The 978,435-nt window shown below is 41.1% G+C and overlaps 5 protein-coding genes and 1 long non-coding RNA gene across 8 annotated transcripts; 5 read left to right on the top strand and 1 right to left on the bottom strand.

Annotated features, from left to right (window-relative positions):
* The first annotated feature begins 42,558 nt into the window (after positions 1 to 42,558).
* Positions 42,559 to 43,887, top strand: LOC124885090 (zinc finger BED domain-containing protein 5). The gene has a single exon (XM_047393286.1). The coding sequence runs from the start codon at positions 42,559 to 42,561 to the stop codon at positions 43,885 to 43,887; it is 1,329 nt and encodes a 442-aa protein (XP_047249242.1).
* Positions 43,888 to 112,778: 68,891 nt separating this feature from the next.
* LOC124855472 (e2f-associated phosphoprotein) lies at positions 112,779 to 126,464 on the top strand. The gene is made up of 6 exons (XM_047345372.1): positions 112,779 to 113,003; positions 113,519 to 113,697; positions 118,277 to 118,378; positions 119,726 to 119,834; positions 119,920 to 120,048; positions 125,512 to 126,464. The coding sequence occupies exons 1-6, from the start codon at positions 112,924 to 112,926 to the stop codon at positions 125,798 to 125,800; spliced, it is 888 nt and encodes a 295-aa protein (XP_047201328.1). The 5' UTR covers positions 112,779 to 112,923; the 3' UTR covers positions 125,801 to 126,464.
* Positions 126,465 to 126,599: 135 nt separating this feature from the next.
* Positions 126,600 to 131,225, top strand: sptssa (serine palmitoyltransferase, small subunit A). The gene is made up of 2 exons (XM_047345373.1): positions 126,600 to 127,334; positions 129,245 to 131,225. Exons 1-2 carry the CDS (start codon positions 127,232 to 127,234, stop codon positions 129,346 to 129,348), a joined length of 207 nt encoding a protein of 68 aa, XP_047201329.1. The 5' UTR covers positions 126,600 to 127,231; the 3' UTR covers positions 129,349 to 131,225.
* A 7,843-nt stretch (positions 131,226 to 139,068) lies between these two features.
* Positions 139,069 to 147,018, top strand: egln3 (egl-9 family hypoxia-inducible factor 3). 2 transcript variants are annotated; one of them, XM_047346139.1, is made up of 5 exons: positions 139,069 to 139,585; positions 145,201 to 145,320; positions 145,556 to 145,692; positions 145,834 to 145,969; positions 146,430 to 147,018. In XM_047346139.1, exons 1-5 carry the CDS (start codon positions 139,226 to 139,228, stop codon positions 146,553 to 146,555), a joined length of 879 nt encoding a protein of 292 aa, XP_047202095.1. In that variant the 5' UTR covers positions 139,069 to 139,225; the 3' UTR covers positions 146,556 to 147,018. The 2 variants fall into 2 exon arrangements, with proteins under 2 accessions (XP_047202095.1, XP_047202096.1); XM_047346140.1 differs by having other exon boundaries at positions 139,077 to 139,585; positions 145,896 to 145,969.
* Positions 147,019 to 238,463: 91,445 nt separating this feature from the next.
* Positions 238,464 to 852,339, bottom strand: LOC124855164 (neuronal PAS domain-containing protein 3). Of its 2 annotated transcripts, none has more exons than XM_047344770.1 (12): positions 851,805 to 852,339; positions 716,566 to 716,664; positions 620,236 to 620,480; positions 520,876 to 520,958; positions 447,727 to 447,816; positions 341,581 to 341,761; positions 291,359 to 291,477; positions 288,994 to 289,187; positions 284,907 to 285,013; positions 250,886 to 251,033; positions 250,632 to 250,747; positions 238,464 to 244,101 (listed from the first exon to the last, which is right to left on the bottom strand). In XM_047344770.1, the coding sequence occupies exons 1-12, from the start codon at positions 851,996 to 851,998 to the stop codon at positions 242,504 to 242,506; spliced, it is 3,174 nt and encodes a 1,057-aa protein (XP_047200726.1). In that variant the 5' UTR covers positions 851,999 to 852,339; the 3' UTR covers positions 238,464 to 242,503. The 2 variants fall into 2 exon arrangements, with proteins under 2 accessions (XP_047200726.1, XP_047200727.1); XM_047344771.1 differs by lacking the exon at positions 851,805 to 852,339 and adding an exon at positions 848,620 to 849,267.
* On the top strand, positions 740,881 to 741,643 carry LOC124855165. The gene is made up of 3 exons (XR_007035019.1): positions 740,881 to 741,055; positions 741,146 to 741,380; positions 741,448 to 741,643. It is a non-coding gene; the product is annotated as an uncharacterized LOC124855165 (long non-coding RNA).
* Positions 852,340 to 978,435: the final 126,096 nt, after the last annotated feature.

The following is a 978,435-nucleotide window of genomic DNA, read 5'->3' as shown; positions in this document are numbered from 1 at the left end:
GCTAAAGGCATCACTCAGACGCATGAATGCAGCGAGAGGGTCAATTTTGACAGCATCAAAGGGCTGGTCGAGGGCTACTTACAGGGGTCAAGTGAGGGTGTCATTGAAATCCCTCAACACACGATCAGGAGGGATAAAAAGAGATTCCGTTTGACAAACGCGACATTTCTTAAAAAGTTTCGACTGGTGTATGATAAGAGACGTCTTTTTTCTGACGGGACAACTCTGCCTTTCGGTTATTAGAGTTGAAGAAGAAATAAAATAAAAAGTCACATGGATTTACAGGAGATTGATTTTGATCCTAGATTTAGAGCACCTTTCTCATGTATGATAGTTGGACCCAGCAGCTGCGGGAAAACTTTCTTTGTAAAAAGTATTTTACAAAACTGTAATCATGTCATGGATATTGTTCCAGAAAATATTGTATGGATTTACATATATTTTCAACCCATGTATGCTGAATTGCAGAAGATGAATAAAAATATTACCTTTGTGGAAGGATTGCCTCATTCTTTTGAAGACGAAAACCTGTTTCCTCCTGATCAGAATCATCTGATCATTCTAGACGATGTTATTGCTCAAGCCTCAGATGATGAAAACGTGATGAAGGTCTTTACCCAGTTTCGTCACCATCGTAATATGAGTGTTATGATGTTGACTCAGAATGTTTTTCATCAAGGAAAGTTCAGTCGCACTATTAGTTTGAATTGTAATTATATGGTGTTGTTTAAGAACCCGAGAGATAAACTCCAGCTGAATATACTGGCCCGCCAAATGTTTCCATCTCAAAAGGGTCTCTTCTTGGAGAGTTTTGAAGACGCAACGAGAGAAGCTCATGGATATTTAATCATCGATTTTACGCCTACCTGCCCAGAACATTTCAGACTGAGAATGGGCATACTTCGTCAGCAGTGGCCTGCTGTGTACGTACCCAGAACAAAGCAAGTCATCATTTCTGCGCGTATAAAAAGGAATTTACCATTATTCAGAGCTTTATACCAGGCCTGTCCACAGAAACGTAAAGATATTCTCGCACACTGCTCTCCCGACTTTATTCAGGCTCTGTGCGAGATTGCACTGAATATCCTAAAAGGTAACATTAAACTATCACCCTGTCAACACCGACAATTGAAGAAACAAAGAAATATCATCAGATTGTTGGGTGATAAAATAACCGGGAAAAAAACTAAACATTTGGCTCTCAAAAAGCAACGAGGTGGTTTTATTCTCCCCATCTTAACGGCTCTTGCACCCTTGATTGGTGATCTAGTGGGTGGAATCATAAGGAGATAATGTCTCTCAGAACATTGCAGAAGATGTTTCTCATTTCACCTCATCAATTCAAGCGTCTGACCCAGTCAGACACGTCCATCAGACAGACGGCGGAGGAGAATTTGGATGCTGAAATGAGAGCGATATTAAACGAGCCGGGTTTGACTTCTTATGAAAAAATCAAGAGATACGATGCTCTTCTCCAGAGGTATCTGACTTTACTTAAGCAAGGTGTCAAAGAAGAAAAACAGCGGGTCAGTTTAACGCTGCAGCGTGACACAGAGGTTCCTGAACATGAGCGGTCCCAAGAAAAACAAGGCCCAGGGCAGGACGAGGCCCCTAAAGATCAGGTTCTTACGGAAGTACTGAAAAGCCTACCTAAACACAACCGTAAAAATGCCGAGTACATTTTGAAGAAATTATCCGAAAGAAGTGAGAGTTGGACTTCGAGGTGAATTTGTATTTAAAGGAAATGTTATAAAAGGGTCCCACATGATTGATTTGTTGAAAAATCTCATGCTTCCGTTTAAAAAATCTGGAGCATCACAAACCCGAGGATGGTCTGACTTTCTACACACCTTGTCAGAGGTAAACATCCCTATATCTTCAGTAATTAACCCTTATGCTCGTGAAGAATATAGAAGTTTCAAAACAGAGGGTACATCGATTGAAAATGGGCATACACCCCCCAGCGTTAAGCAGAGAAGAAAAAGAAGAAGAAGGCAGATAACTCATTCTCCCTACTGGTCGAGATCTGAGCTGGAAGATCCAAAAAATGCTGACGGGAGATCAAAAAGGTCTCTTCGTAAGACGACACTACCACCCCGATGGATTACATTTTCACCATAAACCATTATAAGAAAATGAAACATGTAGCCTATTTCTTTTATTCAATAAAATATTTATTGATTATATTTTTCACGTCTAACTTCGTTCTCTACTTCACACACTAACATATGATATCATTACACAATGAACAATGAAAAATGAAAAATAAAATGACAATTTAAATTCCATAACAATCCATAAATATCTCCAAAGAGCATGTTCCGTGAGTATAAAATGTACAACTTTGATTAACGACTTATTTCTGATATTTTTTCACAAAGTTAGATACCATTATATCATTCTTAATCACATCTCCGGTGTATTTCGACAACACTTGCTGCAGTGATAATCCGCACGCTCTATGACATAGATAAAAATTGCAGTGGTGACCGCACACAGTGGACAGAGTGTTTTGAAGCTGATTATTATGATACAATATTTTTGAAGATCTGTCTTCTAAAAATGTTACGATGCTTGACGGGTAGAACTCGAAATCCGGAGAGAATCCATAAGAGTCAAAAAAGCTTGATTGACCATTCTCATCCAAAGTCAGAGCTAACCAGTGTTCTCCCGGCATGTGTGAAGGATGTGTGTTCACAATAAAGTAGGCCGGCCCTGGGAATTTGTCAGCTAGCAGCGGCAGCTGGTCGCACGGCCATACACCACAAAACAAATCTCCCAGCAGATGACGCATCAGGCTCTCAATTTCATGATTATTCATGCCTGATTAGATTAATAATAATCCACCAGCACACGCCTCTTTGAATCAATCTCTAAAATAGAGTCATGACAAGCGTAGATGATCAGCGTGGTGGTATGAGGCAACGGGTTTCTGAAGCGCATTTCCAATCTTAAATTTCCACTGGAAACTGGAGATAGAGCATCTGTGTCCTCGCCCGGGTTAAGATTAAATGTGAATAGAGAGCATCCTTGATTAAATTCCTGACGTGATATACTCAGTGGAAGATCTTTTAGATGTCGTCCTGTAGCCGTAAACAAGTTGTAATACTCTCTCACTGACTTACCTTGGTTAAAATTGGGCTGGAAGGCTTTAGCAGGAATTTGTCTGCCATCCTTACACAAAGCTAAATATTCCATATCAAAATGATTAAAGTCAAACGGATTGAGATCGCGTGTTCCTGTAAAAGCATCATGATCCAGTAACGCAATCACCACATACTTGGGAAAGACGCCTAAGAAAAGATTCTCTTGGTTGCATACCCTTGAATTTTCAGGGATGGAATATGTTTTTACATTCACACGTGAAAGTGGATACAGAGCATTTGCCTTCATTAAAGCTGAAGCGTGCCCCAGTCGTACAGCTGGAGAGACAGTAACTTTTTTCATAAAAAGAGATGCTCCTAATATCCTGAGTTTGCAAGTGGAGTCTCTTGCTGCCATGAGACAAAAGGCATCGTTGGCTCTTGTAAGTTTAATTTTGAGGTCAACAGAGTTTAAAAGAAGTCTCTCACAGAAACATATGTCTGCATGCAGGGGGCCTAGGAGATGTACCTCCCTGGAATTTGCCGTAAAGCCTGCTCTGCTGTTAAGACCTTTGTTAGGGCCGTTAGTTGTAACAATAGAGTTCAGAGCACCTGCAGTGTCTTTATAAAAAAGACCAGAGCTAAACTGGGTTTTTACAGAATCCTCAGAAAAGTTTAACAATGTCTCATTCATGGCTCTATATGGATGTGTAGCGCTGGATTGTGAAATCATTCAATCTCCGAGAGTGACGTCACACTGACTGAAGATGGTGTTTAACGGGTAGTTGATGAGCCCTACAGGTGCATCATCTGGCAGGTTTGTTCCATTCTCGTTAGTAATTTTCACTCTGAGATGCAACGGCGTATCGTTGAGATCCAGATGCTTTTCTCCGTCTCCCGGAATGAAAAACTCGATCGGGCCTCCATCGGTGATTGCTGATAAAGGCTGGATCTCGGTGTAAATTTTATCTTCGATTGATAGCTGCGTCATCGGGGCAGAAAATAAGTCCAACTCTGCCAGCGTGCACTTTGATGATTTGTTATGTAAAAGAGCCATTATTTAAATATATCATTTTTCGCGTTTGTCGTTGTTTTTTAACCGTCCTTAAATGATCACCAGGGGGTCTTGTTCTGGGTCTTTTGGATAAAACCATAATTCCTGAACCTTCTTGACCGTCGGTGTGTGTAGAACCACGCATTTTACTCACGGCTCTACCGATGACATCCAAAGCGATATTTGATGCAGCCGTTTTAAGATGGGGTTTTGCAATTGCAAATCCTTTTTTAACCAGAGGGGATACGAAGCGGAATAATTTTGAAAATAATGATCCAATTCCGCGTCCGTACATGACCGGAGCCCCATAAAACCCTGGCGGATTACCACCTGATTGACTTACATAGTAATTTACAAAGCGATTTGGATCACGTCTCAGACTTAGCTGTGCCATGTTCTCTCTTGCCTGCTTGATGCAGTGTTGAATGACCAGCGTAATATGAATGATAACCAATCAGTCTTAGAGGTTATATACATATCTCTGGAATAGTTTATACAAATAAAATTTATCTCAGGCTACGTTGTGATATCACCGGTCTGAAGTGTAGTCTTATGACGGTCTTTCCATAGACAAAATTTACAGGAACGTTTTGGTCCGATTTAATTTCTATATTGATATTTTCAATATGTCTTCTGGAGACTGGAAGGTAGTGGGCGGGGTTAAACGTCTGAGTAATCATATCACTGAATTTGCCTTGTACTTTGACGGTCCGCAGTAAAGGTGCAAAAGTGTCGCCTACTATTTGTGGGCTGACCACGTCGCTGTAACAGTATAGGTGATAGAAACCAGCCTTTACATCCGCCGGAAAAGGAGCCAGTTTTGGTTCAGAAACATGAATCCATTCCCCTGGTTTCACGCCCATCATATAAGCCAGAGTGCTGAAGAAGCGTATTTCATACGGACTGCTTGCCTGAAATGCAAATCTCTTTTGAACATTGCTGAATTTAATGCGTAAACCCAATTTCAATTTTTTGAAAAAACATTTCCATCTCTGTCTCGAGTTGAATAACGCTGTTATAGTAGCCACTTCTGATCCTTTGCGTATTGATCTCCACATCACCAACCTTCCTCCGTTCAAAGTAGGCATCATAATCCGGTAAATTATGCCATGTATGAGGGTATGAAATCTCTGCTAATGCAACCATCCATTGGCCTTCTAAATCAATATGTTGAGCTAAATTTACACGGAAACTTGAACTGGTATTATTTTTAAACACTTCCATGCTAGCATTAGATGGAAGAGTAACGTAAAAGCCATCATCCTCTACCTGACGGTTCATGATGCTGTGTCAACTGCGAGGTTTAGTGCAAACCTTTTTTATACGTTTCGAAGTTCATCAAACTTGATCTAACTGTTGAATTTCTCAGGCCAGTTTTTCCAGCTTACAAAAACCTGTTTGACTCCCTTTACCGTACGTCGTTTTAATATTTTTTCCACTTGATACATCTTGTCGTTAAATATTTTTACTTTTTGAAGTTCCTCAGCGTAAAAGGAACCCTCGATAGGTTCTCCATCCAAATCTTTGAGTTTGTATACAGGAGGAGATCGGGGTATCCGCTCATACACTGTAAACACTTCATCCGTAAAACTCTGTTCGTATTTTTTGTCAAACACTCCACGGACCTTGGATATTCTGACAAGATCCCCTTGTTTAAACGTTGTCACTGAGTCCTTGCAATATCTGTTGGACTTGACATCATACAGATTCTGAAACACTTGAAAGACATTTTCTGAGGTCACTTTCATAGGGCTCATTTTAATGCTGGAGTGGTAGGAATGGTTGTAGCTTCTAGCTAGATTTTGCAGTACATCGACGTACCGCCGGGTATTGTTAGCTGTAAAATATCTCCACATCCTTGTTTTTAATGTACAGTTAAATCTCTCGACCACTGAAGTTTTTGCTTCACTCGCTGTGGCAAAATGTTCAATACCGTGTTTCTCCATTAAAACCTTAAATTTCTTGTTAAAAAAGTCTTTACCGGCATCAGTCTGACGTTTTTTGGGGATCCGACTTTCTGTAAAAACTGATTCAAATGCCTTTACCACCTCAGCGGCTGTTTTCCTCTTCAAAACTCGTACATACGCCCTTTTTGAAAAGATGTCAATGACTGTTAATAAATAATTATAACCATCATTTTCCATGGCCAGAGCTTGCATGTCACAGAGATCAGCCTGGAACTGCCTCAATGGTCTAGTGACAAAAACTCTGTTTCTCGGGAACTTTATTCTTGCAGGTTTATGTAGAGTATAGGTATCTTCTCCTGATAAAAAATCTTTAACTTTTTCAACCGCAACCTTCTTTCCCGTTTCATCTTGCATAACCCTCCTCAGCATATCTACACCCCCAAAACTTCCCGGATTTGAAGGGCTATAATATACTTTCTTCATCAGCCGTCTTCCTGCCATCTCTGCCATATGCTCACTCTGCCGATTACTTGTTAAATAATGAGAAAAAACACACAGGAGGGTAGATTTATCCTTATTTTTTTTATCTTTGTATTTAATATAAAAAAAAAAAAAAAAACCAAAAAACAAAATCAGATAAAATGCAGATTAATGCAGATTAATTCAAACACTACTAGCTTTTAAACAACATTTTTGGGAAAGGTTACTATGTTGCTACTTTAATTGTATTTAATAGTAAAAAGAAAAAAGAAGAAAAATCATATAATGCAGATTAATTAAAGTACTGGAATAAAAAAAAAAAAAAATGATACAAGTCATCAAACATGTGAGATCAGTTTGTCAGTCCATAGCACTCTGAAACAGAGTTAAGTTGTTTGAGATGTTTCTCATCGACCATGCGATCATAAACGTGCGCTATTGCACTGTGGATGCCTTGTACCGATTTCAGTTCATATAAAACCGTCTTGGCAATCGTCTTCACTCTGAAGTCATCCGCTTGTATGCGTCGAAGTACCAGAAGATTCTGAATAGCAGGAATGAGTTTGGGGGTTACGAGTCGTCGTACGATGCGTTGAAAGTTGACTTGGTAATAATCCTCCCCCAGTACTTCCAGGCAATGGTGCTGATGCTGGTTCGGGTGGTTCGTTATACATCCATAGCAGGTTTCTCTGAGATAGTTCAAAGAGGTTATGTTGAATAAATGAAGTATCGCTGTTTTCACCGTATTGATGAGGGTGGTTGAGAGCCAACCGTCAATTTCGTCCTCCTGGTTACTCTCATCCTCTGCTGAAGGCTGAGGGTCCTCCATCGGTTCCAGGGTTTGTGTAGGGGCTTCGGTAGAGGGTGAGTAGCCGGTGGCTACCTCCTCCTCCACGACCACCTTCATGTCTTCAGGCAGGACATTCGCGTCTACAGACTCAGCCATGAATAGCGGTGATGGTGAGCAGAGGTCTGGAGAAAGCGGTAGATATTTCATGTTGTATCCTGTAGGTGATGCAGGACTGAAGTGGTTCTCTGAGAATGAGGATGTTGAGGTGGATGGTGAGAAGAGGTCAGGGGAAGGCGAATGATATGGTCCAATGTTGAAGCTTTCATCGTGCTGAGGAGAGAAGTGGATCTCTGCTCGGTGGTTGTAGAGATCCCTGTATGGTGTCGGTCCACTCATTCTCATGATACAATTCTCAGTGTCTGTGAGCTTGCAGTTATCCCCCCGTATATATATCATAGGAAGGGGCGTGTCCTCAGAAGAGGGTTCGTTCTAAACGTAAAACAGGAAACGTCAAGGTTTTTTTCACTGACATGACATCGATCCAACTTCATGACTTGTGGAAAAGGTCGGAAAGACGATGTCCAATTTCACTCATCTTCTCTGCCCAAGCTTCAAACGGCAGAGCCAGCATTGTCTTGAATACGCCGCAGTCCTGATTGAAAGCCTCCAACACAAACAGATCTGAGGGACTCGTCCAGTTGTTCCTGCATCTGCTTGCCCGAAAAGACCAGCGGCCATTCGTTGTGGTTTTGGACCCCCACACTGCGCTAAAGAGAGGTTCTCTCTCAGCTATTTCAACATCAGATGGTATATGAAACATTCTCGCCCGTTTTACAGGTCGAGGAGACAGTTCATTTTCTTCTTCTTCCTCCCTCTCCTGCCTTGAGACTGTTTCAGGGCTATCATTAAGGTGCGGAATTGCAAGCCTTAACACAGCCCAGTCGCTGTGGGTGAGAGTACACAGAGCCAGTGATCCATTAAATACCTCATCTTGATCCAATTTATACAGGCAAAACTCTCCTATTTCATACATGAAAATATAACCCCAGCTGCCAACCAGGCCATATGGCTCCAAAGACCATTCTTCCTGCAGAGTGTCGAACGGGGGTCTTTGTACCCTGCAGATGTAGTATGTTGATTTCTTAGGAGCATTCAATTCACGGGATGAATACTGGTAGACGGTCACTGGGGTTTCGCACAGAACTGACATACCTCTTGGCCGACCCGAGGTCTGATTTTCAACCATGTTTGTTGAAGTTGATGTTGGATCCTCATCATCGGTAGAGTATGTCATGACGGGAATTCCGATAGGTATCTCCGTTGAGGAAGTATATGATGCAGTTGCTTGTTCATCATCATCTTGGCATGCGTTGCGTTTCTCCTCCGATTGACGATAAACTCTCTTAACTCTAGCCATTGTTGAACGGGTGTTCTTTTTCCAACGAATGCTGCATGTAAAGTGCAGAGTTTTATCTCTGTATTTAAAGTAAACACTAAAGCACGCCCTATTGTTTTCATTGGGTTATTCAAGGTTTAACAATGCTTACAAACACACCCCCTCTATTTTTAATTGGTGCTGATGCCAAACAGTTTCCGATAATACCATATTTGTCTTGTTCTATTTATAACAAACACACCCCTGTGTTTTAATTGACTAATTTAAGGTATCGCCCCTAATGACGACAACCAATCAGCATCCACGGTTACGCCCCCTTGGACACACCACCTGCTTGACCACGTGACCTCCTGACCACATGGCACCCACATGGCGCCCACATGGCGCCAACCGGAAGTCCCACCCTCACCGGAAGTCCCACCCACCTGTCAAAAAGTGTGATGAAAGGGTGTACTTAAATTATCTGGTGACTTCCATCTATTTATACTACTTTGCATATGTATTTAGTAGCGGGTACTGGGTGGTCCAAGCGCCACGTGCAGGTTCACCAAATCCACTTCAAATTGGGATGTATGAGGGCTACGTGTGTGGTGACATGTTTCCGCACTGCTTCGTACTTTCGAATTTGTTTGTGCGCCGCAAATTTCAAAGTTTCTCCCCACCGCAAACTTTTGGTATGAAAGCTGCATAGTCTTTCGTCCATGATGCCTCAGCACTCACCGGTCCTTTTCATAAATCTCATGGACAAGATTTCTTGGAGCAGCCAAGGGACGATTTGGGAACCAGAGGATTTTGTCTCTTCTTTTTTCAGATGATGTAGTTCTGCTGGCCCATGATAGCCAAGACCTACAGATTATACTTTTTTTTTTTCATTTAAGAAGAAAATGAAGGACAGTACAAATTAATGAACCTTTACAAATATAAGGATTATGATTATTGATTAGTTAATATTTATAAAAATTATAATTAAAAGTCATAATTCAGAAAATTAATTTCTTAACCAAAATCATTACTTACGAACAGAAATCAGAGATGTCCTCTGGTATTGTGATTATGGGCTCAAACCCCTTCACCTAACTAACAAGCACCATTCTACATAAAGGGGATAAAAATAACAATAATAACTGTCAGGATCTGCCTTTTTGGACTTTGTTATGGTTTTGTGTTTGTTTACTTTTCCACTAGGTGTTTTTATCCCTTTAGGTTTAGTAGTTATGTTTGTTTACTCTGTTTCCTGATAGTTTTGTTCTCTCTTGCCTGCCTCCTAGTTTTAGTAGTTCTTTCTCCCCTCGCCCAGAGTTCCCTTGGTGGTTGCTTCCTCATTTGTTTATTTACTCAGAATGTTTTTCTCCTTATTATTAGGCCCGAGCAGGTAGGCCTGCAAGGGCCTATTGTAATTGCTCCGTTTCTTATTGTTATTCATCCGGGAAATGAATTGGCTTTTTGGAGACCCTAACATATTCAAAAACTTACCATACTTCACAGAAAGTTGTCCCCTAATGGAAATTTTGGTATTCTACTGGATTTGAAAATGGGTGTGGCCAAACGGCTCTACAGTGCCCCCTAAAGTGAGATAGGCCAACTGGTAAGTCCTAGAGAGTTGAAATGTGGTACATAACTTGACCCAATGAACTTGAAACTCTGTCAGAAGACAGATAACTAGTGGGTCTAACTTCATTTGAAGCACAGTGACTTTTCATAAAAGGCCGTGGTTCCTGTTATGGGTGCAGTGCTCGGTTGGGTCTGCCCTGTTGCGCTAGTGGGCGGGGGTGGCGTTTGGGCGGGGCCCTTGTCTTGCCGTTGCGGCGCGCTATGTGGTGGGGGAGCGGGGTGCGGTGGGGGTTCTTAGAGCGGGGCTGTGTGTGGAGCTTGCACTGTGTGGGTGTGGCTTGATTGGCTTCTCGGCCATGGAGTTCACCTGTGGGGGTGTGCCCCTGTGGGGGAGGGGATTCGTGGCGTTTGGGTTTGGGGGGATGTGTTCGATATCGGTGTCCTTGTTGGGGGTGGCCCTGTGGGGAGGTTCTTGTTGGGGTTCACTGGGGTGGGAGATTCATGGGGTTGGGATCGGAGCTCATTGGGGGGTCAGGACTGCACACTTGCATATTTTTGTGGAGAAACCTTGTATACAAAAGCGCGTCCACACTCATACTCAAAGATGTTAAGCTTCAGGTGTTGACAGTTACACAGATGTTCTATATTGGGCTGCACCTCTCGCTAAGTACATTTTACATTCATAATTACCGTGTACTATTTTGTTAAAACAAAAAAAACAAACAGTGAATAAGCAAGCAGGGTGTAATCTTGTATTCTCTTCATCCTTCTATCTCTCCTCCACTCTTTACTCCTTTTCTCCACTTTTTCCCTTTTCTTCTTTTTTCCTTTTCTCTTTGTCCGTAACAATTGAAATATTCCCAAAGAAGTTTATAATAAAGTTTCTTTTATAAACATCAAGCAGAGCTGTAAAGCGTTAGATGTGATGCTCTGCTTGTGAAAGTAAATCTGTTGGGCAATTTCTTCGCACTCAGACAACAATTCTGAGCGCTACTCTGTTGGACAGGACATGGTAAAAAAAAAAAAAAAAACGGCCGTGGTGGCGCGGCAAATTTGGACGTCACACCATGGCCATACGTTTGGCTTTAACTTTCACATACATCATCTGATCTGCACCAAATTTAATGTGATTGATCCTAGTCCAGTCCCCAACAGAGATCGATGACATATTTGGTGGGCGTGGCCTAATTCCTCCACAGCGCCCCCTAGGAAATTTTAAAAAATCTGCCCCAAGCCATGCTTTGACCGAGGATTGTGAATTTTGGTACACATATGTAACTTCTCCTGACCTACAAAAAAGTCTGTTGGAGTGTTGTTAAAACCCAACAGGAAGTCGGCCATTTTGGATTGAAGTTGCCATTTTGACCCTTTTTTGAGCGTTTCTAGCCCGCATATCTGAGCGAACTCCTCCTACAGCTTTTGACTTAGAGACTTGAAAATCACTCAGTATACTCTTAAGGCAATGGGGATCAAAAGATATCAAAAGCTTTTTGATACATGAAAGCGTGTGGGCGTGGCCACACCTCAAAATATGACTTCTAGCCATAAAAGACGAAACTGATGTAGTTCCTACAAGGAAAGTCACAGAACCCTAAAACCATCTGAGAAAGATCTGCCTCTGGCCCTGAACAATATTCACTGATCAGATGCTGACATCATCGAAGCCCCACACCTGAGAACAGGAAGTGTCATGGTTTCCTTTAGAGAGTCAGTTTTTGATGTTCTTCACCTAATCAACGTGAAACTGTCCCGAGTAACAGATAACATGATGGTCTAAGACCATCCAGTATTGACTGGCTCTGCTAGAGGGTGTGGCTGTGGCTGTGGCAACGTGGCGATGTCACACCATGGCCATACGTTTGGCTCTAAATTACACCTGCATGGTCCGATTCACACAATATGGTTGATCTTTGTCAGCCCCCAAACACCTCTATTGGATTACATTGGAATTTGGAGGGCCCCCTAGGACATTTCTAGTGCTCTATCTCCCTCATACATCATCGGATCCACTTGAAATGTAGTATACATGATCATGAGTTAATGATGGACATGTTGACACAGTCAATTGATGACATCATTTTAGCCCTGCCTACTAATAAACAAATGAGTGTAGCTTCCATCAGGAAGATCCGATTTACTCCAAACTGAATATGCTTGATCTTTGTCAGTCCCCAAACAGCTCTATTGGATTACATTGAAATTTGGATCAATAGCGCCCCCTAGGACACATCAAGGGCTATATCTCCCTCATACATCATCGAATCCACTTGAAATGTAGTATCCATCATCACTGATCAATGCTGAACATGTTGCCACAGTCAGTTCTTGACATAATTTCAACCCTGCCCACTCTGCCTGTTACGTTACGCATCAGCTTCAGTCTCCTCCGCATGCCGCAGGCAGCGTCGGAGACATAGGGCTCCGGTCGCGGGTTGAAGAGACGCCCCAGCTCCTTGTTCCACTGGGGGTCCTTACGATGCTGCAACAGTGGTTCCGGCCTGGCCATCCACATCCGCAGCGGCTCCGGCCAGGCCATCCACGTTCGCAGTGGCTCCAGCCGAGCCATCCACGTCTGCACCAGCCGCAGCCGGGCCTCACACGCCCACCGAAGAAGCTGACCAGTGTTTCGTGCCCGTTTGCTATTCACCATACTCGTTGGGCTTCATGAGACAGGTGCTCAGAAGAGGCAAGGTCCTCACGGACTTAATCATCCACCGGCTAAGTTCTTGTGGCTCGCCTGAACACACACTGGAAGTCCTGAGCCAGTTAATGGAGTGGAGGACTGAATGGGGACGCTACTCACCAAGTTTGTTGACGGTGGAGATCCTGGAGACTGAGCGGCAGAGGATTATTAATGGGACCACCCAGCCAGTCTTTTGTCTGCTGGGGATCCAGCTGATGCACCACAGCCAACTGTCCGTGGGCGGGCTGCCTCCACTGCCACGCCATGTTCCAGAGGAGCCCATGGGCGGGCTGCCTCCACGACCTGGTCCTGAGCACCTCCTTGGTTTCCTCTGGGGGGGTGTTCATGGAACTCACGCCTGACTCCAGACCAGCTGGCACCACGCTTGACTCTAAGGCGCCTATTGACTCCACGCCTGACACGACGCTTGAATCCAAGCCTGACACAACGCCTGACATGACGCTTGACGACACGATGCCTGACGATACGACGCCTGACACGAAACCCGGGCCCAAGTCTCCAGGGGCCCAAGCAGAATTAAAGAATAAGCAAGACTAATGGGCTATGTACAATATAAACAAGTGGATTAAAGATGGTTGAAACCATGACCGAAAGAGTGATGCAACATTACCATGCAATGTTATTTATGTTTGAGAACCAAGGATTATCTTGCAGAATCTGGAAATGAAGTTAAGTTAGTCTTGGAACCAACTTAGGCAATAATCAGCATACCTTTAGACAACCATTCACAATGCAAGATCAGATAAAATATTATTTAAGGAAATATTTTGGAAAAGAGTCAAATCTTTCTGGAAAAATGGGGCTTAATGGAGTTTACTTAGTTATCAAGTTTAGTAAAATAATGTTACTGGATTGAAAACTAACAACCTTCCTGGGTAGATATTGTTTAGCATGCAAGCACGTGTTCTTAGCTGTTAGTAGTTAAAGCTAACAAAAGAAGCTGATAGCTTAGCACCAGAATCAAACACACACCTTTAAAATATCGTAAATAAAAGGGCCAACTGCACACTTACTGCCGTAACCACAGTGATGCGGCCCTGCTTCACCTTCCTTCTGATCAGGAAAACTGCTTCACTCGGCATTGTAGTAACAAGGTCTCTGCTGGGAACTCTCTATAACACAGTTTGATCTGTAGAAGTCAGAAAGAAAAGTCAAGCCACGCTTGTACTTTAATTATCCTGTTCATGAATGAATCTACCGGATACACGAACAGTAATTCATCGCACTTAACTTAGTGCATATGATCTATGATCGTATGACACTCTTGGATCCAGTTTGAAGAGTTTATGTCTCTATAGCATGCGTGCCTCTCCTGTCCAGTCCCGCAGGGGAGCAGTGTGGAAGAGATCGATTGCTTGGAAAGGTGGTGGTTTATACGGCCAGTGGCATCATGGGAAGTTCACTGTTACCCCCAATTCCTAAGTTGTGCCGGAAGTAGGTTAATGCAATTTATTTTTAAAGTTCCAGAAAAGTCCATACCGCATTTCCTGTTGTAACCATGGCTGTGGGTCCCAATAAGTGAAAACACATAAATCTTTATTTTCCCTTTGGTTAGTGCTCGGATGAAGCCATTTTAAGTTATTTTTAAGCTCTAGTGGCCTTTATTATTTTTGAAAATATTTTTAATACAGTAGTCAGACAGGAAATGGTGTGGGAAGAGCTTGGTAAGGGAGGGCATAAAGTGTCAACGGGCTGGGATTCAATCTGACGACAGTCTGCGTCTAGGATTATGGCCTCCGCAAATGGGCCACACGCTTAACCCCCTGCGCCACCAATGCCACACCTGGACAAAGCCATTTATCAAGCAATTGTGTTTGAACCAATCTGAAACCAAGCCATGGTCAGGTAGTCCAACACAAATTTCAGCCACAACTGCAAAAAGAATTAAGTATGCAAAGCAAAACTCACAAATAACTTCAGCTGACATACAAGACTTGAAAAAAAGCAGTGTAGCTGTTTCAAGATGCACAATAAGAAGGCGCTTTAAGAAATATAGGCTGTATTCCCATTATGCCAGAAGAAAACAATTTCTACATCACTTCAAGAAAGCAACTAAGCTGACTCAAAATGTCTTCTCAAACCATTTTTTGGGGTGGAGTGATGAGACTAATGCTTTATGGCCACAACCTTAAAATCTACATTTGGAGAGGAGTCAAAAATACCTATAATGAAAAGTCCATCATCCCTAGTGTGAAGCACAGAGGTGGATCACTGATTTTTTGAGGAGCATGAGTCACAACGGCACAGGGAAATTGGTCAAAATTGAAGACAAGATGTCAAGCTTTCAATGATGTTGAACGAGGCAATGCCTGTATCAAGAACTAGGTTATGTAAAATTTTGATCAGGGTCATTTGGGTAGTTTCTGTTGTGCAGGGTTGTTTTAAAAGGTGCAGACATAACTGTTTAATTATCAATGACTATACCCAAACACTATGAATGAAATACTTGGTATTATAATCAGAATCAGAATCAGCTTTATTGCCAAGTTCGTACATACAAACAAGGAATTTGACTCCCGTACACTAATTACTAATAATAATTACTAATTAAAGAAATGCCAAAGAAAAGTCAATTCAGTCGGGGTATGTAAACGTATGAGCACAATTATAAAACTCCAGTCAAACATGAATGGTAAATGGACTGAACTTATATAGCGCCTCTCCAGTCATACAACCAATCAGAGTGCTTTACACTAGTGTCACATTCACCCACTCACAAACCCGCATACATTAATGCACCAATACGCAGCTCGGTAGGCTGTTTGAGGTGAAGCAAGTAACTTGAGACAGGAAATAAAGTAAAACTTATCATGATGTTTTGCAGTTAACGCGAAACAAAAGCAGCAGCTATCAGCTGTTAATCTCCACTTCTAAAACAACAAATGCAATAAGATTAATTTAAAGCTTGAGACAGATGGGGAGGCAGGTTTTCTTCTGTTCTGAGAGAAGTGGGATTGTGGCTAGTTTACAAGTACATCTAAAAAAATTTGAATATTTTGTAATGGTGCAATATTTTTAGCCAATCAAGTGAAACTCATAGATTATATAGAATTATTACACATAGAGTGATATATTTCTAGCCTTTTTTCTTGTAATTGTGATTATTATGGCTTACAGATAAAAAAAAAAAAAAAATGTTTTGTCTTAGAAAATTTAAATACTGTGAACAAGTTCCTTATTAGACACTCATGATGTCACACCCTAATAAGCTAATTAATTCAAAACACCTGCAAAGGTTTCCTGAGCCTTGAAACAGCCTCTCACTCTCGGTCATAGGTTACACAATCATGGGGGTGACTGCTGACTTGACAGATGTCCAGAAGATAGTCAACGACATCTTTCACAAGGAGGGTATGCCACAAAAGGTCATTGCTAAAGAAGCTGGTTGCTTACAGAGTTCTTTATCCAAGCATATCAACAGACAATTGAGTGGAAGGAAGAAGTGTAGTAGGAAAAGGTTCACCAGCAACAGGGAGAACCGCAGCCTTGAGAGGACTGTCAAGCGAAATCCATTCAAGTATTTGGGGAGCTTCACAAGTAGTGGACTGAGGCTGGAGTCGGTGCATCAAGAGCCACCACACAGATGAATACAAGACATGGGCTAAAAATATTGCATTCCTCCTGTTAAGCCGCTTCTGAACCAGAGACAACGTCATAAGTGTCTTTCCTGGGCTAAGAAGAAAAGGAACTGGACTGCTGCTCAATGGTCTAAAGTCCTGTTTTCAGATGAAAGTAAGTTCTGCATTTCATTTGGAAATCAAGGAGTCTGGAGGAAAGATGGGGAGGCACAAAATCCACGTTGCTTGAAGAGCAGTGTGACGTTTCCACAGTTGGTGATGATTTGGGGTGCTATGTCATCTGCTGGTGTTGATACACGGTGTTTTCTGAAGTCCACAGTCAACACAGCCATCCACCTGGAAAATTCTAGAGCACTTCATGCTTCCCTCTGCTGACAAGCTGTATGGAGATGCTGATTTTATTTTCCAACAGGACTTGGCACCTGCCCACACTGCCACAGGTACCAAAATCTGGTTCAATGATCATGGTGTTCCTGTTCTTGATTGGCCAGCAACCTCCCCTGACCTGAAACCCATAGAAAAGCTATGGGCTGTTGTCAAGAGGAAGATAAGAGACACCAGACCCAACAAGGCAGATGACTAGAAGGACACTTTCAAAGCCACTTGGGCTTCCATTACAACTATGCATTGCCACAGGCTGATCGCCTCTATGCCCTGTGGCATAGAGGCTGATTGCCTCTGAGCCACGGGGCATTGATGTACTAATTCATGCAAGATGAGTCCCAACCAAGTATTGAGTGCATACAAATGAACATACTTTTCAGACTGACATCTGTGCTTAAAACATCCTTCTTTGATCGGTCTAACATGATATTCAAATTTGACACTGAATTTTGGGTTTTCATTGCCTGTAAGCCATAATCATCAAAATTACAAGGAATAAAAGCTTGAAATATTTTACACTATGTGGAATGAATCTCTATAAAATAACCGCTTCACTTTCTGAAATGACTGGCAAAAAATATTGGATTTTACGCAATATTCTAATCTATTGAGATGTACTTGTAAATGGCTCTCTGAATTAAATATTTTAAACCTAAGAAGATAAATGGTAAATGAACTGAACTTATATAGCGCCTTTCCAGTCATACAGACCACTCAAAGACCACTTGGATAAAACCCAAGAATGGAGGTTTTGTTGAGTCTTGCGTTGGATAAAACTTAAACCTTTAAATATATGCTCAGAAACACAGAAAAGCTTTTTCCATGTTTTGTTTTAAAGTTTTAATAACTCCAGAAAAGCAGCCCTGCGGAGCTGTGGATTTAAACACATCCACTGTTAAGATTGTGTTTTGTAAGAACAGCCATGTTAGTTCTTTACAAATGCAAAAGGTTTGTTTAAGAGCAGTCTTAGAATCTGTTGCACTTGCAACTCAAACATTTGCACAGTTGCTCACCCAGCTGGAGTTTCTCTTGCAAATCTCTCAGTAAGTGTGGTTTTGTCACCAGTTAAATTATTACACTGTGTGAACAGTAACCCTTTCTTCTTAATTCATATTTCACACTGCTAAATGACTCATATTTCAACACTGTTTGACACCTGAATTGCTTCTGACAGTGACAAAATGTTACACCTCAGACTTAAATCTCACATTCCCAGTATCATTTGTTCTTAATAATTATTAATTGTCAGGACTTAAACTCAGTGCTGTTCATCAATTGGGGTAGCTGCAGGTGCTAACAGTGAGAGCTAATTAAGGTGCAGAACCAATTAGAAGCTGAAGAAGACTGATGGCAATAATGGTAATGAGGCTCATAAACCTGGCAGACCTGCAGAGACATAGTGGGAGTTGCTCATCTGCAAATACATGAAGAGACATAAAGCAATAGAGATACAAAGTGGTGACATCCTGTGAATGAACAATCTTATATTTGGTAGCTGTGTGAAGAAAAAAATTTCTACTTTTTTAGATGTTTTAGCCTTTTATAGCCTCCATGAATGCCCATTTGGTAAGTTTATGGGTGTGTTGGATTTTGCATTTCTGTACATCTTTGTCTTTTAGCAAAATTCTGTACAATACAACCAAAGAACAACTGCACACTGCACGTTACATGACAATATATAAAAAATTGCCCAAAGTGCTACAACCTGTAACCCACAATGGGTATCAATATCAGACTCTTTTCTTGACACACTCCATTTAAAAAGACAAATAGATGCCAGTTATTAAAGTCAACCAAGCAATTAGGGTACTGTGGAAGTTGGTAAAAAATGAGACAACAGACCACAGTGGAGTCTCAGACTTTACTTGAGAACTTTCAACCAAGACTGAGGAAAAAAAAACCTGTCTAAACACCACACCTCCTTGCAACCTAACTCCTCTCACTAAACCTGTCTTTTTTATTGAGATATGCTCCTCTCTAGTGCCACAACAATACCAGGTCCAGATATCCTTTTGGTAGAGCAAAGCTGTAGGCACATGTAGGCAACCAGCTTCTTCATATGGTATGCCTAAAAAAATTGGGCAACTCTATATTGATAAATTAGGTCCTGCAAGGGTGATTGTCTATTCTGCGCAATTTAGAATCTTCTTTACACAAAACAAATTTTGTTTAGCATCAAGCTCAGTGGACTCTCAGCACCCAAGCAATTAGCACCACAAACATAGAAACACAATTAAATTAATATTAAATTTTTTTTGTCCTAAATCAATTATTTATGCCCAGACACAACTTTGTTTGTGAACTGTTCTGATGAACAGAAGGACATCCGATAGGGTCAGTGAGTTGCTTGGTGGCTGCTCTGGGTTGGGGTGAGCATCAGGCGTACTTAGCTACGGCTTCAATACGGTCTTCCACTGGCAGTGGCGAAAAAAACTTTGTCTACATAATCAGGTACCACGTCACATCCTGGGGAATGTTTGACTCAGATTCTTTAAAACTAATTAACTATCAACAACTGGTCAAAAGTTTATTGATCTCTGATTCAGAAAATAATTTTAAAACTTAATTTTGGCCAGAGTACAGTCACTGGATACACTAATGGCAGACCATACTTAACTTTGGATCCAAGGTTTCTTCTAAGATGCAGCCTTTTACATGACCAGCAAGATCAAGTCGTTTTCCCTCCTATGTCTATTTGCTATAGGCCTTATCCTGTCTCTGCTCTTTTTCCCTCTGTCTGAGATGAGAAAGTGGGTGTTGAGTGGTGTCAGGGATCGGTGTCTTGTTGAAGTTATGCCAAGCACTTGTGCAGGCAACAACCACAGACAACAGAGGAAGGTTTAATGCTTTACTGATACAAGCAAGTAAGTAAATGTTTATTCTGGGTTCAGGGGTGGGATCCAGGATTCAGTTTATTTATATAGCGCCAATTGACAACACATGTTGTCTCAAGGCACTTCACAACAGTCAGGTACATACATTCCAATTAATCTTAACCATTGAACAGTGCAGTCAGATTCAGTTATTTATTCAAATTGGAGAAAAGGTTTTTCTATCTAAGGAAACCCAGCAGATCGCATTGAGTCAGAGACTTGTAGCAGTCACTCCTCCTGGATGAGCATGCAGCGACAGTGGACAGTCACTGGCGTTGACTTTGAAGCAATCCCTCACACTGAGCATGCATGTAGCGACAGTGGAGAGGAAAAACTCCCTTTTAGCAGGAAAAAACCTGCAGCAGAACCAGGCTCAGTGTGAGCGGTCATCTGCCAAGACCGACTGGGGGTTTGAGAGAACAGAGCAGAGACACAAAAAGAACACAGAATCACTGATCCAGGAGTACTTTCTATGGGAAGGAAAAGTAAATGTTAATGGATGTAGGTAGCTCCTTTAGTCGTTTCATCTAGAAATAAAGAACAGATAAACTCTGAGCCAGTTTTCAAGGTTAGAGTCTGAAAGAGAGGACATAGAGTTGGTCACAGTAAAAGCTCAGTCAATTGCCATGTCTAGGAGAGAGAAAGGGTTAAACACTGAAAGACAGGGCCATGTGGATCATCGGTAGAGGGTGAGCATTAAGTTGTTGCCAGCAGAAGCTTGGACGATGCCCCTCTCCAGAAAGGTGTCACAGGTAGACACAGAGTCAGGCCAGATGTAGCTTCTAGGAAGACAAAGGAGAGAGAACATAAAGTTAAAAGCTGAAATAACAGCAAATAATGCAAAATTAGAGAGTAGTGTGAGAATGTAGTGAAGAGGGTGAAAGTGGTCATTACAGGTCCTTCTCAAAATATTAGCATATTGTGATGAAGTTCATTATTTTCCATAATGTAATGATGAAAATTTAACATTCATATATTTTAGATTCATTGCACACTAACTGAAATATTTCAGGTCTTTTATTGTCTTAATACGGATGATTTTGGCATACAGCTCATGAAAACCCAAAATTCCTATCTCACAAAATTAGCATATCATTAAAAGGGTCTCTAAACGAGCTATGAACCTAATCATCTGAATCACCAAGGTTTTTTACTTTATTACCGAAGGTCAATTTAATGCCATCCAGGTTAAGTGATTGACTAAGCAGTTTCTTTTTTAAAGACTCCGGTCCGAAAACGACAAATTCCGTCTTGTCTGAATTTAGAAGCAGAAGATTTTAAGTCATCCAAGTTTTTATGTCTTCAAGACATGCTTGTAGTCTATCTAACTGGTTGGGCTCATCAGAATTTACCTATTGGAAGCATATATATAGTAAAAAGAATTGGCCCAAGTACTGAACCCTGTGGTACTTCACAATTAACCCTGGAGTTTAAAGATGATTTATCATTTACATGAACAAACTGGAATCTGTCTGACAAATAAGATTCAAACTACCCTAGCACTGTTCCCCTGATCCCTACAGAATGTTCCAGCCTTTCTAAGAGAATATTGTGATTGACTGGATCAAATGCTGCACTGAGATCTAACAGGACAAGTGCAGATATAAGTACATTGTCTGATGCCATAAGAATATCATTAGCGTCTTTCGGCAGAGCTGTTTCAGTGCTATGATGAGCTCTGAAACCTGACTGAAACTCTTCAAACAGGTCATTGCTGTATAAATGCTCACACATTTGATTAGCAACTATTTTCTCAAGAATTTTAGATAAGAATGGAAGATTGGATATAGGTCTGTAATTTTTTAAGTCATCTCGATCAAGCGAAGGTTTCTTAAGTAAAGGTTTAATTACAGCTACCTTAAAAGCTTGTGAGAGACTAAATGTACATCCTTCAATCAAACGAGGTGTGAACATTTTGACAGGTGGGTGGGACTTCCGGTGGCGGGACATCTTAGGGCGGGACTTCCGGTGGTGGGACATCCTAGGGCGGGACGTCCGGTGGCAGGACTTCCAGTGACGTAACCGGATATCGTCATTAACCGGATGTTGTCATTAACCGGATGTTGTCATTACAAGGAAGCAAATCTTTCTAATTGTATGTTTTTAGATGTTTTTTACATCTAAAAACAAAACATGTAGTTTATCCACTTTAAAGGTCACTCAGGTCAATACAGGCACGTCACACAAAATTCTGATAAAAAAGAGAACCTGACAGAATTGTAAATTCATTTAGTTTTATCGCGGGTTATTTAGATGGATGTTTTTACTTCTAAAAAAAAAAAACAAGAAAGACAAAAAAAGTAGATGCAGAACCTTTCTTCCTCTGCTCAAATGTTTGAGCAATCTAATCTGCACCAGCAACTTGTAGAGATGATCTAAAAACAGAGAAACATATGAACTGAAAAGATTTTTAAAAAGTAAGCCAAACATGGAATTATCTAAAATTTTATGAGTGCTCTGTATGCTGTTTCCAAATTAGAAATGGATTCTACAGCTAAAAGACTTTGTTTGGAATCATGAGAGACTCCATTTGGTAAAATGGATGATAATTTTAGTTACCTTAAGCTTTTCTTTTTTCATCTTAGAGCAATAGTTATTGAGGATTTAGAGAAAACAGTTTTCTCCTCATCCCACGTGGGAGCCAGAGGTTGTAACCTGTATGTCTATGTAAAACGTCACCAGAAACTGAAAAAATTAAAAATAAAGGTTTTAAAGTCCTCAGACATGTCACTGTTTATTGAATTAAGGCTTGTGTATTGTCTCAGACAAAGTCTTCACACTGACTAGTCAAAGTAATTAAGATGACCGTGCTCCTTCCTGGCCCGAAGTGTCGAGCATTGTCTCAGTCAATACACATCCACTGTTTATTGAACAGGTGATCAGACCTCAGACATCCACAGCTGTTTCTTGTGTATTGTCTCAGAGAAAGTCTTCACACCAACTGTAGTCAAAGTAATTAAGATGACCGTGCTCCTTCCTGGCCCGAAGTGTCGAGCATTGTCTCAGTCAATACACATCCACTGTTTATTGAACAGGTGATCAGACCTCAGACATCCACAGCTGTTTCTGGTGTATTGTCTCAGAGAAAGTCTTCACACCAACTGTAGTCAAAGTAATTAAGAGGACTGTGCTCCTTCCTGGCCCAAAGTCTTGAGCATTGCCTCTGACAATTCACATCCCCTGTTTATTGAATTAACGCATCTGCGCTGTTGCTGAGGTGTCTCGGGGGGGTATGACCAAGGGGCGTAACTATGCACGCTGATAGGATTTCGTCATTGGAAACAGAGAAGGTGGCGTAGTCAGTCATCATGGTTCTATCGAGAGATACAATGCAATCTTTACTGGGAGATCGGGTTCAAATCTGGTAGCTAAAAGTTTATTTTTAACCAGTTACACTGAAATACTTTTAGAACACTTGTAAAGAGAAACAAAAAATGTCGGAACATATTTCAGGAAACGAAGAAGGTGGTGAACATTCTGCTTCTATCGAGAAATACAACGCAATCTTCAGTAGTAAGTATTCATCTTTAAGAATTCCTTAAGTGCTTGTGAATGCTCGTTGTATAATAATAATGTTTAACTTATATTCTTTAGAACCCCCGAGTGACGAGCTGGATGGTATCGTTTTTACACAGTCTGACTGGTAATTATTAACTGCAACAACATCTGGTTTAGTCAACTGATGAATGCTATTTTGTGATTTAAAAAAGAAATTAAATAAATTCTAATTACAGATTTAACAAGAGACTTATTCCTGAACGTTGGAGAGGTCAGCGTTTGTAACCGTCTGCCTCCGAAAAAATCAAAGTTGAGACGGAAACTTGTCTTTAAAAAAGACAATCCGATCCCAGCTAAACATGAAATAGAGGGCGAAGCCATTCATGCGCCACAGTCCCCTGACCGTGCGCCGGAAAAATTAACAGCTCCGGAAGAGGAGAGTAAGTAAAAAAAAAAAAAAAAAAAATATATATATATATATATATATATATATATATATATATATATATGTAAATATATATATATATAAAAAAAAATATATATATATATATATATATATATATATATATATATATATATATATATTTATATGCATATGTTTTCACAGGTCTATGCGATATTGCAGACTTGTTTTAACCCCTGATAAAATATTTACACATTTTGGAGTACCTTGCTTGTCTCAACAGTGGCTGCGTAAAACTGCTCAAATGTGACCCCTCTCAAAGGATATTTGTCATGAGGCATGTAACACTTTTTACAGCCGTGGAAAAAACAGCCGTAAAATTCAAACGCAACTTTGACAACGTTAATCTCTGCATACCCATCCACAGAATATGGACCAATTTTCTTTTCCCCCTTGTTTAATGCATGTTCGATGTCAATTTTTCTGCTGTCTGAAATCCAGCCAAGCCATTGAATGGACGCGCTGGAAAACTTTTTACTACTACACCTGTAATCCAGAGGTGAGGGGATAGCCAAGGTTTTAGGAGGAAGGAAATTGGTTACAAAAACCTTCATGCAGGCTGAGGCTATCGTGACGCATTTAAGTGGATCCACACTTGTCTCCTTAAAGAACTCATCCCTGAATTTAACGCAACCTTGAAATAGAATGTCCACATCATTTTTATAATAAGGAAGAGCTTCCTACTCAAAGTCAAAGACCCCTTTGCTCACTTCTCTGTACCAGCTGCTAAACACCTGTTGTTCTTGAAGGCTCATGCGTTCTACAGCGTAGGAGGATGGAGGAGGAAAAGACCCCACATACTGGAGACGTTGTTCAGAGGAGAATAGGTGGGGGAAAAAACCTTTGGTCTTATCACTAAAACCTAATGCTTTCGGCATCGCACTAAGCTTCATACACATGAAGGACAGACTATCAATGAATTTTAACCTGTAATCAGGGTCGGTTAAACAGAGAACTTTACGTCATGCCTAACTGCAGCATTGCTGTGAGAATCAGGTAGCTGTCATACCCGCGTGCGTTGTGTGCTATTAAGGTAAAGCCTCTGTACATCGGTCTCCTGAAATGGAGAAGAAATTTTTGGGTGCAATTCAATCCATAAGCATGCCATTCCTCACCTTTCAGCATTTTAACACAGACCAGATAGGGGATGTGCACACCGTTCTCGTCGATGAAGCATTCAAAATCATAAAAAACCAGTTTATCATCTAACTGATTACAGGCTTGGGCGGTTTGAATGTAACACAGATGACCATCGCACGTCACATCTAAATCAGGAGGTATATTCTCACCGCAAATACGGCATTTTACATTACACACGTGTGGTTTGTCCTGCTTGCTGATTGGAATGACGTATATCCTTTTGCACACCTTGCACAGTTTTACCAACTCACAGTCACTCATAGGCCTGTAAGCACAAGGTCTTTTGCGGGGTTCCCTGTGTCTACTGAAACAAGAAGAGTTACGACAGATTCTGTGACAACCTGCACAGGCGACAGGTTCGTTAATTTCACGCATACACTGGTATGAGTGACACACCGGACAATAGCCTTCACAATGGTGTGTGTCAGGCTTTTCATAGCTCCCGTAACAATATGCACAGATGTATCTCGATCCTATAAAACCCTTGAGATTTTTTATCCCATAGTAGTGACCTTGAAATAACAGCAGAAAGAGAGGGTTTGATCGATCGGGGAAACTGGTCTCAAATTTACACAGAGCTGCAGAGTCTGTAACGGTTCTGTGAAACACTACAATTTTTCTCTTTAGAATGTTTTCAAATTTACCATTGTCACTAAAAGTAACTGCTGTCTGATCATCTAAACCAGCCCTGTGTTGCTACTCCCTCCCCAGCTCTAAAGCCTGATTATCAGTAAGGTTAGAGTCAGAGACGTGTGCGAGATTTATGGCAAAGCATAACTGATTACCGGTATTATTTACAATATACAGGTCCTTCTCAAAATATTAGCATATTGTGATAAAGTTCATTATTTTCCATAATGTAATGATGAAAATTTAACATTCATATATTTTAGATTCATTGCACACTAACTGAAATATTTCAGGTCTTTTATTGTCTTAATACAGATGATTTTGGAATACAGCTCATGAAAACCCAAAATTCCTATCTCACAAAATTAGCATATTTCATCCGACCAATAAAAGAAAAGTGTTTTTAATACAAAAAACGTCAACCTTCAAATAATCATGTACAGTTATGCACTCAATACTTGGTCGGGAATCCTTTTGCAGAAATGACTGCTTCAATGCGGCGTGGCATGGAGGCAATCAGCCTGTGGCACTGCTGAGGTCTTATGGAGGCCCAGGATGCTTCGATAGCGGCCTTTAGCTCATCCAGAGTGTTGGGTCTTGAGTCTCTCAACGTTCTCTTCACAATATCCCACAGATTCTCTATGGGGTTCAAGTCAGGAGAGTTGGCAGGCCAATTGAGCACAGTGATACCATGGTCAGTAAACCATTTACCAGTGGTTTTGGCACTGTGAGCAGGTGCCAGGTCGTGCTGAAAAATGAAATCTTCATCTCCATAAAGCTTTTCAGCAGATGGAAGCATGAAGTGCTCCAAAATCTCCTGATAGCTAGCTGCATTGACCCTGCCCTTCATAAAACACAGTGGACCAACAACAGCAGCTGACACGGCACCCCAGACCATCACTGACTGTGGGTACTTGACACTGGACTTCTGGCATTTTGGCATTTCCTTCTCCCCAGTCTTCCTCCAGATTCTGGCACCTTGATTTCCGAATGACATGCAGAATTTGCTTTCATCCAAAAAAGTACATTGGACCACTGAGCAACAGTCCAGTGCTGCTTCTCTGTAGCCCAGGTCAGGCGCTTCTGCCGCTGTTTCTGGTTCAAAAGTGGCTTGACCTGGGGAATGCGGCACCTGTAGCCCATTTCCTGCACACGCCTGTGCACGGTGGCTCTGGATGTTTCTACTCCAGACTCAGTCCACTGCTTCCGCAGGTCCCCCAAGGTCTGGAATCGGCCCTTCTCCACAATCTTCCTCAGGGTCCGGTCACCTCTTCTCGTTGTGCAGTGTTTTCTGCCACACTTTTTCCTTCCCACAGACTTCCCACTGAGGTGCCTTGATACAGCACTCTGGGAACAGCGTATTCGTTCAGAAATTTCTTTCTGTGTCTTACCCTCTTGCTTGAGGGTGTCACTAGTGGCCTTCTGGACAGCAGTCAGGTCGGCAGTCTTACCCATGATTGGGGTTTTGAGTGATGAACCAGGCTGGGAGTTTTAAAGGCCTCAGGAATCTTTTGCAGGTGTTTAGAGTTAACTCGTTGATTCAGATGATTAGGTTCATAGCTCGTTTAGAGACCCTTTTAATGATATGCTAATTTTGTGAGATAGGAATTTTGGGTTTTCATGAGCTGTATGCCAAAATCATCCGTATTAAGACAATAAAAGACCTGAAATATTTCAGTTAGTATGCAATGAATCTAAAATATATGAATGTTAAATTTTCATCATTACATTATTGAAAATAATTAACTTTATCACAATATGCTAATATTTTGAGAAGGACTTGTACAGGTGATGCTTTTTCTTATTCATCAGTTCACAGTCTAACGTTCCTTTAACCTTACGTTTCGACCCTCCTGCAGGGTCATTAACTACCTGTAGAACAAATTCCAGGTTATTATCTGCAGGCATTTCAGCGTTGGACTGTACTAACTCATCTAAAATATCCTCAAAAGCAGGCAGAATCATATTCCCATCATCGTTAATGGTAAACGTGACGTTACGGTTCAGATTTTCCCTGACTAATTCTAGCTGCACAACATCGTTACGTCTGGCTAAAGATCTTGCAGTATTGGCTAATTCAGTGAGAATATGCATGATGTTTATATAGACTGCAGCGAGATCAGGGACATTACCAAGGCAGGGAGGTGGGATGGTGAAAGCTCTCCTTATTTCAATGTTATTAAAATGTTCACGTTCAACAGTCGCAGGAGAATCTCCCTCAATTGATCAGGGTTGACTGCAACCTCTGGATTGAAATTACCGCCATGGTGCCCAGTATGATCAGCGGCGTGTGACGTTGAAGGAATTTTTAAGTCAGCTGATTCATTTTGCTGAATGCTGGGTGGAGACGGTGTTCTATTTAAATCTTCAACAGCCTGTTCTAATGTGCGTAAAAAGTCACCTTGCAGATTTTGATTTATTACATTTTCACTGTTGTTAGCAGGAGATGCATTTAACCCGATGTTATCTGCTACTTCTGCATTAACGGGAATTTCACCGAGTTGAGCAACAACATTCCTTATCTCATTATATATATATATATATATATATATATATATATATTTTTTTTTTTTTTTTTTTTTTATTTTTTTTTTTACTTACTTTCCTCTCCCGGAGCTGTTAATTTTTCCGGCGCACGGTCAGGGGACTGTGGCGCATGAATGGCTTTGCCCTCTATTTCATGTTTAGCTGGGATCGGATTGTCTTTTTTAAAGACAAGTTTCCGTCTCAACTTTGATTTTTTCGGAGGCAGACGGTTACAAACGCTGACCTCTCCAATGTTCAGGAATAAGTCTCTTGTTAAATCTGTAATTAGAATTTATTTAATTTCTTTTTTAAATCACAAAATAGCATTCATCCGTTGACTAAACCAGATGTTGTTGCAGTTAATAATTACCATAGTCAGACTGTGTAAAAACGATACCATCCAGCTCGTCACTCGTGGGTTCTAAAGAATATAAGTTAAACAATATTATTATACAACGAGCATTCACAAGCACTTAAGGAATTCTTAAAGATGAATACTTACTACTGAAGATTGCGTTGTATTTCTCGATAGAAGCAGAATGTTCACCACCTTCTTCATTTCCTGAAATATGTTCCGACATTTTTTGTTTCTCTTTACAAGTGTTCTAAAAGTATTTCAGTGTAACTGGTTAAAAATAAACTTTTAGCTACCAGATTTGAACCCGATCTCCCAGTAAAGATTGCATTGTATCTCTCGATAGAACCATGATGACTGACTATGCCACCTTCTCTGTTTCCAATGACGAAATCCTATCAGCGTGCATAGTTACGCCCCTTGGTCATACCCCCCCCCGAGACACCTCAGCAACAGCGCAGATGCGTTAATTCAATAAACAGGGGATGTGAATTGTCAGAGGCAATGCTCAAGACTTTGGGCCAGGAAGGAGCACAGTCCTCTTAATTACTTTGACTACAGTTGGTGTGAAGACTTTCTCTGAGACAATACACAAGAAACAGCTGTGGATGTCTGAGGTCTGATCACCTGTTCAATAAACAGTGGATGTGTATTGACTGAGACAATGCTTGACACTTCGGGCCAGGAAGGAGCAAGGTCATCTTAATTACTTTGACTACAGTCAGTGTGAAGACTTTGTCTGAGACAATACACAAGAAACAGCTGGGGATCTCTGCCTTAATTCAATAAACAGTGACATGTCTGAGGACTTTATAACCTTTATTTTTAATTTTTTCAGTTTCTGGTGACGTTTTACATAGACATACAGGTTACAACCTCTGGCTCCCACGTGGGATGAGGAGAAAACTGTTTTCTCTAAATCCTCAATAACTATTGCTCTATGATGAAAAATGAAAAGCTTAAGGTAACTAAAATTATTATCCATTTTACCAAATGGAGTCTCTCATGATTCCAAACAAAGTATTTTAGCTGTAGAATCCATTTCTAATTTGGAAACAGCATACAGAGCACTCATACAATTTTAAATAATTCCATGTTTGGCTTACTTTTTAACAATTTTTTCAGTTCATATGTTTCTCTGTTTTTAGATCATCTCTACAAGTTGCTGGTGCAGATTAGATTGCTCAAACATTTGAGCAGAGGAAGAAAGGTTCTGCATCTACTTTTTTTGTCTTTCTTGTTTTTTTTTTTTAGATGTAAAAACATCCATCTAAATAACCCGCGATAAAACTAAATGAATTTACAATTCTGTCGGGTTCTCTTTTTTATCAGAATTTTGTGTGACGTGCCTGTATTGACCTGAGTGACCTTTAAAGTGGATAAACTACATGTTTTATTTTTAGATGTAAAAAACATCTAAAAACATACAATTAGAAAGATTCGCTTCCTTGTAATGACAACATCCGGTTAATGACAACATCCGGTTAATGACAACATCTGGTTAATGACGATATCCGGTTACGTCACTGGAAGTCCTGCCACCGGAAGTCCTGCCACCGGAAATCCCGCCCTAGGATGTCCCGCCACCGGAAGTCCCGCCCTGAGATGTCCCGCCACCGGAAGTCCCACGCACCTGTCAAAATTTTCACTCCTCGTTTGATTGAAGGATGGACATTTAGTCTCTCTTGTGGTACATATCCATTTACTAAGGATAGATGAATCATATCTAAAATGGGGCTGGTAATCAGAGGGAACACTTCCTTAAATAATTTGGTTGGGATTGGGTCTAACATACAAGTTGAAGGTTTAGATGAAGCTAATATTTCTGATAACTCAAGAAGCTCCACAGGATCAAAACAGTCCAAACACAAATCCGGTTCTGCAGTTATTTCTAATGTTGTTTCACTTGCTGAGGATGAAGTAATCATCTTCCGGAGTATGTCAAAGATTTTCTTTTTAATAGAATCAATTTTATTTAAGGAGAATCACATAAAGTCATGACTGCTGAGAGCTAAGGGAATGGATGGCTCAACAGAGCTATGACTAGTAACTGTACTAAAGAAACACCTAGGATTATTCTTGTTCTCTTCTATTAATGATGAGAAATAAGCTGTTCTGGCTTGGCGAAGTGTCTTTTTATACAACACTAGGCTATTTTTCTAGATTAAGAAGGAATCCTCTAGATGTGTACAGCGCCATTTTCTATTCAATGTTCTAACATTGTGCTTTAAAGTAGGCTGCTCTGAATTTGGATAGGAGCTAGCCTCCTATGAATAATTACCTTTTTTTTCAAGGGGCTGCATTGTCTAATGCACCACGCAATATAAATTGCGTCTGATCAATATCAACCACTAAAATAATCCATCTACCATTGGTGTCTATAAATTGCTGTATAATGCTTCCTCTGAATTGTCCATGTAGAACAATGATTCCTGCTGACTTGTTGTTACAGAAAGAAAACCACATTTGTTTTCCCCACTGATTTTTCCAGAATATTACATCTGTTTCTGTGGCGTGTGTTTCTTGGATAAAATTAAAATCCGCCCCCTTATTCTGACAAAAAAGAAACAAAGCTGAAAGCTTTACATTATTTCTAATACCCCTGGCATTGATAGACAGAATAGAAATAGACATTAGCTCATGCAGAGCTCCACCTTAAATAGCTTAAACTTAGCAAACGTAGGCTGTACCGAACTGTACTGTATGAAAGTCCTGCATCGAACAAGTATTCAACATCGTAATGTTATTTTAAGCATAACGTAACTGATTACGTTATATTATTAGAACTGTAGTGTTAACACTATAAGCGTTTATACTCTTATATCTTTCCCGTTAACATAGGCTCTATTACCAACATCACCAATATTACCAAAATAAACATTTTCTCCTCTTTTCCGAGCTTCTTCTATTGCTGGCCACAGCTTGCTGAGTGCTTCTCTGTCCGCTGCCATCAGATCTTCCTTGAAGCGGAGCCGGGTGTTCTTCAGGTAGTCACATTTTTTGGTTCCCTTCCATGAGGCATCTCTTGTGCTTCTGGATGTAAATCTGATAATCACTGGCCTGTGTGTGTTAGGGCTTCTATCCTGATGCTTTCCAATTCGGTGGATCACATCTATCGCACACATGACCGCCGCCGCCTCCGTCTCAGCCAGCGCTTTACGGCTGATTTCTTCAACTCAAATTTTAATGTCATCCTCACCTTTTTCAGGGATGCCACGAAGCCTAAGATTGAGCCTCCTGCTATAGTGGTCTGCCTCATCCATTTTCTTTTCGAGCTCCTCAACTTTTTTTTGTAGGATTGAGCACTGATCCTTCAGGGCAGTGTTTTGGTGCTTCAAGTCCATTATTTCTTTATGGCAGAACTCCAAAGACTTCTTCAGACCTTCAATTTGAATCGTATTGAATTGTACGGCTTCATCAGTTTGATCAGCTCTCTCGTTTATCTTATTGGTAACAGCCGAGATGATAGCTTCTTGTAGTTCTTTGAGAGTTGGTTCTTCTTCTTCATTTTGTTTGCCTTTGTTTTTTTCACCTCTTTCCTTTTTAGCTTGGTGATTCAATAGGGTGCTTAGGGAAGATATACATTCATCTCCTTCTTTAGAGAGACAATAGACCTTTTGTCTTTGACTATGTCGATTTCCATTTTTCCTTCTGCTAGGGTAGTCTTCCCTCCTATGTTTGTAGACTGCATTGTTAGCGATGTAGTTAGAGGCTAATTAGTTAAGTAGTTTCTCCTTGGCTGTAGATTGGACTCAAATGCTCTCAAAAGTTTCGGATTTATCCAAAAGAGTCTTCAGAGTGTTTCGGTTGGTACATCAGTTGTCTTCAAAAACTTCAGTGGTAACATTACTTTCTTTTAAAAGTATTTATGCAGCGAAATTGGTTTCGGTATTACAGTTCAACTGCTTTGGCCGCCATCTTGCGCGGACCTCACTCCATCCAATATGGTAATTTAGCCTTACAAGTGAAAATTAGCATAGATGCTAGTGTAACTTAAATGCTAACATTAGCATGTGGAGTATCACTAGCATGTTGGCTTACATTAACTTAGTCCATCTATAATGCTTACATCAGCCTATATGCAAAAGTCTAAGAAATTGCCCTTTCAGATTAATCACTGTTGTCTGGGTGTTGGAACAGCAGTACGTGCTGTTTAAGTACCTAACACAAAATGACTGCCATGTAGTTGCCTCCTATGAAGATGGTCAAAGGGTTGGTAGTAGGGTCAGGTTTAGGCCATAGAAATGAATGAAAATGAATGGAAGTCAATGAAAAGACCTCAAAAAGATAGTTAAACATGAAGGTGTGTGTGTGTGTGTTTGTGTGTGTGTGTGTGTGTTGTCCTGGGGCTGAATTAGAGTAATGTTTCATAGCAAGGTTTTGACATAGATGAAAACACTGTAAAGATGCACGCAAACTTTAAAAAAGAAAACAAAATAGACAGGAAGAAGAGAAAGAAGGTTGGAGAGTGGATTGGAAGCTCAAGAGGGAGAAAATAGAAGAAACAAAATCAAAAAGAAAATCTTAACTAAAAATTATGAATAGGAAAAGGCAAGAAAGTTGGAATGTTAAGAGCCAACGTTCAATAATGCATTTACTATAACTGCTTAAGGAAGTACACAGTCATGGCCAGAATGTTGAAACAATGTTACTCAAACACAAACAAACACACACAAAAACATGCAGATGCATAGGTGTTAGTCATTCCGTTTTCCTTCTCCATATTGTACCTTTGTAGTTGTTTTATATCAGACAACAAGGAGCCGTCTGCCACTGGATGCCCTGTGCTGAACATGTGTCAATTTGTGCATGACTTGCCATGTACCGGCTTCAATGATTAATGATTTAAAGCGATGTTCCATTAGTCATGTGGGTAAATGATTCCAGTAAATATTTTTTTTTTTTTTTGCCATTGGCGTTTTATTTTTTATATTTCTCAAAGTGAGTTGACAGGAAAGAGAGAGGGGAGGATGCGCAATAAATGTCTTTTTGCCAGAACAGAGCTGTAATTAGGCCAAAACTGTACAAATAATACAGATTTGGCATTCAAGATGAAAATATCATAAAGATTTAAGATGAAAAACCACATTTTCTGTATCCAGAACTCCTCAAAGAACATAATTTAAAGGACAAAAAAAACTCCTCTTAAGCACTTTTCGCCATCCGATTATTAATTGGAAAAATAGTTGACAGAGTTATCTATTAGCAAATGATCTTTAGTTGCCGCCCTACAACCAGCCAATTGTTTAAACACACTTCTCCATTAAATTGAATGAGAAGATGTGGCATAAATGAGACATGAGGAGGGAAGGTGATGGCTAGTAAGCATCATTTATTCAGAAAGGTTGTAGAAAAAGTTATGTAACAAGTATCATGATTAGTGTTCCAAGCCGGCGGGAGCGAATAAAGGCCATACAAGGCATGGCCGTTCGTTGGGTCCCAGCGGAGCTGGGAACCCTATTGTTTTAGCTCTCATTTTTTCATTATTAGGGTTCCAAGCCCGCATGAATGACCAAAGGCCATGCAAGGCCTGGCTGTTCGCCTGCTCCAAGTGGAAGAGGGAAGCCTATTGTTTTTGCGAGCGAAGGCCATGCAAGACTATGGAGGGCGGAGCAGGTAACCCTTGTTTTTTTTTTGGCTTTGTTTTTTCATTATTATTTTTATTATTATTATACTCCACTAAAAGTCGTTGGGCACAAGGACCAGAAAATGTTGGGGAAAAACTGACTTAGCAGCCTAGTAGTGATGGGCAACCACTACTCAGAAAAAAAAATTCAGACACCCTATTAACTAGGGGGTGCCATTACGTATGACAACGCGTTTGGGCTTATAACTTCCAAACTGTACGTCCCATACTAAGCTTTGTATCCCCTTCTTCCTTAGATGATTCTGCATCACTTTGTAATTGGCCCCGCTCACTTTCGCCTAACTAGATTATTTGCTACGTTGCGAGAAAGGCAAAAATGTATTTTCAATCATTTCTCCTACATTTTAAGCTCAATCAAGGTGAAACTCTGTAAATTCCATCTACAGAGTTAGCAGAACAAAATGGTATAAAATCATTCTCAAATGTTCGAATGTTGTTAAAGCTACGTGTGGACAAACTGTAATCACAAGCTAGCACAAAAGTTAATTGACTATATATCTACCATATTTCATGATTTCCAAACAAGATTAGAGATCCTGATAGAGGATGAGTTAGTTATTGTGCCTATACATTTAGTTTGATACACATTCAATCATAAGGGGCGCTATAGGCACCAAAAGTTTATATCTGCATAACGGATTGATGGATTGACACGCAACTTGGTACATATGCTCAAGACCTTGGCCTAAGGACATATTTTATACATATGATTAAGAGGTGGACGTGGCCTATATGCTATCTCACATTTGACCTTTGAACTCAGTGAATTTGAAAGATTTTGTCAGGGAAATCACACATCATATGCCAAATTGTAATACCTAGGAACATAAAAAACATTTCCAGGTTTCACCACTAGATGGTGCTGTTATAACAGAAAATGCGTTTCGGTGATTTTCACTGAAATAGATGCTTGCGGAGATCAAATCTCTATCTCTAGATGTTCTTTGAGTCATTCTAAATCTAAATGACAAAAATCGTAGAGTTAGGCTAATTAGCAACAATGCTCTGTAATATGCAAAACCTATTTTCGTTAACTCTTTCTTAGGACCGAGGCATATCAAAGCGAAACTTGGCTTTTTGGTCCAACTTCAACATAGATTAAGTTAGTAGTGCATAAGGACATACTGAAGGTATGTACTCATTTTTAGAGGGATCCAAGCCTAGGGGGCGCTATAAGCAAGATAAATTTATATAGCCAAAATGGCTGAATGGATTTTCATAAAATTTGGTACATTCCTTCAGGATACCACCTATGTTATCAATCTGGTAATGATTGGCCAATTTTGGCTAATTTTCAATTTAAGACATTTCGCTTACTATAGAATTGCTCAAAAATCCTACCTCGTGAGCTCAAACCTTCTGGACATGTTCTGTGCATAATCCTGAACAGTTCATATTTTAGCTAAAGTTCTATCTCAAAGTGTGTAACTACAAGATATGACATTTGGTAATAAAGCTAGCGGCTGTATCTCCATGTCTGTTAAGCCAAAAGCCATGGAATTTTGCAAACTACTTAGGTAGACCATGCATATAATCCCCAGTAAACATTGTTCAATTTGGACTGCCCACTTCGCTACAGTTAATTTATAAAGACATATGCTAATCAGTAATGGCAATTATACATTAATTCAGATGAAAAAATTAAAGTTTGGTGACTGATCAAATCCATGCATATTCTTCATATTAAAGATGTTCTTGGTGAATATTTTGAGACTTTTCTGACAAAATTTGCATTTTATGTGAATTTTTCAATTTTGGCCATTATTACTTCCTTAAAAGTACAGCCGTACAACATTCTACCTCTGATCTTCCCATTGATTCCGTATGTCTTCGATGGACTTGTGGTTAAGAGATTGGCCTGTGGTTGGTGGTTCGAAGCCCACAAATTAGTATTAAGACTCTATAGTGTGTATTACATTCTGTTTCAGAATTAATCCACACATGTTTCAAGTTCTAACCTATGGAAAATGGGTCTGTTTGAAATGGTCGTCACTTGCTGGGTTGACAGTGCGGGTAAATGGTAAATGGGTTGAACTTATATAGTGCCTTTGCAGTCATACAGACCACTCAAAGCGCTTTACACTAGAGCCACATTCACTCGATCGCACTCACTAATGCTCACACATTCATACACCGATACGCAGATCAGTAGGCAACTTGAGGTTAAGTGCCTTGCCCAGGGGCACATCGACATATAGCAGGAGGAAGCTGGAATCAAACCCACAACCTTCTGACTGCAAGACGACTACTCTTCCTACTGAACCACAGTTGCCTCGTGTGATGTCACGTGCTGGAAGGGGCAGGGCCGGGTACGGAACCCGATCATAACTGCTTGCAGTTCTAGTTTGTTTTTGGGTTTTGTTTTGGATTTTGCTCGTGATTGCATGTTTTCCAGGTGGTGCTTTAGTTCATTGCGTTTTTGTTTGTTTTATTTTAGTTTTGATTGTTTTGTTTATTTAGATTTATCTTGTGGTTTCATTGCCTTTGTTTCTCTGTTCAGTTCCTTTCAGTTGTTTGCACTCTCAGCCACTGCCTTCATAAGCCGCTTCAATTGGTCATGCTAATACATCTCCTTGTTTTCACCAGTGCCATGCTCTTTATATACTCTGTTGTTCTGTTTACTCCCTGCGGATACATACCATTTGCTTATGCCAAGCCTGTCCATGTCTTCGATTGTTGTCATGCCGAGCCTATCAATGTTTATGGTTGCGGAAGGTATTTCATATTTTTAAGATGGCGCTTCAGTTTGGCTGTGCCTCTACATCTATCCAGCTGTTTGTTTTGCATGATTTGTTGTTTTTACACTTCATTATCTGGTCTTAAATACCAATAAGACAGAAACCTTGATAATTGCTCCTAGCCACCTGCATGCTATAAAAGCAATCACACTGTCGCTTCTTTTAGCCCAGCAACCAAATCTACAGTAAGAAACCTATATGTTACATTTGACACTCTTTTAGACTTTGATTCACACATCCGATCAATTTCTTGTTTTTGTTTCTTTCATTTGAAAAACATCTCTAAAATACGTGCCATAGTTTTCTAAGCAGATCCAAAAAACATTATTCATGCATTTGTGTCATCCCATTTAGACTATTGTAATGTCCTGTTTGTCTGTCTGGACAGATCTTCAACTTCATTCCAAGCCATTCAGAACTCAGCAGCCAGATTCCTGACGGAAACTTGTAAATTGTCACCCCAGTCTTATGCTCCATACACTGGCTCCCAGCTGAGTTTAGAATAAGTTTGAAAATTATTGCCCTCCTCTACAGGACTCTAAATGGCCAGGCTCCTGACTATTTGTGTTAGCTTTTAACTAAGCTCTCTGCTCTTTGTAGCCTTCAGTCACAGGGCCAAAATCTCCTGAATGATTTTTAAAAACCAATTGAAAACTGATTTGTTCCACCAGGCTTTTATATCAGGATTTTATTGTGCTTTTTATGTAGATCTTAATGTGATTTTCCTGTACAGTGCTTTGTGACTTTGTGTCTGTGAATGGTGCTATATAAATAAACTTTACTTACTTACATTCATGCATCTGTTAGATGCTGTGTGCTGTGAGTTTTTCATTTTTTATTAAAACCTTTTTTATTTGCCTGTCTGCATTCTGGGGTCCGATCCAAGAATCACTACTTGACAACAAGGAGTAAGAGGAAAAACTCACTTCTTCAAAAAGTATAGAAGATCTTCAGTAGGTCATTAAAGTGTTTTTATTGTGTGTACACATGTGGGCTGCTTATGCTCATATGTGAAGCAACCGATTTAAATAGTGAGACACTTAGTGCACCATCAACACTTTAAGCCAAAGCATTTTTGTGGTCTGTGTTGGGCGTTTTTCTGCCTCAGCGAGTAAAGGCTTGATGTTGATGTTTGCAATGACAAGCTGAATGACCATAATGCGCACCACGGCATAGAGCACATAGGTAGGGTATAGCATATCAGAGTTCCACTGCTGTAATGAATGGTAATCGTTACATTTATTTCTTCAGTAATTTTGTTTATTTAATTGCAACGCTGCTGGTTACATGCATATTAAGTTTGTTCTAAATTTTGTCTGCGTCTTCCTCCTTTATCTTCTTTTACTACACCCAACATTGTCCATCATTTTGTCTTTCAGATAGTATAGTTTGATCAAACACACACCCATATATGAATATACATGCACACACCTGCTTGGGTGTGATATCGCTGCATTGAGAATTATTTTGTTTGACCTGATTGCCTTTTGTTTTGTAGTTTAAGTTAAAAGTTACTAGTTCAGTGATGGCCAGTTTATTGACTCAAGTATTTCAAAATTGTGGTTCTGCCTTAATAAATACCAGTTGAATTTAAAGAGACGTTGCATAGACTGAAAGTGTTTCGAAAATAAAACCTGATATTCAGGTGGTGCCCCAACTTTTTAATCACAAGTCCTTCCGTTTAATACACTGGGGTACTTGATTAATAGCTATTGTTAGCCAAACAAGGCCATTTCCTCAACAGCTGTAACGGCCTACAGGTAACCAAGGCAACAGCACCGAGGTAGCCAAGGCAACAGATGCTTTTGAAATGGATGCAATCCATTTTAGAAATTCAATTCAAAAATACTTTATTGATCCCAAAGGGAAATTAAATGTTGTGTAGCTCATTATGAGAGTTTCTTCAAAGAGCCATTGTAGATGCTGATGGCTGTGGGCAGGAAGGATCTCCTGTAGCGGTCTGTCTTACAGCAGATCTGAAGAAGCCTCTGACTGAAGACACCCTGTTGTTGTAGGACAGTCTCAGGAAGAGGATGCTCAGGGTTCTTCATGATGTTCTCCATTTTATGAAGAATCCTTCTTTGCAGAGTGATCTCCAGAGGTTCTTGAGGAGTGCCAGAACAGAGCCAGCCTTCTTTATTAGCTTGTTGAGCTTTTTAAAGTTCCTAGCTCTGATGCTGCTACCCCAGCAGATTATGGCAGAAGAGATCACACTCTCCACAAAAGACTTATAGAAGATGTGCAGCATCTTGGTGCAAACACAGAAGGACCTAAGCTTCCTCAAGAAGTACAGTCTGCTCTGTTCCTTCTGGTAGATGGCTTCACAGCTGCATCTCCATCCTGTAGTCCAGTGAATACAGAGGTATTTATACTCCTCCACCACCTTCACTTCTTCTCCCATGATGATGTTTGACCTATTCCTGTTTCCCATAAAAACTGCAATCATTTCCTATGTTTTGTTCAACCTCAAAATAAGAATTTGTTTCCACACTATGCCACAAAGCAGTCCACCAGTTCTCTATACTAAGCAATTTGCCTATCTGTGATCCACCCAATGACTGCTGAGTCATCCAAGCATTTCTGCAGATCATAGGACTCTGTACCTAGAAGTCTAAAGTGGACAGTGAAAAGGAATGGTGAGAGAACAGTCCTGTAATGTGCTACTTTAGTGCCAACCATCTAGTTAGACACAGGACCTTTCAGTCTCACAAACTGTAGTTGGTTGTCACATGGTCATTTATCCAGGTGATTATTAAGGACCTCCACCTGTGTCTTTTAGAGTTTTTGACAAAACTAATCCAACTGAATTGTGGTAGATGCACTATAGAAATAAAAAACAAACATGATCCATATAGTGCTACCTGTTTTATCTGGATGACAGTAGGTGTTGGAATAATTGGATATAGATTTATCTTGTATATTCTCCTATTCTTTAACTTGACTATTTGATTTTATAACCTTTCATGATGTTTGTGTGAGTAAAGGATGTGATGAGTTTGTCTGCAGGCAAAGATCAAAGGTGGAGCTGAGAAGGAAGCAGTCACATTTGAGGAGGTCATAAAGATAATGGCTGATTGTGCTGAACAGAAGACACACTGATCTTAAGATGGGGAGACTGTGGAAGTGTGTTGTTACAAGATAATGGTGTTTATGACCTCTTTACAATGCAGCTGTTTTTCCCTTCCTTAGAGAGCAACGTTTTGTAACTAGGGACCCCTGAAAGATAATAAAAAGAGAGGTACGGACAGATGGTTTTCAGAGCGGTAGGAGATTTGTAACTGAAAAGCACATCCCTGTCCGTTCTCCTCGCAGCGAGGAAAGTAACTAATTCTTTGTCTTTCTCTTCTTTTTCTGATGTTATAAGTATTTCAGGTTGTTAAACCTGACATTAATTTGTTCCTTCGAGAGCCGGATTACAATTACGCCTGAGGATTCCAGGTGGACTCCAGTAAAGACCGTGCGCACTGCAGTCTTCATCAGGGAGACTCACAGACCCTTTCTGGGACTGGATCTCGGCCCGCCCGCTGGGGTCTGATGGCTGACGGAACTCCGAGAGAGAGGAGAAGACAAAGTGGTGAGTTGAGTTTGGATTAAAAAAAGTGTGACAAATGACTGGGGGTCATTGCGTGAAATAAAACCCTGTGAATCCTAGGCCCTAACAGGTACGAGTAGGACGGCAGAGTCTTCTGAAGTATTAAGAAGTACTACTAAAAATTCCGTGTTTAGGGGACAGCGGAGTCCTCTTAAGTATTAAGTAATACTGAAATTCTGTGTTTTCAGGACAGTGGAGTCCACGTTTATGTATTTTAAACAAAAATACTAAGAAAATTCCACGTTTAAAAATGTGTTGTTGTGGAATTTTTTTATCAAAGTGGGTAGAAGTTGACTCATAACAAGAGAAAATCCGGACTTTGTCTTTATAAATTTTATTCAAAGGCATTCAGCGTTTGAATGACTCTGTCACTGAGGTTAGTCAGTGAAACAGAACCCCGATCAACATTTACACATAGTATTTATACCAGAACACGACAGTATTATCTCAACTTCAAAGAGTCTGTGTTTTACGACCCTAGACCCTTCTCGGGTTCAGAGGTGACAAGGTTACCTAGGAACAACCATCTACTCTCCCTGAGGCATCACCCTAACAAATGGGCCTTAACCATTAAACTTCTTATAATGGCTTTTACAGCTTCCTCCTCTAACACAGATGTTCTGAGGAGTAAGGTAACCCAAAGGTCACACACTTTGGAACACTTAATAAAATAATTTATATTACACTCCTTTCTTATGATTACAAGATAATCACAACTAAAGGAAAATTCTTCAAAACCATCACCCCTCTCAGCTAACAGATAATCCAAAGCCATTCTAGTTTGCAAACTCATCGTTCTAATAGCTTAGGCTGATTGAAGTATAAGTTGTGACTGTAGGTAGTAAGTGAGCTAGATAACATACTCCAGACCAAGTAGCAGGCAGATACAGATATAATCTATTTCCACACATCCAACCCATGTTTTGAGGACATGAGTACCCATCTCATAAAGGAAAAGTAACAAAAACCCTGGTTAATTTACCTGCCATGCCATACAACTTACCTCCATCCGGTAAGGCTGTAAGATTGAGAGTTAACACAAAGGGATCTGGAGCCAAAGATTATGAAATAGTATAAGGATCAGTTCTGATAGGACATGACTCAAATTTATGTCTGTTGATGAAAGCACATAAAACAGATATAATAGCTTCGCAACCTACTGTCTTCCCAAGGAAATAAGGTCTACTTTCCTCCTGTGTAATACAAATATCTGGACCTTTAATCGGATTTCTATTACCCCGAATTCTATAAAGAGTTCCCGTAGACGCACACGTTAAATTAGTCTCACTAGAAAATGTACTAACATTTCTGCTTTCCCGTACAGTATAATTCCTCACACAAGGAAAAATGACCTCCACCAACTGGATATCTGGAAAGAAAGTAGCAAAGAGTATAAGCAGTATCAATAGGAACTGGTACCAAAAATGGTTGATCATTAATAGCATGTGGAATCAAACAACAAACATAGCAACTATCATTCCTCATCTTCCTAACGGTTTGATGCATTAGTTGCCACCAGACATTATCAGCATGATCATAGTAGTCAGAAAAGTGATGAATTTCTCTTCAAATCCGCTGATGAGTATTATTAGTCAGATTAACCCAGAGGTTCCCAAAGTGTGGGGCGCGCCCCCTAGGGGGGGCTCAGCATCATTGCAGGGGGGGCGCAGTATAAATAACTGAAAAAAAGAATGCTTGGACACTGTTAGCCTAATGGACAGGTTTCTGGTGGGACTCCCACAAAAACGTAAAAAAGAAGATGAAGAATCACCAAATTTGCTTCCAAAACAACTTTCTTCAAAGCCAAAGGTTAGAAAATATGACAAATCATATCTTGCCTTGGGATTCACCTGCACAATGGTGGGTAATGAGGAGAGACCGCAGTGTGTTGTCTGTCTTAAAGTGCTAGCTTGTGACAGTTTGAAGCCTAACAAGCTCAGACGCCACTTGGAGAAAAAACATCCAGAGCACAAAGATAAGGCAGTTAATTTTTTTTCGACAAAAACTCGTAAACTGCCGTGCCCAGCAATGTCTCTTTACTAAAGCTGCAAATGTACCGGCAAACGCTCAACTCAGCTCATATAAAGTTGCTTACCGGGTGGCAACGTGTAAAAAGCCGCACACAATTGCGGAGGAATTAATACTTGTGCTATGGACATAGTTTCGACTATGATTGATGACACAGCAGCCAGCAAACTACGGGCCATTCCTCTGTCTAATAATACTATCGGTCGGCGCATTAATGACATTTCAAAGGACATAGAGGAGCAACTTAATGACAAGGTGCGTGACAGCCGCTTTGCTCTGCAGATGGATGAAGCCACCGACAGTAACAAAGACTGCTTACTGATAACTTACGTCAGATTCATAGATGGAGATGACATGAGGGAGGAGTTGCTTTTCTGCAAACAAGTTCCCGACAGAGCTACTGCAGAGGAACTGTTTAAAATCATTGACTCGTACTTGAAAGAGGTCAATCTGAAATGGGAGGACTGTGTGGGGATCTGCACTGACGGGGCGCAGGCTATGGCTGGGAAACGAGGAGGGCTGCAAGCACTCATCAAGCGCGTCTCCCCTGATGTGCAGTGGACAGACTGCATGATACACCATGAACCACTGGCGTCTAAACAGCTAAGCTCCGAGCTTAATGAAGTAATAACCGATGTCATCGCCACAGTCAACTACATCAAAACACGACCTGTCAAAGCCCGGATTTTTTCGGCACTGTGTGAGGAAATGGACTCTGAGCACAAAGCCGTGATGTTTCACAACGAGTCCCGATGGTTGTCACATGGGAAGGTGTTGTTCACGGTCTTTGATCTGCGAGATGAGATCCGCATCTTTTTGAAGGAAGAAGGCTGTGGACCTGCCCACAAATGTCCCTGTAACAAGTTCCTAATTAAACCTGCATACCTCAGTGACATATTTTTAAAAGTGAATGAACTGAATTTGCAGATGCAGGGCACAAACACACACCTCCCACATGTGGCAGATAAAATCACATTGTTCATCAGAAAACTTGAGATTTGGCAGCAGCGACTGAAAAACGATAACGTGGACTCATTTGAGAACTTGAAATTATTCATTGAAGACAACAAGCTGCAGAACACAGTGATCTCATGCATGCGAGCACACATCTCTGCCCTTCAGAAACATTTCCTGAAATATTTCCTGGTACAGGATTCCAAAGAATATGACTGGATCTGTGATTCCTTCAGTGTAAAACTACCTACAAACTTCAGCACATCAGAGGAGGAACAGTTCATTGATGTCACCTCTAATTCAACAATGCGGCTACAGTTTAAGTCAAAGACACTGGCTGCATTTTGGACTGGAGTGGAGAAAGATTATCTACTGCTAGGTAAGAGAGCCCTGGCCATACTTCTCCCTTTTGCCACATCCTACCTTTGTGAGACAGGTTTTTCTGCTTTGGCCTCAATCAAGACAAAATACAAATCAAAGCTGGACATTGAAAACGAACTTCGAGTGGCAATCTGACATCTGCAACCCAGATTTGAGAAGATCTGCAGCAACAAGCAGGCTCACACCAGTCACTAAAAATATATGAAAGATGCCGTTTTCACAAGAAACCTTATTTTTCCTCTCAGGGAGTTTTTTGTGTTTTACACCAATTTTTCAAATTTTTGAAAAACGTGTTAATAGCAATGTTGAATATTGTTGTGCTGTAAAAAACTTTTACATTTGAAATATTTACACTGTAAAAGGTAAAATGGTTTGTTGTTTTGTTACTTGAATGACTCTAGTTTATTTTATTGCAACCTGTAATTTACTGCAGTTTACTGAGTTGTAAAATAAATTGCAATAGAGTTTGAAAACAAAATACGTGTGTCTGGTTGGAGGGTCAATGTGTGCTGGGCTGGGGGGCAGCAAAATGTACCTATAAATCAAAGGGGGGCCCAGGACAAAAAGTTTGGGAACCACTGGATTAACCACACATTGTCTTTGCTGTACCTTTCCCAAAATGAACACAAGAGTTATAAAAAATACTTGCAATACCAATCATTAGCATCAGAACAGACCACCTTCCATATAGCTGCATCGTGACCTTGAAGTTGAATGTCCTTTCTTCTGGTACAGAAAGCAAACAGTTTTTTTTTCAAAGAAAACAAATTATAAACACAACTTAAAAAAAAAAAAAAAAACAAAAATCCTGCTGACTCTCCTGAGTGGCTTCAAGCTGCCCTGTCACCAGTCTGGTACAGGTGGGCAGTCGTAGGAAGCTCCTCTAGAAATATATTTGGAAACAGGAATTCTAACTTGCTGGAAGTTAGGCTTCCATAGTCCAACTAAACAACAGTGGAAATGAACACATTCAAATTTGTAATAATACCATAATGATAGATATCAAGCAATAACCATGAAAGTTAGATAAAAGCATCCGAGATTTCCTCCTCAAAGTCAGTTTCGCTGTCAAAGTGGGAGGAAAGAATTTGGCTGATCCTCACTGTCCAGGCAAAGGAGCCCCAAGTAGCCACCAAATGTTAAGAAATTAAGGAGAATAAGCATCATGGCGCATGTTTGACTGTCTCTCTGTTGCAGACGTCGCCAGTCCATCATCCAGAGAAAGGTTATGTGCAAATGTGTAGAGGTCTTCCCTGTAGGTTTTCTATGTGTCTCTCACTGTGATGTGTGTGCAGTGAGGAAAAGGTCCTTATGATTTCTAACTTTCAGGCAATGCGATGGCCTTAAGTAGATTCTGAAATAACGTTGCACTGCCCAAGGGATTATTGTGCCCTTGTAAGAACAGTGTTCTTCAACCACCTGTTCAATCACTCGCCAGTGATCAGCTTACAGTTCTTTGTCTTGTGGTGGTCCGCTGTCCTCACACCTTTCAGGCCGTGGATTATCCAGTTGGAAGATGACTTGTGTCCTGGAAGCCAGATGAAGCTGGAGGAGCTGGAGCTTTCCTGGGTGTCTAGTAGGATCTGATATGGGCCATTCCAGCGCCTGGACTTCCTGTGTTTTCTCCTAAATTCTCTGAGCAGAATCCAGTCGCCAGGAATAAAGGACTGGAGGGTGGTAGTGGCTGTTTCTGGTAATGCAGCCTTCACCATCTGTGAAACTTGAGAAAACACAGTGGACAGGTTTTGACAGTAAAACAACATCCTACCTTCACACAAAGATGTGGACAAAAATGATCTTGGCAATATCCCCATGTCCAAATTAGGAGACCTGCCACACAGCACTTCAAAAGGACTGAGATTTGCCTGTGTCCTTTGTCTCAATCTTATATAAGTGAGAACAGAGCCTTCACAACACTTGTCTAATTTTCAAGTCAAAGTCCCATTCTCAAACCTAAGTGCTTAACTACATGAACTTCATCAAAACATCCAACAAAATCAAAAGAATTGATTTTCTGACTTCACCTGATATACAAGCAGTGACCATCAGCTAAATATTCTGAATATCAAAAATGTGACATGATGTTTGAGGAAGGTCTGATTACAGGTCAATATTTCATAGTTTCAGAATACCTAAAAAGAATTTCAAAAATGGTCTAATCTGTGGAGATGTAAAATTTCACAAAAGAATCAACAGCATACTTTCAGAGAGGTTTTCAGAATGTGGTCTTAGGGAGCTATGCACCATTTATAGAAACAAAGTCCAACGTCTCTCTCGCATTGTCACTAAGTCCTCACTGGAGGTATGAGCTACCCTTTTTCCCATGAGTGCTACAACTTTTGGAACCCCATGTTACTTTATTCTGACATTCCTCTCTTCTGGCGCAGGGTCCAACCCATGCGACAATCCAGCAAAAAGTTTGTACAAAAATGTTCTAGTAACCAAGATCACATTACATAGAACCAAAGAAATGAATTCTGACATAACTATGTGTCTCTATGAATTTAACGAAAGCAACATAAAGAAAATCCAGATGTTTTTAACTGCAATTCAGTTCCATTAACAACAAAACACAAACTTTAATTATTCAGTTCATCAATGTCTCACTTAGAAATTAGTCACATATCATCCTGATTTGTCTTGTATGAAGATGAGTATTAGATTAATGGACATCTAATGTAATTCAGATGCATAAACCCTACAAATTCAAATCTAATAAATCATTCCCACCAAGTATAAAGTCATGACTCAGATTCTTTATCAAAAATATATTCCTTACTTTTGCATATCTTGAACTGTCAGCTAGTTTAATGGTACCAGGGAAAACTTTCAATCTAATAAATCACCAATGACTCTGTATGTAAAACTAATTCTTCAAACTAGTGTAAACTATTTCATTAACCTTTTAATAGTAAAACACATAAATCTAAAAGTCATCCTACATCCAAAAAAACATGTTATTAAGGCAACAATCACTACAAGCATTTTGATTCTATTGTCTCTTAAACAGTGTTAAAACTCAGGAAGGGAGGTGCTGAGCGTTACCATGACAACAAAGGCATGAACCAACCTGGTAGGTGGGCGGAGTCAGGCAGAACTAACCTTTGATGGACAGCCTATGGGCGGACCCACAGTTTCTTCTGTCCAACCCATCTTAGTGAACCTTAAACTACAAAACTGTTTACATGCACCTACCTCAGAAACAAGCTGCTTCTTAACTCTCCTGAAAACTCAAAGTTTTAATTAATCTGGGATTTAGAAACATTATTCTAAACATGGATTATTGATTTATGCAACATATAAACAAACATTCATTCCAACAAACAAATGGCCAAATTTGAAGCTTCAAGAATTCAAAGAAATTTTTAACAATCTCTTTTCAGAATATGTTTTCTCAGCCATATCTTTTAATGCTATAATTGATCAATGTTGTTATGACAATCTTCAGGATCCTTTTATAAAAATCAGTGCACATAGTCCAAAAAGATCTCAAAGTATTTAGAAGCACAGCAACAGTTTTCTCTTAAATGAATCCAAATTCACTGATGCTGAAACCTTTTGCTAATTCTTTGTACTGTAACTCTATAATAATAACTATAATCCTGAGAGTTATTGTTACAATTCTCTTTTTGTTTTGCTCAATTTGATCGCAGCTGTATTACATAATTTCTCTGCTCAGGTTAAATGCAAAGAAGTATTTTAATTCAATTCAATTCAAATTCAAAGATACTTTATTGATCCCCGATGGGAAATTAGAAAAGTCCGCGTTGACATTTTTATGGTATACCCAAACTAAACAAAACTGCAGTGTTTGACTTAATCAGAAATTAAGATAAGAAGCTTGTCTCCAAACTGGACTTTTTCCCACATAGTGTTTAAAAAAGAACAAACATCATTTTCTTTAATTCGGCCTATTTACATTTTGAGAGTTGGGGAGAAACATTAGAAAAATTACTAGAACCCCTCTTTTACAATCCAAATGCTGATAAATGTTCCAATATTTTATCTCTTAGTAATCTGAAATCACCTTGTGTACTGTAGAATATAAAATATATATGTATGTAATATGACTTATCTTTGTTTGTAACTGCAATGTGTGAAGCATAGAAAGGGCCGAGGGAGTGAGGAGCATAGAGAGTGCAAGGTCATAAATTAGAAGAGGACAAGGAAGGCCAAAAACAGGGGAGGATGAGTTGCATGTTACAATCGGAAGTATTCCTTATTTGGACTGTTATGTTATGTTATGTCATGTTATGTTATACATGTGTGACATGATATATGTATATGTTGAACACACCCTGGAGACTGAATAAAACTAGCTGGAAGCAAGAGTTGATCAGAGTTGGGCTCGCAGATACTTGGCTGGAGTCTCCATCTCTCACTCTGCAGAGGCGAACATAAAGTAGATTGTACCGTATTTTCCGCACTATAAGGCGCACCGGATTATAAGGCGCACCTTCAATGAATGGCCTATTTTAGAACTGTTTTCATTTATAGGGCGCACCGCATTATAAGGCGCATAGAATAGAAGCTACTGCAGTCAAACATTTGACTGGGGTTGCGTTATGCATCCACTAGATGGAGCTGTGCTAAAGAGAATGTCAACAAAACAGTCAGATAAGTCAGTCAGTCAAACTTTATTAATACACTACAAACCAGCGTTCTGATAACTCCATTCACTCTCATGGTAAGGTCTCCTCTACATAGAATTCTATTGAATAGAGCCAACCGCACGTTAGGAATGCATTGGAGTCTATGAAGTTGAAGTTGAAATCAAACGTTAGTTAAAACGTGAAAGGGAACTTTTCCCTGATTCAGTAAACACGTAAAAGAAACAGTTTGATGCACTAAATCAAACGTTAGTACATTCACAATATAGTAGCGTTAACTGTTGAATTCTCTCGCTGCTGCTCTATTCCCATGTTCGACTGCGTAGCTGACAGCCTTGAGTTTGAACTCAGCATCGTAAGCGTGTCTCTTGAAAGGTGCAATTTTGGGGTCGTTATACACACACAAGTGGTGTTGGACTAGGAGTAAGCACAGTACAGGTGTTTACCGCTATTACTTCGGCGACACCCGTAGCCGTAAAGCTGCAAGCGTTGCGGCTTTGTAGTTTACCAGTCGTACTGAAACATTTTGACAGAGCGCCGTGTACAACCAGTATGGATCAACCAATTAACCAATTGATCCATATATAAGGCGCTCCGGATTACAAGGCGCACTGTCATTTTTTGAGAAAATTAATGGTTTTTAAGTGCGCCTTATAGTGTGGAAAATACGGTACTTGTGTTTATTTCACTCTTTGAAACCTGTACCCAAATGAACGGACCCGGGGAAGCAGAGACGGCTTCAACAGTACCTTTCTACTCCTATGTATTCTTTTAATCTTTAAACCCTAAGAAATCAAACAAGGAGACTTGAGTTTGAGCCGACCATCCTCTTTAGTATTGAGAGAGCCTTTATTTCTTTTCTTTTCCTAAAATGAAGGATTTTACTTGTCTTGATTCTGTTATAAAAATCCTAACCTTGGTTCCAAAACAAAACTCGTTCGTTCGTTCGTTCGTCGTCTTCCGCTTATCCAGGACCGGGTCGCGGGGGCAGCAGACTCAGCAGAGACGCCCAGACGTCCCTCTCTCCAGACACCTCCTCCAGCTCCTCCAGGGGGAGCCCAAGGCGTTCCCAGGCCAGCCGAGAGACATAGTCCCTCCAGCGTGTCCTGGGCCGTCCCCTGGGCCTCCTCCCGGTGGGACGTGCCTGGAACACCTCCCGAGGAAGGCGTCCAGGAGGCATCCGGTATAGATGCCCGAGCCACCTCAACTGGCTCCTCTCGATGTGGAGGAGCAGCAACTCTACTCCGAGCTCCTCCCGGATGGCCGAGCTCCTCACCCTATCTCTAAGGGAGTGCCCGGCCACCCTACGGAGGAAGCTCATTTCAGCTGCTTGTATCCGTGATCTCGTTCTTTCGGTCATGACCCAAAGTTCATGGCCATAGGTGAGGGTAGGAACGTAGACCGACCAGTAAATTGAGAGCTTTGCTTTTCGGCTCAGCTCTCTCTTCACCACAATGGACCGGCACAGCGCCCCCATTACTGTGGCAGCTGCACCGATCCGTCTGTCGATCTCCCGCTCCATTCTTCCCTCACTCGTGAACAAGACCCCGAGATACTTGAACTCCTCCACTTGAGGCAGGAACTCCCCTCCAACCTGAAGAGGACAAGCCACCCTTTTCCGGTCGAGTACCATGGCCTCGGACTTGGAGGAGCTGATCCTCATCCCAGCCGCTTCACACTCGGCTGCGATCCGCCACAGCGCATGCTGTAGGTCTTGGCTAGAGGGGGCCAGCAGGACCACGTCATCCGCAAAAAGAAGAGACAAAATCCACTGGTCCCCAAACCAGACCCCCTCCGGCCCTTGGCTGCGTCTGGAAATCCTGTCCATAAAAGTTATGAACAGGACCGGCGACAAAGGGCAGCCCTGCCGGAGTCCAACATGCACTGGGAACAGGTCCGACTTAGTGCCGGCAATGCGGACCAAACTCCTGCTCCGCTCGTACAGGGACCGTATGGCCCCTAATAAAGGGCCCCCGATTCCATACTCCTGGAGCACCCCCCACAGGGCATCACGAGGGACACAGTCGAATGCCTTCTCCAGGTCCACAAAACACATTTGAACCGGTTGGGCAAACTCCCATGAACCCTCGAGCACCCTGTAGAGGGTATAGAGCTGGTCCAGTGTTCCACGGCTGGGACGAAAACCACACTGTTCCTCCTGAAGCCGAGGTTCGACTATCGGTCGGACTCTCCTCTCCAATACCCTGGCGTAGGCCTTACCAGGGAGGCTGAGGAGTGTGATCCCCCTGTAGTTGGAACACACCCTCCGGTCCCCCTTCTTATAAAGGGGGACCACCACCCCAGTCTGCCAGTCCAGAGGCACTGTCCCCGACCGCCACGCAATGTTGAAGAGGCGTGTCAACCATGACAGCCCTGCAACATCCAGACACTTGAGGTACTCAGGGCGGATCTCATCCACCCCCGAAGCCTTGCCACCGCGGAGCTTTTTAACCACCTCGGTGACTTCAGCCTGGGTGATGAAAGAATCCAACCCCGAGTCCCCAGCCTCTGTTTCCACCACGGAATGCGTGATGGCAGGATTGAGGAGATCCTCGAAGTACTCCTTCCACCGCCCGATAATGTCCTCAGTCGAGGTCAGCAGTCTCCCGCCCCCACTATAAACAGTGTTGGCAAAGCACTGCTTCCCCCTCCTGAGGCGCCGGACGGTTTGCCAGAATCGCTTCGAGGCCAACCGGTAGTCCTTCTCCATGGCCTCACCGAACTCTTCCCAGGCCCGAGTTTTTGCCTCTGCCACAGCCCGGGCCGCAGCACGCTTGGCCTCACGGTACCCGTCAGCCGCCTCAGGAGTCCCACAAGCCAACCACAGCCAATAGGACTCCTTCTTCCACCACCGGGTTCTGGGATTGCCGCCACGACAGGCACCGCAGACCTTATGGCCGCAGCTATGGGCAGCAGCATCGACAATAGATGCAGAGAACATGGTCCACTCGGACTCTATGTCTCCAACATCCCCCGGGATCTGGTCGAAGCTCTCCCGGAGGTGGGAGTTGAATACATCCCTGGCCGAGGGCTCCGCCAGGCGTTCCCAGCAGACCCTCACTATGCGCTTGGGCCTGCCGAGTCTGTCCGGCTTTCTCCCCCTCCAGCGGATCCAACTCACCACCAGGTGATGATCAGTGGACAGCTCAGCCCCTCTCTTCACCCGAGTGTCCAAAACATGCGGCCGAAGGTCTGATGATACGACAACAAAGTCGATCATCGACCTCCTGCCTAGGGTGTCCTGGTGCCAAGTGCACTGATGGACACCCTTTTGTTTGAACATGGTGTTCGTTATGGACAATCCGTGACTAGCACAGAAGTCCAATAACAAAACACCACTCGGATTCAGATCGGGGAGGCCATTCCTCCCGATCACTCCTCTCCAGGTGTCACTGTCGTTCCCCACGTGGGCGTTGAAGTCCCCCAGCAGAATAATGGAGTCCCCGGGAGGGGCACTATCCAGCACCCCCGACAGGGACGCCAAGAAGGCAGGGTACTCTGCACTACCACTCGGCCCGTAGGCTGAAATGATAGTCAGAGACCTCTCCCCAACCCGAAGGCGCAGGGATACAACCCTCTCATCCACTGGGGTAAACCCCAACACGAGACGGCTGAGCTGGGGGGCAACAAGCAAACCCACACCAGCCCGCCGCCTCTCCCCGTGGGCCACTCCAGAGTAGAAGAGAGTCCAACCCCTCTCAAGGAGATGGGTTCCAGAGCCCACGCTGTGCGTGGAGGAGAGCCCGACTATTTCTAGTCGATATCTCTCGACCTCCCGCACAAGCTCAGGCTCCTTCCCCCCCAGCGAGGTGACATTCCACGTCCCTAGAGCCAGCCTAAGCATCCGGGGATCGGGCCGTTGAGGTCTCCACCTTCGTCCGCCACCGAATCCTCTTTGCACCGGTCCCTTACGGTTCCCCCTGCAGGTGGTGGGCCCACTGGGGGATGGCCTCGCGTCTCTCGTTCGGGCTTGGCCCGGCCGGGTCCCGTGAGGAGCAACCCGGCCACCAGGCGCTCTCCGACGAGTCCCGACCCCAGGCCTGGCTCCAGGGTGGGACCCCGGCTCCGCCGTACCGGGCGACGTCACGTGCCTCGATATTGTGTTCTTCATGAGGGGTTCTTGAACCATTCTTTGTCTGACCCATCACCTAGAACCTGTTTGCCATGGGAGACCCTACCAGGGGCATTTAGGCCCCAGCCAACATAGCCTCTAGGATCATTTGAGCACTCAAACCCCTCCGCCACGTTAAGGTGACGGTTCAAGGAGGGGCAAAACAAAACTCTTCAACCCCAATCTGTGTTCCCCAGAGTAGAAATTTTGAGTATTATTGCATTTGAAACCCACCAAATGACTGGAACTCATCATTGGCTTAGATCTATTTTAATAGGTAATCAGCCTACCTTTAATTAAGTATTATAATTTTATGGACCCAAAATCTATGGCTTATGGGCTTCAGGAGTCCAGGAACCACAAGTTGAGTACTACTGCATTGAACAATGGTGTTAACTTTCTGCAGAGATTGAAGGATTGGCTAAATATATTGTTTCTGCTTGGACAATAATCAGATTTAAAATTATTAGTTCACAGCTCCTAATTTACTTCAGATCATATTTGCTTCTAATCCAGTTAATAAGCAGCTTCAGACAAACATTATGCTAAAAAAACAAAAACAAAACAAAAATACAGATCTGTTTTAAAATAAAGAAAAAGCATGCTTAAAAAACTTGTTATTGTGGTGGAAAATAACTCCACGGTTCTGAAGGCCTTTTCTATGCAGAGCTTTTTAGGAAACATGAGATTAGTTTAATTTTTGTGTGGTACCACTGTCCAATCAGATTCTTTCTTACCTTCAAAAATAACCCAATTTTTCCCATTCTCATTTTAAAGGTTTGTTTTACCAAGGAAAATGTGTTTAACAAAACCAATTACTCTCAAAAGTTTTAAAAGTTTTAGCTGGTGATATCATAGAAAACAACAAGTGTTTTAATATTTCTATGCAACACAGAACTGATCAGGTGTCCTTTCCTTCTCCAAAGGGAGAAAAAAGAACCTGCAGAACCAAACCTTTCATAGTTTTTGTCAGGACCTGATATAAGGTACAGTGTAAATCAACACGCTGCATGAATCAGAAGAGGGAAGAAAAACCTAATATAACCTCTTCCCAGCAGCTGCTGTGAAAAACAATGAATTTGTACTTTCCATAAGTGTCAGTTAACACTTGTGGACAAAAACTGCACCAAACTGTAAATACTGTGTCAGAGACTGTATGAAGACCATCTGCAGTAAAACTAAGACTGTTTTAATGAGGTCTCTACCCATTAGATTTATGGGATACAAACTCTGACAACAGAAAATTATACCTGAAGGAGAAACCAATCAGGTTTTACGCATGCGCTGGGTTTTAAAAATGCTCCTTCATGAGATCTGTCCTGAGAATAACATAGAAACACATGGTTACTGCTGAGTTTTGGAGATGTTGTAACTTCCTCTGCATTTTCATAACTTTTAATAACTATAATAATTGATCCTGAATATTCCACGATGAAAGAGAACTTGTTTCTCTAAAAGAATTAACTGGAAAGTATCAAATGAGTTAAGTTATCACCCTTTTAAAGATACTTTTCTAACCCTAAAATAATATTTTAACCCGCTATATCTGTCAACGTCAAGCAAGCGTGTCACATGAGCAGCGGTTAATAAGCGTTCTTCATTGCAGAAAATAGGAAAGGATTTATGCAAATGTGTGTGTGTTTGTACGTTACCCCCATCAGTTTCTTAATCGCTTCAGAGTCAGACTGTCAGGCACACAGTCCTCTATCAGTCCAAAAAACAACCAGGCCCTTCCCAGGTCTGTTGGTGAGACATTGAATCATTCTTTGTCCACTTTAACTTCTCCAGGAGGGAGAAAGAAGAAACTTTGCTCCGGTTTCTCTTCTGCCCGCACAAGATGCTTTCAATATAAATCCAGTGTATCACTCTTCTGGCTCTTGCAAACAGCATGAATCGTTGTCCATCTCAGAGGGTCCAGACTTCTTCTGAGTTTCGTTGCGATTTTCAACAAGCAGGCAGGCAGGAGGGCAAATCTCTCTCTTTCAGGCCGTGCTGGAGAAGCGTCTCTGGTGGAGTAGCCATGGAGGAGGGCAGGTTTCTAAAATCCAGACTCAAAAACGCAGATGTTGAACTCAAATCCCATATATGTGTATTTGTGTGTGAGAGAGACAGAAGAAAAAGTTTAGTATAGGTTCAGATTTTGCACAAAGAAATATTATCAGTCAGTCAGTCAGTTGTCCACCTGCCTGTCACTTCCTTCCACAACATAAACTATACTCCTTTCTAAAACAACTTTCTTTTCGACTCTCTAATGTCCCTTTTCACTTTTTACCTTCTTTTCCGACTGATCGCAATATTTAAGACAAACGAAACTTCCTTCTGGAAAGTTTTAACTTTTTTTTTTTACTTATTTACACTTAAACTTCCACACTGTGAAAAACCAAACTTATCTTCCAAATTAAAGCACATTTAACACAATCATCCCCACTTTTCCCTTTCATTATTTTATAAATCAGAGTATGAAGAAGGACACACCCCTGATGCCTCTAAGGTTCCGGAACCATTTTTTTTACCCGTTCAGTGGCACGTCTGCCGTCTGGCTTTTCTCCTTTATGAGGTGTAGAAAATTGCTAAAAACCACCCGCAAAACCCTGTGTTTCGCTTTATCTTATTGTTACCAATAAGAACCTCCCTGTAATTCCTTTACAGGGTAACCAGCCCTCAGCTGATGTCCTCCCTCTCGCAACTCTGGAACCTAATTAATTAGTTAGGAGATGATGGTTAATGTGTAATAAAAATAATAATATACATTATATCATACAGAGCAACTTCTCACCCAGATATATTTGAAGACAAATAGTTCGGATCCAATTGGCCAGAAGCCGCAGGCGGGCACCCGGACTCCCCTCCGTAAAATGGAAGTGGACTGAGAACAACTCTCAGGCTGGCCAGGCGTCCGTGTCCCCTCCTGCGGTCTCCTCTGGCACGTTAGATCCTGTTCATGATGCTAAAATTGTTGTGGAATTTTCTTATCAAAGTGGGTAGAAATTGACTCATAACAAGAGAAAATCCGGTCTTTGTCTTCTTAAGTTTTATTCAAAGGAATTTAGCGTTTGAATGACTGTCACTGAGGTTAGTCAGTGAAACAGAGCCTCGATCAACATTTACACACAGTATTTATACCAGAATATGACAGTGTTATCTCAACCTCAAAGAGTCTGTGTTTTATGACCCAAACCCTTCTTGAGTTCAAAGGTGACAAGGTTACCTAGGAACAACCATCTACTCTCCCCGAGGCATCACCCTAACAAATGGGCCTTAACCATTAAAGTTCTGATAATGGCTTTTACAGCTTCCTCCACTAACACAGATGTTCTGAGGAGTAAGGTAACCTAAAGGTCCTACGCTATGGAATGCTTAATAAAAGAATTTCCATTACAGTGTGTATGTGAGAAATGAATGGAGGATTTAAACCACTAGGTTTTGCCTCATACCAAAGCAGTAGGATTGTAAGTGACTAACTTTTGTGGAAGCAAAGGCAAGAATTCTCCACTCAAAAGAGTTGAAGTGAGAATTACCACAAAAGGAGATTTTTCTGTCACCCTACTGAGCAGAATAATCCAGCATTTAGAATACCCTAGGTATTTATATGCTGGACCAAATTTAAATGAAAATTTAAAAAAATGGGAAAAGGGGCGAGTAAAAATAAACTAAAAATGAATAACAATGCAAAGATTGGAAATTTATAGAAGCACGGGATCAAATTTAAAATATTAAAATTAAAATATTTAGATAAATGGATAACCACATATTATGATGGTCGTTTAAACTCTAAAAAATTAGTTGATCTATAGGATGCAATAATTAAAAGTACATTAAAAGTACACGTGATTTAAGAAAAATGGACAAAGAAGGTTATGAGAATGTAGATTATTGGTTAAAAGTAACTAAAAAGAGAGAGATGTGATGCAGGAGATAAGAATGGAAATTTTTGTGGAAAGCAGAAAAGGTCAGAGGGCTAAGAAGTAATTTTTGAGGAACTTGCAAAGTAGAACAGCAGGACAAAAGAAAGTGAGTAAAAAGAGTAGGTGGAAAGTTTTTGTTTTGTACCAAAGATCTGATGAGGTTTGACAGGATTGGATGGGCTAAAATGAGTCCCTTTGGTGAATAAATCCATCCCCACCATGGCTGTACCTCATGTATGTTTTATTTGTGCTTATTTCTTTATTATTGTTTTGAGACGCTGGAGGCTGTTGATACAGTTTGTCATGGAGGTTCATGGCATGACATGGTTTTTCTTTTCTGTGTAACCTTAGAAAATATTTTACTCTTCTTAACAACAGAACAAACAGACTGAGGGGATTAATCGATAGGCTTACAGTCAGGTACAGGCGCAGAGCTGACTACGCAGAAATAGCCAGAGTGAAACAAAAAGAGGAAGAACATTTTGAAGAATATAGGATTAGACTGACAAAAGTGTTTAAAATACATAGTGGTCTACAAGAAGATGAAAACGAGCAAGGAACTTATCGATGCAATTAATACCTGGCTAAGGAGACATTTTATAGGGTTCCCCACAGCAAATCTAGAATACTATGTTAATCATGCCCTCCATGCAGAAAAAGTAATGAAGGATAAAAAAAAAATAAAACAAAAACAGAAAAAGATAGCCAGCACCTTTTTCAGCAAGAAGAAGAAGAAGAACAGAATTATTATTAAAACAACAGAGGAAGAGGATTTAGAGGCAGAGGACAAGATCGCAGGGTGTTGGTGTTGTGGGAAAGAAGGACATCTGATCAGAGATTGTCTTGATAGGAGAAATAATGATTCAGCATGACTAGGACAGAAAACAAGTGAAATTGTTCCTAGTACCTCAGACACAGATAAATAAATAAATAAAAAAACACATGGGCAGGATATCCTCCTAAATTTCCAGGACCTTCTCTCCCTAGATAACATAAAACCTGAAGTTACTTTACTGTTGAATGGAAAATCAGTTACTTTTTCTTTGTGATACCGGAGCATGCAGGACCACCTGTAGAGAAACAATCCCAAATTCCAGACTTAGTGATCAGCAAATAACAGTGAGGTCAGCTAGTGGGAAATTGACACGAGTCTGTGAGTCTGAACCAGTTTGGATAAGAGATCCCAATGGACAGTCATGTCAGCTATCTATTCTAATGTTCCAAACAAACCAGCCCTAGACATAGGGACAGCTTTATTAACAGAAGGAAGAAATGTCATTACTCGACTACAAGATCAGATGACACCAGATGATCTACATATTACCATGTGGTATAAAAATACTCCTGGACCAGATAAAACTTATGAAGAAGCATTAACTAAAGTAACCCCTACTAAAGTCATGGTAACTTATGTTTATACAGAAAGGAAGAGTACGTCAGTTGTTGAAGTAGTGTTAGAGGAAGACACTAGGAAGCTCTGCAACATCTGGACACCTCCACACATATCTTTATTCAAGGATAAAGAACTCAAGTGGCAGGACATGGGAAGAATAGTGCAGAGGGGAAAAGATGCCACAGACTGGTTTGCAACAATAATGAATACTGAAATCAGTGCATCCACAGGATTAACTAGGAAGCCATTATTATGGACAGTGACAGTGCAGGAAGGGATACATCTGCATACAAAGCATCAATGAGAAATATTCCTTACTGAACAGGAAGAACTGTTCTTGAGTGAAGTCCCTGATAAGTTATGGTCAAAAGACCCTACTGATGTGGGTTTAATAAAAGGAGCGTTACCTGTTTAAATCAGGGCAAAAACAGAATACAGGCCCAGTGTAAAACAATACCCTTTGAAACATGATGCTCGTGAAGGAATAAAAGCAGTAATAAAGGATTTAATAACTGCAGAGGTGATAATAAAATGTGAGGACTCACCATGTAACACCCCCATTTTTCCAGTTAAAAAACAAGCTCCATCAACAGGATGGCGCTTGGTACAAGACTTATAGGCAGTTAATAATGCAGTTGTTCAGAGAGCACCGTGTGTTCCTGATCCTTATATATTATTAAATTCCCTAAGACCAGATGCTAGAATATTTACTGTAGTTGATATAAGTAATGCATTTTTCTCTGTACCTATAGATAAAGATGGTCAGTTCTGGTTTGCATTTACCTTTGAGGGACAAAGATATACTTATACCAGACTACCTCAAGGTTACTGTGAAAGTCCAACTATATACTCTCAGGTAATGAGTGCAAGTATGGCCAAGTTTGACCCTCCAGGAGGTAGTCAGGTTTATTATATGTTGATGATGTGCTATTAGCCTCTCCTGATGAGGAGACTTGTAAAAATGACACCATAGCATTATTAAAACATTTAGCAGAAGAAGGACAAAGTCAGTAAAAAGAAACTTTAGTTGTGTAAAAATGAGGTTAAATACTTAGGCCATAATCTTAGCGCAGGGGGACGCACAACAGTAGAAGAAAGAAAGACTGCAATATTACAAGTTCTAAAACCAGTAACAAAAAAGGTAAATAATGTCCTTCCTTGGACTAACTAATTATTGTAGAAACTGGGGGCAAATTATGCAGAAATAGTAGCTCCATTAAACAAATTAATGTATGAGGAAGAGCTGAAAATGATGTCTGAACTGAAATGGAGTGTAGCCTGTACTGTTTTAGCATTACCAGACTACAGGTCCTTCTCAAAATATTAGCATATTGTGATAAAGTTCATTATTTTCCATAATGTCATGATGAAAATGTAACATTCATATATTTTAGATTCATTGCACACTAACTGAAATATTTCAGGTCTTTTATTGTCTTAATACGGATAATTTTGGCATACAGCTCATGAAAACCCAAAATTCCTATCTCACAAAATTAGCATATCATTAAAAGAGTCTCTAAACGAGCTATGAACCTAATCATCTGAATCAACGAGTTAACTCTAAACACCTGCAAAAGATTCCTGAGGCTGTAATGGAAATTCTTTTATTAAGCATTCCATAGTGTAGGACCTTTAGGTTACCTTACTCCTCAGAACATCTGTGTTAGTGGAGGAAGCTGTAAAAGCCATTATAAGAAGTTTAATGGTTAAGGCCCATTTGTTAGGGTGATGCCTCGGGGAGAGTAGATGGTTGTTCCTAGGTAACCTTGTCACCTTTGAACTCAAGAAGGGTTTGGGTCATAAAACACAGACTCTTTGAGGTTGAGATAACACTGTCATATTCTGGTATAAATACTGTGTGTAAATGTTGATCGAGGCTCTGTTTCACTGACTAACCTCAGTGACAGTCATTCAAACGCTAAATTCCTTTGAATAAAACTTAAGAAGACAAAGACCGGATTTTCTCTTGTTATGAGTCAATTTCTACCCACTTTGATAAGAAAATTCCACAACAATTTTAGCATCATGAACAGGATCTAACGTGCCAGAGGAGACCGCAGGATGGGACACGGACGCCTGGCCAGCCTGAGAGTTGTTCTCAGTCCACTTCCATTTTACGGAGGGGAGTCCGGGTGCCCGCCTGCGGCTTCTGGCCAATTGGATCCGAACTATTTGTCTTCAAATATATCTGGGTGAGAAGTTGCTCTGTATGATATAATGTATATTATTATTTTTATTACACATTAACCATCATCTCCTAACTAATTAATTAGGTTCCAGAGTTGCGAGAGGGAGGACATCAGCTGAGGGCTGGTTACCCTGTAAAGGAATTACAGGGAGGTTCTTATTGGTAACAATAAGATAAAGCGAAACACAGGGTTTTGCGGGTGGTTTTTAGCAATTTTCTACACCTCATAAAGGAGAAAAGCCAGACGGCAGACGTGCCGCTGAACGGGTTAAAAAAATGGTTCCGGAACCTTAGAGGCATCAGGGGTGTCTCCTTCTTCATACTCTGATTTATAAAATAATGAAAGGGAAAAGTGGGGATGATTGTGTTAAATGTGCTTTAATTTGGAAGATAAGTTTGGTTTTTCACAGTGTGGAAGTTTAAGTGTAAATAAGTAAAAAAAAAAAGTTAAAACTTTCCTGAAGGAAGTTTCGTTTGTCTTAAATATTGCGATCAGTCGGAAAAGAAGGTAAAAAGGGAAAAGGGACATTAGAGAGTCGAAAAGAAAGTTGTTTTAGAAAGGAGTATAGTTTATGTTGTGGAAGGAAGTGACAGGCAGGTGGACAACTGACTGACTGACTGATAATATTTCTTTGTGCAAAATCTGAACCTATACTAAACTTTTTCTTCTGCCTCTCTCACACACAAATACACACATATATGGGATTTGAGTTCAACATCTGCGTTTTTGAGTTTGGATTTTAGAAACCTGCCCTTCTCCATGGCTACTCCACCAGAGACGCTTCTCCAGCACGGCCTGAAAGAGAGAGATTTGCCCTCCTGCCTGCCTGCTTGTTGAAAATCGCAACGAAACTCAGAAGAAGTCTGGACCCTCTGAGATGGACGATTCATGCTGTTTGCAAGAGCCAGAAGAGTGATATACTGGATTTATATTGAAAGCATCTTGTGCGGGCAGAAGAGAAACCGGAGCAAAGTTTCTTCTTTCTCCCTCCTGGAGAAGTTAAAGTGGACAAAGAATGATTGAATGTCTCACCAACAGACCTGAAGGGCCTGGTTGTTTTTTGGACTGATAGAGGACTGTGTGCCTGACAGTCTGACTCTGGAGCGATTTAGAAACTGATGGGGTAACGTACAAACACACACATTTGCATAAATCTTTTCCTATTTTCTGCAATGAAGAACGCTTATTAACCGCTGCTCATGTGATGCTTGCATGACGTTGACAGATATAGCGGGTTAAAATATTATTTTAGGGTTAGAAAAGTATCTTTAAAAGGGTGATAACTTAACTTATTTGATATTTTGCGGTTAATTCTTTTAGAGAAGCAAGTTCTCTTTTGTTGTGGAATATTCAGGGTCAATTATTCTAGTTATTAAAAGTTATTAAATGCAGAGGAAGTTACAACATCTCCAAAACTCAGCAGTAACCAAGTGTTTCTATGTTATTCTCAGGACAGATCTCATGAAGGAGCATTTTTAAAACCCAGCACATGCGTAAAACCTGATTGGTTTCTCCTTCAGGTATAATTTTCTGTTGTCAGAGTTTGTATCCCATAAATCTAATGGGTAGAGACCTCATTAAAACAGTCTTAGTTCTACTGCAGATGGTCTTCATACAGTTTCTGACACAGTACTTCCAGTTTGGTGCAGTTTTTGTCCACAAGTGTTAACTGACACTTATGGAAGGTACAAATTCATTGTTTTTCACAGCAGCTGCTTGGAAGAGGTTATATTAGGGTTTTCTTCCCTCTTCTGATTCATGCAGCGTGTTGATTTACACTGTACCTTATATCAGATCCTGACAAAAAAACTATGAAAGGTTTGGTTCTGCAGGTTCTTTTTTCTCCCTTTGGAGAAGGAAAGGACACCTGATCAGTTCTGTGTTGCATATAAATATTAAAACACTTGTTGTTTTCTATGATATCACCAGCTAAAAACTTTTAAAACTTTTGAGAGTAATTGGTTTTGTTAAACACATTTTCCTTGGTAAAACAAACCTTTAAAATGAGAATGGGAAAAATTGGGTTATTTTTGAAGGTAAGAAAGAATCTGATTGGACAGTGGTACCACACAAAAATTAAACTAATCTCATGTTTCTTAAAAAGCTCTGCATAGAAAAGGCCTTCAGAACCGTGGAGTTATTTTCCACCACAATAACAAGTTTTTTAAGCATGTTTTTTCTTTATTTTAAAACAGATCTGGTTTTTGTTCTTGGTTTTTTTAGCATAATGTTTGTCTGAAGCTTCTTATGAACTGGGTTAGAAGCAAATATGATCTGAAGTAAATTAGGAGCTGTGAACTAATAATTTTAAATCTGATTATTGTCCAAGCAGAAACAATATATTTAGCCAATCCTTCAATCTCTGCAGAAAGTTAACACCATTGTTCAATGCAATAGTACTCAACTTGTGGTTCCTGGACTCCTGAAGCCTGTAAGCCATAGATTTTGGGTCCATAAAATTATAATACTTAATTAAAGGTAGGCTGATTACTTATTAAAATAGATCTAAGCCAATGATGAGTTCCAGTCATTTGGTGGGTTTCAAATGCAATAATACTCAAAATTTCTACTCTGGGGACACAGATTGGGGTTGAAGAGTTTAGTTTTGGAACCAAGGTTAGGATTTTTATAACGGAATCAAGACAAGTAAAATCCTTCATTTTAGGAAAAGAAAAGAAATAAAGGCTCTCTTAACACTAAAGAGGATGGTCGGCTCAAACTCAAGTCTCCTTGTTTGATTTCTTAGTGTTTAAAGATTAAAAGAATATATAGGAGTAGAAAGATACACAAGGTAATTTCAGATTACTAAGACATAAAATATTGGAACATTTATCAGCATTTGGATTGTAAAAGAGGGGTTCTAGTAATAAGTTTTCCCCAACTCTCAAAATGTAAATAGCCAAATTAAAGAAAATTATGTTTGTTATTTTTTAAACACTATGTGGGAAAAAGTCCAGTTTGGAGACAAGCTTCTTATCTTAATTTCTGATTAAGTCAAACACTGCAGTTTTGTTTAGTTTGGGTATAACATGAAAATGTCAATGCTGACTTTTCTAATTTCCCATCGGGGATCAATAAAGTATCTTTGAATTTGAATTGAATTGAATTAAAATACTTCTTTGCATTTAACCTGAGCAGAGAAATTATGTAATACAGCTGCGATCAAATTGAGCCAAACAAAAAGTGAATTATAACAATAACTCTCAGGATTATAGTTATTATTACAGAGTTACAGTACAAAGAATTAGCAAAAGGTTTCAGCATCAGTAAATTTGGATTCATTTAAGAGAAAACTGTTGCTGTTCTTCTAAATAGTTTGAGATTTTTTGGACTATGTGCACTCATTTTTAAAAAAGGATCCTGAAGATTGTCATAACAAAATTGAGCAATTATAGCATTAAAAGATATGGCTGAGAAAACGTATTCTGAAAAGAGATTGTTAAAAATGTATTTGAATTCTTGAAGCTTCAAATTTGGCCATTTGTTTGTTGGAATGAATGTTTGTTATAAATGTTGCATGAATCAATAATCCATGTTTAGAATAATGTTTCTAAATCCCAGATTAATTAAAACTTTGAGTTTTCAGGAGAGTTAAGAAGCAGCTTGTTTCTGAGGTAGGTGCATGTTAACAGTTTTGCAGTTTAAGGTTCACTAAGATGGGTTGGAATGAAGAAACTGTGGGTCCGCCCATAGGCTGTCCATCAAAGGTTAGTTCTGCCTGACTCTGCCCACCTACCAGGTTGGTTCATGCCTTTGTTGTCATGGTAACGCTCAGCACCTCCCTTCCTGAGTTTTAACACTGTTTAAGAGACAATAGAATCAAAATGCTTGTAGTGATTGTTGCCTTAATAACATGTTTTTTTTTTGTATAATAATTAAGGATGTAGGATGACTTTTAGATGTATGTGTTTTATTATTAAAAGGTTGATGAAATAGTTTAAACTAGTTTGAAGAATTAGTTTTACATACAAAATCATTGGTGATTTATTAGATTGAAAGTTTTCCCTGGTACCATTAAACTAGCTGACAGTTCAAGATATGCAAAAGTAAGGAATATATTTTTGATAAAGAATCAGAGTCATGACTTTATACTTGGTGGAAATTATTTATTAGATTCGAATTTGTAGGGTTTATGCATCTGAATTACATTAGATGTCCATTAATCTAATACTCATCTTCATACAAGACAAATTAGGATGATGTGTGACTAATTTCTAAGTGAGACATTGATGACGTGAATAACTAAAGTTTGTGTTTTGTTGTTAATGGAACTGAATTGCAGTTAAAAACATCTGGATTTTCTTTATGTTGCTTTCGTTAAATTCATAGTGACACATAGTTATGTCAGAATTCATTTCTTTGGTTCTAGGTTATGTGATCTTGGTTACTAAAACATTTTTGTACAAACTTTTTGCTGAATTGTCGCATGGGTTGGACCCTGCGCCAAAAGAGGGGAATGTCAGAATAAAGTAACATGGGGTTCCAAAAGTTTTTGCACTCATGGGAAAAAGGGTAGCTCATACCTCCAGTGAGGACTTAGTGACAATGCGAGAGAGACGTTGTACTTTGTTTCTATAAATGGTGCATAGCTCCCTAAGACCACATTCTGAAAACCTCTCTGAAAGTATGCTGTTGATTCTTTTGTGAAATTTTACATCTCTACAGATTAGACCATTTTTGAAATTATTTTTGGGTATTCTGAAACTATGAAATATTGACCTGTAATCAGACCTTCCTCAAACATCATGTCACATTTTTGATATTCAGAATATTTTGCTGATGGTCACTGCTTGTATATCAGGTGGAGTCAGAAAATCAATTCTTTTGATTTTGTTGGATGTTTTGATGAAGTTCATGTAGTTAAGCACTTAGGCTTGAGAATGGGACTTTGACTTGAAAATTAGACAAGTGTTGTGAAGGCTCTGTTCTCACTTATATAAGATTGAGACAAAGGACACAGGCAAATCTCAGTCCTTTTGAAGTGCTGTGTGGCAGGTCTCCTAATTTGGACATGGGGATATTGCCAAGATCATTTTCTTCCACATCTTTGTGTGAAGGTAGGATGTTGTTTTACTGTCAAAACCTGTCCACTGTGTTTTCTCAAGTTTCACAGATGGTGAAGGCTGCATTACCAGAAACAGCCACTACCACCCTCCAGTCCTTTATTCCTGGCGACTGGATTCTGCTCAGAGAATTTAGGAGAAAACACTGGAAGTCCAGGCGCTGGAATGGCCCATATCAGATCCTACTAGACACCCAGGAAAGCTCCAGCTCCTCCAGCTTCATCTGGCTTCCAGGACACAAGTCATCTTCCAACTGGATCATCCACGGCCTGAAAGGTGTGAGGACAGCGGACCACCACAAGACAAAGAACTGTAAGCTGATCACTGGCGAGTGATAGAACAGGTGGTTGAAGAACACTGTTCTTACAAGGGCACAATAATCCCTTGGGCAGTGCCACACTATTTCAGAATCTACATAAGGCCATCGCTTTGCCTGAAAATTAGAAATCATAAGGTCATTTGCCTCACTGCACACACATCACAGTGAGAGACACATAGAAAACATACAGGGAAGACCTCTATACATTTGCACATAACCTTTCTCTGGATGATGGACTGGCGACGTCTGCAACAGAGAGACAGTCAAACATGCGCCATGATGCTTATTCTCCTTAATTTCTTAATATTTGGTGGCTACTAAGGGCTTCTTTGCCTGGACAGCGAGGGTCAGCCAAATTCTTTTCTCCCACTTTGACAGCGAGACTGACTTTGAGGAGGAAATCTCAGATGCTTTTATCTAACTTTCATGTTTATTGCTTGATATCTATCATTATGGTATTATTACAAATTTGAATGTGTTCATTTCCACCGTTGTTTAGTTGGACTATGGAAGCCTAACTTCCAGCAAGTTAGAGTTCCTGTTTCTAAATATATTTCTAGAGGAGCTTCCTACGACCGCCCACCTGTACCAGACTAGTAACAGGGCAGCTTGAAGCCACTCAGGAGAGTCAGCAGGATTTATTTTTTTTGTTTGTTTTTTAAGTTGTGTTTATAATTTGTTTTCTTTGGAAAAAACTGTTTGCTTTCTGTACCAGAAGAAAGGACATACCACTTCAAGGTCACGATGCAGCTATATGGAAGATGGTCTGTTCTGATACTAATGATTGGTATTGCAAGTATTTTATAACTCTTGTGTTCATTTGGGAAATGGTGCAGCAAAGATAATTTGTGGCTAATCTGAGTAATTAAGCCAATAATACTCATCAGCGGATTCGAAGAGAGATTCATCACTTTCCTGACTACTATGATCATGCTGATAATGTCTGGTGGCAACTGATGCATCAAACTGTGAGGAAGATTAGAAATGACAGTTGCTATGTTTTTTGTTTGATTCCACGTGTTATTAATGATCAACCATTTTTATTATCTGTTCCTATTGATACTACTTTCTTTCCAGATAGGCAACATAACCAGCTGGTGGAGGTCATTTTTCCTTGGGTGAGGAATTATACTGTTAGGTAAAGCAGAAATGTTAGTAGATTTTCTAGTGAGACTAATTTAACATGTGCGTCTACGGGAACTCTTTATAGAATTCGGGGTAATAGAAATCCGATTAAAGGTCCAGATATTTGTATTACACAGGAGGAAAGTAGACCTTATTTCCCTTGGGAAGACAGTAGGTTGCGAACCTATTATATCTGTTTAATGTGCTTTAATCAACAGACATAAATTTGAGTCATGTCCTATCAGAACTGATCCTTCTACTATTTCAGGATCTTTGGTCCCAGATCCCTTTGTGTTAACTCTTACTCTTACTGCTTTATCTGAGGAAGGTTTCACTGTTCTAACTACGGAGCAGCAGGCTATTAGAACGATGAGATTGCAAATAGAATGGCTTTGGGTTATCTGTTCGCTGAGAGGGGTGTTGGTTTTGAAGAATTTTCATTTAGTTGTGATTGTCTTGTAATCACAAGGTGGGAGTGTGATGGAAATTCTTGTAGTAAATGTTCCAAAGTGTATGACCTTTTCGTTACCTCACTCCTCTGAGCATCAGCGTTAGAGGAGGAAGCTGTAAAAGCCATTATCAGAAGTTTAATGGTTCAGACCCATCTTTTAGGACGATGTCAGGAAGGGCAGTTAGGTCTGTTCCTAGGTAACCTTGTCACCATTGAACACAAGAAGGGTTTGGGTCATAAAACACAGACTCTTTGAAGTTGAGATAACACTGTCATGTTCTGGTATAAATACTGTGTGTAAATGTTGATCGAGGCTCTGTTTCACTGACTAACCTCAGTGTCAGGGTCTTCAAACGCTGAATGACTTTGAATAAAACTTATAAAGACAAAGTCCGGATTTTCTCTTATGAGTCAACTTCTACCCACTTTGATAAGAAAATTCCACAACAAGGCCTTTAAAACTCCCAGCCTGGTTTATCACTCAAAACCCCAATCATGGGTAAGACTGCCGACCTGACTGCTGTCCAGAAGGCCACTATTGACACCCTCAAGCAAGAGGGTAAGACACAGAAAGACATTTCTGAACAAATAGGCTGTTCCCAGAGTGCTGTATCAAGGCACCTCAGTGGGAAGTCTGTGGGAAGGAAAAAGTGTGGCAGAAAACGCTGCACAACGAGAAGAGGTGCACTGACTTCAACTGCCATTTAGGCTGCAATTACAGCTCTCACACAATATGGTTGCGCACACGCAACACTGTCTAGTTTTGAAAAGAAATAGGCTATTGGTTTCATTTTATCTCCATGTTGTTGAACCAGAACTGAACTCATAAAATGTCCCTTGCAATCTGCCATCTGAACAAACGGTTTACTATACAGGTCCTTCTCAAAATATTAGCATATTGTGATAAAGTTCATTATTTTCCATAATGTAATGATAAAAATTTAACATTCATATATTTTAGATTCATTGCACACTAACTGAAATATTTCAGGTCTTTTATTGTCTTAATATGGATGATTTTGGCATACAGCTCATGAAAACCCAAAATTCCTATCTCACAAAATTAGCATATTTCATCCGACCAATAAAAGAAAAGTGTTTTTTATACAAAAAACGTCAACCTTCAAATAATCATGTACAGTTATGCACTCAATACTTGGTCGGGAATCCTTTTGCAGAAATGACTGCTTCAATGCGGCGTGGCATGGATCAATCAGCCTGTGGCACTGCTGAGGTCTTATGGAGGCCCAGGATGCTTCGATAGCGGCCTTTAGCTCATCCAGAGTGTTGGTTCTTGAGTCTCTCAATGTTCTCTTCACAATATCCCACAGATTCTCTATGGGGTTCAGGTCCGGAGAGTTGGCAGGCCAATTGAGCACAGTGATACCATGGTCAGTAAACCATTTACCAGTGGTTTTGGCACTGTGAGCAGGTGCCAGGTCGTGCTGAAAAATGAAATCTTCATCTCCATAAAGCTTTTCAGCAGATGGAAGCATGAAGTGCTCCAAAATCTCCTGATAGCTAGCTGCATTGACCCTGCCCTTGATAAAACACAGTGGACCAACACCAGCAGCTGACACGACACCCCAGACCATCACTGACTGTGGGTACTTGACACTGGACTTCTGGCATTTTGGCATTTCCTTCTCCCCAGTCTTCCTCCAGACTCTGGCACCTTGATTTCCGAATGACATGCGGAATTTGCTTTCATCCGAAAAAAGTACTTTGGACCACTGAGCAACAGTCCAGTGCTGCTTCTCTGTAGCTCAGGTCAGGCGCTTCTTCCGCTGTTTCTGGTTCAAAAGTGGCTTGACCTGGGGAATGCGGCACCTTTAGCCCATTTCCTGCACACGCCTGTGCACGGTGGCTCTGGATGTTTCTACTCCGGACTCAGTCCACTGCTTCCGCAGGTCCCCCAAGGTCTGGAATCGGCCCTTCTCCACAATCTTCCTCAGGGTCCGGTCACCTCTTCTCGTTGTGCAGCGTTTTCTGCCACACTTTTTCATTCCCACAGACTTCCCACTGAGGTGCCTTGATACAGCACTCTGGGAACAGCCTATTCGTTCAGAAATGTCTTTCTGTGTCTTACCCTCTTGCTTGAGGGTGTCAATAGTGGCCTTCTGGACAGCAGTCAGGTCGGCAGTCTTACCCATGATTGGGGTTTTGAGTGATGAACCAGGCTGGGAGTTTTAAAGGCCTCAGGAATCTTTTGCAGGTGTTTAGAGTTAACTCGTTGATTCAGATGATTAGGTTCATAGCTCGTTTAGAGACCCTTTTAATGATATGCTAATTTTGTGAGATAGGAATTTTGGGTTTTCATGAGCTGTATGCCAAAATCATTCGTATTAAGACAATAAAAGACCTGAAATATTTCAGTTAGTGTGCAATGAATCTAAAATATATGAATGTTAAATTTTCATCATGACATTATGGAAAATAATGAACTTTATCACAATATGCTAATATTTTGAGAAGGACCTGTATTAGTCAATAGTTGTGCATAAGTAAAGTCCAAAAGAGGTATTGTATATTTTCTCTATAAGAATACAAAATAAAATGTTACAGCTTCAAGAAATTACAAACACAAAGTTCAAGTTTACAGTTGTGGTTTATTCTTTATGAATACAATATGCTATAACAGTTTGTGAATACGATTTATTTTCTTTGAGAATAAGAATTTACATCAACGACTTGGTGTCACGTGATCTCAGGCTGGTTAGTAGAGCATAGTTAGTCGATTCCCGTCCTCACCGCCAGTAAACGTAGTGCCGGAATGGGAGATAATTCAGTCTAAAAGGAATATTAGGAACAGAGGGGAGATAGGGAGGGAAATAACGAGTATTATGAATAAAGCATTGTTCTTATTTGTATGAAATACAAAACTAAAACATAGAATATAGTGGGTGGAGTTATACAATGATGTACACCAGGTGGCAGTATGCACCTCTGAATTTGTTGTGAACCACCAGCAAAAGAAGAGAAGAAGAAGCAGCACTAGCGCCAAAAGAACAGACCAAGAAACTATGGTACAAAGCCAGGTAATGTTAAAAAGTTTATATATGTCTTAATGTCGTTAATATATGCTTTTGGTACGTAATCTTGGCGCTAGTGCTGCTGCATCTTCTTCTTCTTCTGCTGGTGGTTCGCAACAAATTCAGAGGTACATACTGCCACCTGCTGTACATCATTGTATAACTCCACCCACTATATTCTATGTTTTAGTTTTGTATTTCATACAAATAAGAACAATGCTTTATTTATAATACACTTTATTTCCCTCCCTATCTCCCCTCTGTTCCTAATATTCCTTTTAGACTGAATTATCTCCCATTCCGGCACTACGTTTACTGGCGGTGAGGACGGGAATCGACTAACTATGCTCTACTAACCAGCCTGAGATCATGTGACACCAAGTCGCTGATGTAAATTCTTATTCTCAAAGAAAATAAATCGTATTCACAAACTGTTATAGCATATTGTATTCATAAAGAATAAACCACAACTGTAAACTTGAACTTTGTGTTTGTAATTTCTTGAAGCTGTAACATTTTATTTTGTATTCTTATAGAGAAAATATACAATACCTCTTTTGGATTTTACTTATGCACAACTATTGACTAATATGCACACATTTCCGTCTTTACATACACATTGTTTTTGACAGCGTTCTTACCCCATACTTTTTGCTTTTAATTTTTTTTAGTTCTGCACTCAAACTTGATTGCATTAGTAGAAAAAATTTTATTATTGCAAAAATTTCCTTGAAAGTCTTTTAAAGTAAGAACAAGAGGAGTAAGAAATCTGTTAATCTCAGTATTAAGTTTGGAAAAGAAAAATAGGGGGATTTGTGGCCAACACACACCCAAACACACAGAAACACAAACTCTCACTAGAGACAGCAGTCATTAAACCTTGACATTGTGGCGCCAAAAGAGACTAAATGTTTTTTCTCTCCCGCTGAGACATTATTTCATTTAAACCAACGGCAAACACACACACATACAGACACACACATGGACATACACACAAAAACACACACACACACACGGTCATTAATGACACAGAGGTCTGAGCTGAGCTGAAGAGCGACAGACAGCTCGTTAAGATTGTCATCACGCTGAGGCCTGAACCTTGTTAGAGCAACACACATCCAAATACAGAACATACAAGAGCCACACACTCACACACACTCTGTTAAAAAAACACCTACACACTTACAAACACACACAGAATGTTTTTTAAGACATGCTGGGTTTTGGTCCTGGTCATTGTTACTCAGACTGAATAGACCCTGGGAGATCTGAGGGTGTGTGTGTGTGTGTGTGTGTGTGTGTGGTGTCAGAGGTACACTTGAATATGTTATCCGCTTTGGGTGTAGAGGAACAAACCGATTTCGTTTCATTCTAAATAAACAAAAAATTATTAACTTAATTAATGATGAATCAATTCAGCTCCCTCAGAATTGTTTGCTTTAATTCCTTTTATGAAAATGATTTTGTGAGTCCACAAAAGAAAAACAAATAAGCACAAATAAGGAATGCTACGTTTAAATGCAAGCAAATTTGCCAGCACAGAAAGGGAAAGTATTTTAGAGACAGAACTAAAAAAACAACTAATTTGTCATTTAAAATGTAATTCCAGGCATATTAAAACTAATTCACATTTTCATTATTTTATACAATAAATATTGATTGGCAATTAAATAGCTGAGAAAAATATGAGATTTTTAATGATATTTTATTTTCCTACATTACTCTTTTCAGTACTAATATTTTCATTCTATCCTGTGTCAGGGTTTGGAACCTCATAATAAACGCTATTTTAAAATTTTTTATATCTCATACGTTTGTATTCATATTTATTATACCATTTTTACTGTTGACATTTTGCTGACATGAAGGCAACACATTTGTTTAGTGCTGTATTTTTATTTTTCTGTTATCTATTTTTATTCCACATAAACATAATAAGTTTCCATTTCTTTTGTACTTTTGTTAGGGCTCTTCACAATATTATGCTTCACAATCTTATATTTTCAGTAAGTTAAAGATGATTTGTCCAAATTTGTATTTGTGAAAGGAAATTGTCTTTAAATATATTTCACAGAACACTATTTTGTTCTTCTAAAATAAAATTACAAAAATAATTTTACTGATGAATTTTCTTTCCCCAATTTATATGATTTCATTGTGTAAAGCTGTAGAACACTTGGGAAGATATTAAGCATAGTGAAATAAATTAAATGAACTATTAAACAAAGTAGCATATTTTATATTTAGCTTTATCTTTCAGTCTAAATTAACATTTAAGCATTAACTGAATTCATCTTACAGACCCACATTTGACAATCATATCTATCTGTCAGTTTGCCAACCCCCAAACACACACGCACACACACACACACACACACACGCACACAGAAAAAGAGAACCGCGTTCTCTGTCTTTCTTTCTCTCTCTCTCTAATTGGATTAAGACATCAGGAGGTGTCAATCAAGAGTCTTTATAAACGACAATCTCCTCAAAAAGCCATTATATACACCAATGGCCCCTAGGGGCCATAGTATACACTCATCCTCACAGAAGATTGCACGCAGACACTGACACGGAGAAAGGAGAGCAAAGTAATAATTAGTTTACTGTGGTTTGATGGATCTCTTGACACCTCAAGGCCTCGAAAAAATATTCTCACAGCTCTCGGCCTTGTGTATCTTTGTGTGTGTGTGTGTGTGTGTGTGTGTGTGTGTGTGTGTGTGTGTGTGTGTTTGGCAAAAACTCTGACCTGTCCCATATCACAAGCCAGAAGCCTTCAGGCACAGGAAAAAACAATAGCTGGTTTCCTGCTCTGCTGGAAACCGAAGTGAAAATCCAGGCTGACCGTTGATCGGTGTTTTTCCTGTTAGTAAAATGTCCTTTCTGAAAATTTGCAACATTTTTAAGACACCTTTCTTCTTCATCATATTATTTTTGTTTTTCCTTTTGAACTTTTGGAGAAAGATTAATGAGTCTCTTTGTTTTCATGATTTTTTCAATTGTAGATTCTCACCAAAGGCAATAAAACTATCAATGACACACATTGAATTATGTAGTAAACGGAAAGTGTGAAATAACTCGAAACATTTTTATATTTTAAATTCTTTAAAATAGCCATCATTTGCTTTGATTACTGCTTTGCTCTCTTGGTATTCTCTCCATGAGCTTCATGAGATGGTCACCTGAAATGCTTTTCCAAAACAGTCTTGATAGAACTTCCCAGAGGTTCATTGAAAATTGGCGAAAGGTGAATATTTCAGTCATTACAGCAAAGAGCGAATTTCTTAAAAAATCTAAAATATACAAAGTGTTTAAAATTCTTTTACAATTTTTGTTTGCTACATAATTCCATATGTGTTCATTTACACTTTTGATGCCTTCAGTCAGAATCTACATACAATTTAAATAGTCATAAACATAAAGAAAACCATTAAATGAGAAAAAGGTTCTAAGATTTTTGACTGGTAGTGTACATGTAAATCCTTTCTGTTAAGTCCTGTAAGGTCCAAATAACAGCTTTTGCAGACAAATGAAACATGATATTATTCTGATCATTTATAGTATCACATATAGTCAGAGGACACACTGGAGGGAGTATGTCTCTGGGCTGGCCTGGGACCTGGGAACACCTTGGGTTCCCCCTGGAGTAGCTGGAGGAGGTGTCTGGGGAGAGAAAAGTCTGGGTGTCTCTACAAAGTCTGCTGCCCCCGCAACCTTTCTCCAGGATAAAGCAGAAAATGACGAGTATGAGTAAGAGTTTTGAAACATATTGTTTCTGAAAGTAAAGAGGTCCATTAAGTGAAAAATGTATCTAAAACATTTGACCAGTAGTGTACATTAAGATGAGACTTGAGGAGATGCTGTAAGAGTGCAAATACAATAATGTTTCCTAAATCTACATCCCAACAGGATGAACTTCCTGCTCAGGCACACAGATAAACTGTAGTCTGACATTGAGATTTTCAGCTCTGTTTCTTCTAATCAGCAGCAATACTTAGAATTGTGAAATCCAACATGCCACCTCAGATCATAATGTCACAGCTGCTGGGACATAAACTAGCAGCTGCAGACATGTTTCAAAAATACTGTCAGACCGAGTGTAGTGTCTAGTGCTGCAACAAAGAAAAGAAAGACTGCTTTGGTTTGGCTGAGTATCCAACTCCATCTTAAGCTGGAGAAACATTTAATGTTGATAGTTTTTATCAATATTAAAACCATCAACATTGGTTTTAGAAATCTCCTTGAAATATTCTGATGTCTCCTTTTTGAAACACTTTTTAACATCTGACTGGCTTTGCATAATGCCTTGTTTCCTCAATATTTCAGTTCATCACAAAACCAAAAAGTATCTTCTGCAGAATTACATCCTTGCTTGTAGCTATTTTTTAGGTGTATGATCTAGCATTTTAGAACATATTGTGTGTTTTTTAGTGAAATCTGTTTTTTCTGTGCTTCAGCATTGGTTCTAGAATTGTGCTGTACAAGATGGCAGCTAGCTGGCGTAGTCCTGTTACATTCATTCCAATATGTTCTTCTTTAAGCTTTGTTCCTAATTCTTCTGCTTGAAAGATTAATTTCTACGGTTACTTTTTTACTTTTGAAAAATTCTTATGTTGCATTACTATAGCAACAGGGCAGTTCTTTACAACAGAGGGCAGCTGATCAACATGTCAAAAGCTCAATACCAAAATTATAAAGGGCCATTGGTGATGCAAGGCAGGAGCAAAGTGGAAAGTGAGAAGGAGGAAGTTCTAACCATGCCCTCCTTTGGTCAAAATGGAAAATGTGAGTTCTGTGGCAAACAAATGGATGAACTTAAAGCTCTGACAAGAACCCAGCCAAAGCATCAATGCAAGACTATGTGTTTTACTGAAACTTGGCTGAAGAATCATATCCCCGACTTCAACGTCTCTCTGCCTGGCTTTCTCACTACACAGAGGAGAGATTGGAAGATGAACAGCAAAAGCAAAGGAAGGGGGTTAATGGTTCTTTAACGACATATGGTTCAATCCAGGACATGTAGTATGTTGTATAAAACCCAGATATTAAACTGTTAGCTGTAGATAAGGTGGTCCATATTAATTACCAGGGGAGTTCACCAGTGTTATCCTAGCAGCAGCGTACATTCCACCATCACCTGTGGACATGTGATGTCAGTTGTTGCTAAGCTACAGACACAACATCCATATGTGGCCATAGGTCGAGATTTTAACCATGCCTCACTCTCTGCTATACTTCCAACATTTGAACAGTTTGACAGTTGCTCTGCCGAACATAGCAAAACATTATATTTGTTAATGCAAATGTCAGGGATACTTTTAACATCTTTTGTAAGATATTCTTTTAGCAAATTAGATAATCATCTGGGTTTTCTTTGCTAAGTGTACAAACCCCTTGTTCAAAGGCAACTTCCACAAAAACAAAAACTGTGAGTAAATGATTACAGGAAGCTCTGTGGGGTTGTATTCAGGCTACAGATGGTGATGGACTTTATGAGCCATATTGAGATTACGTCAGTGACTGAGTGTGTGTGTGACTAGGGCTGCCCGTTAATAGGAAAACATGCAACATTATTGGTTGAAGGCTGTTATAAAGGTATGTATCATGACCAATGAACAAATAAGAAAACCATATTAATTTATTTCTGTTTTGGGTAGACCATAGACCCCAGATAATGAATCTAGCTTCTGGAAGAAAATAATAATTTCTCTCTTAACTACATGGTTTTATTGGAAATGTTGTATTTGGCTGTGACAATGTTGTTGTGACAATGAAACAACTAAGTTGTAGTTTCTTAATGACTTGACCATATTCTCACCACTTGCCTTCTAAAACTTGTTATGTTGCATTAAGAAACATCATCACCAAATATATTACAGGCGTAGAGAGCCTGAATTCATGGGTATTATTGAGGAGTACATACAAAGGTAACTTAAACTCAAGATTATAGACAGCAAGAAGGCATACATGAAGAAGCCGGAGAGCAAGCTCTAACAGAACAATATAAGAGAAGTGTAGTCAGGGATGAAAAATATTGCAAGTTTCAAGCAGAATGATGATAATCTCAATGGAAGTCTAAACAAAGTTCAATGAACTGTACACATTCTTTAATAAGTTCAGTTAAAAAGCAAACTCAGCAGCCTCATCTCCTCCCCCCAGCCAAATATACCTTTCATTATCCTACGAGCTGAAGTTTTCCTGCCACACCTTATATGTTTCATCTTTTACCTTAGTAATGGATAGTGTGACGTCTACATTATGGTCTTTCTTGAGTACAATGTTTACCAATGCAGTACTGTATTTTTGGGCGACACCACTTAGTTAAGTGTAAGGTTACGCTGTGGTTGTCATATAATAAAGGCGGAGCCTCCCCACACTTAAGCCGGAGCAGGGCAGTGAAGCTATCAGTTAAACAGGGAATAATGTCTCCTGTCTCGTATGTACTTGATGTCTGTGAAGATCTACAGAAGGTGCAGGCACCGAGTAAGGTGTCCTGTTTGAACAACGAGAGACCAGCTGCAGCATAGCCAACAGCCTTCAATCAAATAAGGAGATGCTTATGCTCTCTTGGTTAGATTGTTTTACTGTTCAGCTCAGCTATGCTTTGTTCACTTCTGTCTTTACCCATAGTCAACTTTGTCTGGTCCACCTGCACCTTGTCAATTAGTTTCATTCTGGTTCACCTGTTTTGTGCTTTACATATACTCCTCTGTACTGTTCACTCATTGCTGGATCATTATGTGTACTTATGTTTTTGTTTTGATCTCCATCTACATTCTGGCTCCCATGTTTAGTCTGTTTTGGTTTATTAATTAAACCTCTTTATTTTTATTTGGTGCTGCCCGTCTGCATTTTGCCTGTCTACATTTGGGTCCCATTCTTGAAATCATACCGACAAATGTCATAAGTCAAAATTTGTAACCAAACAGTAAACCATCAGGACCCCCTTCAGTTTGTTTATCTCTGTGGAGTTGGAGTTGAAGATGCCATCATACACCTGCTTCAACAAACCCACTGTCATCTGGACAAAGCCAGCAGCACTGTGAGGATCACGTTCTTTGATTTCTCCAGTGCATTTAATACAATCCAACCTGATTTGCTTTGTCAGAAACTCCAGAAGACTCAGGTGGAGGCCTCCACAATCTCCTGGATCAAAGACTACCTGACAAACAGACCACAGTTTGTGAGACTGAAGGGTTGTGAGTCTAACCAGGTAGTCAGCAGCACAGGAGCACCACAGGGGACTGTACTCTCACCATTCCTCTTCACTCTGTACACCTCAGACTTCCAGTACAAGACAGACTCCTGTCACCTGCAGAAATACTCGGATGATTCTGCAGTCGTGGGGTGGATCAGAGATGGACAAGAAGCTGAGTACAGGAAGGTGGTGGACCGCTTTGTGGCATGGTGTGGAAACAATCATCTCATTTTGAACGTGACTAAAACAAAGGAGATGATTGTAGATTTTAAGAGAAACAGGAATAAGTCAAAAACTATTTCTATCATGGGAGAAGAGGTGGAGGTGGTGGAGGAGTATAAATACCTCGGTGTTCACCTGGACAACAGACTAGAGTGGAGATGCAACTGTGAAGCCATCTACAAAAAGGGACAGAGCAGACTGTACTTCTTGAGGAAGCTTAGGTCCTTTGGTGTTTGCAGCAAGATGCTGCATATCTTCTATAAGTCTGTTGTGGAAAGTGTGATCTCTTCTACCATCATCTGCTGGGGAAGCAGCATCAGAGCCAGGGACTTAAAAAAGCTCAACAAGCTGATAAAAAAGGCTGGTTCTGTTCTGGGGACTCCTCTGGAACCTCTGGAGATCATTGTGGAAAGAAGGATTCTTCATAAAATGAAGAATATTATGGAGAACCCGGCGCATCCTCTTCATGAGACTGTCCTACAACAACAGAGTGTCTTCAATCAGAGGCCTCTTCAGATCTGCTGTAAGACGGAGCGCTACAGGAGATCCTTCCTGCCCACAGCCATCAGCATCTACAACGGCTCTTTGAGGAAACCTTCATAATGAGCTACAACAACATTTAATTTCCCTTTGGGATTAATAAAGTATTTTTGATTTTGAATTTGAATTACAAGCCAATACTCAAAAACAAAATAAAAATCCATAACATAGTTTGCTAATGCACTCAGGAACAAAGACCTTCATTTTTGAATAACTAATGGAGGTTTGGACAAAATGACTAATACATTTGGAGAAGGGAGAAGCTTGCAAGCCTGAGTACACAATCCAAACTCTGAAGTATGAATTTTGCTACAGGATGGACCGGTGCATTTCACAAACTAGATAGCTTCATTAAGGCACAACTTTATGTGGTAATATTAAAATAGTATCTAAACAAATTAGCCAGGAAGTCCGTTACTGTTAATAAAGTCAATGTTTTGGGGTGGCCCTCACAAAGTCCTGATCTCAATCCCATGAAACATTTGTGAGCAGAGCTGAAAAGATGTATGCAAGCAAGGTTTCGTTCAAACCTGACTCAGTTGACCCAAATCATACAGTGTAAAAGGCAATTCTTCCAAAGACTAATGCTACTATTCCACACAGATTAGAAAAAACACGAATGGCCAAGAAATGCAAAATTGTGGAATTCATAAGGATTGTTGGAATTTTGCAGATATGTTCAGCATTTCAGAGATTAGAACTGTGTTATATGGCTAACATAAGGAACAGGTTGCTCTTGAATTACGAGCACCTATAGTAATTTTTATGCTCAGTAGATCTATGCTTTGTTTGACTTCTGTTAAATTAAAAATAATTAAAAATTAAAGTTACACCAGGCATGACAGTGCATTATTACTGAACAGAAATCGAAAGCAAATCAATTTCAGGTTATTCAGTCACAACGTCCATTAAGGTCAAAAACCAATGTCTCGTAATGCCACACCTGTTTTAATTAAACTGGTCACAAAATCAGCATGACAAAGCGCCATCTACTAGGTTTTTTAAAAAAGGCCCAAAAAAACACATTGTTAAAATTTTGAATGCTGGTCTTTTTCTGTGTGTGAGCATGTTTTAAACTTGAGTGTGTGTGGATGCAGTGTTAAGAACAGTGCTGAATAAAAACAAAATATTTTAGGGAAGTGATATTCTTGAAATGACAATCCTAAACCTGACAGTGAATCTTTCAACTTTAAAAAGAAGACGTTGACAGAATTACATCAGTACCTTTCATAAACACAAACTTCAAATCTATTTTACCTCAGGTGTACGTTATCTTGTTTCATGTAGTACCCTAGAAGAGAACCATTTTCTTCAATGATTAGGCTTTGCTTTCCAAAGAGCACATTGGGTTTGAACAAACTGGGGTGGGAGAATAGAATGCAAGGAGATACTCAAATGTTTGTGTTTGTGTAAAATGTACTCACATTATCATGCATGTGGTAAAATGATTTCTGTCTGGAGGATGTGTGTGTGTGTGTGTGTGTGTGTTCGTGTTTTAGGACACCTGCTGTGTGTATGGCTGTTCAGCAGCTCTCCCACTGAGTCTGCAGCTAAATAATACTTCATTAAAATGGCAATAAATACTTCTAAAAATCACTCAAACTCCCAATGAGAAAGAAACTTAATTAAAATACCAATAAGCAATTAAGTTAATTCCATCAGCTAACAGATAAGCAGAAAAAATACCAGGCAGCAGCCAACTTCTTTCAAAAACACCCAATCAAACATAGTCAACAGAATGTGTGTTAGTGTGATTTATGTTTGTGCAACATCCCACTGAATGCCAGTGAGTGTGTGTTTGTCTCTTTCTTGCTCTGTGTGTGTGTGTGTGTGTGTGTGTGTGTGTGTGTGTGTGTGTGTGTGTGTGTGTGTGTGTGTGTGTGTGTGTGTGTGTGTGTGTGTGTTTGTGGGTGTGCGTGTAATTTAAATGGTAATAACCCGAACCATGATCTGGAAGTTACTCTCTCTGCAAGATAAGATCCGTCTCACTCTTCTTCCTGCACTCTCTCCGTGTTCTTCTCACAGCTGGACTTTTGTATCTCTCCATCGCCTGTTCTGTCTTGTTTTATTATGAGCATTTAAGCATTTCTGATATGCTAATCTGTGCTCAACAATTAACTGGCGTAGAGAAAGTGAAAAATACACAAAATGTGACTGCAGATATTGAATGGATAAAAAAGGGTAATTAATGAAACCTTGCATGTATTTTCATTTAATTCAAAGTAGAACCTCTGCTTCAAACAGACCTTTGCCAGTTGGTTGGAAGATGTGTCACAATATGGTATATTTCAAATAATGTGTGAGAAAAGTTGCTAAAGTAGTACTATATACACGCAGTAAAGGTTGTCATCAATAAAATTGATGAAAATTACATTATATAAGTGGGGCTTGATAAAGGAATGCTTTTAATTTGAATCACCTGCAAGAGGTTAATTTGCCTGAAGGACTGCAGGCAGGAACAGAGGACTAAAGTGAAAGCAGAAAAGATGGAAGTGATTCATACTCAGACTGTTGGGAAATACTCCTGCTGAAACAAACACAGGTCTTTCAGATATTCCCTGGTGTAAGAGGAACAAGGTAAGTGTGAGGAAATAACAAGGGACTGAGTCACTTAATTTGCCTTCATGGAGAACGTGTGTGTGTGTGTGTGTGTGTGTGTGTGTGTGTGTGTGTGTGAGGCAGAGAGAGAGAGAGAGAGAGAGAGAGAAAGCGAGAGAAAGACAGAAAGAGAGAGAAAGAAGCCGTGCAGGTGTGTTTCAATCCCATCAGAGGCTTCCTGACAGTCTCAGCCCACCAACATGGGCCGTTAATCAGGTCCTTACACTTTTGCATGGGGGGTGCACCTCATCTGAGGTGGCACAAGATGATGAGGCTTGGCTGTCTCCTATGTTTGCAGTGTAGGTCAACAGGTGGACCCCAGACTTTGTGCAGCATTGTAACTTGAAGGTCACTGATTTGAACGAACACCACAAATCAAATGCAACAAACTGGTAACATGGTCCACATTTTTAGCCCAAATATGCATTTCAAAGAATGACAAATGAAAATTATTTCAGGGAGACCTGTTAAAGACATGAAGTGTAAAAACAAAGCTTCAGCTTTTAAACTTTTTATTTCTAGAGATATTTGCAAGACATTTACTTACATTTACTTACTACAATTGGCAATTGTTTTAAATGCTTTCAGTTTGAAAAAATGTTTGTCACTGTCAAATGGTAAACTTCAAACCATTTGGAAATGGCCTTGGAATTCTTCCCAAATTGATTGGCAGCAACAGTTAACACTCCAGTGTCACCAAAGAATGTTCTCATTAAGTTTTTGGGTGTTTTGATCAGATCCCAATATCTGAATTTAAATATTTTTTGATTATGTTTTTATCCAAAACTGTGTTTCTTCAAAATTCAGTATTGCTTTTGGTCAAACTATATAGATTAATATCAAATAACCCCACAGGCAGTCAGGTATACTGCTGCTTTTTTGCACATATCTTTGGTTTTACTCATATTTAGGTAGACAATTGCATAATAAGCAACAGCAGGATTATTCGATGCCTAAATTTATATTCTTGTCATTTGTTTAACTTGCTAAATTTTACCTGCCAACTGAAGGAAACAAAATTCAAAACGTACAGGTAGCTCTTCCTGTTAACTCTCCACCTTTAAAAGGAAAGAAACTAAACATTGAAAGTTGAAAGCAAAAGTTGCTACATCCAGCAGAAAAACAATATAATTTAACAAGACATTTTGCCAGTCATTAACAATTGAAAGCCAAAATAGTTTTTAACAACATCCTTTATGGATCAGCACAGTTGGTGCAGTAAGCATTGCTAACTACAACAGTTTCTCTGTGTATGTCTGAGACTGTAAAACTTAGTCTTCTCTCAAAGCCTTCCAACAACCTTCCATAACATCCAAACTGATAGCAGATGTAGGTTAAAAGCTCAAATGCTCCAGGTCATGTCGATAAACTTCAAGGAGACTGCCAAATCTGACCAATTTACAGACATTTATGAAACATCTGTTTTCAGATTAATTATAATGTCCCAGTGCATGTTGTATTTTAGTTTTAAAATGTTGCACATGTAATATTTATATTCAATGTGTAAAAACATTTTGGCCAACACTTTTTCTGCAGCAACACAGGATTATTGACCCAAACCCTGTTCTCACATTTTGGAAAAAAATATTGCTTTTGGTTTTTAATATATAACATATGGTGTTGTCTTTTATAATACATTGTATTTATATTTAAAATACATAGTAACAATAAGCTATGTTTTGTTCTCAACTGTAAGACCTACAGTAGGTAATGTGAAGAGGAAGATCTTACCCTACACACTGAATTCTCCAGATGTGCTCACTCAGTACAAACCCTGAACCTTTATTTGCCATAGTGTGGTGGGTCTCAGCAAGACTTTGGGGCACACTGCTGTGTGACAGATAGATTGACAGATTCTTCTGGATCTAAGTGAGGGTGTAGAATAATGCCATCCATATGGACAGAGTCATCATACATGCTCCATAAGAACCAAAGACTATGTGACAGCAGCAATGTCGATAAAGAGGTTATGTGTAAGGTCAATTTATTATTCTTGGCCGGGTGGTAAGGCTTCACAGACAGCAGTGATCACAATAGAGAAATCCTTTCAAACTGTATTTATATTTGCACCTCCTTCAGTCCAGTTAGGTGATAGGAAGGTGCTCTGGTGGTTGCCTGATAACGATCAGCCTTATCAGTCTCTTTGCATCTTCTCACATTGTTTATTTCTTCTGCAGCCTGTGAAAAAATAAACAGTCTGACTTGTTTTTAGCTTTTTCTGTGTGCAGCAGACTGTAGATGATAAGTAAAAAAAAGAAAAAGCATGGTGGTTGTCAGATAATCAGGTGTCAGAGCTTACAGAGCCTAACTTTCAGGAATCTCTGTGAAACAGAAAGAGATGCTGCTGTGAAACAACAGCATCCTTCTACACTGAGGTCTTGGAACCAGAACAAAACAGCGAACAACAAATAGTCCTACTGATATTGAAAAAACATTTTAGAATAGTAACAACTTCTTGTTCTTGTAGCAAGCAGCCCCTTCTGTTGTCTGAATTTTGTCTGTGGCTTTGCCATAGAAATATGTTTTATTAAAAAGAGAAAGTGAAAAAAATGAATATTGAAAATCATAAAATTTAGTGAGGGTGCCCTTTCTTTTTAACTTGACTGTGACTTTCTCACTGAAACACGTTTACTCAAGGATGCCCAGTTTCTGACATGGGTAATATGGCTCGCCATCCAGAGGGCCATTCTTTCAGGGGTTGGCAAAGATTTGCACTCAACAACAAAAAACTGTATCTGTTAGTTGTGCGCCTAAAAAGATTTCTGTTTTTTAAATTCCATGACCAGTCAATGGGGAGTAATCACCCCTTTCAGGTGTTCTGTGCAGTCTAAACACAACCCTAATCATTCTAATGTTGCCTTGTGGTTCACAATTCCTGTGTAATGCTAAGTTAAGAGATAAACACATAGCAATTCACATAAAAGGGAATTCTTGGCTTTTTACCAAATGTTGTTAAAATCTCATCTCGTTCTCATTAGGACATCACCTATGAGGACCAACCTCATGGGTGCTGGGTGGTTTTGATTGGTTTTCAGCAGGCGTGGCTGCTTGTGACATATTAAGAGGTATTCTTTTGACCCACATGCAGAACCACACAAACAGGAGGCGAAGAAATGATTAAAAGATTTATTTTGACAACAAGGGGGAGAGATAATTCTGTATTCAGGTCCTCGGGGCTTGAGGCTTCTGGAAAGGAGAGCAGCAGTTAGTGGGATGTTTCCGGGAATGATTGATCAAAAGAAGGATTAATAGGTGGAGATGGCTTACTGTTCTGGGTGCGATGGAACGTTCTGAGGTAGGGTTGGGATCAGGGTTCAGGTGGTGAGTCTTCTAGTGGGATATTCTTGGAACTTGAGCTGGTAAATATACATGTGTGTTGGAGAGCGGGCAGGCATAGGCTGAATCAAACAGGTGCTACATAAAGTGTAATTTAAATATATTTTCTAGATATTTTGTTAATGGACTTTATTTTATTTTACATAGCATAGTTGCTTGAAAACAACAGTTTGGTTTGAGGTAGTGAAATAAATGACTTCAATAACTATTTAGCCCAGAGTTTGTTCTGTACTGTATGACCGTATGTCTGACAGTATACAGTAGCTTGAACATATGGATTAGAAAATTATAAAACTGGTATTTTATAATGTTGTAATTAAAGCAAGTAAATTTCAGTATTTGTGGAATTATAAAACAATGGCTTATAATTAGCATACATTTCTAGTTAGGAGAAAATATTTTGGCTCTCTTTTGGCATATTGCATCTGAGCTAAGATCTTGGTTCATCATAGTAATTTGAGTTTGCTAAAAAAACATAAAATATATATTGATTTATATATATTAGTAAGTATAATATCGTTAGGGACAATATGTGGGAGAAAATGTGTCTTCATCCTCCTGTCTACATGCTCATCCAGGAGGAGGGAATGCTGCTAGTCTCTGACTTGATGCAATCTCCTAGGTATCCTTAAAAAGAAACCTTTTAACCAATTTGAATAATAAACTGAATCTGACAGCACTGTTTGACTGATAGGATTAATTGGAATGTATGTACCTGACTTGAAATCTGTATGATTTGGCTGAATTAACTTTTTAAAGTGCCTTGAGATGACGTGTTGTGAATAGGCGCTACATAAATAAATCTGAAATGAATTGAACTGAATTCAAATTGGACCTAGAGAGGTGTAGCTGTAAGCTCTTTTACTAAGTTTTACTCACACAAAATCTTCTCAAGTAATTTACAGCTTTGGAAACTCTTGAAAAAGCACACAACCTAAAATCTTTGTTTTTTTTCCATAATTGTTCTAATCTGTTTTTCATTTCCCAACTCATGTTCATCTTTGGCAAACATACAGGTCCTTCTCAAAATATTAGCATATTGTGATAAAGTTCATTATTTTCCATAATGTCATGATAAAAATTTAACATTCATATATTTTAGATTCATTGCACACTAACTGAAATATTTCAGGTCTTTTATTGTCTTAATACGGATGATTTTGGCATACAGCTCATGAAAACCCAAAATTCCTATCTCACAAAATTAGCATATTTCATCCGACCAATAAAAGAAAAGTGTTTTTAATACAAAAAACGTCAACCTTCAAATAATCATGTACAGTTATGCACTCAATACTTGGTCGGGAATCCTTTTGCAGAAATGACTGCTTCAATGCGGCGTGGCATGGAGGCAATCAGCCTGTGGCACTGCTGAGGTCTTATGGAGGCCCAGGATGCTTCGATAGCGGCCTTTAGCTCATCCAGAGTGTTGGGTCTTGAGTCTCTCAACGTTCTCTTCACAATATCCCACAGATTCTCTATGGGGTTCAGGTCAGGAGAGTTGGCAGGCCAATTGAGCACAATGATACCATGGTCAGTAAACCATTTACCAGTGGTTTTGGCACTGTGAGCAGGTGCCAGGTCATGCTGAAAAATTAAATCTTCATCTCCATAAAGCTATTCAGCAGATGGAAGCATGAAGTGCTCCAAAATCTCCTGATAGCTAGCTGCATTGACCCTGCCCTTGATAAAACACAGTGGACCAACACCAGCAGCTGACACGGCACCCCAGACCATCACTGACTGTGGGTACTTGACACTGGACTTCTGGCATTTTGGCATTTCCTTCTCCCCAGTCTTCCTCCAGACTCTGGCACCTTAATTTCCGAATGACATGCAGAATTTGCTTTCATCCGAAAAAAGTACTTTGGACCACTGAGCAACAGTCCAGCTTCTCTGTAGCCCAGGTCAGGCGCTTCTGCCGCTGTTTCTGGTTCAAAAGTGGCTTGACCTGGGGAATGCGGCACCTGTAGCCCATTTCCTGCACACGCCTGTGCACGGTGGTTCTGGATGTTTCTACTCCAGACTCAGTCTACTGCTTCCGCAGGTCCCCCAAGGTCTGGAATCGGCCCTTCTCCACAATCTTCCTCAGGGTCCGGTCACCTCTTCTCGTTGTGCAGCGTTTTCTGCCACACTTTTTCCTTCCCACAGACTTCCCACTGAGGTGCCTTGATACAGCACTCTGGGAACAGCCTATTCGTTCAGAAATTTCTTTCTGTGTCTTACCCTCTTGCTTGAGGGTGTCAATAGTGACCTTCTGGACAGCAGTCAGGTCGGCAGTCTTACCCATGATTGGGGTTTTGAGTGATGAACCAGGCTGGGAGTTTTAAAGGCCTCAGGAATCTTTTGCAGGTGTTTAGAGTTAACTCGTTGATTCAGATGATTAGGTTCATTGCTCGTTTAGAGACCCTTTTAATGATATGCTAATTTTATGAGATAGAAATTTTGGGTTTTCATGAGCTGTATGCCAAAATCATCCGTATTAAGACAATAAAATACCTGAAATATTTCAGTTAGTGTGCAATGAATCTAAAATATATGAATGTTCAATTTTCATCATGACATTATGGAAAATAATGAACTTTATCACAATATGCTAATATTTTGAGAAGGACCTGTATATTTGTTTGCAAATGGGACGAAGCAAGAAAATCCACTGTTTGAGTGGAGAAGTGTATGGACAAGAGTGGTAGTGGTGGAGGCGTCCAAGAGAGGGTTCACAAAGCGTGGCATTTATGCAAGAACTGCTATTGGTTGTAGGCCAAACTCCTTTGGTTCTGCAATCCAAGTTGCAATATTTGAAATCACACAAGTCCTGTAATCTTGCTTTGATCTTGCTTAATTGACTTGTGTTTAACAAAAGGATCCATAAAGAGGTTTTAGGGTTGTTTGTTTATTGTGGAATTATGTCCTAAAAGGGCCTAATGTAAAATCATAACCAAAGATCTATGAGAAAGTATTGATTATGAAGTAATGGTGGCCCGACCTTGCCAAGACCCTGCTAGAACCATCCACGTCCTGCCAAATTTTTCCTGTTGTGGTGCAGTCCTTATCCAGCTTTTAAGAAATGGATTCTGTTTGCCTTACATTATTAAACCTGTTGCTAAAGAAATATGAAGACATGTTGCAGATTATTACTGTATGTCTGGCAGCATTACCAGTTTTTTGTTCCATTTGATCCAACATTATTTCACATTTCTTCTGCAGAGAGAAACTCTGTGAACACTTCTGTCAGTTTCTGCCCGTGCTGACCTTGTTTTGTGTTTGAGTTCTGTAAAAGGCTCCTCCTCTCCTCGCACAAAACTCCAACAATGACACATCCAACCCCGTTGCTTTGAAAAACAGCTTCTCGTAATTATCCCGCCACACTAAAAGTCTGATTTTTCCATTCTTGCAGGAAATTGCAGTGTATTACTGAAAATCCATTGAAAGCTTCAAACAAAAGAGCGAAAAAGCAACAGTGGCTCCATCTGAAATTCCTCCATACACATGGTTACATCCATCCACATAAATTGTCTGTTGCCTTCTTGTCTATGATCTAAGCCAACAGTTAGTGTTTGTCTCTCTCCTGCGTGTGTTCCGTAGTGGCAGTAAAGCCGACACCCTGTGGGAGAGCCTGTCTGCCTGGAGAGGGACAGATGAGTGTAATTATGCTATTTTTACCTCCTCCAGGAGCTGGCTGCCAGCTCGGGGAAATTAGCATCACACCTGCATGTAATTGGCTAAATTAGCTTGTCGAGCAGCAGAGCTGAGACAGAGGTGGACGCTGAGGTGTGTGTGAGTGTGGGAGGCAGGTAAAACTGGAAAACAGTTGTTGTTGTGTGTGTGGTGCAGGAGGCTGTCAGGGGAGTGACATGTCACACCTGCGATGGAAAATGTCACCCAGCAAATCCACACACAAGAAGACACTGAGTCACACAGTCACACAACTGAAAGCTGTGTTCAGCAGCAAGCTCGACTAAAAGGATGCAAACAAACAGACAAACAAAAACAGATGAAGATATCAATACAGAGACGCTGAGCAGAGGACCATGAGGCTTCATACAGACGTTTGAACGACTCAGTCTTTCAGCTACAGAGGACATTGGTCAGTTTGTCCCCACATGTATGAAAACAGGACAGCTCCTCCTGCTGGGGGACGAAAGCAGTCAAATATTACAGGCTTCCATATTTATGTTGTGTTTGCCGTTGTTTTTTGAAATATCCAACTGTACATTCAACCTTAATATTGTAGAGGTTGAAAATTACTAAGTTGGTGTAGGAGTAATTAAGACACCACAAACTTTAAGACATCACAAACATCAATGGGACAGATATACTTGTGCCTATTGTGGTAAATGAACTATAACCTCATTAAGGGTTGCTTGTGTTCCTCATCATAGACTTGCTATTGGTATGTGGGATGCACTATCAAGTAACTTGCTCACCAACAGTCTATTTTTCATTTCATTCCCATATTCATTCCTATATGTCACTACGTGTCCAGGAACTACATGTGTGTAGCACATTTGCTCTTACCTACAATACATCTTTCCATGTATTTCAGAATTTCCTTGTTCGTTGTCTCACTTAGTTTCTTAGTGTCCTTTGATTCAAACTCCTGGGATTTACTCATCTTGTTAACTCCTACAGTAAAAATTAACACTTATTTAGTTATGACAACATGAAATGAGTTTAACCATCTTGGAAGCTACTTAATTTATACATTTTCTTGAGAGTTCACAAAAAGATTAGAAGAGCATTATCTCCACCTGGTGGGCTGGAGAGTAGAAAAGATGATTCACATACTGCTTCATCAGATTCTTTCAGTTAGTCCTGTTTTCGTTCAGTATGTACTACATCCATAATTCAGCCTGTCTCTCTCACCGGTCACCTTTTAAGTAGAGTATATTAGGTATATATTTAGAGTATATATATATATATATATATATATATATACTACCAGTCAAAAGTTTTAGATACACTTTCTTACTTAATATGTCTCTTTATTTTCATGACTATTTACATTGTAAATATATAGTACATGAAAGTATATAGTACACAAAAAGTGTCAAATAATTCTAAAAAACATTTTTATTTTAGATTCATCAAAATTACCACCTTTTGCTCTGATTACTGCATTGTTCTCTTGACATTCTCTCCATGAGCTTCATGAGGTGGTCAACTGAAATGCTTTTCCAAAGTGTCTTGAAAGAACCTTCCAGAGGTTCATTGAGAGACGGCCAGAGGTTAATATTTCAGTCATTACAGCAAATGGCGGCTACTTTAAGGAATCTAAAATAGAAAACATATTTGAAGTTAACATTTTACATTTTCTACATAATTGCATATTTGTTCATTCACAGTTTTGATGCCATTAAGTGGGAATGTACTTAAGTCATAAACATAAAGAATGTCATTAAATGAGAAAATGGTTCATAAACCTTTGACCGGTACTCTGTGTTCTTGTACTTGTTGCTAAGTTAGAACCATTTTTCGTATTTTTAATGCAAAGTGAGGACATTTTGAGAAAATGAGGACATGTTCCTAGTCCTCACTTTTCCATATTCCGTTCTTGGGGTTAGCTTTAGGACTAGGGTATGAATTGAGTTATGGTTAGGGTTAGGTATGAACTGGTTATGGTGAGTTGTAGGGTCAGGTTTAGGCACAATAAATCAAGAAAAAGGAATGGAAGTCAATGGAAGTAACTGAAAAGTCCTCATAATGATAGTAAAACACAGATGTGTGTGTGTGTGTATATATACTTAAAGTACTGTGCAAAAGTGCAAACGTTTTAGGCAGGTCTGAAAAAATGCTGTAAACCAAGAATGCTTTCAAAAATGGAAGTGCTAATCATATATTTTCATCAATCAACAAAATGCAGTGAATGAACAAAAGAGAAATGTAAATCAAATCAATATTTGGTGTGACCATCCTTTGCCTTCAAAACAGCATCAGTTCTTCTAGGTCCACTTGCACAAAGTTTTTGAAGGAGCTCGGTTGGTAGGTTGTTCCAAACATCTTGGAGAACTAACCACAGATCTTCTGTAGATGGAGGCTTTCTCACATCCTTCTGTCTCTTCATGTAATCCCAGACACACTCCATGATGATGAGATCAGGGCTCTGTGGGGGCCCTTGTTTTTCTTTACGCTGAAGATAGTTCTTAATGACTTTGGCTGTATGTTTAGGTTCACTCACTTAGCATCTTGTACATTGTTAAAAACAATCATCATTTATTTTTCTGAATGCATTCTTTGTTTACAGGATTTTTCACACCTGCATATAGCTGTTTTTGTGTTTTGTTTTTAGAATCTTATCTCTGTGTTCAATATTGTACCTTATTATGGAAAGTTCCAAACCAGCAGCCCTGACCTTGGAGAGGAGGGGGACTGAACTACTTGAACCACCCTAATCACATGTTCTATCTGTTGGCTCCACCTAGTGGCAGTATCGATGAGCATTTGAACAACAGCTCGCTGTATATATTTATACATAAAGCTGTGTCTACATAAACATTTGTATATCAAGCTTCTCTGTATATGTATATACAGCTTGGTGAGGCTGTACAACTAAAACAAACTGACAAGAATAACATAAAACACTCAAGTCAACTTTTGTCAGCTTATTGTACAACTAATGGACAAACGTACTAATCAAATTGAATATTAAATAAGGGCAATAATGTAAATTGCAAACTCTTAACAGCAATTTAATAGCCTGAGGCAGGAAATCATGAATAAGTCTTGAGGTTTTGCTGTTATTGAACCATTTGCATGATGACAAAAGTTCAAGAAGTACATGCAGAAAGTGTGAGGTGTCAGTGATGATGTTCAGAGCCCTATTCCTGTTTGTGCAGTTCTAAAACAGATCCTGGACAGAAGGTAAGTGTACTGCGATAATTCAATTCAATTCAAAAATACTTTATTAATCCCAAAGGGAAATTAAATGTTGTTGTAGCTCATTGTATGAAGGTTTCCTCAAAGAGTCGTTGTAGATGCTGATGGCTGTGGGCAGGAAGGACCTCCTGTAGCGCTCCGTCTTACAGCAGATGATGGCAGAAGAGATCACACTTTCCACAACAGACTTATAGAAGATATGCAGCATCTTGCTGCAAACACAGAAGGACCTAAGCTTCCTTAAGAAGTACAGATAATATTCTCAGCTCGACTCACTGTCCTTTGCAGGGCTGGCATGCCTGCTATAATACAGCTGGAATACCACACAGTACACCCACATATTTCAGCATAGCTTTGCAAAATGTTATGAGGAAGTTGGTAGGAAGTGATGATTGGTGTGTATTTACACATGAAGGTAATTCTCAAATAAATGCACTAAATCTACTATAAGGAAGAAACAAATTCACATTTTCCTAAAACACCTTTAAGAAAGGGTATTTTAATATTACCTCAGTCAATCCTGTACCTGTGCTTAATGTGAGAAAACTCTTTCTGGATTACTGAGAATGGTCAAACGACAATCGTTTCAGTCTTACTTGTAATACCTATGAGTAACCGTTAACATTTTTTTCATTTTCACAAAGCGTTTAAAAAGTTAATGTGTAGGAATGTTTTATTCATCCATCCATTTTCTATTCCTGCTTCTTCCATACAGGTTTGTGGGGGAGCTGGTGTCTATCTCCAGCAGTCTACGGGTGAGAGGCAGAGTTCAACCTGGACAAGTCGCCAGTCCATTGCAGGGCAACACAGAGACATACAAGACAAGCAACCATGCACACCTAAGGTCAATTTAGAGAGACCAATTAACCTAACAGTCATGTTTTTGGAATGTGGGAGGAAGCTGGAGTACCCATAGAGAACCCACACATGCACAGGGAGAACATGCAAACTAGATGCAGAAAGACCCCTAGCCAGGAGTTGAACCCAGGACCTCCTTGCTGCAAAGCAACAGTGCTACCAACTGCACCACCATGCAGCCCCATGTTATATTCATTTTGTTTCAAACATTTTAGGGACACAAAATACTGTCTAAATTCATTTACTGTTAATTTGATTTTTCAGAAAATATTGAACTTATTTAAAGCTTATGTGGGAGCCCAAAGTATCTCTCATTATTTCTCTTACCTTCAGTACAACACATAAAGAGCCTAAAATGGTCTCAATAATTTCTTTTTAAATCACATTCAATGTTAATATAACAATAGTTCTCATGATTAATCTTTTTTTTTTATAAGTACCCTCATTGACAAACACCCGTGAGCTTCAGGTTAAACATTCAGAAGGAATGATTTAAACAAAAATCGCTCCATATGCAGAGCAATAACAGTTGTGTAAATGATTACATTAACATGTAGCTGGTATGTCCAGAATGTGGACAAAATAGCATAGATGATGACAATACAGGTTGAGCAATGTGTTATAGGTGGTTACTGCCTATTTTTTACTTCCTAGTCCCATCTATTGTTCACTTAACCACATAAGATCCACTAGGCATCTCTGCCGATGTCCTCGTGCAGCCCAAATTGTTGCGCCCACCTTGCCTCATTAAGTAATCTGGATCACATTTTGGGTTTGTATACAATACTATACACAATCTTTTTCTTGAATATAAATTACTCCTTGACCAGCGCTTTTTCGTTTAATTTTTTTGTGTGTTCTGCTTTATGTCCTCTTAATCCCCAGTTGGTGATGGAAGATGGGTGCACATAGGTTCCACTAGAGGTGTCTTCTTCTTAAACGTTGTTCTTCTCTACTGTTGCCAACTGAAATTACTGTTAATGTTGTCAATGACTTGATGCAGTCACCCAAGCTTCCTTAGAAAACTTTTATCACTTGGCAATATATGACCAACTAACTTTGACTGCACCATATGACTATTAGGTTTGAATTGCACTGTGTTGTCAGATCTGAATGTGACTGTATCACTGGACTGTAATTACATTTATTTGGTTGATTTTACTTCATTTTGGACTTCTGACCTCTGTTGACTGTTCTAGATGTTGCAACTCCTTACAGTGTGTCTAAACTTTGTCATTCCTTCTGGGTGCTCAGCTGTTTTCTCCATACATTATCTGGACTACATTTGATTCAAAAATAGCTAATTATCAACATGGTCACCCCTTAATTAATCCCTGTGAATTCTAGAGCAAAAATGATGTTATCTATTTCGATGTGTGGAGGACACAAATGCTCATCGAGTTCTGGAATCACAAAACTATTATACAAAATTACAAAACCCAATGACCCTACCATTTCAGCTATCTAAACTAGTAGTAAATAATAACAGCAAAGATTTGAAATTGTAAGAGGAAATACATATTGAGATGATCTGAGAAAAATCCATTTACAGTTCATTTCTAGCTGAAAAACCCATATCAATCTTCAGTTTTAAATTGGTTTGTGAATTAAATAAGTATCTAGATCCATCCAGTTTTCATTGTTACTTCTGTTACACTGTTACAACCCCTCAGGCTGATGGTGTTCAGGGGGCTCGCTGGCTTCGATTGTATGGCAACCTTGCTTCCGCCCATCTGACCCAGGGCAGCTGTGGCTACAACGTAGCCCACCACTGTTAGTGTGTGAATGGGCAGATGACTAGATAAAGTGCTATACAAGTGCAGGCCATTTACCATTTACCGTCTGACAATTAAATCAAGCAAACACTTTGTATGTACAAAGAACATGACTAAATTACATATACATATTTACAGTGATTATACTTACTCCTCCTTATTAAAGATGAATTTCCTGTCATTAATTGCATTTTTGGTTACATTGTATTCATTACACCCAGTCCTGGTTACTGCCAGACCTCTAGAATTAGGAAATTACTAAAATAGAACCTGTCTGACAACATGAAGTAGGGTAAAAGATGTGTTGCATTTTGTGTTCCAATCACTTCCATGGCTGTAGGTGTATAACATTTGGTGTGGAGAAACTTGACTGGCCTGCACAGAGTCCTGACCTCAACCTTCTTGAACACCTTTGGGGTGAATTAGAGCAGAGGCTGCAATTCTGGTTTTGTCATCTACTGTAATTATGAACACACTTCTAAACTGTGTGGAAGATGTTTACAGAATTGTTAAACTGGCTATTGCTGGCACATCAAATACTTTTGGTAATGTTAATGTATTTCTAAGGCTTTGAGATTCCAGAGAGCCACTGCGACAGCCATTATCAGCAACGGTAGAAAACATGGAACAGTATTAAACCTTCCCAGGCTTACCAGCATACAAAAGTTACTCCAATAGAAATCTGACATTTCTAGAAAAACACAAAAGAACCCAGAACCATATCTGGCACTGCAGGGCTCCCTTGATTAATGGTCAGTGTTCATGATTCAACAATAGGAAGAGACTGAGCATAATTACCATCCATGTGAGAGCAATGCCACTACGTTATTGACCAAAATGAACACAAAGGCCAAAAAACATGTTTGTTTTCCCCCAAAGACTGACCAGAAAAAATTTCAAACATAAAAGAATTTGCTGTAATTAATGAAATCATGAATTCTGCTTGATAGATAGATAGATAGATAGATAGATAGATAGATAGATAGATAGATAGATAGATAGATAGATAGATAGATAGATAGATAGATAGATAGATAGATAGATAGATAGATAGATAGATAGATAGATAGATAGATAGATAGATAGATAGATAGATAGATAGATAGATAGATAGATAGATAGATAGATAGATAGATAGATAGATAGATAGATAGATAGATAGATAGATAGATAGATAGATAGATAGATAGATAGATAGATAGATAGATAGATAGATAGATAGATAGATAGATAGATAGATAGATAGATAGATAGATAGATAGATAGATAGATAGATAGATAGATAGATAGATAGATAGATAGATAGATAGATAGATAGATAGATAGATAGATAGATAGATAGATAGATAGATAGATAGATAGATAGATAGATAAAATGCAAACCGCAATTGATGTAGTCAAAAGAATGGTGGTTTCATTTGTCAGTTAAGAAAACACAAGCCATATGTTTTTTCAAAAAAAAAAGTTAATGGACAAGTTATGGTTTGATGTAAAATTTTCATTTAAGCTACATATACAAAAGATATCTGAAAAATAACATTTTTAAAAAGGGTATTAATATTTTGAAATGTTTAACAGGACATGATTGGGGGCAACAAAGATCTCTTTGAAACGAATATATAATACTTTATAGGGACTTCTTTTTAAGAACTGAAATTCCTCTTGTGGTGAATAAAATAGATTTTTTTTGTAACGATTAGCCTCTGGTATCGGATGCTGTGCAGCTGGAAGGATTTTTGCTGCTACTTGTTTACTTTTAGATATTTGTTATGCTGCGTCACCCTGGCAACGGGATTGTTTATTTTTACAACCAGGAGCAGCTGATTAATACCTCAAAAGCTAAAATATTACTTCAACTACAACCCCAAATTCCTGAGGAGTTGAAAAGGAGGCGCCGTGATTGGAGGCACCAGAGTATTGGGAGAAAATTATACTTGATTTCCTTTTTTTTTACAAATGAAAAAAAAAGGAATCATGTAGAAACATTTTCTATTTGATAGAGTTATACAGGTACAGATGGGAGTAGCAAGATCAGGTGAAATTGGTAGATAATGGAACTCCACAGGGCAGCATTTTAAGCCTTTTATTATTTTCTACCATTAGTCAGTGTGTCATATTTGGTTGTAACTTCTTGACCCACATACACCCAAACAAGCAGGAGACAAATAACTGTTTAAAAAGGTTTATTTTGGCAACATCTGCCAGTTTGATCAGAGTCCATAGTGTTCTGTGTGGAAAGTTCAGCTGTTTGAGCATTGGTGGTTTTGCATAACTCCTGAACCTCAGGTGATGCCGCCAAGGTAAACTCTTCTAAATCTTGAGGTGGAGATGTGCTCTCAGGTTGCTCTGGAACCATGTGGGTTCCTGCATCTAGAATCTGATCAACATGTCTACGCCAGACTAAGTTGTCTCCAACATTTGTTTTATGTCAGAGATCCGGTCTGTGACACAATCATGCCAGATTGACATTTCTGACTTGGGCCTCTGTAGCCTCTTGCAAGAACTTTATGTCCAATGTCAAAGGATGTGGTTTTGTTCCTTGTTGTTTCCACCAAGGAAGACTGTTTATCTTGGACATCCTTGCTAAGGTCTGGTTTCAAAAATCCAGACATGATCTCAGATTTATTCACATGAAGAGCATTGCAGGTGCGGGTTCAGTTGTTGCATGAGGGGTGTTTCAGTAAGCCAAAACAAATTGTTGATTTTCTGTTGCAGTGGCTTTCCTTCTGTCCGACTGGCTTTCATTGACCTCTTGAAAGACTAGATGAATGATTCAGCTTGTCAGTTTGTTGCAGGATGATAAGGAGCTGACATATGTCGTACACCATTGCTCTTAACAAAATATTGGAACTTCTCTCCAATAAACTGACGGCCATTGTCACTGACGAGCTGTTGTGGCAGACCTGTGACCGAAGAGTGTTGATTGTGGTGACAGCTGTTGCTTGCTTCACAGGAACGATTTCTGGTCACTTTGAGGGAGCATCAACCACAACCAGGAACATTTGGTCCATACATGGTCCAGTATAGTCTATATGGATGTGTTGCCATGGAGTGTATGGCCATTCCCATGTGTATACAGGCACTGATTGAGGTTGGCGCAGTGTCAGCTGGCAGCCAGTGCAGGATTTAGCACTGTTCCCTATTTCACAGTCAATGCCTGGCCACCAAACATAACTAGTAGCAAGACTTTTCATCTTAACCACACCCATATGTTCATAGAGTAGTCAGTCCAGTACCCTTGTACGTACGGGTAGCAGGATGACACAAGTTCCCACATGACACATCCTTGGCAAATCGATAGTTGGTCTTTGTGAGTGTAGTATGCAGAAAACTGAGTACCACAGGAGGATGGCCAGCCATTCATAGTAAAATTATATACTTGGGACAAGATTGTGTCCCAACTTGTTTCTCTTTTCACTTGAGCACTTGAGCACTTGACAGGGAGGGGTTCCATTTGTGCAACATGAAACACAGTTGTTGGATCAGTGATTTCTTCTGTGGTTTGCATTTGCGTGAGTCATGAGTCCATCTGCATTTCTATGTAGTTTTGTCCCTTTAAATTCAATGGCGTAGGTGTGTACACCAAGGAACAGAGCCCAGCGCTGCAGCCATGGCCGGAATACTGACCATGGCTGCAGCAGTCAGTCCGTGATCAAGGTGAGGTGTCTTCCATATAAACAATGATTAAACTTCTTCACTCCCCATACTAGACTGAACGCTTCTCTGTCTCTCTGCTCATAGTTTCGCTTGGCTGAGTTTAGGGACCTAAGGCAAAAGCAATTGGTCATTCCAATCCATCAGGCATTTTGTGAGATAGCAAAGCACCGATGCCATAAAGAGAGTCATCACAGGTGAGGCGAAGGGGTAGATTTGGGTCAAAGTGTGTCAGTACCTCCTCTGATGTAATGAGCTTAGCACCATTAAATGCCTCTTCACACTATTTTGTCCATTTCCACTTGGCATTTTGTTGCAGCAGTGAGTCCAGGAGTGCAGAACTGTTGAAATGTTTGGTAAAAACCTGTGATAAAAATTTATTAAGCCCAAGAATAAGCATAGCTGGCTCACAGTGTAAGGTTCTGGTGCCATCAGGACTGCTTCAACTTTGTCTTTGGTTGTATGGAGTCCGTGTCTGTCAATCTTGTGTCCACAAAACTCAGTGTCATCCTAGAAAAACTCACTAATGCTTTTGTTTGCTCTCAGTCCATATTTTTCTAGCCTGGCCAGGACTGCTGCTCGGTTAGCCAAATGAGTCTTCTCATCAACACCTGGTGCGTTGCTACACTGCTGGGGCACTGATGATACCAAATACCCGTCTGTTGTACTGATATAGGCCTTTGTGGGTGTGTATCGCCAGATATTTCCTGGAAGCCTCTTCTCCTTCCATCTGAAGATAAGCTTGGGCAAAGTGGAATTTTGAAAAATGTCTGCCACCTGCCACTGCTGTGATTATGTCTTCTATCGGAAGTGGGTATCTGATCTAAGCAGAGGACTGGGTTCGCTGAAACCTTAAAATCACCGCAGATTCGCACACTATCACTTGCCCTTTTGTTCACTGATAGTATTGTTGTAGCCCTATCTGACCATTCCACCTTGGTGAGTATTCCTTGTTCTTCCAAGCGTTGGAGCTCTGCCTCAACCTTGGGGCTTATAGTATATGGTACCGAACATGCCTTTGCATTGTCCTCCAGTATTATCGGTGTATTATCTGTGCTTTAATATTTTTTCAGAGATTCTCAAGAACCTGTTTCAGTCTTTCATTCACAGAATGTGCACTCTGGCTTTGTGTCAGTCTCATTGACTCTATTTCTTTCCAGTTGAGGCAGATGTGTTTCAACCAGTCACGGCCAAATAATGGCATAACCTCCATTTTCAGAACATAGTTGCCGGTTACATTTATTTTCTCATATTCCACTTTTACTTTTATTATCCCCACGGGAGTTATTCTTTCACCTGTGTATGTTTTTAGTTTCACTGAGGTGTGTTTTAGTGAAACTGGGGGAATTTATCTGCCTGTGCCAGCAGACATAGGTTATTGGCCTAGTGGCCGGGCTGCTCCTGGGCGGGTTGGGATGGGCTTGGGGGCTCTTGATTCCTGGGGCGTGTTATCACTGGGCTGGGGTCCTGGCTGGACCGGGGGGGGTTTGGGTCCAGGCGGGTATGTCACCAGTGCATGCTCTGGCACCCGGCACCAGCCCGGGGGCCTTCGGTGCATCATGGGCGTACGGGCCTCATTGCAGGTGCTCTCTCTTCAAGGAGTGCACTCTGCTGGTGGGGCGGAGGATCTGTGGGAGGGGGTGAGGCGGAGTCAACCTGGGTGTCTAATGTCTTATATGTTCTGGGAGTTGTTCAAATGTTGGGGTGGGTGTAGGTTTTTTCTGGGGTGGAGGTGGGTGGTTGGCATTGGGTGGTGATGGGCACCATTTGGATGTGGGTGGTTCCGGTTCGGATTCTCATTCCTTGTCTAGGTTCCAGTTCCTGACGCCGGTCCTGGTTCTGTCTGGGGGAGGGGGGTCAGAACAGTCTCCATGGTTTGGGCGGGCGGGCGGACTGGCCGGGGTCGGATCTCAGGGTGGATTGGTCTCGGCGTCTCAGTAACTTTTGGTTTTGGCTCTGTGGGCTCTCTGCCTTTTGTGGGCTTCAGTGTGGGTTTTCTCGCAGGGCTGTTTGTGGCAGGAATATGGGGGTCGGTCATGTTCTTGGACCTGGATGCTGTAGATCCTCTTCCCACGGGAGTGCACTTTCACAGGGGGCTTTGTTTTTGGAGGGCTGGTGGGGACGCATTTGCACGGGGTGGGCTTTGTGCACGGTTTTTGCTTTGGGTGCTTATTGCTGCGTTCTGTCTCTGCGGAATGGCGTGCTGTGGTGTTGGGGCGGTGGACCTGTGCATGGCGGCAATGGCCTCTATGTGTGGGCGTTGCTGGGCTCGGCAGTTGCATCAGGCTTCTCGGCCATATACTGAGGTGGGGTTTGCTTGTCTGCTGGGTGGTTCGTGGTAGGTAGTGTGTGCTTGGGGTTGGTGGTCTTCACCGTGCCCCTGTATTGAAGGATGTGTGGTGTTGCTGCGGCGTTGGCTCGGGGGGAACCGCAGCTTGGCTTGGCTCTGGTGTTTCTTCTTGGCTGGCATGGATGTTGGTGGTTCTGTGTCTTGGGGGGGGAGTGCTGTGCGTGCTGTGGCCTTTGTGTGGCGCCCTTCTGCTTGCTGGGCTGGCGTCTGGGCTAGGTACCCCCATCAAATGTGGGGCCTATTCCCTCCCCGCCACACTATCTGCCGGTGGTTGGTGTCTGTGCCCGTCAGTGTACTTGTGGTTCATGGTAACCGGGGCTGGGTGCTTTGGTGTGTGCTGGCTCACTCCCGGTGGCTGTTTGCCTGGGCCTGGACCCCTTGGCTCTGTCGGGCCTCTGCTTGGGGATTGAAATGTCCCGTAGTCTCGGGTCTCTGGGTCCATGGCTGGATCTGCTCGGGCATTAACGGCTGCCGGCAGGGGCTGTGGGCTCGTCGCTGCAGCTCTCTGGGGCTTCTGCATTGTGGCTGCTGGGTGGTTCCCCTGGGATTCTCCCCTGCTCCTCTTTGAGGGGGTTACGGTAGTCCCGGCGGTGGTTTTCCTGGGGTTCCTGTGCTCTGGGGGGTCTTTGGATGTCTATGGCTCGGATCTCCCCCGTATCTGTCCCAGGTCCAGGGGGGCGGGTCTGTGGCTCCACACATTCGCTAATGCATGTTTTTATGGAGAAACCTTGTATACACAAGCGCGCTCACACTCAGACCCACAGGTGTTTAGATTCAGGTGTTAACAGATACACAAATGTTCTATATTGAGCCGCATTTACCACTAAATACATCTTGCATTCATAAGTACCGGGTAAAAAAGCTGGTAATATGAACGTTTCTGCAGGTTTAGAAGCAAGCAGGGTGTTATCTTGTATTCTCTTCATCCTTCTTTCTTTCCTCCATTCTATTTTCCTTCTCTCCCCTTTTCCTTTTTGCCCCCCTTTCTATCTTTTATGCTCTTTTTTTCCTTTTCATTTCTGTCTCCGTGTTTGTAACAACTGAAATAATCCCAAAGGAGTTTCTAATAAAGTTTATTTTTATAAATATCAAGCAGAGCGCTACTCTGTTGGACAGGACACGGTTAAAAAAAAAAAAAAAATAGATTGGGGAATTTATCTTTGTAATCTTTATGTGAGATCAGTGACAGGGCTGACCCAGAATCCAGCTCCATCTGTATCTCAACCCCTTGTATTTTTGGTGTGAGCCACATCGCATCATTATCTTTCTCTTGGATTGCGTACAACTCAAGGCATGACAAATCCTCCAGGGCATCATTTAAGGCTGTGACATTTACTGTGTCAATTCTTTCTTTTTTCCACATTTTGTTTTTCGTTTTATCACACTGATTTCATTTGCACACGTTCTATATATGCCCCTTTTTGTTGTATTGCAGGCATTCTTTATCCGTTGACGCATCTGAAACAGGCCATTAATCTTTCATTACAATGCACATGCATTTTACTTACAGAACACGGCTCTGTATATTTTTCCTGGAGCTCTCCTGCATCTTTTGCTGCTGTCTCCATGGGATATTGGGATCTCTAATGCACGGTGCAATTTGAGCTTATCCTCTGTGTGCTTTCATTGTTCATTCCACTGACAAAGCGGTCTCTCAACGCATCTTAGAGCCCCTCCTCGAACTGAGCTCTGCGATGTACTCTGATGTGGACTCAGTTTATGGTTGATTTGTTTATTAAATCGAAACCGTTCGGGTATAACCAGTGGTTTCAATTGGAAATGCTATTGGAGCACCTCTCTGATCTTCTTGAAACTTTTATCTGCTATTTTGGCCGGTGTGATGAGGCTGCACAATAAGTTCTACGTTTTTGCTCCCATCACACTCAGTAACACAGCAACTTTCCTCTCATCCTCAACTTTGTTAGCCAGACAGTATGGGTCAACTCTCTCTACATATGTTGTCCAGTCCTGTGCCATTATCAAAAATGTCCATTTGTCCAACACCTCCACACATTTTCTCTGTGCCTTTACTAGTGTCCTTCACTGAAAAGAATGGATGTTACTCAGAGGTCCTTTTTGCAGTTAGCTAGCAAGGAAGGTGTGTTAGCATCGGAGTGTTAGTTTTTCTTATCACCACGTTCAAAAGGATTTCATCCACGCTGTCGTCTAATGCACATCAGGGATCGTTTTAATCTCGTTGCCGGTTTGTTATGTTCCTTCCTATAATGTATAACTATTTACACACAACAGCACCCTCAGTGGAACGTGACCTTTTTTTTATTAAGCATTTGCCGAAGAACAGGGAGATCAAAGCGCACATTCACCACACTTGGGGCCTGATCTTCGAAGATCTCAAATAAATAAGTGGGTGTGTTTTTCAAAGATTGAGCATGCAATGGATAGCAGGTGCAAAACAGGTGCAGACTGCCCTAAAGCAAACAGATCCTCTGCTGCTAGAAATACGCAGGAATTGTCACGCTGCATCATTATAATTGATCCAGTTGCTGTTTATTTTCCTTCTGTTCCGTTGGGCCCTTGCTTTTCTGGACTGTTGGTTAGCTTTTGTTATGCTACTAACAGCAGGTTTGTCATCTGCTCTGACGAGATTATTTCTCTTACCTTACTCAACGCAACAAATTGGCCAATCAATATTAACAATATAAAGGATAAATATGTCTGTTAATTAATTTTTCTCCCTTGATCTTTTAATTCTTTTTGGAGACTCACCGGCTTCTGTTTTTTTTTTTTTAGAGTAATGTTTAAAGAGTTCGGAGTTTATCATAAACAGCCACAATATTTAAGCCTGAATGTAATATTAGCAACATAAAAATAGATTGTTGTAGGAGTTGGCAATCTGTATGCTATAGCTTTGCTAATTTTAAAACATAGCGTCACATAACTGTCCTGCAAAAAAGTAAATTGAACATTTATGTACCGTATTTTCCGCACTATAAGGCGCACCGGATTATAAGGCGCACCTTCAATGAATGGCCTATTTTAGAACTTTTTTCATATATAGGGCGCACCGGATTATAAGGCGCATAGAATAGAAGCTACTGCAGTCAAACGTTTGACTGGGGTTGTGTTATGCATCCACTAGATGGAGCTGTGCTAAAGAGAATGTCAACAAAACAGTCAGATAAGTCAGTCAGTCAAACTTTATTAATACACTACAAACCAGCGTTCTGATAACTCCATTCACTCTCATGGTAAGGTCTCCTCTACATAGAATTCTATTGAATAGAGCCAACCGCACGTTAGGAATGCATTGGAGTCTATGAAGTTGAAGTTGAAATCAAACGTTAGTTAAAACGTGAAAGGGAACTTTTTCCTGATTCAGTAAACACGTAAAAGAAACAGTTTGATGCACTAAATCAAACGTTAGTACTGTTAACCTTTCCTGTTTCTGTCCCCTGACCGTAGTCTGATGACACAGGGGAGACGCTTTCTCCAGGGCCGAAGTTACTAGTTTCCTCGGGGTTAACTCCCTCACTCATACGTTGCTGAGTTGAGCATGAAGAAACAGCATCAAAACACTGAGTTGTTGACGAGATTCGGGGTTCTTTTTAATGACTTTGCAGCACGTAAAAACACAGGGCTTACAGACTCATACACCGCTGCTCCGGTCGCTGTCTCTACCCACCCCCACACACACAATAATACCGACGTCACTCCTTCACTCTTGATTCTCAGCTACGGCAGCACACAGCGCCACCTCTGTCCGGAGGAGTAATGTCAACATCTTCCATACACACACACGAAACATACACCCCACACACTGAGCTTCTAATCACATATAGTTCAGGCAATTCCTGCAACAGTACATTCAAACGTTATACACACACAAGTGGTGTTGGACTAGGAGTAAGCACAGTACAGGTGTTTACCGCTATTACTTCGGCGACGCCCCTGACTACGGTAGCCGTAATGCTGCAAGCGGTGCGGCTTTGTAGTTTACCAGTCGTACTGAAACATTTTGACAGAGCGCCGTGTACAACCAGTATGGATCAACCAATTAACCAATTGATCCATATATAAGGCGCTCCGGATTACAAGACGCACTGTCATTTTTTGAAAAAATTAAAGGTTTTTAAGTGCGCCTTATAGTGCGGAAAATACGGTATGTAAAAATTTATTTTTTTTCAATGACTTCACTAAATTCGTTTTGTTTGTTTTGCCAATATTTTAACTAGTGTTGGATGGGTGCGAGGACTTGTTATCACTCATGTAAAAACTTTGTGCTGCAAGGCACCTGCAGTCTGCTCTTTGGTATGCAGCTTGTCTCTGAGTGCAGTCCTCCCTCCTGTGTGTGAAATCACCGTTATCTATTTCCCAAGAGAACCAGCCTCCTACCAGCCACACACACACACACACACACACACACACACACCCTGTCTGAACTGTCTGTTGAACTGTGCATATAAATAAAGAGATGGGGTGTCAAAAACGTTGTAGTTGCACTGCAAAGTGGACTACCCTTGTCACAAGTAAAACTGACTCTGTATCGTTCTTACCTCTGAGTTGACTAAATAATACTTAACATTATTTGGTCCTTCGTAGTCGGATTAATTCAATAACCTTATTTCTCTTTGCTTTAACAGTGACTCTGGGATCCGTGGGGGAAGCCTGACGTTGAGCGAAGCACCGCTGCACAGCCTCCATTAGCCGGAGTGGCTACACACCTGGCCAGTGGGTTATCGCCTTCCTCTGCGCGGGGTGACTCTCACAGGATCCAGAGAGTCACCAAGAAGTCAACTCCGAGGTGAGACAGTTTTAAAATACAGTTCATAAGAAAAGTACTTAACAGTCGTTGGTAGTGTGTCGCCGGTAAGGACGCTGCATTGGGATGGTTTTATTCCACCGTGAAAGGAATAGTGACAAATTTGGTACAATCCCGCCATGAAGGGGATTAAAGAAAACGACTGAGGATTATTCCCCTGCGAGGGAATAGAGTAAGCGCTATATAAATAAAAGAAGAAAAGTACTTAAACGTCGTTTGGTAGTGTGTCGCCAGAAAGGACGCTGCATTGGGAAGGTTTTTATTCCACCGTGAAAGGAATAGTGACAAATTAAGGTAGGGCCCCGCCAAGAAGGGGGCCAAATAAAACGGCTAAAGGTTATTCCTCTGCGAGGGAATAGAATAAGCGCTATAAAAGTAAAAAGAATGGAGTAAATTGAGCTCATAAAATAACACCAAGTTAACTTAGAAAAAATTAGAAGGTACCTGAAACTAACTGTGTGACTGTGTTGTGTGTGTATGGAGGACTAAGCATTTTAATAGAATCATAGCAGGATTCTGCTGGTCCTGTGTTTTCTTTTGCCCAGATTAAAACTACGTACTGGTGACTTTGGAGATTCAGGTCGGATTTCATTCCAGAAAATTAACACCGCTGCGAATTAGTCGCAGTAGAAGGGCGTGTTAATGTCCTCTCCATAAGTCTCATGCCAGTGACCTTTTATCTGGGACATTCATACTATAATTAAACTAACATAAAACATAATGGGGAAGAAACAAAGTAAACTAATTGACTTAGAAGGGGAGGTAAAGTTTATGGAGAACAATGTAAAAGGAGCAGGTATGATCTGTCATAGATGGAATAAAAAATAAAAAACATGGGTTTTTGGGCAAATTAGATACAAAGGATGTCTTAAAATTACAAGGGGATCTAAAATTAGAAATAATGAAAACTAAAAAGAGAAAAATAACAAAGAACAATGGGGAAGGGACAGAGAAAAAGCTCTGATTTAACAGAAATATGTACACGATGGCATAAAAATACGGATTTTCAGGTAACTTAATTATCACTGAAATCCTAAAACTACACGGGGATCTTAAACTGGAGATTATGCATTCAAAAGATTCAAGAGACAATAAAAAACCTTGCCAGATTATAATTTCAAAGGGGACTTTTCAGTCCCTGCGTGCACACAGTTAATAAACAGATTAAAACAAAAAGATGAATTAAAAAAACAACAAGAGCAGCCTTTAACTGACATAGCCATAATACTGAGGCCTTAAGAAAAGCACAGGAAAAAAACTTTCAGCTTAACTGAAAACAAATAAAGGGGGGGGCGGACTGCCACCCATCCCAGGTTAGAATACCAAGGTAGCCCCAAATTATAAAGACTAAGAGGTGGTTTTAGAGGACGTGGTAAAATAAGTTAAAAGAGGAGGTGACAATGTGGACAACATGGAAACTGTCCAACTGGACAACCCAGTGAACAATGACTAGAGAAGAGAGAACAGAATGTTGTTAAAGAAGTAATCTGAGAGTAAAAGATTTTGTAGGCAAGCATTAGTGAGAAACAGGTGCTTTAAAAATCATTCTATGGTGTTATACTACCAACAATATCATGATAAAATGCAAAAGATTCATTTTACAGGGAAATAATTCCATATTTGGCTCAGATGGTGTGCATTCTTGATTTTTCCTCTTTGAGAGAAGTTAAATTTCAGCTCTGTGAAACGACCTTGACAAAGAGATGCAGCTGCCTGAAAACAAAGATAAAACTTCTGCAAACAGCAGAAGCCTGTCTCTGCTGAAAGGTCTGAAAATAATTATAACTCTACCCTGCATGTGTCAAACTCAAGGTCCGCGGGCCAAAACCGGACCCCAGAAGTTTAGTGATTCTCTAGAAGTAGAGCCTTTTAATATGGTGATTGTGTGCTTGAATGTTATTTTGTCAATCAATAAGCAGTTTTGTCTACATTCTGCCACAATCTGCCTTATGAAAATGTTTTGAATCTTGCTCTTTATGTATAAAAAAAAAAGAGAAATTGGCTAAAGTCTGCAGACACAAAATGAACTTGGATTGAAGCTCTAACTAAATTTATTTAATCTGAGATCTTCTCCAAATGCAACAGTATATGTCAGTCTACATGAGATACTAACAACTTCACCTACTGATATAATATAAAGATCTGATTGAATATGTGAAACAAACAATGATGAAAGTTTTTCAACAGGTGATGCTCATCCAGGAGGAAGACAGTGTTCCTAGGAAATGCAGCTCCTTCATTAACAATCAATTTTTCTCCTATAGGTGGAAGTTTTGCTGACTAATCATAGCCTGGATCTATGAAACATTATGAGCACAGACCAAAGTTGACTGAAACTGTATGTTGTATCTATAAAACTGGGTAAAACAAACTAAGATTATAAAATATAATATGCCCTTCATTTTTTGTGTTCATCAGTGAGTGAGTTTTTATTTTTTATTTTTAATAAGAACTAAACCAAGCATTATTTAAAATAATAGCAACTACCAAAAATATTGATCTCATTTTTAAATGTAATAAGGACTTATTTTATAAAATATGATAAAAAAGAATAATAAGAATTTGGAAAAACAGAGGCTTTAAACCTCTGCAGGAACAGCACTGACACTGTCAAAGGTAGATCCTAATACAGGAATCTGGAAGCTCATTCTGGCGTGGATAGTCAAAGTCCATCCAAGGATACATTTAGATGAGGCAGAGGGACAAATACAGGGCTTAGCTGAGAGCAAAGAGAGCAACATGCATCCTGCCCTTAGCTGCTGTCCCACCTGAACTGTGGTCCCAATCATCAACTGATGTAGGACTTATAAAGGGGTTCCCACCATACAAGGTTAAACTAATATCTGAAAAAAGGCCATCAGTCCGTCAATACCCCTTCAAGCCAGAAGCTGAAGAAGGTATTAAGTCAATAATACAAGATATGTTGAAGTCAGGAATATTAAGAGAAGCACCTGACGCTACATGCAAGGCATATCACACTGACATCGCTATTATTATCACAGCCAAACATAACTCTAAAAAGATGTGCCCTTTAAATCCAAGTACTCTAATACCTACTGCAGAAGATGGAAAACCACATTCTTATAAAGCAAAAGTTGAAGAAGACACAAAACCCAGACAAGACATTTCTCAAACCCTTATACGAGATTCATGTGTTGTGTTTGTAGATGGCTCAGCATCTAAAGATGAATATGGAAAGAATAGAGTTGGTTATGCAGTAACAACCATCGATAGGATAATAGAAGCTAAATCTCTACCAAATACATGCTCAGCCCAAACAGCAGAATTATATGCTGTAGTAAGAGCATGTGAATTACATGAGGGACAAATACTTACTATATACACAGACAGCCAATACGTGTTCGGATCAGTACATCACCATGCTAAGATTTGGCAAAATAGAAGTTTTAAAACATCATCAGGGACAGAACTAACTCATTTCAACCTATTAAAGAGAAAATGTCAGATCTGCTATTTATAGACACAGACGTGCTGAAAGACGCCCAACAGTCAGCAACCAAGACAGAAATAAAGGCCTGGCTAAAGAGAGGAGCACAGAAAAAAGATGACATCTATCAGATAGAAGATAAACCAATCCTCCCAAAACATTTATACAACACAGCGGCTACAGTGACACATTGGGAAGACCCACGTGTCAAGGGGGGAATATGTCACATCTGGTAAAGCATTAATGCTACACTATAAATTTTTCTGACTATTCAAATAATTTTTGCAGATCATGCATAATTTGTTGCAAACACGGGGGAAGAAATATTGCCTAGTTGTAATAGATGAACCTAGTGACACATTTCTTCCCCACATATGGTATCCCACAGATTATAAGGTCAGATAATGGAACTCATTTTGTAAATAAATTAATAGAACTAAGTTCTAATGCATTAGGGTTTCAGTTAAAGATTAAGGAAAACAATGGAAGAAACAGGGAGGCCATGGCCCGAATGCTTATCCCTGGTTAATTATGGATGAGAATAACTCCAAATCAAACTGGTCTTACTCCATTTGCCACCTACTGTACATCATTGTATGGCTCCACCCACTATATTCTGAGTCTGAGATCACGTGACACCAAGTTGCTGATGTGAATTTGTATTCTCAAAGAAATAGTACATGGCAAACCGTTTTCTCTGCCTTCTGACATGAATGAAATAGAGAAAGCACAACAGGAACCTTCATTAGCTGAGTGGATGAATAAAATGTTGCAGACAAAAGAAACACAAATGTCCAGTGGTCTGCCGATAATCTCTGCTCCTATCCCACAGAATGACCTGAGGCCTGGAGACCTGGTCCTGATTAAGACACTCCACCGGAAGGATTGGAGCACTCCTCGGTGGAAAGGGCCGTTTCAAATACTCCTGACAACGCCCACAGCTCTGAAAATAGCAGAGAGGCCTTCCTGGATCCATAAAAGCCACTGTAAGCCAGTTTTACCATTACAGGAGCCAGATCAACCGACGGGGTAGCAGAAGGAAGTCCGGGTTCAAAGGAGTTTGAGGACCCCTATGGCCCAGCGTCTCAAACCGGTGAAGAAAACAGCTGATCTGCGCCCAATTATATAATGGCTCTCTGTAACTTGTGGACAGGACTGATAAGCCTGAGCTTAATTCTGGTAGCAGGACTCTTTCTCTGTCTAAAGCAGGATCCACAGGAGGTGATACCGAACCAGAAGAGATGGACATCAGACGGGACCCATCTCAGAACACTGACGGAAGAACATGACGCACATCCATTCCTACAGAATTTCTGGTATTGTTCATGGTGGCATATGCAACACTGAACTAGATAGAAATGCACGAAAATGAAGGGGACGATTATGATGACATGTTGTAAATAAATCACATCAAAAGCCTGAGTGTACTCATACGTTGTATTTCATAAAATGACCTTACAGCAGAAAATCGAAAGAAGTTGTTGCTTAAGTGAAATGAGAAAAAGTACAATGATGACATAAACAGGGCAGATTTTTTAATTCTTTTATTTTTATGTTTTCAAGTATTATTCTTTTATTTTTATGATTTCAAGTATTATTCTTTTATTTTTATGATTTCAAGTATTAATCAACATTTAACTTTTAATGGTCGCCGAGGAGTATTTCCCACAAAATATAATCTGTTTACCGTCCGTGGGTTTTCGCTCATACAGAGTATTTTTCTTATTCGTTTTTATATTAAATGTTTTTACTTGTGATAAAAGGAGGGACTGTTGGATGGGTGCGAGGACTTGTTATCACTCATGTAAAAACTTTGTGCTGCAAGGCACCTGCAGTCTGCCCTTTGGTATGCAGCTTGTCTCTGAGTGCAGTCCTCCCTCCTGTGTGTGAAATCACCGTTATCTATTTCCCAAGAGAACCAGCCACACACACACACACAAACACCCTGTCTGAACTGTTTGTTGAGCTGTGCATATTAATAAAAAGATAGGGTGTCAAAAACTTTGTAGTTGCACTGCAAAGTGGGCTACCCTTGTCACAAGTAAAACTGACTCTGTATCGTTCTTACCTCTGAGTTGACTAAATAATACCTAACAACGAGTTACGTGTTTGATAGTTTAAATTGTTTTTTGGTGACACAAAATAATTTTTTACTGCATAAACAAAAGCCTCCCCTGGTATATGTTCACATTTAAACAAGGTAATCAAACTGATCCAGTTCCGACTGCCCTGCAATGACATAACGTTACTGTCAATAATGTATTGTGTTTTGTTTAGTGACAAGGTTAAAGCATACACTGTTTTTGTCACCACATGGAAAAGCTGCCTCAAAATGGTGATTTTTTTACCTCCTAAGAAGTAATTTTAGCAACCAATTTGCAAATCATGTATTTAATCTGCTTTATATTGTCTTTAGATCTTTAATTATATTATCGACATCAAAGCACAGTGGGTCCTTTGCATGGTCCTTTGATCAGTTATATGCGCATTTTGCCATAATCAGGTTTGTACGCATTGAGCAGATGATCACTGACAGCCATGTTACGCTGGAATGATGTTAAATGAAGTGCTGCAAGGAGTTTTACCATAAGAGAAATGTCATGGTTTTTGTTTGTGATTGGCTCCAGCAGAGCTTACATAATCCTATATGGAATCTTCTATTCTCATCTATTTTTACATTTTTTATTTTTGACAACCCAGATCTGTTGGCACATGTACAGAAGGTTATCTCTACCTGTCATCTGTCATTCTTTCTATGCCTCCTTCTGGCCAAAGTGACAGCAGACACTTTTGGCGTCCCAGTTAGCACCTGCATTTCAAACGTGCCAAATCCACATGGAAAAATTGCAACCGCAAACCTTTTTAGGCTTTGGAAATCGCATTGCGGTTGGTGAGGGATTACATTTGCATACCTTCTTCCCATGAATTTGCGCGTTTGGGTCATTATTATGTTTTGCATATTCATGAAGGCAGACGATAAAACGTTTGCGCCCGCAGTTCCACTGATTTTGCACACGCAATCCGATCGCCACCTCGTTTGCAGATCAACTTTGCTGACGCAGAGGTCAGGCCCTTGGTGTTCTTCCACTATGTGCACAAAATAGTACCACTAAACAATGTATTGCTACTGCTAAATACATAACAGGTGGGCTTGCAGTTCTGGTGGTCAGCCTGGCAGTGGGTTAATTGGCTGGGATCCGAGTTGATAACTTAGCTGGTGTTTTTGGAGAGCGGGCAGGCAGAGGCTGAAGGGATAAGAGATTGCAGAGGACAGCTTGTAGAAAGGCTTTCCGGTAACAAACTGATCATCTGCGAGGTTGCAGGTGAAATCCGGGAACAAAGTGGCTTCTTTGACCTGGAGGGGAAAACATCGAAGGAAGGCTTAGGCAGGCTGAGTTCAGACAGTCTAAGAACTTCTAAGAGGTTCGAAAATGAGAACTTGCACTCAGAGGTCTTGATTTTACCAACAGGCGAAGAATGCTCATCCACCATCTCCTTATAAACGCTGCAGCAGAGGATTACTTGCAGGTGTGCAGCTACAAGCGGTGCACCACGCCCAACAGCAGAGCTCCTCAGGAGAGACAGAGAAAACTCACACCCACAGGCTCACACACACACAATCGTACCCCAATAATGTGTTCTCTGAAGTAGAACAGGAAATCATGAGGTCATTATTTGCTATTGATGGGGCTTTGTGGAGAAAAGGGAGAAATGTAAGTGGCAGAATACAAAATGCCATCATATCTGTTGAAAATTGGGCTCATAACTGGGGGGTTACATTTTCATTAGACAAAAGAAAAACAATGGTGTATAGTAGAAAGAAGATTGGGGGAATCAATTTAAATTTGTATGGAGAAAAGATAGAGTAAAAAAAAAATGTTGTTTCCTTAGAATCCTATTTGATTCAAAAGTTTTATGGGTTCAGCATGTAAACTATATTGGGGGAAAATGTTAAAAAAAGTTGTGAATATAATGAGATGTTTAAAGGGCTCAGATTGGGGGGCAGATAAAATCGAGCCAATAAGATCAGTGATGGATTGTGTGTGTGTAGTATATAGGCAGGCTGCAAAAATTATTACTCGTAAATTAGAGGTAATTCAGAATCAAGCTCTAAGATTATGTTGTGGAGCATTAAAGACCTCTCCAAATTTGGCAATACAGGTGAAAATGGGAGAGCTCTCTTCATATTTAAGACATAAGCAAATAATGATGAATTAATGGATAAGCCTGCAAGGGCATAAGGCAGAATATCACTCAGCTGTAAGAACTCTACAACCATGCTGGGAAAGTGAAAAGGCTAAAATAGACAGCTTTGCTTGGCAGCTAATAAACGTGGAAGGGAAATGGGAATACAAGACAACAGATATAGTTCTGCAGTGCCCTAATCAATTACACATGTTTGGTTATTCCCTAATAATAGTGTAGATCTAGATATTCATAAAGTAGTGCAAATTAATAAAGGTAATAGGAACTGGGCAGATTTTGTAAATAATAACAGTACATACAGAAACTTTCTTGTAATATTTACAGATGGCTCTAAGGATTCAGATTTAAGTAAAACAGGATTTACTCTTGTTATTTCTGAGCTGAACATAACTATGAAACAAAGAACATACATCTTATAATTTAGCTGTGTATACTGTAAACATGTTAGCTATTCTCATGGCCGTACTGTGGGCAGAACAAAATAAAACAGAAAGTATATTGATATGTTCAGATTCATTGTCATCCTTAATGTCTATCTTAGCTTTCTCATCCAAAACCCATCCAGACTTAGGGTATGAAATTTACGGAACTGTAATTAGACTTACAGAGTCTCAAATAATAGTCAGGCTTATGTGGAAACCTGCTCATAAATATATTGAAGGGAATAATGTGGCAGATTATCTAGCTAAACAGTCTCATAGACAAAATACAATTATGGAAATTGCATTTAGTAAATCTGATATAAAATCTATTATTAAGAACCAAGTGAAAAAATAAATAAAGCATTTATTAGATATTTAAAGGAAACAGGATTATATAAAAAAAATATTGCCTACGCAGAATAGATATTCTGGCCCACAATGCAGCACAGTAGATGGCGATAATGCATCTTAACGTTAGATGCCACCCGCCAAAAAAAAAAAATACCAAGAAGAAGAAAAGCCTGTAGGGAAGAAGCGGGTAAATAGACGGATGAATGGGTGGATTACACCTCAGTCCGGCAGATGGCGGTAATACACTGAGATTTTAAACTGCCAATAAAACTACAGAAGAAAAAAGAGAAGGAAACGTTAACGAATAAAGAAACTCCTTCGCATGTTTTCGTGGGTTGTCTTTTTCTGCCTGCAAAATGAACAACTTAAATAAATCCCAAGACTTTGACTCGTATGAAATTGACGAACCGAGCGACGAGGAGCGAGCTGAGAGCAGGTAAGGTACAGATCAGCTTTGAAGCATTAGCATGGGATTGGGAGCTAAAAGCTAGCTGGACGCTAACATGTAAACAACTGCCTGGTCCTAACTGCTGCCTGCTGATAGAATGGTTTTATTTCTGTGTGGAAATAGCGCAGCAAGGCAGGACATGTGGAATCTTCTTTAAAAACCTCGCCATATTATTCAGGGTTTATGTACAACACTAAATTAGTTTGACTGTTTGAAGCTTGGATAATATAAGTTACCACAAAATTCATTTCCCTTTGGGATTAATAAAGTATCATTTAATTGAATTGCATTGAATTATTAAACACAAACTGGATCGGTATGTTGTAATTTTAGATAGTATTTGTTTTACAGCAACAAGATGAATTTTTGAATAATTTTTCTTGTCACCTTTGACCTTATTGCAACAAGTACCTCAAAATGTTATAATTAAATCCATAAATAAGTCCGTGCTGCCTATCCATACTTTATATGGGGAAGAAAAAAAAACTTTCACGTTGTTTCAGTTCAGAGGATGAGCTCGACGTGCTGCTTAACGGAACCCCAGAGCAGAAGAAGAAGCTGATACGGGAGTATCTAACAGGAGAGAGTGAGTCCTCCAGTGAGGATGAGTTTGAAAAAGAGATGGAGGCAGAACTTAGCTCCACCATGAGGACCATGGAGGGAACCTGGGCACCAGCAGATGGTAACCTCTTTCTGAACTATCATTGTAAAAGCTTTTGCATACTTATTTTTTTAGTGAATGATTCACTAGTTGTAGTTTTTATGTTTGCAGTAGAGATGATCAACATTCACTTCCTAGCAGGATTAAATGTTAAAAGTTAATTGATAAATATCTAGCAAACATATGAGTTTGACTATAGTTAAAAGATGAGCACCACAAACATGTTTCCCTTTGCTGAATTTGCTTTGAATTTGATTTGTTTTTGCCTTTTTTGTTAGATGATTAAACATCATTTTAGTACCAGACAAAGATGTATACAACATGCAGTTTATGAATAATAATTTTGTTATTATTCAAAAATTGCATGTTTATGAATAATAATAAAACAGAAAAAACAATGCTTTATCTATTGGAGTGCATAAACCCAGCTATTGCTGGAAGCCTGAAGGGGCACTCTCTGGACGCATTACTTCAAAGTTTTTATACAACCCATGAAGTTAGGACATCATGTAAAATGTAAATGAAAACAATACAACGATTTGCAAATCCTGTTCAACAAGATATTTAATGTCCAAACTAATAAACTGTATTGTTTTTTGTAACTATTCACTCATTTTGAATGTGATGCTTGCAACACGTTCCAACAAAGCTGGGACAGGACCATGTTTATTACTGTGTTATATCACCTTACCTTTTAACAACACTCACTAAGTGTTTGGGAACTGAGGACTAATTGTTGAGGCTTTGTAGGAGTAATTCTATCCCATTCTTGCTGGTTGAGCAACCTCAGTTGCTCAACAGTCTGGGGTCTCCACACATTTTCAATGGGAGACAGGTCTGGACTGCAGACTGGCCAGTCTAGGACCAGAACTCTTACTACGAAGCCACTCTGTTGGAATGTGCAGAATGTATCTTGGCATTGTCTTTTTGAAATAAACCGGGACATCCCTTAAGAAGATGATGCTTGGATGGCAGCAGATGTTGCTCTAAGACCTGCATGTTCCTTTCAGCATTAATGGTTCCTTCACCGATGTCCAAGTGACCCATGCCCTGGCACTAACAGATGCTGGCTTTTGAACTCTGCGCTGATAACAATCCAGATAGTCCTTTTCCTCTTTGGCCTGGAGGACACGATGTCCATCATTCCAGAAACAATTTGAAATGTGGACTCATCTGACCACAGCACACTTTTCTACTTTGCTTCAGTCCATCTCAGATGAGCTCGGGCCCAGAGAAGCTGGCAGCGTTTCTGGGTGGTGTTCATATGTGGCTTTAGCTTTGCATGGCTTTAACTTCCACTTGTAGATGTAGATGATGAACTGTGTTCTCTGATTCTCTGAATCTTATGATTTAACCGTGTTCTGTCCGGCAGAGAAGCACTCAGAATTGTTGTCTGAGTGCCAAGAAAAAGCCCAACAGTTTTACTTTCACAAGTGGAGCATTACAGCTAACACTTTTTTACATTCATAAAAAGAAACTTTATTACAAAGTGCTTTGGGATTATTTCAATTGTTACGGACACGGAGACAGAAATGAAAAGGAAAAAAAAGAAGCACGAAAGAGAGAAAGGGGGGCAAAAAGGAAAAGGGGAGAGAAGGAGAATAGAATAGAGGAAAGAAAGAAGGATGAAGAGAATACAAGATAACACCCTGCTTGCTTCTACACCTGCATAAATGTTCATATTACCAGCAGAGATCCGAGCAACAGACGTCCAAAGACCCCCCAGAGCACAGGAACCCCAGGAGAACCACTGTCGGGACTACTACCCGATTTAATTTTTCAGCACGACCTGGCACCTGCTCACAGTGCCAAAACCACTGGTAAATGGTTTACTGACCATGGTATCACTGAGCTCAATTGGCCTGCCAACTCTCCTGACCTGAACCCCATAGAGAATCTGTGGGATATTGTGAAGAGAACGTTGAGAGACTCAAGACCCAACACTCTGGATGAGCTAAAGGCCGCTATCGAAGCATCCTGGGCCTCCATAAGACCTCAGCAGTGCCACAGGCTGATTGCCTCCATGCCACGCCGCATTGAAGCAGTCATTTCTGCCAAAGGATTCCCGACCAAGTATTGAGTGCATAACTGTACATGATTATTTGAAGGTTGACGTTTTTTGTATTAAAAACACTTTTCTTTTATTGGTCGGATGAAATATGCTAATTTTATGAGATAGGAATTTTGGGTTTTCATGAGCTGTATGCCAAAATCATCCGTATTAAGACAATAAAAGACCTGAAATATTTCAGTTAGTGTGCAATGAATCTAAAATAGATGAATGTTAAATTTTCATCATGACATTATGGAAAATAATGAACTTTATCACAATATGCTAATATTTTGAGAAGGACCTGTATGTCTGCTTGGTGTACTGCGTTGTTGTAAATAATGACAAGAAGCATGATAGTTTAAGTTTATTACTTTATCTAACATTATCCTTATTGCATCGTTTCTCTATATTTCTATTTAGACCTCACATATACAAGTCCCTGTACATTTCCTGGATTTAATGACCTGCTGTGTGGAAATAAAGCTGATAAAGGATTCTCTGGTCGGAGTCTATCCGTAGTGTTTCCATCCTAAACTGATCCACTAATCTAATATTTGATAGTTACTGATAAACAAACTTGACTTCAAGTAAACTCATACAAAGAAAATGCATAACTCAACACTTCTTGTATGTAGGGACGCTGACACATTTTATTTTATTTCAAAAGATGAAGCATCAAACTAATTTTAACATACAAAAGCTATAAATAGAACTAATGTGTTTCAACAGTGTTAACCAACACTAAATATGTAAACAAAGCTTGTGTCTTGCTTGTATAAATGAACATAATGTGTTGGTGCATCGGGGTTACCGACATTTCTAATGCAGCTAAAAGCTCTATGTAGAGTCCACTGTGAGCTGTCAACCTGACCAAAAGATACAAAACAATGAAAACAACACAAGGTTTAAAAAGTATCTAGAGATCATTTTCCTGGTCCAGTTGCAGATACTTGTATTGTTTATCTTTACCAGCAGAGTGTTTAGGCATTGGGCGCAGATAGTATTGTCTCTTCATGTTGCTGATATACAGGGGTTGTACAATGAAACTGAAACACCTGGTTTTAGACCACAATAATTTATTAGTATGGTGTAGGACCTCCTTTTGCGGCCAATACAACGTTAATTCATCTTGGGAATGACATCTACAAGTCCTGTACAGTGGTCAGAGGGATTTTAAGCCATTCTTCTTGCAGGATAGTGGCCAGGTCACTATGTGATACTGGTGGAGGAAAACGTTTCCTGACTCGCTCCTCCAAAACACCCCAAAGTGGCTCAATAATTTTTAGATCTGGTGACTGTGCAGGCCATGGGAGATGTTCAACTTCACTTTCATGTTCATCAAACCAATCTTTCACCAGTCTTGCTGTGTGTATTGGTGCATTGTCATCCTGATACACGGCACCGCCTTCAGGATACAATGTTTGAACCATTGGATGCACATGGTCCTCAAGAATGGTTCGGTAGTCATTGGCAGTGATGCGCCCATCTAGTGCAAGTACTGGGCCAAGGGAATGCCATGATATGGCAGCCCAAACCATCACTGATCCACCCCCATGCTTCACTCTGGGCATGCAACAGTCTGGGTGGTACGCTTCTTTGGAGCTTCTCCACACCATAACTCTCCAGGATGTGGGGAAAACAGTAAAGGTGGATTCATCAGAGAACAATACATGTTTCACATTGTCCACAGCCCAAGATTTGCGCTCCTTGCACCATTGAAACCAACGTTTGGCATTGGCATGATTGACCAAAGATTTGGCTATAGCAGCCCGGCCGTGTATATTGACCCTGTGGAGCTCCCGACAGACAGTTCTGGTGGAAACAGGAGAGCTGAGGTGCACATTTAATTCTGCCGTGATTTGGGCAGCTGTGGTTTTATGTTTTTTGGATACAATCTGGATTAGCACCCGAACATCCCTTTCAGACAGCTTCCTCTTGCGTCTACAGTTAATCCTGTTGGATGTGGTTCGTCCTTCTTGGTGGTATGCTGACATTACCCTGGATACCGTGGCTCTTGATACATCACAAAGACTTGCTGTCTTGGTCACAGATGCGCCAGCAAGACGTGCACCAACAATTTGTCCTCTTTTGAACTCTGGTATGTCACCCATAATGTTGTGTACATTTCAATATTTTGAGTAAAACTGTGCTCTTACCCTGCTAATTGAACCTTCACACTCTGCTCTTACTGGTGCAATATGCAGTCAATGAAGACTGGCTACCAGGCTGGTCCAATTTAGCCATGAAACCTCCCACACTAAAATGACAGGTGTTTCAGTTTCATTGTCCAACCACTGTATGCATTCACATTATTTCACAGAAAAAGTATTCAAAGGGAGAACAGCACACAGGTTTACCTGTTTGACTCATATCTGCAAGTAATTCTAAGGCTGTACATGTGGGTTCTTCCTGCTGGCAGATTATACTCATCCAGCTCTGTTATTCTGCTGCTGCCGGAATGTGTGTTCAGTGGAATTGAACTGTTTGAGTTATTAGACAGAATCTGTGTCCTAAGAAACTGAAAGATACATGTTTATTATGTGACAGTTCCCACAGGTGGAGGAAGCACAAAAGGTTCTTGCATTTCCAACCCTCAGATGTATGACAAGGTTTACTTTGATTCTGACTCAGAGGAGGAGGACACACCAAGTAAGAGATCAGTTCACATGATTCATTCATTTTCCTTTTATAACATATTATCATGCTACCATTTGAATTGACTTGGTTGCATTTTCAAATGCAGTTGTAATCAGAAATGTAGTGAAACACTGTAAAAAATAACCTTTTATTCTCTCTGCCTGACTAAACATATCCTGTTTTCAGTCAGTTAGGATTACCATAATTATTTCTGTTTGCCAAAGGCCAGAATATTTAGAGAGAAGTTTTTAGAAATTAAAATTGAGCAGTTTACATACAGTCATCTAAGATGATGACTGCTTTACAAGAAATTCTGAAAGGCTAGATGGGGACATCCTCACTTGATGAGCTTCATCAATTCAACTTCAATTCAAATTCAATTCAATTCATATTGATTAATTCAGCAAATTTCAGGTAAATGAAGACAGATCTGGATGTATTTAATGCAACAAGCTAAACTCACTGCTTGCATGTGTCAGTCAGTCAGTCATTTATTTTCTACCGCTTATTCCATAGTGGGTCACGTGGGGAGCTGGTGCCCTGCAGTCTACGGGCGAGAGCGGGGTACACCCAGTACATCACATGTGTGTGACATGATGAAAATATGAAAATAAATCAGTCAGGATATCAGGAAGAGAATTGTTAACCTCCAGAATTCTGACTCTTCCTTGGTACAAGTTCCAGATGCTTTAATGTGTCATCTGTGTAAGAATGAGCAACACCAGAATATTCAGCCATCACACCTTTCAGGAAGAAGATGGGTTCTGTGTCCTAGAGATAAACATATTTAGTGTGAGAATCAACCCTGAAAACAGAAGTTGTGAAGATGCTGGCTGAATATGGTTAGAGATGAGTCCTGTCTTTTAAAAGGCCACTCGGAGAGGAGGAAACCATTATTCAAGAAGCAAAAGCATGAAAGATGAAGATTATGGTTTTCAAATTCACTCATGGACAAAGGCTTTAATTTTTGGAGATATGTCGTGAAATGTGATGAAACTAAAATAAGTGTTCAGCATAATGACTGTTGGTACATCTGTAGGAAAACGAGGAAGCTTTAAAGCCTGAGAACAACATCCTAGCTGGGACGTAAGTAGGTGGCAGCATCATGTTGCTGCATGAGGGATTGGTGCAGTTCACAAATAGATGGCTATTCCACCAAATAAACAAAGGAAATGTAAAACAAACATCTTACTTTAGACAAAGTAATACGATCTCTCATTCTGGCATTTAGCAAATAAAAATAATGCTTCTAACTGACCTCAAGCAGGAAAACCTGAGTCAAATTTAATGTGAAAGTGTCAGAAAAAATATCTGGATATAACTATGACACATGTACACTGATGTGAACATGCACTATAGGCAGCTCCACAGACCGGAGGCGGAGACAGCGTATCATCCCCACTAATGATGAGCTGCTGTACGACCCAGACGAGGATGACAGAGACCAGGCCTGGGTGGATGCAAGGAGGTAGAAAAATGTAGTTTTCCATTTATGAAAATGTAATACAGTCCTTTCCTCTTATTATAATTCAGCCTGTTATCATCCTGTGAAGGTATAACAGCAGAAAGTTTCAGAACACAGCATCCAGGTCTCAACTTCACCAGCGTCAAGGTTTACCCAGCAGTGACGCTGTGCTCAACTGTCCCGCCTGCATGACGACACTCTGCCTGGACTGTCAGAGGTGAGGAACAGTGCTCTTTTTATTTGTGATCCTGTTTATGTAACTCCAACAATCTCTGCGTTTATACTGTAATGAATACTTCAGAAGCAAATGTGGCACAGTGCTTTCTGAGTTCTTTGTACGTTCATGTATGTTTGAAGTTGATCCAAAGCTGTTTTGTCTGCGCTGGTAACGGACCGTTGTGCAGTAAAGACACAACCGTGACGGATCACTTTGTCTTCCACATCATACAAGTCGATCTGCTGAGAAGACAGAGCTCTGTGGGCTTTCACAACATCATTGTGGAACCCAATGGGTTTGGAGTATAACTTATTCCACAGTTCAGTTTCTGTGATTCATGTTGACACTTTTTAGCTGTTAGAACAAGTGTTAATCATAGATTTAAAGTATTTTTCAAAGAAGCTACAGAGTGAGTTGGCAAGTTGGGTGTCCTGTCTTGCTGCTAGTTGAACAGTCTTTGCTTTATGCAGTTAAACCTACATTGTTGCAGGACTTGGCAGGCTTGATTTTCAACTTTAAGGGAGCTATTAGTAATCCAAGTTTTATTGAAATAGTGAAGTCTGCAGGTATCTATCAGGTTCTTTGCATCACACCACCTTCTTCAACACAATTGGCGTGACCTCTTACATTGCTCTTGGTAAGCTCCCTCCTGTCTCATTCAGAGTTTTCATAGACTTGTTGGATGCTTTTCTCATCAATGCAGTTTTGCTGGTTCTTTCTGTTTAGGTGGATGGCTATATCTTGATAGCTTTGCCATTGTTGTTTATAACTCACCCTGGTCTTTGGATATGAAAATAAAAGGGCCTCTTTATAAATGCATGCCACACTTTTGATATTTTTATTTATAAAAATCAAAAATAAACCCATGTTTTTTTTCTTTCTTTCCTTTCAGACTTATGCACTATGTTAATAAATTGACAGAACTGATATAGTGGTTTTCTTCTCATAATGACCACTCAGGGCTTTACACTAGAGCCACATTCACCTGATTGCACTCATAACTAGCCACACATTCATACACCAATATGCAGATCATTATGCAACTTGGGGTGTTTTACCCAAAACATTCGGATTGTAATAAGACCTTCTACCAGTCCCCTAATGGCCCTTTTCCACTGACTCTTGTTAGCCGCCGTGACTCCGTTCCGCTTGGTTTCGCTCTACTCGGTACGGTATCAGTTTGTGTTTCCACTGACCCGGCGACGGCTGAAGCTCTTCCTCCAGCCATGAATGTAGAGGCTGTGCTGCTATTAACGTTACTGTGTTACATTATCACATTAAAGTAATCTGTGTGAATTGATAAAAAAATTATAGAAAATAAAAACGTGACTACCCGTCAAGAATCCCTCATGAAGAATAAAATATCGAGGCACGTGACGTCGCCCGGTACGGCGGAGCCGGGGTCCCACCCTGGAGCCAGGCCTGGGGTCGGGACTCGTCGGAGAGCGCCTGGTGGCCGGGTTGCTCCTCGCGGGACCCGGCCGGGCCAAGCCCGAACGAGAGACGCGAGGCCATCCCCCAGTGGGCCCACCACCTGCAGGGGGAACCGTGAGGGACCGGTGCAAAGAGGATTGGGTGGCGGACGAAGGTGGAGACCTCAGCGGCCCGATCCCCGGATGCTTAGGCTGGCTCTAGGGACGTGGAATGTCATCTCGCTGGGGGGGGGAGGAGCCTGAGCTTGTGCAGGAGGTCGAGAGATATCGACTAGAAATAGTCGGGGTCGCCTCCACGCATAGCGTGGGCTCTGGAACCCATCTCCTTGAGAGGGGTTGGACTCTGTTCTACTCTGGAGTGGCCCACGGGGAGAGGCGGCAGGCTGGTGTGGGTTTGCTTGTTGCCCCCCAGCTCAGCGGTCTCGTGTTGGGGTTTACCCCAGTGGATGAGAGGGTTGTATCCCTGCACCTTCGGGTTGGGGAGAGGTCTCTGACTATCATTTCAGCCTACGGGCCGAGTGGCAGTGCAGAGTACCCTGCCTTCTTGGCTTCCCTGTCGGGGGTGCTGGATAGTACCCCTCCCGGGGACTCCATTATTCTGCTGGGGGACTTCAACGCCCACGTGGGGAACGACAGTGACACCTGGAGAGGCGTGATCGGGAGGAATGGCCTCCCCGATCTGAATCCGAGTGGTGTTTTGTTATTGGACTTCTGTGCTAGTCACGGATTGTCCATAACGAACACTATGTTCAAACATAAGGGTGTCCATCAGTGCACTTGGCACCAGGACACCCTAGGCAGGAGGTCGATGATCGACTTTGTTGTCGTTTCATCAGACCTTCGGCCGCATGTTTTGGACACTCGGGTGAAGAGAGGGGCTGAGCTGTCCACTGATCATCACCTGGTGGTGAGTTGGATCCGCTGCAGGAGGAGAAAGTCGGACAGACTTGGCAGGCGCAAGCGCATAGTGAGGGTCTGCTGGGAATGCCTGGCAGAGCCCTCGGCCAGGGATGTATTCAACTCCCACCTCCGGGAGAGCTTCGACCAGATCCCGGGGGATGTTGGAGACATAGAGTCCGAGTGGACCATGTTCTCCGCATCTATTGTCGATGCTGCTGCTCGTAGCTGTGTTCGTAAGGTCTGCGGTGCCTGTCGCGGCGGCAATCCCAGAACCCGGTGGTGGACACCGGCAGTAAGGGATGCTGTTAAGCTGAAGAAGGAGTCCTATCGGCTGTGGTTGGCTTGTGGGACTCCTGAGGCGGCTGAAGGGTACCGTGAGGCCAAGCGTGCTGTGGCAGAGGCAAAAACTCGGACCTGGGAGGAGTTCGGTGAGGCCATGGAGAAGGACTACCGGTTGGCCTCGAAGCGATTCTGGCAAACCGTCCGTCGCCTCAGGAGGGGGAAGCAGTGCTTCACCAACACTGTTTATAGTGGGGGCGGGAGACTGCTGACCTCGACTGAGGACATTATCGGGCGGTGGAAAGAGTACTTCGAGGATCCCCTCAATCCTGCCATCACGCATTCCGTGGTGGAAACAGAGGCTGGGGACTCGGGGTTGAACTCTTTCATCACCCAAGCTGAAGTCACCGAGGTGGTTAAAAAGCACCGCGGTGGCAAGGCTTTGGGGGTGGATGAGATCCGCCCTGAGTACCTCAAGTCTCTGGATGTTGTAGGGCTGTCATGGTTGACACGTCGGTTGACACCGGAGGGTGTGTTCCAACTACAGGGGGATCACACTCCTCGGTCTCCCTGGTAAGGCCTACGCCAGGGTATTGGAGAGGAGAGTCCGACCGATAGTCGAACCTCGGCTTCAGGAGGAGCAGTGTGGTTTTCGTCCCGGCCGTGGAACACTGGACCAGCTCTATACCCTCTACAGGGTGCTCGAGGGTTCATGTGAGTTTGCCCAACCGGTTCACATGTGTTTTGTGGACCTGGAGAAGGCATTCGACTGTGTCCCTCGTGATGCCCTGTGGGGTGTGCTCCAGGAGTATGGAATCGGGGGCCTTTTACTAGGGGCCATCCGGTCCCTGTACGAGCGGAGCAGGAGTTTGGTCCGCATTGCCGGCACTAAGTCGGACCGATTCCCAGTGCATGTTGGACTCCGGCAGGGCTGCCCTTTGTCACCGGTCCTGTTCATAACTTTTATGGACAGGATTTCTAGACGCAGCCAAGGGCCGGAGGGGGTCGAACGAGATCCCGGATACAAGCGGCTGAAATGAGCTTCCTCCGTAGGGTGGCCGGGCACTACCTTAGAGATAGGGTGAGGAGCTCGGCCATCCGGGAGGAGCTCGGAGTAGAGCCGCTACTCCTCCACATCGAGAGGAGCCAGTTGAGGTGGCTCGGGCATCTATACCGGATGCCTCCTGGACGCCTTCCTCGGGAGGTGTTCCAGGCACGTCCCACCGGGAGGAGGCCCAGGGGACGGCCCAGGACACACTGGAGGGACTATGTCTCTCGGCTGGCCTGGGAACGCCTTGGGCTCCCCCTGGAGGAGCTGGAGGAGGTGTCTGGGGAGAGGGACGTGTGGGCGTCTCTGTTGAGTCTGCTGCCCCCACGACCCGGTCCCGGATAAGCGGAAGACGACAAACGAACTAACGAAAAACATGACTAAACTAAATAGTAATAACGTTTGTATTAATATATACACAAGAATGTCTTATTTATGTTTTTTAATAATTAATAATTATCTGAACCACAGCCCAGCCAGAACTTATAAAATAAGGTTCAGGAGTTCTGAGAGAGGTGGGTTGGTAGGAGGAGCAGAGAGGAGAGACGCTGCTGTCTGGATGCTGAAGCTGCAAAGTTTGCCTGAAGAAGTTAAAATGTTGGGTTTTAATGAGGACGTTTTTGTCTTATCCATGGCAACAACGAGGACAAGGACTTAAAAGAGCAAAACCGCAGATTTTTGACCTTTGAACTTAGTTTTAGGTTGGATATTGCATATTCCTGCTCCACAGATTCAGCGGCTCGTCCTCCTGCTGGGTCCGATGAAGGCAGTCTGGTTACGGTCAGCTGCTCTCTGCCTGCTCCCTCCTCCTGCAGACGCTGCTTCGCTAAAGGACCGTCAATAAATGTCTGAACCAAACACGTTGTTTCATGGTGGTTGTGTTTGGTGTGTTTTGGGGGAAGTATTTGTGCCTCTGAACAGCTGATTTAATGTGTGATCAGCTGGTTTAGGATGTTATTACATACAGCGCTCTGCCTGCATGTAATTCAGAATGGAGATTTGTCCTTTTTCTCTTCTGTCAGCCTTCAGGCTGGTTTATGACCCTTAAATGGTAAAATGACATGTATGACCTGCTCCGGCCACTATGGTCCTTAATATTATTGTAGTTGCTCTTGAGTTTTATTAACTTTTCCCTGCACTGTCTCAACGAAAACCTTCTAATTCCTCCTCCTCTCACAGCCAATCAGTGAACAGCAGTCTTTTCATGTCACGTGTAGTCCCGACTCAGTCCCGGTCGGACCTGCTCAGGAGCAGGGACCAAAAAAGTAGGTACCGGTACGGAAAATTACTGTAATGGAAACGCTCGCAAAGAGAGCCCAGTGGAGTCAAGTAGGGCCAAATGGAACCAGTGGAAAAGGGGCATTCGTTTTGTGTAGGTCTGTCATATAACAGAGCAATAAAATACCTAGGGGTTTGCCGTTGTGACTTAACAAAATGTGAAGAAGTTAAAAGGATATGAATATTTCTGCAAGGTACTGTTTATATAAAAGTAGAGTCTGTTTTAAACTGACAACAATCTGCTTGGTCCAACAGGAAACTTCCATGATTTCCAAGATGAACCCATTGCAAAGATATTGAAGAATGTTTCTTTTATTATAGTGAAATAACGATGCAGTTCAATCACATTGTAAAGTCTTGGCTTAAAAAAACGATCTGTTTTCGTTCATTTGGCTCATTTTTACCTCATTTTTTACATAGGACAGAAGTGCTTAACCTTTTAAATTGTGTTTTTATTGTGCAATAATTACAGATGTGTACCTTTTTTACAGTTGTTTTACACCAAAGTAACCTGTGTTCATTCAGGCATGAGAAGTACCGGACGCAGTATCGAGCCATGTTCGTGATGAACTGCACTGTGAAAACAGATGAGGTGTTGCGCTACAAAACGCAGCAGGAGAAAAAGCCAAGGAAGAGGAGGAGGGACCACAAAGCAGAGGTGTCACCAAACGGGGCTCCCAGCCCCAGGCCAGCAGGGATGGACTCTGAAGAGATTTACCACCCAGTGAAATGTTCAGAGTGTTCCACAGAGGTGGCTGTGTTTGACAAAGATGAGGTGTACCATTTTTTCAATATACTGGCTAGCCACTGCTGAGGTGGACTGAACAGGTTCAAATCCAGATGTTTTTTTTTCTCAGTGTTTATAAATAAACAATTGTTTTCATAGAGGTTAATGTCATTCAGAACCTTACATGGCCAAATAAACCACTTAACTTGACCAAAATCATCTCATCCAAATTCATCTGTGAAAAAGATAGAAATAGAAATTTCAGTTTTTGCTCGAAAAAAAAAAAGCTTAAGGTTTTTGCATTGATGTCTTATCATGAAATCCACATATCTGTTAATATTTTTGTCTCCAGTGTAATTTCTTTTTTACCAACCATCATCTAATGCACAGTCCTAAAAGTGGTGTTGCATAAAGGTGTTTTTACAGATTACTTATGAACAGTAAAATGTCCACCAGGAAGTGAAAAATTCAGGCTGAATTGAAGATAGTTTAGATGTTCTGGTTGGGTTTGCTTAAGTTATCTTTCCGTTACAGGTCAGACAGGGGGTTGACTCATCAGCTGGGTTCATATTCCTCATGTAAAACATGAGATATCAGTTTTTGAGGATGGAGTCTTGTCATGGAGCCAGGGCTGGCTCTTGGTTTAGGCCACACAGGTGGTTGCCTAGGACACCCAACACTGAAGGTGGTGCTGCTGCTGCAACTCAAATAAATACAAACAGAATGAAATAAATAATGACAACAATGGTCAGCCTTGACTGGTCCTTTTTGCATGCTCTGCATTAAGATAGAAAATCAAAAAATACTGCTTTTAAATGATTAGAAAGGATAAGAGGCTCAAGTTGAAGCTTTTTCTCTTTGCCTGAAATGTTTCACCAAACATTGCCTCATTTGTAGTGTCAACAGAATACAATAAAGCTTTGAATGAAATAGTAAAGAACATTATTTTATTTACATATTCTTCTGAATATAGTAGGCAGATTAACTTATTGGACTGTGTCTTTGTTGCTGGTGAAGAACCGAGGTCCACTAAATGTTTGGTAGCAACAGCTTCCCCTTCTTCAGGGTATTTGTGCTTATTGGATGTAGGAGATGGTGCAGGTCTGATTTTTTTATGTTGAGGGTCTCATATATCTAGGCTAACTTCATTCAGATGAAGCAAAGTTGCCTAATGCTGCTGTACATAATGCAGCTTCTCTGTAATAATATCAGTGTATTAAAACCTCTAATTATGAATCAATAATCTCAACTAAATAATTAATGTCAGACTATGAAACTGGGACCAAAGTAGCAGAACATTAGAAAATGTAGAATGTCTGAAATAAGATTTAATTAAAAACAATGAATTCTGAACTACGTCATACCCGCGCATTAGAGAAATGAGTTGTGATTGGTTGAAAGTGAGCACCTTACGAAACGTTAGCAAGTACAGGAAGCCACTCTGGAAAACTCCGGAAGTCGAATCAGAGAACAAGCAGGGTTGGTGAAAGCTAAGTACAAGTATTTAGAAGTTGGGCCATGGCGCTTGGAGATTGTTGGAAGCAGCTGTCCTGGTTTTACTACCAGTACCTCCTGGTGACGGCGCTGTACATGCTGGAACCGTGGGAGAGAACAGTGTTCAGTATCCTTTTCCGTGTCACAATGACTCAAACATGTCGTTAATGGCTAGCGGAAGCTAACCTTAGCTGTAGATAAACTGATATTTTTGTGCTAAATTGTGTTTGGTGAGGACGTGAAGTAAACTCATTTTAACCGTAAGGAGTTTGGTTAATGAGATCATCTCCTGAGTAGAAGACACTTTGTTTCTCTTGTTTTCACCTCTTATCCAAAAGGTTTTAGTTCTGACTCCTGAACACATCATTTTAATCTCGGGTCTTTGTAGTTGAAACTCCTGTCGCTCGACAAACTGAACCGTGTAAATACATGAGAGATGCTGGTTTAAAACATCCTTCAGTTTGTTTTAGTAAACCTGTAACTTACATTTGAGAACATTTAGGATTAACTGATGGATCTGTCATTGCGTCACTTCTTCATTTTGACGAACATGAAGTGTAACTTATTTCAACCTAGACGTAAAATAACAAATCATGCGTTGAAAGCTTTGCCGCATAGTTTAACGTCATTAACTTTAAACACTTTAAAGTGCGAGCGTGAAACCACTTGGCACTAACCATAAGGAAATGGGTTTTTTTTGTTGTAAGAATCTTTCTTGGCAAACAAATCTTTGCCAAAAAAAAGTAAAGTTTTAAATGGTGCCACATTACTAAGGAAAATCTTTTAAATTGTTTTTTTATTTGATAAGGACTATTCACCAGAACTCACCCTGACAGGCCAGGTTTCATCATCAGCCCTTTTTCCTTTGACCCGAGTCATTTTAATTGCCCGGGTCCACACTTTCCCAAATAAAAGGTCCTGGTTGGGGGGGTAGAGCTTTAGATTATTGAGGGGTGGGGTTATGCGCTGAGCAACGATAAATGGTTGACTCTTTTTTCGTTGTGTTCTGACTTCCGCTCACCCGCCATATTTAAGACCTGCATGGCGTTGTTGTGGTTTTCTACTTTATATGAGATTCATATTTAAGCATACTTTTTGTGATCAAGAATGGACCAAGGATTTGGGGGTGGAATGGCCGGCCTGCCTGCAGACCTGACCTCTTGTGGTTTCAACTTGAGTGTGCTGCTCATGCTTGGAGTGACCATTACAACCACACTGGAAGACTTGAGACAAATGCTTGGATATCATCACACATCAGTGTGTGGCCAAGCTGGTAACCAGCACAAGGAGGCGCCAGGCCGTCGTGGTTGAGTACAGTTCTTCATACGCTCCTGAAGCCCTTGTCTGTTAAATAACTCAAACTACAATCATCCAATCCAATAAATTACACCAAAGAAGAGTCAAACGCAGAATAAGGCGTCAAGCATAGGCAGAGAAGTTTTGTTGAGTTTTTCAGGGCATAGCCCACTTAGTCAACTCTGCTGTTTAACCCAGAAATGTATTTTCCTTACAAATGGGCCACCATTTAAAGAGAAATAAACAAGCTTTCCAACAAACCAAATTTTAGTTTTTAAGAAGCATCATTATAACAAAACAATCTACCACTAAATGTTCTACATATTACACCAGAACTTCATTTATAGATGCCTCACATTGACATTTGACATTAACCTTAATTTGTGTTGTTATAAAACTCTGTGTATTAAAGAATCTCGATGCCTACTTAATGATATTAATATGAAAGCAAAAATATAACTAATAAAACAAAAATGATTTGTATTGTGCCTATGATTTTCCATTTAAGAAGGTAGAAATATGTCCTTGACAAACTTCTCCTAAAAAAAATGACACCACACCAAATTATTCTAAGGGAGGCACTTCGGACAACCCTGCTCTATGCAGTGACAAATATGCCCCAACGTGTTTGCAATTATAATTTTGTAATACTTCTAAAACTATTTAGTCACTTGGTTTTGGGCCCCTGCAGCAGTAAGTCTTTTCACATTTGGAAGTTCTTCCTTAATGTTTTCCTTTTAGATTCCCTGCTGATCTCTGTGGCTGCCATGGCCATCTACACTGGATACGTTTTCATGCCGCAGCATATTATGGCCATTCTCCATTACTTTGAGGTTGTCCAATGAGCCGATGTTCCTGCATGTTCCTTGGCTCAGCCTGTTGTCCATCCATCTACCACATCCTCTAACAATCCTACGTTTCTATGTTTGAAATCGGGCTGGCTCAGAACTTCTCTCCTCATGGAATCAGTATGAAAATGAAACGCTGGGAGTGCTGTGCTGGAGGCCATGTTGGACAAGATTCATCCTAGAGATTGTCCTGCTCTGAAATCTGGCATTGTAAGCAGTGTTTTACTTGGAGGCAACGTGCTTGGTTTCAGCTGATGTTTGCTTTTCACTTTGACTCAACTGCACTTTACTGTTGGAGTTATGGGGACTCTAATTTATTTGATTTTGTCTAGACACCAAACTGTTCCTATAGTTTAAGCTCTATATTGTATAGACTGGAGAAATGAATGAAATCTTCTAGTTGTTTGACTGCTCCAGATTCAGGAACAAGCAGGCTCAGATCTTTGTAAGAACTCTGCTTGTTCAACATCCTCCATCAGTTATGCTCCATTGTAGCATTTCTCTAATCGGATCTGTATGTTTAAAAACAAAGGCAGCATAATGCCATTCCAGAGAGCCTTTTGGTTCTGTTCATCTTTAACAGCAAACAGCTTGTTTGGTAATAAATCATGTTATGATTGATGTTAAAAAAAAAAAATCTCTAATCTAGGCCTTCTTTTTTCCAGTCCCATCAGTAATGATTGACCATGTTTTATCTTCAGGTCTGAGTATTTTTGTCAGCAGGTGGTTGTCCTACTGCAAAGAAAACAGAGGAACAATCTACAAAGGTTTTAACATGTTTTGTTGATTGATTGTTTTCTGATGCTTGATTTAAAATTCATATAAAAGGCTTATAAAGATACAACAAACATCTGTAAACCTAATTCCACTAACTTCTCATTTCAGGAGTTTCAGCCATACTATATAGCTTAGAAAGAAATGTCTGTTTTTGTATTTTATCTGGTTTTATCTCTGAAAAGCTCCAACTCATCCTCGCTCATTATTCTAGTCAACAATTAACTTCATTCCAGTTGGAGTCTGACTCGTTCTGCTAGCAGGTGTCTGAATGGGGTGGTCCATTTCACTGTTAATTTCATTGTTAAAACAGGCTAAAATATGAGATTTTAGTAGTATATTTTGAGAATTTGGGTTATTATCAGACCAGGTCAGCTCTTTAAAATTAAATTCAGTGGAGAATAATGATTCTTTCCTGCAGCACATCAGGAAGGATTCATTATGTGCATCTCATTTAGACTGGAAAGCAAGATTCAGTGGAAGAAAAATCACTGTTGAAATAAACTGCAGTGTTGGTCGAGAAAATCTGTCCTTGTGAAAAATATTAGATATCCTTTTTAAATTTTAGTTGCATTTATTGGCAAAATAAACTCCCACTGCCAAAGCTAATGCTTAGATATCTGTGACTTCTACAAAAAAGATGTACTTTTCTTCAATGTATATAATCTTGTATATATATTTGTAAAGTTTCGTAGTCAGATAATTTGACATAAACAGATGTTTTTGTGAACTCATTTTAATACTGTTCTATATATCTGAAATGATTAAAGTTATATTTGTTTTGTGTTTAATCAGTCAATATCAAATCTTTTTTTAGTGCTCAAACTAAAATTGGTTTATTGTAGGTTCAGTGAAAAGTTATCCAAACATTTCTTAACTTTTTAATTTTTTTGTTGGTAAAAGAGAATTTCTGTTTGTTCGGTCAGTCAGGTCAGCATTTTGATTTATTTTTGACATCGGGTAAAAATAGACACTAGCATGAAGGTGGTGTAAACAAAGACTGGACTGAAATAATTGGAAAGACCAGATTTATTTTCTAAAAAAGTTTTCTACAAACCTTTTGTCATGAATGTACAATTAAAATAAAAAACTACAGCATCTCCGTGTGGAACTCCATGTGTTTGATACAGGCGATAGTAAACTATCGCTATCAAACAGTTAAGCAAAAATGTTCATACCCCTTGCTGACTGAGATTATTTGTATTAAGCAGTTAATTTCTATTCTGATCTGTCTTTCAAAAGAAAAAGCATGTCAAGCACGGTTTAACCATTGTTCCAGTCTAGAGCCCTCATCAGCTGCTTGCTGGGGGCTGAATACCTCCAAAGGTCAAAACCTAGAATCGGCCGTAAACACACCAACAAATACACCTTTAAATGGCGAAAAAAAAAAAAGCTTTGGAGTGGCCTACAGAAAGTCTGGACTTAAATCTAACTGAGAAGCTGTTAGATTTAAGTGGCTCAAAAACCCTCCAATGGGGCTGTATGAAAACAATTCTGCAAATATTGCTATATTTATTGCAGCACTGATTCACTGTAGTTCAATAAATATAAGTTGATTTGATGTACATATATTTATATATGCTTCTCTTATCTTAAGACTAAAAATCTCCAAAGAATGTAACTGCACTCCAAACTTTATATTGTTTTCTCCACCATTTACAGGCAGACTTGTTGGTGTTCTTTGGATTAGTCCTACTGCATAAGCCAGGTGCACTTGGCTGCACTCAAACTGATGGCCAGACAGTCACCTATGCCAGTTCATGTTTTTTACAAGTTGTTCAGGTTCTAAATTGGCAAAGCAATCCAGACCATTCAGTTCAATTCAGTTTGATTTATATAGTGTCAATTCACAACACATGTTGTCTCAAGGTTCTTCACAACAGTCAGGTTCATACATTCCAATTAATCCTAATCATTGAACAGTTCAGTCAGATTCAGTTATTTATTCAAATTGGATAAAAAGTTTTTCTATCTAAGGAAACCCAGCAGATTGCATCCAGTCAGTGACTTGCAGCATTCACTCCTCCTGGATGAGCATGTAGAGACAGTGGACAGTCACTGGTGTTGACTTTGCAGCAATCCCTCATAGTGAGCATGCATGTAGCGACAGTGGAGAGGAAAAACTCCCTTTTAACAGGAAGAAACCTCCAGCAGAACCAGAACCGGGCTCAGTGTGAGCGGCCATCTGCCACGACCGACTGGAGGTTTGAGAGAACAGAGCAGAGACACAAAAAGAACACAGAAGCACTGATCCAGGAGTACTTTCTATGGGAAGGAAAAGTAAATGTTAATGGATGTAGCTCCTTTAGTCGTTTCACCTAGAAAGAAAGAACAGATAAACTCTGAGCCAGTTTTCAAGGTTAGAGTCTGAAAGAGAGAACATAGAGTTAGTTACAGTAGAAGCTCAGTCAATTTCCATGTCTAGGAGAGAGAAAGGGTTAAACATTAAAAGACAGGGCTATGTGGATCATCGGTAGAAGGTGAGCATTAAGTTGTTGCCAGCAGAAGCTCGGACGATGCCCCTCTCCAGAAAGGTGTCACAGGTAGACACAGAGTCAGGCCAGGTGTAGCTTCTAGGAAGAGAAAAGAGAGAACAAAGTTAAAAGCTGAAATAACAGCAAATAATGCAAAATTGGAGAGTAGTATGAGAATGTAGCGAAGAGGGTGAAAGTGGTCGTTATGTCCTCCAGCTGCCTAAGCCTACAGGTCCTTCTCAAAATATTAGCATATTGTGATAAAGTTCATTATTTTCCATAATGTCATGATGTAAATTTAACATTCATATATTTTAGATTCATTGCACACTAACTGAAATATTTCAGGTCTTTTATTGTCTTAATACGGATGATTTTGGCATACAGCTCATGAAAACCCAAAATTCCTATCTCACAAAATTAGCATATTTCATCCGACCAATAAAAGAAAAGTGTTTTTAATACAAAAAACGTCAACCTTCAAATAATCATGTACAGTTATGCACTCAATACTTGGTCGGGAATCCTTTTGCAGAAATGACTGCTTCAATGCGGCGTGGCATGGAGGCAATCAGCCTGTGGCACTGCTGAGGTCTTATGGAGGCCCAGGATGCTTCGATAGCGGCCTTTAGCTCATCCAGAGTGTTGGGTCTTGAGTCTCTCAACGTTCTCTTCACAATATCCCACAGATTCTCTATGGGGTTCAAGTGAGGAGAGTTGGCAGGCCAATTGAGCACAGTGATACCATGGTCAGTAAACCATTTACCAGTGGTTTTGGCACTGTGAACAGGTGCCAGGTCGTGCTGAAAAATGAAATCTTCATCTCCATAAAGCTTTTCAGCAGATGGAAGCATGAAGTGCTCCAAAATCTCCTGATAGCTAGCTGCATTGACCCTGCCCTTGATAAAACACAGTGGACCAACACCAGCAGCTGACACGGCACCCCAGACCATCACTGACTGTGGGTACTTGACACTGGACTTCTGGCATTTTGGCATTTCCTTCTCCCCAGTCTTCCTCCAGATTCTGGCACCTTGATTTTCGAATGACATGCAGAATTTGCTTTCATCCGAAAAAGGTACTTTGGACCACTGAGCAACAGTCCAGTGCTGCTTCTCTGTAGCCCAGGTCAGGCGCTTCTGCCGCTTTTTCTGGTTCAAAAGTGGCTTGACCTGGGGAATGCGGCACCTGTAGCCCATTTCCTGCACACGCTTGTGCACGGCTCTGGATGTTTCTACTCCAGACTCAGTCCACTGCTTCCGCAGGTCCCCCAAGGTCTGGAATCAGCCCTTCTCCACAATCCTCCTCAGGGTCCGGTCACCTCTTCTCGTTGTGCAGCGTTTTCTGCCACACGTTTTCCTTCCCACAGACTTCCCACTGAGGTGCCTTGATACAGCACTCTGGGAACAGCCTATTCGTTCAGAAATGTCTTTCTGTGTCTTACCCTCTTGCTTGAGGGTGTCAATAGTGGCCTTCTGGACAGCAGTCAGGTCGGCAGTCTTACCCATGATTGGGGTTTTGAGTGATGAACCAGGCTGGGAGTTTTAAAGGCCTCAGGAATCTTTTGCAGGTGTTTAGAGTTAACTCGTTGATTCAGATGATTAGGTTCATAGCTCGTTTAGAGACCCTTTTAATGATATGCTAATTTTGTGAGATAGGAATTTTGGGTTTTCATGAGCTGTATGCCAAAATCATCCGTATTAAGACAATAAAAGACCTGAAATATTTCAGTTAGTGTGCAATGAATCTAAAATATATGAATGTTAAATTTTCATCATGACATTATGGAAAATAATGAACTTTATCACAATATGCTAATATTTTGAGAAGGACCTGTATAGCAGCATAACTACACAGATAGTTTCAGTTCAGATTATTTAGTTAAACGGCGCTTATTTACAACAATGTCGTCTCAAGGAACCCCACAAAGGGTCCCACTGATGGTCATTGTTATACTAAAAACCACAAGGATTGGGATACCTCTCTCTGTCAGACTGATCACAACCATCGGAAAAGAGAAGGGGTCATACAGGTAGCAGAAATGGATGGTGTGTTTGCACCTCAACCATAACTGAGCCGGTTTAGGCTAAACCTGACTCCCCCTTACTCCATCCAACAGGGAGAGAGGAAGGCGGAGGTAAAAATAAGGAAGATAGCTCAGGATAACCTAAGCCACTCTAACTATAAGCTTTATCAAAATGGAAAGTTTTAAGCCTAGCCTTAAAAGTAGACAGGGTGTCTGCCTCACGGACTAAAACTGGGAGCTGGTTCCACAGGAGAGGAGCCTGATAACTAAAGGATCTGCCTCCCATTCTACTTCTAGAGACTCTAGGAACCACCAGTAAACCTGCAGTCTGAGAACAAAGTGCTCTGTTAGGAACATATGGACCAATCAGATCTCTGATGTATGATGGAGCTAGATCATTAAGGGCTTTATATGTGAGGAGGAGAATTTTAAATTCTATTCTGGATTTAACAGGGAGCCAATGAAGGGAAGCTAAAATAGGAGAAATATGATCTCTCTTTTTAATTTTCATCAGAACTCTTGCTGCAGCATTTTGAATCAGCTGAAGGCTTTTAACTGCATTTTGTGGACATCCTGATAGTAAAGAATTACAATAGTCCAGCCTTGAAGTAACAAATGCATGGACTAGTTTTTCAGCGTCTCTCCTGGATAGGATATTTCTAATTTTGGCAATGTTCTGGAGGTGAAAGAAGGAAATCCTAGAAACCTGTTTAATATGGGATTTAAATGACATGTCCTGGTCAGAACCATCACACCTCTAACCCCGTGTTTGACTTTCACTGGTGTGTTCTGTTTTGAAATGCTAAACATCAAGATGTCTTTTTTTAAATGCAAGACAGGCTTCAAGTTCATTTTGATTTGCACTAGTTTTGGCTTTGGAATTCACCAATGGACATAATTTTTGCCTATTCATTCTTGCTTATTGTTGAGTCCTGAACTCTGATCTTAACTGAGCAAAGATACAGTGCTTCAAAAGTTGTTCTGCATTCTTTTATGACCTCCTGGGTGAGTTGTGATTAATGTAATTTTGGAAGGCTGAGAGGGTTTAACACTGTTCTATGTTTTCTCCATTTGTGGATAATAGCTATCACGGTGGTTTACTGGAGTTGCAAAGCCCTAGAAATTGAAGGTGTTCCAGGCACACCCCACCGGGTGTAGGCTTGGGGGACGGCCCAGGAAACACTGGCGGGCCTGGCCTTCCCTCGGAGGAGCTGGAGGAGATGTCTGGGCAGAGGAAAGTCTCTACAAAGTCTGCTGCCCCTGCAACCCGGTCCTGAATAAAACGGAAGACAAGGAATACGAGTACAAAGGGGGTGATTACTTTTTCATGGCCAGGTTGGTTGGATAGATTTTTTTCCCCTAGTTAATGAAATTTATGCAGGATATCTTTGATTTTAAAATTGGTTTCATGATCCATAACAATTATGTGTGGAAGAAAAGCTGAAATAGAAGCAATCTCTAAGTAAGCATATACCTTTTTGCTAAATAACTGCCTATAGGCTGGTTTGGTAGTTTAATTAGCATTTCTTGTGGTTTTCAGTTTTTTAAGAAAAATATAAAAAACTTTGTCAAACCTCATTAAACTGCAATTGCAGATTTAAAATTTGGTTTTGGTCTGGACTTTGACTAAGCCGTTCTAAAACATGAATATGATTTGACCTAAACCATTCCATTGTAGCTCTGGCTGTATATTTATTTATATAGTACCAATTCACAACACACATCGTCTTAAGTCACTTTACAAAGTCAATTCAATTAAATCATACAGATTCCAGGTCAAATACATACATTCCAATTAATCCTAGTTATCAAACAATGCAGTCAATTCAGTTCATTATTGAAAAATGATTCGTTTTCGACGTTTAGGCTCGTTGACCTGCTGGAAGGTGAACCTCTGCCACAGTCTCAAGTCTTTTGAATCCTCTAACAAGTTTTTCACCAGGACTGTCCTGTATTTAGCTACACCCATTAACTCTGATCAACTTCCCTACCCATGCTAAAGAACAATATCCCCACAGCATGATGCTACCACCACCATTTTCATGATGGAAATGGTAGACCAAAAAGCTGTATTTTGATCTCATCTGACCAGAGCACCTTCATCCCAATGTTTGCTTTGCCCTCGATTTGCTTGTGGCAACTGCAACAATACTTCTTATTGCTTTCCATTAACAATCGCGTTCCTCTTGCCACACTTACATAAAGGACAGAATTGTGGACAAGTAACATTTGTCCTGTCAACAGATTATCTCATCTGAGCTGTGGATCTCTGCTCCTCTATCGGCCTTCTTGCTGCTTCTCTGAATAATGCTCACTCTGCTCTGCCTATCAGTTAAGGTGGTCAGCCGTGTCTTGGTGGGTTTGCAGTTGTGCCATCCATTTTTTATTGATAGAATAAACAGTGCTTCAGGAGATGGTTCTTGGGGTTGTTTTACAACCTAACCATGGTTTGTGTCTCTGCTCTGTTCTCTCAAACCCCCAGTTGGTCATGGTAGATGGCCGCTCACACTTAGCCTGGTTCTGCTGGAGGTTTCTTCCTGTTAAAAGGGAGTTTTTCCTCTCCACTGTCGCTACATGCATGCTCAGTATGAGGGATTGCTGCAAAGTCAACGCCAGTGACTGTCCACTGTCTCTACATGCTCATCCAGGAGGAGTGAATGCTGCAAGTCACTGACTGGATGCAATCTGCTGGGTTTCCTTAGATAGAAAAACTTTTTATCCAATTTGAATAAATAACTGAATCTAACTGCACCGTTCAATGGTTAGGATTAATTGGAATGTATGAACCTGACTGTTGTGAAGAACCTTGAGACGACATGTGTTGTGAATTGGCGCTATATAAATAAACTGAATTGAATTAGTTTAGATTTCTCCCCAACGGTGTTCCCTGGCTTTCACTGATGTTCTCTATCACACCTCTGAGGCGATCACAGATCAGATGGATTTTATAGGACAACTGCGATTAAATTACAGACATTAGGGAAGTCACTAAAAAGGGCCTGTAGAAAAATGCATTCCACACTTTCCATATTTTTAGTTTTAAAAACTGTAAATTTATGAATCAGCTTCCTTCCACTTTACAGCTATGTTCTAATATGTGTTGGTCTTCAACAACAAAATCCTAAAAAATGCGCTAAAGTTTATGACTGCAAGGTGGCAAACTGTGGAAAAAGTTTGCATACCTTTATCAACTATATTAGGTCAGAGACTTTTTCAAAATCTGCTATCTTGCATTATTCAGCTTTGGCAACAGTTAGTTCCGCAGCGCGTGGTGAAGAACACGTCCACTGTTTAGTTCCTGTTGGGTGCGTTAGAGCGCGAGGGCTACATGCCCTCTACGCTCTTCTCAATGGCGCCGGGTACGCCCAGTGCGCGAGCACATAGAAAGCAGCTTTGATTGTCTTTTAGCCCTAAAATATGTCATCTGCAGTAGGACACGTGTTGAGATCCAGGGCCGACAGGCGGAAAACCCATACCCATTGTCTTCACATTATAGGTTCCGTTTTATTGTATCCAATAAACACCTTCTATAAGAAATTCCGTGGTGACGTCACATGGTGTCAGTAGAGACAGTGACCCCCTCTCCTTCCTCCGTTCACTATCTGAGCCCTCCCCATTCCGCGAGCTGCAGTTGGGGGTTACTGCTCTGTTGTGTTCACAGGGAACATCACATTCAGCACGTCTCACACTGCTCTCACATTCAGTTTCGCCGTAAAGCAGTGAGAGCAACAGCGGAAGAAATTGAGCTTGATTTTCAAAATAAAACCCGAGTCTCAATGTTGAGATTTCATGGTCTAGTTTAATGATGGGTAGTTGTCATTTTAAAAACTGTCCAAATATGTTGTGTTGGTCTAAAACAAGCAGTAGGATTGGTGGCTAAATGTGTGAGATTCCAAATAAAAGACGTGAAATTAGCAGTTTCAATTCTACAACTTGTTTAAAACAGCCAGCTAACAACATTATTTAGATTAGACCGAAGAGCTCTGCCTCTTCTACCATTAACAAAATGCAATGAATGATGGGGAAAATATTGAATGACACTTATCCTCTTGTTCAAAAGCTGGATTTTGAAATGTAATGAGGTTTGTTAAATTACATTTTCTGAAGCAGAAATCAAACACTGTTGATCACTTTGCCAGTCTTTGGGCATTCATTTTTTATTTCACTTTTTCTTTATTTTCATGGTTCTTGTGTATTTGTTTTTTGTGTATGCTGATGATATGTTGTAATTACTCTACCATGGGTCAAATAAATTAATATTCTGCTAATGTTCTATTATTTTCTATTCTATATTGATTAATATTGTTATTGCACTACATAAACAAAGGTCATGTATTACTTTGTAGTGGGCGTGCATCATGAGATTTTTTATATATCATTTTATTGTGAAGGTTTACCGGAAGCAGCATGTTGGCAAAGTGGCAACCTTTGCAGTTTTCGGGCTGAATAAAGGCACGGTGGTTCCCTGAGGGATGAAACGTATTCTGACAGGAGATAAGCAGTCTCTGACACACAACTTTTCTCTTGTTGTTTTTCAACATTTTTGGAACTTTTTGAACACTCTACCTTAGTTAAGTCCCTCATTGACACGCCTGTTAAAATGCCATTTATTGAGCACATATCTTACACGGACTTGGAGCGGCTGGCTCTGGAGCGGCTCGTCCCGGCCCTGCTGTCCCACGGCTTCTGTTACGTGGATGGACTTCTCGGGGATCTGGCTGGAAGCGCCGTGTTGGACCAGGTCATGGAGATGCACAGCTCTGGACAGCTGCAAGACGGCCGGCTGGCCGGTTCCATCCCGGGGGTCAACCGGAGGAGCATCCGCGGGGATAAAATTGCCTGGGTGAGCGGCACGGAGCGCGGCTGCGAGGCGATCAGCTTCCTGCTCAATCTGATCGACCGACTCATCTCCGTGTGCGCCAGCCGCCTGGGAGACAAGGCGATCCGGGAGAGGTCTAAGGTAAGGACGCTCCACCAGGTCTGAACACAAGGTGGGGAGGAGGAAATATTCCTGCAGTGTTTTGATAGAAATTGAAGCAGAATCACATGTGAAAAGACATCTTATTCTTTAATGATGTCATAAAGGATGTCATAAAATGCTAAAAAAAAAAAGAAGAAGCTCTGGAGCAGGTCGTTCACACGGAGGGAAGTTGAGTGTTTTCTACTTTGACTCCTCTAGATAATGTTAAAATAAGATTTTTCCCACTAACAAGGATCCTGTTTAGTAGTTGGCGAAACGTTGACTAACTTTTTCTCACATTCACCAGAACTAAGAGTTGTTTTAATTGAGGAACTGTTTGTTCCTTACAAAATATCTTTGTTGCTTTTTTTTTTTTTTTTAGAAAACAAACAGAACCAAACACAGATAATAAAACCTCCACCTGTGTCCATCTGTGCACTTCCTGAGGAATTTTCAGATCCTCAACCTTCTCCTTTAGTTTGGACTTGCTCTAAAGTTGAGATCCAGCTGCATGAGAACATTAAACTGTTGTCCCTCCTCTGTACAGAATGACCTGTAGGAAACTGTTCTCTTCTTTGGACCATGGTCCCTATCTGTCAGACAGTTGCAACAGTTAGATCTGTACACACTCTGAAGTTGGACTGCCACTTGCTTAATTCATTCTAGGAACATCTATGCTGCAGTAAAGCAAATAATGAGAAGGTTCAAACATTTTTTTCTTACATTTTCCCACTTGATTAAACACATTTTTAGATATGTTCTTTGCCAAATAATTCCAGAATAATCACCGGTTAGAGAACTTTATAATTTATGGGATACATTTTGAAATCATCAGTGTTGTTCTAATGCTTTAAAACACAAATAATAATAATAAAAAAACGTTTTTAAAAAGACATGGAGCATATTTATTCCTTATTCCTTGTACTGCTCCATAAGCAGATTCCAATGAATTAAAATGCCACCACCAGAAACCATTTAGAGAGCATTTACATGGTAAGGGTGGATTTACCTTAAAGCGAAAACATGTATTTTAGTTTTAGTTTCCTTTAGTTGTATTTCTACTTGTGTCACATTATTTCACTTCCATTTATAAAATAGCACTAATGCAATAGAATGTAAGGCTTTTCTGTGTAAAGGTTGTGTGCTCAGGACTGTGCAGGTAATTGAATTTATATTGTCTGGCCTAATGTACTGTTACTGTTCCATTTATTTTTGGATTTGCATGTATATTCTTATAGTTTATTAAATGCAAAAAAGCATTGTGCAAACTCATCAAGTAATTGTGTTAAATTTTTGTGGTTTCAATAATAAAACAAATTCTGGCTGGTATTTTTTTTCCCAGTCAATCACCATGTTTGATCAAATGGTGACCTTAGGTGTGAACTTGCCTCTTCATTGGCCCTGCATTGGAGGGGTTAGTCTAACTCTCAGTAACTTGGGGCCTGATGCTTGGGGCAGGGTTGAGTGATTTAAAAAAATGGATGGATGGATTAAATGTATAAAGTGTAACAGTTGAATCGTTTCTTTTACTCTTACTTGTCTACAAGATATGTGAAGAGGATCACGAGAGAGCAAAAGCTTAATGAAACACTCATTATGTCTAAAAAGTCAGGAAAACCTTTTTCTAGTTGCATCTATATTCAAGATCTGCAAGGTGCAGTTGCGAATACCCGCCAAAGCAGGAACAAAATGTCCCATTGGTGTTATGAATTAACCTGTAGTTAGTAGCTACAAAGCTTCCAGTAGCAGATGGATACCTTTGGTTCCTGGAACAGTCGGATTTGAAACTACCAAAACTACAATGGTACAAAGTGGCAGAAAAGGCAGTATCTGTCTAGTGTGGGGGTCTAGTGTTTGGATGAAGGGTCAGACTGAGGTGAAACATTAGAATGAGGATGAAGTACAAAAAAACTAAACAAAAGAGAAAATACAGAAAAACAGCCACATATAACATTCTTAGTTTGTTTCCTGTTACTTACCTTAGCAAGGCTGCTGCACCTACAACAGTACCACGAAAAAAAATGCTCTACGGTTTCCTTAGGGTGCCCCCTTGTGGCAACAGCACAGTATTACAAACACATGTAGACTTCAACACACAGAGCTTATTGAACTCTTCAGGCACCAGATCATCTTGTTTGTATTTCAGGGAAGCTTTGTCTCAGGAAAATGTTGCGGTTAAATCATTAGAAATTTTAAAACCCTCAGTTGAGATCTTGCAGGGTAGTAACCACAGGAATTTAGTGATAACAGATGTGTCTGTAGTTCTTTAAAGCACGGTTGGTGTGGTGTTGGGGTCAGAAATCATTACTATATCATACAGATGCCAGAGGTATATCATCTTGTGAAGCTTCAGTGGGATTAAGAACGATTCTATTGTAAACCAGTCATCTACAGGCTGTGGCAGCTGGTCTTCAGCAGGTGGTGATTGATAGTGTTACTATACACATTCCATGTTTTCTGATCCTTCTGACTAATGATAGACATTTTGCTTGGAAAAGCTTCCCTCCTCAGCTACAATTTGGAAAGAGCAGCATCGGTTCTGTCTACGTCAGGACGAGCGCAATTACACACACTCCCACTGGTGTCATTCATCTCTCCTACAATCTACCATTCAGATTCTTATTGCCTCACTTCTCCTCAGATCCAGACTCGCTTGCTCACAGAGATTTACAGACCACTAAACATATAAACACACACATTACCAGCATGCCCGCCCAACTCCGGCTTCAACAGAGTACAGTAAGCCCTTATCAGACATCTTTTTGGATCAAATGGAACTTTGGGAGGGGGTGGTAAGGGAAGCAGATCTACACACACACACACACACACACACAGAACCTGTAAGTGGGAAAACATCTTTTTTGAAAAGATCATCAGCATTTCCTTGGAAATGAGACTCAAACCCAAACCTCATATTTCTTACTGGTTTTATGTCCATTTAGAAACTGCTCCTTCATTATTTTATTACGGATAATGATTGAACAACAACAAAGTTCTGCTTCAGCAGTGAAACTGTTCCGAACACATTTCCACTTTTTCTGCTTGTTTCAGCAACTCAGAAAGAAAAACAATACGTTGGATGTTGCTCTCCCAGAGCTGCTGACACTTTGTGGTTGACACAAGCAGAACCTAATACCTACAATTCTGCCTTTTATCATATAAACAGAACATTTTGAAAAACAAAATCTTTTATCTCAGGAGTGATGGATTCTTTTTGTCCTTGTTGTTGTAAATTTAAGGTTATTTTGTGTTTCCATTCTGGGTTGTCTTGATCAGTGTTTAACAAACTTAAATAGTAACAGCTGTGCCACATAAAGGTCAAGGCCAGTGCTCTGTTAGCTGTTTTTTAAAGAGTTCTACTTGATCTGTCTGTTTGTTAGGCTGAGAAGAATGTAGTTGTGTGAAGAGGAGCAGCTTTGCTGACAGACTGCAGCTCCACATGCCACACATAGCTCTGTCATTAAACCATCAACAGGGTGGACATCAGCTAAGAGCTTCCCTCTCTCCTAATCCACCCACCACCCCAGGCTTTCTTTGCAAAGAAGATAAGATAACATTTGGTTGAAACTCTGAGGCATTTGGTTTTGAATCTTTCTTTCATTGGCACCACTTCCTTCTCCTCCCAGCTCCTCTGTGTTTCTACAAGCTTCTCACTCCATTTGTATGGTGATGATGATAAAAATGATGCACATGCTTTGGTGCTAGTGAGTAAACAAGCTTGCCTGATCTTCCAGCTTCCGCTCAGCACAGGCAGACCATGGTGTCAGATCAGTTCACCAGCTCTTTATCAGGGCTGGGGGTTTGTCGTCATCAGCAGCCCAGAGGAGCTGAGGTGAAGACAAATAGGGCGGAGTTTTATAGTGAGAAGAAAAGACAAAAAGTAGAAGAAAATGTTGTAAGCACTGTGTCAGTGCCTTGTTGTTTGGTGCTATTGGAATCGGTTTACCCCGGAGCTGTAAAATAGAACAATTGTCATCGCAATATCAATGTGTGCAGGGACTGCAAAGGACTGCTTGGATACAATATTTAAGATTTTCTATAAGTTCCATGCTTGCAAATGTTGTATGCCAATATTTGTTTTACCCTGTTGCTTAGACTCAAGGGGTGTATATTTATGAGGAAACCTTCATAATATGAGCTACAACAACATTTAATTTCCCTTTGGGATTAATAAAGTATTTTTGAATTGAATTGAATATTTTGTAGGTTCAGAAAGAATTGTGGGGAAATTGCAATAAAAATAAAGTAAGATATAGGAAATGTAGGTTATTTGTAGTCGATAGTCATAATCTCAATATTAGGATCACAGTTACAGACAGTTTAACTAGTTTAACCTTTCACAATAAAACCAACCTCTGATATAGCACATTATGCTTCTGATATCAGAAAGCATTCATGAGCAGTGAAATCTGTGATGGTCCATTTAGTTGCTTGAGTCAAACAAGATTTATCAGCTGAGTCAGATGTTTGGGTTGATTTTACAAAGACAGCGTTTTCAGTGTTTGGAAATGTTTTGCCACCAGGGATTCCAGACGAGGTTTCCTTGAACAGCAGCAATCCTGGCAGGACACAAGGTTTCCAGGCAGACTGAGATTCATTAGAACACTATCTTCTATGGTTCTGCTGCCCATTTCTAAACCCAGTATGTCTATTACTGTGTGATATTTGTGGCCTGCTGAGGATCAGCTGTTTGTTCCATAAACTTTCAGTTTTTCCTGGTAGGAAGTCCACAGCTTGAGTTTGTATTGACCTTGACACAGTCTCTTATTTGAAAACCATTTTCTGCTCTCAGCCAAACAGACACTTCCCACTTAAGTATAAAGGTCACAGCAAATCAGGAGCGGCACACAGGGTAAACCATTCCTATCCTCATCCCATTGTAAACAAAGTCAAACATTTAGAAAACCAACATTTTCAGCTTTTTCCAGCCAGCAGCCTGATCAGGCTAAAGGAATTGATATGAAATCGTCAGGTTGTAATGAAAGTGAAAGATGTCTGAATCATAACTTATGCTACATACTGCTGTTCATTCTCATACAAATGCCAGATGTAGTGCATGTATCACAGCTCTGAGGTGATTTATTTATAAACAGATCTTTGTGGAAGATTAATGCATACATGACCTGGGAATGAATGTTGCTCCAGGATATGAGCTGAAGTTAACCCTCGCATACCCAAGTTTTAATAGCCGTACTGATCAAAGCACTGCTTTAGCTTATATTTACTGTGCAAATTCTAAAGGTTGTAGGCACACAGCCCCATGACACACCCCTGATGTACTCCAGAAATATTAGCAAATAGCTCCACAAGCAGGCTGCTGCACAGGAAGCTTCTGTCATCTGCAACCGCTAATATTCAACAGCTTCTGTTTTGGTGCTGCTGAAATATTCACTGTAAATCATCTTCCTCAGTATTTATTCCCATCAAACATTTGTTTGATGGAAACATGTTTACATTGTTTTTGTGATCAAATATCACATTTGAAGATGTGTGGGATTAATTGCACAGAGCTAACTTCTTCTTTGGTAAATATTAGGAGAGTACTCCCCTAAACTCTAACTTCCTTTAGATAACCCGTGATGTCCCATTTATATGAATGGTGTGTTTGTCTTCAGGCCATGGTGGCATGCTACCCAGGAAATGGGGCAGGTTATGTGAAGCATGTCGACAACCCAAACCATGATGGACGGCGTCTTACCTGCATCTACTACCTCAACAAGAGCTGGAACCCCAAGGTACTGCACACACTTCCTTTATCTTCTCTATTTGAATACTTCCTTTTCCAGAGTGTCAACTGTCTATCTGATTTTTTTTAATTGGGACAGTTTATGTTCGTATTGACTTTAAATACAACACATTCTCATAATAGTGAAATAAAAACATTTAACACTGTCTTGATAGTTGTTGAGCTGATACACACCACCCTTCAGTGACTGTGTTCACACAGCTGTTTTATGTTTGTGTTGATAGGAGCATGGTGGTGTCCTCAGGATCTTTCCAGAAGGAAAACCCTACGTGGCTGACATCAAGCCGCTTTTTGACAGGCTTCTCATCTTCTGGTCTGACCGCAGGAACCCACACGAGGTGCAGCCATCCTATGCCTTCAGGTAACCCTTTGGAAAAAAAAACATTTTATGTTGGACAATATCACACTTTTACCTAATAATATCTGAGATCTATGTTGGCCTAGGTAATCTGACCTAAACATTTTGTCTTGACATTTTCTACTGTGAAAATCATTTTTGCAGGTTTGTATTTGTAACCAAAATCCTAAATGCAAATACTGAAGGCAGTGGTGCATTGGTTTCAGGTACGCCATCACAGTTTGGTATTTTGACGCTGAGGAGCGAACCCAGGCCAAGAAGCGTTTCAGAGACCTTACAGGTAACAGAAACAACTGTCAGCTAGTCTTTTTGTTGTTAGCACTAAAAACATATAGTTATATCTTTAAACATTATTATCCATCTAGAGATTCCTAAGTACAAGTGAGAAGGTGAGTTTTGCAGCAGTATTTCAGATATACTGAAATATGACTTATTTTCTGTATCCAGAAATATACAGTTAATGAAAGTGAAGTAAGATATAAAATGGTTCTTCAGGTAAATACTGTGCAACTTTTGTTTTAATTTACTTGGGCATTTTAAATTTATCATGGGGGATTTATTTAATCAGGACCATTTTTTTGCAGAAGTGACCTGAATGTATAACTAGTGGAGTTGGTTCCAGACAAATTTGTAGTGGATTTATTGACAATAACAACAATATTTTTTGTTTGATTAGCTCCAGTTTGACTTACAGTGTACTTGATTTTTTTAACCTTTTCTTTTCGTTTCATCCTCCACAGGGCAGCAGGGCAGCAGCTCTAGCTGATGGTGATGAAACACTGCCATCTGGTGTTTGTTTAGAGGAAACAGCGGATTTCACTGAGACTCAACTTCTTAAACTGCAGGACACATTGAGGGAAAAATAGGAAGTTGAATTGTTTCCAGGGGTTAGGAGGCACGGAGGGGCCTTGGGGTCTCCCATTTTCCTAAATATGAATTTCCACTGCTGGTCTCACAGTGTCAAGGTTGACACAGAGTTGCCAGGACTGCAACTGAATAGCCAGAGGAGCTGTTACGGACTTCTTCCTTTTTCTGAAATGTTTGTGCGATGCTCTGCCAACTCCTACTGAGTGCCCAGCTGAGACACTAGCCTTTAGCTCACAGCTTATGACAGAAAGAGAACAGTTGGCAGAAGGCCTCAGGAGTTTACATGGACATGAGGATTTTGAGCCTATGTGACAATGAGTCATAGCTTGTATTTCCACCAGTCTTAGGAAGATGGCACACATACATGTTGCCCATATACTAACTGGGAGGTAAAACTGTTTCTTCCTAGTATGTAATGTCTGTGTATAAACTAACCAATAAAAGCTGAATTAATTCAAAACACCTTGTGCTGACACTGCCCTCAAATTTGAACTTTTTTGTGATGAAAATTTTTTTTTTTTTTAGAAATGTTACAGATTTTCTACAACACAAAAATTAATCAGATTTACATTTAACCAAAGGAAAGATTGACATTGATTTGAGTAATTTTTTATATGTCAATATAATTTGCCGTATATGTACTGTACAGAAAAGCACAATAAGTGTTTGTAATGCATGAAATAAAATTATACATTTGTTTACAAACCGTTATAAAATAACGATTAATGTGTAGATCAGTAAAAACTAATTTCTGAATTACTCTTTGTATATATGTAATATGAACATTATTCGATTCAGTTCTATTTATATAGCGGCAATTCACAAAGTAAATTCAATCGAATCATACAGATTTCAAGTCAGGTACATCCTAACTATCAAACTACAGTCAGATTCAGTTTTTTATTCAAATTGGATAAAAAGTGTTTCTATCTAAGGAAACCCAGCAAATTTCATTCAGTCAGTGACTTGCAGCATTCACTCCTCCTGGATGAGCATGTAGAGACAGTGGACAGTCACTGGTGTTGACTTTGCAGCAATCCCTCATACTGAGCATGCATGTAGCGACAGTGGAGAGGAAAAACTCCCTTTTAACAGGAAGAAACCTCCAGCAGAACTAGGCTCAGCAGTGAACCTTGTGATACTCCACAATTATCCCTGGAGTTTAAAGATGATTTATCATTTACATGAACAAACTGGAATATGTCAGACAAATAAGATTTAAACCAGCCTAGCGCTGTTCCCCTGATCCCTACAGAATATTCCAGCCTTTCTAAGAGAATATTGTGTTTGACTTTATCAAATGCAGCACTGAGATCTAACAAGACAAGTACAGACACAAGAATATAATTAGTGACTTTCACTAATGCTGTTTCCATGCTATGATGAGCCCTGAAACCTGACTGAAACTCTTTGAACAGATAATTGCTGTATAAATAAATAACTAACTCTTTGAATAAATAACTAAGTCTGACTGCACTGTTCAATGGTTAGTATTAATTGGAATGTATGAACCTGACTGTTGTGAAGAACCTTGAGAAAACATGTGTTGTGAATTGTCGCTATAGAAATCAAACTGAATTGAATTGAATTGAATTGAAATGAATTGAAATGAATTGAAATGCTCACACATTTGATTAGCAAATATTTTCTCAAGAATTTTAGTAAATCATCTTGATCATGCAAAGGTTGTTAAGTAAAGGTTTAATTACATCTACCTTTAAAGCTTGTGGTTCTGATCCATTTACTAAAGATAGATTAATCATATCTAAAATGGGGCTGGTAATCAGAGGGAACACTTCCTTAAATAATTTGGTTGGGATTGGGTCTAACATACAAGTTGAAGGTTTAGATGAAGCTAATATTTCTGATAACTCAGGAAACTCCACAGGATCAAAACAGTCCAAACACAGATCAGGTTCTTCAGTTATTTCCGATGCTGTCTCAGTTAGGATGAAGTAATCATGTTCAGGAGTATGCCAATGATTTTATTTTTAATAGAATCAATTTTATTTAAAAAGAATCCCATAAAGTCATTGAAAGCTAAGTGAATGGATGGCTCAACAGAGCTATGACTCTGTGTAAGTTTAACAACTGTACTAAAAAGGAAACCTAGGATTATTCTCATTGTCCTCTATTAATTATGTGCAGGTCTCACCTTAGTACAGAAACTTTCAAAATTACAGATATATGATTTTAATTTATTATCACATATAGCACAGCATGGAGTAAATGTTACATTCTTCTTTCAACTCTATTGTGTTTATTTCTGTAGTGCCAGTTCATAAGAAATGTAAATCTCAGAGCACTTCACAATACAAACATGAACCGGTCATGAAATGTAAAAACAAATCTAGTTATCACTGTTTTTATCCCTGGACTGTTTTTCATTTCCATTGAGCACAAGTTCCTGCTTAAAGTGTTAAGGTAGCCCTACAGCTACTGTGTCTCTATAAGGGTTATTTCCTGGGATTTAACTTGAAACCTGAAATGATATACAGTCCGTGTATGGTATGGACTGAGAAGGTGTCACTCTAAAAGGCTCTGTTTTGTGGAACAGGTTGAGAAACAGCGAGTATAATAATGTTACATAAAGGTCAACATAACAAACCTTGTTTTGGTCCATCAAAATAGCAACCTATTGGCAATGGATTTAGAGTCAGCAGGGGCAACAGTTAAATGTATGGTAACTATCCTACTAAGATGGAGCAGCTCTAATTTCTGAAAATCTGGCTACTTTTTATTTGTCTGCCAATACAGTGCCAATCCACACACAGTTGTAGTTTGATGCACCTCTTTGCAGTTTTTGCCATTAACCACAAAGTACCCCATTGTCTGCTTGCCAATGGCCTAAACTAAATTAAAAACCAAGCACAAAATAATAAAATCATGACAATTTCCTAAAGTAAGCTCATCTATAACTGAGCAAATAAAATTAAACAATTATATGTGGCTTATTGAATCAAGATCTCTGTCAGCAAAAACTCTGTTTCTCAGTAAATTATTTGATTAGCGATGATAATCAGACTGATTTTTGTTTTACAGAGACTTGGCAGGAGGATCATGTTTAGTATATATCAACTTCTTTTGATTAAAATGTTCACATTCATCAAATTACTGGCCCAGAAAGAGGAATATCAAGTTTTTTTCAATCAGGTGTGAGGCAATTATTTATAGTTCTTTTAAATATCCAACTTTGAGTTTCTCTCATCCAAAAAGTGGCTTTTTGTGCCATCTTTACTCAACTGGCTTTAAGAACCTTGTTGGGACCCCAGCCATGGATTAAAAAATTTAAAGAATAGTTTGATCCTTTCTGGAATTTTCTAAATAAATAACAGTAACCTACTTCCAGCTCAGCCAGGAACAGGAACAGAAGTAACAGAGGACTTCCCGTGAAGTCACTGTTTGAATAAAAACCCCTGCGTTCCAACAAACAGACCTCTTCCACACAGGTCCCCAGTGGAGCTGGAAGGAGAGAGAAAGAAGTATGTCTCTTGCTGGCAAGCAGACATAACTCTTCAACTTTGATCCAGAGTGACTACGATCACATACAACAAAGCTAAGTAATGATTTGCTGTTTGAAGTATTAGGCATTCATTCATATAAAAGGTGTAATGAGACATGCTTGACTTGGCTTTTCTTCTGAGGCCTCCAGAAGCAGCCCTAATTGAAGCAGTTTTCCCTAGGGCCAAGAAAAGAAGGCTGGGACCGCATTGCACGCCTTCCTGCAGGTACATCCAGGTAGCGAGAGCTACTCTGCTGCATCGCTGCCACTCAAGGAGCTGAACGTGCCTGTCATACGGTTCAGCCGGGCCAGCAAAAAGCCCGTCCTCACAGCTACAGAGGTTAGCTGCAAGCTAACACTTTGTTTACCCACACGTGGATGTTTTCCTCAACGCCCAGGGCAACTTCTCCTCAGCATGGTTCACGTAAGAGGTAGTGTTTGGGTAGTGTAGATTAGTTTAGAGTTAAATCATCTAAATAATGTTCATTTTAATGACATTTGTTATAGTTTGTGTTGAGAAACTCAGCTACAGTAAGTGCTAGCAGACTAGCACTCAGCTAAGGAGGTTCTGTGTTGTGTTTTCAAAGTTAAGACAAACTTTATTTAAAGGTTGGTTTTCAAACACAGAAGATCAGCCATAACACGCCGTCCACATTTATGTATTTCAACCCTTCTATTAGTGATATTTTAAAGGTACGTGTTTGATTCTGATGACAAACTACAAGTTTCTTTTCTTAGCTCCAACCGCTAACGGCTAAGTGCTCGCCCACTTTATGAGTCAGCTGAAGATCATTTACCCAGAAAGGTTGTTAGTTTCCAATCTAGGAAATAATATTTCCCTAAATATAATTTTACTAAACGTGATAACTAACTAATCACCACTAAAGATCATTTACCCAGAAAGGCTGCTGGTCCTCATTCAAAATAATATTTTCTCAAATATTATTTGTACTAGACAAAGCCAGCTAACTGAACACCAATAAGACCCATTTGTCCAGAAAGGTTTGGTTCTTACTCAAAATAATATTTCCTTAAATATTATTTTAATATTTCCTTAATAAAATATTAAAATATAATAAATATATATTATATATATATAATATATATAATATATATAATATATATATATTATATATATAAATATATAGCTCAGCCGTCAAATGTTGGGGTTTACCCCAGTGGATGAGAGGGTCGCATTCCTGCGCCTTCGGGTTGGGGAGAGGTCTCTGACTATCATTTCAGCCTGCGGGCCGAGTGGTAGTGCGGAGTACCCGGCCTTCTTGGCATCCCTGTCGGGGTTGCTGGATAGAGCCCCTCCTGGAGACTCCATTATTCTGCTGGGGGACTTCAACGCCCACGTGGGAAACGACAGTGACACCTCGAGAGGCGTGATCAGGAGGAATGGCCTCCCCGATCTGAATCCGAGTGGTTTTTTGTTATTGGACTTCTGTGCTAGTCACGGATTGTCCATAATGAACATCATGTTCAAACATAAGGGTGTCCATCAGTGCACTTGGCACCAGGATGCACTAGGCATGAGGTCAATGATTGACTTTGCTGTCGTATCATCAGACTTTCGGCCACATGTTTTGGACACTCGGGTGAAGAGAGGGGCTGAGCTGTCCACTGATCACCACCTGGTGGTGAGTTGGATCCGCTGGGGGAGGAGAAAGCTGGACAGACTCGGCAGGCCCAAGCGCACAGTGAGGGTCTGCTGGGAACGTCTGGCGGACCCCTTGCCCAGGGATGTATTCAACTCTCACCTCCGGGAGAGCTTTGACCAGATTCCGAGGGATGTTGGAGACATAGAGTCAGAGTGGACCATGTTCTCCACATCTATGTTCGATGCTGCCGCCCGTAGCTGCGGCCGTAAGGTCTGCGGTGCCTGTCGCGGCGGCAATCCCCGAACCTGGTGGTGGACACCGGCAGTAAGGAACGCTGTCAAGCTGAAGAAGGAGTCCTATCGGCTGTCGTTGGCTTGTGGGACTCCTGAGGCGGCTGACGGGTACCGTAGGGCCAAGCGTGCCGCGGCCCGGGCGGTGGCAGAGGCAAAAACTCAGACCTGGGAGGAGTTCGGTGAGGCCATGGAGAAGGACTACTGGTTGGCCTCGAAGCGATTCTGGCAAACCGTCCGGCGCCTCAGGAGGGGGAAGCAGTGCTTCGCCAACACTGTTTACAGTGGAGGTGGGGAGCTGCTGACCTCGACTGGGACATTATCGGGCAGTGGAAGGAGTACTTCGAGGATCTCCTCAATCCTGCCATCACGCATTCCCGGGCTGAAGTCACCGAGGTGGTTAAAAAGCTCCGTGGTGGCAGGGCTTCGGGGTTGGATGAGATCCGCCCTGAGTACCTCAAGTCTTTGGATGTTGTGGGGCTGTCATGGTGTACACGCCTCTTCAACATTGCGTCGCGGACGGGGACAGTGCCTTTGGATTGGCAGACTGGGGTGGTGGTCCCCCTACATAAGAAGGTTTACCGGAGGGTGTGTTCCAACTACAAGGGGATCACACTCCTCAGCCTCCCTGGTAAGGCCTACGCCAAGGTATTGGAGAGGAGAGTCCGGCCGATAGTCGAACCCTGGCTTCAGGAGGAGCAGTGTGGTTTTCGTCCCGGCCGTGGAACACTGGACCAGCTCTATACCCTCTACAGCAGGGGTGCTCATTACATCGATCGCGATCTACTGGTCGATCGCGGAGGCAGTACTGGTCGATTGCAGCGTGGCGTTAAAAAAAAAATTTGTCAGCCTATCAAACATCCCGTCACTTGATTGACATACAGGGCAATCTGAATTTTGACCTTTAGGTCACCGCTCATGTGTAAACGACGGCGCTATTGCAGCAAATCAAGCTAGTTAGAGAATTACCTTCAGATTTTAAGCCCTTACTAAAACATATGCTGATCAAAATGAGTGAGAAAGCTGGACCAAGTAAGAAGGCAAAAACATATCACTTTCATACAGAATGGGAGGTGGACTTTTTTTTCACGATGTCATTTTCGAAGTGCGTTTGCCTCATCTGCCAGTCTACCATCGCAATACCAAAGAAGGGAAATGTGGAGCGGTATTTTCGGACTGTTCATGGAAAATACTACATCGACTTTCCGCCAAAAAGCCAGCTGAGAAAGAGAAAGGTGGAGGAACTAAAATCCCAGTTGTCCGGACAGCAGTAATTTTTCACTCAACAAACTTCAAAAGCGAAAGCCGCCACCGAAGCATCGTTCAGGGTGAGTCACGCCATCGTTAAAAACAATAGGTCCTTCCAAGACGGACAGATGGTAAAAGAAGCATTCGTTGAAGCAGCTGACTCATTGTTCCAAGACTTTAAAAATAAGGCAGAGATATTATCTTCAATCAAAGCTCTTCAGCTGTCAAGACATACAATTGTGAAGCCATGGCTGAGGATTTAACCCAGCAAATGTGGAAGGACATCAGAGATTGTGAGTGTTTCTCCCTGCAGTTGGACGAATCTACAGATGTGAGTGACACAGCCCAGATGTGCATTTTCATTCGTATGGTGTTTAGTGATCTTAGTGTAAAAGAGGAGCTATTGACAGCACTTCCCATGAAAGAACAGACGCGAGGAGAGGACATTTTTAAGACGTTTAAAAACTTTATTGAGAAAACTCAGCTCCCAGTGTACAAATTGGTGTCTATCACCACAGATGAAGCACCTGCAATGGTTGGACGTGTTAATGGATTTATTGCAAAGTGCAGGCAGGACGATGCGTTCCCAGACTTCTTGAATTACCATTGCATAATCCACCAACAAGCGTTATGCGCTAAAATGCTCAACATGAAATACATCATGGATGTGGCAACGAAGATCTCTTCAAAGACGGTTATTCCGTGCACATCTGGAAAAGGCTGACTGCAACCACTCTGAGTTGTTGCTACATACTGATGTGAGATGGCTTAGTTGTGGGAAATTCCTCCAAAGATTTCGAGAACTCTGTCCGGAGATTAAAGAGTTTTTCCGTGTATCTGGTCATGCAGAATACAAGCAACTAAATGATGGTCAATGGCTGGTGGACTTGGCATTTTTAACTGATCTGACAAACTTGTTGAATGACCTTAAGCTTGAGCTGCAAGGAAAAGACAAAATGGTGACCAATATGATTAGCTCAGTTAATGCTTTCAAACGAAAGATGCAACATTTAGCCTCAAAGCTGCAGCGCCATGATTTGGAAAATTTCCAGAACCTGGCGTCAGAGCTGGAGACGCAAGGGAAGGCCCGTGAGCAGCTTGAGAGTGCACGCTACTTGGAGCAGATGAACAATTGTCTGTCAGAGTTTGACAAACGCTTTCAAGACTTTTCTTTGCTCGAGCCAGTTGCTACATTCATTTGCTATCCTTTTCAGGAAGATGCTGAGGTTGATTCACTCACATCAAAACATCAAACATTGCAGCACTGTTTCACTTGAACTCTGGATTGGAAGATGACATTTTGACTCTACAAACTGACATTGAACTGAAGTCGAGAGCTCATGGACAGTTCTGGAACTTACTCACAGAGGAAAAGTACCCCAACATGAGGAAATGTGCTACCTCCTTGACTGCATTATTTGGCTCCACTTATTTATGTGAGTCAGCCTTTTCCTACATGAAGATCATTAAGTCCAAATACGGTTCCACCATGACTGATGAACATTTGAAAATGTGCTTGAGGCTGGCTGTCCGGACTATGCATCCCTGGCTGTTTCAATTCAGTGCAAGTCATCAAAGTAAATTCAGGTAATTACAAAAAATGTAAATAATTATTTATTATGTGTGTTGTGCAATATTGGCTTATTCAGCAATGCAAGGTACATCAACATACATTGTACATACAAAGAATCCTTAATAAATTAGAAAATAGTTATATGTTTTGCATTTTTGTAGTGGGTAGGTTGATCATTTTGACTTGTTTTATAAGTAGCTCACATGCTGAAAAAGTGTGAGCACCCCTGCTCTACAGGGTACTCGAGGGTTCATTGGAGTTTGCCCAACCGGTCCACATGTGTTTTGTGGACCTGGAGAAAGCATTCGACTGTGTCCCTCGTGATGCCCTGTGGGGGGTGCTCCAGGAGAATGGAATCGGGGGCCCTTTACTAGGGGCCATCCAGTCTCTGTACAAGCGGAGCAGGATTTTGGTTCGCATTGCCGGCACTAAGCTGGACCTGTTCGACTCCGGTAGGGCTGCCCTTTGTTACCGGTCCTGTTCATAACTTTTATGGACAGCATTTCTAGGCGCAGCCAAGGGCCGGAGGGGGTCTGGTATGGGGACCAGTGGATTTCGTCTCTTCTTTTTGCAGGTGACACGGTCCTGGTGGCCCCCTCCAGCCAAGACCTACAGCATGCACTGGGGCGGTTCGCAGCCGAGTGTGAAGCGGCTGGGATGAAGATCAGCTCCTCCAAGTCCGAGGCCATGGTTCTCGACCGGAAAAGGGTAGCTTGTCCTCTTCGGGTTGGTGGGGAGTTCCTGCCTCAGGTAGGAGTTTAAGTATCTCGGGGTCTTGTTCACGAGTGAGGGAAGAATGGAGTGGGAGATCGACAGACGGATCGGTGCGGCTGCCACCGTAATGGGGGCGCTGTGCCGGTCCGTTGTGGTGAAGAGAGAGCTGAGCCGAAAAGCGAAGCTCTCGATTTACCGGTCGGTCTATGTTCCTACCCTCACCTATGGCCATGAACTTTGGGTCATGACTGAAAGAACAAGATCCCGGATACAAGCGGCTGAAATGAGCTTCCTCCGTAGGGTGGCCGGGCACTCCCTTAGAGATAGGGTGAGGAGCTCGGCCATCCGGGAGGGGCTCGGAGTAGAGTTGCTGCTCCTCCACATCGAGAGGAGCCAGTTGAGGTGGCTCGGGCATCTATACCGGATGTCTCCTGGACGCCTTCCTCGGGAGGTGTTCCAGGCACGTCCCACCGGGAGGAGGCCCAGGGGACGACCCAGGACACGCTGTGGGAGGACTGTGGGAGGAAACCGGAGTACCTGGTGAGAACCCACGCATGCACGGGGAGAACATGGAAACTCGATGCAGAAAGACCCTCGGCTGGGAATCAAACTCAGGACCTTCTTGCTGCAAGGCAACAGTGCTACCAACTGCGCCACCAAGAGACCCCGAGACCCAACCCCGGATAAGCGGAAGACAAAGGATGGATAGATGGTTGGATGGATGGATTGTTGAATACACTAAAAGATTAGGAGATATTGCCATATTCGTATTCCTTTAATTCTGGAATCCCACATTAGATGCTGATGTAGGTAATTTTCCCATATTTATGAGGCTTTAATTTAGAAATGCCACTTGAAATATAAATGAAACATAGTGACATTTATAGAAACTAAACTCATAATCAGGACAGAATCATCCTTGAATGACAGTTTATTTTAAAAGGGTTTATATGTTGAATAATATTGGCCATATTTACTAGGATTTATTGTTGAAAAATGTATATCTTTTTGGCCCAGTAAGTATTTTATTGAGTCATTTATTTCTGTATTTATTCTTCATTATGGCAGGATCGGTCCTCCATAATAACATGTCTGTGGAGTCATTTGATTGAGGTCGAAGTATTCATCATCTCATCCACGCGATGCTGCAGAGTTGAGTTAGCCAACACAACCCTACAACATCCAGAGCCTTAAGGAACTCCGGGAGAATCTCATCCACCCCCGGGGCCTTACCACTGAGGAGCTTTTTAATCACCTCGGTGACTGAGCCCCAGAGATTTTAGAGCCCATCCCAAGGTCCCCAGGCTCCGCTTCGTCAGTGGAAGACGTGCCATTGGGATTCAGGAAGTCTTCGAAGTACTCCGCCCACCGACCCACAAAGTCCCGAGTTAAAGTCAACAGCACACCCTCCCCATGTTAAACAGTATCGGCGGTGTACCTCTCCCCCCACCCTGAAATGCTGGATGGTGGACCAGAATCGCCTTGAACCTGTACAGAAATTATTTTCCATGGCCTCTCCGAACTCCACCCACACCTGAGTTTTGCCTCAGCAACCACCCGAGCTGCATGCCACTTGGACTGCCGGTACCCATCACATCAGCTGCTTCCAGAGTCCCACAGGCCAAAAAGACCCAATAGGACTCCTTTTTCAGCCTGACAGCATCCCTCACCGCCGGTGTCCACCAACGGGTTCGAGGATTGCCTCCGCGGCAGGCACCAACAACCTTGCGACCACAGCTCTAGTAAACCGCCTCGGCAATGGAGGCACAGAACACGGCCCACCTCCCCCGGAACGTGTTTGAAGCTCTCCCGGAGGTGGGAGTTGAAACTCCACCTCACAGGAGATTCCGCCAGGCATTCCCAGCAGACTCTCAATATTCATTTGGGTCTGCCAGGTCTGACCAGCATCCTCCTCCACCATTGGAGCCAGCTCACCACCAGGTAGTGGTCAGTGGAAAGCTTCGCTCCCCTCTTCACCCGAGTGTCCAAGACATGCGGCCACAGATCAGATGACATGACAACAACGTTGATCCTCGAACTGCGGCCTAGTGTGTCATGGTACCAAGAGCACATATGGACACCCTTATGCTTGAACAGGGTGTTAATTATGGACAATCCATGATGAGCACAGAAGTCCAGTAACAAAACACCACTCGGGTTCAGAACGGGAGGGCCATTCCTCCCAATCACACCCCTGCAGGTCTCACTGTCATTGCCAATGTGAGCGTTGAAGTCCCCCAGCAGAACAAGGGAGTCCCCCACAAGGGCGCTCTCCAACACCCCCTCCAAGGACTCCAAAAACGCTGGGTAGTCTGAACTGCTATTTGGTGCATGAGTATAAACAACATTCAGAACCCGTAGCCTCCCTCCGCCTCCCTCTCGTTCACCGGGATGAACTCGAACGTACAAGTATACCCACCCCAGCTCAGTGTCTCTCATCAGGGGCAACTCCGGTGTGGAAGAATGTCCAACCCCTCCCAAGGAGACTGGTTCCAGAGCCAGAGCTGTGTGTCAAGGTGAACCCGACTATTTCTAGCCGGAACCTCTCTACCTCACACACCAACAAAATATAGAGATCAAGAAATTTTTTTTGAAAATTAATGATTTAAATAAAAATAGTGGATTAAAATATACATATATATACACATATATATATATATATATATATATATATATATATATATATATATATATATATATATATATATATATATATATATATATATATATATATATATATATATATATATATATATATATATATATACACATATATATATATATATATATATATATATATATATATACACATATATATATATATATATATACACATATATATATATATATACACATATATATATGTGTGTATCTGATTAATTGAACAATAATTGAATAAATATCTTCTTTTTTGATTTAGGTGTATGCTTTGACACACAGTGATGCTGAAAAATGAAATCCCTCTTCATCTTCATCTTTCGATCAAATACTTCAAGATTTTTGGTCAAAACTGACTAATATTTAGAATGGTTAATGATTTCATCCACCTTGAAAAGGTTTTGTTCTATTTGAAGAAAAAAAAATCCCACGGCATAATGCATCCATCACCATATTTCACTACAGGACTGATGTTCTTTTAGTGATATTCTGTGTTGTTGTGTCAAACATAGCTTTTGGATTTATAGGCAGAGTTCGAATTGGGTTCCATCAGACCATAATTCTCTCACACAAGGTGTTGGGAGATTTTAGTCAATGTGAATGAAAAGGCATCTGGCGTTCAGTTCAACCCTACTCAGCTCAGACAGATGGATAATAAACAAAACCGTTGTCACGTGCTTCCATGACTAGTTCCCATCCAGGTTTAGTAATGTCATTGTTGACCCTTTTCATTACACATACCTCAGCCTTTGGTGGCTTTACCTAAAGGATGCAAATACACAAATGTATTTGTTTGTGGTTTATCTGATCCTCTAAGAATATAAAATGCTGGAATTGAAAATGTTTTGATGAGCATTGGTTGGCTGTAGTTCTACGTTCAGCCTCTGGATGTCACTGTTACTCCACTTCTACGCTGTCTCCATCTGATCTGGAATAACATAACTCAATTACAGTTTTCCGCAGGCAGTTGGACACTACTTGTTGAATCTGTGCAAAAGTCTTTCATACTTTTAGATATAAAACACATAACTAAAGATCAAAATGCAAGGGTTTTAAAATTATTACAATTACAATTGCTTTGATAAGAAACATATAAACTATAAGGATAAATTATTCAGTAAATTTTAATCACCTTTTTAAAATTATATAACTAAAAACAAAGGAACCACAATTACAAAATAAAACTCTTAATTTACATTTTAGATGACAGTTTTACCATTACATTTGAGTTATTACAGATGCTAAATTCCTTATAAAGTATAGTTTTAATGAACTTTAGGATCAGTATCCCACTGTGACACCAGTACATTCTTAAGGTTCTGTTAAGAGATCCATTTCCACAAGTGAGTGAGGGTTAACACATAGTGGTGTAAGTATGAATGAGGAATATCTGAGTTACAGTTTTTTACAATAACTGACACTATTTTCTGAATGTGAACCTCTGTTTTCAAAGTGCTACAATATCTATAGGATAAATAATTGTAACACCATTCCACAAACATTCAAAACACTGCATGTTCCATTCAGAACTTCAAGGGCCCGTCACACTGAAAGAATCACAGAGAAATGTTATTTTGATAAAACTCTCATAATCTACCTGTGCTTTCAGTGTTAGATTTTTAGTACACCCAATAGATAAGCAGTACAGATTATGTGACACATGTGACATTAATTGATAAAATGTTGAAACATATCACATATATATATATTTTTTTACATCACATCATATATTGATGAGATTACTTTAAAATGAACACATTTATTGTAACTCAAATTAATTCTAATATTGTAGAATAAGTAGGAAAAAAAATCCAAATTCTGTCCTGTTTTATTTGTCCTATTTACTATTAAATAAAATAAATAAAATATCTTGTTGTTATTGAAATGTTCCATTTTCAATTTCTAAGTATAAATGTTCCCATGAAAACTTTAGGTATCCATCAGCATCAACCACCTGAGGTGGTTGGCCTAATTTGTATCATCGTTGAACTGTGGCTGGGGGCCACACAAAATTACTCCGAGGGGTGTAAATGGCCCCTGGCCCACACTTTGGCCTAGAGTAAACGTAGACTTCTTGGAAAGACACTGATTACAGTACAACCATGAGGTTTCTTTTATATACTCTATACAAACAAGTATTGCCATGATGACACTTAACATACAGGTCCTTCTCAAAATATTAGCATATTGTGATGAAGTTCATTATTTTCCATAATGTCATGATGAAAATTTAACATTCATATATTTTAGATTCATTGCACACTAACTGAAATATTTCAGGTCTTTTATTGTCTTAATACGGATGATTTTGGCATACAGCTCATGAAAACCCAAAATTCCTATCTCACAAAATTAGCATATTATTAAAAGGGTCTCTAAACGAGCTATGAACCTAATCATCTGAATCAACGAGTTAACTCTAAACACCTGCAAAAGATTCCTGAGGCCTTTAAAACTCCCAGCCTGGTTCATCACTCAAAACCCCAATCATGGGTAAGACTGCCGACCTGACTGCTGTCCAGAAGGCCACTATTGACACCCTCAAGCAAGAGGGTAAGACACAGAGTTTTCGAAAGGGTCTTGAAAGAACTTCCCAGACGTTCATTGACAGATGGCCAAAGTTTAATATTTCAGTCATCACAGCAAAGGCCGTCTACTTTAAGGAATCTAAAATATAAAACATATTTAAAGACATTTTACATTTATTGCTACATAATTCCATATGTGTTCATTCACAGTTTTGATGCCTTCTGCGAGAATCTACGTACAATGTAACTAGTGTTAGGGTTTGAAAACTTTTGTATTGTTTATCACTCATGTCAGCTCTAAGTGATTTTCCCTCCTACATGCCACAGAAAGGGAGATGGGGACAGGAGTGAGTTATGCTTTTATCAGCAACATCTAGAGGCTGTTCGTACCAGGTCCCCTCGCTCCCTCTTTGTTTAAAATCAAGACACATGAACCCTAACCTTTCTGACCCCCCCCACACACATACACACACACACACACACACACACACACACACCCTGAATGTTTGTTGAACTGTGTGTGAACCAGCATGTATAAATAAAGAGAGAGGGGTGCCAACACTTTGTAGTCTGCACTGCAAAAGTGAGCTACCCTTGCTGCAAGTAAAACTGACTCTGTATCGTTCTTGCCTCTGAGTTGACTAATTAATACCTAACATTAACTTGGTCCTTCGAGCGGAGAGATTTCAATAACCTTATTTTCTTTGCTTTAACAGTGACTCTCAGAGGATCCAGAGTCACCAAGAGGTCAACTCCGAGGTGAGACAGTTTTAAAATAGAATAAGCGCTAAGGTAAGAAAAAGTCGTTGGTAGTGTCTCGCCGTAAGGAGACAACAATTGGATAGGTTTTATTTTGCCTGAAAGAAATAGCGATAAATTTAGGTAGGATCTCGCCGCAAGGAGATCAGAAACGACTAGGTAGTTCCGCCGTGAGGGAACTGGATAATTTGGTTGGTAGCATTTTGCCGCAAGGAAATGAAATTAAATGTTGCATAATAAGGGAGCTCATAAACTACGCTAGGTCGACCATACATATTGCTGAAGGGATATAAATATGTTAAAATACTAACTGTGTGCGTGCTGTTGTGTGTGTTTGGAGGACTGAGCATTTTTGGAAGAATCATAGCAAGATTCTGCAGGTCTTGTGTTTTCTTTTGCCCAGATTAAAACTACGTACTGGTGACTTTGGGGATACAGGTCAGATTTCATTCCAGAAAATTAACACCGCTGTGAACTAGTCGAAGTAGAAGGGCGTGTTAATGTCCTCCCCATAAGTCTCATGCCAGTGACCTTTTGTCTGGGACATTCATACTATAATTGATCTAACATGCCAGAGGAGACACGGACGCCTGGCCAGCCTGAGATGTTGTCCTCAGTCCACCTCCATTTTACGGAGGGAAGTCCTAGTGCCAGCCTGTGGCTTCTGGCCGATTGGATCCAAACTATTTGTCTACAAATATATCTGGGTGAGAAGTTGCTCTGTATGATATAATGTATATTATTATTATTACACATTAACCATCATCTCCTAAAAAATGAAAGGAAAAGGTGGGGATGATTGTGTTAAATATGCTTTAATTTGGAAGATAAGTTTGGTTTTTCACAGAGTGGAAGTTTGAGTGTAAATAAGTTAAATAGTTTAGATAGTTTCAAGTAAAACAGTTGATGGATGGAGATGAGAAAAATAAAAAACATAAGAAAAAGATTAAAAAGCACAGAGTGCATCAATTAAGGTGTTAAAGAGTTAAAACTTTCCTGCAGGAAGTTTCGTTTGTCTTAAATATTGCGATCAGTCGGAAAAGAAAGGAGTATAGTGCATGTTATGGTGGACAACTGACTGACTGACTGATAATATTTCTGTGTGCAAAATCTGAACCTATACTAAACTTTTCATCTGCCTCTCTCACACACACACATACACACATGTATGGGATTTAAGTTCAACATCTGCGTTTTTGAGTCTGGACTTTAGAAACCTGCCCTTCTCCATGGCTACTCCACCAGAAACGCTTCTCCAGCACGGCCTGAAAGAGAGAGATCTGCCTTCCAGTTTGCCTGCTTGTTGAAAATCACAGTGTGAGTTTCCACCAGAACGAAACTCAGAAGATGTCTGGCACAAACCCACTTGCCAGAGCAAGAAGAGTGATACACTGGATTTATATTGAAAGCACATCTTATGCGGGCAGAAGAGAAACAGGCCGGAGCAAAGTTCTTTCTCCCTCCTGGAGAAGTTAAAGTGGACAAAGAATGATTGAATGTCTCACCAACAGACCTGAAGGGCCTGGTTGTTTTTTGGACTGATAGAGGACTGTGTGCCATGACAGTCTGACTCTGGAGCGATTAAGAAACTGATGGGGGTAACGTACAAACACACACATTTGCATAAATCTTTTCCTATTTTCTGCAATGAAGAACGCTTATTAACCGCTGCTTGCTTGACGTTGACAGATATAGCGGGTTAAAATATTATTTTAGGGTTAGAAAAGTATCTTCAAAAGGGTGATAACTTAACTTATTTGATATTTTGCGGTTAATTCTTTTAGAGAAGCAAGTTCTCTTTTGTCGTGGAATATTCAGGGTAAATTATTCTAGTTATTAAAAGTTATTAAAAGCAGAGGAAGTTACAACATCTCCAAAACTCAGCAGTAACCAAGTGTTTCTATATTATTCTCAGGACAGATCTCATGAAGGAGCATTTTTAAAACCCAGCGCATGCGTAAAACCTGATTGGTTTCTCCTTCAGGTATTATTTTCTGTTGTCAGAGTTTGTATCCCATAAATCTAATGGGTAGAGAACTCATTAAAACAGGTTTAGTTCTACTGCAGATGGTCTTCATACAGTTTCTGTCACAGTACTTACAGTTTGGTGCAGTTTTTGTCCGCAAGTCTTAACTGACGCTTATGGAAAGTACAAATTCATTGTTTTTCACAGCAGCTGCTTGGAAGAGGTTATATTAGGTTTTTTTCTTCCCTCTTCTGATTCATGCAGCGTGTTGATTTACACTGTACCTTATATCAGATCCTGACAAAAAACTATGAAAGGTTTGGTTCTGCAGGTTCTTTTTTCTCCCTTTGGAGAAGGAAAGGAAACCTAATCAGTTCTGTGTTGCATAGAAATATTAAAACACTTGTTGTTTTCTATGATATCACCAGCTAAAACTTTTAAAACGTTTGAGAGTAATTGGTTTTGTTAAACACATTTTCCTTGGTAAAACAAACCTTTAAAATGACAATGGGAAAAATGTGGTTATTTTTGAAGGTAAGAAAGAATCTGATTGGACAGTGGTACCACACAAAAATTAATTGTTACTTTTCCTAGTAGAGATGGGTACCCCTGTCCTAAGAACATGGTTTGGATGTGTGGAAATAGATCATATCTGTATCTGCCTGCTAATTGGTCTGGAGTATGTTATCTAGCTCACTTACTACCTACAGTCACAACTTATAATTTAATCAGCCCATTATTAGAGAGGAAGGGTTCACTGTTCTGATCGAGGAGCAGCAGGTTCTTAGAACATGAGTTTGCAAAGTAGAATGGCTTTGGATTATCTGTTAGCTGAGAGCGGTGATGGTTTTGAAGAATTTCTTTTTTCTTTTAATTGTGATTACCTTGTAATCAGAAGAAAGGAGTTGTAATGGAAATTCTTGTATTAAGTGCTTTAAGGTGTTCCAAAGTGTTTGACCTTTAGGTTACCTCTCTTTCTTCAGAACATCTGTGTTAGAGGAGGAAGCTGTAAAAACCAGTATCAGACGTTTAATGGTTAAAACCCATTCCTTTTGGGTGATGTCTCAGGAAAAGCAGATGGTAACTTTGTTACCTCTGACCTGAGGAGGGTCTAGGCCATAAAGTACAAACTCTTTTAAGTTGAGATAACACCCATATACTCTTTAAATACTGTGTGTAAATGTTGACACCACACTGAACCCAAAGATAGATGACTATGATGACACAGAAAAGGTTTATTTTACCGAGCTACAAAATAAAGACCACTACTCCTATGATGACATGTTGTAAATGAAAATATCTTTGATGCCTGAGTGTACTCATAATTGTACTTCATAAAATGACTTTATAGCAGAAAATCGAAAGAAGTTGCTATTTAAGTGAAATGAGAAAAAGTACAATGATGACATGAACAAGGCTTGTTTTAATTCTTTTACTTTTATTACATTTTGTTTTCTTTGATTTATTATATTATTATGATACTCTGAGTATTTTTCCCACAATATAATCTGCCTACCGTCCGTGGGTTTTCGCTCACAGAGTGTTTTCTGTTATATGTATCTAATCATGACTATATTCGTGATAAAAAAGGAGGGACTGTTAGGGTTTGAAAACTTTTGTATTGCTTATCACTCATGTCAGCTCTAAGTGCTTTTCCCTCCTACATGCCACAGAAAGGGAGATGGGGACAGGAGTGAGTTATGCTTTTATCAGCAACATCTAGAGGCTGTTCGTACCAGGTCCCCTCGCTCCCTCTTTGTTTAAAATCAAGACACATGAACCCTAACCTTTCTGACCCCCCCACACACACACACACACACACACACACAGCCTGAATGTCTGTTGAACTGTGTGTGAACCAGCATGTATAAATAAAGAGAGAGGGGTGCCAACACTTTGCAGTCTGCACTGCAAAAGTGAGCTACCCTTGCTGCAAATAAATCTGACTCTGTATCGTTATTGCCTCTGAGTTGACTAATTAATACCTAACACTAGTCATAAACATAAAGAATACCATTAAAAGAGAAAGTGGTTCTAAAACTTTTGACTAGTATTGCAAATCAAGCAGAACTTGTCAAAGTAAATCTGTTGGGCACCTTCTTGGCACTCAGACAACATATCAGTGCTACTCTGCCAAACAAACCAGTGAGTGTTTCAACTTTTTTTCTAGGTTTAACAGGGTGCCAATGAAGAGAAGCTAAAATAGGAGAAATATGATCTCTTTTCCTAATTCTCCTCAGACCTCTTGGTTTTTGGATAAGCTGAAGGCTTTTTGCAGGATTTTCTGGACTTTCTGATTGTAAAGGATTGCAACAAACCATCCTTGAAGAACAATGTGTGAGCTTGTTTATTCTTCCTCATCCTTCTTAATAACATGCCTGTTCCATCTTGCATTTCTACATCATGTTAAAGTTACGGCTGACCAAGAGCACACTGTGGTAAATTTGGCACAGACCAGAAACAACATTCATATCACAAAAATCAGGCAACTCATCATAGAGAATCAGGATGTTTTCAATTTGCCAAATGTTGCAATTGTTGCAAATGTCCTGGGAAGGCAGTGAAAGTCCCTAATACAACCATACCGTGAACCTTTTAAGAGAAACGCCAGCAAGTAAAGGACCTAAGGATAAAATACAGGTCCTTCTCAAAATATTAGCATATTGTGATAAAGTTCATTATTTTCCATAATGTCATGATGAAAATTTAACATTCATATATTTTAGATTCATTGCACACTAACTGAAATATTTCAGGTCTTTTATTGTCTTAATACGGATGATTTTGGCATACAACTCATGAAAACCCAAAATTCCTATCTCACAAAATTAGCATATTGCATCCGACCAATAAAAGAAAAGTGTTTTTAATACAAAAAACGTCAACCTTCAAATAATCATGTACAGTTATGCACTCAATACTTGGTCGGGAATCCTTTTGCAGAAATGACTGCTTCAATGCGGCGTGGCATGGAGGCAATCAGCCTGTGGCACTGCTGAGGTCTTATGGAGGCCCAGGATGCTTCGATAGCGGCCTTTAGCTCATCCAGAGTGTTGGGTCTTGAGTCTCTCAACGTTCTCTTCACAATATCCCACAGATTCTCTATGGGGTTCAGCTCGGGAGAGTTGGCAGGCCAATTGAGCACAGTGATACCATGGTCAGTAAACCATTTACCAGTGGTTTTGGCACTGTGAGCAGGTGCCAGGTCGTGCTGAAAAATGAAATCTTAATCTCCATAAAGCTTTTCAGCAGATGGAAGCATGAAGTGCTCCAAAATCTCCTGATAGCTAGCTGCATTGACCCTGCCCTTGATAAAACACAGTGGACCAACACCAGCAGCTGACACGGCACCCCAGACCATCACTGACTGTGGGTACTTGACACTGGACTTCTGGCATTTTGGCATTTCCTTCTCCCCAGTCTTCCTCCAGACTCTGGCACCTTGATTTCCGAATGACATGCAGAATTTGCTTTCATCCGAAAAAGGTACTTTGGACCACTGAGCAACAGTCCAGTGCTGCTTCTCTGTAGCCCAGGTCAGGCGCTTCTGCCGCTGTTTCTGGTTCAAAAGTGGCTTGACCTGGGGAATGCGGCACCTGTAGCCCATTTCCTGCACACGCCTGTGCACGGTGGCTCTGGATGTTTCTACTCCAGACTCAGTCCACTGCTTCCGCAGGTCCCCCAAGGTCTGGAATCAGCCCTTCTCCACAATCTTCCTCAGGGTCCGGTCACCTCTTCTCGTTGTGCAGCGTTTTCTGCCACACTTTTTCCTTCCCACAGACTTCCCACTGAGGTGCCTTGATACAGCACTCTGGGAACAGCCTATTCGTTCAGAAATTTCTTTCTGTGTCTTACCCTCTTGCTTGAGGGTGTCAATAGTGGCCTTCTGGACAGCAGTCAGGTCGGCAGTCTTACCCATGATTGGGGTTTTGAGTGATGAACCAGGCTGGAAATATTTCAGTTAGTGTGCAATGAATCTAAAATATATAAATGTTAAATTTTCATCATGACATTATGGAAAATAATGAACTTTATCACAATATGCTAATATTTTGAGAAGGACCTGTACAGTTAGTCACAGTAGAACCTCAGCCATTAGCTATGTCTAGGAGAGGCAGGGTTAAACACTGAAAGACAGGGCCAAGTGGATCATCTGCATAAAGTGAGCATTAAGTTGTCAGCCAAGCAGCTTGGCTGATGTCCTCCTTAACGAAGGTGCAACAGCTAAACACAGACCCTGGCCAGATGTAGCTTATAGGAAGAGAAAAACAGAGAGAAAACAAAGAGTTAAAAGCTGTAATACCAGCAAATTACACAAAATTGGAGAGTAGTATGACAATGCAGCAGAAAGAGTGAAAGTGGTCATTATGTCCTCCAGCAGCCTAAGCCTATAGGAGCGTAACTACAGAGATAGCTCAGGATAATCTAAGCCACTCTAACTATAAGCTTTATCAAAAAGGAAAGTTTTAAGCCTAGCCTTAAAAGTAGACAGGGTGTCTGCCTCACGGACTAAAACTGGGAGCTGGTTCCACAGGAGAGGAGCCTGATAACTAAAAGATCTGCCTCCCATTCTACTTCTAGAGACTCTAGGAACCACCAGTAAACCTGCAGTCTGAGAACGAAGTGCTCTGTTAGGAAATAATGGAACAATCAGATCTCTGATGTATGATGGAGCTAGATCATTAAGGGCTTTATATGTGAAGAGGAGAATTTTAAATTCTATTCTGGATTTAACAGGGAGCCAATGAAGGGAAGCTAAAGTAGGAGAAATATGATCTCTCTTTTTAATTTTCATCAGAACTCTTGCTGCAGCATTTTGAATCAGCTGAAGGCTTTTAACTGCATTTTGTGGACATCCTGATAGTAAAGAATTACAATAGTCCAGCCTTGAAGTAACAAATGTGTTCTGCCCAGTGATAAAAGTTGGAAATAGTTCATAACTTAGCAATAAAAAAAAATTTAATTGTTCATTTGTAATAATTCATGTAAAAGAAAAAGGATGTCTATGCAGCCAGCGTCATGTATTTTATTTTGAAGGGGAATTCTTAGGTTGCAATGCATTATGGGTAGCAGAAGTAGTAGTTAGTTGGGAAGACGCTTTATGGAGAAAATACCTGTCTATCAACGAGCAAACTTCGCCTCCTGTGTCATAAATCTTTATTTACACCTTCGAAAGCAATGGCTGTAAGTTTAATCTATGTTCTGTTTAACATTATATGTGTTATTAGAGCTAATTTAGAGATCGTTTGTGAATGTGTTTGTACCAGGAATTAGCCTTATCTCAAGAGCTAGGTTTGCTTAATTTCGAATAGCAATGAGGTTAACGATCTAATTAGCATATAAAAGATCGCTAAAATGACTGTTTGTTATTAGCAACAGCTAAGGTTAATTTTTATGCATGTTTTCTTTCACCAGCGGTTTATTAGGTGCGTTTATTCTACATAACAAAGAACTGATGCATATTTTGCTTTCTGTTTACTTTGTAGTTTCACTCTTCCCTTTTCATGGAGCTCTTTAAGCAACAATTGTAAAGAATTGTAAGCTGTCAAGAAGATGTAATAAAGGAGCAAGACGCTTGGTTTCCTGGCTCATGAAAATTGAGTTTGGCTTGCTGTTAATCTGCGTTAACATACACAGCGTATCCAACACGTGGTGATAACAGTACAGTGAAAAGCCATATCAGCAGTTGGTGGAACATAAAACTCATGCCACAGTGATGGACAACGCTCAAGAAGAAAAGGCAGCAGAAATAGCAAATTCCGAAGCTGAAGCATCATCAAAAGCAAGCTTTAGATCCAAACGTTCTGGCTCCAAGCACTCTTCCTTCAAGTCATCTTCAAAGTCCAGCATAATGGAAGCTGCCGTTTTTGCACGAGCCTCTGCTGAAGCCACAAATGCTAAAGCCGCTTACACTAAAAAACAATTAGAAATTAAAAAGCAACAGGCAAATCTAGAACTGGATTTAAAGATGCTGGGAAGGAAAAGGAAGCTGCAGCTGCTGCAGCAAGAGCAGAGGTTTTAGAAGATGCTGTAGCTGCCGAACAAGACAAGCAAGAAAGTGTAAAGAGTGCAGTCCCACCACAAGTCATCAGTCAACGAACTATGGAGTATGTGCAACACCAAACCCAGCTAAATTCACATTAATCTAAAGGAGAAACACCTCTGGATGAACCAGTCCCAAAACCACCATCATTCGCTCCGAGGAAATCTGAGCAAACTCCCTCTCCACCAGTGCTCAAGAAAATGTATGTAAAAGATGAACCTCTTGACACACCCAGAGATAATGTGAAGCCAAACAGTTACCATGCTCCCCAGAACAGTTATCATCCTATGACTGACTTTGCTAGGTTCCTTGCACGTAGAGAGTTGATCACAACAGGACTCTTTAAATTTGATGACACTCCTGAAAATTTCAGAGCATGGCAGTCATCATTCTTGAATGCAGCTGAAGACATCGATCTCACATATAGCCAGGAGTTGGATCTCCTAGTAAAGTGGCTTGGTAAAGAGTCCTCCGAACATATGCCCTCCAGTTGTCATGGGACAGATTAGAAGAGTGTTATGCTACACCAGAAGTTGTAGAAAATGCTTTGTTTAAAAAACTGGATAGCTTCCCTCGCCTTACAAATAGAGATAATGTAAAACTCGGGGAGCTAGGAGATTTGCTCCTCGAGCTGCAGGTCGCCAAAGGTGAAGCTTATCTCCCAGGCCTCGCTTACCTCGACACACCACGAGGTGTTAAACCCATAGTGGAAAAGTTACCTCCAAGTTTGCAAGAGAAATGGCTTCATACAGGTTCGAAATACAAACAAAAATATCAAGTGTCATTTCCTCCCTTCTCATATTTTGTGAAGTTTGTCCAAGAGGAAGCAAAGGCGAGAAATGATCCAAGTTTTGTGATATGCAGCAACCAACCTTTCAACAAAGGTGAGAGACCACCATTTAAACAAAATAGCAAAACTCCTCTAACTGTGAACAGAACAGAGGTCAATACAACTGCTCCTTCTAGTGCCAAAGAGGATGATCTGACACGTTACTGCCCCGTTCACAAGAAAACACATCCTCTAGCCAAATGTAGAGCTTTCCGGATCAAACCACTGCAGGAAAGACGTAACATATTCAAGGAACACAGACGGTGTTTTGGCTGTTGTTCTCACACACACACGATAAAGGACTGTGCCATAAAACTCAGTTGCGAGGAGTGCCGAAGCGAAAAACAATGTTCCGCCATGCATCCTGATGAGGTTCAACAACCCCGGCCAGAAAACACACCGGAACCAGAGCCCCAGACCCAAGGCAACACACAACCTGAGGTAACGTCACGGTGCACTGAGATCTGCGGTGAAGGCTGTCTCCCACGTTCTTGCTCTAAGGTATGTCTAGTTCGAGTACGGGACTTCCGATTGGCGCCATGTGGGGGCCATGTGGGCGGGAGGTCACGTGGTCAAACAGGGGGTGTGTCCAAGGGGCGTAACAGTGGTTGCTGATTGGTTGTCGTCATTAGGGGCGATACCTTAAGTGAGTCAATTAAAACACAGGGGTGTGTTTGTTATAAATAGAACAAGACAAATATGGTATTATCGGAAACTGTTTGGCATCAGCACCAATTAAAAATAGAGGGGTGTGTTTGTAAGCATCGTTAAACCTTGAATAACCCAATGAAAACAATAGAGTGTGCTTTAGTGTTTACTTTAAATACAGAGATAAAACTCTGCACTTTACATGCAACATTCGTTGGAAAAGAACAGCCGTTCAACAATGGCTAGAGTTAAGAGAGTTTATCGTCAAGCGGAGGAGAAACGCAACGCGTGCCAAGATGATGATGATGAACAAGCAACTGCATCATATACTTCCTCAACTGAGATACCTATCGGAATTCCCATCATGACATACTCTACCGATGATGAGGATCCAACTTCAACAACCATGGTTGAAAATCAGACCTCGGGTCGGCCAAGAGGTATGTCAGTTCTGTGCGAAACCCCAGTGACCATCTACCAGCATTCATCCCGTGAATTGAATGCTCCTAAGAAATCAACATACTACATCTGCAGGGTACAAAGACCCCCGTTCGACACTCTGCAGGAAGAATGGTCGTTGGAGCCATATGGCCTGGTTGGCAGCTGGGGTTATTTTTTCATGTATGAAATAGGAGAGCTTTGCCTGTATCAATTGGATCAAGATGAGGTATTTAATGGATCACTGGCTCTGTGTACACTCACCCACAGCGACTGGGCTGTGTTAAGGCTTGCAATCCCGCACCTTAATGATACCCCTGAAACAGTCTCAAAGCAGGAGAGGGAGGAAGAAGAAGAAAATGAACTGTCTCCTCGACCTGTAAAACGGGCGAGAATGTTTCATATACCATTCGATGTTGAAATAGCTGAGAGAGAACCTCTCTTTAGCGCAGGTGGGGGTCAAAAACCACAGCAAATGGCCGCTGGTCTTTTCGGGCAAGCTGACGCAAGAACAACCGGACGAGTCCCTCAGATCTGTTTGTGTTGGAGGCTTTCAATCAGGACTGCGGCGTATTCAAGACAATGCTGGCTCTGCCGTTTGAAGCTTGGGCAGAGAAGATGAGTGAAATTGGACATCGTCTTTCCGACCTTTTCCACAAGTCACGAAGTTGGATCGATGTCATGTCAGTGAAAAAAACCCTGACGTTTCCTGTTTTACGTTTAGAACGAACCCTCTTCTGAGGACACGCCCCTTCCTATGATATATATACGGGGGGATAACTGCAAGCTCACAGACACTGAGAATCGTATCATGAGAATGAGTGGACCAACACCATACAGGGATCTCTACAACCACCGAGCAGAGATCCACTTCTCTCCTCAGCACGATGAAAGCTTCAACATTGGACCATATCATCCGCCTTCCCCTGACCTCTTCTCACCATCCACCTCAACGTCCTCATTCTCAGAGAACCACTTCAGTCCTGCATCACCTACAGGATACAACATGAAATATCTACCGCTTTCTCCAGACCTCTGCTCACCATCGCCGCTATTCATGCCTGAGTCTGTAGACGCGAATGTCCTGCCTGAAGACATGAAGGTGGTCGTGGAGGAGGAGGTAGCCACCGGCTACTCACCCTCTACCGAAGCCCCTACACAAACCCTGGAACCGATGGAGGACCCTCAGCCTTCAGCAGAGGATGAGAGTAACCAGGAGGACGAAATTGACGGTTGGTTCTCAACCACCCTCATCAGCGATACTTCATTTATTCAATATAACCTCTTTGAACTATTTCAGAGAAACCTGCTATGGATGTATAACGAACCACCCGTCAGCACCATTGCCTGGAGGTATTGGGGGAGGATTATTACCAAGTCAACTTTCAACGCATCGTACGACGACTCGTAACCCCCAAACTCGTTCCTGCTATTCAGAATCTTCTGGTACTTCGACGCATACAAGCGGATGACTTCAGAGTGAAGATGATTGCCAAGACGGTTTTATATGAACTGAAATCGGTACAAGGCATCCACAGTGCAATAGCGCACGTTTATGATCGCATGGTCGATGAGAAACATCTCAAACAACTTAACTCTGTTTCAGAGTGCTATGGACTGACAAACTGATCTCACATGTTTGATGACTTGTTGTATATATATATATTTTTTTTTTTAGTATTCCAGTACTTTAATTAATCTGCATTATATGATTTTTCTTCTTTTTTTTCTTTTTACTATTAATTACAATTAAAGTAGGAACATAGTAACCTTTCCCAAAAGTGTTGTTTAAAAGCTAGTAGTGTTTGAATTCATCTGCATTAATCTGCATTTTATCAGATTTTTATTTTTATTTTATTTTTTATATTAAATACAAAAAAAAAAAAAAAAAAGGATAAATCTACCCTCCTGTGTGTTTTTTCTCATTATTTAACAAGTAATCAGCAGAGTGAGCATAATGCAGACATGGCAGGAAGACGGCTGATGAAGAAAGTATATTATAGCCCTTCAAATCCGGGAAGTTTTGGGGGTGTAGATAGGCTGAGGAGGGAAACGGGAAAGAAGGTTGCGGTTGAAAAAGTTAAAGATTTTTTATCAGGAGAAGATACCTATACTCTACATAAACCTGCAAGAATAAAGTTCCCGAGAAACAGAGTTTTTGTCACCAGACCATTGAGGCAGTTCCAGGCTGATCTCTGTGACATGCAAGCTCTGGCCATGGAAAATGATGGTTATAATTATTTATTAACAGTCATTGACATCTTTTCAAAAAGGGCGTATGTACGAGTTTTGAAGAGGAAAACAGCCGCTGAGGTGGTAAAGGCATTTGAATCAGTTTTTACAGAAAGTCGGATCCCCAAAAAACGTCAGACTGATGCCGGTAAAGACTTTTTTAACAAGAAATTTAAGGTTTTAATGGAGAAACACGGTATTGAACATTTTGCCACAGCGAGTGAAGCAAAAACTTCAGTGGTCGAGAGATTTAACTGCACATTAAAAACAAGGATGTGGAGATATTTTACAGCTAACAATACCCGGCGGTACGTCGATGTACTGCAAAACCTAGCTAGAAGCTACAACCATTCCTACCACTCCAGCATTAAAATGAGCCCTATGGAAGTGACCCCTGAAAATGCCTTTCAAGTGTTTCAGAATCTGTATGATGTCAAGTCCAACAGATATTGCAAGGACTCAGTGACAACGTTTAAACAAGGGTATCTTGTCAGAATATCCAAGGTCCGTGGAGTGTTTGACAAAAAATACGAACAGAGTTTTACGGATGAAGTGTTTACAGTGTATGAGCGGATACCCCGATCTCCTCCTGTATACAAACTCAAAGATTTGGATGGAGAACCTATCGAGGGTTCCTTTTACGCTGAGGAACTTCAAAAAGTAAAAATATTTAACGACAAGATGTATCAAGTAGAAAAAATATTAAAATGACGTACGGTCAAGGGAGTCAAACAGGTTTTTGTAAGCTGGAAAAACTGGCCTGAGAAATTCAACTGTTGGATCAAGTTTGATGAACTTCGAAACGTATAAAAAGGTTTGCACTAAACCTCACAGTTGACACAGCATCATGAACCGTCAAGTAGAGGATGATGGCTTTTACGTTACTCTTCCATCTAATGCTAGCATGGAAGTGTTTAAAAATAATACCAGTTCAAGTTTCTGTGTAAATTTAGCTCAACATATTGATTTAGAAGGCCAATGGATGGTTGCATTAGCCGAGATTTCATATCCTCATACATGGCATAATTTACCGGATTATGATGCCTACTTCGAATGGAGGAAGGTTGGTGATGTGGAGATCAATACGCAAAGGATCAGAAGTGGCTACTATAACAGCGTTATTCAACTCGAGACAGAGATGGAAATGTTTTTCAAAAAATTGAAATCGGGTTTACGCATTAAATTCAGCAAAGTTCAAAAGAGATTTGCATTTCAAGCAAACAGTCCGTATGAAATACGCTTCTTCAGCACTCTAGCTTATATGATGGGCGTGAAACCAGGGGAATGGATTCATGTTTCTGAACCAAAACTGGCTCCTTTTCCGGCGGATATAAAGGCTGGTTTCTATCACCTATACTGTTACAGCGACGTGGTCAACCCACAAATAGTAGGCGACACTTTTGCACCTTTACTGCGGACCGTCAATGTACAAGGCAAATTCAGTGATATGATTACTCAGACGTTTAACCCCGCCCACTACCTTCCAGTCTCCAGAAGACATATTGAAAATATCAATATAGAAATCAAATCGGACCAAAACGTTCCTGTAAATTTTGTCTATGGAAAGACCGTCATAAGACTACACTTCAGACCGGTGATATCACAACATAGCCTGAGATAAATTTTATTTGTATAAACTATTCCAGAGATATGTATATAAGCTCTAAGACTGATTGGTTATCATTCATATTACCCTGGTCCTTCAACACTGCATCAAGCAGGCAAGAGAGAACATGGCACAGCTAAGTCTGAGACGTGATCAAAATCACTTTGTAAATTACTATGTAAGTCAATCAGGTGGTAATCTGCCAGTGTTTTATGGGGCTCCGGTCATGTACGGACGCGGAATTGGATCATTATTTTCAAAATTATTCCGCTTCGTATCCCCTCTGGTTAAAAAAGGATTTGCAATTGCAAAACCCCATCTTAAAACAGCTGCATCAAATATCGCTTCGGATGTCATCGGTAGAGCCGTGAGTAAAATGAGTGGTTCTACACACACCGACGGTCAAGAAGGTTCAGGAATTATGGTTTTATCCAAAAGACCCACAACAAGACCCCCTGGTGATCGTTTAAGGATGGTTAAAAAACAACGACAAATGCGAAAAAGGAGATCAGTCGCAGCTGACAAACGAAGAGGAAGGAAGTCATCCGCATGTTTTGATATATTTAAATAATGGCTCTTTTACATAACAAATCATCAGAGTGCACGCTGGCAGAGTTGGACTTATTTTCTGCCCCGATGACGCAGCTATCGATCGAAGATAAAATTTACACCGAGATCCAGCCTTTATCAGCAATCACCGATGGAGGCCCGATCGAGTTTTTCATTCCGGGAGAGGGAGAAAAGTATCTGGATCTCAACGATACGCTGTTGCATCTCAGAGTGAAAATTACTAACGAGAATGGAAGGGTGTGCAACCAAGAGAATCTTTTCTTAGGCGTCTTTCCCAAGTATGTGGTGATTGCGTTACTGGATCATGATGCTTTTACAGGAACACGCAATCTCAATCCGTTTGACTTTAATCATTTTGATATGGAATATTTAGCTTTGTGTAAGGATGTCAGACAAATTCCAGCTAAAGCCTTCCAGCCCAATTTTAACCAAGGTCATTCAGTGAGAGAGTATTACAACTTGTTTACGGCTACAGGACGACATCTAAAAGATCTTCCGCTGAGTATAACACGTCAGGAATTTAATCAAGGATACTCTCTATTCACATTTAATCTTAACCCGGGCGAGGACACAGATGCTCTATCTCCAGTTTCCAGTGGAAATTTAAGATTGGAAATGCGCTTCAGAAACCCGTTGCCTCATACCACCACGCTGATCATCTACGCTTGTTATGACTCTATTTTAGAGCTTGATTCAAAGAGGCGTGTGCTGGTGGATTATTATTAATCTAATCAGGCATGAATAATCATGAAATTGAGAGCCTGATGCGTCATCTGCTGGGAGATTTGTTTTGTGGTGTATGGCCGTGCGACCAGCTGCCGCTGCTAGCTGACAAATTCCCAGGGCCGGCCTACTTTATTGCGAACACACATCCTTCACACATGCCGGGAGAACATTGGCTAGCTCTGACTTTGGATGAGAATGGTCAATCCAGCTTTTTTGACACTTATGGATTCTCTCCGGATTTCGAGTTCTACCCGTCAAGCATCGTAACATTTTTAGAAGACAGATCCTCAAAAATATTGTATCATAATAATCAGCTTCAAAACACTCTGTCCACTGTGTGCGGTCACCATTGCAATTTTTATCTATGTCATAGAGCGTGCGGATTATCACTGCAGCAAGTGTTGTCGAAATACACCGGAGATGTGATTAAGAATGATTTAATGGTATCTAACTTTGTGAAAAAATATCAGAAATGTGTCGTTAAAAAGTTGTACATTTTATACTCACGGAACATGCTCTTTGGAGATATTTCTGGATTGTTATGGAATTTAAATTGTCATTTTATTTTTCATTTTTCATTGTTCATTGTGTAATGATATCATATGTTAGTGTGTGAAGTAGAGAACGAAGTTAGACGTGAAAAATATAATCAATAAATATTTTATTGAATAAAAGAAATAGGCTACATGTTTCATTTTCTTATAACGGTTTATGGTGAAAATGTGATCCATCGGGGTGGTAGTGTCGTCTTACGAAGAGACCTTTTTGATCTCCTATCAGCATTTTTTGGATCTTCCAGCTCAGATCTCGACCAGTAGGGAGAATGAGTTATCTGCCTTCTTCTTCTTGTTCTTCTCTGCTTAACGCTGGGGGGTGTACCCCCATTTTCAATCGATGTACCCTCTGTTTTGAAACGTCTATATTCTTCACGAGCATAAGGGTTAATTACTGAAGATATAGGGATGTTTACCTCTGACAAGGTGTGTAGAAAGTCAGACCATCCTCGGGTTTGTGATGCTCCAGATTTTTTAAACGGAAGCATGAGATTTTTCAACAAATCAATCATGTGGGACCCTTTTATAACATTTCCTTTAAATACAAATTCACCTCGCGAAGTCCAACTCTCACTTCTTTCGGATAATTTCTTCAAAATGTACTCGGCATTTTTACGATTGTGTTTAGGAAGGCTTTTCAGTACTTCCGTAAGAACCTGATCCTTAGGGGCCTCGTCCTGCCCTGGACCTTGTTTTTCTTGGGACCGCTCATGTTCAGGAACCTCTGTGTCACGCTGCAGCGTTAAACTTACCCGCTGTTTTTCTTCTTTGACACCTTGCTTAAGTAAAGTCAGATACCTCTGGAGAAGAGCATCGTATCTCTTGATTTTTTCATAAGAAGTCAAATCTGGCTCGTTTAATATCGCTCTCATTTCAGCATCCAAATTCTCCTCCGCCGTCTGTCTGATGGACGTGTCTGACTGGGTCAGATGCTTGAATTGATGAGGTGAAATGAGAAACATCTTCTGCGATGTTCTGAGTGACATTATCTCCTGATGATTCCACCCACTAGATCACCGATCAAGGGTGCAAGAGCCGTTAAGATGGGGAGAATAAAACCACCTCGTTGCTTTTTGAGAGCCAGCTGTTTAGTTTTTATCCCGGTTATTTTATCACCCAACAATCTGATGATATTTCTTTGTTTCTTCAATTGTCGGTGTTGAGAGGGTGATATTTTAATGTTACCTTTTAGGATATTCAGTGCAATCTCGCACAGAGCCTGAATAAAGTCGGGAGAGCAGTGTGCGAGAATATCTTTACGTTTCTGTGGACAGGCCTGGTACAAAGCTCTGAATAATGGGACATTCCTTTTTATACGCGCAGACATGATGACTTACTTTGTTCTGGGTACGTACACAGCAGGCCACTGCTGAGGAAGTATCCCCGTTCTCAGTCTGAAATGTTCTGGGCAGGTAGGCGTAAAATCGATGATTAAATATCCATGAGCTTCTCTCGTTGCGTCTTCAAAACTCTCCAAGAAGAGACCCTTTTGAGATGGAAACATTTGGCGGGCTAGTATATTCAGCTGCAGCTTATCTCTCGGGTTCTTAAACAACACCATATAATTACAATTCAAACTAATAGTGCGACTGAACTTTCCCTGATGAAAAAAATTCTGAGTCAGCATAATAACGCTCATATTTCGATGATGTCGATACTGGGTAAAGACCTTCATCACGTTTTCATCATCTGAGGCTTGAGCAATAACATCGTCTAGAATAATCAGATGATTCTGATCAGGAGGAAACAGGTTTTCATCTTCAAAAGAATGAGGCAATCCTTCCACAAAGGTAATATTTTTATTCATCTTCTGCAATTCAGCATACATGGGTTGAAAAGATGTGTAAATCCATACAATATTTTCTGGAACAATATCCATGACATGATTACAGTTTTGTAAAATACGTTTTACAAAGAAAGTTTTCCCGCAGCCGCTGGGTCCAACTATCATACATGAGAAAGGTGCTCTAAATCTAGGATCAAAATCAATCTCCTGTAAATCCATGTGACTTTTTATTTTATTTCTTCTTCAACTCTAATAACCGAAAGGCAGAGTTGTCCCGTCAGAAAAAAGACGTCTCTTATCATACACCAGTCGAAACTTTTTAAGAAATGTCGCGTTTGTCAAACGGAATCTTTTTTTATCCCTCCTGATCGTGTGTTGAGGGATTTCAATGACACCCTCACTTGACCCCTGTAAGTAGCCCTCGACCAGCCCTTTGATGCTGTCAAAATTGACCCTCTCGCTGCATTCATGCGTCTGAGTGATACCCTTTAGCACGTATCATTACATTTTTATGGTTTTTGGTCTGGAATGCATAACTCTTGGGTCCTGTCGATGCAAACTCCGAAATGCTGTCACCATCTAACTCGTCAGTAAGATCACCCAGATAATTCCCCAATTCCACAGGAGTTTCACCACTTTTTGTCACATAAATCAAACTGTCCGTGTCAATATAAATCAATCTGTCCTGTAACTTCTCCATGCTGCTGAGAAGTTTTAAACGTGCATAAGCGGTGGTGAATGCTGCAATAAACACATTGTTTGCCTTACTTGGAGGAGAGATGACACGTTTACTGAAATTCCACTGCACTACACACATTTCAGGGTTGAAAAAATGAAAATAGTTAACCCTGTATTTACTCGAGAACATGAAGCTGAAAAAGTCTTCAGGGTTAGTGATGACTGTGGTCTGAGACAGATCACTTCTTTGCGCAAATTTCCCCCAAAAACTGTTTAAACACAATTTTGCAACCTGCCTTTTGGCAGGATTCATCTCGATTTTCTCAGGGTCTAATTGGATGCCCTGATGCAGTTTGTAGTTGCTTATATACTTTGACTTACTCTCCTGATCCACTGCTTCAGACGGATAGCCTGAAGCCTCCTGCTTACCCTTTAAAAAGCAATGAATGTAACCTTTAAAAATTGTATCACTTCTCTTTTCAAAATGCCACACCTCTGTGATTTTAGCAAGACGATAACTACACTCCAACGCTTTACAGAGTTCTACACTCACCCATACACCCGTCAGAGCTCTGTCCTCATCATTATGCATGCAGGGACCTGACTGGTTATTTATTTCAGCACATGTGCGGCAGAGAGTGAACACAAGTTTACCTTGGGATGTTCTATAAGGTAAAACAGGGAACAACAGGTTACGTGGTGGGTAGACCACAGCTTTGATTATTCCGAAGTAGCTGCTGGGGTCATCAAAATCTTTGTAAATGATGGTGGGGTGTCCGAGGGGAAAAACGCAGTTGGCGTTTACATAAGGGTACAGAGATGTGTAATCCACATAGTGTACAGTTTCACCCGGCCCCGCTATGTACCTCAACCTCATACTGCTACCTCTTACTGCTACGTCTGTAGTCCAGAGGTGATGGAATGGCTAAGGTTTGAGGAGGAAGGAAATTGGTTACAAAAACCTTCATGCAGGCTGATGCTATTGTGATACTTTTAAACGGATCCACACTTGTCTCCTTAAAGAACTCGTCTCTGAATTTTAAGCATCCTTGAAAAAGAATTTCAACGTCATTTTTACAATAACGAATAGCTTCTTTCTAAGAGTCAAAGACCTCTTTGCTCGCTTCTCTGTACCAGCTGCTAAACACCTGTTGTTCTTGAAGACTCATGTGTTCTACAGCGTAGCAGGATGGAGGAGGAAAAGGCCCCACATACTGGAGACGTTGTTCAGAGGAAAATAGGTGGGGAAAAAAACCCTTGCTTTGATCGGTAAAGCCTAATGCTTTCGGCATGGCACTAAGGTTCATGCACATGAAGGACAGGCTATCAATGTATTTTAACCTGTAATCAGGGTCGGTTAAACAGAGAAGTTTACTCCCTACCATGACGATATGAGGTTTAATCCCTAACTGCAGCATTGCTGTGAGAATCAGGTAACCATTGTACCCCCGCGCATTGTGCGCTATTAAGGTGTAGCCTTTGTACTTTGGCCTCCTGAAATGCAGGAGAAATTTTTGGGTGCAATTCAGTCCATAAGCGTACCATTCATCACCTTTCAACGTTTTAGCACAGACCAGAAAGGGGGTATGCACACCGCTCTCATTGACGAGGCATTCGAAATCATAAAAAATCAGTTTATCATCAAGCTGATTAATTGCACTGCAAGGCAGAATGTAACACTTATGATCATCGCATGTAATGTCTAGGCTGGGGGGTACATTTTCACCGCAAATACTGCATTTTACATTACACACGTGTGGTTTATTCGGTTTACTGATTGGAATAACGTATATCCGTTTGCATACTTTACACAGTTTTACCAACTCACAGTCACTCATAGGCCTTTCAGCACTATTTCTGATGTGCGGTTCCCTGTGTCTGCTGAAACATGAAGAATTACGACAGATTCTTTGACAGCCTGCACAGCTTACAGGATTGCTAATCTCTTGCATACATGTATATGTTCGACACACTGGACAATAACCTTCACAATGGTGTGTATTTGCATTCTGATAGCTGGCGTAACAGTAATTACAAATATATCTGCACCCCATAAAACCTTTGAGATTTTTTATCCCATAGTAATGACCTTGAAATAACAGCAAAAACACAGGGTTTGAACGATCAGGGAAACTGGTCTCAAATTTACACAGAGCAGTAGAGCCCGTGGTTCTGTGAAACACTACAATTTTTCTCTTCAGAATGGTTTCAAATTTACCAATATCACTAAAAGTAACTGCTGTTTGCTCGTCGAGGCCTGCCTGATGCTGCCATCTCCTCCCCAGTTCTACAGCACGGTGATCCGTGAGCTCAGGATCAGAGACGTGTGCGAGGCTGATTGCAAAACATAACTGATTACCGGTATTGTTTATAATATACAAATGACGCATTTTCTTATTAAACAGTTCACAGTCTAATGTTCCTGCAGCTTTACGCTTAGAACCTCCTGCTGGGTCATTAACAACCTGAAGAACAAATTCCATGTTATTATCTACAGGTAAATTTGCATTCGATTGTACTAAATCGTCGAGGAAGTTTTCGAAAGCAGGCAGGATCATATTTCCATCATCTGTAACAGTAAATGTGATGTGACGATTGAGATTTTCACCCACTAATTCCAGCTGCACAACGTCGTTACGTCTGGTTAACGATCTCGCAGCGTCGGCTAATTCAATTATAATACGCATGATGTCTGTATAGAATGCTGCTAAATCTGGAACGTTACTTGGACAGGGCGGCGGTATGGTAAAAGGTCTCCTTATTTCATGGTTATTAAAATGTTCACGTTCAACCACAGCTGGAGGGTTTCGTCCTATTTGATCAGAACTAACTGCTACGTCCGTATTGAAATGACCCCTGTGCCCCGTGCGTGTGACGTAGAAGGATTCTGATGACTGTCAGGTGGATAATTTTGCTCAATGCTGTGTGGAGACGGTGCGCTATTTAAATCGGAAAGAGCCTGATTGATTACGTTTAAAACGTCACCGTGCTGATGTTCATTTATTACATTTTCACTGTTAGCAGGAGATGCATTTAAAACGATGTTATCTGCTACTTCTGCATTAACGGGGATTTCGTTAAGTTCATTAACTAAATTTCTTATTTCATCCAGGGCAAGTCTGATTATTTGATCAGAACTAACTGCTACGTCCGTATTGAAAGGACCCCCGTGCCGATCTGCGGCGTGTGACGTAGAAGGATTCTGATGACTGTCAGGTGGATAATTTTGCTCAATGCTGTGTGGAGACGGTGCGCTATTTACTTCTGCATTAACGGGAATTTCGTTAAGTTCATTAACTAAATTTCTTATTTCATCCAGGGCAAGTCTGATTTGGTTATCCATTTCTATGAACATAAGAAACAAAATAAAATAAAACTAACCTACAGAAAAAAACAAAAAACAAAACACAGTGATCAGTTCAGTTTAAAATCACCTTGATGTCACCAAAATGCTTCTTTAACAGAATCTGACATGCTGCCAGAAGCGTTAACGATGAGGCCTTATTACGAAGATCCCATGAGGCTGTAGAGACTGTCTTCCTGCGTTGTCTGTTTCTGTATCCAATCTGTCCTACCATCAACGTTACCTCTCGTAAGGAGAATGAACAAAAAATAAATAAATAGATAATAAATATATATATATATATATATATTGAAATAATCACATTAAAGCTGGAAAAAAAACAAAGGAATTCAAATTAATTCAGTATGTATGTATGAATTAAAACGTACCGTTCATTAATCCACTCACTAGCGTTGCTCTGCTTTGTAGCACAGAGAGTCGCTGTCTTTTGGCCGGGGTTAAATATTCTGTAAAAACTGAAGACAATAAAAGTTATCTTACGCTGCGCAGCACAGCGTTCATAAATAAAACGAAAAATAGTTTTTAAAATACACAAGTTTTTTTTTTATTTTTATCTTACTCCGATTCTTTGCGGTAAAACCTCCAGATTTCGCTTCTTGTTGAACTGAAACGGTGCCTCTCTGCTGAAAGCTGTCTTGATCTTTGAAAAGCGACCTTCTGGTGGGCGGATTCAATGTGGCATCTTTGGATGTATCTGTAAACAGGTTTATATGACATTTTATTGAACTATGCTTAGAATACATATATATATATATATATATATATATATAGTTTTTATTTAATTTTTATTTCCTTACCTTGCTGCTGCTCGACAACTGTGTCTTCCACAGAGCTCTCAGTCGAATCTGTAAACAGTTTTTTATATGAGGTTTAAAATACATTCACTCTCAAAGAAAAAATAGATAGTTCTTAGGACTTACTTACTTTCTGGTGGTGCTGGTAACTTATCCGGTGTGTCTTCAGGGGAAATGATGATAATTGACGGGGGGGTATTCAAAGAATCAGTTTTAATTTCTGTGTTAAAAGAAAGTTCAGTTGTTGTTGCGGGTTTCTCTTGTTTGGAAATAATTCGCCTTCTCAATTTTGACTGTCGATTCCAGCCACTGAACCCTCCAACTTGATCATTCGGGTTTACCTCTCTCATCAAATCTATAAATTGAAACATTGTCAAGGGTTAACTATAATATATATATATATATATATATATATTTTATTGCATTTAACATTTACTTACCATAATCTGATTGTGTCAAGATGAAATCATCAAGGTCATCAGCGGTGGGTTCTATGACAAAGAAACAAATATATATATATATATATATATATATATATATTTTATTGCATTTAACATTTACTTACCATAATCTGATTGTGTCAAGATGAAATCATCAAGGTCATCAGCGGTGGGTTCTATGACAAAGAAACAAATATATATATATATATATATATATATATATATTTTATTGCATTTAACATTTACTTACCATAATCTGATTGTGTCAAGATGAAATCATCAAGGTCATCAGCGGTGGGTTCTATGACAAAGAAACAAATATATATATATATATATATATATATATATATATATATATATATATATATAAACAATATATATAAACAAAATTTGAGAACATTCACATGCATTTAATGATTTCTTAAAAATGAATACTTACTTACGTTTAAAGATGTCATTGTGCTTTTGTGAATTATCAGAAGTAGAAGCCACAATTTCCGGGTTTCCTGAAATATTTACCGATATTTTTTCTTGTCAGTACTGGTATTTTCAATGTAACAAGTGTTATGGTTCAAAGACATTCAGCATTTGAAGACCCTGACACTGAGGTTAGCCAATGAAACAGAGCCCCAACATTTACACACAGTATTTATACCAGAACATGACAGTGTTATCTCAACTGCAAAGACTATGTTTTTAAGACCAAAACCCTTCTTGAGTTCAAAGGTGATATGGTTATCTAATGAACAAACGTAACTGCCCCTTCCTGACATCGCCCCTAACAGTTGGATATAGAATAACTGTAACCCTGTAACTCTAAGATGAAAAAGTAAATGTTTTAGAAAAGCTGCAGGTAACTAAAATTATCATTCCTTTTTCCTAAAATGGAGTCTCTCATGATTCAAAAACAAACACATCATTGCTAGAGTCAATTTATAACTTGGAAACAGTATACTGAAGTTATTTTTTTTTCTGTTAATCTCATATTCGTCTTACCTATTTTCAGCTGCTTTTCCAGTATGTTGACGCAGAAGCTGAAGGTTTTTCTCGTTCCATCGATGTAGTGAAGCACAATTTTTTTATTTACTTTTTTAGGTCTTTTCTATTTTGAACGGATTTAGACTGGCTCATATATTCAACAAATAGGTCCTGCTGTAAAAGCAAAATTAACTTACAATTCTGTCAGGTTACACAGTTCCTTTATTAGGATTTCATGTGATAGGTCAACATTAAGTTGATTATACCTTTAAAATATAAAATGATGCATGTCTTTTTTTTTTGTTTTTTAGATGTATTAACGCCTGAAAAAACATACAGATTATTAATAACACCCTTAAACACACCCCTGTGTGTTTTAATTGGCTCATTTAAGGCCTTCCCCGTAACACCCTTAAACACACCCCTGTGTTTTAATTGACTCATTTAAGGTATCGCCCCTAATGACGACAACCAATCAACATCCACTGTTACGCCCCGCTTGACCACGTGACCTCCTGCCCACATGGCAACCACATGGCGCCCACATGGCCCCCACCGGAAGTCCCGCCCTCACCGGAAGTCCCGCCCACCTGTCAAAATGTTTGATGAAAGGGTGCACTTAAATTCTCTAACATTTACACACAGTATTTATACCAGAACATGACAGTGTTATCTGTTGTGGAATTTTCCTAACCATCAAAACTTCTGATAATGGTTTTTTGCAGCTTTCTCCAATAACACAGAGGTTCAGAGGGATGAGTCAACCCAAATGACAGTGTTATCTCAACTGCAAAGACTCTATGTTTTAAGACCAAAACCCTTCTTGAGTTCAGAGGTGATATGGTTATCACATACAGATTATTAATAACACCCTTAAACACACCCTTGTGTGTTTTCATTGGCTCATTTTAGGCCTTCCCAGTAACACCCTTAAACACACCCCTGTGTTTCAATTGACTCACTTAAGGTATCGCCCCTAATGACGACAACCAATCAGCATCCACGGTTACCCCCCTTGGACACACCCCCTGTTTGACCACGTGACCTCCCGCCCACATGGCCCACACAAGGCGCCAACCGGAAGTCCCGCCCTCACCGGAAGTCCCGCCCACCTGTCAAAACGTTTGACGAAAGGGTGTACTTAAATTCTCTCTCATTTGAAAGACCTTGTTCCTCTCATACCGAAGTATGATCCAGATGCTGAAATAGCAGTGTTACTGGGGCGAGACATCATACAAGCCCACAAAGCACGTAAACAAGTAAATGGACACCCCAGCGCTCCTTTTGCCCAGTGCCTGGATCTGGGTTGGGTAATTGTGGGGGAAGTATGCCTCAACGCTCATATGCCAACCGTCAATGTCTATAAAACGCACATACTCTCCAATGAACGTCCATCTTGCTTCTCCCCTTGTCCTAACAGCATACACATTAAAGAAAAACCATGCTATGGCGGGGAGCACAAGAACAGCTTTGTTAAATACAGGTCCTTCTCAAAATATTAGCATATTGTGATAAGGTTCATTATTTTCCATAATGTAATGATGAAAATTTAACATTCATATATTTTAGATTCATTGCACACTAACTGAAATATTTCAGGTCTTTTATTGTCTTAATACGGATGATTTTGGCATACAGCTCATGAAAACCCAAAATTCCTATCTCACAAAATTAGCATATCATTAAAAGGGTCTCTAAACGAGCTATGAACCTAATCATCTGAATCAACGAGTTAACTCTAAACACCTGCAAAAGATTCCTGAGGCCTTTAAAACTCCCAGCCTGGTTCATCACTCAAAACCCCAATCATGGGTAAGACTGCCGACCTGACTGCTGTCCAGAAGGACACTATTGACACCCTCAAGCAAGAGGGTAAGACACAGAAAGAAATTTCTGAACGAATATGCTCTTCCCAGAGTGCTGTATCAAGGCACCTCAGTGGGAAGTCTGTGGGAAGGAAAAAGTGTGGCAGAAAACGCTGCACAACAAGAAGAGGTGACCGGACCCTGAGGAAGATTGTGGAGGAGGGCCGATTCCTGACCTTGGAGGACCTGCGGAAGCAGTGGACTGAGTCTGGAGTAGAAACATCCAGAGCCATCGTGCACAGGCGTGTGCAGGAAATGGGCTACAGGTGCCGCATTCCCCAGGTCAAGCCACTTTTGAACCAGAAACAGCGGCAGAAGCGCCTGACCTGGGCTACAGAGAAGCAGCACTGGACTGTTGCTCAGTGGTCCAAAGTACTTTTTTCGGATGAAAGCAAATTCTGCATGTCATTCGGAAATCAAGCTGCCAGAGTCTGGAAGAAGACTGGGGAGAAGGAAATGCCAAAATGCCAGAAGTCCAGTGTCAAGTACCCACAGTCAGTGATGGTCTGGGGTGCCGTGTCAGCTGCTGGTGTTGGTCCACTGTGTTTTATCAAGGGCAGGGTCAATGCAGCTAGCTATCAGGAGATTTTGGAGCACTTCATGCTTCCATCTGCTGAAAAGCTTTATGGAGATGAAGATTTCATTTTTCAGCACGACCTGGCACCTGCTCACAGTGCCAAAGCCACTGGTAAATGGTTTACTGACCATGGTATCACTGTGCTCAATTTGCCTGCCAACTCTCCTGACCTGAACCCCATAGAGAATCTGTGGGATATTGTGAAGAGAACGTTGAGAGACTCAAGACCCAACACTCTGGATGAGCTAAAGGCCGCTATCGAAGCATCCTGGGCCTCCATAAGACCTCAGCAGTGCCACAGGCTGATTGCCTCCATGCCACGCCGCGTTGAAGCAGTCATTTCTGCAAAAGGATTCCCGACCAAGTATTGAGTGCATAACTGTACATGATTATTTGAAGGTTGACGTTTTTTGTATTAAAAACACTTTTCTTTTATTGGTCGGATGAAATATGCTAATTTTGTGAGATAGGAATTTTGGGTTTTCATGAGCTGTATGCCAAAATCATCCGTATTAAGACAATAAAAGACCTGAAATATTTCAGTTAGTGTGCAATGAATCTAAAATATATGAATGTTAAATTTTCATCATGACATTATGGAAAATAATGAACTTTATCTCAATATGCTAATATTTTGAGAAGGACCTGTATAGCTCAAAACCTCATGCAGCAGAAGAAAAGCTCGGAGAGAACGTTTTTGAGCGCACAGAGAATGATAACCAGCGCGCCCTGTCTTTCGAGGATGAGGCATTTCTAAGGATAATGGAAAAGGAAGTTCACCAGGATGAAAGTAACAACTGGATCGCTCCTTTACCAGAGATCAAGCACTGTCTAGACTCGGTTCACTGAGACGCAACCTAATCAATAAACCTCAAATGAAAGAGCAGTTCTTGGAGTTTATGGACAAGCTGTTTAAGAACAATCATGCAGAGATCGCTCCACCCATCGTCAGCAACACTGATTGCTGGTATCTGCCCATTTTCATATCACCCCCAGAAGCCTGGTCAGATACGCATAGTTTTTGACTGTAGTGCAGAGCAGTCTGGCGTGTCGCTCAACTCAGTACTGCTAACGGGCCCAGATCTCAATAATACCCTCCTTGGTGTGCTAATTCGGTTTAGGAAAGAGCTCATCGCAGCCACTGCTGACATTCAGCAAATGTTTTATGGGTTCCTAGTCGCACCAGACCACAGAGATTATTTGAGATTTTTGTGGCATAGGAACAACGACTTGTCAAAGGAGGTGCAGGAGTACCGTATGCGAGTGCATGTTTTTGGTAACAGCCCATCACCGGCGGTAGCCATCTATTGCCTACGAAGAGCCATCCAGAAAGGCGAGGCAAGGTTTGGAACCGACATGAGACACTTTGTGGAGAGACATTTCTACGTGGATGACGGATTGATTTCGCTTCCCACTGAATCAGCAGTCATTGATCTGCTCAAGCGCACATGCGCATCCTTAGCTGAGTCCAACCACAAGCTCCACAAAATCGCCTCAAACAGTGTCTCAGTTATGCAAGCCTTCAAGCCAGAAGATCTGGCCTCTGGCATCAAAGACTTGAGTCTTGGTGATGACACATTACCAGATCAGAGGAGTTTGGGAATGTGCTGGGACATAAACACTGACTCATTTATCTTCAGGGTAGCTGTCAATGACAAACCCTACACCCGCCGTGGGGTTCTCTCAGTAATTAACAGCATCTTAACAGCATCTTTGACCCCTTGGGACTAGCAACGTTATCTGCTCCTGGTTTTGACAGCTTCCTCCACTAACACAGATGTTCTGCAAAAAGAAAGGTAACCTAAAGGTCATACACTTTGGAACACCTTAGAGCACTTAATACAAGAATTTACATTAGAACTCCTTTCTTCTGGTACTGAAAACAAATTATAACAACGGCGGAAATGAACACATTTCAAATTAGTACCATAATGATAGATATCAAGCAATAAACATGAAAGTTAGATAAAAGCATCTGAGATTTCCTTCTCAGAGTCAGTTTCGCTGTCAAAGTGGGAGAAAAGAATTTGGCTGACCCTCGCTGTCCAGGCAAAGGAGCCTAATAGCCACCAAATGTTAAGAAATTAAGGAGAATAAGCATCATATTTGACTGTCTCTCTGTTGCAGACGTCGCCAGTCCATCATCCAGAGAAAGGTCATGTGCAAATGTGTAGAGGTCTTCCCTGTATGTTTTCTATGTGTCTCTCACTGTGGTGTGTGTGCAGTGAGGCAAATGACCATATGATTTCAAACTTTCAGGCAATGCGATGGCCTTAAGTAGATTCTGAAATAACGTTGCACTGCCCAAGGGATTATTGTGCCCTTGTAAGAACAGTGTTCTTCAACCACCTCTTCAATCACTCGCCAGTGATCAGCTTACAGTTCTTTGTCTTGTGGTGGTCCGCTGTCCTCACACCTTTCAGGCCGTGGATGATCCAGTTGGAAGATGACTTGTGTCGTGGAAGCCAGATGAAGCTGGGGAGCTTTCCTGCAGCTTTCCTGGGTGTCTAGTAGGATCTGATATGGGCCATTCCAGCGCCTGGACTTCCAGTGTTTTCTCCTAGATTCTCTGATCAGAATCCAGTTGCCAGGGATAAAGGACTGGAGGGTGGAAGTGGCTGTTTCTGGTAATGCAGCCTTCACCGTCTGTGAAACTTGAGAAAACACAGCGGACAGGTTTTGACAGTAAAACAACATCCTATCTTCCCACAAAGATGTGGAAGAAAATGATCTTGGCAATAACTCCATGTTACTTTATTCTGATACGTCCCCCCTTTTGGCGCAGGGTCCAACCCATGCGACAATCCAGCAAAAAGTTTAAACAAGAATGTTCTAGTAATCAAGATCACATTACATAGAACCAAAGAAAAAAGAAATGAATTCTGACATAACTGTGTCTCTATGAATTTAATGAGGACAACATAAATAAAATCCAGATGTTTTTAACTGCAACTCAGTTCCATTAACAACAAAATACAAACTTTAGTTATTCAGTTCATCAATATTTCACTTACAAATACGTCTCACATCTTCCTGATTTGTCTTGCATGAAGATAAGTTTGAGATTAATGTAAATCTAATGCAATTCTGATGCATACACTCTACAAATTAAATCTAATAAATAATTCCTGTCAAATATGAAATCATAACTCTGATTCTTTATCAAAAATATATTCCTTACTTTTGGCATATATTGAACTGTCAGCTAGTTTAATGGTACCAGGGAAAACTTCCAATCTCATAAATCACCAATGATTCTGCATGCAAAACTAATTCTTCAAACTAGTTTAAACTATTTCATTAACCTTTTAATAATAAAACACATACATCTAAAAGTCATGCTACATCCTTAATTATTATACAAAAAACACATGTTTTTAAGGCAACAATCACTACAAGCATTTTGATTCTATTGTCTCTTAAACAGTGTTAAAACTCAGGAAGGGAGGTGCTGAGCGTCACCATGACAACAAAGGCATGAACCAACCTGGTAGGTGGGTGGAGTCAGGCAGAACTAACCTTTGATTGGCAGCCTATGGGCGGAACCACAGTTTCTTCATTCCAACCCATCTTAGTGAACCTTAAACTGCAAAACTGTTAACATGCACCTACCTCAGAAACAAGCTGCTTCTTAACTTTCCTGAAAACTCAAAGTTTTAATCAATCTGGGATTTAGAAACATTATTCTAAACATGGATTATTGTTTCATGCAACATATAAACAAACATTCATTCCAACAAACAAATGGCCAAATTTGAAGCTTCAAGAATTAAAAGAAATTTTTAACAATCTCTTTTCAGAATATGTTTTCTCACCCATATCTTTCAATGCTGTAATTGATCAATTTTGTTATGACAATCTTCAGGATCCTTTTTTAAGATGAGTGCACAAACTATTTAGAAGCACAGCAACAGTTTTCTCTTAAATGAATCTGTCAGGTTTAACCAACCTAACAATATTTATAACACAAAAAGAAAAGAGAGACAAAGTATTAGTTCCTTTTACTCGCGTTGCGAGGAGAAACGGTCAGGATTTGCTCAGTTACAGATCTCGCACCGCTCTGAAGCCTATCCGACCGCTTCCTCTTTTTATTGTCTTTCGGGGGTCCCTAGTTTACAAAAACATTGTTCTCTAAAGGAGGGGGGAAAACAACAGCTGCATCGTAAACAGGTCATAAACAGCTTTATACATTAACAACACATTTCCACAGTCCCCTTCAACTGGTAGGGTCAGCTGTGACTTTTTGTCGAGTGTAATCAGCCTTCATCTTTATGACCTCCTTCATCTTTATGACCTCCTCAACTGGACTGCTTCCTTCTCTGCTAGTTCAGCTCCATTTATGATCTTTGCCTGCAGACAAACCAACACATCCTTTCTCACACATACATCATGAAAGGTTATATAATCAAATAGTTAAGTTAAAGAATAGGAGAAAATATAAGATAAATCTATATTCAATTATTCCAACAGAATCCAAATTCACTGATGCTGAAACCTTTTGCCAATTTTTTGTACTGTAACTCTATAATAATAACTACAATCCTGAGAGTTATTGTTATAATTCTCCTTTTGTTTTGCTCAATTTTGATCGCAGCTGCATTCAAGAATATCTCCGCTCAGGTTAAATGTAAAGAAGTATTTTAAGCCGGCGTTGACATTTTTATGGTCTACCCAAACAAAACAAAAACTGCAGTGTTTGACTTAATCAGAAATTAAGATAAGAAGCTTGTCTCCAAACTGGACTTTTTCCACATAGTGTTTCAAAGGGAAGACACACATAATTGTCCTTAATTTGGCTATTTAAATTTTGAGAGTTGGGGAGAAAATTATTACTCGAACCCATCTTTAATAATCAAAATGCTGATAAATGTTCCAATATTTTATTTTAGTAATCTAAAATTACCTTGTGTACCTTTCTACTCCTATGTATTCTTTTAATCTTTAAACCCTAAGAAATCAAACAAGGAACCTTTATTTCTTTTCTTTTCCTAAAATGAAGGATTTTCTTTATCTTTATTTCGTTATAAAAATCCTAACCTTGGTTCCAAAACAAAACTCTTCAACCCCAGTCTGTGTCCCCCAGAGTAGAAAGTTTGAGTATTATTACATTTCAAAGCCACCAAATGACTGGAACTCATCATTGGCTTAGATCTATTTTAATAGGTAATCGGTCTACCTTTAATTAAGTATTATAATTTTATGGACCCAAAATCTATAGCTCATGGGCTTCAGGAGTCCAGAAACCACAGGTTGAGTACTCCTGCATTGAACAATGATGTTGGCTCTCTGCAGAGATTGAAGAGAGGATTGGCTAAATATCCCCAGACCTGTTAGTGTATTATTTCTGCTTGGACAATAATCAGATTAAAAATTATTAGTTCACAGCTCCTAATTTACCTCAGATCATATTTGCTTCTAATCCAGTTAATAAGCAGCTTCAGACAAACATTATGCTAAAAAGCCAAAAACAAAACAAAAATACAGATCTGTTTTAAAATAAAGAAAAAGCATGCTTAAAAAACTTGTTATTGTGGTGGAAAATAACTCCACGGTTCTGAAGGCCTTTTCTATGCAGAGCCTTTTAGGAAACATGAGATTAGTTTAATTTTTGTGTGGTACCACTGTCCAATCAGATTCTTTCTTACCTTCAAAAATAACCCAATTTTTCCCATTGTCATTTTAAAGGTTTGTTTTACCAAGGAAAATGTGTTTAACAAAACCAATTACTCTCAAAAGTTTTAAAAGTTTTAGCTGGTGATATCATAGAAAACAACAAGTGTTTTAATATTTCTATGCAACACAGAACTGATTAGGTTTCCTTTCCTTCTCCAAAGGGAGAAAAAAGAAACTGCAGAACCAAACCTTTCATAGTTTTTGTCAGGATCTGATATAAGGTACAGTGTAAATCAACACGCTGCATGAATCAGAAGAGGGAAGGAAAACCTAATATAACCTCTTCCCAGCAGCTGCTGTGAAAAACAATGAATTTGTACTTTCCACAAGCGTCAGTTAGCACTTGTGGACAAAAACTGCACCAAACGGTAAATACTGTGTCAGAGACTGTATGAAGACCATCTGCAGTAAAACTAAGCCTGTTTTAATGAGTTCTCTACCCATTAGATTTATGGGATACAAACTCTGACAACAGAAAATTATACCTGAAGGAGAAACCCATCAGGTTTTACGCATGCACTGGGTTTTAAAAATGCTCCTTCATGAGATCTGTCCTGAGAATAACATAGAAACACATGGTTACTAATGAGTTTTGGAGATGTTGTAACTTCCTCTGCTTTTAATAACTTTTAATAACTAGAATAATTGACCCTGAATATTCCACGACAAAAGAGAACTTGTTTCTCTAAAAGAATTAACTGGAAAGTATCAAATGAGTTAAGTTATCACCCTTTTGAAGATACTTTTCTAACCCTAAAATATTATTTTAACCCGCTATATCTGTCAACGTCAAGCAAGCGTCACATGAGCAGCGGTTAATAAGCGTTCTTATTTGCAGAAAATAGGAAAAGATTTATGCAAATGTGTGTGTGTGTTTGTACGTTACCCCCCTCAGTTTCTTAATCGCTCCAGAGTCAGACTGTCAGGCACACAGTCCTCTATCAGTCCAAAAACACAACCAGGACCTTCAGGTCTGTTGGTGAGACATTCAATCCTTCTTTGTCCACTTTAACTTCTCCAGGAGGGAGAAAGAACTTTGCTCCGGCCTGTTTCTCCGCATAAGATGTGCTTCCAATATAAATCCAGTGTATCGCTCTTCTGGCTCTGCAGCAGCATGGATTGCTGTCCATCTCAGTGGGTTTGGGCCAGGCTACTTCTGAGTTTCGTTCTGTGGAAACTCACACTGTGATTTACAGCAGACAGGCAGGCAGGCTCTCTCTTTCAGGCCGTGCTGGAGAAGCGTCGAGTAGCTATGGGAAGGGCAGATTACTAAAGTCCAGACTCAAAAACGCAGATGTTACACTCAAATCCCATACATGTGTGTATGTGTATGTGTGTGTGAGAGAGAGGCAGATGAAAAGTTTAGTATAGGTTCAGATTTTGCACACAGAAATATTATCAGTCAGTCAGTCAGTTGTCCACCATAACATGCACTATACTCCTTTATTTTCCGACTGATCGCAATATTTAAGAAAAACGAAACTTCCTGCAGGAAAGTTTTAACTCTTTAACACCTTAATTGATGCACTCTGTGCTTTTTAATCTTTTTCCTATGTTTTTTATTTTTCTCATCTCCATCCATCAACTGTTTTACTTGAAACTATCTAAACTATTTAACTTATTTACCCTAAAACTTCCACTGTGTGAAAAACCAAACTTATCTTCCCAAATTAAAGCATATTTAACACAATCGCAGAGGGCCTTGAACCCTTCCACTCAGCGGGATTTTTTCAATCTCTCCTGGTCCGACCGCTGTGATGCCAAACCCAGTTTGACACCTAGGAATCAACCCTCCGTTGACTCCCTGGAATTCCTTTTACTTAATCTTATTATTACAGTTTCACCATTTAAGTATCTCAACTGTCTTCCCTCACCTGCCAGTTCAGGGTCTCGGGGTCCTATCCCTGGCCACTTTGAGGTGTCCCAATCCCTCGGGGAGGCTCTTACTAACCCCAGCCTAAATACCCCAGTCCTCGTCAGGACTGAGTTTGGATTGCCAAATCCGGAACTTATTTGCTTCAACACCGTCACCATTTAAGTATCTTCGGTGAAAAGTATGTTACAGCCTCAACATTCAAGTATCTCGGCTAAAATTTATCTTGTCTCAATCAACAAATATTTTTACCCAATATATCATTCTTTTACCGTAATCCATTATTTCAACCAACAAATATTTTACCCAAAACTGATCAAGACTGTAAAATTAAGATAAAACAAGATATCTATTCCACAACACCACCTACACTATTAGCAGGCAAAAGGAGAATAAATATAGATCTCCTTACCATTTTGGTTTTGGGTTGACCCTGCGGTGTTGTAGAACGATGTCCGCCTCGTAGTCAATTAATTATCCTTTAGTTAGTGCCAATCCGGGTCACGGCACCAATTGTTGAGGTGGGAAAACTTTGCTGGCCGTCAGTTAACTCTTACATTACTCCTCACCTCTCCCCGACTCTTTTATTTGGCACCCAAAGGACAATCCTCAGTCAGAGATCAGTTGTACGTTTCCACAAGTTTATAAAAAACCAATCTGAATTCAGAGAGGGGACACACACTCACACTGGTACCTAGAAACGTCTGTGTGTTGTCTGTTTTGGAGGGGCCACAAATACCTTTATATACCCCTCGCTGCTATGCAGTACACATACACAATATTTCTATCTGTGGATATCTCCCCAGCAACCATATAACCTCATATCCAAATAAGGAGTACTTCTGGTTCTTCTCTTATAACAAACGTATCGTGTCTGGCCCAATTTATGACCTTGCCTTCTCTGTGCGCTGTTCTCCCCTGTCTTCTTCTCCCCCATCAGTGATTCCTTGTCCTTCACTAATTTATGACTTTGGACTCTCTACTTCACTCCCTAAACTTGACCCCCCCTATGCTCTATGTACACATGCCAGTTACACACAGAGATAGTTAATATTACACACATAGATATTTTATATTCTACACATGCTAAGGTTGTGCATCAAGGAAGGCTGTTCACAGAAAGTGCAGTTAGGCAAGCTGGATTGTGGATTGTAGGATGCAAAAGACTGGTCTCGTTTGTTATCCACCATTGTATAACTTGCAGGAAACTCAGGGGGAAATTAGTGTCTCAAAAAATGGCAGATCTCCCACCTGAGAGACTCAACACATGTCCTCCATTTTCATATGTTGGGTTGGATGTGTTCGGCCCCTGGCCAGTGATCACTCGACGTACACGAGGTGGTGCAGCACAAAGTAAGAGGTGGGCAATACTTTTTACATGTATGACCACAAGAGGTGTACATATTGAAGTTATTGAATCCATGGACGCTTGCAGCTGCATAAATGCAATACGCAGGTTCTTTGCAATACGAGGACCAGCAAAACAACTACGATCAGATAGGGGCACCAACTTCATTGCAGCAAGCGTGGAGCTTGGCATGACACACTCAAGCAAGAACCCTCCAAACATTGTCAACTATCTTCACGCCAACAGTTGCACCTGGGAGTTCAGTCCCCCACATGCCTCCCACATGGGGGGCGTCTGGGAAAGGATGATTGGGGTAACACGCAGAATACTGGATTCTATGCTCTTGCTAAATAAACACATCCGTCTGACACATGAAGTGCTGTGTACCCTAATGGCTGAGGTATCATCTATAATCAATGCAAGGCCCTTGGTTCCTATTTCGACAGATCCTGCCTCACCATTCCTACTATGTCCTGCAATGATATTGATCCAAAAACAACATGTTCCTTCTCCACCAGGAGATTTTTGTGGAAAAGACACGCTCAAAAGCCAGTGGAAATATGTGCAGGCACTCTCCAATGAATTTTGGAATCGCTGGAGGAACGAATACCTCAACACCCTCCAATCAAGACACAAGTGGCATAGAACACACCGCAATCTTCAGCCAGGCGACATTGTGTTGCTGAAGCAAAATCAAGTACACAGAAATGAATGGACAATGGCCATCATCACGACTACTTTTCCAAGCACCGACGGCAAAGTCAGGAAGGTGGAAGTGAGGACATCCTCTAAGGGCATCTCAAAGACTTATTTGCGCCCCATTTCAGATGTTGTTATGCTCTTAGAGAATGAAGTGGCTGATAACAGGTAGTGACATTAGCAATGCCAGGCGGTGAGTGTTCTGCCCAGTGATAAAAGTTGGAAATAGTTCATAACTTAGTAATAAAAAAAATGTAATGTTCATTTGTAATAATTCATGTAAAAAGAAAAAGGATGTCTATGCAGCCAGCGTCATGTATTTTATTTTGAAGGGGAATTCTTAGGTTGCAATTCATTATGGGTAGCAGAAGTAGTAGTTAGTTGGGAAGACACTTTATGGAGAAAATACCTGTCTATCAACGAGCAAACTTCGCCTCCTGTGTCATAAATCTTTATTTACACCTTCGAAAGCAATCGCTGTAAGTTTAATCTATGTTCTGTTTAACATTATATGTGTTATTAGAGCTAATTTAGAGATCATTTGTGAATGTGTTTGTACCAGGAATTAGCCTTATCCCAAGAGCTAGGTTTGCTTCATTTCGAATAGCAATGAGGTTAACGATCTAATTAGCATATAAAAGATCGCTAAAATGACTGTTTGTTATTAGCAACAGCTAAGGTTAATTTTTATGCATGTTTTCTTTCACCAGCGGTTTATTAGGTGCGTTTATTCTACATAACAAAGAACTGATGCATATTTTGCTTTCTGTTTACTTTGTAGTTTCACTCTTCCCTTTTCATGGAGCTCTTTAAGCAACAATTGTAAAGAATTGTAAGCTGTCAAGAAGACGTAATAAAGGAGCAAGACGCTTGGTTTCCTGGCTCATGAAAATTGAGTTTGGCTTGCTGTTAATCTGCGTTAACATACACAGCGTATCCAACACGTGGTGATAACAGTACAAAATGCATGGACTAGTTTTTGCTATCCAGTTGAGTAGAATGATTTAACATCAGTTTTGTACCACAGGGTCATGTGACCTGAAAGCTATTGAAAAACAAATCACGAATTTTGATATAATAAATTAATTAAAAAAAAGAAAATTCATTAAAATCAGATAAAAAGAAGTGTGTCTCATCTATTCAATCTAGCAGAATGATCAACATAAGTTTTGTATCACGGGGTCACGTGACCTGAAAGCTATTGAAAAAACAATTATAAAATTTAATTACAAAAATTCATAAAAATTAGAAAATGCATGAAAATCAGATATAGATGAGTGTGTCTCATCTGTCCAGTCTAGTAGAATGATTTAACATTTTTGTACCACTGGGTGATGTGACATAAAAGCTAATAATTTTAGTTTCTCAAGAGTGAGTTGGAAATTTATAGACGGTCCCTAAGCGAACCACCACATGTGGATGGAGGGAGCAGACAGAGACCTGCTGCCCGTAATCAGACTGCCAGCATCGGTTCAAATTGAACAAGGCGCCACTGAATCCACAGAGCGCAAATATCTAATGTCCAACCTAAAACTAACTTGCCTGTCACTGCTCTAACAAGTGTAGAAATGCGGAAAATGGAATATTTCATTTTTTAATGATGTATTAAATAAATAAATGGTACATTTAATTATTTAATGGGACATTCACATTTATTTATTCCATGATATACAGGTCCTTCTCAAAATATTAGCATATTGTGATAAAGTTCATTATTTTCCATAATGTAATGATAAAAATTTAACATTCATATATTTTAGATTCATTGCACACTAACTGAAATATTTCAGGTCTTTTATTGTCTTAATATGGATGATTTTGGCATACAGCTCATGAAAACCCAAAATTCCTATCTCACAAAATTAGCATATTATTAAAAGGGTCTCTAAACGAGCTATGAACCTAATCATCTGAATCAACGAGTTAACTCTAAACACCTGCAAAAGATTCCTGAGGCCTTTAAAACTCCCAGCCTGGTTCATCACTCAAAACCCCAATCATGGGTAAGACTGCCGACCTGACTGCTGTCCAGAAGGCCACTATTGACACCCTCAAGCAAGAGGGTAAGACACAGAAAGAAATTTCTGAACAAATAGGCTGTTCCCAGAGTGTTGTATCAAGGCACCTCAGTGGGAAGTCTGTGGGAAGGAAAAAGTGTGGCAGAAAACGATGCACAACGAGAAGAGGTGACCGGACCCTGAGGAAGATTGTGGAGAAGGGCCGATTCCAGACCTTGGGGGACCTGCGGAAGCAGTGGACTGAGTCTGGAGTAGAAACATCCAAAGCCACCGTGCCACCGTGCACAGGCGTGTGCAAGAAATGGGCTACAGGTGCCGCATTCCCCAGGTCAAGCCACTTTTGAACCAGAAACAGTGGCAGAAGCGCCTGACCTGGGCTACAGAGAAGCAGCACTGGACTGTTGCTCAGTGGTCCAAAGTACTTTTTTCGGATGAAAGCAAATTCTGCATGTCATTCGGAAATCAAGGTTCCAGAATCTGGAGGAAGACTGGGGAGAAGGAAATGCCAGAAGTCCAGTGTCAAGTACCCACAGTCAGTGATGGTCTGGGGTGCCGTGTCAGCTGCTGGTGTTGGTCCACTGTGTTTTATCAAGGGCAGGGTCAATGCAGCTAGCTATCAGGAGATTTTGGAGCACTTCATGCTTCCATCTGCTGAAAAGATTTATGGAGATGAAGATTTCATTTTTCAGCATGACCTGGCACCTGCTCACAGTGCCAAAACCACTGGTAAATGGTTTACTGACCATGGTATTACTGTGCTCAATTTGCCTGCCAACTCTCCTGACCTGAACCCCATAGAGAATCTGTGGGATATTGTGAAGAGAACGTTGAGAGACTCAAGACCCAACACTCTGGATGAGCTAAAGGCCGCTATCGAAGCATCCTGGGCCTCCATAAGACCTCAGCAGTGCCACAGGCTGATTGCCTCCATGCCACGCCGCATTGAAGCAGTCATTTCTGCAAAAGGATTCCCGACCAAGTATTGAGTGCATAACTGTACATGATTATTTGAAGGTTGACGTTTTTTCCCCTCCTTGAACTGTCACCGTAACGTGGTGGAGGGGTTTGAGTCCTCAAATGATCCTAGAGGCTATGTTGTCTGGGGCCTAAATGCCCCTGGTAGGGTCTCCCATGGCAAACAGGCTCTAGGTGATGGGTCAGACAAAGAATGGTTCAAGAACCCCTCATGAAGAACAAAATATCGAGGCACGTGACGTCGCCAGGTACGGCGGAGCCGGGGTCCCACCCTGGAGCCAGGCCTGGGGTCGGGACTTGTCGGAGAGCGCCTGGTGGCCGGGTTGCTCCTCCCGGGACCCGGCTGGGCCAAGCCCGAACGAGAGACGCGAGGCCATCCCCCAGTGGGCCCACCATCTGCAGGGGGAACCGTGAGGGACCGGTGCAAAGAGGATTGGGTGGCGGACGAAGGTGGAGACCTCAGCGGCCCGATCCCCGGATGCTTAGGCTGGCTCTAGGGACGTGGAATGTCACCTCGCTGGGGGGGAAGGAGCCTGAGCTTGTGCGGGAGGGTGTGGGTTTGCTTGTTGCCCCCCAGCTCAGCCGTCTCGTGTTGGGGTTTACCCCAGTGGATGAGAGGGTTGTATCCCTGCGCCTTCGGGTTGGGGAGAGGTCTCTGACTATCATTTCAGCCTACGGGCCAAGTGGTAGTGCAGAGTACCCGGCCTTCTTGGCGTCCCTGTCGGGGGTGCTGGATAGTGCCCCTCCCGGGGACTCCATTATTCTGCTGGGGGACTTCAACGCCCACGTGGGGAACGACAGTGACACCTGGAGAGGCGTGATCGGGAGGAATGGCCTCCCCGATCTGAATCCGAGTGGTGTTTTGTTATTGGACTTCTGTGCTAGTCACGGATTGTCCATAATGAACACCATGTTCAAACATAAGGGTGTCCATCAGTGCACTTGGCACCAGGACACCCTAGGCAGGAGGTCGATGATCGACTTTGTTGTCGTATCATCAGACCTTCGGCCGCATGTTTTGGACACACGGATGAAGAGAGGGGCTGAGCTGTCCACTGATCATCACCTAGTGGTGAGTTGGATCCGCTGGAGGAGGAGAAAGCCAGACAGACTTGACAGGCCCAAGCGCATAGTGAGGGTCTGCTGGGAACGCCTGGCGGAGCCCTCGGCCAGGGATGTATTCAACTCCCACCTCCGGGAGAGCTTCGACCAGATCCCGGGGGATGTTGGAGACATAAGAGTCCGAGTGGACCATGTTCTCTGCATCTATTGTCGATGCTGCTGCCCATAGCTGCGGCCGTAAGGTCTGCGGTGCCTGTCGTGGTGGCAATCCCAGAACCCGGTGGTGGACACCGGCAGTAAGGGATGCTGTTAAGCTGAAGAAGGAGTCCTATCGGCTGTGGTTGGCTTGTGGGACTCCTGAGGCGGCTGACGGGTACCGTGAGGCCAATCGTGCTGCGGCCCGGGCTGTGGCAGAGGCAAAAACTCGGGCCTGGGAAGAGTTCGGTGAGGCCATGGAGAAGGACTACCGGTTGGCCTCGAAGCGATTCTGGCAAACCGTCCGGCGCCTCAGGAGGGGGAAGCAGTGCTTTGCCAACACTGTTTATAGTGGGGGCGGGAGACTGCTGACCTCGACTGAGGACATTATCGGGCGGTGGAAGGAGTACTTCGAGGATCTCCTCAATCCTGCCATCACGCATTCCGTGGTGGAAACAGAGGCTGGGGACTCGGGGTTGGACTCTTTCATCACCCAGGCTGAAGTCACCGAGGTGGTTAAAAAGCTCCGCGGTGGCAAGGCTTCGGGGGTGGATGAGATCCGCCCTGAGTACCTCAAGTGTCTGGATGTTGTAGGGCTGTCATGGTTGACACGTCTCTTCAACATTGCGTGGCGGTCGGGGACAGTGCCTCTGGACTAGCAGACTGGGGTGGTGGTCCCCCTTTATAAGAAGGGGGACCGGAGGGTGTGTTCCAACTACAGGGGGATCACACTCCTCAGCCTCCCTGGTAAGGCCTACGCCAGGGTATTGGAGAGGAGAGTCCGACCGATAGTCGAACCTCGGCTTCAGGAGGAACAGTGCGGTTTTCGTCCCAGCCGTGGAACACTGGACCAGCTCTATACCCTCTACAGGGTGCTCGAGCGTTCATGGGAGTTTGCCCAACCGGTTCACATGTGTTTTGTGGACCTGGAGAAGGCATTCGACTGTGTCCATCGTGATGCCCTGTGGGGGGTGCTCCAGGAGTATGGAATCGGGGGCCCTTTATTAAGGGCCATCCGGTCCCTGTACGAGCGGAGCAGGAGTTTGGTCCGCATTGCCGGCACTAAGTCGGACCTGTTCCCAGTGCATGTTGGACTCCGGCAGGGCTGCCCTTTGTCGCCGGTCCTGTTCATAACTTTTATGGACAGGATTTCTAGACGCAGCCAAGGGCCGGAGGGGGTCTGGTTTGGGGACCAGTGGATTTCGTCTCTTCTTTTTGCGGATGACGTGGTCCTGCTGGCCCCCTCTAGCCAAGACCTACAGCATGCGCTGTGGCGGTTCGCAGCCGAGTGTGAAGCGGCTGGGATGAGGATCAGCTCCTCCAAGTCCGAGGCCATGGTACTCGACCGGAAAAGGGTGGCTTGTCCTCTTCAGGTTGGAGGGGAGTTCCTGCCTCAAGTGGAGGAGTTTAAGTATCTCGGGGTCTTGTTCACGAGTGAGGGAAGAATGGAGCGGGAGATCGACAGACGGATCGGTGCGGCTGCCACAGTAATGGGGGCGCTGTGCCGGTCCGTTGTGGTGAAGAGAGAGCTCAGCCGAAAAGCGAAGCTCTCGATTTACCGGTCGGTCTACGTTCCTACCCTCACCTATGACCATGAACTTTGGGTCATGACCGAAAGAACGAGATCACGGATACAAGCGGCTGAAATGAGCTTCCTCCGTAGGGTGGCCGGGTACTCCCTTAGAGATAGGGTGAGGAGCTCGGCCATCCGGGAGGAGCTCGGAGTAGAGCCGCTGCTCCACCACATCGAGAGGAGCCAGTTGAGGTGGCTCGGGCATCTATACCGGATGCCTCCTGGACGCCTTCCTCGGGAGGTGTTCCAGGCACGTCCCACCGGGAGGAGGCCCAGGGGACGGCCCAGGACACGCTGGAGGGACTATGTCTCTCGGCTGGCCTGGGAACGCCTGGGCGTCTCTGCTGAGTCTGCTGCCCCCGCGACCCGGTCCTGGATAAGCGGAAGACGACGAACGAACGAACGTTTTTTGTATTAAAAACACTTTTCTTTTATTGGTCGGATGAAATATGCTAATTTTGTGAGATAGGAATTTTGGGTTTTCATGAGCTGTATGCCAAAATCATCCGTATTAAGACAATAAAAGACCTGAAATATTTCAGTTAGTGTTCAATGAATCTAAAATATATGAATGTTAAATTTTCATCATGACATTATGGAAAATAATGAACTTTGTCACAATATGCTAATATTTTGAGAAGGACCTGTATATATATTTTTATTTTTGTCTTTTTTGATCCACTGATGTCTGCCCACACAAAGTTTAATAAATTAAACAAACAAATACAAAGAAAATCCTCAGGTTTACACAGAAATACATGCATTACTATGCTTTTTTTCTTTATGATGCAGTAAATTTGTAATTACAGTACCTGTTACACATGAATTTTCAGCTCCATTGATACTGTGCAGGAACATTGTAGATTGACTTTTATCAACAACATTCAATGCCACATAATCCCAAGAGATGGTCTGTCTTCAATACAGGCTTTTATAATGTTTTTATGTCTTATGCATGTAGGGAATTAGTAAGTGCCCATGTGAAAGTGAAGATGAAAACAGGCCATGTTTTCATCTCTAACGCTTTGTTTCATCATCTGTCCATCACAGGCTATGATGAAAGGCTGTTCGTTATGCCTGCGGTGAACGTCTGACGCAGTTGGATCTACATTCAACATCAGGCCCTTCTCACTGAGATGGACAGCCAGAGGTTATTAAAAGGAGTTTCAGGTTTGAGCATCATTGCACAGGCACCACACACACACACACACGTGTGAGCACACGCCAGCAGTGGCTGTGATCTATGATTCATGTGCACTCATTTAAAATAGAGTGAAATATTTAAAGTTAGCTGGTTGGCCCTCTGAGGGTCCAATGACTAACCTCTCTCCACTTATTAATGCATGGAGGACGAGATAGAAGGAGCAAGAGATGTTATAAGTGAAGGATATGAAGATAGCGGAGACAGGAGAAGTACTACATTCAAGATTGAAGAAACAGATACATGTGGGTAACTCATTGTTTGTGTTTGGCTTTAGTAATTTTGGTTTTATGTATATATATATATATATATATATATATATATATATATATATATATATAAAGTAGCTGCCCTTTGCTGTGATTAACCTCTGGGGAGTTCTTTCAAGACTCTTCGGAAACCTATTTCAGGTGACCACCTCATGAAGCTCATGGAGAGAATGCCAAGAGAGCAAGGCAGTAATCAGAGCAAAGGGTGGTCATTTTGTAAACATCTACAATATAAAAATGTTTAGTTATTTCACACTTTTTGTTTACTTCATAATTCCATGTGTGTTCATTCACAGTTTTGTTTGCCTTTGTTGAGTATCCACACGAATGTAAATAGTCATTAAAATATATAGACCCATTAGGTGAGAAAGTGTTTCTAAAATGTTTGACCAGTAGATGCATGTTCATTCTTGTCCATCCACACTCAGTACATGGTTAGGTGCATCTTTCTCAGTTACCCCCTTCAGTTGTAAGATCTTTCATTTTCCGACAGCAGATATGTTGTCCACAGCAGGGGGCTGTTTTACAAGCCCTGGATAAGCCTGTATGTTATCCAGGCTTAACCTTACCATGATTTGTTTTCACAGAAGTGATCAGAGACATGTTATCATAAAGACTTATGCTGTAAACTTAGTCTGCCCCAAACCAAGAAGGTGGACAACATTTAGAACCCCCATCGGTAGATTGTTCCTCCCGATGGTTGCCTTTTGAAATCACATTAGCTCAAGAAATTTTTCAAAGTGTTATCCACACTGTTAAACTGTCATGAGGGAGTTGTCGTCATGATGGATGATCATCGGTGCTGAGGGCATGCGACCAGACCAGACCAAAGTGGAAGCCATAACAAAAATGCAAATGAGCCCTGCAAACCTGGAGGAGCTTCGTCAGGTCAAGGGGCTGATTATACTGGGAGATTCTTGCCAGGCTTCTCCACCAAGCTACACCCAAGCACCAGTCTGCTAAGGATTGAGAACAAGTGAGTATGGGGTGACGCACAAAAACAGGCATTCACTGCTGTTAAAGTCATGCTCATGTCAGCACATGCATATTACAATGCCAATCAGACAACCATTATCAGCACTGATGCAAGCAGCTATGGCTTAGGAACAGCACTGAGGATGGCTGAAAGCCAGAGGCATTTTGTTCCCGAATGTTTAGCGTGTGTGTGGGGATGTGAGCGATATGGACGCTACATGCAGTGTGCGCCTGCAAACAGATCACAAATATATGTGCTCCCTTTCAGACTCTAACCTTGAAAACTGGCTCAGAGTTTATCTGTTCTTTCTTTCTAGGTGAAACAACTTAAGGAGCTACATCCATTAACATTTACTTTTCCCATAGAAAGTACTCCTAGATCAGTGCTTCTTTGTTCTCTTTGTGTCTCTGTTCTGTTCTCTCAAACCCCCAGTCGGTCGTGGCAGATGGCTGCTCACACTGAGCCTAGTTCTGGTTCTGCTGGAGGTTTCTTCCTGTTAAAAGGGAGTTTTTCCTCTCCACTGTCGCTACATGCATGCTCAGTATGAGGGATTGCTGCAAAATCAACACCAGTGACTGTCCACTGTCTCTACATGCTCATCCAGGAGGAGTGAATGCTGCAAGTCACTGACTGGATGTAATCTGCTGGGTTTCCTTAGATAGAAAAACGTTTTATCCAATTTGAATAAATAACTGAATATGACTGCACTGTTCAATGGCTAGGATTAATTGGAATGTATTTACCTGACTTTTGTGAAGTGCCTTGAGACAACATGTGTTGTGAATTGGCGCTATATAAATAAACTGAATTGAATTGAATTAAACCACTTGTGCCGAACATAACCCTTGAAAAGATAAGTTATGTAAATTAAAAAACAGAGATATGTGCATTAATACATAGGCATACATTCATATATAAAACTGGGTGTTCTTCATGTACATAGTTAACAGCACTTTGCAGTTCTTTTAAGTTGTGTCAAAATGTAAATGCTTTGTAGAAATCCGTAATTTTCAAACTGGATGCTAAAATTACTTCATAGCAGGTGAAAAATACCAATTTTAAGGCGGCCTCTTCCATTTAGTGAAAAACAAGTGTATGCTTTAACCTTGTCACCAAGCAAAACAAATTGTATTATTGACTGTAACATTGTGTCATTGTAGAGCAATTGTAGCTGGATCAGTCTGATTATGTTCTTTGAATATGAACATCTGCCAGGGTAGGGTTTATACTGTGAAAATTTTTTTCATGTCACCAAAACACAATTTAAACAATCAAAGATGTTGTATATCGTAAAAATGAACAAACTGAATTCAGTACAATCATTGTAAAACAGTTTATTTTTCTGTACATAAATGTTGGATTTTACTTTGCAGGACAGTTATGTGACATTATGTTTTAAAATTAGCAAAGCTACAACAAACTATTTTAATATTGCTAATATTACATTCAGGCTTCAATATTGTGGCTGTTTATGATAAACGCTGAACTCGTCAAACAAATACTCTCAGAAAAAAGAACACAGTGAGTTTCCGAAAAGAATTAAAAGATCATGGGAGACAAACCTGAGACGTGTTGTGAATTGGCGCTATATAAATAAAACTGAATTGAACTGAAACTCTAATAAATTAATTGACAGACATGTTTGTCTTTTTTAATGTTAATACTAATTGGCCAATTTCTAAGCTGCAACTGTTGTGAGTTAAGTAGAGCAACACAGTTAACAAGCTGTGTGCGCTCCCGTAGTGTTGTCAGACTAGACCAGCTGCCCCGTGATGGTCCGATGGCGCACTCCACTTCAGACACAGACCTGCGCAATGGTCTGTAATCCATCATTCTGATTTAAGCCTGAGCAGGATGTAGTTTGTGCCTCAATAGGCCATCCGGACCACAAACATAAAGCATTTTTCAAATTCAAACTCAGCCTTGCATGCGCAATTACACACTCAGAGGTGCCCTGCACAAATGAACAGAGAGGGGAAATAATTGCCAAGGCAGAGGCTGCGATGACAGACCTGCTGCTGTGAATAGCGACGAGAAAGGTTAAAAAATTGTAACAGTCCAGAAAAGCAGGAGCAGAATGGAACAGAAGCAAAAAAACACAGCAGAGAAGATCTCTTTGCTTTTCCAGTTTTCGTGAACAGTTTATGTTCAGGATTGTCAGGGTCTGCACAGGTTGTTGCTTCGCTTTTCCTGACCCTAGATGTGTACAAGTCCTAGATGGTTGGTAGGTCAATGCTGATTATCCTTGCAGCAGAACTAGTTTTTCATTGTTTGGACCTGTCCTGTTTTTTTTGTTGTTTTTTAACCGTGTCCTGTCTGGCAGAATAGCGTTCAGAATTTTTGTCTGAGTGCCAAGAAAAAGCCCAACAGATTTACTTTCAGAAGTCAAGCTTTACGGCTAATGCTTTAAAGCTCTGTTTGATATTTATAAAAAGAAACTATATCAGAAAACTGCTTTGGGATTATTGCAGTTGTTACGGACATGGAGACAGAAATGAAAAGGAAAAAAAATAGGAGCACGAAAGAGAGAAAGGGGGGGCAAAAAGGAAAAGGGGAGAGAAGGAGAAAAGAATGGAAGAGAGAAAGAAGGATGAAGAGAATACAAGATAACACCCTGCTTGCTTCTACACCTCCAGAAACGTTCATATTACCAGCTTTTTTACCAAAACGTGCACTGTACTTTTTAATGCAAGATGTATTTAGTGGTAAATGTGGCTAAATATAGAACATTTGTGTATCTGTTAACACCTGAATCTAAACGCCTGTGGGTCTGAGTGTTAGCTCGCTCGTGTATACAAGGTTTCTCCATAAAAATATGCATTAGTGAGTGTGAGGAGCCACAGACCTGCCCCCCTGGACCCGGGACAGATACAGAGGAGATCCGAGCCACTGACATCGAAAGGCCTTCCAGAGCACAGGAACCCCAGGAGAACCACTGCCGGGACTACCGCAACCCCCTCAGAGAAGAGCAGGGGAGAGTCCCAGGGGAACCACCCAGCAGCCACAGTGCAGAAACCCCAGGGAGCTGCAATGACAAGCCCACAGGCCCCGCCGGCAGCCGTCTACGCCTGAGCAGATCCAGCCATGGATTTAACCCGTGGTTTGTGTGCTGGTATTAGCATTACAGTGATGTGGTCCGAGGCACCGAGGTGGGGGAGGGGAATGGCCTTGTAAGCTTCTCTCTGGGCAGTATAAAGAAGATCCAATGTATTGTTTCCTCAGGTTGGAAAGTTTATATGTTAATGCATTCTAGGAAACACAGTCTTAAGATCTGCATGGTTAAAATGCCTAGCTAGGATGAAAAATGCATTCGGATCATGAACTTGTTGTGAATTTTCTAATCAAAATGGAAGAGAAGACAACTCATTAAAAGAGAAAGACCAGACTTTGTCTTTATAAGTTTATTCAAAGGGAGACAGCGTTTGAAGACCCTGTTACTGAGCTAGTCAGTGAAGCAGAGCCCCGTACAGAATTTACAGACAGTATTTATACCAGTATGTGGGTGTTATCTCAACTTAAAAGTTTGGAAATATAGCCCCTAGACCCCTACCCGGGTCAGAGGTAACAAGGTTATTTATGAGGGCACCCATCTACCATCCCTTGAGATACAACACTTCAGGGAGTGTTAACCATAAACTCTCCTGATAATGAATTTAGAACCCATCTCCTCTAAGTAACCAAACTCAGAGGTCATAGGTGAGAGGGGTAAAAAGAAGGTCAGAGCATTAAAAGAATTTTCTACAACACTCCTTTCTTCTGATTACAAGATAATCACATAACTAAATGAAAATTCTACAAAACCATCACCCAAGATTATAATCAAAGTAAAACTAAGAAACGAATATACAACAAATACATGTGTTATTTCCATGGTCTTTTCTCTAAGATCTAATGTTCTCAAATTACTAGCAAAACAAAGGCTGAAATAATAAGGATAACAACACTTTAAAAGAATAAATCTCCAAATCTCTATTTATACCACTAGAATGCTGAACATCTGTAATAACTCCCCAAACAGTTTAGAGTTATCACATTATTATAGCATCTTAGGCAATATAAAATCCATACCATCTGTTATCTCAAATGCAAAATCAGCATAGTCATTACAAACAGAAATTAAGTCTACATCCATATCAACTTTCAGCATGGAAACATTAATCAGTTTCATTACCATTCCTTTAACCATTGGAACAATGCAACATGAAAGAAACATCAAAATCAAAAATCAAAATAAAAGAATTACTCCAATATTTTTCAACCAGGATGTCCAACCACCAGTAATGAACCAGGACCAAGGATTCCAAGAGGAACCCATATTTTCTTTCTGTTGAGTCGTCAGCAACTCCTGTAATTTATCATGGATACTTGTCATGTTGTTAGACACATCAGGAATAAAAGTGCAACATTGTTCCCTAATTAAATGACAAACACCACCCCTCTCAGCTTACAGGTAATCCAAAGCCATCCTATTTTGCAAACTCATAGTTCTTATCTTCCTCACAGTTTGATGCATCAGTTTCCACCAGACATTATCATCCTGATCATGGTAGTCAGAAAAGTGATGAATCTCTCTTCCAATCAGTTGTTGAGTATTATTGGCATAATTACTCAGATTAGTCACACATTGTCTTTGCTGTACCTTTTCCCAAATAAACACAGTAGTAATAAAAATATTTGCAATATCAATCACCAGCATCAGAAAAGACCATCTTCCATACATCTGCATCGTGACATTGAAGTGGAATGTCCTTTCTTCTGGTACTGAAAGCAAACAATTTTTTGTTTTTTTTTTCCCAGAGAAAACAAATCATAAACAAAACTTAAAAATCCCGCTGCCTCTCCTGAGTGGTTTCTGCGCTTCAAGCTGCCCTGTTACCAGTCTGGTACAGGGGGGCGGTCGTTGGAAGCCCCTCTAGGCAAGGGGTTCAGAGCCAGGATGCTGCTCAGGTGGTGTTCCGGTGAACACCTTGCAGTGTGCAGCATGGATCCAGGTGTCCCGTCCCTGGACCTTCACGGCAGTGTGAGTCACCAGCAGAATTTGAAACAGACCTCTCCACCATTTGTCTCTCCAGTGACGTCTCCTGGTGTCTCTAATCAGCACCCACTGTCCTGGCTGGAACTGGTGCAGGGCTCTGTCAGCTACTGGAGGTAAGGCAGCTTTCACCGTCTGATGGGAGAGAGAGAGAGAACGTGACACAACCATACAATATTCCAACATAGAATGTTCAAAATGAGCAGTTGTTAGTGTGCTTAGGTTAGTACTCGGTCTTCCCCCTTTATTTGCAGGTCTCCCAAAAAGGATTTCGAAAGGACTCAAATTAGCTCTGGATCTACAGGGGTTGGACAATGAAATTGAAACACTTGGTTTTAGACCACAATAATTTATTAGTATGGTGTAGGGCCTCCTTTTGCGGCCAATACAGCGTCAATTCATCTTGGGAATGACATATACAAGTCCTGCACAGTGGTCAGAGGGATTTTAAGCCATTCTTCTTGCAGGATAGTGGCCAGGTCACTACGTGATACTGGTGGAGGAAAACGTTTCCTGACTCGCTCCTCCAAAACACCCCAAAGTGGCTCAATAATATTTAGATCTGGTGACTGTGCAGGCCATGGGAGATGTTCAACTTCACTTTCATGTTCATCAAACCAATCTTTCACCAGTCTTGCTGTGTGTATTGGTGCATTGTCATCCTGATACACGGCACCGCCTTCAGGATACAATGTTTGAACCATTGGATGCACATGGTCCTCAAGAATGGTTCAGTAGTCCTTGGCAGTGACGCGCCCATCTAGCACAAGTATTGGGCCAAAGGAATGCCATGATATGGCAGCCCAAACCATCACTGATCCACCCCCATGCTTCACTGTGGGCATGCAACAGTCTGGGTGGTACACTTCTTTGGGGCTTCTCCACACCGTAACTCTCCCGGATGTGGGGAAAACAGTAAAGGTGGACTCATCAGAGAACAATACATGTTTCACATTGTAAACAGCCCAAGATTTGCACTCCTTACACCATTGAAACCGACATTTGGCATTGGCATGAGTGACCAAAGGTTTGGCTATAGCAGCCCGGCCGTGTATATTGACCCTGTGGAGCTCCCGACGGACAGTTCTGGTGGAAACAGGAGAGTTGAGGTGCACATTTAATTCTGCCGTGATTGGGGCAGCTGTGGTTTTATGTTTTTTGGATACAATCCGGGTTAGCACCCGAACATCCCTTTCAGACAGCTTCCTCTTGTGTCCACAGTTAATCCTGTTGGATGTGGTTCGTCCTTCTTGATGGTATGCTGACATTACCCTGGATACCGTGGCTCTTGATACATCACAAAGACTTGCTGTCTTGGTCACAGATGCGCCAGCAAGACGTGCAACAAACATTTTGTCCTCTTTTGAACTCTGGTATGTCACCCATAATGTTGTGTGCATTTCAATATTTTGAGCAAAACTGTGCTCTTACCCTGCTAATTGAACCTTCACACTCTGCTCTTACTGGTGCAATGTGCAATCAATAAAGACTGGCTATCAGGCTAGTTCAATTTAGTCATGAAACCTCCCACACTAAAATGACAGGTGTTTCTGTCTCATTGTCCAACCCCTGTATTTCTCATCCGCATATACATAAGAACCAGAGGGGAGCTTTTCACCAGGACAACCCTGTTTCTTCACAGCATTTAGCCAATTTATTCTTTATTGTTTCATTTTCTCATTCTACTGCTCCACCTGATTGTGGGTGGTAAGCACAATGTGTATTTAACTGGAAACCTAGAAGCTTACTAATTTCCTGCAAAGCTTTGTTAGCAAAATGTGTCCCGTTATCACTGGAAATCACCTCTGGGACCCCCCAATGGGGAAGAATCTCTGTCAACAAAGATTTCGCAACAGCACTGCTGTCTGTGTGTTTTGTTGGAAAAGTTTCAACATATTTAGAAAACATGTCCACGACCACCAAACAATATTTCTTCCCTTTAGCCGGTGTCAGCTCAATGAAATCCATCATCAAATGCTGAAATGGGGACTGTGGAGGCAAATGTGCTGCTTGTGATTGTGCAGGAACCCTTGAGGGGATGTGAGAAGCACAGATCAAACATATTTTACAATACTTTTCAGCTACCACTGAAAACCCATTTGTATACCAATATTTTTTAACCATATCCAGTATTTCCCCTTTGGACACATGATCCAATCCGTGCGTCCATTTAGCAAACCAGGGAAAAAAATGTTTAGGCAGGCATGGTCTACCATCACAGAAATGCCAGCCAGAACTGCTGTTAAAGATACAGCCAGCTTTCGCCATTTTTCTTTTTCCTGCAGAGTAGCTGCAGGATTGCATTTCAGGAACAGTGACAGCATGTGGATCAGTCAGAGAAAGAAAAGTTTCATTTGAGGAGAATGGCCTCAAAGCCTTTGCTGCTGAGTCCGCTGCTGCATTACCCATAGAAACAGAATCAGGCTGTCCTGTGTGCGCAGCACACTTAACTACAGCCAAACGTGCAGGTAACAAAATAGCATCCAAAAGATCAGACACTTGTCTAGCATTCAAAATAGGTTTTCCATCTGATTTCAAAAAGGAGCGATGTTTCCACAATGCCCCAAAATCATGCACTACTCCAAAAGAATATCTGGAATCTGTGTAAATAGTCACAGTCTTTCCTTCTGCCAACTTGCAAGCCTCAGTTAGAACAATAAATTCAGCTGTTTGAGCTGAGTAGTGCGCCGGCAAAGGACCTGAGCGCAAAACAGTTAAGTCAGAGCACACTGCAAACCGTACTTGATTCAAACCCACAACAGAACGGGAGGAAGACCTATCTACATACAAAACAAGATCAGGGTTAGACAAAGGGGTGTCTTGCAAGTCAGGACGAGGGGTACAAACAACATTTAAGACAGCTGCGCAGTCATGACTTTCACCATCCTCCTCAATAGGCAGAAGTGTGGCTGGGTTTAAAGTGTTACAACATTTAATTGTAATGTTAGGCATATCCAGTAATATTGAGGAATACCTAAGCCACCTTGATGCTGATAGATGAGACATATTTTATTCCAGGAGGATGATAGAAATAGAATGTGGAACAAAACGTGTCAGTGTATTATATCCAACAATGTCACGTGACGCTAACACTGCTTTCTCAGCTGCTGCAATAGCGCGCAAACAACCAGGTAAGCTGGCTGCAACTGCATCAAGCTTACTGGAATAATAAGCCACAGGTCGCAATTTATCACCATGGGATTGCAACAACACAGATGACATGAAACCAGATTTTTCATCCACCATTTGAATAAATGGCTTGTCAGAGTTTGGTAAAGGCAATGCAGGCGCAGAAGACAGGGCTGTTTTTAAATCAATGAAAGCCAGTTCTGCCTCATCTGTCCATTTAATTTTATTCAATTCAATTCAATTCAAAAATACTTTATCAATCCCAAAGGGAAATTAAATGTTGTTATAGCTCACATTATTGTAGGATCTCTGCTCCTCCCCTTCTGGTTGGTTCTGGCAGCTCATTGTCTGCAGCTGCAACGCATTCTCCTAATGAGCTCATGGGCTTCTTAAGGTAGCTGCTGATACAGACCTTTGCTGGAACATAACCTCAGTTATGTGGACTCCTGTCTGCCTGCTTATCCGTCTGCCTGCTTTCTGCCTGCCTATCGGCCTACCTGCCTGCCAACATCTGGTAATACTCCCTCCTAAAGACTGCACTGTAAATATTCTCATCACCAGTACTCTCTCTCTCTCCTTGGATTCCTGGGTTTACCTCCTCCTCCTCTGGCTTCTGGACAACTCCAACTCAAGATTCCTTAAACAAAGTCTACAGTAGAAATAAACCTCATTTACCGTCTTATCCTGTGTGCTGAGTCTGTTTCATCCTCTGGTTTTGTTCTACTTCGACTATTTAAGCAATTCATGATAGTATGTTCCAGCCATCTAACATGTTGAAGAACAATTCAGATGATGAACAGACTTCCTTAAAGGAACGCCTACAATCTACTGAAACCATGCTTCAACAGCTACTGCAACAGCAAAGGACTACGGATTCTCATCTCACGGAACATGATGGTATGGTTCATGCTTTAAGCAAAATCCTAACCAAACTCTCACCTGCCTCTTCCAATCCTCCAGTTTGTTTAGAGAATCCTCAGCCACCCACAATGCTATCGTCTGGGATCCGAGAGCCTGACTTCCGTCCGTCTGAACTGTTTGATGGTAATCCTAATAACTTTGGTGGTTTTTCTCTCCAGTGTGAATTAGCATTTAGTCGTTCCCCCTCCCTTTTCCCTACTGCTGCCTCCAAGATTACTTATATTGTTACCTCACTAAAGGGATCTGCTCTGTGCTGGGTGCATGCCTATTTGGCATCTAATCCTGTTGAGTCTTTTAGTTATGCCATTTTTTTCAGTCACTTCAAGAGCAATTATTTTGTATTTATATTTAAGCAATTCATGATAATTATGAAGGTTTCCTCAAAGAGCCGTTGTAGATGCTGATGGCTGTGGGCAGGAAGGATCTCCTGTAGCGCTCCGTCTTACAGCAGATCTGAAGAGGCCTCTGATTGAAGACACTCTGTTGTTGTAGGACAGTCTCATGAAGAGGATGCGCCGGGTTCTCCATAATATTCTTCATTTTATGAAGAATCCTTCTTTCCACAATGATCTCCAGAGGTTCCAGAGGAGTCCCCAGAACAGAGCCAGCCTTTTTTATCAGCTTGTTGAGCTTTTTTAAGTCCCTGGCTCTGATGCTGCTTCCCCAGCAGATGATGGTAGAAGAGATCACACTTTCCACAACAGACTTATAGAAGATATGCATCATCTTGCTGCAAACACCAAAGAACCTAAGCTTCCTCAAGAAGTACAGTCTGCTCTGTCCCTTCTTGTAGATGGCTTCACAGTTGCATCTCCACTCTAGTCTGTTGTCCAGGTGAACACCGAGGTATTTATACTCCTGCACCACCTCCACTTCTTCTCCCATGATAGAAATAGTTTTTGACTTATTCCTGTTTCTCTTAAAATCTACAATCATCTCCTTTGTTTTAGTCACGTTCAACATGAGATGATTGTTTCCACACCATGCCACAAAGCGGTCCACCACCATCCTGTACTCAGCTTCTTGTCCATCTCTGATCCACCCCACGACTGTAGAATCATCCGAGTATTTCTGCAGATGACAGGAGTCTGTCTTGTACTGGAAGTCTGAGGTGTACAGAGTGAAAAGGAATGATGAGAGTACAGTCCCCTGTGGTGCTCCTGTGCTGCTGACTACCTGGTTAGACTCACAACCCTTCAGTCTCACAAACTGTGGTCTGTTTGCCAGGTAGTCTTTGATCCAGGAGATTGTTGAGGCCTCCACCTGAGTCTTCTTGAGTTTCTGAAAAAGCAAATCAGGTTGGATTGTATTAAATGCACTGGAGAAATCAAATAACATGATCCTCATAGTGCTACTGGCTTTGTCCAGATGACAGTGGGTTTGTTGAAGCAGGTGTATGATGACATCTTCAACTCCAACTCCACAGCGATAAGCAAACTGAAGGGGGTCTTAATGGTTTCCTGTTTGCTTACTCAGGTGGGCCAACAGGAGTCTCTCTAGGACCTTCATGATGTGAGATGTCAGGGCAACAGGTCTATAGTCATTCAGGACTGATGGGTGAGTTTTCTTTGGTACCGGAACAAGACAGGAGGTCTTCCACAACACCGGAACCTTCTTCTGGGCCAGGCTAAGGTTGAAGAGGTGCTGCAGAATCCCACAGAGCTGCTCTGCACAGGCCTTCAGGACTCTAGGGCTGACATGATCTGGACCTGCAGCCTTATTCCTATTCAGTCTCTCCAGTTGTCTCTTCACCTGACTTCTTGAGACACACAGGTGGAAGGGGGAAGCAAAGGAAGCATCAGCATCTTCTGATATGGTTGAAGGCAAACATGTAGAAGCAGAAGGGTCTAGGGCTGAGGTGGAAGATAAAAAATGTGAGGTGTTACTGGACAGCTGTGGGTCCTGTGGGTCAAAGGAAGATGGAATGTCTGTTTGGCTGTGAGCAGGAGAGGAGGATGCGAAGCTTGTTTCTGAACTGAACCTATTGAAGAATGTGTTCAGTTCATTGGCCCTGTCCAGACCTCCATCGGTCTGATCATCCTTCTGCTTGAAGCCTGTGATCTTCTTCATCCCTGTCCACACATCTCTGATATTGTTTTGCTGGAGCTTGCTCTCCAACTTCTTCTTGTACACCTCTTATCTTGACTTTAAGTTGCTTCTGTATACTCCTCAATAATTCTCTGTCTCTCTCTCTGAAGGCTCTTTTTTTCTTGTTAAGCAGGTCCTTCAGGTCACTGGTGATCCAAGGTTTGTTATTGGGGAAGCATCTCACGGTTCTGGTGGGGATGATGTTATTCACACAGAAGTTTATATAGTCGGTTACACACTCAGTCATGGCATTGATGTCCTCTCCATGTGGCTCGCACAGTGTGTCCCAGTCTGTAGCCTCAAAGCAACCTTGCAGAGCTTCTTCAGCTTCCTGTGACCATTTTCTCACAGTCCTCTTTATTACTTGTTGCCTTTGAACAAGGGGCTTATATTTCGAGCAGACAAAAACAAGATTGTGATCTGATTTGCCTAGAGGAGGTCTTGCTGTAGAGATGTATGAGTCCTTGACATTTGCATAAAACAAATCCAATGTTTTGTTTTCTCTGGTAGAGCAGCTGATAAACTGTTGAAACGTTGGAAGTGTAGCAGAGAGTGAAGCATGGTTAAAATCATCAGAAATTGCCACAAAAGCATTGGGGTTTTGTGTCTGTAGCTTAGCAACAACTGAGCTGATGGCATCACATGCAGTGTCGGCAACAGCGGAAGGTGGAACGTAAACCGTTGCCAAAATAACACTGGTGAACTCTCTGGGTAAATAATATGGACGAAAACTTACTACCAACAGTTCAATATCTGGACTGCAGAGATGACACTTCACAGTAACATGTCCTGGATTACACCATCTGTTGTTCACAAGTACTGCCAGTCCACCTCCTTTACATTTGCCGCTCCTCTTTAAATCTCTGTCTGCTCGTATGGTTAAAAAGCCCGGCAGAGAGACGCTGAAGTCGGGGATATGATCCTGCAGCCATGTCTCAGTAAAACACATGATACTGCATGCCCGGTACTCTGGCTGGGTCCTTTGTAGGGCTTGGAGTTCATCCAACTTGTTTCCCAACAATCTCACATTGCCCATCAAAATCGACGGAAGAGATGGTTTGAACTTCCTCCTTCTCTCTCTTCTCTTAGCTCCTGCTCTGCATCCATGGCATCTCCTTTTCAACTCATCAGGGATTTAGGGTTATAGCTGAAGTATTATTTGAGCTTTTGAGATATTAATCAGCTGCTCCTGGTTGTAAGAAACAACCCCATTGCCATGGCAATGCATCATAACAAATGTCCAAAAATAGAAAGTATTAAGAAAAATCCTCCAAGCTGCACAGCATCCGACACTGGAGTGGACAGTCATACAAAAAAAATCAACTGTATCCACCACAAGAGGAATAGTTCCCAAAAAAGAATAAATCAGAATCAAACAGATCTGCTCCAACCTGCTGCCACCTTGAGCGGCGCAATTCTAGAATTCTTATCTGCAGCTGCCAGGCTCCTCTCATATATTAAACTGGCCAAAGGTGCTTCCAGCTCAGAGTAATTCAGAATGTGAGCTCTGCAATAGCCTGTCATACCTAAAAATGACATCCCTTGTTTCTTTGTGACAGGTTTTGGGATTTTCAGAACTGCTTAAATGCGCTGAGGGGACAGTTTTCTGCTTTTATGTGAGAGAACATGACCAAGAAATGCCACTTCTTCCTACACAAACTGCATTTTAGATTTTGAAAATTTGTGACCCTTTGTATGAAGATATTGAAGCAGTTTCAAGGTGTCTTTCCTACATTGATCTGCTGATCCTGCTGATAATATTAAATCATCAACATACTGTGTAAGGACAGTTCCAGGAGACAGAGTCAAATCAGCCAAAGAGTCCTTCAGAGCTGTGTTAAAAATAGTCAGACTCTCAGTGTAGCCCTGACTAAGGTGGGTAAATCAATAAGGCTTCCCATCAAACTCAAAAGCAAACAAATACTGTGTACAGGGACAGAAAAAAAATGCATTTGCCAGGTCTATTACTGAAAAATATTTAGCTTCTGGTGGAATTTGTGACAAAATCGTAGAAGGGTTCGGAACTGATGGTGCGTGGGCCACAACAGACTGGTTAACAGCCTGAAGGTCCATGACAAATCTCCATTTGTCAGGTAGTTCAGGGGGCCTAACTTTTTTTTCAGGGAACAACGGTGTTCTCACAGGTGAATTTGGACAGGGTACAATTACCCCAGCTTCAACAGGACGAATCCCCTCCAAAGCCTCCTTTTTTAATAAGTATTGTTTCTGACATGCCTGTAGTTTGATTTAGGAATAATAACAACTGGCTCACAATCTGTAATAAGACCAACATCATATTTGTGAGCAGCCCACAATGAATTAGGCAGCTTTGCAAGATCTGCGTCCGCATAAGAAGCAGTAGCTAAAAATAGATGCGAATGTGAAATCAGCTGCACTCTACGATTACAGGCAACAACAGTGAGACAATGTCTTTTGAAAGCATTTTGAGAAGGAGACACAAACACATATGGGACATCTGTCTCCATCCAATCTGTGGCAAGGAGACAACACCTAACAAAAAACCCCACATCCTTCCATTCCATATTGTCCGACTTGGCCAATGATATATGAACCAGAAACTTGAAAGAAATGCAGCTGTTCAGAGGTCAAAGTCACAGATAAAGCTGCTGTGTGATCATTCCAGTACATGCCAGAGAGGTACACGCTCTCATTTGTAATTTTGTACCAACTGTCCTCATAGTCAAAATCAGGTCCATCAGATACATATAACACATCATCTGCAGCCATTATATCACTGTCAGGTGTCACACCATTTACTACCAATGTGACAAAATGTTGAGGTAAAGGACCAACTGGAAGCTTCCACTGATATGCATATAAGGGTTGATCTGGAGCGCAATGTACTGCAGTGTAGTCATAGTCAAAGTCCTTCTGACTGTGAACTGTCAGTCCATCAGGGTTTGAAGTAATAGCAATATTCAATCTGCATATCAAATCTCTACCCATCAAATTTAAAGGACACCAAAGAGACACCAAAAAAGAATGTTTCAACTGCACTCCCTGCAGAGTGGAACACTTTAGAGGAACAGAAAAACTTTCCCTAACTGTTTCACCTGTAGCAGAGACAGAATGAACATATCGACCACTCAGTTTTGGATGCTCTTTGATACATTTAGCTGATAAAACAGAGTGTGTCGCTCCTGAATCTACAACAAAATAAATTTTTTCACCCATCACCATCATAGAAAACATAGGCATTATTTTAAAAGCAGGGTTCTGTGTATGGAGATACGTGCCTGGTAAAACTACGGAGGCACCTTCTAAGTGTATTATGGCCTCTGTAACCAACCTATGTGAATCAGTATCATCATGCAACTGTGTGGTGTGTGTATGTGAAACCTCACGCTCCTTGAAAGACCCCTCCTCAATGCGAGTGGCAGCCAAATCCAGGGTCCCCCCCCCCCCCCAATTGCCGCTGTCAGGCCGCTGCAGTTTCTCTGGACATTCATTCTTCCAGTGTCCCAACTGTCCACAGTTATGGGAAGCATCGGAGCGGGACCACAGTCCTCTTCCCCGACCTCTGCCCTGCGTCCCCGAGAAAAAAACCACGTTGATTTGTGCTGTAATACAGAGTCAGGGCAGCGTTATGCAAATCAGTCTCTCTTTTGTCCACTTTTTTCTTCTTCCTGTCTTTAATGACGTAATCGTGTGTGAAGCATGTCTTTTCATCTCCTCAAAACGTACCCCATGTCTCCAACCAACATAAAGAGTCTAAGTTTGTGCCGCGATCTCAGGGAGAAGTCCTTCCATAATATATCCACACAGCATCTTTTCTCAGGGGCCCAATACAGTAAAGTTAGCAGGGCGTTCTATACCTGAATGTTTATTGAACGCTTCTTCCATACGATAAAGAAAATCAGCGGCAGTCTCATCAGGACATTGTTTGACATGTTGTAGCACGGCACAATCACTCCTCTGTGGAAATTTTGTGATCAAGTCAGTGCACAAATGTTCCACGGCATTATACCATGGCCCATTACGATGATTTAAATCACCATCTTCACCACCGGTTGTCATGACAAGGCGCACTGCAGGATCTGGCAGTCTCAGACCAACTAAATCTCCAGGTTTGATTTTTGCTGCAAGGAGCCGGCAAATTTCTGTGCCCGTAGGTCTCATTTCGTGGCATAAAGCTTTAAGTTCCGTAGCAAATTTCTTCCGTCTTCTACGGGATTCAGAAGTAACGCAGCGCTGGCTTGGATGGCCGCTGCAGTCCACAGTCTAAACATCAACTGAGGCTCATTCGTTTCGGCTAATTCCAACATAGGGCATTGATAAATTGCTCCCTCTTTTTTTCAACCTCTCCTCGCTGTTTTCCAATTCGTAGCCATGCAAACTCAGGAAAAGTAACAGGAGAGGAGAGTAAAGGTGATTTCTGGTCCTTCGATGATCCCGGTCGCTGCTCATCTGTATGCTGTTTTATCTTAGTAAGGAATGGAGTTAGAAGAGAAGGAGGGTGTATGACTACACCCTGTGCTCCGCTGGTGCCACTTTGCTTGGTGAGGTCAGCCTGCGCTGCAGGTGGATGTGTGGGTAGACTTGCAGGCTGATGCTCAGGCAGACTGGCGAGTTGACTTGGCTGACTTGCGGGCAGATTTACTGGTTGACCTGCTGCTGGAGGAGGACGGGAGTCTAGATCAAGGTCTGCCATCTGGAGGGTCCGCAACTCCGTCTGTAAGGATGGAGCATATGGACAGGAGGGTGAAGCATCACTAGGTCTATATGGAGGTGAAAACGTAGGATCATCAACAGTATGACCAGCATTGTCATATCTGTTACACGTCCCCGGACAAATCTTTTCCCCCTGCCATCTGTTTCAATTTGGACTTTCTTTCCCTACGCATAGCCTCTGTAATCCATTCATTCCAACACTTTACCCATATGTCTCTCTGATCTAAATGTTGTTTTTTAATCTTTTTCTTATTTTTCATTTTCTCCCAATCTCCATCCATCAACTGTTTTACTTAATTTAACTGATTTACACTCAAACTTCCACCCTGTGGAAAACCAAATTTGTGTTCCCAAATTAAAGCACATTTAACACAATCATCTCCACCTTTTTCTTTCATTATTTTACAAATCGCAGAGTCTGAAGAAGGAGGCACGCCTGATGCCATTTTTCTTTTTTTTTTTTTTTTACCCGTTCAGCGGCACGTCTGCCCTCTGTAGAAATTGCAAAAACCACCTGCAAAACCCTTTGTTTTGCTTTTTCTTATTGTTACCAATAAGAACCTCCCTGTATTCTTTACAGGGTTAACTGGCCATCAGCCAATGTCCTCCCTCTCCCAACGCCGAAACCTAATCAATTAGTTAGGAGATGATGGTCAATGTGTAATAAAAATAATATATATTTTATCATTCAGAGCAACTTCTCACCCAGATATATTTTCAGATCTATGGTCCGGATCCAATCAGCCAGAAGACGCAGGCAGGCACTAGGACTCCCCTCTGTTAAATGGAGGTGGACTGAGGACAACTTAAAGTCTTCCTGGCTGGCCAAGCGTCCTTATCCCCTCCTGCGGAATTCCTCTGGCACGTCGGATCCTGTTCGTGACACCAAAATTGTTGTGGATTTTCTTATGAAAGTGAGAGAGAAGACAACTCATTAACAAGAGAAAGACCGGAATTTGTCTTTATAAGTTTATTCAAAGGCATACAGCGTTTGAAGACCCTGTCACTGAGCTAATCAGTGAAGCAGAGCCCCGTACAGAATTTACAGACAGTATTTATACCAGTATGTGGGTGTTATCTCAACTTGAAAGAGTTTAGAAATATAGCCCCTAGACCCTCCCCAGGTCAGAGGTGACAAAGTTATTTATGAGGGCACCCATCTACCATCCTTTGAGATACAACACTTCAGGGAGTGTTAACCATAAACTCTCCTGATAATGAATTTAGAACCCCTCTCCTCTAAGTAACCAAACACAGAGGTCATAGGTGAGAGGGGTAAAAAGAAGGTCAGAGCATTAAAATAATTTTCCACAACAAACTCCACAAATGGTGAGCAGTGGGGGCAAACCACAGCAGCATCACGTCACCAGGTGTCATTGATGTAAACACAGTGTTCTCCGCCTACGGTCTTACCTCCCTTGGTGAGAGCTCTGTCTGCTCAGTAGCACGTTAGCCGTTCAAGCTGAATGGCACAGTTCACAATGCTCTTGTGGAGCCATCTCCCGGTAAACACAAACATACAGCAATTTCTCACCAGTCTTGTAGTTGAACGAAGCAGTCGGATGTGATCCAGCTTGTTGTCCAAAGTGCGTACGTTGGCCAACAGGACCATGGTGATCGCCAGCTTGTGTGGGCTAGCTGCTGGCCTAGCCCTGATACCTCCATGCTTGCCCTTCTTCTGCTTCCTCTCACGGCGCTTGTAGTGCCTCCACTGAGGAAAAGTTGCGAGAGTGGGAGTGGATGGTGGCTTCTTAGCCTGCACGAAGTTAAACGCTGTAAAATTCTGTTCTGCCAACTTCAAGCAGAAACTTGTGGCAGTATGTTCACCTTTCAGTAGTTAGATGCAACAAAGACATACAAAAACACTGAGCTTCACAGGACATAACACAATTGGGAGAGAGAGAAGCCGCATCGTCTGCACACGTCGCCATTGAATGGACCATGATAACCATTGTGTGTGACATTACAGTTAAAGTAATCTGCATGAAACAATAATAAATTGTGTGTGATCAGCTGATTTAAGTAGTTATTAAATACAGTGCACAGCCAGTGTGTAATTTAGAACGCTGATGTGTTCTTTTTCTTTTCTTTCAGCCAGAACTTGGCTTCCGGGGCAAAAGCCCCGGATGTTTTCTGAACAGCCCCTGATCTCTTAAAGGACGAAATTTAGAAGTATTAAAAAGATGCACTAAGCCACAAAATGGCATTGGATTTCACATTTTTATCTAAAAAACAATCTGATTTGTTTTTATTGTTCTCCATATAATCACTGCCCACTTCACCTAACCTGGCAATCAGTTAAAAGAAAAGAAAAGTGTTATTTGCGCACACAGGCGGCACGGCGACTGTGCAAATATGCACACAGGCACCAGTGGACTGACATTCTGTCCATCCTGGAGAGGTTCAGGACAGCTGTTCTGTCCAGAGCTGTCAGCATTCCTCGATCATTACCTGAAAAGTTACACAGAGCGCCTCGAACAGGGCTTATTTCAGAGCAACTGCAGAACTAACCGGAGAGCTGAGTCTGGTGCGTGTTTCCACACAGGAACAGGTGGAAGCAGAGCAGCATAACTCAGGCTTAAGTTAGCGATAAAACCTGAATGCTGACTCAGAATGATTAAGATGCAAGATGGCGCCTTTGTGTGGCTTCGCTGGTTTTACTCCTTTTACCCGTTTGTACTTTTTAAATTCGGTGCTTTTATTTTTAATTTATTTAGCTTTTACTGGTCTAGATAAAAACTTTGGCACTTTTGCTGCCCGTGTTTACGACCGGGATGCGCTGTTGGTGATCAAAGAGTCGCTAATGGTTTGTTGTGACAGTTGGAGCAGTTTCAGAGGGAGTTGTCCACCTCCGTTTGTTTGCTACTCACACGGGTGTTTTCTACTAAACTCCAGACACAAAAAATTAAAAAGGGAATCTAGAGCCGGAGTCCAGGTTCGTTTAAGACGATTGTGTAGATTTTTAGCAGAGAAATGGGGACCTTCTTGTTGTCTGCGGATTGTGCCATCCAGCTGGGAGTCAGACATGTCACCGGGAGCCGGGCTAGTGGAGACCTCCACCTGCCTGTTTTCAGCATATTACTCACCTTGCATGGATGGAGGTCTACATGCTCACCATCGTAGATTTCTTCGTCACAAACGCTCCTCTGATATGCGCAGTTTAATCTGCGTGCCGCTGATAACGGATGTGAGAGCTGCTAAACTATCATCTCTGCGTATGGCCCTCCTCAACGTGCGCTCCATTAGCAACAAGTCTTTTGCCTTTAACGAATTGATTACGAAGGAGTCTCTTGACTTTATGTTTTTAACTGAAACATGGCAGCAAGGCTTGGATTTCGTTCATCTGCGGGAACTCTGTCCAGGAAACTGTTCGGGGCTTGCAACACCCCGGGAAGCGCGTCGAGGCCGTGGACTACGGGTCGTGCTTAAAGACAGTTTCTCCTGCAGACTTGTTAATCCAGCTCCATTCTCTACTTTTGAGCTACAAATAATCACAGTTGGCTCTTTTAATATATTTTATTACATTTTAGTATACAGACCTCCAGGCACAGCCGGCGTGTTTTTATCTGAATTCACTGAGCTGCTGTCCTCTATCATTAAGCTGGACAACGTTTTAATTTTGGGTGATTTTAATTTCCACATTGATGATTCCTGTAAGGCAGCTGCTGACATTCTCTCTATCACAGACTCCTTTCACTTTACTCAACATGTATGTGCCCCCACTCATTATAAAGGCCATACTTGAGACCTTGTTTTCTCTTTAGGCCCTAATGTGGAAGATGTTCGTGTAGAGGATATATTTTTCAGTGATCACAAGTGTATATATTTCAATGTGTCCTTCAGCCCTGATCCTGCTCCTCTTAGTCTTTTGATCCAAAGAAGGATCATAAATGAGCACACCGCTGAAGCTTTTATTTCTCTTTTTGATCCTGCCGCCTTAGATTTTAACTTCATGAATGTGGACTTAGAGGTTTCCTGTTTCAACACCTACTGTAAGGACATTTCGAACTTCATAGCACCTTTAAAACAGAGCACTGTTCAGCACACAAACTGTCCTTGGATTAATAAGGAAACCGTGACCTTGAGGAGAACATGTCGAAAAACTGAACGTTTATGGAAACGCACTGATCTGGTGGTTCACAAGCTCCACTTTAAAGACCAGCTCCTTAAATGAATTGCTCAAGAGTGCCAAAGCCAGTTATTTCGCTAATCTCATCAAATCCTAAGAACAAAATCCAAACATTTTATTTGACACAATTAAGAACATAGTTTCTCCATTGTTTTCATCTCAAAGTGCTTTTACATATGCTAACTGTAATCAGTTTTTAAATTATTTCACAGACAAAGTTGCCAACATCAGAGCCAGTCAGTACCTGTCCTTCACCTTCCCACTGTCTGGACCCTTGTCTTCTGACTTCTGAGAAGTGGTCCTCTTTTACCCCAGTGTCCATTAAGGACATCACAAATCTATTGGCGCATATGACACTGTCATCGAGTCCCCTTGATGTCCTCCCTACATCTCTTTTTAAATATATTTTTAATTGCATTGGTCCCAGTGTAGTAAACTTGATAAATTCCTTTCTTTGTTCTGGATCTGTACCTCACTGTTTTCAAAGGGCTGCTGTCTGTCCTCTGCTAAAAAAAGCCTAACTTGGATTTTTCTCTGCCTGAAAACTACAGACCTATCTCCAAACTTCCTTTCATGTCAAATATCCTTGAGAAGGTTGTAGCACAACAATTGAATTCCTTTTTAGAGGAAAATGATTTTATGGACATTTTTCAGTCTGGTTTTTGCAGATTGCACTCCACAGAAACAGCATTATTAAACGTTTCTAGTGATGTGTTGATGGCAGCTGATTCTGAAAACTACACTGTGTTGGTTTTACTGGACCTGACTTCAGCTTTTGACATTGTGGATCACACAGTTCTTATCAACAGACTGAGAGATATTTTTGGTATTTCTGTCACTGTTTTAAATTGGTTTATTTCTTATTTATCTGAAAGGTCTTTTACTGTTTTTATGAATAACATCTACTCCGATGTTGCACAGCTGTGCTGTGGGGTACCCCAAGGTTCAGTTTTGGGCCCACTCCTCTTTTCATTGTATTTACGCCCTTTAGGTTTTATTTTAAAATGCTACAGTACTGTCTCATACCATGTGTATGCTTTTGATATATACTGTTCGTTTCAATCCTCTGAGTTATATAAATTGACTGAACTCAGTAACTGCCTATCTGACATCAAAATATGGCTGAATGACAACTACCTGCAGTTAAATGCAAACAAAACTGAGACTCTTATCGTTGCTCCTGACGATAAAATCGCTGATATCAGGAAGCATCTTATGTTCTTAAACCCGTCGGTAAAAAATAATCTGCGAAATTTGGGTGTTGTCTTTGACAGTTCTTTGTCTTTAGACAATCATTGTAAGCTGTTAGTTCGTAACTGTTTTTACCATTTAAGGAATATTTCAAAGCTGCGATCTATTTTATCACAGAAGGAACTAGAAATGATTGTCCATGCGTTTATTTCTTCTCATTTAGACTACTGTAACAGCCTTTCAGCGGGTCTAAATAAATCCTTCATGGCTCGCCTTCAGTCTGTGTAAAATGCTGCAGCCAGGCTTTTAACTAAGACCCACAGAATAGCTTACATAACTCCTGTTCTGGCCTCTTTGAATTGGCTCCCTGTGCACTTTAGGACTCATTTTTACATTTTGGTTTTAACTTTGGCACTTCATGGTGAGGCTCTCAAATATATAGTGGACCTTTTGAAGCCTCTCTGTCCTTCTAGGACTTTGAGGTCTTCTAATCAGATGCTGCTGACGGTACCCAGAACGTATTTTAAAACCCTTGGTGAGAGAGCATTTCAGGTGGTGGCCCCGAGGCTCTGGAATGCTCTCCCTCTATCACTGTACTACTACGACTCCACTGACTCTTTTAAAAAAAGTCTCAAGACATATTTATTCAGGCGGGCTTTTAAATTTTTTAATTTGTTCACTGATTTTATATTGTTTCTATTACTGTTATGTGCCTTTTTTGTAAAGCACTTTGTGACTTTCCATGTCTGTGAAAGGTGCTATATAAATAAAGTTTACTTAATTACTTACTTAGAATGGCCTAAGATAATTGTTTATTCACCCAGCAAGACATGATGTGGAGGTTTACTCTAATGAGCATCATCAGGGTCATGTTGAGGAACAGAGTAGAGGGACTTTCACCTGAGCAACAGGTGAAGTTAAATGGCCTGGCCGTGATAGGAAACAGTAGGAATCCTCTCTGTGAGCTTCTAGCTGGATTATTCATGATATGAAAAATATCTGGTTCTTTAGTTCAGTCAAATTAAAAGTAACTAAGCACATTGAAAATGTTCTTTAGATCATAACATTGCATCTCATTGCTGCAGCCAGTTCTATAGTCCAGTTGTACATGTAGAAGGAATAAATTGTTGCTGAATACTGGTGCCACTAAGACATAGTGGAACGTGTAAAGGTAAGCCTCTGGTTTCTTTTTCATATCTTCTGTGCTGATTCTAAACATACAGCTCTGGGTTGTTTGAAGGTGCAGTATAAGAAATAAAAATCATATAAATTAATCACAGGTGTTCCATTAACTAGTTAACTGTTTTATTTTTCTAAATAACACATGTGATATTATATAAACTAATTAAACAAGGATACAGAATTACCCAAGGCAATATATTCATACCATATGTATACAGTTATTAATAACTGTAATATTATTACTAATAACAGAACAAAAGATGACAGTCCAAGAAATGTCCAGGATGAGGCTCTGTCATATTTCAAACATCACAACTTAACACCCATTTCTCTCAGAAAGTGTTTAATAGTTAGAACTTAACTTGTGGCTCACATTCTAAGTGGAGAATAACAGACTGTGCGTTATATGTTTCATTTATTATTTTTGGCGGGCCAAATTTTATCAGAAGTGGAATGAAGGACTGAAAAGATGGCAGTAAAACAGAAGAGGTTCATGAAAGAAGGAGCAGTTTTAATGACATTTTTGGAAAGCTCTCAGCATAATTAAATAAAATAAATGTGTGCACAAGAATCGGCAAGATCAGAGTGACCCCATTGTTCACTTCGTTCTCTTTTAGAGCAACAACTTCAAACCAACCAACAGCTTGAGCAGATGGCATCCATTTTGCAACACTCCCTTGGACATTCATCCGCCGCAACACCAGAGGTTGCCACTGAAAACCCAACCACTCAGCTACTTCCTCACTCTCATGACATCATATCCCCCAATCCAGAGAAATTCTCAGGTGAAATCGGTAACTTTGGAGGTTTCCTGCTACAATGTTCTCTGGTTTTTAATCGTTCTTCACAATCCTTTCCTGATGATGATGTTAAAATATCCTATATTCTAGGTTTACTCTCTGGGAAAGCTCTTCGCAAGGTTCACAATTTATAACCATTTTGGTTGCTCTTGTAATGAGTTCATTAGTGAGTTCAGACAGACCTTCTTCTCTGAGACTGACCAGACGAGCATAGCACGCCCTCTTTTGGCCTTGAAACAGGGAACTAGGTCTGTATCAGATTTCTCCATTGAGTTCAGAACGTTAGCAACCGCATCAGACTGGGAAGCTTGTGCTGTTAAAGCAACTTTCTTTCAGAATCAGAATCAGAAAAGCTTTATTGCCAAGTACGTTTTTGGACATAAAAGGAATTTGTTTTGGCATAGTCAGTGCAATACAATACAAATTAAACAGTATAAACATATCTACAATATAATATAAATATATGTGCACAGTTTTAAGTGAGTGAGAGTAAATGTAGAGCAGTATAAGATGCAAGAGCAATACAACAGTGCAGGTGATCATTGTGCAAGTAAAGCAGGAGTCCAAGCTGAGCATTAATGTAACGCATAGAGTTACAGGTTACAGGTGTCCTGTCAGCAAAAAGGCGGGGGGGAAGGGAGAGTGTCAGGGTGGTTTCCGGGCTTTGTTAACAAGGCTGGTGGCAGATGGGAAAAAACTGTTCTTGTGACGTGAGGTTTTGGTCCGGATGGACCGCAGCCTCCTGCCAGAGGGGAGAGTCTCAAAGAGTCTGTGACCGGGGTGGGAGGGATCAGCCAGAATCTTCCCTGCCCGCTTCAGGGTCCTGGAGGTGTACAGTTCCTGGAGCGACAGTAGACTGCAGCCAATCACCTTCTCAGCAGACCGAATGACACACTGCAGCCTGCCCTTATCCTTGGCTGTAGCAGCGGCGTGCCAGATGGTGATGGAGGAGGTGAGGATGGACTCAATGATGGCTGTGTAGTGCACCATCATAGTCTTTGGCAGGTTGAATTTCTTCAGCTGCCGCAGGAAGAACATCCTCTGCTGGGCTTTCTTGATGAGGGAGCTGATGTTTGGCTCCCACTTGAGGTCCTGGGAGATGATGGTTCCCAGGAAGCGGAAAGATTCCACAGTGTCAATTGTGGAGTCACAGAGGGTGATGGGGGCAGGTGGGGCTGGGTTCTGCCTGAAGTCCACAACCATCTCCACTGTCTTTAGAGCGTTGAGCTCAAGGTTGTTCTGGCTGCACCAGTCCAACAGATCCCGTCCACCTCCCATCTGTACGCGGACTCGTCACCATCAGAGATGAGTCCGATCAGGGTGGTGTCGTCCGCAAACTTCAGAAGCTTGACAGACTGGTGACTGGAGGTGCAGCTGTTGGTGTACAGGGAGAAGAGCAGAGGAGAGAGAACACAGCCTTGGGGGGAACCGGTGCTGATGGTCAGGGAGTCAGAGACGTGCTTCCCCAGCCTCACGTGCTGCTTCCTGTCAGACAGGAAGTCAGTTATCCACCTGCAGGTGGAGTCGGGCACACTCAGCTGGGAGAGCTTCTCCTGTAGCAGAACTGGGACGATGGTGTTGAAGGCAGAGCTGAAATCCACAAACAGGATCCTGGCATAGGTTCCTGTGGAGTCCAGGTGCCGGAGGATGAAGTGAAGGGCTAGGTTGACTGCATCATCTACAGACTTGTTGGCTCTGTAGGCAAACTGCAGGGGGTCCAGGAGGGGGTCGGTGATGTCTTTTAGGTGTGAGAGCACAAGGCGCTCAAAGGACTTCATCACCACAGAGGTCAGGGCGACGGGTCTGAAGTCATTAAGCCCTGTGGTCCTTGGCTTCTTGAGGACAGGGACGATGGTGGAGGACTTGAAGCAGGCTGGCACATGACATGTCTCTAGTGAGGTGTTAAAAATGTCTGTGAAGACTGGAGACAGCTGATCAGCGCAGTGCGTCAGGCTGGCTGGTGAGACAGAATCCGGACCAGCAGCTTTCCGCGGGTTCTGTCTCCTGAAGAGTTTGTTGACGTCCCTCTCCTGGATGGAAAGAGCCGTCCTCGGCGTGGGTAGGGGGCTGGTGGGGGGGAACTTCAGGGTGGGGGTTGGAGGTGCCAAGGCCCCTCTTGAGGTTGGGGAGGTGGGGGTGGTGGATTGTGGCTGCAGCTGTTGGGGGGCGTCGTGGGGGATGGTTGCAGGACTGTCCCTTTGTCTTTCAAAGCGGCAGTAGAACTCGTTCAGGTCGTTGGCGAGGCGAAGGTCGTTGATGGAGTGGGGGGCTTTTGGCTTGTAGTTGGTGATTTGCTTGAGCCCTTTCCAGAGAGACGCAGAGTCGTTGGCTGAGAACTGGTTTTGGAGCTTCTCAGAGTACAGTCGTTTGGCCTCTTTCACTGCCTTGCCAAACTTGTACTTTGCCTCTCTGTATATGTCTTTGTCCCCACTCCTGAAGGCCTCTTCCTTATCCAGTCTTAACCTTCTGAGTTTAGCTGTGAACCAGGGTTTGTCGTTGTTGTAACTCACCCTGGTGCATGATGGTACACAGCTGTCCTCACAGAAGCTGATGTAGGAAGTCACAGCCTCTGTGTACTCGTCCAGACTGTTGGTAGTAGTCCTGAACACATCCCAGTCTGTACAGCCTAGACACGCCTGGAGATTCTCCACAGCCTCACTGCTCCACTTCCTTGTCGTCCTCACAACAGGTTTGCAGAGCTTTAGTTTCTGCCTGTATGCAGGAATCAGGTGGACCATGATGTGGTCGGATTGGCCCAGTGCAGCACGTGGGACGGCGTGGTAAGCGTCTCTGATGGTGGTGTAACAGTGATCCAGAATGTTGTCCTCTCTGGTCGGACATTTAATAAACTGTCTATATTTGGGGAGTTCGTGGGTGAGATTACCTTTGTTAAAGTCGCCAGCGACGATTACTAAGGAGTCCGGGTTGGTCCGCTCAACACTCAGTATCTGCTCGGCGAGCATGCGCTGTGCGACCTGCACGTTAGCTTGCGGGGGGATGTAAACACCGACCAGGATGAACGAAGCGAACTCACGGGGGAAATAGAAAGGCTTACAGTTTATAATGAAGGCTTCCAGGTCTGGAGAACAGTGCTGCTGAATCACTGTCACGTCGTTGCACCAACCACTGTTGAGGTAAAAACAGATTCCTCCACCTTTCGCTTTGCCGGAGAGTTCCGTGTCTCTGTCCGCTCTGTAGAGCTGGAATCCTGCCAGCTGCAGCGCAGAGTCCGGTATTGATCCACACAGCCACGTCTCCGTGAAGCACAAAACTGCCGATGAATAAAAGTCCCTGTTTTTCCCCAACAGCAGTTGTAGTTCCTCCATTTTGTTGGGAAGTGAGCGCACGTTAGAGAGAGTCACTCAATGAGTCTTTAAAGGATGAACTTGCTCTCATTGATGAACCAAAAATGCTAAATGAGCTAATCAGTTTACCGACCCAAATTGATGGTCGTATGATAGAAAGAAACTACGTGAGAAAAGAACTGTTGTGAGACCCCAGATTCCATCCCGCACACAACTTCAACCCAGATCGCAAAACCAACCATCCACACAACAAAGTAATCAGTCCATCTCAGCACCTGAACCTATGCAAATAGGAAGAACTCGTTTGTCCCCTGAAGAAAGACAGAGACGCCGAGACTCAAACCAATGTTTATATTATATTGGTTTGAAAGTGCGCATGTTTTCATGCGCTCTTTCAGCGCATGAAAACAAAGAAAGCTGGAGGACCTGATAATGTCTCCCCATCATGTCTGAAAGCCTGTGCAAATCAACTTGCACCCATCCCAGTGCCCAAGAAACCCACCATCCTAGGATTAAACATCTTTCCAAAGACCCTAGACTCACTTTACCTGCGACCATCATATTTTCCCAAGACATCCTCAACTTAACAGCTTTAGTCGACTCCAGAAGTGAACAGAATTTAATAGATCAAAACCTGGTAGACCAAGCACAGATAGAGGTTAAACTTCTGCCCACACCTCAGCAAGTAATGGCCATTAATGAAAGGACCCTCCAGAAGGTCACTCATCAAACCAAACCATTGGAACTCATTATTTAAGGTAACCAGAGAGAACGGATTTCTTTCTTTGTGTTTCCCGTTACTCAAACACCACTGTTCCTGGGCTTTCCTTGGCTACAAATCATAACCCTCAACTAAACTGGTCTGATGGTCACGTAAATTCCTAGTCCTCTAAATGTCTCTCCTCTTGCTTACAGTCTGGTGTTTCCCACAAATCGTCCTGTGGAGATCATAGAAGAGGCTGAACCCATCGATCTATCACTCATTTTTCAAGAATATCATGATTTAAGACAAGTCTTCAGCAAAAAAAAAGCTCTGTCTCTGCCCTCCCATCGGCCATATGACTGTGCTATTGAGCTATTACCTGGAGCGCCCCTGCCTGCGAGTCGACTTTACAATATTTCCCGTTCAGATAGAGAAATATATTACAGAGTCACTGGCTGCTGGGATAATCCCTCATTTGTCCTCTCCCCTGGGGGCAGGTTTTCTCTTTGTGGGAAAGAAGGATGGTTCCCTTCGTCCTTGCATCAACTACAGAGGTTTGAACCAAATAACAATTAAGAACAAATATCTACTACCACTAATCGCATCTGCCTTTGAACCTGTTCACGAAGCCACCATATTCACCAAACTGGACCTCCGAAATGCTTATCACCTTGCCTGCATCCGCCAGGGGGAGGAATGGAAAACGGAATTTAAAACCTCTTTAGGTCACTTTGAATATTTGGTGATACCGTTTGGACTCAGTAATGCACCAGCAGTGTTTCAGGCACTGGTAAATGATGAGCTTCGGGACTTTCTTAATGACTTTGTTTTTGTGTACCTTGATAACATCCTCATCTACTCTCGAGACCTCACCGAACACTGTCGTCATGTTCGCCTGGTCCTGCAACGCCTCCTAGAAAACCGACTCTTCGTTAAGGTGGAGAAATACGAGTTCCATCAGCCTTCAGTCACCTTGCTGGGGTTCATCTTGGAGGGTGGGCAGGTTCGGTCCGATCGTGAGAAGATCAAAGCCGTGCTCGACTGGCCCATACCCGACTCACAAAAACAACTCCAGCACTTTTTAGGATTTGCAAACTTCTACAGAAGATTCATCAGGAACTTAAGCCAAACTGCAGTCCCCCTCACAGCACTTACCTCCACCAAGGTTCAATTCAAGTGGACTCCAGAAGCCAATTCAGCCTTCACTACTCTAAAAAACAAGTTATCTCAAGTACCCATTTTAGCCCTTCCAGACCCATCCAAATAGTTGACTTCAGAAGTAGGCGCTTCTGACACCGGTGTAGGTACTGTGCTGTCACAAAGTTCCAAAATTGATTGAAAACTTCACCCCTGTGCCTTTTTCTCCCGCAGATTGTCAGACACTGAGCTAAACTACAATGTTGGGGACCTGGAGCTGCTCGCCATAAAACTGGCCTTGGAAGAGTGGCGTCACTGGCTTGAGGGTCCTGAACAACCCGTGGTAGTATGGACTGACCATAAAAATTTATCGTCTCTCCGGACCACCAAACGCCTAAACTCTCACCAGTCACGCTGGTCTCTATTTTTCTCCCGTTTCAACCTTGGAATCTCATACAGACCCAGTTCCAAGAATTTTAAGCCCAATGCCCTATCCCGCCAGTACTCGCGAGACGATTTTGAAAAACAGCCGGCCCCCATTCTGCCTCCCAGTTGCACAGTGGGAGCTGTCACGTGGGAGATAGAGAACATTGTTTCACAGGCTCAACAAACTGAACCTGACCCCGGCACAGGACCACCCAATCGGGTCTATGTTCCATCCACAGTCAGACCTTGCCTCATTTACTGGTTCCATTCTGCCACGTTTGCAGCACACCCAGAGTCAAGCCGCACCATAGCACTGATCTCCCAGCAGTTTTGATGGCGTGGCATGCACAAAGACGTAAAGAAGTATGTCAAAGCTTGCACTGTTTGTGCTCGAAGCAAACCTTCTCATCAACCCCCAGCTGGCCTTCTGCAACCTCTAGATGTCTCCACACGACCTTGGTCCCATATCGCTCTAGATTTCTCTAGAGGTTGCTGGAGCTGCGGTGTGGAGGAGCACAAGTGCAGCGCATTACTAGTAAAAAGGCAGCAGGCAGTCAACACTTCAGTGTCTGAGTGTTTGCCTTAGTGGTAACTGACTGGCCAAGCTCTAAGTCTTTTGTCTTATAACTTTAAGTTACTTAGCTTCTTAAGAACTCCTTCCAGGTAATCTCCAAGTCCTGGTTCAAGCCGTCAAGCTTCACCACTCTCAACGATCCAAGATTTCAAGTCTCCAAGTTATCCTCGTCGAATCAAGCTCCAGCTGACACCCTCAAGCCTTCTTGGACTCATTGGCCTCCGGAACTGAACCTGGCTCACCCTCTGCCATGCACACCTCTCACCAAGTTCCACCACTGGCAAGCCACCACCAAGAATCAGTGCTGTGCAAGTGAGCTTCACTAACTGGCGATCCCTCAACCTCAGTGGAACAAACCCCCACAATGACCACACTCATCATATTCACCAACAACCACTTACATTGTCCCCAGAGCTCCAGTGCCTCATCCAGACTCCAATCGTCAACCCCCCTGGCAGAACTCCTTAACCTACCAGTAAGCATATCAGCTTAACTTATATTACTTCTCACTTGGAAAATTCAACCAACCATCCTTTCCCTTGCTTCCCCTTGCAGTTGATGCGTTTCCAGTCCCGGTCCACTTCATCCATTTCCTGTAAAACGATAAATTATTTTCTCCAGTCTTTTGAGTGTTTCGACATGTGGGTCAGATCTGTTAAAAAAACCATGATAATGTGTTTTTAAGATCTTATTGTTTGACTAAGTTTTAAATAAATCAACTTTATACAAGTTTCCTTTTTTGAAATGTAAGAAATAAAGACCATGGAACCTCAGGAGTGGACCACTTAGATGAGAGTGTAACATTTAAAAAGGTCATTTACATAGATGAGAAAAGAAGCACAGTTATTTGCCCCATAGTAAATATCTCTTAGTTTAAGAACACATTTTGTCAGCAAAAATTTAGATAAGGTTTTTTTCTAAATACAACAAAATGTGTGATTATCTGCTTCAGCAAATTGTTCTTAATTGATCCTAAACTCTGTTTCTTGACACTTGGGACACAGTTGGCATTCCCAGTTGGATCTGGATCAGGTAAGAACATAATGAGGAACACCCAAAAGTAGTAGGTAATCTTTTTCAAAATCCCACGGTTCAACAGCTAAGGATGTCTATCTTTTTTTTTTGTTTTAAATTAGAAAGTTCTTACACAACTGATGAGGACAGACTCTTTCATTTGCTTCTCGGAATCTGTCTGTATAGTTTGCTACAGTCCCAATTAGCATCAGGTAAAGTGCATAAAATATGCTTGTGTAATGTTTCGTTGAGCTATTAACTGGAGCACCCCTGCCTGCGAGTCGACTTTACAATATTCTCTCGTTCTCCTAGAGAACCGACTCTTCGTTAAGGTGGAGAAATGCGAGTTCCATCAGCCTTCAGTCACCTTGCTGGGGTTCATCTTGGAGGGTGGGCAGGTTCGGTCCGATCGTGAGAAGATCAAAGCCGTGCTCGACTGGCCCATACCCGACTCACAAAAACAACTCCAGCACTTTTTAGGATTTGCAAACTTCTACAGAAGATTCATCAGGAACTTAAGCCAAACTGCAGTCCTCCTCACAGCACTTACCTCCACCAAGGTTCAATTCAAGTGGACTCCAGAAGCCAATTCAGCCTTCACTACTCTAAAAAACAAGTTTCGGTTCGTCGTATTCCGCTTTATCCTGGAGCAGGTCGCAAGAACAGCAGAGTTAGTAGAGATGCCCAGACTTCCCTCTCCCCAGATACCTCCTCCAGCTCCTCCGGGGGAGAGCCCAAGGTGTTCCTAGGCCAGCCAAGAGACATAGTCCCTCCAGCGTGTCCTGGGCCATCCTCTGGGCCTTCTCCCTGTGGGACGTGCCTGGAACACCTCCCCATCCAGGAGGCATCTGGTATAGATGCACGAGCCACCTGAACTGACTCCTCTGTGGAGGGGCAGCAGTTCTACTCCATGCTCCTCCTGGATGACCAAGCTTCTCACCCTATCTCTAAGGGAGTGCCCAGCCATCCTGTGGAGGAAGCTCATTTCAGCCGTTTGTATCCAGCCCCTGGATGGCATGTAATGCTGACTGAAGGATTCATGTCAGCATTACATATTGCCTCCCGCTAAATTCGGCATTTTGTCACGCTCAATGAAGCTCAATAAAAATGCAGTAATTATTTGATTAAATATAATGGCAGACGAACATTAGGCTACAAGTCTTATTTATGAACTTTACCTAATGCTAGCGTTAGCCAGCATTCTATCATAAGCTGGACCATGGCACACAACATATATTGAAAGCTTCAGAGAAGCAAATAAAGCAGAGGCGTTGTTTACATAGCTGCTGAACTTCGGGATTTTGTTAAAATTACTTATCACTCACTGTCTGTAACCTGCTTTCCCCTAGTATGTCAACTCATAGAAGCCTTGACCTGCAGTTTGGGGTGAAGTTTGAATGTGGAAGGGATCAGAGTCTGTCGGTTTAGTTAGCTCTAACCATTAGGGTCACCTGTTGCATCATTTCTCCTAAGGGCCCACCCAGGATGTTCATGCTCTCGATACTCTTTCAACCAAAGACTGAAAACTAAAAGTCTGAGATTCGTAATCATTTGAATAAAAAAAAAACAGGCTTAATTTCAAAAATAAAATATTGCATTGCAATTTAAAAAGTTTTAATCAAACATTTCTTTTAATTGAAATTAGTTTTTGATTAAATTAAAAAAAGATACATTTCGATCCATATGTAGCAGTTTTTTCCTCCCCAGTTTTTATCAGCTGAGCAAGCTGTTTTTCAGCCTGCTCAGTGCAGAATAAAAAGATTTGCACATGTACCTCGTCTAAATTTCCCATAAAACCTATAGAAAGCCACTGTGCTGACAGCCAAGATCTCAGTGAAGTCTGGGTCAATGCAAAATGGATAAAAATGTCTAGAGAGGACTGTCTGATGTTTAGAAATTCCTCTCTAGTGAAACGGAATGGTGGCAGAGAGCAGAATAAACACAGAAAAACATGTAAATCTCGTACATTACTGTTTGTAATATGCACCATGCATGCAGCAAATTCATAAATATAACAAAAGAGCGCAGTACGGGGATGCTTTTCCTCTCAAGCACATGCCTCAGATAACACCATCATTGGGCATTATGGACTCCATGGACTCCATGAAGACTGTAATCTGTGCTGCTGTTTGGTGCATTAGCACCGATAACACTCAGAACTTTCCTGCTCATAACTTAAAGGCAAAATGAAGTGACCCTCTTACTCACAGGAGAACTACAATGCTGAGGTGCTGCATGTGGGCATCCTGACACCTGCCCATCATCTCTCTTCCTTCGGCAACTCCACAGTAGGAGAAAATCCAGCTTTTCTCCAGGAGCTGGGTACTGGAACCCAAGTGTGCAGAAGTCAGTCCAACTATATCTAGTGAATATCAATCAAGGTCTCCAGTCTCCCTAATCTGGGGAAATATGATTTTGGATGTTTGCTGTTTACCAAGATCATCGAACAGTTCTGACCCTTTAGACCAAGAGCAAAATGAGATACTGAACATGATACTGACATGATTCTAATCAATATTTTCTAAGAGGTACAGGTTTGAATTGGATATTATGTTCTATTACTACCTCTTTATTTGCTAGTTGTTGCCTGATTGTCAGAACTCCATTTGCCTTGCTGATCACACATTAATCAGAAAACATGAAGGAGACGGAAGACAACAAAAACCTGCATTTTAGTGAGAGCGGAGTAATTAATAGTTTGGTGAGGAGTGAGATGGCTAAATGTGGAAACAGAAGAAATGATGCAATCTGGTAACCAATTTAATAGAACCTTTTATTATGAATATGGCAACTGCAAGATGGTCAAAACTGGGTTACAGAAAGACAACCATGTAAGTGACATGTTCTTCTGAACAGATGAGAATCGAGTCAACTTAAAAAAAGAACATAGCTATAAAAAATGAAACATGTACATTTTTGATTTGCAGCGTTATTTATGATAAATGAAAATGTAGTTTCAAAATAAGATAAAAATTAGCCAGGCACTCACAGTTAGCATCAGTTTGTCATGAGTTGTTGGCCCCTTTACAAGGGAAACAAAAATATACACAAATATAGAAACCATAATACCATAGTTTTCTGTTTTTTAATATTTTAATTTGTTTGTATTTAGAATTTTATAACACTGTTAACACTGATAATAAGAGACTCCCGCTTTACCGTATTTTAGTTACTTGGCACGAGGTTCCTCATAAAAGAATCTGTTTAATTGTACAAGAAATATTTAAAAACACAGACAGTTTCTTTACATGTAAATGAGATGATTTTTCAATATTTGAAAGTTTTAAACACTATGTATTTGACAGCAGCTGTGATTAAGGTTTTTTAGGGTTTAAAATCACCAGCAAAGTTTTCATTTTTCGACAAAAAACACAAAACAGTAAAACAGCTTGAACCAGCTGTTTGGTTGTGGTTACATTTGGGTGTATTTCCTGGTTTTATTTGTGATATGTCTTCCATTGACCACTTACTAACAATAACATATTTTCAGTATGCTTGTAACATTCCCTTGCCTTTAAATCCATCATAAGTAGAAAATGTTAAACCCAGAGGAGCATGTAAACAAAATGCTCCTGAAATGACAAATCTTAACATTCAGCCATAAACAATGTACCAAATCAAAAAATCCTGGCTGATTTAAATGAAAGTACTGTTGTGTATGTGTAATTTCTTTATTTTTGCTTTATTTGCTGTTTTAAGACTCTTGTAGTGTTAATATCAAGACAATGATTCTCCATAACAAACACAAGACACTACAGATTATTTTTCCAGATATGACGGGGGTCTGCTATACTCCAGCAAACCATCATCTTTCAAAAGGCCTCCATTTTAGCCCCATAATGAACTTTACAGACTTTAAAAAAAAATTAAAAGACAAACAAGGAAATTACAACCATTGGACTAAAAAATAAGAAAAAGCAAAACTGGAACGTTCACAGTAAACGCCTTGGACAAAACTACCAGACATGCAGTTCAGTGTTCCAAAACACCTATAAAAATAGATTTATAGTGAGAAAAGATTTCCTGCTTCTAATATTTATAGAAATTGTTAAAATTGTTTTTTTATTGTCTCTTGAAAGACAATTGTGAATTTCTCCGCATCCCTCGAAACTCTTGTGTAAGTTGGTTCGATCTCCAAAGAGAAATTTTAATGGGAGTTCAAGAGGTTTCGGTGCGAACCATTGAAATACACCCAATGCACAGAATACACCTCCAGGAAGTCTGGGAAAATGTTTCACAGTCAAGGCTTTTATAGTTTTTAATCTTCACCGAGGAGTACATTTAAAATCCGTCAGATTTTTCCTTGACATACTTTATATTAAATTATGTAAATTATATTTTTTTCTAGACAATTTAAATAGTATAAATATTTGTTACATTTTTTGTATGCAAGAGCATGAGACCTGTCCCAGAATTCCTTGGAGGCAAATACATGGCTCCATAAACCTTTGAGCTAGTTAAATATTCTTTTCATCTCTGAGAGAAAAGACAACAAGATAAAGAGGTTTGAATAAGACTACACAACAGCAAAAAGCAACAGTCGAGTGAAAGAGAGAAAGATTAAATAATAAAAATGCAATTTTACAAAGACAAAAAGGAAGCAGCAAAAATTAAATGGTGGACACTGCCATTTTTTTTCTTTTTTGCAAAGGCCACCAAACACGAAATTCCACAACCTCCACTGGTTTCACTAAGACTGCAGATAGAGGGAAACGGAAGAGAAGGAGGAGGAGGCAGAGACTCAGAGTTGTCAGTTTTTGGGATAGAATCCATCCAACAGACAGTTTTTTCCCTCTGAAACCGCTTCCTCTCCTTCCCCACACTAGAGATAGAGCACAGAGAAGACAAAGGACAAAAACAGCTACGGTAGCTCAGTATATACTGCATATAGTCAACACACACGCAGAGAAGTTGCCATGAAAGATGTTTTGACAGCCAGTGACACTAAACACATTGGTAACACGTTTTTACGACTTAATCACAGTGGATAATAAGATGATGGGATGGTAAAGACAGGACTGTCAACTTTCAAAAGATTGACATTGTGATAGCTTATTACAGTTTGATTTATTACTTAGTATGTTTTTTTTTTCTCTTTTTACCAAAAAAGTAGAGGAAAATTACAAATGAGCAATAATCACAGTGCTTTTAAAACACCAAAAGTGTGAACTTCGCATTTCTTTTTTTTGGCAAAGGAGGCTAGAAGAAGGACACAACCAGAGCAAAAACAAAGTTTAACTTTTTTTAAGAAGAGAGATTTTCTCTTTTTTTTGTTCATCTAGACAAAACAAAATCCCACTTTACTCCCCTTGTACATTGATTGTTTGACAGATTGATTGAAAATGCATGTCTTTATTACAATCTCCTTGTTGATATGTTGTTTTTAATCACAGGTTCTGGTGATGAGATGGAAGAGAGTGGATTGCTGAGAAAAATGTTGTGGAGGTGATTCTGGTTTAGGAGAAGGAGAAAACAAACCAAGAAACAGGAAAACAAGATCCTGTCAAGGTTGTCAACATTCATTTTTTAGGTAAGAAATGTTAGGTATTTAGCCTCAGTCTCAATGGGAATTAAAAGTGATTCACTTATCAAATGCACAAAATAAAAAGAACAGAATACAGCTTAAACATCCAGTGACCAACTCCACATTATCATATGCAGCTGCCCCTTGTGTCCTGCTCGATCAGAAGGGGACATGGTGAGGAAGCTGCTGTATTTTGATATTCCTGAAGGTTAGTAATACTTTAAAATGCTCCCTCCTCAATAAAAGGAGTGATAATAAGTCTAACAACAAGCTGGGGGGTCAATTTACAGTACCCACATCAGCCAGCTGAATCTGGGTAACTGGACATTTGCTAGCACCACAAATCTGTAGAATAACCAGATAAAAATGTGGACAGAAAGTTAAGGTCTGATAAGCCAAGTAAAAGGAAGAAATCTTGACAGACTGAGATGAGATTAGATGTAGTGGAGGTTATGTTGGGTGTGAGACCTGTAGGTAAACTCCTCAGATAAACGAGGAAACTTGTAGTAACATTCGATAGTTCACAGGTCATTGCCCGGGTAAAATTGCTTTTTTTCTGTATGTTTGATTCCAAAGTTACATCTGAGCTAGAATATTTCATAAAAAGGAAGAAATAGAGGAGGAAAAAGCATTAATTACTGTCCTCTCAACCAGGAAACATTCGCAAAAACCTTTTGTCAAAAGATTATCTCTGAAACAGCTGCTCTCTCCTCTCAGGTTAAAAACTATTTCTTTTGTCTTGATCACATCAAGAAACACAAGGAAGAGAGGCACAATGCATTTTCTGTGTCACAAATACCTGTAACCAACCTCCTGATAGTATACACAATCAACACAGCATAAAGTTGCAACCCAGACAAGTGATGTAATAAAATGATCCCTTCAGGCTCCAGTGGAATCCTTAGGCAACATGAATTCTCTGTAGGCAAAAAGGAATTCTTTATAGTAAAGATTGTTGCTTTTTTGTTCATCTGTTTTAAGAGAAAAAAGTTGCAGACCACATTAAATGGAAGCAAAGAGAGACTGATGATAGAGAAAACCGATAGAAAAGGGTTGTGTGTTTGATGGTCATCCATGTCTTCCACAAGCTCAGTTGCTCAAAGTGCTAGAGTATGTTTGTCATTCCCTGTCCTTTGTTTCTTCTTGGAAACACAGTGCTGTTCCATCCTGATAAATTCTCTCTTACTATTTTTACTACAGTGTAGTCTTTGAGTTAGATACAGTTGTTGATTCCTAAAACACAGTAATGCGGTCTTGGATGTATTTTATTAGTCCTCCTTTCTTTGCAGAGTTGTCTGTGTAGTCTGGATCCCGTTACTGTATACTGGGAATGGTAGTGTCGAGAAAAGTCCCTCTGCTGTGGTAAAAACATTGGCTGTAGCTGACATCTGGCCTCCCAAGGTGCCATTACCAACTGTGGGTGCTGGGGATCCAACAAATGGGCCTGCAGCTGCTGCAGCAGACATGTTTAGCCTGTGGACATGATGATAGAGCATCTCCATAGGCGTCTTAGGGTCCAGACCAAACCCTGAGCTCTCGACAAAGTTCATGGCAGCATTGGGAAGGAGGTTCCCCTGTGCCATGGCTAGAGTGACATCTGCTGGCGCATACCTTATGGTCCCAGTCGTGTAGACACGTGGAGCTGTGGTGCTGGTAGAAGACAGTGTTCCTGTGACCCGGTGAACCAGCGGAAGGACCACATTACCGGCCTGTAAACGCTGAAGTGCTTCAAGATCACCAGAATACAGCAGTGAAGAAGAGGAGCTTGAAGATGAAGAGGATGATGAGGAAGAATTTGAAGAGGTTGTAGGAGTGCCTTGTTGTTTCTCCCGAGGGGATGCAGAAAGGGGAGGTGAAAGGGGGCCAACAGAGGAAGGGTTGGACGGAGGAGCTAAACTTGTAGCACTGGAAGAAGATGATGAGGCAGGATTTCCATTGTAAGGAGGCTTTCTTAATCCTCCTGCTGCCCCATCAGGCCCAGGAGGAGTGAGGACTGAGTCAGGAATGGCTACCTGTAGAGAACCGCCCTGTGGTGATGGGAAAGTCTCGTGATTCCCTGGAGCAGGAGGCTTCGAGGTCATACTATATGGAGACTCATTTCTGGAAATCTCTCTGTTCGGGGGGTAGTTCCAGATGCTGCTGTCATTGTCAAAGTTTATTGGCTCTACCATTTCTGTTTTTATTTTCAGGACAGAGGATGTAGCCCCTGTGCTGTTTGGGGAGTCAGAGGAAGTTAGAAGCTGTGTGGAAGTGACAGAGGTGGTCCCTGAGGGATTGGCCTGTGGTGTAGAATTGCCTATTGCTACGGGGCTGTGTGGAGTTGGGGACAGACGAAGCCTTCTGCTTCGTGATCCATCCCATTTTTGCACTTTTCTCCTTTTCCGCCTTTTCTGAAGCTTGCTACTAATACCAGCATCATCACATTTTTGTATTCCTCCATCTTCTACTTCATTAACATCCTCATCTTCCTCTGATGAGGACATTTGTGAGCTGTGGAGTTCATCCTCTCCTTCTCCATAGTGCTCTACCTTAATATGAAGCCCTCCCAAATTACCCAGTCCACTGATGGTATTAAGTCCTTCCAATGCTCCCAGTCCAGCTAATCTCCCCAACCTGCTTTCAAGTCCTCCTCCCTCTCCTCGGGCCACTTCCTGCTCCGGCTCCTGTTCTCCATCTGAAGGCTCAAGACTCTCATCGCTGTCCTGACTTTCAGGGTTACTTGAACTGTCTCCATCGTGGTTCTTTATTTCCTCGGATGAGCAATGTGATTGGCCAGGTTGCTGCTGATGCTTGCTGTCTGCTTCTGGATCTTCCCTGTGTTCTGCTTGGTGGCCTGACTTTCCCTCGGACTTTACATTTTCATTGTCTGTTCAAAGAAAAAAAACATGATGCTTAAAATAAGAAACATCAGAAAAACAATTTAAACAAGAAGATGAATATATGTTGATATATCCAGCTACTACAGTGTTGCTTTATCTAGTCCGACTAACTGATGTTTCTAATGTAATAATTTTGTTTTTTATTTGGGCTATATTACTCTGTGGATTCAATGGATCCACCTACAATTCACCTGAAGGTTTAAATCATTAAATATTTTATAAACTGACATAGGTGTTGTACACAACTAATTAAACACATACATTAACAATAACAGTAACAAACAATAAAAACCCTCCTCAGCTCCTTGATTTTATATATAAGGACGCTAATCTATTCCTGAAGGTAACCTTGGAATAGCAATGACATCATATGACAAATTAAATTCTGTTGGTATTTATATTCAAGATAAAGTCCTTTTGCAGAAAAATATATAGAAAACTGAGATCGCTCTTACTACTGCAGTATAAATTTACTTGAAAGGCAGCAGCACAGGGGCACTAATCAGATCTATTGATTATCTGATCATCAAAAAGTGCGAGCACTTCCATTGAGACAAATATATATTTATATCATACTAAAAACCTTTTGTTGCATAAGAGTGAAAAAAAATCTAGGCATTTCCACACATCACCTTGTGCTTCAAAAGTAGGTTTTTGCATCTCACAGCATCACTTTCAATATATGGTTGGGATGAACGTTTTCAGAAGTGGGCTCAAAATGCAACTAATAAAATGTATTTTAGTAAAATAGACGTTTGTCCAAAATCATCAACATTTCAGATCTGCGTTTATTTTATTTCTTCCATTTTGTTTATATCTGTGATTTAGTTCAAGAAAAACTTATTATAGAATAGAATAGAATCATAAATAAAAACAAATAATGTTGGTATTATTGTAAATGCAATAACATCCTTTTTTAAATGTATAAAATAATCCACTGGGATAATTATCTGGACCACAGCCCAGCCAGAACTTTTAAAGGAAGGCTCAGGGGTTCTGATGTGATGGGGGTGGCAGGAGAAGCAGAGAGGAGAGATGCTGCTGTCTGGATGGTGAAGCTCCAATGTCTGAAGAAGTTAAAATTTTGGGCTTTATGATGAAGTATTTATCCCAGCAATGGCAATAATGAGAACAAGGACAATGACATTAGAGTACTAAACCGTGGACTTTTGACCGCAGTGAAGTTAGTTTTAGGTTGGATATTAGACATTCGTGCTCCGCGAATTCAGCGGGTTCTTCCTTCCGTTTGGTCCGATGCAAGTAGTCTGATTACTGGCAGCTGCTTTCTGCCTGCTCCCTCCTCCTGCCGTTGGTGGTTTGCATAAGGACCGTCAATAAAGTTCCAAACCAAACATGCTCTTTCATAGTGGTTTTGTTTTGTGTGTTTTAGGGGAAATATTTCCATGTCTAAACAGCTGATTTTAGAACTTTAGAACATCATATTGCATCAAATTCAAATGTTTTGTATTTAGTTAAATTAAGACACACAAAATCTGCCTGAATTGTGATTCAAACATAAATCATGTCAAATCTTTGTTTGTTGCACTGTGTTTTATGTATCGTATCAAGCATGGATATCAAACCCACAAACCTCAGGATTGATGGATGTATGGATGGGTTTATGAATGGATGGACATTATGGAACCATAGTGGATGAACATGTGGTCACCCTTGCATATTATAAACCTTGGAGTATTTAATGTTTTTTTTTTCAGGTTTTTCATATTTTGAACAGTTTTTGGTATTTGCTATATTCAATATCAGCATCTGTTTTTGTTTAGTCTTGTTGGCTTTCTGCCAATTACATGCAAAGAATACACATATAAAACCAGCATAAACAAACGAGAGCTCAGTTAGTTCTGTTTGGAACCCCTAATGAATCACTTTGTCTGGATGGAAGCTTCTGTCTTTAATAAATGTACTTTTCAAGCAGAACCGATTGAGTGGGAAACATTCCTGTGTAATTTATTTACTTACATTACTGACAACACGTTTAGAATGCAACATCACTCAAATAATGTCTACAAAGTCAGGTGTGGACTGAAGCAAGCTTACATAACAGAGAGACGGTGGAGTTACAAAGAGGCAAAGCAGTTTTAAATCTTTTCGACTACTATTTCAATCTGACTTCCAAAGTATTGCAACATTTTATAAGCATTTGCAAACACAGGATATAAAAACTAAATTTTGCATGGTGGGAAGAAAGGGGGGGATTTCAAACCAAAACAAAGGAATATTATTTTTGTGGCTTAAAAAATCTATGGTGGAGTATTTTTCTATTGCATTAGCAGCTGTAAACAAAACAGGTTCTCAGGTTCTCTTTGTAAACATTTCCATCTAACTACAGAAAGGTCAAAGGGCATTTGTTTCATTTTCGAACATGTTGAGTCGGAGGACCTTGGGCCTGTTGGACATTTGCTGAAGCTGGCTCCCTCCTACTGCAGCTGGCATCCGTGCCAGAATCTCTATCCTCCAGCAAAAATACCAGCTGGCATTGAGTTATACTGTGCCAACATGAGCATTAGGATTTGATAGTATTATGCTCAAAATGGATGGGCTGTCTTGGTTTGAATTCACTTACAATGTGCAAATTTTATGTCACTTAGCAGTAGCTGCAACAAAGTAATGTTTCAACAATATTGTTTAGGGCATGTTGTTTTACTTCTGAACAAGGAGGTTTTGGAGGTTTTGGTTTAAGCAGATTTACTCTATGTTTCTAGTCAAGTGATTTAAACTGTCTAGAATGCTTGGATTTCATAAAATGTTATGTTTGACAACCGTTTTTAAGGCTTTAATTAAAAATAAATTATATTTGTTGTTTTTATCTGCTTTGTGTAGATAATGTTTGGTAACCTTTATCATTGTAAATGTTATGTCAGGAGCTTCAGCTCCTGGTAGGGTCTTGGATGGCAAATTGGACTCAGTGAGAGGGGTCAGACTAAGAGCAATTAGAATATTCTGATGAAATAGCAGACCACAAATACAGGAAAATCTCATCCAGATTAGTGAGACCGGGGCACCCTCCTGGAGCCAAGCCTAGGGGGAGCTTGCCGGATTGAAGGCTCTTGGTTGACCCTTGGTTTCCTATGTCTTGGTCGGGTCTAGCACAAAGAAGCTACAAGAAGTTTCCTTCATGTTGGCCCACCACCTATAGAGAGGAACGTTAGGATCAGATGCCATGCAAGCTGGTTGGCAGGTGAGGGCAGGACCTTGTTGTGCTAATTCCCCTCACTGGTGGGTAATGTCAACTCACTGGTGGGTAAGGAGCTAGATCTGATGAGTAAGGCTGAGTGCTACTCTGAGGTTGTGGAGTGAAGAAGGTTAGCTCTTTGCACATTAAGGTTGCAAGACTTAAGTCTCTCACTGCTGTCTGTGCTTATACACCAGACAGCGGTTTAGATTACCCAGCATTCTTGGAGTCTCTGGACGGTGACCAGATCCTGTGGTATGATTGGGTAGGACAGCCTACCTGATCTAAATCTGAGCGATTCTGAGTGTTTTATTATTGAACTTCTATGCGAGGCGCAGGATGTGCATAACAAACACCATCTTTGAGGACATGGTGGTTCATATGTGTACTTGGTACAACACCATCTTAGGTCAAAGGTTGATAACTGATTTAGTAACAGTATCATCAGACCTGTGGTGCTACAGAGCTGGCCCCACCTGATCGTTAATTGGATCCAGTGGCAGGAAAGGATACCGGACAGACCTGGTAAACACCCTCAGCACCCCAACAGGGTAAGCTGGGAATGTCTGGTGGGGGTACCTGTTCAAGTAATCTTTAACTAAGGAAATGGAATCTGCATTGGTCATGCTTAGGACCTCCATTGAAAATCTGGGGGCTGTGACTTGTTGGTGCCTGTCATGGAAGCAACCAGAGGATCTACTGGTGGACACCAGTAGATCTGTCAGGCTGATAGAAGGCTAAGAAGGAGGTCTTCAGGGACATGTCTTCTGGGACTCCTAAAACACCTAATAGGTACCAGGTGGCCAGAAGGACTGTGGTTTCTGTGATTGAGGAAGCAAAAACTCGAGCATAGGAGGAATTTGGAGAGGCTATAGAGAGACTCTTGGTTGGCCTCAAGAAAATTCTGGAAAACTGCTTGGCAACTCAGAAGGGGGTACTGGGACTGTCCCAAGCTGTGCATGCTTTGGCGAAGTGGGGGCGACTGCACAGACATAAAGTGCTGTACAATATAAATCACATTTAAGTTACACATGTTATAAACCAAGCATAATAAAGCACAATAAATTCATAACATAAAAGCCTGGTAGAACAAAACAGTCTTAAATGAGTCCACGAGTTGCAGAGCCAAATTGTTTAGGAGCCACAGACTGAAAGGACCTGTCCCTCTTAGTTTTTAGCCTTGCAGTTCTGTGTCTGAGGTTGAAGGCTACAAGCAGCAGAGTGTTTGGTTAAAAGCTGAGATGAATAATAAGCTTAGTGCTCACATAATTGAGTTGTCTTTGGACTGTCTTTAGAAATAAAGTGTTATCAATTGTCTATTTTTTGAATCCATATATTCATGTTTTTATACTCATACAGGTCCTTCTCAAAATATTAGCATATTGTGATAAAGTTAATTATTTTCCATAATGTCATGATGAAAATTTAACATTCATATATTTTAGATTCATTGCACACTAACTGAAATATTTCAGGTCTTTTATTGTCTTAATACGGATGATTTTGGCATACAGCTCATGAAAACCCAAAATTCCTATCTCACATAATTAGCATATTTCATCCAACCAATAAAAGAAAAGTGTTTTTAATACAAAAAACGTCAACCTTCAAATAATCATGTACAGTTATGCACTCAATACTTGGTCGGGAATCCTTTGGCAGAAATGACTGCTTCAATGGGGCGTGGCATGGAGGCAATCAGCCTGTGGCACTGCTGAGGTCTTATGGAGGCCCAGGATGCTTCGATAGCGGCCTTTAGCTCATCCAGAGTGTTGGGTCTTGAGTCTCTCAACGTTCTCTTCACAATATCCCACAGATTCTCTATGGGGTTCAGGTCAGGAGAGTTGGCAGGCCAATTGAGCACAGTGATACCATGGTCAGTAAACCATTTACCAGTGGTTTTGGCACTGTGAGCAGGTGCCAGGTCGTGCTGAAAAATAAAACCTTCATCTCCATAAAGCTTTTCAGCAGATGGAAGCATGAAGTGCTCCAAAATCTCCTGATAGATAGCTGCATTGACCCTGCCCTTGATAAAACACAGTGGACCAACACCAGCAGCTGACACGGCACCCCAGACCATCACTGACTGTGGGTACTTGACACTGGACTTCTGGCATTTTGGCATTTCCTTCTCCCCAGTCTTCCTCCAGAATCTCCTTGATTTCCGAATGACATGCAGAATTTGCTTTCATCCGAAAAAGGTACTTTGGACCACTGAGCAACAGTCCAGTGCTGCTTCTCTGTAGCCCAGGTCAGGCGCTTCTGCCGCTGTTTCTGGTTCAAAAGTGGCTTGACCTGGGGAATGCGGCACCTGTAGCCCATTTCCTGCACACGCCTGTGCACGGTGGCTCTGGATGTTTCTACTCCAGACTCAGTCCACTGCTTCCGCAGGTCCCCCAAGGTCTGGAATCGGCCCTTCTCCACAATCTTCCTCAGGGTCCGGTCACCTCTTCTCGTTGTGCAGCGTTTTCTGCCACACTTTTTCCTTCCCACAGACTTCCCACTGAGGTGCCTTGATACAGCACTCTGGGAACAGCCTATTCGTTCAGAAATGTCTTTCTGTGTCTTACCCTCTTGCTTGAGGGTGTCAATAGTGGCCTTCTGGACAGCAGTCAGGTCGGCAGTCTTACCCATGATTGGGGTTTTGAGTGATGAACCAGGCTGGGAGTTTTAAAGGCCTCAGGAATCTTTTGCAGGTGTTTAGAGTTAACTCGTTGATTCAGATGATTAGGTTCATAGCTCGTTTAGAGACCCTTTTAATGATATGCTAATTTTGTGAGATAGGAATTTTGGGTTTTCATGAGCTGTATGCCAAAATCATCCGTATTAAGACAATAAAAGACCTGAAATATTTCAGTTATTGTGCAAGTAATCTAAAATATATGAATGTTCAATTTTCATCATGACATTATGGAAAATAATGAACTTCATCACAATATGCTAATATTTTGAGAAGGACCTGTATGTTTGGAATACTACAAGTGCATTTTTTCAAAAAATTTATTGTACACTGGGTAGTTTTCTTGCTTTTTTAAGTGTTTTGAGATCTTGAATTTGCAGAGCTTTGTGTATTTCGTCGCAGCATATTTTATCATGTTGTTATTTTGAGGCAGCAGGCTGGGCTGCCAGTGAGAGCCCAGTCCCTGCAGCTGTTGGCATACATAACTATGCACACTGGCACTGACTGATAAAATATATTTGGCTTTTCTTTCTTAGGCTACAATTTCAAGTTTGACTTCTTTTCCTTATGGCATTTTTTATGTGGAGATTCAAGAAGGTTTACTGTGTATGTATGTATATACACACACACACACCTGACTTACAAACCTGAGTTTTCTTTGGACTCAGACTCAGAGTCGGAGGTTTCAGAGGACTCAGATGCTTTCTCTGGAAGATTTGGCAACTGGGAAATGTCAATGGGTGTGTCTTTATACTCAAGATTACTGTAAAGAAAAACAGAAAAACTGTTACAGATAACTGATTTGCTAATGGCTAGGTTTTAATTCCATTGTTTTCAAAAACAAAACAAAGATGTTTTTGTAGCTATTCTCCATTAATTTTTAAAGCGAGCTTTCTCTCACCTGAGGACATAGTTGACCCAAATGATGTTCTTCTCACTGGAATTCTTGGCATTAATAGCAATGGTGGCACTGGACTGTATCCAGATGTAACCACCGTTCTTCTGGATCCACCGATAATACTTTGTCACACACTGACCTTTATTCATCACTAAGTGAGAAACAAAAACACACAGAGAAAAATTGTTTATTTGTTGTGTTTTCTAAATTGTTCTTTGTTAACTTAGCAATGAATCTTTGTGGTTGAATGTCAGTTTCCACTGTAGCCTCGTGGCTAAATTGTTGCAGGTTTCAATCTCAGCTGAACAGGATTAGAAAGGTAGAGAGAACACCTGGATGGACAGCCAGATTGATGAATATGTGCATAAGCTTGCTACTGGTATCAACCTAAAACAAGGGTTTAAAAAAAAATCAAATACTATTAAATCATAACTACTACATTTTTCAGGTTCAAAGTCTTTTTAATAAGAGAAGCATAGGGTAATACACAAATGCTCCACCCCAACTGTTGCTGCACACTGCCATTCAACTGGCTGAAGGAAGATTTTTCTGTCATAAATAACAGTCAAGCTGTAATGACTAAAGAAAGAAAGACCATTAATCACTTTTATTAAGGTAACACTGTTCTAAAACTACAGTTACTATGATCAGTTTTGTTTTAAACCACAGTAATTTTACCCTAGTTTGACATAGGGTAAGAATTCCATAATGGCCAGTTCCTAGATGACTACATTATGTTTATTTTGTAGATTTTTTTATTCCCAACTATTAGGCTAAGCAAGTACTTACACAACACAGATTTAGAGAAAAAAAGCTTAGTGACAGAGGTCAGGAAAACTAGATGGAGAGGTGCAGTGACATGAAGATGTTAACGAGAAAGACAGAATCCTCATTAGATGTCCTGTGACATCTGATTAAGTGCTGTTCTGCTGTTGCCATCAATCACACCAGCACTTACCAGATAGTGGGATGTTGGTGTTTCTGATGTGCTGTGTCCCCAATAGGTGTAAAACAACTTGCTTATCAGTGACAACAAATAAGTACAGCCTCTCAACACTAGATAAGAACGAAGAACCAAATAATTTAAAAGTGTGTATGTTTGTTTTCATTATTATGTGAACACTAACTTCCATACTGTTGGTCTTTTCTATTTCTTTCAAAAACCACAACACCCAATTGCAAATCTAAGGTGTAACTAGAGTTCAATCTATCCTTCAGCTTGTTACGGTTGGTTGGTCTAGATCACATCATGGTCAGTTATTTAACTCAAAAACATGCAATTTGAGCGTTTTCACTGTAGCAGTAAATTAAACTAAGTCCAAAATAAAGGTAGTACCTCCTGCTCTCCAGCAGACATCGCTGTGCCACTGTGAAAACCACCCACACCCAAACCTTGCTTCACCCTAAGACAGCTCGCGGGTAATACATTTTGGCTAAATTAACCACTAAATGGTTATCTCAAGCAATATGTATTGGCATTAATCAGGAGCCGCTCAAACAGAAACAGTCAGAGACGAGAAGCAAAGGCCTCTGAATTCATATCCCGCGCCTCAATTTAATTACGGACACAAATAGGCTTTCCATGACAGAGAAGAAAGAGAGAGAAAGTGAGGGCTGATTTATATAAAAAGAAGGCCAGTAATTAAAAACTATTAGAATCTAATAGCATTGTTTAAGACGACATCCCTGGAGCTTCAGTAATTGACTTTGGTTGGACGGCTACTGCTTAGTCGTCCTCTATTTGCCTATTCATAGGAGGGGAGAGGGAGAGAGTTGGAAGGGAAAAAATTGTTTGCATGTTAAAGTAGAGATGGTGAGATCATGTCACCTTGAATGTGACCTTGTTTTGTTTGTACAACAGAGTAAATAACAGCACAGTGAATACACACACACACACACACACACACACACACACACACACACGCACACACACACACACAGGCACACACACACAAACAGACATTTGTGCACAGGCATGGCAGTGGTGCCTGTTTAGGTGATGGCAGGCCCTCAGAGAGAAGCTTGCAGTATTAGCATGCCCAATGGAAGAGGACACACACCTTCTCAGATGTGGAAGGTGCTATAACTATAGCAGACTGCTTCTGTGGGTAAACACAAGCTCAGGTACAAAACATCAATAGACTCTAACTCCTCAGAAAACAGTTCAAATTCAATTCAATTCAATTCAAAGATACTTTATTGATCCCCGAGGGGAAATTAGAATTCCAGTACAACCCATCCAAACATACATCATGATCAGTAATGATAATATTCTTCCTAAACTATCTTTTCATCTCCAGTATATTGGGTCAAAGTGAAACATCTTACAACAATTAAAAATTACCTGGACCTCACCTAGTATTACAATAGAATCCATTCAAACAAGAGATAAGGAACATGACATTATTTATTTAACCAAACAGTTATAAATGCACTTTGTCAGTCCACTTCATTCATTGACATGTAGAACAGTTTTGAGAAGGAATATGTAATAAATCAAAATTGGCCCACTTTTCTCAAAAGTCGGTTTATCTTTTCAAAGGTCGCAAGCAGTGTTTTCACAGATTTCTAGAAGCCCCAGTCTCACCATATACCCCCTCTGTATGTAGTATTAAGTATTTCTGGATGACATTTCTGTCACTGGTTGAACCATTAGCGCACTGGTTTTGCTAAAACAGATAAAAAAAACGTGCTGTGGAGGTAGTTGAACAGATCCTAAGGTTGCCAATGGCTGATGACGTAGCTGTAAGCTACATGCTTACAGCTCATGTTACCAAGAGGGGGCTAGTATGTCTGGACCTAAAGAGTATACACAAGAACAAATAGAATGAGTTAAAACTAGTTTTATTCCCAGTAATTTTAATATAAGGTAAAATGAAAATAAAGAAGCCCGAAAATTAAATAACAAAAACAAACAATTGGCATAGTCTGTTACAGTAAAACAGAAAATATTCCAAAAGCCAAAAGTGGCACATCTCGAGAGGGATCCCGGCCCATTCTTCTTTTGCAGATCTTTCAAGCTCCTACAGATATGATGGTTTTCTTGCATGGACCCCCACAGATTTTCTATAGGATTCAAGTCAGGGCTCTGTGCTGGCCAGTCATTGACCTTTACTTTGGTTGTCTGGAGGCAGTTCTTTACCAGGTGTGACGTATGTTTTGGGTCGTTGTCATGTTGGAAGACAAAGCGACGACCCAGACCAAGTTTCCCTGCTGACTGCTTGAGATTTTCTTTCAAAATATTCACATATCCTTCTTTCTTCAGGATTCCATCGACCTTAATGAGATTCCCAGTGCCTGACGCACTGAAGCATCCCCACAGCATGATGCTCCCACCACTATGTTTTACTGAGGGGATGGTGTTCTTTGGGTTATATGCCTATCACTTCTTTCTTCAAACATAAGCAACACCTCTATGGCCAAAAAGCTCTAATTTGGTCTCATCTGACCAAAGAACACACCGCCAGTATGCATAATGCTTTTCAGATTTTCTTTAGCATATTACAGTCTGGCTTGAAGGTGTCTTGTCTTGTCTGACACTACAATTCCTGACTTGGCTAAGTCATTAACTACTGTTTTGACAGTTGTTCTAGGGTCTTTAGACATATCTCTCACCAGTTTTCTTTCCAGAGACTTTGAAATCTTTTGCTTCCTTCCTCTGTCAGATTTGTTCTGTACTGAGTGGCTCTCTTAGAATTTCTTGATGATACTCCTCACTCCACTTCATGACACCTGGGAATGTGATAACTTTGTATATCCTTCTCCTGCTTTGTGAGCATCAACAATTCTTTTTCTCAACTCACAGCTAAGTTATTTAGTTTTTGCATGATGCTTCCTCAAGCTTGGCTGGTTTAATGGCTCAGACCCGTAGGATCACCCTCAGTTTTCACTTGATTGACTGATTGATTACAAGCTGTGAGCATTACAGAGTCGAGTCACATGATTGGACAACAGTGGTTTGTGCTTTGGCTAAAAAAAAAAGACTGGTAATTATGACCCTGGTAGTTTTTGGGATTTGTGAGATAATTTTGTTTCCACGTGCAAAGTAAATTAATGCAAGGATCCAAAATTAAACTAAATGTTTTAAAAGGCTGTGTTTGAATTTGTTGATCTGTTTAACTGCACTTGGGAAATTTTGGAAAAACAACTTACAATTTCAGAGAGGGGGCTAATAATTTTGTTCTCAATTGTATTTACTGGAAAAAACATTTTACCCTTGTTCACACAATCTTGTGTAAAATATAAATGTTTGATTTTGGTATTATTTCATAGGACCTCACAGACACTGCCTGGTGAAGAGAGGGGCAGATTAATTAACTAAGCGACACGTTGAACCTAAGTGACATGTTAAATCCTTTGGCAGGGGATGTTGCTGAGAAGACCGGGAAACCTAAATCAATGCTAAGGGTGAACTGGTAATATCTGGAGGAGGACTCTGTGGAATTCACACCTTTGGGAGAATTTCTCTCATCTTCCATTGCAGATGTAGCTTTCAGAAGTTGAGAGCTGTGGGAACCAGAAAAGCTGTCAATGGACCTGAGTTGTGAAGTAAGACTTTAAGTCTTATTTTTTCCTCATTAAACCTCAGATTCAACAGGAGCAGTGAAACTTTAACCCCTGCCCTACGACAGTGAACTTGATAAGCTGCTGTGGATGTCTAGTGATTTTGTTGGCATCTTTGGGCCATGACCTTCAGTGTGTATGGTAGCACTTTGCAGTCAACTGTGAAGCAGCTAAGATGACAGCCAGCTCCTCTAATTCTAATGATGTTACTCTCCTCCAGATGAAGGTGAACTGCTCCCTTTAGGTTGAGCATCTGCATCACAACATTGCAAGTTCAAGAAACTTGATGTCTTGTTCACCAGGGTGGGGCGAAAATGGACAGACCAATCAGGGCCATCTGCAGTAATGTGGACAGTCCTCTGGGTAAAGTGGTACAGTGCCTTGCGAAAGTACTTGGCCCCCTTGAAATTTTCAACCATTTGCCACATTTCAGGCTTCAAACATAAAGATATAAAATTCAAATTTTTTTGTGAAGAATCAACAACAAGTGGGACACAATCATGAAGTGGAATGAAATTTATTGGATGTGTCAAACTTTTATAACAAATAAAAAACTGAAAAGTGGGGTGTGCCATATTATTCGGCCCCCTTGCGTTAATACTTTGTAGCGCCACCCTTTGCTGCAATTACAGCTGCAAGTTGCTTGGGGTATGTCTCTATCAGTTTTGCACATCAAGAGACTGAAATTCTTGCTCATTCTTCCTTGCAAAACAGTTCGAGCTCAGTGAGGTTGGATGAAGAGCGTTCGTGAACAGCAGTCTTCAGCTCTTTCCACAGATTCTCGATTGGATTCAGGACCGGACTTTGACTTGGCCATTCCAACACCTGGATACGTTTATTTGTGAACCATTCCATTGTAGATTTGGCTTTATGTTTTGGATCATTGTCTTGTTGGAAGACAAATCTCCGTCCCAGTCTCAGGTCTCTTGCAGACTCCAACAGGTTTTCTTCCAGAATGGTCCTGTATTTGGCCCCATCCATTTTCCCATCAATTTGGACCATCTTCCCTGTCCCTCCTGATGAAAAGCAGGCCCAAACCATGATGCTGCCACCACCATGTTTGACAGTGGGGATGGTGTGTTCAGGGTGATGAGCTGTGTTGCTTTTACGCTAAACATATTGTTTTGCATTGTGGCCAAACAGTTCGATTTTGGTTTCATCTGACCAGAGCACCTTCTTCCACATGTTTGGTGTGTCTCCCAGGTGGCTTGTGGCAAACTTTAAACGAGACTTTTTATGGATATCTTTGAGAAATGGCTTTCTTCTTGCCACTCTTCCATAAAGGGCAGATTTGTGCAGTGTACGACTGATTGTTGTCCTATGAACAGACTCTCTCACCTCAGCTGTAGATCTCTGCAGTTCATTCAGAGTGATCATGGGCCTCTTGGCTGCATCTCTGATCAGTCTTCTCCTTGTTCAAGATGAAAGTTTAGAGGGATGGCTGGGTCTTGGTAGATTTGCAGTGGTCTGATACTCCTTCCATTTCAATATGATTGCTTGCACAGAGCTCCTTGAGATGTTTAAAGCTTGGGAAATCTTTTTGTATCCAAATCCGGGTTTAAACTTCTCCACAACAGTATCTCGGACCTGCCTGGTGTGTTCCTTGGTCTTCATGATGCTCTCTGCACTTTTAACAGAACTCTGAGACTATCACAGAGCAGGTGCATTTATACGGAGACTTGATAACACACAGGTGGATTCTATTTATCATCAACAGTCTTTTGGGACAACAAAAGAAAAGTATATTTCATTCCAATTTACATGTTCTACTTTTACACATTTTTCAAATTCCATCATAGTTTTTGGTTGTAATGTGATGAAATATAAAAAAGGTCATGGGGGGTATGAAAACTTTTGCAAGGCATTACTCACTAAGGGAAGTACTGAATTGCCTCTGCCTTAACATACTGTATGTTTGCAATAAGTAATGTACATCTACTTCTAACCAGTTTACACTGCCAGTCTAAGTGAAGATGTGGAGTAAATAATTTAACATTTTGGTGCTTAAAGGAAAGACATTTAATCAACAAACCTTTATGATCTGTCTTCACATTGGCCTTCAGAGGAAACAACCTACACGCAATATGAAAATAAAAAATTTTTTTTGTTTATCTTTTCTGTTCTGTAACAATGTAAAATTTTTATGAAATTTGCAGGATGTTTTGATCTATTTGCTGCAATTCAACTTCAGTGACAGTGGTGAAAAACATAAAGAAAAAGTCTGTTAGAGACCAATATAGGCAAATGTAGTTTGACATGACCGAAAAAACCTTCAGTCTGCATGATAAACCTTACAGTTTGGCTCCTCCAGTTTGAAATGACTCCCCCACTGATTGTTCACTAATGAAGGACAGGGGGAGAGAAGGAGAATAGACGGGGATAGGAAGAAAGGGAGTGCTGGAGGCTTGCCTGAGGCTGCAGTAGAGAGACCGCTCGATTAAACGAGTTCTATTCCCTTTTAAAGTCTCTTCTCTTCACTTTTTCCCTATTTATTTTTTCTTCTTTCATCAACTGTCACAGTTTTGATTCATTGATCATTCGTATTTATCACATATTAACCAAGTCCCAATGATGTGAAAAATCTCTTAAACAGCAGGATTGGTTAAGATGATTCCCTTGTTTATCCTAACCTCACTTTAAGTCTGAACTTTGATGTGCCATTTTGTCAAGACACAACACTGTTCCATCACAAAGCCTGGGGTTGTTGCTGATGTCCTACTGGATGCACCTTTTCTTATTTGGTTCAAACTACACATGATTCATTTTTTACAGAACATCTGAGATACTGACAGTGACTCATATCCACGTTTTTGATGTGTAATAATCTGTCCAGAAAGCTTTAGAGAAGTTCACAGCAACTTTGAATGACGCTTGTTTAAAGTTTTTTATATAACAGTAAAAGCTGAAGTGGTTTTTGGCATATTTGGATTGTAGTGCTTGAAGGATTTTCAAAGGTTTCAAAATCTCTTTTATGTTTGTTCTATTAGCTATTGGTAAATAATGTTTTTTTTTGTTGCCTTTCTGCCCAAGGGACTGGAGATCACAATTGTCCAGATCAGACTTGATCATCTGCTTACTAAGCACTGAAATTTAAGTCCTTTAGTAAAATTGTAACATGGATATGGATATTCAGATTTTTAAGTAGCTTGGGAATGTTTTACAAAATTATACAAAGCTGGGGTTTCCCCTGCCCTAATACAGGTCCTTCTCAAAATATTAGCATGTTGTGATAAAGTTCATTATTTTCCATAATGTCATGATGAAAATTTAACATTCATATATTTTAGATTCATTGCACACTAACTGAAATATTTCAGGTCTTTTATTGTCTTAATATGGATGATTTTGGCATACAGCTCATGAAAACCCAAAATTCCTATAGTTCTTTAGTGCAGAACTACCATTTTATTTTAGTTTGGTAAAAGCAAAATGTAGCTTTAGCAGAGATTTTATTTTGAGACAGAAATCTTAAAGTGTATAGTGACAGGAATGTCACGCATGTGAAGCTGCCGATTCTGCCCCTTCATCCAGTTCCTTCCACAGTGTGTCTTCTTCTGTTATCCTAGTGTTCTAAAAGGTTTTCTGTGTGTGTGTATTTTACGACAGGGCTGTGTGTTTTATCTGTGAGAATAAAATATACCTTTTCGAGTGTGTGTCAGTGAGGATTCATTAAAGGCAGCATTGGTCCTGAGAGAATAGCTCTGCTGAAACGCCTGCAGGCTTAAATCCACAGAATTTTTACTTTTTTGTTTATTTCTTCACTTTTTTTTTTTTTAGCTTTTCTCTAACATATCCCCTCTGTCTTTTTATTATATTCACTCTATTGTTGAAATTTCTCTTGGTTGGAGCAAATAAAAATAAAAAAAAATCAAAGAATCTATCTTTTTACATGTGTAATATTTGTCCTATATCTTGCATATCTTATTTTCTTTTCTTCTTTATACTTTGCATTCCATCATCGATTTTTAAATTTCATTGAACTTTATTAACAAAATGAATTATTTTCTGAATATGCTTAGTTAACTGCTAACCTTTAGTTTCTATGTGTGCATTCTTGCTTAGCTGCTTCATAATCTGTAATTTGCATTGATATTAACTTGTTAAAATCTCAGTTAGCCAGTTTTCCTCCTTTCTCTACTTGTTGCTAAAAGAAAAAAAAAAAAACAGTTGTGTAATCATTTTGTTTTTGCTTGAACTTCTTAATCTCCTTTGCTTAATGAAAATATGGCTCTCTATCTGCAAATCTTCCCTGTATTCACATTGTTAACACAAACTGTTCATCTTCTAATTTGTCCTTGAGAAGATGGACATTTTGTTCTCATATCTTTTTCTGGGTGAATTAAAAGTTCCCTTTTCTCTACCATTCATTCATCTCCCTCCCTTTTCTCTGTTGACAAATCTCTCTTTCCTTTACCTTTCCTGTCCCTGTGAAAACTTCAGTTCACCTTCTATATATTTTATGTTCCTCTGTTCTTGGAATAGAAACTAGGACAGACTGACTTTGAGATCTGACCCAAGCTAAGACCAGCTGTCAGCAGGTAATGATAGAGACTTAGCGAGTGACACCTTCTCACAGAGAGGGATCATCCTGTGTTATAAACTTAAAAAGAAGCCTTTTAAAATTTAGATCCCTGTTCAGAGAACACCCTATCCCTCCAAAATGCACATTGATTGATTCTTTAACTCCTTAACTCCTACAGCAATGGCAAAACAAAAAATTGACAGAAAAAAAAATCCCATAAAAAAGGGAATGCTATATGTCTTTTTACCTGCACATTCGCATAAACTCTTGGCATTCTACTCATTTGTTTTAACAGTTCGCCGTCTTTTGACTAAAGTACAAAAGTGAATAACAAAATGACATCACAGCATTTTCTGAAATACTCATGGAAGAACTCATTTGACATGCATATGTTGAGTTTAGAGATTGGTAGATTAGTAAGTATTTTATGTTTGCTGTGGAATCAAGCAAATATGTATTAGATTGCTCATATTACTATGCTCCCATCTCTCATCCTGTGTGCATTATGCCTTTTCTCAATCCATACAGCTTTCTTCAATAATGTTCAAAAGCAATCTAGATTGTTGGGGTGGGCAATACGGAGTTCAAATTTTATCTTATTATTTCATACCCACTTTGAAATAGGCTTCTTCGGGGCACCAGTTACATAAAGAACTGTGATTTACATCACTAAACTGCACACAGTAACTTCATTTGATTATATTTTTGCTATCACCAAACACCAGTGCTTGAATTACCTCTTTTATCATTCATCACCTCTGTTGGGTCACCCGAGGGGCTAGTGGAAATCCTCATAATTATGGAAATTTGAAGAATTTCCCAAGGTGGAGCGGGCAAATATGTGTTAGATTCTAAAAGAATCCTACTTATGAAAACAGAATTATGAAATAGAATTGGAAAATGTTATACCAAAATGTTAGCTTAAGGGTGTGCAAACTTGTACCACCATGCAGTTGCAGATTTCATTTATTTAGTGGTATAAACAAATGAAAATGATTTACCATGGTCTAATTGTTTTACTTTAGCAACAGGGGTGTATTTATTTACTTTAACCACTTTAATAATTAAGCATCCAGAGACAATAATTGCATTTGGATATAATTTGGCTCACTAACAGATCAGCAGTGGGGATGTAAATGTTTTCATTTGTGAGGAGCTAGCAGAGTTCACCAGTGGGGCCATCATGTGTGGTGCAATGTGTTAAATGCAGTAGGTGGAGTGTCTGACATTCAGAACTGGGGGTGAAGGTCAAACAATACAGCAGATATCTCTTACAGTACCTTGCAAAAAATATATCATTGCTACTCATATCGGAGGATTTGAGTCGGTTGTTTTACTTTATTTATAAACCAATTAACAGATGCGGAGGCAAAGACATCACTAAGGAGACCAGAAAACTCGGCTTGGGTAATTTTCAGTATTTAAAAAGAAGAAGGACAAAGGAGAGATAAATGTGATGTCATCCCCAGAAACCATATCTGTCTTTATCCAGTTAGGAACACTGCTTTATAAGGTCTTATTTGTTAGCTCAATTGTCAGCTGCTTTAAAACGAGTTTACAGAATGCTAAGAAAGTCACTGAAACTGATGGTCCCAGAACAAAAGGTGGCTTTCAGAGCAACATCATGCTCCACTTGCTGGGGTTGGTTCAAGGAAAAGAGACATAGACCCCTCCCTGCAACCCCAGCTTCTCAGAGGCTGCTTTTCACAAAGAAATACATTTTGAAAGAGGCCGAATAAAATGAGCAGCCGAGGTGACTGAAGGTGCTTTATTAGAATATGCTGCTCTAAAACCAAGTCATTTGAACTGCTGGCTGCCGGTTCACCTTGCTGACCTCATGTCATCACTGCAGTGAGGAGTCATCTACCTCACTGCTACATTTCTTTCTTTTCATGTGTTGTACACATTCTAATCTAACCCACCGTATTGTCTGACCCTTCAAGGTCAATGTAAAGTCCCTACCCTGATTACTAGTCAATGTTTGAAACTCATAAACTTTGGGAAAAAACTACAGATAGGTTTCAGCATGCTGCTTTTTTGTTTTGGACGTATTATACACTCCATCTCAAAAATGTAAACCCCAGGAAAAAAGTATCTGTACTCTAGGTTCACACTGCTGGATCCTAACCACATTGCAAGTTAAACTTAGAAATGCAAAAAGAAAATAAAAATGGAGCAAGAAACAAAAATAAAGTAGGCAATTTCTTAAAAATTGTTTTTGGTATTCAAAATATCTGTTCAGCAGTTAATCAAAATGATTAAAAGATCAAACACAGAAAAAGGACTGCATTGTAAGTAGCTTCACCATTCCTGCTTGTGCTTTCAAAAATGATTTAGTAATGACTGATGCAAGTATTTTCAATACGCTGGTGGGAACGTTGTTCAATGTGGTGAAGGGGGATCCATGGGGTTGAACCGACAACTGTTTTTGTAAACTTTCTTTTCCATCCATTCCCAAATGTTTTCAGTGAAATTTAGATAAGGAAAGCCCACTGAGCTGTCCAAAAGTGGGAAGTTATTTTGCTGGAGGAAGTCCTTTATGGGACAGTTGTTGGTGAAACATAATGAAAGACCCAGTCATCATTGCACAGACCCCAGAACCACCTGAAGCTCCATTGTTCCTTTTAAGGGAAAACATCACAGATAATGATAGAGGAGCCATATAAAACTTTCTCCTACATTATTTGTCATATGTTTGGTGCTACGTTGCAGCCCAAACTGGTTTTTGGCCTGGGAGGAGACTAGGTGCTATAAATCAGAAAAAGGCGGACCCAAGATTCAGCCAGACACAGTACCGAAAGTTTAAAAGGTTTATTCAGCCACAGGAAAACGTCACACAGGTAACACTCCTCACAGCTTCCAGGAATCACTGAGGCAGAAAGAGGGATTAGTGACTTGTAGTCTCTCCGGATTTTGCAGGGATCAGAAAAGCCACTAACCTGCTTTTGTCTTGAGTGGAACTTGAAACCCGGAGGGGAAACCTCAATGGGCGGCAGGCGGTGATCTCCACAGCACAGGTAAGAAGTGACTCCAGGCTGAATAATCCGAGGGCTAGGCTGGCTCAATAATCCAAGGACAGAAACAGGGTCAACGATCGGAACAAGAGGCGTCACGAAGGGCTTGACCTGAGAAACGTGGAACGTGGGGTGAATCCTCATGGAGTTGGGTAATCTCAGTCGTACAGCGACAGGGTTGATGATCTTAGAGATTGGGAAAGGTCCAACAAATCGGGGTGCCAATTTCCAGGATTCTACCCTTAATGGGAGGTCCTTGGTGGAGAGCCAAACTTTCTGTCCCACCTGGTACTTAGGGGCAGGGATCCGTCTCCGGTTGGCCGTTCATAACTGAACCAGTGACATTGATCATCGATCTCCTGGCCTTTCTCCATATTCTTTGGCACCTTAGGGCAGCCGCTTGGGCGGACGGAACATTAGCTTCTCTCTCCTGAACTGAAAACATGGGTGGCTGGAAACCAAACACAACATGAAAAGGGGACAAACCAGTGGCACTTGATTGCATAGAGTTCATGGCGTATTCAACCCAGGGCAAATTTTGTGACCACTTGGTCGGGCCAGACTCACATAAGATACGAAGTTTGGTTTCAGCTTCTTGGTTGGCTCTCTCGGTTTGGCCATCAGACTGAGGATGAAACCCTGAGGAAAGACTAACAGAAATTCCCAACAAAGAACAAAACTCCTTCCAGAAACGTGACACAAATTGGGGTCCTCTATCAGAAACAATGTCATTTGGGATTCCATGGAGCCTGAAAACTTCTCGGGTCAATATCTCACCCATCTCCTTAGCAGATGGAAGCTTCTCCAACGGCACCAGATGAACCATCTTTGAAAATCTGTCAATTATGGTTAGTAGTACAGAGTGACCATTAGAAACCGGTAGATCTGTCACAAATTCCATCGCAATATGTGACCATGGGCGAGGGGGAATTGGCAAAGGGTGCAACAACCCCGCAGGGGGGCGACGAGAAGGCTTGGCTCGACAACATTGAGTGCATTCAGCAACAAAGTCTTTGACATCCTTGACCAGCGATGGCCACCAAAACTGAGTTCGGACTGTCTGAATGGTTCTGCTGATTCCTGGATGACAAACTAAACGAGAGCAATGACAAGACTCCAGTACCTTAGGCACAAGGCGTTCAGGGACAAAACAGCGGTCAGGTGGACATGATGGTGGGATAGGCAGATCTCCAATGGCTTCCTGGACCTCCCTTTCCACCTCCACTCGGGATACAGACAACTTGACGGTTTCAGGAAGGATAAACTCCTCTTCACCCGCAGACTGAGATTCTTCAGGCTCTTGAATCTGGGATAGGGCGTCAGGTTTGCCATTTTTACTCCCTGGCCTGTAAGATAGGGAGAAATTAAAACGACCAAAAAACAAAGCCCACCTAGCCTGTCTGGGGTTAGCCGTTTTGCTGATTTCAGGTACTCCAAGTTCTTATGGTCAGTCCACACCATAAATGGCTCCTTAGTCCCCTCCAGCCAATGTCTCCACTCTGTCAACGCCAACTTGACAGCCAATAACTCTCTGTCTCCCACGTCGTAATTCCACTCAGCCTGTGACAGAGTCCTTGAAAAGAAGGCACATGGGTGAACACGATCATCCTCACCTCTTTGGCTTAATACAGCTCCGACCCCAGTGCTTGAGGCATCCACCTTCACGATAAACTGTCTCTCTGGGTCAGGAGACCGTAACACTGGAGCTGACGTGAAGAGTTCCTTTAACCTGTTGAAGGCCTTCTCTGCATCCTTATTCCACACAAATTTCACCTTGGAAGAGGTAAGAGCGTTTAGGGGAGTAGCAACCAGGCTGTAATTTCTAATAAACCTCCTATAGACGTTTGTGAAGCCCAGAAATCTTTGAAGCTGCTTGCGATCAGTTGCAACAGGCCATTCCAATACGGCCTTAACCTTGGAGGGGTCGACAAGCACTTGATCTGGGGAAATGATGAAGCCCAAAAAGGAAGTGGTAGTTATGTGGAACTCACATTTCTCTGCCTTGACGAACAACTGGTTTTGGAGAAGACGCAGGAGAACAGCTCTGACATGTTTTCTGTGGGTTTCCAGATCTTGAGAATAAATCAGTATGTCATCAAGATAAACAAATACGAATTGACCCACCATGTCTCTTAGAACGTCATTGACCAATGACTGACAAACTGCCGGAGCGTTAGTAAGCCCAAATGGCATGACCTTGTATTCATAATGGCCCGTAGGCGTGTTGAAAGCCGTTTTCCACTCATCTCCTTCTCTGATTCAGACCAGATGATATGCATTCCTTAGATCCAGCTTAGAAAATATCTTGGCTCCCTGGATCTGATCAAAAGCTGTGTTCATGAATGGTAAGGGATATCTATTTTTAACTGTTATCTCATTAAGTCCTCTATAATCAATGCATGGTCTCAATGAACCATCCTTCTTCCCAACAAAAAAGAAACCAGCACCTGCAGGAGAGGAAGAGGGTTGAATGTGCCCTGCCTTTAATGCCTCATCAACATAACTCTTCATGGCCCTGTGCTCTGGACCAGACAATGAATAGGTTCTGCCTTTAGGGGGTGATGTGCCAGGAAGCAAATCAATAGCACAATCATAAGGTCTATGGGGTGGCAGAGCTGTGGCCTTGGTTTTATTAAAAGCCTCTTTTAAATCATGGTATTCTTGCAGTACCTTGGATAAATCCAGAAAGGTCTCCTCAACCTCATTCTCCACACTGACCTCCGTAGCAGCAGACAAAAGACAGTTAGCGGAACATGACTCTGACCAACCCAAAACTTCTTTTTTCTTCCAGTCGATGTGAGGGTTGTGTTTCTGCAACCAGGAGGCCCCTAGGACTACAGGAAATTCAGGTGAATTAATGATCATGAAAGTTACTTTTTCAAGATGATTACCTCCAACTGTTAAGGTAATCTCCTCCGTCCTGAGATGTGAATTGTTCATGCTGTGACCATCCAAAGCTAGCACGTTTCTTGTGTCAGCTGACGGAATAAGTTTTATGCCGTTCTTATTTGCAAATGTTTTGTCCATGAATTCAGTATCTGCTCCTGAATCAATAAACACAGCCCCCTGGAGAGACAAAGAAGAGGTTTGAAAATGGGCAGGAAACAAGAAGGAGGAGGCAGATAGTTGACTTCGGCTCAGTAGAGACCTCCCTTCCTCTGCTGAGCCTGTCCTTTTAGTGGACACCTGAGTGCTAAATGTCCCTTCTCTCCACAATAAAAACAGAGCTTGAATCTTCTCCGACGATCTTTCTCCTCAGGGGTAATCTTGGTTCTGCCCAATTGCATGGGCTCACAATTATCATTTTCCTCAGTGAGAGGTGACCGACTCCTTCTCTCATACCGGTGTGCAGAAACCTGAGTTAATGATGAGCGACCCTTCTCATGGCGCTTCTCCTTCCTTCTCTCTGCCAGCCGAATATCAATGCGAGCAGCCAAATCCTCGAGTTGTTTCAGGGAAGAAGGATAGTCACGGGTCGCTAGCTCATCCTTGATGTCTTTGTTTAATCCTTTCATGAATGCATCCTTTTGTGCTGCCTCATTCCAACGGCTCTCTGCAGCCAACAAATGAAAGTAAATAATATAGGTCGAGACAGGCTGATCAGCCTGTTTGAGGGACAATAATCCTCTTGCGGCCTCACGACTTGGAATGACCGAGTCAAAAACTCGAATGAGTTCCTTGGAAAAAGTTTCATAAAGATTACAAGATGCAGACCTGTTATGCCATTCAGCAGTTCCCCACTGTCTTGCCTTTCCTGCCAGCAGAGATATAACAAACGCCACCTTGGAACGTTCAGTGGGAAAGGATGATGGCTGAAGCTCAAAATGAATTTCACACTGAGTTAGAAAAGCTCGACATTGGTCTGAGTCTCCCCTGAACATCTCAGGCGGAGAGAGGCGTGGCTCCCTTACCTCTGCTGTAGTCCGTGTTACTTGGGCGTGGTTTCTTTGTGATGGTGGCGGCTCAAAGACAAGATTGCCAGAACGTAATGTGGAAATTATTTCCTCCATGCCGGAACCCAACCAGGAAAGGGTCTCATCAACGTGTGTACGCCACTGTTGTGCTGGCGATGGGTCCATTTTTGGACAGATTTTTCTGCTATGAATCAGAAAAAGGCGGGCCCAAGATTCAGCAAGACACGGTACTGAAAGTTTAAAAGGTTTATTCAGCCACAGGAAAACGTCACACAGGTAACACTCCTCACAGCTTCCAGGAATCACTGAGGCAGAAAGAGGGATTAGTGACTTGTAGTCTCTCCAGATTTTGCAGGGATCAGAAAAGCCACTAACCTGCTTTTGTCTTGAGTGGAACTTGAAACCCGGAGGGGAAACCTCAGTGGGCGGCACGCGGTGATCTCCACAGCACTGCTAAGAAGTGACTCCAGGCTGAATAATCCGAGGGCTAGGCTGGCTCAATAATCCAAGGACAGAAACAGGGTCAACGATCGGAACAAGAGGCGTCAGGCAAGGGACAGGCAGAGGCATAAACTAGATGCAGGAAACAAGGTCGACAACCAAAATCCAAATAGTCTGACAGGGAGCAGGCAGAGGCATAAGTCCAAAAGGCAAGGCAAGGTCAAGAACAATGATCAGACAGGAAGGAACGCTGGATATCTACTCACACAATGGCTTTCAAAAATCTGGTACCATCTGCTTGTCAGAGTCAGTATATATCAGGGAAGACACAGGTGCTTGGCATTCCACAGATTGCACTACACAGCAGCAGCCACCAGGTGCATCTAATCTGCTGATTGCAGCCAGGGAGACAGGGTAGAGCAGATGTGCCAGAATGATCACACTAGGTCTTTAAACATGTTTTTGTTCTTTAAGCCATTCTTTTGCAGATATTATCTTATAGTTATGAGGCAGTAGCCAGCATCAGTAAGGACCTTAATCTGTGTCCAGGATCTGCCTGTTTCTCAACAGACAGTCATATCCTTTGGCTAAGCACAGGCAAATTTTTGGGTCTGCCACCTAACATTTTGGTCCCAACCACTTTTATGGTTTTTCAAGAAATGTATAATCAGTGTGTTACTGCATTTAACCTCAGTCATAATAGCATGTGGGAATGCCTTGCTTGTGCCACTCAACAATCCTGCACATTCAAAACAGAAATCCTTTTTGCCTTTGCAATCAGAGGGCCATGACAGTGTAAATGCCTGACAGAAAATAACATGAACACCAAATATACAGTACTGTGCAAATGTTTTAGGCAGGTGTGAAAAAATGCTGTAAACAAAGAATACTTTCAGAATATAAATGATTGTTTATTTTTATCAACTTAACAAATGCTATGTGAGTGAACCCAAACATACAGCCAAAGTCAATAAGAACTATCTTCAGCGTAAAGAAGAACAAGACTTACTGGAAGTGATGGTGTGGCCCCCACAGAGCCCTGATCTCAACATCATGGAGTGTGTCTGGGATTACATGAAGAGACAGAAGGATGTGAGAAAGCCTCCATCTACAGAACATCTGTGGTTAGTTCTCCAAGATGTTTGGAACAACCTACCAGCCGAGCTTCTTCAAAAACTGTGCAAGTGTCCCTAGAAGAATTGATTTGGTCACATCAAATATTGATTTGATTTAGATTTACTTCCCTTTAGGATTAATAAAGTATTTTTGAATTGAATTGAATCGAAAATGCTAATTCTTTTGCTTTATTCCCCAATTCTTCAGATTTTGATCAGGAGTGTATATATCGTGGTATTCTTACGTGCAGAGGTGCAGATTTGGTTTGGGTATGGCTCACCTTTGTGTGCTGTGACTTGTGCTGTTGTTGGGAGGTTAGATGAGCACACCTAGTTCTATTCTGCATATCAGAAGAAAGAACATAAAAGCTAGGAAAGGAGCTGCATCGTTCGCCAGTTGGCCATTTTGATAATGTGTGGGCTGCATATTTTTTTCGTTGTTTTGTGGTTTCCCTGCTCTATGACATATTTTCTTTTATAGGAAATCCTGTAAGTGACAAGGTTTTGTAGGTCTGGTTGGCAGGAGAAAATAAACGCTACTACTGGCTCCATTTAGGCCGGCTCCACTCCACTCGCCCCACTTTGCGAGAGTTTCCATTACTGTTCCATTATCAGTAGCTACTCTTTTTGTCCCTGCTCCTGAGCTGGTATGAGTAGGTACTACATGTCATGTGAGCAGACTGCTGTTCACTGATTGGCCAAGGAACCAGGATAAATGAGAAGCACTCTAAATTACACGCAGGTAAGGCACTATATTAAATAACATCCTAAATCAACTGATCACACACCAAACCAGCTGTTCAGATGCAGAAACATTTTTCCCTAAATACACAAATCAATACCCCCATGAAACAGTGTGTTTAGTTCAGAAATTTATCGATGGTCCTTAAGCAAACCAGCAACAGAAGTAGGGAGCAGGCAGAGAGCAGCTGCCCATAATCAGACTACTTTTATCGGATCTAACGGGAGGAACCCGCTAAATCTGCAGAGCGTGAATATCAAATATCCAACTGAAAACTAACTTCACCGCGGTCAAAAGTCAACTGTTTTGCCCTTTTATAGTCCTTGTCTTCGTTATTCCCATGGCTGAGACAGAAACTTCCTTGTAAAGCCCAAAGTTGTAACTTCTTCAGGCAAACTTTCAAGCATTACTAGTCCAAACAGCGGCATCTCTCCTCATCTCTCCTTTTGTATACCTATCATTGAGAAAAAACATTTTTCTCATCATGCTGCTGCCCAGTGTTTAGGTGTGTTTTGGTCCCACACAACCTCAAACCTTGACGCAAACATCATTTAAATTTGGTTAATTTATGTTTTTATTTTGTTTTATTTATTTTTTATAGTTTTACTCAGATTACTATAATGAGACATTAGCCTCTTTTCCATTGCCTCCACAAAGCCCCATGCTTTGTAAACCCCAGGTCACATTTCAATACAAATTTACCTGGGTAATTTCACTTTGCCAGGGCTTTACTTTTATGGGTAAATGGTCCTACTCTCAGGTAAGGCTTTTCAACTTTCCCCGGAACTGTTAAAGGTGCGGAGCTGAGTGCAGTGAGTCATGGTACCCGTAGCTGCTGTAATGGCAGAGGTTACTATATAAATTAATTGTTTTTAGACCATTAATGTGTCACAAAAAGTAGTTTTAAGATGTTTTTAAGAGAGAAAGTACACCTCAGACCTTTTTTTGTGTAGTAATTTCATCAAGAGTGAGCCTACATTAAATGTTTTCAATGTAGGCAGCAGAGCTCCACTTGCAGGCTGGTCTGACTGCTAATCTAACGGGGCAGCTGGACTGGGACCTCCCCACTAACAGCTGCCTAATCTCGGCACGACACTCTGAGATTTCTCGCTACCTGTTATCTGTTTGTGGCAGCTGAAAGTGAATATAAAGTGTTCAGGAGGTATGTGGTGAATAACTGCACGTACCAGAAAGTAAAACAAAAATTTATTCATCTGAAATTGGTGAAATGTTAAGTTATTATTAGCATTAATTATTAACTATTTTGCCACAGTTCTTTAAGACAAATGTTTTAATACATTGCTGATGATCAGAGCACTTAAAATTTTCCATGTACATACGATTGTCTTTTCATATAAACCGAACTTAGTGGAGTATGAACTCTAATTTTTAATAAAAAATTATTTACTTTCCTAATGTGACCTCTTTTCTCATCTAGCAAGGGCAACACCTGTGAGTGGGCAGCAAAGCCTCGGTGACCCGTCCCCCCTTTGTCTTGTGTCATGATGTATGTTTGGATGGGTTGTACTGGAATTCTAATTTCCCCTCGGAGATCAATAAAGTATCTTTGTATTGTATTTGTATTTTGTATTTATAGTTTTATGCACACATCTCTGCAGGAGGAGAGACCACAGTTCCGGGATTGGATGCAGAAGCTCTGGTCCTGTATCTTCTACTTTATATAAATTTTTGCTTATGATTAGACAGTCAAGGTTTTAATTCCCTTTACTTCTGGACTGACTGTCAGGTTTTCTTTATTTTAACAAGTAAAATTTTTACTAAAACATGTTCTGTAGTTATCTGATGTGAATTTACCTAATGATAATAAAAGAAAAATAAGTGTGGTTATCAGTGTTTAGTAGTTATTGTAAATGAATCATGCAGTTATAAAACAGCAACTCTAGCCAGATGCAGGTTGGTAAAAAATAAAAATGTAAAAAATTATTTAAACTTTTCCTGCTTGTGGATACAGTGAGACCTAAGGTATAATCAAAGGAATTGTTTAAAACTGTGTAAAGCTGCTCATTATCTATTATTTATCGGTTGAAACAAAGAAAAAAAAATTGCTAATTTATTAGTCACTCAAAAAGAGTAAAGAAGTAATGCCGGAATTAGGTTTTGCAGTTTTCTTTACAACTTCTCCATATGTCATTAGGCTTATTTAAATAAATAGTCTGTGGCAATGGAAAAAGAACGCACACAATTCCCTGAGATTCTTAATACTTGGGCAAAACAAATACTGAGGCTATAAATCCTGGGGCTTTCAGTGGAAAAGGGGCTTATGTCACACAGTAACGTTAATAGCGTCATAGCGCACTACACTGATGGCTGGAGGTGAGGCCTCAAGCCGTAGCTCCAGCAGTCAGTGGGTCAGTGGAAGCACAATTGGTTCCGTTTGGTGTACAGTGGAACTTGGTGGAGAGGAGCTGCCTAAAAAGAGCCGGAGAAAACGGGAAAACAGTGTTTCTACATCTTTTAGAAGAAGGGGAGTCTTTTATTTTTAACTTATTTGACACTAATTTCTCTGTGCACTTGGTTTTGAGTTTGAAATAACCCCCTGTTTTTTTTCAGGCATTTGCTTTGAATTACTTTTGAATTACTTGATTTTTAAACATGTGGTTCTTTCATATTTTTCTCTGTGTGTTGGCTTGTCATTTCCTGGACATTTATTTATGGGAATGTCCACACATTCCCTATAAAACCTGAGAGAACTGTGGATTTTTCTTTTTAACCGTGTCCTGCCTGGCAGGATAGTGCTCAGAATTGTTGTCTGAGTGCCAAGAAAAAGCCCAACAGATCTACTTTCACAAGTGGAGCATTACAGCTAATGCTTTAGAGCTCTGCTTGATATTTATAAAATAAACTTTATTAGCAACTGCTTTGGGATTATTTTAATTGTTACTGACAGAGACAAAAATGATTAGGAAAAAAATAAGAAGCAAGAAAGAATGAGAGGTGGGGCAAAAAGGAAAAGGGGAGAGAAGGAGAGAGGAGAGAAAGACGGATGAAGAGAATACAAGATAACACCCTGCTTGCTTCTGCAGAAACATTCATTTTACCAGCTTTTTTACCAAAAGGTGCACGGTACTTATCAATGCAAGATGTATTTAGTGGTAAATGCGGCTCAATACAGAACATTCGTGTATCTGTTAACACCTGAATCTAAACACCTGTAGGTCTGAGTGTGAGCGCGCTTGTGTATACAAGGTTTCTCCATAAAAATATGCAATAGCGAATGTGAGGATCCACAGAACTGCACCCCTGGACCTGGGGCAGTTACAGAGGAGATCTGAGCCATAGATGTTTCATGAGAGGGAAATGTGCACCAGCCGGGTAACCAAGCTGGGCAGGCCAACTGCTCCAGGCCAAGCACAACATGGCAGCGACCCCAGTGCAGGCACAAGACATGCTCCACTGCCCCACACACCCGACCGCCAACTGCAGCCCAGCCACAGCCACAGAAGGAAGCATTGAAGGAAGGCTACCACAGCACGGCAAGGACCAGGGACCCCACCAACCCCACACCCAAACCCCTGAGGTGCCCCATCATGCCGGCCACCCACACTACCGCACGGTACACCTCGCCGCACCAAGCAGGCCGGCCGGCCAGACCTTCCACCAAAGCCAAGCCACATCCCAATCAACACCGCACACTGCCAGGCCAAAACCCCCTCGCTGGAGCCCGGTGTCCCCCCCAACCGACGGACCGGGCACCAAAGCCAGGGACCAAGATCCAAGGAAATCCAAGCTATCCCAAGAGAGATGAAACGCCAGCCCCAGCACCAGACCCCGACCAGAAAGCCCGCTCCCTCTCCCGGCTTCCGACTCCAGATGGCAAACAGGGGTGTGAGAAGACCCCAAGCCTACCTCCGCCCGCTCAAATGTGGTGTTATGAGTGTTGTTGTAGTGTGCATTTAAAAAGAAAAAGTAGTGGGAAAAGGGTCTGCCACACCCTAGTGTGATGGAGTGGGCAGAGGGAGGTGTCCGGGGATGGGGAGGGAAGGATTGGGGTGCAAAATACTCTCCCAGGGAGCCAGCTCCCCGGTTAACTTCAATAGGCAACTCCGTTCGCCGAGACCAACAAAGGAGGGAGGCATAGGCACATCCACCGGGCCAAAGGCTAGGGACATGCACCGGGCCTCGAGAACTGGCCGAAAACCAGGACCAACACCCCCAGCCACCCCCGGAACCGCCCAAACCCTGAAACTCCAATCCCCAGCCCCGACACCCACTCCCCTCCCAAATGAAGCCACCGACCCCCAGCAACAACCAAAAGAGTGGACCAGCCAGCCCAGTGCAGTCAGAATACGCAACACAAAGGAGGGCACATGACCAACATGCCCAACCACCCATGGGGCAGAGCCAAAAGAGCGGACAATCTCCAATGCCTGGCACCGGACTGCAGCCACAACCAGGCAAGCCGGTCAACAAAACACATCCCACAACAACAGCAAGGCTGCCAACAAGCCACACCCAACCCAAAATGGCAGGCCCACCCCAATGCAAGCTCCGGGCCAGCATAGGCACACCACACATCCTTCCGTACATCGATAGGGGCACGGTGAAGACCACCAACCCCAAGCACACACCACTCACCAGGAACCACCCAGCAGACAAGCAAACCCCACCTCAGTATAAGGCCAAGAAGCCCAACGCAACCGCTGAGCCCAGCAATGCCTGTCCTGCAGCACCCACAATTGGAGGCAACAGCCGTCGCACACAGGACCACTGCCCCATCATCACAGCAACGCCATATAGCGGAGGACAGAACGCAGCAAATAACACCCAAAGCAAAAGCCTTGCACAAAGCCCACATCGTGCAAACTGCCCCCGCGAGCCCTCCAAAAGTTAAGGCCCCCTGTGAAAGTGCACCCCTGCAAAAATAAGACCCACAGCATCCAAGTCCAAGAACATGCCAGACACCCATATCCCTGCCAGAAGTAGCCCTGCGAGAAAACCCACACCGTAGCCCACAAAAGGCCAAAACCAAAACCCACCGAGAAGCCAAGACCAGTCCACCCCGAGATCAACCCTGTCCAACCTGCCCACCCAAACCATGCAGACCCGTACAACCACTCTACCTCCGACAGAAACAGGTCCGGCGTAAGGAATCGGTACCCAAGCAAGTAACCAGAATCTGAACCTGAACCACCCCAGTCCAAACGATGCCTATCTCCACCCAAGGTCAACCGCCCACATCCATCCCAGAAGAAAACCTACACCCACCCCCACATTCAAACAACTCCCAGAACACATAAGACATCAGACACCCAGTTTGACACTGCCCCACCCACTACAGACCCTCCACCCCGCCAGCAGAATGCAGAACCACTGAACATAACCATAGTGTATGGACCATTGTTACACAGCTTTAAAGGACTCATATCATGCTGTTACCAGGGCTGCTCTGGGTTTTTCGGATCATTGTCTAATCCACCTCATCCCAACCTACAGAGAGAAACTAAGAGCTTCCAAACCCAAGGTTCACACTGTTAAGAAGTGGACAGAGGAATCAAAGCAGATGCTACAGGCCTGCTTTGAATGCACAGACTGGACTGTTTTTGAAAATTCAGCCACTGACCTAAACCAACTAACTGATGTGGTGACATCATACATCAGTTTCTGTGAGAACATGTGTGTGCAGACCAAGACCTTCTGCACCTTTGGGAATAACAAGCCATGGTTTACTCCACACCTCAAGAATCTGCGCAGGGAAAAGGAAGAAGCTCACAGCAGTGGAGATTGGGCGCGGTACCGGCAGGCCAGGAACAAACTAACAAAGGAGATCAAAGCAGCCAAGAGAAGCTACAGTGAAAAGCTTAAGAACAGCCTTTCTACTGGTGACACTTCGGCTGTATGGACTGGTCTGAGAAACCTGACTGCCTAAAGGAGCCCCTCCACCCATCCTGAACAGAGTCGTCTCCTGGCTTCTACTGCAGACATGACAAGAAGCCATTCACACCTCAAATCATCCCCTCCACATCCCATTCAGGAACAAATTTGACCCGTAAAACAACCAACCCCCTACCTTCAGATCCTCTGCCTGCACTAAAGATCTCCGAGGAAGATGTAAACAGGCTCTTTCAGCACATGAAAACAAAGAAAGCTGGAGGACCTGATAACGTCTCCCCATCATGCCTGAAAGCCTGCGCACATCAACTCGCTCCGATCTTCACAAGGATCTTCAACAAGTCACTGGAGAAATGTGAGGTCCCCTCCTGCCTCAAACGATCCACCATCATCCCGGTTCCCAAGAAACCCACCATCGTAGGATTAAATGACTACAGGCCTGTAGCCCTGACGTCTGTGGTCATGAAATCCTTTGAGCGGCTGGTGTTGAAGCACCTGAAAGACATCACAGGCTTCCTGCTGGACCCCGTGCAATTTGCTCACCGAGCAAACAGGTCGGCAGATGATGCTGTTAACTGAGGTCTACACTTCATCCTGCAACACCTCGACCACCCAGGGACGTACGCCAGGATCCTGTTTGTAGACTTCAGCTCGGCCTTCATACCAGACATCCTCCACCAGAAGCTCACCCAGGTCAACGTCCCAGCCTCCACCTGTCAGTGGATCAACAGCTTCCTGACAGACCGACAGTAGCAGGTGAGACTGGGGAGCATCTTGTCCCGATCCAGATCAATAAGTACTGGTGCCCCCCAGGGGTGTGTTCTATCCCCACTCCTCTTCTCCCTGTACACAAATGACTGCACCTCATCGGACACGTCCGTGAAACTCCTTAAGTTTGCAGATGACACCACTGTCATTGGACTGATCCAGGACGGTGATGAGTCTGCATACAGACAGCAGGTGGATCGGCTGGTACACTGGTGCGGTCAGAACTACCTTGAACTGAACCCACTCAAGACTGTGGAAATGGTGGTGGACTTTCGGAGAACACCACCCCCATACACCTCCCTCACCATCCTCAACAACACTGTATCGGCCGTGGACCACTTCAGGTTCTTAGGAACCACCATCTCTGAGGACCTGAGATGGTCTTCACACATAGACACTGTTCAAAAGAAGGGCCAGCAGAGACTGTACTTCCTGAGGCAACTCAAGAAGCTCAACCTTCCACAGGAGCTGCTGGTCATCTTCTACACTGCCATCATTCAATCTGTCCTGTCTTCATCCATCTCAGTGTGGTTTGGCTCATCCACCAAACAGGACAGGTCCAGACTGCAACGAATAATCAGGACTGCAGAGAGAATAATCAGTGCTGACCTTCCCTCCATCCAGGACCTATACAGGTCTAGGGTCAAGAAAAGAGCTGCTTAAATCTCTGCCGACCCCACACACCCTGGACATAAACTGTTCAGAGGTTTTCCTTCAGGCTGCCGCTACAGAGCACTGTTCACTAAAGCCAGCCACCACAGAGACAGTTTCTTCCCCCAGGCTGTTTCTTTGTTGAACATTTAATAGAGTACAAAACAACAGCAGACAGATGTTGCAAATGCACCTTTTTATTATATATGTGTATATTGTACATTGTAAATTGTAAATTTGTATATTCTGTAAGGCAAAAACAGAACGAAAGAGCAAAGTGTACCGGAGTCAAATTCCTTGTTTGTATGTACGAACTTGGCAATAAAGCTGATTCTGATTCTGATAATTGTCAGGTATATTGCCTGTGCAGTGTAAACAAGTATAAGAGGGTCCAAAACCTATCTTAAACATCTGTTGACCTGTATAGTAAACTTTATGATGGATTTTATACTGTATTAATTGTAAACTGGGGTTACTAATCATTTTAAACGTTCTGGAACATATCTGAGACCAGAATGTTTGGTTAAAGTCGACTGATAAATCTACCATTTCGTAAAGGAATGGTAGGTGGATTTATAATGGTAGGTAAGTAGAAAACGAAGGGAAATTGATTAATTTATATTAGACAGTGTCCTGTATATTTTAGACATTTATTTGGGGTGTGGGAACTGAGTTTTAGGAACTAGTACACTTGATGGCATTTGTAACGCAACGTTTTTTAGCCTAAATTTATTTTTTATTAAAGATTTAATTTGTTGATATTCTCACAATGTATTCTTGTCCATCCCATATTGTATAATTAATCTGTTAAATGGGATGAACTGAATTCCTTCAAATATATGTTCCAGGTCCCCTCCTTGAACCACCACCTTAACGTGGTGGAGGGGTTTGAGTGCTCAAATGATCCTAGAGGCTATGTTGTCTGGGGCCTAAATGCCCCTGGTAGGGTCTCCCATGGCAAACAGGCTCTAGGTGATGGGTCAGACAAAGAGTGGTTCAAGAATCCCTCATGAAGAACAAAATATCGAGGCACGTGACGTCGCCCGGTACGGCGGAGCCGGGGTCCCACCCTGGAGCCAGGCCTGGGGTCGGGACTCGTCGGAGAGCGCCTGGTGGCCGGGTTGCTCCTGGTGGGACCCGGCCGGGTCGAGTCCGATCGGGATACGCGAGGCCATCCCCCAGGGGGCCCACCGCCTGCAGGGGGAACCGTGAGGGACCGGTGCAAAGAGGATTGGGTGGCGGACGAAGGTGGAGACCTCAGTGGCCCGATCCCCGGATGCTTAGGCTGGCTCTAGGGACGTGGAATGTCACCTCGCTGGGGGGGAAGGAGCCTGAGCTTGTGCGGGAGGTCGAGAGATATCGACTAGAAATAGTCGGGCTCGCCTCCACGCATAGCGTGGGCTCTGGAACCCATCTCCTTGAGAGGGGTTGGACTCTGTTCTACTCTGGAGTGGCCCACGGGGAGAGGCGGCGGGCTGGTGTGGGTTTGCTTGTTGCCCCCCAGCTCAGCCGTCTCGTGTTGGGGTTTACCCCAGTGGATGAGAGGGTTGTATCCCTGCGCCTTCGGGTTGGGGAGAGGTCTCTGACTATCATTTCAGCCTACGGGCCGAGTGGCAGTGCAGAGTACCCGGCCTTCTTGGCGTCCCTGTCGGGGGTGCTGGATAGTGCCCCTCCCGGGGACTCCATTGTTCTGCTGGGGGACTTCAACGCCCACGTGGGGAACGACAGTGACACCTGGAGAGGCGTAATTGGGAGGAATGGCCTCCCCGATCTGAATCCGAGGGGTGTTTTGTTATTGGACTTCTGTGCTAGTCACGGATTGTCCATAACGAACACCATGTTCAAACATAAGGGTATCCATCAGTGGACTTGGCAACAGGACACCTTAGGCAGGAGGTCGATGATCGACTTTGTTGTCGTATCATCAGACCTTCGGCCGCATGTTTTGGACACTCGGGTGAAGAGAGGGGCTGAGCTGTCCACTGATCATCACCTGGTGGTAAGTTGGATCGGCTGGAGGAGGAGAAAGCCGGACAGACTTGGCAGGCCCAAGCGCATAGTGAGGGTCTGCTGGGAATGCCTGGCAGAGCCCTCGGCCAGGGATGTATTCAACTCCCACCTCCGGGAGAGCTTCGACCAGATCCCGGGGGATGTTGGAGACATAGAGTCCGAGTGGACCATGTTCTCCGCATCTATTGTCGATGCTGCTGCCCGTAGCTGTGGCCGTAAGGTCTGCGGTGCCTGTCGCGGCGGCAATCCCAGAACCCGGTGGTGGACACCGGCAGTAAGGGATGCTGTTAAGCTGAAGAAGGAGTCCTATCGGCTATGGTTGGCTTGTGGGACTCCTGAGGCGGCTGACGGGTACCGTGAGGCCAAGCGTTCTGCGGCCCGGGCTGTGGCAGAGGCAAAAACTCGGGCCTGGGAGGAGTTCGGTGAGGCCATGGAGAAGGACTACCGGTTGGCCTCGAAGCGATTCTGGCAAACCGTCCGTCGCCTCAGAAGGGGGAAGCAGTGCTTTGCCAACACTGTTTATAGTGGGGGTGGGAGACTGCTGACCTCGACTGAGGCCATTATTGGGCGGTGGAAGGAGTACTTCGAGGATCTCCTCAATCCTGCCATCACGCATTCCGTGGTGGAAACAGAGGCTGGGGACTCAGGATTGGACTCTTTCATCACCCAGGCTGAAGTCACCGAGGTGGTTAAAAAGCTCCGCGGTGGCAGGGCTTCGGGGGTGGATGAGATCCGCCCTGAGTACCTCAAGTCTCTGGATGTTGTAGGGCTGTCATGGTTGACACGTCTCTTCAACATTGCGTGGCGGTCGGGGACAGTGCCTCTGGACTGGCAGACTGGGGTCACCACTGGGGTGGTGGTCCCCCTTCATAAGAAGGGGGATCACACTCCTCAGCCTCCCTAGTAAGGCCTACGCCAGGGTATTGGAGAGGAGAGTCCGACCGATAGTCGAACCTCGGCTTCAGGAGGAGCAGTGTGGTTTTCGTCCCGGCCGTGGAACACTGGACCAGCTCTATACCCTCTACAGGGTGCTCGAGGGTTCATGGGAGTTTGCCCAACCGGTTCACATGTGTTTTGTGGACCTGGAGAAGGCATTCGACTGTGTCCCTCGTGATGCCCTGTGGGGGGTGCTTCAGGAGTATGGAATCGGGGGCCTTTTACTAGGGGCCATCCGGTCCCTGTACGAGCGGAGCAGGAGTTTGGTCCGCATTGCCGGCACTAAGTCGGACCTGTTCCCAGTGCATGTTGGACTCCGGCAGGGCTGCCCTTTGTCACCGGTCCTGTTCATAACTTTTATGGACAGGATTTCTAGACGCAGCCAAGGGCCGGAGAGGGTCGGGTTTGGGGACCAGTGGATTTCGTCTCTTCTTTTTGCAGATGACGTGGTCCTGCTGGCCCCCTCTAGCCAAGACCTACAGCATGCGCTGTGGTGGTTCGCAGCCGAGTGTGAAGCGGCTGGGATGAGGATCAGCTCCTCCAAGTCTGAGGCCATGGTACTCGACCGGAAAAGGGTGGCTTGTCCTCTTCAGGTTGGAGGGGAGTTCCTGACTCAAGTGGAGGAGTTTATGTATCTCGGGGTCTTATTCACGAGTGAGGGAAGTTTGGAGCGGGAGATCGACAGACGGATCGGTGCGGCTGCCACAGTAATGGGGGCGCTGTGCCGGTCCGTTGTGGTGAAGAGAGAGCTGAGCCGAAAAGCAAAGCTCTCAATTTACTGGTCGGTCTACGTTCCTACCCTCACCTATGGCCATGAACTTTGGGTCATGACCGAAAGAACGAGATCCCGGATACAAGCGGCTGAAATGAGCTTCCTCCGTAGGGTGGCCAGGCACTCCCTTAGAGATAGGGTGAGGAGCTCGGCCATCCGGGAGGGGCTCGGAGTAGAGCCGCTGCTCCTCCACATCGAGAGGAGCCAGTTGAAGTGGCTCGGGCATCTATACCGGATGCCTCCTGGACGCCTTCCTCGGGAGGTGTTCCAGGCACGTCCCACTGGGAGGAGGCCCAGGGGACGGCCCAGGACACGCTGGAGGGACTATGTCTCTCGGCTGGCCTGGGAACGCCATGGGCTCCCCCTGGAGGAACTGGAGGAGGTGTCTGGAGAGAGGGACGTCTGGGCGTCTCTGTTGAGTCTGCTGCCCCCGCGACCCGGTCCCGGATAAGCGGAAGACGACGAGTACGATATGTTCCAGGTATTTAATTCCATTACTCCTCCAATCTGGAAAGTTTATCATATAATTTTTTGTAGGTCATCAGAATTGTTCCAGATGGGTGTACGTCTGCATGGGATTAGTGAAGACCCTGTCATTTTTAGATTTTCCCACCATGCTGTCAGAGAGGTGCTGATATTGAGGCTTTTAAAGCATACATGTCGTTTTATATTTGAGCTAATAAATGGTAAATCTGAAATCTTAATATTATTGCATTTGTCTGTTCTAAGTCTAGCCAGAGTTCATCTAGAGGACTGTTTTTAAACCATTTTAAGATGTATTGTAGCCTGTTGGCTAAGAAGTAATGATGAAAGTTAGGCAGATCTAGTCCTCCTTATCTTAGATCTTTTGCAGCGTTTTTAAGCTAATACGCGGGGGTTTATCTTTCCAAAGAAATTTAGTGATTGAGGAGTCCAAAGATCTAAACCAGTCAGATGATGGTTTATTTGGGATCATTGAGAATAAGTAATTGATTTTTGGCAAGACCATTATTTTTATTGAAGCAACCCTGCCCATGAGTGATATGGGTAGAGATTTCCATCTAGCGAGATCATCTTGGTGGTTTAGTTTTGTTAAGTCTGCCAGTCTAGGAGAAACATTAATACCCACTATGGAATATTCCCTAACTGTAGTTTTATATTAAGGGAATTGTGGAAAGAGCAGTTAATTGGAAGAACTGTCGATTTTAACTAATTTATAGAATAATCCGAAATTCTTGAGAAATAATTTATCAATCCAATTACCTGAGAGACAGAGGTTTTGAATGCTGGAGAAAAGGTAATATTCGCATAAAGACTGATTTTATGTTCAATATTCATGCATTTTATGCCTTTAATATCTTTAGTTTGCCGGATTGCTGCCGTGAGTGGTTCAATAAAAATAGAAAATAATGAGGGGGAAAGTGAGCATCCCTGCCTGGTGCCCCTCTTAAGATAGAAGCTGGAAGATGTTTGGTTATTGGTCCTGATACGTGCTGCTGGGGAACTGTATAATAAGTTTAACCAGTTTATGAAAAGGGTTTCAAAACCAAATTTAATCAAGGTTGCAAACAAAAACCTCCAGTAATGCTATCAATTGCTTTTTCTCCATCTAGAGATAATATATTGGTCTCAATATTTTTACTGTAGGAATAGACTATTAAATTAAGTAATCTGCGTGAATTTGTGGATAAATGCCTCCCTATTATGAAACCAGTTTGGTTAGGAGGTATTATGAGAGGAGTAACCTTTTCTAGTCTTTTTGCAAGGGCTTTTCAGATTATTTTGAGATCAACGTTAATAATGGATTTGGGACGATAGCTGGTAGGAAGTACTGGGTCTTTTACTAGTTTTAACAGGAGAGTGATTTTGGCAGAATTTATATTTAGCGGAAGTATGCCATTTTTATTTTGGTTTCCTGCAACATTCTTTGGAATATTGGAGCCAAAATATTCAAGAATTCTTTGTAGAACTCTGTTGGGAATCCATCAGGGCTTGGAGCCTTTTTATTGGGCATGCTTGTGAGAGCTTCTTGGATTTCGGCTACAGTCAGTGGTACATCCAGGGCCATTGCTTGATTATCTGATAATTTAGGAAGTGTTACTTTATCCAGAAATTGATCAATGTCGTTATCTGATGGGTCTATCTGTGGTGAGTATAAAGCTTTGTAGAAATCTCTAAAAGTGCTGTTTTTTTTTCTTTCAGGATCACAAACTATATTCCCTGTCGAGTCTTTAACAGCAAATATAGTTGTCTTTTCTTTATTTATTTTTAGCTGGTTAGCTAAAAAGCTACCTGAGTTATTGCCATGTTCAAAGTTTTCTATTCAAAGTCTTTGCACTAAGAATTGGGGACCTAGCCTGGGCAGCTCACTGTGTGCATGGATTCTGGATTTTTTGAGTAATGGACCCAGGATGTAGCAATGGGAGGCCACACATCCGCCACTTTGATCCTTAATATGGGCATACAACAGGGGTGGGTCCTCAGACCCCTTCTGTGGGGAGCTGAGAAGATACCCCTGCGCTACATCACTTAATTTCTCTTTCTAACCAAAACTCAAAGAATAATATAAGACCAATTGCCCACAATCACATTATATTTCTTAGCTAATAATAATTGCGCCAACTTGACATAATAGCACTTTGGGATATTTTTAATCTTTGTAAACATTTTAATTGCAATCATTTCCAAAATGAATGAGAGACTAGCGAGAAATATTATGAGTCATGGTCACTTGTCAGGTTGTGAGTGACAGAGGGTACCTGCTGTCTCTCTAACATTTATTAAAATAACAGCATCCGACAAGCTCTAGAATAAAACATTTATTTGATCATGATCTGCAACAGTCATGCTCACTTTAAATGTAACTACTTTGGCTCTGGCAAGTAAGAAAGAAAGGCCTATGAGAGGAACACTTGGAGAATAGTTTCAAAGCTTGTCTGGATGCCGCAGTAGACAGTACAGCTTTTAAAAACACATTTAAGAGATACTTCTACTGCCTCACATAAGTTCCTCGTACAAATCTACTTAAAAAGACCTGAACTATCCCTTGAAAACAAGAGCGAATGCCCTCACTGTGTCACAATAATCAGCTACAAAGGATAGCTAATGATACAATCTGACAGCAGCTGTCAACATTTGACTACCATGAGGCCAGTAATCCTTGCTTTGTGCTTGGTATTTTTTGGCATTCTGCCTAAACACTGCACACTGCATCAACCGAACCGTGAGACGCCACACTGCTCTGAATGCCTCCTCAGCTTTTATTGCTACTGTAAAGATCTGACTGCCACAACAAATACTGTCCTTCAAATTATCTAGACACACTCTAAAAGGCCCAGCAAAGCCAAGCCTATACATGCATGTGTTAATGTTGGTGCGTGTATTGTACCTACTGACAGCAGTAATAAGATTGTAGAGATGCAGCTGAAATAAAACTTCTCAAAGATATGAGAGAGAAGCACATTGTGTAAGTGGCCTTAAACCTTCAAAAGTGAAACAAGCCAGCAATCTGCCAGAAGGTGCAAAGGACATACTGTGGAGCAAAACATTTCCCAAATGTAAAAGTATTGCTGCACATTTGCCAGGAGAACGTTTTATTTAGTCAATTGCAAATTCTACAGAGTTTCATTAGGGAAGAGACAATTTAAAAAAGGCTTCTAACCACGTGTCCATGGAATCCTTTTCAATTTTTGCAAGAAGTGCTTTTCCTGTAAGACTGTAAGATATCACAATATATTTGGTGTCATTATTCGTTATGCTGGCTGGAGTGGACTTCTGTTTTTAAACACCTAGAAGCTCCTGATTAGACTTAGAGCCTTTCAATCCAGTTCCTCTTCTATTCTTCTTTAGTTTTTGTATGGAAAGAAGTCTTACTTTTTAGGGTCTTTTCTGGCATGCATGTCTAAAAAATGTGGGCTTGGTCCAATCATAAGGGTTCAGTTGTTGTTCAAACAGGTTAATTACTCAGACATTACCTTCCTCATCTAGAAATGCACCCCCAACCCTAAAACAAATTCTTGAGCTGATAAAGAAATACTTTCTCACCCAAATAAAGCACCGAAAGGTAATCAAACAAAATTGGTGTTGTCTGTGTGGGTGCTTGGGCAATGTCACAACGTGGTGGGCTCCCGTCAGGTGGCCTATGGGCTTCCGGGGATGTGTCGGACCACATAAGCTAATCTAGGCTCAGGTTGGGCATCCCTCCTTTTTGACCTCCCTGGGCCTAGCTCACCAGGTAGGGTAGTAATGTGCCCTCCCTCCCTTGGTCCGTCTGAATTCCGGCTGCCGCATCAGGCTGATGCCTCCCTGGCATGTTGAGGTGCTTGGGGGGTATCTTCTGCTTGTTGCCGGGTGGTCTTGCTGAAGGGGATCTGAGCTAGGCTGCCATCGCAACTGGGTCCCAGGATTGGCCTGCGTGTGGCTAGATCGGGGGATTCAGTGCCTTACATCTCACCCTGTGTCTCTTTGGCCTGGGAGCTGTTGATCTGGGGTGGGGCCTTGTGTCTTAAATGTTAGCTCTTTGTTGAGAGTTGAATATTTCTTGGCTACAATTCAGTCACTTATTTACAATGCTTAAGGACTGTCAACACAATTAACACAAATTTCATAAGGTTGCCATGGAAATATTCAGAAATGTATTTACTGAGAAATGTGTGAAAATCTATTTAACACAGAAATTAACCAACAGCTATAGCCATGGTAAAACTGATGTTTCTAAACTTGAAGCAGAAGTGGTGACAGTACTCACAGTCTAGGTGACTCTGTCTGATCCCCTCTACGTCTTCTGCATGAATGAATTGGTAGCACCTTCTCCCTACAATGTCCACTGGAGTCAGGTCCATATAATCACTGATTCTGAAACAAAATAAATTGCAAAATAAAAATGTTTACACAGAGGAAGAAGACATATTGGTTGGCCCTCAAAGAGAAACCAAATTCATAATGTTTGCTATTTTTATTTTTATTTCTTGTTTCACAGAGATACTAACTGTTGCACCAGGTGGCTGCGCACACTTGCCTGGTTTTGCGTGGGATTTCTTCAAATTGAAAGGGAATCCAGAAAAGGTAAAAAAAAAAAACTGATCTTCAATTCTTGAAGATGTTTACCTCTTCATCCGAAAAGCTTTCTCAATTCAAAGCTAGTGCGGGGGCAATTCTTCACTATTCAAGTCTTTAGTGGATCACTGAGAGATGTTTTGGTCACATGCAAGAAGGTGTGCACTGGTTTGAAGCTGACTGGGCATCAGACTTAATGCTGAACTGTATGTTTTTGACAGCTAAAATCTGTCAAAAACAGTGTCGTCTGTTTAAAGGTGGTTGTTCTCATTTGACGGAAATGGCTTCTTTCACTCCAGTGGTTTCTGCCATTTACAAAACATCTGCCAAGAACAATGCTGTCTAGCGCAAACCCAACACATCCCATAACCCAAAGAACACCATCCCCACAATAAAACATTGTGGTGGCAGCATCATGCTTTGGGGATGTTTTTCTGCAGCAGGACCTGGGAAACTGGCCTGGGTCGAGGGAAAGATAGATGGTGTTAAATACAAAACCTGTGTCAGTCTGCCTGTGATTTGAGACTGGGATGGAGGTTCCAGCAGCACAATGACTCGAAACATACTGCTAAAGCAACGCTGGAGTGGTTTAAGGAGAAAAATTTAAACATGTTGGAATGGCCTATTAGAAGTCCAGATCTCAATCCAACTGAGCGTCTTGAAGTTTGCTGTTAACAAGCAAAAACCATCAATCATAAAGGAACTTGAGCAGGTTTGCCTTGATGAATGCGCAAAAATCTTAGTGGCATGGACAAAACATGGAAAATGCTAAGGGGTATGATTACTTTTGCAAGTCACTGTATTTATCACAGATAATTTCTTACAATAAGCTCAATGACTTTAGGATTAGAGTCTTAGCTTTAGTTTTAACTAACAGAGCTTTTTTTTTTTCTTGGCCTGCATAGTGACATGGTGGTTGTATGTCTGTGTTAACCCCATATGAACTGACACCCTACCAAGGGTCTAGCACAACTCTTCCACAACTCTAAATATGACTGACTGGGCAGAGAAAATGAATGAATGCAAAACATATTTTACTTTCAACAATAAAATAATTCAGTCCCTCCATTTTACATTTAGAACTCTTTTAGTATCTAGGGTTGCACAAAATATGAAACAATCTAGAGGTGTGTGGAGTTTGAATTTCTTTTGTATGCACCCATGTGTGTGTCTGTGCTCATTGTTGTTAGGTGTTTTTCACATTAGTTCATTATTTTGCATTTAGCCTCCTAATATGTTCTAATTATCTTTTCCAACTATAATTATTTCCTTGTATATCTCTGTGTATTTTCCCCATAGTTTCGTGTTAATTAGTCATCTTCCCTCAGTTCCATGCTTTGATTTTTCCACCGCTGCTTTGCATTCTGTTAATTGTACTCATCTGGTTTCCATGTAGCTCTTTACATCCTCTCAGTATTTAAGTTCCTGGGTTCTCATTGATCTTTGCTGGAATCTACAGTTCGCTTGTCTTGCCTGCCCAGGTCTGATTCCTGCCAGCTTTTTGCCTGTGTTCCACATCCTGCTCTCCTTGTGCCGCTCTGTAAATTTGCTTCTTATTTCATTGTAAGCGTTCAAAACTCTGTGCTGCTCCCGCCCACCTCTCTGCATTTGGTTCCAACTGCAAGAACCTCATTTCATGTATATTCAAACATTTATTTTGGAATGTTCTAAAACTCAATAGCACCATGAAAGTGAGTAGTCATTTTAAAAGAAAGTCTGACAAGAAATACATTTCCCATTAAAAAACAAAGCCTTATAACTAAGCTACAGAATCTAGTTTGTTGGGTTTTGATACAGCTAGCATAAATCAGCATTAAAAGGTTTAATATGAACAAATTTGCCACAGTAGAGACTGAACAATTTCCTGTTTTAACCAGATTGAGGATGGTTGGGGGCAACTAATGTCTGTACGGCAGATAGCCCATTTTGTTCTTTGGAGAAAAAGCATCCTTCAATTTTCTCATTCTCATAGAAACTTATCCTCAAAATTGAGCTGAAATGGAACTGACGCTTGTCTCTTTAACACAGCGGCGATTTCTGTCACTCCACAGTGAATATAATCATCTGCTGCATTGTATCCACTTTTCCTCCCACAAAAAAGCAATCTGTCTGCCATCATTTTCCCTGCTCTTTTTATTATAAAACATGAAGGGGTTATTTTTTTTATTTTTATTTTGCCTGATATGAATCTTTTCAGTCAGGGCGTTAGCTCCTGCGCAAGATCCTGATGCCTATCTGCTTTATCTGGACAGAGGAAAGAAGATAGAACCATCAGAGACATATTTCACTGTTAAACCAGGAGGATTACGTCATATTCCTCATGAATAAGAAGGTCCAAAAAGGGAAAAACTTCTTTATACTTGAAAATAGCCATGAAACATGCATGCATAAACAGTCAAATAATTTTTGGGATGCTTGTGCTTTAAAAACTGTTTGGAGAGACAGTATCTTCAAGTAATCAGCAGGTTTGCCAGCAAGACAGAATCTAATGAAAGAAAACCTCTCTTCTCCAAAAATACTGATTTTGAAAAATTGCTCAAATTTCTTTGTGGGGTCATTTACAGTTGAGTCTTAACGTTTCACTATTTAGCAATGAAGCATTCTCATTTTTGAGACTTCAAAAAAACTCATCCCGACTATTTAACTGCACCTCTACATAAGGTATGCATGTTCATCATTCAGTTAACCCAAAGATTAGGTTTTGTTAGGAGCTCTTGCATTTTCTGCAATGTTGCAAAAAAGAAAATCAAAACATTTATACATCTATATCTATGTAAATATACATATATATATATATATATATATATATATGTACACTACGGGTCAAGTTTTAGAACACCTTTCTCATTTAATGGATTTCTTTATGTTTCTGACTATTTACATTGTATGTAGAATCTCACTGAAGGAATCAAAACTGTGAATGAACACATATAGAATTACGTAGCAAACAAAAAAGTTGTAAAAAAACTTTAAATATGTTTTATATCTTAGATTACTTAAAGTAGCTGCCCATTGCTTTAATGACAAGGTACACATTTCTAATCTGAACTTTTTAAATAAGTTCTTAAAGAGTCAAATAGTCAATGGGCTGTTTCCAGTGCTTATCACCTGAATCTCAAGCGGCGCTAGAACGTTGACATCAGACATTAAAATCTATGATGCGTAAATACTGTCTCGAGAGTGAAAAAAACTGGGATGAAGGCATACTTTTCCTTTTGTTTGCAGCTCGAGATGCCCCTCAAGAGTCCTTAGGCTTTAGTCCTCCTGAGTTGGTGTTTGGATACACACTCCGGAGCCCATTGAAGGTTCTCAGAGAAAAACTTCTAGATTCTCACACTTCCCCACATCAAAACATCTTAGATTATGTTTACAACTTTCATGAAAAGCTACAGTGTTCACATGCTTCTGTTAAAGAATTACTCTTTGATTTTCAGAAGTCCATGAAGCGACGTTATGACCACTCTGCTGTTGCACGCCACTTTCAAAATGGTGACCTAGTTTTGGCCCTGCTACCTCTACCTGGTTCAGCTCTAGCTGCCAAGTTTTCCAGACCGTATAAGGTATGTGAAAAATTAAGTGAGACAGATTCTGTAGTCAGTACTTCTGAGAGGATAAGAAAAACTAGGGTCTTTCACTTAAATATGCTAAAGCCATCTTATACTTGTACCCCAACTTCAACCGTCATCCCAGACAGGTCTGAAACACAATATATCAGTGTTTCAATTATGCCATATTACCCTCTGACAAAACAATTATATTAAAATTTTTTTTTCCCCTACCTGTTCTCACAGTAGACAATTTTGAGGTCCATGTTGACTCTGGTGACAAACATTTGGCAGTCAATGCGAACCTCATTAATTGTGGGTGGTGGGAGGGCGTGAGCTACCACCACCATTCCCATGATCTGATTAGGCACTGAGCGGGTGTGCGTCAGAGCCATCCTGATCCGCAGACGCCCTGTGATGTGGATCACCTGACAAGGAAAACACAACAGATCAAAGTCAGAGAGCATGACAGCTTTTCTAGATGTAGAGGATTTTAACATTTATTACTTCAAATGGTAGATAGAGAGGACCTTTTTAAATCTGACAAAAGTAAAAAAAGTAATTTCATCCAAATAAAAAAATGGCATCCTTGTGTTTAAAATAACCTGGAAAACAGAAATAATCAGTGAGCACAGCTCCAAAACCTGAGACATGAGAATTGGCGGACAGCTATAAAGAAAAACAAGTACACAAGAAAGCATCACTCACTGTGGACCACGTTTCTGCTTTGGTAGCAAAAGCATCAGCATGTTCCAGCTTGAATATGTTGACTGCCAGCATATGTTAGATATAGAACCTAGCTATCTGAATTTAGTTGGTGACTGACAGATACATGTATAACTTACGGTCGTTATAAATCTAGGTGAACAAAAATACATTGTGGGATCCATTCTCTGGTCACTTTTCTTTACTTTTATCTACAGCATATGTTCTACATAATCTGGGGATCTAAACTAAGGGGTTGACAGGAAGAGATGGGTTTCAGCAGCAGACTGAGGATCACAAATTGCATCCTGTTGAGGTTACACAGACTACTACTTTGACATGGTTTGTGGGTTTTGCATTGACTTTCAATGTTGGCTTTAAAAAAATATTTCTTTCATAACAGACTTTGTCATATCTTTTGGGGGTGATTTGCTTCTTTTTTATCACTTTGTAATTGTAACTAGGTGATGATGTTACATACTTACAAATAAAGTTTCAAAAAAGAAAGTCAGCTTGCAGCTGATGTCATTTCCCAGCCTCTACGTTGTATTGGCTGTCTCCAACATGCATTGCATTTGGGTTGGTAGTCAGTTCACTCTACCTGACTGCACACAGATTCGGTTAAAAAAAATTCAAACATGTTTGTTGGACTATAAAAAGGTCTGATCGGGTCTGTTCATCTGTCATATCAGCAGACTCCAGTCTTTATCCCCTCCTACACTTACAGATTCTTGTACCAACTCACCCTGCAGACAGACCACAGCTACTGCAGAGTGCCACAGACTTTTCCTAACTGGGAACTTGTGGTAAAATTTGGCAACAAATTATGTAGTAAGTCTCCTGTTTAACTCAGATTACAGAATACTACATATATCAATGTCATTAGCAGATGTATGCTGATGACACACAACTTTATATCGCTGTCACTGCATGACCACAGCCCACAACAGTCACTATGTCAGTGTGCTCCTAATATCAATGAGTGGATAGGTCAGATTTTCCTCCAGCTTAATACAGAAAAATAGAAGTCATTGTGTTTGTTCCCAGAAATGCAGGAATAGAGATCAGCTCTCGATGAGACTGAATGGGCTAATGGGGCTAAAAACCACAATCCAAAAACCTTTGTGTTGTTTTGGACTCAGTTTTAAATTTTAACAACCACATCAAGTCACATTGTACATAATACCGGTTCTTAAATCACTGCACTGGCTCTATTTTTTGTTACTAGATATATTTTAAAATGATGTTATTCATCTAAAAAGCACTGAGTGGTCTTAAGCTGGAATATCTTTCTGTGTTGCTTGCCAAGTATGAACCATATAGACCCTTCAGCTCATCAGGAACCTACTTACTCAGTGTTCCCAGAACCTGAACTCAACAAGGGGAAGTGCCATTTACTTTGAGATGCACATGAGATGTGCAGAAACTGTTCGCTTCTTTAAATCAGGACTGAAAACATTATTGTTTACAGCAGCTTTTAATCAGTCTCACTAATGAATTGTTTGAGTGGTTGAAATATGAGACTGAAGATCAAATTTTAATTTTAACACTTGCTTATTTTTGTGCAGCGATTTAGTGTTTAAAATGTTGAGCTCTCATTTTAAGCAAACCTTAAAGGTTTGTGTTGTTTGATTTCCTGAAAAGCTTATTGGATCACATTCTGTATGTAAGATGCTATAATCATAAGCTGGCCTCATCTTTTAGGTTCGGTTCCGCTCTGACTATTGGTCTCACTGATGAACTTTTGAAGCAATCTCACTGTTAAACAGTATAATATCAAAATATACAAATATCTTTAGGAATTTTAAAGTTCAGATAGAGAAAAAAAATTATTTAACCCCTAATTATTACTTTGTTTGACAAACAAACATGTAGTTTTAGCTGAGGAGCTCACCTTATATCCTGAGGACTTGATGTGCACACCTCTCTTTGTAAGAGTAGACTTCATACGGATGAAGAAGGATCGTTCCAGAGAGTTATCAGGAGACAGAAGACTGGGACTGCTGGACTCCACTGCACAATAAAAAGACAAAGACAACAAAAAGAAATTAGGTAACCCACAGTAAAGCCTAAAATATGAACACTCCGGGCAGATTCAGGTGTAACGCTACTTATAGTTTGACCAACATGTTTCTTCTGTCTGAAAGTCAGGGGTGGTTTTCATGGGCAAACAACAAATTAACATTCCTCAAATTTCTGAGGCATGCTACTCACCCATTCATTAAGTAAACAATTATTTAAGGTAAGAAGGAATTTGTTTGTTTGTGCAATTAAAGGTTAGATTGACAGTGTTTTGGTGTTTTGTTTGGAACAGAGGTGAGTATCTGCAGGTTTTATGACAAATTGTGTTGACTTGAATCAAGACTTTGTTTTCCAGACAGGTCAAGGTGTTCGATTCTATTTACTGCTCTCTGATTGGTTTTGATTTTTAGTAACTTGTTTTGTTGTCTGTTGCAATCTAGCTTTATTTGTAGAGCACCTTAAATTATCAGAAGGACCGAAGTGCTGTACAGAAAACATGAGGTGTTAAAATTTCACAAAAACATAAAATAATAAAAATCATAACATACTGAAAGCAAAATATAAAATACTAAAAAGCATAAAATACTGAAGACAAAACCAAATATAAAATACTAAAAGGACATAACTAAGTCTTGCAGTAAAAACTAACCTAAACTCACAGACTAAATTTAACATCACATGTAGTGTCAAATTCCAAGGCAAAGAGATGACTTTTAAGAAGCAATTTAAAAGATGTCTAAAATGCAAGGGTAGGTTATTCCACATTTTAGGAGCTGCCACAGCAAAAGTGCAGTCCCCCCTAAGCTTACGTTTTATTTTGAGCAAACAAAAAAGCAACTGATTGGCTGACCTGATAGAACGGGAGGGTGCATTATGGTGCAGCAGCTCAGAAAGACAGGTAGGAGCAAGGCCATGAAGAGCCTTAAAAACAAATAAAAGAACTTTAAAATGAATCCTGAAATGCACAGGGAGCCAATGGTATAAGGCTCAAATGGGGGAGATGTGCTCGTGTTGCCAGTGCCAGATATTTCAGTCAGTCATTTTCTACCGCTTCTTCCATAGTGGGTCACGGGAAGGCTGGTGCTTATCTCCAGCAGACTATGGGCGGGGTACACCCTGGACAGGTCGCCAGTCAATTGCAGGCAAATTTAGTTTATTATTTTCAAATTATTATTTTCTAGATTTGTTTGTTAGTAGACCATTCATGCATAGCCTTTTTGGAGGCAACATATGGAAGGAGTTTTGTCTTTGGCCTTCACGTTGAGACGTGTGTACGTGCATTCTATTGCTGCTTTAAAAGCTCCTGAAAAATTACAAGATCTAAAATCAAATATACAACTAAGACTTTTGCCCTTAACCTATAAAGCTAGTTGGTGGTCTATAAGACTAGGTTAGGGTTAGACGATTTATTTTTCTTAAATATATCGCAAAAGGAGGCTTTAATCTTCACAAAACATTTCCCCAAATGAGTTTTGCACAAATACCATCTAGTTTTACAACAATTTAAACACAGGCGATGACATTTTAAGGTCCCTCAGACATTGCTGACTCTGTAAACAAAACAGTACAAAAAGACCTTTCTCTTTGCAGCACCCCAACATGTCTTATATCATAACAAACTAAGGACACTCACCTTTCTAACAAGGCATAACTTGTCTTTCTAGCACCTTCTCTGGTGATGTAATTTGCTTGAACATTACAATCTGCTGGTTGCTGTCTGCCGGCTGCTAGCTTGTGCGCTACTCCGTTAGCTTCCAGTTAAGTTTGCAATTGTACATTTTGATGATACACAGGGTAAATGTCATAACCAATGACTATGTCATATGCAGAAGGACTCCTACAATGAAAATCAGCAGTTGTATTTGACCAGATTCCCTTTTATTTTCTTTTTATGAGGTGAAAACCAGATTTGGGAAAGTTTTGACTCCCTTTGTCTAGCTGCCATTTGCCCTCTAAAACGTTTGTGGAACATATATGCTTCAACTTATTTAGTCCAGATTTGCTGCAGTTATAGTGAAGATGTGGATGCATACAACATGGGGGTCACCTAGGAATTCCAAAGAATTTCCATAGTGTTTTGCAATGTTCAATTTACAAAAAAATGCCTTCTGAGAACAAACATTGTTTTCACAAAACATCTCAAATAAGCCAAACAGGTCCAATTTAAATGCAATCCAATACATTAAATTAAAACTAACTCCAGTTTAACCCAATACACACTCCACACAGTGCATTTGATTCCATTAAAGTAGAATAGTTTAAATAGGACAAGTCAGTTATTACTAATCAATATTGTAAATATTGTTCACTTTTTGAAAATAGATCACTGTACTTAGCATAATGTAAAAATATTAGTAAACAGTCTGGAAAAAGAACAGGAATGGGAAAACAAAAGAAACATCAACAAAAAAGATCTGTGAGGTTTTTTGTTTCATCCAGGTAGTGGATGCATGGAATTTATAATAGGTTGAATTCTCCAACTTGACCAGTAGATGTCAGTGATCGTTAGTGTTTTTAAAGTTTTAGTCTATGGGTGTTTAATGAGAAAAAATGTTATCATGGTTTCTGATGTTCTATGTGAAGAAACACATCCTCTAAGTCATTATGACAAATACACATCAAGTTCCTATTCTGTCTTATTGATTCAACATACAAAGCAGAAAAGTGGATAGAGAGTGCATGCTGGGAAATCTTTTATTAAGCTTGTTTGTTCATCCAAAAACTGTACGTTATGATTAGTTTCTCGGCACCAGGTTGATTTAATTTTTCAAACACAAAGACCAATACATAAACATGCTTTGGTTCATTACATTAATGCATAAATTTCAATTCAATTCAGTTTTATTTATGTAGCGCCAATTCACAACACGTCGTCTCAAGCAACTTGACAGCAATCACTCATACTGAGCATACATGTAGCGACAGTGGAGAGGAAAAACTCAATTTTAACAGGAAGAAACCTCCAGCAGAACCAGGCTAAGTGTGAGCGGCCATCTCCCAACACCAACTGGTTTGAGAGAACAGAGCAGAGACAGAAAAAGAACACTGAAGCACTGATCCAGAAGTACGTTCTACGGGAAGGAAAAGTAAATGTTAATGGATGTAGCTCCTTTAGTGGTTTCATCTAGGAAGGAAAAAACATAAACTCTGAGTCAGTTGTCAAGTTTAGAGTATGAGAGGGAGCACATACAGTTAATCACAGTAAAAGCTCAGTCAGTAGCTATGTCTAGGAGAAAAATATTGTTACTATAACACTGAACACCAGGGCAAGTGTATCATCGATAGAAGGTGAGCATTAAGTTGTTGGCAGCAGAATTTTGGACAATGCCCCCCTCCAGGAAGGTGTCACAGGTAGATACAAAGTAAGGCCAGGTGTAGCTTCAAGGAAGAGAAAAGAGAGAGAACATAAAGTTAAAAGCAAATAATGCTAAATTGGATAGTATGAAAATGTAACAGAGAGAGCGAACGTGGTCATTAGGTCCTCCAGCAGCCTAAACATTGGTAGCATAACTACAGATATAGCTCAAGGTAACCTAAGCCACTGTAACTATAAGCTTTATCAAAAAGGAAAGTTTTAAGCCGAGCCTTAAAAGTAAACAGGGTGTCTGCCTCATGGACTAAAACGGGGAGCTGGTTCCACAGGAGAGGAGCCTGATAACTAAAGGATCTGCCTCCTATTCTACTTCTAGAGACTCTAGGAACCACCAGTAAACCTGCAGTCTGAGAACAAAGTGCCTGTTAGGAACATATGAAACAATCAGATCTCTGATGTATGGTGGAGCTAGATCATTAAGGGCTTTATATGTGAGGAGGAGAATTTGGAACAATCAGATCTCTGATTGTTCCAAATTCTCCTTTTCACATATAAAAGCCCTTAAATGAGAAATAGTGACTTCATTTTAACAAACTACCCTAATGCTTTAAAATGTCTTGAGAAGCCAGAAATAACAGGAGAAACATGTTTTGACTCAATTTGAGTATAAATCTGAATAAAATAAACAATCCTGTCAGATGAATCAATCAGCAAACTAGAACTGCTTTTAAAATGTATATTACTCTAAGCATTTCATAGCGTTCAAACTGAAAAATGTCATAACACATTTGAAGACAGAGAAAATAAACTTAGACTGAATTACAGGTTTGTTAGAAGGTAGAGCCCACCCTGAAAGCAGCAGACCCTTGCCTTCACTGTTAAAATGTAATCTTTACAAGTAGAGATGTAAGGCTCTGGATCACCAAGATCAAAGCCATGCAGAATCTGTGATTTCGATGGTTGTCCTTAACAGCAAGCACGGATCCCACTAAATAAATACATGAAGAACATTTTTCACACACAAGGAAGCACACATACACACAGTCAGGTCTCTAGTGGATGCAGTGGTTGATCACAACTGATACATGTTGACAACGTCTAATCTGAAAAATTGAAAGAAATGAATTAATATGCAAATGTATCCTTTATAATATAAATGTCCTTGAAACAGAGATGGGGTGAGGATAGATAGAGAGAAAGGCAGTGAAGGAAGAAGTGGGTGGAGGACAGAGGCAGTGGCAATGGAAAGGAACAAAGAAAAGAAAAGAACATTTGAAATGCACAGAAAGCAAAAAACATAAATACAGAATAAAGGATAGAATATATTGGCTGATATGTTAAGACAGAAAGACATACAAAAGAGAATTACGATAAAAGAAAAGTGAAAATAAAGCAATAACTAGAAAAAAGAAACAACTCTAAAAGGAGAACAAATTAATAGTGCAGGATTTAAAAGCAGGAGAAGGTAAAAAGTAAAACTGCAAGAAGAGAGATTTGATGAAGAATTTAAAGTAGAAATACAAGGGGAAAATGCAAAAAAAAAAGAAAGATTATAAGACTTGCCATAAGAAGACAAACTCCTTGTCATCACCACTGTCTCCATTGTTCATTGTCTTCTAAATACCAACAGCCAGTCAGTCCTTCAGGAAAGTAAGGGACCATCAGATGTAGGACAAATGTCCCTATTAAACTAACGAAGCTACTGAAAAAACAGCTCTGATTATGTTTAAAGCAAACAATAATGGCCTGCTGCATCACATTCAAAGAATGTTCAAGAAATGGGAAGAGGTTTACAAATTAAGGGGTACAGGTCAGTTATACACCTGTAAAATCAGAACCACCGAGAGGATTTTCTGTATTTCAATGTATGGGGTGGAAGCCTGGAGCAGTCTCAATGTCCAAATAACAGTTCGAAAGAAGGTACAAGAGGATGATTATAGATGAATATGCAATGGCAACTATTTATGATAATAATAACAATAATAACTCTTATTATTATTGTTATTATTAATATTAATATAAGTACTTATTGTAAATATGAAGTGGGTTGCCCTTAACACTAGGACTCCCAGAATTCTAACACTACTAGAAATCCCAAGCCCATCAACGGCGAGCATTCTGGATGCGAGGGCGGTGATGGCATCATCGCATTACATTGGTCAGAAAGCTAAAGGTTTTCTTGCACGCTATGAAATTATGGTTTTGACAAGAATTAATAATAGTATTTGATCAAAACCTATTAAGTTTTATTATTATTTATAAATAGTACTGAAAAATAATACAGAGTAGTTGGTACATTTAAAAAAAAAGTTTTACGAATCTGACCAAAAGCTGGACAGCTCCATGTTACTCCATAAACTAGTGCTAAAAATGCCTTCAGCTCATCCACACTCATGTCTGAGGAGGAATCATCTCCTAAAACTCTGCGGGCCTCAGCCACCCTGCAGCCCTGAACGTGGATGAGCATTTCGGTGTCCACCAAGCAGGGGAACGTGGTCTGGGCATCTTGGATCTGGCGCTTTGGCGGATTGCTGGGTTTATAGCTGGGCACTGGGCACCTGGCTCGTCTCCCTATCTCTGAACCTGCGCTGATTGTGGCACTGTTGCTGTAGTTTATATATTATTAGTTTAGTAATTAGTGAACTATAGCCGAAAATGATAAAATCGTTACCCAGGCTAGTCTTTTACTACCTTGAAATAATGTGCCACAACCTCCTGCTAATGGGACGACTCGGGTGTGGTGGTTACCGCCACACTCAGCCATGGGAATAAAATATCGATGTAAATAATAGGGCCGTCAAAATAGTGGCTGTGGTAGTTAGAGGTAGAAATACTTAGATCTTTTATTTACTTTGTTATTTTTAGAGACATAGGAATACACAAGACACAGGTTTAGAAACAGTCAGGATGCCAGGAAGATAAGAGTTTTAATAAACCAGAGTCATGGCATGTCAAACTTTCAAAACCGTCAAATTGACGGCCCTGGGAGTTCTAGCGTTAAGGCATTTTTATAAATATGTAAGTTCACAAGGTTAAATAAATGATTTTAAAAATACCTCTATGTTATTAAAAATGATTACAAGTTGTTTAGACGAACAATTCATGGTTTATATAAGTTTGTATTAAAAAATACTAACGGTAAATTATACTTCCGGTTCCGGTCATGCACGTCCGGTTTCCCGGTTTCGCTAGGAAAACAAAGATTCACATGCAAGAGGCAGTATGGAAACGTTATCAGATGCCATCCACTCTGAATTGTCAGGCAGGAACGCCGTAAGTTGCATTAAATGACTGGTGAGTTTGTATATTATTGCTGACTTTTCTGTAATGTTATTTTAGTGAGCTTGAAGCATTTAATTTGTGTATATACAGTGGTTGGACAATGACACTGAAACACCTGTCATTTTAGTGTGGGGGGTTTCATGGCTAAATTGCACCAGCCTGGTAGCCAGTCTTCATTGATTGCACATTGCACCAGTAAGAGCAGAGTGTGAAGATTCAATTAGCAGGGTCAGAGCACAGTTTTGCTCAAAATATTGAAATGCACACAACATTATGGGTGACATACCAGAGTTCAAAAGAGGACAAATTGTTGGTGCATGTCTTGCTGGCGCATCTGTGACCAAGACAGCAAGTCTTTGTGATGTATCAAGAGCCACGGTATCCAGGGTAATGTCAGCATACCACCAAGAAGGACGAACCACATCCAACAGGATTAACCGTGGACACAAGAGGAAGCTGTCTGAAAGGGATGTTCGGGTGCTAACCCGGATTTTATCCAAAAAACATAAAACCACGGCTGATCAAATCACGGCAGAATTAAATGTGCACCTCAACTCTCCTGTTTCCACCAGAACTGTCCGTCGGGATCTCCACAGGGTCAATATACACGGCGGGCTGCTATAGCCAAACCTTTGGTCACTCATGCCAATGTCGGTTTCAATGGTGCAAGGAGCGCACATCTTGGGCTGTGGACAATGTGAAACATGTATTGTTCTCTGATGAGTCCACCTTTACTGTTTTCCCCACATCCGGGAGAGTTACGGTGTGGAGAAGCCCCAAAGAAGCGTACCACCCAGACTGTTGCATGCCCAGAGTGAAGCATGGGGGTGGATCAGTGATGGTTTGGGCTGCCATATCATGGCATTCCCTTGGCCCAATACTTGTGCTAGATGGGCACGTCACTGCCAAGGACTACCGAACCATTCTTGAGGACCATGTACATCCAATGGTTCAAACATTGTATCCTGAAGGCGGTGCCGTGTATCAGGATGTCAATGCACCAATACACACAGCAAGACTGGTGAAAGATTGGTTTGATGAACATGAAAGTGAAGTTGAACATCTCCCATGGCCTGCACAGTTACCAGATCTAAATATTATTGAGCCACTTTGGGGTGTTTTGGAGGAGCGAGTCACCTCAAATTTTTTATCTTCCACCTCAGCCCTAGACCCTTCTGCTTCTACATGTTTGCCTTCGACCATATCAGAAGATGCTGATGCTTCCTTTGCTTCCTCCTTCCACCTGTGTGTCTCAAGAAGTCAAGTGAAGTTGCAACTGGAGAGACTGAATTGGAATAAGACTGCAGGTCCAGATCATGCCATCCCTAGTCCTGAAGGCCTGTGCAGAGCAGCTCTGTGGGATTCTGCAGCACCTCTTCAACCTTAGCCTGGCCCAGAAGGAGGTTCCGATGTTGTGGAAGACCTCCTGTCTTGTTCCGGTACCAAAGAAAACTCACCCATCAGTCCTCAATGACTATAGACCTGTTGCCCTGACATCCAATATCATGATGGTCCTAGAGAGACTCCTGTTGGCCCGCCTGAGTAAGCAAACAGTAAACCATCAGGAGCTCCTTCAGTTTACTTATCACTGTGGAGTTGGAGTTGAAGATGACATCATACACCACCTTCTAACATTCGGAGTTTACCACCCACAACAGCCCAATCAGATCCGAGTTGTTTTTGACTTTAGTGCCCAGTACTGTGGTGTCTCACTTAACAATGTCCTCCTTACTGGCCCTCATCTAAATAACACACTCCTTGGAGTTCTTCTACGCTTCCGGACGGAAAGTGTTGCAATCATGGCAGATATACAGCAAACGTTTCACTGTTTTATGGTGTGCGAGGACCTCCTTAACTTCCTTTGTTTTCTCTGGCATAGGGACAATGATTTAAACAAGGAAGTTATCGACTATCGCATGAAAGTCCATATAATTGGCAACTGACATCTCCTGCTGTTGCTGTTTACGGACTTCGCAAGGCCATCAGAGCAGGTTTAAAGGACTACGGTGCTGATACCGTCAAATTCGCGGAGAGGCACTTTTATGTACATGATGGCTTGATTTCTGTCCCCTCTCCAGCTGAGGCAATAGACTTGCTTCAAAGAACACAAGCTTCCCTCGCTGAATCCAATCTGTGCCTGCATAAGTCATTTTCTAACTCACAGGAAGTTATCCAGGCCTTCCGCCCAGAAGACTGTGCACCAGTCACTAAAGATTTAGATTTAAGTGGGGAAGAAACACAATCCCAGCGAAGTAATGCGTACATTTAAAAAAAAGAAGTTTTACTAATCTGACCAAAAGCTGGACAGCTCCATGTTACTCTTCCGCTCACTCTGCAGACATAAACTAGTGCTAAAAATGCCTTCAGCTCATCCACACTCATGTCCAAGAACGACTTATCTCCTAAACTCTGCGGGCCTCAGCCACAGCACAGCCCTGAACGTGGATGAGCATTTCGGCTTCCACCAAGCACAGGAATGCGGTCTGGGCATCTTGGATCTGGCGCTCTGTCAACGAGTTCTGGCTCTGACGCCTCCCTCTACTTTCTTCCTCCCTTACCACTGTCCACACAGTGCCATCCTTTCCTATCTCCTCCTCCTTCCCAGGTGTGCGCTCGTCTTGCGATGAAAACGCTTTAAAGCGCAGAATAGATTGTTGTTACTGGGCTACTATATCTACGACCTAACTTATTGTTTATTTCTTTGTCTATTATCAGTACCTTGTTTTTTAGTTTCTCTCCTGCTGGGTTTATAGCTGGGCACTGCACTGATTGTGGCACTGTTGCTATAGTTTATATATTATGAGTTTACTAATCTGTAAACCATAGTCTAAAATGATAAAATCGTTACATAGGCTAGTCTTTTACTACCTTGAAATAATGCGCCACAACCTCCTGCTAATGGGACGACATGTGTTTTTTTAGACGGGGAGGCTCACTCTCTGACCCGCTGTCACTGGAACTGAATACTCACCAAGAGCCGTCAGAATCCCTCATGTAATTTTTGAAGCATTTCCAATGCCCCTTGAGAAGAAAATATCCTTCTAGAAGCCATTTGTAGGATGCCAACAATCTCCATCTCAGACTGCGTTCTAGAGTGGCGGTTGCTAGGCAACGCTCGCGCGTATACTCACCCATGGGAAAAAATATCATTGTAATTAATAGGGCCGTTAAAATTGAGGACAAAACAAAGAGACGGATCATTCGAACGGTAACAAAAGAGCCCAGAAAAACATCTAAAGAGATTAAAGGTGAACTTCAAGCTCAAGGAACATCAGTGTCAGATCGCACCATCTGACGTTGTTTGAGGGAAAGTAGAATTAATGGGAAACGACCAAGGAGAACACTGTCGTTTAAAACAAATCATAAAAAAGCCGGACTGGAATTTGCATGTTGATAAGCCACAAAGCTTGTGGGAGAATGACCTATGGACAGATGGGACAAAAATTTTACTTTTTGGCAAGGCACATCAGCTCTATATTCGCAGACGGAAAAATGAAGCATATGAAGAAAAGAACACTGTCCCTACTGTGGAACATGGAGGAGGCTCTATTATGTTCTGGGGCTGCTGTGCTGCATCTGGCACAGGGTGTCTTGAATCTGTGCAGGGTATAATGAAACCTCAAGACTTACAAGGGATTCTAGAGAGAAATGTGCTGCCCAGTGTCAGAAAGCTTGGTATCAGTCGCAGGTCATGGGTCTTGCAACAGGATTATGACCCACTGCGTGTTAAAAACACCCAAGAATGGCTAAGAGGAAAACATTGGACTATTCTGAAGTGGCCTTCAATGAGCCGTGACCTAAATCCTATTGAGAATCTTTGGAAGGAGCTGAAACATGCCGTATGGAAAAGGCACCCTTCAAACCTGAGACAACTGGAGCACTTTGCTCATAAGGAGTGGGCCAGAATAACTGTTGAGAGGTGCAGAAGTCTTATTGACACTTATAGGAATCGTTTGATTGCAGTGATTGCATCAAAAGGTTTAGCAACAAAATATTAAGTTAAGGGTACCATCATTTTTGTCCAGGCCTGTTTCATGAGTTTATTTTATTTTTTTATTCGGTTTACGCATGTTTGAAAAGCAATGTCTGACTTTCATTTGTTCCTTTTCATATAATTTGTATTAATTATTATGAGATTCAAGTTATTTCTGTGACTATTGTGGGGTTTTCTTTCGTTAACTGAGGGGTACCAACAATTATGTCCAGACAGACAAGACAAGACAAGACAAGACAAGACAAGACAAGACAAGACAAGACAAGACAAGACAAGACAAGACAAGACAAGACAAGACAAGACAAGACAAGATAGATAGATAGATAGATAGATAGATAGATAGATAGATAGATAGATAGATAGATAGATAGATAGATAGATAGATAGATAGATAGATAGATAGATAGATAGATAGATAGATAGATAGATAGATAGATAGATAGATAGATAGATAGATAGATAGATAGATAGATAGATAGATAGATAGATAGATAGATAGATAGATAGATAGATAGATAGATAGATAGATAGATGGATGGATGATAGGGCACAAGCAACTCAACTTAAAGAGTACATGTAAATTGCACCACTGCTAATAAATGTAAATAAATACTAGGGAAATGTCATAGCAATGGCCTGATAATACCTTTTAGCATGTGCTGATGGTCATCAGAGGGCCCGGTGGCGCCGATTGTATGGCAGCCTCGCTTCTGTCAGTCTGCCCCAGGACAGCTGTGTCTAAAATGTAGCTCACCACTGTCAGTGTGTGAATGTGTGTATGAATAGGCGGATGACTAATTGTAATGTAAAGCGCTTTGGTGTGCCTGGGGACTTGACACAAATGCATGTTATTCACCATTTACAATTTACATGCTGCAGTTTGGAGATGTTCTGTCTGCAGTGATCAAGATTCCCTCACCTCAGCATGCCCGATGATTGAAGTGGCTGACATGGCAGGGGACTTGGCTCCGTCTTCTGAGTAATCCAGCTAATAATTATTTGACCACTTTGGGATTCTCATAGGCTTCATGAAGAGCATTTCAACCCATATTTTCTGGTTATTAAGAATGACAGGACTTAGAATTTCACAAAATGTGCTTCATTGTTCCCCATTTAGGTGTATGTGACAAGACAAAAATAAATTTTGAAAGAAACCTAAAGATCATACAGAAAAGGAAGTAATCACTTATTTCCTTTTCCCATCTTTTTGCTAATAACTTTGTGGAATTTCTCATGCAAAGTCATAAAATCTCAATTAGTTTACATGTTCAATCATCATACACCTTTTATTTATAAACTCTTAAATGTATGTCTGCTTGTTCACAAGTAAACCACTTTATGAATTTTGTAATGCTAGAAACTTGACATGAGGAGGAGGAAATGGTGGAAGGTGAGAAAAGAAAAAACAAGGTACATCCCAGTACAGTTGGATAGACAAAGAGGAGGAGGAGAGTTAGAGTGAAACAATAGGAATTAAAAACAGGAAAGACAGAGGTGAAAGAGCAAAGACAAAGATCATGTGGGGATTCAGAGTTGTTTTCTTATTCTGCTGGCTTGGCTTCCATAACCGTGGGGACAACACTCCTACAAGACAAAGATTAATGCTACAAAGGCAGCAGGTGGCTGCTGGCTCCACCGCCGCCCAACTCTGGGATTTAATTATCTGTGGCACTGAAACTTTCCCTCGTTTGAAGGACAAATGACTAATTAAAAAGAACAACTCACCTACGCCTCTCATCTGTGGACAATACCCAGTGCAGAGTGTTTCTTTGCATATGTGAATACGATTGCAAGGATGTCTCAGTGGGGCTGCATATCATTGTCAGAGAGTCTAATAATGCTTGGTTCAGGGAGCCCATTGAGTCAGACTGATAACTAGCTAACGTGCTAACATGATGGAGGAGCAGCAGTGCGATACAAAAGCCACCAATAGCAAGGTCACCACAACCTCCTCCAACTGCTGCCATCACCACTGCAGTGCAACATGGCTCCGACACACTAAGGCAGAGCCAGGAAAACACAAATATAATTGGCTTGACAAGAGGACTATAATACAGCAGATAAGGCAGACACATGTAGCACATTAATGAGTCATTTAGTAAATTTCAGTGACCTAAAGCAAAGGGAAGAACAAAGAGCAAACACTAAGAATCCGAAAGCACACAAACACAGTACCATCTGAGACACATTACAAACATTTATCCTTTTATTTTCACACTTTTCCATTGCTGTGTAATAATAAATATAAATAATAAATATATTGTAAATGTGGGAAGTAAATAGTAAAGTAACGTTTCATTTTGTAAAGCATTCTAAGATAGACACTGTAAAGAAACCAGCATTAAAATATATTTTCCAATCCAATCCAACATTATTTGTCAGAGCATTTTAAAACACCACAACTGTGTTGTACAGAGTGGACAAAACGCAGCTCACACAAGCACAAAGCTACAAATCCAGGAATGTTTGGAGTTTCTACACCAATATAAAATTGACATACTGATTAATAAATGACACAAACAGTACAAAAACAAACAGCGTTGACAGTGACAGGCGGCATGCCACATACTGGCTCCATCTTGATGTTGACACTCATCATCAGTATATTTATGTGGATGAGGTCTGCTTTAACCCAGCCAAGACGAGGCAATGAGGACATTGAAGTAGTTGGACAACATGGGACAGGGTGGGAAACTTGTCACTAGAGAATTTGGTACTTTTATAGGTACCGACCGAATTCCGTTTCGGTACCTAAACGCATCATTGTGACACCGAGGGAGTGGAAGAGTGGGCGATTTTCCATGCCTGACATAAACACAGCATTGCACGCACAAGAGCGTAATGACATCAGTAGCCGCTGGTACTGTCAACAAAGCATGGCTGATGGAATGTGCTGGAAAGTATGGCTCCACTTTTTAAATGCTGTGCAGATTATGCTGGCTGCAATATTTGTGATGGAATGTGCAAGGCCAGCGGCAAGAATACTTCTAATCTGAGGAAGCACCCCCCCCTCCAAGAGGATCACCGCATGTAGTAATATTATGTTTTAACAGTTGATGTCATTCATTTTAATAGATCACGTAGTGAAGGATTTCTGGCCCTGCGTCATTGTAACTCTACTTTCTATGGCCAAACTTGACAAAAGCTGGACGAAAACACACTCATCATACTCTGTCACCAATGCTGATGCTGACACATTGAGTTACATGCGCTCGCAGGCAGGTGAACACAAGTTCTTGACAGAGGCCAAAAAACATGACGCTAAAACCTAGAAAGCAGGCGAGGATATCTGCGGTTATAAAAAGCGCCCTATTTAGTTTTGATGGCAGCACTTCCTCGCCTTACTCCGGGTACATATGGCGGTGGTACACAAAATAGCCCAAGTGTGTCATGCCCTGCCCCTGGCATGCCGAAAAAGTCCAGTCACCACCAAATAAACGTTTTTGACCTGGCTTGGCTGTCGGAGGTGAAATTATCCCCCTGGAAATATAAGACTGACCTTGGTAATTAAATACATACATGATAAGTATAGAAAAGAAAGATGGAAAGAGACAGAAACAGATAAAAGATGTGATAAAGAGACAGAAATAAGAAAGATGGAAAGGGTTAAAGATTAACAAAAAGGTAGATATAGACATGATAAATAAACATTTCAGTTCATTCAGAGTTTTCTTTTCCCCGTAAGAATGTTCTGTCGAATATGTACAGGTCCTTCTCAAAATATTAGCATATTGTGATAAAGTTCATTATTTTCCATAATGTCATGTTGAAAATTTAACATTCATATATTTTAGATTCATTGCACACTAACTGAAATATTTCAGGTCTTTTATTGTCTTAATACGGATGATTTTGGCATACAGCTCATGAAAACCCAAAATTCCTATCTCACAAAATTAGCATATCATTAAAAGGGTCTCTAAACGAGCTATGAACCTAATCATCTGAATCAACGAGTTAACTCTAAACACCTGCAAAAGATTCCTGAGGCCTTTAAAACTCCCAGCCTGGTTCATCACTCAAAACCCCAATCATGGGTAAGACTGCCGACCTGACTGCTGTCCAGAAGGCCACTATTGACACCCTCAAGCAAGAGGGTAAGACACAGAAAGAAATTTCTGAACGAATAGGCTGTTCCCAGAGTGCTGTATCAAGGCACCTCAGTGGGAAGTCTGTGGGAAGGAATAAGTGTGGCAGAAAACGCTGCACAACGAGAAGAGGTGACCGGACCCTGAGGAAGATTGTGGAGAAGGGCCGATTCCAGACCTTGGGGGACCTGCGGAAGCAGTGGACTGAGTCTGGAGTAGAAACATCCAGAGCCACCGTGCACAGGTGTGTGCAGGAAATGGGCTACAGGTGCCGCATTCCCCAGACCTGGGCTACAGAGAAGCAGCACTGGACTGTTGCTCAGTGGTCCAAAGTACTTTTTTTGGATGAAAGCAAATTCTGCATGTCATTCGGAAATCAAGGTGCCAGAGTCTGGAGGAAGACTGGGGAGAAGGAAATGCCAAAATGCCAGAAGTCCAGTGTCAAGTACCCACAGTCAGTGATGGTCTGGGGTGCCGTGTCAGCTGCTGGTGTTGGTCCACTGTGTTTTATCAAGGGCAGGGTCAATGCAGCTAGCTATCAGGAGATTTTGGAGCACTTCATGCTTCCATCTGCTGAAAAGCTTTATGGAGATGAAGATTTCATTTTTCAGCACGACCTGGCACCAGCTCACAGTGCCAAAACCACTGGTAAATGGTTTACTGACCATGGTATCACTGTGCTCAATTGGCCTGCCAACTCTCCTGACCTGAACCCCATAGAGAATCTGTGGGATATTGTGAAGAGAACGTTGAGAGACTCAAGACCCAACACTCTGGATGAGCTAAAGGCCGCTATCGAAGCATCCTGGGCCTCCATAAGACCTCAGCAGTGCCACAGGCTGATTGCCTCCATGCCACGCCGCATTGAAGCAGTCATTTCTGCCAAAGGATTCCCAACCAAGTATTGAGTGCATAACTGTACATGATTATTTGAAGGTTGACGTTTTTTGTATTAAAAACACTTTTCTTTTATTGGTCGGATGAAATATGCTAATTTTGTGAGATAGGAATTTCGGGTTTTCATGAGCTGTATGCCAAAATCATCCGTATTAAGACAATAAAAGACCTGAAATATTTCAGTTAGTGTGCAATGAATCTAAAATATATGAATGTTAAATTTTCATCATTACATTATGGAAAATAATGAACTTTATCACAATATGCTAATATTTTGAGAAGGACCTGTAGACAGCTTAAACTAGCTGCAGTCAGAGGAAACCATGGTTCCAGCCATTTATATATTCTTCTGAGTGTGTGTGTGTACATACACTGACCTGGTTAAGCACAAGATTTTTGTCAAGGCTGAAGAGACTATTTTCATCAGCCTCAGATCTACGGCTACAACTCCTGCATTCAGCAACTTTAGCGCACCTGCATTCGTTAGTGACTCATCTGCAGCCAGCAACATGACTGGGTTTTAATTTGTGCATTACACTGCATAGTCAGGTAAGGGTTTTAATGTTAAACAAATGTTTGAAACAACTGAGATGTTACAATACAAACTACTGGATGTTGTTTTGATATATTCATTAAAGTTTACATATTGAGAAATAAATATGTTAAATTGAAAATATTTGAGGTTTTATTATTAAACAAATTAACATTTATTACCACACACAAAAGTACCGAAAACTGGTACCGTTGAGTACTGGTATTGATTCCCAGGTACAGAGTATCGGTACAGTATAGGTTCAAATGTGAAAGATACCCATCCCTACATGTCACACTGTCCTATTAGATATGAACAAAATTATGTTAAAAATCAATTTTAGAAAACACGGGCATTTAGTAAAAATACAATTTCCTTTTAATACGCTCAGTATTGCAGTGCAACTAAAAGCCAGCATTTATATATATATAATTCTTAGCCATAATTCAACCATCAGCGTAGTGGCAGGAGAGATGCATTTGGAACTAAAGTGCTGAAGCCCGCCCAGTTTCAACTTCATCTTGAGAACATCCAGTAAAGAAAATCAGAAATAACCAAAACATGAAGCACAAACACAGAAACATATAAATCCCCCAGTTATAATGCCATGCTCAAGTCATGCTCATCCCACAGTGTCTGGATTGCGAGTGAAAGCTTGTTTATGTAAACACTCTGTAACTGTCACATTGCTCTGCCTCTCTCTCCCTATCGGCTACACAGCTGTAATTGAATTGCTGCTGTCAGGGGGGGAGAGACCTGCCTTATGAATAGAATGTGTTTTCTATCAGGAGGAATTTGACAAATAGAATCAGGGAGACGAAAGAGGAGAAGGCAGAGGGAGAGGTACTGGTAAGTAAGAGATGAAGACAAAACATGAGATTACTGGCATAAAAAAGAAGACAATATGTATGATCTTAAAACCATGACAAAGGCTTGATAACAATTCCTAAATGAAAAAGTTTGGTTTAGACACATTTTATTATATGGAGGCATACACACCTCTTTTTCACAGGAAACCTTTGTGCATGTGCGTGTGTGTTTAAAGGTAGATTTCTTCAAAGGCTTTTCCCACATTGCAAAAGCGAACTCAATGTAAAGAAGCTAAAATCCTTTGTCTTCCACAACCCACTTCTTCTTCTCCACCTTTGTCTTTCTTTCTGTCTTCTCTCTCCGTTAATCTCTGGATGCTCTTCTATCATTCTTGGCCCTGTTTTGCTGCACTGATGAAAAAGAGACTTACATTGACAATCTTATCAGTACAATGAGCTCAAATCAAACAGTGCTCTAGTAGTCTGGAGACATTGCAATCCTGCCTTCGTCTTACTTTTCTCTCTTTTCATCCAACATCTTCTTGCAGTTGAACTGCCTCCCCCTCCCTAGACTCAGTGTGATGAGACTCTAGGACTTCTCTTAAGTCATCGAACAGCAGGGACAATAGGGACACTACTTTGTGACAGGGCAGTTTGTAGACACACATTTCACTTCACTTTTGACTCTTGCATTTTTCATGCAGTTTTGAGACAACTACACCCACTGAAAAAAATACCATAATGCTAGGTAAAAATGAAAAGAAGTGAACTCTTTTAGTACTCAGTTAACCATGAAGGGAAAATAGGACAGAAACAGAGTGGAGGGAAGAGGACGAGTGAGATAGAAGGTACATTAAAGACCACTTGTTTCCTCTGAGTTGGATAATTTGATTGGCAGCTCCTGTTTGTTTTCAGCAAGGTTAAAGGTCAAAATGAGACACATGTTCATGCCAGAAAAAAAATAGGCAAAATTCCTGCAAGGTTGAGAACACAAAGAAAAAATATTTTATTAAAAAATTGAATTCTGCATTTGTTGGATGTACATGCATGATGACTCTGTGTTGGATTCAGATATGGTGGCCATTGGAGTATCGTTAAGAGTCAAATAAAAAAAACCAACTTGAGATGATGGAGGCTTGTGGCATAGTTCTTTATCCTACTGGAAGTAGCCATCAGAAAACAGGCACACTGGTCATAAAATGTGCCCCTACACCATTACGCTACCACCACCAGCCTGCAGACCAGGCAACATTTTTCCAGACTGTTATTGTCCAGTTTTGGTGAGCCTGTGTGAATTGTAGCCTCTGTATGTTCATGTTGTTAACTGAACCTAATGTGGTCCTCTGCAGCTGTAGACCCTCTGTTTCATGGTTCGATTGGCACTTGATCCCAGCAAATCAGCAGTTTCCGACATACTCAGGCTCAACCTGTCTGGGACCACCAACCATGCCATGTTTATAAATGTAAAGTTTAATAATGGTTAAACTCTAAGATTGACCACTTTGTTTAGGTGACAAATCATTCTGAATTAGATTCAATCTGAAGACATTGGTTTAATCCTATTTATACATATGAATACTCACGAAACCTTGCCGAAAATTGTCCCCGGCATGAAATTTTCGGTTTTTAATGGAATCAAAAATGGGCGTGGCCAAACGACTCTAACCCTAACCCTATTTCAAAGTGAAATAGGCCAACTAGGCAGTCTTAGAGATCTGAAATTTGATATTTAGGTAGATCTCTTAAAATCATGACAAAGGTCTCTTGGGGGTATGCCCTAAATCCAACAGAAAGTCAGCCATTTTGGGTCAAAGGGTAATTTTTGGGCATTTTGGACATTTCATACATGTCTAACTTTAACAAACTCCTCTGAGGGATTTGGAGCTGTTGACCTCAAATTTGGTCAGTATTGGCCCACCCACTAACAACCAAGTGAGCTCAGCTTTCATTCGGGAAGGTCAGATTATGGTCAAAATTTACATGGAGAGGGATCATCTCCATGTAAGTGGACATAATTGCCAACCTCTGCTTCTTGTAGGAGCAGAGGTTGGCATTAACAAAGGTTGTATGAATGCTTGCTCACGGCACCACCTAGTGGCATCATGCTGAATGGCGTGGCAAGCTCGACGGTAGTGAGGTGGCGGCGATGCCAGGATCCCACAGGCTTTGCTACGAGGGCCGCCAATGCTGCTTGCAACTTTAATTCAGGCGTGTTTTTGTTATTAAAATTACTTAATTTCTACCAATTCATTCATTAAAGCCTACCTCATAATTGTTTACAAACTTTTACACCAGTTCACTGTTTTTATTTTATTTGTACAGATTATATTATTCTTTCACCAGCACATTCATAAATACATTTAAATTTGGTCAGTCAGTCAGTCATTTTCTACCGCTTATTCCATAGTGGGTCGCGGGGAAGCTGGTGCCTATCTCCAGCAGCCTATAGGCGAGAGGCGGGGTACACCCTGGACAGGTTGCCAGTCCATCACAGGGCAACACACAATCAACCATGCACACACTCATTCATACACATAAGGGCAATTTAGAGAGACCAATTAACCTAACAGGCATGTCTTTGGACTGTGGGAGGAAGCCGGAGTACCCGGTGAGAACCCACGCATGCACAGGGAGAACATGCAACATTTAAATTTAGATTGTTTTAATTATTAATCCAGCAATTTATGACTCATTGGACGCCACTGTTTTTATGTTACTTTCTGTGATGAGTTTTTTTTTTCATTTTCATTTCTTGTGTTCTTTTCTCCTTTGTTTCATCTTTTTCATCTGACTCCTCTGTTCCTGTTCGCTGTACCTTGATAAATGCGACAGAACATGTGAAGAAGGCAGAAGAAACATGAGGAGTGAAATAGGATGTGGAGGGAATAAAATTGGAGAAGTTGAGGATAACAGAGTAGGGAGTGCACTTGGCAGTAGAATATAGAAAGACAGATGGATGAACTGAACAGCTTAGCATCCATAATCAGAGGAAGGTGTGAGGAGGAATAGAGGTGGCAGCCGTGTTCATTGAGCTGCTAACTGGTTTTGCAAACACATCTGTGAGGAGCTGCAGCAGCTTCTGATGAGCACAAACTATGACTTATTCTTGATCAGATGGAACAGATATACACACATATTGTGTGACATAATAGCTAGCTCTTCAAAGGTTTAATGAAGGTCATCTTCCAGTAGTTAAGGGGACTCAAGTACTGTATCTGCAGTGCTAGCAGGACTGGGTTCGTCTGTCAAGATCAGGTGATTTTAGACTGTTTAACTAAAACATCTTTTCTAATTGTTTACAGCCAAAATCTACAATAACAGATTTGCTGAAATATGCTTAAAGTGATGGAAAATGTTTGGTAGGTCTAAAATGAACAATTAGTAATTACTTTAAAAGGTGTATTATGTGTCTTTGTCTTGTAGCTTCAACTGCTTTAAAAACCCCTATAAAAATAAGTTTCACAACCTGTTGTGAAGACCCTGTAATTAGAGAAAATAATCCGGTTTCCATTTAACATGGCATTTAATATTCCTTTGTAGACTTACAAAGGCATAGTAAGTCATGTACAGGTACTGAGAACAAAGGGAGCAGCTCCAAAAGGCAAAAAACTATACTACTACAACAACAACTACTACTACTGCTACTACTACTACTACTACTACTCCTAATAATAATAATAATTATTATAATATAAAACGCATACATAATATTATGAGGCCACCTGAAGTGTATGCCCTAAACACATATCGTTTTTTGATATTTAATTATTGTTCCGATTTAAAATTATTACTAGTAAAATCTATTCTTCCACTTTCTTCAGTCTCTCGTTTTAGTCATCTTTACATTGTTCCTTTATATTTTCTACTGATCCTGTATTGTTCTCAAACCCCACATATGTGCTGACCAAACTGGAGATGACAAAACACATGCGCACACACACACACACACACATACACACACACACACACACACACACACACTCTTGTTTTGCTATATGTAGTGAGGACCATGTGTTGACTTCCATTGATTTTCAGTCATTTTCAACCCTTTCTATGCCCTAACCCTGACAATAACCCTAAACCTAACTATTACCAGTGCATGTCTAACCCTAACCTTAACCTAAACTCAATTCACACCTTAGTCCTAAACCTAACCGTTAGCAAAATAGGTCGTGATGACCAGCAAAATGTCCTCATTTGGTACAAACGGTCCTCAATTTGATGGTGAAATCGGGAAAATGGTTCTCACTGTGATGCCAAGACAGGAACACACACACACACACATACACACACGTGCACACACACGCGAGCACACATACACCTGCTGCTGCATAAATTAATATTTTCAGTCTTGGACCTTAAAGAGCTCCTATGTTATGGCTTCTGTGACAGACAGATAGCAACGAGCAGAGTTTTATTTCCCATACCATGCTGTCCTGTTCTCTGCTGTCATTATCTGAACAGCTCTGGCTTCCATTGTAAACAGCCCTGTCCTCGTTAAGAAGTCTAATTAGAAAAACCTACTAATAATGGCTTTTGATTGGCCATTGTGTACCCCAGATTGCAGTTAGAGTGGTGGTCGGTTTAACAGAACTTAACCAAATGGATAATTTGGTTTTAGTATTAATAATCTGCTTCTGATAAGTTCTTTGTTTGACTCAAGTGGTTTCACTGCTTCTCTTTAAAAACACTCATGATACAAATTTAATTACTTCTAGCAGAATTATGACTAATTCTCTCACTATGTGTGCAGTTGAGAGGACTTGCTGTTTAGAAATGATTTAGCAGGTCTACAAAAGATGAATTGGCTGCAACCATAGCTAACTCTCCATGTGTACACAGAGGCACATTTTACTTTTACTTTGTAGACAATAAACCTTTCAGTATGACCAGTACTTGGTAATGATTATTTCCTATGGTGTGATAGAAATTAGTGAGAATTTATTTACTTAGTAACATTTTACAGAAAAAAGCTTCAACCTCTGTTGTTACTCTAAGTAAGAAGCAAAATGAGGATTTATTAAGAACAGTGAGTCATCAAGTGGTATTTCTTTTCAGAATTTTCAGCTCAACCTGTATTCATACAGGGGGCTATCTTGTCCTTTGGGACACCCAAATAATTATTCAATATCTGTAAATATTTCAAACTTTCTCTGACCTGAAGTGGTTATAAGTTTGATTCAGAGTAGAGTCTACAACACTGGGTGGCAATTCTGACCTGAGCACAACCTCCTCGCTCCTCTTCTCTTGCTTGAAAAGGGAGTAAACTGGAAGTATGAATTGGTGAAATTCATTTAAAGGTTGTTTCAAGTACACCTTTTCATGGACTTTGTATTAACTTTTATAAGATATAAAGTTTTATTGCTGTGATAAAATGATCAGTTATAGTTTGCTGAAAATTACATTTTCCTATTTTCACGACAGGGGCCCCTCACACCCACATTAGTCACCTGAATAATTTGTTTGAGGGGAGGGATCCTCTCCATGTAAGTGGACATAATTCACAAACACATTGAGTTTTTTTCCCTGACAGTGGTAACAAACACACAAACAGTGACAGTAAAATAGAATGTTCAGGAAATTACCATAAAGCAGAAAGTTCCAATGTTGCACTGGAGCACCTCTTGACTGATTTTCTAAACACTTAATTAGTCTAATTAGAAACAGATTAACTTTCAACTTTTACTTAAAAAATTTTTTTAGACCTCATTATAGGTATACAACAGTACACATTTATGTATTAACAATTGTTATTTTTAATGGGCCTTTCACATATGTAGTAAAATAATCATTTTTAACATAATGCAAAAGTAGTTTGTTGGCAAATCTATTCCCTAACACCTGGTGATTGTGTTTCAGATGTTTTCCTGGTCCAACATGTTGATGACATGTTGACAAGGTTATTCAGCCCTTCGATCAGCTGTGTTGGAGCAGAAACACTTATAAAACATGCAGGACACTGGCTCTTGAGGTCTGGAGTTGGTCACCCCTGGACGAGACAGGCAAACATTGAAACTAAGAACTATCATCAAAGTTTTCGCAACATCAGAGTTTGGGAATATTAGGTTTCTCAGTCAGCTGCAGTGATGGGCATGAATGAAAAGTGCAATGAATAAAATCTTTATACTTGAATTTTTTAACAATAATAAGGTATATCATGGTCTAAAGTCAAACTGCATAATCTTAATGTACAGTATACATAGCTGATATAACAAAAATCTAAAAAAAGGATAAACCCAGTTACCTGCAGCACCCAAGCAGTCATTCATTAACCATTCAGAGAGATCAAACCTACAACAAAAAGTCATTGCAGTCTTTATAGCAACTAGAGTGCAAGCGAAAACACAAGTTGTAAACACATACATTTAAAGGTAAGGTTTGGTCCATATCATTTACAACATTTACTAACCACGTCTTAATCTCTCCTATATTTCCAAATTTGAGATGATTTGCCATCTGCTATATCATAGAAAACAACATGCAGATAACAGGAGGCATACACCTCTTTTGCAAGTCCTGCGTTTGGCAAAAAAAGATCATAATCTTGATTTTTGGTCTCAGTGTATAAACTTCTTGGTCAAAGGTAACCTACAATAAAAATAACTGCAAGAAGATTGTCACAGGAAGTTTAAGAAGCCCTGCAGGATTCATTGAGGCTATAAAGTGGGATGGGCACTGGAGACCACATGGAGCCACGGCTCAGTGGCACTGGACTCTTTATACTGTTTTTTACTGGTGAGCTGAGACCCAACTTTCTTCCTTTTCTTACCTGTTGCCCCATACATACTTAGGCCACAATCAGATGTTTTGCACAGTGGATAGTTAATAATGCAGTGAACCAAATTGACAACATAAATGTTAAACCATGAACAAACCCGGGTATACATGATTTTAACTTTTTTTCCTTCATTGGTCATATTTTTACGTAGCAAAAATGTTTCATCAAACATCAATGTAGACTGTGATTATGTTACAGCATTACATAATATTGTCAAGTTGAGTGAGGCTGTTGTTGGACCAAAGTGCAGAAAAGAGCGAGGGAACAGCATGGCAAGCAGATGAATGAATTTAATCAATGAAAACAGGAAAACTTACAAATGTCAGAAAGGCATGGAAAAAACCACACTGAGATGGATGAAGACAGGACAGATTGAATGATGGCAGTGTAGAAGATGACCAGCAGCTCCTGTGGAAGGTTGAACTTCTTGAGTTGCCTCAGGAAGTACAGTCTCTGCTGGGCCTTCTTTCGAACAGTGTCTATGTGTGAAGACCATCTCAGGTCCTCAGAGATGGTGGTTCCTAAGAACCTGAAGTGGTACACGGCCGATACAGTGTTGTTGAGGATGGTGAGGGGGATGTATGGGGGTGGTGTTCTCCGAACGTCCACCACCATTTCCACAGTCTTGAGTGGGTTCAGTTCCAGGTAGTTCTGACCGCACCAGTGTACCAGCCGATCCACCTGCTGTCTGTATGCAGACTCATCACCGTCCTGGATCAGTCCAATGACAGTGGTGTCATCTGCAAACTTCAGGAGTTTCACGGACGAGTCCGATGAGGTGCAGTCATTTAGAAGAGGAGTGGGGATAGAACACACCCCTGGGGGGGCACCAGTACTTATTGATATGGTTCGGGAGAAGATGCTCTCCAGTCTCACCTGCTGCTGTCGGTCTGTCAGGAAGCTGTTGATCCACTGACAGGTGGAGGCCGGGACGTTGAGTTGTGTGAGCTTCTGGTGGAGGATGTCTGGTATGATAGTGTTGAAGGCCGAGCTGAAGTCTACAAACAGGATCCTGGTGTACGTCCCTGGACGGTCGAGGTGTTGCAGGATGAAGTGTAGACCTAAGTTAACAGCATCATCTGCTGACCTGTTTGCTCGGTAAGCAAATTGCAGGGGGTCCAGCAGGGGGCCTGTGATGTCTTTCAGGTGCTTCAACACCAGCTGCTCAAAGGACTTCATGATCACAGACGTCAGGGCTACAGGCCTGTAGTCATTTAATCCTACGATGGTGGGTTTCTTGGGAACCGGGATGATGGTGGATCATTTGAGGCAGGAGGGGACCTCACATTTCTCCAGTGACTTGTTGAAGATCCTTGTGAAGATCGGAGCGAGTTGATTTGCACAAGCTTTCAGGCATGATGGGGAGATGTTATCAGGTCCTCCAGCTTTCTTTGTTTTCATGCGCTGAAAGAGCCTATTTACCTCTTCCTCGGAAATCTTTAGTGCAGGCAGAGGATCTGATGGTGGGGGGTTGGTTGCTTTATGGGAGGAATTTGTTCCTGAATGGGATATAGAGGGGATGATTTGAGGTGTGAATGGCTTCTTGTCATGTCTGCAGTAGAAGCCATTCAGACGGTTGGCCAGGAGACGACTCTGTTCAGGATGGGTGGAGGGGCTCCTATAGGCAGTCAGGTTTCTCAGACTAGTCCATACAGCTGAAGTGTCACCAGTAGAAAGGCAGTTCTTAAGCTTCTCACTGTAGCTTCTCTTAGCTGCTTTGATCTCTTTTGTTAGTTTGTTCCTGGCCTGCCTGTACCGCGCCCAATCTCCACTGCTGTGAGCTTCTTCCTTTTCCCTGTGCAGATTCCTGAGGTATGGAGTAAACCATGGCTTATTGTTCCCAAAGGTGCAGAAGGCCTTGGTCTGCACACACATGTCCTCACAGAAACTGATGTATGATGTCACCACATCAGTTAGTTGGTTTAAGTCAGTGGCTGAGGTTTCAAAAACAGTCCAGTCTGTGCATTCAAAGCAGGCCTGTAGCATATGTTTTGATTCCTCAGTCCACTTCTTAACAGTGTGAACCTTGGGTTTGGAAGCTCTTAGTCTCTGTCTGTAGGTTGGGATGAGGTGGATTAGACAATGATCCGAAAAACCCAGAGCAGCCCTGGTAACAGCATAATATGAGTCCTTTAAAGCTGTGTAACAATGGTCCAGTGTGTTTTTGTCTCTGGTGGGACATTTAATATGCTGTCTGTATTTGGGGAGTTCATTGGAGAGGTTTGCTCTGTTAAAATCTCCCAGTATTATGATGAAAGAGTCCGTGTATTTTTTCACCAGGTCTGTAATCAGCTCAGCAAGATGTTTTTCCGCGGCAGATGTGCAGCCATGCGGTGGAAAATATGAGCCGATTATTATAAACGAGGAAAAATCTCTCGGTAAATAAAACAGCATACAGATTACGGAAAATGACTCCAGATCAGGACTACATGTTTTTCCCAGCACTTTTACGTCTCTGCACCAACCTTCATTTATATAAAAGCAGATTCCGCCTCCTCGCCTCTTCCCCGATAGCTCCGCGCTGCAATCCGCTCTGAGCAGCTGGAAGTCCGGCAACAGCAGTGCGCCGTCCGGGATGTTTTCACTCAGTCATGTCTCGGTGAAGCAGAGAACCGCTGATCCGCGGAAGTCTGAGTTTTTACCGGTGAGAAGAAGCAGCCATCTTGTTGTTTAAAGAGCGGACATTTGCCAGGTGGATTGAAGGCAGTGGTGTACAAAGTCCTCTTTTGCGGAGCTTTACCAGCGCGCCAGCACGCTTTCCCCTCCGACGCTTCCTGCGCAGTATCCCATATAGAGCCGCAGCTCCGCTTGCCAGGAGCTCAGTGAACCTCGGATCGATGAAAGATGGTGAAAAAAACCCAAGAGAGGACTCTCTGATGTTGAGAAGTTCCTCTCTACTGAATGAGACCACAGGATTGTGGCCCGACACCACAGAACTGTGGCTCAAAAAACATAAAAACACACAAAATACAAAAACAAAGAGAGAGTGAAGCTCCGAGGCTGCCATCGTCGGCGCCATCTTGATATGTGTGCTTTTACACACCTGTCATACACCGCTAAATTCACATTAGTTTTTGAAAGGAGCCACATCGTTTAATGGGGAAATTCTGAAAGGGAAAGTGGCTCTGGAATAAGTTTTACCAACTGATGGGAAGCAAAATGCAATTTTTTATTTTTTTCAGGTACATTTTACAATTACAATTTGTATTTCTACAAATTAAAGCAGTTTTTCATGTTTTTTTTTAATCAATGCTATCTAATACAGCTGTAAAGTTACTAATATTACAAAGTGCACTCAGCACAAAATAGAATTTTGAGATAAAAACTAATAATCTTTTATAATAATGAGTCTAGAGTAAACATTGCTGGATCATACTAAGTTAAAAATCTATTTTTGTCGCATTGTCTGCAATCTAAGTGACATTTTCTATTTCACCACCAAACACTCGCACACATGCACACACACCCTCATTGGGTTTGTCCTTGAGCAGCAGCAGCTGATGGCTGTTCTAAATGACATTAAAAGTAGGTTCTTGTAAACTTGGATAATTATGATAAATGTGAGTGATTATGATGAATTATTCCCCTCCATTGTGCTAATAGTGTAATTAGCAACAATAATCAAAGACTTGTGATGTTGAAATAAGGCAATGCTGCGGACAATTAGACCGTCGGGAGCTAATAATAGGAAGCTTATAGTGTTTTTCTTGAGGTCAGATTTAATGTCACTCCTGAAAGGACTTTGAAACAAACGTTTTTTTTTCTATAGTTTTCCTTCTAATCATGGGAAAAAATGAAATAAATCCCAAAATACATAAGTCTAGGTTTTTGGGTTTCTTGTTAAAATTATACCATGGTAAAACCTCAGCATAGTGCTTCAAAGTCAAAACTGTACTGGTGATTTAACCTGAAACAAGACAAGTAGTCAACACTAAGATTGTAATCATATATATTATGATATATTGAGCTTTCACAATGGTGGTGGATTCTCAGTGGGCACTCTTACTCCAAGATAGTGTAGATATTTGGCTTTATCGGCTGTAATGCAGTTTTTGTTTTCTTTTATTGGAATTTTGATGAGGTCAGGATTACCTTCATCGATGGATGCAAGACTAAAGATGGCTTCTTATGGAGGAAGAGCTACATAACAAACTGCTGAGGAGGCAACCAGCTGACCGAGCCACGATGCTCACAACATGCTGGACAAGATCCCAAGCCTAGAGCTTGCATTGCTTAAAATAACTACACTGCTGCCTTTTCCCCTTAATGTTATTTTCTTTGAGAACAAGATGGATGATTCCGGCTGCAAGAATGCATGCAGCCTGTAAACCCAGAAATAAGAGTGTATTTTAGTTTTTGACTGGCTTCATAGCAGTACCTTGAAATGCAGTTGGGTGTACTAGCAGTGCAGGCAGGTAAAATATTGCATGCATACATCAATGTCTGCTGCATATCATGCATAATACTGTCTGTACCGAATCTCTGGCACATCTTTAGGCTCTAGTCTGAAGAGGTAATGGAAATGTGGGAATTCCAACCACCCTTTAACCAATATAGCAATAAGATGCCATTTTTTTGTATTATTTCTCTCTTTATTTTTATTTTACCTTTATTTATACTGGTTGTCTTATTGAGATCCAAGATCTCATTTACAAGAGAGACATGTTTGAAAACAAAAACAATTAAGAAATTACAATAAACAATAATAAACATAATTAAAACATCAAACTGAAGTTAAATAAGCAAAGAAATATGAGCTAAAAACTAGAGCAAGTTTCAAAGAAAGATTTCTCTATTTTTCTTAAAATAAATTTAAATTTTCCCAGAAGAACCAACATGGATACTTTCAGACCCTGCTACAGAATGTTACAAGTTGATGGGGCAAAGTAAGAAAACGCTTTTTTTTTTTGAAGTTCTGATTGGATTAACAGAACACTGAAGGAAATACAGTCCTGAGAGGAAAGTATGTGGCTGGACTGTCTAACTGAGCAGTAGGACAAGTAAGATGGGAACAGTCCAAGGATAGCTTTATAGATGAAAATTTACTAATGTCTGAGTGTACAGATTGATAATGATGTCCAGTTCACTCGAGAATGTAAAGTATAGTAATGATTGAGAAATATATATCTTGTTATGAACCATAATGCTCCATGATAGACAGCATTCAGGTGCATTTAAATAAACATCATCCTAGTAATCTAACAGAAGTAAGGTCAGACAAGATGGTCTCTTGACACTGAAAGAAAAAGATCTGTTCCTGAAGAAAACCCTAGTTTGATTTTCAACTTCTTAACAACATGAACAATATGTGACTTAAATGAAAGCTTATTGTCTATTCCTATGCCAAGGTACTTGTACGTTTTAGCAAACTCTATTGGTGTACCCGTCATTGTTTTTATGGAAGGGAGGGTTTATTAAACTTTCTTTTTGTTTGCAAACAGCATCACCTTTGTCTTATCAGCATTAAAGACTAGTCTAAGAAGAAGCAAGTCAGACTGAAAACAGTCAAATGCAGACTGCAGACACCCAAGAGTTTTTGCATTACAGTACATGACAGTGTCATCAGGATAAAAATGTGTACAAGCATCAGTAACAGTTTCACCGAGGCTGTTTACATAAATCTAAAACATAGTTGGACCTAAAATGGAATGCTGTGGCACACCTTCTGTGATGTTTCAATAATCTGTCCACAGACCACTGTGTTGTACACCAACATACATATGATAAACCAATATCTGACAGCTTTTGACAAAGGATAGCCTGATCAACAGTGTCAAACACCATAGACAAGGCAGTTGACAGTACAGGTCCTTCTCAAAATATTAGCATATTGTGATAAAGTTCATTATTTTCCATAATGTAATGATGAAAATTTAACATTCATATATTTTAGATTTATTGCACACTAACTGAAATATTTCAGGTCTTTTATTGTCTTAATACGGATGATTTTGGCATACAGCTCATGAAAACCCAAAATTCCTATCTCACAAAATTAGCATATCATTAAAAGGGTCTCTAAACGAGCTATGAACCTAATCATCTGAATCAACGAGTTAACTCTAAACACCTGCAAAAGATTCCTGAGGCCTTTAAAACTCCCATCCTGGTTCATCACTCAAAACCCCAATCATGGGTAAGACTGCCGACCTGACTGCTGTCCAGAAGGCCACTATTGACACCCTCAAGCAAGAGGGTAAGACACAGAAAGAAATTTCTGAACGAATAGGCTGTTCTCAGAGTGCTGTATCAAGGCACCTCAGTGGGAAGTCTGTGGGAAGGAAAAAGTGTGGCAGAAACGCTGCACAACGAGAAGAGGTGACCGGACCCTGAGGAAGATTGTGGAGAAGGGCCGATTCCAGACCTTGGGGGACCTGCGGAAGCAGTGGACTGAGTCTGGAGTAGAAACATCCAGAGCCACCGTGCACAGGCCTGTGCAGGAAATGGGCTACAGGTGCCGCATTCCCCAGGTCAAGCCACTTTTGAACCAGAAACAGCGGCAGAAGCGCCTGACCTGGGCTACAGAGAAGCAGCACTGGACTGTTGCTCAGTGGTCCAAAGTACTTTTTTTGGATGAAAGCAAATTCTGCATGTCATTCGGAAATCAAGGTGCCAGAGTCTGGAGGAAGACTGGGGAGAAGGAAATGCCAAAATGCCAGAAGTCCAGTGTCAAGTACCCACAGTCAGTGATGGTCTGGGGTGCCGTGTCAGCTGCTGGTGTTGGTCCACTGTGTTTTATCAAGGGCAGGGTCAATGCAGCTAGCTATCAGGAGATTTTGGAGCACTTCATGCTTCCATCTGCTGAAACGCTTTATGGAAATGAAGATTTCATTTTTCAGCACGACCTGGCACCTGCTCACAGTGCCAAAACCACTGGTAAATGGTTTACTGACCATGGTATCACTGTGCTCAATTGGCCTGCCAACTCTCCGGACCTGAACCCCATAGAGAATCTGTGGGATATTGTGAAGAGAACGTTGAGAGACTCAAGACCCAACACTCTGGATGAGCTAAAGGCCGCTATCGAAGCATCCTGGGCCTCCATAAGACCTCAGCAGTGCCACGGGCTGATTGCCTCCATGCCACGCCGCATTGAAACAGTCATTTCTGCCAAAGGATTCCCGACCAAGTATTGAGTGCATAACTGTACATGATTATTTGAAGGTTGACGTTTTTTGTATAAAAAACACTTTTCTTTTATTGGTCGGATGAAATATGCTAATTTTGTGAGATAGGAATTTTGGGTTTTCATGAGCTGTATGCCAAAATCATCCGTATTAAGACAATAAAAGACCTGAACTATTTCAGTTAGTGTGCAATGAATCTAAAATATATGAATGTTAAATTTTCATCATTACATTATGGAAAATAATGAACTTTATCACAATATGCTAATATTTTGAGAAGGACCTGTACTTTCTGTTGTGCCATTTGCAACAGGTGAAAGCTAATACTAAGCCTGGTGTTACTGGAGGTTTCTTCCTGTTCAGAGGCCATAATGTCTTTCTATTGTTCCATATGTTTCCTCAAAAGGATTGTCTGTGGCGATGTCTGTGACTTGGTGCAATCAGCTGGCCTTCCTTCCTTATAACACTATTCTACACAGTCCACAAATAATATAAATCACAGAGAACTGCCAAACATTAGAATTCTTAGCTGAATCATAATGTTTCTGAATTTGTAGCTGATTAATTTTGTTTCTTCCCCTTCACAAATTGATTCTCTTGTTCATAGTGTTACTTCCTCATTGTGTGGTGCATTAGACAATGTAGCCCCCTGAAAAAGAAGGTAATTATTAGACTGGGTTCCTGGTTTTATTCAGGGCTGCGTACTTTAAAGAACAATGTTAGAAAATTGGAGAGAAAATGGCACTCTACACACCTAGAGGACTCCTTCTTAATCTGTAAAAATAGTCTACTGTTGTATAAAAACACACTTCACCAAGCTAGAATAGCTTAATTCTTATCATTAACAGAAGTAAATAAGAATAATCCTAGGTTTCTTTGAGCTACAGTTGCTAAACCTACAGAGTCATAACTCTGTTAAGCCATTCCCTTAGCTCTCAGCAGTCATGACTTTATGGGATTCTTTCTAATAAAATTGATTTTATTAAAAATAAAATCTTTGACATACTCCTGAACATAATTACTTCATCCTCAGTAAGTGAGGCAACATTGTGAGTAACTGTAGAACCTGATCCGTGTTTGGACTGTTTTGATCCAGTGGAGCTTCCTGAGTTATCAAAAAATATTAACTTAATCTAAACCTTCAACTTGTATGTTAGACTCAATGCTGTTGGGACTCAGCCATGGAAACAACATTAAAACTCCGGTACAAACTTTTCTGGAACTTTCAAAAGAAATTGCATTTAACTGACTTCCAGCAACTGAGGAAAGGGGAGGGTGGGGGGGTAGCAGCAGATTTCCCATGATGCCACTGTCTGAATAAGAGCACCCCCTCTCCAACAAGCCGACCTCTTCCACTGTTCCTCTTTGCGGGACCAGGATCGGAGAGGCAGCGCGCTAATGTGTCTTTGCTAGGAAACAGACATAAACTCTTCAACTGGATCCAAGGATGTTATACGATCATCAATCATATGCAAAGTTAAGTATGAATGAGAAGGAAGACAGCAGAGACCCCATCACCATGGTAACGGTAACGTGCAGTGTGGTTAGCGGACAGAACGGGCCGTCTTTCATCCACAGCTACGGAGGTTAGCTAGAAGCTAACCGTTTGTTCGCAGACCGGGCGACAGAACAGCCGCCACTCCCCACAGCTAAGGAGGTTAGCTGTAGCTAACCGTTTAAAGACTGTGGACGTTTCTTCAAACTTCTCCGCCCTGGACAACGTTCCTCACCACAGGTCATGAGGTTAAGTGTTTGGGAAGAATAATCTAGAAAAATTTACATTGAAATGATCTAAACGTTTTTCATTTTATGAAGTTTGGGTTTGTTTGTGTTGAACTCAGCTATCTTGGTGCTAGCAGAATATCTGCAGCACAAATGTTCAATTTTGTGTTCTTTGTGTGTTTTTAAAGTCTTAACTTTATTTAAAGGGTGATTTTAAACACAGAAGATTGGCCATAACGCGGTGTCCACGCTTATGCATTTTAACCCTTTTATTAACGGTATTTTAAAGGTATGTGTTTGATTCTGGTGCTAAGCTAGCAGGTCCTTTGTTAGCTTAACTGCTAACAGCTAAGGACATGTGCTTGCTGCTAAATAATATTTACCCAGAAAGGTTTAGTTTTCAATCCAGTAAATAATGTGTCCCTAACATCATTTTACTAAATCTGATAACTAAATAAACACCATTAAGCCCCATTTGTCCAGAAAGATTTGTCTCTTTCCAAAATATTCCCTTAATAATATTTCTTCAAATATTATTTCAATAAATAAAGGAAGCTAATTCCCCGTTGAGAATTAGTCATCCAGAAGGTTGGTTTTACTCAGCAGATCATTCTTTAAAAAATAATTTTATTAAAATAATATTTTATCTAATCTTGCATTGTGAATGGTTGTCTAAAGGTATGCTGATTATTGCCTAAGTTAGTTCCAAGACTAACTTAACTTCACTTCCAGATTCTTCAAGATAATCCTTGGGTCTCAAACATAAACATTGCATGGTAATGTTGCATCACTCTTTTGGTCATAGTTCTCAATCATTTTTATCAACTTGTTTATATTGTACATTAGTCTTCCTTATTCTTTAATTCTGCTTGGTAGTTTAGTTGGATTGTTTTAGCATAGTAAAGAGTTTGTTAATTGAAATATATTTTTTGTAGATATGTTTATACTGTTTAATTTGTATCGTATTGCACCGACTACGCCAACACAAATTCCTTGTATGTCCAAAAACGTACTTGGCAATAAAGCTTTTCTGATTCTGATTCTGGGTTTGACTTTGCGTTGATTTACGTTTGTTAATAAATTCTTGTATTTTAAGAAATTGTGTGAATTCATTCCATATATGCGCAGAGTTTATGCTGTTCAATAATGTCAGAGCTCATCTCACACCTTTCTATTTGGTCCTAATACCGCCGCCTCACTGGGCTGGAATTCACAGGACAACCCTTAACAGACCGAAATATTACTTGATAAACTATTAAAATATTAACATTAAATAATCTCAGATTCATAATCCCAACAATGCCAATTAAATTGTTTAGCGGAGTGTTCCCTCTGATTACCAGCCCGATTTTAGATATGATTAATCTATCCTTAGTAAATGGATATGTACCACAAGCTTTTAAGGTAGCTGTAATTACACCTTTACTTAAGAAACCTTCCCTTGATCAAGATGATTTACTAAATTATAGACCTATATCCAATCTTCCATTTTTATATAAAATTCTTGAGAAAATAGTTGCTAGTCAAGTGTGTGAGCATTTAGACCAGGGGTCCCCAATTAAAATAGCAGGAGGTCCATTCCCTCCCTCATCCAAGCACTTTGGGGCGGGAACATTTTAAATCAACAGACAAAAATATTTTCTTTCATCATTATTTAACATTTAATTAACATTAGAGATTTTTTAAAAATTACTAATCAATTATTCTTATGCCCATATAATCATATGTTGAACAGAAAAGAGCAATTAAATTTAAGTACCAATATTAAACACACTTTGAATGGCACAGTCGAGCTGGGTCTGTGCAAGTTGGTATAATTCTGCTCTCCTTGTTGTGCTTGTGACAGGCATGGCAATTTGCTTCACCTTTTCTTTAAGTTGTTGTCCTTCTTTTCCATCTGCCACAGCTTCCATGCACTGTGTGATCATTAGTCAGTCAATTAATGTGGATGGCATTAAATTGACCTCCGGTGATAAAGTAAAAAACCTTGGTGTTATTTTTGACCAGGACATATCATTTAAATCCCATATTAAACAGGTTTTTAAGATTTCCTTCTTTCACCTCCAGAACATTGCCAAAATTAGAAATATCCTGTCCAGGAGTGACGCTGAAAAACTAGTCCATGCATTTGTTACTTCAAGGCTGGACTATTGTAATTCTTTACTATCAAGATGTCCACAAAATGCAGTTAAAACTCTTCACCTGATTCAAAATGCTGCAGCAAGAGTTCTGATGAAAATTAAAAAGAGAGATCATATTTCTCCTATTTTAGCTTCCCTTCATTGGCTCCCTGTTAAATCCAGAATAGAATTTAAAATTCTCCTCCTCACATATAAAGCCCTTAATGATCTAGCTCCATCATACATCAGAGATCTGATTGGTCCATATGTTCCTAACAGAGCACTTCGTTCTCAAACTGCAGGTTTACTGGTGGTTCCTAGAGTCTCTAGAAGTAGAATGGGAGGCAGATCCTTTAGTTATCAGGCTCCTCTCCTGTGGAACCAGCTCCCAGTTTTAGTCCGTGAGGCAGACACCCTGTCTACTTTTAAGGCTAGGCTTAAAACTTTCCTTTTTGATAAAGCTTACAATTAGAGTGGCTTAGATTATCCTGAGCTATCTCTGTTGTTATACTGCTATAGGTTTACACTGCTGGAGGACATAATGACCATTTTCACACTACATTGTCATACTATTCTCCAATATGTGTTATTTGCGGTTATTTCAGCTTTTAACTATGTTCTCTCTCTGTTTTTTCTATTTCTAGAAGCTACATCTGATCTGGCTCTGTGTTTAGCTGTGGCACCTTCCTGGAGGGGGTCATCAGCCAAGCTGCTGCAGCCAACAACTTACATGGCCCTGTCTTTTATTGTTTAACCCTGTCTCTCCTAGACATAGCTACTGGCAGAGCATCTACTGTGAATAACTGTATGTGCTCTCTTTCATACTCTAAACTTGAAAACTGGCTCAGAGTTTATCTGCTTAGCTATTTTTCTCTCCAAATTGAAGCATTTTAAAGGAGGTACAACAATTAATGTTTTAATACTTTCCCATAGAAAGTAGTACTGGATCAGTGATTCTTTGTTCTCTTTGTGTCTCTGCTCTGTTCTCTCAAACCCTCAGTCGGTCGTGGCAGATGGCCGCTCACACTGAGCCTGGTTCTGCTGGAGGTTTCTTCCTGTTGAAAGGGAGTTTTTCCTCTCCACTGTCGCTACATGCATGCTCAGTATGAGGGATTGCTGCAAAGTCAATGCCAGTGACTGTCCACGGTCGCTACATGCTCATCCAGGTGGAGTGAATGCTGCAAGTCACTGACTGGATGCAATCTGCCGGGTTTCCCTAGATAGAAAACTTTTAACTAATTTGAATAAATAACTGAATCTGACTGAACTGTTTGATAGTTAGGATTAATTGGAATTCCGAGAGCAGGAATTATTTTCCTGCTCTCGGTGGAGGTGGACGCTTTTCCTCTGTCTCCCGCACCCCTCCCATATCTGCCCTGCTTCAGCTCTGTGTCTTGTCTTTTTGGAGCCTCTTTTTGCACATCTTCCAAATTCTTCCAAAATATGGATTTGGTCAGCTGGTCTCTCAATGCAATTGATCAAATTTTCTCGACGAGAAGACAGGGGTCGGGAGAGCCCGCTTGCCCGGATGGGACATTTTTCTCCGGATACACGATGGACTCCTGGCAGAAGTGGAGGATTGTGTGTTTTATTGGATTGTTTTGGTATTTGGATTTATTGTGTATTTCTGTACAATTAAAAAACTGCTTGTTCTATAAACTGCTTTAAGATGATATTTCTGAAGCTACATGCTCTAGAGGCAGGCTGGTGGAGAAACATTGCTACCAAAAGAATCACAGAGATTGCTCAGGCATGTTCTCCTGTTGTTTGAGCACCGAGAGTATGAGCAGCAGATCCCCTCTTAAGTGCTGTTTAATTTCCTACATATGAAGAAAATTTTATTTTAACCAAATCCTTTGCACAAGAAAAATGCTTTTCTTTACATTACGCATTTTAATATGTGAAAGGGCAAATGCATTACATTTTACTTGATTTTTTAAATGTATTTAATGGATTATAAAAAAAAAAAAGCTAGAAATGTGAATTGTGAAAATTCATAAACCCCAACGTCCTTTTTCTATCTGTTTTATTCCGTGACAAACATTAGATTTTTCCCCCAACTGTGTTCACCAATCTTTATTGATAAACAATTTAGCTACTTAGCAACTAATTACAAATTATTTAACTTTTTTAAACATTTACCAAAACAACCCTATTTTCAACTCACTCACAGTCCACAAGCTTGCGCTCTTGGGAGAATTAGAACATGACTTTTAAAAACTTTAACCTTAACTTTCTAAATAAGACATTAATTTCATTCAGACCACCAAACCATCATTTAGTTATAGAATCATTAGGAAAGTCACTTCCAATGTCCATGTTCAAAGTCAACAGGCAGCTGACAGCAGATACATTCTAAGCATCTACCAGACACTGAGCTTATAATATGTTATTTTACAAGCAAATATAGAGGAAGTAAGAGCTACAAGGAGTTTTTCTCCCCTTTACTTTGTCTCTGACTTACTCTTATGAGTAATAATTTTCAACCACTTATCCTTAAGAACAGTAGGAGACATGGGGGCTCTCAGCCTCAGTTTGGCAGATATTAGTCAAATTGCATCATGTGCTTTTAAAGACGAGTCTCTCTAACTGCAAGAGTGTGTTGGCAAGAGGTGTCAAGCTTCAAAGGAGGTTCTTTCTTGCAAGGTCATCTCATGTTTTAACTCCAATTTTATGAGTGTGACTGTAATTAAAATGATGGGGCCAGCTTTCTGATATATTACAACAGACCAGCCTGAGGGACAAGCTACGTTTTAACTGACTGACCCTTACATAAGGATAATTTACATTTGGCTTGTTTAGATGCCGAAAGATTTACTTTGAAAAAAATATGTAGTTTTTGTCCATAAGATGGTTATTAATATTGACAGACGTTTTCAGAAGCAGAAGAGCAAAGGACGAGATAATCTTTTAATCATCATCTGGAAGAATGCTAGGGTATTCTCAAGTTAGTTTCAAATACTAAATTTCCTCAATAATTTCACTGAAACGTTTTAGCTTTTATTTGAGAATTTATGCTTTAAATCAGAAACAAATGGTTAAAGTGTCTGTGATGTGCTTTTCCCACAAATGCAGAAATTGAAAGAAAACATGTATATATTGAAGGAGTTGGGCACTAACTGACCTAATATTAGGAATAAAGATGTGATAAAAGACAATTGTGACACAAAATAAGCATAATTTGATGTTAAATTTTGCAAGTCCAAAGTCGCCCAGAAATGAACTATGTGAGTGTCAAAGATAAACTGCTCTGGCAGAAGCCAAGTTGCGTTAAAAACAGCGTTAATATGGTGAAATGGTGCATTGTTGGTGGTGACAGCAATACTAATACAGCAGCCGTTAGTCTGCACTACTTTCCTGCAGCAAAGAGGATCAGAGCTGCCTGGATCATAGCTGGAAAACTGAGGAGGGACAGATGAGCTGGTCCCACCAAGCACAGCCAGTTTTGATCAGAGAACGTTTTGGCAAACTGCTTAGAACAAGAAACCTCTTAATTTGTAAGAGAAATTATGTCAGAGGTCGGGATATCTGACAGACGAAGGAGATTATTGAAGCAGATGCGATGGCCAGCTCTTCAGAGCATCTGGTGTGTAAAAAAGGTTGTTGCTTGCTGTTGCTAAAAGGATCAAGGCTCAGCAGGTAAGAATACATCCTTGTCGCAAAAGTATTATTAGATATGGGTAGTTATTGTTAATAACTAAAAATCTAAAATAATTATTAATAAAATAAGAAAAATTACACCACCAACTACTGTGTAAAAATATAATTTTGCTTTAACATTTATTTTTACCTGCATTTTTTATATAATTCACCATACTTATGTTGTGAGGTCAGCTTTTTCTGTAAGTTCTGTACTTGAGAGGTGATAGGTAATTTCTATTTGATATTTTCCTCTGATTCAAAGAAACTTCAAGCATTGACCAAGCAAAAAAGCTGCTGCAAGTGCACCTATGATAAAAGACATTACAAATCTAAGAATAAATGCATAATATATATATGATATAAAAAATGACTCTTCTTCTCAATGGTGACTAAAATATATCTAAAACATGCCGGGTTTCCCATTCAGGTCATAAAAGAGCACAACAAAATTGCAAAAGAATAGTATGGAAGTGCCTTTTTAGTGAAATTTATGACCATATATCTTCACAACTGTTCATTTTAGCAGTGTGAATTTACTTTTTAAACATATCAGTAATAATATCAGTGTTATCTTTGCATAAATATATTGGGATCTGTTATATAAAAAAAATGATGTCACAGGCACTTTAAAACATTGGTGCACATTATCCCTTCTTGTTTTGCAAAATTGCATGGTAGCAGAAGGGTTAGGATTGTTTAGCTTAAATGTGCAGTTTGTTACAAACTAAAAATGGGTTCTGTACGTTTTTAATTGTTAGGAATATACCTTCCCAGTATTTAGACAGGAGATAAGGAAGTCTTTAATATGTATATTATCACCCAGGTCAAATTACAAAGACATGATGAAGCAAGATCTAATGCAGAGGGTTAGAGGATGCAAAGTGGTAATTGGTCATAACCTGCAGAACAGGTGGAGCCAGACATATGCCATGGGCCTTACAATGGCTATGGGTCATAATTTATCGACTAAGTAAGTGAAAACATTCTTTGTTGTATTAAAGGGATTTACAGATCCAACAGTGTAAAGTAGAACCCAAGTATGGTTTAATTATGTTAGGAGATGGATGTATAGAATGGATAAAATGCATAATAAAACGTGACAGTTTTTAAAGTTTAACAGTGAATCTGATCTGTAACCAAACCTTAAAGATTTGAAATGTCTAAGGACTAAATCGTTCCATGATCAAGTGAAAGTAGTATTGTAAAAAGCTAAAACAACTGGGAACAACAGTCACTCAGCAACAGAGTGGCGATCTGTGTAAATTGCTTGAGCTGGGACAATGAAGTCAAACACAATTTTACGAATATCTACAAATTGTCTACAGAATCCTTAGTTATAAACCTCCAAACTTCATGCGGACTTCAGATTGGCTCCAGAACAATGTGTACAGTTTTATTGAATAGGTCTGCAGGTTTAAAATCTGTATCCAGGCCTTAGGTCACCAAGCGCCATGCTAAGTGTTGGATGCAGTGGGGAAAACGTGGTTGCCAGAAGAACAGTACTTGCCAAACTACAATACATTGTGCCATTTGTAAAATGTTGCAGTAGGGGGATTATGATGTAAGGTTGTGTTTTAGGTGTTGGGTTTAGGGTGAGGCTAACCCAAATGAAGACATTTTTGACAATTTTTATTACTCTGGATAAATGTAAAAAGTTTAGGAATGGTTGTTTTCAATTTCAAAATAACTACACTATTGCACAAAGCAAATTGAACTGAGTTTCACAGACATTAACCTGATAGATCACCTTTGGAAATACCGATTATAGCAAAGACTGTGAGCTAAGCTTTGTCCTTATGGGGCTGTCGCTAGTTGTAGACGTTCCAGAACACTGACAGTGTGGTCAGTAGAATTTCATATCGTCACAGATTTTTCTTTTTTTCCTTTTTCAAGATTATTTAAGCCTAAAAAGATATGTTGTCAAAAAAACGTTTATGCTATTTTTCAGTCATGAATTTGTAAGCCATTTTCAACCAGATCATTAATTCTACAAAGTGGATTCAGTTTCAACTGAGTATCTATGGTGCATAGAAATTTTACTTTTTGTGCAGTTCTTTCAGGAATTATACAAGGATGTGCTGGCCTATCTACTTAAACCCAGTTCCCATTACCAAGGCTTTACTTCATTTAGTTTTCATGTTAACTCTTCAATTCATGACTTTTCAATTGATTTGCTCTTCAGTGTTAATTGAATAGTGTACTTACAGGTCCTTCTCAAAATATTAGCATATTGTGATAAAGTTCATTATTGTCCATAATGTTGTGATGAAAATTTAACATTCATATATTTTAGATTCATTGCACATTAACTGAAATATTTCAGGTCTTTTATTGTCTTAATATGGATGATTTTGGCATACAGCTCATGAAAACCCAAAATTCCTATCTCACAAAATTAGCATATCATTAAAAGGGTCTCTAAACGAGCTATGAACCTAATCATCTGAATCAACGAGTTAACTCTAAACACCTGCAAAAGATTCCTGAGGCCTTTAAAACTCCCAGCCTGGTTCATCACTCAAAACCCCAATCATGGGTAAGACTGCCGACCTGACTGCTGTCCAGAAGGCCACTATTGACACCCTCAAGCAAGAGGGTAAGACACAGAAAGAAATTTCTGAACGAATAGGCTGTTCCCAGAGTGCTGTATCAAGGCACCTCAGTGGGAAGTCTGTGGGAAGGAAAAAGTGTGGCAGAAAACGCTGCACAACGAGAAGAGGTGACCGGACCCTGAGGAAGATTGTGGAGAAGGGCCGATTCCAGACCTTGGGGGACCAGCGGAAGCAGTGGACTGAGTCTGGAGTAGAAACATCCAGAGCCACCGTGCACAGGCGTGTGCAGGAAATGGGCTACAGGTGCCGCATTCCCCAGGTCAAGCCACTTTTGAACCAGAAACAGCGGCAGAAGCGCCTGACCTGGGCTACAGAGAAGCAGCACTGGACTGTTGCTCAGTGGTCCAAAGTACTTTTTTCGGATGAAAGCAAATTCTGCATGTCATTCGAAAATCAAGGTGCCAGAATCTGGAGGAAGACTGGGGAGAAGGAAATGCCAAAATGCCAGAAGTCCAGTGTCAAGTACCCACAGTCAGTGATGGTCTGGGGTGCCGTGTCAGCTGCTGGTGTTGGTCCACTGTGTTTTATCAAGGGCAGGGTCAATGCAGCTAGCTATCAGGAGATTGTGGAGCACTTCATGCTTCCATCTGCTGAAAAGCTTTATGGAAATGAAGATTTCATTTTTCAGCACGACCTGGCACCTGCTCACAGTGCCAAAACCACTGGTAAATGGTTTACTGACCATGGTATCACTGTGCTCAATTGGCCTGCCAACTCTCCTGACCTGAACCCCATAGAGAATTTGTGGGATATTGTGAAGAGAACGTTGAGAGACTCAAGACCCAACACTCTGGATGAGCTAAAGGCCGCTATCGAAGCATCCTGGGCCTCCATAAGACCTCAGCAGTGCCACAGGCTGATTGACTCCATGCCACGCCGCATTGAAGCTGTCATTTCTGCCAAAGGATTCCCGACCAAGTATTGAGTGCATAACTGTACATGATTATTTGAAGGTTGACGTTTTTTGTATTAAAAACACTTTTCTTTTATTGGTCGGATGAAATATGCTAATTTTGTTAGATAGGAATTTTGGGTTTTCATGAGCTGTATGCCAAAATCATCCGTATTAAGACAATAAAAGACCTGAAATATTTCAGTTAGTGTGCAATGAATCTAAAATATATAAATGTTAAATTTTCATCACAACATTATGGACAATAATGAACTTTATCACAATATGCTAATATTTTGAGAAGGACCTGTATGTGACATTTTCTTTCAATTAGCGAAAATCTTGGTGGTCTGTTTGGTGTCATTGCGTTAGTAGTGAATAGATTCTGTCAACCTTTAAATACATCTCTAATCACAAGGCCCAGATGTTCTGTTAGGAACCTTAACATAACTTTTGATTCTGTTTTTTTTGGATGCACGTTAAGTCTCTGGTTCATTCCTGCTTTTCTGATCTGAGAAATATTGTCAAACTGAGCTCAATTGTGTCTCTCCCTGAACTGTTTCTTTAATCACAATTAGATTATTGTAATGCTCTATACACATGACTCAGCAAAACCTCCCTAGAATGGTTGCAAGTTCTTAAAAATGCTGCTTCCAGTTTTCTGTCAAAATCTTTCAAGTATTCACATGTGATTCCAATGTGGGGTTCCAGAGATTCTATGACTACGGCCTACTGATGGTTCCCCATACTAAGATGAAAACAAAAGGAGACAAAGGGTTCTGTTCAGTGGCCCCCCAGACTCTCTTCTTTTAGAATTGAGAGCGATGCACTCTGTTGTCTGTTTTAAAAGCAAGTTAAAAACATATATTTTAAAATCTGCTTTTATTCATTTATCTCATTATTTTAAACATTGTCGGTTCTTGTGAAGTTCTTGTGATTTTAGATCTTGAAAGGTGCTATGTATAATAAAGTTTTACTTGTTGCTCTGATTGGAGTTACAATGGTGACCTGTTTGTGCCTGTGTCAGTGGTGGTGGGAGTTGTATTGGGTTTCAGGTATCTGATGGGTAGGGGCCCAAGCATAGGATGCATTGTTTACCGCAGGTATGTTATTGAAATAAAATTTATAATAATGTAGGTGAAGGCAATCGTCTCAATATTTTGGAAGTATCATGTACATACGTGATGTACTCATAAGAGACACCAGCTAGACAATATTTCACCAAAAAAATGGGCACCAGACCTTAAAGCCACAGTAAAGAAAGTGACAAATAATAACTATTAAATGCCGTGTTTTCATGAAATAACTAATTATGTATGTAGTTCAGGATTGCATCTCTGTTGCTTTTTTAATTGATCTGTCCAGGGTGTGTCTTATCCTTTGCCCATGGATGCCACAGATTGGGTTCAGCCCTGCCCCATGACCCAGCAATGAAAAAACAGTTGTCCATGTATTATATTGTGCTGCATGTAAATGCATCAGATTACCTTGTAAGTGAGCAAGATCCAGCCTAAATGAAAAGGTGACACTTTACAGTTCGTCTTCTCAAAATAAAAACATAATTTTTAAGTTTAAAGATTTGGAGTTTTGAACTTTGAACTTTACTTGCTATTGACAAAATTTATATGAAACTTATATTTTCGGGTCGAATTTTGCTGTGCGCCATCTGTATAGAACACCGGGTTGTGGTTGAGCTGTCAGTCTACAAAATATCTACTGCAAACTAGTGGTAACACTTATATTAATGTATTTATTCAGCTGACACCATTCCCATGCTGTCAAGGCAAATTTACTTTAAACACAACATACATGAATGCTAATTGTCTTTCTTCTCATTGGTCAGAGTGTCATTAGGGATCACTCTTTCACATTGCTGTATGTCTCTCTGAGACCTCTGCTTACCTTCTCTGTCTTTTTATGCAGACAAATTAGCATTGCTAAAGACTTTTGCAAATTCAAACATGACCCTACATCCCCTGTCCCTCTTCCTTACTGTGTCTCTTGACAAATTCACGTTGAAGAACAACCACATTTCTCCTTCGTTCTTCTCTCTTTTTCCATCCTTTGGTCAAATTAACTTTAGTAATTACTGAAATATACACACTAAACCCTTTCTCCTCTTTTTAATCTTCGGTGTTTTAATGTTTTTCCAAGTTTAGGGCAAATCCAAAGTGGAAAAAAAAACATCTATGCCTCTGCTTTCATTTTCCGTCAGACAAATTGACATTGATGACCACACAGATGTCCCCTTTGCCCCATTCTCCATCTTAGTTTAGTGCATGGAGAGGCTTTGTTAGAGGTTTGCACAAAGTCAAAAGAAAAAAAGAACAAAAACCTAAAATGTGGACCTCCAATAGACTCCAATTAATTAAAAAATCTTCCACCCACACAGATACACACACATACACACACACATCACCAGCCCCAATCAGCCCAGAATAAATCTGCAGCAGATCTAATTACTGTGCCGTCTCCGAAGACCCTGGTAGCCACAAAGCCAATCTTCAACTCCTTGTTTGAACAGGCTGATGAACTAAGGGACTTGATGGATATCAAGTCATTTTGTTTAATTTATAAATGGATTTCCCCCTAATGCTTAAATTATCATCAGCATGAGAGACAGAGTGAGGGCACAATGAAAAGCATTTGAAAGGTAAAAAGTCTTGAACATGTGGTGCAGTGGAAGATGGTAGGATAGATAAATGAAGCAATGGAAAAGACAGGACAAAGAATTCCAGAGAAAATTGTGTGCCCTTCCACTTTAGAATAATAAAATCATTACATAAAAAATACAGAAGTAAATGACTGGACATAGGAAAGCAAGCATTAGATAACTTTATCAAAGTTAGACTAAGGACCGATGCTAGATAAATTAGCTCACCTGCTGCCACAATGAAGCTGTTTAGTGATTGAAGTAGATGTGTAGATGGAATGCACATGGTGAGGTACTTTGCATCTTTCTAGATGGAGTTTCCATCAGCATAGATTCTTCTTACGGTTCAAAATCAGGGATGTTAGGAAAACTGATGCTGTTAAACTGATTTTAACAGTTTTTCATGTGCCCTGCAAAGGACTGGTAACTTGTTCAGGATGTACTCCACCGCTCACCCAATGACTGATTGGAATAGAATAAACTCCAGCAAACCAAACACTACTCCATCTTGTAACCCTAAACAGGACTGAGTAACTACAGAAAATGGGTGAGTGAGGAAGCACAGTTTGGATGAACTCTGAGCCAACTTCAAACCACGATGAATACTAACCTTTTCAAAGGGTTAGGGTGAAGTACTTTTATCAAACAAAAGTAATAGACTACGCTCAACATCTGCACCAAATCCATCACCACTGCAACTCACTCCACCCTGACCATTTGCATCACTGAGATAAAATAATGGATCAACTCAAACTTTCTCAGACTCAACTGTGATAAATCAAACATCATCATCATCAATTCCAAATCCCTTACAAAAACCTCCCATAACTTGAGTCTCACCATTTTCTCTCCCACTTCTCACATCTGCAACCTTATAGTTATCTTTGATAGTAATCTCTCTTTCGAACAATCACATCACAAAAACTGCCTTCTTCCATCTAAAACATTTTGCTTGTCTCCCCCATCACTCCCCTTATCGGCCATTGGAATTCTAATTCATGCCTTCATCACCTCCATATGCCATGGGCCTTACAATGGCTATAGGTCATAATTTATCGACTAAGTAAGTGAAAACATTCTTTGTTGTATTAAAGGGATTTACAGATCCAACAGTGTAAAGTAGAACCCAAGTATGGTTTAATTATGTTAGGAGATGGATGTATAGAATGGATAAAATGCATAATAAAACGTGACAGTTTTTAAAGTTTAACAGTGAATCTGATCTGTAACCAAACCTTAAAGATTTGGAATGTCTAAGGACTAAATCGTTCCATGATCAAGTGAAAGTAGTATTGTAAAAAGCTAAAACAACTGGGAACAACAGTCACTCAGCTGCTGTAATAGCATTCTTTATGGTTCATCATCCTAAGTCCTTAAATAAAAACCAGTACATATAAAACTCACCCACACCCACTCACATGACAACATCATCAAAGTTTTCTAGAAGCTCCATTGGCTCCTTGTCCCCTGTGCTCCACTGTCTCATTCCTTCACACAGCTTCTGCTTCTCTGATGCCAACCTCCTGCCTCCATCAGTCAGAACTGTAGTAAGCACCAGACAGAGCCCTCTCCATAGCTGCTATCACCCTCTGGAACTCTCTCTGTGAACTATCCACATTCAAATCACATCTCAAAACTAACCTTTTTAGAACTGCTTTTACCGTGTGATTTTTCTAGTCCTGTCAAATGCTATTTCTGGTGTTTGATAATGTCTAGTGTGATGTATTTACAGTACGTGTTTCACTTTTATGACTTTGTTTGATGTACTTTAGTGTTTGATCTTGTAATTTTATTTTATTTATTTTTTGTGCATGTCCTGTCCAGCAGAGTAGCAATCAAAATAGTTTTCTGAGTGCCAAGAAGAAGCCCAACATATTTACTCTCACAAGTGGAGCATTACGGCTAAAGCTACAATGTTCCGCTTGATATATATAAAAAAAAATTAATTGCAAACAGTTTTGGGATTATTTTAATTGCAATGGACAAGGAAACGGAAATGAAAAGGAAAAAAAAAGGAACTAATGAACACAAGATGTATTTGGTGGTAACTGCGGTGCAATATAAAACATCTGTGTATCTTTTAACACCTCAATCCAAACACCTGTGGATGTAAGTGTGAGCGTGCATTGGTATTTATGGTTTCTCCATAAAAAATATGCAATAGCAAGTGTGAGGAGCCACAGACTTGCCCCCCTGGACCGAGACAGACAAGGAGGAGGCTCAGGAGATCTGAACCACAGATGTCCAAAGGCGCCCCAGGACACGGTAACCCCAGGAGGACCAGCACCGGGACTACCGTAACCCCCCCAAAGAAGGGCAGAAGAGAGCCCTAACGGAACCACCGAGAAGCCACAGTGCAGAAGCCCCATGGAGCTGCAGCGATGAGCCCACAGGCCCAGCTGGCAGCTGTCTATACCAGAGCAGATCCATCCATGGAGCCAGAGACCCGAGACCAGGGCACATCCTCCCCCAAGCAGAGGCCTGGCAGAGTCAGGGGGCCCAGGCACCAGCAAGCAGCCACCAGGAGTGAGCCGGCACACCCCAAAGCACCCAGCCCCGGACACCGAGAACTACCAATACACCAGCGGGCAGAGACACCAGCCTCCGGCAGGGAGTATGGCAGGGAGGAGACAGGCCCCACATTTGATGGGGGGCCAAAGCTGATCCAGGAGAGGGAACAGCCCAAGACCCAACCTGACACAATAACAGGCACACACAGTCACAATCACTCATTCTCACCTTCATGCCTACACATAGAAAAATTCACACCCAACATAAAGACACACAATAATGGATGTTGTAAACTCATTGTGTTTTTTTGTCTCTGCTCTGTTCTCTCAAACCCCCAGTCGGTCGTGGCAGATGGCTGCTCACACTGAGCCTGGTTCTGCGAGAGGTTTCTTCCTGCTAAAAAGGAGTTTTCCTTTCCACTGTCACTACATGCATGCTTGGTATGAGGGACTGCTGCAAAGTCAATGCAAGTGACCACTGTCGCTACATCAGAGGTCCCTAATTAAAATAGCAGGAGGTCCACTCTCTCCCTCATCCAAACACTTTGGGGTCTCAACATGGGGTACAAAACATGGAGACACAAAAAATATTTTCTTTCATCTTTATTTAATGTTTAATTAACACTAGAGTTTTTTTTAACTACTGATGAGTTATTCATATGCCCATGAAATCATATGCTGAACAGGGAAGAGTAATCCAATTTAAGTACCAATATTAAGCACACTTTGAATGGCACAGTTGAGCTGGGTCTGTGCAAGTTGGTATAGTTCTGCTCTCCTTGTATTTTTGATAAAGCCATCTTCTTTCATTCATCTGTGCACCAAGTTTTTTTACTATCAGCAACTATCTCCCAAGCTTGTTACCTGGCAACCCCCATTGAAGGATCCGCATAGCTTGTTCTTTGTAGTTTTCTGGCGGTTGGCATACAACAATGTGGTGCATTGCTGCCACCAGCTGGCTTGGAGTACAGACCAGAATATCGCTGTCTGTCGCGCCTGTTCAAAAGTCAGACAATAAAATGTTAATATCTACATAGTAAATGAGAAAATGCTTTGCCGACCCTGACCTAGACACCGAACCCCCGCTCCGACCCCAGCCCACAGCGACCAGCTGTCCCAGTGCATGTACAAGACGTGCTCCACTGCTCTACCCACCCGACCACGACCGCAGACCAGGCCTAGGCCAGACACAGAAGGAAACATCAGAGGAAGGCCACCACAGCGTGCCATAAACCGGGCAACCCCCAACCCCACACCCCAACCCCAAAAGCGCCCCAGCATACCAGTTGCACACACTCCCGCACGGTACACCCCACCACACCAAGCTGGTGGCCAGCCCTCCACCAAAGTGTAGCCACATCAGTGATTGGGATGTGATGGATTCTAACACTAATATGGATTCTAACACAAGACAGCTGCGTGGAGGATAGAAGCCATGACTGGCTTGTTTCTTTATAAAAGTAGGAAATCATGGGTAGTGACACTAACTGACAGAAAAAAACTAAACACGACTCCTAACCTGTTCTTACTTAGCATGTGCACATGGATTAGTAGTTGAACTAATACAATCCTTTGGAGGATTTGGCAAAGAGAGGACAATTAATATAAATAATATTGGGCCTGAGAAAATCAATATTAATAAGATTTTCAAAAACAATTATTAATCAATTTCTACCTGGCTTCTATTCTCTTTGGCCTATTTACAGTTACTACTAATTAAGTTCAAAAGTATTTATACCCTTGGAGATTTAAAATTAAAATTATTTTCATTACACAAAGAAGTTTTTTGTTGTTAAGAATTGAAACAAGAGTCTCTCATCAGGTAGTATCAGATTCTCTTAAGTCTCAGATTTTAAAAAAGTTTTTGAAGAAAAGAAATATGGACATGTCAAAAAATATTGTAATTTATCTTAAAATTCTTTAATGACATTACAGCAATTAAACATTTAAGTGGATTCCAAAGTTTTTACATCTCCCAGCATGGTACTCCAACTTATTTTGGGGCTTCAAGACCTAATTAGTGGGAAAACACCCCCTACCACAATTTAGTCTTTACATAGCTTAAATACCTCACTGTCAGAACCGTTTTTGTAGCAGTGTGAGGTTTATGAGCAGTTTCAAACATTTAGGAAGTTATAACGCAAGAGTGTATAAATAATCATTTAGGCTTTTATAGTTCATAACTAGAAGGTGCATTTTGTTGCTCACTGCACGACCTGCAGCCAATCAGGTTTTTGTAAGTCTCATTGTTTTTGTAAGCTGGAAGTCAGGTTTTATAAAAGTGTGCTAGAATTGACAAGATGTGTTTGTGACAGGTAGTTAGGCATTAAGGCTAATTAAGTTTTATTTAATATTGCATAGTGCAATTTATTTGCACTGTCTTATCACATCAAATTGAACTTTGTTTACCCTGCAATTAATCTAATTTGGGTTGCAGGGTGAATCTTATTGTGTCTCATTGATTTTTTTCCATCCATGTATCTAAAATGAATGGGATTTTTGTTCCGAGAGATGCATAAACCTTTCGGGTGCAGTTCAAATACATTCCTTTCTCTCCTTCTACTTTTCATTCACAGCTCCATGCATCTTATTTCATTCCCTGTACAGACAAATGGGCAATATATTGTATGAACTCATGTCTAACCTGACTATCTTGTTTTATCTTTTAAACATCTGTATACCATTAAGTGATAGCAAATGTTGCAGTATACACCTTACAACCAGATGGTTTGGGTCATGTGGACACATCCCATACATCACATGAAAACCACCATTCTAACAGGATTTTAGCTTTTGGGGCTTTTGTAAGGTAGTTTAAAGTAAACCACAGTTCTCTTTGGATTTTGTCTGAAGGAAAAAGATGTGTGCCACTACAAAATGGAGTCAAGTATTATACAGTAGGTTTAGTATTTTATTTGATGATAAAAGTCTTTAGTTCATATGGACCATTGTTTGCAACTCTTGGGTCTTTTTATTTTTTTCCCAAGAAATACTGCTCTTCTTCCTGTTACCATTGTATCTTACCTCTGTCATTTTGCTTCTGAGTTTGAGGGTCTTGAGAGATTAAGAAAGGAAAGAGATACCACACCTTATTTTCTTAAGTATCCGTCTCATAATTCCTACCTGGTTCAGGCGTCTCGGAGTGTGATGACGATGAACCAGAGGATGCCCCGTCTTCACTGACACCTCCCTGGGACAGAGACATCCCTCTCCCTGGTGGAAGTTTCATGCCAAGCTGCTCTGCCGTCTCCACATGATCACCAGGGTGTACATAGTCAAATACACTGCTTCCTGTCAGCTCCACCTTTAAAAAAGGAAAAAACAACAATGATGTTGCCATTTGTCCATCCACTTTACATTGGTCTTTCTTTTTCTTTGTCCCTGCACCTTTCTCAGCTGTTTATTAACCTTGATCACCACAATTATTATTTTTTCTAGTGGATTATATTTGCTAAAATAAAAGTAATGTCTTTGCATTGTTGAATTTTGTATGAAGGTATAGGGTTATAAGAAGGGCTAATTTCTCTTATGAAAACAAATAATTTTCCATTGATTATTGAGAAGGACCACTTTTGTTCATTCAACATCCCATATACATAAATAATATTCAGTATATTTTGATACATTAAGCTAGATTTTGCTGAAAGCTGATTTTTACCTCAGTCATGCAGTCCATCCTAAACAGATCATGTTTAAGTTTGGGATGGGTGAAAATGCTGCACTAAAGTAGTCTAAATAGGATGTCTCTTTATGTGAATCTAAAAGGTTTTTATCTGTAGAACTTGTTGATTTTGGTTACATTGTACCTCGTTTTTGTGCATCCTCCCTCAGCTTTGATGTAATTGTTTACGTGAAATTATTGTCTCAATAAAGACAGCATATACAGATATCTGGTCTTCAGGAGGAGAACCTGAGATCTTCCAAACGTTTACACTTACTGTTGTTAACACAGATGTTAAAAGTGGTTTAGTCCCCTCTCCCTCATTCCATCTATTCATCACATTCTTTCCTCCTCCTCACCTGATATCCCCTTTGGCAGCCGTAGATAATCCGCAGCATTTTCTTAAAAATGTCATAAATAGGCCTTACTTTTATTACATAAATCGAGAGTTCCTTCACACTAAACTCTCTAATTAGTTATGATAGAAGCAAATTTGTCTTTATTAATTGGGAATGAGAAGAGAGACGCATAATCAAAATAAATTCTAATTTTATTATCAGCTTCTACACAAAGGTGTGCTTTAAAAATAAAAAATTGCACCACACACAACAAGATTCAGGTTTTGCTCACACAGATATTTGGTGTAATATCCATGAACCTGAACACACACAGGGAAAAACATCATTTAAATAACATCCTCTGAGGTTTTATTGGAGATGTGTTCTGTCATTTGTAGCATATCAAAAAGGTTGTAGCCATTTATTTTCACATGTTAATCTGGTTATGTATGAGTGTGTGTGCATGTATGTGTTGAGCGTTTTGGGGGTCCACAGGGACAAAGGGGATTATATGGATGTAATCCTTTTAATGAGAATTACATTTAAGGCAATTCGATTCCCTAAAAAAAAGTCTCATCTGAAGAAGAAATTAATGATTCAGGAATTATCCTGATAACTGAACTACCAGCACTCACACATGTGTAAAGTCAAACACACCCTGGTATACAACAGGAACCAGTTTACTGTTTACATGCTACAGTGCTAATTGGATCAGCATTGTTCCTCATTTCAAATAACATGACAACTTTAATGAATTAAAACTTGGCTAAACTTCTTAACATAAATCCTCTGGTACAGCTGATTACAGAGTCAACAGTACAGGAACATTAAAAGACAGGGGTGCAGCGCTGGTGGTGTAAGGCTTAAGCGGGTGACCATATGGAGCGGCTATAGTTCTCGATGCGGCCATGCATCAAGAGCCTTAAGGTCTTGTGTCCAAGCTGTCATAAATTCCACTGACATCTTTTCAACATAAGAGGGAATCACCACAGGTCTGCTAATTAAGTTTTGTGGGTGCTCAAAACAGTCAGAGAGCTCTTCAGCTGGATTATACACAATGTGCCCTAGAAGCTTTAGGCATTCTGACTTCAAATCAAACTTACCATGGAGTGTCTCTAAAGTAGAAAGCTTTGCAGCTTCCAGCCATGATCATAGCTATGTACTACATACAGTGGGGAGAACAATAATTTGATACACTGCCGATTTTGCAGGTTTTCCCACTTGCAAAGCATGTTTATTACAGTCACTCTTCAACTGTGAGGGACGGAATCTAAAACTAAAATCCATGCATGCATTGGTTCTCACCGGGTACTCCGGCTTCCTCCGAGAGTCCAAAGACATGTCTGTTAGGTTAATTGGTCACTCTAAATTGCCCTTATGTGTATGAATGAGTGTGTGCATGGTTGATTGTGTGTTGCCCTGTGATGGACTGGCAACCTGTCCAGGGTGTACCCCGCCTCTCGCCTATAGGCTGCTGGAGATAGGCACCAGCTTCCCCGCGACCCACTATGAAATAAGCGGTAGAAAATGACTGGCTGACTGACTGGAATTTTATGTGAAAGACCAACACAAAGTGGTATACAATTGTGAAGTGTAAAGACAATTATACATGATGTCTTTTTTTTTTACAAGTAAAAAACTGAAAAGGGTGGTGTGCAAAAGTGTTCAGCCCCCTTTACTCTGAATGCAACCAACTGCCTTCAGAAGTTGCCTGATGATTGCTAATGACTAAATAGAGTCAATCTGTGTGTAATCTAATCTCAGTACAAATACAACTGCTCTGTGACGGACTCAGAGGTTGGTTAAGAGAATGTTGGGGAGCAAACATCATGAAGTTCAAGGAACACGCCAGACAGGTCAGGGATAAAGTTGTGGAGATGTTTGAAGCAGGCTTGGGCTATAAAAAAGATTTCCCAAGCTTTGAACATCTCACGGAGCACTGTTCAATCCATCATCCGGAAATGGAAAGAATATGGCACAACTGTAAACCTACCAAGACAAGGCCGTCCACCTAAACAAGCCAGACAAGGAGAGCACTGATCAGAGATGCAGCCAAGAGAACCATGGTGACTCTGGACGAACTGCAGAGATCCACAGCTCAGGTGGGGGAATCTGTCCACAGGACAACTATTAGTCGTGCACTGCACACATGTGGTTTTAATGGAAGAGTGCCAAGAAGAAAGCCATAAGAAGTCATGTTTGCAGTTTGCCAGAAGCCATGTTGGAGACACAGCAAACATGTGGAAGAAGGTGCTTTGGTCAGATGTGACCAAAATTGAACTTTTTGGCCAAAATGCAAAATGCTATTGGTGACAGAGAACTAACACTGCACATCATTCTGAACACACCATCCGTACTGTGAAATATGGTGGTGGCAGCATCATGCTCTGGGGTTGCTTCTCTTCAGCAGGGACAGGGAAGGTGGTCAGAGTTGATGGGAAGATGATTGGAACAAAATACTGGAGATTGGGGAGGAGGTTCACCTTCCAGCAGGACAATGACCCTAGACATAAAGCCAGGGCTAGAATGAAATGATTTAAAACAAAACATGTTTACAGGTCCTTCTCAAAATATTAGCATATTGTGATAAAGTTCATTATTTTCCATAATGCCATGATGAAAATTTAACATTCATATATTTTAGATTCATTGCACACTAACTGAAATATTTCAGGTCTTCTATTGTCTTAATACGGATGATTTTGGCATACAGCTCATGAAAACCCAAAATTCCTATCTCATAAAATTAGCATATCATTAAAAGGGTCTCTAAACGAGCTATGAACCTAATCATCTGAATCAACGAGTTAACTCTAAACACCTGCAAAAGATTCCTGAGGCCTTTAAAACTCCCAGCCTGGTTCATCACTCAAAACCCCAATCATGGGTAAGACTGCCGACCTGACTGCTGTCCAGAAGGCCACTATTGACACCCTCAAGCAAGAGGGTAAGACACAGAAAGAAATTTCTGAACGAATAGGCTGTTCCCAGAGTGCTGTATCAAGGCACCTCAGTGGGAAGTCTGTGGGAAGGAAAAAGTGTGGCTGAAAACACTGCACATCGAGAAGAGGTGACCGGACCCTGAGGAAGATTGTGGAGAAGGGCGGATTCCAGACCTTGGGGGACCTGCGGAAGCAGTAGACTGAGTCTGGAGTAGAAACATCCAGAGCCACCGTGCACAGGCGTGTGCAGGAAATGGGCTACAGGTGGCGCATTCCCCAGGTCAAGCCACTTTTGAACCAGAAACAGCGGCAGAAGCACCTGACCTGGGCTACAGAGAAGCAGCACTGGACTGTTGCTCAGTGGTCCAAAGTACTTTTATTGGATGAAAGCAAATTCTGCATGTCATTCAGAAATCAAGGTGCCAGAGTCTGGAGGAAGACTGGGGAGAAGGAAATGCCAAAATGCCATTAGTCCAGTGTCAAGTACCCACAGTCAGTGATGGTCTGGGGTGCCGTGTCAGCTGCTGGTGTTGGTCCACTGTGTTTTATCAAGGGCAGGGTCAATGCAGCTAGCTATCAGGAGATTTTGGAGCACTTCATGCTTCCATCTGCTGAAAAGCTTTATGGAGATGAAGATTTCATTTTTCAGCACGACCTGGCACCTGCTCACAGTGCCAAAACCACTGGTAAATGGTTTACTGACCATGGTATCACTGTGCTCAATTGGCCTGCCAACTCTCCTGACCTGAACCCCATAGAGAATCTGTGGGATATTGTGAAGAGAACGTTGAGAGACTCAAGACCCAACACTCTGGATGAGTTAAAGGCCGCTATCGAAGCATCCTGGGCCTCCATAAGACCTCAGCAGTGCCACAGGCTGATTGCCTCCATGCCACGCCGCATTGAAGCAGTCATTTCTGCCAAAGGATTCCCGACCAAGTATTGAGTGCATAACTGTACATGATTATTTGAAGATTGACGTTTTTTGTATTAAAAACACTTTTCTTTTATTGGTCGGATGAAATATGCTAATTTTGTGAGATAGGAATTTTGGGTTTTCATGAGCTGTATGCCAAAATCATCCGTATTAAGACAATAAAAGACCTGAAAAATTTCAGTTAGTGTGTAATGAATCTAAAATATATGAATGTTAAATTTTCATCAGTACATTATGGAAAATAATGAACTTTATCACAATATGCTAATATTTTGAGAAGGACCTGTATGTGTTAGATTGGCCCAGTCAAAGTCTAGATCTAAATCCAATCGAAAATCTGTGGCAAGATCTGAAAACTGTTGTTCACAAACGCTCTTCATTTAATCTGACTGAGCTTGAGCTGTTTTACAAAGAAGAATGGGCAAACATTTCAGTCACTAGATGTGCAAAGCAGGTAGACATACCCTAAAAGACTTGCAGCTGTAATTGCAGCAAAAGGTGGTTACACACAGTATTGACTCAAGGTGCTGAATATTTAAGCACAATGCCCTTTTCAGTTTATACAGAAAGCATGCATAATTTGCTTTCCACTTCACAATTGTATACCACTTTGTGTTGGTCTTTCACATAAAATTCCAACAAAATATATTTTTGTTTGTGGTTGTAATGTGACAATATGCATCCAAGATGGCGCCGCAGATGGTCGCCTCGGCGTGTTGGTGCGCATTGTTTTGTTTTGTTTTTTGTCTTCTGTGATGGTACCCGGAGCTCTCTCACCAGAGAAGAACTCATGAACATCAGGGCTACTACACCAGAGGAGTTATTTCCCACTTTTCTGCCTACTGCTCTGGAATTTTTGGACATTCTGGTCAAAGGTGCGCTCACCTTTGTTCACGCGGTGAAACGCCAGAAGAGAGGGAAACGGGCTGGGGTGCTGGTACATCTTCGCCAGCGTGGATTACGAACACCGTTACCTGGAATATTTCTCTCTAACATGCGCTCACTTCACAACAAAATCGAGGAACTACAACTGCTGTTGGGGAAAAACAGGGACTTTTATTCATCGGCAGTTTTGTGCTTCACTGAGACGTGGCTGTGTGGATTAATACCGAACTCTGCGCTGCAGCTGGCAGGATTCCAGCTCTACAGAGCGGACAGAGACACAGAACTCTCCGGCAAAGCGAAAGGTGGAGGAATCTGTTTTTACCTCAACAGTGGTTGGTGCAACGACGTGACAGTGATTCAGCAGCACTGTTCTCCAGACCTGGAAGCCTTCATCATAAACTGTAAGCCTTTCTATTCCCCCCGTGAGTTCACTTCGTTCATCCTGGTCGGTGTTTACATCGGTCGCACAGCGCATGCTCGCCGACCAGATACTGAGTGTGGAGCGGACCAACCCGGACTCCTTAGTAATCGTCGGTGGCGACTTTAACAAAGGTAATCTCACCCACGAACTCCCCAAATATAGACAGTTTATAAAATGTCCGACCAGAGAGGACAACATTCTGGATCACTGTTACACCACCATCAGAGACGCTTATCACGCCGTCCCACGTGATGGACTGGGCCAATCCGACCACATCATGGTCCACCTGATTCCTGCATACAGGCAGAAACTAAAGCTCTGCAAACCTGTTGTGAGGATGTCAAGGAAGTGGAGCAGTGAGGCTGTGGAGAATCTCCAGGCGTGTTTAGGCTGTACAGACTGGGATGTGTTCAGGACTACTACCAACAGTCTGGACGAGTACACAGAGGCTGTGACTTCCTACATCATCTTCTGTGAGGACAGCTGTGTACCATCATGCACCAGGGTGAGTTACAACAACGACAAACCCTGGTTCACAGCTAAACTCAGAAGGTTAAGACTGGATAAGGAAGAGGCCTTCAGGAGTGGGGACAAATACATATACAGAGAGGCAAAGTACAAGTTTGGCAAGGCAGTGAAAGAGGCCAAACGACTGTACTCTGAGAAGCTCCAAAACCAGTTCTCAGCCAATGACTCTGTGTCTGTCTGGAAAGGGCTCAAGCAAATCACCAACTACAAGCTGAAAGCCCCCCACTCCATCAACGACCGACGCCTCGCCAACGACCTGAACGAGTTCTACTGCCGCTTTGAAAGACAAAGGGACAGTCCTGCAACCATCCCCCATGACACCCCCCAACAGCTGCAGCCACAATCCACCACCCCCACCTCCCCAACCTCAAGAGGGGCCTTGGCACCTCCAACCCCCACCCTGAAGTTCCTCCCCACCAGCCCCCTACCCACGCCGAGGACGGCTCTTTCCATCCAGGAGAGGGACGTCAACAAACTCTTCAGGAGACAGAACCCCTGGAAAGCTGCTGGTCCGGATTCTGTCTCATCAGCCAACCTGAAGCACTGCGCTGATCAGCTGTCTCCAGTCTTCACAGACATTTTTAACACCTCACTGGAGACATGTCATGTGCCAGCCTGCTTCAAGTCCTCCACCATTGTCCCTGTTCCCAAGAAGCCAAGGACCACAGGGCTTAATGACTTCAGACCCGTCGCCCTGACCTCTGTGGTGATGAAGTCCTTTGAGCGCCTTGTGCTCTCACACCTAAAAGACATCACCGACCCCCTCCTGGACCCCCTGCAGTTTGCCTACAGAGCCAACAGGTCTGTAGATGATGCAGTCAGCTTAGCCCTTCACTTCATCCTCCGGCACCTGGACTCCATAGGAACCTATGCCAGGATCCTGTTTGTGGATTTCAGCTCTGCCTTCAACACCATTGTCCCAGCTCTGCTACAGGAGAAGCTCTCCCAGCTGAGTGTGCCCGACTCCACCTGCAGGTGGATCACTGACTTCCTGTCTGACAGGAAGCAGCGCGTGAGGCTGGGGAAGCACGTCTCTGACTCCCTGACCATCAGCACCGGTTCCCCCCAAGGCTGTGTTCTCTCTCCTCTGCTCTTCTCCCTGTACACCAACAGCTGCACCTCCAGTCACCAGTCTGTCAAGCTTCTGAAGTTTGCGGACGACACCACCCTGATGGGACTCATCTCTGATGGAGACGAGTCCGCGTACAGATGGGAGGTGGACCATCTGTTGGACTGGTGCAGCCAGAACAACCTTGAGCTCAACGCTCTAAAGACAGTGGAGATGGTTGTGGACTTCAGGTAGAACCCAGCCCCACCTGCCCCCATCACCCTCTGTGACTCCACAATTGACACTGTGGAATCTTTCCGCTTCCTGGGAACCATCATCTCCCAGGATCTCAAGGGGGAGCCAAACATCAGCTCCCTCATCAAGAAAGCCCAGCAGCGGATGTTCTTCCTGCGGCAGCTGAAGAAATTCAACCTGCCAAAGACTATGATGGTGCACTTCTACACAGCCATCATTGAGTCCATCCTCACCTCCTCCATCACCATCTGGTACGCCGCTGCTACAGCCAAGGATAAGGGCAGGCTGCAGCGTGTCATTCGGTGAGCTGAGAAGGTGATTGGCTGCAGTCTACTGTCGCTCCAGGAACTGTACACCTCCAGGACCCTGAAGCGGGCAGGGAAGATTCTGGCTGATCCCTCCCACCCCGGTCACAGACTCTTTGAGACTCTCCCCTCTGGCAGGAGGCTGCGGTCCATCCGGACCAAAACCTCACGCCACAAGAACAGTTTTTTCCCATCTGCCACCAGCCTTGTTAACAAAGCCCGGAAACCACTTGACACTCTCCCTTTCCCCCACACCCCCCCCTTTTTTGCTGACAGGACACTCTATGCGTTACATTAACGCTCAGCTTGGACTCCTGCTTTACTTGCACAATGATCACCTGCACTGTTGTTTTGCTCTTGCATCTTATACTGCTCTATATTTACTCTCACTCACTTAAAACTGTGCACATATATTTATATTATATTGTAGATATGTTTATACTGTTTAATTTGTACTGTATTGCACCAACTACGCCAAAACAAATTCCTTGTATGTCCAAAAACGTACTTGGCAATAAAGCTTTTCTGATTCTGATTCTGATTCTGAAAAGTTCAAGGGGTATGAATACTTTTACAAGCCAGTGTAATTAATTTGCATTTTATTGCATGACATAAGTATTTGACACATCAGAAAAACAAAACTTAATATTTGGTACAGAAACCTTTGTTTGCAGTTACAAATATTTTTCCAAACACTGCAGCAGGGATTCTGGACTACTCCTCCATACAGATCTTCTCCAGATCTTTCAGGTTTCAGGGCTGTCGCTGGACAATACGGACTTTCAGCTCCCTCTAAAGATTTTCGATTGGGTTTAGTTCTGGAGACTGGCTAGGCCACTCCAGGACCCTGAGATGCTTCTTAGGGAGCCACTCGTAGTTGCGCTGGCTGTGTGCTTCGGGTCGTTCTCATGCTGGAAGGCCCAGGCATGACCCATCTTCAGTGCCCTTACTGAGGGAAAGAGGTTATTGACTAAGATCTCCCGATACATGGCCCCATCCATCCTCCCCTCAATACGCTGCAGGACTTTAATCCATGGCAGAGTAGTGTGTTACTAATGGTCTTCTTTGAGACTGTGGTCCCAGCTCTCTTCAGGTCACTGACTAGGTCCTGCTGTGTAGTTCTGGGTTGATCCCTCACCTTCCTCATGATCACTGATCCCCCACGAGGTGAGATCTTGCATAGAGCCCCTGCCCGAGGGAGATTGCCGTCATCTTGAACTTCTTACATTTTGCTATAATTGCACCAACAATTGTTGCCTTCTCACCAAGCTGCTTGGCTGTTTTCCTGTAGCCCATCCCTGCCTTGTGCATGTCTACTATTTTATACCTGATCCCCTCACACAGCTCTCTGGTCTTGGCCATTGTGGAGAGGTTGGAGTTTGTTTTATTGAGTGTGTGGACAGGTGTCTTTCATACAGATAACGAGTTCAAACAGGTGCAGTTAATACAGGTAATGAGTTGAGAACAGGAGGACTTCTTAAAGAAGAACTAACAGGCCTGTGAGAGTCGGGATTCTTACTGGTTTTTAGGTGATCAAATATTTATGTCATACAATAAATGCAAATTAATTACTTCAAAATCACACAATGTGATTTTCTGGATTTTTGTTTTAGATTCCATCACTCACAGTTGAAGAGTAACTATGATAACAATTAAAGATTTCTACATGCTTTGCAAGTGGGAAAACCTGCAAAATTTGCATTGTATTAAATGTTCTCCCCACTGTATGATCCAATTAACTAAAGAAGCTAAAACCTCTATGAGCACGTGTCCAGTGTTTTATTTTAGAATCTAAAAATCCAGTTTCTTCTTGCCAACTGCTTTTTTGTACTACTCAATTAGGAACTTAAATCTACTGTTTGGTAGATGCAGCAGTTCTTCCGGAATTACAAAAAAATATGTGGAGCATTAAATGTAAATTGTTTGTTTTATTTTGACACATCTAATAGCCATTAGTTGGATACAGTGTTATTCGAACATTCTTAATTGCCGTTCAGTGCTTTAATAAAGTATGAGTTTTATACCCATGCTGAGAAAAGATTTTTTTGAATGCTTAACATAAAATTAGATTCAAAGTAAAAATTCAAACTGCAAGTCAAGTGTATGCTAATTTGATTGTCTAGTAAGGTTAGGTAAACAGTATTTATAAAAGGTTTTCTTTAGTCTTTTACATCATGCAAAGGTTCTTAAGCTTGGCAGTGGTTGTTCCTCTTTTGTGCTTGCAGTTTAACTTAAAGTGGGGTCAGTGTCCTGTGTCCTATTTGTGCCGGTCCCAAGCAATAAATGCAGAGGGTTGGGTCAGAAAGGCAACCGGTGTGAAACGTTTGCCACATCTACCATCCGAGTCAAGAACATGATCTCCATTCTGGATCAGTTAAGGCCTGGGTTAATAACCACCTTTGCTGCTGCTGAAAACTGGGCTACTGTTGGCCAGCAAAGAAGAAGATGAAGAAGAGGAGGAAAATGTGTCCATAAGCAGAGAGAGAAGAGGAAAAGCAAGAGTCTAGAACTGAGAGTAGGGATCTAGGATCTTCTTAGGCACCCAAAAGCTTAGGAGCAGGGTTCAAGCTGTTCTACCATGGTGTGGGTGGAAAGAGAAATGGTGTAGGAGTTATCTTAAATGAGGAGTTTGTCAGGAATGTTCTGGATGTGAAAAGAGTGTCAGATAGGGTGATGTTCATTGTTATTAGTGGCTATGACCAACAGGTAGGATGTGAGTTAGAGGAGAAAGATAAATTGTGGTACAAGTTACAGGAAATGATACAGAATATCCCCAGATGTGAGAGAGTTGTGATTGGTGCAGATCTCAATAGACATGTTGGAGCTGGGAACATAGGTGATGAGTAATTGATGGGCAGGTTTGGTTTCTAGAACAGGAATGCAGAAGAACAGATGGTGATACTGTTTGCAGGGGATGGAAATGCTGTAGTGAATACTTTCTTCCAGAACAGGCAGGAACACGGTGACTTACAAGGGTGGAGGTAGGAGTACACAGGTGGATTACATCTTCTGTAGATGATGTAATCTGAAGGAACTTCGTGACTGGAAGGTAATGGTAGGTGAGAGTGTTGCCAGATAGCACAAGATGGTGGTGTGTAGAATGACTGATGGTGAGGAGGAGAAAGTAGTGTAAGCTGAAAAGGTCGAAAGTTATGTGGCTTTCAGGGTTGAGACTGCCTCTGGGTGGTCAGGAGGTGCTTCCAGATGAGTGGACAACTAAAGCTAAAGCTATCAGGAAAACTGGCAGGAGAGTACTTGGTATGTCTTCTGGAAGGAAACTTGATATTTAGACTTGGTGGTGAAATGAGAAAGTAAAGGAGTGTACATGGAGAAATAGATCAGCTAAGAAGTGGGACACTGTGAGGACTGAAGAGAGTCACCAAGAGTACAGGGAGGATAAGCGTAAAGTGAAGATAGAGGTAGCTCAGGCCAAACAAAGGGCATATAGTGACTTGTATATATGTTGGACAGCAAGGAGGGAGAGAAGGATTTATATAGGTTGGTGAGGCAGAGATGGGAAGGATGCTCAACATAATAAAGGGTGATTAGGGATTGAGATGGAAATGTACTGACAGGTGCAACATGTGTGTTAGGAAAATGGAAGGGGTACTTTGAAGAGTTGATGAATGAGGAACAAAGATCAGGAGAAGCGCCCATTGTAGTTCAGGAAGTAACAAAGATCAGTAAGGATGAAGTAAGGAAAATTATGAAGAATGGATAGGCAGTTGGTCCTGATGGAGGTGGTCCCTGTGGAGGTATGGATGTTTTTAGGAGAGACAGCAGTTCAATGAGATCTTAGAGAGCGAGAAGATGCTTGAGGAATGGAGGAGAAATGTGTTGGTACCAATTTTCAAGAACAAAGGAGATGTGCAGAGTTGTGGCAACTACAGAATAAAGTTGATGAGTCATACAATGAAGTTATGGGAAAGAGTGGTGAAAGCTAGACTAAAGTGAGAAGTGAGCATCGCATCTGTGAGCAGCAGTATGGTTATATGCAAAGAAAAAAGTACTACCGATGCAATATTTGCATTGGGGATGTTGATAGAGATCTCCAGAGGTCAGAGAGAGCTGCATTGTGTTTTTGTAGATTTAGAGAAAGCAAGTGACAGGATGCTGAAAGTTGAGCTGTGGTTTTGTGTGAAGAAGTCTGGAATAGCAGAGAAGTAGGTTAAAGTGTTGCAGAACATGTGTAGGATATGTAAGACAGTGGTGAGGTGTGCTGTAGGTGGCAGAGGAGTTCAAGGTGGAAGTAAGACTGCATCAAGGATCAGCTCTGAACCCCTTCTTATTTGCTTTGGTGATTGAGAGGTTGACAGATAAGGTTAGACAGGAATCTCCATGGACTATGATGTTTGCACATTACATTGTGATCTGTGGTGACAGCAGGGAGCAGGCGGAGGAAAATCTAGAGAGATGGAGGTTTGTTCTGGAAAGGAGAGGAATAAAGGTTAGCCAGAGGAAGACAGAATACATGTATGTAAATAAGAGGGACCCAAGTGGAACTGAGGTTACAAGGAACAGAGATAGAGAGAGGCGAAATATGTTAAGTACTTAGTTTTAACAGTTAAGAGCAATAAATAGTGTGGAAAGGAACTGTCTCCAAGCAGGTTGTGTGATATAAGAGTAGCAGCGAGAATGAACGGAAAGGTATACAAGATGGTGGTGAGACCAGTGATGTTGAATGGTTTAGAGAGTGTGGCCCTGAGGAAGAGACAGGAGACAGAGCTGGAGGCAGCAGAGGTGAATGGTCTGAACTTGTATAGCGCTTTATCAAGTCCCCAGAGACCCCAAAGAGCTTTACACTACAATCAGTCATTCACCCATTTATACACGCATTCACCCACTGGTGAGCTACAATGTAGCCACAGCTGCCCTGGGGCAGACTGACAGAAGTAAGGCTGCCATACACAGGCGCGACCGAGCCCTCTGTCCACCATCAGCAAGCAAGTCGGGTGAAGTGTCTTGCTCCAGGACACAACGACTGAGACAGAAGTTTCAAACCGGCAACCCACCGGTTACACGACAAACTCCTGCTACCTGAGCCACAGGTGCCCCAGATGAAGACGTTAAGTTTCTCTTTGGGAGTGACGAGGGTGGACAGAATTGGGAATGAGTATATCAGAGGGACAGCTCATGTTAAATGTGTTGGAAATAAAGCCAGAGAGGATAGACTGACATGGTTTGGATGGGATAATGAGTACATTAGTAGAAGGATGCAGAGGCTGGAGGCCTAGAGGAAATTCAAAGAGCAGATTTATGGATTGGGCTAGACGGAGGCAGATGACTGTGGTGACCCCTGAAAGAAAAGCTAAAAGAAGAAGAAGGAAAAGGAGAAGTGCTAAATGTTTAGTTTTGCTACATTGTCTGTCTTCTCAGTTTGTTTTCTGTCTGCCTCAAGTTGCATTCCATCTGTTAATGAGTGTCTTGGCCAGTTAGTTGTGTTAGTCTTGTTGATCGAATACTGATCTCCTTAGTTTCTAACCCTAGTCTCTGCAGCTTCTTAGATGTTTTCACCACAGGTGTGGGCATGTGAAAAAGTTTTTCATCATGTCGGCCCAGCATTCAGGTGAAATAGTTTTTTTTTGGCAGCCCCGAAACCACATTTTTTGGAAACACGTTATAGAGTAAAAAAATATTTCAATCCCACCCTTCTGTCTTCATGCAGAAAGTATTATACGACATTTTTCAATGATGGCATCATTACCTAACCTCTGATGGACGGAGCTGTCTGGTTGCCACACATGTAAGCTTTATATGAATGCACCAAGATGTGGCAGATCTGTTTGGTGTCATTAGATCACCAGATACAATCCTGACTATGTTACTTTAGCAGTTTGGATTGTCTGAGGGAGATAAAGTCATTGCTAAAAACAATTAATTGTTTATTAGAAACATTTTAGAGATGTCAAACACACTGCTCAAAAAATAAAGGGAACACTCAAATAACAAATCCTAGATCTGAATGAATGAAATATTCTCATTGAATACTTTGTTCTGTACAAAGTTAAATGTGCTGACAACAAAATCACACAAAAATTATCTTTGGAAATCAAATTTATTAACCAATAGAGGCCTGGATTTGGAGCTCGGAGTAGAGCCGCTGCTCCTCCACATCGAGAGGGGCCAGTTGAGGTGGCTCGGGCATCTATACCGGATGCCTCCTGGACGCCTTCCTCGGGAGGTGTTCCAGGCACGTCCCACCGGGAGGAGGCCCAGGGGACGGCCCAGGACACGCTGGAGGGACTATGTCTCTCGGCTGGCCTGGGAACGCCTTGGGCTCCCCCTGGAGGAGCTGGAGGAGGTGTCTGGAGAGAGGGACGTCTGGGCGTCTCTGCTGAGTCTGCTGCCCCCGCGACCCGGTCCTGGATAAGCGGAAGACGACCGAACAAAAAATTAAAGTGGAAAAACACACTACAGGCTGATCCAACTTTGATGTAATGTCCTTAAAACAAGTCAAAATGAGGCTCAGTATTGTGTGTGGCCTCCACGTGCCTGTATGACCTCCCTACAACACCTGGGCATGCTCCTGATGAGATGGTGGATGGTCTCCTGAGGGATCTCCTCCCAGACCTGGACTAAAGTATCCGCCAACTCCTGGACAGTCTGTGGTGCGACGTGACGTTGGTGGATAGAGCAAGACATCATGTCCCAGATGTGCTCAATTGGATTCAGGTCTGTCCATACTCCATAGCTTCACTGTCTTCATCTTGCAGGAACTGCTGACACACTCCAGCCACATGAGGTCTAGCATTGTCCTGCATTAGGAGGAACCCAGGGTCAACCGCACCAGCATATGGTCTCACAAGGGGTCTGAGGATCTCATCTCGGTACCTAATGGCAGTCAGGCTACCTCTGGCGAGCCGTGCGGGCCTCCAAAGAAATGCCACCCCACACAATTACTGACCCACTGCCAAACTGGTCATGCTGAAGGATGTTGCAGGCAGCAGATCGCTCTCCACGGTGTCTCCAGACTGTCACATGTGCTCTAAATCAAGATTAAGAATCTGATTTAATCTAAAGCCTTTTTATCCAGACAACAGAAGTGAACTTGATTGGCGAACAGCTGATTGCTCTAAGTTTCAGGCTTCTGGAAGTCCTGAATCAACCTCATTTATGTCTCAGGATTTCCTTCAACTCTTCAGCCTCTGGAAACTACTGTCTTCGGAGACATATGACAACAAAGATCCTGTTTAACCATCAAAGTCTGGAGCATCAGTGCCTGCCACTTAAAGGAAGAAAACTGAAGATTAAGTCGAATTCCCTTCAAGAAACCACTCGTTGTTACCAGAAGAATCTTCTCCATCAAGTGCATGGATGAGCCTCCGTCTTCAAAGCCTCTCCAAACTCATTAGTTTCAGCATCAGGGTAAGACAGGCTGAATTGATTGATTTATTTCTATTATTGAAATTATTACCTGTTGCCAAATTTAAGCTGTTACTGGCCCCTGCAAAAGCGTTACTAATTAAAGAAAGCATATAGAATTCTAGTTAAATCGTGGACCTTCCATTATTTGAGTCACAGTATTTTTGGTTTTTCATTGGTGGTAAAAAGTCTTGTTGCCTGGTTCTAAGATATTTTACGAGGTTTTTATAGGTTGCCTTAGCCAAGTCTGTTAAAACAGCACCCTTGGGGCTCGTGCCGAGCTACTAAAATTAACCTAGCCCATATACCAAGAGCCAGTTGTAAAATTAGGGAATGAGCAGCCGTGAACAAAAGTGACTGCCGAGGGTGTGGAAGACTGCGATGGGCTACTCAGTCGTCCAGACCTCCAGTTGAAGAAGGGCGAGACTTTTGTATGAAGGCTGTCAGAGGCTAGGCGAGTCATTTTCCGATACCAGCTTAAACAGAACTTTCAGAAAACCTGCTTAGTAAGATTTTTCAGGTTTAGGGAACTCCGGACCCGTTGGATGGAGAGCTGGATTGAGCATTCTTATATTTTGGAAAGGACGTAGTTTGTGTTTACTGTGTATATGTTTGTAGTGCTTGCTGTGTGAGTCTGTGAGTTCACTCCATTTATTTTTCTATAATACCAAACCTTACCAGGCAGGTATTCATAAAACAATAACTGACAGCGACTGAGAAGTGCCTGCCTAGTAATTCCTAATAATCAGGTGATGCCCTGACTTGGTCATTTTAATCAAAATTACTACATTTGTTAATTACTGCCGTTCTGCCCCTGTATACCTATGTGAGTACAGGATAATCCTTAGCCTTAGCAGTGGATCCAGTACCTGTGACAACAACTCTGCTTCCAGAAATTTCAGATGCATATGAAGCAGTGGTACACCACATCAGCTGTTCAGACTGAACGCTCTTTGTTTCTCTTTCCTCCATCTTCTAAAACTTTTTCAGGAAAAAATTTTACCCATAAAATATTAAGTTTGACATCCACGCATGCAGAGATCTTGGTGACAACAAATGTTTTGCGAGTCATTCTACTCAACATATGGTTCTTTGGCCAACAATTTGAGTTTGATGTGTTTGCTTTTAATCAATAGAATATTTTACTTATACTTCTGTCATATGTAACTCAATTTCCAAATTAATCTGTGATGTTTCACATGATGTTTCACAAAAATGAGCCAATGATCCAGAGAGTTTCTAAGTAAATCATATTGATAAGGTGATCCAAGTTATCAATCAATGCAGTCAAGTTCAGTTTACTGTACAAATTGTTTAAAAAGTTTTTTATCTAAATAAACCCAGTACATTGCACACAGTCTGGATGATCTTCTCCTTAGCTCTAAGGCTACAAGGATTTCACCCTTTAGCAAAGCTAATTTATTATGAGCCATTAACTGGGAGACAGATGCCTGACTGCCCTAGAGATGCTGCTGTGTTAGATATTGAGCTAATTAATTGTGATAATTACATGAGTAATATTATTAGGGTTATGAGTCTAACCAGGTAGTCAGAAGCACAGGAGCACCACAGGGGACTGTACTCTCACCATTCCTTTTCACTCTGTACACCTCAGACCTCCAGTACAAGACAGACTCCTGTCATCTGTAGAAATACTCGGATGATTCTGCAGTCGTGGGGTGGATCAGAGATGGACAAGAAGTTGAGTACAGGATGGTGGTGGACCGCTTTGTGGCATGGTGTGGAAACAATCATCTCATCTTGAACGTGACTAAAACAAAGGAGATGATGGTAGATTTTAAGAGAAACAGGAATAAGTCAAAAACTATTTCTATCATGGGAGAAGAAGTGGAGGTGGTGGAGGAGTATAAATACCTCGGTGTTCACCTGGACAACAGACTAGAGTGGAGATGCAATTGTGAAGCCATCTACAAGAAGGGACAGAGCAGACTGTACTTCTTGAGGAAGCTTAGGTCCTTTGGTGTTTGCAGCAAGATGCTGCATATCTTCTATAAGTCTATTGTGGAAAGTGTGATCTCTTCTACCATCATCTGCTGGGGAAGCAGCATCAGAGCCAGGGACTTAAAAAAGCTCAACAAGCTGATAAAGAAGGCTGGCTCTGTTCTGGGGACTCCTCTGGAACCTCTGGAGATCATTGTGGAAAGTCGGATTCTTCATAAAATGAAGAACATTATGGAGAACCCTGATCATCCTCTTCATGAGACTGTCCTACAACAACAGAGTGTCTTCAGTCAGAGGCTTCTTCAGATCTGCTGTAAGACAGAGCGCTACAGGAGATCCTTCCTGCCCACAGCCATCAGCATCTACAATGGCTCTTTGAAGAAACCTTCATAATATGAGCTACAACAACATTTAATTTCCCTTTGGGATTAATAAAGTATTTTTTTGAATTGAATGAAAGCTCTGATCAACCTTAGTCAGCTTAATCAGAGCTTTGATCAGCTTGCTCATAGTCATAAATATAGTGATACAGTAGTCATATCAAATGCTATGGTGTAAAAAGAGTAAAAAGAATCAACACTCTCAGGATCACTCTCCTTATGCTCCACGCAATGAAAGCAAGCATGTCTCAAAAGATGGGGAGGAGATCCTCCGGAAGCCTGCATGAGCCTGCAGTGCTGGCTGGCAGGGGATGTTGTTGTTACCCATCAAACTTAGTATCAAACAGAGGTTTTTCTCTGTTTCTCTGTTGTTTCTCTGTTTTCCAACTTAAATAGCAGTGAATTGATTTTAGAATAGATTGTATGACTTCACAAGCTGACCTTATTGTTGGATGGTGTTTCCTCTGTAATTGGCCAAATTAAAGCTAAATCAGGTCAAAAATAAATTAAAAATTGTCTTGAAAAACCTCACATCTCTTTACTCTTTATCCTGGCTGTATTATTTTTATTGTGCATCATCTCTCTCTCTCTTTCTCTCTCTCTCATATATATATATATATATATATATATATATATATATATATATATATATATATATATATATATATTAAAAAGATATTTTGTCAAAATTTCACAGATGGTAAAACATGTGTAAAACGCTTCAGGACAAGTTTCAAACTATCAGTTTCATAAAATGATTGTGTTATTCATGGCAATGATGTGTTCATCCACTCCTTTCAGACAAAAAAACGATTTCTATGAAGTTTCTTCAATGACAGCCACTCCACTGTTTTATAGAACTACTCAGTCCTTAGTCAAATTAGATAAACTTACTGCTTGAAAGATGTCAAAGACAACATTAAATATGTGAATGTGAAAGGTACAATTCTGTCCAAAAAAAATGAAACTAACAAAACACATAAAACTGAAGCTAGGAATTCTCATTAATCACACTCTCAGTCTATCATAGTTTAATTAATGTAAAAACATTTAAAGCTGAACGCACAGACAGGAACACACATACCTCAAAACTGTGAAAAACCTCTGTGTGACTTTGCAAAGTACTAATCAAATAAATTGATGTTGGCTTGCAGGTTTCAGAATTAATTATAGCTTTAAACATTAGCTAAGTAGGGTAATATTCCAAGTTTGATAGTGCATAATTACTTTGCTGTTAATGATTCATGGAATATCATCCTCAGAGCCAAGAAATGAGGAGAAACAACAGTGAAAAGCTGAACTGTGAAAAAAACTTCACAAGGTAACTTTATGTTCCGAATACTGAAAATCTCAAAGAAAAAGAAACGATAGTTCAGGAAGGTTCCTCTCAGTACTCTTTTACACCCTTTCAATTACATAACAACAAATAATCAGAAACTGTTCATGATGTGTTGCATTCATACCAAAACAACAAAATCCACATCTTACAAGTGTTCAGAAACTTCAAAAAACTATAATATTCCCCACAAGAAAACATAATGCAAATTATCCAAAGGTGCTAAAATGCACACAGTTTCTACAGTATGAGCAACATGTGTAAAGATGAAACTCCACACCTGGCGGCATCACTATTGTATTATCAGTAGGACACATAGTTTTGAAGCTGTAGAGTAAATAACTGCATGTGTGCATGTACAGATGCACACACACACACACACACACACACACACACACACACACACACACACACACACACACACACACACGCACACCATGTCCAAGACACTTTTCTTGTCAACAGCTCAGAGAATGACAAATGGTCAGTCCATTATAAACTGTTTGCCAGTGTGTGTGTTTGTTTGTGTGTATGTATAAACGTGTCCACCAAGCTGATAGATGGTGATTTATTAGGCAGAACAAAACACAGAACACTAAGGCAATCACATCATTGAGTTAAGAAAGAAAGGTGACTATAAGAGAGGAAACCTGGATATTAGGTCACAGAGGAAGGACACGGGTGTTTATCTCTTCTGGTGTTATTTTAGACCATATATTATTCTAATTAATGGCTGTAACACTTAGGCATTCTACGCCTGAACAGCCCCCTCAGTCACTGGTAAATAGCAGATTATGAGTTGCAGGGCAACACAGACCATGTCACAAATTATGATTTGGCATGAAAACTAATTGAAAGCATGCTCCACACAAGAATTCTAAAAGTGTATATGTTTATAAAAAAGAGTCCATTTGATGAGATTGGATGCATTAAAACAAGAGGGCCCGAGTCCAGTCCTCGAGAGCTACATTTCTGCAACTTTTAGATGCATCAACAGACCTGCAAAAATAAATAAATTCAGCAAAACCAGCCAAAATGAAAAATTTACACTGTTTTATTGGGCTGTCCCTGCTCACACAAGGCTGAATAAAATCCTTAGCATATCACTGACATATGTAATGGCCTAGTAATGCCATCCTTGTCAGTACTGACCAGCTGGGTTCAAGATTATCCCAGGGTAATGTTTCATCTATACAAAGGAGGGTCTGAGGTCTGATCCACAGACTCCACTCCCCACGTCCCTAGTGACCAATCAACCTCACCTATGGATTTCACCTCTCCTCTCTATAACCAATCACCGTACCTTTGTTTGACATTATCTATTATATAAAAAATGTATGCACTGTATTAATCATCGTCTTCTTTCGGTATGTTGTGTGCACTTTAGCATGTGCAGCTTCTGATGGGAGAGGTAGTCACTGTACAACTGAACACTGAGTCCATTAAATCCTCCATGCAGAGAAGTAGTTTGTGGTCTGTCTCACATCAATGAATTCTTGAGTTTTTAAACTCAACATTCAAAGGTGACCTCTTTGCATTGGAGATTTATATAAAAGGTAGAGCTGTATGGTCTGCTGCTCTCTTTCTTCCTGTGCAGTTAGAAAGTTCCTGCAGGCATATTTTGTTTAAGCACACCATGATTCAATAATATTCCATCAGTGACCTTCTTTAGTTTTATTTACTGTTCCAGGGATTTTATACTCCAGCTGATGTTGGAAAGAAGAAATTACATAAATTGCTTCTGGAAATCTTTCTTTATAGTAATATGTTACTTGTTGTCTCTGTATAGCCAGTGAGAGCATTTCTTCTCTGTGTTTTATTCTGTCTTTGTAACTGACTTGTATGAGGAAATATTGAACTTTGTGCGCATCTGTAGTGGAATAAACAAACCTTTTCAAAGCTATAATAAATCACTAGACACTGAGGGGCCTGTGAGTATCTGTTTGTGTGGTGTGCTTTGTGTGGTTTAAACCCCCAAGAGGGAAGAGATCCTTCACCAAGATCAATACACGCTCACACATCCTTTGCCTCCATGCCCCAAAGCACTAAAGCTTGTTCAACTTGATCATTTGTTAAAGAAAAAGCAACAGACACTGATGCTAATATAACATGCACTCTGTCTCCACCTCAGCCCCGAAAACATGAAACAGTCTGTGGTGCCTTTGGGTCTTTAACGAATCATGTAATGACACAGATAACATATAGTACAGACAATTTACGTGTCATATTACCAATAAACTCTGTAAAGTCTTTGGACATGGTGGGGTATTGGGCAATAGCAAATGTGCATTTGTGTTTTGACACAGAATTGTCACAGTACAGACAGCACAGTGATGTTCATGCTATCAGCACTCTGTTCAGTTCACTGACCCTCTGTCTTCTGATGAGAACTGGACAACTCTCTGCTAAGCAGCTGATATCTTGGACTGAGTGAGAAAGGTCATTAGGTCTTCTTTCCATCCTCTGCTTCCACACGGTTAAACAGGGAGCTAACGGGGTAATGTAATACCTTGTTAATCATACATAAATATGTATTTTTAGCCAAGCTGATTGTATATTTCTTTTAATTTATTGCAAATATTTTCTATAGGTTATTTGGTCTTTAGTTCCCTTTGTTCAACCCCCTTTGAAGTCTTGTTTGCATCCCAATCCTAGATTTCATCAAAGTTTGACATGCAGTAGAGTTGTCCTCAGTGGAGAAGACAATAAAACATATTAGAAATGAACATGTGCCTCCTAAACAGACACTGAAACAATTGAACAATTAACAGGTTTTTCAAAAGATTTATGTAAACTACAGTTTTTAGAGGATAATGTTTGTGTAGTGTGTGTGTTTATGGACTCAGGAAAATCAGTAGCAAAATATCTGGAGTTTTTCGCCATATCTGAGTCTATTTAAGGTTGAGGCAGTACTAAAACAAAAACAACAAGCATATTTAAAAAAAAAGCAGTGTTCCTCAGAAATCACAGGTCCTACTCAAGAAATCCTTTACTGCTCATGTAAGCACAACCATCCATTTCACACAGATATAAAAGTGTGAAAGTTTTTGACTATATTAAAACGTTTCCACTAACACTTCGGGGAAAACATGTTACTCAAACCCACACAAATAAAGCATGTGTTTGCCAGACTGAAATTAGACAACCTGTCAATTTGTTTGTCTGCATTTCTTTAAGATGCTGTCTAGTTAATCACTTTGGAGTATTTTCCCTGTTTCAGCCATTTATTTTCCCTGCCACCTTCCACCCACTAAATCTACTGTGATGACCCAAAAATCTCACCTCTATTATATTCCAAAACTCACAAAAATGGTGGTCTTTCAACATTAGAAGGACAGCCTCAGACACTGATCAGCTTAACGTTATGTGTCCAAACATCAGGGCCAATCACTGCCTCCCTGTGCATTATGGGACTCTGATAAGAACACAATAAAAGAGTACGTTTATCATGTTTCTCATGCTAATACATCTAATACCACCTTCCTTCTTACTGAGGAGATTTTATTTGCTTGGTGTGTTAATGACCTGTACAGAGCTTTACTTGGTATGTATATTCTGAGTGTGTGTAGGTGTGTGCTAGAGGCTAATTCTCATTCATCTGGCAGAAAGGTCCTTAGGGCAAAATAGTGGCTGCACGCAAACACATACACACACTCACACACACACATATACATTAAATAATTCAAACTATGGATCTCACTTTACCATTTTACAAAAGCTTCTTGCCTGTGATTCAGAGTGGAACAAATGCACAACAGGCCTTTTATTGGTAATGTTTTCCATTAAACTGCACTTCCATCCTAGCACTGTCTTCCTCTTATCTGAGCTCAGGTCACAGAATAACAGGTCCAGGAGGAAAACTCACACATCTCCTTCTCAGAAATACACATAAAGTTCATCGTTCAAACAAATGCTCATGGCAAAAAGGCCGAAAAACATTTTTAGCCCAGCTCAATAACTTTATATATTTATAGATTTTGGAACAGGCATCATGTTCCCTTGAGGATCCAAAGACTTTCAGATTTTCTTAAAAATTTCCTTTGACATTAAAGCCAGGTGATCAGGAGGCCAGCATCAAAGGAGCAGGCAATCAGGAGGCTGGCGATGAAGGAGCTGGCGATCTGGAGGCCGGTGATGGTACCAGGAGAACCCACAAAGATGCTTGTCGGAAGACAGGTGGTCTGGAGGTCTTCCGAGCAGAGTGGAGGACCCTTGGGATGGCAGTTGGTCTGGAGGTCTGCCGCGGAGCATGGAGGGGGTCAGAGCAGGTGGTCTGGCTTGGAGTCTGGCCTGGGTCTGATTTAGAGTCAAAAGTCTTAGTGTCATACGACATGTCAGACTGAGGCTCAGGAGGCTTGACAGCCAACTGGAAACTAGGAGAATGGTGCGGGAACTGCTGGAACTCAGGAAAGCGGTGGGGGAACCGCTGGAACTCTGCATAGTGGTGCGGCAACCGCTGGAACTCTGCTTAGTGGTGCGGCAACCGCTGGAACTCTGCAGAGCGGTACAGAAAACACTGGAACTCTGGAGAGCGGTTAAGAAACCGCTGGAACCAGATCCCTTTCATCAAGAAAGGGATCTGGCTTAAGTTAGTTGCCCTGTCTGCTTGGTCCCTTTGTTAGTTTGGTTCCTTCCACACGGTATGTGGAAACTTGGAAGCCACATAATTTAGGAATCGTCTTCTTTAATAAAAAATAAACAAATGACTTACACGAGGACACGGAGTAGGAGACACAGGAAGATAATGGGAGGAACCAACGGGGAACAAGGAGAACCGGTAGGTTCAGCTTTAAAGGACTCATATCATGCTGTTACCAGGGCTGCTCTGGGTTTTTCGGATCATTATCTAATCCACCTCATCCCAACCTACAGACAGAGACTAAGAGCTTCCAAACCCAAGGTTCACACTGTTAAGAAGTGGACTGAGGAATCAAAGCAGATGCTACAGGCCTGCTTTGAATGCACAGACTGGACTGTTTTTGAAACCTCAGCAACTGAGTTAAACCAACTAACTGATGTGGTGACATCATACATCAGTTTCTGTGAGGACATGTGTGTGCAGACCAAGATTTTCTGCACCTTTGGGAACAACAAGTCATGGTTTACTTCACACCTCAGGAATCTGCGCAAGGACAAGGAAGAAGCTCATAGCAATGGAGATTGGGCGCGGTACAGGCAGGCCAGGAACAGACTAACAAAGGAGATCAAAGCAGATGAGAGAAGCTACAGTGAGAAGCTTAAGAACAGCCTTTCTACTGGTGACACTTCAGCTGTATGGACCAGTCTGAGAAACCTGACTGCCTATAGGAGCCCCCCCCACCCTTCCTGAACAGAGCCCTCGCCTGGCCAACCGTCTGAATGGCTTCTACTGCAGACATGACAAGAAGCCATTCACACCTGAAACCATCTCCTCCACATCCCATTCAGGAACAAATTCCTCCCATAACGTAACCAACCCCCTACCTTCAGATCCTCTGCCTGCACTAAAGATCTCCGAAGAAGATGTAAACAGGCTCTTTCAGTGCATGAAAACAAAGAAAGCTGGAGCACCTGATAACATCTCCCCATCATGCCTGAAAGCCTGAGCAAATCAACTTGCTCCGATCTTCACAAGGATCTTCAACAAGTCACTGGAGAAGTGTGAGGTCCCCTCCTGCCTTAAACGATACACCATCATCCCGGTGCCCAAGAAACCCACCATCCTAGGATTAAATGACTACAGTCCTGTAGCCCTGATGTCTGTGGTCATGAAATCCTTTGAGGGGCTGGTGTTGAAGCACCTGAAAGACATCACAGGCCCCCTGCTGGACCCCTTGCAATTTGCTTACCGAGCAAACAGGTCGGCAGATGATGCTGTTAACTTAGGTCTACACTTCATCCTGCAACACCTCGACCGTCCAGGGACGTACGCCAGGATCCTGTTTGTAGACTTCAGCTCAGCCTTCAACACCATCATACCAGACATCCTCCACCAGAAGCTCACCCAGCTCAACGTCCCAGCCTCCACCTGTCAGTGGATCAACAGCTTCCTGACGGACCGACAGCAGCAAGTGAGACTGGGGAGCATCTTCTCCCGATCCAGATCAATAAGTACTGGTGCCCCCCAGGGATGTGTTCTATCCCCACTCCTCTTCTCTCTGTACACAAATGACTGCACCTCAGCGGACTCGTCCGTGACACTCCTTAAGTTTGCAGATGACACCACTGTCATTGGACTGATCCAGGACGGTGATGAGTCTGCATACAGACAGCAGGTGGATTGGCAGGTACACTGGTGCAATCAGAACTAACTTGAACTCAACCCACTCAAGACTGTGGAAATGGTTGTGGACGTTCGGAGAACACCACCCCCATACACCCCCCTCACCATCCTCAACAACAATGTATTGGCCCTGGACCACTTCAGGTTCTTAGGAACCACCATCTCTGAGGACCTGAGATGGTCTTCACACATAGACACTGTTCGAAAGAAGGCCCAGCAGAGACTGTACTTCCTGAGGCAACTCAAGAAGTTCAACCTTCCACAGGAGCTGCTGGTCATCTTCTACACTGCCATCTGTCCTGTCTTCATCCATCTCAGTGTGGTTTGGCTCATCCACAAAACAGGACAGGTGCAGACTGCAACGAATAATCAGGACTGCAGAGGGAATAATCAGCGCTGACCTTCCCTCCATCCAGGACTTATACAGGTCTAGGGCCAGGAAAAGAGCTGATAAAATCTCTGCAGACCCCACACACCCTGCACATAAATTGTTCAGAGCTTTACCTTCAGGCCACCGCTACAGAGCACTGGTCACTAAAACCAGCCGCCACAGAGACAGTTTCTTCCCCCAGGCTGTTTCTCTGTTCAACATTCAATAGAGTACAAAACAACAGCATACAGATGTTGCACATGCACCTATTTATTATATATGTGTATATTGTACATTGTAAATATGTATATTCTGTAATTTAAATTCCTTGTTTGTATGTACGAACTTGGCAATAAAGCTGATTCTGATTAATATACAGAGGAAGGTGCAATGTGAACCAATGGGAAGGGAGGCAGGTAATCAGATGATTATTGACAGGTGTGAGGACCAGCTGAGGGAACTGAGGGAATTAGGTTACTGTGGATACTGGTGCGGGGGAACACAGAAACATGGGGGAAACTAGACTAAAGACACTCAGGGAAACAGATCTAAGGAAAAGTATAAACATAAATACAGGGATCAAAATACTAACTGGGAAGACAGGGACACGATGAACTAAACTAGACTAAATAATAAACCTACAAATGAGCGAACATGAATGGTAAATAAATCTAGAAGGAAGCAACAACTAAATCTAAGGACACGGAAAAAAACCTAACTGCAAAAGTAAAAGTAAACAAGCACAAGAATAAGCAACAAACACAACTAAATAAAACCTGACAGAAAGGAAATAAACATAAGGAACAAACAAAAGAGAACTAAACTAAATAACAAACTTGGGGAAGAAAATAGATCTAAAGGAAACACATAAGCACAAGGATCTAAACAAACATTAACTAGACACAAGTTAACTACTAATCAGAGGAACAGAGAAAACATCTAATGACAAAGTAACCAAAAACAAAGGCCAAAATGGCAGAACCTGACATGATCAGTTTAAAGACACTCATTACGTGCATTGATGTCATATAAATGTATGGCTGAATAATGATGGTTTTAAACCAATCGTTTTTTTTACATGCAATACAATCTTAACTTAGAGAGGAAGCCTATTTGACTCTGAAGAGTATCCGAAGATATCAAGGTGCAGGGTGGGAATTTAATCGATTATAATCCTGAAAACCTCTTGAAAAATTGCTAGCCAAAATCCAGTTAACATTGGGCAAAATAAAGCCAAGTGTTCCAATGTTCCCTTTGTCAAATGGCCCACACACTGTCATATATATATATATTCTAGAATTGCGCCGCTCAAGGTGGCAGCAGGTTGTAGTAGCTCTGTTACTTTTGATTTGGATTTATTTTTTCTTGGGAACTATTCCTCTTGTGGTGGATACAGCTGATTGTTTTTGAACGACTCTCCTCTCTGGTGTCGGATGCTGTGCAGCTTGAAGGATTTTTCCTAATACTTTTCTACTTTTGGACATTTGTTATGCTGGATTGCCATGGCAACGGGGTAATTTCCTACAACCGGGAGCAGCTGATTAATATCTCAAAAGCTCAAATAATACTTCAACTACAACCCCAAATCCCTGATGAGTTGAAAAAGAGATGCCGTGGATGCAGAGCAGGAGCAAAGAGAAGAGAGAGAAGGAGGAAGTTCAAACCATCTCTTCCGTCAATTATGATGGGCAATGTGAGATCATTGGGAAACAAGTTGGATGAACTCCAAGCCCTACAAAGGTCCCAGCCAGAGTACCGGGAATGTAGTATTATGTGTTTTACTGAGACATGGCCGCAGGATCATATCCCACACTCCAGCGTCTCTCTGCCGGGCTTTTTAACCATACGAGCGGACAGAGATTTAAAGAGGAGCAGCAAATGTAAAGGAGGTGGACTGGCAGTACTTGTGAACAACAGATGGTGTCATCCAGGACATGTTACTGTGAAGTGTCATCTCTGCAGTCCAGATATTGAACTGTTAGCACTACGTTTTCATCCATAATATTTACTCAGAGAGTTCACCAGTGTTTTTTTGGCAACAGTTTACGTTCCACCTTCCACTGCTGCCACACTAGATGTGATGCCATCACCTCAGTTTTTGCTAAGCTACAGACACAACACCCCAATGCTTTTGTGGCAATTTCTGGTGATTTTAACCATGCTTCACTCTCTGCTACACTTCCAACGTTTCAACAGTTTGTCAGCTGCTCTACCAGAGAAAACAAAACATTGGATTTGTTTTATGCAAATGTCAAGGACTCATACATCTCTACAGCAAGACTTCCTCTAGGCAAATCAGATCATAATCAATTCAATTCAGTTTATTTATATATTGCCAATTCATAACACATGTTGTCTCAAGGCACTTAACAAAAGTCAGGTTTATACATTCCAATTAATCCTAACCATTGAACAGTGCAGTCAGATTCAGTTATTTATTCAAATTGGATAAAAAGTTTTTCTATCTAAGGAAACCCAGCAGATTGCATCGAGTCAGAGATTTGTAACAGTCACTCCTCCTGGATGAGCATGTAGCGACAGTGGACAGTCCCTGGCGTTGACCTTGCAGCAATCCCTCATACTGAGCATGCATGTAGTGGCAGTGGAGAGGAAAAACTCCCTTTTAACGGGAAGAAATCTCCAGCAGAACCAGGCTCGGTGTAAGCGACCATCTGCCACGACTGACTGGGGCTTTGAGAGAACAGACCAGAGACACAAAGAAGCACTGATCCAGGAGTACTTTCTATGGGAAGGAAAAGTAAATGTTAGTGGATGTAGCTCTTATAGTCGTTTCATCTAGAAAGAAAGAACAGATAAACTTTGAGCCAGTTTTCAACGATAGAGTCTGAAAAAGAGCACATATAATTAGTTACAGTAAAACCTCAGTCAATTGCTATGTCTAGGAGAGAGAAAGGGTTAAACACTGAAAGACAGGGCCAAGTGGATCATATGTAGAAGGTGAACATTAAGTTGTTGCCAGCAGAAGCTTGGACGATGCCCCTCTCCAGAAAGGTGTCACAGGTAGACACAGAGTCAGGCCAGGTGTAGCTTCTAGGAAGAGAAAAGAGAGAACATAAAGTTAAAAACTGAAATAACAGCAAATAATGCAAAATTGGAGAGTAGTGTGAGAATGTAGCGAAGAGGGTGAAAGTGGTCATTATGTCCTCTAGCAGCCTAAGCCTATAGCAGCTTAACTACAGTGATAGTTCAGGATAACCTAAGCCACTCTAACCATAAGCTTTATCAAAAAGGAAGGTTTTAAGCCTAGCCTTAAAAGTAGACAGTTTGTCCATCTAGAGCCCAATGATGGTAATTATTATACTAAAAACCACAAGGATTGGGATACCTCTCTCTGTCAGACAAATTATAACCATTGGAATAGAGAAGGGGTCATACAGGTAGCAGAAATGGATGGTGTGTTTGCACCTCAACCGTAACTGAGCCGGTTTAGGCCAAACCTGACTCCCCCTTACTCCATCCAACAGGGAGGGAGGAAGGCGGAGGTAAAAATAAGGAAGATAGCCTAAGCCACTCTAACTATAAGCTTTATCAAAAAGGAAAGATTTAAGCCTAGCCTTAAAAGTAGACAGGGTGTCTGCCTCACGGACTAAAACTGGGAGCTGGTTCCACAGGAGAGGTGCCTGATAACTAAAGGATCTGCCTCCCATTCTATTTCTAGAGACTCTAGGAACCACCAGTAAACTTGCAGTCTGAGAACGATGTGCCCTGTTAGGAACATATGGAACAATCAGAAAGTAGGAGAAATATGATCTCTCTTTTTAATTTTCATCAGAACTCTTGCTGCAGCATTTTGAATCAGCTGAAGGCTTTTAACTGCATTTTGTGGACATCTTGATAGTAAAGAATTACAATAGTCCAGCCTTGAAGTAACAAATGCATGGACTAATTTTTCAGCGTCACTCCTGGATAGGATATTTCTAATTTTGGCAATGTTCTGGAGGTGAAAGAAGGAAATCCTAGAAACCTGTTTAATATAGGATTTAAAAGACATGTCCTGGTCAAAAGTAACACCAAGGTTTTTTTACTTCAGTACCGGAGGTCAATTTAATGCCATCCAGGGCTTGTTTTTTCTGCTTGAAATATAAGCCCCTTGTTTAGAGACAACCTCTAAGAAAGAGAACTGTGATAAAATAGTTACAGGAAGCTTAGAAAGCTCTGCGAAGTTGCTTTGAGGCTACAGACTGGGACGCACTGTGTAGAAGACAGCAATGCCATGACTGAGTGTGTAACTGACTATATAAACTTCTGTATGGATAACATCATTCCCACCAGAACCATGAGATGCTTCCCCAATAACAAACACTGGATCACCAGTGACCTGAAGGACCTGCTTAACAAGAAAAAAGAGCCTTCAGAGAGGGAGACAGAGAATTAGTGAGGATTATACAGAAGCAACTTAAAGTCAAGATAAGAGACAGCAAGGAGGTGTACAAGAAGAAGCTGGAGAGCAAGCTCCAGCAAAACAATATCAGAGATGTATGGACAGGGATGAACAAGATCACAGGCTTCAAGCAGAAGGATGATCAGGCCGATGGAAGTCTGGACAGAACTAATGAACTGAACACATTCTTCAATAGGTTCAGTTCAAAAACAAGCTCAGCATCCTCCTCTCCTGCTCACAGCCAAACAGACATCCCACCATCCTTTCACCCACAGCTTTTCTGTCACACCTAAAATGTTTTATCTTCCATCTCAGTCATAAACCCTTCTGTTTCTACATGTGTGCCTTCAACCAAATCAGAAGATGATGATGCTCCCCTTGCCTCCACCTTCCACCTGTGTTCTCAAGAAGTCAGGTGAAGATGCAACTGGAGCGGCTGAATTGGAATGAGGCTGCAGATCCAGATCATGTCAGCCCTAGAGTCCTGAAGGGCTATGCAGAGCAGCTCTGTAGGATTCTGCAGCACCTCTTCAATCTTAGCCTGGTCCAGAAGAAGGTTCCAGTGTTGTGAAAGACCACCTGTCTTGTTCTGGTACCAAATAAAACTCACTCATCAGTCCTCAATGACTATAGACCTGTTGCCCTGACATCCCATATCATGAAGGTCCTAGAGAGACTCCTGTTGGCCCACCTGAGTAAGTAAACAATAAACTATCAGGACCCCCTTCAGTTTGCTTATCGCTGTGGAGTTGGAGTTGAAGATGCCATCATACACTTGCTTCAACAAAGCCACTGTCATCTGGACTACGCCAGCAGTGCTGTGAGGATCATGTTCTTTGATTTCTCCAGTGCATTTAACACAATTCAACCTGATTTGCTTTGTCAGAAACTCCAGAAGACTCAGGTGGAGGCCTCAACAATCTCCTGGATTAAAGACTACCTGAGAAACAGACCACAGTTTGTGAGACTGAAGGGTTGTGAGTCTAACCAGGTAGTCAGCAGCACAGGAGCACCACAGGGGACTGTACTCTCACCATTCCTTTTCACTCTGTACACCTCAGACCTCCAGTACAAGACAGACTCCTGTCATCTGCAGAAATACTCGGATGATTCAGCAGTTGTCGGGTGGATCAGAGATGGACAAGAAGCTGAGTACAGGAAGGTGGTGGACCGCTTTGTGGCATGGTGTGGAAACAATCATCTCATCTTGAAAAGGAATAAAACAAAGGAGATGATGGTAGATTTAAAGAGAAACAGTAATTGGTCAAACACTATTTTTATCATTGGAAAAGAAGTGAAGGTGGTGGTGGAGTATAAATACCTTGGTGTTCACCTGGACAACAGACTAGAGTGGAGATGCAACTGTGAATCCATCTACAAGAAGGGACAGAGCAGACTGTAGTTCTTGAGGAAGCTTAGGTCCTTTGGTGTTTGCAGCAAGATGCTGCATATCTTCTATAAGTCTGTTGTGGAAAGTGTGATCTCTTCTGCCATCATCTGCTAGGGTAGCAGCGTCAGAGCCAGGGACTTAAAAAAGCTCAACAAGCTGATAAAGAAGGCTGGCTCTCTTCTGGGGACTCCTCTGGAACCTCTGGAGATCATTGTGGAAAGACGGATTCTTCATAAAATGAAGAACATTATGGAGAACCCTGAGCATCCTCTTCATGAGACTGTCCTACAACAACAGAGTGTCTTCAGTCAGAGGCTTCTTCAGATGTGCTGTAAGACCTCGGTGTGTGCTACAGGAGAGCCTTCCTGCCCACAGTCATCAAGATCTACAACGGCTCTTTGAAGAAACCTACATAATGAGCTACAACAACATTTAATTTCCCTTTGGGATTAATAAAGTATTTTTGAATTGAATTGAATTGGATATTACACTTTGTATTTGTCAGACCAACGTGCAGATCGAGGCTCTGAAGCAGTCTGGTGAGTTAAATAGTTTTTCCTTTAAAAATAAGAAACAAGAACAACGTACATGGGTAAGCCAGACAGTAAAACGGACAAGAAGCCAGGAAGCAAAGTGGGTAGTATACAGGAGGAACCAGTGACCAACAATGAAAACCAGAGTATATATACTGAGGGAAGTGGAGTATCGACCAATCAACAGAGGAAGCTAATCAGGGAGAGAATCAGGAGCAGCTGGTGGAAGGGAGACTAAAGAATACTGAGGGAGAATGGCTAATTAACACAATGAGCAGGGAGTGCAGGGAGGAAACAGAAAAAAACATCTAAAATGAACTGAAGCAAGTAAACAATGAATCTAACTCAAGTACATTAACAAGGGGGAACCAGATCTTACCAAGAAGTAACAAAATCTAAACAGAATGAATCTAATAAGCCTAAATGAACTGAAATAAAGCAAGTGAAGAACATGGCAGTGCAAAGAATGCAAAAAGAACTCAAACACAAAAACATAAAGGCAGATTCTGACACACACAGGATATTGAGAGATACAGGCGATTCAGTTTAACATGCATAACTATACATTCTCTTATATTCTAAACCAGATAGTAAAGCTGGAATAGACTCAGACAGAGCTTCCCAGAGCTCCTCTGTGACCTCTGAACCCAAGTCCCCTGTCAGGTTTCTTTTATTGAGGATTATTAAAGTGAAAGCTGAAACAGTCGACAATTGACAAAATTAAAGATTTAGAATCTGAAGAGTTAAAGGGTGTTCAGAAAACGAATTTGCTGTAAATTAAAAAGACGAGGAAAGTTCCATAATAAAATATTAGATTTTGATGTTTAGAAAAAACATTACGTTGAGAGAATGATCTAAAAGATATTCTTAAAGCAAAGATGTAAACAGTTACCAACACTGTTCTTCCTCTAAATAGCAAGCATCCTATTTGAATAGCCAGCAATGAATGTACAATTGTGAAAAATAAGACCTGAATACAGAGATGTCAGGGACACCATAGACCCTTCTGATATAACTGAGAATGTGCATTAAATTCATTAAATTAAAACCCAGCTGGGTGTGTTTATCTGTTGTTGTACAGCCAAAAACTACTCGAAAATGGCAGTGCTAGCAGACTTGATGCTACAAAAATGTGTTTTGGGTAGGATTTTTATAGTCACGACAAACTTTATTTCAAAGAGTGGTTTGGTCCTAATGGTCCTATAATGCTACGATGGACTGGCGATCTGTTCAGGGTGTACCTCGCCTCTCCCCGCTGGAGATAGGCACCGGCTCCCCCGTGACCCTGTACGGAATAAGTGGGTATAGAAAATGGATGAATGCATGGGTGGATAGATAGATGGTCCTATGTGAGTTTTCTCTGTTTTGTCTGTTTCCTTTCATCTCCTGTGACTAACCTATAAATAAATAGGTTCAGATACTCCTTAAAAACGTGCACAGTTATCTGTTATCTGCCAAGCTAAAAGCTAATGCTACACAGTATGCTCCGCTATGTTCGTTCCCCGATTGTTCCATAACGCGCCATATTAATATAAGTATTAATAATTCTAACCCTAAGTATTAATGATATGTTTAAGTTCTGTACTTGTGAAACTTACCTGTAGATAGTTAAACTATTTCCTTTGTGCTTAAGCACTAGACACTGGATGTGACATCATCACACCTGTTGTCAGGGCGGTCAAATTCATTTCCATTCATCTGACATCTTGTAAATGTCAACTCCATTTGAAACCCCTTCGCTCCCTGTGATGGCTGATTAACAACTATTAAGAATGAATGTTCAAAAGGTTAGTGATTTTATTCACTCAAAATTGCCTTCTGAACTGGTTCTATGATCACAGACAGATTGTTGTTCTTAATTAGTTTTAAAACTATTTGGCCTCATACCTCAAAATAAAACTTTGTTCTTAAACATAAATATCCACACTGAACTGTGATATCATTGCATAAATTTATGATTTATAGTATTATTCTTCTTTCTTTTTTTGTAGTAGTTTACTCGTTTTCAGTATTCTTTCATATTTACCTAGCAGTTATTATCCTAGTGAAAGGGTTTGTTAATTGAAATATTTTAATTTGGAGTTGGATTATGTTGTAAATAAATTATTATATTTTGGAGAGAAGTTGTTGTGTATTTTTTCTATTTGTGTGCAAAGCTTGCTGTTCCAAAATGCTAGAGCTGGAATTTCCTCTTTTATCTCTTGTTCCATAATACTACACCACTTTGGAGGCAAAAGAGGCAGCAACAACAACTATCTACAGTGATGACTCAATTCAAGAAGTAAAAAAAGGCTGTAGTTTCTATCGAGTATTCTGCTGACCTACAAAGGCAGGATGTATGATTATGAAATTGTTTTCTTAAACACGGCAGACTGTCACAGTGCAAAGCTACAGCAATGTCTGATAAGTGGCCATCCGAGTAAATACAGAAAAAAAGGCAAATCTAGTTGTCATAATGGACTTCACAGAAATCAATGTTAATCCAACATCAGACATATTACTACAAAACACAAGACTGTTAAATCTTACAATGCAGCAGATGGAAGATGAGTGAGGGTACAGACAACATAAGCAATCAAACATCTTCAGCATCAAAGATAAACTATTTCGTTACAAAGAAATCAGCTGTAATAATGTATGTGTATCTGTGTGTGTGGATAAAAGCGCCTATGTTTAAATTAGTTTTTGATACGTTTTATCTTTAACAATGAATTTGTCTGTTGCTTCCACACTTATGCTATCTTTTATGAATCCTGGGTTACAATGTGTCTGTATGTGTCTGTAAGGCAGTTAGTCAAGCAGCAATTGGACTGTGTTGCTGCAGCCCTCCCTTTGTAAGCCCCTACAGAGCTTTAAATGCAGACAAACATACACAGACCAAAGGCAAACACACATGCACAGAAACGTAACAATATACAGCCATGTCTCAACATAGTCTCATACACACACACACAGAGCAGTGTTCCCTTGGGATCTCCACATTCAGTGGTGGTGACCTTGACAAGAACAAAACAAACTGCCGTAGCTTTCTTCTCTACATCTCTGTCTCTCTTATTCTCTCTCCCTCTTTCTCTCTCTCTCTCTCTTTCAGTGTGTCTGCTGCTTTGTTGCACCTTCTCATTCTTATTCTATACTTATATATGTAATGTTTATTTGCTTTGTCCATAGGTCGTAATAACGAGTAGACAAAGTGGGAACATGGTCTTAACAGATCTGGCAGATCCCTCACTAAATCATCTGTCAAGCTCCTGCTCCATTCTTCTACTTCTTCCAATAACCCAACACAACACTGCCTCCTTAACCAGGGGCAAGGAATCCACACTATAGGTGAAAAAGAAAATGGCCTCAGGGTGCATTTGGAGATGGCAATTCTTGTTGTGGTAACATTAGTGTGCAAATTCCTCTCCTTAAAAATCTAACGACAGAACAGTAAAGAGAAGGAGGATAGCAAAAGACAGTAGTGGTACAGTTCAAAACCCTAGGAACAAGTGAGCAGCTGTGGTCCCCAGTATCCAAGCACCAACACATTCTTTAGGTAATGATTATATTCATTTTCTAAGCAACAGAAGACATTAACAACTTCCTGTGCTTCCTCTAGTGTCTATGAGAGTGTAAAAAGTTGGTCAACACACAAGGACCAAAGCTAAATTGATTCTCCTGCTAAGGGCAGCACCTACAGGTCCTTCTCAAGGTCCACAGCTCAGGTGGGGGAATCTGTCCACAGGACAACTATTAGTCGTGCACTGCACAAATGTGGTTTTAATGGAAGAGTGCCAAGAAGAAAGCCATTGTTAAAAGAAAGCCATAAGAAGTCATGTTCGCAGTTTGCCAGAAGCCATGTTGGAGACACAGCAAACATGTGGAAGAAGGTGCTTTGGTCAGATGTGACCAAAATTGAACTTTTTGGCCAAAATGCAAAATGCTATTGGTGACAGAGAACTAACGCTGCACATCATTCTGAACACACCATCCGTACTGTGAAATATAGTGGTGGCAGCATCATGCTCTGGGGTTGCTTCTCTTCAGCAGGGACAGGGAAGGTGGTCAGAGTTGATGGGAAGATGGATGGAACAAAATACTGGAGATTGGGGAGGAGGTTCACCTTCCAGCAGGACAATGACCCTAAACATAAAGCCAGGGCTAGAATGAAATGATTTAAAACAAAACATGTTTACAGGTCCTTCTCAAAATATTAGCATATTGTGATAAAGTTCATTATTTTCCATAATGCCATGATGAAAATGTAACTTTCATATATTTTAGATTCATTGCACACGAACTGAAATATTTCAGGTCTTTTATTGTCTTAATACGGATGATTTTGGCATACAGCTCATGAAAACCCAAAATTTCTATCTCATAAAATTAGCATATCATTAAAAGGGTCTCTAAACGAGCTATGAACCTAATCATCTGAATCAACGAGTTAACTCTAAACACCTGCAAAAGATTCCTGAGGCCTTTAAAACTCCCAGCCTGGTTCATCACTCAAAACCCCAATCATGGGTAAGACTGCCGACCTGACTGCTGTCCAGAAGGCCACTATTGACACCCTCAAGCAAGAGGGTAAGACACAGAAAGAAATTTCTGAATGAATAGGCTGTTCCCAGAGTGCTGTATCAAGGCACCTCAGTGGGAAGTCTGTGGGAAGGAAAAAGTGTGGCAGAAAACGCTGCACAACAAGAAGAGGTGACCGGACCCTGAGGAAGATTGTGGAGAAGGGCCGATTCCAGACCTTGGGGGACCTGCGGAAGCAGTGGACTGAGTCTGGAGTAGAAACATCCAGAGCCACCGTGCACAGGCGTGTGCAAGAAATGGGCTACAGGTGCCGCATTCCCCAGGTCAAGCCACTTTTGAACCAGAAACAGTGGCAGAAGCGCCTGACCTGGGCTACAGAGAAGCAGCACTGGACTGTTGCTCAGTGGTCCAAAGTACTTTTTTCGGATGAAAGCAAATTCTGCATGTCATTCGGAAATCAAGGTGCCAGAGTCTGGAGGAAGACTGGGGAGAAGGAAATGCCAAAATGCCAGACGTCCAGTGTCAAGTACCCACAGTCAGTGATGGTTTGGGGTGCCGTGTCAGCTGCTGGTGTTGGTCCACTGTGTTTTATCAAGGGCAGGGTCAATGCAGCTAGCTATCAGGAGATTTTGGAGCACTTCATGCTTCCATCTGCTGAAAGGCTTTATGGAGATGAAGATTTCATTTTTCAGCACAACCTGGCACCTGCTCACAGTGCCAAAACCACTGGTAAATGGTTTACTGACCATGGTATCACTGTGCTCAATTGGCCTGCCAACTCTCCTGACCTGAACCCCATAGAGAATCTGTGGTATATTGTGAAGAGAACGTTGAGAGACTCAAGACCCAACACTCTGGATGAGCTAAAGGCCACTATCGAAGCATCCTGGGCTTCCATAAGTGCCACAGGCTGATTGACTCCATGCCACGCCGCATTGAAGCAGTCATTTCTGCCAAAGGATTCCCGACCAAGTATTGAGTGCATAACTGTACATGATTATTTGAAGGTTGACGTTTTTTGTATTAAAAACACTTTTCTTTTATTGGTCGGATGAAATATGCTAATTTTGTGAGATAGGAATTTTGGGTTTTCATGAGCTGTATGCCACAATCATCCGTATTAAGACAATAAAATACCTGAAATATTTCAGTTAGTGTGCAATGAATCTAAAATATATGAATGTTAAATTTTCATCATTACATTATGGAAAATAATGAACTTTATCACAATATGCTAATATTTTGAGAAGGACCTGTATATCGGGTTATGGTCTGAGAACAATATTTGGGTGCTGGCTGACAGAGATGCTTTGCTATCTGAAATGACTGTGATTTCCTTAGGACTGACTAACAGAGAGGTTATTACTAACAAAGACAGGCATTCCAGGACAGGGATTGTGTGTGCTACATGAATAAAATTAGATTTGGGTTTGTCGGAACACAGCTTGTATGAAGACACGGATACTTGTATACAAGGTGAAACGATGTCTCTGTTCTCTCTCTCTCTCTTTTAAGATTTAATATTCTTTATTGTCATTATGTCAACATAATGAAATTTACCTGGCTCAAAATATACACATCTATGTTTTAGACACTTACAAAATGTAAAAAAATTAAAAAACACTTGTACATGGAATGTGGCATGTAGTATTTAGTATTTACATGAAGTGCAGCTTGTGCTGAAACAGCCTGAGATGGGCTCGTGGTTTGTTTAAGTGTCAGCAGGAATGTTTAGTGTCAGCCTGCAGGGGGACAATTGCCTTCACTATTGTAGGAAAGAAACTGTTTCTGTTTTCTCTCTCTCTCTCATATATATCTACATCTATATCAAGATATAGATATAGATCTAGATATGATGGCAACCCTGTAAACTACTGTTTCCATAGGCAGCACGCGGCAGAAGTAAACTCCTTTAGCTACTTTTTTTTTTTAGACTTTATTGATCTCACAATGGAGAACTAATCCTCTGCATTTAACCCATTCCTTAGGGAACAGTGGGCCGCTATTGTACAGCGCCCAGGGAGCATTCAGGGGCTAAGGGTCTTGCTCAGGGACCCAGAGTGGCTGGCTGTGGGATTCAAACCAGGGTACTTGTGGCCTCTCCAGGACACAAATGCCCTGTTCTTTAACCAATAATGCTTTCTTGTCTTATATGAGACATATCATTCAAAATCCACTTTTTTAGCCCTTAAATACATTGTTGTGTGCTTGAAGTCTGTAGGAGTGCAGAAAAGTTGAATTTAGTCTCTTCAGGTGCTTTGGAACAGGTAAACAAGGTCATTGACCTCCAGCTGACTAATTCACGTATCCCCAATTTTTGTCTCTCGCTGTGATTTTGTAGTTCAAGCTCAAGTATGCCTACGCTGAAAGAGGACAAGTTCGGTTCCGTTGTTGGGTGTATTAACCCTTACAATTGATTGCGCTTCATGTCCCCCAGCATCAGAACCTTTGCGAAGTGCCTGGTTAAATAAGTTTTCATGGAATTTGTCAAAATGAGGTGAGATCCTTCCATGTATCCATGCAGAAATTAATTAAACCCACATAAATAGATCACAGAAATATACAGCAGTAAATGTTCACATTTTAAAGCTATGAAGTCTGGGGGGCCCATTTGGTGTATGTTTAAATTCTTCTGTCTTTTGCAGAAGTGTATCACTATGATTGAGTTTAACAACAATCACATATCATGAAATGAGAGCCTAATCTTTAGGGTATCAAATAAATAATGATCATATTACATGGATATGATGTCATGAAACAGTAAAATGAGTATATCTTCGCACTCTGGAAGTGGGGACTGAAGAGGCCTGTATGGAGTCACACATTAACTGTGACTGTCTTATCTTTTTCAGAAGTAGAAAACTATATGTATAATCAAAGAAAAAGTTTGTATGATTTTCTATTTTTCTACAATTATTAAATGTAATGAAGAGGGGTAATGTTAATCAATTGTGATGTATGAATAAAAAGAATGAAGTGATGTTTTTTTTTAGTTGTAACTGGTGTGAGAGTAAGAAGCAGAGACATACTGTGTTAGAAAGCTTGAGGCTGAGCTGATAAGGAGGGCGCCATGGCCTGGGAGCGAGAAGCGGCAGAGTCATAACATCAGGACAGGAGGGGCAGAGGAGAGCCAGCTTCACGGGAAATGGGCATGGATGGAAGGTCAACGAGCAAACTCAAGTCATAACAAGCATGGGAGCGAGAAATGAGAAGCCAGGTTTTTCATCAGTCTGAAGTTTGAAAAACAGGCAAAAGTCATAGCACCAGGATGGGAGCGGGAGCCATGAAGGCTTTTTACGACTGTCTACGGAGGCTGGGAGACAGCACCGAAAAGTCACGGCGACCGCGTAACTCAATGATGGGAAAGCTTGCAAGGCAAAGGGGCTGAGCAGTGAGGCTATATGCACTATAAAAACTGTGCCAAAGAAAGAAACGGGCTTGTTTCCTCGCAGAAGACCAGTGAACAAGATCGGACGAAGAAAGAAGCTACAGATGAATCATAAGACTGGAGACGCAGCCCCGCTGACAATTCTGCATTATAAAGAGGATCAACCCGTGTGCCCTGAGAAGAGCTGCAACTCTAAACTGAGAATCTGAATTTCATCTGTTGCATTTTTACCAAGACAATTGAAGTGAACTTGGTCAGGGAACAACTGATTGCTCTAAGTTTCAGGCTACTGGAAGTCCTGAACCAACCTCAATTACACCTCAAAGGTTTCCTTCAACTATTCAACCTCTGGAAGCTACCGACGTTTGAAACATATGCCAACACAGTTTCTGTTTATAAAATTTTTTAAATTTTTTGTTTTTCTTTTTTTTTCATCGAAACCCAGAGCATCAGCACCTGTCCACTTAGAGGAAGAAAACTGAAGATTTGCCTTTCACCCAAGAAGAAAATCACTCTTGCCTACTAAAGGAATCATTCCATTCGGATCCATGGTGAGCCTCCGTCTCCAAAGCCTCTTGAGCCTTACAAGTTTCAGCATTAGGGAAAGATAGGTTAAGTTGATTGATTTATTCTATTATTCAAATTATTATGTTTTGCTGATTTTTAAGCTTACTGACCCCTGCAAAAATAATTACAAATTAAAGAAAGCATATAAAATTCTAGATTTATTGTGGACAGTCAATTATTTGAGTCACCTTATTTTTGGGTTTTTCGTTGGTGTTAAAAAGTTTTGTTGCCTGGTTCCATATTATTTTATGAGGTTTTTATAGGTTGCCTTATGCCAAACATGGTAAAACAATGCCCCTGGGGCTCGTGCCGAGCCACTAAAATCAACCTAACCCATATACCAATTGCAAGTTGTAAAATAGGGAATGAGCAGCCGTTAACAGAAGTGACTGTCGAAGAGTGGATGACTGCTGTGGGCTACTCAGTTGTCCAAGCTGTTAATAATTGCCTTTGGCACTTATTTATAAGTATTCATAGGCAAACCAAACCTATTGCACAACAAATATTTTATTAACCTTTAACATTTTGCATTTTGTAAGTACAAGTTAGTTTAAAATACTTTTCATACTTTAAACACTACAATTACAATAGCAGAGAAAAAGCTGTTAGGAAAATAAAATTTGATAAAGTGATAACTGTCAATATTTATTGCTAAGAGAAGAAAATAATGTAGCTCTGACAGCTAACAACATCCAGTTGAAATCTATGGGATGTAGACAAGTTGCATTTAACGTTGAAGACGTCATGTAGGCTTCCCAGTGATGTCATGGTTCATCATCATCTTGTTATCTGAATACATTCAGTTTGAACAACACAAACATAAAATATTAGGGTAACTGGTGAGACTTTAATGGTTAAATTATTTCAATGTTGGTGTTAATGTATTTTTGATCTACTGTGGAATTTTTCTTTTAAATTTAGATACTTTTGATGTACTGTCCTTCTAGAGCAGGAATAACAAAACATGTACTATCCTTTCCTGAGACCACGGCAACTTAGGTATTTACCTGTTTAAGGATTGGGTCTGCATTATTGGTGCTACAGATGTCAAAAAGATATTTAAAAAAAAATCTTCATTAACATCCTCAGAGAATGAATGTCACTCATCAGCTGCTGTCTATCTTGGTGAAGACACATTCATGAAAAGGAATTTAGGTCTTAAAAGGCCTTAGTCTCCTCGGTAAAAAAGTTTAAATCCAAATCATATAATTTACACTTACTGACCAAATAAGCTGGACGGAATGTACTAATTTGGGACAGTGGTAGACCTGTAAATGATTTGATTTCTAAAGAAATGGCATGCACAGTATAAAATGGCACTAGTTGGCATAAGTGGTGCCATCAAGAGTAGAGTGATGTGTTACAGCCAACTGATTGAGTGATAGTCAGTCAAAACACTGAGTGAAGGTCTCTAAACACATTGTCAGCACTTGACAGTACTAGAGAGATTTTAGGTTTCCAAGAGGCCATGTGTTTTTGTTGTGCAACTGAACTGTAACTAAGTCAGGCAGATGTCACAGTGATCCAATGCTGGAACCAATGGGCACATGAGGGCACTCCCACATGTCATGTCTTCTTGCACCATGTTGTAGGGAGTATTTGCCAAAAGCTGAGAAATATCAGAATATAACCATCCAGCTTAATGGAAAGCCAAAATGTGAATCCATTCAATCTTTGTCAAGTGGTGGTAACATTATCCAATATGTCCACCAGGAATCCTGCATGACTGCTAACCCTCACTGTCACTGTTTTGACTGACTGTTGAGTGACCTTGTGTAGCACTATCACTCTACTTGGTATGCCTGCCTTTATCCCCTCTGGTGTCCTGTTGTAAACGTGCTAGTTTATGGCAAACTGGAAAATAACAGAGGATATTTTAAGTGTATTATAATACCAAATAAAGGAAAAGTTGATGCAGCAAAGGTTGCTGGAGTTTTGACCTCTTTCGAAGGGCAGGGTCTCTGCAGAGAAATGCACCAAAGCACACAAGTCATGATTAAAAGCGACTAGTGTTTGAATGCATCTATTCACTATTTATAGTGTATGGTGTGTATGTGTGAGTGTTGGTGTCTAAACTAAAAGAGGATTCGCAACATTTGACACTTGGTGTGTGTGTTATAGCTTGTTGATTTTGCGAGTTATCTTCTTTGTGCATGTGAAACTGTGTGTGTGTGTGTATTTGTGTGTCTTTGAGGATGTGTGTTTCCCTATCAGTTAGACAAGTCATTATTCTTGGCTGACAGCGCTCAGCTCCCGCTCCTCTGCCAGGTAATGAATTCCCCTTCAGATAAAGGGAATAAAAAAAAAATCATCTTTAATTTCTCCGCCTTGCCGTTGTGTAAACTCAGATTTTTTTTCCACCCTGGTGCACGAGTTTGCCGCCATCCTGCTCTCTGCCTGCCATGAGCATATGACAAGTAGTGAGAGATGATCATGGCAAAGCAGATGCTCGGCTGTGGATGAAAGAACCACTGCAAAATATAAATGGTTAAAGCTGTGTGCTCAGAAATGCACATGTAGACCTAAGACAAAAATGAGGAACAGCAAGATAGGCGGACAGAGGAACACATTTTTTCAACTAATCTTTGCTGGCTAAGTAAATCTTCACTAGTTCAACTCATATATCATTTATGCTTAAAACCAAAGTCACTGTTTACGGTGAGTGCTAATCTGCTATATTTAATCTGACAAATTCCTACATTTTTGAAATTCCATTGGCTCGTTTTAGGCGGTGCGATCCGCACCGCCTAAAACGAGCCAATGGACCAGTGGAGCGGATTCCGCTCCACTGGTTCAGTACCTGTTGTGTTTTCACTGACCCAGTGACAGCTGGAGCTATGGTGGCTGAAGCCCCACCTCCAGCCACCAGTGTACCGTGCTGCTATTAATGTTGTCATATTAAAGTAATCTGCGTGAAATGATAATAAAATAAGTAATAAATAAATAGAAAATAAACACATGAACAAAATACAAATAATATGTATTATTGTACATGCAAGATTGTTTTTTCATGTATAAAATGATCCACTGGGATAATTACCCGTTTGACCCGATGCAGGCAGTCTGATTACAGGCAGCTGCTCTCTGTCTGCTCCTCCCTCCTGCAAACGCTGGTTCTTTTAAGGACTGTCAATAAATGTCCGAACCAGACACGTTGTTTCATGGTGGTTTTGTTTTGTGTTTTGGGGGAAATGTTTGTGTGTCTGAACAGCTGATTTTATGTGTGATCAGCTGGTTTAGGATGTTATTAAATGCAGTGACCCTACTGCATGTAATTAAGAAAGCTGATGTGTCCTTTTTCTTTTCTTTCATCCTTCGTTAATTGTTTATGATTTGTAAATAGTAAAATCATATTAGGGTTTGACCCGCTCCGGCCATTGTGGTCCTTAATATTATTGTAGCCGCTCCTGTGTTTTATTAACTTTTCCCTGCACTACCTCTTGGAAAACCTTCTCATTTGCCACAATTACATTCTTCAGATAATTAAACAAATCCAAATATAATACAAAGACAACCTAAGTAAATTAAAATACATTTTGTATGATAAATTAATCATTTAAGGTAAACAACCCTATCTAAACCAACCTGGCACTACGTGAAAAGGTCATTTCCCCCTAAGCCTAATAGCATCCTTTGCAGCAACAACTGCCATTAAGTGTTAGCAACAACAGGCAGTTAGTCTTTTATGTTGCTGTTGAGGAATTTTGGCCCAGTGTTCTTTATAGAATTGTTTTCAGCCATATAAGAAGGGTTCTGAGTATGACCTGCCTGTCTGAGATCATGCAACAAGATATCAATTGAATTTAAGTTTTCCCTTCAACTAGGCCACTCCAAAACTTTCATTTTGTTTTTCAGGTTTTTCTGAGTCATTCAGAGTTGGTTTTGCTTTGGATTATTGTGCTGCTGCAAAACCAAACTGTACAGTCATGAACGCTGCTGACGCAAATGAGGCCTGCTGTGCTTTGCATGTTGTTTTCAATGAGCTTTTGGAATGATTTTGATTGGCAAGATCTTCATGGGAAGTTCCACCACTCCTCCAGTTATTCTCCATTTCTCAATAATTTTAGAAATCTTTTAGGCTATGTCATGTTGTCAGAGAACTTCTATTTAGGTGAATTCTGACTCTACATGTCTGTCAGTAATAACGCCTGGGCCTGATTACTAACTACTGATTAAACAAGTAGCCGATTATTTTTCTTATAGGGCTAGGTTGGTTTGGATAGCTTTAGTTGCTTGATTCATGAAATAAAAATTCATTATCTTTGGTTGATATTCAAATTAGTTTAATGATATAAAAAAGAGATAGCAAAATCAAAAGAAATCAGCAAGAGGCAAATACTGTTTCATAGCACTAAGTATTTAGTATGAAACAGGTTTATCAGATGGCCAATTCTCTGACACTGTTCAATCTGATGATAAATTATATCTACAATCACACACACACTCAGAATAGCCACGGTTCCAACATCACCAATAAGGGAATAAGATGTTAATGTACACCTTAGCTGTCACACAACTCATAGTACCAGAAGCCTGCTCCCTGATGTGTGCTCCAATTGTTTTATGCACCATCTGCTCTAAATCCCTAATCTGCCATTAGAGTCAAACTACAGAGAAGCCGTATGGGTGCAGAGACAGGTCAAAAAGAACATTGAGCAGCAGTGGGTTGACACCAGTTCATTACCTGCATTAATGAGAACAATCAACAAAAAGTGATCAGTAAAAATATACAGATACATCTGCTACTTAAAACTTTGCAGAGCACAGGGAAATCAATGGCTAACACCTTCAAAAAAGATGCCTCAACACACTCACCATGTACATTTTATTTATGTTAGAATATTATTTTATATATTCTTGTATGTCCTGCACTGTGGTCAATATTTTGCAGTTTGGCCTGACATGTCAATTTTTGTTCAGAAAGATCAAAACCATATTTTATTATTAAAATCATGTTTTTATATTAGCATTTTCGTATAATTCGCATACAAATATAAACATACATTTGCAGTAGTTATTTTCCTCCAAGTGTATACAAACTCCAGCCTCATCTACACTTCTATCCTGGTGTATCTGTGTTTTAATAACCTAATGTTCTCCTATGTTATTTAATCTTGTTACATGTTTAATTCACATGAACCAGTTCATATTCATTTCTATATACAGTAGCTCTTAGATTTCTGGATACCCTGTTAAAATGCAAGGAATTTGTCATGTACAAATTATTTTTCTACCTTTAATGTGACACATATATATACAACTCAGCAACTACATTTAGTTGAGAAAAAAACTTTGATATAAATGTGGATAGCATTCAATCAGTTTCAGCACTTAGCTTGAGTTTATATCAATTCAATTCAGTTTATTTATATAACACCCATTCACAACACATCTCTCAAGGCACTTCACAAAAGTAAATAGTAAATGGACTGAATTTATATAGCGCCTTTCCAGTCATACAGACCGCTCAAAGCGCTTTACACTAGCGCCACATTCACCCAATTGCACTCACTAATGCTCACACATTCATACACCGATACGCAGATCGGTAGGCAACTTGAGGTTAAGTGCCTTGCCCAGGGGCACATCGACATACAACAGGAGGAAGCTGGAATTGAACCCACAACCTTCCGCCACAGATACATACATTTAAATTAATCCTAACCATTGAACAGTGCAGTCAGATTCAGTTATTTATTCAAATTGGATAAAACGTTTTTCTATCTAAGGAAACCCAGCAGATAGCATTGAGTCAGAAATATCACTGATCAGTTATAAATAATCTGATCAACCATTAATTAAACTTCGAAACATTTTCTCAATTGCATTTTTAGCTAAGACCAGCGATGTTACAAATGATCATAAGGATCTTATAAAGGCATTAGTCAGAAAAGAGTAGAAAAACAAAACCACAGCATCCCAGATGCACCATGGTACAATAAGCGAATAAAGTTTATTTATCATTCGCCATTCACAAAAGCAGTTGCAAGTCAAAAAGCGCTGTACAACATAAATCAAATGTAAAATTACACATAGAATAAAACAAATAAAAAGTCACCCGACAAAGGATACCTGATAGAACAAATAGGATTTCAACATGTTTATAAAAGCATTCACAGAGCCAGCAAAGCTAACCCGCAGAAAAAAATTGTTCCACAGTTTAGGAGCCAGAGACAGAACGGCCCAGGCCCCCTTAGTTTTTAGCCTTTTTATGAAGAGCAATCAGGAGATTCTGAGCTTGGGATCGAAGGCTACAAGCAGCCCCGTGTGTGGTTAAAAGCTGACACATATAATCAGTAGCCTGGCGATGTGGAACCCTTTGGGTGAATACAAGTCATTTCAACTAAATCCTTACATCTAGAGGGAGCAAGGGTAGATAGTATAAAACTGGGGTAAAATGAGTGCATTTACTGGATTTAGCTAGAAATCTGGCTACTGCGTTCTGAACCGGTAAATGGAGCATTACAACAGTCTAAGAGCAATTACATAAATGCATGAATAATATTCTCTAGATCTACTTTAGAGGCCATATGTCATATTTAAAAAATTTTTCTTAAATAAAAGAAACAAGGACAAGAAATAAATCTGATGTGAGTCAAAATCTAAACCAGATATAAACGTAACTCCAATATATCTTCTATTGAACTTGACTGCTAGGCAAAAAGAAGCAACAGTTTTATTCATTTTAGAATGCAGTTACTATAAATGCATGATTTGTTTTCAGTGTCATATTGGTGTTTGAAACAAACAAAAAGCTGAAGAGCCACTCATTCCTTCTAGTTAAACATTGGACAAGGGTGGCACACCTATCCAGCAGTTTTAAAGATGTGCACAATTTGACGTCAGATGCATAGAAGAAGAAAGAGACTGAATAATGGAAGAATATAAAAAAATAATATTGGACCCAGAACTGAACACTGTGTAACCCCACAGGTTAGAGAAGCCGAGTCAGAGGAGAACTTGTCAGTCCTGGTGTAGAATGTCCAATCAGACAGATATGAACAAAACCAATCTAATCCAGAACCAGAAACACCAGCCATAACCTTCAGCTGATCTAATAAAATTTTATGGTTTATAGTATCAAATGGCACTGAGATTAAGTAGGTCCATCATAGAACATGTTCCTGCTTTAGCAGCCACTAAGAGAATTTTGTAAAAGTTTACTGAACCAGTCTAAGTGGAGTGCTGCTTTAGAAAGTCAGACTGAATAGGGTCAAAGATGTGCAGCCTACAAGATCTAATGGGGTTTTCCTCCATAATCCTGTCCTAGGTTTACAATTGATAGAAAGGTAGGGTTGGTGGGAGCGCATTTGCACAGTGTGGGCTTTGTGCATGGCTTTTGCCTTGCTGCGTTCTATCCTCCACTGTACGGCATGTTGTGATGTTGGGCCGGTGGTCCTGTGTGCGGCGGCTCTGGCTGCCAAGTGTGGGTGCTGCAGGGTGGGCGTTGCCCTGGATAATGAGCTGTATAATGTTTTTCCTAGGGCTATCACTGCAGTGGCAGTGATGTGGTGTGTTTGTGTGGTTGTGAGGGGCGTGGTGGGGGTGCCAGTGCCAGGTGCTTGCTGCTGGCTGGGGACCTCTTGCCGGGGGTGTGTTTGTCCCGTCTTGGTGCGGAGTCGGGGGTTCCGTTGTGGGCGCAGTGCCCGGTGGTGTCTGCTGTGTTGCACCTGTGGTCAGAGGCTGGAGTGGTGTTGCGCGGGGCCCTTGCCTTGCCATTGTGGTGCGCTGTGTGGTGGAGGGCAGGATGCAGCAGGGGTGCTTGGGGCGGGGCTGTGTGTGTAGCTTGTGCTCTGTGGGTGTGGATTTGTCAGCTTTTCAGGGATGGAGCTCAGCTGTGGACGTGTGACCCGGTGGGGAAGGGATTCATGACATTTGGGTTTAAAGGCAAGTTTTCAATATCTGTGTCCTGGTTCGGGGTGCCGTTGTGGGGAAATTCATGTTGGGGTTCATGGGAGTGGGGGGCAAATGGGGTTGAGATCGGAATTCATAGGGGGGTTGGGACTGTTTCATTCAGGTAGACCCCTCTTTTTACATGCCCCCCTCTCCGGATGAGGATGGGAGTTGTTAGGGACTGGGGTTGGGGTGGGGGTCCATGCCGGGATCACTTGAGTTTGGGCGGTGCCGCCACTAGTCTGAGCTGGTGCTGGGGCGGTCTGCCTATCACCACCCCCGGAGGGAAAGGGACCACCTCCTGGGTCTGGGGGCCGACCGGGGAGTATAGAGTTTGATTGGGGGGTTGTGAGTGAGTGTACGACGTCCATTGTTGTTTGTCTTTACGTTGGGGTGTGAGTGTTTTTATGTGTACGCATGAGAGTAGGAATGTGTGATTGTGACTCTGAGAGCCAGCGTTTTGTGTCAGGTTGGGTCTCGGACTGCTCCCTCTCCTGGACCAGTTTAGGCCCCCAATCAAATGAGGGGCCTATTTCCTCCCCGCCACACTACCTGCCGGTGGTTAGTATCTCTGCCCACTGGTGTACTTGTGGTTCTCGGTGTCTATGGCTGGGTGCTTTGGTGTGTGCCAGCTCACTCCTGGTGGCCCCACATGTCTCTCTTTCGTGCTTCTTATTTTTTCATTTTCATTTCTGTCTCCATGTCCGTAACAATTGAAATATTCCCAAAGCAGTTTCTAATACAGTCTGTTTTATAAATATCAAGCAGAGCATTAAAGCGTTAGCTGTAATTGTCACATTGTGGTTTTGGGGTGGACCAAACGCAGACAAGAGCTAGGCAGCAGCATTCTGAAGCAGTCTTCAGCTTTATTCAAAGTTCACAAAATGTAACAAAAAACACTGCAGGCACTGACCAGAGTCGAGATCAAACACTTACATAACAGACACTGCAGGAACATGGAAACTCATGGCATGGACTAGGGCAGAGGATCAAGTTGTAATGAGGTGGAACGAAGGAACCAGTAAAGAACACATGAACCAGACTAACTAATATACAAAGGGAATACAAAGGGCAGGTAATCAAAGGAACAGGGAACATGTGTGAAAAGAGGCAGGAGGCAGAAGGAACAGGTGAACCTAATAAAACTAAAGCATGAGGAAAGGGACTAAATGACAAGACAGCGAGCAGACCTAAATGAAACTATAGACCAAGATAAATTAAACCATAAGAATCAAGTATAAAAATGAACTGAAGGAGACTGAGAAACTGGAGGGAACACAACAACCTAAGAACTTAGCAAAATAGAAACCCTGACTACAATAGTAAACAAACCTAAACAAACACTGATAGAACAAACTGAGAAAGAAGCAGAGGAAACAAGGACAAGAATAAAAGTAAACAATAACTAAAGCTGACCTATAAAGGAGGGACTGGAGAATAAAGATAAACTAGAGGAAACAAAGCTAAGAGGGACAATGAATGTAAAGGGGACTAAAACCGAGAAATTAATAACTAAAAGATGAAAAACTAATGATGAGAGGAGTAACAGAAAAGAAACTAATAAAAAGGAGGGTGCAAAGGACCCAATACAAACTATGAACATAAAATGAGAGCAAAGCTAAGGAACCAGAGGACTATAATAATAATAATAATAATAAAAATAATAATGAAACCATTCTAAGTACATAAATAGGAAAGAAACACCAAGGGAACTAAGGGCGAGAGGAGAAGACACTGGGAGGCAAAAAGAAACCAGAACTGTCAGAAAACAGAAAGCTATAAACGTGAATACAAAACCTCAAAACAAGAAACATCTAGCAAAACAAAACCACTAACAAAGTCCAAAATGTCACATCCTGACAGTAATGCTCCACTTGTGAAAGTAAATCAATTCTGAGCGCTATTCTGGCGGACAGGACACGGTTAAAACAAAAAAGTCGTACAGCACCAGAAGGTCAAACCATCAGCTAAGGACAGAACACTGAGGTTACACTTTACCAAATTTGGACATGAACATATTGGAAAAATGTTGCCTGTTAAGTCTTGATTTCAGTGGCAACTATCAGATGGAAGGGTCAGAATTTGGTGTCTGTCTGTCTGTCTACAGGCACGCACGCACGCACCCACACACACACACACACACACACACATACGCACATACAAACATGTCAAAGAGCTTGGATCTCAAGTTGAGGATATAGCAGACATGTCTGTCCATGTCTATCAATCCACACCAATCTTCAGTTCCTCCAGAGCTAATATTACCTGAGAAATCCAGTGATTCACAGTAATTGCAGAGAACATCTCTTTTTTTATGATTTTAATCTTCACTCCTAGAGCAAATTACCCACTGCACACAGCTTACCCGAAAACACATCCTACACTGATCGAATTTCTGCAAGCTGTAATTTGTCTCGATGTGTTGTTTTTATCTTCTTTTCCTTTCTCTCTATGAGATCTTAGACTTTTTTATATTTCCCCATAAATGTATGAGCCTTCAATCAATACATTTAGTCATCTTTACAGGTGATACTAGTATGTTTTGTCAGCATAACCTCAGTAGGTTTTATCTATTCCTGTTAGCTGTTTTTTTTTAAATATCCATCAGCAACCATAAAGTGTGAGTCCTTAAACCATAAACCTAACAGCGTGCTGGAAAATATCACTTTGTCTTTTGATTACACTAAAACCAAAATCCAATATTTTAGCAATCCCAGTGACTTTTTTTTCTTTCCAATAAACTTGAACCTGGCTCTCACTTTCAACTTCAAAAAGGGCATGTAGAAGTCAAACCATTTTTATAGTTTTGCCGCTGGAAGAGAGCACTACTATACCCCTGTCATCGCATGCAGAAAAAAACAGGTAAACAACACTATGAATGCTGGGTACTTGTATCAACAAGAGGAGGAAATATTGGCAAATGGCCATAGGTACGCAGCAGGCTGGATAGGCTTCATTATTGTGCGCAAGGTGCGGTTCCATTGAAACACACTTTCTGTTTCGCGTACAATATCAAGTCTTTTCGAGTATAGGGTCAAAGTGAAGTCAAAAGTCATTGGTGTGAAAGTCCAAGTCAAGTTCAAAGTCCTTTATGAATTTGTCAAGCCGAGTCTAAATGAATCAAATTTGCGAATTGAGTCTTACTGGATTCTAAGTTGCATGACTTGAGTCCACACCTCTGGCTCTTGTACAATAAAATACCTAAACCTTTAATTGCTTTCTTAGGGTGTTTCTGAATGTGGGCTAAAAAACCTTTCATACACTTTCAGAAAAGCAATCCTACTTGGTTTACACTAGTCAGCCCCACAATAACATGGTCACCAGAAGGATATAGCCATCCAGCATTATGATGTGTTACCTTCAGTTCTCCATGAGATCAATATAACATTGTTCCTACCACCTCTTCAAGCTTCAGAACTGCTTTCCACACCTTCAGCACCAGTTCCTTAGCTGCAGTTCAATGAAGCTGTCTCTCACACACCAGAGTTTAACAATGGAGTGGCAGAATTGTGTGGAGTCTTCCTCATTCATTGTTTCTTAGCCTTCAGCCGTTTTCTATGCTCTCTCCTTGATGACACCTCTTAGGTATTGTACATTGTTGGTTTATTAAAATACAGATCTCTGAAATGTTTCTCAGCCAAATTCACTGAGCAATCCCTTTATCTATGCTCCAGTAATGACCTCAGTAAAGAGTTCAGAGTGACCTTAACAAAAAAATCAGTTTGCAGTGCAAGCAGTTGCAGCAGCCAGGTACACTTCAATGTTTGGTGTCTTTCTTCCACTTTTTAAATCAAGTGGCAGGCACAAACATAATACAGCAGAACTGAACTGCTAAAGTTTTTGGAATACAATAGTCTCCACCCTTTTAGCTGGCACTCCATACTACTGGAGATTCCAAGGCCATCAACCACCCCCCTGACCATGCCCCGATCAAAATGTGAACTATCAAATGAACAGATTAAGCAATCAGCTTGGAGGTGGTAATGGGATATCCTTCTGAGGATGAAGGAGAAAAACTGACCAGGACCCATGGAGTCATACTCTGCTGTGAGTGTGCTTTCAAATTACAGTTCAGCAGACCAAAGCTACAAATGTGCAGTCGCTCTCTCCACATCAACAGCAAATGGATTTAAAAACACTTCCAGATAATTGTTTAGGCTTCAAAGTCAGCAAAGTCTTCTGTAAACTCATTTTATTTATCCGTGCATGTTGCACAATGTGCAGACTCTAAAAACCCACTGAGAACAGTAATTAGGCCAAAATTGTACAAAAAATATATACATTTTGTATTTGAGATGTAAAACTTTCTTTTTATCCAGTTGCTTTTACAGCATCTCTAAACTTGAAAGAGTTCAAGGTGAAGGATATTATTGAGTCTCTGTTTGCAGGTATTATCAAGTATTCCTTCTCTCACCTTCGAGCTAGATTGTTTTTTATTTCCATAAAAGATGGCCCGCTCTGTCCCTGTATAGATGACATTGGTCAGAATTAAATACCTATAAAGAATAAATATCCCTTACCTCTCATTTTCTCATCTTTTGAAATTTATTACCAAAATGTTCATTGGGAGACTCAGACAGGCTGACTTAGTTTGTCATGTTACTTGGATTAGCAGAAACTGCCATAGGTTTCCTTGTTGTACTGTAGCTGACTCTCCCAAGTGCAGCTTGCACACTGGTCTTGAGTCACACATATAGCTGAAGTGCACTACAGAACATGTAGCGTAACCTACTGGTTTTATAGAACTTACAATTGTATCTGGACCAGTTATAAGGCTATGAAAAACCAGCTTCTTTACTATATCTTGGTTGAACCGAATATATATTAGCTTGATCCCTGGTCTACAACTGTTAAAAAAGCCCTAAAATAAAAGACTTTCTAAAATATTAGAAACTATTTGTATAAATATTAATAATAATAACTGATGGAGTGATGTAGAACTGGTGTTAGCCGGTATGAAGAAAGCACATTCAAATTAGGTTAAGAACTTGCTAGCCCCATCACTTCACATGAATGATGACTACAGGTATGTTATTAATAACAACATGAAGTGCAAGCTGCATTGTAGCAAAAAATCACCCTATTCAGTTCTGTCTGCTTTATGTTGGACCAAATAAAAAAGAAACACAAACAAAAACACAAAAATCTCTTACTTGGGTGTACACGCAAGTGTGGACTCTTAGCAGTAAATAATTGTTATATTATGTAAGAGTTGAATATAACTATTCCGTCCTTGAACCGCCACCTTAACGTGGTGGAGGGGTTTGAGTGCTCGAATGATCCTAGAGGCTATGTTGTCTGGGGCTTAAATGCCCCTGGTAGAGTCTCCCATGGCAAACAGGCTCCAGGTGATGGGTCAGACAAAGAGCGGTTCAAGAACCCGTCATGACGACTACAAAATCGAGGCACGTGACGTCGCCCGGTACGGCAGAGCCAGGGTCCCACCCTGGAGCCAGGTCTGGGGTTGGGACTCGTCGGAGAGCGCCTGGAGGCTGGGTTGATCCTCGCGGGACCCGGCTGGGGTAAACCAAAACGAGAGACTTGAGACCATCCCCAGGTGGGCCCATCATCTGCTGGGGGAACCGTGAGGGACCGGTGCAAAGAGGATTAGGCGGCAGACAAAGGTGGAGACCTTGGCGGCCCGATCCCCGGATGCTTAGGCTGGCTCTAGGGACGTCGAATGTCACCTCGCTGGGGGGAAGGAGCCTGAGCTTGTGCGGGAGGTCGAGAGATATCGACTAGAAATAGTCGGGCTCGCCTCCACGTACAGCGTGGGCTCTGGAGCCCATCTCCTCGAGAGGGGCTGGACTCTCTTCTACTCTGGAGTGGCACACAGGGAGAGGCGGCGAGCTGCAGTGGGTTTGCTCGTCGCCCCCCAGCTCAGCCATCTCGTGTTGGGGTTTACCCCAGTGAATGAGAGGGTCGCATCCCTGCGCCTTCGGGTTGGGGAGAGGTCTCTGACTATCATTTCAGCCTACGGGCCGAGAGGTAGTGCGGAGTATCCGGCCTTCTTGGCGTGCTGGATAGTGCCCCTCCTGGGGACTCCATTATTCTGCTGGGGGACTTCAACGCCCACGTGGGAAACAACAGTGACACCTGGAGAGGCGTGATCGGGAGGAATGGCCTCCCCAATCTGAATCCGAGTGGTGTTTTGTTATTGGACTTCTGTGCTAGTCACGGATTGTCGATAATGAACACCATGTTCAAACATAAGGGTGTCCATCAGTGCACTTGGCACCAGGATACCCTAGGCACAAGGTCAATGATCGACTTTGTTGTCGTATCATCAGACCTTCGGCCGCGTGTCTTGGACACTCGGGTGAAGAGAGGGGCTGAGCTGTCCACTGATCACCACCTGGTAGTGAGTTGGATCCGGCGGGGGAGGAGAAAGCCGGATAGACTTGGCCGGCCCAAGCGCATAGTGAGGAGTGCTGGGAACGTCTGGCGGACCCCTTGGCCAGGAATGTATTCAACTCTCTCCTCCGGGAGAGCTTTGACCAGATTCCGAGGGATGTTGGAGACATAGAGTCCGAGTGGACCATGTTCTCCGCATCTATTGTCGATGCTGCCGCCTGTTGCCGCGGCCGTAAAGTCTGCTGTGCCTGTCGCAGCGGCAATCCCCGAACCCGGTGGTGGACACCGGTAGTAAAGGACGCTGTCAAGCTGAAAAACGAGTACTATCGGCTGTGGTTGGCATGTGGGACTCCTGAGGCGGCTGACGGGTACCGTTGTGCCAAGCGTGCCGCGGCCCGGGCGGTGGCAGAGGCAAAAACACGGACCTGGGAGGAGTTTGGTGAGGCCATGGAAAAGGACTACCGGTTGGCCCCGAAGCGATTCTGGCAAACCATCCAGCGCCTCAGGAGGGGGAAGCAGTGCTTCGCCAACACCGTTTACAATGGAGGTGGGGTGCTGCTGACCTCAACTGGGGACATTATCGGGGGGTGGAAGGAGTACTTTGAGGATCTCCTCAATCCTGTCATCACTCATTCCCTGGTGGAAACAGAGGCTGGGGACTCGGGGTTGGACTCGGGGTTGGACTCTTTCATCACCCAGGCTGAAGTGGTTAAAAAGCTCCGCGGTTGCAGGGCTTCGGGGTTGGATGAGATCCGCCGTGAGTACCTCAAGTCTTTGGATGTTGTAGGGCTGTCATGGTTGACACGCCTCTTCAACATTGCGTGGCGGACAGGGACAGTGCCTTTGGATTGGCAGACTGGGATGGTGGTCCCCCTACATAAGAAGGGTGACCGGAGGGTGTATTCCAACTACAGGGGGATCACACTCCTCATCCTCCCTGGTAAGGCCTACGCCAGGGTTTTGGAGAGGAGAGTCCGGCCGATAGTTGAACCCCGGCTTCTGGAGGAGCAGTGTGGTTTTCATCTTGGCCGTGGAACACTGGACCAGCTCTATACCCTCTACAGGGTACTCGAGTGTTCATGGGAGTTTGCCCAACCTGTCCACATGTGTTTTGTGGACCTGGAGAAAGCATTCGACTGTATCCCTCGTGATGCCCTGTGGGGGGTGGTCCAGGAGTATGGAATCGGGGGCTCTTTACTAGGGGCCATCCGGTCTCTGTACAAGCGGAGCAGGAGTTTGGTTCACATTGCCGTCACTAAGTCGGACCTGTTCCCGGTGCATGTTGGACTCCGGCAGGGCTGCCTTTTGTCACCGGTCCTGTTCATAACTTTTATGGACAGGATTTCTAGGCGCAGCCAAGGGCCGGAGGGGTCTGGTTTGGGGACCAGAGTATTTCGTCTCTTCTTTTTGCAGATGACGTGGTCCTGCTGGCCCCCTCTAGCCAAGACCTACAGCATGCACTGAGGCAGTTCGCAGCCGAGTGTGAAGCGGCTGGGATGAAGATCAGCTCCTCCATGTCCGAGGCCATGGTTCTCGACCGGAAAAGGGTGGCTTGTCCTCTTCAGGTTGGAGGGTAGTTCCTGCCTCAAGTGGAGGAGTTTAAGTATCTCGGGGTCTTGTTCACGAGTGAGGGAAGAATGGAGCAGGAGATTGACAGACGGATCGGTGCGGCTGCCACAGTAATAGGGGCGCTGTGCCGGTCCATTGTGGTGAAGAGAGAGCTGAGCCGAAAAGTGAAGCTCTCGATTTACCGGTCAGTCTACGTTCCTACCCTCACCTATGGCCATGAACTTTGGGTCATGACCGAAAGAACGAGATCCCGGATACAGGCGGCTGAAATGAGCTTCCTCCATAGGGTGGCCGGGCACTCCCTTAGAGATAGGGTGAGGAGCTCGGCCATCCGGGAGGGGCTCAGAGTAGAGCCGCTGCTCCTCCACATCGAGAGGAGCCAGTTGAGGTGGCTCGGGCATCTATACCGGATGCCTCCAGGACGCCTACCTCGGTAGGTGTTCCAGGCATGTCCCACCGGGAAGAGGCCCAGGGGACAACCCAGGAGGACACGCTGGGGGAAATATGTCTCTCGGTGAGAGAGTGAGTATAACTAGGGAAAAAACAGTAGGGGGAAATTTACTGCCAAAATCAAGAGCACATATTTTCAATTTGAGAGCAGGATTTCATTCTGCTTCTTCTCAAACTTAGTAATTCTTGCACTCAAACTAGTAATTCCTGCACTCAAAACTTCTGCTTTCTTTCAAATATATTCTGTTCTCTCTCAAATCTTTTTTTCTGCGCTCTGATCTAATGCGTCCTGCATAGATAATTTATCTTCCTGCTTGCTTCATCCTCCATGCGTGCAAACTTGCTCTCTGTTCGGATCAAAACTGCGCTCTCGAGTTTCTTCCCTGCTCCCAAATTCATTTTGCTCTCTCTCAGAATAAAGTTGTATCATCTCCTAGCAACCATATCAGCCAGTAGAATGACAGTGTGCAACTGCTAGGTCACAGGCTTAGTTGGGGTGCACTTGTTTCCTTCCACGGAGCGTACCTGTATTGCTACTTCCCTGACACAGGTCATGCAGAGCAAAGTATGGAAGTAATTGTTTCAATGCATCCAGTGCGTGTCGCAATTTCGTGAAATTGTTCAATGTACAAAGTACAATGACAATGGATAATTCATACTAACCTGAAGTAAGTGATTTTAAACATTCAGTAGTTTAATATGTACATCTGTTTCTATCAACATAAACAACATTAAAGTAAAATATGACAATCAAACATGTTTTCAGTGGAAGACATATTTAAGAATTGCATTTTAAATTTGCAAATTCATCTAGGTGTCATTGTGTTTTCGGTTCTGTATTTGTTTATGTTTAAATCAGATGTTTTTGATGTCTTTGAGTTCCTGCTTCTGGTGTTTTATGTCCTAGGTTCTGTTCTGATTGATTGTGTGGTTTTATTGTAATTTTTAGATCTGTTGTTCTCCCCGTGTTCTGGTTCCCTGGGTGTGTTTTTCAGTTTTTTTCTTCATCTTGCTCCTCCATGTCCTCATTTGTCTCTGTATGCTTCACCTGCTCCTTCTGTCTCCCTGCGTCCCTGTCACACCTGTTCCTTGTTTCTGTGATTATATGCCCTTTGTTTCCCCTCTCACATCTTCCTGTATATTAGTTGGTTTGTGTTCTTTGTTCCCCGCTGGTTCCTCTCGTCTCTCACCGCGTTCACAACCCTGTGCACTACCCGCATTCTTGCCTTGAATCCCTGTAGTATTTATGTAAGTTTGGCTCTGACTCTGGTTGATACCTGCAGTGTTTTTGATACGTTTTTTTAATTTTCATTTCATGAATAAACCCAAGACTGCTTAAAATGCTGCTCCCGAGCTCCGAGCTTTGGTCCAACCCCTAACCCAAATGTGACAGCAGGAACCAGCCAAACGGATCAAGCGCAGAACGTAAAGGAGCTGAATAAATGGGTGCAGAGGCAGGAGGAGATGCTGCGGGCGCTATATGGGGAGGAGATGGAACTGTCACCCTCACCTTTATTGTTGGAGGAGATGGAGGAGTGTTTCGGAGAGACTGACTGGGCAGCAATGGATTTTGTGCCGGGTCGGAGCCAATCTTCCCCAGCACGCTCCTCCTCCAAGCAACGGCATTCTCGCCGCAAGCGTTTCACCCCTGCAGCAGCAGCTCCGTCCGAGCTCGTCAAGCCCACAGCAGCATCGCCTCAGCTCACATCAGCAGCGGCTCCGGCTGAGCTCGTCCCGCCCACAGCGGCGTCACCTCAGCTCTCGGCTGCAGCAGCTCCGGCCGAGCTTGTCATGCCCACAGCAGCTTCGCCTCAGCTCATGCTCGCTGAGCCTCCAGCACAGCCATCCTCACTTCCGCCAGCCGCAGCAAGGTTTCTGGCTGGGTTTTCCTCATGCCCAGGACGACGTCATTGCCGGAGGGCAGCCGCCACCGGGAAGATTCGGGTGGGCGCCTCCTATGCTTCCATGGAGGGTCCACCTGCCACAGCTTCCTCGCGGCTGTTTTCTCCGGTATGGGTCCAGTCCGGACCAGAGATCCCACAGGAGGAGCTCATGAGGTTGCAGGTGAGGGGCTTTGCTGAGTACCTGATGATCTTCCCCGAGGAATTAGACTTTGTAGACCTCATTCTGGAGTCTGAGTTCCTGGGAAGGGGGTGGCTTGACGCTCCAGCAACACTCTCAGCTGGAGGTCCCTTCGCGCCCTTTCTCGAGGCCCTGGGTGCTGTCGCCGGGTCTTCAGAGCCACAGCCGGCCACTTCAGGGTCTTCAGAGACACAGCCGGCCTCTTCAGGGTCTTCAGAGCCACAGCCAGCCTCTTCAGGGTCTTCAGAGCCACAGCCGGCCGCTTCAGGGACTTCAGAGCCACAGCAGGCCGCTTCAGGGTCTTCAGAGCCACAGCAGGCCACTTCAGGGTCTTCAGAGCCTCGCCTGATTCCGGAGGAGCCCATGGGCGGGCTGCCTCCACTACCAGGTCCCGAGCACCTTCTCGGTTTTCTCTGTGGGGTGCTCACTGAACTCATGCAAGACACACCACAGCCAGTCTCCAGGCCAGACACACCACAGCCTGTCTCCAGGCCAGACACAGTTCCTCGAGGGTCATCCATTCTGCTTGGCCGACCTCCGGATCTCCTGCCTGGGTCCAAGCCGGACGCCAGGCTCAAACCTCTGCGGGCCCTGCCTGGGTCCAAGCGTCCGCCGCAGTTCTGACCTCGTCGCAGGCCTCTGAGGACCTCGCTTCGTGGATTCCTCTGGCCTCGTCGCCGGCCTCCAAGTCGCCTGCATCTCTGTCGCCGCTGGCCCCCTAGACGCCTGCATCTCTGTCACCGCCGGCCCCCTAGACGCCCTCTGACCTGCCTCTGGCTCGTTGGCAGCCATATTACTGGACTGTTGTTTTTTATGTGCCACTGGCGTTCTGGATCTAGGTTTGTTTTGAACTTTGGACTCAAGTTTCGCCCTCATTGGGTTGTTTTGTTTTTGGACTCTTCATGAAGTTTTCCGATTCTTTCCAACTTTCCACACGACTTACTATAGATCGATTGAATTTAATCTCTCACTAATCTTTCAGTTTGATTTTTATTCACTGCTGAAAAATTGTTATGATTTTCATCACAGTTTTTGTAATTCTACGTTTTTTTTCTGTGCTATTGTAGAAAGATGATTTTTGTTTTTCATAATAAACATTCTCAAAACTTTCAGCGCAACATTTTTTAAAATAATTTTTACTGTACTACTATTTGTACACTAATTTCTTAATTTTTATTACTCTTAACAGTTCCACATTACCTGCTGCGGGGGGGGGGGGGGGGGGGGGGCAGAAATTAGTGTGACACATCCCTTCTCCTTGAGCGCAGCTGCTTCTCTCTTTGTCACAGTTGAGATGAGTCGTCTATACTGGAATTTTTTGTTTAGGGAGCTGTATTTGCTTTGTCCACTGAATTGTGCCTCCTTATGCAGTCATAAAGGTGTGTTTTTAAACAGTTTGTCAAAATCTAATGTCTGGTACTGCACTATTTTGATGCTATTTTTTTTTCCCTATATCATTTTGTTTTATTTAGTTGTAAAATTAGTGTATACTACTGATCTGGAACAGAGTTATACCACATTCCATTATATTAATTTTATACCTGTGTGCTTATTATTTTAAATCATTGGATATTGAATCATTGTTATTATCTCATATGTACAGTACAGACCAAACGTTTGGACACACCTTCTCATTCAAAGAGTTTTCTTTATTTTCATGACTATGAATATTGTAGCTTCACAATGAAGGCATCAAAACTATGAATTAACACATGTGGAATTATATACTGAACAAAAAAGTGTGAAACAACTGAAAATATGTCTTATATTCTAGGTTCTTCAAAGTAGCCACCTTTTGCTTTGATTACTGCTCAGCACACTCTTGGCATTCTGTTGATGAGCTTCAAGAGGTAGTCACCTGAAATGGTTTTCACTTCACAGGTGTGCCCTGTCAGGTTTATTAAGTGGGATTTCAAGCCTTATAAATGGGGTTGAGACCATCAGTTGTGTTGTGCAGGAGGTGGATACAGTACACAGCTGATAGAATTTGTATTATGGCAAGAAAAAAGCAGTTAAGTAAAGAAAAACGAGTGGCCATCATTACTTTAAGAAATGAAGGTCAGTCAATCCGAACAATTGGGAAAACTTTGAAACTGTCCCCAAGTGCAGTTGCAAAAGCCATCAAGCGCTACAAAGAAACTGGCTCACATGAGGACCGCCCCAGGAAACGAAGACCAAGAGTCTGCTGCGGACGATAAGTTCATCCGAGTCACCAGCCTCAGAAATCGCAGGTTAACAGCAGCTCAGATTAGAGAACAGGTCAATGCCACACAGAGTTCTAGCAGCAGACACATCTCTAGAACAACTGTTAAGAGGCGACTGTGTGAATCAGGCCTTCATGGTAAAATAGCTGCTAGGAAACCACTGCTGAGGACAGGCAAGAAGCAGAAGAGACTTGTTTGGGCTAAAGAACACAAGGAATGGACATTAGACCAGTGGAAATCTGTGCTTTGGTCTGATGAGTCCAATTTTGAGATCTTTGGTTCCAACCACCGTGTCTTTGTGCGGTGCAAAAGAGGTGAACAGATGGACTCTACATGCCTGGTTCCCACCGTGAAGCATGGAGGAGGAGGTGTGATGGTGTGGGGGTGCTTTGCTGGTGACACTGTTGGGGATTTATTCAAAATTGAAGGCATACTGAATCAGCATGACTACCACAGCATCTTGCAGCGGCATGCTATTCCATCCGGTTTGCATTTAGTTGGACCATCATATATTTTTCAACAGGACAATGACCCCAACCACACCTCCAGGCTGTGAAAGGGCTATTTGACCAAGAAGGAGAGTGATGGGGTGCTGCGCCAGATGACCTGGCCTCCACAGTGATCTTTCAGGCTTCTATATTGCCTTGTTCCACCGGGGCAATATCATAACTTCAGGCAGATGCTGTCAGAAATGAAAGAACTTGAAATTATCCACAAGTCAAAAAGTGAATGGGTGTCGCCATTGGTCTTTGTGTAGAAAAAGAATGGAGACCTCCAGATCTGTGTGGATTACCGGTGGTTAAACACCCACTCATTAAAGGATGCCCACCCTTTGCCATGCCAAGCAGACTGTCTTGCAGCCTTGGGCGGTAGTACCATATTCAGTGCCAAGGATTTCACTTACGACTTCCATAGTATTGCTGTGGCAGAAGAGGAAAGGAGTTGACGGCTTTCACAACACCCATTGTTCTTTATGAGTTCACAAGACTCCCACAGGGATTGTGCAATAGCCCAGCCAGTTTTATGTGACTCATGATGAGCATATCTGGCGATCATAACTTCCTTACCATTCTCTGCTATTTGGATGATGTGCTGGTCTATGGATCTAATGCGGCAGAGGCCCTAAGAAGGTTGGAAATAGTATTTTGCCAGCTGAGAGCCCATGCACTAAAGTTGGCCCCTAAATAATGTCAGTTTCTCAGAAGGAGCATAAAGTTCCTTGGACATGTTGTGGATAGTAATGGTGTCTCCACTGACCCTGACAAGGTCAAGGCTATAACATCAATGAACGTTGCAGACCTTATGATGGAGGACAAAGTGACACCTTCTCAAAAGAAAATCAAGTCATTCTTAGGCATGATAATGTACTATCAGCAGTTTATTCAGTATTGTTCCAAACTAGCCAAACTCCTTTTTGTCCTTACAGCTGCCCCAAAAGCAAAATAAGGCAACCCACGTGTTGCTGCCGCATTCAGAAAACTACACGCAAATCACTGGAAGCAAGAGCATCATGACTCATTTGAGTACCTAAAGTCTGCACTTTTGGAATCTGATGTCCTTGCCCATCCTAACTTCAACCAGCCATTTATCCTGTCGACAAATGCCTCAACTGATGGATTTGGCGCTGTGTTATCCCAGGTTCAGGAGGGGGAGACCAAAGCACGACCAGTCGCCTTTGCCATTAAAGCACTCACTCGCGCCCAGAGTAAATACCCAATCCATCGTTTAGAGTTCCTTACACTGAAATGGTCAGTTTGTGATAAGTTTAGCCATTAGCTAAAAGGACACACATTCACTGTATGGACGGATAACAATACCTTGACATATATCCTCACTAAGCCCAAACTCGATGCATGTGAGCAAAGGTGGATGGTGAAATTATTCCCTTATAACTTTAGCATCAAATACATACCTGGAAGAACGTAGATGCTGACGCCTTGAGCCGGCAACCCTTCCCAAGAACTCTGTCTCCCAAAGGCTGGTGACCAAGCCCTATTAAAGTCTGTTGGAGAAGTCACAACAAGTGAGGGAAGAGACAGTCCAGGAGGTTTTCAGAGCCATTACTGACCATCAAGAGGTTGAATACCTCCAGTCTTTCCAACACCCAGAATGCCAGTTGTTGAGTGAAGAGGAGGTGTCAGCAGTTCCGTTGGGCCATGTAGAGTGGGACCATAGTCCTGAGCAAAGAGTGTTCACTTGGCTGGCTCAAGACTTAGAAGGGCTGGTACCAAGCGGACAGGTTCCCCTACCAATGTTTCCCTTAAGGCCCTCCAGGAAGCGCAACAAAATGACACCACTTTATGTGTTATGGGCGACCATCAAGGAGAGAAAAGTCCAGCTGATTTCCAAGGGCTTTAAAGCTCCTGAAACAGTGGGAGAAACTAAAGATGCTTGATGGCATTCTATATAGGGTGTGTAAAGACCTACTGGCTACTACTTCTACTGGCAGAAAACGACACCAGTTTGTAACACCGTTGTCCCTGATTGGCCAAGTGCTTCATGGTGTGCATGGTGAGGCTGGGCACCAAGGCCCACACCGGACACTTTACCTGGCAAGGCAGCACTTATTCTGGCTCAATATGGAAGACAGTGTCCGTGAGTATGTTAAATGCTGTGAACACTGTGTAGTAAGCAAAACCCCAGAACCTGAGGGCCGAGCTCACCTTAACAACATAAAAACCACAAGTCCCCTAGAGTTGGTGTGCCACAACGTCTGGAGTGCAGAAGATTTAAAGGGTCGGAGTGTGAGTGTGTTGGTTGTAACTGACCATTTCACTAAAATGGCCCACACTTTTCAGTGTCCTGACCAAATAGCAAAACAAGTGGCCGCAAATTATGGGATTGATACTTTTGTATCTACGGCTTCCCTCAAAGAATCCATTCAGACCAGGGCGCAAACTTTGAAAGTGAGTTGATTTAGGAGCTTTTGCAAGTAGCAGATGTGAAAAAGTCGAGGACCACCCCATATCACCCAATGAGCAATTGCCAGACTGAAAGGTTTAACAGAACCCTAGGTAGTATGATCAGAGCCTCGCCGACCAGAAATAAAAGGGAGTGGCCACAGATGTTACAAACTTTGACTTTCGCTTACCATGAGTCAACTGGCTATGCGCCTTTCTATTTCTTTGTTTGGTCAGATTCCTTGCTTCCCTGTAGATGTCATGTTTCCCAATGTGGAAAGGGACAATGAAGTCACAGATTATAACAGCTATGTCAAAAGATTCAGAGAGAACCTTAAAGAGGCTTTAGCTGTTGCTCAGGCTAACACTTGCTCCAGCCAGCTCACCTGTAATATTTAAAAACAAAGGGTATGGACATAACTGAAGGCGATCAAGTACTCTCGGCTAATTAGGGTGAATGTGGACATACAAAGCTTTCGGACAAGTGGTCTTCTATTATGTTTTTTGTTCTGTCTCCTGACCCAAGATGTCATACTTTCCGCATCAAGGACCCGACCACTGGACTAGAGAAGTAGTGCATCATAACTTACTCCTGTAGCAAACTTCCTTCAACTTGAGCTGGGCCATGAACAAGAATGAGTGTCTTTCTTTGACACCTCCCCAGGACCAAGTAAAATTAATGGTGCTGATCAGGATGTTTCAGTTGTGGATTCAGGGAGTGATGGATGTGATCACACTGCTGACTGGGTGGCCCTGGAGACCCTCATGAGGTTGAAAGTTGTGGCGGGAACTTTCAAACAGATGTGAGTGATGCCAGGACTCTTGGGGAGAGTGACAGAGACACTTCCAAGAGCCTATACTCACCAGGCTATCAGCCAGAAACTGAAGGGGAAGCAGTTGCAATAAGACCTGATAGGTCACCAACTGATGCTGTGAGCTTTGTCAGATCCAGGGCTGGCAGGATAATCAAACCAGTTAACAGACTGATACAAAACATGACACAAAGGAACACGCAGACACAATTCAGTTTCAAAATTTGCAAGGAGTTTATTTCTGTAAGGGTAATCAAGTCTTTTGGTTTTCATTAAAGTATTATTACAGCACCGTAAATACTGTAGTTGCCAATTAGCTTGGAGGGTAATTGCTACTGACTGACCTGAAAGGGGTTGTGTTTACGGCTCTATCATGTTGCAAGCAGACGTTGAGTCTGGCCAACTTTTCAATGTTTCTTTTCCTTTTGTAGAAGACTTTTATGTTGCAAAAGTGCAAATGGTAATTGTATATATCAGATGGCAAGAATGTTACTCTGAGTCCAGTCTTGATTTATGATGGGACAGTTTTGAAAATTTCACTGGGGAGCATTTGTTTTTCATAATGAACATTCTCAAAACTTTCAGCGCAACATTTATTATTTTTTTTTGTTGTAATTAGTGTGACACATCTCTTCTCCATGTGCGCAGCCACTTCTGTCTCTGTCACAGTTGAGATGAAAATTATTGAATGCCACTTATTAGGAACTGAGTTATACTTTTTATATTAATTTTATACCTGTGTGCTTATTATTAATAACAACATGATAAAATATGCTGCGACGAAATACACAAAGCTCTGCAAATTCAAGATCTCAAAACACTTAAAAAAGCAAGAAAACTACCCAGTGTACAATACATTTTTTGAAAAAATGCACTTGTAGTATTCCAAACATACAGGTCCTTCTCAAAATATTAGCATATTGTGATGAAGTTCATTATTTTCCATAATGTCATGATGAAAATTGAACATTCATATATTTTAGATTAATTGCACAATAACTGAAATATTTCAGGTCTTTTATTGTCTTAATACGGATGATTTTGGCATACAGCTCATGAAAACCCAAAATTCCTATCTCATAAAATTAGCATATCATTAAAAGGGTCTCTAAACGAGCTATGAACCTAATCATCTGAATCAACGAGTTAACTCTAAACACCTGCAAAAGATTCCTGAGGCCTTTAAAACTCCCAGCCTGGTTCATCACTCAAAACCCCAATCATGGGTAAGACTGCCGACCTGACTGCTGTCCAGAAGGTCACTATTGACACCCTCAAGCAAGAGGGTAAGACAAAGAAAGAAATTTCTGAACGAATAGGCTGTTCCCATAGTGCTGTATCAAGGCACCTCAGTGGGAAGTCTGTGGGAAGGAAAAAGTGTGGCAGAAAACGCTGCACAACGAGAAGAGGTGACCGGACCTTGAGGAAGATTGCGGAGAAGGGCCGATTCCAGACCTTGGGGGACCTGCGGAAGCAGTGGACTGAGTCTGGAGTAGAAACATCCAGAGACACCGTGCACAGGCGTGTGCAGGAAATGGGCTACAGGTGCCGCATTCCCCAGGTCAAGCCACTTTTGAACCAGAAACAGCAGCCGAAGCGCCTGACCTGGGCTACAGAGAAGCAGCACTGGACTGTTGCTCAGTGGTCCAAAGTACTTTTTTCAGATGAAAGCAAATTCTGCATGTCATTCGGAAATCAAGGTGCCAGAGTCTGGAGGAAGACTGGGGAGAAGGAAATGCCAAAATGCCAGAAGTCCAGTGTCAAGTACCCACAGTCAGTGATGGTCTGGGGTGCCGTGTCAGCTGCTGGTGTTGGTCCACTGTGTTTTATCAAGGGCAGGGTCAATGCAGCTAGCTATCAGGAGATTTTGGAGCACTTCATGCTTCCATCTGCTGAAAAGCTTTATGGAGATGAAGATTTCATTTTTCAGCACGACCTGGCATCTGCTCACAGTGCCAAAACCACTGGTAAATGGTTTACTGACCATGGTATCACTGTGCTCAATTGGCCTGCCAACTCTCCTGACCTGAACCCCATAGAGAATCTGTGGGATATTGTGAAGAGAATGTTGAGAGACTCAAGACCCAACACTCTGGATGAGCTAAAGGCCACTATCGAAGCATCCTGGGCTTCCATAAGACCTCAGCAGTGCCACAGGCTGATTGCCTCCATGCCACGCCGCATTGAAGCAGTCATTTCTGCAAAAGCATTCCCGACCAAGTATTGAGTGCATAACTGTACATGATTATTTGAAGGTTGACGTTTTTTGTATTAAAAACACTTTTCTTTTATTGGTCGGATGAAATATGCTAATTTTGTGAGATAGGAATTTTGGGTTTTCATGAGCTGTATGCCACAATCATCCGTATTAAGACAATAAAAGACCTGAAATATTTCAGTTAGTGTGCAATGAATCTAAAATATATGAATGTTAAATTTTCATCATGACATTTTGGAAAATAATGAACTTTATCACAATATGCTAATATTTTGAGAAGGACCTGTATAAGCTTTATCAAAAAGGAAAGTTTTAAGCCTAGCCTTAAAAGTAGACAATTTGTCCGTCTAGAGCCCACTGATGGTAATTGTTATACTAAGAACCACAACGATTGGGATACCTCTCTCTGTCAGATTGACCATAACCATTGGAAAAGAGAAGGGGTCATACAGGTAGCAGAAATGGAGGGTGTGCTTGCACCTCAACCATAACTGAGTCGGTTTAGGCTAAACCTGACTCCCCCTTACTCCATCCAACAGGGAGGGAAGAAGATGGAGGTAAAAAATAAGGAAGATAGCTCAGGATAACCTAAGCCACTCTAACTATAAGCTTTATCAAAAATGAAAGTTTTAAGCCTAGCCTTAAAAGTAGACAGGGTGTCTGCCTCACGGACTAAAACTGGGAGCTGGTTCCACAGGACAGGAGCCTGATAACTAAAGGATCTGCCTCCCATTCTATTTCTAGAGACTCTAGGAACCACCAGTAAACTTGCAGTCTGAGAACGATGTGCCCTGTTAGGAACATATGGAACAATCAGAAAGTAGGAGAAATATGATCTCTCTTTTTAATTTTCATCAGAACTCTTGCTGCAGCATTTTGAATCAGCTGAAGGCTTTTAACTGCATTTTGTGGACATCCTGATAGTAACGAATTACAATAGTCCAGCCTTGAAGTAAGAAATGCATGGACTAGATTTTCAGCATCACTCCTGGACAGGATATTTCTAATTTTGGCAATGTTCCAGAGATGAAACAAGGAAACTCTAGAAACCTGTTTAATATGGGATTTAAATGACATGTCCTAGTCAAAAATAACACCAACGTTTTTTACTTTATTACCGGAGGTCAATTTAATGCCATCCAGGTTAAGTGATTGACTAAGCAGTTTCTTTTTTAAAGACTCCTGTCCAAAGACGACAACCTCTGTCTTGTCTGAATTTAGAAGCAGAAATTTTAAAGTCATCCACGTTTTTATGTCTTCAAGACATGCTTGTAGTCTTTCTAACTGATTGGGCTCATTAGGATTCATGGATAAGTAAAGCTGAGTGTCATCAGCGTAACAGTGAAAATGTATTCTATGCTGCCTAATAATACATACAATACAGATTGTGGAAGTCTGCTTAATAGATACCTGAAGTGCTGATAACTCTTCATCTGTGGGAACTTTCGGAAGTAGGGACTCAGGTGTGCCTTTTTTTCCAACATCAAACTTTGATTAAAAATACAACCCCCAGCCGCCAGTCCAAAGCTTTCTTCGTCATCCTCGTCTTGGGTTGAAGACAGCAGCAAACTAGGAATGTTCTCCAAAGTAATACAGTCGCTATCATCTTCCGCTTCATCTCCTTCTGATTCAGAATCTGAAGAGAGTCTGGTGGCGGTACTGCTGAACATGTACTCCCACAGCGAAGCGCTGTAACAGCCGCGATTCAGTTCTTTCACAACATGTTGAGCTTGGTCCATTGTGAAGAAATACATTATTTTTCATAGAAGCTGTTAAGTAGCCACGAGGTTTCTAGAAGCACGCTGGTTATTGTTCAACAAGCAGAACAAAAGCCAGCGCAGAGCCAAACAGAAATGAGCTGAGGTTTTCCCTACCCCAAAATGTAGTAAATACGAGCTGGCTGAGTTATAGGCTGAAAACAAGCCGAGTTTAAACATAAAATTTACCATTTCAAAACATCCGAAACTGTCATTTAAAGAATTTAGTGGATACTTCATAATTTCAACTTGCACATTTTGCAATAAAACGTAAATCACTATTTTCTCAGAAAATGACGGTTTTTCCTCATTTTCTCCGTTTGTGCTCTGCCGACTTGTTCCTGGTTTTCCCATGGTGTGTCACATTGTTTTATGACATTTGGTTTTGGTTGTGTTGAAAACTCAGCCATGTTAATGCTGGCAGATTATCTGCTCAGCACATGTGCTCAGTTTATGTGTTCTGTGTTTGTTTTTTGTTTTTTTAAGTTAAGACAAACTTTATTTAAAGAGTGATTTTAAAGACAGAAGATCGGCCTTAACGCGCCATCCACTCTTATGCATTATTGCCCTTTTTATTAGTGGTATTTTAAAGGTATGTGTTTGATTCTGATGATAAGCTACACATTTATTTTGTTAGCCCCAACTGCTAATGGCTAAAAACACATGAGTCAGCTAAAGATCATTTATCCAAAAATGTTGTCAGTTTTCAATCTAGGAAGTAATATTTCCCTAAATATTATTTTACTAAACATAATAAGTAAACACCATTAAGCCCCATTTCTCCAGAAATATGTGGTTATTATCCAAGATAATATTTCCTTAAATATTATTTTAGTATCTCCTTAATATTTCTTTAAATATTATTTTAATAAATAAAGGCAGTTAATTATACACTGTCGAGAATTGGTCATCCAGAAGGTTGGTTTTATTCAGCAAATTATTCTTTAAAATATTATTTTATTAATAATGTTTTATCAGATCTGGTTGTTTGAAAGTATACCAATTATTGCCTAAGTTAGTTCCAAGACTAACTTCATTCCCAGATTCTTCAAGATAATCCTTGGTTCTCAAATATGGTAATGTTGGATTATTCTTTCGGTCATGGTTTTCAACCATCATTGATTTACTTGTTTATATTGTACATAGCCCATCGGTCTTCCTTATTCTTTCATTCTACTTGGTAGTTCAGTTCGGTTGTTTTAGCATAGTAAAGAGTTTGTTGATTGAAATATGTTTGACTTTGAGTTGACTTATTTTTGTTAATAAATTCTTGTATTTTAAGAAATTGTGTGAATTCATTCTGTGTGTGTACAGAGTTTTGCTGTTCAATAATGTCAGAGCTTGGCTCACCCTTTTCAATTTTGTCCTAATACCACCGCCTTATTAGGCTGGTATTCACAGGACAACCCTTAACAGACCGAAATATTATTTAATAAAATATTAAAGTATTCATATTAAATAATATATTCATAATCACAACAGGGAGCTGTATTTGCTGTGTCCACTGAATTGTGCCTCCTACTGCTGTCTTAAAGGTGCATTAAACGTGCACTGACCACACTTCTGCCTCTTGTGTTGGTATGCTAATGCTGGGGCCCATTTGGAACACGCTACACTATGCAGTAACTGTCTCAACTGCTTAAAGGCTGAAATTTATTGTTGGAGTCATCCATTTTGGTCGCACAGTCGAACATGCACAGCTCAACAAGCATCGCAGCTCTGACGTCACCCGGGATTATAAAACCCACGGAAAATAAACTTTCATTGCCATTTCCAGCATGTCTCACGGGACAAGGCAACAGAGGCGCATATCTAGAGAGATAAAATCTCGCAGGCAAATTTTTTTCTCCACTCGGCCATTCCCGTAAGAGCTTGAAAGCTGGAATTCTGTCTGATACAAAAAGGTCAGAAGATTCGTGTACCGATCGAAGACCATGCCACCCAGCACCGAGCGCAGGTAAAAAAGGGTTTATTTCCAAGGAGATGAGTTTTCCTCCTTGTGATTTGGTCGACTAAACGGTTCTTCATATTTTCCCCTCCTGGACGGATGAGAAGTTTACAATTTTTTTACTTGATGTGATCACCGGACGCGTGATTCCCCCCCCCCCCCGTTTTTCTTCAGACCTGACCCATCTCCAACCAGTGGAGAGACACACATGAGGAGTTAAATTAATTTCATTCTTTTTTTATATTAAATCAGATAGATGCATTTAGTGGTCTAGGCAGGATGAGGCATAGTGAAGGTGATTTAGAATCACCAGTAGTTAATCCAAGGTATCAACTTGTTGCATGCAATACTGATTGAAGTGGTTAATATACTGAGCTGTGTTTTGAGTTGCTGTGCAAGCGCTGCTGAATCGTGCGTGTTCATGTTTTGTCCGGCTGATCCCAAATCAGCGAGGAGTTAGAAGTTTTTCATTCAAAGCAACTGAGATCTGGGCTTTGCCGGACCATTCCTTTGTTCCAGTTTTATTACTGGAGTTTTTCCACTGAGATCCCGCCTCAGAGTTTTATGACTCTTTGTTCGAGATTTAGGGCAATCAGCTACCAGTGGCTATTTGCGTGGCCCACCATTTAACAGCTGATCGCTGCAATCAAGACATCAGCACACCAGGAGGGCTTCTCTTTCCAAGTTAATCTAAATTGCACATTTTGTATATAAAACTGCTGGTTTGATCTTCATAGACACTCAATGCGCATATATGTTTTTATTTTATTATATTGTTAGGTAGTCACTTTTATCCATTTTGTATAGAATAGTGCTTGCTAGTTAGGTGAAGTTTTTTTTGGACCAGAATAATGGTATATCAGAATTATATGGCTTCAATAAATATAATTAAGAGAAGCGTTCATGTTTATTTCGCACAAGAGTGATTTATCTGTCAAAACAAGGTTGAAGTTCCCCCACCTTTGGTGAAGCGGTTGAATAAACAGTGACATTTAGTGGTTTTGGTTAATAATTTATCAATTATCAGTGATGTATAACTAATTGTAATTATTAAGAACTTTGAGCCTATAACCACAACACCAGATGACATCTCCAATTTCTAAGTAATAATTTTTGGTTAAGAAATTATTTTCCTGAATTATAATTTTTTTTATTAGAATGTTTGATAAATATTTACATTATTACATTTACATTTATTACATTATATTTTAGATGTCTTTGGTTTCTGTTTTGGTTTTTTTTCAGAAATGATTTATCTTACAGCAGACCCCTACTGTTTGGCGCAGTTGTGTCTACAAAGGACCTTGATTCAAAGGGAAAGCAGAGATGACCACTACCTGGTGAGATGGGGTTCCAGCTAAAATGTGCATTTTGTTCTAGCCAGGGATGATTCAATCATTTGACCTTTAGGGATGCTCAGCCCCAGTGATTGCCAAGAACGTTTTTGGACATACAAGGAATTTGTATTGCACCGACTACGCCAAAACAAATTCCTTGTATGTTCAAAAACGTACTTGGCAATAAAGCTTTTCTGATTCTGATTCTGATTTCACTGATTTACCTTTTGTCCCGGAAAGTAACGTCATAAATAAGTTCGATTACAGTCTAAAGTAATTAAAGATGTGATAATACTGCATGAGAAATAAAAAGGGCAACACGCGAGCAGTATCAGACCCATTAAGAAAACAAATGCACACTGACCCCTCTGGTTAGTAGTCGACATACCGAGGTGCAATGCCCAGAACCTGTTCTGTTCAGGAGCATTAACACTTTTAAAACAAGTCTTGAGGTCAGTATCATGTCTTGAAGTTAAAGTGAAAAGGGCACACCATCTAAGTCCAATAAGCTTTTTACATTTGCTTGATTCAGAAGGAGCTGTTGTGGGTTAGTCACTATGGATAAGAGGATTGACTAAAGTATAACAAGTCCAATGTACTAATGCGGAAGGTTTATCACTGTCTTTCCTTCAAAGCATCTGAGGAAACCACCTATGATATTTAGGAACTATAATCACAACATTTATAAAAGCTTCTTAAAATGGAGGTATCCTACACCAAATTTCGAACTCATTCTTCTGGCTTAAAACATCAAAGTAAATAAATCGCTCTGCTAAGAGGAAGAGAAAGCTATGGTGTGTCTCCTCACCCTAAAGAAAATCTATCAACTAAACATTACTGTATTCTCTTAATAGATGCTATTTTGGAAAACAGAGGGTTTTTAACAAAAATGTGAAACCATCAGTAATATAATTAAAGCTAAAGCAGAGCTAAATGCAGCAACAGGAAAGTGACACGAAACATACCAGTTAATCTACCAAGGACTTCCTGAGAATTAAGAAATGTAATCTCAATGGAAGAGTCAAAGCTCATCAATGTATTCTTCTGAGATGTTATGAGGGGACTTGAAACCAGCTGTACATGCAAGAAACCCCTCAAATCTTCATAGCTGAATGTGAGGAATGGGTCAAACCTTCTTCAGATTCATGTCGGAGACTGGTGGATGGCTGCAAAAATGCAATGGCAATGGCTCTTTCAGCTAAAAGGGGTAAGACTAGCTCTTAGGGCTTAGACTGTCCAAACTTTTTCCTCTGGAAAAAACGCACTATGGTGTTATATTTGATTCAATCAGAAAAAAATTGTTTTTTGTTGTTTAAGTAGAATTAATTCACTTTTGTGAAATAAATGAAACATTTATATTAGACATCAATATGTGAACATCTCTTAATAAAGAACTGAATATTTCATGGCTCCAAATAGCTTTTGGATGACGGGACCTGTTTTAAACAATGTTCAGACAGACACATAAAAAAGCTTTTTTAATAGCTGTTTTAAAATAACTTCTGGGGGATCTTGAAATAAGCCCTTGTTTCTTTGTCTTTGTTTAACAGCAGATATTAATATTTTAATGAGGCCAGAACTGCTTACATTTGCTTCTATCACCCTGGTTTCTTCTTTATCATCATGTAGGCCTAATCCGCCCTCTCTGATATTTATCTCCCTTCTCTGTCTTTTACCATCTTCCTCTCAGCTCCATCTCGTTCTCATTACAGAACTATTTCTTTCCCTTTTTACCCCACTCTCTCTGTTCTCTGTTGTTGCTGTCAGTCCTGATCTCACGTGGCCCCATCCTTCCTCTCTTTTGTCGTTCCCCTGCCCACCTTCACAGCTCCACTCATCTCTCTCTCATCCTCCTCTGTGTAATGCAGGATAAAGACATAGGAATCATCTATGGCCGAGTGGTAATGGTGGGGCGGCACTTAAATCCGCTCATTTAAGTGCAAATCAGTGTCATTCCGGAGCTGCCGAGCAGATGCTAGTCCATGTCAGTGTAACTTGATGTGAACACTGCTGGCTCAAAGTGTGTGTTTATTTGTGTGTGTGCATGTGTGTGTTTTGGGTGTGTGTGTGTGTGTGTGTGTGTGTCTGTGTGTGTGTGTGTGTGTGTATGCCTGCGTATTCTCAGTAATCCATATGGATTCTGATAAGAGTACCTGCCCCTTAAATGCACAACACACATAAAATGATATGCAATTATAATAAGGGATTTAAACACAACTCTGTTTTAAATCAGTGTTGCATCTTTGTGTTTTATGCCTAGAATCTAGCAAAAATAATGTGAACAATGAAACACAAGGAAATAAAATGAAATTGACAAAAATATTACAGGGTACAAGATCAACTATAAGTAACAACCATCTATTAGGTTTGGACACTCTGCAAAGATAATAACATAATAATAATAATTATTATTATTATTCGGATTACTGCGATGGATTGGCGACCTGTTTAGGGTGTACCCTGCCTCTCGCCCATAGAGTGCTGGAGATAGGCACTAGCTCCGCCATGACCCACTACGGAATAAGCGGAATAGAAGAATGAATGAATGAATGAATAATAATTATAATAAACTTTATTTATATAGCACATTTCACAGATAAAAATAAAGTGTTTTACAGAGCGCAAGTAAAGTAGATACAAATAAAGGTTTAATATAAAACAGAGAAAGTAAGAACAGCACATAAAGCAGAGTCAGCCACACAGAGAGACAGGGGCAGGGCGTTCCACAGCCTTACTGCCTGAAAGGACAGGTCAGACCACCACAGTTTCTAATACTGAGCTGAGTTGTTGTTTGATCCAATGAACTTTCTATTCAGGAACAGTGATCATGGTTTCATTCTTACAAAAGTTTAACTGAAGGCAGTTTTAGCTAGCCATTCCTTCTTAGAGGAGATACAATTTAGAAGATTACTTACTTATGTAAAAATATTGAGGCACGTGACGTCGCCCGGTACGGCGGAGCCGGGGTCCCACCCTGGAGCCAGGCCTGGGGTCGGGACTCGTCGGAGAGCGCCTGGTGGCCGGGTTGCTCCTCGCGGGACCCGGCCGGGCCAAGCCCGAACGAGAGACGCGAGGCCATCCCCCAGTGGGCCCACCACCTGCAGGGGGAACCGTGAGGGACCGGTGCAAAGAGGATTGGGTGGCGGACGAAGGTGGAGACCTCAGCGGCCCGATCCCCGGATGCTTAGGCTGGCTCTAGGGACGTGGAATGTCACCTCGCTGGGGGGGAAGGAGCCTGAGCTTGTGCGGGAGGTCGAGAGATATCGACTAGAAATAGTCGGGCTTGCCTCCACGCACAGCGTGGGCTCTGGAACCCATCTCCTTGAGAGGGGTTGGACTCTGTTCTACTCTGGAGTGGCCCACGGGGAGAGGCGGCGGGCTGGTATGGGTTTGCTTGTTGCCCCCCAACTCAGCCGTCTCGTGTTGGGGTTTACCCCAGTGGATGAGAGGGTCGTATCCCTGTGCCTTCGGGTTGGGGAGAGGTCTCTGACTATCATTTCAGCCTACGGGCCGAGTGGCAGTGCAGAGTACCCGGCCTTCTTGGCATCCCTGTCGGGGGTGCTGGATAGGGCCCCTCCCGGGGACCCCATTATTCTGCTGGGGGACTTCAACGCCCACGTGGGGAACGACAGTGACACCTGGAGAGGTGTGATCGGGAGGAATGGCCTCTCCGATCTGAATCCGAGTGGTGTTTTGTTATTGGACTTCTGTGCTAGTCACGGATTGTCCAAAACGAACACAATGTTCAAACATAAGGGTGTCCATCAGTGGACTTGGCACCAGGACACCCTAGGCAGGAGGTCGATGATCGATTTTGTTGTCGTATCATCAGATCTTCGGCCGCATGTTTTGGACACTCGGGTGAAGAGAGGGGTTGAGCTGTCCATTGATCATCACCTGGTGGTGAGTTGGATCCGCTGGAGGAGGAGAAAGCCGGTCAGACTTGGCAGGCCCAAGCACATAGTGAGGGTCTGCTGGGAACGTCTGGCGGAGCCCTCGGCCAGGGATGTACTCAACTCCCACCTCCGGGAGAGCTTCGACCAGATCCCGGGGGATGTTGGAGACATAGAGTCCGAGTGGACCATGTTCTCCGCATCTATTGTCGATGCTGCTGCCCGTAGCTGTGGCCGTAAGGTCTGCTGTGCCTGTCGCGGCGGCAATCCCAGAACCCGTTGGTGGACACCGGCAGTAAGGGATGCTGTTAAGCTGAAGAAGGAGTCCTATCGGCTGTGGTTGGCTTGTGGGACTCCTGAGGCATCTGACGGGTACCGTGAGGCCAAGCGTGCTGCGGCCCAGGCTGTGGCAGAGGCAAAAACACGGGCCTGGGAGAGTTTGGTGAGGCCATTGAGAAGGACTACCGGTTGGCCTCGAAGCGATTCTGGCAAACCGTCCGTCGCCTCAGGAGGGGGAAGCAGTGCTTCGCCAACACTGTTTATAGTGGGGGCGGGAGACTGCTGACCTCGACTGAGGACATTATCGGGCGGTGGAAGGAGTACTTCGAGGATCTCCTCAATGCCATCACGCATTCCGTGGTGGAAACAGAGGCTGGGGACTCGGGGTCGGACTCTTTCATCACCCAGGTTGAAGTCACCGAGGTGGTTAAAAAGCTCCGCGGTGGCAAGGCTTCGGGGGTGGATGAGATCCGCCCTGAGTACCTCAAGTCTCTGGATGTTGTAGGGCTGTCATGGTTGACACGTCTCTTCAACATTGCGTGGCGGTTGGGGACAGTGCCTCTGGACTGGCAGACTGGGGTGGTGGTCCCCCTTCATAAGAAGTTGGAACACACCCTCCGGAGGGTGTGTTCACACTACAGGGGGATCACTACAGGGGGATCACACTCCTCAGCCTCCCTGGTAAGGCCTACGCCAGGGTATTGGAGAGGAGAGTCCGACTGATAGTCGAACCTCGGCTTCAGGAGGAGCAGTGTGGTTTTTGTCCCGGCTGTGGAACACTGGACCAGCTCTATACCATCTACAGGGTGCTTGAGGGTTCATGGGAGTTTGCCCAACCGGTTCACATGTGTTTTGTGGACCTGGAGAAGGCTTTCGACTGTGTCCCTCGTGATGCCCTGTGGGGGGTGCTCCAGGAGTATGGAATCGGGGGCCCTTTACTAGGGGCCATCCGGTCCCTGTACAAGCGGAGCAGAAGTTTGGTCCGCATTGCCGGCACTAAGTCGGACCTGTTCCCAGTGCATGTTGGACTCCGGCAGGGCTGCCCTTTGTCACCGGTCCTGTTCATAACTTTTATGGACAGGATTTCTAGACGCAGACAAGGGCCAGAGGGGGTCGGGTTTGGGGACCAGTGGATTTCGTCTCTTCTTTTTGCAGATGACGTGGTCCTGCTGGCCCCCTCTAGCCAAGACCTACAGCATGCGCTGTGGCGGTTCGCAGCCGAGTGTGAAGCGGCTGGGATGAGGATCAGCTCCTCCAAGTCCGAAGCCATGGTACTCGACCGGAAAAGGGTGGCTTGTCCTCTTCAGGTCGGAGGGGAGTTCCTGCCTAGAGTGGAGGAGTTTAAGTATCTCGGGGTCTTGTTCACGAGTGAGGGAAGAATGGAGCGGGAGATCGACAGACGGATCGGTGCGGCTGCCACAGTAATGGGGGCGTTGTGCCGGTCCATTGTGGTGAAGAGAGAGCTGAGCCGAAAAGCAAAGCTCTCAATTTACTGGTCAGTCTACGTTCCTACCCTCACTTATGGCCATGAACTTTGGGTCATGACCGAAAGAACGAGATCCCGGATACAAGCGGCTGAAATGAGCTTCCTCCATAGGGTGGCTGGGCACTCCCTTAGAGATAGGGTGAGGAGCTCGGCCATCCGGGAGGGGCTCGGAGTAGAGCCGCTGCTCCTCCACATCGAGAGGAGCCAGTTGAGGTGGCTCGGGCATCTATACCGGATGCCTCCTGGACGCTTCCTCGGGAGGTGTTCCAGGCACATCCCACCGGGAGGAGGCCCAGGGGACGGCCCAGGACACGCTGGAGGGACTATGTCTCTCCAGCATTTAGATGGTAAGGCATATTTTTAAAACTACCAATTATCTTTCAAAAGGGGCTGATGTACAAAAGGAACAAGACTGTGCCTAGGACTGAGCCCTGAGGAACACCATGCAACAAAGGAGTGGTTTTACACACTAAGTTAATTGCAAACATGAAAAAAGGTTCTATTGATCATATACAAAGAAATGGTTCCAGAAATTCCTACGTCATCATACTGTTGATGTAACATAATTGTGTGGTCGACTGTGTCAAAAGCTAATGACAGAGCTAATAAATCTGTTGCAGTCATCTGTTGTGAATACAAGCACCATCAGAGCTGAGGGTAATACCATATTATTATTAAACAAGACTTTGATTTTTCTTGTTTCTATTCACAAGATTAGACAAATATGCACACCTGGTCTGTTTGATCATTTCCTTAAGTGACATGATCAACACCTTGAAATGTAGTCTCTTCACTTCAAGATTTGTAGATGAACGCTCCGTCTTACGATATTCTCTCTTAAATGACGAGATGTTCTCATTGATCCAAGTGCAGGAAAGTTTTGGAGAAGATATTTGTGCTTTACAGGAGCAACCTTATTGAAGACAGACAGGCAATGGTTTGCCTGTCTTAAATGACTGTAAGAGTCTGGGAAAAATAATCTGCATTACAGCAACAATTGCCCCTTTTCCACTGGCTTGTTTTAGCCGGCGTGGCTCTGCACCACTCGGTTTCGCTCTACTTGGTACGGTAACTGTTGTGTTTCCACTTACCCGTCAATGACTGAAGCTATGGCGACTGAAGCTCCGCCTCCAGCCATGAGTGCAGAGTGCTGTGCTGCTATTAATGTTAAACTGTTACATTGTCACATTAAAATAATATGCGTGAAATGATAAAAAATAAATAGAAAATAAAAACATGACTAAACTAAATACTAATAACATTTGTATTAATGTATATGCAAGAATGTCTTTTTTCTGTTTTTATGTCTAAAATGATCCACTGGGATAATTGTCTGGACCATAGCCCTGTCGGGATCTGGGAGTCTGTCTGTTTTGCTTATTCATCCAGCAGAGGGTGTCGCAGTTACAGGAGGAATCTGGACAGGTGTTTTCCATCTTCTGATTGCTGTGAACGCTACTTAAGCCATGGCTGCCAGCAACTCTTCGCCTGAGTGTTGAGCATATGTGGTAACCAGCTCAAGCCAACCTACTGTAGTATTTTGATCAGTCTGTTTCGATTTTTCTAATGTATGTGTTTTTGCCTCAGGTATCTGTTCCAGTGTGTGCGACAGTCCTCCGATCATTCGTCTAGCGCTTGGAGCTTTGTGATTCCCTGTCTGGATTCTGTATGCTCTCCAAGACCAAAGAATCTTCAGTTTTTTCCACCGGACCTAAACAACTCACTGACAAGCTTTCTCCTCCTGCAAACCTGTCCACCCTCCAGCGCAACATCAGCTTCGTCTTCCTCTCACTCCTCACGGAAAGGACGAGTGCTGTGAATTCTGCTCCCAGTTTCCTTAACTCCGTCTCCCCTAGCGGATCCCCTCTCCTTTCTAGTAAGAGCAATAACCATTATTTATTATATGTTACCGTCACTGTTTCTTACTTGCCCTTTTCCCTCACACAGTTGGAGAGACCAGACTCCTGTTACTTCCCTGTAGGAATTAAGGAGAAAATAAACTTCATTTTTCACCGTGAGATTCTCTGCTGCGATTCTTTCTGTATGTGGGTCAGATCAGTGTCAAAAAGGATGTCAGAACACTCAGGCCAAACAGATCCAGCAGAAAGTCTCAGTAGAACTTTGTCTGAACATTCTCACCAGATTCACTCACATGATTCAGCTCTTCGCTATCTTTCTGAACAAATCCAACAGAATAATCAGCAACTAAGTCATACTGCTTCTTTGCTTCAGCACTCTTTAAATCTTCAGACCTTCGTGTCCACTGAGGGGGCTGTAGCAGCTCCTGATTCTCAACATCTTCCACACTCTCGTGATGTCACTTCCCCTATTCCGGAGAAATTATCCGGTGAAGTACAGGGGTTGGACAATGAAACTGAAACACCTGTCATTTTAGTGTGGGAGGTTTCATGGCTAAATTGGACCAGCCTGGGAGCCAGTCTTCATTGATTGCACATTGCACCAGTAAGAGCAGAGTATGAAGGTTCAATTAGAAGGGTAAGAGCACAGTTTTGCTCAAAATATTTAAATGCACACAACATTATGGGTGACATACCAGAGTTCAAAAGAGGACAAATTGTTGGTGCACGTCAAGCTGGCGCATCTGTGACCAAGACAGCAAGTCTGTGTGATGTATCAAGAGCCACGGTATCCAGGGTAATGTCAGCATACCACCAAGAAGGACGAACCACATCCAACAGGATTAACTGTGGATGCAAGAGGAAACTGTCTGAAAGGAATGTTCGGGTGCTAACCCAGATTGTATCCAAAAAACATAAAATCACGGCTGCCCAAATCACGGCAGAATTAAATGTGCACCTCAACTCTCCTGTTTCCACCAAAACTGTCCGTCGGGAGCTCCACAGGGTCAATATACACGGCCGTGCTGCTATAGCCACACCTTTGGTCACTCATGCCAATGCCAAATGTCGGTTTCAATGTGGCAAGGAGTGCAAATCTTGGGCTGTGGACAATGTGAATCATGTATTGTTCTCTGATGAGTCCACCTTTACTGTTTTACCCACATCCGGGAGAGTTACGGTGTGGAGAAGCCCCAAAGAAGCGGTACACCCAGACGGTTGCATGCCCAGAGTGAAGCATGAGGGTGAATCAGTGATGGTTTGGGCTGCCATATCATGGCATTCTCTTGGCCCAATACTTGCGCTAGATGGGCACGTCACTGCCAAGGACTACCGAACCATTCTTGAGGACCATGTGCATTCAATGGTTCGAACATTGTATCCTGAAGGCGGTGCCGTGTATCAGGATGACAATGCACCAATACACACAGCAAGACTGGTGAAAGATTGGTTCGATGAACATGAAAGTGAAGTTGAACATCTCCCATGGCCTGCACAGTCACCAGATCTAAATATTATTGAGCCACTTTGGGGTGTTTTGGAGGAGCAAGTCAGGAAACGTTTTCCTCCACCAGTATCACGTAGTGACCTGGCCACTATCCTGCAAGAAGAATGGCTTAAAATCCCTCTGACCACTGTGCAGGACTTGTATATGTCATTCCCAAGATGAATTGACGCTGTATTGGCCGCAAAAGGTGGCCCTACACCATACTAATAAATTATTGTGGTCTAAAACCAGGTGTTCCAGTTTCATTGTCCAACCCCTGTAGATCATTGTAAGGCTTTTTTGTTGCAATTTACACTCGTCTTTAATCGTTGTCCTTATAGTTTTCTCCATGATGATGCTAAGATTTCTTATATACTTGTTTTACTTACTGGAAAGGCCTTACGTTGGGCAGAGGCTAATTTTTCTAATTGTAACCAGTTTGGCTTCTCTTTTGATAACTTCCTCCTTGAGTTTAAGCTGACTTTCTCCTCTGAGACTGACCAGACTAGCGTCTCCCGCCAGTTATGGGCTTTGAACCAGAGGAACAGGCCTGTCTCTGAATTAGCCATAGAGTTTCGTACTCTTGCAGCTGCCTCTGGCTGGAATGATAGTGCCCTTAGAAGAGCATTTTTTCAGTTCTTAGATGAGCCTCTGAAGGATGAATTAGCCTTGATAGGTAAGCCTAAGACCCTTAATGGGCTTATTATGTTAGCTACACGGATTGACATTCGCATAAGTGAGAGAAGGAGAGCTCATTCTGAGCAGTTCATGGCTCGTTCTTCTCTTCCTGTAAATACACAACCCAATGCTAGATCTCTTCCTCAAGTAGTTCTGCCTGAACCTGAACCCATGCAGGTAGGCCGCACTCACCTGACCCCTCAGGAGAGACAACGGTGTAGACAGGGTAACCAGTGTTTTTACTGTGGCTCATCTGATCACCTTATTGCTGCTTGCCCAACCTGCCCCACCCGGCCAAAAGACAGGGTCCATTAGTTTATTCGGGGGAGCTAACGGACCAGTTTAATGATTGTGTAGCCCCTAGATTGACCTTACCAGCCACCTTAATTGGTAGTTAGCAGACACTGAACTTGTTAGCACTCATCGATTCCGGCAGTGAGCAGAACTTAATCGATCGTGAGTTAGTAGAACAGGCCCAGATTGAGATTGAGTCTCTGGCTACGCCACAATTAGTTTCAGCCTTAGATGGACGGAGGTTGCATAGGATTACTCACAAGACTAAACCTATAGAACTAGTTCTCTCCGGAAACCATAGGGTGATGATTTCTTTTTATGTATTTCCGGTTTCTCAAACTTTTTTAGTTCTTGGTTTTCCTTGGCTTCAAAAACATAACACTCATTTAAACTGGTCCGAGCTCTGCATTGAAGCCTGGTCTAATTACTGTCACTCCAATTGCCTTCAGTCAGCCCTACCTGTTAGGGACTCCACTGAGTCTAGTCCTCTTAGGTTGTATCCCATTTCTGGACCTGAACGACAGGCCATGGAGGATTACATTAGTGACTCCCTAGCTGCAGGTATTATTCTCTTCCTCCCCTTTGGGTGCTGTTTTTTTTTTTTTTTGTTGGTTAAGAAGGATGGTTCCCTTCGTCCTTGTATTTATTATCGGGGTTTGAACCAAATTACAGTTAAGAATAGGTACCCTCTTCCTTTACTTTCCTCTGCATTCAAATCAGTTCAGGGTTCTACTGTCTTTACCAAGCTTGACCTTAGGAATGCTTATCATTTAGTTAGAATCCGTCAGCGGGACGAGTGGAAGACAGCCTTTCTGACTCCTCGAGGTCATTTTGAGTATTTAGTCATGCCTTTTGGACTTTGCAATGCCCCAGCAGTCTTCCAGTCTCTGATTAATGATGTTTTAAGAGACTTTTTAAACATCTTTGTTTTTGTGTACCTCGACGATATCCTGATCTACTCCAGAGACCTTGAAGAACACCATCATCAAGTTCGACTAGTCCTTCAGCGGCTGCTGGAGAACCGATTATTCATTAAGGCTGAGAAGTGTGAGTTTCACCAGTCCTCTGTCACCTTCCTGGGCCTCATCTTAGAGGGTGGACAGGTTCGTTCTGATCCTGATAAGATCAAGGCAGTCCTTGAGTGGCCGATCCCTGAGACAAGAAAACAACTACAACGCTTCCTGGGGTTTGCTAATTTCTACAGGAGGTTTATACAGAATTACAGTCAGACCGCAGCACCTCTGACTGCTCTGACCTCCACTAAATTGCACTACACCTGGACCCCGGAGGCAGATTCAGCTTTTCAGGCTCTAAAGTTGAAGTTTTCCCAGGCACCAATCCTTATCTACCCTGACACAACCAGACAGTTTACCATGGAGGTTATGCTTCTGATTTAGCGTCCCAGACCTCTGCATCTGATGGAAAGTTACATATTTGTGCCTTTTTTTCCTGTAGACTAAATGATGCGGAGCACAATTATGATGTAGGAGACAAGGAACTCCTAGACATTAAGTTGGCTCTGGAGGAGTGGCGTTATTGGCTTGAGGGAGCCTGTCTTCCTGTCATTGTGTGGACTGATCATAAGAATCTAGGCTACTTACAGTCTGCTAAGAGACTAAATCCCCGCCAGTCCCGCTGGTCCTTATTCTTCTCCCGCTTCAACCTGGCCATTTCCTATCGCCCCGGTTCTAAGAATACTAAACCTGACGCTCTGTCCCATCAGTTTTCTGCTGATGAAGCTGAACAGAAACCTGTCTCCATTCTGCCTCCCAGTTGGATGGTGGGTTCTCTTAAGTGGGAGATTGAGGACTTTGTTACCCGTGCTTAGCGGGAAGAACCAGACCCACGCACAGGTCCACGAGACAAGATTTTTGTTCCCACCATTGCCCGTTCTCGTGTTATTCATTGACACCATTCTGCTAAATTTTCTGCCCATCCTGGTACTAGTAGAACTGTGGCCCTTATTTCTAGAAGATTCTGGTGGCCTACTATCCACAAGGACGTGAAGGAATATGTTCACGCCTGTATTGTCTGCACTCGAAGTAAACATAGTAACCAACCACCAGCTGGTCTTTTACAGCCCCTAAGCATCCCTGGTCGTCCTTGGTCACATCTTGCCTTAGACTTTGTTACTGGCCTACCTACCTCTCAAGGGATGACCACCATTTTGACTATTGTTGACCGATTTTCCAAAGCCTGCCATCTAATCCCATTGAAGAAGTTGCCTACTGCTTTTCAGACTGCCCAGCTGTTGATCAAACATGTCTTCCGGCTCCATGGCATTCCTCAGGACATTCTGTCTGATCGAGGTCCTCAGTTCACTTCCCAAGTTTGTAAACAGTTTGCCTTAGCCCTTGGAGCTAAGGTTTCCTTGACCTCTGGATTTCACCCGCAGTCCAATGGCCAGGTGGAACGAAAGAACCAACAACTCAAATCTACTCTCCGTTGCCTTTCGTCCTCCAACCCTGCTGACTGGTGTAAACACTTACCTTGGGTTGAGTATGCTCTTAATGCTCACAAGTCCTCTGCTACTGGCTTTTCACCTTTTGAGGTTTCAGTTGGCTACCAGCCTCCAATTTTTCCTGCCAACCAAAGTGAAGTTTCTGTCTCCTCTGTTCGACATCATATACGCCATCTGGAATTTCACTGTCCGGGCCCTTCAGCGGACTGCTGAGCTCAACAAACAGTTTGCTGACCGAAGACGCCGACCGCCCCTGTTTACCGCCCTGGGCAACGAGTCTGGTTATCCTCCCAAGGCATTCCTCTTAAATCCATTTCTGAGAAACTTTCTCCTCATTTTATTGGACCCTATGTGATTGACTCCATTGTCAGTCCCACTGCAGTCCGTCTCCAGCTGCCTCCTAGCCTTCGCATCCACCCCACTTTTCATGTCTCCCAGGTTAAGCCAGTGTTCACCAGCGCTTTGTGCCCTCCGGCCAAACCCCCACAATCCGCCCAGGATCACTTGGGCGGCCCGATCTATCAGGTTCGACGCATCCTGGACTCCTGTCGACGAGGTCGTGGTTGGCAGTACCTCGTCGACTGGGAGGGTTGCGGTCCTGAGGATCGCACTTGGGTGCCTCGATCCTTCCTTTGTGATCCTTCTCTTATTTCAGATTATCGGGCTTCCTTGCCTTCAACTTCCTCTGGACCACCAGGCGGCGGTCGTTGAGGGGGAGGTGATGTCGGGATTTGGAAGTCTGTCTGTTTTTCGTCCTCATGTTTGGTCCAATGCAGGCCGTCTGATTATGAGCAGCTGCTCTCTGCCTGCTCCCTCCTCCTGCAGATGCTGGTTCGCTAAAGGACTGCAAATAAATTTCCGAAACAAACATGTTGTTTCATGGTGGTTTTGTTTTGTGTGTTTGTGTTGTGCCTCTGAACAGCTGATTTTATGTGTGATCAGCTGGTTTAGGATGTTATTACACACAGCGCTCTGCCTGCTGTAATTCAAAAAGGTGATTTGTCCTTTTTCTTTTCTGTCAGCCTTCAGGCATGGTTTATGACCCGTAAATGGTAAAATTACATGTTTGACCTGCTCTGGCCACTGTGGTCCTTAATATTATTGTAGTTGCTCTTGAGTATTAACTTTTCCCTGCACTGTCTCAACAAAAACCTTCTCACTTCCTCTCCTCCCACGGCCAATCAGTGAAAAGCAGTCTGGTCACGTCAAATGTAGTCTCTACTCAGCCCCGGTCAGACCTGCTCAGGAGTAGGGACCAAAAAAGTAGATACCAGTACGGAAAATTACTGTAATGGAAACGCTCACAAAGCGATCCAAGTGGAGTTGATTAGGGCCAAATCAAAGCCACTCAGCTCAAATGAGTCGACTGGGAGGACGACTGTTGAGATTAAAGGACAAATGAAATTACACACTGCAGTGGTCAGTGACATGAACATCCACAACACTTAGCTAGTCAATGCTAAGACCAATTTAGAAAACGTGGTCTAAAGTATGGTCTTTCTTATGTGTAAGACCAGAAACTCTGTGAGTGTCAGTAACTCCCACACTACATTGGAAGAAGGGTCATCTAGAGTATATGAATGTTAAGATCTCCAAGAATGAAAACTTTCTCAAGTTTAATAACAGACGATAAAATTTCACAAGAATTGTTTAAGGATGCACGTGGAGGACCAGGAGGTCGGAATATTTAAACACAAAAAAATGAGTCATAGTTCCCAACCTTAGCCATCTGTAGCTCAAAAGAGTTGAAAGGCTCCTGCTTCATAAGCCTGCAGGAAAAGCAGTCCCTGTAGATGAAAGCAAGTCCACCTCCTCACCTGGCAAAAAGAACGCTCCCAAACACGGAACAGTCCGGAGGGCACAGCTCATTCAAATGTGTATATTCATGTTCCAGCTTCCAAGTCTCCGTCAAGAACATAAAATCCAGGCATTCCTTCTTGAAGAAGTTGCCAAGGATAAAGCTTTGTTTGCTATAGAGCGAGTGTTCAGCAGGGCGATCTGTCCATCAGCCGCAGATGTACAGTGGATGGTTGGACATCGTGGTGGAAAATACGTGCTGTCCACACATCTCACCTGGCAGGTGACAGCTTACTCGTGTAGGGTGCCAGACTAATCGAGTTAAAAAGGTCCGATCAGAGTGCCACAGGGGCGGCGACACACGGGACAGCAGTGACACACATGGCGGGTCCCATCTTGACTCACAAACTGGTACCGACCGGGGCATTGCTCAAGCCCTGCAAATCCAGACCTCTGTTTCCTCAGCCTGGTATGAACAAAGGCTCTGGATCCCCACTTCCTTCTCCAGCCTCAGAGCTTTGTTAGCAGCCGGTACTCAGGTGATGACCTGAATCATACAAACTTTGGAGGGAAAAACTTCCCATACCTGACTCAGGTAACACAAACATCCTCCATATGCTCCTTTATGCGTGTGCTAATCATAATGGCATTATGATCGGCAACTTTGATAAGGCAAATCAGAAAAATTTAGGAGAGTGGAGATGGAGCAGAAGTCAAGTCACACACAGAAGCCATCTTTAGAAATCTAAAAAAGATGTTCAGATTCTCAGCAATCACTGTTTGCACACACACTTTCACTGTAAATCTGGAACTATGGACGTGAAAGAAGTTAAGGAACAAGTTAAGTTCAGAGCTGTTTTTAAACATCCTACAAAATACTTAAAGCCAAATACTACTTTTATTTCTGCCATTAAAGCTGCAATAGGGAGTTCTGAGACAACCATGGTCTTAACCTCAAAGTTTGCCCCGACTCGGAGCGGTTCATTTCTGCAAATGGCAGTAGGACCCCTGGGAGAAGCCAGGGCAGCTTGTTTTTTTCACAGATTAAATGTCTGATATTCTACTGTCAGGACATAGTGACGGTAAAAAAGTTACCTACTGAAGCCTTAAGTGAACTATACAATTTACAAAAAAGGAGGTTTATCTTAATCAAAAATGTAAGTCCATCTATTATGTATACAGTGCATGGCTAAAAAAAAAAAAGTCGCCACCAAAAAAAAAAGGTCACACACTAATATTTCGTTGGATCGCATTTAGCCTTGATTACGGCATGCATTCACTGTGGCATTGTTTCGATAACCTTCTGCAATGTCTCAAGATTTATTTCCACCCAGTGTTGCATACATTTTTCACCAAGATCTTGCATTGATGATGGTAGAGTCTGACTGCTGCACAAAGCCTTCTCCAGCACATCCCAAAGATTCTCAATGGGGTTAAGATCTGGACTCTGTGGTGGCCAATCCATGTGTGAGAATGATGTCTCATGCTCCCTGAACCACTCTTTCACAATTTGACCCCGATGAATCCTGACATTGTCATCTTGGAATATGCCGTGCCATCAGGGAAGAAAAAATCCATTGATGGAATAACCTGGTCATTCAGTATATTCAGGTAGTCAGCTGACCTCCTTCTTTGAACACATGCTGTAGCTGAACCCAAACCTGACCAACTGCAGCAACCCCAGATCATAGCACTGCCCCCACAGGCTGGTACAGTAGCCACTATCTAGTACAGTAGGCATCATTTCACCTGCCTCTCTTCTTACCCTGATGCGTCCATCACTCTGGAACAGGGTAAATCTGGACTCATCAGGCTATATGACCTTCTTCCATTGCTCCACAGTCCAATCTTTAGGCTCGCTAGCAAATAGAAGCCTTTTCTCCGGCTAGCCTCACTGATTAGTGATTTTCTAAAGGCTACACACGTTGAGTTTCCTTTACATTGTGAGTGTGGAAAGGCTCTTACTTTCACAATTAAATATAGCCCAGAGCTCTACTGTTTTTTCTACTGTTTCTTTTTTTCTTCGATTTGATTTCCCCAAACATTTAAGTGATTGCGGATCACAATCATTCAGGATATTTTTCTGGCTACATTTCTTCCTCGAAGAGGATGGGTCCCCACTATCCCTCCAGTTTTTAATAATGCGTTGGACAGTTCTTAACCCAATTTTGGTAGTTTCTGCAATCTCCTTAGATGTTTTCTCTGCTTGATGCATGCCAATGATTTGACCCTTCTGAAACAGACTTACATCTTTTCCACGATCACAGGATGTGTCTTTCGACATAGTTGTTTAAGAAATGAGAAGTAACTAATTGCACCAGTTGGGGTTAAATAACTTGTTGCCAGCTGAAACATGATCGTCCATGCAGTAATTATCCAATGGGAGGCTCGTACCTATTTGCCTAGTTAATTCCAGGTGGCGACTTTTTTTTTTTTTTGGCAGGGCAGTGTAGCTATGTATTTTATTACAAAAGCAAAAATGTAAACATATAATGAGGAATGAGAGATCATATTTAAATTGAGCAACTGGAAAAGCGTCATAAAAAATGTTCTAGTCTAAAGTAAAAACAGCTTTAAAACTGCAGTGGCATATTTGCTCCTTCTTAAATCTTAAATGTTGCCAGGTGATTCTAGCAGAAAGGCACATGGAATCACACAATTTTAAAACAGAAAATTAAAGAAAATGATAGCACAGATATTTAAACATCCAGCTGCACTGTTTAATCCCTTCTGCCCTTTCTTACATTATACTGCTCACCTCTTATTCCTTATTCATCTTCCTCATTCTTATTCCCCTTTTCCTGTCCACTCCCTGTAGCTCGTCATATCCTATCCCTCAAAAACACAGGTTCTTCATCCCTTATCCAATTATCCCTGACCTGTCCTACATCTTTTAATTTGAATGTTTTATACTTGCCAACATTTGTCTTTTGGTCGATATTCTTCTCCACCTTGGTTTTCAGTCTGTCACAAGCAATGCTTGATCTTTAGCTATATCTCCTCCTGTTCTTCATCCTATTCTGTTCTCTCCCTCTCTTTTTTTCCAGGTGTTTTGCACGGATAAAGGATTGATGAAGCCATCAACTCTTGGCTCTTGACATTTACAAAAGAGCCCTGTGAGCAGCCTCCAACACATCACAGCCCTCTCTTATGTTATCTTCCTACAACGCTACCTCACCCGTCACTAACCCAACCACATCATTAGGACCCAGTAATTAGCTCTCATTTGTAAAGCCCACGTTAAATAAAGGGTCCGTAATGCTGGAATATCATTCATACTAAGGTGTAAACTAGACATTTGGCAGTGTGTGTGTGTTTGTGAGTATGGGCGTTAAGAACTTCTCCTTTTAGTTTAAATAGAACACAAGGAAATTAGCCCATGAGTCATTAAATGATAGGAGGGCTTTGGAGTTAGTCGCAAAACAGAAGCCAGTGTATGATCTGTTGGAGAAAGATGCTGGAAGAAATGTATTTAGAAAGCCTAAATTAATAATTTTTGCTTATAGTATTTGCATAGATACAGGTTGGGGGTAACATTAGGAGGTTATTGGCCATGTGAAGCTGTTAGTGTGTGTATGAAGGAAAAAAAAACATTATGTCCCACTGGGTTCATTTTGGTACAAGTAGGACTAAATAATAATTAGAAAGGTCAATTTAGAGGTTCCACATAATTTCATTTAAGTCTATAATTATTTATACACCCTGGCAGATTTAGATTCAATTATTCAAGGATTTTTTCAAAATTATTTAAATTCAACCGAGAAATTTGTTTCTCACAGGTAATGAGGCCTGCATTTTTCTGACATTTTATCAAAAATAGCATGTTAAAAATAATTTATATCTTTCACAGGAATAAATGGAAAACTTTACTGGCATTTCAACAGGCAAGAATGTTTCTACTTGTATTTCTTGTGATTTGCTGGTGATTTATTTGGTAATGAGCTTTTTCGACAGTGGAATGCCTCTTTGTCATCACTCTGATCTTTAGCAGTCTGACTTAACCCCTCTGAAATGTTAAAATTACTTCTAGTCAGTAGAAACATAATACAATTAAAAAAAAATACTTCAAACCTAAATTTGGCAGGGGTATGAACACCTTCGGGCTTAAATATGTTATTGTTCTTCAGAGATATAGCGTGTCTCATCCCCCATGTTTTAAATTACTGTATGTATGTTTGTAGATGTAGGAATAAGGGGTCCATAAGTACAAGCCAAGATAAGTCTTATGAGCCACTTTAAAGCCACAGGACACATATTGTTACATACATTCTTTAAAACTCTGCAAGGATCACAACACATACATGGAACAATTCAAAAATCAGAAAACTGTGTTGGCCATGACCTTGCTGGAAATTATTTTTAGGCCTCGACATACCTCTCTGACTCAGTGAACGCAAGCTTCTTCGACCAGGTGAACAAGCATGCTGTTTTCACTACGGCGTCTAAAGGGGTGGTAATTGGTTGAGTTATATAATGTCTTCTCTGGTGGGGAGGAGGAGAAAGGAACTGAAAAGAAACAGGATCACTTGTCGCTTGGAGATAACAAAGTCAGTGTTTAGGTGCAGCAGCTATAGCATATGAAACACACCCAAGTCCCTCTCCATAACCGGTGTTATGGGTCTCCAGTACCCCAACATCTAGCACAAGACTTGGTCTGTGGGTAATGTTTGCAATATTTTTAAAATGACCAAAAGAACAACTCTGCAGAAATTGTCTTAAGATGTGCAAATTTAAGCATCTTCAACTGATATCCCTAAGAACCTATTTCTAAAGTTTCACGAGACATTCAAGGACCTGTTCAAGCAGAATAAGGCTGTCTTGAATGTCATTATATCCATATTTAAACAAAAGCAAGATATCATGAAACCCTTTAAAATACCCCTGAAAGAAAATTTAAATCATCCAAGAAATCTGACACTTAAAAGGTAGTTCAAGAATCTCTTTAAACTTCCTACAAATATGTTAAGACACCTAGAAAGTGTTCTCTAACTCTTGGAACTGTCTGAAAGAGCTGTCAGCACATCTAATCTTCATCTTCAAAACTTCTAATTTAGCTTTTACTAGGTGGTTTTGTATTATTAAATGTTACTTTGACTCTCAGAGGGTCAGTAGCACGCAGATCTATCAGTTTCTATAGTTCTATAGTGCTTCTATTGCTGTGTATTCATTTGCATTTAAATAACTAACATATGTCCAAGTGGAGACAACTGAACATTTAGACTAATAAACCATTCAGATGTATTTTTTAATGGTCCTTTCACTCTATAAAAATAAAACTTGTGCAACATGCTCTGATCAGGATTGCTATTTATTTTCAATGTTTACTTCAGACAACTGCACATAATATTAAATAGACAACTGACTAAGTTTTCCTGGAAAGGCAAACTTTTGCCAGGAACAACAACAAAACCAACAAAATCTAACTTTGTTTCAGTATTTTTTTATCAATAGTTGTATTAGTATTGCTCAGAAGATTTCATACTAAGTGGATGGAAATGAGGGCTGCACAATGGCGCAGTTAGTAGCACTGTTGCCTTGCAGCAAGAAGGTCCTGGGTTCGATTCCCAGCTGGGGGTCTTTCTGCATGGAGTTTACATGTTCTCCCTCTGCATGCGTGGGTTCTCACCGGGTACTCCGGCTTCCTCCCATAGTCCAAAGACATGCCAGTTAGGTTAATTGGTCTCTCTAAATTGCCCTTAGGTGTATGAATGAGTGTGTGTGCGGTTGTTTTTGTGTTGCCCTGCGATGGACTGGCGACCTGTCCAGGGTGTACCCTGCCTCTCGCCCATAGGCTGCTGGAGATAGGCACCAGCTCCCCCGTGACCCACTATGGAATAAGTGGTAGAAAATGACTGACTGGATGGAAATGAATCAAACTAAAATCTTTTTGTGCTAAACAGATACAATTTAATTATTTGTTGAAAGGGCAAGAGACTCTTTTTTTCCCCACCAACCCATTCAAAAGAATTAGATACATTTCAGAAGATATAACATATACACTTAGAATGAAATGGAAAATTAACAGGAAGTAAACTCTTTAGGCACAAAAACAAGTGAAAAAAAACTTCAACTCAAATCTGCAGGACCAATAGCAAATTTGCAGCAGTTTTTAATGACTGATGATTTTTTTGTAAATGGATAGCCATCAAAGACACATGACCTTTGAACCCTGTTCCTGCTGAAAAAGTGCCAACCTTACTTCTTTGAACATAATGAAAGTGAATAACAGCCAAACACATTTGTAATACCTCATACACAGGCATCTAAAGTGCTCTACCGTGCACCTTCACTCCTATACAGTTTTACTCCTCACAATTCAATAAAAAATGCATCAATTTTGGTTGCTGATCTGTTTACAGCTTCTATGGCACCAAGATAACAGCTGACTGTAAATCTGAACCCTGGGACGAGAGAGAAATAAGGGGGATAGTGTTGCTGGAAAGCAAACGAGAAATAAGGGAAAATGTGGGGATGGATATACAAGTAAAGGGATGATAGAAAGAAGGGAAAAAAGACTGAAAGAAGCAATGCAGGATTTAAAAAGGCAGGGAGAATAATTCCTAAAATAAAATGTGGGACATACCCCAGCCTCCTTCCAACCTAGTTATAACCTGCTCTCCACTTGTTTCAAACTATCAAGGTATTTTATTTGGTGTTTATCAAGGACACTTCCCAAAAGAAGCATTTAGAAAATTAATGACTACTAAATAAGTGGTCATTGTTAAGTTTTCAGAAAGTATTACGTAAGAGTTAGTCAACGCAAGATTCCTGGAAAGTATACAATGGCAGATCTGTACTGAACCACAAAGACCTGGTTGTCATTTTAAAGGTTGTTACATGCCACCATCACTCATTCAAAAATGCATAAAAACAAAAGGATGTGATTCTGCTGAAGCAAACCAACTATATGAATCCCAATCTGTCCAATGGTTTTTAATGTGGAGAGCAAGCGTATAGAAGATTATGACCTCCACATCCCTTCACTTGCTCTTCTAATGCATGAAAAGAATAAGTGAAACAAGCATTAAGCTAAAAAAGCAGCAAGACTGGGTGTGTTTGGTGTCCTTCAGCAGCCCTATTTCACCTCCTGCTGTCTGTCTTTCTGCCTCTCGAATGTATAAAAGTGTTTCTTCTTACTTTGAATCCGTGCTGTGCAGGTATATAGTCGTCTTTGACCTCACACTGTAGCTGTCTGTGCAGCTTCATCCATTTCAATAGCACCTGTCTGTACAGCCCTCTGTCTAATGTCAGTGTGCACATACACACATTAATTTGTATAAGTAGAAGTATGAGGACCTAATCTATTGGGACAGTAGGAAAGGATTAAATCAAAACAGTAATATACCCCTGATCAAAATCTCAAGAGTGGGGAAAAAGTACAGTGTTTCACATTGGTGGATCCTAACCAGGTTCCCAGTTGGGTTTAACATGCAAAAGAGCGAGTAATTTATTGAAAACAACAATCTAAACTCAAACAAGCCAGCCGGTCAGTATAAGACCATAACCGAACAAAACAAAAACATAACTAGAATTGTCAATTGTTGATCAGTTCAATAATGTGTTTAAACATGCTTGATGCACAGTGTTGTGCTAATGAGTGGATCTCACTTTTTTGAGAGCTTTGAAATGAACAATGCTTGTGTCTGTACTTGTCCTGTTAGATCTCAGTGCTGCATTTGATACAGTCGATCACAAAATTCTCTTAGAAAGGCTGGAATATTCTGTAGGGATCAGGGGAACAGCGCTAGGCTGGTTTAAATCTCATTTCTCTGACAGATTCCAGTTTGTTCATGTAAATGATAAATCATTTTCAAACTCCAGGGTTAATTGTGGAGTACCAAAGGGTTCAGTGCTTGGACCAATTCTCTCCACTATATTTATGCTTCCAATAAGTCAAATTATCAGGCAGCATAGGATAAATTTTCACTGTTACGCTGATGATACTCAGCTTTACTTATCCATAAATCCTGATGAACCCAACCAGTTAGATAGACTACAAGCATGTCTTGAAGACATAAAAACTTGGATGACTTTAAATATCCTGCCTCTAAATTCAGACAAGACAGAAGTTGTTGTCCTTGGACAGGAGTCTTTAAAAAAGAAACTGCTTAGTCGATCACTTAACCAGGATTTCCTTCTTTCACGTCCGGAACATTGCCAAAATTAGAACTATCCTATCCAGGAGTGACGCTGAAAAACTAGTCCATGCATTTGTTACTTCAAGGCTGGACTATTGTAATTCTTTAGTATCAGGATGTCCACAAAATGCAGTTAAAAGCCTTCAGCTGTTTCAAAATGTTGCTGCAAGAGTTCTGAGGAAAATTAAAAAGGGAGATCATATTTCTCCTATTTTAGCTTCCCTTCATTGGCTCCCTGTTAAATCCCGAATATAATTAAAATTCTCCTCCTCACATATAAAGCCCTTAATGATCTAGCTCCATCATACATCAGATATCTGATTGTTCCATATGTTCCTAACAGAGCACTTCGTTCTCAGACTGCAGGTTTACTGGTGGTTCCTAGAGTCTCTAGAAGTAGAATGGGAGGCAGATCCTTTAGTTATCAGGCTCCTCTCCTGTGGAACCAGCTCCCAGTTTTAGTCCGTGAGGCAGACACCCTGTCTACTTTTAAGGCTAGGCTTAAAACTTTCCTTTTTGATAAAGCTTATAGTTAGAGTGGCTTAGTTTATCCTGAGCTATCTCTGTAGTTATGCTGCTATAGGCTTAGGCTGCTGGAGGACATAATGACCACTTTCATGCTCTCTGCTACATTCTCATTCTACTCTCCAATTTGCGTTATTTGCTGTTATTTCAGCTTTTAACTTTATGTTCTCTCTCTTTTCTCTTCCTAGAAGCTACACCTGGCCTGACTCTGTATCTACCTGTGACACCTTACAGGAGGGGGGCATCGGCCAAGCGTCTGCTGGCAACAACTTAATGCTCACCCTCTATCGATGATACACTTGGCCCTGTCTTTCAGTGTTTAACCATGTCTCTCTCCAACTGACTGAGCTTTTACTGTGACTAAATGCATGTGCTCTCTTTCATACTCTAAACTGGCTCAGAGTTTATATGTTTTTTCTTCCAAGATAAAACCACTAAAAGAGCTACACCCTTTAACATTTACTTTTTCTTCCCATAACAAGGACTCCTGGATCAGTGCTTCTTTGTTCTCTTTCTGTATGTGCTCTGTTCTCTAAACCCCAAGTCGGTCGTGGCAGATGGCCGCTCACACTGAGCCTGGTTCTGCTGGAGGTTTCTTCCTGTTAAAAGGGAATTTTCCTCTCCACTGTCGCTCAGTATGAGGGATTGCTGCAAAGTCAACGCCAGTGACTGTCCACAGTCTCCACGTGATCATCCAGGAGGAGTGAATGCTACAAGTCACTGACTCAATGCAATCTGCTGGGTTTCCTTAGATAGAAAAACTTTTTAACCAATTTGAATAAATAACTGAATCTGACTGCACTGTTCCAATAATTAATTGGAGTGTACAGGGGTTGCACAATGAAACTGAAACACCTCTCATTTTAGTGTGGGAGGTTTCATGGCTAAATTGGACCAGCCTGGTACCCAGTCTTCCTTGATTGCACGTTGCACCAGTAAGAACACAGTGTGAAGGTTCAATTAGCAGGGTAAGAGCACAGTTTTGCTCAAAATATTGAAATGCACACAACATTATGGGTGACATACCAGAAATGCACACAACATTATGGGTGACATACCAGAGTTCAAAAGAGGACAAATTGGTGCACGTCTTTCTGGCGCATATGTGACCAAGACAGCAAGTCTTTGTGATGAATCAAGAGCCACGGTATCCAGGGTAATGTCAGCATACCACCAAGAAGGACGAACCACATCCAACAGGATTAACTGTGGACGCAAGAGGAAGCTCTCTGAAAGGGATGTTCGGGTGCTAACCCAGATTGTATCCAAAAAACATAAAACCACGGCTGCGCAAATCACGGCAGAATTAAATGTTCACCTCAACTCTCCTGTTTCCACCAGAACTGTCCGTCGGGAGCTCCACAGGGTCAATATACACGGCCGGGCTGCTATAGTCAAACCTTTGGTCACTCATGCCAATGCCAAATGTCGGTTTCAATGGTGCAAGGAGCGCAAATCTTGGGCTGTGGACAATGTGAAACATGTATTGTTCTCTGATGAGTCCACCTTTACTGTTTTCCCCACATCCGGGAGAGTTACGGTGTGGAGAAGCCCCAAAGAAGCGTACCACCCAGACTGCTGCATGCCCAGAGTGAAGCATGGGGGTGGATCAGTGATGGTTTGGGCTGCCATATCATGGCATTCCCTTGGCCCAATACTTGTGCTAGATGGGCGCGTCACTGCCAAGGACTACCGAACCCTTCTTGAGAACCATGTGCAACAACACTTGTCAATTATTTTTACCTCTGCCTTCCTCCCTCCCTGTTGGATGAAATAAGGTTGAGTCAGGTTTAGCCTAAACCGGCTCATTTATGGTTGAGGTGCAAACACACCCTCCATTTCTGCTACCTGTGCGACCCCTTCTCTTTTCCAATGGTTATAATCAGTCTGACCGAGAGAGGTACCCCCAATCCTTGGCCACCAGTGGGCTGTAGATGGACAACCTTTATCAGTTTATTATTTTACTTAGTACCCCTACACATAGCCCATTCTAAAATAGCCAAACTCTAACACTCAGTAGTTTAAGCTAACCTCCCCCAACAACCCGCACCATTCCAAACCCTTTGTGAAGTGCATTGAGACAAAATGTGTTATGAATTGGCGCTATATAAATAAAACTGAATTGAATTGAATTGTTTTCTGTTATGAACATGAAGGAGCTGCATGAAGATCATTAAGGGAATAGCGCTCTGTTTGGGTGTGAACAAAAGAGTTACAGTGTTTATCAGGGGAAAACTTGATATTCAAGCGGAAATAGATATTCAAGCGGAAATACCTCAAGGTACTTGCTGAGTGTGTGTGTGTGTAGGGGGGCAGGGGAGATGAGGTTCACCTGTAGCGCACATGAAGGTGGTTTTTGCCATCTTTGTGAGGACCCATATTTGTAATGTATGCATTTGCGTCTTCCCTCTCTTTAATTATATATCAGTAACTTGAATCTTTGATACTTTTAAACACTAGTTTATCAGAGGTTAGTTGGATGTTAGTTTGTGGACACCCATACGGACGACCAAAGGGAGGAAGTAGCCAATAGTCTGTTTGAGCTGCTTAATGCTAATTCATTCATGTTACCCTGCAGACAAGCAGCAGCCCTCTAGGAATACTGTGAGGAAAGGAAGTGAAAGTGGGGGATGGCTTGTGTGTTTCTGTGTGTGTTTATAAGGGTAATGTCCCCACCCCCCCTGAGAGAATGTGGATGGCAGTGAAATAGTACAGAGATCAGGCCCTTTATCCCTTCCAATGACCCCGCTCTTCATGTGTCTGTGTGCTTGTGTAAGTGTGTGTGTGTGTGTGTGTTTCATAGCTAAATAGCCCTCAGGTGCATTGGTGCCCGTGAGTTAAATGACGTTGCCTGTGTGGTTGTGTGTAAGTGCATGAATGTGGTAGGAGGTCTGAACACTCTTTAAACGACAAAGACAGAATTAAATCGGTCTCACACCTCTGACACATACACACCAACATAGAAGCATGCAATCTCAATCCAGTGAACAAGAAAAGATATAGTAACCCTGGTTTAAATTTTGGTAGACTTAAAAAATTGCTGACCAGATGTAAAAAAAGGACTCTTTTTTAATTATTTTCTTCAAACTAAATTACAAAACAGTTGTATGATAAATGTGCTGATAAATAACATGGTCTGACAAAATATATAAAATAAGTATATACAGCAACATTTTGCATCTCATGCATATCTCCTCCTACACCAATCTGACACGATGCATTCTTGTGTTACTTCTAGGTTAGGTTATTGCAATTCATTATCACCACCGTTTCCTACAAAGCCCTTTGTAGATCCAAATGTTTTAGACTTGTTGCTTATGGGTGTGGAACTACCCTCTACTGGCTGCTTGTATATCCAGAATTTAAATGATAAATATTTTATTTTACCTTTTATATAAGTTACTCCAAATGACCTAGCATCACCACAAGTAATGTAATGCCCCTTTTCCACAGGTTCTACTTTGGCCAGCTCCATGCCACTGAGCCCATTTTGCAACCGTTTCCATTACTCATCAGCAGGTCCCATCTGGGCTGAGCAGAGCCGAAATCTGACATCAACAGGCTGCTGTTCACTGATTGTCTATGAGCATGGTCAGCTGTATGTCAGTGGCATGAGAAAGTGTTCACCGAGGTAGTGAAGACAACGACAAGCCTTGGATTTTACCACACACTGTAGTGCTGGGAAAAGCTCAAAAACCTCAAGAGTGACTACATAAATATTAAGGGCCAAAATGGCTGGAGCATGTCAAACAGAAAGTTATGGTGGTGGTGTGAAATCTCTGTTTGAGGACATGATGTACAACTCTGAGTGTTTATTTTACTTGTTTGTACTTGAAACTCATCTCATCTTTGGTTGGTTCACACCGAACCATGAGACAGTGAGGGTTAACGGTGGCACAGCACTTGGCGCTGATGCCTGGAGGTGGGGCTTCAAGCCATAAGTCCAGTGGTCAGTGAGTCAATGGATACACAACAGCTTTTGTGCAGAGTAGAGCAAGATTGACCCCTGCGGTGGTAGAACCGTGAATATTAAGGAGGTTAAAATGGCCTTGCATTTTGTATACAAGTGTACCCAAGACCTACTGTTGAGAAATGTATTCAGGTAATTTATTTTCACATTATGCCGACCATCTTTCTGTGTTGGACACATACTGACAATGTAACAGGTAAAGCCTTCCCTGTCCCAGAAACTGTCAAATATAAAAGAAAAGTGGCATAGAAAGCAAAAATATTATAGTTTTTTGAGTGACTGACATTATATTTTTATACTGGCTTGCTTAGTTTTCTATCAGTTACTCTTACTAAAAATGCTTTAAATGATATTGTTTGTGGCCCCTCTTGGGCTGGCTGGTAGCTTTTGTCTCCAGTATCAGCTATTCTGGATTTATACAAACCTTTCATTTGTTGAATTATTTTTATTTTGGTTTTGGCAATGTTATAATCTACTAGTGTGTGGGTTTGGGTATTCATTAGTGCTTGTGTCCTGATCATTTTTGGTTTTTCATTATTGGTATTTCTGTCTTGCTATATTCAGTTAATTTCTCTTTGTTTATTATTGTAGTTCAGGTCTTGTTATACTAAGTTATTTCTGTTTGTGTTTCATTTCATTTTTATTTCTTGTGTTCTGTAGTTTGTTAATTTATTTTGTTAATGTTAGACTTTTTCCTTTTTTTGTAGTTCAGCATTCCCCTGATTACACTCACCTGGTTTCAGTGTTACTCTCTACTCTTCGTCAGTGTATAGGCCCCCTGGTTTTCATTGTTGCTTGACTGGTTTCTTGTACTACACTGTCTCCATTTTAATGTCCTGTTCCCTTTGTTCAATAATTATAAGTCGCTTTTTTTAATAAAATAATTTATTTTAGGATACATTTAATAATTTAGGATTTATTTAATTCAGAATTTAATAATTTTTATTATTAAATCCTTAATCATTACCAAGGTAGTTTGATCTGCCTGCATTTGGGTTCATAAACGACTACACATCATGAAATACAAGTGTTTAGCATCAACAAATACCAAATAAACATTTTTAGCCTAAGGTAGTTTGCAAAGCATGTCCCTAATTATGCCTCTGAAGAAGCCCAGAGAGGTATCTACTGCAGGAAAGACATTTCTGGCTTATAACCTTCTAACAGAGCCTTACTTTAAAACCTTGAACTATTCCTTTAAGGAATGACCAGCATTTACCAGAGCTTTTAAAAAGAAGAAACCTAACTTGGACTCGTACGTACAAATCCGTTTTTAGTTTCTTTGAATCCTTGCTTTCTGTATAAAAGGCATTTTATATTACATGCATGCAGGGCTAGTATGTGTGCCTTCTCATGCTGCTACATATAATAGCCTGGCATGAGGAAAAGTTGGATACAAATCATCTTTGGGCGTAACGGGCAATAATCCAGCAAACTAATTTGGGTCTGGCTGAGACAATGCAGTTATTATTTTCCTCTGGACCATCAGGCAGAGGACACACAGCCATCTGCTGTGCCCACACACACACATACGCACACACACATCTCAATTAGACCAGTAAGAGGGCAGCTGCAAGTGATGCTTGGTTCCAAATACAAACACCTGAAAACATGAAACGATTTATATATACATAAATGTGTGTACATAATGCTGTGCTGTTTGATCAACAGGGTGTAAAGCAGATATATTCTCTGGCTATCTTCTTCTCCAGCGAACAACTGAAAAGGATGACAGAATACATGAGTTACTATGTGTGTATTTTTATGTGTATTTGATCTCCTGGATACCTACACATTTTTTCAACCATGTTTACATATATTTCTGCTTCACACATGTCAAAATGGCGTAAATTTGAGAGTTGTCAACTCAACAAAGAAGATAAATTGAAACACCTATGTTCACCACAATGAGACAGCAACACAAAAATTTACAGCTAATAATTGAAAATTCCAAAAATGAAGGAAAAGTATTTGTTAGGAAAGCAAAAATTAACATAGAACAGGATTATGGAAACAGAGAAGGCCTTAATATTAGGCAGCAGCCATGTTTTATGACAGATCCACACTAGCTGGCTGTGTTCACCCTCTCCCTGACGAGACAGAAACGAGTTTAACCAGCAAATCCTCTTTACACATACAACTGTGCCTGAGGATTTTTGTTCAGCATCGACCACCAAGCAAGACATTTCTGGATGTCGTCAATTTGCCAAAAGGCTTAAATCCACCATCCCTCAGCCCCCAACCCCCTCTCAACATAGCCATTTTCCTGCATAGTGAGATCTAATTAAAGTTGAGAAATAATTAGTGATATATATTTTTTTCTTATGAGGTAAAAAATGAAGAGGAGCAGTGATTAAAAAGAGAAAAGTAGGAAGAAAGAACGATTAAGATGATGGAGGTTGAGGAACTTTATGTACACATGTTAGATTAAAGGATGGGACTTGTACATGGCAAAGATGAGCTCAGTCTCCCTCCCCCTCTCTTACTCTTTTAATCTGTGGCCCTTCTTCAACAGCTGATAAAAGCTGAAAGAACAAGATAACTAGCAAGGCGGAGATGGCAGAAAGGCTTAAGGGACCTAATTTAACAATTAATCAATTATTTGATAGAAATCATTAATCAATCTTGTTGGGGGAATTAGTCCATGGGTGGAGGGGGGGAGCAAAGAGAAAAAGTGATGTGTGGGGGTGCACCGTTCTCCTTGATTTGTTAAATGTTTTGGCACTTTTTTTTTTTTTAATCCTTGTTTCTGAAAACGAACTGCAAAGTAACAAATTAATAGAGCCATATTTTATGGCTCATATGGTTAACGTGACAATTTAAAGAAAAACAATATGGAGAACATCAGTGACAGAGCTATGTACAACCTGTTTAAGATTACGAAACAGCATGAGCTATCGCAGTCAGATATAAGTCCAGTTTTCAACAAGGGCATACCATTACCTTTATTTTGTGTTTTGAACCATTCAGAGATATATTTGCTTGTGTCATCTGGGTCATTGTTCTGCAGCATAACCCTAATGCACTTGAACTTAAGGTCACCATTTCATTGCCAGATATTCTCCAACAGACTTTTCTGGTGGAGAACAACATTTATAGTTTTATCAATTAGTCATCTAGGTCCAAAAGCAACAAAGCAGTCCCAGACCATCACACTGGTCTGGGACAGGTATGATGTTATTTTTCTGAAATATTCTTGTTTTGTGTTTTTTTGCGGCAATAGTGGCCTTTATTTTTCAAATTTTTTATACAGTAAGCTTACGGGATAGCGGAGGAGAGAGGGGAAGGACATGCAGCAAAGGTCTTCAGGGCCGGGAATCGAACCCATAACAGCTGCGTCGAGACGCCACCACCACACCTAGGTTTATTCATTTTAAAATCAAATACTTAATATTTGGTGATTCTTCCTTGCTATATTCACATTTTGTGACACTAACATTGACAGATGGTGTTTACATACACTTCACTATACCATAAGCCTAGTCTGCTAATAGTTAAATAAAATACAAAAACATAGCTGTGTACTGAGGAATCATATTTATTTACACATTTAAAACTTACCAGTGTGCCTGTGTTCCACTAAGGCCTATGGCCAACCTCGCTTATTCAAAGTATATTCTAATAACAAATTCAGTAGAATTAATTGAACTGAATTGCATTTATTCCAAATTCATTTTGATCTGTCTTCTTAGGACAGTGTGTTCTGGTTACTTTCAGGGTTTTTCCATCAAACTGGTTTAAAAGCTAAACCAGCTCTAGCACAGAAAATTAGTGCTATATTAGCAATCTGTATATTCTTATGGAGACTAAAAACAAATTCAATTGTCAGGAACACTGTGTTCACAGTTTTCAAGTTACATTTACTTTCATACTGTAAAAATGCAGAGCATTTGAATTCATTAAAGGTGAATTACCACCAGAATAACATGAGCTGAAAATGTGCCAGTGGCAAGACATCCTATAAGATGTTCAGGGATGGTCCTAAGTGAATCTAGTTTATCACTCTTTTTTTTTTAAATTAAAAATAAGCACAAGGATGCTTCTCTGTATTGTAATAATTAAATTTGCTTAACTCAAGGTTTTCTGTTGCTTACAGTCATTTTCTGTAAGGAATAAAATAAGCCAATCATACAATTCATGGCTTATGTAACTAGGGAGTTTATCGAGTCTGAAGGTATTCAGCCTCCTGGTCAGAATATCTTCAGCATTGGACTAAATGCAGTGTTAATTCTAATAGAGGATTTGATAAGCCTGTCATATTTGATTTACAGTCAGTGGAAATTTTCTCTACCTTTCCAGAGCATTGTAGTTGACACAATTACTCTGTTAACCAAGGTGCTAGTCGTTTTGGAACACAGACATGGATTATTGACAGATTCAACCCAAAAGATTTGGTTTTAACAGAAAATCTGTGATGATCAAACAGATTATTTTTAAGCTGTTTTTATTGACCTAGGGCCTCATGTACGACATAATGCACAGCTTTCATAAAGGTTTACGGTTGGGAGAAATTCTGAAACTTGTGGCAAATAAAAAAATTCAGATGTACGAAACAGTGCGTAGACATTTCACCGCACAGGTTGTCCTAATACATCATAATTGGCGGTGGATTTGACGTAGCTGCACGTGGCACTTGGACCGCCTGGTCCCCACCCCTAAATACATATGCAAAGTAGTATAAATAGCTGGAAGTCACCCATCACATGTCCAAATAACCATGGCAACGGGGCTGTGACAGTCAAAGAACCGGTTCCTGTCGGTGGAAAAACGAGAGACTGTGTCTGCATCATGAGGGATGTTTGTAGGGAATTAAAGCAAACCAAAATGTCCTGAATGACTTCAGTGACTCAAACCTGACTTAAAATAAAAAGGTTGTTGGCTCGAACCCATTAAGTTCTACAATGTCTGCATCAGATCCAAATGGCGCTGTCTAGCTCCTGCACTAAGCTCAAACAAAGCTCAATGCTGATCCTTATAATGACATGAATATTCCTCCTTTATTTCTATTAGGAAGATTGTCACTGACATGCACTATGTGAGGTCCTTTAAATCTTTACAACTATTCAGGACGTCATGTAAAAAAATAGAAAAGTAGCCAGCCATCGCGCACGGAGGTTTCCCAACATAACTATTATTATTTGATCAAATATAATTATTTTGATAGTATAAAGGAATCATGAGTTGAGGAGGCCATTGTGCCACTGCGCATCACAAATAGGTTGCACATATATCAAATTAAATTTCTACTTATGAAAGCATTTTCACTTACAGCTGGTGCCCCCTGATTACATTCAGAAAACATCTCCTCGCTGCAAATGAGAGCCACAATTTGGGGGAAAAGATATAAATCAGAACAACATACAGATGAAGTCGACCCATATAGCTGGTATGGCCGGGTTTAGGGATGACTGTTGAATACCTAACCTGTCAGTCAGCTCCCTCTGAAAAGCGCCTGTTGAAAAGACCGTAGCGTAGTGAGAACTTGCACGGTTCCTCCTGGTTTCCCTCTGTAACGCTGAGGCCAGCTCCGTGCAGATCTCCAAAATAATTGCCCTGTGCAATAAACCCTGGCTAATAAGCCCTGCATCATCTTTCTTTTTCAATGAGAATGAAAGTGCCCCTTAGATGATTCACATGCATTTTATGCTCTTCAGAGCACAGGCTGATGAGCATTTCCATATGACAAAAACAGATGAAGGTTTACAGTTTATATCTGAATGACATTGTTCCCATCATTTTCTGAGGTGTGTTACGTTATTGTATGAAAAATGTGATTCAGCTTGATTGCTCTGAGCTTTAAACAATAAAACCTCAAATTCTTAAAAAAAGGATTAGGTTTGATGCTCCATGAATTACATAAAACTGAATTGAATCATATTTCAGTGGATGTAGGTGGGTTTTAGTTTTCTGTAGTTTGTTATTGTCCATTAAAAAAGGTTGTGTGGCTTCCACAAATTTTCACTTAAGGTCAAAAGTTTGTGTGGATTTACGCACACTTTTATGCTACGTTCATTTTAGTACATGCCAAGTTGTACATAAAACATTGGGCTGCAAAATTTTTGTGCATACGTACGTTTCGTACATGAGGTCACAGCCCATTCATATTTACATCCAAACGTGTAGCATTTATATTTATTCTTCAAGCTAGGTTTGCTGGGTGGGGGAGGGAAAGGGGATGTAATATCTTGGAAGGGGAGTGGAAAACTAAGTTTCAAGTATCAGGCAGGGAAGGCTCAAATGTCAGACGCAGTCCTTACCACTGTTAAAGCATTACATAGTGCTGTGCTGATGACAGCTGAAAACAGTTCTTAAATCCCATCAGTTCTGTAATATCTCCTGGTTGAATTAACTATTCCTGTCTGAAAGTATCTGCGCAACTCCTGTTTGCTTCACTGCTAGTACTGATCAGAGATCAGTCAGCTGAGATTGTGAAGCATTTACAGTAATCACATGTTGTTTTAAGTAGCATTAATAAATCAAACAGGTGATTTTAGGATAAATGTTAGCGGGAATACAGACATAAATAATGTAGTCACGGAGTCTAACCGTCTCCCCGCACTATGGTTACCTACAAACATGTTCTAAATATGATAAAGGGAGGCTTACTGAATAAGATACTTTCAGTAATTTCATCATGTTGCTGGAAGCTGGCTCCCTGGTTGTGTACATTATATATATATATATATATATATATATATATATATATATATATATATACCATATATTATTATTCCCCCTCAACACATGCTCACAAAAACACGCAAACATACACACACCACCACATATCCAGCAGTAAAATATGCATTGTTTCTCACTGCACAAATCAACAACCGTCTGCAGAGCTGATGAGATTTTAAATGAGTCCTAATATGTCAGGAATTGTCTTTGGTAATTACACGAAGAGGAGCGGGAAAGAATATCAGAGATGATGCAAAACAGAGGAAAAGAGGTAAACAATCAGAAAGAAGGAAAGGCAGGAAGAATATATGAAGGACATGCAAGAGCTTTGATGAAACAAATTACTTTTAGTGAAGCTTTTTCATCATTTTGACAGATGTCTGCTGTAGCATAAAAGATATGTTGACTTACCTGTGACAATCCCAGGTAAATGGAAACAGTCTCGGAGATGTAGAGGAAACGTCCTTCCTTGTTTAGTGCAAATACAAAACCGTCCAGTGACTGAAAAATAAAGATACAGACAGAAGGTAAATTCACTTGAGGGACTTAAAATCTAGATGCTCTGCTCCTGATACAGCTTTTTAAAAGGTGAGAGATTTATTTAAGAAGATTTAACATGAGAGGTAGATGTTCAAGTACTGAGGAAAATCAAATAATATAAGGGAAAACAAATCACTTGGTATTTTTTGTTTAGGAATAGTTAATGTAGTTTTGAATAACATTGATGACAGAAAAGCTGTTCTACCTTCATCGTATATATGAAAAAAATGAGCTTGGTTACGTTCACATCCATCAATTTCCATTTTTTTTGGAGTTAGTGTTGTTGCAGGGTACTTGGTCATTTCTTGGTCATTTTCTACATCAATCTACACACACACACACACACACACATACACACACACACACACACACACACACACATTCTAAAGGAGACACTTGAGCCCAGAGTGTGTCTAATGCTGTTGTTTTGTATATGCCATTACAATCAGCCTCATTCAGTCCACCAGTTTCATTCCACTCAGTCTCACTGTTATCACCTTTGACATGCTCCATATATACTCATCTGTTATGTCTATTCCGTGCTGGAGAATACTGTTTGCCATGCCACACCTGTCTATGACTGTTTTGCTCACACCAAATCAGCCTCAGTCAATGCTCGTTTCCTGCCCTGCTGTTCCCCCACTCATCAAGTCAAGATGTACGTTTTTTTTGGCTTTTCATTTTCATGAAATCTCTTTTTCAACTCTCCGTGCTGCTCCTCCCTGTCTATCTGCATTTGGGCCCAACTCGATAAACCACACCCTGACAATGGGAGAAATAAAATGTATCCAATTTGAAATTAAGCTTTTCAAATCAAACAAAAAGCTATATTCTTTTGCACTTTTCTGCTTAATGTAGTTGATATTATTTAAGAACTTCAAGACATTTTTATACTCTATGTTCAATGTAACAAAGTCTGGTAATCACAATGAACAGTTTAATCATGAGTAAAGTTCTCCTCAACAACCTTTATGAGTACATTTAAAATGAATTATGCTTATGAGGAGGCTTTTAGTATCACTTGTTCAAAAAAATTATGATTTTCTATATTTAAAACATCTAAATAAATGGTTCTCTAGGGTTGCTCGACATTAGAAAACATGGAATTGCAATATTATTGTTGAACGTTGTGGTGACAAGATCAGTGTCACAAAAACCTCAGGTGAAGTTATCAAAGACAGTCAAAGTCCATCCAAGTGATCGTAAATATTATTTGCATACATGTACATCTAGGCATGGGCTGGTTGCTGTTGTCAAAGCATACCATGACTTTCAAAAGATGAAATTTCAAAACCAAATTTATTTTCTGCCATACCATTCCTATAGTTTAGAGGTTTTTTTCAGCAAAATACCCTTAAGAGAGAGTGAACAACGTTTGAAGCTCCGCACTCATTCCTTCCTCACCTGTTTGGACGCACTACCACCATTCAGTGACATGTTGATTTTTGCTGCTTGTAATGGGAGGGGCCTGAGGCACCTGAGGCTGTTTTCTATGTTGGATGCAGAGTAGGAGAGCTACGGCTATGGCAGGAGAGTGAGTTCTGCTATCCTCACAATTCTAGAAGTTTTTTAAAAACACTGATATTTTAGCTTGTTTTGCAGGCAGTTGTAACATTTTGTTCAGGTGCGAGTCTGGGTCTACTGGCAGGAGTGTGTTTACTGGTGCAAGCGCACTTGACACACGTGTTTGAGCGTCGGGGTGGAACTCTGCTGCAAGTGATACAGAGAGCATAAAATTGAGGCACATCCATGTAGAGGCAGAAATGACAGTGTTAACATAACATACTGTAAGGATTATGATTATTGATTAATTAATATTCATCAAGAATTATAATTTAAAATCATAATTTGAAAAAAATTTATTTCTTAACCAAAAATCATTACTTACAAATAGAAATCAGAGATGTCTGCTGGTGTTGTGATTATGGGCTCAAAGCTCTTTAATAATTACAAATTATTAACCAAAACCACAAACTGTCACTGTTTATTCAACCGCTTCACCGAAGGTGGGGAACTTCGACCTTGTTTTGACAGATAAATCACTCTTGCACGAAATAAACACAAACGCTTCTCTTAATTATATATATGAAGATTTACTGAAGCCAAATAATTCTGATATACCATTATTCTGGTTCAAAACCTTCACCTAACAAGCACCGTTCTACACAAAGGGAATAAAAATGACTACCTACCAATGATAATAAAAGAAATATATATATATATGCGCATTTAGTGTCTATGAAGATCAAACTAGCAGTTTTATGGACAAAATGTGTAATTTGGGTTAAATGGAAAGAAATCCTCCTGTCGTGTTGATGTCTCGATCGCAGCAATCAGCTGATGAAACAGTGGGACCATGCCCCTTTAGCCTATAGCAACTGAACGCCCCAAATCTTGACAAAGGGTCACAAACTCTGAGGTGGGAACTCAGTGGAAAATCTCCAGTAATAAAGCTGGAACAAAGAGTGGTCGGGCGAGAACCAGACCGCAGTTGCTTTGAATGAAAAACTTTTAAAAGTCCAACTTCTAACTCCTGGCTGATTTGGGATCAGCCGGACAAAACATTAACCATACAGCAAATCAAAACACAGCTCAGCATAACATAATTCAATCAGTGTTGCATGCAACAAGTTAATACCTTGGATTAACTACTGGTGATTCTAAATCACCTTCACTATGCCTTATCCTGCCCAGACCTCTAAATTCACCTATCCGGTTTAATATGAAAAGAACGAAATTACTTCGTTGATTTCTTCTCTTCTTTGGTTGACGATGGATCAGGTCTGAGGAAAAAGGAGGGGAGGGGGACCACGCGTCCGTGATCAAATTAAAGAAAAAAAAAACGGTCATTTCTCATCCGTCCAGGAGGGGAAAAGATGAACCATTAGTCGACTGCATTACAAAAGGAGGAAAACTCATCTCCTTGGACATAGAACCTCTGTGGGTTTCCACTTGCGCCGGGTGTGGCGTGGTCTTCGATCGACAAATAAATCTCCTGATCTTCTCGTATCAGACCGATTTCCAGCTTTCAAGCTCTTCCGGGAATGGCCTTGTGGAGCAAAAGTTCGCCTGCGAGCTCTTGTCTCTCCAGATATGCGCCTCCAATGCGCTGTCCTGTGAGACAGGCGGGAAATGGCAACGAAAATCTGCATCTCAGCCGGTTTATGCTCCCAGTGACGTCAGAGCTGCAACGTCTATTGAGATGCGCACGTCAACATGTGTGACCAAAATAGATGGGCCCAACAATACGTAACAAGATCATATTGTTTTTTCCATAAAGGACAATGGATAGATGTGTTTTATAAAGGACAGGGAACCTTCAATGACTCTTGTTGTGATGTGATGTAAGTTAGAATACAGATTTGAATTCACAGTCTTGGTGATCACTGAAGGGGCAATGCGCCGCTCCAGTAAAACGACAGGGGAAAACACTTCTACTTGATTCAGTTGATTTTTGTTCCATGTTTTGCTTTTCCACCACTGTGTACATCTGTTAAAAATGTTTTAAATGACCTACGGTTTGAACTTTAAAGATATATTTGTAACGTAATGTAGGACAAGACATTTTAAAACCGCTTTGTTCTCCTGCTTTAAATGAAATGCAGAAGCTGAAATGAGACAGACACACATGTTATTTCTTGCTAAAGTGAAGTTTATCTCTTAGCTAGTTGTTGTCAGCATGAGACTTTATCTGGAGAACCTTAGTATAAACCCTGACTATCTATATGACTGCTTAAGGTTTCAGACTTATATCTTGAATTAAGAAACAAAGTATTTCTCAAAGTTGTCCAGTGGTGTAGAAAAAGAGAACTTATTAAGACTGCTCATCAAGCTGGCTGACAACAGTTATAAAACCACCGAAGAAGCCTCCAACACTGAAATAGTTTGTGAGAAAGCATTTTGGGTTCGTAACAGAAACAATACTATGGGATAAGATAACTGTCAAAAAAAAGTATGCATTTTTTTAAATTTGTGTCTACATTTGTAAATGTAAGTAAATAAACATAAATAAATGTAAGAATTGTATTTGTGCCTTGTTGTCAACTTATACATACATGTGACATCAGATGTTTCATCTGTGAGAATACAAGTTTAGACGTTAAAACTTTGCAACAATACAAGTACAAATCACAAATATACAAGTATGAATCACAAATGAACAAGTATGAATCTAAAACTCCTGATGAAGCTGTTGGTAGCAGTAATGCACCTGAAAGTTGTTTAGAAATTTAAACACCTACGCAATTGCCTTTTTGACATTTATCTTACCCCAGAAAATTCTGATAGAGTAACAAAACATGAAAGATTTGTAAGAATACAACAACTAGCTAACTGTCAGCCAAAATGATGTCAAAATCTGCTTTGTAGCTTCTTACCAGTGCTGGAGGGAGGGGACCAATATTACCACTGTAGATCAAGACAAGCATAAAAACCACAACTGTCAGACCTAGAGTAGAATATTCTACACTGATCAGAGATTCCTGAAAAAAAGATTTTTGAAAACAAACACAAAAAATGGGGATTTTCTCAATTTTCTCAAAAATGTCACTTAGGTCTCATCTCTTGAACCCTAGATTGTTAATCTTCTTTTGAAGTGTATACCTACCAAATATAGAAAAATGGTTATTCTGCCCTTACATTTTCCAATTTACTTTTGACTATATGTAATATACCTTTGGGTATTGTTGAACTTTGCTGTTGAGCTGCTGTTGGTCATGGGTTGCATGGGGCATAGCAAACAGAACAAAGACTGTTGTGTAGGTAATCCAAAAAGTGTTTTTCCCCCTTTTTATGGTTTTTCGTCTTGTCTGATTGGGGTCCAGGTTTAGGAGCCTCCAGGTGAAGGTAAGCAAATCTAATAGTTTCACAGGGATTAACATGGATTAATTAGAATTTGAAAGCAATTTAGAGGTGATAAAAAAAAGAGTGTGTGTGTGTGTCTAAACTTTGCTGATTTGATGCTGATGTAAACACATACTTGCACACAGTCATTGATGTGCTGTAAACAAACATAACCTTGCCCACTGCCTGATGAAGCCCCAGGTTTCCTCCTGTTTGTCCCTAAACACCAAGAACTTCGACCAAAGATCACACAAAACATTGTATTCAGCTCTGTTGTGGTTTACATTACATACACAGAAGGTCACCAGGGTCTTTAATGGTCAAGGAAGCTGCACAAAGATATGGGTAAAACAATCCAACTGACTGAAGCTTAAACAGCTTTCGTCAAAGAAACACCAGTATATTCAAATGTGGTGTAAATAATGCAGAGTATAACAGGCTGCATGCCTGTATATATGCCAATTTTCCTTTTTTTTACAGCCTGCAAAGTGAAGCTTTGTCATTATAGTTTTATTTCATTCATTCATTTTCTACCGCTTATTCCATAGTGGGTCGCGGGGGAGCTGGTGCCTATCTCCAGCAGTCTATGGGTGAGAGGCAGGGTACACCCTGGACAGGTCACCAGTCCATCACAGGGCAACACACAAACAACCATGCACACATTCATTCATACACCTAAGGGCAATTTAGAGAGACCAATTAACCTAACTGGCATGTCTTTGGACTGTGGGAGGAAGCCGGAGTACCCGGTGAGAACCCACGCATACACGGGGAGAACATGCAAACTCCATGCAGAAAGACCCCCGGCCGGGAATCGAATCCAGGACCTTCTTGCTGCAAGGCAACAGTGCTACCAACTGTGCCACCGTGCAGTATAGTTTTATTTGAGAAAAGTTAAAGTAAAAAGCTACAAAGGAGCTACATCTTTGATAAAAAAATATCTCATCCACTTTTACACCGATGTAATTTAAGGAATAAAAAAAAGCATATATGCGTCATCTCCAATCTCAGTTTCATTACAGCAGTGATGCCAACTCCTAAATAAAGAAACTAACTATTAGCTAATTTCCTATGTGCATGTAAATCTAATGGAAGCTGCAGGAGAGAGGAAACTAGTATGTAAAAAAAACCAACCTGAATATTCTTATCTTGTTCTATATTCATAATTTTAACCATCCTCATTTCTCCAGCATTGGGACTGGCAAGTGACCCTAAAGAGCCCTTAAGATTTCTCACAGTTTTGAACTTAATCTACACTTGCAATCTAAATGGACTGATTTGAGGCAATAGTAAAAGGTGTACATGACAAAATGAGAAAATTATAAGAACTTGTCTGACCCTGGAAATGGAACAGTGAACTTTCAGCAGTCTCCTGTTCTGACTGCAACTGGCAGGGACAACTGTACAAATGGTAAATGGTAAATGGACTGAACTTATATAGCGCTTTTCCAGTCATACAGACTGCTCAAAGCGCTTTACACTAGCGCCACATTCACCCAATCGTATTCACTAATGCTCACACATTCATACACAAGGACTTGGAAGCCTGTGAGTGATTGTGGAAAGGGGAGGGGTCAATAGAAGCACCCATTGCTTATTTATAGTAGTGAAAAGGATACATGCTTTTGCAGCACAGCCTTCCAACACACCAGAATAGTTTACTTACTTACTTTACTTTAGCATCAATATAATGTTGTTAGATCATGTTATATATTTTTGTGTTAATAGTGTTTTACTGTGAAACTGTGGTACCTTTACTCAAGATTATCATAATAAGAGCATGGGCCAGCCACAGAGTATTTTGTGTCATCATTTAAGAAATCACTTGCCTTTAAACAAGGAACAGTCTCTGATCTGCATTCAGACAGGAAAGAATTAAAACTGGACATTTTAAAAGCAAAGCAAAACTCGAAATCTGAATTGAAGAAGATGTGGGCTGCTCAGTGGCACAGCTGGTAGCACTGTTGCCTTGCAGCAAGAAGGTCCTGGGTTCATTCAGCATCGAGTTTGCACGTCCTCCCTGTGCATGCGTCCAAAAACATGATGTTAGGTCAACTGCTCTCTCTAAATTGGCCATGTGAATTGGTGCGGATGAGTGTGTGCATGGTTGTTTGTCCTGTATGTCAGTGTGTTGCCCTGCAATGGACTGGCGACCTGTCCAGGGTGTACCCTGCCTCTTGCCCATAGACTGCTGAAGATAGGCACCAGCCCCCCCGTGATCCACTATGGAATAGACGGTATAGAAGATGAATGAATGAATGAATGAATTGAAGAAGTAAAACGCCATAAAAAAACTTGGTTCAGCTAGGGTCAATATGAAACCTATAGCAGGCCTTCAAAACCAACACAGTCACATTCATATCTCTGTAGATTGTTTTAATCCTGTCTCTGACCAGGCTTCTGCTTTTCATTCTTTTTACTGTCGTTTTGATATATGTGATTTTAGTGAGTTTGTTTATGAACTTAAAGATACTTAGCATTTTGACATTGACCTTCAGGATGTAAAAAGAGCTTTTAATTCTGTGAACAGAAGCTACAGTTGTGATAATGTATGTGCCCAGAAGTTCAACGAGACGGTCAAAGGTTAATATTTTAGTCATCACAGCAAAGGGTGGCTACTTTAAAACATATGCATAAGGATTTTTGATTTGAGTGTTCTGTGGTCCGTATGACTGCATGTGAATATACAGGGGTTGGACAATGAAACGGAAACACCTGTCATTTTAGTGTGGGAGGTTTCATGGCTAAATTGGACCAGCCTGGTAGCCAGTCTTCATTGATTGCACATTGCACCAGTAAGAGCAGAGTGTGAAGGTTCAATTAGCAGGGTAAGAGTACAGTTTTGCTCAAAATATCGAAATGCACACAACATTATGGGTGACATACCAGAGTTCAAAAGAGGACAAATTGTTGGTGCACGTCTTTCTGGCGCATCTGTGACCAAGACAGCAAGTCTTTGTGATGTATCAAGAGCCACGGTATCCAGGGTAATGTCAGCATACCACCAAGAAGGACGAACCACATCCAACAGGATTACCTGTGGACGCAAGGGGAAGCTGTCTGAAAGGGATGTTCGGGTGCTAACCCAGATTGTATCCAAAAAATATAAAACCACGGCTGCCCAATCACGGCAGAATTAAATGTGCACCTCAACTCTCCTGTTTCCACCAGAACTGTCCGTCGGGAGCTCCACAGGGTCAATATAAAAGGCTGGGCTGTTATGGCCAAACCTTTGATCACTCATGCCAATGCCAAACGCCGGTTTCAATGTGGCAAGAAGCGCAAATCTTGGGCTGTGGACAATGTGAAACATGTATTTTTCTCTGATGAATCCACCTTTACTGTTTTCCCCACATCTGGGAGAGTTACGGTGTGGAGAAGCCCCAAAGAAGCGTACCACCCAGACTGTTGCATGCCCAGAGTGAAGCATGAGGGTGGATCATTGATGGTTTGGGCTGCCATATCATGGCATTCCCTTCGCCCAATACTTGCGCTAGATGGGCGCGTCACTGCCAAGGACTACCAAACCATTCTTGAGAACCATGTGCATCCAATGGTTCAAATATTGTATCCTGAAGGCGGTGCCGTGTATCAGGATGACAATGCACCAATACACACAGCAAGACTGGTGAAAGATTGGTTTGATGAACATGAAAGTGAAGTTGAACATCTCCCATGGCCTGCACAGTCACCAGATCTAAATATTATTGAGCCACTTTGGGGTGTTTTGGAGGAGCGAGTCAGGAAACGTTTTCCTCCACCAGTATCACGTAGTGACCTGGCCACTATCCTGCAAGAAGAATGGCTTAAAATCCCTCTGACCACTGTGCAGGACTTGTATATGTCATTCCCAAGATGAATTGACGCTGTATTGGCCGCAAAAGGAGGTCCTACACCATACTAATAAATTATTGTGGTCTAAAACCAGGTGTTTCAGTTTCATTGTCCAACCCCTGTCATTTACAGCACTGCATTACAATCTATTTTGTATATTATTTATGTCTGTAAATTGCATCATGACTACAACCTATTGTCTGCATCCTGGTGATTGGTTTGCTTTCTTCTTGTTTTTAGATAAGTCTCACAGTCTAAAACCAGGTGTTTCAGTTTCATCGTCCCACCCCTGTATCTACTTGTCCATGTCATTTTATTTTCAATTATACTTGTATAGTATGATGAGACCCCATGCCTTATAATGCATCTACATAAATGTGTATGAAGGAAGCAAACAGATCAAGGACAAATCATATTCACATACACCGGCAAAAAGTAAACAGATTCAAAAATCACACACATGCAGCAGATGGAACCAATGGGTAAAGACAAAGTTACACACCACACACACACACACACACACACACACACACACACAGACATTGTCTCTATCTCTTTTGCTCTTTTCTTTCTGTCTCACACCAGCATATACAATCACACACCCTGTGGCTGCGGCCTGTGTGTGTGTGTGCGTGTGTCTCTCTCTTTATGAAAGCACAGAGGGTCTGACCGCCTCATAATAATTATGCTAATTGCCTGGATGCCCTTGCCTTTATTTATGCGGGGCTGGTAAGATAAATAAGAGGAAATTGCTTTGGATCTAACTGTATTCATTTCAGCATGCTAACTAGAACACTAATGCCGCTCTCTGTTTGCAAGTGTGTGTGTATGTGCGTAACAAGGAAGCAACTGAGCTGAGGTGAACGGGGTCTTTTGTTCACAGATTTGTTTACCTTTTAGAAATTCAGCAGGTAATTGCAATTTTGATTCCATATTTCCTTTTTCTGTCTGAAGGTGTGGAGTGCTTTGATGCATTTTGTCTGTCTGACAGCAACTTGGCAGGTTAGCAGATCTGTTAGAGAATATCTGTCTTCTGCCCCCAATGCCATTTCCTTTTGTTTAGATTAGTTTGTAGAACTATTGGTATTTATGATTATCTGCAGCAAAATAAAGACATTTAAAAACACACTTTACAAAATATTTTAAAAGAACCTTGATACTGAAAATGAATTTGCACATAATGATGATTTTACAAAAGTTTTATATTGTTACGTTCCTCGTGTTCATATATGGGCACAAAACAAAAACTAATTTAGATAAAAAAGAACAATTAATCATGGTTTGTCATTTGATTTTTTTGGTATTACTGCTAAAAAGGAATCAATGTCTTCCCAGAATAAAAAGTTAATCATGAATAGACGCAATTGATAGTATTACCTAGGATTTGGCTAAATACTGAAACATCTCTGCAGTCTTTATTTATACCATAAGCTAATGCAGTTCAATAGCATAATTACAGACTGAATTATTGGACTAAAAGTGGACTCACTAGAACTGACATGTTCTCCTGGCTTCATGAATACTTTTTATGATGATATTATTATTATTGTTATTGGGGGTAGTAGTAGAGTCACGAAAATGTGTGTGATGGGTTTATGTACTTCTTACAATCTTAATATTGTGAAGACCTCAGGTATGGATCCAGTGACATGATTTTATTTCCTGAAGATATTACTTTTTAAAGGATATTATTAATGTCACATGATGAAAGAAGTGAAGATAAATGAGTAAAGGGTAAAAATGATGTAAGGTACACCCTACTGCTCCATGGGGTTGGTTTCCAGTGATTAGGGAGAACCAAGTAGGAACATTAAAGTGACTGAAAGTCATGCAGAATGGGTCTCAAATTGTGCTGTGTAAAAGTGACGCTTCCTATAAACTCCTCCTTCATCCTTTCAGTGTCTGCGCTAATGTCAAGGGTGTAAAAAGTACACTTTGTAATACATCTAGAAATCCATATTGTCATCTTCTGGCATGTTCGTGCTAAATAGAAGCATAAACAGGAGACCCCCCCCCCCCCCCCACACACACACACACACACCCACACTATAATGTCTAAATATGGGCATTAAGACAATAAAAGTAAAAATTGCAATTGATTAGTGAGCACTACTGAATGGCCGGCTCCGTGTGCTTTCCACCTCCTGTAGATTACAGCATCGATCGCCCTCTCTCTCACAAACTCAAGAACACACACACACACAACACAGAGACAAACCTACATTACAACAGACGAGGCTATCTTTTAGCCATTCAGAGTGCGCGGCTTAAATGTTACTGTCTAGTGCTCTGCCTCTTAATGAGTAATGGAACAATGGACAGTATGTGTTTGTGTGTATAAAAGAGAGGTGCTTGTGGGTTGGGGGGTTAAATGTAATTAAGGGGTGGACAGAAAAATGGAGAGGGTGATATATATCGAAAAAAATAAATAAAGGATCAAGACATAAAGAAAACATGAAAAGGGATAGGGATGTGATTAAACGCAAAGAGAGAAGAAGATGAATTGAAGAAAAGAAACCAATCCAGGTACAATTGAGGAAAAGCTTCTAGAAAAATTGAAAATATAACACAAATAATTAAAGAGTAAAGAAGACCAAAGTTAGTGAGAGCAAAACATTGCAATGGTGGTGCTTGAACATGTTTTCTCAGATCAGCCAGTCAGCTTATTTAGGTTCAGTTTTTTTTTCTGATCTGAATTTTCCTGCAGGAACTCAGTCACATCAAAACACAGGAGCATTACTGAGGTCCAAAACTGCTGTTGGTTTGTTAGAACCTGATTAAAGTTGGCACACAACTCCATCTTTAAGGGGCTGAAATGTATCAAAAATATCACGCCATACAGTTAATTGATATGTAATCTTCAATATCAATTAATGGAGATGCTGGGGATGGTGTACACAGGATGGAACGCAAAAATTATCTGTCTGGGTATGATTTTGTCCTTTGATATTCTTCCTACCAGATGTTCCTTCCTCTCTTCTTGTTGTATTTACTACAGCCACAAGAGGGCTGTGTGTGTTGGAGTAAAACATGGCTGAGTAATTATATTGAAACTATATTTATACACTTCATAGATACCAGGTATACCACCTGACTGCATCTCATAACGTGCTTCAACCTAATTTGCATATTGCATCCAATTGAATTGGACTGGATTTTGTTCGGAAGAATTCAGTTAATAAATTTATTGATTTGTGGTTAAGATGTGAATCAAACCATATCAAGTATTAATTGAATTTAATGAAACTATGAGGAAAACACATTATTCAATGGCTTTTTTTTACATACATGAACTAAATTAAAATTATAAAAAAAATTACAAGGACTATGACTAAAATGGTTGACATTTTAATCATAAATAAAATCATGAATCAGGTCCACATTTATGTGTAACAGACTGAGAGAAACTCAATTATTTTGAACGAAATTGACTATTCCATTTCTCCTTTATGTACCAGGATGGAACGACTGTGGCTCAGTAGGAAGAGTAGTTGTCTTGCAATCAGAAGGTTGTGGGTTTGATTCCAGTTTCCTCCTGCCGTAGGTCAATGTGCCCCTGGGCAAGGCACTTAACCTCAAGTTGCCTACCCATCGGTGTATGAATGTGTGAGCATTAGTGGGTGAATGTGGCTCTAGTGTAAATTGCTTTGAGTGGTCTGTATGACTGGAAAAGCGCTATATAAGTTCAGTCCATTTACCAAATGCAACTTAGAAATGGGGAATGTATTTCCATTGCTTTTGGGAATGAAAACTAGTTTCTAGATTTTGAACACTTATTGGAAAGGTAATCAGTGGGATATTTAAAATAAAAATTAAGAAAGACCCTGACGTTTTCCTCCTTGGCCTTCTCTCTACCTACATCGTGCTGCGTCATAATATAGGCTTTTTGCAAACCTCCTTCTGATTGCTAGATTGTATACTCCTTAACTGGACCTAAACTCTTTCTCCTAATATCAACATTTGGTAAAAATTTGCTATGAATGGGTAGACATTTTTCTGTATGGAATAAGACTTCTCCTTTGCAACTCTCAAACTAAAGGTCACAGAATATTTTGGCAGCTGTTGACTGAGCGATTATTTATGCTGGATTTGGAATATGAATATGTATTTTGATTTTTTATTTATTTTTTCTTTTTGTATACATAAATTTTTAATTTTATTTTCTCATGTGTTTTGAATACCTCTGTATTACATGTGCTGTCTGGCAGGGTGGGTCGTAGGCCTGCTTCTGTTCATGTGTCTTCCACTCTTCCTGTGTTTAAAACTAATAAAATGTTCAATTAAAAACAAAATCAAGACAAAGTTATTCAAGTTATTATCCATCCATCCATCCATCCATCGTCTATACCCTCTTAGCTGTATTGTTGAAACTCAACCACTTAATGCATCCCATGCAAGGTGGGGATAACTCCCTCAGTGGAAATGATCCTCGCAGTCTGCAGCAAAATGCTGGAGGTCCAAACGGCAAACAAAGAGGCGGACACATGGGAATGTTTTACATTGTGTGTGAAGCAACATTTAATCAGCAGAAACACAGCAATCTTGAAGAGAGATCAGGAAGCAGGCTGACTTCAGGATCAAGACAAATGTACCTATAGTTCAGTTTTATATGCTAAGTACTGGGGGATTTTACAAGCCTGTGAACTAAAAGAATGACTGGGTTACATGTTAATATTATTAGTAGAGAACTACTTATTAGATACCAGTTGCTCTTCTGTCTTTTGAGCTGCATGAGGATGACCTAAGGCCCAGTCTTCCCAGGACAATAGACCTTGTCCTTCTTTGATAACTAGTCCTGATAAATACGCTGTTGCTCTCTTTATTTTAGTTTCCTGTCGGCTTCTGACTTCAGATGTCAGAAGAGGTGTTGGTAGCTATCAGCTCCATGTAGCTTTTTACTAGCTCGCTGCTGTAATTCACCAATAACTTGATTTAAAGTAAAAAAAAAGAACAACAACTTTTTAGTAAGTATAGTAGCTGTTAATGTTTTCTTTCTCTCTGACTTGTCAGTCACAGAATATCTCAGATAATGCTGCACAGAATGCAGACAGTGATAACATCACAATAGACAATTTCAACCAAAGAGGAGGCCTCTGCAAAATGGAATGGCTGCAAAGGATTATCTCTCACTGTGGTGAAGATTAGGATTCAGAGTTTATGATGGTCATAAGCTGAGTGTCACAAAGGAAACTAAAATAAGCCGTCTGATTGATGATAAAACGGAAGCCCAAATGTTTAAAAATTTAATCTGCACTTGCAGGAAGAATGGCAACATTCCAGAAACACATTTATTGTTCAGGTAAAACAGGCATGATGGTGATAACACATGCAAAACATTTTATCAATTTATTTTTTTATTGATTTTATTTAGGATCTCATTTAACATTACAGACTGTAGAAAATTGACTAAAGATGAAATAACATCTAAATTTGTTTTTAAAAACTGAATGTTAACCCATGTATTGATATCTTGCAACATGTAACTATAGCTCCATGCCATCCTAGAATACATTTTTTATGTGAGTTTAACGAAATGCTTGTCCTTAAAGAGGAGGCCCAAAAAGGCATTTCTGATATTCTTTTAGTCAACTAAATATTCCATAAATCGATTTATATACCATAAAAAATCAAACGTAAGATTTAGGCAACTAAGCTAGACTAAAACTAAAATGACTATAGGTGACTAAAATGCGATTAAAGCTAAATTACAAGTTAGTCAAAAGACTTTAACAAAAACTAAATGAAAATCCATTTGTCCATTGTCTATAACTGCCTATCCTTGCAGGGTCACAGTGGGGGGTGCCCATGTTTTGCAGTTATTGTTGAGAGGCGGGGGGACACTCTGGGCAGGTGCTGTCAAAAATAATATTGAGCCTATTGAATCTTAGTTTGCTACTCATCTATCTTCAATGTGTGAGATCATTGCCCTTGCATATAGATAAGCTTGTAATGGCATGGCTTTAGACTGTGAGAGGAAGCAAGAGTAGCCATAAAGGAGGGAACATGCAAACTTTGTTCAGACAGGCCTCGGCCAAGATTCAAATCCAGACCCTTCTTGCTGCAAGGCAGTGGCAAACAGTGCAGCCATGTGTTATTATTATCAGTCTTGTAAATATCAATTCAATCTGAAAAGACTCACAAGGAAAAGGGATGGCAATTAGAAAAGTTTTAATGATGCGTGATTACATGGCGCTCGGACCTGGGAGGAAGACATGAATGCTGAGAATGTCATGAGCTAAGATGTACATTTATAAGGTTTAGATTTAGAGATGTCCTCCCCCTGATCTGACACTGGTGGTGGATTGGGGGCCAGGGAGCGAGGAAGCCAGAAGGAGATGGGAAGGAATATGGAGGAGGCGGAGTGGAGGAAGGATGAACTCAGCTGACAAGCGAGGATGTACGTGGCTGAAGGTCCTTTAAAAGTGAGGCGTCAGAAGGTGATAGGATGAAGATTCATGCGGCCAGGATCCTCATTGGATTGCTGGGAGACGCACGGAAGAGTCATTGGAAGGAGCAGGCGGTGAAGGTGAGTCTTTCATTTGGAATTTTTACCAAAATTCCATTACAACAGAAGATTTTAATCCAAAACTGCACCAGTGCAACCAACAATGCCAGTGTTGTCTCTTACTGACTTGTATAACACCATATCCAAAAGAAACACTAAATGTTTAAGTAAAGCATGCTGGATTGAAAATGTCATAGTTTCCATATAGTCAGTCAGTCAGTCAGTCATAACTTAAATTTAAATATCAGGATAAGATTGGGACAGAAAATAAATCTGATTGAACCATTTGTATTTTTGACTTCATCTTTTAAACTATAATAACTGCTCATGATATATAACTTTCTCACTGTTTCACCACTTTTAAAAGACTACTGCTCTTCCCAACTTCCAGAATATAACAATTTGTATGAAGCTAAAAGGAGATGTAGCAAAACAATTCATGAAAACTGTTTCAAAGATTTAGATTTAAATAGCAAATAGCAACAGCTCATCAGAATAGAATGGCAAAATGTATTTCTCTCCCAGCCAAATTAAGACCGATCTCTGACCTGGGCCTCTTCAAGTCAAGACTTAAGACATATTTATTTATGATGGCTTTTTATACATAGCAGTGTGACAGATTTTACATCTATTTTTCTATTTCTACTTTTTCTTATGTTTTTATATCTATTTTTTTATTCTAACACTGTTTTATTGCTTGTGTTTCATTTTAATTTACTCACCGTAAAGCACTTTGGTTAATCTAGTAGTTATTGAAAGGGGCTATACAAATAAATCATTATTATTATTATTCCCTGGGAAAAAAAAACATTGTATCTGTGGATTGTTCCCTGAGATCCAGCTCCATGTTGTCCTGTTTAACAGCAGAGCTTCTTCATGCCCAGCAAATGATCTTACAAGCAATATCAAGAGCCAGGTCTGCAAAGGTCAGCAGGCACACACACACTGAAACTCATACACATTCTTATAGGGGTTAACACTCTCAAACCAACACACACACCATCTCACTACTGTTGCTGAGCCTAAAAGGTCAACTTAATGCTTATTGGTGATAGAACTATTAAATGAACCAATCAATAGAGAGGGGAAAGACGAAAGAGGGGGCTCCTGGGGCATGGTCTAAGATGCAAACACAATGAGAGATGGAGAGAAAGCAATTGAGAGAAGGCCAAGGGAGAGAGAAAAAGAAACAAGATGGAGAAAAGAATGAGGGGGAAGCAGGGAAGAAGCTAAAGGTGATGGCCAAAAGGAGGTAATGAGACCATATACAGAGAAAGAAACAGAAAAGGAAATGTCCAGAAAGGTCAACATGTCAATATAGGAAGGACACAGAAAGGAGAATAAGAAAGAAAGAGAGAGAGAGAGAGAGAGAGAGAGAGAGAAAACGAACAAGAAAAATGAAGGGATGAAGGTCCAGAAAGGTCAAGACATGGTAGTAGAGGAAGAGGAGACAACTAGTCATCTAATTATGGGGGTTTATGTAATTAAAATAACAAACCATGTCCAATACCATATAGAACAGTAGTTCATATTTTCATACTTTAAATGTATTATTTCCTATTTCTTATTAATTGTTTAATTAATTGCATTCTGGCCTACAATCGCTCCTAAAAGATACATCAATAAACTTGATCTACATTGTAACATCACAGGACTCTCACAAGACCTAGGGCCTTCTGTCATGGAGGATGTCAGCTGAAGAGGAAATCTCTACAAAGACATCAACTAAACAGGCTCGCTATGTTACTTTGTTTGCCCCTCCTTGAACCGCCACCTTAACATGGTGGAGGGGTTTGAGTGCTCAAACGATCCTAGAGGCTATGTTGTCTGGGGCCTAAATGCCCCTGGTAGGGTCTCCCATGGCAAACAGGCTCTAGGTGATGGGTCAGACAAAGAGTGGTTCAAGAATCCCTCATAACCAGATCCAAAAGACCTAACTTGACAAAACATGAACTAGAAGACAAAAACTAAAGCATGACCAGGAAAACAGCAGAAGCATGATTCAAAACCTATCAAGAACAATAATAATAATAAGAAGAAGAACCCCAAAAACACCCACAAATCATGACAGAACCCTCATAGGCAGAAGCAGAGCCTGGCGATCCCTCAGAGAAAGATGCAGTGCCGAAGGGACCCACGGAGAAGATGCAGAGTCTGGGGGACCCTCGGAGGCCAGAACGAGGACAAACTGCTCCTTGAAACGCTCAGAGACAGGATCCGGCAGCGCTTCCTCCTCGAACCCCTCATCTCTGGGTTTAGAGGCCAAGACAAGGATGAGTTCCTTCTCGAACCGCTCAGGAATAGGGTCAGGTGGCGGTTCGTCCTCGAATCCCTCGTCGCAGGGTTCAGGAACCAGGACGAGGACCAGTCTCTTGCTGAACCCCTGGAAGGCCTTTAGACCAGGAGCAGAAGCTGAGGCATCGCCAAGACCCTCAGAGGCATGCGTAGGAGCTGAGGCATCGCCGAGACTCTCAGTGGCATGGGCAGGGGCGCCCCAGAGCATACTGCTCAGAGGCAGTATGCCTGGTGTTTTTACTATGGGATTCGAACCCAGGACCTTCTTGCCGCAGGGCAACAGTGCTACCAACTGCTCCACCGTGCAGCACAGAAATGTTCATGTTATCATTAATCAGAATCAGCTTTATTGCCAAGTTTGTACAGACAAACAAGGAATTTGATTCCAATACACTTTGCTCTCAATAATAAGAATATCTCTTTAAATGTACATATATACAAAATTGACTTTACTCTAAAATATGATGTGAGATCAGTCCAGGTATGCATGGTGTTGTTCTGGAACTCTGACTTTCAAGTGTTCATCGGAGAAACACCCTGGGGGAAGAAACTGTCTCTGCGGCGGCTGGTTTAGCAGACTGCGCTCTGTAGCGCCACCTGAAGGTAAAAGCCTAAACAGTTTGTGTGCAGGGTAGTGTGGGGTCTGCAGAGATTTTAGTTGCCCTTTTCCTGATCCTAGACCTGTATAAGTCTGTATAAGTCAGCCCTGATGATTCTCTCTGCAGAACTGATAGTTTGCTGCAGTCGGGACCTGTCGTGTTTTGTGGACGAGCCAAACCACACTGAGATGGATGAAGACAGGACAGATTGAATTGACAGTGTAGAAGATGACCAGCAGCTCCTGGGGAAGGATATACTTCTTGAGTTGCCTCAGGAAGTACAGTCTGCGATGGGCCTTCGTCTGAACATTGTCTATGTATGAGGACCATCTCAGGTTTCGAGAAATGGTGGTTCCTAGGAACCGGATGTGGTCCACAGCAGACACAGTGTTGTTGAGGATGGTGAGGGGGATATGTGGGGGTGGACTTCTCGGAAAGTCCACCATCATCTCCACAGATTCCACACCATCTCCACATTAAATGCAATGATATCAGCCATGTGTTCCAGCAATACACTTAAGGTGTCATTCCTTTCTGCTTCCTCAAACTTTGATCCCCTAGAACTTATTTATTCCAGAACTTATTAATTTCTTCACGGGTTCCTGTTGGGTACTTTTCCTTGGCCATACAGAACTGTGTTGTTTATTAAGCCAGCTGACTCTGAGAAAGTCCCTCCTACTACAGTTAGTGACAGCCAGCAGCAGTGTTGCTACTTTCTGCAAAACGTAATACATAAAAGAAGTGCCCTAACCACTAGAAATTCACAATTTCCTGTTAATCTCTTAAAATCTTGTTTTAAAGCTACAGTGTTTTCTAGTTCAGGCAGCATTATTTATGGATGGTCATTCCTTCAGTTGTGACCTGCCCTGCATCAGATTTTCCAGAATAAGATTAAAGAAAGTGTGAAATATGAGCTATAAAGAATTAAACTCTTATTGTATCACAGTTTCAAGTCTACAACCCAAATAAAAACTTTCAAACTATGGAAAAATCTGTAACTATGCTGAATTTTAAATGAATTGCAAGCTTTCCAATATCTGAAAGAGGAAATAAGGCTGCCCTTGGGAAAAAAAATCAGCAATTAAACTATGCTTGACAATTATTTCCGCAGGTCTTTACAATTTATGTGAGGGTTCTTTAAATATATGGAAATGCATAACTGTGGTGAGTTTGAAATTCATTTTATTGATGCAGACCTCTCTGTGTAGACTTCCCCTCCTTGAACTCAAACTTGAACCCTCATTGCTTGAATGATTCTAGAGGCTATGTTGTCTGGGGCTTAAATGCCTCTGGTAGGGTCTCCCATGGCAAACAGGCACTGGGTGACAGTTCAGACAAAGAGCAATCCAGATGCCTTCATGAGGACCACTTGAAGGAGGCACGTGACGTTGTCCGGCACGGCGGAGCCGGAGCCCACGCTGGAGCCAGGCCAAGGGGGGAGGGGGCCCAAGGTTCTCAACCGAAAAAGGGTGGCTTGCCCCCTTCAGGTTGGAGGGGAGTTCTGGCCTCAAGTGGAGGTGTTCATGTATCTCGAGATCTTGTTCACGAGTGAGGGGAGAATGGAGTGGAAGATCGACAGGGGGATCGGTGCGGTTGACGCTGTGCCGGTCTGTTGTGGTGAAGAGAGAACTGAGCCGAAAAGCGGCTAAAATTACCTTTCAATCATGACCCAAATGGGACACTTTGGGTCATGACCAAAAGAACGAGATCCTGATACAAGCGGCTAAAATTTGCTTTCTCCGCAGGGTGGCCGGGCCCTCCCTTAAAGATAGGGAGAGGAGCTTGCCCATCTGGGAGGAGCTCAGAGTAGAGCTGCTGTTTCTCCACAATGAGAGAAGTCAGTTAAGGTGGCTTGGGAATCTGTATCAGATGATTCCTGGACGCCTCCCTTGGTGGAGGAGGTGTCTGAGGAGAGGGAAGTCTGGGCATCTCTACTGAGTCTGCTGCCCCCGTGACCCGATCCCAGATGAAGTGGAAGACAATGGGTACGAGGACAGAAAGTTTAATTTGGCAGAGATGAATAGGAGCTTCAATCAAGATTACAACCGTTAGTTCCAAAGCCATAACTCCTGATTTTTTTTCTATAGCAGTTAACATCTGGAACAGAGTTAAAATCCATCCAAACTTAGAGGAAACATGTGACATTAAAAGTATTTCAAAAATTCATTGTGATATTATCCGAAATAGAAATAAACACTGAGAAGTAGCAGGAGCTACCTCTTTTCTTTTGGAAAATCTATTACATTACCAGAGGCCAATGCTTGTTTTGGTTCGTACCTCACAACATAATAGAAAATGTGAACTGCAGAGGAGTTTAAACTCCATCCCAATTCAGGGTAATCTAAAAAGTATAATCTACTCACCAGCACCATTTTCTGGGGCACATTTCCACCAAGGTGATCTGTTCTTACCTAGGTTGGTGTAGTGGAAAATGAGAGGGGTAACGAAGTTCCTGGAAATGATTTCCAGAACTGCAACACATCTTCATGTTCTCATAGCTGCATACCTAATAACAATTCCATGCAGCAAGTGGCAGTAGTGTACCTCTCAGTCAGCTACCAAACACCAGTAAAACTTCAACAGGATCAGATAAATATAAGATTTTATTTTCTCTACTAGGCAACCTTTGTTTAAAAATGTTATTCCCTAGAGATTGAATTTAAAAAAGTTCAACAAGCTGATAAAGAAGGGTGGTTATGTTCTGGGGACTCCTCTGGAACCTCTGGAGATAATTGTGCAAAGAAGGATTCTTCATAAAATGAAGAACATTATGGAGAACCCTGAGCATCCTCTTCATGAGACTGTCCTACAACAACAGAGTCTTCAGTCAGAGGCGTCTTCAGATCTGCTGTAAGACGGAGCGCTACAGGAAATCCTTCCAGCCCACAGCCATCAGCATCTACAACGGCTCTTTGAAGAAACCTTCATAATATGATCTACAACAACATTTAATTTTCCTTTGGGATTAATAGAGTATTTTTGAATTGAATTGATTCGAGACGCATATTCTAAAATAGGACCAAGGAGAGACATTGCTGAATCAAATATTATGCACAAACTAAAGTGAAAACTTTGAAAAAAAATCATGTATTCTTGAAAGAAGATATTTACATAAACCTTAAAAAGTCACACAACCTTTTTCAACATGGGCAGAAAGACCTCTCAAAGAGGAAGAAACCCTTAATCCACATAAAATGTCAGATTACAGTTTTTACAGCAGACCAAGACCTACATTTCTGGAGACATAAGGTGGTCTGATGAAACAAACATTTGGGGATTTGGCCATAATCACCATCAGTACATTTTGGATAAATAAAAGGCTGAAGCTTCCAAGACTAACAACAACGTCTCAACACAAAGTAAGATGGTGGCTCCATGGTTTGCTGCAGTTGGGAATGGTGTACTTCACAAATAGGTGGCATCATGAGGAAAGAACATTATTGGAAAATTTTGAAGCAACATAAGAGTAAAACTTAAAAATATGTAACTATAATAATTTTTAAACAAGTTGCACATATTTCAGATGGTAAAAAGGCTGCCCTTGCAATATGAAAGTGGCATTTTCAGCAATAAAACTATATTTGATGATTATTTCACCAGATATACACTCCACATGAAGACCTGGAGAAACTAAAGCCTGTGCACAAATGAACAATAACCCTAAGCATACTTGTTATTTGCTCCAAATAACATGTACAGCAGAGCTGAAAAGATGTCTGCAAGCAAGGCCACCAACAAACCTGACTCAATTATACCAGTTCTGTCAAGATGAGAAAACCCACTTCCAGTAATCCTAACTAACCTAAAACAAGACAAATTTAGAGACAGTAGGAATAGGAAAAGAATAAAAATAATTTGTTACATTTCTCTTACTTTTCAAGTACAAAGGCAGAACAATGGGGCAAGAGGCCATGGAGAGAAAGAGCCAGCGAGATTATAAATGTAAAGCATTTGTCTTCATTTGGGGTAACTGCTTCCATGCGTTCATGCATTATTATTAAGTGCTGTCAAACAGAAAAGAAAGGAGTCAAGAACATGAAGTAGGAAGGTTGTAAGAAACAAAAACAGAAACAGAGTGTGGGGGGTTAGGAAATGCAGCTTTGCTTTTTCATCAACAAGCTGTCAAATAAATCAAACACTGATAAGCACACAGCATGCGAAAAACTGCTAAATTTCATGGTGGTTTAGTACATGACATCTATTTTAAAAAGAGCGTTTGCCCGGCCCCCAGCCTCGATGGCCCTTTATCCCTCGTCTCAGCTCTGGGAAAGTGGAAAGCGCCTTAACAACTCCTCCAATCCTGCTAAGCGTTGCCGAGCTCACCCTGCCTCCACCCCGTCTCCCGCTGCCGCATCACCCGTCCTGGATTCTGCAGCGGTTTCTCCGATCTTCCTCCCACAACCCAGGCTTTGACGTCTTCTTCTACTCCGGCCATCCCACGATCTTCCCTGCTTCATTCATCTTGTTCATGGATTCTCTTACAAAGGTTCTCCAGGAGTTTGCCTCCAGGAGTTTGCCTCCAATTCTGCCATGTCAGCACTTCTCCGCTCTGCTGACGCTCAATCCGCTCCTCGGCCCCTCCTACTGACATTCACCATCGCAACGCTCGTCCTGGCCCGTCTCTAAGGGTAAGATGTATCACTTCATTCTCTCTTCTCTACTGTTTCCTCATTCATATGCCCTTCAAGCACACTGTGTTTCCCACTCCTCTTTTACATTCAGGTAGATCATACACTCCCATGCATCCTAATATCCCACTCAGGCTCTGCTCCAAAATTTTGCAGAGGCAGCTCATTAATCTGTTTTCTTTCATTTTACCATCTTCCGAGGTAGACCACTGTGTCGCTTCCCCTGATGGCTTTACTGCTATGTTTAAATCATCTCATCCCTGCCTTACAAAAAATCCCCTTCTGGCGAGCTTGTGCCGCCTTTAAGCATTTCATAGACATCTACTGCTTTGTTAACCCCAGCTCCATCCTATCTGTCTCTCTTCCTCGACCTACATTTCAAACATGGCTTCCCGATTTTTCTATCATTATCACAAATCCATCTCCACCAAAGCTGCATCCACCCTCACTCAGTCAGGAGTCTACCTAGACTGGTTTATTCTCGCCACTGAAATTCTTATCATGATGCAAGCCACTTCCTGATTCCTGCGGCCCAGTCAGCCATCAGAGCACTCTTTGTTCTGTTCTCTTCCTTTCTTCCAGCACTCCTGCCCGGCCAAACTCAGCTGGCTTCCCGCTCCAGTCTCCTTGCGAACTGGAATGGTATCTCCTTATTTTAGAGCGACGTCGTTCTCTCGGCTGACTTGTTTTTTTATGGTCTTTAGCGTCTCGGTTAAAAAAAGATGGTCTCTCAAATGGATGGTTCACAATCCTTTTGTTGACAGAGCCTTACATGTGAACACATCATTAGAGCTAAAAAATATACAGAATGTAAATACCTTTAGTAACTCTAACAATATGCTGCTTTTAACCTTTTTTGCCTCATTATTTACTATTAATTAATTATTTACCTTAAATTATTACAACCCCCTATTATCCTTGACAATCTTTCCCTTGAGTGCTTTTACCCCTTTTTACAATGCATATTTATAAAATTCTTCTAATATTCATTTATACTTTTGAACATTTACACCAATCTTGTTCCCTTATCAACCAGGCGCTAAGGAACCATTTTTTTACTGTTTCGAATACATCTTAACTATATCTCTTCCCATCATAATTGTGGAGTACACTTTCTCTCTGCATGCCGGGTCGGCACTGCTCTGTTCAGTTTGTGACAATCGATTTACAGCAACTTCCCGGACTAAGTGTTTTCAAAATACATGGATTAACTGCATTACTGCTGCAGCGAAATAACAAACTCTTACGAAACAATTTATGAACAGACATTATTAGTAAGGTCATTTTACGACATAGCTCTTACCTCCGTCGAATCCTGTAACTCATAATTTCATCATTTCTGCCCGTCATGTTCCAGCTTATTCTAATTCAGTCGCTGATGCTCTGTCTCGTTTTAAATTTTCAGGTCTTCCACCGTCTCTGTCCATCACCGTCTCTGTCCATCTTCTCTCTCTTTCCTCTTTTGTAATCAGACAAACACTAGCTTCTTCAACTTTCAAACCCTATTCCTTCGCCCGGGCAAACCTTCATAAATGTTGCCTTGCTATAATACACCATCGTACCCGGTTCGTATTCAAACAGTCCTGGCTTTCATTACTCATTGTTTTGAACACCGTCGTTTCAAGCTCCCCTACATCCGCAGTCTATTAGCAGGTATACATTTTTATTAAAAGATAATCTTTCGGAGCCCACTCCAAGCCTTTTCACTCATTACACCATTAAACTTGTCCTCAAAGGCATCTCAAAACATCGCATTCCGCAGTCTGACTCCCAGAGTTCTATTACACTTCCCCTCCTTAAAAATCTCCTTATAACCCTTCGCACCGGCCGTTTTTCACCTTATTTCAAATCTCTTCTCTCCAGCGTCTTCCTCCTTGCCTTCTACAGCTTTCTTAGACTAATCCAATTTACTTCTCCTTCTAATTCATTCGTGCCATCTAGAACTTTAGCCTTTTCAGACCTCAAGTTCTACACAGACCATTTCAAACTTTACCTCAAACACACCAAAGGTAAAGGTCCATATTTCATTTCCATTGCTCACCCTTGATGTCCCTTTTCCTCACTATAGAAGGAGTTCCCCTGATCGCCTCCTGGTTCCTCAAATTTCTGAGGCAAACTTTAGTTCAATGCAACCTTCCCCCTAGTCAGTTCTCAGGTCACTCATTCCGAATGGGGGCAGCCACTTCAGCAGCTACCCAAGGAGTTTCCACAGCTTCCCTACAACAACTCGGCCGCAGGTCCTTCTCAAAATATTAGCATATTGTGATAAAGTTCATTATTTTCCATAATGTCATGATGAAAATTTAACATTCATATATTTTAGATTCATTGGACACTAACTGAAATATTTCAGGTCTTTTATTGTCTTAATACGGATGATTTTGGCATACAGCTCATGAAAATCCAAAATTCCTATCTCACAAAATTAGCATATTTCATCCGACCAACAAAAGAAAAGAGTTTTTAATACAAAAAACGTCAACCTTCAAATAATCATGTACAGTTAATCACTCAATACTTGGTCGGAAATCCTTTGGCAGAAATGACTGCTTCAATGCGGCGTGGCATGGAGGCAATCAGCCTGTGGCACTGCTGAGGTCTTATGGAGGCCCAGGATGCTTCGATAGCGGCCTTTAGCTCATCCAGAGTGTTGGGTCTTGAGTCTCTCAACCTTCTCTTCAAAATATCCCACAGATTCTCTATGAGGTTCAAGTGAGGAGAGTTGGCAGGCCAATTGAGCACAGTGATACCATGGTCAGTAAACCATTTACCAGTGGTTTTGGCACTGTGAGCAGGTGCCAGGTCGTGCTGAAAAATGAAATCTTCATCTCCATAAAGCTTTTCAGCAGATGGAAGCATGAAGTGCTCCAAAATCTCCCGATAGCTAGCTGCATTGATCCCGCCCTTGATAAAACACAGTGGACCAACACCAGCAGCTGACACGGCACCCCAGACCATCACTGACTGTGGGTACTTGACACTGGACTTCTGGCATTTTGGCATTTCCTTCTCCCCAGTCTTCCTCCAGACTCTGGCACCTTGATTTCCGAATGACATGCAGAATTTGCTTTCATCCGAAAAAAGTACTTTGGACCACTGAGCAACAGTCCAGTGCTGCTGCTCTGTAGCCCAGGTCAGGTGCTTCTGCCGCTGTTTCTGGTTCAAAAGTGGCTTGACCTGGGGAATGCGGCACCTGTAGCCCATTTCCTGCACACGCCTGTGCACGGTGGCTCTGGATGTTTCTACTCCAGACTTCTACTCCACTGCTTCCGCAGGTCCCCCAAGGTCTAGAATCGGCCCTTCTCCACAATCTTCCTCAGGGTCCGGTCACCTCTTCTTGTTGTGCAGCGTTTTCTGCCACACTTTTTCCTTCCCACAGACTTCCCACTGAGGTGCCTTGATACAGCACTCTGGAAACAGCCTATTTGTTCAGAAATGTATTTCTGTGTCTTACCCTCTTGCTTGAGGGTGTCAATAGTGGCCTTCTGGACAGCAGTCAGGTCGGCAGTCTTACCCATGATTGGGGTTTTGAGTGATGAACCAAGCTGGGAGTTTTAAAGGCCTCGGGAATCTTTTGCAGGTGTTTAGAGTTAACTCGTTGATTCAGATGATTAGGTTCATAGCTCGTTTAGAGACCCTTTTAATGATATGCTAATTTTGTGAGATAGGAATTTTGGGTTTTCATGAGCTGTATGCCAAAATCATCCGTATTAAGACAATAAAAGACCTGAAATATTTCAGTTAGTGTGCAATGAATCTAAAATATATGAATGTTAAATTTTCATCATTACATTATGGAAAATAATGAACTTTATCACAATATGCTAATATTTTGAGAAGGACCTGTATACTGATTCTGACAAGCAGAAGGTGCCAGATTTTTGAAAGCCATTGTGTGAGTAGATATCCAGCGTTCCTTCCTGTCTGATCATTATTCTTGACCATGCCTTGCCTTTTGGATTTATGACTCTGCCTGCTCCCTGTCGGACTGTTTGGATTTTGGTTGTTGACCTCTTTTCCTGCATCTGGTTTATGCCTCTGCCTGCCCCTTGCCTGGCGCCTCTTGTTCCAATCATTGACCCTGTTTCTGTCCTTGGATTATTGAGCCAGCCTAGCCCTCAGATTATTCAGCCTGGAGTCACTTCTTACCTGTGTTGTGGAGATCACCGCCTGCCGCCCACTGAGGTTTCCCCTCTGGGTTTCAAGTTCCACTCAAGACAAAAGCAGGTTAGTGGCTTTTCTGATCCCTGCAAAATCTGGAAAGACTACAAGTCACTAATCCCTCTTTCTGCCTCAGTGATTCCTGGAAGCTGTGAGGAGTGTTACCTGTGTGACATTTTCCTGTGGCTGAATAAACCTTTTAAACTTTCAGTAGTGTGTCTGGCTGAATCTGGGGTCCGCCTTTTTCTGATTCATAGCACTATGCCTTGACAGGCACGCACTATTCCTCTCTATGCCTTGTCAGGCACGCCTCATCCCTCTCTACGCCTTGTCAGACACGCACCATCCCTCTACACCTTGTCAGACACGCACCATTCCTCTCTACGCCTTATCAGACACAGTCCAGCCCTGTCACGCCTTGCCAGGCTCACTAATTGTCTTTGCTATCCTTTCAGGCACAGATCATCCCTTCTCTACGCCCTGCCAGTCAGACCAACTTCATTCATACTAACTCCCATACTGTTTGTATTTTAGCCTTGGACCCAGCCTCTGCCTTTTTTGGGGGGAAGACATCTCAAATTCTAATACTAAGATGTTCATTTAAGCTCATGTCATTCTCAGTATCCAGGTCTTTCACCGGGGTCTGAGTGCCAAAGAAATAAATATTTGCTTAAACCTCTCTAGCATAGTCATGATTTAATTTGCTTCCTCTCTAGAAAATTCCTCACCGACGCCTTGGCAGGCTCAGTTCATTCGTCTTTCCATGCCTCAGCAGACTCAATCGATCCTTCTCTATGCTTTAACAGGCATAATAAATTGTTCTAGAATCCTTAGCAGCCTTGGCACGTACCACTCATCCCTCTCCACGCCTCAGCAGGCACATTGCCTTAACAGACTCAATCCATCACTCTCTTTATCTTAGCAGGTACTGTCCCCTCTCTATGCCTTGGCAATCAAAGTCCATCCCTCTCTACGCCTTGGCAGGCACAGTCCATCCCTCTCTACGCCTTGGCAGGCACAGTCCATCCCTCTCTATGCCTTGGCAGGCACAAAAATCATTCTCAATTCCTTGGCAGGTACAACTCATTATTCTCAATTCCTTAGCAGGTACAATTCAACCTCATTACGCCTTGGCAGGATCAATTCATCATTCTCATGCCTTAGCAGGCACATTCATCACTCTCTATGCTTTTGCAGACCATTCCATCCATCCTAAACCTCGTTAAACTCTTTCCATCTCCTTTCACTCCTTCAGGCTCAAATCATTTCTTCTCATGCATTGTCAGGCTCTCAACATCTTTCTATTCACAGTCAGTTTGATCTTCTCTTCATATTATTCTGATCTCATCACATCTACCATTCCCTTATCAATCTTACATCATTCATGCTAACCAACATTCCATTTATATTCAGCCTCTGCCCTGTCCTCGGCCTATTTTTGAGGGGAAGACTTGTCTAATTCTAACCCTAAGATGTTTATTCACGCTTATGTCATTATCAGCATCCATGTCTTCCACCGGGGTCCGAGGGCCGAAAGAAAACAAACATTAGCTAATTAACTCCTCTAATTGCCATCTCCGTGTTTCTCTCATTTGTGAGTCTTTCCAGGTTCAATTGATTTTCAGGGTTCTGCCCAAATACACCGGGCTTAAGTCTAGAGTTATGTCAAAGTTTTAACTTACCCTGAACAGTAAATATTCCCAGTTAGTTAATAACAGTAAAATTACAGACAGTGTTGCTATGGCAACCAATTAGGTTCAGTAAGCCATGTACTTTGTCTGATCAGCACCTGCTCTGCAGAAAATACAATTATAAATGTTTTTAAGACAGAATACTGAGATCCTTATTTTACTGTGGACCATGTCTGAGAAACCGCTTTATTTTCAGTTTTTCCCCTGTGTCTTTTCAATCCATAAACCAGCAGTGAAATATGAAGCACAGCACTTTATACCTATCGAAGTACAAGTGCACCTGGTTTGAGAAATATGTTCCTTTTTCTAAACTGTGTCTCTACATCTTATCTCATTTCACTTTCATTGTGTAGTTTTTGGACATTTTGCCTCTTTTTTTGGTTTGATTTTACTCCTAATTTGTTTTCTTTTCTTTTGGTACAAGTGTTCTACAGCAACAAGGGATTTCATGCACAAAGACAAACAGAATAATCAAATGCATATACACTTACATAATGTACAAATATTTATAGCTATGGCTAACATCACAAAGTCACCTACTAGTTCAATTGCTAGTTAAAAGTTGCTTCACTCCTCAAGCTCTTTTCTCTAACCAGCTAATTTAGTGCTAAGGCACACACTAGAGTAGAAAACAAAAGCCTCCTGCAGCAAAACCAGAGGCACAGTGATAGATTGTGTTTGACACAGGGCTAACTCTCCACAGTAACAATTTAAAGAGACTCGGTTCACAACAGATATCCAACGACTGAAGTCTATCGGGTGGAAGTGAGTTCAACAGTGGGAGCGAAAACATCCCCTGCTAGCTCCCTCACAAATAAAAGCATTGACACATAGAATCATACCATCATACAGCCCCCCTATCAATCTTATCTGAAACGCCACACTGCACAACAAAAATAGCAGGAAAAATAATAGCTCTATTCATCCTCATTATGTTATTCATAATCTATGTAGATATTTTATCATTTTGCTTTTAGTTACCTTCTAAAATTTAGATCAGCCTGTTAAAGATGTCCCATTAACCTTAAAAAGCCAATTTTAATTTCATTTTTCTTTGTTTTACTATTAACTGTAAAGTAAAAATCTAATTTTGATACAATATAAAATAAGGCTGTGTAAACAGTCATCTCACTGATCACACAGCCATTTCAATTCAAAATGAAAAATGCATGTTAGACTCTAAAACACAATTGATTGTGAGACAGTTGCTTTTAATTGCTCTGCTGTGTACTCTCAGCCATCCAGGACAAGACAATCCTCAGGGCTTAAACAGAAGACACCTGTACTGCTTTTCACCTGTCATCCAAATGGCTTCTTCCGTTCTCATGGGCTGGACATTTCAGGCTTATAGGTGTTTTTAGGTCAATTATAATAACAGTGCTGGTATGGTAAAAGCTCCACTGTTTTTGACCCTGTTCACAACAGGCAGTAACATCTGTCTGAGCGATCCAGCTCTAAATGCAGATGTAAACTCTCTCAGAGGCATCCAGGACAGTTTTCATCACACCACCTTCAGTAATGACTTTTCTCTAATACCAGTTTTACAAACGCAGCTTTCAGTTATAACCAAAAAATCATAGAAGTTCTATCAGCATCTTTGTGAAAGTCGGTAAAATTGTGAGCTGATCTAAATTAATTTAAACTGATTAAACAACTACATGAAATATTCTCAAGATAGGATTTTCTTCAGCTATAATACTTCAGATTTTTTTCAGTTTTAATAAACTTTTATTTCCCTCCATCAGTGCATATCAGGATACCATGAGGTTCGGGGATTTTTCTCATTATGCGTGGTATTTTGACGATTTTTCGGAGCTGATTGTCACTGCGTTGGTCATTATCCTTATCTGTATGTAAGAATGAACTGTCGATTTAATGCAGTGCAATGTGCATAACAAAAAAAAGTTGTGTAAAGCAGCTGATGACTGCCAGGTAGACGTCAGCTGTTTCTCTCTGGTAAGGTTTTCTGTCTTTAGCAACTGTGTGCTTTATAAGTTTCACTTTATGTTTTCTAAACTGCTTTCTCAATTCATTTCTGTTAATCTACAAAATTAAGTTTCTAAAGACCCAAAATATCTCCAGAAAAATGTAACTCAGATGTCTCTTAACTGTCTTAATGAACATAGTTAAATGTGTCTTGAGATGTTACAAAAACCCCAGAAGAGCTGTTGATGTTCTGTTTGTTGCTCAGCTGATAGCAAACTGAGTGATCGGCCTACGTCTTTATTTGCATAATCGGGATCAGATTGCTCAGGACGCATTTTAATGCCAGACGTGAATGGTTGTTGTTTGACTTTCCTACATACATCTAAATCAGCCAGGATGCATCTTATTCCTAGGTCTGCATAATGTTGGCTTCTCACGTTCATGTAGGTGGCTTTTTTCAATCCTCTTTCAAACCACATCTTCTTTCTGTAAATGTGCACATTACTGTCTGCAGTGTAGCTGCTGCTTTGTTTCTCCAGTGTAGAGTTCTGAGCACTCCTCAGTGCAATGGATTGCATTTACAACGCGGCTCAGCTTTTTTTCTGCTGTCTTATCCTTGGAGTGAAACAGTCTCTGTGTCTGAAAGCAGTTCTAGGCAAATGCCTTAATTTTGCTGTTTTGTAATAAGACTCCACAAACCACTTGGTGATGTCCATCATTTACATACAGACTGTGGACAAGAGTTAAGCATTTCTTATCTGAAGTACAACATAGAAGAACAGAAAAAAAACAGTCACAGGAGCAAGCAAGACAAGCCTGAACAGACACATGCTCTACTAGTACACTCAACAGTCTGCTGTACACCCAAGCTTGCAGGCATTAGTTCACTGACAAGAGTAAAGCCATAACCTTCAGCTCACCATCCACATTCCCTCTGGGGACTGCCCTGGCCAGCTGCTGATGCTGCAGCTGCTGCTGCCATCGAATCACTGAGTGAGAGCCCGACAGACACATGCACACAAACACAGCGGACAGAAGAGAGAGAAAAATGAATAGAAACTCCAGGTGAGAGGACACACAGACAAAGCGGTGATGGAAGGACAAAAGAAAAAAGCGACTTTAAGAATGATGAGACAAACAGAGCATAGAAGGAGTGTGAGGTGGAAGCTGCCAAAATTATGGAGGCATTTCCCATTTGATTAGAGCTGATTCTCTTACTTGAGAAATACTTGAATCGTAGTGATTACTGAGGGTGACAGAGCCAGGTGACTGAAGCATACCAGTTTTCACTCTGTCAAACACACACACTCAATTGCAGGCCAGTAGACAGCCTTCCTGGGGTATTAGATCATCGTGGATGGGCTTACATCTACACCATTCTGCAGCTAGTGGAAATGTAATTATTATTTACCATTTAAAGGCACTCAAAAGTGTCTTTCTCTTTCTTTTCATCTTCTCTCTTACTCCCTTCTTGCATTCCGCCCCATCCTATTTGCTCCATACATTACTTTTTTAAAGTTTTCCTCCCTAGAACATGTTCTAGATAACATCCCTGTTGTAGAAAGTTAACAGTAACACAAATCCGCAAAATCAATGGGTTATCAGATACTTTATTATATCTGACCATTTGAACAAAATGTTATATGTAACACAAGAAAATATATTTTTGTCAGTATATCTTAATATATTTACCTGTATTTTTTAAAGGTCATTTTAATTACTTCATGAAGCAATGAAACTGGGGAGAAAGAGTTAAAATCTGAATCAAATATATGGTAAAATCATACATATAAATTGTTGTCATTTTACTTTTTTGCTTTCTGTGCTAACATACAACATTAAATAATTGAAACTGCTGCTGTGTCTTGCTAAATAAACTCTGATTAGTTAACTTACACAGCAATAGCGACAGACTAACTATATTTTCATAGTAGCTTTAGCCTCACTGAGTCATTTAGATTTGTAAGGTTGATAGATAAAATAGACTCATGGCGTGCTGACCATGACCATGAAGAAAAATATTTATGAAATGATTACTAATAATTTAAATTTAAAAAATATTTTTGACATTTCTGTATTGAAGATAAAGATGGACATATTAATTTGACACACGCATCTCCAGTTTTATTTTAATTTTGCCATAAATAAATATCTATTTTGGACTTTTTATTTTATTGAATTGTGGAACCTTTGGCTTTCCATACCTTCTGCGGTCTAAATTCTTTGTAGTTTATGGCTATTGTTTGTTTTAGGTTTAGGCATGGGCCAAACTTTGCTTCAGCAGTTCAGGTTCTACAACATTATTTAATTTCAGTCATGTCCGCTCACCTCGAGCCACAAATCCTGCAGCTGCAGCAGTGAGGACGTGACAGGTTGTAATGTCAATCAATCTAGAGGGGGTTACGAAACAGAGCAGCCATTAACGTTTAACAACCTCAAAACTTTACCTGTCGGACCTGTTCTAATTATAACTTTTGCTAGCATGATGTGTAAGGTTGTGTTTTAGCTGTGTCTCTTTAAATGTTTTTCAATCTAGTACTATTAAATTATGGTCAAGAAAGTATTCAATTTTGCCAACTAGGGTTTTTATTAGCATAAAACATGTTTTACAAGCATTCAGATAACATGTTTGCATCACCATTAGTTCTCATTAATAGACATACAAAATACTCTTCAATTGTTTTTACCATTGCAACAACTACAATAAAATATGGTCATATTCTGAAATATTTAACCACAGTAACAAAAACAGAAACAACAGTAAAGTAAGCAATCATTTGCACTTAAGAGTCTTTATAATATCAGGCATTCAGTTTGAAATGGCAAGACAATTGTCAACCTAACCCTCTATCTTTTCCTTCATATAGACATCTTTTTCCCTTCACTCATTGTTAGTGATACAAGGATATGGATGTAAACAGTACTAAGGTGGTGTATATATGAAGTATGCAACGCCCATTGAGGCTTATACAAGTTCATCAGCACTACCATCCCTGGGAGTTGTTTATGTATTTATTCACTTTTCATTTATCCTTTCCTGCTAGCATTAAAACAAGCACATTGTGCTGAATTGATCTGTGCATTACTGACAGGGAGGAAGTATCTACAGAAAGTCACAAGGGACATTAGAATAACAGCAATGTCAAAACATGAAAACACTTGCAATACTAGCATACAAGGTTTGATTTGCATGTTAGTAGGAGACTTGAAAATTATAAGAAAGGAAAAGAAGATACGGCCAGCAAAACGAGAACGTGAAAAATATGGCAAGCCTACAACTACATAAAAGGAAAATAAGTAGAAGAATAAAAAGAGAAGACGGAAAGAGAGAAAATCCCTGCTGTCTCTGTGACAGTAAAACCATTAATCCACATCTTCACATCCTTATGATGAAATTATCCAACAGAATCCGCTTTCACTTTCAAGCATTTTGGTACATGTGAGACTGGGTATGAAAGGAGATTAATTTGGCGTGGGTTATGATTCGCTCAGAGTCTGGAGAGGAGGGAGGGTTTTACATCTTAACCCTCCTTGTCGAGCTCAGTGTGAGTAACATGCAGACTGAAAAACACAGGGGAAGACTAAAACATCTTGGAGGTACAAATAAATCTAGGAGCACATGTGTGAACATGTAATCACACTTGGTGTGCGTTCAGTGAGCATGCACACAAAATCAGAAACCAACAGATTTACAGCAAAGAGACGGTGTAATAGACACAAACTGCTCTCATCTCATTTTTTAACACTTTGTTCTCCTGTTGCTTTAGCTGTCATATAATTAGACCTGAGCAGGAAGCCTGCAAGGGCCTATTGTAATCGTAACATTTCTTATTATTATTCCATTCCATCTTTGCGGGCAATTTGGGGACTTTGCCAAGCCCCTAGATGCACACGATTTTACCCATAGTTGTCCCCCGACGAAGATTGTTGTTCCTTAATGTCGTCGTCGGTGGGCGTGGCCAAACCACTTAACCCCGCCCCTAAATGTGATAAGTCGGAGAGATCTGAAATTTGGAACACTGGTAGAGCTCCTCAAACCAGGAAAAAAAAGTATTTTGGGGATATGCCCTAAAATGCACAGGAAATCGCCCATTTTGGATCAAAGGCTAATTTTTGGCCGTTTTTGACTTTTACTCACTTCGAACTTTAATGAACTCCTCCTAGGGATTTTGAGCCAAAGCTTCATGTTTGGTCAATATGCAGTTAAGGCATGGGGGATTAAAAGTTATCAAAATTGTGAGTTTTCGGCCATGTTTAGGGGTCGTGGCTGGGGCACGAACTTTGTGTTCGCGCCGAAAGTGAAGAAACGCAATAACTTTCCCAAAGAAATGTCAAATCACACCAAAGATGGCATGAAGGAGAACCTTCGGGTTCCCAACAATGCTCTGTGGTCAAATGATGACATCAACAAAGACACGCCCCCTGAGAACAGGAAGACACTTTTGCCACCAGGAAAGGTCGCTATCTCACTGTCTACACTCAATTCGCTTCAAACTGTGTCAGGTGACTGATAACTAATGGCTCTAACTACGTTTGAAGCACAGTGACTTTTCATAAAAGGGTGTGGCCATGTTGTCGCGGCAAATTTGGACGTCACGCCATGGTCATACGTTTGGCTCTAATTTCCACATAGATCATCTGAACTGCACCAAATTCAATATGATTGATCTTAGTCCAGTCCCCAAAAGGCATGTGATGACATATTTGATGAGCATGGCATAATTCTTCCACAGCACCCCTTACAAATCTTTTATAAAATCAGCCCTAAGCCATGCTTTGACCAAGGATTGTGAAATTTGGTACACATATGTAACTTCTCAGGACCTACAATAAAGTCTCTTGGAGCATTGGTCCAAACCCCATAGGAAGTCGGCCATTATGGATTGAATTTGTCATTTTGACCCCGGTTCTGCCCTTTCTAGCCTGCATATCTGAACGTACTTCTCCTACAGCGTTTGACTTAGAGACTTGAAAATCACTCAGTATATTCTTAAGGCATTGGGGATCAAAATTTATCAAAAGCTTTTTGATACAGGAAAGCGTGTGGTCGCAGCCAAGCCTCAAAATATGACTTCTCGCCATAAAAGATTAAATTGATATAGCGCCTACAAGAAAAGTCACAGAGACCTGAAACCTTCTAAGATTGATCTGCGTCTGACCCTGAACAATATTCACTGATCAGATGCTGACATCATCAAAGCTCCGCCCCCTCAGAACAGGAAGTGTCATGTTTTCCTTTTGTTGGTCCATATTTGGTGTCCTTCACCTAATCAATGCAAACCGGTCTCCAATGACAGATAACATGATGGTCTAAGACAATCTCCATTATTGACTGGGTTGGCTGGAGGGTATGGCTGTGGCGGCGTGGCGAATTCTGATGTGACGCCACGGCCATGCGTTTGGCTCTAATTTTCACATAGATCATCCGATCTGCACCAAATTCAATATGATTGATTCTAGTCCAGTCCCCAAAAAAGTTCTGATTACATATTTGGTGGGCGTGGCCTAATTCTTCCACAGCGCCCCCTAGAAAATTTTTAAAAATCAGCCCCAAGCCATGCTTTGACCGAGGATTCTGAAATTTGCTACATATGTAACTTCTCAGGCCCTACAAAAAAGTCTCCTGGAGCATTGCTCCAAACCCAACAGGAAGTCGGCCATTTTGGATTTAAGTTGCCATTTTGATCCCGATTTCTAGCGAACTCCTACATCTTTTGACTTGGAGACTTGAAAATCACTCATAATACTCTTAAGGCACTGGGGATTAAAAGTTATCAAAAGCTTTTTGATACATGAAAGCGTGTGGGCGTGGCCAAGCCGCAAAGTATAACTTATGATGTCATGCCATGGCCATACGTTTGGCTGTAAATTACACATGCATGGTCCAATTTATTCCAAACTGAAAATGGTTGATCTTTGTCAGCCCCCAAAGAGCTCTATTGGATTACATTGGAATTTGGATCAACAGCGCCCCCTAGGACATTTCAAGTGCTCTATCTCCCTCATTGGATCCACTTCAAATGTAGTATATATGATCATGGGTCAATGCTGAACATGTTACCACAGTTAATTGATGACATAATTTTAGCCCCGCCCACTAATAAACAACTGAGTGCAGATTCCATTTGAAATGTCGGATTTCTTCCAAATTGTTAATGCTTCTCGCCAGAACAGAACTCTACATGACTGAAGATCATATGACATGTCGGTCACAGTGCTATCTAGTGGCGACATGTGGAATCGAACAGCGGGCCTGTCGGTGGCGTGCAGGTGGCAATGCCAGGCCGAGTTGCATTGAGCTGCGAGGGCCTTTAATGCTGCTTGCAGCTTTAATTTCTTTTAATTTTTCTCACCCTAAAATTTATTTTCTTAATAGTTTGCTTGCTTTCTCTCTCTCTCTGACAACCATTTATGCTTACAAGAAACTGGTATAGGTTACAATAATCTTTTGGTCTCTTATAAGATAAACTTATTGAAAAAGCCATTTTAGCACCAAGCTGAGCATCCACAGGAGTTACCCATGTAATTTGGTATGGACAGTTTGTGTAGCTGATTTGCAAGGAGCTTGCACATAAAGGATAGACACCAGAAAGTAATGTCATCACAACTGGAGTAATAGTCTTTCAGGCAGTTCCACGATTGTCTGACAGTCAGTTAAAAAGGTGAAGGTCAGCAGACACAGAGGATACCTTGTAGACACATTTGACAACATTATTAGTAGCTGAATGAGTTTGATAGAGTTTGCATTTTTGGTTTTCATGACAATGTCCTTGTCATGTTAAGCTGTTGTTGGGAGGATTGGAGGAATGTTATTTTTAACACAATGCAGGGTTAAATCATGTCTCTGTGTTTTCTAATGTGCTCAACAATTTCAACATTCTGCCTTTCTGAAGTTGGTAAGCCTCACATGCAAGGTAATTGCCTTATACACCCATACAAGCTTACAGTCAGATTCCCAATCAAACTCATCACAAATCCATTGCTTATTGACATCTTTAGCAAATTCTAGGTGTTGAACTTTTTTGTCAGACTGATGTGACAATGCAAGAATTATTCTAAAAGCATTTTAGTTTTTTCTCACAGGGTGATCCAGGAGGCTGTTGGAAGGTCTTCCTTTACAAAGATCCTTACCCCTACTTTCCAGGAGGTATGTCACCTAAACCATCTCTCTAGGTCAGCTTCAAGCAAGTTTCCTTTTCTTGCTGATGCTGCTTACCAAATTGGGAACTTGCGATTCCATCATCTCAAAACATGAAACCTAGAATATCCACCACATCCTTTTGTCAGAGCCAAGGTTTTTATCATTAGAACATCAAAAATCCAAACATTATTCCATCACAGTACCAGCTTTGCTGTATAACCCATCTTGTCAAATGGAATGTAAGAGCTCATCTGCTGAAGATATGGTTCCAAAATGCTTTATTTCATAATTCTTCTTTTAAAGGATAATTTGTTGATAAGCAGTGTTGAGAATTAAAACCATGTACTTTCATGCTATTAGTTTAGTTTGCATGTGGGAACATTAAACTGAGATTTAGCATGAGTGATCCTTGAGGAGAGATCACAGCAGGAGTCAGGATGGAGCAGGGGTGAAACAGAGGTTGGGAGGTTCTCGGCAACTACAAGTAGTAAAAGCTGGCTGTAGGGACAATAAAGCAATAAATGTCAAGGATATCAGTGATAAAATTCTTAGTACCTCAACAATTTGGTGCCGTGACCCGGATGTTGTGAGCATAACCGAAGGAGATCGCATCATCAGTGGGGACGAAGGTAAGTGGTTTTTACTTGGCGGTTTCCCCGTTGTATGATGTGATGAACCTGAGGTGTATTTAAAGGGCCGCGCTGAGGCGGTTTAGAACAGCGGTTAGAATAAAAAACTCTGTGCCCTAGAGCTGGTCGCTGGCCTAGCCCCCCTTCTACCGGACGCGGAGATGCGGATCGTGCTGAGAGTTCCACACTCGGGATTTGGCTCACCCAAAACGTGGATATAGTTTAGTTGGGGACGTTTGGACTTAGGAAAGGGTTGGCTCACCCGGAGGTTTGCGCTCACCTCGAACATGATGCAGTTATAGGACGGTTTGCCCCGCCGGGGTCGATAAGCGACTAGAACGTGTGGCCGTTGAGGTCGGAGTAACTTCCATGGTCAGGACCTAAATGTTACACTCAGTTAACTGAGACCCTTTCTCTTTGTTGCCGGCAACCGTAGGGTTTCAACTGTCTGCTTTGCTTTCTCTTCATTTCCCTTTTCCCTCCTTGCTGTGCACAGTGTGTGTATGCGTGTATGTGTATGTGTGTGGCTGTGTGTGTTTGGCTGCGAGTGGTGACATCATCGCAGGAGCTGTGTGAAATTTTGAGGAAATGAGCATTGTGATTCGAACACTGGTTGGTTTTGTGCTGCTGTGCTGCAGTTGTCAAACAGTAATATGGAAGAGTATTATAGGGTGTTTGAGGATGTTGACAGGGGAAATGGTTGGAAACCCCTTGCAAAACAAAGTAGATGAATTGTAGCATATTTGGATTGCTCGTAAAGATTACCACGATGTTAATAAAGTAAAAGAATGTCTGGAAAATGCTGTCAAAGTGAAGGGAAATAAGTATAACCAGGCGCATAGTTAGACCTGGGTGGGCTTCTTGATAAAAGACATTTAGAAATATTAAAAAGATGCAGCCACAAAATGGTATTGGACTTCACATTTTTATTTAAAAACAATCAGCTTTTTAACTTGTGTTCCATATAATCATGTCCCGCTCCGCAATAACCTGACAATGAGGTAAAAGGAGAAGACAAAAATAGTTATTTGCGCACTTGAGGCTCATGTCAGAGCAACCACGGAGCCAACCGAAGAGTGGGAGGCTGGTGTGTTCAGGAACAGGTGGAAGCAGAGCGGTATAACCCAGATGAAGATAGCGGTAAAACCTGAATGCTAACTCGGAATGGGCTAAAACGTTTGTCAGCAAAATTCACATGAAGTTCTTTTCTAAATACCTCAAAATGTGTCATTATTTGCTTCAACAAAATGGTTTTTCTTCAGTCCTAAACTCCTTGTCCTTCATTCAGCTTCTAACCAAAATAAACAGTACAATTATTGCAAACCTTTTTTGTTCACAATAATTTAAATTCAGTCTAAAACCAGCCGAGACAGAAAACTGGTACAATATGTCCTATATTATTTTAATGTTAAATTACCTATAAATTGTCAGAGGGTGTGTTGAATAAGGGCAAATATGCACGAAATGTGGAGGAAAAGGCAGAGAGAAATCGGAAGCGTTTAATGCAGCTGCTTGCATGACAAGGAACTAAACACAGACACCGAGGAGGATCACCACCGTACATCCACCCTAATAATCCGTTTACTAAGGCCATGGTTAGAAGAGTTAGATTATTAGCTGGTATAACTTTAGCATTAGGAGATTTCAGACAACTTTTGGGTCGCAGCACTACACGTAGTAATCTCTAGGTTATTGAGAATGCGGCCCGCACCTCTCATCAATGCAACGCAACACCTTATTTTGCTGTGGCTGTGGGGATGGGAGATGCGCTCCGTGGGATGTTCCCATCTACAATTCAGACACTGTGCTTTAATTTTTCTGAGACGGGCGAACACATGTTGTTTCTTTATGAGGCGGTAGACACTTGTATCAAACAGACAGTGACTCGATGGAGTTCAATATTTTAGACAAACTGATGGATGGAAGACCTGAAGGAAAACAATGCGAGGAAACCCAGATTTAGGAAGGTTTGGTCACGCTAGGTGGGACAGACATTTGTTACACCACATGCAGGAATATTTGGAGGAGAAAAATGAACAAATAGAACACGAAAAGAAACATCCTGATGCATTAGACAAAAAACTTAAAACTGCCCAATTAACCGCAGTAAGATAGAAGAGGAATAGTAAAAAGCATGATCAGAAAATGATCACTGCAGATGCTGAGAAAGGAGCAAATTGGATAATGGCTCCTGTTACATCTCCGCCCACTTCAGCAGCTCGGGGGTGGTAAAACCTCCTAGCTCCTATCAATGTATATCAACTGGCTCCACCTATCCAGTGGGAGTCACACCCAAATAGTCCTCGTGGCCGGGCCAGGGGTGGGCCGTTTGGAAAGAGGGCCGGACGGAGGGGTGGACAGAGAGGGGCTGGTTCCTCCTCCTACCTAGTATGTGGGCAGACGGGTCATGCAACTGCCCTCAGCGCTATGGGGCACGTCCAGAAGGAGCTCCTCCATCCTTGCATCAACCTCCTCTGACACAACAGGCTCCTATCACCGCACAAGGCATCAATCATACCACAATGACACACCCCACAGAGAGGTCCAGACAATGGGAAAAAGGCAGAACCCATTGTTCCAGTGGAATTAAAGGGACACATTGCTATTTCTTGTGAAAACTGAAGCCGTTTTCCACGTTGAACATTCCTCCATCCAATAACATGTCTTCTCTGGGGTGAAACAGACTCTGGCTGTGTTTACACCTCTTCACACTATGATTGGAAAACAAAAACTGTTGCATTCATTGGTTGTTTCACCTGACACACCTGTGAATCTACTCGGCAGAGACATTTTGATTGCATTGGGAGCAACAATACTATGTTCCATGGATGGGTTGGTTGTGACTTTTCCAGATGGAACCACACCCTGAAGCACATCAGTATTTACTGCAGTCTGTAGAAGAGCCTTGTGTGGACATTTATCAGGGCTTCATTGAGCCTGAAACCCCTTCTAGTGCTGGGGTGAGGTCCAGTTTCTTTATCTAGAAACCCTGGATTCGGGCCCTGGCTCGTTGCGGTTCAATACCTGTGACTTTGTTTTATGACAGAAATGAGAAAACAAACAGATTGGTTATAGGAACAGTTTGAGGAATACTTTAGAAAAGAAAATATGGACCATTTCCTATAAAACATTTATTAAATGTCTGATGAAGCTGTATCTCACATATCTCCAACCTTGCATTCAAGTCATCAGACTAAAGAACAGGGAGGAGTTGTAACACGTTCCCTTGCAGCCACTGATTAGCAACTTACTGCTGTCCCAGCCCTTTCTGTCTCTGCCTCCACTAACATTTACTGTGTTGAAGATATTGACTCTACCGTTTTAGAACATCATCAGCTATCTAGATAACATGGCAGATAATTAACTTATCACTCTCTGATTGAGGCTGTTTATCCAGTTGTCCACCACATCTATGGGCTCAAGGACCCACTGATGTTGGATGTGTGAACATGTCTTCCCCATTTGGCAAAACCAGTACCCACACTCTTTTGCTGCAGAGGCTGGAATTGCTGACACCATTGAGGGGCTGTTAAAAGCAGGCAGGTCAGAACCCTGCCAGTCTGCTTGGAGCACCCCCATTCTGCCTGTAAAAAGGAAAGTTATAGGTAACTGCAAAATGGCTCACGATTTAAGATAAATTAATAGCTCTGACAGCTGACTAGCTGAACACTACAGGGATGTCTTCTCGTTCACTTATAGGAATCAGCAACTGAGAGATACCAGGTTGCCTCAAGATTTTGCCTTATCCCCGGGTTAGGTTCTCAAATCAGGTTCTCAAACAGCAGCTCCAGGACTGCATGTTGCCAGCGGAGGTGGTTTCTGATTACAGCCCGAACAGCAACCGCGTGTATTGAAGCTACCAACTATTCTTTTACATCTTGCAAAAAAAGTTGTCAAAGTGAGTAAAATGAAAAACAGATTGAAGAATACAGGTTACTTTTTAGGAATAGTTATTTCTACAACAAGAATCCATATTTTTCTGCACAAAAATCTGCCATTTTACATCATCCCAAACAAAGATTTGTTGTCATGTTTGGGTTAGACTGCCAATAACTGAAACTATGTCCTTAATTACACTGGTGTGACAGCACCACTGAGTCTTTTGGTAAAAAAGCAGGGTTGGAAAAATCTTAATGCATCACTGAATTGGAACACAGATGCGAGGAATTGTTCATTAAGTTTAAACAGCTGCTGTAGTTTGCTGCACAATTGTTCTTTCAGGATTACTGTCTGCCTCTTTTATTTAGATGTTTCTGTAACAACAATGTTGTTTCAGAAAAAGGGGGATATAGAGGTGATTCAGTATGTTAGCTGTATGCTAGATAATATGGAAAAAGACATGTTGATTTGAAACAATGGTTGAGAAGTGGATTTGTGACTGCAGCACAGAAGCCAATCAAATATGAAAATTAAATGAGATTTATGGCTCGAGCCTTGTTGTTGCCTAAAACGTAGCAGGTTATGCACGCAGCTTCAATTTAGTAAGTGTTGAAGCTGAGACCTTTGAACATCTAAACTTGGAAAAAATCAAACAACATCACAAAAGGGGTTCTCCACTTGAGGAACTTACTGTGTGGAAGAGAAAAGGCCCTGATGATAAAAGTTGTGAAGCCACCAAACATGAGAGAACACATTTCGGAAGAGGCACATGGAACATCACATGTAGGTATTCCACAGATGCTTATCAGCCTGGAACAATGGTGGCACCCATATTTAAAAGATATGGTGAGAGAGAAGATCAGGAACTGTTCTATTTGTGGACAATTTAATCCAAAACCTACTGTGCATCCATTTCCAGGTAAGTTTAAAAACTACACCCAACCTGGGAAGGAGATCATCATTGCCTACACAGACATGGTATCCACAGCAAGAAGATATAGATACATGTTGGTTTGTGTGGATAGATATCCAAGATGGCCTGAGGCATGGCCCACAAGAAAGGAAGACAGTAAGTCTGTGGTAAAATGTTTAATTAATCATTACATTCCCAGACATGGCTTCCCGGAAAAGATAAGATCTGATAATGGAACTCATTTCAGGAGCAAAGATCTGCAACAGGTGGAGCAAATGTTGGGACTGAAACATGCTTTCGGTAAAGTATATCATCCTCAATCACAGGGCAAGGTTGAAAGAATGAACCAAACATTGAAAACAAAATTGGCTAAAATCTGTGCACAGACCAAATTAAATTGGGTGGATGCTTTGCCAGTTGCTTTAATGTCTGTCAGGATGTCTGTTAACCAATCCACAGGTTACACCCCACATGAACTACAGACTGGGAGAGTCTTCCTGGGACCAGCACAGCAGATATCAGGACAAACAGGTGAATTGGCACAATTATCTTCTAACACTTTCTTTAATGAGTTGCAGACCCTAGCGGCAGAATTCTCCAGAGGACCTGAGAGAACAAGAGGCCCCCCTGTGGTACCAGGAGTCAACTGGGTCTGGCTTAGGGTCATCAAGCGGAAGTGGCAGGAACCCAGATTCACAGACCAGTTCCAAGTCCTGGAAAGAACATCTCATGCGGTTCGTCTGAGAGGGTTCGTCTGAGAGGAAAAGGAGAAATCTGGTATCATTGAAGCCAGTGTGCACCAGCTGAGGAGCCTACAAAGTCACAGGCACCAGAGGTGTCATAAAGGGGCATAATAATCCCCTGGAGGCTCACCGGTGTGATCGCACTGAGCTGAAGAGGATTTATCCACTCCAGAGACTGTTCTTTTAGTTTTCAAGAGGATTTATCCACTACAAGGAGTCATTAGATTCAACTAATCAACAGATAAATTCAGGATTGGAAATTGGAACATATGTGACTCTTGATTTTGATTATGTGATCATTGAATGTGGTGTCTTCAATTAATCTTTGGAGCATTGGTTATGCTGTTGTTGTTTAATTTACTTGATGTATGACTTTGAATCAACATTTCTGAGTAAATCCCAAGTGTATGAAGATTATAAGCTCCTGGGTAAGTGGAATTGATCTGATCCAAAAAATAAAAATGGTGATGCATGGTTGGGATGTTAGTTTTAAATGGAAATATGGGGGAGGAGGTTTAATAATGACACTGGTGGGAATAATTGTGTTCTTCACGTGTGATGTTTTCCAGAGTGGTGAGCACCCCTCCAGTCCCAATTTCCGCAGCCGTCGTCATCTACTCCAGAAAATGACTGAAATATTGGACACATGCATTAAAAGACATGGAGGTATTGAATTAGATTATGTACTTGGCTCGGACACCACATTTCAGTTTGATCTCTGTTCTGTGTTTACATGTGAGGGTAATGAGCTAGCCTGGACTAAATATAATGTGTATCTGAGTATCTATCAAAAAGGTGCGGTGGATGGTATGGAGAACATCAACATGCCAGCCCAGGGTTTTGTCACTTGGGACACTAAACAGGGACAAATACTGTCAGATAATCCATATGCAGAAACATTTCAGCATTTGGTGACCTTGGCTAGAGGACAAGCGAAGGGTAAATTGACAACTGGAGGTATTATTCCAATATTATTCAGCATTGGAAGAATACAGACCAACCCCTACCAAAACCCTAATATTACAATAAGGCCACCTACTCTTAGATGTGGAAATATGAGTTACGGATTTTATATGTATTTAGGAGTAGATTTGCCAGGATGGCTCGCACGAGATCAGGGTAGAATTGTTAGAATTAATCTTGTTTCTGTTATGGCCAAAGGTGGTGAAGTGAAAACCCCTGTGGTTCAGATAGACTATAACACCTTAACTCTGGAAGATGTTATCCAAGGGGCTCTGGGATTTACAGAGTCCAATTTGTGGTTGAGGTGGATGGCTCAGACAGCACCTGAGTTGGCCATGAGCAATTGTATAGCATGTGCGGCTGTTAGACCAACTCTGGTCACTGTACCTGCCCCCATATATGAGAATGCGGATCCACTAGGATTTAAATGCATGATTCTGTTAACTCATGGTAAAGAAAACCCTGCATGTCATACCTTAGCAAAAGTGTTTCCGGTTATTAGCAATAGCTCACTGGTAGGCCCTTTTTTTCCTTAGAGTGAGGGATATAATTATCCCTGTTTCAATTTTACAGGGGTTACTGAAGAACCACAGTTAAAATTGGGAACTGTCTCTCCATCATGGTGCAACAAAACTTACCCAGCTGGCACTGTAGGGCACTGGGCCAGAGAAGGTTTATATTACTATTGTGGTGGAAGTGTTTTATTAGCCCGAATTGCCCTTAGGGCAGTAGGAAGCTGTGCAATGGTGCGGCTAGTGGCTCCCTTACTGCTGTGGGGGGAGAAATCACCACATGGAGGAATGGTGAGGAAGACCAGATCCTTTGATCTTATGGACAGCTTGTTAACTTATTTCGATGCAATAGGTATTCCACGTGGAGTTCCAGAACTGTTTAAATTAGTTGATCAAGTGGCAGCGGGGTTTGAAAAATTACCGGTAATTTCAGCAGTTTTTCTTGTACCCCTAAATAAAAATGTAGACAGGATCAATTCCATACATTACAATGTCTTAAGGTTGGCAAATCTGACACGAGATGCAGTTGAAGGGTTGGCCGAACAGTTGGCGCCTACTTCTCTTATGGCTGTGCAGAATAGACTGGCTCTGGACATGTTGTTGGCTGAAAAGGGGGTGTGTGTGCAATATTTGGTGACATGTGCTCCAATTCTGCTCCTGATGGTTCAGGGACTCGAGCATCAGAAGGCTTGCGTACTAAGGAAGGAAATGCATGAATATTCAGGAATTGGCGGGGGACTGGAGGCGTGGTTCACCAACACCTTTGGTAAGTATCTCATTGTCTGTATTTTTGATATTCTAGTAACATGTGGATGTTTTTGTGCGCCATGTATTCGCTCCCTTACAGTACGACTCATAACGTCAACTATTGAAAAAGGTGCACGCACTCATGCAACTCCGTATAGTATGATGCAAAATGTTGTTACTGAAGGTTGGGAATTAATGGCCCAGTTGTAATTCATGGCTTACCTTTGTCACTTCGCAGAGTACTAATCTTTTGGTGTGCATTTGTTACTATAATTCCTACATTTTGGATATTGACCTCTTTTGCAGAGGTCAAAAGGGGGAATTGTTGAGAAATAAAATCAGGTACTCTCATGATATTAGTTAAGTTTGCATGTGGGAACATTAAACTGAGATTTAGCATGAGTGATCCTTGAGGAGAGATCATAGCAGGAGTCGAGATGGAGCAGGGGTAAAACAGAGGTTGGGAGGTTCTCGGCAGCTGCAAGCAGTAAAAGCTGTAGGGACAATAAAGCAATAAATGTCAACTTTCGGGCATGGTATAGATACCACAAGGGAGCTTGGCTGATTTACAACACCAGACTGCAAAAGGGGAAGGCACAGTCAGTAAGCTTTGAAGTCAATGGTATAAAGATGCCCTGGAACTTGTAATGGTAGAGACATCTGTGTAAAGACAGCCATGCTTTGCTGAAAACTTGCAATCTCTCCATAAGGCCTTGTGTAAATATTCTTTCTTTGTGTTATTCTGTATGTATTCATTTTGCATTAAAAATCATTGGACTTAATATCTTCCAAATTAAACTTGTGTTAATCTTAATTTCCTGCTCTTCATCTGTTCTTTCTCACGACATCTGGACTGGGAGAGGTTGAGGACGCAAGGATATCAGTGATAAAATTATTAGTACCTCAACAGCAGAAAATTATCTTTTTACAAAATATAAGTTGTAGCTTTTTCCAAAGATGAGATCTGTCTGTTGACCCACAGAGGCTTTTTTCCCAGTGATACCTTTATGATAGTTTCTAGCCATAAATAAATACTTTATGGACAGCACGTGTGTTTTTACAACTTAGACCTCAAGTGATTTCTAGCAATATCATCATTTGCACGTATCTTAAAACTTAGACAAAATAATTGTTTAACAGCCTTTTGCTATCAATCGTAACCTATTTTAAAGCTACTAGCCATCAAACTTGTACTATATTTAGTTTTTAACTATAGAAAAAAATGCGATTCCATTTCGTTTTTGATATTTAATTAAATGGTAATGGCCATGAACTTTGGGTCATGTTCGAAAGAACGAGATCCCGGATACAAGCGGCTGAAATGAGCTTCCTCCGTAGGGTTGTCGGGCACTCCCTTAGAGATAGGGCGAGGAGCTCGGCCATCTGGGAGGCGCTCGGAGTAGAGCCGCTGCTCCTCCACATCGAGAGGAGCCAGTTGAGGTGGCTCGGGCATCTATACCGGATGGCTTCTGGACACCTTCCTCGGGAGGTGTTCCAGGCATGTCTCACTGGGAGGAGGCCCAGGGGACGGCCCAGGACACGCTGGAGGGACTATGTCTCTCGGGTTGCCTGGGAACGCCTTGGGCTGCCCCTGGAGGAGCTGGAGTAGGTGTCTGGGGAGAGTGACATCTGGGCGTCTCTGCTGAGTCTGTTGCCCCTGCGACCCGGTCCCGGATAAAGCGGAAGACGACGAGTATGAGTATTTAATTAAAAAATCATTTACTTTCAAAGTAAATTGTCAGTTCTTGTATCTTTCATATGTAAGAATAAAAAAGGATATGAGGATTCAGGTCCTTTCATTGCCTAACCCGTTTCTTGCTTCAATCGTTTATCTGTCTGCATCGCCCCCTCACAGCTGAGTCTGTTGAAATTCAGTCCATCTCTCAAGGTTGTTTAATTCTCCCTCTCTTTCTTGTTGGCATCACGTTAGCCAAGAAGGGAGGGTCAAAGTTCATGGTAATCTGCTTGCCTTTGTGATCCTCCCACAGGACCATTTGATTGACAGCAATCAGTACTAACCTCCCCTCTTCCCTGTTCCTACCTCCCCCTTACTCCCTCTCCACCTGTCAAGACAAAGTGGGTGGTTTTGTGTGTGGACCATTTCATTCTGTCATTTATAATTATACAAATGATATTCAGCTTTAGCCTCCTTCCTCTCGCAAAAATCTCCCATCATTCTATGGTCAACCCTTCCTCCAGACAGCCAGAGGGAATCGCTACACTCCTATTAGCATAAGACTGTGTTTGTTTAAAGAGCTTTACCCACCTGTAAAATCAAACAATTAGAGATGCAGGCAAGCCTCTGCTTATTGACTGCATCACTAATAAGACCTTCATTTTGTCTTATTTCTTCCTTCTATTCATCTACGTCCGTCTCTAGATGTTTCATTTATTGGTTCAGACCTTCTGCTCTCTCCCCATCTTCACTCATCTCTTTGCAGTTATTCCCTCTGCTAATGAACCTGACAGACCTCACAAGAAGTCAAAGGGGGATATTGTGGGCAATTGGGATGCAAGGCTTGACGCTCACCGCCATGACCTTTAGTCTCGCCGTCGCCACCGGGTCACGCCAAGTCTCTGGAGTCATCTGTGCATGCATCCCGAAACCCATCATTCATGTGTGTGTGTGTGTGTGTGTGTGTGTGTTTGTAGTACAGTGGTCATTTTTTAATATGCAGGTCCTACAAATGTATCTTAAGACCTGAAGTTTATTGTTCTGAAATGGGGAAAAGACAAATAAAGCATTTCAGTCAAGCTTTGTGAGAAACACTAAAGACATGTTTCACATTTATCTTGAGCTTTCATTAATATTTCAAATCTTGTTCATTTAAAAAATATAATCCGCAAGCAGTTAATCCAAGAAAAACACTTGTTGATTGTTCATTTTACCTCTTAATTTGTTTTTACTTAGCTGCAGCTTAAGACAACTGCAAATTCTCATAAATATGTGGAGGTGAGGCAGATAATAACAAAAGTATATAATATTCAAAACAGTTTATAATAGAATTTTCCATTTCCAAAGAAACACCAAAGAACAATTTGTGACACACTGCTACAGTAGACAGGGATTTTTCAACAATGCTTAATGTTAGACCATTCAAACAATCACTTGTAGTACAATTTCTCCCACAGTTCAAAAGCATGCATGGCAGGTTGTAAATTGATGTGATTTCAAATGGGCTTTAACATGTATTTTGAGCTTGCAATGTTGTTTTCTGTGTGTTTCTGTTGACCCTGTGGGTAACAGCCCAGGACGTACCACTGAATTTGAGGCAAAATGAGAGTAGACTTTTCTCTATAAGAACTGAATCTTCTTGCCTTGTAAAGTGCATTACGATTTGTTATGAATTGTTGCTATTTGATAAAAGGGACTAAATGAGTTTCAAGTCAGTTAAATCAAATTATGATTAAATAAAGAGAAATTTAAAAAAGGAGATAGGTGTCATAACCAAAAAACGCAAACTGAAGTTTATGTCCCACATCAGCAATGTCAAAGGTCAGAAGGTATTCAGATATTCAGACAGGGGCATGTTTAAGTCTACAACTGGCTCCAAATTATTTATGTTATTTCAAGGTTTTAGTGTATTTTCATGTAAAAATTGAAATATTATGATCAGTTACCAAGCATGCAATTTGTTGGTATATTTTTAGATATCTAAATTGAGTCTTAGAAGTCCATTAGAAATATACTAGGGACTGGCAGGAATATTTAAATGGTGCCTCAACGAGGGTTGATCTCATCATGTCTTTGTGCAAGCGTAATCTTATATTCTGTTGAGCAGCCTAACTTTACAGAAAAGGTGTTGCTCCTTTAAGACACATGCAAGTCAATATTTAGTTGTATGTGTCACTTAGGGTTACTTTTTACTTTTGCATTAGGCTATGTTCACACTGACGGTCTTGGTGCTCAATTTCAATTTTTTGGCGTATTAAGATATATTTTTAGCGTGGTAATTCAAACTACTAATTAAATGCGAACATTCAGTTTGAATGGTTCATGACCCTGAATCGACCCATAACAAAATGAAAAATGGTAAGACAGAGAGCACAACTTCTAACAATGACCTTTTGTGGAGCAGTGCTATTTCTGTAGAAAGTCTGTGTGGATGTGTAGTCAGAGCCAGGACCGTTCAGACTTTGGACACTGTAAAAACATTCAGACATTTAGTACCACATATGAAGGTGGCACTATTCTGTTTTTGAAGGTGAAAAGATAAGAATTTAGGCTGTTCTGACTACTATGAAAAGAGTCAGATTGGCTGGAGAGGGAACGTAGCCTTAGACTTGACTTGTCAGTGGATAGATCTGTGTTCCTGTGACTAATTGATCTTGTTTCAATCTGACAGGACAACATAATTTTGAAAACTTAAGTTTTTTTTTCTTTCCATGCATTGAAATTGTTAGAATTATGATTGTTGATTGATTAATCTTTATCAATAATTATAATTAAAAATTATATTTTGACTAAATTAATTTCTTAACCAAAATCCTCATTTATGAATCGAGACCAGAGATGTCTTCTGGTGTTGTAATTGTGGCTCAACGCCTTTGATAATTACAACCGTTAAATACTCAGTGATAATTGATAACTATTACTAGATGTCACTGTTTAATCGACCGTTTCTGCTGAAACATGTGGAACTTTTAACCTTATTTTGACTGACGAATCACTCTTTCACAAAATAAACACAAACGCCTTCTGTTACCATCTATGTGAATATTTATTATATCACAGCCCTGATACACTCGCTCTTCCGATTTAATAATCTTCACCTACTCAAACATGCAAGGTTCTACACAAAAGGGGTAAAATATCTATCTAAACAAAATAAAGCAAAACAGCAGTATGGGATCAAACCAGCAGTTATGGCAAAAATGATAATATGACAAAGGGGTGTGGTGGTGAGTGGAGGTGGGGGCGCAGCTCTAACTGTAACTCAGTTATACTCAGTCATAAAACCTCCCCCAACTCTGCGAGGCGAGCAGACAAAGGGTTGTAAAACTTTTGGCGGCAAGCTAGTAAGCAGTAAGGTTGAAGACAAAGAAAAATGGGGAATTTCACCATGAGGTTATTTTAACAGTCCAGTCTCACAGCGCACCTGCGCTTGCTCTCAGGTGTTCAACAACCCTGCAAAACACACACAAAGCTGGGTAGCGCAGCGGCTTCCAGACGTCCAACACAGCACATGAAAGTTTCAATAAAAAGGTTACATGCACATATCATTCAGAACACATTAGATTAAATAGCGAATCTCATCGCACTAAAACCTCCTGCCCAGACTTTCTAAGAAAGAAATAAACTAAAGGATAGGTTTTACTTGTCGTTGTCTCCCTTCTGAGCGGGGTTGAGAGAGAATGGGGTGGAAGTTGGAAGTTACTGTGCGTCCACAGTTAACTTCAGGAAAAGCGGTCAATCTTCGTCCTCTGGCCTCCTTGGCGAAAGGGAAAATATGATCTGACCATCAAAGTCGACTAGGACAAAACAAGGTGGCTCCTTGAAACTCCGTGGTTTTTTAGTTACGTGTTAAACTCACGTCTTCGATCGGCAAAGTGAAATTTCTGGCCTTCTTTTTCCAGAAACCTCAGTTATGAATTTTTCGTTGGCCAACGAAGGAGAATAAATGAAATCCACTCAGGACTCTTCTCCAGGTGATGCTTCAGATGTTGGTAACCATGCCACGGTCTCCAGCTGAAGGTAAATGGTGGGTCATCTCATCCTCTGTTATATAGTTGACGGTGGCCTCAGGGCTGCGACGCCCCTGTCTTATCAGCCACGGGGGCCGACGGGATCTGTAGGCACGGACTATCCTGGACACAAAATGGCCGAAAACGCCAAGAGGCCTGGTGGCGTCCAGCAACGTGCAAATGGTCCAATATTCAGCAAATAAGTGGTCCAACAGAAATTATAACAACAAAATTACATTTTTTTTTTAAATAGAAGAGTCATCAAGCTGCATATTAGCTGCATCTCAGCTGCATCATAGACACTAGTTTGGCTTTCAGACAACTTTGTTTTTTCCAGGGTTTGACTGTGCTTTTTACCTTTTGGTCTAGTCATAAGAAATTACACTGATTATGCTTTTAATTGTAAAACGTATACAACCAGTATTACAGCAAATAATATGTTACACTATGGGATGATTTTGATGATGATTATTATTTTTATTATCAGCAATTCCATAGGCATAGAATACTCTTCACAACTATGATACTCCTACCTTACAACTACAAATGAATTTCTACAGTACTGGTATACTGTTATTCTTTCTGTCAGTAAGCATCACAAGTGTTAAGTGAGCATGTTACAAGAGAGAATCCAATCAGTGAAAAAGTGAAAAAGAGACAAAACTACAGAACTACCCTACCCAAATAGAGGGGGGGGGGGTAATTATTTCATTCTCTGATTATGAAAGCTTTCAAACTTTCATTAAACTGTCTCTAATTTGTATATGTCTCAGATGGCGCCGACGTTGTCAGCCTCGGAGCTTCGCTCTCTTTTTGTTTTTGTATTTTGTGTGTTTTTATGTTTTTCGAGCCACAGTTCTGTGGTGTCGGGCCACAATCCTGTGGTCTCATTCAGTAGAGAGTAACTTCTGACCATCAGAGAGTCCTCTCTTGGGTTTTTTTCACCATCTTTCATCGATCCGAGGTTCACTGAGCTCCTGGCAAGCGGAGCTGCGGCTCTATATGGGATCCTGCGCCGAAATCGGCAGAGGGGAAAGCGTGCTGGCGCGCTGGTAAACCTCCGCAAAAGAGGACTTCGCACAGCACTGCCTTCAATCCACCTGGCAAATGTCTGCTCTCTCAACAACAAGATGGACGAGCTGCTTCTTCTCACTGGTAAAAACACGGACCTCCGCGGATCAGCGGTTCTCTGCTTCACCGAGACATGGCTGACTGAAAACATTCCGGACCGCGCACTGCTGATGCCGGACTTCCAGCTGTTCAGAGCGGATCGCAGCGCGGAGCTATCGGGGAAGAGGCGAGGAGGCGGAATCTGCTTTTATATAAATGAAGGTTGGTGCAGAGACTTAAAAGTGCTGGGAAAAACAGGTAGTCCGGATCTGGAGTCATTTTCCATGATCTGTAAACCGTTTTGTTCACCGAGAGATTTTTCCTCGTTTATAATAATCGGCTCATATTTTCCACCGCATGGCTGCACTTCTGCCGTGGAAAAACATCTTGCTGAGCTGATTACAGACCTGGAGAAAAAATACACAGACTCTTTCATCATAATACTGGGAGATTTTAACAGAGCAAACCTCTCAAATGAACTCCCCAAATACAGACAGCATATTAAGTGTCCCACCAGAGACAAAAACACACTGGACCATTGTTACACAGCTTTAAAGGACTCATATCATGCTGTTACCAGGGCTGATCTGGGTTTTTCGGATAATTATCTAATCCACCTCATCCCAACCTACAGACAGAGACTAAGAGCTTCCAAACCCAAGGTTCACACTGTTAAGAAGTGGACTGAGGAATCAAAACATATGCTACAGGCCTGCTTTGAATGCACAGACTGGACTGTTTTTGAAACCTCAGCCACTGACGTAAACCAACTAACTGATGTGGTGACATCATACATCAGTTTCTGTGAGAAACTGCACCTTTGGGAATAACAAGCCATGGTTTACTCCACACCTCAGGAATCTGCGCAGGGAAAAGGAAGAAGTTAACACCAGTGGAGATTGGGTGCAGTACAGGCAGGCCAGGAACAAACTAACAAAAGAGATCAAAGCAGCTAAGAGAAGCTACAGTGAGAAGCTTAAGAACAGCCTTTCTACTGGTGACACAAGCCATTCACACCTCAAATCATCCCCTCTACATCCCATTCAGGAACAAATTCCTCCCATAAAGCAACCAAGCACCCACCATCAGATCCTCTGTCTGCACTAAAGATCTCAGAGGAAGAGGTGAACAGGCTCTTTCAGAGCATGAAAACAAAGAAAGCTGGAGGACCTGATAACGTCTCCCCGTCATGCCTGAAAGCCTGCGCACATCAACTCTCTCCGATCTTCACAAGGATCTTCAACAAGTCACTGGAGAAATGTGAGGTCCCCTCCTGCCTCAAACGATCCACCATCATCCCGGTTCCCAAGAAACCCACCATCGTAGGATTAAATGACTACAGGCCTGTAGCCCTGACGTCTGTGATCATGAAGTCCTTTGAGCAGCTGGTGTTGAAGCACCTGAAAGATATCACAGGTCCCCTGCTGGACCCCTTGCAATTTGCTTACCGATCAAACAGGTCGGCAGATGATGCTGTTAACTTAAGTCTACACTTCATCCTGCAGCACCTCGACCATCCAGGGACGTACGCCAGGATCCTGTTTGTAGACTTCAGCTCGGCCTTCAACACTATCATACCAGACATCCTCCACCAGAAGCTCACACAGCTCAACGTCCCAGCCTCCACCTGTCAGTGGATCAACAGCTTCCTGACAGACCGACAGCAGCAGGTGAGACTGGGGAGCATCTTCTCCCGATCCAGATCAATAAGTACTGGTGCCCCCCAGGGGTGTGTTCTATCCCCACTCATCTTCTCCCTGTACACAAATGACTGCACCTCATCGGACTCGTCCGTGAAACTCCTTAAGTTTGCAGACGACACCACTGTCATTGGACTGATCCAGGATGGTGATGAGTCTGCATACAGACAGCAGGTGGATCGGCTGGTACACTGGTACGGTCAGAACTACCTTGAACTAAACCCACTCAACACTGTATCGGACGTGGACCACTTCAGGTTCTTAGGAACCACCATCTCTGAGGACCTGAGATGGTCTTTACACATAGACACTGTTCGAAAGAAGACCCAGCTGAGACTGTACTTCCTGAGGCAACTCAAGAAGTTCAACCTTCCACAGGAGCTGTTGGTCATCTTCTACACTGCCATCATTCAGTCTGTCCTTCTGTCTTCATCCATCTCAGTGTGGTTTGGCTAATCCACAAAACAGGACAGGTCCATAAAACCAATACTCATCAGGTGATGAGATGATTATTTCCGCCACTGCATTACCCGACAAGGAATCATTTAGAATAGGTTTGGTTCTTGCCTATGCAAACCTTCATGGATTTTATGTATGTATGTATAGATGTATAGAGAACTTTTTATTAAGTGAATAATTATTCATCTGTTTGTTATTAATGTGTTAGGTTTATGACAAAATCTGACAAAATCAATTTCTTAACCAAAAATCCTCATTTAGGAATCGAGACCAGAGATGTTTCTGGTGTTGTAATTGTGGCTCAACGCCTGACAATTACAACCGTGGAATACTCCATAATAATTAATAACTATTGCCGGAGATGTCACTGTTTAATCGACCGTTTCTGCCGAAACGTGTGGAACTTGAACCTTATTTTGACTGACACATCACTTTTTGCACACAATAAAACACAAAACGCTCTCTCTTTATCTATGTGAATATTTATTAATTTTCACCTACTCAACATGCAAAATTCTACAAACACAGGGGTAACACATCTAAATAAGCAAAAATCAACAAACGGTAGTGGGTATGTATTGAATCAACCAGCAGTTTATGGCACAACAGACGAAGGAAAATGAGGATATGAGTTGTGGTGTGGTGGCGAATGGTGGGGGTTGGAGCGCAGCTTCGACTGTCCTTTATGGTCTTCTGATCATAAAACTTCCCCCTAACTCCTGAGCACAAAGGATTCTAACTTTTGGCGGCAAGCTAGCACAGTGAGATTGAAGACAAAGGGAAATGGAGAATTTTACCATGGGGTCGTTTTAACAGTCCAGTCTTGCTACGCACCCGTGTTGACTCTCAGATAGTAAAACACAAAGAGCTCTAGGACCGCGGCGGATCCCGACATCAACATAACACATCAAAGTTTCAATAAGCAAGGTTACATGCACATATTATTCAGAACACATGAGATCCTAACCAGCGATTCTGATCGCTTCTACAACCTCTGACCCTGCCCAGGCCTTCTAATAAAGAAATAAAAGATTAAATAAAAAAAATGGGTTTTACTTGGTGTCGTCTTCTTCCTGAGCGAGGGAATTCGAGCGAGGAAAAGTGGGGGTAAGTTAATTGTGCGTCCACAATCAACTTCAGGGAAAGCGGTCAGTCTTCGTCCTTTGGTCTTCTTGACAAAAAGGAAAAATATGATCTGACCATCAAAGTCGACTTGGAAATGAAACACAGTAGCGGTTCGTCTCTCCGAAACTCCGTGTTCTCAGTTACGTGTTTAACTCATGTCTTCGATCGGCAAAGTGAAACCTCTGGCCTTCTTAGTCCAAAAACCTCAGTTAGGAATTGTTCGTTGTCCAACGAGAGAGAATGAATGAAACTCTGCAAAGAGCTCTTCTCTTGAAGTGGCGCGCTTCAGTCACTAGACCGGTTTCTAGCAGAAGGCGGGTTTTCAAACATGAGCGCCTTCCTATATAGCGTCCTGTGACGTCAAACTTGGGACGCCCAGTCATATCAGTCGCAATGCTCGATGGGATATGTAGGAGCGGGCTGTCCTGGGTACAAAATGGCTGATGTCATTGGAGAGGCACAGTGACGTCCAACAACGTGCAGATAGTCCAATACTCAGCAAACAAGTGGTCCAACAAATGTATGGTGCATAACACTCATGAAAGGCTTAGGGCAGACCTAAACTCATATACAGGCATGGTAGAAAGAAAATGTTCCCTTTCAATTATAAGCATCAGGATCTAATAAAACCATCTGGTCCTTAACAGGTTCTTAAAATATAAAATCAAACCTCATGTGTGAGTTCACACTGTTACTGTTTATCAATAAAAGATGCTGCCAAAGCTAAAATATAGGGTTTAAAAGAGAATTATGTTGTAATTGTGTAGCTATATTATGGATTACTGTTCTCTTCTAAGGCTCAAGCTTTAGTTATCATACAGATGACCTTACATTTCTACTCTAGATCCGAGGTCACGTGGCTACAAAACAAACCCAAATTGTCACTCCTCCGCCACCATGCTTGACAGTTGGTACTGGGGTTTTCACTGATATGCTTAGCACTTAGGTGCTACTTTACTTTCTAATTCCTAAACAAGCTAAAGGTTTACGTTTTTCCCCACCTTGCTTTTTCATTTTGGCTTCATTTTTGTTTTATATATTTGACAGTAGAGGTGACAATGAAAGAGGCATTTGATAAGCAGTAAGATTTTTGCATGGCTGCGTATAAAAATATTAAATACCGAAATAAACCTAAATAAATCACAAAAACTTAGATTTAAAATGCACCTGTCTGTCACAAAAAGAGCTGACAGGTTGAGGCTGGGACGTTGAGCTGGGTGAGCTTCTGGTGGAGGATGTCTGGTATGAGGGTGTTGAAGGCCGAGCTGAAGTCTACAAACAGGATCCTGGCGTACGTCCCTGGGTGGTCGAGGTGTTGCAGGATGAAGTGTAGACCTAAGTTAACAGCATCATCTGCCGACCTGTTTGCTCGGTAAGCAAATTGCAGGGGGTCCAGCAGGGGGCCTGTGATGTCTTTCAGGTGCTTCAACACCAGCTGCTCAAAGGACTTCATGATCACAGACATCAGGGCTACAGGCCTGTAGTCATTTAATCCTACGATGGTGGGTTTCTTGGGAACCAGGATGATGGTGGATCGTTTGAGGCAGGAGGGGACCTCACATTTCTCCAGTGATTTGTTGAAGATCCTTGTGAAGATCGGAGCGGTTTGATTTGCACAAGCTTTCAGGCATGATGGGGAGACGTTATCAGGTCAGAATCAGAATCAGAATCAGAATCAGAAAAGCTTTATTGCCAAGTACGTTTTGGACATACAAGGAATTTGTTTTGGCGTCCTCCAGCTTTCTTTGTTTTCATGCGCTGAAAGAGCCTATTTACATCTTCCTCGGAGATCTTTAGTGCAGACAGAGGATCTGAAGGTAGGGGGTTGGTTGTTTTACGGGTCAAATTTGTTCCTGAATGGGATGTAGAGGGGATGGTTTGAGGTGTGAATGGCTTCTTGTCATGTCTGCAGTAGAAGCCATTCAGACGGTTGGCCAGGAGACGACACTGTTCAGGATGGGTGGAGGGGCTCCTATAGGCAGTCAGGTTTCTCAGACCGGTCCATACAGCTGAAGTGTCACCAGTAGAAAGGCTGTTCTTAAGCTTCTCACTGTAGCTTCTCTTAGCTGCTTTGATCTCCTTTGTTAGTTTGTTCCTGGCCTGCCTGTACCGCGCCCAATCTCCACTGCTGTGAGCTTCTTCCTTTTCCCTGCGCAGATTCCTGTGATGTGGAGTAAACCATGGCTTGTTATTCCCAAAGGTGCAGAAGGTCTTGGTCTGCACACACCTGTCCTCACAGAAACTGATGTATGATGTCACCACATCAGTTAGTTGGTTTAAGTCAGTGGCTGAGGTTTCAAAAACAGTCCAGTCTGTGCATTCAAAGCAGGCCTGTAGCATCTGCTTTGATTCCTCAGTCCACTTCTTAACAGTGTGAACCTTGGGTTTGGAAGCTCTTAGTCTCTGTCTGTAGGTTGGGATGAGGTGGATAAGATAATGATCCAAAAAACCCAGAGCAGCCCTGGTAACAGCATGATATGAGTCCTTTAAAGCTGTGTAACAATGGTCCAGTTTGTTTTTGTCTCTGGTGGGACACTTAATATGCTGTCTGTATTTGGGGAGTTCATTTAAGAGGTTTGCTCTGTTAAAATCTCCCAGTATTATGATGAAAGAGTCCGTGTATTTTTTCTCCAGGTCTGTAATCAGCTCAGCAAGATGTTTTTCCGCGGCAGAAGTGCAGCCATGCGGTGGAAAATATGAGCCGATTATTATAAACGAGGAAATCTCTCTCGGTGAATAAAACGGTTTACAGATCATGGAAAATGACTCCAGATCCAGACTACATGTTTTTCCCAGCACTTTTACGTCCAACCTTCATTTATATAAAAGCAGATTCCACCTCCTCGCCTCTTCCCTGATAGCTCCGCGCTGCAATCCGCTCTGAGCAGCTGGAAGTCCGGCATCAGCAGTGCGCGGTCCGGGATGTTTTCACTCAGCCATGTCTCGGTGAAGCAGAGAACCGCTGATCCGCGGAGGTCCGTGTTTTTACCGGTGAGAAGAAGCAGCTCGTCCATCTTGTTGTTTAGAGAGCAGACATTTGCCAGGTGGATTGAAGGCAGTGGTGAGCGAAGTCCTCTTTTGCGGAGCTTTACCAGGGCGCCAGCACAGTTTCCCCTCCGACGCTTTCAGCGCAGTATCCCGTATAGTGCCGCGGTTCCGCTTGCCAGGAGCTCAGTGAACCTCAGATCGATGAAAGATGGTGAAAAAATCCCAAGAGAGGACTCTCTGATGTTGAGAAGTTCCTCTCTACTGAATGAGACCACAGGATTGTGGCCCGAAAAACATAAAAACACACAAAATACAAAACAAAAGAGAGAGCGAAGCTCTGAGGCTGCCATCGTCGGCGCCATCTTGGTTTGGTATATATGGTGTAGTTTGTTATGTTTCTTTTCTTTAATATAATTTTTTTTTCACATCTGTCAGTAGAAATATATATCTGCTGACACCCATGGATGGCTATTAAAAAAATCAATAACCACTCTCCAAACGGTCATCCTGCATGCTTACCCATCATAATTAGCTGCAGCAACAATGGTAGTTTTTATTTGTTTGTGTCAAATGAATGACGGTTCAGTAATGAGTGATCAGTATTATAAATTACCTTTTCAGATCAACACAAATGTATCATTTTGTTGAACAATAAACTGACTGAACATAGAGCCAAACAGTCCTGTCAATTGTTTTATTTAGATAATTTTATTTTTGATTATAGTAACTGTCTGTAAAAAAAAAAGAAGAAAACTTACAGAACCACAGCAGCTTTTTCAACTAGAATCTAATTTCTAAAATCATTATTTCTGCAGTCTATTCCATTAATCTATATCCAAATAAGCTTATCATCATTCATGCTAACTATTAAAGGAACTATGTGAAGTAACCAAAATAATGTTACGACGTGCTTTATTAAGAAACTACTGTTCAAACCTACAGTAAATACTGACCTGGATGTTTACTGTAATAATACCTGAAACTGTTAACTGTAACAATAAACTAGCACCAAATCTCTATCATGCCCCCTCTGTCTGCTTAGTTATTACTACCGTCATGTCTTCTGTTCTCACTTTGTCCATTTCCTGCATACCATTCCTTCCTGTGCACAAAAAAATATCTTTACACCAAATGTGCTCTGCAAAATTCCAATGTATAAACGCATACAGGTTTTTGCTCTTCTACCTTGCTGTTTAACTTTAGGAAATAAATAAAGCATTGTTTAACTTACACTTACTTTTTAGACTAGAGAGCACACAGGTGTACTTTGATCCCAGCTTTCACGCTCTGGTTAATTAGTGTCCTTCTTACTGCTGCCTCTCACTCTTAAACACCACATGGTATCTTTAAAGTACTGAACATCAATTTGCTCTTAAATGCAAAAACACCACAACAGTTTCATTTGATCAGCAACAACAAAATCAAACTGCCTTTACTTTCTTATGTATTCAAATTAAAACAGATTAAAATACATTTTGCTATATACATTTCTTAACACAATAAAAGAAAAAATGTTTTTCTTGTCGTTCTTGTTGATTCTAAACATGCTGTGTCTTTCAAGCTGTGAGTCTGTATAAGAACTTGCCTTTTCTAGAAACACATGAAAACCATATTAAATTTAAAGTAAATCATTTCCAAAGTGAGGGATATACATTACGAATGTTTTGGTTTAGAAGTTTATGCTCATTACGAGCACATTCATTTTAGGCTTTTCTTGATTTATTGCAACCATTTTTAGTTCAACAGAATTATGTGCACAATTTATAACAGGCTGAAAATTATATATGATGGGTCAAACATTTACACACACACACACACACACACACACACACACACACACACACACACACACACACACACACACACACACACACACACACATCTAAATGAGACTATATGGACCGGTTAGGGTAGTAAAACTCAGCATGGCAATTTTTATTTCATTTTATTTACATAACACCTAGTCACAACAAATTATCTTAAAGTACTTTATAAGCCAAACAGGTCTAATTCATGCACAGAATCAAATCTATTCAATCATTTAAACAGAATCACATTTAACTATATACATTCCAAATAGATCCTAGTTATAACAACATTTAAACTCAGTTTATAATGTCAATAGGTAAAACATATGCCTAGTCAATTGTATTGTGTCATTGACTATACAGAGATCCCTCACTCTGAGCAAATAGATACACTGGGAAGGAACAACTCCATTATAATAGGAAGAAACCTTCGGCAGAGCCACCAGTAGTTCAGTATAACAACCAGAGACCGACTGGGGCTTTAATAGGACAGAGCAGAGGCAAAAAACAAAACACAGAAGCACCGGTCCAGATGCAGCGTCTTTGTTAATGAAAAAGTTCCTAAGTCCAAAAGTATAAAGCAGTGAAGGAACAGAGTAACCAGCATTGTTGTTTGGGAAACAAACACAGCATTTCCAACAAACAACCCTGGCATGGTTTACAACATTCCATCAAGTTAAAGCCATGTGGAAAACATCTGAATTTAATAAAAAGCCCATGATTGGGGTCAGGTCATGACAAATAACGATGCATGCACACACCCTCATGCCCAATGTCAGTTAGGATCAACAAATAAACATGTTTTTTGAATGTGGTAGGAAGATGCAGAACCTAGATACAATCTATGCATACAAAAGGAAAACCTGCATAGTTCACAGAGAAATATCTAAGTCAAGATTTGATCCTGTTTATAATCCAGGCCTTAGTGAAGTTTTCCACTAGATAAAGACTGAAGACAAGTTTTCTTACACAACGATCTTTATTTATGGTGGATAAAGTTCATTCAAATACAATCTGAACATGCTGCTTAATGATGCTTCTCTCTCACTCCCACTCTCTCTTCATTAAGCATTATCAACCTCTGTGGCCTAATCTCTCTGATATTAGTGTCTGGTCTCTACCACCTAAGTGACTGGCTGGCATTCATTAGCGCTGCGTTTTAGCTAAATCAATCACATTACGCCCTGTCCGCAAGGCTTTCTTAAAATGTCATCCTCAAACTTCTCACGATTAATTAGGCTGGAGATTAATGAGGCCAATTTGCTGCCAACATGCTTCCCTTCTTTCTCCACTGAAAAGGCTGGAGAAAGATGTGTTTCTTACAATGCTGCAGAAACAAATCTAGGTTTGCATAATAGAGATACAGAAACTCAAACAGGTTTAAGTGTGAACATTAAAATATGAATTTCAGTAGAAACCAATATTATTCTGGTTCCCTTGAGAAAATACACTCAACCTCAGAACAGCATCCCTGCTAAGAATCCATGTTTAGTCCATTTCAAATTGTACAGGTTCAAAATTGTGTTTATAATATCTGACCTTGGACTAGTTGGGACATTCATTCAACATGTTCAATGGTATTTGTACTTAGAGGAGGTATTACTACAATGGCGACCAGATGAGACTAGTTAAGAGGATGTCTATAGCTGAAAGTGACACACATGTGGGAGCCTGACTAATGGAAATGACAGAACAAAATAACACATAGATCTTAACAGAACATAAAACACAAGAATAATTTAGAATACAAAACCCAAGGCAAGGCAAATTGGTCTGTATAACAAATTTCAGCAACAAGACATTTCAAAGTACTTCACATGATGAAAAGAAAACATAGCAGTGACAAAAAACATAAGAAAAGTACGCTGCAGTGTCATGATAAAGGAAAGTAAAGAAAAGGTAGACTACAGACTGAAGTTAACAAATGCGGCAGATGCTTTTAGGCACATAATTTCTTGATATAAAATCAAATGTTTCTGGTCCACGTCTGGACCAAGACTCAGAGACTTCCTGGTACTCTGTACCTTATGCCTAACTTCTTCGAGAAGAGCCTAGCTCACCCACTGTCTGTCAAAGTAGATTTGAACCACAACACCTGAATCGTCTGGAAGGTTGATACAACAGCAATACATCTTTAATGTATTTTGGTGCTAAGCCATTAAGTGATTTATAAACTAAGAAGTATTTTAAAGTCTATTCTCTGAGATACAGGAAGCCAGTGTAAGGACAGGGGTGATATGCTCTACTTTCTTAGTTTTAGTGAGGACGTGGGCAGCAGCGTTCTGGATCAGCTGCAGATGTCTGATGGTCTTTTTAGGCAGACCTGTGAAGACAGTGTTGCAGTAATCCATCTGACTAAACAGGAATGCATGGATGAGTTTTTTGAGATCCTGCTGGGACATTAGTCTTTTAATCCTGTTCTTCAGGTGATAGAAGTCCGACTTAGTGATTGTCTTTATGTGCCTGGGAAGGTTCAGATCTGAGTCCAGCAGTACACCCAGATTTCAGGCCTGATCTGTGATTTCTAGCTATAGTAACTAAAGCTGTGTGCTGATTCTTGAATGTTCTCCTTTGGTCTAAAAACAATTACTTCAGTTTTGTTTTTATTTAACTGAGAAAAATAATAGCACATCCATTGATTTGTTCTCTGCATCTACCCAATGTTAGAATAGGTTTATAGACACCTGGTGACATTGTAATGTAGAGCTGTGTATCATCTGTGTAGTTAAGGTAACTTATGTTTGTTATGATCTGAGCTAGGGGGAGCATGTTAATATTAAATAGGAAGGGTCCAAGGATGAATCCTTTGGAAACTCTACATGTGATTTTTGTCAACTCTTGTGTAAAGTTACATGTTGACACAAAAAGGTCCTTGTCCTTCAAGTAAGACTCAAACCAGCCAAATGCTCTAACCAAAAAGACAGAGACGCAGTTCTCCAGTCGCTTCAATAAAAGTCTGTGGTCTAAAGTGTCGAATTCTGTGCTAACGTCCAATAATACCAGCACTGGGATTTTTCAGCATTTATGCGGATATCATTGAACACCTTTACAAGGGCAGTCTCAGTACTGTGGTGAGCATGGACACCTGACTGCAAGATGTCAAAGCGGTTTGATGTGTTAATTCACATCTGACAAGTCAAGAGCAGCAAACCACCAAAACTTTTTAAATGTTTGCACATCCAGTAAACTGGCATTGAGGTAGTTGACTCTGGGTGCTTACCTGAACAACAAAATTGGCATAAAACATAAAATGAAACTTTTGCTCTTTACAGGAAGGGTCATTCTGAGCAGGCCTATAAGGCCTGTCTAGGAACTTGTAGAAGCAAATTATTAAGGTACAGGGTGTTCTTGACCCGAGAAAACCATGATTCTCAGAAGGAACCCCAGTTGAACCTTGTCTGCCCAAATATGGAAAGAACTGTGATGCAGGCCAGTGTTGAAATCTTGCAGGGCAAAGAGGTTGTTGTGATACAACTACCACGTAGGTCAGCCAAGAGATAGTCCAGCTGTAATTGATTATTATTACATCCTGAGGCTTGCCAGGTCAACTTGACACAAGCCCAGGCTGCAAATATCTGTGCGTAAATGGAAATGGTACATTAGATTGGTCAAGAGTTTCACATACACATGCTGGGGTCATCCATTTTGGGGGAATAGACCAGCATGTCGAACTGCGTAGCTCAACAAACGTCGCAGCTCGGACGTCACCTGGGATTATAAAACCCGCGGAAAATAAACTTTCGTTGCCATTTCCAGCGTGTCTCACAGGACGACACAACGGAGGCGCAAATCTGGAGAGACAAAAGCTTGCAGGCGAACCTTTCCTCCACACGACCATTCCTGGAAGAGCTTGAAAGCGGGATTCTGTCTGATACAAGAAGGTCAGAAAATTCCTAACCAATCCAAGACCCCGCAGGTGGAAACCCACAGAGGTTTTTTTTCAAAGCACACCCCTTGTTGATTCAGTCGACTGCAACGGTTAATCATATTTTCCACTTTTGGACGGATGAGAATTTTTTTTTGAGTTGATATGCCCCCCCCCCCCCCCCCCCCCCCTCCGCCATTCTTCTTCAGACCTACCCATCCTCAACTGGTGGAGAGAATAAATCAACGTCAAAGTAATTTCGTTCTTTTTTATATTAAATTGGATGGGTGCATTTATAGGACTTGGCACGATGAGGAATAGTTTAAGGTGATTTAGAATCACCAGTAGTTAATCCAGGTTTCAACTTGTTGCATGCAATACTGATTTAAGGGTTTTATGCTGAGTGTTTGATTTGCTGTGCAAGTGTGCTGAATAGCGCAGCGTGGATGCGATCAGCAAGGTGTGTGTATTTTGTCTGGCTGACCCCAAATCAGCCAGGAGTTAGAAGTTGGACTTTTAATGTTTTTCTATTCAAAGCAGCTGCGGTCTGGGCCTCGTGGCCTGACCACTCCTATGTCCCAGTTTTATTACTGGAGTTTTTCCACTGAGTTCCCACATCAGAGTTTTATGACCCTTTGTCCGAGATTTGGGGCAATCAGCAGCTAGTGGCTAACGTTGCAGCCCACCATTTACCAGCTGATCGCCGCGTTTGAGACATCAGGCAACCAGGAGGGCTTCTCTTTCCAAGTTAACCCAAATTGCACATTATGTTCATAAAACTGCTGGTTTGATATTCATAGACACCAAGTGTGCATATATTTTCTTTTTATTATTATTTTTAGGTAGTCATTTTTATCCCCTTTGTGTAGAATAGTGCTTGTTAGATAGGGGAAGGTTTTTGGATCCGAGTAGATCACTAATAGTTGTCCCATGTACAGATTCTCTAACCTTAGCTGTGGAACTCTGCAGGTCCACCATCTTTGAAAGCGGTCTCTTGGCAGCTTGCCTGATGTCAGCTGTCAGTTGGGGATGGCCATTTCTTAGTAGGTTTGCAGTTTGCAATACCACTAGCCAGACTAGTATCGTTCTCCTGGCAATCACCAAACCCAGACTCATCCATCTGATTGCCAGATGGTTTAGCGTGATTCGTCACTCCAGAGAACGTGCCTCCACTGCTCTAGAGTCCAGTGGCGGTGTGCTTTACACTACTGCATCTGAAGCTTTGCATTGCACTTGGTAATGCATTGCTTGGATGCACCTGCTCGACCACGGAAACCCATTCAATGAAGCTCTCTACATATTGTACTTAAGCTAATCTAAAGGCTACATGACACTTCGAGGTCTCAAGCAATTCACCCTGCAGAAGGTCTATGAGTTCTACAAACTATGTTTGTCAGAATTGAATGCCCCCGCTCCGTCAGTGTGTGTGGCCAATTTGTGGACGACTTGCTGTCGTTTTGGCAGTATATAGATTTATCTATAGATATAGACCGATATATATACCTATATAGATATAGGTATATATACAGTAGTGTACAAAAGTTTTAGGCAGGTGTGAAAAAAACTGTGAACAAAGAATGCTTTCAGAAATAAAAATTAGTGTTTATTTTTTAGGAATTTACAAAATGCCAAGTGAACGAACCCAAACATACAGCCAAAAACATTAAGAACTATCTTTAGCGTAAAAAAGAACAAGATTTACTGGAATTGATGGTAGGGCCCCCACAGAGCCCTAATCTCAGCATCATGGAGTGTGCCTGGGATTATATGACGAGACAGAAGGATGTGAGAAAGCCTACATCCACAGAAGATCTGTGGTTAGTTCTCCAAACATGTTTAGAACAACCTACCAGCAGAGTTCTTTCAAAAACTGTATGCAAGTGGACCTAGAAGAATTGATTTGGTCACACCAAATATTGATTTGATTTAGAGTTCTCTTTCGTTAGTTTCCTGCATGTTGTTGACTGATGAAAATAAACAATCAACACTTCTATTTTTGAAAGCAAAAACTTTATGCACTTTTGCTCTCTCTCTCTCTCTCTCTCTCTCTCTCTCTCTCTATATATATATATATATATATATATATATATATATATATATAATGTTTTCAATAACAGTACTGAAAGTGGGTAGGGTAAAAAAGAAGAATTAAAATGGACATATTCTCAAAACAAAGCACACACAGAGACCTACACACGGCTCTTCCAGGTCTGGAAAGCTCCACATTCTTTCTGTCATTTCTAATGCCACATCTGATTCAATCTGCCGCAGGGTTGGTCTCATACGGTTGTCATAGCGACTCCAGGGATTAAAACAAGGTGTTAGGGGATGTCTTATGTCTCCACCTGAAGGATCAGATCATGGTGTTAACACTCACACACACACATGCACAGGCTCAACATGGCAGCTACACTCAAAATTGTGAGCTGATGCGTGGCAGCTTGTCTTGTTCCAGCTCCATGTTAACACTCACACATGACAACATGATGTGTAGAGCGAATGAAGAAGAGAACTGGTTGTCACAATGACACTCTTCCTCTGTATGTTGGCTGTCTGTCAGAATGAAGCAGGACAGATAAAGAACATGTGCAACAATAAAGATGTGTAATAGATACAGCTGTAGCACTAATGTGTGAAGTCCTGACCAGTCTGATTTTTTGAAAAATCCTCTTTAGTTTCCAGCTTCTTTCCCATTCTTTGCCATTGGCAATGAATAAACTAGTGTGGACTGATATATCACCCCTGATCATCCAGTAACAAGCTCTGATCTAATGGAATGATGCTGCTGCTTGAATCTGTAAGCATATCATACATTCCAACTGCTCCAGGTCAGACATATCCTCGGGCTGTTTCTTTTACGTTGGTCAGATAAATCAAACAATAACAAGTGTGACCTGCTTTTAAATCTTTAGCATTTATCATGCAAACGGCACATATTTTATGAAGAAAGCATTCTGGATTTATATAGGCAGATGTACAAAGACAATGAATGTTAATTTTTTCTCTCCAAATTTAGGTCCTGTTCCAGTCATCAAGGTCCAGCGTTCTGTATGTTTAAGATGTTTTCCTGGTTCAACACACCTGATCCTCATTATCATGGGTTTGGCAGGATTTTGTAGAATTTTTTGATATAATTAAGTTGTAGCCATTTGTAAACCAGTTGTGTTGAAGCAGTGACGTGTTGAAAAACCTGCCTGAGACCAGCCCCTGAGGACAAGAAAATAATTTTGAGAAGAAAACTCTAAACTTTATTTCAATAATTATTGTTAACAAAACATTTTCAATCAAAATTAAACTCTACATTCCCTTTTAGAAATATCAAAGTATCTTAAATTTCTGAAGCTCTCAACATGATGTATGGCATTTTAAAATATTTCAGCACACCTATTGTCGCAAAAGTTCTATTTCACAGAATTTTTTTCGATGTAAAATTCTCAAGGTGACATTTATTTCCTTATTTGGTAGTATTTCTTTTAAGCTTTCTGGTATCCAGAAGCTTCTCACATTAGTTTGTTTTATTTTGGCCCATTCCACCAGACAACATGCCTGTATCTGAGTCAGGTTTGTACCTTGCTTGGACACACCTTTTAAGCTCTGCCGAAATATTTTTTATTGGACGAAAATCAGGGTTTTGTGATGGGAACTCCAAAACATCAACTTTATTGTTCTTATGCCACTTTGTAAGGAATTTGGTGGTATACTTCAGGTCATATTCCGTTTAGGAGACTTGGTGTGCACATTGTTGTTGTTCTTAGGCTTACAAGCTTCCCTTTTATTTTCTCCAAATGTAACAATGGTCATTGTGGTCAAACACTTCAATTTATGTTCTATCAAACCATAGATGTTACAAAAATATAGGCCTTTGTCTCTGAGCGCATTTGCAAATCTGTCTTTCTGTGGGTTTTGAAGTAATTGCTTGTCACTCTCTGAGTGGCCTTTCAGCCCATGTTAGTACAGGACTAATTTAACAATGGATATTATCACTCACTTACCAGCTACAGTTTCTGTTTCCATTGATGATGGCCTTGACTGTCTTTTTAAAGGCTGTCTTGGACACAAAACAACTAAAGAAGGTACTGGTGCGACTAACTATATATATTTTTCATGGCATATATTTTAAAACTGCTTCAGCGCTCAACTGTTTAGCTGTGTTTCTCCCCTAGATGAAGCCACTTAAGGAGCTACTGCTGCCATTAACTCTTTACTTTTTCTATAACACAGAAAATATTAATGGACCAGTGCTGTATATATTTTGGTGTGTGTATCTTGTCAGAATAGACATACACTCAGAGCAGTAACTAAAAAGGAAGAGCAATGCCTGCACACAGAGGGAAAACACACCAACACACATAAACTCTCTCTCTCATTTTTGCACACACACACACACACACACACACACACACACACCAGAAACTACCAGTCTTTATCATACTTTCATAATTACATTTAATTATTTACTTAAAATTATGGTCGTTTGAAAAGATTTTGCAATCTATAAAGTTAAACTATACAGTTTACTGATTCAATGGTTCCAAAAAATGACATGTAACTGAATTAAGGCTACACCAGGGGGACTTAGAGGCAGCAAAGATCATTGGACAACAGAACCCCGCAAAGAGGCAGGTCGTCATTAAGTGGCACAGGGTGAGATCCAGGGCACCGAGCCCCCCCCGACCCACCACACCACCATATCCTGCCATCCACACTAAGACCTGGACTCAGCCCCCCCAGGCAACCTGGGGACCGCACCAACCCCCAGCAGCAGCACCGCCCAGCACCAAGCAGGCAATAAATAAAAAAAACAATCTACACCACAAATGCAGAAATAAATGAAAAATTGTTACTCAGCCAAAACAGTGTCTTGGTATTAAATTAATACTCTTCATGCTAAACTAATATGTAAGCCACACATCGATACACAATCTCTGAACTGCATTCATCAGCTTACGTTGCACAGTAGATGTATGATACATTTAAAGAACCTTCAAAGAATAATAAATATTTTTTTTTAAAGTAAAAAATGATAAAAGCTTTGTAAGTTTCCAAAAGCTTTTGTTAAAAATTTACTATTGCAACATAAGGTGTGACATTTATACATCCTGACAAAATCTTCTGTAATAGAACCACTGATTGCTAATTGGTAAGTGCTTTTTGTGTAAAACTAATATAAATTGGCCTCATTTAAACCTTTTTGATGATAATGTATTCATTTGTTTTTTATTATCATGTTCATTACAATGGACACCAGATCTAAATGGGCATAAAATGTCAATTCCTCAAGGTATTTTTAACAATGCAGTCATTTAACAACTAATCTGGTATGGCCAAAACATCCAGAACATTGAGAGAGATTTACATTTTATATATTTAGCTAACTGAAGAAACTTTAGTTAGCTAAATATCAATTCTGGTGTGGTGAACTTATTTAATTCAGTTCAGATTTGGATATGTGGGTTTCCTGAAGTAAGACAATATCTGTTTTAAGTTTTTCCAGTTGAACTTTGATGTGCATTCCATGTGACAAACTGTGTTGGATTCATATCAGTAACTAAATATGAGGTCTAAACTAAGTTTGTATTGTGGAAGTGTCTTCCTGTGTGAAAGAGAGTGTGCATGTCTGTGAGGAAGTGAAAGAAATACAAGAGCCAGGTGTTTGGCGAAACGCACACATCAAAATCAAAATCACAATGAGTTGTGTGTCTACTTTAAAGTTATTAAATGCTAATAAACTTCACCTATCAATGTTTTTTGTGTAACCCAACCTGCAGCTGTGTTCATTAAAGCGACAGAGTAATCTCCTGATCCCGGAACAGTTGCTCATTTACATAAAACCTGTCAACAGTTCCCTCCTTGACGAGCTTCTTCCTCACAGAAAAAGAATGAATCGGCAGTCAAGGATCTCCTTTCGGAACTGATCATTCACACTGTAGTTTGTACCATGCAGTGCCCGACCGCAGCTTTTGAAGTGTTCTTTCTGTTTAAAATGTCCGAATATTGTTACAATGGGTCTCAGCTGACAGCTGTTGGGTTTTTTCTCTCCCAGACCATGCACACAGGGGAACGTGATGGTCTTTACAGCGTTGATTGGGATCTTCAGCTGCCGAAAACGGTTGTTCCAAATGCTCCTCGCTTGGATATTCAGCATTTTCCTGTTTGGCTAGAGAGCAGCGTTATCCCTTCAGTGCGTTTTTGTACACTTTTCCTCACCGTCCTGTTCTCCGCCATCAGCATTGCCACCTGTTTCTGGTAGTACTCTAGCAATTGCCTCAGGGCCTGAAATTCCTTGTGCAGAACCTCTACCAAGGCCAGTTTGGCATTGAGCCTGGTAAGCACCTGGTTGATAGAGTTTAAAATATCTGTGTGGGTCATGTCTGGTGAGGTTGTGGTACTGGTGGAGCTTTCAGATCATGTCTGCTTTGATGCTGGAGTGGCCACCGGTGATTTGAATCTCTCTGAAAAGACTCATCAATGTAGACTGACAACAGTAAAATATTAACACAATGCTTAATATGTTAAGTTGCATTCGACTTTTTGGCTAGGTTTTATTGGCTTGTTTATACCTAGGCTGCATAATTGTTTGTTTGTTAATCCAGCACCATGATGTATAATTGCACGCCACTCTCACAACCACTCAGCACATAAAGCAAATAGGGGTTTCATCAAAGCTCAAACTGAAAAGAACAGAATAACCAAACACTGAATATAAAAGATTTTATGAAGGTCTTATTCATCGCAGAGAAATATGACATAAATATAACCTTGAATGAAAAATAAATTTGACTTTTTACACTATATGATTGTAAGATAAAAATGTGTTTAAATGCGAAAGCTGTAGATGAAAAATTAAAATCAACCTAACAAGATTCAAGTCAAATTCAATCTGGACTTTTTCTTTCTAATTATACCTCTAAGGAGCTGTTTTCTTGTACAATTACTGCAGAACTTTTGATTTGGTGATCAACATCCTATTGCAATACCAAATTTTGGCCAAACTTTAACAGTCAGTCTCACATTTGACTCAAATGAGCCCATATTATCAGTCTTTTATGACAATGCTGGTAAAAGCCAATGTTTTACTTTTTATTTGTATTTAAGATTTCCTTGCACACTTTAAATTAAACGTTTCTTATGCAACAGGGACTTTTATGTAGATGGGCTTATATGTTTTTATTTTTTCCACTTTATTAAGGTAGGTCTAGACACTTGCAAATCGCACAAGTGCTGTTACGTTTCAATAAAATTAAGAGAAGTTATGAGGCATATGCACATTTGAAAGATAAGAAACATCCTTCAGAACTTTTAATAACTTCATGAAGTTTGTGGATGATAAAGAGCGTTGCTTCTGATGAGGCAGAAGTTCCTCCTGACTAAAATATGGAGAAACAGAGTGCCTGTGCAATGTACATTATAATCATTATATTGATCAAAAAGGGCCATCTCCTTGGCCATTGATTTACGGTTAAGAGAGGCATGATTTAGAGTTCTTCACAAGTAATAGAAAATGTAGCCTCAAACGTCTCAATACTGTGAGGTGCTGCTACTACTTACAAATAACTGTTTTTATTAGGTTAATAAAACACTTCTATAACTTACTGTGCATGATGATAGTCTGACTATATTGAGTCAGACTATATTAAGGCCCTGCAATCATGTACTGCAATAACAGACGTTGCAGGTTTGCATAGAAGCACTGAAATATTATGGAAAAAGTAGAAACAGATCATAACACCCTTTTTTTATTACATTAATTTGAACTCCAGTTCTCCAGGAGCTTGTGAAATTTTTTGTTGTTGCATAGAATTTATCTCAGGAGCAGTGATACAACCATCCCATTATAAACTTCACCTGTAGGTGGCCAAAAACATATTGATTTTATGAAAAGTAGATGAATATACCTAACATAATACAGCATGATAAAACACATTATATTAGATTTTACAAGGAGTGCTACAGGTTCATGCTTCTAAAATGTAGTGGTTTGACAGCAAAATATTTTTCTTTCTTATATCTTTCTTTATAGGAAATGTGCCCTTAAATGTGCATTTAAAGAGCCCTGTAGCCCTTCAAATACACATAAAACATAAGTATTTACATGTAAAAATAAAACCACTCCAATGGTTGTTTATAATGTGCTAACATATTTTTGAAAAGGCTGTAAAAACCTAATAGGTATCTAATTTGAAGTGTAATTCAGAGGATTTGTGTTTTTACCACACTGTGTAAATAGTGTAACAATAAATAAAGCTATTTGTAATCAATGAACAATTCCTACCTGTAAAATGTGGCTACCCAGGTGAGGTTCGAAGATCTCAGAGGCAATGGCACTGGGACTCCTCCTCCGCTGACTACCGATAGCTAAACAACAAGTGCACACACAACAAGAGAGAAAGCACAGGACAGGACAGAAGAAGACTGGTGAGACTCAGACACATTGATACGAGCAAAGCAACATCCACACACAAATATGTGTCCTCAAACACAAACACACACACCCACACACATTTATACAGCCTAGCATGACAAACACACATGGCACAAGACAAAAGGAACCAGAGAGGTCAACTCTGAAAATCTAACATTGTTTTAAAGGTTAGCACTATTTGCTGCTCTCACTGATACATCTTTAGTCACATTAACGATGATAGCTAGGTTTGTCTAATAAAGTCAGCAGTAAAAACATCTGATTAAAACTTAAAAATATATCTATAAATAAAAAAGTAGAGCACTTAAATGTAGAATAAAATGATTTTTACAAGTAGGATTATTTTAAAACTGACCTGAATATTCTCTCTTTAAAGACAGATACATTTAAATGTTTGGTGTGAAAGCATCAACCTTTCTGCTTGTTAAGCTAGGTGGTTCAAGTACATGAACCTAATAGAAGAATAGCTGCAAATGTTTGAAATTAAACATTGGCAGAAATTGTTACGATGTTAAGGAATAGCATTCAACACTGCTCTTTAAAATACTAGTCTTTATTGCAATTGGTTCCATGTTGTTCAAATGAAAGCCACTCTGTAAAGGTTAATCTATCAACTCCTTTAAAACAAAAAACAGAATTGTAAAAACATTTTGATTCAGTATTTCAGCAGTTACTATGTATTCGTCTGTGGTATATTTTTAGTTCCTGAGTTAATTAATTATTTATTCACAAATGTTTGTACTCAGCACTTCAAACATTCTCCTTTTTTCATTGGTAAACTCTTAAATAAGACCTTGTTTCTTATGAGCTTGTTATTTCTTAGCATTGTAATACTAAACATTTTCCACATAAAAGACCTTCTTTCTTTCGTCACCTTTTATCACTGTGGTATGAGGAAACAAACATTAAAAAAACCCCAGAAAGCCCAACTGCCAGGAGGAGACCAAAAGAAGGAAGAAGCCATGGCTATGTAAATAACCTGTCCTTAGGTAAAACTATCTTTAAGCTCTTCTTTCTCAAAGATGACTAAACAGACTGCACAACTGGAAAGCATGTGAAGCAAACGAACACACGCTAAACAGGTAAACAGCTTCAACTGTACAGCTTGGTCTTAAACTCAAAGTGAATACAGAACAGTAAGGCACAGATTAAAGGTAACAAGTTGCATTGATGTTTGTTACTGGAATGTTCTGTGAAAGTACTTAAGTCCAATTTTACCCTTAGGCCCATATTTACTGCATTTGGCAGTACTGCATTTACTCCCCTCCATCTGAAATCGCACCCTCTTCACGCATCATCAAAATCACATGACTGAAACCCGGCAATGCAATACAAAAACAAAAAATACCAGTGTCGATGGACAGAAATTGAAAATGACAATAGTTGGGTCTGATAAGAGGGACAGAACAAGGCACGATAAGAAAAAGCAAGGAAAGCTTTTAGACCAGCACAAGAATAAAAAAACAAAAAAAACAAAAACAGAACAACAAACAAACATAAGAGATTTTCTTCTGCCCTAAGGTCATTTTCAGCTCTCTGCACAGCCTCCATTCACATTGTCTCCCTGCAGATCTCATTACATTAAATTTAAAAAACAGTGACATAAATGCTTGGAAACAGTTTTAGTAGGGGAAGTGGGATGTTAATGAAGCAGAATACGGTTCAATTAAGGTTCTGAAAATCCCCTATCAATGAAAGCAGGAAAGACAAAATTCTCAAAAGTCAAGAAGGTTGGTGAGGCAAAACTACAGAGCTCAATATGACAATATACCATATCTAGTACGGTAATCCAAAATGAAATATTCCATGATAATGAGTTTAACTGTTAATGTGAAAAGAGGAAAGAAAGGGACCAAACATTTTCAGGGCCAAATGAGGATGGTAAGGATTTATGATTATTCATTATAAATATTTATTCATTCATTCATCATTCATTCATCTTCTATACTGCTTATTCCATAGTATAAATATTTATCAAAATTATAATTAATATCATAATTCAGAAGTAATAAGGTTCAAACTAAAAATCATTTCCTATGAATAGAGGTCAGAGATACACTCTTGGGTTGTGATTATTAGGCTAACAGCACTTAATAATTACAATTAATTGTCATTAATAATTGATAATTATTAACCAAAGATACGCCAAATGTCATTCTTTTATCAACTGTTTTAGCGAATGGTGTGGAACACCAACTTTAGTTGACAGATAAACACTCTTACACAAAATAAACGCAAACGCTCTATATATGTGTCTTTATCTTTGTACAAAAATATATTAAACCAACAGTCCCTCTTAGGCAAGGCAAGTTTATTTATATAGCACAGTAGCAAGATAATTCAAAGTGCTGTACATGAAAAAAAAAGAAAAAGAGACATAATAGGAAAAGTACCTTGCAGTGGCATAAAGGTGATCAAATAATTAAAGCGAATAAAAAAATTCATAATTAAAAAATTATAAAATAAATTATAAAATAAAAAAAATAATGATAAAATGATGGATAAGAAAACGAAAGGAAAATAGGACTGAAAAGTTAACTAATAATGTTAAGATGGCACAGTCAAAGGCCACTATAAACAAATATGTTTTAAATCTTGATTTAAAGCAACTTAGGGTTTTAGCACTTTTACAGTTTTCTGGGAGTTTATTCCAGATTAGTGGAGCATAAGAGCTAAAAGCTGCTTCTCCATGTTTGGTTCTGGTTCTGTGTATGCAGAGTAGATTTGATCCAGAAGACCTGAGATGTCTGGGTGGTTGATATACTGACAACAAGTCTGTACTGTATTTTGATGCTAAGCCATTCAGTGATTTACAGACTAAAAGAAGTATTTTAAACTCTATTCTCTGAGCTACAGGGAGCCAGTGTAAGGACTTTAGAACCGGGGTGATGTGCTCCACTTTCTTAGTTCTAGTGAGGACTTGGGCAGCAGCGTTCTGGATCAACTGCAGCTGTCTGATCGACTTTTTAGGCAGACCTGTGAAGACACCGTTGCAGTAATCAATTCTACTAAAGATGCATTAGTTTTTCAAGGTCCTGCTTAGACATTAGTCCTTTAATCCTAGAGATGTTTTTTAGGTGATAGAAGGCCGATCTTGTTGATCTTGTGCTAACTTTTAAACGCTTTTCCTTTAAATTATTATTTCAGTTTTGATTTGATTCAGCTGAAGAAAATTTTGGCACATACAAGCATTAACTTCTTCTATGCATTTACCCAGCCCTTGAATGGGTTCATAGTCACCTGGTGACATCGTAACGTATAGCTGTGTGTCGTCTGCATAGTTATGATAACTTATGTTGTTGTTTATTAACATCTGAGTTAGGGGGAGCATATAGATATTGAATAGGAGGGGCCGTAAGATGGACCCTTGGGGAACGCCACATGTGATTTTTGTGGTCTCTGATGTAAAGTTACCTACTGACACAAAAAAAGACCCTGTCCTTCAAGTAGGATTTAAACCAGTTGAGTGCTGTACCAGAAAGGCCGACCCAGTTTTCCAGGCACTCTAATTAAATGGAGTGATCAACAGTGTCGAATGCTGCACTAAGGTCCAATAATACCAGCACTGTGGTTCTTCCACAGTCTGCATTTATACGGTTGTCATTGAACACCTTGACAAGAGCGGTCTCTGTACTATGGTGAGCACGGTAGCCTGACTGGAAGACATCAAAGCAGCTGTTCATTGTTAGGAAGTTGTTAAACTGCTGAAACACAGCTTTTTTTTAATAGACATTTGATAATTGCTGTTTTCAGGGCGTGGGGGAAAACACCTGACAAAAGGGACGTGTTTATTATTTGTGTTAAATCAGACGTTATGACAAGGCAAAGCTTTCTTAAGGAAAGCTGTGGGTAAAACATCAAGACAGCAGGAAGAAGAGCTTAGTTGCTGTACGATTTCTTCTAATTCTTTGTAGTTTATTTGGTTAAAATAGGGAAATTTTGTCAAAATCAGTTTTAGTTGGAGACAACTTTGGTACTGGAGTTGATGTGGATGTGCTGACTGCCCCTCTGATCTTTTGGGTTTATTCAGTGAAGAAGTTAGCAAATTCATTGCAGGCCCTGGTAGAGTGGAGTTCAGATGCTACAGTTGCAGGAGGGTTTGTTAGCCTGTTGACCATGGCAAATAATTCACGACCATTGTTAATCTTTTTGCTGACAATATAAGAGAAGAAAGATTCTCTCGCATTTTTCAGTTGTAAGTTATATCTGTATAGTCTCTCTTTATAGATAATATAGTGAAACTGGAGTCCAGTCTTTTGCCGCTCCTTTTTTTTTCCACTTCTGACTGGTGGAGCACTTCTTCACAGAGACCTTTTCTTCCAAGAAGTGCCCTTCACTTGAATTGGAGCAACTGAATCAATGATGTCTGAGATTTTAGAATGAAAGTTGTCTACCAGCTCATCTACAGTGTTACAGGGCAAAGTGGAGGTAGAAGAGTAAATCTGGTTAAAGGTTTCAGCAGCATCGTCCTTAAAGATGTATTTTCTTATCATGTCTCTTTGGCTAACTGAGTCATTGGAGATGATGCTTGAAAAATAACAGAAAAGTGATCAGATAGGGCAACATCAGTTACAGACACCATGGAAATGTTTAGACCCTTATTGATGATCAAGTCCAAAATATGTCCCTGTTTGTGCGTTTGCTGTTTCAGATGTTGAGTCAACCCAAAATTTCTAAGAGTGTCACATAGATCTATTGCACTTGTTGGGACCCACAGCCATGGATTTCAACATTAAACTCCAGCACAAACTCTTCTGGAACTTTTCAAAATAAAGTGCATTAACCTTCTTCTGGCACAGCCAGGAAACGGGAAAACTGCGGACGTCCTGTGACGCCACTACCCAAATAAAAGCACAGCTGTTGGTACATCCGCCCTCTTTCCACACGGCCTCTAGTGGGGCCGGTCAGGGGAGGTCCAGCGCGCTGATGTTTCTTTGCTGGCAAACAGACATAAACTCTTCAAACTGGATCCAAGAGTGTCATACGATCATCGATCATATGCAAGATAAGTACGAATGAAATACTCTGTGTATCCGGTATTTTCATTCATGAACGGGGGTAATTAAGGTACAAGCATTGCTTGACTTTCTCTCTGAGCCCTGTAGGAGCGGACAGGACGGGCCGCCCAGCTAACCCTTTTGTTCAGAGCGAACGCACCTTCAAACCCCCGCGAAGCTACCGAGCTAACCGCTTGTTGACTGTGGATACTTTCTTCAAACTTTGCCCTTGGACAACTTTTCCTCACCACGGTTCATGAGGCTAAGTGTTTTGGGCAGAGACAGATTTCGAATGAAATGATCTAAATGTTTTTCATTTTATGAAGTTTTGTTTGTGTTGAACTCAGCTATCTTGGTGCTAGCAGGCTATCTGCAGCACACTTGTTCAGGTTGTGTTCTTTGTGTGTTTTTAAAGTTAAGACAAACTTTACTTGAAGGGTGATTTTAAACAGAAGATTATTATTACTTTAAAGGTATGTGTTGATTCTGGTGCTAAGCTATTAGCTTCTTTTGTTAGCTCAAATGCTAACCGGTAAGAACACGTGCTTGCAACTAAAGAGTATTCAACAGAAAGGTTGTTAGTTTTCAAGCTAGTGAATAATAGTCCCTGAACATCATTTACTAGATTTGATAACTAAGTAAACACCATTAAGCCCAATTTCTCCAGAAAGATTTGGCTCTTTTCCAAAATACTCTCTTAATAATATTTCTTCAAATATTATTTCAATAAATAAAGGCAGCTAATTAGACACCATTGAGAAATGGTCATCCAGAAGGTCGGTTTTATTCAGCAGATCATTATTTAAAACATTATTTTATTAAAATAATATTTTATCTGATCTTGCATTGTGATTGGTTGTCTAAACATTTGCTGATTATTGCCTAAGTTAGTTCCAAGACTAACTTAATTTCATTTCCAGATTCTTCAAGATAATCCTTGGTTCTCAGACATAAACAGTGCATGGTAATGTTGCATCACTCTTTTGGTCATAATTTCCAATCATCTTTAATCAACTTATTTATATTGTATATAGCCTATTAGTTGTCCCTATTCTTTCATTCTGATTGGTAGTTTAGTTGGATTGTTTTAGCATAGTAAAGAGTTTGTTGATTGAAATATGTTTGACTTTGAGTTGACTTATTTTTGTTAATAAATGTTTGTATTTTAAGAAATTGAGTGAATTCATTCCATATATGGGCAGAGTTTATGCTGTTCAATAATGTCAGAGCTCGTCTCACACCTTTCTATTTTGTCCTAATACCATCGCCTTACTGGGCTGGTATTCACAGGACAACCCTTAACAGACCGAAATATTATTTGATAAAATATTAATATTAAATATTAAATAATATTTTCAGATTCATAATTCCAACACACTTCTGTCTTCAGGATTGTCCATGTGAATGTTGAAGTCTCCCACAATAATTAAACAGTCATAATCAACACATATCACAGTTAAAAGCTCATTAAAGTCACTGAAAAAAGTTTGTTTTGGACTTAGGAGGCCTGTAAATATTCAAGAACATGGTTCGGACTGGGCTCTTTACCTGGAGAGCCAAATATTTAGAAGAGTCAAATTTGCCCAGAAATACTTTTTTACACTCTAATAAATCTTTAAACAAAGTGGCCACCCCTCCATCTTTTCATTGCTGTCTGCTCTCACAAAGAAAATTGTAGCTCGGAGGTGTCGACTCTATCAAAATGGGAGCTTCATTAAATTCATGTAACATAACAACATAACATAAAAACATAACATCAAGATCGTGGTCAGCAATGAAGTCATTGATTAAAAATGATTTTCCTGACAGAGATCTAATGTTCAATAATGCCAGTTTATATGACTTAGTTGCTGATATTAACTCTGTGTCTGGTTGTACCTGACAGCGTATGGCTTTTGTTGATTGTTTATTACTGTCTCTTATCCTTTTGGCTTTGTTCTTTCTGTCACGTATAAACACAGAGATTTTACAACTATCTCTTATTAGGGGCTCAAGCTTTTCCTGGACATGATCATTTCTGATAGAGTTACCACTGGGGCCCAGACATCACAGAGAAGTGATTTGAAGGTCCTGATTAGGAGGAGATAGATTAGGAGGTGGTGGGGCTCTGCAGCTTTTGGAAGATGTTGGTTTAGTAGCAGGGCCTCGGCCACAGGGGTGTTGAATGGAGATGTCAGAGCCATTTGGGTCCCGATCCTTTGAGCTCCTTACATGTTATCAGAAACCAGTAAAGCAAAAAGCAGGCTCAGTGGGGAGATGGGAGAGTTCTGTGCAGTCTGACTTGGGGTCTGGGGTGAGGGGGGTTCAACGGGTGGGGGTGGGGGGGTCATTTTGGGTCTGGGTTTGGGGGTATAACGGGGGGGTCCACTTCTCCTGTGGATTTTGGCGGGGAAACGTTTTGTGATGACCTGTCTTTCTCAGCCAACTGGCCGGTTGTTTCTGCTGGAGCTGTTGGAGGCAGCGTTATCATTGTTGTTGATACTCCATGTTCTCTGCTGAAGGTCGAAGCTGCTAGCGGATTAGTCACTGAACAGAAGAGATTAGATGTGAGAGGTCTGGCTCCTGGCTTGTACAAACAGAAACCATCTTGCTTGAAAAGGTGTCTTTTTTTCCCAAAAAATATTAAAGTTGTTGAAGTTCACAGATGCAGAAGCAGATGCTTTTTTCAACCATTAATTAATCATCAGAAGTCTCGAAAAAATCTCATCTCCACAGAAAATCGGTGCAAAGGGTCTGCTGAGAAACACCTTGATATTGAGACCGCCAACAATATTCAGCTGACGAGTGAAATCCTCCTTTAGTCCTTCTGATTTTTTCTTAGCCACGTCATCCATGGCTCCACAGTGTATAATAAGGTTTTCTAGAGATGGGTACTTTTCTGTGATTGCTAGAATATTCTCTAAGATATCGGACACCATGTTACTGGTACCAGTCATAACGTCTGAGTTTTTCTTGTTGCAGAAGTTTTTAATCCCATCCACAGCTGTGTTGCCCACTATTAAGGTTCTTGGTCCAGTGGGGCGCTTTTTCTCTGGCAATTTAGGAGAAGACTGTTTAGAATGTAAGCTTTTCCGTAATTTTGGCAAAGAGATAAAAAGTTAAGAGTAAAAGAATGCAAGCAAGCAGGGAGCGGGGAAGAAAAGTGTCTGAGCAGGCTGAGAGGCAGAAGTCAAGATCTTACAATCAACTATTCTGGTCCAACAACTTCACCAAATTAAGAATGCACTATTCTACAGAGAGGTGAATATTGATAACAAAATATAACAATTCACGTGTAGATGGAGTTCAGACTAGCAGTTTTGGGACTGAGTGGGAATGGATCAAAGCTTTGGACTGACCAAGAATATGGAAAAAAATCAGTGAACAACGGTGAAGCTTTATCCTGTTTGATGATGCATCTCAACAAGCAGCCGTCAGCTTACAGAGCAGTGGAACAAGGCCAACTTGGAAACTTTACAGTGCAAAATAGTTTGGTTCTTAGCCCATTAACAGCTGTTGGCAAACTGATCCGAGACAAAAAACAAAACAAAAAAGGAGGGCGATTCATAAACTTTCAGGCGAGAATCAGTGGAAAAACAGGGCAATAAACCGCTGAGATAATGGGATAGCTTGGGAGTTGCAGCACGACGTTCAGATCGCAGCCTTAGCTTGCTTCAAAGTCCAACTGATTCAAAAATCAGACAATCAAAAACAAATTTCATGCATGTATAAGTTAACACATTGGATTAACTGTGTTCTTAATTTTCCCTACTTCACCCTGGCCAGACTAGAAAAGTAGCAAATTAATAACAAAAAGAATTAATTTACTTGATTTCAGTTTCTCTTTAAGAATGGGTTTGTAGGCGAGTAGGCTTCCTTCTAGGAATGTATGGAGTTGTGAGTATCCAACATCCACAAACCACTCTGAACAGCTTGAGTCAGCTTCTCCTCCTTCGTCCAAAAACGAGGAAAAATATGATAATCCGTTGGCATTCCTCTAGCTTTACCTGGGTAGCAGTACTAGAATCAGAATCAGAATCAGAATCAGAAAAGCTTTATTGCCAAGTACGTTTTTGGACATACAAGGAATTTGTTTTGGCGTAGTCGGTGCAATACAGTACAAATTAAACAGTACAAACATATCTACAATATAATATAAATATAAGTGCACAGTTTTAAGTGAGTGAGTGAGTGAGTGAGAGTAAATATACAAACAAGTCTTTGATGTGTAAATCTTCTGGTCCTTTATACCAGCAAGACCATCAGTTCATGGAAATGGCCAGTGTGGAGAAGGGAAATGAATCCGCCCGTAAACTTCCACTTCTCCAAGAGTGCTTCCTTTACGTGGTGACCAGTTGTGGTCCTCCCTGGAATAGCAACTAGCATTAGCTTGAAGTAACTATTTATCACCTCTGCCATTGATGTCAAAGCTGCAATGCATGGTGGGAGGTATTGCTGGAGGTACAGTTCATTTACCTCACAAAAAGGACGATGGCCCAACAGGATAATGTATGTAAGACAAGCCAAAGTAGGACACAAAATTTTAAATGAAAATAAATTGCAGATAACGTTTTTATTGTAGATAAAAGCAGATAAAGTTGTGAGAGAAAAAGGTTGGAAGCAGGATCAGTTTTTAACATCAATTGGTGAAGGGGACGCTCCTGCCACATCTCACAAAATAAGTAACAACAATATATAGTTGACTGGCACCCTGTATGATATTAAAAATATAGAAAATATAAAAAAATAATCCTGCCCCCTGCAGCCTGTTGATCCACATTCTGATGGATGTCCCACTGTTGCGACAAAAAAGAAAATTGAACCTGTCTATAGATGCGCCACAATCAGCTGATTCAACAGAAGTAGGTAAAAAAATATTTAAATGAATTATTTCATGATTAAATTAATCTAAGAAACAACATAAGATATACTTTAATAATGAATTTTGTTGTGCGCAGTAGCACAGCGAGACTGCAAAAAACATACAGACACAGTATAAGACAAAACCAAAACAAAGCATCTTTGCAGTACAAACAAATAACGATATAGATATAAAACAGCCATACTGAATCAAGGCATCCAAAGCATGGCCCAGTAAATGAACAGTAAAAGAATACATAATTAGGAACAATTACACATCCCAGTGCATTTAGAATTCAAAATATCGCAATAACAAGCATAAACCGCAAACAGCATAAAAGGCAAAACACCAATATGACATAAGTAAAACACTAACCCTTTCCACCATGCAACCAAGTAAAAGGTCAGGATTTGTTAAAAATAGAGATGAAAGTTGGAAGTAAGAAAAAAATAATGCATTTGCTTTTCCAACGAATGGCTCTGTAATGTAGTGCTTCGTAATCTGAAAACAACATGAGACGGGTCTTGCAAGATCCTTTCAGCCTGTATGAATATGATTCATAAACAGACTGCAAGGCCAGAGGCAATTATTTTCATAGATGTTCTCTCAATATTTATGAGTTCAAAATTAGACTGAAATGTAAGTGAGCCAAACCAAGCACCCATGCCATATCTAATTATACTGCCAAGGACAGCATTTTAGAAAATTTGCATGATCCCACAAAAGGTGTATTCTTTGGGGTAGTCTGGAGCACAAGTCAACATGGGCGCTCGAGCACAAAGTGTTGCACATGATGATATCATGGTATTTACAGGTGTGCACCTGTTTGCGTGTCTGAGAATGATTCCTAACCTTTCCAACATGTTCCTTAAGTTGTAGTGGAGCTAAATAACATGACCACTAGTGATACAAACACGCTTGACCATTCTTACAGTCTTAAAAAAAGCATATGGCACAGTCCCCCATGCAGTTTTAGAAATCTCTGACCACTGTCTGCTTCATCTCATTCCAACTTATAGGCAAAAATTAAAAACCTCTAGAGAAGGATGGGCTGTTCCACTGGTGTGCTCAGAACCATATATTCAAGTGGAAATGACATTGAACCTCTGACACCCCCACAATGTCTTCCATTACCATCCTCAACAACACTGTGCCTACTGTGGAAAACCTTCAGTTCCTAGGAACAGTCCTTTCTCGGGACCTGAGCTGGGCCTGACACATAGACACTTTTTAGAAGAAGGCTCAGTAGAGACTATACTTCCTGTGGCAACTCAAGAAGCACAACCTTTCACAGGAACTGCTAGTGATCTTCTACACTGCCATTATTCAGAGTGTTTTCTGTACATTCAACATTGTGTGGTTTGGCTTATTCACAAAACAGGACAGGTCCAGACTGCAACAAACAATTAGGTCTGCAGAGAGGATCATCAAGCTGACCTTTCTCCCACTCAGGACTTGTAAAGGTCTAGGGTCAGGAAAAGGGCAGTGTAGTGCGTCTTGTGCCTTTGCTGGTTGTGCTTGGCCTGGGGCAGTTGGTCGGCTAGGGTGTAAGTAACTTGCAGGGCGCATGTTTAATTTATTTATTTTTTGCTTTATTTCTCTCGGGAACACCCCTCCTTGAACCGTCACCTTAACGTGGTGGAGGGGTTTGAGTGCTCAAATGATCCTAGAGGCTATGTTGTCTGGGGCCTAAATGCCCCTGGTAGGGTCTCCCATGGCAAACAGGTTCTAGGTGATGGGTCAGACAAAGAATGGTTCAAGAACCCCTCATGAAAAACACAATATCGAGGCACGTGACGTCGCCCGGTACGGCGGAGCCGGGGTCCCACCCTGGAGCCAGGCCTGGGGTTGGGACTCGTCGGAGAGCGCCTTGTGGCCGGGTTGCTCCTCGCGGGACCCGGCCGGGCCAAGCCCGAACGAGAGACGCGAGGCCATCCCCCAGTGGGCCCACCACCTGCAGGGGGAACCGTGAGGGACCGGTGCAAAGAGGATTGGGTGGCGGACGAAGGTGGAGACCTCAACGGCCTGATCCCCGGATGCTTAGGCTGGCTCTAGGGACGTGGAATGTCACCTCGCTGGGGGGGAAGGAGCCTGAGCTTGTGCGGGAGGTCGAGAGATATCGACTAGAAATAGTCGGGCTCGCCTCCACGCACAGCGTGGGCTCTGGAACCCATCTCCTTGAGAGGGGTTGGACTCTCTTCTACTCTGGAGTGGCCCACGGGGAGAGGCGGCAGGCTGGTGTGGGTTTGCTTGTTGCCCCCCAGCTCAGCCGTTTCGTGTTGGGGTTTACCCCAGTGGATGAGAGGGTTGCATCCCTGCGCCTTCGGGTTGGGGAGAGGTCTCTGACTATCATTTCAGCCTACGGGCCGAGTGGTAGTGCAGAGTACCCTGCCTTCTTGGCGTCCCTGTCGGGGGTGCTGGATAGTGCCCCTCCCGGGGACTCCATTATTCTGCTGGGGGACTTCAACGCCCACGTGGGGAACGACAGTGACACCTGGAGAGGCGTGATCGGGAGGAATGGCCTCCCCGATCTGAATCCGAGTGGTGTTTTGTTATTGGACTTCTGTGCTAGTCACGGATTGTCCATAACGAACACCATGTTCAAACATAAGGGTGTCCATCAGTGCACTTGGCACCAGGACACCCTAGGCAGGAGGTCGATGATCGACTTTGTTGTCGTATCATCAGACGTTCGGCCGCATGTTTTGGATACTCGGGTGAAGAGAGGGGCTGAGCTGTCCACTGATCATCACCTGGTGGTGAGTTGGATCCGCTGGAGGAGGAAGGCGTCATTCAATAAAGGTCGCCAAGTCCGGGACACAAACACGGGACAGCCGCATCTAGGACTATAGCCTCTGCACATGGTTGAGCATTTAACCCTTACACCACCAGAACCACGCCCGGGACCACCAGTCTTGGTGTGGGCTGTTGTGGCTTCTGGTTTGGGTACTTGCAGAGGCGTTGCTCCCACCACATTATCTGTGTCTTGTTTGGGGTGGCCCTGTGGGGAAGTTCATGTCGAGGTTCATGAGTGGTGGGATGATCATGGGGTTGAGTTTGGAATTGACTGGATGGTTGGGACTGTCTCATCCTGGGGCGGTTCTGGTTGCTGGCTCATTTGGACCAGGTAGGCACTTTCTTAATTTTTTGGGTCGGGGTTGGTGGGGGTGGGGGTCTGAGCAAGGATCATTCGGTGTCTGGGCAAGGCATGGCCCTAGTTTTTTTTTTTTTTTACTGTGTCCTGTCCGGCAGAGTAGCACTCAGAATTGTTGTCTGAGTGCCAAGAAGAAGCCCAACAGATTTACTTTCACAAGTGGAGCATTACAGCTAACGCGCTAAAGCTCTGCGTGATATTTATAAAATAAACTTTATTAGAAACTGCTGTGGGATTATTTTATTTGTTACGGACACGGTGACAGAAATGAAAAGGAAAGAATAAGAAGCACAAAAGAGAAAGAGGTGGGTCAAAAAGGAAAAGGGGAGAGAAGAAGAAAATAATGGAGGAGAGAAAGAAGGATGAAGAGAATACAAGATAACATACTGCTTGCTTCTACACCTGCAGAAACATTCGTGTTAATAGCTTTTTTTTACCAAAAAGCACATAGTACTTATGAATGCAAGATGTATTTAGCGGTAAATGCGGCTCAATATAGAACATTTGTGTATCTGTTAACATCTGAATTCAAACACCTGTGATTCTGAATTCTGAGTGCGCTTGTATGTACAAGGATTCTCCATAAAAATATGCAATAGCAAGTGTGAGGAGCCACAGATCTGCCTTCCTGGATGTGGGACAGATACGGAGGAGATCTGAGCCAAAGACATCCAAAGGCCCCCCCAGAGCACAGGAACCCAGGAGAACCATCGCCAGGACTACCACAACCCCCCAGAGAAGAGCAGGGAAGAGTCCCAGGGGAACCACTCAGCAGCCACAGTGCAGAAGCCCCAGGGAGCTGCAGCAACAAGCCCACAGGCCTCGCCGGCACCGTCTACACCCGAGCAGATCCAGCCATGGACCCAGAGACCCGAGACCCCCGGGACATATCACTCCCCAAGCAGAGGCTTGATAGAGCCCAGCGGGCATAGACACCAACCACCGGCACGTAGTGTGGTGGGGAGGAAATAGGCCCCACATTTGATGAGGGGCAGACTGCCCCAGCCCCACAACCTGGGCTGGGCTAGCCTGGGCTAGTGCCTGAACTTGAGTGACCTTGGCTTGGACCCAGGAGATCAGAATCAGAATCAGAAAAGCTTTATTGCCAAGTACGTTTTTGGACATACAAGGAATTTGTTTTGGCGTAGTCGGTGCAATACAATACAAATTAAACAATATAAACATATCTACAATATAATATAAATATATGTGCACAGTTTTAAGTGAGTGAGAGTAAATATAGAGCAGTATAAGATGCAAGAGCAATACAACAGTGCAGGTGATCATTGTGCAAGTATGGCAGTGCAAGTAAAGCAGGAGTCCATGCTGAACGTTAATGTAACGCATAGAGTTACAAGTTACGGGTGTCCTGTCAGCAAAAACAGGGGGGGTGTGGGTGAAAGGGAGAGTGTCAGGGTGATTTCCGGGCTTTGTTAACCAGGCTGGTGGCAGATGGGAAAAAACTGTTCTTGTGGCGTGAGGTTTTGGTCCGGATGAACCGCAGCCTCCTGCCAGAGGGGAGAGTCTCAAAGAGTCTGTGACCGGGGTGGGAGGGATCAGCCAGAATCTTCCCTGCCCGCTTCAGGGTCCTGGAGGTGTACAGTTCCTGGAGCGACAGTAGACTGCAGCCAATCACCTTCTCAGCAGACAGAATAACACGCTGCAGCCTGCCCTTATCCTTGGATGTAGCAGCGGCGTACCAGATGGTGATGGAGGAGGTGAGGATGGACTCAATGATGGCTGTGTAGAAGTGCACCATCATAGTCTTTGGCAGGTTGAATTTCTTCAGCTGCCGCAGGAAGAACATCCTCTGCTGGGCTTTCTTGATGAGGGAGCTGATGTTTGGCTCCCACTTGAGATCCTGGGAGATGATGGTTCCCAGGAAGCGAAAAGATTCCACAGTGTCAATTGTGGAGTCACAGAGGGTGATGGGGGCAGGTGGGGCTGGGTTCTGCCTGAAGTCCACAACCATCTCTACTGTCTTTAGAGCGTTGAGCTCAAGGTTGTTCTGGCTGCACCAGTCCAACAGATGGTCCACCTCCCATCTGTACGCGGACTCGTCACCGGTGCTGATGGTCAGGGAGTCAGAGACGTGCTTCCCCAGCCTCATGCGCTGCTTCCTGTCAGACAGGAAGTCAGTGATCCACCTGCAGGTGGAGTCGGGCACACTCAGCTGGGAGAGCTTCTCCTGTAGCAGAACTGGGACGATGGTGTTGAAAGCAGAGCTGAAATCCACAAACAGGATCCTGGCATAGGTTCCTGTGGAGTCCAGGTGCCGGAGGATGAAGTGAAGGGCTAGGTTGACTGCATCATCTACAGACCTGTTGGCTCTGTAGGCAAACTGCAGGGGGTCCAGGAGGGGGTCGGTGATGACTTTTAGGTGTGAGAGCACAAGGCGCTCAAAGGACTTCATCACCACAGAGGTCAGGGCGACGGGTCTGAAGTCATTAAGCCCTGTGGTCCTTGACTTCTTGGGAACAGGGACGATGGTGGAGGACTTGAAGCAGGCTGGCACATGACATGTCTCCAGTGAGGTGTTAAAAATGTCTGTGAAGACTGGAGACAGCTGATCAGCGCAGTGCTTCAGGCTGGCTGGTGAGACAGAATCCGGACCAGCAGCTTTCCGGGGGTTCTGTCTCCTGAAGAGTTTGTTGACGTCCCTCTCCTGGATGGAAAGAGCCGTCCTCGGCATGGGTAGGGGGCTGGTGGGGGGGAACTTCAGGGTGGGGTTTGGAGGTGCCAAGGCCCCTCTTGAGGTTGGGGAGGTAGGGGTGGTGGATTGTGGCTGCAGCTGTTGGGGGGCGTCGTGGGGGATGGTTGCAGGACTGTCCCTTTGTCTTTCAAAGCGGCAGTAGAACTCGTTCAGGTCGTTGGCGAGGCGTCGGTTGTTGATGGAGTGGGGGGCTTTCGGCTTGTAGTTGGTGATTTGCTTGAGCCCTTTCCAGACAGACGCAGAGTCGTTGGCTGAGAACTGGTTTTGGAACTTATCAGAGTACAGTCGTTTGGCCTCTTTCACTGCCTTGCCAAACTTGTACTTTGCCTCTCTGTATATGTCTTTGTCCCCACTCCTGAAGGCCTCTTCCTTATCCAGTCTTAACCTTCTGAGTTTAGCTGTGAACCAGGGTTTGTCGTTGTTGTAACTCACCCTGGTGCATGATGGTACACAGCTGTCCTCACAGAAGCTGATGTAGGAAGTCACAGCCTCTGTGTACTCGTCCAGACTGTTGGTAGTAGTCCTGAACACATCCCAGTCTGTACAGCCTAAACACGCCTGGAGATTCTCCACAGCCTCACTGCTCCACTTCCTTGTCGTCCTCACAACAGGTTTGCAGAGCTTTAGTTTCTGCCTGTATGCCGGAATCAGGTGGACCATGATGTGGTCGGATTGGCCCAGTGCAGCACGTGGGACGGCGTGATAAGCGTCTCTGATGGTGGTGTAACAGTGATCCAGAATGTAGTCCTCCCTGGTCAGACATTTAATAAACTGTCTATATTTGTGGAGTTCGTGGGTGAGATTACCTTTGTTAAAGTTGCCAACGACGATTACTAAGGAGTCCGGGTTGGTCCGTTCCACACTCAGTATCTGGTCGGCGAGCATGCGCTGTGCGACCTGCACGTTAGCTTGCGGCGGGATGTAAACACCGACCAGGATGAACGAAGCGAACTCACGGGGGGAATAGAAAGGCTTACATGGTCCCCTTCCCCCCGGGGGTGTAGACAGGCAGACCGCCCCAGCCCCACAACCTGGGCTGAGCTAGCCTGGGCTGGTGCCTGAACCTGAAGGACCCTGGCCTGGACCCTGAACCCCCGCCCCGACCCTAGTCCCCAATGACCCCCATCCTCATCCGGAGAGGGGGCCATGTACAAAAGAGGGGTCTACATGGTCCAAACTAACTTGCCAACCAGAGCTGCCACAGGATGCATGGCCCTAGTTTGGACTGGTGGCTTGGGCGGTCCGCCTGTTTCCTCTGGGGAATCGGAATTTGGAACTGGGAGAATGGAGCGTGTATGGGGAGTAGGAATGAGTGTTAGGCCTACATTCTTGTGTGTCTTTACATTAGGCGTGTGGGTGTAAGTGTTCATGTACCCATGAAGGTGGCAACGTGAGGTTGTGGCTGTATGTGCCTGTTTTTCTGTCAGGTTCGTCAGGTTTTTTTTCTTTTCTTTTTTTAAGAATAGAACAGTCTTTATTGTCATTGTACTGGGGGGTACAATGAAATTCAGGAAGTTTAGGTCATTCAGTGTTTCCAGCAAGATGCTGCAAATCTTTCATAAGTCTGTTAGTGTGATCTCTTCTGCCATTATCTGCTGGGGTAGCAGCATCAGAGCCAGGGACTTATAAAAGCTCAACATGCTAATAAAGAAGGCTGGCTCTGTTCTGGGGACTCCTCTTGAAGCTCTGGAGATCATTGTGCAAAGAAATATTCTTCATAAAATGAGAAACATTATGGAGAACCCCGAGCATCCTCTTCATGAGACTGTTGTACAAAAACAGTGTCTTCAGTGAGAGGTTTCTTCAGATGTGCTGTAAGACTGCCATCAGGCATCTACAAGAGCTTTTTGAACAAACCTGCAAACCTGCTACAACAATACTTAATTTCCCCTTGGGTTGAATAAAGTATTTTTGAATGAAATGAATTAAATAAAAAACAACATAAATAAGCCACCACAGAAACAGTTTCTTCCCCCAGTCTTTCTGATGAACACAATCAACATATTCCAATCTGACTATTACTATGCTGTGAAACAACATATATAACATATTTGCACTAGCACAACCTGCATTTCCTTTTTCTTTTCTTTATATAAAAAATAGGTGTATATTAACCTACATGTACCCTGTACCTCACCAAATTGGTGTTGCCAAACAGCTCTACACTGCCCCCTAAACTGAGATAGGCCAACTGGTCCTGGTCCTACAGATTCAAAATTTGATCCATATGTAGATCCCTCCAAATCATGAAAAAAAAAGTCTCTTCGAGGTATGCCCTAAAGCCAACAGGAAGTCGGTCATTTTTGGTCAAAGGGTCATTTTTGATTTTTCATACATGTCAAACTTTAACGAACTCCTCCAAGGGATTTTGAGCTATCGGCTTCATATTTGGTCAACATGCACTTAAGGCATGGGGGATTAAAACGTATCAAAATCAAAAGTTTTTCAGCATGTTGAAGGGGCAGAGCCAAGCCTCAAAGTTGCCTTTTCGCCAAAACAATTCAAACAGCTATAACTTTCATATAGAACAGCTGAATTGGACCCAACTGGGCATGATTGATCTCTCTCAGGTAACCAACAATCCTATGTGGTTAAGTCATGAAATAATTAAGGCCACATGCCCTTAGAACAAGAAGTAATATTTTTTCCTTGGAAAGGTCCCTTACTGACCCTTTTGATCTAATCAAATTGAAAGTGTGGAACACAGATACTGTATGCTGGAAGGTGTGGCTGTGGTGGCATGGCAAATTGAGACCTCACGCTATGGCCATACGTTTGGCTTCAATTTCCACATATCATCCACAGATCATCTGATCTGCACCAAATTCTATATGATCAATCTTAGTCTGCTCCCCAAAAGATATCCAGTGAAACATTTGGTGAGCATGGCCTAATTCTCCCACAGCGCCCCCTAAAAGATTTTTAAAAATCAGCCCCAAGCCATGTTTTCACTGAGGATTGTGAAATTCAGTACACATATGTGACTTCTCAGGAACAAAAACAGACTCTCATGGAGCTATGGTCCAAACCCCACAGAAAGTTGGCCATTTTTTACATTCTGACTCTTACAAGTTTCGAGCACAGTGTGATTGCCTGGACTCTGTGGGTGTGGCATGGCAAATTATTATATCTCACCATTTGCATACGTTCGCCTACAAATCACATATACATGGTCCAGTTTACTCCAAACTGAATATGGTTAAACTTTGTCAACCCCTAAACAGCTCAATTGGAATTTGAATCAACAGCACCCCCTAGAAAATTCCAAACACTTTATCTTCCTTATACATCATTGGTGTATAAGACAGATACCAAACCAAATTTGTGTGCATGAGCATGGACGAATTCTGAGCATGTTGGCATGGTGTTGGTGGCAAACAAACGACTGGTTTCTAAGTTGATTGACCTGCTGTGTCAGTCTTGGGTAGGTTCAAACTTTGTCTAATAAGACATCATAATTTTATATAATAATCAAATGAGCAATGAAGAAAAAAAAAGTAGCTAACCTATCAGCGATTTTTCTCTCACAAATATCTGTCTGCAATTAAAGAAATAAATTCAACAAAATACCTAACAGAAGCCTAGCAAAGTAAAAGTGCACCAAATACAAGAAATCCAATATTGTTCATGAGTTCAAACCTATCAGGGCAAAAACAAAAAAAAGTGTATCCAAATAAATATAAACTTTCAACCTCTACTTGCAAACTTAGAAAAACCAAAAGATCATAAGCACTATATAATGATCTAAAAGTAACCAGTGAAACATTTGGGTTCAGTGAAAACAATAAAGGTCAAAACAATAAAAGCTAGCATGGATTGCTGTTGCACACAGAAACCCCACCTATGGCCAGGTGAATATTCTGGGGCAAAAATTTTGATTTTACTCTTTCCTTTGCACAGTCATGTTGGAAGAGAATGGCGCATCTCCAAACTGTTTCCATAGATTCAAGGGCATATAATTGTCCAAAAGGTCTGCAGCATTAATAGCTACTTTCACTGGAATAACTTCAACCCTGACAACAACCAAAAACCATAATCCTCCCTCCACCAAACTTGGATAAATGCAGTCAAAAAGGTAATGTATCAAAGCAATGGCCAAACTCTGCACACAATTTCTTAAAATACAAGAATTTATTGACAAAAATAAGTCAACTCAAAGTCAAACATGTTTCAATCAACAAACTCTTTACTATGCTAAAACAATCCAACTAACTACCAAGCAGAATTAAAGAATAACGAAGACTAATGGGCTATGTACAATATAAACAAGTTGATAAAAGATGTTTGAAAACCCTGGCCAAAAGAGGAAATGGGGCTTAATGGTGTTTATTTAGTTATCAAATCTAGTAAATGATGTTCAGGGACTATTATTCACCAGCTTGAAAAATAACAACCTTTCTGTTAAATACTTAGTAGCAAGCACGTGTTCTTACCGGTTAGCATTTGAGCTAACAAAATAAGCTAATAGCTTAGCACCAGAATCAACACATACCTTTAAAATACCGTTAATAAAAGGGTTAAAATGCATAAGCGCGGACGGCGCTTATGCGCTTATGCAACAAAATGTTGCTTGCAAACTGCCATTAAAACAAGAAGAACAAGCAGGAAGAATTTTAAAAAGAACATCTTCCCCAGCCATGGATAAAACATGGCTTCTGATTTTACATTTAGGCTGGTTGTTTGAATACATACCAATTATTGTTTTTGATTAGTTTTAAAACTAATTTAACCACATTTCTGTCAATGGTTAATTGATCTAGCCTAGTAAAGAGTTTGTTAATTTAAATATGTTTAACTTGGAGTTGAATGGTTTCTGTTAAAGAGAAGTTGTTGTGAATTTATTCTACATGTGTGCAGTGTTTGCTGTCTAATAATGCCAGTGCTTGAATCACTTATCTATTGTTCTAATACCACTGCCATATTGGGCTGGTATTCCCAAGACAATACTTGACATACCGAATGGTTATTTAATAAAATATTAAATAACATTTAGCATCCTAATTGCACAACACAAATATTGATGGTATGATAGCCTCTGATCCATACTGCAAACTAGGTGGTGGTAATGCACCTAAACGTTGTTTGAACACTGTCATAAAAACAGAAGAAGAACATGTACAGCTGCCTTAAGGACATGAAGGGAACTAGCTTTTATGTGAATTCTTGTGGAAAGCATCTGGCCCTTTTCAGAATTCATTAGATTTTAGTTTTTTTGTCTTACTTAAATATTTTAGATTGGGGAAACATGCTATATGAAACATAAGACAAAGATTAACCAAGTAAATACCAAAAGTAGTCAAACTATGATTTCACTATTAAGGGTAAAAAAAACCTTAATGACTTACAGACTAATGTGAAAAATATCCCCATACAACTAATAACCAGGTTATTTGGCTATGTGGCAAATGTTTTTGAGCATGAACAGTCTGTTTGGCTGTCATGCAACAACCTCTCAACTGAATTTAGGCGTGACCTTTGATTTTTACCTATTCAGAGGTGAGTGTATGGAGGACCAATCCTGCCATAACTGAGAACACATACAGAAATAGGTAAATGACTCAAAAAAAGGGCCAAGAAGTAGCTAGACATATACATTAGTGTGGTATTAAATGGAATGAAATAATAAAAAGAAGAGATTCATTCTATAATTGACAAATTAAGCATATATAAATATATATTTATATTTAATCTTTATCTTGTAATTTATCTCTGTACTATTATATTTTGTATTTAAACCACTAATTTCCAATCACACTTTTTTCTTGAACGGTATATTTTTCCACCTTTTTGTGCCTGAACTTAGGAATGAGTAATAACCATGCTGCCTAGAAAAATAATAAAATTGGGTTTTCAAAAAAGGAAGGAGAAAACAGAGGAAGCTAGACTTCAAAAGCTTGATCAATGAAGTTTCTAACAAGAAGGGTCGGTGCTGCTCTTGGTGAGCCAGGCTGATCAAGGGCAGCGATCGCTGTCAGATGGCATGTTTAAGAGAAACGTTTGTTCTTTGTTCTTCTTTTGTCCAAAAATCTGCTGTTTTCAATTTTTGAGATAATGATGTTAATATATTTTAATTTATTAACATTGAAAAGTTATATAAGTTATTGATTTTTCTTTTATCTTTCAAGAATGTTTTTCATTTTGAATTTTTACAATAAAAATGAATTGAGACTGCCAAATATGGCCTTTAGCACATATTAATTTTTGCTTTGAATTTTGCATAAAATAATGAAATACACACTGCATGCAGACTGTTGCATGTACAGTTCATTAGCAGTAAATATTGTGCTTGTATTAGTATTGAACTACAGGCAGTGTAGGGGAGTCCAATTTATTATTATTTTTTTTTTTTGCCATGGAGCCCAAAATTCCTGGCTGCACCACTGCCTGTTAAGTCAGAAACACTGATATTTTTTCCCGTTTTAATATATCCCTCTGATATTTTCTTCCCCAACGTATTTGCCTGAGCCTATTACATCTTTCTTATTCACATTTCTTGGTCGCTGTATGGTCTTTTCTGTGTCAACATGCATATGGAAATATAGAAACAAAGGGGGCAGGGCAGATGGGGTGGTCTTTGGAACAGTGTCAGCTTCTTTTCGGCTCCCTGAGGTCAAGCAGTTCCAAATATGTGAATCCCTGACTGTCAAAGTGAAGTATTCTCTCAGTCACAGTCAACACAATACAGCAAACTATTCTGACTAACAGGGTGATAAACTACCAAATTCGCAACGTGTTTAACTAAAAAAAAAATGTTTTATGATCATTCAAGAATGCTCTATATTAGTGAAATTTCCAGCTTTTTTTAAAATAAACTTGCAGCTAATCCATAATAATCAATTATAATTTTCAACAATCCACAATTTTATAAACATAAAATCTTAAAACTTGTAACAATTAATTGCAAAAGATTCTTCACCATTAACTTCAATGGAATCACTTTGGTTCCAATAAAAACAATCTCATCAGTAAATCACCTACAATGTTTAACATTTCATTCATTTTGTTTTCAGATGTTTATGGTTCAGAGCAATCTTCAAGATAATTTAAAGTTAATACTGCATCCACTAATTAGCCCCAACCAGCTGGTCTCGAGCAGCTGCAGAGCTTTTTGGACTTTACCAATTTCTATTGACAATTTATTAAATATTACCCCATTGATATCTCTCACCAAGCCTATTTACCAGTCTAAACCTTTCAAACCTTCCTCCAAGGTCATAGGAACATTCCAGTATTTCATTTGCTTCTTCACGACACCACCCATCTTGCTTTATCCCAATCCTACTAAACTTTTTATAGTGAATGTTAATGCCTCCAATGAGGGTGCAGGAGTCATATTTTCTCAACGTGGTGCAGATGAGAAACTCCACCCATGCTGCTACTTATCAAAAAGGGGTTTCCAAGACTCGAGAGATATGATGTTGGGGATTGGTAAAATAAGAATACAGATGGAAATGCTTTTAACGCTTCTACCTGTTATTTGTACCTCTTTTTGTGGGGAGTCCCAGCCTTTAAAAGAGGGTTCAACCACATCCACGGATTCACACCATAGATGTCCTGTGATCAAAAAGTTGTTTATTTTATTCCAGCATTAGAACATAATCCAGTTGCAGACGGGCTACAAAACTTGAGTGAAAGCAATACGTATTTGTGTGGGAACAGAACATAAAACTAATTTAGAAAAAGGTCAGCAAAGGTTTTGTCATTTAAATTTGTTGTTATGCTGACTGAAATAATAAAGATATTGTGCTTTGCAGAGTCTACCCTTCTAACATCTTATATTATGCAATGGTGGCATAATAAAAACACAAAACCACACTGAGGAAAATACTAGTTGCCGCTAATAAGCTGATAGGCTTTAACCAAAATAACATAGAACATATATATAGACTGAGATCTCTTGACAAAAACAAATGTAGATGATCAAAAAAAAAGCTTTGTATTGCTTGGTAACCAGCCTTTTGTATCACTACTTTCATAAACAGTCTTTTATCATGTTTTGGGTTAACGTAAATCTAAAAATGTTTTCTGTTCTGATGAAGATTATTTTACAATGTTTTGAATAGCATGCCTTCTGCCCTAAAGGACAGAACAACCACAATGCATGGTATCATCGCACATGCATAAAAACAGTATCTGTAATGAAATTAAGTTGCTCTGGTTTATACGGTACAGGTTAAACAACAATGCCATCCCTCTGCTGTCAATTCCCGACTGTGTGTGTGTGTGTGTGTGTGTGTGTGTGTATACAATCATCTTTTGCTGCCTTTTTACTTGGTTGAGTGCCAGCTGGTGAGTGTTAGAGTCAAGGACAAGAGAGGACAGAGACTGAAGCAAAGCAAAATTACAGAAGATTGCAAATTAAAGTAGGATGACATTTTGAAAAATAAAATGACATCATGTTTTTTTAGGTAAAATTTCTTTATGAGGTTTTATAGGGAAGACATGTTACCATATAGTTAAAGTTAAATTGTCATAAACTCTGCAAACTACCAACTCTGTGTTGTTTCATAGTTAAATATTGTGATGTCTGGTGCTGCATTAGAACAAGAGCAACATACAAGAAGAAGAACAGGAGCAAATTGTTGAAAAAAAGTTTGAAAACTCCATTTCAACTCAAACAAGCTGTTTATTAGTTTAAGACCATAGACTAAAAAAGGCAGGGGGTTCTGAAACAAAAGAGTTTAGTTGTACAGCCAAAACATTTCACCACCGTTAAGTCAGAGTGTCCAATGGACTGCCCATAAAGATACGGGCAAGTTCTCGAACCATAATAAACCCCTACTGACACTGACTGCTGGTGAATTACCACAAGACGGCACCTGCAAAAGAAGGGATTAAAGAACAAAAAATGCCTTCAAAGGCATCAAAGGCAAGATCTCTTCTAAGGCCACAAACTTATTTTTAGACTTTGCAAGGGAGTACATTAAAATGTATTATAACTTTTATTCTCTGATGAGAAAACCTTTTAATCTGGATGGTCCTGATGCTTCCAACTTTAGTTGCATGATAAGGAGATCCTTATGGAGATGTTTTCGTTTTGGCACACTGGAGGAGGCTCCATATTGGGAAGATTATCATTCAAATTAACAATGGAGCTTCAGGTGGAGCAAGGGACTGCCAAACTTCAGTTGCCTTTTTAGAGATTTTACAGGAGGCATTCGCTTTGACACCTGTGCAGTGACCACTGGTTACTTTAACTGGACAACACTGCAGTTTACAGTGCTACTCTGACAAACTCTACATGGCTAAGATAATGCATACACCTCTTTCTATATGTCTGTTTTCTTTGTCTTTGATCTACTTGTGTCTGCTGAAATATATCAACACAACATTTTAGGGAACAACCTTCATTTAGCACCCAAATGATTCTTGTTTGACTTTATTTTAACATGCTACTGTTTGTATCATATCATGTATCACATTGTGTATTCAATACTGACATGGAAACTTAATTCAAATTCTGGTAAAGACAAATTTAACATGCAGGGCAGGACTGACATCTCCACACAGTCCAGAAACTGTATGTTTGTTAGGGTTTCGGGAAGGGGAATTTGTGCAGCCGATCCATAACCTCGTGAGATTTTTCACTCCTGTTGTGTCTGAATTTGTCAGTGTACATGATTGGCTTCCCCATCTCTCTCTTCTGTGAATCCGTCCCCCCACTCCCCAAACACGCATGCACACACACACACGCACACACAAAGCAGGAGTTCAGTGAGGCAGGAAGGTATTGACACTGTGGGAATACAAGGAGCAGACAGTAATTAGGAGCCAGTCTACTGTACCATAGAGACACACACACACACGTCAGATTTATTCTAGGGGCATACACACACACACGTCAGATTTATTCTAGGGGCATACACACACACACACACACACACACACACACACACACACACATACACACACTCACATACACAATGTAATTAGGTAGGGGCACTGATGCCCCAGTGGTGAACTGAACAAGCCCCTGAATACCCGCATTGGGAGTGCCTGAAGACCATAATATGAGGGAAAGGAGTGTGAACACACACACATGCACGGTAATTAAGTGGCAGCCTACTGGGCGTGAAGGGAACAAGGCGATGGAAGGCCACAGTGGGAGTGTACTTGAACCAGCAGTAGTTAGGATTAACATGAGTCCACCTGCCTGTGCTGAACATGACTTCCTGCTTGTTCACCACATTTTTCTTCCCTTTTCAAATTTTTTGGGAGGTTGTCATCTACAGCATCTCACCTGTGTTTTTTATGAAAAAGATTTACCTGAATCTGCACCTGAATCACATGCATTGTGAAAATATTATTCCTGTGTAACACTACAGAATGTGAAAAAAACAGTTTTTGTAAAACCACAAATTGTCACAAATTGTTCTGAACATGGTGCATTAAAGCAATTTTATACCCAGTAGTAGCTTTCAGAGGCATAGTCCACAAAGGCTTTTGTTTCATTGGACTCTAAATTTCTCAGGTTTCTAACAGTAATTTAAACTGGCTGACAACAGAAAACATTTAAAAACAATGGATAATGTGTTTCCTCTTTTTACTTTTCATTTTGCCATCTCTAATTAGTTATATGCACCCATAGTGTATACCTGTGTAATCCTTGCAGGATTGTGGGGGCATCAGACAGAGAGGGTCTGAGTTTAAAACTCAAACAGGTTATCTATGAGCTGATCAAACTTTTAACACCATAGCCTTACAAACTGGAAAATATGTGAATAAATCTGGCTTTGAGGTCCTTTTCTGCAGACATTTACTCTGTCCTGACCCCTTGATGGCAAAGGCAACACACTTTCTTTGCAAGGCACCTTCATTGTTAAAGTTGGATACAGTAAGACAGTCAGAGTCAAGTAGTAGATACCAAAAAATGTACTTGTGCTGAGTCAGAGGATCCAGTAAGTGGTTTTTGGACACACAAGGACAATCAGTCCCCAAACTTGAAACCATTAATGATAAAGGACTTCCAGAAGAATAACATCCCCCTTTTAGACCATATTACATGTTTCCTTGATTTAACATTGCAAATGTTGATGGATAAATGAAAAGGGTGGTCTACCAAATTTTCCATCAGACATCCAGACATACAGGACCATTACAGTTCAAGATCAAGGAGGCACTTTGTAACTGTAATGGTACTGTATGTCCAAAAAATGTTTGAAGTAATCAACAAAAAGGTGGGGCTACTTGTCCTTTTTATACATTTAGTTCTGTTTTCTGGTTGTTTACGGTCTTAAACTATTGACAGGCTGATGAACACAAAGTTTTTTGAAATGTCTTCTATTTAATACTGCAAAAAACTACATCCCCATCCCTGCGTGCAGAACAAAGGGAAAACATTTACCTGTATATAATATTGGTTCAAGGAATGTTATGAAGCTGTTACGTCATTGATAGTTTACCAATACCACTTTACTGTTATTAGCATTAGACTTGTTTTTTTTTTTTTACGTTGTTTAGTTTATTTTGCAGTAGAATAATAAATAATTTATTATCTTGTAATCAGAAAAAGAACAACCCTATTTCTGTATTTTTACAGCCAGGAGCAAGCAGGACCGTATGAAACTCAAAGGACCCAGCCTCCCACCACTTCGCTTGAGCCTTTAACTTCTTTTAGGTGAGACGTCTATTCTGCACACCATTGTAGTTACAAAATAAGCCTGATGTGTCATTGAAGTGTTGTATTCCTAAGCTTATTGTAAGTCAGTGTCAGATGCAACATCCTTTTTAGCATGCCATTTAGAAAAACTGAATCAAATTTAGTCTTGAACATACAGGTCCTTCTCAAAATATTAGCATATTGTGATAAAGTTCATTATTTTCCATAATGTCATGATGAAAATTTAACATTCATATATTTTAGATTCATTGCACACTAACTGAAATATTTCAAGTCTTTTATTGTCTTCATACGGATGATTTTGGCATACAGCTCATGAAAACCCAAAATTACTATCTCACAAAATTAGCATATCATTAAAAGGGTCTCTAAACGAGCTATGAACCTAATCATCTGAATCAACGAGTTAACTCTAAACACCTGCAAAAGATTCCTGAGGCCTTTAAAACTCCCAGCCTGGTTCATCACTCAAAACCCCAATCATGGGTAAGACTGCCGACCTGACTGCTGTCCAGAAGGCCACTATTGACACCCTCAAGCAAGAGGGTAAGACACAGAAAGAAATTTCTGAACGGATAGGCTGTTCCCAGAGTGCTGTATCAAGGCACCTCAGTGGGAAGTCTGTGGGAAGGAAAAAGTGTGGCAGAAAACGCTGCACAACGAGAAGAGGTGACCGGACCCTGAGGAAGATTGTGGAGAAGGGCCGATGGAGTAGAAACATCCAGAGCCACCATGCACAGGCGTGTGCAGGAAATGGGCTACAGGTGCCGCATTCCCCAGGTCAAGCCACTTTTGAACCAGAAACAGCGGCAGAAGCGCCTGACCTGGGCGACAGACAAGTAGCACTGGACTGTTGCTCAGTGGTCCAAAGTACTTTTTTCGGATGAAAGCAAATTCTGCATGTCATTCGGAAATCAAGGTGCCAGAGTCTGGAGGAAGACTGGGGAGAAGGAAATGCCAAAATGCCAGAAGTCCAGTGTCAAGTACCCACAGTCAGTGATGGTCTGGGGTGCCGTGTCAGCTGCTGGTGTTGGTCCACTGTGTTTTATCAAGGGCAGGGTCAATGCAGCTAGCTATCAGGAGATTTTGGAGCACTTCATGCTACCAGCTGCTGAAAAGCTTTATGGAGATGAAGATTTCATTTTTCAGCGCGACCTGGCACCTGCTCACAGGCCAAAACCACTGGTAAATGGTTTACTGACCATGGTATCACTGTGCTCAATTGGCCTGCCAACTCTCCTGACCTGAACCCCATAGAGAATCTGTGGGATATTGTGAAGAGAACGTTGAGAGACTCAAGACCCAACACTCTGGATGAGCTAAAGGCCACTATCGAAGCATCCTTGGCCTCCATAAGACCTCAGCAATGCCACAGGCTGATTGCCTCCATGCCACGCCGCATTGAAGCAGTCATTTCTGCAAAAGGATTCCCGACCAAGTATTGAGTGCATAACTGTACATGATTATTTGAAGGTTGACGTTTTTTGTATTAAAAACACTTTTCTTTTATTGGTCGGATTAAATATGCTAATTTTGTGAGATAGGAATTTTGGGTTTTCATGAGCTGTATGCCAAAATCATCCGTATTAAGCCAATAAAAGACCTGAAATATTTCAGTTAGTGTGCAATGAATCTAAAATATATGAATGTTAAATTTTCATCATGACATTATGGAAAATAATGAACTTTATCACAATATGCTAATATTTTGAGAAGGACCTGTATTTCTCTCTGTTTCTGCAGGGACAATGGTGCAGAAGAAGAAGATGAGTATAAGCCACCTGCCCATCATCTACGTAGTGCCTCAAGACCTGTGAAACACAAAAGAGCTTCTGCCCCAAGACAAAGGAGCAGCTCATCCAGGCCAGCAAAGAGATACCCCCTTCACCTGGTGATGTCAACTCGGACATGTGGCACTCTCCGCGTGACCCCGATACTGAGCCACAAGCACCTACATTTACACAGAGCTATCCTCCAGGACCTCAAATTGACACCACAAAATCCTGGTCACTGCTGAGCCTTTTCAAACTGTTTATTAGTGCAAGCACCATCCAGACCGTAATCCAGAACACAAATAAAAATGCACCAAGAACAATTTCAGCCGGCAAGAAATTTAAGTGGTCACCTTTTACCACTGAAGACTTCTTGGCCTTTTTGGCCATTATCATTTATGCTGGATTGGTTCTGGTCCTCTCTAGAGCTGACCTAAAATTAAATTAAACTTTCATTTGTTATTTACTTTATTTAGATTTATTGAAAATGATACACATACAAAATGATTGACACAATTACCCAGCAACCACTGTGTTATGTAGTTAATAAGCAGCAATTTCCTATCCCTATCCACACTCCATTCCATTGTGGCTAATGAACCAACCGTTGCATGTCTATTAAACAAGAAGAAGAAACCCTACGTTTTACCCGACACTACCAACATCAAAGCTTGCATGGCGCAAAAATTGAAAGACACAAGGAGACAGGCAGATAGGTCAAAATTGTGATATTACATTAAGCCGAATGTAAATACATGCTTAGGAAAACCAACCATCTATTATCGACCTTCTATTTATAGAATCTCAGATTTTGTCTTCATACTGGCAGCCTGCTGGGAAGGACAACGACGTCCACCAACAGCTTCAAAGACAAATAAATTATGTTTTTTTGGTCAAATATATATACTCCAGTGCTTCATATGTAAAAACATATGATACACATGTACATACACCATGAACTATTTTAAATCCACATTTATACATGTGCCTTTTCATATGACTATGTATAAATGTGTGCCACATGAATTGGACATGTGGTACATGTGGCCACATGTGAACTTTAAATGTGAAATTATGCTTTTTTCTGTAAAAAATATATATTTAATGAAGACCTGTCCGAAACGTTGAAATGCTTAAAATTAAACCAGTCAACCAGATTATTACTTAACTATTTCTCCTGTTCCTGTTCATTTTGCCATTCATACTTTGAAATCACCACTTCATATTGTAAAATGTCTGTCTGAGAGTTTGTAGTTAGTTTGTATCAGGGGTGTCCAAAGAGTGGCCCAGGGGCCATTTTCGGCACTTGGAATAATTTTGTGTGGCCCCTGACCGCCTTTCAAGTATGGTACAAATTTGGTCCATCAGCAAATAGAGCTGACGCAGATGGACTCATTTTGTCATGTTTTAGGAAGATATGTTCCATGATAATTTTCTATCTTCATAAATGGAAAAAATGTTTGGTACAACACAAAGTACACTGAACACAAATATAAACACAACACTTCTGTTTCTACTCCCAGTTTTCAAGAGCTGAACTCAAAGATCTAAAATATTTTCTATATACACAAAATAACATTTTCTCTGAAATGTTGTTCACAAATCTGTCTAAATCTGTGATAGTGAGCACTTCTCCTTTGGATAGATAATCCATCCCACCTTGCCAGTGTGGCATATCAAGATGCTGATTAGACAGCATGATTATTGCACACGTGTGCTTTAGGCTGGCCACAATTAAAGACCACTCTGAAATGTGCTGTTTTATCACACAGCACAATACCACATATGTCACAAGTTTTGAAGGGTTTGTGCATTTATGTCACTGCAATAGGTAGTGCAAGGTCTAACCAGAGCATTGGATAAATATGTAAGGCAAATTGGGAAAGATGTAAATATAGTTTGGAAGGGAAGAAGGGAAATTACACAAAGGTCAAGAACACAACCTAACCAAGCACTGACTAAACAAATGAATTAAGAAGGAAACAAATATATAAAGAAATATTTTTTTCCCTACTTTACTTTTTTCTTTGGGTTTTTGGAGTTTTCTCCTTAAGATAGTGTCACTATTATTATTCTTGATCTAAAGTGATTTCCTTGGATGGAAGTGTGGTCTGTGGCCCTCTTTTGATCAACTGAGCTTAACATAATAAATACATTTACCACAGCTCCTACTCTTTGATTGTCAAGTCTTATTTCTTTGATCTGTTGTAGAAAATCTGTTTTGTTTTTAAATAATTTTAAACAATATAATTTTTTGTGCTTAGTGTGAAAAATGTATTAACTTGGCCCACAATATTCAAATGTAGTGATAGAGCATCACACTGAGGAATATATTTACAAAGCACACAGAAAGGTGTAGTGTATCAGTAGTAATCTTTACTTATTCTCTTCCATTTATGACCTTCCTGAGAAAGCTGGGAAGGGGGATCAGTCTATAGTTGGAATATACCCTCTAGTTTAGTCTATAAGGGCCAGAATCTTACGGTCAAATTGTTAGGTCATTAACAACACTTGACTGCAAGCTGATGTGGTTTAAAGTCATTTGTTTAAGGTGCATCAGAAAAGGGATGCATCACAAAGGTGCAGGATATTGGCCCACAAGGACTGGAGCGTAATACTTCTGTTCTAGTCCTTTTGTTAAGAGAACAAACACCACCCCTGTCTGTCAGACCAACCTATCCCTGACCTGCATGAACGTGCATGTGAACTAAAACAGCCCAACAACATCAATCACCTTAAGGTATTTAGGCCAAATTTCTTCAGAATCAGAATCAGATTTATTGCCTATTTCGTACATACAAACAAGGAATTTGAATCCGGTACACTTTGCTCTTTGGTTTTGTTTCTGTATTACAGAATATACATATTTACAATGTACAATATACACATATTTAATAATAAAAAGGTGCATTTGCAACATCTGTATGCTGTTGTTTTGTACTCTATTGAATGTTCAACAGAGAAACAGCCTGGGGGAAGTTTCTACCACCAGAACCTTTCTGCTAAAGAGCTGATTTGCTGGTGGTAGGCAATATAATCCAATTCACAAGGTATACTTAATACTTGCTGATTTGATGACACAGTTATAAAATCAATTTCAACCACCAACCCAGGAAGTTGTTAGGCTGCATTCACATATGGACATCCCTGTGCTATAGAGAAAAACAGTAACACAAACTCTGGTTCAGTTTTGGCAGGGTACAAAGCAATCATATCTTTCCAGGTCATTCTGTCAGGACCAACATGGTCAAGTACCCAAAAATGCTAAGAGAGGCAGAGTACTGCTAAAATACTATTGCTGTGACAAGACGGTTGACTGAAGGGAAAAGCCATTTATGTACTAGTCAATCTATATTCCAACTGTCTTTATACCCTATTCCAACTATACTCTATTTGTTATATGTGGGAGGTTATTGCAGTACCACAGTGCAGATAGGATCTCAAGACTCGCATGGTGAGCAGACAATTTAATAAAATATCAGCGAGGAAAAGAGATATGTACTAGGGAAAGTGGGCCGAGGAGATTTTAAAGGAAGTGAGAGCAATCGGGAGAAAACTAGCAGGCAAAGGTGGATAGAATGAGCTTAAAAGCCACGTTGGCAGTGAAGTGGAAAGGCTGGGAACTGGAAGAAGAGACTGGGACTACACAGACATATGTAGAACACAAAATAAAGAAGGAAAAGACAAATATAAACCTAAGGAAAAATAAACTAGAATACACATAGAGAAACGTAAGAAACTAAGCACAGAGTATATACAAAAACACTGATCATTGCAAAGAATAAGGAGCATACTGAGAAACACAAATAAGAACCAAAACTTAACACTGAAGGATTATGACAGTATATAAGCAAACACAGGTGGCTAAAATGAGGTTCCTCTCCAGGGTGGCTGGATTTACCATAACGGATAGTGTTCGGAGCTTGGTTATTCAAGATTACCTCATTAGGGACACTCTCTCCCTTCCTACTTTTCTCAGCATAAACAATAGGTAATTTAAGGTAATATGGGCATCTGGTAAGGATCAGGTATCCTAAGGAGGTACTTTTGAAATTTCTGACTAAGAAAAAAATGTCTAAAACTAGCATAGGAACACCTTGAGGTTCCCCCAGATTACCTGGAGAAGGAAAACTGGGGAGAGACAGGTGTATGGATCTCTGCCGAAGCTCTCATGCTCAGAATTGGCCTTGTTTAAACAGTAGAAGACGGTTTGACAGAGATTAGATTGTCTATGTATAACTTTTTTGGATTGTTTTTCTGTAAAAAAAAAACACAGCCCCAGGCTTTTGAAGCCCCCCAATAACAGTCCACTGTGCAGTCCAGTAATCTGAAAAGAAGTGAACTGTACAGAGAACTGCAGAGTTCAATCATTATTTTCTGTCATTTGACCGCAACCACCTGTGCAGAGTATACCTTTGGGATAAAATGAAAAGGGGAGGACATTTCCACTACTGCTCTACATTACAGCAAAATGCACTTTAGTGTAGAACTGAGTGGACATTCTTCCTCCACTCTGCAACCTTAACAATTTTCACACACATGTAATTAGATGGATATTATCACTTCGCCAAGGACAGTTGAGTGCTAAAACAAATACAGAGGTCTCCTGAGGTGCAAAGAAAACAAAAACAAGTCAGTGAAGTGATTAAAAAGCTGAAGGAGCGCAACATCAAGGCACAATCACCATACCCGGCTCAACTTAGACTGTTCCTGGACAAGGGTATCAAAATCTTTCCCTCTTTATTGGAGGCCTAATCCACTCTGAGGGAGCTCGGGATCCCTGTGGAGGTGGATGATCAGGACATTTTGGACAAAGAATTACTACGGGACAGATGGCAGACCCAGGGGAGATGAGAGACGTTTGACCAGAGGCTGAACACCATGGACATCAGGGCCATTATAAATTCGAGGAGGACTGAGAGGGGAGCATACTCCTGGTTCTGCCCCCAGTTTAGCTGTCATTTCAACAAGTGGAGGAGTGTTTAAGTACATAAGTACATATCTATTATTTAGTGAACATGTTAAGTGCTTCTCCTGTAGCCCACCACCAGGTTTAGAATTATTTTTATTTCATTCTGTTACAAAAAAAATAACTTCACTTCAGACTTTTTTAAACTCTTTAAATGGACAACATGAGCTGCTGAGCAACTAAGGTATTAAACATCATTTAATATGTCATGATAACCTGTAAGGGCTAAAATCTATTTCTCAACCTGTCGAGATGTACAGGTCCTTCTCAAAATATTAGCATATTGTGATAAAGTTCATTATTTTCCATAATGTCATGATGAAAATTTAACATTCATATATTTTAGATTCATTGCACACTAACTGAAATATTTCACGTCTTTTATTGGCTTAATACGGATGATTTTGGCATACAGCTCATGAAAACCCAAAATTCCTATCTCACAAAATTAGCATATTTCATCCGACCAATAAAAGAAAAGTGTTTTTAATACAAAAAACGTCAACCTTCAAATAATCATGTACAGTTATGCACTCAATACTTGGTCGGGAATCCTTTGGCAGAAATGACTGCTTCAGTGCGGCGTGGCATGGAGGCAATCAGCCTGTGGCACTGCTGAGGTCTTATGGAGGCCCAGGATGCTTCGATAGCGGCCTTTAGCTCATCCAGAGTGTTGGGTCTTGAGTCTCTCAACGTTCTCTTCACAATATCCCACAGATTCTCTATGGGGTTCAGGTCGGGAGAGTTGGCAGGCCAATTGAGCACAGTGATACCATGGTCAGTAAACCATTTACTAGTGGTTTTGGCACTGTGAGCAGGTGCCAGGTCGTGCTGAAAAATGAAATCTTCATCTCCATAAAGCTTTTCAGTAGATGGAAGCATGAAGTGCTCCAAAATCTCCTGATAGCTAGCTGCATTGACCCTGCCTTTGATAAAACACAGTGGACCAACACCAGCAGCTGACACGGCACCCCAGACCATCACTGACTGTGGGTACTTGACACTGGACTTCTGGCATTTTGGCATTTCCTTCTCCCCAGTCTTCCTCCAGACTCTGGCACCTTGATTTCCGAATGACGTGCAGAATTTGCTTTCATCCGAAAAAGGTACTTTGGACCACTGAGCAACAGTCCAGTGCTGCTTCTCTGTAGCCCAGGTCAGGCGCTTCTGCCGCTGTTTCTGGTTCAAAAGTGGCTTGACCTGGGGAATGCGGCACCTGTAGCCCATTTCCTGCACACGCCTGTGCACGGTGGCTCTGGATGTTTCTACTCCAGACTCAGTCCACTGCTTCCGCAGGTCCCCCAAGGTCTGGAATCGGCCCTTCTCCACAATCTTCCTCAGGGTCCGGTCACCTCTTCTCGTTGTGCAGCGTTTTCTGCCACACTTTTTCCTTCCCACAGACTTCCCACTGAGGTGCCTTGATACAGCACTCTGGGAACAGCCTATTCGTTCAGAAATTTCTTTCTGTGTCTTACCCTCTTGCTTGAGGGTGTCAATAGTGGCCTTCTGGACAGCAGTCAGGTCGGCAGTCTTACCCATGATTGGGGTTTTGAGTGATGAACCAGGCTGGGAGTTTTAAAGGCCTGAGTAATTTTTTGCAGGTGTTTAGAGTTAACTCGTTGATTCAGATGATTAGGTTCATAGCTCGTTTAGAGACCCTTTTAATGATATGCTAATTTTGTGAGATAGGAATTTTGGGTTTTCATGAGCTGTATGCCAAAATCATCCGTATTAAGACAATAAAAGACCTGAAATATTTCAGTTAGTGTGCAATGAATCTAAAATATATGAATGTTAAATTTTCATCATGACATTATGGAAAATAATGAACTTTATCACAATATGCTAATATTTTGAGAAGGACCTGTATTTTGAAACAAGACAACATGAGGATGAAGAACAAAATATCGAGGCATGTGATGTCGCCCGGTATGGCGGAGCCGGGGTCCCACCCGGGAGCCAGGCCTGGGGTCGGGACTCGTCAGAGAGCGCCTGGTGGCCGGGTTGCTCCTCGCGGGACCCGGCCGGGCCAAGCCCGAATGAGAGATGCGAGGCCATCCCCCAGTGGGCCCACCACCTGCAGGGGGAACCGTGAGGGACCGGTGCAAAGAGGATTGGGTGGCGGACGAAGGTGGCGGACGAAGGTGGAGACCTCAGCGGCCCGATCCCCGGATGCTTAGGCTGGCTCTAGGGACGTGGAATGTCACCTCGCTGGGGGGGAAGGAGCCTGAGCTTGTGCGGGAGGTCGAGAGATATCGACTAGAAATAGTCGGGCTCGCCTCCACGCACAGCGTGGGCTCTGGAACCCATCTCCTTGAGAGGGGTTGGACTCTGTTCTACTCTGGAGTGGCCCACGGGGAGAGGCGGCGGGCTGGTGTGGGTTTGCTTGTTGCCCCCCAGCTCAGCCGTCTCGTGTTGGGGTTTACCCCAGTGGATGAGAGGGTCGTATCCCTGCGCCTTCGGGTTGGGGAGAGGTCTCTGACTATCATTTCAGCCTATGGGCCGAGTGGTAGTGCAGAGTACCCGGCCTTCTTGGCGTCCCTGTCGGGGGTTCTGGATAGTGCCCCTCCCGGGGACTCCGTTATTCTGCTGGGGGACTTCAACGCCCACGTGGGGAACGACAGTGACACCTGGACAGGCGTGATCGGGAGGAATGGCCTCCCCGATCTGAATCCGTGTGGTGTTTTGTTATTGGACTTCTGTGCTAGTCACGGATTGTCCATAACGAACACCATGTTCAAACATAAGGGTGTCCATCAGTGCACTTGGCACCAGGACACCCTAGGCAGGAGGTCGATGATCGACTTTGTTGTCGTATCATCAGACCTTCGGCCGCATGTTTTGGACACTCGGGTAAAGAGAGAGGCTGAGCTGTCCACTGATCATCACCTGGTGGTGAGTTGGATCCGCTGGAGGAGGAGAAAGCCGGACAGACTTGGTAGGCCCAAGCGCATAGTGAGAGTCTGCTGGGAACGCCTGGCAGAGTCCTCGGCCAGGGATGTATTCAACTCCCACCTCCGGGAGAGCTTCGACCAGATCCCGGGGGATGTTGGAGACATAGAGTCCAAGTGGACCATGTTCTCCGCATCTATTGTCGATGCTGCTGCCCGTAGCTGTGGCCGTAAGGTCTGCGGTGCCTGTCGTGGCGGCAATCCCAGAACCCGGTGGTGGACACCGGCAGTAAGGGATGCTGTTAAGCTGAAGAAGGAGTCCTATCGGCTGTGGTTGGTTTGTGGGACTCCTGAGGCGGCTGACGGGTACCGTGAGGCCAAGCGTGCTGCGGCCCGGGCTGTGGCAGAGGCAAAAACTTGGGCCTGGGAGGAGTTTGGTGAGGCCATGGAGAAGGACTACCGGTTGGCCTCGAAGCGATTCTGGCAAACCGTCCGGCGCCTCAGGAGGGGGAAGCAGTGCTTCGCCAACACTGTTTGTATTGGGGGCGGGAGACTGCTGACCTCGACTGAGGACATTATCGGGCGGTGGAAGGAGTACTTCAAGGATCTCCTCAATCCTGCCATCACGCATTCCGTGGTGGAAACAGAGGCTGGGGACTCGTTGTTGGACTCTTTCTTCACCCAGGCTGAAGTCACCGAGGTGGTTAAAAAGCTCCACGGTGGCAAGGCTTCGGGGGTGGATTAGATCCGCCCTGAGTACCTCAAGTCTCTGGATGTTGTAGGGCTGTCATGGTTGACACGCCTCTTCAACATTGCGTGGTGGTCGGGGACAGTGCCTCTGGACTGGCAGACTGGGGTGGTGGTCCCCCTTCATAAGAAAGGGGACCGGAGGGTGTGTTCCAACTACAGGGGGATCACACTCCTCAGCCTCCCTGGTAAGGCCTACGCCAGGGTATTGGAGAGGAGAGTCAAACCTCGGCTTCAGGAGGAGCAGTGTGGTTTTCGTCCCAGCCGTGGAACACTGGACCAGCTCTATACCCTCTACAGGGTGCTCGAGGGTTCATGGGAGTTTGCCCAACCGGTTCACATGTGTTTTGTGGACCTGGAGAAGGCATTCGACTGTGTCCCTCGTGATGCCCTGTGGGGGGAGCTCCAGGAGTATGGAATCGGGGACCCTTTATTAGGGGCCATCCGGTCTCTGTACGAGCAGAGCAGGAGTTTGGTCCGCATTGCCGGCACTAAGTCGGACCTGTTCCCGGTGCATGTTGGACTCCGGCAGGACTGCCCTTTGTCACCGGTCCTGTTCATAACTTTTATGGACAGGATTTCTAGACGCAGCCAAGGGCCGGAGGGGGTCTGGTTTGGGGACCAGTGGATTTCGTCTCTTCTTTTTGCGGATGACGTGGTTCTGCTGGCCCCCTCTAGCCAAGACGTACAGCATGCGCTGGGGCGGTTCGCAGCCGAGTGTGAAGCGGCTGGGATGAGGATCAGCTCCTCCAAGTCCGAGGCCATGGTACTCGACCGGAAAAGGGTGGCTTGTCCTCTTCAGGTTGGAGGGGAGTTCCTGCCTCAAGTGGAGGAGTTTAAGTATCTCGGGGTCTTGTTCACGAGTGAGGGAAGAATGGAGCGGGAGATTGACAGACGGATCGGTGCGGCTGCCACAGTGATGGGGGCACAGTGCCGGTCCGTTGTGGTGAAGAGAGAGCTGAGCCGAAAAGCGAAGCTCTCGATTTACCGGTCGGTCTACGTTCCTACCCTCACTTATGGCCATGAACTTTGGGTCATGACCGAAAGAACGAGATCCCGGATACAAGCAGCTGAAATGAGCTTCCTCCGTAGGGTGGCCGGGCACTCCCTTAGAGATAGGGTGAGGAGCTCGGCCATCCGGGAGGGGCTCGGAGTAGAGCCGCTGCTCCTCCACATTGAGAGGAGCCAGTTGAGGTGGCTCGGGCATCTATACCGGATGCCTCCTGGACGCCTTCCTCGGGAGGTGTTCCAGGCACGTCCCACCGGGAGGAGGCCCAGGGGACGGCCCAGGACACGCTGGAGGGACTATGTCTCTCGGCTGGCCTGGGAACACCTTGGGCTCCCCCTGGAGGAACTAGAGGAGGTGTCTGGAGAGAGGGACGTCTGGGCGTCTCTGCTGAGTCTGCTGTCCCCGCGACCCGGTCCCGGATAAGCGGAAGACGACGAGTACGAGTACAACATGAGGAACCATATTTCTTAGTTCCATCATGAGGCGAAGGTAAAACAGCTGCCGTTATAAACCGCAAGTCCATCATACTAGTTATGTGTGAGCTTCACCTTAACTCTGAGAAGGCGTGGGAGTACGGTTGTATATTTTAGTTATCGGGGGGTCATGATATATCAATAATCGATTTAGAATTGCACCGTAGAATCTAAGTGTCTGAAGATTCCCAGTAACTAATCTAAATGTAGGGCTGATGAATGCAGCTTTTGGTGCGTTTCAACAAAATATATAATTAATACCAGTTTCTTCCTATCTGACTAAACACTAACATATTGTACACGTCGTTATTTTTCTAAACAATACTTTGCCTTTTCTTCTCCTCTTTCCACCCCAATATTTTTTCCATCTCTTCCTTTGTTTTTCCTTCTCCTCCTTTTCTCCCTGCACCCCTTCGTCATTGTGTTTTTCACATCACTTTCATTCTCATCTTCTTGTTCTGTCATATGTTAAAGGTGTATAATCACCTACAGACCTTCGTGCTTAACTAGACTCCAACCCATAAAGACATACGCACTTTTGTGCACACAGATGGTGTGACATTGAATAATGCAATGCTGGTTCAGACATGTTGCTATTAATTGATTAGCACCGCATCTCTGCAGCATGAGTGCACACACACTCTTAAATGGTGGGCATGAAATCAAAAAAGTACAGGGAGAGAAACCTTGGTTATAGCAAGACTGAGAAAATAAGAATAACAAATTTACAATTTAGTTAGGAAAGGGAGCAGGTACAGTTGCAGTTAATACATTTTTGCAGCTAATAAAGTAGATATCTAGAGCCTGCATCACACCAAGATAAAAGACAAACTATATATTGCACAAAACATTTTTCAGCACAGCGCCATCTGCTCTATGTTTCCTATCAGAAAAAAGCATATTCTAATGATACACTGATACTGTACAATAAACAACTTACAATAACTGATGATTTAGTTTTATCACCTTACTGTAATAATGTTAATTTCAACCCTTATATTCAAGCACTGAGATGACTTGTTTATGGCTGTTATGCACTGTGTTTTATTTTAAGTGTGAAGGTTTATAAGCAAGAGTCATCACACATAAACACGAATTTTACATGAACTAGCCATTTAACATAATTCTCTATGTTTTTTTCTAGTGAATATCTTATTCAGTCATGTAGGTGTAGTAAGTCGTCCAGAAGTAAAGACATTTATATCAGTATCCACTGAAATATTGTATTAGCCAGGCTGCTATGTGACTCTGTTTGTGTGTTCAGTTTCAAAAGTCATGGCGTATTTTTCCGTTCACTACTTGCAAAACTTTATTCAGGTCATGCACTTTATTATGTAAATTAAACTAATTGTGGTTTTCACCAACAGTCGAACTACATTTTAAAATAACGTTCACAGTAAAAGTGCAGCAGAAGTACATGTGTACAGGCAGCTGGCTGTAGCTACTGCTGTGTGTCTGTTCTCAGCAGCAGGTTAATGTAATAGTGTAATAAAAAAATAATAATAATTCATATTATCTTTGAGAAAAACCATTACTAAGTATTCTTAGTTACATTTTTGTCACAATATGTTATTCTATCCAATTCAATTCAGTTCAATTCAATTCAAAAATAGTTTATTAATCCCAAAGGGAAATTAAATGTTGTTGTAGCTCATATTATGAAGGTTTCTTCAAAGAGCCGAGGTAGATGCTGATGGCTGTGGGCAGGAAGGAGCTCTTGTAACGGTCTGTCTTACTGCATATCTGAAGAAGCCTCTGACTAAGAGACATGGGACACATCCTTGTGTTTATACTCCACCGCCCCCTCTACTTCTTCTCCCACCATGGAAATACTGTGTGACCTATTCCTGTTTCTCTTAAAATCTACAATCATCTCCTTTGTTTTATATACATTCAAGATGATTGTTTCCACACCATGCCACACCAGGTTATCCACCAGCTCCCTGTACTCAGCTTCTTGTCCATCTCTGATCCACCCCATGACTGCAGAATCATCAGTATTTCTGCAGATGACAGGAGTCTGTCTTGTACTGGAAGTCTGAGGTGTACAGAGAATCAGTGTACAGTGCCCATTCTTGTGTGTCTTTACATTGGGTGTGTGGGTGTCAGTGTTTGTATGTGTAAGCATGAGGGTGGGAATGTGTGATTGTGATTGTGTGTGCAGACTATTGCCAACTACAGGAACCTTGCCCCCCCCCCACGATGTAATGACACCCCGCTTGGCTTAGGATCTGAACCGTTTCTTCTTTAGGTTTAAGCCATTCACACTTCACTCCCACACGTGTCAACCTACATCCCCCACCAGGAACTCTACAACCCCCTCCTCTCTCTTCTTGCCTGCACTAAATATCAAATAAGAAGAAGTTAATAGGGTCTTCCAGCATCTGAATGGAAAGAAAGCTTTGGGTCCTGATGGTGTCTTCCCCCTCTGCCTTAAAATCTCCGCTGACCAACTAAACTCCATCTTTACTCATCTTTAACCAGTCTCTGGAGCTGTGTGAGGTTCCATCCTGCTATAAATGCTTCACCATTATCCTGATCACCAAGAAACGCACCATCACAACATTAAATGACAACAGGACTATTGCTCTGATGTCTGTGGTCAAGAAATCCTTTGAAAGTCTGGTTCTGAAACACCTGAAGTTCATCAAGGGCCTCGTGCAGGACCCCCTGCAGTTTGTATGGGCTGCTGAACTGTCTGCCCTATTACCAATCAACTTGTGTCTACACTTCATCCTGGGCCACCTCGACCACCTAGGGATGTACGCCAGGATCCTGTTTGAAGACCTCAACTCTCCATTTTTCTTTGATGGTTCACCTTTGCGTGCTTCAGTTTCTTCAAGTCCTGTTGGACACATCGCATGTACTTCTTGTCCCCATCCTTAAATGCCTGCTTTTTCTAATGGAGCTCCTTAATATTATGGGTGATCTGGGCCTTATTATTTGGAAAGCAAAGAGGTACACTAGGATCTTGTTTGTGGACTTTATCTCGACCACCAACAACATCAACCCAGACATCTTCCACCAGAAGATTACACAAATGACTACACCATTTGCAGATGACACCACCGTTATTGCTGTGATCCAGGACAATGACGGGTCTGAATTCAGCAGTGGATTCAGAACCACCTACAGCTAAACCTGCTAAAGACAGTGAATATATATATATATATATATATATATATATATATTTATATATATATAAATATATATATATATATATATATATATATATATATATATATATATATATACATATATACCATACCAACTTTATTTATAAAGCACTTTAAACACCTATAGGACCAAAGTGCTAGACACATTCATAACAAACAATACAGACATAAAGTAGAGAAGGTGAAATATAAAAGCAGTAATACAATAATAAAAATATAAACACAATAAAACAAAGTCAAACATCTCAGATTGTGCCAAAAGCCAAAGAAAAGAGATGGTTCTTAAGGAGGAATTTAAAAACAGCAGGTGAAGATGCCTGTCTTATGCACAAAGGAAGGTCATTTCATAGCTTTGGAGCTGCTACAGAAAAAGCACGGTCCCCTCTGAGCTTGCGCTTTGTCTTTGGCACCCTCAGAAACAACTGGTCAGCTGACCTGAGGGAATGGAAGGCTGTGTAAAGATGTAACCGCTCAGACAAATAGGGAGGGGCAAGGCCATTAAGAGCTCTAAAAGCAAATAGAGGTATTTTAAAATGAATCCTAAAATGTACTGACAACCAGTGTAAAGAAGCTAAAACAGGGGATATATGGTCATATTTCCGAGTACCTGATAATAGACGTGCAGCAGCATTTTGTAACCTCTGAAGCTGGGAAATGCACGAATCACTAACTCCTATATAAAGTGCATTACAGTAGTCTAGCCGTGTGGTCACAGATGCATGAATGACAGGTTAAAAGTGCTGTCTAGAAAGAATGGGTTTTACTTTGGCTAGCTGCCTTAAGTGAAAAAAAGCTGGATTTCACAACAGCTCTAATGTGAGCTTCAAGCTTAAGACCAGCATCCATCTTGACCCCTAAATTTGTAATGACCGGCTTAACATACTTGGCCAAGGAGCCAACATCGGTCAGGGAATCTTCACTGGAGCTGCCAAAAAACATTACCTCTGTCTTATCTTCATTATCTTCATATATATATAGTACTGTGCAAACGTTTTAGGCAGGTATGAAAAAATGCTGTAAACAAGGAATGCTTTCAGAATTATAAATGATAATTGTTTATTTTATCAATTTACAAAATGCTAAGTGAGTGAACATACAGCCAAAGTCATTAAGAATGATATTCAATGTAAAGAAGAACAACAATAACTGAAGAATTACTGGAAGTGATGGTGTGGCCCCCACAGAGCCCTGATCTCATCATCATGGAGTGTGTCTGGGATTACATGAAGAGACAGAAGGATGTGAGAAAGCAGATCTGTTGTTGATTCTCCAAGATGTGTGAAACAACCTACCAGCAGAGTTCCTTCAAAGACTGTGTGCAAGTGTACCTAGAAGAATTGATGCTGTTATAAAGGCAAAGGGTGGTCATGCTAAATATTGAATTGATTTAGATTTCTCTTTTGTTCATTCACTGCATCTTCATGATTGATGAAAATAAATGATTAGCACTTCCATTTTAGAGAGTATTCTTTGTTTACAGCATTGTTTCACACCTGCCAAAAAAGTTTGCCTAAACTATATTTGTATATACATATATATCTATATATATAGATATATTATAGATATATCTATATATATAGATCTAGATATGTCTATAGATAGATATAGATATATCTATATATATAGATCTAGATATGTCTATAGATAGATATAGATATATCTATATATATAGATCTAGATATGTCTATAGATAGATATAGATCTATCTATCTATCTATCTATCTATCTATCTATCTATCTATCTATCTATCTATCTATCTATCTATCTATCTATCTATCTATCTATCTATCTATCTATCTATCTATCTATCTATCTATCTATCTATCTATCTATCTATCTATCTATCTATCTATCTATCTATCTATCTATCTATCTATCTATCTATCTATTCTCTCCCGGATGTGGGGAAAACAATACATGTTTCACATTGTCCACAGCCCAAGATTTGCGCTCCTTGCACCATTGAAACCGACGTTTGGCATTGGCATGAGTGACCAAAGGTTTGGCAATAGCAGCCCGGCCGTGTATATTGACCCTGTGGAGCTCCCGACGGACAGTTCTGGTGGAAACAGGAGATTTGAGGTGAACATTTAATTCTGCCGTGATTTGGGCAACCGTGGTTTTATGTTTTTTGGATACAAACCGGGTTAGCACCCGAACATCCCTTTCAGACAGCTTCCTCTTGCGTCCAGAGTTAATCCTGTTGGATGTGGTTCGTCCTTCTTGGTGGTATGCTGACATTACCCTGGATACCGTGGCTCTTGATACATCACAAAGACTTGCTGTCTTGGTCACAGATGCGCCAGCAAGACGTGCACCAACAATTTGTCCTCTTTTGAACTCTGGTATGTCACCCATAATGTTGTGTGCATTTCAATATTTTGACCAAAACTGTGCTCTTCCCTGCTAATTGAATCTTCACACTCTGCTCTTACTGGTGCGATGTGCAATCAATGAAGACTGGCTACCAGGCTGGTCCAATTTAGCCATGAAACCTCCCACACTAAAATGACAGGTGTTTCAGTTTCATTGTCCAACCCTTGTACATCTAGATAGATAGATAGATAGATAGATAGATAGATAGATAGATAGATAGATAGATAGATAGATAGATAGATAGATAGATAGATAGATAGATAGATAGATAGATAGATAGATAGATAGATAGATAGATAGATAGATAGATAGATAGATAGATAGATAGATAGATAGATAGATAGATAGATAGATAGATAGATAGATAGATAGATAGATAGATAGATAGATAGAAAACAGTCTGGTGGCCTGGCCCGCTCAGCTTTCACAGAGGGGCATGACCAAAGGCTCAGTTTGAGTTGCGCTTCATTTTAAAAGAATAAACAATCCATGCTGTCCGTGCAGCTCACTTGGGTATCTGCCCTGCTGAAGCTCCCAGGCTAAGGACAGACAGCCCTTCACCACCTTGTTTTTTTTTCTGAGGCTGTTTGTCACAACAGTGCAGAGACAAGAGAAAAGGGGAAGCAGGAAGGAATAGGATAAAAAAGAAGAAAGTACGGGCTGTCAATGTAGCAAAGTGCTGTAAATTAAGTTCGTAAGGGAGCAGGTAAGACATAAACACTAGTGGCAAAGAGTGAAAACACTAGCATAGCCTATCCAGCATAACTGGCATAATTAGGAAGTTACTTATACTTTGAGGAACCTGAAAGAGCCAAAACAAACTTAAAAAAACTAATATCAAGTTTTTACACAGAATAATGCAAATTTTAGAATATGGTTAACAAACAGAACCTGAAAAAAGTTTAGTTTATTGCTAGAATGTCCCAGAATTCAGATTCTGTGTACCCTTCTTCAACTCCACTAATAAATTAAGGAAATGAATATTAAAACCCTTGTTTTACTTAACCTTTATTTGACCAGGTAAAATGTTTTGTTTTAGTATTTTAAACACTGTACTATTCATGGGATATCTGTGTACGTCGCTTATTTTTTCTAGAAGTTTTCACAAATTACTTTTCATGTCTATTATGTCAACTACATTCAAGTCAAACGGACTAATCATGTCAGTCTACTCGTAGAACTTCATTGGCCTTTAAAAAGAACCAGTTTTGTGTACTTCTGATGCTGCTTCTGCAGCCGTCCTAACCTAATGCATAGCAATTGCGCATGTGTGTAATCTGGTTGTCACGTGATGTCTAATCCAGTCCTTCTAATGTTCAAAACACACGTTATGTTAACTATAGGCATGTAATTGCTTGACTGCTTATCCTGGTAGTCCCTCATGTCCAGTGCAGGTACCATAAGGGTGTAAAAAATTAAAAAATGCAGCTTAGAGTTAAGATACTATGACTAACATCCTCAATGTAATTTCAGTTTGTGTATTTCTGCTTTAAAACATGTTGAAAAAATCTATTAATGTGACTGAAGATCAAACAGCTTGACAGCTACAATTAAATGAGCAGCAATTTGAGTTTGGTTTTAAAAAAAAGATGTGATGTAAAGACAAAAAGCCTAGGAAGGGACAAGGAATTTTGAAAATCAGACAATAAAAGGAAGAAGCAAGAAAAAAACAGATTATAATGCAAAACTGTGGAGAGATTCATGAACAGATAAAGAGGTGTGACAAATGGCAGCAAACGTTAAGGTTCTGAAAAAAACATTTTTCTTTTTGATTGCTTCATACTCACAGATTTAAAAAAGGCAAAAGGGGGAAAACAGGAGGGGAAGGTGAAATAATACAGATGTAGGATAAATTAATGGAGGTAAAGGGGGATGGGCAGCCAATTTAACAGACATGAGGATGGAGGAAAGGAGTATTTTAGAGAACAGATATGAGTACTATTAAGAAACGGCTGAACTGCTAACCAAGTGTTCAGATGGCGGTACAGCTGAATGCTTCACGCCCCAGCAAACACAAGCTTGGCTGCACTCTCTCTCTTTCTCTGCTATTTATAATTCTCTCTCTTCTCTGATCCATTCATCTTTTTTTATGTGTCCTCTAACTCTCCCCTTTACATTTTTAAATTGTAAAAAATCCATTAAATCCATTGCTTTCGATCAGAGAGTGCACCACTGTGTGTGGGTCTGTATGTACTCATCTTGGTATATGCCTCCACAGCTTTATTTTGTGTGACTGAACGTGTGTGTTCATGTGCATGTGTGAGAAAGAAATAGAGTGGATGACTGAAAACTAAATTTGATTAAAAGTCTCCCTATAAACAGACAATTTAGGGACTTCAAAAGCTTACACTTTTGTAAATATCTTGAGCTCTTTTTTAATGAAACTGCAGTTTTTTCTAGAGATTACAATACAATATACACAATATTGAAAACTAAAGGAGACAGAGCATTTTCTTTTGCACTCCAAAACTCTGGAACTCCCTTCCCCTGACTGAGAGCAGCAGACTCAGTGTTTTCCTTTAAAGGCCAGCTGAAAACTTGTTTTATTATTGTTACTGTTAAATTTTATCTTATGTATTTCATTTTTGTTGAAGCACTTTGTGATTTTTATCTTGAAAAGTGATATATAAAAAAGATTTTACTTATACAATATGTATGTACGATGTATCATATTCCATTTGTCTCATATTACATGTAAATGCTTTTACTATTTTAATTGGAGCAAGTTATATTGTATTTTTGTTCTTAAAAAATTACATTCCAGAGCAGAAAACCCATCACTTGTATCCTCTCACGCTGCTGATGAGCTGATGATAATTATGAAAAGCCCCTTTTCTACCGTAAGCCCCAGGATTTAAAGTCCCAGGATTTGTTTTACCCTGGTGATAACAATCCCAGGGAATCTTATACATTCTTTTTCATTGCCACGGACCATTTATTTAAATCAGTCTAATGACATATGAGGAAGCTGAGAAGAAAATTGCAATACACTTCAATTCCAGCAGATGGCATTACTCCTTTACTCAGTTTAAAAGCTAGTAAATAATTATTTTGGTTCAACTGATAAATCATAGATACGCAGCTTAAGAGTTACACAGTTGATTAATTATTTCAATTTTCCCTTAAGTTGCACTGGATCCACAAGCAGGAAAAGTTTAAATCATTATTTTACATTTAATTTTTACCAACCTGCATCAGGCCAGAGTTCCTGCATGATTAATTTACTGTAACTACTAACCACTGATTAACACACTATTCTAATAAATACAAATGCTATGTTTAAAATTAAAAAACTGACAGTCAGTTCAGAATTGTAGGGAATTGATAGTTTGACTGTCTAATCATAAGCAAATATTCATATAAAGTAGAAGATGCATAGAGCAGAGGATGCCAGGATCACTGAGCTTCGGCATCCAAACCTGGAACTGTTGTCTCTCCTCCAGCAGAACCATCTGCATAAAACTGTGAAAAATTTTAATTATTAAAGATTTCATACTCCACTAAGTTAAGTTTACATGAAGAGACTGTCTTAGGAAAATGTATATTTTTTATCTAGGGCTCTGATCATCGGCACTGCATTAAAATATTTCCCTTACAGAACTGTGACAAAATAGTTAATAATTAATGCCAAGAATAACTTAAAATGTCCCAAATTGCCGGCAAAAAATATTTGTAATTGTTTCTTTTGGTACTTATGGTTATTCACCACATACCTCCTAAATGCTTTATATTCACGTTCAGCCACCACAAACAGATGACAGGTTGCAGGAAATCCTAGAGTGGCGGGTTGAGATCAGACAGCAGTTAGTAGGGAAGTCCCAGTCAAGCTGGCCAGTTAGCTTAGCATCCAGACCAGCCTGGAAGTGGAGCTACACAGCTCCAAAAACTCAGAAAAAACATTTCAATGTAGTCTCACTCTTGATGAAATGACTACACAAATTAAGTTCTGAGGTGTACTTTCTCACTTAAAAACATCTTAAAACTACTTTTTGTGACAAATTAATGGTATAAAATTGATTAATTTGTATAGTAACCTCTGCCATTACAGCAGCTGCTGGTCCCATGCCTCCCTACACACAGCTCCGCACCTTTAACAAATTCTGGAGAGAGCTGAAAAGACTTACTTGAGAGTAGGACCATTTACCCGTGAAAGTAAAGCCCCAGAAAAGTAAAAATTACCTGGGCAAATTTGTATCGAAACACGACTTGTGCTTTACAAAGCCTGGGGCTTTGTGCAGGCAATGGAAAAGGGGCTTATTTATTTCTCTTCCATAGAAAGGCTGAAACTGATAGTGGAGGGCACACATGCCTCAGTTTATATATAGGGAAATGGCACAGATTCTAAGGAATGATGCTTGTTAAAGGTAACCTATTATACTTCTCTTTAAACATTTGGGATAGGCCTCTGGGCTATACAAAACATGTTAATTACATTTTTCGCACAAAATCATTCTCTAATAATGAGATTTCACCTCCTCAGTTTTTTGAGCTCCTTTCAGAATGAGCTGTTTTATGGCTCTCAAAAATATAAAATGAAGCCATGAATCGCTGTTATCCAACAGCAGGAGAATGTGCATGGACTCATGTGGGATTTTGCAGCCAACAACAGAACATCTGCCTTTGAGGGTAGCCATTATAAAGCGCGTGTAAGGTGAAACCAGCCGGTAAGACATGATCTTCTACTGAAAATCAAGTAGGTGGAGTTCTGCTTCAGTTTTTAGTCAGGGACGGGACTCAGGTATTGTTGCTGGGCACCTATGTAATTGTGACGTTAAAATTACTCAACTTTTGAAACCGCGCATTTTCTAGAAAAAATAAAACATTCATTTATAGCCAAAAAACGGCCGAATTGTTGTTGGTTTTTTTTGCAGAAGAATTAGAGACCCAAATGGAAGTATAAAAACGATCAAAAAGTAAATTTTGCATAATAGGTCCCCTTTAGGATGTGATAGGCATTGTGGTAGAATTGTTGTAGGATAGTAGTGAAAACCATTTGGTGAGTGTTGGCATTAGAGTGTCATCAGAATTGCCTGAAGACTGAAAAAGGTTTTCCAGATTTGCCAGGATCTATCCAGTCACAGAAATCATCAAGTCCCTAGGGCAATCTTAAGCCAGCGTAAAGGGTGCCTTTATTAAAAACTTGAAAACATCTGGTCTGCATGGTTTCCCTCTGGTAAGTAATAGGTTGACTTTTTTTTACTTGGATTCCTGATATGTAACTGTAATTTACAATAATTGTTTTACCTTTAATGGTAGGATATATTCTTGGATTCATACAATGAGAATCTACACACTTCATAAACAATTGTTATGTATCAACAATATGTGCAGTTGTTGTTTGCAAAGATCCCTGTAACCCAGTTTATTCAAACATTTTTATTCACAGCTGTGGGTGGAGGGGAAAAAAACCCTTTCACAAAAACCCAGGCCACTTAACTAATCACCAACATATATCACTGTTGGCTCCAACAAGCCAATTACATCTGACTGGAAATACTTTACATTGTCAAACACATGCTTTCCATGTTGGTTTTAATTCAGTGTCAAATCATCTGTTTCTTAATACTGGAGCAGATGATTGACTACTTACTACTATACAGAGTACATGGCATAGTATGATAATATTACACTGGTCTAGTATTGCAATAAAGCAGGATAAACTGTTTAGAAAAGACATATGACATGCTGTATATATCTATAACTTGGTTAGTAAGTACATCGCCTCTAATGGGTAAATGTTACAAGGGGCAAACTATGAATTACAAACTGGGATCAAATAGACTGTGTGTCATAAGTCAGAAATTCTATGCTAATGTTTTGTCTGATTATGTATTTTAGGTCACTCATGTTAGTTTCTGCTCTGTTTATATGTTGGTTTTTTTCCTGGTTTCTGAATTTTTCTTTGTTCAGTCATTCCCTCCAGTTATTTTTTTTTTCCCCAGTGCCTGAGGCCCTGGCCAGATTACTGTATATTTTCCCTAGTTCCTGGGAAAATGAATCTATGCCTACATGTCCTCTTGGATTACAGTAAAAAACCATAACACCTTAGCTTTACAAGGTGGAGGCAATAATGACAGCTTTAAAGACAACAAAATTCAACAAGAAAGATTTTTGCACGGTATTTGGCTGAATGGCTGAAATAGAACTACTTTCCCAGTAGGTTCTGTTTTGTTTGACACTGTTTGCCATTACAACTCAGTTATACAACTTCTTGATCTTACAATAAATATTTAATGGAGTCGGGGTATAGTGAAATGACTCAGAAAAAAACCCTGCAGAAAACCTTAAAACCCTAAAAATGACGGTGTCTTCACTAATCCCATGCAGACGTACACACATCTGGAACAACCCTGACATGCTACCAAAAAATAATATGATAAGCTTTTTAGATTGGAAGAATAAAGTAATTGAATACCTGGAACATATATTTGAAAGAATTCAGTTCATCCCATTTCACAGATTATTATACGATATAGGTTGGACAAGAATACATTTGGACAATATCAACAAATTAAATCTATAATAAAAAATAAATGTAGGCCTAAAAGCGTTGGGTTACAAATGCCATCAAGTGTATTAAGTCAAGTTAAGTCAAGTCAAGCTTATTTATATAGCACTTTTCAGCAACAAGGCATTCAAGGTGCTGTACATAAGGAAAAACATTACAATGCTACAGAAAGTCAAACAAGAGAAAAAGATATCAAATTACATTAATAATCCTTGGGGGTTTACTGGTAAGAGCTGGTTCTAATCCAATCTTTCTAATAATCTAAAAATCTATGAATCCTTCTAAGCTGGATCACTGGTAAAAAACAGTTTTAGTCCAAACTTTCAAATACTACTAATGTTTGGCTTTTACTGGTATGAAATAGTTGTAATACAATCCATCTAAGAAATCTAAAAATCTATGAATCCTTCTAAGCAATCTAAAAGTCTGTTAGGTAAAAACAGGATAAGAAGAAAGACCACATTAGGTAAGAGGAGGAGAAAAAATCATATTTCACACTTTATCCTTAGCAGGATATAGTTTGAGATATCAAAAAAAAAACTTCAGCACAAATAACCAATCCCAACCAAATTATTTAAAGAAGTGTTTCCTCTGATTACCTGCCCCATTTTAGATATGATTAATCTATCTTTAGTAAATGGATACGTACCACACAAGTTTTTAAGGTAGCTGTAATTAAACCTTTATTTAAGAAACCTTCGCTTAATCGAGATGACTTGAAAAACTACAGACCTATATCCAATCTTCCATTCTTATCTAAAATTCTTGAGAAAATAGTTGCTAATCAAATGTGTGAACATTTACACAGCAATGACCTGTTTGCAGAGTTTCAGTCAGGTTTCAGAGCTCATCATAGCACTGAAACAGGTATGCTGAAAGTCACTAATGATATTCTTATGGCCTCAGATAATGGACTTGTGTCTGTACTTGTCCTGTTAGATCTCAGTGTTGCATTTGATACAGTCGATCACAATATTCTCTTAGAAAGGCTGGAATATTCTGTAGGGATCAGGGGAACACAGCTAGGCTGGTTTAAATCTTATTTGTCTGACAGAATCCAGTTTGTTCATGTAAATGATAAATAATCTTCAAACTCCAGGGTTAATTGTGGAGTACTACAGGGTTCAGTACTTGGGCCAATTCTCTTTACTATATATACAGGTCCTTCTCAAAATATTAGCATATTGTGATAAAGTTCATTATTTTCCATAATGTAATGATGAAAATTTAACATTCATATATTTTAGATTCATTGCACATTAACTGAAATATTTCAGGTCTTTTATTGTCTTAATACGGATGATTTTGGCATACAGCTCATGAAAACCCAAAATTCCTATCTCACAAAATTAGCATATTTCATCCGACCAATAAAAGAAAAGTGTTTTTAATACAAAAAACGTCAACCTTCAAATAATCATGTACAGTTATGCACTCAATACTTGGTCGGGAATCCTTTTGCAGAAATGACTGCTTCAATGCGGCGTGGCATGGAGGCAATCAGCCTGTGGCACTGCTGAGGTCTTATGGAGGCCCAGGATGCTTCGATAGCGGCCTTTAGCTCATCCAGAGTGTTGGGTCTTGAGTCTCTCAACGTTCTCTTCACAATATCCCACAGATTCTCTATGGGGTTCAGGTCAGCAGAGTTGGCAGGCCAATTGAGCACAGTGATACCATGGTCAGTAAACCATTTACCAGTGGTTTTGGCACTGTGAGCAGGTGCCAGGTCGTGCTGAAAAATGAAATCTTCATCTCCATAAAGCTTTTCAGCAGATGGAAGCATGAAGTGCTCCAAAATCTCCTGATAGCTAGCTGCATTGACCCTGCCATTGATAAAACACAGTGGACCAACACCAGCAGCTGACACGGCACCCCAGACCATCACTGACTGTGGGTACTTGACACTGGACATCTGGCATTTTGGCATTTCCTTCTCCCCAGTCTTCCTCCAGACTCTGGCACCTTGATTTCCGAATGACATGCAGAATTTGCTTTCATCCGAAAAAAGTACTTTGGACCACTGAGCAACAGTCCAGTGCTGCTTCTCTGTAGCCTAGGTCAGGCGCTTCTGCCGCTGTTTCTGGTTCAAAAGTGGCTTGACCTGGGGAATGCGGCACCTGTAGCCCATTTCCTGCACACACCTGTGCACGGTGGCTCTGGATATTTCTACTTCAGACTCAGTCCACTGCTTCCGCAGGTCCCCCAAGGTCTGGAATCGGCCCTTCTCCACAATCTTCCTCAGGGTCCGGTCACCTCTTCTCGTTGTTCAGCGTTTTCTGCCACACTTTTTCCTTCCCACAGACTTCCCACTGAGGTGCCTTGATACAGCACTCTGGGAACAGCCTATTTGTTCAGAAATTTCTTTCTGTGTCTTACCCTCTTGCTTGAGGGTGTCAATAGTGGCCTTCTGGACAGCAGTCAGGTCGGCAGTCTTACCCATGATTGGGGTTTTGAGTGATGAACCAGGCTGGGAGTTTTAAAGGCCTCAGGAATCTTTTGCAGGTGTTTAGAGTTAACTCGTTGATTCAGATGATTAGGTTCATAGCTCGTTTAGAGACCCTTTTAATGATATGCTAATTTTGTGAGATAGGAATTTTGGGTTTTCATGAGCTGTATGCCAAAATCATCCGTATTAAGACAATAAAAGACCTGAAATATATCAGTTAGTGTGCAATGAATCTAAAATATATCAATGTAAAATTTTCATCAAGACATTATGGAAAATAATGAACTTTATCACAATATGCTAATTCTTTGAGAAGGACCTGTATATGCTTCCAATAGGAAGCATATATATATAACAGGCAGCATAGGATAAATGTTTACTGATACGCTGATGATACTCAGCATTACTTATCCATAAATCCTGATGAACCCAACCAGTTAGATAAACAACAAGCATGTCTTGAAGATATAAAAACATGGATGACTTTAAATTTTCTGCTTCTAAATTCAGACAAGACAGAAGTTGTTGTCTTTAGACCGGAGTCTTTAAAAAAGAAACTGCTTAGTCGATCACTTAAACTGGATGGCGTTAAATTGAACTCTGGTAATAAAGTAAAAAACCTTGGTGTTACTTTTGACCAGGACATGTCATTTAAATCCCATATTAAACAGGTTTCTAGGATTGCCTTCTTTCACCTCCAGAACATTGCCAAAATTAGAAATATCCTATCCAGGAGTGACTGTAAAACTAGTCCATGCATTTGTTATTTCAAGGCTGAACTACTGTAATTCGTTACTATCAGGATGTCTACAAAATGTAGTTAAAAGCCTTCAGCTGATTCAAATGCTGCAGCAAGAGTTCTGATGAAAATTAAAAAGAGAGATCATGTTTCTCCTACTTTAGCTTCCCTTCATTGGCTCCCTGTTAAATCCGGAATAGAATTTAAAATTCTCCTCCTCACATATAAAGCCCTTAATGATTTAGCTCCATCATACATCAGAGATCTGATTGTTCCTTATGTTCCTAACAGAGTATTTCATTCTCAGGCTGGTTTACAGCGGCAACCGCATTGGCAAGCTTTTATGGCCGGTCTGGCACCTTCTGGCATCCTTGCGGAATCCCCTGCCACCCTGCGGCAGGCTGTGGCAGTTCCGGTGGCAGCTTCGGAACTACCGGAACTACCGGAACTACCGGAACTACCAGTTCTGCCTGCCACTGCCACAAATTGAGCTCGGCCCTGCTGCAATTCAATCAATTTCTCAGCACGTTTGCAATGTAATGCAATGCAGACGTGCACAGCGCCCACTACCGAACAAGATGGGTAGCTTGGTCAGCAGGGAGCTGAGGAAGAGCGGCTGCTGACGTCACTCTGCTGCACCCGCCGCTCGGAATGCTTTTTTGTTTTCGAGTTCTGGGCAGTACTTTGCGGGCAGACCAAGAAAAGGAAAAAGCAATGTCTGCTTTGTTTTCTTTTTGATTATGGCATAAAATGTGCAGTCGTGAAGAAGAAAATGCAAATAGGATGATTGATTACTAATTTTATTTATGGGTCAAATAATGCATCCACATTCTTAAAATGAAAAAGCATTTCTGGAAATGCTTTTTCATTTTCAAATTTTACATTTCAAATTGAATTTTGGTATCTATTTGCTGGGGCATATTTTGAAAAATAAATCTCAAATGTCTTTTTCTTTTTCATTTTAATTTAGTGAAGGAATGAGCAGTCTTGAAGAAGAAAATGCAAATGCAAATAGGATGATTGATTACTAATTTCATTTATGAGTCAAACAATGCAGCCACATTCTTGAAATGAAAAAGCATTTCTGAAAATGCTTTTTCAGTTGAAATATGGTAACCATTTGCTTCCATAACTGTCCATTGTCTCTACATGCTCATCCAGGAGGAGTGAATGCTACAAGTCTCTGACTCGATGCAATCTGCTGGGTTTCCGTAGTAGAAAAACTTTTTATCCAATTTGAATAAATAACTGAATCTGACTACACTGTTCAATGGTTAGTATTAATTGAAATGTATGCACCTGACTTTTGTAAAGTGCCTTGAGATGACACATGTTGTGAATTGGCACTATATAAATAAAAATAAACTATATATTAAATAAGCAACACATACGAGACAACATATTGCAGGGATACGGTGAAGGCCTTATGTCAGGGGTGCACATGTTTATATGAGCATGTGTGTGTGTGCATGTGCGTGTGTGCAAAGTAAGTCCTTGAAGCACTGTCACAGAGGCTAATGTCTTTGATGATACAATGGAATGTTTATCAACCGGCCACAATTCTGAGCAGTTCCACAGATGTCCTTAGGGAAGGGAGGGGGCAGAGTTAGCAGAGAGTCATGTTTACATAACTTCCAGGAGAAGTTGAAGATAGCCAGCCATCAAGGCTGTGCAGGGAATCCAGATTCAGAAAAACAACAATTATTTGGGTCAGACTGACACTTAATTTTCCGTCAGCTGGTGCTTCTCAATGACGAATCCAAACTGCCAAATTCCTGGTTTTTTGCCAGATCCGATCATACAACTTCTCAAAGATTTATCCCGTTTAACCTCTGAGTCCAGGAACCGCAGCCAGCCTGCGATCTTGTAGGATCACATCCAGTTAGCGATTCTGCTCCCTTAACATTTCAGTCTAAGTGTTGACAGCTCTGCAGATCCCTTCACATAAGCTGGGCAGCCTTGAAATGGCGAGAACTGCTACCGACATTTTCCCAATTTCACGATATAATAGGTAACCGCAAACTCGGTAGAAATCCTGTTATCAGAAATCCAAGAGGAGACAGGACAAAGAAAAAAAAGTTTGAATTCCTACAGTTCCTAAAACTAAACTCTACCAAATTAATGTCTAAAATATACAGGACACTGTCTTAATTAGATTAATCGATTTCTCTTCCTATTACAAAATGCGAGATGTATTTATCAGTCAATTTTGACCAAACATTCTGTTCTCAGATATGTTACAGAACTTTTAAAATAACTAGTAACCCCAGTTTACAATTAATACAACAGAGAACACCATACAGGTCACCGGATGTTCAGGATGGGTTTTGCACTGTCTAATACTTGCTTACAGTACACAGGCAATATACCTGACACGCCCAGTTTTTGTTGGGCAACTTAGATGTTGTCACCATGGAGACAAATTCAGTTGACATGGTTTTCAGTGCCTTATGTATCGCCAAGGAAACTATCCTCATGAATTGAAAAAATAACAATCTTCTTAGTATTAACCAGTATAGAAACCTTTTGTTGGATAATATAAGTCTTGAGACCGCCTCTGCCTCGTTGGGGTCGCTGAGGGGTCTGGCGCCGGGGGCTGTGGCCCACTGGGGTGGGGCACTGGTAGCTCTCGGGGGTGACATCTAGTGGCTGCATGCAATGCTTTTGGGGGGCCTGTGCCAGCGAACATTGGTTACTGGCCTGGTGGTCGTGCTGCTCCTGGGCAGATCTGGGGTGGGCTTGGGGTTCCTGAGACCTGTCACCCCCCCGGTCTGGGTTCCTGGCTGGGCCTGGGGGGCTTGGGTCCTGGCGGTGCATGCGCTGGGTGCGTGGGTTTAGGGGCCTCCTAAACTTGCAGGTAGGTACCATCTCATTGCAGGTGCGCTCTCCTTCGTGAAGTGCATTCTGCTGGTGGGGCAGAGGATCTGTGGGAGGGTGTTGGGCGAAGTCAACCTACATATCTAATGTCTTATGTGTTCTGGGAGTTGGTTGGCTTTGGGTGAGGATAGGCATCGTTTGGATTTAGGTGGTTCCGGTTCTGATTCTGGTTGCTTGTCTTGGTTTCTGCTTCCTGACGCCAGTTCTGTCTAGGGGAGAGGTCTGCATGGTTTGTGGACTGGTCTCACTTTCTCGGTGTGTTTTGGTTTTGTATTTGTGCGCACTCACAGGGCTTCAGTGAAGGTTTTCTCACGGGGCTACTTATGGCTAGGGTATGGGTGTTGCTTTTGCTTTGCATTTGCTTTTGCTTTGGGTGTTCTTTGCTGCGTTCTCACCTCCGCTGTATGGTGTGTTGGGGTGGTGGTCCTGTGAGCTGGTATCAGTGGTTGCATTGGTTTATCTGCCTTGTACAAGGGTGGGGTTTGCTTGTCTGGTGGGTGGTTCCTGGTGGGTGGTGTGTGCTAGGGGTTGGTGGTCTTCACCGTGCCTCTACCAAGGATGCGCGGTGTCGCTGTGTCATTGGATCAGAGGGAACTGCAGCTTGGCTTAGCTGTATCATTTTTGCTTGGCTGGCCTGGATGTTGGTGGTTCTATGTTTCAGGGGCTGCAGCCTCTTTGCAATGCGGGCTGTGGCCTTTCTGTGGTGCCCTTTGGCTTGCTGGACTGGTGGTTTCGGTTTTTTTGTCTATGGGGGATTGCATGTGCATATGCTGGCTCGGAGCTTGCATTTGGGTGGGCCTGCCATTGTGGGTCGGGTGTGGCTTATCAGTTTTGGTGTGGGGTGTTATTTTGTCCTGCTGGCCAGGTTGCGGCTGCAGTCTGAAACCGAACTGGGGTGCATCGGGAGCTAGAGAGCCTGTTGTCTCTGCCCCATGGTGGTTGGGCATGTTGGTCATGTGCCTTCCTTTGTTGTGCCTTCCTTTGTTGTGCAATTCCAGCTGGCTCCTTTTTGTTGGGGGTCAGTGGCTTCTTCGGGTGGGGGACTGGGTGTCAGGGCTGGGGACTGAAGTTTGGGGGGGTGTTGGTCCCAGTTTTTGGTTGGTTAAATGGTAAATGGACTGAACTTATATAGCGCTTTTCCAGTCATACAGACCGCTCAAAGCGCTTTACACTAGAGCCACATTCACCCAATTGCACTCACTAACGCTCACACATTCATACACCGATACGCAGATCGGTAGGCAACTTGAGGTTAAGTGCCTTGCCCAGGGGCAAGACGACTACTCTTCCTACAGAGCCACAGTCGCCTCGGTTCTCAAGGCCCAGTGCCTGTCTCTAGCCTTGGACCCGGTGGATGTGCCTGTGCCTCCCTCCTTGTTGGAACTCGGTGAACGGAGGGGCCTATTGGGGACAGCTGGGGAGCTGGCTTCCTGGGAGAGCATTATGCCCCCACTGGCACCTTGGGGTGCGGGTGCGTCATCGGAGTGCTGCGAGGGTTTTCCATCTCCGCATGGTAGCCTGGGCTCCAATTTTATTGTATAAGTTAGACACTCTAACTTATTACATTTCATGACATGTAGGGCCTTGGGGGTGGACGCACTCAACAAGAGGGAGTGTATTTTATTAACCTCACCTCTGGTGCCAGGTCCCACCCCCAGTGGTTAAGTGGCATGTAGACATTAAGGGTTCTGTTTTTCTTTTTAAATGCACTCTACAACAACATGCATGAGAACCACATTTGAGCGAGTGGAGGTAGGCTTAGGCCATTTGCTGTCTGCCATCTGGAGTTGGAGGCCAGGAGAAGGAGCAGGCCTTCTGTTCAGTGTCTGGGCTGGGGTTGGAGGTTGAGTCTCGGGGGTCAATAGGTCAATAGGTGCCGGGTGTGACGTTTTGGCTCTTTCAGGATCGCTTGGATTTCTTTGGATCTATGTCCCTAGCTTCAGTGCTGGGTCCGTTGGCTGGGAGGAGGGCCACAGGGCTCTGCGACAAGGGGAGGGGGGGTTGCCGGCATGCTGGTGCGTCTCCAGGGTTTAGGGTTGGGGTTGGTTAGGTGTGCTGTGGTGGCCTTCCTCCAGTGCTTCCTTCTGTGGCTCTGGCCTCTGCTGCTGGCATTGGCCGGATGGTTGGGCCGGCTTTGTGGTGTGCCTCTCTCTTTCTTGCTTCTTATTTTTTCCTTTTCCTTTCAGTCTCCGTGTCCATAATAATTGAAATAATCCCAAAGGAGTTTCTAACAAAGTTTATTTTATTAATATCAAGCAGAGCATTAAAGCAATGACTGTTCCACTAGTGACAATAAATATGTTGGCTTCTTCTCGGCACTCAAACAACAATTTTGAGTGCTACACTGCAGGACAGGACACGGTAAAAGAAAAAGAAAAAAGTTAAACAAACAAACAAAACAAATACAGAAAAAGGTTCTGGAATAAAGTCTTCTGACATGGCAACACAGAAACTGTGATGAAGTTTTTATTATCCTGTTGGGATGTCAAATCTCACCACAGATGTTTTCTGGCTTTAGGTTTTAAATATTAGGTCACAGTAGTAGTACTTATCTGGCCAAATTTAGTCAGTCAGTCAGTCAGTCATTTTCTACCGCTTATTCCATAGTGGGTCACGGGAGAGCTGGTGCCTATCTCCAGCAATCTATGGGCGAGAGGCAGGATACAAATTTAGTAGTTTTCCAAAACTCTGACAACACAGGGTTCAGACCAGGAAGGAGTGTTGTAGTTTAACACTCTTCTCTGCAGTTTCTGTACTTACTGTCAGGATCTGCCATTTTGGGTTTTGTGTTTGTTTACTTAGATCGTTCTCATGTGCTTTCTGGTTAGTATTTATGTGCATTTATGTTTATTCTCTGGCTAGGTTTTTGTATTCGGTTTCCCAGAAGTTTGGTTCTCCTTAGTTTAATTAGTTTATTTTCTCTCATGCTTAGTGTTACTTATTTTCTTCCAGAGTTAGTTATTATAGTATAATTCTCTGGGTTAGTCCCTCATGTTTTAGTTCCTGTCTGGCAGTCAGTTATATTCTGTTATTCAGTATTTCTGTTTGTTTACTTAGTTCTTTCTATGACCTTAGATTTAGTTCCTTCTAGAGTTACTATTTTGTGTTAGCTTATGTTTAGGTTTCTTTTCCCTGCTCCTCCTAGTTAGTTTAGTGTTTGTTTGCCTTAGAGTTGTCTCTAGTTTAGTTTCTCCTCCTGTCTCTGCATTTCCCAGCTCCCATTGCCACAGAAACCTATCCCCTCAGTTCCCTACACCTGGTCTTCACACCTGCTAGCTATCATCTGATTACCTGCCTCTCTCATTTCACCATTCGCTTGTATATAAGCTTACCAGTTTTCCTTGTTCGCCGTCGCCACATCTTTCTTTCTATCCACCTGTCATGCTCCAGCCAGAGACCTGCTATGTTCCTGAGTTCCAGCCTGTGTAGTTCGTGTTCAGCTTCGTTGCTTGTAAGTCTTATGCGTCTTTGTTTTGGACCGGAACTTCTGGCCTGAGAAAATCTGCACTTTCAAGTCTTCAATAAATCACATCTCAACCTATCACATGGCTCCCGAGTATCTCCCTGCATCCTGGTCTGACTCCACTACCATAAACCCTGACAGTTACCCACCCACTACCCACCCATTACACTAAGACAGCTTCTTGCCAACGGCCAAAATTTAATAGATTAAAAGAAATGATCTAAAAGGAGCAAACCATGAAAAATTCTGAAAAATAAACACAACTCAGACTGAAAATAAAAATAAAACAATTAAATGTGGCTTATTGAACAAATAATCTCTCTCTTTAAAGACTTTGTTAGTGAAGGACTAGATTTGTGACCATCAGATACATTTATTTTTTTTTCTCAAAGAAAACTGGCTGCAGCAAGATGATTATGTTACTATAAATGAGTCAACTACTTCTTATTATTTCAATTTTCACATACCTTGATATACTGGGCGAGGAGGAGTAGCAACCATCTTTCAGTCCGATTTATTGATTAGTCCCAGACCAACTAATAGCTACAACTCTTTTGAATATTTAATCCTTAGTATTCTTTATCCAAATTGCAAAGCACTAAAACCACGTCTGTTTGTTGTTTTGTACTGTCCACGAGGCCCTTACTCTCAATTTTTATATTAGTTTTCATACTTCTTATCTGATTTAGTGTTAAATACAGATGAGGTCATTATATGGAGGAATTTCAATATTCATGTTGACACTGAAAGTGAAAGCCTAAATATAGCCTTTAATGCTATCTTAGACTCAGTTGGTTTTGCTCAAAACATTAGCAAACCTACCCACCTTTGTCTTCATTCTCTGGACCTTGTGCTGACATATGGCATTGAGCGTAAAAAAATAACAATATTTCCTCATAACCCTGTCCTGTCTGACCATTTTTAATAACCTTTGAGTTTAATTTAACTCCACACCATAAAGAAAATGTCATTATAGTAGATCGCATTAAGACAATGCTGTAACAACCTTTAAATGCTTTGTTCCATTTCCTCATTATCACAAAAAACGTGGAAGGGCAGTAATTTTGTTTCTTCCCCTTCACAAATTCATTCTCCAATTGTGGCCCTGTGAGCAGCTGAGTAGAGTCCAGTCCGTTTCAGCTTCTGAGAAATAAGAGCTGTTGTTTGCCCTTTTTTACCAGGTGGGAGGTGTTCTCAGTTCAGAAGAGGTCAGAGGAAATGTGAATACCCAGGAACTTTATGCTGTCCATGTGCTCCACCACTTCCCTCTGAATGCAGAGAGAAACATGTTTAGTCTTCCTGGGCCTCCTGTAATCCACTGTCACTTCCTTGGTCTTGCTGGCGTTCAGGATTAGGTTGTTCCCGGTACACCACTGAGTCAGATTCTGGTCCTTCTGTCTGTAGTGGGTCTCATCATTGTTAGATATGAGTCCCACCATAGTGGTGTCATCCACAAACTTCATAACCATATTTGTTTTGTGGATAGCAGAGCAGTTGTGCGTGAATAGGGTGAAGAGGGCAGGACTGAGAACTTAACCTGCGGCTTGCCAGTGTTGAGGATCAGTGGGGCAGATGTGTGTTTCCCTATCCTCACCACCTGGGGCCTGTTGGTGAGGGAGTCACTGATCCGGGAGAAAAGTGGTGCAGATAAACTGAGGTTGTGGAGCTTCATGGCCAGCATGTCAGGAACGACGGTGTTCAAGGCTGAGCTGAAGTCCACAAATAGCATCCTTACATAGGTGTTAGGCTGCTGCAGATGAGTCAGTGTGAAGTGCTAACGAGACAGCATCCTCTGTGGAGCGATTTTCCCTGTAGGCAAACTGCAGGCTGTCCAGGCCAGCAGGGATAGCGTCCTTGATGTACTTTAGGACAATCCTTTCAATAAACTTCATAATGATTGGGACCAGGGGAACATGATGGTAATCATTAAGGCAGGTGATGGTTGATTTTTTGGGCACAGACACAACAGTAGAGGACTTCAGGCAGGCAGGGACCATGGAAATATGCAGGACGATTTCAGCATTTTGGAGGTAACTAGAAAAGGATCTGTGTTTTGACTATTTTGATCCAGTGGAGCTTCCTGAGTTATCAAAAATATTAGCTTCATCTAAACCTTCAACTTGTATGTTAAATCCAATCCCAACCAAATGATTTAAGGATGTGTTTCCTTTAATTCCCAGCCCTGTTTTAGATATGATTAATCTATCCTTAGTAAATGGATATGTACCACAGGCTTTTAAGGTAGATGTAATAAAACCTTTCCTTAAGAAACCTTCGCTTGATCAAGATGTCTAAATAAATTACAGACCTATATCCAATCTTCCGTTCTTACCTAAAATTCTTGAGAAAATAGTTGCTAATCAAGTGTGTGAGCATTTATACAGCAATGATCTGTTTGAAGGGTTTCAGTCAGGTTTCAGAGCTCATAGCAGAGAAACAGCACTAGTGAAAATCACTAATGATACTGTCCTAGCCTCAGATAATGGACTTGTGTCTGTACTTGTTCTGTTAGATCTCAGTCCTGCATTTGATCCAGTCAATCACTATAGTCTCTTAGAAAGACTGGAAAATGTTGTAGGGATCAGGGAAACAGCGCTAGGCTGGTTTAAATCTTATTCGTCTGAGAGTTTGCAGTTTTTTATGTAAATTATATATCATCTTCAAACTTTAGGTTTACCACACGGTTCAATTCTTGGGCCAATTTGTTATATATTTTGGTACTATATATGTGCTCCCAATAGCCAGCCAAAGATAACTTCGCTTGTGTCTTCATTGCATACCTTCTCTGAGTTTATTAGTGTGTCTTGCTCTGATGTTTCTTTGGTCCTTCGAGCTAGATCACAGGCGTCTGCCGTTTGGAGGAGCCTGGTGCCTGACACAGGGTTAAGCCTGTATCCAGCATCCAGAACTATAATCCTCCACAGTGAATTCTGTGTGGGTAACCGCTCCGTGGGCCATGCAACTCCGGACTGTGGACCAACGTGATCCCGAACAGAAGATGTGATTGAATGCACGAGGTAAAAAGTTAAACCTAGGTAAAACGCAGGCAGATGGGCCTGGCGTAGGAAAATTGCAGGCAGAGAGGCCTGGGGTCCACGGTAAAAAGAGTAAAAAAGGATAAATAAATCTCGGCTAAGGTTTCGATGGTTTCTGTTGCCCCCTTAAGGAGCACAAAAGCAACCACCAAGGAATAGGGGTCTTGAGTTTCAATGGTTCTCGTAATTTCCCTTAAGGAGATTCAAAAGCCGCTGACTCCATAAAAAAAAAAAAAGAAGAAGAACTCTAAAAAGAAGTGGTGCACAAAATACAGAAAACCTAGTCTATGTGATTGAGGCCTATAAGTGACTGTGTGTTGGTGCATGTGAGTGTGTCTGCAGAATCATACAGCCCTCTCAGTGAGACAACCCGAAACCTTCGCGGTGTGAACATAAAGTTGCTCTCCACTGAACCTGTGCTGTAGGGAATTTTGATTTGTATTTTTAGGCATTTTATTAGCAACAGTCTAAAACCTCTTTTACCTCCTGAATTAGAACCCTAAGCGGAAAACCGGATGAAAACTAGGCTTTTCATTTAGAAGCCTGTTTTCCGGGAGGAATTGAGGGTCCGGTGAGAAATTTTGTTTGCTGATGGATGCACATACATATTTTATGTTCTGAAAATAAATAAGATAATAATAATAAGTTGTTAAATCAGAATAAATTAAGAAAACCAGCAAGAGCAGCTCTCTTCTACTCTGGAGTGGCCCAAGGGGAGAGGCGGCGGGCTGGTATGGGTTAGCTTGTTGCCCCCCAGCTCAGCCGTCTTTGGGGTTGAAGACCCAGAAGACCCACGTGTTGGGGTTTACCCCAGTGGATGAGAGGGTCGCATCCCTGCGCCTTCGGGTTGGGGATAGATCTCTGACTGTCGTTTTGGCCTATGGGCCGAGCAGTAGTGCGGAGTACCAGGCCTTCTTGGTGTCCCTGTTGGGGGTGCTGGATAGTACCCCTCCCGGGGACTCCATTATTCTGCTGGGGGACTTCAACGCCCACGTGGGAAATGACAGTGACACCTGGAGAGGCGTGATCGGGAGGAATGGCCTCCCCGATCTGAATCCGTGTGGTGTTTTGTTATTGGACTTCTGTGCTAGTCACAGATTGTCCATAATGAACACCATGTTCAAACATAAGGATGTCCCTCAGTGCACTTGGCACCAGGACACCCTAGGCAGGAGGTCAATGACCGACTTTGTTGTTGTATCATCAGACCTTCGGCTGCATGTTTTGGACACTCGGGTGAAGAGAGGGGCTGAGCTGTCCACTGATCACCACCTGATGGTGAGTTGGATCCGCTGGAGGAGGAGAAAGCCGGACAGACTTGGCAGGTCCAAGCACATAGTGAGGGTCTGTGGGGAACGCCTGGCGGAGCCCTCGGCCAGGGATGTATTCAACTCCCACCTCCAGGAGAGCTTTGACGAGATTCCGGGGGATGTTGAAGACATAGAGTCCGAGTGGACCATGTTCTCCACATCTATTGTCGATACTACTGCCCGTAGCTGCGGCCGTAAGGTCTGCTGTGCCTGTCGCGGCGGCAATCCCAGAACCCGGTGGTGGACACCGGCAGTAAGGGATACTGTCAAGCTGAAGGAGTCCTATCAGCTGTGGTTGGCTTGAGAGACTCCTGAGGCGGCTGACGGGTACCGTGAGGCCAAGCGTGCTGCGGCCCGGGCTGTGTCAGAGGCAAAAACTCGGGCCTGGGAGGAGTTCGGTGAGGCCATAGAGAAGGACTACCGGTTGGCCTCGAAGCGATTATGGCAAACCGTCCGGCGCCTCAGGAGGGGGAAGCAGTGCTTCGCCAACACTGTTTATAGTGGGGGTGGGAGGCTGCTGACCTCGACTAAGGACATTATTGGGCGGTGGAAGGAGTATTTCGAGGATCTCCTCAATCCTGCCATCACGCATTCCATGATGGAAACAGAGGCTGGGGACTTGAGGTTGGACTCTTTCATCACCCAGGCTGAAGTCACCAAGGTGGTTAAAAAGCTCCGCGGTGGCAAGGCTTCGGGGGTGGATGAGATCTACCCTAAGTACCTCAAATCTTTGGATGTTGTGGGGCTGTCATGGTTGACACGCCTCTTCAACATTGCGTGGCGGTCGGAGACAGTGCCTCTGGGCTAGCAGACTGGGGTGGTGGTCCCCCTTCATAAGAAGGGGGACCGGAGGGTGTGTTCCAACTACAGGGGGATCACACTCCTCAGCCTCCCTGGTAAGGTCTACGCCAGGGTATTGGAGCAGAGAGTCCGACCGATAGTCGAACCTTGGCTTCAGGAGGAGCAGTGTGGTTTTCGTCCTGGCCGTGGAACACTGGACCAGCTCTATACCCTCTACAGGGTACTCGAGGGTTCATGGGAGTTTGCCCAACCGGTTCACATGTGTTTTGTGGACCTGGAGAAAGCATTCGACTGTGTCCCTCGTGATGCCCTGTGGGGGGTGCTCCAGCAGTATGGATTTGGAGGCCTTTATTAGGGGCCATCCGGTCCCTGTACGAGCGGAGCAGGAGTTTGGTCCACATTGCCGGCACTAAGTCAGACCTGTTCCCTGTGCATGTTGGACTCCGGCAGGGCTGCCCTTTGTCACCGGTCCTGTTCATAACTTTTATGGACAGGATTTCTAGACGCAGCCAAGGGCCGGAGTGGGTCTGGTTTGGGGACCAGTGGATTTCGTCTCTTCTTTTTGCAGATGATGTGATCCTGTTGGCCCCCTCTAGCCAAGACCTACAGCATGTGCTGTGGCGGTTCGCAGCCGAGTGTGAAGCGACTGGGTTGAAGATCAGCTCCTCCAAGTCCAAGGCCATGGTTCTCGACCGGAAAAGGGTGGCTTGTCCTCTTCAGGTTGGAGGGAAGTTCCTGCCTCAATTGGAGGAGTTCAAGTATCTTGGGGTCTTGTTCACGAGTGAGGGAAGAATGGAGTGGGAGATCGACAGACGGATCTGTGCGGCTGCCGCAGTAATCGGGGCGCTGTGCCAGTCCGTTGTGGTGAAGGGAGAGCTGAGCCAAAAAGCGAAGCTCTCGATTTACCGGTCGGTCTATGGTCCTACCCTTATCTATGGCCATGAATTTTGGTTCATGACCGAAAGAATGAGATCCCGGATATAAGCGGCTGACATAAGCTTCCTCCGTAGGGTGGCCGGGCACTCCCTTAGAGATAGGGTGAGGAGCTTGGTCATCCGGGAGGGACTCGGAGTAGAGTCGCTGCTCCTGCACATCGAGAGGAGCCAGTTGAGGTGGCTCGGGCATCTATAACGGATGCCTCCTGGACGCTGTCCTCGGAAGGTGTTCCAGGCACGTCCCACCAGGAGGAGGCCCAGGGGACGGCCCAGGACACGCTGGAGGGACTATGTCTCTCGGCTGGCCTGGGAACGCCTCGGGCTCCCCCCAGAGGAGCTGGAGGAGGTGTCTGGGGAGAGGGGCGTCTAGGTGTCTCTGCTGAGTCTGCTGTCCCCGCGACCCGGATAAAGCGGAAGACGACGAGTACGAGTACGAGCAAGAGCAGCCTTTAACTAACATAGCCATAATATTGACGCATGTTGAAAAGCACATGGCAGAACATTCAGCTTAACTGAAAACTGAAAACAAAAAGGGGAGGCAGACCGTCACCATCCCAGTAGATATAACAGTGCTGACAAGTAATTGAGAAAAAAAAGGTCTAGTAGTCAAGTGTTAGTGAGAAACAGGTGCTTTAAAGATCATTGTATGGTGTTATACTACCAGTGCCACCATGATAAAATGCAAAAGATTCATTTTACAGGGAAATAATTCGATATTTGACTCAGATTGTGTGCATTTTTGATTTTGTTTTTTCCTCTTTGAGAGAAGTTAAATTCCAGCTCTGTGAAACGACCTTGACACAAGAAATGCAGCTGCCTGAAAACAAAGATAAAACTTCTGCACACAGCAGAAGCCTGTCTCCGCTGAGAGCTCTGATGAAGATTGTAACTCTACCCTGCATGTTTCAAACTCAGGGTCCGCGGGCCTAAACTGGCCCCCAGAAGTTTACAGGTCCTTCTCAAAATATTAGCATATTGTGATAAAGTTCATTATTTTCCATAATGTCATGATGAAAATTTAACATTCATATATTTTAGATTCATTGCACACTAACTGAAATATTTCAGGTCTTTTATTGTCTTAATACGGATGATTTTGGCATACAGCTCATGAAAACCCAAAATTCCTATCTCACAAAATTAGCATATGATTAAAAGGGTCTCTAAACGAGCTATGAACCTAATCATCTGAATCAACGAGTTAACTCTAAACACCTGCAAAAGATTCCTGAGGCCTTTAAAACTCCCAGCCTGGTTCATCATTCAAAACCCCAATCATGGAGGCAGTCTTACGACTGCCGACCTGACTGCTGTCCAGAAGGCCACTATTGACACCCTCAAGCAAGAGGGTAAGACACAGAAAGACATTTCTGAACAAATAGGCTGTTGCCAGAGTGCTGTATCAAGGCACCTCAGTGGGAAGTCTGTGGGAAGGAAAAAGTGTGGCAGAAAACGCTGCACAACGAGAAGAGGTGACCGGACCCTGAGGAAGATTGTGGAGAAGGGCCGATTCCAGACCTTGGGGGACCTGCGGAAGCAGTGGACTGAGTCTGGAGTAGAAACATCCAGAGCCACCGTGCACAGGCGTGTGCAGGAAATGTGCCGCATTCCCCAGGTCAAGCCACTTTTGAACCAGAAACAGCGGCAGAAGCGCCTGACCTGGGCTACAGACAAGCAGCACTGGACTGTTGCTCAGTGGTCCAAAGTACCTTTTTCGGATGAAAGCAAATTCTGCATGTCATTCGGAAATCAAGGTGACAGAGTCTGGAGGAAGACTGGGGAGAAGGAAATGCCAAAATGCCAGAGGTCCAGTGTCAAGTACCCACAGTCAGTGATGGTCTGGGGTGCCGTGTCAGCTGCTGGTGTTGGTCCACTGTGTTTCATCAAGGGCAGGGTCAATGCAGCTAGCTATCAGAAGATTTTGGAGCACTTCATGCTTCCATCTGCTGAAAAGCCTTATGGAGATGAAGATTTCATTTTTCAGCACGACCTGGCACCTGCTCACAGTGCCAAAACCACTGGTTTACTGACCATGGTATCACTGTGCTCAATTGGCTTGCCAACTCTCCTGACCTGAACCCCATAGAGAATCTGTGGGATATTGTGAAGAGAACGTTGAGAGACTCAAGACCCGCTATTGAAGCATCCTGGGCCTCCATAAGACCTCAGCAATGCCACAGGCTGATTGCCTCCATGCCACGCCGCATTGAAGCAGTCATTTCTGCAAAAGGATTCCCGACCAAGTATTGAGTGCATAACTGTACATGATTATTTGAAGGTTGACGTTTGTTGTATTAAAAACACTTTTCTTTTATTGGTCGGATGAAATATGTTAATTTTGTGAGATAGGAATTTTGGGTTTTGATGAGCTGTATGCCACAATCATCCGTATTAAGACAATAAAAGACCTGAAATATTTCAGTTAGTGCGCAATGAATCTAAAATATATGAATGTTAAATTTTCATCATGACATTATGGAAAATAATTAACTTTATCACAATATGCTAATATTTTGAGAAGGACCTGTATCTGGAGAGACAAAAGCTCGCAGGCAAACTTTTGCTCCACAAGGCCATTCCCGGAAGAGCTTGAAAGCTGGAAATCTGTCTGATACAAGAAGGTCAGAAGATTCATACGCAGACACCTGGCGCAAAGAGGTTTTATTTCCAAGAAGATGAGTTTCCTCCTTGTTGATTCAGTCGACTAAACGGTTCTTCATATTTTCGCCTCCTGGACGGATGAGAAGTTTACCGTTTTTTTTTACTTGAGGTGATCACGGACGCGTGATCCCCCCCTCGTTTTCTTCAGATCTGACCCATCGTCAACCAGAGAAGAGAAGAAATCTACATCAAAGTAATTTCGTTCTTTTTATATTAAACCGGACAGGTGCATTTTGAGGTCTGGGAAGGATGAGGCATAATGAAGGTGATTTAGAATCACCAGTAGTTAATCCAAGGTATTAACTTGTTGCATGCAACACTGATTGAAGTGTTTTGATTGAGCTGTGTTTTGATTTGCTGTGCAAGCGCTGCTGAATAGTGCGTGTTCATGTTTTGTCCAGCTGAGCCCAAATCAGCCTGGAGTTAGAAGTTGAACTTTTAAAGTTTTCATTCAAAGCAACTGCGGTCTGGGCCTCGTTGTCTGACCACTCTTTTGTTCAAGTTTTATTGCTGGAGTTTTTCCACTGAGTTCCCGCCTCAGAGTTTATGACTCTTTGTTCGAGATCTCGGGCGTTCAGCTGGTTGTGGCTAAAGTGGCGTGGCCCCACCGTTTTATCAGCTGATGGCTGCAATCTTGACATCAGAACACCAGGAGGACTTCTCTTTCCATTTAACCCAAATTGCACATTTTGTCCATAAAACTGCTGGTTTGATCTTCATAGACACTAAATGCATATATATGTTTCTTTTAGTATTATTGTTAGGTAGTCATTTTTATCCCCTTTGTGTAGAATAGTGCTTGTTAGTTAGGTGAAGGTTTTTGGACCAGAATAATGGTATATCAGAATTATTTGGCTTCAATAAATCTTCTCATATATAATTAAGAGAAGCGTTTGTGTTTATTTCATGCAAGAGCGATTTATCTGTCAAAACAAGGTCGAAGTCCCCCACCTTCGGTGAAGCGATTGAAGAAACAGTGACATTTAGTGGTTTTCGTTAATAATTTGTCGATTATTAATTATGAATAGCTGATTATAATTATTAAAGAGCTTTGAGCCCATAATCACAGCACCAGAGGACATCTCTGATTTTTATTCGTAAGTAATGATTTTTGGTTAAGAAATTATTTTTTTTCAAATTATGATTTTAAATTCTAATTATTGATAAATATTAATTCATCAATAATCATAATTCTTACAGAAGTTATAAATAGGTTTATTTAATCTGAGATATTCTCCAAATGCAACAGTATATGTCAGTCTACATAAGATACTAACAACTACACCTACTGGTATGATATAAAGATCTGAGTGAATATGTGAAACAAACTGACTAATACAATGATGACAGTTTTTCAACAGGTGATGCTCATCCAGAAGGAAGACAGTGGGATGCAAGAAATGCAGCTCATTTATTAACAATCAATTATTCTCCTATAGGTGGAAGCTGCACAAATAACATCACACTGTGTGGACGTTTTGCTGACTGATCATAGGCTGGATCTATGAAACATTATGTGCACAGACCAAATGACCAAACGACCCAAGACAATAAGACCAAGGTTCTGACTGACTTATGAACCTCACTGACCTGACAATGATAACATGACACGTCTCCAGAGTGGAGGGACCCAACAGACAACACCTTTAAAGTGGACCCCACTAAGACCACCTTATTGATTCTTGTTGAATAAAAAAGAAGTGAAGCATTCAAAACAGACCTAGTGGAAACAAAAACGTTTATGAGAAAACAATGTGCAATTTAAGAATAATAGAAGTAAAATTATGTTCAAATTTTTGCAAATGAAATTGCTCTGACAGAGGAGTGTGTAAGTAGTGTTTGAATATGTGTGAATGTTTGTGAATGGGAATAACGGATTTCACTGTAGAGCATCTTTGAGGGACCTTAAAAGTGCTAATAAAGCTCTGATGTTCTGATGATTATTGCCAAACTTCTATCTCAATAAGGTTTCCAGAATTTTTCCAAAACCATATAAAGATAGCAACAGTTCTACCTGTATTAAAAATACTGATAAACATAAGAAAGCTCATAGACCTGTCTTCAATGTTTCACAATTATTTTACAAACAGGCTAATCAATCGTTTATGTGGCCAATGTTTGTCAAATGTGTCTTTGTGGTTTTGTGAAATAAATGACTATTTAATGTTAAGTAAAAATTAGGGTATATGTGCATGAGGTCAGTTCTTTATGGTGAAACAAAAGGATTTTAACAGATGTTTAGACTTTTTCCAGTCAGGTTCAGAATGATCAAATTAGACTCAATTTTAACACAAGATGAAATGAACCTTAACAGAATTACTGGACTGGACTGGACTGAAATGGAGAAAACTTGAGATAACTGAAACAAACTTTAGTTACTTGAAATAAATACAAACTGTAATTTACTGCTGACTGAAACTCTACGGTGTGTTTATAAAACTGGGTAAGACAAACTAAGATTATAAGACATAACATAACCTTCATTTTCTGTGTTCATCAAGGAGGAGTGAGTTTTTTTTTAGAACTAAACCAAGCATTATTAAAATAATAGCAACTAACAAATATAGTGACCTCATTCTTAAACATAATAAGGACTTACTGCATTAAAAATAAAGAAATAAAGAAATGATAATAATAATAAAAATATAGATACATCTAAATAAAGCTAGATTAGAATAAAACATTCAGAGCCATTATAATCTTACTGATGAATACCACAAAAATTGTTATGGAACCAGATGATTAAAAGAGAGCAGATTTATCATGGCTAAACAGAAACATTTGTAGGTAAGATCCAATTTCATTTTTTAATCCTATCTATCATGACACCATACAGGTCATATTAACATCTTGGACTCCCATATTATGTATGGAAAGAAATAAAAGGTATAATTGGCAGTTGGGAGTTGGATTTTGTGCACCTCATTTTGGAGGCAGAGTTCCTCGAGAGGGGGTGGCTCGACACTCCACTGCCACTCTTCGCCAGAGGACTGTTCGCTCCCCTCCTCGAGGCTGCCGCTGTTCGACACCATCTCCCACACTACTCTCCTTGTAATGGAATATCAGACACACCTCTGGACTGGTTTAAATTATATTACCTATCTGACCGCAGACAATTCATTCAGTTAAAATCTGCCAGATCCCAGCTATCTCCACTCTCCTCTGGTGTTCCTCAGGGTTCTGTCCTTGGCCTAATCTTAGTCATAATTTACCTTCCCCTTATTGTCATTTGCTTCGTACATTCAACATCAATTTCCATTGTTATGCTGATGATACCCAGCTATACCTCTCCACCAAACCCTCCTCTACATCCCCACCTACTTCCTTTATGACTGTTTGATAGAACTAAAGCCTGGTTTTCATTTAACTTTCTCAAACTCAACAATATTAAAACAGAAATTCTCCTTATTGTGACTAAATCCATCCTCCCAAAGCCCTCTAGTTTCACCCTCACTATCAAAAAGTCATCTGTCTCTCCATCCACTCAGGTAAAGAGTCTGGGTGTCATCTTTGACACCACTCTACCTTTCCATATCTACATTATCAACATTACCCGGTCTGCCTACTTCCACCTGCGCAACATTAGCCACCTCCGCCCGTCCCTCACTACTGCCGACACAGCAATCGTGGTCCACACCTTTGTTACATCTCGCCTGGACTACTGTAATTCTCTCCTCTTTGGTCTACCCCACAAATCTACTCATTAACTCCAACTGGTCCAGAACGCTGCTGCCTGTGTCATCTCCAGAAAATCATCCACCAGTCACATGTCACCTGTACTTTAACAGCTCCAGTGATTTTACATGTCATTATACTCTTTGGATTATTCTGGTAGTCATAATTTTCTTGAAAATGTAACATTCCCAACTATTACTGATGAGGATAAGGCCAACATGGAACAGCCAATATCAGAAGCTGAAATTGGATATGTAATTAAGTTAATGAGAAACGGAGAGGCACCTGGCCCAGACAGGTACCCAATTGAGTTTTTTAAAGATTTATAAATTGCCCAATAAATTGATTCCATTGTTGAGATCTGTATGCACTGAATCGCTTAAACATGAAAAACTCCCTACATCTATGACACAGGCCATGATCTCAGTGCTCTGTAAAAGGGGGAAAGACCTTACTAAATGTCCAATTAACTTACTTATGTGTGATTATAAAATACTCACCAAGATCCTAGCATTAAGTTTAGAATCTATAGTCCCAGCGACTATACATTCTGATCAGTCGTTATATAATCTTCGACGCCTCTATAAGATATTATACTCTGAACATTCGACTCATTCATCAGAGATTGTGATCTTATTAGATGCTCATAAAGGCTTTAATCAAATTGAATATGGACATCTTTTTATAACTTCGAATAAATTTGGCTTCGCACCTGTCTTTGTCTCCTGGATTCACACGATTAATGCAGCTCCCTAAGCCACAATAAGAATCAATAATTATAATTCTTCATACTTCCCCTTTAAAGAGGAATGCAACAAGGGTGTCCTCTCTCCCCTCTTCTCTTTGATTTGGCTATTGAGCCACTTGCCATAGTATTGCGATCCAACATTAATGTACAAGGCATCGCAAGGGGCAGCCTAATACGTAAATTGTCCTTCTTCTGGTGTTTAATGGCCGTTGGCATGAATCTGTAGGTGTGCATTACTGCCACCACTGGTATGGAGTGTGGTTCATTATGGATTAATTTATTTCTTATATAATCCAATAATTCATGATTATATAATTTAAATTTTATTTCCTCTCTTGTTTTTTTCCATGTAAATACCATAACTTTTGTTTTCTCGACTGAGAACTTAAATCCCCATTGAAAAGCCCACTCCTCTATCCTTTTTATCTCCGCCTGTATTTTTTTTCTAGTTATCTTTACATTTTTCCCTCTTTTCCATATGGCTCCATCATCAGCAATAAGTGAACATCCTATTTCTTTTCCAGTTTCTGTAAATACATCGTTCATCATTATAGTGAACAATATTGGACTTATAATACTACCTTGAGGTGTTCCATTGTCTACAGCTTATTTTCGTGATATTTCTTGATCTATTTTAACTTGAAGAGTTCTATTTGTTCAAAGGTTTTGAATCCAGTTAAACATTTTCCCAGTAATTTTCATTTTATTTAATTTAATCAGTAATCTTTCAACCCACATCATGTGATAAGCTTTCTCTATGTAAAAAAATACAGCTACCACACTTTCTTTATTAACTTGCGCTCTTCTGATTTCATGTTCTAAACACAACGTTGGGTCATTAATATTTCTCCCTTTTCTAAAACCACTTTGCACATTAGTAATGTACCCATTGCTATTCAAATAATATGTTCATTTATTATTAATCATTTTTCCATTATTTTGCATACATTTGATGTTAAAGCAATAGGTCTATAATTTTCTGGTTTTGTGTTATCTTTTCCTGGTTTAGCTGTTGGTATGATGATTGATTCCTTCCAGCTCTGAAGTAGCTCCCCCTCCTCCCAGACTTCATTATAAAGCTCTAATATGACGTCTTTAGATGTTTCACTGAGATCTTGTATCATTGTGTAACAAATCTGATCTTTACCAGGTGCTGTATTCTTTATTTTTCTAAGCACAGAGTTCAGTTCTGCTTTTGTAAATGGTTCATTCATTAAGCTATGTGTTTCTTCAGTGTTCTGTAGTAAATATTTGTATTTCAGTTGTGTGGCTTCCCTCCCTTTCCTTCCCTCATCACTAATGTTACTTGAACTATGAATTTTATTAAATGTTTTAGCTAGTATTTCAGCTTTTTCTTCATCTTTTATTATATTTGTATTTTCTACGTTTAATATTGGATGTCCATATTCTTTCTTAATACCATTCATTCTTTTAATTGTTTTCCATATTTTATCAATTTTTGTTTCTCTCCCTACAGTACTACAAAAAATCCTCCAATATTCTCTTTTTGCATTCCTAATAATTTTCCTCACCATTGCTTGTTTTCTTTTATATTCAATGAAGTTCTGAAATACTGGATTTTTTTTAAGTGCTTTAAATGCTTTATTTCTTAACTTTATTACTTCTCTACATTCACTGGTCCATCATGGTACCATTTTCTTATCACATCGTGTTTCTCCTTTCTTTATTGAATTTTCTGCAGCTTCTATAATTATCTTACAAACACATTCATTTATATTATTTACATCCATTTTCATATCTATTTTTCCTAGATTCTTTTCACTCAAATATTCAAATTTAATCCAGTCTGCCTTATTAAAATTTCATTTATTTATTTTTATATTCCTTATGTGTAATGGTAATCTTGTTCTGATCTTAATGGGATAATGATCATTACCTATTGTTGTGTTTTTATCTATATCCCACTCACATATACCAGCTAATGAATTTGATACCACAGTTAAATCAATTGCTGACTCTGCTCCTGTTCTTATATTAATTCTTGTACCCCTTCCATCATTAAGACATACTACATTTTTTGTTTCTATTATTTCTTCTATAACATGTCCCTTTTTATCATTACACTTTCCCCATATTGTGCTATTAGCATTAAAGTCCCCGCACCATATTACTTTCTCCTCCAGATATTCCAACATCTCTTCCATCAACTCCATTGATAATGTTTTACATGGGTTATAAAAATCAATTATCTTACATTTACCTTCTTTTTCCCAAATTTCAACAACTATATACTCCAAATCTTTACCTTTTCCTAATATCTGATATTGAACTCATTCCTTTATAAATATCGCACACCCTCCTCCATTTCCTTCTGGTCGATCCCTTCTTATACAACCATACCCATTAATAACAAAATCTAATGTTGATGTAACCATGTCTCCTGTACGCAAATCACCTCTGGTTTCTCTTCAAGTCCATCAATATACCCGTTCAGTTCCTGTCTGTTAGCTATGAGACTTCTTGCATTCCATTGTAGTTTTCTCATATATTATCAGCTGGGGTTCCTGGTGTCCCCTCTGTTTCCAACCTCTTATTGATGTATTCCCAAGAACCCTCTTTGAAACCCAGAAATGTTTCTGCTCCTCTCACGTAAATTGTCCTTATATGCCAATGACTTATTGTTTTATATATATATATATATATACATATATATAAAACTCAAAACTATGGTGGGCTTTATGGCATATCTTGGAGTTAAGGTTACACATAGTTGTAAGGACCTATTTCCGAAGAACTTTGAATCAACATTGGTTAAATTCAAGGAGGATCTCAATTGCTGGTCAACCCTGCCCCTGTCCTTGGTTCTAGAAAGGGGTAAGGGAAACAGTGGGCTATCCCTACCAAACTTTTTACATTACAATTGGGTGGCCAATGTTTTTAAGTTAGCAATATGGTAAAGTACATCTGTGAGTGCGAATGGCCCAAGTTCGTCTTTAATGGAGCAACATTCTTGCCTATCCATCTCTTTAGCCTCAGTATTGTGTGCTCCACTGCCAGTAGGAGTGGGCACACATACCTGCAATCCTATTGTAAGGGGCAGTTTGCTTATATGCACCCAGCTTTGTAAGCACTCTGGTCTTCTACAAGCCTTGGTGTCCATGCCTCTAAACTCAACCTTCCTCTTCAAACCATCTCGGTCAGGTGGTGTGTCCCAGTTGTATACTGTCATTCAAGTCATAAAATGTTAATCTCTTTTGCCTTTAAAGATGCAGTGGGAGGAGGACCTAAACATAGAATTGACAGGTGAACTCTAACAAAGGGCTATACATAAAATATACACATCATTTATCTGTGTTAGACACAGATTAATACAATTTAATGTCTTTAATCGCCTGCACCTCTCTGGGACCAAACTGGCTAAAATGTACCCCACTGTCAATCCAAACTACATTCGCTGTCACCAAGCGCCCGCCTCTTTGGCTCATATGTTTTGGTCATGCCCCAGAGTGGTCACATTCTGGTCAGGGATCTTCAATACATTTACATATATTTGTAAAGAGAAGATTGATCCAGACCCTATCACTGCTATATTTGGGGTGGTGTATACTAATAGTAGGATCTCAAAAAGCCAATCCTAATTGATAGCATTTTCTAGATTATTAGCACGTCGACTAATCCCTACTAATTGGAGAGCCCCTGCACCCCCAAAACACTAAAACATCCAGTGTGCATGAAATAAAGTCATTCCTTCAGCTTGAAGCAATAAGAAGTACGGTCAAAAATCCAGCTGAAAAGTTTCAGAAGATATGGCAACCTTTCTTGGTATACTACGACAAAATATTTGAAGCAAATACATTGGAGTAGAATTAATTTGTCCTGCTCTCTGCCCTGTTTCCTCCTCCTTTCCTATTTTTCAACTTGTCTGTGTGTGTCTGTGTCTGTCCTTTTTGTGGTGGAAATGGGGAAGGTAAGACTTTGTTATAAGAGGTTCAGTTTGAGGTTATTAAGCTCTTGTGTGACAGGAGGACATATGTGGACTTGCTGTTTCTGCTTTTTTGTTGTTCTTTATAATCAAAACAATAACAATTATTTGAGAAAGTAAAAAAAGAAAATAATTCAAATACCGCCTGGAGTTCAAAATCTTGCTAGCACTAGTATTCAGGGCCTTCAGCCGATCTGCCCTCCGCCTCTGGAATGCCCTCCTTTCTGACATCAGAAACTTTCACACCCTTTTTTACAAATCCAGGCTGAAAACTAATTTGTTCAAACAGGCATTTTTTTTGCCATGATTAGTATCATAGTCCTATTATTTTGTATTCAGATTAAATTTTTTACTTTTATTGCTTTTTACTTTTGTAAGGGGGCTGCACAGTGGCGCAGTTGGTAGTCGTAGTTGCCTTGCAGCAAGAAGGTCCTGGGTTCGACTCCTGGCCGGGGGTGTGTCTGCATGGAGTTTGCATGTTCTCCCCGTGCATGCGTAGGTTCTCACCAGTAACTCCGGCTTTCTCACACAATCCAAAGACATGGCTGTTAGGTTAATTGGTCTCTCTAATTTGCCGTTAGGTGTATGAATGAGTGTGTGCATGGTTGTTTGTGTGTTGCCCTGTGATGGACTGGTGACCTGTCCAGGGTGTCCCCCCGCCTCCCGCCCATAGACTGCTGGAGATAGGCACCAGCTTCCTCGTGACCCCCTATGGAAGAAGCGGTAAAGAAAATAACTGACTGACTTTTGTAAGGTGACCTTTTGTGCCCTGAAAAGCACCTTTAAATAAAATCCATTATTATTATTATTATTTTCTTTTTTTTGCAATCAAAAAATATTTCAAAGGCTGGAGATGTTGTGGTTCCTGCTTTTTGGTTCATTTTGAAAAAGGCATTTTAATTCCTTCACTGTGTTCACTTGTGTCTTGTTTGTTATAATTCAGTTTTTTCTATTTTGAATGAAGGAGACGTTTTCTGGAGTAACTTTCATTAGGACAAAAGGGAAACACATAAACAAGGACTTTTGATTTGCTGTTTCTGAATGAGAATTTTGTCAGTTGTCCTGATAAAAAAGTTAAAAAATCAAACCCCTCTGTGAAAGCAACTGGAACTTTTACAACTTATTTTAAACTAAACCAGAAAGAAAGCATTTATATTTTGTCTCTTCATGGACAAAATCTGTGCACTGGTGATTTAATGACCAGCAGCAATGACTGATATTTCCGAGATCCCACTTCTGTCAGCTATCTAGTCAGTTCAAACCAAACAATCTCATGGTTAAATGCTGCTGAGATGTTCTGAGTATGGTATGATCTTACTGGTATGATATCACTCCATATGAGAATCAAGCGTTAGATCTGAGCTGAGTACAAATCCTTGCAGACAGTTAATAAGACAAAAACATGCCTTTCATTTGCAACCCCACAGAGAGAAGCCCAGCCTGATTCAATAAGGGGACTGACTCATACTATTTTGTGTTCTTTTTGATTGCAGTACCTTTCTGGGGGTAAACGGAAACAAGAACCAATAATTTCTGTCATTAGAAGACATTGCTAGAGAACAAGATTTCCCAGAGCTGTTTTCTGTTTGCCAACAACAAAAAAATAAAAAAGAAGACTTAGGGAGAAAGGTGTTTGAGTAATTGGTTCCGTAGAGATTACGTTCCTTTTAGCTGTGCCAGTTTGTGACAACATGCAGGAAGAACGGGGAAAGAAGTAAGAGAAAAAATGAGATGAGCAAAACACTCAGCAGCCATGTCGGCAGCCGAAAGCAATTTCCTCTTCTAAATTTAGTTATGCAAAGCCTATGGGCATCATCAGCATTTAGTAATTAGTTTTATAATTACTGCTGTTTTCCACTTTCTCTGTCATTCCATTTTTCCTTACACTGCAATGGGATATCTAAACATCTTACACTTGCAGCTGGACAAATTACTCTGTTTATTAAGTTTGAGCATGCATGGCTGGTAGTTCTAAGCCGCTAGATGGAGTGACATCTGCGGTGCAGGGCAAAGCAGTGCATAGCTGAGGGCCAATATCATCACCACAGGTTTCTGCAGCCGTGGAGCAGAAGCTGCCCTTTACAAGCATACAATGTAACAGTTACCTGGCTTGTTTCTGTTTAGATTTAAGATGCGATTTATGGGCAAAGGGCTGAAGTTGACAGTAAGTGGGGAGTGGGAGGAATCAATCATTATCATACAATGTACACATGGTGTAATCCGAATTTGAGTTTCAAATGATTTGGTTCATTCCCACTGTGCTGTAGTTTAAGACGAGAGTTGTGTTATGTTGTATAAGAGAGCAAGTGGAACACAATACTGCTGTGATATGGCCAGTAATATGAATTTAACAGCTGGAGGGAGATCCTTGTTAGCTTGCACAAACAGGAACAAGGTGTATGGAAATCATTGGGAGTTACTTGTTACCTTCAATAGCAGTAAAATGCTTTGTCAACTGCTGTATGGTTTAGTTTGTGGTGTCTTTAAATGCTTTCAGAGCTGCTATTTTGTGTTCCATTCTCCCTACATTCACTATTTGAAGAGCATCATGCTGTTCAGACTGATAATGCTGAATCACTGTAGGACTACAGGCTGCAGGCTGAGTTGGGGAGTTGGGAGGGGTCTTATGTGAGCACAGTGTTTTATCCGGTGTTGGGGTCACTGTGTTTCCTTAGTATAATGGAGGAAGCCATTAGCCCAGCCAGCAGGCTGCATCATAAAAATGTCAGATGGTACAAAGAGACGAGATGGATCACAAGAGCAGACTCCCACTGCTCTCCATCTCTGTCTCTCAGCCTCACTGATAGCCTCTGTCTCTCTAATTCACTTGTCTCGTTTATTTATCTCTCTTTTTCCACCATATTGCCTTGAGACAAGATGTGTTGTGAACTGGCGCTTTATAAATAAACTGAATTGAATTGAATTTATACTCTGCATCTTTCATCTGATGGTAAGCTTTCTTTTCACGTTACATTTTCAGATATAAAAGTATTTTAAGCAACAGAGTAAATTTTGAATTGAGCATCAGTGTGGTTGTAGGTCCTAATTAGTGGATGGTAAACACAGAAAGGTTGTACTTGGGTAATACAAGTCAAATAAAGTATTTTCTAATAGCATACCAGAGTATACCAATTTTGGTTTCTAAGGCTACATTCACAATGCAAGGCTTGATGGTCAATTCAGATTTTTTGCGGAAATCCAATTTTTTGTGCGGTTGTTCAAACTAATAATTAAATGCAACCACCATCAGACTTCAGTCTCAAGAGTTCACAACCCCAAAGCGATCCGCATGTGCAGAAGGAGAATTTAGACGTCACACAGCAGCACACTGTTTATGGAAGTAATAATAAATGTCAGCGTCTCTGTGTTATTATTAAGGTGCTGAGCAATGGGAGTCAACAATATTATGACCTGTCACAGTGTGTTTTTGGTTCTGTATTTCTTTATGTTTAATCAGATGTTTTTAGTCTTTGAGTTCCCGTTTCTGGTGTTTTATTTTCTAGGTTCTGCTTTGCTCTGTGTTTATGGTTTTGGTGATTATCTGTTTAGATCTGTTTCTCCTGTTTTGGATTATGAAGTTTATTTCCTGCCCTGTCCTTCTGTCTCTGTACTCTCCCATGTGTTCTGGTTTCAGTTTCTTCTTCGTCAAGCTCCTCCATGTCCTTGTTTGTTCTCATCTGCTTCCCTGCCTCCTTGTCTCACCTGTCCCCTGTTCCTCTGATTACCTGCCCTATTGTTTCATGTCCACCTTTGTCTGTATTTAAGTTTGCCTTTGTCCTTTGTTCCACACTGTGTCGTCATATCTCTTTCATGTCCTTGTGATATGTCCACCTGATGTCTCTGTGGGTTCTCGCCCGGCTTCGGACCCAGTTAGGTTTCTGTTTAAAGTTGCCTTGTTCTCAGGATGTCCTGTACACCTGCATCTCGCTAACGCTGTAAGTTATCGCTCTGAACTTTGTGAATTAAAGAAGGAGTTTTGATCCCACTCTGCTCTCTCTGTGCTTGTCTGCCTCTGGTCCACCCCAAAATACCGCAGTTATGACAGTACGACACTGCCACAAGGACCAAGCAGATGGAGAGAAGCAGATCACTCTGTGGGAGTATCTCCGGCGAGCCGCTGAGAGGTCCTCATGCCAGCCGGGACAAGCCTCGGAGCAGCTGTCGCCATTCTGGTCCCCGAGACCCGCCTGCCTCCTCCCCCAGCAGCAGGCAGCGTCGGAGGCATAGAGCCCCAGTCCCAGACTCTGTGGCGGGTCAAGGGGACACCCCAGCGCCTTGCTCTACAGGGGGTCCTCACAACGTCGCAACACCGGGTTCTGAAGCTCGATCGCCCCCGCTGGCAGGTTTCACTCCGGAGGAGCGCACAGCAGAGCAGTCCATGTCAGCAGTGGTTTTGCCTGAGTTCGGAACGCCCACAGCTGTTCCAGCCGAGTCGTCTCCACCTCCACCAGTCGCAGCAGAGCTTCCAGCTGGGTTTTCCTCCTGCCCGGGACGACGTCGTCGCTGGAGGGCCGCCACCGGGAAGATTTGGGTGGGCGCCTCCCATGCTTCCACAGAGGGTCCACCCACCACGGCTTCCTCGCGGCTGTTTTCTCTGGCATGGCTCCAGTATGGACCGGAGACGCCACGGAACTCATGAGGCTGCGGGTAATGGGCTGAAGATTTTTCCGGAGTATCTGAACTTCGTGCACCAAGTCCTGGAGGCGGAGTTCCTGGGAAGGGGGTGGCTTGACGCTCCAGCACCACTCTCAGCTGGAGCTCCCTTTGTGCCCCTTCTCGAGGCCGTGAGTCCTGCCGCCGGATCTTCAGAGCCACAGCGGATGCCCCCGGGTCTACAGGGCCTCAGCCGGCCACCGCCAGGTCTACAGGGCCTCAGCCGGCCGCCGCCGGGTCTACAGGGCCACCGCCGGCTGCCTCCGGGATGCCATGCCTGATTCCGGAGGAGCCCGAGGGCGGGCCGCATCCACTTCCTCGCCATGTTTCGGAGGGGCCCGAGGGTGGGCTGCCTCCACTTCCTCGCCATGTTCCGGAGGAGCCCGAGTACGGGCTGCCTCCACTTCCTCGCAAACTTCCTGAGGGGCCCGAGGACGGGCTGCCTCCACTTCCTCGCAAACTTCCTGAGGGGCCCGAGGACGGGCTGCCTCCACTTCCTCGCCAAGTTCCTGAGGGGCCCGAGGACGGGCTGCTTCCACTTCCTCGCCATGTTTTTCGGAGGGGCCCGAGGACGGGCTGCCTTCACGACCAGGTCTTGAGCACCTTCTTAGTTTCCTCCGGGGGGTGCTCACGGAACTCATGCCTGACTTCAGAACACAGCCTGACACACTACTTGCCACACTACAGCCTGTCTCTGCTGAGCCTGACACACCACAGCCTGACTCACACCATGAGACACCAAAGCCTGACTGACACCATGACACACCACAGCCAGACACACACCAATCTGATGCCAGGCCCAAGCCTCTGCGGTTCCTGCCTGGGTCCAAGCCGGATGCCAGGCCAAAGTCCTGCCACGGTTCAGAAGATGCCAAAGACCTCCTGACACTTCGCTTCGTGGGTTCCTCTGGCCATGTCGCCGGCCTCCTAGACGCCTGCATCTCCGCCGGCCTCCTAGATGCCTGCATCTTCACCGCTGGCCTCCTAGATGCCTGCATCTTCGCTGCCGGCCTCCTAGATGCCTGCATCTCCGCCGCCGGCCTCCTAGACGCCTGCATCTCCACCGCCAGCCTCCTAGACGCCTGCATCTCCGCCGCCGGCCTCCTAGATGCCTGCATCTTTGCCGCCGGCCTCATAGACTTAAGGACTCGTGTCTCGCCCTAGTGGGTTATTTTGTTTTGAACTCTTGGACTCAGTTATGACATGACCAGATCATAAAATATCATCAGATCATAACAAAACCAAGAAAGGTAAGTAAAAAGAGAGCACAACTATTAAAAATGGGTATTAATGAACAGTGACTGCTACCTCTGTAGAGAAGTCTGTGTAGATGCTAGTTGGAGCCAGGATGATGACGTTACACACGGATAAAATGCCAAATGACCGTTCTGATTGCGAATGCTTTAAATACTAGGATACGTATCCAATTTAGTACCAAATATGAACTATTCATATTTCTATGGAGGTGAAAAGATCAGAATTGGGACATTCAGACTGCCATGAAAAAGTCGAAAATGGGTCACATTTGCCTGTAGTGTGAACGTAGCCTTAGACGTTTAGTATTGCCACTATTTTTTTTCCCCTCCCTGTCTTTGTTGTGTCAGTCACGACTGTTACTTTGTGCTCTGTATACCATCTCTCTGGCTCCCATCTGAGAACTGTTTGACTAGTTTTTCTCCCTTTCCTAGTTAATGTGACTGTATTCCAACAGGAGTTTAGCTTCATCACTTAGCAAAGGCCAAAATTGCTCTGACTGCTGGATGATATAATTAGGTAACAAATGACAAAAAGCACAGGTAGCTTAAACCTCAACAGATAATTAAGTTTTTTCCTTTCACATTTATTTTTAGGTTAAGCTATAATTACAGTATTAAAGCTAGTGTAACAGGTGAGCCATCTACTGCACTTTAGACGTATACTGTTTATTCATCTTTGTATTGTTTATTGTACAAATGCAATTAAATTACATTGCTTTTACTTTTGTAATGTATTTATTGAATTTATTTAGACATTTTGAGATTTTAGATGTATTTTGCAATCTTGTTCTAGCAAAGACAGACAACAGCTGAGGACTGTAAAAGTTACAACATATTGGTATGCAAATATAGAGAGTTTACAGCACAGCTGAATCAAATAACCAACACATCCTGGTTGTACAAACTGCCTACAGGGGCCCTAGGGCTGCTCCATTATGAGAAAAAAATCATGGTGAATATTTAGGTCAATTTAGAAACCACAATTCTAACTTTTTTTATTCTAGAAAGAATTACTGATTTTTTTCAATTACCAAAAACAAACTAATAATGCAGTAGTAAAGGAACAGTGTGTCCTCACAAAATGTGTATGTTCAGGTTTTAGGATATTTGTGGGAAGACGTGTCATTTATATGTGTTGCACAAGTTTTCATTTGCATGAATGAAGTATGCACAAAGCATGTTAGTGTTTTAGTTCAGCAACTCTAGGTGTATGGGTCAGTGTCCATTTGTGTGTGTGTGTGTGTGTGTGTGTGTGTGTGTGTGTGTGTGTGTGTGTGTGTGTGTGTGTGTGTGTATGTGTGTGTGTGTGTGTGTTGGCTCTAGACAGGCTTATGAAGTGTGGCATTTCGATGTCTGCTCTTCTCTGCATGCATAATGAATAGCCAGGTGTTGGGGGCTGTGGGGTGGGGGCTGTGGAGATGGTGATGTGGTGGTGGTGATGACACACTGGTACACACACACAAGCACACACACCAATATAACAGACTGTCAGACACCTCCCAGAAGCCAAAACTCAATCACACACACTGATGGACAAACAGACTGCATGCATATGTGGAAGCGTAAAGCCAGCCATAAAATCCCACACAAAAAGACTAATCAAAATTCAGACACTTTAAATAGTGAGTGGTCAGTACTATAACACACAAACACCGTCATGTGCACTCATCCTAGCGTACACACACAAATACACAGGCGTTGAGTCAGGATGCTTCAAAGGTCACAGTTGTTTGTGTAGTGTCCTGTAGCAGATGTGGAGATCCTTTGACAGGATGTCAAAATCTCCAATGCTAAACTGCAGAAGAGCAACTGATGGGTCAATTACTGCAAAGGTCAATGGGGGAGGAGAAAGCTGAAGAAGTGGAGAACAGGGATGGGCAAAAGAGGAATAGAATGAAGAGAAAACAAGAGGAGAAAGTAACAAGTACTTTGTTAGGATTGGAAAACTCAATGGGAAAACAAAGTGTGAAAACGAGTCAGGGAGAGGGCAATACAAGGAGAGGAGAAAGGTAGTTACAGAAAATAAATGGTAGAGTGTGGAAAAGACATGAGTAGAAGAAATAATGGAGTACAAAAAGAATGGAGGACTGGAGGTGTGGTGGACAAGTGTGGGTGAAAGTGGAAAAAGGCTAAGTGCAACTAAATAAAATAAAACAGAAGGCAAATTTTCACCTATTTTAAGTCAAGGCAACAACAAAAGTTGGAGTGGAGAAGGTAAAATAAAGAGAAACGAAGCAGAATGGAGAGAAGTGATGTCCAGATATTCCCTTAATTAAGAGGATGGACAGAGACAGAAGACACATTGCAGAAGAACTGGATAGAAGATCCATTAATCAGAAGTTTGGGGCCAGTTTCCCAGCTCTGTTTTTTGTTAACTTTTACCTATAAATATAAAATTTAGCTGATTCCACTTTTCTGACATTTTAACATGACTTTAAATATTCAAATATTAAGAATAAATCTAGTTAACACACTTAAGCAATACAGAAAAATAGATTTTAAGAATGCTACCAAGAATTTCAAATCCAGCATATTCTATATTTCATGATAAAGCTCAATAGAATAAAGGTTTTGTTGTACTTCATTTAGTCTTCCTGTTACCTACTGAAAGTCTTGCCCTGTCTAGTTGCCTAAATGGACATCTCTGTCAGAAATCACAATAAATGTAAAAGTTTAAGATGTAGGTTGGCATGTACATGTTTACATATGAAATAGACAACATAACATTCTAGAATTGACTTCTCCCACCATGAAGGTCCTAGACAGACTCCTGTTGGCCCACCTGACTGAGCAAACAATAAACTATGAGGACTCCCTTCAGTTTGCTTATCGCTGTGGAGTTGGAGTTGAAGATGCCATCATACACCTGCTTCAACAAACCCACTGTCATCTGGACAAAGCCACCAGCACTGTGAGGATCATGTTCTTTGATTTCTCCAATGCATTTAATACAATCCAACCTGATTTGCTTTGTCAGAAACTCTAGAAGACTCAGGTGGAGGCCTCAACAACCTCGTGGATCAAAGAATACTTGAACAAACAGACCACAGTTTGTGAGACTGAGGGGTTATGTGTCTAAGCAGGTAGTCAGCAGCACAGGAGCACCACAGGGGACTGTACGCTCATCATTCCTCTTCACTCTGTACACCTCAGACTTCCAGTACAAGACAGACTCCGGTCATCTGCAGGAATACTTGGATGATTTTGCAGGGTGGATCACAGATGGACAAGAAGATGAGTACAGGAAGGTGGTGGACCGCTTTGCGGCGTGGTGTGGAAAAAAATTATGTCATCTTGAATGTGAATAAAACAAAGGAGGTGATTGTAGATTTTAAGAGAAACAGTAATTGGTCAAACACTATTTCCATCATGGGAGAAGAGGTGGAGGTGGTGGAGGAGTATAAATACCTCGGTGTTCACATGGACAACAGACTAGAGTGGAGATGCAACTGTGAAGTTGTCTACTTCATGAGATTCTTGTACAACAACAGTGTCTTCAGTCAGATGCGTCCTTGGATCTGCTGTAAGACAGACCACTACAGAACCACTCCTGCCCACGGCCATCATCAGCTACATAAGCTCTTTGAAGAAACCTTCATAATATGAATTACAACAACATTTAATTTCTCTTCAAGATTATTAAAGTATTTTTTAATTTAATTGAAAATCCCTTAAATTAATCTAGATATTATCTCAAAGTTTAGAGCGTTTGCAAATGCAGACAGAAGTAGAACACTGGCTACACAGGTACAGTTTTTGACTTTCAGTGTAAAGTATGTTTTTTCCTCAAGCTTGTTGACAATAGATATGAACTGGATGAAGCAGGTACAGAAAAATAATACATTTCATGTTTAAATGTAAATACAGTAATTTCAGTATTTTAATTTAAGTCATTTGTAGTATTTAGATCCAGCAAAAGGAAAAGATTTGGCAATCAGAAAATGAAGTGAAATCAAATATCTGAACAAAACAAAATGGATTCAATAAATAAAGACACATGATTTTCAACAGGACAATACAGATACGCCTACGTTAGTTTAGGACAGGGGTGTCCACGGTGGGGACCCATTTGCAGCCCTTAAAATAACACACAAACTGGTGGGGGAGAAGGGAAGCGAGTGCAATAGCTAAGGATATTCTCCATAGTTCAATCTAAACACACACACAGACACACACAAACTCTCTGCTGAACTGAACAATGTGAAACACTTTGATAGAAAGAAGGGAAATACTAGAGGTCACATATATAAAACCTCTTCAGCAGGCTTTAGGGTAGGATATTCATAAATTAGGACAATTTTTCACGTTCATAGGTATGGAGAGCCTCCGTAATTATTTTGTTTTATTTCATGGGGGTATTTATTTATTTCATGAAATATTTATTAATAATTTATCAATAGCAGTATTTATTTATTTATTTAATTTTGAATGAAACGGCTCTCCATACATAAGTCCTTTTGGAATTTTGGTATCAACATTACTACAGTTGCTTTTATAATATTTTTTAGGAGCATGTCACAAGTGCAGCTCTCCTTTTAAACTGTAGATGTGTCAAGAGAAAAAAAAATTCTTTATGCAACAGGAAAAAGCCGAGGAAGAGACTAGAGGAACTATGTTCCTCATACAAAACTCGAACCACATAATTTGACTTTAAAATAATCATTAATTGTAAGGTAGTTTTTGAGTTTATGTAAGATTAAATGGTTGTCATTCATTCTTATTTTCACTTTTGCTGACAAGCTAAAAAACAAGTAATGTACACTGTATAAAGAATTACATAAACACTATTTAGTCAGAGCACAATATCAAGTCAGTTAACCTTCTGGAGTGGATCTGGTTAGTTCAGTGGTAAAGGGGGTTGTTAATCAGTGACAGTGGTTTTGGTGTTAATGAAATATACAACAGGTGCACTAAAGGGGCAACATCCAGACCCCGAAAACAAGAATGGTTTTGCAGGTGGAGGCAACAAACATTTTCTCTTTTATTTTTTTTTGACAGCTTTCCAGTAGTTTTGCATTTGATTTGGTGACACTACTGGTAGCATGAGATGATACATGGAGGTTGCACAGGCAGTCCAGCTCCATCAGGACACATGCCATAGACTGGGGACAACATGGAGGAGATTCCAGGAATGGAGGCTACATGAATGGAGGCATTTACTTTAGAAGAGCTGGACAGGGCTGCATGAGGTACTTTAGCAGGACTGGTATCTGCTCCTTTGTCCAAGGAGAAACAGGATGATTGCTGCCAGTGCCCTACAAAGTGACCTTCAGCAGGCCACTGGCATGAATGTATTTGAACAAACCATTAGAAACAGACTTCATGGTGGTTGCCTGATAAACCGACATTCTCTAGCAGGCTGTGCAAGCATGTGCTCATTGCCTGGCACTGCGGACCTTGACTGGCATTTGCCAGAGACACCTGAACTGGCAGGTTAGGCACTGGCGGCCTATTCTTTTCACAGATGAGAGCAGGTTCACTCAGCTCATGTGTCAGATGTGAAAGGATATGGAGAAGCTGAGGTGAACATTATGCTGCCTGCAACATTGTTCAGCATGATCGGTATGGTGTTGGGTCAGGGTTGGTCTGGGAAAGCATATCCCCGGAGCAACGCATACACTTGTACAGGATAAACAATGGCACCCTGACTGCCATTAGGTATCTACCCTTCATCAGACTCTTGACTGGAGCAGTGGGCCCTGGGTTCCTCCTGATGCAAAAATGCCTGGCCTACTTTGGCAAGAGTATGAAGGCAGTTCCTTGAGGAGGAAGGAATCAGAATCAGAATCAGAATCAGCTTTATTGCCAAGTTCGTACATGCAAACAAGGAATTTGCCTCCGGTACACTTTGCTCTTTTGTTCTGTTTTTGCATTACAGAATATACAAATTTACAGAATATACACATTTACAATGTGCAATATACACATATCTAAAAAAAAAGGTGCATTTGCAACATCTGTATGCTGTTGTTCTGTACTCTATTGAATGTTCATCAGAGAAGCAGCCTGGGGGAAGAAACTGTCTCTGTGGCGGCTGGTTTTAGTGAACAGTGCTCTGTAGCGGCGGCCTGAAGGTAAAACTCTGAACAGTTTATGTGCAGGGTGTGTGGGGTCGGCAGAGATTTTGGCAGCTCTTTTCTTGACCCTAGACCTGTATAAGTCTTGGATGGAGGGAAGGTCAGCTCTGATTATTCTCTCTGCAGTCCTGATTATTCGTTGCAGTCTGGACCTGTCCTGTTTTGTGGATGAGCCAAACCACACTGAGATGGATGAAGACAGGACAGACTGAACGATGGCAGTGTAGAAAATGACCAACAGCTCCTGTGGAAGGTTGAACTTCTAGAGTTGCCTCAGGAAGTACAGTCTCTGCTGGGCCTTCTTTCGAACAGTGTCTATGTGTGAAGGCCATCTCAAGTCCTCAGAGATGGTGGTTCCTAAGAACCTGAAGTGGTCCACGGCCGATACAGTGTTGTTGAGGATGGTGAGGGGGATGTATGGGGGTGGTGTTCTCCGAACGTCCACCACCATTTCCACAGTCTTGAGTGGGTTCAGTTCAAGGTAGTTCTGACCGCACCAGTGTACCAGCCGATCCACCTGCTGTCTGTATGCAGACTCATCACCGTCCTGGATCAGTCCAATGACAGTGGTGTCGTCTGCAAACTTAAGGAGTTTCACGGACGAGTCCGATGAGGTGCAGTCATTTGTGTACAGAGAGAAGAGGAGTGGGGATAGAACACACCCCTGGGGGGCACCAGTACTTATTGATCTGGATCGGGAGAAGATGCTCCCCAGTCTCACCTGCTGCTGTCGGTCTGTCAGGAAGCTGTTGATCCACTGACAGGTGGAGGCTGGGACGTTGAGCTGTGTGAGCTTCTGGTGGAGGATGTCTGGTATGATGGTGTTGAAGGCCGAGCTGAAGTCTACAAACAGGATCCTGGCGTACGTCCCTGGACGGTCGAGGTGTCGACCTGTTTGCTCGGTAAGCAAATTGCAGGGGGTCCAGCAGGGGTCCTGTGATGTCTTTCAGTTGCTTCAACACCAGCTGCTCAAAGGACTTCATGATCACAGACGTCAGGGCTACAGGCCTTTAGTCATTTAATCCTACGATGGTGGGTTTCTTGGGAACCGGGATGATGGTGGATCGTTTGAGGCAGGAGGGGACCTCACATTTCTCCAGTGACTTGTTGAAAATCCTTGTGAAAATCAGAGCGAGTTGATGTGCGCAAGCTTTCAGGCATGATGGGGAGACGTTATCAGGTCCTCCAGCTTTCTTTGTTTTCATGTGCTGAAAGAGCCTGTTTACATCTTCCTCGGAGATCTTTAGTGCAGGCAGAGGATCTGATGGTGGGGGTTGGTAGCTTTATGGGAGGAATTTGTTCCTGAATGGGATGTAGAGGGGATGATTTGAGGTGTTAATGGCTTCTTGTCATGTCTGCAGTAGAAGCCATTCAGACGGTTGGCCAGGAGACGACTCTGTTCAGGATGGGTGGAGGGGCTCTTGTAGGCAGTCAGGTTTCTCAGACCAGTCCATACATCTGAAGTGTCACCAGTAGACAGGATGTTCTTAAGCTTCTCACTATAGCTTCTCTTAGCTGCTTTGATTTCTTTTGTTAGTTTGTTCCTGGCCTGCCTGTACCGCGTCCAATCTCCACTGCTGTGAGCTTCTTCCTTTTCCTTGCGCAGATTCCTGAAGTGTGAAGTAAACCATGACTTGTTGTTCCCAAAGGTGCAGAAGATCTTGGTCTGCACACACATGTCCTCACAGAAACTGATGTATGATGTCACCACATCAGTTAGTTGGTTTAACTCAGTGGCTGAGGTTTCAAAAACAGTCCAGTCTGTGCATTCAAAGCAGGCCTGTAGCATCTGCTTTGATTCCTCAGTCCACTTCTTAACAGTGTGAACCTTGGGTTTGGAAGCTCTTAGTCTCTGTCTGTAAATGGATACCATTGACTGGCCTTCATGGCCTCCTGGCCTAAATCCAATAGAACATCTCAGGGACATCCTGTTTAGGTCCATCCAGTGCCAAGGTTGTTCCTCAGACTGTCCTCAGTGATGCCCTGGTCAGGATCTGGGTGGAGGTACCCCAGGACACCATCCCTCATCTTCTAGGGAGCATGCCCCGACATTGTCAGGCATGCATACAAGCATGGGGGGGCATACAAACTACTGAGTGCCATTTTGATTCATGTTTTTGAGCTGCAATGACATTTCAGCAATTTTTAATAACCATGGGTGCATCGGCTTTTCAGTTTAACTTTCTTGTGACTTTGGATTAAGCCCTCTGTGGGGTAATAATTTTCATCAAATGAAACACTACTTGGCAATAAAGTTTTTTTCTGATTCTGAAATGATGTGGCATCTTCTTGTTCCTAACACATTACCATTCCATATCAGTATGGATATCCAGCACGATGTTTTCCCAGTTGAGATCTGATATGTTCAAAGTGTTCCTGCATTTTTTTTTGGTAGTATATATATAACAGTCTATAAATGAATTAGCTAAAATATGTGAACTGGTGTGTTCTGCAGTTGAGCAATTGTGTCAGTTTATCCTGATAGCTTCTTTGTCAGACTGCATTCAGCTGCTTACAGGAGATGGAAACAAATCAAAGCAGATTCCGCTCAAGAAAGAAAAATCTTAGTGTCTGTTGTATTTCAAATTTGTGGCTTATCCTGCTTAACTAAATCAATGCCATTTTATTCAACCTTGGCAAGGACTGAACATAATCTTAATATTGCTCTGATGTAAGTATATGAACACTAATTTACTTATATTTGTTGCACTTCTCCATATTCTAATATGATAAAGTTACTACTGTGTGTATTACTTCTGAAAAAACAATTTATAGATTTTGCCAAATCTGATTTAATTTCTGATCCTCACATAAAAGCTAAAAATAACCTATTCTCTGAGTGTTCTCTGTTGTGATTCTGTAGAATCCAGGTTTCCACAACATTACAGTTTGGCAAAGGCTTGCAAACCCACTTATCATTGGATGGATGGATAGATGGATGGATGGCAGTGTCTTCATCCTCAAGGGAAAATATAATATAACCAACAACAGCAAGCACTTTCCATGTCATAAAAAAAATAAACAAATACATAAATAAATATATATAGAAATGTAGAAAACTAATGCAATAAAATATGTGATAAAAATCCCCCAATTAGAGCTCCTCATCCCTTCAATAATGCAAGTGTTGCAGTTATGAAGAGCATAATAATCAAACAAGAGAAACAGTCACAACTTGTACAATTTTTACTGTATACATTTGTCTCTCTAAACAGTGATAGAAAAATATCCCAACTTTTTTATTTTTATCCGAAATATTTCACTGGATTTCTTTAGACCAACAGTGGGGAAACAGTAGAAACCAGAACATCAGAACACAACTTCATGGATGTCCTAATGAAAAGAATTTCAGGCAAGCTTACAAAGCTATTTGCATGAGCTAAAGGTTTGCCAACCAGAGTTTGTGTGTTCCTTTAATCCTCAAGCTGCATCAAAGGAAGGTCCGATTCTAGAACTGTGGTGCTTAAAAAATAATGTTTATCCGCCCTGATGCAGTTACCCCGTACTTAGATAAGGTATAAGGTGTTAAGATCTGCTAAATGTTAGTATATTTAAATGAATTACAGCCAGAACAAAATACGATTTTCAAATACCAACATGGTTTGAGGCTTTGAGATTGGATTGAATAAATCTGCTTACTCAAAAAAACTATGCTGGCGATGACGAGGGCACGGCACATTTGCTTAGACTGCATACAACAACGGAAAAATCGGACACATTTTTTACTTTTATCTACACCTAACTTTCTCCCTTTAGCCCAGTGAGTCAATTAAATGGATCAGTCACCCCACTGTCATTGCAAACTGCAGCGGTACATTAGAAACAATTATATAATTTATTGTTCTGACAATACCATAGCACATAGGATTCCTTCCTTGTACAGTCAGATCCTACAGTTTTGAAGTCATGAGTACATCGACATCAGACCATACATGTTGTGTTTGTGACTATAGTAGGGACAACTTTGAACTGACTCAAAAACAAATGCAGATTACTCAAATTTGCTGGATGTGAAGTTTCAATCTAGATAAAGCTTTTTTCTTTGTGAACTGAGTCAAGGTGAGGGCAGCATGTGCAAAACACAGGCAAAGATTTACGCAAATAGTGCAACTTCATGAACTAGACCATCTGTCCAAATTGTATCATTTGGTAGGCACACATAAACACACAAAAAAAAATTGTATTTGCCTATCTGTTGTGTTCATTAAAATGCATGTGCCTCTTCAAAGAGCTGACAACAATGATGCCATCTGGTACTAGAGAAGGAGTGTGTGTGTGAGTACATCCATGAGACAAACGTGTGGAAACACACAAAAATAATACACACATCATTACAGCTTCACAAACACAAACATTAATCTTATCACCCGTGGACTTAAATTTTGTTCTTGTACATTTTTTAATTTGAAATTCCCATACACTCCCCCAGAAACTTCAGCTGCTTTGCTTTCATTCATGGGTCATCCTTAGAAATCCAAAAGCCCTTTTAAAAGCAAATACACTTCTTCTGCTCTACGTGTGTTGCACACAGGGCCAATTTCAAAGGCAAATTCCACTTAGATTCACAAGAGCTGTGCATATTCCAGTACTCCAGGCAGAAATTTATCAGAGTGTATTGTTCTCTTCACAGAAAATTACTTAGTGCAGAGACTCGCTGGTGTGTGATTGTGCAGTATTATGGTGTTGTCTGATAGTTGTTTAAAGCACCAACCAGTCACTGCAGGGTCACATTTTCATGTCTGTTTGTATGTTGAAACTTACTGGAACAAAGGCTTATGGAAAAACAAAACAGGCTTTAATTAAAGCTAGATTAGTATCCTAGACAATCTGGAGCAAGAATGTTAAGAAACTGAAACACATAAAATATGTTAAATATGAAGTCAGATTACCTCATGCTTATATATATATATATATATACAGACCAAAAGTTTGGACACACCTTCTCATTCAAAGAGTTTTCTTTATTTTCTTTATTTTCATGACTATGAATATTGTAGCTTCACACTGAAGGCATCAAAACTATGAATTAACACATGTGGAATTATATACTGTACAAAAAAGTGTGAAACAACTGAAAGTATGTCTTATATTCTAGGTTCTTCAAAGTAGCCACCTTTTGCTTTAATTACTGCTCCGCACACTCTTGGCATTCTGATGATGAGCTTCAAGAGGTAGTCACCTGAAATGGTTTTCCAACAGTCTTGAAGGAATTCCCTTTGATGCTTAGCACTTGTTGGCCGTTTTGCCTTCACTCTGCGGTCCAGCTCACCCCAAACCATCTCGATTGGGTTCAGGTCCGGTGACTGTGGAGGCCTGGTCATCTGGCGCATCACCCAATCACTCTCCTTCTTGGTCAAATAGCCCTTACACAGCCTGGAGGTGTGTTTGGGGTCATTGTTCTGCTGAAAAATAAATGATGGTCCAACTAAACGCAAACTGGATTGAATAGCATGGTGCTGCAAGATGCTGTGGTAGCCATGCTGGTTCAGTATGCCTTCAATTTTGAATAAATCCCCAACAGTGTCACCAGCAAAGCACCCCCACACCATCACACCTCCTCCTCCATGCTTCACAATGGGAACCAGGCATGTAGAGTCCATCCGTTCACCTCTTCTGCGCCGCACAAAGACACTGTGGTTGGAACCAAAGACCTCAAACTTGGACTCATCAGACCAAAGCACAGATTTCCACTGGTCTAATGTCCATTCCTTATGTTCTTTAGCTCAAACAAGTCTCTTCTGCTTGTTGCCTTAATACAAATTCTAACAGTCAGTAGGACTATCAGCTGTGTACTGTATTCACCTTCTGCACAACACAACTGATGGTCCCAACCCCATTTATAAGCATTGAAATCCTACTTATTAAACCTGACAGGGCACACCTGTGAAGTGAAAACCATTTCAGGTGACTACCTTGAAGGTGATGCCTTCAGTGTGAAGCTACAATATTCATAGTCATGAAAATAAAGACAACTCTTTGAATGACAAGGTGTGTCCAAACTTTTAGTCTGTACTGTATGTGTGTGTGATTTTTGCCCTAAAACCAAGAAATATTTAGATTGTCAATTCTTACATATTAGAGACAACATTAACATCTGGGTATTTAGTATGAAATTAGCCAAGTTAGGCATAACTGGGCACAACTCTGACTAGACCTTGGTATGTGTTAAACATGCATTAAGGGCATTATCGGAATACATGCGCCACCTTAACTGTGTGGTGGTTGAGGTAGATTTGTGACAACAGACTACAAGACGTAAATTTAAAAGAAAAAGAGAGAAAAAATCCATTATTTCTAATTCTTTCTGGAAATCCCCTAAGCGCCATCCTAAGTTGGGATAAAGTTTTAATTCTAATAAAAGAAAAAAAAAAACAAGAGCAGGAATTATCTCACAGTGTGGTCAACTATGTTTCTGAAATGTGGATGGTACATTTACTGGGACATGTGCACCAATAAAATATGGTATGAAAACATCTAACAGGAGTAAGAATAATACAAAAGGTGATAAAAAAATATAAATCTACCATATTTAAAAAAAAAAAAAAAAAAAGGCTGATTAATATTTGTGTTACGGCCTCTGGCCTTGCAGTCTTTTCTTCTATGCAGATTCAGGTGTGGGAGCACACTCAAAAGATTGGATGCCTGGAGGCTGCTTAGGAACCTGATTCGATCTGCTGAATCACCAAGCCAATCAGTGGATGATGAGACCCATCTGCATCCTACAAAAGACTCCTGGATCCTGGAGGTTTTGTACAGCTGACCCCCGCTTTGCTTTGTGTGGTTTGTTTGGAGACTGTTTTGGCAGCTGCACATTATTTTGGTACTGCTGACCCACCTTGCTCTGCTTACCAGTTTGGTTATATGCTTGTTTGTTTTCTAGTTCAATCTAGAGTGTTTTATTTGAGAAGATTGGGCAGGATTTGTCATTTTCTGTCAGCCATATTGTATGTTGGAACCCTGCTTCTTGTAATAAATCCCCTTAAATGTTCTCCTTTTACCTCTGGACTCATTTTTATGTTACCACCCCCTGATTCCCTAGACCTGGGGTCGTAAAAATTTGTCAAACCTTTTCTGGCTATACTCAATGGGCCTGATCTTCAAAAAGCTTTGCGTGTACAAAACCGCACACAAACCTCTTTGCGTCAGCAAAGCTGATCTGCAAACAAGGTGGCAATCGGATTGCATATGCAAAATTAGCAGAACTGCGGATGCAAACATTTTAGCGTGTCTGCCTTCATAAATATGCGAAACATATGATAATGACCCAAACTCGCAAATTCATGGGAGGAGAATATACAAATGTCATCCTTCACCGCCCGCAATGCGATTTTCCAAGCCTGAAAGGGTTTGCAGGCGAAATCATTGCGTGTGGATTTAGTACGTTTGAAATGCAGGTACTAACTGGGACGCCAAAAATGTCCGGTGTCACTTTGGCAAGAAGGAGGCATAGGTAGAATGACAGATGGAGAGAGAATCTTCTGTAAATGTGCCAACAGATTTGGGTTGTCAAAAAAATAAAATTATATTTATAAATTATAAATTATAAAAATAGATGACAAGAGAGGGTCCTATGTCGGATTATCCAAGCTCTGATTTGGAGCCAATCACAAACAAAAGCCATGATATTTCTCTTATGGTAAAACTCCTTGCAGCACTTCATTTAACATCATTCCAGGGTAACATCGCTGTCAGTGATCATCTGCTCAATGCGTACAAACCTGATCACGGCAAAATGCGCACATAACTGATCAAGCACTCACAGCCTATAATTGCACATCATGCAAAGGACCCACTGTGCTTTGATGTCGATAATATAATTAATAGGAAAGATCTAAAGACAATATAAGGCAGATTAAATATGTGATTTGCAAATTGGGTGCTAAAATTATTTCTTAGTAGGTGAAAAATCACCATTTTGAGGCAGCTTTTCCATGTGGTGACAAAAACAGTGTATGCTTTAACTTTGTCATTAAACAAAACACATTACATTATTGACAGTAACGTTATGTCATTGCAGGGCAGTTGGAGCTGGATCAGTTTGATTACCTTGTTTAAATGTGAACATATACCATGGGAGGCTTTTGTTTATGCAGTAAAAAAACATATTTTGTCACCAAAAAACAATTTAAACAATCAAACACGTTATATATCATTAAAATATTGGCAAAACAAACAAAACAAATTTTGTGAGAATTTGAAAAATTATTTTTTTTTAGTTACATAAATGTTCGAATTAACGTATTTGCAGGACAGTTATGTGACGCCATGTTTTAAAATCAGCAAAGCTGTAACATACAGATTTCCAACTCCTACAACAATCTATTTTTATGTTGCTAATATTACGTCAAGGCTTAAACATTGTGGCAGTTTATGATAAACTCCGAACTCTTTAAACATTACTAAAAAACAACAGAACCCGGTGAGTCTCCGAAAAGAATTAAAAGATCAAGGGAGACAAATTAATTAACAGACATTTGTCATTTATATTGTTAATATTGATTGGCCAATTTGTTGCATCAAGCAAAGTAAGAGAAATAATCTCATCAGGGCAGATGACAAACCTGCTGTGAGTAGCACAACAAAAGTAAACTAACTGTAACAGTACAGAAAAGCAAGGGCCCAACGGAACAGAAGGAAAAAAAATCAACAACTGGATCATTTATGATGATGCAGCGTAATAATCCCTGCATATTTCTAGCAACACAGCAGAGGATCTGTTTGCTTTTCCTCTGGTTCCAGCCAGTAGCACATACAATTTCCTCATTTAAATAGGGCGGTCTGCAGCTGTGTTGCACCTGTTATCCATTTCACGCACAATCTTTGAAAGATGCACGCAACACTGCCACTTATTGCATGTGCAATGTTTTTTATAGTACACGCAAATTAGCACCCGCTATATTGGATCTTTGAAGATCAGGCTCTAAATGTATGTTCTGTAAAATCATTATAATGTAGTTGTTCAACAGTATAAATAAAAATAGAACACCCCATTTTCCCTTTAGGAAAATTGGGATTGTGACATATTTATTTTCTACTGAGACGAGTAGTCGTCTTACAATCAGAAAGTTGTGGATAGGATTCTAGCTTCCTCCTGCTACATGTCAATGTGCCGCTGGGCAAGGTACTTAACCTCAAGTTGCCTACTGATCTGCGTATCAGTGTATGAATGTGTGCATGTTTATGAGTGCAATTTTTTTAGTGTGGCTCTAGCATAAAGCACTTTGAGTGGTCAGTATGACTGGAAAGGCACTGTATAAGTTCAGTCCATTTACTATTTTATTTAAAATATATAATTATATTTAAAAGAAAGAGATTAATAGCCATTACTTAAAGTGTCAACCCTACCTTTCACTGAGGTGTTGGGTGGGGGTCCCTCAATTCGCAGGTTCCATGGCGGGTCCCCCTGGTTGGCAAAGTCCCTCATCTTCAGGTAGCTGATTGTGAGCCGGATGATGGAAGCCTTGTCCAGTTGGCTGGTGATGGCACCAGGCAGCGGCAGCATCTTGGCTAATTCATAGAACTCAAAGTTCTCTTTCCCCCGCCGTGACCGTGCAGCATCCCTTGACTTTTCTTTCCGGAGAGCCTGTAGCCTGGACACACAGCAATGGAAAATCAATGGAATAATTTTAATTATGAAGATGATATCCAAAATCTGATTTAATAAAAATGTCTGCAATGCAGGAAAAAAACTATTACAGACTCTAGTATATTAACTTGGTTATAAAATAATGTTTCTCTGATTTTATTGAAGGTAAATCTTTGTCATTCTTTAGCATTTGGCTATAAAATAAATAAATAAAACCTAAAGCTGCTAAAAAAGTAAACTTTTCATTGCAGTCCTCACTGTTATCTTGTTTTTTCTTTGACTTCTTCAGACAAAACTTTAAAAAACTGCTAAATAATAACATAACTACACCATGAAGTAAACGACACTCAGACTGCTTTACTGGTTTCCTTCATTTCTTATTCATTACATTTTATTAAAAACATTACACTGTTACTTTACATCAAAGAGTAACTCTGTTTACTTTCTCTCTCACCCTTGAACAAAAACAATGACAAACACTTTTTCCTGCAGCCACTCATCATCATCGGACGCTGTTATAAATTAACCTGGCAATAAATCAGCTGCTAAAAACCTCTGTGGGCTTCCTGTTGGCCATGCAAACAGACACACACACACACACACACACACACACACACACACACACACACAGGAAGACAGGTGATTAATTTTTGCAGGAGGAAAGAACAGGGGGATGGAAAAAGGGGATTAGATGGGGAGATAGCACACACACATGTTGGAGGACTTGTTTAGGGCTAGAAATGAAAAATGGCTGTCATCTGGCCAAGAATATCATTTTCATATTTTTTCTATTCATGTATCATGGACCACAAATGCTAAATGGAGAGGAGGAAAATGTGCCACTTTTTTAACCAACTTCTTTTGTCAGATTAGATGTTGTAAGTTTTTCTTTACTCCAGTATGTGATGCTCACATCACATCAACATTGTATATTATGTAGCTACCTGTGTATAAAGCTGCTGTCACAATTAGCCTCTATTCCTTTGAAGGGACCTTCAGCCAGGGATTTTGAAAGCCATCCACCTGTATTGACAGACTTTTATTCGGCTTATTTTAATTGCCCTGGTCTGCAGGTAGGACTTACTCAGATTACGCTGGGTATGTTGAAAACTTAAAAAAAAAATATTCCCCCATTATCAAGACACATAAGGGGTCAGAACAGTTCTAGAGTGTCGCTTCCTGCCCAGGGAGAAATGTTTGATTTTATGTTAGGAAAATATGGGCCTAAAAGCATCGGGTGCATTCATTAATTTCAGTCTGTAGTCCAACTTTATTTTTTTCAACTCTCCTTTATCATGCCATTGCAATGTCATTTTCTTATGTTTTTTGTCACTGCAATGTACTTTTGTCATCATGTAAAGCACTTTGAATTGTCTTTTTCCAGAAATGTGCTCTAGAATAAACTTGTCTTGTCTTGTGAGGAGCGGGTTATGTGCTGAGCAGCGATGATTGATGGACCCTTTTCTGCAGTATTCTGACTTCCTCTGACTCGCTATGTTTAAAAACCTGCATGCTGTTGTCGTTTTCAACTTTGTGCAAGATTCATATTTAAGCATCCTTTTTGTGATAGAGAATTCACGACAGGAAGAGGATCTACGACAAGTGGATGGATGATGACATCTGGGACAATGTAACACTACACCACAAGCAAAAAAGCGTTTTCCATTATGTTTTGTGAACAAATGCAGTATAGGGATTTCTCAGTTGGGCTTTGCTTGTTTGGCCTCTAATTTCTTATCACAGCTCCCTACTGGATTGGAGGTGTAGTGCCGTTTTCTTCACTTCCCCATACATTTCTGAGTGATTTAAATACATTTTCTGTGGCCTTACAGAGCAGTGGAAACAGAAGGCACACAAATTACAATGTATTTCTTTTACCTGGGTAAGAAGAATCTTAGGTATTTCAGAGAAAGTCCTGGGAGTTGCCCTTTTGCCATGTACAGGTAAATCTCAATAATTTGAAATTTTGTTTTCTCATGAGGTTCATTTCTACGATTAATAGTACGTTAAGGAAAAATACAACTTTTAAGCAGGTATTAAACATACTTTTGATTAAGCCCACATTTCTGCATTCAAATTATTTGTTTTGGTCTTATGTATTCTATTCTTGTATAAATGTCATGTTTTCATGAGCTGTAAGCGGGAAATCCTTAAAATTACCAGAAATAAATGCTTGAAAACATCAGTCTGTGTGTTATAAATTTCTATATTGCTTTTCACTTAGTGAACTGAGTTACATAAATAAATCAATATCAGTGTCATAATCTCAATCTTTTTTATTTCTTTTTTTAATTAAAGAAAAAAATAAGTGATTGTGATGCTGCCTATCTTTATCTATTCTCAAAGGGAAATCCCCGGTTTAAATAAAGGTCAAATTAATAAATCAACGGACAATCTCATATTTCAATGCTCTATGAGCCATGCCAAGTCAAGAGGAACATTCGTTTAGAAATCGCATCCAGAAGGTGGATGGATGGATGGATGGATTTAAGTAAACTGAAATGATCAATCTTTAATTTGCTCCGAGTTTGAGTCGCAGCGATAAAGATGTATAGCAAAGCTCTATAGCCAACAAAAACATATAGATATAAGTGCACAATAAATAGAACCATAAGAGAATATACAAAAGTAATGTCCCTGCTAAATATAAAAAACAATGTATTGTAAATGAGTAAAACAATATTTCAAAAATATCGTGTTTATAAATATATGTATTATGAGAGATGTGAGTAAAATAATCTTCAAAAATATAAACACCCACACTGACAACAAATAGTTGTTGCACTGTGATGGCCCATTAGTAGAAAAAACGTTGTAGAGTCTAATTTAAAAAAGCAAGACTTATTGCTTTTTTGATGTTTCAGGTGGGCTAAAGTGAAACACAAGCTTGAGGATTATAAACCAAATTTTCCAAACAACATATCAGCTGTATAAAAATGTTACATTGTGCAAACTGTTAGCATTGTTAACTTTCTTGCTTTAATCGTACATCCACAATCTAATACTAAACATTGCAATGTGTTCAGTAAATAGCATATGTTTGTAAAAAATTTTTTTTTGGTGGGGGGGTATGGATTATTCCTTCCGCTGTAGCCTCTTTGTCACTTCCACTTTCCTACACTGTCAAAATCACTTACTTCCTAATTTCAACTTCTTTGCTCGTCGAATGACCTATTTGAGAGGGTCCTTCCAGGTAATCAGTTCATGCAGTCCCCTTTCCTTAAATTCATTGTAGTTCTGTCACTCTGCCTTTCAAACCGTCTCCTGCACAGCCCCATTATTGTCTGGGACCTAATTCTATAATCTTGCTTTGAATCAGAACCAGTTTACTTTGGGCATTTTATCTACTACAATATCTGCCATAAAATATGGAAAGCTGACAATTAGCAGATTTTTAAATTGTTGTTTTACTTTCTAGTACAAAAATAATAAAATAAAAAGATACATGCCAAAAATACTAAAAAGCCCATCCAAGTCCTTAAATGATCTTGTTCCAATCACTTCCCTGGCCACAGGTGTATAAACCTAGGCATACAGAGTGCTACTATATCTATCTTCAACAGTCAAGTAGAAAAATGCTGGATGACAGCTGGATAAGCAAAACAATTTCTGTTTAAATATTGCAAGGACCTGATCCTTGTTTACAGTGTTAAAAAAAGGTTGTATCCATTTTCCCTTTAACTATACCTGTATCCAAGGACTGGCAATCTGTCCATCATGGAGAAGTCTAGCACGGCCGTTCTTTCCAGCAATGTCGGTCTGCCTGATTCACTGACTAAAAAGCCAACAACAGCAGAGCATAAGACTCCTTGAGAGCAGGCAAGTATAGCACATGCTCTGACATGCACTTTACATAGAGCATGACTGTCTGTGTGTGAGCAGGTGGCAGCAGAGACTGAAGTTAACAGTACAACAATTCAAGAGAGTTAATCCCAGAAAGAAAATCTTCAGCCTATTAGGAGGATGCAGTAATTTGGGCTAAAACTACTGTAAAGACGTTAAACAGTAGAACAGTGAAACATTAGTTGCAATATTAATGGTGAGCAGTAACCATAAGGAGAAACATAAAAGGGAAACAAAAATGACTTCTCACAAAAATGATTGTTTAAAATGTCAATATTTTATTAAATAATAATTCAGTCTGTTAAGGGTTGTCCTGTGAATACCCACCCAATAAGGCGGTGGTGTTAGGACAAAATTCAAAGGGATGAGCCAAGCTCTGGCAATATTGAACAGCAAAACTCTGTAGACACAGAATGAATTACCACAATTTCTTAAAATACTAGAATTTATTAACAAATTTAAGGATTATGGTTATTGATTAATTAATATTTATCAAACATTATAATTAAAAATCATAATTCAGGAAAATAATTTCTTAACCAAAAATCATTACTTACAAATAGAAATCAGAGATGTCCTCTGGTGTTGTGATTACGGGCTCAAAGCTCTCAATAATTACAATTAGTCATTTATCATTAATAATTGATAATGTCAGTGTTTATTCAACTGCTTCCCCGAAGGCGGGGGAACTTCAACCTTATTTTGATAGATAAATCACTCCTGCACGAAATAAACACAAACGCTTCTCTTAATTATATATGTGAAGATTTATTGAAGCCTTATAATTTTGATATACTACCATTTTGGTCCAAAAACCTTCACCTAACAAGCACTATTCTACACAAAGGGGATTAAAAAATGACTACCTAACAATAATAATAAAATAAAAATATATGCGCATTGAGTGTCTATGAAGATCAAACCAACAGTTTTATGGACAAAATGTGCAATTTGGGTTAACTTGGAAAGAGAAGCCCTCCTGGTTGGCTGATGCGTCTCGATGGCGGCTATCAGCTGGTAGACGGTGAGCTGCGCCCTTAGGCACTACCAGCTGATTGTCCCAAATCTCGAACGAAGGGTCATAAAACTGAGGTGGGAACTCAGTGGAAAACTCCAGTAATAAAACTGGAACAAAGGAGTAGTCAGGCAGAGACCGCAGCTGCTTTGAATTGAAAACGTTGAAAGTCCATCTTCTAACTCCTGGCTGATTTGGGATCAGCCGGACAAAAACATGACCATGACCATTCAGCACACTTGCACAGCAAATCAAAACAGCTCAGCATAAAACACTTCAATCAGTATTGCATGCAACAAGTTAATACCTTGGATTAACTACTGGTGATTCTAAATCTCCTTAACTATGCCTCATCCTGCCCAGACGTCTAAATGGACATATCCAATTTAATATAAAAAAAAAGAACGAAATTTATTTGACATTGATTTCTTCTGTGCACCGGTTGAGGATGGGTCAGGTCTGAAGAAAAGGAGTGGGGGATCACGCGTCTGTGATCAATAAAAAAAACAAAAAACCTTTCATCCGTCCAAGAGGGAAAAATATGAAGAAATGTTTATTCGACTGAATCAACAAGGAGGAAAACTTATCTCCTTGGAAATAAAACCTCTGTGGGTTTTCAACTGCGCCGGGTGTCAGTGTGGTCTTCAATCGGTCTATGAATCTTCTGACCTTATTGCATTTCCAGTTTATAAGCTCTTCCAGGAATGGCCGTGTGGAGAAAACAATAGTTCGGCTGCGAGCTTTTGTCTCTCCTAATATGCGCCTCCGATGCGTCGTCCCATGAGACACGCTGGAAATAGCATTGAAAGTTTTTTTTTGCGGGTTTTATAATCCCAGGTGGCATCAGAGCTGCAACGTCTGTTGAACTGCACATGTCAAATTGTCAACTCAATAAGATTCTCAATAAGATTATTCTAGAATTGCGCCACTCAAGGTTGCAGCAGGTTGTAGTGGCTCTGTTACTTTTTGTTAGGGTTTGAAAACTTTTGTATTGTTTATCACTCATGTCTGCTCTAAGTGTCTTTCCCTCCTTACATGTCACAGAAAGGGAGATGGGGAGAGGAATGAGTTATGCTTTTATCAGCAACATCTAGGGACTGGTACCGAGTCATCACTCCCTCTCTCTGTTTAAAATCAAGACACATGAACCCTAACCTTTCTGACCCCCCCCCCCCCACACACACACACACCCTGAATGTTTGTTGAACTGTGTGTGAACCAGCATGTATAAATAAAGAGAGAGGGGTGCGAACACTTTTGTAGTTTGCAGAGTGTGACCTACCCTTGCAGCAAGTAAAACTGACTATGTATCGTTCTTGCCTCTGAGTTGACTAATTAATACCTAACACTTTTCATTCTGATTGATTCCTTTTTGGAACATGGAGAGGACATCAATGCCATGACTGAGTGTGTAACCGACTATATAAACGTCTGTGTGGATAACACTATCCAGCAAAACAATATCAGAGATGTGTGGTCAGGGATGAAGAAGATAACAGGCTTCAAGCAGAAGAATGATCAGACCGATGGAGGTCTGGATTGAGCCAATGAACTGAACACATTCTTCAATAGGTTCAGTTCAGAAACAAGCTCAGCATCTTCCTCTCCTGCTCACAGCCAAACAGACATCCCACCATCCTTTCACCCACAGCTTTTCTGTCACACCTCAAATGTTTTATCACTCTGTGGGATTCTGCAGCACCTCTTCAATCTTAGCCTGGCCCAGAAGAAGGTTCCAGTGTTGTGGAAGACCTCCTGTCTTGTTCCAGTACCAAAACAAACTCACCCATCAGTCCTCATTGACTATAGACCTGTTGCCCAGACATCCCATATCATGAAGGTCCTAGAGAGACTCCTGTTGGCCCACCTGAGTAAGCAAGCAATAAACTATCAGGACTCCCTTCAGTTTGCTTATTGTTGTGGAGTTGGAGTTGAAGATGCCATCATACACCTGCTTCAACAAACCTACTGTCATCTGGACAAAGCCAGCAGCACTGTGAGGACCATGTTCTTTGAGTTATCCATTGCATTTAACACAGTTCCACCTGATTTGCTTTGTCAGAAACTCCAGAAGACTCAGGTGGAGGCCTCAACAATCTCCTGAATCAAAGACTACCTGACAAACAGACCACAATTTGTGAGATTGAATGGTTGTGTGTAGTCAGGTAGTCCAGGTAGTCAGCAGCACAGGAGCACCACAGGGGACTGTACTCTCACCATTCCTCTTCACTCTGTACACCTCAGACTTCACCTCATCTTGAACGTGACTAAAATAAAGGAGATGATTGTAGATTTTAAGAGAAACTGGAATAAATCAAAAACTATTTCCATCATGGGAGAAGAAGTGGAGGTGGTGGAGGAGTATAAACACCTCGGTGTTCACATGGACAGCAGACTGGAGCGGATATGCAACTGTGAAGCCATCTGTAATTTCCTAATTAACGAAGCCATAAGCTTGACACTCTCCATATTTCCTCTTTTATCCACATCTTGACCAAAACAGAAAAAAAAGACTGCATCCTCTTGATAAAGTCTAACTGTTTTACTCCAAACATAAAGACGATAAAGACATGACTTATCGACACACAATAAAGAGTAAAGAAAATAATATGAATGAGGTCAAAAAACTGTGTGGCTTCTCTCCAGCTATCTGACTCACAACTAAATAGCCACACCCCAAATCTCCTTAACTGTCTAATAAGCAATTACATATGCAAATTTACTAGAGGGCCTTAGTATAATGTGTAATATTACAAATCCTTACGCATGACAGTACTTAACCAGTAAATAGTCATTTTATTATAATAAACTTGAGTTATTGTCAGAAATATAAACTTCCTCTATCCTATATAAAGGTCTAAATAAACTAAAACTGAATTTAGGCTTCTACGCCATCTTCAAGAAGGGACAGAGCAGTCTGTACTTCTTGAGGAAGCTTAGGTCCTTCAGAGTTTGCAGCAAGATGCTGTATATTTTCTATACGTGTGTTGTGGACAGTGTGATCTTTTCTGTCATCATCTGCTGGGGAAGAAGCATCAGAGCCAGGGACTTAAAAAAGCTCAACAAGCTGATAAAGAAGGTTGGCTCTGTTCTGGGGACTCCTCTGGAACCTCTGGAGATCATTGTACAAAGGAGTCTTCATAAAATGAAGAACATTATGGAGAACCCTGAGCATCCTCTTTATGAGACTGTCCCACAACAACAGAGTGTCTTCAATCAGAGGCTTCTTCAGATGTGCTGTAAGAGAAACCGCTACAGGAGATCCTTCCTGCCCACAGCCATCAGCATCTACAATGGCTCTTTGAAGAAACCTTCATGATGAGCTACAGCAACATTTAATTTCCCTTTGGGATTAATAAAGTATGTTTGAAATTAATTGAATTTGAATTGAAATCAACTCAAAGTCAAACATATTTCAATCAACAAAATTTTTACTATGCTAAAACAATCCAACTAAACTACAAAGCAGCATTAAAGAATAAGGAAGACTATTGGGCTATGTACAATATAAGCAAGTTGATCAAAGATGGTTGAAAACCATGACTGAAAGAGTGATGCAACATTACCATGTAATGTTATTATGTTTGAGAACCAAGGATTATTTTGAAGAATCTGGAAATGAACTTAATCTAGTCTTGGAACCAACTTAGGCAATAATTGGTATACCTTTAAACAACCATTCACAATGCAAGATCAGCTAAAACATTATTTTAATAAAATAACATTTTAGAGAACGATTTGCTGAATAAAACTCACCTTCTGGATGGCTAAATATCAATGGTGTTTAATTAGCTGTCTTTATTTATTAAAATAATATTTAACCAAATATTATTAAGGAAATATTAAAATAATTTTAAGGAAATATTATTTTGAATAAGAACCAACCCTTTCTGGACAAATCGGTCTTAATGGTGTTCAATTAGCTGGCTTTGTCTAGTACAAATAATATTTGAGAAAATATTAGTTTGAATGAGGACCAGCAGCCTTTCTGGATAAATGATCTTTAGTGGTGTTTAGTTAGTAAAATTATATTTAGGGAAATATTATTTCTTAGATTGGAAACTAACAACCTTTCTGGGTAAATGATCTTCAGCTGACTCAAAGTGGGCAAGCACTTAGCCGTTAGCGGTTGGAGCTAAGAAAAAAAACATATAGTTTGTCATCAAAATCAAACACATGCCTTTAAAATACCACTAATAAAGTGTTGAAATGCATAAGCGTGGATGGCGCATTATGGGCTATTGTCTGTGGTTTTTTTTTAAAAGTACCCTTTAAATAAAGTTTGTCTTAATTTAGCTGAGTGCTAGTCTGCTAGCACTTACTGTAGCTGAGTTTCTCAACACAAACAATAACGAGCATCATTAAACGTACATTATTTGGATTATTTAACTCTAAACTAATCTACACTTCCCGAACACTACCTCTTACGTGAACCATGCTGAGGAGAAATTGCCCTGGGCGTTGAGGAAAACATCCACATCTGGGTAAACAAAGTGTTAACTTGCAGCTAACCTCCTTAGCTGTGGGGATGGGCTTTTAGCTGGCACGGTTGAACCGTACGACAAAGGCACATTGAGCTCCTTGAGTGGCCGTGACGCAGCATGGTAGCTCTCGCTACCTGGAGGTACATGCAGGAAGGCGTGCGATGCGGTCCTCGCCTTCTTTTCCAGGCTGTGGGGGAAATCCGCTTCGATTAGGGGTGCTTCTGAAGGCCTCAGAAGAAACGTCAGGTCACGCTTGTCTTATTTAACTCTTTATATGAATGAATGCCGGATAATCACATAACAAATCATTACTTAACTTTGTTGCATGTGATTGTAGTTACTTTTGGATCCAGTTTGAAGACTTATATCTGCTTGCCACCAAGGAGACATATGCGCGTTGTCTCTCCTTCCAGCTCCACTGGAGACCTGGGTGGAAGAGGTGTGTTTGTTGGAACCCAGAGCTTTTATTCAAACAGTGACGTCACGGTAAGTCTGCAGTTACCCCTCTTGTTCCTGGCTGTGCTGGAAGTAGGTTAATGCAATTTATTTGAAAGTTCCAGAAAAGATCAAACTGGCCTTTAATGTTGTAACCGATGGCTGGGTCCCAACAAGTGGAACTTCCAGCAGCAGCAATGTAGGCCTAGAAGTTAACAAAAAAACTGATTCACTAAGCATGTACCAGGAAGGAGTTAAAGCAAAAGTGTATCATCTGCAGAATTGGTAGAGCATAGGCAAATTAACCTGAGCTACAGTTACAGGTAAGTAGTGTGGAGATATATTATGTGTGTGCATCATTATTATTACTATGTTCATAACCAGTGTGGAAAATAAAATGTATAACCTGTGTTAGTATAAGACATTGTGGCCTGCAGAATTGTTATTGCACAAACTTGGCCTTGAGTGTGATGAAGCAGAAAAATACTGAGAACTGAAGGATTGTGTGAAAAGTAGAGACTGACTTACTCCCTGCTTATATCAGTAGATACGGGGTGCAGCTGGTGGACAATGACTGTCTAAATATGGTAAAGCCGGAAAAGTGTGTACGTGACTACATGTGAGAAAAAACTGTAAACAGGGCGCTGCCCATTTTAATGTGTGTTTTAATAAAAGCAATGTGCCCAGTGAGAAGCTCCGAAATCGTCTCGGTGTGTGTCCTGATCACATGAGAGCTTCCCCTGGTCCAGGTACTTTGAATGACATATAGCTGTCTCCGTGTGATTTATTCTAATGTGTTATGAATTCCTCCAGGTTACGGTGAATAAGTGAACGCGCAGAAGGCCTCTTTAAAGGGGTACTTCAACAGTAGTGACAAAAGCAGCCCTCATTGTGAGCCTTTAGCTGGACTTATATGAAAATATAAAGAAATCCAAATAAATCATATATGTTGTCAGCCTCGGAGCTTCGCTCTCTCTTTGTTTTTGTATTTTGTGTGTTTTTATGTTTTTCGAGCCACAGTTCTGTGGTGTCGGGCCACAATCCTGTGGTCTCATTCAGTAGAGAGGAACTTCTCAACTTCAGAGAGTCCTCTCTTAGGTTTTTTTCACCATCTTTCATCGATCCGAGGTTCACTGAGCTCCTGGCTCAAAAAGAAAAAACCACGGAGTTTCAAGGAGACGGAACGCCACCTTGTTTTGTCAAGTCGACTGCTGACAGTCAGATCATATTTTTCCTTTCCGCCAAGGAGGCCAAAGGATGAAGATTGACCGCTCTTCCCGAAGTTAACTGTGGACGCACGTTAACTTCCAACTTTCCCCTTCCTCCTCTCTCCCTCTGCTCAGAAGAAAGACTTCAACAAAGTAAAACCCATCCTTTAATTTTATTTCTCTCTTAGAAAAAGTCTGGGCAGGGTAGAGGAAATTTTAGTGCGATTAGATTTGCCATTTAGAGTCTAATGTGTTTGGAATTGTATATGCATGCCATTGTTTTGAGACTTGCTGGTACGTTCGGAGACCGCCGTGTCTCGCAAGTGTGTCTTTACCGTGCAAACACCTGTGCGCAGGTGAGCTGTGAAACTGGACTGCTATAATTACCTCATGGTGAAAATCAACTATTTTCTTTGTCTTCAACTTTACTGCTTACTAGCTTGCTGCCAAAAGTTTTATAACTCTTTGTGTGCTCACCCCCACCCAGAGTTGGGGGATGTTTTATGACTGTGCATCTCACTGAGTTACACTTTCTGGCGGGCTGCGCTCCCAAAGCTTCTGCTGCAAAGCACTGCTGTTTTGCTTTATTTTGTTTAGTTAGATATTTTACAGCCTTTTTGTGTAGAACTTTGCATGTTTGAGTAGGTGAAGATTATTAAATCAGAAGAGCAGATTGTATCAGGCTGTGATTTAATAAATATTCACATAGATAAAGGGAAGGTGTTTGTGTTTATTTTGTGCAAGAGTGATTTGTCAGTCAAAATAATGTTAAAAGTTCCTCATGTTTCGGTAGAAACGGTTGATTAAACAGTGACATCTCTGGTAATAGTTATCAATTATTACTGAGTATTTAATGGTTGTAATTATCAAAGGTGTTGAGCCACAGTTACAACCCCAGAAGACATCTCTGGTCTTCGATTCATAAATGAGGATTTTGGTTACGAAATTAATTTTCTCAAATTATGATTTTTAATTATAATTATTGATAAATATTAATTAATCGATAATCATAATTCCAACAGCACTTTTTCCCTTTGTCCAATTTGTTTGACAGACCACGGTGATGCAGGAAAATGTAAAACAAGAGACATCTATTGGTATTACTCTAGACATGGTAGTGAGGGCAGCAATGGGCCAAATTTAACTACTTTAGCTAAAAGTTTAATATTAACAATCCGTTTAAAACTGTTTCTGCACAGCTGGGTTTTTTTTTTTATCCTTCTGTCTTCTCTTTCATATTTATGTGGTGGTTTATACAAGGTGCTATGGCATGGAAAAGTATGGAATTTTCTCTGACCTTTTTCAGGTCTAGATAACTATGGAGAAAAAAGGTGCATGAAACAAAGTTTAATTTTCTAGGCTTTTCTCTCATCTTCAGTTTTTTAATGGTAAAAAATCTAAAAATGCTTAATTTTTATTGGAGTTTCTTTTTTACATTGATTTATATTTAAATTATACTGTATCTTTGATCTGAAACAACACTCCTTGATTCTAACATTTCACCATACAGTATTTTAGTTTTTGAATGACTTATTGATAGCACACATCAAAAAGGGCAATTTAAAAACTTTTTTTGACTTTAGACACCTTCAAATTCAAGTTGATCTGGATATGTGTTTTTTAAACTAGATGTGGTTAAGATGCCAGAGGTGAATATTTTGTACTCAAATGTCCATGATATTTTAAAAACAATAGAATGACATAAAAATGTCTTTGAGAAAGTATAGATTGGTTTTGTCATTTGTTGTAATTTTGATTACTGTGAGAGATGACGTGCGTTTTATGAATGTTTAGCAGATAAATTTACCTTCTGGGGTCTTATTTTAAGACTTTGTTTTATTTTTATAGACTTTTTTCAATATATGCAAATGTAAACATGTATGTGGTCTACTGGAGCAGCAGTGGTATTTACAGCATACCCCTAAAATCTGTCCTTTATGACTACAAATCTAAAAGCAATGGGCAGAGAAAGATTTTTGTCATTTATTGTAATAAGACTGAATGAAGTGATTTACTGGATAAGGCAAGGGAAATTTATTTGTTTAGCACATTTTAGCAACGAGACAATTCAAAGTGCTTTACATGATGAAAACATTGGCATAATAAATTGAAGTAAAGAAACGTTGACTACAGATTGAAAATAATTATGATTAACAGGCCTTGATTTAGCCTTGATTTAAAGGAACTTTTTCTGTTTGTTTTCTGAACATTTGTTCCAGATTAGTGGAGCATAAGAACTGAATGCTGCTTCTCCATGTTTGGTTCTTATTCTGGGGATGCAGAGTAGACTTGAACCAGAAGACCTGAGTGGTCTGCAAAGCTGATTCAATGACAATAAATCTTTATGGTATTTTGGTGCTAAGACATTTAGTGATTTATAAACTAACAGAAGTATTTTAAAGTATTTTTTCTGAAATACAGGGAGCCAAAGGACTTTAGAACTTGGGTGATGGGCTATAGTTTTTAGGATAACATAGCCATTAGTATTAACCGTTAGAAACACTGCTCTGCGTTTTCCAGCATCATGCAATATGGCTGTATGCCTTCATCCCTTCCTACACAATTTTCATTTTGAGGATTGTAGGACAGGTTTTTTTAGACCACATTTATAATAGCAGCATGTTTGTCTGTCTAACATGGAGAGTGGCACAATTCAAAAATAAGCTGAAAGACACTGAAAGAAATATGGTTGAATTCATTGTTGGGATTATGATTATTGATTAATTTATATTTATCAAGAATTATAATTAAAAATCATAATTTGACAAAATTAATTTCTTAACAAAAAATCCTCATTTATGAATCGAAACCAGAGATGTCATCTGGTATTGTAATTGTGGCTCAAAGCCCTTGATAATTACAATTATTCAATTCTCATTAATAGTTGATAACTATTATTAGTTATCACTGTTTAATCAACCGTTTCTGACAAAACGTGGGGAACTTTAACTTTATTTTGACTGACAAATCACTCTTGCACAAAATAAACACAAACGGCTTCTCTTTATCTATGTGAATATTTATTAAATCAACAGCCCTGGTAGAACTCGCTCTTCCAATTCAATAATCTTCACTTAATCAAACATGCAAAGTTCTGCTAACAAGGGTAAAATATATAACTAAACAAAATAAAACAGCACTGAGTGTGGATGAAATCAAACTAGCAGTTATGGCAGTTATGGCAAAATACAAAAGGACTATGGTTGAACGAAGCTCGGGGAGGCCACTCCCCAAAGTGTAGCTCAGTGGGACACAGGCAGTCATAAACTTCCTCCAAGCAAAGTTGTAAACCCAGAGTACAAAGGGTAATAAACTTTTGGTGGCAAGCTAGTAAACACGAGGTGGAAGACAAAGAAAATGGTTGATTTTCACAATAAGGTTGTTGTAGCAGTCCAGTTTCACAGCGCCCCTGCGCTTGCTCTCAGGCATTAAAACAACACAACAAACAGCAGCTTTCAGATGTCCACAGCAAATCAAAGTTTCAATAAAATGTTGCATGTACATACAGTTTAGAACACATTAGACTATATGTGGTGACTCTAAATCGCACTAAAATCCTACTCTATCCTGCCCACGCTATTTCAAATAAAGAAATACAAATAAAAGGATGGGTTTTACTTGATGTTGTCTCCTCTGAACAGAGGGAGAGATAGAAAGGGGTTGAAGAGTTTCCACACGTCCGTGGATAACTCAGAGGAGAACGGTCCATTTTCCTTCTTTGTGGCCTCCTTGGCAGAAAGGTGAAGAATATGGCGGGCCGTCACTAGTCGACTGGAACAAAAAAAAAACAAGGAGGAAAAATTGCATCTCCTTGAAAACTCCGTGTTTTTTTTGGTTATGTGTTAAATCCACGCCCTCGATCGGTAAAGTGAAAATTCCCAGAAACTTCTTTCATGAATTTTCTCGTTGGCCAACGGGGAGAATGAATGAAAGTCCACGTGGGATCTCCTTCTCTAGAATGATGTGCTTCAGATGCCGGTAACCATGTCTCGGTTCCAAGCTGAAAAGCAATGGTGGCCCGTCTCATACTCTGTTATATAGTTGACTGTGGCATCAGAGCTGCGACGCCCCTTTCCTATCAGCCGCGGTGGCCGCTGGGATTTGTAGTAGCGGACTGTCCTGGGATACAAAATGGCCGATGATGCCGGAAGGCATACTGGTGTCCAGCAACTTACAAATGGTCCAATATTAAGCAAAACATGGTCCAACATTATGTATATTCACACTCTTCTTTACCAAGTTTTGTTGGTAAAGAAGACAACATTTTGGCATATTCCCAACAAAACAAACAAGCACAAAACATGTTTTTTGTTCATGGTAATCACTGTGCTTGGAAAGTAGATTTTGTCTTCCTGCAATGGAATTCCTGATATATGGTAAGGATGAGCATTTTCATAATCAGGCTCAAAATACAATTAAAATGTGTTTTTGACATATTTATTTTGATCTGAGCTCATCAAGTAAATTAGTTCATTTTTTGTTCTTTTTTATTTGTTTATTTTGTGTTTAAATCAATTGCTGGAGAAGAATTTAAAGTTCATATGTGTGTAAAGCCAAGCATCTCAATACTGTAGTTTTAGCAAAGACACAAACCTATTTGTATATAAAACAAAATATTCTCGTCATCTTTAGGTATTAGTCTTAAAAATGCTAGTAACACATTGATTTCATAAAACTTTCCTCTACTTGTTTTGAAAAAACAAGGTCTAAAGTTCATAAAAATTTTTCAGACATATTGTATAAAGTCAAGACTGTTCAGTTAAATGTGTCATGCTCTGTCATTGTTTATTTTGCTGAAAAAGAAAACAACCGATTGAACATCCTCTAAAAAGTACATTTTAATATGTTTTGCCACAGGAGGTAGATGTCCATGCATGTCTGTGACATGAAATGCCAAAAGTTCCAGCCTTTACAGTCTTTGCTGCCTAAGCGCGATCAGCTGGGATCCTGGATGAAAAAAAATGTTCACTAGTATTAAAACCTTAAATATTGCTTGCGTTGAAAACAAATTTGACGACTGTTTAAAGCCTGCAATGAAGGCGGCTGGGAAAGCAATGTGCAGGAAGGCAGATCAGATGGAATTCACAAAACTGGATAGCATTACACTAAGGTGCAACAAATTTGTCTTCATGTCTGTCTGTGATATGTAGGATTTTGTAAATGTTAGTGAGTCAGTAGACAAGGAGGCGTATTTAACCTTGACTCAAAATGACATATTTATCATGTAGTGGTTGAGTAGCTAAATTCAACACTGGCTGAGATCTGTGTTTCTGTCTGTGCACGTCTTGCTGTTTGGGTTGTATAAACATTAAATAAAACCTTTTTGCTAAATTCATCCAGGCAACTTGATGGCGTTTTAAAGAAGATGTTGTGACAGGTGGGGGTGTGAGTGTGTGTGTGCATCAAGTCACAAAGTTCAGTGAGGTGAGTCTGTGCTTTATAAAGGGAAAGGTGCGTGTTCCTTAAATGTGTTTGGGTCCGTGTGTGAATGGATCTTTTAGTAGCATTCAAGGAGAATCCCTTGACGGGTTAGGGTTTAAGGTCTGGATCAATAGGAGGTCAAATTGACAATGAGTCATGTGGCAGCAGACTGTCACCAGGCAGATTTATTTTTCAAACTTCTTGAAAGATGATAATTTGAAAGAATATTGGACTGTTTCTCAATAAATCTGTCTTGACTGTACAGCAGTGTGAGATCCCACACCTCAAAAAATTGTGTTGGATGCATGTTTTTACATCTATAATTTGATATATTTGGCAGCCAACAAAAAATAACACTACCTGTATAACACAAGGCAGACTATCAACATATATCTGAAAATAATAATCTTATTCTTATAAACAGTAATGCTTGGCATAAATATTTTTCTCAACTTCTGGACCGGAATCTTTACTAATAAACAGTGATGGGTAGTGTAAAATGTTTTGAGGGAAGGGGCACAGTAGAGGTCGATGATTACAACACAACAAGAAACACGACTTGAACATAAATTCGTCTAAGATCAATTGCCAGATGGATTATGGACTTCCTTTATTTTAGCTCCTGCAAAAACGTTAAGAAATAAGTAATTTGTAAATAAATGACCAAATTTTCTTTCACTTCAACATAGTATCCTGTCGTGTTGTTGTCTGACTCTTCTGTTTGCATCCCTATGTTTGGGTGACTTACGCATCCACAACTTAGCTGCCAGGGGTGTGACTTTGACTGACAAGTATGTAAATGGTAAAAGTGATAGGTACTGACAAGTATAATGAATTAATCAGATTGGATGAAGAACGACACAATGAAGAAAAACGCTGATTAGCCATGGGCACAGAGAGCTGTGCCCAGAGAAGAAGCTTAACCTGTTAAGCCCTAAGGGGTTGTCAACCAATTTCTGTCTGTAATTACACAACTTAAATAAACCAAGTATTGCTGCACAGTTACAAGGTCTAAATGCAGACTTTTGGTACCTGTGTAAAGGTAAGACATAAAGAATATTTTTCCAGTGGAACAATTATTTAAAATCCAATTTTTTGAGCCTCGCTAAAATTACTTACTAAATGAACATTGCAAAACACCATGAAAATCCTTTTGAAATCCTAGGAGAGGTCTCAGGTTGTATTCATCAACATCTTGACTATAAATGCTGCAAATTTGGACTGAATCAGTTGAAGCATTTTTGTTCCACAAAAGTTTAAGTGAGCAATGTGCCAGGCAGAGCTGGGATTTCGGCACAATTTAGTGAATGTGTTTTGCATGTCATAAAACGTAATCTGGTCAAATAAAAGTGCTGATTTCCATTATAGGACTCATTCTGCATATGACATAGCCTTTGGTAATGAAATTTACCTTGTGTATCATCAAAATGACGCATTGTGCACAGCATAAAATAAATACAATGAAAAGAAATCAAACTAAATTGTATCCTTTTATCTCCAACTGGAGGAATTTCTATGAAAAACTATGTAAACACATGCACAAAAAATATTTATCAATGAAAAACTCCACAAATAATTATGGACTGCACCCCCCCCAAACTCCCCCTTTCACACATCCTTGTCCATACTGCTCATTGTCCTTATTTTTATCCTTCTAAATGTTTTTACATGTTGTGGTTGTGGTAACCTCAATCAGATTCCTTGTTTGTGACACAAACTTGGCAAATTAAGATGATAGTGACTCTAATTTTGAATTAAACTCAAAACCAGTAAGTATCCTCTATTGTGCCGTTAAGAGTGATGGATTATCCAGAAATAACACATTACTAGAAACTAATGGAGCAGAGTGCAAGCTAGCAGCCAGCAGACTATAACTTGCACAGCAGAACGCACCCAACGTGCATGAGTAACGCACACAAATTACATCATCGGAGAAGGTGCTAGAAAGAGTTATGCCTTTTTAGAAAGGTGAGTGTCTCTAGTTTGTAATGATATGAGACGTGTGGGGTTGCTGCAAACAGAAAGGTGCTTTTGTACTGTTTTGTTCACAGTCAGCCATGTCTGAGCAACCTTTAAATGTCATTGGGTTTGTTTAAGTTGCTGTAAAACTAACAGTATTTGTGCAAAACACATTTGGGGAATTGTTTTGTGAATATTAAAGCCTCCTCTTGTGAAAGATTTAAGAAAAAAAAACTGGCGGTATCTGACCTAGTTTTAGAGACAGCGAAAAATGGGGATTTTTCTGAGAGGCCCACCGGCGGGCTGCTGGACTTAACCAATTAGAGACCAGCATGAAGTGACACGGAAGCCACAATTTTAGGAACACACATACACAATCATTTGGACATTGCCCCTTGCCATTGCAACGTATGTGTTTCGGACTTCACAAAAAAATAACCTCAAATAAACTCAAAATGATATGGAAATGCTGAAAAACCTTAAATCAGACACATTTTATGAGTGAATGTGGAGGCATAGAGCTGTGTTTGATTAGATTAAAAGTGTTATTATCTTTACCATAATAAAATGAACTATGTGATAAGTTCACTCTGATTGGAGACATGCAAGCTGTTTGGTTGTGAAAGAGATTACATTAGAGGAAAGTTCTTGGCGAGAGGAAAGGCAAATGAGCTTGTTATTGCAGGCAGTCAGAAAATCTGGTGAACACTGCCAGGTCAGTTGACAAACTTGTTAGAAAAGGTACGTAGGAGACCTTGAGGAAAATTAGCCGGTGGATTTAAGTTGAAGTAAGAGCATTGTGCCTCCGTGTGATGTCCGGAGGGCAAAAAAGCGCTGTAAAAGGCCACAGCTGTTGAAGTTTTGAAGATGTGATAATTACGTTTTATTTCATAATTTATGTACACCATGTCTATACTATTACCCCACAATTGTAATAGGGGCTCTATCTATCTATCTATCTATCTATCTATCTATCTATCTGTCTGTCTGTCTGTCTGTCTGTCTGTCTGTCTGTCTGTCTGTCTGTCTGTCTGTCTGTCTGTCTGTCTGTCTGTCTGTCTGTCTGTCTGTCTGTCTGTCTGTCTGTCTGTCTGTCTGTCTGTCTGTCTGTCTGTCTATATTTATATTTAAGCTGTGTTTTTTTGAGGGTTTGAAAGAGAATGAATTTCAGTTCTCTGCATGACTTGACTGATTAGTTTACATAGAGGTGTATGTTCTCAAAGGTAATAATGCCTCAATAATAATAATAATAATAATAATAATAATAATGCCTCAATAGGAAATATTGGTCATTTCAGTTAAATAGGTAAATGTTTGTGTTAAACATAAAAATATGCATTGTATTGAAAATGTGGAAAGAAAATGGATATTCCGTGGGATTTAACAACATTCATGAACATGTATGACATTGATTACTACTAGCATTCCTGAATGCCAGTCTCCTGACTGTAAAAAGTCTGAACTAAAATACAGTTACAGCTATGATATTAAACGGTGCAATAAAGTCTTCATTGCTGCTCAAATTTCATCTGCATTCACAGATTCGAATGCAGATGAAATTTGCTGTGGGACCACCTTTGGGACCCGTAGCAAATGGTAAATGGACTGAGTTTTAATAGAGCTTTTTCAGTCATACTAACCGCTCAAAGCACATTACACTAGGCCACATTCACCCAGTCGCACTCTGTTGTTCTTTAATGTAACATTCATTCACAGCAGATTGGTAGGCAGCTTGGTGTTAAGTGCCTTGCCCAGGGGCACATCAACATGTGACGGGGGAAGCTGTAATCAAACCCACAGCCTTTTGATTGCAGGACGACGACCCTACCCACTGAGTCACAGTCGCCCAAAAAGGATTAATGTTCCAGTAGGATCTTAGAAAAACTCATCCATGTATTTATCTTTAGTCCAAATGATTACTCCAACCATGTCTTCACAGATTTGCCTAAAAAGTAAATCAGACAGCTGCAGCTTATCCAGAACGCTGCTGCCTGCATCCTCGCTCAAGCTAAGAAAGTAGAGCACAAGACAGTGTAAGGTGCAACCTGGTGCTGTCGGATGGACCTTAACCTGATGTCCCAGAGATCTTCTATTGGATTTAGGTCAGGAGAGTGTGGAGGCCAGTCAATGGCATCATTTTGTTCATCATCCAGGAATTGACTACACACTCTTGGTACATGACGCTGGGCATTATCATGCCCCAGGAAGAAGCCAAGATCCACTGTAGCAGCAAATGGTCTGATAATGGGATATGTATTTTTTCTTGTTACCTAATAACAGTATGGATGCCATCAGTCTTCCTGTACAGGTCTGTGCATCCCTCCATGCGAAAGGAACAGGGCACCAGTGCCAATTCTGTCATTCTCTGGTCAGAGACATTCCCGCCAGTGGCCTACTGGGGATCACTTTTTAGGGCTCAGGCTCTTGTCATCCTGTTTCTTGCAAAAAGGAGAAGATACCGGTCCTGCTGATGGATGGGTTAAGGACCTCAGATGGCCTTCATCAGCTCTCCTACAGCACAGTCTGCCCCGTGCTCTTGAGACTGTGCAAACAAACACCTTAGTTAAATGGTACATATTCATGTGTCATCCTGGTGGAGTACTGCCTGTGAAACCTCTTTAGGGTCTAGGTATCATCTCATGCTACCAGCAGTGACACGGACCCTGGTCAATTGCAAAACTACTGAAAAGCAGCCAAATAATAAGGAGGGAAAAAAAGTTCTGTGGCCTCCACTTGCAAAACCGTTCCTGCTTTTGGGGTTGTGTAATTGTTTCCTTTTTTTAGTTCCCTTTATTTCAATTTCATAATACCAAAATTGCTGACACTGATTAAAAAACCCTCTCTACTACTGTACTCTCTCTACTACCAATATTCAAGAAATTTAACTAAATTTAACTAATGTATAATTATTACACTCTGATTAAAAATTGTTCCTTTAACTTTTTTGAGTGTGTTAAAAATTTGTTGTCATTGTATCAACCTTTCAACTAAAGGACAAATAAAGGCTCCATTAATCTGAAACTTCCAGAAAACAGCTAAACTGATCCTTCAGTTTTTTAAATCAAGGTTTAAACCCATTTGTTTAGAGTTGCTTTTGACGGTTTTATTTAAAATATTAACTGTTAGCTGTAACTGCTGTCGCAGCGCATTGTGTGATGTGAGGGTGGTATATGGCAGAGGCACTCGAGGCGGGGGCTGTGTAGATGTGTCTCCATTGGCTTTTCAGAGATGGAACTGTCTTATGGAGGTGTGCTCCTGTGTTCAATATCTATGTCCTAGTTGGAGACAACAATTCTATTTGCTTCAACGTCTTCTTCCTCCTCCTCATCGTCGTCGGCATCAAAAGACTGGCCAGCCTCCATCATGATGAGGTGTTGTCCCTTGTGGGGAAATCATGTTGAGGTTCATGGGGGTGAGAAGTTCATGGGGTTGAGATTGGAGTTAATTGGGGGGTTGGGACTGTCTGGGGCAGCTCTGGTTGGCTGGCTAGTTTGGACCAGGTAAATTCCTCCCTTTTTATTCCTTTTTTTGTGTTGCCACATCTATGAAAGATGTCGGAGCGGGGGATCGGGGTGTAGGCTCGGGCTGTCCCAACCAACTTAGTCTACACTGGTGGCTCAGGTGGTCTGCCTATCTCTTACCCGGAATGAAGCGGACCACCTTTTAAGGGGATAGAGTTTGTATGGGGAATGCGTGTGAGTGTATGGCGTCCATTGTTGGGTGTGAGTGTTTGTATGTGTACACATGGAGGTGGTAAGGTGTGATTTGTGACTGTGTGTGCCTTTTTTTCTGTCATGTTGGGTCTTGGACTGCCCCCTCTCCTGGATCATTTTAGGCCTCCCATCAAATGTGGGGCCTCATCCCTTACTCCTACTTCTTCTTCTTGGCACTCGGACAACAATTCTGAATGCTAATCTGCCAGACAGGACAAAAATAACATTCAAATATCGCAAATTTCAGTCTGTAGTCCAACTTTTCTTTACTTTCCATTATTATTCAACTCCAATGTTGAAATGCAATGTTTTGTAAAGCTCTTTGAATTGTCCTGTTGCTGAAATGTGCTATATAAATAAACCTGCCCTTCCTTCATTACTTCTTAAAGGTGACCTATTATATTTATTTCTGAACATTTATGATAGGTCTATAGGCTTTACAAAATATGTAAATTAAATTTACGCACAAAATCTTTCTCAGATAATGACATTTCACCTCCTCACTTGCCCCTTTTTTTATCTCCTTTCAGAATTAGCTGTTTTTATACAAATTAGTTGTATCTGACTGCGCCCCCAACCAGCACTTGAAAACAAAACCGAAACTTCTAAGAGACAACAATAAGTACTTACATTTATGACGTGCAGATTTGCCACAAACAGTAGGGCTGATTTTCTTCAGTCAAAGTTTTTTTGGAAATCCTGTGATGTGAAGTGATCCGTGCAAAATAGTACTGTCTTCGGCAATGTGACTGGAACATTATCACATTGTCAAAAATAAAATGAAGCCACGAACCTGTTTTCCGACAGCAGGAGAATGTGCATGGACACATGTGCAGCCAACAACAGAACATCTGCCTTTGAGGGTAGACATTGTAAAGCGTGTGTAAGGTAAAACCAGTGGGAAAGACATGATCCTCTACTGAAAATCAAGTGGGTAGAGCTCCGCTTCAGTTGGTAGTCAAATAAATATTTTTTTGTGCGTGTGTGTGCTTGGACTGTTTGTAGAAGCATTAGAGACCCAAATGGAAGTATAAAAACAATCAAAAAGAGAATTTTGCATAATATGTGCCCTTTTAAAAGATTTTTTTTAAGAATAGACAAAAATTCTAGCATATTCTTTGAAGGAGTCGTGAGCACAGAGGAAGCTGCAGCAAACATAAAGAGAAAATGAAAAAAATTGACATTTTTAACCTCACTGTTTCTTGTTCTCGACTGATGCTCTTTTTCACTCATTTTCTTCTTTTAACCCATATCTTTCAATACAACCAATCAGGTTACCCACAGTCAAGGTTCCACCCCATCAAATCAAGCCAGAACAAGAACACACACACACACAAACTAAGACAAAAGGTCCTTCAGAAGGAGGATAATTGCTTCCATGGCGATGGGTAAGGAAGGCAGAGAGCAAGTGTCATTTTGCATTAAGCCTCGTCTGCTGACATTGCCATGGTGATGACACCACTGTTCACTATATACGTGTGATCACTGATCAGGGGTGTGCCAAAAGCAATCTACGTACAGAGAGGTATAAAATGATAGCAAAGGAGGTGAGAAAATTAAGAATAAATAGCTACAGATGAAAAGAGCCAAATAAAAGACAGAAATCCCAATGGGACAACAATGAGGTGAAAGCGGGGCTGTACAGACTATGAAAGAGGAACAGAACTGATCTTGTATTAATCAGAAATGTGCCATAATCTGATTAAACAAACCCAATATGTTTTTGGATTAAAGGTTGCTGTGAGCATTGGAACAAGTGGGATACAGAGAGATGTATATTAACAATAGATCAAAATTTTAATCTGTATGTGTATGTCTGTTCGTATATAGCTACCAATACTGGCATATGGACCTCCAGCTCTTATTTTTTAATGTTAGGTTTATATAAATTGTGTCAGCCGGAGATGGGGAGTTGAGTTGGAGACTTGGGCTCAAGTCATACTTAAATTGCAAAACAAAGATTGCAGATTAGACTTAAACCAATGGTCTAAAGACCCAGGACATCAAGAGTCTGTGATTCAATTTTCATTAACATTGTTTTTTCATGTAATCAGGAGTGAAAGAAAGCCAGTATATAAGCTGCAAACTGCAGCTCTGACAGGGATGTGCGTGCCCTCCTGTGAAAGGGTGTATCTCATTCAGACATTCATAGACTGGTTTGGTTAGCATTCATACCAATCTGTTCATTGTTAACTGTAAATCATTATAATGACCACACTGATGTTAACACCATTTATTTACCTATTATTTAGTACTGCATCACTTTGGGTCATTTTGAAACAAAATATGTTTTTTTCTTACCTCCGATGTCTCAGTCTTTCACTATTAGGCTAGCCTTAATAACAAAGGAACATCACTCTTTTCAGAATAAAACCATGCTCTTCTGTTCATTTAGAGAAACAATTTTCTGTCTTATTCACTACACATTCACCCCCTTGCTCTATTTTTGTAAAACAAAAAATTGTTGGGTCATCCATTTTGGTTGGGTGAACTGTGCTTCACAGCTCGGCATGCGCCGCAGCAACAAGCATCCGAGCTCTGATGTCATCAGATCTTATAAAAAGCCAAGGAAACAAACTTTTAACTGCCATTTCCAGTCCTAGCTTACGAGACTACATTGAGGAGGCAATCTCTGGAGAATCAAAAGCTTGCCAGGGGGTTTCCTTTCATTCTTTATCACTGGCCAACCCTGTGTGCCCTCAAAAGCTTGACATCAAAGCTAACCATCAAAGCTTGACAGAGCTAGAAATCTTGCTGAGATAAGAAGACCAGGAGATTTAGTTTACCGATCGAAGGCGTATCTGTAACTCGCAAATCAAGAAAAACCTAGAGGTTTTCCAAAGGAGACAAATTTTCCTCGTTTGTTTTGTTCCAGTTGACTGTGCATGGTCCATCGTTTTTCCCTCTTTCTGCCGAAATTTGAGAAGCTGACCCGTCCTGAGTTTGTCACGGATGTGTGACAAACGAAGCCCTGCTTTCTACTTGCTGCTCAGAGAAGATGACACCAAGTAATCCTGTTCCTTTTATTGGCAGTACAGAAATGGCCTGGGCAGGATAAAGTAGGATAGTTAGGGTAATTTTAGAATTACCACTCATTTGACTGGTATGTTGCATGCGTAACCAAGTACAGAATGTATGTTTATATTCATATGTGAACTTCAACCAAATTCTTAAAATTTTTGCATTATTCTATGAGTGTTTTATGATTACAGTTAAGTTCTTGCTTATTTTTGTTAAGGTTACTGTGTAATAAGTGTTGCATGTGTATGCCTGTACTGTCACTTTAAGAGGTTGGGAACATGACTGCCGTGACAGTGCCTCTCTCTCAGTCTGTGCCTTGTTTTCTGAGAGGAGGTATGTATCGTAATGCTCATGGCAATAAAAATTAAATAAACTGAGAGTACTCATAGACTTAACAATTCATAATAGAAAATGAACACTGCAAAAACACAAATGTTAACATGCAGCTGAGTGACCCGTGCATTCAAGCTAGGTACAGTGTTCTCCATGTGTTTGCTAACAGGAGACTTATGAGCTGTGCAGGGGAAAAACTACATGTGACAAGAGTTTGTATTTTTCTTTATTTGTGCAGAGTCACCAGTAATGTGCATTGGTTCCTCCTTCCATCAGTGCAGCTCACAACAAACACAACGCAGATAAAACTAAGGTTAACGGGAGTGCATCGAGTCAGCATTACACTTCAGGCACACACTTGTTACACATGCAATGCTTTATTGAAGTTCAGCAGAAGTGTCTGATTGCTGTTAAACATTGTTGAGCCCAGAAGTGTTAATGTGTTTTTAACAACTGAGCACTGACTCAGTTAAAGTAGATTCTTAAAGCAGACTGAAGCTACAAACTGAGCCTCATGTGTTTTACAGTTTATGGCCCTTTGTGTTTCATGGAGTTCGCTTTGGGGGTTTTATGACTGTATGCTGATAAGTAGCTTAGCTACACCCAAAACGCTGCCTGTGTTGAACACAGCATAATCTTTCCAAGTTAATCCAAGTAATTATCTCTCAAGATAAGGTTACTGTTCCACCATTTGGTAAAACAGTTGATAACAGTGACATTTGGCGTGGTTTTGGTTAATAATTAGGCCTGAGCAGCTAAGCGCTGCCTATTTTAATTCGAATGCTAGTTATTATTTTTCTCTGGGCAAATTAATTGCCTTTTTGGGGGCCTAAACTTATTAAAAAACTCACCAAACTACTGAAAATATTCCCTCTAGGGAAATTTAAGGTTTCTGCCATCCAGCAAAAGAAAAGTGAAGCACCCAGAAAGTATTACCCGTGCCTGAGAGGATGTAATGCTCCCAAGCATTGAGGAGGACCACGCTTTTAAATAATTATTCCTCCACAACCTTCATGAAAGCGTACGATACGACGTTACTATATACTGTAGAACAAAAACCCTCACCATGCAAGTGATCCATAAATACGCTCAGATGGCATGGGAAACCTGCATGTCCTACTAAGGGATCAGAAGTTGAAGCTAGAGTTTTATAGGTGCACACAGAAGAAGACAATCATGTGTTAGAAGGCCAAGAAATGCCTTCAAACAGAACCCATGTTGAGAACAGGTTAAGGGAACAACGTAGGCTTGGTCAGCAGGACCAGGGTGGTACTGAGTACCAGCCAAAGTCCAAGTTACCGGTCCACTTCTGGTCGAACTGACGACTTGACCATCACGTGAGGCCCAAAAGTAAGCCTGATGGTAATGGTTGGAGTTAACATGCAGGATGGAACCTGAAGAGAGAGATGGAGGATGCCTTCCGCAAGATTCTGACAGAAGAAGTATGGGTGGAGTCTGTGTGTGTGTGTGTGTGTGTGTGTGTGTGTGTGTGTGTGTGTGTGCGCATGTTGTTTTTGACTCTGGTCATTAGCTCTAGATCAGTTACCGACATGGCTATAGAGTTCTGTACTTCTGCGGCTGAATCAGGGTGGAATTCATTGGCCCTCAAGAGTGCCTCCCTAACTCCCAGAGTGAAAATCTTAAAGATGCGTTCGCTTATTGGGAATGAGACAGGCTCTTTAGAGGAGCTCATTGATTTGTCCATCCGCATAGACAACCGCATTACAGAAAGAATCAGACTTAGTTAGACTTAGTCATATAGCATTGCATCTCCCAGGTACCCTAGCTCGTCGCCCTCAGTGACATCATTAGTCCCCGACAAGACACAACATGAAACTCTTGTTCAAACCGAACAAGAGTGATGAAGATTGGCAGGACTAGTCTTTCTCCTGAAGAGAAAAAGCAATGTTTTTATGCAGGTCAATGTATGTATTGCGGCTCATCTCCATTGTCCTGTGCGACCAAAAGACCAGGCCAGCCAGTAAGACAGGGGGTGCTGGTGGGCGCGGTTCACCAAAACGATTACTCACGATTCACTCTGCCTACATCTATTATTACCACTCATGCTCAAATCCCTCTTTTAGCATTAGTTGATTCAGGTTCGGAACAGAACTTAATCAACCCTGATCTGGTCCATGAGTATGGTCTCCCAGTGTGAAAACTTGATTCTGCCATTAATGTCACCGCTCTAGACGGTCAAGCCCTCAATTCCATAACTCACCAGACCCAACTGCTAGAGTTAATAACATCTGTTAATCACCATGAAATGATCTCCTTTCTCATATTCCCCACAAAAGAAACACCTCTGGTTTTAAGTCACCCCAGGCTTAAAACTCATAACCCCCACATTAACTGGGCAGACTCCCGCATAGAAGAGTGGAATTCAGGCTGTCATGCTTCCTGCCTTTGCTCAGCTGTCTGTCCCCCTTCTCCTTCTGTAGACTCTCCATCATTACCTGACCTCACTAACGTGCCCAGAGAATACCATGATCTTCATCGCGTTGTCCCTTCCTCCTCATCACCCCTACGACTGTGCAAATTGACCTTCTCACTGGAGCTCCTTTACCATCGAACATCTTTTTGGATTGTCAGAAGCTGAACGTGAATCAATGGAGCAATACATCAACGATTCCCTTAAAGCCGGAATAATTCGCATCTTCTTGTCTCCGTTGGGGTAGGATTTTTCTTCATTTCAAAGAAAGATGAATCACTGAGACCATGTATTGATTACCATAGCCTGAATGACATAACTGTCAAAAATAAAAATTCACTCCCTCTTCTCTCATCAGCCTTTGAGGCGGTCCATGGTGCAACCATCTTTTCAAAACTGGACTTGGGAAATACCTACCACCTAGTTCGGATGAGGGAGGGGAATGAGTGGAAAACTGTCTTCAAAACTCCTAATGGACATTTTGAATATTTAGTTATGCCTTTTGGCTTAACTAACGATGTTGTGTTCCAGGCTCTCGTCAATGACCTCCTAAGAGATTTTTTAAATGTGTTCATGTTCGTCTACCTGGATGACATCCTAATTTTTTCTTATGATCCCAAGGAACCTCCCAACCATGTCAGGTCGGTGCTACAACCACTCTTAGAGAACAGTCTATTTGTCAAGGCTGAAAAGTGTGAATTTCTTGTCACCTCAGTAACCTTTGAGGGTGGACAAGTGAAGCCAGACCCCAGCAAGATCTCAGCAGTCATGTAGTGGCCTACCCCTAGCAACAGCTACAACGTTTTTTGGGGTTTGTACATTTCTGTACATGTTTCATCCAAGATTACAGTCTCATTACCTCTCCTCTCACAGCACTCTGACACTGGGGTTGGAGCTGTCCTTTCTCAACGTTTTCCATCTGACGGTAAGATCCACCCATGTGCTTTCTTCTCTAAATGTTTCTCATTCGCAGAGAAGAACTATGATGTTGGAGACCAGGAACAGCTCGCCATTAAGATGTCACTGGATAAATGGAGATTCTGGCTGGAAGGAACCCCCCAACCAATCATCATCTGGACAGATCACAAGAAACTGGCTTACATCCAAAGAGCTAAGCGTCTCAATCCCCATCAATCCGGTTGGTCGTTGTTCTTTTCTCCTCTCAATTTCGCCATTACCTACCGCCCTGGTTCAAAAAATGTCAAACCCAATGCCCTGTCCAGACAGTTTTCTGTTTCAGAGGAGGATGATGAGCCGGAGTCCATCATTCCCCCATCTTGTGTCATTGGAGCTCTGTCCTGTGACTGAGATCCTGTCAGACTGTTGGGACCCAGCCATGGATTTCAACATTAAACTCCAGTACAAACTCTTCTGGAACTTTTCAAAATAAATATAACCTTTTCAAAATAAATATAACCTTCTTCCAGCACAGCCAGGAAACGGGATAACTGCGGACTTCCTGTGACACTACTGCCCATATAAATGCACAGCTGTTGCTACATCCGCCCTCTTTCACACGGCCTTCCAGAGGGACCGCCCGCCCTCTTCCACATGGCATTCCAGAGGGACCGGATAGGGGCGACAAGCGCGCTGATGTCTGGCAAACAGACATAACCTCTTCAACTGGATCCAAGGATGTTATACGATCATCGATCATATGCAAAGTTAAGTACGAATGAAATACTGTCTGTGTATCCGGTATTTTTATTCATGAACGGGGAAATTAAGGTGTAATAATTGCTTACTTTCTCTCTGAGGCCTGCAAAAGCAAACTGTCCCAGAGAAGTTCCCTACAGAGAAGCGGTCTCTATGAAGCTGAGCGGAGCGGTCTCCCAGTCTGGAAGGAAGACAGCAGAGACCCCATCACTGTGGTAACGGTAACGTGAAGTGTGGTTAGCGGCCAGAACGGACCGTCTTTCATCCACAGCCATGGAGGTTAGCTAGAAGCTAACCGTTTGTTCACAGACCAGCCGACAGAACAGCCGCCACTCCCCACAGCTAAGGACGTTAGCTGTAGCTAACCGTTTAAAGACTGTGGACGTTTCTTCAAACTTCTCCGCCTTTGACAACGTTCCTCACCACAGGTCATGAGGTTAAGTGTTTGGGAAGAATAATATAGAAAGATTTAGATTGAAAAAATCTAAACGTTTTTCATTTTATGAAGTTTGGTCTTGTTTGTGTTGAACTCAGCTATCTTGGTGCTAGCAGAATATCTGCAGCACACATACTCAGTTTGTGTTCTGTGTTTGTGTATTTTTAAAGTTAAGACACACTTTATTAAAGAGTGATTTTAAACAGAATATTGATCATAATGCGCTGTCCGCACTTATGCATTTTAATCCTTTTATTAACGGTATTTTAAAGGTATGTGTTTGATTCTGGTGCTAAGCTAGCAGCTTCTTTGTTAGCTTCAACTGCTAACAGGTAAGGACAGTGCCTGCTGCCAAATAATATTTACCCAGAAAGGTTTAGTTTTCAGTCCAGTAAATAATGTGTCCCTAACATCATTTTACCAAATTTGATAACTAAGGAAACACCATTAAGCTCATTTTTCCAGAAAGATTTGGCTCTTTTCCAAAATACGTCCTTAAATGTTACCATTCCCTTAATAATATTTCTTTAAATATTATTTTAATAAATAAAGGCAGCTAATTAGACACCGTTGAGAAATGGTCATACAGAAGGTTGGTTTTATTCAGCAGATCATTATTTAAAACATTATTTTATTAAAATAATATTTTAACTGATCTTGCATTGTGAATGGTTGTCTAAACGTTTGCTGATTATTGCCTAATTTGGTTCCATGACTAACTTAACTTCATTTCCAGATTCTTCAAGATAATCCTTGGTTATCAAACATAAATACTATTGCACGGTAATGTTGCATCGTTCTTTTTTCATGATTTCCAATCATCTTAAATCAACTTGTTTATATTGTACATAGCCCATTAGTCTTCGTTATTCTTTAATTCTGCTTGGTAGTTAGTTGGATTGTTTTAGCATAGTAAAGAGTTTGTTAATTGAAATATGTTTGACTTTGAGTTGACTTATTTTTGTTAATAAATTCTTGTATTTTAAGAAATTGTGTAAATTCATTCCATGTGTGTGCAGAGTTTATGCTGTTCAATAATGTCAGAGGCCATCGCACACCTTTCTATTTTGTCCTAATACCATCGCCTTACTGGGCTGGTATTCACAGGACAACCCTTAACAGACCGAAATATTATTTGATAAAATATTAAAATATTAATATTAAATAATACTCTCAGATTCATAATCCCAACAAGACCGAGGTCCCCAATTTGTGTCTCAGGTCTGGCAAGATTTTTTTTCAGCTGTTGGGGACTTCCTCAGGCTACCATCCCTAGACCTACGGTCAGTGTGAGAGGCTAAATCAGGAACTCAAAAATGTCCTCCAATGCCTGTGCCTGTGTTCCAAATCAAGCCTAGTGTTTAAGAACTAGACAGGACAATGCTGCACAAGATAGGTAAGGGGGGTGGGATAATGTCATGCACACAGTGTATGTGTGGAGTGTGTGTGTGTGCTGTTTATTTCCCTCCCCTCAGGGCGTCACTTACAGGCTCTTGATCAGCCTCACAGGTGTGGCTGATCAAGAGCCTAATCAACAGGGCTTCAAAAGGAGCTGGAAACTGGAGGAAGGCGTGAGCTTGTTTGCTTTACCAGCATGGTAACTCACCGTGTGTGCAGCTCTCTGCATGTTTGTAAGCCCTGTTCTCATTGTGTTTGTTTTTCCTGTTTCCTCATTCACCGACTCTGGTGATCCAAGGTTCCTGTACCACGTCCTGTCCAAGCAAGAATTGGATACTGAATCAAACCAATCCCGCCGTGAGTCTCCCAACCATTCCTGCCTCCAGCCCTGCTGCTCTGAGAATGCTTTTCGGGAGACGTAACTCTTGTCCACCTGCCTGTCCACCCTTCGGCGTTGTACACCCCAACAAAGACGCTCCACCTCAAGGACCCAATCAAAGGGAAGAAACATCAACAGCACCGCAACTCACACTCTCTGCTTGCCTTTGTCACTGTGCACTGACTAATCCCTCCAACTAACTCTCCGCACCACCCCACAGTAAGTCCGGCTCAGCTCCTTTCTTATAAATCATCTCCATTTTCCCTGAACAAAAATAACCCATCTCCTCTCCTGCCCAGTGAAGATCCTGATTCCTTGCCGTACCAGTCAGAGTTCCAGTCCTGCCTGATTCCACTATCTAAATAAACCTTTTAAAATTGCTGTCCTGCTCTCGTGGGTGTGTTCCTCTCAGAGTTGAAATTAAAACTCTCACAAACTGACAAACCCAAGACATGACTCTGGTGCAGCCCATCTACAGTATATGTGCACATTGAACGCAGAGCCTTTTCTTGGTGGCCAGGATCTGCTGGACAGGATTGGCCCAGCTCATTGACTGCCACCAGGAGCAACTCTGGGTCCAAGTGGAGGTGCCAAAATCCCTGGGTGCAAGCAGCAAACCATCCTTTGGGACCAACCAGGTTGCCAGCTTAGAGGAGCCCAAAGAACCTCTCAGGCCCAGAGCTAGTCATAGGCACCTCTGGGACACAGCTACACCCAGCCACCCAGAAAACTCCTCCCCGCTGTCATGCATAATTTCTTTGGAAACCATGTTCATACCAGAAATGCTTCTAAAATTCTTGCTGAAAAAAACTTTTCACTAGAGAGGTGTATGACCGCTTGTGCCAAGAAAATCCCATTTTACTCGGCACAACACAGCCACACGCTCCTTTTTGCCATCTCCTTAAGACAGTCGGAGTGTGCACCTCCAGTGTGCAAATTGGCAAAAAACAGCTCCCCCATGCTTTCAGCATTGTTCCAACAGACCAAAGGGGGGTCACATTAGCCTATGCCCATTCCTCTCCTGTAGGGGGCCATAGGAGCTACAAAGCCATAATCCACACCCTCCAATAGATGGCGTACTGGCCTCCAACGTCTCACAACACTCAGGTCCACATCCAAGGATGCTTAACCTGAGTGCGAAGGGGGGTTACATTACTCTGGTTCCACCTTCAGACCAACTGGGTCGAACCAGCTCCAAACTTAGCAGGAGGTAACAAATTCCTCCTAACTGTGACATGCAGCTTCATTAAGTGAGTTGAATGCTTATCAGCACCACATAATACCGTCATCCCAGCTGCTGCTCTTTTGCTGAACCAGATAAAAATTCTACATCAAACTCTCCTCACCAAGAACAGAGCTTGTCTCCATGTCCAAGAAAGGAGAGACCAGTGCGCAGGAGCAGTTTAAATAGGTGCATGTTTCAAAACTCACACTAACATGCACTAACCACTAACAACTTCCTTCAACAGAAACTGTAAAAAATATAACTACCTTCCAGGACACAGTGTTAAACAGTAAGTTTGCACACTACTTTTCCATTAAGAGAGGCTATTTCATCTGTAGACAGTCCCACCGAGGCATGGATACCTACTTGCCTAGTTCTGCTGGATTTAGTGGAGAAAATCCTAAAGTCCACCACAGCAGACACCTTGCAACCTCCCCAAACACACCTGGCTTATTGCCTAAGTAGTGCAATTCCAATGTTTTTTTTTTCCTTTCCCCATCTAGATTGCTTAGAGACAGGAGTTATATTAAATCCCATCATCATTTGAAGGAGGTAATGTGTTTAAACCTAAACCCATGTTAAAAGGTGGTTTTTGTTAAGATAACACACTGCATAGTCGGTTACAAACCACGATGGACTCCCTCACATTTATTTTCCCATGGTTCATAGCACCACCCATGCCAATGACGCAGGCTGATTGTCGTGCCTGACTGGAATTGGAAGACTAAGCTATGACCCCATTATTTGGTTTTCTTGTTATTTTTTGTTTCCTTTATTGTTCTTTCACTTTGTCCTAGTGTTACCACAGCTGAACACCAAAAGAATGTGATGATGATGTGAATGTATTGTTTTGTTTTTCCTCATTGAATGACATAGACAGGTATGAGTTTGTCAGAGTTTAGTCCTGCCCAGGCTAAACTTATCCTGCCCAGTCATAGGCCTTTGAGAAGCGAACTGAACTGTGAACGCCCATTCTTGCCGAGAGGAACACAGGGACAGTATATTTGTTTTTTTTATTTTTGCTTCTTCATGGATCATGGATCGAGTTTGAGGTTGTATGTTGGATGGACCCGGTAGCTTCAAAGACTGTGATTAATCACACCCTTCGAACATAGGGGGGATGTTGGGGTCATCCATTTGGGTCAGGCAGTTCAACATGCGCAGCTCAACAGGCGTCACAGCTCTGATGTCACCCGGGATTATAAAACCCGTGGAAAACTTTTGCTGCCATTTCCAGCGTGTCTCACGGGACGACACAACTGGGGCGCATATCTGGAGAGACAATAGCTCGCTGGCAAACTTTTCCTCCACACAGCCATTCCTGAAAGAGCTTGACAGCTGGAATTCTATTTGATACAAGAGGGTCAGAAGATTCATATACTGATCGAAGACCCCGCCGACACTCTGGTGCAGGTGAAAAACCCACAGAGGTTTTATTTGCGAGGAGAAGAGTTTCCTCCTTGTTCATGCAGTCGACTAAATGGATCTTCATATTTTCCCCGTTTTTGACAGATGAGAATTTTACGTCTTTTTTTTTTTTTTGAGTTGATCACAAACGTGTGATACCCCCCTCGTTTTTCTTCAGACCTGACACATCTTCAGCCGGTGGAGACAAGAAATCAACGCCAAAGTAATTTCGTTCTTTCTTTTATTAAATCGGATGGGTGCATTTAGAGGTCTGGGCTGGGTGAGGCATAGTTAAGGTGATTTAGAATCACCAGTGGTTAATCCAAGGTATCAACTTGTTGCATGCAATACTGATTGAAGTGTTTTATGCTGAGCTGTTTTGATGTGCTGTGCAAGTGTGCTGAATTGCGGAGTGCGGATGCAATCTGCAAGGTGCGTGTGTATGTTTTTGCCTGGCTGATCCCAAATCAGCCAGGAGTTAGAAGTTGGACTTTTAAAGTTTTTCTTTCAAAGCAACTGCAGTCTGAGCCTTGTGGCCTGACCACTCTTTTGTCCCATTTTTATTACTGGAGTTTTTCCACCGCGTTCCCGCCTCTGAGTTTTATGACCCTTTGTCCGAGATTTGGGGCAATCAGCTGCTAGTGACAAAGGGCACAGCCCACCGTTTACCAGCTGATCATCGCAATGGAGACATCAGCACACCAGGAGTGCTTCTCTTTCCAAGATAACCCAAATTGCACATTTTGTCCATAAAACTGCTGGTTTGATCTTCATAGACACTCATATATATGCATATATTTTCTTTTATTGTTATTGTTAGGTAGCCATTTTTATCCCCTTTGTGTAGAATAGTGCCTGTTTTTGGACCAGAATGGTTGTATATCAGGGCCATATGGCTTCAATAAACCTTCACATATATATTCAAGAGCATTTGTGTTTATATCGCGCAAGAGTGATTTGTCTGTCAAAATAAGACCAAAGTTCCCCCACCCTCGGTGAAGCGGTTAAATAAACAGTGACATTTAGTGGTTTTGGTTAATAATGATCAATTATTAATGTTAAATAACTAATTGTAATTATTAAGAGCTTTGAGCCCATAATCACAACACCAGAGGACATCCCTGATTTCTGTTCGTAAGTTTTTTGGTTAAAAAATAATTATCCTGAATTATGAGTTTTGCTAAGTATTAATTATTCAATAATCATAATCCTTACAGGGTCAAAGAGTCATTTTTGGCCGTTTTTGACATTTCATACATGTCGAACTTTAACAAACTCCTCCTAGGGATTTTGAACTACCGGCTTCATATTTGGTCAATATGCAGAATAGGCTGAATTACACCAAACCTGGTATGATTGATCCCTCTCAGGTAACCAACAATCCTTTGTGTTCAAATGATGACATCATTAAGGGCACGCACCTTGCGAACAGGAAGTCACTTTTTTGCTTGGAAATATTCTTCTGTGACCCTCTTGACATAATCAACTTGAAAGTTTGTCAGAGGACAAATAACAAGTTGGTCTAACTTCATTTGGAACACTGATAGTTTTTGCGTTTGAATGCAGCGGTGTTAACACGCAGTCTGCTGCTTGTAAAATGTGTTTAGTCGTAATCAAGTTCACCAGTGATTAAGGGACACTTGTAAGGCAAATTCTGGATAAAATCAGCCCTGCATCTCTTCATTCATCAAACGAAAAGTACCATCATGTGTCAAGTCTCATCTGACCTACAAAAATGCTGCATGTGCTCTAAAGATTTAAGAGCCTTTGCCACAGTAGAGGGGAAAGGTACGGAGCCCACGAAGGGACATGGGGGAATTTTTTTCTTTTTGCGTTCCCACACAATACTTTTGCGTTCAGCATTTTGGAACAGCAGCACCGATGACAAACTGCTCATAAAACAAACAGCACTGATATGTCATTGATGTGGTTTATTTGTCATATGCAGGTTAACACGCAGTCAACAATGCGATTAAATACTTAGAATAAGAAGAACCGTTCAAATCACGATAAAAACAAAAACACTATAGGCGTGCAAAAAAAAGTACACATCATGCAGCAGTAATAAGGAAACAAAGTGTCACAGATGTGGTTTTGTGCAGTATTATTGTCCAGAGTTCAGTAGTTTGTTTGACAGCTTGTGGATAAAAACTGTCTTTTAGTCTGATTGAAGATCATTTTATTTAAGGCCGATTTCAAAATAAAACTCAATAAATCTCAAAATGGGTGCAGTGTTTGTTTCATTTTTGCAGTTATCTGGTTTGGAAACTATCCCACAAAGTATTACGAAATAACGCAAAGACTATTGCGTGAGAACGCAAAAAGAGAAGAAATTCCCCATGTCCCCTCGCGGACTCCGCAGAAAGGCTTTCATCAAGGGAAGATATTAAATAAATATGTTGTGAAATAGAAAAAAATTGAATGTAACATTAAATGTACAATTTATTTAATACATCATTAAATATTAAGTGTACCACTAATTACGTCATGTCGTCTTTAAAATTATACTTAATTATTCAGTGGCACATTTAATTGCATAATAGTCCATTTCATGATATAATGGTACATTTATTGTTTCTATTGATGTATTAAATAAATAAATGGTACCTTTAATTTAATGGCACATTTAATGTTACATTTCTTTCATGTTACATTTACTTCACTTATGGGACATTCACAACGTTTATTTATTAATGATGATTTTATTGTATTAAATTTGTCCAGTTTGACCCTCCATTCTTGATGCCTGTATAGGAGGTCATGTCAGAATTTGAATCAGGTGTGCTGGAGCAGACACACATCTAAAACCTGCAGGGAAGGGGTCCCTGAGGACCAGGGCTGTGAACCATTGAGGTACAGTTTCTAAATTGTGAAGGTAATGCCTTTTTGCACTTTTGTTCACCAAGTACAGTTCTCTTACTAGGTGCATTTTTCTTTCGTTTCAGTAATTTGAAACATAAAAGTAATGTCATTGTTCAAAGGATACAGTCACTTAATAAATGAGTAAAATACAACTATGTACATTTTGTTTATTCAGCTAAGATAGGCATGGTCTGTTTCCTTGTTTGATATTTTATTATTTCTTCATTATTATTCTTTTTACTTTAACTGGCCTTTACTACAGCTAAAAACAGGGATCTAACTGGTCCTTCAAAGAAATTGCCAAAAGACTAAATGAAGAAAACAAAAATGGGAGTGGCATAGGAGTGGGAGTCGTTCTAAATGGGAGTGGGAGTCAATTTACCAGGAGTGGGACGGGACAGGATTTCTTTTGTTATGCTGGCCTGGGATTGGGATGGGACAAGACATTTTTCTGTGGGAGCGGGATGCACATGGCTTTATTCACAATAGAACCACTGAGATGCACAGAGTTATCAAATTTCCCTAAAATAAAAAAACAGAAGAAGTACTTCTGTCTTTGCTGAACAACAAAAAATAGCAAACAAAGCAGAGTGCACCAGTTCGCCTGTCTTCTGAGTGCCCAGGATGGAATCACGCCAGGTTCTAATCACGGTTGAGATGTTACTGAACTCCCTAATTAAGCTACTGGCTCAGCCTCAGGTCTATCTGCGTAACAGGATGAGAGGGCGGAATGAAATTAGCATCCTTCAAAGTTCTGCGATGTCTCAAACTTTAGCGCTGCTGGCCCTCCCTCCACCAAAGACCAGAAACCAGTGTGGGGAACGTGGGGTGCACATGTGCACTCAGGTCAGCTTGCGTCATTCAGAATAACCTGATTCTGTCAAGCGTTTAGATGCACGTTGATCGGATTGTCAATCAGCATAGACCACTCCTCTCAGTCGGATTACAACTGAATCCTATCAGAATATTCTGACTTACATGTTTACATGACATATTTTTTGTCCGATCGGCCTTTTTTTCCGATTACTTTTGTCTATGTAAATGTAGCTAGTAACTCAACTAAATTCTGGCAAAAAAAAATTTGTCAAATCTTTATCTATGTTGATCCTGTTTTCATTAACTGTTGGGTATAGCTTTTGTTCATCACACCTGCTTCTTTTCACCATCCCCAGAATTCACACAGAATTTGGGAGATATGCCTTTTCATATGCAGCACCTTGGTCATGGAACAAATGACAAGGCTTGTTATTCCCTGGAACCTTTCTGAGAACCGTGCTACTGAGAAATGTAAGTGCTACTTATAATTCTCCAAATGCTTTTTTTATTGCATGTAAGTAGTTTGTTTTACTTTATTGTCATGTGTATTGTATTATTGTGCCTGTTGGCCAGGCATCCCTCAAAAAGACAATTTATCTCAAGAGACTTCCTGCTTCAAAATAGGTTAAATAATAAAACTAATAATCATATCCTTGGCAGAGTTTAAAATTTTTTTCATTCAACCAAGAACTTTGTTTTAGATAGAAAATCATACCGGCATCTCTTACAAGATTATAAAACAACATAAAGGCAATATAAATTTTGAAAATATATTGCATATGTTTTTATTTACATATTTAAAAAAATCTGAATTTTTATACCCTTCTTAATGACCAATAGAAAAATCTTCATTGGCATCACAGCAATCAAACCCTAATAATTACTGACACTTTGAGCTAAGATGTGTCAGGGGTATGAATAGTAATGGGCCTACCTCTATACAACCAAATAAATATTTTAGAATTTCGCTTTTCTTAAAATAGGGTTAGATTTATCCATATTCCGATGCTGAGAAAAATGTGGTTTTAATTGGCTGGTGTAAATACAAAAAAACAACAAAAGTTAGGTGCTCACATATATAAGGTTGTTCTCATGTTATTTTTCTTAATATCTTCCATTAGTCTTTTCTTTGATTAATCAGTAGAAACATTTTGTTATATAATCATTGTAATGAGTAAAGAATGATGTTCATAAATAAGTTCTTAAAACATCATGAGGTTAGCTGAACATAATTTAGTGTTGTGTGTTATGTTTAACAGTTCATAATCAGTGGCGCCCAAGAAATGTACCTGGAGAAACCCTTATCATAAAAAAACACAGAAGAGAGTCTCTGACAGGTGCAGATCTCCTTTTCAGAGCATCAAGGATGATCCTTACATCTCCAGAACGCTTTCCAGCATAAAGATATAAATCTATAAAGATATAAATCTATAACATGACACACCTCTGTTCGTTTGCCAAGGGTGCAACACTACTGCAAACATGTAAACAGTAGGTTTTTCACAGGTGAGATGCAGTTAGCTGGAGTCAGAATGAGAGCTAAAATACCACATTTATTCAAGGTGTAAATATACATGTCAAGTCAAGTTTATTTATATAGCACTTTTCAGCAACAAGGCACTCAAAGCGCTGTACATGAGGAAAAACATTACAATGATACAGAAAATCAAACAACAGAAAAAAAATCAAATGACATTAATAATCCTTGGAAATTTACTGCTAAGAGCTGGTTCTAATCCAATCTTTCTAATAGAGGTGATTAGCTCATTAAGTCCTCTGTGGTAAGAAATTCATCCTGTGCTAGAAGAAAAAATTATAATATTAATCCTGAGGTCGCTGGTATGAGGCAGTTGTGGTCCCATAATTCAAATAATAACAGTCACGGGGAGTCACTGTTATTATTTGAACTATGGGACGGATGAATTATGGTAAGACTGCCGACCTGACTGTTGTCCAGAAGGCCACTATTGACACCCTCAAGCAAGAGGGTAAGACACAGAAAGAAATTTCTGAACGAATAGGCTGTTCCCAGAGTGCTGTATCAAGGCACCTCAGTGGGAAGTCTGTGGGAAGGAAAAAGTGTGGCAGAAAACGATGCACAACGAGAAGAGGTGACCGGACCCTGAGGAAGATTGTGGAGAAGGGCCGATGCCAGACCTTGGGGGACCTGCGGAAGCAGTGGACTGAGTCTGGAGTAGAAACATCCAGAGCCACCGTGCACAGGCGTGTGCAGGAAATGGGCTACAGGTGCCGCATTCCCCAGGTCAAGCCACTTTTGAACCAGAAACAGCGGCAGAAGCGCCTGACCTGGGCTACAGAGAAGCAGCACTGGACTGTTGCTCAGTGGTCCAAAGTACTTTTTTCGGATGAAAGCAAATTCTGCATGTCATTCGGAAATCAAGGTGCCAGAGTCTGGAGGAAGACTGGGGAAAAGGAAATGCCAAAATGTCCGGTGTCAAGTACCCACAGTCAGTGATGGTCTGGGGTGCCGTGTCAGCTGCTGGTGTTGGTCCACTGTGTTTTATCAAGGGCAGGGTCAATGCAGCTAGCTATCAGGAGATTTTGGAGCACTTCATGCTTCCATCTGCTGAAAAGCTTTATGGAGATGAAGATTTCATTTTTCAGCACGACCTGGCACCTGCTCACAGTGCCAAAACCACTGATAAATGGTTTACTGACCATGGTATCACTGTGCTCAATTGGCCTGCCAACTCTCCTGACCTGAACCCCATAGAGAATCTGTGGGATATTGTGGAGAGAACGTTGAGAGACTCAAGACCCAACACTCTGGATGAGCTAAAAGCCGCTATCGAAGCATCCTGGGCCTCCATAAGACCTCAGCAGTGCCACAGGCTGATTGCCTCCATGCCACGCCGCATTGAAGCAGTCATTTCTGGAAAAGGATTCCCGACCAAGTATTGAGTGCATAACTGTACATGATTATTTGAAGGTTGACGTTTTTTGTATTAAAAACACTTTTCTTTTATTGGTCGGATGAAATATGCTAATTTTGTGAGATAGGCATTTTGGGTTTTCATGAGCTGTATGCCAAAATCATCCGTATTAAGACAATAAAAGACCTGAAATATTTCAGTTAGTGTGCAATGAATCTAAAATATATGAATGTTAAATTTTCATCATGACATTATGGAAAATAATGAACTTTATCACAATATGCTAATATTTTGAGAAGGACCTGTATATATATATGTATATGTAATGGCAACCTTTCGCTCAATCAAAAAGCTCCCCCATCCCTGTACAGGATTTGTTAATGAAACAAATAAACACAAAGTATTTCCAGACTTTTCATTCGGTTGCCTTTTTGAAATATGAAAAGCCAGCAGCACGTGACTGATTTTCAAAAAGTCCCTCATGGCTTTGGATTCATTAATTTGTAAATGTTTTTTTGCAACTGTTTTGTTTATGTTGGTAGTTTGGCATGGAAAAGTATGTCACAAACCAATGATACCCTAAAGTCATTAGTTCATATTAATATTCATACTTTGTAATTAATACTCAGAGCTTATATCCATAAAGTTCACATTATTACCCCTATAATGTCTATTATCTCATTAGTCAGAAGAGCTTTGGGTAATTGTGCTGTGTTGTTCAATAATGAATGTGTGCATTTAAGCCGGAGATAACTGTTGCTATGAAATTAAACAACAAAATATCTGAAAGCAAAAAATGAACATTGTAAATTGTTTGTGAATTATCACATGATGGCTTAAATGATCAGGATATTAAAAATTATATTGAAATGTTCTGTATTCCCACTTCATTATCTTAGCAGGCATTTGATATTGATTCAGCACCCAAGTAATGAATCTTACAAAAAAATAGACAAACATTTTCATTATTAATTAAAAAATACCATTGGAAAAGCACTTTTGAGGAAAGTAAATTATGACATCAAGTTTGTAATTAATCATGGTGAAAGAAATTAAACCTTCATTGTACTTGTTATATTAGTGTGACAAAATAAGACCAGAAATATAAATAGACCCTAATATGAACTTCAGCGCACAGGGGAATTGAATTGTTTAGAAATGATCAAACAATCAGGGTCCGTATTCACAAAGATGCTCTGAGAGCTCCTATATTAGCCTAAAAATTCCTGCAAGGAGTCCTAGCTTAAAAGTGATTCAGTTTGCTGCTGAGAGCGATTGAGCGAGTAAACAACATAATTTTTTACTCCATCTTCAACATGTGGAGGAGGGAAACTGGAATCAAACCTACAACCTTCAGATTACCAAAGACTACATACAGAGGTTACTGTGGCTCAGTGGGAAAAGTTATTGTGTTGCACAAAGCTGAAGATTTGATTCCACCTTCCTTCTGTCATATGACAAGGTGTCAATTAAGTGGTCGGTATGACAAGAAAAGCACTAAGTTCGTCCCATTTACCACTGCAACATTATCTCTCCTGCTTATTGGTGTAAAGGTAGGGGAGTTCCGAGTTTGCAGGAGATGGTGTAGGTGTGTCCTTCACTTGCTCTTGCAACACTTTTTCTTTTTTGCACAAAAAAACCCTACTTTTACCTAGTGTATTTGACTTAATTGAACCTTTAAAACATTTGGCAACAGCACAACGTTGAGACACATGTTCAAAACAACCAAGCACGGCAAGGACATGATGGCAACAGAGAACTCCGCTAGCTTTACCAACACAGTTAACGGTGTACTGAATCCAACATACATGAAGAAGCTGCTTGAGCAACATAGAGCATCCCTAGCCACTGATTTTAGGTCTTCATTTGAGACCCACGCCAGTAAACTGGACAACATTTGAGCCAGGGACAACACATGAGTTATCTCGAGTTAAATGGGGAAGATGCTACCAAGCAGAGTTACTGGAGTTCCTTGAAGCTACATGCGCCTCGTGGAGTGAAGATAACAAGCTGTTGAAATCTAAACTTCCCGACTTGGAGGGGAGAAGTAGAAGACATAATATTAATTCTATGGGCATACCGGAGTCTGTAGAGGGTTCACACCCAACTGCATTTTTCTCTCAGCTCTTGGTGGAAGTAATCAGCGATCAGATCCTGAAATCCCCTCCAGAGCTGGATAGAGCCCATAGCAGCCTCATGCCCAAGCCGGGTGTGAAGGAGTGCCCGCACGCTGACATCATTTGGTTTCATCTGTATGCTCTGAGACAGCTAATAGAATTTTGTATTATCATTATTATTATTATTATTGCTACTGTTGTTCTTTTTTTTTTCTATTTGTTCTTCCTCCATATTTTGTTTTATCCTTTTCTCCTCGCATATTCTCAGGCTTACTTATTGTGTGAATTTAGGGTATAACTTTTTGGGATGAATAATGATCTCCCATTTGTTAGTTGGAAAGTTAAGGGGTTGAACTATCCAGTGAAATGGAAGAAAGTTATCTCCTATTTTAAGCAGCTTACAGCAGGGCTAATCCTTCTTCAAGAAACCTACTTGCATGACTTGGATCATTGGCGTCTGGGAAAATGTTGGGCAGGACTGTTTTTTCCATTCAGTTCTTAAGGGAAAACTATGAATTGCATGGCGTGTTAATGGTGCACTGAATGCAAAGTAGTCACTGATCATTTCAATTATCTCGGGCTATGTGTTAAGGAAAAATTTTGGTCTGCATGTTTTTTTTGCTTCAAAGTCCAGTCAAGGTGTTTGCTTCATTGTTAGCAGATGGCAGGTCAGACATTATGTACAGAATATGACAGCACAATTTCCCTATAGGCCAGAATAGCCCTGTGGTGTCTTATTAGTTGACCCCACCTATAGGGGTATAATGTCAATCCTTTATAATATGATTTTCAAGTTTCGCTCTCCCTCTTTAGCAGCAATAAGAACTACTTGGGAACAGGATCCGAATTTTGCAGTCATGGATGAGACATGAGATTCTATTCTGGATCATCCATGGATCATCCATGTGCGCTTGTCATAATGTTTTACAATTTAAACTTGGACATCACATGCACCTTTACAGATATAGAACGTATATGTGATAAATGCAGAAGCGTGCCTGCTTTGTTCTTTTACATTTATTGGTTCTGTTTTTGCTGTTATAGCACTTGACATGCTCTGTTTTTTTTTTTTTTTGTTGGCCTGTGTTTTGGGAAGTTGTTCTTTGTGCAATGTAAATTTTTTGATATCTGACAATTTAATCAATAAACAGACGTTTGAAAGAAAGAATGGTGTAAATATACAGAAAAATCACAGCTTAGTATATACTTTAAAACCTTGTTTTTAAAGTCATTGTTTGGTATATCTTCAGTACGCTTTGTTCAGTTGAAACAGATATCAAAAAATATTTGTACTTTATTCCACAGTCAACAAAGAAGTGTTTTACACTTATGTTACATGTTTTAGAGCTTCAAAGAGTGGCTAGTATAGAATTCACTGGAGATTTGGTTTGATTGATTATTTTATATTAATAAAGGATAAGGAGGTAGCCAACCCCTGCATACATTAGACAACAATAAAATCCCCTGTTAATGGTCACGGTAGTATTTAGGAAATAAGACTATGTTGATAGTTGAGAAAAAAGTTTTAAATCACTTTGCAGATGTATTGAATTGGAGATAATTCAGTGTAGACGTTGTCCCTGAATACATGTTAAAGGTTCAACTGGTGGGATATTCCTTCTCCAGCATTTTAGGCCTGTTGAATGCCACTATATGTCGCAGAATTTGGACCTTCGCTTATTTTTCTCCAGGACCATTGGTGTTTACATTTGGCTTGAAGTTGTCTCAGCGAGGAATTTAGTTAAGTGTTAAAAGCTGCAGACAGACCGTTTTGCTGGCTCCCTCCTGAGACTGTACTTCCTGAGGCTCAAGAACTACAACTTTCCGCAGGAGCTGCTGGTCATCTTCTACACTGCCATCATTCAGTCTGTCCTGTCTTCATCCATCTCAGTGTGGTTTGGCTCATCCACAAAACAGGACCGGTCCAGACTGCAACGAACAATCAGGTCTGCAGAGAGAATAATCAGGGCTGACTTTCCCTCTATCCAGGACTTATGCAAGTCTAGGGTGAGGAACAGGGCAGCTAAAATCTCTGCAGACCCCACACACCCTGCACACTAACTGTTTACGGCTTTTACCTTCCTTCAGGTGGTACTACAAAGCGCTGTCTGCTAAAACTAGCTGCCACAGAGACAGTTTCTTCCCCCAGTTGGACTGATTTCACATTATATTCTATTGTAAAGTCAATTGTGTACATATGTACATTTAAAATGATATTATTTATTATTAAGAGCGAAATGTACCGGAGTCAAATTCCTTGTTTGTCTGAACAAACTTGAAAATAAAGCTGATTCTGATTTTGATTCCGTCTTTCTGCATCCACAATGTAGATGAATGAGGAACTCTAATGTTCCTGCAAAAACAAACTTTAGTAATAGCCAGGAGTCCATCAGGTTAGTTTTGAGGTTGTTTTTCAAAGTTGCACAACAGATCGTAGCTCTGTGCACTTAATTGTGCATATAATCATTTGCTTTTAAAACAACGCTGTACACCAAAAATATCTGACAAGTATTTGTGTACCATTACAACCCTTCTCCAAATGTTGATCAAATGATATCACAATCCATTCATGCTTTCAGAGCATGCAGCTGAGATCACAGAACCAAAGGGGTGTGGTGTATTCCCCACCAGCATTCACCTGAGGAATATGCGGAAGTTGTGTGCAAACAACATAGGAGACGCATGAGGAGCATCAAACAATATGCCTCTAATAATTTCAAACCCATGGCCATTGCTTGTTGCTCCACAGCAAAGAGCCTACTGATCCTTTTGGGCACAACTCTATTTTCTGTCACACCTCTGTGTTGGTGTGCAGTTTGTGTATGTGTTTTTTCCACCTTCTGCTCTAGAGGGTTCCCTTGCAGGTGTAGCAGATCAGGACCTGATTACAGGGCTTCTTAAGGAGCTGAGATCAGGAGGGAGATGTTAGCCCATTGTTGCTACCAGCGTAGTAACCTGACTGTGTTCTGCAGTTCTCTGAATTTTCTGAAACCTGAACTAACTAGTTTTTGTCCTGCCCTGCAGTTTTGCACATCCTGATGAACGTTCCCTGATTCTCCAGACCTGCCCTCCGTGTCTTGCTCAGGCAAGTTATTAGAACAACTTCTTGCTGTTCCAGCCGTGAGTCTCCCTTCCTCCTCAGCTTCTGGCTAGCCTTCTCATGATAACATCCCTTACGGGAAACCGTACTCCTGTTCTCCTGCCTGTTCACCATCCTACGTGGGAACACTCATGCTGAGACATCAAGCCTCTCAAAGGGAAAGGAAAGAAACTACTACTGCTTGCCGCACACATCCTGCCAAACTCCTCCAAAGTGGAAGTACAAACTCCCCTCCAGTCAAACCTCAATCTCTCCAACTGTAAGTGCAAAACTAACCCTCCAGAAAATATCTCCTTTCAACTCTCCCAAAACAACAGTAACACTGTCACCTTCCTTTCCAGTGAAGATCCTGTTACCATGCTGCTGTTGTCTGGGTTCCTGTCCTGCTTAACCGTTGCATTACACCAGGGGTGCTCATTACGTCAATTGCGATCTACTGGTCGATCACGGAGGCAGTACTGGTCGATCGCAGCGTGACGTTAAAAAAAATATTTCTCAGCCTATCAAACATCCCATCACTTGATTGACATACAGGGCAACCATTCAGATGGCATGAAATGTGGAGCGGCATTTTCGGACTGTTCATGGAAAATACAACATCGACTTTCCACCAAAAAGCCAGCTGAGAAAGAGAAAGGTGGAGGAACTAAAATCCCAGTTGTCCGGACAGCAGTAATTTTTCACTCAACAAACTTCAAAAGCGAAAGCCGCCACCGAAGCACCGTTCCGGGTGAGTCACGCCATCGTTAAAAACAATAAGTCCTTCCAAGAGATGGCAAAAGAAGCATTCGTTGAAGTAGCTGACTCAAGTAATTCAGGTAATTACAAAAAATGTAAATAATTATTTATTATGTGTGTTGTGCAATATTGGCTTATTCAGTAATGCAAGGTACATCAACATACATTGTACATACAAAGAATCCTTAATAAATTTGAAAATAGTTATATGTTTTGCATTTTTGTAGTGGGTAGGTTGATCTTTTGGACTCAGTTGTTTTATAAGTAGCTCGCATGCTGAAAAAGTGTGAGCACCCCTGCATTACACAAATCTGTTGAAACGCTGCCCTGGTCTCGTTGTTGTGCTCACATCAGAGTTGAAAGAAACGCTCCATTATGACATTTTCAGGCATCGCTGCTCCAAAGTTAAAGTACAAAGGGTTTTTGGTTTATTAAAGGAATTTTTTTCAACTTGTCTCAGTGTTTCTAATGTATCTTTATGTTAAAACAACAAGGTTTGATCTGTAGCCTTCATGTCTAGATGTTTTTTTAAAAACTCAACTGTTTCTATTCTCTACCAATACTGTGATATTACTCAAAATTTCATGAAAAATTTTTTTCATGAAAGTCTTTGTAAATTATTTAAAGTACGTTTTTGGACATACAAGGAATTTGTTTTGGCGTAGTTGGTGCAATACAGTACAAATTAAACAGTATAAACATATCTACAATATAATATAAATATATGTGCACAGTTTTAAGTGAGTGAGAGTAAATATAGAGCAGTATAAGATGCAAGAGCAATACAACAGTGCAGGTGATCATTGTGCAAGTAAAGCAGGAGTCCATGCTGAACGTTAATGTAACGCATAGAGTTACAGGTTACAGGTGTCCTGTCAGCAAAAAAGGGAGAGTGTCAGGGTGGTTTCCGGGCTTTGTTAACCAGGCTGGTGGCAGATGGGAAAAAACTGTTCTTGTGGCGTGAGGTTTTGGTCCGGATGGACCGCAGCCTCCTGCCAGAGGGGAGAGTCTCAAAGAGTCTGTGACCAGGGTGGGAGGGATCAGCCAGAATCTTCCCTGCCCGCTTCAGGGTCCTGGAGGTGTACAGTTCCTGGAGCGACAGTAGACTGCAGCCAATCACCTTCTCAGCAGACCGAATGACACGCTGCAGCCTGCCCTTATCCTTGGCTGTAGCAGCGGCGTACCAGATGGTGATGGAGGAGGTGAGGATGGACTCAATGATGGCTGTGTAGAAGTGCACAGGCAAAATAAAACTAAATTGCTTGAGATTAAATAAGACATAGGCCTTTCTTGAATTTGAATTCAGTTCCATAAATATAAGATCAATGGATGCCGCTTGTTAACAATGAATTGTTTTGGTTCTTTGGTTATGAAGAATTCTGAGCTTAACTGTAGGTTTAGATGCTCTAGTTAACCATTTCTGTTGATTCACTGAAAGGACCATCAATTTTCAGTTTGCTGGCAGATGGCATCAGATTTTAATTTAAAATTTTCTGACATTTTACAGAGTTCATGACACCATGTAGTGAAACCATGTTCCAATAGTAAGCTTGGTGTGGCTTTCAGAATATTTGTCCTTTTTAATATACAACAGACCAACCTGGAGTGTTTGTTGCCAAAAGCTCCAGCTTAGTCTGAGCTGACCAAAGCACAGTTCTAGCTAAAGTTCCAGGGGAGTTCATCAGTTTTGTCACCCTTCTAGTTGCTTTCCATGTTTTTACTTATTTAATTTAGAATTATTATAATTGCAGATACTTCTTATTCATAGCTTCAATCCTAGCCTACTTTTTGTTGTAATTTTCATGACTTTTCAATTTCTTCCTCTAGATAATCCTATACTTTCTCTTGTTTTACTTTTTCATTTATTTCCTTCTCTTCTCACATCGCTTTTATACATTTTATGTTTTCCGTCATCATCCAGGAGCTTTCTTATTCTCCTTCACTCGATCTATATGTCCTCCTGTTCTCCCTCTCCACTCCTCCTCCAACTCCCCAGGTTCAGTGGTGTGGAACAATTCAGTATTAGCTCTGAAATTAGCAGCAGTCTCTCGTTAAAGAGTTGGCGGGAGCAGATACACACACTCAGACACACCCACACACACTCTCACAGTGGGAAGTGTTAATGGTGTAAAAGCTGCTGCCACCTTGGAACAAGAAATTACTTCAGATTGTCTTTTGCTTTATGTCTTTATTAGTTTTCATGTTGTGACCACCATCAGTTTTTCTTTCTTTCTGTCTTTTCTTCTGTTTTTTTCATCTCTTTGCAACCACTTCCGATGTCTATCACTCCCTCCATCTCTCACCCTTTCTTCTCTACTTGTCCTCCTTTAACCTTCACAGATAACTCTCTCGGTCTCCACCTCTGGCCCACAGCCAACAGACAGTGAATGAGTCCCTCTTCCCACCTACTGTATATCAATTCCCCCCTGTTCCTTTGGTCCCATCATTTCTTTTTACACACCCACTTTTTCAGTTTTACTATATTATTATTAATTCCTTTCTACTGACACACCTCTTTTAGCCAATTTTTCCATTGTTTTTTTTTTAGGTTCAAAATATTTAATCTATTTTTTTGTCTTGCATATTTTTTTTCTTTGCTGTTTTTTTATGGGATGGTTGATAATAAGAAATTCTGCCTACCTTTAGTAAACACACAAGTGAGAAACAAACCACATGCAGGCTGCCCAAATGCATTCCCCGCTTTGCATACCCTGACAACCTGTGCTGCATGTCTTCCCCCTCTCTCCATCCCTTTCCTGTCAGTTTACTGTCGAAAAATAAAGGCCACTAGTTCTGCAAAAAAACCTTAAAAACATTAAAAAGAACAACTTCACACACATGGCAAATGCCATAATTTGAACAAAGAACCTTCTTGCTGTTTGACCACAGCAAAAACCAGTTTGCCCTTAAATATTTTCAATGACTTGGATATCATCAGTTTTAATCAATTTGATCATTGGAAAGGATTTTCAGTTTACTACCACAATGAAATCCCACAAGATTGAAGGACACAGAGAATGACATCCATGGTGAGCAGATAGGATGTAAGTATTGAAGTCGAGATAGCGTCACAGCCTGATGGGAGGATGTCTATCTTTATGTGTGCACAGTTATTCAAGTACGCACAACTCTGCCCCATATGACCAGCAATTTCTTCTGATCTAATATTTGATCAGTAATTTCTTGCTGAAGCCAGTTCTCTACTAAACACTAGCAAAGACTATGTCCATCTTCTGAGTCCATTTTCCATGTTCTGTTTGTTTTATCTGTTTTTTTTAATAACATCTATAAATTTATTGTTAAGCACTTTGTTTGTTGTTTTAAAGGGCTATATAAATAAATAAATGAACAAATGCGCTTTACATTAGTGTCTCATTCACCTAATCCCATTCACAAACGTGCACACATTCATACACTCAGATACAACTTGGGGTTAAGTCCCTTGCCCCAGGGGCACATCAACATGTGCAGAGCTTTCAAGCCTCATGCAATGAGCATGAAACACAGGCATTTTCCTGACTTCACACAGGCCACACATGACATTACTCACACTGAAAAATAACACCAAGTCGGGATCAGAATCAGATTGATGCTAGCATGGTGAGATCGATACCTTGGTGTCAAATTCTCTTCTAGGCCTCCACCTAATTACTCGATTTATTCAGAGTTCAGCGTAGTGCATCTTCTCTCTCCATGTAAACAGCGCACCTCTCTCTGTGTTGGAAGAAGTACAAATTAGGTCTATAATTTGTAGTTTTTCCAACACCAGCAGACATAATCTCACTCTGAACTTTACATTAAACTTGGGAGCTGTGAACATGTGGCTGGAGAAAGCTGGAAGCAAACCCAAAACTTTCAGATTGAAAGAAGACTACTATTCTCCTTAATGAAGGAGAAATACTTATTTTCACATGAAGTTCTGTTTGTGACTTTACTATATTTCAGTTCTGAACAAGTGAAACAATTCAAAGTAAGGAATTTTACTAGCATAAAAATAATCAAGATATATATCAAGAATAAACTTAATTGTTTTTAAGAATAAAACAAAATAAAACAAAATTCACTCAGTGATATAGAAAACTTCTACTTACAATTGTGTTCAAAATAATGGTCTGACATTTTGGTAAAAAATTCTAACACAAAATTTATACATCAGCACACATTAAGGCATGGCTCGTGTATCATGTTATGGGAGTCTTTCTCATTCTATGGTGTGTGGTATATTTCTCATATACTAGGAATTATTTATCTGAATCCTTGAAAACAGTTAAAGACATTATGTTTCTTATGCTATTCTTGAAATTGGTGTTTCAACAAGTGAACATCCTTAAAATGCAAGGGATGATTAACTTAATTCCAAACCAACAGGATTAGCAATATGAAGTGTCGACCCCAGTCCCCAGCACTAAATTCAATAGAAAAACTGTGGGGTGATATGAAACATGCTGTTTTGGGGGCAAAACCAAGAAACACAGAGGAACTGTGGAAGGTGGTCTAATCATCCTGGGCTGGAATACTTGTTCGCATGTGCCAAAAGTTGTTCGACTACAAGCAACAGAGATATAAATCAGTTCCCAGAAACAGTGGTTATACAACTAAATATTAGTTATGTGATTCACAGTAAAGCTAAATCTTCAACCATTTTCTCAGTTTATACAGTAACCTCCACTGTGGAAGAGAATTGTTATTTAAGACCTGCATTTGCTGATTCACAAAGTATTGGAAAATTTGGATCATCACTGGCACAGCATCAAACATCTGTCTGCTGGTACATCCAGAATCGCTTTCCAACATGCTATCGATGCTCACCGATTGGGTTGGTGCTGGGACGTTTCTCTTTATTCACACTGTCATATAAAGTTCCAACATTGTAAGTACTAACACGTGAGCTGGAAGTGGTAGCTTAAGACAATTTTGGTAAACTTTTATGGTTTTTCTAGCTTGGATTGTATAAGTTCATGAAATACTGGATTCACACTGAAATGAGACTCTGTGTCTCCTGGTGTCTAGGTCTCACTGTATTTTAAATTAATAATACATTTTGCATATAAATGTATGTTATTGTGGGGAATAAAGTAATTCAAGACAACAAACTCTTAAGAGTTGTTCAAGAGCTGAAAGAGCTGGCTGCTTTAAGTGAACCAAGCCAAAAACAACCTGTTTTCTTAAAGGAGCCGGAGTTCCTATCACTAACATGAAGAACACTATGGGGCAAATTTAAATGAGAGGCACACAGTCCTGAACCACTGATACTAATAAATGTCTCAAAACAAGATAAGGGTGGATGTACTAATGATTAAGATACACTATCACTTTATAACTGCAAAATACAAGTATGGCTGTGTAATCTCAATAGTAACTATAACTGCAAGCAGTTATGAACGGGTTCCAAGCCCTTCTCAGCAACTCCTCCCCTGGCCCCACACCTCCCAAAACACCAAGTCACATGCCCTGCCAACCAAGCATGCAACCACCATTTAATATGAATGCATTTTCCATAGGGTCAGTTAAGAACTTGCTTGAGGAAGCATTCAGACCTCACAGGCTTGGCCCTTACAAGGCATTGTGGCTAATGCTGCATTGGAGAGAAAAAGAAATCATGGAAAATCCAGTGTCTCCCTAAAAATGTTGCTGGAGAAAAAATAAATTATGTTTTAAAAAGGAAAATGTTAATTCACATTTTGACAGAGCATTTTATCCTAATTTCATAAATTCACTGTGCCTCATAATTTTCTAATTATTCTCAATTAACCAAAAAATCATAAAAAATCCATATTTCTTAATAAAATTCACAAAATATTCTCAGACGACCATGACTGTAGAAGGAACAATGTCCACAAAGAACGGTCAACTATAATTTCTACAGTACTTGGCCAATTTTATGTAAATTCCTTAAAAATACATAATTTGGAGGGGAATGACTGGCTGAGATCTCGCGAGAGCAGTGCATAAGTAATAAAGTATGGTATACTGGTAAACAAACAAACATGACAGACTCAGGTAGAACAAGCCAGTAAATTCAAGCCAGGCATAGAAATGTTTAAAATACTAACCATTGTCTCATATTTTCACAATAAAACAAACTGGACAAGGAAACATTGGACAGCCTGGAGTTACATGGACAAATGTTTTCAAAACACTGTAATGGGCAAGCCACAAAAATCTGCACCAATGTTCACAGAAACATCAAAACGCACCTGTTCAGAGTGCTCGGCCAGCACCTCCACTATATCTCTTGAGAAAATTGAATACATTATTGGTTAAGGATGGAGATTTTATCAAATATTTTAAAGAAGAGTTTACTTCATATTTGGATTATAGTGACCTGCCCGGGACTTCAATGTCTGTTCTCTGGGAGGAAGGGAAAGCAGTGATGAGAGGTAAAATAATCTCATTCTCATCCCCTAAGAAGAAAAAAGAAAACGTATTCAGGAATTAGAATAAACCATTAAATTGTTAGAAGCTACCCAAGAGGAAATGCTGGGCAAACTTGGTAAATCAAAACTAGGATTAAATGAAATCATTGGCCAAAAAACCCCCCCAATTCTTAGTACAAAGACTTCAAATAGAAAACTTTGAACATGGCAATAAATCAGGTAGCTTTTTAGCTAACCAGCTAGAAATAAAGAAAGAAAAGACAACTATATCTACTGTTAAAGAATTGACTGGGAATACAGTTTATAATCCCGAAAGTCTTCAGAGTGGCGCCAGGCAGGGATGATCAGTTTCCCCCTCATTATTTGCTATTTTTATTGAACCACTAGTGGCAGCAATCAGGCAAACTAAATATATTAAAGGCACCAAATGCATGAATATTGAACATAAAATCAGTCACTATGCGGATGATGTATTACTTTTTCCTCCAGCATTCGCAAACCTGTCTCTCAGGTAGCTGGATTAATAAATTCTTTCTCAAGAGTTTGAGACTATTCTATAAATGGGTTAAAATCTACAGTTCTTCCAATTAATTGTTATTTTCACAATTCCATTAATACACCACTGCATTCAGGGAATATTACATATTTGGGTATTAATATTTCTCCTAGATTGGTAGATTTAACAAAACTAAACCACATCCCGCTTTTTAAAAAAGTGGAAGATGATCTCGCTGAATGGAAAACCCATATCATTCATGGGCAGGGTTGCTTCAATAAAAATGATGGTCTTGCAAAAAACCAATTACTTATTCTCAACGATCCCGACAGACATAGGTTACTGGCCTTTGGTAATACACATGCATGGATATGTTAAAAGCACAATTTGAGAACCGGTTTCAGAGTATAACTGTTTGAAAATGTCCCAGTTTCCGTTGTCATGTAGATGGGGAAAAATCGAACCTTTATTATGGTGAAGCCCTGGGTCATGCACAGTATGACTGAAATCAGTAGAAATTAATGCGCACATGCACAACATAATGGCTTCACACCAGTTTAAAACCCATAGAAGACCAAAATATCAACAACAATAATGGTGCAGCATACTTACTTGCGCTGCTGACTCTTTTGAATGTAACTATGGTTCTTGTCACTACCCAATTTTGTCCTGGAAGCACGATCCGCACCGTCAGCTCATTTGCACATGCGCAAACAGAATTACTTCCGGATTGCTGTTGAATGCACATTAGTCATTAAAATAGTACTGAAAATACCAATTTCCATCCTTAATTATAACAGTGTACTATGTTATATCCTGTAAGTAGTTTTAATATAAAATATGTAATACACATTTTGATTAATGTCGATTTATAAGGCGAACATATTTATAATTTTAAATGACTTGCTATTAAAAGGACCTACTTTCCTAAACAATGCTATAAATCACTTAAAATTTGTCATTACTTTGTTTAAAAAATAGATTTTAATAGAAAATTGTTTATTAGTCTTATTGATTGAACTCTAACGTATTTATATTGTCAATGTGCCCTCTGGTGGATCCATTGGAGAGACATCCATGTTTTTTCCTGGAATAAAAATCCACATCTTTCGAAAACGTTCCCTTTTCCAGAAAAAAAAGCAGATGACGAATGACTGCAAACGGATTCATTCTGTGATCAACGCTGTTGCAGTGTGCAGTACAGAGAGAATCATATGTTCAAAGGAATTTAACATTTCGATTTGTGTGACTTAATCATTGCACATTATCAGAGCAGTCAAAACGGTCTATTGAAATGGGGTTGAACCATTTTTGTCTGTATTTTCGTAAATCCCTTTAAATCATATACTATTTATATGATTACAATAAAATACAAAAAGAAAACTCCCACAAATGAAAAAAGAAAAGAAAAGAAAAAAATAAGATAAAAGAAAAAAATGCCCTCCCCGAAGTACTTCAGTTTGCGCATGCGGATCTTGCTTCCAGGACAGATCGGGTAGGGACAGTTCTCTCACAAATTGCTCATTTTATCGCCTGTTTTCTAAACAGGAAGGGTTTGTGCATGTTGTTGAGTTGCAAAGAACATACTGCCATTTAGTGACATGGTGGAGAAATTACACCACGTTCTCATCTCTACTGTTGCCGCTTTAACGGAGATTGTAATCAAGACATTGTCATGCAGATGTGTCAACAGAAAGGGATAGTTAACTAAATGGCGGATTAGGTGAAATATTACTCTTGTCGAGCTGATCACTCCTCTGAACTGTCATCCTTGCAAACTGATAGTGCTATAGTAGAAAACAAATTTACGTTTCCTCACAGCAAAATTGCATTATGTATCTACATGTGTATCAGTTTGTCAATCAGCACAATTCTTCTCATCTGTTCTTTTTAACGCACCTGCTACCTTCGGCGCTCTGTGTTTTTTTATATGCCCCACTGAAATAAGTCCTGTTTATACAAAGCAACAGAAAGTTGAATAATTGATGCTGGACGTGGTTCACAGCATGCTCTCTCTCCAGCCTTCTTACACCTCTCGCTTTCCAAAAATCTCCCGTCTCCACCAAATTCCCCTCCTGTTGTTGTTACTGTTGCTGTTCACGGTGTCAATAATAATCAAAAGCAAAGAGACAACAGCCAGAAGAGACTGAAGAAAAAGACAGACATGACGTGGAGTTGAGAAACAATGAATAAATAGTGAAATGAGTGCAGAGGATAAGACTGAATATTTGTGACATCACACTTTAATAACTGCTGATAGAAATTAATAGGAACACTATTAGCTATCTTTTTTGAGGTGTAATATTGTCTGTCAATGAGAGGGAAAAAGTGTTTTTTCACTTGTAAAATCTTCTAAGCTCTATTTGTATTGTCCACTTATATCTCTCGGTCACTCTCCCACACAGTTCTTTTGTGGCTCATAAAATGATATCACTGTAGTCTTTTTGACAGGCTGCTGAAGGACTGGAAATTGATGCAGTATCTGAATGTGTGTCTGAACTAATTGACTGATAAGGTGACACTGACAATATGACTGATTTGCTTCTGAAGCCTGTAGATGACTGAGCAATCTGAACACTGACACCTAAAGAATTTTACAAGGTCACTGACTCAGCTCTTTGTAGGACTACACAACTTACTGAACAGTAAGCTGCCTGACTGACCTGCCACAATTACCCGATCATAAATCTATTACATCACTAGTTAGACTGCCTTGCAAAAATATTAACAACCTTTGAACATGTTCACATTTTGTCATGTTACAACCACAAACTTCAATCCGTTTTCTTGGAAATGTATGTGATAAACCAGGGTTCTCAAACTCAATAACAGAAGGGGACAAAATGTTAAACATGGACTAGTGTAAAGTCTTTTAGATAGAAAACAAAAAATCCTTGTTTAGTGGAAAAATGAATGTTTAATTTACTTTGCTCTTTATGCCACTTTCTCAGCAAAAAGTTCAATAATTCTTGGGGTTAGATATTAAGCTGTTTAACCTAAAAATACATCGAAGGTCTACATAAGTAAGATGGCTTCCTATTTTGCAAGGCATTGCCAGAAAGGACAACAGGAGAGGAAATTTTTCAGGTCACATCAGAATATCTTGAACAAGGAGGACTTAAGTGGGAAAACTGCACGAGTGTCTGCCCTGAAGGAGCTGCATCCATGGTCGGGCGCATCAAAGGCTTTGTAAGCATAGTGAAGGAAAGAAACCCAGATGCGATTATTACGCACTACTTCTTGTACCGTGAGGCCCTTGTGGCCAAGACTTTACCAGCAGACGTAGCCCCTGTCTTGAATGATGTTGTGCACAAGGCAAACTTTGTGAAGACACGACCTGTGAAAAGCTGCATATTTGCATCTTTGTGTGAGGAAATGGGGGCGGAGCATAAGACCTTGCTGTTTCATACGGAGGTCCAATGGTTGTTGTGCGGCAAGGTGCTGGCCCGTGTGTATGAGTTGCAGGAGGAACTCAAAGTCAATCGGACAAATGAGGGTTCCGATTACGCAAAGCTGCTTGCAAGAGATGAGTGGTGTGCCAGGCTGGCATACCATATTTTTCATCATCTGAATGAACTGAACACACAAATGCAAGGCTGTAATGAAAACCTGCTCACAAGTACGGATAAAATAAATGGATTCCGCTCAAAGGTTCTGGCAACAACATGTGGAAAGTGGCAACCTTGAAATGTTCCCACTCACCAAGAAGTGGCAAAATGTTCACACTGCTGCACTGTGTGAAATAATAGGTGCACATTTAAAAGCTCTCGAGGAGAAGATGTCATTTTATTTCTCTTCAGCATGGCTTTACTGGGTTAGGGACCCCTATACCTCAGCAGTTGTTGGAAAGGACATGACTTTACAGGAGCAGGAAGAACTAACTGAACTGAGACAAATTCGTGGTTTAAAGCTGAGTTTTACTGATCTACCTTTGAACAGTTTTTGGTTGACTCCTGCCAAGGAGTTCCTCACTTTTTATGTGAAAGAAGAAATATAAAAGGTGATAAAAATACATTTTTGTGTTTATTTGATTCCTATTAAAGACACTTTGATAAGAATGATTATATTGTTAATATAGGCGGCTACAGAGTATCATTTGTTTAACATTTTTGGTTGGTGGAGTGCCTTGTATTTCTTTCAATGAAAAAAATGTACATTGGCTCAAAAAAGGTTGAAAAACACTGATCTACAGAACTTTAAAATGTGCAACAACAAAACATTTTGTTAAACTGTAATAAAGGTGGTTAGCTAATTTCATTACACAAAAAGTAGCTATGGCTTGGCAATGTTCCATTATATATGCTGTGGCTTTCGGGCTCCTTTTGCCTAAATTGTTAATAGGCTCCCTTCACATAAGGAACGCTGTGTGTGCCGTGTTTATAAAGCTCAATGAAGAAAAGGGGCACAGTGATACAGACTGCTCCGAAGTTTGGTGCTGGAAACGTTTTAAAATTTACCTTGAAAATGCTTGAAAAATGCTTGAATTTTACTGTGGGAAAAGTGTACGAACCCTGTTCCATTTTTAGGTGATGGAAAAAACAGTGTGCTATGAGATGTTCTTTGACAGTTTTCTAACCCAACCTGCTTTAAGCATTTTAACATTTTTCTCCCTGACCTGACCTTTCTGCTGTTCCTTGGTTTCCACGATACTGTGTGTTCACTATAACCCTACTTACAAACCTATGATGCTTTCACAGAGCATTTAGATTTATACTGAAATTTAATTACACACAGGTGGACTCTGTTTACTAATTAGGTGACTTCTGAAGCTAAGTGGTTGCAGTGGATTATATTTAGGGGTATCATAGTAAAGGGTGTTGAATACAAATGCACTCAACACTATGCATGGAAATTTTGAAAACCACACATTATTCTCCTAACTCACTACTCTGTACTAATTTGTGTTGGTCTTTTACATGAAACTCCAATAAAATACATTAAAGGTTCTGGTTGGAACATTTAGTTTAGTGGTTGCAACTTGACAAAATGTCCCACAGTTAAAGGAGTTGGGAAACTTTACAAGATATTGGAAATGACATGCTGGCAAAAGAATGGTACTCATTTACAAAATGTTGGATTTTGAAATGTTTGATTGATTAAAATAAAAACTGAGTACATAACTAAAAAAACTCTCCTAAGAAACAAAACATTTATTTTTATTAATTTATAATTCTATTCATGCAAAGTCAATACTCAACTTGTTATATACTGTATTTAAACATGCATAGTATATCTTTATATTTTTACATGCAGTAAAGTTAGGAAAGTCTTCTTATAAATATTATTTAAAGATGTCTGCATTACACAACATAGGACATCAAGTATGAAGAAAGTAGTAATCACATGGGAGGAAAAAAGGTGAGAGACGTGTGTCTTGATGAAGGCACAAAAATTTTTACTCACAAAAACAGGGAAAGACAGAGTGGAGGGTCTGAAAAAATTATCAAAAATGACAAAGGAAATTTACAGAGGGTAAGAGATATGGTGGATAATGTGGAAGTAAGAATTAAAGAGAAAATTAGGGAAAGACGTGAATAAGAAAAGAATAATGATGATATGGGACAGGATTGAATGGAACTACAGTGAGAGGCAAGATGAGTTGCGGATTTGCATAAACACCCAACATGTAGGTGTTGTTGCAATTAGTTTCAATAGCTCTTAGCCTTTTACTCTCACAATAGCAGTGTGAGAACATTGGTATGGACAGAGCTACACACTATGATATGTCTCAGTATGTAGAAGAATACCTCAAAAACCCATTACAAGGGAGCTTCAATACTACACATACAGGTCCTTCTCAAAATATTAGCATATTGTGATAAAGTTCATTATTTTCCATAATGTCATGATGAAAATTTAACATTCATATATTTTAGATTCATTGCACACTAACTGAAATATTTCAAGTCTTTTATTGTCTTAATACAGATGATTTTGGCATACAGCTCATGAAAACTCAAAATTCCTATCTCACAAAATTAGCATATTATTAAAAGGGTCTCTAAACGAGCTATGAACCTAATCATCTGAATCAACGAGTTAACTCTAAACACCTGCAAAAGATTCCTGAGGCCTTTAAAACTCCCAGCCTGGTTCATCACTCAAAACCCCAATCATGGGTAAGACTGCCGACCTGACTGCTGTCCAGAAGGCCACTATTGACACCCTCAAGCAAGAGGGTAAGACACAGAAAGAAATTTCTGAACGAATAGGCTGTTCCCAGAGTGCTGTATCAAGGCACCTCAGTGGGAAGTCTGTGGGAAAGAAAAAGTGTGGCAGAAAACGCTGCACAACGAGAAGAGGTGACCGGACCCTGAGGAAGATTGTGGAGAAGGGCCGATTCCAGACCTTGGGGGACCTGCGGAAGCAGTGAACTGAATCTGGAGTAGAAACATCCAGAGCCACCGTGCACAGGCGTGTGCAGGAAATGGGCTACAGGTGCCGCATTCCCCAGACCTGGGCTACAGAGAAGCAGCACTGGACTGTTGCTCAGTGGTCCAAAGTACTTTTTTCGGATGAAAGCAAATTCTGCATGTCATTCGGAAATCAAAGTGCCAGAGTCTGGAGGAAGACTGGGGAGAAGGAAATGCCAAAATGCCAGAAGTCCAGTGTCAAGTACCCACAGTCAGTGATGTTCTGGGGTGCCGTGTCAGCTGCTGGTGTTGGTCCACTGTGTTTTATCAAGGGCAGGGTCAATGCAGCTAGCTATCAGGAGATTTTGGAGCACTTCATGCTTCCATCTGCTGAAAAGCTTTATGGAGATGAAGATTTCGTTTTTCAGCACGACCTGGCACCTGCTCACAGTGCCAAAACCACTGGTAAATGGTTTACTGACCATGGTATCACTGTGCTCAATTGGCCTGCCAACTCTCCTGACCTGAACCCCATAGAGAATCTGTGGGATATTGTGAAGAGAACGTTGAGAGACTCAAGACCCAACACTCTGGATGAGCTAAAGGCCGCTATCGAAGCATCCTGGGCCTCCATAAGACCTCAGCACTGCCACAGGCTGATTGCCTCCATGCCACGCCGCATTGAAGCAGTCATTTCTGCAAAAGGATTCTTGACCAAGTATTGAGTGCATAACTGTACATGATTATTTGAAGGTTGACGTTGTTTGTATTAAAAACACTTTTCTTTTATTGGTCGGATGAAATATGCTAATTTTGTGAGATAGGAATTTTGGGTTTTCATGAGCTGTATGCCAAAATCATCCGTATTAAGACAATAAAAGACCTGAAATATTTCAGTTAGTGTGCAATGAATCTAAAATATATGAATGTTAAATTTTCATCATTACATTATAGAAAATAATGAACTTTATCACAATATGCTAATTTTTTGAGAAGGACCTGTAGAAGAGCTAAAAGGGCCACAAATGACAACACAGGGGTAATCTGTGCTCTCGACAATTACTTCCTTGTAAGATATGATACTTTCACAGTTTTGTCCAAGCAAGTCTATTCAGAGTTCAGATGGTTACTGAATGGCTTGAACTTAAGATTTTTGTTTAATCAACACATGATAACAATTTCACAACAAACCTCCTAGTTAGGATGTGTTTGTGCTGTTTGCTGTGTTGGGTTTTCATTAAACATTGTGCTGTATATTGTTGGGACCCCAGCCATGGATTACAACATTTAAAGGCCAGTTTGAACTTTTCTGGAATTTTCAAAATAAATCACAGTAACCTACTTCCAGCACAGCCAGGAACAGGAACAAGTAGGGAGTAACAGCGGACTTCCTGTGAAGTCACTGTTTTAATAAAAACCCCACGTTCCAACAAACAGACCTCTTTCACACAGCTCCCCGGTGGAGCTGGAAGGAGAGACAGCTAATGTCACCTTGCAGGCAAGCAGACATAGCTCTTCAACTAGGATCTGGAGTAACTACAATCACATGCAACAAGGTTAAGTAATGATTTGCCGTTGGAGCATCCGGCATTCATTCATATAAAGGGTGAAATAAGACAAGCGTGACTTGACTTTTCTTCTGAGGCCTCCAGAAGCACCCCTAATCAAAGCAGATTTCCCCCACGACCTGGAAAAGAAGGCCAGGACCACATCGCACGCCTTCCTACATGTACGTCTAGGTAGCGAGAGCTACCCTGCTGCATCGCAGCCACTCAAGGAGCCGAAAATGCCTAAGTCATACGATTCATACGGCAGAACGAGCCGCCCTACCCTACAGCTAAGGAGGTTAAGTTAACACTTTGTTTACCCATACGTGGATGTTTTCCTCAACGCCCAGGACAACTTCTCCCCAGCACAGTTGACGTAAGAGGTAGTGTTTGAGCAGAGAAGATTAGTCTAGAGTTAAATAATCAAAATAATGTTTGTTTAATGATGTTATTTTTGATTGAGTTGAGAAACTCACCTACAGTAAGTGCTAGCAGACTGGCACTCAGCTAAGGACGTTCTGTGTTGTGTTTTTAAAGTTAAGAAAAACTTTATTTAAAGTTTATTTATTTCAACCCTTTTATTAGTGGTATTTTAAAGGTATGAGTTTGATTCTGGTAACCAGTTATAAGCTTCTTTTGTTAGCTCCAACCACTAACGGCTAAGTGCTCGCCCACTTTATGAGTCAGCTCAAGATAATTTACCCAGAAAGGTTGTTAGTTTCCAATCTAGGAAGTAATATTTCCTTAAATATTATTTTAATAAACATAATAACTAATTAAACACCATTAATCAGAATCAGAATCAGCTTTATTGCCAAGTTCGTACATACAAACAAGGAATTTGCCTCCGGTACACTTTGCTCTGTTGTTCTGTTTTTGCATTACAGAATATACAAATTTACAATTTACAATTTACAATGTACAATATACAATGTACAATGCAATATTCTGCATTACAGAATATACAAATTTACAATTTACAATGTACACATATCTAATAAAAAAAGGTGCATTTGCAACATCTGTATGCTGTTGTTCTGTACTCTATTGAATGTTCATCAGAGAAACAGCCTGGGGGAATAAACTGTCTCTGTGGCTGCTGGTTTTAGTGAACAGTGCTCTGTAGCTGCGCCCTGAAGGTAAAACTCTAAACAGTTTATGTTATATTAAGACCCATTTATCCAAAATGTTTAGTTCTTATTCAAAATAATATTCCCATTAATATTACTTTAATAAATAAAGGCAGCCAATTCAACACTACTAATACCCATTTATCCAGAAAGGTTTGGTCTTATTCAAAATAATATACCCTGAAATATTCATTAAGTATTTCCTTAATAATATTTCTTTAAATATTATCTTAATAAATAAAGGCAAATCAGCAAATCATTCTTTAAAATATTATTTAATTAAAATAATTTTTTATCTGATCTTGCATTGTGAATGGTTGTTTAAAGGTATACCAATTATTGCCTAAGTTAGTTTCAAAACTAACTTAACTTAATTTCCAGATTCTTCAAGATAATCCTTGGTTAACAAACATAAATAACAATACATAGTAATGTTGCATCGCTCTTTCAGTCATGGTTTTCAACCATCTTTGTTTCACCTGTTTATATTGCACATAGCCCATAAGTCTTTTTATTCTTTCATTTCGCTTGGTAGTTTAGTTAGGTTGTTTTAACATAGTCAGAATCAGAATCAGAATCAGAATCAGCTTTATTGCCAAGTTCGTACATACAAACAAGGAATTTGCCTCCAGTACACTTTGCTCTTTTGTTCTGTTTTTGCATTACAGAATATACAATTTACAATTTACAGTTTACAATGTACAATATACACATATCTAATAAAAAAGGTGCATTTGCAACATCTGTATGCTGTTGTTTTTTACCTATTGAATGTTCATCAGAGAAGCAGCCTGGGGGAAGAAACTGTCTCTGTGGCGGCTGGTTTTAGTAAACAGTGCTCTGTAGCGGCGGCCTGAAGGTAAAACTATAAACAGTTTATGTGCAGGGTGTGTGGGGTCAGCAGAGATTTTGGCAGCTCTTTTCTTGACCCCAGACCTGTATAAGTCCTGGATGGAGGGAAGGTCAGCTCTGATTATTCTCTCTGCAGTCCTGATTATTCGTTGCAGTCTGGACCGGTCCTGTTTTGTGGATAAGCCAAACCACACTGAGATGGATGAAGACAGGACAGACTGAATGATGGCAGTGTAGAAGATGACCAACAGCTCCTGTGGAAGGTTGAACTTCTTGAGTTGCCTCAGGAAGTACAGTCTCTGCTGGGCCTTCTTTCGAACAGTGTCTATGTGTGAACACCATCTCAGGTCCTCAGAAATGGTGGTTCCTAAGAACCTGAAGTGGTCCACGGCCGATACAGTGTTGTTGAGGATGGTGAGGGGTGTGTATGGGGGTGGTGTTCTCCGAAAGTCCACCACCATTTCAACAGTCTTGAGTGGGTTCAGTTCAAGGTAGTTCTGACCGCACCAGTGTACCAGCCGATCCACCTGCTGTCTGTATGCAGACTCATCACCATCCTGGATCAGTCCAATGACAGTGGTGTCATCTGCAAACTTAAGGAGTTTCACGGATGAGTCCGATGAGGTGCAGTCATTTATGTACAGAGAGAAGAGGAGTGGAGATAGAACACACCCCTGTGGGGCACCAGTACTTATTGATCTGGATCGGGAGAAGATGCTCCCCAGTCTCACCTGCTGCTGTCGGTCTGTCAGGAAGCTGTTGATCCACTGACAGGTGGAGGCTGGGACGTTGAGCTGTGTGAGCTTCTGGTGGAGGATGTCTGGTATGATAGTGTTGAAGGCCGAGCTGAAGTCTACAAACAGGATCCTGGCGTATGTCCCTGGACGGTCGAGGTGTTGCAGGATGAAGTGTAGACCTAAGTTAACAGCATCATCTGCCGACCTGTTTGCTCGGTAAGCAAATTGCAGGGGGTCCAGCAGGGGGCCTGTGATGTCTTTCAGGTGCTTCAACACCAGCCGCTCAAAGGACTTCATGATCACAGACGTCAGGGCTACAGGCCTGTAGTCATTTAATCCTACGATGGTGGATCGTTTGAGGCAGGAGGGGACCTCACATTTCTCCAGTGACTTGTTTTAGATCCTTGTGAAGATTGGAGCGAGTTGATGTGCGCAGGCTTTCAGGCATGATGGGGAGACGTTATCAGGTCCTCCAGCTTTCCTTGTTTTCATGCGCTGAAAGAGCCTGTTTACCTCTTCCTTGGAGATCTTTAGTGCAGGCAGAGGATCTGATGGTGGGGGGTTGGTTGCTTTATGGGAGGAATTTGTTCTTGAATGGGATGTAGAGGGGATGATTTGAGGTGTGAATGGCTTCTTGTCATGTCTGCAGTAGAAGCCATTCAGACGGTTGGCCAGGAGACGACTCTGTTCAGGATGGGTGGAGGGGCTCTTGTAGGCAGTCAGGTTTCTCAGACCAGGCTATACAGCTTAAGTGTCACCAGTAGAAAGGCTGTTCTTACGCTTCTCACTGTAGCTTCTCTTAGCTGCTTTGATCTCTTTTGTTAGTTTGTTCCTGGCCTGCCTGTACCGCGCCCAATCTCCACTGCTGTGAGCTTCTTCCTTTTCCCTGCGCAGATTCCTGAGGTGTGGAGTAAACCAAGGCTTATTGTTCCCAAAGGTGCAGAAGGTCTTGGTCTGCACATAGTGTTTAGTTTGTTAATTGAAATAAGTTTGACTTTGACTTGACTTATTTTTGTTAATAAATTCTTGTATTTTAAAAAATTATGTGAATATTTTCTGTGTGTGCACAGAGTTTTGCTTTTCAATAAAGCGAGAGCTTGGCTCATCCCTTTCAATTTTGTCCTAATACCACCGCCTTATTGGGCTGGCTATTTACAGGACAACCCTTAACAGACCGAAACATTATTTAATAAAATATTATTATAAGTATTAATATTAAATAATATATATACCATATATTTTTTTAGAGCAAAGAGGCCTTTTCCTGACATTCCTTCTAATCAAGTTCAACACCCACGTGGGAAACAACAGTGACACCTGGCGAGGCGTGACTGGGAGGAATGGCCTTCCCCAATCTGGTGTTTCATTATTGGACTTCTGTGCTAGTCACGGATTGTCCATAATGAACACTATGTTCAAGCATAAGGGTGTTCATCAGTGCACTTGGCACCAGAACACCCTAGGCAGGAGGTCGATGATCGACTTTGTTGTCGTGTCTTCAGAACTTTGGTTGTATGTCTTGGACACTCGGGTTACAAGAAAGGCTGAGCTGTCCACTGATCACCACCTTGTGGTGAGTTGGATCTGCTGGAGGAGGAGAAAGCCGGACAGACTTCGCAGGCCCAAGTGTCTGCTGGGAACATCTGGGGGAGCCCTCAGCCAGGGATGTATTCAACTACCACCATCGGGAGAACTTTGACCAGATTCCAGGGTAGGTTGGAGACATAGAGTTTGAGTGAACCACGTTCTGCACATCTATTCTCAATGCTGCCGCCCTTAGCTGTGGCCACAAGGTCTGCGGTGCCTGTTGCGGTGGCAATCCCCAAACCCAGTCAATTACAAGACATTTAGAGATTTCATAATCTACCATCCATAATCTCAACAAAAGATTCAGGAAATATGCAGAAATCTCTGCACTTAAGCAGCAAGGCAAAAAACCAGCATTGAATGCCCATGACCATCATCTTCTCAGGAAGCACTGCATTAAAAACGGACATAATTCTGTAACGGATATTACCTCGTGGGCTCAGGAACACTTCAGAAAACCATTGTCCATTAACACAGTTGGTCACTACATCTACAAGTTACAAGTGCTAGTTAACTATGCCAATGCCAAAGCCATGTGTAAACACTCCAAAATGATGCCCATGGAATGGGTAACTTGCTGTGAAGCCACCATTAATGTTGAAATGTACATACAGGTTTTGGAGCAACATCTGCTGCCATCCAAGCAATGTCTTTTTCAGGGACGTCCCTGTATATTTCATCAAGACAATGCCAGGCCACATTCTGCATGTGTTACAACAGCATGGTTTTGTAATTGCCAAGTTAAAATAGAGAAGCTCGGACAGTGTTTTAGCACACGTGGCCTACCCCAGATATTAGTTTCAGACAATGGCACATGCATCACAAGTCAAGAGTTTTTCAACATTCTTGAAGCAGAACCGCATACAGCACATTACATCAGCACTTTCCATCCATCATCAAATGACCTGGTGGAAAGTGCTGCACAAACGTTCAAACAGGGCCTAAAGAAAGTTGAGTGGGCACTTTGGAAACGAGGCTGGCAAGATTCCTGTTTAACTACAGGCTTGTCACCTGCTGAGATGCTGATGTCCAGGAGACTGTGTTCAATCTGGATCTACTTCTGCCTGACATCAAGTCAAAAATATGAGGAGACAATGTCTCATAAGAGACAAAACAACTAGAAAGAACGTCATGACACACACTGCAGGGGTAGATGTTTTTTCTCCTGTCATTGAAGTGTACATCCGGAACTACAGTCATGGTCCACAGTGGGTACCTGCCATCATTGTTCAGAACACAGGTCCTGTACCTTATACGGTACGGAATGGTGATGACTTGTCATAAGGTGTCATGTTGCTCGAATCAGAAAATGGCATGTAATGATGATGGAGACATCCAGAACGGACATGACTGGAGAGCCATGCCATCTTGAGGTTTCAAAACAGGCTGCATTGCTCAGGCTATCTTCAATGAATGGGAAGTGGTTGAGCATGTTGAAGCAGCTCAGGTCCAAACACCAGGTGAGGATACGCCAGAGACGGATGTCAGACACGAAGTGGATTCCCCACCAGTTCTGCGCCGCTCTGAGCGCAAAAGACAGACTCCATTTTACCTTACAGACTTTGTGTGTAAGTAGTGATCTCCCTCAAGCAAGAGCAAGAATGCACTCTGGGACTCACTGGAAGGACGGTAGTCTACCCACCTTCCATATTAACTAATTGTTTAAGAAACAAAGTTTCAGGTAATGTATGTTCCGTGACTAGCTGTGGGTTGGTTGATGTTAAGTTTCACCTACATGCGGTAGTTCACTCTTAAAAAGGGGTGTGTGTGTGTGTGTGTGTGGCGGGGGGGTTATCACAAGTCAGTAATATGGTATGTGTAGTTGAGTTACCACCCCAAGCCACTAGAGGCAATAGCATATCTGGGAAGCTGAATCCTCACCTGGCAAGTCAGCTTCTACTGCAGGTATGAAAAGTAGCAGGTCACACCTCAACCCAACTCCTCCACATCCCATTCAGACATAAATTCTTGTCACACACCAATCCCCTCGTACCTTCAGACCACCAGCCTGCACTAAGGATCTCGGAGGAAATGTAAATAGGTTCCTTCAGCACCTGAAGACAAGGAAGGCCTCAGGACCTGATAATGTCTTCGCACCATGCCTTAGAGCCTGCACTCACCAACTGGCACCCATCTTCACTGAGATCTTCAACAAGTCACTTGAGCTGTGTGAGGTTCCCTCCTGCTTCAAACACTCCACCATCATCCCAGTACCCAAGAAACCCACCATCACATGATTAAATGACTACAGGCCTGTTGCCCTGACGTTTATGGTCATAAAATCCTTTGAGTGACTGGTGTTGAAACACCTGAAGGACATCACAGGCCCCATGCTGGACCCCTTGCAGTTTGCCTACCGGGCAAACAGTTCAGCAGATGATGCATTAAGTTCTGGACTAGACTTCATCCTGCAACGCCTCAACCTCCCAGGAATGTACGCCAGGATCCTGTTTGTGGACTTCAGCTCAGCCTTCAACACCATCAATCCAGACATCTTCCACTAGAAGCTCACCAAGCTCAAAGTCCAGGCCTCCATCTGTCAGTGGATCACCAGCTTCCCGGAGGACCGGCAGCAGAAGGTGAGGCAGTGAAGCATCTTCTCCCGCACAAGAACCATCAGCACCAGCACCCCCGAAGGGTGTTATCTCTCCCCTCTTCTCTCTTTACACAAATGACTGCACCTCAGCAGACCCGTCTGTAGAACTCCTGAAGTTTGCAAATGGCACAACTGTTATTGGACTGATCCAAGACTGTGATGAGTCTGCATACAGACAGGAGGTGGATCGGCTGGTACACTGGTGTGGTCAGAACCACCTGGAACTTAACCCACTGAAGACTGTGGAGATGATGATGGACAGCACCCCTACATACCTCACCATCCCTCACCATCCTCAACAACACTGTGTCTGCTGTGGACCACTTCCAGTTCCTAGGAACCACTATTTCTCGAAACCTAAGATGGTCCTCACACATAGACAATGTTCGGAAGAAGGCCCAGCAGAGACTGTACTTCCTGAGACAACAAAAGAAGTAAAACCTTCCACAGGAGCTGCTGGTCATCTTCTACACTGCCATCATTTAGTCTGTCCTGTCTTCATCCATCTCAGTGTGGTTTGGCTCATCCACAAAACAGGACAGGTCCAGACGGCAATGAACAACAATCTGCAGAGAGAATCATCAGGGCTGACGTTCCTCTATCCAGGACCTATACAGGTCTATGGTCAGGAAAAAGGCAGCTAAAATCTATGCAGACCCCACACACCCTGCACACATACTGTTTAGGCTTCAGGTCGGCGCTACAGAGCACTGTCTGTTAAAACGGGCCACCACAGAGACATTTTCTTCCCCCAGGCCATTTCTCTAAAGAACACTTGACAGTCAGAGTTCCAGAACAACACCATTCATACTTGGACTGATCCCACATTATATTCCATTGTGAAGTCACTTGTGTATATATTGTTATGATTTGGGGTTGTTTGGTTTTGGGTTTTTTCCTTATATGTTTTTCACTGCTCAAGTTTTGAATCATGCTTCTGTTTATTATTTTCCTGTTTATGCTTTTGTTTCATGTTTTTCTAGTTATAGTTTTATTAGTTTGTTTCCTTGGATTTGCGTTCTTTTCAAGCTATGTTTTGCTCCTGTCACTTTGTGTTCTGTGTTAATTATCATTATCCGGTTCACCTGCTCCAAACTAATCTGTCTCCTAGCTCCACCTCGTTTACACTCCATAAATACATACCTGTTCTGTCATTCGGCGCGGAAACATTTCTCATATCATGTCTTGTTCTCAAATCATGCTCTTATATTGCTTTGTGGTTCATGCCAAGCCTGTCCTGCTGTCCGTTTGTTGTTTTGTTCCTGCCTCCTACTGTGAGTGAGTTTTTGTTACTAAACCTTTTTTACTTACCGACATGCTGCCTTCTAGTCTGCATTCTGGGGTCCTATATCTCGCAAGCCGTAACATATATGAACATTTAAAAATAATGTTTATTATTTTCACTGTATATATGCGAGAAAAAAAAATCCTCACTGACAGCAAAGTGTATCACAGTCAAATTCCTTGTTTGTCTGTACAAACTTGGCAATAAAGCTGATTCTGATTTCTCAAATTTATGTCTCTCTCTCTCGATCTCTCTTGCACTCTCTCATTTTTGTTTCTCTTCTTTTCTGTTGCTCTGCTACATCCCACAACACGCAACACACATTCAGTACATGAGTGGCAAGCTGAGTTCTTAATCGTGTAGGGACGTGGCAGACACTCCGAAGCCTCTAATAAACAGAGTTAGCCTCATGGCTGACCCACAGGCACGTTACCACCTTTTTTTGCCAGATGGTCCTGTCTCTGTGCCTGAGTGTGTGTGGGTGTGTGTCAGATGCTTGTCCTTGAATGAAGACATGATGGTCAAAGTATGTGTGCTACCAAATGAGACTCTGAAAATAAGCTAATGTGTGGGTACGCTACGTAACTGGACATCTCATCAGCAAAGCATCGGTGATCTCAGCTCCCAGGAGGGAACTCTAAATGCCAGCAGGCCAGTGGAAGTGGGCTAGAGGTAAAGACAAAGAGAGCAGCACAACAGTTGAAAAAAAGGGATTGGGATTTTGTGTGTGTGTGTTTGTCTGTATTTGAAAGTGTTTTTGTCTTCTACTGAAGCAAAACAGGAAGTTTTTGTATAGTTTCCCAGTGGCTTGTTTCAGCATGTATATTCTGTTTCCATGGTGACAGGACACAATTTGAAAAGATCCGAAAGCTTCTGGCTCTAACCGGTGCAACTCTGCTAGCAGGCTCTCACAAGTCCACTCTGTCCAGCTTCCCAACACAAGGGATGACTTTATTTTCTTGATTGTTTCGCAGCAAAATGTTTCCTGGAGTAAAAACTGTATTATTTCTGTACAGAACCCGTCAGACATATGATGACATGTGTCACTTTTCGATGCTGTAGAAATGTAAACCCATTGAAAGACAGGCAGAAAGTGATAAAAAGAGATGTAGAAACATGAAGATTATTTCCTGTTTGAATAACTGTGAACTTATAAACACCTAATACCAAGAACTGCACTGAACCTATAACTTTAGAAGTATGGTTTTTCAACATATACAATCATGTGCAAAGTCTGTGAAACTGACTTTTTCAGTCAGATTCTTTCGGCTGACCATGCCCATTACTGGTAGCGAGTTAAGCCAACCCGTTAGCTCATTCCCGATGTCTTAGACAACTCTTTAGTCTAGGACATTCATGTTTTTGTCATTCCCACTCTTGCAGAAGGCACCAGAGGAAGTATTAAGCTGGCGAACGGGAACATTCTGATGATGCACAGGGTAAATGTCATGACCAAAGGCTCTATTATGTAGAGCCCTACATGTGCAGAAGGAGCCCTACAATGGAAATCAGCACTTTTCTTTGACCAGATTCACTTTTTACCAGATAATTTTAGGGGTGAGGTTTATGAGTTGAAAAACACATTTGGCACAGTTTTGGCACATTTGAGTAAATTGTGCAAAAATGGCAGCTCGGCCTGGCATATTGCCCACTAAAACCTTTGAGGAACAAATTATGCGTCATTAAAACTGATTCAGTACAAAATTCCTGCAGTTCTATCAAGATATTGATGAATACAACCTGAGGCTTCTTCAATTTTATAAGGATTGTCGTGGTGTTTTGCAATGTTCATATGGTAAAAACGTTAGGAAAGGCTTAAAAAATTAGATTTTTTCTTTCTGTTTAATCACAAATAAATCAGACATAGTAACAGTTGCTTATAAAACCCTTAGAGCTTAACAGGTTAAGTCTATTGGTCCAAGTTGTGGGCATGCTCTCGGATTTGTTTAGCTATAGAGGCTGGGGGAGGGGGGGACTACAGTAAAATAATATTATCACAGATTACCTACCATCATAGGTCACAATCATATAGTCAAGCATTTCTTAATTATTTTAAAAATTAAAAGTTATGGAGTACAGCTTTAAAGGATGAATCAAGAAATACTTTCTGAAGGCTAACCTACAGTAGTTAGGGTAGGGGTTGGGGGATAGAAATATGATCAAATAAAATAACATAAAAGCCTCCTGATAACCATTCATGGTAAGTGAGTTAGATAATGAGTCTTGTTATATCAAATGTGTGAAATTTAGGCTAATATCTGAAAATGTTTATCTCAGTTAAAAGATAGGCTTATTTATGGGCTGCAAGGTGGAAAAAGTTGTTATCATGGTTGCGTTACAGCAAGAAGGTCCTGTTTTTGAATCCCAGCCAGTGTCTTTCTGCATTTGGTGTGTGCATGGTTGTTGGTCCTACATGTCTTTGTAATGCCCAGCGATAGAATTACTTTTGTGAAGACTTGGAAAAATGGCTAAAAATCATTGCTTGCAAATTTTATTTGGTCTATGAACTCACCTTGTCACTGGACATAATGAGAAACCAGCTGCACACACTGTGTTTAGATTGTTCTCTTTTCACCTCGCTTTCTGATTGGCTACACGTCACGTTCAACAGGCTGCATAGGGTAACCTACAAGAGCGGAGGTAAGATCACACAGGTAGATTACAACGTCTGTATACGATGTAATCTTAAAAAACTCAGTGACTCCAAGGTAGTGCTAATTGAAAGTTGCTGGACAGCACAGAATGGTGGTGTCTGGAATGACCCTAATGGTGAGGAAGAGGACAAACGCAGAGCGGAGTATAAAATAGTGCAATGTGAAAAAGGAAGAAAGTTGTCTGGCTTTCAGGGCAGAGTTGAGACAGGTGGCCAGGAGGTACTTCCAGATGACTAGATATTTACAGCTAATGCTATCAGGGAGATGGGTAGAACAGTACTTGGTACGTTTTCTGGAAAAAAACGTGGTAGACCTGGTGGTGAAATGAGGAAGTAAAGGAGTATACATGGAGAAATAGGTCAGCAAGAAGGAGTGGGACACTGTGAGCACCGAAGAGAGTCACCAGGAGTACAGGGAGACTGACCGTAAAGTGAAGGTAGACGTAGCTAAGGCCAAACAAAAGGCATATAACTTGTATGATAGGTTGGACAGTAAGCAGGGAGAAAAGGATTTATACCGGTTGATGAGGACAGAAATGGAAAGCATGTTCAGCAGGGTAGGGTGATTAAGAATGTATGGAAATGTATGGAAAGGTACAAGAAGTGTGATAGGAAGATGGAAGGAGTACTTTGAAGAGTAATGAATGAGGAAAATGAGAAAGAGCAGAAGCAACCATTGTGAATCAGGAAGGAGCAAACATCAGTAAGGAAGAAGTAAGGAAGTCTTTGAAAAGGATCAAGAGTGGAAAGGCAGTTGGTCCTGATGACTTGTGAAGGTGTGAAAGTGTCTAGAAGGGACCTCAGTAGTTTTGAGTGAGAAGATGCCTGGGGAATATAGAAGTGTACTGGCACAAATTTTGAAGAACAAGCATAGTTGTTTCAAATACAGAGGAATAAAGTTGATGAGAGTCATACAATACACAATATAGGGTATGAGTAATGGAAGCTAGACTGAGGTCAAAAGCGAGCATCTGTTTGTTTTCATACCAAGAAAAAGTACTACAGATGCGATATTTGCTTTGGGGATGTTGATAGAGATCTCCAGAGGTCAGAGGGACCTGCATTGTGTTTTTCCAGGTTTAGAGAAAGCCTATGACTGGATGCTGAAAGTTGAGCTGTGGTTTTGTGTGAGGAAGTCTGGAATAGCAGAGAAGTAGGTTAAAATGTTGCAGAACATGTGTAGGATATGTAAGACAGTGGTGAGGTGTGCTGTAGGTGGCAGAGGAGTTCAAGGTGGAAGTAAGACTGCATCAAGGATCAGCTCTGAACCCTTTCTTATTTGCTTTGGTGATGGACAGGTTGACAGATAAGTTAGACAGGAATATCCATGGACAATGATGTTTGTAGATTACATTGTGATCTGTGGTGACAGCAGGGAGCAGGTGGAGGAAAATCTAGAGAGATGGAGGTTTGGTCTGGAAAGGAGAGGAATAAAGCTTAGCCAGAGCAAGACAGAATACATGTACAGTACAGACCAAAGGTTTGGACACACCTTCTCATTCAAAGAGTTTCCTTTATTTTCATGACTATGAATATTGTAGCTTCACACTGAAGGCATCAAAACTATGAATTAACACATGTGGAATTATATACTGAACAAAAAAGTGTGAAACAACTGAAAATATGTCTTATATTCTAGGTTCTTCAAAGTAGCCACCTTTTGCTTTGATTACTTCTGCGCACACTCTTGGCATTCTGTTGATGAGCTTCAAGAGGTAGTCACCTGAAATGGTTTTCCAACAGTCTTGAAGGAGTTCCCAGAGATGCTTAGCACTTGTTGGCCATTTTGCCTTCACTGTGCAGTCCAGCTCACCCCAAGCCATCTCGATTGGGTTCAGGTCCGGTGACTGTGGAGGCCAGGTCCAACTAAACGCAAACCGGATGCAATAGCATGCCGCTGCAAGATGCTGTGGTAGCCATGCTGGTTCAGTGTGCCTTCAATTTTGAATAAATCCCCAACAGTGTCACCAGCAAATTACCCCCACACCATCACACCTCCTCCTCCATGCTTCACGGTGGGATCCAGGCATGTAGAGTCCATCCGTTCACCTCTTCTGCACCGCACAAAGACACGGTGGTTGGAACTAAAGATCTCAAACTTGGACTCATCAGACCAAAGCACAGATTTCCACTGGTCTAATGTCCATTCCTTGTGTTCTTTAGCCATACAAGTCTCTTCTGCTTGTTGCCTGTCCTCAGCAGTGGTGTCCTACCAGCTATTTTACCATGAAGGCCTGATTCACACACTCTCCTCTTAACAGTTGTTCTAGAGATGTGTCTGCTGCTAGAACTCTGTGTGGCATTGACCTGTTCTCTAATCTGAGCTGCTGTTAACCTGTGATTTCTGAGGCTGGTGACTCGGATTAACTTATTGTCCGCAGCAGAAGTGACTCTTCGTCTTCCTTTCCTGGGGCGGTCCTCATGTGAGCCAGTTTCTTTGTAGCGCTGATGGTTTTTGCAACTGCACTTGGGGACACTTTCAAAGTTTTCCCAATTGTTTAGACTGACTGACCTGCATTTCTTAAAGTATTGATGGCCACTCGTTTTTCTTTACTTAGCTGCTTTTTTCTTGCCATAATACAAATTCTAACAGTCTATTCAGTATGACTATCAGCTGTGTACTGTATTCACCTCCTGCACAACACAACTGATGGTCCCAATCCCATTTATAAGGCTTGAAATCCCACTTATTAAACCTGACAGGGCACACCTGTGAAGTGAAAACCATTTCAGGTGACTACCTCTTGAAGCTCATCAACAGAATGCCAAGAGTGTGCGGAGCAGTAATCAAAGCAAAAGGTGGCTACTTTGAAGAACCTAGAATATGAGACATATTTTCAGTTGTTTCACACTTTTTTGTTCAGTATATAATTCCACATGTGTTAATTCATAGTTTTGATGCCTCCAGTGTGAATCTACAATATTCATAGTCATGAAAATAAAGAAAACTATTTGAATAAGAGGTGTGTCCAAACGTTTGGTCTGTACTGTATGTGAATGAGAGGGACCCAAGGGAACAGAGATAAAGAGGATTTTAAGTACTGTGCAACTGGTCAACAGTCCTGAGCAGCAGTGAGTGTGGAAAAGAGGTGAAGAGATGTCTCCAAGGAGGTTGTGTGATAAAAGAGTGGCAGCAAGAATAAAGGAAGGGTGTAGAATATGATGGTGAGACCAGTGATGTTGTATGGTTTACATACAGTGGCACTGAGGAAGAGACAGAAGGCATAGCAGGAGGTAGCAGGAGATGAAGATGTTGAGGTTCTTTTTGGGATGATGAGGGTGGCGAGGATCAGGAATGAGTACATAAGAGGGACCGCTCATGTTAGATGTGTTGCAGAAAAAGCCAGAGAGGTTATACCAAGATGGTTTGGGCATCTAAAGAGAAGGGATAATGAGCAGGAGGACGCTGAGGCGGAACTGCCAGACAGGAGGCCTAGAGGAAGACCAAAGAGGAGATTTAGGATGGATGGAAAGAGGACATGAAAGAGATGGATGTGAGGGTAGAAGATGCAGAAGATTGGGTTAGATAGAGACAGATGACTCGCTGTGGAAACCCATGAAAGGGAAAAGTCAAAAGAAAAATAACAAGAAAATGAAAAATAATAATAATAAACTAATTATTATTTTCAGTTATGAGATGGTTTTCAGCAACTTTTAATTTATTCTATTATGCATGATGATTTATGTGCTCAGGTAGTTGCATGTTATAACAACCATAAATGTTACCCTTATCAAACTCCATCAAGTGCTTATAATGCTGCCTAATCTTTTAAGAATCCTCTGTTTTTGGTGACTTTCACTTACTATTTTGACTAAGGTTGGGCATCGAGTCTCAATAATCAGTTGGAACCAGGACTAAGAGTAAGACAAATCTTATAATTTCGATTTCTACCAGTTTGCAGACCAGAAGAAGAAGTCGCTGAACAACAACAAAGAAGAATGCACTGAAAGGGTGTGCGGCAGCGATCAAAGGTGTGGCTTATCTTTAATAAAAGAAATGACCAGTCAGCTCAGTCTAACACTTGCAATAAGATTATAACATGTGAAGGAGGGTGCATGACCAACATGAAGCTTCCCCCCACTCTGACAACTTGCCAACAACCACTCTTCAGTCAGTAAGTAAAACGATTAAATATGTCTTACTGTATGTAAGACACATGTACAGCACAGCACAAATGCTGCAGATTTATGACGTATGTTCTCTAGGTTTCGTTGTGGTCTTATTCTGGCTCCCCCCTGCCTGGTCTGGGGATAAGAATGCTTTGTCTGGCTCCTGGCTATCTTCTTGCACTTTGGTCCAACCTCCGAATCCATGATATGACACTTAAAGGTATGTTTGATTACTTTATTACACTGGGCGGCCATGTTCGGGCTTGCTTCATTAGCTCGTGTGTGGCCGTGATTAGTTTAGTTTTGCTTGTAACGTTAAGTAGCCATGCCAAGCTTGCTTTGTTTTTTTTCTGTTTGCCGGTCATGTTCTGGCTTGCTTTTGTTGACATGCATGCACACGCTTTGGGTTTGTTTTTTACTGTACATCTGCAACTGTATTCAGACTTGCTTGTTTTTTCTGTTGGGTGGCCGTGGTCTGACTGATCGTTTGACATGCATCCTGGCGCACTGAGTTTCTAACATTCAGCGACCGTATCCAGGCTTGCTTGTTTTTTTTGTTGGGTGGCCATGTTGTGGCTCTTTTAATTTTTTCCGGACTGTCAACTGGCGCGTGGGGCCACTGTTGGCGTCACAGCTCGATCTGGTTCCCTCCATTTTATTGTGGTTGACGGTTGTGTCGAGTGCCGTTTTCGGCCAGACCCGACACTTGAGTTTAGGCAGCATGTTGGATGCACCTTGCTAAAGGACATGTTTGGCTCCTCTACTATTGGAGGACGGGCATGATTTATGCCCCTCTTGTTTGGGAGTCGATCATCTAAGTGAGGCTTTGACTGATGACGCTTGCCTTATGGGTGCTATTCTGCCATTGTCTCTTCAGTTACATGCCTAGCTGGGTTTGACCATGCACCGGTGAAACGCCAGGCCTCTGATACTTTGGGAGGTCCAAGGAAGAGAACCAGGAAGAGCTCGGGTCTTTCTCTGAAGGTGAACCAGTTAACTTCTGAGCTGGCACAAATGAAGGAGCTCCTTCAAACGCTCCAGGGTGGGGTGGGCAGTGGTCAGGCTGTAGAACCTGACTCTGGCCCAGACCTATGCTCAGGGGTCTCTGCCTCTGATGATGATGCGGTTTCCCAAGCAGCTTCTGGGACGTTGTTTCAGGAACAGTTTGATTCTGCTTTCTTTCTTTAGGTGACCTGATGCTTGGTCCTCCATCATGGTTCCCCCCTCGGCGGACAAGCCATTTCCTGGCTGACGTTGGATGCAGGGCTCTGGCAGCCATGGAGGATGCCCCTAAGTTTGGTTTGGGCCATATGCCTCCAGTGGAGCCTGCAATTGCAGCCCTCGTTGTGGTTCCTGATGAGGCTTTCAGGCCCAGTACTTGGTGTCCTTGCCCTCAATGTTGATGATGATCTGCTCTGCCAAGCTTATGATTCCGGTGCCCGACTGGGTCTGTCAGCCTTGCTTGGGGTACTGCGATTGGTGGACCTACTCAGGAATTGATGCACATGTCCCTGCGTGCTTTTGCTCTCATGTCGAGGGAGATGGGCCATGTACTGTCTACCCTCGTGCAGGCCCCTCAGGTCTGGCTGGCACAGTCCCCCCCTTACTGAGACCTGCCAGAGGATCTTGATAGGTCTTCCCGTGCTCCCAGGGGAGATGTTTGTTTCCGTTACTCTAGAAGGTCTCGAACACTCTGCTCAAGTTTCCCGCACAAGGCAGCAGTTGGTGGGGCTTCATCAAGTGAGTGCTGCATCTGGCTCATGTCAGGGTCTGGCTCTGCTCAACCCTTCCATGGAGTTGCCACGTGCACCCTCTGGACCTGCTCCTGGTCATTCTGGGATTGCTGTCTCTTCATCCAAATCTGGCTCAACACCTTCAAGCTGAATCTGGTGCCGCACAAAGGAGCCTGATGTTGCTGGAGTCCCCTTCATTGTACTGCGTCCCTCGCCCAGTGGTGGGAAGAGTAGTGTGTAACAAGAGCTGGGCTTCCTACCGTCTCAGGGGGGGGTTGTTTTTACAGATGTGTCAGCCACAGGGTGGGGAGCTTCCTGGCAGCGACAGGTTGCGCATGTGTTCTTGGCATTGACTGGGAGAGCCCATCAATGTCCTGGAGTTATAGGCTGTGCATTTGGCACTGAACAGCTTCCTCCCGGGTCTACAGAGGAATCTTGTCCTAGTTCAGTCAGACAATACATCTGTGGTGTTCCATATAAACCACCAGGGCGGGACCCAGTCAGCGGTGTTGCTGCGGCTGACCCTACAGCTGTTGTTGTGGTTGCTGCCTCACTTTGCTAGTCTGAGAGTGGCCCATGTTCTGGGGTGCAGAACAGGACAGGATTTTCTGTCCCGCGTTCGCCCCCCACCTGGTGGAGACCATTTGGGTAAGGCATGGCAGAGCGGATGTGGACCTGTTTGGCTCCAGGGAGACAACGCACTGCGGACTCTGGTTCTCTCTGGCAGACAGCACCAGTCCCCCGGATCGGGATGCACTGGCCCACGACTGGCCCTGTTGTCTCCTATATGCTTTCTCCCCACTGCCCCTGTTGAGCATGACGCTCCTGAGAGTCCTTCATGACGCGCACCGCCTTCTGACCCAGGAGGACCTGGTTTTCTCTGCAGCATGGGCTCTGCTGCTGCTCCCATTATTTCGCCCCAGGGAGGGACCTACTGTCTCAGCTGGGGGGTCAGATTGTGCACCCCAATCCCAGTCACCTGCAGCTTTGGGTTTGGGCAATGCAGGGCCCAACATTGCCGATGTGCGATATGGAGGCCAGGTCGGCCATACCATGAGCAATGCCAGAGCTCCCTCCAGGCATCAGCTGTATGCTTGTCGGTGGAAGGTTTTTGACAGTTGGTGCCGTCCTTGGACTATTGACCCTGTACGTTGCCATTTCATATGTCCTTGTTTATCTCCAGGAGCTCCTTGACCGGGGTCGGTCTCCATCAATGCTTAAGGTGTATGTCATGCTATATTATGCTGGCATGAGACGGTGCATGGTGACACTGTAGGCCACCACAGGGATGTGTCATTGTTCCTGAGGGGGTGCTCGGCAGTTGCATCCTCCTACTCGGCCTGTGGTGCCTGTGTGGGATCTTTCTGTGGTTTTTACTGCCCTGTGGTCTTCTCCACTTGAAACCTTGTGCTGGGGAAGATCATGGGTCCCTGTCTAAAAAGACCCCGTTCCTCCTGGCCATGGCATTGGGGGAACGTGCGGGGGAACTTCAGGCCTTGTCTGTTCACGAGTCTGACGAGTTTGACCCTAAGGTTCCCTCGTCTGTGTGCCACTCCATGCCTCTGCACCTTGCTTGCCTTGGGGGTGCTGTCATCCCTGTGCCCTGTCCGGGCACTGGAGATATATTAGTGCGTCCGCCTCTGTGCTGCTATGCTGCTACACCAGTCCCCGTACAGGACGGGCCCTTTTGGCGCAGCGTCTTTTCCGCTGGGTGGTGGACATTGTAGAGCAGGCAAATGTTCTACAGGGTCGTCATCCACCTTCGGGGTGCGGTGTCATTCCACCTGGGGCCTTAGTACTTCTTGGGCTGCTGCCTCCTGGTCCTCTCCTGACACTTTTATGAGGTTTTACAGGGGGAACGTCACCTCCCCTCATCCTTTGGAGGGGATCTTGTTGCACCCTACTTCGCCATCTCAGTGAGGTGGGCATTTCCTTTATTGTTCTTCTTTGTGATACCTCAGGACTCTATTGGTATTCGTCATCCAGTGCTTTATGCACCGCCTCTGGCAAAAGTTACAGCTGGAACTGCGACTCTATGAATCCCGGATGACCGCCAGAGTGCTCGGTCCCTCTATATCGTTGTGTTCGCGAGATGATTGAGGGACTAAGCTAACGGTATCACGTGATTATATAAACTCACCAATACCTCCAGGGCTCATACGTGACTTTGTCAATATTAGTACTCGACCTGCGCAAGAATGATCATTCAATGCTTTAAGCACCGCCTCTGGTGGTCATCCAGGATTCATAGAATCGCAGTTATAGCTGACATTTTCGTGTTCCTTTCCACTGTTTTCCTTTCCACATGCATGCTCAGTATGCAGGATTGCTGCAAAGTCAAGCAATGTTGCTACCTGCTTATCCAGGAGGAATGATTGATGCTAGTCACTGATTCAATGCAATCTGCTGGATTTCCTGTTGGAATAATTGAATATTGATTTATCTTATATATTTTCCTTTTCTTTAACTTGACTATTTGATCTTTATAGCCTTTCATGATGTATGTGTGAGTAAGGATGTGATGAGTTTGTCTGCAGGCAAGGATCAAAGGTGGAGCTGAGAAGGAAGCAGTCACAGTTGAGGAGGTCATAAAGATGAAGGCTGATTGTGCTGAACAGAAGACACACTGATCTTAAGATGATGGAGACTGTGGAAGTGTGTTGTTACAAGATAATGGTGTTTATGACCTGTTTATGTTGCAGCTGTTTTTCCCATCCTTAGAGAGCGACATTCATTGTAACTAGGGAACCCCCAAAGATAATAAAAAGAGAGGTGCGGACAGATAGTTTTCAGAGCGGTAGGAGATTTGTAACTGAAAGCACATCCCTGTCCATTCTCCTCGCAGCAAGTGAAATAACTAATTCTTTGTCTTTCTCTTCTTTTTGTGATGTTATAAGTATTTTAGGTTGTTTGAACCTGACATTAATTTGCTCCTTTGAGAGCCGGATTCCACTTACGCCTGAGGATTCCAGCGAAGACCGGTGGACTCCAGTAAAGACCGTGCGCACGGCAGGCTTCATCAGGGAGACTCACAGACCCTTTCCGGGACTGGATCTCGGCCCGCCCGCTGGGGTCTGATGGCTGACGGAACTCCGAGAGAGAGGAGAAGACAAAGTGGCGAGTTGAGTTTGGATTAAAAAGTGTGACGAATGACTGGGGGTCATTGCGTGAAATAAAACCCTGTGAATCCTAGGCACTAACAGGTAAAAGTAGGACAGCGGAGTCCTGAAAAAGTATTAAGAAGTAATACTAAAAATTCCGTGTTTAAGGGACGGCGGAGTCCTCGAAGTATTAAGAAGTAATAGTAAAAATTCCGCGGAGTCCGCGTTTAAGTATTTAAACAAAAATACTAACACAATTCCGCGTTTAAAAATGTGTGCATGTGAGAAATGAATGGAGGATTTAAACCATTAGGTTTTGCCTCATACCAAAGCAGTAGGATTGTAAGTGACTAGCTTTTGTGGATGCAAAGGCAAGAATTCTCCACTTGAAAGAGTTGAAATGAGAATTACCACAAAAAGAGATTTTTCTGTCACCCTACTGAGCAGAATAATCCAGCATTTAGAATACCCTAGGTATTTATATGCTGGACCAAATTTAAATAAATAAATAAAAAATGGGAAAAGGGTCGAGTAAAAATAAACTAAAAATGAATTACAGGTCCTTCTCAAAATATTAGCATATTGTGATCAAGTTAATTATTTTCCATAATGTCATGATGAAAATTTAACATTCGTATATTTTAGATTCATTGCACACTAACGGAAATATTTCAGGTCTTTTATTGTCTTAATACGGATGATTGTGGCATACAGCTCATGAAAACCCAAAATTCCTATCTCACAAAATTAGCATATTTAATCCGACCAATAAAAGAAAAGTGTTTTTAATACAAAAAACGTCAACCTTCAAATAATCATGTACAGTTATGCAATCAATACTTGGTCGGGAATCCTTTGGCAGAAATGACTGCTTCAATGCGGCGTGGCATGGAGGCAATCAGCCTGTGGCACTGCTGAGGTCTTATGGAGGCCCAGGATGCTTCGATAGCGGCCTTTAGCTCATCCAGAGTGTTGGATCTTGAGTCTCTCAACGTTCTCTTCACAATATCCCACATATTCTCTATGGGGTTCAGGTCAGGAGAGTTGGCAGGCCAATTGAGCACAGTGATACCATGGTCAGTAAACCATTTACCAGTGGTTTTGGCACTGTGAGCAGGTGCCAGGTCGTGCTGAAAAATGAAATCTTCATCTCCATAAAGCTTTTCAGCAGATGGAAGCATGAAGTGCTCCAAAATCTCCTGATAGCTAGCTGCATTGACCCTACCCTTGATAAAACACAGTGGACCAACACCAGCAGCTGACACGGCACCCCAGACCATCACTGACTGTGGGTACTTGACACTGGACTTCTGGCATTTTGGCATTTCCTTCTCCCCAGTCTTCCTCCAGACTCTGGCACCTTGATTTCCGAATGACATGCAGAATTTGCTTTCATCCGAAAAAAGTACTTTGGACCACTGAGCAACAGTCCAGTGCTGCTTCTCTGTAGCCCAGGTCAGGCGCTTCTGCCGCTGTTTCTGGTTCAAAAGTGGCTTGACCTGGGGAATGCGGCACTTGTAGCCCATTTCCTGCACACGCCTGTGCACGGTGGCTCTGGATGTTTCTACTCCAGACTCAGACCACTGCTTCCGCAGGTCCCCCAAGGTCTGGAATTGGCCCTTCTCCACAATCTTCCTCAGGGTCCGGTCACCTCTTCTCGTTGTGCAGCGTTTTCTGCCACACTTTTTCCTTCCCACAGACTTCCCACTGAGGTGCCTTGATACAGCACTCTGGGAACAGCCTATTCGTTCAGAAATTTCTTTCTGTGTCTTACCCTCTTGCTTGAGGGTGTCAATAGTGACCTTCTGGACAGCAGTCAGGTCGGCAGTCTTACCCATGATTGGGGTTTTGAGTGATGAACCAGGCTGGGAGTTTTAAAGGCCTCAGGAATCTTTTGCAGGTATTTAGAGTTAACTCGTTGATTCAGATGATTAGGTTCATAGCTCGTTTAGAGACCCTTTTAATGATATGCTAATTTTGTGAGATAGGAATTTTGGGTTTTCATGAGCTGTATGCCAAAATCATCCGTATTAAGACAATAAAAGACCTGAAATATTTCAGTTAGTGTGCAATGAATCTAAAATATATGAATGTTAAATTTTCATCATTACATTAGGGAAAATAATTAACTTTATCACAATATGCTAATATTTTGAGAAGGACCTGTACAAAGCAAAGATTGGACATGTATAGAAGCACAGGATGAAATTTAAATATTAAAATTAAAATATTTAGATAAATGGATAACCACATATTATGATGGTCGTTTAACTCTAAAAAATTTGTTAATCTATAGGATGCAATAATTAAAAGTACATTAAATGTACACGTGATTTAAGAAAAATGGACAAAGAAGGTTATGAGGATGTAGATTATTGGTTAAAAGTAAGTAAAAAGAGAGAGATGTGATGCAGGAGAAAAGAATGGACATTTTTGTGGAAAGCAGAAAAGGTCAGAGGGCTAAGAAGTAATTTTTGATGGACTTGCAAAGTAGAACAGCAGGACAAAAGAAAGGGAGTAAAAAGAGTAAGTGGAAAGTTTTTGTTTTGTACCAAAGATCTGATGAGGTTTGACAGGATTGGATGGGCTAAAATGAGTCCCTATGGTGAATAAATCCATCCCCACCATGGCCTAGGGTTAGGATCTATCTATCTATTGTAGAATATAAACTATCTATGTGTGTAATATAAACTATCTATGAGTGTAACTGCAATGTGTGGAAATAACCTTAAGGAGTGAAGCATAGAAGGGGCCTAGGGAGTGAGAAGCATAGAGAGTGCAAGGTCATAAATTAGAATAGGATAGGGAAGGCCAGAGACAGGGGAGGATGAGTTGCATGTTACAATCAGAAGTATTCCTTATTTGGACCTAAGGGACTGTTATGTTATGTTATACATGTGTGACATGATATATGTATATGTTGAACACACCCTTGAGACTGAATAAAAAAAACAGCTCATGTAGTGATGGGACACCCTCTTAACATATTAACATCACATGGCGTGGTGGCCTTTGTGAACTCTCAGGCTTTCACACTCTCACCACTGAGACAACAGAGGCTGAGTAAGGTGCTGGAGGCCCCAAACATCACATACAAACATGAAGGAATAAACATGGCAGACAGAATGACATCAGGAGAACCACATGTCTGTGCAGAACAATGTTTAATGAAAAAATCAGACCAGATCTACAAAGTACATCCCTAACAGACGCCCGAAACCTGTACACAGACGGGTGCTGCTTCAGACATGACACAGAAGGACAGCATATGCGGTTGTGGAAGACACAGGGACAGATTTTGTCACAGTACAGGCAGAAGAACTGACAGACGCACAATCAGCGCAGAGAGCAGAAGTTTTGGCTGTAATAGCTGCTTTAGAATTAGGAGAAGGACAGAAAGTAAACATTTACACAGACTCAGCATATGTCACATGTGCAGTGCACGTTGAACTAAAGCAATGGTTGAGAACAGGGTTCAGGACAGCAGGACAGAAACCCATTAAGCATGAACAGGAAATGAAAAGGCTGGCTGAAGCTTTGTTGCTCCCTCAAGAAGTAGCCATCATTAAATGCAGAGGACATGACAGCAGTAACACCAGAGTAGCACAAGGTAATCAGGCCGCTGACCGGGCATCTAAACAGTGTGCAGGATATCAGCCCAGGCACATAATGCTGTGTTCAGAAGCAGGGTGGACACCAGAACCCACCCTGGAAGAAGTAATGAAACTACAAAAGGGGGCCTCTCCTGAGGAAAAATCAGTTTGGAAGGCACGAGGGGGTTCACAAGATCAGAATGGTCTCTGGAGAAGCCCAGATGGATGTCCCATCTTGCCACCAGGTCTTACCAAAGTAGCTCTAGAAGAAGCGCATGGAGTAGGACATGTGGGAACAATGTAAATGTTGAAAAATCTTGAACACTGGTGGCATCCTTTTTTGAAACCAATGGCAGTACATTGGATTAATTCATGTGAGATGTGCAGGCAATTCAATGCCAGACCAACCTTGAAGCCAGCACCTGGAAAGTTCCCACTAGACCCAATAGCAGGAAAAGAAGTTATCATTGATTATACGGACATGACTGAGAGAGTGAATCGGTTCAGATATCTGTTGGTGTGTGTGGATGCATTTACTGGATGGCCGGAGGCGTGGCCTACAAAAGAGGAAGACAGCAAATCTGTGGTGAAGTGTTTGATAAATCATTATATCCCTAGACACGGTTTTCCAGCTAAAGTAAGGTCTGACAACGAAACACATTTCAAAAATGAGGAACTCCAGGAAGTGGAAAGATTTCTGGGACTGAAACACTCATTTGGTACTGTGTACCATCCACAGTCACAGGGGAAGGTTGAAAGAATGAATCGAACCCTTAAGACCAAATTGGCTAAGATCTGTGCACAGTCCAAAATGAATTGGGTTACTGCCTTACCATTAGCTCTGATGTCTGTACGGAGATCTATAAATCAGAAACATGGTTTGACCCCACATGAGCTGCAAACAGGGAGGCCATTTCTAGGCCCCCAAACAAGGTTACCGTTTCTCACTGAGTGTGAACAATCTATGTCTCATCGTGATTATTACAGATCTCTCCACAGTCTTGTTACAGCTTTCTCCAAACAGATCCCAGCAGAACCAGAGACCAGGGTTGGAACTAACACATCAGAAGCCGAGTGGGTCCTCCTGAAAGTCATCAAAAAAAGTGGTCAGAGCCAAGGTGGACCGGTCCATTCCAGGTCACAGAGAGGACAACCCATGCAGTCAGGCTGAAGGGCAAAGGCGCTACTTGGAGCCACTGGAGCCAGTGTGCAGGAGCAGAACCACCTCAACAATCCCTTTTTCAGGTCCAGGAGGATCTGAGCGAAAACACAGGAGAAGGCAATCTCACTTCTCTCACCCAAGAAGGGGTAGAATAATCCCCAGGTGAGAGAAATTAGCTCTAGGTCAGTCTACACCTGAGAGCTGAACATCAGATTTCTCACACCACTGAAGGGGCAGAATAATCACCAGGTGTGAGAACGCAAGGCTCCAGGTCAGTCTACACCTGGGAGCTGAAGAGAAGAAAGAACAGCAGAAGGAGAGGCGGGACGGATTGAGTTTCTCTCTCACTGGAAGTGGTGGAGCTTCTCTCCCACCCCAGAAGACACCGTTTGGCGAACATTTTATATTTTATACTACATTTTGATTTTTTGTATCTTTTTTTCAGTCTAATATATATATATCTTTCTCTCTCTCTCTTTGTATTATAGATAGATAGATAGATAGATAGATAGATAGATAGATAGATAGATAGATAGATAGATAGATAGATAGATAGATAGATAGATAGATAGATAGATAGATAGATAGATAGATAGATAGATAGATAGATAGATAGATAGATAGATAGATAGATAGATAGATAGATAGATAGATAGATAGATAGATAGATAGATAGATAGATAGATAGATAGATAGATAGATAGATAGATAGATAGATAGATAGATAGATAGATAGATAGATAGATAGATAGATAGATAGATAGATAGATAGATAGATAGCCCCCGTACTATCAGCCGCGGTGCCCGCTGGAGTTTGTAGTAGCGGACTATCCTGGCATAGTGGCATAGTGGCGTCCAGCAACGTACAAATGGTCCAATATTCAGCAAACAAATGGTCCAATACAATCCATTATTAACCTGTTTCCTTCCAGACATAGACACAGACAGGTGTAACAGAAAAATAAAAAACAAAGTGGGTTAAATTATTGAATTTTGGATGCTCTCTCTGAAATAAAAAGTCACATTGAAAGAAGAAGAATCTATTGGTTTTGGGTGTCATAAAAACAAAGGTGGTAGTAGGTTAGAAAAAGAAGGCAGGGTGAGAGAGAAGGTGTGGCATCAAAGAATGAAAATAATACAAAATCAGCAACACACTAGAGTCGACTAGTGCGACATTGGAGAGAACACAATTCTCACATAACAGTGCATCACACCCCCACCATCTAAACCTTTCTCATAGAGACAGACACATGAAGAGAAAACAAGTACAAAGGTGAACCCGAGGAGGAAAGGAAGGATAACATAGGCAGGAGTAAAGAAACAAACATTAGAAAAAGAAATAGATTAAATGCAAATATATTTACATCATGCAGTAAATGAGAATGTTTTTTTTTTTCTCAAGCACTACAGTCATATGTTTTTAACATGTTGAAATGGTGGACAGAGAATGTCATGTTTCCATTGAAGGGCAGTGGTGACACATTGTTTAAATGTAGACTTTGATTTTTACTGCCCCTTGTTACTTTCATTAAGGCCATGCTTTCAAAAGTACAGATGGCAAGCTAACAGGGCAAATCCAGAATGATTACCAGCTTGATTGATTTTAAAAACAAATTACAATTAAAATCATACTGATTGAGATGGTAATAAAAATCTAGATCTTCTTCGTTGATCCAACAAAGCCTCTCAGACACTACAAAGCAGACACAAGATGATAGGATAGGATAACTCAGTGAAAGTAAAGAAGCAATAACAACCAAAGAGCATTAAGGGGCTGATCTTCAAAAGGTTTGCATGTACAAAGCCACATCTGTTTACGTCCCCAAAGCTGATCTATAAACCAGGTGCTAATTGTAAAAATAGTGGAACAGCGGGCGTAAACTGTTTAGTGTGTTTGCCTTCATGACAATGCAAAACATATGATAATTACTCAAAAGTTCAAATTTATGGAAGAGGGATATGCAAATCACAAACAGAATCCATGACATTTCTGCTATGATAAACCTCCTTTCAACACTTTTGTTCTTGTGTCTGGATCATTCCAGCACACCATCACTGTCATTGAGATCAACTGCTTCTGAAGCACAAACCTGATCATGATCACATAACTGATCATCTGCCAGACAAGCATGCACAGCCTAACTGTAATTGCAAATCATGCAAAGGACTCACTGTGCTTTGATGTTGATAATATAATTAATAGGGAAAAAATAAAGGCAGATAAAATCCGTCATTTGCAAACTGGATGCCATATTTTGTCAATAAACAAACCAAATGCAATTATTGACAGTAAAATTGTGTCATTGCAGAGCAATCGGAGCTGGATTAGTTGGATTAAGTTTTTGTAACTGAACATATGCCAGGGGAGGGTTTATACAGCAAGAAAAGACTTTATGTCACCAAAAAACTATTTAAACAATCAAATACGTATTATATCGTTAAAAAATTGGTAAAAACAAACAAAACAAGTTCTGTAAAATCATTGGACAATAATTTATTTTTATGTACATAAATATTCAATTTACATTCTTTACAGGACAGTTGTGACATTCTGTTTTTAAAATTAACATACAGATAGCAATCTCTTACCACAAACTATATTTATGTTGTTAATAGTTTAGGCCTAAATATTGTGGCTGTTTATGATAAAGTCCGAACTCGCCAAACAAATACTTTCAAAAAAAAAAAGCAGGGTGATTCTCTGACAAGAATTCTAAGTTTAAGGGAGACAAACCTCTAATAAATTCTTTGACCGACATGTTTGTCTTTTTAATTGTTAATAATGATTGGCCAGTTTCTAAGCTGCAACTGCGAGTTACGTCCAGCAACACAGTTATCAAGCTGTGCGCTCCTATGGTGTTGTCAGCCTAGGCAGCATTTAACAGCTTCCTCGTGTGCACATCGATGGCATGATTGCTAAGGGGTGCTCCACACTGGACACAGCTCTGCCATCCTGCGCAAAGGCCTGTAATCCATCATTCTGACTGAAGGCGAAGCAGGATGTAGTTTTTGCCTCACTGGGTCAGTCTGGACCACAAACATGAACATTTTTTACGTGCAAACGCATTGCGAATCAGAACACGTGGTGGTGTAAATAACGCACGATCACGTAAATAATGTGAAGTGGTGTTTTATGCATATTTTATCATCAAGAGGCTCTCCTATTATTGCTCCGCCACTAGATTGTAAGGCATTTTACCCAATCAGTTCACTGCAGGGGCAGATACAATCAGGAGGTCCCTGGTCTTTGGGGAAAGACAGAAAGTACATGCACCTGTCATTTTGCTCCTCTGATATTCTGCAGATGTTTCAGCACCAGACACTAAACAGATTTCATGACCATAAACGTTATACCAACATGCCTGTAGTCATTTAATCCTTTGATGATGGGTTTCTTGGGGACCGGAATGATAGTGGAGCGTTTGAAGCAGGAGAGAGCATCAGCACAGTTCCAGAAATGTGTTAAAGATATGACTGAAGATTGGGTAAGTTGACCAGCACAGATTTTCAGGCAGTGGGATGCTGAAACACCTTGTTAACATCTTCCTCTTTTAGTGGAGGCAGTGGGGCATGTACTTAGATCCTTTCTGTGGGAGTGAGGTGCGAATGGTTGGTAATCAACCCTACAGTAGAAGCGTTTCAGATCCTGAGCCAAGCGGGGTGTCGTCCCAGCATGGGGGGTAGGGCTCCTGTAGTTGGTGATAGCTTACAGGTTCTTCTACACTGAAGTAGTGTTGTTAGCTGAGAAGCCATTTTTTTTTTCTCTCTGTAAAGTTTTTTACAGTTTGGTCTCCTTTGTCAATTTGTTTCTAGTCTGCTTATAAAGGGACAGGTCTCTACTTTGGAAAGTCTTATCTTGGGTCTGACACAGCTGCCTCTGATGTGAAGAAAACCATGGCTTATAGTCATTAAAAGTGCAAAACGTCTTGGTTTGCACACACATGTCCTCACAGAAACTGATGTATGACATTACTACACCGGTAAACTGGTTGAGATCAAAGGCTAAAGCTTCAAAAACATTCCAATCTCTGCAGCTAAAGCAGTTCTGAAGCATCAGCTGTAACTCTTCAGTCATTTTTTTTAACAGTCCGAACCACAGGCTTAGAGGTCTTCAGTTTCTGCCAGTAAGTTGGTATGAGATGAAATAGGCAGTGATCAGAGAGACCTAAGCCAGCACAAGGGACGGCACTATATGCATCTTTAAAGCTGTCTAACAGTGATCTAGATTGTTTTTGTCTCTGGTCGGCAAATTAACACGCTGTCTGTACCTAGATAGTTCATTAGAGAGATTTGCACTGTGAAAATCACCAAGAATGAGCTTGGCGTGCACATGGCTTTGCGACCGCCTTGCTGTCATTAAATGAAAAAAAATAGCTTGCAAAGAAACATTGGGATGGTGCATTTGGTGGTTTATGTCACAACATGGCAAATAGTTCAAGTAATGCTTTCAATGACACTCAAATTTAGTGTTTCAGAGATTTATTATAAATTTTTATTTACACTGATACTTTTCTTTTGTTTAATAATATTTTTGTTATTGTTTAAATACATAACTTGAGAGTTGTGATTGTTTATATTATTTGAAGGATCTCCTTTTATTTGTGACGCAAAATGCTTTTGCACAAGTTATAATTGCACAGTTTTTGGCACTTTATTGACCTACTGTAAGTTGAGTGATTTATGTTTGTAATACATTTTATACACACTGTTTTATCCAGCCAGCTACTTGTTAGATGTCAAATCACTGTAATTTGCCTGAGATATACATTATATTGCCAAAAGTATTGGGCGTCACCACCAAATCAATGAATTACGGTGTTCCAATCACTTCCATGGCTGCAGGTATGTAAAGTTTGTTCAGGAGAAACTTGCCTGGCCTGCACAGAGTCCTGACCTCAACCTGCTGGCTTTTAATGTTGCTTTAGAACTAATGGCTTTTTCCATTATCAAGACTGGTTCCACTGGATTAGGACACTGTTTTACCAGTTTTAAGCAGCATCTACACAAGCTTTTCACTTTTATTCTGGGGTGGATGTGCATGTTTTGTGCACAAAAACAAGTTCATCCCTGGGGCACAGAACCCATCCCCCTCCTGATCAGTATAATGACTGGACATTTCCATGATGTTTATAGTTGTTGAATGTGGACCCTACACGCATCTGCAAATCCAAGGATGAACCAGAGTTGTGGAGCTCACCCATTCTCTTTCTGATACTATAGCTGTTTCATTTGCATTCCCTGTGATGTCACAATGGATAGCATATTTTTGAAGTATCCTAATGTTGGACCACTTGTTTGGTGAATATTGGACCATTTGCACGTTGCTGGACGCTACCAGACCTTCCGGCGTTTTCGGCCATTTTGTATCCCAGGACAGTCTGTTACTACAAATCCCAGCGGCCACTGCGGCTGATATGATGAGGCTGTCCCAAGTCTGACATCACAGGAGGTAATATAAGAAGGTGAACGCTTTAATCCAATGCCTTCAGCTTGGGACCTCGACATGGTTACCATGCAACTGAAGCATCTCCCTGGAGAAGAAGACGTCCCACATGGATTCTTCATTTATTCTCCTTCGTTGGCCAACAAAAAATTCATGAAAGCGGTTTCTGGAATGAGAAGGCCAGAAATTTCACTTTGCTGATCGAAGACGTGAGTTTAACACGTAACCAAAAAACCCCGGAGTTTCAAGGAGACGCAACTTTCCATCCTTGTTTTGTACTAGTAGACTGCTGACGGTCAGATCATATTTTTCCTTTTCGCCAAGGAGGCCAAAAGACAGAGATTGACCACTTTCTTGGAGTATCCGCGGACGCGGATTTTTTTATTTTTTTATCTCTTTATTAGGAATAGTTTGGGCAGGATAGAGGAGGTTTTAGTGTGATGTAAAATCGCCACTTAGAGTCTAATGTGTTCTGAATTGTATGCGCATGCCATTGTTCTTTTGAAACATGATTACTGTTGTTTTCTATGGCCGCCGAGTCTCGCAAGATTGTGCTTTTACTGTGCGAACACCTGAGAGCAGGTGCACTGTGAAACTGGACTGCTATAATAACCTTATGGTGAAAATCAACCATTTTCTTTGTCTTCAACTTTCCTGCTTACTGGCTTCCCGCCAAAAGTTTTATTATCCTTTGTCCTCAGGGTTTACAACCTTGCTGGGGGGAAGGTTTATGACTGCCTGCATCTCACTGAGCTACATTTTCTGGCGGGCTGCGCTACCAAAGCTTCGTTCAACACCATATTCCTTTGTCATATCATCACTTTTGCCATAACTGCTGGTTGATTCCATACACACCCACTGCTGTTTTGCTTTATTTTGTTTAGTTAGATATTTTACCCTTCTGTGTAGAACTTCTGCATGTTTGATTAGGTGAAGATTATTGAATCGGAATAGCGAGGTGGATCAGGCGGTTGATTCAATAAAGATTCACGTAGTCAGTCAAAATAAGGTTAAAGTTCCCCACGTTTCGGCAGAAACAGTCGATTAAACAGTGACATCTCTGGTAATAGTTATTAATTATTACTGAGTATTTAACGGTTGTAATTATCAAAGGCGCTGAGCCACAATTACAACACCAAAAGACATCTCTGGTTTCGATTAATAAATGAGGATTTTTGGTTAAGAAATTAATTTTCTCAAATTATGATTTTTAATTATAATTATTGATAAATATTAATTAATCAATAATCATAATCCCAATACCTACTCCCCAAGAACAGACAAATTTGTTCATTTGTGGCAGATCTCAAGAACAAGAATGGCCAGGACATTTCATACTTAACAAGAACTTGGCTGCAGAACTCTTTGGTCCCCAAAGGTCCCTCACACTGCAGCATTTGTTTATAAAAGCTGACTGATCCCACATAAGAAAAATTTTCTGCTCAGATGATGTGCCAAGAACAAGCTGCAAGAACTCCAAATTCAGAACAAAATTACATCATTGTGTTCTTGTAGCCCTGGAAGAGAGAAAACGCAATTTACTGTTCTTGCAAAGTATGTACAGGCCTTTAAATTACTTCTAAAGGTGTTTATTGGGATTAAATTATCAAGAGCACACAAAGCAATGGGATTATGATTTGGGCTTTCTCAAAATATATATAGACATAGTAATCTTTGTGCATCGCTACTTTTCAATCTGAGAAGCTATAAAAATATTGTCCCTCTAATCATACTGGCAATTAGCAGTTAAAAAACAATTGGCAACTCTAGCTGATTAAAGCACGAAACATTCAGTTTGATTTAAAGTCAGACAGTAAATAATAGGAAAGATTGTTTTGTGTTTTTATACAGTGTATGTAAATATTTGGTTTCAACTTTATAACATTACTGAGACACAAGGTTTCAAAACTGTACACGTAACAATGAATGCAACCAACTTTGATGAGCGACTCCTATGAGTGAAAAGATGAAAAGTCTTAATTTTCTCTTCATCCTGCACATGCCACAGGAAACCATAAAAAGGAACATGAAAATCAGTCAGTTAGTCATTTTCTATGGCTTCTTCCATAGTGGTACGCGGGGAAGCTGGTTCCTATCTCCAGCAGTCTATGGGTGGGAGGCAGGGTACACCCTGGACAGGTCGCCAGTCCATTGCAGGGCAAGACATGAAAGTCAGTCATCACACCCCCGTTCTGCTCTAACCAAATTTACACAAAACTAGACACACTCTTGTTCATCTACTTTTACTTATATTTTAATTGGTTTTAAAATCACAAACTTTTATTCTCCTTCCTCTTTTCAGCACACTGAATTCTCCCCTTTTCTCGCTGTGAAGGTGTGTGTATTTTTGTGTTTAAGGTCTGCATTGGGTAGACGTTCGCTATTGTTCATCTCTCTAAGTGTACAACACTGCTTATGTTTGCAGAAGAACAAACCTACATACCTACAACAGTTCACCACCTGAGGCTGAGATTTGGCCATAGATGTATATTTAAAAAAATATAATCACACGCGATGAAAATGCAGAGACCTAAACGCACATAAATGTGTACACATATAAGTAGAACAGACAGGTGGAGAGCATATCTTATGCCACCCAGCTGCTCCACCATTTATCAGAACTTCAAATTTTAGACGTGAGCGCTCAAACATACACAGGCACTTTACATTAGTATCACACTAAGCCAGACCAAGACAGACATAAACAAAGCACCCACACAGGTATATTGTCATAATTCGCGCCAGTGATTTAGGAATTAGTTTATTGACTGATAAATCCTGGATCTGCACTTTATTTATAATTCTTAAAAGTTTTTCACTTGGTGCACAGAGTGCTAGGCTAACATCAGAAGTAATTTAGACATTATTTTATCTCTTCAGTGTGACCTCACATACTTAAGTTGGTTGTATAAAGAGCTATTGACTGCTATTTAATCTCAGCTGTCAGATACCACTACCCACTGCAACTTTTGTTACAAATGCTCTCTTTATTCTCTTGTACTAGCATGTATACAAAAATAAAAAGTATTGTGTACCAAGCATGAGTTTACTTCCTGTTGTCAAATCCCTTTTATTCCATCTCTTTTCACTCACAAACACAGCAAAGGTGAGGATAATGATGGAGGAATTACACACAGTTACATGATGTTTTCATAATGTATGCAAACAGCAAAAATATTTATGTTTAAATCTGGCACTGGCCCATAACAGCTCTGAATGTGTAACACAGTTGACAAAAGTTATAGTTTCAAAACCATAACAATTTTTCTTTACACCACTCCTATGGTTAAAAAAATGTCAGATAAAGTTTCTGAAAGAGCAGTTTTCTGGGTGCATGGAGCAGAACCGCTCTCTGATCATCCCTAACTTATCTTTGTCACTCTAATTTCTGTTGTCATCAAGGAAAAATTCACCCTTTTGTGAAGACATAGCATGGAAAGTAACAGGAGTGCCTCCTGTTAGTGTTATGAATTTCATGCTTTAGAAAGCACTAGCACATGCCACTAGCACAGTTGGCAAGCTAACAAGTTTGCCAACTGTGCTAGTGGCATGTATAAAAACAGCAGAGCACATACTAGCTAACTGAGCCTAGACTTTCAGTGTTATTCTAAAAAATGCAGGACAACAAAAATATATAATATTGTAATGTTTACAGAAACACTTTTAGAAATTTAGTGGGTGTTTATTGCACAGTTTCTTAGTCTTCCATCACTGTGTACATTTTAAAATTATCTTTGAAAACCATATTAGCTTGCAGAGACTCTAGATTTATGTTTTTACTTATGAGAAAAAGTTAAATTCTTCATTTTTTTTATGTCTTTAAGAAAAAAAAACCATGAAGATAAATTATTTTGATCAGTGCATGAAACCACTGACTCCGATTTTAAACATTGACCTTCAACACAGCCACCCATGTTCTCTCGTTCTCCTTGTGTTTGTCATAGACCAGATTACTATAACTGTAATAATAAATATATTATTCTAACAGCAGCAAAACAATAATTGCTGGTTTTCCCCACTTAAATTAAAGCAATTAGTTACCATTAGTCATGTAATAAAATAAAGTCCTAACTCTTAACCAAAAATGTGTTTGGAATTTGCATTTGTTCAGTGGTTAAAAAACAAATGTTTTTAATGGAAAATTTTAAATACATACACTGCCAGCAGATTTTCAGAAGAAACTGCCGTTTTCTAGAAAGCCTTTAGGTTTTAGAGAACTTTTTCAAACTCATGATGTGATCAATTATATATATCTTTCATCTAATGAGGGTACCTGTTAAATATGATAAAACATGCTGTCACCCAAACAAAAAGAGACTCCAAATAAGCAGAAACAACCTGACTCAAATTATTATTCATGTTTTTCTGTTATGTACATAACAAAAACAAACTGCACTACCAATGCTAATTCTACAGCAACTGAGGAGCTGACGCCAACATTACCATGGTGAGGAGGTATGCTGTTGGCCAGCCAGGTGAAGGGTCTTGGGCCGGGTATTCGAGCAGCTGCCTGCATTAGACGGCCGCTCCCAGTAGGGGTCACTGTGAAACACACACAAAGATAAAGTGCGGAAAAGTTCTTTAACAACCTTAGAATACAGAACAAGGAAAGGCAGAGAGAGTTGGGGAAAAAGACATTAAACAGAACAGAAAAAACTACATAAATGTAATAGAGGAAAAGCAGCACAGAAATTAGGGAACAAATGCCATTACTCAATACATAGTTAAGTGTAGGTACCACATATTGTATATTTAAACAGATTTAGCTTTTTTAAAGCAAACATTTACAGACAATTTGATGATGTCATTGGAAATACTGTTTAAAACTGGGCATTTTTAGCTCAGTGGGAGAAAAAAATCACCGCAACATAGACACCTGTATTTATTATGAAAATGCAAATCTCCAGTAAAATAAAAGAATGAAACTATAACCATTCTGTTCAGAAGTCCCTGCTTGCTTGCATTCTTTTACTCCTAACTTTTTATCTCTTAGCCAAAATTATGTAAATATTGGACTAAAACTACTTCTTACCAGTGACTCCCAAGGATTATTACTGTTTTTACTTTTTTTCTAAAGGATTTGGATGTTTTTATAATCGAACTCGAAAGCAGGACAAGTTGACGCCAGCTAATCAGCACAAAATGCCTCCGTTCACCACAGAGGACTTCGACAAACTTTTACAGAAAATGGCTGTTTTGGAGATGAAAATCCATTGACTAGAAGTGAATGTGGAGGTGAATATGGGGTACAACGATGATTCAACTCTGCCTGTGATCCCAAACAGTGACAGCCAGCTCAACAACTCAGCCGGCAATCAGAACACTGAGAATAAACCTACCGGCAATCCCCCTGGTATGTTTTAGGGGCATGCCCAAAAAATCAAGGTGGACGACTCACTGGAAGACCTCAGCAATTAAATAAATTAGAATGGCCAGAATTACAGAGAAATGCCCCCGTTTCCCCTAGGAAAAGAAGACTTCAACAGCGAGCTGCTGTCACAACAACTGATAGGAGTGAGACAGCTGGAAATAATGGAATTCCACTCCAAAACAGATTTGCCCCACTACAGAACGAAAACCAGGAAAACTATCCATCTTCTGAGAACAATAAAAGGTTTGAGGACAACCCTCATTCTAAACAGTCTTCTCCTAAATTGCCAGAGAAAAAGCGCCCCACCGGACCAAGATCCCTAATAGTGGGCAACACAGCTGTGGATGGGATTAAAAACGTCTGCAACAAGAAAAACACAGAAGTTATGATTGGTACCAGTAACGTGGTCTCCGATATCTCAGAGAATATTCTAGCAATCACAAAAAAGCGCCCGTCTCTAGAAAACCTTATTATACACTGTGGAGCCATGGATCACGTGGGTAAGAAAAAATCAGAAGTATTGAAGGAGGATTTCACTCGTCTGCTGAATAAAGTTGGAAGTCTCAATATCAAGGTGTTTCTCAGCAGACCCTTTGCACCGATTTTCTGTGGAGATGAGATTTTTTTGAGACTTCTGATGATTAATAAGTGGTTGAAAAAAACATGTGCTACCACGCCAGACATCTCACATCTAATCTCTTCTATTCAGTAAATAATCCAGCAGCTTTGACCTTCAGCAGAGAACATGGAGTATCAACAACAATGATAACGCTGCCTCCAACAGCTCCAGCAGAGACAACGGCCAGTTGGCTGAAAAAGAGAGATAATCACAAAAAGTCTCCCCGTCAAAATCCACAGGAGAAGTGGACCCCATCCCCCCCCCCCCCCCCCCCTCTCACCCCAGACCCGACCCAGACCGCACGGAACTCTCCTATCTCCCCACTGAGCCCTCTTTTTGCTTTACTGGATTCCGATAACATGAAAGCAGCTCTTAAAATCAGGACCCAAATGGCTCTGACATCTTCTCCATTCAAAACCCCCCGTGGCCGAGGCACTGCTACTGAACCAACATCTTCCAAATGCCGCAGAGCCCCACCACCTCCTAATCTCTGTCCTCCTAATCAGGACCTTCAAATCACTTCTCTGTGATACAGTCTGGGCCCCAGTGGTAACTCTTATCAGAAATGAGCATGTCCAGGAAAAACTGGGGCCCCTAATAGGAGATAGTTGTAAAATCTCTGTGCTTCTATGTGACAGAAAGAGCAAAGCCAAAAGGATAAGAGACAGTAATAAACAATCAAAAAAAGACATAAACTGTCAGGTACAACCAGACACAGAGTTAATATCAGCAATTAATTCATATAAACTGGCTTTATTGAACATTAGATCTCTGTCAGGAAAATCATTTTTAATCAATGACTTCATTACTGACCACGATCTTGATGTTGTGTATTTAACAGAAACATGGTTACATGAATTTAATGAAGCTCCCATTCTGATAGAGGCTACGCCTCCAAACTACAATATTCTTTGTGAGAGCAGACAGCAAAGAAAAGGTGGAGGGATGGCCACTTTGTTTAAAGATTTATTAATGTAAAAAAGTATTTCTGGGCAAATTTGACTCTTTTGAATATTTGGCTCTCCAGGTAAAGAGCCCAGTCCGAACCATGTTCTTGAATATTTACAGGCCTCCTAAGTCCAAAACAAACTTTATCAGTGATTTAAATGAGCTTTTATCTGTGATTTGTGTTTATTATGACTGTTTAATTATTGTGGGAGACTTCAACATTCACATGGACAATCCTGAAGAAAGAAGTCCAATAGATCTATGTGACACTCTTAGAAATTTTGGTTTGACTCAACATGTTAAACAGCAAACGCACAAACAGGGACATATTTTGGACTTGATGATCACTGTGTCATATCCATGGAGGTTGTGTGCAGGCTGGGTGCAGTGTGTGTTTTTTTTTTTTTGTGTGTGCTGTGTTTCTCTCCTTCCACTCAGGGTGTGACTGGCAGGTGCTCCTGCGCAGCTGTTGCTCATCAGGGAGCAATCAACCTGGGCTTAAGAGGAGTGGAGAACCAGAGGGAGGCGTCAGCTCGTTGTCTCACTTCAGTGGTAAACAGCTAGACCTCTGCTGCTCTGCAATTATCTCACCGATCACTGACTTTTTGTGTTTTCTCTTCTGCCTCTTAGGAAGACGGTTTCTGCCTGAGATTCTGTGGGTTTTTTTCGTGCCTCCGGTTAATTCTTGTCATGTTCTGAGGATCAAGGTAATTGAAGCCTCGATTGTCTCAGCTGTGAGCCTCCACTCTGCCTCCTTCCCGGACCCAGGTTTTCTAGAGCAGCACACACCTGCTTCTGAAAATCATTCACCTGCCTGTCCACCCTCCAATGGAAATATCCCTTTATGAAAAGGGATCAAGAAACAAAGAAACACTGAGCCTGAAAAGCCTGGAGACACTTTCCCCTTCAACTGCACCCATCTGCCAACCTCAACCATCGTGGAATAGAATTATTCCTCCCTGGGTTTTTTTCTGCGAGTCCTGCCTTCGTAAGTCCAAAACCAAAAGAAAATGTTTTATATTTTGCCATCTTATGCAGGACCTCTCTAAGCACACTTTTTTTTTTTTCCCATTAGTGAGACCCCATTCCTGTTGCTGATCCAGTCCTGGTTCCAGATCACATTTGCTCATGTAAAACCTCATAAACTGTTAAAATGTTGCCTTGGTTCACTTGAGGTTGTCTCATTCACAGTCTGGTAAAAACCCAATATGACACTAAGGGTCCAAACCTTTCCAAGGTGTCTGTAACTGATGTTGCCCTATCTGACCACTTTTCTGTTATTTTTGAAAGCATCATCTCCAATGACTCAGTTTGTCAAAGAGACATTATAAGAAAATACATCTTTAAGGACGGTGCTGCTGAAACCTTTAACCAGATTTACTCTTCTACCTCCACTTTGCCCTGTAACACTGTAGATGAGCTGGTAGATGACTTTCATTCTAAAATCTCAGACATCATTGATTCAATTGCTCCAATTAAAGTGAAAGTCCTTTCTGGGAAGAAAATGTCTCTGTGGAGGACAGGGACGTTTTTGTGTCAGTAGGTAGCTTTACATCAGAGACCACAAAAATCACATGTGGCGTTCCCCAAGGGTCCATCTTACGGCCCTCCTATTCAATGTCTACATGCTCCCCCTAACTCAGATTTTAATAAACAACAATGTAAGTTATCATAACAATGCAGACGACACACAGCTATACGTTACGATGTCACCAGGTGACTATGAACCCATTCAAGCACTTGGTAAATGCTTGGATGGATGGATGAGCCAACATTTTCTTCAACTGAACCAAAACAAAACTGAACTAATAATTTTTGCACCAAAGGAAGAGCGTTTAAAACTTAGCACACAGTTTCAGTTAATACAGCTAGAAACCACCAGTCAGGCTCAAAACCTGAGTATAGTGATGGACTCAGACCTGAACCTTCAGAAGCACATAAAGACAGTAACAAGGTCGGCCTTCCATCACCTAAAGAACATCTCCAGGATTAAAGGACTGTCTCAGCGGGACCTTGAAAACTAATTCATGCGTTCATCTTTAGTAGAATTGATTACTGCAACGGTGTCTTCACAGGTCTGCCTAAAAAGTCGATCAGACAGCTGCAGTTGATCCAGAACGCTGCTGCCCACGTCCTCACTAGAACTAAGAAAGTGGAGCACATCAGCCCGGATCTAAAGTCCCTACACTGGCTCCCTGTAGCTCAGAGAACAGACTTTTAAATACTTATCTTAGTCTACAAATCACTGAATGGCTTAGCACCAAAATACAGGGGTTGGACAATGAAACTGAAACACCTGTCATTTTAGTGTGGGAGGTTTCATGGCTAAATTGGACCAGCCTGGTAGCCAGTGTTCATTGATTGCACATTGCACCAGTAAGAGCAGAGTGTGAAGGTTCAATTAGCAGGGTAAGAGCACAGTTTTGCTCAAAATATTGAAATGCACACAACATTATGGTGACATACCAGAGTTCAAAAGAGGACACATTGTTAGTGCATCTGTGACCAAGACAGCAAGTCTTTGTGATGTATCAAGAGCCACGGTATCCAGGGTAATGTCAGCATACCACCAAGAAGGACGAACCACATCCAACAGGATTAACTGTGGACGCAAGAGGAAGCTGTCTGAAAGGAATGTTCGGGTGCTTACCCGGATTGTATCCAAAAAACATAAAACCACGGCTGCCCAGATCACGGCAGAATTAAATGTGCACCTCAACTCTCCTGTTTCCACCAGAACTGTCCGTCGGGAGCTCCGCAGAGTCAATATACACGGCCGGGCTGCTATAGCCAAACCTTTGGTCACTCATCCCAATGCCAAACGTCGGTTTCAATGGTGCAAGGAGCGCAAATCTTGGGCTGTGGACAATGTGAAACATGTATTGTTCTCTGATGAGTCCACCTTTACTGTTTTCCCCACATCTGGGAGAGTCACGGTGTGGAGAAGCCCCAAAGAAGCGTACCACCCAGACTGTTGCATGCCCAGAGTGAAGCATGGGGGTGGATCATTGATGGTTTGGGCTGCCATATCATGGCATTCCCTTGGCCCAATACTTGTGCTAGATGGGCGCGTCACTGCCAAGGACTACCAAACCATTCTTGAGGACCATGTGCATCCAATGGTTCAAACATTGTATCCTGAAGGCTGTGCCGTGTATCAGGATGACAATGCACCAATACAGGTCCTTCTCAAAATATTAGCATATTGTGATAAAGTTCATTATTTTCCATAATGTAATGATGAAAATTTAACATTCATATATTTTAGATTCATTGCACACTAACTGAAATATTTCAGGTCTTTTATTGTCTTAATATGGATGATTTTGGCATACAGCTCATGAAAACCCAAAATTCCTATCTCACAAAATTAGCATATCATTAAAAGGGTCTCTAAACGAGCTATGAACCTAATCATCTGAATCAACGAGTTAACTCTAAACACCTGCAAAAGATTCCTGAGGCCTTTAAAACTCCCAGCCTGGTTCATCAGTCAAAACCCCAATCATGGGTAAGACTGCTGACCTGACTGCTGTCCAGAAGGCCACTATTGACACCCTCAAGCAAGAGGGTAAGACACAGAAAAAAATTTCTGAACGAATAGGTTGTTCCCAGAGTGCTGTATTAAGGCACCTCAGTGGGAAGTCTGTGGGAAGGAAAAAGTGTGGCAGAAAACGCTGCACAACGAGAAGAGGTGACCGGACCCTGAGGAAGATTGTGGAGAAGGGCCGATTCCAGACCTTGGGGGACCTGCGGAAGCAGTGGACTGAGTCTGGAGTAGAAACATCCAGAGCCACCGTGCACAGGCGTGTGCAGGAAATGGGCTACAGGTGCCGCATTCCCCAGGTCAAGCCACTTTTGACCCAGAAACAACGGCGGAAGCGCCTGACCTGGGCTACAGAGAAGCAGCACTGGACTGTTGCTCAGTGGTCCAAAGTACTTTTTTCGGATGAAAGCAAATTCTGCATGTCATTCGGAAATCAAGGTGCCAGAGTCTGGAGGAAGACTGGGGAGAAGGAAATGCCAAAATGCCAGAAGTCCAGTGTCAAGTACCCACAGTCAGTGATGGTCTGGGGTGCCGTGTCAGCTGCTGGTGTTGGTCCACTGTGTTTTATCAAGGGCAGGGTCAATGCTGCTAGCTATCAAGAGATTTTGGAGCACTTCATGCTTCCATCTGCTGAAAAGCTTTATGGAGATGAAGATTTCATTTTTCAGCACGACCTGGCACCTGCTCACAGTGCCAAAACCACTAGTAAATGGTTTACTGACCATGGTATCACTGTGCTCAATTGGCCTGCCAACTCTCCTGACCTGAACCCCATAGAAAATCTGTGGGATATTGTGAAGAGAACGTTGAGAGACTCAAGACCCAACACTCTGGATGAGCTAAAGGCCGTTATCGAAGCATCCTGGGCCTCCATAAGACCTCAGCAGTGCCACAGGCTGATTGCCTCCATGCCACGCCGCATTGAAGCAGTCATTTCTGCAAAAGGATTCCCGACCAAGTATTGAGTGCATAACTGTACATGATTATTTGAAGGTTGACGTTTTTTGTATTAAAAACACTTTTCTTTTATGGGTCGGATGAAATATGCTAATTTTGTGATATAGGAATTTTGGGTTTTCATGAGCTGTATGCCAAAATCATCCGTATTAAGACAATAAAAGACCTGAAATATTTCAGTTAGTGTGCAATTAATCTAAAATATATGAATGTTAAATTTTCATCATGACATTATGGAAAATAATGAACTTTATCACAATATGCTAATATTTTGAGAAGGACCTGTACACACAGCAAGACTGGTGAAAGATTGGTTTGATGAACATGAAAGTGAAGTTGAACATCTCCCATGGCCTGCACAGTCACCAGATCTAAATATTATTGAGCCACTTTGTGGTGTTTTGGAGGAGCGAGTCAGGAAACATTTTCCTCCACCAGTATCACGTAGTGACTTGGCCACTATCTTGCAAGAAGAATGGCTTAAAATCCCTCTGACCACTGTGCAGGACTTGTATAAGTCATTCCCAAGATGAATTGAGGCCCTACACCATACTAATAAATTATTGTGGTCTAAAACCAGGTGTTTCCGTTTCATTGTCCATCCCCTGTACATTACAGACTTGTTGTCAATGTATCAACCACCCAGACCTCTCAGGTCTTCTGTCTCAAATCTACTCTGCATAGCCAGAACCAGAACCAAACATGGAGAAGCAGCTTTTAGTTCTTATGCTCCACTAATCTGGAATAAACTTCCAGAAAACTGTAAAAGCGCTGAAACCCTAAGTTGCTTTAAATCAAGATTAAAAACTTATTTGTTTAGAGTGGCCTTTGACTGTGCCATCTAAACATTATTAGTTGTTTTCAGTCCAATTTTCCTTTCGTTTTCTTATCCATCATTCTATTCTCTTTATTTTTTTTAATAACCTCTGTTGTTTGATTTTCTGTATCATTGTAATGTTTTTCCTTATGTACAGTGTCTTGAGTGCCTTGTTGCTGAAAATTGCTATATAAATAAACTTGACTTGACTAGAAGAACAGTTCAGATCTAATTTATGATAGAATAAATGCTATCATTCGGATCATTTATATGAGATGCAAAACAAACATTTGCAGAAAAAGTCCTGAGAAGTCTAAACTGATAAATCAGCACAGCATTTCAAACCTAACTGAGAACTTGAACATGTTAGAAAACAACAGCATCCTAATTTTTAGTGCTTATAAGTTTCCTAGTAGCTAAAGGTCACATCTCTTACAGGTAGAAAAAAGGTGTGTGGTGGATTTCAGGATGTTCCTGCTGGTTAACAGCTCCTGCTTTCTAAAATATTTTTAAAAAATAGATAAACCTCCAGTTTAGCTGTTTTATTTCTCAATTTATATATTTAAAGTAAAGATTGATGGTGTCAACTGTGACTTGACAGGAAGGCAAAGTGACGGAGTCAAATACAAAACAAAGTCACTCCAGAGTGACTGTCTATGCACAGAGAATTATTTAAATTTTACACACCCACCAAAAACAAGCTGTCAAAACCCATGTTGATGTAGATTTTTCATAATGGAAAAAGGGCACAGAGAAAGTCAGCAGAATAAGAGTGAAGAGGATAAATAAACGGAGGAGGCAGAGTAAGAGAGGCTTGGAGAGTCACAAGAAGGGAAGAGAAAAGGAGAAACAATGAACCAATGCAGTCTTGCAGAACAGTAGCTGAACTGTGAAGCGCACCACAAAACCTTTGACATTGTCGTTCTTATTTTGTGGACATGTAATACTGTAAAACTGTTTTCTGAAGCGAGCTTCCCACTATTGTTCTCGTTAGAGGTTGAGGTGAGGGCAGCTCCAGCATAACCTATTTTAGTTTACAGCTACAGGAGGAACACATTGAGAGCTGGTTTTCAAATGAAATGACCAGAGATGGTATAACTTTTTGATTTGATCTCTTGATTCATGACTAGGGAACATATCTGTTTAGAAGAAAAATAAGAAAAGAAGTAAAAATTAGACAAATGTGGCTATTTGAAAAACATATATTCTCTATGAATGTTCTTCACTGATTATACAACAAGCTTTAAGGAGGTTTTCAGACTTCCACATGAGAGCATAACAATGGTCAATCCATAAAACAGAAAGAATTACTTGTACTGACTTGTATATTGTGCTCAGATTTCTTAAAGCTGTAATCTTTAGTTTCTTCATTTGAGCAGACATGCTTTTTAAAAGATATGTGTATCAATTTAAATCAAATAGAACCACATGAAATTTAATTTGTGGAGCATTTGGGTCATCCTACCGCTCACCTTTGCTTGTAGGGTGAACTGTGGTGGTCATGGTTCAAGTCCAGCTAAGGTAAAAAGGAAACAGCTAAGCATAAGCAAAACAAATTAGCAAGGGAAACAAAGTAAAAAGACAACAGATTTTTTTAGTTTTCTAATTTTTTCTGGTTTATTTTTTCTTTTGTTTTTTTTGTATTTTTCGCTATTTACCCTTCTGTGAAACGGGCTGCACGGTGCACAGTTGGTAGCACTGTGGCCTTGCAGCAAGAAGGTCCAGGCCGGGGGTCTTTCTGCATGGAGCTTGCATGTTCTCCCCAGATTCTCACCAGGTACTCTTCCTCCCACAGTCCAAAGACATTCCTGTTAGGTTAATTAGTCTCTCTAAATTGCCCTTAGGTGTGTGAATGAGTGTGTGTGGTTGTTTATGGTTGTTTGTGTGTTGCCCTGCGATAGACTGGTGACCTGTCCAGGGTGTCCCCCGCCTCCCACCTTTAGACTGCTGGAGATAGGAACCAGATTGGAAGAAGCGGTATAGAAAATGACTGAACCTTCAGTGAAACCATTTAAAACAGTAGCTGAAAGGACAGGTGCAATTCAATGCACTAGAACATCATCTAAAAAGCCATTTATTTCTGCAGTTCAGTGAAATGTATATTATGTAGATTAATTACACCCAGAGTGTTATAGTTCAAGCAATTATTTCTGCTAATTTAGGTTTTTTCAAAACCCAAGATTGAGTTCCTGAGGAATTCTTAATAATAAATAAGAACACTAAAAATTATTATTTTAGTACACACATGTTATGACCATGTTATGGCTTACAAAATCATGGGGCGACTTAACAGTTGTCCAGAAGACAGTCACTGACACCCTTCTTAAGAAATAAATAATAATAAAAAATCATCTCTAGAGAAACTGGCTGTTTACAGAGTGCTGTTTCCAAGCATTATTATTTAGAAAGTTAAGACGGTGGGTGATGCAGCATGGTAATCCAGACAGCGCCATCATGCCCACCTTTTAATAGCAAAACAAAAATACAATGAAGGTTCTGAAATGACTTAGTCAAAGTCTGGAATTACATTTTATTGAGATGCTTGTTGGTGTTGAAAAAAACCTTCCAATGTGGCTGAAAACAATTTTCCAAGAAAATTGCCCAAATAATTATTTGCCAAATTTCCCCCAAAAACCAGTGATTAGCAGTTGTACCCACCAGGGGTGGCACAACCAGTTATAAGCTTTGGGGGCAGTTACTTTTTGACAATGATCAGGGAATAGTTTTCAGCTAAGGATTATTATACAGATTGACTAATATTTAAATTTTTGTGTATCAAGCTGAATAAATTTAATGTAGGTCAGCTACCTTTCATTTCTAAGAGTAGAACGAAATCAACCTCTTTTTTTTATTATATGAAGTTTCCCAAACACAAACCCACACTCACCGTGACCTCCCAATCCTGCTGTGTCTGCTATTAACAGAAGTGAGAGCTTTGGTAAAACAATCAATCTTCAGAGAAGGAATTAGGTTCATAAGGTCACTCACCATGTCACTTATTTCCTTGAGCAACATCACACCCCTGCTCTATTTCTCTGGTTCTCTCTTTTTTCTTTTTACATCAGCTTTTTTTTTTTTTTTTCGGTGACCTCATCTTCTCTTGTCCACTTCACTTTGCTCCTCCCTCCCTTCTTAAAGTTTCTTCCATCACTTGAATTGTCTATTGCTTTTGTATTGCTATCTGTCCTTCCAATTATTTCCTCATCATCAGGCTCCCCTCCCGACACACTTAAGTCCTTACGTATCCCTCTGTCCCTTAACGTAATTCTTATAAACTCATTTTGTAATTCAATTTGCCATAATCTGGTTTCAAATTAATCCTTGTTGCCATGTTCTGTTTTCTTCAATAGAGGCATATAAAATATTTTTGTTAAACTCTATTTTTGTTTGGTAAACATTTTTCATCCTGATTTTCTCTTGTTTTTTTTTCTAAAACATCTGTTTTAAGTTTCCAGCTTTATGTTCAGCTGAATACCAACTGACACATAGATTTGTAGCACACATTTGCTTTCTTTCTAATTTATTTTTTCCTATCTTATTTAATCTGCCCTTTCACTACTTACTACACTTTTCCTTGGTTGTTATGTTGATTATTGCACCTTATTCTAATTGTGGAAAGACCTGTTGCTGTGCCACATGAACTATTAAATGCCCAGAATAAAAAGTTTAGGCAAACCAGTTTAATCCAATACCACACACTCACATATTGACAGGTAAAGATACACAAGTAGAAATTCAATAATCTGTGAATAAACAATGTAATTGGTTTGTGCACATCAACACACACCCAAAGACAGACTTATCGGTTAAGCACTCTGAAATGTACATAGGAAGGTAAACAAACACACATGTACACACTATATCGAAACACACAATCCATCAACCTAAAACGGCAGTGGTGGGAGGCAGTACAATGGGTATTGCCGTGCACCAGCAGAGCGAAATTGCAGACAGCGAATGGGAGATCTGGGCCATTTTTCAAGTCTGTATATTACAAATTGGTTACCAGAGCATTGTCTGAGAATACATACACATACAGTTTCACACACACAAACATACACACACACACACACACACACACACACACACACGCACACACACACACACACACACACACACACACACACACACACACACACACACGCATGGAGTGAAAAAAACTAATCCCAGTTTGTCCAATTGTAGCCCATAGAGCTCCAAAAATCTAGCCTTTTTTCTCGTTCTTAACAATTTCCCCAGAATAAACCATGTGATTGAAAATGTGTCAGTTTAGCAGGACGCAACTCTGCCACACACACACACACACACGCACACACGCAAGTATACCAATGAAATACAAGAATACACATCAGTGTTTACTTGCTGTAACCCAACTGTTTCTTATGAGAGTGTTCAAGCACTTCCAGGGCAGAGTCAAACATGCAACCTGTGCAAAAGGCATGCCCTATACACACACATGGACAGATACAGTTGTCCTCAGTTAGTAATAATGTTCTGGTTTAGGTTTGGACACTGAGTCTTCCTTCAGTGCAAAAGTAAATTAAAATTAAAAACAATAATATAGCCTTTATTTCTTTATTGGGTGAAGCATTTTTGATATGAGAAATATTGACAGTGGCTTAGAGTGGCATAAAAAGAGGGTGCACGAGTACCAGTTAAAAAAAATGCCATTTTACCTGTTGCACCCTTAACTGGTTTTGTACTGCATTTTTGCAAGTGCGTTCAGTGAGGAGGTGCTGCCGCTTGTGTTGAGTATGTGTAGCCTGTTTGCCGCTGATAGAGCAGTCACATGAGTGGGCTGTGCAGTATTTCCCCATCACACATCTGATAGGATTTCTCTGGATTTTGATTAGTTTTAATAATAGCTGTTTGGTTGTGTTAATCAAACTAGACATATACTGTATAGGGTGGAACACATGACGTCATATCTGTCTTAAACTAGAGAACTTAGTGCTAAGTTAAGCAAGGTACAACAGGGAACAGCTTGGCCTGGCCAACCAGTCTGTTGCTAGTCATGGACTGCATGTTTAGAGAAGTTTCGGGGGGGAACTGGAAATGTTGCTGCTCATCAATCTCTGATGGAAGATGGCATTTGTTTGTTGCCTAGTTGGTAATATTATGAACCTGTGGTGTGATATTTTGGTATTTGTTTGGGGGAACAGAAATAGGTATCTACATGACTTAGGAAAGGTGATCATTTGATTCTGTTTCTTTGCTGCCTTCTGACTGGTTTCAATTGCATTCATTTTGAATGTGTGACTTTAAACTGTTGCCGAATCTCACCATTACAGGTCCTTCTCAAAATATTAGCATATTGTGATAAAGTTCATTATTTTCCATAATGTCATGATGAAAATTTAACATTCATATATTTTAGATTCATTGCACACTAACTGAAATATTTCAGGTCTTTTATTGTCTTAATACGGATGATTTTGGCATACAGCTCATGAAAACCCAAAATTCCTATCTCACAAAATTAGCATATCATTAAAAGGGTCTCTAAACGAGCTATGAACCTAATCATCTGAATCAACGAGTTAACTCTAAACACCTGCAAAAGATTCCTGAGACCTTTAAAACTCCCAGCCTGGTTCATCACTCAAAACCCCAATCATGGGTAAGACTGCCGACCTGACTGCTGTCCAGAAGGCCACAATTGACACCCTCAAGCAAGAGGGTAAGACACAGAAAGAAATTTCTGAACGAATAGGCTGTTCCCAGAATGCTGTATCAAGGCACCTCAGTGGGAAGTCTGTGGGAAGGAAAAAGTGTGGCAGAAAACGCTGCACAACGAGAAGAGGTGACCGGACCCTGAGGAAGATTGTGGAGAAGGGCCGATTCCAGACCTTGGGGGGACCTGCGGAAGCAGTGGACTGAGTCTGGAGTAGAAACATCCAGAGCCACCATGCACAAGCGTGTGCAGGAAATGGGCTACAGGTGCCGCATTCCCCAAGTCAAGCCACTTTTGAACCAGAAACAGCGGCAGAAGCGCCTGACCTGGGCTACAGAGAAGCAGCACTGGACTGTTGCTCAGTGGTCCAAAGTACTTTTTTCGGATGAAAGCAAATTCTGCATGTCATTCGGAAATCAAGGTGCCAGAGTCTGGAGGAAGACTGGGGAGAAGGAAATGCCAAAATGCCAGAAGTCCAGTGTCAAGTACCCACAGTCAGTGATGGTCTGGGGTGCCGTGTCAGCTGCTGGTGTTGGTCCACTGGGTTTTATTAAGGTCAGGGTCAATGCAGCTAGCTATCAGGAGATTTTGGAGCACTTCATGCTTCCATCTGCTGAAAAGCTTTATGGATATGAAGATTTCATTTTCAGCATGACTTGGCACCTGCTCACAGTGCCAAAACCACTGGTAAATGGTTTACTGACCATGGTATCACTGTGCTCAATTGGCCTGCCAACTCTCCTGACCTGAACCCCATAGAGAATCTGTGGGATATTGTGAAGAGAACGTTGAGAGACTCAAGACCCAACACTCTGGATGAGCTAAAGGCCGCTATCGAAGCATCCTGGGCCTCCATAAGACCTCAGCAGTGCCACAGGCTGATTGCCTCCATGCCACGCCGCATTGAAGTAGTCATTTCTGCAAAAGGATTCCCGACCAAGTATTGAGTGCATAACTGTACATGATTATTTGAAGGTTGACGTTTTTTGTATTAAAAACACTTTTCTTTTATTGGTCGGATGAAATATGCTAATTTTGTGAGATAGGAATTTTGGGTTTTCATGAGCTGTATTAATCATCCGTATTAAGACAATAAAAGACCTGAAATATTTCAGTTAGTGTGCAATGAATCTAAAATATATGAATGTTAAATTTTCATCATGACATTATGGAAAATAATGAACTTTATCACAATATGCTAATATTTTGAGAAGGACCTGTATGGTATCTTGTAAGTTAGCTTGAAACTTTAAAAACTCTTAAACAAGCACAAACCCTAAAATCAAACAAATTAATTGAAAACATTTCTCTTTGGTAAATATACATTGGTTTTCAAACGGGTTGAGGTCAGACATACTGCACTGTTTTAGTGGAGAAGGTGTTCAAGTGTTTGCCTGTCCATTCATGAAAAACGTCCACTGGGGACAGCTATAGGTTGAGTATTAGTCCCTGCTCCTGGGTGGTTATCATTAACACTAGAACTCCCAGGGCCGTCAATTTGATGTTTTTGAAAGTTTGACATGCCATAACTCTGGTCTATTAAAACTTTTATCTTCCTGGCATCCTGACTTTTTCTAAACCTGTGTCTTGTGTATTCCTATGTCTCTATTTTTTAAAGATAACAAAGTAAATAAAAGATCTAAGTATTTCTACTTCTAATTACCACAGCCGCTATTTTGATGGCCCTATTATTTACATAGATTTTTTAATCCCCGCACAAGCGTTGCCTAGCAACCGCCACTCTAGAACGCTGTCTGAGAAGGAGATTGCTAGCATCCTACAAATGGATTTTCAAATGAAGAGGCAGTGGAAATGTTTCAAAAATTAGATGAGTGTGATTCTGGGGACGAGAGGGATGAGAGTGAGGCTTCCCCGGCTAAAAAAAGCATCAGCAGGAGGTGGTGACGCATTATTTCAAGGTAGTAAAAGACTAGCCTTTGTAATGATTTTAGCATTATAGGCTATAGTTTACAGATTAGAAAACTAATAATCTATGTATTATTTATATAGCAACAATGCCACAATCAGCGCAGGTTCAGAGACAGGGAGACGAGCCAGGTGCCCACTCCCCAGCTATAAACCCAGCAATCCAGCTCCCTGGCAAGAGAGAAACTACAAATCAAGGTACTGACAATGGACAAATAAATAAACAATAAGTTAGGCCATGGATAGGTATAGTAACCTAATGACAATGATCTATTCTGCGCTTTACAGCATTTTCATCACAAGACAAGCTCACACCTGAGAAGGAAGAAAGTAGAGGGAGGCATCAGAGCCAAAATACGTTGACAGAGGCAGAGGGACCCACTATGTACACAAAGAGCCAGATCCAAGATGCCCAGACTGCATTCCTCTGCTTGCTGCTTGCCGAAATGCTCATCCACATTCAGGGCTACACTGTGGCTGAGGCCCGCAGAGTTTTAGGTTTTAGGAGTCCTCCTGGGACATGAGTGTGGACGAGCTGAAGGCATTTTTAGCACTAGTTCATGTCCTCAGTGTGAAAGGAGGGTGTAACATGGAGCTGTCCAGCTTTTGGTCAGATTCGTAAAGGTTTTCTTTTTTTTTTTAAATGTACCCATGACTCTGTGTTATTTTTTAATATTCAGTCAGTCAGTCAGTAATTTTCTACCGCTTATTCCATAGTGGGTCACGGGGGAGCTGGTGCCTATCTCCAGCAGTCTATGGGCGAGAGGCAGGGTACACCTTGGACAGGTCGCCAGTCCATCGCAAGGCAACACACAAACAACCATGCACACACTCATTATACACCTAAGGGCAATCTAGAGTGACCAATTAACCTAACAGGCATGTCTTTGGACTGTGGGAGGAAGCCGGAATACCCGGTGAGAACCCACGCATGCACGGGGAGAACATGCAAACTCCATGCAGAAAGACCCAAAGAAAGAAAGACCCATAATACTATTTACAAATAATAAAAAAACATAATAGGTTTTGATCAAATACTATTATTAATTTTTGTCAAAACCATAATTTTATAGCGTGCTAGAAAACCTTTAGCATTCTGACCAATGGAATGTGATGACGTCATCACCACCCTCGCATCCAGAATGCACACGGTCAGATTGACGGGCTTGGAAGTTCTAGTAGTGGTAGAATTCCGGGAGTCCTAGTGTTAAACAAATAACTTTTTGTAACTTTAGAGAGAAGGGTTTCAAGTATGTAGTAGTGGGCACAGTCCCGCCAAATGCTAATAGTGGAACTAATTTTACATTTAAAGGATTAGCATTTTAGCTAACTTTCAAAACTGTTAGTGGATCATTACAACAGTGTATGGCTCCAGCCTGGAGACCTCCCGTGTCATAGCAGTTACTTGTCTGGTAAACTTAAGCCACGCCCCCTGTGGTCTTACCTTTCACAATAAAAACTCACGTTACATATCATCATAACCTGTCCTTTTTTCAGGTGATCAAATGTTCGGTTTGAATTGTTTCTCTACCATGTAGCTAGTTAAAGTGAAAAAACAATGACAAGAGCGATGTTTCAAGAGATCTTTTGACGTTTGATAAATATTAAATATTTACAATATTTGAAAGACAATTTTATAGTTTTCTATACATTATGTGATTGCCTATCAATTTAGGCCTAAAGAAACACCTAACAATTTAATTTTTTTACAACTTTTTTTATTTTAATTTCACAGCATGTCCACTTAGTGGACAACAGGATGGTTAAAGTCTAAAATTACACCTGAGTTCATAAAGTAAAAAATTAACAGCTTTTGATTTTAGAATGACTATCACCCAACAGTACATTAAATTAGATCAAAAAAGGAAATTCCTTAACATTCTTGGTCATATTCTTTTGCTTGTTACTTGCATTGGCAATAGCCCATGTAATTAGTTGAACAGTGAACTATAAGACTGAAGTATAACAGAAGTGGCACTCCATTTGTTCTTTGTCTAGATATTTTAGCGGTGGTAATTCTGGAAGCATGTTTTCTTTTTGGCAATGCAGAGAAACACCTTGCATTTAGTACACCTCATGTATGTCTTGCCACTGCATCCCTTTTTCCTGCATCTTTCTGCATGCTTGATATCCATCATCTCTGTCATGTGCTTGGGTCCTACTTTGCACACAGATGGCTCTGGTTGTGGGATCCTTGTTTTGTTTGGTGGCTGATAGTCTTCTTCACTGTCTTCACTGTTGTCATCAAATGAAGGACTATCCAACAGCTCCTAAGCCAGGTGCAGCTCAAAGTCAAGGTACTGCTGGGTGTTCTTAGCTAGTGACAGGGCTTTACTGTCAGACTTGTACTAGATCCAAGCATTTGTGATAGCAACATCATAGAAATATGTTATCACGCGTGATGTCCATTTCTTGGTCCTGGTTGACATACGATAAAAGCTCATCATTCGGTCACACAGGTCTACTCCACCCATGTTGTCATTGTATTCTCTGATCAATTTTGGCCATCTCACATGGACATGACTTTTCTCTTTGTTGGACCATCTACTACAAATGTCCTCTGGATCTTTCCTGTAAATGGTGGACGCCATCACCACTGGTTTATTGTCAAAACATTTCGTGACTGCCAACTCAGGCCCCCTCTGGACCACTGTCACTGATGTTCCTCTCCCTTCTTTTCACAGTTGCTTTTCTTCACATAGCTGGCATGGCTGTGGTACTCTGTTCTTCATAATGGCTCCAGCTGCCGGAAGACCCTTTGAGAGCGATGCATCCATGAGATCGATTGTTGTTAAGTGTCGATCAAAGAATACACAGGTTCCTGGGGGAACAGACTCAACTAATCGCAAGACCGCTGCAGCTCCAACTCCCAGACTTTGGCCCCTAAATGTGTTGTTTCCTTGATACATGTCAAAATCTAGTACCAAACCATTTGGAGAGGCAAGGACAAAAACCTTTAGGCCAGTAGGGTTTGGCTTGACAGAAACATACAGCACAGCGGCCTGTGAAAGGTATAATTTGCTCATCAATGCAGACCTTGTTATATTTTGGAAGGCTGAGGCAACCTTGCCTCAGATGGTCAAGCAATGGTCTGACTCCAAAGACTGTCTGACTCCTTTGTCTCTTCAGTTACATCAAGATCAATGACCATTTTGATTGAGTTTCTCAGCTTGTAAAGCCCATCCCTTGACATCTTCCTGCTAATAACTTGCACTTTAGTTTGTGTAGCCCAGAACATTTAGACTCTGGGATAGCCAAGACAGGGCATTTGTACTGATATTCTGAAGAATATCTTGATTTATTGGGCAGTGCTATGCAGTGACACTCCTGCAGTTTGTCCACCGGGAAATTTAAGTGGTAGAGTTTTCATATACCGGCGTTATACTGACCGCTATACAATAAGTACTGTAGCATTCTCTGCAAACCTCAAGTCAGTTTAAGTAATGCTCATGTGATAAATAATTAATAGCGCAAATTTGATCACCCGTGACAAGGTCAAGTTATGATGATATGTAGCGTGAGTTTTTATTTTGAACAGTAGGAGCACGGGGGCCAGACGAGTGCCATGAGACGAGTGCTATGACACGGGAGGTCTCCAGGCTGCAGACATATCCGACTCGATCGTTAAGCCTCTGTTAAATTGGATTTCCTTCTAATGCGCTTGTAACTCCGAATGACAACACAGGCACGGCTTCTTCAAGACAGGCGTATTCTTTTGGTTTATTGAATGCCATGAAAACTACAGACATAAAACACAAAAAGGCTTTAGGAACTTCACTGAGTTACAAGTAACACATGTACTTTGGCAAAAAGTTACCTCGTGGCCGCCTGCCACTTCAGAGGTCCTAGGCAAATAACCTTATAGTCTTGAGCATTCAAAATGAACATATACAATAATTAGAACACCATAACTTATAAGTTAGGAAAATTACAACACAATTGTAACAAAATACCGTGTACAGGTAGCGAATTGACCAGGCTGCTGCAGGTAACTCAAAGTCCCTTTATGTTTTGGCTAACACAAATCTCCCAGCCTCTTATGCTCACACCTGAACCTCGGGATAATAACGGTGCAAAAAAAAATTGTCCTCTGTGGCAAGATAAACACATCTTATTAATATGACAACACATATTTTCACAACGTGAACTACAACAATTAACAACCAAAACTATTTCATGCATAAGCCATTTCATGGACACCTCCACCCACAAGCACACAGCGCTTGTGGATGGAGGTGTGGTAGATAACAGTGTTAATTTTGTTGTTACCATATGTGAAAAGGAATTCTGTATTAATTGTTCTGGTAATAAGGAAAGAGTCATTCCAAACAGAATGCATGGCCTGTCAAGAAGAAATGCAGATAAGGAAAGTTTTTGGCATACTTGTGATGCACTTTTTTATGAAGTGCCATAGTCCCTCTATTTTCTACTCCTGCTTGCCCTCTTCTTTGGTGTGCAAACTTTCTCTCTGCACAGATCAAAGCTGCGCCCATATGTCTGCCTTCCCTACTTGCAAATTGTCGTTGCTCTCTCTCTCTCTCAGATTGAAGTGCTATCATTGCCTTGCAACCGACCCAGCCAATAGAATCTTAGTGTGCAAGTGAGGGGTCAAGCCTTCTTTGGGGTACGCTTGTTTCCTTCTAGTGGGTGTGCTTGTGTGGCAAAAATAGAAAGCTACGTTGTATCTCCTGGTGCTGCCCACCCACTGGAGTTAGGGAACTGCCAATAAACTGAGGAAGAAGAAGCAACAGCAGCTAATTTGATTGGCTTGGTGACGTCCATCCATCCCCTGTCTAAACCCGCGTATCCTCACACACAACTGTGATGTTATATCATGAAAGTAGGACATTTAAGTATAAGTATGCAATGGTGATTTCATCATTTCAAACAATTTATTGAAACAAAAGCCAACAACAGGGATGGGTATAGCACAACAAAAGATGTCAATGTCTCAATAATGTATCATGTGCCCTTGAATATAAATTACAGCTTGACAAGGATGTCAATTCCATGTGTTTCTATGGGATTCAGGTGTGGAGAAAGAGCACCCCACTCCCTTTGAGATATCCCAGTCTCCAGCAGCCTTTTCCTAATGATGCAACCTGAGTAAACTGAAACTTTGTTGTCCATGAAAATTAAATTAGGCTTGTGTTGTTTATGCAGGGGGACAATGACTGAATTAATGATGCTATTCATTAACTGGGCCAACCTTGGCAATAGTGGCAGGAGTTTGTTTTGTAACCGGTGGGTTGCCGGGCGAGCCCCCGCTTTGTCTGTCTCAGTCATTGTGTACTTGGGCTAGACAATTCACCTGACTTGCCTACTGATGGCCTGTGTAAGGCCCTAGGGCAGCTGTGACTACACTGTAGCTCACCACTGTCAGTGTGTGAATGTTTGTATGAATGGGTGGATGACGGAATGTAGTGTGAAGCACTTTGGGGTCTCTGGGGACTCTATAGAGCGCTATACAAGTACAGGCCATTTATTCAGGTACTATAGGCTTGTCATTGTACAGTTCACAAAGGGTAGGGCTATTCTACCTGCCCACACTGTAACACCACCACCACCTAAGGCTCTGTTGGTGACAGCTGTGGCTTAGGTGTCTCTCCTTAACATCACCAACATCGTTGGCGGCCATCATTTCTACTGAGTGAATCGACGCTCAAACAACAGCACTGAGGCCTACTGGTCCCTTGTCCAGCATAAATGTTCCTTGTGCCTGTTGCATCTAGAATGGAGATAGAAAAAAAAATTCTAGAATTTTTCTAGAATTAGAATTGCGCCGCTCAAGGTGGCAGCTGGTTGGAGTAGCCCGTTACTTTTCATTCTGATTTATTCTTTTTTGGGAACTCTAAACTGGTGGATACAGTTGATTTTTTTTTTTTTTGAACGACTGTCCTCTCCGGTGTCGGATGCAGTGCAGCTGGGAGGAGTTTTCCTAATACTTTTCTACTTTAGGACATTTGTTATGATGCATTGCCATAGCAACAGGGTTGTTTCTTACAACCGGGAGCAGCTAATTAATATCTCAAAAGCTCAAATAATACTTCAACGACAACCCCAAATCCCTGATGAGTTGAAAAGGAGACGCCGTGGATGCAGAGCAGAAGCAAAGAGAAGAGAGAGAAGGAGGAAGTTCAAACTATCTCTTCCGTCAATTATGATGGGAATGCGAGATCATTGGGAAACAAGTTGGATGAACTCCAAGCCCTACAAAGGACCCAGCCAGAGTACCGGGAATGCAGTATTATGTGTTTTACTGAGACATGGCTGCAGGAACATATCCCCGACTCCAGCATATCTCTGCCGGGCTTTCTGACCATACGAGCAGACAGATATTTAAAGAGGAGCGGCAAATGTAAAGGAGGTAGACTGGCAGTACTTGTGAACAACAGATAGTGTCATCCAGGACATGTTACTGTGAAGTGTCGTCTCTGCAGTCCAGATATTGAACTGTTAGCAGTACATTTCGTCCATATTATTTACTCAGAGAGTTCACCAGTGTTTTTTTGGCAACAGTATATGTTCCACCTTTAGCTGTTGCCGACACTGCATGTGATGCCAACACCTCAGTTGTTGCTAAGCTACAGACACAACACCCCAATGCATTTGTGGCAATTTCTGGTGATTTTAACCATGCTTCACTCTCTGCTACACTTCCAACGTTTTAACAATTTGTCAGCTGCTCTACCAGGGAAAACAAAACATTGGATTTGCTTTATGCAAATGTCAAGGACTCATACATCTCTACAGCAAGACCTCCACTAGGCAAATCAGATCTCAATCTTGTTTTTCTCTGCTCAAAATATAAGCCCCTTGTCCAGTGACAACCTGTAATAAAGAGGACTGCGGGAAAATGGTCACAGGAAGTTGAAGAAGCCCTGCAAAGTTGCTTTGAGGCCACAGACTGGGACGCAATGTGCCAGCCACAAGGAGAGGACATCAATGCCATGACTGAGTGTGTGACCAACTATATAAACTTCTGTGTGGATAACATCATCCCCACCAGAACGGTGAGATGCTTCCCCAATAACAAACCCTGGATCACCATTGACCTGAAGGACCTCCGTATAAATGCAGACTTTGGAAGAACCACAGTGCTGGTATTATTGGACCTTAGTGCAGTATTCGACACTGTTGATCACTCCATTTTATTAGAGCGCCTGGAAAACTGGGTTAGCCTTTCTGGAACAGCACTTGATTGGTTTAAATCCTACTTGAAGGACAGGGACTTTTTTGTGTCAGTAGGTAACTTTACATCAGAGACCACAAAAATCCCATGTGGCGTTCCCCAAGGGTCCATCTTATGGCCCCTCCTATTCAATATCTACATGCTCACCCCAACTCAGATTTGAATAAACAACAATGTAAGTTATCATAACTATGCAGACGACACACAGCTATACGTTACGATGTCACCAGGTGACTATGAACCCATTCAAGCACTTGGTAAATGCTTGGACGGATGGATGAGCCAACATTCTCTTCAACTGAACCTCCTTCCTTCAACTGAAGTAATACATTTTGGACCAAAGGAAAAACGTTTAAAAGTTAGCACACAGCTTCAGTTAATACAGCTAGAAACCACCATCAGGCTCCAAACCTGAGTATAGTGATGGACTCAGATCTGAACCTTCAGAAGCACATAAAGACAGTAACAATGTCGGCCTTCCATCACCTAAAGAACATCTTCAGGATTAAAGGACTAATGTCTCAGCAGGACCTTGAAAAACTAAGTAATGCGTTCATCTTTAGTAGAATTGATTACTGCAACGGTTTCTTCACAGGTCTGCCTAAAATGTCGATCAGACAGCTGCAGTTGATCCAGAACACTGCTGCCCGCATCCTCACTAGAACTAAGAAAGTGGAGCACATCACCCCGGTTCTAAAGTCCCTACAGTGGCTCCCTTTAGCTCAGAGAATAGAGTTTAAAATACTTCTGTTAGTCTATAAATCACTGAATGGCTTAGCACCAAAATACATTACAGACCTGTTGTCAGTGTATCAACCACCCAGACCTCTCAGGTCTTCTGGATCAAATCTATTCTGCACACCCAGAACCAGAACCAATCATGGAGAAGCAGCCTTTAGTACTTATGATCCACTAATCTGGAATAAACTCCCAGAAAACTTTAAAAATGCTGAAACCCTAAGTTGCTTTAAATCAAGATTAAAAATCTATTTGTTTAGAGTTGCCTTTGACTGTGCCATTTTAACATTATTAAGTTTTCACTCCAACTTCCCTTTAATTTTCTTATCAGTCATTTTATCATTATTTTTTTATATCTTTTTTATTATCATCTTATCATTTTAATAAATTTTTATTCTCTTAATTATTTGTGTTTGTTAATTATTTAATATTAACAATATTTTGTTAATTATTTATTTACCATGCCACTGTAATGTAATTTTCCTATTATGTCTCTTTTTCTTTTTTTCATGTACAGAACTTTGAATTGTCTTGCTACTGAAATGTGCTATAAAAATAAACCTGTTTTGCCTTGCCTAGGTAGCAGAATGCCAGAAAGTTATTCTTTTGCACTGGTCCATCACAGAGAAGCAGCCCTCAGTTTATTTAAAAACACAGGTAAGACAATTGTTTTTTTTATTCACTTTTTCCATTTTCTGATGGCATTTCACAAATTCTAGATAATAGGTAGATAGCTCATCAGTAGAACAATAATGATAAAAGAGTCACAGTCTGTGAAGAGCAATAACAGTAATTCTCTAAAATTGTCATTGTTTTCATCCCTTCATTACATGACATTAAACATATGGATGACATGCTGTTTTAAGGGTTACATTAGCATGTTATGCAGGAGGATAAAAAGGGTAACATAAGGGTAATTGAAAAGTATTTTCTTTGTCTCCATTATTTAATAAATATCTAGTACAAAAATGTTACTGTCAGAGTCTTGGAGGTTACCGGCCTGCTGCTTCCCCTGAACACCACTAGTTGCCGACGGTACCGCAGAGCCAGGAGCAGGACAGGTGTTTCTCATCCCGTCATCAGCTGGAGACCTTTAAGAGAGCGGATTGTCAGCACTTCTACGCCTGAGTGTTTTGCGTACTTGGTACTTCAGTCTGGCCAGAATCTAACTGACTAACCATGATCTTGTATTTTGTGATTGTCCTCGTTAAACCTTTTGTCTCGCCACTTCCAGGTACTGGAACCAAGCCACGGATCTTCAGGAGGATCCAGAATGAACTCTTGCCATAATCCATTTCCGGACTCTAAATCAGTCAGCAGTCCTCTCTCGCACTTTAGGCTCTAAGTGAGACACTGTCCTTCCTCCAGCTGTGATCTAAGGAATCAGCAAGCGCGGCCGGATCCTGAGCCACTCCACTATCTTCCAGACTCGCCCTTTCTCTCTCCCTGGCGGTTCTAAACAATTTAAAGTGAGCAAGCTGCAGATCGGAGGTTTTCTTTGAATCATTCGTTTCTAACCTGTCTCGTCTCTTGCAGTGCCTGTTCCCGGTGCGAGCCGCTCGAGTCTACCTCCTGTTTTAAATCACCTTCACCAGAATGGTCCTCTGTTTTTGGGTGTTTCTGTATGTGGGTCAAATCGGCCATTAAAACTATGACAGTTATGTTCTGTAAACCCAATAAGAGCTGTAAGTTTCAGATGATGTTGTACAGGTTTAGGGCTAGGGCTACTGCATCAACCCCAATAAAAACCCAGGGTTTGTTTAAATAATAATCATAAATAAATAAAAACAAGCACGTTGTTATGCAAACTGCAATAATCATAGAAGATTCCTTTATAAATATATTTGTAAAATTTCTTTAAGTGTCTTGCATGTACTACCCCATCTCAATTTAAACATGTGCATGAGAAGAAATGTTGCTCAGTTTAGTTTGCACATATTATCAGCAAATAACTAGAATAAATCCAGCGCATGCAACACTTGCACTGAAGAGCAGTGCATGCAGCCATAATGGATTCTGTCATTTGAAATGGATGAAGTTCCATTAGAGAGCAGCATGGTCACCGGGCTAAGTGTGATGAAGGGCGAAGCTTTACCATCTCTCTTTTTATTTTAACGACAAAGAGGAAGTAGCATCCTGGCTCTTGAATAATGGAGCTCAGTTTGATTGTGGAGTCTACAGACGGAAAGGTAGACGTATACAAAAACTGAGAACATTCCTGGATCTTTTTAGAACTGGAAGGCAAAAACAAAGACAACCTGTCCCTTTTCAAATCTTTTCAAATGTATTAGTTTTGAAACAGATACCTTCCATTTCTTTCAATGTAAATCAACACAGCTTTCTCATTTTCATAATGTTTTCGTCCGACAACATAATTCTGTTTATGTTTTTCTCTGTCCATAACTCGTCTAGTTTCTGTCTTAAAGCAAATAATGTCTATGTCAGGAGACACAACCACCGACATAAACACACAACTCTTTAAACTCACAGATGCATCCACGGAGAGATGACATGTTTATTAATCACCTCTTTAGCAGACTACCAGCCTGATTTACTGCTGATTTCTTAGCTGTCTCCGGTTAAAACAACTGGCCGACATTTACAGGTACAAGCATTCTGCAGGATGTCACACATACAAACACACTCAAATACAGCACGCAGAACACAGTCGTAAAAAGGACTTGCTCAAGTGGCCCTCCACATATGCAAATGATGCAAACACACACTCAAGACATCTGTCACATAATAATACACATTCACCCACTCGCATTTTTGCTTCTCTTTTTGCTCATTTCTGTTTATCTTTTTTATATCCATTTCTGTTTATCTAAAAAATACAAACATTTTAACACATCCTTTACAAGACCTCACAAATTGACCACATATACATATCATTTTTGTAACCTTGATCCAAGATAGCATGATGAGCAATCTCCCAGTTTAAAATAAAAGACTAATAGCATGACATGTTATATTTAACTCAGTATATATGAAACTAAACATAAAATAACAGCAATATTCTCACTGAAAAAACCAACATAGAGTAACTAAAAGTTCCTTAGAAATGTGTAAGATTTCAAACTTTTTAAACTTCAATTTGAAGATTTTCAGAATCTTGAGGCATCTGTAACTGTCCGAGAAGAAATATAGATTTCCACAGGTTTAACCCTTATAAAGGTGCCCATGAATCAGCCTAGATTGCAGCCTTAGTCCATTCTGACACAATATGCCATTCATACTCACCTGGTTCTGAACAAAATAATTCAATTTAATTCAGTTTATTAATATTTCACGTCATCTCAAAACAAACAAAACAAAACATGTTACAAACAAATAGTAACTTCAATCCAATCATGCAGACAGATTCTAAGTCAATACATTCCTAGTTATACAACAATGCTCAGTTTATTTTATCATTCAAACTGGTTAGAAAGTTTTCTTTCTAAGGAAACCCAGCAGATTGCATCATGTCACTGACTTGCAGAATTCACTCCTCCTAAAAGAGCATGTAGCGACAGTGGACAGTCGCTTGCTTTGAGTGGTTGACTTTGCAGCAATCTCTCTTAGTGAACATGCATGCAATGACAGTGGAAAGAAAATCTCCCCTTTCACAGGAAGAATCCTGCAGCGGTGTGAGAGGCCATCTGCCACAGCTGACTAAGGGTTTGAGAAGACAGAGCATACACACACAAAAAACACAGAACCGCTCATCCAGGAACACTCTCCATGTTAAAAAAAGGTTCATGGAAGTAGTATTGTTCAAAGTGATGCTCAGAGCTACAAGTGATTAAAAAAATTGTAAATGTATTGAATTTAAATAGGTAATACTAAACTTTCAAAGTGCTTTACACTATAGACACACTGACCCGCTCAAACTCACAAACGTGCACACATTCATAAACCATTGAGTAGATGGGCAGGCAACTTAAAGTTAAGTATCTAGGGTTGTGCAATTGGTTGGTCTGGTTCAATCTTAGAATTTGATGAATTGGTTTTATTACTTATTCTCTATTTATCACACAGCATTTTAATTCATTTTAAGGAGATACATTGTTACACTTCATTGTACCTTTCATAATGGATGTTTATCTTGTTTTTGTTTTTTAATGCAAATTCAGCTGTGGTAATAAAGCCATATCTATCTAGATATGTATCTATCTTGCCTAGGGGCTCACCAACACTTCGCTGGAAGAAGCTGGAATCTAACCCACAACTTTCACAATTCCCGACATCTTCATCCACTAAACATTCTCCATAGGCTTAGTGTCAATAAAGACCCAGGGTTTGATTCAAATCTGGCAAAACGTAACAAATAAAAAATATATTTAACAAAATATTCCCAACTGATCTGGATCAGATTAAGACAAACATTCACCATTGTTTTCTCTCTGAAGAACTAAAGATCAGTGTTTGGGAAAGTACTCTTGTGTTTGAGTTGTTCATGGCACCACTGATGATGTGTCTTGGTTTGTGCTGAAAGTCTATGTGAGTAGACATGTCATCAGAAAGATAAGATGAATCAAGCACTCCTCATGTCTGAGTAAAAGCTTGTTTGGACATTTGGTTAGAGAGGAGGGGAAGAGGAAAAGACAGATGTTTATATACAGTGGTGGTTATTTAAACTAGAATTAGAATTAGAATTAATCTTTAAAAAATATACAACATTTAAGCCATAAGTGTGATGTTGAATAAACAGAAATATTCAGAAAGGTGTGCTTACATGTTAACCAATGTAAATGTAAAACAAACAAATATTTTACATCATTTGTGGTTTGCAGGAGAAAAAAAAACACCAAGTCTTTGTTTTTGTAATAATGTCTTGCTTAGTCTCTAAAATTGTTCAAACCACAATTTTAAAGGTACTGAGTGTTTGAATTCATTACTATACTATTCTGATTCTGATTTAGTTTGTATGCTGCTTTGCTTCTTTGGACTTTAGACAACACAGTTTGTTTTGGAGACCCAAAGAAGAAGAGAATATACAGAGAGAAAAAGTGAAAGAAGAAATAGTCTAAAACAAACAAGAGGATGTCTATTTTCTCTTCCCTCTGTATCACTAAACAACCCAGCAGGGCACAGTAAACAAGAATGGGATGAATGAGACAGACAGAACTTCCAACAGCTCTCACCCCAGTCATCCACACCCCATGTGTGTTAGTACCAATCAAAAGCCTGGAAAGACCCACAAAACAAGGCACTTGAGAGGCACTGTATATTGCAGAACACTCTTGAAGTATGCAACAGAAATGCCCAGTACAGGTCCTTCTCAAAATATTAGTATATTGTGAAAAAGTTCATTATTTTCCATAATGTCATAATGAAAATTTAACATTAATATATTTTAGATTCATTGCACACTAACTGAAATATTTCAGGTCTTTTATTGTCTTAATACGGATGATTTTGGCATACAGCTCATGCAAACCCAAAATTCCTATCTCACAAAATTAGCATATCATTAAAAGGGTCTCTAAACGAGCTATGAACCTAATCATCTGAATCAACGAGTTAACTCTAAACACCTGCAAAAGATTCCTGAGGCCTTTAAAACTCCCAGCCTGGTTCATCACTCAAAACCCCAATCATGGGAAAGACTGCCGACCTGACTGCTGTCCAGAAGGCCACTATTGACACCCTCAAGCAAGAGGGTAAGACACAGAAAGAAATTTCTGAACGAATAGGCTGTTCCCAGAGTGCTGTATCAAGGCACCTCAGTGGGAAGTCTGTGGGAAGGAAAAAGTGTGGCAGAAAACGCTGCACAACGAGAAGAGGTGACCGGACCCTGAGGAAGATTGTGGAGAAGGGCCGATTCCAGACCTTGGGGGACCTGCGGAAGCAGTGGTCTGAGTCTGGAGTAGAAACATCCAGAGCCACCGTGCACAGGCGTGTGCAGGAAATGGGCTACAGGTGCCGCATTCCCCAGGTCAAGCCACTTTTGAACCAGAAACAGCGGCAGAAGCGCCTGACCTGGGCTACAGAGAAGCAGCACTGGACTGTTGCTCAGTGGTCCAAAGTACTTTTTTCGGATGAAAGCAAATTCTGCATGTCATTCGGAAATCAAGGTGCCAGAGTCTGGAGGAAGACTGGGGAGAAGGAAATGCCAAAATGCCAGAAGTCCAGTGTCAAGTACCCACAGTCAGTGATGGTCTGGGGTGCCGTGTCAGCTGCTGGTGTTGGTCCACTGTGTTTTATCAAGGGCAGGGTCAATGCAGCTAGCTATCAGGAGATTTTGGAGCACTTCATGCTTCCATCTGCTGAAAAGCTTTATGGAGATGAAGATTTCATTTTTCAGCACGACCTGGCACCTGCTCACAGTGCCATAACCACTGGTAAATGATTTACTGACCATGGTATCACTGTGCTCAATTGGCCTGCCAACTCTCCTGACCTGAACCCCATAGAGAATCTGCGGGATATTGTGAAGAGAACGTTGAGAGACTCAAGACCCAACACTCTGGATGAGCTAAAGGCCACTATCGAAGCATCCTGGGCCTCCATAAGACCTCAGCACTGCCACAGGCTGATTGCCTCCATGCCACGCCGCATTGAAGCAGTCATTTCTGCAAAAGGATTCTTGACCAAGTATTGAGTGCATAACTGTACATGATTATTTGAAGGTTGACGTTGTTTGTATTAAAAACACTTTTCTTTTATTGGTCGGATGAAATATGCTAATTTTGTGAGATAGGAATTTTGGGTTTTCATGAGCTGTATGCCAAAATCATCCGTATTAAGACAATAAAAGACCTGAAATATTTCAGTTAGTGTGCAATGAATCTAAAATATATGAATGTGTTTAGCTGTGGCACTTTCCTGGAGGGCAGGGGTAAAAGTAGTTTTAAATAACCTCTAGAATCCACCTGTGTGTAATCAAGTCTCCGTATAAATGCACCTGTTCTGTGATAGTCTCTGTTGAAAGCACAGAGAGCATCATGAAGACCAAGGAACACACCAAGCAGGTCAGAGATACTGTTGTGGAGAAGTTTAAAGCCGGATTTGGGTACAAAAAGATTTCCCAGGCTTTAAACATCCCAAGGAGCACTGTGCAAGCAATCATATTGAAATGGAAGGAGTATCAGACCACTGCAAATCTACCAAGACCCGGCCGTCCCTCTAAACTTTCATCTCGAACAAGGAGAAGACTGATCAGAAATGCAGTCAAGAGGCCCATGATCACTCTGGATGAAGTGCAGAGATCTACAGCTGAGATGGGAGAGTCTGTCCATAGGACAACAATCAGTCGTACACTGCACAAATCTGGCCTTTATGGAAGAGTGGCAAGAAGAAAGCCATTTCTCAAAGATATCCATAAAAAGTCTCATTTACAGTTTGCCACAAGCCACCTGGGAGACACACCAAACATGTGGAAGAAGGTGCTCTGGTCAGATGAAACCAAAATCGAACTGTTTGGCCACAATGCAAAACGATATGTTTGGCGTAAAAGCAACACAGCTCATCACCCTGAACACACCATCCCCACTGTCAAACATGGTGGTGGCAGTATCATGGTTTGGGCCTGCTTTTCGTCAGCAGGGACAGGGAAGATGGTCAAAATTGATGGGAAGATGGATGGGGCCAAATACAGGACCATTCTGGAAGAAAACCTGTTGGAGTCTGCAAGAGACATGAGACTGGGACGGAGATTTATCTTCCAACAAGACAATGATCCAAAACATAAAGCCAAATCTACAATGGAATGGTTCACAAATAAACGTATCCAGGTGTTGGAATGGCCAAGTCAAAGTCCAGACCTGAATTCAATCAAGAATTTGTGGAAAGAGCTGAAGACTGCTGTTCACGAACGCTCTCCCTCCAACCTCAATGAGCTCGAGCTGTTTTGCAAGGAAGAATGGGCAAGAATTTCAGTCTTTTGATGTGCAAAACTGATAGAGACATACCCCAAGTGACTTGCAGCTGTAATTGCAGCAAAGGGTGGCGCTACAAAGTATTAACGCAAGGGTGCCGAATAATATTGCACACCCCACTTTTCAGTTTTTTATTTGTTAAACAAGTTTGACACATCCAATAAATTTCATTCCACTTCACGATTGTGTCCCACTTGTTGATTGTTCACAAAAAATTAAAATTTTATATCTTTATGTTTGAATCCTGAAATGTGGCAAGAGGTTGAAAAGTTCAAGGGGGCGGAATACTTTCGCAAGGCACTGTATATAAATATATATATAAAGAACTGCTATGTATGAAACAATGATTGAAACAATTCTAAAACCATTTTCTGATGCATAACGTTTCATCTTCAGTTTCCGTCTTTTCTTTTGAACAAAGAAGTTATTGTTCTCTGCATTATGGTCAAGTTTTGATTTAATTTAAATTAAAAATTTGACATTTCGGTTGTTTTCACGGTTTTTATTTAAAAGTCTGATGGTAAGCGATTTATTGCTCGTCCTGTCCTAATACAACCAGCGGTTTTTATGTCTGTGCACCACCTGTGTAAAATATCCCAGTCCATTAAATCAAACGCACCAACCTCCTTGGTAACCCCTCTGTGTTGGAGGTAAGCGCGCATGCGCTCTTGTGTAATGTATGTGAAATCTCTGGTCATAAGCGGTGTTTTTGAGCTGTACTGTGTTGTTGTAATTCAGCAAAATACCATGGACCACAACTAGTTTCTCTCCCTTTGCTTTTAACTGGGTTATTTAGCAGCGCGCAGACAGACATTAAACGTAGCGGTGCTCGTTTTAAACGCTGGCCGTTCACAAAAACCTCGAGCTCCGAGGGGAGAGAAGCAAAGCAAGAGCATGAAGGCTCCAACATGGCAGAACAGTTCAGAAACAATTTGGAATGAGGGGAAAAAAGCTAGATTTATAAACAGATTAAGTCGTGTTTTAGACTGCCTATTGGTAGTGGATCTGATCTTATTTGTGTGCTCGTGAGTTTTTGCAGCCGTAACTGGTTCTGGATGATGGCTTCATAGCAGACAGCCGTTCTTCCCTCTTCCTGATACTGCGTACCGGCGCAGAATCTTTTAGTGGTACGCAGTATCGGACCGTACCGGCTCACTTTCACCCCTGCTGGAGGGGGACATCGGTTAAGCTGCTGCTGCCAACAAATGAATTATCACCTTATACAGATGATACACTTGGCCCTGTCTTTCAGTGTTTAACCCTGTCTCTCCTAGACATAGTTACTGGCTGAGCCAGGCCACAGTCATGTAGGCAACATGATAAAGATGTTAAAGAAGGTGCTCTGATCAGATGAGACCATTACTGAACCTTTTAGACTTTGGGCAAACTGTTTCAGTTGTGGAAAACTAATCCACATCACCCTGAACAACCAATTCAATTCAGTTCAATTCAGTTTTATTTCTATAGCAGCAATCCACAACACATGTCGTCTCAAGGCACTTTACAAAGTCAACTCAATTGAATCATACAGATTTCAAGTCGGGTACATACATTCCAATTAATCCCAACAATCAAACAGTGCAGTCAGTTTCAGTTTATTATTCAAATTAGTTAAAAGGTTAGACTTAGACTGCTGGAGGACATAATGACCACTTTCACTCTTTCTGCTACATCCTCATACTACTCTCCAATTTTGTGTTATTTGCTGTTATTTCAGCTTTTAACTCTGTTCTCTCTGTTATTTCTCTTTCAAGAATCTACATCTGGCCTGGTTCTGTGTTTAGCTGTGACACGTTCCTGGAGGGGGACATCAGCTGAGCTGCTGCTGCCAACAATAATCTGTAGAATGAGAGGTGTTGTTATCGTGTATTCTCTTCATCCTTCTTTCTTTCATCCATTCTATTCTCCTTCTCTCCCCTTTTCCTTTTTGCCCGCCCTTTCTATTTTTCGTGCTTCTTTTTTTTCCCTTTTCATTTCTGTTTCCATGTCCGTAACAACTGAAATAATCCCAAAGCAGTTTCTAATAAAGTTTCTTTATAAATATCAAGCAGAGCTTTAAAGCATTAGCTGTAATGCTCCACTTGTGAAAGTAAATCTGTTGGGCTTTTTTTGGCACTCAGACAATTCTGAGCGCTACTCTGCCGAACAGGACACGGTTAAAAAAAAAAAAAAAAAGAATGAGAGGTGTTGAAGACACATTTTACATGTAGAGTTCTATTTGGACCCCATAGAGTTCCTCACTACTCCTTCTCAAGTTTTGTGATGCTTGCTTCATAAATCAACAGTTAAATCTGCATGGGACATGGCCAGCTAGATTGGTGATTTATAAAGGCCAAGAGACAGTTTAAAAGGGGGATCATCTTTGGGGTTGTTCGACAGAACTGTTATGTGAAAGAGGCTATTAGTTATACACCATCTTGAAAATGTTTCACCAAGAATCACCAATGGCCAAAATCAGCTATGCAACCCTTTAGGAAGATGGATATATGAATACATTCATTAGAAATGACTTCTAATGAATGCATGCATGCAAAAGTGAGTGACAGTAACTTTATGCTTTGCAGTTCAGTTCATCATTTAAACAGGGCTCTGTTTAGATTTACAATGCCTTCTTGAGGGACAAGCTTTGGATATTTTAAGCAGAAATGAGCTACAACATTTCTTCTCAAGGTGAGCTTTAAGCTAGGTTTATACTTGACGCATTGAACAGAGCGTGAGGGTGCGTGCACCAACAGTGATGCAATCGTGCGCCGTTCTCCATTCAGAATGAACGAAGTTGAAGTGTCAAACAATTAATGCACAAATAAATCACTTCTTCATGAAGGAAGGGAGTAACAGAAAAAAAACAACAAAGAATAAAGGTAAGACAAATGCAAGTTACAAATGTGTTCGATAGTGCACTCAGCCATTTTTAGTGTTACATGAAGCGCTTCTCTTTTTTACTACATTTCCACTGGTTACTTAGCCTACTGCCCCCTGTGTTTTCAGAGAATACTGCAGCAACAACAGCTATAAAATTATAATTGCTTACAGCGCTTGTTCAGGCTTGTGCGCCGTCAGCGGAGATCTGCGCACCACCCCGACTATAACTGAGATTTAAGGCTGTGTGTTTTAGTGTGTTTCCACATATATCAGAAAACTATTGTTCTTCTTACTTTTCCACTTTTTCTTTCCCCTTTCCTCATATTCTATTCTCCTCACATTTTAGCATGTCAGCCCTCTCACAACTTTAGGTCTTGCCCTTTTCTAATCATCCTCTTTTCCATTTTCTTCCTTTACCTTTTGAATCCTGTCTCTTCCCTTTTCTATTTTTGTTTGTTTGCATTCCCTTTGTTTGCTGTCATTATTTTTTATCACTTTGCTCTACTCTTTTGTTCATTGTTTTCCCCCCGTTCTTCCCTTATCTTTCCTCACTCCCTCCCATGTTTTTTTCTGTTACCCCTTGTTGTTGCTGTTGTTTTTGCCCTTCTTTGAAACTTCTCCTTTAACTTCCTTTTACCCACCGCCGCCATCCCCTTTTGTCCACTGATCATCTCCTCGCACCCTTTCACTTCCATGGCAACAGTCAATGAAAAACTAATTCAATAACCAAGGCAACTTAACACATTCTCAGTTTGTGTGTTTGCGTGTGTGTACATGTGAGCTTATGTTGAGCTACCATGGCAAATGTGAATGGCTGGCACTAGACACTAGACCATTAATGGATACGATGAATGTGTTCCCCTGTGAACACTAAATCCCTCTCAAGCATTGATAATGTACAGTAAATGAAACAAAACTACATTATTCTGTTCTCTTTTATTTACATTTTCATTGTTAGAATTGATATTTTTTCAGATCCAGTGGCTTGCCTTGAACATTTTTGGATCATACAAAAAGAAAGAGTAGGAAAATAAAAACCAGAGAAAATTTGTATTTTTGGTCCACTTTGGTTCTAGCTCTTACTGTAAATAATTTCAGCACTGTGTTCTACATAGAAATATTACATACCCCTGTGCAGCTAAACTTCAAAGTACAACACAAACATAGACAGGAAGAAGGAAAGCAAAGTGGTAAAACAGAGAAAGTTGTACAGTGGAAAAAATGATAGATTAAGGAATGCAGGGACCGTGTATTGCCACTGTGTCAATACAATATATATGCTAATCATGTCTTTTGTATGTGAGTGAATTTTTGTAAGACTAAGAATTGTTAGAAAAAACACGCAGGAGTCTTGCATGTGAAGGTCATGCACAGCCGAGCTGAAGTCAGAACTGCAACAATATCAAAAGGCAAAGAAATAAAAGGAAGTTGTTGTTAAATAAAAAATGAGGCAAACCAATGATTTTTGTTTGCCTATTTATTCAAGTTAATAGGCTTGATAACATGCAAAATATGTTTTACACAGCCACTGTTTTAGATGTATGGACTTCCATAACTTACACAGCTTGAGTAATTGTAATTGCAGCAAGTGTGGTCATGCAAAAAGAAAAAAGATTAATATAATGTAATATTTCTGAAAGAAGAGTTGATGAAAATAAATTCAGTCCTAAAAACATCTGTACTGTCACTGTTTTATCTTCCCCTGAAGTAAACCACTGAATAAATGTTCAATATGTTACACTGTTAAATGTGTAGTTTCAGCACCAGAGAGCACACCAGTTATACAAATCTACTGTACAGAACTACTAGAGTGTTAAAGAATGAATACACATTACAATAGTAAACACTGCACAATTAGTAAAACCTCACACTCGATTAGTAAAGCACCAGCTTAGCTTTGCACAAAATCAGCATCACACATTTTGCAAAATACAACACACAGTCATTTGCAGAAGACCAAACACATTTAGAAGAAGAACAGAGTAAAAGAAAAACAGAGCCAACTTTATCTCACAAAAACTGTCCAACACTAATGGACAATGTCATAAACCAGGGAGTGATATTGAGGAAGGGTGCACTATGAGCTCAGGCAGAGCTCAGCAGTCACACTGAGCTTTCAATCATTTGGACATTCTGTCAAACACACAAGTAAAAAATTGATTTTGTCCCTAATACACTATTCAGCATTTATACCCATTCCTGTGACATTTATGTGCTGGACACTCTTTGTCTTGGTCTATAAACACATGCTGCCTATTTTATTATGGACACCTATTGCTTGCCTATTGCTGGACCACTGCTGCACAGCTTTTAAGGATGCGCATTGTGTTATCCCTCGAGCAGCTTTAGAACTCTCACATAACTGTCTGCTTTATATAATTTCAACCTACAGGTAAAAATTAAAACAAATCTGTTGTTAGGACTGTAAAGAAGTGGACTTAAAGCAGAAACTACAGGCCTAGTTTGACTCAACAAACTCACTGACACTGTGAAATAATACATAGGCCTTTGTAAGGACATGTGACCTCTGCACATACATCGATAAACCATGGTTCACTTTAAGTTTGAGGAAGCTGTACAATACCAAGAGATAAGGGCAGCTAAGAGAAGCTACAGTGAGAAATAAAAAACCTTCATATCAAGTGACTAGCAGAAGATAAGCTGAACCTTAGTTTGGCAGATGACCTTAACAGCTTCTGCTGTAGGTTTGAAAAGCTGCCCTTCACACCTCCCACCAATTCATCTCCAGGACCCCAACTACTTGAAGGTCTGAAGCAGCAAATGTCTGCACGAAAATGTCTTGTTACTGGGGTGTAATGGTGAACAAAAATCCCGGTTCGGTATCAGTTGCTCTAAGACTGCAAATGAAGCTCAGCTTCCCCTAAAATGTCAAAAAATAAGTGATCAAATATATACTGTTGTGTGTACATGTCATTGACTAAATATGTGCTACAGCGCGCTCAACTTTTCTTCAGAATCAGCTTCTTATCACTGGTAACGACACGGCTTTCCTCTCACTCATTCCCGCAGCTTCACAGTGCTTTAAACAGTGAGTTCAACTTTGGGCTTTGTCCCGCCCATCGGACGCTCAGCGTCTCTGGGGGTCTATGGGCAGGCTCGGCTGCAGCGAAACAAGACGAGTCATTGGATAAATGCTGGGCTTTATCCCGCCCATCGGACGCTCAGCGTCTCTGGGGGTCTATGGAGCAGTGAGCTGGCCTCGGCTGGCCCCAATGCTCAGCTTCTTTATGATGATTGGATGATCTGTCTGAGGCTGAATCCCTTTTTGATTGACAGCGAAATGAGCGAATCCGCGAATCAGCGATCTTGAAATTGAGCTTCCCCTCCTTAAAAGACCAGCATTCGCCACTGTTCAGTATGTACTTCAGTTTTAAAGTCACAGTTTGATACATGTTCGGTTCACTTCAATGAAGAGAAAAACTAAAAAGTAGCCAATATAGAACTAACTGAATATGTTTGTTTTTTTTTGTTTTTGTTTTTTTTTTAATAATAAAGGATAAGGGGTACAAACACTGAATGGATGGATTATACAAAATAAAACCACTTGAAACTTGAAAGTGTTCAATGTTGTTGCTTAATTTTTAAATAACATTGTACAGACATTTGAGAATAAAAAAGGTTTAAATCTCACTGGAGTTGTTTAGGTATTTAGACAGTTGTTTGTAGGATGTACTTGGATGCACCATTAAAGAGCAGCTGTTGGTACATCCTCTCTGATCAGAGGGACTCGTCACTACAGTACCAGTGTGTTGTCACATTTCATATGCTGTGCAGTGTTCTGAAATGTTCCAAGCAGCTGGATTTGGACTTTAGCTGATTCTAATCCAGCAACAGATATGTTTACATTAAGTTTATTATACTTCCTTTTAAACATTTGGGATAGGTCTATGGGCTGTATAAAACATTGTAAATAGATGTTACTCACAAAATCATTCTCAGATAATGAGATTTGACCCTTTTCAGTAACCCGTTTTTTGAGCTTCTTTAAGAATGAGATGTTTTAGGGCTCTGTCACTTTTATGCAAATTAGCTGTATCTGTTCATGCCCCCAACAAGCACTTAAAAACAAAACCGAAACTTATATGACACAACAATATGTAGTTACATTTCTGTCATCTGCGGATTTGCCACGAACATTAGGGACTGAATTTCTGTCCCTTCTTGTATCCTGATTCACCGATGCAACTTCACTCCAGTCTCTTGTCTGGATGAACACATGGTATTTATGCTGCTCCACAAAATCCACTTCGTTATCAATAATGATTGTGGAGAATAAATAATTTGTCATTTTCAATAATGACTCTAGATTAAAATATCCATAAATGTACACATTACTTTTTCAAACTAGAACCTAGTTTGGGCCCTGCGATGGACTGGTGACCTGTCCAGGGTGTACCCCGCTTCCGCCCATAGGCTGCTGGAGATAGGCAACAGCTTCCCCGTGACCCACTATGGAATAAGCAGTAGAAAATGACTGACTTACTGACCTCGTTTGGCTTATTAAAGAATTATCTTTTATTTATTTATGATCGTAAACTGAACATGTGTGGTATTTTGTTGTTAGATAAAAATAATGGCTGATGGAAACAGCTTTATTTCTGCCAGTAGCACTGGCAGCTACATTCACATATTTAAAGATCTTGAAATGATTGTGTGCATAGCTTGGTTCTGTTAGAAATACAGCATGTAACAGTAAAGGGCAGAACATAGTTGGGCGTACTGTGACTTCATAGTAGAGCATACCAATTTCCTATATTTCTAGGGAAACATTCTGACATTTCCCACACTTTCTGCCATGACCACATCAGACGGGGAGGCAGAACTAATTTGCCATGTAGCTTTGGAAAAACAAAAACAAAAAAAGGTGGTGTTAAAGCCCATTAAACCAGACTAGGGATGAAGAAGAAGAATACACTTGTCTGTGCGAGGCAGAGTGGCCGTGACACTGCGCGTATTCATGACCGGCTGCTTGGAGCAGTGTCACATATAAAACAGTTCCTGCCTAGCAGTTTATTATGTGGCACCGCACACGCGGTCGTAAAAATTAAGCTTTGCACAGACATGTCCGGCGGACCGCGTGTACGTCTGCAGAGTCAAGTACGCACAACTATGTTTTGCCCTTAACTTAGGGCTATTAACAAACATTGTAGGAGGGATCAAAACAATAGTTTTTTGTCAGGCTGCACAACAGATCACAAATATATTCTCATCACAATATCTTCTTTCGACTTTTCTTTTTCAGGGGTTTCCACAGTAAGTCATCTGTCTCCATCTAACCCTATCTTCTGCGTCCTCTCACACTCGGTATCTTCATATCCTCTTTCATTCCATCCATACATCTCCCCTTTGGTCTTCTTCTAGGCCTCCTGCCTGGCAGTTCCAGTCTCAGCATCCTTCTACTGCTGTACTCACTATCCCTTCTCTTTACATGTCCAAACCATCTCAGTCTGGCCTCTCTCTTGCCTAGTCTCTTGTCAATCTCCAACACATATAACACAAACTGTCCCTCTGATGTACTCATTCCTGATCCTATCCACCCTTATCACTCTCCAAACAACCTCAAAATCTACTTCTTCCTTAGTGTCACTGCCTCTAAACCATAGACCATCGTTTGTCTCACCACTATCTTTTACACCTTTCCTTTCACTGATACTATTTTGTCAAACAACATACCTGACACTTTTCGTCACCTGTTCAAACCTGCTTGGGAACATTTCTTTACCTCTTTTCCACACTCACATTGCTCTGAACTGTTGACCCTAAGTATCTTAAATCCTCCACCTTCTTTATCTCTGTTTTGTTTAACCTCAATGCTCGTCTTAGGTAATTTTAATGACTGTCAAGTCAAGCTTGGAAGCAAGAGGGTAGAAACCATTCTGTTATAACCTCATGGTGTGGGGACTAGAGAGATGATGCATAATACCTCAAGGAGTCACATATGCCAGCCAAATATGTGTGAACCTATGCAAAACTGAAATAAATTTACAAATACCAGAGTAGCAGCCAAAAACAATGTAATCTGCAAACATCATAGTCCATGGAGATTCCTGTCTAACCTTATCTGTCAACCTCTCCATCACCAAAGCAAATAAGAAGGGGTTCAGAGCTGATCCTTGAAGCAGTCTTACTTCCACCTTGAACTCCTCTGTCACATCTACAGCACACCTCACCACTGTCTTACATATCCTACACATGTTCTGCAACATTTTAACCTACTTCTCTGCTATTCCAGACTTCCTCATACAAAACCACAGCTCAACTTTCAGCATCCTGTCACTTGCTTTCTCTAAATCTACAAAAACACAATGCAGCTCTCTCTGACCTCTGGAGATCTCTATCAACATCCCCAAAGCAAATATTGCATCTGTAGTACTTTTTTCTTTGCATATAACCATACTGCTGCTCACAGATGCGATGCTCACTTCTCACTTTAGTCTAGCTGTCACCACTCTTTCCCATAACTTCACTGTATGACTCATCAACTTTATTCTGTAGTTGCCACAACTCTGCACATCTGCTTTGTTTTTAAAAAATTGGCGCCAGCACATTTCTCCTCCATTCCTCAAGCATCTTCTTGCTCTCTAAGATCTCATTGAACAACCTAGTCAAAAACTCTACTGCTGTTTCTCCTAGACACTTCCATTATGTCACAGGTATATTATCAGAACAAACCACCTTTCCATTTTTCATCATTTTGAATGCTTTCCTTACTTCATCCTTGGTGATCCTTGCTACTTCCCGATTCACAATGGTCGCTTCTTCTAAACTTTGTTCTCCCTCATTTTCCTTATTTATTAACTATTCAAAGTACTCCTTCCATTTTCCTAACACACTTGTTGCACCTGTCAGTACATTTCCATCTCGATCCCTAATCACCCTATGATATGTTGAGCATCCTTCCCATCTCTGCCTCACCAACCTATATAAATCCTTCTCTCCCTCCTTGCTGTCCAACATATCTACAAGTCACCATATGCCCTTTGTTTGGCCTGAGCTACCTCTATCTTCACTTTACGCTTATCCTCCCTGTACTCTTGGTGACTCTCCTCAGTCCTCAGTGTCCCACTTCTTCTTAGTTGACCTCTTTCTCCATATACACTCCTGTACTTCTTCATTCCACTACCAAGACTCTATAAACTTTCATTCCAGAAGATATACCAAGGACTCTCCTACCTGTCTCCCTGATAGCTTTAACTGTAGTTTACCAGTCACCTGGAAGCACCTCTTGGCCACCCAGAGCCTGTCTCAACTCCTTCCTGAAACCAACACAACGTGTTTCCTTTTCACCTTAAACTACTTTGTTCTCATGGGGGCACAGAACAACAAAATGAAACAAAAAAACAGGGCAATATTAATATATCAAGTGAGCCACTTTTGGCTCTGGAGTAGAAGGTTGCAGATCCCTGATGTAGCAAATGAAAACTTTGATCTTATCTCAATATGGCTGAAGCTAAAAGTGCAACACTTTAATCTTTAATTCATTGTTAAAGTAAAACTGTAAAGGTAAAAAATGAAATTGGTTCAAGAGACCCACAAGTTAAGGTTTCTTTGCCACCGCATATCATCATAAGAAATGAATTTAGTATTATTTCTTCAGTACAGGGGCCATAACAGAGACCAGGACCAGTTCTAAAGGGGCACTCGCTACTGTTGGCAACATCTAGAACCACAGATGGCACCACTGCATCAGTTTTAGCAAGGTTGTGATTTTATTCTTAGGGAGCATGGGAGGATTTGTTCACTGTACGTTTATGTGATTGCATATGCAAAGGATCAACAGTTTAAACATTTGTTTTGATATTTCCATGTTTGTCAGCTTGGTGTTCTGTTAGTGTGTGTTTATGGTGTTAACAAAAAAACGAGGGCAAATATTACTGCTAAAAACCTTTCAAAAATATTTTACGTGTGTGTGCTAAATGCTAAATACTGTATTTGCAAGCCTCACAATAATACTGTACACCTACATATACACAAAGATGCAGAGAAAACAAAGGGAATACAGGTATAAATTTGCCAACAGTCCAGCTGGGGGGCTGGGTTCTGGATTTAGCTTGAGCAGTGGAAGATGGCGGTGGGGCTGGGCCGGAGGGATTCGCTGCCCTATAGTCACCCTGTGACTCTTTGGCCTAGGGGCTGCTGCTCCAGTGTTTCGTTGACGACCTGCCTCTGTGTGTCTGTGTGACTGACCTAGGCTGATAGCTTATATTTTAAATTTGAAAGCAGTGCAAAGTATTACTCTTTAATTACTTTAGCTTTAGAATTATCTGTGGTTCCTTAATTTTGTAAAAGGACTTTTGCCAACTCTGCTCCTTTTACAAGAAACATTTAGCAGATTGCCTGGAAAATTGCATACCTAATTTAATTCAATGCTTTTAAATCAAAATTAAGAATATTATGAGGCTGATTTCATCTCATGTACTTTGGTTTAGATATCACCTCATTATTGTTTCATCATATGCTGTTTATTTGTGCTTTCAGAATCAGAATTCCTTTATTGTCATTGTATAAAAAAGTACAACGGAATTTACAAATAGCAGCTCTCAAAGACAGTGCAAGAGAAAAACAAAGTATTATATAGAGTTGTATACACATACACATAAATTATATACACACATTCGTTTATACACATATACATACAGGGGTTGGACAATGAAACTGAAACACCTGGTTTTAGACCACAATAATTTATTAGTATGGTTTAGGGCCTCCTTTTGCGGCCAATACAGCATCAATTCGTCTTGGGAATGACATATACAAGTCCTGCACAGTGGTCAGAGGGATTTTAAGCCATTATTCTTGCAGGATAGTGGCCAGGTCACTACGTGATACTGGTGGAGGAAAACATTTCCTGACTCGCTCCTCCAAAACATCCAAAGTGGCTCAATAATTTTTAGATCTGGTGACTGTGCAGGCCATGGGAGATGTTCAACTTCACTTTCATGTTCATCAAACCAATCTTTCACCAGTCTTGCTGTGTGTATTGGTGCATTGTCATCCTGATACACGGCACCACCTTCAGGATACAATGTTTGAACCATTAGATGCACATGGTCCTCAAGAATGGTTTGGTAGTCCTTGGCAGTGACGCGCCCATCTAGCACAAGTATTGGGCCAAGGGAATGCCATGATATGGCAGCCCAAACCATCACTGATCCACCCCCATGCTTCACTCTGGGCATGCAACAGTCTGGGTGGTACGCTTCTTTGGGGCTTCTCCACACCGTTACTCTCCCGGATGTGGGGAAAACAGTAAAGGTGGACTCATCAGAGAACAATACATGTTTCACATTGTCCACAGCCCAAGATTTGCGCTCCTTGCACCATTGAAACCGACATTTGGCATTGGCATGAGTGACCAAAGGTTTGGATATAGCAGCCCGGCTGTGTATATTGACCCTGTGGGGCTCCCGACGGACAGTTCTGGCTGAAACAGAAGAGTTGAGGTGCACATTTAATTCTGCCGTGATTTGGGCAGCCGTGGTTTTTATGTTTTTTGGACACAATCCGGGTTAGCACCCGAACATCCCTTTCAGACAGCTTCCTCTTGCGACCTCTTACTGGTGCAATGTGCAATCAATGAAGACTGGCTACCAGGCTGGTCCAATTTACCCATGAAACCTCGTACTCGTACTTGTCGTCTTCCGCTTATCCGGGACCGGGTCGCGGGGGCAGCAGACTCAGCAGAGACGCCCAGACGTCCCTCTCTCCAGACACCTCCTCCAGTTCCTCCAGGGGGAGCCCAAGGCGTTCCCAGGCCAGCCGAGAGACATAGTCCCTCCAGCGTGTCCTGGGCCGTCCCCTGGGCCTCCTCCCGGTGGGACGTGCCGGGAACATCTCCCGAGGAAGGCTTCCGGGAGGCATCCGGTATAGATGCCCAAGCCACCTCAACTGGCTCCTCTCGATGTGGAGGATGGCCGAGCTCCTCACCCTATCTCTAAGGGAGTGCCCGGCCACCCTACGGAGGAAGCTCATTTCAGCCGCTTGTATCCAGGATCTCGTTCTTTCGGTCATGACCCAAAGTTCATGGCCATAGGTGAGGGTAGGAACGTAGATTGACCGGTAAATTGAGAGCTTTGCTTTTCGGCTCAGCTCTCTCTTCACCACAACGGACCGGCACAGCGCCCCCATTACGGTGGCAGCCGCACCCATCCGTCTGTCGATCTCCCACTCCATTCTTCCCTCACTCGTGAACAAGACCCCGAGATACTTAAACTCCTCCATTTGAGGCAGGAACTCCCCTCCAACCTGAAGAGGATAAGCCACCCTTTTCCGGTCGAGTACCATGGCCTCGGACTTGGAGGAGCTGATCCTCATCCCAGCCGCTTCACACACGGCTGCGAACCGCCACAGCGCATGCTGTAGGTCTTGGCTAGAGGGGGCCATCAGGACCACGTCATCGGCAAAAAGAAGAGACCAAATCCACTGGTCCCCAAACCAGACCCCCTCCGGCCCTTGGCTGCGTCTAGAAATCCTGTCCATAAAAGTTATGAACAGGACCGGTGACAAAGGGCAGTCCTGCCGGAGTCCAACATGCACCGGGAACAGGTCCGACTTAGTGCCGGCAATGCGGACCAAACTCCTGCTCCGCTCGTACAGGGACTGGATGGCCCCTAATAAAGGGCCCCCGATTCCATACTCCTGGAGCACCCCCCACAGGGCATCACGAGGGACACAGTCGAATGCCTTCTCCAGGTCCACAAAACACATGTGAACCGGTTGGGCAAACTCCCATGAACCCTCGAGCACCCTGTAGAGGGTATAGAGCTGGTCCAGTGTTCCACAGCCGGGACGAAAACCACACTGCTCCTCCTGAAGCCGAGGTTCGACTATCGGTCGGACTCTCCTCTCCAATACCCTGGCGTAGGCCTTACCAGGGAGGCTGATGTGTGTGATCCCCCTGTAGTTGGAACACACCCTCCGGTCACACCCTTCTTATGAAGGGGGACCACCACCCCAGTCTACCAGTCCAGAGGCACTGTCCCCGACCGCCACGCAATGTTGAAGAGGCGTGTCAACCATGACAGCCCTACAACATCCAGAGACTTGAGGTACTCAGGGCGGATCTCATCCACCCCCGAAGCCTTGCCACCGTGGAGCTTTTTAACCACCTCGGTGACTTCAGCCTGGGTGATGAAAGAGTCCAACCCCGAGTCCACAGCCTTTGTTTCCACCACGGAATGCGTGATGGCAGGATTGAGGAGATCCTCGAAGTACTCCTTCCACCGCTCGATAATGTCCTCAGTCGAGGTCAGCAGCCTCCCGCCCCCACTATAAACAGTGTTGGCGAAGCACTGCTTCCCCCCTCCTGAGGCGCCGGACGGTTTGCTGTGTGAAACCTCCCACACTTAAATGACAGGTGTTTCATTGTCCAACCCCTGTATATTGCATAGATATATACACAAACACACATGCATATAGTATATATACAGGTCCTTCTAGGGAAACATTCTGACATTTCCCACACTTTCTGCCATGACCACATCAGACGGGGAGGCAGAACTAATTTGCCATGTAGCTTTGGAAAAACAAAAACAAAAAAAGGTGGTGTTAAAGCCCATTAAACCAGACTAGGGATGAAGAAGAAGAATACACTTGTCTGTGCGAGGCAGAGTGGCCGTGACACTGCGCGTATTCATGACCGGCTGCTTGGAGCATTGTCACATATAAAACAGTTCCTGCCTAGCAGTTTATTATGTGGCACCGCACACGCGGTCGTAAAAATTAAGCTTTGCACAGACATGTCCGGCGGACCGCGTGATTCATTGCACTCTAACTGAAATATTTCAGGTCTTTTATTGTCTTAATACGGATGATTTTGGCATACAGCTCATGAAAACCCAAAATTCCTATCTCACAAAATTAGCATATTTCATCCGACCAATAAAAGAAAAGTGTTTTTAATACAAAAAACGTCAACCTTCAAATAATCATGTACAGTTATGCACTCAATACTTGGTCGGGAATCCTTTGGCAGAAATGACTGCTTCAATAGCGTGGCTTGGAGGCAATCAGCCTGTGACACTGCTGAGGTCTTATGGAGGCCCAGGATGCTTCAATAGTGGCCTTTAGCTCATCCAGAGTGTTGGGTCTTCAGTCTCTCAACGTTCTCTTCACAATATCCCACAGATTCTCTATGGGGTTCAGGTCAGGAGAGTTGGCAGGCCAATTGAGCACAGTGATACCATGGTCAGTAAACCATTTACCAGTGGTTTTGGCACTGTGAGCAGGTGCCAGGTCGTGCTGAAAAATGAAATCTTCATCTCCATAAAGCTTTTCAGCAGATGGAAGCATGAAGTGCTCCAAAATCTCCTGATAGCTAGCTGCATTGACCCTGCCCTTGATCAAACACAGTGGACCAACACCAGCAGCTGACACGGCACCCCAGACCATCACTGACTGTGGGTACTTGACACTGGACTTCTGGCATTTTGGCATTTCCTTCTCCCCAGTCTTCCTCCAGACTCTGGCACCTTGATTTCCGAATGACATGCAGAATTTGCTTTCATCCGAAAAAAGTACTTTGGACCACTGAGCAACAGTCCAGTGCTGCTTCTCTGTAACCCAGGTCAGGCGCTTCTGCCGCTGTTTCTGGTTCAAAAGTGGCTTGACCTGGGGAATGCAGCACCTGTAGCCCATTTCCTGCACACGCCTGTACACGCTCTGGATGTTTCTACTCCAGACTCAGTCCACTGCTTCCGCAGGTCCCCCAAGGTCTGGAATCGGCCCTTCTCCACAATCTTCCTCAGGGTCCGGTCACCTCTTCTCGTTGTGCAGCGTTTTCTGCCACACTTTTCCTTCCCACAGACTTCCCACTGAGGTGCCTTGATACAACACTCTGGGAACAGCCTATTCATTCAGAAATGTCTTTCTGTGTCTTACCCTCTTGCTTGAGGGTGTCAATAGTGGCCTTCTGGACAGCAGTCAGGTCGGCAGTCTTACCCATGATTGGGGTTTTGAGTGATGAACCAGGCTGGGAGTTTTAAAGGCCTCAGGAATCTTTTGCAGGTGTTTAGAGTTAACTTGTTGATTCAGATGATTAGGTTCATAGCTCGTTTAGAGACCCTTTTAATGATATGCTAATTTTGTGAGATAGGAATTTTGGGTTTTCATGAGCTGTATGCCAAAATCATCCGTATTAAGACAATAAAAGACCTGAAATATTTCAGTTAGTGTGCAATGAATCTAAAATATATGAATGTTAAATTTTCATCGTTACATTATGGAAAATAATGAACTTTATCACAATATGCTAATATTTTGAGAAGGACCTGTACATGCCTGGTTCCCACCGTGAAGCATGGAGGAGGAGGTGTGATGGTGTGGGGGTGCTTTACTGGTGACACTGTTGGGGATTTATTCAAAATTGAACGCATACTGAACCAGCATGGCTACCACAGCATCTTGCAGCGGCATGCTATTCCATCTGGTTTGCGTTTAGTTTGACCATCATTTATTTTTCAACAGGACAATGACCCCAAACACACCTCCAGGCTGTGTAAGGGCTATTTGACCAAGAAGGAGAGTGATGGGGTGCTGCGCCAGATGACCTGGCCTCTACAGTCACTGGATCTGAAACCAATCGAGGTGGCTTGGGGTGAGCTGGACCGCAGAGTGAAGGCAAAATGGCCAACAAGTGCTAAGCATCTCTGGGAACTCCTTCAAGACTGTTGGAAAACCATTTCAGGTGACTACCTCTTGAAGCTCATCAACAGAATGCCAAGAGTGTGCGGAGCAGTAATCAAAGCAAAAGGTGGCTACTTTGAAGAACCTAGAATATAAGACATATTCTCAGTTGTTTCACACTTTTTTATTCAGTATATAATTCCACATGTGTTAATTCATAGTTTTGATGCCTTCAGTGTGAAGCTACAATATTCATAGTCATGAAAATAAAGGAAACTCTTTGAATAAGAAGGTGTGTCCAGACCTTTGGTGTGTACTGTATATATATATATATATATATATTACATACATATATATACACACATACATACATAGATTTTTACACAAATGCAAACACACGCACATGCATATACATAAAATCAATAGAAGCAAGTGATAAAGAAACAACCGGAATGTCATGTTCAAGATGTTAGAGTAATACACTTGTATGTATCGAAATTGCACTAAGAAAATGAAAATAATTGTTTAGGCTTTGATAAAAACTTGAGGCGTTCAGGGCTTCAACAGCTTTTGGGTAGCAGCTGTTTTTCAGTGTGTTTGTTCTTGTCGTTATTGCCGGGGAAAGCCTCCTTGTAGGTAAGAGATCAAAGAGGTGGTGACCAGGGTGTGAGGGGCCCTGATGATGCTGTGGGCTCTCCGGAGGTAGCGGGTATTGTAGATCCCCTCCAGAGATGGAAGAGGGCAGCCATTCACTCTCTGGGTAGTGTTTGTGACCCTCTGGAGCTGCTTCCTCTCTGCCCCAGTGCAGCTGGGGAACCACAACAAAATGCCGTGGCTTGACACAGACTCCACTGAGCAGCGATAGAAGGTTGTTTTTTGCTGAAAATCCTCAGGGAGTAGATTCTCTGCTGTGCCTTCTTCAGGATTGAGGTGGAGTTTGCAGCTCAGGTCAGGTCTTCACTTATGTAAGTGCCCAAGAATCTGAAGTCTGGCAACTTCTGCACCCTGTCCCCGTTTATTGTGATGAGCTGATGTTAACACCTCCTAAAGTCCATATTTAGTTCCTTTGACCTAGAGGTGTTCAAGATAAGGTTGTTGGTGTTGCACCAGACAGACAGTCGTTCCACCACTATTCTGTAAGCATTCTCATCTCCTCCAGAGATGAGCCCCACCACCATGGTATCATCTGCAAACTTTATAATGGTGTTGTTCGGGTGGGTGGGGGTACAGTATAGAGGGTGCAGGGCAGGGGGCTTAGCACACAGCCCTGTGGAGAGCTGGTGCTTAGTGCTGAAGACAGGTGGGATCCTACTCTCATCCTCTAGGAGCAGTCAGTCAGTCAGTCCATAACCCAACAGCAGATGTGGTGCGGGAGACCCAGGTTCCCCAGCTTGTTCACCAATCGGCTCGGGACGATAGTATTGAAAGCCAACCTGAAGTTCAAGAAGAGCAGCCTCGCATAGGTCTCTTGCTGTTTCACATGTGTCAGCATGGTGTGCAGAGCAGTAGCGATGGCATCTTCTGCAGACTGGGTTGGCTCTGTAGGCAAACTGGTGGGGGTCAGGCATGAAGTGATGTGACTCCGAACCAGTTTCTCAAAGCACTTCGTAATGATGGGGCTTAGTGCCACTGGCCGGAAGTCCCTGAGACTGCTAATATTGTTCTTTTTTGAAAAAGGGACTATGGTGGAGGACTTTAGGCAGAGTGGGATGGAGCACTGGGTGAGGGACTGATTAAAGATGCTGGTAAGAACCCTAGCTAGCTGGTCCACACAGTCCCTCTGCACCCTACCTGTCACACCATCAGGTCCAGCAGCTTTCCAGGGATTCATGCCCTCATGGTTATCCTCACTTATGTGCCTGCACAGTGAAGGTCTGGCTGTGGAGAGATGCCAGCTGTGGTGTGAGCTTCATATGTGACTCACCCTCGAAACGGGCAAAGAAGTAGTTAAGTTCCTCTGCCAGTGAGGCATCCCCGGAGAAGTTGGTGATATGCTGGACCCCTTGCCACACCTGCTGACTGATTTTGCTCTTGAAATCCTCCTCAGTCCACAGCTTGTAGTTTGCCTTGACCTCTCTGATGCGCCACTTCAGAGCAGCTTGAGCCCAGCTGTCCCTGGACCTGAAAGTGCTATCTCTCTCCCTCAGCCGTTCCTTGACCGCCTTGTTCATCCAGGGCTTCTGGCTGGGAAACATCCGGATGTGCCTGTCTACTGTGACAATTTTATCACAGTGTTGGATGTAGCCGAGCACTGCTGATGTGAACACCTCCAGGTCCTGGTGGCAAAAAAGTTTCCAGTATGTGCTTGCAAAACAGTGCTGCAGCAGTTGAGTGGCACCATCAGGCCAGGTTTTCACAGCCTATGTTGTGGGGGGGTCCGCGCTTCTTCACTGATTTGTATGCTGGAATCAGCAACAGTGACATGTGATCAGAGGAGCCCAAGTGGGGCGGTTAGATGGCGGTTAGATGGCCCTGTATCCATGCTTGATGTTGGAGTTGGCTTTATCCAGGGTCTTAGCTCCCCTAGTGGAACATTTAATGTGCAGGTGGAATTTAGGGAGTACTACTTTCAAATCAGCATTATTTGAATAATAATAATAAGGAATAATATTATTCCTATGTTGCGTTTCAATTTTGTTACGTTGTATATGTTGTCTATCTTCTCCAAAGCTCTCTTTGAGAAGAAGGTTTTAATTTCAATATAATATTTATTATTTTCTTTATATTGCCCAACGCATTCTTAGACCTTGGCTTTCGGGGCTGAAGCCTTGGATGTTTTCTGGATAGCCCCAGATCTCTTAAAAGAAGAAATTTAGAATTATTAAGAAGATGCACTAGAGCCGTCAGCCTGCCTTGTTCATTACCCCAAAAGTTACACTGAGCACCTTGAACTGGGCTCAAACAGGGCTCATTTTAGAGCAACTGTGGAGCCAACCAGAGAGTGGGAGCCTGTGTGTGTTTGCGCACAGGAGCAGGTGGAAGCCGAGTGGCATAACCCAGACTAAAGTTAGTGGTAAAACCTGAAGGCTTGCTTAGTATGGCCATATTGTACGTTACAGCTAATCACTTATTCACCCAGCAAGACATGAGGTGGAGTTTCCCTAACGAGCATCATCAGGGTTATAATGAGGAACAGCGAGCAGAGGGACTTTCACCTGAGCTACAGGTAAAGTTAAATGGCCTAGCCGTGATAGAACCTCTCCCTGTGAGCTTCAAGCTGGATTTGCATCATGATGTGATAAATATTTTGTTCTTTGCTTAAGTCAAAATAAAACCATTTAATCCTAAAGTTACTGAACACATTAAAGGGTCATTCAATCACCACATTGCTGCAGCCAGTAGTATAGTCCAGTTCTACATGTAGACAGAAAAGTGTTGCTCAATAAACCAGGAAAATATCTCCTGGTGCCAGAAAGACATAGTAGAAAGTGGAAAACTAAGTCTTCCTCTTCCCTTTCATTTCCTCTGTGCTGATTCTAAACATACAGCTCTGGGTAGTTTGAAGGTGCAGTATTAATAAGAAATAACTCATAGCAGTTAATCACAGGTGTTCCATTAATTAGTTAACTGTTTTATTTTTCTGAATAACATGTAATATTATATAAACTAAAAGGAAAATATAAACTTGTCACCTGTCATTTTGCAGAGTGGAGAACAACAGAATGTGCAGTAAAATGTTTCTTTTATTATTTTTGGTAGGCCAAGTTTCTTCGAAAGTGGAATAAAGGGCTGAGAAGACGGCAGGAAACGAGAACAGGTTCATGAAAGAAGGAACAATTTTAATTAAATATTAGGAAAGCTCTCGGCACTATTAAAGAATCCTACCATTTGACAGAGACAGACAACTGGTACAACATGTCCTATGTTATTTAAATTTAAATTGTCTGTCTTACGAAAATTTTAATATTTTTGGATCTGGGCTAAAGCCCCCAATGTTTCAAGGCCCTGAGATTGTCCCTGTTGAGAGGGGAAAAACGTTCAAACAAGCATAAACCTTAACTTCTAATGAATGATGACTTACAATTAGCGAATAGGAAAAACATAAAGAAATTGTATGTGCGTACTTTTTGCCAAGAGCTCACTTGTTGGGAGACGCCGGCTGTTTGTGTGGTGAACAAATCACTCCTCTATCAGCAGCCCCTATTGTCCGGAGTGCTGTGTTGATTTTCATTAGCGATAGTGGCTCGCACAAATCAAAAAGTCAGTGTCGCTCGGGTACCACGCCACACTCCTTTAATTTCCTGTTGTTGGAAGACTAAAGGATTGTGGGGCAGCAGGAAGAAACAGGAAGTACTATAAAGCTGACATGTGGCTGCCCTTGGAGGTTCAGGAGGGTGTGGGCAAGTGAGTCTTTGCTGGCTTTTTGTTGTGTATTGGTAAAGTGACTTAGTTTATAAAATATATGTGTGTAAATTATTGTATCTGTGTGCTTAGGTGTGTGTGAGATGGTGATTAGATGACAAAAGAGGTTAGCTTAGGTTGTCTATTTCCACAAAACGTCTTCCTCTTTATGTACTTTATGAGAAACTGCAGATGTGTTTACTTCAGTAGTCACCCTACCAACCCGGTCTTCAAACTACATGAGTTACCATGGAAACCAGACTACTTCTTAAAAGTCTTCTGTATAGAAAATATCATCTGGTCAGATTAAAGTATTGATGAGGTGAATACTATGGCAGACAAGGAAGGAATTAATTAAAATGTATTGATATTTTTGGAAGGAGATTTATCTTTTGCCCCAGATTTTAATTAAATCTTACAGTTCTACTATTCTTATAGTCTGAATAAGAGGTGAAGATGCCCTCAGTTTCTAAACATGGGATTCAACATTTGCCCAGATTCAAAGATTAGTGATTCTTGGTTCATTTTCTACAATTTAGTATTAAACAGACATTAACACACAGATAAAAGCTGGTAAACACAGAATTGTACAGACATAACCAAACAGACTTTAACATGAGTGAAAGTAGGGACCCATTCAACCAGAGAAGATATCTTTCTCTCCTGCATGTGTCTAAGTAGCTCATAATAACCTGTCACTGCATTATCAAAATTCTAAATGTGATCTTTAGACAAGGTTTTACCTTATTTTTATATCCTGTGTTTTTATTCTGTTTCTATTCCTTCATTTCATCCTCGACACATTAAGCACTGTCTCACTTCTCTCTTTATCTCTCCATCATTTCTGAGCAGGGATTTCACACCATCTGTGCCAGAGTAACAGCAAGAAGAGCCACGCTTAGTTCTTTTGTAAAAAAAAAAAGTGTAAATGTTTCTGATATAATGCACCACTCAGAAAGCAAAGCTACATTGTGATTTGATCTGATTGTCATTTAACATCAATCTGAGAGAGCAGAAAAAAAAAACTCAGTACAATTTAATTGTATATGTATCTAAATTGGCAAACTAAATGGAGTTCTCTCAATGCAATAAAAATATAAAAATATTCAGAAAACTGACATATTGCACTGTTACAGTCCTGCTGAGTATCAACAACCCCATTTTCCCTCAGTGACTAGACTAGCTTCCTTTAACAAACATTTCTCTGCAACCACTGTGTTGATTCTAAATGTATAGACAGAATGTCAGATGTAATTGAGACATTTTTGTGCGCATGTCGAACCATTCCCAACACCAACATGTATAATATGATGGTAGATTTGGCTATTTGAGTTATCTGAGTTAAATGTGCAAATCAGAGACCCGACTGTATAATATGTTCCAGAGAAGAAGAATGACAAATGTTATGGATTGTACAAGTACAGAGACACAAGAGCCAGACACACATATTCAGCTAGACACCTGTAAAACTGAACAGCAGATTTCTACAAGTTCAGAAGTTTCAAAATAAATGCAGAAATATACATGCTCTACCTCTAGACCTGCTTCTGCTCTTGTCTTTGCTTTGTAACATGTCACTACATCAAGCCTGTTCCCCAATCCCTCATTTCCCCCTACATTTCAAAGTTGTTATGGGTTTGTGAATACCTCCTGAGGTTAAACAGGAAGGTAATGCTGGTCAGATGACTTCAACCTCCCATCACTCATATTATGTGTTAGGACCCTTTAGTTAATCGCAAGGTATAATTAACATATGTCAATCATGGAATCAATGGACGATCTGAAATGGGCTTCTAACTCCTGCTGCATCACCTGCCTTAATGAACGCTTGAACTGTTTTGTTTACTATCCTATCTGTTCTATAGTGACAGAGAGACACGGACAGAGATACAGTAAGCACAGATCAAACCTCAAAACAATCTGATGGCTGCATCACAGTGATTATAGCCATGGCTAATTAGCAACACCTATCCCTATCCTTTAAAGGCTCCACTTATTGTTGTTGCTTGAGAATCCTTTTTACCACACTTTCTCATGTCACTCAACATTGTATTAATATGTTTGGACACATACAGGTCCTTCTCATAATATTAGCATATTGTGATAAAGTTCATTATTTTCCATAATGTCATGATAAAAATTTAACATTCATATATTTTAGATTCATTGCACACTAACTGAAATATTTCAGGTCTTTTATTGTCTTAATACGGATGATTGTGGCGTACAGCTCATGAAAACCCAAAATTCCTATCTCACAAAATTAGCATATTTCATCTGACCAATAAAAGAAAAGTGTTTTTAATACAAAAAACGTCAACCTTCAAATAATCATGTACAGTTATGCACTCAATACTTGGTCGGGAATCCTTTTGCAGAAATGACTGCTTCAATGCGGCGTGGCATGGAGGCAATCAGCCTGTGGCACTGCTGAGGTCTTATGGAGGCCCAGGATGCTTCGATAGCGGCCTTTAGCTCATCCAGAGTGTTGGGTCTTGAGTCTCTCAACGTTCTCTTCACAATATCCCACAGATTCTCTATGGGGTTCAGGTCAGGAGAGTTGGCAGGCCAATTGAGCACAGTGATACCATGGTCAGTAAACCATTTACCAGTGGTTTTGGCACTGTAAGCAGGTGCCAGGTCGTGCTGAAAATGAAATCTTCATCTCCATAAAGCTTTTCAGCAGATGGAAGCATGAAGTGCTCCAAAATCTCCTGATAGCTAGCTGCATTGACCCTGCCCTTGATAAAACACAGTGGACCAACACCAGCAGCTGACACGGCACCCCAGACCATCACCGACTGTGGGTACTTGACATTGAACTTCTGGCATTTTGGCATTTCCTTCTCCCCAGTCTTCCTCCAGACTCTGGCACCTTGATTTCCGAATGACATGCAGAATTTGCTTTCATCCGAAATAAGTACTTTGGACCACTGAGCAACAGTCCAGTGCTGCTTCTCTGTAGCCCAGGTCAGGCGCTTCTGCCGCTGTTTCTGGTTCAAAAGTGGCTTGACTTGGGGAATGCGGCACCTGTAGCCCATTTCCTGCACACGCTTGTGCACGGTGGCTCTGGATGTTTCTACTCCAGACTCAGTCCACTGCTTCCGCAGGTCCCCCCAAGGTCTGGAATCGGCCCTTCTCCACAATCTTCCTCAGGGTCCGGTCACCTCTTCTCGTTGTGCAGCGTTTTCTGCCACACTTTTTCCTTCCCACAGACTTCCCACTGAGGTGCCTTGATACAGCACTCTGGGAACAGCCTATTTGTTCAGAAATTTCTTTCTGTGTCTTACCCTCTTGCTTGAGGGTGTCAATAGTGGCCTTCTGGACAGCAGTCAGGTCGGCAGTCTTACCCATGATTGGGGTTTTGAGTGATGAACCAGGCTGGGAGTTTTAAAGGCCTCAGGAATCTTTTGCAGGTGTTTAGAGTTAACTCGTTGATTCAGATGATTAGGTTCATAGCTTGTTTAGAGTCCCTTTTAATGATACGCTAATTTTGTGAGATAGGAATTTTGGGTTTTCGTGAGCTGTATGCCACAATCATCCGTATTAAGACAATAAAAGACCTGAAATATTTCAGTTAGTGTGCAATGAATCTAAAATATATGAATGTTAAATTTTCATCACGACATTATGGAAAATAATGAACTTTATCACAATATGCTAATATTTTGAGAAGGACCTGTATGTATGTGAAGAGTCAGCTTCATCATCTTATTTGGCAGTGACCTTTTATCGCTTATAATCCTTGTAAAAGTTGACTATGACATTTGCAGGACATCTGTTCAGTGCAGTCTTACACCTGAAGTTCACGTCCAAATAATGTCTATTCCTTAATCAAAATACTATAACCTTAAAAACATGGGCAGCATAGAGTTTATTAACAATGCAGAACACAGGTTAGATTATTGTTATCGTGTGTTTACAAGTCTCTATAAAACATTAATCATGCAGCTGCAGCTCATCCAAAATACATCTCCTAGAACCCAGAATAACATCAGAAAAATGAATCTCTAAATGTTAGTAAATCACAGCACTGGCTCCCAGGATAGATTTAATTTTTTTTGTCTCATGATACATTCCATAGATGCTAGTCAGATATAAACCCTATAGACTTATCAGGTCATCAGAGACTTCAGTCTGTGTTCTCAGGAACAAAGCTAAACAAGGGGATTCAGCATTTACTCTATCCAGCTCTGGAACAAACCACCTAAAAGCCAGAGGTGTGCAGAAACTGTTGACTTTTTTAAATAAGTACTAAAAACATAATAGCTAAAGGTTGCTGTATCATTTCTATCTTGTATCAGTTTTTTGTTTGCCTAAATTGAGTTAATATTATTTTCTTTTATGTCATAACGTCTTTTAAAATTTTGTTTTATGTTCTTTTTTTTATCTTGGTTTGAACCACCATGCAACGTGCTACAACATTTCCATAACTTTTCTGCATTAAAAAGTCAAATTTTATTAGTCTTTCATAATATTCGAATTTTCTTATAAACCAAATTTTGGGGTTTAATTAGCTGTAAGGCATAATCATTCAAATACACAGACAGAAAAACTTTTAAAAAGACAAAAATAATTTTCCTTTTTGTTCTCATTGTTTTTTTGTCCCTTTTTCTCCTTGTGTTTTATCGCTTTTGCCTTTTCTGAAAACCCTGTGTTTTTTTCCATACCCATTTTCTTACTTTTGCAAACCTTTTTAAGCTTTTATTGTTAATGGTAAGTAGGTAGCTTTCTGCTTTATTTCATTTTTTTTTAAAGTTTGTCTTCATACCTAAACCTCTCTCCATTCCTTTTCATTTACTCTCACTTTTTTCCCTTCTTCTTTTCTCAACCCCACTCATTTGTTCCTCACCCCTTCTCTGGCTAACACACTTGTCAAAATTGTCTGTCATTTCTAACAAGTACAAAGAAAGCACAAAAGGTGACAGGGAGCTGAGGGAATGGAGGACGCCCAAAAGTGTTAGGTGAGTGTGCGAGGTGTGTCAGCAAAGAACACAGAGAAAGTAAAGCAGAAGGAGGCGAGGAGGAAGAAGTTATGCTGGGAGGCAGTGTAGTAAATTGTTCCATTTTTGCAGGTAATCTAAATGCTAACTAGAGGCAACTTATCACCAGAATGGATTTCCGACCATCTGTTCAAATAACAGGGGATTTGTCCGATGGCATGCGCAAGAATGGGATGATGGTGGGAAGATTAGGCGATGGTGGCGGCGATGCAGTTCACCACGTTTGTACAACTGTGGATTCAAAGAAAAAAAAAAGAAAGACTGAAAAAATTTATTTTGTGCAAACAAGAACAGATGACGCCTGTACAATTACACCTGTCAGGAGCTCCGCAAAGCAATCGATCTCTGAGGCACCCGAGCGGAGCTCTCTCACTCTCTCCTACTTCATAGCTAAATTATTTTCTCTCTTTTCCCTCATTCACTCTCCCTCTTATTTAACTTTCTTTCTCTCTATTTTTTGCTTTTATTCTTACATGCTCCTTAACATCTTTTGAGACAATTTGCAAAGAGAAATAATTCAAGATAAAATTTGACTTTTTATTCTGTTGGAGAGGAGTATAACAAGCAGGTGATGAATAAAGAATGCAAAGTATGGAAAGAAAGAAAGTTGGAAGGAGGGTGGTTATGGTGATAAACAATGGATGAGCCAGGGATAAGAGAAGAAACAGGAAGATGGATAAAAGTTACGGGCAGGAATTGAAGGATAGAGGCACAAGGAGGCAGATAAAAAGGAAATGGGGGTGAATGCAAAACAGAGAAAAGATGCAAAAAGTTCCACAGGCGTAACATTTAAGAGAAATTACAAACATTTCAAGTAAAAAGCCATAGGAGGAAGAATCGTTAATGGAGAGAAATAACAAGTGTAATGTTGAGGGAGAAAGGAGTGATTGGGATGAATAGCAGGGTGACAGAGCGTGCAGTTTACTGGCCCAGGAAGTGTTCTCAGGCGGCAGGCCAATCGGCTTGGCTCGTTTACCCTCGTGTCACTAACAGCCCATTGGCCGATGAAAACTGTTCTTTATTCGTTCTTTCAATTGAAGCCTCACACTATCAAGAAGACCCGCTTATCTTCCTCTTCAATCGGCCACACACACTACTTCCTCTTCTTTCTCTCTGCCTCTCAGATGTTCTATCTATCCCTTCTGTTTTTTCTTTCTGAGACTGCACTCAGTTTGTGTCTGAGAACCCAAAATTTAAATCAATGATAAGAAAACTTTGACACAAACTAAATCTAATTTACTATTAAATGACGAATATTAAATTGCTTCTTCAGAGGCTAGATTTTATTACACTGACAGAAGCTAAGGTTAACACAAAATAAAGAACAAAATGTTATTGAAAACTGTGACTCCAACCTGTACTTGGAGGAGATTAAAGGAAAAACCTTCTAATTAACAGGCAAACATCTCCTTCGAGAGCCAGATTTTTCTTTTTTCCCACGTGTCATGTCATGGCATTTCAGACATACCATATTGAGAAGCTGGTTGCTTACATATCCCAGGGCAGATAACTCAAGACGAAATCCTAATTGCATGATTGACTTTATTAGATCAAGACTGCATTCAGCATCACAGTAGGCATGGCATATTGATGTAATAGTAGCCTGTGTTTGTATAACCTTCAACCACTTTGATTATTATTTGGGGGTTATGTGTAGAAATAAGTATGTTTGTGTTGATGGCTATATGTGACCAAGTTTATCACCTAGAGCTGCCGAGTTGTTGCGAGTGGCAAGAATGGTAGAAGGCCTGCAACACACTGCACCCAAAGGCAGCAAAGGACAGGTGACTCAACTCCAGCAGGCTCACAGACACAAGGGTCGACAAGGGACGAAAGCCATGGTAAGGGTTGTCAGTGAAGCAACAGCCCCGGGGCAAATGAGGTATTGGGTGAGACGTAGAGCACCGACCCGACGAAACCACCAACCCCCTGGGCCCCCAGATGGCCGAAGGCCCACACTAGTCTTGCTGCCGGAGGCTAGTGAACCCTCCCCAAAACCATCTGTGGGGAGTATCCCCCCCTCCCCAAAACCATCTGTGGGGAGTATCCCCCCCTCCCCAAAACCATCTGTGGTTGGGAGTTGTCTGGGAGAATCTGGGCTAACCAAGCAAAGACACCCCAGACCAGGCAGAACTCCATGCAACAGTGGGCCAAAGCAGGTGTACCTAGCCTCCAAACCCCACTGTCCACCAAGCCCCAACCACTACAGCCTCTGGTCCTCTCACCAGGCCAGGGGGAGGCATCCCCACACCCAGTGCATAGGCAGTCACCCCACTGGGAGCCAGAACAGGCCCCAAGCCACATAGGGGCCCAGCCCTGAATCTGCCCACATCACCCTGGAAAGGGAGCAGGCCAGACAGAAGAGCACTGTGGAAGCCAGATTCAAATAACCCACCACCCACTTCTGACATCTCCTTTTTGCATCACAAACCCATGCCATCTCCTTGTTGATGCAATCATAACTCTTTATATTCAGGAATTGCTTGTACCGTTGTCATTTGTTGAAGGTAAAACAACAGAATAACAAGGAAGTTGTTCATGTGACAAAGTGCTTCTTATAAAGAGCTTAAATATTATGTAATGTTGTTTACAACATTACTTAATAGAGGTGCAATAGTGATGATGGATCATTTGGCTTAACTCTACATAGATAAATAGATTGCTAATTTAAAAAAGTAGGGTATGTTTACAATAGAGCAGCATGCAGCAAAATACCAGTGTAAACAATAAAATAAAAAGAGACATCAAATAAAGAAATGGCATGTACACCTATAGGAACAAACATTTAAAATAGTAACTACTATACAAAGAAAGGAGACCAAACATTACAAATTGACCAATGTCTGAAATAAAAATCTAAACAATGAAAACAGCAGTTTAAATGAGAATTGTATTGAAGTACAGAAAGTAGTGTACATGATGACATGCTGAAATACTGTTTCATTTTAATACTATAAGATCTGGTTAAAGGAGCCACAACCACTCAAACCTCCACTGATCTCCCTTCATTGAAAAATGTTCACCTATTATTTCAGCTATATTGTGTTGCTTAGGATCCAATCTCTCCAAAAGGACACGGGACACTAAAACCTTCAGAATTCTTAATTATGAATAGCAAAGTGTAAAGTTTGGAAAGTGAAAATGAAAACTAGGACTGAGACCGATCTGTGAGTGCATATGTGTGTATTTCGGTTTCATAATCCAATAGTATGGAGGGGAAATTCAGCAAAGCTGGACATCCTTGACACACAGTGACTCAATACCAAGACCTAACAATTGCAGTACCTGGACTTGATGTTGTGACCATGTCTGTGTGTGTGTGTTTGTGTGTGTGTGTGTGTGTGTGTGTGTGTGCACACGCACGTCTCTGTCTAACCTTGTGTGTGTGTCTGTGTGTGTCTCCAGGCACTGTAAGGATGTGGAATAGTTATTAACCTGCTACCCAATTTCTGTCAGGGCTGTGTTGTGGCTGTGAGCAAAGAAGTTGAGTGTATGTGTGTGTGTCGATTGTAGATGTACTCTTCCTCGGTGAAGCTATTACCAGAGCCCAATGTGTACAAATTACTGACTGAATGCCAGGACAGGAAACTGTGATGTCAGTTTCTTGCATATTTTGTGTTAATATACATGGAGAAACTTCAACACACTATGTTGGAAGTTAAATATATGAACCCAAATACAGGGGTTGGACAATTAAACTGAAACACCTGGTTTTAGACCACAATAATTTATTAGTATGGTGTAGGGCCTCCTTTTGCGGCCAATACAGCGTCAATTCGTCTTGGGAATGACTTATACAAGTCCTGCACAGTGGTCAGAGGGATTTTAAGCTATACTTCTAGCAGGATAGTGGCCAGGTCACTACGTGATACTGGTGGAGGAAAACGTTTCCTGACTCGCTCCTCCAAAGCACCACAAAGTGGCTCAATAATATTTAGATCTGGTGACTGTGCAGGCCAGGGGAGATGTTCAACTTCACTTTCATGTTCATCAAACCAATCTTTCACCAGTCTCGCTGTGTGTATTGATGCATTGTCATCCTGATAGACGGCACCGCCTTCAGGATACAATGTTTGAACCATTGGATGCACATGGTCCTCAAGAATGGTTCGGTAGTCCTTGGCAGTGACGCGCCCATCTAGCACAAGTATTGGGCCAAGGGAATGCCATGATATGGCAGCCCAAACTATCACTGATCCACCCCCATGCTTTCACTCTGGGCATGCAACAGTCTGGGTGGTACGCTTCTTTGGGGCTTCTCCACACCATAAGTCTCCCGAATGTGGTGAAAACAGTAAAGGTGGACTCATCAGAGAACAATACATGTTTCACATTGTCCACAGCCCAAGATTTGCGCTCCTTGCACCATTGAAACCGACGTTTGGCATTGGCATGAGTGACCAAAGGTTTGGCTATAGCAGCCCAGCCATGTATATTGACCCTGTGGAACTCCTGACGGACAGTTCTGGTGGAAACAGGAGAGTTGAGGTGCACATTTAACTCTGCCGTGATTTGGGCAGCCGTGGTTTTATGTTTTTTGGATACAATCCGGGTTAGCACCCGAACATCCCTTTCAGACAGCTTCCTCTTGCGTCCACAGTTAATCCTGTTGGATGTGGTTCGTCCTACTTGGTGGTATGCTGACATTACCCTGGATACCGTGGCTCTTGATACATCACAAAGACTTGCTGTCTTGGTCACAGATGCGCCAGCAAGACGTGCACCAACAATTTGTCCTCTTTTGAACTCTGGTATGTCACCCATAATGTTGTGTGCATTTCGATATTTTGAGCAAAACTGCTCTTACCCTGCTAATTGAACCTTCACACTCTGCTCTTACTGGTGCAATGTGCAATCAATGAACACTGGCTACCAGGCTGGTCCAATTTAGCCATGAAACCTCCCACACTAAAATGACAGGTGTTTCAGTTTCATTGTCCAACCCCTGTACATACACCTAAAATGTGCTTCAGAACTGTAAATCATCAGACATGGCACAAAAGTAATTAATAAATGTGTAAGTTCTAAATAGTTATTTTCTTTTTAGTAGATTTTGTCCTCATTGTAATTATTTAGCTGCTTCCTGTGTTTGAAAAGCTAACAGTTACTACTATAGTTCTGTTTTAACATGTTAACTGATTGTTGATTGTAGATTGCTGTCAAACTCTCACTCATTTCCAAAAAATGGTATAAACTCACCGAAATTTCATACAGATCACTTTCCTTAGGATTGTTTGCAATAATATTGGTTTAAAAACTATTGTGATGTTTTAATAGATTTTGCTCCTAAAAAGGAGAAAAATCTCTAACGGATTATATTCTGATCAGCATACGGACTGTGAAAGACAAACACCTATTCATTTAGTCTCATTAAACCCAACAACACATTCACAATTAAACTAACAAATACATATTTACTCCAACTTTTTCATTGAAAATATAGACAAAGTGTATTTGTATGTTTTCCCTATGAATGACATTTATGCTGTCAAGCTACAAAGTTCTCACAGGCTCATATTAATAAAGCTTTAAAATAAACTAATCCTTTATATCTGTGCCATAATCCCACTTAAAAAAACTCCAACCTATAATTTATGTATATTTATTTAACCAGGAAAAACAATTCATGAAAATAGGGTTTCTGACTTTGCCAACTACATGGGCACAAATTTTTGTCCATTTCTTTTTCTCTAGGTCAGTGTTTTTTAAACTTTTTACTAAACTGTCAAGTTGAAACTCTGCTCTAGACTTTCCTCTCTTATGGTCTATTGTCCAAAACTGACTCCATAGGTATTCTATAGGATAAACAGTTATAATCCCTCAATAATGGTCTATTTTCAGTGCTGTTTGAGGTCAGCAGATTTATTTTTTTTGATAACATGATCTTTAGCAACTTTTCGTTGGAAGAGCAATTGGCAAACAGCATCACAGTCCCTTTTTCAGAGAAAACTTTACACTTTGGGCTTGTTATTTATAGCACTATAGTTAGTGCAATTCCAAACAGACTGCCATTGTAGTGAAAGTAGCTGAGTGGTTAAGGTCATTACAGACACAGCACACATAAATGGTAGAACTTTGGGTCATTTTCGGAGGCCTGAGGAATTTAGTGAACTACTCCAAATAAGTAAAGAAATCTTTTCTTACAAAATTCAGCCTTTTAAGGAACACCTTTGCAAGCCTTGCTGACCTCTCAAATGCTTTCCACCCTAATCCACACTTAACAAATCACAACCACTATAAATGAGCTTTTAATCTAAAACATTTTTAATATGTAGTTTATGTAGTCTATGTACTTTTCTAAGTCATTTATAAAATGGCATATTGACAGTAAGAGTTTGAGATTCCACCCAGGAAACCTCACATCACAAAAAACAACAAAAAAGAACTATGAACAAAGAGAGTTGTCAACATAACACCTGGTCACAAAAATTGTGGGTGTCCTGGCTTTTTAATACCTTTGGACTTTTATTGTAAGCTGGTGGCTCTGTGGGGGTGCTACTAGACCCCATCAGTTAGTTATCTTGGGGTGTTCAAGAATCAGGAGAATGGCTCAGGCTCAGTACATACGTGGTTTCCGCAGGGCCCACCACTGTCGTGCTAACTGGTGCCTTTTACTTTTGCTGTGTGTGGAGTGTGGTTGACCTGCAGAAATGGGGATACAAGTAGGTCATGTGTGATTCCTGCCAGTATGTAGATAGCAAGAGCTGAAAAAAACACCCACATAATTGAGGGTGTGTTCCCACATTTGTAGGTTTTCCCAGCATTTGTAGCAAAATGAGTAGAGTTACTTTTACTACACTCAGGTAACAGCACAACTCTTTTAAAGCACAAGGACAGGAAGTCATTATGATAGGGTTTTTCCTTTAGAGAGAACATAAGTTTGAGCATGATTAATTGAGGCACTCATCCACAAGGCTATTGATCACATACAACAATAATCTCAGTTTAGAACAAAATGCCTAATAAATCTGAGAGGTTCCTTACGGTTTCAATTTTCAGTCAGAAATGATCATTCACTATGATCCTTTGAGTGGACACTCATTTTCTGCTGCTCTAATTCTGTTCTGTTATTACCTTTATTTAATTTGATCAAAGCATAAAGGCAATCAAGAACAGACAAAAGCAAGTGGAATATTGGGAAGGCTATAGGGATATCTGAAAAGAAACATATGGTCATATAAACTGTTTTTCCCAAAGTATACACTCATTGATCCAAATCATTGAACTCAGGTGGCTCAACCACTTCCATGGCCACAGGTGTATAAAATCATGCAGATTGCATCTACAAATATTTGTGAAAGAAAGGGTCAATCTCAGGAGCTACGTGAATCCCAGCAATGTAACATTATAGAATGCCACCTGTGCAATAACTCTTTTTGTGAATTTTCCTAGCTACTAAATATTCCACAGTCATCTGTTATTACAAACTGGAAGCAATTGGGCAGGCAGCATTTCACCACAATGTGGTACACCACATTAACTTGCAGAGCTCAACAACTTACAGATCTACAAAGTTCATGTGGTCTTCAGGTTAGTTGAAGAACAGTACATGGAAAGTTTTATAGTTTCATGGGTTTCCATGTCAGAGCAGCTGCATGCATGCAATGCTTCACCCCAACATTCGGGGTTTGTATATGAGACGTGGGCACCAAGCCACAATCTCGCATAGGGCCCCAAAATGGACAGTAGGTTTTGGTGCTTCACACTAGAAGTAAAAAAATGTCAGCTGGATTAATTAGATGACTGTATTAATTTTGTTTTTTAATATTGTAAATTCATAACCGTTATACACCTCCTGATGATTTACAGAACAGGAAACCCTCATCTGTTTGAGTGATATTCATTTTAATGAACAAAACAATCCTATTGCTGAAATCTGTCATGTAGCTTTGACTCTTCTATAGTAAGTGCATCTGAAAGTAATGGTTTATCATCATAAAACAAAATCTTCACAAAACACCTTGTCCAAGGAAAATATAGATAAACAGGAAGTAGTTTTGATGAATTGTTTAAAATCTGCAGTTTTAATTAACTTGAGATTTTCTGCTATAGTAGTATAAAACATTCAATTCTTGCTTCTGTTGATAATTAATAAAAACAATAACACTGGGAATATGTTTTGTGAAATCTTGCTTTCCATCTTTGAAAAATAAAAACCTTTGGCATAAAAAACTGGATATTATTCACAAAAACTAGATTGGTCAAGATTAAATGATTACAAAACCTCTAATTAATAGATTTAATGTTTCATTCATATCCCACAAATAAAAAATTAAAACAAGATGTTGTAATGTATTGCACCAACACAATGTCTAATAAGAGCAGAGGCCCAAACTGTATTAAAGTATGCTTTTACCTGTAATGCTTTACACAGAGCTCCAAAACATTGAGCCATCACATGAAAATCATTTAAAACATTCTTAGTCCTAGAATGATCATTCATCCTTCTTCACCCCCTCCTGCCAAAAACAAATGAATTTTTCTTCACTTACTAATGAAAAATATACCCACCACATGCTACTCAGAGGGCTGTGCAACAGGAGCCCAATATGCAAATCTCACCCTTTTAAGACTTATCTACATATCAAATATTCTCCTGGCTTTACATATTCTGTGATATTGGACACTGACCTAGAGCTGGGGTGTCTGTGTGCATGCATGCATAGCTTCAGATGGACTCTGTGTGTGTGTGTGTGGGTGTGTGTGTGTTTGATCAGTCAGATGGTAGCAGCAGACAGCAGTGTGTCTGAGCTCTCATGTTTATCAAAGTGAAGCAGTTATCTGAGAGTATTGGATAGTCTTGTGCTGCAGAGTTAATCACAGTTATGTGTGTGAGTGTGAGTGTGCGCTTGAAATGATATGAGGTGGCATATAAGGAATTATGGGTAACAAGCCACAAGTGTGCATACATATGTCTGTACTTGTGAGTGTGTTTTAAATGATTTATGATTTCCTATCTACTTAGTTGTATTTGTTTTAAAGAATACTGAGGAATGTATAAGACAAACACCGAGAAATGGATGTTTGGATGGTGCGAACTGATCTTTAAGTTTCTCAGTGGCAAATCTTGAAGTGCCAGCTTCTGTGATGAAGATATCTACTCACACATCTAAATAAACATGAATGCAAGAATGCACAACCATAAATATTTTTTATTTTGTAAATCTTAGAATTTACATTTCTGTCTACAGAGTTTGCAGTGTGGATGTGAAAAGAAATTTGGTGATATTGGTTCTACAACCAAAAATAAAAATGCAAAAAAGATATATGGGAGCTAATAAAGTGATTAACAGAACATTAATAATTATACTCCTCTGTTCTCATGTTCAGTTAACATGGTCCTTGCAAACTCAGCCAAAAAACTATAAAAGGGAAGACCAAAGAGGATTCCCCTCATTACTCATGCACTATGTACAAAAAGGCAAAGCAACTAAGATTAACATGCTAGGAAGAGTGCCCTTCCTCCCCAGTCTTTCTTATGTGCAGAGGACTTCTGCAATTAGGACTTTATATTGACAAATTTCTCATCTTAAATGGCTTGAATCAGTATTGGGCAAAAAACATTCTGGTTAACTGTTATTTGTCATCCCTCCTACACACATACAGCTTGTTCCTGTTATTACCACAAAAAACACATCAATGACACTGAAATCTCGTTTGGTCATTCCTAGAACACAAAATTTAAAAAGGCTCAAACACAATATACTCAGATGATGGTCGACCCTCTCTAAAGGCTTTAATTGTCTCCTTCCAGCTCTACCACTGTCTAAAAGGAGCCAATTAGTCCCCATGTACCAATTCCCAGTAAAATAGCATAATGAGTATTCCTCATACTTAGCACCTTTCCTTTTCGAAACAAGCACCCAATTAGACAACTATAACACAAAGACAGGGAGGACAGGAGGGAGCCTCAGGAGTAAAGAATGGTGGGACCATAGAGTGAGGCGTGGCCTGTGAGTGGTGTTGATGAATACGTCGTTGTTCAGTTGAGTTTTCAAGCTGGTAAAGAAAATACATTTTAATAAATACTTTTACGATGATTAGATTTCACTGTTGTACACATAATAATAATAATAGTAATAATAATTAGAAGAAGAACATTCTGGGGTTTTTTGATTTGGAACTGTTAAATTTCACTACAAGAACCTTTCCTGAGAACCATGTTTAATGTTATGTCATATCACATGTTTAAAATACCACAGAGACAGATTGCATATTTATTACATAGGCTACTATGCAAACATAAATTTTAGACACACAGACTACACATCAAATTAAATAAAATTGCAATTCTCATATCCCAATTCTCAGTATCACGAGTCATGCACTGAACTGGAATTTGTTGATAAAACACAGTACTGCTGTTTAAAATGCTTTAGTAATTTTACAGTCAGTTGGCAACAGGACAAAACATCCAAAACTATGTAGCCATTAAAACTTGTTCATTCCTGAATTTAATCTCACTGCAAAAATGCTCTTTAGACATGACATGTAAAATAACTATACCCTAAAAATCTAAAGGTCTTTCTGTCAGATAATGAAATCTTTAAATAAAAAAGAGTGGGTTAAGAATGCAAAAAAACCTCAAAGATTAGTTTGTATCACATTTTGAACTTTAGTTAAAAAGCTACAACAAGTTCAGTGTTAGATTGTCTGCATGACTTTAGTCATATATTTGAAATTAATCATTGGAAAATGGAAACTTGCTAAAAAAAACGTGAGCAGTATTGATCAAGAAGCTTTTATAAAGTAGGGATAGAAAATGTAATAATCATGCAAATTTTGATGTCAAATTTGTTTGTCTAGTTTCACTTTTTAGTGAAATCATATGTTGCTCTTTAGAGCTAAAGATCACAAGTCAGGGCTTGTTTTCTTAATTTAATTTCAAAATAATCATAAAGGAATATAAAATATTAGCTATTAACGCAGACAAAAAAAGGCTTTTTAAAAGAGCCTGATATGCAGCTGAACTTATTCTGAATTGCACAAAAATATCTTCCCATAGAATTTGTTTCTTGTGTTTCTTGTACTTTTAATTGCTCCTCTTTTGTCAAAATCATACTAAGAGAAAGTAAAAACAGATTCTTGCTGGGCAAATTTCTCACCAAGCAACAAGTACACACACAGAGTATGCACACACACTCAAAAGATTGCAACAACACACACAGCACAGATTTCCCATGACAGCATGGGAATTCCTCTACTCTGAAGTCACTCTTAAGAGTATTACAGAGGGAGAAAGAGAGACAGATCGGGTGCTCCTGTTTGGAGGGTTGAGTGAGGACCATTTTTTTGTTTTTCACCAGCAAAATGAGGATCTTTTGTTGCAAAGTGAGGACATTTTCATGTACCTCACTGTTTTTTTGCTAGGGGTTAGGTTTAGGACAAAGGTGTGAATTGAGTTAAGGTTAGGGTTAGGCTTACAGTAGGTATATACCGGTAATGGCTAGGTTTAGGCTTACAGTAGGTATATACCGGTAATGGCTAGGTTTAGGGGTAGGGTCAGGGTTAGGCCATAGAAAGGGTTGAAAATGAATGCAAATCAATGGAAGTCAATGAGATCCAATGCAATGTTCTCTCACAACATATAGTAAGACAAGTGTGTGTGTGTGTGTGTGTGTGTGTGTGTGTGTGTGTGTGTGTGTGTGTGTGTGTGTGTGTGTAAAAGTAGCTAGGCTGGGTGAGGTAGGCACCCTCTGATGACCCAGCCTGTTTTTCTGTATAATCTACACAGGGAAACATAAGAGGATAGATTAAATTAGGTGAATGTGCTGGTATAATCACTTTTCTCTTCACCAGTGAATGGAGACTAAGAGTGCCAGTTCTCTCTGCAAATCTCCTAAACTGTGAAAAGAGCAGGTGATAACAGACAATTTTGGAAGCATACAGGCATATATTACAGACATTTTGTCACTTTTATAGCAGAGAAAGTGATAATTGTAATGTTTAAACTAGTATTACAATTTTTGTTTTTATTGGTATAATACTTTGAAATGCCAACTTATTTGGTTTCTACTGACTTGTGTTTGCAGAATGCCATTGGGATGTCAAGATAATTTCCAAGACTGTGATGGAATAAAGTTCTAAAATGCTGCAGAAACTTCTAAAATGTTTTAGACTGCATATTAAATAATTTGCTATGAGCAAAGTGTGTGTTTCCACTGGTAGAAAAGGTTTAAAAATGACAGAGAAATGGTGAAACATTAGAGATGTGGAAAGGAGACCTGGGAATGCCAGAGTTGCTTCAGAAAATTAGCAACATTTCCTGGACGAGGACCATCCTGTGCTTTTATAGATATGTACAGTTTGGAACTGGGGTGGCAACTGTATACACAAATATTTACAAAGATCTGAATATGTGCAGAATTGGTCCAAAGTTTGTTCCCAAGTACAGGTAAAAGTAAGCAATTTTTGGCAACACAAGAGTATTTGGTCTCTGGTGAGGTATCATAAAACACTGGAATTATCCAGAGACCAAGAGGCTAAGCGCCCAATGGGACCATACTGGCTCCTCCAGCCAAGGAACTCGTCGCCCACAGAAAAGTTCATGGTGGCGGTCCCTTTAGGCTAGATGGTCAATTAACAAAAATTCCTAGGAAGAGGCTTTGTTGCTAAAATGCCAGGGCATACAATCACGTTGGCGGCATCTGTACCAGCACAACGGTCCAGTTCACAATTCCTTCCAGGTTACTAGCTATTTGACAGAGATCACAATCCAAATGTATCCTCTCCCTCCCTGCAATGGATACATTGTTCTTTATAAACTTGTTATCCAAACCAAAGGAGAATCTCAAGGGCAATCCTTTTCAAGATTTCAACAGAGAAATGGAAAGAGGCTATGTTAAGGTTTCTGTACATCTTAACTTTGGAGGACTTCCCTGGTTTCATGGCTTCCAACGATAAAAGCTTTGTATAATTTTAAATAAATGCATGTCTTTTCTGAAAAAGAGTAAAAACCTTTAGGAAGGCACCTTACAAATCTTACTAAGGGTCTAATCTTCAAAAGGTTTGCATGTAGAAAACCATACGCAAACCTGTCTGTGTGAGCAAAGCTGATCTACAAACCAGGTGCAAATTGCGTTTGTAAAATCCGCGGAACAGCGGGCAAATACTTCTTGGTATGTTTGCCTTCATGAATATGCAAAACATAAGATAATGAACTAAACACACAAATATTTAGGACGGGATTATGCAAATGTGCTCCTTTACCACCCGCAATTTATCAAACATGAAACAAATCGCTAGTGCTGTTTTGCATCCATATTTGACATCTTTATTTGTTTAAAAGGCAGGTGCTAATCTGAAAGCAAATTGTCATGCAATATTATTTAACAAAATGAAATGAACATTCACAGCCACCAGATACCACGAAACCATGAGGGACATAGAAGGAAAAACAACAAATAATGAAAAAACTGTCCTGTGCGTTCAATGTAAGACAATGTAAGACAATGGCTGTCAGCTTTTCTAGGTTTTATAATTGCTATTTCATTGGTTAACTGTAGCTTTTAGTATTTTTATGTTTTTGAATGCTTTTATTGTTATTTATAGCACTTTGAGATACTTATGTAAATGCAATTTATTATTATGAACTACTCTTACACACAATTATGCCAAAGAAAACTGAATGAAATCCAAATGTTTTCTAAGCACAACTTCTTCCAACGATACATACTAATTTTGGTGATCTCTCCAGTTTCCAACATGACTACCATTGCCCAAGGCAAACGTAATAAGATGACCAAAAGATCATATCATTTTGCTTGTGTTTCACAACATTTTTGTCACAGCCAAACAGAGGTTGCGCTAGAATTGTTTGTTGATAGACTTTTCAGAGCTGATCCAGAAACTCTTCCCCTACTGTACTTCCACACCAGGAGCCATTATTCATCATTTACAATTAAATGTAGTTGAACGTGTTAACAACTAACTGGTATAAACTGCTCTTGGCTCCTTCAGGCATGCAAAGATTTTTCATTTTTGGTCATTTTGACTGACTGGGTAAAACAATTCTTTCATAATCTATTTTTACCCCTCACTTTTATTTTTAAAGTGATAATAATTAAACATTCAATAGCATTTATTTTCATTCATTTTAATTAAAATTCAATCTAAACAAGCTGAACAGAGAATCCACATCAACCAATGAATACATGTAACTTTTCTCCTACATATAATCAATTAAATTAAACTACTGTACCTAAATTATGCTGTGGCATGAACACAGAGTCTCGCAACTTTCTCCTGGTCCGCATGGTAAAGAATTGCGCAGCCACTTGTGCATAATCAAATGTATTGAGTGGGATTGCTGCAAATGCTATTTTCATGAGGTTTTGGACTTTTGCCTCGAACCAACAACTTTTCGTTGCTGTTTTGATGTTGTTCTGGCGGCTGAATCTGCGCTCTGCCACCATACTAGAGACTGTAATTACAAGGACCACTTCAGCCAAAGTTTTGAATCCAGGGACCTTTTCTCCAGTTAAAGTGATCAAATGTCGGCAAGACTCTGAAAGAGGTGGTTCCTGATCCGGCAACCGTGCATCGGTGGATGAAAACAGCTAATTAATATGCTAACTCACCACCAAGAGGTCAGAGGTGTGAATTTCAATCTGTCAAAATGACGGATGGCCTTCAGATTTTTTCGTCACCCTTTAAAAACAATGTTCGATTAACACAACCCCTGTTGCCATAGCTTCTGACTCTGATTGACTGGGGAAAATCTCATAGACATATGGCAACTTATTCTTCTAAAAAATAGGTGTACTTAATAAAAAAAAAAAAACATTCATCTTGGCTTCATCTTGTGTAATAGATACTGACATGGTTGAAGTCTGTGAAGTGTGGTTCTATACACTTGAGGTTGGATTTAAAGAATTTTATCACCTGGAGAAGATCAGATCACCTATCCATTAAAATCCTAAAACTGAGAGGTGTGTCTAATTTTACCATGACTGTGTGCTAGTACAATTCTAGAGAGGGTTCCAAGCCCACGGAAGCGAGCGAAGGCCATGCAAGGCATGGCCATTCGCCTGCTCCCAGCAGAGCAGGGGAGCAGCTGTTTTTTCATTATTTTTATTATTATTATTAGGGTTCCAAGCCCATGGGATCGAGCGAAAGCCATGCAAGGCATGTGTATTTTTCAATTTTGGTCATTATTACTAACATTACCAAAATAATTGTTAACAATTCTTTTTTTTTTAAATTGTTAAAATTAGGGACATGATAAACAATGTATATTATTCCACATATAGATATGGTAATCTGAGAATATTTAGGGAATTTGATGAATTACTATGAATGTTTGAATTTGGCCAAGTACTATGAAAATAGAGGTTAACAAGTTTTGGTTGAAAAGGTAATTAATTCAGACACTTCAGACACGCTTTACAATTGTTTTGGTTGAAAAACCATTACATCTAGGGACATTCTAAACAATGCATATTATTGCTGGTATAGACATGGTTATTGAGAATATTTAGAAAATTTATGAGGCATAGTGATTTTATGAAATTCGCATAAAATGCTTTGTTCACTCTCAAAATGGGAATTAACATTTTCTTTGGAAAACATATTTGGTCTAAGGACATGGGACTTTCATTGGGACTTTCATTTCATACTTCTGTTATGAAATGCCTCCTCTATCAACATTTTATAGGAAGCATTTCTAAGTCTATAAATTAGCCACAATGCAATGTAAAGTGTAAGTCTGTGAGGTCTGAGTGCTTCTGTAAGCAAGTTCTAACCTGACCCATTCATAACGGCAAGCAGTTCTACTTTCTTGTTAAACCTGTTACGGTGAGGGGCGCAGCGCTGGTGGTGTAAGGGGTTAATCGTGGGACCCATGTACGGAGGGAGGTCTTAGTCATTGACGTTGCTGTCCCAGATTTGACTCCCGGCCCCAACAACTTTTGCTGTATGTCTTCCCCTTGTCTCTCCATTCCCATTTCCTGTCTATCCACTGTCAAAAAAACACTGTCAAAACAAAAGGCCACTATTGCTGCAAAGAAAAGTATAGAAAAACTGTTAAGGTTTTACATTAGCTGTCTTTTCTCTTTACAGTTACTGTTCAGTGCTAATCCAGCAACTATTCTCTTTTCCTGCTGTACACACCAGGAACCATTATTCATCATTTACAATAAATGTAAGTGAACTTGTTGATTACAAACTGCTCTTGGCTCCTTTATGCATTATGATGGGGAATGTGAAATCGTTGGGAAACAAGCTGGATGAACTACAAGCACTATAAAGGACCCAGTTAGAGTATCGGGAATGCAGTATTATGTGTTTCACTGAGACGTTGCTACATGGTCATATCCCTGACTCCAGCGTCTCTCTGCCAGGCATTCTGTCCATGCGAGCAGACAGGCAGCAATTGTGAACAACAGATGGTGCAATCCAGGACATGTTACTGTGAAGGGTTGTCTCTGCAGTCCAGATACAACTGCAAAGCCACAATAAGGCTGCAGGTCCAGATTGTGTCCGTCCTAGAGTCCTGAAGGCCTGTGCAGAGCGGCTCTGTGGAATTCTGCAGGAACTCTTCAAACTTAGCCTTGCTCAGAAAAAGGTTCCAGTGTTATGTGAGACCCCATGTCTTGTTCCAGTACCCAGAGCCGGATTAACCATATGGGCAACTGGGCAATTGCCCAGGTGCCCACGGTCTCTAAAGGGCCCAGGTTAGTGAGGGCACAAGCAAAATGTCTCGTTATCTCTCACTTTATGTTAAACCTTCTGCCGGAGCCCTAGCGCTGCACAGAGAGACGCTGCCTGTGATTGTGAACGCGAGTTGAGACCCTCTCTTCATTGGTCAGTCCACATGCATGAGGCGGGTTGAGTTGTATAGTGGGCCGCTATACAACTCAAAAAAGTTCAAACATGGAGAAGCCAAGTGGGAGTGCTAAACGGAAATTTAAAAAGGACATCAGAAATGCAGAAAATTTTAAGTATATACCGAAAATTTAAAGTATAAAATAGGTCATTTCTTCACTCCCGTTAATGTTGCCGACTGTTTTGTTAAGTCAGCTTCTGCCAACAAGAACAACTCAGCTAGCCAGGACTTTTCTTCATCGCCGGCGCTAGCTTACGTTTACAGCCCGGCGAGCAAAGAGCCGGCAGCATCTTCAAACAGGGGCCCAGATTCTGCTGTGAGTGCGACCATTAGAGTGTGCAATTAGAGATATATTAGCCAAAATATCTTCAGACTGTGATGAGAAAACACAAACCAAACTTGAAGTTGCTGCTTTGGTCGCAAAACTAGTCATTATTACTAGAACAGTAGTAATGACTATGTTGTGGGAATGGGTACTGCATAGATTTAAGGCAACAAGTGACCAACTCCAAAAAAGCTATATGGATTTAGCTACTGCTCTAGGCCTTTTGAACTCACTGTTGTCATTTGTTCAACCTAAAGTTCATGGCCGATTTGACTCAGCTCTCTCTTCACCGCAACGGACCAGCACAGAATCGCCAGTACTGCGGCAGCCGCACCAATCCGTCTGTCAATCTCCCGCTCCATTCTCCCCTCACTCGTTAACAAGACCCCAAGACACTTAAACTACTCCACTTGAGGCAGGAACTCCCCTCCAACCTGAAGAGGACAAGCTACCTTTTTCCCATTCAAGAACCATGGCCTCGGACTTGGAGGAACCTATCTTCATCCCAACTGCTTCACACTCGGCTGTGAACTGCCCCATCGCATGCTGTAGGTCTTGGCTAGAGGGGACCAGCAGGACCACATCATCTGCAAAAAGAAGAGATGAAATCCACTGGTCCCCAAACCAGACCCCCTCCGGCCCTTGGCTGTGCCTAGAAATCCTGTCCATAAAAGTTATGAACAGGATCGGTGACAAAGGGCAGCCTTGCCAGAGTCCAACATGTACCAGGAACAGGTCAAACTTATTGCAGGCAATGTGGACCAAACACCTGCTCCACTTGTACAGAGACCGGATGGCCTCTAATACAGGGCCCACAACTCCATACTCCTGGAACATCCCCCACAGGTCACCATGAGGGACACAGTCAAATGCCTTCTCCAGGTCTACAAAAGACATGTGGACTGGTTGGGCAAACTCCCATGAACCATCGAGTACCCTGCAGAGGGTGTAGAGCTGGTCCAGAGTTCCATGGCCGGGACGAAAAACACACTCCTCCTGAAGCTGAGGTTTGACTATCGGCCAGACTCTCCTCTCCAATACCCTGGCATAGGCCTTACTAGGGAGGCTGAGGACCGTGATCCCCCTATAGCTGGAACACACCGTCCTGTCACCCTTCTCATAAAGGGGAGGCACCACCTTGGTCTGCCAGTCCAGAGGCACTGTCCCCAACCACCACGCAATGTTGAAGAGGCGTGTCAACCATGACAGCCCCACAACATCCAGAGATTTGAGGTACTCAGGGCAGATCTCATCCACCCCCGAAGCCCTGCCACCATGGAGCTTTTTAACCAACTCGGTGACTTCAGCCTGGGTGATGAAAGAGTCCAACCCCGAGTCCCCAGCCTCTGCTTCCACCAGGGAATGCGTGACGGCAGGATTGAGGAAGTACTCCTTCCACCGCCCAATAATGTTCCCAGTCGAGGTCAGCAGCTCCCCACCCCCACTGTAAACAGTGTTGGCCAAACACTGCTTCCCCTCCTGAGGTGCTGGACGGTTTGCTAGAATCGTTTTGAGTCCTTTTCTATGGCCTCACTGAACTCCTCCCAGGCACGAGTTTTTACCTCTGCCACAGCCCGGGCTAAGGCACGCTTGGCCACATGGTACCCGCCTCAGGAGTCCCACAAGCCAACCACAGCCGATAGGCCTCCATTTTCAGCTTGAAAACATCCCTTGTTGCCAGTGTCCACAACTGGGTTCAGGGATTGCCGCCTCAACAGGCACAACAGACCTTACAGCCACAGCTACGGGCAGAAGTATCGACAATACATGCAGAGAACATGGTTCACTCGGACTTTATGTCTCCATCTGCGTCCAAACTCTGGTCAAGGCTCTCCCGGAGGTGGGAGTTGAAAACATCTCTGGCCAAGGGCTGTGCCAGACGTTCCCAGCAGACCCTGATTATTCATTTGGGCCTGCCAAGTCTGTCCGGCAATCTCTTCTTCCAACGGATCCAACTCACCACCAGGTGGTGATCAGTGGACAGTTCAGCCCCTATCTTCACCCGAATGTCTAAAACATGTGGCCGAAGGTCCGAAGACAACAAAGTCGATCATCGACCTCCTGCCAAAGGGTGTCCTGTTGCCAAGTGCACCGATGAACTCCCTTCTGCTTGAACATGGTGTTCATTATGGACAATCCATGACTAGCACAGAGGTCCAATAACAAAACACCACTCGGATTCAGATCAGGGAGGCCATTCCTCCCAATCACGCCTCTCCAGGTGTCACTGTCGTTTCCCATGCAGGCGTTGAAGTCCTCCAGCAGAATAATGGAGAGGGACTCTGCAGCAGCCCCAACAAGGACGCCAAGAGTAACAAGCAAATCCACCCCAGCTTGCCGCCTCTCCCCACGGTCCACTCCAGAGTAGAAGAGAGTCTGGCCTCTCTTGAGGAGCTGGGTTCCAGAGCCCCCACACAGCATGGGCTCTGCAACCCAGTCGATATCTCTCGACCTCAGAACGGCAGTAAATACTGGGAGGTGTAGTTTGATCAGCCTTCTTTCCGGAACTGGTGGGTCAACATAACTTAAGTGACATGACAGCAATAATTAGTATTTTGATCTGAAACACAACAGTCACACCCAGTTTCTCATGTTTAATGAGAAACTGGGTGTGACTGTGTTTTATACTGCAAGTTGTAATACATAAAAACAATCTAATTGTGGTGGAAATAATAAATTAAATTAAGCATGGACATCAGCTGCTTTCAGCTGTCTGTGGAGGCAGAAGGAGTAAACATTCTAATCAAAGCAATTTTGGGGTCTTTAAACTGGTAATGTAGGAATGCTCGTGAGATTATGAGATACTAATTCAAACTGTCAATGCAGCAGGATTGGGTAAAATTAACAGATTTCAATATCTGTGAATGTTACGTATTTTCACAGATTTATGGTTATGTTACTTTTGTTTCAGAGTATACCTGCAGTGAAAGTTATGCCTGCAGACTACTGGATTGTAAACACAACTTGAACACTTTCCCCTTTCCTATGCTTTAAAAGTAAGAGAACACAGACGTTTGCTGTGGGGTGACTTTACAGTTATGAGTTTTATGTACAGTGACAGAATCATCAATTATGGTTTTATTTGTGAAAATCGGTATTGTGTTATGGCAGCCTTTTTTCCTCTTTCAGAGCCTGACTACATGTCAGGATTAAACTGTAACTTTAAACTGTAACTTCCATACAATAAGCTGATATTTAAACTGTGTTAGTTTGATTTTGCTAGTCCTATAGCAGCTCTAGTACACCCCTTAGTTTTATTACTTTTTCAAAGCAGCAACAATCCTGCAGCAGACAGAAATTGCCTCTTAGCGTCAGCAGCTGCATAAATAGAGCTTTTCTGCATCCCACAGTGGAAACACAGCAAGAAACAGCCAAGAGGTTTCAGAAACGTAAGCTCAGTGGGGAACATGTTCTATTCAATTCAATTCAATTGAGTTTTATTTATACAGTGCTAATTCACAACAAAATCGTCTCAAGGCACTTTACAAAGTCAATTCAATCGAATCACACTGATTTCAAGTCGGGTACATACATTCCAATTGATCCTAAGTATCAAAACAGTGCTGTTCAGTTTATTATTTATTATTTAAATTGGTTAAAAAGGTTTTGTTCCTAAGGAAACCCAGCAGATTGCATCGAGTCAGTGACTTGCAGAATTCATTCCTCCTGGATGAGCATCTAATGTTCTAAGTCACAAAGTTGAAACCTGCTTGAAGTTGCCTTTTTACTTGTGCCATTTATTAAGATATACTTTTCCCATTGTAAAATCATATTTAAAAAAATATTTATCTGTTTCTACAGTTATCGCTGTAACTAGTGACTGGTTTGACAATACCAGAGTAGGTTTGTCCAGTGTGACCGCAGTGAGAAACCATCATTCTATCCAGCCTGCAGCACTGTGAGAGACAGACTGAGAGAACAAACATGCTAGAGCTAAACTAAGAAATGAAAGAGGAGAGGGAAAGACAGCATGTGGATTAAGGCCTCCCAGGGGAATTCCCACTTATTTTCTCTGCAGAGCAAAACAGAATGACTGAGGGTTAGTTTTTTATCTCTTCATTTGACACTAGAAAGCCTCTCTCTTTTTGTCTTTTTGTCTACCTTGTTTTACCACTCACGCCCATCACTCCCACGCTTTTCCTGTAAGCTCTCTTTCTTTTAACTTCTTTTTTGAGCCCATTTATCTTTTTATCTTCTGTCCTTTCAGGTCCAGGCAGCTTTCCATCTGTCTTCTTTTTCCCCGTGTAATGTAAAACACCTCTCCCTTGATTCTTTTATTTTTCATTTACATCATTGCTCTCACTGTTGTTTTACTACAGGTCCTTCTCAAAATATTAGCATATTGTGATAAAGTTCATTATTTTCCATAATGTCATGATGAAAATTTAACATTCATATATTTTAGATTCATTGCACACTAACTGAAATATTTCAGGTCTTTTATTGTCTTAATACGGATGATTTTGGCATACAGCTCATGAAAACACAAAATTCCTATCTCACAAAATTAGCATATCATTAAAAGGGTCTCTAAACGAGCTATGAACCTAATCATCTGAATCAACGAGTTAACTCTAAACACCTGCAAAAGATTCCTGAGGCCTTTAAAACTCCCAGCCTGGTTCATCACTCAAAACCCCAATCATGGGTAAGACTGCCGACCTGACTGCTGTCCAGAAGGACACTATTGACACCCTCAAGCAAGAGGGTAAGACACAGAAAGAAATTTCAGAACGAATAGGCTGTTCCCAGAGTGCTGTATCAAGGCACCTCAGTGGGAAGTCTGTGGGAAGGAAAAAGTGTGGCAGAAAACGCTGCACAACGAGAAGAGGTGACCAGACCCTGAGGAAGATTGTGGAGAAGGGCCAATTCCAGACCTTGGGGGACCTGCGGAAGCAGTGGACTGAGTCTGGAATAGAAACATCCACAGCCACCGTGCACAGGTGTGTGCAGGAAATGGGCTACAGGTGCCACATTCCCCAGGTCAAGCCACTTTTGAACCAGAAACAGCGGCAGAAGCGCCTGACCTGGGCTACAGAGAAGCAGCACTGGACTGTTGCTCAGTGGTCCAAAGTACTTTTTTCGGATGAAAGCAAATTCTGCATGTCATTCGGAAATCAAGGTGCCAGAGTCTGGAGGAAGACTGGGGAGAAGGAAATGCCAAAATGCCAGAAGTCCAGTGTCAAGTACCCACAGTCAGTGATGGTCTGGGGTGCCGTGTAAGCTGCTGGTGTTGGTCCACTGTGTTTTATTAAGGTCAGGGTCAATGCAGCTAGCTATCAGGAGATTTTGGAGCACTTCATGCTTCCATCTGCTGAAAAGCTTTATGGATATGAAGATTTCATTTTCAGCATGACTTGGCACCTGCTCACAGTGCCAAAATGACTGGTAAATGGTTTACTGACCATGGTATCACTGTGCTCAATTGGCCTGCCAACTCTCCTGACCTGAACCCCATAGAGAATCTGTGGGATATTGTGAAGAGAACGTTGAGAGACTCAAGACCCAACACTCTGGATGAGCTAAAGGCCGCTATCGAAGCATCCTGGGCCTCCATAGGACCTCAGCAGTGCCACAGGCTGATTGCCTCCATGCCACGCCGCATTGAAGCAGTCATTTCTGCAAAAGGATTCCCGACCAAGTATTGAGTGCATAACTGTACATGATTATTTGAAGGTTGACGTTTTTTGTATTAAAAACACTTTTCTTTTATTGGTCGGATGAAATATGTTAATTTTGTGAGATAGGAATTTTGGGTTTTCATGAGCTGTATGCCAAAATCATCCGTATTAAGACAATAAAAGACCTGAAATATTTCAGTTAGTGTGCAATGAATCTAAAATATATGAATGTTAAATTTTCATCATGACATTATGGAAAATAATGAACTTTATCACAATATGCTAATATTTTGAGAAGGACCTGTATTTCTTAATTCAACATAGTTTTGGTCATATGAAATATGTTCCTTACCAGCACACATTTCAATTGAGCTTTCTGTGCCCTTCAGATTTTATTATGTTTTTCATGTCTAATTGATCTAATGCTTTATTTGTTTATTAAATGTGATTTTGCCTGATATCTGCTGACATAATAAAATCACAAAGAGTGATGTGTTTTGAGTTTCATTTCACAGAATTTTTGTTCCAGAATCCAAGTATTCCATATTTACACACAAACAATTTATAGACCGTATTGTGCACAATTCATCAAAAATCCCAGCAATTTGATACAAGTTCTTTTTATTGAGATTCATAACATTGGTGTGTTTTAAAAATCTTAACCAATCCAGTCTAACATTCTAACTTACACACATCTTCTGACAAATATAACAATGGATTATTAGCAGAGATTCCCAGACTAATGTGAATAACACCACATCTGCAAGATATCATAACTAGTCTACGTGACAGTTTCAGAAATAATAACTCTAATAATTTTTCCACTTTTGCCATGTCCAAGCTCTTCTTGGACAGCTTACTCACTTGTTGGACAAAACAAAGCAATTACTTTTTCTTTTGGCAGGAACATGCTCTCTTATGACAAAAATATAATTATTTTTCCATATATGTTTCACAGCTTATCAAAGCCTGGCCCACACCCTCAAAGCCAGTTTAGAATCAGCAGATGTTAAGCAAAGTAATTCCTTAGAATAGTCAGTATGGCACAAACTGGCTGAGACATTTAGAATAGGGTTTCCAGAGAACAACCTCAGCAGGATGGAAACAGATGCACGTCTTACAAGATATGTGACGACCATTTCCATACACTCATTCACCACACTGACCCTAACACATGCACACAAAATCTACATCCACATGAATGCCCACATAACTCAGAACAAATGCAGTCAGATAAAACAAATAGTATCATGGTATGTGTGTGCTTAGGTATAATGCACTGCTGCAGGATACAGCTGCTATCAGACCTAAAGCAATTACAACACATCATTTGTCATCTGGATGGGAGCAACATATATACATTTCATTTGCCATCACACACTGGGGGGTAGATACATTGTGTATAAGTGTGTGTGTGTGTGTGTGTGTCTGTGAGTATATTTATGCATGCAGATGTTTATAGATTTATGTTTGCGATATTGTGTACTGGGGTACTCAACACTGAGCGCCTCCCTGACATTGAACACACAAAATTGAACACAGGTCTCTTGATGAGAAGTGATCAGGATTAAAATAAATTTTTTTGTTCCAGTAAAATGCCCAGTGTCTTTAGACTCACCATGTTCTTTTTCTTTTGAGAGTATGTGTTTTCAAGAGTTCGGAGTGTATCGAAAACAGCCACAATATTTAAGCCTGAGCATCATATCTTTATGTTAATTTCAAAAACATAACATCACATAACTGTCCTACAAAGAATTATATTCAACGTTTGTGTACATAAAAATAAATGATTTTCCAATAATTGCACTGAATCCGTTTTGTTTGGTTTGTCAATATTTGAACCATATACAACTTTGTGTAATCATTGTGTAAATTGTTTTTTGGTTACAGTAAATTGTTTTTTACCCTCCCCTGGCATATGTTCAGCTGCAAAAAAGGTGACCAAACTGATCCAGCTCTAATTGCTCTGCAATGACACAATGTTACTGTCAATAATGGAATTTGTTTTGTTTAGTGACAAGGTTAAAGCATACACTTGTCTTTTTCACCACAAGGAAAATCCGCTTTAAAATGGTGAGTTTTCACCTGCTAAAAGTTATTTTAGCATCCAGTTTGCAAATTGACAAATTTAATCTGCCCTATAATGACTTTGTTTCCTTCCTATTCATTATATTATCAACATCAAAGCACAGTGGGTCCTTTCCATGATGTGAAATTACAGTTAGGCTGTACGTGCTTCTCTGGCAGATGATCACTTATGTGCGCACTTTGCCATGATCAGGTTTGTGCTTCAGCAGCAGATGATCTCGCTGACAGCGATGGTGCGCTGGAATTGTCCAGACACAAGAAAAAAGGGTTGCAAGAAGTTTTAACATGGGAGAAATGTCATGGCTTCTGTTTGTGATTGGCTCCAAATCAGACAGTTGATGAACACCAAATCAGTTAGATAATCTAACATAGAATCCTCTATTCTCATCTATTTTTGTTATTTTTATTTTTGACAATCCAAATCTGTTGACACATGTAGAGAAAGTTCTCTTTCTCAGTTATCTGTTATTCTATCTATGCCTCCTTCTCGCCACAGTGATGGCAGACTTTTACTTCCCTGTTAGCACCTGCATTTCCAACGTGCTAAATCTAGACGCAAAAACAGCACCACAATCCATTTCAGGTTTGATAAATCTCATGGCGGTGGTAAGGGAATATACCTCCTCCCATATATTTGCACGTTTGGGTCATTATCATATGTTTTGCATATTCATGAAGGCAAACACACTAAAAAGTTTGCACCCACTGTTCTGCTGATTTTATACATGCAATCCGATTAGTACCTGATTTGAAGATCAGCTTTGCGGACGCAAACAGGTTTGCGTGTACAAAATCACACGCAAACAGGTTTGCGTGTGATTTTGTACATGCAAACCTTTTCAAGCTCAGGCCCTATCTGTTTTCTAGCAATTAGCATATCAGAAATAGATATATCTTTTAAGAATAGGAAGCTATTTGCTCTGCCTGTAATTTACATAAATATAAACATAAAAATAGGTGTACATTCCACCTAAATGCATGCATAATGACTTATTTAAATGTGGAAAAGGTGTGGGTAGGACTCTGGGGTTATTAGTAGTATACACAGAAATCAAAAAAAGTTTATTGATTATTGCTATTGGTTGAAACATTAGAAGTGAAAAAGCAGAGAAAGCAGAACAGAAAACAGAAAAGAGAAACACAGCTGGATGAAGAACAGAAAATAGTCAATGAAGTTGACACTTAGGCAGAATCAGAAATAGTAACAATCCTGAAATGAGGAAATGAGATAAGATGAGGAGGGAGGAGGAGAGAAGAGCAAAACCCTAAGGTCTCCTCCTTTTAATGAGCGTTATAACCTAACAAATTCATTACTCTGTTTCAATTTCAGACGCTTTTGCTCTACTGACTCTACCACTTCCTCCTCCTCAGCAGCAGCAGCAAAGGGCCTTGATATGGAAAGCAGGAGGACTGGTGCTCCTCACCGCCTCCTTTGAAGTTGCAAGAGGAGCGGATTATGTAGTAGAGCTTCCAAGTTAAGATCTGCCTTAAACCTCTTACTTTTTATTCTATGGTTTTAGTCTGTGATACTTTTATTACATTTAAAAAAGGATTACTCTTGTTGAGGGACTAATGCTGAGCAGGAGGATAAAAGGAGGGGAACAAAATGGATTTCTATAAAACAGCATGGTTGAAACAAAATATACATGAACAACAGAATATTTAAATCTTTATTTTTGTGACAAACACTAAGAAAATATCTTATTTTGTGTTGAAATTCTAAGCAATCAAACTGGCACTAACTTCCACTTGCCTCATTAAGACTCTTTGAAGAAAATTCACATACTGCTAACTGCCTTTCAGATAAGTTGGAAACCAGTCTACCACAACTCCCCTTATCCCCTTATCCCATATGATTCCACTTTTATTATTAATAAACCATTCACAGCTGTTGTAGTTATTCTGTTTATTATAGTATACACCTTCATTTGACATTTTTTGTTATGACGTTTTGACGAAAATTCAACTTGGAAGACTCACTTCCACTTCCGGCTCTATCTAACTACTCCACCACATTCTCAGCTCCATCCAATCAGCTCCTTATCCATATTCCTCTTCAGCCAATCATCCCTCCAGGCTTCGCTGTAAAAGACCCTCATATGCAGAATCCCCATGCTCTTTAGCTGAGCTTTGACCCTCCTCTACCCCATCTTCACCATCAGGCTTCAAGCTCCTTCCAACTCCCTTATCTCCTCAGGCCTCCACTCCACCACCAGTATCAGGATCCCCAGGGGGAAGCCTTCTCCAATTCCAACCCTAAGATGTTTATTCAAGCTCATGTCATTATCAGCATCCATGTCTTCCACCGGGGTCCGAGCACCAAAACAAAACAAACATTAGCTAATAAACTCCTCTAATTGCCATCTCTGTGTTTCTCTCATTTTTGAGTCTCTCCAGGTTTAAATATTGTTTCAGACGTATGTCAAGAAATGGTTCATATGCCCCAATAATGTCTTCTGGTCCCAGTTTTGGTCCATGAAGTCACTTTTTTGATTGATTCCTCTGTTTCCACTCTCCTAACAGCTTTTGGTTTTCTAATTTGTTCCTATTATAGATTCTGTTGAATATTACAATAATATCATGAATGTGTTATCAATCCAGGTGGTAGAATATGATTTTGCTCGCTCCTAGATATAGCAATTGACTGAGCTTTTACTGTGACTAACTCTATGTGCTCTCTTTCAGACTCTATCCTTGAAAACTGGCTCAGAGTTTATCTGTTCATACTTTCTAGATGAAACGACTAAAGGAGCTACATCCATTAACATTTACTTTTCCTTCCCATAGAAAGTTCTCCTGGATCAGTGCTTCTGTGTTCTTTTTGTGTCTCTGCTCTGTTCTCTCAAACCCCCAGTCGGTCGTGGCAGATGGCCGCTCACACTGAGCCTGGTTCTGCTGGAGGTTTCTTCCTGTTAAAAGGGAGTTTTTCCTCTCCACTGTCGCTACATGCATGCTCAGTATGAGGGATTGCTGCAAAGTCAACACCAGTGACTGTCCACTGTCTCTACATGCTCATCCAGGAGGAGTGAATGCTGCAAGTCACTGACTGGATGCAATCTGCTGGGTTTCCTTAGATAGAAAAACTTTTTATCCAATTTGAATAAATAACTGAATCTGACTGAACTGTTCAATGGTTAGGATTAATTGGAATGTATGTACCTGACTTTGTGAAGTGCCTTGAGACAACATGTGTTGTGAATTGGCGCTATATAAATAAACTGAATTGAATTGAATAGATTATTACAAAATAGCCACCATTTGCTTTGATGATTTGGTGTCTTGACATTCTCTCCATGAGCTTCATGAGGCAGTCACCTAAAATAGTTTTCCAAAGAGAAAGAATTTGAAAGAACTTCCCAGACATTCATTGAGAGATGGCCAGAGGTTAATATTTCAGCCATTACAGCAAAGGGCGGTTACTTTGAGGATTCTAAAATATAACATATTTAAAGTTATTTTAAAATTTTTAGTTTGCTACATAATTGCATATGTGTTCATTCGCTGATCTGATGCCTTCATTGAGAATCTACGTACAATGTAAATAGTCATAAACATAAACATAACATAAAGAAAACCATTCAATGAGAAAGGCGTTCTAAAACGTTTGACCGGTAGTGTATATACAGTACTGTGAAAACATTTTAGGCAGGTATGAAAAAATGCTGTAAACAAAGAATGCTTTCAAAAATGAAAATGTCAATCATTTATTTTCATCAATCAACAAAATGCAGTGAATGAAAAGAAGATAAATCAAAATCAAATCAATATTTGGTGTGACCACCCTTTGCCATCACAACTTCATCAATTCTTCCAGGTCCACTTGTACACAGTTTTTGAAGGAACTCGGCTGGTAGGTTGTTCCAAACATCTTGGAGAACTAACCACAGATCTTCTGTGGATGTAGGCTTTCTCACATCCTTTTGTCTCTTCATGTAATCCCAAAAACACTCCATGATGATGAGATCAGGGCTCTGTGGGGGCCCTTGTTTTTCTTTACGCTGAAGATAGTTCTTAATGACTTTGGCTGTATGTTTGGGTTCACTCGCTTAGCATCTTGTAAATTGATGAAAATAAACAATCATCATTCATATGTCTAAAAGCGTTCTTTGTTTACAGCATTTTTTCACACCTGCCTAAAACTTTTGCACAGTACTGTATATATATCTATAGATCTATAGATATATAGATTTATACAAAGGCCCCCCAGGGCACAGGAACCCTGGGAGGACCACCGCCGGGACTACCGAACCTCCCCAGAAAAGAGTAGAGGAGAGCCCCAGGGGAACCACCCAGCAGCCACAGTGCTGAAGCCCCAGTGAGCTGCAGTGAAGCCGGCAGACGTCTACACCGGAGCTGTCCCGACAGAGCCAAGGGGCACAGGCAGCCACCAGGAGTGAGCTGGCAAACACCAAAACACTCAGCCCTGGACACAGAGAACCACCAACACACCAGATCTTTCTTCCTATCCTCTTTTTACCTAAATGTGGGTTCATAGAATTTTAGATTGCTTAGAAGGATTGTATTACAACTATTTCATACCAGTGAAAGCCAAAAATTATTAGTATTTGATAGTTTGGAGAAGAACCGATTTATACCAGTGACCCAGCACAACTATTTAATACCAGTAAGAGCCAAACATTATTAGTATTTGAAAGTTTGGACTAAAACTGTCTTATACCAGTGGCACAGCTTAGAAGGATTCATAGATTTTTAGATTACTTAGAAGGATTGTATCCTTACCAGTAAACCCCCAAGGATTATTAATGTAATTTGATTTGTTTTTCTGTTGTTTGATTTTCTGTATCATTGTAATGTTTTTCCTTATGTACAGCGCTTTGAGTGCCCTTTTGCTGAAAATTGCTATATAAATAAAGTTGACTGGACTTGACCTGACCAGCGGGCAGAGACACCAGCCACCGGTAGGGAGTGTGGCATGGAGGAAACAGGTCCCACATTTGTTGGGGGGCCTAAGCTGATCCAGGAGAGCGAGCAGACTAAGACCCAACCTGACACAAAAACAGGCGCACACATTCACAATCACACATTCCCACCCTTAAGCGTACAAATAAAACACTCAAATCCATACACCCAACGTAAAGACACACAACAATTGACGTTGCACACTTACTCGCACTCCTCATACATACTCTGTACTCCCATGTCCAAGTACTGATACCCCAGAGGGACAACCAAACACCGGACCAAGAAGGTAATCCCCTTCGTTCCGGGGTGGAGACAGGCAGATTGCCCCAGGACCAGCCCTGACTAGTGCCGGCACCGCACGAACACGAACGACCCCGGCCCAGACCCCTACCCCCCACTCCAGTCCAAACAAGCCCGCCAACCAGCACCTTCCCAGGACAAAACAGTCCCAATATCAACCACATGAGCCTCCCACCCCCAATGAACCCCAACATGAATTTCCCCACAGGGCAAAACCCAACCAGGATACAGATATCGAACACATGCCCCCATATCTAAATGCCATGAATTACCTCCCCACAGGAGAGCTCCACCCCCGAAACGTTAAATAAGACACATCTATACAGCGCAAGCTCTGCACACAACCCCGCTCCAAGCCCCCCCACCGCATCCCACGTTCTGCCACAAAGCTCCTCAAAACTTCTGATTACCATCACTTTTGCTTCCTCTGGGGTTCCCAATAATTTGATGAATATTTTTTTGTTTGATGACCATGTGTTTGTATTTATTTCTTCTTTCTCAGTTGTCTTGCTTTCCTGGCTGTGTCAGCGTTGTGGTTGGGAAGATGTTCATTGAAAACAAGGTTTCCTTTCTGCTTCCTTCCCTGTTTGAGTAATGCATTTTCAAAGGTTTTACGCAAGAAACACCTTGTGATTGCCGTTTTATTACACATACCTTAATTTATGGAAATCTATCTGCTACCAAAATCTATTGAGAATTCCATGTCAATTGGAGCTTAAGAAATATATTTATTTAGAAAATTGGTGACGTCTTCAATACTTTTACATGCTGTACATTTGACTAAATGTAGAGTTTAACCTAGCTCAAAAATATGTTTTAATTTAAAAGGTAAACAAGGTATCAGTTTTACTCAGTATACATTTTATCAATTATATTAATATCAAGGCAAGGCACATTTATTTATATAGCACATTTCAGTAGCAAGACATTTCAAAGTGCTGTACATGAAAAAAGAAAAATAGATGCAATAGGAAAAGTACATTACAGTGGCATAAAGGTAATTAAATAATTAATGAACACAAATAATTAAAGAGAAGAAACATTAATAATTAAAAAGATAAGATGATAATAAACAAAGATAAAAAATGAAAAATTAATGCTAAAATGATTGATAAGAAACTGAAATAAAAATTGGACTGAAAACTTGACTAATAATGTTTAGATGGCACAGTCAAAGGCCACTCTAAACAAATAAAATGTTAATCTTGATTTAAAGCAACTTAGGGTTTCAGCGCTTTTACAGTTTTCTGAGAGTTTATTCCAGATTAGTGGAGCATAGTAACTAAAAGCCACTTCTCCATGTTTGGTTCTGGTTCTGAGTATGCAGAGTAGATTTGAGACAGAAGACCTGAGAGGTCTGGGTGGTTGATAGACTGACAACAAGTCTGTAATGTATTTTGGTGTTAAGCCATTCAGTGATTTATAGACTAACAGAAGTATTTTAAAGTCTATTCTTTGAGATGCGGGGAGCCAGTGTAAGAACATTAGAAGCGGGGTCATGTGCTCCACTTTCTTAGTTTTAATGAGGACATGGTCAGCAGCATTCTGGATCAACTACTACCACATTGGTATTACTACTTTATTACTACTTTATTAATACTACTTTGGTAGCAGCAGTAGTGGTATATTACTCATAATTTTCACATATAAAGTCACATATTGTTCTAGAGCTGCACAATATATCGTTATTGCAACATCAGTGTGTGCAATGTTATTGCAAAAGAGCCTGTTTTGACAGAAGCATTTGTTAACTATTATATTTCAAATGTCAGGAATTCAAGCTTTGCATTTCAATGATATGTCCAGCCTGTTGGATGGAGTTTTACTGCAGTAAATAACCACATCTTATACAGGTCAAGGTGGAAAAGATCCTTAAGGTTACATCTAAGGGCAGTTGAAAAATATAGTGAAAAAAACAATCCATCGCAATTGACACTGTCGTTGCAATATTTAATGACAATATCACCATCACATGATTTCCTGAATATATATATTGTGTTGCACAACTTGTCAGAACATAAACTCTTAATACCAACTTCTTTACAAATTTCAAACTGCACCTAAAGGGGCTTTCAGACTAAAACCGGCACCATTTGGACTACACCCATACATGTTTATTGCATAAGGAACAATGGCTTTGTGCTGTTCTTGCAGCTTGGTGCACAATGGTAAAAATTATTATTTGTCGAACGTTGACCGACGTCAGAGCTCAGTGAGGAATATTTGCACAGCCACTGGACACAGGATATCAATCAAACAGCTCTTGACCAGGTCCTAGTCAAGGTCATATTATTTATATAGCACATTTCCAACAGCTACAACTGATAAAAGTGCTTTACAAGCAAAATAGCTTGTAAATCTTAAAAGAAAAACATCACAAATGAAAAATCAAACACATAGATAGAAAAGGCAAAATGACTCAAAAAAACTAATGCTAAAATTAACAAAACAGCTAGTGGGATAAAAGACATAGTGAATAATAAAAGGAAACTATTTTAAAATTACAACTATAAAACTAAACATTTAGGTCATTATGTACCAAAGCCAGTTCATAAAAATGAGTCTTCAAAAGTTATTTAAAATACTCCAGTTTGTGCAGTTTTAATCTTAAGAGGCAGGCTATTCCTGAGTCTAGGCTCTGATCAGAGTCCAGAGCAGTCAGCCCTCAAAGCTCACTTTTATTCTGAAAGCCCCATAATAGACAAACGGTGCCATTTTGCCAAGCAGAAGACCAAGCGTAAAGCAATTGCTGGTGACATCAAATGAGTTTATACATGTAGGTCAGTTTTTGACTTTTTGCCTTTTCTGTGCCAATAAATTGGGAAGGGTTTATTTCTCTGTGGAGGTGAGCTAGGCCCCTTCTTATTGATTTATTTTATTTAGGGCCATTTTTACCCACTTTTTTGGTTTTGGGTTTTGTGTAAAAATTTCACCTTAACATCATCTGTCAAGTTTGGGTTTGTCATATTGACCTTGTGGAAATTCAGGGTTTGTAACAGTGTAAAAAACGAGACCACACACACACACACACACTGTCACCTTCTTTAAGACCTGCCAGGAAACAGATGCTGGGCTCATCTGGTAAGCTACACAGTAGCTGTCCAAATATTGACAACCACACACAAACACATGACCCAAGAGCACAAACATAACCAAGATGGCATTGAATTCGCAAACATATAGTACAGTTTCTTATAAATTTTTTAACTTAAACCGAATATGGAGTACAAGTCAGGAGTTTGAAATGAGTAGAGGTTTCTCTCTATAAAAGTCCCAAAATAAGCTGGGGTGTGTAAAAGGTTGCTAGAAGTCATTTACAAATAATTTATATTTATTAACAAAATACAATCAATATATCAACCCTTTATATTCTTTAAAAAAGATAACCAACACAGACCATGATATTTGGCAAATTTCAGTAAAAAATGGTTTAAAACAGATAAATGTCTGGTAGAAATCACTGCATGGATACAGGAACACTGTGGTGAAAACAGCTGAACTCTGAATAAACAGATACTAATTTACACAGAACTGGGTGTGGTGCTCAAAGAAAGTCAAGAGGAGACGCTGGACGCACGTGGGGTTTGGAGGAAAAATCAGAACCCTGCAGAGCTTAACAAACAAATTAGCCAACCTTATATGCAGTGTACACTGCAATGAAACTGCAAACAAATCTGGACAAGCACACCAGGGGTGTTGATTAGCTGGCAGCAACACAACAATTTTTAAGCTGCTGAAATCATTAGGTACATTGGTTTAAGAAAATGAGCATTAGACAAGAATTTGGACCTATATTACATCAATGCTGGGGCTGTGTGTGTTGATATGCAAGTGTTACAGGCCTCAAAGGGGGTCTGTATTTTTGCAGGAAAAAACACAGATGACACGTCAGATGCGGTCTGTTGGCAGGCAGGCTCTGGCCTTATTTATTACCAGAAAAAGCACTAATAAACAATACATATCAATCTTACTTCAGTTTCACAATACTTTATTCTTCTGAACATTTTTCCAAATTCCAAGTTACTTCTTGGTCCATTCTTGTATACCGAAATTAATATGGTTTTATTTATAGTTTACTGTCCCTTGAGTTTAGAGCGTCTCTTTTACTTTGCTAAAGTGCAACTTAGAATACAATATAGAAATGCATCATATTCAATGCTACGGTTTACCTGCACCTCTAAGGCCTTGTCCAAAAATAACAGGGTATTTAAAAAAATGAATATCTCCCCTATCATCGTTTTTAAAAATAATATTGTATACACGTGAGATTTTTCAGAAAGGTTTTCATCCAAACCAACCCGCAGAAATACGCCACTGAGCATTGTGTTAAACACTCCAGACACATAGTCAAGTCAAGTCAAATCAAGTCAAGTTTATTTATATAGCCCTATTCAGCAACAAGGCACTCAAGGCATAGATGATGCAAACATGAAACCTATGTCAGCCTATCAGAATCCTTCAAAACAATCACGACTTCCTGGTAGGTACACAACATGGCCCCAGGAGGTATGATTGCGTGGACAGAAAAAGAGGTTGAACTTCTTTTAAACACAGTTTTAGAATATAAAGCCGATAGAAACACACGGTATTGTCAATTGGGAATTGTTCATCATTAATTTTTACTCTGTACAGCCGAGTCTATAAACAATGGTTGCACATTTGACGTCAGCGCCGCAATATTTGTCGCAGACAGTGATGCTCTGAACCGTACAAGTCCGTTTGATCGTGGACACAAGCGTTTTTATAAATCTCCACTTCGGCCGAAGTTTTCAGAATTATTTGTTTTTAGTGATGTAAAATGGAGTTTATGTGTGGATAAAAGGCCGAAACGCATAAAAAGTTATTAGTTTTCCCAGATATCTGCCTACATTTGGGCAAAGCCTAAATTACTGAACAACTCTTAACAACACATCAACCATATGTTTACAGCAAACGCATTAAGTCACAGTTACTACACACATAAATATGAACTCAATATTACTTAAAAACTCCAAAACTCTTGCCTATATTATGGTACTCACATTAAGTCAAATATTATAAAAGTAAGGCATGTCATGGAGCCATATTTAAGCTAAATGAAACATGCTAAGATCCACCATCTTTACCAATACACGCTAATAGTAAATCATTCTCACTCATCATACAGGACACAGTTGGTATCCTTTTTAACCTAACAATTTATCTTCAGGGATAGAAGTTAGCACACTCAGTACCAAAGCAGTTCTAACCTGTATTTTATCAGGAAAAAACACAGACGACACATTAGATGCAGTCTGTCAGCAGGCAGGCTTTGGTCTGAGCTCCAAGCAAACTACCACACCTAGCACGCACTTTTGGGACCCTCTGCGGGTAATTATGGGAATTGCAACTACAGCAAAACTCAAATCAGTGCATCATCAGAATCAGAATCAGAATCAGAAAAGCTTTATTGCCAAGTACGTTTTCGGACATACAAGGAATTTGTTTTGGCGTAGTCGGTGCAATACAGTACAAATTAAACAGTATAAACATATCTACAATATCATATAAATATATGTGCACAGTTTTAAGTGAGTGAGAGTAAATATAGAGCAGTATAAGATGCAAGAGCAATACAACAGTGCAGGTGATCATTGTGCAAGTAAAGCAGGAGTCCAAGCTGAGCGTTAATGTAACACATAGAGTTACAGGTTACAGGTGTCCTGTCAGCAAAAAAAGGGGGGGTGTGGGGGAAAGGGACAGTGTCAGGGTGGTTTCCGGGCTTTGTTAACCAGACTGGTGGCAGATGGGAAAAAACTGTTCTTGTGGCGTGAGGTTTTGGTCCGGATGGACCGCAGCCTCCTGCCAGAGGGGAGAGTCTCAAAGAGTCTGTGACCGGGGTGGGAGGGATCAGCCAGAATCTTCCCTGCCCGCTTCAGGGTCCTGGAGGTGTACAGTTCCTGGAGCGACAGTAGACTGCAGCCAATCACCAATCATTAATGGCGATAGGACCCTCTTCATTAATAAAAGAAAATATTGAATTATTCCACAATGTTTCTACCTTGTAGGGTACCACACAAGCTGCATAGCCTATAGTATTCATTTCACTTATTCCCAGCTTAAGCAAATTTAGTACTGTAGATATCGTTAATAGCCATATGAATAACATTTATATGAGATATTGAAAAAAATAGTAAAGTAGCAAAATAAAATAAATAATTTCAGTGTCGTTGAATTGGAAGGGTGCCTTGCCCCTCCAACGACCCGCCTAGATGTTAATAAATACATCAAATTTATTTTCTACTAACTAACGTAGATCATAACAATCATTTAAGACCTTTATGTGTCCTCTATAAAACATGTCTATAAATTGTCCTTTTATGAAACACATAAAATGATCTTGTTATTTATGTTTATTCAAATAAACAACATCAACAGCCAATCACAGCCAGCTCTTTTTCATTCAATCAGAGTATTCCTTGCAAATAGTACATTGGTTGAATGATAAACAACCAATCACAACTGGCAAGATGAAATACTGCCCTATGTGGCAGAAATGACAAAACTGAACAGTATGATTTGAGGAAAAAACAAGAGAACATAAATGAACACTTTGTAGCCTAACAATATTTAGTTAAGAATACAAATATGCTTACTAATGTTGTTTTGTGCATTTTAGGTGGTGACACAAAACTCTATTAGGATTTTACTAAAGAAACATAAACACTATATCCAAAATGATATTTCATCATTTTACTGTGGATATTTGGAGGTAGACTCAGATTAAACATGCAGACATCGTAGCATCAGAAGACTTCTTTTCTCTTATAATTCCACCATTTCCATATATTTCTTTTTTATTTAAGAAATAAATGGCCAAATGACATTTATTCACATCCTTAACAATAGTAAAAGGAAAAGCTTTTATTGGCATTATGGCAATGAAACATATCTTATAACTGCTGAAAAGCCTTTAGGATGTCTCTGGTAGTTTTTACAATTTATCATTTGCAAAAATCATAAATTCCTTAGAGATCTGAAGGCCTCCTTGAAATCATATTAATCTTTAGCTCTTTCCACAGATTCTCTCTCATTTAGGTCAGGAGTCTGGGTGGGATACTCCAAATTTGGATCTGACATTTACTCAGGAGAAACATTTAAAAAAATTAAAATATTGCTTTCTACACTTGCCGGGGATGTTAATGTTTTGGGCTGAACTGGTGCAAGCAACACCTACAGAACTCCTTTTTTGTAGAAAGAAATGTGGAGAAGCAAAACATGAGCAGCAATTTTTACTTTTGGTGAACAAAAAACAAACATTTATGGTTGAAACAGTTTCTCCTTTTATATGACATCCAGTGGACGTATAAAAAGACTGAAATGTAGATAGTAGAGAAACAGATGAAGATAGAAAGATGTTGACAATGAGATAGATATCAATACATAGATAGAGATATGTAAAGAATAAAGAAGGGATTATTATTAGTGATTATAATAATAATAATAAGATTATAGGAATGTTCTGTCGAATATGTAGAAACTGATTAAAGCAATAAATTCTTATATTGCTGTTATTAAAAAAAAATACACGCTGCACACATGAGTAAAACAAGCCCTGTTTGCTTTTAGTTTAAAAAAAACTTGGGTATATTTGATATTCTCAACATCATTTAAATTTTCGTTAAATATTGAAAGTTTGTTTATTTTGTTTTGCAAAAGTGGGCACCTTATTCACTTGTAACTGACTTTATTATAAAGCAAGTCTTTGTTTAAATTGTATTATGTGGGATACAAAATGCCATATTCAAATAAAAACTAAAATAAAATGGTTGATTTTTTTAAGTATTTCAGCAAAAACCTTTGAAAAAGTTACCATTCAGATTTTAATTTTATTATGTGGTTTTGCACACTTTAATTAACATTTTTAATGCATCTTAGAATTTGTTTTTTGTAAACGATTTATAAAGTTATTTTTAAAGATCAAATTGTCTTACTTTGATATCTAAATTTTGGATATAATGTTTACGAGCATGAACACAAGACCAGATTATGTGGATCCACCCAGCCTTATAAAACTCAATGACGCTGAGGTCACTGTATCATTAATGTGATGCTTTTAATTTATTTCCTCAACACAACTGCTCATTTTACAGCCTCCCTGTCTTTTACACCGGCGTGTGTTTGTATGTGTGTGTGTGTGTCTGCCTGTCTGTCTGTAGCAGTGCTGCAGATGGTGGATCAGTCCATCAATGTCTTCACACTCCACAGCTCAGACAGCCTCTGGACACATCAACACACTAGCTCACACACTATTGAGTTAATAGAAAAAAACATGCTGCAGTGTTTTGTGCATAAATGTCACACAGCAGAGTAAGTGAGATATAACATACACTTTACTATTTGTGACAAAAATAAACAAACCATTTATGTATTGGCCTGGAATGTGAAAATATGTACTAATGAGTCAAATGCTGGGTGACGACAAACCACTGGAAATGTACAGGTGGGACTCCAACTGATTTAATGCAAGTGGATGCAGCTTTAAGAAACTGCATTTCCTTATTTGTATCTTCTATATAAGCATGACTTTCTCTGATTTAGGATTGTTAAAAATATCCAAGCAGTGAAGCATCAGTCAGAGATGCCTTGGTAATAACCACAAAATCCTCACCAGGTCAGGCAACAAAACAAAGCTAAGCTATCTATCCACTAGACATGTCCTCCTATTTACAGGAAAATGGATCTCTGACATTAAAGGGGACATATCATGTTTTAAAATATTTCCTTTTCACACTTAAATCATTTAGTGGTGGTCTACATAACGTGTAACTTTAATGCTTAGGTCTGAATTCCATGTTATTGTACCTTCACAGGCCCCTCATTTCCTCCTGTTCCAAGGTGAGTCTGACAGCAACTCTTTTTGGTGTGGTCTCTTTAAATGCTATGGAGGCACTTCACACCCCGCGTGATCAAAAAAGCTCCAAACTGACCCCTTTGGCCATTTTTGTAGTTTGATAATGATATATTATTATATATTATATAGTGCCCCAGAAAAAAGACAAAAACGACAAAAACAATGCAAAACTGTATGTACTTATGTATAGCACACAACATTAACATAAGCAGAAGGCACATTGCTACTGCTTATCAAAACAATGGCGAGGATATTATAACAACACACAATAAATTCATGTCTAAAATAAAGTTTGTTGTCAATTTAGCATTATTTGCTTTGCTGTGTCCATCGTCTCCATAGACAGAACAAACTGACCCCTGAATCAGATGAAGTAATTCAGAAAATCCTTCTTGATACTGGGGGAGGTTGCCGAAGAAGTCCTTGAAGTGGGGAAATAGGTATTTCCCCCACTGATGTGGGAATATTTTCATGAAAAATAAAATTTAACCAGGCACTTTGAAGAGGTTCTGATGCTGGGGTCACGGTGTAGTGAATTGTGTGAGTTAATACACCCAACAACCGTACCGAACTTATCCTCTTTCAGCGTAGGCATACTTAGCTGTTACGCAGCAAATACTGTGACATGGAGTTTTGATGAAAATTCAACCTTAAAGACTCACCTCCAGTCCAACCGTCCAATGACTCCACCGTACGTCCCTCCTCCATCCAATCAGTATCAGATCCGCATGTGTCTTCAATCAATTATCCTCCGAGGCTTCGCTTTTAAGGACCTCCAGGCATGGATTCCTCGTTCTTCAGCTGAGCTTCGACGATCAGCCGCGTCATGTCAGACTACGTTTCTGGGGACCCGGCCGGTTCCTTGCACTGTTTCGTGACGAATCTCCGCCCTCTTTCCTCCTCTTCCGCTCATAGCTGCGTTCGACTGGCCTCCTGCCTTGATGGCCCCCTTTCCCTCGTCTCAGGTCGGGGCAAGTGGAAAGCATCTTAAGAACTCCTCCAATCCTCCTGCTAAGCGTCGCCGAGGTCGGCCTGCCTTCACCCCTACTCCCGCTGCCACGTTACCCGGCCCGGCTTCTGCAGCGGTTTCTCCTCCGATCTTCGTCCCTCAAACCGATCCTCACGCACCCCAGGCTTCGACGTCTTCTTCTACTCTGGCCATCCCACAATCTTTTCTGCTTCATTCATCTTGTCCATGGATTCTTGCCAGCGCTTCGTATCATCCGTTACTCAGCTTCTTTTGGAGTTCGCCTCCAATTCTGTCACGTAAGCACTTCCTCTTCTCCGCCCTGCCGACATTCAACCCGCTCCTCGGCCCCTCCTACTGACATTCACCCTCGCAATGCTCGTCCTGGCTCATCTCTAAGGGTGAGATGTATCACTTCATTCTCTGTTTCCTCATTCATATGCTCTTCAAGCACACTGTGTTTTCCACTCCTCTTTTACATTCAGGTAGATCATACACTCCCATGCATCCTAACATCCCACTCAGGCTCCGTTCCAAAATTCTGCAGGGGTGCTCATTAATCTGGTTTCTTTCATTTTACCATCTCCCGAGGTTGACCACTGTATCGCTTCAATTCTGTGTTTAAATTATCTAATCCCCACCTTTCTAAGAATCCCATTTTGGCGAGCTTGCAGCTGCCCTTAAGGATTTCGGAGACGTCTTCTGCTCTGTTAACCGAGCACAGAATAAGTTCAATACCTATTCGTCCCAATACCTATTTTGCATGTTCTCCCCGTGCATGCGTGGGTTCTCACTGGGTACTCTGGCTTCCTCCCACAGTCCAAAGACATGCCTGTTAGGTTAATTGGTAACTCTAAATTGCCCTTAGGTGTATGAATGAGTGTGTGCATGATTGTTTGTGTGTTGCCTTGCGATGGACAGGCAATCTGTCCAAGGTGTACCCTGCCTCTCGCCCATAGACTGCTGGAGATAGGCACCAGTTCTCCCGCGACCCACTATGGAATAAGCGGTAGAAAATGACTGACTGACCTATTCGTCCCTCATAGATGACCTACATTTCAAACATGGCTTCCCGATTTTTCTATCATGATCACAAATCCTTCTCCGCCAAAGCTGCATCCACCCTCACTCAGTCAGGAGTCTGCCTAGACTGGTTTATTCTCGCCACTGAAATATTATCATGATGCAAGCCACCTCCTGATTCCTGCGGCTCAGTCGGCCATCAGAGCACTCTTTGTTCTCTTCCTTTCTTCCAGCACTCCTGCTCTGCCAAACTCAAACTGCTGGCTTTCCGCTTCAGTCTCCTTACGAACTGGAATGGTATCTCTTTCTTCTATGGTGACGTCATTCTCTCGGCTGACCTGCCGGTCATGTTCCAGGCTATTCTAATTCAGTTGCTGTAATCTGTCTTGTTTTAAATTTTCAGGTCTTCCGCCGTCTCTGTCCATCAGCCTACTTTTACCCTACTCCGATTATTCCTCTCTCTCCTTCCTCTGTTGCAATCAGCCAAACACTGCTGCATCACAGGTCTAGCTTCTTCCACTTTCAAATTATCTTCCTTCCCTGGCAAACCTTTGCAGAATTTTGCTAATAACACACCATTGTACCTGGTTCGCATTCAAACAATCCTGCTTTCATTACTCATTGTATTGAACACCATTGTTTCAAGCTCCCCTACATCTGCAGCCTATTAGCAGGTATCAATTTTCTCAAAAGATCATCTATCTGAGCCGTTTTATCAAACCTCATTCTCTCCCCTCATTCTCTTCAAGGTCCCCATCCTTCAACATCCATGATGTTGAATGATCCAGATGTTATCTGTTATGTCTCCCATGTTTCTTCTCATCATTTCATTCACGCTAGATCAAGCTCCCTCTATTTCTTGTCAGGCACGCACTATTCCTCTCTACGGCTTGTCAGGCACATGCCTCATCCCTCTCTATGCCTCATCCCTCTCTACGCCTCATCAGGCACACGCCTCATCCCTCTCTACGCCTTGTCAGGCACACGCCACACCTCTACGCCTTGTCAGGCTCACTAAGGTTCTTTGCTATACTTTCAGGCTCAGATCATCCCTTCTCTCTGCCCCGCCAGTCAGACCAACTTCATTCATACTAACTTCCATACTCTTTCTATTTCAGCTTCGGCCCTGGCCTCTGCCATTTTGGGGGGTAAGACATCTCTAATTCTAATCCTAGATGTCCATTCAAGCCCAGGTCATTATCAGCATCCATGCCTTCCACCAGGGTCCGAGCGCCAAAGATATGAACTTTATCTATAAACTCCTCTCCCTAGTCTTCATTTCATGTTTCTTCTTATCTCCGTCATTTTCCTTCTTAGAGGCTCAATTCTCCTCTCTCTCTTACTCCCTCGCTGGACTCTCCTTCACTCTTCATGCTTTCTCTGCTTAACTCTTCATCATTCTCTATGCCTTCGCGGCGATGCATGCATTTCTCGATGCCTTTGCGGCACGAAACATTTTTCTCATTGCTTCCGTGGCAATGCTTCTGTTTCTCGATGCCTCCGCGGCACAAAATATCATCCTCATCGCCTCTGTGGCAACTCATCGTCGATGCCTCCGTGGCAATGCATTAATTTCTCGATGCCTCTGCGGCACATCATACGATCTTTATCAATCTATCTCTCTCATTGCCTCCGCGGCAATTCATGCATACCTCTTCTTGCCCTCCGCAGCATCATTTCATTCTCATTGCCTCAGTGGCAATGCTGTCCTCTCTCGATGCCTTCGCAGCTCGATATTTCATTCTCTCAGCCTCCACAGCTGCCTCTTTCTCCTTCTCACTGCCTTCGCGGCACGATCTATCATTTTCCTTTCTCTGCAATCTCAGCTCTTATTCCCAGGGCCTTCAAGGTTCAATCAACTATCAAGTATTTCAAGCATTCTAATCTCTCTCTGTCCTGAGCAGGTCCAATCCATCCCTCTCTATGTCCTATCAGGCTCAAGTCTTCCTCTCTCCTATCTCATCCTTTCGCTATGCCTATCCAGCTCTTCCCTTTTTCTTATCCATGTCCTCCCTCACCCGTCTCGTTGCATAACTTTAACCCTGCCCATCAAATCGCTTATGAAGTTTGTTTAATTCCAGCCTCAGCCTCTGCCCTTTTGGGGGGGGAAGACACATCAAATTCTAAGACGTTCATTCAAGCTCATGTCAATCTCAGCATTAATAATGAAATAAAAGTTAAAAAAGGAGCCAATTTAGAGAGAAAACTGAACGGACTGAAAAATATGGCCCAAAAATATAATTCAAATAAATATATCTCTGCAACACCTGGAGAGACTAAAATCAAATTTTCTGCACTCCTACAGACTCCAAGTGCAAAATAAATGTATTTCAAGGCTAGAAAAGTGGATTTTGCATGATATGTCCTCTTTAAATCACACAAAGCCTTTCCTCTTTTAGGTCAGTTGATATGACCAAAATCACTTCTTTTTGCTAAATGAATAATGAAAGATTGCTTTTTGTGAATTTGTACATTTTGGATACAGTAAATAATAATATTTGCATTAACTGGAGGCCCCATATAGATGTATTTTAAGGCATTACTTCCTTCCTAATAGGAATAGAATTGTGGACCTACAAGTCTTGTTCATTCTTTGGCACAGTGTACAGTTGCCTGAAGGTGCTGCTTTCATCTTTCAAACTAGTATCAACATCATGGGAATGTCCAGTCATCAGAAAAAAGAAGGGTTCTTAATCCTGAAGATACATGTGTTTTGCTGGTAATTAGGTGTCATTATCCACAGTCAAAAGAGCCCTGGACCTTAATGGGCTGAAAAGCCACTCAGAGAGGAAGAAAGTAACATAAAAAGCCAGATTACAAGTGCATTTAGGTATACAATTTTAAATTGAGTAAGTAAAGACATGTCTTGTGGTCTGATGAAACTGAAATGTAAGTGGTTGTACATAACTACAACAAGCCCTGGTTGGAGTAAAAAAAAGGGACCTTTGTAATTCTTGGTGGGGGTGCACTTCAAAAAATAGATGGCATCATACGGAAAGCACATTATGAAGAGATGAGGCAACATCTCAAAGATCAGCCTGGGAAAAAAATTGGTCTTTCAAAAGGACAAGGATCTTAAGTATACAATCACTGGCATGGTAACAGAAAAAATCATTTTGGTAGTCTTAACTGGCCTAAAACATGAAAAGTGACTAAAATAATGTCAGACTGTAACAAATAGGGTATGTCACTTTTTATACAGTGTGTAAGCATTTTATCTTAACTGTATATAACTGTGGAACTTCTCGCCCATAGACTGCTGGAGATAGGCACCAGCTCCCCCGCGACCCACTATGGAATAAGCGGTAGAAAATGACTGACTGACTGACTGACTGTATATAACTGTACCAACTTGAGTATGGCTATTAGGATATCAAAGATAGGCAAGAAGAACCCCTAGAAAAACGACAATCCACGTTTTTTAAAACAAAAATGACAAAAGGGCAAATGAAAAAAATACTGTCAATGATTATCAAGACAGGAAAAAAAAAAACAATAAAACTTTAAAATAACAGAGGAAAAGAATAAGAAAGATGAAGCAGAAACAAGGAAGAATAGAAGGTATGAAAAAGAGACAAGTGGACAGTTAAACCTATAAATGGAGAAAGAACAGAACGAGAGGAAGAAGAGCAGAGTGTGTATTTAAATGCAACCCTGTGTTAATGAGTTTGGTCAGAGTGTGGAACAGTCTTTTAAAGCTGCTATCATTCTCATTAATGTAGTGAATGAACCACTGATCGCTGTCATGGACCTCACATTCTTATAAACAACAAGCACACCTATAGATGTGCACGTCCACACAGGCGCAGACAGGGCGAAGGGAGTGCATGATATGCCTGCAAAGAGCTGCTTAAATGTTGCATGTGTGAGTGTGTGTGTGTGTTTGTACATTGTCAAACGATATGGGGGGTTAAAGTGAAGACTAAAAATGTGTTAGTGGGCTTTGATCTAATGAAAGAAATACAATTTACAAATTCAGCAGTTCTGTTTTAATGAGTATCAGCAAAGCTGTCGGATAGAAATGCAAATTAACTACGAAAGGCCAAGCAGACATACCGAAACATTTATGGAATCTTTCTTTAATTTGGTCAAAAAGGAAGGCAAAATGCTACCAGTAAACCAGTTTAATAAAGAGACATTGCAACCTATTTATTTATTTTTAGTAGTGGGATTTATTATTTACAACCAATTTTAAGTTATTATTAATAGGACAGCAAAATACACAGAAAGTTATATATTTAAAAAATGCTGGTTCTTAATTTTGGTGTATTATTTTTTGACCATACTGGCCACACCTATAGATGTGTACTACGTTGTCTTCCTTCCAATAAAACAGATCTGAAAAGATTTTTCTATTAATTAATCTAACACACATACAAAGTTCAATGACACTTCCTGATGGTGGATGAAATATTTATAAAGATGTGAGTTGGTACTTTTATTAATTTTCTAAATATAGGAATAGACATTTTTGGCCTTTGCAGATAGACAAGATAATGACAATCTGTATTGGCCTTGTAGAATTAAGAATGGCTTTACAGCGATAGACATAAGCTTGGCTTTTAATTTGTCTTACTAAAAAGCTCAATGTGCCCCCATCACACATTATGTAATTGTTTATAGGTTTTGTAATTAATTAATCACAATTAATCAAATACCAACATTTCATACAATAATCAAACATTTTAAACCCCCAAACATTTGATTGACTGAATCAATAGACATAAAATTTGGATTATGATGATGTACAGCAATTTGTAGCTAGCTTTAGTTTAAACTGGAAAGTTGTGGCTTTTATGCAGTGGTTCATCTGACCACACAGATCCAGATGTTATGGTAGGAAAACCAACAGTTTCACACCTTGTATTCTTGTAAATCATGAAACTATAATGGGAAGTTAAATAGTTCTAATTTACAGAAGACAGTTTCTGTTATTTAGTCCTTTATTCAGACGTTTTCAGCATCTTTGTGTCTCTCTCCTCCCTGTCACTGCGTTTCAGTGGAAAAGTGACTTTTAAATCATCTACATGTAAAGTATCTTTCTTAACGCCACACCCTGAATCAAATTTAATAAAAATTACAAAAATAGAAAACTTTTCTGTATTAAAAGTATACTGACATAGCAACACGAGCACATGTTCAGCAGTTTTCTTCCTCTCAACTCTTGTCATATTCTGCCACTGGCTTTAGGTGTTAAATGTTGGAGCTCCATAGGAAAAATCAGATATGAAGTTTTCTTGCAGTGTTCAGTTAACTTTTACTCCCATTATTCAACGCTGTTTAATCCGTTCATTAAACAGGCTTTCTTCACTTGCTTACCGCCACTGAAAAAACACATGGGGGAGGGGAGCGTAGTTCGCAGATCATTTTGCGCCACATTCACCTGTAATTGTATATTTACTAACCTTGGAAACACTAATTCAGATGACATATGGGTTTACATTCCATATTGTGATTAAGGCCATGTTTACACGACAACGTTTTCTGGGTAAAATGGAAACATTCTCACTGTTCGTCTACACAACAGTACATGTTTTCTCTGAAATTAACACAGTTTGGGAACGGGTTACAGGGTGTAATGTTTTGAAAACATCCTGGTCTCCGTTGTCGTGTAGACGGGAAAACTGCATCTTTTTTATGTGGAAGCCTTGGCTCATGCACGGTATGACTGAGATCAGTAGAAATTATTGCACAAGCACACAATATAATGGCTGCCAACCAGTTTAAAACCCACAGAAGACGAAGATATCAACAATAACAATGGTGGATTGCAGACTACTTACTTGTGCTGCTGACTCTTTTGAATCTAACAACAGTTTTCCAACAGTGCTTGCCCCCCCCCCATTTTCTAAGCAGAATGTGTTTGCGCCTGTTGTTCAGTTTCAAAAAACAAACCATCAATTAGTGATGTGGCAGGGGAATCACACCATTTTCACTTCTATTGTTGCAATGTGAACAGAGATTGTAATCAATGTATTATTTTAAAAATAATGTGGAAATGTCCATGCCCTAACTATTACTTAAATTGAATTTGATTAGAAAACCTTACAGTAAGCTTTGGTTATCCAAAAGTTACACAAAGCGGCCAGAAGCAAGCAGAAGGCACTCAGAGGACAACAGAAATATTTTAATGCTGCACAGAGGACCAAATCTGCAGTGCCTCTGTAATTTGGAGGTCACTTTTCTGTCTCCAAAACATGCACAAAGAAAACTTTGTCAGTTTTCTTTGTGCAGTTTTCACAGCCTAGCTAGTCATCTGCATCCACAAGATAATCATTTTCTATACCTGTTAAATCCTGTGCATGGTCACTGATGCCGATCTAGATTTAATGGGAGAGAGATGTGGTACACACTGAACAGGAACCTAGTTCATCACAACAGAAAAATACAAAACAGACAATCCATGAAAAGATCACACCTAAAGCTAATTTTGCATCAATAAATGACCAAAATGCACGTTTTTGGGACTGTGTACTTAGTTTTTTTCCAGGTACACTGTTCGATGTAAGCAGGAGTTGAACCCCTGTAAAAGTATACATATGTTCAAAAAGAATCCTGAACACAAATTTATATTTTCCACCTTTTTACAATTTTTTTGTACCACCCTTACTACCCTTCTTACTGTGCGTGGAAGCGAGCGAAATGTGGTCCTATCTAACCTTATTTGTCACAATTTTAGTTCTATTAAACCTTTTAATTGTTGCTCTGACTATAGATATGGGCAAGAAAACTCATTCTCCCCTCCAACCCGAAGAGGACAAGCCACCCTTTTCCGGTCGAGAACCATGGCCTCGGACTTGGAGGAGCTGATCTTCATCCCAGCCGCTTCACACTCGGCTGTGAACCGCCCCAGTGCATGCTGTAGGTCTTGGCTAGAAGGAGCCAGCAGGACCACGTCATCTGCAAAAAGAAGAGACGAAATCCTCTGGTCCCCAAACCAGACCCCCTCCGGCCCTTGGCTGCACCTAGAAATCTTGTCCATAAAAGTTATGAACAGGACCGGTGACAAAGGGCAGCCCTGCCGGAGTCCAACATGCACCGAGAACAGGTCCGACTTAGTGCCGGCAATGCGAACCGAACTCCTGCTCCGCTTGTACAGAGACCGGATGGCCCCTAGTAAAGGGCCCCCGATTCCATACTCCTGGAGCACCCCCCACAGGGCATCACGGGGGACACAATCGAATGCTTTCTCCAGGTCCACAGAACACATGTGGACCGGTTGGGCAAACTCCCATGAACCCTCGAGTACCCTATAGAGGGATAAAGCTGGTCCAGTGTTCCACGGCCGGGACAAAAACCACACTGCTCCTCCTGAAGCTGGGCTTCGACAATCGGCCGGACTCTCCTCTCCAATACCCTGGCGCAGGCCTTACCAGGGAGGCTGAGGAGTGTGATCCCCCTGTAGTTGGAACACACCCTCCGGTCACACTTCTTTTGTAGGGGGACCATCACCCCAGTCTTCCAATCCAAAGGCACTGTCCCCGTCTGCCACGCAATGTTGAAGAGGCGTGTCAACCATGACAGCCCCACAACATCCAGAAACTTGAGGTACTCAGGGCAGATCTCATCCAACCCCGAAGCCCTGCCACCGCAGAGCTTTTTAACCACCTCGGTGACTTCAGCCTGAGTGATGAAAGAGTCCAACCCCGAGTCCCCAGCCTCTGCTTCTACCAGGGAATGCGTGATGGCAGGATTGAGGAGATCCTCGAAGTACTCCTTCCACCGTCCGATAATGTCCCCAGTCGAGGTCAGCAGCTCCCCACCCCCACTGTAAACATTGTTGGCGAAGCACTGCTTCCCCCTCCTGAGGTGCCGGACGGTTTGCCAGAATCGCTTCAGGGCCAACCGGTAGTCCTTCTCCATGGCCTCACGGAACTCCTCCCAGGTCCGAATTTTTGCCTCTGCCCCCGCCCAGGCCGCGGCACGCTTGGTCCCACGGTACCCGTCAGCCACCTCAGGAGTCCCACAAGCAAACCACAGCCAATAGGACTCCTTCTTCAGCTTGACAGCGTCCCTTACTGTCGGTGTCCACCACCGGGTTCGGGGATTGCCGCCGCGACATGCATCGCAGACCTTACGGCCGCAGCTACGGGCGGCAGCATCGACAATGGATGTGGAGAACATGGTCCACTTGGACTCTATGTCTCAAACATCCCTCGGAATCTGGTCAAAGCTCTCCCGGAGGTGAGAGTTGAATACATCCTGACCAAGCTCACTTTTGTTTAAGTGAGTCAAATTTTCTACCTGTTCAGGGTGAAAAAAAGCCTATAGGTAATTCTGGTGTATTTGCAGCAATGTTATTTAATGTATATTGTCCCTGTCAAATAAATTAATAAATTCAAATTCAGTGTAAAATTTCCCAACTTCTTTTTATCAGTATAAAATATTCACATTTAATATTTTTTTGTATTTTTTTAATCACCAAACTGGTTCCAGTTTTACAGCGCCCTGGGACTGACGTGGGAAATAAATATATAGCGTGTGCCCGAAATACTAATTTCTTCCCACGAAATACTAATTCGTGGGAGCAAAATATAAATGTTTTGCTGCTAAATATATATAACGTATGCACGAAATACTAATTTGGTGCCACAAAGTACTTATTTGTGACCACAACATAGGTATAACGTGCACATGAAATTCTAAAACATAATCTTCCTATACAGCACACTTTCTAAACATATGGAGGAACAAAGCAACAGGATGGATAAGGATAGTCTGATCGAGTTTTATTTTAGGCTGGGGATGAGCTACAGAGAGATTCTGAAAAGCCTGGCATCGCAAGGAATATATAAACACTGAAACATAATATAAAGTAGCCACCAAAATAAGTTGCCTACTTTGTGGTAACAAATCAGTACTTTGTGGGAACGAAGAACTGATTCTAAGTACTGAAGGAAGGTGCACTCTATAACAGTGCTCTTACTTCGTGGGAACAAATTAATATTTCATGCACCTGTTATATACATATATTTATATATTTTGTGCGCACAAATTAGTACTTTGTGGGTGCAAATTAGTATTCCGTGCGCACGCTATAGATTTTAACCAAAGCATGAGTAAAAACATCAGCTCAAGCACCAAAAAAGATCTCGGAGTGCACTGTTTACTGACCCCATGGAAGGAAGTGCTTTAACCAGGGGTTGCAGGAGCAGGAAGATCAACAACAAATAAATGTTAACAGAAAGCTTAAACATTAGTTTAACCGTTGATACAAGGCAGGATGGATCCATGCTTTCATGTTGTTGACATCAAATTCTGACCCTACCATCCGAATGTCGCAGCAGAAATCGAGACTCATCTGACCAGGCAATGTTTTTCTAATCTTCTATTGTCCAACTTTGGTGAGCCTGTGTGAATTGTAGCCTCCGTTTCCTGTTCTTATCTGACAGGAGTGACACCCGGTGTGGTCTTCTGCTTCTGTAGCCCATTTGCCTCAAGGTTCAACGTGTTGTGCATTCGGGGATTCTCTTCTGCATGCCTTGGTTGTAATGAGTGGTTATATGAGTTACTGTTGCCTTTCTATCAGCTTGAACCAGTCTGGCCATTCTCCTCTGACCTCTGGCATCAACAAGGCATTTGGGCCCACAGAATTGCCACTCACTGGATACTTTCTCTTTTTCAGACCATTCTCTGTAAACCCTAGAGATGGTAGTTAAATCAGATTTCTATTGCTTAAATATGAATAAATAAAATAATTAAAAATAAATGAAACCGTAACAGTCCCAGTTTCTTTATTCATCTTACTGACATTTAATTCTTTTTTTTTTTATCAAGGTGGAAATGTCTCTTGGGAAGTGAAGTAAATACTGTCCTTTGTGTTCATAAATTCTCTGTACATTGTGTGGTCATTTAAATACACATTTAAATACAAAGAGTGCATTGTTTTCCTTTTATTATTCACATACGCAAAAGTTTAGAAAAAGGATAAAATATATGTTAAAACGAATAAAAGACATCACATCATAGTGAACAAAAAAAAAAAAACATTGCACATACCGTTCAAATTACATGTCATCTAGGTATTATGTCCAATTAAAAATGTTAATTTTTTTACTACATTTATCACATACATTTACTTATTTATCATCTAGGTAATAAAAACAAAAGAACAGACAATTGTGGATTTATTGGACAATATTTTCAGATGTCGATTGGTCTTTAAACAAACCTTTCTTTGTTACAGCAATCTGACATATGTACATATTTACATTTGGCTAAATTATGTTATGAATTCTCCAGTACATTGTTCTGAGGTGTTCCTTATCATGCCTACCACACCCCCCCCCCCCTTCGTCCTGTGCAATGCAGAATAATCAATAGTGATTTCACCACTGCATCTCCTTCCTGACTATGAGGGCAAAAAGTGACCACACCAAAGCAAAAGAGGAGATGAGAGGTAAGAGGTAATGAGACCAGGGATGGGGACATGAGATAGAAAAAATTAAGACAGAAAAAGAAGCAGCTTCTCATTTATTTCTAAATAAATGGTGTGATTAGATGGCACACAAACAAGAAAAGCAGATATCTTCATGGTTCAAGACCTGTCATGACAACTGAACAACAAAACATATCACACACACACACACACACACTTGTCTTACTATATGTTGTGAGAGACACACACACCAAAAGGAAATGGGCCAACTGTCCTGTGACAAGATTAATGCAAAGGGCTTCAGTATGCATGTGTACATGGACATAAATATTAAAAATAGAGGACTGATTGGAATAAAATGTGTTATGTAAACAGCCCAATCGGAATGTTATGATCAGATTCGGCTCAATTGTAATGAAATTGTATTTCGAATGAGAGGGGTGGTTAATGCCGATTGTCAATCTGAACAGTGGGCATGTAAACATTTGGATCGTGTCACTCTGATTGTGGCCAACTGACCCGACTGTGCCTGTGTGTCCTATTTCAAAGTGATGCATTTGTGCATGTATTGTACTGACCAAATCAGCTTCTAAACAATTTGTTGCCCTTCAGCACAGAGAACGGGCAGCTCCACTAGAGTTTAGATGGGCGGCACAGAAGAGACATTGAAAAAGGTTCAAAATGTCCAAGGAGTTGTTCTTTTACACTAAATACTGACATGACTAAAATTAGACCAAATATAATAAATCTTTAAATCATGGAATGAATAATTTGGTAGCAAAGATACAACTTTTTAAAATATCATATTACGAAATATTCTTTTACTCTTGTAACGGTAAAACCTACTTTAGAACTTTGTTACAGAGGCATGGATTTTCTAAAAGAACAGCTCATGTTGACCAAGGTGAAGGTCACTTTATCTTCTTTTTAATAAAAGCAATATCTTTAAGATATCTGCAGTTGCTGCATTCATTTGACATGTCCTTCCAACTATGCGACAGTACTATGAGATGCTGGACAAGTTCAAACCCGAAAGCTTTAAAAAGGCTGTGTAAAAGGGAAAGGTTGAAAAAGAGATACAATAGAGAGAAAAAGTCAACAAAAGACTCAGAACATAAGAAAAGTGTGCGATAGGAAGAACTGACTTAAAAAGAGAAAAAATAATAGAAAAGTCAGAAGAGCAATAAAGGAAAGGTACAGAATGATGTGTGTATGCACGCATGTGTGTTTGAGTGTGTATTTTTAACCAATCCAAGGTGTAGTATAATTGATGTGTGTTTTCAAGGACAGGTAGATATTGGTCCTGAGGTAAGAAGCTGCCGAGTCAGCAGGTCGGAGCTGATTACATCCTCTGTCTATGACAGGACTGGAGAGGAGGAAGACACAGCCAGGCAGAGGAGAGAAACAAGAATAAGTTAAACAAAAAAAGGTGAGAGACCACTGGGGATGGTGAGATAAAAGTAGAAAACCTTGTAAGTATTTATGATTCCCTCCATATGCAAAGATACTCAAATAATATTTAAATGATAGTATTATTAGTAATTACAATAAATCTACAGATCTCAGCCTACCTGGCTCTGTTCTTTGCTGTAAGTTCTCAGTTCAAGTAAGATTAAATATTCAACTCATCTTCTGGCTCCATGCGCTTTGGTTCTACAACCCATCATGACACATACTGTACATGTAAAAACAATTTTCCATCTGATTGAAGTTTGTCATCTAAAGCAGTTAACACTGTCAAACCATCATTATTTACTATTCGTTTTGGTGTTTAGGATAATAAAAACTACAATAAATACACTCTAATTTTAAAGTGATATAAAAACATGGTGGCAAGGGTTACTCAGGCAGAGGGTAAAAACAGAAAGAATTTCCTCATAATGCTGCATTAGTGGCGAACACCATTTTTTTTGCTGTCAAAATCAAAAAAAGAAAACATTACTAACAAAATGTTCGTTCCCCAACTTCTATTATCCTTGTCTCTGTGCTGTGCAACATCATTTCCAATTTGAGTAAGATCTACATTCAGGAAAGAGGTTCGGCAGGAAATGTACCCAGTTTTTGTGTTCAGTAACAATGTGCTGTTACTCAGGTTCAATTGTTGAACAGAGAGGTTTTCTATGCATTTCCTGCTAAAAGACTAAAGTAAATGCAGTTTGAAAATGAAAAACAATTTTCACTTGGACATCAACTTCCAATACCTCATATCCTTTCTTGTCTGATAACTATGTTTTCAGACTTGTTTACATTCAAGTTTACACAAAACCAATCTGCCGAATTCAAAAAGAGAAGCCGACCAAAACACTACTTCTGAAAGAAAACAATTTTATTTTTTAATGGATGATGAGATTCTCAACTTATGATTTTCTCCATGTTAAAAAACTCTTCAAAAGCCCCAAACCAAAAAAGTGATGGCCAAGAGCCTCAGAGCAGCCTGTCCCTCTTCCATTGCCATTTCCATCAGAATAGGGTAATAGGGCATTTTTCAGATGTTTTGTCAAGGGAGGAAGAAGAAGAACAAAAAGGAGGAGGTGTTTTGGAAAAAGGCCAGAACTGTGTGTCTGAAAGATTTGCCAAAGCTCCCACCACCACAGCTTCCCTTTTTGCCACAGGTTTTCACTTTGGTATTTTGCTCATCTTAGTCTGGCCCTTTTCTTTTGTAGTTAAGATCAAATGTATTCATATGGTGACAGATTTCACTTTAAAATATGTTTCATCCCCGATAGGAAAGGAGACAGGCATATTTAAGCATTGTGAAAGAAGTATAAATATGATTATATGGCTATAAGTTTAATTGGAAAACTGTTTCTGTATGTGCCAAAAATTATTTATACCAATGTCAATTATCAAAAAAAAATCTTGACTGTTATTACTGCAATCTTACTGTTCTTATAACTACTGAGGAGCTTTTTTGCATGTTTTCACTGCCATTTGGATGAGTTATCTTTGTTCTTCAAGTTTCAAGCTTTAAGGTTTTATGGTTCGAAGGCCTAATACCACCTTGCCATCATCTTAATCTTAAACTATGCCCACAGAATGTCTATCAGATTGAATTCAGAACTCTGGGTCACTCCAAAATGTAAATATCACTTCAAGTCAGAAGAAACCTTTAGGTATAATTAACTGTCACGGAGTGACATTTTGGACTTTGTTTTATGGTTTCTTGTGATGGTTTATTTTGTCTAGTTGTTTCTATTAAGTTTATTAGTTTGTCTTTTCTCCCTCTTCCGCCTCCTAGTGTTTACTACTTAAGTTCTTTTATGGTTGTTTTCTTTGTATGTATTATTATTCACCCTTGGATTCTTATTTAGTATCTCTGTGTTTCTGTTTATTTGTTTATTAGTTACTTTGCCCATCCTCAGCCTTTATATTTGTTTCACCTGTTCCTTCTGCTTCCCTGCCTCCTTGTCACACCTGTTCCGTTGATTATCTGCCTTTGTTATCTCACAGTATATAAGTTGGTTTTGTATCTTTGTTCAGGGCTGGTTCCTTGTGTTTCTCACTACCCCTTTCCCTACCATGACTATGCTTTGTTTATGCTTCGCTTGGAGACTTATGCTACGTTTTGCCATAGTACCTGCAGTGTTTTGTCAGTTTTGGATTTTGACTCTGATTCATACCTGCAGTGTTTTGTTACGTTTTTGACCCTTTGAGAAATAAACTAAGATGCGGTTGCCAAGCTCTTGTTTGCACTTTGGTCCAACCAAAAATCCCTTTTCGACATTAATAGATTACTTTAAACCCAAATCTGCCACCAGTTACAAATAGTTCTGGGCCTAACGGTAATTGTCAGGCATGATTTTTTTTAACAGTTTATAGTTAACTTTTTTTAAGACGTCATTCATACTAAATTCAAAATTATCTTGCAGTGTGTTTATCCATGGAGAAGGTCTCATGTCGTCTGCATCCCCCTTTTTCTGACATGATCCAGTTTTAACCCTTTATGACCCTACCACAAAACAAGTTCACCAGAGCATATTTTTACATTTGCACATGCTGTAGAGCCATTTTTAGGAGCATTTCAATTTGCTAGAAATCAATACAACCATTACATCCCAAAGTGTAATAATTTGTGTATAATAACTCCATATTAACTAAGTAAATTGCTAAAAAGTGCAATTAACCACCAGAAAAAAAGAATAGATAGAACAGGTAACAGGAAATAGTTTTAGCGCCTGGTTGATAAGGGAACAAGGTTGAAATATAATAATAATAATAATAATAATCCCTGACTGGCTGCTTGGGGTTCCACCGACAGGACATTCAATTCAATTCAATTCAATTCAATTCAATTCAGTTTTATTTATATAGCGCCAATTCACAACACATGTTGTCTCAAGGCACTTCACAACAGTCAGGTACATACAATCCTATTAATCCTAACAATTGAACAGTGCAGTCGGAGTTAGCTTTTTATTCAAATTGGATAAAACGTTTTTCTATCTAAGGAAACCCAGCAGATTGCATCCAGTCAGTGACTTGCAGCATTCACTCCTCCCAGATGAGCATGTAGAGACAGTGGACAGTCACTGGCGTTGACTTTGCAGCAATCCCTCATACTGAGCATGCATGTAGCGACAGCGGAGAGGAAAAACTCCGTTTTAACAGGAAGAAACCTCCAGCAGAACCAGGCTCAGTATGAGCGGCCATCTGCCACGACCGACTGGGGGTTTGAGAGAACAGAGCAGAGACACAAAGAGAACAAAGAAGCACTGATCCAGGAGTACTTTCTATGGGAAGGAAAAGTAAATGTTAATGGATGTAGCTCCTTTAGTCGTTTCACCTAGAAAGAAAGAACAGAAACTCTGAGCCAGTTTTCAAGGTTAGAGTCTGAAAGAGAGCACATATAATTAGTTACAGTAAAAGTTCAGTCAGATAAGGGTCAGTAGCCAATGAGAGGCACATTGCTTAACTCCACCCCTGGCGGGTCATTTCCACCTGTTCGCAGGTTACGGTGGAGCATGGTGCCAGTTGCCACAGACAGGAAGAAAGAAGAAATGTTCAATGATCTCTTAGCCAGGCACTAAGGAAACATCTCAACGTGTTACTCAGATGATAAACACCTAAATGAATTTATAGCTAAACTCTGCTATTAAAATGACTTTCTCAAAGCTGTTAGGAAGAGACCATTAAGACAAGCCTTTCTTCATGTCAACTAAAAACCTGGCTGCTTCCGCCAAAATAAGTGCTTACATATTAAAAGCTGCGTCATGGACAAAGATTTTTCGCTCAAGTGCAATTTTGTATATATGGCAAAATGGGGTAAAAGCACTCAAGGGAAAGATTAAAAAGGACAAAAGGGTTGTAATAAGATAAATAAGTCTTTTATGGTAAAGTAATGAAGCAAAGAGGTTAAACGCAACATGTTGATTAAGTTATTAAAGGTATTTACATTCTGTATATTTACTTAATCTTACAATGAGATCACATGCAAGGCTCGTTCAACCAAAGGATTGTGAACCATCCGCTGAGAGACCATCTTTTAAACCGGGACGCTACAGGCCGTAAAACTTAAAACGAGTCAGCTGAGCGAACGATGACGCTGGAAGAGATGGAGATACCGTTCCAGTTCGAAAGAAGACTGGAGCGGAAAGCCCGGCAGTTTTAGTGACCGAGCAGAAGTTCTGGAAAAAAAGGAAGCAAAAACAAAGACGCTCTGATGGCCGACTAAGCCGCAGGAATCAGAAGGTGACTTGCATGATGATAAATTGTCAGTGGAAAGAACACACCAGTCTAAGCAGGCTCTTGATTGAGCAAGGGTGGATGCAGCTAAGGCTGAGAAGGACTTGAGATACTGATGAAAAACGAGCAGCCATGTAAGAAATGTAGGATGACGATGAGGGACAGATAGGTATTAAATTTATTCTATGCTCGGGTGAAACTAAGCAGCTGGCGACTCTGAAAAGCTTAGAGCCAGCCGTGAGTCCAAATAGAGGATCCTAAGAAATGTTAGGGATAATCTTTAAAATATTATGCATAGCTGATTTTTCCATTGATACCATAAAGATAAGAATACTCATCAACACGCATACGGGGAAAAATGGCCGAAGGTTTGACATGAATGACCTGTGGCTGGGGCACTGGGTTTTTTTTAAAGGGAGTAGCCGATAATGGTTTCGTTAGAATGCCATGGGACACTTAGATTAAGAATGGCCACCAGCTACTACACAACCTATAAGACAGACACCGCAAAGTGACACATAATCTACTGATAAACACTAGGGGAGTGCGCAGCTAATGCTTTGGAGTGTCAGATATAAAACTACATGAGACCTCCTTTCGGGGCTCTTTGCCAACCTTTCACATACGGTGATGATCCGAGACAGGAGCCTCAGCGCTGATCTCTGAAATCATTCTTCTGCTTAATTTAGAATAAAGAGCAGAAAGGACCGGAGAAACTCCGAGAGGTCTGACCGGCAGCAGGGTGCGGTAGTTCGGACAGAAAGCCGGGGACAAGATGATTTAAATGAAGCAGAAAAGCCATAAGAGGAGACAGCCTCTATTTAGACAGCCTCGGGAGATGGTAAAATGAGAGAAACCAGATTAATGAGCTGCCTCCATAGGATTTGGAGCTGATCCTGAATGAGATGGTAAAATACATGAGAGTAAGTGATCAACCTGAATAAAAAGAGGGGTGGGAAACACCGCACATGAATAAAAAAGATAGAGAAGAGAGAATGGAGTGATACATCTTACCTAGAGACAAGCTAGGCCAGGCGCTAGCAAAAGCGAACGGCGGTGGGGGGGGCCAAGGAGCAGGCAGCTATGATGGAGCGGGAAGAGGAAATGCTGATGTGGCAGAGATGGCAGCGAAGACCCAGAGCAGGTGAGTAAGGGATGACATGGAGCGCTGTAGAGAATCCATGAACGAGATGAATGAAGCATGGACATTTGTAGATGATCAGTTTGAGGGATGAAGATGGAAGGAGAAACTGATGGGGAAACCAGGCCGGTGACGCAGCGGCGGGAGCCAGTGAGGAGGCAGGGCCAGTGAGGAGGCAGGGCCAACTCGGCGATGCTTAGCAGGAAAAGTGTAGGAGTTCTTGATGCGCTTTCCACTTGCCCAGAGAGTGCGAGGAGGCATCGGGAGAAGTAGATAAGCTCAGCTGACAAGCGAGGGTGAACACGGCAGAAGGTGCTTTAAAAGCAAGGTGTCAGAAGGTGATTGGATGGAGAATTAGGCGGACAGGATGCTGATTGGAAGGCTGGGAGACACACAGAAGAGTCATTGGAAGGTGGAGACGGTGAGGGTCTTTCATTGTGAATTTTCGTCAAAACTCCATTTGTATATTTTCCTTAGTTTTCTCTAACTCAGAAACAAGTAATATTTCATATATAACATCAGAATCAGAATCAGAAAAGCTTTATTGCCAAGAACGTTTTTGGACATACAAGGAATTTGTTTTGGCATAGTCGGTGCAATACAATACAAATTAAACAGTATAAACATATCTACAATATAATATAAATATATGTGCACAGTTTTAAGTGAGTGAGAGTAAGTATAGAGCAGTATAAGATGCAAGAGCAATACAACAGTGCAGGTGATCATTGTGCAAGTATGGCACTGCAAGTAAAGCAGGAGTCCAAGCTGAGCGTTAATGTAACGCATAGTTACAGGTTACAAGTGTCCTGTCAGCAAAAGGGGGGGGGGGGGGGGGGGAGGAGTGTCAGGGTGGTTTCCGGGATTTGTTAACAAGGCTGGTGGCAGATGGGAAAAAACTGTTCTTGTGGCGTGAGGTTTTGGTCCGGATGGACCGCAGCCTCCTGCCAGAGGGGAGAGTCTCAAAGAGTCTGTGACCGGGGTGGGAGGGATCAGCCAGAATCTTCCCTGCCCGCTTCAGGGTCCTGGAGGTGTACAGTTCCTGGAGCGACAGTAGACTGCAGCCAATCACCTTCTCAGCAGACCGAATGACACGCTGCAGCCTGCCCTTATCCTTGGCTGTAGCAGTGGCGTACCAGATGGTGATGGAGGAGGTGAGGATGGACTCAATGATGGCTGTGTAGAAGTGCACCATCATAGTCTTTGGCAGGTTGAATTTCTTCAGCTGCCGCAGGAAGAACATCCTCTGCTGGGCTTTCTTGATGAGGGAGCTGATGTTTGGCTCCCACTTGAGATCCTGGGAGATGATGGTTCCCAGGAAGCGGAAAGATTCCACAGTGTCAATTGTGGAGTCACAGAGGGTGATGGGGGCAGGTGGGGCTGGGTTCTGCCTGAAGTCCACAACCATCCCCACTGTCTTTAGAGCGTTGAGCTCAAGGTTGTTCTGGCTGCACCAGTCCAACAGATGGTCCACCTCCCATCTGTACACAGACTCGTCACCATCAGAGATGAGTCCAATCAGGGTGGTGTCGTCCACAAACTTTAGAAGCTTGACAGACTGGTGACTGGAGGTGCAGCTGTTGGTGTACAGGGAGAAGAGCAGAGGAGAGAGAACACAGCCTTGGGGGGAACCGGTGCTGATGGTCAGGGAGTCAGAGACGTGCTTCCCCAGCCTCACGCGCTGATTCCTGTCAGACAGGAAGTCAGTGATCCACCTGCAGGTGGAGTCGGGCACACTCAGCTGGGAGAGCTTCTCCTGTAGCAGAACTGGGACGATGGTGTTGAAGGCAGAGCTGAAATCCACAAACAGGATCCTGGCATAGGTTCCTGTGGAGTCCAGGTGCCGGAGGATGAAGTGAAGGGCTAGGTTGACTGCATCGTCTACAGACCTGTTGGCTCTGTAGGCAAACTGCAGGGGGTCCAGGAGGGGGTCGTTGATGTCTTTTAGGTGTGAGAGCACAAGGCGCTCAAAGGACTTCATCACCACAGAGGTCAGGGCGATGGGTCTGAAGTCATTAAGCCTTGTGGTCCTTGGCTTCTTGGGAACAGGGATGATGGTGGAGGACTTGAAGCAGGCAGGCACATGACATGTCTCCAGTGAGGTGTTAAAAATGTCTGTGAAGACTGGAGACAGCTGATCAGCGCAGTGCTTCAGGCTGGCTGGTGAGACAGAATCCGGACCAGCAGCTTTCCGGGGGTTCTGTCTCCTGAAGAGTTTGTTTACGTCCCTCTCCTGGATGGAAAGAGCCGTCCTCGGCGTGGGTAGGGGGCTGGTGGGGGGGAACTTCAGGGTGGGGGTTGGAGGTGCCAAGGCCCTTCTTCAGGTTGGAGAGATGAGGGTGGTGGATTGTGGCTGCAGCTGTTGGGGGGCATCGTGGGGGATGGTTGCAGGACTGTCCCTTTGTCTTTCAAAGCGGCAGTAGAACATATACATACATGTCATGAGAAGGATCGATCCCGTGAAAATCAGCTTCATCTCCAATGTTGGCCGAATTCAGACCAGATGAGTGGACAGAATCCCACCTTCATCCAGCGCTGTAATAATCTCCAAAGCTTCGGGTGAGGTAAAATACAGTCTGCCGTGCCCTGCTTTTTGCGGCTCCATAAATGTGTGTGTGTGTGTGTGTGTGTGTGTGTGTGTGTGTGTGTGTGTGTGTGTGTGTGTGTGTGTGTGTGTGTTTGTTTGTTTGTAAAAGAACGTTAAATACCAAAAGACGAGCAGAGACGAAAGTGCGAGCGAAGTTCACCACAGAAAAACTACAACTTCTAGAGAAAAAGACCTGGGAAATGACATCACGTCCAGTTTTTTCTTGCATGGCAATGCCATCATGTGATATTTCTTCCTCCAATGTCATCACGCATATCCCAATGTAGGAAGCACACAGCAGTCTGGATTTTATTCTTTGTTTTTTGCAATTTTTACAGGATTTCTGCAACAGTTTCTGGAAAATAAAAACTGTGCTCTGGGACACGTGGAGAGTAGAATATTTAAGTTTAACTCTCCGGTTTCATTTGCAAAAAAAGTATTGCTCTAGCTTATTTGATCGCAATTCTACAGGTGTTTAAAAATAGATATGCAAATGGCAGCTCCCACCTGTCATAAAGGGTTAAAGGGTTAAAAAGCACAGTCGTTGATGACATTATTATCACAGTAATTTCAAACCAAATTACACAGTTCAAAATCTTAAAACCACCTTACTAGTATTCATATATTACGCTGGAGGATCATACGGTCCTAAGTAGAGCCTCACAACACTAAAAAGAAGAAACAGAACAAGACAAATGGTGTCAGCAAATCATTTAAAACTGCTGAAACTCAAACAGGCTGTTTGTCAGCTGATCAAAAGTTTAAGACCATAGTCTTATAAAGTCTTACTCTGTCCATAAATCTGGCTTTTGTGTGATTTGTTTTCAGACATTCACACTACCATGTTCCTCTTATAGCAAAGACAAAAAGGCTTTTCTGCCTTTGAGCATCACAGGAGTGTCAAGCAGAGCAAGCAAGGGCTTTCACAATACTCCATTGCTGTTGTGGCTGGACGCTGTCAGACAGTCATTTTAGATTTCTTAAAAGATGCTGAGTGGGTTGAGACAAAACAGAGAATTGCTAGACCTAAAAACTGAGCCAGAGGATTCAGTGCAGTAACCATAAGACAACATCTGCGAGGAAAGGACTTAAAGAAAAAAACCATATTCAAACACCATATTACTCTCATGTCACAAATTTGCCCTACTTGAGTTTGGAAGGGAGCATCAAACATAGGACACTGAAAGGAAGTTTTATTGTCTGAAAATAAATTAACTTTTCTGGCTGGTAGTCAACATTACTAGTATGTCAAAGATATCCCACTGGAGATGTTTTATATGTGGCACATTGTAGGAGCTGTCAGGATGGTCTAAGGAGTTGCTTTCTGCAATGGAACAATTAAACTTTAGGTTATACATGGGCATCAAACCATGGCTCTCTATGCCTATGTCAATGCTCAACAGGTTAATGCTCCAATTCGCAACACCCCTCTGAAAACGTCCCCTCCCCCCTCGCCAATGAGTACAAGGTCGCTCTTTTGGAATCCCTGCATTTTCCCAAGATCTCAATTCCATTAAAAACATTTAGGGATGGATGGCAGCAGAGGTGTTTAGGTCTTAAACGTTTGATCAGCAGATGAACACTGTTTGAGTTTAGATTTAATTTTATATAATTTGACTACTCAATTTGTTTTGTCTCTTTCTCTTCTTTCATCTTCACATAAAGTTAAAATTAAAACCTGGTTACAATTCAGTAGCAATAAATGGGGTTAAGTTTTTCCATCACCAGTATACTGTACAAGACAATGCAGTCAATTGTAGTTCAGTAAATACCACCTGGTAAAAAGATATCAAGCTTTGCTGCAATCCCTCAAGGAGGCTCTATTACCAACATTACATCATGCAGGTGAAGCAAAGAAGTGAGCACAACAATGGATACATTTATATCTCTGCCGCAGCTACCCTGAAGCAATTTGAAGAATTAATATTTTTTTAAATTACTAGAATGATTCTAGCGTCAACTATAAATCCACCTGCAAAGTAAGGTTTTAAAAAGAGAGAGGAACGAGGATAACCTTCTATGTTTATTACAGACTGAAATTATTTATCATGCGTCAGTGGTTCAGAAATGCAACCAAAACTGTATTTGAGGAATAACACACCCATAAACACACACATTCAGTCCGGGGATATCTGGCTGTTGTTCCCCACCACCTGCCTCCTCTGGGGCAGTAAACCAAGCTCTACTGCTGGGCTCTATGAAGTTCTTATCTAGCCTGAGGAGGAGTCTGAGTCATCCTGAAAGATGCACTGGTGAGAGCCAATCAGGTTGATGAATAATTCGAACTTTGGGTTGATTGTGGAACATACTGTAATTGGAGCAACTAGATTGTAGCAGGATTCATGGTTCAACACCTTCTATTACACACTATCAGATAGACACCAGAATGGTGACACATAGTTTACTGGTAAACACTGAGGGAGTGCACATCCCTTGCAGGGAGTACCAAACATAAAAACCATGTGTGACCTTCTTTTGGGGCTGTTTTGTCACTTCAATCCCCGAGCAGGAGCCATCAGCGCTGATCTCGGTAACCAATCCTCTGCCTTATTTAAAATAACTGTTGAGAGTATAGAACAGTTTAAGAGTAATTCCTTTTAAGAAATAGTGATTGTAGCAGAGATGATGCTTCTGAGGAACAGAATTCAGGGGACATCCGAGGCGACTGACCGCCGTCAGGGTGCAGTGGCACGTACACATTCCAGTAGCTAAAGCCCATAGTGCAGTCTCTCGTTCTCTTTATGATGTGGTTAAGACTCACATTTAGTACTTGTTGAACTCATTCGCAAATCGACATGACCTTATGCATCTCCAGTGGTGCATGTAAGGAAACATGATTGTAGCCTAGAACATTGCACTGATTATAGTGGCGTTAACAAAAAGACAATTCCAGACAGGCACCCTATACCACGGATCCAGGAGATACTTGATGGACTTGGGGGTAATATGTGGTTTAGTGTGCTGGACCAAGGCAAAGCCTACCATCAAGGTGAAATCAATGAGGACTCGAAGGAATACACAGCCTTTGCGACTCCTTGGGGGCTATACAAATGGAACACTATTCCATTTTGGCCTTAATACCTGCAGCTTTTCAGTGTAGTATGGAGGAGAGCCTTGAAGGCCTTAAGGACAAAATATGTACTGTATAGTTAGATGATACCTTAATGTATAGTAGAACCTTTAAAGAGCGCATTGAGGATTTGAGATGTGTCATCAAACGCCAGCAAGTTTGGGGGATCAAACTGAGACATGATAAATGTGACTTGTTCAAAAATGAGGTGCAATATGTGGGCAAAAATATATCATCTGATTGATATAGGATGGATGATAAGGAAGTATCTGCATTTCAGGCACTCAAAAACACTCCTCCTACAAACATCAAAGAACTACGCAAACTGTTAGGGCTTCTGGGCTATTATAGGAGTTATATACAAGATATTTCGAGACACGCAAAGTGCCTGTATGACTTGCTGTCAGCTGACCTGACCCCAGATTCTCAGTCACAACCAAATATTCACCTAACCAAGTCAGGTCAGCCTGCACAAACTCAAAATATCATGTGGACCGATACTCACCAAAAAGCACTGAACTACTTGGTTGATGTTCTGAATAATCCACCTGTGATAGCCTACCCTAGATTTGAGGACCCATCCATTCTGCATATTGATGCTTCAGAGGAAGGCCTTTGAGCGGTCCTCTACCAGAGACAAGATGACAAATTTAGGGTTATTGGGTATGGCTCACAGACACTGACACTAGCAGAAAAAAACAATAAACTACATTCAGGTAAACCTGAGTTTTTAGTGCTTAAGTAGGTCATTACAGATAGCTTTAGATACATGTTTTATGCTCCCTCTGTGACCATCTATAGTGACAACAAAAGACAGCCCAGTACAGCCAAACTAAATGCAGCTGATAGACAAAATAGTAACACCGATGCTGACTTTTTGTCCTGAACACCTGCCAGTATGGACAAATGCACTGAGCAGTGTTCACCTGAAGTATTAAGTGCAATACTAAATTCTGTTGAGACACAAAAGAGTAAGGATGTGGATTGGATCTCTGCCATAACATGCAGTCCTCATGTGCATGAGATAACTGCTGACAACTACCCAAACATTAAAGTCACTAAGCAAGAACTGTTACAAGCTCAGTTATAGGACCCTGCAATAGCTCATGTCCTCAACCAAAAATAGGGAACAAGTTAGGCAAAAGATCAACAAAGACTAAAACAACTATCACATGAGTGGAAAAGGCTTTATGTATCTGACGAAGGACTATTGATCCGCAAAACAGCATTGAACAACCAAAATGTACTTCTGGACCAATTCAAAGAATTGGTGTACGAGCAAAATGCTATAGAAAATCATTGAAAGAATTGAAGCTCAGAGTTCATATTAGAAGCCAAGGGATGCCATTTGAAGATTGTTTGTGTGGAAGGTGGTCCACAATCCCACCTCGTTTTTCCATACCGGCGACATTATCAAGCTGTCATCGCAAACAAAGGCTTTTATAGAAGGCCAAGGAGCTACAACCACCAGGCCCAGAGGTACAGCCACCAGACCAAGAAGGTACAACCACTAGCCCCTGTAGCTGCCACTGCTACTGCTACTGATGTTGATGCTGTGGAGCCGGTGAGGCATTGTGCTACTTTTAATGTTGCTATTGTTATTAATATTAATATTGCTGCTGAGGAAATGGGGAAGCACGGTGCTTCTGTGGAGGAACTAATGAGGCATTGTGCTATTGCTACTGTTAAACTCTTTATAAGATTGCAAAATGCCACCTATAAAGAACACTGGATTAGAGGAGGAGTTGAAAGAAATAAAGAAATCACTAAACTTCATCTCTGGAGAGATGACTAAACTACCAATGCAACAAGAAAAACTTTTGAATTTTATGGATCAAGTGAGTAAACTAGAAAACATGGCGATAGAAAATTGATAAAAAATTGAATGAAAATTTAGAAAAAAGAATTGATGATCTGGAACATTATTCAAGAGTGAACAACATAATTATACAAGGACTGGAAACAAAACACCTAACATATGCCAGAGCTGAATCAGCTGATAGGGAGGAGGGAGAGTATGCATCAGCTGAAGAACTAGAAACACTAGAACAGCAAATTATAACGTTTTTTGAGAGTAGGAACATGGCCATCCAGAGTAGTTACATCGAAGCTTGTCACACCCTTACAAAAAAGGATGAGAATGCAAGACCTGTTACAATTGTCAGGTCCTGGAACAGGAAGCATACAACTGAACTACTTAAACAGGCAAAAAAAAACTTAAGGGTACATAGGTGCTCTTAAATGAGCACTTGACTCCAAAGAATGCAGAAATTGCCAAAGAGGCACATATTCTTAGTAAACAAAACCAAATTACAGCAACATGTACCAGAAATTGTAGTGTGATGATAAAACCCAAGGATGGAACCAGAGTTATGATTGTTATGGAAGTCAAAGACTTGGAGAAATATAGATAAGGTAGTATAAATGCTGTGTATCAAAATAGGACCATTAACTGAAGGTAAATTAAACAAATAAATTCACTAATGTCTGGTGTAACAAAATAAAATGATTTGGAATGTTACATATTAATGAGGAAAAGGTATTTGTTTGCGATGGCAACCAGTCATACTTCATCTAATGATTTAGGGATGCATCAAAGGATCCTGGACTACAACCAATGGGAACTGAAATAGATTGAGTACACTGAACACAATGCATTCAACATAGAAGATAAACTGGACCCTGATAGCATGTTTTTAGCATCTAACAATAATGATTGCAACTACACTGAAGATGATTATAATAATAATGTTAAATCAGAATGGAAATTCTCAATTATTAATTTCAATAGTAGAAGCATGTACTCAAACTTTAATACTATCAGAGAATATTTACAACAATTTGTACAGCCATTTAGTATTATAGCAATATCAGAGACATAGTTTAATAAAGATAACAAAATGAATTTTGAGATAGATGGTTATGGTTAATTATAAAAATAGAACAAATAAAACAGGTGGAGGAGATGCTATTTATGTCCATAAACAAATACAGTTTTAAAGCTGTTGAAAATATTGACATTAACAATAAATGGTGTTTTAGAATGTACAAAAGTAGAAATACTTAATTAAAAAACAAAAAATATTATGGTGAGTTGTTTATATAGGTCACTGGGCTCCAGTTTGGAATTATTTACAAAGTGGGTAGAAAAAACATTTTCAAGAAAAGGTAACAAAAAAAATATGTATCTGTGGGGATTATATTGTGACGGTTTTTATATGAAAAATAAAAAAATGGGGTGCCAGCCAGGCATCCTTCCTGACAATTTGGATGGCAAAAAGGATCATACCTAACAATGAAGTTGACCCCTTAACAGCTTTGAATGACAATAGAGATTGTTTATTTTGTTTTTTCACACACACACACACACACTAGATAATTCCCCCTCAAAGAGAGAAAAAAACCCCAGCATATTCACATATTCAGTTTTTTATATATTTTTTTAAATAAAAGAAAATTAAATGTCCAATGGTCCTTTCTTCTCTTCCACAATCTCATGGGAAAAGGCTCCCATACATATAATGCTCCTACAGCAAAAAGCTGTGGAATAAAATAAAAAAAACCATCAGACCCAAAATGTCATTCTATGTTCACAAATAAAACTATCAGAATGAATAAACTTACAGGTCTCATGAGAATCTTAGACAAGCAGGGCGTCACCCCCAGGATCCCCAGCACTCAGACAGCGAGAGTAATGAAGCAGCCCCGTCCATCTGATCCAACCTGCGATTGCAGCTCGGACTCACAACGCTGGCGGAACCGTGACAAATATTGTTTTGTTTTTTCTTCAACGCTCTCCAGGAAACCGCCACTTCGTTTTAAAATGAGAGAAGGAAACGAGAATGACTCCTGGACCATTAAGGTGAGTACACGGCCAAGTTCAGGGCATGACTTTGGGTACTAAGTGACGGCATGACGGGAGGGGCCGAGGAAAGAGAGAAGAGAAAAAAAACTAGTGAAACACAGCTCTAGAAACGAGCGGGTTGTCACAATATTATTTATTTGATAAATCCAAATAAACATTAAACAACTGATGAATATATCAATAGGATGTACAGTCTATATCCAACTATTACAAAACCCAGTAGAATTACATTACACAGTGCTACTCTTATTGACAACATTTTTACAAATAATATAGTCTACAAATGTCAGTGGCCTAATGATCTGTGATATAACTGACCATCTACCTGTCTTTACATTATATGATGATTACTGTAATTATCATAAAGCCCCCCAAAAACCCATATATAAATGAGTAACAACTGAAGATGCAATTAATTCACTTTGTTATGACTTAACAGGACAAGACTGGAATACTCTATATATAGAGAAAAAAGTGGATTTGCTTTCTGAGATATTTTTAGTTCAGCATACAATAAAAACTGTCCAATTTGTCAATTTAGTAAAAATTACACAGTTATAAAATGTCCATGGTTTACTAAGGGTTTACAAAACGCTTGTAAGAACAAAAATACTTTATATAGACAATTCATCAGATTAAAGAACAAAGACTCTGAACATAGATAAAAAATATATAAACACAAATTAAGTGATATTATAAGAATTAGTTAGAAATTATATTACACCAATCTTTTAAATAAAAATGAGAATAATACTAAGAGAGTCTGGGGAATACTAAATAGTGTTTTTAAAGGGAATACAAAAAATAATACATATCCAGACTACTTTAGTGATAAGAACAGTGATAACTATAATATGAATAAAATTGTAGATAGTTTCAATAATGTTTTTTGTAAACGTTGGGCCAGACTTGGCAGATAAAATCCCTAATTGTATAAGCAATAAATTGGACAATTCTTCCATAGAAATAAATTCAAAGACGATGCTTCAGTCTGGAGTAACTGAGGAAAATGATATTGTTAATAAGTGTAATCATCTACTGATTGTTATGATATAGATATGATATTAGTAAAAAGAATTTTACATAGTATCTCTAAACCATTAACATATATATGTAATCTATAATTTTAAACAGGAACTTTTCCAAATAAAATGAAAATTGCTAAAGTAATACTGCTATACAAGAATGGAAACAAACACATTTTCACTAACTATAGACCTGTCTCTCTGCTCCCTCAGTTTTCTAAAATCTTAGGAAAACTCTTCAATAATAGATTAGAAAAATTTATAGAAAAATATGATATGGTATGTGTTTAGATCAGGTAGGTCAACATCAATGGCCATAATTGATGCTGTGGAAGAGATTACAAATAGTTTAGATAGAAAGAAATATGCAGTGGGAATAGGGATGGGTACCTTTCACATTTGAACCGATATCATACCGAAACTCTGTACCTGGGAATCGATACTGGTACTCAACGGTACCAGTTTTCGGTACTTTTGTGTGTGTTTATGTGGTAATAAATGTTAATTCGTTTAATAATAAAATCTCAAAAATTTTAAATTTAACATTTATTTCTCAATATATAAATGTATATCAAAACAACATCTCAGTTGTTTCAAACATTTATTTATCATTAAAACCCTTATCTGACTACGCAGTGTAATGCACAAATTGAAACCCAGCCATGTTGGTGGCTGCAGACGACGAGTAGCTAACGAATGCAGGCGTGCTAACGGTGCTGAATGCAGGAGTTGTAGCCTTAGTGTCACAATGATGCGTTTTGGTACTGAAACATGGTACCGTTTGATTTTACATGAATCGGTACTCTGTAGTACCGACGGAATTCGGTAGGTATCTATAATAGTACCGAATTCGGTACCCATCCCTAAGGGGGAATATTTATTGCCTGAAAAAAAGCGTTCGATATTCTAAATCATAAAATATTACTCAAAAAACTGGAAAGATATGGCATAAGGGTAGTGGTTTTGAGTTGGATTCAAAGCTATTTAATGAAGAGACAACAGTATGTGAGGATGGGTGAGTTTAAATCAGGGTATTTGTGAATTGCTTGTGGGGTCCCACAGGGATCTGTATTGGATCCAGTGTTGTCCCTTTGTGTCCTCAATCCACATTTCGGCTAAGCACGCATCTAAGCGGACTTCACCGAAGTATATTACCCACAATTCACTGCTGCAGATGACGTTCTGAGCAAAAAGCAATCATTGTAATCAACCATCAAATCAGAATAGCCGATAAATATATATTTTTTACTGGTTTTCCAGACTCAACATTGTAAGATACCACTGGCTTCAGAGTGAGTCTGGGCAGTCAGTAGATCATAACACTGAAGTTACCTTTCAAAGAAACACTGGCGTGGCGAGAGTCTGGTGTATAAGCCTCCTTCGCTTCCTGCACTTTCTTCTCCTCAAAACAATTGCTTGTTGCAGTTTTTAATTTTTTTAGCAGCAAGACTGCGAAAACAGTGCCAGTTCCCACCCTTTTTGGTGTTGTAGTTATGGTGCAGAGGTGAAAGTCGATGACGTAACCCCTATTGTCCCAATTCTACAATTTGGCAAGCGTGTAACCTGCACACTTCAACCCCTACGTGCACTTGTACAAAGTACACACTTCATAGAGGGTCGTATAGTGTAGTGTGGGTATTGGGACAGAGCCATTATGGTGCTCTGTCTGTCTATATGCTGATGGTGATTGGACGGAATAAAGAGCTTGTTCTACACTTTTGGGTGTGAGAGGCAAGGTGGATTCAACTGTCTTTATTCATGAATGAAAAGCAAGCCTCCAGTCATTAGTTGGCAGCAGTGCTCAAATCAACAGGCTGCCTGTACCACTGGAAGAAGTGCACAGCACCGGTTTAAATAGAGGTGATGGAGGAGAGATGGAGAGGTTTGTCATTGGAGTAAAAATAAAAATGGAGGATTTGTCAGTGAAAGGAAATCATAGAAAAAAAACAAAATCAGAAAATTGGACTTCTTTCATCAAAAACTCGTTGAGTATCACTAGCAGACCTTTTGTGGGCACGGCATAATCTCCTTAGCAGCCATCAAGTGCTGCAAAGGCCTGTAAATCACCTATTCATAGAAGTCAGGTGTCTGGAGGCAGGGAAACATTTAAAACATGCAGGACAAGGGTCATGAGAATCAGAGTTAAAGACCTCTGGTTTAGGAAAATGCAAATGTTATGCACTTGATCTTTTTTTCATAAGCTAAAATATAATTGGTGCAAAATTTTGCACAAAAAATGTCATATACTTTGTGAAAGGGAAAAAGCTGATGGAGCAAAATTCTTCAAAAATGCACTTCCTAGTGATTAATTTGCACTTTTTTTCTTTGCTATGTGAATCACAAATTGTTTCACTATTACAAATGGAGTTAATAAACTGAACCTGGAAATGGTTTAAAGCTGTTGCAGATGTTATTTTGGTTTATTCTATTAATCTGTTTTGACAATCAAGTGAATTTATGCAGAACGCTGCTACCAGCTACTCATACAGTGGATTACGGATTAAAAAAATACAAATTATCAGGTTCTCAATTTAGGGGGGGCATGGAAACATTTCTGCTCCATGGGGAGGCTTGATGGAAAATAATTTAGAACCACTGATGTATACCAAAATGGAATTTTAATTGTGCGATTAACTTTAATAAATTAAGACTACATCTAGCATCAAAGTACTACTATTTGTGTAGTTGCATGTAGGTAAGTGAGTTTGTCACCTAAAAGTGTGTCGTTGTTAAAGTGGCAAGAACAGTAGAAAGATTGCAACACTCAGCACCATAGAGCAGCAAAGAACTGGTGGACTTGGTTTCGGATGGCTGAAGAAGCCATTGGCAGACAGACACAAGGCACCACCCCAGGCCAGCCATTAGCTACACACTGAAGGAGGTCATCAGCAATGCACATCAGCAGCAGCCCCTATAGGGTGGACGAAGGGCTCGGTGCCCCACCCGACCCAGCCATAATTCTGATTAAAGATCTGATCTCCTTGGCGGCCCTGCACCCACACACCCCCGGCAGCAAGACCATCCAGCATCATTGTCATAAAATTTACAAGTTCTTCTTTAGTGCTGAATGGAGTAAAAAAGAAATCTGTACATATTTGTCTAAATTGAAATAAACCAAAAACATACCAAACCAGGACTTTCAAACTGAGGTATGCACCAAATTAGTTTAGTTCTCCTCTCCCAGGTGCTGTTTGATCTATAATTAATGGAAGCTACCACTTCATCTACCAGGATTATTCAGGCTCTATGGAATTAAGAGCTTAGATTTTTGGGAAAAACAGAATGTAATATTTTTATGTGTCTGTTGTTTAGGCACAGAATTTCAAAAACAATGATTAAAGAACATCTTAAAGCAAATATAAATCTTTAACCGAGCTAAATAGCTTGATTGACCAGTAACACATACTTGCAGTTTATTGGACTTACAAGGATTTTTTCACAGTAATTTCAAATAATTCTAAAATATTTAATACGGTTATTCTAAATATTTATTCTTTGTGAAAGCAAGCTTGGTGCTACTGCACTTTATGCAAAAAAACTTGATGGAGACTGTCATGGAACTGTCCAGCAGGATAATGACCCTGAAGATACAGCCAGACATGAAACTGAGTGTTTTAGATCAAAGCATATTGTTGTGTTAGAGTGGCCAAGTAAAAGTCCAGGTCTACATTTATTTGAAAATCTGTTTTAAGTCTTGGAAATTTATCATCACATATGATTGCCATCTAATCTACGTGAGCATGAGATATTTTGCAAAGAAGAATGTGCAACTTTAGGCGCTTGTGGTCCAAGTATGCAAGATTCATACCTCAAAAATACCTTTCTATTAATGTATCTTAGCAAAGCATCCATAGACTGTCTCAAGACACTCCAAAATGATGCAGTCAAATTTACAGGAATTTCACAGAAAAATCAGGACATCAAGCATGGGTAGAGTTGCAGGCATGGAGTACGCAGACAAACAGTCTGTGTGTGCTGATTTCAGCTGATAGGTAATATCCCTTAGGTGGCAGCCTCAGCAGCAGCTGGACATAATGCGCAAAGGGCATTACAACATATTTCTTGGAACACTGCCAGCCTGGTGTGGCCTTAATGAGGTTGTAGCCTTGGCATGAGCCCCCATGCCCAGTCCTGCTTTAAACCCACCGACTTATGCTGTTCTTTCACTGCTTGCTCTGGATACAGAAATACTGAACTATAATGATGTCAGCACAGAAGATTTTGCATGTACAAAACAGCAGACAATGCCCTCCCCTTTTCACAAACACCCTTGTGTAAAGGGGAGCACATTGGCTTCTTAAAAACCCCTGAAAATTTCTCAGTCTGGCAGATGGTTGTGATGTGGTCTTATTCTGAATAGAAGTGGATTTTTTATAAAAACAATACAAGTATATAGTTGGCTGGGCACTCCCTTAGAGATAGGGTGAGGAGCTCGGCCATCCGGGAGGAGCTCGGAGTAGAGCCGCTGCTCCTCCACATCGAGAGGAGTCAGTTGAAGTGGCTCGGGTATCTGTATCAGATGCCTTCTGGACACCTCCCTTGGGAGGTGTTCCAGGCACGTCCCACTGGGAGGAGGCCCAGGAGGTGGCCCAGGAAACGCTAAAGGGACTATGTCTCTCGGCTCGCCTGGGAAAGCCTTGGGCTCCCCGGGGGAGCTGGTGGTGGAGGATTCTGGGGAGAGGGAAGTCTGGGCGTCTGCTGCCCGTGTGACCCAACCTGGATGAAGCGAAAGACAACGCGTACAAGTACATTTAATATTTTCTACATAATAAAAACCTATTTATCATACAATGTTAGTGTTTATTTGAGCGATCTAGCTCAAACATTATAATGATGTCTGTTAAGACGGAAATGATAACATTTTTAAATTACAGCCAACATTGACAGTCATTACAAAAACCACAAACTCACATCTTCAAATGCATGTTCCAAACTCTCATGATGAGTGGAATATAGTCAACACTATTCAAATCGTATCACTTGTGGGCTAAACTTAATATATTTTAAGCTGTGTCTTAATCATTTTATGGTGGAGTGTAACACAACTACAACCTGTTTGAATTATGAGAATATTCTCTTCTACCAACACCTAATGATATGTTTGCTTCTTCAAACTGTTGATCTCGTAAGAGTTTCCATGAGAGTTTGATGTATTCAGTTGGCATTAGATGGTCTGTTAAATCCTGTAGTCTGACATCCATCAGCGGCACAGTTGTTACGAGTGAAACAAGGACCAGTCTGTTAGTTTGAATAGCTAGTCTTTACAAAATCTGTAATGACTGTTAAAGTTGTGTAGTGTGTCCACAGCGTTAGTAAAAAATTCCAAACAGCTAAAGGGCTGTTTAAACAATCTTATCACCAGGCTGTTCATATATTTATGATGAAGTCAATATTAACCCCACTTAAGTCTCAAATGTTCATCGTAAGCAGATTTTAGTTGGTAGTTGGTAAAAAGACTATTGCTTCCTTGAGGGACTTCAACATCTGGACCAGCCAGAGCTGGATGGATGTTGCAACATAATCCATTGGAAATGCAGTTTAATGGTCATCCAGGTGTGCCTATCGCTGCCACACCTATCTCACGTTAAAAGTAAAATCCAGTCACAGACCAACGGCCTTTTTGTGGTGGCATCTCATTCCCGAATCAACAGGTGAAAATTGTGCATTTTATACAGAGAATATAAATATGGCATGTATCACACAAATGTAATGAAAAATCACTGGATCAAAATGCAAAAAACAATCGTTCTCGTTTATACCTAACAAATCAAAGCCATTGAGCCACCGTTGAGGTCATTTCGGTGTCTGCTTGCTTTGACGTAAAACTACAAGCAGCATACAGACACACTCGATTGCAGGAGAAATTCCTGCACATAATCTAATAAAACTGTGGGACGCGTTCCGATTCACTTGGTATCGTATTAAGATCTGTACTGGCCACTGACGTACACACACAAACACACGCATTTGTCATCGATTAACAAATAGTTTTCCATGATTCTCATGCAGCAGCACATAATACACACAGGTGCACAGAGTTGCTGAGGAAAAACGCGAGGAGACCAGTGGCAGCAACGGCAGTTATGTGTATTCCGACCTGTAACCAGCCGCGTGCCTGCCTGTGTCAGGCGCGCGCCAGCACGCACGCCCGGGCTCTCCTCTGGGAAGGGTAGAATACCAACACCCCCTCCCCTTCTATGCACCCCCTCAAAGCCGACACGGAACAGCCTGCAAACCGCCCGGGTCTGTGCAGCAGCAGCGTGCACCGAAGCACAAACGCACAAATTAAAAGCAGTGTTACCGTTCTTTCCGCGTTGGGTCCTGCTGGATGCTGGGCTTTGTGGGCGCCATCTTCCTGTAACAATTAATTGGATCTCTTACTTTCCCTCCGCCTTTCCTTCCCTCCTCGACTCTCTATGTGGACATGGAGCCGCGGCGTTGTGCGGCGCCCTGACAGCAATGCGTCATGGTCGGCGTGTTAAGACAAAAGCCATGTCTGTGTGTGAAAGTGTGAACGTAGAGGATTGGCGCGTGCGTGCTCCCTGTGCATGTGTTTTTCCTCGGCTCGGCGCTCAGGATCGTGGAAACAACGGCTCGTGGGGACGAAGACAGAGGCAACGATGCGGTCGCACGAGCATTCCAAGCGGCGTGAGGAGGGGAACCGGATGAATGCCTCTTAAATGCAGCTGTCCTGGTTCTTTCTGTCCGTCTCTCTGTCTGTCATTCTCCGCACACGCATTGTTTCTTTGGCACTTCACAGGAATTTCCAGTATGCGCACCGGAGTAGAAAAAATGAAAAGCAAACAGGCGCGTCAAATCTCCCCAATCTAGCTGTTTCCGCGGTGTTTGTTTTGCACAGAATCCCCTTGGCAGAGCGTCTCCCTAGTCAAAGTCCTTCTGATTTTTTAAGGAGCACTTTTCCTTCTGGCTTCTGATGGAAAAAAGGGACACCCCACATCTCTAGTATTTTCTCCAGCCCAGGCGCAATAACGCTACACAGTAACATCTGGACTCAGCATGTGTGTGTCTGTGTGTGTGTGTGTGTTTTTATATATTAATGTTTGGAAATGTTATTTTCCATCTCTAATCGCATTCCCTTTGAGCTGACAGTGTTCACTCATCATCCTAATCAAAACTATTTTACCAAACTAAACTAAAAAAAAAAAAAGCATGGTATAGTTTCAGTTACTATTTTGTAATTCAAATTTGAAAACTTTAACACACAACTTTCGCTCTTTTCCACCTTTGCGATGAAATAAACGCACCACAGCAAAAGTCACCCTTTTACATTCCAAAGCCAAACTTTATCCTGCTGCCTTATTGAGGTACAATAAATGTAGATAAAGATCATGTCAATTTCAAATTTTTAGAAGTGTATGCAAACAGCCCAAGATACATGGAAGTCTGAATATGGACAACACATTCTCAACCATGTACTCACTGTCTGTGTTTTAGATTACTGAGGTATATTTTTCCCAAGGCACAGATGTTTGCAAATCAGTAATAGCTTATCTTCCAACAGAGACTCCAACCTGCTTTACATTTCTTCCAAACGTATTTAAATTGCATCTTTTTTGATGTATAATTCATTAGAACCTATTCGGTGTACTGTGTGATTAACCCCAAGGCTGCAGACCTGTAAGCCCAGAGCCCTCTCTCTCCCTGCACCAATGACCTGTCAAGGTCAGAGGCATGCTAGGTATTCTCCACACAAACGTATCGTGCTGCAATGCTGAAAAATTCAGACTGTAGAGAGAGAAACGTGAACTCCAGTTGGCCGCCATCAGGAGCCCAACGCCCACCGTCGATCAACATGTGCCGCAAAATTCTAAGAAAAGCCACCAACACATTCTTTCACCATGCTCCTTCATCATTTTGCTAGCTGCTGCAAAACTCTAAAACAGAACATTTGATTAGATTATTTTACTGAACTCTGCAAAAGACATTATTTTTCAAAAGCAAGCTACAGGTAGTCCACAGTTATTCATGCCAGTATTGAATTTTTTTTACCTACATATCTAGATATACCAGAGAAGAATTCAAGCAAACACAATGCTCTGATTGCAAAACAATCCAAAACAGGAAGGCCACAGCTTTGACAGCAGTTAAATCTTTCACCGATCTGACCTGACTGCCTTTAATCCTGGACAAACTCATGCAGCAGATCATTTTGAGGAGAAGAAATAGAGTTTAAAACCTAAAAGTTTGTTGTTGTTTTATTCATCTTTGAACTCAAGATGTCTGTGCTCCTGCTGTTAGTTTATCAAGTCAAACTACAGCCGCTAGAGAGTGATTATATTTTTTTATCCCCAGGTTAGTGAAAGCCACTTGTCTCTGCATCTCAACGCTGCTTACTGGGAGTAGTTGAACAAAGGCAACGTGGATAATGGAGCATAATGTGTAAACATATTAGCTCCTAGCTGTTTGTTAGGGAAAACACAAAAAGCCCAGCTCGACGATGAGGCAATAAGGACATGAGCTGCAAAGACAAAACATGGATCTACTGCTGTTGGAAAGCCAACAAATATTTGACAGAAAAGCAAACAATTAGATAAGATCCTTTAGACAATTAAGGATGTGACCAAGGGTCTTTAAAGCCTCTATGAGGATTCTGACAAGCCATTGGTACCCAGATGACAATATAGTAAAATCCCACTTACGTCTGGGCACAAACACAGTCCACAATCCAGCATTCAACACAGAAATTCCATATGTACTTAGACACTTGAAATAAAAATATAACAGTTTATTCGCTGGCTGTTTGTAGGTTAGAGAGGTAACTGCTGTGATTTATGGAATAATTTTTTCCATAGCTCTTAGGCTTAATACCCATAGTGACAAGGATAGGTTTTGTGTATTTAGGCAGTTGACCTGGTGAATGTATAGTAAAACAACACTGCTGCTTATTCATCTCTCTGGTTTGGCAAATATAGTTCTTAACTCCCCTTTTTGCCAAACATATCTTTAAACAAAAATAATATTGTTAAACACTTTTCAATATGGTACATAAATATATGAATTATTTTCCCAATGATCAATTTCTATTATGATTGATTAACAGTTTTAAAGCTGCAAAAGCCCTCTTTGGTTTTCAGTTTTGTAGACGAGAAGATAAAACTGGAAATGGATGGAAACTAAATTATCTGGAATTCCTTAATGTTCAGATGGAGATGCAAAATTAAAATGTAAATTATAGTCATGCTATGAAAACCTTTTTACACATCCACTGAGTTAGGGATGTCCCCTGCTCCTGATCAGACAACATTTAGGCTATATAGCAGAGTTCATAAAATATCATTTGAATAGCTACAGAACTGAGTTGAATAAAACACTATAAAATACACACTGAACGCCGTTTTCTAAATTTTTATGTGCCGTTTGATATTTTTTTTCATTTTGCTCCCATTAAGCAATGTTTAAATGTAATTTTTTTATTCCCATAACTATAATGCTACAGGTCGAAAGTCTTGTTGAGTCCCCACTAACCTTTGCTGGTATGCTGAAATTCCTTGGACACCCTGTGGAGTCCCGTTTGTGGCTCCGGGTATCGGAACCGGCACCCGACCTACAGGGGGTCCAGTCACCATCCCAGCGGCTCCACCTCCTCCACCGCCAGACCCTACTCCTCCGGTTGCCGAGGCCGTCACCTGGACACTGAAATCCGGGAAGATCCTGATCATGGTCCTGGCTGGCTCCGGTGCGCTATTTACTCTTGCTTTTATCAAGTGTCACTGAAAACTGGGATCACTGGGAGAAATGGGTATTTCTCTGACCAGTGAAATTCAAACAGAAACAGCAATCTTCTTTTCTTTCTTCCTAGCTAATCTCCAATCTAACTTTGAAATTCGGATCCTGGTCCCAGTGCGTAAACAGTCAAAACTCGATCGGTTGTAGAAATTACTGTGTATAAAATCATCAACTAAGTACTGCAGATTATTATTGTTATAATTGGTACTAATATATCATTTTCTTCTTCTAATTCTTCTTTTCTTCGCTCTGTTCTTCAAAGAAAGCCATCCTGCCACTGATTATGATCCCCAGTCCGGCGCGCTGTTTGCAACCTCTCCTTTTCTCTCGAACTCAACAAATGTGAGAAATCATTTCACCGATGAAAGCATAATAGGACTGTGGGATAACTGACACCGGAGCCGGGACAGGAGACTTCTGCTTTAGGCAGGCGCCGCAGCCGGAGCCCCTACCGTAAAAGGCATCCCGTTCCCGGATCTTCCTCCCTGTGGTGCCTGCTGGTTGCTCAGTGACAGTGTGTGGGAGCGGGGAGCGTGGAGCAGACAGTCGGTCAGTCACCAGCACCAGCTCGCCAATGAGGTGCTACACAACGATTCAGCGTGTGTCGGTATGTCGATGAGCGACTGCGTGTGTGTGCGTATTTAGTGTGTGCTCACACAGACGGCAGAGCCAGAGAAGGAAGAGCGTAAACTGTGCAGCTGGATGAAATTTGTGTGGCTACACGACAAAGAACACAGCTGTAAACTGCACCTTTATTCTAATCTGTCTATCTATATCTATCTATCTATCTATCTATCTATCTATCTATCTATCTATCTATCTATCTATCTATCTATCTATCTATCTATCTATCTATCTATCTATCTATCTATCTATCTATCTATCCATCCATCCATCCATCCATCCATCCATCCATCCATCCATCCATCCATCTATCTATCCATCCATCCATCCATCCATCCATCCATCTATCTATCCATCCATCCATCCATCCATCCATCCATCTATCTATCCATCCATCTATCTATTCTCGTAAATGGTGGATGTATTAAGAACACAGTATTTGGAATACATGGGAAGAGTTGTAAAATTTTTCTGCATCTGAAAATGAACAGCTAAGTCTCTCAGATACCACTGCTGTTTAGGTAACGCATTACTATAAACTCAATGAAAGTAAAATATTAATGTCAGAAATAATGACAGCAGCGGGAAAACATACACATCAATGTCTGGATTTCACCTCGTGTTGAGTTTGTGTCACCTTCCTTAGGGAAGGAGAAGTAAATGCTATTGCAGAGGCAAACACCTGACATCTCTGTTAAGGAGATTGGTGATGTGTGCTTTCTGGCCTCAGTGATGTTAAACAGTGAGACAGAAGGTCTTTTCACTCTAATGTGATCCCAGCAGATGAATACGCTCATCTATCCTTGCTGCGCTCTCTGAGCTGCATGTGTGATCGGACTCACCAATAAAGTCATACTCAGAGGAAGTCTCTCTCCACCTGTCTCCTCCCCTGTGTCGCTCTCTCTCTCTTCACCCCAATCAGTTTCTCACAAACATTCAGGAAATCTTTCTTCATTTACTTATATTTATTTTTACTATTACATAATGGCCGTTTGATGGCATGAGAGGCACAGGATTTGCTGGTCCTGATCTTGGGGAAAAGCAGCAAGTCGAAAACAGGCTTCTTTTGTTTCTGATGAAATTATGCGTGAGGAGACAGACATTGTCAAATATTGCCAGTAGTTTATTCTGCCTTTGTCCTTACTGTACTGCTGCTTTGTGTTGCTTATCCAATAAAGCTTGTTCTCCAGCACCAGGCCAAGGTGCTTATAGGTGTCTTCAGCCTCCACTTCCTCTCCCTCAATCTCAACTGGCCATGGGCTTGGTTTGGACTTCATAATGTCTTTAAAGTATTGTTTCCCATGGACAAATATGGTATAAAACTCAAATTTGCAAAGCACACAATACACCAAAAACACCAGAATAACATTTCTACTTTAGTCATGTCTCAAAGTTTACAGTCAACAGGCTCTCAAGGCAAACTGAAATACCAAATAATCTTTAGGACAGAATAACCTGTAGTTTACCAAAAAATAAATGGTAGTTCGTGTCACACAGTGAGTGCTGTTTTTACCTGCAACTTTGCCTTGCTCAAAATATTAAAAAAAACTATAATACTACCTTTTTTTAAAGTTGCAAAGATTTTTGTGATCAATGGGGAAAAAAAAAGACTTTTCCAGTGATTATTGAAAACGGTCTAATTTTCAACATGTTTTTATTAAAATGTAATTAAAAAAGAGAAACATTTTTAATTGATACACTTTATATGTTTTATTATCTTTTAAAAGTTGCCCCTTTAATTTCCTATAAAAAACACACTTTGTGGGTGAATGAGAATTATTTCAAATCTAAATCTGCAGGGGATATGAATAATTTTAGGTTTGATTGTAATTAACTGGATGTGGAGCAGCTGGGGGAGATCAAAACCAGAGCAACTGAGAAAGGATGGCTATAAATGACAATGTAAACATGGGAAGTATCTATTAAAGATAAACATTGGAAAATGCAAGAACATGACTGAATACAAATCACATTTACAAGTGCAACAGTTAATGACATAAAGACCTCATAGTGCACCTTAAAAAAAGGCTGCCCTCACCCAACCATAGGGCTGATACAGCACCCCTGTATCAAATTAAGTATATCTCCTACTCAGAATTCATGTTTGAAATATTAGGAATGTTTACCTATCTGTTCCAAATTATTTTTCTGTTTATGAAATTACCCATCTAAAATACAAAATATACAAATATCTGAGGGTCTGCACGGTGGTGCAGTTGGTAGCACTGTTGCCTTGCAGCAAGAAGGTCCTGGGTCCGATTCCCAGCCTGGGGTCTTTCTGCATGGAGTTTGCATGTTCTCCCCGTGCATGCGTGGGTTCTCACTGGGTACTCCGGCTTCCTCCCACAGTCCCAAGACATGCCTGTTCAGTTAATTGGTAACTCTAAATTGCCCCTTAGGTGTATGAATGCGTGTGTGCATGGTTGTTTGTGTGTTGCCCTGCGATGGACTGGCGACCTGTCCAGGGTGTACCATGCCTCTCGCCCATAGACTGCTGGAGATAGGCACCAGCTCCCCCGTGACCCACTATGGAATAAGCGGTAGAAAATGACTGACTGACAGACAAATATGTGAGAGAGATAAGTTACAGCACAATTTTTTTTCTTTAGCAACCAGTTGTTTTGTGCTAACCAACTACTTTGCTTCCGTCACATAAACCTATTTAAGTTGCAACTTTCAGAGAAAATAGACATTCAAAAATGGATTGAAAATACAAAGCAAACAAAAACAGATGACACTTTGGATATATGTTTGACCTCTGAACAACTAGGTGCTGTGGACTGCATTGAGACATATACTATCATACCGTGCCCAGTTGTGTTCAGCCTAGCACGCACATGAACCTTCCGCCAGTAGACCCGGGTGAGAACGCAGCAGCACCGTAACAATCCACCAGCTGTTTCCAAAACAGCTCCACAGGCTCTACTTTTTGCCTTCAATGCAGAAAGTTTTAAATGAGGAACAGTGTATTTACTTCTTTTGTATTTAGCAACTGGAAACAAGGTACAGATAAGGCTAAGGGTCTAGCAGACATGCTAACAAGTCAGGACATCAGACATGCATACCTCTTTGGAAAATAAAGAGAATTTCTGTGTTTAATGTGTAACGAAATTTCAACACTGGCAAACTTTAACCAGCTCTGTCAAAACCACGCTTCCAGACAATTAGCAACATAGGTGTATTTCTTACTCAACAGAATTACCATTGAGAATATCCATGAAATAGACAATAAAAAACGTTAACCTACTACTTGGTCAGCCGACTTCACTTTAAACAGACAAACAAGCTTGTCTAGACTCATTGCACACTTCTCAATAACACCAAATACACATCACATGACTAACAAAACAAAAACAGAGTTCAGGCGGGCGACCAGGAGGTCGTCCCGAGCAGAAACAGAGTTCAGGCGGGCGACCAGGAGGTTGTCCCGAGCAGGCACAGTGTTCAGGTGGGCGACCAGGAGGTTGTCCCGAGCAGGCACAGAGTTCAGGCGGGCGACCAGGAGGTCGTCCCGAGCAGGCACAGAGTTCAGGCGGGCGACCAGGAGGTCGTCCCGAGCAGAAACAGAGTTCAGCCGGGCGACCAGGAGGTCGTCCCGAGCAGGCACAGAGTTCAGGCGGGCGACCAGGAGGTCGTCCCAAGCAGGCACAGAGTTCAGGCGGGCGACCAGGAGGTCGTCCCGAGCAGGCACAGAGTTCAGGCGGGCGACCAGGAGGTCGTCCCGAGCAGGCACAGAGTTCAGGCGGGCGACCAGGAGGTCGTCCCGAGCAGGCACAGAGTTCAGGCAGGCGACCAGGCCTGCACCAAAGACGTGGAGGCCGACTGAGCAGAGTAGAGAGTACCTCCCAGACATTCTGTGGAACTCCAGAGGCGTGGAGCCTGGCGCACCCTTGGAGGCAGAAGCTGAGGCGTCAGCCGGACCCTCAGTGGCATGAGCTGAGGCGTCAGCCGGACCCTCAGTGGCATGAGCAGAGGCTGAGACAGAGCCTGGCGAACCCTCAGAGGCGTGAGCAGAGCCTGGCGAACCCTCAGAGGCGTGAGCAGAGGTTGAGGTGTCCCCGAGACCCTCAGTGGCGTGAGCAGAGGCTGAGGCGTCGCCGAGACCCTCAGTGGTGTGAGCAGAAGCAGAGGCGTCGGCCGGACCCTCAGTGGCGTGAGCAGAAGCAGAGGCGTCGGCCGGACCCTCAGTGGCGTGAGCAGAAGCAGAGGCGTCGGCCGGACCCTCAGTGGCGTGAGCAGAAGCAGAGGCGTCGGCCGGACCCTCAGTGGCGTGAGCAGAAGCAGAGGCGTCGGCCGGACCCTGAGTGGCGTGAGCAGAAGCTGAGGCGTCGGCCTGACCCTCAGTGGCGTGAGCAGGAGCTGAGGCGTCAACCTGACCCTCAGTGACGTGAGCAGGAGCTGAGGCGTCGCCCGGACCCTGAGTGACTTGAGCAGAGGCTGAAGCAGAGCCTGGCGAACCCTCATCTCTGGGTTCAAAGGCCAGAATGAGGACAAAACGTTCCTTAAGTCCCTCAGGAACAGGGTCCAGCGGCGCTTCCTCCTCGAACCCCTGGTCGCAGGGTTCTGAAGCCAGAAGAAGGACCAGTTCCTCACTGAACCCCTGCAGGCTAGGAACAGGAGCTGAGGCGTCACAGACACCCTCAGTGACGTGAGCTGAGGCGTCGCCGAGGCCCCCGATGACTTGAGCCGGGGCGTCCCTTTTACGACTTCCTCTGCGACGTGTGTCTGGCCTGGAGTCAGGCTGTGGTGTGTCTGGCCTGGAGTCAGGCTGTGGTGTGTCTGGCCTGGAGTCAGGCCTGGAGTCAGGCTGTGGTGTGTCTGGCCTGGAGTCAGGCTGTGGTGTGTCTGGCCTGGAGTCAGGCTGTGGTGTGTCTGGCCTGGAGTCAGGCTGAGGCTGTGGTGTGTCAGGTTGAGGCTGTGGTGTGTCAGGTTGAGGCTGTGGTGTGTCAGGCTGAGGCTGTGGTGTGTCAGGCTGAGGCTGTGGTGTGTCAGGCTGAGGCTGTGGTGTGTCAGGCTGAGGCTGTGGTGTGTCTGGCCTGGAGTCAGGCTGTGGTGTGTCTGGCCTGGAGTCAGGCTGTGGTGTGTCTGACCTGGAGTCAGGCTGAGGTTGTGGTGTGTCAGGCTGTGGCTGTGGTGTGTCAGGCTGTGGCTGTGGTGTGTCAGGCTGTGGCTGTGGTGTGTCCGGCCTGGAGTCAGGCTGTGGTGTGTCTGGCCTGGAGTCAGGCTGTGGTGTGTCTGACCTGGAGTCAGGCTGAGGTTGTGGTGTGTCAGGCTGAGGCTGTGGTGTGTCAGGCTGAGGCTGTGGTGTGTCAGGTTGAGGCTGTGGTGTGTCAGGTTGGGGCTGTGGTGTGTCAGGTTGAGGCTATGGTGTGTCAGGCTGTGGCTGTGGTGTGTCAGGCTGAGGCTGTGGTGTGTCTGACCTGGAGTCAGGCTGAGGCTGTGGTGTGTCAGGCTGTAGACCTGGTTGTGGATCTGGCGTGGGCTGCTCTGCAGCAGCATCAGCAGCAACAGCTCCCTGGAGTCCTGGCGTGGGCTGCTCTGCAGCAGCTCCCTGGAGACTTGACGTGGGCTGCTCTGCAGCAGCAGCAGCAACAGCTCCCTGGAGTCCTGGCGTGGAAGGAGGTGGACGACAGTAAAACTGCCTTACGTCAGCCTCATAATCCCTCTCCATCTGCCTGATTCTGTCCATAAGCTCAGGAGAGGAATACATGAGGCTGGTCTTCCTGAAGCTTTTTATCTGTTGTGCGTAGAACCTGAAATGCTGCTCCAGCTCGTTAGGTGTTGCCTCAGAACACCGGGCTGGAGCGAGCGCAGACGGCATGGGCGGAGGTGCAGCGAGCCTGGAAGACAGTGCTGTGGCAGACGAAGATGCGGGCTTACTTGCCGCAGCGCTCACGTAGGCTGGCTGGGAAACCACTTCCTCCCCAGCCGAACCACAGGAAGGTGCTCCACGCCGGCGTTTCTTGCAGCGAGAGGAGGGCGAGGGCTTCACTGCCGGACCAGAGTGCGCAGCCAGGGGAGCAAGCGGAGAAAGGCGACGAAGGGGACCTGTCCCCGGAACTGGAATCGCCAACCTGGATCCATCATAAGCCGACTGCGGCGCTGACAGCCCCGCAGAACGGCGCAACAACTTCTCCGCCTCCCGAGACAGGAACGTAAAGAGTTCCACCGCATCGCGGCCAGACCCAGGACCAGCAGGTGCGAGTTCCATCTCCTCCAGCAGAAGTGGAGAGGGCACAACCTCCAGGTTGGTCGGCAGATTGCTCATAGCCTCCTCCTTCTGACGCTGAACCCAGGAATCCGAGGTGTCTGCCTTCTGCGCGTCCGCGGGGTCCGTGGTTGGCGGAAACATTATGTTATGGTTTGCCAGATACAGGACCCCAGAATGCAGACCAGAAGGCAGCATGACGGTAAGTGTAAAAGATTTTAATGACAAAAAACAAAAACTCACTCACAGCAGGGGGCAGGAACAAAATAACGGACGGGCAGGCGAGACAGGCATGGCATGATCCGAAAACCAAACTTGACAAAATATGAACAAGATGACAAAACAAAAGCATGAGTCAAAACCTCAACTGTGAAAAACATAAGAAACCCGAAACCAAACACCAAACAGCCCTACATCATGACAAAGGATGAGTCATCAACAGTGGGCATTACACATTGCTGGGGGGAGCTTGGCAGCAGCACAAAGTAGCTTACTGAGCTGCATGCAGTGTTCCTTTTAAGGCAAAATGAGAGCATCCATAAACTACAGTTAATACGGAAAAGAAGATGGGGAGTCCACGCAAGAACAGTGGTATGTACAATGTCTTCATTTGCATATGTTCAGCTTCTCAAGTGTAACAGATACGAGTAGTTATACAGTGCATGTTTAGTGTGTTTTTACAAACATAATTAACGTTTAGATGTTACGCTCTCCATCTTCACCGCGGTACTTGCTGCTTCTATTGTCTGCGGCTTCGACCCGCCCACGGGTGACGTCACGGTTCGCGCAGAAGAACAAAGTATTCTGCGGTGCACTGTGAAAAGGTGTTAGTCTTTTAACTGGCGCCAGTTACCACCCCCCTGGTTCTGTTGCATCACTTTGGGAGTTACTTTGCGCTTCTTATTAGGCCTGTTCTCTGTTTGAATGTTTAACACTCTAACTTTGCCTTTTCCTGCTCTGACTGAACGGACACGTGTTTCTCACACAACCTGAGCATCTCTACGAGTCTCCTGCATGGAGAGATTCTCTGTTATGCAATGCATGGTCACTTCATACTGCACGCTAATATGGAGGTTGTGAAGAAACAACGACTTAAAAGTGTGGTCTTCTTCAAAACCTGGAGCATAACATCCCTGAAAATAAGCATTCTTCAAACGGTGGAAATATTGTCGGGGAGGTTTTTCTTGTTTTTGCAAAACGGTCAAAGCATTAATAGCTTCTTCTCTATGAACACAGTTCTCTAAGAGCCTGGCAGAGAGCTGGATAGCTGTCACTAATTTCTGGAGAAAGAGTTTTTATGAACACATGAACACTCTTAGCTGTTGTTTTCCATATAAGCCTCAGCTTCTCACAATCAGAAGAAAAACACAAGTCAAGAAGACAATGTTCAACCTCAAGCAGGTAAGTCTCAATATTTGACTCCTGGCTACCTGGATCAAAACTTCTATGTGCTTAGCAAGGGATTCAAGCTGCTTATAACGGACACCATGCTTCCAAGGTGGACAATGTCCATTCGAGAAGTCATGCTGGTTAAGTTCATGAAATGGTAGAAGATCATGATCTAACCTCTGGGGAAGGAAACAAGTTTTCTCATGATTTAAATGAGAACTTTCTAATGAATTGACTCGTGCAAGTGGTGGTGAGTCAGGTTGGATTGAGTCACCTGAGAACCATGTGCGTCTCTCCTGGCCCCTAGGGGTCAACACAGAGTCAGAAGGGAGAGGGGTGCAGATTGGGTGGGCCTTCCACCCAATTGGACGAGTGGTGCATGCTGAATCCGGCACTTGGTCATCTTGGTGGTTGTTCACTGCAATGGGATTTGGCAGGAAACCACTGGAGACCATCTGACTTCCAACACTTCTGTTAAGGTCTGTGGAAGTAAGTTGAACACTTTGACTAAATTTAGAAAGGGAAGACTCTGATCTAGGTGCTGGATGTCTGCTGTCTGAGTCTGCCCCCTGCTGTGGCTGCTGTGAGTGAAAATGCAAATCAGGTACCTGAGAGGTGGGGGTCTGTTCCTGCTTTTGGGATGAAGCTGTCTTGAGCTCATCTGCCTTCAGGTCCACTAACTTTGCTTTAGCTCTCTCAACTCTCTCCTCGGCTTTTGAGAGCTCAAGCTTTGCAGCATTCTCTCTTTCAAGGGCCATCTGGTGGTCAGTCTGTAACTGAGAATATCTTTTAGCTTCCAGTTGTGATTTCTGCTGATACAACAAGGTAAGCAAAGAACATCTGAAATCAGAGCATCTCTAGTCGGATACTTAATGAAGTTTACCAAGTCCTGAATCCTCTCATCACATGCGACAAGGTCAAACTGATTTAAAACATCCCGCTCATCTGGAGACAAACGGTTGAGATCAGCAACAACAGTCTTCTGCATCTCCACGTCTGCTGAATTCATAATGGAGTTTGATTCCATCATTCTGGCAGACACTACAAAACAACAACAAAGTTATGAGAATTTTCTAAAAGCAACAATAAATGTATGTCCAGCTATATAATGTATCTTCTACTATACATATATTGGAAACATTTGTATGAGTGTAAAACAGGCCCAGAATTTGATCATTCAACCTGTGACTTATGACAACACTATGCTCTGTTACAATGCTACTCCTTTCGCTAAGGATATTTGTGATTTTAGCATTAATTTTTCACCTTTCTTTGGGAGAACTAGTGATTAGACACTACTCTTGACCTTTAAGGGAATTTTGTTTAAAAATGCAGAGAAAAAACAAAATTGCTACACCAAGTGTAATAATTGCAATTTGACTTTTGATTCACCCCGCTTTATGGCAGGGTGGATTAGATTAAATTTGGGATTTAATCTGGCAATAAAGCCTGTTCTTTCAAAACATAAAACAAACTATACAGTTCCTGAGTGGATACATGCATCAAAAATCCTATGTCGGATCCTAAAATTAACTGCAAAGTTAATTTAGTTTCAAATTGTGGCTGTACACAAAACACAGCCTCTGGATACAGATGTGCAGCAACTGTCTGGACAGTGAGGTTAACTGAAGTTAAACCAAGTCTCAAGTTATTGCTTACACAAGAAATCAGACTGAGTCCGAACATCTAAAATTTGCCTATGTAGCAGAGTTGATTGTTACTAGCACAGAGATATTGGAGTTATTAATTTTGTCGAAAGTCTAAAATTGTGAACTCCTGGAGTGTCACGAGTTATAATGTTCTCTTAAATATAATCAGTGACATATGATGTTAGAACTCTGATGTTTTGAGTCCTATTGCGACCAGTGACAGCTGGTTTTAAGCTAATCACTTGGTGCATCAATAATGTGCAGTTGTGGTTTATTCATTCTCATTTATGTACACTGTAAGCTGTTCAAAATAATGTTCACCCAGCAGGACGCCAATGTTGTGATTATGAATCTGAAAATATTATTTATTATTTAATATTAATAATTTAATATTTTATCAAATAGTATTTCGATCTGTTTAGGGTTATCCTTTGAATACCAGCCCAATAAGGCAGTGGTACTAGGACAACATCAAAAGGGTGAGCATAGCTCTTACATTATTGAACACCAAAACTCTGCACACACATGGAATGAATTCACACAATTTCTTAAAATACAAGAATTTATTAACAAAAATAAGTCAACTCAAAGTCAAACATATTTCAATCAACAAACTCTTTACTATGCTAAAATAATCCAACTAAACTACTAAGCAGCGTTAAAGAATAAGGAAGACTAATAGGCTATGTACAATATAAACAAGTTGATTAAAGATGGTTAAAACCATTGACCAAAAGAGTAATGCAACATTACCTGCAATGTTTATGTTTGAGAACCAAGGATTATCTTGAAGAATCTGGAAGTGAAGTTAAGTTAGTCTTGGAACTAACTTAGGCAATAATCAGCAAATGTTCACAATGCAAGATCAGATAACATATTTTAATAAAACAATCTTCTAAAGAAGGATCTGCTGAATAAAACCAACCTTCTGGATGACTAATTCTCAACAATGTCTCATTAGCTGCCTTTATTTATTAAAATATTTAAAGAAATATTATTAAGGAAATGGTCAAATATTTAAGGAAGTATTTTGGAAAAGAAACAAATCTTTCTGGAGAAATGGGTCTAAGTATGCAAGCATGTGTCCTTACCTGTTAGCAGTGAAAGCTAACAAAAGAAGCTTATAGCTTAGCACCAGAATCAAACACACACCTTTAAAATACCATCAATAAAAGGGTTAAAATGCATAAGCGCAGACGGCGCGTTGTGATCAATCTTCTGTGTTTAAAATCACCCTTCAAGTAAAGTTTGTCTTAACTTTAAAAACACACAAACACAGAACGTAAAACTGAGCATGTGTGCTGCAGATAGCCTGCTTGCAATAAGATAGCTGAGTTCAACACAAACAAAACCAAACTTCATAAAATGAACAACATTTAGATTATTTCATTCTAAATCACTTCTATCTCTCTGCCCAAAACCTGACCTTATGAACCGTGGTGAGGAAACGTTGTCCGGGGTGACGAGGTTTGAAGAAACATCCACTGTGAACAAATGGTTAGCTTCGGTTAACCATTTGTGATAATAACCATTTCTTGGCTGTGGATGAAAGACGGCTCGTTCTGTCTGCCAACCAACTGCATAATTACTGTAACCACGGTGATGCGGTCTCGGTTGTCCTCCTTCCAGACTGGTAAAACCGCTCCACTCGGCTTCGTAGAGACCGTCTCTGCAGGGAATTCTCTGGAACACAGTTTGCTTCTGCAGGCTTAACTCAGTGTATATGGTCGTTGATCGTATGACACCCTTGGATTCAGTTTGAAGAGTTTATGTCTTCAAACCAGATCCAGTTTGAAGAGTTTATGTCTGTTTGCCAGCAAAGAGACATTAGCGCGCTGTGCCTCCCCTGTCCCGATGATCAACGGTGTGGAAGAAATCGGACCATTGGGAAGGTGGGGGTATTATACGGGCATTAGCATTATGGGAAGTCCGCTGTTACCCCCGTTCCCCTTCTGAAGTTGTGCTGGAAGTCAGTTAAATGTCATTTATTTTGAAAGTTCCAGAAAAGTTTGTACCGGAGTTTTATTGTTGAAATCCATGGCTGTGGTCCCAACAAGAAAATAATGTCTCCTTAAACTACTGCACAACATCAGGTATCATTTGGATTAATATATTGGCATGTCCCTCATTATGTATTACCAGATCATAGGGTGAACCATTATGTGAATTTGACTGATATTAAAATCTTTGTTGGGCAAGTTTATTAAAGAGTAATTTGGCTTCTATAAACCTGTTTAAAAAGTTACCGTTTTGAAAACCATGATATATTTTGCCTCCATGGTTCAATTTACTTGTGTAAGCTACAATTACAACCTTCTAATAAAATGAAGAGAGGTACCAAACTGAAAAGAGCTTCAGATGTTACCTGCAACCCTTGCCACTGTCACGGTGGGGTTTTGGAGTGGACCGAAGTGCAGACAAGAGCTTGGAAGCAGCATTTCAAAAAGCAGTCTCTCAGCTTTAATCAAAAAAGTCAAAACATAACAAAAACACTGCAGGTACTGAACAGGGTCGAGATCCAAACACTTACATTACAGATACTGCAGGAACATGGAGACTCAAGGCAGGGACGAGGATAAAGGGTCAGGTTGTAACGCAAGGAACCCACAAAAACATAATGAAACAAACCAAGTAATATGCAGAGAGAAAACAAAGGCAGATAATCAAAGGAACTAAGGACAAGTGAGGCAAGGAGGCAGGAAGGCAGAGGGAACAGGTGAAGCTAATACAAGTAATTAACAAGACCTAAAACAAAACTATAAACAAAGATAAAAATAAAGCATAAGAATAAGGGATAAACATGAACTGAAGGAAACTGAAGGGAACATAAGAAACACCAAATCCAAGAACGAACAAGGAACCCATAAAGCAAACCAGATTACAGAGTAATGAAACCTAACACCACACAGACTGAACAGACAGGAAGGGAAGCAGAGAACACAAGGACTAGGATGTAAACAAACAAAATGTAAACAATAAGTAAACACAACCTAACCAGAGGGGCTGGAGAAATATGATAATTAGTAAACAAAACAAAACACAAAGTCCAAAATGTCACATCCTGACAGCCACATCAGCTTTCTGTAAATCAATGTAAAACAAGTCATCATCATTATTCTTTTTTCTTTAGATCCTTGGGTGTAGAATATATAGAGGAAATGTTTCCTAAGTCTGGGAATTTCATCTTCTAAAGTTTAATTTAGATTCTGGCCTCTCACATATTTTACCACAACTAAAACTCTAATCCGCATTCTGACATTTATAGCACATGACGTCAAATGTTCAGCATCATTTGTACTGACTCACACAGGATGCATTCTCAATATTTTATACTCCTCTAGACAACAATCCCACCAGGACCCCTGCAGAGACCCCAAGCTTTGCTTTGAGAACCACTAATAACCTGCAATTGTTTATTCTCCCCTTACACAAAGTATTAATAAAATGACCCAATCGAACTGATTAAATAGAAATACAAGCATACTGCTTGCTTCTCTGCCAGCCTGCATTTAAATTGGTTTGCAGCTCTAAACAGCAATTGCTTATGAAAATCATTGTTAGTGAGCCTCAGTATAGAGTCTGTGTGTTTATATGTGTTAATGTGTAACAAAATGAATGACCTGGAGTTCATGTAGGTGTCAGGGGAGACAAGCGGTATCCTGTTAAAGAATTAGGCCTTATCAGACTATATGTTTGATATGATGTTTCTCAATAACAATAACCATATGACTGCCAACTGAGTATGTGTGCAGTTTGTTGCTGTGTGAGTATGTGTTGCTGTCAATACCCCATAGATTCTTTATGGGGTATTGACAGTGGGAAGATGAGAGACACCAGACAAAACATTGCAACATTGAACAACTTTTTAGCTGTGCTGGTCTACTCTTCACAGCCAAACAAAGCCGGATAGGCTCTGTAAACTTGGAAAACCAGCTCTTGCTGAAACTGAACAAAAGGTTCAGAACGTGGCACAGAAAGGCTAGTATGACACTTACCTGCCCATTGTTTGCAGTTTATTGGGAAAAGTTTAAACTGTTCTATGCAGGTTCAAGAACATTTTTGTCAGTCTTTTAACAAAACAATTTCCATTGTGCCATTTTTCTATACCGTGTTCATCTGAGAAATGTGCTTTGAATGTAGATAAATAAAAATGATTTAAATCAAATGAATGCTACTGACGATACAATAAAACATCCACCAGTTAAAAAGTAATTAGTAATCTCAGTAGTTTTTGAGAAGTGTACTTTTACTTAAGTGCTTTTTTAACACCAGTACTTTTACTTGTAATTGAGTACAATTTAAGCAGTGTAACAGTATTTGTACTTGAGTACAAATTTTCAGTACTCTTTCCAACTCTGCAAAAACCCTGTTCCAACTTACACTCGGACCTCAAGCAAGGGTAGGACAGGAGAGGCAGCGTGCATGAATCTCTCCTGGCAGCTGAAGGTCTTTAAACTCGCGGGCGAGTATCAGACCACTACCTTCGAAAAATAGTTGGATCTAAAAGTGACTGTTAGAGTACTCAGCGTTCACTCATAAGTGGTTTTCTCCTGCCTGAAAGAGGACAGCATAGGAACTACCAACTTTGCACATCTAGTGTGCTGACCCAGTGTAAGCACCAATTAGCAGCTATGAAGCAGCCACAAAAGTCCTTTGTTTTGCCCGCACGAGGCTGAATGACCTGGATGACTTCACTCCTCATCTTGCTGACCACAAGAGACCTTTTTCTTCAGAACAGTTCACGTAAGAGTTGGTCAGAGAAATTAGCTTAGTATGTAAATAATATGAATAATAATAATGTTTATTTCATGATGTTTGGTTTTTACTTGTGTTTGTGTTGAGAAAACTCAGCTATCTAAATGCTAGCAGACTAGCTGCTCAGCTAATGTGAACAGGCCTCTCAGCATTGAAGCTATTCTGTGTTGTGTTTTAAAGTTAAGACAAACTTTATCTGGTTTATAAACACAGATTGGCCATAACGCGCCGACAGCGCTCATGAACTTTATTCCTTTTATTATTGGTATTTTAAAGGTACATGTTTGATTTTAAAGTGGTAACAAGCTATAAGTTTCCTTTGTCAGCTGCAACCCCTAACAGCTAAGGCTAAGCATGTGACTCAGGTGATGACTAGTTCAGATTCATTTATCCAGAAAGGTTGTTAGCTTCCAATCTAGGAAATAATATTTCTTTTAAAATTATTTTACTAAATGGGATAGTGTAGAAGCAATTTGATTTGTTAAATTGTGTTCTTGGCATAAGAAAGCATGTTTCTGCCAAAACACAAAAGTGATAGCTTTGTTTGGTCTGGGGACTGGGAAACAGTTGCCCAAACACAGATTGGACATTGGTGGGAGTGAAAAGATTAATGGGATTGTTTTTGTACAACAGTCACATAGCCTAGTTTTGGTAGCTGGCAGATGTGATGTTATTCCTGTATTCCCGGAATTGCTGCGAAGACTAATGTTATGTGTGCCAGAAGATGTGCATAAATCGGATTGTTACATTGGATTGGTCAAATGTTTCACATACACACCAATGTTATGAATCTCAGTAAAAACGCACTGTAAGATGAAGACATTTTTGTGCACCGAGTGACAAATAAACATTCCCCCTGTGAAGATTGGAAGGGGAGAGAATTCTGAGTTTTGTGTTTATTTGTTTAACTTTGTATTATTGCCACTGTATTCCACAATAGCTAATTAAACACCATTAAGAATCACTTATCCATTTTTCAGTTTATTCTTATTAGACTGTGGAACCCTGAATCTTCCCAAGTCGGGGCTCCACGAAGGGATTGACCTGAGAAACGTGGAACGTGGGGTGAATCCTCATGGAGTTGGGTAATCTCAGTCGTACAGCGACAGGGTTGATGATCTTGGAGATTGGGAAAGGTCCAACAAATCGGGTTGCCAATTTCTGGGATTCTACCCTTAATGGGAGGTCCATGGCGGAGAGCCAAACTTTCTGCCCCACCTGGTACTTAGGGGCAGGGATCTGTCTCCGGTTGGCCGTTCTTGACTGAACCAGTGACATTCTGATCATCGACCTCCTGGCCTTTCTCCATATTCTTTGGCACCTTAGGGCAGCCGCTTGGGCGGATGCAACATTAGCTTCTCTCTCCTGAACTGAAAACATGGGTGGCTGGAAACCAAACACAACATGAAAAGGAGACAAACCAGTGGCACTTGATTGCATAGAGTTCATGGCGTATTCAACCCAGGGCAAATTTTGTGACCACTTGGTCGGGTCAGACTCACATAAAATACGAAGTTTGGTTTCAGCTTCTTGGTTTGGTTCTCTCGGTTTGGCCATCAGACTGAGGATGAAACCCTGAGGAAAGACTAACAGAAATTCCCAACAAAGAACAAAACTCCTTCCAGAAACGTGACACAAATTGGGATCCTCTATCGGAAACAATGTCATTTGGGAGCCTGAAAACTTCTCGGGTCAATATCTCACCCATCTCCTTAGCAGATGGAAGCTTCTCCAACAGCACAAGATGAACCATCTTTGAAAATCTGTCAATTATGGTTAGTAGTACAGAGTGAACATTAGAAACCGGTAGACCTGTCACAAAATCCATCACAATATGTGACCATGGGTGAGGGGGAATTGGCAAAGGGTGCAACAACCCCGCAGGGGGGCGACGAGAAGGCTTGGCTCGACAACATTGAGTGCATTCAGCAACAAAGTCTTTGACATCCTTGACCAGCGATGGCCACCAAAACTGAGTACGAACTGTCTGAATGATTCTGCTGATTCCTGGATGACAAGCTAAACGAGAGCAATGACAAGACTCCAGTACCTTAGGGACAAGGCGTTCAGGGACAAAACAGCGGTCAGGTGGACATGATGGTGGGATAGGCAGATCCCTAATGGCTTCCTGGACCTCCCTTTCCACCTCCACTCGGAACACAGACAACCTGAGGGTTTCAGGAAGGATAAAATCCTCTTCACCCACAGACTGAGATTCTTCAGGCTCTTGAATCCAGGATAGGGCGTCAGGTTTGCCATTTTTACTCCCTGGCCTGTAAGACAGGGAGAAATTAAAACGACTGAAAAACAGAGCTCACCTAGCCTGTCTGGGGTTTAGCCGTTTTGCTGATTTCAGGTACTCCAAGTTCTTATGGTCAGTCCACACCATAAACGGCTCCTTAGTCCCCTCCAGCCAATGTCTCCACTCTGTCAATGCCAACTTGACAGCCAATAACTCTCTGTCTCCCACGTCGTAATTCCGCTCAGCCTGTGACAGAGTCCTTGAAAAGAAGGCACATGGGTGAACACGATCATTTTCACCTCTTTGGCTTAATACAGCTCCAACCCCAGTACTTGAGGCATCCACCTCCACAAAAAACTGTCTCTCTGGGTCAGGAGACCGTAACACTGGAGCTGACGTGAAGTGTTCCTTTAACCTATTGAAGGCCTTCTCTGCATCCTTATTCCACACAAATTTCACCTTGGAAGAGGTAAGAGCGTTTAGGGGAATAGCAACCAGGCTGTAATTTCTAATAAACCTCCTATAGAAGTTAGCGAAGCCCAGAAATCTTTGAAGCTGCTTGCGATCAGTTGGAACAGGCCATTCCAATACGGCCTTAACTTTGGAGAGGTCGACAAGCACTTGATCTGGGGAAATGATGAAGCCCAAAAAGGAAGTGGTAGTTATGTGGAACTCACATTTCTCTGCCTTGACGAACAACTGGTTTTGGAGAAGACGCAGGAGAACAGCTCTGACATGTTTTCTGTGTGTTTCCAGATCTTGAGAATAAATCAGTATGTCATCAAGATAAACAAATACAAATTGACCCACCATGTATCTTAGAATGTCATTGACCAATGACTGAAAAACTGCAGGAGCGTTAGTAAGTCCAAATGGCATGATCTTGTATTCATAATGGCCCGTAGGCGTGTTGAAAGCCGTTTTCCACTCATGTCCTTCTCTGATTCGGACCAGATGATATGCATTCCTTAGATCCAGCTTAGAAAATATCTTGGCTCCCTGGATCTGATCAAAAGTGTTCATGAGTGGTAAGGGATATCTATTTTTAACTGTTATCTCATTAAGGCCTCTATAATCAATGCATGGTCTCAATGAACCATCCTTCTTCCCAACAAAAAAGAAACCAGCACCTGCAGGAGAGGAAGAGGGTTGAATGTTCCCTGCCTTTAATGCCTCATCAACATAACTCTTCATGGCCCTGTGCTCTGGACCAGACAATGAATAGGTTCTGCCTTTAGGGGGTGATGTGCCAGGAAGCAAATCAATAGCACAATCATAAGGTCTATGGGGTGGCAGAGCTGTGGCCTTGATTTTATTAAAAACCTCCTTTAAATCATGGTATTCTTGCGGTACCTTGGATAAATCCGGATAGGTCTCCTCAATCTCATTCTCCACACTGACCTCCGTAGCACCAGACAAAAGACAGTCAGCGGAACATGACTGACCAACCCAAAACTTCTTTTTTCTTCCAGTCGATGTGAGGGTTGTATTTGTGCAACCAGGAGGCCCCTAGGACTACAGGAGGTTTAGGTGAATTAATGATCATGAAAGTTACTTTTTCTTGATGATTACCTCCAACTGTTAAGGTAATCTCCGTCCTGAGATGTGAATTGTTCATGCTGTGACCATCCAAAGCTAGCATGTTTCTTGTGTCAGCTGACGGAATAAGTTTTATGCCGTTCTTATTTGCAAATGTTTCGTCCATGAATTCAGTATCTGCTCCTGAATCAATAAACACGGCCCCCTGGAGAGACAAAGAAGAGGTTTGAAAATGGGCAGGAAACAAGAAGGAGGAGGCAGATAGTTGACTTCGGCTCAGTAGAGACCTCCCTTCCTCTGCTGGGCCTGTCCTTTTAGTGGACACCTGAGTGCTAAATGTCCCTTCTCTCCACAATGAAAACAGAGCTTGAATCGTCTCCGACGATCTTTCTCCTCAGGGGTAATCTTGGTTCTGCCCAATTGCATGGGCTCCCAATTGTCATTTTACTCAGTGAGAGGTGACCGACTCCTTCTCTCATACTGGTGTGCAGAAACCTGAGTTAATGATGAGCGACCCTTCTCATGGCGCTTCTCCTTCCTTCTCACTGCCAGCCGAATATCAATGCGAGCAGCCAAATCCTTGAGTTGTTTCAGGGAAGAAGGATAGTCACGAGTCGCTAGCTCATCCTTGATGTCTTTGTTTAATCCTTACATGAATGCATCCATTTGTGCTGCCTCATTCCAACGGCTCTCTGCAGCCAACAAATGAAAGTCAATTATATAGGTCGAGACAGGCTGATCACCCTGTTTGAGGGACAATAATCCTCTTGCGGCCTCACGACTTGGAATGACCGGGTCAAAAACTCGAATGAGTTCCTTGGAAAAAGTTTCATAAAGATTACAAGATGCAGACCTGTTATGCCATTCAGCAGTTCCCCACTGTTTTGCCTTTCCTGCCAGCAGAGATATAACAAACGCCACCTTGGAACGTTCAGTGGGAAAGGATGATGGCTGAAGCTCAAAATGAATTTCACACTGAGTTAGAAACGCTCGACATTGGTCTGAGTCTCCCCTGAACATCTCAGGCGGAGAGAGGCTTGGCTCCCTTACCTCTGCTGTTGTCCGTGTTACTTGGGCGTGGTTTCTTTGTGACAGTGGCGGCTCGAAGACAAGATTGCCAAAACATAATTTGGAAATTATTTCCTCCATGCCGGAACCCAACCAGAAAAGGGTCTCATCAACGTGTGTACGCCACTGTTGTGCTGGCGATAGGTCCATTTTTGGCCAGATTTTTCTGCTATGAATCAGAAAAAGGCAGACCCAAGATTCAGCCAGACACAGTACTGAAAGTTTAAAAGGTTTATTCAGCCACAGGAAAACGTCACACAGGTAACACTCCTCACAGCTTCCAGGAATCACTGAGACAGAAAGAGGGATTAGTGACTTGTAGTCTCCAGATTTTGCAGGGATCAGAAAAGTCTCTAACCTGCTTTTGTCTTGAGTGGAACTTGAAACCCAGAGGGGAAACCTCAGTGGGCGGCAGGCGGTGATCTCCACAGCACAGGTAAGAAGTGACTCCAGGCTGAATAATCCGAGGGCTAGGCTGGCTCAATAAGGACAGAAACAGGGTCAATGATCGGAACAAGAGGCATCAGGCAAGGGGCAGGCAGAGGCATAAACCAGATGCAGGAAACAAGGTCGACAACCAAAATCCAAATAGTCCGACAGGGAACAGGCAGAGGCACAAATCCAAAAAGCAAGGCAAGGTCAAGAACAATGATCAGACAGGAAGGAACGCTGGATATCTACTCACAGGAATGGCTTTCAAAAATCTGGCACCGTCTGCTTGTCAGAGTCAGTATATATCAGGGAAGACACAGGTGCTTGGCATTCCACAGATTGCACTACACCGCAGCAGCCACCAGGTGCATCTAATCTGCTGATTGCAGCCAGTGAGACAGGGTAGAGCAGACGTGCCAGAATCATAACATGAATAGCTTGTTGATTTTCTTTTTTTTTTTTTCATTTGCCAGCAAAATAGCATAATGTTTAATCGTCTCGTCATTGTACTTTGAAGACATGAAAAGAGCGGCAAAAAGCAGACAGACAATAGTATCTCACTGTTGGTCAACGGCAACCCCTTGTCAAAAGAGCAATAATAAAAATTATGTAAATATAAATGTATTCTTAAATTAGCTGATGATTTGTTGACTCTATGCCACTACCACACACCTGTACATGCAGACACTGTCAATGCCAGTGCATGTGTTTAAGCTAGCTGTGAAGTATAGTGGTACCCTGGCGCCTTGTTAGACCTGTCATCTGTACCTCTGGGGCTGAAGCCCAGATGTTTCCTGAAAAGCCCTGAATCTCATGAAAGATTTTTATGAAATGCAATAAAAATGTATTAAAAATATGCATTAAGGCTCAAAATGACATTGGACTTCACATTTTTATCTAAAAACAATCAAATTTGTTTCTGTTGTATTACATATAATCACTGCCCGCACCACCTAACCTGACTATGAGTCCTAAAATTTTTTTTTGTGCACATGCAACTCCCCGACTGCTCAACTATGTGATCAGAAAGAGGTGGACTGTTCAGTCCAGGGTCATTGGTCTGTCTTGTTCATTACTAGTGTTATAGAAAATTTCAGTGCCTTGCTTGATTTGCTCTTTGATACTCTACAGGAACTGGCAAAAGTATTAGAACCCCTCCGTGTTGTTCCATTCTTCTCTTATTTAGTCTTAGAGTAATTGTTTCTCAGCCTTCTGCTTGCACCTGTGTGAGATAATATGTATGCCACACTGTTAAGATTATGTCTAGGACAGGCATGAGACCCTCTCTCTGGGTCTGATGAGAGTTACCTTGAAAACTGTTGTAGCTTATAAGGAGAACCTTTGCTTTGTCTAGTCAGACTGATTTGGCAGCACTACTGAGCACATCTCCAATGCTGTAAAATCCTTCTTTCTTGCAAGATTTAAAATAAAGCTGATTCTGAGTGACAATCATCAGTCTCTGGATACGAATTTTTCTACAACACTAACAGGCTCTAACAAGGTCACAGTATGGAAGAAGGCTCTTATTTTCTTTTTTTTTTTTTTAAATGTGTCCTGCCGGCAAAGTAGCACTCAGAATTGTTGTCTGAGTGCTAAGAAGAAGCCCAACAGATTTACTTTCACAAGTGGAGCATTACAGCTAACGCTTTATTGCTCTGCTTGATATTTATAAAAGAAACGTTATAAGAAACTGCTTTGGGATTATTTCAATTGTTACGGACACGGAGACAGAAACAAAAAGGAAAAAATAAGAGGCACGAAAGAGAGAGAGGTGGGGCGAAAAGGAAAAAGGGATACAAGGAGAAAAGAATGGAGGAGAGAAAGAAAGATGAAGAGATTAGAAGATAACACCCTGCTTGCTTCTACACCTACAGAAACATACATAATAACAGCTGTTTTACCGAAAAGTGCACGGTACTTATAAATGCAAGATGTAATTAGTGGTAAATGCGGATCAATACAGAACTTTTGTGTATCTGTTAACACCTGAATCTAAACACCTGTGGGTCTGTGTGTAAGCGCGCTTGTATGTACAAGGTTTCTCCATAAAAATATGCAGACCTGCACCCCTGGAACAACGGGCAGAGACACCAACCACCGGCAGGTAGTGTGGTGGAGAGGAAATAGGCCCCACATTTGATGGTGGACCTAAACTAATCCAGGAGAGGGAGCAGTCACAATCACACATTCCCCCCCCTCATGCGTACACATAAAAACACTCAAACCCAACGTAAAGACAAACAGAAATGGGCGTCGTACACTCATTCAAACTCCCCATACATACTCTATACTCCCAGGTCCAGGTGCTGATACCCCATAGGAGGAACAAGCCCCTGGACCCAGGAGGTGTCCTCCAGGGGTGGAGACAGGTAGACAGCCTCAGTACCTGCCCAGACTAGTGTCAGCACTGCCTGGACCCGAGTGACCCCGGCCCAGGACCCAACCCCCCGCCCCGACCCCAGTCCCCAATGGTCCTCATCCGGAGAGGGGGCCATGTACAAAAGAGGGGTCTACCTGGTCCAAATTATCCCGCTAACCAGAGTTGCCCACAGGATGAAACAGTCCCAACACCTGACAACTCTCAAGACCCAAACCCTAACCCCAGCCCAGATCCCACCCAGAAGGCTCGCTCCCTCTCCTCGCCTCCGACCCCAGATGGCAAACAGCAAATGGGTGAGTGAAAAGACCCCAAGCCTACCTCCGCCCGCTCGAATGAGGTGTTGATGCGTGTTGTTATATTGTGCATTTAAAAAGAAAAACAAGTGGGGAAGAGGGTCTGCAACTGAGTCCCTGTTGTTCTCAGCCTGTCTATTTCTTAATTTAAATCAACGTTGAGATCATCCCAAGAAGAAATGAGCAATCAAAGTGTTCAGACAGTGCAGAAAAAAAAAGAATGGAAGAATGGGGGGTCATCAACATTTGGGGCATATATACTGGCAATATATAACTTTTGGTTATGTATAGATATTTTTATTATTATAAATCTACCCTCTGGATCTGTAACTGTGTCTAATACTGTAAAGTAAAAATTTTTGTTAATTAAAGTTGCAACTCCCTTTTGCCTAGAGTTATAGCAGGCAGAAAACAAATTAGGGAACTCAGGTGATTTAAGATCATTTGCAGCTGTGGCAGATTTATGAATCACTTGTAATAAGACGTCTGCCTGTAGGCTGATTAAATTGTTTTTTACTTTTTCTCTCTGGTGCCGGCTCCATGCACATTCCATGTGACAAATCTTAGTGTGCCCATTGTTGTGCTTGTGTGGCTAAACTCGGACATGTCACCACAGAAACAGATAGACCCAAGTGAAATCATAGTTAGTGCTTAGGGTTGCCTGATATGAAGTCCAGAAGCAGAGATATAGCAGAGAAAAAGACAGAAAATTAAGAAGGTGCTGAGGGTAAGAGGGGGGGAGAGATATAAGGTTATCTTAAGAAATATTTGTGTGTGTGTGACTGTGCATGTTTGTGTGTGACAGAAACAAAAAAGAGTGACAGAGAGGTGCGGTAAATGAGAAGTAGATGAGAGGAGACAAAAAGGAGCAGATACCCAAAAGCCTAGCCTTGGCCCCGCCCACATCAAACAATGTAAACATCATGCTGACCTGTTCTTTACATTAGATTATATTTGCCAGTTATCTAACCTCTTATCCAACCAATTTTACCAGGGCCATAGCTACCATTGAAGACACCAAGGTCCGGACCTCAGTATTTTTCTACTGTGTATATAGTAATACATTTATCAAAAAATGCTTTCGAACGACATGGTTCTCTGAGTAGCTCGACCAGGTTACTGTAGGAGGCGCTGCAACTGTATAAGGCAGCCAAACTCAATGTTTACGAAGAAGAGTGCAGCTGGCAGTGAAACGTAACAGAGGTGACTTGCTATAAATATTCTACTTCAATTCCATTCTCCACCACATAACACTTCACTAGTCTTCACCTTTCATAACACTTTTTGAGTATAATCAGAATAGTTACCGCCTATTGAGGATGTTTGATTTGTGTTGGCGCAATGTTTGTGAGCAGCTGTGACACACTGATGATGTTTCTATTTCAAGAAATAATGTTTTCGTCCATTAAATTAAGACAGAAAGTTTTTTTTCTCTTTTAAGTTTACGTTTGACGGCTTTATAAATTAACATGGATCCTTTATTTTATCCAGATGATGAAAGACTGCACCAAGCTCAGCTTTGAGGGGAAGAGTGTGATGAAAACACAGAGAAGTGATGAACGTAGGAGACATTAAATAGATGGCTGCTGCCCATCCACTCTAACCAGGATATATTGCTGAGACCGCTGTCCCTGTGTTGTTCAAAACAAACAAAAACTGCCTGCCCTTTATTACATTCACTTCAGACTACTACTGACCATGGTAGATGTGTTAAGTCATTACAGTGATATCTAGGCTAAATTCGACTGCAAAGAATACAACACAAAATTACAGTTTCATTATAAAACATGTGTATTACTTAATAAAGCATGCTTTAGGTATATTTGTGTTCTTTTAGAAAAATATTTTAGCGAGTCAAATCTAAAATGAATTCAGATATGAAGACAGAATAAGGCCAAGAAAGACAAGTGAGAGTGTGAGTACAGAGGTAAGAAGTCTGCTAAAATCTTGTGTTTTGAATGTGTTTGTGCAGTGTGAACAATTAATATTCATCTAAACTAATAACTGTCATTTCAGTGAGTCATCATGGTTGTGCCCTGAGTCCCCTGTTGCTTCAGATGATGTCATTCCCCATGGATTCAAACACACAACCATACGCACACACATAAACACATGTCACATTCAAGTCACTTATGTTTTAAATAAATGCTTCCATTTTAATTACGTTTTGGTCTTTATTGTAACTGATGTGCAGAGGGATAATGATTGGTGGACCTCAATATTTTTTATAGTCTGGCTATGGCCCTGAGTGTTACATGTTTTAAATTAACCTGCTGTTGCTCCTAATAAAGCCACGGAATGATCTCCCGGTCCCTGAACAACTGACCATTGACGTGAAGTTTATCTACAGCCACTGTAGCTCGGGTGCCTTCGGTGATGTATTTCTTCTTTATTGGGATTAAAACTCACCTCCGTTCGCGGATCTCCTTTAGGAACTGGTCATTAACGCTGAAGTTCATTCCCCGCAGCTCTCTGCCACAACCTCTGACCTGCTCTTTTTGCGTGTAGAGCTCGAACGTTGCTACAATTGGTCGAGGCCGGTTGTGATCAGGCTTCTTACCTCCGACCCAATGAACACAATGGAATGTGATGTTTTTTATCTCATCGCTTGGGAGTTTCAGCTGATGTTGGAGAAATTCACAGATTCGGCATCCTCCTCTGCCCGTTCTGGGATACCGGAGAAGACAAGGTTGTCCCGCATGCCCCGAGCTTGTCTATCCTCGATAGTCTCCTTCATTTTTTTATTTTCTCCTGTAACTGTTTTTACCCTATCCCTCACCGTTTGGTTCTCAGCTGTGAGGGAAGCAAGTTGTTCTTGGCTAAACTCCAAATACTCACTCAGTGCTTGAAATTCCCTGTGGAGAACTTCCGCCAGGGCAAGACGAGCATCCAAGCTGGTTAGCTTCTTGTCGATAGTGTCAAGAACATCAGCGTAGCTTTTCTCTGGGGAGATAGTGGAGGTGCTGGCCGAGCACTCGGGTGCATTTTGATGTTGGCCTGCCCATAGGTGGAGATTTTTGTGGCTTCCCCATTACAGTGTTATCAAAACATTTGTCCACATAGCTCTGCAGGCTGTCCAAGGTTTCCTCAACCAGTTGGTTTTATTGGGAAAATATGAGACAGTGGTTAGTATTTTACATGTTTCCGTTTGGCTTGAGTCTTGTCGTGTTTGTTTAGCAGTATACCGCCATATTACTTACGCACAGGTCTCGTGAGATCTCAGCCGCTCATCATACCTAACAATAACTTCAAACCACAGTCCCAGCTTTTGGGACGCTGAAAGATGGCTCATTTAAAAACAGCCGTGCGCATGCACAGTAATAGGTGGAAGCAGAGCGGCATACCCTAGGCTGAAGTTAGCTGTAACACCTGAAGACTGGCTCAGAATGAGCTAATAGTAAGTTACAGCTAACCACTAATTCTCCCAGCAAGACATGAGGTGGAGCTTTACTCTAATGAGCATCATCAGGATCATGATGAGGGACAGATTAGAGGGATTTTCTTCTGAGCACATTTAAAGTTCAATGGCCTGGCTATCACAGAAAACCCTCTCTATGGGCTTCTAGCTGGATTTACATTATGATGTGAAATATATCTGGTCCTACAGTGTTATGATTCTGGCCTGTCTGCCCCTGGATTTACGCCCCAGCCAAGCGACTGGTTTATTCCAGCCTCTCAAGTCCGCCTGGAATTATTATCAAGAGGACAATCGCAGCTGAGTTACTGAATAAACCTTTTAACTTTTCACTTTGTGTTTGGCTGAATTTGGGTTCTCTGTCTCAGGCCGTGATAGTAAAATCTGGCCAAAAGATGGACCCATCGCCAGCACAGCAGTGGCGCGCTAATGTTGATCACTCTATTGCCCGTCTAGATTCCGGCATGGGGGAAATAATTTCTATGCTGCACTCCATGACTCCTGCCTCCACTCCAGCACCCTCACAGCCTCTTCCCCCAGAGTTTCTCATCTTTCCGCTGTGGTAAAAGAGCCTAGACTCATGCCTCCTGAGCTGTTTAAGGGAGATCCTGACCAGTGCCGTGCTTTTCTTACTCAGTGTGAGATTCATTTTGAGCTTCAGCCTTCTTCGTTCCCTTCTGAGCGCTCTAAGGTGGCGTTTCTTATTTCCCTGCTATCTGGAAAGGCTAAGCGATGGGGCACTGTGGAGTGGCAGAATGGTTTGGTCACGTACGCTTCTTATGCTGCATTTTCCAAGGAGCTCATCAGGATTTTTGACCCAGTTCTTCCTAGTCGTGAGGCTGCCAGAGGTTTACTCTCCATAAAACAGGGAGAGAGAAGTGTCACATCATATATCATTGACTTTCATTTGTTGGCAGCTGACAGTTTTTGGAATGAGCATGCTCAAATGGATGCTTTCATGCAAGGTCTTAATGAGAACATCAAGGATGAACTGGCAACCCGGGACTACCCTGCCTCCCTTCACCAACTTGAGGACCTGGCAACCCGAATTGATTTATGGCTCACAGAAAGGAGGAGGGAGAGGCGTCATAAGGAGGTTAAACCTTCCTCAGCTCACAGTTCTGTTCCCCACCTAGAACCCAAGAGTCTTCCACCTCCTTCTGAACACCGATATGACCATGAGCCCATGCGGTTGGGTCAATCAAAGATTCCTGTGGGGGAGCGCGATCGACGAAGGAAAAACAATTTGTGCTTTTATTGTGGTGGACAGGGTCATGTTGCCTTCAAGTGTCCGTTAATAGCCCAGGCTCAGTAGAGGTGAGGAGAACTCTACTGAGCTGTAGCCAACTGTCTGTCTCCTCATGCTCATTTCCTGCAACCATTCAAGTGTCTTCTACTTCTCATCAGGCGTCAGTGTTCATTGACTCAGGGTTAGGGATGAGTCGTTCGCCAGGGACCATGACATCAAGCTCCTTCCCACGTCTGACACCCACAATGTCCTGGCTTTGGATGGTCATAGCATCAATAGTTCACACTACAAAACAGAGGTAATCAAACTCACACTGGGGGGCAACCATTTGGATGAAGTGACATTCAGGATCATCAACTCGCCTAAACTATCCATTGTTTTAGGGGCCTCCTGGTTACAAAAGCACAACCCCCACATTGACTGGCAAGCCAAAGAGATTTTGGGCTGGGCTAAGTCCTGCTCAGCCACGTGTCTGTCTTCTGCCACAATAGATAACATTCCTGAAAATGACATTGAGGAGACATACCCCGATTTGTCTAAGGTGCCTCCCGAATATCATGCTTTTATGGAGGTTTTCAACAAATCCAGAGCCATAGCACCTCCTCCTCACAGACCCTATGACTGTGCCATTGAGCTCCTACCAGGCACATCTTCCCCTAGGGGCTGATTGTATTTATTGTCTGGACCAGAGCACCAAGCCATGAGGAAGTATGTCGATGAATCATTAAAGGCTGGTATAATCAGACCCTCTTCTTCTCCAGCAGGGGCAGACTTCTTCTTTGTGGGAAAGAAAGATGGTTCCTTGAGACCATGCATCGACTAAAGGGGACTTAACAACATCACCATCAAGAACCAATACCCTCTACCACTCGTGAACACTGCTTTTGACCAGTTTCAAGGAGTAAAAATTTTCTCCAAGCTAGACTTGAGAAACGCTTACCCTCTTGTCCGCATCAAGGAGGGGGACGAATGGAAGACGGCATTTAACACTCCCACTGGTCACTATGAGTATTGCGTAATGCCTTTTGGTTTAACTAATGCCCCTGCAGTGTTTCAGGCATTGATGAATGATGTCCTCAGGGACATGGTTGGACAGTTTGTTTTTGTTTACCTTGACGACATTCTGATTTATTCCCAGGATCTGGAAACTCACAGAAGTCATGTTCGGGCCGTTCTCCTCCGTCTTCTTCAAAATCATCTGTTTGTCAAAGCTGAGAAGTGTGAGTTTCACACCACCACCACTTCATTCCTTGGATTTATCATTTCTCCAGAACAAGTCATTGTGGATCCTTCCAAAATCAAGGCGGTCTTGGAATGGCCTTCTCCTACCGATCGCAAACAGGTTTCTGGGGTTTGCTTTTACAAATGTTTCATCAGAAATTATAGCCTCGTAGCAGCCCCTCTCAATGTTCTCACATCGTCTAAGACCAAGTTTGTATGGAACGAGATGGCAGAAAGTGCTTTTGTCAAGCTCAAAGGTTTATTTACATCTGCTCCTGTTCTACGGTCCCCTAACCCCAAAAAACAGTTTATAGTGGAGGTCGACGCCTCTAACACTGGGGTTGGAGCAGTCCTAAGCCAAAGAAGTTCTGATGATTGTATTCACCCATCTGCCTTCTTTTCTAGGACTTTGTCCTCAGCAGAACGCAATTATGATGTGGGGGACCGAGAATTGCTGGCAGTCAAGTTAGCTCTTGAGGAGTGGAGGCATTGGCTAGAGGGGGCTAAGGAACCGTTTCTCGTTTGGACAGATCATAAACACCCGGAGTACCTTAGATCAGCTAAGCGCCTTAATCCCAGGCAGGCAAGGTGGGCTTTATTTTTTGGAAAATTCAACTTCTCTCTGTCTTTCAGACCTGGAATAAAAAATGGAAAACCGGATGCCCTGTCCAGAATACAGGAACCCTCCGAGTCACAGGCCTCTGAGGAGGATGAGTTTATTCTCCCGGAATCAGTGAGACTATCTGTCACCATGTCGGAGTTAGAAGGAGAGGTTAGAGATGCCACCAAAGACCTCCCTATCCCAACTTCATGCCCACCTGACCGGTGTTTTGTCCTGGAACGCCTTGTACCCAAGGTACTTAATTCATGCCATAATTCACGCCTGTTCTGTCATCCTGGTATCAGCAGGACGTTGCAGATGGTCCGGACTCAGTTTTGGTGGCCATCTCTTGTCAAAGATGTTACAGATTACATCACAGCCTGAACTCAATGTTCCCAAGCCACGTCTTCTCGTTGCCCTCCGGCTGGCCTCTTACATCCACTACCTTTTCCTCCTCGTCCCTGGTCACACATAGCCATAGACATCGTGACAGGTTTACCAGTTTCTAATGGCTTCACAGTTCTGCTAACTGGTTTTGTAAGATGGTTCACCTTGTCCCTCTCAAGAAGTTGCCTTCAGCCAAGAAAATGGGGGACATTTTGGCACGTGACGTTTTTTCGGCATATCCACAGACATTGTCTCGGACAGAGGGTCCCAGTTCGTGTCACGTTTCTGGAGAGAGTTTTGTTCCTTGTTGTGGATTACAGTCATTTTGTCCTCAGGATTTCACCCACAGTTGGACGGACAAACTGAGAGGGTCAATCAGGAGGTGGAGACCAAACTTCGCGCACTATGTGAGTCAGACGCTACAAAATGGCCTCAAAATTTACCCTGAGACGGGACACCACATGTTGGATTATTCCTCATTCCTCATTCCTCCTGTCTGGATCACATCCTCTTCTGGATTCTGCGCCTCATTCCCAGACTGAGAAGGTTAGTGGCTTTATCTAACTCTTTGCAAGTCTTGAGTTTTATTCAGCCACTAACTAGCACTAACAACTTTTCCTCAGCATGGTTTACGTAAGTGGTTAGGTTTGGGCAGAGAGAAGTAATTTAGAATGAAATAATCTAAACATTTTTCGTTTTATGACATTTTGTTTTGTTTGTGTTGAAACTCAGCTATCTTAGTGCTAGCAGATTCGATGTAAGCACATGTGCTCAGTTTGTTCTGTTTTTTTTTTTTTTTTTAAGTTAAGACAAACTTTATTTAAAGGGTGATTTTAAGCACGGAAGATCGGCCATCACGCTTATGCATTTTAAGCCCTTGTATTAATGGTATTTTAAAGGTATATGTTTGATTCTGATGATAAGCTATAAGCTTCTTTTGTTAGCTATAACTGCTAACAGCTAAGAACACGTGCTTGCCTGCTAAAGATCATTTACCCAAAACGTTTGTTAGGTTTCAATCTAGAAAATAATATTTCCCTAAATATTATTTTACTAAACCTAAAAACTAAGCAAACACCATTAAACCCCATTTCTCCAGAAAAATCTGGTTATTATTCAAAATAATATTTCCTTAAAGATTATTTTGCTATTTCCTTAATATTTCTTTAAATATTATTTTAATAAATGAAGGCAGCTAATTAAGAGAATTGAGAATTAGTCATCCAGAAGGTTGGTTTTATTCAGCAAATCATTTTTTAAAATATTATTTTATTAAAATAATATTACCTCCTATGGCCATGAACTTTGGGTCATGACCGAAAGAACGAGATCCCGGATACAATCGGCGGAAATGAGCTTCCTCCGTAGGGTGGCCGGGCACTCCCTTAGAGATAGGGTGAGGAGCTCGGCCCTCCGGGAGGGGCTCGGAGTAGAGCCGCTACTCCTCCATATCGAGAGGAGCCAGTTGAAGTGGCTCGGGCATCTATACCGGATGCCTCCTGGACGCCTTCCTCCAGGACACGCTGGAGGGACTATGTCTCTCGGCTGGCCTGGGAACGCCTTGGGCTCCCCCCGGAGGAGCTGGAGGAGGTGAGGGACGTCTGGGCGTCTCTGCTGAGTCTGCTGCCCCCGCGACCCGGTCCCGGATAAAGCGGAAGACGACGAGTACGAGTACGAGTAAAATAATATTTTATCTGAGCTTGCATTGTGAATGGTTGTCTAAATTATTGCCTAAGTTAGTTCCAAGACTAACTTCACTTCACTTCCAGATTCTTCAAGATAATCCTTGGTTCTCAAACATAAATAACATTACATGGTAATGTTGTATCACTCTTTCTGTCATGGTTTTCAACCATCTTTGATTAACTTGTTTATATTATACATAGCCCAATAGTCTTCCTTATTCTTTAATTCTGCTTGGTAGTTTAGTTGGATTGTTTTAGCATAGTAAAGAGTTTGTTGATTGAAATATGTTTGACTTTGAGTTGACATATGTGTGTTAATAAATTATTGTATTTTAAGAAAGTGTGTGAATTCATTCCATGTGTGTGCAGTTTTGCTGTTCAATAATGTAAGAGCTTGGCTCATCTCTTTAAATTTTGTCCTAATACCACCGCCTTATTAGGCTGGTATTCACAGAAGAACCCTTAAAAGACCGAAATATTAAACAAAATATTAAAGTATTAATATTAAATAATATATTCATATTCATAATTACAACAAACTTTTTATTGTCCATGCTTTTTAATGCGTTCGGAGAGATGCTTCAAGTCAGTTTGTCCTAACTGTGTCCTCGTTAAATTGGATTTGGCACTTTATCATGCACAGTTGAAGACAGAATAACAAATAATAACTAATAACAAATAACAATATTGCCACCCCATTAGATTGTGCTACATTAATAGCAGAGTCTTATAAACACAGTTTAGGATTTGTGAAAGTTTGAATAAGGGCCATATTTGTGCTTTTGATATCTGCACCACATTTGAACTTGTCCTGCTCCAAAAATACAGTTCTACAGTTACTACCATAACATTCGATGGCCGCAAAGGCCGATAGTGATTGGCTGGGAATTTGGACGGTCTAGACTTCACCAGCTATTTCTGCCCTTAGCCCAGTGTAACTTCCGTCTTCTAGCAACCATGCCATCACGGAGCTGAAGATGGAGCCCGAAGGTTAATCCTGCTGTCTCCATTGTAAATAACTGTGCATGGTTTTTTTCCCTTTACATATAGCTAATGGCCTATATTCCTTTCTTTAAAATGTTTTTATTGTATTATTTTTTAATTTTATTCTCAGCCATCTAAAATGCTCAAAAAAAACTTTTGTGTTCATAGATATAACAATATAACACTGTACATAAAATATAGTGATGACAAACCATTTGTTTGATTTATTTTTTAACAACCACTAACATATAGACTTTAAGCCCAAAGTTTAAATAAATCTTTCTGTAGCGAATATAATAAGAAATAAACCAAACACTAACATAACATATAATCTGACTAATTTATATCTCTGTTTAATTTCCACCCATTTGGAAACCTAGCAGCAGTTTGAAAATGATGTGCCGGGAGTCAGCTGTTCTCTCCAGGTTTAGTGCGCCTCGACCACCCAGTCAGGTGCAAGGCGAGCAGGCTGTCAGCACAGTGGGAGCTGAGATGTCTGAACACATCAGAACATTTTTGCTATCAAGCACTATCTTGATAAGACAAGCATATACTTTTTTTTACATTCTCACCTAAAACCATTGTAAAAGTTAATTTTGTTTTAAAGAAAACCTAATATATACAACTTTATTCACAGCTTTTTTGTGTCCTCCGCCATGGCTACTTCTGTTTGAACAATCCATGTCATCGGCCTACAACTGTGGCCTGCAAAGGATGCAGACCCTGAGACCTGTCTAATACTCACACTTCCACCCTTGTGTCCCTCAATTGCACGTTCCCCTTGATGGATTCGAGTGCGTAGTGTGTCCCAATTCTCCAGAGTGGTCTTTTGCTCTGCCTCCTATGTGCCCTCGATCAACACTTTGGCTAAGCGCACATCTAAGCGGATTTCGCCAAAGTATATTACCCAAATTTCATTGCTGCATGAGACGTTTTGAGCAAAAACCAATCACAACCATCATTGTAATCAACCATCAAATCAGAATAATAAGAACAACGTGAACTTTAGACAGCATGCCGATGATATCTATTTTTTTTACTGGTTATCCAGGCTCAACATTGTAAGACGCCACCAGCTTCAGGGTGATTATAAGTTCAATATTTCCTTTTATAGGATAATTACATAATTACAAGGGCGGCACGGTGGCACAGATGGTAGCACTGTGGCCTTGCAGCAAGAAAGTCCTGGGTTCGATTCCCGGCCGCGGGTCTTTCTGCATGGAGTTTGCATGTTCTCCCCGTGCATGCGTGGGTTCTCACCGGGTACTCCGGCTTCCTCCCACAGTCCAAAGTCATGCCTGTTAGGTTCATTGGACACTCGTGTCCCTTGTGTCCCTCAATTGCACGTTCCCGTTGATGGATTTGAGTGCGTAGTGTGTCCCAATTCTCCAGAGTGGTCTTTCGCTCTGCGTCCTATGTGCCCTCGATCTCCCCGTGCATGCGTGGGTTCTCACCGGGTACTCCGGCTTCCTCCCACAGTCCAAAGTCATGCCTGTTAGGTTAATTGGTCACTCGTGTTCCTTGTGTCCCTCAATTGCACGTTCCCGTTGATGGATTCGAGTGCGTAATGTGTCCCAATTCACTGATTTGTGTTTGTGTTGAAGGAAAAAAACTGTTAAAAAACAGTCTGTGAGAAGATGTTAATACAGGTGTGTGAATTTATTTTGCACCATTTGTTTGGGAACAATTGGACCAAAACTGTGAATGTAATAGGGTTTTGGTGTGTAATTCAAATGTGATTTTAATTTCACATTTACAATGCACAAATAGTTTTGCCCCAAAATTACCTTCATACTCTCTCACCCTTCATTTCCAGCTGAAAATCACAGTTAAATTTATCTTCTCTGTAATCTAACTAATGTTGTTACCCTCCTAATTTCCCCACACTTGCAGCATTAATGGATGGGGTCAGGCTGCTATTTCTCTGGCTTAGGTCAAAGGCTTAACCAGAGACTCAGCTTTCTGCTCTGCAATTGTAATGGGAGCTGAAATATTAGTCCTAAACTCCTGCAAATGCCCTTGACTCCACAGCACAGATAATAAATGATCTGCCTTGAGGAATTACAGATGGAGCATTTTGAAGTAATGCACACATAAGCTTTCCACTCATACAAATGCTCATTTACGCACCTCCATATGCAAATGATTGATAATAGATCACTGACATTAAGTTTATTGCTTATTTTACCCAACCCCCACAAGCACACTTCGTTATATGCAAATTATTGATTGGGGTCTCCAGTTGATGCTGGCATCATCACTGCTCTTATTTATTCTGCCAGTCAGAGTGGCTCTTGGCCTCTCTCCATCGAATATGAAATAGTTTTTAAATGTATTTTGACGACTGAGGTGAAAATGCAATCAGGCTAAAACTCTATGGATCCATTTAAAGAATATACTCTTTCATCCGTCATATACATATGGTAATACGATTCTTATTGTGACAATCACCAGGTTTTCATATGACTTTCTTAACACTGTGATGTGCTGTTAGATGAAGGTCATTTATTTTAAACTTTTGGTTGTTTTGGAAATTTTGGTGATTTCACAAATTATCAATAACACTCAATCCCACTTGAACATTTTTGTTTCAAAGTTTTGTTCTATGTTAAAGTTATTTAAAATTTAGCAAAGCGTTGTTCTGTGAATACCAGCCAATACGGCAGTGATATTAGAGCTATAGATGAGAGAGTAATTTGAGCACTGGCATTCTGAAAACAGCAAAATTTGCACACATATGGAATATATACACAAAATATAAGAATTTATGTGATGTTTGAAACATGATATTAAAAGCAAGCTTGTATTAAAACCATGCTGATCTAGCTTGTAACCTCAAGCTCTGTGGCCTGTTAGCACTGCAAAACATCACACTCACACACTCAAATGAACAATCTTTAAATTGTGTCATCCTAAACTATTTTCTCTCCCAGAAAATAAAATGTTCTGATGAACAGAAGTGAAGAAGGTACAAAGGGTATTGAGCTGAGAAGAGAAAGCAATTAACAAGGAAACCTGCCATGGTAGCAGCTTGGGGTAACTCCTGCTCCCTGGACTGGGATGCAGCAATGCATGCGATGCTTCAGTTCCTATGTTGTCTCCTGTCAGGCAGGGAGGGGGAAACCGCTCTCTCAAAGTGATTAGAGATTTCCTGGATCAGCTTATGCCCTCTATCAAAAAGGGGCCTATTTTCTCCCCAGCACACTCCCTGCCAGTGGCTGGTGTCTCTGCCTACTGTTGTAGTGGTGGTTCTCGGTGTCCAGGGCTGGGTGCTTTGGTATGTGCCAGCTCCATCCTGCTGGCTGCTTGCCGGGGCCTGGGCCCCCTGGCTCTGTCGGGCCTCTGCTTGTGGGGCGATGTGCCTTAGGGTCTCGAATCTCTGGGTCCATGGCATCTACCGGTTGGGCCTGTGGGCTCATTGATGCAGCTCTCTCGGTCCTTAGCACTGTAGATGCTGGCTGATTCCCCTGGGCTCCTCTGCCTTTCTCTGGGGGAGTTGTGGTGGTCGTGGTGGTGGTCCTCCAGGGGTTCCCGTGCTCTGGAGGGCCTTTGGATGTCTGTGGCTCAGATCTTCTCCGTGTCTGTCTCAGGTCCGGGGAGGCAGGTCTGTGGCTCTTCACACTCGCTATTGCATATTTTTATGGAGAAACCTTATATACACAAGTGCGCTAACACCTACACCCACAGGTGTTTGGGTTCAGGTGTACAGATACACAGATGTTCTATACTGAGCCACAGTCACTAAATACATCTTGCATTCATTAGTACCGTGCTGTTACGGCCAATGGCCTTTTTCTTTTGTTTTGTCTTCCTTTGTTTTCTCTCACTTGTATAATTACAGGTGCAGTTGCAGCTTCCTGCCCGCTGGCTCCGCTGTGGGAACATTCAATTCAAATTCAATTAAAAAATACTTTATTAATCCCAAAGGAAAATTAAATGTTGTTATAGCTCATATTATGAAGGTTTCCTCAAAGAGCCGTTGTAGATGCTGATGGCTGTGGGCAGGAAGGATCTCCTGTAGCGCTCCGTCTTACAGCAGATCTGAAGAAGCCTCTGACTGAAGACACTCTGTTGTTGTAGGACAGTCTCATGAAGAGGATGCTCAGGGTTCTCCATAATGTTCTTCATTTTATGAAGAATCCGTCTTTCCACAATAATCTCCAGAGGTTCCAGAGGAGTCCCCAGAACAGAGTGTTGGAGTTGTTCCCCAGAAACTCCTGCGTGCTCGTTTGTTTTGGTAAAGCTAAATAACACAGAGTCTGCACAGTTTATTTTACCCCGGCCGGAGGAGAGGTGTTCCAGCTGAGTCACCAGAACACTTCTGACTTTTCCTCCCCAAAGACCAGGTTTTTATTCAAAAACAAGGCGTGTACAATTACAAAGAAAAAACACATATTTTTAGCTGAGTGTCCGTTGAACTCTTACACCTGGCATTCAGCTGTCTGTTCAGACCTTCACAGCATTCCTGTTATTCTACTTTTGGCTGTTATCTGAGACATGTACAGAAATATCTTCACTGGTGCCGGGCTGACCACAGCCAAGTCAGACACACACACACACACACACACCTGTTTTGAGCAATCCACTAAGTTACACAGTACATTTCATTTCACACATTATTAAACCTAACTTGAGCTTAGCAATGCAGACCCTATTAAGTATTTTAAATATTTTCCAACATTTCCCCCTTTTGAAGTCTCAATTAAAACTTCACCCTAAAATGCCCCGTCCACCTCTAACAGTGGCATCATGGTGGGATGCTGAGAAGCCTTCCCTTATTGGTTGCGCGTTTGAACATTTGCTCAGTTTGGTGGCTGTCAGAGCATGTCTGGAATGGAAGTTCACAAAACAAACCCAAAATCACTGTAATAATGCAAAAAGATATGACACACAAACATCCCATGACCCAACCCTTAGAGGGTTTTGGTCCTACCCTTTGGCTCCCCATGATTATTCCTGGTAATACTTGTGAGTAATATAATCTTTGATACCTGTAAAAAAGAAATTAATAGAGATACAAAAGTTTTACTTCAATTTTTTTCAGTATTTTACAAGTGGGAGGGAAAACTCTACCACTTTCAGTGAGAGGGAAGCTCAATCACTGCCGCCTCTTCTCCTGATTGTGTTTTTTCCTCTTCATTTCCGAGGAGTAGACTGTCCTGGAGCCTTGCGTTCTCACCCCTGGGGATTATTCTGCCCCTTCAGTGGGGTGAGAAATTTGATCTTCCTTCCCTGTGTTTCCTCTTAAGTTTTCCTGGACCTCAGCGAGGGATCTCTGCGGAGCGTCTGTCGCTGTACACTGACTCCAGTGGTACCAGGTGTCGCCTTTACCCTTGAGTCTCACCGCATGTGAGGTTATTTCTGTGACCTGGAATGGACCGGTCCACCTGGGTTCTGACCACTTCCTTTTGATCACCTTCAGCAGGACCCACTGAGCTTCCGAGGTGGTGGTGCCGTTTCTGGTCTCTTGTTCTGCTGGGACCTGTTTAGAGAACGCTGCAACAAGACTGTGGAGAGATCTGTAATAATCACGGTGAGACATAGACTGTTCACATTCATTTAGAAAAGGTAGCCTGGTTTGGGGACCTGGAAATGTTCTCCCTGTCTGCAGTTCATGTGGAGTCAGACCATGCCTCTGATTCACGGAGCCTCTTACAGACATCAAGGCTAACGGCAAGGCTGTGACCCAATTAATTTTGAGGGTCTGATTCATTCTTTCCACCTTTCCCTGGGACTGTGGATGGTACACTGTCCCAAAGGAATGTTTAAGTCCCAAAAATTTCTCCACTTATCTGAGCTCCTCGTTTTTGAAGTGGGTGCCATTGTTTGATCTTATTTTGGGTGGAAAACTATGTCTGGGAATGTAATAATTTATCAAACACTTCACCACAGATTTGCTGTCTTAAGTCCTTCTGCATCCTGCCTAAAACAACAACCATCTGTGTACCAGAGGCAAATTTCTTGTTTGTATGTACGAACGTGGCAATAAAGCTGATTCTAATTCTGATTCTGATTCTGAACAGCTGTCTCACCTGAGGTCCCTCAAGGGGGCTGGCTTCTAAATCTGATCTTATCTTTTCTGTCCTGCTAACCAGCTCTTCACATTGATGTGGTTCCTCCTGTGTTATTCCATCCGCCATGTTGATTCCCTCGTGAGTGTAGGTTATGTTGGTGCCTCCAATATTTTGCTGAGCCTGTGTTGTCTCAGAGCTGTCACGGTGAAACTTTGTGAGTTCACATATGCCACCACACTGTGAGTTGTTAAAACATTCAGAAGGTGTCCCATCACTAAGTGAGCTGTTTTTTGAATTAATTTTGCCAGCCCTGCTGCATGTTGTGTGTATTGTGGGTGGCGTTTTTTCATGTTATCCATCATTACTGAAATGTACATCAGCACTCTCCTCTCTCCCACTTTTCTCTGAAACAAAACTCCATTTACTGCCAGTTTTGTTACAGAAACATCCAAATAAAATGGTGTGGTGTAGTCAGGGAGCGTAAGTTCTGCCGCGTTGGAGAGAAGCTGCTTTAACACAATTGTAATGGAAAATTCTTTTAAAATGCTCTGATATTCCCTTCACCTCTCTCATTTGTTTCTGTGTTGTATCACTCACAGGTGACCTTCCATCTACCTCTCACCTCTGACCTCTGTGTTTTATTAGTGTTCTGTTTTTATTAGCAGATGGACTCTAAATTCAAATGCTGGAGAGTTTTATGGTTAACCCTTCCTGAAGTGTATATTTCAAGGGAAGGTAGATGGGTGGCCTCATAAATAACTTTGTTAACTCTGACCCGGGGAGGGTCTAGGGGCCATATTTCTAAAACTCCTTGAAGTTGAGATAACACCCTCATTTTTAGTATAAATACTGTTTGTGATTTCTGTTCGTGGCTCTGTTTCACTGACTAACCTCAGTGTCAGGGTCTTCAAACGCTGAATGCCTTTGAATAAAACTTATAAGACAAAGTCCGGATTTTCTCTTGTTATGAGTCAACTTCTATCCACTTTGATAAGAAAATTCCACAACAATTTTAGCGTCACGAACAGGATCTAACGTGCCAGAGGAGACCGCAGGATGGGACACGGACGCCTGGCCAGCCTGGAGACGTTGTCCTCAGTCCACCTCCATTTTACGGAGGGGAGTCCTCATGTCCGCCTGCGGCTTCTGGCTGATTAGATCCGAACAATTTGTCTTCAAATATATCTGGGTGAGAAGTTGCTCTGTATGATATAATGTATATTATTATTTTTATTACACATTAACCATCATCTCCTAACTAATTAATTAGGTTCCAGAGTTGTGAGAGGGAGGACATCAGCTGAGGGCCCGGTTTCCCTGCAAAAGGAATTGCAGGGAGGTTCTTATTGGTAACAATAAGATAAAGCAGAACACAGGGTTTTGCGGGTGGTTTTTAGCAATTTTCTACACCTCATAAAGGAGAAAAGCCAGTGGGCAGACGTGCCGCTGAACAGGTAAAAAAAAATGGTTCCGGAACCTTGAGGCATCAGGGGTGTCTCCTTCTTCATACTCTGATTTATAAAATAATGAAAGGAAAAAGTGGGGATGATTGTGTTAAATGTGCTTTAATTTGGAAGATAAGTTTGGTTTTTCACAGCGTGGAAGTTTGAGTGTAAATAAGTAAAATAGTTTAAAAAGTTTCAAGTAAAACAGTTGATGGAAAAATAAATAAAAAAACATAAGAAAAGATTAAAAAGCACAGAGTGCATCAATTAAGGGGTTAAAGAGTTAAAACTTTCCTGAAGGAAGTTTTGTTTGTCTTAAATATTGCGATCAGTCGGAAAAGAAGGTAAAATTGAAAAGGGACATTAGAGATGCGAAAAGAAAGTTGTTTTAGAAAGGAGTATAGTGCATGTTATGAAAGGAAGTGACAGGCAGGGGGACAACTGACTGACTGACTGATAATATGTATTTGTACAAAATCTGAACCTATACTAAACTTTTCTTTTGCCTCTCTCACACACAAATACACACATATATGGGATTTAAGTTCAACATCTGCGTTTTTGAGTCTGGACCTTAGAAACCTGCCCTTCTCCATGGCTACTCCACCAGAGACGCTTCTCCAGCAAGGCCTGAAAGAGAGAGATCTGCCTTCCTGCATGTTGAAAATCGCAGTGTGACTTTCTACAAGGAAAAAAAAAAAACGAAACTCAGAAGAAGTCTGGACCCACTGAGATGGACAACGATCCATGCTGTTTGCAAGAGCCAGAAGAGTGATACACTGGATTTATATTGAAAGCACATCTTATGCGGGCAGAAGAGAAACCGGAGCAAAGTTTCTTCTTTCTCCCTCCTGGAGAAGTTGAAGTGGACAAAGAATGATTGAATGTCTCACCAACAGACCGGGGAAGGGCCTGGTTGTTTTTTGGACTGATAGAGGACTGTGTGCCATGACAGTCTGACTCTGGAGCGATTTAGAAACTGATGGGGGTAACGTACAAACACACATTTGCATAAATCTTTTCCTATTTTCTGCAACGAAGAACGCTTATTAACCGCTGCTCATGTTACGCTTGCTTGACGTTGACAGATATAGCGGGTTAAAATATTATTTTAGGGTTAGAAAAGTATCTTTAAAAGGGTGATAACTTAACTCATTTGATACTTTCCAGTTAATTCTTTCAGAGAAACAAGTTCTCTTTCGTCGTGGAATATTCAGGATCAATTATTATAGTTATTAAAAGTTATGAAAATGCAGAGGAAGTTACAACATCTCCAAAACTCAGCAGTAACCAAGTGTTTCTATGTTATTCTCAGGACAGATCTCATGAAGGAGCATTTTTAAAACCAAGCGCATGCGTAAAACCTGATGGGTTTCTCCTTCAGATATTATTTTCTGTTGTCAGAATTTGTATCCCATAAATCTAATGGGTAGAGACCTCATTAAAACAGGCTTAGTTTTACTGCAGATGGTCTTCATACAGTCTCTGACACAGTACTTCCAGTTTGGTGCAGTTTTTGTCCGCAAGTGTTAACTGACGCTTATGGAAAGTACAAATTCATTGTTTTTCACAGCAGCTGCTGGGAAGAGGTTATATTAGGTTTTTTTCTTCCCTCTTCTGATTCATGCAGCGTGTTGATTTACACTGTACCTTATATCAGATCCTGACAAAAACTATGAAAGGTTTGGTTCTGCAGGTTCTTTTTTCTCCCTTTGGAGAAGGAAAGGACACCTGATCAGTTCTGTGTTGCATAGAAATATTAAAACACTTGTTGTTTTCTAAGATATCACCAGCTAAAAACTTTAAAAACTTTTGAGAGTAATTGGCTTTGTTAAACACATTTCTCTTGGTAAAACAAACCTTTAAAATGAGTATGAAAAAATTGGGTTATTTAGAAAGAATCTGATTGGACAGTGGTACCACACAAAAATTAAACTAATCTCATGCTTCCTAAAAGACTCTGCATGAAAAGGCCTTCAGAACCGTGGAGTTATTTTCCACCACAGTACCAAGTTTTTTAAGCATGCTTTTTCTTTATTTTAAAACAGATCTGGTTTTTGTTTTGTTTTTGGTTTTTTAGCATAATGTTTGTCTGAAGCTTCTTATGAACTGGGTTCGAAGCAAATATGATCTGAGGTAAATTAGGAGCTGTGAACTAATAATTTTAAATCTGATTATGGTCCAAGCAGAAATAATATATTTAGCCAATCCTTCAATCTCTGCAGAAAGTTAACACCATTGTTCAATGCAGTAGTACTCAACTTGTGGTTCCTGGACTCCTGAAGCCTGTAAGCCATAGATTTTGGGTCCATAAAATTATAATACTTAATTAAAGGTAGAATGATTACTTATTAAAATAGATCTAAGCCAATGATGAGTTCCAGTCATTTGGTGACTTTGAAATGCAATAATACTCAAAATTTCTACTCTGGGGACACAGATTGGGGTTGAAGAGTTTAGTTTTGGAACCAAGGTTAGGACTTGTATAACGGAATAAAGACAAGTAAAATCCTTTATTTTAGGAAAAGAAAAGAAATAAAGGCTCTCTTAACAGTAAGAGGATGGTCGGCTCAAACTCAAGTCTCCTTGTTTGATTTCTTAGGGTTTAAAGATTAAAGGAATACATAGGAGTACAAAGGTACACAAGGTAATTTCAGATTACTAAGAGATAAAATATTGAAACATTTATCAGCATTTGGATTGTAAAAGAGGGGTTCTAGTAATAAGTTTTCCCCAACTCTCAAAATTTAAATAGCCAAATTAAAGAAAATGATGTTTGTTCTTCTTTAAACACTATGTGGGAAAAAGTCCAGTTTGGAGACAAGCTTCTTATCTTAATTTCTGATTAAGTCAAACACTGCAGTTTTGTTTAGTTTGGGTATACCATAAAAATGTCAATGCCGACTTTTCTAATTTCCCCTCGGGGATCAATAAAGTATCTTTGAATTTGAACTGAATTAAATAAAAAATACTTCTTTGCATTTAACTTGAAATTCTGCAATGCAGCTGCGATCAAATTGAGCCAAACAAAAAGAGAACTATAACAATAACTCTCAGGATTGTAGTTATTATTACAGAGTTACAGTACAAAGAATTAGCAAAAGGTTTCAGCATCAGTAAATTTGGATTCATATAAGAGAAAACTGTTGCTGTGCTTCTAAATACTTTGAGATCTCTTTGGACTATGTGCACTCATTTTTAAAAAGGATCCTGACGATTGTCATAACAAAATTGATCAATTATAGCATTAAAAGATATGGTTGAGAAAACATATTCTGAAAAGAGATTGTTAAAAATTTCTTTGAATTCTTGAAGCTTCAAATTTGGCCATTTGTCTGTCTTTGATGTTTTGTCTTTGTTTTGTTGGAATTAATGTTTGTTTATATGTTGCATGAAACAATAATCCATGTTTAGAATAATGTTTCTAAATCTCAGATTGATTAAAACTTTGAGTTTTCAGGGGAGTTAAGAAGCAGCTTGTTTCTCAGGTAGGTGCATGTTAATAGCTTTGCAGTTTAAGTTACACTAATGTGGGATGGGATGAAGAAACTGTGGTCCCGCCCATAGGCTGTCAATCAGAGGTTAGTTCTGCCTGACTCCGCCCACCTACTAGGTTGGTTCATGCCTTTGTTGTCATGGTAACGCTCAGCACCTCCCTTCCTGAGTTTTAACACTGTTTAAGAGACAATAGAGTCAAAATGCTTGTAGTGATTGTTGCCTTAAAAACATGTTTTTTTTGTATAATAATTAAGGATGTAGCATGACTTTTAGATTTATGTGTTTTATTACTAAAAGGTTAATGAAATAGTTTAAACTAGTTTGAAGAATTAGTTTTGCAAGCAGAATCATTGGTGATTTATTAGATTGAAAGTTTCCCTGGTGCCATTAAGCTAGCTGACAGTTCAAGATATGCAAAAGTAAGGAATATATTTTTGATAAAGAATCAGAGTCATGCCTTTATACTTGGTGGGAATTATTTATTTGATTCAATTTGTAGGGTTTATTCATCCAAATTACATTGGATGTCCATTAATCTAATACTCATCTTTGTACAAGACAAATTAGGATGATGTGTGACTAATTTCTAAGTGAGACATTGATGACGTGAATAACTAAAGTTTGTGTTTAGTTGTTGATGGAACTGAATTGCAGTTAAAAACATCTGGATTTTCTTTATGTTGCTTTCGTTAAATTCATAGTGACACATAGTTATGTCAGAATTCATTTCTTTGGTTCTATGTAATGTGATCTTGGTTACTAAAACATTTTTGTACAAACTTTTTGCTGGATTGTCGCATGGGTTGGACCCTGCGCCAGAAGAGGGGAATGTCAGAATAAAGTAACATGGGGTTCCAAAAGTTGTAGCACTCATGGGAAAAAGGGTAGCTCATACCTCCAGTGAGGACTTAGTGACAATGCGAGAGAGACGTTGTACTTTGTTATATAAATGGTGCATAGCTCCCTAAGACCACATTATGATAACCTCTCTGAAATTATGGTGTTGATTCTTTTGTGAAATTTTACATCTCCACAGATTAGACCATTTTTGAAATTCTTTTTGGGTTTTCTGAAACTATGAAATGTTGACCTGTAATCAGACCTTCCTCAAACATCATGTCACATTTTTGATATTCAGAATATTTAGCTGATGGTCACTGCTAGTATATCAGGTGAAGTCAGAAGATCAATTCTTTGGATTTTGTTGGATGTTTTGATGGAGTTCATGTAGTTAAGCACTTAGGTTTGAGAATGGGACTTTGAATTGAAAATTAGCCAAGTGTTGTGAAGGCTCTACCTATTGTTCTCACTTATATAAGATTGAGACAAAGGACACAGGCAAATCTCAGTCCTTTTGAAGTGCTGTGTGGCAGGTCTCCTAATTTGGACATGGGGATATTGCCAAGATAATTTTCTTCCACATCTTTGTGTGAAGATAGGATGTTGTTTTACTGTCAAAACCTGTCCACTGTGTTTTCTCAAGTTTCACAGACGGTGAAGGCTGCATTACCAGAAACAGCCACTTCCACCCTCCAGTCCTTTATTCCTGGCGACTGGATTCTGGTCAGAGAATTTAGGAGAAAACACAGGAAGTCCAGGCGCTGGAATGGCCCATATCAGATCCTACTAGACACCCAGGAAAGCTGCAGGAAAGCTGCAGGAAAGCTCCAGCTCCTCCAGCTTCATCTGGCTTCCAGGACACAAGTCATCTTCCAAATGGATCATCCACGGCCTGAAAGGTGTGAGGACAGCGGACCACCACAAGATAAAGAACTGTAAGCTGATCACTGGCGAGTGATTGAACAGGTGGTTGAAGAACACTGTTCTTACAAGGGCACAATAATCCCTTGGGCAGTGCAACGTTATTTCAGAATCTACTTAAGGCCATCGCATTGCCTGAAAGTTAGAAATCATAAGTTGGACTATGGAAGCCTGACTTCCAGCAGGTTAGAGTTCCTGTTTCTAAATATATTTCTAGAGGAGCTTCCTACGACCGCCCACCTGTACCAGACTGGTGACAGGGCAGCTTGAAGCGCAGAAGCCACTCAGGAGAGGCAGCAGGATTATTAAATTTTGTTTAAGTTGTTTATAATTTGTTTTCTTTGAGAAAAAACTGTTTGCTTTCAGTACCAGAAGAAAGGACATTCCACTTCAAGGTCACGATGCAGTTAAATGGAAGATGGTCTGTTCTGATGCTAATGATTGGTATTTCAAGTATTTTTATAACTCTTGTGTTCATTTGGGAAAAGGTACAGCAAAGACAATGTAAGGCTAATTTGAGGAATTGTGCTAATAATACTCATCAGCGGATTCGAAGAGAGATCCATCACTTTTCTGACTACTATGATCATGCTGATAATGTCTGGTGGCAACTGATGCATCAAACCGTGAGGAAGATAAGAAATGATAGTTGCTATGTTTGTTGTTTGATTCCACGTGCTATTAATGATCAACCATTTTTGGTACCAGTTCCTATTGATACTACTTATGCTCTAGCTACTTTCTTTCCAGATAACCGGTTGGTGGAGGTCATTTTTCCTTGGGTGATGGTTTTGTAGAATTTTCTTTTAGTTTTGTGATTATCTTGTAATCAGAAGAAAGGAGTGTAATGGAAAATTCTTTTAAAATGCTCTGATATTCCCTTCACCTCTCTCATTTGTTTCTGTGTTGTATCACTCACAGGTGACCTTCCATCTACCTCTCACCTCTGACCTCTGTGTTTTATTAGTGTTCTGTTTTTATTAGCAGATGGACTCTAAATTCAAATGCTGGAGAGTTTTATGGTTAACCCTTCCTGAAGTGTATATTTCAAGGGAAGGTAGATGGGTGGCCTCATAAATAACTTTGTTAACTCTGACCCGGGGAGGGTCTAGGGGCCATATTTCTAAAACTCCTTGAAGTTGAGATAACACCCTCATTTTTAGTATAAATACTGTTTGTGATTTCTGTTCGTGGCTCTGTTTCACTGACTAACCTCAGTGTCAGGGTCTTCAAACGCTGAATGCCTTTGAATAAAACTTATAAGACAAAGTCCGGATTTTCTCTTGTTATGAGTCAACTTCTATCCACTTTGATAAGAAAATTCCACAACACAATAAAGGCGTCCTCCGCTTCCTGTGTCCAATTAAGGACATTGTTGAGATTTTGCATGCCCTGTTCTCTGACTAGGTCTCTGAGGGGCTGTGTGAGATCGGTGTTACCTGGGATGTAGATACTGCTGTAGCCTGTAAGGCCCAAAAATGACAGCATGTCTTTCAACCTAAGAGGTTTAGGGTGTGTTAAAATACGTTGCTTATGTGAACCTGACATGCTCGTGTTTCCTGCAGTAATACTCCGCCCAGGAAGGAAACTTGCTTCCTTGCTATTTGTAGTTTATATTTAATGACCTTGAATCCATGTTTATGCAGATGTCTCAGCATGAGTTCTGTAGATTGCAAACAGAGCTCCGCTGTGGATGCAGCCAGTAGTACGTCATCCACGTACTGAATTAGAGTCACGGTCTGTGGTAGGGGGCAAGTCTGTAACACATCTTTCAAAACCTGGTTAAATATACCTGGGGAAAGGGCGAACCCTTGTGGCAGACGGGTGAAGCGCAGCTGGTCCCCACAATAGGTGAAAGAAAAAATGTCTCTGCACTCTTCTGCTAATGGCAAACAGAAAAAGCATTAGCTAGATCAATACATGTGTACCACTGATGTGAAGGTTCAAGGTTGGAGAGAGCAACATAGGGATTTGGGACAGGAACAGTAGGAGTCACCAGAACTGAATTTATTGCTCTTAAATCATGTGCCATGCGGTATTTTCCAGTACCTTTTTTTCTCCACAGGAAGGATGGGTGTGTTCCATGCTGAGGCTGAGGTTTCTAACACACCTGCTGCCTTCAGGCCTTCAATGGTGTCTCTGATGCCTTCCTGAGCTTATTTTTTGGGCGGATACTGTGGAACCCAAATAAGCGAGGGAGATGCAACCTGAATAGAAACTGGGGCGCATGGGGTTAATCCTACATCTGTGGGCCCTTCAGCCCATAACTGATAAGATAGACTCTGCAAAAGAGCTGCAGCTTTGGAATGATCTGTTTTTTCTCTTCCAGGATGATGTATGAGCATCTCACACTGCAATAGAACTTCATCAGTAGCTGTACATTTATACAGTATGTGTCTGTGCTTTTAGAATACCTTAAGTTGGTGACTGAGGTGTCCTGCCAGTCCCCAGCTGCCAGAGAGTGCTTTACCACTCCTCCCAATTCCTTAGCTTGATGCTCAGGATGCAAAGAAAGAGAAACATGAGGAACAGCTTCATCTGACATTAAATACCATTCTGCTTGGTCCGGTGTTGAATCAACTGTTGCAGCCACACCCTCAGGAGTCACATAAATATTTTTGGATGAATTAAACCATGTCCTACCTTCTACTGTTTCATTAAACAAATCCTGGTACCATTCAGTGTGACAACGGTCGTAAAACAGAGTGACATGGGGCGGGTCAGGCGGAGAGGTGTAGGGGCAGAGACTTTGAATCCAGGGTTTCCACAGCTGATACACAGAGAAGATGCTGCTTGGAGAAGAAGGTGCGGTCAGCAGTCCCCAGTAGATTCCTCTTCAACTGGCTGTAAAAAATATTGTCCAACCTGAAGAATTTGTCCATATGCCAAAGAGGAACCATCTGGAAAAGTTACCATTAACCCATCAGTACCACACAACACTGATGCTCCCAGCTTCACTAATAAGTCTCTGCCCAGCAAATTAACAGGTGTGCTGGGTGAACACACAAAAGGGTGAGTTACTCTCTGAGTCCCAATCTGAACAGGAAGAATTTGTGCAGCCCCTGATAAGCCCATCACAGAAACGGTCTTGGTAGAGAGCAGTGGTTTAGGAGGTTGCTGTGTTATGGTGGAATAAGTAGCTCCAGTGTCCACTAAAAAATTCAGACAGTTCTCTCCCCCCTTTGCAGGCAACATGGGGTCTGCTTTGCCCACGATGCCTTGATCCTCCTCAGGGGCGTCCGTATGGGCCGTAAGACGGGTGTCCACCCATCTGTGGATACTGGCCCTGCTGGGGTGGTAGAGGTGCCATACCGCAGTTGTAGCACACATCTCCCAGTGCCCCGCTGTTTCCACCCCTTCCTCTAGGTGCTCCACACCAACCACCACGACCAGCTGACCACCAACATGCCATCTGCCTCCACGACCGGGGACACTGTACCTGTAATTATAAAAATGGATAGGGTGGAGGAGGGGGTAACCCCCCTCCTTGCCACTGATCAGTCACAGACGTAGGGGTGTGTGTTGATGGAGATGCAGCTGGAGGAACAGGTTGAGCTGCAGCTAACATTACATTTTCAGTTTTATCAATTTTCTTCTTATTTAATTTCTCTTTGACCTCTTGCAGCTGCAATTTAAGGAGCTAGTTCTGTCGGTGCTCTTTCTCCTCTTTTCTTTTTCTCTGGCTCCTGAGCTGTATGTAAATGGTGAATTAAATGTTTTTCCCACTTTGTGAAGTCTGTTCCCTGCAAATCAGGATTATTTTTCATCTTTTGACACATGTCAACAGGAACTCCTTTTAATATGGCTTTTTAAACAGCTGTCCCATTCCTGTCCCGTCACCCTTAGGATTAACTCCTGTGTGTCTCATCCACGTGTCCACTGCAGCACTAATGTGCTCTTTAGGATGCTGATTGGGGTCCCAATTGAATTGAGGGACTGCAATGGGGGCGGATACTGATTTCTTTTGGCCTTCCCTCGGGCTCTCATTACACGTGTCAGGGGTGTGTCATCAGGATCCTTACTGCAATCAGCATTCTGTTCTATCTCCTTAGCCACCGAGGGACGCACAGATCGTCCCAAAATTGCTCTAAAGTCACCCAAGGCCAGTGTCATGCCTTTAGTCAATGTATCTAATTCCTGTAACCAGTAATGTCTGCATCCTGCAATAGGTGGCAACTTATCCACTAATGCCTGTACATCTCCCAATAAAAAAAGGACATATTTTGTCATTCCAACTGATGAGGTCAACAACGGACATTGAAATCTGGATGGACCGCTCTGGCTACAAGTAGTCATGGTGTGTGTTCTTCCAGAATTTTTAAACTGTTTTTCTGTCATCTGTTGAGAAGCTTTCTCATATAAATCATGCACTTTTGATTCCAATAGTGTAACCCCTCTTAAAAGTCTAAACGTTTCTTGTGCTTCTGTCTCTCTTATATCCTCGGTTCAACCATCTACCTCACGGTTCCCTGTTGAACAACTTGTCTCTTTTTTTTTTTTTTTACTCTATGGCAATACAGTTTGTAATATAATCACCGCTTCTACAGTCACTCACACTCAAGTGCAGCCATTCGCAGCCACTCATTTGTATTCTCTTCTCACTCATCTGCATAATAAATCCAATTGGACAAATACGAAAACACAACAGGATATATAGCTTGCGTGCATGGAGAGCCTCAAACCCTTCCACTCAGCGGGACCTTTTCAATCTCTCCTGGTCTGACCACCTAGGAATCAACCCTCCGTTGACTCCCTGGAATTCCTTTTACTTAATTGTATTATTACAGTTTCACCATTTAAGTATCTCAACTGTCTTCCCTCACCTGCCAGTTCAGGGTCTCGGGGTCCTATCCCTGGCCACTTTGAGGCGTCCCAATCCCTCTGGGAGGCTTTTACTAACCCCAGCCTAAATACCCCAGTCCTCGTCAGGATTGAGTTTGGATTGCCAAATCTAGAACTTATTTGCTTCAACACCGTCACCATTTAAGTATCTTCGGTGAAAAGTATGTTACAGCTTCAACATTCAAGTATCTCGGCTAAAATTTATCTTGTGTCAATCAACAAATATTTTTACGCACTATATCATTTCTTTACCATAATACATTATTTCAACCAACAAATATTTTACCCAAAACTGATCAAGACTGTAAAATTAAGAGAAAACAGATATCTATTGTACAACACCACCTACACTATTAGCAGGCAAAAGGAGAATAAATATAGATCTCCTTACCTTTTGTTTTGGGTCGACCCTGTGATGTTGTAGAACGACGTCTGCCTCATAGTCAATTAATTATCCTTTAGTTAGTGCCAAATCTGGGTTACGGCACCAACTGTCTGCAGGGCGTCTCCCCTTACACACTCTCACCCACTCTGCCTGATAACGTCTGTTTACACAGATTATACCTTCTGTGAAAAGCTCATGTATTCTTTATGTGTTTATGTTTTATGCAACTTCTATCTATTATTGGAGTGCACTAAATGCACTCCAGTTTCTGTTTTATTCTAGCTTAATTATCCTATTCAGCTCATAGTTTCTCTTAATCTGTTCTATTCTCACTATTATGTATATAACTCACATTCAAAGACTCTAACTTTTACTGATCTCACAGGCTCATCCAGCCTGCTCATAGCTTCACGGGACTTTTGACTATGTGTTTTTAAGTTTTACCACATCTGTAATCTGGTTTTATTGAGACAGAACTCAAATAAAACACAGCATTCAAACCTTTGTGTTTTTGCCCGGTCTTAGCTTTCTGACTCCAGAATAAAATGCACAACCTAGGGACTTTAACCCTATTTTAAGGACTCAAACCTTAAGAAAACTGTTTACAATTCGGAGGTCTCCACCTTCCGGGCCTTCAACGCAGCAAAACCATGAATTCTCATGAGAAAACATGTGAAGTTGCCAAACTCAGAAAACACACGGGCCTAAAACCCTTATTCAGAAGGGACGCTAACCCTTTGGGCCTCGAACCCTTATTTTACAGGGACTCTAACCCTTTAATTCAAAAAACACTTCTCATTTTGCTTTTCGTGACCTCTTTTACAGTACCATAATGCATTACTTTACACATGTTAAATTTAGCAGAACATTTAACCTACTCAGACATCTGACACCAAGAATTTAGGCCTATTGACAATGTCAAAAGTGCAGAGTTCGTTTAAACAGGTTTCTGCTTACCTTGTAAGAAGTGCGGGGGTACCCCGGTGTCAGAGTCTTTTGGTGAAGTTCTGATTTAGCCGAAAGTCCTCGCTTTTCCCAAATCACGTCGGGAGTCACCAAGTTGTTGGAGTTGTTCCCCAGAAACTCTGCGTGCTCGTTTGTTTTGGTAAAGCTAAATAACACAGAGTCTGCACAGTTTCTTTTACCCCGGCCGGAGGAGAGGTGTTCCAGCTGAGTCACCAGAACACTTCTGACTTTTCCTCCCCAAAGACAGGGTTTTTATTCAAAAACAAGGCGTGTACAATTACAAAGAAAAAACACATATTTTTAGCTGAGTGTCCGTTGAACTCTTACACCTGTCTGTTCAGACCCTCACAACATTCCTGCTATTCTACTTTTGTCTGTTATTTTCAGACATGTACAGAAATATCTTCACTGGTGCTGGGCTGACCACAGCCAAGTCAGACACACACACACACACACACACACACCTGTTTTGAGCAATCCACTAAGTTACACAGTACATTTCATTTCACACATTATTAAACCTAACTTGAGCATAGCAATGCAGACCCTATTAAGTATTTTAAATATTTTCCAATAAGAACCAGCCTTTTTTATCAGCCTGTTGAGCTTTTTAAGTCCCTGGCTCTGATGCTTCCCCAGCAGATGATGGTAGAAGAGATCACACTTTCCACAACAGACTTATAGAAGATATGCAGCATCTTGCTGCAAACACCAAAGGACCTAAGCTTCCTCAAGAAGTACAGTCTGCTCTGTCCCTTCTTGTAGATGGATTCACAGTTGCATCTCCACTCTAGTCTGTTGTCCAGGTGAACACCAAGGTATTTATACTCCTCCACCACCTCCACTTCTTCTCCCATGATAGAAATAGTTTTTGACTTATTCCTGTTTCTCTTAAAATCTACAATCATCTCCTTTGTTTTAGTCACGTTCAAAATGAGATGATTGTTTCCACACCATGCCACAAAGCGGTCCACCACCTTCCTGTACTCAGCTTCTTGTCCATCTCTGATCCACCCCACGACTGCAGAATCATCCGAGTATTTCTGCAGATGACAGGAGTCTGTCTTGTACTGAAAGTCTGAGGTGTACACAGTGAAAAGGAATGGTGAGAGTACAATCCCCTGTGGTGCTCCTGTGCTGCTGACTACCTGGTTAGACTCACAACCCTTCAGTCTCACAAACTGTGGTCTGTTTGTCAGGTAGTCTTTGATCCAGGAGATTGTTGAGGCCTCCACCTGAGTCTTCTGGAGTTTCTGACAAAGCAAATCAGGTTGGATTGTATTAAATGCACTGGAGAAATCAAAGAACATGATCCTCACAGTGCTGCTGGCTTTGTCCAGATGACAGTGGGTTTGTTGAAGCAAGTGTATGATGGCATCTTCAACTTCAACTCTACAGCAATAAGCAAACTGAAGGGGGTCCTGATGGTTTACTGTTTGCTTACTCAGGTGGGCCAACAGGAGTCTCTCTAGGACCTTCATGATGTGAGATGTTAGGGCAACAGGTCTATAGTCATTGAGGACTGACGGGTGAGTTTTCTTTGGTACCGGAGCAAGACAGGAGGTCTTCCAAAACACCGGAACCTTCTTCTGGGCCAGGCTAAGGTTGAAAAGGTGCTGCAGAATCCCACAGAGCTGCTCTGCACAGGCCTTCAGGACTCTAGGGCTGACATGATCTGGACCTGCAGCCTTATTCCGATTCAGTCTCTCCAGTTGCATCTTCACTTGACTTCTTGAGACATACAGGTGGAAGGGGGAAGCAAAGGAAGCATCAGCATCTTCTGATATGGTTGAAGGCAAACATGTAGAAGCAGAAGGGTCTAGGGCTGAGGTGGAAGATAAAAAATGTGAGGTGTTACTGGACAGCTGTGGGTCCTGTGGGTCAAAGGAAGATGGAATGTCTGTTTGGCTGTGAGCAGGAGAGGAGGATGCGAAGCTCGTTTCTGAACTGAACATATTGAAGAATGTGTTCAGTTCATTGGCTCTGTCCAGACCTCCATCAGTCTGATCATCCTTCTGCTTGAAGCCTGTGATCTTCTTCATCCCTGTCCACACATCTCTGATATTGTTTTGCTGGAGCTTGATCTCCAGCTTCTTCTTGTACACCTCCTTGCTGTCTCTTATCTTGACTTGCTTCTGTATAATCTTCAATAATTATCTGTCTCCCTCTTTGAAGGCTCTTTTTTTCTTGTTAAGCAGGTCCTTCAGGTCACTGGTGATCCAAGGTTTGTTATTGGGGAAGCATCTCACGGTTCTGGTGGGGATGATGTTATCCACACAGAAGTTTATATAGTCGGTTACACACTCAGTCGTGGCATTGATGTCCTCTCCATGTGGCTGGAACAGTGCCTCCCAGTCTGTAGCCTCAAAGCAACCTTGCAGAGCTTCTTCAGCTTCCTGTGACCATTTTCTCACAGTCCTCTTTATTACAGGTTGCCTCTGAACAAGGGGCTTATATTTCGAGCAGAGAAAAACAAGATTGTGATCTGATTTGCCTAGAGGAGGTCTTGCTGTAGAGATGTGTGAGTCCTTGACATTTGCATAAAACAAATCCAATGTTTTGTTTTCTCTGGTAGAGCAGCTGACAAATTGTTGAAACGTTGGAAGTGTAGCAGAGAGTGAAGCATGGTTAAAATCTTCAGAAATTGCCACAAAAGCATTGGGGTTTTGTGTCTGTAGCTTAGCAACAACTGAGCTGATGGCATCACATGCAGTGTCAGCAACAGCGGAAGGTGGAACGTAAACTGTTGCCAAAATAACACTGGTGAACTCTCTGGGTAAATAATATGCCAACAGTTCAATATCTGGACTGCAGAGATGACACTTCACAGTAACATGTCCTGGATTACACCATCTGTTGTTCACAAGTACTGCCAGTCCACCTCCTTTACATTTGCCGCTCCTCTTTAAATCTCTGTCTGCTAGTATGGTTAAAAAGCCCGGCAGAGAAACGCTGGAGTCGGGGATATGATCCTGCAGCCATGTCTCAGTAAAACACATGATACTGCATGCCCGGTACTCTGGCTGGGTCCTTTGTAGGGCTTGGAGTTCATCCAACTTGTTTCCCAACGATCTCACATTGCCCATCAAAATCGACGGAAGAGATGGTTTGAACTTTCTCCATCTCTCTCTTCTCCTTGCTCCTGCTCTGCATCCACGGTGTCTCCTTTTCAACTCATCAGAGATTTGGGGTTGTAGCTGAAGTATTATTTGAGCTTTTGAGATATTAATCAGCTGCTCCCAGTTGTAAGAAACAACCCCGTTGCCATGGCAATGCATCATAACAAATGTCCAAAAATGGAAAGTATTAAGAAAAATCCTCCAAGCTGCACAGCATCTGACACTGGAGTGGACAGTCATCCAAAAAAAAAAAAATCAACTGTATCCACCACAAGAGGAATAGTTCCCAAAAAAGAATAAATCAGAATCAAAAGTAACAGAGCTACTCCAACCTGCTGCCACCTTGAGCGGCGCAATTCTAGAAAAAAACCAAAAAAAACAAACAAACTTGAGCGGCGCAATTCTAGAAAAAAAAAAAAACATGGTGCAGTCCTCCTCCTGTGTTTTTCTTGGTGTAGTCATTTCCTGTTTCAACTTGTTCTCTCCGGATTGGACGTTCACCTGATTGCCCCACCAATCCTTGGAGAGCCCTCCTTATTTAAGCCAGCATTTCCTCAAAACCAGTGCAGTTGTGTCTTGTTTGAGCAGCTTGCCTCTTTGCTGGGTGGTTTATCCTTTTGATGTTTTTGGAGGCTTTGCCTTGTTGTAACACTTTGTAAGAGTGGTAAAAGCTGAATGTGTTACTAGCTTGTCTGTATCTGCTAGTGGGGTTCTGAAATTACTTGTCACTTTGTTTTCTCTCGTTTGGTTAAGTGTTGGTGCTTTCTGCAGCAGCTGACCTTTTGTGTCATTAAGTCATTCAAGCCTTGTGTTGTGTTTTAGGGTGTATTCACACCAGGAAAATCCTTTGGTCCACTTGTTTGGTCTGGACCAAAAGCAAACATTATTTTTTTCATTTGGTGCGGTTTGTTTTCACATTGTACTTTTTGCAAGTGAACTATTACTTGTAAACAAAGCCACACGGGTGACGATCATTGTTCCTATTGGAAAGAAATGACGGGGGCGGGACAGAGCACAGACCTGGAAATTTAGGAAAACAGCTGTAGACGTGCTGCGTGCAGCTCCTCTGTTCTGCATATTTGTGCCGTTATTACAGCTGCAATATTATTGTGAGGGTGAAGAGCAGCTCATTCAACACAGACTTTGAGACGTTCCATTTATAATTTTGGAACCCCGTCAGAGAATACATGCTGAACGCCGACGTTCTCTACGTGCGTTGTCCCACAACAAGCCAGTAGCGTTGCTAAGCAACACACAGCTTATCAGGTATGATTACCTTACAACACCCACCTTTGCTATCGGCTACGGTGGCTTTTTATGTCCAAAGAGACGTACCCTTTTTGTAGTTGTATTTAGACCATAAGCGAACCGCACCAGAGTCCGTTTGGAAGCGGACTGAGACCACCTCAAAAAGTGGGTCTCGGTCCGGTTGTTTGGTCCATACCAGGGTTCGCTTGAGTGTATTCACACCTGCACAAAAGGTCCGGACCAAGGGGGGAAACAAACTCTGGTCCGTTTAAAGCAGACCAAAAGTTGCAAGTGTGAATACACCCTAAATCATTGAATTTTTAAGCCTTTCACAATCTGGTTGTAAATGTTACTCCCCCTTCTTCATCTAACTTGAGCCGGGGTCATAACATGTGCACGTTTCGGTAACATTGCTGTTGTTATGTATGTTTCTGCAGTTGTAGAAGCAGTGTTCTAGGGTGTTCTCTTATATTCTCTCAACCCTTCTTTCTCTCCTCTACTGGTTTCTTCTTCTCTCCCTTTTTCCTTTTTGCCTGACCTCTCTCTCTTTCTTTTTTTCCCTTTCGTTTGCGTCTTTGTGTCCATTGCAATTGAAGTAATCCCAAAGCAGTTTCTAATACAGTTTTCTTTATATTTCTCAAGTGGAGCATCATAGCATCAGCTGTAATGCTGCACTTGTGAAAGTAAATCTGTTGGGCTTTTTCTTGGCACTCAGACAACAATTCTGAGTGCTACTCTGTCGGACAGGACACGGTAAAAAAAAAAAGTAAAATAACTAGGTATGAATTTAAATGCATGTAAATAAATTGAAATCTGTCTACGATTGGATTGAATTGGTTTTATATTTTCGTGTATAATATGGATCTGTTTGTCTTGTAAAATGCTTTGAGATTATACTTTTGAATATATGACTGATAAACTGATTGCAATTAGTATAATGTGATTAAATTGTACCTATTTATGAATAATTACCCTCTAGACCTAAGACAATTTTAAAATATCCAAGTTTTCCTGTAACTAAACACACCAACAATAACCTGTTGTTTTCTTGTCATAAACATTCCTTTGGTTCACACCAGCTGTTTAGAGATCAATCTGTCATACATTCAAGGAAAAGAGCAGTTTTTTCCTTTGACAATATTCAAAATATTTTTAATTTCGTCCAATTTTTCTAATTAGTGTTTAGGTATAAATGCAGCTAATATGGCCTATTAACTATTCATTTAAATAATTTAAATATGAAGGTACAAAAAATATTGGTGCATAAAAACGTATTCACGTGTTCATAAAGACAAACAACAACAATAATAATAATAATAACAATAATTTTGTCAATTTTTGTCTTGCTTGAAATTTAAACACTGTGATGAAAATGGTAACCAGTAAACTTCACAAACTCCATATCTCATCTCCTCTCATCCACTTCATACACAACTTTCTCAGCAACAGGCCTCAGGCTGTCAGATTTGACTCCACCACATCTTCTTTCATCTTCATCAATACAAGTGCACCACAAGGCTGTGTTCTGAGTCCCTTTCTGTACACTCTCCATATGAACGACTGCCTCAGCATATCTCCCATCGCCAGGTTCTTCAATTGTTCAGATGACACTGCTGTCATCACACTGTTCTGCTGTCAGACCAGGACTCACAGTCGAGAAAGTTGCCCACTTTGCCCAGTGGTACAATAACAACCATCTTCCCCCCAATGTCACTAAAACCAAAGAACTCAGATGACCATAAACACACCACCCACATTATTCCATATACATCAACAATCAGTCAATTGAGATTGTGGATCACGTCAAATTAGAGGTGTCCCAATACCATTTTTTTCCAGACTGAGTACAAGTACAAGTACTTCAGTTTTGGTACTTGCCGATACCAAGTACCAATACCGAGTAGTTAATAAGTTGGTACCTCACACAATAACTTTTGAAAACACATTTATTTAGAGCAGGGTTGCTCTTCTTTATAGGCCTACAGTCCCCTCTGCATACTTTTAAATACATTTAAAAAAAGTAAAGTTTCGATTTTTTACTAGTTTTCCTGAATGTATCTACCAAACATTTCAATTAAAATGTAAACTGTACCACATTTAATACATTTTAGCCCCACATCTGTATAACAAAATTTTACACTGCTTCATTTAAACATTTAACAAAAATTCACTAAATAATAGGAATAAAGTGTAATAACTTTCGTCTCAAAGGTAAATGGAACAGTTATGGCAAATCTCAGAACCATAGAGCCAAAGACAAGGTTCTAACACTGAGCTTACATATTGTTTACATGGTCATTTATTCTGCAAGCAAGAAAACGGCAGCATTGAAGTTACTGCTACCACTGCTACATTTATCAGTGCTGTCTATGAAGGCTAAGGCATCTTTGGAGAAGTGAGAGGGAGGTTTTTTTTTTAATGAAAAGAAGCTTCTCAGCATTATCAGCTGTGAGCTTGTTTCTTTTTTCATCTATAATATGAGACATTGAGCTAAAACGCCTTTGACTGTCTACACTAGTGCATGGTGCTGAAAGGTATCTTTGTGCCATTTGTGTCAGAATGGAAAACCTCACTTTGTTTACCTTCCAGTATTGCAATGGTTTACTCTGCCAAGACATTATGGGCTCTTTAATGTATGTTTTTACCTGTATGGCAGGACCCACTGGTGCACTGCTTGTTGTTGCTACTACTTGTTCATGTGCTATTTCCTTAAACACACTGTCCAAAGTGAGACTGCTGTTGGCCTGCATCTTGTGCATCTTTTTAGCTACTGGTTCCACCACATCTTGCTGCTTCCCAGCCTCCCCTACTACTCCTCCCCTGTGTCTCTGCTCTATCTTCTGCAGCTCCTTGATCACCATATTCTTGGCTTCTGAAGCAGTGATGCTTGAGAAAAAGCAATCTTTGTACCTGAAACAGAAAGTACTTGTTAGTTGGCAACAGTAAAACCAATGATAATTGTTCAAATTATTTTCAACATATTACATATTACTTACAAATCAGTCAGTCATTCATTTTCTACCGCTTATTCCATAGTGGGTCACAGGGGAGCTGGTGCCTATCTCCAGCAGTCTATGGGCGAGAGGCAGGGTACACCCTGGACATGTCGCCAGTCCATCGCAGGGCAACACACAAACAACCATGCACACACTCATTCATACACCTAAGGACAATTTAGAGTGACCAATTAACCTAACAGGCATGTCTTTGGACTGTGGGAGGAAGCCAGAGTACCCGGTGAGAACCCACGCATGCACGGGGAGAACCCTGGTCAGGATTCAAACCCAGGACCTTCTTGCTGCAAGGCAACAGTGCTACCAACTGTGCCACCGTGCAGCCCACTTTCAAATCAATCAAAGTTAATAATGCAAAAGTTTAATAGTTAAGATTTTTGTGTTTATCATAATGAGAAATTTTATTTTCCTTTTTTTCTCTCCCATTTGAGTAAGAAACCTAAACATTAACATATTTCATTTAACTTGGATCAAGGACCATTGCTATGAAGTAGAGTGGGGTTTTTTCTGAGTCACAAAAACGTCTCTTCACGGCTGCTGCTAAGGTTCCATTCATGGTTTTGATGCCATGGTCATCGCCTGTTTCTCTGCTCAAAAACTTTTGCAGCACAGACACAGCAGGAATGACATCAGAGGCCAAAGCTTCAGCAGAGCTAAGTTGTTGCGTCAACTCCTCAAACGAGGCCATTACTCTGACAGTCTTTTCCAGAAGCATCCACTGCTATGCAGCGAGGTTGTCTGGGAGCTCATATTCAGACCCAAATATTCCCAAAGCCCGCTTCTGTTCAAGGAGATATTTGAGCATGTAAAATGTGCTATTCCAGCAGGTCGGAACATCTTGCTGGAGTCTTTTTGTTGGCTGGTTGAGCTGCAACTGAATATCTTCCAAGCATGAGTATGCTAAGGTGGAATGTTTAAAATGTCCAACTATTCTACGTCCGACAGCAACTACTTCAGCTACGCTTCTCTGAGCCAAAAGACCCTCATTAACAGCCAGCTGGAGGATGTGAGCGATGCACGGTAAGCTGGGGAGGCCAGCGTCACTCAGCTCTTTGATCGTGTTTTTGGCATTGTCCCTGAGCACAACATGAGCAGAACTTTTGGGAATATTCCACATCTTAAGCATATCGTCAAATGCACCTGCTATGGCATTGCCAGTGTGAGAACCCCAAAGTTGCTTTGCATGTAACATAGCTCTTTGGAGAGTTAAATCGTCAGTAATCCACTGTGCAGTTAAACTAATAATAGATAATGGACTGACGCTGCTCATCCAGATATCCGTTGTCAAGCTTATCACGGAACAGTCCTGCAACAGGCTGCTAATATGCTTTTTTACGAAGTTGTAAATCTTTGGTAATGTCTTTTCAACAATGTGGTGGCGGCTGGGAATGTCATACCGAGGCTCCAATACGTTGAGAAGATGACAAAATCCAATATCATCAACCACTGAAAACGGCTGATCATCAAGGGCGATGAATTCGGTAAGAGCTTCAGTTATCCTTTCCACATGTGGATTGTCTGTTGCTATTTTTTCACGTTTCTGTAGTACTTGCTGCAATGTTGGTTGTGCTGTGCTGCTGCTAGACGCAGCAAAATCTTGGAACTTGGTGTCGCGTTTAGTCCTCAAATGCTTAATCAAATTACTCATGTTAAAAGACATTGTTGTCCCTCCTCTTGAAAGCTTAGCAGAGCACAGCAGACATTCTGCTTTTTTACGGTGTATTCACACCAGGAAAGTCATTTGGTCCGCTTGTTTGGTCTGGACCAAAAGCGAACTTTATTTTTTTCATTTGGTGCGGTTTGTTTTCACATTGTACTTTTTGCAAGTGACTATAGCTTGTAAACAACGCCATGTGGGTGACGATCATTGTTCCCATTGGACAGAAATGATGGGGCGGGACAGAGCACAGACCCGGAAATTGAGGAAAACATCTGTAGACGTGCTGCGTGCAGCACCTCTGTTCTGCATATTTGTGCCGTTATTACAGCTGCAATATTATTGTGAGAGTTAAGAGCAGCTCATTCAACACAGATTTTGAGACGTTCCATTTATAATTTTGGAACCCCGTCGGAGAATGCGTGCTGAACGCCGACGTTCTCTACATGCGTTGTACCACAACAAGCCAGTAGCGTTGTGTTGTAAGGTATGATTACCTTACAACACACACCTTTGCTATCGGCTACATTGGCTTTTTATGTCCAAAGAGATGTAAGCTTTTTGTAGTTGGTTTGGATCGGGGCCGGTTTGTATTCAGACCATAAGCGAACCGCACCAGAGTACGTTTGGAAGTGGACTGAGACCACCTCAAAAAGTGGGTCTCGGTCCAGTTGTTTGGTCCATACCAGGGTTAGAGTGTATTGACACCTGCACAAAAGGTCCGGACCAAGGGGGAAAACGAACTCTGGTCCGTTTAAAGCGGACCAAAAGTTGCAAGTGTGAATACATGCTAAGGATCCTCAGTGTTCACCTTAAAATATTTCCAAACCGCAGACATTTTTGCCTCCTCCTGCCATCTAACGTCGCTCTTCTTCTTCTGGCTTTTTTGGAGGGTCAACAAATAACCTCTTGGTGTATTAGCACCACCAACTGGTATAAAGTGCTATCAGTTTAGAGTATCGGGGGGCTTTTTACAAGTATGAGTATGACTACTTGACGCTGGATACCGATGCCGGTATCGGTATCGGGCCACCTCTACTTCAAATACATTTAAATCACTCTTAACAATAAACTGAACTCTAATCATCAACCCATGGACAGCAATAAGGATTGGCAGCAGAGAACCCCTTGTTATCTGCAAGCTCAGATCCCTCTCCATCAAGCCTGCTTATTCTACACCATAGCAATATAGAGTCCATCCTGCTCTATTGTGCCACTTGCTGTTTCATGTTGCTCCCTCTCGACAATAAAAGCAAAATATAGAAAATCACACATATGTGTTCCAAAATTATCAGTCTTTCTATTCCCAGTCTGCCAGTCCTTGTTAACACTGCCATCATCCACAAAGCCCTGTTGATCAGTTACAACTGTGATCATCCTCTGCATGGCATATATCAGTTAAAACATCTCACCTTGGAAAACGTTTTGTCACTTCTGCAGTCACAGCCATCAATACTCTCAGCAGACATTAATAACAATGTCTTGGAACTTATCTTAGCAATTACCAACATATTAATGTTTTGTTAAAATACTTGTCATGTCCTCCCTTTAACTGTACTTTGTGCTTTTGTGTTCTGTGTGTTTCTGTTTAATGTATGTTTTTGTAAATGTTGGAACGTAAGGCATATTTCCCTTTGGGGAGAATAAAGTGAATCTGACTCTGAATCTGACAAAAAAAAATCACCATTCATTTAACTCAATGTGTTTTAAGTTTCATGTTGCATGCAATGCTTTATTGAAGTTCTGTGAAACCGTCTGATGGCTGTTTAATACTCTTGAACTCAGAAGCGTTTACTGTGTTTTAAACAACTGAGTGCTGACTCAGTTGAAGTTAAAGTAGATTCTTAAAGCAGACTGAAGCTATGGACTGAGCATCATGTTCATCTCAGTGCTTCACAGTTTATGGCCCTTTGTGTTCACGGAGATCCCACTTTGGGGGGCTTTATGACTCTACACTGATAAGCACGCTCTCTATGTGGAACTTGTTGACTCCCACTGTTTCTGTTCATCTTTCCAAGTTAATCCAAATTGTGTTATTCTCATGTGTCCATAAACTGCTGGTTTGATCTCCACCTACCCTCAGCACATATCCTGATTATTTGTTTATTACTTTTGTAGAATAGTGCATGATTAATCAGGTGGAAGTTGTTGACCAGAATAGTTGTATAGAATAGAGGGACAATTGCTTTACTACATTTTCACATAGATAAAGAGGCAGCATTTGTATTTATTTTGTCTAAGAGTCATTATTTGACATCCCTCCTCACCATCTGTGTGCTCTATTTTGCATATTGTTCATTATATGGATTGGATTTGCAACTCAAATGGATCAGCAATGCTTGTGTATGATAGCCAGCCTTTGCCAAACATCCGGGCATCACATGAAGTGTTTTTGAAGAGCTGCATGTTTCAATGATCTTCAGGTCCCCTCTGCCACTTTTAGTGTCTATACCGGAATATCTACACACCGCACCTGTCCCTGTGCATTGGAGGAAATGCTCGCGGAAGAGTATGAAGTGTGGGGGTGACTTGGTGAGAACCAGAGCCTACATGTGAACCGTCAAGAAGAATTTTTATACACTGGCAGTGCTCCTCCTGTTCCTCCTTGCACAAAGGCGGAAGTAGCGGTCCTGCTGCTGGGTTGTTGCCCTCCTACGGCCTCCTCCATGTCTCCTGGTGTACTGGCCTGTCTCCTGGTAGCGCCTCCAGGCTCTGGACACTACGCTAACAGACACAGCAAACCTTCGTGCCACAGCTCGCATTGATGTGCCATCCTGGATGAGCTGCACTACCTGAGCCACTTGTGTGGGTTGTAGAGTCCGTCTCATGCTACCACGAGTGTGAAAGCACCACCAACATTCAAAAGTGACCAAAACATCAGCCAGAAAGCATAGGTACTGAGAAGTGGTCTGTGGTCCCCACCTGCAGAACCATTCCTTTATTGAATGTTTCTTGCTAATCGCCAAAGATTTCCCCCTGTTGTCCATTCCATTTCCACAACAGCATGTTGTGGAAATGGATTCTCACTATTCGTATTTGTATTTATATATCAATAAAAATGTACACAAAATTCTACTGTCATATACGTGAGCCTGAGAAATTGTGTGGGTTTGGATTGATTTTATGTGAGTATGAATCTAAAAGCTATTAATACAACTCTATGACTACGAAGGCTTCACTGCTGTGGACTCGAATTCAAGTGGGTACGAGTAGAAAGGGGAGAGTAGTTGAACCGCGATTCCACCAAACACAACATGCTCTAAGTTCAGAGATGGCTGATGACAGTGGACCAGGTGGAGCTACCAGCTCAAGTGAAACATCACAGGTAAAGTCGATAACATGTCTATCTAGTATTTATTTCAATAATTGTACTATTTTAAATAATATACAGCTCTTGGATCTACAGACTTACTGCAATAGCTTTCAAGCTAACGACATGCCGGTGGCAAAGTTGGTGCTAGCATTACTAGCATAAGAAGTTGGCTTGTGCATTGACCTGCAAAATATGAAATATTTATTTTGAGACGTACTGTTGATCAAAATGTGACTTTTATCGATTTATAAATTGCCTCATTTAGAGTAAATCTGTCCATTGCTAATCCTCCTCTCGGCCACGTTTTTTTTTTTTTTTATGAAGTTGGCAAGAAATTGTTCCATGTGTCAGTGGATAACGTTAGTCATCATACATGATGTCACAATGTAAATATTTATTTATTCTTCTCTGTCCTAAACAAGAAATTACGGGTTGCGGGGCACGTTTGTGTCGCAGTGCCTTAGAAATGTGGAACTGGATCGTGGTGGGTAGAAGGAACAGAGCCTCCATTGTCCCTGTAACAAGTTACAATTCATTCATTTTACCATCACTGATGCTCTGAAGCTGGTCATATATGGAACAAATAATCTATAAAGCAAATATCTTGCATAGTTCCTCCTTGACCTCCTGTGTGCTCCTCTGGTCAGAGTGGCATCCCCAACGGTGTATTATACTTCTGTTCACAGAAATAACAGACCGTATAATGCGATTGACAGCATTTCATAGAGCCATGCAATAACTACAAGTTATTGTTTAAACTTGCAAGCTAATAATTGGCATATTAATTTGCTCAAAAATACTTACGTTTTGCAAAAAATAATTTTGAATATCTGCCGAGTCTATCGTTACATTATGTGGAATTGTACTGTATGTTGTTGACGACAAAGTGAACAGTAACGTTTAATGCATAAAACTTGTTGTTTACAAGGACCAGTGGCTACTCATTTATTGGAACGTCTGAAATCAAGGATTACCATCGTGTTAAATAAACCACTCTTGAATTTGGACTACGTCCAGTATGTTGTAAATCAAGAAGCATTTATTCTGACAGGTGCCTCTAATACTTTAAACATCCCAGGTTGCCACAGCACAATTTTCCAGCAAATGCGTGAACTTGGGTTGTCCACAGAATTTACATTCAGCAGCTTATCTGATGGTGAATTAGATGATGCTTTACAGTCCATTAAAAAACAGGATCCCAGACACAGGATACAGAATGGTTAAAGGCTGTCTGCAGGCAGATGGGCATAGAGTTCAGTGGGATCGCATTAATAAGTCCATGCACAGAGTTGATGCTCCAGGAATTTTGGAAAGAATGACACAGCTGGTGTGCATAGTGAGGAGGACCTACTTTGTGTAGGGGCCTTTATCGTTAGTCCATGTGGACACAAACCATAAGCCTATTCGGTAAGGCATTAATTTACATATTTATTTATTTATTGGGGGTGACTGCTCATTGTCTAACGTGCATTGATCTTTTGTTTCCAAGGTACAAGATAATATTTGGACCAATAGATGGGTGCTCGAGAAAGGTTTGTCACATTTTCTTGCAGTGCTTTTCTATCTCTGTACCTGCAGTGGTGTTACCCACAAGGTTCAAACTCAGATGTAACAATGAATTTTCAAAACGTTTTATAATGTTTATCATATTTTACTCCATCACTTCAAGTAGATGGCAGATGGCAATGATAGGGAGCAATGGTGATTTATTTTACATTGTCACCACCACTCACAGGTATTCTCTTGTAGTTTCCTAAATATACTCCTAAAGATCACCAAAAACAATAAAATGATGGATTCAGAAAGACTTCATTATATGAAGAAAGAAAATATGAAGAAAAAAATATGAGGGTAAGAAGGTGGGTAGGAGGAGAAGATAATGATGAAGAATGGAGCTCAAGAGCAACAGGTGGATGATAAAAGCAGGTGGGAAGAGACAAAGGAGGAGGTAGAGGAGGAGAGGAGCAAGGAATAAACATTTTAAAACATTGTATATTTAGGACTTTACACAACATTCTGTTAATTATAATCACTTTCCATTCCTGTCATGACAGTAGAAACCCTGTACCAAGAAAATACATATGCTCATCAAGAAATTTAGGGCCATGGTGCAGATTTACGTGTCAGAAAGCTTATTTCAATTACTATTTGTGTTTTTCAAACTCATGCTTGTGGTTGCCGACTTTTATCTGTTTCTGCTTTTACCGCTGTTGCTATGACTTCTGAATTTTCCGCTTGGGATCAGTGAAGATTATTTATCCTGTGTGTTGTAGGCCTTTATTTTTTTACCTCCGTAGATTTAAACACTGTTTGCCTTTCTATATAGATTTTCTATCTGGAACCAGCAACCAATAATTGCTCAAGCACTGCTCTTTTTTTTTTTTTAAAGGCAGTTGAAAACTATGGCTAGCCATCCAAGTAAACAATGATAGAAATTTGGAGTATTGTTTCCATGCTGGAATTACTAATTTCAGTAATGTTCAATGAAATATTTTATTGTGATGAGTATGAATGAACATTTCTCCCATGTATTTTCAAGGGTCTGGGACAATAAAGGCGTTGAAAATGTCTCAATTGTTGAAACCATGTTCACTGTTAAAGGCACTGGAAGAGGGAGCTTCATAGATGGGTGGAGTGTACATAATCAGAGTTTACAATCATATCTCACATAATTTACAGTGTATTAATATGGAAAAGTATTGTCGTTGGCTGGGACAACGATCCCTTAAGGTCAAAAGGTGGACTCTCCCCAAACCAGCTCTGGGTTATGGGTCACATGAAAAAGCCTTTTGACCCAAATGAAAACTTGCAGGTTTGTTGATGCTTAGACTTGGAAAAACTGTGTACAAAGACAAAGTGCAGGTGACAAGTTTTGAACTTGAATATGTGGAGGTTGTTGTTTACATAAAAGCAATCTTATGTTTTTATTTTAATTCAAAAGGGGTTAATATCCTCAACAGTGTGGAAGGAGTAGCAGGTTAAAATTTATGATCAAATTGTTGAATAATGAAAAACAAGCATTTGTGTGGTTTACTTTATTGATGCAATCACACAAATAACGCAAGTCAGCAAAGCAAAATTTATGATAGATGTAATCCATGTTCTGATTACTTATACGCATTTTACTCTCTGGTTAAATGTTCTCTGTTGTTACTACACTATGCCTGTGTAGGGCAGTGTGTTTCTAAATATTTCTAAATCATTAGCTTCGTTGCGTAATTGCCTAAGTCATATTAGGACTAAATGGGGATATTTACCTCATTCTACTTTCCTAACACTCCTGATTCATCGTGCAGTTATTCTATGAAGCTAACAAATGGCGTTTCATATAATATATAATTTGTTTGTTTTTTTTCCAGAACATGGCGCAATTTGGAACTGACTGGGAGATGTTTGATGCTGTACCATATGGAGTTCAAGTCCAGGAAATTGACTGTCCATACATTATGGAAACTGTACAGTCCATGATAAATCCCTTGGCATCATCAGAATCATTTGACATAACCATGGTCCAGTGTATTGAAAGTCTAAGGCCAACACAAGAAATGCCTGAGATGTAACAAGACTTTGCAAAAGATTAAGTGGTGTAAAGGTAAACATTTGCAGGCAGTCTACTTTTTTGAAAAAAAAGTGCTTGCTCTGTCATCTGTTGAATTTAACATGAGACCAGAGTCCCACACATTTTTTGTGAAAAACATTGAAAACATTCCCATTAAATTTTCATTGCAGTCATCAGAATTAAATTTGTGAGAATCAAAACTTACTGCAGGTACCCTGAAGGGTAACATGGAGGTAAAAACTAACTTTTACCATTACTCCAAAACAATGTTTTTTTTAACAGTGAAAACAAAAATGTTGACTGAAACAGGAATGTGTCTCATAAAAATTACAAAAGAATAAAACATAATTTGACATATCATCCTGACTTGGTTGTTTTCCTTTAGACTGAGTAGTTACACTCTGTCAAAATTTTGCCCTTGGCACATGTCTAATGTTAAGATGTTTTAGAATTCACTGTATGTTTTCAGGTGAGCTAAGGGGAATGTGACTGTACGGCTGCAGGTGCTTACAGTTAGGAAACAAACTGTGTGTGCTGTGTCACAGTCATGGAGGAATTTCATAATTATAACAAAGTCCTTCTTTCATTTGGCACAACAGACTTGTGTCGTCCAGTCATCCACTGCACGATGCGTCCTATAGTCAAGCCTTCTGGAGTAGCACTATTGTGGCTGGGGCCCTTTTTTTTAATTAAGAGATTAACACAATGTTAGTATAATTTCAAAATAATACAACTTTTCAAGATTATAAAATCCCTTACATAAACACAATACACAAATTATATTGACCTTTTGATTATAAGAATATTTGATAAAGGAGAAAGAAAGTACATAGAGATTTTAACAAAAGCTGCATTTGTTGTGACAGAGTGACATATTGAGGTATTTGTTCAGATACCTCCAGTTACTGTAACTAAAACTATGCAAGTCATCCATCTGTAAGCCATCCATGCCTAGTTTCATAAAACTGTGATATCCTAGATATCACAGTTTAAAAATGTATCTCAATTAGATACATTTTCAATAGCGATATCAAGTTTAAAAAAACGTTTAAATTTCATGGGTTGTATAATTTGAATCAATTTACACTGCACGGTATTATCAAGTGCGGGATATTAGAAAAAAAAATGTATCTCTTAATTAGCCTATCTTGTCTAAAACATATCAGAATCCTCAATTTCTTAAAGGTAGTTTTGGAGAAAGATAATAATTTTTACTTCCTTTTGGTGCTTGGCAGAACCAATCTCACTGAAGACAGGACTGCTCCTCTCCAGAAGGAAGGTTGCATCCACCTTTAAGAAGAAGGAAGTGTATTTCAGTCTGCATCAACATTGTAATTCTTGCAAAAGACATTCATGCCAAATCAAAAGGAGTTTAAATCTAATAATATACCTCATCATCTTCCCTTGGAACAAACAGTGGTAGGCAGAGGTCTTGTTGTCTCAAGGCACTTCACAACAGTCAGGTTCATACATTCCAATTAATACTAACCATTGAACAGTGCAGTCAGATTCAGTTATTTATTCAAATTGGATAAAAAGTTTTTCTATCTAAGGAAACCCAGCAGATTGCATCCAGTCAGTGACTTGCAGCATTCACTCCTCCTGGATGAGCATGTAGAGACAGTGGACAGTCACTGGCGTTGACTTTGCAGCAATCCCTCATACTGAGCATGCATGTAGCGACAGTGGAGAGGAAAAACTCCCTTTTAACAGGAACAAACCTCCACCAGAACCAGGCTCAGTATGAGCGGCCATCTGCCACGACCAACTGGGGGTTTGAGAGAACAGAGCAGAAACACAAAAAGAACACAGAAACACTGATCCAGGAGTACTTTCTATGGGAAGGAAAAGTAAATGTTAATGGATGTAGCTCCTTTAGTCGTTTCACCTAGAAAGAAAGAACAGATAAACTCTGAGCCAGTTTTCAAGGTTAGAGTCTGAAAGAGAGCACATAGAGTTAGTCACAGTAGAAGCTCAGTCAGTAGCCATGTCTAGGAGCGAGAAAGGGTTAAACAATAAAAGACAGGGCTATGTGGATCATCGGTAGAGGGTAAGCATTAAGTTGTTGCCAGCAGAAGCTCGGACGATTCCCCTCTCCAGAAAGGTGTCACAGGTAGTGTTAGGTATTATTTAGTCAACTCAGAGGCAAGGAACGACACAGAGTCAGTTTTTACTTGCGGCAAGGGTAGTTCTGCATTACAGACTACAAAGTTTTAGCACCCTTCTCTCTTTATTTATACATGCTGGTTCACACATAGTTCAACAAACATTCAGGGTGTGTGTGTGTGTGGGGGGGTCAGAAAGGTTAAGGTTCATTTGTCTTGATTATAAACAAACAGGGGAAGTGGGAAGTGGGGACCTGGTACGAATATCCCCCAGATGCTGCTAATAAAAGCATAAAAGCATAAAAGCATAAGTCACTCTTGTCCCCGTCTCCCTTCTTGTGACATGCAAGGAGGGAAAGGCACTTAAAGCAGACATGAGTGATAAACAATCAAAAGCTTTAAAACCCTAACAGGTAGACACAGAGCCAGGCCAGGTGTAGCTTCTAGGAAGAGAATAGAGAGAACAAGGTTAAAAGCTGAAATAACAGCAAATACTGCAAAATTGGAGAGTAGTGTGAGAATGTAGCGAAGAGAGTGAAAGTGGTCATTATGTCCTCCAGCAGCCTAAGCCTATAGCAGCATAACTACACAGATAGTTTCAGTTCAGATTATTTAGTGAAACGGCGCTTATTTACAACAATGTCATCTCAAGGAACCCCACAAAGGGTCCCACTGATGGTCATTGTTATACTAAAAACCACAAGGATTGGGATACCTCTCTCTGTCAGACTGATCACAACCATCGGAAAAGAGAAGGGGTCATACAGGTAGCAGAAATGGAGGGTGTGTTTGCACCTCAACCATAACTGAGCCGGTTTAGGCTAAACCTGACTGCCCCTTACTCCAACCAGGAAGGCTCCCTCGCTGATAACCTAAGCCACTCTAACTATAAGCTTTATCAAAAAGGAAAGTTTTAAGCCTAGCCTTAAAAGTAGACAGTGTGTCTGCCTCACGGACTAAAGCTGGGAGCTGGTTCCACAGGAGAGGTGCCTGATAACTAAAGGATCTGTGGAACCACCAGTAAACCTGCAGTCTGAGAACGATGTGCTCTGTTAGGAACATATGGAACAATCTGATGTATGATGGAGCTAGATCATTAAGAGCTTTATATGTGAGGAGGATAATTTTAAATTCTGTTCTAAATTTAACAGGGAGCCAATAAAGGGAAGCTAAAATAGGAGAAATATGATCTCTCTTTTTAATTTTCATCAGAACTCTTGCTGCAGCATTTTGAATCAGCTGAAGGCTTTTAACTGCATTTTGTGGACATCCTGATAGTAAAGAATTACAATAGTCCAGCCTTGAAGTAACAAATGCATGGACTAGTTTTTCAGCGTCACTCCTGGATAGGATATTTCTATTTTTGGCAATGTTCTGGAGGTGAAAGAAGGAAATCCTAGAAACCTGTTTAATAAAATTACATATCCTGGTCAAAAATAACACCAAGGATTTTTACTTTATTACCGGAGGTCAATTTAATGCCATCCAGGTTAAGTGATTGACTAAGCAGTTTCTTTTTTAAAGACTCCGGTCCAAAGACGACAACTTCTGTCTTCTCTGAATTTAGAAGCAAAAAATTTAAAGTCATTTAAAGTCAAGTTTTTATATCTTCAAGACATGCTTGTAGTCCATCTAACTGGTTGGGCTCATCAGGATTTATGGAAAAGTAAAGCTGAGTATCATCAGCATAACAGTGAAAATGTATCCCATGCTGTCTGATAATTTGACCTATTGGAAGCATATATATAGTAAAGAGAATTGGCCCAGGTACTGAACCCTGTGGTACTCCACAATTAACCCTTGAGTTTAAAGATGATTTATCATCAAACTGGAATCTGTCAGACAGATAAGATTTAAACCAGCCTAGCGCTGTTCCCCTGATCCCTACAGCATATTCCAGCCTTTTTAAGATAATATTATGGTCGACTGTATCAAATGAAGCACTGAGATCTAACACAACCAGTACAGACACATGTCCATTATCTGAGGCCACAAGAATATCATTAGTGACTTTCAGCAGAGCTGTTTCAGTGCTATGATGAGCTCTGAATTCTGACTGAAACTCTTCAAACAGGTCATTGCTGTGTAAATGCTCACACATTTGATTAGCAACTATTGTCTCAAGAATTTTAGATAAGAATGGAAGATTGGATATAGGTCTGTAATTTTTCAAGTCATCTCGATCAAGCGAAGGTTTCTTAAGTAAAGGTTTAATGACAGCTAACTTAAAAGCCCGTGGTACATATACATTTACTAAAGATAGATTAATCATATCTAAAATGGGGCTAATTCTGGGATGACTTTCATGGTGGAGTGAAGTACAACAGTTCTAACAGACAAAATGTTTCAACAGGAGACTATACATTAGTGGTAAACCTGTTACATGTATAGGAAAATAAAAAATCTACTGACATGAAATCAATGTCACGTTACTTGTAATCAATATTTTAGACATTGCCAACAAGTAGCATACTGTAATTCAAGTCACAAATTCTTGTAGAATACACCCTTGCCTTTATGAAAACCAACAATGTCACCAAAATACCTTATTATGCTGTCTCTGTTTTCCATAGACATGATTCCGGTGTGGCCGCAGGTCACAACATCGTCAATCAGGTCACTGATATTATTTCGGATTCTGTTTCAAGTGAAATTAAGTTGCACTAAATCACCCTTCTCTACAGGTAACAAACCCAACAATTAATTGCGCAATGAGGTTACTGCAGTTACTGACTTTCATAAAATTGTATTTAACCTCTCAATAAGCTGTGACAGTTCGACACTTGTATGCTGTCAGAGTCACTGGAGCAGAGATGTCTGTAGCACCATTCGCTCATGAAGTTGGGGCAAGGTCCGCCTTGTGCCAGGCAAGCTGCCATGATCTCTCCCATACTCCTAACCAAAACAAAAGAACTCAGCATATAAACTATCACAATATATTTACAATGATATAAAACAGGTTTAATTAGTATTGCAATTAATATGCTAAAAGAAAACACAAGGAATTTCACTACACACCTGAAGTAGTTGGAGTCCAGACCGTTGAGACAATAAACAGGATTCTTCCCTTTCTTATCTGACCCTCCAACAAAGAGTCTGTTTTTGACCTCTGCCACCATTTTTGCAATGCAGAAAAACACAGGAAATTCAAAGGTCTCTTCTGTCTCTATTTTACAATTTGGATTTGAGCCCACTACACCATATGATGCCCCCAGTTGACAGTGCATCAAGTGTCTGATTTGATGAGTATGGAAATACAGGAAGGAAAAAAATTATCCGCACATCAGTCTAAAAAATTATCTGAACTATATCCAGTGTTCGGATAACTCCCTTCGTTGTTGTTCTTGATTGTCTTTTATCCTGCAATTGGCCTTGTAAAAATTTGATGTGCACAAATGTTTCTCTTCTTGTGAAATGAAATGTAGACAAACATTTGTACCTTTGAGAAATTATCTGCTAAGGGCACCAGTATTGATGCCTGCCTCACCAAAGAATGTGACCTTCAGTCGACATTTGGGCGACATCTTCTTGCCACTGTTGCCTGCCTCTGCTTAAGAGGTCAGTTCATGACACACAGATAGAAAATGTGTTTGTGTCATTAACTTGACTGATCCAATCCAAAGTTTTCTCTGTACTTGAATTATAAACAAAAGATAAAAAATATATTAAAATTGACACCAACATGTCTTTTCTGAATGCTTTATTTATGTATTAATTTATTGATAAACATTGAACATTTGAATAAAAAAAAATAATTAGACATGGTTATACTGTTTATATAACCATAGCTGTTTGCTACAATTATTACAGGTCGTAATTAGGGTGTGGCATGGCACAACAACTGCCACACCTCCTATACTGGTGAAATTCTAAGGGGTGAGAACAGAACTCACATAGGTCAAAACATGTCACAAATATACCATGTTTTCAAATTAACACATTTCTCTGTGATCACACTCCAATACATGACAAAATGTTTCCACAGGAAAAAAAGGAATGATACAGCAGTATCTTTTTAAAGTGTATATTATCCAGATAACATTAATCAACAGTTTACGTCTGCATACCTGTGGACTTGTGCAGCATCCAGCTACCACAGATATTTGCCAGTTTTGGATATGCATTCACAAGCAATTCTGAAATCTTAAAGGACATGTATGGTTAAAGCTTTATTGCAGTGACTTATAATTATGAAATAGTGTGTATTTCATCATGCTAATATGAATAAGATCATGCATGAAGATGAATTCTAAGATGGGTGTTTTTCTCTTTAGACACGACTTGACATAAGGTATTAAATAAATCATAGCATACTTGTGAATGTATCATGTTGTCAGATATGGTTAGTGAACGTTTTCCAAGGCCAGCCAGCATAAGTGGCAGTTCCTGTTCTCCTTTTGGTGTTTTTTCACATTCTTTTTCATATTGCCAAGAAGAAAAGAAGTTCACCAAAATACTCTTTCCAGATTCTTTTGTCCTATAGGGTGAAAGTCGCCTTTTACCTCTTCCTGTCTCCTTCTGAAAAAATCCTAAAAAGATGGCCTAGCCTACTATTATTCTCATCTTTTATACTCCAACAAAAAACCTAACTCAGGAGATGACTACATTCTCAAAAATTATGCTATCTTATATTAGGTTAAATTTGTTTTTTTGCAATATAAAGCTCCAGGAGACATTCTAAGACAAATGGTCCATGTGTCATATCGCTTCTTGTTTCACTGACAGTCCAGGGCCGTTGTACTGAGATCTTTGTTTCACTGTCTGCTGATGCCTCAATGTAGTCACCGACTGTGCTCCCTGTCTAACAGCTGCTCCTCCTGTGTTTCCGTGTCTGACTGGCCTGATTTTTGCTGGTACACTGTTACTTAACATCAAAACAAGGTTTTGATCTGTGTTTATGATGTCGCTTAATTGGACCTGAGTGACAAAAAAAAAACTTGAATAGCAAATGTTACATACATGGGTATTTTTCACTAGTGTACAAAATGTCTTACTTCTTCTAAAAGTCTGAGCTTGGATAAGTATCTGTTCCAAATAGCAAGCCACTCTGGTCCAGCAGACGACAACAAAATACAAGTTTTATTCATTACATTTTGCTGTTAACTTTGTAATTTAACAACATGCAGTCATTGTTTTCTTTGCAGATTTGACTCACATGCAGAAAGACACTCAGGAGTCAGGAGAAAAGTTTAACTAGTTTATTTTAACAGGAAGCAGATATGGAGCTGGGACCGGGACTGGATGCACCAAACTGTATAGAGAGGAAGATCAGGCATGTTACTCTGTGGTTTTATGTAGAATTATTGGGGAATTAATTTAAATTCTTGCTTATAGAGGATGAGGATGTGGTGGGCCGAAGGAGAACAATGTGGAGTCTGGGAGGACGAATAGTTGCTGCTGAGTAAGGGATTTAATCCTGGGTAAGTGGTGAGCACTCTGGTGAAGATTCAGGTTAGCACTTGGAAGTTGGAATCTCACTCAACAGTTCACAGAAACTATGATCACCTGATGAAGTTTCTTGAGACTTGATGGAAGGTTTCTGCAGAACTAAAAGGTGGAGGGTGAGCAGGGTTCGCTTGCCTGAGGTCTTAGTAGTGATGTTACCTCCAACACAGAGGCTTCAAAGCACGCTTCAAACTCGACAGGGTAGTTATGGTGAAGCAGTGGGCCGGAGCTTGCTTCATGTGACATCACCGATCATGTGTGAACCACTTCACTGCTTCATTCAGACCGAGTCAGCTGACTGCTTCAAGTTGACAGAAGGAGTTTAAAACATTTGGCGCAATTCACTGTATTTAAAATGGCTCAAGCCCTGGTTCACATCCCCATTCTACATGTATTATACGTTACGAACAGCTCTTGTTTGTGGATATACGGAGTTTTGGTTGATTATTCTATCAAGGAGCAACCATCTAGGAAGTGTTCCCAAGTGTGGGAATATTTCGATTTGCTGCCACCTAATAAGGTAATGTACATTCAAAGTGTTCATTAGAAAGCCTACAGCCTATACTGTGCAGTAGTGTTATAGTCATGGTATCATGTTATGCAAGAGGTGCGGTAACGGGTTGTTATCTTGGTTTTACAGGTGCAGTGTTTGCTTTGCCCGCAGCTGCTGACATATAATAATAACACATCATCAATGCGGAGGCATTATAGAGCCAAACACGAGAACACTCAGCCTCGTGCCACCAATCAAGGTCAACATAACATAGATATACATGCAGAATTAGACAGAATGAGTTAAATGTTTGTATGTTAAATTGAAGTTACTTTTCTTTCTTTATTTTTGTTTTAGGATCCAGGAAGCAAGAGCTTGATGAAGCTCTTGTGGACTTCATAGTGAAGGACTCCCAGCCTTTCATTGTATCCAAACCTATACCACCCAGCCAAACAGTTCCTTGTCACTCCAGCCTCCTCTGTTTCCTGTGAAAGAGTATTTTCCAAAGCTGGAGAAATTGTCTCAAAAAAAAGAAACTGTTTGAGCCCTTCTACTGTGCAGAAATTACTTTTCTTGAATAAAAACACCTGAAGTAACACAAGCACCCTCTTTATTAAACCAAGCACAATGTCCAAACACACTCAGTACACCAAGCACACTCCCCAAGAAAATATCAGAATCAGCTTTTTTGCCAGGTTCGTACATACAACAAACAAGGAATTTGACACTTTGCTCTCTGAGTTTCTTCTTTTTGTTTTTTATTTTTGCGTTATAAGATATATTCTGCATATATCTTTATGTCCTTAAATACATATACACAAAATACACATATACAAGGTGGAATTGCGACTTTGGTATTAAATGTTCATCAGAGAAACAGCCTGGGGGAAGAAACTGTCTCTGTGGCAGCTGGTTTTAGTGAACAGTGCTCTGTAGCGACGGCCTGAAGGTAAAACTCTGAAGTTTTTGTGCAGAGATTTTTGCAGCTCTTTGCCTGACCCTAAACCTTTATGGATATGAATGACAAATCAAAAATGTTCACTTCATTTATTATTATTTTTTTTGTCATTTATTTAAAATGGGACAGTGGAATTTCATAAAACAAATGACAATTCAAGTTTAAGAAGCCAGAATTAGCCTAATGGCTATTTTTCATCTGTAATCCCCTGCAGTTCACATTGTTTTTAAATTATTATTTTTTTATGGGTTAATTATTCAGAATCTTTAATGGGTTACTAAAAACACATATGTACAACACGCATACATACATACATAAGTGCTATTATTTACACAAGAGGTGCATCACATTCGCAGGACTTCATTTGGTGCAACAATCACTACTGCCAGTAGATGTCACCCAAGGGAATAGAATGAACCTTCAGGTAGTGAACCACTTTATGACACAATGGCTCAAAATGATTCTATGCTTCAAAAAGCCTCATTTTGACATCACTAGGTCTTAGGAGTCGAAGGGCTTGGGCTGTCCACTGGAACTTGATCCAAAACAATTCTTGAAGGCTTGATGTCTTGACTTTGGCAGGGGGCTGACTGAAGCTTGAAACCAGCACTAATGAAAACACAGGAGCATGGAGCCTGGACTTGGAAGTTACCTGAGGAGGAGCACAGGAAGAGGTAAGACAAACTGGAGTCAAAAAACTAGAGACAAGCAAGGATTCTGGCCAGGAGAAGTTACCACAAAGGCTAATGGTGCGTTCCCACCGAACGGGGATTCTGCGAATATTTCGCCTCATTTGTGTGCTTTTGCCCGCTTCACATTCCGCGTGAACTCCGCGTTGCCATTTGGCAACAAGCGGCAACGCTTCGCCACGTCATCAAATAAGAGAAGCTTCCATTTGCTGCTTGCTGGTTTCCACTGAACATGGCGGACATGGATTTCACGGACCTAATTACGGTGCTTTACCTGCGGAGAGCCGAAAAACGCTGCCAACGTCAATGTCCCTGGGTTCACCAGATTCTTCAGGGATGAGAACAGTTTGGAGATTACCACCACCTACTCCAGGAGCTGTGTCTGCATGAAGGTCGATTTCAGCGGTACTTCTGTCTATCCAGGACCCAGTTCGAAGATCTGCTGTCCTGCGTTGGGAGACGAATCGGCCTCCGGGACACCAACTACCGGCGCTATATCCCCGCTGCTGAACGCCTGTCCATCTGTCTTCGGTGAGTAAATAAATCTCACCTCAGTAAAAAAACAGCCGATTTTTAATGTCCACATCTCCTAAATATAAGATATTTGTGCCTAAACATAACCAGGCCAGGTCCTTTCTGTACTTGTCTTGGTAAAAGTAATTAGTTGAGTCACACAACTCTGGCTTGCCGCACACATCCAGTCCCTGATTGGTTGACGCGACGCAAATTTAGGAAAAAGTTCAGATTTTTCAACTTGTCCATCGCTCTCGCTCTGCTCCCGCTTCGCTCGGCACGCCTTCCGCACCGCGTCCTTCGTCTCCTTCGCACCGCACCGCTCCACTCCTGAACGCGCCTCTACATAGGGATAACATGTAAATCGGCCGCTCCTTTCGCAGAAACCGCGTTCGGTGTGAACGCACCATAACACTCAGGCACTGGAGTGCAGACAGCCCAGCCTTCTTATAGTCCTCCATAAGAATGTAAATTGGCAGCACCTGTTCATCTCAGCACCTGTTATCCACAGAAACAGAGGCTCTGGCGGCATCTAGTGGTAAATGAATGTTAGTAGCAGGCAGAAAACAACACACTAAAATTCCAGATTCCGACACATACAGTACAATTCCACATAATGTAACGTTAGACTCGGCAGATATTCAAAATTCCTTTTTGCAAAACGTAAGTATTTTTGAGCAAATTAATATGGCATTTATTAGCTGGCAAGTTTAAACAATAACTTATAATTATGGCATAGCTCTATTAAATGCTCTCAATCGCTGCCTTATACAGTCTGTTTTTTCTGTGAACAGAAGTATAACACACTGTTGCTAGGGACGTCGCCCTGACCAGAGGAGCACAGAGAAGGTCAAGGAGGAACTATGCAAGATATTTGCCTTATAGATTATTTGTTCCATAAATGACCAGCTTCAGAGCAATAGTGATGGGAAAAATAAATGAATTGTAACTTGTTACAGGGACAATGGAGGCTCTGTTCCTTCCACCCACCAACTCTGTCCCAGTTCATGTCCCTAAGGCACTGCGACACAAACGCGACCTGCAAACCGTAATTTCTTGAATATGACGGACAAGACGGGCTGCACGGTGGCGCAGTTGGTAGCACTGTTGCCTTGCAGCAAGAAGGTCCTGGGTTCGATTCCTGGCCTGGGGTCTTTCTGCAGGGAGTTTGCATGTTCTCCCTGTGCATGCGTGGGTTCTCACCAGGTACTCTGGCTTCCTCCCATAGTCCAAAGACATGCCATTTAGGTTAATTGGTAACTCTAAATTGCCCTTAGGTGTATGAATGAGTGTGTGCGTGGTTGTTTGTGTGTTGACCTGCGATGGACTGGCGACCTGTCCTGTACCCTGCCTCTTTCCCATAGACTGCTGGAGATAGGCACCAGCTCCCCCGCGACCCATTATGGAATAACCGGTAGAAAATGACTGACTGACAGAGAAGACTACATAAATATTTCCATTGTGACATCATACGGCGGGGTAGCTCTCGCTACCTGGAATGTACGCAGGAAGGCGTTCGATACAGTCCCAGCCTTCTTTTCCAGGCCGTGGGGGAATTCCCCATCGATTAGGGCTGCTTCTGGAGGCCTCAGCAGAAAAGCCAAGTCAAGCTTGTCTCATTACACCCTTTATATGAATGAATGCCAGATACTCGAAGAGCAGACCATTACTTAACTTTGTTGTATATGATCGTGTGATCATATGGCACACTTGGATCCAGTTTGAAGAGTTATGTCTGCTTGCCAGGAAGAGACATATGCGTGTATGCCTCTCCTGTCTGGTTCTGTCTGGAGTCCGCATGGAAAGAGGTCTGTTTGTGAGAACCTGGGTTTTTTATTCCAACAATGATGTCATGGGAAGTCCACTGTTACCTGTTCCTGGCTGAGCTGGAAGTAGGTTAATGCAATTTATTACTAACCCCAACCCTTACTGGCCTTTAATGTTGTAATCCATGGCTGGGTCCCAACATATCCCATGCTGCCTGATAAATTTACCTATTGGAAACATATATATATATAATAAAGAGAATTGGCCCAAGCACTGAACCCTGTGGTACTCCAAAATTAACCCTGGAGTTTGAAGATGATTTATCATTTACATGATCAAACTGGAGTCTGTCAGACAAATAAGATTCAAACCAGCCCATTACTGTTCCCCTGATCTCTACAGTGTGTTCCAGTCTTTCTAAGAAAATATTATGATCGACCGTATCAAATGTAGCACTGAGATCTAAAAGACCAAGTATAGACATACGTCCATTATCTGAGGCCAAAGGAATATCATTAGTGACTTTCAGCAGAGCTGTTTCAGTGCTATGATGAACCCTGAAACCTGACTGAAACTCTTGTTGAGGTACAATAATTCCACCATACATCATAATACGCCTCAACACCCCAGTCTGGATGTCGTGAGAAAGAACATATGAAGAGCAGGAAATTAAGATTAACACAAGTTTAATTTTGTAAATGATAAGTCCAATAATTCCCAATGCATATTCCATACAAAAAGAATGATACAGAGAAAGAAAGAAAGATTTACCAAAGGCCTTTGGGAGAAGATTCGGTCAGCAGCAAAGCTATGGCTGGTCACCGAGTGGTCTGCCTCATCACAGATGCCAGAACCTCTTATACCCTCTACTTCAAAGCTTACTGACTGACCCTTCCCATCATGCAGTCTGTGTCAGCGCTGTAAATCAGCCAAGTCCCCTTGTGAGTAGTTTATTATCTACATCATGCCCAAAAGACATTTATTGCTTTTCTGCCCATACAGCCAGCATTTACTGCTTGCAACTGCTGAGAAGCTCCTAACCTCAGTTTCACCCATGTTCCAGCCAGACTCCTGCTGTGACCCTGTGACTTCTCTCCTCAAGGCTCACAAATGTTAAATCTCAGGCTTATGTTCCCACATGCAAACTAAACACATATAAGAAACTAAATGATTTTAATTCTCACCAATTCCCCCTTTTGACCTCTGCAAAAGTGGTCAATATTCAAAAATGTAAGAATGATAATCAACAAATGAAAGAATAATAAGGCCAAAGTGGCACACCAAAAGATTAGTACTCTGCGGAGTAACAAAGGAAAGCCATGAATTACAACTGGGCCATTAATTCCCAACCTTCAGTAACAATATTTTGCATCATATTTGTTTGGACCCACCGCCATGGATTTCAACATTAAACTCCGGTATGAACTCTTCTGGAACTTTTCAAAATAAAGTGCATTAACCTTCTTCCGGCACAGCCAGGAAACGGGATAACTGCGGACTTCCTGTGACGCCACTGCCCAAATAAAAGCACAGCTGTTGCTACATCCGCCCTCTTCCACACGGCTTTCGAAAGAGTCCGGAACGGAAGACAAGCGCGCTGATGTCTCTTTGCTGGCAAACAGACTTAAACTCTTCAAACTGGATCCAGGAGTGTCATACGATCATCGATCATATGCAAAGATAAGTACGAATGAAATACTGTCTGTGTATCCGGTATTTTCATTCATGAACGGGGGTAATTAAGGTACAAGAATTGCTTGACTTTCCTTCCGAGCCCTGCAGAAGCAAACGGTGTTCGAGAGAAATCCCTGCAAAGACGCGGTCTCCCAGTCTGGAGGGAAGACAGTAGAGACCGCCTCATTGTGTTAACCCATGTGGTCAGCGGACAGGACAAGCCGCCCAGCTACAGCTCCGGAGCTAACCCTTTGTTCACTGTGGATACCTTCTTCAAACTTCTTCGCCCTTGGACAACGTTTCCTCACCACGGTTCATGAGGTTAGGTGTTTTGGGCAGAGACAGATTTAGAATGAAATGATCTAAACGTTTTTCATTTTATGAAGTTTTGTTTGTTTGAAACTCAGCTATCTTAGTGCTAGCAGGCTATCTACAGCACAAGTGCCCTGTTTGTGTTCTTTGCATGTTTTTAAAGTTAAGACAAACTTTATTTAAAGGGTGATTTTAAACAGAAGATTGATTATAACGCGCCGTCTGTGCTTATGCATTATTAACGGTATTTTAAAGGTAGGTGTTGATTCTGGTGCTAAGCTATTAGCTTCTTTTGTTAGCTCAACTGCTAACCGGTAAGAACACGTGCTTGCTACTAATTATATATTCAACAGAAAGGTTGTTAGTTTTTAAGCTAGTGAATAATAGTCCCTAAACATCATTTACTAGATTTGATAACTAAGTAAACAACATTAAGCCCAATTTCTCCAGAAAGATTTGGCTCTTTTCCAAAATACTCCCTTAATAATATTTCTTCAGGTATTATTTCAATAAATAAAGGCAGCTAATTAGACATCGTTGAGAAATGGTCATCCAGAAGGTTGGTTTTATTCAGCATATCATTATTTAAAACATTATTTTATTAAAATAATATTTTATCTGATTTGCATTGTGAATGGTTGTCTAAACATTTGCCAATTATTCATTCCATATTTGTGCAGAGTTTATGCTGTTCAATAATGTCAGAGCTTGTCTCACACCTTCTATTTTGTCCTAATACCATCGCCTTACTGGGCTGGTATTCACAGGACAACCCTTAACAGACCGAAATATAATTTGATAAAATATAAAAATATTAATATTAAATAATATTGTCAGATTCATAATTCCAACATATTATATGGAGGTGCATGAGTGAGTGCTCCTTTTTCAATAATGTGTATTTGAGTATCTATCAGAAAGGTGCAGTGGATGGCATGGAGAACATTGGCATGCCGGCCCAGGGTTTTGTCATTTGGACTAAACAAGGAAGAATACTGTCAGATAACCCATATGCAGAAACATTTCAGCATTTGGTGACCTTGGCTCTTCAAACAGATCAAGTGTGTAAGTGCTCACACACTTGATTAGCAACTATTTTCTCAACAATTTTAGATAAAAATGGAAGATTGGATATAGATCTGTAATTTAGTAAATCATCTTGATCAAGTGAAGGTTTCTTAAGTAAAGGTTTAATTACAGCTACCTTAAAAGCCTGTGGTACATATCTTAAGGATAGTTTAATCAAATCTAGAATGGGGCTGGTAATCAAAGGGAACACTTCCTTAAATAATTTGGTTGGGATTGGGCCTAACATACAAGCTGAAAGTTAAGATGAAGCTGATATTTTTGATAACTCAGGAAACTCCACTGGATCAAAGCAGTCCAAAAACAAATCAGTCTACAGTTACTTCAAATGCTGTCTCACTTACTGAGGATGTTCGTGAGTATGCAAATGATTTTTTTTTTATAGAATCAATGACTGACTGACTGACTAAGAATCCCATAAAGTCATGACTGCTGAGGGGGATGGATGGCTCAACAGCGCTATAACTCTGTGTAGGTTTAGCAACTGTACTAAAACGAAACCTAGAATAATTCTAATTCTCTTCTATTAATGAGAAATAGGCTGTTCTAGCTTGGCGAAGTGTCTTTTTATACAACAGTAGGCTATTTTTCCAGATTAAGTAAAAGTCCTCTAGGTGTGTAGAGCGCTATTTTCTCTCAAACATTGTGCTTTAAATTACACAACCCTGAATTTAACCAGGGAGCCATTTTCCTATGAATAATTACCTTCTTTTTCAGAGGGGCTGCATTGTCTAATGCACCACACAGTGAGTAAGTAACACTATGAACAAGAGCATAAATTTGTGAAGGGAAAGAAACAAAATTATTGCCCTCATCTGTGTTTTTCTGTGACAATGGGGAAATTAAAAGTGAAACAGATTCTTTAAAGATTGTTACAGCATTGTCTGATAATCATCTACTATAATGAAATTTTCTTTCAGGTGTGGAGTACTTGGTTAAATTAAACTCAGAGGTTATTAAAAAATGGTCAGACAGCACAGGGTAAGAGGAAATATTGTTTATTCTTTACACTCAATGCCGTATGTCAGCACAAGGTCCAGAGAACGAAGACAAAGGTGGGTAGGTTTGCTAAAGGAAAGCCAAGATAGCATTCCAGGGTATATTTAGGCTATCACTTTCAGTGTCAACATGGATGTTAAAATCCTCCACTATAATGACCCTATCTGTATTTAACACTAAATCAAATAAGAAGTCTGAAAACTGATCTAAAAATTTAGAATAAGGGCCTGGTGGACGGTACAAGAAAACAAACAGACGTGGTTTTGGTGCTTTGCAATTTGGACAAGAAGCTGAGTACAGGAAGGTAGTGGACCACTTTGTGGCATGGTGTGGAAACAATCATCTCATTTTTAACGTGACTAAAACAAAGGAGATGATTGTAGATTTTAAGAGAAACAGGAATAAGTCAAAAACTATTTCTATCATGGTAGAAGAAGTGGAGGTGGTGGAGGAGCATAAATACCTCGGTGTTCACCTGGACAACAGACTAGGGTGGAGATGCAACTGTGAAGCCATCTACAAGAAGGGACAGAGCAAACTGTACTTCTTGAGGAAGCTTAGGTCCTTTGGTGTTTGCAGCAAGATGCTGCATATCTTCTATAAGTCTGTTGTGGAAAGTGTGATCTCTTCTGCCATCATCTGCTGGGGAAGCAGCATCAGAGCCAGGGACTTAAAAAAGCTCAACAAGCTTATAAAGAAGGCTGGCTCTGTTCTGGGGAGATCATTGTGGAAAGACGGATTCTTCATAAAATGAAGAACATTATGGAGAACCCTGAGCATCCTCTTCATGAGACTGTCCTACAACAACAGAGTGTCTTCAGTCAGAGGCTTCTTCAGATCTGCCGTAAGACAGAGCACTACAGGAGATCCTGCCTGCCCACAGCCATCAACATCTACAACGGCTCTTTGAAGAAACCTTCAAAATGAGCTACAACAACATTTAATTTCCCTTTGGGATTAATAAAGTATTTTTGAATTGAATTGAATTGAAAACTAAGGATTAAATATTCAAAAGAGTTGGAGCTATTAATTGGTCTGGGACTAATCAATAAATTGGACTGAAAATGGTTGCTACTCCTCCTACTTGCCCAGTATTTCGCTGTATGTGGAAATTTAAATAATTAGAAGGAGTTGACTCATTTGTAGTAACTGTCACGTTTGGCACAAGCAAGAAGATGGGAGCTGCATCATGGTGAGTAGATAAGGATTAATGACGAAAATAGAAAACCTACAGACTGTCACTTAGGCAGGTGAACAGGTAAGAACTTAATGACATGGAACTGGAGATGTGAGCAGAGCATAGGATCCAGAGACGAACAATGAAAATCCGAAGGCTTAAAGACAGAGGGGAGTGAAGTGTAAACCAATGAACAGTGAGACAAGGTAATCAAGGGGTAAGATAGACAGGTGTGGAACAGGCTGCAGGGAGACAGAGGGAGTGTATCCAATAAACAAGATTAACACAGAACAGAAGGTAAACAAAGGACCAGACTAAAGGAAATGAACAAAAACACAAATCTCCAACACTGGCTGGATATGACAGTAACCTAATCCTTTTGCTGCAGCCAAGTTCCTGTGAGACAAAATAAATCAATGTGATTGTCACAAATCAAGTCATTAACTAACAAAGGACTGCTTTGAAGAGAGAGATCTTATGTACAATAAGCCACATTTAATTGTTTAATATTTTGTCTTTTCTGTCTGAGTTTTACTGTCAAAATTAGAAATATCCTATCCAGGAGTGACACTGAAAAACTAGTCCATGCATTTGTTACTTCAAGGCTGGACTATTGTAATTCTTTACTATCAGGATGTCCACAAAATGCAGTTAAAAACCTTCAGCTGATCAAAAATGCTGCAGCAAGAGTTCTGATGAAAATTAAAAAGAGAGATCATATTTCTCCTACTTTAGCTTCCCTTCATTGGCTCCCTGTTAAATCCAGAATATAATAAAAAATTATCCTTCTCACATATAAAGCCCTTAATGATCTAGCTCCATCATACATCAGAGATCTGATTGTTCCATATATTCCTAACAGAGCACTTTGTTCTCAGACTGCAGGTTTACTGGTGGTTCCTAGAGTCTGTAGAAATAGAATAGGATGCAGATTATTTAGTTATCAGGCTCCTCTCCTGTGGACCCAGCTCCCAGTTTTGGTCCGTGAGGCAGACACCCTGTCTACTTTTAAGGCCAGGCTTAAAACTTTCCTTTTTGATAAAGCTTATAGTTAGAGTGGCTTAGGTTATCCTGAGCTATCTCTGTTGTTATGCTCCTATAGGCTTAGTCTGCTGGAGGACATAATGACCACTTTCACTCTCTCTGCTACATTCTCATACTACTCTCCAATTTTGCGTTATATGCTGGTATTTGAGCTTTTAAGTCTATGTTCTCTGCTTTTCTCTTTCTAGAAGCTACATCTGACCTGGCTCTGTGTTTAGCTGTTGCACCTTCATTGATGGGGATATTGGTGAAGCTGCTGCTGCCAATAACTTGCTCACCTTATACAGATGATCCACTTGGCCCTGTCTTTCAGTGTTTAACTCTGTCTCTCATAGACATAGCTACTAGCTGAGCTTCTACTGTGACTAACTGTATGTGCCCTCTTTCATACACTAAACTTCAAAACTGGCTCAGAGTCCATCTGCTTAGCTTTCTTTCTCTCTTAGATGATGCCTCTAAAGGAGCTATATAACCATTGTTTCACTTTTCAGTCCTATAGAAAGTACTACTGGATAAGTGCTTCTGCGTTTTTTTTCAAATCCCCAGTCAGTCGTAGCAGATGGCCGCTCAGACTGAGCCTGGTTCTACTGGAGGTTTCTTCAATTCAATGCCATTCAATTCAGTTCAATTCAATTCAGTTTTATTTATATAGCACCAATTCACAACACATGTCGTCTCAAGGCACTTCACAAAAGTCAGGTACATACATTCCAATTAATTGTAACCATTGAACATTGCAGTCAGATTCAGTTATTTATTCAAATTGGATAAAAAGTTTTTCTGTCCTGTTAAAATGCGTTTTTCCTCTCCACTGTCAATACATGCAAGCTCAGTATGAGGAACTGCTGCAAAGTCAATGCAAGCGACTGTCCACTGCCACTACATGCTCATCCAGCAGGAGTGAATGCTGCAAGTCACTGACTCAATGCAAACTGCTGGGTTTTCTTAGATGGTGAAACGTTTTAACCAATTTGAATAAAAAAACTGAACTGACGGCATTGTTTGATAGTTAGGATTAATTGGAATGTATGTACCCGTCTTGAAATCTGTGTGATTTGACTGAATTGACTTTGTAAAGTGCCTTGAGACGACATGTGTTGTTAATTGGCGCTATATAAATAAAATTGAATTGAAATTATTGAATTATGGCAATAGAGCAGAAAGGACGCTGATCTTAGTTGGACTGAAAACATTACTAATAATGTTTAGATGGCACCGTCAAAGGTCACTCTTAACAAATAAGATTTTTAAAATTTTCAATTGAAGCAACTCAGGGTTTCAGCGCCTTTACAGTTTTCTTGGAGTATTTTCCAGATTAGTGGAGCATAAGAACTAAAACATGCTTCACCATGTTTAGTTCTGGTTCTGAGTGTGCAGAGTAGATTTGAGCCAGAAGATTTGAGAGGTCTGGGTGGTTGATACGCTGACTTCTAGGGGTGTTGCGATCAATTGGCCACCAATCATTATCTGCTGATTTCCGTTAAAAAGTATGTGATCGGCGTGTGCCGATCAGTGTCTTTCATTGCCGATCACATGTACCTCATACTTTGCAGTGTGGTGTAGCTCCCCATGTCCTTCAAACTGCGGAAGCGCGCGGTGGCAAATCCTAAACAAACATGTCGGCTGTATGGAACTTTCATACGGTCTGGTCTGTGAGAGTGATGTAAAATTCCTGCAACACATGCAACGGTAAAATACCTTGAGGGGGAAGCACGTCAAAATGCTTCAACACAACAAATTTAATTTGACATTTAAAGAACAGCACTGGGCGGAGTATAGTGAGTTTTCGAGGCTCACGGCAGAGTATTATAAAAAGACAACCGGAGCAGTCAGATGGCAGTTAACGCAGCCCACCATTGCCAACACTCGCCCGTATGAGCGTGACAGTCAGAAGGCTAAGGAACTAACCCGAAAAATAATTTAATTCAGACGCTGGGTTCCGCCGACTGCTCTCACACTTGGGGCCAGCTACGTGCTACCGGGATGTAAGTATTTCATATATGTAGCCCTGCCTGAGCTCCACGAGACAGTGTACTCTCACGTCGAACATCTCCTTAAAGAAGGCGTCTCATCCTCTTTAAGTTTCACGAGTGATATATGGAGCTCGGACGTCAGTCCTGTGTCGATGCTAAGTTTAACAGCTCACTGGATTGATTCAGATTTTCAACTTCATAAAGCTGTTCTGCATGCCCAGGAGTTTTCTGGTTCCCATACTGCTGTAGCTTTAGCCACCACATTTGAGAAAATGTTTCAAACATGGCATATTTCAAAAGACAAGATACACGTGATACTGAGAGATAATGCCAGAAACATGGTGAAGGCTATGACAGATGCTGGTTTACCAAGTTTGGGGTGTATGGCACAAAACCTGCAGTTGGCCATCCACAGCACAGTGTAAGTGACATTATTTCCAAAGGGAGACGCATTGTGGAGCACTCCAGGCACTCCCCATTTGCGTATGCAAGACTTCAGAGTGTACAGAAACAACTTGGCCAGCCCACCAAAAGACTGCAACAAGATGTCAGCACTAGGTGGAATAGCACCTATTATATGCTGCACAGTCTCCTTGAGTAAAACAACTATTGGGCGTTTACGCAGCTGACTTTGAGCTACCTGCAACCTTTACATCTTCTCAGTGGGAATTGATTGAAAACATAACAACGCTGCTGGAATCTTTTGAAGAGCTGACTAAGGAAATATGCTCATCAACCGCATCTGCTGCTGATGCCATACCCTGTGCGATGGTTTTAAAGCGTCTTCTAACCAAAGAGACTGCAGCAGATCATGGTGTGAAGACAACTAAGGACACATTGCTGGAAGCTGTCACCTAAAGATTTGCTGACATTGAAGAAGAGCCCCTCTACAGTTTGGCAACAGTCATAGACCCAAGGTGAGGTAATCATCATCAAATAATGATGGATAAAAAAAAACATTATAGAAATTCTAAAAGCAACATAGTTAAATGTTTTATGAATCTCAACTGGCCTGAAAATGAATGTGACCCCCCCTCCTGTAATTGTCTTGGACTCAAGACCAAAACACACAGACGGCTTCTTGGTCTGATGACAGAAGCCGCTCAGAGGGATCCAAACCAAGAACCTGAAGCTAACAGCACAGGGGAGCCAACAGAGAAAGTGCCATGACCAGGATCTTTGTCTTCAATATTCGGTGAGATCCAGGCAGAAGAAACCCCGCAGCAGGCTCACACTGACAGTGCAACACCATCAGAGATGATAATCTACCTCTCAGAGCCACCCATCTCTCGGAATGCATCATCACTGGAATACTGGAAAACTAATAAGGAACGTTTTCCAGACCTTGCTGAAGTAGCAAGAGCTTACCTGTCTGCACCATGCACAAGTGTGGAGAGTGAGCGCTTATTCAGTGCTGCATCCAACATTGTGGACGAACACAGGAATAGACTCATGACTGAAAAAGCTGAGATGCTTTTCTTTATCAAAAAGAATCTTCCCACAATGCTTACCAATAAGTAATAGGCATTTAGCATGTGAAAATGCTGTTCAACATTTTTGCCTGTTCAAAGCAAATGCACTTTAATTTCACTTGTGCTGTTTTTCTGTATCAAGATCTTTAAGACCGTGTTAATGTTGTTTAAGTAGCAAAGGGTCTATTTTATTTTATATATGAAGCAACGCTTAGTTTTTTTTCTGACAATGCGCAAAAGTTTGCTCATGCACAGAACAGTTAGCCATGCTGTCAGGAACCAAGCAGTACAGACTAGAGGACACAGTTGTTGAATTCAAAAAAGTGGGTTTTATTTACCCAAAAAACATGAAAAAATGGTTAACAAAATGGGCAATTATACAGGCATGCCAATAACAGAGGTCAACTCAAGATACTAGTCTCAAAATCATCACTGACAAGACTCAGACAGATACAAACCAACCTCCTGAACTAATACAGGTTTAGCTAAACCACACACACATAATAGGGGAAGACAAAATGGCTGCCACATAATAACAGGAAATAAATCCAAAACACCCCCTAAGGTTCCGCCCACTTGGCATGAAGCATTTGGTTCAGTCCAATGAGGCCATCAGCAGTACTTCAGGAATCTCAGCCCTTAGCCACGCCTTTTGCCCATCAGGAAGGGGAAGCCAAACACCAAACAGCCAGGTAAACTCAAACAAAGAAAAGAGTATTAATACAACATAGAACTGAAAGCAACCCCTGCTGGCTTAGAGCTGTAGCGCAGTCAGCTTGTTGCCAGAGCAACCAAAAATTTCTGGCACAGTAGGAGGCATCCTACTATCTGCCGTTGGTGTAACTACAGCTGTAACTAACACTCCCAGTCAGGGAGGAAGGAACACCAGTCTGGTGGCCATTGAGTGAATTACAGTTGCAACAGGATTTTCTCCGCTGCAGACAGGCGTTTAGTGCCACTTTGTGGCCACTAGTGAGAATTACAATTGCTGCCACAGAAATTTACTAATTTGATTAGTTTCATTAACAAAGGCAGATAATCCCATCACCGATGATCAAAAAGACATAGCTTGAGCTAAAATCAAGTTATTGATCATTCATTGCCACTTCTGCTCTGAAATGTATGCATTTTTGCTGGGTTTTCTTGTGTGTGTGTGAAGCGTGTTTTAACCAGACTCGCATAGCTAACTTTAGTTGTCTAACTTGGTAGGTCCTGCAAGAAAGTGAATAACCCATAGTATGCATCACTAATATTCAATTGAAGCTACGAATAGCATTGGAATGTTTTAGTTTATTTATCCCACTTTTAAAATTTTATTTTAAAATTTGGGTTTTGTTTCAAAAACATTTTTTGTGTTGCTGCTAATTGATTTTAGCGATCATTCAAAACTAAACAGCTTAGTCTGTTTGTGTTACTGCTAATTGTCACTACTGGTAATTTTAGTGGTCATTAATAGCTGAACACCTTGTTTGTTGTTGTGCATTTTGGGCAAAGATGGAGAAAACATCCCAGACTGCAGCTGGAGATGTGAGTCAGGACGGCCCCACAGAAATGCAGGCACAGGAAGCAATTGGAGCTTTGATTTTATTGTCATCAGAGGAGCGTAAAGCTCTTAATGATTATAGCATTGAGGATTGTTAAGTAAGGATACAGGAATTGCTCCAGGTCATTAAGAACCCACCAAAAGACACACAGGTGGCAGATGTGTTAGGACAGCTCACTCTTTTATATCAGCGAAGGGTCAGGATGGAAGTTGAACAGTTAAACTACAGTTTATGCTGAATAATACTTTGCAGACAGCAGAGGCAACTACGTGTGAACTGTTAGAAGTGGAAGAGAGGTTGGAAGCAGCCAGAAGGTTGGAGGTAGCTGAGCGTAGCCAGGACATACCCCCATCCCCAGAGGACTGGGGGGTGGAGATAAATCCTGTCTCACAGGTTGAAACCTCTGAAGCTGAGCCACACGTGCAACACCCTGAGAGAACCTTCCACTCAGAGCTGGAAAACGTAGAACCTTCCCAAGCTTGTGATTTTGCCCACACATCCACAGAGTCCAGAACAGGTATGAGTAGTGTTATATATAACAAAGTGTAATGTGTTCTTATGTTCATAACTGTGGAATTAGTCTGAACCTGTAGCGCTTAGAAAGTTAACTGTGCAGAACAATATGTATTATTTGTGAACTTGAAAAAACAGGCACTAAAGGGTGTGAGTGCATGTGTCAGTTTCATCAATAGAAGATGCCTCAGAACTGACCTTCAGCAAAAGAATGTATGAGAAACTGATAAGGCGCTGCACAACAAATGTAAAATGTATATTCCCTGGTATATGTGTGTGTTCAACAAAAGAACGGTGCAGGGGAGAGAAAAGCAGAAGTATTCCTGATTACACAGAGACAGCACCTCTCTTCCCCGGCCGGGTGAACCAGCTTCAACCTCTAGTCCGTGTTTTGCTTTCTTAGACATTTAAGTTTAGTTTTTTCTCGAGCAGAATTAAGATGCTTTGACCAAATAAACGAACAAGCAGGAGTTTAGAAGGACAACTCCGACAACTTGGTGACCCCCGACGTGATTTGGGAAAAGCGAGGACTTTCGGCTAAATCAGAACTTCACCAAAAGACGTCTTGACACCAGGGTACCCTCCTCACTTCTAACAAAGGTAAGGCAGAACCTGTTTAAACGAACTCTGCTCTTTTGGCATTGTCGATAGGCCTAAATTCTTGGTGTCAGATGTCTGAGTAAGTGAAATGTTCTGCTAAATTTAAAATGTGTAAACCAGTGTGTTAGGATAATATAAAAGAGGTCAAGTAAAGTAAAGTGAGAAATAGGGTTTGAGGCCCGTGTGTTTCCTGAATTTGGCAACTCTACATGGTTTCTGATGAGAATTCATGATTTTGCTGGGTTGAAGTCCCGGAGGTTGGGAACCTCCGAAGTGTAAACAGTTTTCTTAAGGTTAGAGTCTCTCAAAAAACGGGGTTCGAGTCCCCTGGAATTTGAGGGTTAGAGTCCCTCTGGATAAGGGTTAAAGTCCCTAGGTTGTGCATTGTATTCTGGAGTCAGAAAGCTAAGACCGGGCAAAAACACAAAGGTTTGAATGCTGTGTTTTATTTGTGTTCTGTCTCAATAAAACCAGATTACAGATGTGGTAATTCATAAAACACATAGTCTGAAGTCCCGTGAAGCTATAAGTTACTGTGAACAGTTTGTATGAATCTGTAAGACCAGTAACAGTGAGAGAATGACTGTGAGTTATAAATGACATTTGTAACAAGACCAGCATGAGAAAACTATGAGCTGGAATAGGATAATTCAGCAAGAATAGTTAGACTTGGAGGACATCTAGTGGACACCAGAGAAAAGTACATAATACACAAACGCATAAAATCGATGAGCTGTTCACAGAAGGGATAATCTGTGAGACAGACTTGTTAGGAGGAGTGTGTGAAAAATACGGTGTGACTGGAGAGAGGCGCAGCGGTTCACCAGACTCTCATTGCAGGTGAATGAATGCAGCATTCCTGTATGGAAACCTAACTGGTGTCAACAATGACAGGGTGCTGATAAGCTGCTTGGTTTGGGGAAAATTGAGGTGTCTTGAGACATGTGTATGTCACTCTCAAAATAGTCCAGATACCAGGGACATAGCGTGCCATATTTTCTGGACGGCCTCAGTTGACCAGTGAATGAACAGAGTGGAGTGAAGAAAGGTGGGAATACTTTTGAGGGTGCTAATACTTTTCTAGGGTGCAAAAACGTTTTACAGAAGGGTGCGAAAACTTTTCTTCTAAACATGGACGGAGAATTTGATAGGGAAACGGATGACTCAGAGTCAAGTGCAGAGGCACCGGTGTGGAAAACATTTAAGGAACAGGTGTATGTTGTGAGACAACTGGTACAGCAGACTCAAGATGGAAAACAGGCTGAAAAGTTGATTTAAAAAATGGATCAGAAAATACAGGATGAAGTTGAAAAGGATGGAACTGATGAAAAGAGCAGAAAAAGTGTTGGAAGATGGTTTTGGCTGAATATGAAGAAGGCTAAGAAAGAAAGAGAGTTGGCTGAGGAAAAATGCAAAGACAGAGGATGGTTTAAAGGCAAGTTTAAAGAGACAAAGGACAAGGCAGCAAAAGATGAGACATTCTGGTCTCAGATGGTGTTAATATGGCAGGGAGGAAAACATGCAATGTTTGATAAACATGACACCACACATACAGAACAACACACTGACAGGAATAAGGAAGTAGCTGACAAGCCACCACCCTATGCACCTCCCACTGGTTCTGCCCAGTATCCTCCTCCTCCTACATCTCCTGTTAACTTAGGTCTACACTTCATTTTGCAACACCTCGACCGTCCATGGACGTACGCCAGGATCCTGTTTGTAGACTTCAGCTCGGCCTTCAACACCATCATACCAGACATCCTCCACCAGAAGCTCACACAGCTCAACGTCCCAGCCTCCACCTGTCAGTGGATCAACAGCTTCCTGACAGACCGACAGCAGCAGGTGAGACTGGGGAGCATCTTCTCCTGAACCAGATCAATAAGTACTGTCCCCCCCCCAGGGGTGTGTTCTATCCTCATTCCTCTTCTCCCTGTACACAAATGACTGCACCTCAGAGGATTCATCTGTGAAACTCCTTAATACGACACGACTGTCATTGGACTGATCCAGGACGGTGATGAGTCTGCATACAGACAGGAATTGGATCGGCTGGTACACTGGTGTTGTCAGAACTACCTGGAACTCAACCCACTCAAGACTGTGGAAATGGTGGTGGACCTTCGGAGAACCCCATCCCCATACATCCCCCTCACCATCCTCAACAACACCGTGTCAGCTGTGGACCACTTCAGGTTCCTAGGAACCACCATCTCTGAGGACTTGAGATGGTCTTCACACATAGACACTGTTCAAAAGAAGGCCCAGCAGAGACTGTACTTCCTGAGGCAACTCAAGAAGTTCAACCTTCCACAGGAGCTGCTGGTCATCTTCTACACTGCCATCATTCAGTCTGTCCTTCTGTCTTCATCCATCTCAGTGTGGTTTGGCTCATCTACAAAACAGGACAGGTCCAGACTGCAACGAATAATCAGGTCTGCAGAGAGATTAATCACGGCTGACCTTCCCTCCATCCAGGACTTATACAGGTCTAGGCCCAGGAAAAGAGCTGCTAAAATCTATGCAGACCCCAAACACCCTGCATATAAACTGTTTAGAGTTTTACCCTCAGGCCGTCGCTACAGAGCACTGTTTACTAAAACCAGCTGCCACAGAGACAGTTTCTTCCCCCAGACTGTTTCTGTGATGAACATTTAATACAGTACTGATAGGTATTATTTAGTCAACTCAGAGGAAAGGAAACGACACAGTCAGTTATACTTGCGGCAAGGGTAGGTTACACTCTGCAGTGCAAAACTACAAAGTGTTGGCACCCCTCTCTCTTTATTTATACATGCTTGGTCACACACTGTTCAACAAACATTCAGGGTGGGGGTGTGTGTGTGTGTGTGTGTGTGTGTGTGGGGTCAGAAAGGTTAGGGTTCATTTGTCTTGATTATAAACAAACAGAGGAAGTGGGAAGTGGGCACCTGGTGTATAGACCCCAGATGCTGCTAGTAAAATAATAAAATAATAAAAGCATAACTCATTCTTGTGACCATCTCCCTTCCTGCAACATGTAAGGAGGGAAAAGCACTTAGATGAGTGATAAACAATACAAAAAGTCATAAAAACCCTAACAAGTACCAAACAACCTCATACTGAAGTTGCAATTCCACTTTGTATATGTGTATATTGTATATATGTATTTAAGGACATAAAGATATATGCATAAATATATCTTATAACGCAAAGAAAAAAAAAAACCCAGAGAGCAAAGTGTACCGGAGTCAAATTCCTTGTTTGTTGCATGTACAAACTTGGCAATAAAGCTGATTCTGAATATTTCTCAACTAAAAAAAGCAGTTCCAAAGACATGGCAGAATAAAAGATAATACCAAAGATTTTGTGGTTTGGTGAAACAGAAAAGCCCAAAACACAGAAGCATTACATGATTTAAGGTATTCGGCTCTTGGGGCAATAATTAGGGTTTCTGCCTTGTCAGAGTTCACATGCAAATAACTGTCACAGAGCCACTGTTTGATCTTAGTTAAACAGCTGATTGAGGAGGAAAGCTGTGTCAAAATAACAGTAGAACTGAATATGATACAAATAGAAAAGATAAATTAGATAACTGCCTGATTATTTGGCCTAGGGGAAAAACTTATGAGTTTCAGATTCTGATTCAGCCTAACTGTATGTTGCAAAATATTAATCAGACTAAAATCCTTCCACAAAATAGCTACAAAGATTCAACTAAACGTATAATGTATTTATAACCTAATGAAAATACACCGCTTTATGATAGGTGGCATGGGTCAGTATTTGTATAAATCTAAAGGATGACCTTTCTACTGTCTGCTAAACAGAGATGATGCAGATTCATGGAAGTACTGAATAATGAAAGTTTTGATGTTTAAAGTCCATCTGCATCTTTACCTCTTTTCTCTGACTTAACAGTCAGAAGGGATAATCACAGCACCCTGTCTATTTTATGTATGGTAATCATATGTGATCTTTTCGACAGGTAGCCGGTCGTCTTGTTAACTTGATCATCGGTATGCCGCCAGACCTGCCCCCTCCCCCAAATCTGGCCACTGCCTGAAGAGTAATTGCCGAGCCACCATGCTTCGATGCGCTCGACCTTTACGACCTTAAAAGCCATTTCCATTTTCTGACCACAAAAAAAGAACATATCTCGTTAATTGCAAAAAGGCAACTACTCTCTCTCGCATTTCCTTCCACAGTATTTGATTTTTTGTTGAAGGCAAAACACTAAAAAGCATTTCCATTTTCATTCATCAATGCTTATCAGTCATCTGAAGGCCCCTTCAGCAACAATCAACATCACAGCTCCAACCGAGAGGGACGCAACAAGAAGAAACTATCAACAAGCGCAAAAGGCAATTTGCTTTAATGTGGAGTGTTTTGTTGCTTCTAACTGCTATTTTTAATCCTCTGACAAGCCTTCTCTGATTCTTTCTGAACGAAAGAGAAACATGTTAGACCTCTGCCCTATGATGATGTTAAATACATTAAACAGACTGCTCAATGAAAAGATAAAAAAGTTCACATCAACTGCATCCAGGTTCACACTGTGGGATTTTTTGACATTTTACTGATAATCTCTAATTGTAAAATAAATTGAAGAAATTCCTTGTCTTGAGCTTTCATTAGCAGTCTGTGGCTGTCATTGTGAGGCTCACTGATAGCCGTCTTTGATACCTAAGGATAACCTGCTACAAATGTCAAACAGTTTAATGGAAAACTTTATGTAAATATTGTATAACATGACTGCTGCTGCAAAAAAATATGTTATTCGCAGCCCTGCTATTTCGCTTTCCTCATCTTCCCTCCCATTTTTAGCATTATATGTTACCTATATAACATGTGTTGTAAAGGTAGATATAGATGGTTTTATTCTGAATGAAATAGACAAATGACAGTCTTGTGGATAAATGTTGTTTAGAACTTTGAGCTCAGGGATTGGCAAGCAAATGGTTTTGGAGGCAAAAGGCCCAGTCCATCACACAGAAAAGACAACCATGCATGTAAAACACTAAGCCCAAAAGGGCATTTTAGAAGGTTGGTTTAGTAGTGCGGATTTAAGGCTAATATTATAGTTACAACTTATATCTAAGTTCAAAAAGAAGGAGAATGACCACAAACAACCATACTCAAAAAATAAAACTGCTTTATACAAAACTAAAAATGAAATTATTGTACCTCTTATTTTTTACAAAATAAAGCGTCTACTCTTTTTTGGTTGTATTTTCTTTTTTTCTTATTATTTTGTGCCTTATTATGACTTCTTATTATTTAGTTCCTTTCCTGAGTTCAGAATTTGAAATTTAAGACAGTCAGGCAAGTTGGTTTGTTATTATGTAGTTTTGGTATTTGCAATGGCCATATGTTTCTTTAAACCCCAAGCCTATCCTAATGCACTACAAGGCAGGCGATGGATCCAGGGGTCCCAGGTCCTGTGTTAAAACCAGGGCTCCAGTCCATTTAATACAAGCTTGTACACAATGTCCAAAGTTGAATGGGTTTCTTAAAAAAACAACATGGATATGTTATGCCCAGCCTGTGTCTATGTTTAGTGCTTGTGTTTATGTTTATTTTTACTTAGTCTGGTCCTAGGTTTACCTTCTGTTCTGTGTTTATTATGTTAATTGGTCTCACTCCCTCTGTCTCCCTGCACTCTGTTCTACACTTATTCCTAGTTTCCCTTGATTACCTGGGCTTGTTGTTCATTGGTTCTCCCTGCATTTCCTGTTTGTATTTAAGTTCCTTAGTTGCCTTGCCCTGGTTGTACTTATCTTTGTTCTTGGTCGTACCTGGTCGTGTAATTTTTTTTCCTGGCCTGGTTCTGGTTTCCCTGCCTGGTCCATGAATGAGAACAATAAATCTCAGACCTACCTTTATTCATCTGACTCCTGGCGTCTCCTTCTCTGCACTTTGGTCCTACCTAAACCGCATCATGACAGAATATGTAAATAGAATTTATTAACTAGGTAATAATGAACGCTGAAAAACTTAACTGAAAAAGAACGTACATACGTAAAAACCCAAAAACCTGGAGATTGTGACAGGACCTCCAATTCAAGGGTGCATATCAGGTTCCCTCAGAGTCCATTATAGACAAAAAACAGAAAATCAACCCAAACTGGACGGGTGGAGGAAATGCGGAAGCCAGCAGCGCAGGAAACGTGGAGGCCGGTGATTCATGAACCTTGAAGGCTGGTAGCCCGGAAACCTTGGCGATGGAGAAAGATGCATGGAGAACCAACATAGACCCTTGTCTGGAGACTGGCCAAGGAACTGGGAGGAACCTTGTAGAAGCCTTTCAGAATGTCGGCTGGGAGGCGTTGAGGACGCTTGGAGGACCCTGTCAGGAGGTTGGACAGGAGGCGTGTGTGACCCACGGAGAACCCTTCCAGGTGGTCAGCCAGTAGGCGTAGAGGACCTTCAGATTACCCTTTCAGGAGGTCAGCCGGGAAGCGTGGGGTACCTACAGAGAAGCCTCTCAGGAGGTTGACCAGGAGGCGTGGAGGACCCTCAGACAACCCTGTCTGAAGGTCGGTTGTGAGGCGTGGAAGACCGAAGGTGGAACTCAGGAGACTGGAACCCACGGTGGAGCTTAGAAGACACATACGTACATTTAGATATTGGCAGTTATTGTCAATAATTCAAAATCTGAAATTATTTTTTTAATTATTAATAAACCAAAATTATTATTATTATTAAAATAAGATAAACTACAGGCACATACGATATATTTAAATAAATGTTTCTCTAAAGATACTAATATAAATAAATAAAAATAACCCACTAGGTAGTGTCTTCAGATGAATCATCCCTTGTGTCTGCTACTGCTGCTCCATGTTGCTCACTTTGCCTCCAATTGTTTCACTCAGTGCCGTATTTACTGTAACCCTGGATTTACACTGTATCTGCTCTGTTCTGGTCCACTGCGTAGCCCAGAGGAGCTCCAAAATCATACGCAGAATGCACAATAAAAGCCGGTAATAAATGAGGTTGCAAGTCCAAAACAAATCATTCTGGGGAAGTTAAACTGCTTAATTTTTTGTTTTATGCATCCAGATAATTTCATGTCTTTTGTTCCCTGAGTTCATTTGTTGCTTAATTTGGTGAATTTAAGTATAATTGCTTGGTTGCTAAGGTTTGCTAAGGTTTTTAATATCTTATTTAATCCAGTAACTGATCTAATGTTAACAACTCCTAATATATGCATGTGTGTGTAACTGTGTGTGTGCATTTATTAATATAGCGAAATCTAGTCTGTCTTTAGTGAATTATTTGAAAATCTGGATGTTGTCCTGGTTTTATTTCCTGGTGGTGCAGTACAATTAATCCATTGGCTCTGGCCGTGCTCCGGCATCTGGCAAAAATAGACTAGTCGACGTTCGCAGGCTGCAGCATTGTGCTGTGCCATCTGATGTAAGCTGACTGTGTTTTTCTGACTCTGCTGCATCTCTCTGTTATAGTGACTGAAATATATCTAAAGAAATATCAGATTCTTTGCTACTGTCTGTGTTGCTGGCCATCGTAGCAGCAGTCAGTTTACCTGCAGGGGTTCCCCTCTGACATCATAAAAGAGCCCCACAAAATCGCAGAGTGGTCTGGGGCCCTGTCCCAATACTTGCACTTCCACCCTTGTGTCCCTCAATTGTGCGTTCCCGTTGATGGGTTCGAGTGCGTAGTGTGTCCTAATTCTCCAGAGTGGTCTTTCGTCCAGCCCCCTTTGTACCCTCGATCCACACTTCCCCTAAGCGCCCATCTAAGTGGACTTTGTCGAAGAATATTACCCACAATTCACTGCTGCAGGTGACGTTTTGAGCAATGTAATCAACCATCAAATCGTAATAAGAACTGCATAAACTTTGGGCAGTAAGCTGACAATACATATTTTGTTTACTGGTTTTCCAGGCTCAACATTGTAAGACGCCTCTGGCTTCAGGGTGATTCTGGGCAGTCAGCAGCCCATAACATTGAAATTACCTTTCGAACAAACTTTGGGACCGGGCCTGGAAATGCCCTTTTAGTGAAATGTATGACCATATATCCGAACCACCATTCATTTCAGTGGCATGAATGTACTTTTTAAAATATTGTATCAATGTTGCCTTTCCATAAATGTAATTGGATTTATCATGAAAATTTGATGTCACAGGCACTTTAAGATGATGAGAGCAAAACAAATTTTATCAAACAATGTAAATAATAATATACATTTATAGGGGTTACAAGTGCTTTGCAAAACTTTTAAAACTGCTTGACCTTGACAATCAATATATTTTATTGGGATTGTATGTGATAGACCTAAACTAAGTAGTGTATAAATGTGAAGTGAAAAAAAATCGATGTGCATGGTTCACAATATTTTTACAAATAAAATCTGAAACATGTGACCTGTACAGTATTTGTATTCAGACCCTGGGATTAATGGTTAGTAGAACCACCTTTCATTGTAGTTATAGCACAAAAACCTTTGCCAGTTCTCTGCAAGATAGCTCAGTCATATTGGATGGAGAGCGTCTGTGAACATTCATTTTCACATTTTTCCACATATTTTCAACAAGATTTAGATCTGAATTTAAATTATTTTATTTAAGCCATTTTAATGTAGCTATGGATTAATGTTTAGAGTTGTTTGTCAACTGGAAGAGGACCTTCTTCTCCTATCTCAACACTTTTAAAACAGGTGTGTCTTTCACAAATGTCCCATATTTAACTTAGTTCCGTTCTGTTAACAATGACAAGTTTCCCTGTTCATGCTAAAGGAAAATACCCCTACAGCTAGGGTTGGGAATCATTTGAAATTGAGCAATTATGCTTCAGATTCCTTGTTTCAATTCCGGTTATTATTGATTCTCTATTCTAATTCTTTTAAGAGGCAGGGTCAAAAAAATGTATACGGTTTGAAGGAGCTAGCTAACCAAAGTTGTTTCTGGATGAAATAGTCTGATCTCCTCTATGAATTTTAATAGTTTAAAAATATAAATGTTAAGAATTTTCTTTTCACAGGTCTACACATTCACAAACAAGCTTTTTTTGAAAGAATCAATAAATACATTTACTCATATCCATTGTCTGATGCTGCAGGTACTTTAACATGTTACTGAGGTCCCACTGATGGGCAAACATGGTGCAGAATATCAAACAAACAAAAGAGAACAGCTTGTACAACCCAGTCCAAATTAGCAGTAGGTACAGGATAAAATCCAAAACGGTTTTTGAGGAAAATGATCATAACTGCCTGCTAAAGTTGGTATGCGTGAGTGCTCTTGACAGATAGGGTATCCTGCAGTGGCGAACATAGTTTTGCTGGGTGTAGAAGAAGCTTGACCGCACAGGATGAAAGCAAAGGATAAGTCTTTTGTTGGTTCCACCACCATGCAGTAGGGTCCTCAGACATAATGAAGTAGCACATCACAGAGTCTATCTAGTCAACTGCCTGGCTAACGTTAGCAATTCTGGCTGTTTTTCTATGAAAAAGCACATGGGCTAACATTAGGGTAACATTATCATTTGAGGTGACCCACTGTCTCAGGTCGAGTATAACTGGTTAGCTGCCTCATTGTTGGTACAAAGCATGTTTTAAAATTTTACTTACCTGATTCTGACTGCACTGCAGTGCTAGGTTGAGTATCAGAGCCGGAGCAAGGCCGGTGTAACACTGGTCCAGTGCGTCAAAGACAGGGCCCTCTGTTACTTCTACAACATGAATCCAGAGGTGTTTTATCATGTTGGTGTTGCACTAAACCAAATGGTCATTTTCTTTTCTTTTTTTAAGACAGGCCTTGTTTTTTACTAAAGGTAAGCCACACATGATCCCCGCCATCTTTTCAAATAAATCTCTGAGGCCTTCACCAAAAAACTTAGGCTCATACTGTGATTAAATTAGACGCAGGTGTTTACTGATTAGGTAACTTCTATAGACAGATATTTGCAATAAGTTAAGGATATCAGAGTAAACGGGGCTGAAAACAAATGCACACAATGCTTTTCAAATTTTAGAAAGAATATTACAAACCATATATCATTTTTCTTCCAGTTCATTTATGCACTACTTTGAGTTGCTCTATAAAATAAAATCTTGGTCAGATACATCAAGGTTTGTGTTTGTAATGTAACAAAATGTGGAAAGGTTTATTTGGTATGGACATCACAAGGTACTGATAGTGGAGATGGGAAAAGCCAAAGCAAAAAAAAAAAAAAAATAGAAGGAAAGCAAAATGGAAATAACAAAATATGTGGTAGTAAAATAATTTAAATAGAAAAGAACCCTTTTGAAAATCATACAGTTGTCTATTTTGTTTATTTACCAACTTTTCACATGCTTACCTAGATAATTTCACATTACAAATCTTAAGAATTATTTCTATATTTAAGCCTCTTATCACTCCATAGATGGTGACAAATTGATTTGAAACAAAGAAGAGACAGATTCATTAAAGGAATTAACATTCAGTGCCACATTATTTCAGCGCTTTTGCCCTTCTTCCTCATTTTTCAGTTCTTGCTCTTTGTGTCATCAATAGCATTTTCATGTTTCCGACTCTGACCACCATGTAATAAAGCAGCAGCAGCAGAAAGACCCCCAGCTGGGAATCGAAACCAGGACCTTCTTGCTGCAAGGCAACAGTGCTACCAACTGCAACACCGTGCAGCCCCATGTAATAAAGTAAACATCAATAATTTTTCAGCAAGATTTCCTAAAGTGGGTGTTTATCATAAATCTCTTTCTTCAGCTTTTAGTTGTTGTTCATCTCCTTAGCTGTTTAAATGTATTTTCTGTTAGTGCAGCTGAAGGGAAGGGAAGCAGAAAACAGAGGTGATTATGGGTAAACAGAAAACTCCTTGGGATATTTTAGAAAACTGTCTAATGATTGGGGGCTTGGTTGAGAAACAATCAAATATCCAAGCCTGTGTTCATCGTTAAGTGACAGTGGAACTTCCAGTGTTATACTGCGTAAAAACTAAGTAAATTACTGTTACAGCCATAGGCCTCATGGGCTGGGTTAAGCGTGTTGGGGCGTGTCTGCCCTTTTGCTCTTCCTTTGTGTAGGTTGCTGTGGATCCAGAGAACAGCGTATATACGCTAACCGGCCACTTTCTTAGGTACACCTTGCTAGTACCGGGTTGGACCCCCTTTTCCCTTCAGAACTGCCTTAATCCTTCATGGCATAGATTCAACAAGGTACTGGAAACATTCCTCACAGAGTTTGGTCCATATTGACATGATAGCATCACACAGATGCTGCAGATTTGTCGGCTGCACATCCATGATGCGAATCTCTCGTTCCACCACATCCCAAAGGTGCTCTATTGGATTGAGATCTGGTGACTGCGGAGGCCATTTGAGTCCAGTGAACTCATTGTCATGTTCAAGAAACCAGTCTGAGATGATTCGTGCTTTATGACATGACGTTGTCCTGCTGGAAGTAACCAAGATAGGTACACTGTGGTCATAAAGGGATGGACATGGTCAGCAACAGTACTCAGGTCGGCTGTGGCGTTGACACAATGCTCAAATGGTACTAAGGGGCCCAAAGTGGGCCACCACCACCACCAGCCTCAACCGTTGATACAAGGGAGGATGGATCCATGCTTTTGTAAGAATTATGATTATTGATGAATTAATATTTATCAGTAGGGCTGCACGTTGGTGCAGTTGGTAGCACTGTTGCCTTGCAGCAAGAAGGTCCTGGGTTCAATTCCCAGCCAGGGGTCTTTCTGCATGGAGTTTGCATGTTCTCCCCATGCATGTGTTGGTTCTCACTGGCTACTCTGGCTTCCTCCCACAGTCCAAAGACATGCCTGTTAGGTTAATTGGTCACTCTAAATTTCCCTTAGGTCTATGAATGAGTGTGTGCAAGGTTGTTTGTGTGTTGCCCTGCAATGGACTAGCAATCTGTCCAGGATGTACCCTGCCTCTCACCCATAGACTGCTGGAGATAGGCACCAGCTCCCTGTGACCCACTATGGAATAAGCGGTAGAAAATGACTGACTAATATTTATCAAGAATTATAATTTAAAGTCATAATTTGAGAAAAATTTATTTCTTAACCAAAAATCCTTATTTATTAATTGAAATCCAAGATGTCCTCTGGTGTTGTAATTTGTGGCTCAAAGCCCTTGATAATTACAATTGTTAAATTTTCAGTAATAATTGCTAACTATTACTAGATGTTACTGTTTAACCAACCGTTTCACAGCAGGTGGAGGATCTTCGACCTTATTTTGACTGACAAATCACTCTTGCTCAAAAGAAACACAAACACTGTCTCTTTATCTACGTGAATATTTATTAAATCAACAGCCATCATACACCACGCTCTTCCGATTCAATAATCTTCACCTAATTAAACAGGCAAAGTTCTACATAAAAGGGTAAAATATGGTGTTGACGAAGCTTTAGGAGCGCCACTTCAAAGTGTAGCTCAGGGGAGCACAGGCAGTCATAAAACTTCCCACAACGTTGGAAGCTCAGCGAACAAAGAATAATAAAAACTGTTTGGCAGCAAACCAGTAAAAGCAACACGCAGGATGCAGACAAAGAGATGGTGAGTTTCCATCATGGAGCTCTAGCAGTCCACTGTTACAGTGTTCCTGCGTTCAGATTTTCACACAGTAAAGTGCACTTGCGAGGCTCGTGGCATCAAAAATCAACAGCAATCAAATTTTCAATGCAATATTGCATGCACATACAATTTAGAACACATTGGACTATAAGTGGCGATTCTAAATTGCCCTAAAATCCTACTCTTTCCTGCCCAAGCTATTTCTAAAAAAGAAAAAGAAAAAAAAAAACTGGATTACTTGGCTGTTGTCTCCTCTGAGCAGAGGTAGAGAAGGAGGGGGGAAAGTTTCCACGCGTCCGTGGATAACTCAGGTCAGTTTCGTCCTCTGGCCTCCTTGGCAAAATGGAACGATATGACAGTCTGTCAACAGTCAAATGAAACAAAAACAAGGATGGCGATTCCATCTACATGAACCCTGCATGGGGTTTTTCCCTTCTGTTACGTGTTAAACTCACGTCTTTGATCGGTAAAGTGAAATTTCTGGCCTTCCTATTCCAGAAACGTCTTTCATGAATTTTTCTTCTCGATGGCCAACGGGGGAGAATGAATGAAAGTACAAGTGGGATTTTCTTTTCCATACTGATCCTCCAGTTGCGTGGTAACCGCGTCTCGGTTTCCAGCGTGGGAGGGAGCTCATTTGTTATATAGCCCACTGTGACATCAGCGCTGCGACGCCCCCGTCCTATCAGCCGCGGTGCCAGCTGGGATTTGTAGTGGCGGACTACTATCCTGGGGTACAAAATGGCTGATGACGCCGGAAGGCATAGAGGCGTCCAGCAACGTACAAATGGTCCAATATTCAGCAAACAAATGGTCCAACATTCCCCCCTAGGTTCAAAGGGTGAGATGAATTGTAGTCTTTGAAGCTACTGGGACCATTCTGTCCTTAGCTGAACCATCAGTGATTCGTGGCGAAACAAAACAAACAGCAAACTGTCTGTGTTCCCCAAAAGCCTATGATTGGGCAGGATAGAGGTTAGCCTGGGCAGGGATAAACTCTGACTCATACCTTTCTATGTTGTTCAATGAGAAAATACAAGACAATACATTCACATTATCACTACATTCTTTTGGTCATCAGCTTTGGTAACCTTGAGACAAAGTGAAACAACAATAAAAAGATACAGTACATATATATGTATATATGTAAAAATAAATAAAAATCTTGGTTCATAGCTTAGTCGTCCAATTTCCATTAGGTACTGGAACCTGACTGTGTCATTGGCAAAGGTGTTGCTATGAACTGTGGGGAAATGAATGTGAGGGAATCAATCCTGACTTGCAAACGCTTGACCTGCCAGTATGCGGTGTGTTATCTTAACAAAAACCAACGTTTAAAACAGGTTTAGGCTTAAACACATTTGCTTTTCCAAATGATGATGGGGTTGTAATGGAAATTATTTTATTAAGTGTTTCAAAGTGTATGACCTTTAGGTTACCTCACTCCTCAGAACATCTGTGTTAGAGGAGGAAGCTGTAAAAGCCATTATCAGAGGTTTCATGGTTAAAACCCATCATTTAGGGTGATGCCTCAGGAAGAGCTGATGGTTTGTTCCTACATAACTTTGTCACCTCTGAACCTGAGAAGGGTCTAGGGCCATAAAACACAGACTCTTTGAAGTTGAGATAACACTGTCATGTTTGGTATAAATACTGTGTGTAAATGTTGATCGGGGCTCTGCTTCACTGACTAACCTCAGTGACAGGGTCTTCAAACGCTTAATGCCTTTGAATAAAACTTATAAAGACAAAGTCCGGATTTTCTCTTGTTGTGAGTCAACTTCTCTCACACTTTGATAAGAAAATTCCATTACAATTTTAGCGTCACGAACAGGATCTAACGTGCCAGAAGAAACCGCAGGAGGGGACACGGACGCCTGGCCAGCCTGGAGACTAAGTTGTCCTCAGTCCACCTCCATTTTACGGAGGGTTGTCCTCGTGCCCGCCTGCGGCTTCTGGCCGATTGGATCCGAACTATTTGTCTTCAAATATATCTGGGTGAGAAGTTGCTCTGTATGATATAATGTATATTATTTTTTATTACACATTAACCATCATCTCCTAACTAATTAATTAGGTTGTGGAGTTGCGAGAGGGAGAACATCAGCTGAGGGTCAGGTCACCCTGTAAGGATACAGGGGGTTCTTATTGGTAACAATAAGATAAAGCAAAACAGAGGGTTTTGCAGGTGTTTTCTTGCAATTTTCTACACCTCATAAAGGAGTAAAGCCAGACGGCAGACGTGCCGCTGAACGGGTAAAGAAAAAAAAATGGGTTCCGGAACCTCAAAGGCATCAGGGGTGCCTCCTTCTCCAGACTCTGCGATTTATAAAATAATGAAAGAAAAAAGGTGGGGACGATTGTGTTAAATGTGCTTTAATTTGGGAGGATAAGTTTGGTTTTCCACAAGGTGGAAGTTTGAGTGTAAATCAGTTGAATAAAATAAAACAGTTGATGGATGGTGATTGGGAGAAAATAAAAAAATAAAAAAAAGGATTAAAAAACAAGATTTAGATCAGAGAGAAATATGGGTAAAGTGTTGCTGAATGGATTACGGAGGCTATGCGTAAGGAAAGAAAGTCTGAATTAAAACAGATGGCAGGGGGAAAACATTTGTCCGGGGACGTGGGGAACAGGTATGACAAAGCTGGTCGTGCCTTTGATGACCCCACGTTTCCACCCCCATATAGACCTAGTGATGCTTCACCCTCCTGTCTATATCCATCTTTACAGATGGAGTTGCGGGCCCTCCAGATGGCAGACCTTGATCTAGACTCCCGTCCTCCTCCAGCAGCGGGCCAACCAGCAAATCTGCCCGCAAGTCAGTCAAGACAACTCGCCAGTCCACTTCAGCATCAGCCCGTGAGTCAACCCACACATCCACCTGCAGTGCAGGCTGACCTCACTGAGCACAGCGGCCCCAGCGGAGCGGAAGGTGTGATCATGCACCAGCCTACAGATGAGCAGTGACAGGGATCATCAAAGGACCAGAAAATACCTTCCCTCTCCTCTCCTGTTAGCTTTCATGAGTTTACATGGCTACAAAGTGGAAGACAACGGGGAGAAGAAAAAAAAAGAGGAAGAAGAGTAAGTTAAACAACGTACTGATGAGACTGTCACGATTTTCTTTACCTTATATCAGGTCCTGACACAAACTATGAAAGGCTTGGTTCTGCAGGGTTTTTTTCTCCCTTTGGGGAAGGAAAGGAAACCTAATCAGTTCTGCTGCACAGGAATATTAAAACACTTGTTGTTTTCTAAGATATCACTAGCTAAAACTTTTAAAACTTTTGAGAGTAATTGGTTTTGTTAAACACATTTTCCTTGGCAAAACAAACCTTTAATGAGAAAAATTGGGTGATTTTTGAAGGTCAGAAAGATTCTGATTGGACAGTGGTACCACACAAAATCAAACTAATCTCATGTTCCCTAAAAAACTGCATAGAAAAGGCCTTGAGAAATGTAGAATTATTTCCCGCCACAGTAGCAATTTTTTTAAGCATGCTTTTTCTTTATTTTAAAAAAAGATCTGTGTTTTTGTTTTGTTCTTGTTTTTTTTTTTTTAGCATAATGTTTGTTTGAAGCTTCTTATGAACTGGGTTAGGAGCAAATATGATGTGAGGTAAATTAGGAGCTGTGAACTAGTGATTTTTAAATCTGATTATTGTCCAAGCAGAAATAATACACTAACAGGTCTGGGGATATTTAGCCAATCCTCTCTTCAATCTGCAGAAAGTTAACATCATTGTTCAATGCAGTAGTACTCAACCTGTGGTTCCTGGACTCCTGAAGCCCGTAAGCCATAGATTTTGGGTCCATAAAATTATAATACTTAATTAAAGGTAGACCGATTACCTACTAAAAACAGATCTAAGCCAATGATGGGTTCCAGTCAATTGGTGGCTTTGAAATGCAATAATACTAAAAATTTCTACTCTGGGGAACACAGATTGTTTTGGAACCAAGGTTAGGATTTTTATAACGGAATAAAGACAAGTAAAGTCCTTCATTTTAGGAAAAAAAAACAAAAAAACAAAAGAAATAAAGGCCCTCTTAACAGTAAGAGGACGGTCGGCTCAAACTCCAGTCTCCTTGTTTGATTTCTTAGGGTTTAAAGATTAAAAGAATACCTAGGAGTACAAAGGTACACAAGATAATTTCAGATTACTAAGAAATAAAATATTGGAACATTTATCAGCATTTAGATTATTAAAGAGGGGCTTTAGTAATAATCTTCTCCCCAACTCGGAAAATTCAAATAGCCCAAATTAAAAAAAATGATGTCTGTTCACCTTTTGAAACACTATGTGGAAAAAAGTCCAGTTTGGTGTCAAGTTTCTTATCTTAATTTCTGATTAAATCAAACACTGCAGTTTTTGTTTTGTTTGGGTATACCATAAAAATGTCAACGCCGGCTTAAAATACTTCTTTGCATTTAACCTGAGCAGAGAAATTCTGGAATACAGCTGCGATCAAATTGAGCCAAACAAAAGGAGAATTATAACAATAACTCTCAGGGTTGTAGTTATTATTATTACAGAGTTACAGTACAAATAATTGGCAAAGGGTTTCAGCATCAGTAAATGGATCCTGACGATTGTCATAACAAAATTGATCAATTATAGCATTAAACGATATGGCTGAAAAAACATATTTTGAAAAGAGATTGTTAAAAATTTCTTTGAATTCTTGAAGCTTCAAATTTGGTGATTTGTTTGTCTTTGATGTTTTGTCTTTGTTTGTTGGAATGAATGTTTGTTTATATGTTGCATGAAACAATAATCCATGTTTAGAATAATGTTTCTAGATCCCAGATTGATTAAAACTTTGAGTTTTCAGGAGAGTTAAGAAGCAGCTTGTTTCTTAGGTAGGTGCATGTTAACAGTTTTGCAGTTTAAGGTACACTAAGATGGGTTGGAATGAAGAAACTGTGGGGTCTGTCCATAGGCTGCCCATCAGAGGTTAGTTCTGCCTGACTCCGCCCACCTACCAGGTTTGTACATGCCTTCACTTTCATGGGCCCTGTCCCAATACCCGCACTTCCACCCTTGTGTCCCTGAATTGCGTGTTCCCGTTGATGGGTTCGAGTGCGTAGTGTGTCCCAATTCTCCAGAGTGGTCCTTAGCCCCGCCCCCTTTGTGCCCCACATCCGCCCTTCGGCGAAGCCCGCATCTAAGCGGACTTCGCCGAAGTATATTACCCCCAATTGCACTACAGGGTTTAATATAACTCCCGTCTCTAAACTATCTAGATGCAAAAAGAGAGAGAACAAGAATAATTGAATTACACTACTTAGGCTATAAGCCAGGTGTGTTTATGGAGGTTGCAAGGTCTCTGCTGGGGTGGACTTAGGATTTTCTCTACTAAGTTCAGCAGAACTAGGCCAGTAGGTATCTGTGCCTCGGTGTGGCTGTCTACAGATGAACCAACCTCTTTTAATAAGATTTTGCATGAAATCTCTGGCAATGTGTGTGTCCATTAAATCATTCTTAATCACTTCTGTGAGGGTTTACTGTGCATGCAGTGTTAAGGGACAAGTATCGTGCCAACTTACAGTTTAACACTGTGTCCTAGAAGGTAGTTATATTTTTAACTGTTTCTGTTGAGGAAGGTTGTTAGTGATTAGTGCATGTTAGTGTGGGTTTACATTAAACATGCACCTATCGGGGTGAACCTATGCACTTACCTCTCCTTTCTCCTGTTTGGAGAAGAATCCTGTTCCTGTGGAGAGTTTGTTGTAGGGTTTAAACTGGTTTGCATAAAGAGCATCAACTGGGATGATGGTGTCATTTAGTACTGACAAACATCCAACCCACTTAATGAAGCTGTATGTCACGGAGCAATTTGTTACCTCCTGCTAATTTTGGGGCTGGTTCGACCCAGTTGGTCTGAAGGTGGAACCAAAGTAATGTAACCCCCCTTCGCTGAAGCAGAGGTTGACTGATTGGCTGGGATGGCTAAAACTGGTAGCAGGTTAAGCATCCTTGGATGTAGACCTGAGTGTCGTGAGACAGAGGCCAGTACGCCATCTGTTGGAGGGTGTGGAGTGTGGTTTTGCAGCTCCTATGGCCCCCTACAGGAGAGTAATGGGCGTAGGCTAATGTGACCCCCCTTTGGTCTGTTGTAAACATGTTGAAAGCATGGGAGAGCTGTTCTACGCCAATCTGCACATTGGAGGTGCACACTCTGGCTGTCTTAAGGAGAGGGCGGAACCTGTCTGCTAAGAGGAGTGTGTGGCTGTGTTGTGCCTCAGTTAAAAGGGGATCTTCTCGGCACAAGCGATCATACAGCTTACTACTGATTACTGTTTTTCCCAGCCAGAATGCTAGAAACACTTCTGGTATGAACATGGTTTCCATGTGTACATCTTCCACCACTCTGGGGTTGTAAGTTTTCACACCTGGGTTCCTTAAAGAGCAAAGAAATTATGCATGACTGCATCTGGGAGGAGTTTTCTGGGTGGCTGGGTGCAGTTGTGTCCAAGAGGTGCCCATTACCGGCTCTGACGAGGGCCTTAGAGGTTCTTTGGGCTCCTCTAAGCTGGTGACCTGGTTGGTCACAAAGAATGGTTTGCTGCTTGTACCCAGTGGTTTTGGCACTTCCACCTGGACCCAGAGTTGGTCCTGGTGGTAGTCAATGAGTGTGGCCAGCCTGTCCAGCAGGTCCTGCCAACCAAGAAAAAGCTCTTTGTTCAATGTGGACATATAGATGAAGTGCACGAGAGTCATGTCTTTGAAGGTGATGTCCAGCTCCACCCAACTAGTGATAAATGATCGGTCTTAACCTGAATAAATGGACAATTTTATGTAATCTTACCATATCACTGGAGAGTGTGATTGAGAAAAATAACCTTTTAAATATACATTTTTGAAGAAATGTGTTTTTAAAAGTGTATTTATAATTCAGCTAGCATTATAATTTGTGATTCCAGGCACAGCTGAAGAGAAATACACTTTCAAATGCAAGCAAATCTCAGTAAAGAAGTGAAAAGTTTGAAAGTGCTTGTTTTAGGCATTTGCATAGAAATATTTTAATATGTTCTGCAAATTAAGACAAATGTAAAATTAAAAAAAGGCTTTTTTTACACTGATTTTAAGCAAGATGGGTTTTTCTGTTGTTTTTGTTGTTTAGGGACAAAGTAGCAGACGGGCCAGTTTATTAAGCTCAGGGGTGAGAATGACTATATTTTTACTGGAGCTAAAAACTCAGCCACTGTGGCTTGGAGGTACAATAACAACATTCTTTGCAGTCAGTTTCTGTCCAGTTTCAAAAACTCCTATCTTTCTAACTTTCATAAATATCCATCCAGTGATTAACATACTTCTTTTGGTTTTCCCTCTTTCCTTATGTTTGTTTAGGACAATTCTGGAGAAGATGGGCCAACAGGGGAAGGTCACCCCCTTGCAGGCCAAAAACAAGTGGGACAATATGAAAAGGAAACATAAAGTATTTTCAGAACTTCTCATGTCACACACAAATAAAAAATGTGTCTAAAAGTCTTATTGGTTTCTCTGTTTAGTCAACTCTTTTTTTCTTCCTTCTAACTTTAGGATTGCAAGTATCCAGGGTCAGGAGAGGGAGTGAAAAGCCCACTGCTGCTACTTGGCCCTGGTTTGTCCTTATGGATGAGGTGTTGGGACAGAGGTCTTCCACAATACCTCCTGTCCTAATTGCCTCCATCCCTGAGGAGATTCCAGGGCCAAGTGGAGCGGTGGGAACCAGACGGAGAAGGAAGACAGTGAGCCAGCAGGAAGGGGTCAGAAAAGAAAGAGGGACAGATATGAGGAGATAATGGAGTTGATCAGGGAGGACATGAGGGTACAGAGAGAACCAGAAGAGAGGGGGGCACAGAGAATGGACAGACTGTTTTCCAAAGAATGGCACCAAAATAAGGTGCTACATAAGAAATAAATAAATATGTTTTGTTCAGATAGTTTCTTAGTTTTAAGCTAATAAATTTTAAAATTGTTTTTGTCACCAATGTATTTTACGTCCATTTGACCTAAAAATACATCAACTTCATTTAAATTTCTAAACACAAAGTTTATTTTGAAAATTACAAATAGCATTTTAAATAGAATGTGGAAAAAAAGAACATTCAAACAGATCAAGATTACAAGACACAAAAGGCATAAAATAAAACTATTTACAAGTATTTACAATGGGGACAGCAGGATCAACCTGACTGAAGGCCTGATTCACACAGTCTCCTCTTTACAGTTGTTCTAGAGATGTGTCTGCTGCTAAAACTCTGTGTGGCATTGACCTGTTCTCTAATCTGAGCTGATGTTAACCTGCGATTTCTGGGGCTGGTGACTTGGATGAACTTATCGTCCGCAGCAGAGGTGACTCGTGGTCTTCCTTTCCTGGGGCTGTCCTCATGTGAGCCAGTTTCTTTGTAGCGCTTGATGGTTTTTGCGACTGCACTTGGGGACACTTTCAAAGTTTTCCCAATTGTTCGGCTGACTGACCTTCATTTCTTAAAGTAATGACGGCCACTCGTTTTTCTTTACTTAGCTGCTTTTTTCTTGCCATAATACAAATTCTAACAGTCTATTCAAAAGGACTATCAGCTGTGTTGTCAGGGTCTGAACTGCTGATCATGTCAGTAATCAGTTTCCTTACTAGGTGTCGCAGGAGTCCTGGAATCTGGAGGCTGACAGGTGCAGCCTATCTGGTCATCAGCCACGGTGCTATAAGAAGGAGGACTGCCAGCACTTCAGCGGCTGACTGTTTTGCCCCCTGTGGTATTACACCCAGCTCTCCTCGAATCTTGTGTTTTCAAGCGTTTGTCAAAGATAAGCTCCTTAGTAACTCTACTCCTTCCACACAGGTCTTGCTCTATGCATCGTTACCTTGGTTTTGAAGAATCTTTGGAAAGTCCCACGGACCGTGAACCTCACCGGACATCTTACCTTGGCCAGCAGCCCAACCAGATCAGAGTACCATTTCAGTTGCAAACCTTGTCCGCCCTCCTTGAAGGATTACCTCCCTGGTTCCTGTCGGCACCTCACTCTGGATCAGCACTCAGTCCCGACGCGTTCTCTCCCTGGTGGATACCGACATCCCATCCATAAGCATATCTGCAAACTGCGTTTTGTTTCCATAATCTATTACTTACCCTTTTTCCTCCCCATCACAGTTCAGCCTGGCTTCCTTGTCATCGGACCCTCGTTCCAGTCTTTAAATAAAATAACTAAAACGTTCTTTGTTTCTGAGTGTTCTCTGCATGTGGGTCAAGTCGGCAGTCAGAACTATAACAGAACAGTCAGCCCAGCCGTACCCAGCAGAGGAACTCCGTAGGACAGTTTCTGATCACAGTCAGCAGATAGACTCCCACGATGCACCCCTCCAGTCGCTTCTCGAGCAACAGCAGCGGGCTAGTCAGCAAATAGATCAGATGGCTACTACTATGCATGTTCTGAACCCTACATCTTCCACCGCCACCGGAGGCGCTGCTGAGACATCGGCCGCCCAACCTCTTCCTCAGGTGCGTGATGTCATTTCCCCTAACCCAGAAACATTTTCTAGTGAGCTAGGAAATTGTGGTGGCTTTCTTTTACATTGTGCTTTGGTGTTTAACCGATCCCCTCATGCTTTCCCTCATGACGATGCTAGGATTTCGTTTATTTTAGGGCTTTTGACTGGTAGAGCACTCCGTTGGGCGGAGTCGCCTTTCACCAACCCCACACGTTTTGACTGCACGTTTGATGAATTTGTGTCAGAGTTTAAGCAGGTTTTTGAGGTGGCAGTGGATCAGACCGCTGCTGTTCGGCAATTATGGACCATGAAACAACGTAACCGGCCCCTGGCTGACTTCACCATAGATTTTTATACTGCAGCAGCTGCTTCAGGTTGGAATACTACTGCACTAACGACAGCCTTTTTCCATGCTCTAGATGAGGCTCTAAAAGATGAGTTGGCCCTAGTTGATGAACCGGAGGAGCTTAACAAGTATATTGCCCTGGCGGTCTGTTTGGACGCCACGATGAGGGAAAGGAGACGCACTCGTGTAGAACGAGGCGCTCAGAGGTCCATACAATCATCCACTTCACGCTCCTCTGCTCCTTCCAGAGCCATTAATTTTCCTGTCCCTGAACCCATGCAGTTGGGTAGAGCGCGCCTGTCTCCTGACGAGCGGCAACGTCGCCTTGAGGCTCACCAGGGTTTTTACTGTGGCTCTTCCGCTCACCTAGTGTCAGTTTGTCCTGCTCGGCCAAAAGAGAGAGGCCGCCGGTTATAGGGGGGCAACCGGCCGGCCGTGACTTAAATCTTAAGGCCCCTAGATTTACTATACCTGCCATGATGATATTAAATCGGAACTCTGTGCCTTTAACGTCTCTGTTAGACTCAGGATGTGAGCTGAACCCGATAGATCAGACCTTAGTGACCCAGCTTAACTTAGAGTTAGAGCAGCTGCCCACTCCACGCATTGTCTTGGCTCTGGACGGACAGGCATTGCACAGCATCACCCACTGTACCAGACCTTTAGAATTAGTGTTATCAGGGAACCATAGAGAGCTCATCTCCCTACATGTTTTTCTGGTTTCGCAGAGCGATTTGGTTCTGGGTTTCCCCTGGTTACGGGACCACAACCCCCACTTAAACTGGGTTGAACTCAGAGTAGACGCCTGGTCCGACCGTTGCCTGTTGACCTGTTTAAGGTTAGCTGTTACCCCTAGAACTCATCCTGGGGAGACCGAAGCCATTGAACCAGCAGATTTAGCCAGGGATCCTCCTGAATACCATGACCTTCAACAGGTTTTTAGGAAGGCCCGTGCATTATCATTGCCCAGCCACTGCCCCTACGACTGTGCTATCAAGCTTCTGCCCGGGGCTCCATTACCCACTAGCTGCTTATTTAAGATCTCTCAGGCCGAACGTCTAGTTATGGAGAAATGCTTAGCTGACTCCTTAGCTGCTGGCATCATCTGCCCCTCGTCTTCACCCCTAGGAGCAGGATTCTTCTTTGTGGTTAAAAAGGATGGTAATCTCCGGCCATGTACAGACTATAGAGGACTAAATACCATTACAGTTAAAAACAAATATCCATTACCCTTACTCTCTTCAGCCTTTGAACCGGTACAGGACGCCACCATTTTCACCAAATTAGATCTCAGAAAAGCCTATCATTTAGTACGTATCCGCTAGGGAGACGAATGGAAGACCGCCTTCAAGACGCCTGTGGGACACTTCGAATACTTGGTCATGCCTTTCGGCTTGTGCAATGCTACAGCGGTTGTCCAAGCCCTGGTGAATGACATTTTGAAAGACTATTTAAACACCTTTGTTTTTGTTTATTTAGATGACATTTTAATTTACTCCAGGAACCTGACCGATCATTGCCGACATGTCCGCCTGGTTCTTCAACGCCTCCTGGAGAACCAAATTTTCGTGAAGGCTGAGAAGTATGAATTCCACAGGTCATCCATCAGCTTCTTGGGCCTTATTCTCGAGGGTGGACAGGTTCGCGCTGATCCGGAGAAGATAAAGGCTGTTTTGGACTGGCTTCAACCCGATTCCAGAAAACAACTACAGTGGTTTCTTGAATTCTCGAACTTCTACAGATGATTCATACGAAACTACAGCCAGGTGGCCAGATCTCTAACCGCTCTAACCTCATCTAAGGTGCCATATGTCTGGACCACTGAAGACGACTGTTGTGTTTATGATTATTGATTGATTAATCTTGATCAATGATTATGATTAAAAATCATAATTTGACAAAATCAACTTCCTAAACAAAATCCTCATTTATGAATCGAGACCAGAGATGTTTCTGGTGTTGTAATTGTGGCTCAACGCCTTTGACAATTACAACCGTTAAATACTCCGTAATAATTAATAACTATTGCCGGAGATGTCACTGTTTAATAGACCGTTTCTGCCGAAACGTGTGGAACGTTAACCTTATTTTGACTGACAAATCACTTTCGCACAAAATGAACACAAAACGCTCTCTCTTTATCTATGTGAATATTTATTAATTTTCACCTACTCAACATGCAACATTCTACAAACACAGGGGTAACACATCTAACTAAGCAAAAGTCAACAAACGGTAGTGGGTATGTATTGAATCAACCAGCAGTTTATGGCAAAACAGAAGAAGGAAATGAGAATATGAGTGGTGGTGTGGTGGCGAGTGTTGAGGGGTTGGAGCGCAGCTCCGACTGTCCTTTATGATCTTCTGATCATAAAACTTCCCCCTAACTCCTGAGCACAAAGGATTCTAACTTTTGGCGGCAAGCTAGCACAGTGAGATTGAAGACAAAGGGGAAATGGAGAATTTTACCATGAGGTCGTTTTAACAGTCCAGTCTTACAACGCACCCGCGTTGACTCTCAGATAGTAAACACAAGCAGCTCTAGGACTGCGGCGGATCCCGATATCAAAATAACACATCAAAGTTTCAATAAGCAAGGTTACATTTACATATCATTCAGAACACATGAAATCCTAACCAGCGATTCTGATCGCTTCTACAACCTCTGACCCTGCCCGGGCCTTCTAATAAAGAAATAAAAGATGAAATAAAAGATGGGTTTTACTTGTTGAAGCTTCCTTCGGGGCAGCGAGTGGGAGGAAAAAAGGGGGGCTGAGTGTTGTTGCGCGTCCGCAGTTACACCAAGAGAGCGGTCAGTCCTGTCCTTTGGTCTTTTTGACGAAAAGGAAAAATAGGATCTAACCATCAGCAGTCAACTAGGGATGAAACACGATGGCGGTTCGTTTCCTCGAACTCCGTGTTTTAGTTACGTGTTAACTCACGTCTTCGATCGGCAAAGTGAAATTTCTGGCCTTCTTAGTCCAAAAACCTCAGTTATGAATTGTTCGTTGGCCAACGAGAGAGAGAAAATAACTGGAAACTCCACGTGGGATTTCTGTTACTTCCAAGGACGCTCCAGTTGCGTGGCGACCCCGTCAAGATTGCCAGCTGGAAAGCGAGTTTTAAAATGCCTGCCTTCCTATATAGCGTCTTGTGACGTCAGACTTGAGACGCCCCGTCATAACAGTCGTGATGCTTGACGGGATATGGAGGCGCGGATTGTCTGGGATACAAAATGGCCGCAAGCATCAGGAGGCCTGGTGTCTGTGCAATTCTAGAATTGCGTCGCTCAAGGTGGCAGCAGGTTGGAGTAGCTCTGTTACTTTTGATTCTGATTTATTCTTTTTTGGGAACTATTCCTCTTGTGGTGGATACAAGTTGATTTTGTTTTTTGGACTACTGTCCACTCCGGTGTCAAATGCTGTGCATCTTGGAGGATTTTTCTTGATACTTTCTATTTTTGGACATTTGTTACGATGCATTGCCATGGCAACGGGGTTGTTTCTTACAATCGGGAGAAGCTGATTAATATCTCAAAAGCTCAAATAATACTTCAACTACAACCCCAAATCCCTGATGAGTTGAAAAGGAGACGCCGTGGATGCAGAGCAGGAGCTAAGAGAAGTGAGAGAAGGAGGAAGTTCAAAACATCTCTTCCGTCGATTATGATGGGCAATGTGAGATCGTTGGGAAACAAGTTGGATGAACTCCAAGCCCTACAAAGGACCCAGCCAGAGTACCGGGCATGCAGTATTATGTGTTTTACTGAGACATGGCTGCAGGATCATATCCCCGACTCCAGCGTCTCTCTGCCGGGCGTTTTAACCATACGAGCAGACAGAGACTTAAAGAGGAGCGGCAAATGTAAAGGAGGTGGACTGGCAGTATTTGTGAACAACAGATGGTGTCATCCAGGACATGTTACTGTGAAGTGTCAACTCTGCAGTCCAGATATTGAACTGTTGGCAGTAGGTTTTCGTCCATATTATTTACCCAGAGAGTTCACCAGTGTTATTTTGGCAACAGTTTACGTTTCACCTTCCGCTGTTGCCGACACTGCATGTGATGCCATCAGCTCAGTTGTTGCTAAGCTACAGACACAAAACCCCAATGCTTTTGTGGCAATTTCTGGTGATTTTAACCATGCTTCACTCTCTGCTACACTTCCAACATTTCAACAGTTTGTCAGCTGCTCTACCAGAGAAAACAAAACATTGGATTTGTTTTATGCAAATGTCAAGGACTCATACATCTCTACAGCAAGACCTCCGCTAGGCAAATCAGATCACAATCTTGTTTTTCTCTGCTCGAAATATAAGCCCCTTGTTCAGAGGCAACCTGTAATAAAGAGGACTGTGAGAAAATGGTCACAGGAAGCTGAAGAAGCTCTGCAAGGTTGCTTTGAGGCTACAGACTGGGATGCACTGTGCCAGCCACATGGAGAGGACATCAATGCCATGACTGAGTGTGTAACCGACTATATAAACTTATGTGTGGATAACATCATCCCCACCAGAACCGTGAGATGCTTCCCCAATAACAAACCTTGGATCACCAGTGACCTGAAGGACCTGCTTAACAAGAAAAAAAGAGCCTTCAGAGAGGGAGACAGAGAATTATTGAGGAGTTTACAGAAGCAACTTAAAGTCAAGATAAGAGACAGCAAGGAGGTGTACAAGAAGAAGCTGGAGAGCAAGCTCCAGCAAAACAATATCAGAGATGTGTGGACAGGGATGAAGAAGATCACAGGCTTCAAGCAGAAGGATGATCAGACCGATGGACGTCTGGACAGAGCCAATAAACTGAACATATTCTTCAATAGGTTCAGTTCAGAAAGAAGCTCAGCATCCTCCTCTCCTGCTCACAGCCAAACAGACATCCCACCCTCGTTTGACCCACAGGACCCACAGCTGTCCAGTAACACCTCACATTTTTTATCTTCCACCTCAGCCCTAGACCCTTCTACATGTTTGTCATCAACCATATCAGAAGATGCTGATGCTTCCTTTGCTTCCCCCTTCCACCTGTGTGTCTCAAGAAGTCAGGTGAAGAGACAACTGGAGAGACTGAATAGGAATAAGGCTGCAGGTCCAGATCATGTCAGCCCTAGAGTCCTGAAGGCCTGTGCAGAGCAGCTCTGTGGGATTCTGCAGCACCTCTTCAACCATAGCCTAGCCCAGAAGAAGGTTCCGGTGTTGTGGAAGACCTCCTGTCTTGTTCCGGTACCAAAGAAAACTCACCCATCAGTCCTCAATGACTATAGACCTGTTGCCCTGACATCTCACATCATGAAGGTCCTAGAGAGACTCCTGTTGGCCCACCTGAGTAAGCAAACAGTAAACCATCAGGACCCCCTTCAGTTTGCTTATTGCTGTGGAGTTGGAGTTGATGATGCCATCATACACCTGCTTCAACAAACCCACTGTCATCTGGACAAAGCCAGCAGCACTGTGAGGATCATGTTCTTTGATTTCTCCAGTGCATTTAATACAATCCAACCTGATTTGCTTTGTCAGAAACTCCAGAAGACTCAGATGGAGGCCTCAACAATCTCCTGGATTAACGACTACCTGACAAACAGACCACAGTTTGTGAGACTGAAGGGTTGTGAGTCTAACCAGGTAGTCAGCAGCACAGGAGCACCACAGGGGACTGTACTCTCACCATTCCTTTTCACTCTGTACACCTCAGACTTCCAGTACAAGACAGACTCTTGTCATCTGCAGAAATACTTGGATGATTCTGCAGTCGTGGGGTGGATCAGAGATGGACAAGAAGCTGAGTACAGGAAGGTGGTGGACCGCTTTGTGGCATGGTGTGGAAACAATCATCTCATGTTGAACATGACTAAAACAAAGGAGATGATTGTAGATTTTAAGAGAAACAGGAATAAGTCAAACACTATTTCTATCATGGGAGAAGAAGTGGAGGTGGTGGAGGAGTATAAATACCTCGGTGTTCACCTGGACAACAGACTAGAGTGGAGATGCAACTGTGGAGCCATCTACAAGAAGGGACAGAGCAGACTGTACTTCTTGAGGAAGCTTAGGTCCTTTGGTGTTTGCAGCAAGATGCTGCATATCTTCTATAAGTCTGTTGTGGAAAGTGTGATCTCTTCTACCATCATCTCCTGGGAAAGCAGCATCAGAACCAGGGACTTAAAAAAGCTCAACAAGCTATGGAACCTCTGGAGATCATTGTGGAAAGACGGATTCTTCATAAAATGAAGAACATTATGGAGAACTCTGAGCATCCTCTTCATGAGACTGTCCTACAGCAACAGAGTGTCTTCAGTCAGAGGCTCCTTCAGATCTGCTGTAAGACGGAGCGCTACAGGAGATCCTTCCTGCCCACAGCCATCAGCATCTACAATGGCTCTTTGAAGAAACCTACATAATATGAGCTATAACAACATTTAATTTCCCTTTGGGATTAATAAAGTATTTTTGAATTGAATTGAATTGAAGTAGTCCAATATTCAGCAACAAGCGGTCCAACATTCCCCCCTAGGTTCAAAGGGTGAGATGAATCGCAGTCTTTGAAGCTACTGGGACCATTCTCTCCTTTGCTGAACAATCAGTTATCCGTGGCGAAGCAGAACAAAACAAACTCTCTCTGTGTTCCTCAAAACCTGTGCCTGGGAAGAGTGGAGGTCAGCCTGGGCAGGACTGAACTCTGACTAAACTCATACCTTTCTACGTTGTTCAATGAGAAAATACAGGACAATACATTCTTGTCATCATTACATTCCTTGGTCATCAGCTTTGGTAACCCTGAGACAAAATGAAACAATAAAAGATATCGTACATATACAGGTCCTTCTCAAAATATTAGCATATTGTGATAAAGTTCATTATTTTCCATAATGTCATGATGAAAATTTAACATTCATATATTTTAGATTCATTGCACACTAACTGAAATATTTCAGGTCTTTTATTGTCTTAATACGGATGATTGTGGCATACAGCTCATGAAAACCCAAAATTCCTACCTCACAAAATTAGCATATTTCATCCGACCAATAAAAGAAAAGTGTTTTTAATACAAAAAACGTCAACCTTCAAATAATCATGTACAGTTATGCACTCAATACTTGGTCGGGAATCCTTTTGCAGAAATGACTGCTTCAATGCGGCGTGGCATGGAGGCAATCAGCCTGTGGCACTGCTGAGGTCTTATGGAGGCCCAGGATGCTTCGATAGCGGCCTTTAGCTCATCCAGAGTGTTGGGTCTTGAGTCTCTCAACGTTCTCTTTACAATATCCCACAGATTCTCTATGGGGTTCAGGTCAGGAGAGTTGGCAGGCCAATTGAGCACAGTGATACCATGGTCAGTAAACCATTTACCAGTGGTTTTGGCACTGTGAGCAGGTGCCAGGTCGTGCTGAAAAATGAAATCTTCATCTCCATAAAGCTTTTCAGCAGATGGAAGCATGAAGTGCTCCAAAATCTCCTGATAGCTAGCTGCATTGACCCTGCCCTTGATAAAACACAGTGGACCAACACCAGCAGCTGACACGGCACCGCAGACCATCACTGACTGTGGGTACTTGACACTGGACTTCTGGCATTTTGGCATTTCCTGCTCCCCAGTCTTCCTCCAGACTCTGGCACCTTGATTTCCGAATGACATGCAGAATTTGCTTTCATCCGAAAAAAGTACTTTGGACCACTGAGCAACAGTCCAGTGCTGCTTCTCTGTAGCCCAGGTCTGGGGAATGCGGCACCTGTAGCCCATTTCCTGCACACGCCTGTGCACGGTGGCTCTGGATGTTTCTACTCCGGACTCAGTCCACTGCTTCCGCAGGTCCCCCAAGGTCTGGAATCGGCCTTTCTCCACAATCTTCCTCAGGGTCCGGTCACCTCTTCTCGTTGTGCAGCGTTTTCTGCCACACTTTTTCCTTCCCACAGACTTCCCACTGAGGTGCCTTAATACAGCACTCTGGGAACAGCCTATTCGTTCAGAAATTTATTTCTGTGTCTTACCCTCTTGCTTGAGGGTGTCAATAGTGGCCTTCTGGACAGCAGTCAGGTCGGCAGTCTTACCCATGATTGGGGTTTTGAGTGATGAACCAGGCTGGGAGCTTTAAAGGCCTCAGGAATCTTTTGCAGGTGTTTAGAGTTAACTCGTTGATTCAGATGATTAGGTTCATAGCTCGTTTAGAGACCCTTTTAATGATATGCTAATTTTGTGAGATAGGAATTTTGGGTTTTCATGAGCTGTATGCCAAAATCATCCGTATTAAGACAATAAAAGACCTGAAATATTTCAGTTAGTGTGCAATGAATCTAAAATATATGAATGTTAAATTTTCATCATGACATTATGGAAAATAATGAATTTTATCACAATATGCTAATATTTTGAGAAGGACCTGTATAACCATTAATGTTTCACTTTTCTTTCTTATAGAAAGTACTCCTGAATTAGTACTACTGTGTTCTTTTTTTGGTCTCTTCTCTGGTTCTCTCAAACCCCCAGTCGGTCGTGGAAGATGGCTGCTCACACTGAGCCTGCTTCTGCTGGAGGTTTCTTCCTGCTAAAAGGGAGTTTTTACTCTCCACTGTCACTGCATGCATGCCCAGTATGAGGGATTGGTGCAAAGTCAAAGCAATCAACTGTCTACTGTCGCTACATGCTCATCCAGGAGGAGTGAATGCTGCAAGTCACTGACTCAAAGCAATCTGCTGGGTTTCCTTAGATAGAAAAACTTTTAACCAAATTTAAATAATAAACTGAATCTGACTGCACTGTTTGATAGTTATGATTAATTGGAATGTATGTACCTGATTTAAAATCTGTATGCTGACTGAATTGACTTAAAGTACCATGACATGTGATGGGAATTGGCACCATATAAATAAAACTGAATTACATTGAATTGAATTGAAAAACATTTAAGCTCTCAGGTGCCCTCAGCTATTCTGTTCCACAGATGAGGTAAGTAAGTAAACTTTATTTTTATGGCACCTTTCACAGTTTAAAAAACACAAGTGCTTTACAATAAAAACATGCAGAAAAAACAAAGAAAATATAAAAAAACAACATACATCCAACATTTTACAGTATATGACTGGTGAAATGCCAGTATGAGTGTTCAGTTGCTTCTTAAAAGAGTCAACAGAATCAAGACAGTGCAAAGATGGAGGCAACACATTCTACAATCTTGCGGCAACAGCTCTAACGCTCTGGTCTTGAAATGTTTGTGGAACCATTAATTGATTTGATTGGAAGATCCCAGAATATGAGAAGAGGTGTAGGGCTCTAGAAGGTCAGAGATATAGGAAGGGGCTTGATTACATAAGTTTGTAAATGGACTAAATATTTTTTAATGAATTCTAGTGGTTTTTAATGTAAAGACATTAAAACTGGAATAATGTGCAGTCTCTTTCATGTGTTGGTTAAAAGCCTTGCAGCAGCATTCTGAAATGACTGGAGGCGGTCAAGATTCTTCTTATTCAAACACAAAATAAGGGTGGTACAATAATCAACACGAGATGAAATAAAAGATCAATGAAAGATCCTCAGAGATGATTATTCTTTGTGTATTGGCCGGCTTCAAGCGACCAATACACAAAGATATACAACTATATATAACCATACATCATATAGATCAAAGCCTCAGTGCTTCTGTGTTTTTGTTATAATCTTTTTAAATATAAAATTTGTTTTGGATTTCTTAACACATTCATGTTAAAGTCAGCAAAATAATAAAAGTACTCCCCAAAAATCACATCTCTGAATTTTGTGTCTCCAGTAAAGTATGTTTATTTGACAACATTTGGCTTTACATTACAGTCAGCAGAAACCATGCAGTCAAGCTCCTATCGGTAATAGCAATAATAAAGAAAATGCATATTACAAATTAAATACACAGTAAAACACATATGGCCAGAGTTTCCTTTGTGCCTTGTACACTGTTTGAAGCCACTTCCTACTTGTGTTTATTTTATTCTCTGTGATTGTGGTTCAGTCAACGGGAAATGTTTTTAGGTGAGAAACAACATGAGAATTAAAAGCAGAACAAGGCGCAGAAGTATACTAAAACCCTTTCAACCCTGTCACCCTTACACACCTCTCTGGGAAACAGTCCTACTTCAATCACGGCTGATCATCAAATCAGGAGTTGCTTAAGAGCTAAAAGAGGGAACCAATACATGGCATAACATATAAACAGAAGTATTAACTTAACAAACATCCTATTAACTGTCAGTGAACCTTGGCTACTACACAACACTTCTTTAGCCTTTGCTAACTTTGGCTGTGTTGCATAGATAGAACACCATTTAATAGAAATGTTTCCACCCTGTAGTTTGGTGAAGCTACCACAAGCAAGAAGGTGAAAATATTTGGTTGCACATGCTTTAAGGTAAACTAAAATTACTTTTACCTTAAATTACATTATATGTATATATATATATATATATATATATATATATATATATATATATATATATATATATATATATATATATTCCAATATCCAGGAAAAATCATCATTCCTAAATCAGCTACTGAAGTATTATCCATCCAGCCTATGTTTTGATATGACGGATATGTCTTAGCCAGTAGCATACAGTATGTGTTCAACCAATGACGAAATACCACTTAGTTTATAATTCAATGTTTACCAGAGGTGAAAAAGTGAACATTCGTGAGGATAACAGTGCTGACAGTATGTCTCAGTTTAATCAGTATGCGTTCTTACAGCAGAAGCAGTATATTACGTATTTCAAGTCATTAATTGCTCTTATTGTGGTTTTGTGATGACGATAGAGAAATTTTCTACTGTGTCAAACATCTCAAACACCAAGAAGGAAGACATTTCTGTAGGATTAGGTAATGAGTTTTACCAAGTATATCCAGAAATTATACAAATCTACACAAAGTCCTATAGTTATGAAGCAAGCAGCACAGTGTGTAGTTTTAAAGAGTGCATACAGGGGACCAAATTGTAGTCAAAACCTGATCTAATCTATACTGTTTGCCATTTACATTACTGCTGCTTGTGTACACTTTAGAAAAGAAAAACAAGCTGTTGGGAAGTTTTTTCCGTCCAAAATAAGTTTACATTCTATTGTCCTCTAACAACATTACAGTGCTTAGTATTTATACAGTATTTATACACCTTTAGCCATTTTGTCAGGTTACAATCACAAAGTTCTACTTTATCTGGATTTTATTTAATAAAACAACACAAAGTACAAGTGAAGTAGAAGGAAAATTATACATGGATATAAGATGTATTTTTTACAAATAAAACTGTAGAAGTGTAGTCTATTTATTTTCAACCTTCTTTAGTGTGTGCTTTGTAAACTTTGACTGGGCCAGTTCAATTCAGTTCAATTCAATTCAGTTTTATTTATGTTGCTCCAATCCACAACACATCGTCTTAGGCACTTTACAAAGTCAATTCAATCGAATCATAGAGATTTCATGTCGGGTACATATATTCCAATTAATCCTAACTATCAAACAGTCAGATTCAGTTTATTATTTAACTTGGTTAAAAGTTTTTCTCTCTAAGGTAACCCAACGGTTAGTGACTTGCAGCATTCACTCTTCCTGGTTGAACATGTAGCGACAGTGGACAGTTGCTTGAATTGACTGTGCAGCAATCCCTCATACTGAGCATGCAAGTAGCGGCAGCAGAGAGGAAAACTCCCTTTTAACAGGAAGAAACCTCCAGCAGAACCAGGCTCAGTGTGAACGGCATCTGCCACGACCGACTGGGGATTTGAGAGAACAGAGCAGAGACAAAGAAAGAACACAGAAGTGTTGATCCAGTTGTACTTTCTGTAGGAAAGAAAAGTGAAACAAAAATTTTAATAGCTCCTTTAGTGGCTTCATCCTGGAGAAAAAGACAGCTAAGCAGATTAACTCTGAGCCAGTTTTCAAGTCTACAGTATGAAAGAGAGCACATAGAGTTAGTCACAGTAGAAACTCAGCCAGTAGTTATGTCTAGGAGAGACAGGGCTAAACACTGAAAGACATCTGTATAAGGTAAGCATTAAGTTGTTGGCAGCAGCAGCTTGGCCAATGGTCCCCTTCAGGAAGGTGCCACAGCTAAACACAGAGTCAGGTCAGATGTGGGTTCTAGAAAGAGAAAAAAAGAGAGAGAGAACAGAGTCAAAAGCTGAAATAACAGCACAAAATGCAAAATCGGAGAGTAGTATGAGAATTTAGCAGAGAGAGTGAAAGTGGTCATTATGTCCTTCAGCAGTCTAAGTCTAGCCTTTTAACTAATTTGAAAAATAAACTATATCTGACTGCACTGTTTGATAGTTTAATTGGAATGTACAGGGGTTGGACAATGAAACTGAAACACCTGTCATTTTGGTGTGGGAGGTTTTATGGCTAAAGTAAGAGCAGAGTGTGAAGGTTCAATTAGCAGGGTAAGAGCACAGTTTTGCTCAAAATATTGAAATGCACACAACATTATGGGTGACATACCAGAGTTCAAAAGAGGACAAATTGTTGGTGCACGTCTTGCTGGCGCATCTGTGACCAAGACAGCAAGTCTTTGTGATGTATCAAGAGCCACAGTATCCGGGGTAATGTCAGCATACCACCATGAAGGACGAACCACATCCAACAGGATTAACTGTGGACGCAAGAGGAAGCTGTCTGAAAGGGATGTTCGGGTGCTATCCCAGATTGTATCCAAAAAACATAAAACCACG

The sequence above is a fragment of the Girardinichthys multiradiatus genome, chromosome 19, assembly GCF_021462225.1.
Source record: "Girardinichthys multiradiatus isolate DD_20200921_A chromosome 19, DD_fGirMul_XY1, whole genome shotgun sequence".
NCBI lineage: Eukaryota > Metazoa > Chordata > Actinopteri > Cyprinodontiformes > Goodeidae > Girardinichthys > Girardinichthys multiradiatus.
Note: the sequence above shows the minus strand (reverse complement) of the source record. Positions and strands in the feature narration are given on the sequence as shown.

Coding starts and splice junctions, on each gene's coding strand:
- LOC124885090 (XM_047393286.1), top strand. CDS start 42,559: ATGATTGATGACACAGCAGCCAGCAAACTACGGGCCATTCCTCTGTCT.
- LOC124855472 (XM_047345372.1), top strand. CDS start 112,924: ATGAACAACTTAAATAAATCCCAAGACTTTGACTCGTATGAAATTGAC. Junction 113,004..113,518: donor GAGGAGCGAGCTGAGAGCAG/GTAAGGTACAGA, acceptor ACGTTGTTTCAG/TTCAGAGGATGAGCTCGACG. Junction 120,049..125,511: donor CTCTGCCTGGACTGTCAGAG/GTGAGGAACAGT, acceptor GTGTTCATTCAG/GCATGAGAAGTACCGGACGC.
- sptssa (XM_047345373.1), top strand. CDS start 127,232: ATGGCGCTTGGAGATTGTTGGAAGCAGCTGTCCTGGTTTTACTACCAG. Junction 127,335..129,244: donor GTGGGAGAGAACAGTGTTCA/GTATCCTTTTCC, acceptor TTTTCCTTTTAG/ATTCCCTGCTGATCTCTGTG.
- egln3 (XM_047346139.1), top strand. CDS start 139,226: ATGCCATTTATTGAGCACATATCTTACACGGACTTGGAGCGGCTGGCT. Junction 139,586..145,200: donor CGATCCGGGAGAGGTCTAAG/GTAAGGACGCTC, acceptor GTTTGTCTTCAG/GCCATGGTGGCATGCTACCC. Junction 145,321..145,555: donor ACAAGAGCTGGAACCCCAAG/GTACTGCACACA, acceptor TTGTGTTGATAG/GAGCATGGTGGTGTCCTCAG.
- LOC124855164 (XM_047344770.1), bottom strand. CDS start 851,998: ATGATCAGGATCTTCCCGGATTTCAGTGTCCAGGTGACGGCCTCGGCA. Junction 447,817..520,875: donor TGGGTAGCCACATTTTACAG/GTAGGAATTGTT, acceptor TTTATTTTTCAG/TCACTGGACGGTTTTGTATT. Junction 251,034..284,906: donor CAGACAGAGTCACCTAGACT/GTGAGTACTGTC, acceptor TTTCTCACTTAG/TGATGAATAAAGGTCAGTGT.